General features: G+C 38.6%; 2 protein-coding genes, 1 long non-coding RNA gene and 1 other non-coding gene across 4 annotated transcripts; 2 read left to right on the top strand and 2 right to left on the bottom strand.

Moving 5' to 3' along the window:
• Nucleotides 1-55,576: 55,576 nt before the first annotated feature.
• On the bottom strand, nucleotides 55,577-55,685 carry LOC132491519 (U6 spliceosomal RNA). The gene has a single exon (XR_009532728.1). It is a non-coding gene; the product is annotated as a U6 spliceosomal RNA (small nuclear RNA).
• A 266,581-nt stretch (nucleotides 55,686-322,266) lies between these two features.
• Nucleotides 322,267-985,661, top strand: LSAMP (limbic system associated membrane protein). The gene is made up of 7 exons (XM_060098969.1): nucleotides 322,267-322,838; nucleotides 688,969-689,201; nucleotides 764,406-764,531; nucleotides 939,428-939,562; nucleotides 949,146-949,266; nucleotides 949,991-950,139; nucleotides 982,577-985,661. The coding sequence occupies exons 1-7, from the start codon at nucleotides 322,684-322,686 to the stop codon at nucleotides 982,672-982,674; spliced, it is 1,017 nt and encodes a 338-aa protein (XP_059954952.1). The 5' UTR covers nucleotides 322,267-322,683; the 3' UTR covers nucleotides 982,675-985,661.
• Nucleotides 985,662-1,044,346: 58,685 nt separating this feature from the next.
• GAP43 (growth associated protein 43) lies at nucleotides 1,044,347-1,138,609 on the bottom strand. Its single transcript, XM_060099882.1, has 3 exons — nucleotides 1,138,474-1,138,609; nucleotides 1,085,979-1,086,588; nucleotides 1,044,347-1,045,019 (listed from the first exon to the last, which is right to left on the bottom strand). The coding sequence occupies exons 1-3, from the start codon at nucleotides 1,138,501-1,138,503 to the stop codon at nucleotides 1,044,931-1,044,933; spliced, it is 729 nt and encodes a 242-aa protein (XP_059955865.1). The 5' UTR covers nucleotides 1,138,504-1,138,609; the 3' UTR covers nucleotides 1,044,347-1,044,930.
• On the top strand, nucleotides 1,106,217-1,121,919 carry LOC132491064 (uncharacterized). The gene is made up of 3 exons (XR_009532634.1): nucleotides 1,106,217-1,106,306; nucleotides 1,117,583-1,117,749; nucleotides 1,121,622-1,121,919. It is a non-coding gene; the product is annotated as an uncharacterized LOC132491064 (long non-coding RNA).
• Nucleotides 1,138,610-1,153,433: the final 14,824 nt, after the last annotated feature.

The following is a 1,153,433-nucleotide window of genomic DNA, read 5'->3' as shown; positions in this document are numbered from 1 at the left end:
AGGCCATCTGGTGTAACCACCTCTTCTAATAATTCTCCACCTTTGTGTGTGTGTATGTGTGTGTGACACACACACATATACACATACTTTTCTTCTATCAACCTAATATCTGACCATTTCTTCTCTGTCTCCTTAATTCTGCCTCCTTTATTTTCTCATCACTAAAGTGTGGACATTGTTAAAGACTTAGGCATAAATGCTTCTATTCTCCTAGCTTTATTTGGATGTTTTAGTACGTGCATCTATTTTTGTAGAGTCAACAATTTCTTTTGTCTAGGTGACTTAAGATCAGTACCTCCAGCTTTGTTCTCTCTTATGAGCTCTAGTGTTTTACATCCAGCTGCCCTCTGGACATTTCAAGGTTACTCTGTGTTGGTTACAAGATGGTTTAGAAAAACAAGAAATGCATTACCCTGTTCTTAGAGAGTGCATTATTTTTCCATTACTGCTATAACAAACCTAGCAGCTTAAAACTACACAAATTTATTATCTCACAGTCCTGTAGGTAAGAAATTCAACACAGAATGGCTACATTCTCTGCTCAGAGTCTTAGTCGGCTAGAATCAAGGTATCTGCTGTGCTGTGTTTCTCATCTGGAGCTCATGGACTTCTTCCAAGTTCACTGATTGTGGGAGGATTCATTTCCTTCTATCCTCTCCAGGTGGCCTTCTTCATCTTCAAGCCAGCAATGATAGGTAGAGTCCTTCTCATGCTTCCAAACTCTCTGACCTCATCTTCTGCTTTTAAAGGTTCATGTGACTACATTGGACCCAACCTGGTAATCCAGGATAATCACCCTATTTCAAGGCCTATTTGTTTGTAATGTTAATTATATTTTCAAAGTCCCTTTTGCCATGTAAGGTAACATATTCACAACCCCAGGGATTAGAGTGGGGATTCTTATTGGGTGCCAACCATAACTGAAGACACATCTGCTACCTTTAACATAGAAGATTAGAGTTGAAAAGAGTACTAGGTTCTTTCCCATTATAAGTCATTACAAGATATTAAACATAGTTCCCTGTGCTATATAGTAGGTCCTTGTTGTTTATTTTATATATAATAGTGTGTCTGAAAAGAATATATATGTGTATGTGTACATATATGTATATATATATATGTGTGTGTATGTGTAATGAATCACTTTGCTGTACACCCAAAACATTGTAAATCAACTATACAACAATTGAAAAAAAAAGGGAAAAAAAAGAGTACTGGGGACCACTTGGTCCAATATCTTTATTTTCCAGGTAAAGAAAATTGAAGTTCAGTAGTAAATAGACTTGCCAAGGTTGCACACTGTTTAGTGATAACACTAGTGCTCTTCCCACTACTTCCCAAGTGCGGTACTTCCAACTGTTTCTGTAATTTCACCTCTTGAAAACCTCACCATTTAAAAAATTCTGTTGAAATGATATTCAATCATGACTCTTCCATCTATTACAATAACTGTCCATCTCAGCTTTGGAATTTTATTGAATGAAACCGTTAATAAAAACATTCACAAAAATTGTTTTAAGCTTTATGGAAACCTGAGTGAATCAACTAGAGAGAAATCATAATGTAACGTGAATAATAGTATGTGTGGGCATATGCATGTTTATACACACACACACGGGATGTGGAGTGTAAAAGCTGACACAGAAGGAGTCAGGAAAGTCTCGCTGGAGATGAGTTTTGAAGGAAGATAAAAACATATTGGCAGAAAGTAGAGAAGGTGCTGTTATAAAGGAAGAAGGCACAGATGTGTGAGTTAACAAGTCAAGAGCATCAAGCAGATTGGATTTCATTTCATGAAAGGGAAGGACTCTTTTGAGGAATAAGACAGGGGTGATTTTGGATCCATAAGAATGAATCATTTACCAGAAAGCTTTACATCTGAGTCCATAGATCAGTTTTTGGAAAAGCAAACTGAACGATGTATTCCAGCTGGCTCTCTGTCATCTGTGGGTAGGATGGAGAGAGACACCAGGGAGAACCAACCAGGGAATGGTTGCAGGAATCCAGACAAGGGCTGTGGAAATGAAAAGAATAAGCAAATCAGTGAAACATGGGGAAGACAGAGAAGGATTAGTTTGCTGATTTAATATGGTGCACATAAGAAAGAAAATAATTCAAGTATAGAATTTTGAACTGAGAGGATCTGGAGAATGAATATGCCACCACCAGAGATGGGAGAATTTGAAAATGGCTTGTTTTCCTTCATTATATGTGTTACCTCATTCCAAGGCTGTCATATGTCAACTTGAAAGACATTAAAAATTGTAGGCAATTACACAAGGCATTGCTTTTATTCTCTTTTTTTTCCACTTTGTTTCTCACAATAATACCAACAATTTACCCCCTCCAAAAAAAATCATTAAAGGATAATATGATTATTTGGACTTTGTGGTAGGTGAGGACGTTTCTGATACTTATAAAATTAGTGTTGGAAGAACTTTACAGAAAATGGAAAATATTCTTTTAAAAGCAGAGACTAAGGTCTGACCCTCTAGACGTATTACTAAATTCTAATTTGTAGAAGTTTCTTTTATATTCTTTTCTCATTGCTGCCCTGCAATGCTCACATTCCCATTACCAGCAATGCCTATGCCTTCCTCATCAATATCACCTTACCTGCATTTCCATAGGATTGGCAAGTGTATCTCATCAAGGTTCTCCAGAGAAAGAGAACCAATACTTTTGTGTTTGTTTATATATGTATCTGTTTACTTACATCTATTATGAGGAATTGGCTCATATAATTACGGAGGCTGAGAAGTCTAACCATCTGTGGTCTGCAAACTGGAGACCCAGGATGGTGTAGTTCGATCCTAAAGCCTGGGAACCAGGGAAGCCAATCAATGGTTCAAATCCCCATCTGAGGGCAGAAGAATATTTGATGTCCTAGCTCAAACAGTAAGGCAAAAACAAGCTTCTTCTGCCTTTTATTCTATTCAGGCCCTCAGTGGATTGGATGGTGCCAACCCAAGTTGGATAGGGTAATGTACCCTACTGAATTCACTGATTCAAACACTAATCTCATCTGGAATTACCCTCACAGACACACCCAGAGATTATGTCTAATCTGGACACCCCATGGCCAATCAAGTTGACATATAAAATCAACCATCCCAGTGAGTGAACTGGGATAAACTGACTCCATCCATTATTTTTAATAATCTGACAAAAGCTTCAAAAGTGTGAACGACTGGAGACAAAACTGCCCATAAGTTTGGAAAAAGTTGAAAAATGCTGATTTATATTCTGTCCATCTGTTTATCATAATATGATTATCTCCTCACCTCTGGTTTCTATCTCCTCCATTCCTTTGAGTGAATTTTCCCAAAATCTTGCTTTAACATTATCACTTTGTTAAAAAAAAAAAGAAAAAAAATCAAACAACTTTTTAGTTGCTCCTCTTTGCCTAAAGTACGTAACTCCAATTCTTAATGTGGCAGTTTTCTGAGATGGTATATTTGGTTTTTCTCCCAGTTCTTAATGCTCCATTTCTTCTTTCAAGCAAGTAGCCAGACTCTATTCTCCCTTGTCTCAGGCGAGGTTTGTGACAGTGAGAAGATCAGAAAGTCCTCTCAAGGTGTGTCTTTTCCTGGCTTTTGTTTCTAGTGGGAAGCAGCCACATAGCACAGGGAGATCAGCTCGGTGCTTTGTGACCACCTAGAGGGGTGGGATAGGGAGGGTGGGAGGGAGGGAGATGCAAGAGGGAAGAGATATGGGAACATACTTATATGTATAACTGATTCACTTTGTTATAAAGCAGAAACTAACACACCATTGTAAAGCAATTATACTCCAATAAAGATGTTAAAAAAAACCCCAAAAGTTGGAGAAGTTAAAGATAAATATCGTGGAGGGAGAGGAGAAAAGGCTAAAAAATACCAGGTATGGGTAACATTTAGAGATTTTAACTGATGTTGAATTCAGTGTGAAGTTGGGCATATGGTAGAGTTAAGTACATTCATTTTTGTATAGTCAAAAATCACTTCCACCCAGATGAATACAAGGCAGTATCTCCAGCTTTGTTCTCTTTTATAAGCTTCTGCTCTTCATATGCAGTTGCCCACTGGGCATTTTGCAGGGGGAGGATAAAGGGGGTAGATATTTTTGAACAAATTTTTAAAATTCCCTCTATTCCTAACTTGCTAAAATTTTGTCATGGAATGTTTAATTTTATCATAGTACTTTTTCTGTGTTTTTTGAGATAATTGCATATTTGTTGTCTTTTAAATCTGGGAATAGAACAAATTAAGTCTATAAATGTATTACCTTCTGATGCCTGAGATGAAATCAACTAGATTATATTGTATTCTCTTTTTCACATACTTCTGTGATTTTTTTATTGGTATTTTGTATAGAAGTTTTGTTCTAAGCAAAACTAATCTAAGGTATGATTGAGATTGGTTTATACTCTTCCTTTTTAATATGATCCTTGCTTGCTTTTGGTATCAGTGTTATCCTAGCCTCACGAAATCAGCAGGTGTTCTTTTTCTATTTACTAGAAAAAAGTGTATAAATTCACTAGAAAAAAAATTATTTATTAGGTTAGCATGACCTCTTTCATAGAAGTTTGATAGAACCTTCTATAAAACTAAGCTAAATCCTTTCTTCATGGGAAGATTTTTAGCTGCTCACTCTGTATTTTAGTGATTGATTATAGGACTCTTGAAACTTTCCAGTTCTTGCATCAGTTTTGATATGTTGTATTTGTATAGGATGTGTCCAAGCTTCTTAAATTTTCAAATTTATGGGCATAAAGGTGTTCACATACTTCTGTTACTATAATTTTAATTTTTTACATGTCTATTTTCTCTATTTTTCCTAATCAGTTTTGACAAAGTTTTTTCTACTTTTTAGTCTTTTCATAGGAATATATTTTGCCTTTGTCGAATGTCTTTATTTTATCATTATTTTCTATTTTATTAATTTATTCTACTATATTAAAGTATTTTTCTATTTCTTTGGGTTTATTCTGATGCTATTTTTTCTATACTTTGAACTGGACATTCAGCTCACTTGTTTAAAGACACCCTTGTAATTTTTCTAGAATATAGTTATATTTCAGTAGAGGGGTCTCTCACAATGTCTGGTTTTCTGTACCGCCCCAAATGGAAGTCCTTGAAGTAAAATTTATTGATTGAGCAATCGAGGCAAGAGAATAGCTCTATTCCAGCTACTCTGACCACACCTGAAGTATCAAGATTATATTGAATTATCTTTACATAATTAAACCATACATTAACAAATGTAGAATGCACATTGATATAGGTAAATAGGGTGGTAAAACGTCTGAAATTCATGACATATGAGAAAATACTGAAAGAACGATTGATTATTTAACCTGGAAATTATAATGGGGGAGAGGATGAGAAAGTCTTCAAAATCTAGAAATGCTGTACTATGAAAGAGAGATTAGATACTTTTTAAAATTCTAAATGACAATAATTAGTTTACCAGATAAAATTTAGGAACTAGAGCTGTATTCTAGAACTAAATAACTCCTAATAAGCTACCTGATGGTAGGAAATCCATTATGATAGGAATTGTTCAGAGGCTGGCCCACCACATAAGTAAATATTGTAATGGAATATCACACATGGTTTAGAGTTGAATTTTACTTGGGATTTTATGGTTTTAAGCTCATTGATCTTTGAAAGGAGATCCTGTAACACCTACTGCTTTTGTTTCCACTACAGGATTCAAAACTCCCTAAATGAGCTCTATGAATACTGAAAATGAATGTATAAATGAATGAGTGAATCAGTCATAACAGCAGCACATATGATGAGCGGTCTCTCGCCTTTCCTATCTTGTCTATAGTTAATACAGCCATACACTTAAAACAGTGTGTGTGTGTGTGTGTGAGAGAGAGAGAGAGAGAGAGAGAGAGAGAAAGAGAGAGAGAGAAAGAAAGAGAGAGACAACTGGGAGGAAAAGATAATCTGTTAAAATTCAACCCCTGGAAGTGATTTCTTATTCAGAGTGAGTAAAATCCTCCAATGTTTCAACTCAGTGACACCCTGGGAATGTTTTATGGATCAGGTTTCATCACCTTTTAGCAGTGGGACTGAGCAGTGGAGCTATTTTTGATGGGTGGCCCTTCAGAGTCTGTCTTTAAAACAGTACCCTTGGCTCGCCCCTTCTTAACTATTCCCTTCTTGCAGTGTTTTGATAATCTTCCTTCTGCTGGCTACTGAGCCAGTATAGGACATCTGCTTTCTTCAGTAAACTCTGTTTGCCTTCCTACCTTCACTGTAAATTACTTATCGGACCTGTAATTCTGCCTGTTTTTCCACGTGGGGAGAGAATTGTATCGTGTATTCTCTGATTTCAGTCATCATCCTCTTATGCCCAGTCCCCTTGCTTCCAGTTTTGTCTCTCATCTCCAATCCAATTCCTGCTCTGCATCCAGGTGACCTTTCAACAACAAAAATGTTGATGATGAAAAAACAAAATGTTGATGATGTAACTTCCTTGTTTACCCTTGTGCAGTGGTTCTGCATTATCAGATAAAGTCCCAAATCTGTCACATAGCCTAAGAGAGGCTGCAAAATCTGTAACCTGAGTCTTTTCTCACTAAAACCTATCTACACAGGCTGTGAAGTCTTCGATTCTTTGATGTGAATCATTCTCTCTATCTCTTCTCTAGGTGATCACGTAAGTTGTTCCTTTTGCCTGGAACCCTCACTGATAAAATGAGTTTCATTTGGCAAAAATAATTTGAAATGATGGAGATTTGTGACCATGGTAAACATCAGTCAACAAAGCATACAAAAAATTATTCCTTTTTTTTCCCCATTAAATGAACTTAATCTGAACTCCAGGCCACAATCTTCCACCTTGGTCAGATTTCCATCAGCACCGTACTCATTCTGTTAGCCGGTTTCTCTGATTCCATTACATGATATAATACATTCTCTATATTTCTGTAAGAATACTTTATTGGGGTTTCAAATATAGTTATGTCATTCCCATCTTTAGATTCATCAATAGCTCTCTAAAGTCAGTAGTGTAAATATGTTGTAGGCTGCCAGTTGTGCTCTCAATATCCGTCTCCTTCCCTCGATCCTGGAACATTGACTACTTAACTACATTATCTCTCAGCATCCCTTTAAGCTACACCTGGCCCTTTAACTAAGCTCAGGACAGTGGGATAATGAATGGAAGTGATGGGTGCAAGTTATGGTCATCTCCAAGTGCAGAGCTATTATGCTACAGAGTATTCTGGCCCCTACTTACCTCTCTAGTCTCATATATTGCACTTCCTGAAATTGTGTACTCTAATCATATCAATTTGTGGTTCCCAGTCGTGTTGTGTTATTGCATGCTTATGAACTTAATACTCCTGCCCACCTAGTAGGAAATACCCTTTGTCCTTTCATTATCTTCAACTTTTAGAACTCCATCTCCTCCATCTTTCTATCTCTGTTCTGGTCTGCATTAGATACCCCCCCTGTGAGCTCCCACCATACTAGGTATATTGAAATTTTTTATTTATATATCTAGTTTGTCGATTAGGCTAAAAGTTCCTGAAGAAGGCTACTGTGTTGTATCCATGTCTGTAGCCTTGACACCTAGCCAGGTGCTTCTTTAATGACATTGACATTGCAAACATTCAGATAGCAGAGACCACTGAAACATGATTGGTTGAATGTGTGTGGTAAGAAACTGGGAAGAATAACGCTCTTCAGGAGATATCGGATGTCTTCTTAACTTGGCCATCTAGAAGAAATCAATTTCCGCTGTAAGGGAAAAGAATCTTTGATTATATGTCTCCATTTCTTTCTGCCTCGGGCCTCCCCAGCGGCATTCGTCATTCACATACCCTGTTTTTCTCTCACTCTTTGTCCACATTTTCTTTATTCAGCCTTTTTCAGAGCATCTGCCCTCATACTTCAAATTTGCCAACACGAGGAATACATTCTTATCACTATTTCACAAAGTGTTACAATTCCACTGGGCCAGAGAAAGCAATATAGTTTTAATTTTTTATTTGCTTCAAGTACAGAGAAGTGACGAGATTGGTGAGGCAGAGTGTGATTGAGGACAGGGGAGAAGAAATGTTTGGGGGAAGATTCATTTTATGGCACAATGTCATAATGTCATGTCACAGTTGTCACAGGACAATTGTCATTTGCTTTTATATCATATTTATGAATCTGAATCCCTAGCTGGCTGAGTGACTCAGATTGTTAGCAATCCATCAGGCCTTCTGCTCACAGAATTAAGCTTAGAGTTTAAAGGTTGTCCTCCGTGCTCCCTTTCAGAGGCCAGGGGAGTTTTAATCCTTCATTTTTCATCTCCTCAAATATGACTGATGGTTTTAGTGGTTGTTTTGATACCTCTAATAGTATTGGAACCTGAGGCATTTCTGCTTCATCTTCACACAATGGAGACTGCACAAATCTAACTTTCCTATATGCAAATTTTAGCAAGAAAGCTGTTCATTCATGCAAAATATATTTATGGAGTGCTTTCTAAATTTGTGCCTTGACTGATGTCTTAAACTCTTATTTTTTTCTTCTCCCCAACTTTTCTGGGGTTTTTTTGGTTTGTTTTTTGATATTCTTGTCTGATAGCAGCCTTCCCCAGAGGCCCTGCTAAACTCTCTAGAACCTTCTTTCCTTTGCCTCATAAGGGGGTTCTGGTTATTTGACTTGCCCCCTGTGGCTCTAACTGACTACGAAGGTACTGACCCAGCCAAGCTTCAGGCACCCCCCTTGCCTTGATGGAGAGCACAGATGCTTCTTTCTTCCATTCAAGATCTAAGTTCACTCTTAGAGTTTGAGGTTTGCCTTTCAAAGACATGAGGCCTAACAGGGCCTCCAATGCTGACCAGGCTCTTGAGCCTGAGGAGAACCTTTCCCTCTTTCCTGCATGCCTTGCGATAAAACTCCCTCTGTCCTTTTATTCCATTGCCTTCCCTCTTGTGTGGATCTGTAATGAGTGCTGGAGTGCTGGGAATTCATGCTAGTAAAGAGTTCTCAAGAGCAACTTTCCCTTTTTTTTCCTTCTTCTTTCTTTCCTTTTTTTTTTCCCTCAAGTGGTTAGCTCTGAAAAGAATAATTTATCAAATCACTTTTATTCAACTTTGGAGGGAGAAGAAAGAGGAAAAGGAAGGGAGAAAAGCCCTTTTGCAGTTTTAATTGCTTTGCAGTGTCTGTGGGAGGCTCTGTTCAGCTTATCAAAGCTCACACAGCCCGGGCCCTGTGCCCCTGGCTCAGCGCGAACTCTCTGGAGTGGCTGGGCTCCACTGATGGACCAGATAGGGCCTCAGCTATCTGATGGCTTTGGCGCTTAGGAGGTTAATTCAAGTGATGAATTGAAAAATTTGGGAGGGTGGGAGAAAGGGGATAGAGGCTGTTTTTAGGATTTTTTAAATTAAGATTAAAAAAAAATAATAAAGTCCTGTCCCTCCCTTCCTGTTCTCCAGGATTTGATGAATTTGTATATGTAATGGGGAAAATAAAGTCTTCTTGAGTGCTAAGATCATAGTATGAATTTGAATATATTGTATAGTTTACCATTATTTTTTTCTAATACTCGGGAACATCTCGGCGGTATGTGTCTCCTTGAGGAAACTGAAAATCCAAGGGGACGTTAAAACCTACAGAAGAGAAGCCTGAGGCACAATGAAGTATTTCAGTGAAGACATGTAATAGGTTGGTTTAAGGAGATGTTGACAAGATGGTCACAGTCTCTAGGAAGGCAGAATAGGGGAGCATATAGTCAGGTTCGCTGTGAGAGAAACAGATGAGCTGTTGTTAGAGACTTATAAAAGCAAGTGTTTTAAAACTAGTGGTCACCAGTGGGGAAAGAGAAGGGGGAGGGACAATATAGGGGGAGGGGAGTGAAAGGTACAAACAGGTATAAAATAAGCTACAAGGATATATTGTACAAGACGAGGTATGGCCATATTTCATAATAACTATAAATGGAGTGTAACCTTTAAAAATAGTGAACCACTATGCTATACACCTGTAACTTATGTTGTACAGCAACTATACTTCAATTTTTTAAAAAGTGTTTTTTAAAAGGGGTTTGGGAACAGCTAAATCACTGGAATCACTAAAAACAGGACTTAAAAGTTGATATTTTAGCTGGAGAGGGTGTGGAGAAAAGGGAACCTTCCTACACTGTTGCTGGGAATGTAAATTGGTACAGCCACTATGGAAAACAGTGTGGAGGTTCCTTAAAAAACTTAAAATAGAGTTACCATATGATCTAGCAATCCCACTCCTGGACATTTATCTGGAGAAAACTCTGAAAGAAAAGATACACTCACCCCAATGTTCACAGCAGCACTATTTACAATAGCTAAGGCATGGATGGGACCTAAATGTCCATTGACAGTTGAATGGATAAAGAAGCTGTGGTACATCTATACAATGGAATATTACCCAGATGTAAAAAAGAATGAAATAATGCCATTTGCACCAACATAGATGGACCTAGTGATTATCACACTAAGTGAAGCAAATCAGAAAGAGAAAGACAAATAAATGATACAAATGAACTTATTTACAAAACAGATACAGGCTCACAGACATAGAAAACAAACTTACAGTTACCAAAGGAAAAAGGGAGTGGGGGAGAGATAAATTAGGAATTTGGGATTAACATATACACACTACTACATTTTAAATAGATAAACAACAAGGTCCTATTTTATAACACAGGAAACTATATTCAGTATCTTGTAATAAACTATAATAGAAAGGAATATGAAAAATAATATATATATATATTTATATAACTGAATCACTTTCTTGTACAACAGAAACTAAGATAACATTGTAAGTCAACTATACTTCAATTTTTTCAAAAAAGCTGATGTTTAAAATCTGGTCTTTATAGGCTGGAATGGTAGTCAAAATTAGCTTGTAATTGTTTTCTTTTTTTTTTTTTAAGATCTTATGTTATCTTGAGGCAGTATAGTATTTCTTCGTGGGGTAGTATAAAAGCCTGACCAAGCACCAACAGAGAAAAAACACACACCTGTCTATGTGCAGCCCTCTCACTGTACTTCAAAACACTCTTGTCTTCTTCCGTAGTGGTTAAGAGTGCCAACTTTGAAACCAAGCAGCCTGGTTCACATCCGTGTTCTACCACTTAATAGCTGTGGCACCTTAGGCATGTTACCTAACCTCTCTGTGCTTCACAGTTCTAATCTGTAAAACTGGGATAATTATAATCATGGCAACATAGTGTTGTCATGAGAATTCAATGAGTTAATATTGTAAAGTGATTGGAATGGTGCCTGGCACACAGTAGGCCCTCTGATTTAAGCTGTGTCCATCCATGCCAATCCATTGTTGCAGTACAAAACAGACCAGTTCTTCCTCAGTCCAACTATACTGAGTCTAGATATGAAGCCTCCAAAGTTCCTAACTCCTTGCACACAGATGCTGTGGCCTATTCACTATTACTGGTGTTACTAAGGGTTTTGCATACTATTATGGTGATTGATTATTAGTACTATTATCTGTCCTTAGGTGGGTATAGATACTTGAGTCAGGTCAAGGCAGACCAGGAGCTATAGGGTATAATAGAAAGTGCATGGACTTGGGAATCCCTCAGACCTGGTTGTGTTCTATCTCAGCTTTTTTCTCTGACTGTGAGTGATTTACTAAACCTTTGTAAGCCCCAGTTGCCTCAATGTAGAAAAACTATCTTGAGGATAAAGAGGACAATGGTGCTGATTTGAAATGCAATCACTGCCATAGTAGACTCCCTTTACAGAGAAATCAGACAATGCCTACTTCTTACTGCAGAGTCTGGTATTATGGGTAGCTGCAAGGGGAAAGGGTTTTGTGTGAAAGATTTTTTTAAATAATATGCTTAAATATTTTTTGAATAACATAATTTATAGGTGTTATGTCTGTCAACCCAGTTAATACACATTTAAGATTTTAAAAATTTAAAGGACATTTTAACTACTATTTCAATTAAATTGTTTAATTGAAGGCAGAATGCAGGCTTATTGCTTGTCACTTATATCTGATAAAGAACCTGTGTTTTCTGGTTTATTCAATTTAAAATAAATCCCATCACTTTAAATATATTAGGAGAAAGGGGGAAAAGCCTTTCTCTCTTGAAAGCAACAATGGAGCAAGCTATTATTAAATGTAGAAAATGATGCTAATGCAACCTGATGGCTGAGATTTCACAGCACAAAAATCAGGAAATTCAGAGTTCTGTTTCCCACAGCAACCATAACTCTTCTCCCCTTGAGCATATGTAACATTTCATATTACCAAATATGCTCTTAAATCTAAATGATTACATGTGCACAATGGGGCCAAATTACAGTTACCGTGGGCACCAGAAATATGAAATTCCTGACATTTGTGTACTTGAGAATTTAAGTTTCAGTGGTGCTTTTCTTTCTCCTTATTATTTTTATTTTAATTCATTTTAGAATTCTCTTTTGAAATATTGAAAATGTTGCCACTGCCTGCAGCCTTGAGCTTCTGTATATGGTGCAATATATATGTCAGAAAGTTTACAATAATTAGTTCCTTTGTGCATGAATTGGGTATGTGCTACATGTAAAACCCAATTCTGTGCTCTTTAATTATCCTGCAGTTTGTCCTACTTGGCCCTAAGAACCATCAGTCATCATTGATTAAGTTCAACACCAAAGTCCACAGTTTTTCTGTTTGAAAGTGGTATTTGGAAGAACTCACCCTGAAGTTTGCTATAATTAATATTCACAGCCCATGTCCTATCCTAATGTACTTACTTGATTAAGAAAGATAAACACAACTAGCCCTTCAGCTATTAAATTACTTTAGCATATTCTTTTCAACCCCTCTCTATGTCTTCATTCCTTATAACTAAAATCCAAAATAAAAAACAAAAAAAGGAATCAAACAATATTAGTTACTATAAAAAAATCCATGTAATTCCAGTTTTTAATGATATTATTCTAGATCAGTTTTTTGGTACTAGAAAGCAATCCACAGGGACACGTAGTCTCTTGCCAACCAGAGGGAAAGGAAGTTACTAAAATAGTCGGGTGCTTAGAATCCAACAATCTTATGGATCATTGTATTATAAATTCTGCTTTGTGGAATTTGTCCAAACCATCTAATCAGAGAAGGAAACCAAGGTATATGTGCAGAAACAAGCATCATAGCATACACTATAAAGTAAAAAAAAAAAAAGTGGAGATGAGCAAAATACCCTGTAATAAAGACTGGTTAACTAACTATTGACACAACACTGTAATAAGCAACATTTAACAATGATAAGTTAGATATACATTTAAAATTTGTCATGAGAAGAGTTCCATAATCCATTGTTAAAGAAGAAAAACACAAATTTCAAAGTCTGAATACATAACATGATCTAATTTGGGAATATGGATATATATATATAATCATATGTATATTCTCCTATTTATATAGAACTTGAAAAGATGTCTGGAATAATGCCTATAAAACATTGACAGTGATTATCTCTGGGTAGTAGAACTTCAGATAATATTTATTTTTCTCATTATGTTTGTGCATGAATTTTTTCCAATAACTATATTATCACTTTCATTATCAGAAAAATTAATTAAATTGCTTTAAAACAATTATATGGTATGCCTTATACATAAATATGTATACATAGATATGTTGACTAATCTGATGCCTTTCACTGTATTAGAGAAAATACACAGCAGCCACAGACAAAGACATGGTCAAAGTGCATACCATTCAACACTTGAGCCTTTGCTTTTGGACCAAATCATGACAGTTAATCAACCTCAAATAAAAATAGAGTCCTACCTAAAGTCACTTGGGTGGGCATCCAAGGATCATAGATGTAAGGCCCAGATTTTCAAGGTGAGACACTTTTATATGATGCTGAGTAGAAAGGGACCAGGAAGAGTCCTGGCATTTCGTTATGGCTTGAGTGAAAGGACACTCACAGGGAGCATGTGAAGGTGGGAGGATGTGGTAGAGTGGGTGCTGTAGCAAAGCAGGTCTAAGTGGATGGGATAGAGATTAGCTGAGGGAAGCATTTTAGTGGGACATGGATATGGTAGAAGATAAGTATAGAATTTAAGGATACGATTTGAATTGATTAGCAGGAAGAGTGGCTGTCAAAAGCCTAGACTTAGAATATAATTCAATCAGGATTTATTGAATGCTTATTTACCAAAAAGCCAGCCAAGCACTGAGGCAGAGATTTGGCCGTCAAGAGCAAGAAAAAGGAAGACATCCTAATGAAATGAAGAGATAATGTGTAATGAATGAGCACTGAGGCCATGCCTAGAAAACTAAGAGGCAACACCTCAGCAGAAAATCTTCCACTCGAATTTTGCACATCATCTTCCTTTCTTTCCTTCTCACTGCCATAACCCTCATCTGGGCTGTTATTTTTCTTCACTCACTCACTCATGCAAAATGTTTGTGTTTTCTGCCATTTGTCAGACATTGTGGCAAATATTTGCATCATGGTGACAAAAAATACACAGCCCTGACCTTGGAAGCTTATAATCTGATGGGAGAAGTAAACAGGCACTCTTCATATATTTGAAGTGTAATGACATGGAGAGATACAGTGGTAGCAACTCATTCAGACAGGTGAATAGGTTTTGTTTGTTTGTTTGTTTGTTTTCTATCTTATTTCTAGATTCCTTCAGTGGCTTCCTAATTGCTAGACCTTGTCTTCATTCCACTTGAAGCACCTTAATGCTGGTAATAGATTCAAATTTTCTAAAAAAGGAATTGCATTCTATCACTTCTTGTTCACGAACTTACAATGACTCTGTAATTTCTTTTATACATATTTTAAACTGTTGAGTTCCTTCCACGTTCTGACTGTGTCATACTTCTACCCAAACTCATAGCTCTTCATTCATTCATTTACTTAGCTAAGGTACTTGTTTCCACCACTACGAGGGATACTGAGGTTGCAAAGATGAGTAAGATATAGTCCCTGTCTCTAAGAGCTTATATTCTAGTAATACAGAGTAGAAATATATAAAAATGAGTATAATAAGTGTATAATTCTATGGTCAGAGTACAGGACACAGTGCAAAGGAAGGAGTTATGAATTCTCTCTGAGCAAAGGAGAATAATATTAGTAGAAGAGGTAGAGTTTGGCTAAATCTTAAAAATGAGATGGAGCTTGCAGATTAAAGAACAGCTTTCTTTGTTAAAGGATGAGCATGAGTAACAGCATAGATAAATGAAGCAACCTATGAATTGGAAGAGAGGCTGACATTGAGATTGAACTCAAAGTACATGGAAAACTTAGGCTGTGGAGATGAATAAAGGCTACATCATAATAAGGTCTCTTTATTATACTAAGTGGCTTGTAGGCACTGACATCTACTGAATGTTTGTAAGAGAGAGTAACATGACCAGATTTGGATTTTTTTTTTTTAGCACAGTGGAATAGAGAACATTGAGAGGTGAGATGAGAAACAAGACCAATTAAGAGCCTACTGTAGTTATTTGGACAAGGGTACCTCAACAAAGGTACTAAGACAAGTTAATAAAGGGAGGAGACTGATACAAGAGCAGGTGAGGATCTAGCAGTAAGAATTTGTGGCATAATTTCAAGATTTTTTCACTTGGTAACTGGATAGATGGTTGATATTCACTATAGAAGAGATTATAAAGGATTATAGGGAAGCAGAGGAGGTGATACAGAGATGTGGGGAGGCAAGATACTGAATTCGGTCTTAGGTATGCTGAGTTTGAGATGTTTTGGGGTGATTCAAACAGACAGTTAAATATATGGATTTTAAATCTAGGAGAGAGTCCTAGGCTAGAGAAACAAATTTGGAAACCATATAAAAACTGCAGTTGAAATCATGGGAGTAGATCCATTTATTCAACAAATATTTAATGGAAGCCAATTATAGACCACAGTCTTCTAGGTGCTGAGGATTTAGAGTAAGCAAAATACAAAACAATTCCAGCCTCTTATAGAACTTGCATTTTTTGCGGAGGGAGCCAAGTAGTGGTAAGTAGGTAAAATGTATAATATATCAACTGGTGATAAATAGAGCATGGAAGAGGGCACACAGAGTACAGGGGTGGTAATCACAGAGAGGTCTGCAATTTTTTTAAGGACAGTCAAGGAGGACTTCTCTGAGAGGATGGTGTTTAATCAAAGACAGAAAGAGAGGCAATAGCTGCTATAGTCATGTGTACAAATGGTAAGGCTGAAACTATAAGAGAGGAGGAGAACCTAATAATGTAAGTTTGCAAGTCTCTTTTGAATTTAAAAACTGTTCCAAATTTTTCTATGTAGTTGCAATATATGTTTGGTGATACTTTTAAGTTTAAAATGGAAGTGTCATCTGAAAAATATTTTTATGCCTGAAGTGTAAAATGCCGATTGTTAAAATGATGGAAATTACCACAAATTTGGGAGGTTTACTTAAACAGTGAGAAAGGATATATGAAATTGAGATATTTTAGAACATCATTCTAACATGTAGTTTTTATCTTTATATCTAAATATGCATCTTTCCATCAGAATACTTGTTCAAGTAACTTTGGATCATGTCTTTAAGTTCATACTCTGTGTCTCTAACAAGTCTACACTGACCCCTCACCATGGTCAGGTGGTCATATTAGTAAACTCTCTACTCCACAAGGGCTGAGAGAAAGGTCATAGAAGAGATGTCTAGAGACTTCTAAAACATACTATCTCCAACACCTTCATGGTTTCTGTGTACCTTTTTATCAAAAACCTCTCATTTTAGATATATAAGTTTACTAAAAACCGTGTGGACATAGTTTAATCTTTTCTTCCTGGTAACAAACAAAAACAAAAGTTGTGTTTATTTGTGATTGATGTCCATAGAGCTAGAATAAAGCATTAACCTTTACTATTTATTTACATATTATTTGCCTGTGTCTAACCAAAACAGTAAGATTAGGAATGCCTAACATGGCATTATTTTAATATACCCAGATACTGTACCTCCTGTCCTAACCAGACAAATTTAATTTCTTGATGTAAGAGAAGATTTTCAGATACATTTATCTTTCTTGCCTGAAAGCATTCATTATATGTTATTCATTCCTGTTAACTGCATTCTTCTCTTACTAATATCTAGATATTTATTATTTAATTTGAAGGTCATAATTTCCTCAAAGTATTTGATGTAACCAATGCACACAACCTTTGAGTATGAGTACAAGTATGAATCTCATACATTCTCACAATTAGAAGAGATTGGCGGCCCATTGTCTTTATCTTTCTCAGAGATGATACCAAATATCCCCAAGATGCCCCCGACCACTTGTGCTCCCTAGAGCTCAACAGTCTTGTACCCACAGACACTCTTTCTCTATCCACAGGACTGTCATTATTATGGAAACCCAGAAATCTCAAAATTTCCATTTAACATCAGATGTAAATCTCTTACTTAGCTGCTTATTTCTTTCTGTTAACTGGATTATTTGTGTGTGGATCTCAGTATTGTTACTCATTATTTAAAAAAAAAATCAAATACTCTGAAGCTGTTCTGTTTAAATCTCCCTTTGCTATTTCCCTCTCTCTCTTTCACATAGCACTTATTTTTTGCTCTCTACTTAGTGGTAATGGACAATTGGACACAATTATCTAGCAACCAGCTTCACAGACATGAATAAATGTATTCATTATATTTATAGGGTATAGGAAAAAGTTAGATTAAAAAAAAACAGCAACTTTTATTCTTCCCTGTCAGCTTTTCGCTTTAGCTCTGTATTATTATCTTTATGGGGGGTATATATGTATTTTCCAGTGTACCTTGGGCGTAGTTTCTTACTACCAAGCCATATTAGATGTACACTCCTGGAGTCCACAGAATGAGCCCATGGCAGACCATGACTTGAGTTAAACTACTGATAGTGTATGAACTTCCCTATTAGCACACCCATGCTACCCTTCAGTTGTGTGGAAAAATCAAGCGTTAGCTGTATTTGCCTTTTGAATATTGTTACTGTAAATCTCCATGTTCTCAGCCTTCTCAAGTAGTTTAGAGTGCTTCCTCTGCCAGCTAACTGTGGCTTTCACCCTCACTAAAGATTCTCAAATTCAGGCATGAGGGAACCAAAGATGGCCAGTAGCCTGCAAGCTCAGGATAAACTACACCGTAAATGTACGGCAAATATCTCACAAAGATACAGTAATTATGCAACAAATACCTCTTTGCTAAGCAATGAATTATAGAGCCCAATATCCTGTAATTACAAACCATTTGTATATCTGCTTAAATTACTGTGGGTGCCACTTAGCATAATCACTTTGGTGATTAGTCAAACATTATGTACAATATGGAATGCTTCAGAGTTCACAGGTGTGCATGTTTTTCCAATGCTTGCCCTAAAGTGTCAAACTGCAAAGTTACTAACATTTTATTTTCCCCACATTTTGCAAAAGTTTCTATAATCCCACATTTTTCTTGAACTACCATGGCTTTATGCTCGCTTTGGAGACATTTGGGAATATACCATCTAAGTTTCAATGGTTAAAAAGCTTTGTTTTAATACCTACAGCTTTCAGAACTTCAACATGTAGACACTTCAGGGGGTTAAACCAGAAATAAACTCATCTTGCCAAGGATTTGTTTTGGAGTGAAGCTTTAGTGGTGCCTTGAGCTTCTGTTCCCCTGAGTGAGACCTTTCACAGCTTAGTCACGGAGCATTCAAGGAACTGGGCCAAGTGCCTACCAAGGTGTTCCTTGGGCAGGGTACAGATCTGCCCTAAGGCTGCGGATAACAGGGATTAGTCCAGGACTGTTGGTCTGAGCTCTTGCATTTTGGGCTGCCAAAGACTTTAGTTTAATCTTTCTGGCAACAGTTAAGTAAGGGTCAAATTGGATTATTCTAAACTGATATGAGAATAATTTGAGAACAATTGCTGGCTAGGGAGAGAATGTCATGCAACTGAATTACAGTAAATTATACAGAGTCTTGCCTTGGAAGGAATAATTTGATCACAAGACCTGCAAGTAACAATTATTATTGATTGCAGCAGACACCCTTTAGCAGCTCATATGAAAGCATCCTTAGGCAATAAGCTACCTGATCTCTTTGGTTTGTACATGATCCAAATACATGAATCAGTCGATATTATATTATATTATGTTATATTATATTATATAATTAACATTTGCTGTGGCAGGTACTATCCTAAGTGTTTTACTTATATTAACTCAGTTGATCTTCACAATAACTTTATGAGATACATACTATCATTACCCCATTTCATAGATGAGGAAATCTAGCATAAATCTTTTCAGTAACTGGTTCATGTCTGCTAAGTGGCAGTGCTGGCTTTTCAACCCAGGCAGCCTGGCTTCTAAGTCTGTGCTTCTACACACTATGCTATAGGAGCCTCTCTTCAAGTCTAAAATGAGCCCTGCCTGAAGCCGTATTATTGATTTTAATGGTGGTTGCATCTCAGCTGTATTTAATCTCAGAAGTCATTTCCCACCAAAGCTTTTACACAGCTCTCATTTGTACAACCATGCAAGAGCATCTTGGAGCTCCTAAATTTTATTACATAGTGGTTTGGACCCAACTCACACTGATGTGTACTATGATAGAACAGATTGGGGATAAATAACTGGCAGTATAACTTGTTGGTAATTTAGTGTCCGGGATATCAGGTAATTTATTGGCGGTATGACTCTGTGCAGTGGGCTCTATCAATTGCCTGCTTCCTTTTCTTGTCTTCTCCTTTTTTCTCCCCTTTTTTTTTATTCAAGAAAAAAAGCATCATCCTTAGACTGTAAAAATTAGGAAGTTGAACTCTAGACATTAGGAATTTCCTTCTCCAGCATTAAAAAGGCAAGAATCCAAAATTGAAAAGCAGCAGACTATTTGAAAAGACTTTCAAATAAATAAATTTGATATGGAAATGTTATAGAAATCCTGGATCATAAAAATAACTAACAGAGAAAAGGAAGGTAAACTGTGGGGATGGAGTGCTAGAAAGAAAAGTAAAAATAAGAAAACCACTTTCATCAGCACTAGAATAATAAAAGCATTCATCTTCCAAATGAATTTGTTCTTGCAAGTCTGCTTTTGGTGAGTGTAATAATAAAGCACATTTCATTATAGGAACATAAAATATTTACTGGGTCACTGTGGGCTGGCTTTATCCAAGGCTGAGGTGACAAGTGCAGAGGTATGCTCAGGGGGTAAAAGCAGAGAGAAGGAATTTGAAAAGTAGTAGTTATTAGAAAAGCAGAAAGTTAGGAAACATGGGCAATTTGTTAAGAAACATTGGAATTATTTTATTATTGTTGAGATAGCAAGAGATGAAGAAATTAACTGACAACAGGCAGGTAGATTGAAAATGTCTTAAAAGTGGAGAGAAACCTCCTAAGGGAATTTTTTCAGGTCAGGCAGGTTCTGGAAAAGAGACTTGATAAATTGATTAAAAGGTTTACTAGGAAACTCTTGACATCAATTTGAAGTTTGAGTTGTACAGATAAAGCAATCCAACTCATTCATTCATTCACTCAAACAAATGTATTGAGAATTGATACCACATAAGATACTGTGCTATGCATAGCCCCTACCCTCCAAAGATCAGAATTCAGTGAAGGCAAGAGAAATAACTTCAACCAGCAGTGGTCTAAAAGTGCTGTATTAGAACACACACACACACACACAAACACACACACACAATCCAAGGGGATATTGCAAAGGGAAAGGAAAAGATGGTTGGAAAAGAATTAACAATAGAGGTAACTATGAATGGGCCTAGGTAGGTATCATTTTACAAGGAGAAAGGGAAGAGTCTAATATAACCTTTTGAGGACCAGGTGTGACCTTGTGGGTTTGTATAGGATCTACAGTGCCTAGTAGTGCTTCTCCTCTGTTAATAAACATGGACTCATTCGAGACATTTTTTGATGATTTGTAGTGAATTAGGCCCCATATAGTCTACAAAGAACATCAAGAAGATGTTTTCTCTGTTTCAATGGGTTCTGACATAGTTGGGGTGAGATAATACACCAGTAAACAGATAAATTATGATACAACAAGATATGACTGATAAAAGCAGTCAGAGAATTAAGGAGTAAAATCCTGCCTCAAAGTGACATTTGAACAAGGTTTAAATTGGTGGGGAGAGTTTGGCAGGCGAGAAAACACCATGTGAAAAAGTCTGTAGTTTCGCTTTGTAAACCGTAATTAGAAATGGATTGCACATCTCACACCCAACTTCCATTCTTAGTTTTCCTTGCATGGGTTGGGTTCCAACACTGAACCCCTCTAAGAGGAAATTATGCCTATTTTTCCTATCTTCTGTTGGTTCCTTTGCCCAAATTTAGAAAATGGTACCCTATCTACTAGGCCTATGACCAGAATCTTCATTTTTCAGCAGAATTGCATTCTACTGCACCTCTTAATAAACTGTAATTTTACATAACTTAAGACAATAGTTTTGAAGTCAGCACAATACATTCTATGTCATATACACCATCTGCTTAGCTCTATCTCAAACTTTGTTTTTCCCTCCTTTCTTTGAGCTGTCAATCTGCATCTCACTGTGTGAGTTTGCAGGCACGCACACACATGCATGTGTGTGTGTGAGAAAGAGAGAGATTCTGCATTGTATATTTTTAATACCTCAAATAAACATTTTAGAAAATCTAAAACATTAAAAAGTAGACAGAATCTTATGTATTGATCAAGTTTCAGCAATTATCAATTCTTGAGTAATTTTGTTTCATCTATATTCCCACCCCATCTCTCTTCCAATAATCTTAAAGTGAGTCTTCATATCATTTCATCTAAACATATTTCAGTACATTTCTCTAAAAGATAGGGGCATTTTAAAACATAACCTTAATACAATTTTCACTCTGTTAACTAACAATAATTCCTTAATATCAAATATACACTCAGTATTCACATTTCGCTAATTCATAAACAGGCAGGTAAGTAGGTAAATAGCTAGATAGCTAGGTAATCACAGTTTGTCCAAATCAAGTTCTAAGTCATTTCCATTCCCGTTTTGATTGGTTAATAGTGTATCTTCAGTCTCTTTTAATCAATAGTAGGGATCAATAACAACAGCCTATGAACCAAATACAGATTATAACCTGCTTTTGTAAATAAAGTTTTATTGGAACATCAGTTTATGTGTTTTCTCTGGCTGCTTCCATGATACAACTTTAGTGTTTAATAGTTGTGCCCAAGATAATATCACCTACAAAGCTAAAATATTCACTCTCTGTCCCTGGGCAGTAAAAGCTTGCTGACTCCTAATCTGTGGTCCCCCCAACTCATTTTCATCTCATTTGAAATGCAAAGTTATTCAGGATAAGGATCTTATATACTATGAGTACCAAGTCTGGCTGTAGAAGAAGTGCACCCCCTCCCCTGGCTTTTTAAAAACAAAATGGCATCCTACAAACCATGAACAATTTTGGAGGGATGCAGAAGAAAAGCAGATAAAAGGAGATAGTTTGGCTCAGTCGTCACAAAGTGGAAGTATCTTGCAAAGGTCCCCAACATTATACATCTTTGCCACTGTACTCAAAGATGATCAAGTCTTGGGGACTAATTCCCACCTCTCTAACTCAGCTTCTTGTCAGGATAATAATTTGTAACAACAGCGATAAGATTTACATTTAATTGGAATTCAGGTGTATTTCTAGCACTACTCTAAATACTTTACATGTATTAATTTAATTCTCATGCACACACATTGTTATTAACTCCACTTTATAGAGGTGAAAACTAAATCATAGAGAAGTTAATGGAAGTCTCAGGCTGAGCAAAAATTCATGTCAGCTTGCCACTGCATCTCCTCCTCTATTAGAAAATCTACATGGGGAGCCAGTTATATTAATCAGAAAGTTGCTACGTGAGCATGGAGCAAGAGCAGTGCAATTTAGGTAGATTTTTCTTGGTGGTGAAGTACATCAAGATATAATGGTATAATCTGCACTCCATTCCATCAGTACATATACATGTGCCAACCAGCGATCCATGTTTGCACATCAGGGAACCCTCTGACCTCTATTATGTCGAAGATACACTGACATCATTTCCTTGCCACTTGGCTTCCTTTATGTACCTATGCAAACCATTTTTTTTTCCCTCAGGTTGGTTAAAATCATGTGATTAGGTTTCCCCTTTCCTTTTCTAGTCCTGTTTTTGTAAGCCTTTGCCCAAGCCATATTACTTAAACTTGGGTACTTCCAAATCTGCTTAGCTTCACATTTTATAAACTCTCTTTGGCACTTCTACAGATGATTAATCTCTTCTAATCTGTGTCACTTCTTGCTAGTTTCACTCTCAGGGGGTAAACCGATTTCCATATTCTTGGAGGCACTTTACCTTACCTCTACCTACTCACTAAACTGTTGAGAGGATCAACTCTGTCAGGCGGATTTTTGAAGACAGTTTACTTAATTTCTGAGTCCATAATACTGTAGATCAGCAGAGTCAGAATTGTGTCTTCAAATGCTAAAAGTTCACTTTAAGTGGAACTGTTTTCTATTGATTCTTACAGATACTTGCACCCTCCAATATTCTGCAAAATGTTGATTGTCTGTATTACCTAACATCCTAAGAACACCTTGTTTTTGCTTACTTTTCCCTAAAGATCCCTAGCAACCTTTGTCTTGCCTTCTTATCTGTGTTTCTACCTTCATTTCTAAAACCTAAAAGCCTTCATTTCTTAATTGGCGTGCAACAGAAGCACAAATCCTTCTCTTGTCCCCTCTGACCCACCCCCACAGAGCAGAAATGTGGATGCTATACTTCCTGTGTTAAATCTTAAGTGTCATTCTTCCATCAAGAATGAGATTCATAAGTTTATGTTCAATTCTGAGTTTTTATTTTCGTTTTGACTACTGGGCTTTTGGTGCTTTTGAGAACTGCTTTGTATAGGGAGAAAAATATGATCACAGCGTTTACTTACGTCTAAAATGTTCTTACACGGGCTTCCCTGGTGGCGCAGTGGTTGAGAGTCTGCCTGCTGATGCAGGAGATGCGGGTTCGTGCCCCGCTCCGGGAGGATCCCACATGCCGCGGAGCGGCTGGGCCTGTGAGCCATGGGCGCTGAGCTTGCGCGTCCGGAGCCTGTGCTCCGCAACGGGAGACGCCACAACAGTGAGAGGCCCGCGTACCGCAAAAAATAAAATAAAATAAAATAAAATGTTCTTACACATTTAGTGTATAGCTGGCAATATCAGAGGCTACAATAAAACTTTTTTAAAAAAATAAATTTATTTATTTATTTATTTTTGGCTGTGTTGGGTCTTCATTGCTGTGCGTGGGCATTCTCTAGCTTCAGCAAGCGGGGGCTACTCTGTTGCGGTGCGCAGGCTTCTCATTGTGGTGGCTTCTCTTGTTGCGGAGCACAGGCTCTAGGTACGTGGGCTTCAGTAGTTGTGGCTCACGGGCTCTAGAGAGCAGGCTCAGTAGTTGTGGCACATGGGCTTAGTTGCTCTGCGGCATGTGGGATCTTCCTGGACCAGGGCTTGAACCTGTGTCCCCTGCATTGGCAGGCAGATTCTTAACCACTGCGCCACCAGCAAAGTCCCTAAAGCTTCTTGTTATTATAGTTGCAACAGAAATGACCACTTCTTTTTTTAACCATATATGGTGGGTTGGGGGGTCTATGTCTTGTTATGGGTGGGTTTCATCGCACAATTTCTCTGAAGGCACAGCTACAAGAGCAAAATGCTTAGACTCTTTGTGTATTGGGATGCGGAGCCAGGCTGTAAAGGCAAAGCAGGGCATGAAGCTCCATGGAGGTTTCTATATTGTGCTTCTTCCAGTAAAAAGCTGAAGGAAAATAAACTGTTGCCTGTTGCCTTAACAACCAGTATTGCTTGTGACCTTCATTGAATATCTCTGTGTTCTTTAGCAACATTGCTGAGTAAGAGGAAGGCATGGATTGGGGAAGCATATTCTTGGAGACTATTGTGCACAGCCTAAATAACCATCATAATGCGTAAGTGTGAAAAACACAAAGCTGCCTAATTGTAAGACTTGCGCTGAAAGAGAAATCTGGTGGCATCAACTAGGGCCTTGGGCTTTGGGGTTGTTGAAAAGGTTTTGTGTAGGAAGCACTGATTGGCGTGATTATGGGTCCAGAATCCAAGCTGTCAGCTGTGGAAGCATAGTATTTCCACCATCTTACCTGGGCTGTCAGAGAGGAGACCAAACAGATGCTGGGATGAGGAAATGCATTCAGTTTCATAGCTATTAAAGCAGAATAGGAAAATGTCTAGGTCAAAAAAACAGTGGCTGAGACACTGCCTGATTGTAGCTTCTTAGAGTCCTGCTGCTTCACCTCTCCAAGTCATATAGCATTGAAGTGGCTGATGAATAGACATGGTGTCTCTGTATATGCCCTTGGTCTGACCCTGGCCAGTGACATGTAGCAAGACAATTATCCTTGCATTCTCTGTCTCTGTCTGTCTGTCTCCTTCTCTTTTTCTCCCATTCAGCAGTGCTTCTGCCTCTGCCTGAATGACATACAAGAATGATTTCTAAGCTAAACCAGAGACTCCTGTGACTAGAAGTAATGGAAGTGAATACACTAGGCAGCCTTCTCATATGGTTCTGCTCACCCATGCAATGGACACTTGATATATTTCTTGCAAAATTATGACACAGTTATTATGAAAGATGACCCTACTTATATTACTGACTCTAAGCTTAAGTGCTTGATTGTTTTAAGACACTTTTTCAAAACACACAAATACAGTGTGCACATTATTGGCTTATGTTTGGCATTGAGGGAGAACTCATCATCATAAAACATTGTGGCTTGCAAACGCACACAGGGATATTTTCATTTTCAGGAATGGATACCTAAGCAAATGGGCATGCTCAGTTAAAAAGGGAATCTGAAATTGGTAGAAATAAGTGTGTGGTAGGAACAAGACACAGGAACCAGCTTCACACATGAGGCACAGACTAAGTCACAAGTTTCCTTATGACCAGACTGAATCTGGCTTTCCTCTGAGCACACTTTGGGCCTGGAACACTTAGTTAGCTATAGATCTTGGTAGGAAACTTTCTTATGATACTAACTCCGCTGTTTTGATTCCTTTTCATAACCACCAACTTTGGGAGTCCATGGATCTTGGTAAAGAACTTAGGGATCAGCACTGTTCAATGTGGAGTCCTTCACATATTCATTTATTAAACAAATAATTATTTGTGATAGAAAGATTACAAAATGGGAGGGAGACAGAGTCAAGATGGTGGCATGGGAAGACGCAGAGTTAGCATCTCTCCACAACTTGGGTGCCTGCCAGCTGCTGGTGCAGGACTCTGACGCCCAAGGAGATGGGAGGAACCTCAAAGTGAACCAGTGGCTTATGGGATCTTGGTTCACAAGCCCGGGATCAGTCCGAAGCTCCTGCAGTGGGAGCTCTGAGTCCGCACCACTGGACTAACAGAGAACCTCAGACCCCAGGGAATATTCATCGGAGTGGTGTCTCATGGAGTTCCTCATCTCAGCACCAAGACCCAGCTCTACACAATAGCCTACAAACTCCACTGTTGGAAGCCTCAGGACAAACAACCAGTAAGACAGGAACATAATCCCACTCATAAGGAAAAAAAAGAGATGGCAAAACAATATATCACAGATGAAGGAGCAAGGTAAAAACTTACAAGACCAAATAAATGAAGAGGAAATAGGCAATCTACCTGAAAAAGAATTCAGAGTAATGATAGGAAAGATGATCCAGAATCTTGGAAATAGAATGGAGGCACGGATTGAGAAAATACAGGAAATGTTTTAAAAAGATCTAGAAGAACTAAAGAACAAACAAACAGAGCTGAACAATGCAAAAACTGAAATGAAAAATACACTAAAAGGAATCAATAACAGAATAACTGAGGCAGAAGGGATAAGTGAGTTGGAAGACAAAATGGTGGAAATAACTGCCGAGGAGCAGAATAAAGAAAAAAGAATGAAAAGAATTGAAGACAATCTCAGAGACTTCTGGGACAACACTAAACACACCAAATTTTGAATTACAGGGGTCCCAGAAGAAGAAGAGAAAAAGAAAGGGTCTGAGAAAATATTTGAAGAGATTATAGTGTAAAACTTCCCTAACATGGGAAAGGAAATAGTCACCCAAGTCCAGGAAGCACAGAGTCCCATACAGGATAAACCCTAGGAAAAACACACCAAGACACATATTAATCAAACTAACAAAAATTGAATTCAAAGAAAAAAATATTAAAAGCAGCAAGGGAAAAACAAAAAAATAACATACAAAGGAATCCCAATAAGGTTATCAGCTTATTTTTCAGCAGAAACTCTGCAGGCCAGAAGGGAGTGGTGGGATATACTTAAAGTGATGAAAGAGAAAAACCTACAACCAAGATTACCCAGCAAAGTACCTAGTTTCAGGGCAGGAATAAAGAGGTAGTCATAGTAAATGGTCTTGAGGACATGGGATGGGAGGTCAAAGCTGGGGTGAAGTGAGAGTAGCATTGAGATATATACACTACCGAATGTAAAATAGTTGGCTTGTGGGAAGCAGCACCATAGCACAGGGAGATGGGCTCAGTGCTTTGCGATGACCCAGAGGAGCGGGATAAGGAAGATGGGCGGGAGGCTCAAGAGGGAGAGGATATGGGGACATGTGTATGCATATAGCTGATTCGCTTTGTTGTACAACAGAAACTAACACAGTATTGTGAAGCAATTATACCCCAATAAAGATCTATTTAAGAAAAAAAGATTACAGAATGGTTCACAAGATAGACATGATCTCTCCCCTTTTGGATCTTAGAGTCTAGTGGAAGAGATAGATATTAAACAAGCCAACACATAACAATACATAATCTTCAATTATGCTAACTGTACAAACTATACATTTGTATCAGTTGTACGATAATACAGTTTTTGTAAGATACATAGGACAAATCCAACCATTGTTTTTTAGAGCAAAAATTTGATGTATATGGCATTAACTGTTAGTTGTTTTTCAATATCTATTCTCCCCTTCCTTTGCAGTAATAGAACTTTTCTCTGGGCACATGGCCACCCAGATAAAGAATACATTTCCAAGCTTCCCTTGCAGAAAGGTATGGTCCAGTGACTATGTTCTGGTTAATAGAAAGTGAGCAGGAATGGTTATGTTCAAGTTTGAGGCTGTTTTCTTAAGAGGAGGAGATATGTCCTTCCTCATTCCTTCTGGCCAAAATATGTTCATAATGATGGAACCTAAAACATCTTGGATCATGAAATGGAAGCCACATGTTGAAAATGGCAGACTGACAATCCTTAATACCCTCAAACCCAAATCATACCAAAACATACCAAATCAAACCACCATACCATACCTAAGTCATCTATCTAGACTTTTATGTGAGAGATCAATTTCTCTGTTATATATATCACTGTATTTTTCTACTTCTTTGTTATAGCAGCCTAACCTGTAGCCTAACTAATATAATATGTTTCTTCTCCTATCATACTGATACCGGTTTTCAATTGAAAAAATTTTCATTGCACGAAACCAAAATGGGCATTTTTTTGGACATTTTCCCTAGTAAAATTTGGCTAGAATATTCTTACATTTCTAAATTTATATTTGTCATCATAATTATAACTAAATACTCAATAATGTGCATGAAACCCATATGATTTCATTTACACAATGTTCAAAACGAGGCAAAACAAATCTATGGTGTTAGGGTCATATTAAAGGAAGCTAGCCATTCGAAGACAATCTTCTAAAGGTTTTGGAGAGCAGGGAGTCATATGGCATTGAGGAAAGAGCTGAGAAATCAGGTAGATGCAGAATTAGATGCTAGAGAGCTGAGTTTAGACACCATTTAATCTGGTTTTTTAGGGCTGTGAGATGGCGAAAGAACTTTTAAGTAGTGACACCCAGGAAGAAGTCTCAGAAGCCCCCTCCCCATTGTGTAAGAATGTTTATCTCTTTCATCCCATTCTAGACAGAAGTAACTCACTGGATATATTAGAAGCATTAACTTAATTTAATCTTCATAGAAATTACATTCCAGAACAAATTCTAAAAATTTTTGACTTTTCAGTTGAAATTATATTTCATATGTTCCAAATCAGCTACACTCATAAGCGCTTTATTGTATTTTTACACTGATTATTTAAAAAGAAATAATCGGGGATAGGAATGAGGATTTCTTGGAATAACTATGTGCATTTAGCTAACCAGTTTGAATGAAACTCCAAATGACAAATAACGGATAGTGTGAAACACATCCTATGTATCTTTTCCATCTATAGTTCCCATGAGTCTATTTTACTACTGATATCATGGGAGAGATGTTGTCCACTAAGAAAAATAAGCTAAGAATGGAATCTACCACATTTATGTACACCATGTATTTCTTGTTTAAAATCTTTTATAAAGTTCAAAAGAAAATAAATTAACAACGTGAATTTCATTACTGAGGTCTGAGCACCACAGTCACAAAGCCATTGGAAAGTTTTGTACCTACATCAGAGGAGGCAATAACCTTGAAGTTCCACTTGTAAACCTCAGACCTCCCAATAATAGTATTTTGGCAGCGATTAGGGTCCAAATGAACTTTTGGTCATGAATTAAAGTGAAACCAGTTAGGCTAGCTATATGTTTTTGTTACCCGCCCCCCCCCCCTTCCTGGTACCATTTAGCTGCTCTTCCATAAGCAAGGCAAAGGAGACAGATGGGTTCAGCAAGGGGGTGAGAGGTTCTGTGAATGAAGGGAAATGGTGAGGAAGAGAGGTAAAGGAGTTAAGGGTGATTATAACTATGACCCATAGAATTTCAGACAGATTGCAGCAGAGCCAAACGTAAAACTCTTCTTCCCAAGCTAATAGTCTTTTTGTTTGCATTTTTAGCCTACCACTGTTTTTACTGTTTACAGGATATTTTCATGACTTTAAGACTCATTTTTTCAACACTCCAATCTTCCTTGAGGAAAGATACCACATCCTATTTTACTTTTATTTCATCATAAGAATAAGCATACCATAGGTGCTCAATAAAGTATACTTAATCAGTGAATTAAGGATGCAGATTGGGGCTAAACTCATTAAAAGTTTTCCGTTAAAATTATCATCCCACTGCCAGAAACTTACCCAAGAAATATTTATTTAGTGTGGGTATTTACAGATACAGTACAGTGATTTTAGTGGGATTTTAATTTAGGTTTCATGTAGTATTCCCAATCCATCTGTTAATTGCACTGATTACATCCTCTGGCTGATTACACTGAAAATTGCTATCCATGCCTCAGGTCAGGCAATGAGAAAGTTGTGGGTTGAGTTGTGAGGGAGGATAAATCGATGTGAATTGAAGTAACAAGCAACCGAAAATAAAGGCAGGGGATGTTTGGAGAGAGTGTGCTGATTAGTTACCATGCTGAGCATTTCGCCTTCAACAAAATCTAACTCTGTGGGCCGATTGAAAGCCTAAACTGCTGACTTACTGTGATGCCACATTGTCCCTTAAAGTTATCAACTCTCTGAATTGTATTTTATGTTATGTTTAGTAGGAACGCACCTTGAAGTCCTTCCATGAGGAATGTTTCTTACTGCAATAGCTGGTCTCAAATCATTGTTTAAATTCCCAAAGTGTGAGTCACTTAACTCTCTAATCTGACCTCCTTGAGTGTCCAGTGAAATCCTCTATGTTCTGAGATGTAGTATAGTGTAGTCCAAGATTTAGGGGGTTTAGAGCATGTCTAACTTAGGCTTGAGTCTTATCTTATTTGAGTATTATCTTGAGTCTTGGGTATTATCTCTAGGCAGAGGAAATTGGAAGGGTGAGAAACCAGAGTCAAAGTGAGGATTCTTTCAGGTCTGGTTTGTTCCCCCAAACACAGGAGCCTTGCTTAAGGCCAGTAAATAGAAGAGAGAAAATAAGAGAAGATGGAGCATTTAAGCAAATCAGTATTTGGCTGATGAACTATACTGAAAGTCTCTATCAATCTGCATTTATTTCTGCTTTGGGCCTCTTTCTATTTGGTAATTTCATCAGTGATTTGGATAACAAAATAGAGGGCCTGCATATCAAATTTTCGAAAGTCAAATTTGGGAGGGCTATCCAGTACCCTGAATAACAAAATAAAAATTCAGAAGGCTGTCAGCTTAAACAGTGAGCTGAAGTGAACAAGCTGAAAATCAATGGGAATAAATGTGAAGTCCTACACTTAAATTAATACTTCCATTGCATGAGGCAGGTTTAGGGAAATGTAACTTAATATCAGTTTATGGAAAAACAGACATCAATTGTTCTCACAACTTCTGATAAAGACTAGACTGATCTTACAACGAGCTAATAAAAATATAGTCTAGAGAATGTGGGAGATAAAAATCCAAACTTACTCTGCACTGAATAGATTAAATCTGGAGTCTTAGGTTTGGCTAATATATTTTAAAAGAGCCATTGAAAACAAGATGGTAATCGGATGGTTAAAAAAAAAATCTGTATTCCATCATATGAGATGATTAAACTGGGGAAAGGGCTATGCCTTGGGGATATGATAGCCATCCTTTTATCTGAAGAGTTCCCGCATGGAAGTGAAATTGGACTTGCTCTCCAAAGGCCAAAACTTTCTCCATAAGTTAAACTTAAAATTTGGTTCCAAATTAAGGAACTACTTTCCAGCAGTTAAAGTTGTTTTGTGAAACCAGGAACACTCCTGCTAGAACAGAACCTGGAAGACAGACTGGTAGGTTGGACGTGAAGGGCACACTGGCTTTCAGTGGGGGGTGGAGTTGGATGATCTCTAACATCCCTATGATTCCATAAAAGGGAATTGGATTTGAGAAGTTAAATCTTGATAGTCTAAGTGTGTTACTGGGTATTAGCCATCCTGGCTGTTGAGTCGGGCACATGGGTGCTGTTTGCTGAGTTCATTCTTGTTTGATGGACAGGAGTTGTTCCCAGTGAAGGTGGCTCAGCTCTCTTTGTTTTGGTTACTTTGAAGCAGGGGGACTAATCCCCTCTGGAGATATTTGCTTGTTTTTGCTGTCAGAGCAGTCATACTTTTCCCTTTGTATCTCCTGGCTTGTTTTATGAAGTTTAGCTTCACAGAGAGATAGGCCTCGGGTTTCTTTGGTGATTCATTGGGTCTTGATGGCCCCTCCTCCACCCCCAAAACAGCCACTGAGAGGTTCGTCATCCTGGTTTGCATTCTACCCTCCAGGAAGGAGTTCAGAAGACCACTTTTTGGGCTGAAGCTTAAAAATTCCTTGCAAAAGCTATCTCTCAGAGGTCAAGACACGCCACAGCCCCTTTCTTTTTTTTTCCTTTGAGGTGCTTTCTATATGGCAAAAGGAGGAAATGCTAAATGTTGTCACTTTATATTTTAGAAATTAATGCTTTCATCAGAAACAAATATAGAAACCCCATATTAACCCTGTTTGGTAAAAGTATCAATGGTCTATATTTGAAGCCTTTGCCAGTAGGGACAAGTTGACCCTTTTGGTTATTCTTCTACAGAACCCTTTTCTAAAATAGTATTTTCATAATGGCATGGATTTAGAAACACATTTATAAAGACTGAGCATGAATTCAAAGTAGGAAAATGTTTTAATAACTGTCTGTAAATAAAACTATAAATATCTGTGCTTGCTTTATTACCTGAATGTGTTCTGTTAATGCCATATGAAATGGAGAATGTAAATCAAAAGTAAATTTTCCCATGTATATGGCCAGTTTGTAGCCATTTTTCACTGCTGTGTGCTGCAATCAGAATGGAAATGCCCTGTGGAGTCTTGCTATTCCAAATGTAGTACATGGACCAGCAGCATCACCATCATCTGGGAACTTATTAGAAATTCAGAATCCCAGGCCCTAGCCCAGACTTATGATATCAAGACCTGTACTTTAACAAGATCCCCCAGTGATTCATAAACACATTAAAATTTGAGACATACTGCTATAGAACATATATGCTCCAAAAACTTGCAGCCATCTAAGATCTAACAGTTGGAGCTGGCTCTAAAGTAGATTTCACTATTTTAATGATAGCATTTCAAAAGGGGCTGCCATGCAAAAATCATTACCTGCTAACCACTTCCTTATATTTGGGATAAATTCTGTGGTTTTTAGAGTGAAGGCCAATCTTCCCCGTTTCTTTCTTTCTTTTTTTTTTTTTTTACATCTTTATTGGAGTATAATTGCTTTACAATGATGTGTTAGTTTCTGCTTTATAACAAAGTGAATCAGTTATACATATACATATGTTCCCATATATCTTCCTTTTTGCGTCTCCCTCCCTCCCACCCTCCCTATCCCACCCCTCTAGGTGGTCACAGACCACCGAGCTGATCTCCCTGTGCTATGCGTCTGCTTCCCACTAGCTATCTATTTTACGTTTGGTAGTGTATATACATTATGTACTTTGGGATTGATTCTTTCACTTCTTCCACATGGCTGTTATGGTTTGGGTACCCTGGGTTTCCTAATGGATAAGAAATGAGTCCTTTTTTGTTTCCAGCAAGAACTTAGAAAAGGCTAATAGGAAATCACTTCATGGACGAAGGGAAAGGAAGTATGTAAAGGAGAATATTATCCAGACTCTGTGCAAAAGGTGTCTTCATAGCTCATACATATTCCAGTTCATCAGTGTCAGAAAACTTCAGTAGATTTAGAACCAACCTCTAGTTAGAAACAGTAGTGTTCACACCTAGTTTATTCTCCATGGAGGTCTCCATTACACACCTAGCGTGTGGTAGGTGGTTGAAAGGATTCAGGAAGCTGAAACCTGGCAACAAAACATAAATGACATCTCTTAGCACATTTGAGCTCCATCTTGTTAAGAATTTGATTCTGTTTATGCAATAAATATCCTTGCAAAGGGTGGGATATCATATTAAGTGCATCTCAACACTGCGTTAATGAATGATCTGAGGGCTTCGGTTAACTGAGTTAAGGTCTGAAGCTATAGTGAAATCCATCACCCAAGGGAAAGGAGTAACTAGACACCTGAAGCAGGGATCATTTTCACACTGGGTCATCTATAGCATTAAGAGATTACTCACCACAAAAATTCCCCCTGGGAGCACTTCATATCTAATCTACTCCAAGAGAAAACAGCAAGAAAACAGGTAGAATGAAGACAGACCATTGCCTAAAACATCACCTTAAATTCTTTATCTGAACTGTGTATGAGTATACTCTAAACTGTATTGGAATTCTGGAATATAGAGTGTCGTGAGAGTGAACAGATTGTAAACTCAGGGTTAGAGATGTTTTACTTGTGTTTTTCTTGTTTGCCTCAATAGTATGCATTAGTAAACTTCATCATGTCCTTATTTAAGATGAATTAATAATGGCATAAGGTCATTGTGACATTTGGATGAGGTAATGCATGTGAAAGCACTTGGTAAACTGAAAACGACAGCACACCTATTGTATGTACATGTACAAACAAATACTACTTATTCTCTCCCTTGCCATTTTCTCAATGTAGGTCAACCCTGATGGTAACCTACAAACCTGAGATGCCAGTCCTTTTCTTTAGATGTAACTATGTAATTTATCAGAAAGTGCAATTGATGAGCAAACATCCCCTCTTAGCATCGCTCTCTCTCTCATTTATTCACTCCTGTCCTCTTGCTTGGCTTATTCCCTAGACTATTCTAAAAAGTAACACACCATTGTAAAGCAATTATACTCCAATAAAGGAGTTAAAAAAAAAAAGGAAAAAGTTCCCTCTCTTCTCTCAGTGTTTACATTCTTCAAATGCTCATAGAGAGTTATCATACCCACCTCAGTTGTTGCTTTGCCAAGCTATGCAGATTTCATCCTTTCATCTTTCCTCATAAGTCAGTGCCTCTATCTCTTTAATCATTTTTCTTGCTGTTCTCTGAATTCCATCCAATTTGTTGATATCTTTTGGGTATGGAGGTGCCAAGAACGGAGTGTACAGCGTGATTAACGAGCCGTGTCCATCACTTCTCAGCCAGATGGGACGGTTGTTACTTCAGAGGACATTTTGAATGTATATTGGGGCCTGAGATAAAGGGAAAGGAAACAGTAAATCTTTAGAAAGTAATTCTACAATTTGTTGTCCCTAGGGAAAATAAAATAAGCATTTAATTAAAAGACGTGTTTCTGGTTTTGTGGCTAGCAGATGCTATTTGGGTGTGAAAGGCAGAAAATGGCATCATTTAATAAGATAAGAAAACACAGTAGCATAATGCCACAAATTAGACACATTCTTACTTTTGGGGGAACAATGCTAAACTATGAACAATATTATCTTGAGAAGTGTTTTACTCAAATATGAAAGCAGAAGGGAAATTTGGATCAAGTACATTAAAACATTTAGCATATTCCTTGTACCATGCTAATGCAGATAATACCCAATTCATAAAATAATAAATTCTGTAAATGTATATATATATTATTAACTTATTTTTTTCTTATTAGTCATCCATTTTATACACATCAGTGTATACATGTCAATCCCAATCTCCCAATTCATCACACCACCCCCACCCCCCACTGCTTTCTCCCCTTGGTGTCCATACTATTTTTTCTCTACTTCTGTGTCTCAATTTCTGTTCCACAAACCGGTTCATCTGTACAGTTTTCCAGGCTCCACATATATGCGTTAATATATGGTATTTGTTTTTCTCTTTCTGACTTACTTCACTCTATATGACAGTCTCAGATGCATTGATGTCTCTACAAATGACCCAATTTCATTCCTTTTTATGGCTGAGTAATATTCTATTGTATATATGTACCACATCTTCTTTATCCATTCATCTGTCGATGGACATTTAGGTTGATTTCATGACCTGGCTATTGTAAATAGTGCTGCAAAGAACAATGGGGTGCATGTGTCTTTTTGAATTATGGTTTTCTCTGGGTATATGCCCAGTAGTGGGATTGCTGGGTCATATGGTAATTCTATTTTTATTTCTTTAAGGAACCTCCATACTGTTCTCCATACTGGCTGTATCAATTTACATTCCCACCAACAGTGCAAGAGGGTTCTCTTTTCTTTACACACTCTCCAGCATTTGTTGTTTGTAGATTTTCTGATGATGCCCATTCTAGCTGGTGTGAGGTGATACCTCATTGTAGTTTTGATTTGCATTTCTCTAATAATTAGTGATATTGAGCAGCTTTTCATGTGCTTCTTGGCAATCTGTATGTCTTCTTTGGAGAAATGTCTATTTAGGTCTTCTGCCCATTTTTGGATTGGGTTGTTTGTTTTTTTAATACTGAGCTGCATGAGCTGTTTATATATTTGGAGATTAATCTGTTGTCTGATGATTCATTTGCAAATATCTTCTCCCATTCTGAGGGTTGTCTTTTGGTCTTGTTCATGGTTTCCTTTGCTGTGCAAAAGATTTTAAGTTTCATTAGGTCCCATTTGTTTATTTTTCTTTTTATTTCCATTACTCTAGGAGGTGGATTAAAAAAGATCTTGCTGTGATTTATGTCAAAGAGTGTTCTTCCTATGTTTTCCTCTAAGAGTTTTATAGTGTCCTGTCTTACATTTAGGTCTCTAATCCATTTTGAGTTTATTTTTGTGTATGGTGTTAGGGAGTGTTCTAATTTCATTCTTTTACATGTAACTGTCCAGTTTTCCCAGCACCACTTATTGAAGAGACTCTTTCCTCCATTGTATATCTTTGCCTCCTTTGTCATAGATTAGTTGACCATAGGTGTGTGGGTTTATCTCTGGGCTTTCTATCCTGCTCCATTGATCTATACTTCTGTTTTTGTGATAGTACTGTATTATTTTGATTACTGTAGCTTTGTAGTATAGTCTGAAGTCAGGGAGTCTGATTCCTCCAGCTCTGTTTTTGTCCCTCAAGACTGCTTTGGCTATTCAGGGTCTTTTGTGTCTCCATACAAATTTTAAGATTTTTTGTTCTGGTTCTGTAAAAAAAAAATGCCATTGGTAATTTGATAGGGATTGCATTGAATCTGTAGATTGCTTTAGGTAGTAGAGTCATTTTCACAATATTGATTCTTCCAATCCAAGAACATGGTATATCTCTCCATCTGTTGGTATCATCTTTAATTTCTTTCATCAGTGTCTTACAGTTTCCTGCATACAGGTCTTTTGTCTCCTCTTTACGTAGGTTTATTCCTAGGTGTTTTATTCTTTGTATTGCAAAGGTAAATGGGAGTGTTTCCTTAATTTTTTTTTCAGATATTTCACTCATTACTGTATAGGAATGAAAGCGATTTCTGTGCATTAATTTTGTATCCTGCTACTTTGCCAAATTCATTGATCAGGTCTAGTAGTTTTCTGGTAGCATCTTTAGGATTCTCTATATATAGTATCATGTCACCTGCAAACAGTGACAGTTTTACTTCTTCTTTTGTGATTTGTATTCCTTTTATTTATTTTTTTCTCTGATTGCCATGGCTAGGACTTCCAAAGCTATGTGGAATAATAGCAGTGAAACTGGACATCCTTATATTGTTCCTGATCTTAGAGGAAATGCTTTCAGTTTCTCACCATTGAGAATGATGTTGCTATGGGTTTGTCATATATGGCCTTTATAATGTTGAGGTAGGTTCCCTCTATGCCCACTTTCTGGAGAGTTTTTATCATAAATCGGTGTTGAATTTTGTGAAAAGCTTTTTCTGCATCTATTGAGATGATCATATGGTTTTTTTCTTCAATTTGTTAATGTGGTGCATTACATTGATTGATTTGCTTATATGGAAGAACCTTGCATCTCTGGGATAAATCCCACTTGATCATGGTGTATGATCCTTTTAATGTGTTGTTGGATACTGTGTGCTAGTATTTTGTTGAGGATTTTTGCATCTATATTCATCCGTGATATTGGTCTGTAATTTTATTTTATTTTTTGTAGTATCTTTGTCTGGTTTTGGTATCAGGGTGATGGTGGCCTCATAGAATGAGTTCGGGAGTTTTCTTTCCTCTGCAATTTTTTTGGAAGAGTTTGAGAAGGATGGGTGTTAGCTCTTCTGTTAATGTTTGATAGAATTCACTTGTGAAGCCATCTGGTCCTGGACTTTTGTTTGTTGGAAGATTTTTACTCACAGTTTCAATTTCATTACTTGTCATTGGTCTGTTCATATTTTCTATTTCTTCCTTGTTCAGTCTTGTAAGGTTATAACTTTCTAAGAATTTGTCCATTTCTTCCAGGTTGCCCATTTTATCGGCATAGAGTTGCTTGTAGTAGTCTCTTAGGATGCTTTGTATTTCTGCAGTGTCTGTTGTAACTTCTCCTTTTTCATTTCTAATTTTATTGATTTGAGTCCTCTCCGTCTTTTTCTTGATGAGTCTGGCTAATGCTTTATAAATTTTGTTTATCTTCTCAAAGAACCAGCTTTTAGTTTTATTGATCTTTGCTCTTGTTTTCTTTGTTTCTATTTCATGTATTTCTGCTCTGATCTTTATGATTTCTTTCCTTCTGCTAACTTTGGGCCTTATTTGTTCTTCTTTCTCTAGTTCCTTTAGATGTAACGTTAGATTGTTTATTTGCGATTTTTCTTGTTTTTTGAGGTAAGCTTGTGTAGCTATAAACTTCCCTCTTAGAACTGCTTTTGCTGCATCCCATAGGTTTTGTTTGTTTTTTTAATTTTTTTATAACAAATTTAATCAGTTATACATATACATATGTTCCCATATCCCCTCCCTTTTGCGTCTTCCTCCCACCCTCCCTATCCCACCCCTCCAGGCGGTCACAAAGCACCGAGCTGATGTCCCTGTGCTATGCGGCTGCTTCCCACTAGCTATCTACCTTACGTTTGGTAGTGTATATATGTCCATGCCACTCTTTCACTTTGTCACAGCTTACACTTTCCCCTCCCCATATCCTCAAGTCCATTCTCTAGTAGGTCTTTGTCTTTATTCCTGTCTTACCCCTATGTTCTTCATGACATTTTTTTTCTCTTAAATTCCATATATATGTGTCAGCATACAGTATTTGTCTTTCTCTTTCTGACTTACTTCACTATGTATGACAGACTCTAGGTCCATCCACCTCATTACAAATAGCTCAATTTCATTTCTTTTTATGGCTGAGTAATATTCCATTGTATATATGTGCCACATCTTCTTTACCCGTTCATCCGATGATGGACACTTAGGTTGTTTCCATCTCCAGGCTATTGTAAATAGGGCTGCAATGAACATGTTGGTCCATGTCTCTTTTTGAATTATGGTTTTCTCAGGGTATATGCCCAGTAGTGGGATTGCTGGGTCATATGGTGGTTCTATTTTTAGTTTTTTAAGGAACCTCCATACCGTTCTCCATAGTGGCTGTACCAATTCACATTCCCACCAGCAGTGCAAGAGTGTTCCTTTTTTTCCACACCCTCTCCAGCATTTATTGTTTCTAGATTTTTTGATGATGGCCATTCTGACTGGTGTGAGAGGATATCTCATTGTAGTTTTGATTTGCATTTCTCTAATGAGCAAAGATGTTGAGCATCCTTTCATGTGTTTGTTGGCAGTCTGTATATCTTCTGTGGAGAAATGTCTATTTAGGTCTTCTGCCCATTATTGGATTGGATTGTTTTTTTGTTATTGAGCTTCATGAGCTGCTTATAAATTTTGGAGATTAATCCTTTGTCAGTTGCTTCATTTACAAATATTTTCTCCCATTCTGAGGGTTGTCTTTTGGTCTTGTTTATGGTTTCCTTTGCTGTGCAAAAGCTTTTAAGTTTCATTAGGTCCCATGTGTTTATTTTTGTCTTTATTTCCATTTCTCTAGGAGGTGGGTCAAAAAGGATCTTGCTGTGATTTATGTCATAGAGTGTTCTGCCTATGTTTTCCTCTAAGAGTTTGATAGTGTCTGGCCTTACATTTAGGTCTTTTTTTTTTTTTTTTATATATATATATTTTTTTATTTTACAAATTTAATCAGTTATACATATACATATGTTCCCATATCCCCTCCCTTTTGCGTCTCCCTCCCACCCTCCCTATCCCACCCATCCAGGCGGTCACAAAGCACCGAGCTGATCTCCCTGTGCTATGCGGCTGCTTCCCACTAGCTATCTACCTTATGTTTGGTAGTGTATATATGTCCATGCCGCTCTTTCACTTTGTCACAGCTTACCCTTCACCCTCCCCATATCCTCAAGTCCATTCTCCAGTAGGTCTGTGTCTTTATTCCTGTCTTACCCCTATGTTCTTCATGACATTTTTTTTCTTAAATTCCATATATATGTGTTAGCATACAGTATTTGTCTTTCTCTTTCTGACATACTTCACTCTGTATGACAGACTCTAGGTCTATCCACCTCATTACAAATAGCTCAATTTCATTTCTTTTTATGGCTGAGTAATATTCCATTGTATATATGTGCCACATCTTCTTTATCCATTCATCTGATGATGGACACTTAGGTTGTTTCCATCTCCAGGCTATTGTAAATAGGGCTGCTATGAACATTTTGGTACATATCTCTTTTTGAATTATGGTTTTCTCAGGGTATATGCCCAGTAGTGGGATTGCTGGGTCATATGGTAGTTCTATTTGTAGTTTTTTAAGGAAAATCCATACCGTTCTCCATAGCGGCTGTACCAATTCACATTCCCACCAGCAGTGCAAGAGTGTTCCCTTTTTCCCGCACCCTCTCCAGCATTTATTGTTTCTAGATTTTTTGATGATGGCCATTCTGACTGGTGTGAGATGATATCTCATTGTAGTTTTGATTTGCATTTCTCTAATGAGTAAAGATGTTGAGCATCCTTTCATGTGTTTGTTGGCAGTCTGTATATCTTCTGTGGAGAAATGTCTATTTAGGTCTTCTGCCCATTTTTGGATTGGGTTGTTTGTTTTTTTTGTTATTGAGCTGCATGAGCTGCTTATAAATTTTGGAGATTAATCCTTTGTCAGTTGCTTCATTTGCAAATATTTTCTCCCATTCTGAGGGTTGTCTTTCGGTCTTGTTTATGGTTTCCTTTGCTGTGCAAAAGCTTTTAAGTTTCATTAGGTCCCATGTGTTTATTTTTGTCTTTATTTCCATTTCTCTAGGAGGTGGGTCCAAAAGGATCTTGCTGCGATTTATGTCATAGAGTGTTCTGCCTATGTTTTCCTCTAAGAGTTTGATAGTGTCTGGCCTTACATTTAGGTCTTTAATCCATTTTGAGCTTATTTTTGTGTATGGTGTTAGGGAGTGATCTAATCTCATACTTTTACATGTCCCTATCCAGTTTTCCCAGCACCACTTATTGAAGAGACTGTCCTTTCTCCACTGTACATTCCAGCCTCCTTTATCAAAGATAAGGTGACCATATGTCCGTGGGTTTATCTCTGGGCTTTCTATCCTGTTCCATTGATCTATCTTTCTGTTTTTGTGCCAGTACCATACTCTCTTGATTACTGTAGCTTTGTAGTATAGTCTGAAGTCAGGGAGCCTGATTCCTCCAGCTCCATTTTTCGTTCTCAAGATTGCTTTGGCTATTCGGGGTCTTTTGTGTTTCCATACAAATTGTGAAATTTTTTGTTCTAGTTCTGTGAAAAATGCCAGTGGTAGTTTGATAGGGATTGCATTGAATCTGTAGATTGCTTTGGATAGTAGAGTCATTTTCACAATGTTGATTCTTCCAATCCAAGAACATGGTACATCTCTCCATCTATTTGTATCATCTTTAATTTCTTTCATCAGTGTCTTATAATTTTCTGCATACAGGTCTTTTGTCTCCTTAGGTAGGTTTATTCCTAGATATTTTATTCTTTTTGTTGCAATGGTAAATGGGAGTGTTTTCTTGATTTCACTTTCAGATTTTTCATCATTAGTATATAGGAATGCCAGAGATTTCTGTGCATTAATTTTGTATCCTGCAACTTTACCAAATTCATTGATTAGCTCTAGTAGTTTTCTGGTAGCATCTTTAGGATTCTCTATGTATAGTATCATGTCATCTGCAAACAGTGACAGCTTTACTTCTTCTTTTCCCATTTGGATTCCTTTTATTTCCTTTTCTTCTCTGATTGCTGTGGCTAAAACTTCCAAAACTATGTTGAATAAGAGTGGTGAGAGTGGGCAACCTTGTCTTGTTCCTGATCTTAGTGGAAATGGTTTCAGTTTTTCACCATTGAGGACGATGCTGGCTGTGGGTTTGTCATATATGGCCTTTATTATGTTGAGGAAAGTTCCCTCTATGCCTACTTTCTGCAGGGTTTTTATTATAAATGGGTGTTGAATTTTGTTGAAAGCTTTCTCTGCATCTATTGAGATGATCATATGGTTTTTCTCCTTCAATTTGTTAATATGGTGTATCACGTTGATTGATTTGCGTATATTGAAGAATCCTTGCATTCCTGGAATAAACCCCACTTGATCATGGTGTATGATCCTTTTAATGTGCTGTTGGATTCTGTTTGCTAGTATTTTGTTGAGGATTTTTGCATCTATGTTCATCAGTGATATTGGCCTGTAGTTTTCTTTCTTTGTGACATCCTTGTCTGGTTTTGGTATCAAGGTGATGGTGGCCTCATAGAATGAGTTTGGGAGTGTTCCTCCCTCTGCTATATTTTGGAAGAGTTTGAGAAGGATAGGTGTTAGCTCTTCTCTAAATGCTTGAGAGAATTCACCTGTGAAGCCATCTGGTCCTGGGCTTTTGTTTGTTGGAAGATTTTTTATCACAGTTTCAGTTTCAGTGCTTGTGATTCGTCTGTTCATATTTTCTATTTCTTCCTGATTCAGTCTTGGCAGGTTGTGCATTTCTAAGAATTTGTCCATTTCTTCCAGGTTGTCCATTTTATTGGCATAGAGTTGCTTGTAGTAATCTCTCATGATCTTTTGTATTTCTGCAGTGTCAGTTTTTACTTCTCCTTTTTTCATTTCTAATTCTATTGATTTGAGTCTTCTCCCTTTTTTTCTTGATGAGTCTGGCTAATGGTTTATCAATTTTGTTTATCTTCTCAAAGAAACAGCTTTTAGTTTTATTGATCTTTGCTATCATTTCCTTCATTTCTTTTTCATTTATTTCTGATTTTTATGATTTCTTTCCTTCTGCTAAGTTTGGGATGTTTTTGTTCTTCTTTCTCTAATTGCTTTAGGTGCAAGGTTAGGTTGTTTATTCGAGATGTTTCCTGTTTCTTAAGGTGGGATTGTATTGCTATAAACTTCCCTCTTAGAACTGCTTTTGCTGCATCCCATAGGTTTTGGGTCGTCGTGTCTCCATTGTCATTTGTTTCTAGGTATTTTTTAATTTCCCCTTTGATTTCTTCAGTGATCACTTTGCTATTAAGTAGTTTATTGTTTAGCCTCCATGTGTTTGTATTTTTTACAGCTCTTTTCCTGTAATTGATATCTAGTCTCATAGCATTGTGGTCGGAAGAGATACATGATACAATTTCAATTTTCTTAAATTTACCAAGGCTTGATTTGTGACCCAAGATATGATCTATCCTGGAGAATGTTCCATGAGCACTTGAGAAAAATGTGTATTCTGTTGTTTTTGGATGGAATGTCCTATAAATATCAATTAAGTCCATCTTGTTTAATGTATCATTTAAAGCTTGTGTTTCCTTATTTATTTTCATTTTGGATGATCTGTCCATTGGTGAAAGTGGGGTGTTAAAGTCCCCTACTATGATTGTGTTACTGTCGATTTCTCCTTTTATGGCTGTTAGTATTTGCCTTATGTATTGAGGTGCTCCTATGTTTGGTGCATAAATATTTACAATTGTTATATCTTCATCTTGGATCGATCCCTTGATCATTATGGAGTGTCCTTCTTTGTCTCTTCTAATAGTCTTTATTTTAAAGTCTATTTTGTCTGATATGAGAATTGCTACACCAGCTTTCTTTTGGTTTCCATTTGCATGGAATATCTTTTTCCATCCCCTTACTTTCAGTCTGTATGTGTCTCTAGGTCTGAAGTGGGTCTCTTGTAGACAGCATATATATGGGTCTTGTTTTTGTATCCATTCAGCCAATCTTTGTCTTTTGGTGGGAGCATTTAGTCCATTTACATTTAAGGTAATTATCGATATGTATGTTCCTATTCCCATTTTCTTAATTGTTTTGGGTTCGTTATTGTAGGTCTTTTCCTTCTGTTGTGTTTCTTGCCTAGAGAAGTTCCTTTAGCATTTGTTGTAAGGCTGGTTTGGTGGTGCTGAACTCTCTCAGCTTTTGCTTGTTTGTAAACGTTTTAATTTCTCCATCAAATCTGAATGAGATCCTTGCTGGGTAGAGTAATCTTGGTTGCAGGTTTTTCTCCTTCATCACTTTAATTATGTCCTGCCACGCCCTTCTGGCTTGTAGAGTTTCTGCTGAGAGATCAGCTGTTATCCTGATGGGGATTCCCTTGTGTGTTATTTGTTGTTTTTGCCTTGCTGCTTTTAATATGATTTCTTTGTGTTTAATTTTTGACAGTTTGATTAATATGTGTCTTGGCATATTTCTCCTTGGATTTATTCTGTATGGGACTCTCTGTGCCTCCTGGACTTGATTAACTATTTCCTTTCCCATATTAGGGAAGTTTTCAACTATAATCTCTTCAAATATTTTCTCAGTCCCTTTCTTTTTCTCTTCTTCTTCTGGAACCCCTATAATTCGAATGTTGGTGCGTTTAATGTTGTCCCAGAGGTCTCTGAGACTACCCTCTGTTGTTTTCATTCTTTTTTCTTTATTTTGCTCTGCAGCAGTTATTTCCACTATTTTATCTTCCACCTCACTTATCCCTTCTTCTGCCTCAGTTATTCTGCTATTGATCCCATCTAGAGTATTTTTTATTTCATTTATTGTGTTTTTAATCGATGCTTGATTCATCTTTAGTTCTTCTAGGTCCTTGTTAACTGTTTCTTGCATTTTGTCTATTCTATTTCCAAGATTTTGGATCTGGGAAATAGAATCTTGGATCATCTTTAACATCATTATTTTGAATTCTTTTTCAGGTTGACTGCCTATTACCTCTTCATTTGTTAGGTCTGGTGGGTTTTTATCTTGCTCCTTCTCCTGCTGTGTGTTTTTCTGTCTTCTCATTTTGCTTATGTTGCTGTGTTTGGGGTCTCCATTTTGCAGGCTGCAGGTTCTTAGTTCCCGTTGTTTTTGGTGTCTTTCCCCAGTGGCTAAGGTTGGTTTAGTGGGTTGTGTAGGCTTCCTGGTGGAGGGGACTAGTGCCTGTGTTCTGGTGGGTGAGGCTGGATCTTGTCTTTCTGGTGGGCAGGTCCACGTCTGGTGGTGTGTTTTGGGGTGTCTGCAGACTTTTTATGATTTTAGGCAGCCTCTCTGCTAATGGGTGGGGTTGTGTTCCTGTCTTACAGTTGTTTGTCATAGGGTGTCCTGCACTGTAGCTTGCTGGTCGTTGAGTGAAGCTGGGTGTTGGCGTTGAGATGGAGATCTCTGGAAGATTTTCGCTGTTTGATATTATGTGGAGCTGGGAGGTCTCTTGTGGACCAGTGTCCTGAAGTTGGCTCTCCCACCTCAGAGGCACAGCACTGACTCCTGGCTCCTCAATTTGGGATGATTTGTTGTCCATTCATGTATTCCACAGATGCAGGGTACATCAAGTTGATTGTGGAGCTTTAATCCGCTGCTTCTGAGGCTGCTGGGAGAGGTTTCCCTTTCTCTTCTTTGTTCTCACAGCTCCTGGGTCTCAGCTTTGGATTTGGCCCCGTCTCTGCGTGTAGGTCGCCGGAGGTCGTCTGTTCTTCGCTCAGACAGGACAGGGTTAAAGGAGCAGCCGCTTAGGGGACTCTGGCTCACTCAGGCTGGGCGGGAGGGAGGGGCACGGAGTGCGGGGATAGCCTGCAGCGGCAGAGGTCGGCGTGACGTTGCACTAGCCCGAGGCGTGCTGTGCGTTCTCCCAGGGAAGCCGCCCCTGGATCCCGGGACCCCGGCAGTGGCGGGCTGCACAGGTTCCCGGAAGGGCAGTGTGGACAGTGACCTGCGCTCGCACACAGGCTTCTTGGCGGCGGCAGCAGCAGCCCCAGCGTCCCACGCCCGTCACGGGGCTCTGCGCTTTCAGTCGTGACTCGCGCCCGTCTGTGGAGCCCCTTTAAGCAGCGCTCTTAATCCCCTCTCCTCGCGCACCAGGAAACCAAGAGGGAAGAAAAAGTCTCTTGCTTCTTCGGCAGCTCCAGAGTTTTCCCGGACTCCCTGCCGGCTAGCTGTGGCTCATTAGCCCCCTTCCGGCTGAGTTCTCGCCGCCAGCCGCAGTCCTCTCCCTGCGCTCTGACCGAAGGCCGAGCCTCAGCTTCCAGCGCCGCAGGGGCGAGCAGACAAGCCTCTCGGGCTCGTGAATGCCGCTCGGCACCGATCCTCTGTGCGGGAATCTCTCCGCTTTGCCCTACCCAGGTATGTGGGGAGTTTCTTGCCTTTTGGGAGGTCTGGGGTCTTCTGCCAGCATTCAGTAGGTGTTCTGTAGGAGTTGTTCCACGTGTAGCTGTATTTCTGGTGTATCCGTGGGGAGGACGGTGATCTCCGCGTCTTACTCTTCCGCCATCTTACCCGGAAGTTCCATCCCATAGGTTTTGGATCGTCGTGTTTTCATTGTCATATGTCTCTAGGTATTTTTTGATTTCCTCTTTGATGTCTTCAGTGATCTCTTGGTTATTTAATAACGTATTGTTAGCCTCCATGTGTGTGTGTTTTTTCCATTTTTTTTCCCTGTAATTGATTTCTAATCTCTAGGTAGTTTTTGATTTCCTCTTTGATGTCTTCAGTGATCTCTTGGTTATTTAATAACATATTGTTAGCCTCCATGTGTTTGTGTTGTTTCCATTTTTTCCCCTGTAATTGATTTCTAATCTCAGAGTGTTGCGGTCAGAAAAGATGCTTGTTATGATTTCAATTTTCTTAAATTTACTGAGGCTTGATTTGGGACCCAAGATGTGATCTATACTGCCAAATGTTCTGTGTGCACTTGAGAAGAAAGTGTAATCTGCTGTTTTTGGATGGAATGTCCTATAAATATCAATTAAATCTATCTGCTCTATTGTGTCATTTAAAGCTTGTGTTTCCTTGTTAATTTTCTGTTTGGATGATCTGTCCATTGGTGTAAGTGAGGTGTTAAAGTCTCCCACTATTATTGTGTTACTTTCGATTTCCTCTTTTAGAGCTATTAGCAGTTGCCTTATGCATTGAAGTACTCCTATGTTGGGTGCATAAATATGTTTAATTGTTATATCTTCTTCTTGGATTGATCCCTTGATCATTATGTAGTGTCCTTCCTTGTCTCTTGTAACATTCTTTATTTTAAAGTCTATTTTATCTGATATGAGTATTGCTACTCCAGCTTTCTTTTGATTTCCATTTGCATGGAATATCTTTTTCCATCCCCTCATTTTCAGCCTGTATGTGTCTGAAGTGGGTCTCTTGTAGACAGCATATATGTGGGTCTTATTTTTGTATACATTCAGCAAGCCTGTGTCTTTTGGTTGGAGCATTTGATCCATTCACATTTAAGGTAACTATCAATATGTATGTTCCTATTACCATTTTCTTAATCGTTTTGGGTTTGTTTTTGTATGTCCTTTTCTTCTCTTGTGCTTCCAACTTAGAGAAGTTCCTTTAGCATTTGTTGCAAAGCTGGTTTGGTGGTTCTGAATGCTCTTAGCTTTTGCTTGGCTGTAAAGCTTTTGATTTCTCCACCAAATCTGAATACGATCCTTGCAGGGTAGAGTAATCTTGGTTGTAGGTTCTTCCCTTTCATTACTTTAAGTATATCATGCTACTCCCTTCTGGCTTGTAGAGTTTCTGCTGAGAAATCAGCTGCTAACCTTATGGGAGTTCCCTTGTATGTTTCTGTCGTTTTTCCCTTGCTGCTTTAATAATTTTTCTTTGTCTTTAATTTTTGCCAAATTGATTACTATATGTCTTGGCGTTTTTCTCCTTGGGTTTATCCTGTATGGGACTTGCTGTGCTTCCTGGACTTGGGTGGCTATTTCCTTTCCCATGTTAGGGAAGTTTCTGACTATAATGTCTTCAAATATTTTCTCGGGTCCTTTCTCTCTCTGTTCTCCTTCTGGGACCCCTATAATGTGAATGTTGTTGCATTTAATGTCCCAGAGGTCTCTTAGGCTGTCTTCATTTTTTTTCATTCTTTTTTCTTTCTTCTGTTCTGCAGCAGTGAATTCCACCATTCTGTCTTCCAGGTCACTTATCCATTCTTCTGCCTCAGTTATTCTGCTATTGATTCCTTCTAGTGCATTTTTCTTTTCAGTTATAGTATTGTTCATCTCTGTTTGTTTGTTCTTTAATTCTTCTAGATCTTTGTTACACATTTCTTGCATCTTCTCGATCTTTGCCTCCATTCTTTTTCCAAGGTCCTGGGTCATCGTCACTATCATTATTCTGAATTCTTTTTCTGGAAGATTGCCTATCTCCATTTCATTTAGTTGTTTTTCTGGAGTTTTATCTTGTTCCTTCATCTGGTACATAGCCCTCTGCCTTTTCATCTTGTCTATCTTTCTGTGAATGTGGTTTTTGTTGCACAGGCTGAAGGATTGTATTTCTTCTTGCTTCTGCTCTCTGCCCTCTGGTGGATGAGGCTATGTAAGAAGCTTGTGGAAGTTTCCTGATGGGAGGGACTGGTGGTGGGTAGAGCTGTAAATGTATACTTATATAGAATTTCCATGAAAGATTTTTAGCTTCTCTTTCAAGATTTAGGTTTAGGTTTACTTATAGGATGAATGTTAGATTAAAGTATAAATATTTGTTATGTGGAATGCCCATAGTTAATATTTTCTAGTGTATTAGACTGAAGCTGAATATAGATATTTCAGCCACATGCTTTATTGAAGCTGAGTTTCCTTGCAGCCCTAATTTATCTTTAGCATTTTGCATTATGCTTATGTTTAAAGTTTTACTGTACTCATTGAACTGTGCTTGGTCATTAATAATGGCAGCTATCTTTAATGAGATGCATGTTACCCTCTAGCAGGTGATATGGGCTAATAGTCTAAGAATTGTATTATGAGTCAGAAAGGAAATACTTCTTGTACAGGACTGTATTATAAAATGAGAAAAGAATACAAGCATCTTAAAAATGGAATAACATTTGAATCGGGAGAATAAAAAGAAAAAGAAAAACAGGTTTTCCTGAATAATAGCTATGTCCCCTTAACTCTGAAAGGAAAAATCATAATTCACAAATTGCTATTATGAAATCTAGCAGAAGCTTGGTCAATAATGTGCTGACTTTTTAGTTGAGATAGCCCATCTGTTACTTTGTGCTGTATGGAGGCAGAAGAGAGAGGTGGTTACCTTGGAGCATGTACATTGTCTAGCATTAAAGCTGCCAGAGAAAATAAGTATACATGATCTTACTACTTAGAACGCTGAGAACATTTCTAAAGTTGTATTGGCCTGCATACTACCCATTTACATTTACACCAGTGTTGATTCTTACATACAGGTCTAGTTAGAGTGCAGTGTTTAATTATTAATTCGTATCTTCTCTTTGGTACCTTTATCTTAAAATGAGGGTTTGGAAGATGAGAATGTAAGGTCAAGATTTACAGGCACAGTTAACATAGCTCTATAATTGGATTCATAGGAATCAAGGTTTAGATTCAGTTCACCCAGCAGTGTGACATTGGGTAATGCCTTTGAGTCTGTAAATGGAGTAATTATCCATGGTCTCTTTAACTCCCAGGGTAGCTGGGAATATCCAAGGGGATTATTGCATGGGATAATAGTAAAGGAAGTTCAGTACAGAAAAGTAGAATACCTTATTATTATTTTCCATTGTGTGGTAAAGGTAATCACATCTCCTTACATTTCTTTCATCTTCACTTCAAGCTTCATTACTAAAATATGTTAGTCTGAAAATGAAAAAGTATTCAATTCTGTAAACACGTCAGTGTTGCTAGTAAGTTTCAGAGTAGAGAATGGGGAAATAGCTTGCACTGTATGAAAAGTAGTACTTACACTGAGAATCTTCTTTCTTAAGAGTTATTGTACTGGGAATTAAAAAAAAAATTTAGTAGAGAAATAAGGGACAGAAAATTATTCCAACCCCGGCTGGGGCTCTGTTATCTCACTGTGTGGTTGTTAACCAAGTACATGGTTACCATCACTTTTCTGATCACTTTTCCATAATGTATTTGGGACGAAGAGGGGTTTGTGCCACTTTCTTTCCCACTTCTTTAGCTTCACTATTCTGGTGGCATTTTCTCTTTTCTGTCATATTTTGCTGTGCCATGGCCCACTGCACATGTGTTGTTGCTGTGTCAGAGAGGTCAAGGGGAGCAGAGCCCTTTGTATGAAGCTGAGACCCTCCAAGTGGCCTCCACAGGGGTGGAGGAGAAGGCAGGGTGTGTATTCTTTTGTTATGCCCTTGTCAATTACTTCCTACCTACAATAGTATTCTAAAAAATTATATGAGCATGTATAGCATATCACTGAAACATTGGAAAACTATCTTAAAATTAAAAACATGTAGAATAATTTAACTTGTGTACCAAATAGAGTGTCCATTGTTTAAGACAAACATGCTCAAGAAGTTAGAGTTGGCTTGGGGATTTATCTGTGTGTGCAGACTGGTTTATAATGTCACTCTCTTATTCTTTGATTTCTCCACCTTTAGGAGGGGCCTTTCTTGTTTCTTGCTGTCAAACATATCTCCACCCACATTTAGAACACTTCATCCTTTACCCACAGGAGTCAATCTTAAGCATCTTCCAACCCCTAGCAGGATATTTCTCCAAGTCTTTAATGTGTTTCCAGAGAGACAGCCCAGGGTAGATTTTGATAGCTTTAGTCTAACAGAACAATCTAGGGTATCATGGGAACTCTATTTGTGTTTCTCATGAGGTCACAGATTATTTCATCAATATGCTCCTTTTTTTTTTTTTTTAGTGTCTAGCAGTTAGTTGCTAAGTCAGATACACACAAACATATACACACAGCTACACACTCTGCTCGCGCAAGAAGGAAACACTAATTCTCAGAGACTGATCTTTCTAAATGAGAGTTCTCAAACTAGTAATCCCCTAGCCAAACTCAGCCCACAAATATATTTTATTTGGCCCATAGTTTTTGTTTATTTTTAGAAATTGAGCCAGTATTGAAAATGGGCACATTTCATATAAAAATTCAGATTTCTGGCTTTTTAAATGAATATTGTAAGATTTAGATACACTAGACCAACAATGCTACATGGCAAAATTTGACTAAATTCAGTAGGGGCTGTCTCCTTTAGTCAGGACCTGTGGTCTTCATTCAGCCACAGTCTCTACTAGTCCCTGTTACTCCCCTCAACGTGGAGGCCATGCTAATTGTTATTCATCACTACATTGTTCTACTCTTTCCTGCCCACTTCACTCCCTGGCATTTTCTGCCTCTCCATGATAGACCATAGTCAAAACCCATAATTCTAAGTCATAGAAAATCAATGTTATGTCCTGATTCCTGACTAAACTTGTTCAGTGGCAGTAATCACTGTTCAGATTTGTCATGTTTTTATCCATAACAAACTTGGATCTGTAGCAAACTTACATTTTTGGGCCATAAAGTGGAAATGATAAATAAGGAGTAAAACTATAAAATCTACCTGATCAAAATAATAATTTTAAGAATGAAAATATGATATCTCTTATAGGCGGAATCTAAAAGAAAGATGATACAAATGAACTTATATACAAAACGGAAATGGACCGAAACTTATGGTTACTAAAGGGCAAGGGTGGGAGAGATAAAGTAGGAGTTTGGGATTAACATACACACACTACTATATATAAAATAAATAACCAACAAGGACCTAATGTATAACACAGAAAACTATACTCAATATTTAATAATAACCTATAAGGGAAAAAATCTGAAAAAGAATATATGTATTCATATATATATATATATGCATCACTTTGCTCTACACCTGAAACTAACACAGTGTTGTAAATCAACTATACTTCAATCAAAAATAAATTTAAAAAATAAAGAAGGGGTAAAGATGTAGAAAGATATATATATATATATATATATATATATATATATATACTGGATAGCTGACCATCACTGAAAGCAATTTTAAGTGTTCATGTGTTTTGGCAAGGATAAACACATTCTACTTTTTTCCCCCCCAATTCATAATGTCCTAGAGTAGATGCTACAGACAGATATGTGACAATTATAAAAATGGAGTGGGATTCCTTGAGGAGAGAGAAAACAAGGCAAAAGTCTTATTTTCTCAATTCTTCAGTTGTGAGCTGTCTGGTTGTGGTTGAGAAGGAAGGAATCATGGCATATTAAATCTGGAATGATGCCTACTAACATGATGTACCTTCTCCCACACCCCAACATTTACAGATGAAGAAACTGAGAATTAGAAATACTGAATGACCAGCCCATAGTCATACTACTCATCTTTTGCAGTATCTGGAACACAGGATCTTTGGCCAAGAGATAGTGCTGCCCTTGATCATTAGAAATTCTCTCAGTACATGCAGTTGGCATTGATCTCTTATATCTGCAGGCTACATGATGTACCTGTTTCAGTAAGACTTAAGTTGGTCAGTGGGCAGGGAAGATGGTCATATCATGGACTAGGGTGAATTAAATTAACGTAGTTTTCATTTTTATAAAATGTTTCACCTCTGTACCTGTTAGGCCGTGAGACTTTATGAACTGTGTTTAATCTATTGCTCTTTTTACCAAGGCGACATAGTAGAGAGAAAGGAGCCCTGGTAATGAAAGACAGTCAGCTCTGATTTATATTCTGGATCTGCCTAGTGTTTAAGACCATGACCAGGAAATTTAATCTTTCTGAATCTCAGCCACTTTATCAGTATCATTAAGATAATGCTACTCAGCTTGGTGGACTGTCAATTTATTATTCATTGAACAAATACATATTAAACCCCTACTATGTGCCAGACATTCTTCTTAATGCTAGTAGAGAGTCAGAAAAAAAAAAATGTTCTTCCTTACCTTCCAGAGGGCAAGATGGGTGTAAGGATTAAATACATATCTGCAGTGGTTCTTGGCATAGAGGGCATACTCAATAATTTTCATTTTACATTCTCTCCCCTATTCTTTTACAAAACCAAGCCCTAAGATCAGGAGAATCTTTGCTCCGAAGTTTCAGTATAGAAAACAGAGAAGCATATAAATTGCCAAGGATGGGACTTTGCACATAACCAGCCACAATCCAAAATATTTTTTTCCTACGTGCCCAGCCTGAATAAGATAGGTGATATTAAACAAAAGGGTAAGTGCACAAGCACCCCAACTACACACTTCCTCATGACAACATATGCAATCTCGTCCTTATAAAATACAGAAGCAGGCCCAACATTACTTGTATTTCAGAATTTTTCTGTGGCTCCTGGGAAAATATCACAGATATTTGCTCTGTCATTGTTTCTTCACATAACAGTTATAAGGCAAAGTAAGCTTCTCCTGCCTCTAATTTCCTACACACTAGAAGTGAGGTTGGGGGTAGGTGATTAATCAAGAAAAAAATTCTTATATCTTCTTTTGATCTTCATCTCTGAAAAAAAGAAAAGAGTTTAAGCAGAATTAGGCTGAGGGGAGGAGATCTTGAAGGCATTCAGGAAAACTAACAAGTGAATCACTTATTTCTTTTTCCCAAAAGAATTATTTGTTGATAATTGGGGGAAGAAAAGAGAATCAACACTTTGCTGGGCCTCTTCTACATGTTATTTCATTTAATTCTCACAACATGCAACCAACTAATTAGAATAATATATAATTGGTATAAAACACACACAGTTTAAGTATAATTTTAGATTAGACATCTTTTGCCCCTATTTTTCCACTGCATCATGAGTGAGGTTCCTCGTACCCCATTAGCAGCTGTGATACAGGTCTGTGTTTGCCTGAACTTTGTTTCATTTCAATCCAGGGTATACTTTAGTATTACATAGAGTTATTTGATGTGGTGACACCTCCCTAAGATAACATCGTGGGGTAATGTAGAAGATACTAGGTGAATGTCATCAGACATCAATTTCAGGCCTGCTGCTAACTGGCTGCATGGCATGTGTTGGGCAAGTCATGTGATCTTGCTGGGCCTTGGTTTCCTCACCTGTGAAATGAGATGAGGATTGACTTCATTAACTGTAACAGCCTTGTAGCTCAACAAAGCCAGGTTCTCAGGGGATGTGTGTGTTTAAATTAGTTTTCCTTTGAGATACATGGCTGCCTCACTCTTTCAAAATACTAGAAATATTCTGAATTCTCACAAAAGTAGAGTTCTACTCTCTCCTCAGATATATGTGTGTGTGTGTGTGTATATGTGTGTGTGTGTGTGCGTGTGTATAAAATTAATTCTAAAATCCTCCCATACACACCTGTCATTGGCACCTGCTCCAGGTAAGCTGATGGAATAGGAAACAGGAAACAGATGCCTGCAGTTATAGATCTCCTCTTTCAGAAGCCTGGATCCTGAATTATGAGAATGCTGTCTCTTTCCTAGAATCTTCTTTCTCTGCCCTCTTCCCTTCATTACTAATCTTAACCTCCTTTCAGTTACCTGAGATGGCTACCCCGGGCTAAATTATTTTTGAAAGTTGTGGCCTTATACTTTACATGCCTGTATTGTAACAGAAGAAATCAAAGACTAATTTTCAATTGCAATTTCAAGCTGTAGCGGAAGTGAGGATTGTTCTGGAAGATGGGAAGGTAACTTCAGGGAAGTCAAGCTTTCTGAGCAGCCCACATCCTATAGATGACAATAAACATTCATGGATTTAAGAAATGTAAAGCCCCAATGGAATTCCCGGTACATAGTAGGTGAATAGTGGTGAATCTTCTTATTCTTCCTCTTCAAGCCAGCTTTGCATATTGTATAATCTACTCAGATCCCTGGTAGGCTTGTCCTCTTTTAAAATCCCCTTGAAGTGTTTGAAGCCTGGGACAATGTTTTAGAATTTTACCTAATGTATTAGTTCTACAAATGAACCATTTTTCTCTTGCGCTTTCTTTTATCTTTCTCTGGCTCTTGCTAATCCTTTATTTTATTCTCCATTGCTTTTTTCTCTCCTTCCTTCTTTTGAATGTGTACCTTTTACATCTACAGAATTGCCATCTCCTAATATTCTTATTATCCAGCCCACCTCACTTGTGGCCATGGGGTAAAGTAAATTCTCTGGCTTGGGAGCAGGTCTAGTAATGTGCAGAAATACCATCCCTGAGACAACGGGAGAATTTAATATGCTTTCTAATCTCTTCTTCCCCTGTGCCCCTCCTCTGTTGTCCCTTGTATCAAAGTACTGAGAGTCGGGCAATCTTTTTTTTTCTTTCTTTTTTTTCCATTTTCTTTTCTCCTGCCTTGTTTTGTTTTGTCAGCTTGTAGAAGACTGAGAACCAGGGATGTATGATGAAGAGCCTGACAGTCTGAAAGCAGGAAAACAGCAGAGGGGTGGGCAGGATTGAGGAGGCTGCTGTTGATTCCTGCGCATTCCTGGCATTCTTCCACTTCAGTGAACCCTATTTATTTACTTTTCTTTAAAAATGAAGTCAACTACCTGTAGGTTTTTAAAATTAATTTTTATTGGAGTATAGTTGATTTACAGTGTTGTGTTAGTTTCTGCTGTACAGCAAAGTGAATCAGTTATACATATACATATATCCACTCTTGTTGAGATTCTTTTCCCACATAGGTCATTACAGAGTATTGAGTAGAGTTCCTTGTGGTATACAGTAGGTCCTTATTAGTTATCTCTTTTATATATAGTAGTGTGTATATGTCAATCCCAATCTCCCAATTTAAAATATATGGAACGCTTCATGAATTTGCGTATCATCCTTGGGCAGGGGCCATGCTAATATTCTCTATATTATTCCAATTTTAGTATATATGTGCTGCCGAAGTGAGCACCTGCCTGTGGTTTTTATTGCCCTCCTTCCCAGGTCTTTGTCTTTCTTATGCCTATTGCTTATTTCCCCCTCTACTTTTTCTTCCTCTCTTCCTCTTTTCCTAGATAACTGTCCTCCCTCTTCTCTAGCTCATACTTTTTTCAAGGACGGCATAAATCCTCTTCATTTCATAAAAGATGGGCTGATCATCAATAATAATAAAACAGAAAATGTGTCTTGCTTTATAAAGTCAGATTTTTTTTTCATTTTCACATTTCCTCTAACTCTTGAAATAACCCTAAGAGGTACGTATTACTGTCATTCCCATTTCACAGGTGACAAAACCAAGCCCAGGCCCCACATTACATTGAACCACTAGGTATTCTGATTCCTGATAATATGCCCTTTGCACAAAATTTTACTGTCTTTCCATTTTAGTGTGTACTGATCTGTCCCTTCTCCGATTTATTTTAGTACTTGTGCCTGACTGTGTGTAATTTAATATTTAATTATATACTGTCTAGGGCTATTCTGAAATGACTCTATAAATCACTTCATATATATTAGTTTATTCTGTCTAAAAAGATTGTTGGCCACATGAAGATGGTCATTCTATCTTATGCTTCTCTTGGAGTATCTGATTCAGTATCAGTCATCTATGTTTAATAAGTATTTTTAACTGGTTGATTTGAATACAGAAAAGGAAAGATTTATCCTATCTGAACAAGTTTTATATCTCCTTATATGTCTAAAAGTGTGTGGATAGGTGGTAATAGTAATAATGATGGTAAGAATACTTGTTGTTCACAAACTGTGTCAGCTTTATTCCTCCATGAGAACCATGGCTGCTTTCACTGTTAGGATTACCCCCATTTTACAGATCCTGACCATGGAGCAGACAGTGGCAAAACCACTTCTGCCTGTGCTGCCCTTTGTCAAAGTGAATGGAGACTGCCTGCCTTTGGGAGGCATATTACACTCTATGTTGTAAATGTGACTAGTTGTGTAAGCCACAGCAGTATTTATCCAAGAGTAAATGAGATTCTTCTGAACAAAGTCAAATGTTTAGAACAGCACTGCAGATCTGGATAAGCTTAATGCCATTGTGTTATACTGCTCTCACCTTCTGTGAAGTGTGATATTTATTTAATTCCTTTACGTTTTTGAACTTCTAGTTTTTTGGGTTTTTTTTTCTTTTTCTGGCAGAAATGGTGTAAAGGGAAAGTAAAGAGCTGGCTTGGGATGTTTTTCTTCTGAGAGGAGGAGTACCTCTTAAAGGAGGAAACAGGTGGTGAAGTGCCTCTTCTCTTCCTTACCCTTATGTGACTCCTTAATTTTCCCATCTTCCTAGGTGGCATGAGAGTCTGGCTTTCATGGCTAAGATCTACAGGAAGTGTTTCTTCCTCAGCTGGAGAGATATTTAGACAGCAGCAGAGACAGACTTGAATCCCCTACCCACAGTAGACCTCTGGTACCATCCAGTCTTTCACATGAGAAAACTGAAACATGCTGGATGTTTTTCTAAAGTTTTAAAATTATTTTTAATAATCACAGTACTCTCTTCCTTGGAGACTGACAGTCTTGTTTATTTTTTCCCTTTCACTAGCTTGAGTTTTGCAGAATTTTGTCATTTACTCTTCTTTTCCTCTTTTTTGAGGGCAGGTAGGAAGTCCCACTCAAGGTTATTATTCAGCTGTCTCTTAAAAGAGACGGTGGCACAAAGATGAAATGCTTGCTTCGTAGTCTAACTGGGAAGCAGTGGTAAAGGAAGGGATGCTTTCAGGACAGTGAGTTCATTCTTTGTCTGAAAAACAGGTCCAAAAGTAATATTGCAGACATAATGAGCTAAAACAACAAACAAAACAAATGAGATGATGTTCAAGAAATCCCATAAAAGAGAACATGAAGGAAAAATTAGGGGCACATATGCAGTGTAGGTATTATTGTGGTGGTTTGAGCTTTCTTAAACACAGAAAAGTGCCACCCTTTGTACTCAGAGTGGGTTCCTGGGATAAGCAACATCTCTGATGAGCTTGTTAGAAATGCAGTCTTCAGCCCCACCTCAGATCTACTGAATCAGAATATGCATTTGACCAGAATACCAGGTAGCTCTTAGGCACTGCTATAGGCTTCTGCCTTTTTGCATCGAATCCTTTTACCTCTACCTGCCCCTTTATTTTACCATGTTCTTCCTGAGAATTCTGATTTGATTTCTTGGCTGCTGGATCAAGCAGCCTATTTGTAATAAGTTGTATAATGCCATAGAGGGGATTAGTATTTAGCTAGAAAAACACAATTCTGATGTCAGGCTATCTCTGGGGGTGCTGGTTGTATATGTTGCTGGGTGCTCTGTGGTTAATATATAATTTCATTATTGAAAGGCAGAAATTAGATCAATGTTTCTTCATTTCCTTGGGTTTAAGAGTAACACACGCCAGGATTAATAGTTCTCAGGTTTTTTTCAAAATATTAAAATTTGTTCTATGTTGTCCGAACAATAAATCATTTACTCTCTGAGTCCTTCATGCTCAAGGAGTAGTGAAACAATTACCGACTCTGGTTGCAAGATTAAACCTCTGAAATGATATTTACTGATACATTCTTTGCCAGAAAATACCACCATTTTCTTTGCCAGTTACCATGGGTTAATAATGAACTCCTACAACCGTACCTTTTGTTTGCTATTGCTTTATGCGAAGGAAGCACAATGAAAGCATCTAGAAAATTCTCACCAGCTATTCTCCCCAAAATGCCATGACACCAGGTTTGTTCTGCACATTACCATATAGTTAAGATTCAAACCTGCTTTGGTCCCTGAGTGTGTTGCTGTGGTGTTGAGGTCTTTCTAGCATATTTTTCTTGGTATTCAGTTACAGAAGCCTGTTTGCTGAAGGTCTTACTCCCATCTGATATTAGAATGGGAAAAACTTAGCATGTTTTTTCCTCCATAGTTGACTACAGAGCCAAAATAAAGTATATTAACTGGTGAATTGGGATAGTGTCTGATTCAAATCAAAAGAAAAATCCATTTTGCTTGAGTAGGTTCAACTCTGGGAGAATTAAAATTTCTTTCACTCTGTCATGTCTACCACTGTGACTGAATTATCTATGGTGGCCCTAATTCAGTATTTTTAACTTTTAGTCATTAATTGTACAGCAGAGGATTTGATCAGCCTTGCAGAAATTTGAATCAGTTTTTAATAGAATAAAAAATACCACTTTCTCTATATCAGGGGAGCTTCATGAACACAGTAGGTACTCAAAAATACGTGTTCTATTTCTTAGATTCTCAATAAAGGTATTGAAATTCTACCCTGTTCAGTAGTTATGCCTAAAATTAAAGAAAGAGAGTACAAGGGGAATTGTTTCTTTTTCTTAATATTGAAGATAATGCATCATGCCAGAAGAAAAATTCTAACATCAATAGTTCTTTAATCCATTTCTAAGAGATATGCCTTTGCCTAGAAGTATGTTGATTGACCTTCAGGGTAATTTTAAACCCGAAGCTCCACGTCGGAATTGGAATCAAAACACGTATCTTTCTTGCTGAGCACAATATTCTTTTCAATTCAACAAGAATTTATCATGTGCCCAGCATTATGGTAGGCAAGGGAAATCCTAAAGATAGAAAATATGGTCCCTTCTCTCTATACAGCATATTTATTATTTCATGAACTAGAAACTCAAAGAATATATAAGTTGGAGACTTGCATTTAAAGATTGTCATTATCTGTTTTCACCAAGCTGATGCAGGTCCTCTTTTAGAAAGTAGCACACTAGCTACCCAATTCTCAAACTCAGTTTTATCCTAAACTCTTCCCTTTCTCTTCCTACTATACCCAATCTATCATCATCCACTTGATTCTACCTCCATAATACATCTTGATTCAATATCTTTCTCTCCATTGTTTATCCTGCTAATTTAGATTGGCCTGCATTACCTTTGGCTTGGACCATTGCAGTATCCTTTTAACTTTTTAACTGGCCTCTCTTACTCTGGCTTTCTACCTAACCAATTTCTTAAAACATAGATCTAAAATTGATGCTGCTCTTATTAGTATTCTCTGTCATTCACAAGATAGAGTTCAGACCCTATATTCTAAACTTAGGCCTCCAGTTTTGTTTCTATCAGCATAGATACTTATACCCTACATTCCCTCCAGAACACACTCAGCTGTTTCAGCATCTGGAGTTTTACTCATCAAACTCCCCTGCCTGGAATGATCTTTCTTCTCATCTTTTCTCCATTTGACAACTAACAAAGCACCTTTTAAATTTTCATTTAAGAAAGTATCTTCCCATCATTTTCCTAAGTAGAATTGACCTTCCTCACCCTTGAGTCCCATGTAGATTGGGCACACTTCCATCCTTATTCCCACTCTATCTATTTCCATTTGATCGTAAGCTCCTAAAGACAGGATCCAGATATTTGTCCGTCTAGCTCCTGGACGAGTGAGTAGAATGTAGCAAGTGCTCATCACAAGGCAAATGAGAGCATGAATGACAAATATGTGCTAAGAAGATGAATGGCCAAAATGTGATACTCCTATGGAAGAATATCTATGAAGAGGCTCATCCAATGGATGTCTTATATTGCTGCTGTAACAAGTTGGCACAAACTTGGTAATTTAAAAGAGCATGAATGTATCATCTTACATTTCTGGAAGTCAGAAGCCTAAAATGAGTCAATAGGGCTGCATCCCTTCTGGAGGCTGTACAGGAGAATCTGTTTTCTTGCCTTTCCTAGCTTCTAGAGGCTGCCTCCTTGCAGTGGCCTGTGACCACACATCACTCTGACCTCTACTGCTGTTGTCACATCTCATCTCTGACTCTTCTACCACCCTCTTCCATCCTTTACTTACCTCATGATTATATTTATCCCACCAATGTAATTCATGATAGTTTCCCCATCTCAAAGTCCTTAATTAATCACGCCTACGAAATCCTGATGTCATGTAAAGTAACATTCACAGATTCCAGGGATAAGGATGTGGACATCTTTGGGGGACCATTATTCTGACCACCACACCCAGGGTCAAGCCATTTCTTGGATATGACAAATACTTTCAGGCCCATTGTTTTGAAAGGAAGATGGAAAATAACCTTGCAGGGAGGAGATGGCTGGTACTGAGGAAATTAGAAACACACCCACAAAGACCACCTGGGGCTCACAGGCAAGTTTACAGGCTGATACTCATGCCCACAGTGAGCATGTATATGTTCTGCAGGCACCTTCATATCCAGTCTTTTCTGACCCATCTCCAAGTCAAGGCCTTCCACTGTGCTCCCTGGACTCCACATTGCCCTTGTGCTTTTTCTAAAAAACTTTTTCTGAAGATGAACCTTAGCTTGATTTCATGTGTTATGGTGCTGGATGAAGGTGATTTGCCTTAGCTGCCACCCACCTAAAAAGGGCCCATGTGGGTAAAAGGTTCTATTTGTACAAGCTCACTTCAGTCTTCTTGACATGGCAAGGGACACTCAGATCTCTACTATTCAGAAATCAGTTGGAGCACTTGAGGGAAGAATGTGAACATCTTTGGTTTGAGATGGTTGTGATTTTCCGAAGAGTTTTTTGCTTTGTTGTTCCTTTGAAAAGCCTCAGGAAAAACTCTGTCAGACTGATTCCAAGACTCATGGCCTGAAATACAACTTGCCCATTGATATATGTCTGCCTTTAAGATTCTCTGTCACTCCTCTAAGGTCACATGTTGTTTGTCTTAACTTTAAATACAGTTTTGCTCCTGAATGACTGAAAGCTTCTTTGATGCTATTGTTACCCTTTCATGTCCTTGGCTGGTAGACAACTGTGAGTAAGTCACACGACTGTTTAAATTTCTCTGCTTCTTTTCCCTTGAGACCTGATGGCCCTCCCTGTCTGGACTCCACAGCCCTCTAACCCTTCACTCTACATTCTCTAAATGTGTGTTTGCACACTTGTGCATGTGCATGTGTTGGTATCCCGAGAGTCAAATGCCTTTTCTCCTCCCAGTTAACTGGATTCAGACTGTAATAAGACTATGTTCTGAAATAGCAGCACTAATCCTCTTGCCCTGAAGGGGATGGTGTTTAGAATCTTGAAAGTCCTTTATCAGACTAAACTCTATTTCTTTATAGCCAGGAAGCTCCTTCTATCATAAATACTTGTCATGCAAGTGCCTTCAGCTGACAAGATAATGCCTTATCAATCATAAAATCCCCAAATTATGCAGATGTCTCCTTCTATTCTGTTTGTATTGTCATTTGTGTAAAAAAAAGAAGTTAGAAGCATAGAAGCAGAACTCTTAATCAGGTCACTTCCCCCATGTGCTTGAAAAGTCAAAGACTTGTTTCTCACTGGATTTAAGAAACAGATTGTCACTCATGCAAAATCAATTAATAGTAATTAGATAGTCACTTTATTAGGGGGCACTGGGTGAGGGGGAAAAAGCGGCATGAGGTAACTTTCTGGCAAATTCAAGTTCCGCAGTGTTGACTGAATTTGATTTTTGTAGAATGGTTAACAACCCAAGGGCATTATCCAGAGCTGTCAGTTATATATCAAGGAGTTCTCTGAATTTGGCTAAGCTTATTAGGGACAGCATTATCATTTATGAGAAAATTCCATGAGGTTTTTTAAGTACATGGAGTCCTCAAGCAATATGAAAGACACACACAGTGAACCACAAGATAGGCAGTGCTCAGTCTCAGGAGAACGACAGGTTGTCTTGACCCAGGCTGGATTTGGAGCTGAGGTTCAGGTTACTGCAGAGTGGAGTTTTAGATCATGAAGTCCCCTCTGGCTCATCTTCTCTGCTTAGTCTGTGTCAATTTTTTTTTTTAAGTACCTGAATTACATTTTTATGTTGTTCTATAAATAAAGTGCTTGCAACATTTTTAATACATTGACAGTTCCTGTAAGTCACTGCTCCTTTCACTTAATTGAAAGGTGGATTGGGTCGTTTGAATTTGGTAATGCGGTAGCAAATGGAGTTCAAATCCAACTCAGAAATAAACAAGCTCCTTCAAATTTAAGTACAAATGAAGCTTTAGTGCTGTTTAAATCGTAACTCAAAAGCAACTTTATTCAAGGAACCTAAATCATTATATAATCTGTTAGAGAAACCCACAACCAAATATAATGAAGCATTAGCTCTGAAGTTAGTCATCTCGTTTTATTTTTCTTTGTAATTCAGGAACCCAGTAGATTAGCATGCATTTAATTGTCTGTTCACCAAACATTAATTTATGCCTGTTATATATTAGGACTGTTATACAGCCTGGAAATACAGAAATAAATATCACAAGTCAGTCTTTTAAGGACAAATGTATAGAAAGAGTTGTGGGACAATGTGGGACAGTCACTTTGCCTAGCCTGGGGAAGGACAAAAGATTGCCTAAAAGAGATGATTCCTGAACTGAGCTTGAAAGGGAGGAGGAGGTAGCCAAAGCAAGCACTGGGGATTAGAGGGTGGCCATTCTGAGAAGTGGGAAAGCTGAACAGGAACGGAGTTTTCAGTGTGTAGAATGGGAGTGGCAAGAGATATTTTTAAAGAGACAGCAAGGGGGCCAGCATGAAAAGCTTGGTATAACACACTGGTAGTTTTGGTTCTAACCTGAAATTCACAGGCAGCTATTGGGGAGTTTTAAAAACAGACCACCATGTGACTTGGGTTTTAGAAAGATGACTCTGACAACATTATGGAAGAGAGTTGGATGTTGGGGAATAGTGCAAAACTGGAAGCAGAGAGACCAATGAGGTTTCAGAATCCAGAAGATGGCTGTCTGATCTAGAGAAGGAGAGGTGAGGATGTGGGATGTAAAGAAAAGGGAAGAGTGAAGGATAACTCTTCTTTCTTGCTTGATCAGCTGGGTGGATGGCAATAGTGTTTGCCAAGAGAGGGAAAAGTGGAGAAGTAGTAGTACTTTGAGGAGGAAAAGAGGTAAGAGAAGATGAGTGCCATGTAGTTTAGGATGATGGTACCCAATAATAACATAAATAAAATATTCTTGAGCAACATTGCATTACCTTCTTTCATTTAGCAGCCCATACCTTTCAATTCCTTTTAAATGAAATCTGCTTTAATTATCTTAACATTATCAACTTTTGTGCCTTTTTTCTATATGTCCCATTTCACTCAACCTCTTATCACATTTTTTTCCCTTTTTTGTAAGGTCCACACTTTTCTGGTGTAACTTTGGCATCCCACTTACCTCTTGTGTCTTAGTATCCCTGTCTATGTTACAAGGCTAAATTTTATCATTAGAGATACACATACAGTCTCTTCCAACCCAAACAATCTCTTATTCCATAATCTTGGGTTTTTAATGCTGCTTACCCATATCAGACCTTCTCTTTGCAAATGATTTGATGTTCCTTGGTTGATATCAAGTTGATTACAGGAAGGGTCCAATGTGGGAACATCTAAGCCAGAACAAATTGCCCAAAGCTAATAACTCACCCCTGATTCTGCTGTGTTTTTCCTTTAAAAAGATTAAGAGAAGGAACTGAATGAGCCTTGGGGCAGAAAGAGCAGCTAATGTTCAGCTTACCACCTGTTTCTGAATTGTAAGCAATTTGAGCATTTTGATTGTCCTAAAAAGCAAAGTTTTCTAATAATTATTCAGCATACACCTTGATCATTACACAGTAGAACAAATCCCATGACAGATCTGTCCAAAATTCCCTCATTATATACATTAAAAAAAGGAGTAATAAGATAAAATGAGGAAGAGTGAATTGTCCAGAAACAAAAGAGGGGAACTACAAATTTGAGAAAAGAAGGTGTACTTCCAGAATGGAACTTTAAACTCTTCAGATAGATAATTTCCCCCTTCAGTCAAAAACCCTGCCATAAGTAATATAACATGCACAGATGTGCTTTTTAAGTGTACCTATGAAATCAAAGATGGAGTGTGCTATCTGAGTTTCCTCTCCAGATGTCCACTTGGCTTCCTTCCTTACCTCCGAGCAGTGTTTACTTAGATAACACCATATCAGGGAGGTTTTCCTGACCGCTTTATTTAAAATTGCCCCACTACCTAATTCAACACTCTCCATTCTTTTTTCTTACTTCATTTGACTCCATAGAACTTAAATCCATTTAACAAGCTATATGTTTAGCATTTTTATTTTGTTCTATGTGCATCTCCCCCTGCCCAAATAGAATGTAGAGTTCCTTGAAGCATGGATGTGTGTCTCTTTTGTCTGTTGCTCTATTCACAGTCCGAAGAACAGCGCTTGACACATGGTAGACACTCAATAAATATTTGCTGAATAAGTGAGTGGTCAATTGTTTTAGAGCTATTTGCATCTCAACATTTTTTTCTATGAAATTTAATGTCATCATTTATTTTCTTACATTAAAAAAATGTACTAAAATTGTTGTATGACCACAAAATCATGAACAGGAGGACTACTATCTTAAGAAAGATGAAAAATATCTTAAGTAGTTGATCCTAGAAGATCTCCATTGACTTTTTTTTAAAAATGGTTCTCTTTTTAAAAAAAAAAAAATTTATTTATTTATTTATTTATCTATCTATTTATTTATTTATTTATTTTTGGCTGTATTGGGTCTTCGTTGCTGTGCGCAGGCTTTCTCTGGTTGCAGCTAGTGGGGGCTACTCTTCCTTGCGGTGCGTGGGCTTCTCATTGCAGCGGCTTATCTCGTTGCGGAGCATGGGCTCTAGGCAAGCAGGCTTCAATAGTTACAGCATGTGAGCTCAGTAGTTGTGGCTCGTGGGCTCTAGAGCGCAGGCTCGTGAGCTCAGTAGTTGTGACGCACGGGCTTAGTTGCTCCATGGTATGTGGGATCTTCCTGGACCAGGGCTTGAATCCGTGTCCCCTGAATTGACAGGTGGATTCTTAACCACTGCACCACCAGGGAAGTCCCGCATTGACTTTTTTTTAAAGGGAGAAACCTGGTTTAAACAGGATAGATTTAAGGTAACTCTTTTATGATTCTTAGCTTTAGAAAAATGGATTTTTAAAGGGTTTAAAGGGTTTTCATACTCTTGTGAAGTGTCTTCTGGAAATATGCATATAATAGCCTAAGGGGAGGGGGGAGTCATGTGAATATTTTGCTTCTGGCTTTGGAAGCTTTTTATTCTCATTTGAATCATTTGAATAATAGTCTCACAGTTGTTCCCCCACTATTTGTTAGATTTAGAGGTTTTGGAGGAAGCTCAGAAAGAAATGAATGAGTAGGCAGAGTGTTCATTGATTACACATATAAGCAGAATAATGTCAATTTATCAATTTCTGGTTCATGCCTGTTTTTAAGGGGGTGGAGAATAAAGACATGCTGTGCCCAGAATGGGCAGGTTAAATAAGCAGAAGAGGCCCTGTGCCCTCCCCAATTCAGACCTACTGTGTCTTGCTCAACCTGAGAATTCATGCAGACTTTTATCATTAACTGCAAAACCATAAGGCTGAATGAGGGGAGGGAGGAGAGGTAGTACAGAGAAGAGGAGATTTACTCTTTAGGCAAAGACATAGCTTTGACTTCTTCACAAATCTGAAAACTCTTAGATGTATTTTCAATTTTGATATGTTCTTATGTTCATTCATTTTTTCAACAAACTTTTTTTGATGCTTGCTCTGTATTAGGTACTGTATTCTATCTAGGTAATGTAAGGATTCATTCATTATTGAAAAAATATGTTTTGAGTCCCTACTAGTGCCAGGCCCTGTTCCAAGCACTAATGATAGAGAAGTGAATACATCAAAGTTCCTTCTTCCACTGAGTTCACATAATGGAGAATGACAATAAGCAAGTAAATGAAAACAAGAACACGCAAATATTGCCAGGTGCTAGCAAGTGCCACAGTGGCGAATAAAGCCAGTTAAGTGGAATGGAGCAAGGGGTGGGGGTATGGAGATGAATCTGAGATGAAACAAAGGGTAATATTATTTTCAGGGGTGGTTTTGTGCTGAGAAACAGCATTCTGGTGACAAATAAGACGGCCAGTTTGTAAGATGGTGAGATGGGTGTTGATGGTTAGGTATCATTATAATTGTACAGGGCAGAGATGGCAATGACCATGCTAAGGGGCTGGTAGTGAGGTAGAGAAGAATATAAGTAAATAGATATGTCTTTATATGTATATTTATCTATGTATCATATACGTGTATGAATATATATCAATATCTCTTATTGTATTTATCTCTATAGGAAGAGGGAGAAACTGAATAGAGAAGGTATAAGCTATGTTAAAAAAAAAGTAGACTGGGCAGGACTCAGCCACTTTTTAAATCTTTAAATCTTTATTGGGCAGTTGCTTAATTTAGGCTATGTGCTAGATAGACATCTCAAACGCACAGTACATGTGTGTAGGTGCACAGTACTTTATGGTCCATTGTTATGTGTAAAACAACATGGACTGTGTCTACCTCAGAGAATACTTAACAAATTCGTGAACCGAGCCTGTCACGTTTTATGTGTCTTCTCAAAAAAGGTAATTACTTTTTAGAGTGTGTTAGTAAAGGAAAATGTATTTCCACTGTAGAGTCATATTTGTATTACATAAGCAAGTCTTTTCCCTGCAGGACACAAAGCCTGGTCAGCCCTTCTGACTGAAGGTAGTAAAAAATGCCATCAGACTCTCAGTAAAGAAACAATTGCCTTGAGAATGAGAAGTGTTAGCTTATAGATAATTCAAAAATTGACGGATTGTTTTCCACTCACACTACCCCCTCAAGAATTTAGCCACCAATTCCATATACACGTGCACACACCCATATGAAGTAATTTTTAAGGAGGGTTCTCTGGCACTCATGAGTGTCACTTCAGAATGCTTTCTCTTCCCATTAGATTGGATTACTGAGCCGGAGAGTGGAGGGTTTGTCCCTTTCTGACCAGGACACTGATGAGCCTCATGAATTAAAATTTATGTCTTCCCTTGTTGCTGATGTGCCACCTGGCTCTTTTGAATTATCACAGCCACCAAATGAATTTTATAGTCCATTGGGGGCTGTCCATGCTTGTTAAGGTGATATTTCCATCTCTGGCATAGCATGGAATCTCATCTTCTCCTTGGTGAATAATCACGGTGCCAAATGCCCATCAGCCATCTTTTGCTTCTTGAAATGGTCTCTAAGTTATGCATCCTCTGCTTCGTAGAAGGCCAGTCGAAAGATGGAATTATGATCAAACCCTAACAGCCCTGTTGATTATCTCTATTGTATTATCAGCTTCCCACTACACTAGCCTCTGGTTTAGTGACGTATGTTCCCTAGATGGGTTTGTTCTATTTCCATCTGATTTTCCCTATTTCTGTTCTTCTGTTACTAGTTTCTATTATTTTCTAGTTCTATTTCTTGCCTATTCTGTTAAAATCACTTAGGTTCACTCTGCTGGGAGATTTCCTTACATCATTGTATTTAATTCTTTCAAGAATCTGTGAGTAGGTATATCTATTGCTATATTGCAAATGCAAGAAGGTTGCCCAAGGTCATGTAGGTAGTAGGAGAAAAAGCCAGAATTCAACTTGTGATTATAAGATTCCAAAGACTATTTTTTTTTTAATATCCAATACTGCTTCTTAAGAAAGCCATGTATATTTCTCTCATTCTGCTAAACCTCACTCTGACATTCTCAGTATCTCACAGCAAACTTTCCTGGGAGAAGAGAATAGCACTACAGTATTTACTTCAGTGCCTTTCCAGCAATTTTCTTCTAAGTCATGAAAGTAATATGAGGAGACAAAGAACATAAAATTTGGACTTAGGAAATATGGTTTTGAGTATAGTTCTGGCACCAACTAGTCAGGTGATCTGGGCAAATTCCTCTCAAGTGTAAAATTATATAATAATACCCATAGGATCTTGAGGTTATGGAAAGATTAAAATGAGACTACTTAGAGGTGTCCATGGCCATCCAGTTGACCCAAAGACATACGATGGCTGAAGATCAATGGTTTGGATGGAAGAGCCCTAATGAGATCTCTTATAAGTTTCTGCAAATCAGATCCCGGGGCATGCCTGAATCCCTGTCTTTTCTAAGTTATGTTTGTGAAAACCACTCAATATATTGTTCTAAACCTGGGTTTTTCCCTAAAGTGTTCCAAAGTCAAGTTTTGTTGTGTATCACCCAAGGTATCTGATAAATACGATACCCAATCTACCATTCCCCTGGAGTCTGATGCCCATGGGATCTCAGTGAGACAAGTCTGAGGCCAAAATGGCTAAACTGAGTAGGTCATAGGCAAGGAGGTTGCCTGAAAGATTATATGGTTGTCTCATCTATAAGGGTTTGGGTCCTGGTGGTATCATCATATTCCATACTCCCCTTGAGAACCGGCATTCCTAGGCTTCCTAGAGGGAGCCCCAGGGCCAGAAGTAACTCAGACCTGGAGTAGATTCTGAGGGACAGTTCTAGATGATAAGGATTCCCTGAGCTTTCCTAGCTCCATGGGATGCCCATGTTCAGGGATCCCAGAATGACAGTAAGTACTGAAATGGATTGCTAACTGAAAACCACTTTGATCCTCAGCAAGGCTGCCTCTGTTGATAAGGAAAAGGGAGGTTCATGTTCTAAGTCCTAGGTGTCAGGCCAGGCTGGATTGGCAGAGGTAAAGGGTGACTCATTTTAATGTAACCGTTGATGCACATTTGTGACGAAAGCCTCCAAGTCTCTACCCTCAAAGGGCATCAAGCCCCCAGCCACTGAGTAAAACAGGGAAGAAAGAGATAAAGATTCTCCTAGGAATTTACCATTTCTCTCTGTCACAATGTGCCCCATGAGGTATTCTTTAAAACACTTACTATGAATATTATTTTCTTAGGGTAAACTTTACATTTTAGATTGGTTTTGGATAAAACAAAAGGGTGTGTGCAGGTGGATTTCATTTGTATACAGCATTCTTCCTGGGGCTGGCTGGTCATCTTGTTACTGCTGTTAACCTTGCTAGAGCCTATCAGGGGTTGAGTTAATGTATCCTAACCATTAGTCACTTACCTCATTCGTTATGTGAGACTTAGGTAATTCATACTTTGAAAAAAATAAAATAGAAAGATGTTTGAATCACTTAATTGAAAGATGGTATAAAGTCCAGCATTTCATAGTTTGCTTGAAGAAAAAAATATATTCTTGATATAGGAGGGAATGGAGAAAGGGTAGAGTGGATTTTCCATTTGGGTCCAATGACTGCATGGCTCTCATCCCTCGGCTGCAGATTAGAATCACCTGCGATGCTTTAAAAAAGACCAATACCCCAGTCACAATCTAGACCATTTAAATGAGAATCTCTGGAGGGGCAGGCTGAGCATTGATAATTTAAAATAGCTTCTTGGGTGATGCTAGTCCACACTCAGAATTGAGCACCCTCATAAAATGCCTATCTCAAGTGACTCAATGATGAGTATCACTAACTACCTCCAATGTTACAGTGTTAGCCTTAGACAAGATAAGATAATGCCTTGGGAGAAGATAACACCTGAAATTGAACATGCAAACTCTGTGTAATTAAACTTAACCTAAAAATTCATAATCATGCAGACACTCTATTTCCTCCTAGACATTCTTACCTTCTTTTCATACATATAATAATCGATACTCTTAGGTTGTTTCTTTTTTTTTTAACATCTTTATTGAAGTATAACTGCTTTACAATGGTGTGTTAGTTTCTGCTTTATAACAAAGTGAATCAGCTATACATATACATATATCCCCATATCCCCTCCCTCTTGCGTCTCCCTCCCACCCTCCCTATCCCACCCCTCTAGGTGATTACAAGGGACCGAGCTGATCTCCCTGTGCTATGCGGCTGCTTCCCACTAGCTATCTATTTTACATTTGGTAGTATATATAAGTTCTTAGGTTGTTTCTATGTTGTATTTCCTTTCTTTTTTAAGAACTACAATAATTTCCAACTATTTTAAATCTTGTCATAGCAGTTAATCCTACTTTTAGTTCTTTTGGATGGCTGCACAGCCACCTAGAAAGAAAACAGCACGTTAATTGATGAGACAAATCAGAATTCAAAATGTCTCTTGAGTCAGGAGCTTCTGAAGATTTTGAAAAAGGTCAAATGCCTGTGTGTTTGTCCACTGAAATTATTATTAGTGGACACAGCCAGTCCAGCTCTTCCATGTGCTAGTGGCAGCACTGTCTTTGTGTTCCTCTGTACCTTACGAAGCAAGTTCCTCATTTTATCCTCACTGTATCTGTGAAGTAGGATGGAATAGGGATTATTATACACATTTTATAGATAAGGAAATTGAACCTTAAGGTTGGTTAATGGCTTTTGAAGTGTAATTCTACTGCAACATGATGCCACTGTAATTGGGGTATTTTCTTCCTTTGTATTTATACTGGCATTTGCTTGTATGTATAAAAGCTATTTTGTAATGTATTTTATGCAACCATAGTTGATTTACAATGTTGTGTTAATTTCTGCTGTATGGCAAAGTGATTCAGTTATACATGTATACATATATATATATGTATATACACATTCTTCTTCATTATGGTTTATCATGGGATATTGAATAAAGTCCCATGTGCTATACAGTAGGACCTTGTTGTTTATCCATTCTATGTATAATAGTTTGCATCTGCTAATCCCAAACTCCTAATCTATCCCTCCCCCAGCCCCTTCTCCCTTGGCATCCACAAATCTGTTCTCTATGTCTGTAGGTCTATTTCATAGATAAGTTCATTTGTGTCATATTTTAGATTCCACATATAAGTGACATCATATGGTGTTTGTCTTCCTCTTTCTGACTCACTTCACTTAGTGTGATAATCTCTTGGTCCATCCATGTTGTTGGAAATGGCATTATTTCATTCTTTTTTATGGCTGAGTAGATTGTATGTATGTACTACATCTTTTTTATCTTTTCTTCTGTGAATGGACATTTAGGTTGTTTCCATGTCTTGGCTATTTTGATAGAAAAGCTGTTGATTTTTATACATTAACTTTGTACTCACACTCCTATCAAATTTCTTTACTGATCTAATGCTTTTTCATTTTTTTCCCCTCTGGTTTTGCAGATTTTAAAAATACTATCTCTAAATAATCACAATGTTTCTTATACTTTGCTGTTAATGCACACCTTATTTCTTTATCATGTCTATTTGTAGTGCTAATTAATTACAGAGCGATGTTAAATATTTGTGATACTGGGCATTCTATTTTTGGTACTAACTTTAATGAGAATACATTGAAATGTTCCATGTCTAATCATGATACTGGCTTTTAGTCTGAGAGAGAGAAATCTCTATGTGTTTTTGTGTTTATTATATATGTGCTTATAAGATATATGCATGTATAAAATGCAGTGTTAACAAGTATCCCACTCTGACAACTCAACAACTAAAAGACTAAAGACCCAATTAAAAAATGGACAAAGGACTTGAATAGACACATCTTCAAAGAAGATATTCAAGTGGCCAATAAGCCCATGAAAGGATGTTCAACATCATTAGTCATTAGGGAAATACAAATCAAAACCACAATGAAATAACTCCTTCACTTCCACTAGGATGGCTATAATTGTTTAAAAATGAAAAATAAGAAGTGTTGGTGAGGATATGGAGAAATTGGAACCTTCACACATTGCTGGTGGGAACTGAAAATGGTGCAGCACTGTGGAGAACTGTTTGGTGGTTCCTCAAAAAGTTGAACATAGAATTACCATATGACTCAGCAATTCCACTCCTAGCTATATATCTCAACCTAAAGATGTTGTTATCAACTGAATTGTGCCCCCTCCACCCCAAATTCATGTGTTGAAGCCCTAAGCCTCAGTGTGACTACATTTGGACATAAGGACATTAAAAAGGTAATTAAAATTAAATTAGGTCATAACAGTAAAGACCTTAATTCAACATGGTGGGTATCCTTATAAGAAGAGAGAGTTAACAGTGGCTTACATGCACAGAGCAAAGGCCATGTGAGAACACAGTGAGATGGTAGCCATCTGCAAACCAAGGAGTGTGACCTCTGGAAAAAACAACCCCACCAGCACCTTAATCTTGGACTTCTAGCCCCAGAACTCTGAGAAAATAAACTACTGTTATTTACACCACCCAATGTATGGTGTTTTTGTCACGGCAGTCTTAGCAGACTAATACAGATGTTTACATAAAAACTTGTACATGATGTTTATAGCAACAATAATCATAGTAGCCAAAAGGTAGAAACAACACAGATGTCCACAAACTGATACATGGGTAAACAAAATGTGATTTGTCCATACAATGGAATATTATTCAGCCTAAAAAGGAATGAAATATTGATACTTAATACAGCATGAATAAACCATGGAAACATGCTAAGCAAAAGGAGTCAGACACAAAGGATCACATATTGTGAGATTTCTTTTGTATATAATACCTGGAATGTGCAAATCCATAGAGAGAGACAGCAATTAGTGGTTACCAGAGGCCGGGGTTCAGTGGTGGGGATAAGGAATGACTGGTTAACGCATATGGGTTTCCTTACCAACCCTTGGTAATTTCTCTCTTTTTCATTTTAGTCATTCTGTTTTGTGGGTCTTGCTAAACACTGTGGTTTTAATTTGTATTTTAGGAATGGCTAATGAAATTGAATACATTTTCATATATATTTTGGCAATTTGGAGATCCTTTTCTGTGAAGTTTTGTTACATCATTTGGCCAAATTGTCTGTCTTTTGCTTATTTATTTTTGGAGTTATTTATATATTATGATCACGATTTCTGAACCCTTTGTTATAAATGCATTACAAATATCTTCTCTCACTCTGTAGGTTGCCACTTTATCCTCTTTGATGGTACCATATATCATTTATTTTTCTTTTTTTGTTACTGCTTTTTTTCTGGGTCAGTTTTGTCTTACATCCAAGTGTTGCAAGCATCCATATACATTTAATAAAAGCCTCTTATTATGCTTCTTATATAGTTTTCAGTGTCTGATATATCTGAATGGTTCTCCATTCTTACTTGTAATTTTGAGTTTCTGTAATTTTTTCTCTTTTTTTATTGTCTAGGTTAACTAGTATTGTATCAGTGATTTGTTTCTCAGAAAAGTGGTCCTTGGATTTCTTAGTTTTGAATTTATTAACTTTATTTGACTTTTATCTTTATTAATACATCCCTTTTGTTTCTGTTAATTGTATTTTGTTGCTCTAATTCCTTGAGTTGAATAATTAATCCATATATTGTCATTCTTTCTTTTTAAGAGATGTAAGAATTTAATTATATAGATGTTCTTTCAAGTACAGCTTTCTTCACATACCTTGGATAGAATACATAATGTTTGCATAATTATTATTTTATAAAGCAACTGTTTGTTTAACAGGAGTGGGCATGGCAACATTATTTAGGAACACAAAATCTTTAATTCAGGCAGGCTGTATCAGACCCTTTTTCTCATTGAATCCACCAAGCTCTCTGCCAGTATGGCATGTCTTCATTCTTTCAGGCTCTACCTCCTTGACCAGCACATGCTCCCAGTTAGGTTAGCAGATGCACAGCCCTTCTCTATGGTGGTTTGACATTTACCCAGCTGTTTTTAGCTGCCTCTTCCCCATCTTTTATTTGTCCACATTCCAACCTGAAACTCATTCTACCTGCCTCTTGAAGAGATGGCATATATCAACCTCCTGAGTGTTGTCAAGCTGCTTTTTGCTTCCCTCATGCCCAAGGAAAGGGACCCAGGATGCTCCTGGGGCCCACATGTGAGATATTCCAATGAGAGGTTGCTGTTTGGTCTTCAGGGTCATGCCAACTGCTTCTGAAAAAAAATGCTGAAGCCCACTTGGAGTCTATAGAACTCTGGATCGGCTACAATACGCCTCCCTTGGTTTGGTCCCAAATCTGCATCTTCATAAGTTTTGGTTTGAAATTTTTGCTATCTGCTGTTTCAGAGAAGATGTGGTTTCCTTCTCCATTTTTCATTTGTGATACAGCTTCCAAGTGGCTCTACGGAGAGCAGATAATGGTCCCTATCATGCCATCTTCAATTTGACTTCTGTACTGTGTTAGTTTTACAAGTAATTTTTATTAATGTTGTTTTTTTCCAGTTTTATTGTGATAAACTTGACATAGAGCTGTGTATAAATATTAATATTGTTTTTAACAGAAAACACAACATAATTATTTTAAGTGAATGATTTTAAAAGGTATTTTATGTTTCTACCTGTTATATTATTATTTAATGAAGTTCCATCTGCCCTCCTCACTGCATCTCTTTATAAAGCAAGATGAAAACAGTACACAGTGTACACATTTTTGTGAATACTTTTAATGAGGTGATAAAAGAACATTTGATTAAACAAATCAAATGCCTCCTGACAGCATCTAGTTCTATTTGTTTAAATCTTCCCCAAATCACCCAATAGAAGCCTGGTTCTTATAACAAGTCCTTTCTGACAGCCTCTTACTAAGACACCCCATATTTCCTCATGGCTTAATTCTGCTTTTACAATGAATTGATAAATCCAAACTTTTTCTAGTACAGGTATTTCTGGTAGTTTTTGGCTATAGGATGTTAAGCAACATATTTCTCTTTAATTCATAAATCTATTCAGGACTATTTATTGAGCACATATTATTTGATATAAAATAAAAAAAACCAATAATAGCTAATATTGTTATATTATGTATACTGAATAGCAAGAGTTAATTATAATAACCTGAAGTTTATAGAACATTTCTACATATATTATGTGTTTTAATCTTCAACTACTCTATGGCATTGCCTTTCATGGACAGGTACAAAAGTGGAAGTTCAGTGATAGTAATTGGACATGATAATATTAAATACGTAATGTATTAACTTTATGCCATGAAATGGATACTGCTAAGATAGCTACTAATCATTCTGAGTAACAAACGAGGAAACTCAGGTTCAGAAAGGGCCAGTACGTTCCTAGAGATCACATAATTAGCAAGGGGCAGAGCCAAGGCCCATCTCTAAACCTCATTTTTTTACTAGCTTTACTGAGTTATAATTTATATATAAAATTATGTAAGTCTAAGATGTAAAATGTGTTGATTTGATACACTTATATGTTGCAAAATGAACACCATAGATTTAGCTAAAATGTGTATCACATCACATAATTACCATTTCTTTTCTGTGGTGACAACATTTAGTATTTACTCTCAATAACTTTCAAGTATATAATACAGTATTATTAACTACAATCACTATGTTGTATATTAGACCCCCAGAACTTACTCATTTTATAGCTGGAGATTTGTACTCTTTGACCAGCATCTCCCCATTTCCCCCACTCCCACACCTCTGGTAACTACCATTCTACTCTGTTTCTATGAGTTCTACTTTTTTAGATTTCACATATAAGTGATATCATACAGTATTTATCTTTCTCCATCTGACTAATCTCACTTATACCCTCAAGGTCTACTCATGTTGTTGCAAATGGCAGGATGTCCTTCTTTCTCATGGCTGAATAAAATTCCAGTGGAAATATATAGATATACATACATATATATATTTTTTTAATGTATCTCACACCATCTTTATCTGTTCATCTGTTGACAGACATGTAAGTTGTTTCCATGTCTTGGCTATCGTGAATAATTCTGCAGTGAACATAGGAGTGCAGATATTTCTTCAAGATCATCCTATTTTCATTTCCTTTGAATATATACCCAGAAGTGGGGTTACTGGATCATATGGCAGTTCTAGTTTTAACTTTTCGAGTATTTTGTATTTCCTTCATGATTAATGATGTTGAGCACCTCTTCATGTACCTGCTGGCCGTTTGTGTGTCTTCTTTGTATAAACCTCATCAGTTTTGAGTCCTACACTAATATTCAGAAGCTGAGAAGGGAAGGGTATTCCCAGCAAAAAAAAAAGAGACTACATGGTGTTTTTGAGGATATGGGATGCATTTATTATTGCTTGAGTAGATCATTAGTGAGAGAGAAGCTAGAAATGGGGCTGGAAAATGAGCATGGCAGTAGTTTGTGTGTTGGGAGGTGGGTGGGGTAAAGATTGAACTACATTTGAAATAAAATGAAAAGCTATTTAAGACTTAGGGAATGCCATGTGAAATTGTGTGTTTTTGAAATACCGCTCTGTGAAGTAGAAAATGGATTTGAGGAGACTAACACAGTGATAAGGAGACCAATTAGGAGGGTATTGTTCTGGGTGAAATATGATGTTGCCTTAAATGACAATGGTGACAGTAACAATGGAGAAAAGTAGAAAGATTTAAGAGATTTATGAGATAGATTCCATGAGATTGAGTTATTGATTGGATTGAGGGAGTGGCAGAGTGAGTGGAGTCAAGGAGCACAACAAAATATCAGACTTAAGCAAATGGTGGGATAGTGGTAAGTAGAAGTAAATTTGTTGGGGGAGAAAATTTTAGCTTTGACATGCTGATTTTCAGAAGTGCCTGTGTGTAAGTGCTTAATTAGCGAGTTGGATATTCATGCCTAGAGCTCAGGAGACATCTGGTGTGTGTGTGTGTGTGTGAATCATCTGCATATAGTTGGCATTTGATGCCATGGGACTAGAAAGAACTGTCCTGTGAAGTTTCTAAGAGCAAGAAAAACAGAAGAACCCAGACCAAACTTTGAGAAACACCAACATTTAAAGGGTAAGTACAGGAAACAGCATGGACAGGAAATTTAAAAAGAGCTGCTAGAAAGGGTCATACCATTGGAAGCCATGAAGTAGGAGCAGTTCAAACTAAGACATGGGTCAAGACAAGAATACAGAGTTATGGAGTTGGATTGGTAGAAAGACCTGCAGATGTGGGAAAAATCTTCCTTCCTTCTCTTTTAATTTTTCCACTGAGACAAAGGGCCTCTGCAGTGTCTTCTTGGATCACCCTTTCCTTTTATATACTCCTTCATGTTTTCCTTGGTCATTGTTTCAATTCCCCAGTTCTGCCAACCTGTGCTGGCTCCATCCAAGAAAGCACATCCCAAGGTCTTTGTGGCCATAAGATTGTCCTGGAAGGGAGTGTCAAATCTTTATTGTGCATCTTTGGTAGATGTTTCTGAAAGAGCTAGACTTCAGAGCAGTACATCTATGGACAAAGGCATCTTTCTCTTGATAATGCTGGCCAACTCACATAGCATTACTTTGATGAGTTGTGCCAAAATATGTCTGGCTTCTACTCTGTCTTACTAAAGACACCTTCTACTGAAGGAGTGATGAAGGAAGGACAAAAGAATAAAGCAAAAGGAAAGTTCTTTCTTGTCACTCTGAACATATATGTATATACTGTAGAAAAAATGGACTTTGTGGTTAGATGTGTTCATTCTACTGCTTATTTATAAGCCACAGTGCTCACAGATGTCATCACACTCCCATCTCACCCCATTAAAGTTCCAGGAACTTACTTCAAATTCTACTTTCAAATAAATGTCTGTCATATTTTAAATTAAAGGAAATTTATTATTATTGTTATCATGATTATTATTATTATTCACATTGGATGTTTTTGCTCCCAAAAAGCAGATTGAAGCCAGTTCTACGTAATTTTCTAATGTCTAGTTTAACTCTATATGTACTGAAGTTTAACAAACATTTTACACAATGATGATTTTAACTAAAGTAATGGGAATATTGATGGTGTTTTATCTTTTCAAATCTGTGCTGCTTCCCCACCCCTTATTTTTCTTTTTTGCTTCATCTAACTTTATGTTCCTTTACCATTCTGATAGTTCTGATAAATGCAGAAGGAGGTAGGGGTGGCCGATATTGCTACTTTTGCTTCTCTGGATCCTGATTATTTCTCATTTTATTTCTCCATTTCATTTCCACGTTTTTCCTCCTCCTTCCCAGTCTCAACAGAGAGACAGAGAGAGCAGGAACTTTTTAATATGTTTAAAACAATCTTTGAAATGATGCATCTCTGTCACTTTACTCTCACTTTTAATATTATAAACTAAAATAAAAATTGACATATTGATAAAAGTTTCCAAGACTACTGCCTGCTGCTTTCTGGTGATTAGGTGTGAGAAAGTGGCCTTTCTCAGTTCAGATAACAAATATGCAAATGATGATATTTAAACCAAAAATGACAGTGTCCTAAAAGAGGGAGGGGCACACTTATTTCCTTTCTTTTCCACTCTCTCCCTTTGGTATGGCTATCTAGGAAACTGTTTTATAACTTCTTGGATGAGGAGTTGAAGATTAAGGACAAGTTAATTCACAATGGCACACCAGTTCTCCACCTTGGAAAGAAAACATTCCTGACCTTGGCTCACATATTCTAAATGGTTCCTTCTTTATTCAGATGACGCCTTAGGCTTGGTGACTTTTCTGCATGGACAGGAATCTAACATGTTTTTAGCACTTGTTATGGGCCAGCCTTTATGCTGAGCTTTTAAATATAACTTTTTGTTTAATCCATACAATAATCCTCTAAAGTAGGCATCATTATCCTAATTTTCACACCTGAAGAAACTAAAACATGGTGATAATACATATCCAACATTACCATATCTAAGATCGCTGACTAGAAAGTGATGAAAGACTAGGTCTGTTTGACTCTTAAATTATGTACTATTGTCACCACACAAGAAAAGACAGAGATATGCCCGGAGTGGAAACTAAGGAATGACCAATGTCTCTGTGCATGAGCATGTGTCTGAGCACAGCTGAAGACTAAAATCAGTTGTCATGTCTGCTTTAATGACTCCCAATCATCAGCATGGATACTATCCAGAAGAAAATGCATAAATATTGTACAGAGGGTGGAAGGAACATACAGATAATGTCGACCTGACATGCACAGGGACTCTGGCCACTCTGTAGATTTTGAATCTGAGCCTTGAATTTCCATCATTGACTCTGACATATTTATAGTCAAAGTCAATTTAATTTGTCACCCAATAAACTGAGGCAATCATAAGTTTTAATATGTATACAGGCCAGGAATTGGGGTTTTCCAGTGTAAACAAGAATCCAGGAACTGCGACTTCACAAATGCTGTGAATGTTTTGAAACTTAACGGGTAAAGGATGAGGGTGTGAATGTAGTTTACTGCAGACCTTGGCTGGCTAGGATGTGTGAATTTATCTGCATCTAGAAGTGTGTTTCTCTACACAAAAAGAGGCTGAAGGAAGTACAGGAAAACTGGAATGGGTCAGATTTTTCAAACAATAGCTCTACTTGCTGAGCGAAAGGCAGCCAAATGATTTAAATTCTAAATTTCCATTTTTTAGGATGCAGTTAATCTTAAAGTGACATTAACTAGGATTCCAAGGACAGTCAGCTCTCAGGATACAAGCAATTTTCCTGTAAAGCACTGGAGTCACTCACAACCCCTGCTGGATCCAGAAGCAGGCAGAGGAACTCATTTTCTCACTAGAAAATCTGATACTGACTGACCCAAGATTAATTTTTCTCAAGTTCTGACATGACTTAAAGATTAAATATTTAATCAAAATGTTAGAGAAAGAGGGGGAAAAAGAAAGAGCATGGTGTCACCAAAGGATCTGGTGTTTGCCCCTTTGGGTAAGTGGCTAAATGACTATAGCACTGATACTTCTGATGATGCTTTAAAAGGACCACATGTCCTGTTCATACTTCATGTCCTCATTATTCAGCAGCCTTTAATGAAAATGTCCTTTTATGATTTCTTTTCTCCCAAAAGCTCAATCCGTCAAATGGAGGGAGGTAGCAGTCTACCTCTGTAGTTTAAAAGAAAATATTTGAGTAGAATTGGACATCTGTGTCTTTCATTTTAGCCATGTGGAAGAGAAAACACAAGGAGGAGACAGGAGATGTGGATAGCTGGTGCTCTGCCTATTGTGAAGACCATGGGAACCCAAGCAGCTCCCTCTAGAGACAACACATCTCTTTATTCTTTTATCAAAGAGAATTCATCATGTTGAAAAGCTAAACTCCTTTAGTGACAGAGAGACCTGATGTTGCTGTTTTGTCTCTCATCACTCACTACTGTTTGATATAGGAGGCTTTTGAGAGGTAGGTAGCATGAGATTAGGAACCTAATACCATGTTCACCCCTGCCCCCCTCCCTCTTTCCCTTCCTCCACCCAAATGCTATGGGCAGAATGAGAATGAAGCCTTGTGAATTTGGAATATGATTCAGCAGGTTTTATATAAGAGAGAAAATGGAAGTAGTCATCAGGTGTCGAGTATAGCTTCATGTTACTGGCCTTAAATTCTCTGTGAGATACAAATAGATGCCACATTGGAGAAGCTTGACCCCGAATCTACTTAACATATTTCTAATGCTTGTACTGGCAATGAGTAATCTTTTTGAGGACTATAAGTACAAGAAAGTTACAAGGCTGCCACGGTACTCTTTTCCTTTATAATTCACTTAAGGTCAGAGAAACCACTAGACTCATGCCTTTAACCCAAACTTCTTAGGATTTACCAGTCTTATGCCAGTCATACCTCCCTTCAAGCATATGTACTAAAAGTTGAGTGAAAGAATGATTTCCCCCCTCCTTTGGCATTAATTATCGCTGACCTTGCACATTAAATATTGTTTATTCCGACACCAGCTGGTGTATTGCAATACAACTGTAGCACTAAATACTCAGAGTTAGTGTCAGACTTCACAGGTTTAAGGCTATGGTCCCCAACAGGGCTGTCGTTACTTCAGATGCTAACTGCACATAGGGAATTTCCAGGCCACTCACACTTCTGACTGACTGGCAACAAATTCAGTGTTCTTAGGACCCCCTCAGGTTCAGGAATCTACCATAACACCCCACAGAACTCAGGAGAGTGCTATAGTTATACTTAGAGTTTTATTATAAAGGATACAAATTAGGGCCAGCCAAATGAAGAGACACATAGGGCAAGGTTTGTGAGGGCCTAAAACAGAGAGCTTCGGTGCCCACTCCTCATGAAATCAGGGTGCATCACCCTCCTGGTACATCAGTGTGTCCACTAACCAAGAAGCTCCATTGAGCCTCAGTGTCCAGAGGGTACCTTGGGGTTTCATTACATAGACACAGTTGTTTAAATCATTGGCTTCATGATTGAACTCAATCTCCAGCCTCCTTTCCCTCCCCCAGAGGTCAGGCTGGCTCAAAATCCCAACTCTCTAATCATGCGGTTGGTCTTCCTGCTGCCCAGACCCCATCCTGCAACTATGTAGGGGCCACCATGAGGACCATTAGTTTAATCCCAGGGGCTCCTGAATAACAAAGACACTTCCATCACTCAGGAAATTCCAAGGGTTTTAGAAGCTTTGTGCCCAGAACCCGTGACAAAGACCAAACTTCTTTTTTTTATAAAAATGTCAGATCTAGAGGAATCTTAAATATTATGCAGTTATGAGTGTTAGCTCACCCCTGACCACAAAGCCTGTGTGGCAAAAATAAAATGAGCCCAAGAACCGAGGCTCTGTGGCTGCCTACCATGTCCTCTGCTTCCCATATCTCTGATGTCACTAGCTTACAGGAACATGCCCTCCTAGAAGTGTCTTTATCATATGTATAAGAACAAAGTAATTCAATATGGGATAGGGCTTTCTCTCTTCTTGTCTCCCTTCCTGTTTAACAGCCAGAAGCCCTGTTACCTCATCAGAATGTTGAGACAGCTTCTTAAAGGTAAATATTTTGAGGCGAGTAGAGCTATTGAAGCATATTTAATGCATGTTTTTTTTTGAAAATAATAGTCCAACTCTCTATTGAGAAAAGTTGTTTTTGAATGACCCTTGACAGTTTCTTCCATTTGCTGCTCTATGCTCTTCTTATTCAAACCAATAATTCCTATGTACCATCCTACATAATGGCTTGATTTTCAAGAGGATATAGAGAAAATGGTATGTCCTTGATGATGCACTGTTCTGAGCCGTTTCATCTTTCCCTTCATTCTTCAAGGGAGAAAGACCAACACTTTCTAATTTCCGAGAATCTATCAATCTAGTCCAAATACCTAGATGAAAATGGTACTTAGCTTGCCCTTTCTGGACTTATCTCTCTGCCTGTAAATGAGAAAAAAATTCTACCTGTCTCTGCTGATTCAACTGCAGGAGACACTTATGAACTAGCCTTGGTGTTTGCTTTCACAAACACATGTGGCCATGTTTTACACATTAGCAGGATTATGAGGTTCCTAGTGGTCATTTGTGCTTAAAGATAATTGATAATTGTGGCTTATATTCAAGGCCAATTTTGGCTTGATTTCAATTGTTTCTACTTGCCTGCCCTCATTCAGATGCTAAGCCTTTTTCTTGTTTCTCTTATCACCTATTCATTTTCCCTTTTCCTTCTACTTTCCATCACCCCATATATTTAAAGTATAGTAAGAGATTTCAGCTTTAATATTATTAAAATATCAAAATGTTTACTCTTATTTACCCTATATAATACTGCTACTTACTTTTTTTGTTAAATATCACCAATCATGTCATTCCTTCTCAAAAATCTTTTGTGATCTCCTGTTAATCTTCAATAACTCTAAAATGAAGTACAATTTTGGGCTGACATTCAAGGTCTTTCATAACAAAATTTCTCTCTAATCTTATCTTATACTATTCCTTCCACATATATTTGATCTGCTTCCCAACTGGCCTATAAAGTGTTTCTTGGATCCCTATCAGCGCTTTGCCAATTGCTTTTGTTATCTCCACTGTCTAAAATAACACCTCCTCAACTGATAAAATCTCATCATCTATCAAGATCCAGATAAAATGCCATTTCTGCCAGAAAACCATTCATTCTGTCCATCTGAAGTTCTATTTTTCTTTCCACAGACAATACACTTATTGATGAGCTACCATATGTTAGGTACAGCATTAGTTGCTAGAAATACAAGGTGAATAATTTATCCATAGGAGTTTCCTGCCTTCAGGATTTTTAAGCCCAGGGAGAAGTGAAAGAGAAGCACGAAAATCTGCAAAGGTATATGGAGGAACCACAGGTTTCTATGGGAACACATAGAAATTGAACTTAGCCCAGACTAAAGCAATGAAAGAAGGATTCTAAGAAAAACTGATACCTATGCCAAGGCTGGAATAAGAATTCACCACATGTTAGGATGATGAATAAGAAAGAGGGGAGAAGGCTCAGTACAGATGGAAAAGATATGTGAAGGCCCAAAGGTGGGAAAAGACACAGAATATTTAAGGAATACACAGAATTTCCCAATGATCTGAGCATAGAACAAATCAAAGAAGTGATAAAAGCTGACACTGGGAGGAGAGTAAGGGTTTATAATAGTTATGATTGAACTACAATAGGAAAGTTTATCCAGTAGGACATTGGATTTACAAGAAAGGAGAGAGAGAGAGTTTGAAATTTTAGATTTGATCATTTTCGGTGTACTGATGGTCACTAACTCAGTAACAGAGTACAATATCACTCAAGACAAATATGCAGAAGTGAGAACCTAAAACATAACCCTGAAGAATACCAGTATTTAAGAAATGGTCAAGGAGTCTAAGCAGAAATGGCCAGAGAAGTAGGAGGAAAAAACCAAAAGTGTGTGATAGCACATCAGCAAGAAATAAAGCAAGGCTTGATCAATAGGAGTTTAATGCTCCTAAGAAGTTGTGTATAATAAAGAATGACAAGTGCCCACTGAATTTGGCCACAAGGAAATCACTGGGAACAGTGGCAAAAGCATCTTCAGCAAACTCATGGGTGGCAGAGCAAGACTGCCTTGAACTGAAATGTGAGTGGGAGGTAAAATGATGACACTGCAAGTAAGAACTGTTATGAGGAAATTGGCTAGGAAGGAGTAGAAAGAAGGACACTGGTAGCTAAAGGTAAACACAGGTTGAAAAAAGATGTTTTAAGTTATGAAAGAGATAATATGTTTATGTAGTACAGAGAAAGGTCCAGTAGAAAAGGTCAAAATTCAAAATACAGAAGAGAGGGAAAACTCTCGTTGAGTAAGTCTCCGAGAAGAAGGTAAAGCACAACCAAGCATTAGCTTTAGACAGGAGGCGAATTAACTGTTTGTAACAACAGGAAAGATGAAGTTAGATGTGGATTCCCAGTAATGTACAGGTTTGAGGGGCAGGGAGTTGGGGGAAATCCCTTATGGCTTATACTCTCTCCAAAGTTCCATAATGTTTCACTTGCGGCCTCTTTTATCACTTGCCATGTTGTCTCTGCAAGTTATGCCAGGTTATGTATGAGTGCCGTCCAATAAAAATATAATGCAAGTCACTAATGTGAGCCACATGTAATTTTAAATTTTCTGCTAGCCACATTAAGAGATGTTAACAGATAGAAAATTCATTTTAATAATGTTTTTACTCCAATGTATCCAAAATACTGTCATTCAACATATAATCTACATAAAAAAATTAATGACATGTTTCACATTGTATTTTTTTTGTACCAGATCTTTGAAACCTGATGTGTATTTAACATTACATTAAATCTCAATACAGACCAGCCACATTTCAAGTGATCAGGAGTCACATTTGGTTACTGACTACTGTATTGAACAGTATAGATGTGGATGGTAAGTACCCTGAGAGAAGACACTACTACTTCCCTCTATTTTTATTTCTCTTACTCAATCAGTGGTTATTGAACTGAAACTATAATACATAAAATGAGAACATCTATCAAAGTAGTCATAGGATATTCAAGAATTTCTTAAAGAATATTTAATTGACCCAGTAAATAAAAATCAGCAGTGCCTATGTAGTGTTTTTCAGGTTTGCTGCTGGAAAAGTAACCTTTTTTCTCTTCAAAGGCCTTTGAAAAACTGAGCTCACTTTCATGAAGGGAAATGATGCCATGTTAATTTGAGCAGCATTAGATAGGATTAAGAAGCATTGTGACCAAATCAGGCTCAGTTGCTATACCCCAGGCTCTCCAACTTCTGCCTTCCAGAAGAGATTCTAACTCAGTGAATATAGATTAATACAGAATTCATCTGATTTGGTATTAGAGCAGTTTGTCTTCTTTTCAGTAAACTCTACCATCTCCCTGACAGGTAAGGGGTCTGGATTGGTGGAGGGACTGGGGAATTGCAGGCTCCTCACTATTGGCTCATCACATTCAGGAAGCAAACAAGCATCGAGAATTTCTCTCCTCTACAAACAGTCCTTGTGCAGATGGAATTCTACTCTTTCTTAGAGATATAGCCCCCAGGAGCACCAGTGTGCTACGTGGATGAACGAGTCATAGAATCCCCTCTGGGGCTTCCCTGGTGGCGCAGTGGTTGAGAGTCTGCCTGCCGATGCAGGGGACACGGGTTCGTGCCCCGGTCCGGGAAGATCCCACATGCCGCGAAGGGGCTGGGCCCGTGAGCCATGGCCGCTGACCCTGTGCGTCCGGAGCCTGTGCTCCACAACGGGAGAGGCCACAGCAGTGAGAGGCCCGCATACCGCAAAAAAAAAAAAAAAAGAAAGAAATCCCTCTGCACAAATTCTGTTCCTCTAAACAGTTAAATCTTACGTATTCGTGAAGCATTGAATGTGTCCCTTTAAATGGATTCTCCCATTTATTTTAAATTTCCTAAAATAAAAAAGATCCCTGCTATGTATGGGCTCCTTGTTAGTTCCTGCCACTGTACTCCCAGCTGTGGCTACTGAAGAGCTCCCAACAGATTGCTCAGCTTTGCGTAATTCCTGAATCATTAAGATTCAGGCCTGGTGGTATATTAGAAACTAATTCTCTACCAACAGGAATAAGAAAATGTGTCTGTAGCCCTATGCCAGGTGTCCCTTTTCTTCCGAGGACTGCATCAGCACCAAGCTCAGCTTTCTTTCTCTATTCACACTTTCCCCTCTTCCTTCTGCATTTCCATTCCGTGTTACTGAGCTGCTTGCCCTTCTGGGCCCCTTGCAATGACCCCTAAGCCCAGGGCTCAGAGCCTCCTTGTAGTTCCTGCAGATCTCTTCCTCCAGGGTCTAGATCCTATTCCCAGCAGCATTAGTCACTGGCTGCTGCCTCCCTTAAACACCAGTGCATCTCCCTGAGAGCACGGCTCAGTTCCTTTACCCATTGCTGGAGATCAAGTCCGTCCTTCTTTTGCCCTCCCTTGTTTCTCTTTTGTTAAATCAGACCTTTTGGAATCCTGGCCTAAACCTAGAGGATTCCCAGTGTTACTGTGAATCTAGCCATTTGGACTTTAAACTCTCTTCCCTTGGAGTTATCACATCTACTTTAAGATTATTCCTTCAAGCCTAAATTTCCTTATTTCCAGTTAACTTCCTCCTCTCCACTCCTTTGCTGCAAGGCACAGCATGGTTCAGGCTAAAGTTATGTAAGTTGGTCAGATTCTGGCCAATTTTCAGAAACAGAATAATAAATACTGGTTTGTGTTACATTATCTCATTTCAGTGAGTACTAGGAGTCTTTCTGCAGGGTTGTTATACTTTTAGTGTCTTTGATGACTGCCTTACCAAGAAAAATTAATCATCCATCTAATTTGAAACATCTAGTTTAAAAGGCACTATCAAAACATTGGCTATGTATAGGATTTCGTAAAGATGAGAAAAGAGATTCTAATGCTGTGAGTTCTGTTTATGTAGAAAATCAGATTCTCATAAGAATGGAAACACATGTCATACAGTGCTGTTGACTTGTTTTCTTCTCTTGCTTTCACTTTTTTTTTTTTTTTTTTTGCTTTTGAGATGCTGAGAAGAAACCCACAGTACAAAGTCAAGATAGATTTTTTTTTATGTATAGAAATCTCTATTACCAGAATTGTGCACACCAGAACACACCCTGGTTCCATATATTAGCCTGCGGAGACTTCATCATATATTAGGCTGCAGCAAAAAATGTGTTTATATAGCCATCTTGAAAATTGTCAGACAATATATCACTCGAAGGCTGTCATATAAAGTAAAACATTAAGAAGAATATTTATGGGGTTTTTGTGCTGTCCCAGCATTACAACTCCAATAAATCATTCTGCAGCATGTACCCCTCTTTCCCGTCTGCCTTTGTAAAAGTTGGGCAGACTAATAGTTGGTTGGAAGTTGGAAAGTCACAAGCCTGATAGAATGCTGACTTGGAGAGTGGTGATTAAACTGCCATCCTGCAGGATGTTAGTCCCCAAACTGTGAGTGTCCAAAAGCACATTTCCCCTGTATACACTCTACATACTCCTGGCATGAAATTAAAACTAGTTTGCTATGGGAAAATGACTGCATAATATTAAAAGCATTCCAACTCTCAAACAGCACTAGAAAACTGCAAATTAAAAAGATACCAAGTGGTACCTGTCATTTTGACAATGTACTGACACCGAGCAGTTAGAGATATCACACTAGCAGTCTGGATTTAGGAAGTGCTATTAAGTAAGTAAAGAGTTTATATTAAAGCAGCTGTGAAGCTTTCCTCCCCTTTCTGATGCTTTCTAGGTCTGTGTTGATTCCTGTGTCAGGCTCCATGATGCTCTTGGTGAGTGGTAAGAAGTCTAAGCAAAAGTCAGCAGCTTTCATTCTGACAGACGCCACATGTAAGGGGGAAATGAAATATTGAATAATATTTCCAGGTGCAGTTTCTAATGTTCCATTCATATGGGCAACATTGTTGACATAGCATTTGAAAGTACCTTTTTTATTTTTTAATTTAAGCTTTGGATATATTGTGAGGTTGCTGCTGGGTACTCAGCCAGAGATGCTCGTTATTCACAACTTAGAAGGAAAAGAAAAAGCAGTGGACATGGGTTTTGAGTACCATTAATATTCAGTCCAGAGCTTTCACAGTGGGGACCCCTGGACGACATGACAGGCGGATGTGCAGGGCAGCTACAAATCCAGGAAGGGAGGGTGCTGCCCAGGTCCCCATCTTCATTTGTATTTCATCTCTGTACATAAAGCCTTTAAAAAGAGAAAATGATAAGTACCTCTAGTCTTTTATTTCCTTATTCTTTTTCCATGTGTAGCTGTTCACTTATACAGAGATGAGAATGAATGTCCTTCTCCTGTTTGAAAATCTCATATCTTCTCATCAAGTTTACTTGGATAGCACGTACAAAAATGCAAAATGTCACCACAAGAATAAAAGGAAGAAATTAGCATCATGTGTAAAATATAGCTAAATGTGACATAAATATCCATCCCTTATATTTTACTCTGTTGTTTAAGGAAGACACACATAAATAAACAGTATTTTTCTGTAATGTTGTGAATGAACATGAAATCCAAGCCACAGATTTGCAATGAGGACATATCATAACTAATCTGTAATGCAGTGTAGTGAGCATGGTCCCTACTGCCATGATCCCATATGAAAATTGTGTATATATTTCTAATTGCTGGTTAATATGCTTACTTCCTCAATTAAAACACATTCCTGGAATCTCCAAATTTCCCCTGATAAAGATTTGCTTCTTTTTAAAAAAGTGTCATGTATTTCAAACCTACTTCCTTAGATCACATTGTGAATTTAGGTAATTGAATATTAATATCAAATTTATCGACATTTACCTTAAAAAACAAATTGGCGCAACAGAATTTGCATGTGCAACGTAAAACTGTTCAAATAATCTGAGTTTACATGCATTTACTTAATTTAGGGCCTCCCAACCCAAGGGTCAGATTTGTGATCTCAGATAATTTCTTTCATTTTTTTCTGAGTTTGTGTGTTTGTAAAATAAAACTCTGATAACAAGTACTGCTACTCCTAAATTATTATAGAAGATTGTAAAGAATCTGACTAAATTATTGTGTCACAGTATTACCCTCACAGACTCTCTTCCTAATGTGTGAAGTTCTTGAAGGCAAAGACCATGCTATATATTACCTGCACCTAGTATAGTGATTGGTATATCATTTAATAAGTGATACACATTACTGAATTATCTTGGCTTTGGAGTCATATAGACCTAAGATCAAAAATGAGTATGCCAGGGCTTCCCTGGTGACGTAGTGGTTGGGAGTCTGCCTGCCGATGCAGGGGACACGGGTTCATGCCCCGGTCCGGGAAGATCCTGCATGCCGCAGAGTGGCTGGGCCCATGAGCTATGGCCACTGAGCCTGCGCATCTGGAGCCTGTGCTCTGCAATGGGAGAGGCCCACAACAGTGAGAGGCCCACATACTGCAAAAAAAAAAAAAAAAAAATGGGTATGCCATGTGTGATCTGTGACCTTAAGCAAGTTCAACTTCATTGTGCTTTGGTTTTAACATCTGAAAAAAATGAGGAAGAAAAGAGCTACTTATAAGGTAATTTTGAAATTTACAAAAAAAAATAACTTACATTAAAAGAGCTGGTTCAAAACATGTAACTTCTTTCTCTCCTTCCTACCCTCTAGATCAATATGGTAGGAATTGGAATTTAAGTCTTAAGTAAGAGAAACTTGCTAATACATGACTCTCCAATCTTGCCAGCAAACAGCCTTTCTTTCCTTTGATGTAGAGGTATAAAGAGAATTTGCCTGGCATCAGGAAAAATGAGTAGGTAGAGGGGAAAGGAAAGAAAGAAGGAAGAATGTTGACTTGACCTTTGGAAATTCAATGGATTGTGGGAGATGCTTGCTTTAGTGCTGATGATAAGTGCTGTGGATGTCAGAAAAAGCTGTGAAGCAGGTGATATGCATCCCTGCACTACTTTGCCTCTTCATGTGGAATCATTTTTTTTTATTGAGGTATAATAGACACAACTTTATGTTAGTTTCAAGTGTACAATGTAATAATTTGATATTTGTATATGTTGCAAAACGCTCACCACAATAAGTCCAGTAACATCCATCACCATACAGAGTTACATTTTTTTTTTCCTCATGCTTGAATCTTGACAGTGGTTTGTGGAACTGTTTTGGTCTAGCTGTTTGGGCCTTTGAGAGACTAAAAACCCTAAAGAGGGTACTCTTTATCATCCAAAATAAAAACAGCTTTGTTCACTCTTTCTGGTCATTAAAGCAATCCCTACACATATTATACTAATATAGATTAACTACAGGAAAAAAATAAAAGATAAAATCATCTCTTATATGATGTCTCTACCTATCCAGAGACATCCACTCTTAACATTTTGAATTATGTGTAGTTTCAGCATTTTTCTTTACTAACATAGAAGAAAACTGGATTATATAACATATTTTACTCTCCCCTTTTTCAGTAAATATATTATGGAGAGATTTCTATGTCAACAAAGATAGACCTACATCGTCACTTATAATGGCTGCATAGATTTCTGTTGTGTGTTAATATCATTATTTGTTCAATCACCTCCTTATTAATGAGCATTTTGGTTACTTTAAGTTTTATGTTCTTGTAAACAACACTCATGAACTCTCTTAAAAATACAACTTTAATATTAATCTGATTATATTCTGGTATATAATTTTGAATTATATTCTTCATTGAATTGTTGGGTCTAAGAGAGCACATATTTAGAATTATGATTCATTTTTCTAGACTGCCTGATGTTTGAACCATTTTTCCTTTCCACTAGGGGAATGCTTAATGGATCAGGTGCTAATATATATATACACAGTGTTAATGAAACACCCTTTGGTGTTTGTAAAATGCTTTCACATTCATTGAACATTTGGCCCTTATAACTATCCTGTGAGGTAGGCAAGGCAGCTATAATGTACATTGAGTAAACTGAGGAACTCCAAGATGTGTGCTTCCTTGATTGTCCAACAACTGCAGCTTCAGTTTGCCTTTCATTACCATCTCTTCATGGAGGTAGGATGAGAGTTTAGTATATTTATAGTTCAGATCTATTATTAAAAAAATCTGTGAGATTTGTTACAAGAAGCTAGCTGGTGCCAATTGGCCTTTCATTTGCATATCATTTGCATCTAGTTTGGTGGACATCATTGTGTACAAAAGTCCTTAGTCCTTATTATCAAAAAGCACCATTTGGAGTAAAATTAACACTCACACCTCTAAGGCCAGCACTGTGGAGATACTTTATTACGGAGAAAGAGGAGAGGAACTATCCAATGCCACCTTGCCTCTGAGGCCCACCTTCCCCACAGATTTTCTTACTATTATTGCTGCCATTTCAAAAATGCCCATGCAACTTGATTTCTCTTTTAATATCTTTGTCATAGCCTGGATAAATAACCCTTCATTTAATGCCTATACCACAGCTGAGGCAAGTCTGGAATAATGAAGCAACACACTATTAAAGGAAAATCAACAGAGTTCATGTCTCATTATTGTTGTGCTTTTATAGACCTTTGAGAATCTAACATAAATCATGGATTTTCTTACTGATTAAACTACACATAAACACTCATGTAAAAAGTTTGTATATAAATAAAACGCATGGATCTCTAGAGTCCATACGTGAACCACAAATAATAATCTTAGAATATCTGCTGGAGATAATGTGATTGAAAAACCATATGTTACTTTCTTGGATTACTGCTTATTTCTTCCAAAATAATTTGTTCTTTCTTGAGTCTTTTCTTCGTCTTAATAGCCAGCACCCAACACTACATTCCTATACACCTAGACTCTCTAAAGTATAGATCAGGACAGGCCAACATGTATTATTAACAAATTCAGGCCCCATTCCCAACACTTGATAGTTTCTTCCCTGACCTCACCTATCAGTCAACGCCCTGGTTCTACACAGACATCAGAAGAATAGCCATGTTTCTATATAATACAGCCATCATGACACACATACAACAAAAAGAGACAAACCCATAGACAGCTTAGGTGGGGAAGACCTGCCAGCCCTACTCTTATCTTTAGTTTCCCTCAACCTCTTTTTAGTGTTTGATGTTGTTTCCTTTTTATTCACTGAAAGAAAGAATTTAAAGTTCTATATTATTTTGTGTACTAAGGGATTCGATGACTTGAAAAACTCTTTCTCTGTGTATCTTAAACGGTTGCTAGGAGACACTAGCTAAACAACTATAAATCAATAAACCTGTGATCTTACGTTCCTTGGAAGTAGAGCGATAGTGTGTCCTTGTGCAGCAGAGAATATACTAGAGAGAGCTGGGCAAACTACTCAGAGACAAGATCTCCTAGTTCTTAGCAGAGGCTGAGAGAGAACAGAATAACAAAGATGATTTTCTGAAGCAGGAACTTCTAAGATGAGATAGAGAACTGGGGTTTGATGCAGAACTTAAGGTGAGAGTCGGTATTAAAAAAGAAATTGCTTTCTGTAAAGCCATGTAAATGTTTCACAAGAGGGGATGAGTGAGGCTGTTGGTTTAGAACATCTTAACAAGATGCTTTTCAGTCTAAACTGTGGTGCTGTGAAGGAAGGAATGCCTCTGTCTCATTTGGTAATTTAGTGGAGCCGCTTTCCTCAGTTTCCCTATTTGAAGTCCAATGAAAGTTTATTCATTTCCACCCCTCAAAAAATAAACCAGTTGTTTTCTGGGGCTTGGAGTATGGGTTCCCTTTTTATTGCCCCATAGTTTAGGGCTAAGCTCAAGGAGGTTTTTACCTCCGTTGTGTGATTTAGGAGCAATAAAACAACTAAACTGCCCCTCATTCTTTTGTGCTCACTCTTTCTGTCTTTGCCTGAATTTCCTCAATCATAGATTCATTTCCTTGCCTATTAAAAAACTAACATGTTAAGCACATGCCATTTGCAAGGAGGGAAGGAAAGAAGGGAGGGAGGGAGGGAGGGAATATGGACCCAGATAAAAGGTAATACTTAAGTCTTAAGAACAAATAACTTAGAGGAATGAGTTGCTACAGTCTGTGCAGAGGCCTTGGCAAGATGAATGTTCAGATGAAGGTTAAGACCCTGAGAGGGGAAATAGGTTACTTACTTCAGCAGTTTTGCCAGAGGTCTATCAGGCCAGACCTCTAAGAATCATACGAAGTCTGAGAGGCCAAAAAGGGAATTAAGATATCCAACCTGCGAGGCCAGATTGGGCTGGTCACTGAACTCCAGTACAGAATGAGTGTTCTGTAGCTCTGGTCTCCAAAGGCACATTCCACCCCAGTGACCCCTAGTTACCAATGTTTTTAACTCTATGATTTCTCAGTAGTTCAAGCTCTTGACTAGCATCTTTTCTGAAACTATACCATGGAAAACCCCATTGCCATACAAATAGTAATGACCAGAGCATTTTTCACAGTTGTCTTAATACAAAGGGTGACTGCTTTGTCTTTCTTGCACTTTCAGTGACAGTTTCATAAAAGCCTGCCTGGGCTTGCTGATTTGCAATGACCTCAGCACCCAGACTTATTTGACCCTCAGCCCCAGGAAATCTCCATATTGCTCTGCAGCATTGGGTAGCAGAGAATAGTGTTAAGAGTTGTAACCTTGGGACGGAGCTGGATTTTAGCTGTGATGATGCACTGTCTAACGTTTTAGCTTTGGCAGCTCACTTCCCCCATCTGAGACTGAGTTTCTCCATTTGTACAAGGAACATTGATTCATTTTTATTAAGCCGTAGCTTGCTAAGGACCTACTGGCACTGGGTACTGTGAGTTTAGATAATCCTGAACTCCCTTTCTGTTCTATAATCCTCAGGCTTTGTTTTTTAGTCCAGGGCAGGGCTCATCTCTGAGTTCAGTTTGCTGCTACTGATCCTGATATGGTCTCTGTATCCAGTCAAAAGGTTCCTTATTTCACAATGAGTATTAGAGACGCTATATCCAACCCTCTCAAAATCCAGTCTCTCAAACACTGGATTTTTGCTGATTTCCAGTCCCCCCATGATCATTAATACTGTGCCCCGACCTCCTAGCTCCTGCTTGTTAGCTGCTATTGGAAAATTTTTTCTTGCTTTTTTTTTTTTTTTTTTTCCTGCTTAAAAACAAAAACAAAACAAAAAACAGTTTGGCCTTTGGCCCAGCGTTCTTGAGATTAGCATCCAGCATTCCCTGTAGGTTGATCAGCATCTTGGTCCCTGAATGGCCATCATTCCTATAACCCACCCAGCCTGACTTCCATGCTACAGAGAGGCTCTGCTGGGCACTCTCGATGCTGGCTTTCTCTCAACAGAATGATTCTGCCACATTCTAATCCTCGTTCTGACAGACCTCTGATTAAATACACCAACCAAAGAATAGAAAATGCTTATGGCAAATCATCAGGCAAATTCACCATACTTGGGTTGGTTTGTTTTTGCTGCTTATCTAAATAGAAACGCCAAACCACAAGCACTGCCTATTCTGCCTGGTCGCAAACCAAAAGGGAGCAGAATACCACATTTCTGTTGTCACATCATCCCCTTTTCTCTATTTTCTTTTACTGTTGATTCTGTGTCAAATATCTGTCTGTGCATAGCCTTCTCGCCTCCTAAGCATTGCCTCTCTTTGGAGCTTTGGTTTTAGAAACATGCACACATATATATGCAATTAAATGCAGGCTTTGACTTTTCGCCTGGGAAACTGGAAGGATAAGGCGAGCTAAGCTTTTAATTACAAGTACCCATTCTGGGAGGCAGGGATTCTGAGCTTCCAACAGCTACTGCTGCTCAGCCTAATCCCATCTTTCAGGGAAGAAAAAGAAAAAGCCCACATGTTTCTATGTACAAAAATGTTGACTTAATATATTCAATACATTTTTTATATTTGCTAAAGTAAACTCTGCTTGAAAACCAAAGGGGAAAAAATACTGTTGTTGTTAAGGTGAAAGCTTAATGTACCTATTATTTCTTGATAGATTATGGCATTGTCCTATTTCTTTTTTGTTTAAGGTCGTCTCATGATATACAGAAATACTAGTATTTTGTACTTCTATAACTGCTTTCATCCAAAGTCCCATATCTCTTTGCAAATACAAATTACTGTGATCTAATGTCATTGGAAAGTATGCTCCAAAGAGGTTAAACACTTTAAATCCTGATTTACAAATTAAAAACTAGAATGTGGAAAAGCTAAGCTGCATTTGGGGATTTAAATAGGGTTTTGGTTGAAACAACTAGAAATGACAGCTGTCAACCCAATCCCTTAGTCCTTGAACTCATTTTGATATCCTTTACTTCTTGAATTATTATACGTGTAGGAAGACAGGTTACCATTGTGAAGTCAGACACTGAAGATCTCTTTTCCTCCAAATAATAAACAATACCTAAAAATATCCTGGTAGAGTGGTAGCATCTTTCCAGGTCAAACTTTAAAATATTTCTTTCTTATGGAAGTCGTTTTTTTCAAACCAGGGATTGTAAATAGTGAGGTTATTCCTTCCTTCTTTAGCAATTTGTAGATGTCTACCACTTTGATTCAGTTTTGTAAGTTTTTTTTAAAAAAATAGAGATACACACATATAAGTATAAATGTGTATGTGTATAGGCATGTATGTGCACATGTATATGTCCTATGTATGTATACATATATATCATATAAAAATATACATATGCACAAAATAAGGCAAAAATGACTCCCATTTAACAATCTTGCTGTGAGGAACAAAGATGAGATTCTCATATGTATTATATGAATATGTGTCAATATACTTCTAGCCTCCTATTTCTAAAGACTTGTCTAGATTTAGAGTTTTGGTGAAGCAGGAGGACATAACATTTATACACATGAGCTAATAGTCTCACTTCATCTCAGTATTATCTTATTATATTCTCCTCTCAAAAACTATTGAGCAAGAGGTGTTTCAGAGGTGTTTCATTGTAAGGAGGTACACGTAGATCAGAAACGGTGTCTAAAGAATGAGGCCGATCTTAAAATAGGTAATAGGTGGCCGGAATTTTATTAGGACTTTTTTAGGTAAGATGTAAATAGATGTGACTTTAGGAAATATCAGAGTAGAGACTTGGAGAGTGAGAGTAAGAATATAAAACATGTCTATTGATAGAGAAATTAGAAGACTGCCATTGGCACAATTTAATTTTTACTGGGGTTGCAAAGAAACCTTGCCAGTGCAACAGTCAAGTGTTGTCTCCTTTCCTCTTGAGCTATATCCTAGAGCATTAGATCCTTTGAGTCTGAATTCAAGGGACATGTTTTCCTACCTGGATGTGAATAAAACAGTATTTTTAGATGACTCTTTTGGAAGTGGCTGGCATTAAGTACAAGAAAAGATATTGGTTGTTGAATGGATGAGAGGCCAATAAAACATTTCATTTAGCTGTCAGAATACTCTTCGTGCTTGTCAAATAATTGAAGCAATTTATTTCCTGTTCACAAACATCCATTTATTAGAATTCATTTTTAAGTTCTCCCAAGCATCCGTCCAGCATAAAGTGATGATTGTACCTCTCTACCAACAATTTTCCCTCAAAATTTACTTTTGATTAAAGGATGATCTTGGATTTTATGGTCTCATATTCTACACGTGGAATGCCCTTCTCTAAACTGAACTGATTCCTGCCCAGTCCAACATTAGAAAAATTGTTATAGGTTTTCTACAATTCTACACTAGGTTTTGTCACTGTTTGCAGGCATAAATATCCCCCAACCTGGAGCCTGAGGACTCCAGGGTTCAGGTTTCCTAGATTCTGTCTGATAATTGGATGATCTGGACATAGGCTTTTTGTTTTGTTTTGTTTTGTTTTTTTGAGGTACGTGGGCCTCTCACTGTTGTGGCCTCTCCCGTTGCGGAGCACAGGCTCCGGGCGCGCAGGCTCAGCGGCCATGACTCACGGGCCCAGCCCCTCCGCGGCATGTGAGATCTTCCCAGACCAGGACACGAACCCGTGTTCCCTGCATCGGCAGGAGGACTCTCAACCACTGCACCACCAGGGAAGCCCTGGACATAGGTTTTGTGTGAGGATTAATGTGAGTTCGAGTTTTGTATGGCTGATGTCTATATTTATATGTTCACATCTCTATATATTTATCTTTATTATATGAGTTAATAAATGTACAGCACACAAAAGAGATCCTGGCCCATTGTAACTGTTTAATAACTTTTAGTCGTTGCTGCTTTTGTTGTTATTGTCACATACATTTGTTGTTTTGTTGTACTTGTTACATAACATAATAACCTTCCCAGGAAGTGTGGTTTGAAGGGAGCCTGCATGATTAGCAACTCTTAGATTAGAGCATCACACACCAACAGACATCCTGACTAACTTTCCCCCGGACAGCAGTGCTTCATCTCACTTCAAGGACTGGCATCTTCTACTCTAGAAGGTTTGTCCATGATTGACAGCTCTATATCTGATGCTGTCTCCTGGAAAGGAGCTACAGGCTATTCAGAATGTGAGCCAATATGTATAACCCTCTACTGATCTTTGAACAAGCACTCTCAGTGCTTAGAGGATGAGTTTTTAATCTGGCCAGGTATTAGCAGGATTCAGAGGGTAGGCTACTAGAAGACATCCCAGTCATACTCACCTGGGGCTTTTCCTTTGACTTACTAAGGCCCAAGCTGACCCTGGAGACTCTGATACTGTCCCAAAGCAGCAGGCCCACATGAAAGCAGGCCCATATCTCAAGGTAACCACCGTTCTGATTAGTGTATAGAGAAAGTGAAATTACATCTGGTTCGGAACTAAGCTTTGTACCAGAATGAACTGTGAGTCACACTCCATAAGCCCAGGGTTGTTATCTATTATCACACAGGCAATAACCTCTCCATCATGTCACTGCCTATGCAGCATCTTCTCTAATTTTTCTCTTCACTGCAGTTCATCTCTCCAGTCTCCAGGCTAGGCAGTTTATCCTACCTGCTACCATCATCATCTCTCCGAAGAGTGTGTATTATTAACAATGAAATTACCTTTGCCAAATTCGTTAAATCTCCACAAATTAATAGCATTGCATGGCTGTTTAGATCACAGACTTTGGAATCAGTTTGACATGGCTTTATGTCCTTCTCTAACTTGCTGGTTGGTTGACCTAGGGAAGATTATTTAACCTCTCTGAGTCTTCCTTTCATTGCCCATAAAACGGTTATATTAACAATTACTACTTTATGGGGTTTCTGTGAGGACTAAAAACAATTGTATATGTAAAGTGCTTGGCACACAGTTTGATTAAATGTGATGAACACACAAAATACTGAAACTATGTTTTAGCATGGATGAACGCTCAATATATCTTAGCTATTACTAAGATTTGCTTCTTAGCCTTTTCTTCTTCCCTCAGGTCCTTCTTCAACCTCTCCTTCCCTTTTCTAGGTTCTTTGGGATAAAAAAAAATAGAGTAATGGATCATCTCTGTCCTCCAGCTGTGGGGTGTGGGAAGGCATCAGGGGTAGGAATAAAAGTATAAGCAAATAATTATGGGAATTCTGAGTAGGGAGAAATTGATTCTTCCTAGGGAGGGGGGTGTCAAAGAGGACTTCACAGAGCAGGTAACATTTGAGCTGACTCTTGAATGACTCAAACTGATTGCTTAATGGTAAAGAATCAAGGAAGAAGAGAAAGACAGGAAATGTGATCACAGTCAAATACAATTGACCTGCTATCACCTGTCCAGGAAGTAAGTGTTAGGTCAGCGAAACAGCAACTGTGGACTGAGACTCTGGATGTAAGAGAAGCATCAGTTCAGAATAATTGGGTTAAAAATTCATTTACTGTTTCTTGATTCTGAAAGAGACCTAAAAGTGAGGAAGCAGAAGGCTAGCAGTTAAATTCTTATTTTTGTTTTTGTTTAAAGGCATTTATAAAATCTGCAATGAAATAGATTTTTTTTTTCTCTCAAGAAGCACATTTTTCTGAGTCAGAGATAAGGTGCTTTGCAGTCTTACTTTGGGGGCACCTGCCTCCACCATACAAACAAATCTATTCACATCTGATACATTTGTTGAATCATAAATAACAATGAAAGTATAAACATTTATCTTTCTGAATATTAATCATGACTAACCAAAAGTCATTTTGGGTTTTTTAAAACATAAGAAAAAATTCCTTCTTGACAATTCAGTTGCTTGCGCTTACACACATATCATTTCAAAGAGCGTTACAAGAGCCAGAGCAGTTGGTGTGAGACTTAGAGGAGAGACTAGCAGGACTCCATTCCAGAAAAATTGTTATGGTGATCACTTGTCACCTTGTCATTATATATAAATCCTATTGGTTTTCTTGCCTCAGTTTCAGCTCGGACTTAACTCATACTTGAGAAATCACTCTTTACCTTTTCCTCTTCTAGAACTCACTTTATTCATCTGACTGGCTGCCACTTTACCCTGGCTATCCTATTACCCACCTTTAGGCTTTCTTTCATTTTCTTCCCTAAAGCCAAAAATTTTATATATACGTGTGTGTGTGTGTGTGTGTGTGTGTATATATATATATACACACACACACACACACACACACACGTATATATACATATATAGGTTCTATACATATATGTGCATATGTATATATGTATATATAACACATGTGTTATATATACATATATACATATATATGTATATATACATATACACACACACATATATATATGTATACACACACATCTAGAGCATATATGCTGCTGTATTGAACTGAATGGTTCATATGATGCAAAGCATAAGCAAGGTACTCAGGACAGGCCAGAATGAGTAAAACGTCATTAGATCACTCTTAAACATGTGTTGATAGAATATTTAGAAATGTTATAATCAGTCATGCCAAAATCCATCCTCCCCCAAATGTGTACTTGGATCTTGAAATAAAACTCTAACCTAGATATTATCTTAGAAGACAGATGTTGTCCTTTTCCTTTTTCAATATTTTCTTGTTCCATCCTGTTTATATCTTTTTGAAAAAATATCTATTTTGCTATATAGTCAGGCCTCCAAATCCACGGGTTTTGCTTTCATGATTCAAGCAGTTGGGGATAGAAAATATTTGGAAAAAAATTCCAGAAAGTTCCAAAAAGCAAAACTATTTACATAGCATTTACATTGTATTAGGTATTATAAGTAATCCAGAGATTATTTAAAGTATATGGGAGGATGACTGTAGTGATAGTGATGACTATCACTATATAAAATGACTCCACCATTTTATATAAGAGACTTAAGCAACCATGGATTTTGGTATCTATAGGGGTTCTGGAACTGATCCCCCATGGTTACCAAAGGAGGACTGTACTCTCAAAATGATTTTTATTTTTTTGCTATCACTTGCTAGTTCCTCTCCCATGTGACTATATGATTACCCGCCCCTACCCCACATCTACACACTCATATCTTAATGGAACTTTGACCCTTAAAATAGCTCTATGAAAAAAAAATCTCCATATTCAGCCCCAAGATGAGTGTTGGACATATAATGAGATCTCAATGTCAATTGAATGAATGAATGAACGAATGAAAATTAAAAGCCAGGAATGCTGGGACCTATGACAAAGTAGAATTATAATAGATTCTCGTATTATGTCCTTTATATATAATTTTATAATATATATATCAATATGTTTATATATATATTTTTTGAGGGGGAGTGTGTGTCTGTGAAGAAACTGCAGAAAGTATTTTGACTAATCCATTAGTAAGTTTGCCAGGACAAACCTAGGAACAAACTCACAATTTCTGGTTAAATGGTTAACCTTCTAATGACCACTGAGTCTACTTTCAAATGGTTATAGAATACAGCTTTATATTTGAAACACAATTACCACTGCCTTTATTACTCTTTTAAGAAATGTATCCCTTTGAGATGTTCTACCAGCTCTCTAGGTAGCCTCTTTGAGAAAGATCACATTCTTTTCTAAAGTTCTGCAAGAAAAAGTTTCCCTCACTAGTTTGCCACAGATAGCTATAGTTCCACCTTTCAGTTAAGGAATTATCTCCTGATCAGAGTAGTCAGAGGAGTGGCATTAGCTTCCATTATCAGGTCTTAAGAGCTTAGCCTGCATCTATTCATCATAACCTGGGATATCCTTCCTGCTAAAGGAGACAGCAGACATAAACTTGAGTGGGTTGACTTGTGAAAAGATAGATTAGGAGTTATGTATTTAACTACAAGTGGACCAGCATATTAGACTTGAAGGCAGGCCTGGATGTGGAAATGCAAACTCAGAGTTGTTTAGAACAGGGGATGGATGGATTTGGTGACCTGAAGAGTGAAGAAGGCATGAAAATTGTGGTTCAGACAGAAAGGGGGACCTATGAAGATACCCATTTTCCTAGGGCTGAACAAAAACACTTTGGTAAAGTGAATTACACTTGAACTGTACATATTAATAAGATAAATATGTCTTCACCTGCAAATGATAGCTTGTTGAAAATGAATAATATCTTCTAGGCAGTAATTTCTACTGATTTACTATTAAGACAGCATTCCTGAGTAAGGATGATTTGTATCCTGCATGACCGATATCTGTCCTTTCTGTCTCTGAGAATATACATAGCACTCTTTACAATGATAGAGTCAAATAGAGCAGGAGTGACTTCTGAGATCTTTGAGTTCTCTGCTCATATTTACTGCTTCCCTAATTGGAATAAAATGTGCACTTTTTTTTCAATTCAGGTGATTTTTCTTAATATTTTCTACCCACCTGAAATAAAGAAGCTTTTAAAACTCTGTTAGAAAGGAAATTTTTACTCTGTTATGTAACTTTTGCCATAATCTAGATGTCAAATGACAGGTATTTACTGATCATCTAGTATATGCCTGGGCATTGGCTAAACCACAAGATTTTGTAATCTGCCAGCCTTAAGTAGGCCAAATGTGAAGACCAGAGAATAGTCTGTTTATCTTGTACTACTTAATTATAGGATAACCATGGAAGAGAAAAACTCTAATAAGTAATTCCTCTTTAAAGTACAAATGATGGCCCTTTGTAATTGTGTTATAATTCTTATATGTGGGTTGCTTATACTGTCTGGTTCTGTAATCCTATTCCACTTTTGCCTTAGGGTTGCATTATCTTTTTCAGTGTCCTGATGTTACACACTGCTTTCAACACAATTATTGCCCTGACTTTTCATGACTCCTCCTCTCTCCTTAGCCACCCTGTGCCCTGCACTCAGAGAGTGCAGGGGACACACATGCCCAACACATGTTTTTTTCTCCTTGTTCTCTTTTAGGTCTTTCCATTAGCCTTGGGCTAATGTCCCCAGGCTCTATCATTTGACAAATGACATCAAAACTCAAAACCAAGAAGTCAGTAAGGTTAGAGTTCCTATTTCACATCTTCCTCTATCCCTTTTTCTTCTGATTGGGCTATACTTTTTTTTTTCCCATTTATCCTAAATTAAACTTATTTTCAAGCATGGATTTTGCAAGAATTCCTCACTTCCTAAATCTACCATTTCCCAAATTCTTAAGCCAAGTGTTACTTGTCAGTTCATTGATTCTGGCTTGAGAGTAGAGGAGAAGAAAAGCTACCCGCCAGATAACTTACTTTTTCTATGCTCTCACTTTGTGAAAAAAGACATGTCCTGAGCCAGATTTTGTTTTTTTTAAGAGTAGAACTGTTTCTAAGGATAAAAGCTTATAAGGAATCTGAACTTAGAAGAATTATGCCACATCAGAAGGTGCCATCAGTGCATTTTTGAGGAACTTATATGTGCTAGAACTTTCCCTCATCACAATCCACAATGAAAATAATTTGGTATTAAGACCAAATCTATGACTCTAGCTAAAGTAGATTAGTTATTTTGAAAATATCAAAACCCCTTAAGTAAACATAGTCTTACCTGCAAGGAAGTTTCATGGCCAGAATCCTATGGATAGCCTTAGATTTATCATTATATTTATCAAATGAGATAATGCAAGTACAGGTTAGAACAGTGCTGGGCACATAGAAAATACTCAGTAAATGTTAGTTTCCCTTCTCATTATTATATTTGTGGCTTCTCTATACCCTCAGCTTCCTCTCCGTCTCTCTTTTATTTTCCCTGTATGGACCTATACTTAAAATCTACTTAAGTATTCATATTTAAGGTATCATAATTATTTTGCTTTGAAATCTGAGGATATTTAAATGACCTGCATGTAGCATATGATATGGCTTTATGAATTTCAAACTTTGAGGTGAGGATCAGTACACTGTGACCTAGATTGCATGATGAAATAGGTAATGGGAAGCGATAAGTCTCACTCATTCAGGTCCTATAATACACAATAATTTCCAGTAACAATTCTGACTTAGAAGCTAGTAGACATTGGCCCTTCCCCTACATGCTTTTGACTTTAGAATCAAGGACAGTCTCAGAACTTACAGTGTATACAACTTGGCAGGTCACTCAGCCTGCCTTCATTTTAATAAGCTTCCTTCTAATTCTAAACTGTTCAAAACTGTGTTTCAGTGACTACTTCTTGCTTCCTACTGTATCTATGGAGTTTCTAATTCAATCCTTACAACTTCCGGGCTAGCTTTTATTTTTGGTTGTTGAATAAACTAGAAGCATGTAAAAGAATTACTTTTTTCTTTTGCACTACCCAGGTACGTGGGGAGTTTCTTGCCTTTTGGGAGGTCTGAGGTCTTTTGCCAGCATTCAGTAGGTGTTCTGTAGGAGTTGTTCCACATGTAGATGTATTTCTGATGTATTTGTGGGGAGGAAGGTGATCTCCACATCTTACTCCTCCACCATCTTGAAGGTCTCTAAGAATTACTTTTGTCTCAGTGTTTTCACCGCATTTCTATAAAGTGTTTTCATAATATCCTTCACCTTCTTTCTCAAGTTCCAGTTTCATGTCTTTATCTTCAATATCTATCATCTTCCTAAGAGCCTTTCTTTCAATTGCTATCTTTGCTTCGGTCAATTATTTTGCACATTGTAAAGTAGGGCTGAGGTGAAAGGGACCCACTTCTTGCTAAACTCTTAAAGAAAAAAATGATGGATTAGCTACACTCTAACGGTCATAATTTAATTTAGAGAATTAAAATAATACATAATTATTTTAAAAATAAAGCTCTAAATAGACTTAAATGTACTTTCGATTCAGATCCAAAGTGTTTTATATCACTAAAATTAGCATTATATTACTATGTTATGAACATGAGTAAAGCTTGGATGAATTAAAAAAAAACCCTACATGCTTTACTACCTCTTAATTCATTAGGATACAATTAACAGGTCTTTTAATAACATGGAATAAAATCCCTTGCAAGGCTATGATAAAGTAATGTTTTTCTCCAGCTAGAATAGTTGTAAATATGCATGAATTTAGCTTATTTAAACTTTTACATGGACCACTACCCAACACACAAATTTTTGCCAAACTCTAGCTGCCCTATTATTAATTCCACATTTATGTAGTTACTTATATTTTCATTTATCCATTCTGTTCTTTACTTAAGACTCATTTTCATCATCTGTAAAATGGAGATAATAACAGTGGATTAAATCATAGAACATCTACAAAAATAGATGTTCAGTAAACTTCACTGCTCTACCATATCCTTTCACTAGATTGTAAACTCCTAGTTTCTTCTTTTTAGTCTAGAATAGCACATAACAAAGTCTATGCACAATATTTTTAATAAACTTATTTTTAGATTTTAATGGAAAAATTGTTCAGATGGTAAAAAGTTCCCATTTACCTTGTATTAAATTTCCAATTTCAGTTCCACTTTACATATAAAGTTGTTTGAGAATTGTTAACCTGTACCCCCATGGGAAGCAACTTTATTGACTTCCAAAGTTACTTATGTCATCACCTTTTCCCCACCCTCTTCAGTAAGGTGGCTTCATACATTTGTGATACAGTTAATTTGTTTTTTGTTTTTTTCACATTCTTTATTCCTTCTGGGATCCTCGACCCTCATAAATATATATTTTTTAGTTTGCATGTATTAAGATTCACATTGTGTGCTTTAAAGTTCTATGAGTTTTCACAAATTCATGGAGTCATATATGCAGTATTACAGTATCATACAGAATAGTTTCACCACCCTAAAAAAACCATGCTTCACCTATTTACCTCCCCCCACCCAGACTTAGAATCCCTGTAAACCACTGATCTTTTTATTGTCTCCATAGTTTTGAGTTTTCCAGAATGTCATTTAATTGGAATCATACAATATGTAACCTTTCAGACAAACTTCTTTTACTTAGCCATATGCATTTAAAATTCATCCATGTCTTTTTGTCTCTCGATCACTCATTTCTTTTTATTGCTGAATAATATTCCCTCGTATGGCTATACCACAGTTTCTTTATTCACTTATGAAGAAACATCTTGTTGCTTCTAGTTTTGACACAGTCATTATTTTTTATCAAGGAAATAACGGAATATAGGATTGAGTGAGCAAAACAGTATCTTCAGCCTTGAAGATTTAGAACATGGAAATAATCTAAGTCCTTTCATTTGTTTCAACCTCAACTTCTCTGCTGCTGCTTCCTTCCTTGTCAACTTCATGCCTACTTAACTGGGAATTTACTTCCAACTGCTTATCACTGAAGAGTGTAGCTTTTAAAGCAAAAAGAAAATTCTGTGGAATTATTATACATGGCCTAGAATTAATTAGAAATCCAAGAACAAAGAAGGCTGTATTATCATACTCTTTTCCTTGAAGAATATTACAGATAAAGCCCTTTAGACATAAAAGAGAAAAACAAACCAAACATACAGCCGTCAAAAATAATTGCAAAAAGATTATCACTACTATATATATATATATATATATATATATATATATTTATTGGGGTATAGTTGCTTTACAATCTTCTGTTAGTTTCTGCTATATAACGAACAGAGTGAATCAGCTATATGTATACATATATCCCCTCCCTCTTGGACCTCCCTTCCCTGCCTCCCCCCATCTAGGTCATCACAGAGCACCAAGTTCCCTGAGCTATACAGCAGGTTCCCACCAGCTGTTTTACACATGGTGGTGTATTTGCAAATGAAGCAACTGACAAAGGATTAATCTCCAAAATATACAAACAGCTCCTGCAGCTCAATATCAAAAAAACAAACAACCCAATAGAAAAATGGGCAGAAGACCTAAATAGACATTTCTCTAAAGAAGACGTATGTATGGCCAAGAGGTACATGAAAAGATGTTCAACATCACTGATTATTAGAAAAATGCAAATCAAAACTATAACCATTATATTTTATTTCAGATGCTATAGTTAAAGTTCCCCATTTCTGGACTTTCATGGACTGGGACTTTAAGGTATGAAAGTTGATAGGTACACAGGAGATAAAGTAACTGGAAATGATAACTATATGTAAGCATTTGTTTTTAATAGCAAGTTGATGGAAAATGCATATGCTATGGGTTTTTTGAAAAAAATTCTCTGTTCAAGGAGGCTCAAAACCTCTCCAGATTGGAATGCTACACCCTTTATATCTTGGAAGCAGAATTTGTATTGGAGAACCATCTCTGAAGCAGAAAAGAAAACACACCATTCTCACTGAAGCATGCCAATTCCAAGGCTGATTCACATTCCAAATTGAGTTGTTTTCCCTTTCTTAGCTTTCCTTTGAATCCGTTTCCAAGCTATAATCTGTAGACAAGTGTTCGCCCACGTACCTGTGGCTAGGGCATTGTGAGACAGCTTTGCCTTTATTCCATATTAAATGTAAAAATTACTTTAATGCAGCACTGAAGTAAAAATGCTGTGGGCACTCCAGAAAATAAAAGCCAGAAATTTCTAACTTAATGGTCCTGCAAAAGAAAAGTAACAGCTTTATTGTGTATCCTATGTATTTCACAATGTACATTTGACATAAAGCTGAAAGATAAATGAGATAAACCATTTTCACCTTACTACTTATGATGAAGGATTAGAAAAATATATGAAGGGCAAGCTGGGGTCTTACCCTTCCCTGTGTTTTGCTCTTGTGTAATTCTCTGGGCAGGGAATTCTTAAGTTGGGTTTCTGAGATGAGTGCAGGAGGAGGGCAGAGAAGAAAACCATGCTCAAATGTACAACCTTGTTGAATATGGTCTTTCAGTCATGTAAACTATCAACCCCTTTTACACTAAAATGGTTCAATATTTTTTTTAATTGTGAAGGGGTCTTTCATTTAATCATTAATTATTTACTGAATGCCTACTTTGGCCATAGAATGCTGATAAATTCTGAAATGATACCAAAATTCTAAGGAGATAGGTCAGATACATTACCTACTTGGAGAAAATAGACTTAGGCTCATAGGATGTTAACAGTAAGACAGGATATGGTCAAGTGCCTGATAAGTGGTATATATCAGTTGTTCCCATGAAAAAGACATTGGTAGGATTGCGTGAGAAAAATAAGAGGATCTCCTCAACCTATTGGTACAGTTGGAATGCCATAAGACTCGGAAAAAAAGAGTGTCATGGGATCAGAGTATTTAAGAAAGACATCAAAAGGAAGGCAACAGAACCAAGATATTAATTAGCTTTGGCTGCATAACAGCCCCCACCAAAACTTAGTGGTTTAAAACAACTAATTTATTTAGTTCATGATCTTGTGGATGGCTGAATAGTTGTTCTAGTCCAGGTGGGTTTTGCTGATTTCTGCAGGGTCTCTTGTGCATATGTGGGCAGCTGGTGGGTTGGCTGATGGCTGGTATTAAGGAAGGCCTCTTTCCCATGTCCAGTGATTTTCCACTGTAAGCTAGAGTGCTCCTCCACCATGCTGGCTTAGGCTCATTAACATGGTGTTCTCAAGGTTCTGAAGCTGAACCCGACACAAAATTAAATCTCAGAGACAGAATTTTGGGTGAAGTAGGAAAGAATAACTTTATTGCTTTGCCAGGCAAAGGGGGACACAGTGGGCTAATGCCCTCAAAACTGTGTGTCTCGACCTGGAGGGGGTAGTGAGGAGTTTTAAAGTAGTTGTTCAAAGAGGGGATGATCAGCTCGTGGACATTCTTCTGATTGGTTGGTGGTGAGGTAAGCGGGAGTCAGCATCATCAACCTTCTGGTTTCAACTGGTCTGGGGTCTACGTGCTTGTGGGCAGCATACCATTAACTTCTCCCACCTGGTGGGGGCTTCCATATCTGAAAAACAGCTCACAGATATTGTTATGTGTATCCCTTGAGGGGGGACTAGGACTCTGCCCCAAGGCTGCACTGTTTTTTCTTTTGACTGTCCCTCCCTTGTCTCCACATTCCCTCCCTTCCCTAATTAGCAACTGTGAACGTGTTTGTTGGAACTCAGGGAAGGTCATGGAAGCTGAATGAAGCCTATTGCCTGTAATCAAGAAATGGGGGACACAGAAAGGCTTTTATGCCCAGGAGCCCCACAAGGTCCTTCTCCATTTCAGTTCCAAGTGCAACAAGAATGGGCAAGTCCTAGTGCAAGTCCACTTTTCAAGTCTCTGCTTGAGTCAAGCTTCCTTTTGTCCCATTGGCGAAATCTAGTCACAACACAAAGTGGAAAATAGATGCCACATTTTGAATGGAGGAACTACAGGTTCATATCACAAAGTGGATGGGAAAAGTCTATGGACATTTTTTTCAGTATATCACAGTATATAAAGCAGTGAGCAAAGATGTAACTTCAGTGGAGTAATGAAAAGAAGTGAAGAAATATAGTCGCCACTAGAGGGATTTTGCCAGGGGAAAAGAGAGATGACTAAATTAATGTTTTATGAATATTAACCTAAAAGTTGGGTTGAAAATAGTTTAAAAGAGAAAACCCAGAAAAACACATTCAGTGTTTGTGAAAGTAGCTAGCAGTCTCTGGTACCTAGCAGGTGCTCACTAAATAATTCCTGTATCTTAACCTGAGTCCAGATGTACAGTAATAAAGACATGCACTGTGGTAATGATATGAATGTAATGAAAGTGCCAGATGTGGGAAGTAATTTAGAATGAATTATTATTATTATTTTTTTTTTTTTTGCGGTACGTGGGCCCCTCACTGTTGTGGCCTCTCCCGCGGCAGAACACAGGCTCCGGACATGCAGGCTCAGCGGCCATGGCTCATGGGCCCAGCCGCTCCATGGCATGTGGGATCTTCCCAGACCGGGGCACAAACCCGTGTCCCCTGCATTGGCAGGCGGACTCTCAACCACTGCACCACCAGGGAAGCCCTAGAATGAATTATTAATATCCCTTGAACACTGATGGACTGGGGGTTTAGGGGAGATAAATAGAAGGAAGTTAAAAAGATAGCATGAAGGTTTCAATTCTTGGGGAGAAGAAGACTGATAATACATTAACAGATTCAGAGGAGGAAGGACTCACTGGAGTAAGGTTTGTTTAGACACATTAAATTTTATTGGATGACAGCATATCCCATTGATAGTGTTCAGTAGGGCGTTGGAAATAGGGACACAAAGCTTGAGAAAAGGTGAGGAATTTATGAATAAATCGACATTATTGTCTATCTTCTACAAAGAGATGATAAGGAAATGTGATAATTGTATGAGGTGTCTGAGACAGAGTATAGAGAGAAAAGCATGGTAGAGATGTGAGCCTTAAAGGATGACCATTGGAGGAACAAGAAGAGGAAAGAAGTCAGAAAAGGATTAAAAAAAAAAAAAAAGCAGAGGAAATAGTGACCATGGGACTGGGGAGTGGGGGTGGGGAACAGTGTCATAGAATGTCAGAGAGGGCAAAATAGGAAGAGGTTTCAGAAACAAGTTCCTGAGTTTTTATCAGGAGTATTAGAAAAGAGAGATCAAATTTTGTTGTTTCATAGGAACAGTAATAACAAACAAAAGAAGTTGGCATGAGGTTGCTGTCAGTGCAAAGGTGCAGCCTGGAAAGATAACTGAAATCAAATTGCCAGTTGCAAGATACCTCCCCTGGATCAAGAGGAGGATCTAACCACCAAACCCTCTGTGTTTCAGTCCATCAACCAGGCTCACCATTTGCCCCATTTGAAACAAAGCAATTGGTGATAATTTTATATAGGTCTTATGCACATGGACCAATGTTTCCCTAGGATGTATACCTGGGAGTGGACTTCCTGTGTGTAGGGTTTGAGAATCTTCAGCTTTGCCAAAGTGCTCTCTAAATTGGTTTCCCCAATGTACACCTAAAAAAAAAAGTAAAGAAACAAAGCAATTGATCATGAAGATAAGAAAATTCTCTAACCTGGACAGATGCATGGGTAGAGTCAATATTTTCTTCATTCATTTTTTTTCTTCTCATTTTCTGCCTTTTAAAATGATGCCTGAGTTTGTTATTTCCTAGTGTTGGATGTGTGTCCATGGTTTGCTCTGCGGCTTGATGATTATGAGTGACAAAGTCTGTGGAGGCAGTCAGGTCTCAAGGGCTCACTGTGTACAAGGTGGCCCCTTGGATAGGGTTCCCTAGAGTTAAGCGGCATAAAATGTATGTGACTATTTGTGTCAGCGTAGGATGGAAGGACATCATTTCTGAATAATTTACACTCTAATGTGGAGGAAGGACAGGCAGAAAGAAAAGACACAGCCATTGGGAAAAATCCCAAAACATTTATTTCACAGAGAGATCAAGGCAAAGGAATCAGTGGCTAGAGAGGATTGTGCAGGAGATTCTGGGAAGTTTTTGTTTGGAAGAGGGTAAGTAGACAAAATCCTCTGAAAGAGAGGTCATGTTGGAGAGAAGTCGATGACAGGGTTCGAAAATCAAATGTGGGTCTCCACATGGGAGAGTATATAGTTTGGATGTCATCCCCAGGCTATGTAGAAGGCTGAGGTAGAAGAGCTCTTCCAGAAGAATTCAAAGTGAAGAGAAGCAGTTAGGGGATGCCTTCAGGCAGAACACCCACCTTTATTTTGTAAGTGTTATGTGCATGTAAAACAGCATAAACTCATCTGATCTGCTTAGCCAAGGTAAATATTCTAAGGTGAAGTAAATCTGTGTGATAAGCCCTTCACATCTCTTTTACAATTTATTTCTGGATTCCTAGGAACATTTTGTAAATTGAGTACTTTTCACATGAACTCCTATTTTCATCCTTGTGAGAAACTGAAGTATGTACACTGTATAACATTCAACAGTTATTAAAAATGAATTTATAGTGATCAATGCCAAACATATTGTCCACATCTAATCTTATTCTTCTATTTCAAATTAAATGATGTAAGTTAAGACTGTCATAATCTTGTTGACTTGTTTAATTTGAGAAACAGAGTTGTCGTTGAATTGATATGAATCAATGGCTGATCAGTTTAAATAGCAATCATTACTGAACATATTTATGGGAACTTAATTACTGTACAGTAGTGCCATGTCAAGTGTGAAAAAGCATTAAAATGTACTAGGCTATGTCAACAGGCAATGTCAGAAAGTGCAATGGACTCTGAACCCATTAAACTTTTATATTTTTAAGCACTTTACTTAGACAAATCATCAAATCTCAGTAATAACTTGCAAAATATGCAAATTAGTAATATTGCACTTCCAAGCAAGCCACGACACATTCTTGGCCTGTTTGAACATTCACTGTATTTAATACAATTCTCCATCAGGGTTGCTGTTGTTTAGTACAGATTCCCAGAGTCTTTCATCTGAAATTCTGGTGACGATCTAGGCAGGTGGTGGAAACTACACTGTCTATTTAAGCAGTTTCATCTAGATCTATCTTACTTCCTTGCATTATCTTGTACTTTATAATCTAGCATATTTTATTGGACAAACCTGCCTTAGAAAACATGCATGACATAATGGAAAAGCAGATGTTCATGCAGAGGTTCAGAACTCTGTAAGGTGTTTAGCATGGCCAGGAAAGATTGGGTCTGAATTAGAAACTGAAATGGAGGAGCTCTGTGAGCAATGAAGGGAAGAAGAAAATTCCTGTAGAGATGTGAGAGTGATGCAAGGAGAAATATGCCTGCCTCAGAGTTCTGAAATCAGTTTAGAATCAGAGATCACAAACATATTGATGGTAGGAAATCAACACTTACTGAGAGATGTTTTTACAGCTGTCAGTTCTATCCATTTCCCTCATTATGTCTCAGATACAGACACACATACCCCACACACTATGAGCACGTGCGCGTGCATGCGTGCGCGCACACACACACACACACACACACACACACACACACACACTCTTTCCTTTCACGGTTAAAGACGATAAAATCAACATTATTGCTACCCTTATCTTTTCACTACCTCTCAGCCCAAATTCTTCTGCTGAGCTTTTATTAAAAACTCTATTTCAAAAGTCAAATCATCAGTTAGGAGGGAAAATATTATTTTGCTATCAAATGGAACCCTTTAACTCCTATTTTGAATCAAAGGTAAAATAGGAAGTAAACTATTATGACTGTTTCTCTAAGTCATTTTTTTCGTACAGTCTGTGAAGCTTGTTGATAACAACACTTGTGTCTTGAGGGCCTTTGTTTTGCATCTGGTCTCTCCATAGTTTCTGTAAGAGGTGATATTTCTATACATCTCTACCTAATTAAAATGGTGCTGGGAAAATGGGAGGTGTAAGGATGAGGTAAAAAGAGTTCATTTTAGTCAGAGCATACATTTAAAAAGGAGAAACAAATCAACTTGACAGGAGAGGCAAAAAATCAGAACATATGGTGATTGGGAAAGTCAGAAGGAAATAGAATACAAAGGTATGCAAGATTTATCCAAAAACAGGACAACTCTGACTGATACAGGTTTTCTGTTTTCAAGTCTCAGCTGTTCCTACATTCACCCAGAAGTTTCATATCCTTTCTGTTCCCCTGGAGAAAAAGAAGAGCCTCTTGATGACTTGATTGCTGTGACAGTTGCACCCTTAATACAAAGTTCTATGCAAATGGTTGGGAATTACAAACTCACAGCCAAAGTTATATTCACCCAGCCCCGTGAAAAAATGGAAATGTAACACCATCTCATCTGTGGACTCATTTTTTGAGAAAAGATATACAGCTCTGGGTCTGTGTGCTCACATGACCTATGACCAAAGAGTTTAGCTTATCAAGTATTCCCTCCTCAACTCAAGCATTTCCAAGAATCAGGCTTACAGTAACACTGTAGGGACAAGGATGTATTAGTCAATTCTACTAAACTACTTACAAATAAAAGTAGTGAGAGAGTGCAGTCGCACCAAGCTGCTCAGAATCTTGATTTAGAATTCCCGGACAAACACAGAAGTGATGATGTTTTACATCTACACAATTTTCTTCCATCAAGTATGCACAATGATATCCATATGAATATTACTGTTAAAATATGTGATCAGATAAGTGATGAAAAAAGAAAAACTCTCTGCTAAGTTCAAAGAAAATGTGCCATAGAGACTGGAGGATATTATAAGTAATGCTTCTTCCAGTATTTTATACAGGCAAAGTGAAGGAAGAACTGAAGCAGCTGGATATTGAAAGTTGTTGATGAAAAAGCTCTGGATTATCCATGCTAACTCTCTAATAAATCAGATTCCCTAGAAAATCATTCTTCCTTCTACTTTCCCCTAAAGATCTGATTCTTGTGTTTTGTCCATTTAATAAGATAATCATCCCATCCAAAGGGAAATAAGCTGATCTTAAAAGCTTCAGACTTGGAAGCAGTCTCCACTGAAAGGAGCTACTGCTGTCTCTCAGACCAAAAGTAGAACACAAAATCCATACGGGCTCATTAAAACCCTAGACATCATCAGGCCCATCTGTAATGATGACAAGTAGTAATCAATGTGATTGCAATATGTACTTGATGCTTCCATATTTCCACACATGCATACATGTAGCATGGTTTGGAGAGGTTGGAAATATTTCAGGATTGTTTTGATCTCTTAAGATTTCAGACGGTATCATGGTTTCTATTACACATTGTAATTGAAATGGGTGATGATCTAGGTAAGAGAGGAAAAGCTGCTATTGTGACTTTTTCTCCTATTGTGGGCTTTTTGGGTTTCAGCAGCCCAACACTCTCAGCCCCCAATGTGATATCCAAAGATACTGAACATAAGCCAAACCACTATCTAGTGTTAATACTCAGAGATGATACAACCAGCAAATGTTTCCTTCTGGGAAGCCTCTGAGGATCCCAATTACTCTGAATCAAGAGAGAAGTCAGTCAGGCTTGAAGTAAGGGGCTTGCATTTAAAACCAGCAGAGAGGGGAAGGTGTGATGAGCGGATGAAGTTTCTTGGTTTGTCAGAGCTGCTGAAAACTATTACTGTCAAACTTACCATCTCTCTCGTGCCCCTCCTTCTCTATGACGGTATCGATAGGAAATGCAATCAGATCCATTCTTCCTCATCTTCCTGCAAGAGCATGAGGTTGCCTACTGACATTCTCTAAATATCCATCTAAGAAGTTATTTTTCAGGACTGAATTCTGAAGAATCCCCTACATCTCTCCTTATTCAGAATTAAAACCCAGGAGATGCTTCTCAGGGAGAAGAAAAGAAGGAATGTCTATAGCTGTGTGTTTGCTGCCAAAGGACTTAATGAAAGATTGCAGGCACCATATCCTCTTTAACTGAGTTTCAGCTTGTTTCACACATGGGAGTCTGGTTGTCACAAGGGAATTATAAACGGACACACTGTCCTTCATGGCTGTAGAGGCCAGTGTAGTGGAGGATGAGAAGAAGAGCATTATTCACGGAGGCATTATTCACCCCATGCCTCCTTAGACGGGGTCAGATGGCAGGAGTCCTTGAGCAGCGAGGCACTGGAGCTGTGCTTCCAGGATGAATTTGAGAGTCTAGCAGGCCGAACATTACTCATCCTTTAAACATTTGCTCCCCTAGTAGTCAGTAAAAAGTATATGGACTTTCTGAGTAAATAATTTCTTCCCTGGCTTCTAAGACCAGCTGTCCATCTGTATTTTTAACATATTTAGATATCTTTGGTCAAGTAGTTTTAGTATAGATTTTGTTCTGTGTTTTAAAAAAAATTTTTTTTATTTTAACTATGGTAAAAAAAAACCCACATAACATAAAATTTATAATTTTAACCATTTTAAGTGTACAGTTCAATAGTATTAAATATATTCACATTGTTGTGCAACAGATCTCCAGAACTTTTTCTGGAGGTCTATACCCACTGAATAACAACTCCCATTTCCCCCCAACCTCCAGCCCCTGGAAACCACCATTCTGTTTTCTGTCCTGTGAGTTTGACTACTTTAAATAGCTCAGATAAGTGGAATCATACAGTATTTTGTCTATTTTTGTGTTTTTATTCAAATAGTTGATATGTAGTTAACACTGGCTTAGCATGAATTCCACACGAATTGAGTTACTCTGTTCTAGCAATTATAGTAAGTCCTGAGAAAAAAGTTTCAACCCTCATGAAGCTTGCAATCTTGTGGAAGAAACATCTTTGAACAGTCACTGCAATGTGATGTAATAGAGACCATAATAGATATATGTGCGTAATATTGCTTCAATGAATCATCTTAATGGTTTTCACCAAAATACTTTCTACCATGTTGCGAGATCAGAAAATTTTGCTTGTGTTTCTGTGTATTCACCACAGGTCTTATTTCCTGAAAACTGAGATCATATTTAAATCTTTCTATTAAAAATCCAGGATCACTTTTAATTTTCCACACTTTGTGCACTGATTTATACTATCTTAAGTCATAAGTTTGTCACTTTTTATTCTTGAAGAATCACAGTGAAAAATCCCCCCCACACACGTACACACATGTTTTTTTTCTCCTTTCTCAATCAACTCTGTAGTTGTCTATGTTGTATGAGCATTCTTTTTCATCCTCTTAACATTTCATGTCTTCTGCCTGGCATTCTTCCCCACTCTGTGATATGTACTGTATACTTTCTAGAAATCCATATTTTTGGCATTAAAAGCTATCGTTTGTCATGTTTTCATTTGAAAGACCACAGAGTAATCTTCACTTTGAATATCTACATTCAAAAATCTCTTCCAAAACAATAATCTTTAAATTTAGATGAAAATTCCACTAGCACCCATAATTTCTACTCAGATTTTAGAGTCATAGAATTGAAGTTCTTGAAGGGACCTAAGTACAATTGGCATCAATGCTCTCCTTTTGAAAATAATGAAAACAAAGCCTGGAAATAGGAGATATCTTGTCCAAGGTCAAAGTCGCTGAAGATACATTCCAGGGTTCCTCTGGCTCAACCATTTGTTCTCACTTGAATCAACAAAGTGGGTGGCAAATGGTGGGTTTGATGAGTCTTGGGAGGCACAGCATCACCCTTGGAGAAGTGCTCTGGGAAAATAATAAACCCCTCAATCAGCCTTGTCAATCTACATAAAGACACGTCTATTAGTGACTATGTTCCCATCTTTCTCCTAAGGTTTGTGATAAGATGTCTTGAATTTATTAGTGCCTATAAATCCTCCTTAATAAAATGTGGCTCATGGGAGGTAGCTGCTTCTTCAGCTGCTGTGGGAAAAGACATAGAATGGCTTTATTTTACGTAATACAGATTTTTTTTCTCCCTGTTGTCTGTCATGTCCTTCCTCTAAATCTCCTTTACCATTCATTCATTCATTCATTCATTCCACAAGAGATCATTGAGCTTCTAATGCATTCCAGCCATTTTATTTGGCAATGGGCATAAAATAGTGGATAAGATAGAATACGTCACTGCCTTCATGTCTCTTGCTTTCAGAACTGTTCAGCAAGGCTGGTATTTGTATTTTCCACCTGTATTGTTTCTTCTAGGAGACCTTAAAGATACTTTGCTTTTTAAATAAATGTGAAGGTAGAGAAATATTCCTCAAGCTTTTTTACTGTGCCTGTGCATTATTAGGACGTCTCCTGAAAGTAAACCAGTGTGATAGAGACCCTCTAAGGCACTGAAATGATGAGTTCCTTGTCCGTTCGCTGCGATTGTACATGAGGCCAAAGTTCTCTACCCTTAGCATACCAGTGTAAATTTTGAGAGTCAACTGTTTGTTTCCTTTTTCCCTAGTCCTGTTCACCTGTGGGTGCTTATGCATTCAATAACCCATAAGCTAGTTACACAGTCTGCAGATATTAACTTGTCTATCTAGTGAAACACTATGCATCCACAGTACTTAAAACCATGCCTAGAACTTAGTAAATATTCAATATATATTGTAGAATAAGTGAAAGGAAAATTGAATGAATGAGCTTCAGAAAAGTACTGGTTGTACACTGGCTGGTCATTTTCTTCCTCATTCCTAGAACTGACATTAACCTGAGAAAGGTTAGAAACTAACATTAATTTGCATGAACCTTGCTGTAGTTATAGTCTCGTTAAGGAAAAATTGTTTTATGGCGTCTTTCCTACAATATTCAGTAATGTTTCTCCCACAGCCTGCTGCTTCCTTTACTCAGCCTCTTTACCTGGAGGTGGTTGCCATCCTAGAAGCCCTGACACATGCCCCACCTGATGGACCCCACCTGGAGGTATCTTAGCAAGGCTTGCTTTGGGGCAAGTGTTGGAATTAGCAAGGAAGCTTTGCTAGTATAGCTACTATCCACTATCTAGTACATATTCCCACTTTGTGCTTTATTTCTTTGCCTGGGTAATGGACTATTTTCAAAAAGGCATGAGGCAGCGAATAAAAAATTCATTGGATTAATTTTTTTTTCCATTTAGTAATTACTGCACTGCAGCAAACAGAGCTGGGTCTGAGTGAACGGTGACATCTAATTTTCAGGTTTTGAATTGCTTGGAGAAAAGCAGATCTTTCTGTTTTTATCTGCTAACTTTTTACTGTGAGGTAATTATGCAGAACAGAGTATGTTCCTGGGCAGTGTTTACCATAGGCAGGTCATAACTAGACAGAAAGTGGACCCTTGCTTTTAGGATAGGAATAATTAAAGGCTCATAATTTTGGAGGAGCAGTGGTGATGTCATTAATAGGCAGACACAGAGAATCGCATGCTTGAAAGGCATGTGTTTTACCATTTTAGATCATTCATAAACTGTCAACAAAATTTGGAACCAAAGCCTCTTTTCTATAACTCTTTCTATCTCCACTAGCAAGATTGTGCTTTATGTGCATTCTGTTTATTTTGTTTATTTGCAGTTGTATGTGTATATATTTTTTAATAGGTTGTTTTCCTCAGGTTTCAAATGAACCAAGAAATGGGGAAAATGGGAATCTAAATGGAAAGTAGCACAGAATTGGAATCTTAGGAGTGTAAAGGAGTTTAAAGTCATAATTTAATTCCTTTTCTATGCATTTCAAATAGGGAAAATGCACAGTTTTTTCCCTCAGTGATGATACTGCCATCACTGAAGACAATCAGCCATAGTTCAAGGGCCCCTCTCACATTAGAGCTGCTGGCTATAAGTTCAAGGATTCCCATGACCAACCTCAAATCTGATAACTAGCTGGGATTACTCACAGAACTCTGGAAAGTGTTATACTTATGATTGCAGTTTTATTAGTGTAAACAAATATAATTTAGAACCACCCAAAGGAAGAAATGTGTAGGGAGGAATCTAGGAGATTTCAAAATGTGAAGTTTCCATTGTCCTCAGGGCCATGTTACCCTCCCAGCATCAATGCATAGCAATACATGGAGTATTGCAACCAGGGAAGCTCACCCAAGCTCTGGTGTCCAGGGTTTTTATTGGAGTTTCATTACATGGGCGTGATTAATTGAATTATTGCTTATGTAGTTGAACTCAGTCTCCAGCCTCCCACCTATACCCCCTGAGCACCAACCCTTCAATCACATATTTGGTCATTCTGGAGTGACTAGCCGTCATCCTGAGTCATCTCCTTAGCATAAACTATCTAGAGACCCCCTTTGAGTCACCTTGTTAGCATAAACTATCAGATGTGGTTGAGGGGCCCACTATCAATAACAAAGACACATCTATCACTTGGGAAATTTGATAGGTTTAGAACTTGCCTCCCAGGAGCTATGACAATGGCTAAATCTCTCTTTAGCTCAGCACAAATACTACCCATACATGCACAGCCCAGATTTGGTTTGGGAAGTTAGAGGAAAGAACTGGATATCAGGGGAATACATCCTGGCTTCTTGTCCAGGATTTTTTTCCTTACTACCCAAAATGTTTACTAGAATATGAAATATACTTTATAGCAGCTATTATAGTAAAATATCTTGAAAAATCCAAAATGTGTAGGGTAATAGAGTGGTGATTATTGATTTTAGACCTGAAGGCTTAGTTTGCATACCATGACCTCCTCCAAGTGAGGGAAGGAGCCTAATAAATCAGGACAAATATGTTATTAAAGAGGAATGGGGGCTTCCCTGGTGGTGCAGTGGTTGAGAGTCCACCTGCCAATGCAGGGGACGCGGGTTTGTGCCCTGGTCTGGGAAGATCCCACATGCCGCGGAGTGGCTAGGCCTGTGAGCCATGGCCTCTGAGCGTGCGCGTCCGGAGCCTGTGCTCGGCAATGGGGGAGGCCACAACAGTGAGAGGTCCGCGTACCGCAAAAAAAAAAAAAAAAAAAAAAAAAGAGGAAGGGGTAAAGAGTAGAGAGAAAGTTCTGTATAGCACTTAAGAACTCAAGAGGACCAACCCAAGCTTGCATTTTTTTGTTGTTGGAGGTTAAAAAAATGGGGGGCGGATGGTGGAGGAAATTAGAGAAGACCATTGTGCTAATGAAACTAGGAAGATTTTGAGCAACTGTAGTTGAAGATAAAGCTAAAAAGTAACATATAGTTTGCTTATCTAATTATTAAGAAAATAATCTACAAATATACTAGAGTTGAACAACTGGATAAAAGACTCCAGAATTAAAGAAGAGGTCAATAAGAACTCTCTTCATCTTGTGTTTTTACACATCTAATGTAGGTAATGGGTATTTGTAAAAATAATTAAATAATAGTAGGATATAGTTTATCTTTTTTTTTTTGACTTGTGTCTTATTTACAAGAAGGTTACTATAAAAGCATATATATCACATGCTAAATTTTGTTTAAGGAATAAGGGGAAATAAAATATGCATGTATCTGCTTACTTTTACAAGAGAAATGCAGTAGACATAACCCAAATAACTTATATCTACAAGGCACTGGCAGGACAGCAAAGTTAGAAGGGTAGGGGAGGAGGTGACACCTCTCTGAGTATAATTTTTTGTACAGTTTGGGCTTTGGGAAGTTTGTTAATGTTCTAAATATTCAAAACTAAAAAATCAGTAAGAAAAGGAAGAAGAAAACCAACAACTGGCTCTAACCATAAACAAATAATCCCAATCATTTTTAAATGAAGAGCACACTTAAAGAAAAAAAATAACAGTAACTAATCCAAATATTTTAATATAATTATATACTTACCAAGATATAATTTACATTCAATACAATTCACTGTCTTAAGTATCTACATGTATATTTTGTTTTGTTAAATTTTATTTATTTATGCTGGCTGCGTTGGGTCTTTTTTGCTTCACGCAGGCTTTCTCTAGTTGCGGCAAGTGGGGGCTACTCTTTGTTGCAGTGCATGGGCTTCTTATTGATGTGGATTCTCTTGTTGCAGAGCACTGGCTCTAGGTGCATGGGCTTCAGTAGTTGCAGCATGCGGGCTCAGTAGTTGTGGCTCGTGGGCTCTAGAGTGCAGGCTTAGTAGTTGTGGCACATGGGCTTAATTGCTCTGTGGTATGTGGGATCTTCCTGGACCAGGGCTCGAACCCATATCCCCTGCATTGGCAGGCGGATTCTTAAGCACTGCGCCACCAGGAAAGTCCCTACACCTATCTTTTGAACAGTGCCTTGACTTCCCTCAATCTAGAGGGAAAAACTGTCATCAAATCTTAAAGTCTTGTTTACCCTTTTGTTTGGTTTTGGTAGTGGTATGGGTGAAACAATTCTGAAAGTAATTTGTGTGCATTACAGGACTGAACAAATCAGTAAATGTGGTGATGTTGGTGATCAAAGGGAATATGGAATGAGGGAAGGCAAGAAGAATCTTTTGGGGTTAGATTGGAATTGGAGATATCAGTAGGAATGTATATTTCCATTGAAAGCACAAGAAGCAATGACACTTCGGGAGTAATGAGCACACTTAAAGCCTAGATGTTGGTTTCTGAATGTCATTCCCCACTAAAAGGACTGGGGCAAACTGAATACATGACTGAGTCCAGGGCTGGAGCAGGGAAGGTATAAGATGAGCCTGGAGCATCTTACTGTGTAAGAAATGCTTAAAAAAAAATTTTTTTTTTAAGAAAATAAGAGCTAGCTTGAAGGGGCTCCCATTGTATGCATCTGGAATAATTTCAGCAACCAAAATTAAGAAGCATGATGTATTATAACAGTGAATAAAATAGGAATCCATGAATGTATAATTATAAATAATAGGTAAACAAACAACTAAATAAATGGGGAAGAAAGGAAGGCTCTTCCTAATTGATGCCAACTGATCACTGTGGAGAGAATAGTGAATCGGGGAAAACATTACTTGCAACCATCAGAGAACAAATTCTTTTAGACAAGAATTATCAATGGGGTTCCCTGGTGGCACAGTGGTTGAGAGTCCGCCTGCCGATGCAGGGGACACGGTTTCGTGCCCCGGTCCGGGAAGATCCCACATGCTGCGGAGCGGCTGGGCCTGTGAGCCATGGCCGCTGAGCCTGCACGTCCGGAGCCTGTGCTCCACAACGGGAGAGGCCACAACAGTGAGAGGCCCGCATACCAAAAAAAAAAAAAAAAAAAAAGAATTATCAACGGATACTAAATCTAGAGGAAAAGTTTGATGAAAAACAGAATATTTGCATAATCCCCAACTGTTTCCCCACAGATCACTTATCAGTTGCAAGGGGAAAAATAGTTACTATACAGTCGAAAAAGTGGACAACACTTCGACTTGGTGACCAGAATTAACATCACCAATGAGTGGCAGATGGACAAGGTGCCTTCAGATGTGACACCCTAAGAAGGACACATCACTTATGTAGTATTCCAACCGGGCATATATTACTTGAATGGAAATAAGAGGAAATAGCAGATGTGCCAACTAAATACAATAAATAACTGTGAACTGCTGGATCTTATATCAGAGGGAAAAAATGCTGTAAAGGCCATAACTGGCTGATTTAATAAAATTGGAATATATAGGCTATAGATAGATAAGCATTGCATTATTAAATTTTGTGAATTTGAGATATACATATATACATTTAATATGCATATAATATATATATATCAACATTAAATTATTTTATTTTAATGAGAGAGAAAAAGGTGGCAAAGTAATACAAATTGGTAAAACTGGGAAAGGGTATACAGAAGTTCTCTATACTTATTTTGCAAACTTTTTGTAAGGTTGAAATTATTTTAGAAAAAATTTTATAAACGATAGAAGGGCTAAATTTCCAAGGAATGAGCCCCTAAATTCTTGGTTATGACAAGGTAGGTGGGGAGTTTTTTGTTTTTCATTACCTTAAAGATTCCTTTTTAAATAAGTCCCTTTAAATTCTTTTTTTTTTTTTTTTTTCACATAAGATCCGCTGCCTTTCTGGATCCTGTCTCTTGATTCCTTCTTTCCTTCTAGTATAGTGTTCCCGGGGGTAGTGTGTGCGCTTCTATATCTGCTTCCCTTGCATTGTTATAATCCAAAGGAGGCACACGTGGGTATGTGTACAAATGCCTCACAGGCTTGGGCAGGTTCCTAGGTCATTCCTTCCTCCAGGGACCCTTTTCTCTTTCAGATGCAGATCCAATTTTTTTACTCAAGGTAAGCAACCAGATGACTCTTTCTGCCTCCAAGGGGCCCCCATGTAATAGGAACTCACTTTACTTCTTCTATAGATGTTGAGGATTAACAATCCTGACCAGCCAAATTACACATTGCCTCACATTTGTGAAGCCACCAGCAGCTAATAGAACTTTAAGGGCATCATTTAATTTACTCTCCAAAGACTGTGAGAGGCAGAGGAAGGGCATTCTTCAACAGAAAGAACCGATGCCTGGATATATTATGTACACTGTTCATAGGCCCAGGAAAGCCTTCGCTTCAGAAAAGAAACACTTCGCCTCTTTGACAGCAAAGTTTTGCCTTGAAAAATCCCTTTGAAGTTATAAGATAAAATAATAATTAAAAGGAAAGGATTAAAAGTATTATTATTAATCCATCTCAGGTCACCACTGATGGAATATCCTCTAGCATCTCTTAGAGTTTTCAGACGTACATATGACTTCCAGGCTGTGTGTGTGTGTGTGTGTGTGTGTGTGTGTGTGTGTGTGTTTATGTTTTAACTCCCCTACTCATGATCTTAATCTGATTTCTCTCTGAGAAAGATGATGAGATTATGGAATATATCATTTTTGTTTTGGATTTTTCAAAGATTAGATGTTTCCAAATGCTGTATAATCATAGAGCTCAGAAGAACTTGAGATACTCCCACACTGAATCCATTTCCTTCTAGCAGCATCCTTTTTACATGAAGATTACACTCTTCCGTATTATTCTAGAGATTGAAAAAACAGTGGGAACACAGTGTAGAAAGGGAGTCATCACCAATATCAATTAGTACACTTAGTATTAACAAACTTCCTTTTTTTCTGTATATCTCCCTAGAGGCCTCAAGCATTATTAACTCAAAAAATTTTTGATTCTTCATTTTGTTCGTAACTTATTAATAGTGTTGACTTTCTCTCTGCCCTCTTTGACATCACTTTCTTCTTTCACCTTTTCTTCAGCATGATTCAGCTGCCACACACTTTTATTTCTCAAACACTTGGAGTGTTGTCTGACCCCCTGTATCTTCCTGTATTTTCCTCTGCATCTGCCTTTCCTCCTTCAGATTAAAGGCTGAATCTTTGAATCAGACCCTAAGGTCTAGTGTTTCTTCCTCAACTAACAGTTACTAGATATAACAAGAATGCTGTAATCTTGGAGGAACTTCAAGACTTTTATTTCCAAAGTTGTTAAGAATAGTTATTTTGACAGGGCTTTAACAGTGTAGTCCTTAAATATATTTCCCCTGTATGTTATGTTGTGAATTCACTTCTTATTTTGTGGCCCCCAGTTTTTACATTGAGGTTTATTAAAGGACTGACTATGAGACGTTGTCAGTGCTCACAGGCAAATCTTCTCTTAATGCAGCACACTGCTACAAGTGACTGCTGAAGCCTGGGCTCTGGATGTAGGCAAAAATAACTGAGAGAGGTTGGTACAATTCCCCACTTAACTCTCTTCGGCATAATGTAATATTGCATGCGGCCAACCTCATACTACAGTAATTCAGGGAAGTTATGGATCTTTCAGTGCTAGAAGTTGAACTACTTGTGTCAACCAGTTTGTTGCTTCACTTGACAAGGATTTATTGAGCACTAAAATGACAAAGCACTGTTTTAGCTAGAAACTAGATGTAGGGGATACAGTAGTCAATGAAACACTGCTCTCAAGAAGCTTAAATCCCAAAGGAAAAGACACATAATACATTGGTGAACAGAGAATGAACCGGGGAGCTCCAGGTAGTAATAAATGCTTTAAAGAAAACAACAAAAACAAGGGTGGATCAAAACAAAACGAAAACAAGGGGAAGTGTGAGAAAGTGAGGGGCTGTGGGCGTGCAGAGGAGTAGTTAGATCAGGGATTGAAGGACGGCCTCTCGGATAAAATACCATCTGAACTGCGTTCTGGATAGTAAGGGGGCTGCCATGGAGAGTACAGATACAAAAGTCCTAAAGAGGTTGGTGTGTGTGAAGAACAGAAGACCAGGGTACAAAGGCAGCAGTGAGAGAGAGGGATAAGCTATGTCAGAAAATCTGGCAGCGGCCAGTGGGTGTTGGAATGGGAGGCTGAGACGAGGACTTGCACCACTGGCGATTTCATGCTTATTTTGCATCTGTGACAAGATACATTGGAAGAGGGAAGGAATTGTACGGAGGGGATGAGGCAAGCTGAGTTACCCATCCTAGAGAACAGTCGTGTCATTTAGCCTTAGGGCAATCTGAGCTTTCACTCAAGCCTTTCAGCTGAAACATCTAGAGCAAATGAATGAGGAATTGTGGGACCCTTTGGGGGAGGCATAGGCTGTGGTTGAAAATGTTGTATCACCATTTCCAGCTCCAGATGGCCTTGCCATAAGCCAGGGTCTAACAGCCTACCATACCCTTCCCTCAAGAAGTGTCTGCTAGTAGCTGGTAGACTCCAGTTTTACTTAGAGACCAGGAAACAGATCCATTCTCCATTTCTTAATCAGCACAGAATGAATTTTCCTGAAGATTCCTCAGAGTAAAAAACAGTTTAAGAAAATTCCATTCACCATGCTTTTGGAGGGGAACAGTGATAGTGATGATCCCAAATCCTGATTTAAAATTTTAACTATATTTATTTTTTAACTGTATTATGTTGGTTTGGCATCAGGTTTTACTGTTGTTGAACCCAAGTGTGTGTTCCCAATGCACACTGGAGCCAAGCAAACCTAAACGTTGGAGTTTAGAACTGAGGAAGGTCATCTTACTGGCTGACCAGGGTGTAAGGTTTTTAAAGGCTACATTTGGTGTGAGGATTGCACGGGTCATAACTTTCTTCTGATTGGTTGGTGGTGAGGTAGCAGGGTGGTGCTCCAGGAATCTCAATCATCAGCCTTCCAGTTCCAACCAGTCTGGGGTCTCTGTACCTATACATGGAGTCACCATCCTTCACCTGGGTGGGGGGTCACAGTTCCCTATCGAGCAACTCAAAGACTTGTGTCAGATTGTTGTGTGTATCCTTTGAGGGGGAACTAGACTCTGTATTATCACTGAACTATTGTTCCTTCAGTGTCTTTCCTTTGTTTCTGCATTCTCTCACTTCCCTAATTAGCAGCTGCTTGAATCTCAGGGAAGACCTAGGAGACTAAAGCCTTTTCCTACAAACAAGAAATGGGGACCCAGAATGGCTTTTATACTTGGGAGGACCCGACATGGTCCTATTTGGCTTCCCTCCCCTGTTTTCTTTGATATTCCTCAATCCTGAGGGGCACGGGGGTTGGAAGTGCACAAGAAAAGGAATAAAGTTTTGGATAGAGAGGTTAATCATAAACTCGGCAAGGGAACTCAGTTTTAGGGAGACTTGGTTTCATTACCTTGTCAACATTTAGTAGTTGTATCATGCTAGCCAAGTTACTTAACCTCCCTAGGTTTTATTTTCCTCTTCTGTATAACTAGAGTAATAATAGTACTCACCTGACAGCATTGTTGTGAGAATTATATTAAGTGAGATAATATATGCAAACACTCAGGACAATGCCTGTTACAGAAGGACCACTCCATGCAGTTACAGAAGTTAGCAGTAATAGTAATAACCACTCACATTTGCATAATGCTCATATTTTACAAGACATCTTCACATGCATGATGCCATTGGATGCTTACAATGAATCTTGCTCAAGTTCATTCAGCTTTAAGTAGTCAGAGTTAAAGCGTAGGTATTTTTTAGGAGGAAGGAGACAAGGAAAGGCAGGAATAATGACCTAGAGGCCAACTAAGTGGTAAGGGGATTCAGTCTAGGGTTAACTTTTTTTTTTTTTTAACAATTACTATTTCACGCATCAGCTGATAGTGCTTTATTTATTTATTTTTGGCTGCATTGGGTCTTTGTTGCTGTGCACAGGCTTTCTCTAGTTGCGGCAAGCAGGGGCCACTCTTCGCTGTGGTGCGCGGGCCTCTCATTGCGGTGGCCTCTCTTGTTGTGGAGCACGGGCTCCAGGCGCGTGGGCTTCAGTAGTTGTGGCACTTGGGCTCAATAGTTGTGGCGCACGGGCTCAGCCGCTCCACCGCACATGTGGAATCTTCCCGGACCAGGGCTTGAACCCGTGTCCCCTGCCTTGGCAGGCGGACTCTCAACCACTGCACCACCAGGGAAGTCTGGGTTAACATTTTTTAACGAATAATCTATAAGATAATGTTTCATACATGGGTAATAAATGGAATAAATGGAATCCATTTTGTGTATTAATTACAATGTCATTAATGCCATGCCTTTCACTGTGTTGGAGAAATCATGTTAAATATTCACAGCCAAATTGTGTTCCAGACTAGATTCACACACTGTTCATTAAGTGATGAAGTTGATCTGGTATATACCCTATTTTAGACATTTCTCTGACCTGCAGCCAGTTCTAGGAAACAGCATGGCCCCTCTTTAACAGATACAGAACTACATAAATGCTTCACACAGGAATGGAAGAAGGATCTAATGCCCGCTTCAAATGGCACAAGGGTGACATCACCAGCAGAGATCTATAGTTAATGTGCTTCTATGTAGTGAATGGAGTATTTTTAATAAACACTGTAAGCTGTTAAGCATTCAAACTGAGATTTGGCTAATGCTCTGGAACACTCCTCCTCCAGCACAACTGCTTTCTCTCTTAGTATAGGAATAGGGCCAAGTGGACCAGAAGTGGTATTAAATAGATTGATAGGGAAATGTCTGCAGCAAAGATGTTTTCCTGTGTGTTGCAGCTAGTAGGGTGATGAGAATATTGTGTCTTCATTCTCATCACCCTGCTACCTTCAGGCATTCTCTCTCTTTTATTCGAGGGATATCATTCTACAAGAGAGACACCATCCCTGACAGCCTCGTTATGCCTTCAGGTCAATGCCAGAAACACAAAGGTCACCGACTTACAAAGGGAAGAACATATCTAGCTGTGCCTCAGGCAAAATACAGGACTGGAATGGCTCAGTGAGCTGCCTTGTGTTTTTTTTTTCCCCAGCCCGAGTTAACCTAAGGCAACACTGTAAATATCAGTAGCTGAAGTCTGAAGTTGATCTTTCTATATCCCCTTACTCTTATTTAGGCTTTTTCCTGTTACTTAGGGACTACACTGTGCAAGACACTGTGGGAAAGATTATGGAAGATGCAAACAGTTATCAGATACTGTCCTCCAGAGAAACGTTTGTGATTGAAATAGCTAATGGTACTATCACTTCTGGCATGATAGTACCAGTTTAAAGTGGGAGGGTATTCTCCAAATTGTATGCAGCTGAGGGCCACAAAGCTGGCCTAGGAATGAGAAAAGCACACTAAAAAAAAAAAAAAAAAGAAAGAAAAATAAGAGAGAGAGATGACCTTAATAACATGGCCTCTAGTGATTTGTCTTTGGGAGAGCCACTGGACTGACACAACACACTGAATGTCCTTAGACCCTCACTTTTCTCTGGCATAAAACTCAGGAATTGTAAATCAAGAATCATGGTTTTAAAACCTCTGGGCATGACAGGAGTACCAAGCTTACAGCACCTGACTGTTCACAATAAATGCTCTCTAATATCTGTTGATGATTTTGGTCATGAATGCTAGAAAATTCTAACATAACTTGCTGTTATCTCAGTTTGATTTATTTATACATGTGTGTAAAGTGGCTCTCTCAGTGCTTCCCAGAGTTCAAGAAGATGGTTAACTCCCCAATAACAAATAATGGCCTGAAAGTTATAAATGAGATGGACAATCCATAGTTTTCTGTACTGCCCCAGTGAGCAGGGGGTTCACACATGGAAGAGGTCACACTGCTAGAAAGTAAGAGAATAAACCCAGCAGGAGTCATACAGTGATACACCAGAACTCTGAGCCCACCACCTGTACCCACACACTTGCACCCCTACCTACATTCCAGCCCTCTTATTTCAGTCTATCTTACATGCAACTTGCATTACCTCCAGGTTTGCAATAGACAGAATTTTCCATTGCTGGTATTGAAGTCGGGACTGAATTCTGGTTGCCCTTTCCTCTTTGACCCAGGTGCAGTGTATTACAGAGAAACACCAGGCCTGGAATCAGAAAACTTGAGCTTTAGTCGTGACATAGCCATTTATTAGCTCTGTGTCCTTTAAAACATTACCTGTCCTCTCTGACCCTTAGTTTCCTTTATTTAGAAAAAGAGGTTAATTACAGCTTGTAAATATTAAGGAAACAATCTGCAAGTATACAATGCATATCAGAAAACTCCCAGAAAACTAAGATTCACATGTTCACATAATTGTCATGGGTTTAAGTTGAATGGAATTCTTGGCTGATGTAGAACCTTTTCACTTGGTGATTAAACTTGAGTGGAGCTCTTGAACAGTAGAAGAGAAAGTTAAGTTCACATGTCAGTTTCATGGGTTCAGTTGCAAGTAACAAAAAACCCATTTTGTGGTGATTTTTAAAATAAGGGTTTCTTTTTCTCATAAATCAAGAAAGCTAGAGGTAGGAGGCTGTAGCTCTTAGTTCAATATCTGTTGTTGCCAGGGCTACCATATCTGCAGTATTCTTGGGTTTTCCTTTATGATTGTAGGATGATGCCTCAACTTCAGATATTAGGTTCTATTCAAGGCAGAAAGAAGAGCGGGGTTATGCCAGCCACAAATATTTGTTTTCATCAGTAAAACAAAAGCTTTCCCAGGAATCTCTAGCACATATCCACTTCTACCTCAGTGACAAGAAAAAAGATACTATGGCTGTCTCTTAACGCAAAGGGGACTGAAAAGAATTTTCACCTAAGTGCAATGCTGCTCTGAACCTAATTTGGGCTTTTTAAGCAAGGAAGGAAGGGAAAAAGAAAATTAGACAGTTGAGTAATAGACTAATAAACTGCTACAAAGTAAAACCTCAATGAAATACTTTAAAAGTGAATTATTTTTCCCAATCTGTCACCGATGCTTTCTTTACAATGAAACTTCAATCATCAACATCTAACATGTGTAAAACATTTCCATTTACCCAAATTTGCCAGTTCTCAAACAGGATGGCTGCACTTGGTGTTAAACTGGCTTTTCTGATTAGTTACTCTAATTGAGGAACATTCAGCTTCTTGGAACAGAAACCATCCAAACCATGTTCTTTTTCCTGATATGTCAGAAAATAGAAGGAACCAGATCAGCAAAGCATTGACTTGTGCACAAATCTAAGTTTACCAACAGTAGCTAATTAGTAATTGTAAATGGTGAAAACATGGCAAATTAGCAACTGTGACTCCCATGCAGGCAGCTGATCTTAGTTGTGTTCATAAATATGGCAAGAACCACTATTGTGTTTCTTAAATGTCTGAAGAGAAAGATTCATGCTAACTTGTGTGCATAAAAATTTTTGAAGGTAATAGAGTCATGCCCTTCATATTTCACTGCATTTATCTGTGAGTTTTGACGGTTTCTATCTGTATCCTTAGAGGTAAATGCAATAACATCCATGTGGTCAGTACGCAGTGCTTGCATGACATAGATTCTGCTCTAGTGACATGCTTTAAAGATGATTTTGAGGAAGAACTAGTATTCAAAGCAGAGGACAGCTAGGGGGAAAGAATGTGTAGAGAGATGTTGGAACAGGAAAAATCAACTATGTTACCCATAGGTCTAGGGTATATTTCTCTAGTTCCCTTCTTCACCAGTCTTCTGCACGGGTGTAGAATGGCAGGAGTAACACTGCATGCAGCTTGAGCTTTGGCATTACAAAGAAGTTAGACCATGCTATTACACTTTGAGAGTTCTTAATAAGGAGCATGGATGTGCATGGCCCTACTTGTCTCAAAATATTTGGGTATTCTACCCTATGAAAAGTGAACAATCTCTTAGCAATTTGATTCATAAATAGGAAAAAAATATCAAAAGCTGAAGACATGTAATATTAGAACACCTTTATCTTTTCGTTTTAATCACCAACACCAAAGCAACGTCTGCCCGGCTTGGTCTAGTGTGTTAATTTTATTAAAATTATGTCCTATATTGGATATTGTGGGAAATCCCGGTTCGCATCCTTACAATTTTCTGTAGGATATCATCCATCAGAAACCCATGGAATAACAGAATAATTTTGACTACAGTTTACTATGTGATTCTTTTTTTCTAAATTTCAGTTGTAGGAATATTGGAAAGGCCAATCCACACTCTGCTAATTCACTTTGAAAAGTTCAAAGACCTTTAGAAGATCTAAAAAACTACACCTCTCCTACAAGCTTAGTTGTCCCCAAGAAACTCACCAAGCCTACTTAATGGGTTTTCGTTCAGCACTGTTGATGCCCAGATGCCTTGTCCCCATAATTGGTCAAGTGGAACACTGCCACAATAGACCCATCAGTATGCCAGTCCTTATGCCGCTGTACCACAAGCCACAAGAAGCTTGGAGGACAACACAGGAACACCCTCCCCGTGCAGCTGGAAAGCTTTTTTAGCTTAATACAGTAATGAACAACATTAGAAACCCTTGAGACATTTCATCAGGGGTTTCTATAAACAAAAACCATCTTTAGTAGTTTCCATGCACTGTAACATGAAAAGAGGCAGACAGCTTCAATGCACAACAGAAGAAAATGAAGGTTGTACACTAGCCTCCTTAAGAGAAAAGAGATACAAAGCATAGTTCCTAGTTGAGATAAAAAACCAGGCTGAGTGCTGGACAGTTATAATCTGATTCACCATGTCTGATCAAATGAAATGTAATTTTTCTGCTTGTCAACCATCCCTTTCTTTAAAGAACATTAGTCCATTCTCTTATAACTCTGCTTGCACCTATAGGCCCAGGAGAAAGTATCTGACTCACAACTGGCCAATGAGAACACTGCATCCCCACCCTGACCACAGCGATTGGTTCAAGGCTGGTGAGGGGACCCAGCCTGCTGACTCAGAGTCCTCATGGGGCCATTTATGAAAGCTACAGGGGTGAAAATGCTTCCGAGAAGTGGGCCTAACAGACTTTCCCTCTGTGGGGAAACAAAATGTGCCTGAGAATAAAACTAGTGGAGAGAAAAACAAAGCAGAGAGATGGAAGGAGGAAGGGAAAGAGGGACAAAAGGAGAGAGAGACAGAGATGGAGAAAGAGAAATGTTGATTATCAGTCTTTGGAGGAGCTGGACCCTGCTGTAGTTAATTCTAGATCTATATTTGGACTTCCATTGCCAAGAATTTTTTTTTTTCTTAAGCTAGTCTAAGTTGGGATTATCTCAGTTGAAATTTGAGGATACTGTCAAATACACAAACTTGAAATTAAATGAATTCCACAAAGTAGCTTGTCCTTTCAAAGGTTTTCAGAATACAGCCAAAATGTCATCCTACAGCAAGCCAAACCAGAAGCTGGTCTAGCTGTGGCCTGGCGGTATTGGCAGTGGGAACTGGAGTCTGGGACTGCTAATTGGAGTCTGGGAATTGGAGTCTGCTGTCCTGCCTGGCTCTTAAAGTGATGTCATCACTAGTATTCCAGATTAGGCCGGCAGCCATCTTTGACCTTATCAATACCATGCTGTAAGACAACTGGCAGGAGAACACTTTTCACGGTGATTGGAACCCAGAGCCCAGTAGAGTGGTAACATTTACCAGGGAAACACTTAGCAGGAATGAGCAGGTCTATGTCTGTAGCTAGAGGTTGGAATTACTTTTGCTAGCAATACTGAAAGTTGAAGTTACTATTATAGGAAAAAAAAAATTCAACTAGCATGAGATTAATGGTCACAATATTTGTGCAGCACTGAAATTTTGCAATGGCCCCTGGTTTAAGGCAGGAGATTTCCTGTGTTTATTCTGAGGACTCTAGTTTGAGGGGAGTAAGTCCTTGGCAGGGTTTTGCTTAGAGGCCTAAAGCTGAGTCTTATACCATTGCTTCTCTGCCCCAACCATTTAACCATTAGCAGTCCTAGGTGTAATGACTTAGGTACAGATGGCATGAGATTAATGGGAACCCTAAATTGTGAATATATAATAAAGCCAAAGGAAAAACAAAACTATCTACTTAGTTGAAAAAAAGAGGACTTGCAATGCTTCTCTGTCAAAGCTTTTAACTAAAAAGCCACAGTACAGAAAGGAAAGAGATGCTGCAGACCAGAGGCTAAAATCCTTTCCAGATCAGGTTCCCTTTGCACCTAGCCACTTGATACACATTAGTACAGTGGGGTATTTTTTGTTTTTTGTTTTTTTACTTAATAAGCATGTTGTGGCGCTCATCTGGAGACCAGAGTCTTGTACACATTGGCTTTTTAACAGCTCCATGAGGGCATTGATCACAGATACTCTCTGGTTTGAACCTCAGAGCATGGGGTGGGCTTAGTTAAGTGCATTCACTGTCAATATTTCTCCTCCATACGTTATGTAGAGCACACGCTCCAAGTGCCAACTGGGTAATTTGGAGTTCAATATTTAGGAGAGTGAGGGAAGGAAAATCTCACGTTATGCTTTATAACCGTTGCTGTTTAACACTTAGATCAACAGCTTTAAGGAAATTACAACTTTGGTGCATTTTACTTTTGCAGGAGTGGCTGGAGGTGATTTATTTCTATTATAGTTGATTCCCCATGGGAAGGGTAGTAGATGGCACTGTCCAGTGCATTAGGAAGTGTCATACTCGGCATGAGTCAGTTGGGGGGCCGGCTGTTACGGAGCCAGAGGGTGTCTGTAGGTCTGTGGCACTTTTTGTCACAAACTGCTATAGAGTCTCTACATTCTGATTTGGCACCAACAGATAACATTGCCACTGTAATTTCTTCTTTTAATTATAATATATATATATATATATATATACATATATTCTCTGTGTGCATAGCAAAAGGGACTTGAGGGACTATTTGGCAAGCTATTTTGACCCACTTCATTTTCTGAGTCTTAGTTTCCCTTTCAAATGAAAAATAAGAAAAGTTTGTGTTTGGTCTCTCGCTCTGCGTCAGACACTGTGACAACTAAATCTGTGTTCATCTCATTGAGCTTTGTTGCAGCCTCACGAGGTAGGCATTATCATTCTTACTACATGGATGAGGGTGCTGAGACACAGAGAGGTTAATTTTCTGTCTGAACTCACAAAGGTAGAAAGTAGTGAAACAGAATTAAACACAGAAAATTTGACTTTAGACACATTTTGCCAATGTACTTCTGATACTACTAATTTCTTTACAAGGGTTGTTATAAATGCATAAAATTAAAAGTGTTCATGAAAGCATTTTGTAAACTGGAAGGTAATGCATAGGAGTGGCTAATATGTTATTTTTAGTCATATATAGAAATCTCATTCCTCCTACTCTTGGTTGATCTCCTGCTGTTCCCTAGTGTGCTTGAGCCCTATTGCAGTGACTCATTAATTCTTCCCTGTTCCAGTCTTTCAGAATTCTTCTCCTGATTGAAGTCTAGCAATGTGTTGTCTATGCTCAGTATATTAATAGTACTTGATACATTAAATGTACTCAGTTTTCAAGTTAATGTATTCATATTTGAATAGATAGTGCCCCCCAATACCTCAATAAAAATGGCTTTCTATTAGATAATATGGTAAACCTAAGGAGGAAGACACCTTCAAGTTAATAGTTTCTTCCATAAACTTCCCATGGAGAAGTCACCTCTATGAGCAGGACTTCTAAGAGTAAGACCAACAGATCACTTGTATTCAAGTCATCCAACATGTATGATCAGAATTCAGACTCCCAGGCCCCACTTGGAGATTCTGATTCAGTTGCTCTAACAAAATCTTAGTTGGATCTTAAGCCCACTCTAGTTTGATAATCAGTGCTCTAGAGTTCATTATCAATCCCAGTCTATAATATCTTCTTGTTTTGTACACTATAGATATTTCCTATGAGGGTTGTCAGGGCCATCTTGCTCAAAAGAGTGTTAACTGTCAAGGATGAGCACAACACCAACTTAAAAAGGTTTGTGTGCATCTTGCATGAAGGGGTAGAGGCGTTGTGAAGTGTAGAGAATCATCTGTTCATTAAAAGGGCTCTTTTCCTGGAAGAGGGTCAAATAACATTTTCTTGTCTTGGTTTACATAACACCTTTCCTGGAGTCAACCAAGAATGCAAGCACACACAGCTGCTCCGCTTTGCTGCATTGTTTTGGATGGCTAGTTGATTCACTTGCAACTTGATTTCTAAAAATTTTTGGTTTTCCCTGAAAGAAATTTAATAAATGTGCAGAGATGCTTATTTTAAAAAGTAGATCTTTCCAATGAGCCTCTTGTGTACCATATGAGGGATAAGAGACAAAAGAAGCCTTCCTCTGTGTCTGACCAGATTTTTAACAGCCAGTGAACAGGAGGGAAGGAGTCACTAGAGCAGTATCTCCCTGACGTGGTACTGAGTTGTAACACAGGAGCTTTGCCTGTGACTGAAAGGACAGAAAAAAACTCAGTCGTCCAAAGAACATTGAGATCTACTGAACTGTGTACTCTAAGCAGCCAGAAAAATCTCAAGTCTCTCACTTCAAAGGTGTTGGAAAACTTTCAAGTGCAAATGCCAGAAAGCTAGGACCCAGAGTTGAAAGAGAGGAGAATGGTTTTTGTTTTTATTTTCAAAGCAGAATGGTGTCTTCTGGAATCACCACAAGTACATTATTTGGAGTGGGGGTAGTTTCCGTTTAAGAGTCTCTGAGGCCAAGACAAAATATTTGAAGTTGATGGTGACACCCGAAAGCACACTTGCTCCTGAGGCCCTGTCAGTTATCATGTTCCAAGCCCATTCTCTCCCTGCTGTATAAATTGGCCCCAGGGTGCAGTATTAGACACAGAAATCTTCAGTCTCAAAATATTTCTCTCAACCCAATTTTCCTTAAAATTGGTCAGGCAATTAAGTTAGAAGACAGAAAATACAACCTTAGTGAGGAAGATACATTCACAGGGACATCTGCCACTCAAAGCAACTGGATTTCCACAGGCAAGTCTGTTGTCCACAAAGCACTAAAATGCTCATGTCCATCGAAGTACATAAGAAACATCAAATTCTGGTGACTGTTCAGAGACAATTTCATGGAATTTGCTGTAAATTCCTTTGTTTGAACAAATTGGGAGCTGCTCCCTGGGGACCCCAGTCATAGAATTTTAAAGTTTTCACTGAGTTACAAAAACAAAGGGAATGATCTTGTGGTTCACTGGCTATACTGGTAAATCATTTATTTACAGGAGCTTATGACAAAAGCCCCTTAAAAACCCATAAAATATACACTGCATAAAATATGTCACACCTTTTGGAAATCTGTGCATAGACTAGATCCTCCACTAATGAATGCACTTGGGCAGCTTCAGGGTTTAAGCAGCTCTTCCTCCCTCCTGGTAGATGTACATACACGGGAGGGACTGCACTCCAGCATGGCTGGTGTTCTCAGTAAAGTCCGGAAATCTTTAGGAACACGTTGCAAACAGAAATCAGTCATTAAAACGGAGTTTTTCTTCAAATTTCTGAATGAATGACCTTAGTTCTGGAGAAAACTGTTTCCATGATCTGACAGAGCCCCTTGTCTAGGCCAAGTTCATCAACTAAGAGTGTTATTAGGATGTTTGATGGATATTTACTTTTCCCCCCTTTGGGCTGTAGAGGTATCTTAAGGTTTTATCATTTTGAAATATGTCTATGATTTTTCACTGGATGGTTAGTGGTTTGCTTCCAGTTTTTTATGCATATGGTTTCAGGAGAGACTATACTCTACCATCCTTTACCATCTATGAGAATCTAGTGTCTCTCTATTAACTATTCCATAATATGAGGGACATGTGGTTGTGCATAGGGTGGCAGGCTCATATTTGAATGAAATATCAGGGAGAAACTTTCATTCAACAAGTATTTTTGGAGTGTCTGATACATGCTTAGCGGAGTTCTGGATGTGGGAGTACAATCCAAAGTGACAAAGTTCCTCCTCTCATGGGGCTAACATTCTAGTTGAAGAAGAAGAAAAAAAAATGAGGAATTAGACTAATATGTAGTATACCACAGGGTGACATAGAGAGAAAATAAAATGGGGCATAAAAAGTGATGATGTGGAAGTGAGTAAGTAGGGCTATATTACAGTATTTCATCAAACCAAAGACATGAGTAATTGCAAATATGCATCTATATTTATCCACCAATAAGAAGAGCAGAAGGGCTTCCAATTATAATGGGAAGATGCCATCAATTGTAAGGTATGTCTAATTCTCAGAGATGTTAAAGTTAAAAAAAAGGAAAGGTCATCTTAAATCAAAGAAATAGTGTGTAGAGTTGGTTTTCAGGAAAGGCTTTACTGATAAAGTGATATTTAAGCAGAGACCCAAGGGAATCGAGGGTGAGAGGTGTATGACTATTGGAGGAAGAACATTTAAACAGAGGGACTAGCAGATGCAAAGTTCCTGAGGCGGGACATGCTCTGAATGCTCATGCTTGAGGAATAGCAGACAGGCTGGCATGGCTGGAGGGGACAAGCAAGGAGCAGACCCCGCAGGGCCTTCTAGGCCATCAAAAGAAATTTAGATTTTACTCTGAGAAGGAAAGCCAAGGAAGATTTTGAGCAGAGGAGGGACACCGTCTTAATTTAGGATGTCAAAGAATCATTCCAGCTGTTCTCCACTCTGTGGAGAATAAACAACAGAGGAAAAGTAGTGAAAGCAGAACAACATGGTCGGAAGCTGTTGGAATCATCCATACAAGAGACGATGGTGGCTTTGACTAACGGGTAGCATCCTGAAGTTGATGAGAAGTGGTCAGACTCTTGGTGTATGCCAAAGTTACAGTCCTTAAGAGCAAGAAGCTGTATATAAACCAATTTTTTAAAGAATATACTGTTCTCTAGGAATGCCAGTCATGTTTGTTATACAACTGAGCTGGTATCTCAGGGTATTTCTTAGACAGGAAAGATAAAATTAATGGAAAATCCTAGGAAGGAGTAGAATTTAGAAACAAGAAGATGTCAATGTCTAGGACCTCTGGTGTAGAAGCTTAGAAGGATTCTCCATCACGTCATAGATACTAGCTAAAAATTATGGATTAAGAAGCAGAATCTCCCTGGAGAGTGAGAATAGCCTGTGTGCCTAAGTAGTGAATGTACTGAGGAACAATAGAACCAGTTGAGATTAATTGAGGAAAAGTCTTGAGATTTGATCAGCCATTCACATTGATGATCCCAGTCCACACTGTTTTATGAACTGTCTGCTTGGCAAATCAAAAAATTTAATCTATATTTATAATTGCTTTAAGAGTATGTTGCTTAGAAAAATTACAACTTTTTATTACTGAAAAGTAAGGGGTCATAGCAGATGAGTGAAACAAGTTTAACTTTGGGATCCACATACCTGGGCTTGAACGTAGGCTGCAGCCTCTTTTTTTTTTTTCTTTTTAACATCTTTATTGGAGTATAATTGCTTTACAATGGTGTGTTAGTTTCTGCTTTATAACAAAGTGAATCAGCTATACGTATACATATATCCCCATATCCCCTCCCTCTTGCGTCTCCTCCCACCCTCCCTATCCCACCCCTCTAGGGCACCGAGGGCACCGAGATGACCTCCCTATGCTATGTGGCTGCTTCCCACTAGCTATCTATTTTACATTTAGTAGTGTATGTATGTCCATGCCACTCTCTCACTTCATCCCAGCTTCTTTACCCTTCCCCCCTCCCCGTGTCCTCAAGTCCATTGTCTATGTAGGCTGCAACCTTTTGTTTACCTGGGCTTGGGAAATGTACTTAACTTCTATGAGCTCTCACCACCAACCTCTGAATAATGAAGCTAATAACAGTACCTTCCTTATAGGATCACTGTGAAGATTAAAAATCAGTTTTGGCATCTAGCACAATGAGTTGCACACAGTAATTTTCAATAAATAGCTGTTATCATTATTTGTACCGTAAAGGTACACAAATATAAAGAAGAACGTAATGCCCTGGAGACCAACATGGTACCAGCGGTCATCCTCCCAGATGGAGAACCAAGAGGAAATCTGCTGGTCTCCTATAGACAGAAAAATCTAACTCAAGGGAAGAGATGAGGAAGAGTTCCAATTGTGGCTCTTTTCCTGCCTGGGTTTTCTTCCCCTCACAACACTTTCTGTGATGTACATGGCAACATCAGCTCTCAATCTGGGGTCTGTCTTGAGTTTGTGTCTCATTAGAATCTCAGTATTAGCTGGTGAGAGTCCACTGAGTTAATTACGGTGGTAGGTGGAAAATCTAGAGAAATAATAGAACATCTGCTATTGTGGGGCTCTTAGGGGACCTCTTTGGTGCTCACCTGGGGATCATCCTTTGTTGTAACTGTGCACAGTTGCTGGCCATCTTAGAGAAGTCCTGCTGAACTGGACTGGGTTAAATCCGTTGAACTCTTTGAACTCAGTTTGCTGTCTCTCCTGTCTTTGACCCTTGCTTTTTGCTTCTGTTGCCTGTCTGAGTATCATCTAGTTCCTCTCCTGCCTCTCTCCCTTTCATTTCCCATCTGTCTCTCACTTGTCCCCATGTTGGTTTTTCTCTGCACATTCCTATGGCAGCTCTCGCCCAAAATCCTTAGAGCTCAGCATAGTTGTTACTTAGTAGACTCTGCAGAGCATTCATCATTGTTTTCATCAAAGGACCAATTAACTCCCTGCTGCCCTTTACCAACCTGTAGCAAGAGGCAATGCTGTTCCTGGTTAGTTTAAGGCAGCAGAGAGCTAATTGTTCCTTAGTCAGTGTGGTGGTAAACTCTTTTTAGGATGTTCACACCCTGCTCTGAAAAGAACCTAGTTTTTATTAAGTTCCTGGCTGATTACTACCCTGCCTGTAATCCACTTTTATGGCAGGAAAGGTGCTGTCAAGGCAGCTCCAGGCAAAGTGGGATAATACAGTGTTTTTTGACACCTTTCAGTGTGAGCTCTGGCTTCCCTAAGTAATGGAGACACCCTGCATCATTATTTTTAAGGAGAAAGATGTCACTGTGTGGCTGAGTTTGTGTTCACTAATGCACAGATTTGGGAGGACATCGTTTTCTATTTTCCTTGAATGTATTGGCAAGGGATGGATAGAGCAGAGTGGGCCCTGCCTCACGTTCAATGCTGCAGGGCTTCAAAAAACATTCTACAAAGGTTGCGGTTTACAAAGAGTGTGTTCCTAAGCACATGTGCATTTGTTAAGCCGTAGTTAACACCTGTGTGCATTGTGAACGAGTATTAGAAATATTCATGAGAAGTGCTAAATGCAGATAACACATATTTCCAAAAAACCTCTGCAATACTTGTGGAAAAAATCTGCATGTTCTTGGTATTATGGAAGCAAATATGTGCAGTAAAAATGTCATCTTGTTCTATAAAGTCCAATTACTGATTAGCACCTGCTGGTTCTACATGTACAACATACATCCTGTGATAGAGAAAGAGAGATTTGCCTACCACTACTGAATATACTTGGATGTACAATAAAGATTAAGCTCCTACTACTGTAGTAATTGAAAGATAAAAGAAAATGTTGTAGAATTGATTTACTGACACTACTTATGAGTATGGTGATTGTTTTAGGTAAGTCACAACACACACACACACACACACACTCACTCACGCGGTCACAGTCCTTTTCCTTTTCTACCCCACCTTCTTTATCCCCTTTCTCCTCCTCCTAACCCTCCTCTACTTCCTTTCCTAATAGCTGTCTTTTCTCTTGGTCCTTTAATATTTTTTAAAATAAGTTATTTCAATTAGCAAATTTGGTAATCTAATCAGTCCCTTGCTTCAATTCTCTCTCCGTGTCTCTCAAATTCAGCTTCATCTCTAATCTTACAGCCTCTACCTTAGCCATTTACTTTGTGTTGTTGGCCTGCGTCTCTCCTACATACAGTTTATCCTTCACACATCTTCCAGACAATCTTTTCTTTCCCTCTCTACCCTAAGCCACCAATATGACTCCTGAATGCCTAATGAGTCACATTTTCACTCTAAGCCCAGAATTGAAGACCCTCTGTCAACTGCCCACACCGTTCTTCCCCAATGGCATCACTTGTTACCCTTCCTTTTGGCCTGCCTCTATTCCGGCCAAGTCCTGTTGCCTCATACCCCTCAAACTATTGACTCATTTCCTTCTTGGTGTTTTGGAGACCTTGTACAGATTGCCCTGTCAGCACCCTGATAGTGTATGGGCTTCATTTCCTTAGGAGTGGTTCAAATCTCTCACCTTCCTGGAAGTGTCTGAAGATTGTCATATATCTTAATATGTGTTCTTCTACTTTGCATCATTTTACTTTATGGATCAACATAGCTGCCAGCTTTCATCTGTTACTCTGTTACCTAGCAGTCCTTCTTGAGGAATTCTATATGTGTGTTTTCTTTTTTCCTGTTAAATTATAAACTAATGCTTATCGCTGATCTTGTTTACAAAGTGTTTTTGCATTTTGCTATGCCTGGTATAGAATTGTATACAAAATAGACACTAGATGAGTGTTTCTTTTTTTTTAAATTTATATTGGAGTATAGTTGATTTACAATGTTGTGTTAGTCTCAGGTTTACAGCAAAGTGGTTCAGTTATACATATACATATATCTATTCTTTTTCAGATTCTTTTTCCATATAGGTTAGATGACTGTTTTTTAACGAATTCTTCTTTCACTTTCCTAACGCTGTATTCCTCGTGTCACTGTTTCTTTTCACGTAGGTGTAAAAAAAACCTCCCTAGCTAGATTATAAACCCCCTGAAACTGTAGATTGTTAACACTTTTGTAAAGCTCTGTACACAGTAGGTAACCAAAACTGTCATCACAAAATGAAATAATGAAGTCAATTAATTTAATTTAATTATTATTTTCTATTATTATTATTATTTTGCTGTTATGCTTACTGCTTGTGTAATTCATCTTGCTGTACTTTCTGATTGCTTTGAATATTAATATTATCTTTAAAGAAAAGTTGTAAGCTCCTTTAGGGCAGAGACTTTGACTTCTATCCTTGTGTCCTTATAGTGTACAACACTTAAAAAGTTGAGCTGAAGAATAATTTGATGAACGACCTTAAAAGAAACAAGATTCTTCTATTCTATTCAGTAAACAGCCTAATACAGTCAGTTGTTAGGAACATGGACTTTGGAGCCAACCTACCTGAGTCTTAATCTGACTCTATGTCTATGAGCTGTGTGACTTGGCTGAGTTACTAAACTTCTCTGTGCCTCAGTTCACACGTTTGTAATATGGAAATTGCAGTAATGCCCACCTCACAGGGATGTTGTGAAGATTAAATTGAGTTAGTGCTGTAACCTACTTATTAGAAAAAAGCCTGGTATGCAAGAATTGCTAAAAGGTATTTGCCAGTATATCTTGCCCTCAAGCACTGTAGTCCAGTTGGGTCGTTTTCAAGTTTCATCTTTGATGGCTAAGATAATCACACTCTGCTTTGGACTTTTTCTTAATAATAAAGAAGTGATAATTTCTTAAATTTTAAAGAAATAATAACACTAACAGTGTCTCATGCCCCTTTTTCTGTAGAATGGTATTAATGATTGATCCTGTTAATATCAGGAGATCTAGGAATGCTAGTCTATGAAATAACAAAAAAATGAATAATAAGGTCAAATAAGATCTTCAGAGAACATACAGAACATACACCTACAGGGTGTAGGTGTAACTTGTATTTAAATTGCCACAACAGTATTCTGAGCTCCTGACGTTAAGGATGTGTATCAATGGGCGTTGGCATTTTGAAGATGATGGCTTTGGAGAGAGGTGCATTTTTAGAGTTATCCTTGGGAAATTGTAATTCAAACTTATGCCTTGGGTAGTTAGATCACTCATGATATATCTACCCTTGGTCCAGAATCCTTTCCCTCTCCCATAACCATTTCAAGCTTTCACTTCCCCACCAGGCAAACTCTTATTCATATTTCAAAACTCAACACAGGTGTCACTTTCTAATTTTTGTTCCTCCACCTCTACCTCCACTTCCATAAAATGAACCAGTTCTCAAAGCATCGCCCACAATTTACTCATGTTCCTACCACTGTATTTATTAACTGTGTTCTAATTTATTTGTTTACATGCCTGTCTCCTTTTGGCTTAGTTACTTTATAGACTGTGGCTTAGTTACTTTATGGACTGCACTTTAATAAGTCCCTTAACCCAACTTCCCAGCCTAGTGTCTAATATACTTTAACTGTCCAGAGTTTTTGTTTGTTTAGATTTTATCAAAATTTTTTTTTTTTTTTTGCAGTACACGGGCCTCTCACTGTTGTGGCCTCTCCCGTTGCGGAGCACAGGCTCCAGATGCGCAGGCCCAGTGGCCATGGCTCACGGGCCCAGCCGCTCCACGGCATGTGGGATCTTCCCAGCCCGGGTCACGAACCCGTGTCCCCTGCATCGGCAGGCAGACTCTCAACCACTGCGCCACCAGGGAAGCCCGATTTTATCAAATTTTAAAGGCATTTTTAAAAAATGTTGTAGAGTTGTTGAATGGGGAATCAAATATAGAGTACCAAGATGATAAATCCAAAATTGATAAGAAAAACTCTAACAATAAAGTAGGAAAGAAAATGAAAATATAAAGCAAAGAACAGTAAATGAAGCCTATCTCCTGGAAGAGACATGTAGAACTCTTTAGTAATTCTGTTGTCTATACAAAGAGTTGGAATGACACAAAGAAGAAAAACCTTCAGCTGTGTTTACTCACAGAAAACTAGACTTAAAAGCAGAAGTCAGAGAGCAGAATTGGAAGAGTGTCTTCAGAAGAGGATGGTATAGGATGAACTTTAGGATCAGATGGACTTGGTTTCTAATTGCGGTTCAGCAACTTGTCATGTGGCTTTAGGAAATTTATGTATCCTTTCTTAGCCTCACTTTCCTTATCTGGAAAATGAAACCTAACTCTGAGTGCTGCTTTGAGGCTTAAGTAACCCGAGCTTAAATGTTTGGTATAAGTAACTGCTGAATAAATGTTAACTATTATCATCATTAGAGTAGATAAGATCCAGGTTCATTACTGGAAGCAATGTAGTGATATGACCATTATCTTAGCAGTTTAAATTAGCAAAATTCTTGAGGATGAAATCCACAGAATTTTGTTTAAATATAGTTATATAGAGGTGCTACTAGAATTCATGCACTTATACACTTGATATTTGTATACATTTCATTTTCTCACTGTATACCAATTTATTATTGCATATAATTTGTACTTTTAAGACAGTAGTATCTTTAGTACAGAAAAGACTAAGTCAGATACAGTGACTTAATGGTGCAATAAAATAATGATGAACTGTTTTTATTTTTTCAGGAAATTAAATATAAGAAGTAGATGTTTTCTGTTTTAAGTTTCCAATGATTAAGTACTTGTTAAGGTTCTAGATCCATAGCTCACCAATACGTTAAAAGGTTAAATTCAAGCAATACCACTCTTTCTATTACCAGTGGATATGCACAGTGAACTATCTTCTGTGTGAACACAAACACACACAACTCAACCTAGTTGCATATATGATTAAAAGTTTGAACACTCTGTCAAGATTTAACTGCCCCTCTTTAAGTTGATAAGACTCCTGAATTATGACCATAGATTTAGAAAACATTAGACTTATGATTTATTTGCATTCTTCCCTTTCCTCACCCTGGACCCTAGAAAATAAATAAGAATGGTGCTTTTGAAAAGTCCAAGAGTTTCAGAATATCAGTAGATACAGAATTTGCATTTCAACTTTTAATAATAAGGTTATTTTTAGGGGAAGAAAATTCAGTATTTTGACATGGTTTCATTAGCAATCTTATCAAAAAGTTCAAGGGACTGAACTAACAAAAACAGAGCAAAATCTGTCTTCAGTCATTTTAAATGTCCACTCAATCAAGAAGGTTGAACAATTCTAAACCTGAAGCATTGTGAAGAGCTGACGGACTGAAATAGTATTATTTTATGAAGATCTACCTGCACACAATGTGAGAACAAAATCTCACACAGTCCCTACTTTAGCATGACTGCAGATTTTTTTTTACATCAGATTATTGCTTGTGTGTTTCTTCATAACACCCCTGTGTGATAGGTTTTACTTCCATTTTCAGAAAAATCAGAATATCGTAAATTTAGTAACTTCCCCAAACTCCTAGGACAACCAAGGCAGCAAAAGATTCAATGGACAGTGTCAGAATGTATACCGATATATTGTAAATTTTCCAGTATTTGGCTAAGAGGGAATATCTAAAAGGTAAAGGAAATTTGTACCCACATATATAAGGATTAGGAGATATTTGGAAGCTTGAAACCTCCCTTAATAATGCACTTCTTTGTGGACACACTCATTTGTATAGTCATTTATCTTTCTTCATTGCCACCCCACCCTTTCTTTATTACAAAGTTGCCCCAAACATAGTTTCCCCATAAAAAACATGGCCTGTGCCCCTCTCACTATTCTCCTGGTTATATACACACTGCCTTGGTTTGAAAGCTAAATCAATTAATCATTACCAGGCTCCTCCTGGCACTGACAGAGAGGTCCTTTCAGTAGGCAGAAGACAAAAAACGTACATAAAAAAAGAGGAAACAATGTAAAAACAAATGCTTTCATAGATTAATACTTCATTTGTATTTACTCCTCCCATCCCCACTTAGGAACAGAATCAACTCAGATTTCCAACTAACTAAGATTTCCCAGTGGCATAAAAATGATAAACCACTTTAAAATATTATAATATAGTAATACTTTCTATTTCTACCTAATACAGTGCTCATATTGAAAGAATCTAAGGTAGTTTAATGATTTTAAAAATAAACACAATTTCTCACACACCCTTTTCTATATAACCTTCACTATACCTAAGTCAGGATTCTGAAATAGAACGAGCTCCTATGTTTCCTGTTCTAGTTTTCTTAAGATTGATGCTACCTCACTTTAAAGCTCACCAGAGACAATTTCCCTTTCTTGGGAGTAAAAATTAAATTCTCCCACAAGAACTTCTAAATGATCTCTGCTAAAGTTCCAACTTTTTCCAGTATCGAGGGGGATCTCAAAAGCCCCAATTAGTTATAGGTCCTGGATATCGTCAAACTGGATTTAATCTGATAAACTAAAGACTATAAAGATAAACTGCCTTCATAATAGATGGAGTTGTAGATGGAGAAGTTCCTTCAGTGTGGGACTTGGTGGACCACTGGATTAAACAAGAACTGCCCTCTCACATCCAGCAAGAAGTGAATATTAATCTTAATAACTACCCCTAAATTCATATTTAATGTGTTTCTATATCCTTTTCTTTTAACATTTATTTATTTATTATTAGGCATTCATTTTATACACATCAGTGTATACATGTCAATCCCAGTCTCCCAATTCATCACACACACCCAGCCCCCGCCACTTTTTCCCCTTGGTGTCCATACGTTTGTTCTCTACATCTGTGTCTCAATTTCTGCCCTGCAAACCAGTTCATCTATACCATTCTCTAGATTCCATATATATGCATTAAAATACGATATTTGTTTTTCTCTTTCTGACTTACTTCACTCTGTATGACAGTCTCTATATGCATCACGTCTCTACAACTGACCCAGTTTTGTTCCTTTTTATGGCAGAATAATATTCCATTGTATATATGTTCCACAACTTCTTTATCCGTTTGTCTGTTGATGGGCATTTAGGTTGCTTCCATGACCTGGCTATTGTAAATAGTGCTGCAAAGAACATTAGGGTGCGTGTGTCTTTTTGAATTATGGTTTTCTCTGGGTATATGCCCAGTAGTGGGATTTCTGGGTCATATGGTAATTCTATTTTAGTTCTTTAAGGAACATACATACTGTTCTCCATAGTGACTGTATCAATTTACATTCCCACCAACAGTGCAAGAGGGTTCCCTTTTCTCCACATGCTCACCAGCATTTGTTGTTTATAGATTTTCTGATGATGCCCATCTAACTGGTGTGAGATGATACCTCATTGTAGTTTTGATTTGCATTTCTCTAGTAATTAATGATGTTGAGCAGCTTTTCATGTGATTCTTGGCCATCTGTATGTCTTCTATGGAGAAATGTCTATTTAGGTCTTCTGTCCATTTTTGGATTGACTTGTTTTTTTTTTTTTATATTGAGCTGCATGAGCTGTTGGTATATTTTGGAGATTAATCCTTTGATGATTCATTTGAAAATATTTTCTCCCATTCTGAGGGTTGTCTTTTGGTCTTGTTTATGGTTTCCTTGGCTGTGCAAAAGCTTTTAAGTTTCATTAGGTCCCATTTGTTTATTTCTGTTTTTATTGCCATTACTCTAGGAGGTAGATCAAAAAATATCTTGCTGTGATTTATGTCAAAGAGTGTTATTCCCCTGTTTTCCTCCAAGAGTTTTATAGTGCCTGGTCTTACATTTAGGTCTCTAATCCATTTTAAGTTTATTTTTGTGTATGGTGTTAGGGAGTGTTATAATTTCATTCTTTTACATATAGCTGTCCAGTTTTCCCAGTACCACTTATTGAAGAGACTGTCCTTTCTCCATTGTATATCCTTGCCTCCTTTGTCATAGATTAGTTGACCATAGGTGCGTAGGTTTATCTCTGGGCTTTCAATCCTGTTCCATTGATCTATATTTCTGATTTTGTGCCACCACCACATTGTATTGATTACTGTAGCTTTGTAGTATAGTCTGATGTCAGGGAGTCTGATTCCTCCAGCTCCATTTTTTACCCTCAAGTCTGCTTTGGCTATTCAGGGTCTTTTGTGTCTCCATACAAATTTTAAGATTTTTTGTTCTAGTTCTGTAAAAAATGCCATTGGTAGTTTGATAGGGATTGCATTGAATCTGTAGACTGCTTTGGGTAGTATAGTCATTTTCACAATATTCATTCTTCCAATCCAAGTACATGGTACATCTATCCATCTGTTGGTATCATCTTTAATTTCTTTCATCAGAGTCTTATAGTTTTCTGCATACAGGTCTTTTGTCTCCCTAGGTATGTTTATTCCTAGGTATTTTATTCTTTTTTTTGCAATGGTAAGTGGGAGTGTTTCCTTAATTTCTCTTTCAGATTTTTCATCATTAGTATATAGGAATGCAAGGATTTCTGTACATTAATTTTGCAACTTTACCAAATTCATTGATTAGCTCTAGTAGTTTTCTGGTGGCATCTTCAGGATTCTCTATGTATAGTATCATGTCATCTGCAAACAGTGACAGTTTTACTTCTTCTTTTATAATTTGTACTCATTTTATTTCTTTTTCTTCTCTGATTGCCGTGGCTAAGACTTCCAAAACTATGTTGAATAACAGTGCTGAGAGTGGACATCCTTGTCTTGTTCCTGATCTTAGAGGAAATGCTTTCAGTTTTTCACCATTGAGAATGATGTTTGCTTTGGGTTTGTCATATATGGCCTTTATTATATTGAAGTAGGTTCCCTCTATGCCCACTTTCTGGAGAGTTTTTATCATAAATGGGTGTTGAATTTTGTCAAAAGCTTTTTCTGCATCTATTGAGATGATCATATGGTTTTTATTCTTCAATTTGTTAATATGGTGCATCACATTGATTGATATGCACATATTGAAGAATCCTTGCATCTCTGGGATAAATCACACTTGATCATGGTGTATGATGTTTTTAATGTGCTGTTGGATTCTGTTTGCTAGTATTTTGTTGAGGATTTTTGCATCTATATTAATCAGTGTTATTGGTCTCTAATTTTCTTCTTTTGTAGTATCTTTGTCTGGTTTTGGTATCAGTGTGATGGTGGCCTCATACAATGAGTTTGGGAGTGTTCCGTCCTCTGCAACTTTTTGGAAGAGTTTGAGAAGGATGGGTGTTAGCTCTTCTCTTAATGTTTGATAGAATTCACCTGTGAAGCCATCTGGTCCTGGACTTTTGTTTGTTGGAAGATTTTTAATCAGTTTCAATTTCAATACTTGTGATTTTTCTGTTCATATTTTCTATTTCTTCCTGGTTCAGTCATGGAAGGTTATAACTTTCTAAGAATTTGTCCATTTCATCCAGGTTTTCCATTTTATTGGCATAGAGTTGCTTGTAATAGTCTCTTAGGGTGCATTGTGTTTCTGCGGTTTCGGTTGTAACTTCTCCTTTTTCATTTCTAATTTTATTGATTTGAGTCCTCTCCCTTTTGATGAGTCTGGCTAATGGTTTATCAATTTTGTTTATCTTCTCAAAGAACCAACTTTTCGTTTTATTGGTCTTTGCTATTGTTTTCTTTGTTTCTATTTCATTTATTTCTGCTCTGATCTTTATGATTTCTTTCCTTCTGCTAACTTTGGGTTTTGTTTGTTCTTCTTTCTCTAGTTCCTTTAGGTGTAAGGTTAGATTGTTTATTTGAGATTTTTCTTATTTCTTGAGGTAGGCTTGTATAGCTATAAACTTCCCTCTTAGAACTGCTTGTGCTTCCTCCCATAGGTTTTGGATTGTCGTGTTTTCATTGTCATTTGTCTCTAGGTATTTTTTGGTTTCCTCTTTGATTTGTTTAGTGATCTCTTGATTATTTAGTAATGTATTGTTTAGCCTCCATGTGTTTGTGTTTTTTACATTTTTTTCCCTGTAATTGATTTCTAATCTCATAGTGTAGTGGTCAGAAAAGATGCTTGATATGATTTTAATTTTCTTAAATTTACTGAGGCTTGATTTGTGACCCAGGATGTGGTCTATCCTGGAGAATGTTCAGTGTGAACTTGAGAAGAAAGTGTAATCTGCTGTTTTTGGATGGAATGTCCTATAAATATCAGTTAACTTTATCTGCTCTATTGTGTCATTTAAAGCTTGTGTTTCCTTATTAATTTTCTGTTTGGATGATCTGTCCGTTGGTGTAAGTGAGGTGTTAAAGTCCCCCATTATTATTGTGTTACTGTCAATTTTCTTTTTTAGAGCTGTTAGCAGTTGCCTTATGTATTGAGGTGCTCCTATGTTGGGTGCATATATATTTATAATTGTTATATCTTCTTCTTTTATTGATCCCTTGATCATTACACAGTGTCCTTCCTTGTCTCTTGTAACATTCTTTATTTTAAAGTCTATTTTATCTGATATGAGTATTGCTACTCCAGCTTTCTTTTGATTTCCATTTGCATGGAATGTTTTTTTCCATCCCCTCACTTTCAGTCTGTATGTATCCCTAGGTCTGAAGTGGGTCCCTTGTAGACAGTATATATGTGGGTTTTGTTTTTGTATCCATTCAGCAAGCCTGTGTTTTTTGGTTGGAACATTTAATCCACTCACATTTAAGGTAACTATCAATATGTATGTTCCTATTACCATTTTCTTAATTGTTTTGGGTTTGTTTTGGGGTTTTTTTGTTTTCATTTTTTTGCGGTACGCGGGCCTCTCACTGTTGTGCCCTCTCCCATTGTGGAGCACAGGCTCTGGACGCACAGGCTCAGCGGCCATGGCTCATGGGCCCCACTGCTCCACAGCATGTGGGATCTTCCCGGACTGGGGCACGAACCCATGTCCCCTGCATCAGCAGGCGGACTCTCAACCACTGCGCCACCAGGGAAGCCCTGGATTTGTTTTTGTAGGTTCTTTTCTTCTCTTGTGTTTCCCACTTAGAGAAGTTCCTTTAGCCTTTGTTGTAAAGCTGGTTTGGTGGTGCTGAATTCTCTTAGCTTTTGCTTGTCTGTAAAACTTTTGATTTCTCCATCGAATCTGAATGAGATCCTTGCTGGGTAGAGAAATCTTGGTTGTAGGTCCTTTCTTTTCATCAGTTTAAGTATATCATGCCACTCCCTTTAGCTTGTAGAGTTTCTGGTGAGAAATCAGCTGTTAACCTTATTGGATTTGCCTTGTATGTTATTTGTCATTTTTCCCTTGCTGCTTTCAATAATTTTTCTTTACCTTTAATTTTTGCCAATTTGATTACTATGTTTCTCGGAGTGTTTCTCCTTGGGTTTATCCTGTATAGGACTCTCTGCGATTCCTGGACTTGGGTGGCTATTTCCTTTCCCATGTTAGGGAAGTTTTCAACTATAATCTCTTCAAATATTTTCTCGGGTCCTTTCTCTCTCTCTTCTCCTTCTGGGACCCCTATAATGTGAATGTTGTTACGTTTAGTGTTGTCCCAGTGGTCTGTTTGGCTGTCTTCATTTCTTTTCATTCTTTTTTCTTTATTCTGTTCTGCAGCAGTGAATTCCACCATTCTGTCTTCCAGGTCACTTATCCGTCCTTCTGCTTCAGTTATTCTGCTACTGATTCCTTCTAGTGTATTTTTCATTTCATTTATCATATTGTTCATCTCTGTTTGTTTGTTCTTTAATTCTTCTAGATCTTTGTTACACATTTCTTGCATCTTCTCGATCTTTGCTTACATTGTTTTTCTGAGGTTCTGAATCATCGTCACTATCATTATTGTGAATTCTTTTTCTGGAAGATTGCCTATCTCCATTTCATTTACTTGTTTTTCTTGGGTTTTATCTTGTTCCTTCATTTGATACATAGCCCTCTTCCTTTTCATCTTGTCTATCTTTCTGTGAATGTGGTTTTTGTTCCACAGGCTCCAGGATTGTAATTCTTCTTCGTTTCTATACCCTTGATGGAGTAAAATAGATATCAGAGTTCGTATAATAGCCTCATGCATGTTGAGGTTGTTTTCATATAGTCTTTTGAGGTTATCAGAGTTTTTAGGGATGAGTAAAAATTTGGAGCACTGCTTCCTTCATTTTGGCAGCATGCCAAATTCTCACCAACCTGGCAGCCCTTGTGATAGTTTCACCATCCACTACTGGGAATGACAGTTTTGTATCTCTCTCCTTGGTCCTGAAGCAAAAGCAGTCACAAAGGATGCAACTTTAGATTTAGAGCTGAATACCCTCTAACAACTACAGAAGTTTACAACTGCATATTTGGTAAGAGTCTGAATTTTTTCAAATTAGTTTACAGGTGTCTAAAAGAATGGGAAAGAAAGGTAGACAAAGACACAATAGAAGTTAATTTAGAAGGTTAATTTTTTATTTATTTATTTATTTATTTATTTATTTATTGCCATAGGTGGGCCTCTCACTGTTGTGGCCTCTCCCGTTGCGGAGCACAGGCTCTGGACGCGCAGGCCCAGTGGCCATGGCTCATGGGCCCAGCCGCTCCGCGGCATGTGGGATCTTCACAGACCGGGGCACGAACCCATGTCCCCTGCATCGGCAGGCGGACTCTCAACCACTGCGCCACCAGAGAAGCCCTAGAAGGTTAATTTGACACACATGCACTTAGAGCAGATGCTCAGTTGGATACACTATTCAGTGTTAGTTTCTACAGTTATAAAAGTATTTTTAAAATGAAAGATAGAAGATAGTACAAATATTCCCTAAATTCATAAATATTCAAAGTACAGCAATTAGAAAATCAGATAACTTTACTCATTGAGATGTGCAAAGTTTACTTTATCAGTCTGAATTCAGAACCAAAAAAGAAGAAAGAGAGAGATAAAAAAACTTAGCAATTTTTTAATTGTACTCATAATGTTAAGTAACACTGGATTATGACACTTAGTTCAAGGTATTCAAGTGATCACACTTACTACACCAGTGGTAGCAATTCATTGATTCTGCTGCAGGAATGTTTAATGTATCAATTTCAATCAGTTCTGTTCTTTATTTAAAGGGAAAATGAAATAGTCTCCCACAGTGCTGCTAAAGAGAAAAGTGCATCCTCCCACCCCCTGTCAGATATCCCAGTGAAGCTGAGATTGTACCTGTTTAGTCCTTAAACTGAACCATGACTCTGGCTAAAATTGTATTTCCCACTTTGAGGCTTTCCAAAACATGTCTTTAAATTGTGCTCCTTCTCTTTCCTTGAAATCTACCTACTGCCTGTGTCTTGGCAAAAAATGAGTGTGGGTGAATACACAGGAAGCATCTATGTAATGACATAGAAAAGGTGGCAAATGTCTTCAAAGACAAAGCTTTTTTTTTTTTTCCTTCAAAAATGTGGTGCTATTCCTCCTTCTTAACCACAACAGTTTGATTAGCTTCAGAGCTGGAGTGGATTTGAACACAAGGCTTCTTTACATTACTAAAGCTCACTATCAATGTGTAAAGGAAGAATGGTCTCAGATCCTCTCTGACTATTCTGGAAAAATTCCAACCTTCCAGGAATATCACAGTATTTTCTGAAGAATTTCCATAAGATTTGCCAAAGAATTGCTGGGGGACCCTGACATTATTCTGAATAGATCTATAGAGAAATATTATGTGACTTTTTTGAGGATTTCAAAATACTGAAGTCATTATTTACCCTGTGTCTTAGAGAAATGTACACATGTTTTATGTATTCAGGATTTAAAGGAAAAAAATATATATTTTTTTGCATCAAATTTTCATCTGGAATCCTTTACACCCTATCTTTTCTCCTTTGGGTTTTCGTGCTTATACATCTCAGACATAAATAGCAGAGGGATGCTCTTATAAACTAATTTTTTTCATGCCATTAGTTCATGAAACAGTTTTACAGTGATGTTATGTCTTTGATGACTTGTGATCAATTTTTTTCTACAATTTTGAAATAACCACAATACTGTTTTTATTAACCATTATTGAAATTTGAGTTATTTTGGCTTCTTTTTTCTACCTACTCTATCTTACCTACCTACCAACTGCTGCCACTTCTTTCCCTCCTCTATCCTTTTCATTTCTATCTCCATAGAGTAGGCCCTCACTACTGGAGTCCTGAATTATTACAATGGCCCCCAGACCCCTGTCACTTTCTCTTTTTTACATGGTCTTCTATCTATCCTGCTCCCCACAGTTAAATGGCACTATAATATCATATTTTGATGATAATTCACCTCACTGAAAGCTTTTCAGGAGATGCTTTCTTTTGGTAGAAGGCTTTAACCTGACATTTAAGGCCCAAATTTATCTGACCACAGCCTGTTTTCCCCACTCTTCCATTTTATTAATTTTCTACATGAGTTCTTTTTTTTTTTTTTTGAGTTCTTCTTTTTGAATAGAGTGTTCTATGGACTGTCTTCTGGACATTCCATCCTCACCCACTGCCTTCTGGATTTTGCTCATGGTGTGTTCAGGGTCTGGATTGCCTACCTCTTCCCCTTTGCTTATAAACATTGAACATAAGCCCTTCTTCCTCTTCCATGAAGCCTGCTCTACCAGAACTTCTCAGAGTAATTCCATAACTCATGCTTTATCATTCATTTTGTCAGTTAATTATTTTCTCTCTTGGATTATTATGTAAGTATTTTCCCTGTATACCACCTAAACTAAAAACTCTTCAACATTTCCATTTCCCTTGAATTCCCAGATCACCTAGCAAAATTCCATGGTGCAATGGAGGGAATGCGTAGGTGAGAAAAGATTATCAAAAAAGATTTGATAATGAGATACTCTGATTTCCATTAAAACTGAATTTTCATCCCAATAAACTATATTCATTGTTTAGATGTTAAACATTCAAAACAATGTATCAGCAGTGGGGACACGCATTTTGGCTATTTGTATCTTTAAGGTAACAAAAATTGACATTGGTTCATACCTGTGTTATTTTTCTTATTAAATATGATAGTATCACTTAATACATTGTTACACTGTATTTAAACTCCTCATTATCATACTCCTATAATCACTTTCTATGCTTTCTATTATTTCTTTCATTTGTTCCATTTCTGGATGATTTCAAGGTATAGTGGTAGTAAATTACTTGGTATGATCACTTTTTGTCCCCCATCCATGATTATTTTAGCACCATTTTCCATTCTATTCTATTCTATAGCTTGAAAGTCCAAGACCCTCCCTTGGTCTCCAAACCTATAACTTAAGCTTCTGTGTAAAGACAAATAATTTCCTTGCCAGGAAGACATCAGAATCCATGAAAACCATTTGCTTACTAATGCCTAGACCGGAAAAGGGAAAAACCAGTATTTAAAACTTACCTGCATTGATATGAATCAAGACTAATTTTTCTAGTTTCAAAATAGAGCTTATAGTGGGAACGTATAATGGTGCCACCATTGTGGAAAACAGTTTGGTAGTTCCTCGAAAATTTAAACACAGAATTGCATATGACCCAATAATTCCACTCCTAGTCATATACTGAAAAGAATTGAAAACAGGTATTCAAAAAAAAATTGTACATGCATGTTAAGAGCAGTACTATTTTCAATATCCAAAAGATGGAAACAACCCAAATATCCATCAATGAATGAATGGATAATCAAGATGTCATTTAGCCATACAGTGAATTATTTGGCCATAAAAAGGAATGAAGTACTTATATCTATCTATATCTGTATCTATCTCTATTTCTCTCTCTCTCTCTCTGCTACATTATAGATGAACCTTGCAAACATTATGCTTAGTGAAAAAGGGCAGTCACAAAATACCTCATATCATGTCATTCCATATAAATGGAGTATCCAGAATAGGTGATAGGCAATTATAATTCTAGAGTGCGGAATTAGAGACAAGGGAGTGATGGCTAAAGTTTACAGGGTTTCTCTGTGGTGATAAAGGTGTTATAAAATTGACTGTGGTGATGGTTGCACACATCTTTGCATGTACTAAAACCTAGTGAATTGTATATTTTAAATGGGTGGATGGTATGATATATACTATATGCTATATAAAAAAATAACTTAAAAAATGGAATTTAAAACGAGTTATTTTCTGTTTATATAAATGGCTATTTACACTGAGATATTTCCTCCCAGGTAATGGAGGAATAAAAAAGCACAGCATGTTTCAGTGCTGCCTCCTGACATCCTAGTCCCATTGGAAAGGACATGGAGAAACCCTTGCCTTAGTTGACATTAAGGGTTATAGCTTCTGTCTAGTCTAGGGCAGTGCATGCTAATGTTAAGGAAGCCAACAGTCCTCAGAGAGTTATACCCCTTGACCACAAGTCAGAGGAAAGAAAGGAAGTCTGTAAGGGCCCAGGTAGGTAGAATAGCAGTAGCATGGTCCAAGTGCATGTATTTACCTCAGGTTGTATTGGAGAGAAACCATCAGATCTCCCCTTTTTCATAGGGTCAGCACAATATAGTCTTTTATTGTCAGAGGACAGCATTTGAGTTTCAGACAACCAAGTTTCTTGGAGGTTGACCAGATGTTTAGAGGTGTTGGCTGCTCAGGACTCTGAAGATTATAGCACTCTAAGTAAAAACCTCACTAATGTTTGTAAAACACACAGGATTAGTTCCTGAGTTCAAATTATTTCATTCCAAAAAAAAATTGTGTATTTCTCCATATGAAATTCCACTGGCCAGCTTTATATCTAGAATTTACAGCCTTTATTTCATGGAATCATCTAGTGATCAACAAAGAGAGTCATATTAAACATGGTAAAGGGATGAAGCCCCAGAAAGGGCCAGTTCCAGGACTATTGAGCAAAGCATTGCACTATTGTCCCCACCATTCTGGTTTCTGCCCCTCAGTGACCTCGTTCCACCAGTGAGCAGGATGATTGTTCTGAAAGTGTATTTAACATGTCCAGGAAGGATGCCATAAATGATATCTGGGGCTGCAACTGTTGCTTGATCCTTATTCCCTTTGATTCCATTTCCAAACATGAAAAATATGGAAATTATAAGTGTAAACAACATCTGTCATCAGTCGCAAATCATTCCCTCCCACCACAAGAGACTTTCTCTAAAAAGACAAATTTTCCACATTCCACTTTTTTTTAATTAAAGGAATTAGTGAAGGGTAATTTTAAAGAGCTCTAGATTCTAATTCACTTTGTTGATTTCCCACTTTTGTTTAATAAAATGGGTTGTTAACATAAAGGCTAATGAGGTTTTCTGATAACTATAGTAGCCTGCAAGTGACATGACTATCCTCCTCCTTTAGCCCACCCAAATTAGAGTGAAAATATCAGCACACTAGAGGTGACTTTCCCAGTAAATATTTAAAATGCCATCTACACTTTCTGTTGTTAAGAAACTACTAATACTTTTAATAGTGCAACTAAAATATATGAGTTATATACTAATGTTATATTATTAGTGGCACTGATAGCATCCATATAGATCTGTATCTTCTAAATGAAAATTAGGGGTAAACATATATACATAGGGCAGTTGGTACCAAACACTGCCCTGCTCACAAGTGCGGTCTGTAGTATAAATTTTCAAATCTCTTTATCTTTCTCTGTCTCTTTCAGTCTCTCTCTCTCAATCTTGCCTCTCAGTTTCTACGGTCCCCTTCATTCTTGATATACTTAATGTAATGTTGATGTACTAATATGAATGAAAATGCCATGCTGGCAAATGCCTATGATTAACCACAGTTGTTCAATCACACCTCTCCTTATACTTCTACATACTCCACTATGGAATTGTGTGTGTGTGTGTGTGTGTGTGTGCTTCTTGGCAGTCATAGAATATGACAGTGCAAAATCGCTGGTCTGACGAATGACTTTATATTTCTCTTGGGCAAAATTTTTTTAAGAAGTGCTCACATTCATGTTCCTTCCATCTTCTGTTTCCTTCTCCACACACCATGTACTACTGAGTGGTGTCTTTGATTACGGTACATGAACCAGAAAAGAAGAATGGGCTCTCGCTGAAGAGAAGAAAATCTCATTGATAACTCTTGGGTTGTTTGCTCACTTACCTGGAAATGGCTCAAAGTATTTCAGTATTAAAAGGAATGTTGGAATTTTTTCTCCTGTGTTTCCCGAGCTAGGCGTTAGGGAATATCAGGTTTCTGTAATCATGATAAGTAAAACTGTTGAATTTCACCCAGACTGAGATTAAATCAGGAGTATAAAATGTGTTCAGGACCCAGCATAATTATCCATAGTCAGTTCACTGAGAAATATAACAGGTTGAGAGTTATTTGGTTTCCCCTTTATATTGAATCTTTTCTCTTTTAATCCTTTTCTCATTGCTAGGTTATGGAAATTTATACATTTCCTCATTCAGTACTGATTTATTTTTTCAGGAGTAAACTGTTATTAGTCCTTTATAATGAGAGAAATTTATTATTCATTTTATCTCACCAAAGCCCCCCACCCCATAAAAATCACAAAGAGTGAATTAATTCTTAACTCCTATTCACTGTAAAAGAAAAGACACTATAACGTTCAGCTGAGTTTTTAAAAACACAACAAAATCTTTCTCTGTGCTGGTGACCAGTAAGGCACTGTGCATCATTTTGTCCTATAAGGAAGTGTGTCCTGAGCTCAGAAAAGACTCAGATGGGACATGAATGACACTACCAGATTAGGCAAACAGATTCAGTATTTATCATAAATTCATAGGGTACCTTCCTGGGGACCTTATATAAGTACTTAGAGTGTTTTATTCAATTTTCTGACCTTGGAGAATTGAGTTAAACCTAGGAAATACTAATATAGATCACACTTGATATTCATAAAAGAAATATCCCATGATTTCATATTGTAGACAACTTGTCCAGCACTTCTCTCCTTGCCCTCTGCCACTCTCCCCTAATCAGGAGTAATCAGCATAGTTGGATGCTTAGATATGAGTGTGAATTCTGGGGCTTCAGACATTCATGTGGTGTCATTCACCCTGGGTTGGAGCTAAATGCCTTCCTGAGTAGACCAGGTCATGGCCATAGATTCCCACTAGGTGTCCAACTCCTGGAGAGCAGAGAGCCGTCTTTGCTTCTCATAATGCAGAACACAAACTTATTTGTTGAATTTAAGCTGATTTGGTGAAGTGCAAGGGAATTTAAGAAGACTTTCATCTCGCTTCTTATTCCTCCTTTTCCTCCCACCTCGGGGTGAAATTCTATTGTCATTTTGTGATGGAAATGTGATTGGATGTTATGTAAACTTTAATGTGTCCCTTATCTGGGAAGACTAAGTTAGTGTCAGCCATAAACATATTAGCTCACAATAGTGGATTAGATCTCTGATAAAAAGAAAGCCCCCAAAGAGTAGAGCCAAAAAGATAATGATCTTGGACTACTGCAGTGGTGGCTGAGGCAGCTGGCAGGCAAAGGGATTGGGGAAAGAGAAGGAAAGTATGAAGGTCCTGGATGCCCACTGGTACAAAGCCTGGCTACAAAGGGATCAGGGAAAACAGATGTGACCTAGTTTTTAATTTTACCAAAGGCGGGCATCCTTCGGACTTAGTACTGGGGAATACAGGGACTTGAGTCTCTAGAATAAAGTTTCTTACAGTAAATATTGGGGAGAAAACATGAGTCAGAGAAGGATTGTTTTACAGATATATGTATTTATATCTATATATATATACACACATGCATATATGTAACATATGTAATATATACATATATATGCACACATGAATAAGTAATGAGTACTTGAAAATATTTTTGTTTGAATAGGTGAGAATTTAACTGAAAATAAATGCTAACATGAAGAGAAACAATTTTTGATTAGAGAAGGATTTTCTATATGGAAGCAAAGTGACTCACAATCAAAATCAGCCATTTCAGGCCAGACACTACAAAAGCATAGATAAACAAGGAAATCAATCAGCTAAACAACTATTTTTCATTCTTGGAGTTTGGAGGTCTCGATAGACCTTGAGACTTTTACAGAAAAAAAAATGTTATTTTTGAGTTCTGTTGCCAGTTGCTTGGCATTCTAACCTCAGAAAAAGAGCCCAAGCCTATTTTCATATTGTTCATTGGAACCATATACGTAGATATATCTGTTACATAAGCATTTACTGAGTGCTGATGATGGGCAGGGCACTGAATGCTATACATGAACTGCACAAATTTCCTGCCCTCCAAAACTTCATACATTTTTGGAAGGCAGATGTATAAACACACATATAAAATAAATAACAGTATGTACATATGCCAGGCTTGCTGTGTGCCAGACCTCATTCTATGTCTAGGTGCTATATATATCTCCCCCCATATGTATATATTCATTCAGTGCTGAGAACAGTCTTATGAGGAAGGAAAGACCGCATCTCACAGTTAAGAAATTCGGGCATAGAGAGATGAAATTAAGTTGTCTGAGGTCACACATCTATTAAATGGTAGAATCAGGATTTGTACCTGGCAGTTTAGCTCCTGAGTTCCTAAGTTTAATCACAGTGCTAGGATGGGAAGACATGTGGGATACAATGAGGATATAAATGAGGGAAGTTTGGGGGGGATAATAAAAGGTATCCTAGAGAGAGATAAACCTGAAATAATTCTTAAAGAAAAAAGTATGAATGAGGATGGGGGGTGAGGAAAATGAGCCAGCAATTTACTTGCCTTGTAGAGTCATTTTTGTTAATGACTTCTCATTTTACTAAACAAGGCTTCTGTACAACAGATTTAGTTACTTCCATTCAATCAACTACACCTCAGTTAAGAATCAGGGAAAATATTGGTTTTCCTAATATATGATGCTTAAATAAATTGAAAAGTATGATGGAGTGAGGGAAATAGATATGCTGGTTGATCAGTTGCATGAAGTGGGGGTGGGGGGTTGGGGCATCATTGACTTAATGTAATATAGAAGTGATAATAAAACATCTCCTTGACCTAAAATATTTCAACTACCAGCCTAGTTATGCCTTGATGTTAACAGCATTTAAGGCAGCAGATGTTATCTGGAAGGGATAAGCCCTGTGATGGTCATTAACAGATTAGCTCACATTACATTTATCAGTTCCCTAGCAGAGAGCAAAAAGGCTGAGTGCTAGGCCAGTAAGGCAGAGGATAAAGAGGTTATGACTGATAGAACGTGGAGAGAAGAAAACCGGGAAGAATGGCCCACACCTTAGGGGCTGTAGCAGGCCAGGAGAGGCAGCGGTGCCTGGGGCAGGAAGCATGGGCAAGGCCAATACTGAAGTCTCAGCTGTGTAGCCAAATGTTGCATTCAAATGCCCAAGAATGTTTACTAGGAAACTGTTCTAGGAGTTTTTCCACAGTTCCACCATTTTTCTTTCCTGTGAATGGGGAGCTGGGACATTAATTGCAAACTGAAGGGGTGGGATAAAGTGGAAACAAAGAAATCTTTGGGTACAGATTTCTTCCTTGACTGATTATATGTATAGTAGAGAACATAAGACAATGTTAGAGCTTACAGACCACCCAGTTCTCTCCAGTGAGTGGCAGGTCAGAAATCCAGGGTTACTCTTGTCAGTTCAGTTGTCTTCCCAATTCGTGGTGTAACGGCCACACTTTTGCTGCCCTTGATGCCAAACATTATCCTGAAAACTCTGATAATCTTCCAAACAGCAGCGGGTACCTTGGTGCTGTTGAACTAAAGAAGGTAAACTGAGGCAAGCTCAAATGATCAGAAATTGCTTTTATTCGGTAATAGCAGAGGAATAGCAATTGGGCAAATGCCTGCTGTAGCAAGCTACAGGCTAGTCCTTGAAGGTTGGGGGTAGGCTGTATTTATGGTCAAGGAGTGCATAGAGGGGGAAGTCCAGCCAGAGTCCAAGCAGTAAGTTCCCTGGCTTGAGGATAGGGAGAGATTCTTGGTAGATGTTCACTGGTCAAGAGGTAAGTCTTGGTCTTCTGTAAATCAGGCATTTAATGGAAATCAGTATCTGGGCTCTTAAGTTCCATTCTTTTGAGGGTGCATGTGTGAGAGTCTCCATTTCATATCCTCCAGCTCCATTTTAGATTGAAGTCTTTTCACACAGGAACATGCTAACACTTAATGGGATAGGTGCCTCAATACTCCCTCTTCTCTTCCATGAAGAATGGCTTTCCCTTTCATTGCTTTGCTCCCTCTCAAAAATAGACAGATGGATCCAGAGAAGATATATGGCAAGGGTTGCCAGGTTTAGCAAATAAAAATACAAAATATCCAAATTTGAATTTTGGATAAATAATGGTACACTTTTGGTATAAGTATATCCCATGCAATACTTAGGACATACTTATGCTAAAAAATTATCTGTTATTCATCTGAAATTCAAAGTTAACTGGATGGCCTTATTTTGTCTGGCAACCCCATACATGGCAGAGTGAAAAGAGGATAGATCTTGGTGTTTACCAGAAGAGGAATTCAAATCCCAACTCTGCTACCTAGCTGATGGGTACCTTTGGGAAATTTACCTAGTATCTCTGAGCCTGTTTCTTCCTTTGAACAATAAAGATAATAGTACTAAACTATCACAAGGTTGGTGAGAAGATTAAATAAACTAATATATGAACTATGTGTAAAATGCCTTCCAACTGAAGGGTCTCAATAAATGATGGCTCCATCTGGGGTGTAGCAGTATTCAGGGAGTCCTATAAAATCTGATAACAATGATTTACAATGGAGTTTAATTTCTCACCTTCTGAAAGATGCATGTCTAGATGCATCTTGTCTAGATGCATGATCAATATTTAATTTTCATGCAAATGTTGATATCTTTTTAATTTCTGAAGGATTTGGGGGAGTTGTTTTTTATGTAAAATATTTCAAAATCTAACTGAAAGCAGTCAGAGCCAGTGTTCCTTTGCAAATTCATCCTCTAAAAATTTGCTTGTTGCATGGTTGTGTTTGATTCCCAAACTACTACTACTACTACTACTACTATTCCCAGCTACTCTGCACACTCTCCCTTTTTATCCCATTAGCGTATGTGAATTCTGCAGTACTGTTAACTCCCTGCCACTGAATTCTCAGTCTCTGTGTCTCTCTGTCTCTGTTTATCTCTCTTTCTTTCTTATAGAATCTCTCTCTCTCTCCCTCTCTCTCTCTCCCTCTCTCTCTCTCTCTCGCTCTCTCTCTGTCTCACCTGCCCTTGCCTGGGAAAAAAGAGCCCATTTGTCTGTCTCAAAGAGAATAGGGTAGGTGTTCCAGAGATTTTTTAAAAATGTATTTTCTATTTAGAGAGGAGAGAGAGAAAGGAGGAGGAAGAGAGATAACCCCCACAAAAGTCAAACTATCTATTTATTTAGTTATGCGTTTGGGGTTACATTTTGCATTAATCGCCACCACACACAGGAACCTTGCAATTTATTATTGGTGATAAGTGTGGACAGTAGCTATTATTTTCTCTCCCTGTTCTAAAATGTGGCATAGTGGGACACTTAGATTTATGGAACATGCATTATTCAAAACTCTAGTTCTGGGATGGCTCAGCAGGAAGACTCCCAGCTATTTCCATAACCTTTTTTCAAAATTCTTCCTCGCTTGCTTTCTTCGTTTCCATATCAGATGTTAGAAATCATTCAAAACTCAGAAGTGGGAGAATTCATCATGGAAATCTATCGGTACAGTATCTTTCACAAATGGGGGTAACTAGGAAACCTCTGTTCTACAAAATCCACTGAAAAGCCCTGGAGGAAGAAACTAGATTTTCATTGGAAGTAATGAGATGAGCACCTAATTCTCTAGCAAATTCCTTAGGTATTAAAGACCCAAATGGTATAGCCATTCCCCCCCAACCCCGCCTCCAGACTTGAGTGTGCTAGTAATCAGAAATTATTCATCATCAGTCATTTAAAGTTTTTTTCTTTCACTCAATATCTTAGTGTTTCATACATGTGCAAGGTACTTGAAAGAAAGAAAAACAAATTAGATATCTAAGAAAGGTATATCATAAAAAATAACTAAGGAACAGAAAATATTTAGAAAATAAAATATATATATGATATACTGTATTAACACTGATATATGTAATGTAAATGAACTTGCAAATGTAAATTGTCAGAGTACAATACTTATAATTGCTACTAATAGTAATCATCTTTGTATGTATACAATTTTATGAGGCTCTATATAAATTTGAATTAAGCATAATTAAAAGATAAAAGATATTCAGCTTGTTGTGGATAAGAAATCCATCTGAAAATGGCTCTGAACTAACATAAGAGGTGGAGGCTCTCACAGGAATGAGTTGGGACACGCACCAATGGGAGAAGGCTGAAAGTGGCATTTGATGCTATAGTAACCTACAATGAACCAATTGGACAATGTAATCATTGGCTATAAGCAGTACAAAAGAGAGATAGATAATATAGAGGTGTGGTTAGAAGCCTGATCTCAAGAGAGATGCCATATAGTTCTAATCCTATTTGACAATTATTTCTCTAGCTTTCAAAAGGTTTGTTTTCTGCCTTTCTTCAGATTCATGAGACTATACATTTCTTAAGGGCAGAAACCATATTTCACATTCTCTGGTTCCTAAATGCTTAGCTTTGTGCCATCACCCATACTCATTTGTTTTTGTGTATGATAAATAACCATTTACAGACACCTGTTGTATGTCAGCCACCATGATATATATATCTATCTATATATATATATATATATACACATACATATGTATTTTCCCCAAGATCTTTTTTTTTTTTTTTTTTTTTTTTTTTGCGGTATGCGGGCCTCTCACTGTTGTGGCCTCTCCCGTTGCAGAGCACAGGTTCTGGACGCGCAGGCTCAGCGGCCATGGCTCACGGGCCCAGCCGCTCCGCGGCATGTGGGATCCTCCCGGACCGGGGCACGAACCCGTGTCCCCTGCATCGGCAGGCGGACTCTCAACCACTACGCCACCAGGGAAGCCCTTCCCCAAGATCTTAATGAATTCTTATAGCACCCTGAAGAAATTTTTATTAATACCCCCACCCCTTTTATAGGTGCCTAAAAGGTAGGGGGAAGTTTGGGTACTGAATTCCTAAGGAGTTTCTCAATATTGAGATGAGAGTGAGGTTTTGGTTCACTGAAACCAGCAATTACATGAGAGTTAATGCATGCTTTATAAACCTCTCAACTAGGGACTTCTGGTTCCAACCCAGAAACGAAATGGATTCAGACTGGATCTAAGTTCTTCTGTGTGACCTGGACCCATTTCACTATAGCATAATGGTTAAAGACTGTGACTAGACTGCTTGCAGTTGAATCCCAGTTATGCCATTTACTAGAATATGGCCTTGAGCAAGTTACTCAGGTGGGTGTAGTGGCTGTAGCCGTATCATGGGTTTGTGTGAGGATTAAATGAGTGAATAACTATGAAGTACTTAAAGCAGTGCCTGGCATGTAATGAGTACTATGTAAGTGTTATCTTTTAATTACCTGCATTCTTGTGTCCTAGGCAAATTGAGACTCAAGATTTTCTCCATTGGTAATAAACAGGGACCTTTAGACAAGTGCAAGGGAGGACCCCTTCCTTTTATGTTGGGATGGAGAGATAAGGTATAACCTTGCCTCTCCACCGCTCTCTCCTAGGTCAGTTCACCATTTTCTAGGGAAAACTGGGATGACAGTTCAGGCCATTTGAATATGTTATGATTCTAATTGGAGAGAATGAGAGCCCGCTACCAGTGAGATAAAACTGAATCCAAGGTGACGCCTTAAGCGGCAATCTTTTGAGAAGAGCCTCTTCCCAAGAACTGCAATTTTACCTTCCACAGCTTATCACACTGTGGAATATTCTACTCACCAAGGTGGGAAGTAGCCTTAAAATAGACCCTTTCTTTCTTTCCTTGTTTACTTGATTGGTGTGTATGTATGGGTAGGTGATTCAGGAAAAGTAAGGATTGGTAGAAAAAGGGAGGAAGCAGGACAATTAAAAGTGTTCTGAAAAAGTCACCTCAATTGTTCCATGCTTGTGTTAGAATTCCAGGTGCGACCAAGACCTCTGAGGTCGATATTGGGTTAAGGAAGGTGGTGAATACAGTGGGTTAAAGAACCTGTTCACAGAAAACTCAAGAAAACTTATTGTCTGGCCTGTGAAATATTTAAGAATAAGCTTAATTTAACTTTAAAGCATAAATGAGTTTCAATTATTGGAGAATAAAAGAATAGATAGGCTGGATAGAAACAGCATTTTAAAAATATATTTTTTCCTGCTTACACTAGTAATACATGTTCATTGATGTATATGCAAAACATGTATCTAATTTCAACACCCAGATATAACCAATTTTAACATTATGGTATATAGTTTCTAACCTTTTTTCTTTGTATATATGCACTGGTTTTAATAATACTATTTAACAATTACTGTGACAATAAAAATTAATATATAAATCAACTTATAAATCCAAAATTTTTAGATTCCATTTTATTTTCTAAACATATTCAATTGTATATCTTACAAATCTGTTTACCAAGTAATACGAGCCATAGTGCTTGATTCACCCTGGTAACCGGGTTCAACAAATAACTGGGTTCCTTTGCTCTCTCAGCTGTGATCTTTCGTTTGATACTATTGCCAACAAGGAAAAATGCTCCAATCTGCATCATGACGTGACATAGCAAACCCCACCAGACTCTCCCAGTGATATTTCCATCGAAGTCATAGTCACTGGGTGACTGGGCTTCCAATAGTTGGAGAGGTTTTTTTGTGAGTTTTTTTTTTTGTTTGTTTGTTTTTTTTTTTTTTGCGGTACGCGGGCCTCTCACTGCCGTGGCCTCTCCCGCCGCGGAGCACAGGCTCCGGACGCGCAGGCTCAGCGGCCATGGCTCACGGGCCCAGCTGCTCTGCGGCATGTGGGATCTTCCCGGACCGGGGCATGAACCCGTGTTCCCTGCATCGGTAGGTGGACTCTCAACCACTGCACCACCAGGGAAGCCCAGTTGGAGAGTTTTGCTTAACGTCCATTTTATTGTCAATGGCACTTAATTCACTTTCAGCTTCTGCTCACCTAACAGAAATTACAATAAAAATAATCTAGCCTTTAACATAATGTTTGATATTTTTAAACTACAGTAAACACATTTATTATTGACTGAAACACATGCATCATTTAATGGAAAGCTATATTTGACTAGATGGAACCTACTCTTTCAGTCCAGGCATGAAGTGGTACAGTGGCACAATAAGAACTAAGATCTGTTGCTAGGTTTCTTGGACTAAAATTCTTGCTCTGCTTTGTAAGCTCTGAATAATTCTCTTTCTCTCCGTTTCCTGATCCATAAAGTGAATACTATATCCAACAGGGATGGTGAAAAGGATACTCCCACATGAGGCTTCCACTGGTTCGCAGTGAAACAGACTCTCACCAGTCCCATCTACCCCTTTCAGTTTCCTTTCTATTGTTGGAGTGTTGCACATTACATCAGTGTTTGAAACACCAGGTCAGTGCCTGTGGAAGCTCACATTATTCCTTTTCATCTGTTCTCCCCTTCTTTCTTGGCTTTTCCAGAGTCCAAGTCTTTCAGAGATGGGCAGATGAGCATCAAATAGGATACTAGGATACTAGGTACCTCCAGGAGTTCTGTTGCTCCCATCAGCATCTGGCTGGCTGGACAGCAGGAACGATTAACAAGCAACAGTGTTTCCCTGGAAGTGTATACCTGAGGCTCCTGCACTGGGCTCTAGTGGTCCTTGAGGGGTATGGCATGTGATAACCCCAGAACAGTGGTTATTTACCCACCTCTATGGAAGTATCTTGATATGTCAGTAGTCACTAGGACTGTATTAGTGTGCTTGTTGAATAGAAACCCTGTACACATGTATATTTAAGCCCCCATGCTTTTATTAATATTTAACACTATATGGTAAACCTTTTTAAAAAAGCCATCTTATTTAAAGTGATAAAGTGGCCGGAACAAAATTTAGGCCTTCTCTAATTTCCTCAGTCTTCTCCCTTTTCAAAGTTGTGGATTTGGTCTTTTGAATTCTGGTGTCAAAGGAGTAAGTCATCAAAACATTTTGAAAAAATGTTAGGTTTTTATTTTTATTTTTTGTATTTTCAACTTTATTAAGCACATCTCTTTTTTGAGACGTGGAGCCTTATTAGAAGCCAGTATCTGCTTGGAGGGAAGTTTAAACAAACTGAGATTGCAGAAAACACAATAATAACCACAAAAGAATAGAAAACCCAGAAGAAAAGATGCTATAAGTATTGGGCTTTTCATAGTTCCCTCAGTTCAACTTTTGTGTTTTAAATAGGGAGATATTGTCACAGCCTGGACTTATGGTATGCAAATGTTGCACTATATCATTCATTTGCTTTCTACTTATTGGTCATGAATATGCATGCCATTTACCTCGTAGTTAAAATATAGTCTAGTAATTTACACCGGAATTCTATTACAGCCTTAAAATAGGTTCTCCACTAGGACCTTACAGAGTAACTCTGCGTTATTTAGCTCCTGTTTTTATATTGAATAATAATATTGGCAGAGTCTTGGCCCGCCAGTCATCCATCCCTCTTGCTACTGCATACAGGCACTCCTAGAGGCTTCTTTCCATGTTTCAGACTCCTTAACCCTAATGTGATTATACAGCATGCTTAGTGAACATCTACTCTACTTCCAAACTCATTAAATAAACAAAGTACAATATAATGTTTTCTATTTCTCTACCATATTTCTGTGTTAATGCTTATCATTTTGCAACTTATTTTTCCCTTTCTCTCTTCCACTAATACATGCAGTTCTAGGGAACAGATATTTGTCCATTTCATGTTGTCATCTTTGTCGTTAGCATGGTGGCTTACGTGTATAGCAAGTATTTAAAATGGGTTGATGTATGAATGAAAAAGCAAGGAATGCAATATAACAAATGCCACAGTGGATAAAAATATTGTTATCTCAGTGCTTATTTTGAATGGTAGTTTAAAAAAAGATACGAGGGATGCACATAGGTAGAAGAATATAATATTGTTTTTAATTATGTTTGCTTCAAAGTGTGAGAGATGTATTCTAAATACCTGTAACCCCCTCTTAAAAACACTTTATGAATCTGTCATTCACAATTTATCTAAATTTTTCTCTATCCTATATCTCATAGGGATATAAGTTAGAATGTTTACTATTACCTTTGTAAGGTAGCACTTCCTTTAACTAGTTCAAAAACAACCTGTTTCAAACCTCAAAGGGGTGCTTTGTTTTTTTATAATGGAATTTTGTGAGTAAGCTCACTTTCATCCAGTCCAAACCTTCACTGGTTTGGGGCTCATATCCCTCAGCGACCTCATCTTGGCAGCATGAAAAGTCCTTAGAGTTTGGGTCTGCCATCACAATTGCATGCACATCATTGCTTGCTGCCATTCCCTTGATAATTTTAACCACACACGTGTGTGTTTTATTTCTTGAGAAAAAGATGACAAAAATTTAGTATGCCATTTTAAGTGAGAAAAAGTGTGATTTTGTTATATATAAAATTATGATTTGGATTTTATTTCCAATTCCCTTCCTAATGAAGATAATTCTTCTGCTGCTTATATTTTTATCCTACAGAAACACTAGTTCAGATTTTTCAAGGATTAATCAAAACAGGTTCCCACGTCCCTTTCTGGGTTGTACCTGTTAGGCTTACACTTAATGAAAGGCCCATAATCTCCTTCCCTAAAGGTATTTGAACATGGTCAAGTATAAGTTATTTATCAGATACTGTGTAGGTGTGAAATCAACACACAGTCTTTAAGATCTTTGTGCATTTTAATATACAATGAAGAACTTAACCTGTAAACCTGAAATTTCATTGTCCACCCCATATTCCAGAGGTTATAATAACAATAGTTAAAATAGGATTTACAGTGGGTACGTCCACTATATTTTTTCACTCAAATGCATGACTGGTTTGTTTTCTATCTATATTTTACCTACACCTGCCTCCTTTATCATCATTCTATTTTTTTGTTATCGTTGTTGGATAACAACTTTCAGTTAACTAACAATTAGTGTAAGAGGCTTTAAGAAAATCTATATAAATAATTGTTACTGATTCTTCTTTCATCATATGATGAAAGACCTTCTTTCGAAAATGCTAGTTAATGAACACATGCCTTCAGAAGGTTTTACTTATTCAGTGATCCTATACTCCAATAGATATTGCAATTGGGATATGTCTTTAGTTTGCTCTCTCTTTTTAAAATTAGAATTAGAAGGGGTATTTTATAATGAAGAGCAATAATATGAACCATAGCAAGGAAAGAATTTAAAGTAATAATAATAATAATAAAAGTAATAACAACAATATCAGCTAGCATCTATGTGTTTTTTCCTATGTATCCATTATTTAAATTGTTTTCTAAGCACTTTAAATGTATTAAGTCATTTGATCTTCTCCACAGCCTTCACTGAAGCCCAGAAAGGTTGAATAACTTGCCCAGCGTCTTACAGCTAGTTAATGGGAGAGTCAGGATTCAAATCCAGAGCATCTGGTTTTAGAGCCTGGGCTTTTAACCATTTAGTGACCCTGATTCTCAGCTCATTTTCTTGTGGTAGAATTGATATACAGATATCTTTGAGTGACATAAGAAGGATTTTTTTTTCCACCAGGGGAGAAGTGAGTCACTTAATACTGTTTCTAAATTTGTTGCTAGACTGTTGAGTCCCAGAGAATTCTTTCTCTGTGATCACTGTCTGAGGGATCCATTTATAAAGGAGTTATCGTCATGTAATAATATCTGCCCTAACAGATGTGTTTTTTTTAACTCAGTGAATGACACATGGCAAAATCTAAATACCTGAACATTAAGAATATTTTGATTATGCCTTCTCTTAAGTCTTTGTAATTGTTAATCTTGGACTTTTTTCCTGACCCGAATTCAGAGATGTCTATCAGGGTCTTTTGTATAGTAGGTAGTCAAGAGTATTTTCAGGAATGAATGAATTTCATAAGTAACAGTATTTTTTTGCATTATTTTAGTGATTTCACAGTTTTAGAAACCTATCTCCTTTGCCCCCTGAGATAATACCACTGTTGTTACAACACTTTGTCATGTGTATATATTTATTTTAACAAAAATTTTAAAAATTGTTTGTAATCAGATAGATGTAGATTCAAAATTCGTGGCTGCCAACTGGTTAATAGTAGATAATCAGTTTCCACCAGGCTCAGTTTCCTCATCTTCCGTTCATGAATAGTCATAGTAGCTACTCCAGAGTTTCTGTGAGAATTAAATAATACATGTAAAGTGCTCGCTGCACTCCCACGTATAGTAGGTATGCCATTATACTATATAAACCACTGTTCGGCAATAGTAACAATAACTGCTTTTAGATACAATCACTTAATCTTTTCCCTCACAGTTAATATGCTCTTAAAATATATTTCTATTAACTAAATTTGACTAGTGTTAACCTTAAATATTTTCCATGATATAGCATTTTGTTGGTATATGCATCAGGTCATTGATCAAAAGCTTCTTGCAGAGAATACAATTCTAAGTACCATTAGGTTTATGATGTATGTGTTTATTTTTGATGATGAAGAGTAAAAAATGGTAGAACACATACACTATTGTAAGAAAAGATATGTTTCCCTTGGTCCTGTGTTTTCCCGTGAAGGATCTGTTGCCTTGGAAGATCTGTTCCCCTTCAGTCCCAGGCTCTTGGTGAGAGCATCCCACCAATTCTACCTTGCTCCTCTGAGATTGAAGGGCTGTCATCATCATTCTAATACTTGCCTAATTACACATAATGCATGTCCAATCTGCCAGTCTAAATGTGGAGAGCTGACATTCTGGCATGTTCATGTGTGTATTCCAGCCAGTCCTCTAAACCCTGCAGGCACCTCTCAGCACATCTATTGAGTAATCCACAAAGAGCTGTGAGTCAGAAGTGGGTGGGCGAAAGTAGTAGGGGTAAGGGACAAAGGAGCATTTACACTGGGGTCTTAGCTCTGATGTGTACGCTTCAGGTTTTAGGTAACTACAAGAAACACCTGGGTAAAGATTATGTTATTTTCCCATTCCTGAAGATAACACGAATTTGGGGTCAAGGTAATCATAAAGATATTGTGGCAGTATTTGCCATAAAGCATTATAAGAATGGAGTAGAAGCAAGAAGCTTGGACTCCTATAATGATCCAGATAATGAACAAGGTACTTGAATATACACTATCACATTTAAATCTCATAATAGTTCTGCAAGGAAGGTTGCATTTGATCCTTTTGGAGATGAGAGTTCTGGCCCAGAGATGTTAAGTAGCTGGCCATAGTTCATATAGTTGAAATCTGAAAAAAATATTTCTGGATCTGAAGCTCTTGAGTGTTTTTAATGTATAACATTGATTCCACAGGAATTTTGTGGGTAAGGATGTGTGTCAACATTTAAGGACATAATCAAAGTCATTAGGGATGACACAGTGAGGAAATGTAAATTTCTGTTATTTAGATGGTTCTAGGATCCCAGCAGAATGAGGTTACCGTTGGACTCCTCCCACTGAAGTCCTCAAGAAAGAGGGGTTGATCTGTGAGTCATGATGAAAGGGAAGGGAAATGGTTGAGCAGTGGATAGGAAAGAAATTTGGTCCACTTGACCTTTTATTGAAAGTTCTCACCTTGAAGTTGTCCCAAGTCTGCCTGAGTAAGGAGGGCTGTCATGAAGGAGACTGATAAAGACTGAATGTCTGACACTGACAACAATAACATTTCATCATTTGTAAAAATGTTCCACAAGGGACAGATAATATGCCCAGGGATCATGCATGATTTATTCACATGATGGCAGTGGTTCCCATTCAGAAAATCTTCTGAAGACAATGGAATATGGGTTGGCAAAGTGTTTCACCTCCATCAGCAAAGACATCTTTGTCCAGCAGAGAAGCTGATGAAATACACTACTTGAATCCTTTTTTGTGTGTGTGTCAAAAGGTGTAAGGATGAAAGTTCAAGGCAGTTGAATGGTCCTGTGTACTTTTATGTGAAATATGGAATTTGGTGGTTCTTCTATATATTGGTATGTGAAATAGACTTTAAGGGAAAAAAAGCAAGACGATAAAGGTCATTTTGTGTTCTAGAACTGATTGTGCAGGGGAGATCCACTTACATCCCAGGTCATGTGTGGTATCCTTTGAAGATTAGCATAACCACCTGTGGATTCTGTAGAGTCCGAGTGTGCAATGCAATGAATATCTTATCTGAAGAGCTTGCTTTACTTTAAGCTTTGTGGAAAAGCCACAAAGGAGGACAGCGGCTTAGCTTTATTTAGTTGTCCAATGTACACCTAAACAATCAGGCAGTAATGTGGAAAATTTTCTTTTAATATGGGTGGAAATGTAAATTGGCACAAAAATTTTTAAAAACAAGTTAAATATGCTTATTAAAAGGTGAAATGTTTTCTTTGATTCAGCAATTCCTGTTATATAGCGTTCATACAGAAAGTCATACAAGTACACAAAGATACACATACACCTAAAAATAGTCATTCCAGCATCCATCACAATGGCAAAAAATTGTAAATAATCTCAATTAATAAAGGATTAATTAGATCAATTTTGGAACATGAATATAATAGGCTAGTATACACTTGATGTAAAAAATAGGATAGATCTATGTCCACATATGGACAAATATCCAAGATGTACTGTTAAGTAAAAAGAAATAGAATAGGAGGTATAGTCTTCCATTGTAAAATTTTAAGAAGATAAATGCATGTGGGGTGCACGTGTGTGTATACATTGTTTTGCAAAAACAGAAAACTGCATTAAAAAATTAAAAGATATATACCAAATAATAAAATTATAGGGGATTTAAATTTTCCCTATTGTACATTTCTATATCCTCTTATTTATTCATAATACATAAGCATAACATATATTCATACTACATATAACTTTTATAATCAGAAAAATAGATATGTATTTATGGAAAACTACAGTGTAAATGAAGGGGAAAAAGCAGAAACCCAGGCCTAGGGAAGCTTTTAAAGCTACTAGTTTTGGCAGAAGTACATGGGTAATACATTTATGGTCTCCAGTGTGTACTAAAGACAACACCATAAAACCTCAAAAGCACAGGTCAAAAATACCTAGGATTTAGTTCTTTGACATTTCCCAGTTCTCCCTAAATAATTTTCTGAGTGTCTTCATATTTCTCTATCCTATTTCTATGTTTCTTGCTGACTGTTGTTCTTACCCAGCTCTTAATGGATCAGAGGATAAGAATGATCCCCTATAAAAAGAAAGTAAAACTCAACAGTTTGTTAGAGAAGCCACTTGAGGTTTTGATGCTTGTAGTCCAGAAGTTGAGAGAGGCAGGGGTTGAAGTCAGTACACATTTTAGATAAATTTTGAGGATTAGTACTCTCATCAATGTCTATTTATGAGTTGATGTATGGCCAAGGTTGTTAAAAGAAATTTTTTAGAATTAGTAAGAAGAAATGCAAATTTGTATGTATGATTCTTTTTAGGAGGCTAGTTCTAAAGACTTATCTGCTTGGAAACAAATTTGGCTTGCATTTTAAAATTTTTATAAAGTATATACTGGAGGGCTTCCTTGGTGGCTCAGTGGTTGAGAGTCCGCTTGCCAATGCAGGGGACACGGGTTCGTGCCCTGGTCCGGGAAGATCCCACATGCCGCGGAGCGGCTGGGCCCATGAGCTATGGCCGCTGAGCCTGCGCGTCTGGAGGCTGTGCTCTGCAACAGGAGAGGCCACAGCAGTGAGAGGCCCACGTACCGCAACAAAAAACAAACAAACAAAAAAAGTATATATATATATATATATATATATGTATATATATATATACACTGTATTTCTAAGAATGGAAACAATGCCACAATATTTGGGTGAGCTTCTGCGAAAATTATTTCTTGAGAGAGTGAAACTTCTTCCAAAAATGATGCAAGTATATTTTAACTTCAGCAAAAAAAAATTAGACATAGAAAGACAATATTGATTCTGAATCCATAGGGACAACTATGGCGTATAATTGATTTTTAAGACATTGTACATGTTTAAAGTGCACAATTTGTTGGGGTTTGACACATGTATACACCTACGAAACTATCACCACAATCAAGACAACCAATCTTTCCATCACGCTCAAGTTTCCTTCTGCCCATTTGTAGTTCATTCCTCTCCCAACCCCCACCCTTAGCAAACACTGGTCTGCCACCTATTAATTAATTTGTATTTTTTAGAATTTTATCTGAATGGTCTCATCCAGGATGTATTCTTGCTGTCTGGCTTTTTCTACTGGACATAATGATGCTGAGATTTAGCTATGTTTTTGTGTGTACCAATAACTTCTTTCTTTTTATTCCTGAGTAGTATTACATGTGTAGCTATACTGTAATCTGTTTAGTCACCTATTGATGGAAATTTGGGTTATTTCCAGTTTTAAGCTATTACAAATAGAGCTGCTATGAACACTGAGGTACAAGGCTTTATGTGGACATATGTTTTCATTTCTCTTGGGTAAAATACCTATGTGTAGAATGAGAGGATCATACGGGAAGTATATGTTTAACATCCCAAGGAACTACCAAAGCATTTTGCAAAATGGTTTTAGCATTTTCTATTTTCACTACCAGTGTATGAAAATTCCACTTGCTCCACATCCTGGCCATTCAATAAGTGTGTGGTGGTATCTCATTGTAGGTTTAATTTGTAGTTCTCTGATTACTAATGATGTTGAGCACATTTTTATGTGCTTAATGGCTATGTTCAAATCTTTTGTCTAGTGTATTCAACTTATTATTAGTGCATTATAAGATTTCTTTATCTATTCCACATACAGGTTCTTTGCCTGATATGTGTGTTGCAAATATTTTCTCCCAAGTGAGGGCTTCCATTTTCTTTCTCTTAATGAAATTTTTTGAAGAATAAGTTTCCAATTTCAGTGAAGTTCAATTTAACAAATTTTAGTTCATGTTTTATGTTTTTTGTGTTCTATGTAAGATACTTTCAACTACTACGAGGTCACAAAGCCTATCACTTTTATTTAATCTGGTTTTATATTTTACATTTAGGGTTATGACCTATTTCTTGTTAATTTTTGTAGATGGTGTGAAGTAAGAGTTAACTTTTTTCCTATATACCCAGCTGTCCCATCACCATTTGTTGAAAGGATGTATCTTTCTCTGTCGATCTGCTTTGGCATCTTTGTGGAAAATCATTTAATTATGTATGTGTGGGTTCATTTCTGAACTCTCTATTCTATGCCATTAATATATATGTCCATCTTTTCGCAAATATCAAACCATGTTGTTACCACTAGCCTTAAAGTTAATTTTGAAATGAGGTATGGCACATCCTTCAATATAGTTCTTTTAGAAAATTGTTCTGGCTTTCCTAGGTCCATCGTATTTCCATCGGATTTTAGAGTTGACATCAATTTCTACCAAAAAAAAAAAATCTCTGGAATTTTTATAGAGATTGTGTCAACTCTAAAGGTAAATTTGGGGAAAAACTGCTGTCTTAAAAACATGACTCTTTCAATCAGTGAACATGGTAGATTTCTCTATTATTTGGATCTTTAATTTCTCTAATAAATCTTTTGTAGTTTTCTGTGTAGAGAAAGGCTGAACACCTTTCTAAGTGTATGCTATTTTTGGGTGCTATTGTTAATGGAATTTTTAAAGCAAATTACTTTCCCGTTGTCCCTAATTTATAAGAATACAATTGATTTATATATTAACTTTGAACCCCTCTGATACTGCTAAATTCATTACTTGTTATAGAAATTATTTTGTAAATTTCTTGGAATTTTCTATGAAAACAATCATACCAACTGCAAATAATAGTGTTACTTTCTTTTATCCAGTCTTTCTGCTTCATACTGTTAATATGGTAGATTGCTTTGATTGATTTTTCATGTTTCCACAACTTTACACTTCTGTAATAAACCTCACTTATTCATGCTATGTTAACATATATGTTTTATATACATATGATTTAATTTGCTAATGTTGTGTTAAGAATTTTTATATCTATATTTATGAGTGATATTGGCCTGTAGGTTTTATTCATTATGTCTTTGTCAGATGTTAAGTATTAGGTTTATTCTGGTGTCATAAAACAAGTGTCTATTCCATCTCCATTTTCTGGAAAAATATGTATAAGACAAAATTTTTCTTCCTAGAGTGTTTCATAGAATTCACTAATGAAAATACTTGGGTCTGGAGCTTTCTTTTAGAAAAGGTTTTTGATAACAAAATAAATTCCTATAATAGCTATAAGGCTAGTCACATTTTCTATTTCTTCTTGTGTTATTTTGATAAATTGTGCTTTTAATACATTTGTCCATTTCATCAAAGTTATTTAATTTCTTGCCTGTTTTTATTGCTATGTTGTTAGTACCATTTTTGTGTATAGGATTTTTGGTGATAACTTCTTTTTTTAGTGTTGATATTGGTAATTTGTGTTTTCTCTCTTTTTTCTTGTTTATTCCAACTGGGGCTATGCTGATTTTGATGATCTTTTCAAAGAACCAACTTTTGGCTTTTGGAAACTTTCTGTATTAATTTTTTCTTTTACTGATTTCTGCTATTATTATTACTACCATTATTATTTTCTTACTTCTACTTACCTTGGGCTAATTTACTCTTCTGACTTCTTCATGTGGATATATAAGCAATTTATTTTAGATCATTCTTTTTTTTCCACTAAAATATGTATTGAAGCTTATAAATGCCCCTCTAAGTACTACTTTAGCTGCCTTTCACAAATTATTGTGTGCTGTGTTTTTAATACCTTTTAGTTCAAAATATTTCATCTTGCGATTTCTTCTTTAACCCATGGTATTATTAATTTGCAGACAGTTGGGATTACCTAGATATCTTATTACTGATTTCTAATTTAATTCCAAATGTGGTTAGAGAATATTTTTGGTATGTGTTTCATCCTTTAAAAAAATATATATATATATACACACACATACACACATGAAGCCAAAATCCAATAATTAAATTATCACACAATTATAAAAATATTTAAACCATGCAAAGAAAGGTTGTGTGTGTGTATACACGCACACACACACAGTTGACCCTTGAACAATGCAGGTTTTGATTGCACAGGTCCACTTATATGTGGAAATTTTTTAGCAGTAAATACTACAGTACTACACGGTTTACGGTTGGTTGAATCTGGAGATGCAAAGTAACCACAGGTACATACGGCTGACCATAAATCATACGCAGATTAACCCCCACATCATTCAAAGGTCAACTGTATATACCATTGCTACAACACTGGTAGGGCACACAGTTCTTTCGTATATATAACATCTGTCTACTTAGAGTTAATATTGCACTAGCTCACGTAAAATGTAGAAATTTTGCAACCGGAAAGGATAAATGTCCTGTCCTTCCCTTCTGCTGTCTTTTGTCTTACTGAGGTGGTATGTATGATACCTATATACATTGAAAACACCACCAGACAATGTTATAATTTTTGCTTTAAGCAGTCGTGTTTTAAAGAACACAAATAATTATATTTTATAATCTATTCATATATTTACCATTTCTTTTTTTTTTTAAGTTGAAGTAGAGTTGACTTACAAGGTTGTTAGCTTCAGATGGACAGCAAAGTGATTCAGTTATACATATATATCTATTCTTTTTTCCATTTTAGGTTATTACAATATATTAAATATAGTTTCCTGTGCTATACAGTAAATCCTTGTTGATATCTATTTTATATGTAGCAGTGTATAATCTGTTAATCCCAAATGCCCAATTTATCCCTTTCCTACCCCATTTCCCCTTTGGTAACCATAAGCTTGTTTTCCATGTCTGTGAGTTTATTTCTGTTTGGTAAATAAGTTCATTCATCTGTATCATTTTTTAGATTCCACATATAAGTGATATTATATGCTATGTCTTTCTCTGTCTGACTTACTTCACTTAGTATGATACTCTTATTTGTTCCTGAAGTTGCAAGTTTCTCTCATACCATTTTCTTTTAGTTTGAAAAAATTTTCTTTAGAATTTACTGTAGAGTAGGTTCTGTCTGAATCAAATTATCTTAGTGTTTCTTTACATAAAATGTGTTTATTTTACCTTCAATATTAAAAGATGCATTCATTGTACAAAGTTTAAAGTATTGATAGTTTGAGTTGCCAGGTTTAAAAAGTATTTTAGTATATTAAAGATGTTCCACTGTCTTCTGGCCCCCATTCTTTCTAAAAAAATGTATCTATTTAATCTGTGTTTTTTGGAAATATTGCTTCCCTGAATAAAACATGTCGATTTTCTCTAGTTACTTTTAAGATGGTATTTAGCTTTGATTTTCATCAGTTTGATCATGATTTTCTTAGATATAATTTTCTTTTATTTAACCTACATGGGGTTAAGGAGCTAACTGAATCTACAAAGTTATGGCATACACAAGTTGGGAAGGCCTAGACCATTATTAATCAAAATATACATTTTTACTCCAATCTCCTTGTACTCTTGCTCTGGGACTGCAATTACATTTTTGATCATTTTATAGTGTCCACCAACTTAACTCTCTGTTCATTAAAAAAAAAAAAAACTAGTTTTCTTTCTGTTCTTCGTATTAGATCATTTCTTTTAAGAGTGGATCATTCTTATCTCGTTTGATTGCCTTTTGAGAATGGGTCAAAATTTTTCTGGTTATTTATATGTTGAGTAATTTTGAATGTGATGTTGTGTAGGCTTGCAGTCTTGTTATAATCCTTTGAAGAATGTTCAGGTTTATAGTTTTTCAGCAGTCTGGTTAGACTAAGACTATAAATTTGGTTTCACTTGGTGGGATGTTGTTCATGTCTTAATTCAATTCTCCCAGCCTATGTTATTTCATGTTAGTTAATACGTGTGGTTCATGGTCTAGAGTAAGATTTATATGGGTTCTTGTACAGAAGTTGAGGGTCCCCTTTTGTTGTTCTAATCCTTCCAGGATTTCCTCCTTACTCTCCAGATGCTCAGGTTCCATTCTGTGGTTTCTCTGGCTAGAAAGATAGCTGGGTCTTTATCAAAGTATTAGTTGCCCATAGTAGTCTCCAAATGAGGCTGCTTCCTGAGGCAGAGCTATGAGGGAAAAAAAAATAGGAAATTATCTCCATGTAGGTTACCTCTCCAAGGTTTGTTGCTCCTTCACATTCTGCCTGCTTCTGTAGTTTTCAACTCCTCAGATAGTTGGCTATTTTTGTTTTGTTTTGTTAAAAGTTTTTAGTTGTAATGAGTGGGATTGTGAATACTACTGTTAAATCTTGGTTTCAAAATTCATTAGTTTGTGATATTGGGTAAATTACCTAATTTTTCTGAGCCTTGATTTTATTACTTTTAAAATGGAGATAACAAATTCATTATTTTGAAGATTAAATGAGATACTATGTATAAAATATATACCTCACAGAGTTTGGCACATCATTTTCTTATTCTACCTTTTAAATTATTAGGCCTAAGAAAGGCTGTTTCCTGGAGTTAAACTGAAATTCCTAATTGGCTCCTTCAGACAGCTGCACTGCTTGGTTCCCTTCCCAATCAGCCTTCACTTTTCTAAGTCAGGTCTAGTGTGGGCTCTCTACTATTCTTAAAGAAAACTGTCTGCTCTCTTCTACATGAACATACTTAATTTTGCATTTTGTATCTCTGTATTGAAAATCAGCAAGAAATAAAATATCAGAGTTGGAAGAAATCTTAGGAACCATTTAGTCAGTCTTCACAGGTTTTTTTTTTTTCTTTTGACTTGGGTAAAGTCACAAAATGATAGGTAGATCTAGAGCTTAGTTTCTTTTTTGACTTGATTTTTTTAATTGAATAAGTTTGATGTGTTACATTGTGCAACTTTAATGTACAACATGTTACTTTCATACATTTATATATTTTAATATAATTGCCCATGTAGTGATATTTATCGCATTACATAACCACAGTATATCATTACTGTCGATAGTTATTATACTGTGCACTAGATCTCTATGGCTTATTTACGACTTGGTTCAAGTTTGTACCCTTAAACCGAGTAACCCTCAGTAACAACTGGTAACCACTATTTTGTTCTCCACTGTCTACAGGCTTAAGTTTTTTAGAGTCCATGTATAAGTGATATCATACAGTACTTGTCTTTCTCTGTCTGACTTTTTTTTTTTTTTTTTTTTTTTTTGCGGTATGCGGGCCTCTCACTGTTGTGGCCTCCCCCGTTGCGGAGCACAGGCTCCGGACACGCAGGCTCAGCGGCCATGGCTCACGGGCCCAGCCGCTCCGCGGCATATGGGATCCTCCCAGACCGGGGCACGAACCCGTATCCCCTGCATCGGCAGGCGGACTCTCAACCACTTGCACCACCAGGGAGGCCCTCTCTGTCTGACTTATTGTCTTTAACATAACATGCCCAAGGCCCACCCACACTGCTGCAAATGGGAGTATATCTTCTTTTCTCATGGTTGAGTAATATTCCATTGTGCATATGTACCACATCTCTTTTTTTTTTTTTTTTTTTTTTTGTCCATTCAACTGTTGACGGGCATTTGGGTTGTTTCCATAACTTGACCATTATGAATAATGCTGCATCAAATACGGGAATGTGCATATCTTGTTAAAATCCTTTCTTTTGGGTATATACCCAGAGATGGAATTGCTTAACTGTATGGTAGATTTATTTTAAATTTTTTGAGGAACCTCCATATTTTTTTTCCATAGTGGTTGGACCGATTTACATTCCTATAACAATATATTAGAGTTTACTTTTCACCACATCTTCGCCAGCACCTGCTATCTCGTCTTCTTGATGACAGTCATTCTAACAGGTGAAGTGATACCTCACTGTGGTTTTGATCCACATTTCCTGATGATTAGTGATGTTGAGCATCTTTTCATGTGTCTGCTGGAAATTTTTATATTCTCTTTGGAGAAATGTCAATTAGTTCTGCTCATTTTTAAATCAGGTTGGCTTTTTTTGTTGTTACTGAGCTGATGGAATTCTTTATATGGATATGAACCCCTTATCCGATATATGGTTTGCAAAATTTTTCTCCTTTCCTGTAGATTGTCTTCATTTTGTTGTTTATTTTGCTCTGCAGAAGCTTTTGAGTTTGTAGTCCCATTTGTTGATTTTTTTTTAATTTTGTTGTTTGTGCTTTTGGCATCATGCCTCCAAAATTATTGCCAAGACCAATATTGATGGGCTTCTTCCCCCAGTTTTCTTATATCAGGCTTTACGTTTAAGTCTTTGATCCATTTTGAGTTAGTTTTTGTAAGTAGTGTGAGATAGGGGTCCAAAATCATTGGTCTGCATGTGTTCCTCCAATTTTCCCCAGCACTATTTATTGAAAGACTATCCTTCCTCCATTGGGTATCCTTGATTCCCTTGTCAAATATTAGTTGACCATATATGCCGGGATTTAATCACGGGTTCTCTATTCTGTTCCATTGGTCAATGTGTCTACTTTTGTGTCAGTACCATACTATTTTTATTACTATGGCTTTGTAGTATAGTTTGAAACCTGGAAGCATTATTTTTGATACTACTGTGAATGGGATGATTTTCTTTATTTTTTTTCAGAGGCTTCATCATTAGTGTAGAGGAATACAACTGATTTCTGTATGTTGACTTTATATTCTGCCACTTTACTGAATTCATTGATTAACCCCAACAGTTTTCTTTTGACAGAGTTTTTGGCATTTTAATTTTTTGTCTTGCCTAATTTCTCTAGCTAGGACTTAAAGTACTATACTGAATAGGAGTGGTGAGAGTGGGCATCTATGCCTTGTTCTTGATCTTAGGAAAAACCCTTTCAGTTTCTCTGAATTGAGTATAATGTTAGTTGTGAGTTTGTTGTATATGGCCTTCAGTATGTTGAGGCATGTTCCTTCTGCTAAGTGTTTTTTGTTTTGTTTTGTTTTTAAGGAAAGAATGTTGTATTTTGCCAAATGTTTTTTCAACATCTATTAAGATGATCATGTGATTTTTATTTTTCATTTTGTTGATATGATGTATTACATTTATTAATTTGCATATGTTGAACTATCCTTCTATCCCAGGGAAAAATCCTATTTGGTCATGGTGTATAGTCTTTCTACTGTGTTATGAATTTGGTTTCCTGAAATTTTGTTGAGAATTAATGCATCTATGTTTATCAGGGATATTAGTTTTTAGTTTTCTTGTGGTATCCTGGGTTTAGTATCAAAGTAATGCTGACCTTATAGAATGAGTTTGTGTTCCCTCCTCCTCAATATTTTGGAATAATTTAAGGAGGACTGGTGTTATTTCTTCTTTAAATGTTTGCTATAATTCTCCAGTGAAGCTGTCTGCTCTGGAGTTTTCTGTGTTGAGTATTTTGATTACTGATTCAATCTCTTTACTTGTAATTGGTCTATTCAGATTTTCTATTTCTTCCCGATTCAGTCATGGTAGGTTGTGTTTCTAGAAATGTACCATTTCTTCTAGGTTATGTAATTAATGTACTGGCAAATAATTGTTCATAATAGTCTCTTATGATTCCATGCATTTGTAGTATCACTTGTAACATCTCCACTTTCATTTCTAATTTTATATCAGTCGTTTTCTTTGCTTAGTTTAGTTAAATATGTGTCAATTATATCTTTCTGAAGAAACAGATCTTAGTTTTGTTGAGTCTTTCCGTTGTTTTTCTAGTCACTGTTTCATTTATCTCTGCTCTGATCCTTATTGTTTCCTTCCTTCTGCTAACTTTGAACTTAATTTGTTCTTTTTCTAGTTCCTTGAGGTATAAAGTTAGGTTGTTTGAGTTCTTTCTAATTTCTTAATATATGCATTTATTGCTATAAACTTTAGTCTTTGAACTGCTTTTGCTGCATCCCACCATATTTGATATGTTGTCTCCATTTTCATTTGTTTCATGGTAAGTTTTTATTTCCCTGTTTTAAAATTTTTATTGGTATATATAGTTGCTTTAAAATATCATGTTATCTTCTGCTGTACAGCAAAGTGAATCAGTTTTATATATATATATATATATATATATATATATATATATATATATATATATATATATATATATATATATATATATTCCCCCTCTTTTTTAGTTTCCCTTCCCATTTAGGTCACCACAGAGCACTAAGTAGAGTTCCCTGTGCTATACAGTAGGTTCTCATTAGTTATCCATTTTATATGTAACAAACAGTGTATATATGTCAATCCCAATCTCCCAATTCATCCCACCCCCCCTCCCATGGTTGTTTAGGAGTGTGCTTAGTTTTCACATACCTGTACACCTTCTCAATTTCCTCTTGTTGTTGATTTCTAGTTTTACACCATTGTGGTCAGTAAAGATAGCTGGTTTGATTTCAATCTTCTTAAATTTCTAAGATTTGTTTGGTGACCTATGATAAGATCTTTCCTGGATTATGTTCCTTATGCACTTGAGAAGAATGTGTATTTTCCTACTGTTGCATGGAATGTTCTGTATATTTCTATTAAGTTCTTTTAATTTTATTGAAGCATTGGTTTACAATGTTATTTTTGCTGTACAGCAAAGTGACATATATATATATATATATATATATATAATATACATTTGTTCTTCTTCATATTCCTTTCCATTATGGTTTATCATAGAATATTAAATATAGTTCCCTGTGCTACACAGTAGGACCTTGGTTATCATCCATCCTATATATACTAGTTTGCATCTGCTAATCGGAAACTCCCAATCCTTCCTTCCCCTATCCCCTCTCCCCCTTGGAAACCACAAGTCTGTTCTCCATGTCTGTGAGGCTTTGTTTCATAGATATGTTCATTTGTGTTGTATTTTAGATTCCACATATAAGTGATATCATATGGTATTTGTCTTTCTCTTTCTGACTTACTTCACTTAGTATGATGATCTCTAGATCCATCCATGTTGCTGCAAATGGCATTATTTCATTCTTTTTTTATGGCTGAGTGATATCCCATTGTGTGTGTATGTATGCATGTGTGTGTATATATATATTTATATGTATATATATATGTGTGTGTGTGTGTATATATATACACACACACCACATCTTCTTTATTCATTCATATGTCAGTGGACATTTAGGTTGTTTCCATGTCTTTGCTATTGTAAATAGTGTTGCTATGAACACAGGGGTGCACATATCTTTTCGAACTATAGTTTTATCTGGGTATATGCCCAGGAGTGGAATTGCTGGATCATATGGCAACTCTATTTTTAGCTTTTTAAGGAAACTCCATACTGTTTTCCACAATCACTGTACCAATTTACATTCCCATCAACAGTGTAGGAGGGTTCCCTTTTCTCCAAGCCCCCTCCAACATTTATTATTTGTAGACTTTTTAATGATGGCCATTCTGACTGGTGTGAGGTGGTACCTCACTTTAGTTTTGATTTGAATTTCTCTAATAATTAGCGATAATGAACATCTTTTCATGTGCCTATTGGCCATCTATATGTCTTCTTTGGAGGAATGTCTACTTAGGTCTTCTGCTGATTTTTCAATTGGGTTGTTTGTTTCTTTGTTATTGAATTGTATGAGCTGTTTGTTTGGGAAATTAAGCCTTTGTCAATCACATCATTTGCTCCTAGTTCGTAGGTTGTCTTTTTAAAGTTTGTTTTAAACGGTGGTTCAATTCCAGTGTTTGTTGATTTTCTGTCTGGATGATCTATCCATTGCTAAAGTGAAATACTGAAGTCCCCTAAAATTATTTGTTTTTTTTTTATCCCTTAATATTTGTTATTAAGATCTTAATATATTTTAGTGCTTGGGTGTTGGGAGCATAAATACGTATGATTCTTATATCTTCTTGATGTACTGACCCCTTTTTCATTATATAATGGCCTTCCTTGTTCCTCATTACTGTTTTTTTTTTGCTTAAAGTCTATTTTGTCTGACAGAAGTCTGGCTATACCTGCCTTCTCTTCATTTCCATTTGCTTGGAATATCATCTTCCATCCTTTCACTATGGGTTTATGTGTGCCATTAGAGCTGAAATTAGTCTTCTGCAGGCAGGACATAGTTGAGTCTTGTTTTCTGTTTTTATTTTATTATTATTTTTTATCCATCCAGCCACTCTGTGCCTTTTGATTGGTCAGTTCAATCCATTTATGTTTAGGGTGATTATTAATGTGTAAGGATTTACTACTGACATTTAATCGTTCATCTTCTGGTTATTTTGTCTCTCCATAGTTTCTTTTTCCTCTGTTTCTGTCTACCTTTGTAAGTTGGTGGTTTTCCATGGTGATTTGCTCAGTCTCCCCTTTAAGTTTCATTTCTCTGCTCTAGACTTTTTTCCAGTTTACATAAAACATCTCATAGATAGAATTATCCTTTTTCTGCTGATAGCAATGTATCTTCATTTGCCTATAAAGTTTCCATCCTTTTACTGTTCCCCTTTTATATTTTTAATGTCACAAATTATCTTTTTTATGCTATAATTTTGTTACTAAGTTGGAGTAGGTATAGTTATTTTTAATGCTCTTTTCCTTTAACCTTTATGCTATAGTTAAGAGTTTAATATAGTATTACAAAAAAAAAGTTGCAGTATTCTAATTCTGACAATTTATCATCTTAAACAAAAAGATGAAAGCACAGAAAACTTTGATTAAGCTTGAAGAATTCAACATTTCTTATAAGGCAGGTGTTATGGTGTGGTGAACTCCCTCAGCTTTTCTTTGGGAAAACCTTTACTTCTTCATATCTCAAGAGTATTAGCTGGCAGTTTTTAATCAATATTTTAAATATGTCATTGCACTCTTTTCTGGTCTGTAGGGTTTCTGCTGAGAAATCTGTTTATAGCCTTATGGGGGTACCTTTGTAAGTTACTTTCTTTTTTTTTCCCCCTGGCTGCCTTTAAAATTATTTAATTGTTGACTTTTGAAAGTTTTAATATAGTGTGTCTTGGTTAAGGTCTTTTTGTGTTGAGATAAGATGTTCTGTTAGCTTCACGGACTTATATATCTAGTTCCTTCCCCAAGTTTGGGAAGTTCTCAGCTATTATTTATTTAAATACACCCTCTGCTCCCATCTATCTTCTTCTTCTGGGATACTCATTCCTAAGATGGCTTTTCTAATAGAGTCAGATAATTCTTGTAGGTTTTCTTAACTTTTTAGTTCTCTCTCCTCTTCCACCTGAATCGTTTCTATATTTCTATTCTCAAGCTCATTAATTCTCTCTTTTATATGATCTTCTCTATTTCCAATGCATCCTTCATCTTATTGAGTTCTTCAGCTCCAGAATTTATTTGGTTCTTTTTTAGAATTTCAACCTCTTTGGTAAAATACTCCTTCTGTTTTTTAATTTTACTCCTGAGATCACTGTATTTCTTAATAACAGCTGTTTAAACATTTTTACCAGTTAGATTACAACATTCCACATCTTTGGGGTCAGTTGCTAGAAAATTTTCATTTTCATTTTGTGATACCATATTACTGTGATTTTTCATAGTGTTTAGCTGGCAGCTTCTGCTGCCACATGTGAAGTAGTACACACTTTTCTTATTTATTTGTTTACTTTGATTCTAACAGTTCAACAGGTTGCTAGTTAGCCTTCCTTTTGTTTTCCAGAAAGTGGTGCTATAGCACGAGTTTTTGGTCTCTCTTAACTATAGCTGACTCACCATTAAGTTTGGTAGCATGTGCATTAAAAAAAAAAGGTGGGGTGGTGGTAGAGTAGGGGGAAAGTGTGTACTTGGCACTTGGGGCTTTGGGCATTCCCATGGCCCAGTAGGGGGATCCTTAAGTTGGGGGTCCCAGAGGTCCATGGGTGTTCCTCTTAACTCCCAGAGCAGATAGCAGGAGATGCTTTCCTTCAGTTATCTTTGTCTAACTACTTTCCTTTGCCTCCCTCCCTCCATCTCTGCAGTCTCTCTTTGGAGAGAGCAACTGGTCCCTCCAGCTGCAGTGCATGTGACTGACCCCCACTCACCACCTTCACCCTCCATCTCTTCTGCCAGAAAGGTTGTGCTGTCTCATTGCTGGACCAGCTGCCACCTCTGCTCTCACCATCTCTCCTGGTGCCAGCTCCACTGACACTGATCTCACTCTGCTGCCTCCTCCATGGTCTAATCTATCCCCTTTCAGGTGCACAGGTGGATGGATCTCTTGATCGTACTGATATGCTGTGCAGAGGTGTTTTTTTTTTTTTTCCTTCTTCTGGCTATGGATGTCCAATTAGTTGTAAATGAAAGGGGGAGAGAAAAAGGGAGCTATTCATGGTGCCATGATGCTGGCTTCACTCTGGGCTTAGTTTCTCCTTACTCTTCCAACTCCTGTGTCTGTTTTGAAAACCAGTATTTATATACTCATCTTGAGATCTTAAAGGGAGGCAACCATTTCCACTTCAGATCTATACAAATGTGAAGAGTTCTTTGTTAAATTTTATCCAGGGATTTCAGAACTTAAACAGATGTGACAAATTTAGGTTAAGTGTTCTGCCTAATGTGTATATCCAATAATTAACCAAATCCTGAAAGTAGGCCTAAAAATTGTTCCCATATCTATTTTGAACTTCTCAAAACAGAGTAAAGCCTGCTTTTGTGGGGAGGACATGGTCCTTTTCTAGATACCCAGAAGTGAGACTGGTGGAGCAGAGTTCTTTCTAATTAAAATGCTGCGCTATGGTTGAGTTACTGGCATTATCAGTCTTGGACCCTAGCTAAGACTCTCTAAACAAAGATTATAGTTTTGGTTGAATGTGTAACAGATAGCTTTACCCAATCTTTCCATATCTAAGGGTCACGTAAAGAGACTTGTTAGGGAGAATGATTTTGGTAAGGCTGCTGTAAGGACTATGGTAGCTCTGAATTCATTTTTGCGCACCAAGGGTGTGGACAAGTTGTTACATCTGTACCAGACAGACAGATGTTTAAAATTACTATTCTGACAGGACCATATCATTTTGAACACAGTCACAGGTAGTTCAATTCAACCATAGTTAAGGTAGTAAATATTTCTGCTTTTAAAATATTGCCTCCCAAAATGTGGGCTGACAGAAACAGCATCTGATGCTATATAAATAACAATGTAGGTCATGTGCTATTTTACTGCACACCCTAGCTCTGGCACTACTCTTGTTGTTCTTGTCTCTTTGTTTGTCATTCTCCCAGACAGTCTGTAATCTCCCTGAAGGTAGAAATCATGTACTGTTAATCTTTGTACCACCAGAGTGTAACTTAATGCCTGGCACAACATAGGTTCTTTTATATTTTTAATTAATTAAAAAACAGTATCAAAGGCTACAACTAAAGACATAATTAGCCAGTACTTCCTATAATGAGTCTGGATAGACTGTGGATATCTGCTCTGTTCTTCATATTTAAAATCTCTACATAACTTTATATACTAACTGGTTAAAACTACCAGGAAGGAAATAAAACTAATGCAAGTTTTAGTATCTCCTCCTTAGAAGCTACTGGGAAGACTATACAGATCTTTTATAGATTTTGTTTAACTGAATTATGTCACATCCTCTAGTTAGTTGGGGAGAATCTAAATAGACTATAACCTCAGTAAAGGTAGATTGCATTGTATATATGTGCCACAACTTCTTTATCCATTCATCTGTCAATGGACACTTAGGTTGCTTCCACGTCCTGGCTATTGTAGAGCTGCAATGAATATTGTGGTACATGACTCTTTTTGAATTACAGTTTTCTCAGGATATATGCCCAGTAGTAGGAATACTGGGTTGTATGCTAGTTCTATTCTTAGTTTTTTAAGAAACCTCCATACTGTCCTCCATAGTGGCTGTATCAATTTACATTCCCACCAACAGTGCAAGAGGGTTCCCCTTTCTGCACATCCTCTCCAGCATATATAGTTCATAGATTTTTTGATGATCGCCATTCTGATTGGTGTGAAGTGATACCTCATTATAGTTTTGACTTGCATTTCTCTAATGATTACTTATGTTGAGCATCCTTTCATTTGTTTGTTTGCAATCTGTATATACTCTCTGGAGAAATGTCTATTTAGGTCTTCTGCCCATTTTTGGATTGGGTTGTTTGTTTTTTTAAAAATTGACCTGCATGAGCTATTGTAAATTTTGGAGATTAATCCTTTGTCAGTTGCTTCATTTGCAAATATTTTCTCCCATTCTGAGGGTTGTCTTTTTGTCTTGGTTATGTTTCCCTTTGCTGTGCAAAAGCTTTTAAGTTTCATTAGGTCCCATTTGTTTATTTTTGTTTTTATATCAATTTCTCTAGGAGGGGGGTCAAAGAGGATCTTGCTGTAATTTATGTCATAGAGTTTTCTGCCTATGTTTTCCTCTAAGAGTTTGATACTTTCTGGCCTTACATTTACATCTTTAATCCATTTGGAGTTTATTTTTATGTATGGTGTTAGGGAGTGCTCTAATTTCATTCTTTTACAAGTAGCTGTCCAGTTTTCCCAGCACCACTTATTGAAGAGGCTGTCTTTTCTCCATTGTATATTCTTGCCTTCTTTATCAAAAATAAGGGAACCATATGTGTGTGGGTTTATCTCTGGGCTTTCCATCCTGTTCCATTGATCTATATTTCTGTTTTAGTGCCACTGCCATACTGTCTTGATTACTGTAGCTTTGTAGTATAGTCTGAAGTCCAGGAGCCTGACTCCCGCAGTTCCGTTGTTCTTTCTCAAGATTGCTTTGTCTATTCAGGTTCTTTGGTGTTTCCATACAAATTGTGAAAATTTTTTGTTCTATTTCTGTGAAAAATGCCATTGGTAGTTTGATAGGGATTGCATTGAATCTGTAGATTGCTTTGGGTAGTATAGTCATTTTCACAATGTTGATTCTTCCAATCCAAGAACATGGTATATTTATCTGTTTGTATCATCTTTAATTTCTTTCATCACTGTTTTATAGTTTTCTGCATACAGGTCTTTTGTCTCCTTAAGTAGGTTTATTCCTAGGTATTTTATTCTTTGTATTGCAAAGGTAATTGGGAGTGTTTCCTTAATTTTTCTTTCAGATTTTTCATCATTAGTGTATAGGAATGCCAGAGATTTCTGTGCATAAATTTTGTATCCTGCTACTATGCCAAATTCATTGATCAGCTCTACTAGTTTTCTGGTAGCAGGTTTAGGATTCTCCATGTGTAGTATCATGTCATCTGCAAACAGTGACAGTATTATTTCTTCTTTTCTGATTTGGATTCCTTTTATTTCTTTCTCTTCTCTGAATACTGTGGCTAAAACTTCCAAAACTATGTTGAATAATAGTGGTGAGAGTGGACAACCTTGCCTTGTTCCTGTTCTTAGAGAAAATGGTTTCAGTTTCTCACCATTGAGAATGATATTGGCTGTGGGTTTGTCATATATGGCTTTTATTATGTTGAGGTAATTTCCCTCCATGCCTACTTTCTGGAGGGTTTGTATCATAAATGGGTGTTGAATTTTGTTGAAAGCTTTTCCTGCATCTATTGAGATGATCATATGGTTTTTATCCTTCAATTTGTTAATATGGTGTATCACATTGATTGATTTGCGTATATTGAAGAATCCTTGCATTCCTGGGATAAACCCCACTTGATCATGGTGTATGATCCTTTTACTGTGCTGTTGTATTCTGTTTGCTAGTATTTTGTTGAGGATTTTTGCATCTCTGTTAATCATAGATACCTGCCTGTAGTTTTCTTTTTTTGTGACATCTTTGGCTTTGGTATCAGGGTGATGGTGGGCTAGTAGAATGAGTTTGGGAGTGTTCCTCCCTCTGCTGTATTTTGGAAGAGCTTAAGAAGGATAGGTGATAGCTCTTCTCTAAATGTTTGATAGAATTCGCCTGTGAAGCCATCTGGTCCTGGGCTTTTTGTTTGTTGGAAGAATTTTAATCACAGTTTCAATTTCAGCACTCAGGAAATATTTTCTATTTCCTCCTGGTTCAGTCTCAGAAGGTTGTGCTTTTCTAGGAACTTGTGCATTTCTTCCAGTTTGTCCATTTTATTGGCATATAGTTTCTTGTAGTAATCTCTCATGATCCTTTGTATTTCTGCAGTGTCAGTTCGTACTTCTCCTTTTTCATTTCTAATTCTGTTGATTTGAGTCTTCTCCCTTTTTTTCTTGATGAGTCTGGCTAATGGTTTATCAATTTTGTTTATCTTCTCAAAGAAGCAGCTTTTAGTTTTATTGATCTTTGCTATCGTTTCCTTCATTTATTTTTCATTTATTTCTGATCTGATCTTTATGATTTCTTTCCTTCTGCTAACGTTGGAGTTTTTTTTGTTCTTCTTTCTCTAATTGCTTTAGGTGTAAGGTTAGGTTGTTTATTTGAGACTTTTCTTATTTCTTGAGGTAGGATTGTATTGCTATAAACTTCCCTCTTAGAACTGCTTTTGTTGCATCCCATAGGTTTTGGGTCATCATGTTTTCAATGTCATTTGTTTCTAGGTATTTTTTGATTTCCTCTTTGATTTCTTTAGTCATGTCTTGGTTATTTGGTAGTGTATTGTTTAGCCTCCATGTGTTTGTATTTTTTACAGATTTTTTTCCTGTATTTGATAGCTAGTCTCATAGCATTGTGGTTGGAAAAGATACTTGATATGATTTCAATTTTCTTAAATTTACCAAGGGTTGATTTGTAACCCAAGATAGGATCTATCCTGGGGAATGTTCCATGAGCACTTGAGAAGAAAGTGTACTTTGTTGTTTTTGTATGCAATGTCCCATAAATACCAATTAAGTCCATCTTGTCTAATGTGTCATTTAACGCTTGCATTTCCTTATTTATTTTCATTTTGGATGATCTGTCCACTGGTTAAAGTGGGGTGTTAATGTCCCCTACTATGATTGTGTTACTGTCAATTACCCCTTCTATGGCTGCTAGCATTTGCTTTATGTATTGAGGTGCTCTTACGTTGGGTGCATAAATAGTTACAATTGTTATATCTTCTTCTTGGATTGATCCCTTGATCATTATGTAGTGTTCTTCTTTGTCTCTTATAGTAATCTTTATTTTAAAGTCAGTTTTGTCTGATATGAGAATTGCTGCTCCAGCTTTCTTTTGATTGCCATTTACATGGAATATCTTTTTCCATCCCCTCACTTTCAGTCTGTATGTGTCCCGAGGTCTGAAGTGGGTCTCTTGTAGACTGCATATATATATGGGTCTTGTTTTTGTATCCATTCAGCCAATCTATGTCTTTTGGTTGGAGCATTTAATCCACTTACATTTAAGATAATGATTTATATGTATGTTCCTATTATCATTTTCTTAATTGTTTTGGGTTTGTTATTGTAGGTCTTTTCCTTCTCTTGTGTTTCCTGCCTAGAGAATTTCCTTTAGCATTTGTTGTAAAGCTGGTTTGGTGGTGCTGAATTTTCTTAGCTTTTGTTTGACTGTAAAGGTTTCGATTTCTCTGTTGAATGTGAATGAAATCCTTGCTGGGTAGAGTATTCTTTGTTGGTTTTTCCCTTTCATCACTTTAAATATGTCCTGCCACTCCCTTCTGGCTTGCAGAGTTTCTGCTGAAAGATCAGCTGTTAAGCTTATGGGGATTCCCTTTTATGTTATTTGTTGCTTTTCCCTTGCTGCTTTTAATATTTTTTCTTTGTATTTAATTTTTGTTAGTTTGATTAATACCTGTCTTGGCATGTTTCTCCTTGGATTTATCCTATATGGGACTTTCTGGACTTCCTGGATTTGATTGACTATTTCCTTTCCCATATTAGGGAAGTTTTCAACTATAATCTCTTCAAATATTTTCTCAGTCCCTTCTGGAACCCCTATAATTCGAATGTTGGTTTATTTAATGTTATCCCAGAGGTCTCTGAGACTGTCCTTAATTCTTTTCATTTTTTTTTCTTTATTCTGCTCTGTGGTAGTTTTATCCACTATTTTATCTTCCAGGTCACTTATCCATTCTTCTGCCTCAGTTATTCTGCTATTGATTTCTTCTAGAGAATTTTTAATTTCATTTATTGTGTTGTTTAACATTTTTTGTTTGTACTTTAGTTCTTCTAGATCCTTTTTTAAAGATTTCTTGTATTTTCTCCATTCTGTTTCCAAGATTTTAGATCATGTTTACTATCATTACTCTGAATTCTTTTTCAGGTAGACTGCCTATTTCCTCTTCATTTATTTGATCTAGTGGGTTTTTGCCTTGCTCCTTCATCTGCTGTGTATTTCTCTGTCTTCTCATTTTGCTTAACTTACTGTGTTTGGGGTCTCCTTTTTGCAGGCTGCAGGTCCATAGTTCCCATTGTTTTTGTTGTCTGCCTCCAGTGGCCCAGGTTGGTTCAGTGGGTTGTGTAGGCTTCCTGGTGAAGGGGACTGGTGCCTGTGTCTGGTGGATGAGGCTGGACCTTGTCCTTCTGGTGGGCAGGACCACGTCCGGTGGTGTGTTTTGGGGTGACTGTGAACTTATTATCATTTTACGCAGCCTCTCTGCTAATGTGTGAGGTTGTGCTCCTGTCTTGCTAGTTATTTGACATAGTGTGTCCAGCACTGTAGTTTGCTGGTTGTTGCGTGGAGGTGGGTCTTAGCATTGAGATGGAGATCTCTGGGAGTGCTTCTGCCATTTGATATTACATGGAGCCAGGAGTTCTCTGGTGGCCCTATGCCCTGAACTTGGCTCTGTCACCTCAGAGGCACATGCCTACACCCAGCCAGAGCACGAAGACCCTGTCAACCACACGGCTCTCTTTGGGCTTAAGCCATGTGTTTTTATCATTTCCCAGAATTTCTCTGTGAGATTAAGTTTCAGTAGCTCGCTATGGTAGATTTTTCATCTCTTTCCATTTTCTATATTACCTCACCACTTCTTTGCCAGTTTTACTCTAATCCTTGTCTCAGAGGGTGTTTTTGGAAAAGCCAAAATAAGGTAGACATACATGTAAATCCAAATGAGATTCCAAATATGACAAGGTTAAAATAAACCATTATGGCAGAAAGAACATTATTGTGAAAAAAGCTTTTTCATGGATACTCCTAAAGTGGGCAGGAAATATGGGGATATATGTATATGTATAGCTGATTCACTTTGTTATAAAGCAGAAACACACCATCGTAAAGCAATTATACTCCAATAAAATTTTTTTTTAAATCTCTGATGACACTGATCAGACAATGTGTCTGACTCCTGTGTCCCCGATAGCTTCTTACTATGAGAAGAATTTGAGGAAGGAAAAAGAACATTATTTAGTCCAGCTGCTAATAGCAAAGCTTTCTACTTTTTATTTAGGATTCTCTACAAATTAGGATTAGGATTAATCTCTTTGCTAACTTGATTACCATTACATTTTCAGCCCAATCCTCATCTACATTTTTCACTTTGGTTTTACTCATTAGAAAGTTACTGCTCATTAGCTACTTTGTTACAGTTTTATCTGGCATGCTGCTCACTTTCCAAGTCTCTCCACACATTTGGTGTCACACACATTTTCCTTGTAAATTTACCTTTTTGAATAACATTTGTCATGCATGATCCCTGTGGAGATCAGCAGCCTTTCCTTTGTTTTCTCCTGGGAAAAGAAAAGAAATAATAAAGGAAAGAATGACATGGCAACACACTGAATACTTAAGCCAGACAGACACTTCATTAATTTGCCTAGAAGGTTTTGATCAGGAGTCTGAGGGACAGTGCTAGTCCACTGTGTATTTGCTGCCTTGGATACAACTAGTTGTCATGTCTCCTAAGGATCTTCCATACAATTCTGGCAAGTAACTATGCTTAACTTGTTATATCCCTGTTTCTCTTACCATCCCCTAATTATTCAATAAAAACAGGAAAACTAAATTCCAGGAAAGTAAGAGTTAACAAAGAATTGAATGAAGTGAGAGATTCAGGCCATGCTTAGACAACTGAAAATAAGCAGATTGTGCCATAGTTGGTCTAGTTATTTTAGCTTCTTTCACAGCTTGTTCAGAGTACCATAGTCTATCTGTGATGAATTGTTTGACTATCACTTGCTAATATGGCAGGGGGAAAAAAAATCAACTATGCTGCTGCAGATTAGGCATGTCATATAAACGTAGCAAAAACGTGAGTTTGTAGACTCAAAATGAAACATATTAGTGAAAAATTAAATGGTGACTAATCGGTGCAAACCATCGGTGTGAAAAATTCAGTATTTCTCAACACCTACCATCTTCTCTGCTCTCCCTTCCCCCAAAATCCTCCTTTTCACACATCTGAATATGTGTTCCCTTTGGTAGGTGCCAAAGCTGTCAGCTTGTTTACATATGGTAAACACTATATCTAAATGTTAGTGGAGAAGCAAAAGTTGCTTGTATCTCATTTAGTTAAGGCAATGTCATTCAGAATCTTAGAAAGAAGTAGGTTAAGGGTATAGGTCCCTGGGGATAGAGGTCAACACAGTGTTGGAGAGTAGGAGGACTATTATAGAGGATTTTATTAATAATAAACATTCACTGAAAACTCATTTAGTGTTAAACCCACTACTAAGCCCCCTTTGTACCATTCCTTACTTAACCCTCACAATAATTTTGAGGTTAAAAAAATGTCATTGTCCTCTCCAAAAGAAGGAATTGAGGCAGAGAAACTAGTTTCTCAGAGAGTAAATGGTAGAACTTTAATTTTTACTCAGACAGACTGATTACAAAAACAACCACCTCAATAAAGACCCAGTGTTCAGGGGGTCAGGTGACTGTAGCTCACAGATAGCTCACTGCAAAATGAGAGAAGAGAAAGGTGAATCTAGGACTCTTCAGAAGCTGGATCTGAGGAGAGAAAGATGTTGGTTTTAGCACTTCCAGAATTTCCTACGTTACCAAAGAAGAGATTTCCTAGGAACCCCCAAAAGACAAATATTGGATCACAAATGGCTTGGATCTAGGCATCAAAGTCAGTTATTCAAGAAAACCTTTTATATCACCTAAGAGATGAGACCCATACATGCTTGTTTAGCATCTTATGAATGGCCAGATGTCATTAGTGACTTAAGAATATATCCTACATTAAGACAGGTCCTTTATTTTCCTCAACACTAGATTGTTTCTGAGTTATGAACACACTTCTAAAAGGGTAAGTAAATTAAGGAGTAGGACTAGCCATCCAGACCATATTTACCTAACATGGGGCATTAAGCCCATTGCTTTTTTTTTTTTAAACATCTTTATTGGAGTATAATTGCTTCACAATGGTGTGTTAGTTTCTGCTTTATAACAAAGTGAATCAGTTATACATATACATATGTTCCCATATCTCTTCCCTCTTGCATCTCCCTCCCTCCTACCCTCCCTATCCCAACCCTCCAGGCGGTCACAAAGCACCGAGCTGATCTCCCTGTGCTATGCGGCTGCTTCCCACTAGCTATCTATTTTACGTTTGATAATGTATATATGTCCATGCCACCCTCTCACTTTGTCACAGCTTACCCTTCCCCCTCCCCATATCCTCAAGGCCATTCTCTAGTAGGTCTGTGTCTTTATTCCCATCTTGCCCCTAGGTTCTTCATGACCTTTTTTTTTTTTTTCTTAGATTCCATATATATGTGTTAGCATACGGTATTTGTTTTTCTCTTTCTGACTTACTTCACTCTATATGACAGACTCTAGGTCCATCCACCTCACTACAAATAACTCAATTTAGTTTCTTTTTATGGCTGAAAAATATTACATTGTATATATATGCCACATCTTCTTTATCCATTCATCTGTCAGTGGAAACTTAGGTTGCTTCCATGTCCTGGCTATTGTAAATAGAGCTGCAACGAGCATTGTGGTACATGGCTCTTTTTGAATTATGGTTTTCTCAGGGTATATGCCCAGTAGTGGGATTGCTGGGTCATATGGTAGTTCTATTTTTAGTTTTTTAAGGAACCTCCATACTGTTCTCCATAGTGGCTGTATCAATTTACATTCCCACCAACAGTGCAAGAGGGTTCCCTTTTCTCCACACCCTCTCCAGCATTTATTGTTTGTAGATTTTTTTGATGGCCATTCTGACCGGTGTGAGATGATATCTCATTGTAGTTTTGATTTGCATTCTCTAATGATTAATGATGTTGAGCATTCTTTCATGTGTTTCTTGGCAATCTATATATCTACTTTGGAGGAATGTCTATTTAGGTCTTCTGCCCATTTTTAGATTGGGTTGTTTGTTTTTTTGATATTGAGCTGCATGAGCTGCTTGTATATTTTGGAGATTAATCCTTTGTCAGTTGCTTCATTTGCAAATATTTTCTCCCATTCTGAGGGTTGTCTTTTTGTCTTGTTTATGGTTTCCTTTGATGTGCAAAAGCTTTGAAGTTTCAATAGGTCCCATTTGTTTATTTTTGTTTTTATTTCCATTTCTCTAGGAGGTGGGTCAAAAAGGATCTTGCTGTGATTTATGTCATAGAGTGTTCTGCCTATGTTTTCCTCTAAGAGTTTGATACTGTCTGGCCTTACATTTAGGTCTTTAATCCATTTGGAGTTTATTTTTGTGAATGGTGTTAGTGAGTGTTCTAATCTCATACTTTTACATGTACCTGTCCAGTTTTCCCACCACTTATTGAAGAGGCTGTCCTTTCTCCACTGTACATTCCTGCCTCCTTTATCAAAGATAAGGTGACCATATGTGTGTGGGTTTATCTCCAGGCTTTCCATCCTGTTCCATTGATCTATATTTCTGATTTTGTGCCAGTACCATACTCTCTTGATTACTGTAGCTTTGTAGTATAGTCTGAAGTCCAGGAGCCTGATTCCTCCAGCTCTGTTTTTCATTCTCAAGATTGCTTTAAGCCCATTGTTTTTCATGACATTTTGCAATCCTTCAAAAATTGTTTCAAATCTCAGCTTTAATTTGACCCTGTTGGTAAGAACAGAACAACAACAAAAAGTAGCTTTCTTTTGCTGTATAATCCAGGTAGCTGTAGAAGAATTAAGAAAGAACATGGTTAGTATTTTTGAAATGGAGCAATATTGAACAATGAGCAGAGACCATTTTTATAAGCCAATGAATGGGAGAAAATATGGTAATTTATGTATTATTATTTTTACAGATGCTTTATAGGAAAAAGAAACATTTGAGAATGTTATACATTCTTTTCTTCTCTTGGATATTTGCAATGCATAGTTACATATAAAAGCCCTTCAGTAAAGAACACCTACTAATTTTGTTTAGCTCCCTGTATCCCAAACATATTTGAGACCTAGAATCTATTTTTGAATAACGCCTTTTAATATCTAACTGGTGAATCTTAGATCCCATTTAGGGAGAATTTTATATGATTCAATCACTTCATTTTATATAAGAATAAATTAAGGGGTAATTTAGATGCAGACAAATATTATTTGAGTCCTCACTATGTGCCATGCAGTATTCTAGGTACTTGGTAATGACAAAGATCTCTGCCCTTATAGCGGTTGATATTCCTCTTGACAGGTTGTCTTCTCTGGCCAGTAATGGCAGAGCAGCCTCATTGATAATCAAGAGACTTCAGTCTCTGACTTTTAGAGCCTTCCCAAGAATCAAACCGATATTTCAAAGAGATTAAGAACTGAAGGGAACATATCCATTCAAATCCAAGATCAGATTTAATGAAGCCTGTATCAGAATGATATAAGATATCAAATTACATTTGTTTAGTCCAACATAGCCTAACAAATCAGTCACATTTAATAAATGTTTATCTTGTTTTAATCACCAATTAGTATGTTTCAGTGGTCTCATCTGTCTAAATGGTTCACTTCAATATTTATTAGATATTATTTCCATTTCTAAAGTAATCTATACATCTTTATTTTGACAATTCAAATTTACTTGGCCCACTTCTGAAATATTAATTATGTTTTTCTATCTAATTTCAAATATAAATTCCTATATATTCACAATTAAATCATTACTAAGTAACATGATTTTGGTGTTGATGTCCTGTAGTCCAATAACAAATTGCAGACATGGTTCATCATTGCTGGATTTGGAAGTTCTTAGAGGTGAGGTGATCTTGTTAAGCTTCCCAATTAAAACAAAATTACATAACATCATTTATAAAAAGGTAACCAACAGTAATTTTATATTATGTATTTGACAACAATTCTCAGATTTTAATTAGTAAATGGTAAATGAAAATACTAAGCAATTTCAAGGAACGTCATCATTCTAGAAGTCTACACAAAGAGCATATTATGGTGTGGATTTTCAGGCACTTCTGAATTCCAATCTGCTTAATAATTTTATTGTTGATATTTTCTAATGAAATGTGTTGGATCTTCATTATTTCTGGAGAACTGATCTGCATTAAGAATGTCTAGAAAATAAGTAGCTATTGGGAAATGAAACCAGATTATTGTAAATCACAACCTTTGCTTTAGATGAATAATCTATCTGAAGACAAATTCTAAATCAACTCTATTTTTTCCTATTACAGATTATTTATTGAAATGTAGTTGATTTACAATATTAGTTTCAGACGAACAGCATAGTGATTCAGTATTTTTATAGATTATACACCATTAAAAGTTATCATAAAATAATGGCTATAATTCCCTGTGCTATACCATATATCCTTATTGTTTATTTATTTTATACTTATTAGTTTGTATCTCTTAATCCCATGCCCCCTATCTTGGCCCTCTCCCTGTCCCTCTTCCCACTGGTAACCACTAGGTTGTTTTCTGTTTATCTGTGAGTCTGTTTCTGTTTTGATATATATATTTGCTTATTTTTTAGGTTCCATATATTGTGATATCATAGAGTATTTGTCTTTCTCTGAGTAATATTCCATTGTATATGTATACCACATCTTCTTTACCCATTAATCTGTTGATGGACACCTGGGTTGCTTCCATATATTGGCTATTGTAAACATTGCTGCTATGAACACTGGGGTGGGTGTATCTTTTCAAATTATTGTTTTCATTTTTTTCCAGATATATACCCAAGAGTGGAATTGCTAGATCATATGGTAGTTCTATTTTTAGTTTTTTAAGAAACCTCCATACTGTTTTCCATAGTGGCTGCACCTCTTTACATTCCCAACAACAGTGTAGGAAGGTTCCTTTCACTCCATATCCTCACCAACATTTGTTATTTATAGACTTTTTTGATGGTAGCCATTCTGACAGGTATGAGATAATCTCTCATTGTTGTTTTGATCTGCATTTTCTAATGATTAGCAGTGTTGAACATCTTTTCATGTGCCTGTTAGCTATCTGTATGTCTTCTTCGGAAAAATTTCTATTCGGGTCTTCTGAATACTCTTGGATTGCATTTTTTTTTATATTGATTTGCATGAGCTGTTCATGTATTTTGGGTATTAACTCCTTGTTGGTCGCATTGTTTGCAAAAATTTTCTCGCATTTCACAGATTTTTTCATTGTGTTGATAGTTTCCTTTGCTGTGCAAAAGCATTTATGTTTAACTAGGTTCCATTTTTTTAATTTAAATTTTTTTTTGCTTTTATTTCTTTTGATTTAGAAGACTGATCCAAAAAAATATTGCTACAATTTATGTTAAAGAGTGTTCTGCCTGTGTTCTCTCCTAGGAGTTTTATGGTTTCAGGTATCACAATTAGGTCTTTAATCCATTTTGCGTTTATTTTTGTATACGGTGTAAGGAAATGTTCTAATCTCATTGTTTTACATGTAGTTGTCCAGTTTTCCCAGCACCACTTATTGAAGAGACTGTCTTCTCTGTTATATATTCTTGACTCCTTTGTTGTAGATTAATTGACCATAGATGTATGGGTTTATTTTGGTGCTCTCTATTCTGTTCCACTGAACTAGGTGTCTATTTTTGTGCCAGTGCCATGCTGTTTTGATGACTGTAGCTTTTAGTATAGCCTGAAGTCAGAGAGGGTCATAGCCCCAGCTCTGTTCTTTTTTCTCGATTGTTCTGGAGATTTGGGGTCTTTTGTGGTTCCATATAAATGTTAGGATTATTTGTTCTTGTTCTGTGAAAAATGTCCTGGGTATTTTGATAGGAATTACAATCTGTAGATTGCTTTGAGTCATATAGCCACTTAAACAATATTAATACTTCTAATCCAAGATCACAGGACAGCTTTCCATTTCTTTATATCATATTCAATTTCCTTCCTCAGTGTTTTATAGCAGGGGTCCCCAACCCCTGGGCCACACAGCAGGAGGTGAGTGGCACGCAAGCGAGCGAAGCTTCATCTGCCGCTCCCCATTGCTTGCATTACCGCTTGAACAATTCTCTTCCTCCCCGCCATGGAAAAATTGTCTTCCATGAAACCAGTCCCTGGTGCCAAAAAGGTTGGGGACCACTGTTTTATAGTTTTCAGAGTATAGGTCTTTCACTTCCTTGGTTAAGTTTATTCCTAGGTATTTTATTCTTTTTTTTTTTTTTTTTGCTTTATAACAAATTTCATCAGTTATACATATACATATGTTTCCATATCCCCTCCCTTTTGCGTCTCCCTCCCACCCTCCCTATCCCACCCCTCCAGGCGGTCACAAAGCACCGAGCTGATCTCCCTGTGCTATGCGGCTGCTTCCCACTAGCTATCTACCTTATGTTTGGTAGTGTATATATGTCCATGCCGCTCTTTCACTTTGTCACAGCTTACCCTTCCCCCTCCCCATATCCTCAAGTCCATTCTCCAGTAGGTCTGTGTCTTTATTCCTGTCTTACCCTTATGTTCTTCATGACATTTTTTTTTCTTAAATTCCATATATATGTGTTAGCATACAGTATTTGTCTTTCTCTTTCTGACATACTTCACTCTGTATGACAGACTCTAGGTCTATCCACCTCATTACAAATAGCTCAATTTCATTTCTTTTTATGGCTGAGTAATATTCCATTGTATATATGTGCCACATCTTCTTTATCCATTCATCTGATGATGGACACTTAGGTTGTTTCCATCTCCAGGCTATTGTAAATAGGGCTGCTATGAACATTTTGGTACATATCTCTTTTTGAATTATAGTTTTCTCAGGGTATATGCCCAGTAGTGGGATTGCTGGGTCATATGGTAGTTCTATTTGTAGTTTTTTAAGGAAAATCCATACCGTTCTCCATAGTGGCTGTACCAATTCACATTCCCACCAGCAGTGCAAGAGTGTTCCCTTTTTTCCGCACCCTCTCCAGCATTTATTGTTTCTAGATTTTTTGATGATGGCCATTCTGACTGGTGTGAGATGATATCTCATTGTAGTTTTGATTTGCATTTCTCTAATGAGTAAAGATGTTGAGCATCCTTTCATGTGTTTGTTGGCAGTCTGTATATCTTCTGTGGAGAAATGTCTATTTAGGTCTTCTGCCCATTTTTGGATTGGGTTGTTTGTTTTTTTTGTTATTGAGCTGCATGAGCTGCTTATAAATTTTGGAGATTAATCCTTTGTCAGTTGCTTCATTTGCAAATATTTTCTCCCATTCTGATGGTTGTCTTTTCGTCTTGTTTATGGTTTCCTTTGCTGTGCAAAAGCTTTTAAGTTTCATTAGGTCCCATGTGTTTATTTTTGTCTTTATTTCCATTTCTCTAGGAGGTGGGTCCAAAAGGATCTTGCTGCGATTTATGTCATAGAGTGTTCTGCCTATGTTTTCCTCTAGGAGTTTGATAGTGTCTGGCCTTACATTTAGGTCTTTAATCCATTTTGAGCTTATTTTTGTGTATGGTGTTAGGGAGTGATCTAATCTCATACTTTTACATGTCCCTATCCAGTTTTCCCAGCACCACTTATTGAAGAGACTGTCCTTTCTCCACTGTACATTACTGCCTCCTTTATCAAAGATAAGGTGACCATATGCCCGTGGGTTTATCTCTGGGCTTTCTATCCTGTTCCATTGATCTATCTTTCTGTTTTTGTGCCAGTACCATACTGTCTTGATTACTGTAGCTTTGTAGTATAGTCTGAAGTCAGGGAGCCTGATTCCTCCAGCTCCATTTTTCGTTCTCAAGATTGCTTTGGCTATTCGGGGTCTTTTGTGTTTCCATACAAATTGTGAAATTTTTTGTTCTAGTTCTGTGAAAAATGCCAGTGGTAGTTTGATAGGGATTGCATTGAATCTGTAGATTGCTTTGGGTAGTAGAGTCATTTTCACAATGTTGATTCTTCCAATCCAAGAACATGGTACATCTCTCCATCTATTTGTATCATCTTTAATTTCTTTCATCAGTGTCTTATAATTTTCTGCATACAGGTTTTTGTCTCCTTAGGTAGGTTTATTCCTAGATATTTTATTCTTTTTGTTGCAATGGTAAATGGGAGTGTTTTCTTGATTTCACTTTCAGATTTTTCATCATTAGTATATAGGAATGCCAGAGATTTCTGTGCATTAATTTTGTATCCTGCAACTTTACCAAATTCATTGATTAACTCTAGTAGTTTTCTGGTAGCATCTTTAGGATTCTCTATGTATAGTATCATGTCATCTGCAAACAGTGACATCTTTACTTCTTCTTTTCCCATTTGGATTCCTTTTATTTCCTTTTCTTCTCTGATTGCTGTGGCTAAAACTTCCAAAACTAGGTTGAATAAGAGTGGTGAGAGTGGGCAACCTTGTCTTGTTCCTGATCTTAGTGGAAATGATTTCAGTTTTTCACCATTGAGGACGATGCTGGCTGTGGGTTTGTCATATATGGCCTTTATTATGTTGAGGAAAGTTCCCTCTATGCCTACTTTCTGCGGGGTTTTTATCATAAATGGGTGTTGAATTTTGTCGAAAGCTTTCTCTGCATCTATTGAGATGATCATATGGTTTTTCTCCTTCAACTTGTTAATATGGTGTATCACATTGATTGATTTGCATATATTGAAGAATCCTTGCATTCCTGGAATAAACCCCACTTGATCATGGTGTATGATGCTTTTAATGTGCTGTTGGATTCTGTTTGCTAGTATTTTGTTGAGGATTTTTGCATCTATGTTCATCAGTGATATTGGCCTGTAGTTTTCTTTCTTTGTGACATCCTTGTCTGGTTTTGGTATCAAGGTGATGGTGGCCTCGTAGAATGAGTTTGGGAGTGTTCCTCCCTCTGCTATATTTTGGAAGAGTTTCAGAAGGATAGGTGTTAGCTCTTCTCTAAATGCTTGATAGAATTCACCTGTGAAGCCATCTGGTCCTGGGCTTTTGTTTGTTGGAAGATTTTTTATCACAGTTTCAATTTCAGTGCTTGTGATTGGTCTGTTCATATTTTCTATTTCTTCCTGATTCAGTCTTGGCAGGTTGTGCATTTCTAAGAATTTGTCCATTTCTTCCAGGTTGTCCATTTTATTGGCATAGAGTTGCTTATAGTAATCTCTCATGATCTTTTGTATTTCTGCAGTGTCAGTTGTTACTTCTCCTTTTTCATTTCTAATTCTATTGATTTGAGTCTTCTCCCTTTTTTTCTTGATGAGTCTGGCTAATGGTTTATCAATTTTCTTTATCTTCTCAAAGAACCAGCTTTCAGTTTTATTGATCTTTGCTATTGTTTCCTTCATTTCTTTTTCATTTATTTCTGATCTGATTTTTATGATTTCTTTCCTTCTGCTAACTTTGGGATGTTTTTGTTCTTCTTTCTCTAATTGCTTTAGGTGCAAGGTTAGGTTGTTTATTCGAGATGTTTCCTGTTTCTTAAGGTGGGATTGTATTGCTATAAACTTCCCTCTTAGAACTGCTTTTGCTGCATCCCATAGGTTTTGGTTCGTCGTGTCTCCATTGTCATTTGTTTCTAGGTATTTTTAAATTTCCTCTTTGATTTCTTCAGTGATCACTTCGTTATTAAGTAGTGTATTGTTTAGCCTCCATGTGTTTGTATTTTTACAGCTCTTTTCCTGTAATTGATATCTAGTCTCATAGCATTGTGGTCGGAAAAGATACTTGATACAATTTCAATTTTCTTTAATTTACCAAGGCTTGATTTGTGGCCCAAGATATGATCTATCCTGGAGAATGTTCCATGAGCACTTGAGAAAAATGTGTATTCTGTTGTTTTTGGATGGAATGTCCTATAAATATCAATTAAGTCCATCTTGTTTAATGTATCATTTAAAGCTTGTGTTTCCTTATTTATTTTCATTTTGGATGATCTGTCCATTGATGAAAGTGGGGTGTTAAAGTCCCCTACTATGAGTGTGTTACTGTCGATTTCTCCTTTTATAGCTGTTAGTATTTGCCTTATGTATTGAGGTGCTCCTATGTTTGGTGCATAAATATTTACAATTGTTATAACTTCTTCTTGGATCGATCCCTTGATCATTATGTAGTGTCCTTCTTTGTCTCTTGTAGTAGTCTTTATTTTAAAGTCTATTTTGTCTGATATGAGAATTGCTACACCAGCTTTCTTTTGGTTTCCATTTGCATGGAATATCTTTTTCCATCTCCTTACTTTCAGTCTGTATGTGTCTCTAGGTCTGAAGTGGGTCTCTTGTAGACAGCATATATATGGGTCTTGTTTTTGTATCCATTCAGCCAATCTGTATCTTTTGGTGGGAGCATTTAGTCCATTTACATTTAAGGTAATTATCGATATGTGTGTTCCTATTCCCATTTTCTTAATTGTTTTGGGTTCGCTATTGTAGGTCTTTTACTTCTGTTGTGTTTCTTGCCTAGGGAAGTTCCTTTAGCATTTGTTGTAAAGCTGGTTTGGTGGTGCTGAACTCTCTCAGCTTTTGCTTGTCTGTAAACGTTTTAATTTCTCCATCAAATCTGAATGAGATCCTTGCTGGGTAGAGTAATCTTGGTTGCAGGTTTTTCTCCTTCATCACTTTAATTATGTCCTGCCACTCCCTTCTGGCTTGTAGAGTTTCTGCTGAGAGATCCGCTGTTATCCTGATGGGGATTCCCTTGTGTGTTATTTGTTGTTTTTGCCTTGCTGCTTTTAATATGATTTCTTTGTGTTTAATTTTTGACAGTTTGATTAATATGTGTCTTGGCGTATTTCTCCTTGGATTTATTCTGTATGGGACTCTCTGTGCCTCCTGGACTTGATTAACTATTTCCTTTCCCATATTAGGGAAGTTTTCAACTATAATCTCTTCAAATATTTTCTCAGTCCCTTTCTTTTTGTCTTCTTCTTCTGGAACCCCTATAATTCGAATGTTGGTGCGTTTAATGTTGTCCCAGAGGTCTCTGAGACTGTCCTCTGTTCTTTTCATTCTTTTTTCTTTATTTTGCTCTGCAGCAGTTATTTCCACTATTTTATCTTCCACCTCACTTATCCGTTCTTCTGCCTCAGTTATTCTGCTATTGATCCCATCTAGAGTATTTTTTATTTCATTTATTGTGTTTTTAATCGATGCTTGATTCATCTTTAGTTCTTCTAGGTCCTTGTTAACTGTTTCTTGCATTTTGTCTATTCTATTTCCAAGATTTTGGATCTGGGAAATAGAATCTTGGATCATCTTTACCATCATTATTCTGAATTCTTTTTCAGGTAGACTGCCTATTACCTCTTCATTTGTTAGATCTGGTGGGTTTTTATCTTGCTCCTTCTCCTGCTGTGTGTTTTTCTGTCTTCTCATTTTGCTTATGTGACTGTGTTTGGGGTCTCCTTTTTGCAGGCTGCAGGTTCGTAGTTCCCGTTGTTTTTGGTGTCTGTCCCCCGTGGCTAAGGTTGGTTTAGTGGGTTGTGTAGGCTTCCTGGTGGAGGGGACTAGTGCCTGTGTTCTGGTGGATGAGGCTGGATCTTGTCTTTCTGGTGGGCAGGTCCACGTCTGGTGGTGTGTTTTGGGGTGTCTGCGGACTTTTATGATTTTAGGCCATCTCTCTGCTAATGGGTGGCGTTGTGTTCCTGTCTTGCTAGTTGTTTGGCTCAGGGTGTCCAGCACTGTAGTTTGCTGGTCGTTGCGTGAAGCTGGGTGCTGGTGTTGAGAAGGAGATCTCTGGAAGATTTTTGCCGTTTGATATTATGTGGAGCTGGGAGGTCTCTTGTGGACCAGTGTCCTGAAGTTGGCTCTCCCACCTCAGAGGCACAGCACTGACTCTGGGCTCCTCAATTTGGGATGATGTGTTGTCTATTCCTGTATTCCACAGATGCAGGGTACATCAAGTTGATTGTGGAGCTTTAATCCGCTGCTTCTGAGGTTGCTGGGAGAGGTTTCCCTTTCTCTTCTTTGTTCTCACAGCTCCTGGGTCTCAGCTTTGGATTTGGCCGCGTCTCTGCGTGTAGGTCGCCGGAGGGCTTCTGTTCTTCGCTCAGACAGGACAGGGTTAAAGGAGCAGCCTCTTCGGGGACTCTGGCTCACTCAGGCCGGGCGGGAGGGAGGGGCACGGAGTGCGGGGCGAGCCTGCAGCGGCAGAGGTCGGCGTGACGTTGCACCAGCCCGAGGCGCGCCGTGCGTTCTCCCAGGGAAGCCGCCCCTGGATCCCGGGACCCCGGCAGTGGCGGGCTGCACAGGCTCCCGGAAGGGTGGTGTGGGCAGTGACCTGCGCTCGCACTCAGGCTTCTTGGCGGTGTCAGCAGCAGCCCCAGCGTCCCACGCCCGTCACTGGTCTCCGCGCTTTCAGTCGCGACTCGTGCCCGTCTGTGGAGCCCCTTTAAGCAGCGCTCTTAATCCCCTCTCCTCACGCACCAGGAAACCAAGAGGGAAGAAAAAGTCTCTTGCCTCTTCGGCAGCTCCAGAGTTTTCCCGGACTCCCTCCCGGCTAGCTGTGGCACATTAGCCCCCTTCAGGCTGAGTTCTTGCCGCCAGCCCCAGTCCTCTCCCTGCTCTCTGACCGAAGCCCGAGCCTCAGCTTCCAGCGCTGCGCGCCCCGGCGGGCGAGCAGACAAGCCTCTCGGGCTGGTGAGTGCCGCTCGGCACCAATCCTCTGTGTGGGGATCTCTCCGCTTTGCCCTACCCAGGTATGTGGGGAGTTTCTTGCCTTTTGGGAGGTCTGGGGTCTTCTGCCAGCGTTCAGTAGGTGTTCTGTAGGAGTTTTCCACGTGTAGCTGTATTTCTGGTGTATCCGTGGGGAGGAAGGTGATCCCCGCGTCTTACTCTTCCGCCATCTTACCCGGAAGTCTATTTTATTCTTTTAGATGTAATATTAAATGGGATTTAAAAATTTTTTCTCTTTTTGATAGTTCATTACTTCATAGAATAGCAACAGATTTCTGTATATTTATCTTGTATCCTGCAACTTTCCTGAATTCACTTATTCTAATAGTTTTTTTTGTTTGTTTTGGTGGAGACTTCAGGGTTTTCTGTAGATAGCACCTTGTCATATGCAAATAAAGAAGTTTTACGTCTTCCCTTCCAGTCTGAATGACTCTTAATTATTTCTCTTGTCTGACTGCTGTGGCTAGGACTCCCAAATACTATGTTAAGTAGAACTGGCAAGAGTAAGCATCCTTGTCTTCTTTCTGAATGTAGGGAAAATACTTTCAGCTTCAGTTTCTAAGTTGACATCCTTATGGGTATTACATTATATATGACTCTTTGTTTTTCTCTTGCTGCCTTTAGAATTATCTTTACCTTTTGCCATTTTAATTATGATGTGTCTTGGTGTGGGTCTATTTGGGACCCTCTTTGCTTCCATAGCGGGATATATCTGTTTCCCTCTTCAGGTTACAGAATTTTTCAGCCATAATTGCCTCCAGTACATTTTTGATCCTCTTCACTTTTTCTTTTCCTTCTGGGACCACCTTATAATGCAAACATTGGTATGTTTACTGTTATCTCGGAGATCTCTTAAACTATTCTCATTTTTAAAAGTCTGCTTTTCTTCTTGTTGGTTAGGTGATTTCCATTATTCTATCATTCAGATCACTTACGAGTTCTTCTACATCACTTAGGCTGCAATTCATTCCTTCTAGTGTGTTTTATATTTCAGCTATTGAATTCTTTATTTCTGATTGAGTCTTTCTTAGTTCCTTGTTAAAATTCTCACTGTGTTCATCTATCCTTCTCCCTTACTAAGATTCTTATTACCAATCCTTTGGATTCTTTATCTGGTAAGTTGTTTATTTCTCTTTATTTTTTCATGGTTTTTCTCTTGCTCTTTCAATTAAGCCCAGTTCCTCTGCCTTCTCATTTGCTTAACTTTCACTGCCTCTACACTTTTAGGCAAAACAGTTACTAATTGCGGTCTTGAAGGGGTGTTTTTATGTGGGAGAACCCCTATGTAGACTGCATGTGCACAACCTATGATAGGAGAGCTAGATTTGACATGGACACAAGTCACCTCTTTCCTCTAGGTATGCTGGCAACTATCACTTTGGAAGAAGGTGGGGCTAGAGCTGGGTGTAAGGCAGGACTTTCCCTCTTCTCAGTGGCTGTCACCACCTTATCAGGGGCAGGGTCTGATCTCAATTTGCTGGAGCAGAAGCTCTGAGGGTTGGGCCAGAGCTGGCTCTGTTTCCTTTAAGTGCGTGCTTTCTCCTCTCCCAGCACCAGGACCCTTGCCTCAGAGTGGGCGAGTAGAGAAGCAAGGCAGGGGCTTGGTTCAGGCACTCATTCATGTTGGCTTCAGACAGAGGTCTGAGCTGTCTCCAATGCGCTGCCTGTGCAGGTGCCAGCAACTGTTTCCCTTGCTCCACTGAGATGCAGCCTCAGGTCCAAGTCCCCTTTGTTCCTCACAGACAATCACTGCCCCCAGGCTCCCTTATCCCCACCCTGTTGTGCAGTCACACTGCAGGGTCAGGGGTACTTCGTGGACTGCTGGTATGTTATCAGGGCTGAGCTATGGTGTCACAGCCACTGACAATCTGGTATGCTTCTGATGCGCTGCTTAAGTAAGTGCCAACAGTGGCTGCCACCACCCCACCCAGGCTCTGCCTCAGGAAAGGGTAGCCTCTGCGTCCCAAGGTAAGGTTTTTCTCCCTGCTCCTGGCAGCTCTAAATCCAGTGCTATGTCATGCCATGGAGTACGTGAGGCTGGAGTTTTCACTCAGCTTGGACAGGGCACGCACTGAGACAATTGCAAGGAACCTGGCAGGCAGTGGAGCAATCTTCAATCTGCTCTCTCTGCCTTGCCTTGAGCACCACTGCATGAACACTCCTCATGAGAGGAGTCCAGGCTTCCAACGACACTCCTGTTACTCCCAGCAGTCCTTCAACCAGCCAAGGGGGCTCAAATCCCCTGTATAGGATTCCAAGACTAGTGCGCCCAATCTTTGGCTCTCATGGGTCACTCCCCACCGGTGTGTTCTCCTTCCTGACCTGATTCTTTTTCTTGCACTCATACCCAATTATATGTGGATCTTTTTTACAGACTTGATTATATAGGAGTTTTTCTGCCAGTTTCCAGTTAGCTTTCAGTGACAATTGTTCCACATATAGATGTATTTTTTTTAACATCTTTATTGGAGTATGATTGCTTTACAATGTTGTGTTTGTTTCTGCTGTACAACAAAGTGAATCAGCTGTATTCATATGTATATCCCCATATACCCTCCCTCTTGTGTTTCCCTCCCAATCCCCCTATCCCACCCCTCTAGGTTGTTGCAAAGCACCAAGCTGATCTCCATGTGCCATGCAGCTGCTTCTCGCTAGCTATCAATTTTACATTTGGTAGTGTACATATGTCATTGTTACTCTCTCACTTCTCCCCAGCTTACCCTTCCCCCTCCTGTGTCCTCAAGTCCATTCTGTATGTCTGCATCTTTATTCCTATCCTGCCCATAGGTTCATTAGAACCATCTTCTTTAGATTCCATATATATGTGTTAGCATACAATATTTGTTCTCTTTCTGACTTACTTCACTCTGTATGACAGTCTCTAGGTCCATCCACTGCACTACAAGTAACTCAATTTTGTTTCTTTTTATGGCTGAGGAATATTACATTGTATATATGTGCCATTATCTTCTTTATCCATTCACCTGTTGATGGACACTTAGGTTGCTTCCATGTCCTGGATGTTGTAAAGAGTGCTGCAGTGAACACTGAAGTACATGACTCCTTTTGGATTATGGTTTTCTCAGGGCATATGCCCAGTAGTGGGATTGCTGGGTCATATGGTAGTTCTCTTTTTAGTTTTTTAAGGAACCTCTATACTGTTCTCCATAGTGGCTGTATCAATGTACATTCCCAACAACATTGCAAGAGTGTTCCCTTTTCTCCACACCCTCCCCAGCATATATAGTTTATAGATTTCTTGATGATGGCCATTCTGATCAGTGTGAAGTGATACCTCATTGTAGTTTGATTTGCATTTCTCTAATGATTAGGGATGTTGAGCATCTTTTCATGTGTTTGTTGGCAATCTGTATATCTTCTTTGGAGAAATATCTGATTAAGTCTTCTGCCCATTTTTATATTGAGTTATTTTTTTGATACTGAGCTGCATGAGCTGCGTGCGTATTTTGGAGATTAACCCTTTGTCAGTTGCTACGTTTGCAAAATTTTCTCCCATTCTGAGGGTTGTCTTTTTGTCCTGTTTATGATTCCTTTGCTGTGCAAAAGGTTTAAGTTTCATTAGGTCTCCTTTGTTTATTTTTGGTTTTGTTTCCATTTCTCTAGGAGGTGGGTCAAAAAGGATCTTTATGTGATTTATGTCACAGAGTGTTCTGTGTTTTCCTCTAAGAGTTTTACAGTGTCTGGGCTTTCAGTTAGGTCTTTAATCCATTTGAGTTTATTTTTGTGAATGGTGTTAGGAAGTGTTCTAATTTCAGTCTTTTACATGTAGCAGTCCAGTTTTCACAGCACCACTTATTGAAGAGGCTGTCTTTTCTCCATTGTATATTCTTGCCTCCTTTATCAAAGATAAGGTGACCATATGTGCATGGGTTTATCTCTGGGCTTTCTATCCTGTTCCATTGATCTATATTTCTGTTTTTGTGCCAGTACCATACTGTCTTGATTACTGTAGCTTTAGAGTATAGTCTGAAGACCAGGAGCCTGATTCCTCCAGCTCCATTATTCTTTCTCAAGGTTGTTTTTGCTATTTGGGGTCTTTTGTGTTTCCATACAAATTGTGCAATTTTTTGTTCTAGTTCTGTGAAAAATGCCTTTGGGAGTTTGATAGGGATTGCCCTGAATCTGTAGCTTGCTTTGGGTAGTATAGTCATTTTCACAATATTGATTCTTCCAATCCAAGAACATGGTATATTTATCCATCTGTTTGTATCATCTTTAATTTCTTTCATCACTCTCTTATAGTTTTCTGCATACAGGTCTTTTGTCTCCTTAAGTAGGTTTATTCCTAGGTATTTTATTGTTTGTATTACAAAGGTAAATGGGAGTGTTTCCTTAATTTTTCTTTCAGATTTTTCATCATTAATGTATAGGAATGCAAGAGATTTCTCAGCATTAATTTTGTATCCTACTAGTCTACCTAATTCATTGATTAGCTCTAGCAGTTTTCTGGTAGCATCTTTAGGATTCTCTATGTATAGTATCATGTCATCTTCAAACAGTGATAGTTTTACTTCTTCTTTTCCAATTTGGATTCCTCTTATTCCTTTTTCTTCTCTAATAGCTGTGGCTAAACTTCAAAAACTATGTTGAATAACAGTGGTGAGAGTGGGCAACCTTGTCTTGTTCCTGATCTTAAAGGAAATGGTTTCAGTTTTTGACCATTGAGAACAATGTTGGCTGTGGGTTTGTCATATATGGCCTTTATTATGTTGAGCTAGGTTCCCTCTATTCCTACTTTCTGGAGAATTTTTATCTAAATGGGTGTGAATTTTGTCGAAAGCTTTTTCTGCATCTATTGAGATGATCATATGTTTTTTCTCCTTCAATTTGTTAATATGGTTTAATCACATTGATTGATTTGCATATATTGAAGAATCCTTGCATTCCTGGGATAAACCCCACTTGATCATGCTGTATGAGCCTTTTAATTTGCTGTTGAATTCTATTTGGTAGTATTCTGTTGAGGATTTTTGCATCTCTGTTCATCAGAGATATTGGCCTGTAGTTTTCTATTTTGTGTGACATCTTTGGTTTTGGTATCAGGGTGATGGTGGGCTTGTAGAATGAGTTTGGGAGTGTTCCTCCCTCTGCTATATTTTAGAAGCGTTTGAGAAGGATGGGTGTTAGCTCTTCTCTAAATGTTTGATAGAATTTGCCTGTGAAGACATCTGGTCCTGGGCTTTCGTTTGTTGGAAGATTTTTAACCACAGTTTCAATTTCAGGCTTGGCCTATTTATACTTTCTGTTTCTTCCTGGTTCAGTCTCAGAAGGTTGTGCTTTTCTAAAAAGTTGTGCATTTCTTCCAGGTTGTGCATTTTATTGGCATATAGTTGCTTGTAGTAATCTCTCATGATCCTTGTGTTTCTGCTGATACTTGTCCTTTTTCATTTGTAATTCTGTTGATTTGAGTCTTCTCCCTTTTTTTCTTGATGCATCTGGCTAATGGTTTATCAATTTTGTTTATCTTCTCAACGAACCAGCTTTTAATTTTATTGATCCTTGCTATTGTTTCCTTCATTTCTTTTTCATTTATTTTTGATCTGATCTTTATGATTTCTTTCATTCTGCTAACTTTTGGGGGTTTTTATTCTTCTTTCTCTAATTGCTTTAGGTGTAAGGTTAGGTTGTTTATTTGAGATGTTTCTTGTTTCTTGAGGTAGGATTGTATAAGTGCTTAGTGATTGCTTAGTGCTGCTTTTGCTGCCTCCCATAGAATTTGGGTCATCATGTTTTCATTGTCATTTGTGTTTCTAGGTATTTTTTTATTTCCTCTTTGATTTCTTCAGTGACCTCTTGGTTATTTACTAGCATATTGTTTATACTCCATGTGTTTGTATTTTTTACAGTTTTTTTTTCCTGTTATTGATGTCTAGACTCATAGCGTTGTGGTCAGAAAAGATACTTGATATGAGTGATTTCAATTTTCTTAAATTTGCCAAGGCTTGATTTGTGACCCAAGATATGGTCTTTCCTGGAGAATGTTCCATGAGCACTTGAGAAGAAAGTGTATTCTGTAGTTTTTGGATGGAATGTCCTTTAAATATCAATTAAATCCATCTTGTTTAATGTGTCACTTAAAGCTTGTGTTTCCTTATTTATTTTCATTTTGGATGATCTGTCCCTTGGTGAAAGTGGGGTGTTAAAGTCCCCTACTATTATTTTGCTATTGTCAGTCAATTTCCCCTTTTATGGCTGTTAGCATTTGCCTTATGTATTGAGGTGCTTCTATGAATGGGTGCATAAATATTTACAAGTGTTTTATCTTCTTCTTGGATTGATCCCTTGATCATTATATAGTGTCTTTCTTTGTCTCTTGTTGTAGTCTTTATTTTAAAGTCTATTTTGTCTGATATGAGAATTGCTACTCCAGCTCTCTTTTGATTTCCATTTGCATGGAATATCTTTTTCCATCCCATCACTTTCAGTCTGTGTATGTCCCAAGGTCTGAAATGGGTATCTTGTAGACAGGATATATACGGGTCTTGCTTTTGTATCCATTCAGCCAGTCTATGTCTTTTGTTTGGAGCATTTAATCCACTTACATTTAAGGTAATTATTAATATGTATGTTCCTATTACCATTTTCTTCATTAATTTGGGTTTGTTATTGTAGGTCTTTTCCTCCTCTTGTGTTTCTTGCCTAGAGAAGTCCCTTTAGCATTTGCTGTAAAGCTGGTTTGGTGGTGCTGAATTCTCTTAGCTTTTGCTTCTTTGTAAAGGTTTTAATCTCTCCGTGGAATCTGAATGAGATCCTTGCTGGTTAGAGTAATCTTGTTTGTAGGTTGGTTTTTCCCTTTCATCACTTTAAATATGTCCTGCCACTCCCTTCTGGCTTGCAGAGTTTCTGCTGAAAGATCAGCTGTTAACCTTATGGGGGTTCCCTTCCCTTGCTGCTTTTAATATTTTTTATGTGTATTTAATTTTTGATAGTTTGATCAATATTTGTCTCAGTGTGTTTCTCTTTGGTTTGATCCTGTATGGAACTCCGTGTGCTTCCTAGACTTGTTAGACTATTTCCTTTCCCATTTTAGGGGAGTTTTATGCCTATAATCTCTTCAAATATTTTCTCAGATCCTTTCTTTTCTCTTCGTCTTCTGGGGTCCCTATTATTTGAATGTTGGTGTGATTAATGTTGTCCCAGAGGTCTCTGAAACTGTCCTTAATTCTTTTCATTCTTCTTTCTGTATTTTGCTCCCTGGCAGTTATTTCCACCATTTTATCTTCCCGCTCACTTATCCATCCTTCTGCCGTGTTATTCTGCTCCTGATTCCTTCTAGAGTATTTTTAATTCCAGCAACTGTGTTGTTCATCACTGTTTATTTGCTCTTTAGTTCTTTTAGATCCTTGTTAAATGCTTCTCGTATTTTCTCCATTCTGTTTCTGAGATTTTTGATAATCTTTACTATCAATCATTACTCTGAATTCTTTTTAAGGTAGGTTGCCTATTTTGTCTTCATTTATTTGGTCTTGTAAGTTTTTACCTTGCTTCTTCGTCTTTAGCATAATTTTTTTGTCCTTTCTTTTTCTTTTTTTTGATGGGTGGTGCTGTATTCTTGTCTTACTGGTTGTTCGGTCTGAGACATCCAGCCCTGGAGTTTTCAGGCAGTTAGGTAGAGCTGGGTCTTGATGCTGAGATGAGGACTTCCAGGAGGCCTCACTCTGATTAATATTCCCTGGGGTCTGAGGTTCTCTGTTTGTTAGTCCAGTGGTTTGGACTCCGAGCTCCCACCACAGGAGCTCGGGCCTGACCTCCAGCCTGGGAATCAAGATCCCATAAGGTTCATGTTGTGGTTTAAAAAAAAAGAAAGAAAGAGAAAAAGGAGCAGTACCATATCAAAGATTTAAAACTAAAATAAAATTGGAAAGATAAAAAAATATATTAGGAAAAATAAAACTATAATTAAAACAACTGTAACAAGGTAAAATAAAACAACAGAAAAAAAATGGGGGGAGGGGAACAAGCCTAAATGAGAGAATAATAAAGTATAAAGGATAAAATAAAATTAGAAAAATAAAAGATTTATTAGGAAAAATAAAAATATAAAAGAATGAACAATGAATCAACAAGGTTAAAACAGAACCCCAATCTAAAAGAGGAAAAAAAAAAGCCGTGGTTATGTGGGCGGAGTTTCGGCATGTGTGGAACTTACTCAGTGGTAGGGTTCAGGGTGGGGGTGCAGCCTAGGCGGGGCAACATTCAAGCATGGGGCAGGGCCTCTGCTTAGGACCTGCATGGTAGGGAGAGGCAGCATGTCGAAAAGAGGGCCTCTGGAGTGTGGAGTTCCGGAATGTGGATGTAGGGCCCTGAGTGAGGGTGTGTGGGTGGGGTTTAGGCCCATCTCATTGGAGGAGGGGATCTCTGAGTGTAGAGGTAGGGCCCTGGGTGGAGGCGTAGGGGTGGGGCTTGGGCTCTGTGTGGCAGGAGGGAGGCTCCAAGGGCAGAGGATTAGGCCTGGAAGCCCAACAGGCTTCCTGGTGCTGACATGGACAGGGAAAGCACTGGCCACATTCCCTTCCATTCCTTTGTGTCCCCCTCCCACACCATCTACCCCAGGGTCTCCCCTGTCACCACTGGACCCCTAACCATTGGTGGGTCCTGCTGGGAATAGGAACTCCTCCCCTCCCCCAGCCACCCCTCAGCAGTGCGAGTCCCAGAGGTCCAGCCTTTACTTTTGCTCCCCCTTCCCTCCCTCCCACTCCCTCAGGACCCACGCAGCTGGAGGGGCCTTCCGTTAGCAGAGGATCAGGCCCAGGATCTCAGCAGGTTCCTGGGGGCCCAGGTGGGCAGGGGAAACCTGGCCACACTCCCTTTTGATCCTCTGCCCTCCCAATGGTTCCCCGATTTCCCCCTGCGGGAAATCCCTTTGCCTCCACTTCTCCTCCCCCTTCACTCCCCCCATGCCCTACCCAGTTGCTGGGGGTTCCTCCCATCCTCTTAGGCGTCCGTGGTCCCCCACCAGTGCCTTGGAGGTGCCCTCATTGTCTATAGATGTATTTTTGATGTACTCGTTGGGGAAGGTGAGTTCCATGTCCTCCTACTCTGCCATCTTGATCAATCTGTGATCAACTTTATTCCAGAGCAAGTCATTTTGTATGAATGGGATTTCAGAAACATTCGTCAAATGAGTGAATGAATGAACAAACCAATTATTTCACCAGTGCATGCAGTAGAGAATCCTGGCCATCTTTTAATACCCCTTGTCCAAACTTCCAAAGTTGCAACTTCATAAAGTTCAGAATTATAAGTTGCTTAGGCTATGGGATTCATTTGTTTCTTGAATTGTTTAGTGCTGAGAAAAGTAGGTAATAATTTTGCAGGATACTTTGTTGTAACTACAGCCCAGAAAATAGACATTTCTGTTCTAGGGGCAATGTGCCTGAGAAGATCTCATAAATACATTTCACTCATTCAAGTGTTGTTCTAGGTGCTCTAGACACAGTAGTAAACAAATTTAAAATTTTCTGCCTTACGGATTAAAAAAAAATGGAATGCAGTATAAAGTGTTTTGAATAAAAATAAAGTGGGGTAAGGGATTTAGTGAAGGGGCAGCATGTCTAACACAAGATATTCAGGGAAGGATTTTTGATAAATTAGTTGTATGAGTTGAGCTCTAAAGTAAAGAAACAAGCCCCTCAAGATACCCGGGAAGAGTTTTCCAAGAGAGAAAATAGTGGGTAAAACTGCCTTGAGGCAGAAGACAATGACTAGCAAAGAGGCCAATTTGTGTTGGAAGAGAGTAAGTAGAAGAAAATTAATAGGAAATGAGGTCAGAGCAGTAAGTAGGAGGTGACTAACTTGGGACTTTGTTTGAAATGGGAAACCTGTGGGTATTTTTAAATAGAGTAATGAGACCTGACATATTTTTAAAGAATTACTCTGATTTTCTAGTAGAAAATAGACTCTGGGCTAGGGAATTCACAATAATACAGACAAGTAAGATAATGTCTAGGACACAGTTCATAGCTATGGTGGTTGTAAGAAGTGGCCAGTTTGGGGATATATTTTGAGGAAAAGGATAACATTCTGTGCATTGGTTGAACATAGAGTGTAAAAAAAGAGATATTATTCAAGAAATTGTCCATGGTTTTTAACATAAGCAACTAGAATAATATAAAGTTTTTTACTGAGATTGGAAAAACCAGGGAAAGATCAGGTTGAATGGTGGCAGGGATTGAAATGAAGAGTTCTGTCTGGGACACATTGCTTTTGAAACAGCTATTTCATGGAGAGATGGCAGTTAGGCAGCTAGAAGATTCTAGATAAAGGAAGAGGTGCTGTGTGGGCATATACATTTGGGATTCATTAGGTAGAATTTAAAGCCTAAAGACTGATGACATTATCTGAGGATTAAGAGTAGACAGAAGAGAGGTCAACATGAGGTCATAGGGTAATTATTAGCACATATAGAGTGATGAAGTTTAATTAACACAAAACTAGTAGAACTATTACAAAAACAGTTAACACTAGAGAAACAAGATATAAACTCTGTATCTTGGTTCTCAAAATATAATCAATCCTGTGATATAATTTTTTACCAAAGGAAGGTATTGAAATTAACTACCACCTTTCAACCAGCCAATTAGTCTGTAACTTTTTTTTTTTGGAAGTTCTATCTATAAAGGGTCTTTCCAATTTGTTTCTGTTCATTGGAGTCCTAATAATTATTATGAACTAAAATATCCGTTCTTCTTGAGATACTGAAGCTGTGGAGAGCCCAGGATCCAAAGTCAGATATGAGGTAGGTAAACCTTCACACAGCCTATCCAACAAGGTTAAGTTTCAGGAACATAACCCTTGATTGTTCAGACTCCCATTGAGGAAGTAAAGAGTCTTGATGACTGAGAGAGTCAAGAAATCCCAGGCTCCACCACCTTTTCTTCTTCTTAAGGTAGTGAATGCCTTCCTTTCTGTATCTGAAAAGGAGAACCAAGTCTTCTCTGACTTCTCCCATCTGCTCCTACAGGATAGGAGACACTCTGAAAAATCACATTTAGCCCAAGTATTAATTCTAAATATACCCGGGATTTACTAAGAAAGAACATAAAAACACCCTGTCAGAATTGAGTTGAACATAAAGAAGACTGTCTTGACACTGAGGCTGGTTACTATGCTGAAATACATTATCATTTTCTAAAAATGTTAAACACTTGAAGAGTTTGTAGGCCTCCATTTTTCTACAAGGTTTTCAAAATCATATTTCTAGTCTAGAAATGTTTTAGATGTAATTTGGATTGAAAGGCAGTGGCCACTCTAAATTCTTCCAAGGTCTTATCTAGTACGTGATTTTATTATTTTGTTTCCTTGGGGCAGTTTAACCTCATTTACATTGGATGTGGCAGAAGCTTTCTTCCAGATGATGGTGCAACCATTAGAGAGATGCATGGTATAAAGAATAAAAATAAGGAAGAAAAAAGCAAAGTACAAGAGAATGAACCAAATTAAACAAATAGATTTTTGTTTGATGTTATGAAAATCAAACAACTACCTTTTTATTATACTAGGTGGGGAGGATTGGGATCTCTGTGGAAAATTAACTGCCCCTTACCCATGTCTTCTAATCTAGACACAATTAGCTATGCCTGTTTGTTTGTTACAGTATAAAAGGAAAATAAAGTTACAATTTAGGACCCAAACTATGCAAATACTACAGATTAAAACTTTGGAAGTATACTCAGAATGCAGTAGAATATCTCACAGTGCATCACTGATGAGATAACAATGCTGCTCTATTAGATTATGATCATAAAAGTGTAGCATAGCCAAAGAAAGATCTTATTATAGAAAAAGTATTTCCTAACTTGAGACAAATGGAAATGGCTAAACAAGGATTGTCTTCAAGAGCTTCAGATACTTTGAATCTACCTCAAAGTTGTGAAATTTCGTTGCAAAAGAAACACTCACTAAGGCAGATTCCCACAGTTTCTTACCCCTACTATTTATAGTTTTACTAGTTAAAAAGTAAGAACTATTCTAACTCTGTGGGGTTTTTTTAAGGAAAATTCTTTTTGCCAGAGTCTCTAAAAAAGGTTTTTTTGCCCCATTATTTATTGCATCCCTGTTCCCCCTAAGAACTTACAGAGAACAAATAATAAAGATTTACTATGTTTCCTGCACCTCATTACAATTTTAGTTTTCATTCACCTTTCTTGGTGCATCATTCTAATCAATTGTCAAGGCCAACATCTCAGAATTTGCAAAATGTACCAAAGGATTTCTGTGTTTATCCTACAATTAAACATTGACATTAGTTGACATAACAGAATAGCCTATTTCTTCTTCTCTGTGTACCAATAGCATAGCCAGAAAGTATTCCAGACATACAGTCTTAGTAATAGATTAGCTTTCTGGCTTCATCTACCCAGTCTTTCATTAAGTCCTGAACTACCAAATTTAAAGCAGCAATCTCTTGGAACCACAGAAAAGTCATCATGGAAAGGTTGCTTTTTATGCAACATCATGGGTAGAAGAGGTCTAGTACCCAAAAAGTTTCACCAGTCTCCGGACCTTCCCTGTTTTCTATTTCCTCCCTTCCCAACACCCTCCTTCTCCTTTTATCAATGTCTGTCTATCCATCCGTCATCTATTTATAGACCCCAGCTATCATCTATCAATCCTGAGTAGTATGTAACATGCATATAAGTTTGGGAACTCCAAAATTTTGTCATTATCTTTGGTACAAGCTCCATAGAGGCAGGGTAACTGAATTCCTACAGATTCTACTATAGGACATTGTGTGTCTGAAAGAGAGAGAAACAGAGTGAGAGAGAGGTGGGGGGGGATATATAGAGAGATTAACTTTTCTTCAGCATCTTTACTCCTTGTGAGACCTCAGATATTCCAATATCAAAAGTATCTCATATCACTCTGAAGTGTTAGGCTCCATATAAGTCATTAAGAGGCTTCATTTTACAGATTAAAAAAACCCAGGGCCGAGACAGTTGAGGTGCCACTACCTGTAAATAGCGGAGCTTACATCTTATACTCACTCTTCCTGATCTTCAATCAATCACAATCCTTTCCCTCCACTCTAGCTAAAATCTAAAAGTTCTTCCTCTATTAAGAGAAACATAAATCAAATATAAATGACTATAAAATGCAGAAATATTACAAGGAAGGAAAAATGAAGGACAAGTACAGTTTAAAAGTTGAAGGTTTGCTTATTTTTCCATATTTAATATTTTTAACTCTTGTGAAGAAAAACAGGATGAAAAAAGCAAGTTTGGTGTGATTAATAAATTGAACTTATTTATCAACAGTTACAGGATGCATTGCCTATCACAGTAGAGTATTTTGAAAACAAGTTGAAAGTCCTTTGAAAAGTAGTAAAAAAAAAAAAAAGTAACTTAAGCTGAGGTTGATGCAGTAATGTCTATAATTTCATGACTACCATTAGTGTGAGACCTTAGACTAACCACAAGAAGATGTGAAAGATGTGATGGTTTTTCCTTACTACTGAATAAATAGTGTTTACATTAACTTGTACCAAACAGAAAGTTTCTGGATTGTAAATAAAGAAATAAGTGTCCCCAGCTTTTTATCTGCTTTTGTCACCTTGTAGCCAAGGTTGAAATGCCTTCTGCAGTGCCTAACAGAGTACCTGGCATTTAGGTGTCTTAGGATCATGACTTTAGAATGACCGTTTTTTATAAAATGAGAAGCTTCCTCCCAAATTCCCAAATTGGATTAGCATAGCAACCTCCAAGGGGCCATGCCTAAGCCTGCCTGTGATTCCCCATGGACCAGTGGAACAAGTTCTTTCATAACGCATTAAGCACACATACTGCCTTAATGCTCCCATCCCCACTGTATAAAAGAAAAACCTTGATGAAGGTAGTTGTACAAAGACCTCTAGACAAGGTTGCCTTTAGTTTCCTTTACTTTAAGGACACTTCCAATGCTGGAGTGCAATGATATGTTCATTCTGTAAAACCACTGAATATAGGAGCCTTTCCTTCCACCAGTTTTAAAATTTAAAGATTTCCTGATTTTTTACAAACTAGTTAACAAAACAATCTGCCATTATTTGGAATCTCACAGTCTTTGTCCGTGAACAATATCTGATGGATAGGAAAGCCTATTATGTTACAAATACATACATTTTAGTTTACAATTTTGATCTTGTAAATTTATCATTAATTCCTTAAAACTGAAGAAACTCAGCAAAATGTTCAAATAGCTTTAGGAGGTAGTGTTCATTATTGATTTCCTTGCTAAGGTTTTCAAAGATAGCTAACAGTTTCATGATCATGGATCACTTTAAGTGCTATATTGCAGATAAGCTGTGAAACCAAATACCATAACATAATCTTTATGTAAAATGAATGTGTGTGAACTAAATTAGTTATTTATTCATTGTGCTAAAAATAGAGGATTCACTTTCTTGGTTCTTTTTTTAATGCAAAAAATTAAATAATGTGTGATACTGTTGTTAACATCTTATCCACTAACATTTGCTTTAGACAGGGGAAGGCAAAATACAGCCCACAGGCCAAGGCCGGCCCACCACCTGTTTTTGTAAATAGTTTTATTGAAATACAGCTATATTCATTCATTTACATATTGTCCATGACTGACTGTATGCTTCCACAGCAGAGCTGAATAGTTGGGACACAGACCTTATGGCTGGCAAAGTCAAAAATATTTGCTATCTTAAAGATGGCAAAGTAGAAGTATGTGAGCTCACCTCTCCTTACAAAAACACCAAAATCACAACTAATTGTTGAACAACCATGACAGAAAAACAGTGGAACCTGCCAAAAAAAAAAATAACCCGACATCCTCAGACAAAGAAGCCACAGTGAGACAGGAGTAGAGGTGCAATCATGATAAAATCAAATCCCATACCTACCGGGTGGGTGACCCTTAGACTGAAAAATAGTTATATCACAGAAGTTCTCCCCACAGGAGTGAATGTTCTGAGCCCCATGTCAGGCTCCCCAGCCTGGGGGAGAAGGCCCCAGAGAATCTTGCTTTGAAGGATAGCAGAGCTGGATAGAGGGAATTCCACAGGACTAGAGGAAATGAAAACTGCACTCTTAGAGGCTGCACACAAGGTCTCATGCATACCAAGACTCAGGGAGAAAAGCAGTGACCTCATAAGAACCTAGGCCAGACCTACGCGCTGGTATTAGAGGGTCTCCTGCAGAGGCAGAAGGGGGCTGTGGCTCACTGCAGGGAAAAAAAAAAACTGATAGTGGCAGTTCCAGGGAGTACTTATTGGCATGAGCCCTCCTGGAGGCTGCCATTTTCTCACCCAACAGCCTGATCCCACCCAACAGCCTGTAGACTCCAGTACTGGGATGTCTCAGGCCAAACAACCAAGGGGGTGGGAAGACAGCCCCACTCATCAGATGCTTAAAGTCTTCCTGAGCACACAGCTGCCAGCTAAACACACCCCCTGACATGGCCCTGCCCACCAGAGGGACAGCACCTAACTCCACCCACCAGTGGGCATGCACCAGTCCCCTGCACCTCACCAGGAAGCCTGTGGAAGTCTCTTAGACAGCCTCATACACCAGGGGGTAGACAGCAGAAGAACTACAACCCTTCAGCCTGCAGAATGGAAACCGCAATCACAGAAACTTAGACAAAATGAGATGGCAGAGGAATACGGCCCAGACGAAGGAACAAGATAAAACCCCAGAAGTACAACTAAGTGAAGTGAAGATAGGCAATCTATCTGAAAAACAATTCAGAGCAATGACAGTAAAGATGATCCAAGATCTCAGAAAAAGAATGGAGGCACAGATAAAGAAGATAAAAGAAATATTTAACGAAGACCTCTAAGAATTAAAGAACAGAGATAACCAATACAATAATTGAAATAAAAAAGTTCACTAAAAGGAATCAATAGCAGAATAAGTGAGGCAGAAGAACAGATAAGTGAGCTGGAAAACATAATGGTGGATATCACTACCATGGAACAGACTAAAGCAAAAAGAATGAAAAAAAGACAGTCTAAGAGACCTCTGGGACAATATTAAATGCATCAACATCTGCATTATAGGGTCCCAGAAGGAGAAGAGACAGGACCTGAGAAAATATTTTAAGAGTTAATAGCAGAAAACTTCCCTAACGTGGGAAAGGAAACAGCAACCCAACTCCAGGAAGTGCAGAGAGTGCCAAGCAAGATAAATCCAAGGAGGAACATGCCAAGACATGTAGTTATCAAATTGACAAAAATTAGAGACAAAGAAAGAATATTAAAAGCAACAGCACAAAAGCAACAAATATCATACAAGGAAACTCTGATAAGATTGTCAGCTGATTTCTCAGCAGAAACTATGCAGGCCAGAAGGGAGTGACACATTTAAAGTGATGAAAGGGAAGAACCTACAACCAAGAATACTCTACCCAGCAAGGCTGTCATTCAGATTCGACAGAGAAATCGAAAGTTTTACAGACAAGCCAAAGCTAAGAGAATTCAGCACTACCAGACCAGCTTTGCAAAAAAATGCTAAAGGAACTTCTCTGGGGGAAAAGAAAAGCCCACAACTAGAAACAAGAAAATTATAAATGGAAAAAACTCACCAGTAAAGGCAAACATACAATGAAAGTAGGAAATCACAAACAAATATGATATCAAAACCAGCAATTGTGAGAAGAGGAGAATACAGATACAGAATATTGGAAATGCATTTGAAATGAAAAGACCAGCAATGTAAAACAATCTTGTGTATATAAAGAGCTATATCAAACCTCATGGTAATTACAAACCAAAAATCTACAATAGATCCACACACAAAAAAGAAAAAGGAATCCAAACACAATACTAAAGATAGTCAACAAATCACAAGAGAAAAGAACAAGAGGAAGGGAAGAAAAAAGACCTACAAAAACAAATCCCAAATGATAAACAAAATGGCAATAAGAACATACTTATCAATAATTATTTTAAACGTAGACAGATTAAATGTCCCAACCAAAAGACATAGACTGGTTGAATGCATACAAAATCAAGACCCCTGTATATGCTGTCTATAAGAGACCCACTGCTGATCTAGGGACACATACAGACTGAAAGGGAGCAGATGGAAAAAAGTATTCCTTGCAGATGGAGAAAGAGATTTGGAGTAGCAATACTCATATCAAACAAAACAGACTTTAAAATAAAGACTGTTACAAGAAGCAAAGAAGAACACTATAGAATGATCAAGGATCAATCCAAGAAAAAGATAGAACAATTGTTAAATACATATGCACCCAACACAGGAGCACCTCAATATAAAAGGCAAATAAAACAGCCATAAAAGGAGAAATCGACAGTAAAACAATAATAGTGGGGGACTGTAACACCCCACTTTCATCAATGCACAGATCCTCCAGACAGAAAATCAATAAGGAAACATAGACCTTAAATGACACATTAGACCAGGTGGACTTAACTGATATTTATAGAGCATTCCATCTGAAAGCAGCACAATACACATTCTTCTCAAGTGCACATGGAACGTTCTCCAGGATAGAGATCACATGCTGGGCCACTAAGTGAGCCTTTTTTAAAAACTGAAATCATATCAAGCATCTTTTCTGATCACAGTGCTATGAGATTAGAAAACAACTACAAGAAGAAAAACTAAAAAACACAAACACATGAAGGCTAAACAATATGCTATTAAACAACCAATGGATCACTGAAGAAATCAAAAATACCTAGAGACAAATGAAAATGAAAGCACAACAATCCAAAACCTATGGGACATGACAAAGGCAGTTGTAAGAGGGGAAGTTCATAGCAATACATTCTTACCTCAGGAAACAAGAAAAATCACAAATGAACAACCTAACTTTATACCTAAAGCAACTAGAGAGAAAAAACAAAAAACAAAAAAAAACCCAAAGTTAGCAGAAGGAAAGAAATCATAAAGATCAGAGCAGAAATAAATGAAATAGAGATGAAGGAAACAATAGAAAAGATAAATGAAACTAACAGATGGTTTTTTGAGAAGGTAAACAAAATTGATAAATCTTTAGCCAGACTCAAGAAAAAAAGGGAAAGGGCTCAGATCAATAAAATTAGACATGAAAAAGAAGAACTTACAACAAACACCACAGATATACAAAGGATCATAAGAGACTTCTACAAGCAACTATATATGCCACTAAAATTGACAACCTAGAAGAGATAAACAACTTTTTTTTTTTTTTTTTTTTTGCAGTACGCGGGCCTCTCACTGTTGTGGCCTATCCCATTGCGGAGCACAGGCTCCGGACGCTCAGGCTCAGTGGCCATGGCTCACGGGCCCAGCCGCTCCGTGGCACGTGGGATCCTTCCAGACCAGGGCACAAACCCACGTCCCCTGCATTGGCAGGTGGACTCTCAACCACTGCGCCACCAGGGAAGCCCGATAAACAACTCTTTAGAAAGGTACAATCTCCTAAAACTGAGCCAGGGAAAAGTAGAAAATATGAACAGATCAATCACAAGCAGTGAAATTGAAACTGTGAGTTTAAAACTCCCAACAAAAGTCCAGAACCAGATGGCTCCAGAGGCAAATTCTATCAAACATTTAAAGAAGAGTTAGCACCTATCCTTCTGAAACCATTCCAAAAAATTGCAGAGGGAATACTCCCAAACCCATTCTATGAGGCCACCATCACCCTGCTACCAAAACCAGACAACAATACCACAAAAAACAAAATTACAGGTCACTATCACTGATGAACATACACACAAAAATCCTCAACAAAATAATAGCCAACTGAATCCAACAATACATTAAATGGATCATATACCATGATCAAGTGGGATTTATCCCAGAGATGCAAGGATTTTTCAATATCTGCAAATCAATCAGTATGATACACCACATCAACAAATTGAACAATAAAAACCATATGATCATCTCAATAGATGCAGAAAAAGCTTGACAAAATTCATCACTCGTTTATGATTAAAAAGTATCCAGAAAGTGGCCATAGAGGGAACCTACCTCAACATAATAAAGGCCATACATGACAAACCTATAGCTAACATCATACTCAACAGTGAAAAGCTGAAAGTATTTCCTCTAAGATCAGGAACAAGACAAGGATGTCCACTCATGCCACTTTTATTCAACATAGTTTTGGAAGTCCTAGCTATGGCAGCCAGAGAAGAAAAATAAATAAAGGGAATCCTAATTGGAAAAGAAGTAAAACTGTCACTATTTGCAGATGATATGATACTATACATAGCAAATCCTAAAGATGCCACCAGAAAATTACCAGAAGTCATCAATGAATTCGGTAAAGTTGCAGGATACAAGGTAAATACACAGAAACCTGTTGCATTTCTCTACACTAACAATGAAATATCAGAAAGAGAAATTAAAAGAAACAATCCCATTTATGATTACATCAAAAAGAATTAAACACCTAGGAATAAACCTACCTAAGGAGGCAAAACTCCTGTCCTCCAAAAAGTATAAGTTGCTGATGAAAGAAATTGAATATGACACAGATGATAAGATACACCATGTCCTTCAACTGGAAGAATCAATATTGTTAAAAATTACTATACTACCCAAGGCAATCTACAATTCAATGCAGTCCCTATCAAATTACCAATGGCATTTTTCAGAGAACTAGAAGAAAAACAATTTTTAATTTGTATGGAGACACAAAAGACCCCGAATAGCCAAAGCAATCTTGTGAAAGAAAAACAGAGCTGGAGGAATCAGACTCCCTGGCTTCAGACTACTACAAAGCTACAGTCATCAAAACAGTATGGTACTGGCACAAAAACAGACACAGAGATCAATGGAACAGGATAAAAAGCACAGACATTAAACCCACACACCTATGGTCAATTAATCTATGACAAAGGGGGCAAGACTATACAATGGAGAAAAGACAGTCTCTTCAATAAATGGTGCTGGGAAAACTGGACAGCTACATGTTAAAGAATGAAATTAGAACACTCCCTAACACCATAGACAAAAATAAACTCAAAATGGATTAAAGCCCTAAATGTAAGACCTGATAGTATATATCTCTTAGAGGAAAACATAGGCAGAACCCTCTGACATAAATTGCAGCAATATCTTTTTCAATCTGTCTCCCAGAGTAATGGAAATAAAAATAAACAATTGGGACCTAATTAAACTCTAAAGCTTTTGCACAGCAAAGGAAACCATAAACAAAATGAAAAGACAACCCACAGAATGGGAGAAAATATTTGCAAATGGTGTGACCAACAAGGGATTAATCTCCAAAAATCTAGAAACAACTCTTTCAGCTCAGTATGAAAAAAACAAACACCCAATCAAAAAATGGACAGAAGACCTAAACAGACATTTCTCCAAAGAAGAAATACACATGGCCAAGAGGCACAACATTTCTAATTATTGAGAAATGCAAATCAAAACTACAATAAGATATCACCTCACACTAGTAAGAATGGCCATCGTCAAAGAGTCTACCAACAATAAATAAAGGTTGGAGAGGATGGGGAGAAAAGGGAACTCTCCTACACTGTTGGTGGGAATGTAAATTGGTACAGCCACTATGGAGAACAGTATGGAGGTTCCTTAAAAACTAAAAATAGAGCTACCATATGATTCAGCAATCCCACTCCTAGGCATATATCCAGAGAAAAACATGGTCTGAAAGGATACATGCACTGCCACGTTCATTGCAGCACTGTTTACAAGAGCCAAGACATGTAAGCAACCTAAATGTCCACTGACAGATGAATGATAAAGAAAATGTGGTATATTACTCTCCCATTGAAAAGAATGAAATAATGCCATTTGCAGCAACATGGATGGACCTGAAGATTATCATAATAAATGAAGTAAGTCAGACAAAGACAAATATCATATGACATTACTTATATGTGGAATCTAAAAAAAAATTAAAAAGATGCAAATGAACTTATTTACAAAACAAAGACTCACAGGCTTAGAAAACAAAATTATGGTTACCAAAGGGGAAAGGTGGGGTAGAGGGATAAATTGGGAGTGTAGGATTGACATATACACACTACTATATTCAAAATAGATAACCAACAAGGACCTACTGTATAGTACCAGGAACACTGCTCAGTATTCTGTAATAATGTAAATGGGAAAAGAATTTTAAGCAGAATAGATAACATGTATATATATAACTGAATCACTTTGCTGTCCACCTGAAACTAACACAACATTGTTAATCAACTATACTCCAGTATAAAAACATTTTTAAATTTACTATCTTAAAACAAAGTTTCTGTACCACGGCCTTAAGCTATGATTCAATGGCAAGATAGCTTTTATAAATCTCCCAACATTTTCTGGTTAGATATCTTTGTCAAAAAGTATTATTTTTGATATTTCATAAACAGGAATCTGAAGTGCTAATCAAACTTTCAAACACCATGATGTATGTAAAGAAGTATTCTCTCTTGAATCCAATGTTATGCAGTCAGCTTGTACATTTAAAAAAGTTTTAATAATGTGAATTTTATTTCCATGAGAATATGTCATTTGCTTATCATTGTTTTTTCCATCACCTTTCTTATTCTACCATGGCTTTTAAATAAGTTATTGGATTGGGGGTGGGGTGGGGTATGTGTGGTGCACTGCCCATAAAATGAAAAACCTTTTTCCTTGATTAATTTTTAATACATTGGTTTCTTTACTTATCCTGAAAACTATCCCTATTTTTAATCCTTATCAGGACACTTTAAATAGGTCATAATTCAAGACTTCACTGTTATTACCATGTGATACTCTATTTTACTCCTTTCTGCAATTCACAGCCTCTATATTTTCCATGGCACCCTGGCTCTTCCCCAGTACAGTGATGTTTATCCTTTGCACACTTAATTCCATTTGAGTATAAGAGATAAAACTTAGCAATCCAGGCAGCTCTCTGAGCAAATAGTCCTCCAGTTCTCTTGAACTTCAGAAAAAAATTTCTCTTAATAGGTCTCTGGAGCTTTGACTTTTATTAACTATCTTAAACAAACTTTCTCTATTGGAAAGACACCTAGCCACACTAATAATATTAATCATTGTTAATATCAACCCACTTCCAAATGGACCTGTCACTGGATAATCTGACACCAATGATAAATTAAGGAATGATGTAACTAGGTAAGTAGGGAACAGTCACCTACATTAAACAAGTCCTGATCCAGATGTTGCAGTAGGAGGCTGTGGAGCCTCCCCCTCCCCCGACAAAAACATCAAAAATACATCTACAACTCTCACCGAAAACTAACTGGAAACTGGCAGAAGAACTCCTATACAATGAAAGCTTCAAGGATGATCTCCATGTAACCGAGTAGGAGAGAAAAATGGCACTGGGTCAGGACCTGTGTCTCTGGGAGGGATCTGAAAAGAAGGTCCACATGGGCAGACTCTCATTCTGGGGAGCAAGCAGATGGAGTCACAATCTGGGATCTCCAGTCCTAGGGTCCAGTGTGGAGGTGAATAGCCCCCTTGGCGGCTGGGACAGACAGAAGGGCTGGAGAAGCCCAGACTTCACTCTCGAGGAGTACACTCATGCTGCCTTGCCAATAATCAGGCAAAGAGAGCCTTGCATTGGAAGCTGCCACCTGCCCACACTCCTCAAGGCAAATGAGGTGAACACCCTAGACCTGCTCACTCCACACCACAGCATAGCACAGGATCTGGGCCAACCAGCCCTGGGAAAAGACAGGGTCTAGCTACACAGAGACATACCGGGAGGCCTTAAGTGTGATCCAGGTAGGGTGGTGGCAGCCATTGTCAACACTCTCAGAAGCACGCAGAGGTGTGTCTTGCAGCAAGAGCACCCTGGCCCAGCCCACTCTACACCACAGCTTTGTGCTGGATCTGAGGCATACAGGTCCTGGGAGAAATCTGCCTCAAAGACAGCCCAGAACTCTGGTGGCAGCACAGACACCTCAATTCCTGCAGTCAAAACACCCCAACCCCTAGCCCCAGTCAACTCCAAACCAAAGCACTGTACTAGATCTGGGACAAACAGCAGGGGAAGGGATGTGATCTTGGGCTGCTTCTGAGTGGAGCTATGGATGCCTACACAGGCAAAGCATAGATCTTCTGTGAGCAGTCACCTCCTTTGGGGCAAGGCATGTTCTCAAGGGCAATGGAGCCTGATTGAGCCTGACTCTAAGGGCTTCTACTCCAACTGAGGAGTAGACCCCACACCTGACAGAAAGGTGACACTATGGAGCAGAGCAAAGACCTGCCTCACATCCTGAAAAGGCTTTAAATCCTCCCCAAATCAATCACACCTTCTGTCAGGGGGATAATGGCCAGGACATCCTGAGGAAAGATGTGGCTGGTGTCCATATCAAAATTAGCCTTCTCACCAAAGACAATGGACATACACAGTCTACACAGGGATAATCTCACATAAAAACACCCCTTCAGGGCTTCCCTGGTGGCGCAGTGGTTGAGAGTCCGCCTGCCGATGCAGGGGACGTAGGTTCGTGACCTGGTCCGGGAAGATCCCACATGCCACGGAGCAGTTGGGCCCGTGAGTCATGGCTGCTGAGCCTGCGCATCCGGAGCCTGTGCTCTGCAACGGGAGAGGCCATAACAGTGAGAGGCCCGCGTACCGCAAAAAAAAAAAAAAAAAAAAAAAAAAAACACCCCTTCAAAAGTACAGTAGATAACTGTTTCTCTTAAATTCATAGAGACAGAGAAAATTAAGAACACTGAAAAGACAGAGGAACCACTCTAAATTAAAAGAACAAGATAAATCCCCAGAAAGAACAAATAATGAAACAGATCACACCAGCTCTCAAATAGGGGGTAACAAAAATGCTAATAGAATTAAGAAAAACCATCTACAAAAATGCAGATCAATGTAACAAGGAACTAGAAAATATAAAGAAAACCATACAAAAAATAATTCAATTGCTGAGATTAAAAAGCAACCTAGAAGTAATGAATAGCTGAATAACGAAACAGAAAAATGAATAAGTGATCTGGAAGATAGAATAAAGTAAATCACCCAATCAGAACAACAGATAGAAAGACAAAAAATATGGGTTAGCCAAAAAGTTTGTCTAAGTAATATAAGTAAAAATAAAAGACATTTTTCATTTTCACCAAGAATTTTATTGAACAATGTATTCACTAACCAAACGAAATTTTTGGCCAATTGAATAAAAGCAAAATATGAGATCTATGGGAATAATATAAAATGTGCCAACCTATGTATAATATGGGTTCCAGGAAAGAAAAAAAGAGAGAAAGAAGGGTATTGAAAATGTATTTGATGAAATTATGGCTGAAACCTTTCCAAACCTAAAGAAGGAAACAGATATCCAAAATACAGGAAGCACAGAGGGTCCCAAACAAGATGAACCCAAACAGACCCACACCAAGACATATCATAATTAAAATGGCAAAATTTAAGTAAAAAGGATTCTAAAGGCTGCAAGAGAAAAAGTCGTGTACAAGGGAACTGCCACTGGCTATCAGCTGATTTCTGTGCAGTAAATTTTCCTGCCAGAAGGGAGGTCTATGATACATTCAAAGAGTTAAAAGGGAAAAATCTGTAACCTAGGATACTCTAGCCAGCAAGATTATCACTTTGAATAGGAGAGATAAAGAACTTCTCAAACAAGCAAAAACTAAAAGAATTAAGCAATACTGAACCTACTCTAAAATAAATATTAAAAGGCTTTCTCTAAATAGAAAAGAATAATATAAAGGAAAGGAAAAATCACAACAGGAAAGGCTCACATATAGTAAGGGTTGAAGATCACTTAAAAAATACATACATAAAAAAACAATTGAAATTGTAAAAGCATTTATAACTACTATAAAAAGTAAAAGGATGGCATTAAGATGTAAAATAGGACATCAAAATCACAAAATATGGGGGAGATGAGTATAAAAATGTATATTCTTTTTAGAATGTGATTGAATTTGAATAACTACTAGTTTAAAGCAAGTGCATATAGTTATGGGTCAACATATTGAACTCCATGGTAACCACAAATCAAAAATATACAATAGATTCACAAAAACCAAAAAGAAAGGAACTCAAGCAGCTACAAAAGAAAATTATAAAACCACAACAAGAAAAACAAAAGAAGATATGAACAAAGAAAGAAAAAAACCCTGAAAAACAAGGATTAAAATGGCACTAAGTACATACCCATCAATAATTAGTTTAAATGCCAATGGACTAAATGCTTCCATCAAAAGACACAAAGTGTTAGATAGGATTAAAAAACAATAACCTGCAATATGCTACCTATAATAGACTCACTTCAGGATGAAAGACACCACACTGAAGGTGAAGAGAAGAAAAAGGATACTTCATACAAATAGCAACAACAGGAAAATGGGGGGAGCAATACTCATATCACATAAAATAGACTTTAAAATATATGTCATAAAGAAAAAAAATGAAGGGCATTATATAATGATAAAGGCATCAATACAAGAAAAGGATATTATACACATTAACATATATGCACCCAATATAGGAACACCAAAATATATAAAGCAAATACTAAGAGACATAAATGGAGAAGCTGACAATAATACAATAATAGTAAGAGACTTTAACACCCCACTGACATCAATGAGAAGATCATCCAGACAGAAAATCAATAAGGCAACAAAAGTCTTAAATGACACAATAGACCAGTTGGACTTAATTGATATCTACAGGACACTACCTCCCCTAAAACCAGAATACATATTCTCCTCAAGCATGCATGGAATGTTCTCTAAGATAGACCACATACTATCACAAAACAAGCCTCAACAAAATTAAGAGGATAGAAATGACTTCAAACATCTTTCCTGAACACAACAGTATGAAACTAGAAATCAACTACAAAAATAAAAATAGGTTCCTAATCCCACCACTGGGCATATACCCTGAAAAAAACATAATTCAAAAAGAGTCATGGGGCTTCCCTGGTGGCACAGTGGTTGAGAGTCCGCCTGCCAATACGGGGGACACAGGTTCGTGCCCCGGTCTGGGAAGACCCCACATGCTGCGGAGCAGCTGGGCCCGTGAGCCATGGCCGCTGAGCCTGCACATCCGGAGCCTGTGCTTCGCAGTGGGAGAGGCCAAAGTGGTGAGAGGCCCATGTACCGCAAAAAAAAAAAAAAAGTCATGTACCACAATGTTCATTACAGCTCTATTTACAATAGCCAGGACATGGACACAACCTAAGTGTCCATCAACAGATGCATGGATACAGAAGATGTGGCACATATATAGAATGGAATATTACCCAGCCATAAAAAGAAATGAAATTGAGTTCTTTGTAGTGAGGTGGATGGATCTAGAGACTGTCATACTGAGTGAAGTAAGTCAGAAAGAGAAAAATAAACACTGTATGCTAACACATATATATGGAATCTAAAAAAAAAAAATGGTTCTGAAGAACCTAGGGGCAGGACAGGAATAAAGACACAGACATAGAGAATGGACTTGAGGACACGGGGAGGGGGAAGGGTAAGCTGGGACGAAGTGAGAGAGTGGCATGGACTTATATATACGACCAAATGTAAAATAGATAGCTAGTGGGAAGCAGCCGCATAGCACAGGGAGATCAGCTCACTGCTTTGTGACCACATAGAGGGGAGGAGATAATGGGACACATGTATATGTATAGCTGATTCACTTTGTTACAAAGCAGAAACTAATGCATCATTGTAAAGCAGTTATACTCCAATAAAGATGTTAAGAAAAAGAAAAAAATGGGAAAAAACTAAACATGTGCAGAATAAACAACATGCTACTGAAAAAAACCAATAGGTCAATGATGAAATCAAATAATGAATCAGAAAATATCTCAAGAGAAATGAAAATATAAAATCTATGGGATGCAGCAAAAGCACTTCTAAAAGGGGAGTTCATAATGATACAGGTCTTCCTCAAGAAACAAGAAAAATCTCCAACAACATAACCTACCCCCTGATAGAATTAGAAAAAGAAGAATAAACAAAGCCCAAAGTCAGCAGAAAAAAAGGAAATAATAAAGATCAGAGAGAAAATAAATAGAGATTAAAAAAATAGAAAAGATTAGTGAAACCAAGAGCTGGTTTTTTGAAAACATAAACAAAACTGACAAACCTCTAGCCAGGCTCACCAAGAAAAAAAGAGTAGATCCAAATAAAATAAGAATGAAAAAAGGAGAAGCAACAACCAACAACACAGAGATACAAAAATCATAGAATACTATGGACAGTTATATGTCAACAAATTGGACAACGAGGAAGAAATGGACAAATTTCTAGAAACATACAGCATGCCAAGGCAGAATCAAGAAGAAAAAAGACAATCTCAACCAACTGATCTCTAGAAATGAAATAGAATCTGTAATTTAAAACAAACAAATAAATAAAAACTCCCTGCATACAAAAGTCTAGGACTGGACAGCTTCACTGGGGAATGCTACTAAACATATAAAGAAGAACTTATACCTATCCTTCTCAAACTATTACAAAAAATTATAAAGGAATAAACAGTCCCAAATTCATTCTATGAGGCCACCATTACCCTGATACCAAAACCTAACAAAGACTCCACAAATAAAGAAAAGTACAGGCCAGTATCTTTGATGAATGTAGGTGTAAAAATCCTCAACAAAATATTACGAACCAAATGCAACAATACATAAAAAGGATCATACACCATGACTGAGTTGGATTCATCCCATGGTCACCAGGATGGTTCAACATATGCAAATCAATGTCATACACCATATTAACAAAAGACAAAACCCATATGATTATTTTAATAGACACAGAAAAAGCATTTGATGAAATTCAACATCTATTCATAAAAAAAACACTCCCATCAAAGTGGGTACAGAAGGAACACATCACAATATAATAAAGGCCAACATGGTACTCAACCATGAAAATGTGAAAGCCTTCCCACTAAATTCAGGAACAACACAAGGATGCCTACTCTTACCATTTCTATTCAACACAGTATTGGAAGTTCAAGCCACAGAAATCAGACAAGAAAAAGAAAAGGTATCCAACCTGGGAGGGAAGAGATAAAGCTACTTGCAGATGACATGATACCCTATATACAGAACACTGAAGACTCCACACAAAAACTATAAGAATAAATGAATTCAACAAGGTAGCAGGACGCAATAGTAATATGTAGAACTTGGCTGTGTTTCTTTCCACTAATAATGAAATACCAGAAAGAATTTTTTTAAATCCTCTTTACATTTGTGTCCAAAAAATAAAATACTTAGGAATAAAACTAAGCAAAGACCAAATTTAGATCACTAGAACAAAATGAGAAATTGATAGCATGTTTATATGCAACAGTTTTAAGGTATCTGTTCCTATAGTTCTTAATTTTACATTAGAGAAATGATCACAGATTGTTTTCTGGAGGGTCTCCCACTCAATTCACTTCCAACTTTCAATTAAATTCTTAACTACCAGGTGTTAGACACCATGTCTTAGACACAATTGGAGATTATAAAGATCTACTCATTCATTCATTCATTCATTCAATAAATCACTATTAAGTATCTCTTGTGTAATTTGCCAAGGTCAAATATGAGAAATGAAAATGGCTACTCTCAAGTAGGTTGTAAAACAGCTGAAGAAATAAATGCACTAAGAATTGTGGTACAAGGCAACATGTGATAAACATTATTCAGTATAATATTATTGATATTATAATTGATAAATTTCCAAAAAAAAAAATAATAAAACCTGAAAGAAAGAAATCACATCTAGCTGTAGGGATGAGAAGCAGTCCTGGTGGAGATGGCACTGAACCGTGTTTTAACGTATACAAATCTAACAGATATAGATGTATGAAATAGAAATTAGCATTCCAGGCAAAAGGAATGGCATAAGCGAGGACATGAACTTGGGGAACAGGAATGTGCATTAATGGAACCAAGTGGCAAAGGTGAAATTGTATTAATGAATCACTTTGTATGCAGGGAAAGGGTACAGGTGAGGTAAGAATTAAAACTGAGAAATGTGCAAGGTAGGGTTAGATTAGGGAGGACCTTGAACGGCAGTTTTAGGTATTTGCTCTTCCAGAGCCAATGAAAGTTAATGGAAGATTTTTAAGCAAGGGATTTAATTTCATAGATTAATTTGGCAGCGTTTGGTAGGAGAGTAAGGGGAAAGATATGTGATACAGAGCTAATAAGATCAGGCCAGCACAGTGGGGAGACTTAGAGAAGAGAATAATAGTCTAAAAAGGAGTCGGTTCAAGCAAGTGACTCTAAGAACCCACATTTTATCCATGTTATATTCATTTAAACATGCTGGCAATGTGAGGAGAGGTAAAGAAAATGTGGCAAGAGAGCCCATGAGATAAGAAAGAATTTATCCAAAGATGGTAGGTAGGGAATTTTTCATGCGGTCAAAAAATATTTTGCCAAAAAGACATATTTGTTTTTCTAAATTTTAAAATGCATTTTAATATGTTTGTTGAATTTAATACTGCCATATATATACATATATGCATATTATATATAGCATATACACATGTATATTATATACATACACACATATACATGTATATATTCATATAACTTAGGACTCTAATAGATTTGTCTATACTACTAAATTTTTTTCTATTAAGTTAGTATCTTAGTGCAGACTTCTATAACAAGATACCTCAGACTGGGTGGTTTATAAACAACAGAAATTTATTTCTTACACTTCTGGAGGCTGGAAGTACTAGATCAGGGTGCCAACATGGTTAGGTTCTGGTGAGAGCTCTCTCTGGGGTGCAGACTGCTGACTTCTCATTGTATCCTAATACGGCAGAAAGAGGGTGAGCTTTTTGGGGCCCCCTTTGTACGGGCACTAATCCCCTTCATGAGGGCTCATGACCCTCATGACCTAATGACCTCATAAAGCCCCACTTCCTAATAACATTACATTGGAGGTTAGGATTTCAACCTATGAATTTGGGGGTGGGGGACACAAACATTCAGTCCCTAATACTGTTAAGGAAAATGCAAAAGTACTTGTTTTCTATAACCAACTGTGTTTAGTTAATACCTATTATCTATTGCATGTTTTGATGGTGGTGATTTGATAATCAATTTAAACAAGTGATGACTGAAAATGTACAGACCTGTGTCTGTTACAGAAATGTTAGACTTCATTCAGTCTATGAATCAGCCTTGTTTTTTGCCATATATTAGTTCTTCAATAAAGATGGCACAATTCTAGCTGAAGTTTTTCTACTAATCATGAACTTCACAGTCTTAATGAATCTCTCCTCCTTGGATCCTTATCCCTCTTTGCCTCATCATCTTAAACACAGTCAGTTCATCTGCAGTACATTTTACTGCATAATGTAAAGTGTCAGTCTACAATGCCCAGATATTAATCACAGAAAAACAGGGATTGCTTGTTTTTCCTGGGGCCTTGCTCTCAGCAATGTCTTCCTTCCCACTGACTCTTTACTCTTCTTTTGGTTGCTTTCTAGTTGTTTTCAGTAAGTTTTAGAAATGTTCAAATACCTCCCTTCTTTGATGCTTTGGGGACTCTCTGCCTGGATTAAATGTCTCTTCCTTCCCATGGATACCACATCTGACCTTTAAAGGCCCATTAATCCTCTGACATATCCTAAATAGTGTGTGGAAAGGTAAAGTTTTCCTAAAATTAAAATGTGACTAGGTTTTACTTGAAGAGAAAACTAAGTTTAAATAAAAACAATATATAAGGTCAATGAGAACAAAGAATGATTAGCTAAAAATAGACTTGGCCTGTCTTAGGAAATTGTTGTTTTCCCTCATCTCAAATATACAAGAATTTAAGGTAGAGGAATACCCAGCAGACTGAGACACTAATAGCTACCCCAAAGTTCATTTGGTTTAACCATAAGGATTTTGGTCTTCAGGCTGTCACATAACCTAGATTACATTTTTGTCTACAGGCAGAGCCTCCAGGGTTATCTCTTTCGTTCCAGGTTAGGTGGAAGTTCATGCTTTTTGCCAGGCCTTGACCTTACTGATCGTTATTTTCCTAACACCAAACTATCTGCTCTCCTTTGGTTCTCTACATTTGGAAGTCCTTACTCATTGATCTTTTTCCTATTTGATTACCTAACCTGCTGATGGGACTAGTCCTACTCTATGGTGTAGCCAGGGGTATTTACTTCTGCATCATCTGTAAGAGCCTTATTTCCTTGACGGATCAACTTCCTTTCTTGGGGGTAAGTTGGCCTTACATCATCATCCTATATTTCCACCCACCCCCCCCCATTACCAAGTTCCTATCCAACGCAAGAATTTGACTCCTAAGAACCAGATATTAAGGCCACATACCCAACTAACATGGTGTTCCTGCCCTCAAGGTGCTTACAGAGGAATCACTGTATATTTACAATTATTGGTTTATTATCTTTCTATCATGTTTTATTGTACTATCTGAATAGCACCTATATACCTGTTAATTTGCAAGGCAGAGATGATTGATATTTTCCAATTAATCATTAGGTCTTTTTTGGCTCAGGTTACAAGCTCCTAATACTTCCCTGGTTCTCTGTGCTGAACTGCTCTTAATTATCTCTAGTGGGATGACTGTCCAGCATTCCATAACCATAACTGTACATACAGGTACAGTATTAAGATTATTTTACACTTAGACTCTAGGTCCTAATGGGAGTCAAAATTTTTCATGAAAAGAAGACAAAGGTCATAAAATGGAGAATCATGGAATAACTATCTTAACTTTAATGTCCTTATATTTTAAAGTAAATATTAGCCATCTTTGCAGGGGAAGGAGAAGTGTCATAATATGAAATTGAACCAATAATAAAAAGACACTGCCATTCCTGATAGTTTTTAAATACTGTTGCTTTTCTTTATTATCCACCTAAGCAGCCTTAAAAATATGAGAAGTTTTATTTTTGATTTGTCATTTCTACCCTTTGTCCTATCCTTTCCAAAATTGCTTTTACTTTCTATTTTCATCTAAACACTATATTTCCATTCTGCACATATTATGAGAGCCCATAATACACCAGTACTTTTTATGCAAGTCAAACAAAAATGTACAGGGTGGACTCCAAAAGAACATGGAGCTGCAACCCTTCCAATGCCTGCTTCCACAGGCAAATATGAAGTCTTTTTAAAGACACACAGCACACTATCAAAAATATTTCTTCCTGGATTACTGTGCAAGATAGCAGAGTAGAAAGACCCAGAGCTCACCTTCTCTCAGAGGCACACCAAAATCTCAACCATTTGCAGAAAAGCCATTGATAAAAAAGTTGGGAACCCATGAGAAAAGATACAACTAAAGATCTAAAGAAGGAAGCACTACGAGACAGGTAGAAGGGGTGGAGTTGCATAATAAGCAAATTCCATACTCCCAGGTGGGCAATTTACAAACGGGAATAATTGCAACTCTGGAGGCTCTCTCAAAGGAGTGAGGTCTGAGCCCAATGTCAGGCTCCCTAGCCTGTGGGTTTTGCACCAAGAAGACAAGCCCTGAGAGCATGTGGCTTTGAAGGCCAGCAGGGCTTACTTTCAGGAGTCCTAGAGGGCTGAGGGAAATACAGTGAAGTAAGCCAGAAAGAGAAAGAAAAATACCTTATGATATCACTTAGATATGGAATCTAAATTTGACACAAATGAACTTATCTAAAAAAACAAATAGACTCTCAGATATAGAGAACAGATTGTGGTTGCCAACTGAGGGAGGGTGGGGGAGGGAAGGATTGGGATTTGGGAATTAGCAGATGGAAACTATTAAATATAGGATAGATAAACAAAAAGGTTCTACTGTATAGCTCAGGGAAGTATATTCAACATCCTGTGATAAACCATAATGGAAAAGAATATGATAAATCACACATATATATACATATATATATATATATATATATATATAACTAAATCACTCTGCTGTACAGCAGAAATTAACACAACATTGTAATCAACTATATTTCAATAAAATTAAAACAAACAAAACACTGGCCTTAAATAACACATTAGACCAGATGAACTTAGTAGATACTTATAGGACATTACATCCAAAAGCAGAATACACATTCTTTTCAAGTTCACATGGAACATTCACCAGGACAGATCACATGGTATGCCACAAAACAAGCCTTGGTAAGCTTCAGAAAATTGAAATCATATCATGCATCATTTCTAACCACAATGCTATGAGACTAGACATCAACTACAAGAAAAAAATGGCAAAAACCATAAACGAGTGGAGACTAAACAATATGCTACCAAACAACCAATGGATCACTGAAGAAATCGAAGAGAAAATTAAAAAATACCCACAGATTAGTGAGAAATGAAAACACAATGATCCAAAACCTATCAGATGCAGTGAAAGCAGTTCTAAGAGGGAAGTTTGTAGTGATACAAGCTTACCTCAGAAAATAAGAAACATCTCAAATAAACAACCTAACCTTATACCTAAAGGAACTAGAGAAAGAAGAACAAACAAAATCCAAAATCAGTAGAAGGAAAGATATTGTAAAGATCAGAAGAGAAATAAATGAACTAGAGACTAAAAAAACATTAGAAAAGGTCAATGAAAGTAACAGCTGGTTCTTTGAAAAGATTTTAAAGAATTGACAAAACTTTAGCCAGACTCATCAAGAAAAAAATGGGAGAAGGCCCAAATCAATAAAATTAGAAATGAAAAAGAAGTTACAACTGACCCCACAGAAATACAAAGGCTCTTAAGAGACAACTACAAACAACTATTTGCCAATAAAATGGACAACCCAGAAGAAATGGACAAATTCTTAGAAAGGTACATCTCCCAAGACTGAACCAGGAAGAAATAGAAAATATGAACAGACCAATTACCAGTATTAAAATTGAATCAGTCATTTAATAACCGCCAACAAACAAAAGTCCAGGAGATGATAGTGTCACAGATGAATTCTACGAAACATTTAGAGGAGAGTTAACATATCCTTCTCAAACTCTTGCAGGAAATTGAAGAGGAAAGAATGCTTCCAAACTCATTCTACAAGGCCAGCATCACCCTGACACCAAAACCAAAAGAGGATATCACAAGACAAATACAGGCCAAAATCACTTATGAACAAATATGCAAAAATCCTTAATAAAATATCAGCAAAACAAACCCAACAATACATCTAAAGGATCACACACCATAATCAAGTGGGATTTATCCCAGGGATACAAGGATTTTTCAGTATCTGCAAATTGGTTAATGTGATACACCACAATAACAAATTAAAGAATAAAAAAAAACACATCATCTCAAAAGATGCATAAAAAGCTTTTTGACAATATTTAACACCCATTTATGACAAACTCTCCAGAAAGTGGGCACAGAGGGAACACGCCTCAACATAATAAAGGCCATATATGACAAACCTACAGCTAACATCACACTAAATGGTGAAAAGCTGAAAGCATTTCCTCTATGATCAGGAACAAAACAAGGATGCCCACTCTTACCACTTTTATTCAACATAGTATTGGAAGTCCTAGCCCCAGCAATTAGACAAGAAGAAATAAAAGCATTCAAATTGGAAAGGAAGAAGTAAAACTGTCACTGTTTGCAGATGGCATGATACTATACATAGAAAATCCTAATGGTGCCACCAAAAAACTGCTGTAACTCATTAATGAATTCGGTAAGGTTGCTGGATACAAAATTAACATATAGAGATCTGTTGCATTTCTATACACTAACAACAAACTATCAGAAAGCAAAATTTTGGAAACAATCCCATTTTCATCACATCAAAAAGAAAATAATACCTAGGAATAAACCTACCTAGCAAGGTAAAAGACCTGTACTCTAAACAACTATAAGACATTGGTGAAAAAAATTGAAGATGACACAACTGTTCTAAAGATAAACTGTGTTCATGGATTGGAAGAATTAATATTGTTAAAATGACCATATTACTCAAGGTAATCTACTGATTCAATGCAATCCCTATCAAAATGCCAAGGGCCTTCTTCACAGAACTAGAACAAATAATTTAAAAATTCATATGGAAACAGAAAGGACCCTAAATAGCAAAAGCAGTCTTGTGAAATAACAACAGAGCTGGAGGAATCACTCTCCCTGACTTCAGACTATACTACAAAGCTACAGTAATCAAAACAGCATAATACTGGCACAGAAACAGGCACATAGATTAATGGAATAGACAGCCTAGAAATAAACCTATGCCTTTATGATTGAGTAATCTACAATAAAGAGGTTAGAATATACTATGAAGAAAAGACAGTCTCTTCAATAAATAGTGCTGGGGAAACTGGACAGCTACATGTAAAAGAAACTATAACATGTCTAACACCATGCACACAAATAACTCAAAATGGCTTAAAGACCTAAATGTAAGACTGGAAACCATAAAAATGTCTAGAAGAAAACATAGGTGGACCACACTCTTTCACATCAATTGTAGCAATTTTTTTGGGATCTGTCTCCTAAGGCAAAAAAAAAAAAAAAAAAAAAAAAAACAGGAAAGAAAACTAAACAAATGGGACCTAATTAAACTTAATGGTTTCCTTTGCTGTGCAAAAGCTCTTAACCAAACAAAAAGACAACCTAATGAATGGGAGAAAATGTTTGCAAATGATGTGACTGATAAGGGGTTAATATCCCAAATATACGAACAGTACGTACAACTTAACATCAAAAAACAACCTGATTAAAAAATAGGCAGAAGAAATTAATAGAAATGTTTCCAAAGAAGACATAAAGATGGGCAACAGGCACATAGAAAGATGCTTAACATCCTTAATCATCAGAGAAATGCTAATTAATGCCACAATGAGATATAACCTCACCCCTGTCAGAATGGCTATCATCAAGAAGACCACACATAACAAATATTGGATAGGATGTGCAGAAAAGGGAACCCTCATTCACTGTTGGCAGAAATGTAAACTGGTGTGGCCACTGTGGAAAACAGTAAGCAAGCTTCTGGAAAAAACTAAAAATAGAACTACCATATGACCCAGCTATTCCACTCCTGGGTATTTATCCAAAAAAAAAAAAAAAAAAAAGAAAAGAAAAGAAAAGAAAGAATACACTGATTAGAAAAGATATGTGCACCCCAAAGTTCACAGCAGCATTATACACCATTGCCAAGATATGTAAGCAACCTAAGTGTCCATCGACAGATGAATGGATAAAGCTGTGGTATATCAACAAAACAGAATACTACTCAGCCATAAAAAGAAAGAAATTTCACCATTTGCAACAGCATGGATGACTTGGAGGGTATTAATCTAAGTAAAGTAAGTCAGAGAAAGACAAATACTGTATTATATCAGTTATATGTGGAATCAAAAAATAAAACTAGGGAATATAACAAAAAAGAAACAGACTCACAGATATGGAGGAAAAATTAGTGGCTACCAGTGGGTAGAGGGAAGGGGGAAAGGGCAAGATAGGAGTAGAGGAATAAGAGGTATCAATACAAACTATTATGTATAAAATAAATAAGACACAAGGATATATATTATACAGCAAAGGGAAAATATCCAATTTTTATAACTATAATTAGAGTATAAACTTTAAAAATTGAGAATCACTTTGTTGTACACTTAAAATATAATATTGTACATCAATCATACTTCAATTAAAAAAAACGGAAAAGATGTACAGAGTGTTTGGTTTATTTTTACTTTCAAAAGTTGACCCAAGTACTCCATGCTGCAAGTAGTCCACACATGTAGGTGCTTAAAAAGTACAGTTCTTTGATCTTGGCATCCCAAGTCCAGTGGGCATCTTTGTTCCTTTAGAAGGCAGAGGCAGTGTCTCTCTTTAATTATAAGTAATTACAAGGTGGTATTCCCTCAGAACACAGTATTGCTCCTACATTTTGGCACCTACATCTTGAACATTTGGTTTGCCTTTAAGTTTCATTAATGAATCAACCCATTTCTTTATTGTTGTCCCTTTGGACATCCTATTGAATTTCACAGAAGTTCTTAGTATGGGGATACTTTAGCATCAACACTTTATTGCTATTTAGGGTTCATTCATTGGACTTAAGATTCAGTGGCCAAGTCCCCCACTCCGTTTCCCACCTAAAATAATGTTTCTCTATGCTCAAAGTATTTGAAAGGCCTATTTTTAATCCCACCTAGAAAATAACCCCTGGATAGTTTACCCACAGAATATACAATAAAGCATGGTAATTAAGAGCTCAGTTTTAGAAGCTGGATAGACTGGATTGAAAATTCACCACTGTTCTCTACAAAATATTTGATCTTCAGCAAGCTACTTGACCTCTCCAGTTCCTTCCTCAATAGTACCACTTCACATGTTTATTATTTACATTAAATGAGATAATGTTTGTAAAATGGCACAGGGCCTGGTACGTTAGGTGCTCAATACAAAACAAATATTATATACAGCCAGCATCTTAGTCCCAAAACATGTTTCCCAAAGCCCTCATTAGTACCTCAAAAATCTTCTTTATAACTCTTAGGCTTAAGACACAGCATCTAAAAAAATCATTGAATAGTAATACAATATCACCCAACTAATGTGGTTTAATTTGTTAGAATAGTTGGATTTTACCTCACTTTTGAACATGGCCACAAAGTAATCACAAAAAAAAGAAGCATTTTAATAAAAAATGAGGTTGAAAGATATAAAAAGCTAAGAATGGAAGAGATCAGGATGGAAGAGAACAGGACCTGGAGGCAGTATAGCTACTGAGTTCTGGCAAGTCAGCAAGGCCAGGGTGTCAGAGTATAGACTTACTTTCCTTCCTATTTTCTACTCCCACTACTTCGCTTGAAATCCATATAGTATTGCCTAAGCCAAAATATTCTCTTATGAAACACAGGACACCTGATGTTTCTAAGTTACAGTAAGATTCACTCAATGTATTGATGACAGTAATCACTTTGAATTTTAACAATACATGTAAATGTGCATTATTATGTGTACATTATTAAGTTAATGTTAATTACCTACCAAGTCCCCATAAACAGTAAAATTTGGATAACACAGGACCTAAAATTAGAAATACTTAACTCTAATTCCGGCTCATCCACATACCTGCAGTATAATTCAGGGATGGTAAAACTGAGCCTCAGTAGTCTCTCACCATGAAAATTGAACAGCATAGTATTTCCTTTGCAGGGTTTTTATGAAACCATGCATATGAAAGCACAAACTGTATGTGAAAATATGTAGGACAGTGCATGACATGCTGTGCTTATCCAACAAATTCCATTTTCCATCTGTGTGATTCTAAATTTCATACTCTTCTCCTTACCCCATGGGAAGATGCACCATTATTGCATCATTGCATCATTTGTACTTTTAAGTTGAAAAAACAGCTGGTCCTATTGCATCCTCACCTACACCCTGGACTTGTTTTTATCTGTCTATCCATCTATTCATCCTACTTATTCATTCACTTTTTGATTTATTTGCTATCTACAAACCTGCATTACATTCTTCTTTCACCTCATTTTTTTTGGTCAAAATACATAGTATTTTCAAAAAGTGGTTATGAGCATGAAAAGATACTAATTTTCAAAGTCTGGGACTGACAATCACTAACAGAATGTTAGGCTGCTAATACAAGCTCCCTATTCAAACCTGGCTCTTCTTGAAAATGTCACAATAAAACAGACAACCCACCCATGGATATTTCCTGCTTTTTACACTTATTAAGAAATATAACCCAACTAAAGATGGATGTGTAATAGGTAGGGCATGTTAGACTGTAATAGCACACACCTAAATTTCAACAGTAACACAATAGCCATGCCTGGATAGGTATTCAGGTGAGCAGAAAAGTTCCACTCCAAGTATTCACTAAGGGACCAGTTTCCTTCTATCTTGTTGTTTCACCATCCCATAGAACCATGTCATAATAAATGTCCAGGCAGTGAAATTAAAGCAATCACAGAGGAGACACACCACATTTTATAATATGTGCTTATAACATTTGCTCATATCTATTGGCAAGAAATAGTCATACAAATACACCTAGCTACTAGTCATACAAATACACCTAGCTACAAGGGGAGGTTCCTAGCTACAATCATATTATTGGAGGAGAAAACATAACAGAATTCAGTGGACAGTGAGAGATCACTGCCACAGTGTATTAAAAAAGGTATATTTCAACTGTATTTTTGTTTACTCTAAAACAGTAACTTTCTAGTCTATTAATACCCTGTTTTTGCTAAAAAATCCATCAAGGAACAGTAATTTAAATTCTGCCTGTTCCCAAAAGGATAGCATGTTATTTGGGAATGTGGGTGGGGTGGCATTAGTTGTAGAAGGGGGATGATCTTTCTTAATGTAATTTTAAATAACAAACCCAGAAAAGTACTCAATTAAAACCACATTATTAAAATAAAAATTAATGTTCTGTTGCTGAACTGCTTGGCTGAATGCAGCAATTAAAAGTTTTCTTATCTTCCTGACCCTCTCTTCAATCTTTTTGAGAGAGACATTCACACAAACACACATGTACAACTTTCTGACTAAATAAATTGAGGTTAGGACTTTCTCAGCATCACACAGATAGCAAAGGGAAGAATGGAGATAGAATAAAGAATTCTGGGGAGATTGGATCAAGATGGCAGAAGAGGGGGACGGAATAGGAATGTGGCAGAATAGGAATGTGGAGCTTACCTCCCCTGACAAACACATCAAAAATACATCTACATGGGGCTTCCCTGGTGGCGCAGTGGTTGAGAGTCCGCCTGCCGATGCAGGGAATGCGAGTTCGTGCCCCGGTCTGGGAAGATCCCACATGCCGTGGAGCGCCAGGCCCGTGAGCCATGGCCACTGAGCCTGTGCTCCGCAACGGGAGAGGCCACAACAGTGAGAGGCCCGTGTACCGCAAAAAAAAAAAAAAAAAAAAAAAAAATACATCTACATGAAGAAAAATTCTCATGGAAAACTGGAAACTGGCAAAAGAACACCTATACAAACAAAGCAGCAAGAAAGATTTACATGTAACCAGGTACGATGGAGAAAAGGCAAAGGGTCAGGACCTCTGCCACTAGGAGAGATCTGAAATGAAGAAAAGGTCCACACGGTAAGACTCTCATGCTGGGGACCAAGTGGGTTGAGCCACAGACTGTGCATCCCAGTCCTGGAGTCCTATGTGAAGGAGACAAGCCCCCTTTGCTTCTAAAAGAACCACTGGACAGACAGAAGGGCTGGAGAGGCCTAGACTCCACTTGCAAAGAGCGCATGGATGCTGGCTTGCCAAAAAACAGGGTGCAGAGAGTTCTGCACTGGTGGCTGCCCACTCGCCAAGCTCCTGAACCTAAGTGGGGCAAACACTTAGCCCCACTCATTCCACATCACAGCCAGGCACAGGATCTGGGCCAACAGGGCCATGGGAATAGACTCATCTAGTTACAAAGAGACAGCCTTTGGGCCTGAGGTGTGGCCCAGGAGGGGTGGCAGCAGATTGTTTTGGTGCTAGCTATATCAGCGCCCCAGAAGCAGCCCAGGTCTCTGACAGCAGAGCAGCCAATTCAATTCCTACAGTTATAATACTCTGGCCCCCAGCCCCAACCTAGTGAACAATCTGGCCCCACCCACTCCACACCACAGCCTTGCACTAGATCTGTGATGACCTCAGTAGGGGAAGGGAAGTGACCTTGGGCTGCTTCTGAGTAGACTGTAGACACCTACACAGGCAGCATATCAGACCATGTTCACTATAAGTGCAGAATATTTTTTAAAAACTAGAAATTATAAAGATGACCCAAACAAAAATAGATAATTCAATTGCTGAGATAAAATGCATTCTAGAAGCAATGAAGAGCAGACTAGATAACAAAGAAGAATGGAAAGTGTTCTGGAAGATAGAATAATGAAAATCACCCAATCAGAACAGCAGAGAAAAATACAAATAAATTTAAAAAAAGAAAGAAAGCAACATACTGATACAAGATCTATGGAATAATATAATATATGCCAACTTATGCAAAATACGGGCTCCAGAAAGAAAAGAGAGAGAAAGGGATTGAAAATGTATTTGAAGAAATTATGGCTGAAAATTTCCCAAGCCTAAAGAAGGAAACAGATATCCAGGTAGAGGAAGCACAGAGGGTCCCAAACAAGATGAACTGAAACAGACCCACACCAAGACATATCATAATTAAAATGGCAAAATTTAAAGAGAGGATTCGAAAAGCTGCAGGAGAAAAGCAAAGGGTCATGTACAAGGGAACCCCCATAAGACTGTCAGCTGATTTCTCTGCAGAAATTTTCCAGCCAGAAGGGAGTGGCAATAATATATTCTAATTACTGAAATAGAAAAACCTGCAACCTGGGATATCATACCCAGCATGATTATCATTAAGAATAGACATAAAGAATTTATCAAACAAGGAAAAACTAAAAGAATTCAGCAATACTAAACCTAACCTAAAAAAAATATTGAACGATCTTCTCTAAATAGAAAAGCAACACAAATGTATAGGAAAGGGAAAATCCTAATAGAAAGGCAACTATAAAGTAAGGATTAAAAATCACTTAATGAAGCCAGTATATAGATTAAAAACACACATACATACAAAATGTAAAAGTGACTACAACTATAATAAACAGCAAAAGGAGAACCATGAAGATGTAAAATAGGACATCATAAACACAGAATGTGAGGAATGAGAGTAAAAAATGTAGATCTTTGTACCTGAACTTAAATGATTACCAGTTTAAAGAAAGTAGATATAATTATTGATAAACATACATGATCCCTATGGTAATTACAAATCAAAAACCTACCAAAGATGCACAAAAACCAAAAGGAAAGGAACTCAAGAAGACTACAAACGAAAACCATCAGACCAACAGGAAAAATAGAAAGAAGAAATGAACAAAGAATTACAAAAACAACTGGAAAACAAGGAATAAAATGGAAATGAGTACATACCTCTCAATATTTACTTTGAAGGTCAATGAACTAAATGTTATGACCAAAAGACATAGGGTGGCTGATCAAATTAAAAAATACCCTTCAATACCATGCATATAAGAGACTCACTTCAGAGCAAAAGACACAGAGTGAAAGTGAAGGGATGGAGAAAGACAGTTCATACAAATGGAAAGAATAAGAAAGTGGGAGTAGCAATACTCATATAAGAAAAATTAGACTTTAAAATAAAGGCTATAATGAAAGACAAAGAAGGACATTATATAGTGACAAAGGGATCAATATAAGAAGAGGTTTTACACTCATTAACATATACGCACCCAATACAAGAGTCCCTAGATACATAAAGCAAATAGTAAAAGACATAAAGGGAGAAACTGACAATAATACACTAATAGCAGGAGACGTAAACAACCCACTGACAGCAATAGACAGATCATCCAGAGAGAAAAATCACTAAGGCAACAGATGTCATATGTGCACAATGGACTGGTTAGACTTAGTTGACAACTACAGGATACTAAAATTAAAAAAAAGCAGAATACATGTTCTTTCCAAGAGTGCATGGTACGTTCTCTGGGATAGACCACATAGTGTGTCATGAAACAAGCCTCAAAAAATGTCAGAACAGAAATTATTTCAAGCATCTTTTATGACCATAACAATATGTAACTGGAAATCAACCACAGAAAGAAAAATGGGACAAGAACAAACACACGGAAACTAAACAGCATGCTAATGAAAAACTTAATGGTTCAACAAAGAAATGAAACAGGAAATCAAAACATACCTTGAGACAAATGAAAATGAAAACAGCTTTACAAAATCCTATGGGATGCAGCAAAAGCAGTTCTAAGAGGGATGTTCATAGTCAAACAGACCTACTTCAAGAAAAAAGAAAAATCTTAAATGAACATCCTAACCTACCACCTAAGAGAATTAGAAACAGGAGAACAAACAAAGCCCAAAGTCAGCAGAAAAAGGAAATAATAAAGATTGGAGAGGAAATAAATAAAAGATCAGAAAAAAATAGGAAACATCAATGAAACCAAGAGCTGGTTTTTTAAAAAGGTAAACAAAATTGACAAACATTTAGCCAAGCTCACCAAGAAGAAAAGAGAGAAGACCCAAATAAAATATGAAGTGAAAGAGGATAAATAACTGATACTACAGACATACAGAAAAATCATAACAGAATATTAGGAATGTTACAATATATGCCAACAGATTGGACAACCTATGAGAAATGGGCAGATTTCTGAAAACATTCAGCCTACAATGACTGATTCAAGAAATAACAAGACAAGTTGAACAGAACAATCACTAGAAGCAAAATAGAATCTGTAATTTAAAAACCCCCTGCAGACAAAGGTCCAGGACAGGACTGCTTCACTGGGGAATTCTATCAAACATAAAAAACTTAAACTTATCTTTCTCAAACTATCCCAAAAGATTGAAGAGGAGGGAGCACTCTCAAATTTATTCTATGAGGCCACCAATGTCCTGATACCAAAACCAGACAAAGACACTACAAAAAAGAAAATTACAGGCCAATATCTTTGATTAATATAGATGCAAAAATCCTCAACAAAATATTAGCAGACAAAATACAACTATACATAAAAAGGGTCATACACCATGATCAAGTTGGATTTATTCCAGGGTCACCAGGATGGTTCAACATATGCAAATCAATCAATGTGATATACCACATCAAGGAAAAGGAAGATGCACATGATCATCTATATAGATGCATAAAAAACATTTGATGAAATTCAACATCCATTCAAGAGAAAAACTCTCAAAGTGGATATAGAGGGAACATATCACAACATAATAAAGGACATTTATGACAAACGCACAGCCAACATAATACTCAACAGTGAAAAGCTAAAAGCCTTCCTGATAAATTCAAGAACAAGACAAGGATGTCCACTCTCACTGCCTCTATTTAAAGTAGTATTGGAAGTCCTAGCCATAGTAACCAGACAAGAATAAGAAAGAAAGTATATCCAAATTGGAAGGGAAAAGGTAAAACTATCACTATTTGCAGATGACATGGTACTCTATATAGAGAACCCTAAAGTTTCCACACAAAAACGATATTATTTGAATAGATGAATTCAACAAGGTAGCAGGGTACAAGAATAACATACAGAAATCTGTTGCATTTCTTTATACTAATAACAAAATATCAGAAAGAGAAAGTAAAAAAAAATCTGCTTTACAATCACATCAAAAAAAAAAGAAAACAGGTCTTTCACCTCTTTGGTTGTTTATTCCTATACCCTGAAAACTATAAGACACTGATAAAGGAAACTGAAAACAACTCAGAGAAATAGAAATATGGTATATCCTGTGCTCTTGGATTGGAAGAGTCAATGTGATTAAAATGGCCATACTACACAAAGCAACCTACAGATTTAATGAAACCCAATCAAAGTACCAAAGACATTTTTCACAAAGCTAGAACGATCCTAAAATTTACATTGAAACACAAAAGACCAAAAATTACCAGTGCAATCCTGAGAAAAAAGAAAAAAGCTAGAGGTATAACCCTTCCAAAGTTCATAATATACTACAAAGTTACAGTAATCAAAACAGCATGGTTTTGACACAAAAAGAGACACATAGAACAATGGAACAGAACAGAGATCCCAGAAATAAACCCATGAATCTATGGTCAATCTATCACAAAGGAGGCAAGAATATGCAGTGGAGAAAAGACAGTCTTTTCAACAAGTGGTGTTGCGGAAGCTGGATAACTACATGTAAATCAATGAAAGTAAAACATTCCCTCATACCATAAAGAGAAGCAAACTCACAATGGCCTAATGACCAAAATGTAATACATGACACCATAAAAATCCTAGAAATAACATAGGCCAAATACTCTTTAACATAAATCACAGCAATATATTCTTAGATCAGTATCCCAAAACAAAAGAAAGAAAAGCAAAAATAAATAAATGGCATCTAATTAAACTTAAAAGCTTTTGTATAGCAAAGCAAACCATCAACAAAACGAAAAGACAAGATAAAGAACAGGAGAAAAAGTTTGCAAATGATGTAATTGACAAAGGGTTAATATCCAAATTGTACAAAAAGCTCATATAACTCAATATCAATAAAACAAAAAAATCCAATGAAAAAATGGGCAGAAGAGTAGACATTTTCCAAGAAGACATACAGATGGCTAACAGGCACATGAAAAGTTGTTCAACGTCACTAATTATTAGAGAAATACAAATCAAAACCACAATGAGGTATCACCTCACACCTGTCAGAACGGCTATCATCAAATAGTCTACAAATAACAAATGTTGGAGAGTATATGGAGAAAAAGGAACCCTTGTACAGTTTTGGTGGCAATGTAATAAATTAGTGCAGCCACTATGGAAAACAGTATGAAAGTTTCTTAAAAAATTAAAAATGTAACTACATAAGATCCAGCAATTCCACTCCTGGGTATTTATGTGGAAAAAATGAAAACACTAATTTGAAAATATACATGCATCCCCAACTGTCATATCAGCACTATTTATAATAGCCAAGATATTGAAGCAACCCAAGTGCCCAAAAATGGATTACTGGGATAGTAATATGTGATATACATACATACACACACACAAAGAGGAGTATTATTCAACCATAAAAAAGAATGAAATATTGCCATTTGCAACAACATGTATGGACTTAGGGACTACTATGCTAAGTGAAATAAGTCATACAGAGATAAACAAATATATGATGTCACTTATATTTGGAGTATAAAAAATATACATGAATCTATATATAAAACAGAAAAACACTGACAGAGACAGAAAATTTCTGGTTACCAAAGGAGAATGGGAGTACAGGAATGATAAATGAGCAGTATGGGGGTCAACAGATACAAATTACTATATATAAAATGGATAAGCATCAAGGATTTACTGTATTGCACAGGGAATTATACCCAATATCTCATAATAACCTATAATAAAATATAATCTTCAAAAAACATGAGTCATTATGTGGTGCACCTGAAACTAACACAATATTGCTCCTGAAACTAACACAATATTGCAAACCAACTATGCTCAAATAAAATATATATAAAAGGGGAGGAATAAAAAAATGAAACCTTTATAGGTAAATGAAGATAAATTGCTATCAGCAGAAAAAAGATAATTGTATCTATGGTATGTTTTATGTAAACCTTATGGTAACCACAGAACAAAAGCCTAGAGCAGAGACATGAAACCAAAAGAAAAGACTGAATAAAGAAAAAAGAATGAAGAGAAATGAGGACAATTTAAGAGACCTCTGGGACAACATTAAATGAATGAACATTTGCATTATAGGGGTCCAACAAGGAGAAGAAAAAGAGAAAGGTCCTGAGAAAATATTTGAAGAGATAATAGCTGAGAACTTTCCTAACATGGGAAAGGAAACAGTCACCCAAGGCCAGGAAGTGCAGACTTCCATACAGGATGAACCCAAGGAGGAACCCATGCTGAGACACATGTTAATGAAACTGATAAAAATTAAAAACAAAGAAAAAATATTAAAAGCAACATGGGAAAATCAACAAATAACATATAAGGGAATCCCCATATGGTTATCAGCTGATTTTTCAGCAGAAATTCTGCAGGCCAGAAGGGGTGGCAAGATATATTTCAACTGATGAAAGAGAAGAATGTAAAACCAAGAATACTCTACCCAGCAAGGTCCTCATTAAGATTTGAAGGAGAAATTAAAAGCTTTATAGACAAGCAAAAGTTAAAAGAATTCAGCACCATAAACCAGCTTTACAGTAAATGCTAAAGGAATTTCTCTAGGTTAAAAAGGAAAACCCACAACCAGAAACAAGAAAATTTCTATGGGAAAGCTCACTGGTAAAGGCAAACATACAGGTAAAGGAGAACCTACAGTAAAGGTAGGACATCATCCACACACAAATATGATATCAAAACCTGCAATCATGAGAAGAGGAAAGTACAAATGCAGGATATTGAAAATGCATTTGAAAGTGAGAGACAAACAACTTAAAACAATCTTGTATATATACAGACTGCTACATGAAAACATCATGGTAACTGCAAACCAAAAATCTACAATAGATATACACACAAAAAAGAAAAAGGAATCCAAACACAACACTAATGACAGTCATCAAATCACAAGAGACGATAACAAAAGAGGAAGGGAAGAAAAACGACATACAAAATGATACAAAAACAATTAACAAAATGGCAATAAGAACATACATATCAGTAATTACCTTAAATATAAATGGATTAAATGCTCCAACCAAAAAGCATAGACTGGCTAAATGGATACAAAAAGAAGACCCCTATATATGCTGTCTACAAGAGAACCACTTCAAATCTAGGGACACATTCAGATTGAAAGTGAGGGGATGGAAAAAGGTATTCCATGCAAATGGAAATCAAAAGAAAGCTGAAGTAGCTGTACTCATATCAGACAAAATAGACTTTAAAATAAAGACTGTTTCAAGAGACAAGAATACTACATACTGATCAAGAGATCAATCCAAGAAGAAGATATAACAATTGTAAATATGTATGCATCCAACATAGGAGGACCTCAATATGCAAGGGAAATGCTAACAGCCATAAAAGGAGAAATCAACAGTAACACCATAATAGTGGGGAACTTTAACACTACGCTTTCATTAATGGACAGATCATCCAGACAGAAAGTCAATAAGGAAAATGAGGCCTTAAATGACACATTAGACCAGATGGACTTAACTGATATTTATCCAGCATTCCATCAGAAAGCAGAATACATATTCTTCTCAAGTGCACACGGAACGTTCTACAGGATAGATCACATGCTGGGCCATAAAGTGAACCTCGATAAATTTAAGGAAACTGAAATCATATCAATCATCATTTCCAACCACAATGGTATGAGACTAAAAATCAATTACAAGAAAAAAACTGTAAAAAACACAAACACATGAAGGTAAAACAATATGCTACTAAACAACCAATGGCTCACTGAAGAAATCAAAAAGGAAATTAAAAAATATACAGCAATGCATTAAAACAAAAAACACAATCCAAAACCTATGGGATATGGCAAAAGCAGTTCTAAGAGGGAAGTTTATAGCAATACAATCTTACCTCAGAAACAAAAAAAATCTCAAATAAACAACCTAACCTTACACCTAAACCAACTGGAGAAAGGAGAACAAACAAAACCCAAAGTTAGTAGAAGGAAAGAAATCATAAAGATCAGAGAAGAAATAAATGAAATAGAGACAACAGAAAAGATCAATGAAACTAACAGCTGGTTCTTTGAAAAGATAAACAAAATTGACAAACCTTTAGCCAGACTCATCAAGAAAAAAAGGGAGAGGGCTCAAATCATTAAAATTAGAAATGAGAAAGGAGAAATTACAATGGACACCACAGAAATAAAAAGGATCATGAGACTACTACAAGCTACTACATGCCAATAAAATGGAAAACCTAGAGAAAATGGACAAATTCTTAGAAAGATACAATCCCCAAAACTGAACCAGGAAGAAATAGAAAATATGAACAGACCAGAGGCACTGAAATTAAAACTGTGATTAAAAAACTCCCAACAAATACAAGTCCAAGACCAGTTGGCTTCATAGGCAAATTCTATCAAATATTTAGAAAAGAGTTAACATCTCATTCTGAAACTATTCCAAAAAATTGCAGAGGAAGGAACACTCCCAAATGCATTGTATGAGGCCACCATCACCTTGATAGCAAAACCAGAGAAAGATACCACAAAAAAAGAAAATTACAGGACAATATCACTGATGAACACAGAAGGAAAAATCCTTGACAAAAATACTAGCACACTGAATTGAAAAATACATTAAAATGAGCATACATGATAATCAAGTGGGATTTAGTCCAGGGATGCAAGGACTTTTCAATATCCACAAATTAATCAGTATGATACATCACATTAACAAACTGAAGAATAAAAACCATATGATCATCTCAATAGATGCAGAAAAAACTTTTGACAAAGTCCAACATCCAGAATGTAGGCATAGAGGAAATCTGCCTCAACATGATAAAGGCTATATATGACAAACTCACAGCTAACATCATACTCAATGGTGAAAAGCCAGAAGCATTTCCCCTAAGATCAGAAACAAGACAAGGATATCCACTCTTGCCACATTCATTCAAGATAGTTTTGGAAGTCCTAGCCTCTGCAATCAGAGAAGAAATAAAAGGAATCCTAATTGGAGAAGAAAAAGTAAAACAATCACTGTTTGCAGATAACTTGATACTATACACAGAAAATCCTAAAGATACTACCAGAAAACCGCTAGAGCTCATCAATGAATTTGGTAAAGTTGCAGGTTACAAAATTAATACACAGGAATCTGTTGCATTTCTATGCACTCACAAGGAAAGATCAGAAAGGGAAATTACAGAAACAATCACATTTACCATTGCATCAAAAAGAATAAAATACCTAGAAGACACCTAACTAAGGAGGCAAGAGACCTGTACTTTAAAAACTATAAGGAGCTGATAAAATAATCGAAGATGACACAAACAGATGGAAAGATATGTATTCTTGGATTGGAAGAATCAATATCAAAATGACTATACTACCCAAGGAAATCTACAGATTCAATGCAATCCCTATGAAATAACCAATGGCATTTTTTGCAGATCTAAAACAAAAAATCTTGAAATCTGTATGGAAACACAAAAGATCCCAAATACCCAAAGCAATCCTGAGAACAAAAAATGGACCTGGAGGAATTAGGTTCTCTGACTTCAGACTATACTATAAAGCTACAGTAATCAAAACAGCATGGTACTGGTACAAAGACTTATAGATCAATGGAACAGGATAGAAAGCCCAGATATAAACCCTTGCACCTATGGTGAATTAATCTATGATAAAGCAGGAAAGAGTATACAATGGAGAAAAGACAGTGTCTTCAATAAGTGGTGCTGGGAAAACTGGACAGCTACATGTAAAAGAATGAAATTAGAACATTCTCTTAACACCAACACTAAAAGAACCTCAAAATGGATTTAAGACCCAAATTTAATCCCAGATACTATAAAACTCTTAGAGGAAAACATAGGCAGAACATTCTTTGACATAAATTGGAGCAGTATCTTTTTTGATCCACCTCCTAGAGTTAATGAAAATAAACAAATGGGACCTAATAAAACTCAAAAACTTTTGCACAGCAAAGGAAACCATAAATAAAACAAAAAGACAACCCACAGAATGGGAGAAAATATTTGCAAACGATGCGACTGACAAGAGATTGATCTCCAAAGTAAACAAGTAGCTCATGCAGCTCAATATCAAAAAAACAAACAACCCAAACAAAGAAAAAAAGGCAGAAGATCTAAACAGACACTTCTCCAAAGAAGGCATATAGATGGCCAAAAAGCACATGAAAAGATGCTCAGCATTGCTAATTATTAGAGAAATGCAAATCAAAACTACAGTGAGGTATCACACCAGTAGGAATAGCCATCATGAAAATCTCTACAAACAATAAATGCTGGAGCAGGTGTGAAGTAAAGGGAACCCTCCTACACTGTCTGTGGGAATGCAAATTGGTACAGCCACTACAGAGAACAGTATGGACATTCCTTAAAAAACTAAAAATAGAGCTACCATATAATCCAGCAATCCCACTCCTGGGCATATATCTAGAGAAAACCATACTTCAAAAAGATACATGCACCCCAATGTTCACTGCAGCACAATTTACAATAGCCAAGACATGGAAACAACCTAAATGTCCATTGACAGATGAATGGAGAAAGAAGGTGTGGTACATACATACAAGGGAATATTACTCAGGCATTTAAAAGAATGAAATAATGCCATTTGCAGCAACATTGATGTACCTAGAGATTATCATACCAAGTGAAATAAGTCAGACAGAGAAAGATAAATATCATATGATATCACTTATGTTTGGAATCTAAAAAAATGATACAAATGAACTTATTTACAAAACAGAAACAGACTCACAGACTTAGATAACAAACTTATGGTTATCAAAGCAGGAATGGGGGATGGTGAGAAATAAGAAAGTTGGGAGTAACATAAACACACTACTATATGTAAAATAGATAATCAACAAGGATCTACTGTATAGCACAGGGAACTCTACTCAGTACTCTGTAATAACCTATATAGGAAAATATTCTGAGAAAGAATATATATATGCATGTATGTATAACTAAATCACTTTACTGTAGGCCTAAAGCTAACACAACATTGTAAGTCAAATATACTCCAATATAAAATTTAAAAAAACAAAACAAAACAAAAAAATTGCCCTAAACATATTGAACTGACCAATCAAAAGGCTACTGGATGGATTAAAAAAAAAAAGACCAGAGTATATCCTACCTACAGGAGACTACTTTCAGCTCTAAAGACACACATAAGCTCATAGTGAAAGAATGGAATATGATATTACAAGCAAATGGAAATGAAAGGAGGCAGGCATAGCCATACTTTTATCAGACAAAATAGACTTCAAGCAAAAAGTGGTAACAAGAAATAAGGAAGGTCATCATATAATAAGAAAGGGGTCAGTACATCAAAAAGATATAATAATCATAAGAATATATGCTCCCAACACCCAAGCACTGAAGTATATTAAGCTATTAATAACATATATATATATATATATATATATATATATATATATATATATATATGGGCTGCATTGGGTCTTCGTTGCTACATACAGACTTTCTATAGTTGCGGCAAGAAGGGGCTACTCGTTATTGTGGTGCATGGGCTTCTCATTGCGGTGGCTTCTCTTTGTTGCAGAGCACGGGCTCTAGGCTCATGGGCTTCAGTAGTTGTGGCATGCAGGCTCAGTAGTTGTGGCACACGGGCTTAGGTGCTCCACAGCATGTGTGATCTTACTGGACCAGGGATCAGACCCATGTCCCCCGCATTGGCAGGTGGATTCTTAACCACTACTCCACCAGGGAAATCCCTTAATAACAGATATTAAGGGATAGACAACAATACAGTAATTTTAGGGGACTTCAGTACCCCACCTTAGTAATGGATAGATCATCCAGATAGAAAATCAAAGAAACATGGGAATTAAACCACATTTTAGAACAAACTTAATAGACATATACAGAACATTCTATCCAACAGTAGCAGAGTACACATTCTTCTCAACTGCACATGAAACATAATCTAGGATAGATCATATGACCACCAAACAAATCTCAGTAAATTTTAGAAGACTGAAATCATACCACCTACCTTCTCTGACCACAATGGTATAAAACTATAAATCAACAATGAGAGGAAATTGAGAAGATTTACAAAAATAATTTACAAAACTAAACACACCTTTAAAAAACCATTGGGTCAAAGAAGAAATCAAAAGGGAAGTAAAAACTTATCATGAAACAAATGAAAATGAAAACACAACATACCAAATTTGGTGGAAAGCAGTTCTGAGAGGAAAGTTTATAGCAATAAATACATAAGTTAAGAAATTAGAAAGATCTCAAACAACCAAACTATACACCTCAAGGAACTAGAAAAGGAAGAACAAATTAAGCTCAAAGTTAGCAAAAGATAGGAAATAATAAGGACCGGAGTGGAAATAAATGAAATGGAGACTAGAAGACAATAGAAAGAATCAACAAAACTAAGATATGCTTCTTCAAAAAGTTAAAATATTGACAGATCTTTTACTAAGCAAAAAAATGAGTAGGCTCAAAATTAGGAATGACTCAAAATTATTAATGAAAGTGGAGACATTACAACTAGTACTACAAATACCTAGATCATAAGAGAGTATTATGAACAACTCTATGCCAACAAACTACATAACCTAGAAGAAATGTTACAATTCTTAAACATACAAATGACTAAGGCTGAATCAGGAAGGACTAGAAAATATGAATAGTCCAATAATAAGTAAAGAGATTTAATCAGTAAGCAAAAAACTCCTAACACAGAAAACTCCAGAACAGACAGCTTCACTGGGAGAATTATACCAAACGTTTAGAGAAGAATTAACAAGAAATCCTCTTCAAACTCTTCCAAAATATTAAGGAGGAGGGAACACTCATTGTATAAGGCCATCATTACTTTGATAGTAAATCCAGGATACCACAAGAAAACTATAAACTAATATACCTGATGAACATAGGTGCATAAATTCTCAACAAAATATCAGGAAACCAAATTCAAGACTACATTAAAAATGTTATACACCATAGCCAAGGGGGATTTATTCCTGGGATACAAGGATGGTTCAACATAAGCAAATGAATAAATATAATACATCACATCAACAAAATGAAAAATAAAAATCACAATCATCTCAATAGATAACCAAAAAGCATTTGGCAAAATACAACATTCTTTCACAATAAAAACTCTTAACAGACTGGATATTGAAGGGACGTACCTTAACATGATAAAGGCCATATACAAAAAAATACTACAACTAACATTGTACTCAAAGGAGAGAAATGGAAAATGTTTTTCCTAAGATCAATAACAAAGCATAGATGCTCACTCTCACTACTCCTATTCAGTATAGTACTTAAAGTCCTAGCTATAGCAATTAGACAAGTCAAAAAATAAAATGCCAAAGAATATGTCAAAAAGCTGTTGAGATTAATCAAGGAATTCAATAAAGTGACAGGATACAAAATTAACATAAAATCAATGGCACTCCTTTATGCTAATGATGAAGCCTCTGAAAAGTAAATAAAACCACTTCATTTACAATAGCATCAAAAACAATAAAATACTGAGGAATAAACTTCACCAATGAAGTGAAAAGTCTGTACAATGAAAAGTATAAAACTTTGCTGAAAAAACAGAAGACACAAACAAATGGAAAGAAATCTGTGTTCACAGATCAGAAGAATCAATATTGTTAAAATTATCATAATACCAAAAGCCATCTACAGATTCAATGCAATCTCCATCCAAAAACAAAAGAAAAACAAAAAACAATGGTATTCTTCATAGAAATAGAAGAAATCCTAAAGTTTGTGTGGAACTACAAAAGACACCAAATAGCAAAGAAATTTAAGAAAAGAGTACAAAGCCAGAGGTATCATGCTTCTAGATTTCAAACTAAACTATAAAACCATAATAATAAAAACAGTATGGTTCTGGTATAAAAGTAGACACATTGACCAATGGAACAGAATATAGAACACACAATTTTACCCTGGCACATACGGCCATCCAATATTTGACAAGGGAGTCAAGAATACCCAGTGTGGAAAGGACCGTCTCTTCAATAAAAGGTGCTGGGAAAATTGGAGAAACACATGCAGAGCAATGACACTGGACCCCTATCCCACTCCACTTATAAAAATTTACTCAAAATGGATCAAAGACCTAAATAAAATACCTGATGTAATGTAACTCCTAAAAGAAAACATAGGAAAGAAGCTCACCAGTATTGGTCTTGGCAAAAATTTCTAGGCATGATGCCAAAAGCACAAAGGAAAAAAAAATCAATAAATGGTCTACATCAAACTCAAAAGCTTCTGAACAGCAAAAAACAAATTAACAAAATGAAGACAACCTACAGAGAAGAAAAATTTTGCAAACCATGTATAGGGAATGGGGTTAATATCCAAAATATAAAAAGAACTCAGTCAATTTAATAACAAGAACAACAGCAAGCCAACCTGATTAAAAAAATGGGCAGAAGAACTAAACAGACATTCTCCAAAGAAGACATCAAAATATCGAACAGACATATGGTCAGCATCAGTAATCATCAGGAAATTCAAATCAAAACCACAATGAGATATCACCACACACCTGTTAGAATGACTGTCATCAAGAAGACAAGAAACAACAGCTGCTGGTGAGGATGTGGTGAAAAGGGAGCTCTAATACATTGTTGTAGGAATGTAAATTGATCCAACCACTACAAAAAACAACATAGAGCTTTCACAATTTAAAACAGGTCTACCACGCACTTCAGCATTTCCACTTCTAAGTATATCCCAAAAGAAAATGAAAACAGGTATCAATATTACAATATCTTGTAATGACCGATAATAAAATATAATCTGAAAAATAATCACTATTCTGCACGCCAGAAACTAACACAATATTGTAAATCAACTATACATCAATAAAAAAATAGAGTATAAAAATGATCTTTGACCCAGAAATACTGTAATCTACAATTACCTATGTCATTTGAGACATGTGTAACATGGCAATGCAATTTAAAAAACACAATGCAAATACTTGATTAAAACAGCACAGCTTCTACCTTCCCAAATGTAAGGGTATTTTAAAAAATCAATATTCAAACTTGTTTTCCTTCTGTTCCTCTGTCTTCTTAAAATGATTTGAGAAGTCACCAGGAATAGATAGAAATTTTAAAAAAAATCAGGATAATAGTGAAAAACAGATTTAGCAGGATGTGGCCTCTGATTTTTTTTTAAGTTCAAAATATATATATATATATATATATATATATGGATGATCTGTCCACTGGTGAAAGTGGGGTGTTAAAGTCCCCTACTATGAATGTGTTACTGTCGATTTCCCCTTTTATGGCTGTTAGTATTTGCCTTACGTATTGAGGTGCTCCTATGTTGGGTGCATAAATTGTTACAATTGTTATATCTTCTTCTTGGATTGATCCCTTGATCATTACGTAGTGTCCTTCTTTGTCTCTTCTAATAGTCTTTATTTTAAAGTCTATTTTCTCTGATATGAGAATTGCTATTCCAGCTTTCTTTTGATTTCCATTTGCATGGAATATCTTTTTCCATCCCCTCACTTACAGTCTGTATGTGTCCCTAGGTCTGAAGTGGGTGTCTTGTAGACAGCATATATATTGGTCTTGTTTCTGTATCCATTCAGCCAGTCTGTCTTTTGGTGGGAGCATTTCATCCATTTACATTTAAGGTAATTATCGATATGTATGTTCCAATTCCCATTTTCTTAATTGTTTTGGGTTTGTTATTGTAGGTCTTTTCCTTCCCTTGTGTTTCTTGCCTAGAGAAGTTCCTTTAGCATTTGTTGTAAAGCTGGTTTGGTGGTGCTGAACTCTCTCAGCTTTTGCTTGTCTGTAAATGTTTTAATTGGTCCATCAAATCTGAATGAGATCCTTGCTGGGTAGAGTAATCCTGGCTGCAGGTTTTTCTCCTTCATCATTTTAAATATGTCCTGCCAGTCCCTTCTGGCTTGCAGAGTTTCTGCTGAAAGATCAGCTGTTAACCTGATGGGGATTCCCTTGTGTGTTATTTGTTGTTTTTCCCTTGCTGCTTTTAATATGTTTTCTTTGTATTTAATTTTTGACAGTTTGATTAATATGTGTCTTGGCATATTTCTCCTTGGATTTATCCTGTATGGGACTCTCTGTGCTTCCTGGACTTGATTAACTATTTCCCTTCCCATATTAGGGAAGTTTTCAACTATAATCTCTTCAAATATTTTCTCAGTCCCTTTCTTTTTCTCTTCTTCTTTTTGGACCCCTATAATTCGAATGTTGGTGCATTTAATGTTGTCCCAGAGGTCTCTGAGACTGTCCTCAGTTCTTTAGATTCTTTTTTCTTTATTCTGCTATGCAGTAGTTATTTCCACTATTTTATCTTCCAGGTCACTTGTCCGTTCTTCCACCTCAGTTATTCTGCTATTGATCCCATCTAGAGTATTTTTAATTTCATTTATTGTGTTGTTCATCGTTGCTTGTTTCCTCTTTAGTTCTTCTAGGTCCTTCTTAAATGTTTCTTGCATTTTCTCTATTCTATTTTCAAGATTTTGGATCATCTTTACTATTATTATTCTGAACTCTTTTTCAGGTAGACTGCCTATTTCCTCTTCATTTGTTAGGTCTGGTGGGTTTTTATCTTGCTCATTCATCTGCTGTGTGTTTTTCTGTCTTCTCATTTTGCTTATCTTACTGTGGTTGGGGTCTCCTTTTTGCAGGCTGCTGGTTCATAGTTACCATTGTTTTTGTTGTCTGTCCCCAGGGGCTAAGGTTGGTTCAGTGGGTTGTGTAGGCTTCCTGGTGGAGGGGACTAGTGCCTGTGTTCTGGTGGATGAGGCTGGATCTTGTCTTTCTGGTGGGAGCTCCATGTCTGGTGGTGTGTTTGGGGTGTCTGTGGCCGTATTATGATTTTAGGCAGCCTCTCTGCTAATGGGTGGGGTTGTGTTCCTGTCTTGCTAGTTGTTTGGCATAGGGTGTCCAGCACTGTAGCTTGCTGGTCGTTGAGTGAAGCTGGGTGTTGGTGTTAAGATGAAGATCTCTGGGAGATTTTTGCCTTTTGATATTACATGGACCTGAGAGGTCTCTTGCGGACCAGTGTCCTGAAGTTGGCTCTCCCACCTCAGAGGCATAGCACTGACTCCTGGCTGCAGCACCAAGAGCCTTTCATCCACACGGCTCAGAATAAAAGGGAGAAAAAGTAGAAAGAAAGAATGAAAGAAAGAGGATGAAATAAAATAAAGTTATTAAAATAAAAATAATTACTAAGAAAAAAAATTTTTAAGCAAAAAAAAAAAAAAAAAAGAAAAAGAAAAATGGACAGACAGAACCCTAGGACCAATAGTGAAAGCAAAGCTCTACAGACAAAATCTCACACAGAAGCATACACATACACACTCACAAAAAGAGGAAAAGTGGAAAAAATCATAAATCTTGCTCTCAAAGTCCACCTCCTCAATTTGGGATGATTCGTTGTCTATTCAGGTATTCCACAGATGCGGGGCACCTCAAGTTGATTGTGGAGCTTTAATCCGCTGCTCCTGAGGCTGCTGGGAGAGATTTCCCTTTCTCTTCTTTGTTCGCACAGCTCCCGGGGCTCAGCTTTGGATTTGGCCCCACCTGTGCATGTAAGTCACCGGAGGGCGTCTGTTCTTTGCTCAGACAGGACGGGGTTAAAGGAGCCGCTGATTCGGGGGCGCTGGCTCACTCACGCCGAGGGGGAGGGAGGGGCACGGAGTGCGGGGCGAGCCTGCGGCAGCAGAGGCAAGCATGACGTTGCACCAGCCCGAGGCGCGCCGTGCGTTCTCCCGGGGAAGTTGTCCCTGGATCCTGGGACCCTGGCAGTGGCGGGCTGCACAGGCTTCCCGGAAGGGAGGTGTGGAGACTGACCTGTGCTCGCACACAGGCCTCTTGGCGGCAGCAGCAGCAGCCCTAGCGTCTCATGCCCGTCTCTGGGGTCCGTGCCGTTAGCCGCGACTCGCGCCCATCTCTGTGGCTCCTTTAAGCAGCCCTCTTAATCCCCTCCTCGCGCACCAGGAAACAAAGAGGGAAGAAAAAGTCTCTTGTCTCTTCGGCAGGTCCAGACTTTTCCCCGGACTCCCTCCCGGCTAGCCATGGCGCACTAACCCCCTGCAGGCTGTGTTCACACAGCCAGCCCGAGTCCTCTCCCTGCGCTCCAACCGATACCCGAGCCTCAGCTCCCAGCCCCGCCCGCCCCATCAGGTGAGCAGACAAGCCTCTCGGGCTGGTGAGTGCTGGTCGGTACCGATCCTCTGTGCGGGAATCTCTCCGCTTTGCCCTCCGCACCCCTGTTGCTGTGCTCTCCTCCGTGGCTCCGAAGCTCCCCCCTCCGCCACCCGCAGTCTCCGCCCGCGAAGGGGCTTCCTAGTGTGTGGAAACCTTTCCTCCTTCACGGTTCCCTCCCACTGGTGCGGTCCCGTCCCTATCCTTTTGTCTCTGTTTATTCTGTTTTCTTTTGCCCTACCCAGGTACGTGGGGAGTTTCTTGCCGTTTGGGAGGTCTGAAGTCTTCTGCCAGCGTTCAGTAGGTGTTCTGTAGGAGTTGTTCCACGTGTAGATGTATTTCTGGTGTATCTGTGGGGAGGAAGGTGATCTCCACGTCTTACTCTTCTGCCATCTTCCCCTTCTCCGTGGCTTCTGATTTTTAAATACGCTTTTGTTCTCCTTTAAGGAGCCCATAGACCAGGAAAAACATCATCCTGCGACCCAGGGACTTCAGCAAGACTTAAACCCTAGATAACTCTTGCATACTCTGCTTTACCGCTAGGAAACACTTTCTTTTAATTCACTAGCTGCTTATTATGTCATGCTTTTATAGAAGTATAAGTGTACTTACATGAAAGTATCCAGGAATCAAAACGACAGCACATAAAGTCGGACACGCATTCCAGCGTCGGAGGAGGAAGCTGGCGCCCAGGTTAAAGCTCTTCTGAAAGGGCCAGGTTCTGTTCCGCGGCGGCCCCGAAGGTTCCTCTTCCCAGCGGCGTGGCGGCCTCTGGCACGGTGTGCGTGTGGGCGTGGGCACAGGCGCCGCCTGCCTCCTCACGCCCGGCGGGCGAGGCCACACCCACTCCTGGGCCTGGGGACTAGCGGGAACCCCAGGCCGCCGAGTTGGGCGCCAGGCAGGACCCCCTCGTGTTGGGGCAGCTGCGCCTGGCCCTTGCGGGCAGTAACCATGACCTCCCAGGTCTGGGATCCAGGGCGAGTGAAGCACACCATCTAAAACCCTTGGCTTAATGGGCCTTTTACAGGAAGGTTTGGATCAAAATGACCCGTACCAGAGAGTCTGGCTGGCTAGAGGGGCACTGTGCTTCCATGGGGCCACTTCGCTCCCTGCCACTGCACCCTGCTGGAGGGGCCACCTGGGGGTGCCATCAGGGCTCAGAAGGTATGGGAGCGGCCCTCCTGCAGCACCTCCTGTGAGGACTGGCGGTTAGCAAAGGGCAGCACCTCCACTGACGTGCTGAAGACGCAACTGCAGGCAGAAGCGGAAGCAGATGGACGCCCTGGCTGCGTGCCCGAGGGCCTAGAAGCAGCCCCACACAGGTGGGCCTTTTCTAGGGGCAAGTGCTATACGTCAACAGGCTTGTGCTCACCTCTGCAGGCGAGTTCACTTTCCTTTAACGCCACACCTGCTGAAGTCCTTATCCTTCAGTTTCTGGATATTGCCCGCCAGCCAGAGAGATGTGAGTGCCCCGGTCCTGGAAGAGGAGGGCTTGAAGCGGAGCCGCAGGTTTGTCTTCTGTGGGTCCCAGTGCTTCGCCCCCTTCTAGGATATGGCCCAGGAGCCATTCGATAGGCTTGTCCTGGTAGGACGAGGATGAATTCCATATTCAGGCCCAGATTCAACCACTTGAACATCTTCTCAATAAAGCCCAGCTGGGAGAACGTCAGGATCATCCAGTCCTCTGCGGGCTGCTGGATTGCCAAGTTCTTCATGGTGTACCTGTAGTGGAGCTTGGCTGCAGTGTCGTCCTCAGCTGTGTGAAGTAGATGCAGTTGGACTGCACATTCCTCCTGAGGAAGCAGTGATTGAGGTACTGTTGTCATTGTCTCCTACTTTAAAATTGGCTTCGCCACTCTTTTTTTGCAGGCTATTTTCATATCCAAGGTCCCTTGTTAACACTTATATACATAAATGTGCATTACCAGACCCCCTCACCTCTTGAGAACCCTACTACAGGTGGGTGTGTTTTAACGTTCATCCACCTTGAAGCAGTTTCTTTCTCCTCAAGATCCCTTTGTGGAGGTAAGAAATATAGGATCTTGGGAAGCAACGAGTTTCTTTTTTTTTTTTTTCTTTTTGCGGTATGCGGGCCTCTCACTGTTGTGGCCTCTCCCGTTGCGGAGCACAGGCTCCGGATGCTCAGGCCCAGCGGCCATGGCTCACGGGCCCAGCCGCTCCGCGGCATATGGGATCCTCCCAGACCGGGGCACGAACCCGTATCCCCTGCATCGGCAGGCGGACTCTTAACCACTGCGCCACCAGGGAGGCCCACGAGTTTCCCAGTTTGATCTGGCTGCCACATCCCATCTTGCTTGAGCCATTTGATCTTTTAGGAAGTTAGCCTTTGCGTTCTAGTGGAAAATGCTGCCAATCTTTCTGAGAAGTTTCGTATTCAGATGAACAGTGATTGTACCCCCACTATTTGTGCAGCACTCTGCACAGCAGTGGGAATACATGGATCATCACAGCAATTGCTGTAGAGTTGCAAACTAGCTTTTGCATTTTGTGTGCATTTGTACATGCTGATTGATACATGTTTTGCGAACTGCAATGAAGTCAAGTCCCCCTTATTTTAAAAGAACTCTAGGCCCTCCAGAAAACCAAATGGCCAGAATGCTAACTGTTGGAAGTTGTTTTTAAAATGAAGCAAGTGGTGTCATGACTAGTCTTAATTTCTAAATTAATCCCATTTGATATACCTCTGTGATGGAGCAACAAGGGGTGAGAAGGTAGTTATTAAAAAAAATCTTTAATGGCACATACAGACAGCCATCAGGAATCATCTCTTGTCATATCATGGTTTAGAAAAGAGCAGTACCCTCCTAGGAAATTCTGTCTGGAAAGAGCCAATGATACTGTTCATAAACACAGGTGCATATACATACGTACACACCAAGTATACAAACCCAACACTTACACACCTGGATACAAAGACACCTGCATATGAAGACATGCCACACATCTGTAACACTCCAGTTAGAAAGAAATTGGGAAAGAAAACTAAGTAGAGGAAGAGGGCTTTATGGGTAGTCTTGAGGCCATATACTGAAGCTGCTTCATTCTTCCAAACTTTAAAAATTGTACAGATGTCTCTTGGGTAGTGGCTTTATTGAGGCCACAGCCTAGAGAACATAATCCCTCATTCTAGGAAACTCTAGATTGAGAGCCATAAAGACTGCTTGGGATTATAACTTGAAATGCCTGCAAAATAAGCTAATTTAGGGAAAGAGTTTCTTGTCTCCAGAAATCCTACCCATGGTTAATCCCTCATCTCACATGACGACACATCTCTCTCATTTCTGCAAATGGAACATGCCTCTGATCTTAAAAAGTCTCAGTTCATATTTTCCTGATATGCTTACCAAGAGAACGTTCCCTGACACTTGAAGGCAGGTCATGATGAAATTCACATCCAGTTATTTCAGGGAGCATCATTATTTGTAACAGGAATTTACTAGGCCACCAGAGGCTAGGGATGCTTCCTGGTCAGTCTCCCTCTCACCACAGTACACCTTTCAGTCCCTAAACAAACTTATCCATCCCTGATGAATGTCAGCAACCACATTCAGTTTCTCTGTTTGGCCATTTGTATACAGTTAAATGCAGCCTTTCTCAGGAGGTGGCTCAGTTATTTAACTCAAAATTAATCAAATTACCTTAAATTAATGCACCTTACCCTTTTTGATGAAATTTACAGGAAAAGCTCCGTATGAGGCTTTTTTAAAAAGTGGTTTCTGTTAGATTATGGATAAATAATAATTGTTTTTTTTTTTTTAAAGTTGTATGAACAGATTGCTCTCCCAGTGGTAATGAACTCCAAATATCAGGGAGAGGGATGACCTAGAATCTTTAAAAGCTGAAATATTCCCAGGAGGAGGTGGCCTCTCAGGTATTTTCCTTCTAGACTTTGCATAGCTGCTCATCCTTGATAAGTACACAGTATTGAAATAGGTCAGCATGTGGAGAGATATTAAAGAGGTGTTCTCTCTACTCTGAATTGTCATTCAGTGCTTTATATTACCCCAGAAATGGAGGAAAGGTGAGATCTCATTAGAGCAAATGAGGCCCAAATTTACAAGCATGTTTTGACTCTCCTGTGATGGATTTAGCATGGAACTCAGATTTAGGTTGAGAGGACAGCAGAGGTTGGGGAGTGGCAAAGGGAACTCAGCAGGCACTCGTTATACATAATAATTAGGTGAGTGTTGCCTGAGATAAAATCAAGCATGAGTTACAGGTACTGTTTTCAAGGAGGTAGCAGTCAGGCAGGAACAAGGAGAAATGTTAATGTCCACATTTAATTTGAAGAAATGTGTGAGTTAAAGCTGTGCACATATCTGACTCAGCCTATGACATTTATTGAAGGGCTTACTGTATCAGGCATTGTGTATGGATTATCTCATTTAATTCTTGCAAAAATCCAATGATTATATGGTTGGTTCCATTTTTCAGATAAGGAGACTAGAGTTAAGTAATAAGCTCAAGGTTGAATCATTTCTGCATCTCATCTCTTCAAAATTTACGTTTTGCACTCAGTTGCCAGAGAAACCTTCTTAAATAATGCTTTGGTCAGTATTTAACTCCTTACTGAATTTGTCCAATGACCCCCACTGCCTGAATAATGAAATGATGGATTTGAGACCCTAGAGTCACAGTCCTGCTTTGCTGCCTCATTGGTTTCCACTCTGTTACAGGAGCCAGCTGCTTTTGACTTCTTCTCTTGCTGTCTCTCCACATAATGTCAACTTGCCAATATCTGAGCCTTTGCTCCTTGATTTCTGGGTAATTGGGATCCAGTCTTTAACCTGCCACAGGGCAGACAGCATGGCTGGATCTCTGCCATGGCACCTGCTATTTTGTTTGGCTTTTATACTAGGCTGTCCTTCTCCTCTGACATCTATACCTGCACCAGTTGTCTACAAGCCATCTTCCCAAGTTGGCCACCTATGTTAGTTTGCTAAGGGTGCTATAACAAAGTACCACAAACTTAGTGGCTTAAACAACAGATATATATCGTTTTACAGTTCTGGACGGTAGAGGTGTGAGGTCATGGTGTCAGCAGGTTTGATTGCTATGGATGTGAGGGAGATTTTGTGCATTGTCCCTAGCTTCTGATGGTTTTCTGGAAATCTTTGTCATTCCTTGGCTTTTGGAAGCATCACCTGAGTCACTGCCTTCATGTTCACATGATGTTCTCCCTGTGTACATGTCTATTTTAAATCCTCCCTTTTTATAAGGACACATATCATATTGGATTAGGACCCTTCCCTGCTAATGACCTCATCTTACCTACATCTGAAATGACCATATTCATAAATATGGTCACATCTGAGATACTGGGCGTTAAGACTTCAACATATGAATTTTGACGAGACCCATAACACTGTTCTTTTATTTATCCAGTGCTCTATTTATGGCCTCCTCTTACTTTGCAACCACTGAGTCCTACATTCTTATACCTTTGTTACTTTATTGCAGCATCTTGTTACCTCTGAATCATAGTAGGAATCTGGGAGATGAAAGCAGTTAGAACAGATCCTAGGGTCAGTCAAGTCTGATAGCCCCCATCTAAGCAACTGCTTCACAGATCAGGGCCTAGCGGGGAGCAGAGAGAGAATTTCTAGTCACAGTTATTTGAAAAGGAGTACTTTACAAAATTCAACTTTTTTTGTGTTTTAATCATGAACTTCACAGATTAGGCACTATAACTGTCTGCAAAGGCAAAGCCTGATCATATAAGATGAAGTATGACTGAATAGTAGAGCTGGAACCAAGGAAAATATCATTAAGTCCCTCCAAATCTCATTAAGACAGTTTTCTGGATCAAATCAGATGGATTAAATGTTTCCTTCCTGCCTCTGGAACAGAATTGCAAAATATAGCTTTTCAGTGTCTCTTTGAGTTAACATGTAATTCTACAAACACATTAATTTACCCATGTAGCCCATCATAGGGCATTCACAATAACGTTAGAATTTCATAGTGGCCACAAATTTCGCCTGTTAAACCAATGAGATATTTTTAGCTTTTGGCAGATGTCACTGTGACTGTGTTTAAGAATTGCTTTGTCCTTTTACATTTCAAACCATTTTTAAAGGCTAGGGAGAGAAAAATCTATTTTTGAACCAAGGTTCAGGAAACATTTTAGAAGAGTGTTTTGAGATTTTGTAACTAAGTTGTACAGATCTGCTATGATCCCTATTCCAAAAGGAAATTTATTCAACATTTACTAGTAATTAAAAAGAAAGAGAGAATACTTCTAAATACCACAGGGATAAAAAACAGAAGAGATGAGAGCATTGCCTCCAAGGTAAGTATACCAAGATTAGAAATTAAAAGTCAAGAAACTGCACATGTGAAGGATCTAGGTTACATGGTCCTTATGAGAATCTAATGCCTGATGATCTAATGCCTGATGATCTAATGCCTGAGTTAGAGCTGAGGCCGTCCCATCACCCCCAGATGGGACCTCTAGTTGTAGGAAGACAAGCTCAGGGTTCCCACTGATTCCACATTATCCCTGCAGGATCTTGGTTCCCAGGATGGATGGCGGGCCTGAGCTCCTGTGGTGGGAGCTCCGAGTCCAAACCGCTGGACTAACAGAGAACCTCAGACCCAAAGGAATATTAATTGGAGTGAGGCCTCCTGGAGGCCCTCATCCCAGCACCAAGACCCAGCACTATCCAACTGACTGCAAACTCCAGTGCTGGATATCTCAGGCCAAACAACCAGTAAGACAGGAATACATCACCACCCATCAAAAAAAAAAAAAAAAAAAAAAGAAAAGAAACAACAAAAAAATATGTTACAGATAAAGGAGCAAGGTAAAAATCTATAACACCAAATAAATGAAGATGAAATAGGCAACATACCTAAAAAAGAATTCAGAGTAATGATAGTAAAGATGATCCAAAATCTCAGAAAGAGAATGGAAAAAATACAAAAAACATTTAAAAAGGATCTAGAAGAACTAAAGAACAAACAAACAGTGATGAACAACACAATTACTGAAATTAAAAATACTCTAGAAGGAATCAATAGCAGAATAACTGAGGCAGAAGAACGGATAAATGAACGGGAAGATAAAATGGTGGAAATAACTGCCAGGGAGCAGAATGAAAGAAAAAACAATGAAGAGAATTGAGGACAGTCTCAGAGACTTCTGGGACAGCATTAAACACACCAACATTTGAAATATAGAGATCCCAGAGGAAGAGAAAAAGAAAGGGTCTGAGAAAATATTTGAAGAGATTATAGGAGGAAACTTCCCTAACATGGTAGAGGAAATCATCAGTCAAGTTCAGGAATCACAGAGAGTACCATACAGGATAAACCCAAAGAGAAACACACCAAGATACATATTAATCAAACTATCAAAAATTAAATACAAAGAAAACATATTAAAAGCAGCAAGGGAAAAGCAACAAATAATACACAAGGAAATCCCCATAAGGTTAACAGCTGATCTTTCAGCAGAAACTCTGCAAGCCAGCAGGGAATGGCAGGATATATTTAAAGTGATGAAAGGGAAAAACCTACAACCAAGATTACTCTACCTAACAAGGATCTCATTCAGATTTGATGGAGAAATTAAAATCTTTACAGACAAGCAAAATTTAAGAGAATTCAGCAACACCAAACCAGCTTTACAACAAATGCTAAAGGAGCTTCTCCAGGCAGGAAACACAAGGAAGGAAAAGACCTACTAAAATAAACCCAAAACAATTAAGAAAATGGTAATAGGAATATGCATATCGATAATTACCTTAAATGTAAATGGATTAAATGCTCCAACCAAAAGACATAGACTGGTGGAATTGATACAAAAACAAGACCCATACATATTTTGGCTACCAGAGACCCACTTCAGACCTAGGGACACATACAGACTGAAAGTGAGGGGATGGAAAAAGATATTCCATGCAAATGGAAATCAGAAGAGAGCTGGAGTAGCAATTCTCATATCAGACAAAACAGACTTTAAAATATAGACTATTACAAGAGACAAAGAAGGACACTACCTGATGATCAAGGGATCAACCCAAGAAGAGGATATAACAATTGCAAATATTTATGCACCCAACATAGGAGCACCTCAATATATAAGGCAAATGCTAACAGTCAAAAAAGGGGAAATAGGCAGTAACACAATCATAATAGGGGACTTTAACACCCCACTTTCACCAAGGGACAGATCATCCAAAATGAAAATAAATAAGGAAAAACAAGCTTTAAATGATACATTAAACAAGATGGACTTAATTGATATTTATAGACGTTCCATCCAAAAACAACAGAATAAATTTTCTTCTCAAGTGCTCATGAAACCTCCTCCAGTAGAGACCATATCTGGGGTCACAAACCAAGCCTTGGTAAATTTAAGAAAATTGAAATCGTATCAGGTATCTTTTCCAACCACAATGCTATGAGACTAGATATCACTTACAGGAAAAAAAAAACTGTAAAAAATACAAACACATGGAGGCTAAACAATATGCTACTAAATAAGCAAGAGACCACTGAATAAATCAAAGAGGAAATCAAAACATACCTAGAAACAAATGACAATGAAAACATGAGACCTGACCTATGGGATGCAGCAAAAACAGTTCTAAGAGGGAAGTTTATAGCAATACAAGCCTACCTCAAGAAACACGAAAAAGATCAAGTAAACACCTAACCTTACATGTAAAGCAGTTAGAGAAAGAACCAAAAAGAAAAACCCCAAAGTGAGCATAAGGAAAGCAATCATAAAGATCAGATCAGGAATAAATGAAAAAGAAATGAAGGAAATGAGAGCACAGATCAATAAAACCAAAAGCTGGTTGAGAAGATAAACAAAATTGATAAACCGTTAGCCAGACTCATCACCAAAAAAAGGGAAAAGACTCAAATCAACAGGATTAGAAATGAAAAAGAACTATCAACTGACACTTCAGAAATACAAAGGATCATGAGAGATTACTAGAAGCAACTGTATGCCAATAAAATGGACAACCTAGAAGAAATGGACAAGTTCTTAGAAATGCACAACCTTCTGAGACTGAACCAGGAAGAAATAAAAAATATAAACAGACCCATCGCAAGCACTGAAATTGAAACTGTGATTAAAAATCTTCCAACAAACAAAAGGCCAGGATCAGATGGTTTCACAGGTAAATTCTATCAAACATTTAGAGAAGAGCTAACACCTATCCTTCTCAAACTCTTCCAAAATATAGCAGATGGAGGAACACTCCTAAACTCATTCTACAAGGCCACCATCACCCTGGTACCAAAACCAGACAAAGATGTCACAAAAAAAGAAAACTACAGGCCAATATCTCTGATGAACGTAGATACAAAAATCCTCAACAAAATACTAGCAAACAGAATCCAACAGCATAGTAAAAGGATCATACACCATGATCAAGTGGGGTTTATCCCAGGAATGCAAGGATTCTTCAATATATGCAAATCAATCAATGTGATACACCATATTAACAAATTGAAGGATAAAAACCATATGATCCTCTCAATAGATGCAGAAAAAGCTTTCGACAACATTTAACACCCATTTCTGATAAAAAGTCTCCAGAAAGTAGTCATAGAGGGAACCTACCTCAATAGAATAAAGGCCATATATGACAAACCTACAGAACAACATTGTTCTCAAATGTGAAAAACTAAAACCATTTCCTCTAAGATCAGGAACAAGACAAGGATTGTCCACTCTCACCACTATTATCAACATAGTTTTGGAAGTTTTAGCCACAGCAATCAGAGAACAAAAAGAAATAAAAAGAATCCAAATTGCAAAAGAAGAAGTAAAACTATCACTGTTTGCAGATGACATGATACTATACATAGAGAATCCTAAAGATGCTGCAGAAAACTACTAGAGCTAATCAATGAATTTGGTAGAGTAGCAGGATACAATATTAAAGCACAGAAATCTCTTGCATTCCTATACAGTAATGATGAAAAATCTGAAAGAGAAATTAAGGAAACACTCCCACTTACCATTGCAACAAAAAGAAAAAAATACCTAGGGATAAACCTACCCAAGGAGACAAAAGACCTGTATGCAGAAAACTATAAGACACTGATGAAATAAATTAAAGATGATACAAACAGATGGAGAGATATACAGTGTTCTTGGATTGGAAGAATCAACACTGTGAAGATAATTATATTACCCAAAGCAATCTACAGATTCAGTGCAATCCCTGTCAAACTACCAATGGCATTTTTCATAGAACTAGAACAAAAAATTGCACAATTTGTATGGAAACACAAAAGACCCCGAATTGCCAAAGCAACCTTGAGAAAAAAAAAAAAAAAAAAAAAACGGAGCTTGAGGAATTAAGCTCCTGGTCTTCAGACTATACTACAAAGCCACAGTAATCAAGAAAGTATGGTACTGGCACAAAAACAGAAATATAGATCAATGGAACAAGATAGAAAGCCCAGAGATAAACCCATGCACATATGGTCACCTTATCTTTGATAAGGGAGGCAAAAGTATACAGTGGAGAGAAGACAGCCTCTTCAATAAGTGGTGCTGGGAAAACTGGACAGCTACATGTAAAGGATTGAAATTAGAACACTTCCTAACACTGTACACAAAAATAAACTCAAAATGGATTAAAGACCTAAATGTAAAGCCAGTCACTATAAAACTCTTAGAGGAAAACATAGGCAGAATACTCTATGACATATATCACAACAAGATCCTTTTTGACTCACCTCCTAGAGAAATGGAAATAAAAGCAAAAATAAACAAATGGGACCTAATGAAACTTAGCTTTTGCACTGCAAAGGAAACCATAAACAAGACAAAAAGACAACCCTCAGAATGGAAAAAAACATTTATAAATGAAGCAACTGACAAAGGATTAATCTCAAAAATATACAAGCAGCACATGCAGCTCAATATCAAAAAAACAAACAACCCAATCCAAAAATGGGCAGAAGACCTAAATAGACATTTCTCCAAAGAAGATATACAGATTGCCAACAAACACATGAAAAGATGCTCAACATCACTAATCATTAGAGAAATGCAAGTCAAAACTAAAAAGAGGTATCACTTCACACCAATCAGAATGGCCATCATCAAAATATCTACAAACTGTATATCCTGGATGGAGAGGGTGTGGAGAAAAGGGAAGCTTCTTGCACTGTTAGTAGGAATGTAAATTGATACAGCCACTATAGAGAACACTATGGAGGTTCCTTGAAAAACTAAAAATAGAACTACCATATGACCCAGCAATCCCACTACTGGGCATATACCCTGAGAAAACCATAATTCAAAAAGAGTCATATACCACAACGTTCATTGCAGCACTATTTACAATAGACAGGACATGGAAGCAACCTAAGTGTCCATCAACTGATAAATGGATAAAGAAGATGTGGCACATATATACAATGGAATATTACTCAGCCATAAAAAGAAACTAAATTGAGTTATTTGTAATGAGGTGGATGGACCTAGAGTCTGTCATACAGAGTCAAGTAAGTTAGAAAGAGTGAAGTCAGAAAATTAGCAAATACCGTATGCTAACACATATACATTGAATCTAAAAAAAAAAAAAGTTCTGATGAACCTAGTGGCAGGACAGGAATAAAGACACAGACATAGAGAATGGCCTTGAGGACACGGGGAGGGGGAAGGATAAGCTGGGCTAAAGTGAGAGAGTAACATTGACATATATACACTACCAATTGTAAAATAGATAGCTAGTGGGAAGCAGCTGCATAGCACAGGGAGATCAGCCCCGTGCTTTGCGATCACCTAGAGGGGTGGGTTAAGGAGTGTGGCAGGGAGATGAAGAGGGAGGTGATACGGGGATATATGTATACACATAGCTGATCACTTTGTTTTACAGCAGAAACTAACACAACATTGTAAAGCAATTATATTCCAATGAAGATTTAAAATATATATATATATTAAAAGTCAAAAGTTTGTAGGTAATTGGTAGAGAAAAAGTCTAAGTAGCCTTTTATCTATTTTTTAAATTCTAACCTTTTCTATTTTATATCACAGCTCTATAATTTGCTATAAAGCTAAGGAAAAATACTGAAACTTTTAGGAGAGCTTACTCAAGCCTGTTCCCTATTCACCTGGAGACAGCCACTGAAATTTTCAGTCAGAATACTAAGGACTAACTTGTTTTGAACATGATATGCAAAATCAGGCTTATATTTTGATATAGCCAGTATCTTGGATTTAGACTCCATCAATGTAATTTATTCCCAGAAGTACCAGTTGTTTTAGTTAGAATTACCCAATACTTTATGAAATTTAGCTGAAGCTGGTCTACAGTACAGTTTGGGAGATTCTGACATTTGCTGTCAGAGATTTAAGATGTCACTATGACAGGGACATGAAAAGTTGGCAACAGACAGAAATAGGCAGTGGCTTTTAAGCCTTTATGTCAAAAAAATTTAGGCTCATAGTATTGAAAAATAATGTGTATAAGAAGAGGATTAGGAGAAAGGAGCACATAGCATACGTAGATAAGGACACCATGGAAAAATGAAAAATGGCAGAGGGAATCTCCACAGACAACACAGGACAGAAATCTAAGAGGAAGGCAAAATGAGATAGTGTGGGGCTATATGGAAAAATAGCTGAGATTGCTATAATATTAAACCTTTTTATACATTCAGTTGATAATGAAAAGATTAGAGAACTGTTTATAATTACAGAAAAAGAAAAAATGAGTCCATTTTTTGCTTCCAAATGAGTACAGCATGCTGTATTTCTCCCAAGAGGAAAGGGGCATTTTAAAGTTTAAAATGTTACATTTGAACCCTTCTGATATACAGAACATAGATAGGCTCTTCAGCAGTCATTTAAAACTTTTCAATTGCAGAAGAGAAGGAAGAAAACAAAGGGAAATTCAGAATTGGTAAAATGCCAAAAGAAAGATGAAGACAAGGACATAAAATTTTCCCAATGGCATGTTTCAGTCAGGAAAAAAAGTAGTGTCCTTTAAACAGCATACCATAGCTTTTTACTACAATTCATTATTTTAAAATAATTGTTTTCTATTATTAAAGATGCTTTTGGGCAGGTTTTGTGTCTTTTCTGTCAGATTTTATTATCTTGTATGGTATTTTATACTCGGTATTTAATCATTTTTTAACCTGTATTTTCCTTAGATTTCTTATCTATAAAGTATAGATAATACTAGTAACTAGATCTTTGAGTAGTGTTGATCGAATGAATTGTTACCCTAAAGGAACTTCAAACATAATAAATTCCTGTTGAGGAATAGAAATAGCTCTTACTATTTATAACAATAATCATTTCTTATATGAAGTAAATAAACCAAAAATATTGCCACTGTCTTCTAACTTGAATGAATGTGTGTGTGTGTGTGTGTGTGTGTGTGTGTTGTCATCATATGTATTTTGTTTTTCTGGAGGATGTGGTAAAGATATTTTAAATCTATGCTTTACAATTTTCATGCAATATATTGTCTAAAAATGATTTTCTAACCTCTCTTGTGTATTTTAAAGGCTGTTTTAGCAAAGGCAGTTTGAAAAGACCTCTGTAGGAATATGATACTAAGAAAAAAATAAGGTAAATATATGTATATGTATATATATATATATATATATATATATATATATATATACATACACACACAGACATCAAATACTATTTAGTAGAATATATCACCACTAAAAATGTCTTTTTTTACCTTTAAACATTCTTTATCTATTTTAAAAATACGTATTTGAACTGAGTAGGAAAAATCCACTTTTTTGATTGGCAAAGGCAGTTATGTTTGTTGGACCAAGACAGTGTGAGATAGTAATTTTGATTCTGAGCTCCTCCATGACATGGATTAGGTATTACTTATCCAGCACAGTCCCTGGCTCATAGTAATTACTAAATGCATATTTGTAAGTAAATCAATGAATCAGTAATCATTAAGTGAATATATGCATGGGAGAATGAAAGGCAAAAGGTTAGAAGCAGAGAGCCACAAAAGGAATAGAATAGTGACCATACTTATCCTTCCTTTTTCACCAGATTTTTCTTTTAGCTACTTAGGGAGATCCTGGAAAGATATATTTTTAGAATGCTGAGAAATTATTTCTGAAGCAAGAAACATGTCAATCAGAAGACTATAGGGGCTTCCCTGGTGGCGCAGCGGTTGAGAATCTGCCTGCTAATGCAGGGGACACGGGTTCGAGCCCTGGTCTGGGAGAATCCCACATGCCGCGGAGCAACTAGGCCCGTGAGCCACAACTACTGAGCCTGTGCATCTGGAGCCTGTGCTCCGCAAAAAGAGAGGCCGCGATAGTGAGAGGTCCGTGCACCGCGATGAAGAGTGGTCCCCGCTTGCCACAACTAGAGAAAGCCCTCGCACAGAAACGAAGACCCAACACAGCAAAAGTAAATAAATTAATTAATAAACTCCTACCCCCAACATAAGAAAAAAAAAAAAAACAAGTCTATAGTGGTAGTTGGCAGTTTAGAGAGAAGCTAGGTGTACTTTGACACCTTGAATCAAGGGCCACTGAAAAGTAAATCTAAGCGCACACTCACAGACTAAATTAAAAAGCTGCAAGAGGACTTAATAAAGAAGAACCATCACACTTGTAATTCTTTTTTTAGTGTCTCTTAGACTATAAGCTCCAGGATGGCGGGACATTCTTCACCCCTCTATCCCGGGCACCTAGATGGCACCTTGAATATATTATTTGCTCTTCATTCAGTCAGTTTTTGTGCAATAAGTTAACGAATGACAGTGATATTGGAAAGAGGTGTTGAGAATGATGCAGAAGGTTAGGGGGTTGTGAGTATAGGCTGACAGAAAAATGGATTGATAGAAGTAAGCTGAAGACTGTGCACAGGAAGAAAGGAAAGACATTGGGTGGATATGAAAGAAGAGGTTACAGATTCTAAGAGAAAGTGAGAAGCAAAGGTTGTGAAAAGGGGTCTTTGTGTAAAGTTATGGCAATATTGAGGTTTATTTTCTCTAACCAAAAAGTGTTAGCAATTTTAGAGCAAAGCAAAATTCAAAAATTCACAACAAAAGCACGTTATGTATTATGTTTCTCTGCAGACCTCGTAAACGAGCAATTTATTCTTGCATGTTCTCTAAATGTTACAAGAGAGAATGTTTTATGGGCATACGGATTTTAGATTCCTTCCCATCTCTGAGTCTTACCTAATTCACTTAAGAAAACAAAACAACTTTCAACACCTGGCAAGCTGAAAAGACTTTTCTACTGCTGGGGTCTTTTATTTGAAAATTTGAGTTCTGGGTTGGTCACCCTTTCTCAAAATTAACATAATTGAAAAACCCATTTTAAAAAAGGCAATTCGAGTTTGAATAAAGTCAAGGCTAGTCAGAACTCAGTTTCTCCAAGATCCCAGTATCTCCAGATTCTTGGCTTAACTCAAAAGAAGTGGCTCAGTATGAGTACCACAGAATAGCAAGTGATGGCAGTTATCATATAGTGGTCAAGAAATCGGGGCTGTCTTCTCCCACAATGAACAGTTTCCCCTTCAAATTTGTCGCTTCATGATAAATAGATATCATCATTAGTATATGTAACATAAATAAAAATAAAAGTAATAAAAATAAAAGTCAGTAGACATAGGGCTTAAAAGGATATTGGACTGATAACCCTTGTTTTGCAGATAAGGATATTAACAATAAAAAGGCTACCCAGAGTCATAAAGCTAGTCAGTGACAGAAATGTTAGTAAAACTCAGGACTCCTGATTTCTTTATGTAACACATTTTCACTATATTATGTATCAAGAAAAAAAGTAGTTGATTATGTTGACAATAAAGAGAAGGATTTAGTTGAGTTCTAAGTCCTTGAATAGTCTAAGAAAAGGCCAGTTATTGGATATTCTAATTTTATGAGAGTAGAGTCTTGTTAATTACTATATCTCCAGTGAGTTGCACAGAATCTGACAATTGATAGGTGGTCAATATATCTATTTTGAGATATAATTTACATACAGTAATATGCGCAGATCTTAAGCATTCAGTCTGATGAATTTCAGCAATTTTATATACATATATAACCATGTACAGAATACAGCTATTCTATATATGAGTCCTTTGTCAGTAATGCATATTATGAAAACGTTTTCCTAGTCTGTGGCTCACTACTCCTTTTCTTAGTGATGTCATTTACACTACTCTAGAAAATTTCCTCATGCCGTTTTATGATCAACCTCCCTATTATTCTACCCACCCACAGAAGTGACCACTTTCTTTTTTTTTTTTTTTTTTCTTTTGCGGTACACGGGCCTCTCACTGTTGTGGCCTCTCCCATTGTGGAGCACAGGCTCTGGACGCGCAGGCTCAGCAGCCATGGCTCACAGGCCTAGCCATTCCGCGGCATGTGGGATCTTCCTGGACCGGGGCACGAACCCGTGTCCCCTGCATCGGCAGGTGGACTCTCAACCATTGCGCCACCAGGGAAGCCCGACAACTTTCTAATTTCTATTGGCATAGATTAGTTTTATATTTTCTTGGAAATTATATAAATCAAATAATTGAGTCAATATAATTTTGTGGCTTGTTTCTTTTACTCCACATAATATTTTTGAAATTTATTCATGATGTTATATATATCAGTTGTTTCTCCTTTTATATTATGTAGTAGCATTTTATTTCATGACAATAACATTTTGTTTATTCATTTTCCTGTGGATGGATATCTGTGTAATTATGAACATGAAAGTCACTATGAATAGTCTTACAATTTGGGGGGTCATTTTGAACACACTTTCATACACTTATTGGTCATTTGTATTTCTTCTTTGTGAAGTATCTGTTTAGGTCATTACCCATTTTGTAACTGGATTATTTGCCTTTTTATTATTGCTTTGTAGGAGTTTTCTATATATTCTGGATTTGTGTTCTTTGTCAAATATATGCATTATGAAACTTCCTCCCAATCTGTTTTTTGCTTATTAATTTTCTTAACAATGTTTCTTTTAATGAGAGGTAAATTTTAATTTTGATGAAGTTCAGTTTGTCATTTTTTTCTTTTAGAGTTATTGATTTTGTGGCCTGTTGAAAACATCTTTGCCTACTCCCAACGTTACAAAGATACTATTCTTATTTTTCTTCTGTGCTTTATGAATTTAAGTCTCAGATTTATCTTAAATTAATATTTTGTTATGGAGTATAAGGGTTAAGTTCCAGCACCGTTTGTTAAAAAGACTTTCCTTTCCCCCATTGAATGTGCTCAGTGCCTTATCTGAACATCAATTGACTTTATATGTGTGGGTCTATTTCTGGGCTCTATTCTTTTCTGTTGATCTATATATTATATCTTTAAGTCCATGATTGCACTGTGTTGTTTACTATAGCTTTATAGTAATTTTGAAGTAGATAGTGCTAAGTTCTCTCACTTTCTTTAAAAGATTGTTTTGACTACACTACATCGTTCTGATTTACCCAGATTTTAGAATCAGCTTGCCATTATCTTCAAAATGGCCTGTTGGAAACTTGATAAGTATTATATTAAATGTATAGATCAATTAAGGGAGAAAAAACATCCTTAAGATACCAAGTTCTGTCAATGAGCATAGGTATGGCTCCCCATTTATGTGGGTCTTTTAAATTTCTCACCAATGTTTTGTAGTTTCACTGTGGAGATCTTGCATATTTTTCAATAGATTTTCCCCCTATATATTTAATATTTTTGATGATATTATAAATTATTTTTTCATTGCTGTATATAGAAACACTTTTTTAACATCTTTATTGGAGTATAATTGCTTTACAATGGTGTGTTAGTTTCTGCTTTATAATAAAGTGAATCAGTTATACATATACATATGTCCCCATATCTCTTCCCTCTTGCATCTTCCTCCCTCCCACCCTCCCTATCCCACCCCTCTAGGTGGTCACAAAGCATGAGCTGATCTCCCTGTGCTATGCGGCTGCTTCCCACTAGCTATCTATTTTACGTTTGGTAGTGTATATATGTCCATGCCAAGAAACACTTTTGATTTTTGTTAATTGACTTTGAATCCTGCAATTTCACTAAATTTACATATTAGTTCTAGTCCCTTATCGAAGATTCTATGATGTGTTCTACATAGATAATTATTTATCTGCACATAACACAGTTTTAATTCTTTTTTTAGATCCTCAAGCTTTTATTTATTTTTCCTGTTTTATTACATAGGAGGGAAATTCCAGGAAAATATTAAATAGAAATAATGAGAGAGGACATTCTTCTTTGGGAGACTATAGGGAAAGCATATAAAATTTTGCATTTAGGGATCATATTTGCTGTAGGATTATTTTAGATGTCTTTTATCAAGTTGAGGAAGTTTCCTTCTGTTCTGAATTTGCTGAGTTTTTATTCAGACTGCAATTCAATTTTCTCAAATATAGTTTTCTACATCAATTTAGATGATTACGTTTTTTTTCTGCTTTACTCTGTTAGTATAGTGAATTATGTTAATTGATTTTTGAAAAATATTGAATGACATTTGCATACCTGAGATAAAATCCATCTGTTACATCACTTTATCAATGTGTGTGTGTGTGTGTGTGTGTGTGTACTCAATTTGTTTATATTGTTTATTAAGAATTTTGCATCTGTGATCATAATAGATATTGGTCTATATTTTTTCTTATAATATCTTTGCCAAGTTTTGATATCAACTTATATTGATTGAATAGTGTATCTTCTTTATGCATTTCCTGAGAGAATTTATATAGAATTGTCATTATTCCTTACTTAAATACTTGATAAAATTTCAATGAAGCTGTCTGAGCCAGGAGAACCTTGTAGGAAAATTTTTGATGATGAACTCTATTTTGTATTTACAGGGCTAGATTGCCTTTTTCTTACTGTGTCAGTTTAGATAAGCCTATTACTCAAGAATTTTGTCCATTTCATCTAACTTATAGAATTTAATGGCATAAGTTGTTTATCTTTTTATTTTCTGTAGAATCTCTAGTCAAGTCCCCTTTTTGTTTATAATGTTGGTAATTTTAGTTTTGTCTCTTTTTTCTTGATAAATCTTGCTAGAAATTTGTCAAGTTTATTAATCTTTTTAATGCTTCCACTTTTGACATTTTGATTATCTGTTGTTTGTTTTAAATTTGATTTCTTCTTTTGCCTTCATTATTTCTTTTCTCTTAGTTAACTGGAGCTTAACTTGTTTTATTTTGTCTAGCTTCTAAAGTAGAAGTTTTGACCATTTAAATCATTCATATTTTCTACTATAAATATCCCTCTAATGCAGCTTTAGCTGAATCACACAGATATTGATATACTGTGTTTTTAATATAATTCATTTTGTAATATTTTATAATTTCCCTTGTGATTTCTTCTTTGATATATGGGCTAGTTAGAAATTGGTTGGTAAATCCCAAATATTTTAGGGTTTTCTATAATGCTTTTTAAAATTAATTCCTAATTTGATACCATTGTATATTTTCCAGAATATGCTCTGTAGAATTATTATATTCCAGACAGAATAATATAAAATTATGATTTTAATTCTTTAATATTTTGAGACCTTTTCTATGGCCTAGTATATAGTCTATTTTGGTGAATGACTCGTGCACATGTAAAGACTCTGTAGAGTTGTTGGGGTAGAATTATGTACATACAGTTATTGGATAATGGTTATATAAAATCTCTGACTACAAATGTGAATTTGTCTACTTCTCCATTTAATCTGTCAGGTTTTGTTTCATGTATTTTGAAATACTGTTATTGGTTGCATACATATTTAGAATTGTTACAATTTCCTGATGAATCAACTCCTTAATAATTATGAAATGTTCTTCTATTTCTCTAGTAATATTCTTTCCCTTGAAGTCAACTTAGTCTGATATTAAGATAGCGACACCATTTTCTTAACTTAGTGTTTAGATGGTATATTTAACAACAAATTTTAATCTTAAAAAATAAGATCTCTCAATCTTAGTGTTTAAGTGGTATAAATTTTTACACATTTGCTTTCAACTTCTCTGTCTTTACACAAAATCTATAAAATTAATTCTTTTTTATACGATCTTATTGCTGGCTTTTACATAGAATTTTTAGTTCATTACCATTTAATATAATTAGTGATATAGTTTAAATCTCCTGACTTCATTTGGTTTTTATTTATCTCATATATTATTTATTTTTTTGTTTTTCTTTTCTGTTTTCTTTGAGGTAAATCACATTTTTACTATTTTTAATATTTAGATATATGTGTTTTTGTTGTATTTTAGTGGTTTATCTAGAGTAGTGCTATCTAAAGTATCTTTCTTCAATGATGGAAATAGTCTTTATCTGTTCAACCTAGCATGGTAGATACTAGACATATGTAGCTCTTTAACATTTGAAATGTGGCTAGTGCAATTTAGGAACTGAGTTTTAAATTTTATCTAATTTTGATTATTTTCTACCTAAATTTAAATATGGACATGTAGCTACTGACTACCCTATTGGACAGTATATATTTAGAGATTACAATATGAATGTTAGATTCATTAGAGCCTACCTTCAAATAATATGCTATGTCACAGTGTAGTTTTTTTGCCTTCTTCCTGCCCTTTAAGCACTTTGTTTCTTGTATTTTAGTTCTACATATGCTAAGAACCCCTCAATACATTGTATATATTGTTATTATTTTTCTTTTAAGTGCTCTGCAGTCTTTTAAAGATACACATAGATAGGTATAAATGTAGATATAGATTGAGAATTGTTTTATATTTTCCCAGATATTTACTTTCTGTCATACCTTTTATTTATTCCAGCAGATCTGGAATTCTGTTGGTATCATTGTTCTTCAGCCTGAACAACTACTTTTAGCATGTCCTGTAGTACAGGGTTGCTGGAAACAAGTTCTCTAAGCTTTTGTTCTTTGAAATGACTTTATTTGCTCTCTTTTTCTATTTTTTAAGGGAGAGATAGACAGATTTATATATAATACTTTTAGGTTGACTTTTAAAAGCACTTTATATTATTGCTTTGTCCAGTAATATATTGTCCAATTATATTTAGTTGGAAATCAGCCATGATGCATATTGTTTTTCCATTCCAGGTAATGTATCTATTGTTACTGACTGCTTTTAAATTATTTTCTTTATATTTTGTTTTCAGTAATTTGACTATGAAGAACTTATGTGTGTTTTGCTTTATAGCACTCTGCCTGGGGTCCACTGAGGATCTTGGATATGTATGCTAATGTCTTTCAGTCATTCTGAATCATTCTCTGCCATGTTTCTTTAAATATTTTTTTCTATCCTATTCTCTATGTTCTATTTCTACACTCATGTTAGGTTTGATATTGTCCCACAGATCTCAAACACTTCTCTATTTTTTCACTATTTTTGCCTCAGTTTTGATACCTACTATTAACATTTTTTTCCTCATTTTAAACAATAAGTTTATTTAAACAACAAGATGCTTGGGAATTTCCTGGTGGTCCAGTGGTTAGGAGTCCTTGCTTTCACTGCCAAGGGCCCAGGTTCAATCCCTGGTCAGGGAAAACAAGATGCTTGTTGTGAAGGGAAAACTATGTTTCATTTCTTTCAGGATAATTTATTCCTGTTTAAAGGCAGATTGCTCTACATGCAAAAAAGGTATAATATTGTCCTTGGTTTTACAATGATAAATGAAAAAGATTAAAATTCTCCAACTGAACAAAACGTGCAAGGATTTTTATGTTATTCTTTTTTTGTTAAACAGTGAGTGTGAAATAACTTACTGGAATACAAAGATAAGAGCTGAATGAACATGCCACTAATGGAGAAAGGGGGGTATTTTCACAGAACTAGAATTTTCCCCTGTCCCATCTCCATTTGGTGTTGATCAAAGCATACCATTGGCCATTTAGGTTTTTTTTTAAAAAATGCAATATGCTTGAGTACATACAGCAGTGACTTTATGTACAGTAAAGGAATGGGGAGGAGGAAAATGAAAGAATAGAGAAAACTATACTGCAGTAGTCAGGATGTGGTAGGACCAAATTGGGTTTTCTAATTGAGAACATGTCTTTATGTTCCAGAGGAACAAAGTTCTACAGTAAAGTAGCAGATTCCCTTTTGAGTAGACACCTCCTATCTGTTGCCTGAACACGTCAATTGCATCTTCATCTTTCATTTCCAACTGTGCAGGTGTGTCTATTTCATTGATTGGTTACCTAATAGTTTGGAATCTAGTCTGCCTCATTGACAAACCCTGTCATTCACAATAGGCTTCATCAGTTTGCTAAGTGCTGTATGCCTCTTAATCTTAAAGTGCACCAAAGAACCATCCCTGCCATCTTCAAATTAGTATGATCATTGTTCTCAATCTTGACTCCTTCCTTGGGCTTTTCTTCCAGCCCTGGTGAGTGCTTCACAAAAGAGGTACCAGGTCCTTACCTAAGGAGGTGTGCTACTGATCTCTCTTCAAGGATACTTTTCTGACTCCAGTCTGCTGTTAAATTCATCTAATGAATTGTTCATTTATGATATTGATTTTTTCTGAAAATTTCAATACATTTTTCTTCAATATAGTATTCATATATCTCTGTTAAAATCCCCCATCTCTTCACTCATGCTGCCTACTTTTTCTACTAGATCCTTTAGATTTTTCATTTTCATTTTATTTTATCTTTATTTGAAGTCTCTGACTGATAATTCCACTATCTGGGCCATCTCTGGGTCTTTCCTCTTTGTATATTCTCTCATGATCATGATTTACATTTTCTTGCTTCTTTGTGTGTCATAAATTTTATGGCATTAAAGGCATGTTGTGTAAACACAGTAGAAATAGATGTAAATATTATTTATTTCTAGAAAAAATCAAGAGTGAAGAGCTAAATAAATCGGATTTCTAGTCAAGATATGTTTGAACTTTGTTGCAACTTTAGTATGACCACAGGCTTTACATGTTTTGAAAGTGGAATTAGAATTTACCTCTGGTAGGCTTAGGATCTGAGCACTGGTGAGATCCATAGATCTCTATGCTTCTCTGTTCAACTACTAGCTTTCTAAAACATGAATATCTCTCAGCTCTCACAGCCTGGCTTCCAGCTCTTTGTGTTTCTGGGGAGTTTCTTTGTTCTCCTTCAGTCCTCCTATGTTTAGGGAGATCTGTCCTCCCAGAATGCCTCAGAGCACTCTCTCTCAGTACTCCTGTCTGTCTCCAACTCCTAGAAGCTGAAATTCTGAGTTGAAATTTATCCCTCTCATTTCTCCTCTCCTACTTTCAAGCCTTTGAGTAACTGCCCCTGAACACTTACCAAGCAATAGAGTTGGTAAGTGAATTCAGATTTACTCTGCCACTGGGGGCTCAGAATTCAAATCTGTCCCAGCAACCCACACACAGGCCTTAAATTTTTGTTAAAGATTCTGCTGATTTCCTGTCTATGGAGAAATTTTTCTCTTCCTGCTAGTCAACCAGGGAGGAGAGCAGCTTTGTATTGATATGTTTTCTCTCCTATGAAGTGTTCATCACTGGAGTTGAGTTTGTTTAGAGATTCTTTGAAATGTCACTTTTTTGCAGGCTTCAGAAAAACAGATTTTGTACCTCAGTTGTTTTGTTTTGTTTGTTATGGTGAGAGTTATGCTTTCTCATAACTTCCTACTTCATAACTGGAGGTGGATCCATCACACAATACATTTGTTGATGGAACAGAGGGAAGCAGGAGGGCAGTCTCTCATGTGTTAAGTTTTCAAATTCCAGGTCTCTTTATAATTTACCCCTTGCTGAATTCTTGAGCAAGTTTTTTTTTTTTTAACATCTCTGTTTTCTCAAATGTAAAAGGAGGGTAATAAGGCTGCCTAATTTATAAAATTTTGAGAGGATTAAGAGTTATATGCAAACTACTTAGGATGATATCTGAAACATAGTAAAATTATATGTGTTTTGTTATTTTTATTTGGAATAGAGCTTTTGTTCAGAAAGCATTAGGGTGTGTTAAAAAATCTCAGCAAGATGGAGAGAGGATCAAGATAATTACCCCTGACTTTGTAGAGGGTACCACTACCAATTATTAAAACAGAAGGTATTTCCATAAATAGAGTACTGTTTAATCAACCTGAATAACACTTTCTAGTTGCTGGTGAGTTAGGTGCTTCATCAGTGAAATTGGGTACTTAGTTGAGTGAGGTAGAAAATATACTACTATAGAAATTAAAATAATTGAAGGGTTAATCACCCCTCTGGCTTTGACGATCTGTGTACCTCCTGGAGTTGGTGGAATGCCCTACAGAGCAATGCACAGCTGATACTCTTACCTTTCCTTGTGCTGTCCCTCGAGTAGCACTGCCTGGCTATGCCTAGGTCTAGGATCCTGAGATTCCCTATAAATGAAAGAAATAAGCTGCAGATGAAATATTTTTTTAGCTTCCAATTTTTCCCTCTTCTTAGTTTCTTTCTAAATTCTTTTCCTCTTTCAAAGTCTCTCTTTCTATTTCTTTTTTTTTTTTTTTTTTTTTTTTTTTTTTTTTGTGGTACGTGGGCCTCTCACTGCTGTGGCCTCTCCCATTGTGGAGCACAGGTTCCGGACACGCAGGCGCAGCGGCCATGGCTCACAGGCCCAGCCACTCCGTGGCATGTGGGACCTTCCCGGACCAGGGCACGAACCCACGTCCCCTGCATCGGCAGGCGGACTCTCAACCACTGTGCCACCAGGGAAGCCCCTCTCTTTCTATTTCTTATTACCATTGTGGTATTTCAAATTATCTTCCCATTTTCCCTCTCTGTTCTTCTCTTATATTTTAAGCCAAAATAACAATAATAATAATAATCAATATATTATTTCTTAGAGAGATGAATACATTATATTCTTCAATGAGTATATTTTCTTAATTACTCAGGACTCCAAAACTGTAGAAACATTTTACATATTGAAAGAGGTCCTTAAAAATTAAAAACAAAGGGCTTCCCTGGTGGCGCAGTGGTTGAGAGTCTGCCTGCCGATGCAGGGGATGTGGGTTCTTGCCCTGGTCCGGAAAGGTCCCACAGTCTCTCTCTCTCTCTCTCTCTCCCCCCACCACCCCTCCATCTGTCTCTCCTCTCTCTTTCTCCCTCTCTAGCCACCCCACCCCACACACACAGCTGAAAGTTATGCAATACATATATTCTGATGCACTGTCAGGTTCTGTGAGTGCTAGTTCAGGGAGGTATTTTTAGCTAAGGGGCTCTTCCAATATAAACAGCAACTTATATGTAAGTCTGGTTCCACTCCTAATGAATTTGCCTAGAAATAAAGGGTTTTGTTTTGTTTTTTTAAGGATACAGTATGTACAGTTTCTGAAGGAAAAACTGAAAGTGGGCAACCAGTACTCCTCCCATCTGTCCCTGGGCAATCTGCTAGGTGAGCAACCCCATTGGTTGCACAGTGTGGTCCGCCCACCCCACTGATGGATTGTTTCCTCTTTGCCTTATTTTCAGGGTTGATACTCTCTGAGCCAGATAAGTAGGCAGCTGCAGAGGACAGGAGCACAACTCTCAAACCCTGTAGATAATTGCCAAAGGCAGCTGAGTTCAGGAGCCCCACCTGTTAATGAGCTGCCAATTATTTACATGCTTATAAATCATCTTTTAAACACTAACAAGCACTAATAAGCCTTGGCTGCCAGTTACCATGGCAACTGACCAGTCCCAAAAGGGAAGGAGACTACTGACATATGGACTCTGGGTCAATGGTCCAGTATCTCCTGGGACTGATGTTTTTACTCCTGCACATGAAACTGTTCTGTCCAAATACAAACGAAAATCACACGAACAAGGAGGCACAGGACATGATGGAATGCCTGCTTTTCCCGTGGCAGCTCAGAGTGTCTAAAGGGCATAGAATTGTGTCCAACTCCCCATGAGCTATAGGAACAAGCTGCCCTAACTTGTTAAGTGGCAGTTCCTATGTACAGCCATACAGCTGGTCTACCCAGGCCACCTGCTGTCAGATATTTTATTCCCCAGAGCTTCCTGAGCTGCTAGGCTCCACCAGTCTGAAGAGGGTTTCCTAATACATTCAGTTTGCTGTTGCAAATAGGTAAGATGATAAGCTCTTGTGGGATGCTCAGTAATATTTAGTGAGATGCAAGGAATGGTTTCAGATGAAAAATAACATATTTTTGCTCCCAGCAAACTGAAGGCATTTTCTTTCTTCTTTTAAAAGCACAGTGAGAATGCAACTATCCATGACTCAAAACTGTTTAGAATAGAGAAAGAAAACCACCCTCTGTTTTTAACTGGTTTTCCAAACTGGGTATAGGGAAGCTTACCACGTTGGTGTCAGGTATGAGATGACAGTTCAAAGAAGCTGATGGTGACAGGGCATTAGTGAACAGTGACCTAATCAAGCAATAGAGAAATATGAATTTAATCATTTCACCATGACTCACCCAGAAATGCCTTTTACGCTGACTTCTACAAGATGCTAGTTTGCAATAGAAAGTTGAATTACTGATACCATAAAGAAGTTCCTCACCCTTCAGCAGGTGTTCGAATTGATACCTTTAACCTCCCAACTGCCTGTTGTAGGGCAAAGAACATGAGCTTTAGATCAGGATTTATTAGTATCACTACCATTTAAGTGCCTCCACTCGGCTGGAGGATAAAGGAAATGGAGGCAGCTCTTTGTAAATCTTTAGATTTTGATGAAAATGAAAATTATGGCAGTGGTGGGGATATATTACTCCCTCTACCTTGGGCTATTTTCTGGTCTCTGCATTCATTACATTATAGAGGGGGTAAGGGTTCAAAGGCTGCATGAAATTTAATATATCCATATCTTTTATGTATCTAATTGGATATATGCACATGTTACCTTGGAGTTATGCATATGCCAGTGTTGGGAATTTTCTTTCTCCTGCCATTGTTACTTTCTTTGAAGAAGTATAGCATCAGAAACCTTTATTTTGAAAAAGACATTTTATACCATTTGTGGTTCATTCATCTTTAATTTTTAGTACGTAAAAATCTTGATTTATTTAAACTAAGAAAAACCAAAAACAGTTCACCCATTTCTCCCACCCCCCCAATCTCCCCCACCTCTGGCAACCACCAATCTGTTCCCTGTATCTATGAGCTTGGAGATAAGATTCCACATATAAGAGAGATCATATAGTATGTATATTTCTCTGCCTGACTTATTTCACTTAGCATAATCCCCTCGAAGTTTCATCTGTGTTGTTGCAAATGCCAAGATTTCATTCTTTTTTTATGGCTGAGTAATATTCTTTGTATGTAAGTACCACAATTTATTTATCCATTAATCCACTAATGAACACTTAGCTAGTTTCCATATCTTGGCTATTGTAAATAATGCTGCCGTGAACACGTGGGTGCATATGTCTTTTTTAACTTGTGATTTCATTTTCTTCGATACATACTCAGAAGTGGAATTCATGGGTCACATGATAATTCTATTTTTAATTTTTTTTGAGGAACCTCCATACTGTTTTCCATAGTGAATGCACCAGTTTACATTTCCAGTGCACAAGGGTTCCTTTTTCTCCACATTTTCACCAACACGTGTTATTTCCAATCTTCTTTTTTTTCTTAAGGTTTCATCTGGTTTTTTGGTTTTTTTATACAAATTTATTGGCATATAATTGCTTCACAATGGTGTATTAGTTTCTGCTTTAAAACAAAGTGAATCAGTTATACATATACATCTGTTGCCATATCCCTTTCCTCTTACGTCTCCCTCCCTCCCACCCTCCCTATCCCACCCCTCCAGACAGTCACAAAGCACTGAGCTGATCTCGCTGTGCTATGCGGCTGCTTCCCACTAGCTATCTACCTTATGTTTGGTAGTGTATATATGTCCATGCCTCTCTCTCACTTTGTCACAGCTTACCCTTCCCCCTCCCCATATCCTCAAGTCCATTCTCAAGTAGGTCTATGTCTTTATTCCTGTTTTACCCCTAGGCTCTTCATGACATTGTTTTTTCCTTAAATTCCATATATATGTGTTAGCATACAGTGTTTGTCTTTCTCTTTCTGACTTACTTCACTCTGTTTGACAGACTCTAGGTCTATGCACCTCATTACAAATAGCTCAATTTTGTTTCTTTTTATGGCTGAGTAATATTCCATTGTATATATGTGCCACATCTTCTTTATCCATTCATCCGATGATGGACACTTAGGTTGTTTCCAGCTCTGGGCTATTGTGAATAGAGCTGCAATGAACATTTTGGTACATGTCTCTTTTTGAATTATGGTTTTCTCAGGGTATATGCCTAGTAGTGGGATTGCTGGGTCATATGGTAGTTCTATTTTTAGTTTTTTAAGGAACCTCCATAGTGGCTGTACCAATTCACATTCCCACCAGCAGTGCAAGAGTGTTCCCTTTTCTCCACACCCTCTCCAGCATTTATTGTTTCTAGATTTCTTGATGATGGCCATTCTGACTGGTGTGAGATGATATCTCATTGTAGTTTTGATTTGCATTTCTCTAATGATTAGTGATGTTGAGAATCCATTCATGTGTTTGTTGGCAGTCTGTATATCTTCTTTGGAGAAATGTCTATTAAGGTCTTCTTCCCATTTTTGCATTGAGTTGTTTGGTTTTTTTTGCTATTGAGCTGCATGAGCTGCTTATAAATTTTGGAGATTAATCCTTTGTCAGTTGCTTCATTTGCAAACATTTTCTTCCATTCTGAGTGTTGTCTTTTGGTCTTGTTTAAGGTTTCCTTTGCTGTGCAAAAGCTTTGAAGTTTCATTAGGTCCCATTTGTTTATTTTTGTTTTTATTTCCATTTCTCTAGGAGGTGGGTCAAAAGGGATCTTGCTGTGACCTATATCATAGAGTGTTCTGCCTATGTTTTCCTTTAAGAGTTTGATAGTTTCTGGCCTTACATTTAGGTCTTTAATCCATTTTGAGCTTATTTTTGTGTATGGTGTTAGGGAGTGATCTAATCTCATACTTTTACATGTCCCTGTCCAGTTTTCCCAGCACCACGTATTGAAGAGACTGTCCTTTCTCCACTGTACATTCCTGCCTCCTTTATTAAAGATAAGGTGACCATATGTGCGTGGGTTTATCTCTGGGCTTTCTATCCTGGTCCATTGATCTATCTTTCTGTTTTTGTGCCAGTACTATACTCTCTTGATTACTGTAGTTTTGTAGTATAGTCTGAAGTCAGGGAGCCTGATTCCTCCAGCCCCGTTTTTCATTCTCAAGATTGCTTTGGCTATTTGGGGTATTTTGTGTTTCCATACAAATTGTGAAAATTTTTGTTCTAGTTCTGTGAAAAATGCCAGTGGTAGTTTGATAGGGATTGCATTGAATCTGTAGATTGCTTTGGGTAGTAGAGTCATTTTCACAATGTTGATTCTTCCAATCCAAGAACATGGTACATCTCTCCATCTATTTGCATCATCTTTAATTTCTTTCATCAGTGTCTTATAATTTTCTGCATACAGGTCTTTTGTCTCCTTAGGTAGGTTTATTCCTAGATATTTTATTCTTTTTGTTGCAATGGTAAATGGGAGTGTTTTCTTGATTTCACTTTCAGATTTTTCATCATTAGTGTATAGGAATGCCAGAGATTTCTGTGCATTAATTTTGTATCCTGCTATTTTACCAAATTCAGTGATTATCTGTAGTAGTTTTCTGGTAGCATCTTTAGGATTCTCTATGTATAGTATCATGTCATTTGCAAACAGTGACAGCTTTACTTCTTCTTTTCCAATTTGGATTCCTTTTATTTCCTTTTCTTCTCTGATTGCTGTGGCTAAAACTCCAAAACTATGTTGAATAAGAGTGGGGAGAGTGGGCAACCTTGTCTTGTTCCTGATCTTAGTGGAAATGGTTTCAGTTTTTCACCATTGAGGAAGATGTTGGCTGTAGGTTTGTCATATATGGCATTTATTATGTTGAGGAAAGTTCGCTCTATGCCTGCTTTCTGCAGGGCTTTTATCATAAATGGGTGTTGAATTTTGTCGAAAGCTTTCTCTGCATCTATTGAGATGATCATATGGTTTTTCTCCTTCAGTTTGTTAATATGGTGTGTCACATTGATTGATTTGCATATATTGAAGAATCCTTGCATTCCTGGAATAAACCCCACTTGATCATGGTGTATGATCCTTTTAATGTGCTGTTGGATTCTGTTTGCTAGTATTTTGTTGAGGATTTTTGCATCTATGTTTTCAGTGATATTGGCCTGTAGTTTTCTTTCCTTGTGTCATACTTGTCTGGTTTTGGTATCAAGGTGATGGCCTCATAGAATGAGTTTGGGAGTGTTCCTCCCTCTGCTATATTTTGGAAGAGTTTGAGAAGGATAGGTGTTAGCTCTTCTCTAAATGTTTGATAGAATTCGTCTGTGAAACCATCTGGTACTGGGCTTTTGTTTGTTGGAAGATTTTTAATCACAGTTTCAATTTCAGTGCTTGTGATTGGTCTATTCATATTTTCTATTTCTTCCTGATTCAGTCTTGGAAGGTTGTGCATTTCTAAGAATTTGTCCATTTCTTCCAGGTTGTCCATTTTATTGGCATAGAGTTGCTTGTCGTAATCTCTCATGATCTTTTCTATTTCTGCAGTGTCAGTTGTTACTTCTCCTTTTTCATTTCTAATTCTATTGATTTGAGTTGTCTCCCTTTTTTTCTTGATGAGTCTGGCTAATGGTTTATCACTATTGTTTATCTTCTCAAAGAACCAGCTTTTAGTTTTATTGATCTTTGCTATCATTTCCTACATTTCTTTTTCATTTATTTCTGATCTGATCTTTATGATTTCTTTCCTTCTGCTAACTTTGGTTTCTTTTTATTCTCTGTCTAATTGCTTTAGGTGCAAGGTCAGGTTGTTTATTCGAGATGTTTCCTGTTTCTTAAGGTGGGATTGTATTGCTATAAACTTCCCTCTTAGAACTGCTTTTGCTGCATCCCATAGGTTTTGGGTCATCGTGTCTCCATTGTCATTTGTTTCTAGGTATTTTTTTATTTCCTCTTTGATTTCTTCAGTGATCACTTCGTTATTAAGTTGTGTATTGTTCAGCCTCCATGTGTTTGTATTTTTTACAGATCTTTTCCTGTAATTGATATCTAGTCTCATAGTGTTGTGGTAGGAAAAGATACTTGATACAATTTCAATATTCTTAAATTTACCAAGGCTTAGTTTGTGACCCAAGATATGATCTATCCTGGAGAATGCTCCACGAGCACTTGAGAAAAATGTGTATTCTGTTGTTTTTGGATGGAACGTCTATAAATATCAGTTAAGTCCATCTTGTTTAATGTATCATTTAAAGCTTGTGTTTCCTTATTTATTTTCATTTTGGATGATCTGTTCATTGGTGAAAGTGAGGTGTTAAAGTCCCCTACTATGAATGTGTTACTGTTGATTTCCCCTTTTATAGCTGTTAGTATTTGCCTTATGTATTGAGGTGCCCCTATGTTGGGTGCGTAAATATTTACAATTGTTATATCTTTTTCTTGGATCGATCCCTTGATCATTACATAGTGTCCTTCTTTGTCTCTTCTACTAGTCTTTATTTTAAAGTCTATTTTGTCTGATATGAGAATTGCTACTCCAGCTTTCTTTTGGTTTCCATTTGCATGGAATATCTTTTTCCATCCCCTTACTTTCAGTCTTAATGTGTCTCTAGGTCTGAAGTGGGTGTCTTGTAGACAGCATATATATGGGTCTTGTTTTTGTATCCATTCAGCCAATCTGTGTCTCTTGGTGGGAGCATTTAGTCCATTTAAATTTAAGGTAATTATCGATATGTATTTTCCTATTCCCATTTTCTTAATTGTTTTGAGCTCGTTATTGTAGGTCTTTTCCTTCTGTTGTGTTTCTTGCCTAGAGAAGTTCCTTTAGCATTTGTTGTAAAGCTGGTTTGGTGGTGCTGAACTTTCTCAGCTTTTGCTTGTCTGTAAAGCTTTTAATTTGTCCGTCAAATCTGAATGAGATCCTTGCTGGGCAGAGTAATCCTGGTTGCAGGTTTTTCTCCTTCATCACTTTAAATATGTCCTGCCAGTCCCTTCTGGCTTGCAGAGTTTCTGCTGAAAGATCAGCTGTTAACCTTATGGGGATTCACTTGTGTGTTATTCATTGTTTTTCCCTTGCTGCTTTTAATATGTTTTCTTTGTATTTAATTTTTGACAGTTTGATTAATATGTGTCTTGCCATATTTCTCCTTGGATTTATTCTGTATGGGACTCTCTGTGCCTCCTGGACTTGATTAACTATTTCCTTTCCCATATTAGGGAAGTTTTCAACTATAATCTCTTCAAATATTTTCTCAGTCCCTTTCTTTTTCTCTTCTTCTTCTGGATCCCCTATAATTCGAATTTTGGCTCATTTAATGTTGTCCCAGAGGTCTCTAAGACTGTCATCAGTTCTTTAGATTCTTTTTTCTTTATTCTGCTCTGTAGTAGTTATTTCCACTATTTTGTTTTCCACGTCACTTATCTGTTCTTCTGCCTCAGTTATTCTGCTATTGATCCCATCTAGAGTATTTTTAATTTCATTTATTTTGTTGTTCATCATTGCTTGTTTCCTCTTTAGTTCTTCTAGTTCCTTTTTAGATGTTTCTTGCATTTTGTCTATTCTATTTCCAAGAGTTTGAATCATCTTTACTATCATTATTCTGAATTCTTTTTCAGGTAGACTGCCTATTTCCTCTTCATTTGTTAGGTCTGGTGGGTTTTTATCTTGCTCCTTCATCTACTATGTGTTTTTCTGTCTTCTCATTTTGCTTATCTTACTGTGTTTGGGGTCTCCTTTTTGCAGGCTGCAGGTTCGTAGTTACCATTGTTTTTGTTGTCTGTCTTCAGTGGCTAAGGTTTGTTCAGTGGGTTGTGTAGGCTTCCTGGTGGAGGGGACTAGTGCCTGTGTTCTGGTGGATGAGGCTGGTTCTGTTCTTTCTGGTGGGAGCTCCATGTCTGGAGGTGTGTTTTGGGATGTCTGTGGCCTTATTATGATTTTAGGCAGCCTCTCTGCTAATGAGTGGGGTTGTGTTCCTGTCTTGCTAGTTGTTTGGCATAGGGTGCCCAGCACTGTAGCTTGCTGGTTGTTGAGTGAAGCTGGGTGTTGGTGTTGAGATGGAGATCTCTGGGAGATTTTCGCTGTTTGATATTACGTGGAGCTGGGACGTCTCTTGTGGACCTGTCCTGAAGTTGGCTCTCCCACCTCAGAGGCACAGCACTGACCCCTGATTGCATCACCAAGAGCCTTTCATCCACACAGCTCAGAATAAAAAGGAGAAAATGTAGAAGGAAAGAATTAGTAGAAGTACAAAGAAAGAAAGAAAGAAAGAAAGGAGAGAAGGAGGGAGGAAGGAGGGAACAAAGGAGGGAAGGAAGAAAAAAGAATGAAAGAAGATAAAGTAAAATAAAATATGATAAAATATAATAAAGTTATTAAAATAAAAAATAATTATTAAAAAAAATGGATGGATAGAACCCTGGGACAAATGTTGGAAGCAAAGCTATATAGACAAAATCTCACACAGAAGCATACACATACACACTCACAAAGAGAGGAAAAGGGGAAAAAAATCATAAATCTTGCTCTCAAAGTCCACCTCCTCAGTTTGGCATGATTCGTTGTCTATTCATGTATTCCACAGATGCAGGGTACATCAAGTTGATTGTGGAGCTTTAATCCGCTGCTTCTGAGGCTGCTGGGAGAGATTTCCCTTTCTCTTCTTTGTTCTCACAGCTCCTGGGTCTCAGTTTCGGAGTTGGACCCGCCTCTGCGTGTAGGTCGCCGGAGGGTGTCTGTTCTTCGCTCAGATAGGACGGGTTAAAGGAGCCGCTGATTCAGGGACTCTGGCTCACTCAGGCCAGGGGGAGGGAGGGGTACGGAGTGCGGGGCGAGCCTGCGGCTGCAGAGGCCAGCGTGACGTTGCACCAGCCCGAGGCGCGCCATGCGCTCTCCCGGGGAAGCCGGGACCCTGGCAGTGGCGGGCTGCATAGGCTCCCCGGAAAGGGGGCGTGGACAGTGACCTGCGCTCGCAAACAGGCCTCTTGGTGGCAGCAGCAGCAGCCCCAGCGTCCCACGCCTGTCTCTGGGGTCCGCCCCTCTCTGGGGTCCGCCCATCTCTGGGGTCCGCCCGTCTCTGGAGCTCCTTTAAGCAGCGCTCTTAATCCCCTCCCCTCACGCACTAGGAAACAAAGAGGGAAGAAAAAGTCTCTTGCCTCTTCGGCAGGTCCAGACTTTTTCCCGGACTCCCTCCCAGCTAGCCGTGGCACACTAACCCCCTGCAGGCTGTGTTCATGCTGCCAACCCCAGTCCTCTCCCTGCGCTCCGACTGAAGCCCGAGCCTCAGCTCCCAGCCCCGCCCGCCCCGGCGGCCAAGGAGACAAGCCTCTCGGGCTGGTGAGTGCTGGTCAGCACCGATCCTCTGTGCAGGAATCTCTCCGCCTTGCCCTCCGCACCCTGGTGTCTGCGCTCTCCTCCGTGGCTCCGAAGCTTCCCCTCCGCCACCTGCAGTCTCCGCCCGCGAAGGGGCTTCCTAGTGTGTGGAAACCATTCCTCCTTCACGGCTCCCTCCCACCGGTGCAGGTCCCATCCCTATCCTTTTGCCTCTGTTTATTCTTTTTTCTTTTGCCCTACCCAGGTATGTGGGGAGTTCCTTGCCTTTTGGGAGGTCTGGGGTCTTCTGCCAGCGTTCAGTAGGTGTTCTATAGGAGTTGTTCCACGTGTAGATGAATTTCTGATGTATCTGTGGGGAGGAAGGTGATCTCCGCGTCTTACTCTTCCATCATCTTCCCATATTCCTCCTCTAGTCTTCTTGATAACAGCCATCCTACAGGTGTGAGGTGATATCTTATTGTAGTTTTCATTTGCATTTTCCTGATGCTTATAAGTGTAGAGCATCTTTTCATGTACCTGTTGGCCATCTGTATGCCTTCTTTGGAAAAATCAGATCTTCTATTCAGATCTTCTGTCCATTTTAAATGAAATTATTTGTTTGTTTTTGCTGTTGAGTTTTATGCATTCTTTATGTATTTTGGAGTAACCCTTTATCAGATATATGATTTTCAAATATTTTCTATGATTCAGTAGGTTGTCTTTTCATTTTGTTGATGATTTCCTTTGCTGTACAGAAGTGTTTTTGATCTGATATAGTCCCATTTGTTTATTTTTGATTTTGCTTTTGGTTACTTTCTATGAAGAGTATCTACCTCATTTGGCTTCTACCAGTCGTTCTTCAAGTCTCCTATGCTTGCCAGTTTGAATACTCAGATAGGAATTAGAATTTTTACAAAGGGGCAAAAGTAATGTCAAAGGCTTTGGTAGCATATTACATAGGGTTGTCCCCAAAATGAAATATTCTGGGATGAGCAGAGTGACTATGTGAGTAAAAACCCAATGGAAAAGAAAATGTAGGACTGATGAGAGGTCCAAAAAAATCAATTATGTTGAAAACATTGTCAAAATTTAAAGGCTACAAAAATGCCTAGATGAAAGGGCAGTCAGCCATGTGGATTGTGGAGAAAAGTTTATGAAGGAACTTATGGCCCTTTGGTCTTGCTTCAGGTGGGTTGGTGGTGAGGTTGGTAAGGTGAGGGAGTAATTTTTTAGTTTATGCATGACTGATTTAATAAGGAACCAAGTTATTTGAAATGTCAAGGGAAAGCTGACAAATCTCCCATGCAGGAGAGAATTTAATCCCCCAGCCCCTGCTCCTCCAAATCCTTCTCTTCATTTGGAGTGGTCAAGTGGAAAGACTGGAGCCTGGGAAACAGGGCTCCAGTCCTGCTTGTGCTTCTGCATAGCTGTGAACCATTGGACATGTTGCTTCTCATTTCTGGGTCTGAGTTTTTGTACCCGCTTTGTGTACTTCATAAGGATATTTGAGCTTACACCAACATAGTTAATGTGTAAATCTATGAAGGTTGAAAGTGGACCCCAAATAGCCAAAGCAATCTTGAGAAAGAAAAACGGAGTTGGAGGAATCAGGCTCCCTGACTTCAAAGAATACCACAAATCTACAGTAATCAAGACAGTATGGTACTGGCACAAAAACAGAAATATAGATCAATGGTACAGGATAGAATGCCCAGAGATAAACCCTTGCACATATGGGCACCTAATTTATGACAAAGGAGGCAAGAACATACAATGGAGAAAAGACAGACTCTTAAATAAGTGGTGCTGGGAAAACTGGACAGCTACATATAAAAGAATGAAACTAGAACACTACCTAACACCATACACAAAAATAAACTCCAAATGGATTAAAGACCTAAATGCAAGACTGGACATTATAAAACTCTTAGAGGAAAACATAGGAAAAACACTCTTTGACATAAACCACAGCAAGATCCTTTTTGACCCACCTCCTAGAGTAATGGAAATAAAAAAAAGAAACAAATGGGACTTAAAAGCTTTTGCACAGCAAAAGAAACCATAAACAAGACAAAAAGACAACCCTTAGAATGGGAAAAAATATTTGCAAATGAAACAACAAAGGATTAATCTCCAAACTATATAAACAGCTCATGGAGCTCAATATCAAAAAAACAAACAATCCTGTTAAAAATTGGGCAGAAGACCTAAACAGACATTTCACCAAGGAAGACATACAGATGGCCAAGAGGCACATGAAAAGATGCTCAGCATCACTAATTATTAGAGAAATGCAAATCAAAACTACAATGAGGTATCACCTCACACCAGTCAGAATGGCCATCATCAAAATATCTACAAACAATAAATGCTGGAAAGGGTATGGTGAAAAGGGAACCCTCCTGCACTGTTGATGGGAATGTAAATTGATACAACCACTATGGAGATTCCATAAAAAACTAAAAATAGAACTACCATATGACCCAGCAATCCCACTAGTGAGTATATACCCTGAGAAAACCATAATTCAAAAAGAGACATGTATCACGATGTTCATTGCAGCACTACTTACAATAGCCAGGACATGGAACCAACCTAAATGTCCATCAACAGATGAATGGATAAATAAGATGTGGCACATGTATACAATGGAATATTACTCAGCCATAAAAGGAAATGAAACTGAGTTATTTGTAGTGAGGTGGATGGACCTAGAGTCTGTCATACAGAGTGAAGTAAGTCAGAGAAAAACAAATACCAAATGCTAATGCATATATATGGAATCTGAAAAAAAAATTGTACTGATGAACCTAGTTGCAGAGCAGGAATAAACTTGTAGACATAGAAAATGGACTTGAGGACATGGGGTAGGAGGGGGAAGCTGGGGCGAAGTGAGAGTAGCATCAACATATATACACTACAGAATGTAAAATAGCTAGTGGGAAGCAGCAGCATAGCACAGGGAGACCAGCTCAGTGCTTTGCGATGACCTAGAGGGGGTGGGATAGGGAGGATGAGAGGGAGGCTCAAGAGGGAGGGGTATGAGGACATATGTATGCATATGGCTGATTCCTTGTGGTGTACAACAGAAACTAACACAGTATTGTGAAGCAATTATACTCCAATAAAGATCTATTAAAAAAATAAATATATAAATTACTATCAGAGTGGAAGATAATATTACTAGTGATATTAATGGCCCCTTTTGTCTTTTGGAAGTGGACTACTACTCTCAGAATTGAGGAGAAAACAATATTGAATAAAATACATAGAGAAACTAAGACTGTTCTAGACACAACTCTCAAGTCCTGAAAGAAGACAGGAGAATGGGATAATTTTTAAAAGAGAATAAGTAGATGCCAACAGGATGGAAAGAGGAATTAGAAGAATTGGGTGTAGAGTGACAGAAGAGATACTTAGTAGATGAGGGCTCCTCTGGAGACCTAGTTCTAATCCTGGCTCTCTCACTAGCTGAGTGATCTGCAACAAGCTACTGAATCTCTCTCAGGCTGGAACTTCTCATCCATTAACAAAAGATCTTTTATCAGATGAAATTGAAAGTGGAACCTCAGTGTATAAAAGTAGCTTTGAGTCTTGTTTCTTTTGTTGAAACCTTTCTTGACATTCTCTTTACTCCCACTCTACACTGTGGCCTTGGGTCACCTGTTTAAAAATCCAAGAATTTGAGGATCCTAGTGTAAAAACCAGGAAAGTGGATGACATCTCATGGTCTTTCTAATAGTATCATTTTTGCATTTGAGATTCAAACACTCCTAGAGAAGTTTGGATTCCCTTGAGAAGAGAATTAAATTGGATGTTAAAGATTTACTCTGATGGAAAAGGTAGCTGATTGTCAACTAAGATTATTGTTGACTGACTGGTTTGAAAACAAACATTTCGAAACAATATTCACCATTAAAGAAAGGCGAGTTAATGGGGAAGCAATGTCCCCCAAAGCAATACTATTCTAAGAAACAGTTACTTAAGAGTAGGAGGAGGAACTGTGACAATACTGCATGAAAATAACTTGGATCAGAAGACTAAACTTTCCATATTCCATGATAGCCAATGCAGTCTGATCAAGTTTACAACCCAGAGGGGCAAAACATCCCAACACATCTCAGCAAAAGGTTTTTAGGGGTTTAATCTCTACCAGTTCTTTTTTACTTAGACTACTTTGTTCCATTCTATCTCCCTTTCCCCAATGATTCAGTGAAGATTATATAGGGAAATGCTGAATGCAGTGACTCACTCCTAACAAGAGGCATCTTGACAGGCATCTGACCAGGTTCATTCAAGCTTTTGCAACAACAGATAAAGGTGGGTTTGCAGGCCAGGTAGGGAAGGAGTCCCCTGCCTTTCCAATGAAGTCATCATTCTCCTCAAAATCTTTGCAAAATGCTAATCAACAGTGCTTTCACAAAAAAAGTCACACAACTCTTTTTTGAGTTTCAGAATAGGATTGCTATTTTGGGGGGGTTTTAAAGTTTTGGGAAAATCCTAAATGTTTCACTTTTTATTTAAGGCTGAAATTCAATTTCCAAATTTGAATTATCCCAGAGGTCTGTAAATGCACTGCCAGATGGGCTACAGAGTTGAGAGAAGAAATGGAAAAATGCCTCTTTGGGTGGGAAAACACATTTATATGATTGTCTTCTGACAGCCCTCATCTCTATATTGTTGATACAGTAACAAGCCCATGAAACTTAATGTTAAAACAGTTTCTTTTTATCTTGAAAAATTTCTGTAGCACCCACTTTTGTTGGTTTTCAGATCAGATGCCCTCACTAAGGCTTGTAAATTAGACATTTGGCTGAAATCTCACTTGGGGTGCTTGATGATCTTGGAGAGTCAGCTTATTTTATGGCTAATATCTGAAGGAAGAAATGATGAGTATGAGGAACTGGCATTCTAATGTTTTTCAGCTCCTTCTTGTCTAAGCAGTTGAAATTATTTGCCCTGTTTAGACACCTTGAGAACAGTCCCACCTTTGTGTCTTCATTCTTCCTCCCGAAGATGTCTATTCCAGCATCTCGAATGTCTAGTGTGCTAATTTATTAGTGTGAGTGATATTTCCTGTTCTACTGAACTATGAGAGTAGAGGTATATCTAATTCTTCCTTGTATCTCTAGGATCTGGCAAAGTACCTGGCATGCTGTTACATATATATATATAGATAGATAGATGATAGATAGATAGATAGATGTAAATAAAATATGTGTGTGTATATATATATATACACACACTATATTATATCCTATTTATACTATCATAGTACTATTAGTGTGTATGTGTGTATAGAGAATATATATGTACAAACACACAGTACTGTGAGAAATCTCAGACTTGCAGAAGGTTCAGAGAATCTAGTTACTTGCTGATTAATTGGATTTTGCCTGTGATATGCTGGATTTTAGGACTGGCTGGCTGTCAAGGATACTGCTGAGAGTATAAAGCAGGGAGAGGAGAGTGGATCTAATGAAAGGAGAGAACTCGTGGCTGGGACACTGAGTCTAGAGTGTGAAGAAATGGCAGTAAAAACCAATGATCACATCCTTCCTCTGTGGAGATGGTGTTAGGAATGAAGCAAGCCCGACCTTCCAGAAGGGGGCTGAGAAGAGGATTGAGCTACCTGGGCTGATTAAGGCAGTGCCAATAAAATGAAGTTGTGGTGACATTCATGGCTTAAGAAACATTAACTTTACAGAATTATTTTCCTAAGGTCTTTGGGCAGATTTTGATTTGATCCAGCCAACAATATCTGCTTGGCTCCAAACTGATGGACATCTGCTAATTTTTCTAACTGCTTTAATCATTTTGGGGGCTCTGTTTTAGAACCTCTCTAAATCTCCTCCTTCTCACTAGTGTCTCAAGTCTTCAACGTCTATGCCAATTTTAATAAAGGTCTAGAAGGATTACCTTTTGTTCCAAATTTAGTATTCCTATTCAGTATTCCATTCTTTGTCTCACTTAAAATTTCAAAATGCAGAGTGGGAATCCTTGAGTTTCCATGAGCCAATGACTTATGGAACAAAAATTTGAAATTCAATCTAAGATCACACAGAAGCAAAAAGTAATTTGTGTGTATGTCTGCTTTACTGACTACAGTATGATATTCTTGAGGACAAGGACTTTGTTTCAAATTTTCCCCCAGCACTTAGTATTGTATCTGGCTTCTTTTTTGTTTCTTTTGTCAAAAGCAAATATTTAGGATTAGTTTACTGTTTTCATATTCGAACACTCCTTTAGCAAGAGTGCTTGGGAACTGAAAGCTAACTGGGAAATTAAGAACAAAAAAAACAGAAAATGTTTTTAGTACACATATTAGATAATTTTTAAACTTTCAACTCCCTTTTTTTATGGTCCAGTGTGGGACATGAGGTAAAAGGTGAGGCTAAAGGGAAAAAATGAGATAGTCCTAAAACAGATAAACGGGTGCAAAGAAGGGACATTTTAGGAACTAAACTGATTGTGAACCAGACGTGTAAGGAAGGTGGGAGAGAAGGTAGAAACAGACAAAAGACAAAGACAGCTGATGATGGTACATGTTAAAACAGGACAAACTGTGTGAATGATCCCCTAATTTCCCCTAATCAAAATCTGTCATATTTCAGCCTGGGGAGGTCTAGATATAGAGCTTAGGATAAATGAACTTCCACAATAAGTCACTGGAGACACAGCTGAGCTAGATAGCTGGCTCTTCTTTGTCTTGTCCTTGAAGGTCTCATTCACCTATTCCAAAATTGTAGCTTTCTCTAAATAATCTATTTATGGCCTTACAGAAATAGATATGATAGTTCAGATATTCCCCAGTAGCAACTTTTCAGGCTAGTGAACAGATCATTAACTGAAACATCACCCACTTAAGATGAGGCCTGAAATTTCAGGTTATCTCTGATGACTTTTAACAGAATAGCTATAAATGGCTGAGAAATATCTTCACACAGAAGGTTTCAATAGGTTATGAGAAGTTGCAGGTACTGTTTCCTCAGAATAAGACTTGGTGGGAAATGTACATGCCAGTGTTGTCTCTGTCTTTCAAGGATGTGGTCCATTTCATCTAGGTTATCAAATTTGTGGGCATAGACCAGCGTTCCTTCTGAAAAAATAGTACGTGACCCACCCTCAACATCCTAAAGTTCTTATTCAAGTTAGGTCCTTATACTTGAGTAAAGTGAAGTGCAGTATGACGCCAACTATAACAGTACAATTCTTAATTAGAGTAATTACTCTGAAGACTAAGGTTTTTGCTCCATTGGTCTAAATTACATCAAGCCATTTCTGCAACCCCCTATGGAGCACACACCAACATCAAGCACTGCTCTAGGCACCATGCATTCCAAGGCAAAGAGGCTATGATTCCTATCCTTAAGGAATTCATAATATAGTAATGATAGTTCATAATCTACTCCAGTGAGTAGACAAAGATATTTGCAAAGAACTGTGATGTGTTTGACAATTGTGCTACCCAAATGACTTACCTGCTTTCCAGGAAGATAAAGCAATGGGCACTGCCTGAGATGGATCAGGAAGGCAGGAAGAGACGGTGTTTGAACTGGGTCTTGATTAAGGAGAAAGGATTGGCTGCATAAAGAAAAGTTGGAGGCAGGAGGTGGGGGCAGGGGGTAGGGATATTCTACCCAAGGAAGTAGACTAAACAAAGGGACGCACGCATACAAATACACACTTATGTACACACTCATATGTTCCCCTTTATACTCTCAGCATATTTCATTTAGAGTTCTGAACTGAGAATAAGAAAAAATGCATTCTCATTCTGGCTCTCCTAGGATCTATGGTGTGACCTTGAGCAAGACTTCTAAAATATCTGGATCTTAGTTATTCCATTTGTAAAATGAAAGGGCTAGATTTCGTGCTGGCTATGGCCCAATCCAATGAAAAAAATTGGGAGGTACAGCTAAACCTATTTGATCTAAATTCATGATTTAGGGGATATAAGAATAGTTTATTTGAGGTGATCTAAGCTAGCCTGTTTCTTGTTTCATATAAAGGAAAACATTTTAGACTCTCATCAATAGGAAAAATAATTGCAAGTTAAATATGTATTTGCTTTGTATTGGTTTACTATTTGGTAACACAGAAACCTTAGATTATAAACTTGAATTTTTTCTTTAAAAATAAGGACACTTCTGTTTGCTTAAAATTCAGGCAAGGAAAGGCATTGCTAAAAGTCAGGATGTTGACATATAGTACATTATAACATTCTGTCTGGCTCTGCCTAGGCAAGAGATGATGAAGAATCAGTGCCATACAGAGCCCCAAGTTCCAGGTGACAGTGAGAATTGAATGACTGAAAATACAGTGAGGATGTACCAAATCTCATGCTCATATCTAAATATCTGTAGGATTGCATTTGTCAAATATGAAAACTTGAGCTCAGAAACTACATATAATAGCAAAGATAGCACCAGACATATTATCCTTCCTTCTGTAAACATCTCTCTAAGACTTGGAGCTCAAGGTTTCAGTCTTCAGTTCTCTGGTACCTCATTTGCCCCATCTGGAGTACAACTAAGAAGCAAACCTGAAATTTAAATTCTGCCAATTACATAGTTAGGTTTTAGATGAATTAATAACGAGTTACTGGATGAAAAAGTAACTGGTTAATAAGTCACCCACTGTCCAGTTTTTGGTATATTTGCAGTGGACATATTTTTGCATGTGTGCCTCTATGTGTGTGGGTGTGTGTGTAATGTTCCATAGCTTTTCAAATTGGATTTAAAGTGTTTCTTGGGGAAGATGATAATTTAGTGCTGGTTACCAGAGGTAATTTTTTTTCCATTTGTGAAATGCTTGGATAACATCAGAATCTCAAACTGTGTTTGCACATTGGAGTGCAAACTATTATAAAATGGCATTTTAGGGAATAGATTTCATTTCAGTTGTTTACTAGAAGAAAACATCAAACATGTATTTAAACCATTCCCTTCATAAAGGTCCATCATCTGCTAATGATGAAGTTAGGGCTTGTGATGTTAGAATTTCTCTTGGGAACATGGAAGTCCCATTATACATGCAGCAATCATCTCTCTATTCATCTGTTGATGAATCTTTCTAATCATCTGTTGAATTAGTGGCAGGCCTAATGGAGCTCTGGATAAGACAGAAAGGAACATTTGGAGAGGATACCACCCCTCTCCTTCAGGGTGTTTGTCACCTCATTGCGTACAGAGAGATGTCCTAAGCTTTTTCTACACTAAGTTCTCATTATCCTTTGAAATTAATCCAAACCACTTAGTGAGGAATACACGCAGCACTCTCCTTCTATTTAAAGGTCTTGAATATCTATTATTATTTTTATGTTTATTATCTGAATACCTGCCATTTATAATAGCTTTCTTCTAAAGAGCTCTCTGGAGTGCAATAGGGTGTCAAGTGAAGACAAATGAATATGAAAGCACTTTGTGCTCTACAGATGAAAGGAGAGTCACTCCGGACCTGCTGTTTTCCAGGAAGAACTTTCCTTGCTTCTTGTTTTCTTGCTCCAACATGGCAAACCTTACCCAAGGTGCAACTCTTAGACTCTGCTCTTTTTTTTTCACACACACATGCACGTGCATTTCAACTCTCACCTTTATCATGATCACACCCCAACCTGTGTTTCACTACTGGATCCTTTATTAAAGCCCTGCTCCATATTTATAGCTATCTTTTGCAAATTTCTTCTTTAATATTTAAACAAATCTAGCATTCCCAACATAAAGCTCATTATTTATTTATCATTAGAGAAAAACTATTCTATAACTTTGTTTGATATTCAACATGCATTTTGAAAGTACAATTTTTTTTTAAATGTCCTGGCCACCCGTTAGAAATAGGTTAGAATAAAGAAAGGTGTAAGAAAATCAAGGGAAAAAGATTATGATGAACAATCAAATTCAGTGAGCACAGAATATGCTGGAATATTTTGCATTTTCTAAGAATTCGAGGATGCGATCTAGTGAGAACTAGTAAAAAAAAAACAGGGTTATATTAAACAGAAATTTAAGGACAATCAAACTTTAGTAAGGCCCACTTTAGCCCAGGTGTTATATATATTTTAGATATGTTCCAAAGCATGTATCACATTTTTAGAGTGGACATTAGAGAATTATTAATGGTATTTTTATGAGTAATTATAAATATAAGCATTAATACCAAAAGGATCATATGGTTTCCTTTTGACATTTTTCCTTTCTTAATTATGCACATCTGGGAAATTCATACCAATTGAGTTGATGCAGCCAAATCCATTAAGGAGCACACTTCCTCCAGTAGCAGTAGCTAACCAAATGGCAGCCCTGATGGTTAGGAGGGATTAGTCCCCTCCCCCTGCCACCCCCCCACCCCGTCCCCAGTACACTCCACTCTGCTTTTTCAACTCCCTCATCTCTATCAATGATGATCCCATCCTCCAGAAACTCAGGGGGATTCACAGGTCTCATTCTAAATATCTTCTTCTTATCCATTTCGTATATCCAGTTACTCAGCAATTCCTTTTCACCCCTTCTTTATATCTCTTACATTTATCCTTCTTCTCCACCCCACTGAAAGGTCATTACCTTTCAAGCCTGAGTTACTGAGATAATATCCTATCCAGGCCCTCCATTTTATACAACTGCTACACCAAATACCACTTTCAAGAACTTGCCCCCTCAAAATAAAATGCTTCTTGTTTACTAATGCATTAAGTTTAGATTTCTCCCTTCTTGTCTTTTAAGACCTTTATAATCCATCTCTGACTGCCCCTCCCCCCCTCATCTGAGTTTTCTACTACTCCCCAGCATGGATCATCTCTGGGTGGGGGGCACTTTCTTCCCTGCCTCCATGCCTTGCTCCATGATGTTGGCTCCTAACTTGACATTAATCCCTTTGTTGGCCCTCCTGAATTTTACCCTATACTCATTTCCAACTGTTAACATCCTAAATATCCCTAAGGACCCCATCCCCAAGTCCTACCTTCTCTTTTAGGACACATCTCAGTTACCATCTCTTTCAGAAAAGCTTCCCTCCAGCCTGGATCAGGTGGTGTCCTTTGTGTGGACACAATACAATGGAGGTACTTGCATAGTTCATACTTATTGTCATTGCTTAACTATTCTTATCTCTTTCCCAACTGTTCACTCTTTGAGGGCAAGAATCTTTCCCTGGTACAAAAAAAAAAAAAAAAAAAAAAAAAAAAAAGACCCTTAGCGGGCTTCCCTGGTGGCGCAGTGGTTGAGAGTCTGCCTGCCGATGCAGGGGACACGGGTTCGTGCCCCAGTTGGGGAGGATCCCACATGCCGCGCGGAGCGGCTGGGCCCGTGAGCCATGGCCGCTGAGCCTGCGCGTCCGGAGACTGTGCTCCGCAACGGGAGAGGCCACAACAGTGAGAGGCCCGCGTACTACAAAAAAAAAAAAAAAAAAGAATCTTTCCCTGGGCTTCTTTGTGACCTCAGTGCATAGTATCCTGACTGACGTATAGAAGGTTGAAGTTATCTCGTTATGTGTGAATTTCTTTACATTTAGGGCACTTTTCTCAAAATTGCAGACTTAATTATGTACAATTTTTGAATCATTCACCAAACCATTTGTCGATCTTTCCCCAACAAGTTTGAAAATTTCTTATTACAGAAGGGTCTTATCATAGAGACCTTGCTGAATGGTTCCCACAGATCTTTCAGAATACCCACTTACATAGTAGGTGATCAATAAATTATTTAATTAAATAATAAAAAATTATTGTTAATAACATTACAAACCCAAAATAATGTAATCCAAATTGGTAGTGATGCAAAGAAGTTGTGAATTGTCACATAGTATTGCTCCTTAATAGCAAAGTGGTCATTTTTGTCCCAAGGAAAATAATTTTATTCAGTTGTTATTAATATATACATTAAAACAAGCAGCAGCATTAGACTGTATCTTATCAGCTGATGGATAAAAGTGTCCTATTTTAAGAGATAATTTATCACATTGCAAGTTTCCCTTTACTTCCTTACACATTTTCTTCTCTCATGCCTATGTTGGCTCACATTCCCTCTTCTTCACTTAGGGCCGTCACAATCCAAATATACACACCTGCTTATCCTTTTCTCTACCCTCCTACCTACCAAAACAGCCTGGCCCTTATATCCAGGCTAGCTATTTCCTTGATCAAAGCTCTACCTATAATCTATTTTTTCCTGAAACAGTGAATATTACTGGTATCAGCCATTCTCAGTGCTTCCGAACAGCACAAAAGGTTTCTCTAGCCACTTACCCACCCGATTCCATCCTAAGATCAATACTCTGTCATGCTTTCTTGCAGTAGAAAAAGAGAACACCACTAAAGAAAAAAAAGACTCTCATTTTGATTTTGCTACTGAAAACAAAAGTGTGAAAATTTTATCTGATAAATTGTTGGATAGGGGTATTGGGAATATTTACCAAGTGTGTTGGAAATTGTCTACATTTTGGAATAGTTTATATTTGCTTATATCTGTATATGTGTATTATATAAAATTTTGCTATATTATTAGTTCTCTATTCCTCACCAGTATCTATTACCTGTATAAAAACTTTTTTTTAATAGGCACAGTGTGTTGAATTGATGGTCTAAACGAAGTTTTCTTCTGTGTGGAGAGATATTATGATTTAATGGGTTAAGATCATGCAGATTTTTTTTTTAATTTTAAGTTTAGATCTCTTAAGGTACTTTCACAGTTGTTGGCCCAAAGGTCTTTATCTCTTGCCAGTAAGAAACAAGAGTTATGAAAGTACTCTCCCATTCAAAAATATCTTCTCTACATATTTCACCTATTAGAGTTCGGGAAACTCCCATTGTATAATATCCCTTCAGAGGTTGGAATTTATCAGTCACTTCCACACAAGTATAAATTATTTTAATTAGCTTTTTTCTTTTCTGCCAAGAGAGAATGGGAATATCCATTAAGAATGGAGATAAGTTTGGCGAGTAGGATGTCAGGTGAATAGCCAGAGAACTGTAGTACACTGTCTATGGAAGGCATATAAAGAAGAAGAAAACAGTGCCCCAGGAAATTATTGGGTAAGGAATTCCACCCCAGTTCTTCTGCTGGCACAATCTGTAATACTCCGGCATTCCTAAAAATCATCTCAAGCCTTTCCTATGGTTCTAGAGCCCCAGACTGGACAGAGCACGAATCTATTCAAACAGCTAATCGAGGATTGGTCTTTGCCTTATTTTCTGTTTGTCCAACTGATGTACGTTGCATTTATTTTTGTTTCTTGCTTGCTTATAAGTTTAACATAGATGTGGATTGCTCAGATGCAATGTATATCTAGCCTTAGAGAAATAGGCATTTCTAATCTAGTCTACCCGTGTACATGTTTCAGCTATGATGTAAAGGATTAACATCCTGACATTATTAGTCAGGCAGCATGGTACAATAGAAAGAGCACTTTTTGAGAGTTGTGCTGTCTTGAATACTAATCTCAGTGATCCTGAATAACCGTGTAAATTCTAAGTTTCTGTATTTCAGCTGCAAAATGGGGGGACTGTGCAAGAAGATCTTCTGGGTCTGTTGCAGCTTTAACATTATACAATTATTCTAATTACATATGCTTCCTGATTTTCCTTTAATATCTCTAATTACATATGAGAGCTTAATGGCTTGAAATCTCAAAATGTTTTCTGACAAGTGGAGTAATAATACTTGTACTATATATCTCATGGTGCAGTAAAAATAAAATATAAAATTATGTGTGTCACTATGCATTGTGGATGTCTAAGTCCCATACTTGTGCACTGCAAATAATTATTGGATATTTTTCTTTCTACTATTACTCTGGTTTAAAAAGACCCATGATACCTCAATGTGCAACCAGCAGAGGGAGACAAGTTCAGATTGTGTTTCTTCTTAAAACAGAATCAGTTAACTGCTATGTGTACATGTTTTTAAAAATCAAAATGAGATTCATACTATTGGAAAATATGTCACTTACTCAGTGCTATATTTACATATTTAAGTTACAAAAACAAGTGAGAAAAAGAAAGAAAACACAAGGAAAAATATGGGGGGTGGGATTTGGGGGCTTAGTTTATTACACAACTCGGAGATAGCCCTCTTTGTGAAGAATGTCATTCCTGTGACAGCTTCCTGAGCATGTCCATCTGGAGGTACAGGCTATTTGAGTACCAGTTTAGGAACCAATCCAGAATTCTAAAAGTAGAATTTCTAAATTTCCTCCAAAACTAGCTTTTTAACTCAACTTTCCTATTTTACCAGCTTGGACTTCGAACAACAACAACAAAAAAGTAGAGGAATCTTTTTCCTGTCCTGTTTCAACTTCCATGTCCAATTAGTTGACAAATCCCATCAGTCTCCTGTGAAATTCCTCTAGAAGTCTTCACCTTTGTTCTCTTTCTACTGTCATTGCCCTGTGGTCTGCTTTTATCATCTCTTGCCTGTTCTGTTTCAGAAACGTTATAACTGGTCTTCCTGACTTTGACTTGTCCCAGTCCATCTTCGACTCCATTGCTGGTTAGTCATCTGCTTAAAACACTGGTCTGATTATGTCACTCGCTTACTCAAAGCTTTTAATGGCTCTCTTCTGCATATAGAATAAAGCCACACTCATTATCATGCCTCTCAAGGCATGACCCCTCACTGACCCCAACTTACAAAAACCGGTTATTTTTCATTCTAACTTTTTTCCATTTCTAGCCCCACATACTTTCCTACAACTTACCTTTCCCACTAATGTAAAGTCTCTGAGGGAAGGAGTTCATTCCTCACCATTATTAGAAAGCAACAGTGTATATAATCAATAACGTTCATCCCTTTCTCATCATGTCACCAACAACTTTATTAGTCTCCTATCTAGTTTCTCTACTTCATCTTCCTTCTGACCTCTAATTTCCCGTTGCCAAAATAATCTCACTAAGATGTCAGTGTCTCATCTCACTCCTCCACAATCTAAAGTAGCCTTCTAAGTATGAGATGATGAGATGATGTGTGAGTCTTCATTCAGGATTCTTCCTGAATGGTTCCTCTGCAACCTTCTCTCTCTCCTCTTCCATGCTAGTCAGATGAGTCTTCCTCCAGCTCCGTACTTTGTTTCACGCTGGTTCTCATGGCCAGGCATAAGATGTTGCCTTCCTCCATCCTTCTCTTACATATCTGCCAAGGGTTACTTAAAATTCCATTTTTCTCCAAGAAGGCTCCTTCTTGATCACCTTTTCTGAACCACCATTGTGGTTTTTTTGTTTGTTTGTTTGTTTGTTTTTGCAGTACGTGGGCCTCTCACTGCTGTGGCCTCTCCCGTTGTGGAGCACAGGCTCTGGACGCGCAGGCTCAGCAGCCATGGCTCACGGGCCCAGCTGCTCCGCGGCATGTGAGATCTTCCCAGACCAGGGCATGAACCCGTGTCCCCTGCATCGGCAGGCGGACTCTCAACCACTGCGCCACCAGGGAAGCCCCACCATTGTGTTTTGATTCTGCTCCCTAGTAGCTTAGTTATCAGTTACTCACTGGTCCATATTATTCTCTGTTCAATGTGTATTCACTTTCCTTCTCCATCTTGGTTGTGAGTTCCTGGGTTCCTGAAGATAAGAACTCTGAATGTTATTATTATTATTATGCAGTATTTCTCAGCACCAGAGACGATTGGGCATATGTGGTGATTAATTTTGGTCCCGTTTTACAGTGGAGAGCAAGTTTGAAAGGCCTGCCTTATAACTGTACAGTGATGTTGTTTGGCCCTGCTCTACGGGGGGCTTTCATACCCTTCATTAGATTGCATTAGGGTAGGGTGTCAATTCTGTACATTATTATTTCCCCAGAGCTTAGCACAATGCCTGTCATATGGTAGGCCTCAATAATATTATTTTAATGAATTGTTTTGTACATGATAACACGACTGATGAGGCACATCTTGTGAATCCTCTTCCTCTTGCAGAGGCAGTGCTCCTACATTCACTACTAAAAGCAGAGAGGGCTGAGAATGTGATTTACGGACAGTAAAGAAAGATACCTTTAAGCAGGCAAACTTCTGGGACCCTTTGAATAATGTAATGACCTAATACTAGATTTGCCCTGCAGCTCAATATTGTCAGTAAACTCTTGAGAAAACATATTAGTGTTATTTACATGATTTATAGCCTCAAGATATTTAACTAGGCATTCCATTTAGATTTAGCTGGATAGCTATTGCCTGCAAAATAAACAGAGATATCAGATATGTAAGAGAATATTTAGTAAAGTTTAGCAATTAAACAGTGTCTGCTCATCTTGTTAGGCACTTCTTAATCTGTAACAAAACACATTCTTATACTGACTCTTAATTAACATGTAATAACCATTTAAGGGTAAGCAAAGTTTATACCTGAAGAAAAGCACCAACTGGGACACAGTTTTTATTTGTTTATTTTTTCTCACTAGCTGGTAAAATGGCAGTCAACTTGGCATTCTGTCAGGTCTTATTGGATGGATGAGTGGCAGTTTCCTGCAAGGAACTGTACTGAACTAGTACAGTAAGAGAGAATGCTGGTATGTGAAAAACATCGATCACTTGGGACAGAACATAGCCTCTTTGGGGAGGGTCTTCTCATCATGAGCAATACGAGGTAACTCAATCTTCTCTCCATTCCTGTTGCTCCCCCAGCCAGCCCAAGCCAGTTGCCACTGGATGACTAAGATTTCCTTCTCTTTGTCTCCTTGCTTCCACTATTGTCCTTCTACAGTCCTTCCTCCATATGGTATTCAGAGCAATCTTTCTAAAATGTAAATCAGATCATGTCAATCCCTTGCTTAAAATCTTTTACTGACCAATCAAGTCACTAGAATAAAAACCTAAATTTCTTACCCTGGTATCTCTTCATTATGATCCCTCTCCAGTGTCTAATCTCACCTGCTTTTTCCAGCTATCCCCACAATATACACACAGACCACATGCGCCAATTTTATTGCTCTTGTTTTGATTCCTGGTATATGACACACCCATTCCTGCTTCAGGGCCTTTGCACATGCCATTTTTTTTTTTCTGGAAAGGTCTTTTTGCTGATTTTGCATGGCTGACTCTTTAAATTTCAGACCATATGTTCCCCTCACCACACCTCCAGGCCATTTTCTCTCTATCACATGTATTTTTTTCCATGGCATTTAGTCTCCAAAATAACGTTAATATGTATCTACTTTTTTAGCATCTATCTCTGCATCAAGATTGTAAGTTCTGTGAAAACAGAGTCTTGGTCTGTCTTGATTCACTACGATATCAGTAAAAGTGTATTGAGTGAATGAATGAATCATAAACTTAGTGGGCATATCAGTATATGGAATTGCACATCTGCCTCCACTCCTCCTCGTTTTTCCTTGGCCTATTTTCTGATTGTAGGAATCCAAGTCATTACAGCAACCACAAATAGAGGATATAATTGCCTGATTACCTGCTTGTACTAACATCTTGCTATACTGAAGGTGCTGCTACCGCCATCTTTCCAGATGTTGCAGCGCTCTTCCCATATGTGAGGGCTAGATCAAAAAGAGCAGATGCAGCATTACTTGGCAACTGCCACCTCCTTGTACCTGGTGGCAGAGTGGACAGTCTACAAAAGAGGAAGGTCCAAGGGCTAGCGAGTACGTGTCTATGAGATAATGGCATATCTATGAGAGTAAGTTTGTTGCTGGGGGAGGAACCAAGCAGCTGCTCAAGAATCTCAAAGACCTTGTTAAACTTGGGCAAACCCAAGCATGGATACATACCAAAACAGAATGAGTACAAAAAGAAGCAGAAGACCAATATGGTAACAATGAACTACAAAGGCATGAACTAAAAGCAAAGCATGTAAGAGTGATTTTTAATTGTGCAGAGTATGGATTAAATGCTTTACATCACTGAGGTGTCTATAGTTAAAGATTTGAACAATATTTAACTGACCTGAAGCTGATTGATTTTGTTAGGCAGTGAGACACATGCGAATGAAGCTATTGTATTCAAAGGAGCTGAGTTCCAAAGGAAATTCACACAAGATAAGTACCATGCTTATGAGCATAAACCGATGTACTTGAATATTGCTAAATTATGATGAAATCATTGAGGATGTCATAGCAGGAATCCTAAGGAGAAGTATTAACAATTATGCATTTCTAGTTCATATGGAAATGCTAATTTCACTTATGTGAGTAAAGTACAGGCATGGCATTATTACGATTAAGACCTTACAAATGTAGAGTGGTATATTAATAATATTATAGACATGTTTAGCATAAAATGCAACCAATGTAGCTAAATTAGTTGTACATTCCAGGCTGCATCTGGATTTCCTGTGAGCCTATTACCTTACAAAGCTAAACAGAAGAATAAACCTTTCATGCTTCTTAGGGTGCTCAGACGTTAGCCAGTTTTTGTTTTTGCTGCAGCATTTGTCCCTGGAGAGTGCCAGAATCTTCTAAAGCCTTTTTTAGAAAGGCACTATGTTATTTTAAAGTAGTAGCTAAGATCATCTTACTTGGGTGATGATGGCGGTTTCATATGGCTAACAGCCATACTTGCCTCACAAATAACCTGAAAGAATGTTCATTTTTGCCAGCCCATTTGGACGAACGGATATAAAATAGCCTGTATAAATTTCAGTAACACCTATTTGTTTCCTACTCGACATTTCTTAGGAAAGCAAGCAGAGAAATTAATATTGGAGTAGATTTGGGGGAGTGACCATTAGGATGAGATCGATATATACAGACTATTGTATTTGTTAGAATGTATTAGATCTCAGTGAGAGATCACAGAGGAGAGAAAACTAGAAGGGGTCCATGAGGGAGTGAAAAGGGAAAAGACTCTGAGAGACCATAAAGTTGAAACAAAAGTTTATAATATACCCACAAATAGATTTATTATTGTGTAAATGATGAGATTAACCACTTGAGTGGGCTTGGACACTCAATCATTCTTCTGTTCTTATATTCATCAATTATAGAGTGCTCCCGCTAAGCCAAGGGTTGGTTAGAAAGTGGTACTGAATTGCCAACTGGACATAAATGATAAATATTAAATAACTTACACAATAAACTTCATGATTTTGAAATTGTTCAGAAATTCAATCTGAATTATCCAATGATCTAAATTAGAGAATTTTAAAAATGTTGTCTTTAAAAAAATATTTATTTATTTAGGTTGCACTGGGTCTTAGTTGTGGCATGCGGGAATCTTTCAGCTGGTGGCACGCGAACTCTTAGTTGCGGCATGCGTGTGGGATATAGTTCCCTAATCAGGGATCGAACCCGGGCCCCCTGCATTGGGAGTGCAGAGTCTTACCCCCTGGACCACCATGGAAGTCCCTAAAAATGTTGTCTTCTTTTTTGTGTTTTGCTTCCAGTGCACACAGTAAGTCAGTTTAGTTCAATAAAAGTTGCCAAGAAATGGACTTTATCTAATGAAATTATTAAAAAGAAAAAAACCCTTTAATTGCATTATGTGATCTTTTTCTATATAAATATGTACTTATGATTTTATCCTCTTGAGTAAGTTAGGCATTGGTCTATTACAATTCTGATTATAATCCTGATTAACTTTATACATCCTTTTCTCAGAGTGATTATGGAGACAAGCTCCAGATCTGATTGATTTGCTACAGATTGCACATTCCTATTACTTGGGTGTGAATTATTTTGTACACCAGTATGTTAAACTTTATGATTTGTCCTGGGGCCAGACAAGTCCTACAGGTAACTTGAGATTACAGGTATAGACAGTAGTCAACAACCATGTCTAGGCATCTACCACAAACAACATGATACCACCCCACCATACTTTCTCCTTGCCCTGGAAAAACCTCCTTCTTTCTTCATTCAAAGTATAATCCACTGATGCAAGAGAATTTTCACACCCTTGATATATCTGATCCTTCCCCTCAGTATCTAGTTCTCCTTGCAGGGTCATGTCATTCACCGGCCATCATCAAAGGAAACAGATGTTCTAGTAGCCCTGGTCCTTTGCTCTTTCTCTCTCCTAACATGGGACAAACACCACCCACCCAAAGAAATGTTATATTTAAACCTTTGTCTAAGCCAACCCTTCATCTCTAAAAGCTCAGAAGAATTCTGCCAGGGATTGTGAAGCTTGTTGGCAGCAGTGGGTGGGGATGGGTGCTCTTTTCCTTGCACTCTTGGCATATAGTTATGTAATCCTTCCATCTCCATTTGACACTCGAAGCTCATTTTCCCATTGATACTGGGAACCACAGGATTATGTGTTTTGTTGTTCAACCAGCACTTAACCATTTTTTTTCCTTGGCAAAATGGGTCCTGAGTTTTAAACAGCTCAGTTCCAAATTAGTGGTAGAACATTACTGGTTATTATCTGGGACTCTTTATTAGCCTCAATATAAAACAACTTGATTTATATAAATTTAATGCATAGTACAAACAAAATTAATTGAACTCCACCCATCTTGAATTTGTGACAATTTGGATTCCAATCCTTCAGGTTCTTTTCTTAAAAAGCAAAAGGTCCTCCCTCCTTTCCTCACATAATCTGTAAGAGTGAATCTACCTTTTAAGTTGATAAAATGTAGCAGATAAACTCTTTGAATATTCTGGTGTGGGCAAGGTAGGTGTCAGTACAGTAAGAGCCTCCTTAGGCTTGTACTCTGGTGGAGTTTGATAAGGATTCCTAAACATATGCCTTTTTTTCAAATGTCCTTGGCTAATCATTTGTGTAAATAAGAGGGGTGAGCATAATATGTGAGTGTGTGTATGTGTATTTGTGCATTTACTTGTATGGACATGGAATATTTAGGGAAAGATGTATAAGAACCTGGAAATATTTGCTGTTGCCAAATAGGAAAAATGGGTTGCCTAAAGACAGGGATAGGAAAGGTAACTACAATTCACTCTACAGCATTCTCTGTCACTTGATTTTTGCACCATGTGAATGCCTTAACGATTCCAATAATTAAAATGAAAGGAAACAACAAGTTTGGGGTTGGTCCATTTCCATCTTTTATGCTCAGCATGGGTTCTGAAGGAGATGTCTAATAGTTTGGGGCTCTCACTTGAGTGACTAACACCATAGGCCCCTGATGTCCCTTATCACTTGGACTGATTTATGGAGTAGAAGGAATGACAAATGATGGTAACCTGTCTTCCATTCACTGGAGTGCTGTATGCAGGCTTAGTGTCACCCTGTAAGTGACATGCTTTCTGATAGACGAATCTCCTTCCTTGCATATGGACATTTTGAGAAGCAAGTGTCAGTAAAAATTTGGGAAGCAACAGCAATGTGCCATTGAAACAATAATCCTTAATACTCTTCCTCATGTGTGGGACTGAGTAAGGGTTTCCTGGAGAGTGAAGTTGATTTAGGGATCAGGGATCAGCTGCTGAGGCTGGCACTTGGAAAAGACAAACCAAGCATTCACACTCCAGACCACTCAATACCAGCATTGTGTCCAATCCATCTTTCATAAGGGGGCTCCAAGAGGGGGAGGGTATAAAGGAAGGAGAGAAAATAAACCTTATTAATCCCGTGAAAGACAGAGGAAAGAATGGACAAGATGTGGGTATGAAAAGACAGTTGGAGGAATATTTAGTTTTGAAATCGACTTTGGCTTTTAATCTTAGACTCCACTGTCAAGTTTCTCCTGTTTTGCATTCCTCATCCCATCTTTCAGCACTGGTCCCCCTCCACCCCTCAGGCTTTCCTGCCCTTCTCTGTTTCACTCCCCCCATCTGTCAAGGTTTGCCTTCTCTTGGCGTTCTCTTCTCTTCTCCCTTTTCCTTCTTTCTCACTCTTTGCCTCTCCTTCCCTGGACTCTTTCTCCTGTCGTTTTACAGCTTGAGTCCCTCTCCTTTTCCCCTTTCTCTTGCACGGTACCTCCAAGCTCCATTCCCTCTTCTTAAGGAAATCAGCCAGGCCTCAGATGGAGCTGTTGTCCTGACAACCTAAAGGCGCATCAGGCTTTCACTGAGGCTGGCGGCTGCTGAAGGGGCAGTTGTGGAAAGCGAGGGGCCACGCTGAGGGGAGGGCAGAGGGGATGACTCCGAGGGGCTGTTGGAATCCGCGGCGGGCGGGGGAGGTGCCAAGCGGAGGGCGGGCGGGAGGGAGGGACTGGAGGGAGAAACAGGAAGGGGAGGAGGGGGAGGGAGACTCTGGGCTGCTGCCGCTGCTGTGTAGGTTTCTTTACACTCGCTGGCAGGCTGGGTGCCGGCTCCCTCGCCCACCGGGAAAGTGGGTTACGGAGGCAAGAGGCTCAGCTCAGACGCTGGCAAAGGAGCATCCAGCCACAGAGAGACCACAGAGCACCTTCTTTTTGGCCGCCTTCTCTTCATCTTTTCTAGAGGGTTTTATATTTTGTACTCTCTCCTTTCAAATTTTGTTTCTTTGACTTTTCCCCACCTCTGCTCGGGTTTTTGAGGGCTTTGTTGAGTCTTAGAGGCAAAAGAGACTGAGCGAGGGAAAGAGAGAGGCAAAGTGGAAAGGACCACAAATTGGCAAAGCCTGTTACGCCTTTGCCGTGGATGAAAGCCCTCCGTTTGTAAAGCCCTCTCGGCGAGCAGCAGGCCCACGCACATCCTCCAGAGTAGCCCGCGACCCGCACCTCGGCGTGGCCACCATGGTCGCCAGAGTTCAGCCTGATCGGAAACAGTTGCCGCTGGTCCTACTGAGATTGCTCTGCCTTCTTCCCACAGGACTGCCCGTTCGCAGCGTGGATTTTAACCGAGGCACCGACAACATCACCGTGAGGCAGGGGGACACGGCCATCCTCAGGTAGGGCTTTCGGGCAACTTTTCTGTGGCGCTTAAGAGTGTGTGAACTCCAGCTCCTGATGCTGCAGGCTTGTGCTGTGTGTGTGTGTGTGTGTGTGTGTGTGCGCGCGCGCCTTTTACAGACTGGTCGCGAGGTATCTGCCAGCAAATTTCAAGGGGATTCTGGTCACTGTCAGGGATCAGCCGGGTTGGTTAAATGTTGTTTAGTTCCTAGGATCTTGCTTCTCGTGCTGAGAAAGCCTAATTTCATCTATGGTATTAGTGACATTTGGGCAGTATTTTTGCTTTTGTGATTGCGGATGCTTTGTACTTAAGAGTTGTGTTGGGGTTCCTTAACTGAGAAAGAAGTGTTTGTTGAATTATGGCTCTCAGAGAGTGGTACACGGTATTGCATTCTCCGTGGTGTGTGTGTGTTTGTACGTGTGGCTACGTACAAAAAGGCTCTCGCCCTGCCCCAGCAATAGTTTGGAGAGGAGACTTTCCGTAAGGATCTTCTAATTGACATGGAGGGCAATAAATCACTCTTAGAACTTTGGGTGATGACTGAGCGTTTTCCGGAATGTGGATAGAAATCAACACAAGAATGAACAGAAGGAAAAAAAAAAAAAAAAAGGAACTTGCCGAATTGCTAATATTTAAGAATAGGAGTGTTAAGCACAGAGGTCAGGAAAGAATTAACCTGGCGTTAAATGGATATTTCAAATTGATTATTGACCTCAACGTCTTATCTCTATGCAGCTCTGCCAAACTCCGAAATATAATTTGGGATTGAAATTTGGAAAGGAAGAGTCCCAAGTCCTTGGAGTTTGACCCCTGTAAGGGACAGTGAGCTGGAGAAACTCAGATGGAACCTAACCATAATTCTGTTTCTTAAGAGCTCCTAGACTGTTTTCCTGTGTTTCTTTTCTCTTTCCCCTCTCCATCCACTGCATATACTCCTTGTCCTTTTTTATAGCTTTCCTTGAATTTCTATCAGATACTAAAAATAAATAAATAAATAATGAAAGAAAATGTTCTCTTTGGAGATCTTTTAAAATCTCATTTCATCCAAATGAAATGACCTAGTGTCAGTCTGTCTATCTGGCTAATATTGTTTGTTGTGGCAATAAAAAGCAGTATCTGATAGAAAAGAAGCATCTAATCTGTGTGCAAGGAGCTGATAGTGCATAAACCCTGAGGCATCGGGGAGCAGTTCTATAGCAGAGCTGCCTACAGCAGCAAAGTTTTCTTTCCTTTTCTCAGAAATAAATTTGGTTGGCTGTCACAGTGTCCTGCTTTGGGATCTCTTGCCTTGTTAGAGAGGGCTGTGTGGGTTGTGTGTTGTGGTGTGTGTATGTTGCTGCGGAGTATAGAAACTAAGAAAATCCTAATGTGTAAGTGCTCCTGTCTTCATTTCCTGAGCATTGCGTGATTATGAATCCCAAAGATCCTACTATCCAAAGCATATTTTCCCTTCTAGCTCTCTCCAGCCCTGTGAAACCTGCGTGTGTGATTTATCCACATGGAATAATAAGATTTATAGAGTAATTTATCTGTTTGCAAAGGGATTTGGACATGATGCAGAAAATATTTTCCCAAACACATAAGCATGCCGTATCAACTGCTAGAATTCATATTCCGTAACATCATTAACCCTTTACAAGTGAAGCACTCTATATAAATTTATGCTATTCTTAGCAAGATTTGTTTTCACTGATTATAAGAATGAATATGGGAAAAGTGAATACTCCGGGTGTATAAGTTTTGATGTTAATGTCCATGAACTTTGTAAGGACTTTCTAAGTCAGCATCACCTATATCTTAAGCTGTAGTTATCAAAGAGTTAGATAAGCATGTAAATGTTAATTAGGAGAAAGAAGGTATTCTTATATTTTCCTCCATCGTATGCATACAACTCTATGTCTATGAGAGGCAGTCTTACTACATAAATATCTATATATGATATATACGTGCTTCTGTGTGTCTATGGCTCAAAAGAAATGGAGTTTTTAAGCATTACACTTTAGTAGGTAGTATGGAAATGGGGTGGGTAGTGAGCACAGAGAATAAATATAGAAGCAGTCATTCCCTGGGAAAGAGAAGATAGACAAACAGAGCATGCAGAGAAGTCACCTGTGAGAGCCCATTGCTTTCCCAGACCTCACCTAATGTGCCCTCTTTTTTGTTTCCTTTGCCTTGGACAAGGCTTTATTTCTGGGTTGGTGGAGCTCTATCAGAAGTAACTATGGAGAGAGTTCCCTTTGTTTTTCGTAGCTGACCTTCTTCTAACTCTGTTTAACTGAATCCAGTAAGCTTTGTGGGTCAGTTTGCTGGTGAAGATTGGCACTCTTGCTTTCTGTTTACAAGTCTAGCCTGGGAAAGCCTTGCTTCCACTTTATTTTTGACATTTTACTGGGAGCATGAGCTTCCAGGGGAGGAGAGGAAGGAGAACTTGATTCGTTGAAAGCCACAGTAGATGTTTGGCACTGAGAAAGTGAAATGGCAAGGGGAAAAAAAATCCTCTCTCAGTGACTCTGTGGCCCTGAATGATCTGAAATGGGAACAGGAGAGAAGGGAGGTTTGTAATTCTGGTGGTCCAGTGACAGGAGTTTGGCTGACTGTCCCCAAAACATTTACCTTTACTGACTTACTTCCATGAAACAAGTGTTTTTTGGGGGGAATTGATGCTTACTTTTGTATAATTATGATCTTTGATGTAAATGTGCATCTTGATAGGACAGTATATACTAGTCTTGGGGTCTTGCTCTGTAATTTCTACCTTTTGGAAGAAAGAAAAGAAAGACTCTAGAATGAAGGTGACAAAACTAGGTGGAAAGAAAGATCATCTCATGTATACCAACCTAACCCTGTTGTTTCCCAGAAGGGATTCTAGATCTTTATGAGCGCCTTTATGAGATCCTTTAAGAGTTAAAGGAAACCACAGTACCATCTTCCATCTCAAAGGCAAAGGATCAAAGTACGATTCACAGACCAGTGGCAGCTGCAGCAGCGCCTGGAGTGCCTTCCTAAATCCTACTGAACCAGAATCTTCATTTCCATTTGTTTGCAGAGTAAAGTATGAGACACAGTTACCCACAGGACTTGACTTGTGTGGAAGTCTCAGTTGCTTTTCTGAACGGAGCCCACCTGCCTCACTGCCACCCCCGCACAAGTGTAGGAGTTCATCAATTACTGGATAAGTTTCTAAGCACTGGTCTTTCCAGCCCTCTATCCTTGTACCCAGGCTCCCATAGGGATTCACTTCCTGGTTAATCTTGGCAGCTTGAAACCATGTAACTCTTTTGATAAAGTAAGGGAAAAGTGAAAATAGTCTTCCAATCTGACCTTTAAAATTTCATTTTTAATAGTCCCCCTAACTATATTTTCAATATTAGCAGCATATGTCTGGAAAGATCATTATAAAATAATTAATCCCAATATATCTGCTCATAAGGTAACTCTAAAAATTACATATACCTGCATATCTGGACATATTGCGTAACTGCATACGTGGTAAAATCAGAGGGTCCACACTAGTGTTGTGACTTTAAATATTTAAAATTGGGGGCATTGAAATTGCATTTATTTCACAATTCTGACCCTATTTGATGTTTTCAGGATATTATAATACCTTTTGTGGTGATAACATTTTTACCATTTAAATGTAAATGTACCTAATGAGTGTTAGGTATAAGAAACTAAGTACCTATGTTTAAAATAGTTAAATTTTTAGTTTTTCAAAATCTTTGGTCTTTTATTTCCTTGTTTGTTTCTACAGTAGGAGAAAAAGCAAAAACATTAAAAAGATGTGATTATTTGACAGTAAAATGTAAAAATTTTGTGCAACTTTTAAGAGAAAAATGGCCTCTCTTCTTTAAAGTATCTGGCACGCCTACATTCACAAAGAAACTGTCAACAATCAAACAAACTCCTGACACAGTATGTGATTTTTCTACCAGTTATAATTATTCATTATTTGAAAACAAACTTTGTGGGCATGGGTCTATAAGGAGAGTTTGAGACACTTACGAAGTTTTCTTTTTCTGTAGCTAACTCACTAAAGGTAATCAAAATTTATAGGTTTTACTGATACTCTAAGGACTGTTCATTGCCCATTAAGTCCTTTATCAAATATATTTGGTAAATAATGGAGTAAAGTGTACTATATCTTATCTAAGAATATGGCAGATTATATACATTTTTAAAAGGATGTTTATGCACTTATGTCACTTGCTGTTCATTTATGTCCTGAGGAACACAGCAGACAAATCTCATGTGACAAATACAAGCTGTGGTAATTTGTGTTTCTCTAAGTATGAAACGCATACATACAACACATGTTAAGGTGATTGTTCTAGGTAATTTGACTTCGAATGGATTATTTTTAGAGTCATGGAGTGAACAACCAAAAATGACTGACTCATCCACTAACTCAGTTGGTGAGGGTTAAACATTTGTGTTTCTTGAGGCTGGTTCCACATAACAGCAAACTCAGGCAGAAGAAGGATTAGTGCATTTTGCTGTAGTCTTTGGGAGCTCCAAGTACAAATGTCTGTGACTCACCTGGTAGGAGGTTGCCTGAATGTGTGCTGGTCCCCCTCACTGTCATCACCTGGGCCCAAGAGAGCCTGCCCTTTCAGGCCACGGCTTATGGCCATTGGTCCTGTTCTCCTGTGAATATCCTTCCTGTTACTTTGTACAACTCAGAAGAGCTAGGCTCTAATTTTGGATCTATCCTTGCATGCTACATGACTTTGAGAATGTCTCTTAAATATTTTGAACTTCAGTTGCATTTAAAAAATGATGAACTTACCTATTTTAGTTACTCTATGGGATTGTTTTAAAGAGCCCACAAGAGGTTAAAGTAGTTCACTTTGGTGAATTATAAACTGCTACATAGAGCATAAAGTGTTAGTGGTTTTTCAACTACATGTAGCCAGTTGTTTAGACTTTAGGGAGCTCTCTTTTTTTAGACCAGAGTTTCTCAAACTTGAAGGTGTATCCAAATTACCTTGAGTGTTCGTGAAAACGAAGACTACCTGGCCCCCACTTTCAGAGTTTCTGATTCAGTTCTCTGGTAGGTGCTGAAGCTACATTTGTAACAAGTTCTCAGATGATGCTGATGCTGCAGGACCGAGCCACAGTTTGAGAACCACCAACTCTTGCTGCTACAAGTGTGTTCTGTAGATGAGCATCTTCAGTATCATATAGTCACTTGCTAAATTCCAAAATCTCAGGGCCTATTCCAGACCTACAAAATCAGAATCTGCATTTTAGCAAGATCCCAAGTGATTCATAAGCACATTAAAGTTGGAGAAATGCTGCTGTAGAGAGTTCACAACCATGGCTGCATGTTACACTCTACTGGAGGCCTTTTGAAAAACAATGAAGCCACATATTCCCTACTCTCAGAAATTCTCATTGAATTAGTTTGGGGTGGGGCTTGGACATAGGTATTTAAAAAATGATTCTGATATGTACACTGAGTTGAGAACTGCTGCTTTACTGGTTGAAAAATCTCTTTTACAAACCATGTTCAGGGCAGCACTTACTAGATGTGTAGTAAAAAATTATAGTCATGTGTGTGGTTTGGGAAGTATTTCAACAGCAAAGATGTGCAAATTCAATTGAGAGAGAGGAAAGAGATCATCATAGATCCATTTCTTTACCACACAATCTCATCCCTACAATGTCATGGAAAATGGAGTGGATGTTAAAATAATCCATATTATTTTAATGTGGTTCTAATTTACATAATATCTCTTGAAATAACATTAAAGCTTGACTTTTTAAATCCTGTTGTTTTGTGTTCACTCTTTCATTTATGTTAGGCAAGACACAAAAGATACAAAACAGTTCTAGATTTTCTTTTTAATGGGAGAAAAGAGACTATATTTAGTCAAGGAAAATATCTTTGGTCTTATTCAAACAGGCTTTCTTCTCTGTACTTACGTTGTCATATCTGCCACAAATATGATTTACAAAATATTAGCTAGATGTTTGTAGAATTCATTTCAACTCTACATGATGATCAGTCTACATGAAACTAATAGAGAAGTGTTTATGTCAAAGATGAATGATTTTTATCAAGGATATAAGTTCAGAGTGTTCAACAAGTAGAGTCGTCCCATGGTATCTGTGGGAGATTGGTTCCAAGACACCCCTCAATACCAAAATCTGCAGATGCTCAAGTCCCTTGTATAAAATGTCATAGTATTTGCATATAACGTATGCACATGCTCTAGTATACTTTAAATCATCTCTAGATTACTTATAATACCTAATATAATGTAAATGATATGTAAATAGTTGTAAATAAAATGTAAATGCTATGTAAATAGTTGCCAGTGCTCTGGCAAATTCAAGCTTTGCTTTCTGGAACTTTCTGGAATTTTTCTTCCAAATATTTTCAATCTGCAGTTGGTTTGAATCCGTGGATGCAGAATCCATGGATACAGAGGGCCGACTGTAGTCAGAAGACCAAGATCTAAACATCTTGAAATAGTCTGATCTATTAAATGAGTAAAACTGACAGTTACTTGGCCTACTACGCAAGCTATTTTTATGATCAGATGAGATACTATGTATCCAAGTGTTCTGTAAACTATAAAATGATATAAAATGTAAGCTCTTAATAAGATTATTATCATTTTATTCACAGTAGGAAATAACTTTTATAAAATTAGAAAACAATAAAATAAGCTTTTTATTTTTATTTCTATGGTTAAGTTTGGCCATTTGGTCTAAGATGGCTATTTCTTTTCAAGTCCTTTAAAGTCATATGTATCTTATAGTTGAGTTTGTTATCAGGAGTGCAGGATGAGTGAACACATTTTTATAGTCACCTGTAATCAAAACATAATCTCAAGTTAATAAGTGATTAACCTTCACTGAAGAAAACACTTTGCTTCAGAATTTGTTAATTACTATAGGGTAGATTTGTAGAAATTTAGAATAGGAAAGTCCTTGGAGATTAGGCAGTCTATCATCTCACTTTAAGGAGATGATAACTGAGAGGAGAAAAATTTAGTTGGTTGTCTAAAGATTCAAGTGACCATTTGAGAACTAGATTCATGTCTCCTATTTCTCATTTCAGAGATCTTTATTCCAAATAAAGAGCTGAAAATTATCTTCTTGGTTTTCATGTTATAACATGATATGCCTTTTTTTGTTTTGAAATTGTAAGCTATTTTTTAATTTCTTCCTCATGCTTTTATGTTTCCAAATTTTCTATGATGAGTACATACTATTGTTAAAGCAAAGAAAGGAAAGAGAATGAAATATGAGTTAGCCAGTGGTCAATAAATATCTACTGATCATCTACTCAATGTCAGGCACTATGTCAATGACATTCAATGCAATAGGACTCTCTTCCTGAAACTTTTTTTTTTTTAACATCTTTATTGGAGTATAATTGCTTTACAATGGTGTGTTACTTTCTGCTTTATAACAAAGTGCATCAGCTATACATATACATATATCCCCGTATCTCTTCATTCTTGTGTCTCCCTCCCACCCTCCCTATCCCACCCCTCTAGGTGGTCACAAAGCACTGAGCTGATCTCTCTGTGTTATGTGGGTGCTTCCCACTAGCTATCTATTTTACATTTGGTAGTAGATATAAATCCAGGCCAATCTCTCACTTCGTCCCAGCTTACCCTCCCCCCTCCCTGTGTCCTCAGGTCCATTCTCTACATCTGCGTCTTTATTCCTGTCCTGCCACTAGGTTCTTTAGAACCATTTTTTCTTTCTTTCTTTCTTTTTTTTTTTTTGGTTCCATATGTATGTGTTAGCATACGGTATTTATTTTTCTCTTTCTGACTTACTTCACTCTGTCTGACAGTCTCTAGGTCCATCCACCTCACTACAAATAACTCAATTTCATTCCTTTATGGCTGAGTAATATTCCATTGTATATATGTGCCACATCTTCTTTATCCATTCGTCTGTTGATGGACACTTAGGTTGCTTCCATGTCCTGGCTATTGTAAATAGAGCTGCAATGAACATTGTGGTACACGACTCTTTTTGAATTATGGTTTTCTCAGGGTATATGTACGTTAGTGGGATTGCTGGGTCATATGGTAGTTCTATTTGTAGTTTTTTAAGGAACCTCCATACTGTTCTCCATAGTGGCTGTATCAATTTACATTCCCACCAACATTGCAAGAGGGTTCCCTTTTCTCCACACCCTCTCCAGCATTTACTGTTGGTAGAATTTTTGATGATGGCCATTCTGACCAGTGTGAGATGATGTCACACTGTGGTTTTGATTTGCATTTCTCTAATGATTAATGATGTTGAGCATTCTTTCATGTGTTTGTTGGCAATCTGTATATCTTCTTTGGAGAAATGTCTATTTAGGTCTTCTGCCCATTTTTAGATTGGGTTTTTTGTTTTTTTTTGATATTGAGCTGCATGAGCTGCTTGAAAATTTTGGAGATTAATCCTTTGTCAGTTGCTTCATTTGCAAATATTTTCTCCCATTCTGAGGGTTGTCTTTTCGCCTTGTTTATGGTTTCCTTTGCTGTACAGAAGCTTTAAAGTTTCATTAGGTCCCATTTGTTTATTTTTGTTTTTATTTCCATTTCTCTAGGAGGTCATGATATGCCATTTTTTACCCCCCTAAAATATTATGCTAGTCTCCTATGATTTGTCCCTCTTGGAGATCCAACTAGGATGGCTTCAGTGAGGTTGTGGTCTCAGTTGGCAGGCTCTGCTTTGCATAGGCTCAAAGGGTATTCCACCCATTGCAGACACTGTAGATTGTATCAAATTCTTTCAGGAAGGTAGAACATTTTTTTTTTCTAATTTGTACAAAAGTTACTTTGGGCTAAAATTGGGACTGATTGTGTTAAATTGGGAGGAACTGTAAATAGATCTAGACCTGTCTCTTGGGATGGCAGAGGCACTGCTGCAGGTGCCTGGGGAGTTTCTGGTGTGACATGCAGGACAAGGTCTCATGAAGCTTTCTTAGCAGGTGACAGGCAGAGCCAAGGAAGGTACAACATGGTACACAAAGAAAAAGGGCAGAGCACAGTAAGGGGAAAATAACAGGTCAACAGCTTTTAGTGAGCCCTCCATGGAGGCAGGCAGTGTTACAGGGAGTTCTGTCAGCTCCTAGTAGAGACTCAGTCTCAAGACTGAGGCTCAGAGAAGAAACAGAGTCCTTGTCTTAAGGACTGGCTTCAACAGGGCAGAGAACTCAGTAATAAGGGATATTCCTCAGACATATTACCAAGATAGGTAATTTGGTCAAGGAGTAAAAGAGAGGGTTGTAGTCCCTAGAACTGAAGCTCTGTGTCAAAGCTATTGTAACAAGGGGTGGCATGGAGATGCATCTCAGAGTGCTGAGCCCCATCTTTTTAAACTCTTGCTGTATAAGTTCAGGATCATAAAACCTGGTCCAGCTTTGTGAGGTAAAGATGAAGACAAATGTCTGAAATGAAGTAGGAATTGACACTACTTAGACCTTCCAGACTCCAGGTAGTTAGCAGAACCATGGACCCAAGCTCACCTGACTATCCCAGATCTGTTGTTTTCCAGTATCAATCTAGAAATGTCACCAGATCCTTCAAAGGCTTCTCATCATCTACCACATGAAGGCAGAGCTCCTTAGCTTGGATAACTCTCCATGACCTGCTACCTCACTGTGTCCACTAATTCAGAACCACTTACAGTTGGCACTCACGAGCATGCTAGTGTGTGTGCACACACAATGCTGGCTCTTACCTTTCTTCATGATGCTCTCTCTGCCTGGAACCTCTTCCGCCTCCCCACCCCTCCCACCACACTTCTTTGCTAGGTTGCCTCTTTGCCACTCTTTCAGGGCTCAAGGTTAGTTCTGGTGCTATCTAATTCAAGTAATCTTCTGTAATTTTCCCAAAGTGGGCTATGTACCTTATTTATTATTGCTGATAGCTTCTCTGCATACCTCCCCTTGAGCTTAACTGAGATACAGTTGACAAATAAAATTTCATATACTTAAGGTGTACAGAAGGATGATTTGATATATGTACCAATTGTAAAATGATTACTAAAATCAAGCTAATTGACATATCCATCACCTCATATAGTTATCTTTGCGTGTGTGTGTGTGGTGAGAACACCCAAGATCGACTCTGCTAGCAAACTTCAAATATACAATACGACATTATTAACCATAATCACCATGCTGTACTTTAGATCCCCAGAAATTACTCACCTTATGATTGAAAGTTTGTACCCTTTGACTAATATCTCCCCATTTCTGCCACCCTTCAAGCCCCTGACAGTCACCCTTCTACTTTCTGCCTCTCTGACTTTGACTTTTTTAGAGTCTGCATATAAGTGAGATAATGCAGAACTTACTTTTCTCTGTCTAGCTTATTTCACTTAGCATAATGTCCTCCAGGTTTACTCACATTGTCACAGATGGCAGGATTTTCTTCTTTTTTATAGCTGAATAATATTCCATTGTGTGTATATAGATATAGATATAGGTTTCATACTTTCTTTATCCATTCATACATTAGTGAATGCTTAGGTTGTTTCCATATCATGGCTATTTTGAATAATGCTGCAAAGAATATGGAAGTGCAGGTATCTCTTTGAGATACTAATTCTATTTCCTTCAAAAATATACCCAGAAATGAGGCAACTGCAGTATATGCATACCTCAATGTAGCATTTACTACACTCAAAAATTATGTTCACTTGTATCTTGCTTCAGATGTACTATCAGCCCTTCAAAGGCAGGTGTTTCATCTACTTTGCCTTTTCATTCCAGAATTTAGCTTAGTACCTACAGGTGCTCAGATAAATATTTGCTCACTGAATTGAACAGAGAGGGATAGTCATACTATAAATCAAGCAGAGCAGAAATTTATTTATAAAAGAGGAAATAAATTAGGAGACATGGCTGAAGAAAGTTATGTTAATGGTGAAATCAACCACCCCTGGAGTGATTGTGGATGTGTGGTTGAAGAAGACATAGTAAAATAAGAGATTGATTCTCTTCTGATCATTAGTAGGGTGGATTAGGGGGTTTGGCTGGAAATACTTTGAACATTCCCTGTTGCAGCTACTCTATTTGAGGATGGCTTTCTAGAGAAGGTCAAATAGGGTTTTTTTTTTAGGAGAATCACAAAGCTTCAGTCACAGGGGCCCAGACAAATTATGCTCCTTCCTCTGATAGATTAGCAGCTCTGACAGAGCTAAGAGTCACTCAGTGCTCCTGAAGTGAGGCATGTCCACTGTCTGAAGAGTGAGCTCAGCCTCGCAGGGAGCCGTAAGAGAAGGGATACACTTTCCCTTTCTCCCTCTAGCAGTGGCTGTGGACTTTCAGGGGCTGAGTTGGGGATTTGGGAGCAGGATTGTTGTGCAACAGGCATATTCACCTGATCTGTTCTACTTTGTTGTGAAATGAGGCAAGGGGCAGATCACTCCCATTCATTTGACTCAGAGTAATTATTCAGACTGACCAATGATGCTTACCTGAGTTTTGCAGTGTAGGGTTCATTACTCACTCCTGGAGAAATTCCAACTTGAATGTACAATGGGCTTTGTAATAATCCCAAATTCCCTTTTGTGCATCTTGCCATAATGCACAAGGGCATTATTTGTGTTAGGTCAGAGGGAAAATGCAACCCAGTTTCTCATACAATAACGCATTAATATTTATTCCTTTATAATTTTTGATGATACATTTCTATATTGAATGTTTATATCGTGACGTTATCTAAGTTAGTAACATCCTTTCTCAAGTTGTGCTTTAGACATGCTACTGTTTACCACACTACCTTTCTAGGAACAATAGATAACAACGAAAGTGATGCAGTTCAGTACTAAGTCATGAATAGCCAAAATACACGTGAAAATACTAAATGGGAAAAATAATTGGTTTCCTTATTTCTAATCTTTGTGTTTCTTCAGTCACACCTTGTTCTAGCATATCTACATCAGGGCTGTTTATTTTATGGGGTTTAAGCCACATACAGCTGCCAATTTGTGGCTGATCTTCATCTTGAGATAACCAAAGATTGCTGTCATCTTGTGTATGATCATGGTGCAATTGCATGAGCATATCTTACGATCAGCATTTTCTATTGCTGAATCATTAACTTAGCAGATGAATGGATTTTTCTTTGACTTTCTTTTTGACCTCTATTCTTCTGTGTATCTTTTGTGGCTCTAATCTGATGAACTAATATCTAATATCATCACCATGGCAAGGAACTGCCTAAAGTCAATAGGTTATTACTAGATTAGAGAAATTTCTAGATTGAACATCAAGAGATTTAGACTTTAGTTCCACAAAACCTATTGTCTATAGAAAGTTGGGAATTAGCCTCCATAGTTTCAACTCCAAAATTGTTATAATTCCTACTTGCCTATTAAACAAAGATGTTGGTCTGGTAAAGTGACATTATGTTTTTGAATATGGTTGAGTAAATCAGATGAAATGTATGATGTTATAAATGAGATGATGATATGCCGAAATTTAAAAAATAATAAACTCCTACATTATTTTATAAATGTCATAGTTTAGGAAACAAAAACATTTTTGCATGAATGCCTTAATTCTTGTTTAAAAATAAAACAATTCAAAATACAGTTCTTCTAAAAATAACAGTATGTATTTATACAGAATCTGTTATGTGTAAACAATTTGTGTCACAAATGTATTTAATCTATATTGTATAGATTTTTATTTTATTTTTAATTTTTCAGCATATATTTATAATTATATATAGAAAGTAAAAGCATACATGTGCCTTTTATGTGTACATAAAATTTACATACACAAAATATAAATGTGAATATTATTGTAAACTTGGGTCATAGCACACTTTAATAGGAACCTAATTAATTTGATGCACTAATAATTGGGAAAGTTTATTTCAGAAAACCAAATTTTCCAGGTTTTCAAGGATGTGGACAGATATAATATATAAGTATCACATGATGACTTTCTTAGTTGGTTTGGTTAATATGTTTTATTTTTAATTAATCAATATGCAACAACTAAAATTATCTTGTAAGAGAAGCCAGACATAATACTTCTTGTTTCTATTATATCTTTGTTATCGTATAGCCCCTAAAAAGTAAAATCTTCTAACATTTTTTTCTACTTGTATTAAAGAATAGAAATTAATACTGTCTTAGCTAAATGAGAAATAACTTAAAAAATTAAAATCAATTCTTTGTTATCTCAGTTCCAGACTAAATTTCTATTTTCTTTCATTCTCAGTCACCAAAAGATCTAGTGATCTGTTAACTAGCATTCCTAGTGAAGATGAGAAACTGGCCACTGAAAGAATTTAAATTAAATTTCAATTTTTTATCAAGGAAAATTATCATAATTCTGTTTTTATATCCTTTTCAATGTTAAAGACCCAAGGCATATGAAGAAATGATTAGAGTAATATAAACAAGTTCGGCTGTAAGACTTATATGCATGAAACCTAGGTCACTAAAATAACTTGATAGCATGATTGTAGAAATACTATTACTAACATCTGAAAACCTGTAGAAAACAAAAACTGTTTCACAGTGTTGATGACATACAATATTGTCTTAGTTATGAGTAAAAGGGGAAAATAATATTAAATCAGCAACAATGACAACAAAAGTCTAAATGCTAGAATATTTTGAAAAGGAAGCCGTGATCACTAGGAGCCAATCTGTGTCCCCTGGGAACAAACTGTAACATGGTCAATCAATTTCTTTAAAACAAATAAAATTCCATATTGGTACATCAGGGAAATGCCATTCACTCTGAGTATCTGTGTTTTGACAGGTTTCTCCTGATAGACTTATGAACAGATTATGGGTCCATAATGAGCTAGATTTTTGTTTCAGTTGATTGAAGAATCATGACAAAAGAACTGATTGATGGTGGTTGTCTTTGGCCATCTTCAATATTTGGATAAAAACATAGGAAGCAAACTTTCTACTATGTGTATGACACAAAGATAAAAGGATTTTCTTTGTTGACAGGATTATAAGGTGAAAATTGGTGCAAGCTATAGGGAGGCAAATCATAGCTCTCTATAAAAAGGAACATTATTTGTGTGTGTGTGTGTGTGTGTGTGTTTATACCATGTCTCATTCAAAAAAAAAGAGCTAAAGAAAGGAAGAAAGAAAGGAGAGATTAAAGAAAAGCAAAGAACTTAAAGTAGTTTATACTTTAAACAGAACATCATTTAAGCAAATCAGTTTGAATGATTTTTAAAAGATGAACATTTTTTTTTTTTATGTCATAATGGAAATAACAAGCTTCTGAGCCAGGAGACCTAACTCCAAGTATCACCTCTATCAATTACCAGCTTTGTAAATATGGGCAAATCATTTATCCTTACTGGGCCTCAAGACCTTTATTTATAAAATGAAATGATAATAATAATATTTACCTTCTTATCCCAGAAGGTTATTATAATAATAAAATAAGAATGATCTACAGTTCCTGTTGGCTGTCCATATCTGTGGGTTCTGCATCCATGGATTCAATCAACTGTGGATAGAAAATACTTTTTAAAAATTTCAGAAAGTTCTAAAAAGCAAACCTTGAATTTGCCAAAGCACTGGCAATGATTTGCATAGCATTTACATTGTATTTACAACTATTTACAAAGCACTTACATAGTATTAGTTATTCTAAGTAATCTAGAGATGATTTAAAGTATATGGGAACATGTGTGTAGGTTATATGCAAATACTATACCATTTTTATATAAGAGACTTGAGCATCTATTGATTTCAGTACCCATGGAGGGTCCTGGAACCAATCCTCTGTGGATACCTACAGACAACTCTATATAGTCGACCCTTGAACAATGTGTGGGTTAGGGGCCCTGAACCTCAGCAAAGTCAAAAATCCATCTCTGTGTAGTTGGTTCCTCTGTATCCTAGGTTCCTCTGATCTGCATCTGCAGATTCAACCAACCAAGGATTATGTAGTACTGTACTACTTACTATTGAAAAAATACAAGTATAAGTGGACCCGTGCAGTTCAAACACATGTTTTTCAAGGGTCAACTGTATATACATATCTATAGGTATATGTGTGCTTATTTTATAAATGTCATTTGCTATTCTGCCAAGTGGAATAGATTTCCTTGTGAAGAAGTAAGTTTTTAGTCATTTTGTATTTAAACAGAGGACAGGTAACCACTACTGAGAAATATTATTGTTATTATTTTTTTGAAATAAATTTATTTATTTATTTATTTAATTTATCTTTGGCTTTGTTGGGTCTCTGTTGCTGCGCGCAGGCTCTCTCTAGTTGCGGCGAGCGGGGGTGACTCCTTGCTGCAGTGCATGGGCCTCCCATTGCTGCGGCTTACCCTGTTGCAGAGCACGGGCTCTAGGCAAGCGGGCTTCAGTAGTTGTGCCACGTGAGCTCAGTAGTTGTGGCTTGTAGGCTCTTAGAGTGCAGGCTCAGTAGTTGTAGCTCCCGGGCTTAGTTGCTCCGCGGCATGTGGGATCCTTCCGGACCAGGGCTCGAACCCGTGTCCCCTGCATTGGCAGGCTGGTTCCCAACCACTGTGCCACCAGGGAAGCCCTTGAGAAATATTATTACAAAAAAACCCCTTTATATAGTAGAAGATTGAAGTTGATTTCTCAATATCTCTGCTACTACTATTCTGTGATATTCTGAATTTCTACTCTAGTTTATTTTATGTATGTTTATATTTTATTTTTGCTGGCATCCCTTTATAACTTTGATTGTTTATGAAGAATTCCATTCAGAACTGGATTCTCTAATCATTTTTCTATGGGTTTTAAAATTCATACCTTTACTACTTTCTTCCCACTGGAGAATTTGCAAACATGTCAAGAGAGAGGGGCTGCATTTCATAAAAACAGAAGATCTACTTGGGTGTTGTATCTTCCTATGTAGAAGAATATCAAAATAAAATCTGATCTCAGAAAGATACTTTTGTATTCATGCAACTTCATAGAGTTTGATCAGGTCAAATGGTGACCTCATTGTTTACATCTTTTGACTACCTCTATTACTTTGGCATGCATGTTAACATAATTTTGCCTGAAGTCCACCCTGTGGCCATCTTGCTGCCATCTGAATTTTAAAATTATGAAAACAAATAAACTTATTTACAAAACAGAAACAGAATCACAGACTAAGAGAATGAACTTACGTTTACCAGGAGAGAAAGGTGCGGGGGAGAGTGGTAGATTGGGAGTTTGGAATTGACATGTACACACTGCTATATTTAAGATAGATAAGGACCTACTGTAAAACATAAATAAATAAATAAAAGAAAAAGTTTGAAAGCAAGATTTTTTATGTTAACCTTCAGATCTTCACCCTGTCTCAAACTCTTGGTCAACATGGCTGAAATTATTACCTCATTTGCTGCTCCAAAGAGTAAAACATGATTCTACCTCCAAATCTGTGCTTCCTGTTGGCTCTCTTCCTATACCGAGGCCTTAGATACACTAGGCCTTGAACCTCTCCAATCTGTCTGAGCCCTGAAAGGACTCAGTCATCTCCCCAGTAGTTGATGTAAAAACCTTCCCTCTGCTGACTCTGCAGTATCATTAGTGATGAACTCCACTAGAATGGAAGTGGGGTAGCAGTGACCATGGACTTTATTTGCTGGTGGGTAAATCTGTTATTCTGAAATTGAGGAAAGGTTTGTTTATATCACTCCCTTACTTTTCATATCAAGTGCCTTCTCTGTAAGTGATGACGCAGCAGAACTTGAACGTCTTATTTTCTGTTCTTACAATTCAGATAACCTCTGCTGTCACTAAATATGAGGTCAACCAACAAATGGCATCTATCAGTGTATCTAGGTAAAACATGCTTCTGCCTCCCACTGAACCCAGTCTCTTTCATCAACTTCAGCATTTTTGCTTTCTTATTTTTCATAGCCATGTTTCCTTATTTTATCCTGTTTTTGTAAAATGACTTTACTTAAAAGTTCAACTGTTAAAATACATAAACAGCAATTAGCAGGGTATGAAACCAGTCTCTTTCCTGTTGAGCTGACAGGTACTTAGCCATTTACTTTGTCATTGCCTTAGCAGTATTTATGGTGAAAGAAGCATTGATGCATGGCTTTGTCTGTGGAACCAGATGACTTTTAAGTACATAGTGTGGCATTTTGGGTAATAGTTTTGAAAGAGCTCAGAAAGTCCAAGCAAACAAAAGTGGAGATTTATAAGGGAGAAAGGAAAAGTCAGGGACAGGTTAGGGGCAAGCAGATGAGGGAAGGATCGGGTATCAGGATTTCAGTAGAACACAGATAGCCCCATTTCAAAGTGGTTTATCTGTGTCTAAAGCTGAAAGTATTTCCAAGAATGTCACAGTTTCTCAATGGAAAACCTGTGGATGCTAAAATAAAAATGGAGCTTGTTAAAAGATAATGACAAGGGATCCTAAGAATTATCTAACAAAGTCCTAAATATGTCAGAGTTAATTCCTTTTGGATAAAGTCTCAGTTTCATTCAGCTTTAGTGCCAAGAGGAAAGGTTTAGGCAATCAGTTCCCAAGCCCTAGTCTCTTAGGAAGCTACATAATCATTGCAAAGTGTCCAGACTTCCATATATACCTTAAGCATTATGTAGAGACATCCTATATCTCACGTGTGAATAAACTGCTGTTTTTCAGATCTGTTGTAGACTCTATTATAATGAAAAGTGCATTAAAGATTTTCTGAATATATGATAGTTAAAATTTTTTTTTTACTGGACAATTCCTCAATTACAAAGAGGCAAGAAAGTTTGTTTGATGATAAAAGGATCCTCTTATTTAGAAAGTTTGCAGACCATTCTACACTAGGTAAGGATAGGTCTACTGTACATTTGCCCATTGGCAAGTGAATCTGAGAACCTAGTGTTCAGAAAAGATCTGAGTTACTGAGCATCATCAACTGTTCTCCTATTAGGGGATAATTTAAACTACAGATGAAATTACTAAGGGATAGAGTGTAATGAGGGTAGTTAGTATGCATAAACCTGTGTTAGACATTCTGTGGGGATTAAATAAATGTCCAGAAGAAGTAAATTTACAGTGAAGCTTAAGTTTTAGGGTTCTTCACTTGCACTGGCCTGCTACTCCAAAGATTTGTCTTTAATTTTTAAGTTATTTTGTTTTTAAAGAAAGACTGCATACTGCATACATTTCAGGCTCCACAAAAATCTGGATCCATACTGTTTTAGTCCATCAAGGAACTCGTACATATGAAAAGTTAAGTAACAATGAAAGCAGTATATTCCTGATGGTGGCTCAGATGGCTCTTCAAAAATTGGTGTGGGCTGATGTGTTACTGTGGACATTTTTAATGAAACAGCTGCGTCTTAAGGGTTGTGGTGAAACTTAAATGGGCACAGAGAGAAAAAACAGAAAGACAGGCACTTCAGTAAAGAGGTGAGGGCAAGCTAAGTAGAATAAACAAGTCTCAGGTTGTGTGCTAGAAGGAAAACCCCAGGGGATCTTTGTTTTCAAACTGTTGGCACACTTCCTTCCTCAAGGAAGATTAGTAATTAGAATCACAGCCCACCTTACTGGAGACTAGTTTGGCTCATCGTTCTTTACTACGAAATACAGCCTCACTATAGATGTCGACAGCTGTTATGTTGCTTCAAATTTAGGAAATATGGTGGTGACAATTCCAGGGTTCAGGGTGAAGAAAGAAGACACAGAGCAGTCACAGAAGGTATATTTACATTTCAGATTTGGTCTCCCAATTGGGCTGCAGTGCTGTTACAGTTTTTATTATTATTATTTCTTTTATTTTTCTTTTTACTAGCTGTCTCTAAGTAAAGGGACTTCTTTATTCTCACTGCTGTCATTCTACTCCACACCTTTATCAGTACATAACTGACTTCGTCTTTCCATATATTGAGTTCTTTATGCCAGGCCCTGGATTGAGTACTGGCAATGAACAGTAAATAATGTACAGCTTAAAGTCTAACATTCTAAATTTCCACCACTGTTTGGATTCTTCTGGGAACACAGCTTTTTATCACTTCCTTTCTTTCCTCAATAAACAGTGATCAGTTTCCAGTGTGTGTCCCATCAGCCTCAACTTCAAAGGCCTTAGTGTATCTCTCTATAATATTCATCCTCTCTTTTTGTCAAGAATGTTTCCTGATATCCCATGCCCATATTTCCTTTATTATATTAATGTTTTATTTTCCTTAATTATCCCATCCTTAATTTATTGTTTTTCCTTGTTTATTTATTTGTTTGTTTATTTATTTTGGAACTTCTAGGCAGTACCAAACTGTTCCGTGCTTAAGCATTTGCTAATGGTTTTGTGCATTTTAGCTTGTGTCCTCAACTAGAATGCAAACTCCCTAAATCATAGAATCAAGGAAGGTTGGAGACCATATAAATACCTAGGTCTGGGTAATCTCTGCATCAGTACTTGTATTGATGTGCTTACTCAGATATATCACATTGTCTGCATTTTAAGGAAGAGGAAATAAAACTCCAGGGAAAATAAATGATTCTCCTATGGTCAAACAACTAGTTATTAATAGATCCTGGTTTAGATCACTACTATTTCCATAAAGCCTTGTTTTCTATGCCCCATATATTGCCCGGAACAGAGCTGAACAAGTAGAAAGTGCTCAATAATAATTTTAATGGTAGGTACAGAGTGGAGTGTGTTTGTTCCTATGGTCCATTCTATGGATCCTATATGGCCGAAGGTATGGAGTGATGATAGGACATCTGTTGGACATTTTTCCCTGTCATAAGTAACTATGAGGTGGTGAAACCTGTAGGGCCAATGAAAATACCAAAGGTGAGCAATTCTTTTGAAGTTACTTTCATGATGATTATGGGTGATAATTGCATTTCTAGAGTTGATGACCTGGCAAAAGCTTTTTGATTCAGACATACCAGCTCTCAGTGCCCAGCCCCCTTACAGTAGGCAATTTGTTTAGCTGGGCAAACTCCAGTCTCTTTCTTTTCATTAGTGAAGTTGGCCTCTTAGGCATGGCATTTTCAAGAGTAATGCTAATACCTGCTTCCTATCAATAAAGCTGTGATTTACAGTATTTAATCTAGTTGAAAGGCAAGTAAAATGGAAGTCTGCATACAGGATAAATGAAATTATAATAAAATGGCATACTCCCCAAAGTTTTCTTAATATGTAGAGTATTAACCTGGCACCCAGCCTTATTTGCTGCATACAGAGCTGCATCAATCAGAAGAACGGAAAGCCTGGTTTTCTAAGACCTCTTATTAGGGTATTGGACTTACTAGGTTCTGTAGATTTTATTGGTTAAATAACATGATATTTAATCCACAATATCTCCTCTGTTGTCCTGTGTAAGACTGAATTTCTATGTAAAACCTAGAGATAGTCCTTATAATTTCTGCCTTGTACTCATCTGAGTTTCACGTTTTACACACACACTGCTGTCCTCTGCATCTTCCTATGACCCTCACTTGATTATAAAACACTCAGCTTTCATGAGTAAGCGCTTTCCCTGATTTTTTCCCCCCACAGATAATTGCCCCTTGGAGAAGTAGGGCTGTGGAAAATTAGTAGTGTTTTGTCATTAGCTTAGAAATGCTGGAATGAAATTTAAATCTTTCCCCAATGAACTATAAACTGCTCTCTGTTTATCGGCCTCAAAACTTGAGTGTGATTTAATGTTTATTCAGCATCAACAATTTACAGCCACTTCAAAAAAGCATTCTGTTTACCTAGCACTCTAAAGTTCTAAAAACATGTCATGTCCTTTCCCTAATTAGTACTCACCAGACCCTAGTGAAGAAGGAAAAGAGGACATGCACATTATCCCCACCATATACATTGGAAATAAAGCTCAGACTCTTTAAGCAAGATAATTGAAGTCACTGGCCAAAGAACATGAGTGGAACACAGCTTCCTGATTCATTCTCATCTAACCAATAAATGATATTACTCATTTTTCTCTATTTTCCCTTTTTAAATCATCTATTTCTGCCACCTGTTTTAGACTCTAGTTCATTCTCGTCTTACACTTTAGAGAAAACTGATGCTTTTTTATCTCAGTATGTTCTCCATTCCTTTGTGCGGTATTATCATCAGTTAATTTCCTATTCCCTTTCTTTAACTTACGATTGCATTTAAACTTGTTATTGTGGGAGACATCACAGGAAGGAAAGATGGTGAAGACATTAGATGTTCTCTCTCTCCCTCCTGCCCAATGCTAGTATCTTCTTTCTCTCTCTGTTCCTAGTGCTGTGTTCAGTGCAGGCTCTCTGTTTTCACTGAGGCTACAGCTCCTTTGCTGAATCACTGCTTTGTATTCAGCCAGGGACCATGGAGTATTCCCAGTGTATTTATTTTCTGTTCCTGAGATGAAGGCTGGGTGCTTCTTTGTCCTGATGCCTTCTGCAAAGGAATTTGAAGAGGTGGGGGACGAGGGTGAAAAAGAGAAGGAGGGGGCGGAATGCCAATAAAGCTTCCTCTATCCCCCAGAGGAATGTGCATAAACATCTTTAACATTGCTTCACGCAGTGTTCTCCTCTCTGCTGCCCTTGCTCTTAATTGGATCTAGACTCTAGAGAAAATCACTTTGTTCATGGGATGGTTAAAGAAAAAGAGGTGGAAGTTGGCTGTGCTCAGTTCTGGCAACTTGTCCTCTTTGGGAATAAAAGTCTCAGATGCCAGATCTGGGGAAGTGATTCTGCTTTCCTGATCATGAGGAAATACCATTTCCCTTCTGTTGCATTTTTTGTTTTTTCCTCTGAAAATGGGAGGTTATTTTCTGTGTCTTCTAAACATACATAAAACTAACTTGCTAAGAAAATGTTGGTCATCCATTTACTTAGCCATTTATCTATTTGTCCATTCATTTATTTATTCATATATTTGACAAATGGCTGTTAAACATGTCTTTGTGCCAGATACTGTCTTAAGTTGTGAGAATAAAATGGTAAACGAGAGAAATAAAGTACCTGCCCTCATGGGGCTTACATTTCAATCGAGGAAAAGACAATAAGCAAATATTCCAGTACATAAATAAGAGTTATAGTTTGTGGTAGTGCTATAATTGAAAATCAACAGGATATAACAACAGAAACTATGAAGGGGGTACTTTGGATAGTGTTTCCAGATAAGGCCCTTCTGAAGTAGTAATATTGAAACTGAGACATAAAAGCTGCTTGTACAAGCTTATCAGCACTATTTATTTATTTTTAGCAGTTTTAATGAGGTATAACATATATCATGAAATTTAGTGATTATTATTAAATGTACAGAGTTTTGCAACTATCACCACAATGTAGTTTTAGAACATTTCCATCATCCCCAAATGATCTCTCATTCCCATTTTAGTCAATCCCCATTCCCACTCTGGACTCTGGACAATCACCAATCTACTTTCTGTGTCTAGGTACTATCCTGTACATTTCATATAAATGGAAATATACAATATGTGGTCTTTTACATCTGCCTTCTTTAATTTAGCATAATGTTTTTGAGGATCATTCACATTGTAGCATGCTTCAGTAGTCTGCTCTTTTTTATGACAGAATGGTGTTCCATTATATGGACATACCATATTATATTTAATCATTCACCAGCTGATGGACCCCTTGTGGCTATTATGAACAATGTTGCTATGCACATTTATGAACCATTCTGTGTGCTAACATATATTTTCATTTGTCTTCCTTAGATACCTAGGATTGGAATTCCTGGATTGTATGGAAAATGTATACTTCCCTTTTAAGAAATTATCCCACTGTTTTTTAATGTAGCTATACTATACTCTTCTACATTCTCACCAGCAGTGTGATTTTCTAACAAAGAAAGTTAAGTAATTATAAAACTAATTTAACTTAAAAAACCTCATTAATCTATTCACTAAACCTTCCAGAAATACAGGAAATAATCTAACTACTATAACTTCCAAGTAAAAGCAGTAAATGATTTATTGAATAAGTAGTTAGGGGATTTAAAAAGGGAGGGAATCACTTGTATCTGGCATGATCAAGAAAGTCTTCAAAGACACATGGCAAATAAAGATCCTCCAAGGATAGTAAGATTAACTTTGTACAGATGTGGGAAGAATAAGAAAGTAGGCAATTCCAGACAGTATACTTTCATTTATTTATTCATTTATCCATTCATTCATCACCAGGTAAAATACTAGAGAGAAAGGAAACATAGAGTACTTTTGGAGAATCCTTGAGTCATCTACACAGAATGGGAGACAAGGAGAAACACTGCTGGAAAGATGACATCAATATAGAATATTTAATATTCAAGTAAATGTTAGCCTATAGTGATTAGAAAGACTAAGGACAGATGTTTCAGGATGAGGAAATAGCATATGCAAAGGTGGAGACATTTAAAGATGTGTGGAGAATTCAGGGAATTGAAAGTGGATTGGTATGGATGAACTATAGTATGAGTGTGAGCATGAGCAATGGGGTACAAGGTGATTTTAGGAAATGGTGAATCTTGTTGGGCAAGTAGGAAGATTGCAAAGAGAAGCAAGGTAGATATATCTGGAAATGTAGAATGTATCAGTTGTGAGTCACCATGAGTACTAGGCTTAGGATTCTGAATTTAATTTTTTCAGGCAAGGGGAAGTGATTTGATAACTAACTATCGTAGTTGTGGCTTGTGAGATAGTTTGAAGGTGGGGAAAGACTGGCAACAGGGGTATCATCTAGAAGTGTATTGTAGTAGTATGTGTTTGATGATAAAGGGATAAACTAGAGTAGTGAGTGTGGTACCAAAGTAAATAATAAGACATGAGAAGTATCTTGAAGAAATGATTAAAAGCATTTGTGGCTGGGTGACTTCACATGGTAAAGGTTAATGAGGAGTAAAAGATATTGAAATTTCAAGCTTGCAAATAATAGGAAATTAAGAAAAGGTAGCATTTTTGGTGAGGAAAAGATGATAAATTAGGTTTTCAGACCTGCTGAGTTTGAGATGACATTAAAATATCTATGGAGCTTTTCTGCTAGCAGACTAAGATAAATGACTAACTCTTACGAGGGAGATCAGTGGTGAAGGTTGGCTTGGGAAGTTTTACAGTGCAGTGGAAGAAAGAATAGTACTTTAAAATAAACATAAATGGCATAAAAATGCATTGACTTCACTGTGGTTGTACAGGAAAATGACCAAGTGAAAATCCAAGTACCAGTGAGAGGGAGAGAGATAGAATAATCACATATTTATGAAACAAATGCTCTAGAGATGGTACAGCTTTTCACAATTGCATCAGTGATATCTCAAGGGAGTTTAGGTTACTAGAACAACTGATTAGTCTCAAATTTGTCACTCCTGTCTCTGTAGGATGTCATATTTTTTTCTCCAATGTACAGAAGTGACATGGGTCCTTGCTGTGATCCCTCCAGCAGGAAATCCACAAGACCTATAGGGTCCTGGTACTCAGAGACAAAGGGCAAAACTATTTTACTAATGGAACCTGAAAAAAATACAGAAGAATCATGTTACCCTCTTGTCATCATTTATTTATCATAATCAGGACTTATAATTGAAACAAAGAGAGAGACTCATTCCCTTAAAGCAACAGGAAAACCAAGCCAGTTGATATAAAAAAAAGACCAGGATGTAAGCCAAACTCTCTTTCCCTTCTTTTCTCATCCCCTTGTCCTATTTCTGATTTGGTTTTCTAGTCAGCATTTTCTCCAACGGATCGATTCCTCTTCAGCTAGTGCCAGTGATTTTTAAGCAAAGAGAGAAGCCTACTCTTTGCAGGTGAGAGATAATCAAATTGAATATTACACAGCCCCTGAAGTGCAGGCAGCTGATAACAAGAGCCAGACTCAATATCCTGACAGATGTTGTCTTGGATTGATTAATCTCTGCTCACTCTCTGGTGTAGCTATCCTCCAGCGTAGACAGCCCAGCCCTTTGGCCCCATCCCAAAAGGGTTTCCACGTGGATGCAGCTGGCTCAGAGGAACAGCCCTGTTAAAAAACGCAGTAGAATCTCTTCCTTCTGAGGAGGAAGAAATTAAACCCCAGCTTGTCTACCTCTGATTTGAAATCCACTGTAGTGGAAGGCCATGTTCTGGGCTTAGTTTATGGCACGCATAATAAAGGAATAAAGATGTCTCTGCTTTGAGTTTTTAGTTGAGCCAAAAAAGAAAAAAGAGGGGGACCTTTCCCTCTTGAATGTCAAGAATTGAGGGATGCACATTTTTACATTAGAAAGAAATATGGGAGATAGAACAAATAGGATTTTAAAAAGGGAAAATAGAAAAGCATATAATTACAAGACTGCTCCCAAGTGTAAGTGAGGGAGGGAAAAACAGATCCCTACATTCTTTCCCTTTCCTTCTTGCCTTGTCTCCCTTCCCTCCTTTGCCTTTTCCTTCTCTACTCCTTATTTCCTACCTGCCTGCTGCTTCTTCATTCCTTCTAATCTCCTTCTTTGATATTTAACAAAATGTATCCTTTATTATTAAGATACTCTCTAAATGCCGAGGAGACCAAGAAGGGTCCTCATCATGCACATGGCTTCAACTTAACAGGGGACCCAGGAAGTAGATAAATCACAGAAGAGCAATGTGAGAAGTACAAAACAAAGTACTGTGTGCCATGAGAACAAGAGGAAACTGGGGGAGCTTCATGTAAGAGAGCAGGTTTGTCCTGGACCTTGAAGGATGGCTAGGTGTTCACCTTAAGGGCAAGGAAAGGAGCATTCCAAAGAGAAGTTAGCATGTGAAGAAGGAGCATGGTGTATTTGAGGTAGTATGTCAGCTAAATTCCAGCCCCATTAAATAGCCAGGTCAAAGTCAGCATGTACTCCACCTTGAAAACTGCCGCAGAGTCACCACCACCTGCCTTGCTACACTTAACCACTTAACTCCACTGTCTTCTTACTGCCATTTTGCTTCTATAACTCTTTCCAAATGTAGTATCTCAAGCTAGTGATCTAGTGGTTTGTTTCCTCCAGCTCGAATCCTGGTGCTCCCTTAAAACCCTCTACTTAGCAGTTACAGGTCATCACAACTGTAAGTAGAAATGCCTCACTCTTTTTCCAGTCCTGGGACAAAACACATATAGGCCCCCACCAGGGAGGGACTGTGCACAGTGTGGAGAGCAAGCAGTTAGGTGGGTTGAGTCCTGGAAGAGGAGAGGGACGTGAGTCTGGAAAAGTAGAGAAGGCTGGTTCAGGATGGATCTTGAGAAGGAGATGAGCTCAGAAATATACTGAGGCTTGTAGAGAGTTCTAGGTGTAGGGTAGACAAATAGACTAACCAAAAATGTGAGCTCCTTGAGACCTTGTCCTGCCCAGCTTTGTGGCCCCAGCCTCCGCCCAGTTTCTGGCATGTCGAAGTGCTCAACAAGTGCTTGTCGAATCATTTATTTCAATAATGCTGACTGAAGGCAAATGGCTGAGAACCATTCCCCACACTACTTTGGTTTTACAGAATAAAGTAAAGTTATAATCTATGGAAATAAAGACCATATGAATTATAACTCTGCTTCTTTGAATTTATGTATGATTTCTATGCTTAGAATTGCAAGAATATACAGTGAAGCCTTTGTGAATGTCATCGCTTTAAGGAAAGTGTTTGAATTGGAATGAACATCTTATTTTAAAATTTACAAAATATACAGAATACATTTGCTCCAGCCCTGCTCGTTTCACCCACATCCCCCACTAGACCACCTGTCTTCCTTCTCTGGCTGCTTTTCACATCATCCTTTGCCCAAAGCCCTGTTGACATATTTCAGAGTCTTTCATTTGCATTCTCTGCAAGGGCCTCTGTTAATTTGACATCAGCAGCATTACAATGCAGCTTGAAGGGTAAAGCACTATTATTATTTATTATGATGCTTTGAGTTTACACTTTACCTATGGGAAGTTTCAAATGCCTGCATCATGCCAGTCTGCAGTAATCATCTATACACATAATTTGAGGGCACTTTAGCTCTTTCTTCAAGACAGAGGAAGAAAACTAAGACAATCTGCGTAACTCTTCCTGCCAACATTCCAAAGAGAACAACCCCCTACCTGATCATTTTGTTATACATATTGAAAAACACCAAGGAACCTATTTCTTGGTCCCAAGCCCATTCACCTACCTATATATATTGTAGCAAATTTAACTTTGTCCTCTGACCTTTGTCAGATTGGACCAATATATCTATAGCCCTCCCTTAACAATATTGTGAAGCAGGAAATATTTGTCATTACCTTATCCAACAACCATTTTTTGGACACATCTCTCTATAATTCCTTACTCTACTATTTATGACCTTGACCATCATCTGACCTCAGCCACCTCTGAGAGCTTCACTTTCTTCATCTGTAAAATGGTCATAATAATAACTACTGCCAAATAAAAGTCAATCTGGACTTACGTAGGGAGAGACTAGTTAAAAAGCAAGACTGTCACAATAGGGAAAACACTCTGATCTCTGAAATCTGCAGGTGTCTCAAGATCAAACAGAAAAAGGTTTCCTTTTATAGGGTAAAGGTGGGGCAAACAGAGATAAGCAGAATCTTTGAGGGGAAGCTGGACAAGCAAGGGGAAATGACCACTGAGGTCTGGCAGGAAAGTCTCCCTCTGTGGTCAGCCAATTCCCAGGAAAAACTGATGAGGGGGCGAGGTCTGCTTTTTTAATGCTGCTCAGGCTTGGAGGTAAGCAGAGCACAGGGACCTGCGGGAAGGAGAGAAGCTTGAGTAAAGATGGGTCAGGAAAAGACAAAGCAAAGGGCAAGAAATGGGCAGTTGGGAACACTTGCTCACTATTGCTGAGGGCCATTGGGGTCATTAAATGGCACTGCATGTGCAAGCAGTCGAGCAGTGTGATTGCAGCCAGCACAGAGTAGAACTCAGACATCACTGAAGTTCCACAAGTCAGTAGAAGTAGGACCCAACAATTCTAGTCCGATTCCTCCCAGACTCTGATTCCTTGTAGCACCTCAAGGCACACTAAAGAGTCTAGTCAGGCTTTCTTGTGTGAACTAGGTGAGTTTTAGCTGACATAGAGTTCCCGCTGAGATGAGAAGGACTCAAGGTTGGATGATTGCTCTGTTTGTTCTAAAGAGTTGAGATGTAAGGTCTTTGAGGTCAGGCCTATATTTTTAATACATGTCTGATGAATGAGTGAATGAATGAATGAATCAACTAACTTGGAAGGCACAGGCCAGGCAGCATTATGAAATGCTGAAGGAATTGTGTAGTAAACCACAGAGGATGGGTGCATTATTGAAATCCACTGTACTGCTGGGTAGAACATTTTGAGAAACCTACTACTAAGGGAGTGGGAGATACTTTAGGGAAAGATAAAGAGTCCACTGACATTTTTTCTCTAGTGAATACTTCTGCTTTCACTGTGTCATTTCAAACAGTAATAACAGTCTCTAGATGAGCCATAAAATTCAGCCTCCAAAAATATAAATTCCCCAAAATGAAAATTGGTATGATGATCTGACAACGTACAACAGTCAGTTTAAAATAAAGTTCTCTTTAAAAAGAATAATGTGTATTCCTTTTATTGGACATTTTTTACCCCAGCCCCCTTCCCTACCTCCTTCCTTTTTCACCTCCTTAGAATCAATTAAATATTAGAGATATGAATGCAATATAAAGAACTAAAAAGGACTAATTTCAAAACCTGTTTCATATATATATATATTTTCTTTTCTTTGAGATTAGTAAGTGACTGTTTCCAAAAAACGTTTCTGTCCTTTCCAGGGCCTGACCAGTGCTCCCGGTTTGCTAGGGAGGGCTTTGCCTCTTTCACTGGACATTTTTTCTCTTGAATTTTTCTCTGTGTTTACTTACCTAGGATATCCAGAACCACAATTGATGTCTGAGACTTTTTCTGTGGATATGTGTCCCAACACTCTTTGGTGCAGAGTAGTCTCTTCCTGCTTGCAACGTGGAAACACAAAGCAGGAGAGGAGAAAGTGCAGGATGTCGGTGCTGATCCAATTTAAAGTATAGTGACCTGCTCGTGGTGACAGAATTATTTGGTTCAGTGAATGTCTAATCTATGAACAATCAGATTAACTTCTACATCCTTCATGATAAGCAAGTAAGAGGGCACATAAACACATGGGGAGAGCACTTGAATATCTTGTATAAATATTTTAAGGATGATATAGATTACCTGTAAAGACTAGGACAGTGCCTAGTATAAAGTAGGTGCTTAATAAATGAGAAAGTATTTATTTGTGTTTTAAAGAAATTTTATTAAGCATTAAAATAGTTTTCAGATTTTCCAAGTAAATTGTTTATTCTTTGGAAGACCCTAACTTATTGTAAGTGAAATATAGAAATGTGATATTATGTATCTCTATATATTTTATAATACATGTTATTGTTTGTATATATATATATATATATATATATATATATATATATATATATATATATATATATATATATATACACACACACACACACAACATCAAAATTATACTTTTTTTCCTCCCCAAAGGCTTATGAATTTGAGGTCACTGGTAGTTTTATTAATAGTTAGGAGTTAAAATGGGATAGTCCTGAGGTCACTGAAACCACTATAGTGATTTTCAAACTTTAGCTTGTATCAGAATCACCTGGAGGATGTATTAAAACACAGGTTGCTGGGCCACACCACCAGCATTTCTGATTAAGTAACTCTGGGTGGAGCCCAATAATTTGCCTTTCTAACAAGTTCCCAGGTGAAGCTGAAGGGCTGTCCAGGGAACCACATTTTGAGAATCAACTCTAGTCAACGCTGATGGCACACACTCCCTGATATTCAGCTACTTTAATTTTTCCTACCTGGTACATGGAAAAGATTTTAGTATTAACTTCAAAGAGTGAATTTCTACTTCCTCACCAACACTTTATTAAGTGTCTACACTTCAAATTTATATCCAGGTTTGTCCCTTCATGTTAGGAATAAAAAAAGACTCTCATTTCCCCCTGATATTTAGGTTTATCTCATTTTCTGTAATATTTAGAATGTTACCAACTCATAACTATGTTAAATAATGAAGATAGATATATGTCAATTATACCTCAATACAACTGGGCAAAAAATAATAATGTTAAATAATAAAATTCCCTGTGTGTTTTTTTTTTTTTTTTTTTTACATTTGGGGATTTGTTACCCCTTAGGATCTTTTTTTTCAAACATCTTTATTGGAGTATAATTGCTTTACATTGTTATGTTAGTTGCTGCTGTATAACAAAGTGAATCAGCTATACGTATACATATATACCCATATCCCCTCCCTCTTGCGTCTCCCTCCCTCCCACCCTCCCTATCCCATCCCGCTAGGTGGTCACAAAGCACCAAGCTGATCTCCCTGTACTACGTGGCTGCTTCCTACTAGCTATCTATTTTACATCTGGTAGTTTATATAGGTCAATGCCACTATCTCACTTCATCCCAGCTTACTCTTCTCCCTTCCCATGTCCTTAAGTCCATTCTCTACATCTGAGTCTCTATTCCTGTCCTGACCCTCAGTTCTTCAGAATCATTTTTAAAAAAAATTTTTTTTAGATCCAATATATATGTGTTAGCATACAGTATTTGTTTTTCTCTTTCTGACTTACTTCACTGTATGACAGACTCTAGGTCCAGCCACATCACTATAAATAACTCAATTTCATTTCTTTTTATGGCTGAATATTATTCCATTGTATATATGTGCCACATCTTCTTTATCCATTCATCTGTCAGTGTACATTTAGGTGGGTAACTTTTGCTTTTCTGTAAAGGTTTTAATTTCTCTGTCAAATCTGAATGAGATCCTTGCTTGGTAGAGTAATCTTGGTTGTAGGTTTTTCCCTTTCATCACTTTAAACATGTCCTGACACTCCCTTCTGCCTTGCAGAGTTTCTGCTGAAAGATCAGCTGTTAACCTTATGGGGATTCCCTTGTATGTTTTGTTGCTTTTCCCTTGCTGCTTTTAATATTTTTTCCTTGTATTTAATTTTTGATAGTTTGTTTAATATGTTTCTTGGAGTGTTTCTCCTTGGATTAATCCTTTATGGGACTCTCAGCACTTCCTGGACTTGATTGATTATTTTATTCCCCATATTAGGGAAATTTTCAACTACAATCTCTTCGAATATTTTCTCAATCCCATTCTTTTTCTCTTTTTCTTCTGGGACCCCTATAATTCTAATGTTGGTGTGTTCAATGTTGTCCCAGAGGTCTCTTAGACTGTCCTCAATTCTTTTTGTTCATTTTTCTTTATTTTGCTCTACAGTAGTTATTTCCACTATTTTATCTTCCAGGTCACATATCCGTTCTTCAACCTCAGTTATTCTGCTGTTGATTCCTTCTAGAGAATTTTTAATTTCATTTATTGTGTTGTTCATCATTGTTTGTTTGCTCTTTAGTTTTTTTAGGTCCTTGTTAAACGTTTCTTGTATTTTCTCCATTCTGTTTCCAAGATTTTGGATCATCTGTACTATCATTACTCTGAATTCTTTTTCAGGTAGACTGCCTATTTCCTCTTCATTTGTTTGGTCTGGTGGGTTTTTAACCTTGTTCCTTCATCTGCTGCATATTTCTCTGTCTTCTCATTTTGCTTAACTTACTGTGTTTGGGGTCTCCTTTTTTCAGGCTGCAGGTTTGTAGTTCCCGTTGTTTTTTGTGTCTACCCCCAGTGGGTAAGGTTGGTTCAGTGGATTGTGTAGTCTTCCTGGTAGAGGGGACTTGTGCCTGTGCTGTGGATGAGGCTGGTTCTTGTCTTTCTGGTGGGCAGGGTTGTATCCGGTGGTACGTTTTGGGGTGTCTGTGAACTTCTTATGATTTTAGGCAGCCTTTCTGCTAATGGGTGAGGTTGTGTTCCTATCTTGCTAGTTGTTCGGCACCAGGTGTCTAACACTGGAGCTTGCTGGCCGTTGAGTTGACCTGGGTCTTAGCGTTGAGACAGAGATCTCTTGGAGAGCTCTTGCCTATTGATATTACGTGGGGCTGGGAGATCTCTGGTGGTCCAATGTCCTGAACTTGACTCTGCCACCTCAGAGGCTCAGGCCTGACACCCGGCCAGAGCACCAAGACCCTGTCAGCCATGTGGCTGCTAGTGTTGGTTGCAGAGGTGGGGGGTGGCTGTGGCTCACTGCAGGGACAAGGACACTGGCAGCAGAAGTTCTGGGAAGTACTCCTTGGTGTGAGCCCTCCCAGAGCCCAACCCTTAGGTTCTTAATGGTGTGACTGCTTCTTTTGATCCAAACCAAATTATAACGTAATTAGTAATTTCTAAAGATGCTACTAAACTAGGAACTTGCTGTCAGTGCTTGTTTATTTCTTGCTTGGTAGTAGGTTATGTTCACATTAAAAACCCATTTGAGACAGATCCTTGGTTTCTCTAAACATTTCCTATAAATGAGGAAGAGAGTTCAAGTAAGTTGCCAGAGATGTAGAAACAGTCATCAGTAAAGCAAGTATTTGCAATGCTCTTGGTGTGGGTGCCTGCAATATTAGTACTGTATGTCCTAAGGGAGTTCCAGGCAGGCAGAGCCAAGAAAATCCTCTGTGACTTTTCCTAGAGAGTGGATCTTTTAAACTTAATATAATCTATCATCACCTTGACTCCCTATTCATTTCAGGTTTTCATCTGCATTCTGTCTCTTGGGTAGTATAATCACATATGAACAATTAGGACTTCTAGCTGTGTCCATCCGCAGGGATAGCTCTAGGGGAGCAGATTAGTGGTAACAAGAGTCTCAGTACTATAACCTTACAGACAGCCACCTATGGCCTGAAGGGATACAACTGCTATAGAGAAGGGGGGATCACTGCATGAAGGAAGGCCCTGTGATAAATTGAGAAAGTCATTATGTAGCATTTGCTGCTCATGCTTTGGAAATACAAGTTAGACCAGAGAAAGGAAGTCTTGAGAAAACCCCATCTCTTCTAGCAGGATTACCAAGCTTGGGGAGTGGGGCAGGAAGAGAGGAGAGCTGATGTGGCTCTAGGGAGTTGTCTCAGAATTCCCTGGATGGACCAAATGGCCCCCACTGTGCACTTGTCTGATCATATGTCATTTTGCTGTGACCTGAATTTTGCTATGAAAATGTTTGGTATAAAAGCATTTAGGGAGGATGTTTCTAAACAAAAGCTAGAAATAGAAGAAAGCAAAGGAAATGTGTGCCAAGATCAGAAAAACTGACTAATTTGGTAATCCTACAACGATTTTACAAACCAGCCGTTACTTTTAGAGGTGAGTTCCAGCAGGTGATGGAGGAAGGTTCAAAGAGTTTCCTCTAACACTAATCCTTCTGCTTTGCAGTGCCCTTCAGCTTTGCCAGAGTCCATGGACTAACATGACACTGGAAGTCTTTGTGTGAAGCTCCCTTTTATGATCTCCTCTGGGCACTTCAGTATTTAACTAAACCTCCATTGATGGGGGCTAACAATCAAGGATCTAATAAAAAAATCTGTCCTTGCTATTCCGTACAGCAGTCTATGAGGAGTGCTAAGAATCCTATTACTTAGAGTTATGATTTCGGTGCTATATAGAGATTTAGCAACAGATGAGGAAGAAACAGTCTTAATGTGATGAAAATCGTATCCTACTATTGAAAACTTAGGAAGGATTGGAAAGTGAGGTTCACTAAGAGATTGTTCTTGAAAGGTACCATTTAAAGAATCCCTGAGTCCTCTTTATCTTAGCACCAGCCTCAGTGAGAAATGTCCTGGCAGAGCAGGCAGAGAGAGTTAGGAATCTGAGCAGATACTACGTGAGAGCTGGCTTTAAACGCAACAATAATTCTCTTTTTTATTCAGTAAGTTTGTAAATAAGTGTCTTTCTTCTTCCATTCAACTCCTCCAGAGCATTTACAGCTCCTTAATTAGACATATGTCTGCTATTTATTACCATTTAAAAGAGCAAGTGGTTAATGTCCCACTGTTGAAAATTCCTAGTAATTAATAATTAACTAAATAAGCACAGCTCCTTCTCTACCTACCTCATCTTTGGTTGTCTCCCTGTATTTATATATTAATATGTAGTAATTAAATGATGGCAGGAAAAGTGCCTCAGAGCTAGCCAATGGTATCAGCATAACAATGGATTTATTGCTCACCCTTCCAGCCTTAATTAGTGCTACTTCTAAAGGATAGAATGGAGGGAGTTGATTTCACCTGTTACCTTTACTGCTCCATGTTACAGGACAGTTTCCCATATGTTTAATTGGAGCAGGTGACTTTACCTTCTTTTATCTTTAAAAGAGAAGTAGGATGAGTGAAAACTACAGACCCCATCATGCAAAGCAACTTCCTAGCGCTAATCAAAAAAAAAAAAAAAAAAAAAAAGGACTGCATAAAGAGATGTTTCATCTCCCTGAAATGTTCCTCATTAGTAAAGAGGTACATGACCAAGGTCACTGTAAAGTGCCTTTGCACCAAATTTGGCCTGAAAAAGATTGTGTTGTCCACACCTGTGTTACATTGTGCTTGAGGAGTTAAGTGGGAAAATGCTAAACAAACAGCTGGTGGTTAACCATTTACTGTGTCTCATAACAATGTCATTGATAACCTAAACCTTTGTACTTAAAAGTATCTCTCATCTAAGAAACTTGGAGGGCTTTAGGTGTGATAACTTATTAGAGCTCCCAAAAGTCCTCCAAGGGAACTAGGAGTCAACTATGATCTCTGGTGTACAGATGGGGAAACTGGTATAAAAGAAGGGCAAAAATGCTTTTTTCCATTTCTGCATAATGACTCAGCAGCAGTCCTGGGAATAGAACATATGTCTCCTGACTATAGTCTGTCTGGGTAGGCACTGGACCACATACTTAATGAGGAGTTTTCTGTGACAAAGACTCTATTTACAACTAAAACAAAGAAGGATTTGTGCTTTCATAGTTGTGTATATGAGTATCAGTAAGCTAACTCATTTTCATGCTGCCAGTTGTGATGCTTTTTTGCAGTTATTATGTTTCTGGTTTGATAGAAGAGCATTGACTTTGGAGTCAGACAGACTTAGCTACTTAACTAGCTGTGAGATGTTGTGCAATCTTTCTAACCTGTCTGAGCTAATAAAATGTAGGAAATACTATCTGTTATTCATGGTGGCTACAGGATTACATGCCTATTTTTACTATGCCCATAGTCAGGACTGGATGTTTCTCAATGTGTTGAATATAAATATAAAGTTTATACCAGTCATCTAGGTGTGATTAAATTTCTAGGCAGGAAAACTCAATTTAACACCCACTGCTTCTTATCAATATAAAATGCCCAATATGGAAGGATGCTAAATATTATTCCTCATTCAGATTTCATTTTCTGAGGCTACACACTATAGATTTGCCCATTTCAAATAAATTCTCTAGTTTAGTGAATTTCTGCTAAGGAAGAAGCAGACATTTTTTTCCTCACTTACAGAAAAAACACATGATCTTATCCATCCATTTACTTATTTACACTAACTTTTACTACTTTCTGTTGTAACTCTTTATAGAAATCACAATTCCAGTTATAAACAATATATACTCATTATATAAAATTTAAATGGCACAGATCTATATAAAGAAGGAAAACATTAATAGTATTTGGTGTTTCTCTTTTAAGATTCCTTCCATGAACATATTTCTTAAAGAGTCCATGTTTTGTCCTTAATTAGTTTATAAGAAATACTATGACAAGAAGTTTATGTGATGGTTACCTCAATGGCTATTCCCCAATAAACTCACATCAGGATCTGATGTTAACTTCTTATCCACCATGGTTCATGTAATAGTATATTTTAATACTATATAAATATAATAAAACTTATTTAGAGTCTAATTATGTTCCCAGAAGCTTATGCTTGGCAGAATGTCATTAGAATGGGTTCCCCTGCTGAATGATAGTTGGACCTGGAGTTAAGAACAAATACCTTCTGTGGCCACCTGGGAAACTGGGCTTAAGTAGGCACTGGCCTCTGAATTGCTCCTGTCATGTTCAATTTACAGATCCTAGCATGCAAATTCATCATTTTATATGGCAGGGCAAATCAGGCATGCAAATCATGCACCACAGTCATGAAGAGTGATACATGAACAATAAACAACAATATCCTAAGTTGGAACAAGCCCAGGCTTGCCTCCATACATTACCATTTGCTTTTGTGCAAATCCTCAGGCTATGCTTACACCTTCTTCATAACATAAATATTTGTTGCAAAAGCCTGAAGATAGGGAATAGAACTTGATTTCTCCTTACTGGAAACAAACAAAAGCAAAACTAAACAAAACTAAGTGGCTCAGGGGTTATTCAAAGGCTTGCTACCATTGTGAAGCAGTATTATTTAAGATTTACAGTAATCTGTCTTGAGACTCAACCAAGGGTCATCAGTTGCTATTGACTAAGGTCTTTTGAATTTGACTTCAATTTTAATTACCTTCACATTTCTGAGTCTAATAGTAAAGCTATTTCTGCTTTGTTCAAAATAGCCTCACCTCTGTATCTACTTCACATAGGTGTTTGATGGATGCATGGTTGGAAAGACACATACATAAATAATACACTGGTATAGACAAGTAGATGGAAAATGAATAGAGAGAGGGATACATGAATGGATGATGAACTGATGGGAATGTACTGTGTGTTCCCTTCACTGACAGATATGCTTGGCTATTTTTTTAATCAGTCTTCTTGAAGAACTTGAAATTTAAATATAAAAAATTCAATTAGTGAAGGCAGAAGGTTAAATTGTCTTCATATTCTCACAGCAGATGCTTTGAGAATCAAAGACAGGTGGCTTAAGAATTACTAAAAAGAGCCATCACTTGTCTTTTTCTTTCTTTATATCCTTTACTTTTCATGATTTCTCCTAACTTTGCTCCCCCCCCTTTTATTTACCTGTTTCTAGCCTTTCTCTTTCTCTTCTTTACACTTGTATATTCTACTCCTCTATTTGCTTATCTTTACTTGCAATCTCCCTGTTTCTCTCCTCATTATTTTTCCACCTAATGTCTGTCAAAAAATGACCAAACATTTATTTTAGTTTTTGCTTTTTATCATGGGGGTGCAGAGTGGAAGACAGGAGGAGGTAGGCCTTTAGAGAAGAATATGAGTGCTTTCTAAATTTCCCATTTTTCCTCTCTCTCGCAATAGTAAGCATTTTCTACCTAACTCCTAATCAAAGAATGAGAAGAAGATGCAGAGAAATGGGAAGTTAAAGTGGAATTATTTGATTTAAATATCGATAATAAACAAGAAAGGCAGGAAGCCAATGTATGTGAGCAGAATAATAGAGGGGGTTCAGTGAGGCTTGATTAAGAAGGAAAGAGCCAAAAAAGGATTCATGACGATGTGGATATCATTCCTCCTGAAAGAGAGCCATGGCTCCAAGAATTTAAAGCTAAGAACTTTTCAATGCCACTTACTGATTCCAGGATCTACTTTATATTGTAAGCTTTAACCTATATCTATAATGTGATTTCCAAGGTAGAGAAAGAGTAGGATGTTTGCACACATCTCTCTGTATGTTAATTTATTCAGCATTGGTATTTGTGGCCTCTACTGGTTCATGAAGTACATTCCTAGAGTCCCCTCAGCCTCAAATAAATGATTGTTCCAAGTAGGAAAGGATTTTGAATACCATGTTGTTTGTTGACCTTCCATTTTTTTGCAGATATACACTTGCAGATTTTAACCAGAACTAAAAAGAATATACAAAGATAGAAATTTAACTGCCATGAAAAAATTATATCATTTGTCCATTCTCAAGTAGGTCTGTGTCTTTATTCCTGTTTTACCCCTAGGTTCTTCATGACATTTTTTTTTCTTAAATTCCATATATATGTGTTAGTATACGGTATTTGTCTTTCTCTTTCTGACTTACTTCACTCTGTATGACTTGAGGATATGGGGAGGGGGAAGGGTAAGCTGTGACAAAGCGAGAGAGAGGCATGGACATATATACACTACCAAATGTAAAGTAGATAGCTAGTGGGAAGCAGCCGCATAGCACAGGGAGAGCAGATCGGTGCTTTGTGACCACCTGGAAGGGTGGGATAGGGAGGGTGGGAGGGAGGGAGACGCAAGAGGGAAGGGATATGGCAACAGATGTATATGTATAACTGATTCACTTTGTTATAAAGCAGAAACTAATGCACCATTGTGAAGCAATTATACTCCAATAAAGTTGTAAAAAAAATTATATCATTTGAATTTGCAGCCAAGTGAATGTAGGGAAAACCCAGAAACCTTATAAATTATCTGATGCCTGGGAGTCCCGATAATGTTTTAGGCTCAGATACTAATAAGAAACTCAAATTTCACTTGTTTCTAGTTTGTCCAATGTCGTATAGTTCTTTCTGTCCTTCCCACCACGGTTCACACGTACATCCTTTCCAACAGATAGGAAGGGTGAATTCTACTCTGTCTCAGTTATTAATGAACTGCATGATCTTGTGCAGGTTCCACATCTGTAGATTTAGTATCTTTACCTGAGGGGAAAAAAGGATTATTCTATACCACCTCTAATGAGTCTTATAGATCTAAATACTTGAGACTCATTAAAAAAGTTCTCCTCTTATTTTATACTTAACATTCTTATTGATCACAAAAAGTGTTCATTTGAATGGAGTTTTGCATGCTCTTTACTTGTTCATTTAAAGTCAAGAAGCAATGCCACCTCTAACGATTTATCATATTGGAAACATTTCAGATTGCTGATATGTTTGTTACTATCAGTGTGTCAGTCAGATAGAACATCTCAAAGAGTGGCAATTTTGAAACCCAGACAGAGGAGTGCCCACCACTGTCTGTCTCCCAGACAGTCTGCACCTACCTTCTGCCCATATCAGGAAGATAAGTAAATGGCTCATCTTCCCCATACAAATAATTTAGTAGCTTGTCTGTCTAAAAGGTAATGACATAGCATCCGCCATTCCTGCAATTTTGATAGCGTAGTATAATAGGATATGACGCCCCCAGACTGCAACCCAGACAGCCCTGTTGTTAAGAGTGGTGAATTACTCTGGTCTCCTACTCACGGAAATATCATGGTCAGCACTACTCATCTCTGCTTGCTCTTTAAGTCTTTTGAGCTGCCTACCTCTAAGAAGTAAATACAGTGTTTTTTTAATATGTATTTTGTAGATAGTCCAATTTGAATAAGAACTCTTGGCCTCTGAATTCAATGGTTTGGGGCTGTTTTTATTACCATCTCCCACTGATTCATCTCTTCTCAACAAATCCCTGCTTTGTACAATGTTAACATAGTTAAGGTCCTGAGTTGCATTATTATATCAACCTCAGATACTAGAGAATGAGACAGTAAGAAGGAGAGAAATAGAATTGCCATATGTTTAAATACTACTTACAAGACAAGGAGAAAATTACTACTAAAAAGTATGATCTATCTTTCTCCTGTAAATTCTGAGCATGGCTTTTGATATTTAATCCAACAAATACAATTTTGCCCCGCTCCTTGGAATCATGTGATCTGTCTGAGTTTAGCTAATAAGGAGAAGAGAAGTATATATATATATATATATATATATATATATATATATATATATATATATATATATATTTTTTTTTTTTTTGCTGTACGCGGGCCTCTCACTGCTGTGGCCTCTCCCGTTGCGGAGCACAGGCTCCGGACACACAGGCTCCGCGGCCATGGCTCGCGGGCCCAGCCGCTCCGCGGCATGTGGGATCTTCCGGGATCGGGGCACGAACCCGTGTCCCCTGCATCGGCAGGCGGACTCTCAACCACTGCGCCACCAGGGAAGCCCGAGAAGTATATTTTATTCAACAAAATTATAGTACTTCTTTTGTGATCTATAGGGATACAGATTGGCCCTCCTCCTCATCATCATCCTTATCACCATCATTATGGTAATAATAATGATGGAATATTTTCCTTTTGTACAACTTATTTGCATTCATCAACCCATTATCCCTCCTTCCATTAATTTCATGTGTATAGCAAACAACCCAATCCAAAAATGGGTGGAAGACCTAAATAGACATTTCTCCAAAGAAGACATACAGATTGCCAACAAACTCATGAAAAGGTGCTCAACATCACTAATTATTAAAGAAATGCAAATCAAAACCACAATGAGGTGTCACCTCACACCGGTCAGAATGGCCATCATCAAAAAATCTACAAACAATAAATGCTGGAGAGGGTGTGGAGAAAAGGGAACCTTCCTGCACTGTTGGTGAGAACGTAAATTGATACAGCCATTATGGAGAACAGTATGGAGGTTCCTTAAAAACTACAAATAGAACTACCATATGACCCAGCAATCCCACTACTGGGCATATACCCTGAAAAACCATAATTCAAAAAGATACATGTACTCCAATGTTCATTGCAGCACTATTTCCAATAGCCAGGACAGGGAAGCAACCTAAATGTCCATCGACAGATGAATGGATAAAGAAGATGTGGCACATGTATACAATGGAATATTACTCAGCCATAGAAAGGAACAAAACTGAGTTATTTGTAATGAGGTGGATGGACCTAGAGTCTGTCATACAGAGTGAAGTAAGTCAGAAAGAGAAAAACAAATACTGTATGCTAATGCACATATATGGAGTCTAAAAAATGGTACTGATGAACCTAGTGGCAGGGCAGGAATAAAGACGCAGATGTAGAGAACGGACTTGAGGACATGGCGGGGGGAAGGGAAAGCTGGGACGAAGTGAGTAGCATTGACATATATATACTACCAAATGTAAAATAGATAACTAGTGGGAAGCAGCCACATAGCACAGGGAGATCAGCTTGGTGCTTTGTTACCACCTAGATGTGTGGGATAGGGAGGGTGGGAGGGAGATGCAAGAGAGAGGGGATATAGGGATATATGTATACTTACAGCTGATTCACTTTGTTATGCAGTAGAAACTAACTCAACATTGTAAAGCAATTATACTCCAATAGCAATATAAAAAAAAAAAGAAAGAAAACACTTCATGTAAGGCACAATGCAAGGAACCTGGTGGTGCTGTCAAGAAGTTTACATTGACAGTTCAAGCTGATTAGGTCTAGTAGTAATTCGCTTATTTTTACTTTATTAGAAAATGCAACAGGATAAGAGGAAGTTAATATTTTGTCTGAGACATAAAGAAATAGAGGGAGTTCCAGGTTTCACTGTTAGATTATAAGAACTAGATACTTAAATTTGATTTTGTGGGCACTGAATCTAAAACTTGGAATCAATATAATCATGGATAGAATATCCATACCCATTCTTGCTATTAAAAATCCACAATAACATTTCAAGTGGTAAACTTTTACCATCTATTTCTTTCTTTCTTTCACTATGAATTAAAACTTTAGGAGAAGAACACTTTTCTATTAAATCTCTTATTTTTAACATGTAAATGATTCTAAGCCAAACTTAAATTTTGAAATTTTTCATGTGTTTAATCAGTCATGCATGAGAGACATCCATGGCATCAATCTTGGGAAAATATGTAAAATAATAAACCCGTATGTATTCTAGACAATTTTTTGAGAGCACATAGAATCATTTCAATCAGAGTTATAGCTAGATTTTATTAATGTGGACTTGGTTAATGCATGCTTTCCAAGCTGATTATATTCCAAGATTGATTATATTTGGACCAATGGATTTTTTTTAATAGCCTTTGAAAATAAACAGAATATTTTTCAGATTAATTTAGCATCAGTGGTTGATACATAAGTGTTCAATAAACATGAATTGTAAAAGCAAACTCTAGGGTCTAAATGCATTTGTAGTGATTTTTATGGAAGTGAAATTCCATTGTTCGTTGTTTGCAACTCTTTACCAATCCCCCACTCCCAGTTGAACTGCCCCCTGGCTTTGAGTGGCTGCCCTGACTCTGTTTACGTTTAGACCACCTTTTTTTTTTTTTTTCATTTTCACTCTCCATGTTAACTCACCTGGCTGCTCCTATTGTTACCATTCATGCAAGTGTAGCTCTCCAGGCCTTATTCTACCTTTCCTGACAGCAGTTATTGAGATGGAAATGGTATCTATCCTCATGGAGATTTCATTCTGTTACATGTTTTATTCTCTAAACTGTAAGTTACTATCCCCTAGATGAAATGTCTTTCATCTCCCAAATAAGCACCATTATCTCAAGGAGACTGGTTGTTCTTATTATAATTTCATAATCATTCACATATGCACATAGTTAATACTTGTGGAAATATGTGTTTTTGGAAGCATTTAAACTTTATAATGAAAATTTACCCATTGGTGCATATGCATAGAAATTATTATTTTTTGTCCATTTTTGTCATTAGAAACTCAGAGGCAGACTGTGAAGTGCTGAATTTCATTCATTTATTGGTTATTAATTCTAGAAGTATTTATTAAATTTTCATTGGATTAGGGATATAGGAAGTGTATTAAGAATAAGAAGTTTTCTTTAAAGGAGCCACACTCTGTAATGACCTATATGGGAAAATAATCTAAAAAAAGAGTGGATATATGTATATGTATAACTGATTCACTTTGCTGTACAGCAGAAACTAACATGACATTGTAAATCGACTATACTCCAATAAAATTTAATTTTAAAAAAGAAAGATAAATAAAAGGAGCCACAGACTTCTCTTGAAATGCTGACTATATGCACAATATGAAATAATAAAATCATAATTCTAGGGTGATCTAGAAGAAATGTTACATATGTAAAGAAAAATAGAAGAAAGGACAAACACCTGAGTTAAATGCTTACTTGTAAATATTTGGAGACCCTTGCATAATTAATTAACCTGTGTGGGCCTTAGTACCCTTATCTGTAAAATAAGGGACATGAGCTAGATGGCCTACAATGCCCCTTTTATTTAGAGTTTTGCAGGTAACCAAACCAAACTCCTGCTAGCTTAAGAAAAAAATAATTGTCTCTAGGGATATGAATGAAAATGGCTTCAGGATGCAGTGGGATCTAATTTTCTAACTTATGTGCACCATCTCTTATTTTCTTTCTCTCTACCTCCTATCTTCACCTTTTCTCATTTTTGGCTTTTTTCTTCCAGGCTGCTCATTGACTTTTTCTACATATCAGAGGACCACAGGGTTGCTGGCAGTGCTGGGCTTACACCCATATTTATAGAGCTATGACCATAAAGGAGAGAAAACTTTCCATGCCAACACCATCTCGAAAATCTCTGGGAAGAAGGGTACCATTAGTCTCTGTTTGTGGTCTAGTAGGAAGCTGTCTGCAAGCCTCTTGTCCCAGCATAACTATTAATAACACTCCCTTTCACTCTCATTAAGTCCAGTTTGAGCAATAACTTATTTAATCACCCTACCTTGGAGGAGACTGATGGACTTGGTTTAGGTTTCATGCCCTCTCTGGAGTAATCACTGTGATCAGAGGAATAAGATACAGTGATTAGCCATATCTGGATCCTATGCTAACAGTTGAGGCCAGAGACTGGGAGTAATGTGTTTGGCAGCCTCCACTTGAAACACAGATGGATAAGAAAGAAGCAGTCCCTGAAGGCAAGAAGCAGATGAAAAGCGTAAAGATGTATTTAATGCACAAGTGAAACACGCATATGTCCACTAAGTCAGGACAGAGTGCAAGGTATATACAGGAATTCTGAATAGAGGCACAATAAGCATTAGATGGGGTTTTAGAGCATATAGTATTTCACATAATAGGTTTATTTTTTAAAACTGAAGGTAATCATAGTACATACTGTAAATAAATCAACTCAGTTATATATATATATATATATATATATATGTACATATATATATACACACACATATGTATATATATCCTTAATTTGATTTAATAGATCAATAATAATCTAATTATTTAAATAATAAGTAAATAATAATAAATAAACAATCTAATTATTTAAAAATAATAATTTATTAAATAATAATCTATTTAAAAATTAATTTAGGATCATGGTTATGTTTATACTTCTGTAAGCAACTAAAATGACTTTTTTGTTTAAACAAAGATCTTAGGGATATTTTTGCTAGTACTTAAAAAAAAAATTCCTTCTAGTCATTGAGGTATTAAGATAAGCTGCTCTTAAATTAGAGTGGTGTAAGTAATGTGCACACATTTTGTTTTTCCTAGCCAGGCCTGTCCTCAGTCAGCACTTCTACATGATGACAGTTTTCAGGAAGAGTCAAGATCTTTCTTAAATGGAAAATGATCATTCATCATGATAGAAATGCAAACAGTACCTTAATGAGTGGATGTGCTAATGTCTATCCGCTATTTAAACATATTAGCCTAAATTTGTTTTTTAGCCCTAACATGCACAATCACAAATAAAATATATGATTATCACTTTAAAATAGCCTCATATCAGCTGCTTTTATAGTATATGTAGGTTATGAGTCATCAAATGTTTTCCACAATGACAGAGTGAAGTGTATTATTGAAAAAGGAGAGTGGTTGAATTTTCTATTTTAGTTTTCTATATTGGGCAATGGAAGCATGAAATAAGATTCTTCATGGAGTGGCAAGTAGTTTAATCCTTTTCATAAAAATATTAACTACCTACTACATGTCAAGTATAGTTCTAGGCAGTGAGGACACCAAAATAATGACTAAGCCTCTGATCTCAAGATCACAATCTACAGAGTGAACAGACTTGTACAACTTTATATATATATATGTATACGTATATGATATATGGCAGAACATATGTAACCTTTACTTGGCCCCTTGTCCATGAATAGTGAATTAATTACTAGTATGAGCTGCTTTACTCTGAGCTATTCAGAGGAAGAAAAACCTAATTCTGCACAAAAGAAGAATCAGGACCTGGTTACGTATGATTTGCAAGAGAAGATTTGACATGATTTTTGAAGGATTAGAAGGGATGATCAAGTCAGCAAGGGAGGGTGTAGGGTGATGTAAAAATGTAGAATACGGTGCAACACGCTTTTACCTAACCAGTGTTTCCTGGATTTTATATGGAAGCTCTTGAGATATTCAGCATGTGATCAAGTATAGAGGAATATTAAGTGACCAATAATTTATTTTAAGCCCTTACCTTGCTCATGGCCCAGATGTCCTGGAGGTCAGGGTTAGCCAAGGAAAGTACAAGGCTAGAGTGGAACTATAGCACTGTTATTGGTGAGTTTCTCTTGGAGGACCTATACTTATATAATTCCTTTCTAAAGGTGAGGGTGAGGAGGTGGGACATTATTTGCTTGTAGGCCCATCCCATGATACACAGGTGACTGTAGCAATAAGATCAACCATTGCAGAGATCTAAAGAAAAGCAAATAAATTACTAAAGAAGGAGTCAAAAGTGGAATATGAAAAAAAATACACCAGAAAAAAAGTGGTGTCTAACAGGATCAAGGTCAAAAGTGGCTAACGTGGTATTGATGTTGGCAAGCTAGGTGTGGAAGAGCTCCCAGCTTTTAGGATGACAATGTCAAATGTTGAGACATCTCCAGTGGTGAACTAAGGCTGTTGGAGGAGAGGAAAATCTTCTCATCAGAAGATTATATGCCAGGGCCTCCCTGGTGGCGCAGTGGTTAAGAGTCCGCCTGCCGATGCAGGGGATACGGGTTCGTGCCCCGGTCTGGGAGGATCCCATATGCCGCGGAGCGGCTGGGCCCGTGAGCCATGGCCGCTGGGCCTGCGCATCCGGAGCTTGTGCTCCGCAACGGGAGAGGCCACAACAGTGAGAGGCCCGCATACCGCAAAAAGGAAAAAAAAAAAAAAAAAGAAGATTATATGCCAGCAGTGCAAAGTAAGAACAAAATAAATTAGCCAGCTAGTTTCTTCTGGAATATATGGGGAAAGCAAAGAAATTGAAGATCTTTTTTTGAAATTTGTGGAAAGTGTTAGTCCACCCTTAATCTTCAGTCCACAGATTTTCCTGAGTAGTTCTGAAGGAATGAAACATAGAAAAATGATCTGAGCCAGAATTCAGCTTTAATACTTTAATTTTGCATCTTTTCTTTACTCTTCTATTTCCTTTCCTCACTTCTGGCCAGCAAGGAACACATACACCCAGCACTCTAAATACACAGTCTCTTGCCATATCTTGCTAATTCGTTCTACCTAAATGAGTCCAAGACAAAGTTTGGACATGAATGGCAATGAAATGTCAGAGTTGGTAATTCACATAGACTGGTCAGTAGATTTTGCTCAGTGAGGTACAAACTTGTGGATCAAAAGGAATTCTTTCTCTCCGTGACTCCACACAGCATGTGACTTCAACCCCCAGAGTCAGAAAGGAAGACCCAGGCACCGTATTTCTCATGGCTGGCTGGGTTTTTTCCCTCCATACTGACAAAGCCTCTGTTCTATCACCAGTCCTCATCTGAAGTTTTGCTGGATTGCCCATTTCTAGTGCTGCTCCTCTCCATCTGATCCTAACCACTTTGCCTCATTCCCTTTCCTCTGTCTTATGTTTTCTACAGTGTTTCACCAACTTCACTTCTTTAACACCTCTCAAATCTGTCCCCCTTGTTTTCCTCCCCTTTCATCCCTACCCATACCCATACCTATGCTATTTCTTGCCCGTATCATTGAAAGAGGCTTCATCTGGCTTCAGGGCTCAGTATTGTCTTGCTAATCTATTCCACATACTGTAGGCAGAGCTTTCTAAATGCAGATTCTACTTTAATTATATCATTGCTTTTCTTATAATACTTCAATTGTTCCCTATTATTCTTAGAATAAAAATAGAATTTTAGGCAAACATTCTTTGTAATCTTGCCCCTACTTATCCGCTTTCCCAGTCTTATTTAAAATAATCTTCTGCCTACCTTCTTCTTTCCCCTCTGCCTTCCTCTTGCTTTCCAATCCATTTGAAATTCAACTACACTGACCTTCTTCCATGTCCTGCAATGTGCCATTTTCTCTTTCACAGTTCTTTTCCCAGCCCTTACTCTGTCTAACTCCAACTCTTCCTTCAGTCTCTATTCCAGCTTTTACTCCCTCGGGGAAGCCTTCCTTGACCCACCAGTGGTCTCAGTTAGGTAATCCTTATATACTCAACGCTGTCTTTTGGATTCATTTAATTTCATTATGCTTCTCCCTCTAAAGATTTCCAGTTCCTTGAGAACAGTGATGTTTCATTCATCTCTAGCATCTAGTGCAGAGGCTGATATATAATACATGAATAGTCCTTTTATACTGAGATAATATTCAAAATGCTTACCTTCTAAATTAAAGACCTCTTCTCTGATTCTAGCAGTTACTAAATTTTCTTCTTCACCCTTCTTAAATATATGTTTCTAAAGTTTCTCCAAACACATTCATTCTTTCGGTGATTTTCCTATGTAGTATAAGGATTACATGGTCCAAGGACCATCTTTTGTTTTTTTTTTTTCATTAAAATAAACAAAAATTCTTAAATCCCTGTATCCTTCCTGGAGCCTTATGAGGCAACTCAGTAAGAGACACAATGTCCCTGATCACACTTGGTCATCTCATAGCATCTATCCTCTCCTCATTTATCTCCTCCTGAATGAGCACTCACTCTCAACAGTAAGTTATATATGTTGTTTTTTTTGTGGTTTTTTTTTTACTGTCTTTTTGTTCAGTGAACATCTATTGAGCAAATACTATGAATGAGTCATTGTTATTGTATTGAGGATATAACTGTCAAGCTCAGGATTATAATGTAGTATTACAAAAGCAAATTTGTCTTTATTTTGTGTTTTAAATGTATGGTTCACAGTTCTTTACTTGTTTTTTTTTACACCAGATTATAAACTTTGGGATAATAACGATTATTTTATTTACCAATCCTGTATCATATGCCCACTACCAGGTTATAGATTGCTATGTAAAAGAGATATTCAACTCTGTTTTAGCACTTAAATATTCACAGAGAAGACAGCATGAGAAAAATTTACAAAACAACATACAAAACCCTCAGGTCAAAGGCAGGCATCATAACAAGTTTATGGATGTGTACCCAAGGCAAGAAGAATTCCAGGACTTTCCTGAGGTTATGTAGGTAATCAGTGTCTGAGTTTGGCCTGGAGCTTACCACTCTTAGTCTTGGTGGGGCACATACAACTATCCATGCCAGAGGAGAAATGCACTTTCTTTGAGTAGTACCTTTCTCTGATATTTTTTTCAGAGCAATTCCCATTTATTTTATACTGTACTAATTTAATAAGGACTTACACATTTAGCAAGACTATATTTCCTGCCTGTTTATTCATTTGTTCATGTCTTTATCAAAATAATTATTGAGCATCCACTTGTTGCCTGGAAATATTCTAGCACTGAGCATTAGAACAGTGAGCAAGACACACAGAAATACCTTCTCACAAGAAGTTTATGTTCTAGTGGAGGGAGAAAGATAATAATAGAAATAAATAAGTAAACATTTTAGTATGTTAGATAACCATAAGTACTGTGGAGAACAAAAATTAAGTGGAAAGAAGTATCCAAAGGTGTATTGCCAAAGGTGTATGTGGGTGCAATTTAAATAGAGAAAAACACTCCAGGCTGAAGGAACAGCAAATGAAAAGGCCCTGAGGCATAAGCTTGCCTGGACTATTCCAGGAATAGCAAGGAGGCTAGTGTGCTGAAGTGGAGGGAGTGGTGGAAAGAGAAAGAGATGAGGCCAAAGAGATAATGGAATGCCAGGTCTATAGGGATTAATAGGTCACTGTTAAGACTTTTACACTTACCCTGTTAAGACTTTGATGCAAACTCTGAAATGTGAGGCCATTGGAGGGACTTAGGAAGATGAATGACATGATCTGACTTATGTTTCCAAAGGACCTCCTGGCTCCTATGTTGAGAATGGATTGCAATGTGCAGGATGGAAGCAAGGAGACCAATTCGCATATTGTAATAATATTATAATAGGAGAGAGATGTTAATGGCTTGGCAAAAGCAATAGCAGTAGAAGTAGAAGAAGTGATCCTTTTTAGGATTTGTTCTGTTGATAGAAGTGATATGATTTCATGATGGATGAGACATGGAGTATGACAGAAAGATGATCCAAGGTGTTTTGGCTTGAACAACTGAGAGAATGGAACTTCTAAAAATTGAGATAAAGAAAACAATGTGAGGGGCAGATTTTATAGGGAAAAGATGGAGAGTTTTGTTTTGGATATAGTAAGTTTGATTACCTATTAGACTTCCAAGGGGAGATGTTGAGTAGATGGATGTATAAAGAAGTCTAGAGTCCAGTGGGAGATGTCCAGTATGGATGTAATGATAGATACTATAGAAAATAGAAAGTAGCTCTAAAATACCATCTTTGCTTTCTAGAAATGTATAATCTAATAGTTTGACATGATAGATACATAAAAGTAATTAACAAGCAATGCAATCAGTAGATGTAGTGTATTTACAAAGTATGTGACTACCAGAATGAGTGCTGCTGAAAGTAGGTACAATATATATAATTCCTCAGAGAAGGGAGATGTACATTCAGGGAAGGGTCCAGTGGGAAGACAGGATTTGAAGTGGCTTTGAAGCATTCGTTGAATTTTAGTGGTTACGAAGGGGAGAGGTATCCCGGGCCCAGAAGGTAGGAAGTAGGAACAACACAAAACTCTTGAAACACAGGTGAGGTCTTCTCATGTCTCTAGGATGGATGTATGGAAATCCCAGATTAGGTCACAAGATATAGAACTGCTGAAGAAGTGACATGAACTTGACCTGTTAAAAAGTATCCATAGAGATTTTTTGAGTTAGTGAATAACATACGCAATGCACTGTTTTCAGTAAATGAATCAGGTAGCCATGTTGAATTTATTCAGTTTTGCAAATCCAGCTTTAGTACTTCCTCCAAAATATTGTCCATCAGAGCCCTGATGCCTAATTAATAAAAAAAAGGTGTCTAATTCCATAGCTTTGAAATGCTTCCATTGTTTTAAAATATAAATAGACCTAACAAAGGTATATAAGAACAGCTTATATGAAATTATTATCATGTTCTCAAGTTTATACTTGTGACAATTAGGAAGCATTCATATTAATGTTATGCCTTTGGATAGTCTGGGGCAATATATATCTTTTTGCTCTAGGAAGGCTGTCTTTCCACCCTGTAAAAAAATAGGCAATTTTCCATTGGCCAGTAAAAACCATCCTGAAGAAGAGGAAGGTAACAGTAGGAAATACTTAGGTTAAAATAGTTTAAAACTCAAAACATGTTTGCCTTCCACGAAGTGGCTCTACTTGCCCTGTTTCTAGTCACACCTTAGTTTTCCAAGCAGACTGTATAATCTTAGTCTTTCTCTGGAGATAATACGGGATGCAGTCCCCTTTAAAGAAGGGATTTGTGCTGGCTGGCAGCTCCTGGAGCTCTGTTCTGTCTGGTAGTTGAGATCTCCAGAGTGGTTTATCGGCTCCGTGTGATTTCTATCTGCACCCTGACAGCTGGACTTCATTTCATTTTTATTTGCATTTAATAATAAGCCTCCTTCCCTTAGCTGTTAAATTGTGAATTATCAGACACTATCAAATCCTCCTTCCCATATTCTGACTGCACTTACTTTGAAATAGACCCATTGGTAGCATGCTGGTTCCAGGGAAAAGCTGGGCTTCATGCCATGGATTTCAGGGTGGGAACTACTCTGATCTATTTCTTTTGGGGCTAAAAAATGCAATTTCTGATCTAATGTGAACACTGGGAGCAGCAGAGCGAGTTTTGTGGCGGATTCATCTTTAATTATTAAAACAGGAGAGATCATTCATGCCTCTTTGAAGTTCTTATTTTATTTTCAGCAAAGGAAATGAATGTACAAGTCACTACATGTGAAGCAGGGTAGAAGAGAGGGTAAAAAGAAAAAAAAACCCAGAATGACAGAAGGAATAGAAAATAGAGGGAAATAGTGATTATAAAGAGGAAAGGAACTGTAGAAATGAGAACAAAGGACAGAGATGGCCCACTTGGTAGGAAGCTGGTACCTAGCACTCAGTAATATTTGGAAATAAGTGGATTTGAGATCTCTTTGCTAAGTCATTGTCAGTTGTTAAAAATGCAACTATATGTTGGCAGCCAATGGGCTTAGAAGAGCTAATGATGAAGGAAAGGATGAGGAATGAGGGGGAAAGATTTTGCATATTAAATCTTGCTGAGGGATTATGTCTTCTTGCTATGGATTTGGGAGGAGAAACACATAATTAGTTCAAAAAACTGAGGAAAATGGAATGGGGTGAGGAGTTGCGAGGAAGAAGGTGTCACGACCAGAATGAAAAGTCACTCCATATCAAGCATCAAAGATCTCAGTGTGTGGTTTTTCTTTCTTTCTAAAATTGTCCAGTCCTGGTAATTAGAAAGTGAGCATAATGAGGGGGCTGGGCTGATCATGCTTTAATGAGTTAAAATTACAGCAGGCTGGCATCAGTTATAGGGAAGAATTTGTGTGTGTGGGGAGGGCAGGGGGCAAGATGTCATTTTTCAGGGCAGAACATTACTAAAGCTCTAGGTGTATTGACAGAATTGGTCTTGGGTCCCAGGCCAGGAGTAGCAGAGGGAACACAGGATTTAGGTGCATTAATGGACTCTATGATTATTATTCTCAATGTTATTATTATAATTATGGATAATGTGTACACATATCAAAAATTAATTATCATTTAGTTGCCTCTCATGCTTGAGGAGTTTGAGCCTTTTCTGGCTTACAGTGAAATAACCATAAGAGAAAGAGTGGTTCGGGACTAGGGACATGCGGCTGATAAACAGACCCTGGATGATTGCTGCTGTAAGAAGCTTCCCGCTTATTTGATTGTCCTCTAATCTGATATATCTGGGATTAAAATGAACTTTCCGCAATAAAGAGAAGAATATGGAAAGGAAACAAAAACATTTGCATAAGGGGTAACTTAGAGTCCTAAGCACCTAGAGTCAGAGGACAAGATTCACCAGTCCTCCAGGCATAATAGCATCAGTTTCAACCCAGGACACATTCATGAAACAGTGCTCCAGTGCAAATGTAACAACTAAAGCCTTGCTTCCTTGCTGTTCCAGGCAAAAATATGTGTGTAATCTCATCTATTCTTAATGCCACCAACCTGGCAATACACCTTAAGCTAATTAGAAACAGATTTCCCATTTCACCATGGCTTTATAGTTTATCAATGAGACAGTTTCTCTACAGATTCACTTTAATAGCTCACAGCTATAAATTAAAAGGATATCTTAGGCTGGGCTCCCCCAAAATAGACCCTGAAATGAGGAATTGTGTCGAAGTGACTTATCAGGAAAACATTCACAGGAAAAACCAGTAGAGGAATAGGAGAGTGGCAATTGGAGGGGAAGAATAGCAAGTGAGAATACAGTATAATGCAAAATCCCACAGTGGTAAGGTGTACCTTCACGTTGTCCTGACTGTAGCAAGAGGGCCTGAGTGTTTATATTCCAGCACCTAGAAGCATTGGTTAATGGCTTTATTGGGGGAGGGACAGAAATTCTGGGCCATTTCAAGAGCTCTATATATTTGGGCAAAACAAAAACAAAAACAAAAACCGCTAGCAGCCTGAGGACAGCCCACTGACAAAGAGCCTCAGGTGCTGGATGTTCTAAGCTCACCTCATTTGGAGACAATATTCGTGAACATGGTAGGGGATATGAAGGGATATGGTCAGAGCACTGGCAGAATCTACTGCGGAGAGGATAGCACTTCACAGGCTCCCTGTTGCCTGCAAAATATGGATATTGTCCTTACTTCATAGCATGTTCCTTGCTTTTTTCTTTCTTTTGTACATTCCCCTCCCCTATTCCTTTCAGAATTTACAGAACTGCTTCATTATCTCAAATGCACCATGTTGTTTCATGTTTCCTTGTCTTTGTATATGGCTTTCCCTCTCTGGAATGCTCTTAACTCACCTCTTCTCTTTGGCTGAAACTCTTGTCCCATCCTTGAAGATCCCACTCAAGCTTTACCTATGTGAAGTCTTCTCTAATTGATCTTGGAGGAATAGACAATTATTTCATCATAAAACTGTATCACCTTTAGTCTCTATCACAATATATACCCCACTGGATTGTAACTTTTAATTTGTATGACTGTTTACTTAGGTTATGTTATCTACATTTTTATTTATCTGTGAAAACCAGGAACCCTTGATCTATGTTTTGTATGGGGTAGTATCAGTGAATGTTGCTGAATGCAACTAAATGTATATTAAAAAAATGAATGAAGGAGACACATGGAAATTTTGACTTGGAGGATCATTTTGAAGTAATCAAGTCTAAGTTCCCACATAGTGTAAAAATCTATATTAAGTCCACACAAGTGGATATTTGGTCTGTTCATTTTAATTAATTAATTAATTAATTAAAAACATTTTTATTGGAGTATAATTGCTTTACAATATTGTGTTAATTACTGCTGTATATCAAAGTGAATCAGCTATATGTATACCTATATCCCGGTATCCCCTCCCTCTTGCGCCTCCCTCCCACCCTCCTTATCCCACCCCTCTAGGTGGTCACAAAGCACTGAGCTGATCTCCCTGTGCCATGCAACTGCTTCCCACTAGCTATCTATCTTACATTTGGTAGTGTATCTATGTCAGTGCTACTCTCTCACTTCGTCACAGCTTCCCCTTCCCCCTCCCTGGGTCCTCAAGTCCATTCTCTATGTCTGCGTCTTTATTCCTGTCCTGCCCATGGGTTCATCAAAACCATTTTTTTAAAAAGATTCCATATATATGTGTTAGCATACGGTATTTGTTTTTCTTTTTCTGACTTACATCACTCTGTATGACAGACTCTAGGTCCATCCACCTCACTACAAATAACTCAATTTCATTTCGTTTTATGGCTGAGTAATATTCCGTTTTCTATATGTGCCATATCTTATTTATCCATTCATCTGTCGATGGACATTTAGGTTGCTTCCATGTCCCGGCTATTGTAAATAGTGCTGCAATGAACGTTGGGGTTCATGTGTCTTTTTGAATAATGGTTTTCTCATGGTATATGCCCAGTAGTGGGATTGCTGGGTCACATGGTAGTTCTAGTTTTAGTTTTTAAAGGAACCTCCATACTGTTCTCCATAGTGGCTGTATCAATTTACATTCCCACCAACAGTGCAAGAAGCTTCCCTTTTCTCCACACCCTCTCCAGCATTTATTGTTTGTAGATATTTTGATGATGGCCATTCTGACTAGTGTGAGGTGATACCTCATTGTCATTTTGATTTGCATTTCTCTAATGATTAGTGATATTGAGCATCCTTTCATGTGTTTGTTGGCAGTCTGTATAACTTCTTTGGAGAAATGTCTATTTAGGTCTTCTGTCCATTTTTGGATTCGGTTGTTTGTTTTTTCGATATTGAGCTGCATGAGCTGCTTGTATATTTTGGAGATTAATCCTTTGTCAATTGCTTCATCTGCAAATATTTTCTCCCATTCTGAGGGTTGTCTTTTGGTCTTGTTTATGGTTTCCTTTGCTAGGCAAAAGCTTTTAAGTTTCATTAGGTCCCATGTGCTTATTTTTGTTTTTATTTCCATTTCTCTAGGAAGTGGATCAAAAAGGATCTTGCTGTGATTTATGTCATAGAGTGTTCTGCCTGTGTTTTCCTCTGAAAGTTTTATAGTGTCTGGCCTTACATTTAGATCTTTAATCCATTTTGAGTTTATTTTTGTGTATGGTATTAGGGAATGTTCTAATTTCATTCTTTTACATGTAGCTGTACAGTTTTCGAGGACCACTTATTGAAGAGGCTGTCTTTTCTCCATCGTATATTCTTGCCCCCTTTGTCAAAGGCAAGGTGACCATATGTGCATGGGTTTATCTCTGGGCTTTCTATCCTGTTCCATTGATCTATATTTCTGCTTTTGTGCCAGTACCATACTGTCTTGATTACTGTAGCTTTGTAGTATAGTCTGAAGTCAGGGAGCCTGATTCCTGCAGCTCCGATTTTCTTTCTCAGGATTGCTTTGGCTATTCTGGGTCTTCGAGTTTCCATACAAATTGTGAAATATTTTGTTCTAGTTCTGTGTAAAATGCCATTGGTAGTTTGATAGGGATTGCATTGAATCTGTAGATTGCTTTGGGTAGTAGAGTCATTTTCACAATGTTGATTCTTCCATTCCAAGAACATGGTACATCTCGCCATCTGTTTGTATCATCTTTAATTTCTTTCATCAGTGTCTTATAGTTTCCTGCATACAGGTCTTTTGTCTCCTTATGTAGGTTTATTCCTGGGTATTTTATTCTTTTTGTTGCAATGGTAAATGAGAGTGTTTCCTTAACTTCTCTTTCAGACTTTTCATCATTAGTGTATAGGAATGCAAGAGATTTCTGTGCATTAATTTTGTATCCTGCTCCTTTACCAGATTCATTGATTAGCTCTAGTAGTTTTCTGGTAGCATCTTTAGGATTCTCTATGTATGGTATCATGTCATCTGCAAATAGTGATAGTTTTACTTCTTCTTTTCCAATTTGGAATCCTGTCCTTTCTTTTTCTTCACTGATTGCTGTGGCTAAAACTTCCAAAACTATGTTGAATAATAGTGGTGAGAGTGGATAACCTTGTCTTGTTCCTGATCTTAGAGGAAATGTTTTCAGTTTTTGACCATTGAGAACAATGTTGGCTGTGGGTTTGTCATATATGGCCTTTATTATGTTGAGGTAGATTCCCTCTATGCCTACTTTCTGGATAGTTTTTATCATAAGTGGGTGTTGAATTTGGTGAAAAGATTTTTCTGCATCTATTGAGATGATCATATGGTTTTTCTCCTTCAATTTGTTAATATGGTGTATCACATTGATTGATTAGTGTATATTGAAGAATCCTTGCATTCCTAGGATAAAACCCACTTGATCATGGTGTATGATCTTTTAAATTTGCTGTTGGATTCTGTTTGCTAGTATTATGTTGATAATTTTGCGTCTATGTTCATCAGAGATATTGGCCTGTAGTTTTCTTTTTTTGTGACATCTTTGTTTGGTTTTGATGTCAGTGTGATGGTGGCCTCATAGAATGAGTTTAGGAGTGTTCCTCCTGTGCTGTAATTTGGAAGAGCTTGAGAAGTATAGGTGTTAGCTCTTCTCTAAATGTTTGATATAATTTGCCTGTGAAGCCATCTGGTCTTAGGCTTTTGTTTGTTGGAAGATTTTTAATCACAGTTTCAATTTCAGTGCTTGGGATTGGTCTTTTCATATTTTCTTTTTCTTCCTGGTTCAGTCTTGGAAGCTTGTGCTTTTCTAAGAATTTGTCCATTTCTTCCAGGTTGTCCATTTTATTGGCATATAGTGGCTTGTAGTAATCTCTCATGATCCTTGTATTTCTGCAGTGTCAGTTGTTACTTCTCTTTTTCATTTGTATTTCTGTTGATTTGAGTTTTCTCCCTTTTTTTGTTGATGAGTCTGGCTAATGGTTTATCAATTTTGTTTATCTTCTCAAAGAAACAGCTTTTAGTTTTATTGATCTTTGCTATTGTTTGCTTCATTTCTTTTTCATTTATTTCTGATCTGATCTTTATTTCTTTCCTTCTGCTAACTTTGGGGGTTTTTTTGGTTCTTTTTTCTCTAATTGCTTTAGGTGTAATGTTAGGTTGTTTACTTGAGATATTTCTTGTTTCTTGAAGTAGGATTGTATTGCTATAATCTTCCCTCTTAGAACTGCTTTTGCTGCATCCAGTTGGTTTCAGCTCATTGTCTTTTCTTTGTCATTTATTTCTAGGTATTTTTTGATTTCCTCTTTGATTTCTTCAGTGATCTCTTTGGTATTTAGGAGTGTATTGTTTAGCCTCCATGTGTTTTTATTTTTTACAATTTTTTTTCCTGTAATTGATATCTAGTCTCATAGCGTTTTGGTCAGAAAAGATACTTGATGCAACTTCAATTTTCTTAAATTTACCAAGGCTTGATTTGTGACCCATGATATGATCTATCCTGGAGAATGTTCCATAGCACTTGAGAAGAAAGGGTATTCTGTTGTTTTTGGATGGAATGTCCTATAAATATCAATTAAGTCCATCTCGTTTAATGTGTCATTTAAAGCTTGTTTTTCCTTATTTATTTTCATTTTGGATGATCTGTCCATTGGAGAAAGTGGGTGTTAAAGTCCCCTACTATGATTGTGTTACTGTCTATTTCCCCTTTTATGACTGTTAGCATTTGTCTTATATATTGAGGTTTTCCTATGTTGGGTGCATAAATATTTACAATTGTTATATCTTCTTCTTGGATTGATCCCTTGATCATTATGTAGTGTGCTTCCTTGTCTCTTGTAACAGTCTTTATTTTAAAGTCTATTTTGTCTGATATGGGTTTTGCTACTCCAGCTTTCTTTTGATTTCCATTTTCATGGAATATCTCTTTTTCATCCCCTTAGTTTCCGTCTGTATGTGTGCCTCGGTCTGAAGTGGGTCTCTTGTAGACAGCATATAGATAGGTCTTGTTTTTGTATACATTCAGCCAGTCTCTGTCTTTTGGTTAATCCATTTACGTTTAAGGTAATTATCTATATGTATGTTCCTATTACTGTTTTGTTAATTGTTTTGGCTTTGTTATTGTAGGTCTTTTCCTTCTCTTGTGTTTCCTGCCTAGAGAAGTTCCTTTAGCATTTGTTGTAAAGCTGGTTTTGTGGTTCTGAATTTTCTTACCTTTTGCTTGTCTGTAAAGAGTTTAATTTCTCTGTCAAGTCTGAATGAGATCCTTGCTGGGTAAAGTAATCTTGGTTGTAGGTTGTTCCCTTTCATCACTTTAAATATATCCTGCCACTCCCTTCTGGCTTGCAGAGTTTCTGCTGAAAGATAAGCTGTTAGCCTTATGGGGATTTCTTGTATGTTATTTGTTGCTTTTCCCTTGCTGCTTTTAATATTTTTTCTTTTTATTTAATATTTGATAGTTTTATTAATATGTGTCTTGGTTTGTTTCTTCTTGGTTTTATCCTGTATGGGAATCTCTGTGCTTCCTGGACTTGACTATTTCGTTTCGTATATTAGGGAAGTTTTCGACTATAATATCTTCAAATATTTTCTCATACCCTTTCTTTATCTCTTCTTCTGAGACCCCTGTAATTCGAATGTTGGTGCATTTAATGTAGTCCCAGAGGTCTCTGAGACTGTCCTCAATTCTTTTCATTCTTTTTTCTTTATTCTGTTCTGCAGTAGTTATTTCCACTATTTTATCTTCCAGGTCAGATATCCATTCTTCTGCCTCCGTTTTTCTGCTATTGATCCCTTCTAGAGAATTTTTAATTTTATTTATTGCGTTGTTCATGATTGTTTGTTTGCTCTTTATTTCTCCTAGGTCCTTGTTACGCATTTCTTGTATTTATTCCATTCTATTTCTAAGATTTTGGATCATCTTTACTATCATTATTCTGAGTTCTTTTTCATGTAGACTGCCTATTTCCTCTTCATTTGTTTCATCTGGTGGGTTTTTACCTTGCTCCTTCATCTGCTGTGTGTTTCTCTGTCTTCTCATTTTGCTTCACTTACTGTGTTTGGGGTCTTCTTTTCGCAGGCTGCAGGTTCGTAGTTCCCATTGTTTTTTGTGTCTGTCCCTAGTGGGTGAGGTTGTTTCAGTGGCTTGTGTAGGCTTCCTGGTGGATGGACTTGTGCCTATATTCTGGTAGGTAGGGCTGGATCTTGTCTTTCTGGTGGGCAGGGACATGTCTGGTGGTGTGTTTTGTGGTGACTGTGAAGTTAATATAACTTTAGGCAGCCTCTCTGCTAATAGGTGGGATTTGTTCCTGTCTTGCTAGTTGTTTGGCATGGAGCTTGCTGGCTGTTGGGTGGATCTGGGTCTTAGTGTTGAGATGGAGATCTGTGGGAGAGCTCTCACTGATTCACATTACGCGGGGCCAGGATTTCTCTGGTCCTTCAGTTTCCTGGACTCGGCTCTTCCACGTTGTAGGCTCAGGCCTGATAGCCGGCCACACAACCAAGATCCTGCCAGCCACATGGCTCAGAAGAAAAGGAAGAAATAAAGGAAAAATAATAATCATAAAATTAAATAAATAATAAAGTAAAAAAATATATAGAAAATTAAAAAAATGAAAAAAAGAAGAGAGCAACTAAACCTGTAAACAAATCCACCAATGATAACAAGCACTAAAAACTATACTAAGATAAACATAAAAATCAGAAACAAATCAGTCGCAGAAAGCAAACCCCGAGTCTAGAGATCCTCCCAAAGTCCACTGCCTTAATTTTGGGAACATTCGTTGTCTATTGAGGTATTCCAGAGATGCAGGGTTCATCAAGTTGATTGTGGGGATTTAATCCACTGCTCCTGAGGCTGCACAGAGAACTTTCCCTTTCTCTTCTTTGTTCACCCAGCTCCTGGGGTTCAGCTTTGGTTTTGGACCCACCTCTGCGTGTAGGCCGCCCTCAGGCATCTGTTCCTCTCCCAGACAGGAGGGTTTTAAAGCAGCGGGTAATCAGGGCTCCCTTGCTCACTCAGGCCATGGAGAGGGAGGGGTAAGTTAGTCTTAATTGGGATGTGTGGCAAGCCTGCAGCAGCAGAGGCCAACATGACTGCAACAGCCTGAGGCATGCCATGTGTTCTCTCAGAAAAGTTGTCCCCAGATCACAGGATCCTGGCAGTGGTGGGCTGCACAGGCTCCCAGGGCCGGGGGTGAGGATAGTGATCTGTGCTTGCACACAGGATTCTTGGTGGCAGCGGCAGCAGCGTTAGTGTTTTATGCCCATATTTGGGATCTGAGCTGATAGCCATGACTCCCGCCCGTCTCTGGAGCTCACTTAGGCGGTGCTCTGCCTTCTGTGGGTACATGGGGAAGGAATTCCCTCTCCTCGTGCACCCCGAAACAATGGTCTCTCACCTCTTTGGCAGGTCCAGACTTTTTCCCTGACTCCCTCCCGGCTAGCTGTGGCGCACTAGCCCCCTTCAGGCTGTGTTCATGCAGCCAACTCCAGTCCTCTCCCTGGGGTCTGACCTCCGAAGCCTGAGCCTCAGCTCCCAGCCCCCACCTGCCCTGGCGAGTGAGCAGACAAACCTCTCAGGCTGGTTAGTGCTGGTCGGCACCGATCCTCTGTGCGGGAATCTCTCCGCTTTGCCCTCTGCACCCCTGTTGCTGCGCTCTCCTCCATGGCTCTGAAGCTTCCTCCCCACCACCCTCCATCTCCACCAGTGAAGGGGCTTCCTAATGTGTGGAAACTTTTCCTCCTTCACAGCTTCTCCCAGAGATGCAGGTCCCGTCCCTATTCTTTAGACTCTGTTTTTTCTGTTTTCTTTTGCCCTACCCAGGTATGTGGGGATTTTCTTGCCTTTTGGGAAGTCTGAGGTCTTCTGCCCATGTTCAGTAGGTGTTCTATAGGAGTTCTTCCACAGGTAGATATATTTTTGATGTATTTGTGGGGAGGAAGGTGATCTCCATGTCTTTCTCCTCCGCCATCTTGAAGATCTCCACCGGTCTGTTTATTTTTAATAATGTTTCAGTTAAAAGTTTCACCTTTTGTTTAGGCAGGATACAGCAGTAATAATCAACTGTGGGAAGGCTTGCTGCTTGGGTCAAAACCTCCACACTCTTCTCTTAGTAATTAGAGTTTAAATTGGGCCTAAAATTCCTTTTTTAGTACTTTAATCAAAATTTTCATAGAGTTCGTTGTACTTGTGTTGACGATCAACACTTTCTAGGTTGAAAAGTCAGTAGAGAACATCAACACAGAATATATATTAAGATCACATGCAAAGTTGACACTATTCCACGAGGGCACATTTCATGGACATGGACATTCTCTCTTGCTTGTGTGTTTGCCCACTGATTGTGTCAAGGGAAGGGTCTCCTCTTGCTCAGTCTTTTCCTGTGACCCTGTCATGCATTTGTAAATCATATGACCAAACTTTAGCAATGCAGTTTCTGGCTTTCAATAGTTTAATGTGAAGAAAAAATGAAAAATAAATAATAACGAACAGTGTTTTGTTATATTCAAAAGGACAAAGAATGTAGAAATTGGAGAAGACACAGGCCTGTTTTAAAGACAGAAATCATGGATGATCTAGAAGAGTTATGAAGTATAATTGATGTAAAAGTGATTACAATGTAAATTTATCCAGCATCACTGTAACGAAAGCAGGCCTCTCGGCATGTCATCCTTCACGGTTAGAAAGAATCTTTTCTGCTCTTTACACAGCTCTTCCCCACCCACTAGGACCTTTATCTTCCCTTGCCTATCCTACCACAGCTGGAAGTTGACTAGCTTTTGGAATAGCTACTAGAGAGCCTGTGTTTGAATATTCTCTTCCATGCCATCTGTTCACAGAATGGATTACAGTTGCTTCCAGTTAAAAAGCAGATTGTCTTGGCCCGAGGTCAGGAGAGAAGTCTCAGCATCCTGTTTGACTGTTGAAAATCTCTTCCCCATCTCTGCAAGACTGGAATGTAACATCTGCAATTAGAACTTGGGTCCCTTGACTGGTTCCTCTGACTATTGCCTAGCAACCTTCTATTGGAAATTTACAAGAGCGCTTCTTCTTTCTCTGGTGTGGCCTCCTATTTCTTCATCTCAATGTGTTTTCTTTTAGGCTTATTATTATTCTTTTTTTAAAGATGACTGCTGTCAGCCTTGATTTACCTTCAAATGTGCTTATGCTGCAAACTTTCAGAACTGTGGTCCCAATGGACATTAGAGCTGGTGAAAGACCTGCAGTTGTCTTTTGCCAAATCATTTTGGCATCATCTTCAAAAGAAAATTGTGTATGCATTTGTCTCTTTACTTTGTTTATTGGAGATCAGGAACAGAGAAAGAAGACAGTGATGCTGAAAATTAAAACCTTTCCTGGATTGCTGGGCCACCACTTTGTAAGAGAGGTAAAAAGATGTCATATATGTAATATGTATATATATTCTATCTGCCTTCTCTTCTCCAGAGCCCTCTGTTGACATCTGGTAAAAGAGCCCTTATTTTCATTTTTAAAAAGATTTGCAAAAGTCGCAAAGTCCTTTTGTTAGATCCAGCCAATTGCAAAGTAATGTGCCTTTTGGGCAATGGAGACGGCTGCTGGTGTAAATTGTCCAGAGATGTAAAATGGGTAGAGTAATTGAGAATCAAATGCTAAATGAAGAAATACTCAACATCTGTCCCATTACCTCTACCTTCAGTGAACTGACCAAAAGATTACTTGAAATTCTGAAAAATAGAGTCAGTGTATGCATCTTCCTAATGACTTTCTAATTTCTTTTTTTTAATTTATTTTTATTTTTATTTTTATTTTTATTTTACAAATTTAATCAGTTATACATATACATATGTTCCCATATCCCCTCCCTTTTGCGTCTCCCTCCCACCCTCCCTATCCCACGCCTCCAGGCGGTCACAAAGAACCGAGCTGATCTCCCTGTGCTATGCGGCTGCTTCCCACTAGCTATCTACCTTACGTTTGGTAGTGTATATATGTCCATGCCGCTCTTTCACTTTGTCACAGCTTACCCTTCCCCCTCCCCATATCCTCAAGTCCATGCTCTAGTAGGTCTGTGTCTTTATTCCTGTCTTACCCCTATGTTCTTGATGACATTTTTTTCTTAAATTCCATATATATGTGTCAGCATACAGTATTTGTCTTTCTCTTTCTGACTTACTTCACTCTGTATGACAGACTCTAGGTCCATCCACCTCATTACAAATAGCTCAATTTCATTTCTTTTTATGGCTGAGTAATATTCCATTGTATATATGTGCCACATCTTCTTTATCCATTCATCCGATGATGGACACTTAGATTGTTTCCATCTCCGGGCTATTGTAAATAGGGCTGCTATGAACATTTTGGTACATGTCTCTTTTTGAATTATGGTTTTCTCAGGGTATATGCCCAGTAGTGGGATTGCTGGGTCATATGGTAGTTCTATTTGTAGTTTTTTAAGGAACCTCCATACCGTTCTCCATAGTGGCTGTACCAATTCACATTCCCACCAGCAGTGCAAGAGTGTTCCCTTTTTTCCACACCCTCTCCAGCATTTATTGTTTCTAGATTTTTTGATGATGGCCATTCTGACTGGTGTGAGATGATATCTCATTGTAGTTTTGATTTGCATTTCTCTAATGAGTAAAGATGTTGAGCATCCTTTCATGTGTTTGTTGGCTGTCTGTATATCTTCTGTGGAGAAATGTCTATTTAGGTCTTCTGCCCATTTTTGGATTGGGTTGTTTGTTTTTTTGCTATTGAGCTGCATGAGCTGCTTATAAATTTTGGAGATTAATCCTTTGTCAGTTGCTTCATTTGCAAATATTTTCTCCCATTCTGAGGGTTGTCTTTTCGTCTTGTTTATGGTTTCCTTTGCTGTGCAAAAGCTTTTAAGTTTCATTAGGTCCCATGTGTTTATTTTTGTCTTTATTTCCATTTCTCTAGGAGGTGGGTCCAAAAGGATCTTGCTGCGATTTATGTCATAGAGTGTTCTGCCTATGTTTTCCTCTAAGAGTTTGATAGTGTCTGGCCTTACATTTAGGTCTTTAATCCATTTTGAGCTAATTTTTGTGTATGGTGTTAGGGAGTGATCTAATCTCATACTTTTACATGTCCCTGTCCAGTTTTCCCAGCACCACTTATTGAAGAGACTGTCCTTTCTCCACTGTACATTCCTGCCTCCTTTATCAAAGATAAGGTGACCATATGTCCGTGGGTTTATCTCTGGGCTTTCTATCCTGTTCCATTGATCTATCTTTCTGTTTTTGTGCCAGTACCATACTGTCTTGATTACTGTAGCTTTGTAGTATAGTCTGAAGTCAGGGAGCCTGATTCCTCCAGCTCCGTTTTTCGTTCTCAAGATTGCTTTGGCTATTCGTGGTCTTTTGTGTTTCCATACAAATTGTGAAATTTTTTGTTCTAGTTCTGTGAAAAATGCCATTGGTAGTTTGATAGGTATTGCATTGAATCTGTAGATTGCTTTGGGTAGTAGAGTCATTTTCACAATGTTGATTCTTCCAATCCAAGAACATGGTACATCTCTCCATCTATTTGTATCATCTTTAATTTCTTTCATCAGTGTCTTATAATTTTCTGCATACAGGTCTTTTGTCTCCTTAGGTAGGTTTATTCCTAGATATTTTATTCTTTTTGTTGCAGTGGTAAATGGGAGTGTTTCCTTGATTTCACTTTCAGATTTTTCATCATTAGTATATAGGAATGCCAGAGATTTCTGTGCATTAATTTTGTATCCTGCAACTTTACCAAATTCATTGATTAGCTCTAGTAGTTTTCTGGTAGCATCTTTAGGATTCTCTATGTATAGTATCATGTCATCTGCAAACAGTGACAGCTTTACTTCTTCTTTTCCCATTTGGATTCCTTTTATTTCCTTTTCTTCTCTGATTGCTGTGGCTAAAACTTCCAAAACTATGTTGAATAAGAGTGGTGAGAGTGGGCAACCTTGTCTTGTTCCTGATTTTAGTGGAAATGGTTTCAGTTTTTCACCATTGAGGACGATGCTGGCTGTGGGTTTGTCATATATGGCCTTTATTATGCTGAGGAAAGTTCCCTCTATGCCTACTTTCTGCAGGGTTTTTATCATAAATGGGTGTTGAATTTTGTCAAAAGCTTTCTCTGCATCTATTGAGATGATCATATGGTTTTTCTCCTTCAGTTTGTTAATATGGTGTATCACATTGATTGATTTGCGTATATATAAGAATCCTTGCATTCCTGGAATAAACCCCACTTGATCATGGTGTATGATCCTTTTAATGTGCTGTTGGATTCTGTTTGCTAGTATTTTGTTGAGGATTTTTGCATCTATGTTCATCAGTGATATTGGCCTGTAGTTTTCTTTCTTTGTGACATCCTTGTCTGGTTTTGGTATCAAGGTGATGGTGGCCTCGTAGAATGAGTTTGGGAGTGTTCCTCCCTCTGCTATATTTTGGAAGAGTTTGAGAAGGATAGGTGTTAGCTCTTCTCTAAATGCTTGATAGAATTCGCCTGTGAAGCCATCTGGTCCTGGGCTTTTGTTTGTTGGAAGATTTTTAATCACAGTTTCAATTTCAGTGCTTGTGATTGGTCTGTTCATATTTTCTATTTCTTCCTGATTCAGTCTTGGCAGGTTGTGCATTTCTAAGAATTTGTCCATTTCTTCCAGGTTGTCCATTTTATTGGCATAGAGTTGCTTATAGTAATCTCTCATGATCTTTTGTATTTCTGCAGTGTCAGTTGTTACTTCTCCTTTTTCATTTCTAATTCTATTGATTTGAGTCTTCTCCCTTTTTTTCTTGATGAGTCTGGCTAATGGTTTATCAATTTTGTTTATCTTCTCAGAGAACCAGCTTTTAGTTTTATTGATCTTTGCTATCGTTTCCTTCATTTTTCATTTATTTCTGATCTGATTTTTATGATTTCTTTCCTTCTGCTAACTTTGGGATGTTTTTGTTCTTCTTTCTCTAATTGCTTTAGGTGCAAGGTTAGGTTGTTTATTCGAGATATTTCCTGTTTCTTAAGGTGGGATTGTATTGCCATAAACTTCCCTCTTAGAACTGCTTTTGCTGCATCCCATAGGTTTTGGGTCATCGTGTCTCCATTGTCATTTTTTTCTAGGTATTTTTTAATTTCCTCTTTGATTTCTTCAGTGATCACTTCATTATTAAGTAGTGTATTGTTTAGCCTCCATGTGTTTGTATGTTTTACAGCTCTTTTCCTGTAATTGATATCTAGTCTCATAGCATTGTGGTCAGAAAAGATACTTGATACAATTTCAATTTTCTTAAATTTACCAAGGCTTGATTTGTGACCCAAGATATGATCTATCCTGGAGAATGTTCCATGAGCACTTGAGAAAAATGTGTATTCTGTTGTTTTTGGATGGAATGTCCTATAAATATCAATCAAGTCCTTCTTGTTTAATGTATCATTTAAAGCTTGTGTTTCCTTATTTATTTTCATTTTGGATGACCTGTCCATTGGTGAAAGTGGGGTGTTAAAGTCCCCTACTATGATTGTCTTACGGTCGATTTCTCCTTTTCTGGCTGTTAATATTTCCCTTATGTATTGAGGTGCTCCTATGTTTGGTGCATAAATATTTACAATTGTTATATCTTCTTCTTGGATTGATCCCTTGATCATTATGTAGTGTCCTTCTTTGTCTCTTCTAGTAGTCTTTATTTTAAAGTCTATTTTGTCTGATATGAGAATTGCTACTCCAGCTTTCTTTTGGTTTCCATTTGCATGGAATATCTTTTTCCATCCCCTTACTTTCAGTCTGTATGTGTCTCTAGGTCTGAAGTGGGTCTCTTGTAGACAGCATATATATGGGTCTTGTTTTTGTATCCATTCAGCCAGTCTGTGTCTTTTGGTGGGAGCATTTAGTCCATTTACATTTAAGGTAATTATTGATATGTATGTTCCTATTCCCATTTTCTTAATTGTTTTGGGTTCGTTATTGTAGTTCTTTTCCTTCTGTTGTGTTTCTTGCCTAGAGAAGTTCCTTTAGCATTTGTTGTAAAGCTGGTTTGGTGGTGCTGAACTCTCTCAGCTTTTGCTTGTCTGTAAAGGTTTTAATTTCTCCATCAAATCTGAATGAGATCCTTGCTGGGTAGAGTAATCTTGGTTGCAGGTTTTTCTCCTTCATCACTTTAAGTATGTCCTGCCACTCCCTTCTGGCTTGTAGAGTTTCTGCTGAGAGATCAGCTGTTATCCTGATGGGGATTCCCTTGTGTGTTATTTGTTGTTTTTGCCTTGCTGCTTTTAATATGATTTCTTTGTGTTTAATTTTTGACAGTTTGATTAATATGTGTCTTGGTGTATTTCTCCTTGGATTTATTCTGTATGGGACTCTCTGTGCCTCCTGGACTTGATTAACTATTTCCTTTCCCATATTAGGGAAGTTTTCAACTATAATCTCTTCAAATATTTTCTCAGTCCCTTTCTTTTTCTCTTCTTCTTCTGGAACCCCTATAATTCGAATGTTGGTGCGTTTAATGTTGTCCCAGAGGTCTCTGAGACTATCCTCTGTTCTTTTCATTCTTTTTTCTTTATTTTGCTGTGCAGCAGTTATTTCCACTATTTTATCTTCCACCTCACTTATCCGTTCTTCTGCCTCAGTTATTCTGCTATTGATCCCATCTAGAGTATTTTTTATTTCATTTATTGTGTTTTTAATCGATGCTTGATTCGTCTTTAGTTCTTCTAGGTCCTTGTTAACTGTTTCTTGCATTTTGTCTATTCTATTTCCAAGATTTTGGATCATCTTTACCATCATTATTCTGAATTCTTTTTCAGATAGACTGCCTATTACCTCTTCATTTGTTAGGTCTGGTGGGTTTTTATCTTGCTCCTTCTCCTGCTGTGTGTTTTTCTGTCTTCTCATTTTGCTTATGTTACTGTGTTTGGGGTCTCCTTTTTGCAGGCTGCAGGTTCGTAGTTCCCGTTGTTTTTGGTGTCTGTCCCCCGTGGCTAAGGTTGGTTTAGTGGGTTGTGTAGGCTTCTTGGTGGAGGGGACTACTGCCTGTGTTCTGGTGGATGAGGCTGGATCTTGTCTTTCTGGTGGGCAGGTCCACGTCTGGTGGTGTGTTTTGGGGTGTTTGTGGACTTTTTATGATTTGAGGCAGCCTCTCTGCTAATGGGTGGCGTTGTGTTCCTGTCTTGCTAGTTGTTTGGCATAGGGTGTCCAGCACTGTAGCTTGCTGGTCGTTGAGTGAAGCTGGGTGATGGTGTTGAGATGGAGATCTCTGGAAGATTTTCGCCGTTTGATATTATGTGGAGCTGGGAGGTCTCTTGTGGACCAGTGTCCTGAAGTTGGCTCTCCCACCTCAGAGGCACAGCACTGACTCCTGGCTCCTCAATTTGGGATGATTTGTTGTCTATTCATGTATTCCACAGATGCAGGGTACATGAAGTTGATTGTGGAGCTTTAATCCGCTGCTTCTGAGGCTGCTGGGAGAGGTTTCCCTTTCTCTTCTTTGTTCTCACAGCTCCTGGGTCTCAGCTTTGGATTTGGCCCCGCCTCTGCGTGTAGGTCGCCGGAGGGCGTCTGTTCTTCGCTCAGACAGGACAGGGTTAAAGGAGCAGCCTCTTCGGGGACTCTGGCTCACTCAGGCCGGGCGGGAGGGAGGGGCACGGAGTGCGGGGCAAGCCTGCAGCCGCAGAGGTCGGCGTGACGTTGCACCAGCCCGAGGCGCGCCGTGCGTTCTCCCAGGGAAGCCGCCCCTGGATCCCGGGACCCCGGCAGTGGCGGGCTGCACAGGCTCCCGGAAGGGCGGTGTGGACAGTGACCTGCGCTCGCACACAGGCTTCTTGGCGGCGGCAGCAGCAGCCCCAGCGTCCCACGCCCGTCTCTGGGCTCCGCGCTTTCAGCTGCGACTCGCGCCCGTCTCTGGAGCTCCTTTATGCGGCGCTCTTAATCCCCTCTCCTCGCGCACCAGGAAACCAAGAGGGAAGAAAAAGTCTCCTGCCTCTTCGGCAGCTCCAGAGTTTTCCCGGACTCCCTCCCGGCTAGGTGTGGCACATTAGCCCCCTTCAGGCTGAGTTCTCGCCGCCAGCCCCAGTGCTCTCCCTGCGCTCTGACCGAAGCCCGAGCCTCAGCTCCAGCGCCGCCCGCCCCGGGGGAGCAGACAAGCCTCTCGGGCTGGTGAGTGCCGCTCGGCACCGCTCCTCTGTGCGGGAATCTCTCTGCTTTGCCCTACCCAGGTATGTGGGGAGTTTCTTGCCTTTTGGGAGGTCTGGGGTCTTCTGCCAGCGTTCAGTAGGTGTTCTGTAGGAGTTGTTCCACGTGTAGCTGTATTTCTGGTGTATCTGTGGGGAGGAAGGTGATCTCCGCGTCTTACTCTTCCGCCATCTTACCCGGAAGTCCCCTGACTTTCTAATTTCTTAGTCAAGTGGCCTGACTTGTTTTCTTGATGCTTCTGCAAAATTTGTTCTGCTATGACATCCCCTTTTTCATACCTATTCTTCTCAGATGTTTACCTCCTTCCTCCAAAGGTTTAGCTTCCACCTGTCAAAATTCTAGTCAGCCTTCAGGATCCAGAGTAAATGTTACTTCTCCCATTAAGACTTCTCTGATCACATTAGCTGGAGGCTCCAGGATGGAAGATGGCATTTTAGATTAAATGAAAAAGAATACATGGCATATGACTGTACTGGAATACTGTGGAGGGTTAGTGGGCATTAAGAGTGGCAATGTAAATTAGAGCCAGATGGTGGGTTACCTTGAATGTCTGCTCAAGACAGTTGAACTTAGGAAGTAAGAGAGGGAAAATCATGAAGATATCTTTTTTTAAATTTTTTAGAACAGAACTTCAGGGAAATTAACTCTATAGCTAAGTATAAGACTTACTGGAGATACTCCTTTTACTATCTTAACCACTGTGCCACACTAACTACTGTGTCATTGGCACTTATGGTGTGCTAGGGGCTTTAGGATGTTCAAACAGGCCTGGATTATAAACCTGCCTCTACTGCTTTACTAACCATGTGACTCTGGGCCTCTCTCCGAGTTAGTTTATTTGTCTGTAAAATGAGGAAAATAATATTAAGAATTTCACAAAATTCTTTTGAGGATTAAATAAAATAATACATGTAAGGTAATCCTATGGTAAGTACTCAGTAGTTTGTATCTATTTGTAATAGTATTAGTATTAATATCAATAATAATAAATATTCCTTGCTTGATTTCTTTAATTCACATTTCAATAAGATCAATGTACACATACTGACTAAAATCACTGACTGCTAAGACTTTCTTTGTTTATATAAAACATTTGTTGTTTTGGGCTAAATTGTGTCCCCCCCCCCCCAATAAAAAAGAAACAGAACAGTCCTTCAGAATGTGACCTTATTTGGAGATAGGTTATAGAAGTAATCAAGTTAAAATATGGTCATTAGGATAAGGTCCTAATCCATATGAATGTTATCCTTATAAGCAGAGGAAATTTGGATACGGAGGGAGGATGTTATGAAGGCATAGGGAGAAGATGGCCATCCACAAGCCAAGGAGAGAGACCTGGAACAGATCCTTCCCTCACAGCCCTCAGAGGAACCAACCCTGCCAGCACCTTGATCTCGGACTTTTAGCCTCCAGAACTGTGAGAAAGAAAATTTCTGTAGTTTAAGGAGAATTTCTTTAAAAAAGTTAAATAGTCTGTTTGTTATAGCAGTCCTAGTAAACCAATACACACCCCAAACAGTTCCCAAGGCATTCATTATCTTTTAAATTACTTGCTCCATTCAGTGTCCCCACATGATAATTGGAGAGGGATGATCTCTTAAAATAGGCAGCCATATTAAGTAAAGTCATTTCTAAAATGTAGGGAGACTTAAAAGAGTCTCTTAATAATCATGAGACGCATAGCCTGAGATCCTTGTGAATCCTTAGGTTTGCAAAGATGAGTACAGAACAGGAACACCCCACTGTTGCACAGGCTGGATCAGCTTAAAGCTTGCCTACAGCACAGCCTCTTTGGACTTGAGATTCAACTTGGCCTTGGCCAGATCACATTTTATTATATTCTTTGCACCTTTAAGAGTTCTCTCAAGTAGTGAGGACTATAAAAATAAATCCTTTAATGACAAAGGTCTGCCTTACATTGCTGAAGGCAGCTTACGTGTCCCCTACTATTTGGGGCTCTAAGAAGTTTTCTCATAGAATCGTAACACTTTACTGCTTGCTGAGAATCAAAAGAATTTTAATCAGTTTTCTCATGTGGCAGATACGGAAACTGAATCCAGAAGATGGGAAATATCTTGGCCAAAGTTGTGCAGCTCATTTCAATTCTGCTTAATTTCAATCTTGCTTTTCAGCCAGAGAGAGAGAGAGAGACAGAGACAGAGACAGAGAGAGAGAGAGAGAGAGAGAGAGAGAGAGAGGGTGGGGGGGGAGGTAGAGGGAGCAAGAAAGAGAGAGAGAGAGACATATAAACAGAGTACTTCCCCCTCACCTTCTTTCTCTTTGGTTTTGTCGTGTATTATTCCTCCTTCTTGAGTTTCCTGTGGAAATAAAAGGATCCAGATTCCGACCCCATGACTGAGTACAGCTCAGTGACTTAACACACACCCCTGCTTGTCCTATAATCCGACCAGCCCCGGAGGCTGCTTAGCTCCAAGCATCTCAATAATTCATTTCACATATTCTAGTCAGTGTTATTTTGACATACGCTTTTGAAAGTGAAGGGAAGGAAAGGGAGGGGAGGGAGCTTTGCCCTGGGTATGCATGCTGGACTTCTTCAAATTAGCAAAAGATAATCACTTATAAAATCGTGTGAGAGAATTGCACCTTCTAAAATATATGACTCAAAATTAAATGTGTTTCCTGTGTGGGTGGACAGGTGGTGTTATGCAAGAAAAGGGTAAAAAAAATCACAAAATGCCCCCTCAACATTACTTATTCTCTGCTTAGGTATTTTAGACTGTTCACATATACTGAGAACAATGCACCATCTCTCACCAATATTGGGAATAAGACAACTGATTTGTTAACTTTATCCCTCTGTATATCCCACATCACCCGGTACTCCAGGTTAATGAATCTAAATATATATTTGAAAATGCAGTCACTCCCAACCCCCACTGTGCATCAGACTCATCTTGTGAGCTTAACACAAATAAGCAAACACAGATGCCCAGGTCCCACTTCCAGAAATTCTGAGTCATTTGGAGTGGGATGTGGACCATACCTCAGCATTCCCTTGAAATCTTTCCGGGTGATTCTAATGTACAGACTGCTGAGGACAACGGATTTAGTGGTTCCATAGGCCAAGGCAGTTAATGACTGAGATGGATGAAATATAGGAATAAACCTTGAACTAAAGACAATAAAGTGAGAGGCAACCTCTTCCTGAATTGAGACCTGAGATAGCAGCAGCAGCCTAGGAAGTAAGCAGAGAAAATATGGAGGATGGTGCTGCTGGGTTTTGTCCTTAAAACGCATGATGGGTCATCTTAAAACGCGTGATGGGTCATCTTAAAGGGGAAGTTGGTAGATTACTGTGCACTGCTGAGCAGAGATGGGCCAAATAATTCTCTGGTTTGATTAATGAGTTTCTTCCTAAACAAGTGAAACGGATTTGTACTTGTTTAACGAAGTCCCTTTGCATGGCTTATTTTGAGGTTAGCAGGTTTAGATCTCAGATGAAGGAGGAAAGTGCTAGTTAGAGCGCAGCTCTTAGGCACCAATACACTAACGAGCCAACTGTGGCATGTAATCAATGTGTGAAAAATGGGTAATTCTCACTAATGCCCTGCTAATGTTTTCATAATGATCTGTCAAAGTACTGGAGCTAATTATTGTCATGGCAGTTTGGCCCAAGTTCACTGAGATAATCCTGGCATTGGTGAATAAGAACATACGTTGCCAGTTTGCCACCCACTTTGAGGCTTTCTTCCTATTTCTCCTCACATAGAGATCCTATATGTCATCTTCTACATACTTTAAAATATGTGCTTACATATTCCATTTTCTTTCATTTTCTTGTTTTCCAAGCTCCATGTTTAATCTTTTCTTCCTATTTCCTTTTTCTTTTTTATTGCAAAAAATACTGGATGAGAACTCAAGAGCCCTAAGACCTAATCCTGGTTCTATTATAAGGGCAAGCCCATTTCATCTCTCAGTGTCTGTTTATAGGAGTAAAGGAACCAGATAAGCCATAATAAGGGAACTAGGTAAGCGATGATAATGTCCTTTTAGCTTTAAAATAATAGAATTCTGGATTTCCCTTGCATGTCTGCTCTGTGTATCCATGGCATCATTTTTATCAAGTTTATCACCATGATGACTCATTTTTGAACCATGAGACATCTGAGTAAGCAAGGTACCTACTGGTAATCAATGGCACAGGAAATGGAGTTTACCTCTATAGAGACTTAAAGGAGGAAGGAGAAAATAGTTAGAGCCTTCAGATATGAAAACATACTCCAAAGTACATAGCAAGGTGACACTGCCACCTCCAAACTTTCTCCTAGGATAGTTATTTTTGTGGGATAATTTTTCATTAATAATCTCTTAAGTAATATATTATCATTGCAATGCTGTGGATCAGTATAGCATCTAGTGAAGAGCTCAGATATCTTTTTATCTCAGTTTTAACATTCCTGTGAGATAGTTGGGGAAGATAATAACTATCCCTTCTTTGTTGATGGGAAGCAGACAAAAGGGGATTAATAACATTTATAGTCAAAGTGAATGTGCATTATGCGTTTCCCTTTTTAAGCAGTCTTTCCTTCAAGACTGTCCGTGTGTGTGTGTGTGTGTGTGTGTGTGTGTGTGTTTCAGCAAATGCAACTCAGCATAGTAAAGCACTGTGTCCTTTTTCACCTTTGAGTCAAATTGAGAAAGAGTGCACTTTTTACTCCCCAAAGAGGCAAAAGCTGTAACAAATAACAAGTTTGGAGATTTTTTTAAAAATGAAAAATATATTTAAACATTACCTTAAAGCAAAGGTCAGCAAACATTTTCTATAAGGGATAGAGGGTAAGTATTTTAGATTCTGTAGGCCACATTTCACATGTTCTTTTTTTCTTTAATTGCAACATTTTACAAATGAAAAAAAAATTTTTCTTGAAGACTTTAAAAAAACAAGCCATGGGCCAGATTTGGCCCTTGGGTCATAGTTTGCCAGCTCCTGTCTTAGAGTCATGCCCATATTGTGTAGTCCTGAGGCACTTAGGCCAACAAGAACACTGATGTTCACATGCAGGTGTTCATAACAGGGATGGTAACACATCAAGATGCATTAAATTGATGTCTAAGAGGCGACCTCTGTGGTAGTCAACTTAACAACCGCTGAAAAGAAGACCCATTTCTTAGAGAGAATAAATTCTCCAATAAGCACCATGAAATCTTGAATAGCAGATCTTCAAATTCTGTCAAAAACCCCTTGGGCTCCAGGTATAGATTGTTCTCCAAGAAATCTCCAGTTTATACAGCTGATGTGTTTTTGAAAAGTAGTGCTAAAATTGAAAATTTGCAGAGTGAATCTTATTTTTCCTTTTCTTTCCCATATAACTTTAATGATGGCTTCCTCTGGGAAAAAATATTTTGTTGTAAGACATAATGAAGAGTATGCCCATTATAGTACTAATATTTCCTTTATTTTTAGCAATGAACAATTTGTATTCACTTTGTTCTCCTATACACTCTTCAGTGAGAAAAGTTTAGTCAAGAGATAAACAATATACATTTTTTTATACACATATAATGCACACGTGCATACGTGTACTATGTGTACATGCACAAACACACAGTGCTAGATATGTCAAGTAGTTAATATCTGTTTCATCGGGTATTCCCAATGACTCATAGAACTTGGACATCTGCAATAGAGAATCCTTAGTGGAGAGAGAGACCAAAGGAAATACTTTATAGGAAAGAACTCAGCAGCTTATTAATATCCTTCACTTGTTTAGATCTGATGAAACCAAAAGGGAGACACAAACAAAAAGGGAGTAAATATCTCCTTTAAAATAAAGCAAACATTTATTTCTATAAGAGTGCTAGTGAAGACTGAAAACCTAAGTGCATTTTGTCAGAATTCAGTTCAATGTACCTATACTACATCCCTGTACAATGAAAAATATAAAGTAGAAAGCAGAATTTGATTTAGCATTCTGATTTTGATGCATTGAGCCTATCAGTTGTAATACTATAAGTCCATGCTGTGTTTGTTTACTATAATAATAGTTGTAAGAGATAAAAGCAAATAAAAAAACAAAGCTATAATCCATCCAAATATCCATCAATAGAAGAATGCTTGAAGATGATATGGTATATTCATATTATGAAATATTTTTCAGTCTTTGATAAGAGTGAGTTAGATCTGAATCTATTAATGTGGCAGAATGTCCACGATGCACTGTTAAGTCAGAGTCATTTATATCATGCAGACCCCACTTTCTAAACACTACCCCCATAATAGGTGGATAGGTTAATATGAGCATGGAGGGATATGAGAACAGACATATAACCAGGCTGTTTAAATTGGTTGCCTCAGGAGGGTACCAATGAGGGAGGCAGGCAAAAATGGGTAGAGATTGTGATACTTTTCTTTATTCATCAGGTCAACAAAGAAAATAAAGATAGGCAAAAGCACAGAGATAAAGGAAATATAGGGCATGATTACATGAATATATCATTAATCTTAGATAATACCAGCTAATGAGGTATACATCAATTATATGCCAACCAAAATATAAGAAACATTAATTGATTTTTTTTTTTTTTTTGCGGTACGCGGGCCTCTCACTGTTGTGGCCTCTCCCGTTGTGGAGCACAGGCTCCGGATGCGCAGGCTCAGCGGCCATGGCTCACGGGCCTAGCCACTCCGCGGCATATGGGATCTTCCCGGACCAGGGCACGAACCCGTGTCCCCTGCATCGGCAGGCAGACTCTCAACCACTGTGCCACCAGGGAAGCCCCCTAATTGATTTTAATAACCATAGATTTTATAACTTTAGTCTGACATATAAGTAATAATATTAATAATAGCTAATTGTAATTTCGTGTGGTTCAAGTCCTGTGCTTAGCACTTTATATAGATTATCCTTTTTCTACTTATAGCAACCCTAGGAGCAACCTAGGAGGTAGATGCTATTGATGACCCCATTTTACCAATGAGAAGATCATGGATAAGTGATGCTGAATCAGTTGCTCATACTCATATGGCCTGTATCTAAAGCCCTTCTTCTCAGTGAAATGTTGCTATCACCGAGTGTATGGTGGTTCCCTAAAAAGGCTCCAGGTATATAGAGTTTTACAGATGGGGAAGCCAGTGACTACAGAATGCTGAATCAGAAATTCTGAACACAGAATGCATCTGGGTTTATGACAATGATTAGGTTTCTCTCTCTTAATTCTACATTTGCCTGCACATGAATCCAGATTATGACATTGCATCAGGTTATCCATGTATGACTCTTTTCCTTCCTTGTCAGAATATTTCTTCTCACCCTGGTTCTTCTGTTTATCACAAATCTTTTTGATTGTGCTGATTATTATGGCATCTAACTGTGGTCAGTTTTTTTTTTTTTTTTCGTCCTATACCTTCTGACTTCCTTTAGAGGCTTCTTAAGTATCATTTCCAGTTGGACCAACTTTTATTCCAATCCACATGCCCACTTGATCTGAACAATCTTTTAAAAATTTAAGTCACATCATGTCACTTCTCTGCTTAGAACTCATCACAGTCTTCCCATAGCTTTTAAAATAAAATCCAAATTCCTACCTCGGCCTACAAATGCCACACATGATCTGGCCTTTTCTTAATTTCCAGTAACATATACTTTATTTTCCATGACTCAGACTAGCTGTACTCACTTATTGAAATGCCCATCCCTGGATCTCCGAGTCTGGGTCCTTCTTTTCTTTCTCACCTTCTCAGCGAGGTTGCTCTGGCCACCCAGTCACTTTCTGTTCCAGCAGACTGTTTTACTTCCCTGCATGACACTGAGAACATATAAGGACATATCCTTGGTTAGATCAATTAAAAGTGATCATCTTTATTTATAGTTACCATACCTATTAAATTTATAGTCAATAATACAATTAAGCTGTTCATTGATGGTGGTTTTTATGTCTTTAAAAGCTACCTTATGGGGCTTCCCTGGTGGTGCAGTGGTTGGGAGTCCGCCTGCCGATGCAGGGGACGCGGGTTCGCGCCCTGGTCCGGGAGGATCCCATGTGCCACGGAGTGGCTGGGCCTGTGAGCCATGGCCATTGAGCCTGCACGTCCGGAGCCTGTGCTCCACAGTGGGAGAGGCCACAACAGTGAGAGGCCCGCGTACCGCAAAAAAAAAAAAAAAAAAAAAAGAATGAACTCTTTTAAATTGGGTAGGATTCACTATTTTTTGGTCGAAGAAATTACTGATAGTAAAAAGAACAGGCTGAGCGTAAATCCTATTACACGTGTTAATTCTGTCATCTACACGCTATGTGTCCTTGACCAAGGTTAATTTAACTTTGTCAAATTCAATTCAATCAGCTGTAAATTTAAATAATTTAATTATCTTATGGCCATATCTACCATACAGACTGGGTGAGGTGGTCCTCTAATTGAGGGGTTGGGGGAGTTCTCAAGTCAACCTTATTGTGATGTTTACATGATGATTATTTCTATAATTAGTTTAATTTTTGTCTACACAGTGAGACTGCAAGTCTCAAGACATCATGGATACCATCTACCTTGTAAATCTACGAATCCTCAGCAACGAATTCAGTGCCACAACAGAAGACCCTGGATAAATATTTATTGAACTAATTACTTAAATTCTTATGAGGATCATATTTTATGAATTCTAAAATCCACTACCAATGTACAGTATTAAATTATTCTCTGCATTGTTGCAACCTCTTCTCATTCTTCTTCTTACCCACAGAAGGAAGGCCACCCCTAGGGTGAGTGGGTAATGAGAAAATGTTTTCATAGAGGCCTCTATCTATGTGACTGTGAAAAGTCCCCCCAGATTAGTGAGTCAGCACCATTCTGGTAGTTTAATCTCATATACCCCTTGAAGGAGATATCACATCAGCCAGCAGGAGCAGTTCACTGACCAGACCACTCACCTGGAAGTGGGCCTGGTTATGGGACCCCAGGTTGACACTGTAGTCATGAGCCTTGGTGCCCTTTAGGACATTTGGTTGACTCCACACAGAAGAGGGCACTGTGAAGGGGAGGAACAGCTCTGCCAGGTTTTAGGCCCTAGACAGAAACAAAAATTCTCAGAAAGGCACTCCAAAGTTTAATGCTATCCCCCGCCCCTTGGCATAGAGGCCAGGTCATGGCTCTGCTTTCTGGGGTCTGGGGTAGAAGAGGGAGCGGTGTTGATACCTGGGTCATGGTACACTCAGACAGATGTGCTGAACTGAGTTGCTGGCTCTAATTCTGGTCCCAATTAACTATCTATTTTCAAGCTAAATGCATTCTCTGTTACCTTACTGGTTAAAGAAGACCAATGATGTTTTTTTTAATGTATAAGTATTGTATGTGTCTGTGTGTTTGTGTGTTATAGGTACACATAATTTTTATGAAGAAGAAAGGGTTCTACAGAATTTATTATTAGCAGTCATGAAAATCATGAAAAGAAAAGAGGTGAATGGGCTATGACGTTAAAGAAAATGTAGCATAGTGGCCAATAAATTCAATAATGAATCTGTGTGTGGTAGGGGAAATAGTATTTGAACTGGTAGGATGAAGAAAGGAAGAATACAAGGTAAAAGGTTTGAAATTGTTTTCTTATACTAATAGAGAGGACAAATTATATTGATGGCTGTCTTAAATACAGAGCTAAATAGTTAGGTTTTATTTAATACCTGTGGAGAGGTTATTAAACATGGAACTGATGGACAAAAGATGTTTTAGAAAGATTGATTTGGCATTAAGTGATGGATTACATAAATATTAATAGGTGCTAATTGACCTCACAGGGGCATCTTTGCAGTGTGTTCTCCTTCAATTTCCTTTAAGTTTTATTTTGACATCAGTAAAAATACCTAATCTGGAGATAGCTGAATGTATAAATCAAAACACCGCTTTTGTTAGTTAAATGTAAGAACTGTGTTAAGAACAAATGCTTAAAGACAGATTGACTGATAGTAGAGAAATGTTCTTTATTTGTGTAAATCCAAAGAACCATTAACAACAAAAATTAAACTCTGGTTTTCATGAAGTGCTTGTGTAGTTTCAAGGATAAAACTGCAATCCCACTCCAGTCCCTAATGTAAGAAGTGTTATTGTTACTGTTTGTTTTGTCTTTTGTTTTTGAAACATTAGGTCAAGCTCTGGTGTGGTCTGTGAAGAGAAAATATTTTGTCATTGTAATAAGAAAGAATTCTTTTTCATCACACATTTTATCCAAAATGAGAGACACAAGATTTTTGTATTAGAGAAATAGGTAATGAGATTCAGGAGTAGTTCATCATCAGTATTTAAAATTAATCCACCCAGTGGGTGTTTTACCTTATAATGATTGTATTTATCAGAATTCAGAGTATTCCTTATAGGGAATTGATGAGACCCACAGCATTTAATGGCAGCACCTCTCCAACTTACAGATTGTGTTCTAAAAGTTTGTTGGTTCTGAAGTGTAAATCCTGCTATATTAGTAGCAAAACTCCCTGAATATTAATGAACTTAGTGTATAGTTAGTCAGATAAATATTATAAAAAGTAAATTTGTACCTAGTAAAAATATGTACAACAGTTATTATCCTACAAATAAAGTAGTCACAAATAATACAAGTTCACATAAATGTCTACATTTTTTTTTAAAAAGGTTTTTTAAAAAAAATTAATTAATTTATTTATTTTGGCTGCTTTGGGTCTTTGTTGCTGCACCCAGGCTTCTCATTGCGGTGGCTTCTCTTGTTGCAGAGCACAGGCTCTAGGCACACGGGCTTCAGTAGTTGTGACGCATGGGCTTAGTTGCTCCGCGGCATGTGGGATCTTCCCAGACCAGGGCTTGAACCCGTGTCCCCTGCATTGGCAGGCGGATTCTTAACTACTGCTCCACCAGGGAAGTTCCAAATGTCTACATTTTTAAAATGTATATATAATGCATGTGTATACACATATAGTTTGTTAAATTTATATGTATATATGTTTTTTTTTTTATATAAATGTATTTTATTTATTTTTGGCTGCACTGGGTCTTTGTTGCTGCACGCAGGCTTTCTCTAGTTGCGGCGAGCGGAGGCCACTCCTCACTGTGGTGCACGGGCTTCTCACTGCGGTGGCCTCTCTTGTTGCAGAGCATGGGCTCCAGGCGCACGGGCTTCAGCAGTTGTGGCTTACGGGCTCTCTAGAGTGCAGGCTCAGTAGTTGTGGCGCACAGGCCCAGTTGCTCCGTGGCATGTGGGATCTTCCCAGACCAGGGCTCGAACCTGTGTCCCCTGCATTGGCAGGTAGACTCCCAACCACTGCATCACCAGGGAAGCCCAAATGTCTACATTTTGAAGCGTTTTTATACAAAATGAGACTTTAGTGTATAGAAAAGTGTGTTGTGATTTTTTTCATAACCCCTTTATTTTATTATTTATTTTAACATCTTTATTGGAGTATAATTGCTTTACAATGGTGTGTTAGTTTCTGCTGTATAACAAAGTGAATCAGCTATACATATACATATACATATATCCCCATATCTCCTCCCTCTTGTGTCTCCCTCCCACCCTCCCTATCCCACCCCTCTAGGTGGTCACAAAGCACAGAGCCGATCTCCCTGTGCTATGCGGCTGCTTCCCACTAGCTATCTGTTTTACATTTGGTAGTGTATATATGTCCATGCCACTCTCACACTTTGTCCCAGCTTACCTTTTCCCCTTCTACTAGAGAATGAACTTGAGGACACGGGGAGGGGGAAGTGTGATTTTAATCCTGAAAACACTAGAGGATTCAGTTACTAAAGTAATAATTTAGAATGCTCTCAATGTAAATTGTTGATTATATTCAGTTTCTTCTCAATGCTTAATTTCAGGATAATGTTATGATCCTCAGCTATAAAAGTTAAGAAAATGCCTTATAGATATTACACATGAAATCTACCCTTAAGCACTGGTGTTATTATAAATAACAAAAGATGCTTTTGATAAAAAAAGAAGAGAAAAAAGGAAAGATGCAACATTTTATGTATACTCTGATATTCACAGTATAAGACAAAAACCAAACTTGTGCACAGAAAAAATACCCTTGTAGAAAAGAACAGTAAATGTTAGTAGTGTTTAGCATTAAATGGTCGAACTAAGGGTTTTTATATTTACTATTTTTATTTTTTAGGTATTTTATGAATTTGCTAAATTTAATTCATACATTTTCTTTAAAAATGTTTCTAAAATTATTTTTTAATTAAGAAAGTTTTATTTTTTCGATTTTATTTATTTATTTCAAATACTGTCCCAGCAACAAACAGCAACCCCAAACAATTCAGCTTGGAACACAGTTCAGAGTTCTTTTGCCCAACAGTGGTTGAAATAGTCTCTTTCTTTTCTCAGTAATAATATAACGATGATCATAATAGTGACAATGGACAAAGAAGACAGAGTAGCCTGAATCTGGAAAGATAGCATACATTTCAAAGCAATTTTCATATAAATGTACTAATTCATTTCACATGATATCAATTCTGTGAATTAGATGACTAATTTACCAAAGGGAATTGTCCTTTTATGTTGCCTGGCCCAAGGCAGGAGCAGGATTAAAGAGGTGATACAGCTGTCGGGGGATGCATCTTGCATCTTGTCTGAACCACTATTTATTCAGCTAAGGAGTATGCACAACACCATTTTATATAAGGGACTTGAGCATTCAAGGATTTTGGTATCCAACAGGGGGTCCTTGAACCAATTCCACATGATTACTGAGGGATGATTGTATAGACATCACCACTTCCTTGTTCGCAGAACTTCCATCATTAGAAGTTCAGACTCTAGGGTCCTGGAAAAGCTCAACTTGCAACATTCCAATTCTCAAGTGTAGATCAGTTGCCTGTAGAGAAATTTGTAGGCTGATTGTAGTTTGGGTAACACCAAAAATTCATCAGTAAATGAAATGTTAACTGTATAGCGGCTTTGAAAAGCAAGAAGTGATTGCCAGCAATGATTTTCTGATCATCCTCTGTTGTTGTAGTTTGGTTTGTTTGTTTTTTGTTGAAATTCTATATAATTTAGGGATAATAGATCAAAATACAATCAGAAATCTAGTAGCTAAGGTGCAGATGACAAGAGTTTGGTTTTCATCTCAATGGTTGACTTGTTTGGTGACATGGAGTCAGACACTTAACATTCTCATACCTCAATTCGTCTCTAGTAAAATGCATTTAATATTGTAATAATACTTGTCAAGCTTATTAAAACTCTTAGAAGGTAGGTACTGAGTGTCAAGTGGCATTACTTGTACATGTACCCCAATGTACATGTACCCCCCTTCCACCTTTGGTACCCATAAGTTAGTTTTCTAAGTCTATGGGTCTATTTCTGTTTTGTATGTAAGTTCATTTGTATCATTTTTAAAAGATTCTACATATGTGATGTCATATGCTATTTGTCTTTTTTTGTCTGGCTTACTTCACTTAGTATGATAATCTCTAGATCCATCCATGTTGCTGCAAATGACATTATTTCATTATTTTTAATGATGGAGTAATATTGCATTGTGTATATATACCACATCTTCTTTATCCATTAGTCTGTTGATGGACACTCAGGTGGCCTTCATGTCTTGGTTACTGTAAATAGTGCTACTATGAACATTGGGGTACATGTATCTTTTCAAATTATAGTTTTCTCTGGATATATGCCCAGGAGTAGGATTGCTGGATCATATGGTAACTCTATTTTTAGTTTTTTAAGGAAACTCCATACTGTTACCCATGGTGGCTGCACCAATGTACATTCTCACCAACAGTGTAGGAAGGTTCCCTTCTCTCCACTACCTCTCCAGCATTTGTTATTTGTAGACATTTTAAAGATGGCCATTCTGAATGGTATGAGGTGATACCTCATTGTAGTTTTGATTTCCGTTTCTCTAATAATTAGCAATGTTGAGCATTTTTTTTTTCACGTGCCTGTTAGCCATCTGTATATCTTCTTTGGAGAAATGTCTTTTTAGATCTCCTGCCCATTTTTTGATTGAGTTGTTTTTTTTTTTTGTTTTTTTTTTTAATATTGGGCTGTATGAGCTGTTTGTGTATTTTGGAAATTAATACTTTGTCAGTCACATCATTTGCAAATATTTTCTCCCATTCTGTGGGTTGTCTTTTCATTTTGTTTATGGTTTCCTTTGCTGTGAAAAAAGGTTTTAAATTTCATTAGGTCCCATTTGTTTATTTTTGTTTTTATTTTCATTACTCTAGGAGGTGGATCCAAAAAGATATTGCTGCAGTTTGTGTCAGAGTGTTCTGCCTATGTTTTCCTCTAGGAGTTTTATAGTATCTAGTCTTACATTTAGGTATTTAATCCATGTTCAGTTTATTTTTGTATATGGTGTTAGATAATGTGGTAATTTCATTCTATTACATGTAGCTGCTGTCCAGTTTTCCCAGCACCACTTATTGAAGAGATTGTCTTCTCTCCATTGTATATTTTTGCTTCCTTTGTCATAAATTAATTGACCATATGTGCGTGGGTTTATTTCTGGGTTTTCTATCCTGTTACATTGATCTATATGTCTGTTTTTGTGCCAGTACCATACTGTTTTGATTACTGTAGTTTTGTAGTGTAGTCTGAAGTCAGGGAGCCTGATTCCTCTAGCTCTGTTTTTCTTTCTCAAGATTGCTTTGACTATTTGGGGCTTTTTGTGTTTCCATAGAAATTTTAAGATTTTTTTGTTCTAGTTCTGTGAAAAATGCCATTGGTAATTTGGTAGGGATTGCATTGACTCTGTAGATTGCCTTGGGTAGGATGGTCAGTTTAACAATATTGATTCTTCCAATCCAAGAACCCAGTATATCTTTCCATCTGTTTGTGTTGTCTTCAGTTTCTTTCATCAGTGTCTTATAGATATTGGAGTACAGGTGTTTTGCCTCATTAAGTAGGTTTATTCCTAAGTATTTTATTCCTTTTGATGAGGCAGTAAATGGGATTGTTTTTTAACTTCTCTTTCTGATAGTTCATTATTATTGTATAGAAATGCAACAGATTTCTGTATATTAATTTTGAATTCAGCAGCTTTACCAAATTCAATGATGAGCTCTAGTAGTTTTCTGGTACCGTCTTTAGGATTTTCTATGTATAGCATCATGTCATATGCAAACAGTGACTGTTTTACTTCTCCTTTTCCAATTTGGATTCCTTTTATTTCTTTGTCTTCTCTGATTGCTTTGGTTAGGACTTCCAAAACCATATTGAATAAAAGTGGAGAGAGTGGACATCCTTGTCTTGTTCCTGATCTTAGAGGAAATGCTTTTAGCTTTTCACCATTGAGTATGATGTTAGCTGTGGGTTTGTCATATATGGCCTTTATTATGTAACTTTCTGAAAAGTTTTTATTAAATGGATATTGAGTTTTATCAAAAGCTTTTTTCTGCATCTATTGAGATGATTTTTTTATTGATAGTGTTTTATTGAGGATTTTTGCATCAATGTTCATAAGAGTTATTCTCTAGTTTTCTTGATTTTTTTTTTTTTTTTCTGATTTTGGTATCGGTAATGCTGCCCTCATAGAATGAGTTGGAGAGTGTTCCTTTCTCTTCACTTTTTGGGAAAGGTTTGAAAAGGATTGGTGTTAATTCTTTCTTAAATGTTTGGTAGAATTCACTGGTGAAGCCACCAGGTCCAGGATTTTTCTTTGCCAGGAGATTTTTGATTGCTGATTCAATCTCCTTAGTAGTTATGTCTGTTCACATTTTGTATCTCTTCATCATTTGGTCTTGGTAGGTTTTGTGTTTCTAGAAATTTGTCTGTTTCATCTAGGTTATCCAATTTGTTGGTATACAATTGCTCATAGTACTCCTTCATAATCTTTTAAAAATATTTCTGTAGAATTGGTAGTAATGTCCTATTTTCATTTCTTTTACTTATTTATTTTAATTTATTTATTCATTTATTTTTTTTGACTGCGTTGGGTCTTCCCTGGTGCATGTGAGCTTTCTCTAGTTTCAGCAAGCAGGGGCTGCTCCTCATTGCAGCGCATGGGCTTCTCATTGCTGTAGCTTCTTGTTGTGGAGCATGGGCTCTAGGCACGTGGGCTTCAGTAGTTGCAACACATGGGCTCAGTAGTTGTGGCATGCAGGCTCAGTAGTTGTGGCATGTAGGCTCTAGAGTGCAGGCTCAGTAGTTGTGGCACACAGGCTTAGTTGCTCCGTGGTATGTGGGATCCTCCCAGACGAGGGATCAAACCTGTGTCCCCTGCACTGGCAGGCAGATTCTTAACCACTGTGCCACCAGGGAAATCCTCCACTTTCATTTCTGATTTTAATTAATTTGAGTCTTTTTTTTCTTAATTTTTCTAGCTATAGATTTGTCAATTTTGTTTTGCTTCTAGAATAACTAACTTGTATTTTTTTAAAATTTTTTTCTGTTATTTTTCTAGTCTTTATTTCACTTATCTGTTCTCATTTTTATTATCCCCTTCCTTCTGATATCTTTGAGTTTGGTTCTTATTTTTCTAGTTCTGTAAATGGTTAAGTTAGGTTGTTAATTTGATATTTTTTTCTGTTTTTTTAATGTAATATTTTTTAACTCTGAATTTCCCCTTCAGTGCTGCTTTCACTGTGTCCTATAAGTTTTGGTATGTTGTGATTTCATTTTCATTCATCCCTAAGTATTTCCTAAAGCCCCTTGTATTTTTTTCTTTGATCCATTGTAGTTTCTTCTTTGACTGTTTAAGGGTGTATTCTTTAATTTCCACAACTTTGTGAATTTTCCAGTTCTCCTTTTTTTTTCAATTGATTTCTAACTTTACCCTGTTGTAGTCAGAGAAGATACTTTGTATGATATCTATCTCCAGATATTTAATTTGTGAGCTAACGTACAGTCCTTCCTGGAGAATGTCCCATGGGCACATGAAAAGAATGTGTATTCTGTTGGTGGGTAAAGTGTTCTGTATATGTCTGTTAGACCTACTTGTTTTGTTGTATCGTTTATGTTCTCTTTTTCATTACTTATCTTCTGTCTGTTTTTTCTATACATTATTGAGTATGGGATATTGAATTCTCCAAATATTATTGTAGAACTGTTTTTCTGTTTCATTTCTTTCAATTTTTGCTTCATATATTTTGATGATCTGTTATTATGTGTGCAAATATTTATAATTATTATATCTTTTTGCTACATTGAAACTTTTATTGATATATAATACCCTTCTTTTTGTCTTGTAACCATTTTTGATATAAAGTCTACTTTGTTTGGTAGTAGTATAGCCACCTCTGTTCTCTTTTAGTTACTGTTTGCATGGAATATCATTTTCCATCCTTTCACTTTCAACCTATTCATGTCTTTTGATTTAAAGTGCATGTCTTGTAGATAGCATATAGTTTGTTAATTTTTTTGACTTCTGCTAATCTGTCTTTTGATTGGAGAGTTTTTATGATTATTATAGACTGCCTCTGTGATACAGATGAGTCTGAGGGGTAAACTTAAGTTTTTTCCAGTATTTTCTGAGCCTGTCTTCCTCTGGGCTTGTGCAGTGATTCTTTAATTCCCCTCATATATGTGGTTGCTTTTAAATATCTTAATCTTCAATGCCTGGCTCTCAAAAGAGGAAAAAAGAGAAAAATGAGGGGATAAATGTTGCCAACCCTTTAATGCTTATGACATTTACTTTAGCCTGAAGGGGAAGGAGTTTGCAATAATGGAAGGAGGTGAAAGAACAATGGCCTCTTCCTCTTTATTTTTGCATCTGTGTTGTGAAGCAATCAGAACACAGATCTGTAATCTTTGGAACACAGGGTCCTTTTTGCTCATTCTGGTTTCCACAAGCTGGTGCAGGCTGCTCCAGCAACACATACACAACTGCTTGCCATGGGGCTGAGGGGTGGGCAGTGGGTAGCTGCTACTGTGTTAAGAACTGAAATTGACCAAAATTAACCACAATTTACCATTCTAGCCTTCTCCTGGAAGTTGCAAGTCTTTAATAGACTCCAGAATTCCAAAAGGGTTACATCAGCTAGATTCTGCCAGGGCAATTGTTGTCTAGGTGGGGAGGAGAGATTTTTGATGCTTCCTACTTCACCATCTTCCTAGAATCCTCCTACTCTTGTTGCATTCTTAATTGTGTGTTTATAGACTCCCTCATTTTCACTGATGTCTGTCTCTGCTCTGTGTTTCCTCAAACACCTCTTCTCTTCTAGTCCCCCAAGTTACTACAAGCACAATTTTTTTTTTTTTTTTTTTTTTTTGTGGTACGCGGGCCTCTCACTGTTGTGGCCTCTCCCGCTGTGGAGCACAGGCTCCAGACGCGCAGGCTCAGCGGCCATGGCTCACGAGCCCAGCCGCTCTGCGGCATGTGGGATCCTCCCGGACCGGGGCATGAATCCGTGTCCCCTGCATTGGCAGGCGGACTCTCAACCACTGCGCCACCAGGGAAGCCCACAAAATTGTTTTATAAATAGAGTTTTTTAAGGGCTTGATGATAATAAAGGGACATAGAATACAGCACACAAAATAAAAACATTTAGAATTAGATGTTCTTTTTTCATTTTAATATTCTTTTTTTATCCTGACTTCTCTAATTCTATTATTAGGTTGCTAGAGCTACCATAACAAAATACCATGGACTAGGTGGTTTAAACTATTGAAATTTATTTCCTTACAGTTCTGGAGACTAGAAGTCTGAGATCAACGTGTTGGCAAGGTTGGGTTCTTCTGAGGCCTCTCTCTTTGGCTTGCACATGGCTGCCTTCTTGTTGCCTCTTCACATTGTCATCCTTATGTGTGCACATGTCCCTGGTGTCTTTTCCTGTTCTTAAATGAGGACACTAGTCATACTGGTTATGGACCCACTCTAAAAGCCTCATTTGAAAATAACCACTTCTTTAAAGGCCTAATCTCCAAAAACAATTACATTCTGAGATACAATGGGTTGGGACTTCAACCTATGGATTTTGGGTGACACTATTCAACCCATAACAATCTATTTCCCCTAAGATCCCAGAGTCCTCATGTGACCCTTTTTCTCTTCATCTTCTCTAGATCCCTGTACCACTTCATAAAACAATTCTTCATTCTAGAGCTGCTAGAGGGCAAGCCCACATTCCTATTCTTCATTACTTCTTGATCTCCTTTCTTTTTGATAAACCTACAAGGGTGGGGAGAGGGAATACAACCAAAGAATTCCAGAAAGAGGTTTTCCAGAAGGTAAGAGTAATCTCTCCTTGGAATGAATGCTTCTATCCTTTAGCTCAAATTACAGCCAGCATTGTAAATAATATTTTCCTCCTGACCAATCTCTATGTATCACATCCAGACATTTATTAAAACTATTTGCTGCATCTGTCTGCCTCAACCTGTAGGTTGTAAGATCTTTGTAGGCAGAGGCTCTGTCCGTATTGTTGTATTCCTCACAACCTCTGTGTGAAAACCTTCATATCATAGGATATATAATCTTTTTTCTAGCTTTCTTCTTTATGCTCGTGGAAAAGCTGTGAATCTTTCAGTGTTATATACTTAATAAAATTATTTCTTCTTTAAAACTTCAGGCTAATTTTACACATTAGATCTTAAGCTTTGTTCTTTTTTTTTTTTTTTGCTTTATAACAAATTTAATCAGTTATACATATACATATGTTCCCATATCCCCTCCCTTTTGCATCTCCCTCCCACCCTCCCTATCCCACCCCTCCAGGCAGTCACAAAGCACCGAGCTGATCTCCCTGTGCTATGCGGCTGCTTCCCACTAGCTATCTACCTTACGTTTGGTAGTGTATATATGTCCATGCCACTCTTTCACTTTGTCACAGCTTACCCTTCCCCCTCCCCATATCCTCAAGTCCATTCTCTTTAAGCTTTGTTCTTGAATTTGTCCTTAAATGCTACCTGTGTACTTCCATTAGCACAGATTACCTTATGTCAGTTCTAGAATTTTTTTGGTTAATCTCACAGCTACCTAGGTTTATTAAAAATAAGCACTTTTTTCTGATGAGGTAAAATTCTAGTTGGCCATGAATTTATGTTCATCTTTTAAAATGCTGCCTGTTTTTGAAATTTTATATAGGGAAAATTTATAGCCAATCTTAGATGATTTTTTTCAGTTAAATCACATATATGTACACATATACATATATATATACATGTGTAAACATGTAATATGCACACATGCATATATATATACACATATACATACACATACATACAATTTTATATTCATATTGCCTAGGTCTTGAAAATGCACATTTTTCTTTAGGAATGATTACATTTCTTATCTTCTGACTTCTGTCTATGGTGGCCAAAGCTTTTGTTACTTCTCTGAAAAATAACCCCACAATTAATAGAAGTACTGACCTCTATTATAGCCTGTCTTGATGAAGCGTTCAGTCACTAATGGTTCCTTCACCATTTCATACTCACAGATAGGAAATTCTATTAAAAGTGTCCAACATGATTGTAGGCATTGTTTTTCCTTTGGATTTGAGTGCCATGAAACTTATTTGACTAGAGCCAGCTTCTCCAAACTAGTCATCTTTTAGAGGAAGCTAATAAAGTACATTCACAGCCAGACTAAATACTATTCACCTAACTTTGAGCATGTTTTATCGAACAAATCTAAATTAGTTTGCCTCTAGTTGGTCTCTTACTTTGTCTAGACTCTAGATAATCACTGTCAGTTATGAAGATTCATTGTAACTTCCTCCTCGATCTTTTTCTGTATTTAAAAATATGTCTTCTGAGATACAGGTAGGCTACATAAGTATTAACAAAAGTATTTAAGGGGGCTTACAGAAGAGTCCACGTGATTCCTGCCCACTCTTGGCAGTCCCTTCTTTAAAACTTCAGGCTAAATTTTACACATTATATCTTAAGCTTTGTTCTTGAATTTGTCCCTAAACACTACCTGTGTACTTCCATTAGCACAGATTACCTTATGTCAGTTCTAGAATTTTTTTGGTTAATCTCTCAGCTACCTAGGTTATGAGTGTCAGGTTGCCTTCAGCCCTGTTTTCTGTGTATTAACGTGGTTTTAACCTGTCAGGAGAGGTTCTCCACCTCCTCTGTGCATGGCTGTGGAAGAACACTGTAGGCATCCCTCTGAGCCTTTACCAGTGCTCTTCTCACACTGTTAATTAAATGAGAAATATTATTACAGCATTTAAAAGAACATATCAGGCAGCTAACATTTTCCACCCACCTGCATTTACCAGAAGCAATTTTGCTCCCACTCACTCACCTGCCACTCATGTCCTTAGGTTAAGAGAATGTTCATTTGTGCTTACAGACCAGCACATTCTGAGATGGCATATAGTCACAGGCATTAGGCCTGGAAGGAATGTGTGGGGAAGCAGAGATAAGAGAAACAGTGAATAATTGCTCTTGCTCGTAAGCAGTGAGTTTCATGTGACATAAAAGGAAAGGTAAGAAAATGAATAAATGTTAAAAAGGGAAAGAAATACCCTGTTCAGAGATGAAGAAACTTAGGTCAGAAAGATGTACATTTGATAGAAAGTGAGGAGATAGAAGGGACACATAAACATAAGATATATTTAAGTCTTAATGTCTTCGTAATGTATGGCTGTCTGATTTCTCTTTTTGTGTTTTATGATGCATTCAGCACACACATACTCCATGCCCAGCTTAGGAATAGATCAGTGGCCCTGTATTGAAGGTGATGGTGTTTATGATTTCCCTAGTTTAAGTCTTTAAATACACATATTCAAGAAATATAGGATCTTATTGGGCTATGTCCATACCTTTGATTCTTCTAGTGAAAGGATCCAATTATCTTACCATTAATCTAATCAATTGCTATTGAACAGGTTGTTAATGTCTAATGTGCCAATTGGAAGTGTTTAGATAAGGCATAGGAGTAATTGTTTCAGGTACAAGATGTACCAGCTGCCTTACTCCCGAAGTCTGGCAAATCAAATCAGTTCATCCCCTCCCCAACCATTCATATTTTGTGATGGGCAAGGCAATGCAGACAGCTAAAAAGTGACTCAAGAAGAAAAGGTGATGTGTGAATGAGAAGAAAGATTCAAGAAAATATTATGATATGGCAAAATAAATAGGTCTTTGGTACCTAGAATTATTCCCTAATCCCAGCCACCATTATTAAGGCAAAGCAGAGAGGGTAAACCTTAAGAGCACAGAATTGATCTACCATTTCTGAATTTCCAGCCCTTAACACCAAGTAGCTACTCAATAAATATTTTCTAAGTTAATAAATGAACAGATGCTTTGCCTCTCAGGGACTTCCTCTAAACCTCCTTGGAGATCATGTGCTTGAACTTCTTTGATCCTTTGAAGCTTTCCTCCATGTTTCCTTAAAATTTTTTATCTACTTATGTAAGAATATGTGTGGAAAGTCCTGAATGGCAATTCAATGTGCAGACAAATATGAATGGCCATTTAAAGACACAGTGATAAATAGTCTGAGTAGTCAGTGCCAAAAACTATTGCTGGAAAAATGCACTGATTCTCATTTCTTATCAATCCTAGTCTTCACCTTCATGAAAAATTGACGAGTCATAGAAAGAGATGCTTTTGAGAGACATAGAAAGAGATGCTTTTTATAGAGGTAAGATTTTGACCTCAAGGAAATCCAGTCTCTCTTGGCCCACTTCACTAGAAAAACAACAACAAAAATCTTACTTAAGTAAACTGCAGTTTGCTCTCCAGGATATTGTCTTGGAACTCGTCATCCTAAGGACTAAATCTAAGAAGACTCTCATTGAGTTCCTGCCTTCAAGTTCTGTTCCCTGGTGTCTTACTTTCCTAAAGCCTACGTGTTCAAGTCCCACCCAAAAGCTGTTAAGAGTATAAGCTATGCAGTGTTTACACAATGTAGGTACTTGGACCTAGGTGGACCTCTGACACTTATTCTATGTTACCAAGGCAACATGATTGGTCTGATACAGAATGATTCCATAGTGTTGTGTTGAAGAGAGGAGAAGTCTATATCTTTATTATTTTTGCCATTGAAAAATCTTCAGCATCTTGATCCTATGTGTTTATATCATACTAAAAAATTCTGTTCTTTCTGGACCTGCTAATTCAAGGGGAAACAATCATTACCCATTGATTGATGGATTAATTAATTAATTAAAATATATTATATACATAGTATAAATATACGTTAGCTTAGAGGAGAACTGAACCGATAGTGTCTGTTCTCAATAAGCTTAAAATATAATTTAAAATATGATATTTTATAATAACCACCATTGAAAGGCTCAAATAAACCAAAATTTCTTTCATGGGAACTAGATTTTCTTCAGTATTGCAAAAGAGATTTTACACATGGTAAAGATATCGAAGAAGATGGGTAGATATTTAAATATAGTCCAAAGTTTATAACTGGACTGTTTATTTCTTTACATCCTACATAACTCCAAAAGTGCTCTTTGGTGGGGAAGAATAATTACCAAATACATTTTTTCAAATTCATTTTATTAATAATTCTTAGCTTTTTATTTGTACATATTACTCTTTTAAAAATTGCACTGAAACCAGTAGCACCTATCATTGAAATATAATATGTGGACATCTCACATTTTTATTTTATAGTAGGGACTTTTATTCAGTCAACATTTTTGTATAGAAGCATGTCTATATAAAGACAAAATGTCTTTCATCTAATATATCACTCATATCAAAGTTTAAAAAAAGCATTCCAACTAGTGAATTGATATTGTATTCTAGCACTGAGCATAATTAATGGGCTTCTTTTTTTTTTTTAATTTTCCTGCCAGATGTAACTTGGCATAACAAAGCTTACTTTCCTTCAATGTAGGGAGGATCTTAGGCTTCTGTGCCATCCCTTCTTGTGTGTCCTTGCAGTTGAGGTTATTGCCTTGTTCCTAAGGCATCTATGCTGTTGTCATCCAACTACTCTCCTATATTCATACGTCCTTACACGTTAGCTCCCTACTGAAGTCCAGCAAATACCTACACTGAATGAAGACCCACATTGAATGAAGGGATTTGGCCTGCCAGGATCCATTTTTCTTTATTCCTGTAAAAGCAACTAGCTTTTTCTTTGGGGAACTGTCACTCCTGCATTCCACCTGTTGTTGTTTAGGCTGTCAACTGTGAAGCCTTCTACACGTTGATGAGGGGGGTTGGACTGAGCCAGTCTTCTCAGCATTTTGAATGTGGAGCATGCTGGAAGTGCTGGCACAGGGAGCAGGGTGGGAAGTGATTGGAACTCATGCATCCTGGAGACGAGACTAAGGAGACTCTCCATGGGTTCCTGCCTCCACGCTCTCTGAACCTTCCCTGGTATTCTACTTTCTTAAGACCTGGGTGTTCAACTTTTTTATTTTTATTTTATTTTATTTTTTTTTTGATTCTCTGTCTTACCTTGTGAAGCCAATCAGTTCCACTTTTTCCCCTTATGTTAGCCTTAGTGGAAATTTTCTGTTGTGTTCAATGAAGAACATACACTGATATAACATTTTTTAGAGTCTGTTTTCAGGGTTTATTTATTATTTATTTTATATTAGCTTTGGAACAAGATAATTGGGCCCAGCAGTTGTAAACCTATCTAAAAATCCAGGCAGCATATACATAAAATTGGTCTTTAAAAATACTATTCAGTTTGCATACTTGACCATCTCTTTGAGGATTGTACTCTGTATATGGACATTTAACTTTATTGTCTTGTAATGTACAGGGTGAATTATGGTTTTAAATCTCCTAGACCAGGCTATCGTGAATGATTTAGTTACCGCTGTGCATGGTTTTGGATTATCTACCTGACTCGTTAAACCTATAGGTGACATCCATCGTCAGTATTTGGGGTGATTTCAGCAGGATACTCATTGTCTTTTTTGAACTTGAAAAGACTTTGATTCCATAAAGTCTCCAGTGATTTCACAAAAGATTCATATTTGTCAAAGAAAATTCTGATACTTTACTTTTCAGGGAAAATGTTGAAAGTAATTAGTTTTTAAGAAAATATAACCAATTTTTCTATTTAATTACATAGAGATTAATTGAGTAAAATCTGCTTTTATCTTATTATAAAATTATAGTTTTTCAACATTAACTCTAAAAAGTAATATCGGGGCAGTCAGACCTAGTGATCATGTTTGGCAATTTGATGATATTGCTGTAAGGTTAAATTAAGGACCTAGCTCTTGATTAGGTTTATAATTATAAGAAACTGGGTTTCTATGGAAAAAAAAATTTAAGAAGATATTGTCATACAGGAATTCCTAATCAGCAGGAAAGCTTATTTTTTTAAAAAAATAATTATCTTAAAAGAAAGTGCAAAGCAGACTATATGAATTTGCTTGTTTTCCTTATTACAGATATTACTCAAATCTTAAAATTCAGAATATATATGCACATATACATATGGAAAACAAATATGTGCTGAACCCAAGTTATCTTTATGCCATGGATTGCATTTTATAGAATCAGTAGCTAATAGAGTCAGCTACTTGTTTGAATTAATATAAAAGCCAGTTGTGTATTATTATGTAAGAAATAAACAACATCCATAGTGGAATGCTGGGGAATTAGTCATGCTATTTAGATATATGTTGTGTACATTTACCCAGTCTTCTGAATCCTCTCTTTCTGAAGGAAATATCACACACACACACACACACACACGCACACGCACATGGCACTTTTTCTGCAGGCTTAGAGTCTATGGCTTTCCCCATCTTCCCTTATAGAATTACAGAGTCACTGATGGTGCCCCCAGTGTCTACCTGGTTCTATTTCCTTGGAGAATGCATGGGTACTAGATATATGTTTGGTTTTTCCTCTGGCAGACCCTAAGGCAACCTACCGTAAAATTCTGCATTTACATGAAATGCCCAATTCAGGTTTAAACTTGTAGGATCTCTAAAGTCCCTATGAGCTCTAAAAATTTTTTTTTATCATTCTGTGATTCTAGGTACGAGGAAATACTTAAGCTTCTTCATTGCCAAGGAAAAGCCATGGGAGCTATGATTCTATGAACTCAGCGAAGGCTAACTCAGCATGATATTTGGTAATTAGCAGACAGTAGAGGAGATAGGCCTGGAATGCCTAGGCCTGGTGGTCAAGTGTTTCTAAAAAGGTGGTTACAAATAGGATCCAGGCAGAGAGGCAGGCAGCGTCAGCAAGGTCTGCAGTTTACATCCAAGTATTTGATCCTAGGAATGCCTGCTTTGAATTTTGATCCAAGGGTGGTCTTAAAAAGGATCAGGGACTCTGTAATGGCCTGCATGGGAAAAGAGTCTAAAAAAAGAGTGGAGATATATGTGTATATATATATATATATATATATATATATATATATATATATATATATATATATATATATATACATACATATGGATGACTGATTCACTTTGCTTTACACCTGAAACTAACACAACATTGTAAATCAACTATACCCCAATAAAAATTAAAATAAATAAATTAATTAATTTAAAAAAGGATCAGGGATGTATGGCTGGAAGGGATAGGATTATCAGGTAATTTCAGAATTTGGGTATGAAGGTAAAGCAAGACTAACTATTCTGTTAGCTTAGATGCCTTGAAATGTTCCCTGACCAGTGTTAAATGTAAATGTTGGTGTTAAGTGGCTCCAACTTCAAAGGTTAAAAGAAAAGGGTGGGAAGGGTCCTAGCAGATCCTGATTATATTCTTTTCAGCCAAACTCTATCAGTGATACCCTAGCTGTCAAGTTCAGCAAAAAAAATAAACCATTGAATGGATATGCAGTTGAGGTATCTTAAAAGATCTTCTACAGTAATTTTCATGTGAACTTTCTCTTAATTCAATCATTTGGCTAATATACTCAAATTATTATTTCCTAAAGTGGGTCTCATAATGTATAATCCACTGCTTTATGTGAATGTGCACATATCTGTAAACTTTCAATGGAATTTATATAATGTAGGCATTCCATTATATTAATATATGGCATGGAAAATGAATTTTATGACTTTTATTACATAATATCTGATACCCACACTTAAACACATTTCCTCTTCTTTTCTCCCATTTTTGTATTGTCACTGGGCTGGATAGTAGCAGAAATAGGTTTATATTATCCTAATTTCAGCTTAATCTTTAAAGATTCATATATAACAATTAAATTCAGTGCAGAATTGTGGCATGTCCTCTACATGCACTGGATTATCTAAGTAGCTGTGAAAAAACGCACATGGTGGGAAGACTTGATCCTTGCCTTCAAGGTGTATGTAGTTCTGGTAAGGACATAAAACTTGTGAACGTGAAACAATTAAATAACAATACCAAGACAGTTTATAATAAAGTGCTGAATTAAATATCATCAAGTACCATAATTATATGGTTCAAACTCTAACTCTTATGGGCAGAGCTAGCCTGAGTTAATTGATCATTTTGAATAATTCAGCAAGAGTAGAGGAATATAATTTATCTTTGTCTGAATTTTCCCAGTTAGGTTACCCAACCCTTTTTATAACTTAGTCACATTCCCAGGCATGTGGCATTATTAACCCTCATTTCTGCTTGGTTTGCCTGCAGCTACATCTCTGTCTCCTGATCCTTACATTTTTACTTAAGTATCATACGCAGATTAACCAGAGGTCAGAGTAGAACTAATCACTGTCCTCCAGAAGGTATTTTGAACACAAGAACAAGTAGGGAAGACTTTGAGGAAATAGAGCCCAGCTGAGTGAGTTTTAGAAGAAGGTGGACTATACTTGTGATTTTAACCTGGTTGGATATGAAATTATTCCAGATCCTATAAAATGGTGCAAGCACTTCTGTGTACAGGCAACTAATGACAAAAGGAAGAAACTAAACAAACTTAGGACAAGGTTTGAACCATTCTACACTGGGACAAATAACCTATGTACATACACTGAGACCTCAAGAAAGTTCTTTTACTGCATTGTATAAGGCAGTAAAACAATTGATGCTTGTTGGAATGAAATATATGTGGATTAAAGAAAATTAATTGACATATATATATATATATATATATATATATTTTTTTTTTTTTTTTTTTTTTTTTTTTTTTGCGGTACGCAGACCTCTCACTGTTGTGGCCTCTCCCGCTGTGGAGCACAGGCTCCGGATGTGCAGGCTCAGCGGCCATGGCTCACAGGCCGAGCTGCTCCGCGGCATGTGGGACCTTCCCGCACCAGGGCACGAACCCGCGTCCCCTGCATCGACAGGTGGACTCTCAACCACTGCGCCACCAGGGAAGCCCTAACTGACATATTTTATAACTAGTTAACAAGAAAAACTTAAAATGGAAGCATGTTTTAGTGATTAAAGAAATAATTATTTGAAGGTATTTTGAATGTTTCAGTTATTTGAATATTTTACTTTGAGGCATACCACATTCTCTGGAGAGGCGAGGTAAAGGAACTACGACTGTATTTTTATCTAACAGAATATTTCCATATTAGAGCTTAAAACTTCAAAGGAGATTTATTTAATGACCCGCCATTAGAGCATCTCTAGCCTACGCTGTAAAGTAAACAAGCCTGGTTCACCTTTTCCCACTCCTGTCTTCACCTCTACCTTCTCTTGCTTCTCCTCAGTTTTCCTTTGCACTGCTCTTCACGTGAGGCCCTTGGCTCCCCATGAAAATGTTCCCTTTCCACTTGGCCTTGACAGGCAAGTCTCATGCTCTGAAACGGTGTCATCTTCTTTCCCATTCCCAACTCTTTCCTTGTATACCTATCAGAACCCTGTTCTCTTCCAAAGACCTTGATAACCAACCCCACATTAATAGTAAGTGCTTTTTAAAGGATACCCTCTGTTGACAATTAACCTTAATGATGGAAATGGAACTTTTTGCTTAAATACCTAGAGTACATGTCTGCATTCTCTATCTGTGCGTATGGCGAAGCCTGATTAACCTTTTAACCGAATTTCAAGAGCTGATGAAAAATCATGTCGCAATGTCTGAAGGATTAGCTAAAATTATCTCTGAAGTCATCACCTGTATTTTCATTCTGTTAAAGAAGATCATATTCACATGTTGCTGATATTGGTATATTTAAATAAGGAGATAGTTGCTATTTTTCCCTGAGAAGAAATGAGATAATGTCTTTGTTTGTCTTCTGGTTAATACTGTCCTTGAACATTTCGAGAGCTCCAAATGTGTTTACCCAAATCCTGCGTGAGCTAGAGCAGCCAGTTTGAAGGGAATGGTATTGGGTAGCAATAATGTCTTTCATACTTTCAGCAGCAATCCAGATAAACAGGCAACAGCTTGTGGGGCTATGCTTTTTTTTACTTATTTAGTTCACCCCTGCCATTCATTCTTAGTTTTCAGTGGAGTATCCTTCTAATAAATAGAAAGAGTGGGCTTCCCTGGTGGCACAGTGGTTGAGAGTCCGCCTGCCGATGCAGGGGACATGGGTTCGTGCCCTGGTCTGGGAAGATCCCACGTGCCGCGGAGCGGCTGGGCCTGTGAGCCATGGCCTCTGAGCCTGCACATCCGGAGCCTGTGCTCCGCAACGGGAGAGGCCACAACAGTAAGAGGCCCGCGTACCACAAAAAAAAAAAAAAAGAAAGAGTATGTTTAGTCCAGGCTGAGGAGCTCTGACTCGGTTCATTTGATAAGGGACATAATTACACATAATGTGAGAGCAAGGATGGATGGGTACGTTTGTAAATACGCTGCTGACTTTGGAAAATTCTTCAGGATCCTTTCCTGATGTAGCAAAGGCCAACCCTCTCTTCAATCCCCCTGTCAGGTGCTGAAGCCACCTTTCCATTATTTGGGGACTGATGCTGCCGAGGTGTCCTCATTCTGTTTCTTCTCCTTTCACATGTTTAGCTATTGACCATTTTCCTCTTTCACTGCACCTCCACTGGAAGGTAGGGTATAGAGGAGAAACAAAGGCAAAATTCAAACAAATCAATTGTATTGTGTGTAGGAGACAGCAGGTGTGCTACCTTCACTATCAGCAATGCAGCTGCAATGCAACTCTTTCTTATATTCTCCTCCCCCAAGCCCAAACTCCCACAACCCTCCTTCCTATTTGGGAACCTTTTCAATAGACTGTAAGGCAGTCTTCAGAGCTACAAGAGGAAACTTCTTTACAAAATGTACTGAGGATGTTCTGTAGGTAAATTCCCTGGAGATATATTGGTGTCGAATACATAGTGTCAGCAATTAAAACTTGTCTGTCCTTAACCAACATTCAACCTCTGTTGGCCTTGGTTGCTTTGTCTGCATAACTCTGGAGAGTTCTTGTGTGATACAAGGACACATTTATACACAGTTCCACCTATGTTTATTGAGCACCTACTATGTGCTGTGACTGGAAATTTATTAATCTGATTTTTGGTGTTTTTCATCCCTCCATTTACTTCTTATTTGCTCTAATTTGCTTAATTAATTATTTTAATGTCAAAAGTAACAGTCGTACCAATAAAAAATATGAAAAGAAGATATTAATAACCTTCCTCAACCTTGGTCCCTCCCCATCTGTATCTTTCCAGAAGTTATTAAATTTAATACCTTGGTATATTCTCCTTTATATGTTTCTTCATGTTCATACGAAATATACAAACATATGCACATAATCAGAAAACATAGAAATATACTTTACCTTTTCACATCTTTTAGGATTCTGCTCAAATGTCTTTTTTTCCCCTAAGAGATATGTCCTAACCACCCTATTTAAAAATTAGGATTTCCCCAACCACCACTGCCTCCTAGGTTCTCCCTATGTGCAACTACACTGCTTGATTTTTTTTTTCCTATAGCATTTATCACCATCAGACATACTATATATATTATTCGTTTTTTTTTGTGGGCCCCTGCCCACTGGAATATGAGCTTCTTGAGGGTGAAATTTTGTGTTAGTTTTTATTACTGCTTTAATTCAGTGCTATAATAGTGCCTGACACTCAGTGCTCAAAAATTATTTGTAGAATGAATATAAATACATATAGAGTGTTTCTTTGGGAATGGTTATTTTGTTTTTTAAAAAGTGAGATGATACTGAGCAAATAAGTCTGCAGTTTGCTTTTCATACTGAACAACCCAAGCAAAGACAATAGATACATATCTAACTCAATTAAAATGTTTAAGTATATCATATTTCACATTATGGATTATATATTTAACCATTCTTATCTTTTTTTTTTTTTTTTTGCGGTACGCGGGCTTCTCACTGTTGTGGCCTCTCCCATTGTGGAGCACAGGCTCCGGATGCGCAGGCTCAGCGGCCATGGCTCACGGGCCCAGCCGCTCCACGGCATGTGGGATCTTCCCAGACCAGGGCATGAACCCGTGTCCCCTGCATCAGCAGGCGGACTCTCAACCACTGCGCCACCAGGGAAGCCCTAACCATTCTTATCTTGATGGACATCCAATTGTCTCCATTTTTTCCAGTGGGAAACAATATAATATACTTTCAATATTATACTTTTATGTTGGTGCTTTTATTTCTAAATCATAATAAAAATAATAGCTGTGATTTATTGCTTTTAGGTTAGAACTTTTCTGAGCATGTTACATTCATTCCCTGCAGTTTTATACTGTAGGTTTAGTTTTTATCACATACAGTGGGATACAGCAGAGAGCAGTGAAGTCCAGGGAGTTTAAATAACTTGCTCAGTCATAGTTCTGCTGTGAGGCTGAGTCATGATTGAGACGCCAGCAGTCTGCATCCAGAGCCTGCTCTCTCTTTTTTTTTTTTTATAAATTTATTGATTTATTTATTGGCTGTGTTTGGTCTTCCTTGCTGCGTGCGGGCTTTCTCTAGTTGCAGCGAGCGGGGGCTATTCTTCGTTGTGGTGCGTGGGCTTCTCATTGCGGTGGCCTCTCTTGTTGCAGGGCACAGGCTCTAGGCATGCAGGCTTCAGTAGTTGCGGCACGTGGACTCAGTAGTTGTGGCTCATGGGCTCTAGAGCGCAGGCTCAGTAGTTGTGGCGCATGGGCTTAGTTGCTCTGCGCATGTGGGATCTTCCCGGACCAGGGCTTGAACCCGCGTCTCCTGCATTGGCAGGCGGGTTCCCAACCACTGCACCACCAGGGAAGCCCCAGAGCCTGCTCTCTTAACCATTATGCTAATTACAAAAGTGGGATCAGCTCTTCAAAAGCAATACGTGTTTAAATGTATTAGTTACTGCCAATTAATTTCCAAACAGGTTTTAGAGTTCATACTGTCACCAGCAGTGAATAAGAGTGTCTCTTTCCCCCATCTTCATCAGGAAATTTTTGATGGTTTTGTATGTCATTTTATTGATTTTTAAATTTTTACAGAAGTAATGGGTTAAAAGAAAAGCTGTTTTCCAAAATAGTTTCTAATGAGGATTAATCCTGTGATTGGGATTGAATACTGATCTTTATATTGCTTCACCAGTAAAAAATGCATGTAACTAATGCCTTCAGTGCAATGGGAGTGAAGGGTAATTGCTATTGTTTTCACAGTCACGTACCTTTAATTTATTACTAAGGACACAGGGTTTAGAGAAAGCCTATTCCTAACAATGCTGTTCTAATTACTACCGCCCTTTCCTTTATGTAGGATGAACCACACCTTGAATGTCAGGTGCCTTGCTAAAGAGAAAGGAAGTTGAACACATGACAGTGAAGTCATAATGCCAAGTACACTGGGCAGTTGGTGCGTTGGTGCTGGGCTAGGGTTTCATCTAGTCCACCATCGAGAGGTTTCCAAAAACATAACTGTGGCTGAGTTTATTCTGACTGGGATCAAATTCATTCAAACAATAGGCTATAAGTGAGAAATGAGATAAATTTTATTCACTGTACAACTGCTGAACTATTGAGAGTAATTTCTGTCCTTAGGTTGACCGTATAATTTATTGTTTGAACTGTGAACATACAGATTTAAAGGTATTGGGAGAGAGGAGACACTTGAGGATATGTCAGGAGACCACTGTTCTAGGATGGGCGTAGAACCAAAACCAACACATGGCAGGTACTTAATGAATATTTGTTGAATGAATAAATTCCCAAGCCTGCCTGAAATACTTATGTGACCTGTGGCAATACATATAGCCTCCCTGGTTTTCAGTATCCTCCTCTGCAAAATGAAGGTGTCAGACAATCATCCATATGGGTTGTTTCATCTCTAAAATTCTGTGATTGATCATGATGATTAATAACAATGAAAATAAAAGTAGAAATTAGCTCCAAAGGGCCACAGATACTCAGGCAAACTATGGAGAGGTATTAGAACTCTAACTGATAAGACACAAGTAACCCTTAGAAAATAAATCATTTGTTCTGGTTGTACGGGGGGTGGGGAGAAAGTCTGGGCATACATGGTGCACATAGAATTTAAAAATTGCATTAATAGGAAAATCTAACAATGCAAAGTAGCACCCATCTCCATGAAATGCTTATCTGTGGTAATATGGTTATTTGCAATTAAAAGGTAATTTCCTTTTTCATAAGTTTTGCCTAAGGTTCCAGAGTCTCTTTTAGGATGTGTATTAATTTTAATAATTTACACTCAGACTTTTTAATTTGTAGAATACTTCTTGGTCTCTTCCTTCATTTCATTTCAAAATGCATTCTTCCTTTAGATTATGTGTATGGCATACCATATTTATTTATTCACCAAGTATGGCATTCATAGTAAATGCCACTGCTCCAGTGGGAAGCAATCAGTAGTTATTAATATTCCTAATTCTGTTTTCTGCTTCTCTGTTTTATTTTGCTTTTTGTTTTTTCATCAACTAGTTACACCAGCTCATCTAGCCTTAATTAGTAGCTGGACCAGCAACTGATACTGCCATGCTGAATTTAGGGAACACTTGCTGGTCTTCCTGGGGTAATATCTAGGTACTAACAAAACACTATTTTCTCGCTCAGATCAATCAAAGGGAAAAAAAAGTTCTAAAAAGTAACATTATTTGGAAATTGGGGGAAAAATAAAAATCTGAAAACTGAAATTATGGAAATCAATGAAATTTAGAGCACAGTTTTATTACTGAATACAACTAAGTATCCATTCCAGTTTGCCTTTTTTTGGAAGTCACTGGTGACATCCTGATTCAATGATTGTCATTCAAATAAGGTAGTTAATTCTCTGCTCATTTACAGAAAAGAGAAGATTGACATACACTTAGTCCTGAACCTTGGGACAGGTGTCTAGTTGCTCTCATTTCTCTAGGTGACTCTTGCTCTGAGGGTTTACAGCCCTGCAAAATTCTGATTTCTCCAATTATACACTAATAAAATTAGTTTATAATTATAATAATGATGATGATGATGACAACAATGGTATGAGACGGTCAATCTTTCACATATGGTTGATCCCATACATATCTACATATTTCTCTTTATAAATCACTGGGAATCAACTTCCTCCATATTTTAATGCACTAAGCTGCTATTGGGTTTTAAATAACTTTACATCATCAAGCAGGGCAGGCAGATAGATGGGGATATTTGAAAGCAAAGACCATGTCAATTGTTTTATCCATAGTACTTGGCACAGTGCCTAGCACAGAATTATGTGTTCAGTAGATATCTGCTGGACAAATAAAATAGGTCCATGCATGTGTGTGCACACAGACACACAGACCTAGGAACCACACTCTATTTGCTTATAGCCTAAAAGAAAGTAAAGCAAGTTTTAAGGAACACCTGCAGTTCCTTAAGTATAGAGAAATCGGAGAGTAAGGTCTAAATGAACTTAAGGAAACCTATTTATCTCTTTTTTCACTGTTTCTCTGCTGGAAACTTTAGAGTTAGCCCGACCTAGCTTTGAACCTTGAGTACTAAACTGACTTTATAAATATATATCTTCCTAGTTTTCTCTTCTTTAACATCAGAGTAATAACATTTACCTCTTAGGGTTGTTGTATGGATTAAATATACTTATGAGACCCCTGACACATTTTGTGTTTAGACAAATAGTCATTATTCAATTATTATAGAACTTGCATGAAAATTAGAGTTGGGGTCATTTGCAGGGGGGTACTAGATGTTGGCATTAAATGCTTTTCAGATATGATGATTATAGGAGTTGGAATGGAAGAGGCTGGAGGTACAGATTTCTTTAGTAAATATGGTATGATTAAATAAAATCTCTGTTGAAGGGCTTCTCAAATATCTTTTCAAGTTTGCATTGAGTTGAAATATAAAGTCTCCCCTCAACTCCACTTTGGCTTCGTAGCCAAATGACTGATTGATATCAGTCTACTTTGTGTTTGGACTTACCTTGTCCCACAGCCATGAATTACTAGGGGAATTCTGGGTTATTTGTTTTTCCTTTTACAATTTTACAGTCTTTTTTCCACTCAGATCTTTATGTGTATCTCTTGTCTGTATCTATGGAATCACAGCTGAGTTGGACTAAAACCTGAGTTGGACTAAAGGTACAGTGCACTTATGACCTAATACTTGTAGCCAATCCATATGGCAAAACTACCTTGCATTGAGTGGTACCACTACTCAGATTTGATCACATGTTCCTGTTAATGTTTTGTTTGATATTTTTTGGTGATAAGCTACATGATGAGCTTATCAGCCTATAGTCCAAATCTCTGTATGTCTTGAAATATTGCTTTTTGCATAACTATTACCTTAAAATTGTGGCAAGGAGATTTTCACATATTACGTAGTTTCCCTTTTACTCATAAATAATAGACTTACACTCTCACAATATCTATACAGTGATGCTATAATTGAAAACTATCTAGGTTCATTTGAAGATACCAGGTGGCTGAAGTATCCCTACCTAGATGCAGTTGAGACCGAAACAGACTCTGCAGGCTGGCTCATCCTGCCTATCTACGCAGTTCAGAGTGACCTGCATTCTGTCTTCAGCTTCTGTTGTGTTGATCCAGGCTGTGCCTCTTGGAAGCTGAAGAAGTTTATGAGACATGGCAAAAATAGTTCCTATGCTTGGCCACTAATAATCAACACAGAGACCCACGCTATCAGTAAACCCCAAGTGACCTGACTCTATCATAAAGACTGCCTGTGGCCAGCAGTACAGGTCACTTTATACATGGCATGATGCATTCTACTAACCATGTTTGGCTAAACTGGCTGCCTCAGGTAACTATCTTGTTTCCATTAAAGCACTTGTATTAGGAAATTACCTGAAACCTAAGAAACTATTTTCTTTACTATTAGAATATAAATAACAAGTGGACCCTGGTGATTATTTTATTGCTTTCACATTCCCCATCAATCCCTTCAGGCCAGTCAGTGGCAGATCTAGGGTAGGTTTTTTTTTTTTTTTTTTTTTTTTTTTTTTGCGCGTTACGCGGGCCTCTCACTGTTGTGGCCTCTCCCGTTGCGGAGCACAGGCTCCGGACGCACAGGCTCAGCGGCCATGGCTCACGGGCCCAGCCGCTCCGCGGCATGTGGGATCCTCCCAGACCAGGGCACGAACCCGTGTCCCCTGCATCGGCAGGCGGACTCTCAACCACTGTGCCACCAGGGAAGCCCTAGGGTAGGTTTTTGCTCCCCCTGCATTGCCTACTTTCAGGGTCATAAACCTGTTTTCTCTGTAACTTAGGGGTTCTTTAGTGACCCATGTTTCACTGTGTTTGCTCTACAGCAGATGTCTGACTCTTTAAAGTTTCCCCTGAGCAAGATATTCTGTCTTTCCAAATACATCACAAGTACGTACAGGAATTTCACATTTTCTTCCCTTCCACTCCAGGGATCAGTGATGGATGGTCACTGCAGTTCTTTTTCTCTTTTTTTTCCCCTTCAGATATCCCCCCTTTTCTTTGCTACATCCTTCATCATTCACTCTTTTCCCAAATTGTATCTCCCTGGTATTGTAAATACTTAACACATAATGGAACAACTTTTCATCTCTCTTTCACTTTCTTTCTCACATTTTCACTTTGGAAAGAATCCATCAGTATTGACTGTTGAATCATGAAAATGATCGTACAGTCACTGAATTATAGAGTCATAGAATGTTAGAGCTGGAAGAGAGCTAAGTTATATTTCTCTTGAATTCATGCTTCCACTAGAGCATGTCCTGGCTTGTTGTAGCTGCATGAAAATTTCCCCCACACAGCTTCACATATCATAAAGTATGTCACATGCTCTCAATGTTTAGGGTTTTAATACAGAACCCCCAACATCTATTAAATTGAGCCCATTCAATCTCTAAGACTATGCTGCAGCTATTCCAGCAGCTTGACATGTGCAGGGGGCACTTCCCGATAGGAGTATTTGCCACTTGAAAGCTTAGAGAATGTGATTTGAAGGACACAGAGGTGGTCCACATCAAAAAATAGTCCGCATCCACTGGGCAGAAACCTCTTTATGAGGAAGAAGATATTGTCCCTTATGCATATATTTGAGAAATACATTAAACTCTTATCTGACCGATCAGCATCTTGGTATAAATTGGTTCAGATCCTCCATTTTCTTTCCTCTGTTGTTTCACTTAGAAGGAGGAAGTTCCTAGAGATGGGTAATTAAAAGCAAGATTTGATGTGGGCTTTGGAAACAAGGAGGAGGAAATTAAATTTTGACTGAGGAGCGAGGTAATGGAGATCAGTGTTAAGAAAGACACTAAAACCACATTACACAGAATTTAATTGTTCCCAGTAACAACTCCCAACTGCTTAAGTTTCTCTACCATGAGACTGAGAAGATCTGTCCAGCAGTCTTCAACAGCAACACAGCAACTGAAACAATTGTTGTCAGTACAGCTGTTACCAGGAAGTGATCTCAACCACTAACTGTATGCTGAGACTATGCCACCCACCTTTAGACACTTTTTCTTGATGTCTTAATGCCATTGCTATTATTTTACATTTATATAGACCTCTCACCTGAGGAAAATTATACCTTTCAAATGTTGACTTAGTGCTACCCTAACTCTGTTTGTTATTACTATCCAGACAATACGTATTTAGTTCCTTTACTCTTTCCCCATAAATACATCATTCCATTTCTTTAATCATCTTGTGCTATCCTCTGTACTCAGTCCAATTTCTCAGCGCATTTCAAGTGTCCAGAGGCCTGATGCTGTAGTTTAGCCTAACCTGAATCAAGGAACGTGGGAGTCATTTCTCTGTATTTTCTTCTGCCCCAACGTAATGGATCACTGTATTCAGTTCAAAATAGCATCAGCCCCTTTGGCAGCCATATCACCTTGCAAACTGATATCTAATTTGTCTTCTATTATTAGATCCAGGTCTCCATCAGTGTTACTTCTCTCCAGGTTTCTCCTGTCCATTGAATTATGTTGCTCAAGATGTATTGGTTTCCATTTTTCTAAGCTGAATCTCATTTTGTTATTTTTGAGTCATATCCTTACCCTCTCTGGGTCCATTTATATAACATCTTAGGAACTTCAGTGGTGCCTGCCATACATCTTAACTTATCACCTGCAAATTCCATTAATGAGCTATTTCTACTATTTCCTTACCCAGGAGATCATTAACATAATGAAAATAACTCTTCTTCCAGGTCATTTTTAAAGAGATTTATTAGGACCTGAGCTAAGAATACCCCAACAAAAAAAAAATACTATTTGGCACTATTTTCATACATAACAAGAATATTCTTTCTATTCCTTTCCATTTTGAATTATGTGAATTAATTGTGATTATTTCTTAATGGAGATTCTTGAGAGTTTGCTAATGCATTTTTTTTCATGGAGACTGCATTTTACCTATGCATGATTTGGAGTTGTTCAAATAAAAATCACTATCAAAAGTGTTTAAATGTCATTATCTCTGTTACTTGGAGGCCATTTGGATCCCTGAAAGGATCACTTAGCTTCTCTTTCCTCCATATGCCACACAAATAATCACATCAGCTTCTCCTCTTATAGGAGGACTGATGATATGTACAGAGAAATATTTCTATTTCTATTTCTATTTCTATTTCCTATTTCTAATATTTTCTAAGGGAAATATTTCCCTTCTATTAAGTTGAAAGAGCCAAAGACAGCTTCAAAGCATGTTCCTTATTGGGTGTACTTATATAGTATCACTTTTGCAGAGTCTAGACATGGGGAATTGGAAAGGGACATTGACTTGTCATAGGATTTCTAGGTTCTGAGGTTTACTGAGCAGTGAACACAATTATTCTGATAGAGCCTTCGATCAGTATTTGCAGAGTATCATCTGTAGATTGTGTGACAGATATATACTATTTTAAATATGTATGTAGGAGTTATGGTTAGTAACAAGATATGTATTTTTTCTAACATAAATACTACTATCATGAGTGTCCAGTGGTTGTTTTTAACATTAAAAAAAAAAAGTCTCATGTTGGGTTCACTGGCCTGGAAAAAAATATTTCAACACAGTGTCTCATCTGTACAAGGAGTATGTAGGGAAGGACAGATTCTGGAATCTTCTTTTCTATCATAAGATTTATGTGCCATGACTTGGATGCACTCTGTTGATTTCCCTCAGTCATTAGGGGTAATGGCTTTGATCTCCACTGAGATATCTAGGGGTCTTTGATACTTAGTTATAACAGTAACAAAGATCATAGCAATAAATATTAAATTCTCACTGTGTTACAGGCACTGTGCCAGGCACGTTCTTACACATTGCCTTTCTTAATCTTTACCACAATCCTGAGATATACTTTTCTCTCCAATTTACATATTGTAAATCTGACCTTCTGAGAGCATGAGCAAATTACCCAAAGCCACACAGATTTTACATGAATGACAAGGATAATTGAATGACAAAGCCAGGACTATCAGATTCTGTAATCCTTGCTTCACCCACAATGCCTTGCATGATTTCTGTCCATGATGCATGTTCTACTCAAGACTCTGTGAGTCAGGAATTTGGGTAAGGCCTAATGAGGACAGCTTTTTGTGCTTCATGATATCTGGGACTTCACCTGGAAAGACCCAAAGCTGGCAGTGACTCAGTGGCTTGGAGTGACTCAGTATCTGGAGGCATCTGTACTTAGATACATAGCCATTGATGCTGGCTGTTGGCTGGCTCTTCAGCTGGGGCAGTCAGCCAAAACGCCTACAGTGATGGCTTCCTATGGAGTATGGCAGCCTGAGACTTCTCACCTGGTGGATCAAGGCTCTGAAAGTAAGTGCCTTAAGAGAATCAGGCAGAAGCTGTATCATCTTTTATGACCTACACTTGGAAATCATTTAGTGTCACTTCCTCTGTGCTCTGTTGGTCAACTGTTTCCTAAGTTAGCCCAGGTTCAAGGGGAGGGGATGTGGACCCCACTTCCCTATGGGAAAGTATCCATTTTCAGACATGTTTAAAACCTTTATAATTCAAGTTTTGATGTGGATTCTTGAAGAAATCTCTTTCTTATGGCTTTGGTTTATATACTGTAGTTCTTAACAATGGCTGCAATTCATCAACATTGGTTGATAAACCTATCAAATTCTGAACTCCACTCCAAAGATTCTGAAACAAAATCTCTAGGAGGGAATCTGTAGTTTTACCAAGCTTCTGGTGATTCTTAGAAAGCTGATCTAACTAAGCACCAAGTTTTACTTACACTGCCTCTATAGGTGAAGATGTTCTCAAAAGCCTACAGCCAGACCCACTCTTGGTAAGGCTGTCCCAAACTAGTAAACTCCTTGGCCTCTGCTATTATGGCTGCTTCTCTGTCATTCTCATCTCTTCTGTCAGCCGTGGAGAGGTCCCTGAAGCTTTACAGAATACCATCTCTAGATTTGCAAGAGTAATCCTGGGAACTCCCTTCCCCGTCTCATCAGGGATGGATGACAGGACTTTAAGCAAAATCTCTGCTGAAGCTATCACAGCGAGGGGTGTACCAGCTTAAAGATGTCAGTTGATAATCACTCTACTGTGAATGGTTGAGCTAGTAGCACCCAGTGATTCGATTTGCATGTTTATAACAACGTGTGCACAGAAGTGCCAATTTGGGGTGCCACTGCAGCAGCTCCACTCCAGTGAAAACATCTTCAAAGAGCCTTGTCAGCATCCTTCAGCACTTTTTTCTGAGGTTTAGAACTAGAGGGTGGGTGGCAGTCCACACCTCAGGAGGAACGGCTGATAAAATCTATTAACTCTTTCTCCCCTTAGACATCATATCTCACAGCTGCATCAGCAAACAGTCCCCCTCAGTGGGAATTTGAGCACTGCTTAGATTTAAAATAAAAGAGAAAGGATGCTTCTTCTATTTTACCTGCCTGGTTTCCAGTCTTCAGATTGTCAGGAGTTTCACATATCTAGTATCCATTCATGGAGTGGGAGAGAAGAGACTATAAGGGACCCACTGGGGAGGCTGAAGAGATTTGAGGAAAGAGTGCTTGCAAGAGGAGCTTTCTGTAACTTTGAGGCTGGAAGGTACCTGGTAGTTATCTTGAGCAGGGAACAGGTTACAAAGGAGATTGACCTGCAATTCAATTAAAGAGGCTATGAAGAGAAACCCACTGCTTTCATCCACTGGGCAGGAAAGTCAAACTCAGCTTGCTAACTGGACCACAGTCCTCCCAAATCTCAGCCAGTGCTTCATAACTGTACCTGACGGAGCCTGAAGAGATGCGATCTGTTAGAATCATGTTCTCCAAATCCTTCATAAAGGTGAGAGTCTTTAGAAGAAGAAGGTAAAACAAGCAAAAACCAAGAACATGTCATGTTCTTCACAGGAGTGGGGTAAGGTTGTGGAGGGCAAAAAGCAAACGGGTCACGTTTTTTTTTTCTTCCTTTCTCTCTTCTGTGGTGCTTTATACATGGCCAAAGGACTGGGTCCAGCTATCTGTACCTTCAAAAATGTATTTCTTGAACAGTCTGCATCAGAATCCCTGAGGAGTTTTATAAAAAATGAAGATGTCTATAACCCACCTTAGATCTACTGAATCGGAAAATCTGGGGGTGAGACCCTGGAATCAGAATTAGTAACAAGTTGCTCAATGACTCTGAAACACACTCAAGTTGAAGAAGCATTAACTTGGATCCTGCCACTGGCAGTGCTGGGGGAGCCAGCAAGGGTGTTGCTAAAGGTCTTTATTAACAAGCACACTCTCTTTCTCTGTCCTTATCCCTCAAGGGGACCCACGGGCACTAGGAGGCTCTTTTGAAGTTCGATGGTGTTAAGTGGTTTACCTTTATGAAGTAGAGTCTTCTTTGATATTAATTAGTCATTAGGTCAGCAAACATTCTAAAGGACAGGGTTACCTATCGTGCCAAATATGGTAAAGATGACTCTTTGGTTTCTGAATAAAAGTTAGATATCATTTTCTGTATTTGATCCCAGTAAAATTGCTTGTCCAAATGACTACTAAATTTCTTCAGCCCTGGAAGAGCCAGTAGAGGCTGTATGACATTCTAATCAATGTAAAGACACAACAGATATTGAATTAACTGTGTGATGTGCTTTAATAGATTAACACTGTACAAAGATCATATGAAAATTGCCCTGTTGACTAAATTTCTTGGAAGAGTGATATAGAAAAAAGAAATGGAAAGTAGTAATTATTCAGCACCTGATATGTATCAAACACTCTGTTAGGTTACTGACGTTCCACATTTCATTTAATCCAATGCAAGTAGGCTTTGTATTTATATGTATATAAAAGTATCATTATAAATAAGTTAACCAGATTCTTATTGTTTATTTATTATGCATGACACTAATTGCCCCACCCCCCACCAAAATAAATCACTGAAAGTAAAATGGAAGTGATTGGAAAAGGATTTAGATGTAATGTCATCTAACATTTGAAGTGAAGTTAAATGGTACGTTTGTTCTAGTCCAGTCTTTACCATTAATATCATAAATTCCTCCTCCGTAATATTTGGAAAATGTATGAATACCTGGTGTTGGCTGATTTACTATTGAATTTTGAAATTTTGGACACCAATACATTTGTGACTTTTTTTTGATAGTTAAGCATTTGCATATATAGCACCACAGAATTTTAGATTTGGCTAAAACACTTAACATTTTAGATGAAGAAGCCAAAATCCAAAGTCATATTTATTAAAAATGTTTTTCCTGCTAACAGTTTTTACTCTTATTCTTAATAGGGAAATCTACTTTAATTTCAAAGAATTTCATAAAGCCAGAAATGACTAAAATTATTTTGGTTTAACAATTTTCATAGAAAAAAATTTAACTGATAGTTAAAAGACATTATATGTGGATTTTTTCACTTATAGCGGATATGCCTTGGGTGACTGTGCTTTAGTTTCTTTAACCCTAAAATAGGAATGAACAGTGGATCAAATTCCTTGGGCTGTTGTGAAAACTAAATTAGAAAATGTACATTCAGTACTTAGCATAGAGCTAACTAAAGTTAGATACATATTTCCAATTATTAATTAAACAGATAAGTTTATAACATATATTCAATTCTGCCTACATGCAGATAGTCTATTCTGATTAAAAACTACCCTAAAATTCATACATTTTAGTAAGCCAAAAGTTCCTTGCCCCATGTTACTCTGAATTGGGTGACATAATTCATGGTTATGAAACCATCTTGATGACAATGAAATTCTGCATTATAAAGACCTGGAAATTCAAACTCATTTGCTTTTATTTCTACATATGTCAAGCTGTTGTCCTATATTGTAAAGTCATGGATATTTATTTCAATCTTAAGAATAACATACTCTTAATTTTATGTGCTTAATTTATATGCTTACAGAAAAATATACATTAGTATTTAAAAGAAAATATCTTAGATAAAAAGGGACCATCTTTGAAGAAAGATAATTAACTTATTTTCATCGGCCATGTATAACAGCATCATCCCTTTCCCATTTTGCTTTTGTATGTTGGTGTACAGATGGGTCTTCTTTGTTGACAAGGTACTAATGATGATGCCCCTATCACTCTTCAGCTCTTCTTATTAGCTCCTAACCACCTTCATTTATTACTTCTGATTCCCTGCATGTTCAGTATATTAATTTTTTAAAAAACTATTTAGACATTCTTTTTTTTGTTCAGAAAATACAGTCTGAGGGCCAATTATGTGCCAGGCACTGCCAGGTACAGGAAAGATGGTGGTGACGTAAGAATGTGAGCTCTTCCCCTGCTAGGTGGTTCTCAACCAGAGCAGTATATTAAATGTTAACAAATGGTTCTCATTTTACATGACAATCCTAATAATTGATGATTATAGAAACATATGAAGCACATAATGCCAAAATATGTTCCCTAAACTGTTAATCTCTTAATTGAGTTTCTTTTATATATTGGGAATAGAATATGCTATTTAGAGGTCACAGTAGGAACACAAATACACCTCTACACCTCTTCTTCTCAATCTTATGTCTGTTACTTGGCGTTAATGAAGAATTCAAATCTAATTTTCCATTATCAGTCTCAGGCTTGCAGGAAAGATTTCTTAGGCCCAGAGAAGAGTAGCTGAAATTCATAATGGAAAGAGAGGGAATGTGATGAAGGGAAATATTTTTGACCTGGCATCTCTTCAGTGCCCAAGTGACTGTGGGAGACTGCTTCTTTTATATGACGGATTACCGCTTTTCCTTCTATCCAGCTTGGAGAAAGGAAGATGAGAGCTGAGGAGCAGGCCTAGACCCTTCGATTCTTGGCTAGTGAGCATCAAGAGGACCATAGAGAAAGCACTGGAAAGGAAAAAATATACAGGAGGAAGGGAGGTGAGGGAATCAGTGCCTCAGAAATAAGGAACAGAACTGACGGACCGATGGAGTCGGTTGCACCACCATACCTCAAGTGTCCTGACCTTTGTAATGTCTCCACACAAGTAAGATGGGTGTGAGACCTACTGATGTCCTCAAGGCATATCACACAGACACTAACCTAATCCACTCTGCCAGTTAAATTTTTTAAAGATGGACTTTCTGGGTTTTTTGTTTTGTTTTTGTTTTTGTTTTTGTTTTGACTTCTGTCACGATCACACTTACTGCCAACTGGGTATTATTTCATAGTAAGAAGCCTAGTAGGCTGTTACTAGGGACTGATGTTCTACCTGATCCTCAACTGCCTGATCAGTCAGGTATGGGTCTAAAATTCAGTGTGCTCTTTATACACTACTTAGCTGAGCAAGTATTTACGAAGTTCTTTAGTATACCACAAAGAGTGCTAGAAGCCGGGGGTATAGAAACTCAGATGGAGTTCTTGTTCTTAATAACTTCAGGGTCTGGTGGGAAGAAATAGCCATAGAAACTTAAACCTCGATATGAAGGCACTGAAGAATAGAGAACAAGGTTTACAGGATAAAATCCTGGAGAGGATAATCTTTTGGCAGAGTCTAAAAGTGATATAAAAAGAATATTCTAAATGTAGAAATTAGGATGAGCTAAAGCATAAAGTAGAAACCGTTAGAATGTTCCTGGAAATGACAGTTTGGTCTTAACTAGAAGGTAAAGTGCAGGAACATGGATAGGACATGTGGTGGGAGAAGCAGGCAACAAATCATGGAGGGTCATGTAGGACCTCGTGACTCCAAATGTTATCCATCATCAGTGTTGGCCTTGGCTGGAGCTTGTTGGAAATGCTCTGGCCAGACCTACTACATAAAAATCTGGATTTTAACAAAATCCCCAGGTGATTCCTTTGCACAATAAAGCATGAAAAACACTGGTGTAGCAGATGTGAACAGATCCAAGGAAAACGTAACTGGTAGCTGAGGGACCAGAAGTTTTTCTCAGCCAGTCTCTACCTTTCTCTTTTCCTTCATCACCAAGAATGGACTCCTTAGAATAGCTTCAAGTTCACTTTAGGCCTTGAACTCTTGCTTTCTACTGCTTGATTTCAGTGAAACCTACCCTACCCACCCCCCGCACCCTTACCATTGAAAACCTGGGCATGGAAAGCCTTGGGTATATGAGGGTAAAAGGAAGTTGGCAAGGACACTATGGAAAATCTTGAAGGCTAATGTTAACAACTAATATTCTTTCACTGCATCATGGCTGTCAATTTTTCACATACATTTTCCTCACATCAGCCCTGTGAGATCATGATCAATTGCCTCATTCTGCAGATGAAATAGTTGAGACAAATGATATAAGTTGTTGAAAGTCACATGGCTGAGGAAGAAGCAAAATATAGACTAAACCTAGGTTTTTGAATATGAAGTTCAATGATTCTTCCTCTTCTCTAAGTTGCTCTCCTAGCTCATGAGCTCATGGTGCCCTGGCCTGGTTGGTCCCTGTTGCTGCACTGTATTCTAACATCATTTTACAACAGAGGATCCAAGGACACTGGGAGTTGGGGTACACTCAAAGCAGAGGTCCACTAGGGGATGGCTTGGTTCACCTATTCAAAGGAACTGAGATTCAGTTAAATGTTAAAGCAATATGATTCTTTTTACTCTCTAAGCAGTCACCAAGGGAGGCAGAACAGAGGCAGGAAAAAAGTTAAATTAATTTTAGATTAATTCTGATTAAGAATAGGAATCAAATTCTGATGAAAGTCGCTTTTCTTTACTTTTTCACTGTTCAAGCTTACAAAAGACCGTGACTTTAGAATAAAACCACTCCACTGAGTCATGACCAGTCTAAGGTTAGAATTCATCTTATTGATTGAATTGAAATGTCTACAAAGATGATTTGATTGATCGAATTGAGATCAGCCAGTCCTTATATAGTTAAATTGGAAGTAAAGATTCTACAGAGATATGTCTGAATGTTCAAATGTGGGTAAAGTTTCCCTCTCCTCAATTATTCAGCCTGTGATCATCCATTGAAAACAAGGATAAGGGATCCATGAAAAAAATCTTGAATGCCTTTTGATATGCTTATGCTCTCTTCACTCTGTTTCCTTTGAGAGTTTGGGGTCTAAACCTCTCTTTGGCTGGTAGAGAGAAAGCAGAAATTTTTTTATTATCAAAATAGAAGTGATCTGCTGTGGTGGTCCCCAAATAATACTTCATTGAGGGCTCAAAATAACTCTATATTCACTTCTTTGGTACCTTCAGCTCAGGAGCAAATAGTGTTGCTTTAACCCTGAAACCCTGCATCTGATATGCATGTGAAGAGAATATAACTGTTATAAATTCAGAGAGCAGAAATCACAGAGGGAAAGGACAGTATTTGAGAGGTGAGGTTAAGAATGTAGAAATAGGATGGTTAGATATTCAGTTTGTTCCTATTGTATATTAAGTATTTTTTTCAGCTTTGGAAATTACCTCCTGTTGGAAATAAAATCTTTGATTTATTTCAAAATTTGAGAGACCTTTATGCCTTCATTGAAATCAAAGATGTTAGCTTTTAAGGGAAATATGTGATTTTCCCTTCTTTCTTGTCATTCACTTTATAAGCTTGGGAACACCACTAAGGGCATAAGTGTGTGTGACTAAGGTGAGATTGGATTAGAGCAGAGGGCAGCTGGAAGAGACAAGTAATGACTCCTCATTTAAAAAAAATATTTAAACTAGCTGGCTTATGTGCTAACATAGTCATCTGGGGTCAGATCTTCTATAAATGGTCAAGAAACATTTTTTTTAAAAGTTACTGTCTTAGACTATGTCAACAAGACATAGGTGTTTATCAATACCTTACTAGCAGGAAAAGCTATGAAAAAGGGCAATAGAAGGGGTATGAGAGGCTGAAGGGCCCAATCTAAGCCTGGAGGGGTCAAAAATAAAATATCAATTTGTACAGCCTTTGAAAAAGAAGAGGCGTTTAGAGAGAATATAATTGCTTGTAAAATCTTAAATGCTGTAGATAATACTGAGGCACCCTGGTTGGGGTGGGCAGCTTAGAGAAGACAAGCTGCGAAAGAGAAAAACAATTTCTCTCAATGCAAAGGAAAATGCTATTCATGCAGGGGCTATGGGCATCCAGCGTGATGTGTAGCAAAAAGATGAATTCAAGGAAACCAACAAAAGAACATCTAGGAGAAAACAGGTCTTGTTCTGGTTCAGGTATCTAAGAGCTCAGAATGAATAGACTATGACACTAGTTTTATTCGTGAAAAGGCTTATTAGCTACATATTATATGGATATCTATATCAATCTGTCAATGTAATCTAAAACTGTCAAATTTCTGGGGTCTGATCTCAATTAAAAACTAAGATTGATAATTTGTGGACTATCACTGTCTGCTTAATTCCAAAGGCAAAACTCAAGGTTTAGAAAGACCTTTTATAAGCTGGATATCACAGAGACAGAATTAGCAGGAAAGGCTGCTTCAGCTTGGAGCTGAGAGTGTGGTGAGAAGCCCCTTGTCACAAGTTTAGTAGATAAATTGAATACATCAGTTGAAACCTATGCTTTGACTCATTTATAAATTACAAAAAATAGGTAAAGCCCTTGAATGTGAGCTGTGGTGCCAACTTGTTTATCATTGCCTTCATTAGTTCATTCATTCATTCATTCATTCACTCATTCTGCAAATAACAATTGAATGCCTAGTAAATGATCAGGGAATGTTCTGAGTGCTAAGGACACAGTTGTTACCACACAGACCCCATCCTTGCACTCATGGAGCTTATAGAGCTGTAGAGAAAGATAGAGTAAAAACAGAAACACATGCTAAACAAGATTATTTCAGATGGCAAAATTCCTATGTAGAGAATAAGATGGCTTTGTGGGGATTTGTTGCTTAGATAAGATAAGGAGGATAGACTGCTTATGTGGGGTGGTCTGGAAAGGCCTCTCTGAGGTGTCATTTGAAACCCATCATGAGAAGAAGCCAGACTATATCAGCAACATACATATGTACAGCAGAAGGTGAAGAATACCTAGCTTGTTTCCGAATATACAGATCAGAGATTAAAGAATAAGTTGCTAACATGGCAAAGTCCTTAAATTTTTTTAAGAGGGGAAGGACTTATCTCTCTCTCTCTCTCTCTCTCTCTCTCACTCTCTCACTCTCTATCTCTACCTATATCTCTATCTCTCTATCTCTTAAAAGTGGAAATTGCCAACTCTTCCTTATGTGTCCATGAAGGTCATGTGTCTTTCTATCTTCTGGAGTTGCAGTGTTTCTTAAGCACAATAAAAACATGTCTGGACTTTTGTAGCCCTTGAAAGACTGGTTTCAGTCCCAACAGATTTCAAAGAATTATCTTTAATACAGTGCTATGTGAATGGTGGCTGCTTAATGAAGAATAGCTAACATAAGGAATGGAATTTTGTTTAATAATGGTAGTTGCTAAATATATATGTGTTTGTTAAAAAATGAAATTGAGTTTAATGAGCTTATAGACTAGTAGTCTTTTTCAAAGATGCCAAAATGCTTTATTACTCATTCCACAAGTAACCCCATTCACTTGCCTAAATCAGATATAAGAGTATTAATCCTGAGAGTAGTAACCCTGAGCAGTGATTCATAGCAGTGGTTCAAAGATGAGATTTGACTTAAAGCAACACTTTTGTCTCGATCACGCAAATGATGCTTAGGTAAATAACAATAAAAGGGAGAACATACTTTTATATAGGTTATTTTTTTCAATAGACTGTGAAAGATAAGATAGTAGCCAATTAGTTACACCTCTTTAGAACCCTAATTCTTAGCACATATGCAAAAGATAGATGCTCACTAATCTTGAAGGCTGTGCAAAGAACTGAAATAAGGGTGGCTTTAAAGCCAGACAAATTGTTTGAATCCTGATTCTGCAACTTTCCAGTCCTATGGGCTTAAGTTAATTGGTTTGTTAGCTAAACCCCACTTTTTTCACCTATTGAATAGAAATCCTACTACCTTTCAAGGTGGATTTGGAGATTAGTGATACTTTAGGCAAAATAACTATAGGGTAGCTATTGACATTTAAAAACAAGATGAAAAATAGGGAGAATGTGCTATTAAGTTCTGTGAGGGCAGGAACGGGAATTGTATCTTTCTGTATCCACAATTCCTGACACAAGAATAGGCACTCAACAAGTACTAGCTGAGTGAGTGAATAAATGAATTTATGTTTGAAGATGTGAGATGGATAAGGAGGTGAGAAATAGTGTTATATCATTGTGATTTATATCCAGTGATAGACAGAAAATTGAAGAATTTCAGGACCACATTAGATGTCATGACACCTTCAAATTTGTTATTGCCTCTAGGAGGAATACTCTTACACTACTCTAGAAAGAAAACTGTCCCGTTTATTCATAAAAAAAAAAAGTCAGAAAGAACTATCATCAATTATGTCTACCTTCCAATAGCGATTCCCCACTAGACAAGCATACAAAAAATTAATCAAATAAACAATACTGAAATACCTCCTCTAATGTTAATTGCAGGAGTTCTCCTGGCCTTTACAAGAATCAGGTGACCTCAGTGCAGATAAATCATTACTGGTTGAACTGTGTTAGTGTTCTGTGTGAAAAGAACCATGTCTCAGTCCAAAGGCCATGTAATGATTCTTTGAATAATTGCAATTTGACCCTGGGAAGAAGGGTTGAAGATTGTTTTGGATCTTCAGTTTTTACATCTTCATAAGCAATAAGTGGTGAAGTCAAAGCTAAGAGACTGTTTTAAAGGAAGCAGTTGAGTGGTCTCTGTATTCAGAAAGCAGGACAGTATGTTCTAAGAATTTCTGAGGGCCATAATAAGAGTCTGCAAATGAGTCTACATACCTGTTGGAAGAGTTAGTCTCAACCTAAAGAGATGGTGGAATAGACCTTAGGTAGAAAAAGATTCTACTTTTCCAGGGACTTAAGAATCTGAGATAAACAGCTCTGTCCTTTACTGATGGTAGAAATAAGGAAAGTTATCAAGAAGAAAGAAAATCTACATAGGTATAGAAATATCCAGATCAGGTGATCTGAGGAAAAGGGTGGTAGAAAAATCTTGCTTTCTCTCCATAGTTGGTTTATAATATTTCAGTTAAACATTTCCACCATGCTGCCTACAATGAACACAACCCCATCTGAAGGAAATTGTTCCACCCTTCACCTACAGCCTCTGCTGAGAAACTAAGTTATCAGGTTTTGCCCACCTGTCCAAACTATTCTCATTTTGACCGTACCACAGTTCACTGACTGAAGTGAGTGTCTGCCAACTGGGATACAAATCTATTAACTAGCCTAAGGTATAGCCCATGTGAAATAATAAACTGGGCTAGAGATTTGCTCAGGAATTTGTGTTGGGAGTGTTACTACAAAATGGCTTAGTTAGCAAAGGAAATTGAAGCTTGATCATGCAGAGAATCCATAAGTTTATTGTCATAAGTAGCTCAAGTTGTGAGAAAACAGAACCTGTGATTAACCAGAAGCTGTGAAGTTGAGAAAATGGTGCTCCAAAGTAAGGAGCGAGAACTCACTGTCCAGTTAGCACTTGGAAGAGAAGTGGATATTCAGAGATGGAGATTTGTGGAGGGGAACTAAGTCACATTTGTGGTAGACACATATTAACCAGTTCCTGCTCTTCCTGCAACCTTGTTCTGTTCTAACTTCTACTCTTACTGAGTTTTAGAGTTTTCAGTCTTTCCTGGTTCACTAGACAGCATATCTTTACAATAAGACCCTGTTCTTTGTGGTAAACCTACCCTGTGACCAAAGTACACAGATTAAAACCCATACGATGACCAAGCAGCCAGTTTTCCTTGGCACAGTTTCAATGTTAGATGAATACCCAATTCATCTAACTGTTCAAATCTAGATGAGTACCTATTGTTCACACACAGCCAGGGAAGTTGGTTCTATTTGTGGTTTGAAAAATACGAGTGCTGTACCCTTAGCTGGCCTGATTCAGTTTGCAGAGAATGGGGCAGGAGAAGGGCAGACGAAGGAGGGTGGGAGGGATAGAGAGAGAAAAGGAGGGGAAAAAGAAGACTGGCAGAAATAAAGATTAAAAGATTGAAAGATTTGGCTAGGAAGAATATCATCCAATAAGTAGTTGGCAAATTCCCCTGAGTTTGGAGATTAAGAAGGTTTGTTGACCTAAAATAAGTCTTTTAAAGTTACCATCTGTCAAAAGAAATGACAGTCAGTTTCAAAAATTTTGCGTGCCCAAATATATAAGGCTTAAATCTTCGGAGTAAATGGCTTGCCTTCAAATATAAAATAAAATAAACATAGTCAAGTGGTGTTAAGACAGGGGTGGTGTTTGCATGTGACTTGTTTACCAAGAATCCGTCTACTACTAATATTTTATTTTTTTAAGAAAGCCTAAGTCTTCTTACAGAGCCTAAAGAAAAATGTCTGGGTATCCCTGGTTGAATTCATATAAAGGAGGCAGGCATATTTCCATATAACAACTCAATAGAATGGTTATGGCCACTTCAATAATACAATAAAATTTATTTTTATATTGGATTATAAAATTACCATACCAGAAGTGGCCAATAGTTTATCAGTTTTCAAAATGGCTAGTGTTGGATGCAACTGAGAAAGGTGTAAAATCCCTCAAATGTGTCTAATTATCCCAAACTGTACTGCCCAAGGGAAATATTCTCCTAACCCTTTTGGTTGATCAGTTTATGTTATAAAACATATGGGTTGATGACCCTTACAACATAGCTTTGCTTCAGTGAATAATGTAACTACAGGTGTCTTTTATTGTCCTATAAATATTATGTCTTCCCTTGAAATGGTTTTGCATTCATTATGTGTCTTTCTCAAATTATTTTCTAGTGTCATTATTTCACATATTAATTGAACATCACTAATCCCATATAGACTGAATGAATTTTAGAAAACAACTATTAAAATTGACCTAGGCTTCAGATCAGGGAAACTTGTTGAAAATAACAGGCCAAATTCAGAGTCCAAACCCTCTCTCACCACCAGCTCCAGACTGGACCCAATCAGTTGGTTTTGGAGGAGAAGGAGAAGTTTAGAAGCCATTTACTCTTTTCTCTCCAGGCCCTACGAATGACTGTGTGTGTGTGTGTGTGTGTGTGTGTGTGTGTGTGTGTGTGTGTGTGTGTGAGGAGAGGAGCTCTGCAACATTAACACTGATATGAAAGAGTGAAGGTCAAAGTTACTTAAATTTGAACCCAGGTTCCATTTATCACTTACTAGCTGTGTGACCTTAGCTAATTAATCTTTCAGCTCATTTCCTTAGCAGTAAAACATCAATAATGGCACCTGCCTCATAGAGTTGTTGTAAGGATTCAAGTGAGAAAGAGCCTGAAAAGCCCCTCCCATGGAACTTGGTCCATAAAAAGCACCTAATGAAGGTGAACCGCTAATGATGACCATGGCTATTCTTCCTGTAGTCACAGTGATTAAACCTGCTCCTATAAGTAGAGAGATGTCCTTTTTAAAATGTCTCCTGTGGCAAGACATCCTCACAAAGAAGTCATTGAGAGAGGAAAGGGGCAGGTTTGGGCCAGGAAGCTCTTGCATGAAAGAAGGTTGGAAGAAAAATGTACATCCTAGATGCCCTCACCATGATCCTGAAGGCAGAAAGAGAAAAATCTGAAGACAGATGAAGGAAAAAATGTTGAGAGTAAGGTTTACCTAGGTGTGGGATTCTATTCACTGCTTTGCTTATGATATGCCAGGCGCGTGCTAGTGCTGTCACTATAATAAGGGTTGGTTTGGAATGGTAAAATGGTGAGAGGGAGAGAAAAATCATTTTTTATTGAGATATAATTGACATATAACATTGTATTAGTTTTAGGTGTGCAACATAATGATTTGATATATGTATTTACTGTGAAATGATTACCACAGTAAGTTTAGTTAACATCCAGTGTCAAAAGAACCGTGGAAAAAATGAAGCAGAGAACAGGGTAGAGAGAAGCAGGTGAGAGTGAGGATAAATGATATTTAAGCTTTGTCTCAGTATTTGATTCATGACCCATTCTGACCATGTTTTCTGAGCAACACAACCAGCTGGATGCCACAGCATCCTCAGAGAATCTAGTACTTCTGGTTTATGCTAACTGTCATGTGTATTGACATAACTGTACGAAGAGAGAAATGCAGGAAAGTTTAGCTGGAGGTACAGACTAATGCTTTGCTAATGCTATTAATTGCTGCCAGTGTTTCCAACGGCTGTGACATTGAAAACACAATAGCAGTTTTCTTGTACATTTTACCTGAAAGGCTTGTGTCTGACATTATTTGGGAGGTATACAGGTTGGGAGTTACAAACATAAAATATTGTTTTGTTGACACATGCAAATATTTGGAAAGTCTTCCAAATTTAAAGGAGAAAAAAAATACAACATAAATTATAGTCAAAAATACCAAACCTTTGTTTGGTTTTTCATTTTCCCTGGGGAGCAGCTGCTGATTTCACTCTAATTTTAGCTGCTATTGCTTTGAGCTAAACTTTCCATTTTTATTAAAAAAAAAACTGAGTCTAGAGGATTACAAGCTCCTGTGCTTTTGATTTTTAATAAAAACGAGCATTTACCTCTGAACAGTAGCAGCAAGAAAGGGAATTAAACCTGAGGCTAGTGAGTTGACCTTTAGAGGGGTGCCGATCCACAGGGAGGTGACGAATTTAACACACATCCCTTTTATTTCTCATGTACACACTCTCCAGCTAATATTCTTCTTTTTAATATTTATTTAAATGGGAAAAAATTGATTAAAAACAAACTTTGTTCTATAACGTTTGTGTTTCATGAATTGCCTGCGTGCATGCAAGTCCTTCCCAGTTCTTTGCCAGCTGGTATGGTTGGATTTCCATGTGTAACATGAATAGTGATGGTTCTGATTTAAGATATAGAATAGAAAGAAAATCACATATCCATCTCCATACTGGGCTCTACTGAATGGGGAATCTGGGGTGATGCCTGACATAGTGAAACTAATCAATCCAACACGGCTGACAAACTATTATACTACTTGCAACTGGGAATGTGTATACCCCAATTGTAGGGAAATCTCAATCTTTAATCTGTTCAGTTTTTTATAGAGGAAAAGAAGCATAGTAAATTTAGTCTAATTTGCATATGACTTTTCTGTAAAACACATATATTCTGGTGGCATTAAATGAATATCGCTGTTTAAAGAAAAATGGTCCATAATCCATGGTTTCAGCTTACAAATTACTGTTTGCATTATTCTCTAATCCTCCCCCAGCACCAATTCTATACAACACTATTTTGTCTCAGCAAAGGAACTTGCCTACAACTAGCTCAGGACATAAAATGCTGAGCCTTAAACTCGGCCTTTCACTCCTTTTGCTCTCTCCTTTCTCTATTCCTCCTGCCTCTCATGGAAGGAGTGCCAGGCTGATAGAATACCGATTGGGAGTCAACGTTTCTTTTAGAAATCATTCAAAGCTTTAATTCTGTCTGTCAAATGGATCACTACTCTTACAGCATTTAATTATTTGAATATACTGACTTTTTTCTCCTCAAAATGCCATTCGTTTCTGGACCTATATTCAGAATTCCAAAATTTAACTATTTGTCATAGACCAAAGACAGTACATCAAGGACATGAATTTTGGAGTCAGCGTTTTATCATTTACCAGTTGAGTGATGGCTCCATGTTTCTATTTTCTCCTCAATAAAGTGGAGATAATAATAGTGCCAACCTCCTAGAGTTATGGAGAGGAAAAAATGAGGAGATAGATAGGCAGGGAGATAAATGATAACAAGACAGACAGATAGATAGATAGATAAAGATATCACCTCATCACTTAGACCATTTCTTGAAACATAGTAAACACTCAGCAAAATGTTAGAGGCTATTATTATCTTATATTTACATTTGAAATGAACTGTTCTCTTGGTATATGTCTCATTTCTTTAAGCATAACTTCTTTGAAGGCAGAAATAGTATATTTTATTTCTTCTGTAGCCAACAGTAGAACTCTCTATGGTGCTTGTCATATAATGGATACTAAATTGATTGACTGAGGTATTTAACAGATTTTTTTTTTCCATTTGACTCTATCCCTGCCCCTACATTTTTTTTTTTTTTTTTTGCTGTACGCGGGTTTCTCACTGCTGTGGCCTCTCCCGTCGCGGAGCACAGGCTCCGGATGCGCAGGCTCAGCGGCCATGGCGCACGGACCCAGCCGCTCCGCGGCATGTGGGATCCTCCAGACCGGGGAACGAACCCGTGTCCCCTGCATCGGCAGGCGGACTCTCAACCACTGCGCCACCAGGGAAGCCCCTGTGCCCCTACATTTTAAAAATGTATGCCACGTGCTGTGGGTCTCAGTTTAAGAAGCTATCTAGAACTAGTACAGTACCAGGGGGCTTTGGAAAAAGACAATGTAGATGAGACTGGGCCCCTGTTACATCTGAAGAAACATTTGATTTTTTAAAGTGGCTTCAGGAAAGAGTAGGCATCTGGGTGACTCTTGGAGTCTTGGTAAATAGACTTTGAGAGCTAGAGATTAGGATATGGTTAAGATCAATCCAGATGGAGGGGCTGGAATGAGCAAAGTCTGGAGGCCAGGAAGCTTGAGGAACTGTTTAGGGAAATTGCAAATCATTCAGTTTAGCTGGTGTGGCACAATACTGGAGAGAAAATTGGAAAATTGGAGCAAAATACTTGAGGGTCATTCTATTTAAGGGTCAATGATATTTTTATCTGATTTATGTTGCTTAAATATCATCATTTAGTAGATTAAACAAAAAAACTAGAAATTTATATTGCTTTCTATTTTCTGGGAATTGTGAGATTCTTTTTAAGGGAAAATGATTCATTCTTAGGTCTTATATATGGCATGTTTGAATAAGATGAGTTCAGCTTTATATAAATGTTGACAGCTCTAAAAACAGCAGCACTAATGGTCAAGCTAAGCTTTTGCTACAGCAACCCCAGAGGGCTTCCAGAAACAAGTAGGAGAGTTCTGAGTACAAAATGGCCCCTGGAACTACCTTATCTGTCCTTACCAGTTAGACCCATAACTATTTTATGGCACAGCCAATTTCCATAGACACCATTGTGAGTTTTGTTTTCCTCTTATTAAGGTAGGCTCATTTCACATTTTACAGGATGGGAGGTGCTAGGCAGGGATTCTACTCTGAGATTCCACAGCATTTTCTTTTAAACTTTATTTCAGTATTTGACATATTGTAGTGTAATTTATCTGTTTATGTACCTGTCTTCCCCATGAGCCTATGAGCTCTATCAGGAGTTTCGTGAAATCTTTGCCATGTTTCAGGCATTGTGCTAAGGGTTTTACATGGATAGTTTATTGGCCTTCATGACAATTCTATGAGGTGGATACTATTATTAATCCCATTTTACACATAAGGAACTGATGTATATAGAGGGTAAGAAAATTATCCAGGTTGTATAATTAGTAGATGTTAGAGCTAGGATTTGAACTCAGTCTAATTGTAGAACCCGACTCTTAAATATCATACCATACAAAAATGAATCTCTGTTGATTGAATGTGTGAATAAATGGAACAAATGCTATTATGCACATTTTGGTAGAAAGAACATTGGATAGGGAACTAGGAAACCTGATCTCTAGTCCCAGGTCTGCTTCAAACTAGCTAGGTGACCTTGGGCAATTATCTTAACTTCTCTGAGCCTCATTTCTTTACTGGGTTATTTTGAGGATTAAGTTATATGAAATGTGTGAAAGTGCTTAGCTCAAGGCCTGTTCCTTTCTGAGTTTTTATAAATGCTAGTCTTCCTTTCTTTCTCACCCTTCTTTGCCCTGAGAGTCCTCTGAACCAACCTTGACTTTTCGAAGGCACATGACATCCTGTCTCAATCCGTGCCCAACCTCCATGGGCAGAAGGTGCTTGCCCTCACTTGAAGGAGAGAAAACACGGACAGCAGCAGATGATTATTGAGAGAGCAGAACTGGGTGAGGTTATGCAGCTGCCACTTCAGTAGTGACCGATGATGGCAGGGGGCCATCACATCAGTGCAGGGCCCTGTGTGGCCAGGCTGGACGCATCTGCCTCAAGTCGCTCTATATCTCTAATGTGAGCTACACGTGTAATTATCCAGGCAGCAGGCTAAAATATCGCCACAGACAACAAAGTTTCATCAGCAGAAGGGCACACTTTGTTTCATGTGACTCCAGCAGAGCACTGCAAAATGTTAAAAGCTGCAATGATGAAGGACAAGTTAGAAAGTCATGGAGTAATATGTTGTCCGCATGGCCAGGCCTCCACGGGTTAAGCAAATCAGGAAGTTAAGGAGTACACCTGAGACTGTTAGAAAAAAAATACCCACAAAGTTGTTTTTAGCTATGGGGTCCTCACTAGAATATGCTTTTCTTTCAAAGAGCTCAGAGTCTTTGTTTCTGTTACTAAGTCCTTAATAATTGACTAAGACTGTCACTGCAAAATCAGGTGGGAAATCACATTTTAGATAAAATTGTTTTGGGGAGCAGTGGAATGAGTGAAATGTACATATTCTGTGACTTAGTTGTGTGTGCACAGATTAAAAGACAGGCACGTACAGATCAAAAGACAGGCACATACACATGCTTGCAAAGTTACATGTTGGGTGTTTGTGTTTTTTTTTTAAAGATCATTTATATAGTAACCTTATTATTCTCTTATTGTGGTATTATTATGACTTCCTTCATCCTTGCCGTGACCTCAGGTTCCTGAGAGGAATCCTCCGCTGTGTGTGTGTGTGTGTGTGTGTGTGTGTGTGTGTGTGTGTGTGTGAGTGAATGAGTCTGGAGACCCACACTGCTTCTTGTGAGGAATATAGACAGCTGCAAGGCCCTGTGTGCTCTGGTGTACCTGAGAAGTGCTTGTGAGAATTGTGGATAGGTTAAGGTTAAAAGGCATAGAAAATGGGAGAAAAACATGGAGAAGGGGAAATGGAAAGTATTATGAAAAAATGCAAGGAAGCAGGGGAGAGAGTCAATAGGATCTCAGAGTAGAAAAGAGGGAAGGAGGTGAGCGTGGTCCAGGAGGGGTAAGTGCCACCAGCTGTCATGTTTGGTGCTACATGGGGTCTGACTCTGTCCAGGTTCCTAGACTGGATCTTAGGGTATTAATCCTCAGGTGTTCTATCATATCCTCTAGAGAGGACAAAGAGAAGTCCAGAGACCATCAAGGTTGCTGAGCCAGTATTTCTAAGGAGAACTTTTTGCCTGACCTACTCCCTTTACTGCCATCTGTACCCAATCCCCATATAAATACATCTTTAATGATCTGGCACAATGGCAATTTTTTTTCAGAAGTTTTGCTTTTCTTGGAGAGGGGTGCGGAGAGAGAAATGGGAATGTACAGGGGAATTTAGAGTGATGTAGCAAAAGGGTTTTAGCTGCACGGATCTAGATCACCTTTTACCACCTTATTGATGAGAACGCCAATTGGAAGTGAATCAAAACCGTTACTGACTGATAGGCTGCATCTATTGCTTCCCCTTTTCTACATGGCTGACCACTCTATCTGAGATGAGAATTAAATGACTTGACACTGTTTACTCCTCACATAGGTCTTAGTTATTGCAGAGAGTCTTATTTCTTCTAGATTACTGATATATAGATTGTTTTAGTTTCTTCCTTAGTTAAATCAAAAGGTATTTGTTGACCAAGTACTACTAATACTGTCACTGCTACTGCTGTTACTGCTAATACCACTATCCTTCACTACAACCACTAGTTACCATTTATCAAAAACTCATATTGTTATGATTTACTTATTTATATTTTACTTTGATGTATATATAATTATACAAGCAACTGGGCCTCACAGAAGTTTTATAATTTGCTCAGGGTCATGTAGTTAGTAGTGGAAGGGCTGGAATTCAAAGTGAGATGCGTTTGGTTCTAAACCATTGTATAGATCACTATACAAGGAATACTGTTGGGGCCAGACCATAAATAAGTAAATAAATGTGGGGAATAAAATGAATCCTTGTCCACTACTTTCAGATTTAGTGGGCAAAAAGACAGGTATAGAAATAGCTCTAAGTCAATGTAAATGGTATTGAATGTTCTGAACAGTGATTCTCAAATGATCCATCACCACTACTTGGGGAATTTATTAAAAATATAGATTCTAGACTGCAGTCAAGGAACTCTGGGTTGGGACCAAGGAATCTATAATTTTAAAAGACCAAATGTAAAACTTTCCTTTGATTCCAGAGCCCAGGCAATTTTGAGAACTGCTGATAGCCAAGACAGTATGTTACCCCTTATTATAAGAAGGGGTAAAATAGATCCAACCAGAGGATGTGGAGATTATGGAAACCCGTTTGAGGTTGTTAGTTGACTTTAGAATTTCCAAGGTTATTTAAGTCTTCAAAATCACATCATGATTTATGAAAAATAGTTGTCAGTAGCTTTAGACTAGCACCTACTACTAATTCTAGAAATGACTAGCTGTAACCCTTGCTGGCTTAAATAGATCTTATGTTTTAAAGTGCACTTACACTGATGTACTTCAGTACCATAATTTGATCCTTGAACCATTCAGTTTACTTATTCTAGTAATCTATTTACCATATCTATGAAAGTAAAAACAAAAACAAAAACAATTTATCATCATCACCATCATCATTATTTTAAGTTGTAACTATCAACATTTTTGCTTAGACACTATTTGTATGTTCTTCGCCAAGTCATTTCACCTCTCTGGGCCCAAATTTCCCATCTATGTAAAGAGGGCATTGGTAAGTAAACTAAGTAAACTCAAAGTTATGAAAATCCATGAAATTAAGATCTTGGGCTGTCATTTATCAGTACTCAGTTACCTTGAGACATTTTTCTTTCTAATTGGGAAACTTCTTTATAATTTGATAAACATAGAATCACAACTTCAAAGGTCAGCTCTGGAATAACTAGGAATCTTGCTGGGCAGATTTGAGGCTTGTGTCTGAAAAGCTATATATACAGAAAGCCTAGAGGATCAAAATAGTCTAGAGCTTTCAGGACTGGACAGCTGATGAGTGGGTAAAGGTTGCCTATGCCTCACTCTGTCAGCTTGTCATTTTAATGAATATCAGAGCCTCTTATATGCCAAATTGGGAAGCCAATGACCTCATCTTGGCTGAGAATGAGCCCCTCCCAGAACCTGGCTTAGTTCTGTGAGAGCAGTTTCAATAGCTACAAGTTTCACTCCCACACACGGCTGCAAGGACTTGTATTGCCAGAATTCTGTGACCTCTCTTGTCCCTGATTATAATATAGGCAAAAAACTGCCTTGAAAATATAAAGATATTTTACATGATTTACAGTCTGACCTTAAGATGCTCTTGATGGTATGTCTGAAGGAAAAGAAGGAATGGCTGTTCCCAGACAGGTTGAGTTCTTTCCTTATCAGGAGGGTTAAAGTAAACATTCTTTCCCTTCCGTGCCTTCCCAGCATTTCTCAGGTTGATGAAAGGGGAGATCTGTGTGTTGGACTGAGAGTTATGGGGAAGCAAAGCCAAAGAAATGGGACAAACTTTTCTCTCTGCCACTACACATGAAGTGTGAGTTTGGAGAAAAGGAGAAGGAAGGTCTTGTCAATCAGAAAGGGGGTTGGGGCTTCCCTGGTGGTGCAGTGGTTGAGAGTCCGCCTGCCGATGCAGGGGACATGGGTTCGTACCCCGGTCTGGGAAGATCCCACAAGCCGTGGAGCGGCTGGGTCCGTGAGCCATGGCCGCTGAGCCTGCGCATCCGGAGCCTGTGCTCCACAACGGGAGAGGCCACAGCAGTGAGAGACCCGCGTATCGCAAAAAAAAAAAAAAAAAGAAAGAAAGAAAGGGGGTTGGCCAGGGAAAGGAGAGTCACCAGAGCAAGGGCAGCAATACCTACCAAAGCAATATCCAAGGAATGTCTTGGCCGATAGACCACATATTCTAGCAATAAGACCACTCTGTTCTGTTGGCCAGGTTATTGTAACTGGATGCCATTAAATGTTTGAATCATCTAATCAGCCTTCTTATTCTGATTCTATGCCCTCTAAACTAACCTCTGATCATAATGTCCTTCCAACAAGGAAAAGACTCTGGTCATGCTGACAGTCTGCGAGGGAGTTTTCTTTCACATTATAAAATAATATACCATCATTCTTTTTAAGTGTTCATTTGGCTAATGAGCAAATCCTCATGCTAAATACAGCTACTGGTTAAAACTGTGCTATTTAATTTAGTAAGTACCACTAGCCAAATATAGCTATTTAAATTTAAATTAATTAAAATTAAATTAAATTAAAAATTAAGCACCTCAGTCCTACAAACCACATTTCAAGGGCTAAAAAGCCACATATGGCTAGTGGCTACCATACTGAATAGTGCAGATTATCAAGCATTTCTTTTATCACAGAAAGTTCTATTCGGCAGCTCTGGGTTAGAAAGGAATTCTCAATTCCTGTGCCAGATCATACTTGGTAATCTGCAGTAACACACTTAGACCCAGCTGTACCTCAGTTTTTCTATCTAATGGGAGAAGGATGCTCTCAACCAAGTAGGAATTATGTGGGCACTTTAATGTAATTGCTAATTGATGCTTTATAAATAGAACAAAAAAGAGTGTATATTTAAATATTAATGTGAATCACATTCCTCATTTTAAGTGTGTTCCATAGAACTCTGTCAGGTTTAAATCTGTCTATATTTCCAACAACTTCTCTGTAAAATGAGGCAAAGAGAAATACTGAAAGGTTGTCCTTAATCTTGTCAAAGAATTATAGGCTACTGTAAATATGTAAAATGTCTGATATTAACTCTGAACTTCTGAATGAGCAAAGCTTTACCAGCAAAAGAACTAGCAATGATATCTTATATTTGTATGCCACCTTTCCAAAATGTTCTCACATGCATTCTCTAATTGATACTTAAAATAACCCTTTGAAGGGCAAGATATGTATTATCATCCCTATTTTACATTCAGAGAGGTTAAGTTACTTGTTCAAGATCATATGATTTGAGTGTCAGAAGTAGAACCAGGCTTTTGACTCCTAAATTCACTTTTTTTTTTTCTTTTGCGGTACGCGGGCCTCTCACTGCTGTGGCCTCTCCCGTTGCGGAGCACAGGCTCCAGACGCGCAGGCTCAGCGGCCATGGCTCACGGGCCCAGCCGCTCCGCGGCACGTGGGATCCTCCCGGACCGGGGCACGAACCCGTGTCCCCTGCATTGGTAGGCGGACTCTCAACCACTGTGCCACCAGGGAAGCCCTAAATTCACTTTTGATTCTGTTTTACCACCCTGTTTCAGTTATCAGGACAAGTATTATATTTTAGGAAAGACAACAGTAGAAAGAGAATAGAAATGTTGAGCCTTTGGAATCATGAAGTATAGACTGAAAATGTTCTTCATTCTTCCAAAAGAGTACACCTGAGCTTTTGGAAGTCACAGAGAAACTGCTGTTTCACCTTTCCTTCCTACCTGCTTCACTTGTGGAACTTAGCTTGCATTCATTCATTCATTTATCCAAGGTGAACCTAGTACTTCTCATGTGCCAGTCACTTGGCTAGCCTCTGGGGATACAGGGAGGAATGAGACATGCCCCAAATCTTGCGGGGCCCATATTCTGATGGGGAAAGAGATACACATTGATTACCACCCTATAGCATAGATGCGAGGGTAGAGTTTATTACAAAATGCTCTGGCATTGAAAAGGAAGAGGTGATTAATTCCGACCAAAGTGGGGTGGTCATGCGAAGAAGCTCCACACTCTGTGTAGTGACATGTGGGCTGGACCTTAGATGGAAAGGGAGAGCAAATAGGTTACATTTTTAAAAGGGAAGTATTTCTAAGTAGAACAAACAGCATGAGCAGAGTTATGTTGTTTTAAAACAAATAAAAATAGTATTCTTAATTGTGCTTACTATGTTTCAGGCATTTTATAAATACATTAAGCTTCTCTTCACCCTCATAAAAACACTATGAGATAGGTACTGTTATTATCTGCATTTCACAAGTAAAGAAACTGAGGCTCAGAAAGGTGAAGTAATCTACTCTAGGTCAAATATTTAATAACTGCTACAATCAGGAATCAGATGTTCACAGCCAGATTCCAGCAGTTGTGCTCTTAACCACATAGTGGTGATGATACTGTGGAGTCAGTTTTATAACCTGATGTTTCTTCCCTTTTATGGTATAAGAAGCTGTTTCTCAAGTCATTAAAATTCTTCATAAATGCTATTTTAATTGTACAAGAACCCATCTTGTTGATACATTATAATTTGTTTAACTAGTCCTTTATTGTTGGATATTAAGTTGTCTCCAACCTTTTACTATTTTGAATAACAGTGCATGACTATTTTTGTGAATCAGGATTTTCTTCACAGGCCCAACCTAAAGGAGTAAGCCCCTTGAGATTTCCTTAGTATTGTCACCAAGAGGGAGAGCAGTCCTAGAAGGCTAGAGCACACACTAAACACAGTCTATTTTGGGTTATTCTCTGGAAATTATCCCCAGGGTATTGTACGACCCAAGTTGGCTCCTTCTGAAGGGCTGGATTTTTCCAGGCCTCTGCTACCCAGTTAGTATATTCTGAAAGATTGCAAATTCGTTTTAATATTAACCTAAGAAAAATATAATTAAGAAAGTAAATCAGCTGAAAATGTTATAAACCCAAATAGAGGTGATCTTTGAATTATCTGCTCTTCCGAATTACTTATTACATCGCTCTGTCCATTTAAATGAGTGCTGGCAGTTTTTGATTGCTTGGCCCTAAGTCAAACTTGGCAGAGAGAAATGTGAAGGTTTAGGTTAAAATGTGAGAATTTTTTTTCCCCTAAATGAATGCAGTTAAAATTACTAAGCTTCACTTGACCCATACTGATTATACATCTCTTTTCTTACTTGGTGATGGCATCCATTTTAAGGGAGAAACCTAGAAATGCTGAGCGAAGAACACACTGTTTATTTCCAAAAGGTTCATTTCCCATCCCTGCTTTAGATGGACAATGAGTTGTAGTTCAAAGGCTGCCCTGCAGGGAAGCTAATATACCCTATAATTTAAAGGACCTCTTGGGAAACCTGGTAAAACATTCTATTTAGAAACATGCCTGCTGATATGACATATATTTTTATAGTTCTACCTGTTTATTGCTGGGATATAAAACGTGTTTTCACTCAAAATGTGCCTGCTTTCAGAAAACAGAGCAAGAGGCATACAGAAAACCATGATCCTGTTATCGTGTGTATTATAAGTTTTGTTTTATAGTTCCCTTCTCCAACTCATCTCTTTTCCCGGCAGCTATGAAGTCTGGATAGTAAAGTCTTCTGGACATTTCTTTCACTAAGCCCAGGGATGACTCCTAGGTTACAGACCTAGTAATATCTGCTTTGAAAGACACTTCTGAAGCTCTGATTAACTTTTAACCAGTCAGGCCCTTTAAGTACAAGTGCAACGGAATCATTCATTTAATTCTTCATTCTTTCATTCCCCATTAAAAAACCTTCTACACAATCGCCATTTCAGGAGCACTAGTTCTGTGCTAAGAGTTATGCTAGTGTTGCCAAGAATATACACATGAATAAAAGATTCCAACCCTCCCCTCCTCGACTCTCTCAGCAAATGATCATGCCTTGAAGATCCCTGACTTTAAATATTCTAATCTGACGACACCTTCACTTATCCCTTCAACTTCCCATTTCCTGTTACAGTGGAGCCAGGAGGGAGGCTGTGGTGTGCCCTCTTCTGTCTAAGGATAGTCCCTTCACTTCACCTCTCCCATCAACCTCCCCTTTGAGGTTAAGGAGTGTATCTGCATTCACAAACCATTATTTCTTCAGGGTCTGGCACAAATCCTGGTACATGATAGTCTGTCAGTAAATATTTGTTGAAAACATAAATAAATAAATTTTACTCCAGAGGAGCTAATAATCTAGTATGGAAGCTTCGACGTGTGCTGAGCACAGAATAAAAACTCAAAATATTAACTCAAGAATAAATAAATACTGTCACCAAGAGGGAGAGCAGTCCTAGAAGGCTAGAGCACACACTAAATGCACTCTATTTTGGATTATCTTCTGGGAATTTTCCCCAGTGTATTTTATGACCCAAGTTGGCTCCTTCTGAAGAGCTAGATTTTTCCAGGCCTCTGCTACCCAGTTAGTATATTCTGAAGGATTGCAAATTAGCTCTACATACCTAGTACTATCTTGAAGTCTTAATAACACCTTAAGTCGATTACTTTAACTTCTCTCCCTGATCTTCATCCTGGATACTGTAACTCGGCTTGTGACTTTCTTCTCCTTATCCATAAGGAAATCATTCAGAAGCAGAAAAGTGACATAGTCTTTGCTTTCCATTGTCAAATGGAAAGTAGTATAGATTTCTGTTCATTCTACTTTAGCATCATATGGGTATCCCTCTTTAGGTACCATTAACACCATTGCGCCTAAGTTTAGGTCCTTATCAGCCATCAGCATGATCATTATAATAGGTTCCCTAATGTCCTCCATACCTCACACTTACACCAAAATTCATTTCCCCTAATTGCTGCTAGAGAACTCTTTCTAAAATCTACATTTGACTTTCTCATTCACCTGCTTAAAATCTGTTGTTTTGTCTTCATCTTGGATGACTACAGGCATATCATACATGCCTCCCTGCTCGGTTTCCTCTCCCAAAGCTCCCCACCCTCACTCCCACACTCATCTCTCCGCAAATGTGGCTCACTTGTTTCCTCTTGGACTCCAGGTTGTTTCACAATGTTGTCCCTGTGGTTTCTTTTGTCTGTAACTTCTTCATGTCTGGTTGTTCAGTTGGCTTTCACCTATTAAGAGAAGCTTCCCTGATTATGAACTTCCCTTCTAACCCCAGGCTCCACATCATTACTTACCCCTTTTCTGTATACTCCCGTATCTTACCTGTTTTTCTATGATTTAAGTATAATGGATGGAACCATTTACGTGTCTGCATCCTCCCAATTAACTCTTGACTCTTTGAGGCAAAGATTGTCTCTTTTGGGTCCTCAAGTCCTCAGGATGTGGCACATAGCAGTAGTTCAATATCTTTGTGGAACTGCATAGAACATCCTACCAGACAGGCAGACCAAGCAGAGTTAGCAGAGCCAACGAGAGAACATATGTATTATTAACCATGCCGCATTTAGTAAAGTGAAAATTATTTATGACCTGTTCATGACTATTATTGGAAGTTTCATACCTGATTTGCCCCCTAATCTCACTCCTCCACAGGTATATCCCCAGTCCTGTCATTTAATATCCTTTTACCCACCTTCAAGTGATGTCATCCCTTAAATTCCTTTGGCTATTTCAACACTTCCGTCAGTTCACACTTGCTTTTCACGATGATATAAGAGATAACAACCCAAATATCACACACCATGTAAAAGATTGCTCTGTGCATCCAGTTGTTAAATCTGTTGTGCTCTGTGTATGTTCGTGCCAGTCTGCACGTACAGATTATTTGCTTGCAGGGTTAGTGACTGTAACATTTTTGATTAACCTCTCTGTACACTTCACAAGCACTTACTCTGGGCCATGTTCAGATCATGAAGATGCCCTGAATCACTGAGATGTTGCTTGATATCTGTTGGCGTAGTTTTTACCTGTGTGGAATAATTCAGTGCTCCTCAAATTCAAGGAGAGTCAAAATGACATATTTTTCTAGCTTTATTTGTTTCTGTCTCAGACATAATAGACATTGAATTACAAATCAAAAAGAAAGAAAGAAAAATCCATTGGATATTACTTATGCTATAACTACGTACCAACTTATGTCTATTTTTAGACATGTGTTCAATTATTTGATGCCAGGTTAGCCAATCATTTTAGGGTCTACTTCTTCAATGCTTTTTATTTGAAATAAGCAAAATGATGTAAATCTTTTCATATATTTTCTAAACTTTGATGACATATGGCACTTTTCTCAAAACCTTTATTTCTCCCAAATGTCTTCTACAAGAGGCATGGCTTCTGTAGTCTGCTTGATTCAAGTCAGAGACAACTTGACACTTCAGCTGCTATTTACCCTCATTAAAAATAAAGCCAGATATTTGCATGAGATTGAGAAGACCTCTCTAGTTGTTTCATTTTTCAGTGTTCATGGGCACACATTACTTCCAGAGTTCATGAATAAATGAAGATAAAAACAAAACAGACTCAGGATATGTGTAACTTTAGAACTTAGGACCATGTAGAGCCAGATGTCAAAATAGTCTAAAATTCTGGATTCTCTGATTTAGAAAAAATGTATATTTATTTGATAGACTAAAAAATACATGTATAGTTAACTTGTAGACTACTGCTTCCCACCTTGTATATCCTAATGGAAACACTGGGAGATAGCTGCTGCTGGGATGTCCACTTTCTCCCTACAGTGATATCGGCTGTCCATCTAACTAGCCATTCATCTAAATATTCTTTTTATCCCACAGCTAGTTATTTACTTTGTACTGTGTTTCATGTATAAAAGGCATTATAGAAGAATCACTTAAAGCAAAAAAAAAAAAAAAAAAAAAAAAAAGAGAGACCTGTTAAGTTTGAATGGCTATGAGGTTTTATCAAATCAAACACATGGTAAAACATGATAGCCATTCAGACTTATAAATCAAATACTGTTCATATTTTTAGTGAGAGGTATTTATGCGGCAGTCCACAAACACTTATGGAGTATCTCTTATGTGTCAGGTGCTACATTAAGCATTGATGTGCTGTCCTTCCTATTGCAGAAAGCTAGCAGAATGTAGATGGTCTTTACATAAATTGGATCGTGTGAGGAGGAGTTTATAGAGGTGATTGCTGTTATAAATAACTGTTGGGAAAATTATTTTAAGGGCTTAGAAAGATGAAGGCTGAGAACTAGGTAATGGAAGAAGGAGTAGGTAAAATGAGCATACTTACAGAGGGATAGTGAATTATAGGGGAAAAAAGTTACTTATATACAATTTTGCCTAGGGCTAGCCTAGGCATGTTTATTTGGAAAGGAACATTTTCTGAAAACATGCCATGATAAACAAACTGAACACATTATTTACAATGCTGCTGGTAATTACCATAACAAGTGAGCCTTTTCTATTCCATTATTGGGTCACAATTATTGGTGCCTTCATTTTAGAACACATTCTTCCTTCTTGACAGATTGCCATGGTCTCTACAGTAAATGAGGGTAGAATTAATATTTGTAGGCCTTGGGCATTGTCTGTTACAAAGAAGAGACCTGAACTGGAGAATCTACCTATCCTTGTCCAGAAGAGCTGCTCTGGGTGATGGATATGTGGGTAGATTCTCACCGTGTCCACATAGCTGCAATCAACCATTTTTCTTTAGGAAAGCTTTTCGCTGGGGAGGAGAGAAATACCAATTAGGATAAAATTGCAAGTTCTATCATGATGGCTTTGGGTCAAGGAAATATTTTGCTTGCTCTCTGTCTTTATAATTTCTAAAATTATAAGTTTATAATTTTATTCCAGTTTTTTTCATTTACTTTATAAAGGCTTCATTTCACAGTTTGGCAGGAATACTTTTTACTATGAATATATATATGAGAAATGAGCCCCAGTCATATCTCCAGTGACTCATCCAGTGAAATGCATAAATCTCAGGCCATTATTGAAAATACCTTTCAAACCCTTCAGGGTGGACATCTTTCTCAAGAGAACATTTTGGGGAAAGATATAGTCTTGGAAATCAGCAGACAATTTACCTCTCTCTAAGATAAAAGAATATTAAAAAATATTATGGACACAATCTTCTGTCATCTTGCCTTGTCTGCTTCTGTTTGTTTAAGTCTCTATCATTGGTTTCATTTTATTTCCTTTTGTTTGTTTGTTGAGGTTGAGTTAATCTCTCTCTTGAGTTCAGTGTCAGTTGTCATTAACAATGTTTGGTTGTCAGAGGGTCATTTTTCAGCTACAACCTACCTGTAATTTGATGGTCTTATCCTTCAGTCTTGGTGAAATACTTTTAAGTCTCAAGTATATGGGTGTGACATTTTAATTGCATATTTCTAGTTCTGGATTTTCATTTCAATAGGCATATCTAATCTGAAATGATCCTAGTCATGGGTGATATCAAATTTTCTTTTTTTCCCCTTTCATTTCCAAATATTAAAGAGATATTTAAAGTATACTCAATATATTAACTTTTCTTTTTTTTCTTTTCTTTTTTTTTCTTTTTGCGATACACAGGCCTCTCACTGTTGTGGCCTCTCCTGTCACGGAGCACAGGCTCCGGACGTGCAGGCCCAGCGGCCATGGCTCACGGGCCTAGCTGCTCCACAGCATGTGGGATCCTCCCGGACTGGGGCATGAACCCGTGTCCCCTGCATCGGCAGGCGAACTCTCAACCACTGCGCCACCAGGGAAGCCCTAACTTTTCTTATTTTTAAGTGAAATAATATTCTGAGACATTAGGTTAGTAACCAGGTATTAAAAGATTATTTATTTATTTTTATTTGTTTGTTTTTATAAAGACAGACACAGATGATCTGAAAGAGTTAAATCATTTCCCCAAATTGAGTATCCTGTTTCCAAATGTTAGATTGGTCTTTTATTTTATGAATATCACATGCAGTCCTATATCATGAGATAGAGTATTATCTCCATTATAGACATGACAGATCATTGCTACAAATGTGACTCTTTGCAAGATACCAATCGAGTCAATGGGAGAACAGAGAATAAACTACAAGACCCCTGAACACTTGCCCAGAGCCCCGTCCATGTGATTATGTGGTTTCTCATGTCATATGCACTCTGGGTTCAAACGCTTGGGATCTGTGGCTGCGCTCACTCTTTTGCTCTCTCATGGCTTTGCCTGATCAAGGGGATAGATGACTGAGGGCTGCTGCACGGGAGCCCGCTTTCTCCCTTCCCCTCTCTGCTAAATGGATGTGATCAACGTGGGCCTTAGACACAGGACCCTAAATAATGGGGCTGTGTTTCCTTGTGGAGCTCAGTAATATTTACTGAGCCCAACAGCTTCATTTTCCTCAGTCCCTGCGGCATTAATGTCTGGCTTCAGGGTGGGAGGTGAGAAGGGAGAGAATGAAGAATTGTTGTGAGGGACTCCGGCGATGCGGTGACGCCGTTAATGGATGGCCTTGTTAGAGACACTATCCCTAGCCCTAAGTGAAGCCTTTTTTTGTCTGAGTAGGCAAGAAGTGGGTCATTTTCCTGAGCTGTCAGGCTCTGTGCTTACTTGACTTGTGGCTATTGTTGCGGCAAGCTGTTGGTTTCCTCACTGGCTTTTGGTTTTCTGAGATATTCTAATGGCTCAGTCTCTCTAGACCTTCCCAGACCAGGACTGGACTTTTCCACAGACCATCTGTTTCTTTCCTGAGCTGTAGGCTGCTTCATAACACAGCCTGCCTCATGTACAGCTAGCTACAGTTAAGATCTCTGAATCTCTACCCCTAAGGCTGGACCCAATTCTGAGCTGCTCTGGTGATCTAGTGGTTCTGGATACCTAGAGAGCCAGAGAAACTTTGCAGAGTCTCAAAAACATATACACACTAAGAAACATCTGTAAGTAGAATAAAGAGCAGCCTCAACTCATATATGTATTGCATATATTTCCCAATGTAACTATTACATGTTATGGTGAGTAAAATTCAAATCCATTTAAAATGGTTCTGAATTTATAGCAACTTCTCATCACAATGTACTTTCTCAATCAAATGGATATTGAAAGAATGGCCAAAGTCCTCTGTGGTTCTGCAGTCTTCCCGTAATATAGTGTTTTCATGATATTTGCTAAGAATTTGCTCTCCATCAATACAGTTCCCATTATGTGACATTTTGTCTCCTGTAGGCTCTACCTGTCAAAGATTATACATCAGTGACCTTTTATCATATCAATAGTAATCCTTTCCCATCCACAACTCCTGTTTTGGAATAATTTAGTCATTGTGTTTCTACTTCTCCCAATCCACCAGTTAAGGGCTTATGGGTGCTCATTTCCTAGGGATACTGAAGGGCAGAATGCTTAGATGGTTGGGCTTCCCTGGTGGCGCAGTGATTGAGAGTCCGCCTGCCAATGCATGGGACACGGGTTCATGCCCCAGTCCGGGAGGATCCCACATGCCGCAGAGCGGCTGGGCCTGTGAGCCATGGCCGCTGAGCCTGCGTGTCCGGAGCCTGTGCTCCACAATGGGAGAGGCCACAACAGTGAGAGGCCCGTGTACAGCAAAAAAAAAAAAAAATAAAATAATAAGAATACTTAGATGGTCAAAACATGAGGCAAGCTATCGTCTCCTACTTAGCTCTCAGTCATTTGGAAAAGGTTGCATTAACCTGTCACTCTTGCTGGTTAAAACTAAAAAAAAAAAAAAGGTTTTGGTTCCATTCTCTCTCAACTCCCCACACACTTTTCTTCCAAAGTCCCTACATGATTGGCAGATATACACTATATATAAGGGTAGATGTTGCTCAATTTTGAAAACCTCTACAAAGGTAAGTTGTATCTCTTTCTGCTTCCTGCACCAAGAATGGAGCACAGGAGAGGAAACTCTAAATATACCAGGAAATAAACCAGTATCACTAAACAGGCTCTTGCAGATTTAAAAATTCCAAGTGCTTAATTAAGCCTGACTTGAAAATCATTTCTATCTGCAGCATGAAGAAGAAAAGGAAATAAAGTGAAACTGCCCCTCGCAATTAGTTCTCAAAACATATGTGACGGAATTCCCTGGTGGCGCAGTGGTTAAGAATCCACCTGCCAATGCAGGGGACACGGGTTGGAGTCCTGGTCTGGGGAGATCCCACATGCCATGGAGCAACTAAGCCCGTGTGCCACAACTACTGAGCCTGCGCTCTAGAGCCTGTGAGCCACAACTACTGAACCCATGATCCACAGCTACTGAAGCCCATGCACCTAGAGCCCGTGCTCTGCAACAAGAGAAGCCACCGCAATGAGAAGCCTGCGCACCGCAACGAAGAGTAGCCCCCCACTCACCGCAACTAGAGAAAGCCCGCGTGCCACAACGAAGACCCAACGTGGCCAAAAATAAAATATAAATAAATTTAAAACTTTATTTAAATTTTTTTTTAAAAATATATAATATACTTTAATTGATAGATAAGGAAATAATTTTATGGAGCTAGGTCCCTCCCCACCAAAGCTGCAAATTAATGACTGTATCTTTTCAGATTGAGAAGCGAACACTTAAATACATTTTCTATTGAACAATACCGCCTAGATTTCTTTGTGCCTCTGTACCCTCTTCCAACCCCCTCTCTTTCTAGAAAACTTCAGAAATCTGAGAAAAGCCTCCTAACTCCAATTTTCTTTTCACTTCTGAACACACATCTCTCAAACATATTCAGACATGCTGGAGACAGCAGACATAAAGCTGCTGCTTTTAAGTCCATGATTTAGTTGCTAAAACTGGGCATGATTTTGGGCAGAAAATTACAGAGGGGAACAGAAGGAGGGTCTCTCCCTTCTGTCCATGGCTCCGCAGGGATTTCTGTTGGAGCCAGAAGAGAAGAATCAGACAGAAGGTTTCTTTAGCTTCCAAGAGATAGTAAGTCAATTGTTGCATTATATTTTAGGTAGCTGTGTCTGCAACAAAAGCACAATGGATAGCTAGATGGATATATAGATAGATACCTAAATGGGTGATAAAGAGAAATAGAATGTACATTGAGGAATTGTGTCACAGAATACCTTTGGAAGATTATTTGGCTGCCAGAGATGCCACACATAAAGAAGATAAAGGAGAGAGAGCCAATAAGCCGGAAATCTATTCTGAGTACAAGGTTGGTGGATTTTGGAAGAAAAGAAATGTGGTAGTAGGGGTATCACCGAAGAAGAATAATGAAGATCAAATTAGACAACATGAGCCAAACTGAAAGACTATGCTTTCGCCCCAACCCCATGAGCTCAAAGGATAAATGCTTTTTTCCAAAAAGGTAATTTCTAGCTCTCATATTATAGATGAAGAAACCACTGTTCAGATAAGTTAGTTGACTTTATCAGTTTATTTAGTGTGTCCTACAATAATCTCATGGTTTTTACTCCCAGTCTATCTAGAAAGACATTTCCCAGGACAAGGCTAAAAAGAATAAGTTAAAGGGATTGAAATGTAGCATGCTATATGAGCAGACCCAAACTTAACATTTAGAATTTAAGTACATCAGTAGACAAAATCATAGACGGCATCATTACATGTACAAGAAAAACTCATGGTTTTGGCCCCCAAGGAATAAGATAGAGGCTTTATGTATCAAATAGACTTTATTTTTTAAAAATTATCAAGCAGTGTTTAGCAGATGGAATATTTCATACCTCTGATGTCAGCTAGAGCAGCGGTCCCCAACATTTGTGGCACCAGGGACCGATTTCATGGAAGACAATTTTTCTGCGGACGGGAAGGGGGCAGGGGGATTGTTCAGGAGGTAATGCGAGCGATGGGGAGCGTCAGATGAAGCTTCTCTCGCTCCCCCGGTGCTCACCTCCTGCTGTGCAGCCCCGGTCCTAACAGGCCATGGACCGGTACCAGTCCGTGGCCTGGGGGTTGGGTACCCCTGAGCTAGAGCTACTCTTTGTTACACAGGGCAAATTTCTTTGACCATGCCAATGATATTGAATCCTGAGGAAGTTCAGTGGTGTCCCCAAGATTTTAGTGATTCCTATTAGAAGAGTATTGAAAACTCCTGTGGACTTACTCTTATAGTTTTCTTTGCCTGTGTTTTCTATGTGTCTTCTCATCTCTCTTTCACCCTTTTTCAATTTAGGTACAGAATTCAGTCTCTTCACTAAGATCCACAAGAGATCCAGTGACAACATTTTGTTTTGTTTGTCGGTTTTGCAGAAAATCTGGAAAGAGTGTAAAACATGGTGCTTAGAGTCCTGACGTCTTTTTTTTTGGCTGTACGCGGGCCCCTCACTGTTGTGGTCTCTCCCGTTGCGGAGCACAGGCTCCGGACGCGCAGGCTCAGCGGCCATGGCTCATGGGCCCAGCCACTCCGCGGCATGTGGGATCTTCCCGGACTGGGGCACGAACCCGTGTCCCCTGCATCGGCAGGCGGACTCTCAACCACTGCACCACCAGGGAAGCCCCAGTCCTGATGTCTTTTTCGCTACACTTTTCACATCTACAAACAGAAGCAACAGATATGAATTGTATGAGGGTATTTAGGACATGGGGCTTTCAGTTCAGATCTACCCCTGCTGGCTCTGAGGTCTGGGGCTTGTCATTTAAGTTCTCTGGATTCTTGTCATTTGAGTTTCTTGTCTTTAAAATGAGAAACTTGGACTGTTTTTCCAGGTTCTTTCAGATACAGGTTTCAGGGGCCCCCATGGCATAAGGGCTATGGCTTCAGTTTTTTTGGAATCCCCCATAATGCTTGCTCTAATGTATTACCTGTGGGAATGGATTGGTAGATATTTATGGATTTCTTAAAAAACAATCCTTATTCTGGTATAAGCCTAACACCTGAAGAACTCTCTGGACATGGAACTACCTCATTTGGACAAAGCAAAAACTGCTACAGGCAAACAAGGTAGTTCTGGGCTATTCTCATCAAACCCCTTGGAGTGTGAGTTGTTTGCAGGATATTTTTACAGTAAAATGAAACCTATAGTGTTTAAATAACCCATGAAATGTAGCAGTTTTGTCTTGTTCAGTACCTAAGAAGAAAGTGTTCTTTGTATTCAGAGTTCAGTAGGTGATTAACTAAGAGAGTAGATAGCAGCTGCAGTATGTGTCCATTTCATGCTCTTCAGCAATTGATTTGGTTGCTTACATGTGCCTTGTCTGCAATGACCATACTCATACATACTCATACTCATTGCATTATGTGGCCAGAATGGCTCAGTGCATCTAGCATCCACAGACATGTACCTTGGGAGCTCAGTGGTGCTTGATTCTAAGCTAGGTCTTAATGTCCCATCCAAATTTATGTAAGCAAATATGTGGGTTTCCTAGTGTTCTCTTCTAAAGGCACAAAACCCACTCTAGTCTCTTTTTAAATCTGAGGCCTGAAACTTTAGGAGTATATATGTTTCCTCAGACAATGTCTCATTAATGCATTTATTTTCATAGCAGAATACTCATAGGATCTTCATTTGGGGGGCTTAATGGGGATGTCAGTATATAATATCCTTTTTGTTGCCCTTCTGAGTTCTGATCCAATTAACACAGAAGACAAGTACATCCTCTGATATGATGAGATGGTGATTTCTTTATTACTCATAAAGCCAATGGGAGAATAAAGCTCTGGAAACTGTGACTAAAAGGATGTGCTAACACTTTCTGTCCCCTCTAACTTCCTCTGTCCCTGGTGTCTAGACCTTGGAACAGACCATGTAATAGAAAGTTTAACTCTACAGAATAGAATACAGAATACAGAATATTCACACTTACCTAGAATTATAGCTTTATGCTTTTCAAGATGGAGAAAGAATAAATAAATTTCCATAGCTTGCTTTTAAATGGAGATTAGCTCCATCTAGTCAAGAAATATGGATCCATGGATGTCACCTGATATTCAAATAACTCTATCTTAGAGAGTCAGAGGCTGAGGTATTCCTATACTGGCAGTTCTTCCAGGTGAACAGTAGAAACCAGAGAAAGAAGGTTCCTCTCAGCATTACTTTTATTCAGAATTAAAAATTCCTTTAGTGTTGGCCAGATGTATGACTCCCTCAGAGTAGGACAATTGGGTGATATCAATCCTGGCCACTTTTTCTTTTTCCCTCAACTATAAGATGTGATTTTCATATCCTCTTTTATCACCCTCTTCCCTCTAGTATTCTATCAATCTTTTGTGTTCCACACAGGGGAATTTGTATACCCCGTGAGGCGAGGATATAAAATGTGTTTCCTATTAGTTTCTGATTTCCCCCTTGTCAATGAGTTTGAATTGAGTTCTGGGAAAAGATTGCAGGAAGAACTGTGCAACTATACACTCCTCTGATCTGGCCTGTAGTGAGTATAAATGCTGTGAGTTCTGTTGGCAACAAGTAGAATTTTTATACCCTCTGTCACCCTCCCCCCCACCCCATGTCTGATCACTGCAGGCTTGAAAGTTAAGTGCAGGTTAAAGTTATTTGATGTTAATGGTGAAATGGTTGGCCCTATAATATCCCACATCAAGTATTATCCAGAGAACATATAAATTAACCTTTGATTCATAACATTTCTTAATATTTAAATTTAAATGGCAGTCTAAGCTTGTAACATTGTATGCTACTTTTAATACCTTGAACCACAATAGGAAACACTGATTACTATAATGCTGAATCTGTGTGAATAGTATTTAAAAATCACTGCCACTATGGTAACCAAAAAAAAAAAAAAATCCTTATTCTTTGTTATAAAGAGTCTGTTAAAGTTTTCTTTTTACTTCAGATTGATTTCTACATGCTTTTATTCATCGTGTATAAAATTACTTTTCCAAAATAGAAGTGGTTATTTGTTTTGCTCCTTATTTCTGAATCCTAGAATATTTAAATGCTTTAGGAGACTGTAGTAAGATGCAGTAATCAACATTTGAAATAATTATAGTAAAATCAGAACTCAAAATTGCATAGAAATATTGTTCCCCAAACCTTGTCCTTCCAGCCTCTTTTATGAAACTCAACCATTAATAATTGGTAATCTTTATATGAAAAATCCATTGTATGGACTTATTGTAACCATTGTTCAATGTCAAGTGGTTGTACCTCAGCTACCTACCATGATCTGGATTCTTACAACCTGCAGTTAGTAGGTACGTGTACAGGAAGTGTAGGTTCAAGATGATGATGATGATGATGATGATGATGATGATGATGATGATCCATTTGATCATGTATTCAATTATTTAATCCTTCAACCCCTAAGCTAGACAACTGAACAATTAATGAAGTAACCAACATCTTCTGAGTTCATTGTACATAGGTTTTATGTTGTAAATCACCTGCAGAGAAAAAAGTGTATTTTCTAGTGTGTGTGTTCATGTTTTCAAAATAATACATGCACATAGCTAAAAACATTATAGAATAATCTCCTGCCTTATCCACCCCCAAATCCTACTTCCCACTTCTATAGTTTGTTTTAATTATTATGTTGATTAGCTCCATATATCTCACTATAATGTTTATAATGATGTTAATAGATTTATCAATTTTAGGTATTAGGTATTGACGTCATGTTATAATAGATAACAGTTTCGCTCATTCAGACTATCCCCTAATTTCCGCAGCTCAGTATGATTGTAAATCTATTCTCAGTTTTCTACCTGGTCACTTCTGTATGAACTGTTTATAGCCAGATTGAAAACTCCATTTTTTTGTTTCATGAGGCATAGACAGTATTTCTTAACCCCTATGTTGTAAATTAAGAACATTTGAATTTCTGCCTGTCCCTCTAGCTTTCGTCCCGTCTTAAAAAAATGTCTTTTAATGAAAATAGGAAGTGAAGCATTATTATCTTGCTTTTTGTATAACTCTCATAGTTTGAAAAATGTTCTAGTAAAGGCTATTGATAGCCTTTACTAGACTGAAACAAAGGTGTATCCATATATGGGTATTGGCTACATCCTTCCTTAGGTTTCCTGATGTGGTTACAATCTGGAGGTGGTACTGAATATTGAGTCCTCTGAAAGAGAAATCACCTTGGTGGCAGTGCCAGTAACAAGGGACTTTCAGAGGAGGTGTCCCAACCTCACAGGAAAAAAGCAAAAAAAGATATAAGATGAACAGACTTTGAAGAAAATGATGGTGACTACAAGTCAGTGAGGGTGTCACAAACAAAGGCCTCTGAGTTGGTATTCTTTCCTGACAAAGAAAGAGAATAAATGGAGAAAGAACTCATTTTTTTACTCTCTTTTGTTAAGGTTGACACAGAAGTTTCAAGAGGTAACCCTCCCATAGGATACAGACTTAAAAAGGTTAATGTGATAGCCTTTGGGTTATTGCACATTTACATTATTCTGAGCTTTACCCTCACTTGCCCTTAGGTTTGCTATCTTGTAAATGAACACTTTCAGGACAACAGAGAAACTATGTGAGCAAACCATCTAACCTTGTGAGCTTCAGTTATTTTCTCTGGAAAATGAAGGTGGGGAACAAGATCATTTGTGAAGTCATGTTTTGCTGTAAATTTTATACTATGGATCAGAAGTCAGGAGGTTAGATCAAGCTACACTGAGGTTGAGTAAAAGATCTATGAACAATATCTCACATTTGTAAGTCACACTATAAATTATAAGCTCAAATGTTGGCCTTGTCTTATTGATTTCTCAGGAAATCCTGGGAATGCACTGGGTACATTTGCCCAAGATCTTGCAGTTAAATAATGGCTGGGCAGAGATTAGAAACCTAATTTCCTCTTTCCTAGTAGAATTTTTTTCTCACTTACCCTTTGAGGTAGACCACACATAAGGCACATGATGTATTTTTCCATATTCACAATTTATTTCCATCACATATACACAGTTAGTCTTCTGTTGTCACCTTTTGAGAAGTTATGGTTGACCTCATCTTCTTTTCATTCTTATATGCTGCTTTTGTATAGTGAGACCCAGGATTAAAGGTGGATTGACTTGATTTACTGCCTATTAATATCTTGGGGAGATTAAGAGTTTTGTCAGTGTGATATTATTTCCTACTTGCATTTAATTATAAAATGTACATTCCATCTAAACTGCAGAAATGAAATAAATAAAAGAAGTAAGGGAGATTATCAAAGATAAATTTTAAATTAACTCACTGCTCTGTAGGTCAGAAGAGAAAATACCTTCTCCAGTGCATCTTTTTTTGTGAGGGGCATCATTTTGCATGGATGGTCACCGCTCTCAGAAAGAGCATATTTCAAAAAGTGACACACTATGGGTCTTTCCAGGAATGTTATTTTTAAACTAGACTTGCTATTACACAACGTACTTTGAAAAAGACTGCTGAGTGGTGACCTGAGAGCTGGGGAAATTTGTAGGGGTGTGGAAGAGAGCAAGAAGAGAAATAAAGAAAAACCTCCAAAGAACTGTTGCCTGGCAGATTGCTTATAACAATGGGAGCTCTGCCAGGTACTTTCATGTGTGAGTCAAGGACTATTTTTTCCCAAGAAAACTGTAGATTAATGCAATTCCTGAAGTCTGGCCTGCAAGTGGTTGTGTCTATTTCACAACTAGGGAACTCTGCCAAAGTTTCAAGTACCCAAGTCTGTCTGAAGCCATGTGGGTGCAGAAAGTTGCAGTAGGGCATGAGAAATACCTGGGCTTTAAAGGAGGAAAGAAAGAAACCACTAAATTTTGATTGTATATCTGAAATGAGGCTTTGGATGAATCCCTATCCCCGAATTCTAACCCAGGTCATTTCCTAACCTGATGTTAGTTGTGGCAAACCAATGAAGGCAACTCATATTAGAATGAAAACATCTACCAAGGCATCATAGAATATGAGGAATTGAAAACACTCCAGGTATCATCTAGGACAAAGCACTTCTTTTGCTGATGAAGATAATGAAACCCAAGGAGGTTAAGTGTCTTGTCCAAGGTTAAATAGCTTGTTAGTACCATATCTGGGATTAGAGCCCAAATCTCATGACTACTAGGCCAGTGCTTTTGGTCAGATTCTATATAGTCTGTCCATATGGACAAGCCATATGGCAGAGTCCTCAAAGACCTAGTTCTGCCTACAGAAAATCTAAGCTGGTCATTGTTTCCTTTTTAATTCTGTTTCCAATTCACCTACCCATATATGTCACCCCCAATTAGTAAGGCACAAGCTTATAATTTAGGCCATGTATGTGCAGAGTAGTAGGCCGGCTAAATTAGGGTGAAGAGGCAGAGAGGAACATGGCCAGCAGGGAGAATGACCTGAGAAAAGATTTAAACATGAGAATTTGGCTGGTGTCCTTAGCAACCAGTGCAAAGACTAACCGTTTCCTTTTAGACTAAAGGAACACATAAATTTAGAGACACAGTTCAGGGTTAAGATATATACAGAGTCTTCAGTGAAATTTCAGAGCTTGGGTAGGATTCTGAGTGCAAGGAGAGATACTGGAGATTTTTGAAGAGAACAATGGCTTGCCTAACCATTATTAATTAGATTAATGCAATAGCAGAAAATAGGATTGATTATATCAGGGAGAATTTACAGGCGTAAAGACCAAGTAGGAAAGTATTTTTATGTCTAGGTTATTTTACGTGGATCTTGGGGAAGATGGGAGGAAATTCTTCAATATACAGATTCCAATTTTTAATGTCTACTTATTTTTGAAGGTGGTACAGCACAGGAAATTACTGTTTCCCCCAAATCAGTGTAGCAAGGGGAGTGTACATAGACATGACATTTAAGGAAATTGCTACATATAATGTCTCTTATGAACTAAAATACCTCTAACCCAATTCCTTCTTATGAAAGCCACTTTAGGCTGCTTGAACAGAGGCCTTTTTGACTAAAAGAGGGAGTTGTACACCCAACCCAAAGGTGCCATTTTTAGAATGCGTGAGATCCATTGATATAAAGTACTCTGCACAATAGAGTAACTAATGACTTGCTAATCAGTCAGAGTAGCTGCCTCTGGTATTTATCTTAGGAAATATGAGAGGATGAACCAGTAGATAATAAAAAGTGAAGTCAGAAGAAATCCAAATAGAGAGAGAAATGGGGCAATTAACTAGTTCATACAGCTTCCTTGTACTGCAATACATTTTTAGTTCAGGTTTAGCTTCAGGCTACACATCTTTACAATAAATCCTCTTTTCTTAGGGTAGGCTGAGTGAATGTCCATTCCTTGCAGCAAACTGATAAGTATACTGAGCTAATTTTTATGTTGCTAAGTTGACAATTAAAAACTTAGTAAGTGAAGTTTGTGTAGGAGACAGTGGGCTAAGATTTCCATTAGGATGTGCCACCAAGTGACTGCCAGGTAGTGTATATGACTTATAGAAAATTATCATTGAGCTACTTTCAATTCAAAAAGTCAGATAAATGCTTCGCCTGGACCTGAGTTGGGAAATGGCATATATAAAAGGAACAGAGTAGAAAGGTAGGAGAAATTGATCACAAAGTCAGTGGGTCTTCTGCAGCCTTTGTTGCATCATTTGGCTATTGACCTAACTGACCATTTCCCTAAGTGAGTTGTAACAAACTAGGCCATCCTATAAATGTTTGTGGGTATTCCATTTTCCTGGAAAAAGGCTATTATAAATTAAATATAGGTAGGAATTGCTGTTTAACAGTTTAACCAAATATAAACAGGTTTTGGGAAAATAGGACTTTTCAGAGCCTTTTATGTGTTATGGTTCATTGTGAATATCTTTAAAAAATGGTACAATGTGCAGTGATTTTCAAATATTCAACAATGCAAACCCCTATCCTTATTTTTTGAAAACTGTTTACTTATATCTAAGGGGAATACCAGTCTTGATTTGTTCGTCTCTCATAAATTGGTGTGTTTTTTGTGTGTGTGTTAGGCCTTCTCTTATTTGCTGTAGATGCTGCTGATTGTTTCTTTCATGGAATTTTAGAACACAGATAAACCAAAACCTCAGGGTTCTATGAGTTTAGTTTCCATCTCTAAGCATGCACTGTATTTTAGAACAAATTGTTTCAAGCCAACCTAATAAACACATGGGATTCAAGACTGGAAAAGCACAGATTTATTTTTACTATGTGTGAAATGGCTTAAACATTTATAGAAAATTGAACTTAACTCCGCTTCATTTATTCTCAGATGAATTGGACTGCTGCTTATTTGTTTGTCTTTTCTTGGTCTTGACATGTCTTAACTACTAGGGTGGTTAATACAAGAGCAGTTCTTGTTGAGGTCACCTTATGAAAAATATTCTACCAGTTGATTTGAGAGCAAAATAAATTTCTCACTGCCTTACACCAAGAAAATGAATAGTGCTGTGCTGAGGACCCAAGAGATGGGAGTGGGTTTAAAAAAATTCAGCTGGTCCATGCTATGGGGAAGTTGGCAAATTGAAACTCTCAGTATTTGTAGGGTCTCATCACAAAAAACCTTCAGACTTTGTGAGAGAGAGAACAACAAAATGGAGAGCAGTTTTCAACTGGCTTTTTAAAGTTTAAAGAGAACTTTCAAGAACTCATACCCTACAGGTCCCCAGTGGGAAATCAACAATGTGAGAGTAATGTCATGTGCACCAGTGAACACATATTTTAATTCACTGCTCGTAATGGTCATTGTGGGGAGGAGGACACAGGCTAAATGACAGTTCTGCCATTTCTCCAACAATCGTATTGTGTTGCCTACATTTAAACATGCCTCCTTTCATCTGTTTTTTTCTTTGGGGAGTCCATGCAGAGAGGAAAACAGAAGAAGCAGAAGGTGAGAAAGGGCAGGTCAGTAGGGTTCACGCTCTACAGTAGTTTTCATCCACTCCCAAGAGGGCATTGGGTCCTTCATTGGGCATTTCATCTTGCTCTTTTCCCCATTCCCTCCACCTCATTTAGATAACAACACCAAGAACACCAGGATCATAAGCTCCACCTCCTTCCCCTAAAATAAAGACAAGACACATACCCTGTCCTTTTTTATATGGTCAGAGTACCCTACATAATTTTCTCCTGCCTCTCTTTGAGGGGAAGCAGCACTCTCTGTTCTCTTCCAAGGTCAGAGTTGTTAGAAATGAGGAGGAAACATCATGCTTCCTGAGTCTAAGCCAGCTGGTTTGGAATTACATAAAGTCTGAGGCTTGTGCAGAGTTCTTAGTCAGGGAAGCTGCCCATTAATGCTTGTGGTTGAAGGCAAACTAAGAGCTCTATAAGAGCAAGTAGAAAAATCTGTATCGTGGCGTTAATGATTTGGAGCATGAAATGATCAGACTGGAGGTGGGACTTTGGGACATGCTGGTGATGAGAATGGTGAAGTTAGATAGATGGCATTGTTTTCCATTTCCATCTTTTTCATCTGATAAGGAAGCAATGTTTTAAAATTTCTCCTCTTTCCTATATTTATTTTTCAGGGTTTTTTTTCTACTGAAAATGGGTTTTGCTTTCAAAGTCCTTAATATTTTAAATCTTCACCTTCTTGTCTTTGGAAACTGTTAAATCCGTCAGGCTGTAGTAAGGGATAGAGCTAGATGTAACACCACACAGAAAGGAATAGACAAAAAAAAAAAAAAGGAAAGGAATAGACAGACATTTCCCAGGCAGCCTCTCATCACCAGTATGCACAAGCACACATGCACTGTATGAGAGCCTGATGATTAAGCCCTCAACGTCCTTTGACAGAGGGATTTGTGTGGCTTGTAAATTAAGGCTTCGTGCTTAGGAGTGCATCTTTTCCTATTACAGGATCATGTGGTGAGGGCTCTATAGGTGAGAAAATCACGGAGGAGTGCTCAGCAGTTCTGACCTCACCTCCAGAATGCAAACAGTACCACACCAGTGTCTTATCTGCAAAGATCAATTTTGGTTCTCTGCACGTGACACCACCCCACTCTCTGCGCATAACACACACACGCACACACACTTACATCACCAACACCCAAACAGTTAACTTTTTAAGAACAAATTACACATAAACACTTGAGAAAACATTACAAATTTAAGCCGATTCTGGTTATACTATAAGTGGCTATTATGAGGCAAGTAGTGAGAGACAGAGTGGAATATTCCATCTTATATCGAGATGGGCATAGATGTAAAGAATAAGGTACTCATAGCTGGTGGTACAGTGTCTTTTTATAGACCTTTTAGGCCCAGTTACCTTTTGTTTTTTAGCTTTAGGGATGATAGACATGGTATCAAAGTAGGAAATGCAAAACTGGGAAGAGTGTCTGGCATTAATATTCAACATTAGGTTCTTGTACTGATAAAAGCTAGTTTGGTGCTAAATGCATTTTTAAAATCACAGATCCCTGTTTTTGCATGGTGGAGATGATGTATGTAACTTTTGGTCTAAATAGTTTAAAAACTACTAGTCCTTATTGAAAAATGTGATACCAATTCCTCTGCTAATCAAGGTAAATGAGCCATGGTCAGATAGATGGAAAGATAGACCAAAAAATGAAAGAAAAAAAAAGCTGAAGGTGAGTATTTAGAGGAAGAGCAGTGATTAAAACCACAGAAGCTTCATCTGAGGACATGAGCCTGAAAAACAGCATCGCTCTGAGCCTGAATTACTGTGAGAACTGTGCCTTTCCATCATTTTTAATGGAATGTTATTAAAGACAAATCTGGAGTAGTGAACCCTTCAGTGCTTTCTTTTCATTTATTTATTTCTGCAGAAGGAAACCCTTTTAACCCTAGCAGATAATGTATTCAACAGCTTGTATCCATGGCAAGGTTGTTTCCTAAAAATTTTATGGGATAAATTTAGTTCAATATTTGCACATATTTACACATGAGGTCTCCATTTCAAGGTCTTTGGCTGAAGTAAGAAAGTCATTCCCAAGGCAGGATGTCTGCCAGGGCTGAAGAGTAGATTCCATAAGCATTGTAAAGCTCCCTTGTTTCCGAGGACATGAAGAGGACATTGCCTCAAATGCCTTCTTCTCCTCTTGGAATTTCAAAGCATGGGCTAGGACTGCTTTGAACCACAAGACACTTTCTACAGTTAAACCCTCTGAGGCATGTCTCAGACCTAGGCTGGCTCCCTCACAGTCTTTGCCTTCCTTTTCTGAAAGCCCTAGAGATGAAGACTGCTTTCCTTTCCTCTTTAAAAGAGCTCTATCCCTTTCAGCTTTTTTCTCCAAGGGAACTACTCTGGAGTAGCACATAACCTCCCTCTCTCCCAGATTCCCATTGATAGGCTCACACAAATGCACAAGCAGTTTCTCTTTTAAGGGTTTTCTAGCTGATGTTAGTGTGGGGAGAAGAATGGCAGAAAGAAAGAGGACATTTATCTTTCCCTGCCATTGATATCCAATGAGCACCTACTACACCCCTGGCTCATTCTAGATGCAGGGAATGCCATGGTGTGGAAGCAGTCACTACTTTCATGACTCTTACATTTTACTGAGATAAGACAATGAATACCTCATAATACCAAAAAATCACCTGGTTTTTAATAAATTCTAAGAAGAAAACTGAAGCAAGGTAGGGATTGAGGAATGGTATATATTTTAGAAAGTATACTATTTTTTTAAATACACATTTCTAAGGAGCAGTTACACTAGAGCACAGTCCTAGAAGAAGAGGGAATGAGCCATGCAAAAGTCTGGAGGCAAAACATTCCAGGGAAAAGAAATGGCAATGGCACCAAAAAGATTGGGCTGCCTGAGAATTGACAGTTGACAATATATCTAGAGGAGGAAGAGTAAAGCAGGGGCTGGTGGCAAGTGATGATCTCCTCCTGTAAAACCATCGATCAATAAATAGTTGTCATTACAGAAGAGTGACATGAGGTAGTTCACATTTTAAAAGGTAACTTGGTACAACTAAGGGTTGGGAAATTGAAGAGAGTTCCCCAAACCCCTTAGCCAATTTGAAGCTGAGCCAACACTAAAGCTCAAGCTTCAAATCCATCCTCCTCAGGGATCAAAGATTTTGGTCTCAACTTTGGGATCCGACCTTTAGTCTCTTTGTTCCTTCTGGTTTCTATCTTTGAAAGTAGCTAGATCATTCAATCATTTCCTAAGCAAAGATACTTTACCACAAAGAGTGGAATTCTTGAGATATATACTTGTCCCGGTTTATTATATTTTCATAATTGCATCATACTTCATATTTCTTCAAATGGTATTGATGAGCAGATAATTTGGAATTACGGATGGACTTGGTCATTTCAGAAATCAAGTATTTGAATTTCAGATGAAATTGATCATTCTATGGGGAATCTGAAGTTTGGAAACCGTCATCTGGCTTCTTTGGTTTAGGAGCTCATGAGAAGGAAGTGATGCTGCTGATGGGCTGCCTTATATACAGCAGGATGACAGCCATGAGGGAATAAACTCATATAGTTACCCTTGCTTCAGTACCAAAGGCACAATGCCATGTGCTGGAGTTAGGAATGGAATGCTATATGCGCTACCCTGCTAGAACCTCCAAACAAGCTCTCAAGGTCCATTTGTAGGAGAACGTAGGGTAGTCAAGCTTCCAAGTCCCCAGACACATCCAAATGAGGTGCTGAATGTGGTAGTCTGCCTTTCTTTAAAAAAAAAAAATGGAGGAATGGAACACTATAAAGATCTCACTTGGTGGTAAGAAAGAAGATAGGCTGAATTTCTCAGAAATGGTTTCTGTGATATATTAGCCAGTAGCCTTGGAGAAGATAAAATTCAGTTTAAAATTGTTGAACCAGAAACATACAAATGCATTGTTAGCAAATTGCATACCTTCTAGGTCCTTTTGAGTCCCAAAGAATGTATATGTTCTCTCCTAGGAAAAAAATTATTTAAAAAACTAGAAGAGGGCTTCCCTGGTGGTGCAGTGGTTGAGAGTCTGCCTGCCGATGCAGGGGACACGGGTTTGTGCCCCGGTCCGGGAAGATCCCACGTGCCGTGCAGCGGCTGGGCCCGTGAGCCATGGCCGCTGGGCCTGCGCGTCCGGAGCCTGTGCTCCGCAATGGGAGAGGCCACAACAGTGAGAGGCCCACGTATCACAAAAAAAAAAAAAAAAAAAAAAAAAAAAAACTAGAAGAATCTTAAAAACCATACTGACAGCTTTGTAAGATCAATATATACAAAAATGACCATTCTGGGGGTGGGTATAGAACTCTGAATTAAAGGACCTAAGTAGTGAATTATTCTACAAGAGGAAACATGACAATAGAGAAGTAATTTAAAGCGTGAAACAAAATGACCTTCACATTGATGGAGCTCTAAAGTCAGACTTCCAGTCACCTTTTTCATCTTTATTTTTGGAAGACACAAATAATAACAATGTTTTTCATACACTTATCCCATTTTTCTAATCTTCTGACCACATGTAAAATCACAAGCCTATATATAAATAAAATGTTTTGAGTAAGTTGGGACCATTATAATGAGAAGAAAAATAAAAACTAGAGAAGACTGAGGAGGGAGTGTCATTTTCTATGGGGTAGACTCCTCATACCATCACATGCTTTATCTGGACTTTGAAAAAGCAAGGCTCATGTGTTTCATTATAAATCATCTTTAGTTTTGAGTTTCAATATCTCTTCAAAATTCATTCACTCAGATATTTTTCCCCTATCCCTAACCAAGACTACGCTTGTCACTCAGATAATACAAAGCCCTAAGGTAACTTTAAGTACAAAGCATAGATTTGATTAAAAAGTAAACTGTCAAGCAGTATTAGGTAGTCAACGATTTTAAAGATTTCTCCCCCATCTAAAGATAAGGTCTACTTTAATCAGGGATGGGGGTATCAGCTTCTTTTCTCTTTCCTTCCCACTCAGTAAGTATTTTTTTTTCCCTTTTACTTTTTTATTTGTCTGGGATTGGAGCTTTAGGAAGGGAGAAAGGATAAGGAGAACAAAAAGCGTCTTACCTTATCGGTACTATCATAAGGCAGTTTTGCATTCTCTAATCCTGGAAAAAGTTTAAGCTAACTCTATAATGGATACCTTCAAGGATTCTTAGGAGACCTCATCCATCTCGGGGAAGCACTCACCTGCAGCTCTTTTGACCACATTGAATACATCCTCTTTTCCTTTTAAAGCCTTAGTAATCAAGTTGCATAACTTCAGTTGATGTTTGCTTAATTCTGCTTTCCTCTACAGGTTACCCTATTGAAAAGGACCTAATGGGGCCTCATCCTGGCTCTCTGCCATGTGGGGAATATGTCTAGTGTACAGGAAATACCCCAAGATTCTTGGAAATACTAGGGAGTGAAGACCAAATAATGTAATCACTTTATCTTGGCTCCACTTTTAGTCTATCTCATGCCCTTTGAATGTTCACATGGAAGTCAGATGCAAATCCATTGTAACCCTTAACTGGCTGAAAACTCTCAGAGAGTCCTGTTGAAGCCTCTCTTGAAGTGTTTGCAGAGCCATCAATCAATTGGGAACAGGGCTCCTAGCACAGCTTATTCCTAAGAGTTTCTCTTTTCACATCTTTAAGCTTTCAAACCTTTTTATTTATTTATTTATTTATTTATTTATTTATTTATTTATTTATTTATTTATTTAAAAATGTTGGTTAGAGGTTTAAAAGTCTTCTAGCCTAAAATGAAATTCCTTTGGCATTTTTTTCCCTAAATGAAATCCCTTTGGTATTTGAAATCTCTCTCTACCAAACCTTACACTGTAATATCCTCAACACCTTGTATAACATGTGGCAGGCTGTGTCTTCATTAATATCATCTGGGAAGTTGTCCTTCTTATTGCTTCATTTATTTAGGATCCTTGCATAGGTTCTAATACAGCCTTAAATTTTACAAAAGTGTATACATGGAAGATACTTATTGTAGTTCACCCAACCTACCTGAACAGACAACCTAAGTGTGCATGGTTTTATTTATAGGCAGTTTATCTCTGTGGCATAAAGTTAATGGCTCAGAAAACCTTTATGCTTTTTAATAACTGTCTTCCTCTATGTCCACCTCTAATAATAACTTATACGGTTTTTGAAAGTTCAGCATAAGAGAGCATTTGTTTTGAGTTAGAGTCAGAAAACCTGAGCTCGAACCATTTCCATTTCCTCACTCAACACCTATAGGATTTTTTTGCTAGTAGTGCAAGATATAACTTTTCTGAAGTTTAATTTACTCATTTGCAAAATGTGGTCAGACATACCCCCCTTACAGGCTTGTCATATTGATTAAATAAGACAATGATTGTTTAAGGACAATACAAGCTTAAAGTATTCATCAGATGTAAATTGTTACGACTACTACTGCTACTGCTGTTGTTACTAATACCATTATTACTACCACACTCCAATTATGGGAGGAGAGAAGAGAGATGCCTCTGGCAGCGGCCAGTTGTCACGGAAGGGCAAATTGTTATGGAACATTGATGGGGCCATGGGTAGCCAAAAGCAGGATGAGGGCAATGAGCAGCTTGTTGGAAGAGAGGAAGTGGAAGAGAGAGTAAGAGTCATGGAAGTGGAAACTGGTAAGGAGTCTAAGCCAAACTCTTCCATGAGTTTGCTGGAGGTTTGTTTTGTCTGGAAAAGACACGGGCTTCAGTTTAGATCTCCATGTCAACTGTAAAGTGGGCCATATATGTTTGCTTCTCATATTTCCTTCATAGAAATGTAATTGCAATTCCTGACTTAATAAGAAATCTTCTCGCTGGCAAAAAATAAATCACAACATCCTTGGCTTAGTTACATTCCAGAGCATTTTTGTTGTTGTTGTTCTATATTGATTGCTCAGCACATGGTTAAAATCCACATGCCCACATGCCAGAATATGTAAGTTTCAGAGCCTAGAAGCATACCTATGTACAAATTAAGGAGCATAGGAACAGGGTTCATAGCACAGCTCTGTATGATATATGTAAGACGTAACCCTCATTCCTGATATACTGAAACCATTAAAGAAGTAATATCATAACTTCTTATTTCATAAGGAATAAGGAAAGAACATATTAGGAGAAAAAAAGAATGTTACAATGACAGACTAATGCCACTTAAGTAAATTTTAAGAGGAACCTACCTCTACCATTGGCTGAAACAACAGAATTGTGGAATTTTGTTTTTTTGTTGTTTTTGGCAAATCTCCAAACTATAGGTTGTTTCCAGAGGCTGACTCTTCAAGAGATATGTTGGATATTACTTGGTGTTTTCGTTGTTGTAAATTGAGGGTGGGAGAAACTAGAGGCAACTGGCTCTAATCCTCACCTCTAACCCCTTCTCTACATCTCATCCTCTCTCCCTAGTTATGTCAAACCAAATTGTCACTATTTCATTTAATCCCTGCTCAGCATGAGACTGGTCTATGTTCTGAGCATGAAAATTTATCAAACTTATTCTCACTTTTAGTAGAAAGTGAAGATGTTTTTAAAGAGCATCTGGATTTTCTTATAGAAAATAAACAAAGTGACAGCAAATGCATAATCACTTAAATAGCATCCCTTTCCATAACAACAGTGAAGCTTCTTATTGGCAGGGTCAGAAGGTTAATTAATGAGACTGTTAATTTGAAAAAGGATGTTTTCATTTCAGATCGACATATCTCAGACGTAAGTATAAATAACATTTATTGATTAGTACAAAAATATGATGTAGACAATATGGGGAATTACCCAACAGCCATAGAAAATTCAAAGTTAGATATGTTCCAGATTGTGGTCGTGTTCTAAATGAAATCATCTTCCTCTCAAAAGATGTAGCTAGTGTCTTTAGACATAACAGAGCATCTATCCAACATGAAGAGACAGGTCCTTGGAGTTGCATTTGTGCTAAAAATAATAGTAGCAATAGCATTTTATTATTTGTGTAGCATCTTATATTTTAAAAAATAGTTTCATATTCAAATTTAGGCCTCACAAGCGTCCTGTAAGAAAAAAAATAAAAGAGTCCTGTAAGATACCATGATTGTGCCTGTGTTTCAGATGGTGTTTAGTGCACACTAACTGCCATGTGTGAATCTGGCCATTGTAGAGATAAAGTAGGGCTCTTCTCTTTACGTTTATGAGTTACGATAGCTGTCATTCTTTCTCAACTAATTACAAAATGGATAATTGTCATGAACACTAAAGGAAATGGACTGTCTTACCAACTTTCCTAATATGCACGTCTTTTTGAAAACAGCACGATGTCAACTCACGTGAAGCTTAAAAAATAGATTGTAAGAGTTTCAAAGGAGATACAGGTTGTCCTCTCCTGCCTCTGCTCTATTCCACTTCCATGCATCTTTAATACCCTTCTTTTTTTCCTTCTTCAAACCTCTTTAAAATCTTCCACAAAGCCTCTTCAGTCTAACTTCCTGCACTTCTTTTCTTCCCTTGTTTCAGGAATCTCATAAGTCTCAGGACTCTATTGTTTCAACGATGTGACTGCTAGTTTTTCTTTTGTATTTATTCCGCCACCTGCGTTTTTGTTTCCTCCATTTCCCTTTCCCCTTCTTCCCTTTCCCTTTCATTTTCATTTGTGTGTTTGATGTCTCTCAGTTTCTTGAGGATGGAATGATTTCTTTTACTTATTAGATAGGTATTTTGTCAGGAAAAAAAAAATACACCTCCCCAGGTTTTTCACAAGAGGCAGCATGTCATTCTTATTCTATTCTTTAAATGTGTGTTGAGTGATCACTTCCCCTGGCTAGAGAATCACAAAGGATAGAGATGAAACTTTTGGCAAGAAAAAGAGGAGCTACAGGATAAGAGACAGTCACCTAGCAAATGCTGTCAGTTGCCTCCTGTAAGTGAACCACATTCTCAAAAGATGTTTATTTCTAAGTCTATACAAGTTTGTTTAAAAGCCCCAGCCCCTGAGCATCATCCAGTAGCACAGCATTTTAAAAAATTCCTGGCCAGCACTATGGAAATGGATGCCAATACTGGATCTCTTTCTTCAGTCTATTGAATCCTGACCCACAGCCAAGCTACTTTAGGAAAGCAGAACAATTTGGCACATATGAATGGAAAGTTCCAGTCACCAAGTCCCTGAAAATGCCCCTCTTTCCAATTTAGTACAGGGAATAAAGCAGAAGACTGGGGCTCAGGAAGCTGGGTCCAGGTCCCTTCAGGTCCACTCACTGGTCATGTGACCTGAGACGCTTCACTTCTCAAAGCCTCTACGTCTTCATCTCCAAAGTAAAAATATCGGTTGTGCTTTCCTCACTCGGTTGTCATGGTGGAGAACTGATACGATTTAGGTGAAATATGTGAAGGTTAAAAAGTTGTTATGTATTGATTTAATACCATTATCACTTTTTTATCGTTTTGTCTTCTATGATATAAATGTTTATTGTCAGATTCTGTCATGTATTAAGTTGCACCAAAACAGAGAGTTTACAAGGATCATTCAGTAATTGAATCCACCAGTGTTTTTAATTCTTTAAATAGAAAGATATCCCTGTAAGTGCCTGTATTACAGACTCCATCTTTGGCCCAAAGTCAGATTTTCAGTTTATTGTTTTCCTAACTAAGACTGGTTATAAATAATAGTAAGTGTTTGGAATGTATTTCTGACATTTACCAGAACAGATGATATTGGGAAAAGGGTAAATGCAGCTAATCTATCATAGTATATGCAAAACTCATTTACAACAGAGTTCAATAATCATTAACTTGTGGAATCTGGGGAAAATGTGTCTCCAGAAATGCTTACCATTTTAGATGAAATCTTCATGTACTATATAACAGATTTCCAAAATTCAATACAGATAATATATGGTCAGCAGTCAGCAATATACAAGTAGCAGTATTATTGAGCATAATTTTATTTCTTCAGTAATTACAAGCAATAAAATATAATAACCAAGAATGTATTTTCTTTAGGCAAGCACATAATTCTTCTAAAAATAGGAAATGTTTATATAATTTTCCAAGATTTGAGACTAGCACAGGCAAAAATTAGCACAGAGGATCTTTCATGTGACACAGACACAATTACTAATAAGCTTCCTGCTCTTCTACACCTGATTTTAGCCAGAGACCATAGTTAAGCTAAAGAAGAGGTATTTATCTGGAGAGGGAAGTATGCTTTCTGGGCAGCCAAGAAAGCTAGTATCAGGGATGCCATCATTTTGGAAAAACCCATCTTAAATTCAGGCCTTTTGTGAGAAGACCGTTCTGCTTTAGGTGGTGCTCTTGTGTGATTCTACTTTCTTTGGAAGGCAGACTTCTTGTGACCAGTAATTTACTAAGGGGTGACGTGTATGTTTGAGGGCAAGGCAGAAGGCTCTTGCACTCTCTCAGGACTTCCTCTAGACCTCTCTTTTCCTGAGGACACATAAAGTCTAATATAATTTTAAGATACAGGACAAAAAAAAAAGGTGAGCACATTCCTGTGACTCATGTCTGAATTTTATTCAAGTGGCAAGTACTAGCAAAATGAATCTTAATGGAAACCCTCCTCCAGTAAAAGCCAAAAACAGGTACAAAGACTTGCTGACAGTTTTTTATAGAATGAAGCATCACATACACCCTCCCATGGCACTGGCCGAATAGAGGTTTCCTCAGCTGTTCCCAGGGGGTGACCCTAGGCCAGAAAAGCTACTCATCTTGTTTGAGGCAGATGAATTAATACAAAAGGATTAACAAAGCATTCAGTTTGGCAGATATCCATTCTAATTCAGTAAATACGTGTTTATCAAGTATCTATTCAACGAGAATCTATTAAGAAACAGCCATTTGTTGGGCTAGGTGTTGGGTGTTGAGTTGTAACTTGAGTCACATCAAACATGGACAACACTGTCATCCTAGGAGCTAATTTTGCTAGATACTTATTCAACAGAAGATGGGTTCCTTACTTTATCCATGGCCACTATTACATCACATAGAAGCAATTCTCAGTAACTTCAAACTCAGGTAAAGTTAAATCAGCAACTTAGAGGTGAAAAGACTCATACGTGTGCCCATGTCTCCCCAGGAAACCCTCTCTTCCTTGCTCTTTTTGCCTTATAAATCCCTCTATTCCTCTTGTTTATAATCCCCCACTGAATTCATGTTCCTATTTGGTTGCTTTGCAGATAAGTATGATATCCTGAATTGAGGATAATAACTTCAGGTGGAGAATAAGCAGTAAAAAAAAAAAATCAGCTAACAGTTTCATTTAAATGTCCTCAGTACAGTACCACAATGTTCATTGCAACTCTATTTATAATAGCCAGGACATGGAAGCAACCTAAGTGTCTATCGACAGATGCATGGATAAAGAAGATGTAGCACATATATACAATGGAATATTACTCAGCCATAAAAAGAAATGAAATTGAGTTATTTGTAGTGAGGTGGATGGACCTAGAGTCTGTCATACAGAGTGAAGTAAGTCAGAAAGGGAAAAACAAATACCGTATACTAACACATACATATGGAATCTTAAAAAAAAAAATTGTTCTGAAGAACCTAGGGGCAGGACAGGAATAAAGATGCAGATGTAGAGAATGGACCTGAGGACATGGGGAGGGGGAAGGGTAAGCTGGGATGAAGTGAGAGAGTGGCATGGACATATATACACTACCAAATGTAAAATAGATAGCTAGTGGGAAGCAGCCGCATAGCACAGGGAGATCAGCTCGGTGCTCTGTGACCACCTAGAGGGGTGGGATAGGGAGGGTGGGAGGGAGGGAGACGCAAGAGGGAGGAGATACAGGGATATATGTATATGTATAGCTGATTCACTTTGTTATAAAGCAGAAACTAACACGCCATTGTAAAGCCATTATACTCCAATAAAGATGTAAAATAAATAAATAAATAAATAAGTGTCCTCAGTAGTAAAGAGCAGGAAGAGGAAACTTAGACAATATATAATCTAGGAGCTCAATTATTTTCAAATGGAATAATTTGCAGAGTTCCACAGAGTGACAATAGCTCTTAAATCACACAAGGGGAAAATCTTATTTCAGCTTCTGGGTGTGCGTGTGACATTTTTTGCTCCCCAAAGCTGGAATTGCTCTGATAATCAGCACATGGAAGGGTGGTCCTGCTGGGACTAAATTATAAATAAGAGAAACGTTCAGTGCCCTCAAAGGATTTTACCTGTGGTAATAGTGCTTTCCATCTTTAATACACTTCACTTTTATTATAGGCTTATTGCTTTCAGCCCCTCTCTTAAATGTGAAGTTTTGTCAGCACAATATCTCATACAGATAAATAACATTAAATGAGGTTACAGTGATTATTAAACATTGCAGTGAAACCTTGTACATCACAGTACCAATATTATTTAGGTGTCTAAAAGATAGGACAACTTCTTATATTAAGCAATAAACATGACTTTCTTTTGTGTGATGAAAGTAAGAATAGGCTGAGTCCATCATGTCTCTAAACAAATGGTACATCTATCTTGGGACATTTGCAACCCATATACCAGGTGACTGTTACAGCTCTGACATATGTATGCATGGGTAGGCAGATTGTGGTTACAGTCTTTTGCAGATGTATAAAAACTGGCACAAGAAGAACAAATGAATTACTGTGTTTCAAGCAAATGTTGAACAAGTACTGGGACAAAATAGCCCTGGAAATTCTTGAATCTAGAATGATGCTACCTACTTAGAAAGTTCAGTATACTATCTGAATCAACAAGTGTTGACTGATAATATTAGCCACAAGTTAACCATGCAAAACTTCCCTCTAGAATATAATGGTTTATTTATGTTTATAGATCTAATATTGTTTGACCTCCCTTATCAGGGATCATGTTCTATCTCATGTTGCTTGATGATCATTCAAATGTTCATTGATGAACAGACCACGTATCCAAAGCTGCAAGCCATCTAACTCTGTGTCATCTGCTCCATGTGTACTAACTTGTGGGTGGACAGCATCTGCCATGACCACAACCATGAACAAATGTGAGGAACATGAGTGCATCACAGTCCTGTTCATTCCAGAGTTCCTCCTTGGCGACCATCGGTGGTCAGCCCATTCAATAATGGACACTCTACGTGGCTGCCTCTCTCAACAGGTTGTCTAGGATGTTCTCAATAAGAATTGCTCCACCAGGCCAGCTCCATGTGTTTGGACTCAAATGCTGTTCCTCATGGGATTTCTTTAGAGACTTCAATATTTTAAGCTTAGTATCTACTGCCAAGACCCTCTTCTGTTAATAATATCTTATGTATCTGTTACCTATGAAACTTCTTAATTCCTTTTTGAGGTACCTTTATTTCCAGCCTAAACTAACTCTTAAAAGTAATCCTTAAATTCTTATGTTGAGTAATCATGAATAAAGTAACTTTTTTTTTTTTTTTTTGTGGTACGTGGGCCTCTCACCGTTGTGGCCTCTCCCATTGCAGAGCACAGGCTCCAGACGCTCAGGCTCAGCGGCCATGGCTTACGGGCCCAGCAGCTCCGCGACATGTGGGATCTTCCTGGACCGGGGCACGAACCCATGTCCCCTGCAACGGCAGGCGGACTCTCAATCACTGTGCCACCAGGGAAGCCTGAGTAACATTTTTAAAAATTTCAAATGTATCTTTGAGGGCTTTAAGAAGTACATCCAACCCTAACATAAAGAAAGCAGGTGGATGCATTTACTTTCTAATCCAAGTATTTCCTAGATATAGATAATGCTGTCTTTGCACCACCTCTTCAGAAGATTAAAAAAAGTCCTAAACTATAGAGCAGTTATACTAAGTTTTTATATATTATACAGTTGTTCCTCAGTATCCACGGGAGATTGGTTCCAGGATCTCCCTGCAATACCAAAGTCCGAGATGCAAAAGTCCTTTATATAAAATAGGGTAGTGTTTGCATATAAGCTATGCAATTCCTCCAGTATACTTTAACTCATCTCTAGATCACTTACAATACCTAAAACAATGTAAATGCCATATAAATAGTTGCCAGCATGTGGCAAATTCAACTTTTGCTCTTTGGAACTTTCTGGAATTTTTTTCCAAATATTTTTGATTTGTGGTTGGTTGAATTTGCAACGTGGAACTCGCAGATATGAAGGTCTGACTGTATAAAGAAATATTTCCTTGGAGATATACTTTCCTTATGCTTCTAAGGAATAGCTTTTTGAATCCATCAAATCAGTTAGTTCTAATATTAAAACACAGCTCCTTCTAAGTCTGGCTGCCCTTAAAAATCTATAGTCTTCATGTTTTATTTATTTTTTTAAATCTCCTTCAGCATGTGCTTATAAATAGTTCAAGAACTTAAAGTTCACATAATTTCACCTTTGTGCCTTTGCCCAATTTGGTTTTGTTCAGTTAAGTGAAGAATGATCCTACAACTTATCCTGGCTTCTTCCTGTTTGTCTGTTATGGGAATAAAATTAATCGATACATAGGTCCCAGATTGGAAGAATGGAGGTAAGAGTAAGAGATGTACATATAGAGAAAGGGAGGGAGGGGGCATTTACACCTCATTATTGCTAGTGATGTTTTTCATTCTCTTAAGAAGCAGATTTCAGGGACTTCCCTGGTGGCACAATGGTTAGGAATCCGCCTGCCAATGCAGGGGACATGGGTTCGAGCCCGGGTCCAGGAAGATCCCACATGTCACGGAGCAACTAAGCCTGTGCGCCACAACTACTGAAGCCCCTGTGCTCCAGGGCCTGTGCTTCGTAACAAGAGAAGCCACCACAATAAGAAGATCGCACACCACAACGAAGGGTAGCCCCCACTCACCACAACTAGAGAAAGCCCGCAGGCAGCGATGAAGAACCAATACAGCCAAAAATAAATTTAAAAAGTAAATAAATTTATTTTTTAAAAAAGAGCAGATTTTGAACTTTTACCCACAATTCCTCTTTCAAAAGGCTGGGATGGGTATTATTTTGTCCTAAAGATTTTTCTGCATTAGTCTAAAAGCCTTAAAAAATGAGGCTAAAAAAATAGAAATTGCGGGCTTCCCTGGTGGCACAGTGGTTGAGAGTCCGCCTGCCGATGCAGGAGGCATGGGTTCATGCCCCGGTCCGGGAAGATCCCACATGCCGCAGAGCGGCTGGGCCCGTGAGCCATGGCCTCTGAGCCTGCACATCTAGAGCCTGTGCTCCGCAACGGGAGAGGCCACAACAGTGAGGGGCCCGCGTACCGCAAAAAAAAAAAAAAAGAAAAAGAAATTGTAATAACATCCTATTGTGATTTGTTTTCTATTGTCATGTTTAATAGTTAGTTAGATAAATACATTTCTTTAACTTGTAAAGCCCTCTCCCCACCCCCAACTACAGACACACATTGGATTTTTCCACAAAAATGACCGAGGTCGTTCGTTAAACATAGACGTTTTTCAGATGTTATTTTATGAAGAAGAAGACAGGAAACCAAAATTACTTTGTGATCATGTTTAGAAAACAGCCAACAAATATTTTAAATAGTTCAAAAAGAAAAGCCTATACTGTGAGCAACAGTTTCTTGGATGCTACTACTTGATGCTATTCCTATTTATCATAGAAATACACTCATATATAGATATAGATATAGGTATAGATATAAGTATAGATAGCGATATAATGCCAGTACCTGGTGAGTTAACTGAATTTTGCACATTTAATTTGTTAATGCTAAGAAAAAGGACTACAGCATGCAAATAAATATCATCCTTTCCTGTAAAAATCTTTTAATTAGAAAATGGTAAAAACAAGCAAAAAGTTAACAAGCAAATAAGAACTTCTTTGCCAACTCTAGTGACAAATATCTTTTGTTTCACTGTTTCATCAGTTTTAACCTCATATAGGCTATGGTTTTAAGTGCTCGAGATATGAGAAAAAACTATTTGTTCAGCACCTCGTAAGTGCTCAGTACGTATGTTTTGAATTACTGAAATTCTAGTACATGGATCAAGGAAGTTTATTTCATGTAGACCAATATTTTTAAGCATAAAAAAGGCATACGAAAAATGCTTAAAAAGTAAACGACAGTATAGATTTCAGTCAGAGAGCATTTAATACATAGAAAAGCATAAGTTTTATTAACATTCTTCCCTTTATACTCCCAGTTCTTAAAAGCTCCTGACAATTGTTTATTCTTCCATTACCTAAATCCTAGTTAAAGGAGCATCAAGATAATAATGAAAAAATGAAGCAGAAGTACAAACTACACAGTGCAATAACAACTTATTTTTAATCATATTCCAATATAACCTATATGTCTTTCAAATTCTAATACATGGACTAAGTATGGAAACTCAGAGCAAAGTTCAAAGGCAGTCAGAAGGGAAAATGTAAATTTTGAAAATAATGTACTAAATGTGAGTCAGACCAGGCAGGAAAACTCTTCTGAGATGATTCACAACGAAGAGGTGAAGTTTAGTGGGAAAATAGAAAGAAAGTAGATAGAAAATAGAGAAGAGCCAGAGGAGAATCTTAAATTTAGAAAGAATCTTAGTTATCTCGGGCTATTCCTCTAGTCCATGGTAAAACACCTTTTACAGATCCGAGATAAATGGTCATCCAGGCTCTTTTGGAGAGACAGACAGACAGACACACACACACAGAATCAGAGAGACAGAGACACAGACACAGAGACAGAAAGAGAACACATTATACATATATGTAATTCAATATAAAAAAGTCATAATTCCACATTCTGAAATAAATTTCTCTAGAGAGCAGTAATTAATTTCTATCTGGAACTAAAACTACAAACCCCAAAGAATTTTTGGAGTTAATACTTTTTATTTTGTAGACAAGCGTTCTGGTTCTCTCTCTCCCAAATACATATTGTATGAATATTCTACTTCTCTCAGTTTCCTTTTTACCTTACCATGAGGATAGGTTTCCATCTGTGACTGGTCGGAGGTTATGCAGCACATCAGTTTAGATGCCAGGATGAGCGTGGGGAATCATGGAGTCCTTAACCAGTGCTGTTAGTCAAGGGCAGGGTGAGGTGGAGGTAGGATTGATAGGGACAGCAGTTTGCCTGGGGTAGCAGGTCACACGTGAACTCACATTTGATATACAGATAACGTCTTCTGTCCTGCTTATCTCTTTTTAAAATTAAGTGCTTCGATGACCTTTTGGGGAACAGTGTGCAATTCTAAGTAGTGTTCAAGCAATGAATGACAGCACTTAATAACATCAGAAGGACTCAGGAAATCCAAGGGAACACATTAGCATGTCACGAAGTCCTAGAAATAATTTACCTGATTTTGAGACATTACTTATACTCAAAGTGCTGCTTCCATGAAAGAGTAGAAAATCAAACAACAAAGAAAGTTTATTATAGCTAAGCCATTTAAATAGCAAACCAAATTTTCTGGACTTTTTTTTTTCATATTAATCAACTTTTCTACCACCTATTTAGAACAGATACCTACATATAGAGGATGACATTATATGTATGTACCTTGCACCTGTAGAGGACAAAATCATGCAGAAAATAATGGCTCTACCAGAGATGAACAGTTATTCCTATTGTCTTTGAATCAAAACAAAGAAGAAACAAGAAAACATGACCAAGAGAAACATAAAACATCAATATAGTTCAAAAGATTTGCTTCAAAATAGAAAGCCAACAAAAATTAGGTTAATTCTTCATCAAGTAAATACATCTCCTCATTAGCCAGTAGGCTATCATACGATAGATTTGAGGAGGTATACTGAACTACCTGTGGCCATTATCAGACAGTTAGCTTGGGAATAATCATTCAACAAATGCAAGAAGACGAATCCAGATGGTTTTTGTATCAAACAATGGGACTTACCTTGCCCAGTGAAAGAATGTCAATTCAAAGTCTTGGTGTTGTAGGTTTTAGTGTTTATTTTCTAGTGTTATTTTTGCCTTTCTCTGAATACTTAATTAGTGGCTTCTGTTTCCATGATATAATGGGACTCATGATAAGCCTCTGTCCATGCACAAATGTGTCACTAGACAGAGGGCTATTAACACATATATGGTTTCTCTCTTTGTTTTTGTTATATGCATGTTTATTTGTTTGTGATTTATAGAATCACAAGACGTATGTATGAGTAAGTGGTCAATGCAAAGACAGAGAGATAAAGGGCTTTAGGAGCTCCTTTCATCTTTACATCCATCTCCTTTTTCACTCTACTTGCTTTTCTAAAATGCAGTCTCCATTTCATCACTGCTTTTTATTTTTTTTCCTTTTACCATTGGATCTCAGTCCATTTCCTGCCCCCCCCATACTCATTTCAGATAGAATATATAGGAAAATACTCCATTGTACTTTCTTATTTCTCTCCTTAGTTTCTAGCTGTCCTCTGCAGCAGAAAGGAGCCCAAGAATGAGTTTCAGTATCATGACTGGATTTCTCCTCCCACAAAACAGTAATAAAAGTCCAGCTTCTTTTTTAGACTAACTATAAGTTGGCTCATTATTCCTCAGCAAACTGCATTTTTTAAATTAATTTATATTTTTTATTTTTTTAACAAATTGCATTTTATTCTCTGTCCAAAAAGTACTTCTATGGTATAAGATGGGAGGTTTAAAGAAAAATGTTTCTGTTTTCTACTGTTGGCAAAGTAGAATGTTCTCCTTCAAAAATCCTAGAGCACCTAATGCCAACTGTTTATTAACATAAACCAGTTTTGTTGTTATTTTCCACCTGGAGAAATCTAAAATATGAACCAAACTAACTGGGAATAAGCAAATCTGGACTATTTCAAATTCTAGCAAACTTGGAGAAGATATTTAATTCCTTTGAGTCTATTTCCTCTTCCGTAAGATAAGGAATAAAGTTATGTATTAGGGATTAATTTTTAAACTGGAAAACATATTATGGTAGTAGTAGCATGATATCTTTACCTGCTGAAAATAAGCTGTATCATATCAGAAAGGTTGAATTTGTTTTTTTATTGGCTTAAGTCTTGAGTGAATTCCTTTCTTGGCCATGGAACATCATTACAACATCCTATAACATCCTACATTTCTATCTATTTGAGGTTTCAAGGAATTACTACTAAATTGTTAGTTATGAAAGGAATCCTTAGTACATATGGCCCAAATCCTCTAATTTTACACTTGAAGTAATTAGTTCAGATAAGTGAGCAGGCTTTGTCTAGATCTCAGAGCTAGTGACTAACACAACCTGAATTGAACTTGAAATTTTCTTGACTCTAAGTTCAGGTATTGTTACTGCTTATTATATAGAACTATTCAAGTGGGTGTTTGAATGGGTATGAAAAGGCTGGGTTTAACATGTTAAGGTGTTACTTAATGTCTTTTGTAAAGTGGTATTCCGTGTTTGCAGCTCAAACAGGATAAACTGGGAGCCCTCATAAAAATCACAGCTGAAAGGTTTTCTGTAACCTCCAACATATGTTAAACATTAAAACTCCCTTAGCAAGTCAAAGTTATCCAGGGTCTAGTTATTACAGTGCCCTGGTGCTTCCAGGAATACATTATCTTGGACCTAAGTGAGAGCAACTTAACCAATGTTTCACTTCTTAATTAGTCCTTGTTGGCCACTGAAGGGCCAAGGCCGCTGCTGATGGCACCAGATCCACCTCTGGTATTACTGAAATCGTTCGGACAAACTCAACAGCTAAGATAATCACAATCTAGATCTCAGATGCAATAAAGAAGCTTTGTGGTCCATCTAATTCTACAACCTCAATTGCAGTCAACCCTGCTTGAATTTCATGGGACAGAAGGATGTTAATTCTGTGACCATCCAGGGACATGGGGTGCTATTTCAGAGGGAAATTGCCCTTTCACATTGCTCAGTGACAGTCCTCTACTGTTTCTGTCTATCACCCCATTAAGGGGACAACTTTCATCACAGTAACGGTCTTGTATGACTAAAAGTGTTTTAGGTGACTAATTGACAGATCACATATTATTAGGACATGTTTCATACAAGACTCTTGCCTACAAGTGTGTCATACTTTGGAAAACTCAATATAAAACTAAACAAAACAAACTTTAATTTATAAGCAAATAAATTGGATATCAGAGTTCCCGATGGGAGGGTTGATTATTCAGGTTTTAGAATTTTATCACTTTAAAAATGGTTCAGTACTGAGACTCTTTATAGAGTGCTCATGGGAATGTATATGTACTTTCATTTATTAAAAACCTAATAAACAGAGTTGTTCAGGAAGCAATCCATTGTGCAGAGTAAGGCATACTTGTACAATGTTTGGGGACTTCTCTTGGCTTAAACATTGAGAGAATCGAAAATGTGCATACTTTCACAACTACAGATTCATTTGTGATCTTGATCAAGGGATCAAGCAAAGAGCCATGTGCTTTTTAAGAAGGTGATCATATATATGTCCCTATTTGCCCAGGACAGTCTCAGTTTACATCAGTTGTTTTGAAGTAGTTATCAATAGTGTCTCCCTTCATTGTCAGAAGTGTCCTAGTTTAGATTATATGGTCACCTTATTGTTAGGGTTGCTGCACAATGGAGTAAGATCAATGTTAGCTTAAATACAGAGTGGCATGACACATATAAATTTCAGCCAGGACTCAGTGCAGTGCCATTAGGACATTTATTCATTAGTTCATTATGTATTACTCAAATTTAAGCAAATATTTGTTGGGCATTGTGTGTCAATAAATATTTTTGAACAACTTATTGAGTGTTGTTTATAGGATGCCAAAGGTCCAAATGTGATTTGTAAATGGGCAAAGTATATAATATGTGTGTTGTGTATCTCATTTAACATTTAATAAGAGAAGTTGCAATTCACATTGTATAAATGAGGAAATGGGTTTTCAGAGGTTTCATATCTTGCTTATTATTATACAACTCATATATGGCAAAGTTGAAATTTGTAGCCACTCATTATTAAAATTTTGTACTTGTCCCTCCATCATTTTACCTTTTAGGCTTAATTGAGAGATTCATGAAAGAACCTTGTGCTTAGTATATGGGAGAGATGGACCGAGATAATGATGAAAAATGAGTGGGTGGAGCCCTTCTCAACACAACAGCTTCCTGAGCTGTTGGGACCATCCAGTGGGAGGGTTTGTCTAGTTTCTACCTAGACAAGAAAATTGCGACTCATGTGGATACACTAACAGGGATAGCATGGCTATCCAGCCCACTGAAAGATCTGTTGGTCCATAGATTCTTCCATCTGGTTGGATGGCATTTCATTTACTGTTCAGTCCCCCAAAAGTTAATTCCTTTTCTTTACTCCACAGAAATCCCTACCCTCTTACCAACTCTGTCCTTCAACCTTCAAAAGAAGAATAATATTTCTTTAGTTTCTTTCTTTCTTTAGTTTCTAAAATTATAAGAGTAAAGTTCAAAAGAAACAAAACAAAAATGAACAAATTAAAAAAAAAACAGTGAAAAGAGAAAAGAAAAATCTTTAGAAATCTTGAAACACACACAAAATATTGAAGTCCAACCAAAAACAGAGGGATTTTACACTTAAAGTTTCCAAAAAGCAGTGCTTCTTTCTGGTAGCCCCACGAATTGCAGGGCCCTAAGGATGTTAATGAGGTTCCATGAACCTCCAGGCTCCCATCTGGCAATAACAGCATATAAATAAGCTGGTTGTCTTTTCTTTCCAAACCTCCATCTACCCCCATGAGTTCCTCGGATATAGTTAAGAATGAAAGAAGAAAAAAACTTAAGTCATGCCTTACAGGAAGGATAGGGTATGGATTTATGCCTAGTCTTTAATTATAGCAAGAAAAAGGAGTTTTGATTAGCCAGGCAAGAGATGCATTTGTAGGCGACATGACTATTTTGCTTACCAAAAGGAGTCCCTTTTCTAAGCTAGAGTAACAAGAGGTGGTGGTGTCTTATCTACCACAAAGAAAAATTGTAAATGACCATTCTTATTAGTCTAGGAATAGTAAGAGGAGACTAGAAAAAGGATGAATTAGTTAGTGTTAGATTTAGCTCCATATTACAAAAAGCCCAAATAAAGCAGCTTACACAAATGAGGGCTTTTAGTTTTCTTTAATGTAAAATAGTCTAGAAGAGATATCCAGGGCTGAAATTACATAAGAATTGCCCTGGGCCTATCGTTTGGCTTTGCCATCTTTAATGTATGTCTTCCATCCTCAGGGTTTAAGGACATTTTTGGAGGTCCAGCCATTACATTTCCATTTCTCCTTCAGAGAATGTCCTGGAGGCTCTATCCATTGACTTTTACTTACATCTCACGGGGCCACTCCAATTGCAAAGGAGGCTGTAAAATGGAGGTTTTAATTTTTTAATTTTTATTGTTTTTGACATCTTTATTGGAGTATAATTGCTTTACAATGTTGTGTTAGTTTCTGCTGTATAACAAAGTGAATCAGTTATATGTATACATATATCCCCATATCCCCTCCCTCTTGCATCTCCCTCCCACCCTCCCTATCCCACCCCTCCAGGTGGTCACAAAGCACCAAGCTGATCTCCCTGTGCTATGCGGCTGCTTCCCACTAGCTATCTGTTTTACATTTGGTAGTGTATATATGCCCACGCCTCTCTCTCTCACTTCAACCCAGCTTACCCTTCCCCCTCCCCGTGTCCTCAAGTCCATTCTGTATGTCTACGTCTTTATTCTAGATGAACTAATTGCCAATAATATAGATATTCTCTTATGGAGGGGGAAGAGAATAATAAATATTGAAGAGAACACAGAGATTGCATTTTTATTATTGAAGTGTACACGATAGCAGGAAAACAGAGGTTCCTTACCCCTAATGATCACTTCACTATGGGAGTTGCTGCTCTAGTGACAATGTCTCTGCCAACTTAACTCTGTGGTTCCCAGGTGGACAGAGATGGGCCTGGCATAGTGTCTTCTCCCTTTTTCAAGTAAGGGACTTCTCTATAAATTCTGACTGCCTCTTTTCTTCTTTCAGTTGATAATAAGACTTAAGGAGAAAGGGAGTCGTTCTTCCTGACTTAAGGGAAACAGCAACAGAAGCACATCAGGAACATTGTGCAAACATTGGGGGGGCAGCAAAATACAATTCCTTGCTATGTTAATTCTATTGCTTCGAAATGCATTTTTCTTAATAGAGGTTAAATAATAGATCCAGAATACGTGGTGGCGTCAGCATCAACGCACGAAAGCCATTTCTTCTTCTCTGACCTTTATTACTATTCGTTAACAAAAAGCGATGGACCTCCTCAAAGTTAACTTACACTGTTAACATTCTATTGTTTATGGTCATTTAAATGAGTACCGTTATATTCTGGACACAGAGGATATGGACACTTAAAAGATGCAGCACCTGCCTTGCGTTCCAGCTGAGTGTACACGGTGCGAGTCCATTCTCCTTGATGTACTGCAGAAGTTCTTAGTTTTGAATCTCTATTTAGAGATTGTGGTCAGAGACACTCTGCTTCAGAACCCTACACTGATCTTATCATAGTCCTCTCTAGGATGGGGTACCTGTGAAATAATGCTTTTAAAGCGCTTAGCAGGCACCTGCCTCCAGGAAAGGAACGCCCAGTGTTGATTATTATTATTGTTAGCCTTAGGTGTGGCTATCTTCTTGCTAACATCCCTGCTTCTTCCGTTTGTAATCTTTTTCTCACAAATCAGACAAAAGTAATTATAAATATTTATTCTTTCCATTTTCTCTCTCTCCATGTATCCCCTTTCTTTCCTCTCTGTACACTTCTCTGCATACCTCTGACCTCACCTCTGTGTGAAATACCAATCTTTGTAGGCTGTCTTTGGAGGACTTCGAAACTAAGATACTCACATCTGGACACATGGCACACATACAAGTAACTAATCAGTAGCTCACTTCTAATGTGTTCATTTTCCATCGCTGGGCCACCGAGAATAATAGGGGATGTTTCCCATGTATTGAACACCCTTTGCCGTGTGCTCTACACATTCCATGGTTTCCTATGAATGAAATCCTCTGATTTTTTTCTGCCTCTTGGTTTCAGCTCGGGTGTTGCTTCCTCTGAGTGATTCTGTTGCCTGACCTTTCTGCCCTCTCTCAAAGTTCTTGGCTTGCAAGCGTCATAATAAACTCCCATCTCATCATCATTAACTGTCAACTGGAAATCCACAGCCAGGTGAAGGGCAGGATAGGAACCCATGTCTTGTCACTAAAATATGCTGGATCTCTAATAGCTCATTAGCATACCATACACAAAAAAATTCTGCTTTTAATTAGTTACGTGGTGTGATAATTAAGTAGTATTTCTCTGCAGTTTCCCCTCTGGGGGGAAAAAAGGGAGACAAGAGGTTGGCTAGCAATAGAAGGGGGTGCTAAATGCTCAGTATAATGTTCTAGGTAGTTGTGACCCTGGAGAAAACAGCTAGCAAACTCTCAAGAGGAGAAAATAAAATTCTTCCCCTATGTTAAAAAAATTCAACAGACAGAAGCCTCCCTTTCCCCATCCATGCTGACAGTTATTTGAAGGGAAAAACTTTAGGAAGTTTGAACCAAAGTTAAGAACATATATTGCCTTTGATTTTGATATGAGAACACAATGTATGTTATAGCGCCAGCCGAGGTCAGGGGAAGAGGACAAGGAGAAAACAACTGCCAAAATCACAAGCTGACAAAGGAACCTTAGTGGGGTCTTGTTTGTTCAGCACAGAAACATATGAGGAGGCCTATATGTAAGCCCCAAAGAATAACCAGGATAGTTACGCTATTGACTGCAAGAAAGATGCTGTACCACTTCTCCGGACAGTTGTTATGACATTGGTGTGAGGCAAGGCATTGGGGGACAGAAATTTCCACTCATAAGGACTCTATCATCCTGGAACAGTTATTTAAATTACCATGGCCAGAGCAACAGGGCATATAAACTAAAGCCATATTCTGGCAAAGTATAAACTGTTGTGTTTCTTCTGTGGGGGAAGCAGATGGCAGGGCTCTGAGCCCTCTTTATGTGGATTTGAAGTTACCATATCATCAAAAAGACAGATGTAAACCTGTTATGATATAAAGTACCAAATGCAATTCCACAGTGAATCTTAATAGTAGTGCAGTCCTGTGATCTCTTGGAAGTCATAACTACCACAGACAAGTGTCAAATTCCCAATTAAAAAAAATTTCCAACACAAACTTCAGCTTTTCTGTAGGTGACCCTTCCTCGGGAAGGAAAAAAATGGACACCTCTGGTGCTCCTGAGCAGATACTTTTTCATGCTAAAGATGGTTTTCAGTAAAGTATGTGCAACATTATAAATCTGTTTAAAATGAGAGCCTAATCTCTAATGAACCTCCTTCAACCAAAAAGCAATATATAGAGATATAATAATGCACATGTAGTCGTGAACGTTAGAAAACAGTTGTCAAATCACTAGAGATTGTCAGAGAAATAGAGGACTATAAAATAGAGACTTGGATAAAATAAAATTAAAAAAAAATGTAGTTCCCCCACCCACAAAAAAATAAAATAAAATACAATAGAGACTTGGGAAATGAGTGGATTAAAAGTAAATAGAATAGGGCTGATAAGTTTAATGTTTACCTATCCTCACCTCCATTTTCTCTAACTCTTCTTTATCCCTTGTTATTCACGGTAAAGCAGAAACACTGAACAATCTCCCTTAGCTCCTGTGAGCCTCCCAGAGTCTGACGTCAGAGGCTGAACTGTGCCAGCCTTCAACGGGGCTGCACTAGAGCTATGATTTAGTGTCTCAAAAGCCACCCCCTTTTCCCCTTTGGGAAATATCACAAGGCCATTTCAGAATTGCCCAAGCTTTGGCAGGCCGACAATTCCAGATAACTCTCCATCTTGGCCCAAAATGAAGTCCAGATTGAGATCCAGATTAAGAATGCAATCTGAAGGAAAAACAGAGGAAGAACTTTCTTATCTCTTCATCCCAGAAGAGTGAATTTTTAGGGTTCTAGTGGATATAGAGGAAGAGACCAGGGAGGCTGCAGAATATACTGAGCATCTTCCACTTTAATTTGCTGAGCTAGTATATCTAACTAGTGTCTACAGAACTATCAGATGACTAAATATTAAAAGGTGGCACTTCCCTTTAAAGACAGGCAGGTGGTAATAGCCAAGTACAGGCTGATACGCAGACATGTTCCATTGCCATCGTGCCTGGTAGCAACACACCATCATTTTCAGAGGGAGCCTCTTGGAACTGATCTGCACTTCACACTTGCTTCTCCTTCTCCCAAGCAGCTGAGTGTGCCCCATTCCTATCTGATTAAAGAAGCCACAGATGACTCCCTTCCACTTTCAGTAAGAATCCTGGCCTCAGAACCATGCTGCCATAGTTCCTTAGTAGTCAAAGATGCAACAAAGTAATATATTTTTCCATTTAGATAAATATTAGTGATGTTAGTGGATCAAGTCATTAACTATATTGCGTCTTATAAACACAAGCTAACATTTCTAGAACGCTGTACTTAAAAACATAAAACCATTCATCTACTGAGAAGCAATATAAAAACTGTTGTAATTTTGATATATGCTACATAGAAGTATGCTTCACTTCATTGAAGTGAAGCTAAAAATATTGATACTATTTAAACTCAATGTATAGTTTCTTACCATAAATATAGCTACAAAAATATCCATCCTTTTATATAGTAGAATAATCAGTTCCTGCAATTGAGAGCATACATAGCTCATTATGATCACCTTCCTAGCTCTGTCCTGATCACATTCTTTGTTATCTTTGTCATTCATAAATTAAACAAGCTGCCTTATACTAACATTTTTTCCCCTCCCTCTTCTACTGAGTGTTCTCTTTGGCCATTAGTGAGCAGACATGTTTCCCCAGTGAGGATGGTTGGAGTGATGGAGCCCAACCCCTAGAATATCTCCCTAACCAAACCATTGCTTTAGGAGCCTCAAGACAAGATCACTGGGCTTTCTACTCACCGGGCACTTGCCGTATCAGTTTCCATGAGTGTATCTGAACCCCACAGTCCCTGCACCTGCCTAATGAGGGACCTAGAAGAGGATTCCAAGCACAGAAAATTGGAAATTATGTGGTTTTCTTTGATTTTGATGATTTTATGCTTCCCCAGTAAATGTCTTTTCCCTTCTCACTAAGCACATGATATCCTTTTAAACTCTTTCCCTGCTCCCCTAGCAAGATGTGCTAAGTGATTTATGATCAGAAATGTATTGCATTCTCTTTCCTGTGCCATGGTAGCTTTTCTAATACAACAGTCTAAACAAGTTTTAGTAGCTCTATTTTGCATGCACCAAAAAGTGTCTACCATCTATCTGGTGCCCACAGAGAATATCAGAGTGAATAGAAAGTCATACGCCTTTAGCCCCAAAACAGTATCTCAGACAGGACCTTGAACATTTTGATGAGTCAAAAGTGGCCAAAACATTAACATAAAAAGATACATTTATGGGAGAACTCAAGACCTCAATAGGGAGTCAGGATGGAAATTTATCAGCATTTTTATCACTTATCCCCTAAAATCTAGAGGCTGAAGAAGATTGAAATCTTCCCATGCCACAATGTAGGATCTATAGTTTATGCATGTTACTTCCTGATGGTTAAAATCAAGTATCACCAAGTGAAAGGCATAACTACAGGTGGTAATTATTGATTCTGTTTGCATAGCAAGTGGGAGATACTGGAATGTCTTTTTTTTTAGCCCAAGTCCTTACACTTGGGTGAAAAACACCTAAATTAGCAAATGAAGTGTGCATAATTCTAACTCAATTTGGGTCCAAAAAATAATAAGAAAATGGTAAGAAGAGGATTCATTAGGATCATTAGAGAAGTGATTTAGTATTTATTACATTCTCAGATTATTCTTCTGTTGTATACATCGACCATATAAAGTATTAAAATACTTGCTCAACCCTCTCTTCCTTTAATTTAGAAAAATATGTGAATGTAAATATACATACCCAAATGGAGAATAGCAGCACGTTCTAGTGGCAAAGAGACCAATCAAAGCACATTTTGGAAAGGAGATTTCCAAGATCAGTACATTCTGCAAACCTGCTCACGGTAGGCTAAGAATTTTCTGAAGAACCTAATCTTTAGAAAGATTGGATGCAGGACACTATGCTAATTTCCTAGGTAGGCAATTGTTTTTTAAACAGAAAATGGGGCAAACCACAGGTCACTATACTGAGCAAAGCAAAACTGGAAAGAAAATGGAATTCAAAGCTATGAGAAAGACTGAGCCAAAGTAGAAGGATGACATGAAGAAGAGGGAATCAGATGACAGCTTTCTAAATAGCAAGGTGACATGCTGATAATTCAACCTGGTATTAATATAATAAAAATGTATAAGAGCACTGGCTTTATAAACAGGCAAACACTATCACAGAACAGGAAAGCTATAGTCCATGGCTCCTGTTTATACAGTAAGGTGAGACTCTATCTGGCATTGTCCTTCCAAGTCTGAGTGCCCCAGGATCAGAAAGATACTGGTAACTGGAAACGAAAGAAAAAACCAACAACAAAAATGATTAAAGAGGGCTTCCCTGGTGGCACGGTGGTTGAGAGTCCGCCTGCCGATGTAGGGGACGCGGGTTCGTGCCCCGGTCCAGGAGGATCCCACATGCCGTGGACAGGCTGGGCCCGTGGGCCATGGCCGCTGAGCGTGCGCGTCTGGAGCCTGTGCTCCGCAACGGGAGAGGCCACGACAGTAAGAGGCCCGTGTACCGCAAAAGAAAAAAAAAAGATTAAAGAACTTAAGGACACATGAAGAAAGATTAGAAGAATAAAATAGCTCTAGTTGCACTGTGATAACTAGGATGGAATATGCATGATCACTATCTACAAGTGTTATATCAGAAAGTTGTAAACGCTAAAGAGGCAAAGGAATAATTTACAATACTGTGATACCAAGGTGTATGTGGCTAAGGGTAATAGGATAGAATTACACCACACAAAACGTAATTTGAAAGCTCTGGAATATGCTTCAGAAAAGTTAATTGTGCACAAACTATTTCACATGCCCAGAATGATAATCAGCTGCGTCCTCCCCCAGGTGATGCTCTATCTCTACCTGCACCTCTACCCCCATCAGCAAACACTCAAGGAGAAGCACTTCACTAAAGGCTGAATCTCATGCAGGAAATGCTGCCTTGGACTGTAGGCCTTGGGCCCAGTTTCTCCCGCCACAAGGCACAGATGCACATAGTTGGCTTCCACTATGCTAAGCCTCACAAATGTTCATCTGGCGCAGGCCAGAGCAAGTGGGAATAGAGTTAGGAACCTAAGGGTTATGCCACTGTAGCATTGCAAGTGTTACAGCCCACCCCCTCCCAGGAGACTCCCCCAAGTGATCACTGCTCCCTCTAAGTGTCCAAATGCAGTTGCTAATGGCCTGGCAGATCATGAAGTGGTCTCAGTGGTCCCAAGAGTATGCACTGAGGTCTTGAAGAAATGATTAGAATTTCTATATTTTTTATCTCATTTTTATTTCTATTTGTATATATTTCATAATGTATTAGTATGGTTTCTAATATATTAGTAAAGTACTTTTGTATATTATTTGAAAACAAATCTGTATATGTTGAGGTCATGTTCTTTAATTATGATTGTTTTAAATCTGTGCATTACTGGATAGGAGGGAGACAACTAGAGGTTAGAGTCCTACCTACCACTAGGGGGTCTCAGTAAATATCAAATGAAATAAAGGGTGTTTGTGTAAGCCCTTGGGAAAGTTAAAAGTGCTTTACATGTAAAGAAGGATCTTTACTGAAAGGATTAGAAGGAAGGAAAGTTTAGCATCCTTTTCCTTGGTGATTCCATCAATCACCTGAGAACATCTTCCTGAATGCAAACCAGAGATGTGAACCTGTTTGTGAAGCAAACACTTACGCTTGAAAATATAACCTCTCAAGCACCAGTCTGTACCTGGGAAGTTGCAGGTAGAAAACGGAGGAGAAAAACTACAGATAAAAAAGGTTTTATTGTGAGATGAAGCAAAAATGAGAAAAAAGATAGAGCACATAGCATAGATATTGTAGAGGAAAAGGCTAGTAGTTGGATAAGCTGGGAAGGAGTGAAGAATAGGTGAATCAAACACTCTTTAATATCTGAGGGTATTTGTTACCAAAGAATTTCCCAGTCACCTATACACTCAACCACTGGAAGATAAGCGATTACTGCAACTGACATGACCACATCATTTCACATCACTTCCCATCCCACCACCACCACAACTACACATATTGATGCAGTGCTTTCTCAATTAAAGACTAGTTCCATGCACATCACTGTCATATTGGCTTCTAGTTGTGAAAGATAGAAAGGTAATCCATCAAAGTGTTATAAGCCTTAAAATAGGAAAATACACATATAATTTTAAGGAACAATGAACATAAGAAAAAGCTTGGACAACATTTTCCAATTTTCTTTTATAGTGTAGACTGTCAGGAGTGAAAATGAGCCAATCTAAATTCTTTACCATTTGGGAGAATTAAAACTATTGCATACTGTCTTTTACTCACAGAACAATATTAGAACATACAAACCATATTTTATTTGAGTGTTTTTAACTGCTCTTTGTGGACCAATGTGTCATGAATAAGCTAAAATAAATATTTTTGAGTAAATATAGTTGATCAAGGCATGTGCATTGCTGGTAAGATAGCACTGGCATTTTAAGATTGACAAGTTATTGGATAGCTAAATGTGTGTTGTGAAAATTTACCAGCTGAATGCTTAGCAACTGCACAATTTTGCAGAATTTCAAATTTCTGTTGTCCTGATTACTAAATATGCTGAACAGTGTTAGAGCACTAAGGAACTGATACGTTTTGGTTAAAAAAAGACAGTCCTGGGCTTCCTTGGTGGTGCAGTGGTTGAGAGTCCGCCTGCCGATGCAGGGGACACGGGTTCGTGCCCTGGTCCGGGAAGATCCCACATGCCGCGGAGCGGCTGGGCCCATGAGCCATGGCCGCTGAGCCTGCGCATTCGAAGCCTGTGCTCCACAACGGGAGAGGCCACAACAGTGAGAGGCCCGCGTACCGCAAAAAAAAAAGGACAATCCTCATGTAGGGTCATGCCAAATTTAAACATCTACAGATTAGGTTAAATAAAGACAAGACAACTACATTTATGTGTGACGTTTTTTTTTAAAAAAAAACAAAATTGTTATTGATGAAAAAAATCATTACAATAGTTTTCAAGGGTGTTACACATAAACCATTTGCTAGTAAAGTACAAATTTATGCAGAAATGTCATTCTCTTTTTCTCTTTTTTCTATTGAGTGGTCCCTTTGCACTGTTATACATGCAATCACTGTATAATAATGAAAAGGGACCACTGTGGCAGCATATGCTCAGCTGAAAATTATAACAATTTTACTGTTAGGCACTTGTGCTCACTTTCAGAAGCAGAGCTAGAGTGTGATAATATTTTCTTATCATTTTCCAATTGCGACTGTTGCTTTCTTAATTCAAACTATGGACCTACGTATTACTTAGAATATGATACATTTCTATAAAAGAGATTTCCGTCACCTAATTATAGTATAAGGTTTTTTACAATGTTGTTTTCTTTTAGAATTCTACTAAATTTTAATAAAAAAGAAAAGCTTGGAAAAAAATAGTCCCTGACAATTGTTAGTACTTTAAAGATTAAAATTCTCAAATATACTAATTTTTTTAAATGGAGAAGACTTTTACTCAATTAAAAAAAAAGTAGAGAAAACTTTCATATTTAACTAAGTTACTGTTGATGCTTAGCTAATAAAAAATACTTTAAAGCTACTGAAAATTCAAAAGAGACATACAAATGATAAGGAAGATTATAATGAGGGTTGCAAAACAATTTGGGAGAAGATAGATTCATCCTTAGATTTACTCAGTAATTTTGTAGAAAGACAACTGTGTTAAATCTAGTTCAGGAGGTCATAGAATTGCACATTCTTCATTCTTTTATGAGAATAAGATAAAGTATAAGAAAACAAGCTGGAATCAAAGAATCAGTCAAAAATCAAGCAGGCTGGCAAGTTAGGGTCAATGAGGATCCATTTTAATTCCTCCCATTTTACCTGATAATTGTCAGGTTATTAATTGTGCTAATTAATATTACTCATACTTAATTAGGCACTGCAAAATTCTGAGTCATTAAGGAAAGTCAAAGTATGTCTCCATGTTTACTAAGGAAGTAAGCAAAGAAATACTTTTTAAAAATTTTTCATAGAAGAGTTGAAATAAGAAAAAGACACAAAGAATAACATTCACTTAACTATTCATTGATTTAACTAATATTTATGAAGAATCTACCATGAATCAGAAACTCTAGGTAATGGGGCTACAGTGATAATAAGCAAGACTAAAAATGTCCCCACAGTTCATGGAGCTCAAATTCAACCAACGAGGAAAATCACATTGCTCATTACATTTCTCAACCAGATACCTAAGCTGATTCTGTGTTGTTTTGTTATTATTGTTGTTTATTTTATAATTAGCAGCAATTATCTAGAACAAATCTATCATTTATATAAGAAAGTAAAATAGCACCATTGTTTCATAGAATCCAAATGTGTTATATAAAATAGTCATAATGTGCTACTCAGCATGCTTCTTACAAATTGAGTCCTGCTGTGTACTCAAGAAATTATCCAAAGCATGTTGGAAGGCAGAAAATACAGAAGAGAATAAAAGGAAAGAAAGAGGACAAAGAAAACAGAAGAAAAGAGTGAACATTTGTTATGGACTGAATTGTATTACTACTCCCTTCCTAATTTATAAGTTGTCATCCTAAGCCCCAAAATGATGGTTTTAGGAGATAGGGCTTTTGGGAGGTGATTAGTTCATAGCGATGGAAGCTTCATGAGTGAGATTAGTGCCCTTATAAGGAAGAGACCTCAGAGAGCTCTCTCAACCTTTCTGTCATGTAAGGACACAGGGAGAAGATGACCATCTATGAACCAGTGGGCTCTCACCAGACTCTAAATCTGCTGGTGCCTTGATCTTGGACTTCCCAGTCTCCAGAATTGTGAGAAATAGACGTTTGTTGTTTAAGCCAGTCTGGTATTTTTCTTGCAGCAGCCTGAACTAAGAGAGCCCACGATAGAAGAATGCCTTACGTATTGTGTGTTTGGTGCCTGCCACTCACTCCTTGTCCTCCCAGCTTTCTGAGGGATGGTATATATATGCACAGATTGCACATACCCCATTTATAAATGTGTGCCCATTTAATTAGTCTGTAAAACTTCCCTATAACTCCAGTGCTTGCCTCTCTGCTATAAAAGGAAGTAGAGAATGTGACTTAACTCCGAGGCTGGAGGGCAGCCTCTGACCTCCCATCCCCATCCTAAACTTCAAACTGGGGATCTACACAATGAGTGTGCCTTCTTTGAAGAGCACAACTTTCCTATGGAAACCATGCCCTGGCCGTGCCCCAAAGTGCCCCCAGGGTGTGATTTGGAAGCCAACAGCCCAAGCATGGTAGCCCCAGATGTGGAAGAGCAGGTAAGAAATGCTTGCTGCCCCTGAGTACAAGTAGTTGAATCAAGGTAAAATGGGGCTTGTTTCCTGCTACTGGGGAACAGTAACTTGTGCCACTCATAAAACGTGACTCAGTGGATGTCAGGGTTTAACCCAACAGATTTATCCTTTCTCTCCTTCCTTCTCGTTTGGACTGGAGAAAGTGAGAGGATGAAATGGACTGAATTATTTGGCTTTATAGGAAAATGAGGTGACAAGGACACAGGGGAGACAAGAGAGTACCAAGCATAGGAGAAGTGGATAAACTATACTAGAGATTTAGAGATGGTGAGATATTTTGTATTGTCTTTCAACTCTTCACTTTTAACCATTTACATAATAACCTTTGTGGGCATGTGGTATATAATTACAAGTGAAGGCATATTATATTGATCATGTCAGCAATGTACTGTTCTATTACACGCTCCAACCAATTCTTCAACTTTACTCAAGCTGCAAATCACACTATCAAAAAGTAAAGATTTTTTATCTTTACACCTGTAAAGGAATAGCTTGTCCATTCTCTTGAGCAGTACGAGGGAAACCAGTGTTTTCCTTAGTATCTTGTAAAAGTGATTTTTTTATTGAGGTAAAATTGGTGTATAACATTATATAAGTTTTAGGTGTACAACATAATAATTCATCATCTGTATACACTACAAAATAGTTACCACTAAAGGTCTAGTTGCCATCCATCACCATACAATTGGCTCCTTCGCCCAGTTTTTTCCACCCCTCACATCCCTTTCCCTCTGCTAACCACCTATCTGTTCTCTTCATCTATGAGTTTCTTTTTGTTTTGTTCTGTTTGTTCATTTGTTTTGTTTTTAGATTCCACATATGAATGAAATAATATGGTGTCTGTCCTTCTCTGTCTGACTTATTTCACTTAACATAATATCCTCAAGGTCCATCTGAGTGGTTGCAAATCACACAATTTCATTCTTTTTTTTATGTCTGAACAGTATTCCATTGTGTGTATATGTGTATATGTATATAACATATTCTTTATCCATTCATCCATTGATGGACTCTTAGGTTGTTCTTGTATCTTGGCTATTTTAAATAATATTGCAGTGAACATAGGGGTGCACATGACTTTTCAAATCTTTATTTTCAAATTCTTTGGATAAGTACCCAGAGGTATAATTGTTGGATCGTATGGTAGTTCTATTCTTAACTTCTTGAGAAATCTCCATATTGTTTCCATAGTGGCTGCACCAATTTCATTCCAGCCAACAGTATATGAGGATTCTCTTTTCTCCACATCCTCTGCAAAACTTGTCTTTTTTATGATAGCCATTCTAACAGGTATGAGGTGATATCTCATTGTGATTTCAATTTGCATTTCCCTAGTAATTCGTGATGTCAGACATCTTTGATTTCATGTGCCTGTTGGCCATCTGTTTGTCTTTTTTGGAAAAATGTCTGTTCAGATCCTCTGCCCATTTGTTTAACTGGACAGGTTGTTTTGTTGTTGTTGAGTTGTATGAGTTCTTTATGTATTTTAGATATTAACCCCTTATTGGATATGGGATTTGCAAATATCTTATCCTATTCAGTAGGTTGTGTAGGTGATTTTCTGTCTTCCCACTCTGGTGTGCACAGAGGTCTACACAAATGCTCTTTCCTTGCTGGTTGGTTTTGTACAGAGACAGGTTCTAAATGCACTAGAGGAAAGCAGCTTTTGCTAAATGTTTTATAATGTGTCAAGAAACCTTTATTGAACATTTAATCCGAAACCTGGCTTTGAACCAGGGAGGCATACAATTCCATAATTAATTTTTTTACCTTCTTTTGCTAATCGCTGATAAAAAGCTTAATTCTATTAAGAACTCGACTTGACAAATTGCACTGCTCAACAGAGGCGTTTAGAAATTAATTATGCATTTTATTGCATTAGATCGGATAAACAGGGAAGCACCAGCAAGAAAAAGGAAAACCAGGAAAGAAGGAAAATGGTCACAATATAAACAACCCATTGTTGTCTGACTGTTTCCATTATGATTCAATATGTCATCAAAAAAATAAATTAAATAAATACACAAACCTCTCAAACAGCACCTCCTGTTTAAGTATGGTTTCATCCCTAGGCTATGTTGGTAATACAAATCTCTTCTTTTTTCCTGAAAGCATGTATTTTCCCACGAAAGCCCAAGCTGATTTGGATTCCTAGAGGGACTTCTCTTCAATTGTCATGGAAGCTCAACCCTTCCCCTTATAACATCCTTCAGCTTCTAGTCTTAGGAATCTCAGAGCATGGCCTTCAGAGATTTAACTAAGAGTAGCAAATTGTAACAGTAGGTATAATATTGTGCCACCGAAGTATTAAAAAATGGGGAAATAAAGATTAAATTTGCTTCCACTTCTCTTCTCTACTTGAAGTTAAGTGCTCAAGTGGTCAGAAGACCATATGCAATTTTTATGGTTCTCTTTGTCTATAAATATACATATTTCAAAGTGGCTGTTGATAAAGACTTTTGGCACGTAACCAAACTGTTCTAGCATGTGTGCTCCCACACTGTGTCTGCTCCAACTAAAGACTTTTACCTGTAGCAATCTCATCAATAACTTCATGTTTAAAGCATCCTACCTTTTCTCTCTCTTGTATTCTTTTGCACCTCTCTGGCCAGTCTTCCTTTTCTTAACTTATGTGCTAAAGTATAATTACACTTTTAGATTTTCTTTGAAAATCTAGTGCACTCAGTTGTCCTCTTTTTTTCATCCCAGTTCCATAATTGTCATGTTAGTTAGTACATAAGCATGTTATTGAAACAGGCATCACCACCAGTGATTGTGGGTGGATCAAGAAGAGGAGGAGGGTCATGCCTCTAAAAATCTAGAATAAAGCTGTTCTTTAAAATTAGATGGAAACAGGAAATGCAGTTTCACATAGAAGTATTGTATTGATATAAAGAAAGACACATTAAGACCAAAGAGCCAAGGAGAAAGGTGCTTTCCTGATGTCCAATTCAGCAATTGATGAAGAGCCCCCTCCAATCTGAAAAGCATGAGGGTAAATTTCCTATTAGAAATTCTCCCCAGGGAAACAGAAAGGGGGGTGTGTCTGAGAGACTGGATAACACCCAGTGCAAAAGTGAATACTCTTGGCAAAATTATGAGTTTTTGTCGAGAAAGGTTTGTAGAAAAATACATTATGGAGCAATTTTGGGATTCTGCGAAATTTCTTGGGAAATGGTGCCAACTGTTAGAGCTTCTTCCAAAAAGATTGAAACTAACAAGTCAAATCACTAAACAAATTATAGTCAGAGATTTGTGTAAAGCCACAGGCTGGCTTTCTTCTAGCACTGATGAAGTTATGGCACTTGCTTAAAATTTGAGTCCCAGCAGGATTATGCTATGGCATTGCTGAAGGTGTTAATAGAGGAACTGGTTTTGTTTACCCATGAGAGGCAGAGATGGAGGTTACAGTCGTTTTTACCATGGCACGTTGGGCTGCCTTCTCTTAATCTTTTTCTTTGTTTTTAATGGTCTATTCCATTCTCATTCTTGCTCTGGCCACAATAGGTCATTGTCCTTTTCTGATAAGTAGGCAGTGGTGAGTGAAATTCTATATAAATCTATTTGTTGAATGAATGAATATAAGAAGTATTGAATCCAGCTCTAAGTAATGGACAGACTGCTGGTTATAAAATGGATACAGAAACTTTTAGCATCAACAGGTGAATTTTTTACCTCTTTCTCTGTGTTGGATGGTACAGGAATTGGAGATACTGAGAGATAATATGTCATGGTCTCGATCCTTAGGGAATATTCCATGTATAATCAGGGTGTATTAAGAGGGAAACTACAGGTTATATGAAATGTCCCCCATGAAGGATGTGCAGAGTCAGTGCCACTGGACTTTAGAGGATGGAGGATCATCATGGAATTGTAGGGAAAGGAAGTAATGGGAAGATGAACATGGTGTTTAAATTGGGAAGAACTTGAGAGTCTGAAAATAAATGTGCATTTTGTAAAATGTTATGATGATTAGAGAATGAGAATGACCTTGTCAGGCCTATTTGAGAAAGAAGCACTATCATCTTGACCCATATGGCAGCTTGAATCATAACATTTTACTCTGTTTTCCTGGCATTGTTCTCCACTCTTAAATTTCTAGCTTTGCTAGTTTTCTTTCTTTTTTTTTTTCTTTTTTTTTTTATCTTGCTACTCTAAAACTTCTGAGTTCACTGAAGCACAACAGCTGCTGATGTCCAATGTAGAACCAAAAATGAAAATTTTCTATATTTGCAAAAGTCACCTGCATAGGTCCTCCTGAAGATTAGCTTCAGCTATGTGAACAAGCAAGAGAGAATTATTAAGGTTTATTACAGTTACCATTATCTAGGACTCTCTTTTTCCCTTATTTTGGGTTTTTGTGAATTTTCATCTGCAAAGATATATGAAAGATAAGAAACAAATAGTAGTCATAAAAACATGCTGTTGGGCCTCCCTGGTGGCGCAAGTGGTTGAGAGTCCGCCTGCCGATGCAGGGGATACGGGTTCGTGCCCCGGTCTGGGAGGATCCCATATGCCGCGGAGCGGCTGGGCCCGTGAGCCATGGCCGCTGAGCCTGCGCGTCCGGAGCCTGCGCGTCCGGAGCCTGTGCTCCGCAACGGGGGAGGCCACAACAGTGAGAGGCCCGCATACCGCAAAAAAAAAAAAAAAAAAAAAAAAAAAAAAAAACATGCTGTATGAGCCACATATATGCAGTGTTCTGGAAAAATGTGTTTCTCCAGGGAGTTTAGCTGCTGTTTACAATCACCACAGAAAATCTTTGTTTGGGGATTGGATGTCACGAATGGAAAATACCACCTCCCGTTTTCTGTATTCCCATGGATGACCTCTGATTACTGCAAGTTATGTTATGTGGTTGGTTGGTATGTGCAGATGGTGAATTGTTTTATTTCTGTATTTATTCAATTTGAAAAATGTATCCAGGGCTTCCCTGGTGGCGCAGTGGTTGAGAGTCCGCCTGCCCATGCAGGGGACACGGGTTCGTGCCCCGGTCCGGGAAGATCCCACATGCCGCGGAGCGGCTAGGCCCGTGAGCCATGGCCGCTGAGCCTGCGCGTCTGGAGCCTGTGCTCCGCAATGGGAGAGGCCACAACAGTGAGCGACCCGAGTACCGCAAAAAAATAAAAAAATAAAAAAAAAATAAGTATCCATTTCTTAGACCCCTTTGCAATAGTGATATAACAAGAAGATCCCTAGCGTTCCCTTTAGGAAAAAAGGGGAGGGCAAGAGCGAGGCCGTGTGCTGTGCTCTCCAAATCCAGAACAGCTCTGGGACTGTTGGTCTAGCTCAAGATCATATTGATCAAAGAACTCTAGAAAGAGACAGACTTATTCAATATTTAGGGTCCCTTTTTAATATGGTCGAGTATTGTAGACCAAAGAGACCTCTGTCTTTGTTGGTCAGGATTTATGTTTCCAATCCACTTGAGTTGTCCCCTAATTCTTAATGATGAGCATCACAGAATTGGACTTCCTGGAGGATGTTACAGAGAAGTAAAAAAAGAATCCTTTAAGGTTAACTTTATGGTGACATTTGTGAGGCCAGCTGAAGCCTACTTATAGAAATAGTGGCATTGAATGCCTGTTAAGTAGACACTTATTGCAGCAAAGTTTTCCTTGAATTTTTCACATCTATCATGCTAAAATATATTATTCTCAGAGAAAAATCCATGTTACTTATTAAAAAGATTTAGATGCTTAGAATCACAGAGACTCCTGATTACTAGTGCCTCTAGAGACTTTCCCAAGAAACCACCTACCACCCGACTGTGTGCCTTCCTATTTTTTCCCACAAACTATGGAAGGAAGCAGCATGGGGGAAAAAGCAATCATGGTGAAATTCTTCAGCTATTCCTGAGGCTGGATAAGAGTCTCTGTCTTGCAGGTCACCAGCTACCTAATGCAGGTCCCTTGTGGCTAACTTGAAATGGGTGAGTTAAAAAGTCTCCTTTTGTCTGTATTGATTTCATGAGGGTTTCTTCTTGGTGTGAGATGACGGGGTTCTTTCTCTGGCACATCTGAATTGTCCCCGGCAGTGGTGGAACTTGCTGCCCACTGCCCTCCCCTCCGAAAAGTGTATACCGTCAGTGTGGCCCTCACATTTGCCTCTTTGTGCTGATAGACTGGGTGTGCATTTGTAGACACTTGACACAGGATTGGCTGCGTATACAGAGGCTCCCAAAGCCCCCATGTGTTTAAGAACAATGAATGTTAATGTAGTTTCTAGCCAGCAGGGAGAGGAGCAGAGCAGAGCTGCTCCTAACAAGAGCCGACACAAGGGAAAATACTGGCTTTTCGTCTCTCTTGTATGTTAAACAATTCATGAGGTTTGGGGTTGGGTGAGACATTTAATAAACATTGGCCGCTGCCTACAGCTGGTGATTTGTCACTACTGGTCAAATGCATGAGAAGCAGAATGAGTTTCTCGGCTTTGTGGATTTAAGGCTTAACAAATACTGCTGTTGACCATCCATTTAAATTTAAAGGTACAACATGATTTAAGTGATACGCTCTGAGTTTTGGTAAAAAAAAGCAAGGCTCCCGTAAGATGAAATTAAGGTCTTTGCAAATTGAAATCTTTCATAGAATCTTAGCCCTGGAATTGTTGTTCTTAAATGTCATTCAGCCTAACCTCCTGCCCCTCACAGGAATTACTCCTGAGGGATGGGCCAGCTATCTATTCTTGCTTGAACATTTTGCCCTGCCTAGTTCAGTTTCTTTAAAGGAGCTGCCTTCTATAGTCTTGAGATGAGAGGAATGACCCACCAGACTTGAACTATCTCGTCTCACCTGCCTGTATCTGTATCTGCGACCTCTCCTTTGCTAATGAATTCACCTGAATTCTGTGTGATTGACCTAATGGATAAAACACCTGCTGGGTGGCTTTGCCCGCCCCCCCGCCCCCCACCATGATCCACAGTTGTTAGAAAGGTTCTCATGATATTCATGTGTTTGTTGCCTCCTGCTTATCTCTGCCTTTTGTACTAACCATGCCCTCCTCAAAAATTAAAACTAAACTTTGTGGCTGAATTGGTAATTTTAGATTCTAGAGATTATAAAATTTAAATGAGGATTTCATCAGAGAAATCATAAGTCAAATTGATGCGCAAGTCAGATGTTTCTACCTTAAATTAACAATAATTTGTTCCAATAGTTTGTTGTTTCAGCTGATCCATGTAAAAGGCAGGGACATGTTTTATAAAAATGGAACCTGTTGCTCGAGGCCACATGTGTTTGAAAGGGGGTAAAGTGTCTTCGCAAGGAGGGGTTTGAACAAGATGGAGGTGAGCACGTGGACAGCTAACCTCCTGTCCCTTGAAGGAATCCTACCTGAAGAATGAGCTGGCCATCCACAATCTGTTTAAATATTTTGTCCCACCTCTAATATAGAAGTGGGGACATTGACAGCAACGTTTTATTTTCCTTCTTTTCTTTCCTTGCTTTCTTTGCTTTCCCTTTTTTCTTTTTTTTCATCACAACTTTGATCATCCAAAAGAGAAGGTAGGAAATGGCTATGCCAGTGCTGGTAACAATTTATGTTTAACCTCTATACAGATCTGGTTTTTTCTTGGATATTTTCTTGAGAAGGCTGAATTGAAAATGAATGGAAGTCAGAGTGAAGGAGCCAACTCTTTAATAAGGGAAGCATAACCAAATGTGTAGTCAATAGTAGACTGCATTCTTTTAGAGTCGATAGAATGCTCCTGAAACTCCTGGTACTCTGGATTTGACATCGTGCCTCAGGCAGCAAAGTAGATGTTCCCTCATTTGGAACAAGATTTCATAGCAAAATAACAGTACCATGATATCTCTGCTTAAGATTGAGGAAGAAATACAACATGGGTGTCATTGCCAAGCCTCCTATCATTCATTTTATTGAATTTGATTCTATGTGGCACAGGTCATTCTGGGATGATAAAAGGCATAGGGTTTGGAAGAAGAAGCTCTCATGGGTTTTTATTCATTTGTTTGTTTGGTTGGTTTTTATTTTCTTGTGGCACTGCTACCAAATAGCTAAGTGATCCAGAGCAAGTCAGTTATTCCTCTGGATCTCGGCCTACTTGTTTGTAAAATGGGGTTCATAATAATTCTCATCTTAAGGCTCATGGGAGACTTAAATGAGATAATGCACTTAGACATACTTCGTAAATTATAAGTGATCATTTTAATGGCAGGGGTTGTTGAAAGTATGATATTATCATTGGTGAAACTACAATAATACTACTAAATTTATGCCACAGAGTAGTATACATGTCCATAACTTTGGCTAAGTATGATCTAAAGGGGCCTGTTAGAGCAGTATTTTCTGGGAGTCTCGTGGGTGTGCAGTGCCCCGAAGACTAGACATTAAAGGATCTTCTACTAGTTTCCAGAAGCATCTGAGCACTACTGTCTCCCAGAATTAGACAGAAACCTTTCTGTGTCATCCACACACCAAAGCAAAAATAATATCAGATAAAGGGACTCGATGACTCATTAATCCTGAAGTCAAGGTATATTACTTTGGACATACCTTAGGTCCACAGATCCCCTGATTCTCTTAATGTCCAAAGGCTTATTGAACTTTAGTCCTTTAAAGACTCTTCTAATGGGGATTGTATCATCCTGAAGAACAAATTCCAGCCTTTCTTACATACACAGGCAACTTTGGCCTGGCTTCTTACTCAAGCAATCCTGATGGGGTGTGAGCAGGGCAGGGTAGAGGAGAGCTCGAGGTCAGAAGGGTCCAAAGTTACTGGCCTGAAACTTGAGCAGGTTGGCCATGGTATGAAAGACAGCTCTGTCTCCTTTGCCTGACTTTTGCCAAGTCAAGCTAATGTTTGCGGAATGGAAGATATAGACCAAACAGTTTCTTTTGCCCCATAGTTCTTATCCATGTATCACAGCTGCCTCAGGGCCCTTTTCTCCATTTATAACTATTGAAACCCCACTCATCCTTCAAAGACCTGAAAGCTCAAATCCTCTTTCCTTTCTGAAGCCATTTCTAACTTCCCCGGGAAGGCAGGTACTCTTTGCTGCTCACAACTGAATTAGTTATCTGTACCTCAAACTCTCCTTCTAATCTATGAGCTTCTTTCTAGAGGTAAGATATCTGTCTGCTTTATTTTTGTATCTTCAGAACCTAACACATTACCTGGCACAGAGTTTGGTAACTGTCACTATTCAGGTGATTAATGGTGTCACTTTTAAAGACTATGTCCTTGAGAATAGGTCCTTGAGGTCAACATTCTTTTTGTCATTCTCCTGTGATTTCTCTACTACACTGCGTGGACTCCAACCCCTCATGTTCCTTAGGTCTCTAGGTGCACACAGGCTGTTTCATTATAATTTGAGGGAAGAATAAGTTAATCACACTATAAACTCTCTCAGATGGGTCAAATTGGCCTGATAAAAATTCCCATTGGTTGGTTTGTATGTCACCTTAAGTTTAACTACATAATTCACCTGTACTTTAAGTAGTCAGAGAGTAGGTATGTACATTAGTTACTAAAGACTCTTCTTTCTAGGCCAAAATTCGGTTCCATATTTCCTCCTGGTTTCTATCATAGAAACACATTTTCCCTTGAGGGATGACCGTAAGCTCACCCTAGTCCCAAAACTTCTTCCTTTCCAAAATGTCATTGTATACTTTATTCCCACAATTTCTCCAAAGAATCTCCAAATACCTCTATAATTTTGTTTTTCTATGTCATATTTATAGGATTTTCATTCTTAAATCAGCAAAGTATCTCTTGACATGTTAACTTTCTTAAATATTCTTCAGCTTACTTATTAGTGTCTTAGAGGATGACATTGATACCATATAACAATTTGCTTTACATATTCACAAACGAAGAGACTATGTGACAGATACATACTGAAAAAGATCTGGAAAGTCTGGAATATAAATAGAAAGTGGTGTGATAGAATAAGGTAATGAGTTTCCTATCACTGATTGTGGACAAACAGAAAGCAGCTCAATATAGAGGTAGCGACATTGCAGAAACAATTTAAATGTTAGATAATGGTCACTCCCAGACTTGCAGTTCTCTCATCCTTCACATCATTTTGTTGAGATCAGAGTTCTATGACCTCACTTCTATGTCTACCAAAAAGGGTATGTGAGCCCTGTATGAATTGTGAACACTACACCATTCCATATAAATTTACCAGTTTATTTTCTAATTATCTATTATTTTCTGACCATTTCTTTATTATTGAGATGACCAGAGTCACAGAACAATTGAAAATGGAAAAGTTGATATGAGGCTTGTTGATTTTTACAATGTTCTGAAGTGAACATCACCCCCATCTGTACTCTACCATTCTTCTGCCCTATCATCACCACTTCCAGGACACTTGCAAAGTAGGAGAGAATCTTTCTGTCCTGTGGCTCTTTTAGTGTTTCTAGGACTGCCCTCCCATTCATCATTTTTATTGTTCACTCACTGCCTCTTCCTTCCCCTGCCCTGCCATGTGCATCACTTTTTTAAAAAAGTATAGTTGATTTACAATATTATGTTAGTTTCAGCTGTACAAGACGGTGATTCAGTATTTTCATAGATTATACTCCACTTAAAGTTATTATAAAATATTGTCTTTATTCCCTGTGCTGTACAATATATCCTTGTGTCTTATTTATTTTATACATGGTAGTTTGTACCTCTTTATCTCATTCCAGTATCTTGTCCCTCCCCCTACACCTCTCCCCACAGGTAACCGCTAGTTTGTTCCCTATACCTGTGAGTCTGTTTCTGTTTCATATGCATCACTTTGGATGTGACATAGGGGGCCCACATCCCCTCCCCTCTCTTGCCCTGAGGTGCTTATGGAGCTCAGAGAATGACTTGCAGTTGGGTTGTTTATCACTGTGCTGAAAAATGGAAGGATGGCATCGCTACAGGAGCAGATGGCACTGCACACTTGGCGTAATTTTCTCGGACAAACTAGGACTAGGGCTGTGAATACTGGCATTTGTCTGCTATAGTCATCCACATCAAAACATAACAATGACAATAAGGTACTTTTGTGGAAAAGGTATTGAGATTTTAAATTACATGCATTTAAGTGCCATAGGCTCCTGTTGTGTGCATATAACATGGCTGAACTTCTGACATTCTTCGTTAAGCAAAATTTTGTATATGACTGAGTTGTTTTGGTATCTATCTTCCTATTTACTCCCATAAATGTTCTTGGGTAGTGATATATCAGAAAATGGCATTTAAGCGTGTAGAGTATGTTTGGAACCAGTAGAAATAATAATAATGGCAGAAAGAATAAGAATGTGTTTTAAATTCTGGGAACTAACAAATGTCTGAAAGAAAAAATGAGGTGATGAAGGAATCATTAATCTTTGTTTTAGAAAATTCAAATTAAGGTTATACTACTTATTAACTGGGTGACTTTAAACAACTCAAACCTATTTGACTTAGAGTTTTTCTCACTGGGAAAGTGAAGAGTTTGGACTGGGTGATTGCTAAAGATTTTTTCTAACTCTAATTTTATTTGATTTGATATTTCTATGCAAACTAATGAAACGATAAGGCAGGCCACCTATATACCTTTTGGTCTCTGTGAATGCTTTGATATTTATTTATGTATTTGCTTGTTTGTGTTTGTTGAAAAGAACAATGGAAGGTAAAGAGAGAGAAAACAATAAAAACGGCCTTAGGACTCAGGATGTGTTTTATTTCTGAAGTACATTGCACTTTTTCTTCCCTTTCTTCCTTTTCTCTTCCTTTAGAATCAGTACTTCTGTGCCTCAATTTTTATTTCCTTTGAGAAAAAAGACTCCCAAGAAAATAGCTCTAGTTTTTCATGTGTTTGAATTAACAAATTCATGTATTCAACAAACTCTGTTGCAGACAGGTGCTAGGCTATAGGGATACAGTGATAGTTAGAGTATGTTCCCTGCTCTGCAGGAATTGCCAGTCCAGCAGGAGGCATACCACCTACATATATGTGAAGTGTGATGTAGTATGTGCTAAAATAAAACACAGAGGGCAGAACCAATTTTACTAAGAAGATGTGGGGAAAATGTCACGAAAGAGGCTACCTTGGGGTTAGCTTTTAGAGAAATTGTTATAATTTCTCCAGTAGAGAAGGAAAAGTGCTTTATCTAGAGGGAACAGCATATACTAGAACTAAGGGTCATGAAAAGGTCTGACGTGTTTGGAGAAAAGTTAGAAATTTTATATGGTCTGAAATAGGGTATAGATGAAAAAGGTAGGAATTCAGGTCTAAGAGGAAAATGTGGGCCAGATTTTGAAGGCTTTGTATTCCTGTCTAAAAATATTGGATTTTACCTTTTAAGCAATAAGAAGACAGTAGAGATTTTTAAGTGCAAAGCTAAGTATCATGATCAGATCACTTGTTTTGTAATAGTTATGATTTTGAGGGTAATTTAGAGGATGCTTTATGTGAAGAGACCCTGGAATCTCAGACCATTTGAAGTAGTCTGAGGGAAAAATGCTAAGAATCTGAATTAAAAGAGGCAGGGGAAAAATGTTTCTGAGGTAGGATCAACAAAATTTGGTTCCTGATTGTATATCTAATGGAATCAGGATGTCATTGTTTATTAATTCATTTAATAAATATTTACTGAACACCTATAGTGTGTCAACAACTAATAAGACTGAATCCTTCTTTCCTGGGAGCTTATTTTCTAAGGCGGAGGGGATAGACAATACATGAACAAACAAATGAATGACATTATCCAGTGATGGAGGTGCTCAGCAGATCATGAACATGGGATGCTGTGTCAGAGCAACAGGGCAGCTGTTTTCAGTTGGTGTGATTAGGAAAGTCTCACTGAAGCAAAGAGGAGAATTACAGAAAAGATCCAGACACACAAAGATTGGGAGGAAGAATATTCCAGGACTTCTATTTTGGAATTTAAATAGATGAGCATAAGGGAAGCAGAGAGTTTTTGGAAGAGGTAATGACTTCATGGAGGACCTGTCAAGAGTGAGAACATGGATTTGTCTGGTAGGCAGTTGGAAATCTATCTGACTACATGGTAAGAGATTACATCAGTGGGCATAGATTTGGGTATAACCAAATTGTAGAGGAAAATTTAAGTGATGACTGTGGTTGAGGAAGAGATAAAGGAGACAATTTCAAAGAAAGAACCAAACTGATATAAACAATTGCCAGGGAAATTGAGAGGGTAGGACCTATGGCCTAGGGTAGCATAGGACTACAGGGAGAACAGACAGAGTACTTCCCTTATGATAGGGAATAAGTAAAGATGAATAAAGCTATAATTGTTAAAGCAGTGGGAAGGGAAATTGAGGAAGGTCTCACCTAGCGGAATTTATTTTTAATGTATTGATATTTGGGATATGGACTTTAAAGCAGAGTGGTAAAAGTTTAGGAACTCAACCATAACGAGTTCATGCACAAGAGAACTCACTGGGGACAAATTGAAAAAATTACCAAGCAACATAGACTGTTCTACTGAAATTAGACTACCTGATTCTGCTTTTTCTGCCACTCACCATATTAATATAGAAATATACATTTCATAATTGTGAGTCTTCAGATAATTTATAATAGACTAAGTTTGGCCTTTGAATCAAAAACGCTTGTCATAAATTTTATTTCTGTCTACTCCTCCACATCTTCTTACCATCCCCCTATACACATTTAGTTTGGTAGCAGCATATGATTTGTGAAATAAATGGAGGTTGCAGCTGCAGAGATACCCTATCTTTTCCTAGCCCTGACTTTCCCCAAATTGTATGGTATGCTAAGCTGGAGCTGGTGTATTGAATTAAGAATATGCAGATTGGGCTTCCCTGGTGGCGCAGTGGTTGGGAGTCCGCCTGCTGATGCAGGGGACACAGGTTCGTGCTCCGGTCCGGGAAGATCCCACATGCCACAGAGCGGCTGGGCCCGTGAGCCATGGCCACTGAGCCTGTGCGTCTGGAGCCTGTGCTCCGCAACGGGAGAGGCCACAACAGTGAGAGGCCCGCGTACTGCAAAAAAAAAAAAAAAAAAAAAAAAAAAAAAAAAAAAAAAGAATATGCAGTTTATAACCTGCTGCATGAGGAGGTATAAGCCACATGAACACGGACAGCAGGGAGCTCCCTCAGCATCCGAACTCCCACTTTGGGGCAGTGAAACCCACAGGGTGGTTTTGATTGAAGACACAGTTTCAATACTGTATGCCCACAAGAAGGAAGTAGAGTCACAAGATTTACAACTTACAGATCCTAGAAGTGAGGGCTTATAATGAGTAATGGAAGGGCAGTCCTCCATCTCAGGTCACAGAGAGCAGGAGCTAAAGATGAGGGTAGCAAGCACTTATTGCTTAGAAGGTGGCTGGGGCAGACGTCACTAACTTCTTGCAGGCTTTAACTCTAAGTGGTTATTTTAAAAGGAGCCCCAGGAAGGGTAAAGCAGGAACTTATGGTGGGCATCCTAAACTCAAGTCCTTATCTAAATATCCAGACTCTGGGTGTGAACAGGGTAATCATACTGTAACATACCTAGGCAACAACTCAGAAAAACAGAAGTTTTTTTCTTGACAGTTGTTTTTCTCAAAAGTTGTTTTTCTCATCACAATTGACCCCATGATGCCTAGGCATTCATCTTTAGGGAAAATCATAGACTGTCTGGACAAGGGAAATATTAAAAGCCACCGGCAGGGTTTTGGTCACCCAGAACGCGAAACATTTGAGCAAAGCAAAAATGGCAATCAACATTATCAGCAGGCAAACAGCAGTTTGAAATCCTGTCCATAACCGTCTCACCATTTGTTGGGGTCCAGCCAAGGAAGTAAGTAAAAGCCCTTGGAGAAGGGTTAAGGTAGATATTTGATTAAAAACTTGGGTGAGATTATGGAATACTTGTACCTGTTGAGTCATCTTTTGTAAATTTGTCTGAATTTGTGCAGAATTATTGATATACATGCAGCAGGTGGTGCCCTTTACAACGCATACACCTCCTTCCTGGCCCAATAAGTTATCTGGAGCTGAACGGTTATCCCAAACTATCTGTGCTAAAGGATCATGTTGTTGTTACATTAAGGCTGTGCTTCCGTATAACAGCCCGATGGGGTTCCTGATCAGTGATTTACAAGAGTAGTCCCTGGGAGATTGAAATACATTGGTATGAACAGACAGCACTCCCCAGGGGCCGGAAAGGAGGCACATGCATTGGAGATCGAGGGAGGAAGAAGTGCACGTATGGAGAAACACGTACATGTGACGGCCCTTGGGCACGGGACCCACAGTGGACACCAGCTGCTTGATCAGAGAAACTGAACTAAGTTGGGGTACCCCCTCGATGGCTGGGCTGCATGGTCCAAGAACGTGGGAGCTCCTGCTGGGTGCCACATCCTGTATTGCAGAGTATCCTGCATAGGAGCAGTTGAGCACCATAGAGAGTGGCCAGGCGAGGGACACGTGGGGTGCCTTCTCTTGGGCACACGGGGGCAGGGTCAATAAAGTAGCTGGGTAGCCCACTGACTCTTTATTGAGCCCAGTAAACTGCCACCATTTACAGGTGCCCCCAGCATTAGCTCTGATTTCTGCCTGTTGTATAAAAAGACTCAGGCTGTTGGAGAGCTTAAGTAAGAGGATTGTGGAGCCGTGAGTTGTGATGGTGGGAAGCGTCCCTTCAGGGTGGTGGAGGGAGGTGACGCTGCAGCTGTGATCCTGGAGGGTTTGGGGGGGATGCCGTGGTGGAGGCAGCATCTGCAGCTGAGGAGGCGTCCTTCCGACAGTAATTAAATTCACTAACTCCCAGTAGGACACATAGTGTGGGTCAGTCTAATGGGTGTGACCGCAAGCAGCTAAGTGAAGTGTTCAAAGAGACCCCTGTAAGGTTGTGTACTTGGCACATGGTTTGGCCTTCCACAGCTCAGAGGTGCAGCAGAGAGCAGCTTGGCAGTCCGGATTATCCCCTCACACTTGAGCAGCAAGCATTGGAGTGAGCAAGGGGGCTCTGAGGTAAACACAGTAATTCTGCAAAATGCTACTCAGGGGGGTCATCAGCAGGGAATTTAGGTAAACAAGCAAGTCCTGGGGAGTGCTCGCCATCATCACTGCTGTGTCTTCCTTGGTGTTGTGGCTGCTACCGTGGAAAGTTGTGGAGGCAGCATTCAGGACGAGGCAGTATCACGTGACACCTTGGCCTGGGGCATGTTCAGCTCCAGGGTTTGCACAGGTGGAGGGAGCCAGCCAGGAGGGGAACTGAGGGGCCAAGGGGTCTGATGGGGTCACATAGATTCCAAATGTCCTGATTAAGGTTTGCTTGCACTGTCAGGGGCATTTACTGGTTTCAAAGATTTTTAGTAAGTTTTGGAGGTTCCTCTGGGGCTCATCTCACAAATGATTGGACACTGTTCCCCTCTGAAGCATAGGAGGTTTCCATCCATAAATAGTAAAGATTGGAGGCACATGTGTAGCCTCGGTTTAAAGAAAATCCAATTATATGCTCCCAATAATTTAATGTTTGGTCCTGTAGTACCAGAGGTGGGTCTGAACTGCATAAGCCAATTAAGGTTGAAATGAGGAGGTCAGGATGTCTTTGACCATTTGGGCAGGGCTGGTGGCCTTTAAACCTTTGTACTGTTGGTCCCACTTAAGATAGAGGGCTTGAATCAGCTGGCTAGTATCCACACTGGTGGAGTTTTGGGTGCAGCCCCTCTAGATCTGACTTTCAGCACCACTTTGCCCCCCATCCTGGGATGCAATTATTCCAGCAGCTTTCTGGTGTTGCCTTTCTAGGGTGGAGGAGAAGCTCTATGACCCAGATGGTATAAAAATCACAGGGTAAGGCCAGCAGCAGCGAGCATTTGTATTTTATAGTTTTTTGCTTGCCCACTGAAGACTTATTATGGGGCCCTTGTGGGTCACTAGCTCATTGGTGGCCTCCTCCAAAGTGGGGTTGGGCAAAGTGTTGTCATTGTATCGCCACACTGTCTCCTTCTAATGTTGCCGATGACAGCCAACCTGAGTGCCTCTTACCCTGTTTTAGAGATCCATACTGTTTCTCAGTGGGTCCAGGTACAATCATTTCCACTTCCTGTGGGGAGGTATGGTGAGGAGAAATGAACCATCCACTAAAGCCACTATACATTGGAATCAAGCTGGTAAGTGTGGTCCAGCAGCAGCAGCATGGGTCTGTGTTCTTCTAATGGGCCAGGGGGTTGCCAATGAATACTGGAAGGTGAGATGATTGACATTTTAAATCTGTAAGGGAAAAATATATATTGGGAAAAATGTAAATGATATTGTCCTGTAAGATGAAGGCACCAGATAACCCCCGTGATAACAATCATAGGCAGCGTGGCCAGGCGAGCTTAGTTGGTAAGAGGAGAGTGGTGGCCATATGGCCTGGAGTTTAAAGTGGTAAGTGCCTCTGGCAACAAAGAAGTCCATTTAGAAGTACATTTACCACCCTGTAGCTTAAGGAGCAAGGACTTTTTAAGACCATAATGACGATCAGTAATACCAGAGGCCTGTGGCTGATGGGAGATGAAGGTTCCATTGGATGCTCTGTTGGAGAGCCCAGTGGTGTGTTATGTGGGTAAAATGAGATGCTTCATCTGAGTCAGTGATGTAAAGAAGGCTGAATGGGGGAAGGATACACTTGGAAAAGAAAGAGATTACCTGGTGGGTGTAGCAAGCAGTAAGCTGATAAAAGTATCCGTACGTAATAATGGTGACGTCCATAGCGCCTGCTGACGGAGGAAGTAGCCCTGTGAAATCAAAGGGCTAAAAGGGTGGTTTCCTTGTGGAACCAAAGCCTGGTGGGACAGTTTCCAGAGTTTGGTTTGGGAGCATAATTCGCAGTTCAAACAATGTGTTTTAACAGGGCTGCCATAAGCCAAACACCCCTGCCCCAGGCCCAGATGGCAGCATCTCCCTATAACCCGAAGAGATATGGGACCATTCTGCCAGGGAATAAGGAATATGGAAGTGGTGAGTAAGGAAGGCCAGATTGGTGGAGCCGAGTGAGGACTGATTGATGGGGGAGGCAGTGGTTTTTTGGCATTGGGTAGAGCCTGCAGAGCTGTTGGTAAAGAGTCAGTGGTTAGCCCCGAAAGGCTGGTGACCTGGATTTTGTCGAGAGCATCCATCGTGCGGTTAAAGACAGTTTTGTATGTGATGCAACCTGAATGACCTCAATTGTGACTGGTACCTGGGTGGTGTACCTCCAAACTGGGGGACCCCAAATGGGATGGCCTTGAGTGTGAAAATCGTCCTGCTGCCACTGGCCCAACCAGAGCACTAGCTTGTTAGCAACTACCCTTGAGTCAGTAAAAATATGGACAAGAGGCTTGTCACGGCCAGCAGCACTCTGCCCAGCCATTTGTACTGTCACAAGCTCAGCGAGCTGAGTCAATCCCAACTTGCTGTCTCCGATGAGTGTGGTTCTGCTGGCAGGATGGTCCACTGCAGCTCTTCAACAGGCTTCACCACTGATGGTGGTGGCACTGCCATCTGAGAAGTACACAGACTTCCTGTCTTGTTCCATCAGCTCTTCCCAGGGGCTATCCCAGGTCGCCAGAGGCTTAGGCAGTGGGGTACCATCACCAGTTCCTCAAGGCCCATGAGCAGGGGTCTGAGGAGCAGGGAAGCTACATCCTCCTGAGAGTTGGAAAGACCTGCCACGTTAGGTTCAGCCTGTTCCTGTTTAGCAAAGAGGCGTTCTTAGCTGTGCTGAGTTGCTCTTGGGAGACGTCCCTTATCCACGGCATCATGGGAATGCGGGTACTCAGAAGAGGCTCCGTTCCTGTGAGCGCCTCTGTTTCTAACAAAGATCAATAAGCAGCCAGAATCTGTCATTCTAAGGGAGTGTAACAGGTGGCTGTGAAGGGCCAGAACCCCATAGGCAGGCCAGGAGGAGCTGCGTTTAGTCCTTAGGCTCCAGGACCCATAGTCCATGGTGGCCAGTGTCTCAACCCAGAAGGAAGAGCCGGGGGAACCAGGGAGAGGGCTTATGAATTGACTGCTGTGCCAGCCGTAAGGCTTGCTGTTGAGCCTCCCCCCAGTAAATGTGGAGGATTTACACGTGACTGCATAAATGGGTCTAAGAATGAGGGGGAAGTGCGGTATGTGTTGCCTCCAAAATGTGAAGAGACCTAAGACTTGGGCTTGCCGTAGCGGGAGGCTGAATAGTTAACGACTGATATTTAACTGCAAGTGGAACTTCTCAGCCTTTAGAGGACCACTTAATGCTGAGAAATTTAACAGTGGTGGCTGGCCCTTGAATTTTAGATGACGCAGTAGCCCAACCTGTATGTTTCAGGTGCATCACCATCTGTGTTAGAGCCTCACACACTGCATCCTCCAAGGGCCCCTGATTAGAATGTCATCAATGTAGTGACGTATGGGGCAAGGGGGACACTGTAAGGGCATCTTGCTGGCAAGATCGTGGGCAATAGCCAGGCTGTTAAGATAGGCAGCCAGGTAAAGGTATATTGAGTGCCTTTGAATGTGAAGGCGAATTGCAGCTGGGACTCCTTGGTGATCAATACTGAATAGGACATATTAGTTAGACGGATCATGGCAAAGTAGCCCCTGGAGCCCTTTGATGTTCTCAATTAACCATACCGTGTTGGGAATGGGAGCCTTAGTGGGGGCACCTGACCACTTACATTTCGGCAGTCAACTGTAAGTCACCACTCATTAGTAGTGGGCTTTAATACCAGCCAAATGGGAGAATTGAAAGGAGAAATGGTGTGCTTAATGACTCCTTCCTATAATAAATCTTGAATTATGGGCCACAGTCCTTCAGGCCCCTGTCACAAATGACACTGGGGCACATTTGCTGTCTTAATCTGGAGTGGCAGTCTTATGAGCTCCCCATGTGCTGCTCTCACCAGGAAGGCCAGGAATCGGGGTTTTGCTTCAGAGGGCATGGCAGCGCATCAAGGCATCCACACCTATAACAGGAAAGGATAGGGCAGAGGGGCCACTGCCACTAAAAGGTTCTTAATAAAGATTGTTCCAAGAGTGACATCCAATGGAAGCCTTCTACGATTCTACCTGCTATGCCTTGTAATTTAGAGGGTGCCCCTTGCTTATGTTTGGAGAGCTTCCCAGGAAGCACTGTAACTGGGGCTCCAGTGTCAATGAAAGTAGTAAAATGTTGTCTCTTTTGTGTGTCCGGAGGGATATTTAGAGCAGTATATGGAGAAGTGCCTCCTGGAGGAGGGGAACACCCTGGTCCCTAGGGCAAGGGCCTTGGTGGCTGCCACTCTCTAGAATCACAGTACGGGATCCCGGGTCCTGCTGCCAGGGCTGGGGCATTCTGAGAGGTGACGACATCTGCCCTCACTGGGGCTGGCAGCTTCCTAAAGAGCCTGCGGCACCTAAGCAAAGGCTTCTAACTCAGCTCAGGCCGTGCTGAGTTGAAGTCATTAGGGACCCAGCATATGCGGAGCTGCCAATACACAGAGGCCTCTTAGTCACCCCATGAGGGAAGGAGCTGGGTTGAGGCACCACCCCTCCGCGAGGACCAGTAAGGGGCCTGGAAGCCCTCATATCATTTAGGGCCCCTCCTTTGGGTTCCTGGCAGCAGGGCTGTTTTCACCTTTAGCTTCAGGAAAATGCTCTTTTTCGTGTTTAGCTGCAGCATTGATGCGGTCTAAGGTGTATTGTACTGTATCTGACAGTTCTATGAATTGCAACAGCATCTTATGAGGTGTGGAGGCGCCATTTAAGAAGAACTCCTTAGGGGGCTTCCCTGGTGGAGCAGTGGTTGAGAGTCCGCCTGCCGATGCAGGGGACACGGGTTCGTGCCCCGGTCTGGGCAGATCCCACATGCCGCGGAGTGGCTGGGCCCGTGAGCAATGGCCGCTGAGCCTGCTCATCTGGAGCCTGTGCTCCACAACGGGAGAGGCCACAACAGTGAGAGGCCCGCGTACCACAAAAACAAAAAGAAGAACTCCTTAGATTCTGGTCCCAAGGATGCCTGCTCCGGACTGGAGATCGTCCGGGGTTCTGTGGAAGCATGATTCTCGGCAAAATGATATACCCACTGAACTACCCCAATTTCATCTCATCCAGGGTTGTTCACTAAGAGTGCGCCTTAGTTGTAATAACTGTGTCGGATGGTGGGCCCCATGCCAAGCCATAATATCCAGGTCAGGAGAGGGAAGCTTCCTCTTTATCCGGGTGAATTCCAGACCTTGGTGGGACTTGCTCTTCCTCTGAGTCCGTCCCTTTTTTATTTTGTCTCCAGCCCTGGTGGCTCGATGTATTCGGGAGCATCCTCACTGCAGTGACAAGTCTGGGGTTTCCTCTAGGGTGTCTCTAATAAATTGGTCCCTCAATACCTTGGGGTTTGTTTTTAAACAAAGCATTACTTTGGGGATCTTTGGCCAATCCAGCCAGCTAGTGCACCTCAGCTGCTGGAAGCAGTAAATCAGAGCCAGTTCCAGAGACCTGTAAGAGCCAGTCAACACCCTTCTCCTTCTCCCTTTGGATGAATTTTTCTAGGAAACTTGCATTTCTATCATGGTATAGTTTTATGTCTCCATTTCTCATTCATGCTTGTCCTCATACAACATTTTGGTAGGATGGATAGTAACAGGGAACACATGGGACAGGGTTGCCTCTTCCCCAACTCATAGGCTCATATGCTGCTGCCTCTCATCCTAGGGTGTCCAAACCAACCTCTGAGGGGCCAGGGTCCACCTCCACCAATACAATGTTATGTGATGTATTTGGGAAAATGCTCCCAAGCCCCAAGAACGTAGCACCTGCGATTTGGCCTATTGATGTGCCCCCATGTGCAATAAGTCCCAAGCCATTTGAGCAGGGGTCTTACAAGTGTCTAGTGGTTTTTCGACCTCCTCTGGGAACTTGAGAGGATCTGGTACTCTGAGCTCGGTGGCCCCATCTTTAGTGAGTAGTTGTTTTGCTGTACCATGCCAGGGGTGAGACTCCCCATATCCCAGGGGGTCGGGGGAAATTTTGCAATAGCAGCAAGGAATGCAGCAACATAGGAGGCACCTGCCTCAGCAGTGTTTGCCCACCGGAGGCGCCATGATGGAGTTGCCCCTGTCAGGCGTTAGGGATGGCTCCCCAAGCTCAACACCCTGGGGACACGTTGGGGCCAGCAAGCACCTCCCTTATCGACACTAATCTAGGGGAACTCTCCTTGGATCCCAGGACCCGATAGCCCATGCCCCGGTCCTTACCTCCCAGGACCCGATAGCCCATGCCCTGGTCCCTGCCTGGGGGAAAGGGTCAGAGCCCTACCATCCTGGTTAGCTCATCTGGGCTCAATGTGGGGAATTTTGCATATGATTATAGCCATCACCTCCGGACCTGATACCCAGCTGGGTTTCATTTAGAGACTAATGGGAAACAGCATATCCATCTCAGAGTGAGGCCTGCTGGTTGGTCTCTACAGGGAGTCTGACCTTTTATGGCAACAGCAATTTAAGGTGGGGATTCCCAGCAACATCTGGCAGCAGCAGTATACAGCAGAGCCAGCAAGCAGTGCTTCCTTCCCAGAGAGACTGAGCAGTCTGGGAGAGGAAGTTATAGTAAGCCCTCCACAGCTCTAAGGCATTGCAAGGGGATACAAACTATGCCCACAATCCCATCCTCCTTGCCAGCTGTGCTGAGAAGCTGGAGCTGGTGTATTGAATTAGGAACATGCAGATTAGGACCTGCTGACTGAGGAGGTCAAGATGAGACAGCCACACAGGGGCAGCAGGGAGCTCCCTCAGCATCCAAGCTCCCACTTTGTGGAAGTGAACCACAGGATTGTTTTGATTGAAGATGCATCTTCAATACCTTACACCCACAGAAAGGAAGTACTCACAAGATTTATTACTTACAGATCCCAGAAGCAGGGGGTGCCATGAGCTGGGGAAAGGGCAGTCCTCCATTCCAGGTCACGAGTGAGCAGGAGATAGAGAGCAGGTAGCAAGCACCTATTGCTTATAAGGTGGCTGGCATGGAGGTCACTAACTTTTTGTGGGCTTAACTCTTAACGGTTACTTTAAAAGGTGCCCAGGAAAAAGTAAAGTGACAGCGGGCACCCTAGACTCCAGTCCTCACCCGAATGCCCAGATTCTGGGTGTGAGCACAGTTATTATACTATAAAATGCCTAGGCAGCAGCTCAGAAAAACAAAAGTTGTTTTCTCAGAAGTTGTTTTTCTCCTCCCATGTGGATAAAGAGGGCAGATTTTTGTCTACAAACAGGGTAGTTCTTGAACCCTCACTGTTTCAAAGTAGCTAGTTCAAAGCTAAAACATGCATTAAATAGTTAAGACCTTGAGAACTTAAGAAATTTCCAGATATTTCAGATCTGGGGTCTCAGAGACATTTGAATGCTGTTTCAACCCAGTCACTGACAATTTGCTAACATATGGGAGATGAAGAATGAAAAAGGAGAAGATTCCATTTCCTTCTATGCTGAAGAGCTGAGTGTGCTGGCCCCAAGGCCATTGCTTCTCAGGGCCATTTCTCACATTGTCCTGCTCCCCTCTCTGTAGCTGGAGTCTGACCTCCAAAGGCTTTGGTTCCAAGGCTCCCCCTGTTAAGCTGGCCGATTGCTGAGCTCAGTCTGTGGAAGGCATGGTGAGAAAGTGGAGGGCAAAAGAAAGGGAACAGCTAGAGTATTTCCCTCTCTCTTCTCTTTACTGCAGTTGGTATCTTGGGCAGCAGCTGACTCTCTTCTGTGACTCCAGATCCCTAGGACAGGCCTGCATAGGTCTGGTGTTGCCCCTGGGGTCAACCAGTACCACCTCCTCTGTCTTTATAACAATGTTGCTAATCACTCAGTGTCCCCTGGTTGGCTTCTGATCCTCTTCCATCATCTGTTTATCAAGACCCTACATTAATTTCCTTTTCTTTTAAAGACTCAGAGGATTATGTTTTCTGCTTATACCTTAACTAACAATAAAATTAGGAGCTTGCTTCAGGGTAAGATATATCCTGATATTTTAATCCATATTGGAATATAATTCAAGAACTATTTGGAGGTTTTTTTCTAACTAGATGCAGAACACAGTGAAAGTGCTGGAAATATTTCTTACAAGCCAAATATTAATAGATTTTTTTTCATGTTAAAATTCAGGTTTGGACTGTAAAGATCTGTGCACAAGGGAAGCATATTTATAAGAGCAAAGAAAGTGGAACCAAAGCCTTGGAACAATAAAAAAAAAGGCAGGAAACGTATTGGGGAAAACATGTTAGAAATGATAAAAGGGCAGCAAGAGAAAAAAAATGAAAAAGAAAGGAGGCAAAATGGGAAACCAGGGGACCTGGAAAAGAAAAGAGTTAGTCTTTTATAAAAGAAAAAAGATGAAGCTGACACAGAACATGCCTACACTGGTGCTGGCCCACTTCTTCAGGACCTCTGGGCCTGCCCCGAGTATCCAAAAAGCTTTTTAACTTCAGTTCATGACCAGATCTTTCCTTCCCCCACCATCAACCTGCTAATGCTTTTCTAATAATTACCATTTTTGAAACTATTTTGGATGTTAAAAATGTTTCTTTTTAATAAGCTGATTAAAAGAGGCTGCTTATTAGCATAAGCTCTTTGCCGTTCAGCCCTCTTCCTAATTAAAAGCACTCATCTGTGGAGACCTCAATTTTTCCCTTCTCTCTGTGATGAGTTTTTGGATACTTTTCCCTGGCAGTTTATTTTATCCTACTCTTCTTTCTTTGATAGTCTTCGGTTCCTGTATTCCATAGAGATAGAAGCCATTGAGCAAAATAACACATGGGAGGGAATGTGCAGTCCGAATATATGAGAGAAGAAGGGAAGACCCACCCATGTGGTTAAGTTGAGTCTAAAGAGAAAGTTCTATTTTTATGGTAGTTGTATAGTTGTGTCAAATTTCCAGGCTCTCAAGTTACCAAAAGTGATATGTAAAGGTAAAAAGTGATGAATACAAATCTGCTTTTCTTTGCATAGGATTATATCCCCAACATCAATAGATATGCCCATGCAAATGTTGCTTCTCTGAAGGTTGCTGGAACACATATTTGGGAGCTCATCTGTGATGCCCTTAGAACATGAAGATATTCAGGGGATGACATTTATTGATTGCAGATGTAGCCACCCCTCAGAAACAGTCTTTAAATATGTGACTAGGGAATTTGAGAAACAACTATACCCTAAATGCTGTGATGTGTGTCATAATTTTATATATTTTTATGGGCAGTTTTTAATATAAAGAAGAGTATACATTACGAAATTGTGGGGCTTCCTTGGTGGTGCACTGGTTGAGAGTCCGCCTGCCGATGCAGGGGACACGGGTTCGTGCCCCAGCCCAGGAAGATCCCACATGCTGCGGAGCGGCTGGGCCCGTGAGCCATGGCCGCTGAGCCTGCGCGTCCGGAGCCTGTGCTCCTCAACGGGAGAGGCCACAACAGTGAGAGGCCCGTGTACTGCAAAAAAAAAAAAAAAGAAAGAAAGAAATTGTGTACATAAAGAGCATATTAACAAAAAGGGTGGCTTGCTAAAACCTGGAACAAAGTGAGTGTAAGAGAAATGTGTGTGTCTTTAAGTCGTGTTAGGAAAATAAATTTCTGTACAGATGACATAAGATTTCCTGTTCACTTGGCAAGACATATTATTTAATGCTTAACATTGTTTGTTTTATGGACTCTCTTGAGGATCTGATGAAACTATTGCCTTTTCACTCCTGAAAAATAAACATTTGCATATAAATACACTTTTTCCCTTACAATATCTTGGGTTTCACAGCTGCCCAAGAGTCCATGGACATGAGTTAAGAATGCAACTTCTGTAATTGGTGCTGCGAGCTATATTGATCATTTTTCATTTTGGCTTTACCCTGATCTCATGATCATCAAGTGAACTTCAATTTCACTTGAAGTGAATTTCAATTTTCCTTCTTCTATAGTGTTTTCTCTAGGGGAGAGATTGTGTCAGCCAGGTCTAGTATAAATGTTTTGGTTTACTTGACAGCTGTATTTCTCAAAGTAAATTAATAATATAGCATTCTTACTTACTACAAATCTTTTATTTGTTTGTTTGTTTGTTTGTTTGTTTATATTTTTGGCCGCACTGCACAGCTTGTGGGATCTTACTTCCCTGACCAGGGTTTGAACTCAGGCCCTCCGGCAGTGAAAGCACAGAGTCCTAACCACTGGGCCACCAGGGAATTCCCTATAAATCTTTTTATGGATCTTGTTACTATGGATTCTCCCCCACCACCCCTGCCCTACCCTACCTGGAGCTAAGTGGCAAGGTTTTGTTTTGATATCCCCAAAGCAGCAGATCCAGGTCCAGTGATGTGGTTTTCTCATTAAGGTCTTGTGGAAGACCTTATGGAAACTTATGGGTCTTATAGAAGCTTCAAGAGACCTGGACTCCAACTGTCTTATATATCATTCATGAGAGGTATTATTCTTGTTTAATCAAGCACTCATTCATGAATATCTCCTTCACAAAGAGAAGATTACAGGATATTTGTTTTTGTAGAGCTTCTTGACTTGTTCTCAGAACACACTTCTTTATAACAACTATTAATTATGTAATTTGAGAATATTTTCTACATTATAAAGATTTTGTAAAAATAAGAAAAAATAATCCCAGCAAGTTATTTATGGATATCAACAAACTAATTCTAAAGTTTATATGCCGAGGCAAGAGACCCAGAATAGCCAATACAGTATTGAAGGAGAAGAACAGATTTAGAGGGCTGACACTGACAAACTTAAAGACTTACTATAAAGCTACAATAATCAAGACAGCCTGGTATTGGCGAAAGAATGTATGAATAGACCAGTGGAACAGAATAGAGAGCCCAGAAATAGACCCACATAAATAAAGTCAACTGATCTTTGATTAAGTAGGAAAGGCAATACAACCCAGCAAAGGTGGTCTCTTTAACAAATGGTACTGGAACAACCAGAACATCCACATACTAAATACAAACCTACACAAAGACCCTTCACAAAAATTAACTCAAAATGGATCATAGACATAAATGTAAAATACAAAACCATAAAACTTCTGGAAGATAATATAAGGAGAAAACCTAGTTGACCTTGAGTATATGATGGCTTATTAGATACAACACTAAAGATACAGTCCATGAAAAAAATTTGATAAGCTAGTCTCCATTAAAATTTAAATCATCTGCTCTGCAAAAGATAATATCAAGAGAATTAGAAGACAAGCCACAGATTGGGAAAAATGTTTGTAAAAGACACACCTGATAAAGGAATACTATCCAAAGTATACAAAGAACTCTTAAAGCTCAATAATAAGGAAACAAACAGCCCAATTGAAAAATGCGCCAAAGACCTTAACAGATATTTCACCAAAGAAGATATACAGATGGCAAATAAGCATATGAAAAGATGCTCCATATCATATGTCATCAGGGAAATACAAACTGAAACCAATTGTGAGATACCACTACACACCTATTGGAATGACCAAAATCCTGAATACTAACAACACCAAACGCTGGTGAGGATGTGGAGCAACAGTGATTCTCATACATTTCTTGTAGGAGTGCAAAACAGTATAGTTATTTTGGATGACAGTTTGGCGGTTTCTTATAAAACTAAACATACTCTTACCATATGATCCAGCAGTTGTGCACCCTGGTATTTACCCAAAAGAGTTAAAAATTCATATTCGCACAAAAACCTGTGCATGAATATTTATACCAGCTGTTTTCATAATTGCCAAAACCTGGAAGCAACCAAGATGTCTTTTGGTAGTTGTATGGATAAATAAACTGTGGTATATCCAGACAATAGAATATTATTCAGTGCTAAAAACAAATGAGCTATCAAGCCATGAAAAGACACAGAGGAGTCTTAAATGCAATTACTAAGTGAAAGAAGCCAATCTGAAAAGGCAACATACTATATGACATTCTGAAAAAGGCAAAACTATGGAGACAACAGAAAAATCAGTTGTTGCTAGATTGGAGTGGTAGGCTGAATAGGCGGAGCATGGAGGATTTTTAGGGCAGTGAAAATATTCTGTATGATATTATAATGATATTTGTCATTATATATTTGTCAAAACCCGTAGAATGTTAAACCCAAGAGAGAACCCTAAGGTAAACTATGGACTTTGGGTGATTATGATATGTCAATGTAGGTTAAAAAAATGTACCATTCTGGTGACTGATGTTGATAATGGGGGAGGCTATGCATGTGTAAGGGCAGAGAGTATGTAGGAAATCTCTGTATCTCCTCAATTTTTTTGTAAACCTAAAACTGCTCTAAAAACAAAATCTTTTTAAAAAACATGAAGAAATACTTATGATATGATGCTTAGTGGCTTTTTTATATGTAACTAACTGTATATACACTATGATCACAAAAGTGAGAAAAAAGTTGCAGAGAGCAATAGCAGCTAGAGTATGTCCAGTTGAGGGAATGTCACATGTCAAAGTTTGTAAATCATAAACTTGTTTATGCAGGGAATGTAACCTAAACGAATAAACCTAACTTAGAGAAAAAAGACAGGCGTGGCTGTCTCCAAATTCATAAAGGACTGGCATGGGAAGAAGGGGTATATTAATTCTGAATTAGTAGAACTAACTCTGCATAGTCAGAACTAGGGCTAGTGAGAATGAGATATGTGAAGGGGGTTCTGATGGAAAGATGTCAGATTAACATCAGAATGACAAAGCAAGTAAATCCATCCAACAGAATAATATAGATCTTTTAAACAGTGAGCTCTCTATCTCTGGAAGAGTTCAAGCAGAGGTTAGATGACCATTAGTTAGGAAACCTGTTAAGTGTATTCTACATATGGGTAAAGTAAGAATTACATTGTGAAAATTATTCTGAATCTAAAATGCGTGACTATCTTCTAGAACTATTATATACCTTGTATTCCACTACTAATTGGAAGGCATACACACACACATACACACATACTTTGGTCCCTTTTGATTATTCTGCAGATTTATCTTTTCTGCTTCAATCAGTTAAAATGTTAAATCATTTCTTATTTATGTTACATGTTAATTTATTCAATGAATCGAACAACACATTCCCTAATATAGTACCTTGTCTTAAATTTAATCAGGAATTTAAGAATAGGATTCCTGGCTTTCAATAGGTCTTGGTTTCACCAATATTTTCTTCCCCTTTTTAAAAAACATACATTCTGGATTGTGTATTCCAGAATTTTTGGAACTCGAGTTATAATTCTAAAGCCTAGTGAGCCAGGAAGTCACTTCACTTTTCTCTAGTTCAGTGAGTGAATTTTATCAAGACAGAGACATATGGCGGTGTGTGTGCACGTGTGTTCCCACTTGAACATTTATTCAGCAGAATATCATGACTGGAACCCCAAGTCATCCACTTTACTCTCCCCATAGAGGACTATATATATATGTCACAGTCCTGTGGTGAGGTCAGCAACACTCACAGAAGAGTAACTGGAATAGATTCCCTTTATTCTAGACTTGGACTATCACAGGTGACATGACACAAATGCAAGTCTACTACTCATAGTTTCTAACAGCATAACTGTACCTTGCCACATAGGGAGAACTAAGCTAAATTCAGTCTCACCTTGTGAGTCATCAAAACCTTGTCAGTTGGGTTATGGTTATAGAATGTAATGCTGATGATGAATGGGGTGAGAGGAAATATAAAAGCACAAAACTCAGTCTGTTTTTAAGACTACAGGTAGAGTGGTTTAGCATTGCTACTTCCAAAAAAACCCACACATGTCTAGATAGCCATGTCATCATTTCATTTTTATATTAGGCACATTTTCTACTCAAGTCAGCAAATACCAGTACATATGGCATGCCTTGATATCAGCTTTGTGTTTTCGTAGCTAATTTTAAAGGAGGGGCAGGTGGACTGAAATCTTATGGACTGATTATATTGGGCACAGGGAAGAGAGATTAGAAAACTGACATGACAACATGGGGAAGGGGCTCTAGTACCATCCATTAAATAGGTTTTGTGTAAAGGTGTTAGACATAGTTATCTCCTTCCTATCCTTTGTGCCTTCCCTTCCTGGATATCTTGCACCTGAGTTATGTGCCATGGGATAAGTACTCTAGACAGGTGGACTCAGAAAATACTGTCTGCTTAGCCATGGTCCCAAACATGAGTAAGTCCCTGTAGCAGTCAGGGCAGGTATTTAAGCAGATCACAATTATGCAGGGATAGTAAAAAAGATCAGAAAAAAAATGTTTTCAAAATTGTGACTAATTTATGCTTCTGTTCTAGAATCTTAAACATTTTTCAGAAATGTCAGGCAGGATCAAAACAAAGATGCAGTGACCAAAAAAATCTCGATTAGCTTAGAGAAGACCAAAATGATCATATTGTTTAGTGAACCTTTGAGGGAGTTAATCCCTTGGTAGGAGAGAACCAGGAAGGTCCAAGCCCCAGAAGGCCTGTGATAAATACTGGGACCCTGTGGGGATTGATGACTCAGGTGGTCATGGTAAAGACATCATTCCTCTAGAAGAGACCTTCTCAATCTGCAGTGATTTTACCCTCCAGAGAAACAACTGGCAATGTCTAGAGACAGTTTTGGTTGTCCCATCTTGGTGGGGGAAGGTATGGATGCTAATAAGATCTAGTGAGTAGAAGCCAGAGAACCTGTTAAACATCCCACAATGCACAGGGCTGTCGCTCACCTTAAAGTATTATTCTTCCAATAATGTCAATAGTGCCAAGGCTGAGAAACCCTGCTGAAGGAATTTATTTGGACTGGCCTTGGTATGTCAGCCCACTGATACTCTATCTCTCCATCACACATCTTCCTAAGATACACAGGAGAACTTGGTTTTGTGTGTTGTTGAATTGTGCAGATATAAAACATGGGCTTCAGAGTTAAATGGCCTGGGCTTGAGTCCCAGTCAGTGAGTTGTATGACCTCTGGCCACTCAGAATTCTCTTTAAATCTCAGTTTTTTCATATATAAAATAGGGCTAACAGTGTCTCTAAGGTTTTTGTGAGGACTCAATGCTAGTGTGAATGTATAGTAAATAATGGTAAAAATAAATGAAGAGGATGGAAGTAGATATCCTGTAATTACAGTACCTCTGTATTGATTGGCTTAGGAGACATGTATGAAGCTCATGTGCCTAGAACTATGCTAGGTTGCCATTACATACTTCATTACCTTATATGTAATGGCAAGACTTTTTGCTCTCCTTTTTTCCTGCTTTGCTTTGCTACCATAGAGGCTAAGCAAAAGAAGAGAGAAAACAAAGGACAAAATTAACTAAATTGCTAATGACTTGAATGCTGCACTTTCTTTTTAGCACATTGAACAAAGAGTTGCACTTATTAAGGTAAAAGGAACACACTACTTATAGGATCTATATGTTGTTACTAATACTGATGTTAGGCTCACCTTTTCTTGATTCTTTTTGAAGAAGAATGTAAAGAGTGGAGAGTGGATTTTAGTAGCATGTTAAGTTACGACTAGACCTTGTATTCGAACTAAATTATAATTATACTAATTATAACTATAAAAATTATAATTCTGATGGGTTTTGACATCAGCATCAGAAATGAATCTTAGTGTCTTCAATTTTATGTTTCAGATTTTGAAATGGTTTATATTAAATGGGGAAATTGTGTCTGAAAAAATATATTTTGTTTAAATTGTAGAGACATAGTGTTTTGGAGTAGGACATGATCTTTTAAATAATCTAGTATAGCTCTTTTGCTTTACAAATAAAGAATCTACAAAAAAATTGAAAACGGTCTGAGGTGGCAGCATGGAAAGACCCTGAACACACCTCCTTGCATAGGCACACTGAATCTGAACATACATTTAGAGTGATTCCTCCTGAAGGAGAACTAAGGACTGATTGAATAGCTTCTACACACACTGGTTTAAAGGGCACCTAAGCTATACATGAGGAAAATCCATTTACTAATCCTAGAGTGTCTATGGGGAACTGCTGGAACTCTCTCCTGGGTCAGAGATACCAGAGAGTGACCTTTTTTGCATTCCCTCTCAACCTTGATAACACAGATGGGAAGATGATCCAGGCATTTTAGCTGGCCTGCTAAGGCTACCCCAGTGCACCCCAAGCCCCTGGCCCCCACCAGCTCCAGCCATCCCACCAAGATAGCTCTGGTGCAGTGTCCCCCCAGGCTCCTGCATGCACACCCAGGCCAGCTCTAGTTATCCAACTGGGGCATCCCTGACACAGCATTCCCTGGGACCCCTCTAGCCTACATTCACTTCAGCTCTGGCTATCCTGCTATGGCAGCCCTGGCATTGCTCACTCTGGGACTCTGTAACCTGCACTCACTTCAGTTCCAATAATTCTGCTATGGCTGCTCCAAGGCAGCATGCACTGGGACAACCCCGGTTCTATGCTGCTCTGGATCCAGCCAGCCTGCCAAAGCTACCAGCACACACAGTCTACACAGGGGATGCTTCTACGGCCACACCTTCAAGACAAGGAGGAAAACTGCTTCACTTAATTCATAGAAACAAATGCAGAAATTCAAAAAAAAAAAAAAAAAAACGAGGAGACAAAGAATATTTTCCAAATGAAAGAAAAAGATAAAATCCAAGAAACAAATCCCTAATGATATGGAGATAAGTAATTTACCTGACAAAGACTTCAAAATAATGGTATAAAGATGCTCACCAGGGCTTCCCTGGTGGCACAGTGGTTGGGAGTCCGCCTGCCGATGCAGGGGACATGGGTTCGTGCCCCAGTCCGGGAGGATCCCACATGCCACGGAGTGGCTGGGCCCATGGGCCATGGACACTGAGCCTGAGCGTCTGGAGCCTGTGCTCCACAGCGGGAGAGGCCACAGCAGTGAGAGGCCTGCATACCGCCAAAAAAAAAAAAAAAAAAAAAAAAAAAAAAGATGCTCACCAAACTCAGGAGAAGAATGGAGGAACACAGTGAGAACCTCAACAAAGAGTTAAAAAATATAAGAAAGAACTAATAAGCACTGAAGGATATAACTAAAATGAAAAAAAAAATACTATAGGGTATCAATAGCAGGTTAGATCATACAGAACACATAACCTACATGGAAAACAGAATAATGGAAATCACCCAATCAGAGTATCAAAAAGAAAAAGAATGGAAAAAAAATGAGGATAGTTTAAGAAACTTCTGGAACAACATCAAGCATATTAACATCCATATTATAAGGGTCCCAGAAGAGAAGAGAGAGAGAAAGGGGCAGAAAACTTATTTGAAAAACTAATGGCTAAAAACTTCCCTAACCGAGGGAAGGAAACAGGTCCAGAAAGTACAGAGAGTCCAAAATAAGATGAATCAAAAGAGATCCACACCAAGATACATCATAATTAAAATGGCAAAAGATTAATTAATCTTTTTAAATTAATTAATTAATCTTAATTTTAAAGGCAGCAAGAAAAAACAACTAGTCACAGACAAGGGAACCCCTATAAGACTATCAGCTGACTTTTCAGCAGGAACTTTGCAGACCAGAAGGGAGTGGGAAGATATACTTAAAATGCTAAAAGGGAAAATCTTACAACCAAGAATATTCTACTCAGCAAGGTTATCATTCAGAATTTGGAGGGGAGATAAAGCAAAACTAAAGGAGTTCATCACCACTAAACTGACCTTACAAGAAATGTTCAAGGGTCTTCCTTAAGCAGAAAAGAAAAGGCCACTATCAGAACTAAGAAAATATATTAAAGAAAAAAATCTTACTGGTAAGGCCAGATATGTAGGAAAGGCAGTAGATCAACCACTTAAAAAGCTAGTATGAAAGTTTAAAGACAAAAGTTGTACAATCAGCTATTCTACAATAAGAAATTAAGGGATACATAATATAAAATGATGTAAAATATGATGTCAAAAACATAAAACATGGGGTGGGGGAGTAATGAAAATGCATTGCCTTTAGAATGCATTCATATTTAAGCAAGTATCATATAATGTCAATATATATGAACATTACCACAAACCAAAAACCTACAATATATACAAAAAAGAGAGAGAGAGAAAGTAACCTAAACATAATACTAAAGAAGATTGTCAAAAACCAAGGGAAGAGACCAAGAGAAGAAGAAAAAACAGAGAACTACAAAACCAACCAGAAAGCAATTAACAAAATGGCAATAAGTATATACCAATCAATAATCACTTTAAATGCAAATGGACTAAATGTTCCAATCAAAAGACATAAGATGGCTGAAGGGATTGAAAAAGATATTTCATGTGAATGGGACTGAAAGAGAAAGTTGAGGTAGCAATACTCATATTAGACAAAATAGATCTTAATACAAAGACTATAAAAAGGACAAAGAAAAGCATTATATAATGATAAAGGGGTCTATCTGAGAATGTAACAATTGTAAATATTTATAAACTCAACATAGGAGCACCTAAATATATAAAGCAAATGTCAACAGACATAAGGGAGAAGTTGACAGTAAGACAGTAATAGTACAGGACTTTACTATCCCACTTAGATCGATGGATAGATCATCTAGACAGAAAAATGAATAAGGAACATTGGCATTAATCAACATATTAGATTAGATGGACTTAATAGATATACACAGAACATTCCATTCAAAAATTGCAGAATACACATTCAAATGCACATGGAACATTCTCCAGGATAGATTACACGTTAGGCCACAAAGCAAGTTTTAATAAGTTTAAGAAGATTGAAATCATGCCAGATATCTTTTCCAATCACATTATTATGAGACTAGAAATCAATTACAAGAAGAAAACTAGAAAAAACACAAACACGTGGAGACTAAACAACATTTGCTAAACAACAAATGGGTCAATGAAGATATCAAAGAGGAAATAAAAAATGCCTTGAGACAGTGAAAATGGAAACACAACTTTCCCAAATCTGTGGAACACAGCAAAAGCAGTTTTGAGAGGGAAATTCATAGTGATACAGGCCAACTTCAAGAAATTAGAAAATGTTGGGGCTTCCCTGGTGGCGCAGTGGTGGAGAGTCTGCCTGCTGATGCAGGGCACACGGGTTCGTGCCCCGGTCCGGGAAGATCCCACATGCCGCAGAGCGGCTGGGCCCGTGAGCCATGGCCACTGAGCCTGCGCGTCTGGAGCCTGTGCTCCACAACGGGAGAGGCCACAACAGTGAGAGACCTGTGTACCAAAAAAAAAAAAAAAGAAATTAGAAAATGTTAAGTAAACAATCTAACTTTACACCTAAAGGAATTGGAAAAAGAAGAACAAACAAAGGCCAAAGTTAATAGAAGGAAGGAATTATAAGACTTAGAGCAGAAATAAATGAAATAAAGACTAAAAAAAGTAGAAAAGTAAATGACACTCAGAGCTATTTCTTTGAAAAGATAAACAAAATTGATAAACCTTTAGCCAGACCATCAAGGAAAAAAGAGAGGGCCCGGATAGATGCAATTAGAAATGAAAGAGAAGTTACAACTGATACTATAGAAATATTATACAAACAATCATAAGAGACTGCTATGAACAGGTATATGCAAACAAATTGAACAACCTAGAAGAAGTGGATAAATTCCTAGAAACATACAGTTTTCCAAGACTGAATTAGGAAGAGATAGAAAATCTAGTAAAGAATTTTAATTAGCATGAATTGTTATGAAAATTAGACTAGTAATCAAAACTCCCAGCAAACAAAAGTGTAGGACCAGATGGTTTCACAGGTGAATTCTACCAAACATACCTATCCTTCTCAAACTATTCCTCAAAATTGAAAAGAAAGAAATGTTTCCAAACTCATTCTACAAGGCCAGCCCTGATACCAAAAATGGACAAAGATACTACAAAAAAGAACATTACAGGCCAATATACTTGATGAACACAGATGCAAAAATCCTCAACATAATATTAGCAAATGGAATTCAATAATACATTAAAAGTATCATAAACCATGATCAAGTGGGATTTATTCCCTGGATGCAGGGATGGTTTACTATCTCCAAGCAATCAATGTGATATGCCACTTAACAAATTGAAGAATAAAAATCATATGATCATCTCAATAGATACAGGAAGAGTTTTTTGACAAAATTCAATATCTATTTATGATAAAATCTCTCAACAAAGTAGGTATAGAGGGAATATACTTCACCATAATAAGAAAGCATATATGACAAGCCCACAGATAACATTGTACTCAATGGTGAAAAGCTGAAAGCAGTTCCTCTAAGATCAGGAGGAACAAGACAAGGATGCCCACTCTCACAAATTTTATTCAACATAGTATTGGAAGTCCTTGCCTAGCAATGAGACGAGAAAAAGAAATGAAAGGCATCCAGATTGAAAAGGAAGAAGTAAAGTTGTCACTGTTTGCAGATTACATGATACTATATATAGAAAATCCTAAAGAAGCCACCAAAACACTACTAGAACTCATCAGTGAATTCAGTAAAGTTGCAAGATACGAAAGTGATATACAGAAATCTGTTGTGTTTCTATACACTAACAACTATCAGAAAGAGAAATTAAGAAAACAATTCCATTTATAATGCCATCAAAAGATAAAATAACTAGGAATAAATCTAACTAATGAGGTAAAAGACCCATGCTTGAAAAACTACTAGACACAGATGAGAGAAATTAAAGGTGACACAAACAAGTGAAGAAATATGCCATGCTTATGGATTGGAAAAATCAATAATGTTAAAATGGCCACACTACCCAAGGCAGCCTATCAATTCACTGCAATCAATCCCTATCAAAATACCAATGGCATTTTTCACAGAACCAGATCAAATAATTCTAAAATTTGTGTTGACGTATGTGGGAAAGAGTAATGTTTGGAAGTGAGATCTAAAAGCTAGAAAGTAAGACTCATTTTAGTCTAAATCCCATATAGTATCTGGATTAAAATAATACAGACAAGATTTATCCTTCAGTCCTTTAATCCAAGTGTAAGAATAGAATATAGTCACAGGAATTGTGGAGGTGTATTATTTTCTATACATAGTAAGGCCATATCTTAGATTTACTCTGACGTCTTCAGAGAAGATGATTTTTGCAATAATTATTTTCATAACTTCATGAAATAACATATATAATGTACCTTTTAAAGGTGAGTGACACATAATAGATGTTCAGATGTCATTTCCATTTTCTGTACTAATATATAACATTACTTTTACTATTACATATAAAAATCAAAGATTTGGAGAATCAACTGTGTACTTTAGTTTTGTCAGTGACACACAACTTGATAGTACATTGTCACACATCATAAAGGCAGGCAGGAAGTGGGGGGGCGGCATTTAAATACATTTTCCTTGCTTTCTAATTTCTGACTAATGTAGCAAAAGGATGCTTCTGATTGGTATAGGCCCCTCCCTAGTTTGAATAGTTCAGCAGCTGCTCAGAAGCCCATCTGAACATCCATCAAAGCCCAGCTAGTTTCATTTAACCTAATAACTCTACTTTCTTGGTGTTTAAGACCTGTGCTCATCTGAGACTCAGGACCTTCCTTGCCTCAGGCAGCATATCTACCCTGCTGCTAAAAAAAAAAAAAAAAAAAAAAAAAGCTTCTTAAACTGTCTCTTTCTCAGGCTGAACTAGCTGGAGCTTGGATTGATTTCCCCTATTTGGAAATTGCAGATGCTCTGCAACCAAGCCAAGGCCTTTATAACACATCTGGGCAGCCTCTCTAGGGCTCAACAGACTGTCCCATCTAGATATTGAATGGACCAAGTGAACATTTTTCTCTAAACATCTTTGGTTGAAGGGACTTTTAGAAATTCCCTTTGCACAAATACAGATGGCTTTACGAAGAGAATATCAACTTTGTTCTTAAACCTGAGGAATCTAATTTTACAACTGGTAACATCTGAGAACAGACGTTGAAAAAGTACGTCATATGGTCACATTAACTACCATTTTCTTGGAAAGTTGTTACCTGGAGATGCTAGTGGAGTGGCCCCAAATGTGGGATGACTGTGGAATTTGAAGAACTATATTTAGTACTTCCAAGAGATTATCTGAAGGTTCCCCATTATCTCCTGCACAAATTTCAAAACCCACACAGAGAGCTGTTGGTTCAAAGTATTATTTTTCTAAATATGCTCAGTTCATGCACCAAGACTCACTCGGGCCCTAACTTTGAGAGATGAACCATGTAATGATTCCCATCCATAAGCTGTGAGAATATGTTTCTGGCTGAAAATGTAACGAAGGCATATCAGAGATTCAAGGCTTCGAAAGGTAGAATGTCCAATGTGTGACAATCTATAGAATACCACACAGAACCAAAGGAGTATGCCAGTAATTGTTAGAGTATAAAAGAAGCCTCCGAGAGCATTAGAGAAATTCCACAATTATTTACTTGCCGACAGTAGTTTTTCCCTTCCTGACCAATAACTTGGGATATATATATATATATATTAAAAAATATATATATATATATATATATATATAAATTATTTGTTCTTAGCCTTGATGAAAATTCTTTCCTCCTTAACTGTGTCCTTTTTTTTCTGCTCTTTTTCTTTGGCTGATTCTCCCCATGAAGTCATCACTGACTTCCAGACCACAGTGCCCCTTCTTTTATATAAACCCCTTTCACTCAGAGTGTCAGAGGCTTTAGGCTTCAGTTGCCCACTTGTAAGTGGTTTATGCAGCTTGGCTGTGTTTTTTTTTAGTAAGTGTATCAGTTCCTTGAAGACAAGTGTTGTTTTTTCACTGTTTCTCTATCCCCTGAACCACTGAAATAATCCTAAGGTACACACCAGGATTTCATTAAGCACATGTTTATTGATTAATTGTTGTTCCTTTGTGAAATTTAGAACGCTGGTGTGTTACGCTAATTTAAACGAGCTGTGCCCCTCAGACAAACTTGGGAGGCTGAATTCAGAAAAATCAGGAGAGTGGAAGGTGATCACGGGGCCTTTGCTTTCAGGATGGGAAGAAGTCAGATTTTCCCACTCAAGCTCTGTTATAATCAGTGACTGAATTTGTCAGGACTTTGTCCTATAAAAAGAACCAGACTTTTTTGCTTCATCAAGTGTTAAAAAAAATCAGGCACCAGATCTAATTAATAATAATATAAAAGTCAATTTCACAGCCCATTACTTCAAACAGACCAATAAGGGAAAATTAGAGAGGGGCTTGACAAACATGGGCGTTCATGTTTGTGGTCTTCACAGTGACCCATAGCCAAATGGAGGAAAAATGGAACTACTTGGTATTCCCTCACCAACTGATAGTTTTGGGCTCCATTTACCCAGACTGTAACACAAAGGAAAAAGAATCGGGAAAATTTGAAGCCCAGCCTCCTCAGTTTGCTTCATTAATAAGGCTGCAAACCCTTAGTCAGGTCCCTCCTCCCCCCACCCCTCCCTTTCTCTTTCTGTTTCGTTTAACTGAAGGCAATTCATCTCATTTTAATTAATTTTTACTTGCAGCATTATCACCCTGAATATAAAGGCAAAAAGTTTTTTTTTTTTAATTACAAAGCTAACGGCATTAATTACTAGTACAGTAAATGCATCGGCGCTCACAAGCCGAGTGGGTTCTAAGAAGCTGAAGCAGCAATTGGTGAACATCTCAACAGCTGGAAAAGGCTTAGTCACAAAGGAGAAACCTTTCTACGGTAACAATACGAAGGCTGTCTTCACACTGATTGAGCCACTGTTTAACTGAAGATGACATAGCCCACAGACTAGGGACAGCACTATTGCATTATAGGGAAAAGGTTATGCATAGAGTCTCTCTGGACTTCTCGCTGGGTCTACTGTCAGATGGGAAGTCAGCAATCAAACAAATTTTGAAATACATGAAAACAGCTGCAAGAGCATAGCACTATAGTATATATGAATATAATATCAAATGTCCTTCTTTCTACCACCCATTTAGTGTTTGCTCCACTAGTTAAGAAGCAGTATCATAATGTGCCACCAAGCTAAAACCCAATACCCAATACATGGCTAGAGAGGACCGGTGAGTGTTGAGCATTTCTAAGAGCATAAGGTTTGCATGTCAGCCTGGTAAAGACAAGCAAAAGTGTTTTACCCGCAAGCATGAAAGGCTTAATATGTGCATCACAGCAGAGCCTGTTTACCTTCTTACAACTTGTGTACATTCTCTGGCAACAAAAATGTCATGAAGAAACACCCCCCCTGCCATTTTGTAGATAGCTCCTAGAACAAATTGGCCCCGATTTCTGCCCCAGCACTTTCTTAATCTGCTACCAAAGGATTATACACAACCCTGGACCTCTGTCATTCTCTGCATACAGCTCAGACTTCCTCTAGGCAATCTCCTTTGCTTGCAGACATTTCTGCATGCTTAGTTAAGACCTGCCTCCCCCCACCTCACCCACATCTTGTAATTCACTTACCCTCTCTTTTTCTCTCTCCATTACATTTTTTAGTCAGTAACTGATGATATGTAAATATGGTTCTGAAAGCCTACCTGTAGCATCTGTAAGATCTGAAATTTTTTAGGGAAAAAGAGAATCTGGCTAATAACCTCTGAAGGCCTTCAAGACACCACACCTCTCTTCCCTTTTGAGTTTTGCCATTCTTTTCTCCAGTGCATAAAATTTTGAAATAAAATTTTTGGAATAAAATTTTGAATAAATATAAAATACTAAACTTTATTCCAGTTTAAAATTTTATTTTTATTTCACTATTTTATTGTATATTTTAATATTGAAAGTATATATTAATTAGTTTCTTTCTGTAGATATAAATGTTTTATAATGATTTCATGTAAAAGTAGCATGTGTGACCTTATGTATGAACTTAACCACAAATTATAATTATTTGTATGGGAGAAGCTTGTTGCCAGTTCCAAACAACTGAATTATAAATGAAATTTTGGAATGCATGCTTTGTATATTGGCAGTTGCCTGTAGTTATTGGTATTCAGGAGTGCAACTCAGTGATATCCATATAGTAAATTTATGTCTAGCCTATAAAAATTTAAAATAAGCAGGAATTTCCAGCTTATTTTAGCTCTGTGGTATTAACATTGATCTGAATTTAGATTTTATTCATAACTACTCTGAGAATATTTTATAACTTCTAGATTTCCTTTTGTTCTCTCTAAATAGGTAATTGAATCTTGTGTTGTTATTTGGGGATATGAAAGGCAAATGTTTCTGTTCATTTTTCTATGAATATCTTAATTTGGTAAAATAAAACTGTAATCTCCCCAAGAAAACACTTTCCAAAGAAATTTTGGTATCTTTTGTTTGTGAAATTTCCATGAGAAAGCTAGCTTACAAACAAATAATGAAAACAAATTTAGAGAAAATTAATTGCTGAATTTATTCAAATTTTTATGAAACATGACATTTATTTGGATTTGAATTTGTCAAACATTTTTACAGCTTTTTAAATCCAGATGTGTTCACTGATTCCTAGAGCAATGTGATAGAGCTGATGTTACCCAAATGGTTCCTCAAGTTATTATTTGAAAGAGCCTGTAGGAAATACTAGAAGAGATATTGAATAGGCTATCTGCTCGCCCTAATGCCCCCAGCTTTCTTCATGAGTAAAGAGGGGATTAATGTTAATCTCCTTTTGAGAGTCCAGGCTGGTTTTCCTATAAGTACCCATATTTGCTTTACTTGACATATTTTCCATATGACAGCACTTAGAATGGGCTTCCCTTATTTTGCCACATTCTTTTCACATTTGACAAAAACAAAGTGATCACCATCACTACTGCAACAACATAGCAATATTGATGAGAATCACAGTAATAGTGATAGCTATCATTTAATTGAGTACTTATTCCATATACTTACTACCATATTACACTAATCAATTTTCAGGCCCATTTAATCACCATATTAAGTAAATATTATTATACCCTTATTTTACATATAAGAAAAGTGAGTCTCAAAGAGTCCAATGCTTTGTCTAAAGTAACTTGATTACTAGGGGTGAAACCTGAACTCAAACCTAGGTTTGTCTAATTCCAGAACATGAGTTGTAACTATTCTACTGATGCTTACAGTGAACTTATACATTTGGGTGTGTCTCTTTCACACTTGCATATCTTTAAGAATGATTAATATATTGTTTAACCTTGGCAACATTGATTTATCATCACATACTATCACAGGAGGCTTTAGGAAGGAATGTCTTCTCTGATACTTTGCAACCTCTTCAAGAAGAGTTTTGATGAGTGTGGGGAAAACTATGGCTCACATAAAGTAAGGAGGATTAAAAAAAACAAACAAATGGGGCCTCCCTGGTGGCGCAGTGGTTGAGAGTCCGCCTGCCGATGCAGGGGATACGGGTTCGTGCCCCGATCTGGGAGGATCCCATGTGCCGCGGAGCGGCTGGGCCCGTGAGCCATGGCCTCTGGGCCTGCGCATCCGGAGCCTGTGCTCCGCAACGGGAGAGGCCACAGCAGTGAGAGGCCCGCATACCGCAAAAAGAAAAAAAAAAAAAAAAAACAAACAAACAAATGAAATTTAGAGAAACCAACAGGAATGATGTTTTCCCCCTTTTGAAGGCAGACTTTACTTATCTTGCACATCTGATGCTTTGCATTTTAGGTCTGGCTTACACTAGTTTTTCCCAAAAAACCCAGCTTGTGCCCCCTATGTACAAACATATATCAATGTGTTTAGCTAGATACATCTTTGTATATGATGAATATGAATTAGTAGAATGTAGAGTGCTTTATCTTCAGTCTGTTTTGAACCAATACCAGCATGACTGAATTTTGATAAGACTTTTAAAATCACAGCTGTTGGGATGCTAGGCAAAATTATGTGATTGAAAGTTATGACCCTTTAAAATATGAATCAACTCTCATTTTTGTTGTTCATTACCTGATAGTAAGTGGTGATATATCTTCCATATGTGAGCTGTCATCTGTAACATTCATAAATAGGGTGGCAGAGAAGAGAGAAGAAAAGAGGAAGGAGGGTGGGTGAGATGATAGTAAGAGAAATAATAGGAGAGATAGGAGAGGAAAAAGAGAAATAGAGAAGAAGAGGGAAAATCCTATTCTAAGAGAAAAGCTTGGGTCTAAAACTGTATGTCAGACATCAGTTAAACAGGGTAAAGATGGACTTTGCATGTATGTTATATGTACTCATTTAACCATCTGATATGTATTTGGTACTGTGCTAGGTTTATGGTGATGAAGAAAATGGACATGGAGCTTGGAGCCAAGTGAAGGAAGTAAATATTAACCCAAAAATACTATATAAATTCATATTCTGATTAGTGCAACAATGAAAATATGCCTGGGGAACGGGTCTTTCAATTGGGTGATCTGGTAAGACCACTCCAAGGAGTGGTTAAATTGAGACCAGAAAGATGAAAAGGTTCTACCTATGTGAAGAGCAGTGCAACAGAAGTTGCAGAGGTGTCATTTACAAGCATATGTACAGGTTATTCTGGAAAGCGTTCATAATGTAAAGTCATTTCATGAATCCTAAACAGTGACTCTGTGAAGATTCAGATGCCTCACTATGAAGAGAGTTGATTTTAGAAGTACTTGGAGCAGAGTGTCAAACCCATGGTTCACTCTTGAGGAGAACACTTTTAATACCTTGGTGATAGGGTACCAGTAATCAGGATAAAACACTGGTTGCATATTTCTGGGAAAACAAATCCATGACTTGAATTTGAAACAGAGTGGAGGGAGAAGGAAGGAAGGGCTGCAAAAGACGAGTTAGTGGTGGTGTGTGTGGTGTGCGGTGGGAATGGAAATCCGTGGAGGCTGGTTCCTCAGAATCCACTGCAACAGAGGTTGGAAGAGATAATCTTTCCATTGTAATAATGCCAGCCAGGCACTTTATGAAGCCCATCTGTGACATGTCTACACTACCCAAATAAAGAGAGAACGATATCCTTCAAGGGATTAAACCATCTAATATATACTTCTGCAAGGAGGTGGGCCATAACAGGATGAAGAATAACCAATACTAGATGTCACTGACTCTAGACAAGGGTGTGCCCGTGGTGCATCTGGGGCCTTGAGTGATATTCCAGTGATCAAAAGACAGATTCTGTAGGCCAGAGTATGCTGTCATTGAGAGACAATTAGAACAGCTTCTGGTGATAAAATAGAGCAAATGGACTGCTCTATCCCTCTAGCAAAGATCAGCAACAGCATGAAAGAGATCCAAGGAATACTAGAAAGAAAATTTCATTTGCTGGGATCACCTAGTAGAAGTAAAATAAATGACAATTTGTCAGATTTTGATATCGTCTCTCTGGGGTAGACAATCGGCTGTTTTCAGAGGCTGAAGAGACAGGCTATCTTCTGCAGAGGAGATTTGACTGCTAAGCATGATTATCAGCCTGCCACCTCATGTACAGGAGAATGGAGGGAGGCGTGTGGAGATTTGGGATGCTGTTCTGTATAGATGCTTAAGAAGTTTGGGGGAAGAATTAGGGATAGAATTTGGGAGAAACCTATTGACTGTTCACTGGTTAAACCAATAGTTGTAACCTGATCTATATTTCTGTTTTTGTGCCAGTACTATACTGGCTTGATTACTGTAGCTTTGTAGTATAGTCTGAAGTCAGGGAGTCTGATTCCTCCAGTTCCATTTTTTTTTTTCTCAAGATTGATTTGGCTATTAGGGGTCTTTTGTGTCTCCATACAAATTTTAAGATTTTTTGTTCTAGTTCTGTGAAAAATGCCATTGGTAATTTGATAGGGATTGCATTGAATCTGTAGATCGCTTTGGTTAGTATAGTCATTTTCACAATACTGATTCTTCCAATCCAAGAACATGGTATATCTCTCCATATGTTTGTGTCAGCTTTGATTTCTTTCATCAGTGTCTTATAGTTTTCTGAGTACAGGTCTTTTACCTCCTTAGGTAGGTTTATTCCTAGGTATTTTATTCTTTTTGCTGCAGCGGTATGGAGGTTCCTTAAAAAACTAAGAATAGAATTACCATACTACCCAGCAATCCCACTACTGGGCATATACCCTGAGAAAACCATAATTCAAAACGACACATGCGGGCCTCCCTGGTGGCGCAAGTGGTTGAGAGTCCGCCTGCCGATGCAGGGGATACGGGTTCGTGCCCCGGTCTGGGAGGATCCCATATGCCGCGGAGCGGCTGGGCCCATGAGCCATGGCCGCTGAGCCTGCGCGTCCGGAGCCTGCGCGTCCGGAGCCTGTGCTCCGCAACGGGGGAGGCCACGACACTGAGAGGCCCGCATACCGCAAAAAAAAAAAAAAAAAAACAAACAAAAAAACGACACATGCGGGCTTCCCTGGTGGCGCAGTCGTTGAGAGTCTGCCTGCCGATGCAGGGGACACGGGTTCATGCCCCGGTCCGGGAAGATCCCACATGCCGCAGAGCAGCTGGGCCCGTGAGCCATGGCCACTGAGCCTGCACATCTGGAGCCTGTGCTCCACGACGGGAGAGGCCACAACAGTGAGAGGCCTGTGTACCGCAAAAAAAAAAAAAAAAAAAAAAGACACATGCACCCCAATTTTCATTGCAACACTGTTTACAATAGCCAGGTCATGGAAGCAACCTAAATGTCCATCGGCAGATGAATGGATAAAGAATATGTGGTACATATATACAGTGGGATATCACTCAGTCATAAAAAGGAAAAAACTGGGTCATTTGCAGAGACATAGATGGACCTAGAGACTGTCATACAGAGTGAAGTAAGTCAGAAGGAGAAAAAGAAATATTGTATGTTAATGCATATTTGTGGAATCTAGAAGATGGTACAGATGAACCGGTTTGCAAGGCAGAAATAGAGACACAGATGTAAAGAACAAACATATGGACACCAAGGTGGGGAAGAGGGGGTGGGATGAATTGGGAGATGGGGACTAACATATATACACTAATATGTATAAAATAGATAACTAATGAGAACCTGCTGTACAGTACAGGGAACTCTACTTCTCTTTGCTTTACAGTAGAAACTAACACAACATTGTAAAACAACTATACCCCAATTACAAAAAAAAAAATAGTTGTAACCTGAGAAAAAGAATTTGAAGATGTACCACGAAGAGTGTTCAATTTGATTTTGAAAGCTGGACAGATAGATGCATAGAGCATAGTGTGGAAAGATTAAGTAAGCCAGTCACACAGTGTTGAAGAAAAAATTATGGAGTTTAGTGCTTTTCGTTTGGACACTGGAAGATAATTTGTAAAAATTGTCTATTTGGAGAACTGATTGTTATTTTAAAGAACCATATATCATAATACAAGACAGCCTAGGGCAATGTTTATTTTCAGCATTTTATTTAATTTTTTCAACTACACAGGAAATAGTAGAATAATATAGTAAATATCCAATTACTTAATTCCTACATTCAACAACTATTAACATTTTGTCAGATCATCTATATTTGGATGATGTATTTAAAGTCAATTGAAGATATGATATTTCACCCCTAAATAGTGACATTTTTAATTTCAAAACTTTATATATTTTCCTACATAGCTTCGATTCCATTATTACACTTAACACAAATAACAATAATTCCTTTATTCTTTAATACCATCTACTATAAGGTCTAGGTTAGTTTCCTAGGACTGCCACAACAAAGTACCACAAACTAGGGGACTTAAAGCAATACAAATTTATTCTCTCACACTTCTGGAGACCAGAAGGCCAAAAGCAAGGTGTGGCAGGGATACCCTTCCTCTGAAGGCTCCAGGGGAAAATCCTTCTTTGCTTCTTCCAGCTTCTGGTTGCTCCAGGCATCCCTTGGCTTGTGGCAGCATAGCTCCAATCTCTGCCTGTGTCTGCAAAGGACTTTTTCAACTGTGTCTCCGTGTGGTTTCTTTCTTTCTTTTCTTTCTTTTTTTTTTTCTTGGTTTGTGTCTTCTCTTCTAAGGACAGTAGTCATTGTATTTAGGGTCCACCTTAAATCGAGGATGATCTCATCTTGAGATTCTTAATTATATCTGCAAAGAACCTACTTCTATAAAACGTCATATTCACTGATATTGGGAATCGGGACTTAGACATATCCTTTGGGGGGCCACTATTGTACCTACTATATAGTCCATATTCAAATTTCCCCAAAATGTTTTGTAAAGTACTCTTTACAGTTGGTGTGTTCAAATTACTATCAAAGTCCATTCACTGGGCAAAGTATTTCAATTACAAGCTGAGAAAATTTGTTTCTGATCAATATATCAAAAGTAGTGTAGATTCATTTATTTAACAAATATGGATTGGTACTAAGCACTTACTATAGGCAAGATATACTGGCCTAGGTGCTGGGTAACAGTGGTGAACAAAATAGATAAGGAGTCACTCGGAAGATCATTCTAGGGCTGGCAGCACTCTCACAGAGCAACGTGGTCTCACAAGTGTTGCTTCAAGCCAAATGGGCTGAAGGAGTGTGGCCCTTATGCAGAATATAAGGCTGCCTTTTCCTGGGTGCCATTTGACTCCTGTAGAGTTGATAAGGCTTTTTCTCAGGTCCTGGCATTTTTGTTATATGTTGTTTCACTGGTTTCATATTTATTGGTTTCTGGTCTAATTTATAGACCTGAATGATTAATGAAGAGCTAGAAAGTGAATAGGTTTCAAAGATTTTCAGAATAAAAGAACATTTTTGGACCTGGAAAAATATATCCCCTATATCTCTTTGCCTTAAAAAGATGTTTATTGTGTTATCTAGTTCTGGATTCCGTATCTTTTTGTCAGATTGCATCGGAATCTGCCAGTGAGTTGAAAAATTCTTATAAAAAGAAAAGGGAGTAATCGAGGATGAGTCCTTTTTTTTTTTAAGAAGCCCTTAGAAGTATGTTTTAATATTGCTCACCTGTTTCTTGCATGTGTTATGCATATGACTGAGTGAAGAAATCTTGTAAAATGTTTGAGTATCTTCAGGTGAAGGATCTAATTAAGTGAGCATTACTACTTTTATTATTTTCTGAGCATGGTTTAAAATAATTGTGGTTTGATGACATGAATAGTTGTTCCTTGAAATAGCTAACTTGGCAGCCTACTAGGGAGGTTATGATCTTGGACTTGTGAGCCTAGTTAAGTCATTAAATAACAGAGAGCACAATCTAATTAAATTTGACACCCTCACATGGGGACTCATACCCACAGGTAGTACTACAGCATGAAACTTCAGGAAGGATTTTTTTTTTAAGAAAGTTCATTAGAAAGAGACTGAGGGGGAAAGTTTGAAAATGAAATCTGCAAAGAAGCCACTTTCCAATATTACCCTAGAGAAGGAATTAGAGCTGTGAAAGTATCAGCAGTTTCCAAAAGGTTATATAATCTTCTATGTAGTTGGTGCACACAAATGGTCAGAACTCAGGCAGCCACATTGTAGAACTGGAATCACCATGAACCTTAAGAAGTCTCTCCTTTAGCTAAATACTATCACATTCACACAATGTATCATTAGGGAATGGCACAGCCCCCTTTTGTTGCTAGACAAAGGTACTATAATATCACCATTTAATACCATCTTCAAAAAGATCACACACAATATCATCACTTTAATAAAAACTCAAGTTTCACTTTTTCATATTTCTTGCAGATCGCTAGCCATATGAATACAGATTTTACATGGTTTGAGATGCTAGTGTACAAACCATTTTATGATTTGCTTTTCTGTTTAACATGATAGCCTAAACATCTTCAGTAGTTTTCATGTTCTGTATATATTTTAATGTTAAGCAGCTTATATATTTTAACATTAAGTAGCTTTATAATATTTGAATGAATTGATATGCCACACTAGATCCATCTCCTATATTTGGACATTTATATTGGTTTTAATTTTTGATTACTGTAGATAAATTTCAATTATTTTTTGACCAATTTACATAGTTTTTGGTATTATGATGCAAGTGCTTAATAAATATTTGGTGAAGAGATGAATACTATTTTTGTACTTTCTTGGCTAGTATTACGAGGAATGTCATTCTGATTTTGGAATTTCAGTTACTTATCCAAAGGGTTGTAGATTTTACAATGTCACCAAATTGTATGAGTACCTTTTACTCTGAGCCTCTCCAGTATTTGTTACCCTATTAAACATTTTAAAATGAATCTAGGTTAATAGTTCCTTTAGTTTGCATGCATGCATGCATTGTGTCCATTATACTAAAGAATATTTTACCCTTTGTGCAATTTATCTACTTTGAATAGAGGATTTTTGTGGAAAAATCACAGAAGTCTATTCAGAAAATGGGTGAGAAGGTGAAAGGTGAGAAGAAAGAGCAGCTGAGGTAAGGAAGATGTTAAATTCCTTCTCAGAGCCCATACCTGGCTTCTGTCAGTGGGGCACATTGCCTTTCTTCCTCTTCCTTTCCCCAGGCCCCAGTGTACACTGCTCATGGCACACAACTCTCAAACATAGCTCTTCCTGCACAGACTTCACACGCAGACTAAAAGTCCAAACTACAGAATTAGAATGCAAAATTATGAGTTTAAGCCTTTTCCTACCTCACATTTGAATAGCTGGATATAGAAATGTGTTTATGCCCTGAAGGGGATACATTAAAAATTTAAAATGAGCACCAAATAAGTAGTTATTAAAAAGTAATTTCATCCATGGCAGGTGACTGTCAGCCCATAGGCTGTAGCACTATGGAAATTTTAAAAAATCTAATTTTTTTGAAGTCATAAAATAGGCATAACATCATAGAATGTCAAAGCTGGAAGGGGTTGTAGAGATCACACTCATTTTGTAAATGAGAAACCATGTCCAGAGAGTGGAGAGGTTCCCAAAATCACATGGCTTAGTGTTGGAGCTGGGACTAGAACCCAGGTCAGTGGATTTGTACAATCCCATCTTTTATGGGTCTTTCGTCCAGAAAGAGAAGAAGCTGCCAATTCCAAGTGACGGAAGTGAGACCGGCTCCTCCGATTCCTCTCTTATCGATGCTTAATAATTATGTTTCGAATGAATTCCCACACTGTGAAACTGTGACCAAACAGTCTTTTTTTTTTTTTGTGGTACGCGGGCCTCTCACCGTTGCGGCCCCTCCCATTGCGGAGCACAGGCTCCGGATGCGCAGGCTCAGCAGCCATGGCTCATGGGCCGAGCCGCTCCGCGGAATGTGGGATCTTCCTGGACTGGGGCACGAACGCGTGTCCCCTGCATCAGCAGGCGGACTCTCAACCACTGCGCCACCAGGGAAGCCCACCAAACAGTCTTTTGAAGATGAGCAATAGAAAGAGGCCATGTTAGTGTGTTTACCACCTCCCACCTACACACACACACACACACACACACACACACACACACTCGTTCACAGAATGTTACACAGAGGTTTTCGAACTCTTCTCTGCAAAGTTGTATGTTTTCTGGCATCTCTTCATGGTCACAGTGGGGACGGAGGGGGTGAGACACCAGAGTCTTTATTCAGCACAGCTCTGCCAGTGTCTGTTACATCCAGCAAAGTCTGTGTAAGATTTTGTGATCGTGGAGGCTCTGCCTGTCTCACACACAGACACACATATACATACATACACACATTTGTACATATACATACACACATTTGGAAACCGCTGATCTAGATAAGCTATCTAATTTTACAGGCAAACCCCTGGAGGTTCAAGACAGCTGGAATGGCTGTGTGACCTCTCCAGTTAGGTAGGCGGTGAGGTGGGAGAGTGGAGAGGGCTGTAATCTGAAATCCTGAGGTTCTTAGTGCAAAGCCTGCCTCCATTAGCTTATCAGATTTGTTAACTTGGGCCAGTTAATTTAACTTGCTGAGTCTCCATTTTCTTGTATATAAAGTGGGGTAATTGCATTTTTGTATAGGAAAATTTTAAGACGAAATGAAGGAGTATATATATGTCAACAGGTAATTTCAGTATTTGAAAAAAAATGTTTGGATCAGTTGTGTTGTTTCCCTGTTTCTCAGTCTCAGGGTCAGGACTGGAACCATGCTTCCTGAATCCCATTTAATACTCTTTGACTGCAGAATGGCCACTTATGCTACCCATGTCAGAATTGTTTCCTATCCATGGTGCTTGATTATGGCAGCAACTACGTGGCCCTCAAATCCCTTATCTCCTTCCTCGGTTCCAGTTTGATAAACAGAAATCCAGAAACTCCTAAAGTTATGATGTCTGAGAATCCATAATGGCTGCTCCGTAACACAGCAAATCCTGACACCTGATAGGAACAAGAAATTGGTGTCTCACACTGTCCACCTTCCCTAATGCTTGGCAGAACAACATGTCCCTAGATCACAATACTCTCTTTTCTGATGACTGATAAATTATCCTCTATTATACATTTTCCCACATTTAGCTTCTGTTCCAACCTCAACTCCTTTCATCTCTTGTCATTGTCCCTCCTCCTCTGGTTCTTTGTTCCTTTTACATCTATCTTGTGTATGTGCACGTGTGTGTGTGTGTGTGTGTATTACGCACAATATGTATTGTATATACATGTATGTGATTACACATATGCACACATACATATATGCAAATAACAGGACAAAATGGCAAGACGCTTTATTAAAATGTATGTCGTTCTTTTGCTACTAGGGCTCAAGGCAGAAGCATAAACTGTTACTAATAAAAAATTTGAGTCCACTCAGAATCGACTTAAAAAGCTGAAGACTGATTACACGGTACTAAAAAATGAAATCAGAAGGGGGAGAGAGGCAGCCCATTTAAAAGAGAAGTGCCTGGTTGTGAGAGGTTATCAGTGAACTCCATTCAGTACTGCTGGATACAGAGAAGACCTCAGTGCTGTAAAACTGGGAAGCAAATTCGGCAAATCTATGTCAAAAGTGTTGACAGACGGGGGATGTGGTGGGATAAGGGAGATGCAGGGGTGGCAAGGAGCACTTTAAATTGAACAGTAAAATTATGAGTATATTCTGGTGACAAATAACTGGGAGAAACCCACTCTTTTTATACCTTCACCAAAGTTCATGGGATAATGCCTGTTCCATTGCACTCCATAGGTAATATGTTGTCGTTTGATCCATGTCATTTCCTCCTGGGATGGATTGCATCATTAGTCTGCATCTTCTTTCACTGAAATCCAGTCCATAAGTCTGCCTTTTCCTCCATCTCAGGGGCCCTACTGCTCTGGGAAGGTGACTACGTAGAAGGGCGTATTCCCACTCCTCTCTCTCCTCTCCTCCCCATTTCCCCACAGTTGCCTTCCACTCCTGAGCACCAGGACCACATGTTCCACATCCCCTATTCTTTCTTGCATTGTCAGATTGTTCAGTAGCATCTTCACTTGCTGAAGGAATTTAAGACTAGACATACTTTGTGTCCATTTTAAAATTGTGCTATCCTTTCACCTGAACCACTATGGAAGTAAAAGCCTCTCCCAAACCCTGCGAAATAAATATTTTACTACACCTTCAGTTATGGCCTGTGGTGGGAGCCCCATCAGGGGTTCCCATGGTCCCCTCTCATCCCCCACCCCGGCACTTAGGCACATATAAGTAGCGTGGCACAGAGGTTGGGAACAAAAGCACCAGGATTAGAAATACTTGCTTTAAATCATTAACTGGGTGGATTACTTAAACTTTTTAATCCTCAGTTTTCTCATTTGTAATTGGAGATACTAATATCTTCATCAAACTTTTGTGCAAAATAAATAAGCAAATATGTAAAATGTTTAATGTAGTACTTTGCACATGACATCACTTTAAAACAAGTGAAGAGAAAACTATAATCCAATGTGCTTCTTCCCACTAGATAGAAACTCCATGGAGCAGCACTATGTATGTCTTAATATCTGTGCAGAACACAGTAGGCACTGAATTAATTTGGAAGTAATGAGTGCAAGAATGCATGCATTTATGAACAAAATCATAAAACTAGAGCTCAGAAGATTAAATAACTTGTCCAAAGTCATCCATTGGTAAAAGAGCTGGATTTCAGGCCAGATGTATTATATGCTGCTAGCCAGTCTTCTGTAACATAAATGCTTTCTTTAGTTTCTTTACCTCACGAAGGGTTAGCCCTTGCTTTTTCAAGCATGATTCCTTGAGCTTTACAGGCTTGGTGGTGAAAACAGCCATAAATCCTTGGGACTTGATATTAAAGGGTTTTGGCTCAGTTACCTGCATGAATTGATCTGTTTGGTGAAGGTGTGGGCTCATACCACAACAGCCACCAGCAGTGAGATTAATCTCCTGAGTCTTAATTAAAACAGTCTTTGGAGAATACAACTGCCTCAGGAAGTGCCAGAAATCTCATTTGAAAGCTTCCTGATTGTGATATTTCCAATGTCATATTGCAGATTCAAGAAACTTGGGTGTTTGGAATAAGTGTAGGATAAGAACGGCCTCACTTTAAGTGCTTAACTTAACCACCAAACCATCTGTTCTTCTCCCGTCATGGATCTAAACAGTACATAAGAAAAAGCATTCCTCCCTCTGTCCCGTTTTACATCTGAACATGATCTATTTCCAAAGTAGCTTATTTTTCTCCTTTCTCCATCATGAAAAACAGAAACTAGCTGTGAACATTTCAACAAAACTGAAAGAATCTTCTTCACCTCTTTCTAATACCTCCTTCCCAACCTCCTCCTTCCTAAATCTCATTTCAAACTCCTAGTTCTTTCAGTGCGGTTGCTTTTTTCCCCTTCTTTTACTATTCACATCTAATTCATTACTTTGCCTACTATTTTTTCTAAATCATTTCTTGTATCTCTTTCTTCCTTTTCATCTGATGTATTAGATTATTACAAAAATCTTTTTTTTTTTCTGTCTCCCTGCTTCTAGATTCTCCCATGCTCATGCCATCTCAGATATGATGAAAGAGTAATTGGTTTTAGATAATAAAGCAGGGCTACCAGAAAAAAAAAAAAAGAGAGAAAAACATAATTTGATCCTATGCTCTATTACAAGATGTACAGTGCCCGAAACAAGGGAAGTGAATGTCACTTTTCTTCTCTGTCCTCATCAGAGCATACCTAGAGTAGCACATTCAATTCTGGGCACAGTTAAAGAACATCAACACTGAGGAAGATCCATTACAGAGTGTTCCAGATGGCAATGGACCTGGATGTCATGGGAAGTAAGAGACAAATTTAAAACCCTGAGGGAGTATATTTGAGAATAGAGAAGCTAAAGGAAGACATGACAAACTAAGATTTAAAGGAATGTTGCCTATTAGGAGGATTAAACTTTTTTTTTTGTCACTTGCAATAATAACACTTGAACCACTGACTGGAGACTAGTAGGTTAGTTGGAGTTCAGATTCATCTAAGGAAGCATTTTCTAATGTTTGATCTGTATAAAAAGGGATGAGCATCTTCATGAGGTAGTGACTTTCCTGTACAAGAAGCTAGTGCATGGATATGTATTCCACATTTTGTAGGACATATTCAGTTATAGAGAAGGGAAATAGACCACATGACCTCTTGGATCATCTGCAATGCTAAATGACCGTGATTCTTCAGTATTTGAACCTTCTTATTCACCATTTTCCTTATTTTACATTTTTTATTTGTTTTTCTTAAACAAAAATTTAACATCTTTATTGGAGTATAATTGCTTTACAGTGTTGTGTTAGTTTCTGCTATGTAACAAAGTGAATCAGCTATATGTATACATATATCCCCATATCCCCTCACTCTTGCATCTCACCAAGCTGATCTCCCCATGCAATGCAGCTGCTTCGCACTAGCTAGCTATTTTACATTTGTTAGTGTATATATGTCAAAGCTACTCTCTCACTTCGTCCCAGCTTACCCTTCCCTCTCCCCCTGTCCTCAAGTCCATTCTCTACGTCTGCATCTTTATTCTTGCCCCTAGGTTCATCAGAAGCTTTTTATTATTTTTTTTTTTAGTTTCCATATATATGTGTTAGCATACGGTATTTGTTTTTCTCTTTCTGACTTACTTCACTCTGTATGACAGACTCTAGGTCCATCCACCTCACTACAAATAACTCAGTTTCATTTCTTTTTATGGCTAAATAATATTCCATTGTATATGTGTGCCACATCTTCTTTATCCATTCAACTGTTGATGCACACTTCCATGTCCTGGCTATTGTAAATAGTGTTGCAATGAACATTGCGATACATGACTTTTTAAAAAATTTTTTTTGAATTTTTGGGTGCGTTGGGTCTTTATTGCTGCATGTGGGCTTTTTCTACTTGAGGCAAGCAGGGGCTAATCTTCATTACAATGTGTGGACTCCTCATTGCGGTGGCCTTTCTTGTTGTGGAGCACAGGCTCTAGGCACAAGGGCTTCAGTAGTTGTGGCAAGCAGGCTCAGTAGTTGTGGCTCACCACTGTAGAGCACAGGCTATGTAGTTGCGGAGCACAGGATTAGTTGCTCTGCGGCATGTGGGATCTTCCTGGACCAGGGCTCGAACACGTGTCCCTTTCATAGGCAGGCGGATTCTTAACCACTGCACCACCAGGGAAGGCCCACATGACTCTTTTTGAGTTATGGTTTTCTCAGGGTATATGCCCAGTAGTGGGATTGCTGGGTCATATGGTAGTTCTATTTTTAGTTTTTTAAGGAACCTCCATACTGTACTCCGTAGTGACTGTATCACTTTATATTCCCACCAACAGTGCAAGAGGGAACCCTTTTCTCCACACCCTCTCCAGCACTGATTGTTTGTAGATTTTTTGATGATGGCCATTCTGACCGGTGTGAGGTGACACCTCATTGTATTTTTCATTTGCATTTCTCTAACGATTAGTGATGTTGAACATCCTTTCATGTGTTTGTTGGCAATCGGCATATCTTCTTTGGAGAAATGTCTGTTTAGATCTTCTGCCAATCTTTGGATTGAGTTGTCTGTTTTTTAGATATGGAGCTGCATGAAGTGCTTGTATATTTTGGAGATTAATCCTTTGTCAGTTGCTTCATTTGCAAATATTTTCTCCCATTCTGAGCGTTGTCTTTTCGTCTTGTTTATGGTTTCCTTTTCTGTGCAAAAGCTTTTAAGTTTCATTAGGTCCCATTTGTTTATTTTTGTTTTTATTTCCATCTCTCTAGGAGGTGGGTCAAAAATGATCTTGCTGTGATTTATGTCATAGAGTGTTCTTCCTATATTTTCCTGTAGGAGTTTTATAGTGTCTGGCCTTACCTTTAGGTCTTTAATAAATTTTTAGTTTATTTTTGTGTTTGGTGTTAGGAAGTTTTCTAATTTCATTCTTTTACATGTAGCTGTCCAGTTTTCCCAGCACCACTTATTGAAGAGGCTGTCTTTTCTCCATTGTATATTCTTGCCTCCTTTATCAAAGATAAGGTGACCATATGTGCATGGGTTTATCTCTGGGCTTTCTGTCATGTTCCATTGATCTTTATTTCTGTTTTTTGCCAGTACCATACTGTTTTGATTACTGTAGGTTTGTAGTATAGTCTGAAGTCAGGGAGCCTGATTCCTTAAGCTCCGTTTTCCTTTCTCAGTATTGCCTTGGCTATTTGGGATTCTTTTGTGTTTCCATACAGATTGTGCAAATTTTTGTTCTTGTTCTGTGAAAAATGCCACTGGTAGTTTGAGAGGGATTGCATTGAATATGTAGATTGCTTTGGGTAGTATAATCATTTTCACAGTGTTGATTCTTCCAATCCAAGAACATGGTATATCTCTCCATCTGTTTGTATCATCTTTAATTTCTTTCATCAGTGTCTCATAGTTTTCTGCATACAGGTCTTTTGTCTCCTTAGGTAGGTTTATTCCTAGGTATTTTATTCTTTCTGTTGCAGTGGTAAATGGGAATGTTTCCTTAACTTCTCTTTCAGATTTTTCATCATTAGAGTACAGGAATGCAGGAGATTTCTATGCATTAATTTTGTATCCTGAAACTGGACAGCTACATGTGAAAGAATGAAATTAGAATACTCCCTAACAGCATACACAAAAATAAACTCAGAATGGATTAAAGAACTAAATGTAAGGCCAGACATTATAAAACTCTTAGGGGAAAATGTAGGCAGAACACTCTATGACATAAATCACAACAAGGTCCTTTTTGACCTACCTCATAGAGAGATGGAAATAAAAACAAAAATAAACAAATGGGACCTAATGAAACTTAAAAGCTTTTGCACAGCTAAGGAAACTATAAACAAGAGGAAAAGACAACCCTTAGAATGGGAGAAAATATTTGCAAATGAAGCAACTGACAAAGGATTCATCTCCAAAATATACAAGCACCTCCTATAGCTCAATACCAAAAAAACAAACAACCCAATCCAGAAATGGGCAGAAGACCTAAATAGACATTTCTCCAAGGAAGATATACAGATTTCCAACAAACACATGAAAGGATGCTCAACATCACTAATAATTAGAGAAATGCAAATCAAAACTACAATGAGACATCACCTCACACCAGTCAGAATGGCCATCATCAAAAAATCTAGAAACAATAAATGCTGGGGAGGGTGTGGAGAAAAGGGTTCCCTCTTGCATTGTTGGTAGGAATATAAATTAATACAGCCATTATGGAGAATAGTATGGAGGTTCTTTAAAAAACTAAAAAGAGAACTACCATATGACCCACTACCATATGACCCATATGATTCCACTACTGAGCATATACCCTGAGAAAACCATAGTTCAAAAAGAGTCATGTACCACAATGTTCATTGCAGCACTATTTACAATAGCCAGGACATGTAAGCAACCTAAGTGTCCATCGACAGATGAATGGATAAAGAAGATGTGACACATATATACAATGGAATATTACTCAGCCATAAAAGAAACGAAATTGAGTTATTTGCAGTGAGGTGGATGGGCCTAAAGACTGTCATACAGAGTGAAGTACGGCAGAAAGAGAAAAACAAATACCATACGCTAACACATATACATGGAATCTAAAAAAATAAAAAAGTGTTTCTGAAGAACCTAGGGGCAGGACAAGAATAAAGACGCAGACATAGAGAATGGACTTGAGGACACGGGAAGGGGGAAGGGTAAGCTGGGATGAAGTGAGAGAAGCTCACTCATATACACTACCAAATGTAAAATAGATAGCTAGTGGGAAGCAGCTGCATAGCACAGGGAGATTAGCTTGGTGTATTGTGTCCCCCTAGAGGGGTGGGATAGAGAGTGTGGGAGGGATATGAAAGAGGGAGGGGATACAGGGTTATACGTATACATAAAACTGATTCACTTTGTTACAGCACAAACTGACACACCATTGTAAAGCAATTATACTCCAATAGGATGTTAAAAAAATAAGTAAAATAAAATTAGCCACACCTAAAATAAAAAAAATTTGTATCCTGCTACTTTACTAAATTCATTGATTAGCTCTAGTAGTTTTCTGGTAGCATCTTTAGGATTCTCTATGTATAGTATCATGTCATCTGCAAACAGTGACAGCTTTACTTCTTCTTTTCCGATTTGGATTCCTTTTACTTCTGTTTCTTCTCTGACTGCTGTGGCTAAAACTTCCATAATTACGTGCTGACATAATTATAGTGCTGACAGTGGGCATCTTTGTCTTGTTCCTGATCTTAGAGGAAATGTGTTTAGTTTTTCACCACTGAGAATCATGTTGGCTGTTGGTTTGTCATATATGGCCTTTATTATGTTGAGGTAAGTTCCCTCTATGCCTATTTTCCAGAGTTTGTATCACAGATCGGTGTTGAATTTGTTGCAAGCTCTTTCTGTATCTATTGAGATGATCATATGGTTTTTATTCTTCAGTTTTTAAATATGGTATATCACATTAATTGAGTTGCATATATTGAAGAATCCTTCCATTTCTGGGATAAACCCCACTTGATCATGCTGTATGATACTTTTAATGTGCTGTTGGATTCTGTTTGCTAGTATTTTGTTGAGGATTTTTGCATCTATGTTCATCAGTGATATTGGCCTGTAGTTTTCTTTTTTTGTGACATCTTTATCTGATTTTGGTATCAGGGTGATGGTGGCCTTTTAGAATGAGTTTGGGAGTGTTCCTCCCTCTGCTATATTTTGGAAGAGTTTGAGAAGGATAGGTGTTAGCTCTTCTTTAAATGTTTGATAGAATTAGCCAGTGAAGCCATCTAGTCCTGGGCTTTTGTTTGTTGGAAGATTTTTAATCACAGTTTCAATTTCAGTGCTTGTGATTGGTCTGTTTGTATATTCTATTTCTTCCTGGTTCAGTCTCAGAAGGTTGTGCTTTTCTAAGAATTTGTCCATTTCTTCTAGGTTGTCCATTTTATTGGCATATAGTTGCTTGTAGTAATTCCTCATGATTCTTTGTATTTCTGCAGTGTCAGTTGTTACTCTCCTTTTTCATTTCTAATTCTGTTGATTTGAACCTTCTCCCTTTTTTTCTTGCTGAGTCTGGTTAATGGTTTATCAATTTTGTTTATCTTCTCAAAGAACCAGCTTTTAGTTTTATTGATCTGTGCTATTGTTTCCTTCATTTCTTTTTCATTTATTTCTGATCTGATCTTTATGATTTCTTTCCTTCTGCTAACTTTGGGGAATTTTTTTGTTCTTCTTTCTCTAATTGCTTTAGGTTTAAGGTTGCGTTGTTCATTTGAGATGTTTCTTGTTTCTTAATGTAGGATTGTATTGCTATAAACTTCCCTCTTAGAACTGCTTTTGCTGCATCCCATAGGTCTTGGGTCATTGTGTTTTCATTGTCATTTGTTTCTAGGTATTTTTTTTATTTCCTCTTTGATTTCTTCATGGATCTCTTGGTTATTTCGTAGAGTAACGTTTAGCCTCCATGTGTTTGTATTTTTTACAGTTTTTTTTTTCCTGTAATTGATATCTGGTCTCATAGCGTTGTGGTTGGAAAACGATTTCAATTTTCTTAAATTTACCAGGGCTTGATTTGTGACCCAAGATAGGATCCATGCTGGAGAATGTTCCACGAGTACTTGAGAAGAAAGTGTATTCTGTTGTTTTTGGATGGAATGTCCTATAAATATTAATTAAGTCCATCTTGTTTAATGTATCATTTAAAGCTTGTGTTTTCATATTCATTTTCATTTAGGATGATCTGTCCATTGGTGAAAGTGGGGTGTTAAAGTCCCCTACTATGATTGTGTTACTGTTGATTTCCCCTTTTATGGCTGTTAGCATTTTCCTTATGTATTGAGGTGCTCCTATTTTGGGTGCATTAATATTTACAATTGTTACATCTTCTTGGATTGATCCCTTCATCTTTATGTAGTGTCCTTCTTTGTCTCTTGTAATAGTCTTTATCTTAAAGTCTATTTTGCCTGATATGAGAAATGCTACTCCAGCTTTCTTTTGATTTGCATTTGCATGGAATATCTTTTTCCATCCCCACACTTTCAGTCTGTATGCATTCCTAGGTCTGAAGTGGATCTCTTGTAGACAGCATATATACAGGTCTTATTTTTGTTTCCATTCAGCCAGTCTGTGTCTTTTGGTTAGAGCATTTAATCCATTTACATTTAAGGTAATTATCAATATGTTTGTTCCTATTACCATTTTCTTAATTGTTTTGGGTTTGTTTTTGTAGGTCTTTTCCTTCTCTTGTGTTTCCTGCCTAGAAACATTCCTTTAGCATTTGTTGTAAATCTGGTTTGGTGGTGCTGAATTCTCTTAACTGTTGCTTGTCTGTAAAGGTTTTAATTTCTCTGTTGAATCTGAATGAGATCCTTGCTGGGTAGAGTAAACTTGGCTGTAGGATTTTCCCTTTCATCACTTAAAATATATCCTGCCACTCCCTTCTGGCTTGCAGACTTTCTGCTCAACGATCAGCTGTTAACCTTCTGGGGATTCCCTTGTATGTTACTTGTTGCTCTTCCCTTGCTTCTTTTAATATTTTTTCTTCGTATTTAACTTTTGATAGTTTGATTATTATGTGTCTTGGTGTGTTTCTCCTTGGATTTATCCTGTATGGGACTCTCTGCACTTCCTGGACTTGATTGACTATTTACTTTCCCATGTTAGGGAAATTTTCAACTATAATCTCTTCAAATATTTTCTCAGATACTTTCTTTTTCTCTTCTTCTTCTGGGACCCCTATAATTCAAATTTTGGTGTCTTTAATGTTGTCCCAGAGGTCTCTGAGACTGTCCTCAAATCTTTTCATTCTTTTTTTTCTTTATTCTGCTCTGTGGTAGTGATTTCTACTCTTTTATCTTCCAGGTCACTTATCCCTTCTTTTGCCTCAGTTATTCTGCTATTGATTCCTTCTAGAGAGTTTTAAATTTCATTTAGTGTGTTTTTTGTCATTGTTTGTTTGCTCTTTAGTTCTTCTAGGTCCTTGTTAAACATTTCTTGTGTTGTCTCCTTTCTATTTCCAAGATTTTGGATCATCTTTACTCTTATTACTCTGAATTATTTTTCAGGTAGACTACCTATTTCCTCTTCATTTGTTTGGTCTGGTGAGTTTTTACCTTACTCCTTCTGCTGCTGCATATTTCTCTGTCTTCCTATTTTGCTTAACTTACTGTGTTTGGGCATCTCCTTTTTGCAGGCTGAAGGTTCATGGTTCCTGTTGTTTTTGGTGTCTGCCCCAAGTGGGTAAGGTTGGTTCAGTGGCTTGTGTTGGCTTTCTGGTGGAGGGGGCTGGTTCCTGTGTTCTGGTAAGTGGGGCTGGATCTTGTCTTTCTGGTGGGCAGGGCTGCGTCCATTGGTGTGTTTTGGTGTGTCTGTCAACTCAGTGTGATTTTGGGCAGCCTCTCTGGTAATGCGTGGGGTTATGTTACTCCTTTGCTAATTGTTTGGCCTTGGGCTTCCAGCACTGAAGCTTGCTGGCCGTTGGGTGGAGCTGGGTCTTAGTGTTGAGATGGAGATCTCTGGGAGAGCTCTCGCAGATTGATATTACATGGGGCCGGGAGGTCTCTGGTGGTCCAATGTCCTGAACTCAGCTCTCCCACCTCAGAGGCTCAGGCCTGGGGAATCACGACCCTGTCAGCCTTGTGGCTCCGAAGTAAAGGGAGAAAAAAAGAAAGGAAAAAAATAATAAATAGCATAATTAAAATTAAAAATTTTTAAAAATTGGGGCTTCCCTGGTGGCTCAGTGGTTGAGAGTTCGCCTGCCGATGCCGGAGACATGGGTTCATGCTCCGGTCCAGGAAGATCCCACATGCTGCGGAGTGTCTGGGCTTGTGAGCCATGGCCACTGAGCCTGCGCGTCCAGAGCCTGTGCTCCGCAACAGGAGAGGCCACAACAGTGAGAGGCCCGCATACCGCAAAAAAATAAAAAATAAAAAAAATAAAAAAAATAAAAAGTAATAAAAAAAGAAGAGAACAACCAAACCAACGAACAAATCCACGAATGATAACAAGCACTAAAAACTGTACTAAGATAAACATAAAAACCAGAAACAAGTCAGTCACAGACAGCAAACCGCAAGTCTACAGCTGTTCCCAAAGTCCACCGCCTCAATTTTTTGTTGATTCGTTGTTTATTCAGGTATTCCATAGATGCATGGTACCTCAAGTTGATTGTGGGGATTTAATCCACTGCTCTTGAGGCTGCTGGGAGAAATTTCCCTTTCTCTTCTTTGTTCGCACAGCTTCTGGGGTTCAGCTTTGCTTTTGACCCCACCTCTGCGTGTAGTTTGCCCTCAGGCTTCTGGTCCCACCCAGACAGGACGGGGTAAAGCAGTGGCTGATTAGGGGGCTCTTGCTCACTCATGCTGGGGGAGGGAGGGATTTGGTAGTCATAATTGGAATTCAGGGCGAGCCTGCTGTGGCAGAGGCAGCATGACGTTGCAACAACCTGAGGCGTGCCATGTGGTTCTCCCAGGGAAGTTGTTCCTGGATCATGGGACCCTGGCACTGGCAGGCTGCACAGGCTCCCCGGGGCAGGAGTGTGGATTGTGACCTGTGCTTGCTCACAGGCTTCTTGGTGGCTGCAGAAGCTGCATTAGTGTTTTATGCCCTTTTATGCCCTTCTTTGGTGTCCGAGCTGATAGTCTCTGCTCACACCCATCTCTGGAGCTCGTTTAGGCGGTGCTCTGCCTTCTGTGGGCAGACAGGGAAGGAATCCCCTCTCCAAATGCACCCCAAAACAGGGGTCTCTTGCCTCTTAGGCAGTTCCAGACATTTTCCCGGACTCCCTCCTGGCTAGCTGTGGTGCACTGGCCCCCTTCAGGCTGTGTTCACGCAGCCAACCCCAGTCCTCTCCCTGGGATCTGAATTCCAAAGCCCAAGCCTCAGCTCCCAGCCCCCACCTGCCCTGGCAGGTGAGCAGACAAGCCTCTTGGGCTGGTGAGTGCTGGTCAGTACTGATCCTCTGTACGGGAACCTCTCCGCTTTGCCCTCTGCACCCCTGTTGCTGCGCTCTCCTCCATGGTTCTGAAGCTTCCCCCCAACCCGCTCCCTGTCTCTGCCAGTGAAGGGGCTTCCTAGTGTGTGGAAACTGTTCCTCCTTCACAGCTCCCTCCCAAAGGGGCAGGTCCCATCCCTATGCTTTTGTCTGTTTTTTCTTTTTTCTGTTGCCCTTCCCAGGTATGTGAGGATTTTCTTGCCTTTTGGGAGGTCTGAGGTCTTCTGCCAGCATTCAGTAGGTGTTCTGTAGGTGCTGTTCCATGAGTAGATGTATTTTTGATGTATTTGTGGGGAGGAAGGTGATCTCCATGTCTTACTCCTCCACCATCTTCTGGACTAGTTCTTGTTTGCTTCTATAAACAGCTTTATTGAGATGTAATTTACATATAAAAAATCACTGAATTTAAATGAACATTGGAGTTTTTAAGACATTTTTTAGAGCAGTTTTTGGTTGACAGCAAAATTGAGAGGTACAGAGGTTTCCCATGTACCCCCTGTCTGCACACATGCATGGCTTCCCCCATTATCAACATCCCCCACTAGAGTGGTACATTTGTTACAATCGATGAACTTACATTGACACATAATCACCCAAAGTCCATAGTTTACCTTAAGGTTCACTCTTGGTGTACTTTTTATGAGTTTAGACAAATGTATAATGACATATATTCATCATTATAGTATACAAACTATTTTCAATGCCTTCAGTTTCCTCTGTTCTCTTTTTGTCCATTCTCCTCTGCCAGCCCTATTGATCTTTTTCCTGTCTCCATAATTTTGCCTTTTCTAGAATATTATATAGTTGGATTCATACAGTATGTAGCCTTTTCAGATGGTCTTCTTTCACTTAGTAATATTCATTTAAGGTTCTTCCATGTATTTTCATGACTTGATAGCTCTTTTCCCTTTAGTGCCAAATGATATTCCATTGTCTAGATGTATCCCAGTTAATTTATCCATTCAGCAACTAAAAGACATCTCTGTTGCTATTTATCACTTTCTTAGTGAACCCTTTTAGCTTTAATCCACTCAGTTATCTTCACCAACCATGGTTTACCCTGATCACTGTACCACTGCACAGGCATACCCACTCCTGAACAATTCACACCCATCATCCCCCTCAAAGTCAGCTCAAAGGGTCCTCTAATTAAACTCCCTCTCTGGTTGGTTGGTAACTGAATTAGTTAGGGTTCAGGCTAAGAGTCTGTAACAAATATACCAGGAAAAAAGAACAAAAAACAAACAAACAAAAAACAGTTGCAGAAATGCAATAGAAGGTCATCTCTCCCAGGTAACAGCTCAGAAGTAGGCAGTCTTGATGAGGGTGGTTTTGCAGGTTTAATAAGTTGCTTCCATCTCTCTGGTCCAGGAAATGTTTCCCCTTCTCACCTTCTTGCAACAGCAGGCTCTTGGTAAGGTGCCAACGCAGTGCATGTTCAATAATTTAAAGTGCAAACTTGTAAGTGGTATGTATCACCTTCACTCACATAGCATTAACCAGAATTTGGTCTCATGGTTGCACTTGACTGTAAGGAAGACTAGGGAATAGAGGCTTCCTTGAATGACCAGAGACCAGCTTAAACTAAGTCACAGATGAAAAGGAGAATGGATGTTGGAGAACATCCCTCAGTTGACCAGGGCTACCCTCAGAATTATTTACTTGGGGGTTTGTTGCTTTAATTTTTTTTCCTTTTTATAACAGTACGTTTTGCTTTTCAGAAAGCAAACAATTTTATTTTGAATAATAACTTGCCATTGATTCCATTAAGAGTTTAGTAATAAGTTCATATGTTTAAAATTTAGAGCCCTTGATCTGTCAATAATGTTAACATTTGTTTTTCAGTGTGAAGTTTCTATACTTTAAGATTAATGTCCCACAGTTCTTCTAAGAAGAGAATTGGTAATAGACAGTGAACCTTCAGAATCTGTGGATATAGTTTAAAAATACACAAATTACAAAGTGATACACTGAAAATTCTCATATTACTTCTGGCTTACTGATGAGACTTAAAATCTTTACATTTTCACAGAGGTTCACTGTTAGTGCAGGAAAGTAGCAGAATTTGCTGCTTAAAGGGACAAAATAGGTTCCCTGCAACCTACTGCTCCCCAGTATATCTACCCAGGGTTACACCCACCCAAATGATGAAGAGGGAAGAATGCTACAAGGAACTAGCACTTACTTACAGTTGCAACTCCAAAGCCCGTTTCCATGATTTTTATAAGCTTTAAACATTAGATGGTTATTAAGTGCTTAAGTAAACACTTGTAGTATCTAATCAATGCAGAAGGGTGTCTTTGAAGTTAATTTTACTTCTGTAGTTTCTTTGAAGTTTTATTTTGTCTCTAAACAAAATTCTCTAAATTAAATCTCTGCCTTAATAGGATAAATGGTAAAAGTGAAATTGCATCGTTAATATGCTTAGAAAACTGTCAGCCTGGATGGATTCATTTCTCAATTACTTCCTTCTCTGTGCCATTTAAAATTGGCTTTTCCTTCTGTTCTGATTTTTATCAGGAAATATTTTGGTATTGCCATAAATGGGAAGAGAACCTTTACCTTTAGAATCTTTAAAATTTGCTCAGAGGGTAACTGGTAACTTTCTCATCACTCCTGAATCATTTTGCACCTAAAACTGAACTTTGTGCATCTTTCCAATTGGCTGATCATAAGCATTCTTTCAATTCCAACTTCCATTTATTTGATATCACAGCACACACAGTTCATTATTCCCCAGAAGTACTAAACTGTGAATTGCCTCATGGCTGCTCAACAAACTGTGTCAAGCAATAAAATTCTGTGTCACTGGATTGGGTAAAAACCTCCTTCCTTGGCATTCTTTTCATAGTCTTTATCACAGTCAGAATCCAATTGTAACCTGACTTCTCTCTTCTATTACATGTGAGGAAGCAAATTCAGAATACTGACACAAATTTTAACCCATAACACCAAGGTCTCCTGCTACGATCTCTCTCCCCTTATCCCTCACATTTTGTTTATGTCTGAAAATAAGGGCTGGTAGATGGCAGAATCCTCATTAAACAAAAAGTGATATGGACCTCTTCCCTCAGGATAAATTCAGACCCCAAATTAAGTGTCATTGTTTTGCCAGGTTGACTAGTTCTTTTTTTTTTTTTTTGCGGTATGTGGGCCTCTCACTGTTGTGGCCTCTCCCGTTGTGGAGCACAGGCTCTGGACGCGCAGGCTCAGCGGCCATGGCTCACGGGCCCAGCTGCTCTGCGGCATGTGGGATCTTCCCGGACCGGGGCACGAACCCGTGTCCCCTGCATCGGCAGGCAGACTCTCAAGCACTGCGCCACCAGGGAAGCCCGGTTGACTAGTTCTTTTAAGTCCAGGGCCCAAATCTAGGACATCTAGTAAGAACTCAGGCATATACACAAAAAATGAACACATCGCTGCCCACTACCAAATTTACGCTATGAATAATGGATCAGCCCACATTATCTATCCTCTTTTCAGATTCTGAGTATATATTTTAAATACCCTAAGAGCCCTGGCTTTCCCATGTTTTGTGGTTGTCTGAGTGTAAAGTCAATCTAGCTTAATATAATCTTGGTTATTGCTTTTTGATAATGTCTCGGATGTTACATTCAGTCATTCACTATTAGAAGTTTTCTCTACTACTGATGTGTTCTTTGTATTTATATTTCCAAATGATGATGATGACCATCATCATCACCATCATCATCATCATCCTCATACATAAAACATGTGACACTAAAGCCAGATTTATATTATTTATTTCTAAACAGTTTCCTGTTAAGTGAGTAGTCAAAAAATAAAATCCCCAAATTTGTTTATTCAGTTTGAGACTCTAAGGACTAAATACCAGCTCATTGATCCCGTTTGATTTTCTTTGGGCTCCACCTGAACTCTTCTTAGTTCTCTACAATTAAAGTCCCCTCCTCACAAACACATTTGAACATATACACACACTGAAGCCACAGTGTATGCAGAAGACAGCTCAGTTTGAACCTTACTGCCTTAATCCGACCTGTATGGAAAAAAATTGGAAAACTATATGCATGGGGAAAAGACAAATACAAATACATATGCTTCTAAAAATAAAGTAGAATTTGAAGAGGTATTTATATAAAAATAATTGAGAAGAAAAATTTCATAATACATTTTGTAAATTAGGATTAAAAGGAACTTTTTAACCTCATAAAGGAAATCTACTAAAAATATAGCAAAATACTTAATGGTGAAGTTAGGTATTGCACTGACGTCAGTAATGAGACAGAGATTCCTAATATCACAACCTCACACTGAAAGTTTCATAGTACAGTAAGACAAGAAAGAGAATAAAAGGCATGAAGATTGGAAAGCAAGAAATAAAGCTTTTATTATTTGAAGAAAATATGATTGTCCACATTAAACAAGAGGATTTATACATTATGAGAATTGGGGCTTCCCTGGTGGCGCAGTGGTTGAGAATCTGCCTGCTAATGCAGGGGACACAGGTTCAAGCCCTGGTCTGGGAGGATCCCACATGCCGCGGAGCAACTAGGCCTGTGAGCCACAACTACTGAGCCTGCGCGTCTGGAGCCTGTGCTCCACAGCAGGAGAGGCCGCGATAGTGAGAGGCCCGCGCACCGCGATGAAGAGTGGCCCCTGCTTGCCACAACTAGAGAAAGCCCTCGCACAGAAACGAAGACCCAACACAGCAAAAATAAATAAATAAATACATTATGAGAACTAAAAAATAGAAAAGTGGTTGGATATGAAATCAATATACAAAAATCAATTGTGTTTGTATACTTTAATACAAAGAACACATTTCTATATATCTCCTCAGGCAACTTTAGTGCTGCTTGCACACAGTGATTGGGGCTTGGATGCTGAACTTGCAAAGAGATGGGGACTTCCAGGGCAGGAGGAAAAATTAGCACCATCTCGGGGAGTTTATTTTGGGGTAGGAAAGGCTATCTGGAGCGGGAGTTACTGGGACTAGTGTTCAGTATGGGTAGGAATGAGCCAAGGAAAGGATGTGGATGGGTGGGACCAGGGTAGTCTTGACTGAAGTGATACATAATAAAGAGATGGAGGCTAGGGCGAACACAGAATTAACAAGTGTCAGAGAATAATCAAAGGCCTCTGGGAAGGAGGTGAGTTTATTGACTTGCTAGGCAACACCTATGAAGAAATTCACTGAGTAGTTCACTGAAGGGAAATGTTACATGTTTATAAGTAATGGAAGGTGGGAATTCATGGTGTTTATGCTAATTGAGGAGGAAAAGTTAAGACCCTGGATAGGATAGAACGAGTGCCTTGGTCTCTCTACACATTTGGTTAAAATAAATTCCCCTTTTCTTTGGTCAGGAATGAGTCTTCAGTTTGGTCTGGTAAGGCTCTGGGGATTGGAGGAAAGTAGTCTCAAAGTTCACGGTGCTTTAACAGTTCCAGCTGGTTAGATGAGTTGCAATAAAACAGCGTTCAGTTTCTGTATCTCCTGGGCAAGTGCTTTAGTCAATGGAACATTTTCCTTTTACAAAAGTCATGTGGGGTGACTGGATCTAGATTAGAAGCCATTGTAAAGGGTCTGTTAACCTGTAGACAACAGGAAGCCACTGAAGTGCTCCAAGAAGAGAATGGCACAGACAGACTTCCCCCTTGGGGTATAGGGGCACACAGAGGAGGGTCCTGATGGGAATCACAGAGAGGAGTTGATTGTCTATGACTCTTCCAAAGAGAAATTAATTTAGTTTTCTGAACAGACACTAACGCACAAAAATTGAGGAAGACACAGTCCCTGCCTTCCCAAGGAGTGTTAACATTTTGAACGTTTGGATGAGCTTGGTATAAAGAGGCCAGGCTGTTTTTAATCTGTGCTGGCTGGTGCTGCCTGAGCTTTACCAGGGCTTGAAGGAGGCTCTGCTGGGAATGGCAATTAACAGTCTAGGCGCAAGCTAGGAGCCAATGCATGCAAATGAAAAACAAACAAACCTGAAAGTGGGATGGAGAGAAGGAGGTGCAGGAGGGAGGGCCAGAGAGCAGATGAAACAGTGAACCCACCCATCCAATGAATTCTTCTCTGCTCTCATTTCTAAACTGTACAGGCTTGGCTGAGCGTGCACCTCACTTGTTAATCTCCTTTTTGCATCCCTGTTTTTGTGACTGTCAGAACTCCATATTATGCAAATTAGGTTTAAGCAATTAAGGCAATAATGTTTCCCTTGAAGAGTTTGACAAGGTGGTGGGAGCCTGGACTGAATTATATAGACAGCAGCTTGGATGCTTATTTACCTACAAATAGAAGAGGAACAAGAAAAGGGAAAACACTGCAGCACCAGTCTTACCTGAGCTGTGCTGCTGACTTCCTTGCTTTTTCCTTGGTTGCTTCACAGGAGAACAAAGGGTCACCCCACGGCATTAGCAGGTGGTAAATTTAGAACAGATGAACACTTTCCACAAGATATAGAGTTAACCTGTTGAATTCACTGCTGCAGAAGGCCACGGAATCAAGTCTTCTGGCAGACTTTAAAGGGGACTGGGTGATTTCATTACATAACATTTGAAGTCATTGGGGTTCTGTCACCTGTTTGGGGTCATGAGCTGATTGTCTTGCAGCTACAGAGAAGCAAGGCCAGAAGGCTGGACTTTGTCTTCAATAAACCACATTGGACAGTAAATGAGAATGTCACAATTATTTTCCTCTGAAAAATCCACTGTCATTTGGAAACCAGATATGATGCATCAGACTCTTAATTGGGAATAACACATTCCACATTTCTATACTTAGAGGAACAATACCCAGATGATGCTGTGTTCAGCCTGAGCATGTGGCTGAAAAACCCCCTCTGACAGCTTGCCAGAAATAGTTTTTAGAATATCCTTTACTGAAGTTCCTATATATAACTGTGAATATTTCCCTTCTCCCAGTAGTGTGGTTGAGGTTTCCCAAAATGTCAGGGTATCAGTAGAAAACTGTACTCACTCTCATAATAAATGCCTGGCATTTAATAAGTGTTAAATCTCTCATTAGTTGATCAAGAAGTAGTTAGAAAATAACTGCTATGCCTTTAGCTCTGTGTGTGTGTATGTGTGTGTGTGTGTGTGAGAGAGAGAGAGATAGAGAGACTATGAACAACAGTAAAAATATAAGGTGTCTTTCTCCTCATTCTTGATGATTCTATTACCATATCCTTCACTCCTCATTCCTTATACACACTTTTTCAGTTTCTCTCACATGGAAATCTTTATCACTTTTTTCAAAATTCCTCGTTCCAAAAATATAATCCCTGTCACCCAATATCAACATCCATACTCTCACTTTCCCTTAATCTTCTAAATTTTTCTGAGTATAGTCAATGGTTGCTGGAACCACTTCCTCCCTTCCATACCTTCCTCAAAGAATGGAATTCTGATCTCTGCTCCCTGAAATAATTTTCTTTAAACAAAGCCAAGCATCCAATTAAATATTTCTTGCCTAGGTTAACCACATCCTCTCCTGATCTCACTCTACTTGATTGCTCTACAGCATTTCACACTATTAGCCTTCTTGAAACTTTGACTTGCCTTCAACTCATCTTTCTGATAATTCTCTTTCTCACTGTTTTTCATTTTATTCATTCATTCACTCATCCCTTCATTCACTTATTCTAGTAGACATGCATTAGATTTCTACTCTATGCTAAGAATTGTGATATGTTCTGGCACTACAAAATTGTGAAGACACAGTCCCAGCTTTAAGGAAACTGTATGTCAATGGAGATAAAATAAGGCAAATGAATCAACATAATATAGCAAGTTAAGGGTAATGATAGTGCAAATGGGGTATGATTGGAGGCAGAGGGAAAGCACAGATAACCAGTGGGACTGAGCATCAGGAAAGGCATCTTGAAAGAAGTGACAACTGGGTTGAGTTTAAAATATGTAAGAACAAGTTAACCTTGTATCTCGTAAAAGTAGATGCTGGGCTTCCCTGGTGCTGCAGTGGTTGGGAATCTGCCTGCCAATGCAGGGGACATGGGTTTGAGCCCTGGTCTGGGAAGGTCCCACATGCCTGAGCAGCTAAGCCTGTGAGCCACAACTACTGAGCCTGCACTCTAGAGCCGGTGAGCCACAACTACAGAAGCCCACATGCCTAGAGTCCGTGCAACAAGAGAAGCCACCACAGTGAGAAGCCCACCCACTGCAACAAAGAGTAGCTGCCTCTCTCCACAACTAGAGAAAGCCCGCACGCAGCAATGAAGACCCAACACAGTCAAAAATAAATAAATTAAAAAAAGAAAAAATGTAGATGCTGCTGAAGCTTTCCTGCTTAGCCTTCTTCCCACTCAGCTCCAGACTTCCTATAGCTTTAACCCTGGAAAAACACTGATGACTCACTAGCATACATCTCAACAGTAATTTCTAATGAGCTTTGATTTTCTAATAGAAACTCCCACCCAGATTTCTGGCTTCTTGGTGGAAATTTCTCTAAATTTCCGTCTCTAAATAGCACATCTAAACATTACCCCTGCCCATATATGTGCCTTTTGGCTAGAGGGCCCAATCTAAGTTAATAATACTCTTTCATTCAGGCACGAAAACTTGCAACTGTGGAGGCATTTTCGGGTTCTCATTCTTCTGCTTTAAACTACACAACACATTGGTCACCAGCTTTTGGAGCTTCTCCCTCCCAAAAGAACATCAACTCTATTTTTTTCCTTTTTAGCCCTACAGCCACAATTGTCATCATATCTCATTATGAACGGTGATGTCTTCCCATCTGATCTCCCTGAATTTAGTCTCATGGAAATGCTTACAAAGGAAAGTCCATGTGTTTTGTTTTTTAACATTTTGTTCCCCACCCTTACCTTTTCAATATCATCTTTTCTCATTCTTTCATTCCATACCAGATGGCTTCTGCTTACCTGCATAAGTCATTTTTGTCTGTATCTCCAAGCCATTTCTCACAGTGTTCCTTCTTGTGTAATAACCTGACTGCTTTTTCTGACTGGTGAAATTTAATTTACTCTTCATGCCCCATTTAAAATGCCATCTTCCTGTAATTCTTTAGGAAGAACTAATTACTTTCTAAGCAGTTAGATAGATGGGTAAATAGATATAAAAATAGAAATATACTTCTATCTTTATCCATCTATATATATTAAAACAATAGCATCCATCATTTTATAATAAAGCTGACCAAGCATGTGTCTGCCCACTAGACTGCATCTACTTGAGAAAAAGGCCTGGGTCTTGTACTAGTGCTCAGGAGATGTCCATATGCCCATCTGCCATGAATGTATGGTTCCCCTGGCTCTCAGTTTCCTAGTGCTCTGAAGAACCAGAGGTTCTTATTATTAAGAATAATCTGAAATAGTTGGTTTAATATTGGAATAGAGGAATTAAGATTGTACTGAGAAGAGAACAATCCAAATGATTTGGTTAGAAAATCTGCTGCCCTGTCTAGAAAGTGAAATAGAGAAGGCTTTGAAGAGTTGGCACAGTGCTTTAAGCAATCTTTAACTTAATATGCTGAGTCTGTAGAGTTGTAGCTTATCCGATCTAGCTGAGTAAGGTGAGTATGTATACTTCATACTAGTTTGTAAACCATGATTGCCTGTCACTGTAGTTTAAAAAAATGATGTTGTCTGCAACTTGAAGCAGCTGGCTCTATGTGAATATTGGAGGTGAGACATTTGGAAGGAGGAGTGACAAGATCAAAGTTATAAATTCCATGCCTAGAGTCTGCATTCATGCAGTCCATGTGTATCTCTCTCAAATCCACCCTGATCTTTCCAGGATGGCAAAGGCAAACAGAGACAAGGGTAGCATCAGGGGTGGGTGATGGAACCCAGATTGTGTGTGTGTGTGTGTGTGTGTGTGTGTATGAGAGAGAGGGAGAGAGAGAGAGAGAGGGAAAGAGAGAGATCTATCAGAAACTGCTGCTTAAAAGCATTTGTTATTTGGAAGAGAGAAATTTTGAATGGCCTCTAGTCTCCCTTTAATTTCAAGGACCTCTTAGGAGGTGCAGACAGCTGGCCCCCAGGTTAAGAGAGTAACAGAATGAGAGACAATGGCAATGAAAAACCTAGGCAATGGAAGGCTTTCGGGAGGTAATCAAAGTTAGCAAGGATATAGCCAGAATGGGTGTGGGAGCCCGAGAAGGTGAGATCTTGAATGAGAGAGCACCTGGAGAGAGGGTGACTAAAGGAGAAGACTGCTGGGAAGAAGGAATGAAAGAAGGGAGAGGAAAAAAGATACACTTCAGCCCCTTTAAAATTTTACCCAAGGCAGGCACTGGCTTTGTATTTTGACTACATAAGTCAGATTCTAAAAAGGAAAGATTCCTTCTATTTTTTTGTTCCTAAAGTCTCTTTGAGACCCAATATAATTTTCATAGACAATTGAAATTTTATCCTGGCAATAATAGCTGAAATAAAAATCCCTGAAAATGAACAGGATGGCTTAGGTAGTATATTGGGGAGAAATAAAACCAATGCTCTTACTAATTATGATCTACTTGAGACAGTACTCAAATATTTCCATCTGCCTACTGGTAAATTTGCATGAAATTAATGGGTTTAGTAGAATTATTGTCAATTCAATTCATGTCAACAAATACTTATTGATAGTTGGACACTAAATTAGGTTCTTTGGATAAGGAGATGGATAAGACAAGGTCATAATCACATATTTACAGAGGACTTACTAGAGCCAGAAGTTATTCTAGTTGCTATGATAATATGGAACCTAACACCACCGTAACTATGGGTGGAACTTTTCTCCTCAAGTACTTACTAGTAACAAAAGTGTTTAGAGTTATAGTTAGATTGTATATATTGGCTATTTAATTTAACTATATTTGTGTTAAATTAATTAATAATAATATGACCAAATGATTTAATTAGAAATATTAACAGATTTTAATACAAGAAAGTCTGAAAAAAAGATGGTTGAATCAATAAAGGCACAACCAGGGAAACATAAATCCCTCAAATCATTTGAATAAAGGAAATTAAATCCAAAAAATTTGTTACACAGGTGACAGAATTGTGAGAAGCCAATCAGAGGGCATTGAGGTAACCCAGAGATTAGCATCAACTACAGAGACAGTGGGAAGGATTAGGGTTACCAGGGCCAAGGGATTGATCTCTGGAGGAGTGGTAGTTACAGCCAAAGATGGGGACCAAGGCAGAGACAAAGGGTGAGAGACAACCTGACTTCTCCCATGCCCCTATCCTCTCGTTTTCTGCCAGTGCTTCTCACTGAATGGATGAACTCAGCTGATAGGGGAGCCTGGGCAACACGGCCTGTACCAGTCATTCCACGGTCACTCAGAAGAGAAGGGGGAGAGTGAGGAATGGCTTGTAGAGTAGTTAACATATAACTGAGGCATTTTAAAATTTTAAGAATTTATTTGAGCACAAATTGATTTGAATTGGGCAGCGCTGAACCAGACGTGGTCAGAAGCACTCCGTCTAATGGAGCTGGAGAAAAACTTATATAGAGAAAAGGCAGAAGTAAAGTAAGGAGATTGTTGACTGACTCTACCTTGAAACCTAGTGCTGCTTGTGATTGGTTGTCCTTAGGTTTCAGTCTCCTAACCTTGAGATTTACAGGCTTAGATTTTGATTTGTTACCAAACCAAACTCGAACGCCTTGGCATTAGAGCCATCTCAGTCTAATGGCTTCCTTGTTTAATTAATTTAACAGAGTAACAGAGCCAAAGACCAGCAGAAAAGTGTATATTCCCCCAAATCTACTTTAATGCCAAGAACATTGATTGTCTCTAATATTCTTTATAAGCCCCTTTTTATATTGCACCAAATCTGAACCTTAAACAGTGATTCGTTGAGCATAAGGCAAGGTGGAGCGATGACTGGGAGAGGTCACTTAAGAATGCCCCACATCAGCACAGCAGTTTGATTCCTTAAGAGTGTGGTGCTTGAGAACCACAGAAGTTGAAAAAGAAAATAGCTTTTCTCTGCGTGTCTCTTCAACTGTCAGCATTGTTCCTAGACTGCTTTCTGCATTTCTTTCTTGTTTTCACATGGTGACCATGTGCATTTGGCCATTTTCAGCTTGATATACCCTGACTTAGGCAGTGAGATGTAGTATCCATTTCCTAAGGGCTAAGCTGTCATCACTTCTCATCTCTTATCTCTCTCACTTCCTCCACTTCTTCCTAGTGTGATGTGTTTCTTTATGCGGACACCTTTCTAGTAGGAGGGGGCTTGCTTTAACTGGTAAGCTATAGGAAGGGCCAGTTCCAGTTGCAACCTGAATGCAGCTATAAGAGGTTTTCAGCTTTCTGTCTGAAAACTCAGTGTGGCTTAGCTATTAAAGGAAATGCTGTGCCCCACTAAAAGAGTGGGTGTGGGATGAACTGGGGTCAGCAAAGAGAAGATTATGTAGCTGGTGATAGTATGGCATGTAATTCATGCCTCGAGTATTACAGTTATTATTTTGTTGTTTTAGCCATGGTTTTAATGTTTTGCTTTCATGGTTTTGTATTCTTCCTTTCACCATAATGGCTGGATGGTGTGGGCTGAAGAGTGGAAAGATTTCGGTGTATTTTCCTGCATTCTGGTGGCCAGGCTTTCAAGTCTTCTCCAGCTTCTGTTTTGAATATGAATTCGAGCTAGTTCCAATCCCCAAATGAAGTATGTTGTTGCAAAAGGGAATCACTGTTATCTAGCACAGAATCTACCTTGAAATAAGCATTCTTTTTGTAAATATAAAATCTTTTTACAAGGTTCATCAAGTCTTTCAGATAAGAAGAATTTCATTTAAATCTTAAAAATCATCACATTACAAGACAAATGATACCCTGCTATTCCAAGGCAATTAATGATTCCAAGCTTTATGCCTCTTGTGACAAATAACTCCATAGATGGAAACTTTGAGGAAGAGATTGAGTTCAAAGCCTCCAGTTACCCAAACAACAGAGGAAAAACTGAGACAATCAAGGATCACTTCACCTTTCATGGGAGATAGAAGACTGCCTTATTGTTCCCAGTCAACCTAGAACAAATCAAATGATTGCAAGCTCAGAACTCTTATTTTGTAAAATGTGAAAATAGTGCTGGTAGCTCATGATTTTAATGAGGACTTAGTGAGTTCATATGTATGAAAGTGCTTTAAAAACACTAAAGCATAAAAATAAAAAATTTTAACATCACCTTCATCCTCATTTCTAATTGCACAAGAAACTAATTATCTACCATAGGGTTCTTCTGTCACAGTGCAGTGCTTGGTATATCACTACAACAGTTAGCTAATTAAATGGTAGTGGAAACACCTCTGGTACTAGTATAAGCCTATTACATTTACCAGGTAAAAGAAATTAGACTGGCAATTAGTCTCTAGCTTGGACAGCTTTGTTCATCAGCCAGCCTTTCAGAGCTGAAAAGGTTCTTAGTGATCATCTATTCCAGTATCTTAATTGCTTCATAAGAAAACTCCCTGTAAACCAGAGGAGAATGACACAGCACTAACCATTGCCAAAGTTGTAGCAGACAAGGAGGGTGGGCAGAAACTCTATTTACCCACATTTGCTGACTCCTGTACTTACTTCTCCATTAATTTCCCATCTTTCCAGGGGTCGCTTATTGACAATATTTTCCCATGCATTCATATTTTCCAACTCATTCTACATTCATTCCCCTAGCATACTGAGAAATAAAGGGAACGAGAGTGAAATTGGAAAAGAAAAAGACTCCAGTGGAGAGGAGGAAATGAAGGAAAGATTACTGAAGAAGCTGGAAAAATTTAGGGAGCACTGGAATTGAAAACGGTGATGGGGATGGTTGGGCAGAGAGGCAGATGATTAAAATGAAGCAGATTGAATGCTAGGGTTTAGAATAGATGTCTGATTATAGAGAAGAGACTTGTGGTTGCCAAGGGGGAGTGGGCTGGAGGAGGGATGGGTTGGTAGTTTGGGGTTAGCAGATGCAAATTATTATACTTAGAATGGCTAAACAACAAGGTCCTACTGTATAGCACAGGGAACTATATTCAATATTATGTGATAAACCATAATGGAAAAGAATATGAAAAAGAATATATATATATATGTGTGTGTGTGTGTATATATATATATATATATATACACACACACACATACATAACTGAATCACTTTGCTGTACAGTAGAAATTAACACATTGTAAATCAACTATACTTCAATAAAATAAATTTTAAAAACAAATGTCTGATATTTCCTCCTATGCCTGTTCTTGTTCCATTTCCTTCCAACTCGCGGTTACTCCTATGTTCCCATCACAATAAAAAGGTGGTTCTCAAGCCACCTCTCACAGATAGGAACAATCAGAAAGGCTCTATTAAAGCCTTTGTTTGGCTCAAGAATTATTATATTATATTAATATTTAGTATAATGTCATGTGTTCTCATGGAGCTAATACTCATCAAGTCACAGAAGCCATGCTAATGATTTTGTTACAGAAAAAAACAAACCTTGCTATAATAGAATATTTTAAAAAGTTTTTTTTAAAGTTTATGTCTGATATCTCATTTTTCTTCATGGTAATTTGGAAATTTAAACAGATATTTTTGACTCTGTTTTACAGATTAAAAAGCTAAGGCCTGTGGCCATTAAGTACCTGGATATCGCACATCAAGTACACAATGTATAAGTAAGTGATGGAGGAGTTAACTCTGATTCCAGAACCAAGCAATCAGGATATGGTTGAATAGAATCCAGAGCTGTTCTTTGGACATTTTTAACATTTACCATTCTTTCTAAAAACTTCCATATTTTAGAAAACGTGGTCGTAGATGCCCCTGATAAGCCCTGAAATACGTCATTGGCTAACTGCAGAAATATCATGCAGGAATTTTGGGACAGTGAGACAGCAAAGAAAGCCAAATTCAGAGCAGAGCAGCTAAACCAAGAAACCAGACCACAGAGGAATGAGTTTCATTTCTCAAGCTAAGCTGCCAGATCACCCCTGGGACTTGGTGAGTCTTGTTAGGATCCAAAAGTTGAGCGGAATCCCCGGTGCAGACCCATTTAGGAATTCCAAAAAATGTGAGGTCATAACAATTCTATTCAGTAACTATTTCATTCAATCAGGCATTCACAGACTTCCTAAAACCTGTTTATAGACTGTTTCTCAGTGTGTGCCCATTGGAACATGTCATCAGAATCTACTAGGGTGCTGGCTTATTAAAACGCAGATTTGTGGAGATTGGTTCAAGATGGCAGAGTAGAAGGACAGGCGCTCACTACCCCTTCCAACAGCACTGGAATAACAACTAACTGCTGAACAATCATTGACAGGAAGACACTGGAACTCACCAGAAAATATACTCCACATCCAAAGACAAAGGAGAAGCCACAATGAGATGGTAGGTGGGGTGCAATCACAATAAAATCAAATTCCATAACCACTGGGTGGGTGATTCACCAACTGGAGAATGCTTATATCACAGAAGTTCACCCACTGGAGTGAAGGTTCTGAGCCCCATGTCAGGCTTCCCAACCTGGGGGTCTGGCAAACAGAGGAGGAATTCCCAGAGAATCAGACTTTCAAGGCTACAGGCATTTGATTGCAGGACTTTGACAGGACTGGGGGAAACAGAGACTCCACTGTTGGACTATTGGAGGGCACACACAAAGTAGTGTGCACATCAGGACCCAGGGGAAAGGAGCAGTGACCCCATAGGAGACTGAACCAGACCTACCTTCTAGTGTTGGATGGTCTCTTGCAGAGGTCAGGTACAGCTGTGGCCCACTGTGGGGACAAAGACACTAGCAGCAGAAGTTCTGGGAGGTACACCTTGGCCCTAAGCCCTCCCAGAGTCCGCCATTAACTCCACCAAGGAGCCCATGGGCTCCAGTACTGGGTCGCATCAGGCCAAAAAACCAACAGGGAGGGAACTTAGCCCCACACATCAGTAGACAAACAGATTAAAGTTTTACTGAGCTCTGCCTGCTAAGGCAACACCCAGCTCTACCCACCACCAGTCCCTCCCATCAGGAAGCTTGCACAAGCCTCTTAGATAGCCTCATCCACCAGAGGACAGACAGCAGAAACAAGAAGAACTACAGTCCTGCAGCCTGTGGAATGAAAACCACATTCACAGAAAAACAGACAAAATGAAAAGGCAGAGGACTATGTACCAGATGAAGGAACAAGATAAAACCCCAGAAAAACAACTAAGTGAAGTGGAGATAGGCAACCTTCCAGAAAAAGAGTTCAGAATAATAATAGTGAAGATGATCCAGGACCTCGGAAAAAGAATGGAGGCAAACATCGAGAAGATGCAAGAAATGTTTAACAAAGACCTAGAAGAATTAAAGAACAAACACCTAGAAGAATTAAAGAAAAAACAAACAGATGAACAATACAATAACTGAAATGAAAAATACACTAGAAGGAATCAATAGCAGAATAACTGAGGCAGAAGAACGGGTAAGTGACCTAGCAGACAGATTGGTAGAATTCACTGCCACAGAACAGAATAAAGAAAAAGGAATGAAAAGAAAGGAAGACAGCCTAAGAGACCGCCAGGACAACAGTAAACACACAAACATATGCATTATAGGGGTCCCAGAAGGAGAAGAGAGAGAGAAAGGACCAGAGAAAATATTTGAAGAGATTATAGTCGAAAATTTCCATAACATGGGAAAAGAAATAGCCATGCCAGTACAGGAAGTGTAGAGAGTCCCAGGCAGGATAAATCCAAGGAGAAACATGCCAAGGCACGTAGTAGTCAAACTGACAAAAATTAAAGAAAAAGAAAAATTATTAAAAGCAACAAGGGAAAAATGACAAATAACATACAAGGGAACTCCCATAAGTTTAACAGCTGATTTCTCGGCAGAAACTCTCCAAGCCAGAAGGGACTGGCAAGATATATTTAAAGTGATGAAAAGTAAGAACCTACAGCCAAGATTACTCTACTGGCAAGGATCTCATTCAGATTCTACGGAGATATCAAAAGTTTTACAGACAAGAAAAGCTAAGAGAATTCAGCACCACCAAACCAGCTCTACAACAAATGCTAACGGAACTTCTCTAAGTGGGAAACACAAGAGAGGAGAAGGACCTACAAAAACAAACCAAAAACAATTAAGAAAATGGTAATAGGAACATACATATTGAGAATTACCTTAAATGTGAATGGATTAAATGCTCCAATCAAAAGACACAGGCTCACTGAATGGATACAAAAACAGGAGCCATACATATGCTGTCTACAAGAGACCCACTTCAGACCTAGGAACATATACAGACTGAAAGTGAGGGGATGGAAAAAGATATTCCATGCAAATGGAAATCAAAAGAAAGCTGGAGTAGCAACACTCATATCAGATAAAATAGATTTTAAAATAAAGAATGTTACATGAGACAAGGAAGGAAACTACATAATGATCAAGAGATCAATCCAAGTAGAATATATAACAATTATAAATATTTATGCACCCAACATAGGAGCACCTCAATACATCAGGCAAATACTAACAGCTATAAAGAGGAAATCCACAGTAACACAATAATAGTGGGGGAGTTTAACACCTTAGTTACACCACAGGAAAGATCATCCAGACAGAAAACTGATATGGAAACACAAGTTTTAAATGACACAATAGACAAGATAGATTTACTTGATATTTATAGGACATTCCATCTGAAAAGAGCAGATTACACTTTCTTCTCAAGTGCACATGGAACATTCTCTGGGATATATCACATCTTGGGTCACAAATTAAGCCTAGGTAAATTTAAGAAAATTGAAACCATATCAAGCATCTTTTCCGACCACAAGGCTATGAGAATAGAAATCAATTACTGGGGAAAAAAATGTAAAAAACACAAACACATGGAGGCTAAACAGTTCGTTACTAAATAACCAAGAGATCACTGAAGAAATTAGAGGTAAGCAAAAAATACCTAGAGAGAAATGACAATGAATACACAATGATCCAAAACCTCTGGGATGCAACAAAAACAGTTCTAAGAGGGAAGTTTATAGCAATACAATCCTACCTCAAGAAACAAGAAAAATCTCAAACAATATAACCTTACACCTAAAGGAATTAGAGAAAGAAGAACAAACAAAACACAAAGTGAGTAGAAAGAAGGAAATCATAAAGATCAGAGCAGAAATAAATGAGATAGAAACAAAGAAACAATAGCAAAGATCAATAAAACTAAAAGCTGGTTCTTTGAGGAGATAAACAAAATTGATAAACCTTTAGCCAGACTCATCAAGAAAAGAGGGAGAGGACTCAAATCAATAAAATTAGAAATGAAAAAGGAGAAGTTACAACAGACACCGCAGAAATACAAAGCATCCTAAGAAACTACTACAAGCAACTCTATGCCAGTAAAATGGACAACCTGGAAGAAGTGGATAAATTCTTAGAAAGGTATAACCTTCCAAGACTGCCAGGAAGAAATAGAAAATATGAACAGACTGATCACACGCACTGAAATTGAAACTGTGATTAAAAATCTTCCAACAAGCAGAAGTCCAGGGCCAGATGCCTTCACAGGTGGATTCTATCAAACATTTAGTGACACCCGTCCTTTTCAAACTCTTCCAAAAAAACTGCAGAGGAAGGAACACTCCTACACTCATTCTACAAGGCCACCATCACCCTGATACCAAAACCAGACAAAGATACTACAAAAAAAGAAAATACAGACCAATAACACTGATGAATATAGATGCAGAAATCCTCAACAAAATACTAGCAAACAGAATCCAACAGCACATTAAAAACATCATACACCATGATCAAGTGTGATTTATCCCACAGATGCAAGGATTCTTCAATATGTGCATATCAATCAATGTGATGCACCATATTAACAAATTGAAGAATAAAAACCATATGATCATCTCAATAGATGCAGAAAAAGCTTTTGACAGAATTCAACACCCATTTATGATAAAAACTCTCCAGAATGTGGGCATAGAGGGAAACTACCTCAACATAATAAAGGCCGTGTACGACAAACCCACAGCAAACATCATTCTCGATGGTGAAAAACTGAAAGCGTTTCCTCTAAGATCAGGAACAAGACAATGATGTCCTCTCTCGCCACTGTTATTCAACATAGTTTTGGAAGTCCTAGCCACAGCAATCAGAGAAGAAAAAGAAATAAAAGGAATACAAATTGGAAAAGAAGTAAATTTGCCACTGTTTGCAGATGACATGATGCTACACTTAGAGAAACCTAAAGATGCCACCAGAAAACTATTAGAGCTAATCAATGAATTTGGTAAAGTTGCAGGATACAAAATTAATGCACAGAAATCTCTTGCATTCCTATACACTGACGGTGAAAAATCTGAAAGAGAAATTAAGGAAACACTCCCATTTACCATTGTAACAAAAAGAGTAAAATACCTAGGAATAAGCCTACCTAGGCAGACAAAAGACCTGTATGCAGAAAACTATAAGACACTGCTGAAGAAATTAAAAATGATACAAACAGATGGAGAGATATACCATTTTCTTGGACCAGAAGAATCAAGATTGTGAAAATGACTCTACTACCCAAAGCAATCTACAGATTAATGCAATCCCTATCAAATTACCACTGACACTTTTTACAGAACTAGAACAAAAAATCTTGAAATGTGTATGGAGACCCAAAAGACCCTGAATAGCCAAAGCACTCTTTAGTGGAAAAAAATGGAACTGGAGGAATCAGACTCCCTGACTTCAGACTATACTACAAAGCTACAGTAATCAAGATACTATGGTACTGGCACAAAAACAGAAATATAGCTCAATAGAACAGGATAGAAAACCCAGAGGTAAACCCACGTACCTATGGTCAACTAATCTATGACAGAGGCAAGAATATACAATGGAGAAAAGACAGTCTCTTCAATAAGTGGTGCTGGGAAAACTGGAAAGCTACATGTAAAAGAATGAAATTAGAATACTCCCTAACACCATACACAAAAATAAACTCAAAATGTATTAAAGACCTAAATGTAAGACCAGGCACTATAAAACTCTTAGAGGAAAACATAGGAAGAACACTCTTGGACATAAATCACAGCAAGATCCTTTTTTTTTTTTTTTTTTTTTTTTTTTGCAGTACGTGGACCTCTCACTGCTGTGGCCTCTCGTTGTGGAGCACAGGCTCCGGATATGCAGGCTCAGCGGCCATGGCTCACGGACCCAGCTGCTCTGTGACATGTGGGATCCTCCCAGACCGGGACATGAACTGTGTCCCCTGCATTGGCAGGCAGACCCTCAACCACTGCGCCACCAGGGAAGCCCGCAAGATCCTTTTTAACCAACCTCCTAGAGTAATGGAAATAAAACCAAAGATAAACAAATGGGACCTAATGAAACTTAAAAGCTCTTTCACAGCAAAGGAAACTATAGAAAAGACGGCCCTCATAATGGGAAAACGTATTTGCAAATGAATCAATGGATGAAGGATTAATCTCCAAAATATGTAAACAGCTCATGCAGCTCAATATCAAAAAGCAAAGAATCCAATCAGAAAATGGGTGAAAGACCTAAATCGGCATTTCTCCAAAGAAGATGTACAGATGACCACGAGGCACATGAAAAGATGCTCAACATCACTAATTATTAGAGAAATGCAAATAAAAACTACAATGAGGTATCACCTCACACTGGTTAGAGTGGGAATCATCAGAAAATCTACAAACAACAAACGGTGGAGAGGGTATGGAGAAAAGGGGACCCTCCTGCATGGTTGGTGGGAATGTAAATTGATACAGCCACTATGGAGAACAGTATGGAGGTTCCTTAAAAAACTAAAAGTACAATTACCATATGACCCAGCAATCCCACTACTGGGCATATCCCCAGAGAAAACCATAATTCAAAAAGACACATGCACCCTAATTCTCATGGCAGCACTATTTACAATATCCAGGTCATGGAAGCAACCTAAATGCCCTTCAATGGACAAATGGATAAAGAAGATGTGGTACATATTTACAATGGAATATTACTCAACCGTAAAAAGGAACGAAATAGGTCATTTGTAGAGATGTGGATAGACCTAGAGACTGTCATACAGAGTGAAGTAAGTCAGAAAGAGAAAAACAAATATCATATATTAATGCATATATGTGGAATCTAGAAAAATCGTACAGATGAACTAGTTTGCAAGGTAGAAACAGAGACACAGAACAAATGTATGGACACCGAAGGGGGAAAGCAGGGGGTGGGGGGTGATGGTGGGGAATGAATTGGGAAGATTGGTTTTTATGTATATATACACTGATATATATAAAATAGATAACTAATAAGAACCTGCTATATAAAAAATGAATAAATTTTTAAAAAGATTTAATTAGGCATTTAGAACATAAATAAATAAAGAAAACACAGATTCCTGATTCTCATCCCAAACCCATCAGCACAGTCACTTTGCATGGAATGTAGGAATTTGCATTTTAAGAAGTCCTACAGCTGATTCTTATGCAGTCTAAAGTTTGAGAATGTATGTTTTAGGTGTCCATGGAGCCCAGATAAAATTATTCATCCTAGAAAAATAGATTTGAGGCTGCCTAACGAACTCAGCTATTCCTGCCCCAACCTTAAGCAGTGTTGCCAGATAGCCCATATTGAAGCTAGGATGAACACTGCTCCAGGAAAGCCAGTGGTTCTTGATTTTTGTGTTCCACTGCAAGTATAGGAGAAAGGCTCTCATTTAACATGAGCCTCAGAAGGCATCTAGTGGCTTCCCCATTTCCTAGTGCCATCTGAAAGAGTATTCTAAGCTGTTAAGTTCTGTTTACAAAATGTTATGATCCCATTTATGCCAAAACCCCATCCATAATAACAGAAAATATTACCTACCTTGTAGCTTTCCAGTGTCCATGACACATGCACTTTTCACTGTAACCCTCTGTTTTAGAAATATGAAGCCAGTGTAGTAAAAAAAGTGAATGAGCCAGTCCTGTTTATTCCCATTAAAATGCAGGTACATACTGTTTGTTTATCTCCCTCTGGGAACAAGCTGGGAAACTGCTAGTGTTGGGGAAAATAATAATAAAAAAATGTCTTAAGTGTTGACTTCACAATTTCAGGGCTTGATAAGTCCTTCTGAGTGTAGCACTCTTTCACTTTTCTCAGCAGGGTATAAGTACTCATAACTTGAAGGTTTTATCTCTGGGCTGCCTCTAATAAAAAAGGGGGAAAAAGAAGGTAAATCTGTCACTCACTAGAAGTATACATGTTTAATTGAGTATCACATATAATTGTTTTAATCTCTTGTGTAACAATTGCACAGTCTAGGAATTTGGGTTGGGGGTAGGAAGATCATCTAGCTGATTTATGAAGATTTATAAAGTAGGACTTTCTTAATGCACTGTGTGTATACGTGTGTTTGTGTGTGTATGTGTATGCTTCTACTATTGCACCCAAGTCTCACACTGGTGATTGGTTTTTAATCTCACATTACTTAATACTCATTCTCTATAGAAACCCTTCTCAGTATTTTTAAACTACGAAATAATATTTCATCCTTTCTTCAGCTTCATGTCCCCTCTCTTGTATGGGTCAGTGTCTCTTGTACTTAGCATTTACATCTGGTGTATCTGATGTAACCTCGTAGGACAATAAGTAGAGAAGGCAAACTGGGGTTCTGCAATGATAAAAAGGGATATGTGTGCCATGGTTTCTTCCAAAATAATACAGGCCCTTTAAAAACCTGTATCAAAATGCCTCTGAGCTTTTACCCTGGATCCAAGTTGCTTTAGAAGTTTCCTGGCATTAAGGTTACAGGGCTGAGGCTCTGTGACTCTCTGTCTCTGTTGGAGATTTTCTCTGGAACAGAGATGGTTCCAGAGGTCTGAGAAGTAGGTTTTTTCTCTGGGTCTGTGGCAATGCCCAGACAGAATTTTTCCTGAATGTGACCAGGGAAACCCTAATTTGTAGTGTTTGCCAATTTCCATGGTTTAATACTCCCATCATGGCCAATTGAGAGGCTCACCTGTATCCATTCAGGATTTCTTCATGATCCTCAAACTGTCAACATCATTCTCACTTCAGAAATTTTATTATTGTCCCTCCTGATACCAAGAAAATTCTTCCCTTATACTGTCGCCTAGTTCTCTCTACCTTACTTCATTCAGACCTCCACTGCAATGTCACCTTCTCAGAGAGGTCTTCACCAACATTAGTTTTTATCCACTTTTTCCTCATAGCACTTATCATGATTTGAAACTATATGTTGATTTGTTTATTATTGGTTTCCTCCACAAGAATATAAACTAGGAAATTAGTTGGTTTTCTTCATTATTGTATCTCCAGTACCTAGAATGAAGCTGACATGTAGTAGATATTCAGAAATAATTGTTGAATTAATAAGTAAATTATATGAATAATCAATAATCATGAGACGAAGACTGTGAAAACTTTGTACAATTTGGGAATATTTTTAACTTTAAATATAATAGGAACTGTCCATTCTACTATGCATTCCCCATTCTGCTTTCACCTTTCTCTCATAGTCTCTGTTGAGTATATGTGAGTTTTGTCCATTAGACTGGGAGCCTCTTGGAGGAAGGCACTATTCTCACTTACTTTTGAATTCCCCATGCCTGGAATAGAGTAGAAGCTCGATAAATACATGCAGACTGAGAGAAAGAACTCACCATATTTTCTGTTTTTCTTATTTTCTGTCTCTCAGGGATGATTAGCAATACATTTGTAAGTTAGAGTAAAAGGGGTCTGTGTGCATCAGTCAGGGCCAGCAAGAACTTGAGAGCCAATGAAGAGACTGTGTTTTGCTCCACAGACAAACTGGAGGGAGACCAGAAAGTCACGGGATGGAGTGAATTTTGGCAGCTGCTAATGAGAAACAGCTGAAATCCCTGAGGTCTCAGAGCAAAGAAGCAGCAGCCCTGAGGATGAACAGATTAATGGCTCCCATGGGATCTCCAGGAAACATGCAGATGCCAGGCATCCCTAAATATAAGATGTCATATTAGACCTCTACTCAATTGAGCCTCCTATGATAGTCTCAAAGTTAACTATTACTGGGGAGTCTGCCAGAAAAAGGCCTGAGCTTGAGGCTATGGATATTCCTCATCTGCTTTTTCTCATACATAGGTGGATCACTAAAAGAGGCAGAGAACTCCTCTAATAAGTGTCCAGAACAGGGAGGGCATTTACAGACATGTGCGTATGATGTTTGACATTAGCAAGGAACTCCAATACACTTATAAAGAGACTATTGTTTTTTTTGTGATAGGATTATTTGCATTGAAAGAGGTGAACGAAGGTAAGAGTATGACTTCTGTAACTATGTAAGAAAAATTCCAGGTGTGATATACCTTTGGTGTGTGTTAGGAGGTACTGAGAAGAAGCTGTGTACTGGGCAAAGAAGGATGCTGAAGAGTCCAAGGAAAGTTTCCTAACTTAGTAACTTACAGTGTAATAACTATGGAGGAAGAGATTTCCTCTCAAGAGGGAAAGAAATGGAAAGAATACAAAGCTTTCATGTTCTGTTGAGTCCTTGATACTTTGAAAAATGCACTGCTGACATTTTGAGGCAATAGAAACACCACAGCAATTGAGAAAGAAGAGTGGGGGTAGGGACCAGGCAAAGAAGGAAGGAAAGGCTGCTTTTTTACCCCCTGGTTTTTAGAGAAAGTTAGTAATGAAAAGCATTTTAAAAGTCCTGAAATCTGTTCTCTTCATTTTACTTCACCTTTCTGGGCCAGGGGTTCCATCTGTAGTGTGCTCAGAGCTACAAAGATGGATATTGGCAGTTAGGGCTTGAATTCAGGAGGTCTTGGGTTTCCCCTAAGCCAGTCCACTTTTCACTGTACTTCACTATGATGTCGAGCTAAACTATCACGGTGCTACCTACATACAAGTGCAATATGGAGAAAGTGTGAAATGGGCCAAGGAGCTGATGTAGATATAGAAGATAGGAGGGTTAAGACATTTAGAAGAACTGTGAATATCAGAGAGATCAGCGTAAGGGCATAGTACATCTGCTCACTCTGTTGTATCTTTTATTATCCCAGGGAACATGGTCATTGTTATTCACAAACTTCTCCTCACCCAAAGTTGCCCTTCTCCATGCCCCACCCCCACTCCCACCACCCAGGAATAGTCTCAGGGATAATAGAACCTTCATGTTATGCTAACCCAGCTCTGTTCAAAGCCACAGGCTTGAATACACTCAGACGCATATACAGCTGACGCAAAGCCTGCTGGCCAAATAGTTTTTCCAGACAGAAGGATACCATGGAAGAGAAGGCAAGAACAGAGATGGTACTTGAGGTCTTCTGAGAGTAAAGAGAGAGATTATATGGTATAAGAAGCAAGAATGTGGAGAAATGGATTGCAGTCCTGTAATTTCATTGGACTAATTGTGAGCCCTTGAAGTTCGATTTCCTCTTTATAAGATGAGGGGATTTGTCATGATGTCCTAATGGTGCCAACGTGATGTGATTAAGTTTATTCAAGAAATAATCCTTATCTTGATTAGGTAAATAGGATTTGATTAATTCCACTCATTAGCCACCGCATCTCAGTACCTCCTAGCAGCATTTACCCGTTCTACCCAGCATTTCCCCATTTTCTCCCAGCAGAAATGAAAAATGCTCCAGTGTCCCTCATGATAGAGATCAAGCCAAGATCCAAATGCTTTAAAACATAAAACACTCTACAGATGGTTGTGGTTTGCCTCGCAAGTGAGATGGCATTGGTGAGGACAAGATGAGGAGGGGAAAAAGGGAGGGGGGATATAAAGGAGAGGTTCCTTTAAAACATCAAAAAGTCTTTATAGATCTTTTCTGCCCTTTCATAAAGACTTCATCTGGCAGCCAGATTGCATTAATGGTCTGCCTAGAAAGACCCACTCTGGCCTGACATAGCCAGACACACACTCTCCAGCTTTGCGTTGCTTCTTTGATGCTGTCACATGTTCTTCATTTTCTACATTTCATTCATTCTTTGCCTTTAAGTATAGGATAAAAGTGCCTGGCATTAAAAATATCAGCTTACATTTTTTACAGGGGCAGACATTTCATGCAGCCTTTGATTTCCTTCTGGGAAAAAAATCATTACTTTTCTTTAAAGGAGAAGCTAGAGAGATTTTTCTGCTTCCTTTCCCCAATCCCATCCTTCACCCCAACTCTGCGAAAGTACTTATACCACCACAGTGAATAAAAAAGCCTGAACATTCATTTACTGCTAAACAAAGACAAAAGATAATTAGAATGTTTTAAAGCACTGCACTGTACTCAACATCTGTTAAACACTGGTTGAGATAGCTGTTTAAAAACCAGGTGCTGTTGAGGAGGAAAGATAACCAATAGAGTCTGGTGCTTATAGCCTTTGAAATCTATTAAGAAGGTTATGTAGAGAGGTCTGAAACATTGTGTATGAAGGAGGGTATAAACAGAAACAGAGTAAAAACCCTATCTTACAAAGGAACCAGTAATACGAGAGAATTCCTGTGCTTAGAAATATTCACTTAAATAACAAAATGTGGCCGTAGGGACATGCTCTAGATTTTCTTGCCAAAATCATGAGCCTGACTTTAAAATATGGAGGGACACAGAGAATCTATAAAAGAAGGATAAGTAGTAATACTAAGGGATAAGAGTTGACCAGATATGGAGTGTCTAAATGCACACATTGGGGAAAAAATAGGAAATGATAAGATTTCCAGATAGGATAAATGACTACTTCTGCAACAGGTGTTTAGAACTCAAATGAAAAAGAAATGTCTGGAAATGATACTTAGATTTGAATAAGAACTAATGCTGGAGATATATGTGTAATGTGTAAAAACAAAACAAAACATAAAACCACAAGCACTCTTCTAGAGGAAGAGGAAAAATGAAGAAATCTATAACCCAGCTGTTAAACTCCAGGAGCAGAAACCGTGCCAAAATGTGCAATTGAAAAAAAAAAATTATAGGGAAGATCTGCAAAGTTAAATAAGCCACAAGAAACCTGAAAACATTTAAAATACCTCATTGGAAATTCATGATAAATTCTTTAGAGGATCAAACAGACCAAGAGCTGGTGAAAGTAAAACAAAACTGAATAACCAGCTAAGTTAAAATATCTATTGTTGGAAGGAGAAATAAAGGCATCTTTGGGAGAGAAAAAAACAATTAGAGGAATTGGACAGTCAACCAACCAGAACAAGCACCAAATGCACAAGAAATAAACATAGGAAGATCCCATGAGAGGTACTCAAAATATAATAGTAAAAGTATCTGTCAAGCAGGTAGCCTAACCCTTGTTAGGAGCCTACCTGAAGCTCAACCAGACCTATATTACAAGGGACAGAATCTTTTAGGGAATTTGAAGCATTGTTTGAAGGTCAGTGTATGAATAGTGGGCTTAGGAGAAAAAAGGAAAATCAGAAAAACTAATTGAAATATTGGTTTCCTTTATTTATAAAACAGTTCAATAAATCTCTGAGCAGTACCAGTGTTGCATTCAGAATAACTAGATAAAATGATGACAGAATCACTGGCCATCTTACTTCCATACTGGTCATATAAGTGCCATGTAATCAAAAGACTCAATAAAACTTACAAATCATCCTTTGTTGAGAGAAAGGCAGCACAGCTTCTATAAGTGGAAATAATTTATAGCAAAACTACTAAGATTCCTCTAAATTTACCACAGTTTAAATTAATTTTTTTCAAAATACCTTTAAAACTTCATACTGGGAAAATATTTTGTTCTTTTGTTATGGACCAGGATCTTACTTAAAAACAGAAAATCAAACATAAAGATAATACACAAAAAATACTTCTTGTGAAAAATCCATAAGAGGAAATAGTTAGTAAATTCTCTCAAATGGTGCCAGTCTTTCCAGGGCTGTGAAATGACACCTCAATGGGAATAAACTGAAAGAAGCTTTCAAGAGAAGCTGTGATTGGTCAGTGAAGGGACACGTGAGACCCATTACAGGCAAGTATAAGGGGCTAACAAGAGTATAACAGGGGATCTGGAAGTCGTCGTTATATGTTGTTTTCTACTGACAGCATCTGAATTTGATGTTAGTAAAATTATCCACCATCAGATGGGAATTCAAAACTAAACACAACGTAACACTGCTGTTGTTCAGCTGAACTGCACATGGCAAAATAGAGCCACAGAAAGTGGAGATTAAGTAATTTAAAGGACTAAGAGATGGGAGCCCAGCCTGGAAGGAATGGAACTCAGAAGAGAATTTACTTGAGATCAAACCATGAAAGTGCCTAGTGAGTACACCATTTGTTAATACAGCATGATACACCAGCATTATGAGACACCCCTAGAAATTTGAAGGAGGTAATTTTTAGGACAAATGAAAATATGCTTCACTTTGTCTGGTAGATTTTAAATTTGTAGAACTTTTTAGACTAGAAGTGGTAGATGCTAAATATATGAATAGCATAATTAAAGGATGCCTATGTATTCAAGGATGCTAGTTCCAAATGGATTTTAGTGGGAAGTGGAAAAATGTGAATGTTCAAACTTTACTGTAAGGTTGTAAACCATACCCTCTCAGATTCTACTCTTTGGCACCTCTGTCAGTTGAAAAATATTTTCTACTGGCATAGGCTTTCACGTTTTTGTTGCAAGGCTTGAATTCCTAAAGGAGCAGGGGAAAAATATCAAGAGGTCAGATGATCAACACTATGAAGCTTCAAATATACACTTTGTGAAGGTGATAAGGACTCATTAACAAGTGAGAATATTTTATGTATGTCTTCCTGTCCTATGACAGCCCCTTCTTCAATCTCCAGTCTTTAAATTATGCTATAAATTACTAAAATGGATAATAATTTTGGACATCTCCCTAGATTTTTAGTGACAAGAAAGCCAACTAAAACAAGAAAAAATGATTTGAACTTTTTCCATAACTTAATAAATGTGATACTGAAATATACATTTGATAGGACATAGGTAGATGAATAGATAGATCATAAGGCTACATGGTTAAAAGGTGCTAGTGGTGTTTCAGGTAAAGTGGAAGGCTAACAGAAAATAGGTTTTGGGAACCAGAAGTCTATTGATTCAGCTCAGCTCTACAAGATTATGTTTGGATTGATTTCTTTGTAGTCCATATTTCTTCTCTCTCTCTCTTTCTCTTTCTCTCTCCCACGAAAACACTCCCACGAAAACTTCTCCCTCTCTTTTTAAAAAAAATTTTATTTATTTATTTATTTATTTATTTATTTATTTATTTATTTATTAATGGCTGTGTTGGGTCTTTGTTGCTGCGTGTGGTCTTTCTCTAGTTGCGGTGTGCGGGCGTCTCGTTGTGGTGGCTTCTCTTGTTGTGGAGCATGGGCTCTAAGAGCCTGGGCTTCAGTAGTTGTGGCACATGGGCTCAGTAGTTGTGGCGCACGGACTTAGTTGCTCCGTGGCATGTGGGATCTTCCCAGACTGGAGCTCGAACCCATGTCCCCTACACTGGCAGGCAGATTCTTAACCACTGTGCCACCAGGGAAGTCCCTCTCCCCTCTCTTCTAACACACAGATCTATATTTCAAAATGTTTCCACATGCTGTACATTTGCATCTACAAGGATGCCCCTGCAGGTACCTGTGATACATTCTTCAAACCTCCCCATCCAAAGGAAACTCTGTCACCCCAAATCTCATATTTTAAGGGTACCTCCAAATCCTAATTTCCCCAGCTCAAAACATCTGGGTTATTTTTGACATGCCCTTTTTTCTAGTCTCCATACCCAGTTCAGTTATCTAGTCATATTGATTCTATCATCTTGAAATCACCCTCTACTTCTTTTCTCCTCTTTCTCTAAGATTCAGTGTAATGTGGTGCTCAAGAGTGCAAGCCCTAGACTCAACTCCTTGTCTTTCCACTAACTACATCTGTGATCATGGGCAAGTTACTGGACCTCATGGTGCTTCAATTTTCTCATCTGTAAACTAGAAATACAGTAAACTATATCATAGGATTTTGTTCAAGTTTAAATTAGTTGATACACACAGTGCTCAATAAATTCAGTTGTAATTATGGTGATGTTGATGATGATGATAATGTTGATTTCAGAACCTTCTAATCTTTCACAATCTTCCAATGGGTCTCTCAGATTCCACTGTATATTCTCTCAAGTTCAGTCTTCATACTTCTTTCAGAGTTGGCATCCTACAAGCATATCTGATAATGTTTTCCCTCCTGCTCAAAGCCTTATGGCTTACAGAACGGCTCCCTTTCCTATTAACATGGTGTTTAAGGTCCTCTTAATTACAAGCTCAATTCCCCCCTCCAAAAACTCCCATTCATTATGTTTAGTGTGGGGACTCAGGCATCTGTATTAACAAACAAATAACAACAACAAAATCCCAGGTGACTAGTGCCTTTTATCCTCATTATGTTTAAAAATGATATTAGGCAAGATTTGCTTCAGATAGTTTTCTTGTCTTCTCTAATTTTTTTTCCCTACTCCCTCTTCACACACACAGAAACACCTATGCTGAAAGAATCAGGTGCCACCCCTAGGCATTTCCGTAGCATTTTTTCATAGCACTTGATACCCTATTCTAATTGCTTATTTTAATCAGCAGACTCTTCCATTAGACTGCAGGGTCCGTGAGGGCAGAGACTATTTCCATCTTATTCACTGTCGTATCTCTGCTGCCCTGCACTGTGCCTAACATGTATGAAGATACATATATGTACACACATGCATATATATATGGATATATACAATTTTTAAATGGAATATTTTAATGAACAAATAAATAAGGCAATTAATTTCTAGAAGGTGGTATCTATTTACTTGTAGAAAATATATTTTATGAAAAGAACCCAAGGAATAACTGAAGTAGTAACTCATGGCACTGGTGTTTGGCTGCATCATTGGCTACAGAGGTTTCATTGAACATTCTTGGAGCTGACTAGTATCTACAAGGTTATTTCCGTGAGAAAATGATTTCCAGCTGCTTTAATTAAAAAGAAATTTCAAATAAAACATATTCGGAGCCTGCCTGTTCTCACTGAAGATGAAACACAACGTCTTCTATTCTTTTTTAATAAAATTTGTAACTTACATTCAACTTTTTTCCATGACTATTCCACAACAATGGTTCCTAAATGCAATCATTGGATAGACTGAAACAGAGACACCCAGGGAACTTTACACAAATACAGATTCGTAGGTCCCACACAAGGAGATTATCATTTGGAAAGTCTGTGGTAGAATCTGCAAATCTAACTTTTTTTTTCTTCCAGTTTTATTGAGATACAATTAACATACAGTACTGTATAAGCTTAACATGTACAGCATAATGATTTGACTTATATACATCATGAAATGATTAGCACAGTAATTATAGTGAACATCCATCATCTCATATAGATACAAAATAAAAGAAAACATTTAAAAATATTTTTCCTTGTGATGACAACTCAGGATTTATTTTCTGAACAGCTTTCATATGTAACATACAGCAGTGTTAATTATACCAGTAATGTTGTACATTGCATTCCTAGTATTTATGTATCTTATAATTGTAAGTTTGTACATTTTGACCACCTTCATCCAATTCCCCCTCACCCTGCTCCCTGACTCTGGTACCAAAAATCTGTTTTGTTTTTCTATGGGTTTGTTTGTTTATTTTTTGAAGTATAATTGACCTACAACACTATGTTAGTTCCTGGTGCACTACGTAGTGATTGGTTATTTCTATATGTTACAAAATGATCACCATGATAAGTCTAGTTACCATCTGTGACTGTACTGCATACATACGTATTACATTATTATTGACTATATTCCTCATGTTTTACATTTCATCACCATGACTCATTTATTTTGTAACTGGAAGTTTGTACATCTTAATTTCCCTTACCTATTTCACTCATTGCCCCATCCTCCTCCCCCCTGGCAACCACCTGTTTGTTCTCTGCATCTATGACTCCGTTTCTATTTTATGTTTGTTCATTTGTTTTGTTTTTTTATATTGCACATACAAGTGAAATCATACAGTATTAGTCTTTCTCTGTCTGATTTATTTCACTTAGCATACTACCCTCTAGGTTCCTCTGTGTTGTCACAATTGGCATATTTTTTTTTTCTTTTTGGAAAAATATCCAGAAGTGGGATTGCTAGATCATATGGGAGTTCTGTTTTTAATCTTCTGAGGAACTTCCGTACTGTTTTCAGTAGTGGCTGCACCAATTTACTTTCCCACCAACAGTGCGTGAGGGTTGCCTTTTCTCCACATCCTCGCTAACATATGTTATTTGTTGTCTTTTTGATAATTGCCATTCTGACAAGTGTGAGGTGATATCTCATTGTAGTATTGGTTGGCATTTCCCTGACAATGAGTGATTTTCAGCTTCATGTGCCTGTTGGCCATCTGTATGTCTTTTTTGAAAAAAATGTCTATTTAGGTCCTCTGCCCATTTTTTAATTAGGTTGTTTGGTTTTTTGATATTGAGTTGTATGACCTGTTTGTATATTTTGGATATACAAAGGATAACCCCTTATCAGACATATTGTTTTCAAATGTCTTCTCCCATTCATTAGGAGGCCTCTTCATTTTGGTGATAGTTTCCTTTGCTGTGCAAAAGCTTTTTAGTTTTATGCTGTCCCATTTATTTATTTTTGCTTTTGTTTCCCTAGCTTGAGGAGACATATCCAAAAAAATATTGCTAAGACCAATGTCAAAATGTGTACTGCTTATGTTTTCTTCTATGAGTTTTATAGTTTCAGGTCTTTCATTTAAGTCTTTAATACATCTTGAATTTATTTATTTTTTTACATCTTTATTGGAGTATAATTGCTTAACAATGGTGTGTTTCTGCTTTATAACAAAGTGAATCAGTTATACATATACGTATGTTCCCTTGAATTTATTTTTGTATATGGTGTGAGAAGGTAGTCCAGTTTGATTCTTTTGCATGTAACTGTCCAGTTTTCCCAACATCATTTATTGAAGAGGCTGTGTTTTCCCCATTGTATGTTCTTGCCTTCTCCTTAGGAAAGCAGATGCATAGACAGGAAATCAGTTTTGGTTCTTAGTAGCTATGAGTTTGGGAGTCTGGTGTATGAACAACAGTGGCTCTCTGCCTGAGTATATTGTGTTGAGTAGTAAAACTAATTTGTCTGAAAGTGCTCTGTGAAAGTAAGCAGGAAAACCAAATGCCAAGTATTTAGGAGTATGGTAATGTCTTTACTTTGCATCAGTAGATATCAAGTCAAATATTTTAACAACAATTGTGCCAGTTCAAAAATCATTATCAGGGTCCCTTGCATCAACCTTTATATTTGAGGCTGACAACTGGTGAACTATGTGTTGAATAGCACCTTTCACTCTACTAGAGGGAGGTATCAAAGAAGGTTAAAAATAATGATTCAAATAAGGGTGCTTGAATTATTGGGCAGTGTTATTATTTTTACAAATAAGTTATAACTGAATGAAGTAGACTAACTAGGAAACTTCTACATAAATGTCAGACAGAGGGTTTAAATAATTATTTGGAGTACAAAACACTATGAAATGTATCTAGTACTCTTCTGATTTTCAGCAGCACCCATTTGCTGTCTTTTATTTGAAAAAAATCTCTTAATATTCTACAAATCATATTGATAGAATCACTTTACCCATCTTCAGGATGCAGCCACCACTGGGGTAATGAGTAATTAGCAGCTGTTTAACGTACCAGAAAACACCACATTGACACATTATTCTCTCTTCAGATCTTTAAAAGGACTTATAATAATAACAATCATAATAATTATGCATTTTATTGTGCTGGTTGCTTTGCCTACTTACAGACCAGAGCATAATTCAGTAACAAAAACATGATAACTTTTATAAGTACCAAAGGAATTAGCCCATAAAACTATTGATCATCAAATCTTGTCATATTTTGTATTTGCTTCTTCTCCTTCATTTCCTCAGCCCTGAGGATGATTCAGTTTTTGCATCCTAAGGGTTTTGCGACCGTTTCTTTTCTATAACAGCCAAAAGTATTCCCAAGTTTCACCATCCATGTTCTTTGAGAACAGCTCTTTGCTTAGCCATGACATATGTTGAACTCATTTAGTACCATCTCTAATGCTGTATCTTTTAACAGAAAATATAATACAAACATCTGGGGCAAGAAATCTAAATATCCAGATCTTCATGTCTCCAAGTTCTGGTAATGCACTCTCATAGCATCTTGTTTGTTGCCTGTCTTTCCCTTATCACAGTTGTAATCTTGTGTTCAATTAAACAGTTATTTGTTTAATGTCTGTCTTCTGTTCCATGTGAGCTCTAAGTTCCTTGAGGGCAGGGACTATGTCCATCTAACCCCGGGATATGTCCCCAACAAAAGCATGGTACCTGACATATATTTATTGTAAGTAACCCTCCTCTCATTCCCGGGGACTAAGTATATGGCTGTAATCTTAAAAATACTTGTCATATGAACAAAATGATTGATTGAAAATGAATGCACACCTCAAGATCTGAGCCCCAGCTGTTTGTAATTATGCTATTATAAATATATTATGCACACTTAAAACAGACACTATTTCTTTGGTCAGGTGCAAACATGTTATTAAAACAAATTCAACAAAGAGACTGAGAGGTCAAAAGTGTTTTTTTCTAGTAGCAATTGGTTAGGTACAATTTTATCACATTTTTCTGACACAAATATCCTTGGGGACTTACGTTCATCTAAGCAATTGTTCCCTTTCTAACCACCTCCACCTACTGAAATTTATCTTTCAATGCTCAGGTATCAAGTGTAGATAGGGTTTTCCCCTGGGAGGTGCTTGAGTACAGAAGGTATGCACCCCAGTGCTCTTATCAGTATAATTGTTTGCTGAGCTGAAGAAAATTCTGTGAGGAAGTACTTTCAGATGCAACTGTTTCCAGGAGATGTCCTGTAAAGGTTTTTGTGGCTTGTGGGAATTGAAGTTGCAGCCTCAAGCAGCAGGAGCAGACAGGAAGAAACCTTGGTCTATAAGTCTTTCTTTTCAACCTGTTTGACTGTACTCTTGGAGAAATTTAAACTATGATGCAAGCATACGGGTCATTCTTCAGGAAATGGGAGGAGGCCACTGCTGTCAAGAGGCACTTTTTTTTTTTTTTTAAGTTTAAAAGTTGAGTATCTGAGAACCTTACTGGGATGCAACATCTTTTCGTGAACTATAAAGTGGTTAAAACAATTTCATAGAACCCCAAGGGTTCAGACTACTTCAGGAGGAGTAGAGTGGAAAGCAAAGTCAGGAAGCCCAGACTGCACTTAAAGGAGCTTCAGGGAGGTTTTTATCAAGCAAAAACTTGCAGTTTTATCAAAAAATGCCCAGTACCTTATTTCTTGAATTTTTTTGTTATTAGCTATTTTGGAGGCTAAAATAGACAGTCAGAAGAGAAATAGTTTTGGTTTATCTTGGGCACCCTAGTGAGAAGAATGTGTTCCTTTTTCACTGGTAGCCTTCTGTAGGGAAGCAGAATATTTGTTACCTGCATTCATCCTAACCCTTCCTAGCACTCCGTATGTACCCCTAATCCATCCTCTACTTCCCACTCACTCTACCATTTCCCTGGTGTAGATAATAAGGCCCATGTTTATAACCGCCTCCTAACTAAACTGCCTACTTTAGCCTCTGCCTTTTTGCATGCATGTGCAAGTATGTGCAAGTTCACATAAACACACAGATACGCACAGGACTCTCAGAATGAGTGCCCTTAAAGACAGAGATCACTAGGTACCTACCCTGCTTTCAGTGGTTTTTCATGTAAAATCTAAACTCCTCTCTCTTACTTTCAAAACACTCCCTTGATTTAACTCCAAAATCTCTGATAAAACTTAGCATGATTTGCCGTATATCCTAGCAGCTGTGTTGTGGAAGCGTTATCTTCTCCATCTAGACTGTGAATGCCCACAAGTCAGAGGCATTTATTGACGTCCACATTCCTATAAAAACTAGGACACAATTTTCACATAGTAGTTGCTTAGTAGCTACCTGCTGAATGAGTGGGTGACTGCTTTTAGTTATTTTGAAGGTGAGCTCATCTAGGCCATAAGAAAAACTGGTAAAATTATCACCACCATCCCCTTTTTTTTTTTTTTTTTTTTGCGGTATGCGGGCCTCTCACTGTTGTGGCCTCCCCCGTTGCGGAGCACAGGCTCCGGACGCGCAGGCTCCGGACGCGCAGGCTCAGCGGCCATGGCTCACGGGCCCAGCCGCTCCGCGGCATATGGGATCCTCCCAGACCGGGGCACGAACCCGTATCCCCTGCATCGGCAGGCGGACTCTCAACCACTTGCGCCACCAGGGAGGCCCTCCTTTTTTTCTCCCTGAGAGATGAATTTTTACAAAATCCTTCAGTGAGATCTATTATACTTCTCATCCCTGGATAATTCTGAAGGAACTGTTTTTATTTTTTAAAATATTCCTCTTTTATTTACACTTGCTCCTGATCTTGTTCATAATGTGGTATTTCACACCATAAAATATACACAAACTCCCTTTGGCTACATTGTAAAAATGTCCAGACCTATTTTACAATTACTGAATCTCAAGAGGGCTATATCATGCCTGCTTTACAGGAGACTTCTTATGTATTTATGTTCTTTATAGTATATGGATTCCTATTAACTTTGATCAGAGTGAGATATCTCCCCTTTGATTTTGAACAAGTTCCTCTTGTCGCTTATAAAATGTGACATTCCTTATCCTAAATCTCTGAGACATACTACAGTTCAGATATGTCAGCCTTGGGAATTACTGTTCTTTCCTAAAATCAGTGTTACATACAAAGCTACAACACAAGTAAGTACACAAACATTGTATCTTAGAACTGCAATGTACTTCTTGAATCTTTCAGGGCAATGGCTTTTAAACCTTATCCCAATGACTCCTAGCATTTGTAAAATACTTCTAAAGATGTTTCCTAATAAGAAAAGCTGCAACTTTTGCCCCCATTGCTTTTGTTTTTTGTATAACTTGGGTTCCAAGTATGATTTTGGAAAACAACATTCACAAAACAACAAAATTTCCAAAGTTTAAAAAGAAAGTGAGATCAACTATATTAGGGGATGAATACAAAGGTATGGAAACCTGATACTAAACTTAAACAATCCTTCAGATATTAGAAGATTTTTGATACCCATTTCTCACTTTTTTAATGCCCATCTCATCTGAAAGTCACTTATGGAGGCAGAATGTTATTACTTTCTTTCACACTCACTTCCCCCTCATCATATGGTTCAAGATTGTATGAGTATTTACTGAGTCCTTCTATGTACCAGATATTAGACATGTTGCTAGTTCTAACTAGTTCAAGCCTACAAACAAAAACTACATATGCTTCCCACTATAGTCTGAATATATTTGTGTCTCCCCAAAATTTTTGGGTTGAAATCCTAATTCACAAAGGTGATGGCATTAGTAGTTGGGGTCTTTGGGAGGCAATTAATGGGAATGGAATTAGTACCCTTATGAAAGAGACCCCATACAAATTCCTTGTCACCTCCTCAATGTGAGGATGCAAGGAGAAGTCTGTGACCTGGAGGAGGGCCTTCAGCCGACCATGCTGGCACCCTGATCATGGACTTCCAGCCTCCAGAACTGTGGGAAATAAATTACGTGGTTTATAAGCCATCCAGTCTCTGGTATTTTGTTGTAACAGCCTGAACCTGAATGGACTTAGACAGTTACCAACCTCATGTACCTTATCTAGTGGGTGTTACATTTTGATATCCATCATCTGTCACTAAGGAAGAGACTTTGCTTGCTTTGTTTGCTTGTTTGGTTGTTTGGTGCATCCTTCATTAATTTGACAGGTAAGATCATGCAGTGGATGTGTCGAGACTGGGCATGATCATGAAATGGAACTAATTGTTCTTAGATATTTGACAGTCTTTGTCAGTGATTCATTGTGTTCCAATTTTAAACATATGTATAGCTGATTCAATTTGTTATAAAGCAGAAACTAACACACCATTGTAAAGCAATTATACTTCAATAAAGATGTTAAAAAAATTAAAAAATAAATAAACTTAGAATGACTACTTCTATACCAGTCCCGTACTTAACATTTATTTCATTTTTCTCTTGTGCATTTTTTTTTTCTGTAGACTTATACCTTCTTACCTCTTTTGAGGGCAAAGATTATTTCTCATACATCTGTGAATTGTTCCATTTCCTACTGTTTCTAGTGCAATTATTTACACATATAGGGTACTCAATAATATGTCTGAAAATACCAGTTATTGTATTTCTGCATTTCTGACTCTACTGCTGAGGAAAGTGATGGAAATATTTCAGGTTTGTTTTTCTTTTTTAGACTTATGCCAAGCTCTATTAAGGTGGAGAACTATTTTTAGCAGGGATATTATATCAGAAATTCATCAAGTAAGGGTTAAATTGGGTGACCTCTAAGCTCCTTCTACTTCTTAATTTTTTATGATTCTATGTTATCACAGAGGGGTGCAATTTTATAAACAGAAAAATAAGTTTTCCTTTGGGTGTTAGGCTTTTACATCTTTTAATTTCAAAAAACTTCACTGGATTTACTATAACCATTAGCACAATGTTCTTTGCATTGTACTGTAAGTGCTAGGAAACTTGGTTCTGCTTCTCAGCACAGAAATGCCTTCATCATGAGCCAACCTGCAAAGATGTCTGCTTGCTCTTCTACGACACCAACTTTGACCCAGTTTCCCACCTCCTACCCCAGAAAAAGGGCATGATTCTAAGATGTGTGTGTATGAGGTTCTGTTTGGGCATGCATGAGTGCTGCCATATATCTGTTCCCTTGGGCGTATACCTCTCACACAGTCATTTAATCAATGTTTTTTGAGTCCTCCTTGGCTTCCCAGCACTGATCTAGATGCTTTGGTAGAGTCAAAGAAATAAGAGGGCATGTCCTTGGCCTTGCACAGAATAGTTTAATTGGGGAAACCTAAAAATTAACTAGAGAATGATAATCTCAGATATCTTGGGACAATTTTGATATACTGTGGAAAGTATCATCACATAGGCTAAAGGATGGTTCCAGTGGTGAATTTATTTATTAAGGAAGAATTCTTGGAGTCTAGACTTGTCCTTATTTTGATGGAGAAACCATTTGTGGACAGAAGATGGGTGGCATTAGCCAATGCAGAAAGGCAAGATACAAAAAAAAATAAGGCCACGTGATGGGGAATAGGTTAAAGCAAAGGATAACACACATAGTCAAATTCAAAGACAATAAGAGAAAGGAGAGAGGTGGATGGGCAATTTTGAAAGGAAATTGATAGAGCTTGTATATGATGAGATATACAACAGGGAGCCACTCTGCATGATTTGGATTAAGTGAATATTGTATTTGAAATAGACTTAGCTATATGTAAAGGAGGACCAGAAAGCTAAGAAAGCCATATGAAAGTCAGACACAAAAATCCCCCTATAATGTAATAAGTTGCTCATTATCCCAGTTGTGGAAGTGAAGGAGAAGGGACAAATATGAGATATGACTGGATTTGATGACCAGTAATTTCATAGTGTATTCTTTTGGTGTTTTATAATGAAGTTACCATGTTTTCTTTACTGGATAATGCCTCTGGTCTATGAGTAGGGCAGAAGAATGAGCATTATAAAAGACATAGCTATTACGACTGCTATTATTATAAAATCCCCTTAGATTTGAAGAGAGAATAATCGTCTTAATGTGTTATTTTGTGGGCCAGTGCTATGTTAAACAGCTATTAGTTTTTACCCTAAGGTGGCTGCGTACTGAAGATGGGTGAAGTGATACCCAGGAATATGGCTTGTAGAATATTTAGGGATCAGCTCAAATAAAAGGCGCCATATAAATGCAAAGTGTCATTACCAATAGTCATAATGGTGTTGGTTGTTATTGTTGTCTTGGGAAGTTTATGAGAACTAATTGCAATGGTAGCTCATACTGCAGCCATAAGCTGTAAGAACAATCTTCTGAGTCATAATATTAAATATGTCCAAAGGCAGCTAAACAACCTTTGGAAATAAATGAGACTGTTTTGATTTTTACCTGTGAAAATGAACAAATCTGGCATTTTCTGATTTGGAAAAGTTCTGAGTCTGGAAATTAAACTGTCAGAGTTAAAAGTATGAGAATATGAGGACCAAAAACTGTTTAATCAAAGTGCTAGATAGTTTTTCAAAATGGGTAGGAAATAGATCTTCCAATAACAATGTAACTGTGTGAAATGCATCTTCGAACTAGGAAAGATGGAAGAGGAAGAATGCATGAGAAGCCAGAGGTTGCTTTTCCAATGGTTACAGAAAAGAAACTCTTTCTCTCTTTCTCTCTTTCATCTATTATGCTAGCCATGACATCAACTGTTACATAAACTCTATCTTTGCCTTTAGGTAAAACACTTGCCTTTAAAATTCTTTTATAATCCAATAATCCAATTTCTAGGTTTTCAAAATATTTAATGATAGATCAAAAACGTATTACATGTATCAGAGAGACAGAGGTAGAGAGAGAGACAGAGAGATTTCCATCTTTAAGATTAAAAAGCTTCTGCACAGCAAAGGAAACCATAGGAAGATTAAAAGACAGCCCTCAGAATGGGAGAAAATATTTGCAAATGAAGCAACTGACAAAAGATTAATCTCCAAAATATACAAACAACTCATGCAGCTCAATAGCAAAAAAACAAACAACCCAATCAGAAAATGGGCAGAAGACCTAAATAGGCATTTCTCCAAAGTGGACATACAGATGGCCAACAAACGCATGAAAAAATGCTCAACATCACTAATTATTAGAGAAATGCAAATCAAAACTACAATGAGATATCACCTCACACATGTCAGAATGGCCACCATCACAAAATCTACAAACAATAAATGCTGGAGTGGGTGTGGAGAAAAGAGAAGCCTCTTGCACTATTGGTGGGAATGTAAATTGATATAACCATTATGGAGAACAGTGTGGAGGTTCCTTAAAAAACTAAAACTAAAACTAGAACTACCATGTGACCCACTACTGGGCATATACCCAGAGAAAACCATAATTCAAAAAGACACATGCACCCCAATGTTCATTGCAGCACTATTTACAATAGCCAGGACATGGAAACCACCTAAATGTCCATCAACAGAGGAATGGGTAAAGAAGATGTGGTACATATATACAATGGAATATTACTCAGCCATAAAAAGGAATGAATTTGGGTCATTTATAGAGACGTGGCTGGACCTAGAGACTGTCATACAAAGTGAAGTAAGTCAAAAAGAGAAAACAGGTATCGTATATTAACGCATATATGTGGAATCTGAAAAAATTGGTGTAGATGATCTTATTTACAAAGCAGAAATAGAGACACAGACGTAGAGAAGGGGAAAAGGGGAGGTGGATGAATTGGGAGATTGGGATTGACATATATGCTCTATTGATACTATGTATAAAATAGATAACTAATGAGGACCTATTGTATAGCACAGGGAACTCTACTCAATGCTCTGTGACCTAAATGGGAAGGAAATCCCAAAAAGAGGGGATATATGTATATGTATAGCTTATTCACTTTGCTGTACAGTAGAAATTAACACAACATTTTAAAGCAACTATATGCCAATAAAAACTTTTAAAAAAAAGATTAAACAGCCCTAGTCCTGCTCTAAAGAAAATGGTAACAGAAGGTAATGGCAAATAGTTTATATATCTTTTAACTCCTGAGTTATTAGCAGACATTTGGCACAGGACTATAAATTCTAGAGTCACTACTAATGTTCTTCGAATGGATCTTTGTTATCCACAAGTTGATCAGTGTTTAGCTATTTAATTGACATGCTGAAAAGGCCATGGTATATATATCATGCTCTGTTATTCCAAAGTTGGGAGAGGCAATTAAAATAAATGCAGCGGGATTTTCCCAAATAGGGGCTTCCTCTGCTTAACTAGTATTTAGTACAGCTGTCCTGGTTCTTTTAACTAACATAAAATTCATGCATGTTGAAAGAAGTAGATAATAAGATTTTTGAGAAGTTAGTGGATTGCACTATTGTCAATTTACTTCACTCTTTGTACCTTGTTTGAGAAGGTGGATGTCTTTTATCTCCTTTCAATCATTTCTCCCTATATCCCAGTAGTCGCTGTAGGTGTGGAGACTTTGTTCTGTTTCCTGTTGTGTTGTGAGGTGGGAGAGAAGCACTTCACTCAACAATGCCAATAAAAGTAAACCGATCCTCATTTTTAGGTTATTGAGCAGAGCCTGAATAATGACACACAACCTCAATAACATTAATGGTTCTGGAAGCAGACCTTCTTGAGAGAATAACTGAGAGTAACTAGGTGCTTACATTTCTATCCCATATCCTCTCTTTAATACCATCTTCCTTGGGAGTTTTCAGATACTCCTAAAACTTAGGTTTGAAGTTGCCTTTATTCCCCACTACATTTTCTCTTCCCTATTACAAAAGCTTACAGAAAAAAGTATCAGTTGTTTGGAAAGCCCCAGTAACAAATTCCAGATATTTGTACATGGTTCCTATGGATATTTTTACCTTTAGCAGAACTCAGAGACATTGATAATTAGCATAAAAGAACTTAAGAGCTTTCAATAAAATTTGAAAGAAAAACCTTAAAACAATGGAATTGCTAAGAAACATCGAGTTTTACTTCTCACCTACTTGGAATGGTGAAATTTTAAACTTTTTTACCATCAAGTTATGTAGGATTGTGAACATACAGACAGTCAGCTACAGTGCTACATTGTGAGAGGTCATATTTTCTTTATTTACCAATTTGTAACTAGATACTTGCCCAGTACCTGACAGCATGTAGATTGATGGATACTTATTGAATAAATTTAGAGGGAAAGTATGATAAAATTATTTTGTGTCTTTATTTTGCTGGTAGTTACATGACTGTATGCATTTGCCAAAATTAATAGAACTGTATACCAACTAAATTAATTGTATTATGTAAATAAAACATTTTTGAATGTATACGTGCTTACCTCATCAAGGATCCATGCATGCCCATTCATTCTCCTTTTTATTCATCAGCCATTTTTTTGAGGAACTACAATGGTACTGAGCTCTGTGTTGAATTCCAAAGAGATACTGATAAATAATCTCTTCCCCTTTCATCTATCTACCTCTATCTAGATGGGTATCTATATCTATGTATCTCTATAGATAGAGATATAATTATCTATATCTATATATCTCTATCTATATTTACAAAGCCTCTTAAGTTAGTCAAAAAGCAGCCACAATAGCAAGTGCATTACACTATTCATCTTATGCCATTAGGCAATTAGGTAGAATCATAAATACTGGTCTCCTCTGATTGGCTTATACAGCAAGTTAAGGCAACTGGTAGCTAAAACTTTGACACTTTTCTTACTTTTTAATGCTTTTAATGGAGGTTGAAAAAATGTTCAAATTGGATTTTACTTAGTTGTGCTTATCATATCGCTAGTCTTAAATATATACTTTTTTTTATTGAATTGCCATGTTGAAGAGGAACTTGAAAAACTTTCAGTGTCTTAAAAATCTAAACATTATAATAAAGCACACAGACAAACACAAGAAACACAAGAAATAGATTAGGACTAACAAGAGACCTGGCTGTATGATTTCTCATAGATGAGGTTTAAGACCATCAATTATTAATAAGAGTGGGCTTTGGCTAAGAGAATTGCCAGTACCCATCGTTGGTGTTTACAGCCTGTAACAAGAGGCACAGGCTTTACTCAAACTCACACCCCTTTATTTTAAAAATGTACTGAGTGGCAGGCGTTAAAAATAGATGAGTCTAGTTTCACAGACCAACTGCGAGTAATCAACAGCAGGAGTGGGGGTGAAAATAAATTAGATTTTTAAAACCTATTCAGCAGAAATCATCAATGGTTCTTCTGATCCTACAAAGAATGGAATGAGTTTAAAGAAATCGAATTATCTTTGGGGGGAATTACTTTTAAAATGTAAAACAAGGTTATAAAAAACAAGTTTAATTTCTGGATGGCCTTCCTTCTAAACAGTGATGACTTTCTCTGCAGAGAGTGGACAGTGCTGTGTTGGCATTGCTGGGCTCCAGACTTCCTGGAAACAGGCAAAAGGACTGTGCTGTTCACCACTACACTTTCATCGTGGAGGCAGAGAGGGATAACGGATGAACTGGAAGGGAAACAGGCTCTGGAAGCTTAACCTCTGGTGGACACCTCAGACCCTGTGGTCACCACTTGCCTAAGCCTGTCTCTCTCACTTTGTTTTCTGGTCTGGATGTAAACTTCAAGATAGCAAAGGGTCTTCAAGAACAACTGTTCCACTACTAGGTACACCAGAGGCAGTTTAGGGGGGAAGTAGCAAATCAAGTTGTGGTGTTTCTTGCCTTCTTGTTTTTTCTCATATGCCTTTTCCCATCTCATGAGTATAAGGAGTAAAACTGTTTGATCAACAAATCAGTTTTAAAGGCTTCTACAGATATCCCCTTTGAGGCAATATCCATTTTAGAAAAAGATGCCAGTAAGAGAGCAGAATTAGATTTCATGTTTAGAAATATATAATGAATTGTACTGTGTTTTCTGGTAATTAATTTAAGAAACGGAACCTACAAATATCTTATCTAATCCATAAAGGCTCCTTGATTTCCCCTAAGCATTAATAACTAACAGTGGACTTTTAGGCATCAGTGGGAGAGATGTTCGGGTCATCAAGGCGGTCCTGCGCTCTGACAACTCACACCACAGGGGCGAGCACGTATTGTGTAGCCAGGGGTATTCCAATTCATCTTGTCAGGACTCTCTAAGTTAAAGGCTCAGGAAGCAGAATTATACACAGGAAAAGCAGAAGAAAATGCCTCCCACCACGTGACTTTGGGGGGGCATTCTTAGAGGTTGTAAACATCAAAATAATCTCATTAAATTTTTACATCCTATTTCTGGGATGAATTTCTATCAAAGGTCCACTTGGCAGTCATGGTGAGGGGTGGGTTGACTGGAACAAAACTGACAATAAAATGATGGTGTTTTTTTTTCCTCTTGTTTCAAATGTAAATTAATGTCCTTTAAGTCTTGAGAAGTGCAGCCATAGTTCTGCCCCCGACATGGCACAGAGAGTTCCTCCCCAGGGATGTCGTCTCCTATACCCTAACAGTCCCATGGATCAATAGAGATATAAGAGCTCTCAGGCTATCTTCTCAAAACAAACACAGTGGTGATGGGCTGGTGGAGTCCTTTGTATTCTTTAGAAAAAGGAACAATTTTGTTTTGTTTTTAATACTTATTGATTTTCTTTATTATTTTTTTGGCTGTGTCGGGTCTCAGTTGCGGTGCGCCAGCTTCTCATTGAACCGTGCAGGCTTCTCTCTAGTTGTGGCGTGTGGGTTTTCTCTCTTTAGTTGTGGTGCCCGGGCTCCAGGGCGTGTGGGCTCTGTAGTTTGCGGCACACAGGCTCGCTCATTGGGGAGTGCCAGCTTAGTTGCCCCGAGGCATGTGGGATCTTACTTCCCCAACCAGGGGTCCAACCCGAGTCCCCTGCATTGGAAGGTGGATTCTTTACCCCTGGACCACCAGGGAAGTCCCAAAAAAGGGACAATTTGAACAGCTTCATATTTCCACTAATATATCTTAAAACACTTTAAAAAATACTTTAACTTGAGTAGTTCTACTGGTCCTACATACATGGGATCAACCTGCTGAGTCTGTTGGTACAAAGCTGTCATTCCTTCTTCAATTCTACCCCTTCCCCAGGTCCCTTTACTTTATCTCCTGGCTTCCAACTCTCTGCTTTCGTCACACCAGTCCTTCCCTCATTACCCAGTGCCACTTCTTCTGACGGCTGTGCCTCTCGCTCTGCCTTTGGTCTTCACACTCACCCATAGATTTTTCTCTGCCGTGTTTACAGATTGGCTCTACATAATAGCTCATATAGATGAGAGGTGGGGAGTGTTGAGAACAATGCATGCCAGAATGTACCTCCATGGGGGGCGGGGCAATATTGGCCTTGGTCACTGCTTACATCCCCTGTTTACATCATGGGCTCATAGCAGCCATTGGATGGATGGATGGATAAATGGAGAGACATATGGGCCAGGTACAAAGGCTGTAATACTTCATAAGATTCTGAGGCATTTCTTTTCTCATTTCAAATTCCATAATTTGAAATACACACACATACACACACACCTTTCTGTCCACACTTTCAGAAGAGTAGATTTGTGTTAACAACCTCTCAGCCCAAATGATGCCGTAAAGAAATATGTCTTCACTCATAGGCAATACAACTGCATAAACTGCTTAAATTCTAACCTGAATGGGTTCAGTGATGTGACTTCAAGTCACAGGACTGTGAATATCTATGCTAGATTTTTTTCTGGTAGCAATGTCTATGTGTTTTAGGAGCCTGTGGTCGGATGCAATTATTAAAAATACATACCTACAGACACACAAACACATATTTGGCCTTTTGTCATTACTGTTGTTTTGTTTGTGCTGAGTGCCTGTAGTTGCTTACGATAATGATATAAGTTGAGAGACAGTTTACTATAATCCCTAAGAGCATGGATTCTGGAGTCAAACTGCCTGAGTCCAAATACTAGTGCTGCCACTTGGTAACTTTTTGAATATGGGAAAATCACTGAAGATCTCTGTGCCTCAGTTTCCTCGTCTAAAACATATGGATAATAATAGTGCCTGCCTCCTAATTTTCTTGTAGGGATTAAATATGTTGGTATGCAAAGAGCATAGAATAGTGCCTGGCATGTGGTAAGTGCTGTATAAAGGGCATCTGTGCTGATATCAATTGGAGTGTTGTTACAATAGCAGAAGGTGCTGAAAATACGTTTTTTTTTTTTCCTGAGTAATTTTTACCTCAATATATCACTTATTCATTGATTTAGCATGTCATTGAATAATGACATATGATCGGTATTATGCTGATTACTGGGACTGCATAAGGAATAAAATAGACAAGTTCCCTGCCCCCACCAAACACATTTCTAGTGGGAGAAACAAATTTAAAAAAAAAAGAGGAAATACATGTATATTCTATAGGTAGATAGATAGATACTATCTATTACAAGATGTTTTCAGATAATAAAGGCTCTGAAAATTATGCAACAGGGCTAAAGGGATCAGGAGAGCCTGGACTGGGGTGGGAAGGCAGCTGAGAACTCAGTTGGAGGAAGCCAATCATGCATGGAGCAGGGAAAGACATTCAAGGGATCAGCAGTGCAGGGTCCCTGGTGACAAGGAACCTGGCATTTTTGTAGCATAGAAGTGGAGCAGGCAGGGGTGGGTGTGACAGCAGATGAGGCCTGTGGAGTCAGTAGAGCCATCCTGTTCTGCTCTAATTTACATCAAAATTAAAAATAACCTATCTGAACCACCCTTAAATTTCCAAGGCACAGACAGAGCCCACATTTTCCTTAATTATCATCTCCTGTTTAGTGGATTTTTGAAAAGAAACTACACACACACACACACACACACACACACACACACACACACACACAAAAGGCATATGCCTATCTTTAGCTGAGCCTCTGATTAATTCAGTTTTAATCCATATACCTAATTATGCTTTCCTATTTTCTCTTTCTTTCTCCTCCAATTGCTCCACTGGGCGGGGGGTCTGGAGGGCAAACATATTCATTATATTGCAAGCAAACAAGATAGGAATCACACTGCAGGGGACAAAATTAAATTTACAGCTTTCCCTTGTACATGTCATAAACTGTTGATTTAACATGAGAGGAGAAAGCTGCAGTGATGGGGCACAACTGTAATGTAGAGCTGGGCTCTGGCTGTAGAGAGGTCAGTGTTTACTGCAGATAAGCCAGGGCCAGGCCTCTGAAACCAGCTCCTGCCCCCATCCAAAGGGCAGAGGTAGGTAGACTTGCTTTCTATGCTCAGTGTACAGAAGTTCAACCTCCTTCCATTCTCTGCTCACACATACTAGCTGTATGCCTGGGCAAAGCATTGTAATCAATATGTAGAGGGTAGATTCAGTGAATGTTTACATCTACTATCCCTGGCCTAATAGAGCTGCATGGGATCTTTTTAAAAGTTACAAATGAGGTGACAGACTCAGAGGCAATAATTGATAAAGGCCACCTACTTGTAATAGTCAGAATTAGCTGTTTTCCTACAGGAGGCCTTCACCAATATCTCAGTACTACTAGGTGGGGACAGCTCCTTCACGTGCCCCTAGCGCCATGTACACGGCAGTTACACTGTCTGCTGGTATTGTTCTCACTAGGCTAGAGGCTCCCTTAGGGCAGAGAATACATCACATGCACACTTACATCTGAAATGATGAGAAGAGGATCTGAAATATAAAGGTACTCCAGGTACTCCATGTGTATTAGGTGGATAAGCTACCCCATGTTGCTTTCAAATGAAACAAGATTACTTGCAATAAAACATCTTCTCCTCACCCACATCTTCTCTTCAAAACCTGTTCCTGATCCTCACTCATTTTCCTTACTATTTGGCACAATTCTTAGGTGATAGAGTCAGGAATGAAAGGGAAGGAGCAGCCCTAGAATTTCGGAGGATTTAAGTAGACCGTCTGTTTTTCTGTCCATCGTGATAGGGCATTGTTGGGTGTTAAATGATGTGACTATGGAAACCAGATGCTTGTGGCCTAAGTAAACAGGACACGGATTTAAGAAGCACGATGTGTAGTTGAGTTAAAAATCACTATTATCCAACATTTGTACAAATATTTGGCGTATTCATGATTCAGAGGACCCAACTCAAGCTGAGAATTTAGTGGGAATAATCTCGAAATGCAAAACAAAAATCAGTAATACTTAGAAACCTTTTCTAGCAAGCTTTAACCTTAGTGATGAATCTGTCTAGATAACTCAGAGACTCCCCAGGATGCATGTGTGAATCTTATGTCCGAATGTGAAAGCATTTGAAAACTGTAAAATATACATGTGTGGCCTTCTTCGTGCTTTTATTTTTTCTTTTCATTTTGTTGTTTTGTGTCTCCTCCAAGCTTCTTTCCTTTTATCCACAGACCCGGGAACTTCCAATCATCGGTTGTTCCTTGGTGGGCCAGAGAGCAAGAAGGCCGGAGTGGGGAGGGGCGTGGGGTGAGGGTCTGGACAGGTAAGCTTACCTCCAAGGCAAGCATCATAACAGAGCCTGTGCAGGGAATGCTATAAGAGGGAGAACAAAGCCTAGAATTGCTGCCAGAGCTGTAGGTCACAGAGATTTACCAAGACCAGGACATCCAACAAAATTATAGCCTTGGAATGCAAAGTATATATACACACATACATATATGCACACCTGTATAGACAGAAAGACGAAGTTGTGAGTGCAAAAGAAACACCCACAACCAGTGGGTACCAATCTTTTTATGCCTTGTGAATGAAATCTGTAAACTTCTTTTACTATATTTTTTTAGAAACATGGTATTAAGATAGGGAATAGTGTGGAATTGTAAAATGTGCCTGAGATTAAGCATTAGAAAACCAGGATTTTAATCCCAAACCCAACACACTGATTTATTATATCACCCTTTGTGATAGGAGCTTCCTCTCTTGCATCTATAAAACTATGATGATCAAAGAAGTTGAACCCACAAAGGGTTGCCACAAAGGAATACTGAGATGGGCCATGTAGAAGATAGCTTTTTAAAACATTATAATAGGCAAAGGTTTCCCAATCCTTATTACAAAGTGAGCCCTCATGACATCCTGGCATCATTGGGGAAAGATTTTGAGGCATTGGCTTCAGAATCCATCCCTTTATCTGTTTTCTGGCCAGAGCCAGTTTTCTAGCAGAGGTCCTCTCAGGAACCAGGCAACTTCACCAAGCTGTGCAGGTCATGGAATGTTGCCAATACCAACCCATACACAGGACGTGTGTACTGTCAATCACAGAATCTCTAAGAGCATTTCTCTAAGACGACTTACTGCCAGCCACATGAGGTTATCTAAGATTTTGGTTAGGAGAGCAATATATTTATTTATTTATTTTTTACATGAGAGCAATAATTTTTTATAGACCAGCACTAGAATTCATTTTCATATGCCAAAATGCTAATGTGAATGTGCAGAAAGAACCTTTGTCTCTGGGGGCAAAGAAGGCGGATCCATTAGTGTTCTTTCTTTTCTGCCCTACTTCCCTTTTATTTTCTTTCCTGTTGGGGGTGAGTTATTTTGACATGACTATGCACTTTCATTCCAACATCCCAATCCGCTACTCCCCACCCTCGCCTGCCAAACCCCATCTATTTAGTCTGTGTGTGTTTGTATGTGTGCATTTTATAGCTTTTCTAGATAAGTGTTTCTCAGCACAGATTCAGTAAAGATAAGTCTTCACATCTTCATATCTCTGCTAAACCTGACATAGGAATCCAGCTAATTTTTGAAGGAGAATCTGCTGTGTCATCTCTTTTTAGTGTATGAATACCATACCCTGATGCTCTTTGAGTTAGTATATTTATTGGCACTAAACCCATCTGTAAGATAGCTTGGGATCTCTGTTTCTTCTGTTGTGACTTTCTTGACAGCCAGTATTCCTAGTATTTGCTTAGGAAGGATAGGTCTATGGATTTGGAGAGTATCTTAAGCCTATGATACAGCCATTCCTAAAACCTAGTCAAGGCCTATGTGCTTGACCTGTCAGCTACCAGCAAAGAAGTCATAAAGCTAACTGGTGGGGTTGCCACATGGTCCAATAACATACCTCCTTTCCAGTATTCAGTTATTTTAAGTACAAATCAATAGAGTTAACCACAGATATTTCATTTAGTTCACCTTATGAATATGGCATTACTATTTACAGACTGGGATAGAAATAAAAATGTTTACTCTGAGAATATAAAATCATACTGCTGTATTCACTCATGAATTGAATGGAAATATCCCACCAAAAAATGTGGTTTCATGCTATTCTTATTGCGATAGAGTGTCTCTTGCTTCCTCACTGTGGTAGGTACAATGCAAAAAAGAAAACTGCATGTTCCTTGACCCAAAACAAAGCACATATATTCTACAGCTGAATTCTCCAATACGACAGCCACTAGCCACATGTGGCTATTTAAAGTTAAAATAATTAAATAAAATCCAACAGTTCTTCACCTGCTACTAGCTACTTTTCAAGTACTCAGCAGCCAAGTGTGGCTGGGAACTACCTCATTAAAAGCACATGTATAGAGCATTTCCATCATTGCAGGAAGTTCTATCAAAGAGCACTGTAGGGCTTCCCTGGTGGCGCCGTGGTTGAGAGTCCGCCTGCCGATGCAGGGGACGCGGGTTCATGCCCCGGTCCGGGAGGATCCCACGTGCCGCGGAGCGTCTGGGCCTGTGAGCCATGGCCACTGAGCCTGTGCGTCCGGAGCCTGTGCTCTGCGGCGGGAGAGGCCACAACAGTGAGAGGCCAGCGCACCGCAAAAAAAAAAAAAAAAAAAAAAGAAAGAAAGAAAAAGAGCACTGTAAGATACTCTTCCTCTGAATGTGGTCTGTGCGATTGTTCCTTCAGCTTATTAAAAACAGATTTTTGACCCATTCAAGACCCACTAAATCAGAATTTCTGGGATGCAGCCTTCAAAGCTGCGTGCTAGCAAGCTTCTCAAATGTTTTCTATCTGCAATGAAGTTTGAAAATGCTTCATAGAGTAGATCCGCACATCTATTACACATTCACATATCAGTCACCAAAAGTTACCAAATATATTTTATTTTAATTAGTTCTCCCTTGCTTGCTTCTATTTTGTTGTTTTTTCTCTCTTTTTTTTTTCACTGATATATATTCCCCCTCCATGTTTCTTGGGGTCATAAAGTGATTCCCATCAGGAGAGTAATTTCTAAATGGTTTTTTTGAAGTGACTAGAAAGAATCATTATCTGTTCTTTTTGCCAATGACTGCATTAGAGAATAAAGTACAAAGCATAAGAACACCTGGAGAAACTAAAAATTCTCACTGAAAACATCATAAATCATAAAATTCTTCAAATATGCTCTGATGCCCTTCTCCTTTTGTCAGTTCTTTGATTATTAGTTTCACTAGAATGTATAAAGACAGGTGGAATCAGGGTCTGAGGGATGAAGGGGCTCTTAGAAATCATCTACTCCATCCTGCTTGAATTATGTCTGTACCATCACAGAATGCTCATGTAGCTTGGGGTCCTACACTTTGCCTAGCCATAAGGATCACTTGTATTGGGTCTGGGCATGGTTGGGAGGTTCCCCAGATGACTCTGATAATCTGGCAGGTTTGGAGACCCATTATCTGGGCTATGATTGATCACCTCCAGTGGTCCACATTCACTCTCCTTCCTGAGACTGCTTACCCGATCATCACAGAGTTCTAAGAATACCCTTCCTTAAATGGTCTTGAACCCTTTCTTTAAAGCATCTATCCACAGGTCCCAAAGCTGCTTTATATACATACATATATATATATATATATATATATATATATATATATATATATATATATATATATATATACACACACACACACACACACACACACACACATATATGTATATATATACATATATATCTTTATTGGAGTATAATTGCTTTACAATGTTGTGTTACTTTCTGCTGTACAACAAAGTAAATCAGCTATATGTATACATATATTCCCATATCCCCTCCCTCTTGAGCCTCCCTCTCACCCTCCCCATCCCACCCCTCTACGTGGTCAGAAAGCATCGAGCTGAACTCCCTGTGCTATGCAGCAGCTTCCCACTAGCCATCCATTTTACATTTGGTAGTGTATATATGTCAATACCACTCTCTCACTTTGTCTCAGCTTACCCTTCCCCCACTGTGTCCTCAAGTGCGTTCTCTATGTCTGCATCTTTTTTTTTTTTTTTCCGGTATGTGGGCCTCTCACTGTTGTGGCATCTCCCGTTGCGGAGCACAGGCTCCAGACACACAGGCCCAGCGGCCATGGCTCACAGGCCCAGCCACTCCGTGGCATGTGGGATCTTCCCAGACTGGAGCACCCATGTCCCCTGCATCGGCAGGCGGACTCTCAACCACTGTGCCACCAGGGAAGCCCTACGTCTGCATCTTTATTCCTGCCCTGCCACTAGGTTCATCAGTACCGTTTTTTAGATTCCATATTTGTGCATTAGCATACAGTATTTGTTTTTCTCTTTCTGACTTACTTCACTCTGCATGACAGACTATAGGTCTATCCACCTCATTACAAAAAACTCAATTTCGTTCCTTTTTATGGCTGAGTAATATTCCATTGTATATATGTGCCACATCTTCTTTATCCATTCATCTGTCGATGGACATTTAGGTTGCTTCCATGTCCTGGCTATTGTAAATAGTGCTACAATGAATGTTGTGCTACATGTATCTTTTTGAATTATAGTTTTTTCAGGGTATATGCCCAGTAGTGGGATTGCTGGGTCATATGGTGGTTCTATTTTTAGTTTTTTAAGGAACCTCCTTACTGTTCTCCATAGTGGCTATATCAATTTACGTTCCCACCAACAGTGCAGGAGGATTCCCTTCTCTCCATTCCACACCCTCTCCAGCATTTATTGTTTGTAGATTTTTTGATGATGGCCATTCTGGCTGGTGTGAGGTGATACCTCATTGTGGTTTTGATTTGCATTTCTCTAATGATTAGTGGTGTTGAGCATCCTTTCATGTGTTTGTTGGCAATCTCTATGTCTACTTTGGAGAAATGTCTATTTAGGTCTTCTGCCCATTTTTGGATTGGGTTGCTCCCTGACTACAGACTATACTACAAAGCTACAGTAATCAAAACAGTATGGTACTGGCACAAAAACAGAAATATAGATTAATGGAACAGTTTAGAAAGCACAAAGATTAACCCATGCACATATGGTCACCTTATCTTTGACAAAGGGGGCAAGAGTATACAATGGAGAAAAGACAGCCTCTTCAATAAGTGGTGCTGGGAAAACTGGACAGCTACATGTAAAAGAATGAAATTAGAACATTTCCTAACACCATACACAAAAATAAACTCAAATTAGATTAAAGACCTAAATGTAAGGCAGACACTATAAAACTCTTAGAGGAAAACGTAGGCAGAACACTTTATGACATAAATCACAGCAAGATCCTTTCGACCCACCTCCTAGAGTAATGGAAATAAAATCTAAAATAAACAAATGGGACCTAATGAAACTTAAAAGCTTTTGCAGAGCAAAGGAAACCATAAACAAGACGAAAAAACAACCCTCAGAAAGGGAGAAAATATTTGCAAATGAAATGACTGACAAAGGATTAATCTCCAAAATATACAAGCAGCTCATGCAGCTCAATATCAAAAAAACCAATGCTGCTTTTTAAGGTTATATAGGATATGCCTAATTCTCCACCTAATACTCCTTTCACAAAACACCCTTTTCCACTTGATGCTACCAATCACATTCCTCTAGAGCGTCCCCTTCTCATGGTTACATCCTGATTATGACTTGCTTTTTGGAACCATTCTATTTCAGGTATGATATTGTGTCATCTCATCATACTGGTCTCTTTCTTCCAAAAGATTTCTTGTTTGCTTGTATCCTTTTAAAATGTAGCATTCCAAACTTTTTTTTCTGTAAGTAAAGGCTGATTTAGTTTAAAGTATTTAGCAACCATATTCTCACCACATCATACTTCCTGCCCACCAAACCCGTCATCCTTTTGTGTGCATCCTTTTATCTTGTTACCCCTCCCAAACATCAAACATGTGTTTTGTTAATCTCACCACTGGCTTTATATTGCTTCCTCGATCTCCAACCTAAATTAGAAGAGTTTTATGTGACCTCCTGCATTCTTTTACTCAACTTTCAGGATTTCAGCAGCTATATCTGTTCCTTTCTGTGACAGGTAGTACAAACCTATCTGATCAGTTCTGATGCGAGTCAGTACTAGGGGTCTCTTTTCCCTTCTTTCATTTTCTTTCCTGCAGGGAGGAATTATAGGTTTGCCACCCCCTGCCTGGAAACTCTGAATGAGACCTAAAGAGAACTGGAATTTTCACCAGTGTCCTAAATCTCCATTATTAAGTCTAAAGAGCACATCCTGTACAGGAAAATTGCAGCAGCATATGGGCAACCCTCTGCACTTCATATGTCATCCATCACATTACAGAGCCCTGCCACATGTTCCTGAAGTGGCCAGGGAAGAACTTGGCTCAGTGCTTGCTGAGTAGAGCCTCTTAATCTGTGTTACAGCAAACAGTTTTGCAATTACTGTGAGCATGATGGACCCAGCTGATATTTGAGCTTTGTCTTGACATGTCTATAGCAAATAAACATATGATACAAAGATAGTTCACTGAAATCAATGGAAAAAGGAACTGGAGAAATGGAGAAAGAGTTTATTGGTTACAAACAGAGAAGGAAAAAACCTCAGCTCTCCCTTTGAAGAGCTTTGATTTTGGATAATTTATATATGTATGCACACATACATATGTGTTTCAAATATATATATATATATATGTATACAGATATAAGTTTCTAATATATTTACATTTATATGTTTCATACACACGTGTGCGTGCACACACACACACCCCTCTATATTCATCAAATATTTATCAAAAACTTGCTATTAATTAGGCAACATGTTAGGTATTAGTTTTTAAAAAAAGGGTCATCAAAACTAAACCTCAGTGCCTGCCTTCATGCAAGAATCCAGTGAATGAGAACAGACATAATTAAATAGTCTGAGATAAATGTAAAATTGTAACTACCACAATGTTCTGAGTTTACAGGGGGAATTTTGTGTCAGGCTGATTAATAAAGGGAAGCATTCATGATGAGGTAACAGTTGAGCTGAGATCTGAGGCAGTGACCTGAAAACACTTTTTATACTCCAAATAGGCAGTTATTATGTGTATATTACCTGTATGTGTTCTTGCCTGTGGATATTTCAGTATTTTCAAAGCAAAACTTACCTTTAAGTTAGGTAAAAGCAAATAGAAATAAAAGCTTTTTTTTTCTCTCCAATCCCCAAAGAACTGGCTTTCATTCCTGATAAGGTGCACACTTCTACTTTGGAAACCTCTTTTTAGGACTTTTTTTTTTTTTTTTTTTAGGACATTGATAAGCTAAGTAAGCAAAAGAAGTAGGGATGGGGGATGAAGATGTGTCAAGGCCTTGAAGGAGGGCGGGGGACAAGGCATGTTTGAAGAACTGAAAGGAGCCCAGAATAGATGAAAGGGAGTTAGGTCCAGTTAGGTGAGACTCAAGAAGAACTTAGGTTCCAGACCAGGCAGAGTGTTGTGGAACACAGTAAAATCGTCATTAACCTACCACCAGTGGGAAGCTGTGAAATGTTTAATCAGTAGGCGAGAAGACTCCCTTTGAGCTTTGAAAAGATTTTAACTAATTGTGGAGAATGGATTTTACCAGAGCATGTTAAACCTTGAGCAACTGATTTTGTCAGTGAATGCATCAGTTAAGATAATTAAAGTTTGTGAGAATACTTTTTGAGTTCCAAGATTTGCTATTAAAAATGGCATTCTAAGCAAATATAACAAAATGTTAATTGTAGAATCTGAGTGGTGGATATATGGGTGTTCACTATACAGACCAACTTTTCTGTGTGTTTAAATTTTTTCATGTTAAAACCTTGGGAAAAGTAAGAAAAAAAATTTTTTTAATGCCTTTCTAAATTAGTCAAGGTATGTAATGTACCAAGTAGCTTAACACATATAATTGAATCTTTGGCCTTGCAGTTCCTCAAGGTATACCAATGTATATTTGTGACCAACAATTATCAGGACAATGCCTGTCATCATCATCATCATCATCTGGATCACATCTCTCTTGCATATTGCTTTATTGCCTGAAAATATATAATAAAACAGAAAGTAAGTGGTTTACTTGCAATAACTCTGTTAATCCTCAAACCACACAATGAGGTACATAGGCTCAGGAAAACCATTAAGCTGCTTATGTTATAGGTTATCATTATAGGTTATTCCATGACATGAGCTATTTGGGGAGATTTTTCAATTTTTTGGGAACAAGTGAACACAGATTTAGAATGCTTAGATTGCTAGAGCTCTAGTATGTTCATTGGTTTTGATACTCTAAAAGCAAAGATTTGACAATGTTATATAAAATCTATCTTAGTTTTCCTTTCTCTTATTTGCAGAGCAAATCTACCAGATCTTGTTAGTCAAGGTAATGAATGAGCAGTTGCTAACTGCTGTAAATGTTATAATTTAGACTAGATTTTAGTTAAAGGCAGCGTTAAAACTACTTTTAAAGAAACCTCACAAGATTGAATTAAGAGGTGGAGTGCTTCTTTGACTCTTGAACTGGTTCTCAGCCCTAAGCAAATCTGAGAGAAGGACAATTTAATTGACCCAGTGCCAATACTCCTCCAAATAGTATGACAGCCCACCCATAGTATCCTATGAATTTGTAATCACATTATGGTTACCATCTGATAAAAGTCCTATTGTTCTGAATTAAATCCACTATTGGTTTTATGTACCATCATCATTCTATACAAAAATTAAAAAAAAAATAATTTTATACACCCTGCTATATTGAAGTTGGGAAAATGGACTGCAGTCCATTTAGTAAAATGGGACAATTTGAGGATTCCAGATTGATCTTATTCTTTCTCCTCAGTCACTAAAATCATTATCAGTAAATGTATGTAGCCTCTCCAGCACCAAAGCTATTTTCATCCTTGTTGAGGTCTTTTGCATAGTCAATCTACTAAAGAGATAGCACAGTTTGATGTCATCTTCTCTAAGGAAAAAGCAAGCCCTTCATAGCATGTGGCATACTTTAACGCCATTATTCAGAAGAAACCCTGCAGACCTGAGCTCCTAAAATATGGAATCACTCTCATTTTCCCATAGTTGGGTTGAGTCATTAGCTAAGTCATTGTAGGAACAGTATGAGAAATCTCTTGAGATCTCAGATGGTTTATAGTGGCCAAAAGGTAACAGAGGGGCTTCCGCTTTGGAGGAACTTGAGCAGAACAAGAACTCAGACTTCAACAGTGCCTTGCAACCGTGCCTAAAGTGGCTCTAAACAATCAGAATTTTTTATTTTTTAAGAAAAGGATTTTTTTTTCAGTTTAAACATTTTTCTGACTATTTGTGTATCTTCAGTGTAGGTCCTTTTTAAAAAGGGGAAAGGGCAGTTTAAAAAAATTATCCATAGTATCATGGAAAAGTAAACACTGGTAATATTTTGGCAATTTTACTTTTAATCTTTTTTAAGCATTGATTCATTGACTGATTGATCTGAGACCATGCTCAGAGGCTCTTCTTTAATACAGGTATCGTTTTTGTGCTTCATAGTATGTGACAAAACCAGTAGATTGGAATACAGAGATTGGATTTTAGTTCACACTTTTCTAATGATATGTTTATAACTTTAAATAAGTTGTGTGTGTATTTATAATGAATTTTGTTTGGGGTCATATTTTCCAGTTCTGCTAAATAAGTAAATTGGACTTCATGATTTCTGGATCCTCCTACAGGTTGTAGCTCACAAGATCTTCTGTTATTTCAATTACCACCATTAGAATTTAATTTACATAAGAATATCGATCACGTGATTTCTCCTCCTGTGTATTTAGATGCCTAAAACAGTGAGCCTGGCAAATAGATGTTGCTCATTCAATATTTGTTGATCAATTCATTGCTACAATAAAGCACCTAAGTAGAGATGCAATCAATAGCCTAAGGTATACAAGCTCAATTTAGTACAACTCAGGCACAATGTAGCAAAGCAGTTGAGGCAATACAGTGTCATGGTGAAAAGGGCAGACCCTGAAGGCAGATTGGCTGGATATACACACTAGCTCCTCCATTTACTAGCTATGTGACCTTTGGCATGTTCCTTAGTGTCAGTTACAGTTTAAATCTTAGAATGTGGGTAATTGATGCAGATAAATTATAGAGTGATTATTAGAGATAAATGAGTTTATGAAAAGTGCTTAGAAGGGTGCCTGCCACATAGTAAAGCCCTCAATAAGTGTTTGCTCTTAATTCTAGTGTGTATTACAAGTCTAGGGAATGAGAATAAGCCCAAAGAATGTCCTGGCACTGAAAAAAATTTAAACATAATCAAATTAAAATAACTTTTGCAACAAAAGTTGATGTCAGACTTGATCTGGGCCAGGAACTAAACAAGCTTGGTGAGGAAGAACAAAGTCCAAGAATTATCTTAGACTAGAGGTGACAGGTAGTCAGGTAGGCCTGAGGTCAAGTCCAGAGAGGTCAGATAAACTAAAAAGAAAAGAAGAAAACAGTGAACAGAAATATAAGGAAATTCTTATTCCTTTGTTCAACTAATTGCTGGTCTCATTATGGCTAGAGTCTTGTGTCACTTCTAGGTCTCTCACTTAAAAAGGAATATGAGGGCTTCCCTGGTGGTGCAGTGGTTGAGAGTCCGCCTGCTGATGCAGGGGACATGGGTTCGTGACCCGGTCCGGGAGGATCCCACATGCCGCGGAGCGGCTGGTCCAGTGAGCCATGGCCACTGAGCCTGCGCGTCCAGAGCCTGTGCTCCGCAACGGGAGAGGGCACAACAGTGAGAGGCCCGTGTACCGCAAAAGAAAAAAAGGAATATGCACCTATTCAACCTTTTCCATGCATCTAGAAGCTCCCTAATAACATCAATCTCCCTTCATTCTTTAGGCCTTTGAATGTATTACCTTTGCTTGGAATACCTATTTCATTACTTATGCTAGGTTAACTCCTAAACATTTTAAAAACTCAGCTGACATGTTAGGACCCCTAGGAAACCCCTTCTTACTATGTCCTTTTCACCTCAGCTCAGGCTCAGATAAACAAACATCCTCCTTTGAAACCCAGCAGCACCTTATACATATAGCCCCCATCGTCTAATGCAATGTTCATGAATTCTGTTGCTTTTCTGTGTTCTTCATTTAGTTGTAAGATTCTTGATGCCAATGACTTTGACTTTTAGCTCTGTATGCTCAGTGTAAGGAAGGATTTTGAAATAAGCGTTGAAAATGTGCTGTGACAAGCAGAAAGTCTCTAAACACTAGTTAAGGATGCGAAATAGGCTGTGGCTATATTCCCTCTCTCATCTGAGATTCTGTGGGATGACCCTTCCAGTTCTTAAGGCAGATCCAGTAGGGCACTACCTGGAAATGCTTTATGAACCAAAGATAGTTTACTTTACATATGCTAAAGTAGTGAAATTGCATTTCTTTATTATATTTTGCAATTTAGATTTTTACCTATTCAGCAAGTTTCTCTTCTCTCCAAATTAGTAATTTTTATTATCCTATTACACCCTCATATTTTTTCCTTTTATTTTAAAACTTGCTTCTAACATTTTTGTGTCAAATTAAAACTGCTTGTTCCCTCTCTTAAGGCATTTTCCAGCCCTTGAGAAAGCCTCTTTTCATCACATCTTTAATCATTCTGACTTCTATAACTGCATCACTTACCATCAAATTCCTTTTCTTGGCCTTCAACCCCCTTCGACCCTTCTCTTATCTCTAGCTTTTCTTTGGCCAATCATTTTTATTGATAATAAACGCCACTTTTACTTTTCTTTCTACTACCATGTAGTTGGTATTTGAATGATTTCACCTAAAGCATTCATTTACAGTTAAAAAAAGTCATAATGGTACTGCTGAAAAATACCTCCTATTCTTGAGGCTTTTAAAAGGTTCTTTAAACCCAATGTCAAAGGATATTTAAGTCAACAGGTACAGACATTATACCCAATCATCAAACAATAGCTAGAGTCTACTATAGGGGAGAATAATTAGCTGTTTTATGAATTAGAGATCTATTTATACAATGGGAATTTTGAAAAAGAATTTGTTGACTTAAACTCTAGGCCTTGATTTCTTGTGTTAGTTTAATTGAAAGTGATGACTAAGCTCAAGCCCCTGCTGTGAAAAGCAAGTGTGTGAAATTCTAACACACTCATGAGATCAGAAGAGTGTAATTTACTAATTAAAGCCCACCGAATGGCTTCAGTGAAGTTTGTATACCTTTGAATCAGCTTTGTACATTCAGTTCAACATTTTGTAAGTCATCCAATAATTGAACATGTTAACTGCAACCAGATTAATGAATGTAGTTATTGCTTTTTCATGTGTATCCTAAGTAACATTCAATGCTATAGTTAGAAAGATATTTGCTGTTTCAACAATATATATTTTTTGGTAGCGTGGATACACAAGGTGTTTGCATATATCTCTTAGCTGCTGAAGTCAGTATGTGTATTAGAAATGCTTCCAGTCACTCAGAGAACCCCCCTTTTTAAAAGATGATATTTATTCAAGAGCCCCATCAAAAAAGAAGTGCATCACCATCACAACAAAGTCTCCTTCCCTGAGATCTTGCCGAGTAACAGTACATATTCAGATAAATGAACCATTGAATGCTGTCTGTAATAGCAACAGCTGGCACCTCTCAGATAACGCTGAGCTGCCCAGCCCCCATAGATGAGAAAATAGGCAAGGACTAAGTTGAATTTTTATAGATCTGAAGTCTGCTGAATACCCATTGAAAGAGAGGAAAATGTGCATTAGACCTCGCTGACAAATGCCCAGCGTTCAAGCTCTCAAACAGTTTTGCAGACCAACAAAAACAGGAGTGAAAGGGATTATCTCCATCCTCAAATTTTCAACATGGTCAAAGGGACTGTAAAATCCTTTTGGTGAGCAAGCCAGGTTTAATGGTCGGGAACAAATGCTGCTTTAGTCACAGGCCAAGCCTTTCAGATTTGTTGTAATTTCCTGTTAGGAAAGTGTACTGCAAAGGCAGTACACAAACTCCACTCCTATCCCACCGTGCTTTCCAGCCCTTTTCACCAAACTGTTTTCTCCTCCTCTTTCCTTTCCCTTTCTTCCAGCACAGAGCTAACTATACTGTAGGGCCTCCTGGAGTCTGCACTTTGAGGTCATGAGGGCCATGTTGTGATCCATTCACCATAGTTCTGCACCTAAACCCACTCTCCAGAGAAGTAAATATGTACTCAGACTACTAACTGTAAACATAACTGGTGACAAGTGGAAGGTTGGACAGAACACTAACAACAGCTCATTAGCGTCTGAATAGATGATCTTGTGCAATCATTTGCCCTGTAGCTGTTTCTCAGCATAGCAGTGGGCCTCCTATTATAACTAGTCTTTTCATCACCTGCACCGTTTTCTCTATTGACTGCTGTGATCGCAGATAGCGGAGAGGAGGGGCTCTTATCCAACATCTTGTTTTATGTTTCTTTTGAAACATACTGGAGACTATTGTCCAATATCAGTTACTCATTTATTCTGAGTTTGGAATAGCCCCCTTTCTATTTTACCAGTCTCATGTTAAATTACTGTGACAGATGCATTTTAAAAGGCAAGTAAGTTTAGTCTCTGAGATTACATGGAACAAAGATGCTGGATGGCTTATCATTATGTTCTGGTGTCATTAACTCACTAGGACTTAGGATGTACATTTTCCACATGGCTAGAAACTGCCTCGAACTTATTAGATGCTCAGTATCTCCTTCTTAAACACTAGTTTGTGCCCCCAAACAACTTATTTTATTTGGAACTGGATGTGACTATAAATGTAATAGAACCAAAGTCCTTTATGTTGTAGCAACGTATAAGGTTTTTGTGTCAAAATGTGGGAAAAATGAAGGTAGATTTCTTGCATTTCTCCTCTCTTTACTAACTTGAGCTCTTTTAATAGTCATAATCCAAAGAATGGGAGCAGCCATCACCTCTATGACATTATCTAAGCATTACTTCAGGTCTGCACAGTGACTCCCCATTTCATTTAAAAGGAAATTGAATAAATGGTTATTTGTATAAATAAACTGTCAATGAATCAAACACAATTCCTTGTTCTTTGTTTTCTGTTGTGGGTCTCATTGTTTTTTTAACTAGCTCTGAGGGTACAAATTGAACACCATTTCTCATGAATAGAAGCATATGTTTTTGCAGAAAAAAATATCAAGTATTAGTACATGATGGAGGAAAAAATATTAAAAACTGCCACAAGCCTCTAAGAATAGTGTTTGGAAGTCTTAGGATGAGGTGAACTGTGGGAAAAATTTGTAAGGACAAAGAATTATATATTTGTTTTATTCAAATTAAGTGAAAGAATAAAGAAGAGGTAGGCTCAGACAAAAGGAGAAGAATAGAACCACTTTTTCCCCATTTTGAATTTTCTGTTTGGGTAACAGAGAAAGATTTTCAGACTGGGAAAGATGAAGCTCAAAACATGCAGAAATAAGGAGAGCATCTAACTCCCTTAAGTGAGTTCAGTTTTCCTTGGCCAGATGAAATCTGCTCCAGTGTCTGCTGATAAAATTTAAAAGAAGAACAAAACTGATTGAGGATTTTTGAAAAATCAAAGACAATGGACTAGAAGACTAGAGATAGAAAAACTGGGCCCCAATTTTTTGAAAAAGAGTAAGATGGATATTCCAAACCATATAATATAGGGCCTGTTACCAATTTTTGAAAAATATTACAGACAAATTACTAACTTAATGGTGAAAAAGAAAGTGAGGATCACTATGAGTTAGGATAGGATCACCAAAAATCAGATTATGTCTAACTGAACTCATGTGCTCCTCTGACCATCTTACAAAAAACTGTTGATTAGAAGAATTGCGTATATGTAGCATAGATGAATGTTAGCAAAACATTGGAGAATATACACCATGATACCATTGGTGAAAGACTAGAGAAAAAATAATAGAATTTTAATAGAGCTCAGTTAACCTAGAGGGAATTTCTTAAGACTTATTGTAAGTATCAGTGTTTCTGTCAATGAATTATATGAGGATATAATGCACAGAGATTGGGTGTGTAGCAGAAATGTGGATGAACATATATAAGATACTGAATAGCAGCCCTGGAATTTTAAAAGTTTTCAGGAATTTAGAATAATGATACAAATCTCAGAAAATAAGACAGTTAGAATGTATGTGAAGTTTACCATTTTGGTATGTGCAAAAAACTTTGGCTGTCAAATTGACTGCAATTTCAATTCAAATCAATAGTCTGACAAAGTTATGTTAAAAAAAAAAAGGGAAACAGGTTACATTAGAATTAGGGGGATAATGATCCAACATTACCTCTTGACCGTGAAGCACTGGAATTCCCAGTTTGGCAGAACACTGAAAAGTCATCTTGCTTAAACTTTGTTTAATGATTCCTATGATTTCCTCCAACAATACCTCTAATAAGTTGTGTTTCAATCTCTTCAACACCACACAGGCCATTCCATTTTTATATAGTTAAGATTTTCATAAATGTCTTCTTTTAGACCCAAATTGATTCGCCTTGAACTTTTACCAAGTAGATATAATCCTGTTCACTTGAACCACACAGAAAAGTCCTAATCCATCTTCTATCTGACAACTCTTTAGGTATCTGAGAATCTCCCTTTCATTACACTTGTCAGACTGTATTTCACTGTGAAATATACACTACCATGTCAGCATCTCCTCTTTTGTTAGGATTGCCATTCATTCATATGACACATAATTACTGTTCCAATCGATGTTTTAGTATTGGTGATGGAAGGAAAAATAAGACTTTTTCTCTGCACTCAAGGAGGCATTTTGTCTAAAAAGGGAACAACATATATGATTGACTCATACTGGTCTTTTTGTCAACTAAGATCTCTTAGGCCCCTTTTGTTTCTGCAAATAATAGCAGCTGCTAAGCTATATCTCACCTATTTTACCCATGCAAATAGTTCAGTTCCAAGCCCACTGAAACAGAGAATGCTTCATGATCTGGTAATATTAAAGCTTTTTAAAATTTGTAAATTCAAAGCAACCATATATTAGGGACCAATTATATGCCAGTCACAACTCCTGCTCTTAAGGTCACCAGTTTAGCGGTAGATAGAGGCATATAAACCAGGTACCACGTTATAAGGTTTACATGTTTTGGAATAGAGATATGTGGTGAATAGTACTGGAATACAGAAGAAAAAGCAGAGACTATTTTTCTGTTTACTATCTCAATAAGAAAAGTTCATTCACAATTGCACATGTGGCATTTGAGACTATTTTTTTAAAGGCAGTTGGCATATGAGATTTAGATTTTTTTGTTTTTTTTTGAGATTTAGTTTTTAAGAAGTGAAGCTATTTATCTGGAGAAGACTTGAGGAAGATATGAAAGCTATCTTTCAAATAACTGAAGGAGGATGACTAAAGTGATGAGGGGACTTCAAGTCATGTTAGAGGGGTCATGATCTGTCTTCAAATGTCTGAAGCGATAACGTGCAAAAGAATAAAATATGTGTATTGTGCTCCCTAAGGAGAGAACTAAGACCATGTTTGAAAATTATAGATGAATAGATAATCTGTCTTTATGCTGAACTAAAATTCTAGCAGTTAGATCTGTTAGAACATGGAATGGCTTATTGCTGGAGATTACGCCTTCTTGTCTTTGAGGTGCACACAAACAGACTGGATGGTCACTTAGGATGTGGCAGAGGAGACAAAAGCATCGCATGAGAGACTGGACAAGATATCCTTTTAAGTTTAATTTTATGAACTTAAAAACTGTATCTACTTTCCAGGTTTGCATAAATGGAATATGCCTGCAAAATAGTTTTCGCTTATCCCGTGCTAACTTGTGATTTGCCATAGGCAAATGTAAAATAAATCTCTGGCATGGTCTGAGATGAACAATTTTCAAATGTCTGGAATGAAGGCACTAAGTTCCTACAGTCATTAGTACACATGCTGTGAGTGTTTTACTCCCAAAGAATTCATTCACTCATAACCAACCGACTTGCCGGCTACTAGAGTAGTGAGAGTGATTTGCCTAATGGAGTGAGACCAGGCTTTAGAAATGGATATTGTATGTGCACTGCCCAGATCCCCTTTCTAGATAAGGAATTCATTCCATGCTGCTGTGAATACTGGTGGCTTATGACTCTTAACTGATTACCTCTCTGGGACTTCCTTTCAACTAAAGGCAGCCACTTGCCAAACATCATGCCCTCTCCCTGAGGACAGATCACATTTAATGACTGGTTGAAAAGGAGTATTAAGTTTCCTTTGCCTAAAGGCTATACAACTTTGAAAGGCCATTCCAGCTCCAGAGCTTTTGCAAGCAAATCTCAGTTCCAGAGACCATTTTGTGGGGAACTTGACATAAAACATAAGGTGGTTCCTTAGGTCACTAGTGCCCCTTTTTTTATGGCATGTAGACTAGGCTCACCACATGAGGACTCCCATGGGACATGTGTATTGCTGTAGTCCCTCAGCAGTATTAAGGAGTCATTTCTTTTCCTGCCTTGTTCTGTAATTTAACTTGGGATTTGGGGAAGTAGTAATGAGAAAAGGAGGGTGTAGAAGTAATAATGAGAAAGGGGAGTGTAATGGAAATGCAGGGGAGACGGAGGGGGAGGTGAAGTAGAAGGCTCTCAAGCGTGCTACATCTTTTTCCAGCTATAATTATATTTTCGCCCCTCTGTACTAATACACACCTTTCTGAAGCATCCCTCCCTCCACTTCCTCTCACCCTTCTCCCATCCCCTTGTATTCATCTCTCTTCAATCTGCCCAAAAATAGATGTAGTAGACAGCAGTTGAATGGTATGTAATGGTGAGAACTCTGTTCATAATCACATCACAGCTTTGCCACTTACTGTAAATAAGTTTTAATATAAAGTATATATACCTTCAAATAAGCTATAAATAGGATCTCAATCACCTTGGCAGTCAGTGTATTGGAGGCACTTCAGTAGAAATGAGTGGACTTTAAGCCATCAGCTCTAACAGTTGGACACTGGTTTGCTCCTAGATGTAGGGCTAACTGATGGCTTGAAATAGCTCCATAGGCTGTTATTTGTATGACTCTTCCATTCAGGCCAAGGTAAATCCTTTTTAGTTGTCAAACACCAAACCTGTGGAAAAAAACCACTGATCATTTTTCCTTCTCCCTCTTCTTTGTCTCCTATACCCCTTTCCAGTAACCTGAATTCCGTACTTTATTTGGGTTAAACATTTCACCTCTATAGTTTCAGTTCCATAAAATCATGACCATTTCAGCAAATGAATACCAAATACTCATTTTATTTGTATTAGTCAATATAAACCCTTGAGCAGATATGTCTTTTGGATAAACTTACATGATTTTTTTTGGCTATGAATTGATTACCTATTGCTTTAAGGTCTCATGTTGCTGTGTGTTGTTGCCATTATATAGCAAATACGAATTCCATTTTCTACCTTCTCTAGTTCAATTTAGTGGATCGTAAGCTTCAGAGGGATTGCTGAAAATCAGCTTTTCAAACTGCTTAACCACTTTTCTAAGATGATCCAGTCATTCCGGCCTCTTCAGCACAAGATTAACCTCCCACTGCTGTCCCTTGAGTGGGTGATCTCATCATGTTTAAATAATTGGAATTAGGAAAAGAAGTTCAGTAACCAATTTAATTTACTGTTTAAAAACAATCATGTGATTGTTCATTCACCTGACTGTTAAAATGTGGTCGCATCTTCAAAAACAGGCCTGGGTGCTCTAGAATCAGATTAATTTTAGAAACACTGTCACCTGGTGGTACCTTAGAGTTATTGCACTTGGCTTTTCCTCAAGTTTTTTCAATGCCCACGACTATAGGAGAAAGGAATCAGGAGAAAGGAATTAACTTCTAAGAAACGAAACAGTGCATCTTATTTTGCCAAGTATAGTTCAGAGTGAGAATTACACAAACCCTTTCCAGCATGCCAACATAAGACTGTAAGACTCTAAGACCTAAGACCATTTCTCCTTCTGGGAGTCCAACCCAGTGTTCAGGGATCCTTTGTGTTTCCCTTCCTGTGTCTTCCAACACATGTATTTGTAACTTGTAGAAACTTGAAGGAATGTTGGTAACATTTTGGACAGATAAAACTCTCTCTTTTCTATTGTGCCCCTTTTCTGATTTGTGAAAAATAGGGCATATGTTCTGTAAGGACCAAAGGCAAGATACTGTAACCCAAGAGAAACTCTGTGTGCAGGCACAATGCTTCCCTTTCTATACTGAAGTGAATCATAGAACGCCTGGCCGAGGAGAGAACAGAGAGCAGTGTGTTCTCTCTGGCTGCATCTTTCCCATTCCCCCAAATGCAGGAATCATGAGAAACATTATAGATCTAAAAATAGGCCCCATATGTGCTGTTTTAAACTGGTCAGGATAGGCCTTTAAGGAGGAAAATAAAGCCCCATAGGTTGATAATAAGCAGTATAGCTGTGAATAAAATCCTGCAGCATATATTTGACAGTTAGCTAGTTTGTTTGATCATTGTAGGTAGCAAAACCAAACATTTAATCCACTATGTCTGCTTTGGGGATGAGGAGATACAGTTAACCTTTTCGAAGACAGAACTTATTCTTTGCTTTATGCCATGAGATTTGGTGATGGCAGTTAAAATGGCCATTTGCCATCCTCAATGATGCCATGATGGCAGGTTGGCATCAGAACCCTCAATTCACTAATGGGTGAAAATTCATGTCTAATGTAAAAACTGAATAATCTGTAGTGTTGAATGTTTCTGATCAAAATAAGTTTAAATGTGAATGGTCATCCTTTCATCGTTGGTCACTGAGAACAAGCTGTGTTTGTGAAGCTGCCAGCATAATAGTTGCCCTTTTGTGAGAATTTACTGGGTCAAAAGTCATGATACTGCAACTTGCTTTGAGTCTTCAGACCTGAAGACGTTCAGGAAGTCACTGCTTCCTTCCATGGCAGGGCGAGCATGAGCAGATTCCTCATAGGACAAGTTTCCCAGCACTCTAAGGACCCTCCTGATAATGTATTTAATATGTATATCAATGCATATATGTATAATGCTCACTATATATGTTTAGTTGGCAGTGCAAACATCTAGACCACTATCATGATCAGAATAGTCTCTGGTGGATTCTCATTCAAAACTGGCTCAATGACACAAATTGCCTTGGATCCTGCCTGCCCATGAACTCCCCCATCTTAACTCAAACCAATACGAAAAAAGAGGCAATCACATAAATTTAGACTTCAGCATCCAGGGCCATTACTCTCTAGCGCATCTCTTTAGCAGTGTGTAGAATTAAGTTAATTCAAAAACAAGAACATATCGATTTTTCTGAAAAGTAAATGATTTGTTCTGTGAATGTTTTATCATCTCATTGTGAATTATCCCTACTCATCATTGCATCTGCTTCCAGCCTAGAACTCACAGTACCATTCTGATTGTTGGTCCCCAAATCCTACCAAGAGTTGTATTGCCATTGCACATCTCTGAGAGCAGTCCTTAGGAAGGATGCTGCCCTCACTGCTGAGAGGTTGTACCTTTTGGGATAGAGACCAATTACATCAATTTTTAGAAAAATTGCTAAATGTAGATTAATGTTTTGCCTATTTATAAAATATTTTATTTCTATTATTTCCCTAATAGTGTTTGAAACAGAAGGTGGATGTCAGATTTTATGCCTGAAAAAAAAAAAAAACACAATTATCTGAGAGAGAAACTCTTGAGATTATGAATTATATTCTGTTTATCTTTGTATTTACCACAATTACTGGTACAGAATAGATGCCCAATGAATGTCTGCTGAATGACTAAAAGCCTTATAATCTTTAGCCTGTGTGACATTACAATTATTTGCCAGCCCTGTTGTTATAGCTTGATTCTTTATAACCATGATTATGTTTAAAGTGTGGTCCTTAGTCATTACCTGAGAGCTTGTTAGAATACAAAATCTCAGGACCTACCACTGACTGACTGTACTAAAATCTGCATTTTAACAAGATCCCCAGGTTTCTCATGTTTTCTTAAGCTCTTGCCCTATGAATGTGTTTATTAGTTTTATGTTGATTCCTATGGGATCTTTAATTGAAAAGGACAGAGAGGATCTGTTTATATTCATTGCCTATAGACACAAATATACCCCCTACCCTTTTGTGAGTATTCATTATCCTTTGATAAGGGCATCGTTATCTAGGTTACTATGAACCTGATTTTCTTTAACATAAAGCACAATGGTCTCCTCACGAGAATGTAGAATTTTATAAGTACTTAAGATTTTTCTGTCTTGTTTCAAACTCTTCTGAAGATCAATCAGTAATTCCAAAATAAATTGATTAGCTGGAATATCTATGAAAATCAGTTTAAACCTTGCTATATATATATATTTTTTTTCATCACGGAAGACTGTGTTTGACCATTTCTCAAAAGATGTAAATGTTATATGCAACCTTATTGGATAAAGAGAAAAGTAACTAGTGTGGATAGTGTCTGATTTCCATATCATTTGCCAAATTTTTATACTTGTGGTTAGTCTTAGAGTATGTATCATTGCCAGATAAAATATGTATTACTTGTTTAAAAAAAGGGACAATCTCAGTATATTTTAGTTAATTAAATTGAAAGTCTATAAATGGGTATAGTGAGTTGAATGGTGACCCCTCCAAAAGACCTGGGCCTTCAAAATGCAATCTTATTTGGAAAAAAGGCCTTTGCTGATATATTTAAGGTAAGGATCTCAAAATGAGATTATTTTACATTAGGGTGGGCCCTAAATCCAATTATGAGTACCTCTATAAAAAACAGAAAAAAACAAAGAAGACCGAGAGAGACAAAGGGAAGAAGGCCATGTGAAGAAGAAAGCAGAGACTGGAGTTTGTCTGTAAAACCCAAGAATACCAGAATTGCCAGCATCAACCAGAAGATGGAAGAGGCAAGAAAGGATTCTCCTCCCCTAGATCCTTCAGAGACTTGCTAACGCCTTAATTTTGGACTTTTGCCTTCCAGAACTGTGAGAAAATACATTTCTGTGGTTTTAAGCCACCTAGTTTGTGGTAATTTGTTACAACAACCCTAGGAAACTGGCATAATGAGCTAAAGAAATCCATCATCTGGTGATGTACTGACTGAGTGGCTTTGACCTTACAACTCTCTTACCTGACATCAAACACCCTTGCCTTACTTCTCTATCATCTTCTGATCCCGTTTCTCCAAGTGTAGAGGCGCACACGTATGCACAAGAGGCAGGACACATACACACACAATAAAGACTGAGAAAACAGTAAAAAGTGGACAAGTGGACAAGAAGTGATGATACTGCCAAGCATGAGGAAATTGGCAGGACAAGAGAAAAGCAAAGAGTTTTAAAGCAACTTGTGAAACTGTAAGGACAGAAGTTTAAAAGAAACAAAGATGTGGAATAACTGTGTTTATAAAGGGCCATAACCTTTGGCTCATGATATTCCCAATATGCAAAGAAATTAATAAATAGCCTTTACCCTCGAATTCAACAATCAGAGTTTAACCGGAGGGCTTTGAAGTCAGAGTTAGACCATTTTGTTCTGTTGTTATACCTGGTTTGACCTCTGTGAGTATGTATGTGAGTGCATGTGTGACGGAGAAATGGATTTGAAAGCACGTTCTTACCTTCTAGGAAGTGTCTACTGTGCTCTTTCATAGCCAAAGCATGGATAGAGCAATAGTCATTGGTCTGGTTGAATGAATACCTGTGTGATTTGTTCTATGCATGTTCCAATCCCTTGGCAAAGCTGCATGATTACAGCAGGGTGTGAAAATTATTGATGTATTACGTGTGTGAAAGAAATGGGTATTTTTTTTTTTATTTATTTTTTATTTTTTTGCGGTACGCGGGCCTCTCACTGTTGTGGCCTCTCCCATTGTGGAGCACAAGCTCCGGACGCGCAGGCTCAGCGGCCACGGCTCACGGGCCCAGCCGCTCCGCGGCATGTGGGATTTTCCCAGACGGGGGCACGAACCCGTGTCCCCTGCATCGGCAGGCGGACTCTCAACCACTGCGCCACCAGGGAAGCCCCAGAAATGGGTATTTTTAAAATAGTTTTCTCCATCTATGTCACTAATGCGGGTGTTGCAACCTTGTAGCCCCAGAAATCAATATCCAAATTCAATGACAAACTTTTTCAAAAGCATAACTCATCAAGCTTTAGTGCTACTTAAAACAAGGACCCTGCCTGTGTGAGGCCATCAAGCACCAATATTGACTCTGGAGGACATTTTTAAGGTTATTTATATCACATTAAAGGTGCTTTATTAGCCTCATCAATCAGGAGAGTACAAATTCCACCCTGGAACCGGCTCTGCCTGAGCCTGTGGAACAGGGAAGGATGATAAATTATGGGATGCGTTATCTTCAGTCTCATTTGAAACTTCCTAATTGAAACAATGGACGAGTTTATTGCTTACAAAATAAATGAAGGAGGCACCACTAATATCATAATGGAAGTTTAGGCTTCTGGTTGTTTTTCCCTGACTTGACAGAGAGTCAGCAGAGTGATTCCTGGTTTCCGTAGTTAGAAACACAGCGCATCTGTCATTTGACCAAGGTGAATGTGCTGGCCATGCAGTAAGGCTGCACCCAGCCTGTGCTCTAAGGCCCAGCTTTGTAGCACAGGCCTAGACTAGTCGTTCCTGTCATCTGTGACTTGGCAAGTAATACTGTCTTTCCCTGGGTCAGGGAAATGGTGCCCCATAGTAGTTAACAGCTCAGTCTCAGGAATCAGACGAGATTGGATTCAAATTCCATCTGACTTATTTGAGCTGAATTTTTCTCAACTGAACGACAAGGGGCCTATATCTTAGGGTTGTTGTGAGAATTAACATAGATAATTCCCTGTGTATGATAAACACTCAGTAAATGGTCTCCATTTACATTATTAGTTTGGACAGGTTATCACTTCTGGTTGGGTATGAGAAGATACAGTTGATGGTGATCTTTGTAAGATTAAGAACACCAGTTTTAGTGTCAGACAGAGTTAGATTTAATCCTAACTCTGCCACTTATGACGTGTGAATTCTTGAGTAGTAAACTTACTTTCTCGGACTTTTAGTCCCCTAGGCTGTAAATGGTTATGAACATAATAATGTCACCACCTCAAAGCTGCTGTAAAGACCAAATGGAAAATTCATATCAGTAATGTATGTTGAACGCTTTCTATATGCTTGTAGTGGCTTACACACCATAAAGATTATCATCAATAATATTTTATATGACTATTGAAAGCCTGGCAAAATTTTAGAAATAAATATCTATGTGCATGCCCAGAGAATGATTAATTTCATAGATTTTATACTTTTACTTTACAAATATTTATTGAGTGCCTCCTGCAGCTAGACAGTGGAGATACAGAGAAGAAGACAGTAAAATCTCTGCTCATGGACCCTATAGTCTAGATGGGGAAGACGGGCTCGTACTCTTGGAAAGTTACTTGAAAGAGATGTGAAAAGAGAGCGATTGGAGGATTGGAAGAGGGTATTGGTCAGCACAGCCCCCTCTGAAATGATACAGTTTGAACTAGGAAAAAGCAAATAATGCAAATATAGGAGAGGAGGGTGACCACATTTAAGTAATGAGAACTGCGAATGCAAAGGCTCTGAGGGAGAAACTTGCCTGATAAGGAAGGCAGGGGTGTCTGGGGCATGGTGAGCAAGGGTGGATTGAGAGAATATGAAGTCTGAGAGTTAGTTAGAGGCAAGATGATGTAAGGGTTTTGTAGATCATGAAGAGAGCTTGGATTTTATGCAAAGTGCACTGAAAAAGTAGAAGATTTTTAGAGCTGGTGAGGATGGTCTGATTTCCCTTTTTAAGGGTAATTCTGACTGCTGGGAAGACAGAGATGGTGGTAGCTTATACTAGGACTACAGAAATGTGTACTAGGAGAGTAGCAGCAGAAAGGCAGGGAAGGGAAATAATATGCAATATATTTGGGGAGTAGGATTGCTGATGAATTCCACAAAGAAGATTTTTTAAAAAGAAATCAAGGATGGCTTTAAAAGTAACTTATTCTAGAAAATGTTTGTCTTTTTTAAAGCAATATTTTTGCCCTTCTCTTAATCAACCTGAACCAACTCAACTCCCAAATCAGCCCCAGTATTTCATTTAAGGGAATGTTCTGGCTTATTCAAATCATATTTTGGCTCATCCCAAAGTCTAGCCCTCCTACTGAGGTTTTCCAAAAACCTGTAAGAGACTGGAAGAATTTATAACAGAAAAAAGAGTTAAGAACACCCTAGTTGGGAATGAAATCTCACCTTGGATACCATGTGCTGTGTTTTACTGTGTGCTAGGCACTGTGCTCTCACTTTGTTTAAATTATATCATTTAGTTCATTCAACAATACTATTAAGTAAAATATAAACTCCATTAAAATAGGATTTTGACTATTTTAATCAAAGTGTATCATGAACCCCTGAGAATAATGTTTAGCCAGGTGCTAAAAAATATGTGTTGAATTAATCAATTAGGTAGGTATTACCATCCTCAATTTAAATGTGGAAACTGAGACTCACTGAGTTTAAGCCAACTACTCAGATGCTCATGGGTTATACAGTTGAGCCAGAATTTGAATTCATTAAGTATTCTTCTGCACTTCCTGGAGGTGATTGGACAAAAAGGCGAATGCTAATCTTCGAAATCTCCATTATGAGGCTTCCTGTTATAAAAATGTCTGGTCCTCATTCAAACCCAGAAAAGAGGTTTGGCTATGTCAGGAAACTTTGGTTTAATGATCTGAGGAACCATTTATGATCACATTCTCATTCTATTTTGCCAAACCCTTCCCTGTTCTATATTTATAGCAACATTGAGGTGGTAGGAGATGCCGTGAAGGAATAGGAAATAGGTTGAAGGATGGGCTGGAAGTTCTCTTACAAGATAAGTCAAGAAAGTGTAGTTGGGGAGATATATGTCCTAAGGCTAAAATAAACTATGAACTGATTCACTGAATCATATTGAGTCATTAATTACTAATCGATTGAAATTTTTTTGTTGTCTTTCTAGTTAAGGAGAAATAAAAAGGCTAAGCTATTGAAAAAGATGTAAGGGAGAGAACTAAGGGAATACAGGAGAGACGAAGAAAAGGGGATGTTTGTAGGAAAACAAAATGAGAGAGAAAACTACCTGACGATTTTTTTCCTCTTAAAAATTTGTGGACTTGCTTGTCATGAGATATTCATGAAAAATACATTATGTATTGGAAAATAATACGTTTCATCTTAGTTCAAGTCCTTACAGTCCCTACTTCACAAAGGAAATATGAAAAACTGTGTCTCATTACAAATAATCCATCAGGTGTGGAGCTGTGAGTTGAAGGAACCCTGACCTTTTACATTCTCTTCATCCTGATCCTCATTGCCAAGTGTGCTGGTTGAGGCTTATCACAGCTGCTGAGCGTCCTGTGAGGAATGCTATGTGCTACCAGGTTAAAGATTCTTGTCTTTCAAAGCCTCAAAGTATATTAGTTCTGAGGCCTTTGGACTATTTTCTTCACTGAGTAGCTGTACTGGTACCTTGATATCGAGCTACAAAGGATTAGAGCAGCAGTTGTTCAAAGGGGTCCTTGGACTTGAAACTGTGGGTGTTACTGGTATAGGACTCAGTTTCCGTTGACCTGTTTGGCATTGTTTATAGAGTGGGTTTATCACTAAGTTTATGAGTCACAGAAAACCTGGCTTAAACTGGCTCGAGCACTGAGGGAGTTTATGTATTGGTTCACATAAGTGAGGAACACAGTGGAAGAGCTAGCTGCAAGTGTCAGTTAACTACTTTGTCCATGTCTTGCCTTATTTGCTTCCCTGTGGACTTTATTTCCAGATAAGCTCCCTTCTCATGGTCATAGCTGTAGCAGCTCTAGACCTTATATTCTTTGGGCTTTAAATGCCCTGGGAGGAGCAGGCCACTCTTTCTTGTAAATCAATCAAATTCTCAAACTTCCTCATTCCATTTTACTGTCTCTGATTGGGTCACATCCCTGTCTCTGAACCAATAACAGATACACTGCTTGGCTTAGCCTTGGAAAACCTCCCTGCAGTCAGCAAGTGGGTCTCAGCCAACATACACAGGCAGAGAGATTGAAAGTGTGTGTCTTTAAATGGATCCTTAAGTAAAGTGAATGAAGCTTGAGTGGCTAAAGAACGGCACATGTTCATTAGAGCAAAATTGTGTATTAGAAGTGGACGGACTTGAAAGAGAGAAGTATGATAAGAGATGAGGAAAGAAGGGGTAAGGAAAGTATCTACACAGACATGATCTGTACTTTTAAGTAGGTAATTTTTTTTATTATTTATGTGGAAGAACCTGTGACTATACTTTATATAAAAAACTGCACTTACTGTATTTTACTTTAAAAAGGTATATACTTTAAAAGACAAGCTGCGCCATACCCTTCACCAAATACTTAAAAAGAGGGACAGCGAGAATAAAAATAATAAGAATAAATTATTTTTGAGTTTCATCATTATAGTAAGAAGATATCCCTATTCCAATTGTATTTCTAACATACTCAATGATATATAGAAAAAATACAAGTACTCTTGTCCCATCTGTGAAGCTTTATCTTATAAATGGAAACATTTGTAGTCCATGTTTTAGTATTGAATAACTTTTTTTCCAATCAGGCATTACATGACTGATCTATGTTTGAAAGGACAAACCAGTTCCTATAAGAACTTTTGCAACCTACATTTGTACCTATATAGTTGAGATGTAGTCAACCCAAGGTTTCTATCCAGATGCTGAAAACATTGGCATTTGTGTACTAAATCACCCTACCAGCTTGTAGGACTCTTAATCAGCCAGTTTACTTTCCAAGTGATTCCCTGGACCATTGACCAGTAGTTTTGTAAATAAGGGAGACAGGTAACAAGGGGGGACAAAGCAGCGGCAGATATATGAAGTTAAGGGAAAGAGAATGTCAGCTAGATAGAGCAGCCATGTGATGGGCTAGAAAGCATAGTTTTTGGCACAATTGCCTAGAACATTTGTCTCCTTAAAATATTGTGTTTGAAACTATTGGGAGTGTTCCATGATATGCTTGGGAAAGCTTGTCATCTTTATGTTTGGACTCTGCAGTAAAAGAATATCGGGCTGCTGCTTTTAGAGTTGGTATTCAGAATACAGTGAATATTGAAAGTGACTGATAACCCAATCCCTCTAATCACTCCCCAGATGAACCCACAGAATCCAGAGTCCAGGTGTGTTTCTTAAGGTTTTACTTTTCACTGGGCTGACCTCCAGAAAGAGGTGGCATACCCCTGCAGGACTGGATGCATCCCCAAGGCCATTCAGGCAGAACAAGTAGCATTTCCACGGAAACCTTGCATATGCTCCTGTGTGCATATCCCCACCTGGCATTTGTCCTTCCAGTGACCAAGCCAAATGAAGCAATTTGTGCTATGGCCGCTGGAAGCAGGGCTTGCTTCATTAACACCATATCGTGCTATCAGGATTATAGGGAAAGGGATCTTGGCTTCCTTTAGGGAAACTGATTTTCCACTGGGTCCTTGCCAAAGGTCACACTGACAATGTTTTGAGACAAGCTGCGCCACACCCTTCACATAACTGATGTGTGTTCTGTGGCCAGAGTTCCTTTTGGTAAATAAAATCTAATATAGCAGAGACCTACTTACCTTAGAGGAGGGGGATGCTATTTACCCGAGGTAGGAAATTGGCAGTATATTAGCAGAGAGTATTTTCTGAGCAAATATATAATCAGGACCTTTCCTATTTGTCTTTTTTGGTGTGAGGATGTTCTATGAAATGCAATGCAGTTCCACTCTTATGTTCATGGTTTACCCAGAGCTTTGCCACAAGCTGTTGTGTATGCAGAAGAAAGTGCAGTATTTCTAATTATATTGTGTACCTAGTCTATTATCTGATACTCCTCCGAATTGCCAAATAAATTTTTATCAACATTTCCCATTGCCAAACGTCAAGGTTCTATGAATTCACATTTTGTTAAGTTTTTCAAGGGATATCATGGATGTAATATAAATATAGTCACATAATCTTACACAATCTTATCTTTCCATGCACATCTATGAACCCACCAAATTCAATCTATTTGTGATTTTTATATTTTTCAGTAGCCTGAACATTTGTTTTTGACAAACACCCAGGAATGTTGTCACATTGCTGAAAGGTGTTTAGTTAACTCAGGTGACATATGAATGGCATTGAGCAAAAATATTAGTGACATGTTGTTTTAATGTTCTTTTTTTTTTACAGAGGTAACATGAAAGTGAGAATTTAAAACTTCCCTCTTTTTCTGCATTGTGTTCTTATTCTACTTCTTAATCTTGGTTGAAGAAATACATTGTCTGGATCTCTCCTCTAAGTTTTTGTGCCACACAGTGGGAGAAATACCTCATGCAATTATAACGAGGGGGTGGACCTCACATACAGGGACTATGGTCACTTAGATGATACTGTTCTTTGGAATATTGAAGTGGTGTTCCAATGTGCATTCTGAATAGGTGGCAGCACAGGTGTTTCCTGACTTTGTCCATTATATCACCTGATGCAGACCACAATGTAATTAAGAGAATTTGTTTTGAGGGTAAGTAACATAAACAAATACAGTTAACCTCTTACCCATGAACATGGTGGGAAGCTTTTGGAGTCAGAAACTCAGGTGTTTGAAATTCACTACTACTTCTTCCCAGCTGTGTGAAATTGGCCAAGTTCTCTGAGCATCTTCATTGTTTTCTTGGAAGAAATAAATGAAGAGATGTCTATAAACAGAAATCTGATTAATCATAGTTGTTCAATCAATATGACTTTTCTTCCACTATACTATGATCTTGTTAGCTCAACAATTATATCTTTACCCTTGCAATCCCCCCTCCACCCTGCAAACTTACATTTCCTGAAACATAGAAAACATTCCATAAAAGTTTATTGAATGAATGAGTGAATGTTGAAATTTGGCAATTGCAGACAATCATACCAGATCGTCTCCTGAAAATGATTTAAGACTTGCAAATGTACTTCAATAGTATTCATTTGAACAGTGTTTTCTGCTTTTTTTTTTCCCCCATCTGTTGGGCATCCTTTCATCTCACTAAAAAATGCCTTTACTGCAATTAAAAAAAGAGAAGAACATCAGTGGACTCTTACTATTTGACTAAGGTGAATTCTATAGATGCAAAAGACACAGGAAAGATATCAGTATCCACAGAAAATTGTTCAAACAATCAGCCACTATATAGTTCAATGTGTAAACTAAACTTGTTTAGTATCCAAATTAAGTAAACTTTCATAAAGAAAATTAAATAATAAAAAACCTATGCATTTTGCATTCTATTAGTAGACAATTCTTAGCAAATCCTGGAGTTGCCTACTATACCATTTGAGTTATTCCCTGTAAATAAATCAGAAAATGAATGTAGACATCTGAAAAATTTACAGAAATAATTAAGACCTAAACCAGCACTTTTCATTCTAGCTAGATTTCTGTTTCACAGAATGCCTTAAATTTCCCAGAGCAAGAGTTAGCATCGAGACACATCATGTGCAAGTAGTAAGATTTATTGACAGACTTTCCTCATCTCCCCAGCTGGATTCTTAACCCCTTAAGGGATAGATCAAAATCCTATTCACAGGGCTTTCCTGGCGGCACAGTGGTTAAGAATCCGCCTGCCAATGCAGGGGACATGGGTTGGAGCCCTGGTCCGGGAAGATCCCACGTGCTGCGGAGCAACTAAGTCCGTGCGCCACAACTACTGAGCCTGTGCTCTAGAGCCAGCGAGCCACAACTACTGAGCCCATATGCCACAACTACTGAAGCCTATGTACCTAGAGCCCGTGCTCCACTACAAGAGAAGCCCCGGCTCACAGCAACTAGAGAAAGCCCGCACACAGCAACGAAGACACAACACAGCCAAAAAATAAATAAATAAAATACATTTATTTTTTAAAAAATCCTGTTCATATCGGCAAGCACACAACATAGTGCTCTGAGTCTGGACTTAGATGCTTAACAAATGTAAATGAAGGATACAATTCATGCTGCTATTTCCTATCATTCATGAGATCTTGAACCAACCCTGCTTTACTTCCAAAATCAATTTGGCAGAGGGATTGGTATCCTTTGTGCATGTCCATTGGCAATGCTCTTGAGAAAGGACTTGTGCGCTGGCTTTTTGCCTCCATATACCTGCAAAATCTCACCGGTTACATTGAGGCAGCAAGGGTGGGTCATGACTCATACTGATCCATCTGAGATTCAAGTTCAGTTTACACATTGCCAAACAGAAAATACATTCTGACATCCAGATGTGTTAGCTGCATGTTTGAGCTTCCCTGTTTTTGTCACAATTTTTCTTCTCATGTAGGCAAAAGTTTAGAAGCTTTGGATCAGTATATTCAAAGTCCAAAGACATGTTTATCTCAATTTCCCAATCTTCCTCCCCCAAACAAACAAACAAAAAAAAAACCTCTCTCTTTATTCTTGGGGTCTGCAGAAGAATCCTGTTTACAAATGGATATAAAATGCTGCAGCATGAAGGTAAAGTCCAGATTCTATCATTCACGTTTTCCCCACAGCTTGCATTCCTTAGTGTGTGAAGGAATATTATTTACTATGAGCCCAGGCACATCCATTGATTCTAATTCCCTAACTCTTACTGTTTTTTCACTTTTGGTTACTAATTATAAATCATTCCCAGTTTTCATTGTTGCCAGAAGAAATACCATCAAATACACTCTGCCAAGATTTTGTTTGTTTTTCTCTATTATTTATTGGACTGCTCTAGTTTATAATGCCCATAATGAGTACTGGACTGAAGGTGAATTCACAGCAAAACTCCTAGGAACTAGGGTGCAAACTGACCCTGCATTTTATTGTTTTTCCAACTGAAATAGAGCAGCAAAAAACTGCAGTCCATCTGTGGGAAACCAATTCCTGTTGAGCTTAGGAAAGTCAAGTTGAAAGAAGTTAAAGAAAAGGGTTGGTGAAGATGTTAAGAAAAGCAGAGAGGAGAGTCAAGACAGTGAAGAAGTTTGAATGAAGGAGTGATGCCACTGGATGAAAACTCTTAACAAGGAAAGACAAATTGCAAAAAATGAACATGGACCCCAAGGAAAGATAAAAGAGCACACTGAAGAAAAGGGAAAAAGTAGGAGGGGATGAAAACTCCAATGAATAATTAACAACTATAAAAGAGAGAGAAGTAGAGAAAGGGGAAGCAAACAGAATATCCCCAAAGATGGTATCTCTTGATTATTGTTGGGAAAAAATAGGCACAGAACAGATGAAGTCTCATTTTGTTCCTGTAAGGACTATATCATACGATGATATTACAGAGCTGGCTTTATATATGGAAATGAGTTTGTCACTGTCTTACTGCCTATAACAGAAACCATTCTCTGCTTTCAAGTGGAAAAGAGACAACAGGAGCTGGGACACCATACACAATGGGAGCACAGGAGACTAAGCCAGAGGTCCCTGGGAAATAAATGACCCTGACGTGCTACAGGGACGAATTTCTCTTTCTAACTCTCTCCCTTCAAAACCCAAAGTCTCCGCATCCTTCTGGACACTGCTGATTTGTCCTCTCAAAATTAGCAAAAGTCAGTCAGTTCTTTGCTGAGCAAGACTAGGAGTGAAGTTTTCGAATGAAAACAATAACCCTTTGTTTGCATGTGCAAATGACTATTTCTGTAAAACTTCCAAGGATTTGTGACCCCAATTGTATTTTTTGCTTTGAGTATATTTGTGATCATCTTCATGTCTACAGCAACATGTAACTGTTATAAACAACTTCATTTCTTTAACTGACTAACTCCACTCATTCTGTAGTCTTGAAGTTAAATGGAGAATATTGACTCTCTTTTTTTTTTTCATTTTGTGTTTTCAGATCTCTCTTGGCCAGAAAATTGTTCACAACTGTAATTTGCTTTTATAAATATGGTCGGTGGCAACTCAGTCTCTAAAATGTTTTCAAAGTTATTTACATTTTAATTAGTTTAAAATGCTTACATGTGAAGGATATATATTTAGATTTGGTTTTCCCAAATGATTTAATCAAAATAAACTGTTCAAGGTTTGAGACAAAGACTGCACCCTGGATGATTCCCTGAAGATTGGATTAGTTTAAGATAAGAGTGTAATACTTCAGTATGACTCCGGAGCAACTCAGAAGGCCTCAGAGCCCACAGGTTATTTTCATGAGTGAGAACCAATGATGTCTTTGGTTCTCTGAGATATGAGAGTGGTAGGTCTCCTATTCAAACTGCAAAAGTTTCAGTGGATAAAGACTTACAATCTTTGTGGGCCTTTCTCCATTTAAATTGCTCAGTTATTTCTCATTTTTGCACATCAGCGGTCTATGCTGAGTGATTTCATTGTTCTTTCTAGATGAGAAGTTTGTCTTCCACCAGATACATGAAAAGAATTCCATGTTTGTTGCTTTTATGCCTACTGGTCTGACCATGTAAAGTGGTAAGGAAGACTTTGCCCTGAACGTGTATTCTTATAGTTCCTGAGTGCATTGGTATTTTTCTCCAAATCATATCTTGGTGGTAAGGAAGGTATATGACCCCCAGTTCCAGAGTTGTACTCCTGTAGTTTCTTAGTGAATAGACCTTTTCTCCCAATGATATCTATATTATCTGGAATATAATTTAAGTCACCTCAAAACTTCTGGAACTCTTGCACAGTGTCAAAGCCAAGGCACTTAGGACATATTCCAAAGGTGGATTGGGTAAACCTTACTAGTATCTACTACACTAACAAAGTCTTGGTGCAGAGTGATTTTTTTTTTTTTTATCTTTAAGGTTTAGCATATCAGACCTAGTATCTTGGATACACTTATTCATTTAAAATAAAAACATAATCCAAGAGAACACTTTTGATTCACAAGGGTGTTACTGAAAGAGATAAAGGAGAGAGTATAGTAACTAAAGCAGGATGGCTTTAGTTCTTCAAGTTCAATGGTAAATTAGTAATTATTATTAATCTTCCAACTTTCCTCCACATCATAATGTTCCCCATGTGGAATAGCCTACTGTTGGAATGCCATCAAAGCTGAAAAACCTAGACTTTCCTTGCTATTTCTTTCCATAGGCATTGTCAGAAGTACAAGTTAAGTTTCGAATATATGTGGAGAAAAAAAAACCTATATCTCTGAGGAAAAAAGTGCTTCAGCTGTGCTCTGTGACTAAAGAAAGTATCTACTTTCCCAAAGCTCCTATTAAGACACAATCAGTAATATCCTAATGAGAAGGTATCTCACTCCACCTTTGCTTGTATCTATTTATAAATGGGCAAAGGAGACCTGATCAAACACTAATCATTTACTGCTCTTTTCCTATTATTGCTTTTACCATGAGAATTGCTTTTGTAATTTTGTGATAATTTTCACAAACAATTGTGTTATTTTGGCTTTTCCTGTTTGAAAAGTAACTCAGGAAAAGTTAGTTTTTCCTGTAAGTCCCCATACTTTATATTACCTTTTATGTGTCTTTTATCATTACAGAGTTACAGTTGACCCTTGAACACTGTAGGGGTTAGGGGCACTGTCCCTCCCTGCAGTCAAAAACCCACCTATAACCCATCTATAAAGTCTGCCCTCCACATGTGAGGTTCCTCACTGGTGGACTCAACCAACTGTGGGCCATGTAGTACTTAGCATGTATTTATTGAAAAAAAATCCATAAATAAGTGAACCACGTTGTTCAAGACTCAACTTGTTTAAAAGTCTTTTTTTTTTTTTTTACAACTTTATTGGAGTATAATTGCTTCACAATGGTGTGTTAGTTTCTGCTTTATAACAAAGTGAATCAGTTATACATATACATCTTTTAAACTCACTAGATGTGATCTTCTAAGAGCAGGGAGCATCACCTCTGTGTTGTCCATGGCTACCATAGCTCTGTGCTACCCAGTTACATGTGATGCTATGACTGAATGTAGGGATGGGTGGAAGGTGAGAATCTGTGAACTTCTTTTGGTTAAATTTGAGGTTGAGATTTACAGAAGTGAATAAGAGGGACATGGAGATTAATTATAGTGGAAATAATAGAAAAGTAAAAACATGTATAAAAATTACCAATGACAGATAATAAATATTGAAGTGTGATAGTATGATATAGTTCTTAAATAGAAATATAAAGAGATCACCTATAGCTGTCTACTTCATAACAATGAGTCAGAGAAGACCTCTCTGAGAAGGTGACATTCAAACTAAGCTCTGAAAACAAAAAAGGAGCCAGCTGTGCAAAGATCAGGAGAAGAGCGTTCTTGAGAAAATAAATAACTACCTAGTTTCCCACCACTTGGTAATTATCATGATTAACATTTTGAGATATATCCTCTATTCATGTGTGTGTGAAGGTATAAATGGCTTTTATTATACAGTGTATTTGCTTTATTCATTCAGCAATACATTATGACTATTTTATCAGCCCACTAAATATATTTCTTTTTTTTTTTTTTTTTTTTTTTGGCGTTACATGGGCCTCTCACTGTTGTGGCCTCTCCCGTTGCGGAGCACAGGCTCCGGACACGCAGGCTCAGCGGCCATGGCTCACGGGCCCAGCTGCTCCGCGGCATGTGGGATCTTCCTGGACCGGGGCACGAACCCGTGTCCCCTGCATCGGCAGGTGGATTCTTAACCATTGCGCCACCAGGGAAGTCCCCAGTACATTGATTTTTATTTTTGCACAGTGAGGGCCTCTGAGAGAGAGTATAGTGAAGTAATGAACAGTGCAGGCTCGGGTATCAGCCTGCCTAAGTTTTGACCTGGCTCTGCTATTTATTAGCTGTATGAACTTAGGCAAGTTGCTTCACCTGTGAGTTTTGTCCTCTAAGGTGAGCATCATAATAGCACCTTCCTCTTAGCATCACAGGAGGACAGTTTCATTGAGATAATACTCGTATGTTGTGCAGAGAGATGCTTGGCACCACCCGGCATCTCACTCACTGCGAGCTACCATTTTTAGGTTCTAGGGACCTGGGTAGAGAATGAGATCTACTATGTCAGCTGTTAGTCTAATTATGGGGAAAATTTGTGATTCGTTTTTAAAAACCTGCAAGTAAGTTTACATGAGATCAAAATTGGGTCGATTAAACTGACTGAATGAACAGATTTTCATGACCTATGAAGTTTGTGGTTGTGTTTCCTGGGAAGGTCCAAAGAGTTTCAGACTCATTGCTGGGCCCAGTATTTGTACACTGAGAGAGTGCTTATCTTTTATATTTTATTCACTGAGGTCTGAATGCAAAGCAAGAGTGCAAAATTTCAGTTTTTAGCTTTAGGTCTTACAGTAAGCAACTATTATTGGGTCTGCAGAAATGCCAGGGAGTTCAAGAAGTGAGAAAAGTGCACACAAATGAAACGTGACTGGGATAAAAAAAAAATCGAAGATGTTATGACCTTTGCAGCTCTCGGCCATCACACTGCCCTTAGCCTGAGTGTTCTTAACCTGAGGTTCCCATAATGGGCTTCATGGAGTCTTTCACCCACCTTAACTTGTTGATATTCTGTAATCAGAAGGTCACTTGATGAGCACAGAATTAAAATAAAGGGAGTTGCCAAGAATATCTAAATTGCTCCCAATCTCAGGTTATAATGATAGCCTGATCCATCCATCAAATTGAGTTTGTTTTTTACTTAGGGTCTAAGGAAATCTTTAAAAGATCTGCAATGTTCTTACAAGCCCTGAACCCAAATTAAAACTTTGCATGTGTGTACGTTTGGAGTTTTTCTAAGTAGAGGTTAAATAGCCTAAGTCATATTTTCAAAGGTATCTGGGAACCAAAACTGGTCAAGAACCACTCATCTAGCTTGTTGGACTGCGGCAGAAGCTGCAGCCAGCCTCCTGTGAACCTTGCTTTTGGGACTGCCCTTACATTGGGGCCCCAGAAGCTTGTGTCCCTGACTTGTACTGCAAAAAGTTACTGGGTTCCTTGAACTGCAGTCTTCCAGAGACAGGTTTCCACACATTTGTTGCCAGAACTCCCTAATTACACATATTTTCTTTCATTTCTTTTCTTTGTTTGCTTTTACTTCTACTGACCACAATGCAGAGCCCACTTAGATTAAGATCTTATATTTTCAGAGATTTTGGCAACATGTGATATACATTTAAACAGGCATGATTTTCTTTCTTTCTTACTCCATAAAGCAGTCCAAACTCCCATCATTCCCCTGGCTGAGTTAATTTCTTCCTCATTTGGGCTACCAGCAAACCTTGTACTTCTATTGTACACATTTATTTGAAATTTCTTAGTCTCTCCGTAAAACTGTGAGCTTCTTAAGAAAGATTATTTATTTTTATCTCTCCATCATCAGCACCTAAATTCACGTCTGAACAAATGTATATTATCTGGCTTACCGTCTAAGATTATTACTCTCAACGTGTCCTTGAAAATATTTTATGGAACATTATATGGCCTCCTCTTTGTGAAAGTAAACTAAAGAAATTGTCTTCTTAGCCATAGTGACTCATGTAAATGACTGTGTATCTATCCATTGTTGTGCTGACTGCCCAGAGACATATTTATGATACCCCTGTCATTAGTTTGCAGAAACCATGACATATATTTTTGTGTACTAACCGCGACATTTGTTTTATTTTATCTTTCTTATCATCAGTTCCCCTTTGCATTGATTTCCTTGTCTCTCTTAATAAATATTACTGGCGTGCATCGTTAAGCCATTTTAATCAGTTTGGTATAAGGAAGGTATAAGTTATGGTATTAAAATATATACGAATACATACATGTATATAGTCTGTAATAATTCCTGGTCCCAGCCATTTCTCCACAGTTGACAATCTTATGGATATTTGATGGAATCTAGTTTCTACTGGAGTAGGTTGACTTGAGCTCCTGGTCCTTCCTTTCCCCAGGACAACTCAACTTGTTTCTATCCAAGTCCTGATTCTGACAAAATTGTTATGCAAAATAGTACCTTTACAGAGAAATAAAGTGTAAAATGACATTTTATAATGCCAGAATATACAGTGCTATAAATCCATTACCAAACATTCTTTCTCTACAAGTTTGTGGTTCTTGGACGGGCAGAGAGACAGCCCATCCAGACTTACTAAATCAGAATCTGCACTTTAAGAAATCCACAGGATATTTGTATGCACATAAAAATTTGAAAATCACTGATCTGCATGATCTTATGGTTGAAAAATTCCATTTTAAATGTTGAAAATACAAACTTTATAATGGGGTGGAAGTTTAGTACAATGTAAAAAATAAAAACTAACGTGGGTTTAGATTTGTATTTGAGTCCTGACTCTGCTTCCTAGTTTCATTTGTGAGACTCACTTAGTATTTTCCTCCTGCTCTTTATCAAGCACGTGGGTAGGAGCCGTGGTGATGCGGATACAAGGATGAGTGAGACAGAGCCTCTGTCTCACGGAGCTAAGTCTCTAATCCTGAGCAAAGCTGTGAAAAGATGGTGGATTGAACACACCTCCAATTCCACTCTCCCCCAAACTCTACTAAACCTGCTGTAAAGGGATTTTTTTGTCTCTAAAGACAAACATACAAGGGGAGATGGGGAGAACAAGATAGGAGAGCACAGCAAAAGCAATTTTGGAAGCTGTAAAGCAGATGGATGAGTGAAACTGATTTAGCAGACATGAAAATGCTGAAGCCTAAGCCAGTAACGAGGAAAGCTGAGAACCAAACCAATTCTTCCCACAAACTGTTCAGGAATTGGCAGCACCATATACCACTGAAAGTAGGGGAAAGATCAAGGTTGAGGGGGAGAAGCAACTAAAATAAGAAAACTTGTTTGAATGATGTTGAAAAGTGTGTTAAATCCCTAGATCCCTTCCTCTCTCCATGCCCCTGGCTGACTCTCCTTGACTAAACTAAGCAAAATAATTTGGTTTCATTCTCTGGAGGAATTAAAACAGGGTCTTTGTACTAGGGGATACCAAATACAGCTGAGGGTCAGGTGCATAATATTTGCATATTAAATAGCAAGACCCCCAACTTGGCCCTAATTTTCCACTGAGACTCCAGTGTATTTACAGCCAGATTTTATCCTCTAATCAGAATACTGTGCATCTCTTTCTTGGGGACTATAACTAACTGTCAAGGAAAGATCTAAGAAAAGGGGAGGTATCATAAAATAAATATCTATGAGTCCATACTGACATAAATAAGTGATTGAATAAATAAATGAGAGAAGAGACAAATCTCCCATGCAGAAGTACTCTGAATGATCTATGTAGATACTGTGCCTTTCAGGAGGTGGAGAATAACTCCCCACTCCTTAAGTTCAGGCTGTTCATAATGACTTTCTTCCAAAGAAGAAAGTATGGAAAGGGAGAATAAACAAGTAACTGTGCAGTGGAGAAACCTGACGTACACTGCCTCAGTCAGGTGATCAAGGTCAGTGTTAACAGTGACAAGTCAGTGTTGACATATGTACCCTTCTTAGTACAGGGTTATAAAAATGGCACTTTACAGCCATGGTTTCCTCTCCAAAACCCATAACTCCAGTCTAATCAGGAGAAAAGCATCAGACAAATTCCAATAGAGGGATATTCTACAAAATACCTAATATTCCTCAAAACTATCAAAAACATTGAAAACAAGGAAAGTCTGGGAAAATGTCACAGCCAAGGGGAACCTAAAGAGACATGACAGCTAATGTGGTATCCTGCGTGCGATCTGGAAGAGAAAAAGGATATTAGGCAAAACATAAGAAACTATGAATAATGTATAGACTTTGGTTAATAATAATAATATGTTAATATTATCCCATTAATTGTGACAAATGTACCATACTAATGTAATATGTTAATAACAGGGGGGTACTGGTGTGGAGTTCATGGCAAGTCTATGCTGACTTTGTAATTTTTCTATAATTATAAAACTGCTCTAAAAACATAAAGCTTATTTTAAAAATAATAGCTAAATAAGTAAATAAGTATCAGGGGAAAATAGACTGTGTCTGGAGGAACAGCACAGCCAGATCACCCTGCCATAAATCTTCAGTCAAAGAGTCCCATTCACACACGCAGAATCTCCAATCACCATTTTTTAAGTTATCATTCAAATTGCATTCATTTTAACTCACCAGTATTTTAGATATCACCTTCCTTGTTAGTCCATATGTATCTAATGTTTTGATTATCCCTTGCTGTATAAAAATTATCCAAATCTTAGTGTCTTAAAACAACAATCACTTTGTCATATCTCAAGATCCAGGAATTTGGCCAGGGCTTGACTAAGTGATTCTTCTGTTTCATGAGGTGTTGACTAAGATTGCTCCATGCCCACAACTGAGCTGGTCTGGAGGGCTCAGGCGAGCTCCACTCATTCATCTGGCACCTTGACAGCTAGACTGGAAGGGCGGGCTCAGCTAGAATTCTTGGCCACAGTACATATACATGGACTCTGCAGCATTGCAGCCTCATGGTAATCAGACTTCTGACAGGGCTCCGAGAGAGAGAGAGAGAGAGAGAGAGAGAGAGAGAGAGAGAGAGTCTTCCAAGAACTTACTACATCGTATTATTCATTTTAAATATAAATAGCATATGAAGATTACCAGATAACTAAGGAATGCCTCTAACACCAAAGAGAGAAACCAAAAGAAACAAACAGATAAGGCAACTTGAGGAAAAGAGAGAGGATTTTTTTTTTTTTTTTTTTTTTTTGCGGCATGCGGGCCTCTCACTGTTGTGGCCTCTCCCACTGCGGAGCACAGGCTCCGGACGCGCAGGCTCAGCGGCCATGGCTCACGGGCCTAGCTGCTCCACGGCATGTGGGATCTTCCCAGACCAACCTGTGTCCCCTGCATTGGCAGGCAGACTCTCAACCACTGCGCCACCAGGGAAGCCCAAGAGAGAGGATTTGAACAGGAGAAAACTTTTAAATATTATTAATATTCTTAACTAAGAGTAGGTATTGCACCCATACACAAGAGGTCTTGGAAATTTAAAACATGTTGGTAGAAATGAAAAACTCAATAGATGTATTGACATTCATAGCTGAGAAGAATCACACAGGAAGTGTAGGCAAAAGACGACAAGATGGGAAATAAAAGGGGAAAAAAAAGATTACATTACAGGCCCAGTCCAGGAGACCTATTATCCAAATAGTAGTAATACAGAAAAAGAAAGTAGAGAAAAAGGAAGGGAGGAAATCATCAATGAAACAGTTCAATAAAAATTCTCTGAGCTGAAGGATATGAGTTTTCAGATTGAAAGGATTGAAAGCACGATGGAAGAAAGTAGACCCACCCCAAGGAACTTCAGCTTGAACTTTCAGAACATTGGGACAGAGAAGAACCAATAAATACCCAAGTAGGGAAAAGAATGGAAAAGCAAGTCACATTCAAAGGATAAGATATCAAAGTGATTTTGGAGTTCTCAATAGCAAAATTGGGATTTAGAATTCAATGGGAAATATCCAGAATTCTGGAGGAAAATGGTTTCTGATCTAGAGCTCTCTACTCAATAAAGCTGAGTTTTTTTTAACACTCACATTTGGTGCACAGACATAAAATTCATAAAGTAGTTTACATGTTCCGTATCTTAATCAAAAAGCTACTAGAGGATGTTTTCCACAAAAAATACCTAAACAGAAAAAGAGAAAAATATGGACTAGAGAAAATAGAGTCTGAACCCAGGACAGAGGCAAAGAGAGGTAACAGGATTATAGCCCTGCAACAAATGTAGAAAGCGAACAGTTTAGAATGGACTAGATACCATTCCCAGCACCATTTATTAACTAAGATTCCTTGAGCAACGTAGTTGACCTATCTGTGACCATTTTCCTTTTCTGTACAATGGGGATAATCAAGAGTACCTGTCTTACAAAGATTGTAGGAATTAAATCTAGTAACACATATAAATATATTTGAGCAGTGCCTGGCACAGAGTAAGTGTTCAACAATATTGGCTTAAAAGCAATTTATTGGGTACTTCTGGTTTTGCTTCCTGTTCAGGCTCTATTAAAACTAACATAAATGTATTGGCTTATTTTAAGGAAAAATAAGTCTCCCAAATGCAAGCCATATTGTTTTCATTGTATCAGTTTATGAAATCTGAGCTAGATTAAACATTCCAGTTAAAGTGTTTCCAGAAATCTTCAAAACCTGCAAACAATTATAAAGAGATGGATAATAAGCAAAACAATTCCTTCCACTTCATAAAATACTATTGAAAAGCATCTACATTTGCAAGTTGTTCTAGACACTAAAAGTGGTGATTCTCAACTGTTAACCCAGTGGCATAAAATAAAAGGAAAACATAATAAAATGTAGGGACTCTTGCACCCCACTGACATAATGACGAAGCTGAATACATAAAGAATGCCAAATTCCCAATTTTATGATCCACCTGGAGGAAAAATCCCAAGTGAAGGCAGACCATTGGAGTCTGAAATCTACCTGAGGGGTTCACTTTCAGTATTTTCATTGTGTGACTTATTTGGTGGGTATCATAAGATTATAAATGTTGAGATTACTGTTAGTGTTTTATAAAATCAGAGCTATTTCCCTTAAATACATGAGTGTAAAAAGTGAAACTGCTGCTTTCTTAAGTGTCTGATTTTATTACATCTCAGGATTTTATGATTCCCAGGGATCTCTGGTTTTCTAATAGCAGTCCCTAAGGCACTAGAAAAAAAATGCATTTCTGGAATGCATATATTTTGTGAAATGAGGGATAGTGTAATGAACAGACTCACATCCAAATAGGAATAAAAACTTCCCTTTCGGGCTTCCCTGGTGGCACAGTGGTTGAGGGTCCACCTGCCGATGCAGGGGACGCGGGTTCGTGCCCCGGTCCGGGTCCGGGAGGATCCCACATGCCACGAGGCAGCTGGGGCCGTGAGCCATGGCCGCTGAGCCTGCGTGTCCGGAGCCTGTGCTCCGCAACGGGAGAGGCCACAACAGTGAGAGGCCCGCGTGCCGCAAAAAAAAAAAAAAAACCAAAAAGCAAAAAACTTCCCTTTCTACCTTCTTTCTGCCATCCCATGGACTGTCCAAGATTGCTCTGGGCACTGCTCCTAGCTCATTCTTCCAAAAGGTAACCCAGCATGGAGAACTTTGTGACACATGTGAAAGAAAAAAGAAACTCGACAATTAACAGAAAATAGTATTCAGACTACTGCAATCAGAAAAGGGAAGGGAGTCAGGGTTTTATGGGAACAGGGACTCATCAGAGCCTTACGGAAGTCATGAGGAAGGATGGAGATGAACCTTACCTCCTAAGATGTGAGGACCCAGGGTTCCCTTGTGGTTAGCCATTGCCTGGAACACAAAGGTCGGGGGTGGGGATTTCCTAATCATTCTTGCTTTCTGGGAGCACAGGGCTTAGACAAAGTTCAGCATTTTCAATGTGGTCTTCTAATATTGTCTTTCTTATTTAAAAAGTCAGCTCAGTAAGTTACACCTCAATCAGTGTTTTCTTCAGAGTGGATATTCCTGGGACTCTCCTCATTGATCCCTGTATCTTGCAATTATTGACTCACTTGATTCAGGAAAAAAAAAAGTCTTATATCCCATCCTTCTTCATTCCATTTTTGTGATTAGTAAATATAATAATAGCAATAAAAATGATAATAACAACAATGACAACATAACAATAACATGTAACAATTATTGATTGTTTTCTATTTCTACTCTAAGGTCTTTACATGTAATGCTCTGTTAAGCCCCCAAAACAATCTAATGGGGATACTGAGACTTGGAGAGTTGAAATAACTTGCATAAATTATTATAGCCAATGTGTTGTAGAGAGTTTCTACTTTATGGGAACACCTTCAAGAGCTATTTGGTAGGTAGCTAAGAGGGAAATTATATTATTCAGTGATTAACATGCACTACTTGTCTAATATAATAATTTTTAAAAGCAGAGTTCAAGAATATATACATTTATGTAAGTGTATAAATATATAAAATGTAAGCTCAGTGTGATTCCAATTAAACAGAAGTGTGACTCTGACTTTGACTTTAAATATAAATCACCAGAATAAAGTATTGTTAATATTCTGATTGTTTTTATTTTATCCATACTTTACTGTTTTTTTCTGGACTTTTGATGCCAAACAAGTGTTGTTTATAATCATAAAACATACAGTGAAACTACTGATACTTCTAAATTTCTAGACTTTTCTACCCAACATCATTTATTGATCTTTGAAGTTTGCTGTTTTACAGGGAAGAGGTGGGTGGGTAGGGTGGGACTTGAGATGAAAAGAGAGAGCGTGACTTAACATTTCTGAATACAAAATTTTCATTTCTTTTATATATTTTCTACTTTTATATATCTTCTACTTCTGTTCATTCTGAATACCTAAACTAGAATTTCCTTTGACTTTTCACATCAGCATTTTTATCTGACTCTCTAACAGTTGCTTTGCAGCACCTGTCTCTCTCCACTGTTTCTTACACTGTATCACACTGAGTTTGTGTGTGCATCTTTCTCTCTGCCTCACACACACTCTCTCTCTCTCATGTTTTTCTTATTATTTGTTGTAGATATAATTCTAATTTTTTCATCTGCCTGAGTACACACACACACACACACACACACACACACACAAAGGCATCTGAACACTGAAATTCCAGAAACTTGAACTCATTAGTTGTTAGGAAACTATTTCAGAATCTTTTCTCAGAGCCACAGAATTACCAGGATGAATATATAACACTGAAACTCTGATTTAAAATATCAAAAGCTAAAGGCATGACAGTGTTTACGTAATGATTGACTAAAAAGTATAAAGAACATTTCACTTGAATCAGTTATCCGTAAATACAATAGATTGTATAGTTCTGTTATTGAAATGGCCTGTGTGGAGTAGAAGAGAAATACAGATGTAGATGATGTAAATATCCTGGGGTCGGTTAGCCCAGGGGGTTGGATTCCCTGGAGAGACAGCATAGGTAACTCCTCTGATGGTTCCCTTGTCAAATCAGACTGTCTCCTGCCTTCCTTCTCTAATTACTAATAATTCCCAGGAGTTCCCAAACCTGCCTTTTGGATGGCCCGGATCCAGCCTTTCTAATTGCAAACTTCCTAGGCTGATTCCAATGTTTCTAAAAACTTTAAGATATTATGACCTATGGATCAAAAGATTCATCTATTAAAATACTAAAAAATTGAGTGGGGATTATAACATTTAATTGTAAAATGGTGATTGTTTCTCAGACTGTGAGCCATTCTAATTCCTAGATCTTTTATTACTTTTCCTATTACAGTCATCTGGCTGCTCACTGCCCATCCCATGCCCCTGCTCTGAGTTCTAAGGAAAGGATGTGCTAGCTATTTTAGACTATGTAGTCAGGCTGAATTCTGTTCTTCTCTCCTATTCCGCCCTCCATCATACATTTGAGTCCTTTGTTAAGTTGCCCATATTTGCATACGCTCTGTCACTAAAAGAGTGATTGGTTTTGATCAGTTATGGTTCCAGGATCTACATTTCTACAGGATATCACTATCCTGATCTTGAACTCCATTGTTAAAAGCATTCATAATCCTCCAATTTCTCTGTCCTAACTATTCAGCAGTCCATGTTAGAATGCAACTTTCTGTTTTGTTATCCGGGTAGGGAAGCCTTATTCCTGCAAGAAGCAGGCCTCATCATGAGCACATGGCTTCTGTCCAGATAAGTCCCACTGAGTAATTATCTTTCACAGACTGGAGGAGAAGCTGTCTTATGCTATCTAAACCCTCTACTCCTCTCCCTGTCTTTGCCTCTGAAAATTCCGTGCAAGTTGCAGAAGTAGAGTAGCTTTTATAAGCTGCCAACTTATTGCTAGAGTCCCCTTGATTCTGCACCAACATTCATTACAGAGACCACCTCAACTTCACTGAAAACACAGCCAGCCAGTATATCTCTTCCATTAGAAAACTCTTATCAGAAGAGTAGTAAAAAACCGAGTGAATGTCATTACCCAAATTAGTTGAAAATTAGCAGAATTAATGAAACAGAAAGGAAACAGATAGTCTTGCAAATAACACGCTAAATAAAATTTTCATAACCTTTGGCAAAAAAAAATGATGTTGAAGTGGGGGGAGAAGGAAGGGAAAAGAAGAACGAACTATTGATACTAAGATCATAAGCTGTATCACTTTGTGAGAATCTACTTTCACCTAGGGTATTACAGCTACAAGCTTCCAAGCAGGGACATTTTGAAATCAACATTTTATTAAGTGATTCTAAATAAACTTTGAATGCTCTAATGGCATTGATGAAAATGAAGAATTAACTCCTATCTCAGTACAAATTCATGAACCCACAAGTACCAGGTATTGCCTCCTGTTAGGCACCAATCAGAGGTAATAAAACGTCATATTGATCAAAGGAAGACAGTTACTACCTGTGCTACCATTTCTCAGTGACGATGCCTGCTTGGCTATACAGCAGTCCACAGCCAACTATCCTACAGTCAGCTCCAGAACTGTTTCTGTTGAAAGGGATGTGTCTGGCAGTTAGTAGACTGCATGAGAAGCTGGGAGGGCATTGTGGCAGTTAGTCCTCTCACATCATGCTTCTACTGTGGCTGGGACAGAGTCTCAGAGGATAGGCTGGCAATACTTTTCCTTTACCCTGTACAGGGTATCACCAGCTGAGGCCAAAAAAATGTTTTCCCCAGTTAAATTGAAAAATTTCTCTTCCTTAGCAAAGAGCCCTGTAAATGCTTTCAACTTGCTTACTATCCCACCCCCCAGTCAAACGTTCAAAAGTCTTCTAGAAAAGAAATGGTTCTTCTAGATCTGTGCCTGCTCATGTTCAAGACTTTTCCCGCCCTCTTTCTAACATGGAATCTGCTCTGAAAGCACCTGGGCCACCACATAACAGCTCTTCTATAGCTAAGCTCCCATTACGGCTGTAAGTAATGTTTTATGAGGACGGCAAGTAAAAGTGTGTTTGTTAAGGCAAGAATGAGTCTGGCCTATAGTATTTTCTTAATAGCTTTTCATCTGACATTGAGAAGGAATGGTATAGCTAGCTATAAGGTCTTTTGGGGAGATTTTTGGCCTGCTCTCACACCCTACCTGCTGGAGAGGTAGGATGAAGAGGCTTGGTACTGTAGAGTAACACAACAGAGTTAATTGTGTTTTCCCATTTTAGAGGAGTATTTAGTAGTTCACTTGACGGTGGTCTGCAAAGGACTATAACAAACTTATTTTCTACATTATCTTTGTCCTGTGCAACCCCGGTATCAGACCTTCTATGCTGTTTAAAAATGAAGGATTTAGGCCAAAATAATATAATAGGAGGGATTAATAGCTTATGTAAGAGTGTTAATCTCGTCTAAGCTTCCTTGTAAAATAATATGAGCTTTCCTACATGATGGATGAAGACTAGATGAGCCGTGTGGAAAAACAAAAAATGCAGGTCTGGTTTGCTCTTGTTGACTTGTTGAGTTCTTTTGTTTTGTTTTTCATTTTTTTTAACGTTGCCTCCGGCAGATTTGCATGTAACATTAGCCTCCCAGAAACACACTTTACTACACAGTGGAGAATGTTCTTCACTTATTTGTTGCTTCAGGCTAACAGGCTGAGCTATTTTGCATTGAATATGTATCTTTTGATCTTACTTTATTTTTCTCTTGCCATTTTGTTGCAGCTAAGAGCTCATGATAAGGAGAAATCTGTAAGTGAAAACTGCCAAAGGGTTTGAAATGATGAGATTGGATTTACTGGCCAGTGCTCACATTGAGTTCTGTGGGGACCACAGAAGCCCTTTGTAGAACTCAGTGACTGAGAAAGAAATCAACTTAGACTCACTTAGAGGAAGCATTTACTTAATGAACGATACATTCTTTGCCCTCATGTGCTCAGATTCTGGCCTCTAATGGCAGATTTTCTAAAGTTCCTGTATTGTTACCCTCGATCACAGTATCTGTGATTCAGGTGTTATACAGAGGTAGAGTGATCCATAGGAAATCATGTATCTGAGATTACCTTTACTGTTAGATAACTTTTTATTAAATGCCTGCAGGCTTTTCATGCACTCAAATCATTTCTGCACTGATATACTTAGAACAAAGAAATTAGAGACTCTCACTTCCTTAATTTTATCGTCTAGCAGAGGTATAATTTTAACGTGAAGCATCGTGTGACATGGCACTAGGGCGTATCCAGATAGAAGAATGCTCATAAAGATTAAGGGACTCACATTACATTAGAGCAAAAAGGAAGGACATATAAATAAGCTGTTTCCTTGGATTGATTCACGTTCTCAATGCAAAGAGTGTGACAGACAAAAAGATGGAATGAGAGGAAGTGACACAGAAAATATGAACAAAAATAAATTATTTATACCATGCCTATGAGATTACTACATTCTAGTCTCAAGACAGGATAAATATAATGCTTAAGACAGTAAAGAGACTAACTATTCCACTTCCGAAGAAAGCCATCCACACCACTGTTCCTGAAGTTTGAATACAAGACCATATCTTCATGAGCTATAGTAGTTACTTGCTTTAGTAGAGTGCTTTTGGAAAATACTGTGATTGAGGGTAAGAGAAGAGGAACTTTAGGAAATTTCTCCTTAGAGGATAAGAAAGAGCAAGATATAAGAAGCAGTAATATATTGTTATCCATTTGACTGAGATAAGCTCAGTTCTAAATCATTTAAAAATTTTTGTTAAAGCTTATCCTTCTCTCGTTCTGTATTTTTGGGAAGCTTTGATTGATCCTGATTGCTAATTTGGATATTGACATCCAGAATGAAAATATTATATCTTGTAAATCAGAGAAAAGAAATGTGGGACAAAATTTACCAATATTAAAGAATGAACATAGTTTTAGATGAATAGCAACATTGCCCCCTATTGACTGGAAGACTCTAGAATGTAAATTCAATGGCCTCCCAGGCAATAAAGGATCAGTGAAGAAAATTCCATTCTATATACCTCTTTATCACCCTCTCTGGTTATCTTCTTGGACATATTATCTTGAAGGAAACAAAAAAATTGCTAATTTCACTGTAAAGTATAGTAGGGATAGAAAAAAATTTAAAGTTCTATGAGATCAAATTAATCTACTTCACTTGACATAAACAGTGAGAAAACTGGTTATTACTCAGTCACAGACCCTCTATAAACTCACAGAGATTAGGTTATGTCACTGAAGGTAGTTAGTTCTCAGTGCAACGTCTGCATATGGATTAAAAATGTTCATTTGCATGCTTAACTATGCACGTTAGGACAGGAAACACCAACAAGGTAATATCAAGGTTCATACTCACTGGACAAGAGGCGAGCCACTGTTATATTTCAAAACATCTTATGTTTTCACTCTGCAGCATATTTTCAGAAATTATTTGAGTTACAAAGTTTCTACTATGTGTTTTTTTTATTTTTAAGAATTTTGTATTTATATATCTATTATAGTGTATCATAGACATATCATTGAAAAGATATTATCATCTCCTCCAGGCAAAGAGAGGCAGAGAAAGCAGTAGCAGCAAATGAAGGGAAATCAGATGGCTGATTTAGAAAAGACAAAAGGGCCTCATCCTGCCTCCTTTTTCCTCTTTCAGAACCATGGGGAATAGTAAGATTCTTCCATGTTCAAGATTGTATTAGGAAGAAGACATCTCTAGGAATGTGAGATGAGAGGAGAAAGATTCTTGGTAATATTCATTCATCTGTTGAATGACTATTGAGAGATTTTATGTGTCAGGCACTTTGTACGTCAATAGAATTCAAAGATTAAGAAGCCATGGTGTTGTTTCACTCTTTTTTTTTTTTTTACAACTTTATTGGAGTATAATTGCTCTACAATGGTGTTCTAGCCTCCGCTCCATAACAAAGTGAATCAGCCACACATATGCATATGTTCCCACATCCCCTCCCCCCCGTGCCTCCCTCCCACCCTCCCCATCCCACCCCTCCAGGCGATCACAAAGCACCAAGCTGATCCCCCTGTGCTATGTGGCTGCTTCCCACTAGCTATCTACCTTACTTTTGGTAGTGTATATATGTCCATGCCTCTCTTCCGCTTTGTCACAGCTTACCCTTCCCCCTCCCCATATCCTCAAGTCCATTTTCTAGTAGGTCTGTGTCTTTATTCCTGTCTTACCCCTAGGTTTTTCATGACATTTTTTTTTCTATTTTTTTTATTAGTTTCTGCTTTATAACAAAGTGAATCAGTCATACATATACATCTGTTCCCACATCCCCTCCCTCATGCATCTCCCTCCCTCCCACCCTCCATATCCCACCCCTCCAGGCGGTCACAAAGAACCGAGCTGATCTCCCTGTGCTATGCGGCTGCTTCCCACTAGCTATCTACCTTACGTTTGGTAGTGTATATATGTCCATGCCACTCTTTCACTTTGTCACAGCTTACCCTTCCCCCTCCCCATATCCTCAAGTCCATTTTCTAGTAGGTCTGTGTCTTTATTCCTGTCTTACCCCTAGGTTTTTCATGACATTTTTTTTTCTTCTTAAATTCCATATATATGTGTTAGCATACGGTATTTGTCTTTCTCTTTCTGACTTACTTCACTCTGTATGACAGACTCTAGGTCTATCCACCTCATTACAAATAGCTCAGTTTCATTTCTTTTTATGGCTGAGTAATATTCCATTGTATATATGTGCCACATCTTCTTTATCCATTCATCCGACGATGGACACCTAGGTTGTTTCCATCTCCGGGCTATTGTAAATAGGGCTGCAAAGAACATGTTGGTACATGACTCTTTTTGAATTATGGTTTTCTCAGGGTATATGCCCAGTAGTGGAATTGCTGGGTCATATGGTAGTTCTATTTGTAGTTTTTTAAGGAACCTCCATACCGTTCTCCATAGTGGCTGTACCAATTCACATTCCCACCAGCAGTGCAAGAGTGTTCCCTTTTTCCCACACCCTCTCCAGCATTTATTGTTTCTAGATTTCTTGATGATGGCCATTCTGACTGGTGTGAGATGATATCTCATTGTAGTTTTGATTTGCATTTCTCTAATGATTAAAGATGTTGAGCATTCTTTCATGTGTTTGTTGGCAGTCTGTATATCTTCTGTGGAGAAATGTCTGTTTAGTTCTTTTGCCCATTTTTGGATTGGGTTGTTTGTTTTTTTGCTATTGAGCTGCATGAGCTGCTTATAAATTTTGGAGATTAATCCTTTGTCAGTTGCTTCATTTGCAAATATTTTCTCCCATTCTGAGGGTTCTCTTTTGGTCTTGTTTATGGTTTCCTTTGCTGTGCAAAAGCTTTTAAGTTTCATTAGGTCCCATGTGTTTATTTTTGTCTTTATTTCCATTTCTCTAGGAGGTGGGTCCAAAAGGATCTTGCTGTGATTTATGTCATAGAGTGTTCTGCCTATGTTTTCCTCTAAGAGTTTGATAGTTTCTGGCCTTACACTTAGGTCTTTAATCCATTTTGAGCTTATTTTTATGTATGGTGTTAGGGAATGATCTAATCTCATACTTTTACATGTACCTGTCCAGTTTTCCCAGCACCACTTATTGAAGAGGCTGTCCTTTCCCCACTGTACATTCCTGCCTGCTTTATCAAAGATAAGGTGACCATATGTACATGGGTTTATCTCTGGACTTTCTATCCTGTTCCATTGATCTATCCTTCTGTTTTTGTGCCAGTACCATACTGTCTTGATTACTGTAGCTTTGTAGTATAGTCAGAAGTCAGGGAGCCTGATTCCTCCAGCTCCATTTTTCGTTCTCAACATTGCTTTGGCTATTCGGGGTCTTTTGTGTTTCCATAGAAATTGTGAAGGTTTTTGTTCTAGTTCTGTGAAAAATGCCAGTGGTAGTTTGATAGGGATTGCATTGAATCTGTAGATTGCTTTGGGTAGTAGCGTCATTTTCACAATGTTGATTCTTCCAATCCAAGAACATGGTATATCTCTCCATCTATTTGTATCATCTTTAATTTCTTTCCTCAGTGTCTTATAATTTTCTGCATACAGGTCTTTTGTCTCTTAGGTAGGTTTATTCCTAGATATTTTATTCTTTTGTTGCAATGGTAAATGGGAATGTTTTCTTGATTTCACTTTCAGATTTTTCATCATTAGTATATAGGAATGCCAGAGATTTCTGTGCATTAATTTTGTATCCTGCAACTTTACCAAATTCATTGATTAGCTCCAGTAGTTTTCTGGTAGCATCTTTAGGATTCTCTATGTATAGTATCATGTCATCTGCAAACAGTGACAGCTTTACTTCTTCTTTTCCGATTTGGATTCCTTTTATTTCCTTTTCTTCTCTGATTGCTGTGGCTAAAACTTCCAAAACTATGTTGAATAAGAGTGGTGAGAGTGGGCACCCTTGTCTTGTTCCTGATCTTAGTGGAAATGATTTCAGTTTTTCACCATTGAGAACGGTGTTGGCTGTGTTTTTGTCATATATGGCCTTTATTATGTTGAGGAAAATTCCCTCTATGCCTACTTTCTGCAGGGTTTTTATCATAAATAGGTGTTGAATTTTGTCGAAAGCTTTCTCTGCATCTATTGAGATGATCATATGGTTTTTCTCCTTCAATTTGTTAATATGGTGTATCACATTGATTGATTTGAGTATATTGAAGAATCCTTGCATTCCTGGGATAAACCACACTTGATCATGGTGTAGGATCCTTTTAATGTGCTGTTGGATTCTGTTTGCTAGTATTTTGTTGAGGATTTTTGCATCTATGTTCATCAGTGTTATTGGCCTGTAGTTTTCTTTCTTTGTGACATCATTGTCTGGTTTTGGTATCAAGGTGATGGTGTCCTCACAGAATGAGTTTGGGAGTGTTCCTCCCTCTGCTGTATTTTGGAAGAGTTTGAGAAGGATAGGTGTTAGCTCTTCTCTAAATGTTTGATAGAATTCGCCTGTAAAGCCATCTGGTCCTGGGCTTTTGTTTGTTGGAAGATTTTTAATCACAGTTTCAATTTCAGTGCTTGTGATTGGTCTGTTCAAATTTTCTATTTCTTCCTGATTCAGTCTCAGCAGGTTGTGCATATCTAAGAATTTGTCCATTTTATTGGCATAGAGTGGCTTGTAGTAATCTCTCCTGATCTTTTGTATTTCTGCAGTGTCAGTTGTTACTTCTCCTTCTTCATTTCTAATTCTATTGATTTGAGTCTTCTCCCTTTTTTTCTTGATGAGTCTGGCTAATGGTTTATCAATTTTGTTTATCTTCTCAAAGAACCAGCTTTTAGTTTTATTGATCTTTGCTATTGTTTCCTTCATTTCTTTTTCATTTATTTCTGATCTGACTTTTATGATTTCTTTCCTTCTGCTAACTTTGGGGTGTTTTTGTTCTTCTTTCTCTAATTGCTTTAGGTGCAAGTTTAGGTTGTTTATTCGAGATGTTTCCTGTTCCTTAAGGTGGGATTGTATTGCTGTAAACTTCCCTCTTAGAACTGCTTTTGCTGCATCCCATAGGTTTTGGGTCATCATGTCTCCATTGTCATTTTTTTTTTCTTTTTTTTTTTCCATTTTTTTTATTAGTTTCTGCTTTATAACAAAGTGAATCAGTCATACATATACATCTGTGCCCACATCCCCTCCCTCATGCATCTCCCTCCCTCCCACCCTCCCCATCCCTCCCCTCCAGGCAGTCACAAAGCACCAAGCTGATCCCCCTGTGCTATGTGGCTGCTTCCCACTATCTATCTACCCTACGTTTGGTAGTGTATATATGTCCATGACTCTCTTTTGCTTTGTCAAAGCTTACCCTTCCCCCTCCCCATATCCTCAAGTCCATTCTCAAGTAGGTCTGTGTCTTTATTCCCGTTTTACCCCTAGGTTCTTCATGACATTTTTTTTTCTTATATTCCATATATATGTGTTAGCATACGGTATTTGTCTTTCTCTTTCTGACTTACTTCACTCTGTATGACAGACTCTAGGTCTATCCACCTCATTACAAATAGCTCAGTTTCGTTTCTTTTTATGGCTGAGTAATATTCCATTGTATATATGTGCCACATCTTCTTTATCCATTCATCCGATGATGGACACTTAGGTTGTTTCCAGCTCCGGGCTATTGTGAATAGAGCTGCAATGAACATTTTGGTACATGTCTCTTTTTGAATTATGGTTTTCTCAGGGTATATGCCTAGTAGTGGGATTGCTGGGTCATATGGTAGTTCTATTTGTAGTTTTTTAAGGAACCTCCATACTGTTCTCCATAGTGGCTGTACCAATTCACATTCCCACCAGCAGTGCAAGAGTGTTCCCTTTTCTCCACACCCTCTCCAGCATTTATTGTTTCTAGATTTCTTGATGATGGCCATTCTGACTGGTGTGAGATGATATCTCATTGTAGTTTTAATTTGCATTTCTCTAATGATTAATGATGTTGAGCATTCTTTCATGTGTTTGTTGGCAGTCTGTATATCTTCTTTGGAGAAATGCCTATTTAAGTCTTCTGCCCATTTTTGGATTGGGTTGTTTATTTTTTTGCTATTGAGCTGCATGAACTGCTTATAAATTTTGGAGATTAATCCTTTGTCAGTTGCTTCATTTGCAAATATTTTCTCCCATTCTGAGGGTTGTCTTTTGGTCTTGTTTATGGTTTCCTTTGCTGTGCAAAAGCTTTGAAGTTTCATTAGGTCCCATGTGTTTATCTTTGTTTTTATTTCCATTTCTCTAGGAGGTGGGTCCAAAAGGATCTTGCTGTGATTTATGTCATAGAGTGTTCTACCTATGTTTTCCTCTAAGAGTTTGATAGTTTCTGGCCTTAGATTTAAGTCTTTAATCCATTTTGAGCTTATTTTTGTGTATGGTGTTAGGGAATGATCTCATCTCATACTTTTACATGTCCCTGTCCAGTTTTCCCAGCACCACTTATTGAAGAGGCTGTCCTTTCTCCACTGTACATTCCTGCCTCCTTTATCAAAGATAAGTTGGCCATATGTGCGTGGGTTTATCTCTGGGCTTTCTATCCTGATCCACTGATCTATCTTTCTGTTTTTATGCCAGTACCACACTGTCTTAATTACTGTAGCTTTGTAGTATAGTCTGAAGTCAGGAAGCCTGATTCCTCCAGCTCCTTTTTTCGTTCTCAAGATTGCTTTGGCTATTGGGGGTCTTTTGTTTTTCCAAACAAATTTTGAAATTTTTTGTTCTAGTTCTGTGAAAAATGCCCGTGGTAGTTTGATAGGGATTGCATTGAATCTGTAGATTGCTTTGGGTAGTAGAGTCATTTTCACAATATTGATTCTTCCAATCCAGGAGCATGGTATATCTCTCCATCTGTTTGTATCATCTTTAATTTCTTTCATCAGTGTCTTATAATTTTCTGCATACAGGTTTTTGTCTCCTTAGGTAGGTTTATTCCTAGATATTTTATTCTTTTTGTTGCAATGGTAAATGGGAGTGTTTTCTTGATTTCATTTTCAGATTTTTCATCATTGGTGTACAGGAATGCCAGAGATTTCTGTACATTAATTTTGTAACCTGCTACTTTACCAAATTCATTGATTAGCTCTAGTAGTTTTTCGGTAGCATCTTTAGGATTCTCTATGTATAGTATCATGTCATCTGCAAACAATGACAGCTTTACTTCTTCTTTTCCGATTTGGATTCCTTTTATTTCCTTTTCTTCTCTGATTGCTGTGGCTAAAACTTCCAAAACTAGGTTGAATAAGAGTGGTGAGAGTGGGCAACCTTGTCTTGTTCCTGATCTTAGTGGAAATGGTTTCAGTTTTTCACCATTGAGGACAATGTTGGCTGTGGGTTTGTCATATATGGCCTTTATTATGTTGAGGAAAGATCCCTCTATGCCTACTTTCTGCAGGGTTTTTATCATAAATGGGTGTTGAATTTTGTTGAAAGCTTTCTCTGCATCTATTGAGATGATCATATGGTTTTTCTCCTTCAACTTGTTAATATGGTGTATCACATTGATTGATTTGCGTATATTGAAGAATCCTTGCATTCCTGGAATAAACCCCACTTGATCATGGTGTATGATCCTTTTAATGTGCTGTTGAATTCTGTTTGCTAGTATTTTGTTGAGGATTTTTGCATCTATGTTCATCAGTGATATTGGCCTGTAGTTTTCTTTCTTTTGACATCCTTGCCTGGTTTTGGTATCAAGGTGATGGTGGCCTCGTAGAATGAGTTTGGGAGTGTTCCTTCCTCTGAAATTGTTTGGAAGAGTTTGAGAAGGATGGGTGTTAGCTCTTCTCTAAATGTTTGATAGAATTCGCCTGTGAAGCCATCTGGTCCTGGGCTTTTGTTTGATGGAAGATTTTTAATCACAGTTTCAATTTCAGTGCTTGTGATTGGTCTATTCATATTTTCTATTTCTTCCTGAGTCAGTCTTGGCAGGTTGTGCATTTCTAAGAATTTGTCCATTTCTTCCAGGTTGTCCATTTTATTGGCATAGAGTTGCTTGTAGTAATCTCTCATGATCTTTTGTATTTCTGCAGTGTCAGTTGTTACTTCTCCTTTTTCATTTCTAATTCTATTGATTTGAGTCTTCTCCCTTCTTTTCTTGATGAGTCTGGCTAATGGTTTGTCAATTTTGTTTATCTTCTCAAAGAACCAGCTTTTAGCTTGGTTGATCTTTGCTATCGTTTCCTTCATTTCTTTTTCATTTATTTCTGATCTGATCTTTATGATTTCTTTCCTTCTGCTAGCTTTGGGGGTTTTTTGTTCTTCTTTCTCTAATTGCTTTATGTGCAGGGTCAGGTTGTTTACTCGAAATGTTTCCTGTTTCTTAAGGTGGGATTGTATTGCTATAAACTTCCCCCTTAGAACTGCTTTTGCTGCATCCCATAGGTTTTGGGTTGTCGTGTCTCCATTGTCATTTGTTTCTAGGTATTTTTTAATTTCCTCTTTGATTTCTTCAGTGATCACTTCCTTATTAAGTAGTGTATTGTTTAGCCTCCATGTGTTTGTGTTTTTTACAGAACTTTTCCTGTAATTGATATCTAGTCTCATAGCATTGTGGTCGGAAAAGATACTTGATACAATTTCAATTTTCTTTAATTTACCAAGGCTTGATTTGTGACCCTAGATATGATCTATCTTGGAGAATGTTCCACGAGCACTTGAGAAAAATGTGTATTCTGTTGTTTTTGGATGGAATGTCCTATAAATATCAATTAAGTCCATCTTGTTTAATGTATCATTTAAAGCTTGTGTTTCCTTATTTATTTTCATTTTGGATGATCTGTCCATTGGTGAAAGTGGGGTGTTAAAGTCCCCTACTATGAATGTGTTACTGTTGATTTCCCCTTTTATGGCTGTTAGTATTTTCCTTATGTATTGAGGTGCTCCTATGTTGGGTGCATAAATATTTACAATTGTTATATGTTCTTCTTGGATCGATCCCTTGATCATTATGTAGTGTCCTTCTTTGTCTCTTCTAGTAGTCTTTATTTTAAAGTCTATTTTGTCTGATATGAGAATTGCTACTCCAGCTTTCTTTTGGTTTCCATTTGCATGGAATATCTTTTTCCATCTCCTTACTTTCAGTCTTTATGTGTCTCTAGGTCTGTAGTGGGTCTCTTGTAGACAGTATATATATGAGTCTTGTTTTTGTATCCATTCAGCCAATCTGTGTCTTTTGGTGGGAGCATTTAGTCCATTTACATTTAAGGTAATTATCGATAGGTATGTTCCTAATCCCATTTTCTTAATTGTTTTGAGTTCGTTATTGTAGGTCTTTTCCTTCTGTTGTGTTTCTTGCCTAGAGAAGTTCCTTTAGCATTTGTTGTAAAGCTGGTTTGGTGGTGCTGAACTCTCTCAGCTTTTGCTTGTCTGTAAATGTTTTAATTTCTCCATCAAATCTGAATGAGATCCTTGCTGGGTAGAGTAATCTTGGTTGCAGGTTTTTCTCCTTCATCACTTTAGATATGTCCTGCCAGTCCCTTCTGGCTTGCAGAGTTTCTGCTGAAAGATCAGCTGTTAACCTTATGGGGATTCCCTTGTGTGTTATTTGTTGTTTTTCCCTTGCTGCTTTTTTTTTTTTTTTTGGCTATACGCAGGCCTCTCATTGTTGTGGCCTCTCCCGTTGCGGAGCACAGGCTCTGGACGCGCAGGCTCAGAGGCCATGGCTCACAGGCCCAGCCGAGCGGCATGTGGGATCTTCCCAGACCGGGGCATGAACCCGTGTCCCTTGCATTGGCAGGCGGACTCTCAACCACTGTGCCACCAGGGAAGCCCCCCCTTGCTGGTTTTAATATGTTTTCTTTGTATTTAATTTTTGACAGTTTGATTAATATGTGTTTGGCGTATTTCTCCTTGGATTTATCCTGTATGGGACTCTCTTTGCCTCCTGGACTTGATTAACCATTTCCTTTCCCATATTAGGGAAGCTTTCAACTACAATCTCTTCAAATATTTTCTCCATCCCTTTCTTTTTCTCTTCTTTTTCTGGAACCCCTATAATTCGAATGTTGGTGCCTTTAATGTTGTCCCAGAGGTCTCTGAGACTGTCCTCAGTTCTTTTCATTGTTTTTTCTTTCTTCTGCTCTGCAGTAGTTATTTCCACTATTGTATCTTCCACGTCACTTATCTGTTCTTCTGCCTCAGTTATTCTGCTATTGATCCCATCTAGAGTATTTTTAATTTCATTTATTGTGTTGTTCATCATTGCTTGTTTCATCTTTAGCTCTTCTAGGTCCTTGTTAACTGTTTCTTGCATTTTGTCTATTCTATTTCCAAGATTTTGGATAATCTTTACTATCATTATTCTGAATTCTGTTTCAGGTAGACTGCCTATTTCCTCTTCATTTGTTAGGTCTGGTGGGTTTTTATCTTGCTCCTTCACCTGCTGTGTGTTTTTCTGTCTTCTCATTTTGCTTATCTTACTGTGTTTGGGGTCTCCTTTTTGCAGGCTGCAGGTTCATAGTTCCTGTTGTTTTTGGTGTCTGTCCCCAGTGGCTAAGGTTGGTTCAGTGGGTTGTGTAGGCTTCCTGGTGGAGGGGACTAGTGCCTGTGTTTTGGTGGATGAGGCTGGATCTTGTCTTTCTGGTGGGCAGGTCCACTTCTGGTGGTGTGTTTTGGGGTGTCTGTGGACTTATTATGATTTTAGGCAGCCTCTCTGCTAATGGGTGGCATTGTGTTCCTGTCTTGCTCTTTGTTTGGCATAGGGTGTCCAGCACTGTAGCTTGCTGGTCATTGAGTGAAGTTGGGTGCTGGTGTTGAGATGGAGATCTCTGAGAGATTTTCGCCATTTGATAGTATGTGGAGCTCAGAGGTCTCTTGTGGACCAGTGTCCTGAAGTTTGCTCTCCCACCTCAGAGGCACAGCACTGACTCCTGGCTGCAGCACCAAGAACCTTTCATCCACACGGCTCCTCAATTTGGGATGATTCGTTGTCTATTCATGTATTCCACAGATGCAGGGTACATCAAGTTGATTGTGGAGCTTTAATCTGCTGCTTCTGAGGCTGCTGGGAGAGATTTCCCTTTCTCTTCTTTGTTCTCACAGCTCCCAGGTCTCAGTTTTGGATTTGGCCCCACCTCTGTGTGTAGGTCGCCAGAGGGCATCTGTTCTTCGCTCAAACAGGACAGGGTTAAAGGAGCAGCCACTTCGGGGACTCTGGCTGACTCAGGCCGGGGGAAGGGAGGGGCACGGAGTGCGGGGCGCGCCTGCGGCGGAAGAGGCCAGCGTGACGTTGCGCCAGCCCGAAGTGCGCCGTGCGCTCTCCCGGGGAAGCCGTCCCTGGATCCCGGGACCCCGGCTGTGGCGGGCTGCACAGGCTCCCCGGAAGGGGGGCGTGGACAGTGACCTGCGTTCGCACACAGGCCTCTTGGCGGCGGCAGCAGCAGCAGCGCCAGTGTCCCATGCCCGTCTCTGGGGTCCGCGCTTTCAGCCGCAGCTCGCGCCCCTCTCTGGAGCTCCTTTAAGCAGCGCTCTTAATCCTCTCTCCTTGCGCGCCAGGAAACAAAGTGGGAAGAAAAAGTCTCTTGCCTCTTCGGCAGGTCCAAACATTTTTCCGGACTCCCTCCCGGCTAGCTGTGGCGCATTAGCCCCTTCAGTCTGTGTTCACGCCGCCAGCCCCAGTCCTCTCCCTGCTCTCCGACCGAAGCCCGAGCCTCAGCTCCCAGCCCCGCCTGCCCCGGCGGCCGAGCAGACAAGCCTCTTGGCTCTCGGGCTGGTGAGTACTGGTCGGCACCGATCCTCTGTGCAGGAATCTCTCCGCTTTGCCTTCCACACCCCTGTTGCTGCGTTCTCCTCTGCGGCTCCGAAGCTTACCCCCTCCACCACCCGCAGTCTCCTCCCACGAAGGGGTTACTACTGTGTGGAAACCTTTCCTCCTTCACGGCTCCCTCCCACTGGTGCAGGTCCCGTCCCTCTCCTTTTGTCTCTGTTTTTTTCTTTTTTCTTTTGCCCTACCCAGGTATGTGGGGAGTTTCTTGCCTTTTGGGAGGTCTGAGGTCTTCTGCCAGCATTTAGTAGGTGTTCTGTAGGAGTTGTTTCACGTGTAGATGTATTTCTGGTGTATCTGTGGGGAGGAAGGTGATCTCCGCGTCTTACTCTAACGCCATTTTCCCCGGAAGTCAAGACCTGTTTTGTTCCTTATATTTATCTGCCTTTATTTCTTTTATGTCTACCTCTACCAGTGAAAGCAATGTAGACAGCAGAGCCCTTTTCTAATGGTAGCTCTGATAAACAGTCTCATTGACTTGTTTATTTACTTACATACTTACTATATGTTAACTCTGTTATATCATACATTCTATATCTATCAGTTGTCATATCTTAGAAGGCATAAATTTGATCCAAATTATATCTAAATGCATGTAATGATGAGTCATATTATAGCTTGATTCTGCTTCAATGATAATGTTTATGGAATGCTGTATATGGTAAGGCTATAAAGTAAGGGGCTGGCTTTTCAAGTGAGACTTCTGGAAAATAGTCTCCTGACTTTATAGCCATCCATGCCTCATACACCAGAATGTTCATCCTAAGTGCATTATAATTTATTGTAAGCACTTTTATTTCTCCTTACTGATGGAATGAGACAAAGAGTAAACCCTTTGTGGTAAAAAGCACATTTTTTTCCTTTGGGAACTTAGCATATTTTTTATATTTACTTTGTAATGACTCAGAAGGCAACAACATTTTCTTTAAATAGCTGTGGAGTTGTTTTTAATTGCATAGTAAATGAAATTTTTAACTAGAAATCAGAGCCAGGATCCCAAGACTAATTTTATTCTTTCAAAGGTACAACCTAAAGGCAGGTTTTTCTCCTAAATGAGAAAGATTTTTCACAGAAAACAGAGACTCATAGCAAGAATCAAAACAAAAGCAAGCTTTCAAATTACTTCTCATCCTCACTCAACCAAGTGGGGAGGAAAGAGGAGAATCCACAGTTCAGAGGAGAGCAAAGGGGTGTAGATTCTTGCTACTTCAGTGAGAGTATAACTGCCATTCAGGCACTGAGAAGGAGGAATGAGCCTTGTTCTTGCAACTGGTGGTCCACCTAGCATAGAGTATGCTTCATCTAATCTAGGAGGAACCCAGATGCTGCCCAACAGTTCTCAGCAAATCACAAAGTATAGCATGGACCCGCTGCTGTCCTCTGTCCAGGCTACCCTGAAGAGAGAACCTTGTGTGGGTTCTATCTGATCACAAGTGGTGAGGCATTTAAGGCCTGAGCTCCCTAGGCCCACGTATGCCACAAATCCTCTAAGAATGTTCCAGAGATGGCATTAGAGCTTCAGTTTACACGGCTGCACTGTAACATGCTGCATCACTATCCTACTTTCAATTGCATGCTTATGGGCTTTAGAGGACCAACTATTGCCCAGAGGGACCAGACACAAGAGAACCTAGGCCCCTAAAAGGTGGTTTCCCTTGACATACCTGTTATTAAGCAAGAAATTGAATTAAACAACAATATCAGGAGATTGCTGAATTTAGCCCCAAAATGGGATTTCTACAGAACAAATGTCCAAGATTCAAATTATGAAAAGTAATGGGCACAAAAATTTATTAGGCTCTTCCAAAGTTCACTGGGTACTCTTAATACTTTAGTCTGTTTAATAATCACAATCATATGATAAGTAGTAATTATTCCTGTTTTGCTAAAGAAAAACACTGAAGCTCTTCATTAATAGTGGACCCATTTAGGGCCAGGCACTGCTCTATATGTTTAAAATTAACCCATTTAAACATTACAACTGGGTAGTTGAATGAAAATGAAGTTTTCGTTTTGCAGATGAGAAAACCCAGGCCCAGAGAGGTTAAGCAAGTGTCCCAAGATCACAGAGTAAGTATGTGTTGGAGCTAGAATGCAGAGCAGGAAACTGGCTTATCAGCCTAAACTTGTAACCACCCACCATGCTACATTTCTCGCTAAGCAACTTGCCTAAAGCTATTAAACTGCAGAACTCATGGCTTTTCCATCCCACCACTGACAAGAAAATGAGGAATCTTGAGTTATGGTGTGATAAGGGTGATGAGTTATTTTCTAAAGGGACCAAGATTCTTCAAAAGAACCTAGAAGAGGGCTTCCCTGGTGGTGCAGTGGTTGAGAGTCCGCCTGCTGATGCAGGGGATACGGGTTCGTGTCCCGGTCCGGGAAGATCCCACATGCCGCGGAGCAGCTGGGCCCGTGAGCCACGGCCACTGAGCCCGCGCATCCAGAGCCTGTGATCTGCAATGGGAGAGGCCACAACAGTGAGAGGCCCGCGTACCGTTAAAAAAAAAAACAAAAAAAAAAACCTAGAAGAGCTGTTTCCAACCTCTTATAAATATTCCTGGGACTGATCGGAACTCCAGCTGTGACTGGGATAGAAATCAGTTTTCTCCTGGTCCCAGTCTCAAATTTTCCTTTCAGAATTTTTGTCTTCCTCTTTTTCATTTTCTATGTAAATGTAGAGATGATACAGTTGATGTGGCAACCAGAGAAGCACAGATTGTCCTAGAATTGACCTTTGACATGTACTCAACTCTTAATTTGGTAGTTCTGCTCCTCCTCTACTTGCCCCTCTCCTCTCACCTGCACCATCTGCATGGAATATGTGTTTATGCTCCTTCAAGAATATGAACCTGAAAGTACAGCAATACATACATCATACATAGGCATATATGAGAATGCATATATAGCTAGACAAGGTGCTGCCTAGTGATAATAAGAGACAAAAAGCCTGTCCAGGGAGTACTTTTTTTTTTTTTTTTTTTTTTTTTTTGCAGTACGCTGGCCTCTCACTGTTGTGGCCTCTCCCGTTGCGGAGCACAGGCTCTGGATGTGCAGGCCCAGCGGCCATGGCTCACGGGCCCAGCCGCTCCATGGCATGTGGGATCTTCCCAGACCGGGACACGAACCCATGTCCCCTGCATCGGCAGGCAGACTCTCAACCACTGTGTCACCAGGGAAGCCCTAGGGAGTACGTTTTATTCCACGAATGACACAGTACTCCACGAATGACATAGACTGTCCTGGCTTTACTGTTTGCCACTGTGGATTTTTTGTTTTTTGGTTTTTTTGCTCATATAGATGATGAATTTATTCTAACAGGTAGTAACCCAGTCGCAGAAAGGGTGCTTTGTCCGTATAGCACATGCAAATAACTAATGCAAATTGAGAATTTAAAGAAATACATGGTTGATCTGATACATATTTAGTGAATGTCATTCTATACAGAGATAAAGTTTTTGAATGACTTGAATAAATCACTATTTTCCTTATAGCCATCCCTGTATATGACTATTTCCTTTTTATCTACTATACTCTACCATGGGAGAGTATAAACATAGATATTGTTTTACATCTTATGAAATGTTTCAATGTACATCATGTCATTTTATTCATAGAACTACGCTAAGATTTGTTCTGAGAGGCTGGGGAAAGTATCATTAGCCTCATTTTATTTATGAAAAAACTAAGATACAGAAAGACTAAATGACTTACTTGTTTTCCAACAGGAAATAGACTGAAGGTCAGAACCAAAATCAGTTACCTTCAGGAACTAAACAGTGTATGTCTTTTACCCCAACATGCCATCAATACTATGCAGATTAGTGAATCATAGTGACCAGCAATAGATTCACATGAATCGGATTCCTGTGCCTTACTACCTCTGTGTTCTCGCCGTTTTGAACATCCATCACTACTGTGTGTACATATATATGTGTGCATCAGGGGCTTGTACATGAATGTATACAAAGGACCTATGGTGGGGGAGATTATCTTATAATAGAGTTGCTTTCATTTTTAAATGGTGTTAATTGGACTAAAATTCAGGATGAATCTAGGAAAATAAACCATCATGAACCTAGGATCAGTTTCTACCTAAACAAGTTCAAGTTTAAGAGAGCAGATATGCACAGGTATAAGAGAACAGGCAATGGTCAAAGCCAGAAGTCAAGTCTGAAAAGAAGTAGAGATGGGAGCAAGGCAGCTAGAAAACTGAAACTTCTGCTTGCAGGAAAGGGAAGCAGGACTGCCTAAGGGTCAGCAGTGAAGCCCCACAATTCTCTTATTTCTTTCTGAGTTTAATCTTAGAACATGGTAATAAAGCAGAGATGATCCAAAATGTTTGATAATTCAAAATTCTTTAAATTTGGCTTTTAACTAATTTAGTGTTTTTTAATGTGTTTGCACATGTGTTGCTAGACTTCATTATACTTAAAATAATAAGATTAAGTCAGACTAATGACTTTTGACTCAGGAGAATTTGGGATATTTCTGATAATTTACTGCATCCTCTGCTTAGAACATTTCCTGATGCCACACTTTAATGCCGGGAATGTACCGCATTAATTTCCAGACCAAGTGTCTTTCCTTCTAGAGGAAAATGAGTCTATGTTAGTTTTGTTGATTCACTAAGGGTTTTATTTGTAGGGTTAAAGTTATAAAGCAAAAAGCATCAAAATAACGAGTCAACACACTCCTGAAGACTTCCTTCCCATCCATATCTTGAATCAATCCACATCTTACAAAAGAGAGAGAATCACAAATGTGAAAAAAATAGTAAAAGTTAATTTAAAAAAATAGCTTTTCTATGAATAAAGGCTAATTATTTCCTTAAAAAGTCAAATTTGCCCCAACTGAGTTGATTGTCCCTTACTTGTCCTAAGTATTACTGACCCATTTTTATACATGGGGAAAAAACCCAAAACACTAAGGTTAAATGATTTCTCCAGCATTAATTTAGGAAAGAACTAAGTTATAGCTTTCTCCTGTACTATTAACAATGTACAAGAGTATAGTGTTATATAATTCAGATTCTAAAACACAACAAAGGGGCATGATTCATTAACAACTAACTTACAAGCAGGGTACCAGTAGACTTCATTGTAGTGTCTGTGTCATGAACTTATAATTCAAGGACTTTACTGGTGGCAATTGAGTGCTTATAAATTAAGAAGCATATGCTTATGAAAAAACAGTATTGCACCGTAGATGTTTGACCTATGCTTCCAGATATTTAAACCAAGAGACCAAGGTCTAACTCGGGGTTTTCAACTTCAAACCTGACAACATTTTAAATGGGATATATCTTTGTTGTTGGGCTGTCCTTTGCATTGTAGGATGTTTAGCCGCATCCTTGGCCTCTACCCACCAGATGCCAGTAGCAACCTCCCACTTCCAGTTGTGACATTCAAAAAATGTCTTCAGATATTGCCAAATACCATCTGGAAGTACAGATTGCCCCCAGTTGAGAACCAGTCATCTAACTGTTCTTTCTTAATTTAAGAAATAAATCTCTCACCCATCCAGTTACACTTTCCCCAGTCCTTATAATTAAACAGTATGAAGATAGATAGCTGGTGAGAAACTAAGCAAAATGTATTTATTTGTTATTCATGAATAAATGCCAGATTATACTCTTAAGAAGCAGAGGAAAGTTTGGATAAATTCTAATACTAACTTGTTCCATTTTTAGTGGCCAGTAATGCTTCTGAAAAATGAGATGTATCTAGTAGCAGTTGAACAGGATTAATATCTGTTAGATGTGTATCACTTACATCAAGGATATACTGTCAGTAAATATGCGATTAAGCTATCTATTGGTACACACCAAATTTAGCATTTCTTTTATGCCTCCAATTATATTAATCACTTTGGAAGCATAATCCCCAGACTTAATGTAGTATGAGTGGAATTGTCAATGTACCTATTTGTATAAGTGTGCATAATATACTTGGTGTAAAGTACTCACCGAGATCCGATGCTTGGGATTTTTATGGGTGCATTGATTTTTTGTGACAGTTTTATGGATTCAGACATACTGAACAGGGAAGTTAGAAATTTGATTGCTTGACTTTCCTGTTATTTTTTTAAAGCTGATTTTTTTTTTTAAAAAAATCATAGGTTCATGGTTAAGGTAAGTAACCCACCTGATATTTGTGGCTTCATGATTAAAGTGGGCAACTCACTAAATGTTTATCTAGTGCTTTACATGTCTTTTCACTGTTTTTCGTGTGTGATATAGATTATTTAATTCCCAGGAATGATCTATCTTCACTGGGAACAATTTTTTCTCTCCTTTGATTTCATGTTAATGTCACACTCAATAATTCACTTTAAATTTTCCTTATGTGTCTGATCATTTTAATCATTACTTAAGAAAAGTTAAAATAGTTATCACCTATCCTGCACCTATTAGAGAATTAACAAATATTTGATAATTGATCTAATAGTAGTTTGTTAAATTCAGTTGATTTATCCCACATTTCAGTGAGTGCCTACTGTGTACACGGTGGGTTATGCTGTTGGCTCCATTAAGGTTCCATGGGTGAATTCTTGAGGGTCACTCTCATTAATAAACTTATGAGGAAAGATAAGTAAGATAACTAATTCAGTGTGGAGTACAATGGGATCATAAGAAGGAGCAAAGTAAAAGGATGGGACACTAATCAGAGGAGATTTCCTGGAGACGTGACACTTTGTATTATATCCCCATGTCCTCAGCTGTCTGCCAGAAATCCCACCTAGAGTGGACGGTCATTCTCTGCCCTCTCCTCTTGGCACCAACACCGACTCTCTTTACCATGTTGTCCTTTCTAAATCCTGGAATGATTTGCCTACCCTGAGCTCCTGAAGGAAACATTCTATTAAATCCAAACAACACATAACAATACAGATTTTTAAAATTTATCTCTTTATCCTTTCCCTGCTTTGGCCAAAGCTGACTTTGAAGATAAAGTCACTAGGTATTTAGTTTTGAACTAGAATGTCTGGTACTGAAGCAGCATTGTGGGTGAGGGATAATTCATTACCATCTTACGATGGTGGGGCATGAGAATTCTCATTGACTCCACAGGCATGCCTAATGCACATTTAAGCCACTTACCTTCTAGATGCAAGCTCATGATGCTTATTGGCCAGTCAGTGCATGCTGGAACCTGGGTCTGCCTTTAATCATCATTTCCTCATTTCCGAATAGCTAGACATCTGTGACTACCCTATATGACTGGTTATTTTCATTTAACAAACAAAAGTGCTACACTTTTGTGTAATTGAGACTATATTTTGACTCTGACCATCTTTTTTCTTATGTGCACTTCTTATGGCTTAAAATAGTTGCCACCTTAAATCAAGATTTAAACATTTTTAATGTTAAATTAATTCTGAAATTGTGAGACTTTGTGCTCATTTTTCAGTATGAATGTTCTAGCCATGTTGTAGAAAGATTATTTTCTAGTTTACAGAGTCAACACATTTACTCTGAACTATTAACTACTTTAAAAAAGAGCCTTTAAATATCTGGAAGAGTGGTTTCCTTTTGAAAAATACTACATTGTGCTCTGGTGCTTAGAGTTGGCTAATTATGTTGAGTTAGTAAAAAGTGTGAGTGTATGTGTGTATGTATATATTCTAGTGTACCTTTCACTTATTTGGAAGTAAAAGAGAAATTACAAAAAATAAATATGAATAAAACACAATGTAAAATAAGATGTTATGTAGATTATCACAGCAAAATTTCCACATTACGTATTGTTTTGGTACATGCATTTTTATGGGTCTGGCAATTTTGCTGAAATAGTCAATTGCTTCTTTACATAAGATAGTTCTGAACTCTCTCAGAGAATAACTCTGAATAATGATCTACGTGATCATTACAACTTTTCCAGAGACAAAAATTGCTAAAGTGTCCAAAGGACCCTAAAGATTCAGCTTAGAAACTCTACCTTATACTGATAAGGAAATTTGCCCAATTCATTAGTGGATGCTGTAAGGAGTTGGGATGGGGAGTGGAATATAGGTAACCATATGTCCTATTTCTGCATATATGACACTGTTAGTTCATATGACAGGCATTTACCAGGGTCTATTTTACAGCAGATTAGTGTTTGGAGATACCATAATGAATAAGACAAAATCTCTCTTTATTTGATATATAGGCTATTTAGGTAAAATATGTTATATTGTATTTTTTTCAGGATGAACATATTAGAGCCTTATTCCAGGCTAAACAGTATTCAAGGTTCACCTCTGTGCAATAGCATACGTAGTTACTGCTGTGTTGTGCTGTGTAGATGGTAAAAAAAATGCAAGGATAAACGTGATAGAAGACTTAAAATCATTTACGGAGAGAAATTTCCATTTTCTCAGTAGAAAAGAAAAACACAGGAGACCTACATCAACAACTTTATTTATGATCTAGAAGAAGACAGCAAATAATCTATTAATTCATTCATAACTGGGTCTAAGTTGAGAAGTGCCACAAATACCACCAAGGACAGAGACATGATGCCACCAAAGAATAGAAGAGGAAAAGTAAAATTGAGTCTGGAGAGAAGCAGCAAGCATCTGTAAAGTTAGCTTTGCCTTCCTATTTAGAGGAGTTTTAAATTATCAAACATAAGTAATCTCAATAATATCTGCATTGTAGAAAAACACATATTGGAGATACTAAATGATACCTTAATCCACCTATGTTTTTGAAAAGAAATAGGTGGAGAAGAAAAGAAAGACCTTTATATCATGGCACCCAAGTAATTAAATAAAATTCTCATGTTTACTAAGATATTCAATTCACCCAAAAATAATGGAATAAGGAGGCCTTTTGTACCATGGGTGAGGTATTTTTAAAAGAAATGTCATTTCTCCTTCTTCTAAGAGAGATGAGTTGGCCTCTATGTCTTTACAGTGGTCAACCCGTGGGTCATGCATCAACTTCCTGTGCATGCATGACTGTTTAGACCTGAGAGAAAACTTGGATTGGACTTGGTTTGGAAAATACAGTGTTTTTCTGGTGTTTTGATTGTTCTGCTGTCATGCTCCTGGCTCCTTCTGTCCATCCCTCATGCCCCAGAGTACTGAGCAGCTGGCTGTGCAGCTGTGAACAGGGTCTGAGACAATCTCCCCGTGAGGCATACATAAATCTTGCCAAAGGGATACAGAGAGAAGTTTTTTGCTTGATTTTTCCATTTCCAGATTCTTGCTAGAATTGAAGGAGTATGGTTTTCTCTGTTAAACCCTTTTAGGTTTCTAAAGTAAGTAGTTATTCAAATAAATATTTTGTCCTTCATGTTTCTTGGAATAAGAACTACAAAATTAGTTTTTTCATCTACCATAAAAGATTGAATTCATTCTATTGTGCCAGAAATGCTGGTAGCAAGCTGTCTTGCCAGCAGGCAACCTACTGCCCTCAGCAGATGGAACCAGACTTAGGCAAGATGATACTAGCTTTGATTTTCTTGATACAATTCCTATCTACTTACCCTTGGACCTGCTCACATGCTTCTCACTCCTGGGAGTGGGCATTCCAAACTTGGAAGGATCAGAAGCAAGTTCTGAAATTCGGTCTAATTCCTACAACGGTGGGGCATAGCTTGAATCTACCATCACATAAGCCTTTAGGAAATACTAATGAAAGAATAAATGCAGTTCAAAACTGAGTAAATATGCCACATTATCAATTGGCTAATTCTCAAAGTTATTTAAACAAATGTAGTTCTGTGTGAATGACCTTCTCCTAGACAAGAAGAAGATAATCCAGTGGGAAGTCAGTATCCATTTAACTTTATTTTCCTGCATTACTCGTACTGATTGTTTATTGCCACACTGGGTATAATATAATGGCATCCATCCATTGGATGGTAATTAGATCTTAAAGGAGAAATAGCGACAGTATTTAGGACTCTAAGAAATGGCATAGCCAGGATTCATCCTGCACATAATTATTTCTCTTGATTGGCCCTGTTGAGTCAAATTGCATGGAGAATGAATGCAGATCCATGTATGGCTAAGGCTCTAATGTTGTTATTCTACTTTACCAGGTGTGTTGTAGAAGATAAGAACTCGAAAGTGGCCTGGTTGAACCGTTCTGGCATCATTTTTGCTGGGCATGACAAGTGGTCTCTGGACCCCCGGGTTGAGCTGGAGAAACGCCATTCTCTGGAATACAGCCTCCGAATCCAGAAGGTGGATGTCTACGATGAGGGTTCCTACACTTGCTCAGTGCAGACACAACATGAGCCCAAGACCTCCCAAGTTTACTTGATCGTGCAAGGTAAGACAAAATAAGAAAAATGTGGTAAAGGAGAGGTGAGGCAGAAAATAATCATAACATACAAATACTCGAATGATCCTTTCTGAAGTAAAAGAATACTTCCAAATGCGTTATGGCACTTCAGTATGTATTTTCTCTCCAAAAGGATAGACTTTAAATGAGAGAACTAAGGAGGATATAGAATGAGGAGTCTTGCCACTGTGAGCCAATATCCTTGGTGAGAATATTTTCTTTTAGCCCTGAGTGTAAAAACACACAGCAAAGGCCACAGCTGTGTCCACAGGGACACAAGAACACACAGACTGCTCAAAACCATGTGAAGTCCACTTTATTATACTGTTAGGTACTGGATGCTTTTGCTGAAGATTTGATTTTTATCTGTCCTCAGTCTAAAGAATATCACTAATTATCTGTTTTTTTTTTTTTTTTTTTTGCTTTTTTTTTTTTTGCGGTATGCGGGCCTCTCACTGTTGTGGCCTTCCCCGTTGCGGAGCACAGGCTCCGGACGCGCAGGCTCCGGACGCGCAGGCTCAGCGGCCATGGCTCACGGGCCCAGCCGCTCCGCGGCATATGGGATCCTCCCAGACCGGGGCACGAACCCGTATCCCCTGCATCGGCAGGCGGACTCTCAACCACTTGCGCCACCAGGGAGGCCCTAATTATCTGTTTTAATGATGGTAAATGTTATTTGGAAAAATAAAAATTTCCAGAGGCCTTGACATCCTTTCAGCTGACTAGCTTTCTTTGTAGTTTGTATCTCCATTTAATGGCAAGTTATTTGTGAGCAAGTGCAGTGACGGGGATCTGCAAAGTCATCAGGGATAATCTGCTTCCAGATTGGGGTTTCCAAGGGCACATCTGAGTCATGGTTTTACAGGATGAAAATCCTAAATGGCATATGCATGCCCCCAAACTATAGCTCTCTTGGGTCCCTTTCCCCATAATAGCAGAATGAGAACAAAGCTGATCAGCTGCACAGTTTTATTGCAAGTGGAGTCAAACTACTAGCAGTTTCAATCCATCTATCAGGAAGGATCTCAGCACTAACAAATATTAGAGCTGTGTTAATGTATTCTTGATTTACAATTTTATGTAAATTTAATGCAAATTAGGCATGGCCCTAGGGCTTCTGTCAAGATTCCAATGCAGTCAGTTGTATGGCAAAGTTTGACTGTAGCTTCTATTAATGTGTTACGGAATTGATTATTGCAGCATTTAAATCATTGCTCTCCCAGCTCCTCTGATTAATAGATTGAAACTGTTTGTTTGCTCTTTAGTTCTTCTAGGCCCTTGTTAAACGTTTCTTGTATTTTCTCCATTCTATTTCCAAGATTTTGGATCATCCTTACTATCATTATTCTGAATTCTTTTTCAGGTAGACTGCCTACTTCCTCTTCATTTGTTAGGTCTGGTGGGTTTTTACCTTGCTCCTTCACCTGCTGTGTGTTTCTCTGTCTTCTCATTTTGCTTAACTTACTGTGTTTAGGGTCTCCTTTTCGCAGGCTGCAGGTTCGTAGTTCCCGTTGTTTTTGGAGTCTGTCCCCAGTGGCTAAGGTTGGTTCAGTGGGTTGTGTAGGCTTCCTGGTGGAGGGGACTAGTGCCTGTGTTCTGGTGGATGAGTCTGGATCTTGTCTTTATGGTGGGCAGGTCCACGTCTGGTGGTGTTTTAGGGTGTCTGTGTCCTTATTATGATTTTAGGCAGCCTCTCTGCTAATGGAAACTGGAGTAAAATACATCAGAGACTGCCTGGTGCAGTGGCGGTTTAGTCATGTGACTGCTATCTTGGTCCATTTGCAATGGCTGACAGCTTCATTTTATTGCTTGTAAAAGGCATGTCTAGGGCTTCCCTGGTGGCGCAGTGGTTGAGAGTCCGCCTGCCGATGCAGGGGACACGGGTTCGTGCCCCAGTCCAGGAAGATCCCACATGCCGCGGAGCGGCTGGGCCCGTGAGCCATGGCCGCTGAGCCTGTGCGTCCGGAGCCTGTGCTCCGCAACGGGAGAGGCCCGCGTACCACAAAAAAAAAAAAAAAAAAAAAAAAAAAAAAAAAAAAAAAAAAGGCATGTCTACTGACTTGCAAAGTTCCTATCACAGTCAAAGCATAGAATGCTTTCCTTGTAGTTTAGTGGAGAGCACTTGAGTTTCTTAACAAGAGACACCAGGGTTTGGATCTCAGGCAGCCCATTTAAGGGTGTAAATATAACTACTGATGTGTACATATGTAAATAGGTTAATTTATCAGCTCCCTCAAAACACAAGCACACACACACACACATTCACACACGCACACACACCTCAAAACAAAAGAAGTTCTATCTCATTTAATGGCAGAGGGAAGGGAGATAACTAGTTTACTTAAGGCCCCTTACCTTCACAGCCTTTAATATTATTGGAAAGCTACTAGAGACCACAACTAGAGAATGTGTATTGTCCTATATGGAATAACACTGGGCAATCTGAGTATTACATTCCTTGGTTTCTAGATGAGGAAACAGAAGTTAATTAGATTTAGGTTAGTGGCTACAGATCACACAGAGAGTTCAGGGAGTAGTTTGGAGCCAAGCAGACCAGGAATCAAATTTGCAGCACTTTCTACTGGAATGGAAATTTTTTTGCTCTGACTTTTTAAGAGCTACCAGATTTATATTTGTCTGAGCTCTTAGCGCCAAATGCCCAAAGCCCTTCCTCCTTTTTTCTTATCCATGTATGTACTTTTATAGCTACAAACACAGCCATCTTGAGAGTTAGAGCTAGAACTAGGTTAGATCATACTGCTTATACCTTCATACCATGTCAGCACAAGTGGAATTAACTTAAATTTAACTTAATATTAAGTTATTAAATTTAACTAAATATTAAGGGATGGAGAAGGACCTATAAAATACCAGGTACTGTTCATTTATTATCTCGTTTGATTCTAATAATATTATTATTAAGTGGGTATTAATAACTTTATTGTAAATATGAAAAAGCTAGAAGTTCAGAAATCATAAGGAGCTTTCCAAGGCTGCCTGTTGGCTTAGGAAAGAGTTTCAAACCCATATCTGTTTGATTCAAGATATTATAGTGTTTTCTTTTTAACCATATTGCTTTAAAAGAAAAATGAGCAACAAAGCTTGTTCTTGGAAGGTCAATAAAGAAAGGTTGTCTCCTCCTTAAGCCTGAGTTATGAAGGGGGATTTTTTGGACAATGCTGGCATTTGATATTTCATGCCAGGTGGCTGATTTGCTTCCCCTTAGGACAGTCAACTTTGTGATTATGTCAGTTGGTCCACCCCTTCATGCTGCTTGTTCACACTGCTTCCTACTCTGTGCCTCAACTCTACATGTTTTCACCACATCAATGATGCTGCTATTCTTTTTTCCTCCAATTCCACAGCACCTTTCTTCAGAATATAAGGGTCTTTTGACTTTTTCAAGTTCTTCCTTGCTCACCATACATGGTTTCTGCACCTCCCACTTAACTAGTCATTAAATAAATACTGTATTCTTTTTCTTTGCCCATTGGTGAGGCCACCTTTACCTCAAAGATGCTGTGAGATATTACTAAAGAATAGCAGTTAAGAAAGCAGGCTTCAAATCTCGGTTTTCCTTCTTGCTACTTAAATAAATTTTGGGGTAAACCACTTGATTTCTCTAAGGCTCAGTTTTGTCCTATGTAAAATAGAGATAAAATTAAAATTTTAAACCCTCCTTAATGAATTGTAAGGATTAAATTACATGATTATGTAAGCCCCTAGCCCAGTGTCTGGAGATCATGAGTTCTCACCCAATAGGATGATGCTGGTGATGGTGATGCTGATGATGATGATGATGATGATGGTGGTGGTGGTGGTGGTGATGTTGATGATGATGACAACCACTGTGACAACAACCATGCTGCTGCTGCTGCTGCTGCTGCTGCTTGAGTATCTCTCATGAGGCTTGCTTTTGCCCGAGGTGCTGCCCAGAGTCTAAAAACCGCTTCCACCCATTGCCTGTTACCCTTGCAGAAGGCTCTTTTAGCTGCTATTCAGGTCCCTGTCCAGTCCATTTTCTTCAGTTGTCCTTTTCCTTAGCATCCAGTCTTTAGCTTTACTTCTTTAGGATTTTAAAGGGCTTCTTAGACCAGCATCACCTTTAAGTTTTTAGCTACATTTATTAAGGATGTCTGAGGACAACATGCAGCATGCATCAGCAACACATAGAGGGTTTGTAAAATTCCATTTTAGATTGGTGGCACTCCCCCATCCCAGAATTTCTGAGTAATTAGTTCTGGGGGTAGGGCCTGATAATTTGCACTTCTAACACATCCCCAGCTGATACTGATGCTGCTGCAGCAGGGACCATACTTTGAGAACCACTACTTTAAAAGAAATATGTACCTTAAGAACATCTGGGGAAATAATTCTGTATAATTTCATTCAATTTCAGGTAATGTTAAGCGTTACACCCCCCAATATTCCTAAAACTAATCTTCTTGGGCGTGAGACAGGAAAGGTAGATTGACAAATACCTTAACTTTCACAATAACATCTTAGGCCCTGTATGGCTTCTTACCTAGCCTAGTCCCGTGGAAAGAAAATCACCTCTCCCCAAACTGTTAATTTTCAGGTATCAAAGCTGAAAAAAAAAAAAAAATGTTGAGACATGAAACTTCTCTAGACTTCAAAAATCTCAAATTTATAAATGTTTATGTGTTTGTCGCTCACGTTTCTCCTGCATCCCATTTCCCCTGGAAACTTACTTTCCTTTTTACATATTCCCACCACGTTAGTGACTTTTCAGCATCTCCAATATTTTCTTTCTTATTTTGGTGACTATTTTTCAGAGAGAAAGTAAGTTTTTTTTCTTTTTATCAGTTCAAGAGGATCATTACACACAAAATAACCTGTGTTGAAATAAATATGCTGCATGGTCCGCTAAACTCAATCTTTAGCTGAATGACATCTCCAAACACCTGCCTCATGAGGAACACAGGTGAAAGTTTTGCATCAGCAAATACACAAATCAATAATGACCTTTGGGATCACTTGTGATTAGTGATAGTAACTGTTGCATCTGTGGAAGCCAAGTCTATTCAAATATACACATTCATTTGAGATACTTAATAAGTGATGAGACCCATTTCTAAGGCCAGATATTTTGGTTCCTACACCACCTCCTTTACAGATTCTAAACTCAAAGATTGAGAAAACATTACCCTTAACTTCAATAAAATAAACAGATTCCTCTGGCATCTTTCCCATTAATAATGTCCATTTCTTCTCCATGGGTTACCCTCCAATGATGGCCTGTTTTTTCTGATCATGCCACAGGTGGAGGAACTTGTGTTAAGGCAATATTTCTCTTCATCTGATCCTTACATAAACTGCAAAAAAGTCAACAGTTTGGTGTATTATACTTTTCAAAATGCCGATTCCTGAGAACCACTTTCAGAACAATTGAATCAGAAGCCTTAGGAATGCAGCCAGAATTTGTGAATACATTATGCTCTGCAAGTGATTCAGATACATGTGGAAAAAACAAGAACTACTGTTCTAGAAATCTAAGCAATCAATGACAAATTTGATGCTGTCTGCCTGCTCATTTTCCCATATGACATGGCATCAAATTATATGTAAAACTCTGAGAAGCAGGTACTAGGGCCTTGTAATAGAAAAATTAAAAGTAAAATAAAATAAACCTGTGTACTCATTGAAAACAGAGATTAACCTCAGCTTCCTGAGCCCTGGGGAAAGTGGCTCCAATATTCTTTTTACCTGTAACATTAAGAATCTCCATGTGTGGAGGTTACTTAAAAAACTAAAAATAGAACTACCATACGACCCAGCAATCCCACTACTGGGCATATACCCTGAGAAAACCATAATTCAAAAAGAGTCATGTACCAAAATGTTCATTGCAGCTCTATTTACAATAGCCAGGACATGGAAGCAACCTAAGTGCCCATCGACAGATGAATGGATAAAGAAGATGTGGCACATATATGCAATGGAATATTACTCAGCCATAAAAAGAAATGAAATTGAGTTATTTGTAGTGAGGTGGATGGACCTAGAGTCTGTCATACAGAGTGAAGTAAGTCAGAAAGAGAAAAACAAATACCATATGCTAACACATATATATGGAATCTAAAAAAAAAAAAAGGTTCTAAACAACCTAGGGACAGGACAGGAATAAAGACTCAGACGTAGAGAATGGACTTGAGGACACGGGGAGGGGGAAGGGTAAGCTGGGACGAAGTGAGGGAGTGGCATGGACATATATACACTACCAAACGTAAAACAGACAGCTAGTGGGAAGCAACCACATAGCACAGGGAGATCAGCTCGGTACTTTGTGACCACCTAGAGGGGTGGGATAGAGAGGGTGGGAGGGAGATGCAAGAGGGAGGAGATATGGGGACATATGTATATTTATAGCTGATTCACTTTGTTATAAAGCAGAAACTAACACATCACTGTAGGGCAATTATACTCCACTAAAGAGGTTAAAAACATAAATAAATGGTAGAATTCACCTGTGGGGGGAAAAAGAATCTCCATGTGTATGTCACTACAGTGGGCATCCTGACATGATGATATATATTTTTTTAATGTGAATCTTATTTTTAAATATCTAATTTACCATACCTTACAACATTTATCATATTTTCAATTTATTTATTACATTATTCTTGAGTCCGGTACCCATACTAGAGTGGTAATTTCCATGTTGAGTCTTTTGCTCTCTTTTAATGCTATTCTAATTTGGTTAACATTGTTTTCAAAATAGCCTAACCTGCATATACTAAAATTGGAGATAATTTTTTTAAAAGCGTTTTGGAGTTTTTGAAATGCATTTCTTAGTTAATATTTAAATTTCACTATAATATTAAATAGAATCCCAGAAAGTTTTCTCGTCACTATGACTCAAATCACACACATGGATTGTGAGAATCTCTCCATTTTTTGTAGGGAACTGTATTGCATAATTACCTTAATTAAACCAATATAACTATGGGAAAAAATATGAAAGTTGATTCATAAGACCAGACACGACACGTTAGGTCTTTCTTTTCGAATTCCCACACTTAAAACACCACATTTCCGGGGCTTCCCTGGTGGCGCAGTGGTTGAGAGTCCGCCTTCCGATGCAGGGGAAACGGGTTCGTGCCCCGGTCTGGGAAGATCCCACATGCCGCGGAGCGGCTGGGCCCGTGAACCATGGCTGCTGGGCCTGTGCGTCCGGAGCCTGTGCTCCGCAACGGGAGAGGCCACAACAGTGAGAGGCACACATACCGCAAAAAAAAAAAACAAAAAAAACCACCACATTTCCTGTATCTCATTAATCCTATAATATTCATATTGGCTTACAGTTGTCTGTAGATTCCTTCTTAATTTAATAATTGAAAATTCAAATGTTATGAAACATTTAATTTTTTCATGATTACTAGTCTAGAACTTACTGTTTCTAAGATTTAAGTTCTTGGGTGCATTTTATAATCCTATTAAACATTCCTAATTCTGACCAAAATCTACTACCCAGAACTCCAAGCAGCTGTCCTTTTAATCTCTTTTTTCTTTCCTTCTTGCATTATTTCCTTTGTTCTCCCTTCCCTTCCATCCTTCTTCTTTTCCTTCCTTAATTATCATCATGTTGCATTGATTAGTTTTTCAATAACTTAACATTGCCTACAACATTTCATACAAAGCGTTTGCCACTGCATTCCCATTCAACTTAGCCTGGAGCTCTATACATGTTTTAAACGTTCTAATGAAATAAAGAATTCAAAACCTTCTTTAGTTAGATTTTATCTGAGGGTTAATTCTGTTGATTATTGAGAATCTTACTGATTACCTGGAATTCTCATTTGGATTTTACGTGCTGAAGTCTACTAATTCTCCTGCTCTTCAGCTTATTTTTTCAGACAACAGCCTCTTGATTGGCTGTTAATAGGTCAGGTTCAGACTTTAAGGACATCACTATCCACATCAACAATCAGACAGCCAATGTAATGGGAAGAAGTGAAACTTTGGGGCTAAAATATTTGAAAATATTACCTCATGTAGTTTTAATTTGATAATTTGATAGTCCTCCTGTAGGAAGGACTTCAAGTTTTGTCTAAATCAAGCCCACCCACTCATAATTAATTGCAATCTCCAAGCTCTGTATATGTATCTGCAGTCCACCTTTTAGCTATTAAAATAAATCCACTATTAACATCCACATACTTCCTGCTCTAACCTACATTTTGTCTTTCTTGAAGATGAGAAAAATAAGAGAAGAGAGACAAAGTTATTTTAGTACCCAGAGCTAGCTCAGTGTAAAAACACAGACTCCATGAATGGAAGACACAGACCAATGAATGTTCAGCTGCATTCAAAGATATAGTATATTCTTGAATCATTACACCAATAAGGATTTTAATACTTTCTGGTCAGAATTTTGATGGTGATTAGGACGAATTTGGGAGTGGGCATTTATTCTGTATTGGATCTGCATCTGCTAGATAGTTGAGCTACATCCAGTCTATGCCATGGTTATTTTTACTTATATTTACATGATATCTATGTGGCTACTCACAGATGTGCTAGTTTTTACACAGGCATTTTACCTATTAAGATAAGGAAAGCTACTCTTTCAAATATTTTCAAATAGTACTGTAAGCTGCCATAAATTATCATCATCTGTAGCATTTATGTTTTCTATACATTACCAAAAGGAACCCCCCAAAAAACAAAAAGCAAAACAGAAAACTCTGTGTACTCTTAAAAATCTTAAAGGCAATTTTTTGAATTCATATATCTAAAAGTCAAGAAAGATGGCATATATATATATATATATATATTTCAATATATGGGTACTTTCATCATTTTCAGTTTGCTATAAATAGGTAACGTATTTTTGGACAATGAGATGATTTGAGTTTTCTTTAAAATTTGTCAAATCCTAGGCCTGCCTCAGTGACAGATAAAATATGCAAAAGACAATAAGTCCCCCTTCCTTCTTTTTAGTGAAAAAACTATTAGGCAACCTGGAGTACAGTGGGAAAGCAGCCCCAACCTGTGCCAGGATCTATCCAAGGAGGGTTTCTAAGGGGATACAACCACTACAGTGCCCAGGGACCACAAAAGAAGGGCATCTGAGTGGAAGCAGACGTGGAGGGTTAGGACCTTGGCTACATTTAAGAAAGTTGAGCAAGTTAGTAAATATATTGAGGATAATGATAACTAGTTTCTTATTATTGGAGAAAAGAAGTATAAATATGGAAAGGGGAAAGCTAAAATGAGCCCTGTAGTGTTGGATTGAAACTGGAGTTATAAATGTTTATTCATTGAATTTTAATAGAAGATGGATACCTAGAAAGAAAGAAATATAGATTAAATGTGTATGTGTATTTCCTAGCTTCACACATTGAGAGCACTTACACACTAGTAGCAATGAGCATACCTATCCTCCAGATGTTGGTTTTAAAATATCACTCTCTACCAAAAGGAACAAGGGCTACTAGAAGAGATAGATGATTCCAGGGCTGGGGTGAGGAAGGAACAATGTGAGTTTGGAGCATCCTTTGTGCCAGAAAGTAAGGTAGTCCTCAAAGAAAAGTAAGGTATGTCCAAAGTACACAGAAACCAACTTGAAATGGACTTCCACTGACCAATTCGGGGACAGTTTGGGTATTGAAATAAATGATAGCAATACATTATAATATTGATAGTAATAGAAATTAAACGATAGTTATTAAATAAAGAGAATAGAAAACTCTACCTTATAATAGAATTTCAACTAATAAATGTAGAAGGAATGATCAAATTGAAAATTATTTGGCAACAATTGCAGAAATAATTCATTCAGGTAAGAAACATCAATGGATTCTAAAACTAGTAGGTAAAAGTGAAATGAAGACTGAGATTTTTACATAATCTCTAACTAGCTCCCCACAAAGTATTCATTACAAATTACAAAGGGAAAAAAAGAATTAAAAAGGCTAAAATGTAGAGAAATCTAGCTGACATCAAAGTTAACATTACAAGTAATGGGACAACTTGGCATCGTGTGCCAAACGAGAGGATACAATGAGCAGAATACAGCATCACTTCTGTGATATTTCTATCAAAACCTGAGTCTAAGCATAAGAAGACATTGGGCACACCCAAATGGAAGGACGTTCTATAGAAAGACTGGCCTGTAATCTTCATAAATGTCAAGGTCATGAAATTCAGAAGAGACAGAAGAAATGCCCTAGTTTATCATAATATGATACTGGATATAATATGTTATCTTACACTGGGTCATTTTGCTAGGAAAGACTTTATTGGAACAATTGAGAAAACTTGAACAGAGTCTCTGGGTGAAGAGTGTATGGGACTTCTTTGTATTGATCCTGTAATTTTTCTGCAAATTTGATATAAATTTAAAATAAAACTAAAAACAGACACAGTAATAGTTAAGATGGGTACCAGGATTAAATATTAGTGAATAAAATTCAAAATTGTATTAAATATTATCTAATCAAGCAGGATTTTTCCAAGCATAATTCATTATAAAGAAATATAATATGAATAAAATATATTACATCAAAAAGTCAAAGGAGAAAAATCATGAGATAATCCCAATAAGCAAAAAAAATGCATACAATATAATTCAACCAATCTCTATTCTCGATTTTATTAAATACTCACAAATTTCGTGAACTAATTATAGAGGATGTCTTTTTTTTTTTTTTTTTTTTTTTTTTGCAGTACGCGGGCCTCTCACTGTTGTGGCCTCTCCCATTGCGTTTTTTGTGTTTTTTTTGGTCTGTTTTGTTTTTGTTGTTGCTTTAATGGAAAGAAAATACTTCATTCTTGAATGGCAACACAAATAATATGAAGATGACAATTTTCCCCAAGATAAATATAATTGTTTTTATATATCTAAAAATTACTTTGAGGGATTTTTGATTGAAATTATGCTAAATTTATCAAATTAATTATCAAGAATAAGTGAGCATAAATAGCCAATACACTTTTTAAAATTGTTTTATTCGGGGCAGGAAGACTTCTTATCTGCTTCTAGGTACTAACATATTTTGTAAAGCTAAACTTGTCAAAAGCTGTGTATTTTTGATTTAAGAATGACCAAGTCTGTGGATATAAATGAAATGCATAAAACACTACCACATATACCATACATTAGATCCAGGTTTTTTTTAAATCATGGAGAAAGTGTGATTATTCAACAGATGGTTTTGAATAATTAAAGAAAAAATAAAATTATATTTTTACTGAACAGCCACTCATGTAAATTAATACCAGATCCCTTAAAGATTTAAAAACAGAAAATAAAGGAAAAGGAAAACTGACACTTTTATAACTCCCTGTTGAGAGTGTAAATTAGTGGAAACTTTGCATAGGGGAATGTAGGGATGTCTATCAAATAAAGGAAAAGCCTAAAAGAACCATCAATAAATATGTATCTGAACAGAGTGAGGAAAGCTTTCTCAGTATAAAAACAAGTAAAAAAAAGCATAAAGAATAAATAAATAAATACATATATAAATATCTAAAATTAAGAGGAGGGGTAAAGTGATTTAAAAACAAAATATGTAACAGGTAAAACCTTAATGTCATTGGTATATGAATAGATTTCAACAGATCAATAAAGAGGAAAAAATCAATACAGAAAATATGACTAAAATTTGTTGAAGGACATAAATAGGCAATTTACAAAAGGATCCTTGAAAATAGCAAACATCTGGAAAACTTTAAAACCTCACTAATAATCAGGGAAATGTAAAGTGAGACAGTAATAAATTATTATTTTTAAACCAATAGTACTGGGAAAGTGTTAATAGAATGTGGCTAGCGAGAATTGGCAAGTCAGTAGGAAAACTGACACTTTTATATTTCCCTGTTGAGATTGTAAATTAGTAGAAACTTTGCTAGGGTAATGTAGTGATGTCTATCAAAAATTTTAACTATATTTGTATCATTTGACCTAGTAATTCCATATCTGTGAATGTGTAGAAAGAAAATCCTCTGAAATGCAAACACAGATTTTTGTACAAAGTGGTCATCACAGAACTATTGGGTTGGCCAAAAAGTTCGTTCGGAATTGGCATATGGAAAATCCGAACGATCTTTTTAGCCAAACCAATATTTTAAAATAAATTCTGGAAAACACCTGAAATACTTAGATTACGGAATGAGGAGGTAAAATTGGGGTCATTTCATAAGAAGAAATACTATCATAATGGACATGAGAATGATGGCCCAATATTCAAACCTCTTCCCTGTGATTAGGAATTTTCCTCCTTTCAGTACTGTTGGGATGCAGACATTACCACCCAGAGTAAAAGCTGAAATAAAATTCAAATACCCTCAAAACTGGGGCTTGGTCATGAGATCCAGGCCTTAAAACTCCACTGCATCTGCCCCAGGCTCAGAATTATTAATAGACATTATTGATACAAGAAACTCAGGACCAAAGAGAATCTGTTCAGGCAATTGGTGGCATCCATAGTGAGTTTATCTAGGAATGGCCATATCACTAATGTTTCACTAAGGCCTAGATCATGTTGGTTGTGGTGAGAGCTGTGTCACCTCATGTTTACATTCACCAGCAGTCATGCCCCCGGCCCCATAAAACATTTTGGGCATGATTCTGGTTTCGCACACTTCCTAGTTGCAATGACAGGCACAAGACAGCCAGAGATGTTTTCTGTTTTTTCCAACTAAAAATTCTGATTTATGCATCTAAGCAGCTATTAACTATCATACTTTATAAGACATGATTTATAAAACATTTTATTATATAATAAACATATTTGCAATGTATGGTTAATTGAAGTGGCAGGTTACAAAACAGTATAATCTATAACCTCAGTTTTATCAACTATAATAAATATACAACTTGCACCATATGCATTCATACATCCATTGGAAAAGAAGATAGAATGAAATATACCAAAGTAGTTTTTACATTAATTTTTCGAATGTTGTTTTTATAGGTAAAATTATATTATTTAGTTTTCAAATTTTATTGTGTGAGTACATGCATTATATCTGGAAATCGTTATATAATAAATTAAAATAGTAAATTCATGATTATTGGAAGGAGGCTTTCCTAAAGTTTTTCAGAGAGGAAAATTTCTCTTCGGCAACTTCTGGTGCCATTTTACTTTCCTTTTTATTTATTTTTTCTCCTTCACCCTCCATTATTCTCTCACCTAAGTGTTCTTCAATCTTTTCTTTTTTCTATGGTGGAAGCAGTCATAAAATCATTATTCTAAAATGATAAGACCTTAATTTCTTACACCTTGCAAAGATATATTCTGTCTAAAAGAGATACAAAGATAATACTACACACACACACACACACACACACACACACACCAATTACAAAGTCTTGGGGAGGAGGAAAAAAGACAGATTTTGTGTGAGAAGGACTTTGTCAATTTCCTCAGATCAAGAAAGTTGTAGCATAAACGATTTCCTGCATAAAATTTCTAAGTCCCATCCTGATTCCAAAACAAAACATAATAAAAACAAAACAAAACAAAACAAAAACCCTTCTATCTGGATTTCCTGGATGCCACTTTAACTGTGTACTTGTTTCATTTTCCTGTTTACCCAGGCTGGAGTCCACAGTCTGGCATTTCGGTGGCCTCCTTACTGGCACCCTAAATTCCAGTCTATTTGATCTTGTCTTGACCTCTCCAGCCCCTACTGATGGGTAACTTCCATATTCCTTTTCTCCCTCTCATCTAAATGTGTATAGGAAATGGATGTTATAACATTTAATTGAGTATGCTACAAAGTCATGCTAACCTCAGCTGATTCTTCATGTTTTTGGAAATCTCTCCATATATTACTTGCTGATTTTCAGCTCAATTGCTTAAAACAGCTTTTCCTAGTCTTCTTATTTTGTATTTATGACCTCCCACTGCCCCTGCTTTTTAAAGAGCCAGTCTTCTTCTGTCATTCTCTTTGACTTCTAGTTAGGCACACTACTAAGGATTCTCTTTTTTCTTGCAATTTATTTTCTCCTTATTTCCTGAAGTAATGCCCTATTCTAGTGTTCCTTCTGTCTCTCAGACTATGTCAGCTTGAAATCCTGTAGGTGTATGATCTTCATATTTCTGTATGTTTCACGAGAGCTATCCTTGCTTCTTCTTCGTTTCCAGATTTTGTCCATCAATGACCTCATCTTTGATGTAACATTTGTATAGTTTGATTCCATTAGCAGCCTTGCCCTTTTTTGTGGGGGAGGGAAATCCTACTGTAGAAATACTTTGTAAACGTTTCTTTCTATCTTCGTATTTATTGTGTTCAAGTCAAAATTAATCTTTCCTCCAAAGCATCTTCTCCTCTTCCTTCTGATTTCCTCATTTCTGGTGATGGCATACTTGATCTCCCTGAAAACAGGGCTATTTCTAACTTCTCCATCCCCATCTATCTCTTCCATTCAATCAGTCACACATTTTGTGAATCATGTTTTCTTACCTTCTCTAATTTAGCCCATCATTACCTCTTTCCTATAATTTTTTTTCAAGAAAAGTTGTACCTCTTGCTCCCACTTTTCTGTATTCTACTAAATTGTCCTATCACTTCTAGATATCTGTGAAATATAGCCCTGATATTATCATTCCTCATCTCAAAAACTTTCAACTTCTCACAGCTGCACACAGAATAGTCTAGCCCGGAATGACTTTTCCCAACGTATTATTCCAAACAAATTTCTCCCTATGTGCATACTTGATCCCTGGACAGTCATACTCTTCCCCAAAGTTGTGAAAGCAAAGTTAGGCAGGCATGAAATGTGAGAAGGGGTATTCCAGGCAGAATTAGGGCATATGGCCAATGAACTGGACCATGGTGAGTAAAGAGGGATGGGAAACAAGAGGAGACAGCAAAGTTACATGGAGCCTTGCAGGTATGCTAGGGCTTTTGTTTTCCTTTGTTTTGCCGGGGGGAGATGTGTAGATATTCCAAGTGTGATAGAAATCAATTGAAGATTTTAAGCTAGGGAATAACATGTTCCCAAAGAGGTGTTAAAAATCACCCTGTGCCCTCTATGTGGAGTGGTTTCTACCGATCATGGCTCATTGGATCTTACCATCCACAGGCAAGCTCTCTCTTCTCTAACACTAGAAGTACTTTATTTCTCTTCGAACACATATTACATTTCACTTTATAACATGGCTATTTGAATATACATCTTATCTCCTTTAAAGGTATATACTCCCACCATTCACAGACTGTGCTTTGTTTCTCTTTGAAACCACGTAGAACTTCAGAAAATAGAAGGTTCAGAAAGTACTGGATGATGGATTAATGGTCTTACTTTCTAACAGAAATATCCAGGTTCACAGGGGAATAACATCTCTGTTCACACTGGATGATGAAATCATGTAAAGAGTGTTGAGTGTTAATGAAAATCCTAGTCTTTATTCATTGTGATTCTTCATCACCTTACCTTTGTATGGAAGGAGCAAATCTTTGTAATTATCTGTACCCTGTTCCCTCTGTCTTTGAAACAGCAATAAATCTCTTTAAAGCAATAAAACTTCTTTACAAGGGGTGTAATAAACATCACCCAACTAATAATTATTGAGTACTTTAAGTTTTCCAAAGAAAAATATCAGTTTCTCTTCTAGTATTTGCTATGATGAAAAAATGTTAAATCTGAAAGCAAACATTATTTTCTATCAAGTATCCAGTCAGAAGAACTGTACCAGGCCTACAAGTTAACAAAAATGAGAACATTTCAGATAGTTCCAAGGCAGAAGAAGAGGGGTAGGTATAACTTTCCTGAATGCTGATTGGTCGCTGAACAGATAATGATTTATGGCACATTTTAAATTATGCTTCTGGATGGAGTGGTTTATGAAGGGGGAAATAGGATTGTTCTTTAATATCCTGAAGGATCTGAAAGCCTATGCAACTTTCATTGATCTGCTCTCTGCTGGTTAATATTGCTATTTAGAATCGATGATGTATTTACTTCTCTCAGAATGCCTCTATGGTAAACCATTCTTTGTTGTTTGTTGAGAAGTAAATTTCTTATTCCTTTTCCCATTAAACTGGAGTTTCCATAGACTTTGGAGGTACCACAGGTTTGTCAATATGTACTATATATTTTCATCCTCCTCCCCATTCCACTTTCATTTCATAATCACTGTGATAATCACTTCAGTGTCTAGAGTTTTCTGGGATGATAGTCTTCAATGGTCTCTTTAAAAAAAGTGAACAAACTGCTAAACTTTGCACATTTTCATTATCCAAATCCCAGAAGAATCTTTCCTAATAATTCTTTAATGAAGAGAAATGAAACATTAGCTTGATGTTTTAATTTTGTTTTCTTTGGTAGGGGATGAACAGAGGGAGTATAGATTTTTTTTTAAATGGCAAGATACAGGAAAGGATGTGTCCAGAGAACAATAAACTCCCTATGTTCGACTCAGATAAAACTTTATAGCAGCTTATTTCATCACCTTAGAAAAAGTTATTTGAGTTCAACTGAGTTATAAAGGGAGAGAAAACCTGTTCAAGAATGCAACCTGGCCAAATGGCCCATGATTGATGGGGCAGCAACAACCAGGGGGTATTTGCCAATTCACCAATGCCAAGTCCTCGAAGTGATTTTGCTGCCTGTGACAGCTGGTGTTCTCTGTTGGAAGGCTGTGTCTGTATACATCTATGATTTGCATGTTTATGTACCTCGGCTGCTGTATGAGGTCTGCATTTCACAGCAGTGTGTGTAAGCTATGCAGCCTTGTTGCTTGAGTGCCTCTGGGCATAGGATGGCAGAATTGGTTTGGGTAAAATTAGAATTTTAGAGTTTTGTGTTTTGCAGTTTAGCCCGTAATACCATATTTTTGTTCATCTCCCTCTTCATCAACTTCAGTAATATTTTTTAAGTATCCCTCTGCATGGGCTACCAGTTGAGGCAGACACATTATATGCTCTCTAGGAGGGTACAAGCTCAGATATTAAGGCATCATACACAGATAGAAAGGAAGATATTAAAGGAATATATTTAGTCCAGTCGAAGCCTAAAAAGAGAATTGTGGGATTTGTACATTAAAGGGAGTTACTGATGCTTTTCCCTAAGTTGGAGAGGACTTAAGAAGATGAGAATTGCTCTACTAAGGCAGATATGAACTCCACTAAGACTTCTCTTTTTAAATAGTAATATGATAGGGTTTCTGGAACAGGTGGAATTTCCACAGTTGTTTGGAAGATCAGATATAAAATGAAAGGGGGGCTTTGGAGGAAAAGAAATACAAAGTCTTTAAAGAAACAGAGTTAGATAAAACAGACCATGAATATGTGGAAATGATCTTAGGAACAGAGAAAGTGGCAGGTAATTAGGAGACGTACTAGGGTGAGGATGTCATATAAAGAATTTTAAATGTAGTTGATGAGAATCTTAGTCTTTACTCACTGTGAGATTGAAAGTTTCTTAAGGTCAAAAAGTGTTAATTTGGTAAAAATGATGGGCGGGATCTGCAGTGATGGAAAAGATAATCTGAAATAGGATGTTTTGGATGACAGTTTCTGGAAAATATCGTATCAGAAAGGTGTCCAAACTACAATTCTAATGGATGAAAAAGATGGGGCAGTGTTTTTAACAGATGAAAACTACATGTCTAGCAGAAATATTCAAATTTTATCAGAAAAACAATAAAGAGTTTAAAAGTGAACCTAAGTTTCTTAAAAGTGAACCTAATTTTGAAGAACCTACTGTATGTACCAGACACATTCACTATCTATAAACTTCACACAAACCCTCTAGCGTGATTATTATCAGCCCTATTACAAGTGGAATAATGGAGACAGGAAAGATTAAATAACTCACCCAGTTCACATGACTAATATGTGATAGTGCCATGATTCAAACTCAGGTCTGTCTGATTCTAGAAGTCATTTTTGTTTATTTGTTTGTTTGCTTGTTTTCCTAGCATGCTGCTTCCTTGGACAGAGAGAAGGGATATAAAGAAAAAACAGTGAATAGTTCTCTTGGGAATATTTAATTTGAGTTGGCAGAGAAATGGCCATCTGGAAATGTTACTTAGACAATATACTTGCTGTGCTTTTTCTCTGCATACGCATATAATGTGTGGTGTTAGGTAATACAGTCTCTATTTGAGGAATGGAGTACATAAGTGATTTGATTATGATAAGAAAACTAGTTCATGCAAACAGTTCTGAAAGTAAGGATGATCCACATGGCTGCATTTATTCCAAATATCACCTACTAGTACAGAACAGGTCGCTGGAACAGCATTTTGATTGCATAGACAGTTATAGCAAATAACAGTTATCATGAATATCAACCAAATTTAGAAAAAAACTGAAAATATAGTTTTAAAAAAAACTAGAGATATAACTGTCTTGAGGTATTACTCTCATGAAATAATAAATATCATAAATGCTATATAAATCAAATTATTTTTAATCATCATAATTTCTCTTCTTATTTGGCTTGGCATGGGCATAGTTTGGACCCACTCTCAGCATACTGGTCATATAGTCCTAGTGAACAGCTCTTCACAGAATCCTGTGCTGGCTTAGTCACAAACTCCAAACAGAATGCTGTCCACCTGTCTACAGGAGACATTTCTGTTCTTTCTTTCTTTCTTTTTTTTCCTTTTTGAAATGTCATCTTTTAATGCTGCTGCTGAATTCTGTTCTTATGTATCAGAAAAATGTCCATCTGAAGAAGCAGCTTATGCATGGTAAAATTTTTAAATATTTCCCCATTGTTATTATCATTATTATTTTGTATAACCTTGAACTGGACATTTAGAATAAGTACCAGACAAAATCCCAAATTTAGCCATAAAGATTCGGTGCATAGTGGCTTAAGAGCATAGGTTCTGAGGTCAAAGTATATGAATGATTTTCTGGTCTGACTCATTTATTAGCTATGTGATTTGGTGCAAATTATGGTATCTTTTGTGATTGAGTTTCCTTTTCTGTAAAAGACAATGTAAGAGTAACACTCTTATAGTTGTGTGTGTGTGTGTGCATATGTAGACATTGAAAAAAAAGGTAACCTTATGTCTTTATCACATTACCTGACATATAATAGATGCTCAATTAACATTAGGTATTATCATTGTTTGTAAAAATGTTTTATCTACTTTAAAAACATGTTAGCCACATCTGGGCTAATCTTTACTGCTTTTTCATATTAAGAAAAATATCTTAAATCCTCATCAGCCTAGATCGCCATAGGAGAAAAAATGTACAAATTCATTATCTAAGTTTCTGAACGTTTTTATATTTACTTTGTATAGGAAATGCCAAATTCTTATGACACTGAAGAGGAGGAAGTTATCCCTCTAAGAATTATTAATGAAGTTTGTTTACCAAATTACTGATTTATTAGAACCCTATTTTTCTGAGGACAAACACTAAAAAGGAAGAAAATATGGCTATAAGCTATTGATGTACTTCTCTACATCAGCACTCATTTATTGTGTTTACCTAGAATTTGACAAAAATAAACAGCAAGAAACAAAGCACATAACAGTGGATTAAAGGATACTTCAAAGCATGGTGGGGGCGGGGAGGAATTGGATACCTGGAGGTAAGGGGGGTTAGAAGAAACATGATAGTTTTGATAGAATGACATGCCTTCTGAAGAAAAAAGGTTATTCTTTTTTTGCAATAGAAATCTACTGGAAGGTCTATATTAAATAATCTTTTTTTTTTTTTTTTTTTGTGGTACGCAGGCCTCTCACTGCTGTGGCCTCTCCCGTTGGGGAGCACAGGCTCCAGACGTGCAGGCTCAGCGGCCACGGCTCACGGGCCCAGCTGCTCCGCAGCATGTGGGACCTTCCCGGACCGGGGCACGAACCCGCGTCCCCTGCACTGGCAGGCGGACTCTCAACCACTGTGCCACCACTGCGTCACCAACCTCAATCACATACTTTCATTATTAACATTGGGATTTAGTTTTGGTGAAATATGTGTTGCCTAGTACCAAAGTACCAAGATCTTAGGAGTCACTTCAATTTCTGGAAGTAATTCGAACAATAATTACATTATTGAAGTAAGAATATATTTTCTAAAATAAATTTTCTGACATGCTCATAGATAACTATGCTATACTTATATTTAATTTAAATGAAAGTAGTTCTGTTGGCATAATGTAAACATACTAAATATGTCTGTGTAAGCTTACACACATACACACAAATTATATCCATGTCCTATGATAGAATAAATTCCATTTTATGATCTCTGTTTTTTAAAAATCAAATGATACTATTTATGATCTTCTACCATTTCTCTTCAATTAGATAAGAGAAGTAAAATTAGTGGTTGTTAATAAAACTATAAAAGCACACAATGTTAAATGCACTGTCTTCCTCCTTGGGATAAGTAGAAAAATGATAGGAATGTTGTTCCTTGACAATTCTTCACAGATGGCACAAAGCTAAACACATATATTTAAGATGGAGACTTTAATGTCAATGTGAGAGCTGGAACTAAGTAAGATGTGAGAACCCCTGCAGAGTGGAGTTGCTGGAACTGGTCTCCACACTTTAAGCTAGGAGTCAGAAAAGACTTGTCACTATGAGAACTGGGTCTGGAGTAATTCCATCTCCCTGTTCAAGAACCCAGAATAGAACTAGTAGCCCTAATAACACCTGGATCTGAGACTAGGAATATACCAATACCTGCACAAGTCTTTTTTACTTTCAAATTCAGAAATATTTTTAAAATGAATAGATATTAGGCTCAGGATTACCACATTTTGACATTGTTCATTCAAGTGTATGTAAAAAAATAAATTCAAGACCAATGATTATCGTATATCTCTAGCAAGAACAATCATGAGACTACCTCATAGGGGATATCTTCAACGTAGGGCTTATTTCAGGTGATAATTTCCATTCAAGATGAATTCAAAGATTTAAAATATATAAAGCTCATGAAATAATTTGATGTGATTAAATATATGTGGAAGTCCAATATATAGGTGGATTATACTTGAGGAAGTGCTGATTGTAGGACAATCTAAAAAGGGCTTTAAATTATTATGCTTAAATTTTCAAACAAGTTATCCATTAGACAAGAACAGGATATCATGAGAAAAGAATAGTTACATTAAAACAAAAACAAAAACAAAATACTTTCTATAAAAGAGTTAAGTTCTAGGTTAGACACAGCAGAAGGAGTGTTATGCAACTGGAAGATAGATCAAAATAAATCACCAAGGATGAATCCCATATTGGTAACATATGGAACATCTGAAAAATAAAATATTATAGGACATGGAACATTGAATAAATTGCAGTATACATCTAATAGGAGTTTCAGGAGAGAAAATAGAAGAAATTAAGGAGACATATTAGTTGAACTGGGTCTGAAAAAAATTTCCAGAACCTTAAACATAAACCATGCATTAAAAAATCTCATTCAATCAAAAATACCAAGAATAAAAACATTTACAAATTCAGACACATTATGATGCAACTGAAACACATGGAAGACAAAGGAAAAACGTCTCAAACCACATATAAAAACAGATTGCCTACAAAGGAAAAATGGTCAGGTTGATTAAAGACCTTCAGCAGCAGTAGCTTTCAGGAAATAATGGAATAACTGTTTTAAAGTGTTGAGAGAAAATAACTGTCAGCTACCTAGAAATCAACTCAGGTAAAGGCATTATTCAAAATTGACAGCAAAATAAAAAAATTTTTTCAAACCAGTAAAGACTGCAAGGATATAACACTCACACATCTCACTGATATATCTCCTTGGTGGGAAATGTTTTTCAATAAAATAAAAGTTAAACCTAGAAGGAAGGAATAAAATATAAGAAATAGTAAACAAAGCTATTAGCAAGCACTTTGGTAATAATAAATAGGCCTTGAATTAAAAACAGTGGCTAATTTGGGAATTAAAAGTAAGAGAGAACTATTTAATACAACACAGTGATACCAAGGAAGATAAAGGAATGAGTTGTTAGTTAAAGCAGTCTAAGGTCCTCAAGTTGTTTGGGAAGAGCCATTTCAGGCTTTATACCACACACCAGACAGCTGTACATGCATACCTTGGAGATATTGCAGGTTCAATTCCAGAGCACCACAATAAAGTTGATATAACAGTAAAGCAAGTCACATGAATTTTTTGGTTTCCCAGTGCATAGAAAAGTTATGCTTAGGGCTTCCCTGGTGGCGCAGTGGTTGAGAGTCCGCCTGCTGATGCAGAGGACACAGGTTCGTGCCCCGGTTCGGGAAGATCCCACATGCCGCGGAGCAGCTGGGCCCGTGAGCCATGGCCGCTGAGCCTGCGCATCCGGAGCCTGCGGTCCGCAACGGGAGAGGGCACAACAGTGAAAGGCCTGCGTACCACAAAAAAAAAAAAAAGTTATGTTTATACTATAGTCTATTAATTATGCAATAACATTATATCTAAAACAAAATGGGCATACTTTAAATAATAAATACTCTATTGTTAAAAATTTTTAACCATTATCTGAGGCTTCAGCAAGTCATAATCTTTTTGAAATAGTCACATCAAAGATCACTGATCACAGATCATCATAACAAATATAATAATAGTGAGAAAGTTTGAAATATTGCAAGAATTAGCAAAATGTGACACAGAGACAGGAAGTGAGCAAACGATGTTGGAAAAATGGTGCCAATAGATTTGCTCAATGTAGGGTTACCCCAAACCTTTAATTTGTAAAAAATTCAATAACGTGAAGCACGCTAATTAAGGTATGCTAATCTATAGTCTACCCTTGAGGGAGAAGCAGCAGCAAAATTCAGGGCCATTCTATGTCTGAGGGAGAAGCCAAACAAAGAAACAAACAAAACCCTTCTGCACTTTGTGCTTCACACTGAGTCTAAATCAGTGGCCATCTGCAATTATGGGAAAGGCAGGAGAGTTGAGATCCGTACCCCTAATACCAGTGAGAAAGAATACAAGTCCTGCCTGAGCATAGGCAGAACTGATGAACTGAGAAAAGACCTCTTGCACTCCAGATCTTACATTAAGACCAAGGCACATCAATCTGTCACTGGGAGAATTTATCCTCAGTGATGTACTGTAGATAACGAAGTCCAAACTCAGAGCAGCTATAGGCTAGATTTACCCAATGCTCAACATTAACAGCCCAGAAGCAGAAGTGATTGGCCTTTGTTTAAGTGCAAATACATTATTTACCTCAGTCTCTACTCCGTTATGCACAAGTTTTGACAAGTTATAAAATATCATGGGGCAGTATAAGCAAGAAAATAGAATTCATCATTAAGAGATAATATAGTCAATAGAAACAAACCCAGAGATGACCCAAATATTAGAAATACCAAAAAAAACCTTCAATACTAAGATACATATGTTAAAGGATTTAATGGGAAAGATCAGCAACATGCATGAAGAAGTGAAGAACTTAGAGAGATGAAATCTATTTAAAAAAAGACCCAAAGAGAAATATTAGAAATGAAAAATACATCAATGTAAAGAATTAATTTGATTATCTATCAGCAGATGGGACACTAGAGAGAAAAGAATAAGAAAACATTAAGACAGATATAGGAATTATCCAGATAAACACATATAGAAAATAAGGAGTTGAAAAACCCTAGAACAAAGCATTCTAATCCATGTGAAACCATGAACTGGTAAAATTCCAGAAGGAAAAGAGAGAATAAGACAGAAGAAATATTTGAAGTGATAATGGTTCAAGAATTTTCTAAAACTATTGAAATACACAAATCTCAGATCCAAGAATTCTAGAACTATTTTAGCCATCAAATTAAATAGATAAATGATAGATAGACATTCACATATGCATATCCATATATGTGTATGCATGATTTGTACAATGCCTCATATAGCATATGCACTTAATAAGAATTAGCCATTAATATTATCACTATTACTGCTATTATTATTTCATTGCCCTCTGAAAAGGAAAAATAGTAACATACTGTTTTTCCTGTATCTTGGGCTTTGGAGAATAAATGAAACTATATTTATGTCATTTGGATTTTAGGGAAGGACTATGTTAAAATATTAATAGTTTGTTTTATCCCAACAAATCCTTTATCTCAATATTTCTTGCTTTTATATTTTTTAATCCTAATGTAGATTGTGGTTCTCACACTACTCTTTCGTTATTATTGACTGAAAATATTTTATTTATTAATTCATTGAGTGCCAATCATATGCAAAGCATGTTGGAAGTTTCTAAGCAAATTTCATCAAGGAAAACAATAGTAATAGTAAAATAATGAAACTGATTCCCTCTCATTGCCTATTTTTACTTATCTTCTTTTTAATTTTATAAGTAGCTCATGAATATATATGATAAGATTTCAAACAACACAGATAAATTGGAAGCTCCCTTGACCACAATTTCCACTCCCAGTTTTCTCCTCAGAAGAAACAACTGTCACCAGTTTTGGGTCAGTATCTTATTTCATATAGTCATATTGTTTGTTAAGAGAACAAATAAAATAGGTTATGAAAATATGAATAATATCCTTGAGCTTTTCCTACTATACATACTGCCCCCAAATCAGCAAAGATTAATATATTCAGTAAATATTCATATAATATGTTCTATATGCCTTCTAAATAGAGCAGTGTATGTAGATGTTTAAGAAAAAAACACAACTCTCTCCTCATGGAACTTAGATTCCAGAAAAGGAGATAGCCAGTAAAGAAGATAAACAAGGAAAATACACAGTACGTCTGATGGAGAGAGTGTTACAGAGCAAAAGGAGGAAAGGGAATAAGGAGTGTTATCAGTGTCGGGGCGGTGTTTGCAAATTTCTAGAGTGTGAGGAAAAGTGCTCTGGCTCAGGTGACATTTGAGCAGAGACGTGAGGGAGCTGAGGGACTCCGGATGTACTCACCACCACCACCTAACTCCACCTCTCACCACAAAGACTAGGCTGTATCACATGAGTACAATGTCCACACATGGAGGAAGATGAAGGCCTGACCATGGCAGCCTGCTCCCTCAAACCCCTGAAGAAAAGGGGTTTGTCATAGTTATGTAAGTTTCATTTCCAATTATATTCCATTAATTGAGTTATGCAGAGTTCTCTTTCCTACGTGATATGCTAGAAGGAGCTTGGGCTTTGGAGCAAAGAAACCTGGCCTCAAATCCTAACTCTGCTAATTACTAACTACATACTTAATATAGGAGAGTGTCTTTTTACTCATGTGCAAAATAGAAGTATAAATATTAAAAAGTTCTTGTGAGAATATACTAAGCATTACTACTACAGTAAGTATAAGAAGTGTCCAGGCTCTCTCCTAGACTCTGACTCTATTCTCAATGGTTACATTTCCCTTGCAACTTGAGACTGAATAGTCTCAAGTCTCCTATATATTCCTGTCTACTAGAAAGTAAACTTCTAAGTGTTATAAATTTATTATTTTTTATTTTTCATGGTGGGATTTTGTTTTTTATTTGGGGATCTCTCATACCCTATTGCCTTGGATAAAAAAGCATTAAAATTTAGTGAATTGGATGAATAAGTTTTTTTTTTAAATCCCTACTTTTTAGTGATCCCATCTCTCAGATTTTGAAACTACTTTTCATTAGTGCTCAAGTTTTCTTAGCTATTATAACATCACTGAGTATTTGCATTGCCTCTTTTAAAGATTTGATGTATTTGTGAGTTTTCCCAACTTTGTACTTTGATTTGAGAGGAAGGATAAGAGAAAAGTTCACAAGCAGCTTTTATTTTGCTACTTGCACAACTCTGCTAGTAAAGAAGTGTATTGCTGAGAAGATTTAGGCAAGGGAGAAGGGAAAGGAGCGGAGGTGATGAAAGCGGAGGGGAGAGAAGGGAAAAAGGGAAGAGAGAAGACAGGCAGAGAAAAACCCAAAGAAAGCCTTTGCATTTTCCCAGTCCCCCATAGCAAGTACTATTGGCAGCATATTCTGCCTGGAGGCATTGCTATGTAACAGAAATCACAGAATGGCTGTGCTCAGCCAGGAACAGGGTTGGGGGCAGGAGAACTCAGGGAGAACCCAAGAGGTGTGGCAAGGCAGCCACTCCTCCAGCAGGTGGGCTGCAGGCTCAGTTGGATCAGTGAGGCTCCCTATTACCCTTCCTGGTGATTCACATGAGCACCCACTGCCAGGGCAAGGGGCCTTTCATCAGAGAGGGTTCAGGTGATTTTTCATCATCTGAAGTTGAGATGCAGCCAAGTGAGCCAGTGGAAATCCAGACACCTAATTAAAATACCTCATTTATGTCTGTTTGGTTACTTGCATGTACAAGAACTTTAGGTTATCACAGCTGAGATCTGAATGAAAATTCCTGTGTTAGAAAACACTTGCTCTGCCTGGTTAAAAGAAAAAGACTCAGCCCATTGACTCCCCTGGTGGAGCTATGTTGTGCCTTTCCCCAGGTGAACTATGATACTTGATATAGGAAATGCTGGAGGAAGAAGGGAGATAGCTCAGAAAAGTAGAAGAAACAAACAAATCCCTTTTACCAGTTTATGAACGCTATTCATCCATGTTTAGTTCATTTCTTTGTGGCTAAGAGGCTGAAGACTTTTATGTGTCTTAGAAACACATAAGTCATTGGTCTGCAGTCATCTTTATCAGACCTCTTTTATGTCACAGTGATATAAATTGGGTTCACTCTTTCTCTAGCCCTTCAGGGTTCTGAATCTGAGTACATATCTAAAACACTAATTTTAGCTCTCACACTGATTTCTTTTTTGATTTCTACATACCACACTTTACACAGGTAAAAGTTCTGAGTATCCTTACATAATCAACAGGCTTGGATTAAGTAAAAGCAATTACAGAAAATGGTTATTTTCCATGCGTAGGGTACTACGTTTTTGGTAGAAAGTTTAATTTAGAAATTAATTTCAAAGAGTGTTGAAAGCAAAAGGGACTTAGGGATCATCAAGCCCAGTAGTTTTAAACTTTCCCTCCCCAAATTTTATTTTATTTATTATTATTATTTATTTATTTTTGGCTGTGCTGGCTCTTCGTTGCTGCGCACGGGCTTTCTCTAGTTGAGGCGAGCAGGGGCTTCTCTTCATTGTAGTGCATGGGCTTCTCATTGTGGTGGCTTCTCTTGTTGTGGAGCACGGGCTCTAGCCACGCAGGCTTCAGTAGTTGTGGCTCGCGGGCTCTAGAGCACAGGCTCAGTAGTTGTGGCACACGGGTTTAGTTGCTCCACAGCATGTGGGATCTTCCCGGACCAGGGATCAAACCCGTGTCCCCTGAATTGGCAGGAGGACTCTTCCCTGCGCCACCAGGGAAGTCCCATCCTCCCCAAATTTTAAATCACAGTAACCCTTCAGTTGAAGCTGAAACTTAGTAGATAAAAGAGATATGTTTAGAGCTGTTCTAGAAAGCAGGGCGGAAGGGTATGGGAGCCCTACTTTGTTGCTCCATCTCACATTCAACCCCTCAAGATGCTCCACAAACCACCTAAGGATCATTAAGTCTAGCGTGAAAGCCACTGCTCCAGCCCCCGCCCCTCCCGCCCCATTTTACAAAGGAGGAAACTATAATCAAAGGGCCAGTTGTGGCAGAATTGAAACTAGAACCCAGACCCTCCTTGATTGACTTCCAAAATGGAGCTGCCTTCATTCCTTTTCTGATTTTAAAAGTAAAGCATATTCACTGTGGTAATTCAGAAGACTTTGTCCCTTCTAACTCCCAGTAGAATGCTGTTCCCACTGTAACCATGCCACCCCATTACAGTTTCACTGGAATAAAGGCCATTCATTCTCAAATACCTGTGTTAACACATGACACAGGAAGGTGCAGGTATATTACATACACAAAATATGCCCTTTTCCTCAAAACAGATTCATTTTTGCCAAATCAATTCTATTTTATTTCATTCATCTCATATGTGTATATGCATGTGTATATGTGTGTGTGTGTGTATGTTCAAACCGTAGCCATGGTCTTTTATTTTTTAGAGTGAATAAATCAATTGTAACAGCTCATATCAAAATAAGTTAAGTAGAAAGGAGAAGGTATGGCTCATGTAACTGGGAAACATAGGGGTGGTTTAAGTTCAGGCATGGTTGGATCCAGAAGTTCAAATGATGTCATAAGTGCTTCATTTCTTTCTGTACCTCTTGACTATGATTTCTTCTGTGTTAACCTTCTTCTCTGGGATTTTACGTATAATGGAAAAGTGACCCTAAAGGAGAATCTGTAAATTTCTCTCTCTCTGTCTCTCCCTCTCTTTCTCCTCTCCCCTCCTTCTCTCTTTCTCTTTCTTCAGCCTTGTCAGCCCATGAAAAGAAAGACTCTGATTGGTCCTGTTACAGTCACATGCCCACTCATTAACCAAGCACTCTTTCTAAGGGGAACAGTATTCTGATTGGCTAGCTTGAGTCAGATAACCAGCACTGTTATCAGTTGTACAATAGCCCCAGCATGTAGGTATAATTCTTTAAAGAATATGTATAGCTGATGCACTTTGTTATAAAGCAGAAACTAACACATCATTGTAAAGCAATTATACTCCAATAAAGATGTTTAAAAAAATGAAGAAAAGGGCCTCCCTGGTGGCGCAAGTGGTTGGGAGTCCGCCTGCCGATGCAGGGGATACGGGTTCGTGCCCCGGTCTGGGGGGATCCCATATGCCGCGGAGCGGCTGGGCCCGTGAGCCATGGCCGCTGGGCCTGCGCGTCCGGAGCCTGCGCGTCCGGAGCCTGTGCTCCGCAGCGGGGGAGGCCGCAACAGTGAGAGGCCCGCATACCGCAAAAAAAAAAAAAAAAAAAAAAAATGAAGAAAAGAAAAGATTACAGGCAGGTAACAAATAAAAGATAACTCTACATGAAGATAAATCACATATGCATGTATAACTAAAAATACCAATATAACCTTTTACACACTGAAGTGCACTTACCTATAATCTAGTACCTGGTTCAAGTATTTAAGTTTCTTAACTGTTTCATCTTTGCTTTATTAGTAAAAGTAATAAAAGTAGTAAAAGCCAATAAGCAAAGCAATGTCCAAAGTGAGGGTTCCTAGGAACCAGTGGGTCTGCAGCATTCACAAATAAACTAGACTGTCAGTGGATCCTTACTTTAGTGGGAAATCTGTTCAGCAGAGGTCTTAGTAGGTGCTATGGTCAAGGTCAGTCTTTGGCATGAGTGATGTGTACTAACTTCATAAAGGCTACACCCAGAATTCTTATAGCTCGGTTTTACTCTGCATCCCTCTATATTGCACATCAGGCTGTTTCTCTGTCGTTCACTTTATAAATGTCATATTTGGCTACTGCTAGGTGTGTAGTAGATACTGAGATTTTCTCAGTGAATCTGCAAATCGATGAATACAAACTACTCAAGGGATGATGTATCTAGATCCCTAATGCCTTGGTGAGGATTTGTCTCTTGGTTACCTTTCCTCCAATAACAGAAAAGTAAGGTCTGTGGTAAGCACTTGAGATCTCTAGCAGATGAAGGAGGCATTGACAGAGCATAGAAAATATGGACAGTGGAGGCAAAGGGCCCTGAAATCATATTGTATAGAGTTGCCTTTCTGAACTTGAAGATGACTTTGTTATTAAAAATAATTTTTACATTCAGAGAGTTAATTAGAACTAGTCTTCTTTGAAGAATGTTTGTGTAGTATGTTATGCTCTCTGCTTTCTGTTCATAATACATACAGTTATGATCTGGGTCAGTTATGTCATTTTATCTGTTGGAATCATATTTTTAGTTATGATTCATATTCCTACGTGAACTGGCTAGCTCTGTACCAGATTTCACTTTATCCCAAACGAGTTCAACATATATATTTGATCATGGAAGAGAATGGGCAGAAATGAGGATGATCCAATTTTATCCATCCCCAGTATGAGAAGGACACAGCCTAATGACTCATTTAGTCAAGTACATCATCTTTGTGTTAATATGCAAAACATTATATTGTTTTTACATGACAATTCTATCCCCTAGTTTATATTCTTTTTTGTGGCAGGTATACATCCCAGAGGTAAAAATAAATAAATAAAATCAGTATCAGAGTGAGGATAGAGAGCCAATATCTTTCTTTGTAATCATGGAATAAGAAATATTATTTTATAAAAGGCAAGGCCCCAGGCTTAATGTAGTTACTGCTTCAGTAGTCCTATCAAATCAAAAAAGCTGTGGAAAAAAAAACAAGCAAACATAAAACAGTATTCCTTTTCCATCCTTTGCTTAGTTATAATGTTAGATATACTCCTACTGAAAACTCTTTGAAAATAGTGATGAAGTAAGAACAGGCAGAATTTCAGAACCTACATGGAATTTGCAACCTTAGCTCAAAAAATCCTCTCTTGACGTGTAGACTAAGCAGATTTGCTATATAAGTGATTTTAAAAGGAAGCATATGGAATTTACTGTCACTTTTATCCAATCACTCTTTATTCCTTCTACACACGATCGAAGAATGACAAATACGACTGATCCTGAAATAGGTCAGAGAGTGAGCCAGGACTGGGAAACGTGGTCCGCAGTGAGTCGCAAAGAGCCCTATTCCTGTCCATTAGTTTACCTGTTAGCTGAAGACACTGTCAAATGCAGTCATTTAGTTTTTTTTTTTTTTTTTTTTGTATACGAGGTATACTGCTATCTTCCAAAGGCTGGAACCCCTTTGACTTCTTCTTTTTAAAAAAAATAATAAATTTATTTATTTATTTATTCATTCATTCATTCATTCATTTATTTTTGGCTGTGTTGGGTCTTCGTTGCTGCACGTGGCCTTTCTCTAGTTGCAGGGTGAGTGGCGGCTCCTCTTTGTTGCAGTGCGAGGGCCTCCCATTGCGGTGGCTTCTCTTGTTGCAGAGCAGGGCTCCAGGCGCGCGGGCTTCAGCAGTTGTGGCTCATGGGCTCTAGAGCGCAGGCTCAGCAGTTGTGGCACACGGGCCCAGTTGTTCCACGGTATGTGGGATCCTCTGAGACCAGGGCTCAAACCCATGTCCCCTGCACTGGCAGGCAGATTCCCAACCACTGCACCACCAGGGAAGTCCCAAGAAACCCTTTTGACTTCTAGACAGCACTTGCCCACATCATTCTAAATAGATTCATTCCTAAATAGATTATCACGTTCATCTCTAACCATTCAGCTGTTAAATAAGGTAAGTGAACACAATTTCTATGCGTTCTCTTATGGCATTGATCAAAATTCACTATACTTGTTTTCAGGTTATGTTCATCCACTCTTGGCTTTAGGCCACATGTTATTATCACTGTATCCCCAGTATAGCACCATGCATGACAGACTGCATATGGCCAATGAATGGACAGTAATGTCCATTAATTTTTAACTTTACTCAAAGGACTTTCACATACACTATCTCTTTTCATCCCACAACATCTCCGTATCATACCTAGAGCCAATATTTTTTAATACTTGAGTAACACACAGGAAAATTGAGGCATGATAATGTTCATTGGTCTGGTCCTAATCATACAGCAAATCAGAGACCATCATGGTATTTCCCTGAATCCCAGGCCACAGATCTTTGTATTACATTCTTATATCATCTATACTTATATTTCAGAATATATTTTCGTGTTCCTGGAGCACGGAAAATATAATACAGAATAAGAAAAAATAACTAAGCCTTTCAAAGCTTCAAGCCCTAGAAAGCAGTATCCCAAAGAGAGGTCACTATTGTTCTCTGATCTTGGAATGGAACATTACCGCATGGTGGTAAATGTGACTATGAATGTCAGACCCTTTGTTGCTAATTTTTCAGGTAAGGACAGAGGAATGATCTTGGTTTTCTAACTATTTAATCTATTTTTTTTGCAAAAATTATTTTTCTGCTTTTTCCATGACATTATGTGAATGTAGTATTTTGTATTCTTTTTAAATCTTTTTTGATCAGAAGTGTTAATGCAACGTGGTTTGAATATATAGGTGGGACAGCAAAATTCTAATTGAAGCCCCTTCCTCCCAGACTCTTTTGATCTGCCTATGAAAAACTATGAATAAGGTCAGTTTCACTGGCTGAAATCTAGGTCAGGTTTTTAGGAGTTCATGCTTGGAGCATCACACTTTACCCTCTCTCTTTATACTTGATACTCTGAGCTAAGTGTGTCTGTGGTAGGCAGAATAATGCCTCTACTCTGAAAATGTTCACATCCTTATCCTGGGAACCTGTGATATGTTATCTCATGTGGCAAAAAGGACTTTTCAGATGTCATTAAGTTAAGGACTTGGAGTTGAGATTATCCTGGATTGTCCAAGTCAGCCCAGTGTAATCACCAGGGTCCATAAATGAGTCGGGGAAGGAGATGTGATGATGAAAAAAAAAAAAAAATGAGTCAGAGAGGAGAGAGATTTGACGATGCTACAGTGCCGATATTTGAAATGGGGGGGCGGGGGAGGATCCCAGGAATGTGAGCAGCCTCTAGGAGCTGGAAAAGGAAAGGAGTGGTTTCACCCCTAGAGCCTCCAGAAGGACCACAGCCTTGCCAAAACCTTGATTTCAGACCAGTAAGACCCAATTTGGACTTCTGACCTCTAAAACTGTAAAAAGATGGATTTGTGCTACTTTAAGCCACCAAGTCTGTGGTAATTTGTTATAGCAGCAATAGGAAATCAACACAGTGTTCAAAAGTTAAGCATTAAGTGTTTGTTGGATTGAAAGAAAAGCAGATTTAGCAATTTTCTCTAATCTAAAACCCTCCAATCCATCTTGTTATTCAAGCTGCCTTTAAAAAGACACTAGTGTCTGTTACTCTTCTATGCAAAAACACTTGAATGATTCTACACCACTAATACCTATTCATAAAGTACCACACTTTAGCCTGACATTCATCTTTCACATGCATTTCCTATAACCTGGCATTCCAACCATGTCTCTTATTACATTTACTTACATTCCCCATGTATGAGTCTTATCAAGTGACTTGTCTGGAAAACTATCCCTGGAAAACTGATGAACTTTGCCACCCTGGAACCTTTACACAAAGTGTTCCTCAGCCTAGCATTTTCTCTTCACCCCTTCGATGTTCTTCAGTGTTTCTGTTCATCTTAATGGCTATCTCCTCAAAGAGACTTTTCCAGCATCCATAAGTGATATGTCCTTCCTCAAAACGCTTATTTTGTTGTTTTTATCCATGGTGTCACTCATTTCATTGTTCTGTTGCTGTCTATATGCCTGTTTCCTTCTCCAGATTGTAAGACCACTGAGGGTAGGAAAAAAATCATGGATAAATTGACTGTTTCTCTCCAAAGTACCTTGAGGTAGAAGCTCAATAACCATGATCTAATGGAATAGAACACCTGACCTTTGCAGTCAGGGCTGCAGATCTGGGACTGGGATATATAGTTCTCAAGTATAATAAAAAGATAGATGCCTGAAGTTGTAAATTAAGAATTTTTACTTTTGATGACAATAAACAGCAGATGACGGACAGTGCCACAGGGCTTCAGGGTGACCGTCTTCCTTTCCTCGCCACTGAGTCAGAGCCAGGATAGCATCCTTACTCCAATCTCATTTCCAGTCTTTTCACTCTCCGTTCTACTCTGCTGCCTTTAGGAGGAACAAGTTTTGCTTCAGAACCGGTTGATTCTCTCCACCAGGTTAGAGAGGCCAAAGAGCATGTACAATCAAATCCCATCCAGCTTAGCAATGGGATGTGCGATAAGTCTGGAAGCCCATGAGCCCCTGGAATGATATCACATGACTTGTTTGCTACCAGAATGCACGAGTGTGAACCCTCTCTGAAAACGGTGTCCTGCGTAATGGAGCCTAAATGCCTGGGAACTAGTAGCTAGCAAGTGAATAACTTCCTTTTAATGGGAGTTTAAACACTAGAACCCTTGTAGAATGTCTTGTTGCCCCAGTATCGTTTAACACTGAACTTCTTGGCCTCACTGGCACAGCGTCCACCCACCAGGGACTTGGAGGCATAAAGCTATTCAAGAGTTTTTTGTACAAGATCTTGGGAGGAAGCAATCCTTATAAAAAATTTGTACAGAGAGTATACATTCTATATGAATGTTTCCTTAATCAAAAATGAGTACTGGGCTTCCCTGGTGGCGCAGTGGTTGAGAGTCTGCCTGCCGATGCAGGGGACACGGGTTCGTGCCCCGGTCCCGGAAGATCCCACATGCTACGGAGCGGCTAGGCCCGTGAGCCATGGCCGCTGAGCCTGTGTGTCTGGAGCCTGTGCTCCGCAACGGGAGAGGCCACAACAGTGAGAGGCCCACGTACCACAAAAAAAAAAAAAAAAAAAAAAAAAAAAAGAGTACTTATTTGTAAAAGCTCCAACCCAAGATGTTTGATAGAATAAGAGGGAAATAAAACAAAAGCCACATGCAATTTTTCTTCTGTTTTCCTCTAAGTTTTTAATTATGATGTATGTACTGTCTTTTCCCTCCCTTCTCCCCCTGCCATCTCTATCTCTGTCTCTCTTTCTCTCCTTCTCTTCCTCCTCTTCTTTGTCTTCTCCTTTATCGTTCATTGTCCTTCTTCTTCCTCTCCTTTCTCTTCATTTCCAGCTGTATGCACAGAGGACTTTGTTCACAATCATAAGCTATCAGTCAGGGTATCCTTGTGAAGCATCCACTGTTGACCCTCTATCCGCCATCCTGAAGTACTTGGATCACTGACCAGCCTGGAGTGGCAATTCTTCAGCTCATGGCTTCTCTCCCTACCAGTACCTTTTCTTCTTTTATATCTCACCTTCCTCTGTTTTCTTTACCTCACTTCACATCTTAGCATTTCTCCTTGTTTCCCTGTGCTTTGCTCACCATTTAAAGAATAAACGGGTGCAAGCCGTTCTGAAGCAACTGGTGGTAGGATGGCAGCTGTTCCACTTGTATTCCCCCAGGGATTGATTTTACTTCATCAGGAGAGGAAAATGGAATCATTCCCTTCCCCAGCTCCCGCACTGTTTGAGCGATCAGCACCTACACGGGCCTCTCAGCTGGCAGCCCTGACATGCGTGGTGCCTTTGTCACATCCTGTGTGGGCACCCAAAGTAGAAGTGGCCTCCCTGTGACTCTACTGGTAGCCAGAGCTGGCCAGGAAGCCACTGTTCACAACTCTCTGGGAAGAAGAGGCCGAATTTTTTGCTGAAGGCCAGTGGGGAGTAGGCTAGGGTAATGGCTTTGGGGAAAGAATGTCCTTTGAATTTTCATTTCCTCCTCAAGTAAAGACTGTTGGATCTGGAGGGTGATCTTCATTTTAAAAAAAAATCTTTTTTTCCAAGCAAAATTCAGTCATTTAGAGGGGAGAATGCTGTTGCCTTTCCCAGCAAGTTCTGCATTTTCAAAGGGAGATTTGTGCTGCAAGAAGCAGCTTTTGGAAGTCATCTCAGGAGAAGATCCTCTTTTTTTGCCTCACTAATCAGCCCTTTTGTGCTGTCTGAGTCCAGTGACGAGTCACATGGAACCTGCAAGAAAGCTATTTTAAACCCCCATTTTTTGTTCCAAATGTATAGGAGGCTAAAACATGACAAGGGAGGTCACCGTCATTCACCTTGCTGCTCCAGGGCCGGCCTTGATGATTCAAAGCTCTGAGCTGTGCCAGGTGCCAAAGCTCTGGTTTCTTTCAATTGCAGATTCCATACCTCTGGAGGGGAATGAGGCTCCCAAATATGTCCCTTATTGCTACTGCCAACCAGGTTTCCACTGGAGGTGGTCATGGAAGAAGATTTCATTAAATCACCATTTAAAATATTTTGTGCACTTTTTAAAACTCATTTGACACCTTCCTGGAATTTCTGGACTTGTTACTAGGGTCTTGTTGGAATTCTGGACTCCAGTGTGCCCTGTGCTGTGGCCTTCCAAGGCACAATTTATCTTTCACAAGATGTCATTGATCACACTGCTGATACAAATAAATTTTATGGCTGTTGGAAAAAAGACAGCATTTCATAGAGACTCATATTTTGGATCTTTCAAAAAAGAAGTCATTTAGAAGTAACTGGGAAATATGCCCTTGGCCTGGGGAGAGCAAAGCTGACTCCAAACCTTTTATTTTGCTATTAAAACCTTGGCGGGGAAGCATACTTTAGTGGGTAAATGTGAGCCACATTATAATGGCCAATATATTGCATGGGAAATTCATCTGGTTTCCTGGTGCTTTTCTAGGCTAAACTGCCCATTTTCAACCCTATGACTTAGTGGATGGATTATTTTTTTTTCTAATTTCCCCAAGGACCATATTCAGGCTTCAAAATAAAGGTAAATATGAATTATAGGGCTTTATCAGTCAGGGTCCCTTCAGGAAACAGATGGCACACACAAATTGGATAATTTCAAAGGCGTTTAATAGAGAATATTTTTTAATATTTGGGCAAGAGGCAGGGGGTATGGAAATCACAGGGGATAGTGCAAAGCCCTGGGGCTAGGAACTTCAGGAAGCTGTAATCACCTCTAGGTCTCTGAAGAAGGTAATGGGGCGGAGCAGTTAATAGAAGCCAGAAAAAGAGAGAGCTGTGTGCTGAGCCTCTGACAAGAGCTGGGACTGCAGTGGGAGACTGCAGGCAGCCCATGGGGACTTCTGCAGGAGCCAGGGCAATAAATACCTAGACCTCACTCTCCTCTGTCCTTCAAATCTCTCAGCAGTGTTCCTCACCGGTCAATACCAACTGGAAGCCAGAGGCAAGGATGCCACTGACGTAATTCATATGGTCAGTTTTCCAGGGCACAGAGCAGAGGGAATCTAGCTTGGGAGGCAGTGCCCAAAGAATAATCCCTGAGCTGCATGGAACACTTTACCTTTTGTTTAAAGAGACAGATTCCCTGTTAAGTAGGGTAGGTAATCAGGACATCTGGCTTTCGTCAAATAAAAATCATGTATAGTACCTAACCCTACCTCGCTCTCTGCTCTGGTTCAGCAATTGATGTTGGTTAAAATATGCCTGCAATAGAAGAAGAAAGTGAAAACATTGATATTTTTATCTAATTTCTGAAGGCTGATCATTGATATTAAAAATTCATTTTTATACATCCAGAGTTCTCCTTCCTCAGAAAAAAAAAACTAGTTAATTGATCCAAGAAAATAAGAGGTCAGAAATAGCTGAGGCAGCTAGAGACCCTCATATCCAGTCAACAAAAGAAAAAAGTAGCATCTTTATGAGTAATCAGCAAAGATGCTTATAGAAGTAACCACCCTATTATAACCTCTATTGCAACGACTCTACAGACGCAGAATTTAAGAGAGTTTAAAAGGCAAACACTTTTTTTTTAAACATCTTTATTGGAGTATAATTGCTTTACAATGGTGTGTTAGTTTCTGCTGTATAACAAAGTGAATCAGCTAAACATATACATATATCCCCATATCCCCTCCCTCTTGCGTCTCCCTCCCACCCTCCCTATCTCACCCCTCTAGGTGGACACAAAGCACTGAGCTGATCTCCCTGTGCTATGCAGCTGCTTCCCACTAGCTATCTGTTTTACATTTGGTAGTGTATATACGTCAATGCCACTCTCTCAGTTCATCCCAGCTTACCCTTCCCCCTCCCCGTGTCCTCAAGTCCATTCTCTAAGTCTGCATCTTTATTCCTGTCCTGCCCCTCCGTTCTTCGGAACCACTTTTTTTTTAGATTCCACATTATATGTGTTAGCATACGGTATTTGTTTTTCTCTTTCTGACTTACTTCACTCTGTATGACAGACTCTAGGGAGGCAAGAGTATACAGTGGAGGAAAGACAGTCTCTTCAATAAGTGGTGCTGGGAAAACTGGACAGCTACATGTAAAAGAATGAAATTAGAACACTTCCTAACACCATACACAAAAATAAACTCAAAATAGATTAAAGACCTAAATGTAAGGCCAGACACTATAAAACTCTTAGAGGAAAACATAGGCAGAACACTCTAAGACATAAATCACAGCAAGATCCTTTGTGACCCACCTCCTAGAGAAATGGAAATAAAAACAAAAATAAACAAATGGGACCTAATGAAACTTAAAAGCTTTTGCACAGCAAACAGCTTTTTGTTGGGAGAGGGTGAAGGAAAGAGGTAGCAGATGCCACCGACACCCTGCTACAAAGTACTGGAATGTTTCAAATTCTTTCTTTCCTGACTAATGATCTCTGGGAAGAATGGAACACTTAGGAACGTAGAGAAGATGAACTATCTACTCCCTGGTTTTGCTACAGGCTGGCCCTGAATCAAGCTTTACTGTTCATAAATTCTACTAACAGCCACTTATGTAGCCAAAAACTGTTCCCAGATTACTAACATGGATGCCTTCTGATTCTATTTGGCAGAAAGCAGAGATAGCAAAGCCTGATCAATCCCATTAAAGCTAGGACAGATGGACACCCCTGGCTTCGAGCTCCACTAGGCCATTGCAATCCTCTATAACACAAGCACTGTATTTGTCTCTTAATCATCGGCTGAGAGTGAAACAAGGGGAGGTTCTGTGCTCAGCTGAAATTGCACGGCATCAGCTCCCACAGGAGTTACAGCAGCGATTCTCACTTCAACCATTCTTGCACTGCCTTTCACCTCTTCTATTTCAATAGCTCCTCAGCCATCTTTAGTTTTAATTCCCGTGTCTTCTCTGCATCATATTTTATTTTGTCTCATATCATAATGCAGAAAATAAGTAGAAAGTTATTACAAAGTGAAAAGAGTCATGGCCTTGAAACCAGAGAGCTTGTTTGATTTTGGTACAATAGCTTGAGATCTGTGACTTGGATGAGTTGTATCATTTCATTAAACCTCAGTTTCTAACCTTTTAAATGGGGATGAGAATACTTTGTCTAAAACAACATAAAAAGTTTTGACATAGTGCCTGATATATAATAAGTACTAAATAAGTACTTCAATTTGGTTCTCCCCTCTCCTATCATTAAGATAGTATGGAAGCCAAAGCTGCTTACAGGAAAGACTGTTGTTACATTTACATTTATTTGATCTAGTCACAATGTAAGTCATCTTACTCTGTTTATTTTATATTTCTTCTGGTGGATGGTCCATAGCTAAGTCACACTATTCAGAGGTATTCTTTTGTGGGTACCTTCTGCATTATCTGTTGTCACCCCACTTTTTAAAATAATTTTTCAAGATCTCAGATACAATCCACCATAATTTAGTCCTTAAAACTGCACTGCACGAAATACTCCTCCCTTGGTAGACTGGGTGACCATCCAGGACATTATGTTTGGTGATTCTTTGCCATCTTATGTAAAGAATGCATACACATAACAAGTTTTTCAAGATAGATAAATTTGTTAACTCTACCAAGTGAGAGATACCTTGTCATTCAGAAGTCCTATCATTGATACTCTTCTCCAATAATGAGTTACTCCACCACCTGCTACCAAAACAGTATATTCAGTGGCAAAGTTTGTGCATAAGTCCATCCTTTCAGCAGATACTTATTAAGGGCCTATTATATGCCAAGCACTGTGCCAGATTTTGGAAATTCAAAGATGACTAACAACACGTAGCCCTGACATCATGGGCTAGATGTTCATGTGGATGCCAAGGAGGGAAGTTGAGGAGAAGAAAGAATAGGAATGCAAACAAAACATTAAAATGTGTAACAAAATCTATGGAAATATGAGCAAATTCCAGTTGACACACAGAGAGGGAATGACCCTTTCCCTGGAATATGAGGAAGTTTTCACTGAGAAGATGATACGGGGCAAGACCTTGAAAAAAAACCAGAGTTGTCCAGGCAGTCAAAAGAAAGAGACACAGGGCTTCCCTGGTGGCGCAGTGGTTGAGAGTCCGCCTGCCGATGCAGGGGACACGGGTTTGTGCCCCAGTCCGGGAAAATCCCACATGCCGCGGAGCAGCTGGGCCCATGAGCCATGGCCACTAAGCCTGCGCGTCCGGAGCCTGTGCTGCGCAACGGGACAGACCACAACAGTGAGAGGCCCGCGTACCGCAAAAAAAAAAAAAAAAAAGAGAGACACATAGATATAGAATTGGCTGGGATGTTCAGGAAATAACAAGTAGGCCATTTTGAATGGAGTAAGAGGAACATAGGAATCTGGGGAGATGAAGCTGGAATAATTAGTTGACACCAGCATATAATGAGCTTTGAACATGCTGTGAAGGTTATTTGACTCTACCTTGCAGACTAGGGTAAGTAAAGATCTTCAGAGCGGAATGAAATGATTAGAGGCATATGTTATAATGGAGGCCAGGAGCTGTGAGGGAAAGATTAGGTCTATGTCACTGATAGAAGTATTTGCCTATATGTAGCATTTTTTTGTTTTGCACTGAGCTGCAGCCTTTTCTTTCTCCAGCTTATTTGCAATGCATAATGCTGTACTGCTTCTGAAAGAGGATCATAATCTTTTAAATGTATTCATTGGGAGAGTAGTCATCAGTGTAGACCAGCTCGGGGCGGACTTCCTTGAGGGCATCAGATGATTTTTCTGACTTGCTCAACTGCAAAACATGTCCCAAAGGATAGAAACTGCATTCTGGCATTAGTTAAGTATCTGAGAACAGCTGTGTAAGAAAGAATAAATAAAACAGGACTTATTTCTCAGCCCTTTGCAATGGGGGATGATTTGGACAACTCTGACCTGACTGGCATTTTATCACTTGCCTAACTCATGTGTGAGTGAGCCCTGTAATCCTCACTGCAATGCTGTGTCTGAAATACAAGAATGAATGGGACTTGGTACAAGAAGAAAAGGAGCATTGACAGTGCTTATCTTTATTTCATGTTTGCTTTGGCTCCGTTGATGTCTGGAGCACCTTTCTTTTGCCCTTGTAAGTTCAGAAATGGCTTATTATTTGGGCAAACACAGAAAAGGAGCAGACTATTATGCACAACTGCCATGGCTTTCCAACCATTACTATTACCTTTCAGGGTTGCTGCAGCAGAAGTATGTGATGCGGCTGGGGTGCTGGCAGACTCTGTCTGTCGTCATTCCTCCATCTGCTCCAGTCTCCCCAAACCAGGCCCTCTGAGCTGTGCTCCCCATCTACTCTGTGCCTTTCTACCTAACGACATCCACTCATGTGTGCTAACAGATGTCTGAGGGAAAATTAGCTGTGGCGTCCAAATCAATTAGACCAGAGTTGCTGTGCAGGAACAATTGCTCTGCAGGTTGTGTGGGCTCTAGTATTTTTTCCTGTCTCTTTTTTTCCAAAGGTGAAGTCATGTGGCCCAAGCTGAGCTTCCCTGCTCCATATTTTCCACTCCCAGGCAGTCTAACTCAGTGCTTAATGGGTTCTAATTGGACCCCCAGATGGAGATGCCCCTACCAGGTGCAGGCTCCCAGCAACGAACTTAAGAATAGGAAGGCTGCATCACACCCCAAAGGCAATGCAGTCCATGATGAGAGCCATGTCAGTTTCAAAAAAAAAAAAAATACAGCTTTGTTGTGTCTTTTCAATTCTAAGAATTGTTAGCAAATTGCTTATATGAGTGTTTAGAGAAAGACTGACAATTATATGGATGAAAAATAGCTTGGGTAGCAACTCACTTATATTATAGCCTATCAAAAGGGATTTCTATTTCCCACATCCTAATATAAGGATCAAACTGTCAAGAGCAAGAGTAAGTGGAGAAAAAGGGCTTCTACTCTGAAGTTAGGCAGGACTGGACCTTGTAGGCTATGGGACTTTGGGAACCTTAAACTTGAGCCTGGGTTTTTGTCTTAAGAGAGTGACGCCATTTACTTTGCAGCCTGGTTAATCTCTCTGAGCCTGAGTTTAATTATGTGTAAAGTGGGTTTAATGATAATATCTACATCTTAAGAAGAATCTTGTAATTAAATAAGACATTCCTAGAACAAGGCTTGCTATTATAGTACATACTCAATAAATGATAGCTGTGTAATCATCAACCTTTCCAGTCTGCTTATCAGAAACACTTAAGGAATATCCAAATTGTGAAGAATTCCCACCTTTTGTACTTTTCTACCCCTCCCCAAGAACAAGCATTCTGAGCTGTCTGTGGTTTTACACATTTTTTTACCCTATTATCATGTTCTCCCAGGTTTGCCATCTCTTGCCAAAATATGATCACCAAACCCTGATCAATATTACCTTCACTCCCTACTTGTTTCCTGCCAATGTCCTCTTCGAAGATGCTCATTGTGATTGTCTGGGTACTTTCATGTTGAGAAAATGGACACCGGTTCCCCAAATAGAATCAAATCGCATAATAAAAGTTAATAAAAGAATATTTGAGAGAAGAAAAGGCAATATTTGGAGGCAGTTGTAGAAAGAAGTTAAATTCTCTCTCTTTTATTCTATGAGCCCATATTTGGAGTTTTATGTTGCTTAGGCTAGAAAATCCTTTAGCATAATTAATGATTGTCTTTATGCTGCTCATAACCCTTCAATACCATACCACTTATTTATGTATTCCACTTTAAAGCTAACAACATCTGAGAGGCTCTCTTCAGGCAACCCACGTATACAGAATAATCCTATATCTAAGAACTTCTGACATCTACTATAAAGCTTTTTCAGAAATGACAGCCTGACTTTTTGTTCCCTTCCATTCTGGAAATGTAATCCCACCTGCAAGGCATCTAGTCTCCCAGGGGCAACTTCCACTGCTGGGGGAAATAGTAATGCAGTCTGAGCTCGCATGTTCACTTCTTCTTCTATATACCCAGGTTTTGTTCTCATTACTCTCCCCTGCAGCTTTCTGGATCTGGCCAATCAGGGCTGTGAGAGCTGAGGATTCTGATAGGTAAATAACCTAATCAGAACTAATCAGAAAGTAGTAGGGTTTGTTTTATCTTCATAAGGATTGCTTGTTTTGTTTTGTATTTCTTTTAAGTACAGTTACATTTCTTCTTTAGGTTGCTAGCTGTGGCTCAGAAATAGAGACCTACCAGACTCGCCATCTCTGTCTGTCCTCATTTTGTGCATGAAGCAGTTCCCCATGAACACACAAATATCACACTCAGCTCTGTCAGATCAGCTTCATGGCCACATTTATCAAAATTATCCCAGAGTTCCTTGCAGAGGCGAATATTAATAGGGTTCATTTAAAACCAAGAGTGTTACTAATGCTTTTTTCTATGTGTTAAATGGGAGGAAACAAGAATTACACAAACAAAAAAAAAAAAGTCAGGGTTGTTAGAATAGCTAATAAGGCGAGGTGAAATCTTTGGACAAGGGGGAATAACGCTGAGCTCTCAGAAATCGATACATCAATTTACTTATTATTATTCCCATTGCTTTCCATCCTGAAAGCAGAGCAGCATTTCTCTCAGTACACAACACACTGCCAGGTAATCAACTCTGAGCATCTCCCCTGAGTACATTCTGTCTGTCCATGTATCAAAGGCATTCTTACTTGAAAATACCAGAACTAAAAGGGGAATAGCGTTACCTCTGTCTGAAGTTGGTAAAGAGGGATCAGGGAAGTAAAGTAGGGGAAGCTTTGAAAGCCTAAGTGGAAAGACATTAAGAATGGATTCTTTCCATTTTCCACGAAATCGTAAAGTGCTATTTGCACACAGGCCGGTGTTATTGGCAGGTCTGCTTCACCTAGCAGCAAGGTAACATGGTGGTGTTCCTGGTAAGTTTTGTTGGATAGTATTTCACACTGTGATGCTGCTTCAGTGCCTGGGAAGTGCCGTTTTGTTGCTTTGTGCTGAGGTGACATCTGCTGTGAGTTTGGTAGATGGTGCCATCACTTCTCCCTCAAGCAGAGTAGAGAATCACAAGTAACCTTTTCATGTCTATTGGCATTAAACTGACTTTAATAATTATGTATTAGCCTGCCGGAATCCTCATGGCTCACGTTCAAGGTGGGAGAGGTAAACGGGACGCTTGTTGAGCAAGAACGTACATTAGAAGGTTTTTAAATAATTGATTAATTTGTTATTTAAAAAGCATGCAGTTTCTAGAGATGCGTGTTTTTTAAAAGCAATGATAATAGGTGAAACCATCCTTTATTCTTTTTTATTAAGTGAGCAGCATCCTAAAGAATGAAATTAATATGCTTTTTAGAGCTGTTTAAGAACCGGACTCCATAGTTAACTTTACTCTTGGACCTGAGACAATGAGAGTAATTTAGAATCAATCCTTCTACTGTGGGAGCTACCATTGTCTTTGAGAAAGATAGGCCATGCCATCCACCTTTACCTGTAGCCTGGTAGATCATTGCCTTTCCTTAGCTTATCCAACACAACCCTCTAGAGCAGTGATTCTCAATCAAGGATAGTTTTATTCCCTAGGGATGTTTGGTAAAGTCTGAAGACAGTTTTGATTGTTACAACTGGCTGGGGGGTGGGGGGAGAAGGGAGAGAGGAACTGCTAGCATCTAGTAGATGGTGGCCAGGGTGTTGCTTAACATTCTGTAAATAAGTAAGACAACTCCCACAAAAAAGTTATCCATCCCATAATGTCAGTAGTGCGAGGTTGAGAGGCCCTCCACTAGAAAGTTGTGTAGAAAGGTGTAAAATTTTCAAACAGATCAGGGGTAGACTGAGAAAAAAGACATTAGGTCATCATCCTCCCCTGGAGCTTCTAGCAGGAACATAGCTATTTACACAACTCTATGTAACAGTTTCCTTATTTTTAAAGTGGAAATATTAATGGTACCTATCTCCTAGTGTGATAAAGAGCATTCAATGAATTCATAAGTGCAAAACACTTAGTAAGTGCTCAGTAAACCTTAGGTATTGTTATCATACCCCTTCACGTCTTCTCACGGTGAGAACATAAGTATAGGTAGTCCTGAACTTGATCGAGTCACATGCCTCAGAATGGTAGTCACAGTTTGCTGGTAGTGAAGGTCCTGTTCATCACCTAACATTGTCCATTAACTTAATGTACAATGAACTTCAACAAATCTAACTAAATTGTGTACATCTGTATATATATATGTGTGTGTGTGTGTATATATATATATATATTATATATATAATATATATATTCTGCTGTAGCAGTGTTTAGAGGTCTATGGCAAGGAAAAACAAATAATATATTTTACCTCAAGCATAAGTTAATGCTCCAAGTATACTCATAGAGAAAATGTTCCCACATTCAAGAAATTTTAAAACAGTTTGCTATATCAAATGATGTATTCCATTTGGAAGTCAAGGTTTCCTTTTGTATACTTTAGTTTACTTTTATGGCACTCAAAGCATATGCATGACTTTGCTTCCTTCTTACTGAATTAAAATGCAGTAATATCTCAGGAACTGTATCCATGGAGAATACTGAGAGGTTTTTTGTTGGTATCGAGCACTAGCTTGTACTGCCATTTCTACTGTTTCATTCTTTATGGTGCACATTTCTATGGCATGATCAACCCCACTGGAAAAGTGAAACATCTGAGTTTTGCCCCCTCTTCTTCCACTACAGGAACAGGCAGAAGAGGCCCCATCCTGGGGGACACTCAGTTTAGTCACTCATTTGCAAACAAACTGAATTTTGAATAGGAATTCTATTCACCTGCCTAAACTCAGAGGCCTTTGATTTCATAAAGGAGAGAAACAATTTTGAGACAGTGCTGTTTCATCAATTTTCAGCTAAGCCTGGGACAAGCATATTGGATAAATTGATGCTCATTACCAGACAACTGTGCAATTCAGAAATCACTTATTTGTTGTACACTCTTCTTTTGATTGTTGCCCAAGATCAATTTGCCATTTTGTTGACTAGAATAGGCCTTAAAATCATATGACCTTGTTCACTCCATATACTTTAGAATCCCTAAAACCTAAGTCCTTATGGAAGAGCCTACCGTGATCTTTTCCATCTCTACCAAAGATGTTCAAAAGAGGAATTGCTAAGGTAGTTAATAATGATGGAAACAGAGGTGAAGGACCAACCAATATAAAAACGCTAGGTACAAAAATAAGTAATGGTTGGCATGTATGTCATGTACATTTCAAGGTTATGTGTATTTTTATGTAAAGGGGAAATGAATGAATTTTTGTCCAGATGAGCTGTACCCAGAAAGCAGTCATTTCTCCTTGCTTCTCTGAGGCAGGGAGTTGGACAACTGTCACCTCTCTCCATCTCCTTTCAGTGAAGACAGATTGCTGTCATCAGCCTCTCAGTTCTGAATTCTTCTCCTCTGACCTGCATCTCTTAAACTCCATCCTGACAGTAGGAACAGAGGCTTTGAATTCTCTGCTATCTGTAGAAATGTTGGAGGGAGGTCAGAATCCCAGTGTTTTGTGGGAGAGTTCCCCTCCCCTCAGTTGGCGTTTATAAGATAAGACAAAGCCATCCATACAGAGTACACATTTGCTTTCTCTCTGGCTATGTTGCTCCACTGTGCTAGCTTCAGCAAGTTTTCCATTTCTTTCTTTTTAATTCCAATATGCAATAAACAGAGAAGAGGACCAGGACTTTTTTTCCCCAAAAGAAACAGGGTAAGGAGTCACCATTACCTGGACCATAGGGATTCAACATGAAGCAGAGCTTCAGTGATGTAAGTTGAAGGCAAAAGGGAGGACTTTGAAAGGTGAATCTTAGAGAGACAGGCTGGTCATTGAAAACTAAATTGCCAACTTGCCTCCAGTGAACAAATGCACCTGCCATTCGCATTGCAGCCAATTTGTTCTTTCTACTTTTATCTCTCTCACACAGCAAGCTCCAAACTCTCAAAGGTTTTCCTGTGCCACTTTTTGTGATGCCCAAACCAGCAGGATGGTTAGATAGAGGCTTCTGTGTAGCATTTTATTCCCACCTTCCTTCCCACTCATTGCATTAAAATAAATTGAGACAATAATGTTCATAAGAGAAGTAAAGTTCTAGGAGCAACAGCTCTTCCTCCAAACCCTAATGCCACTGGAAACTGTCCAGCTTTTCAGGATGGCACATGGCATCTACATAAAATGCAGGCACTGGAACCCAGCCACCAAGGGAGAGACACTCTGTGCTGTGAACACACACGTTACTTAGGAGTGAAGTAACGCTTTTAATCCCACTCCGATAGGGAATAATAGCTTCTGGAGAAAGATTTCCTTTGAAGGATGAAATTTTGCAAGGAAGATCTCAGCCCCTGTACATTTTTTTTCCATTTGCAAAAATGTTTGATAATGAATGATCATCAGGTGACTTTTTAATTACCTAAACAGGAGGGAGACACACCAGCTTTCCATGAAAAGAATTCTGAATGGCAAATGTAGATTTGCTTATTTGAAAACCTCCAGTTCAATTGTTTCCAAAAGATTTAATTATTTCATCATGTATTGTTGAACTTTCACAATAGCTTACATTTCTCAACCCCAAAAGATGCTTCCTGTTACAGACTTCTAATTCTCTGCCTGTGGTTGTCTGAAGAAACCTCTATACATTTAAATATAGGCTATTTCAAACCCTGGCAGGAAAGAAAGACCTTGGAACTGCATCAAATGAAGGGTTTTATTTTTTTCCTCCCTCATGAAAACCTGAAGTAAATGTTATGCAAAATATTCTAATGCTGCCTTAAGGTTGGTATTTTAATTGCACAAAAGAGAATTTATTCATTTGTGGTATCTGAATCAACAGTAACTCTTAACCAGTGTAAGAGACGATCTTAGTCATTAGTCTTATGATATGGAAAATGAACAAGCATTTGGGCAATATTTCTATTCTGGTGCCCTCCCTTGCCTTTCTGATTTACACTTCTCTATCTTACCTTAGACCTACCAAATGAATTACCTTCAATTAAAAGCAGCAGTGCTATGCAACCGTAGTACACAGCTAGGAAGGGAAGCTGGGCTTTGACTCATATGAGAGCCAAGACATTAGAAATAGAAAGAAAGCATTCAGTGTATCACACTGTTGAAAAAATAAATACTATGTAGATGCTTTAGTCAATTCTTCAGAGACACCACAGATCAAAGTAAATAGAAATTACTGGTCACTATTACTTCCTAAAAGTGTGTTTCTAGACAGAAGTTTTCTGTCCTTCACTAATTCATTCATTCATTCATTTCCTCATGTGTTCCAAAAAAATATTTTAAACCACTGTCCCCAACATGCCAATCGTGTGGTTCTAACGTGTTCCAAGGTCAACAGCATTTATTACAAGCACTTGCTATATTCCAGGCATCAAGTTAAGTATTTCACATGCGTTAATTATCTCACTGAATACTTGGAAATCCTCTGAGATAGGTTAAGTTTCTCATCTGCAGATGAGAAAACTGAGTCAAAGAAAGACTAAACAGTTTCCCCAAGATTTAACAGCTAGTAAGCTGAGGAACCAGGATTGGAACCTGCCTGGCTTCAGAGCCCAGTGTCTAGCCACTAAATTATGCGTTATAAATACATGTCAAAAGAGAAGGTCCCTATCCTTATATGTCTTCAGCCATTTCTGAGTTATTCTTTTGTCCAGAGTATTTATCACACCCACACTTTTGACGTTAGACTCTTGACCTCTTAGATTCATGGATACAGGGAAGCATGAGCCATAGGGCTATGTGGTCTAAAACTCAAGGAGCACTCTTCCCGATTGACTCCTAAAACTGTCTTTTGCATAGAATAAGCTTACACCACTGAGGTTGGGTAGAATCTTTTTATACAGGATATTGTTGATCTATACAAGCTATAAAGGTTAATTGCTAAGTCCCTAATTAGTGTTATAACATGTGCTAGGCCAAGTATAACTACAAAGTCATGGGACATATTCTACAGCCTCACATGAAAATCAGTCATATTAACTATATAATCCTGACTCGATTTTATCTTCCTTTTCTGATTTCTGAAAAAAAATTAAAGTATTTAAGCATATATATCCAATATACTTTCCCTAAGTTATTTAGTTAATCCTGGTATCCATCTTGGAACCTAGAAAATTAGCATATGTTATTTTTGGAGATGAATACTTTGAGGTATTGAGAAGTTTTTGTGGCCTGAAGGAGCCCTACTGAGCTCTACTGGGAGTGAGAGGAAGTATGGGGCTAAAAATCTAGGTCTCCTTATATTTAGTGAATGGAGCTGCTCTTAGATAACTGTGTTTACTTATGTGGGTCAAATCTTATTTTCTATTCAGAATCACACACTTTCAGCATGTCCCCCTCACTATTATCCTGAAATTCTCCCTGGTTGGCCTTAAAAATAACTCCTGTACTAGAAATATATTCAGTGAAATTCCTTTATGTTTTTCTTATGAAGAAATGATTATGTAATAATGAGGCCTGCAGAATGCCAAATATAGAACAATTTCACTACAGGAAAGCTGAGGACATACTCCTCCTATGTTAGAAACCTTATTTGTTCTGATAAAGTATGATTTTGTATTTAAGTAAGGGAAACTAATACAGAGGTCCCTGAGTCCTTGCACTGATTATGTAACACAGTTTCCTTAAATTATTCTTGAGGCATTGTCCTCCTCCTCCTCCTCTAGTGGGGGGGAGGAAAAACAAAAAACAAAAAAAGAACACAACCCTGCAGGTTCAAAAGATACCAAGACAGAGGGAAAGCCAAAAATATAACCCAGGACTCATGTATTTCCAGACAGCTGTGCTATTTACTAGCAAGCATATGCAAATAGAGAGAAACTTGGTTATAATACCTGGAGTACAAAATAAGCATTTTTAGTATAATTTTATTATATTATTTCTAGTAATATTTCCTCAGGCAATTTCTAGAAATTTCTAGAAATATCTGGTACTGTTTCATTATCTCTATAGTTGTGAATAGAGGTTGTGACTTCCTTAATGGGAAATACCATTTTGCTAATTTAAATAACTATTCCTTTATACTATCTTTGCTTAGATTTTTATAAAATACTTTTTTTCACACTATGCATCGTATATGAAATTATAAAATTCAAACTTGAGATACCAAATTTCTAGGATTTCTGACCTATAGATGAAGCGTCTGGAAGCAGGCACCTCCAGGTTCTTAACATCAGAGGCTTATAATCAGAGGTAGGTGTGCAGGTAGAAAATTCCTGATAGGTGGCAAGAAAAAGTAAGACACAGAATTAGGGAAAGACTACCATTTCTGGCTCATCACTCTGGCCTCCATACCACAGAGCAGAGGAGAGGTTCCTACACCTCTTACAGGCAATAGCCAGTGTCAGGCAGGAGGCAGCATTTGGTCATAAAATAAAAACGAAGTGGATGAGTAGACTGGAAGATCAATTGTGTAGTCATTAGCAATGACCAATCAAAGTCTTCACTGAATGAAGAAGAGGCTTTTCACTCAACAGTCATCAGCATGAAATAGGAGGGACTTCGAGAGAACATCATATCCAGTTTCCAACTTTAGGCCAGTCCACTTCTAAATAGTAAATGTATACTTTGCTCTTCTCAATGATGGGTTCTTTTAAATTATTATTATTGGAGTATAACTGCTTTACAATGGTGTGTCAGTTTCTGCTGTACAATGAAGCGAATCAGCTATATGTATGCGTATATCCCCTCTCTCTTGGACTTCCCTCCCACCCCCCCATCCCACCCATCTAGGTCAGCAGAGAGCACTGAGTTTGATCAGAGTAATTAATGTTAGCTGCCACAGCAGATAATGTTGAACTCTTGAGGCTTCTTTCTTGTTCATGGAGTCCAGTCCAGGTCTGGAAGCCCCCTGCTACATAGCAGCTACATCCCCAAAGTTGCCATTGACAGGAAAGGGCTGGAGTGACACACTGGCTTCTTTAAAGGGCCAGGGCCCAGATGTGGCTTACCTCACTTTCCGCAACATTTTATTGGCCAGACTCCAGTTGTCTGGTCCAACCACAGGAGGCTGGAAAATGCGGAGAAGCACGTAGATACTTGCTGAGCACTAACAGCCTCCCTTCACAGCTCCCAAGGACATAGTGGAATGAATTGGGAACAGCGTTCTGAAGAGGTCTGAACATGATGAGCACACACATTCATCCCTCGAGGAAGCAGCTGGACTAAAGGATGAAGTCCATGATGCCCTGACAGTGTACAAACACACCTGATGTAAGAAACGCCTGCGCAGACGGCTAGCTTAGAAGCCAGAGGTTAAATGTTAACGTGTTTATCTTTGGTTTTGCATTGTGATGTGGAGAATGTGTGGCATTTGAAATATGTTCGTGAAGGACTTTAAATAGAAGGGTAATAAATGGGTCTGCGCTGGGAGATACACACATCCATGTTAAGTGTCTCTCTTTCATTTTCCCACTGCCTTTTCCTTCCCTTGACTAACTTATCATTTTAATGGAGTGATGTGAAGTTCCCTACAGTGCAGTATAAGTGAAATGTTCCTATTCCTCCCATTAGGACCTATAAACTAAGGTGTACTTTGAGTCGAACGGTTTAGCATCTGGTTGAATGAGAGAGGAAGGTTACAAAGTTGTTTTTTGTTTTGTTTTGTTTTGTTTTTGCGGTACGCGGGCCTCTCACTGTTGTGGCCTCTCCCGTTGCGGAGCACAGGCTCCGGATGCGCAGGCTCAGCGGCCATGGCTCACGGGCCCAGCCGCTCCGCGGCATGTGGGATCTTCCCAGACTGGGGCATGAACCCGTGTCCCCTGCACCGGCAGGCGGACTCTCAACCACTGCGCCACCAGGGAGGCCCGGTTACAAAGTTGTTAATGTGTGAATGCTAGATTCGGGTGCCAGAAATAGCCAGGGCATAGAATATTTACACATGTGAATGTCCTAATCCGTAACGATGCTATCAACCACCAGCACAGCAGATTTCTGTTTGGTTGATAATTTTTCTTCTTTCCAGTGTTTTAAGACACTTCTAAAAACATTTATAATAATTTACTCTACTTTGTAATTCGATTTAGTGATTAGAATCTTGCTCACTTACAGAGTTGCTTCCCTTTAAATGAATGGCACCAGCTGGCTGATAGCTGAAACCTGATATGACTCCCAAAGCCATTGGAGGAACCAGCATAAGGCAAAGCATAATGTGTTGTGGAGCTTCATGAAAAGTGGCTGAGGGAGGTGTCTGACATTCTGATATATGTCTTTGTATATATATACATATGTATGTTAAATATGATGGAGAAGATTTTCTTTTAAACTTAAACCTTAGCTACTCTGGGCATCCATTCAATTTATAGGACATGGGAAGAGGCAATATTATGTTCTCTCATATAGCCTCTAATCATTAGTGGAAGGACAAATAGCTGAAAATGTGCAGTTTGGACTTGAGCCTCTTGGGCTATTTTACCATCAAGAGAAATATGATGACTGTATAATTAATTATTGGAAGGAAGCACTGGCAAAAGTCTAAGAGAGCAAAGTAATCACAAGTGGCCTTGAGTATTAACTGTTTCCATGTAATTTTACACATGGCATTGAAGATGCAGTAAGTTATTTGTTTCACTCCCTTAACATACAGTTAATGAGAAGCCCTATCAGGCTAGGCACTGTGCTCTCATGCTGGTGTGACAGGTATGAGTGAGTCTGACTCATGGAAATCAAAGATTGTCAATGGCCAAAGACTCTCAGGACCAAGTCACTTTCCAGATGAGGTTAAGTAACTTGGCTGAGGCCAGAGGAAAGACGGGTAGAATAACAGACAGAGGGAGCACTTGCCCTTTCCCTGTGGATTGAACAGGGAAAGATGTGGGCTGAAACTCAAGAATAATTCTGCTGGCCAAGAAGCCTGGTTCTCAGTCCATCTGGAGCTGTTTGGAATTGACAACACAAGAATCCTTCTCACTGCTACAGCACATCTCTGCCTTGTGAGGTCTGTGGCTTTTGGAGAACAAAGCAGCTACCCTATCAGCTGCCCTAAGACAGTCGAAGGCAAGTAGACAAGAGGACGGGCTGGGCCAACGTGAATCCAGTTGCATGACCACCTTTTCCCGATTCCTTCTCTACAGCCTGCCTCGTTTGCTTGTGACAGACATAGGATGGACAGAGACCATGGGCCTGCTCACTTTTCCCCTCTGATACTCATACGTTCCATAGTCTCTATAGAAACTCTAATGCGTTTCCATAGCGTTCAGGCCTAGGCCCTGTGGACAAGCTGTTACCCCTGCTGGCCACCAGGACAATACCAAATACAGAGCTGATGCAGAGCCAAGCAGGAGAGATTCTTCCTGCTCCCCTCAGGGAAGCACTGCTGATTCTCACCTGTCCTCAGTCACATCTGCCTCAACTTGTCCCCTGACACTGCCCTATTTTCCCAGCAGTCAGTTTTTCTCAATATGAAACCAGAGTTCCACTCACAGTTAAAACCATCTCTTGTTAGAAGACAGGGTCAGTGGACACTTCATGTTGTATAAGCACATGCATTGTGAGATGGAGACAAACACAGTCATGGAGGGTCACACTGCCTCAGAAAGCATTTGCCAGAGTGCTCTGGCCTCACAGCATGTTACCAATAGACTGCTTTTTGCAGGAATTGATCAGCTCTCCTAAACACGGGTGTTGTGCATGTTTATGTGTGAGACTGGGAGCCAGGTGGGGGAGATTTTGATAGGCAGTGTTTGTGTCCTTAGGACATGGAGGTTTGAATAAAACATCATGGTAGGGTACACAAGCAAGAGAAGAGAAATCTTTGACATTTTCTCCATAACATGCCTAGGGCTCTGAACAAATGGGGGGACCTGTGGTGCCTTCATGTCTAACTTCACACTTAGCTCAAGATTAATGAGACTCACCCCATTCAGGATTCATTTGTAGAAGCAGGGACAACCTTTCCTTCTCACCACCACCACCATGCCCACCTCTTGAGTTTTAAGAAGAGGAGAGAGAGAAAAGAGAAATCCCATTTGCACCAGCCAAACTGAGGGAGAGAAAACGTGATACAGGCAGTATATAGGGCATGTGAGGATGGCTCTAGTTTCCACTATAAAATCGTTCAAGTTTTTCAAATTGTAGATGTGAATATTATCAGCATTATTAAAAAATACCTTAAAAATCAGAAAGCCAAATTCTTAACTATAGCACATTAATTGAGTTGAAGAATGCAGAGAAAACAAACTAAACTAAACCAAACTTCCAGAGTCTCTATACAGTCAGTGGCATTTCTGTCACTGTACTCAGGACATCTACCTACCTATCCAAGTTATCCTGGCTCTACTTGTGCCTGGTTATCGTGGCAACTGTTGAATTCAATCGACATGGCAGCATCTCCCATTTTAGCAGTAGATAATCTAGTCTGTGATATGTCAGGGTCTTCTGGATCTTCTTAACACAATCGGAAGAGCCGGTGATACATTTAGTACTTTCCCTTTCTAGCTTTGTGACCTTGGCCAAGAGAATGACCCTTATTGAGCTTCAAGCTCAGTAATTATCCAGCCAATACATAGGTGGGAAGTGGTGGTAGTAAAGATGGTCAGACTATCGCACAGGGATCAGTTTTGGATCAAATAAGGCGAGGTATATACCACTGTTTTACAAATTGCGTAATATAGTACTACCTAAGATATTATTATTACTAATTATCTTTATTATTTCTCCTTATTTTTCTTCTTGCTTGTATCTTCTTTCATTATTTGATGTGCATTTGCCCTTCCAACAGAGGGCAAACAAAGATAAGATGGAGATCTAACCCATATTCATCAACTTGAGGTTTCGTTTTTTATGTTTTTTCCCCACCACAAATGCTGCACACCTACTTACCTCTCTGGAATTTTCAAAACTACTTATAATTACAGAAGTATTCTATTTCTCCTAGCTACGTTTAACACTCACAACAATTACTGTGTTTTCCACCATTGTATATAATTTTTGAAAAATTATAATGGGCATGAATGTATTAATTCACAATAGTAACTCTGTTTAGAAGTAAATAATGTGAATGTTCCATATTCTGTTTGTAATGGTTTTATGGTAAGCTTTGAACAGGGGCAATGCAAAGAAAGAAATTCTAAAAATCTCCTGTCAAACCTATTCTTTGTCTAAATAGTCTAGCTTCTGGGCCCTTGAGCGGTGGCAGGGAACAACTGTTATTATTTTCTTTGTATCCTATGCATGCTTTAGTTCACTCTAGTTGGTTTCTATTAGAATCTACCTCCTTCCCTACATGCAAAGAACGCTGTATGCCTTAAGCAACTAAAAACATAGAATTTAAGCTAGTAATATGGGCATGAAATCATTAAGTGCAAGAAATTCTTACAAGCACTATAGTTACCTCTGTGTATTTCTGACTCCCAAAATGCAATGAACAGTAAGTTATTTTGAAATATTCTGAGTAGTTGTGTGATAAGCTCATACTGGCACTTCTGTTGAAACAGTAAAAACTGGCTGATCTAGGTCATAATTGTCATTCTTTTACCCCTCCTCACCTCTGCCCACGCACACTGCACAGTGCATTTATGTGGCATCGGCTCTTGATAAATGTTGTTGGTTTGTATTATTCTTCAACAGAATAGATGGCAGGTTGGTCTCTGAACCCTTTATATTTCTATTCCCTGATCACTTACAGCTCCTTTCTCTCTGATTTAAAATCCTCTCTGCTTTTGGTATAAGGACTTGTTTATGATATTCCCTTAATAGCTAAAGAATTCATCCATGGGATACAGACAATGTTTTTCTCATATTTAATTTTTTAAGAGAAGTAATGGAACACAAAAAAAATTGATGGCCCATAAAGTATTTTGTAGCTTTTAAGGATATGTCATGGTTTAGGGCTAAATCTTACAGGCTTTTCATGGAGTAAGAAGTGGGTTTTTAGTAGATGCCAGGAATACTGCCTGAATTTTCACCTGTTCTAAGAATTATACTGAACATGTCCCTTTAACATGGAAAATATGTCTATTTGAGTGCAAGGGTGGGTAAAGACACACTCTGCTTTTCTCTTACAAAATCTCAAGGTGCCACTTCTCAGACCTTGGAAACAACCCAGTTGCTATTTGCCACTTACCCTAGGTAGCCTGATATTTTTCTTTTTATAAATTTATTTATTTATTTATCTATCTATCTATTTATTTATTTTTGGCTGTGTTGGTTCTTTGCTGCTCACGGGCTTTCTCTAGTTGCAGCGAGCAGGGGCTACTCTACGTTGAGGTGTGTGGACTTCTCATTGCAGTGGCTTTTCTTCTTGCGGAGCACGGGCTCTAGGCACACAGGCTTCAGTAGTTGTGGCTCGCGGGCTTCAGTAGTTGTGGCTCATGGGCTCTAGAGTGCAGGCTCTGTAGTTGTGGCGCATGGGCTTAGTTGCTCCACAGCATGTGGGATCTTCCTGGATCAGGGCTCGAACCTTTGTCCCCTGCCTTGGCAGGCAGATTCTTAACCAATGCACCACCAGGGAAGTCTAGCCTGATATTTTTGAGCTTCCCTCTTCTTAATACCCCCATTGCTGCCAAATAACAAAACCATCTGCCCCAGTTGGACAGCATCTAAAGACGAATCTGTAAGTACCAGAAACAAGGAAGCGATTTGGCCTAGGTAAAGGGGAGATGGCATTCCATTCCTTCCATCTATAGGTTAAGTCAGCTTCTGGGTGTTTTCCCAGATTAGTAAAAACAAATATCCAAACAGCTGGAATAAGGGTCTGGGAATAGGAGATTTTGGAGAAGCTGCTGACTTGCTGTTAAGTGCAGTCTCAGTGAACAGAGTCAGGATAGTTCCATTTGCTCTTATTTAGCAAGGCAATGACCCGTACATGGGAACAGTCATTTGATGCCCCACAGAGTATACCTATTGCTGAATCAACAATAATGGACACCCTTAGCTGGGCATGAATGCAAATGCTGGTGTCTGAATGATTTGTTCCCTTTTAAAACCAGCCCACACCCTTAGACTCCAGGGCACTTCTGAACATTTAATAAATATAGAAACATTCCAGTTTAATATACTTTCATTTTAGGTAGACTAGGGAACTCAACCAGATGCAGATATGCATGCCACACATGTGTCACCCTAAGTACACATCCACCACTGAGTGGTGTGTAAGTGAGCTTGTAACATTTCCTTGTCCCATGGCTACCGTGTTTGAGTTATTTAGAGCAGGCTGACCCATATTCATCCTCCCTTTTGACAGTGCCTACCATCTGGATGAGTCTGTAGGGACTGTTTTGGTATAAATCTGACTACCTAGAACAGTGTCAGGAACTCATAGGGCCGCTTGAGAATGTTATATAACAGGGTTCAAAGGCCCCGAAGAGTGTGTCTTACCCAGCTTTGGCCAACACAGTCAAATGCCAGCTACATCTCAGAGGACTCTGGTGAGTGAAGCTTCAGGCACTTTTAGTCGCATGTACAGTTCAGAAACTGCTCCTGTCTGATTAAAAAAGGATTAAAAGAGGATTCCTTTTTCTTGACTGCCCATTGTTTCAATATGTCATTTTCGGGAGCTTCCTCACTGCAGTTTCCCTGTCTTTACCACATTACCAGTCATATGGCACTTGGCATTGCTTTGTTTTGTACATACATTTTATCTTTTTCTCTAAATTGTTAGCATATTATTCCTCTTTCTTTAAGTTACTTTGTTCATCATTTACTGCATGCATAAGTGCAGCATTTGTAATCATTCCTGGCAGAGATATTTGAGTAACTGATGCCCATAATGAGTTTCTCCTAACTTCAACTTCATCTGACACTCAAAGAATCTATAGTTTCCATATTTTCCAACTCACGCATGAAATTTGTATCTAAAAGGAATCATGTTCCTGCAGAGTGCTCCTTTCCAGATACATACTTTGGAGGCTGCTGTTTCTTGCTTTATAAATGGATCCTAATAGGAGTGGGAGCTAGTACTAGTGGAAAATAAATTATCATTGCTAGCTATTTTATTCTACTGCAAGATCTAAGTCTTCAGAGACTCAAATTATGGACACAAAACACCTGGCAACAACTGTTGTGTACAAGACATTACAAACTATGTAAGGGTGACAAAATTTTATTTGGAGTGCTTTTTCTTTTCTTTTTTTTTATTTATGCATTTATTTTTTATTGAAGTATAGTTGATTTACAATGTTGTGTTAGTTTCAGGTGTACAGCACAGTGATTCAGATATATATATCTGTATATGTATATATATATATCCTTTTTCAGATTATTTTCCCTTATAGATTACTACAAAATAATTGAGTAGAGTTCCCTATGCTATATTGTAGGTCCTTGTTGGTTATCTATTTTATATATAGTAGTGTTTATATGTTAATCCCAACCTTCTAATTGACCCTCCCCCACTTGGAGTGCTTTTTCTTGGGAGCCCAACAGTTAAGCTTCTAAAAATTCGGGGAAAACTTATTTTACTTATGGTTGTACACTCTCATATCTTTATGTCACTTTTTGTTGTAGGTATAAAGTGCCTAGACATTAACTGAAGGGTTGACATATATATATATATATATATATATATATATATATATATATATATATATATATATATTTATTTATTTATTTATTTATTTATTTATTTTGCGGTAGGCGGGCCTCTCACTGTTGTGGCCTCTCCCCTCGCGGAGCACAGGCTCCGGACGCGCAGGCTCAGCGGCCATGGCTCACGGGCCTAGCCGCTCTGCGGCATCTGGGATCTTCCCAGACCGGGGCACGAACCCGTGTCCCCTCCATTAGCAGGTGGACTCTCAACCACTGTGCCACCAGGGAAGCCCAAGGGTTGACATATTGACATAGCTCTGCCCATTAGCAGATAAGAACTGAGTGCATGTCTTTGGGGTGAGTTATTGTTAATACCAGTGTAAATGATTGACTATGAATTGTAATAATTACCTACACCTTTTGGCAATAATGGTGCCTGCAAAACTATAATTGGAATACCATTAGCCATAGAAATGTATGAATTCTTTTATCATGTTATCTTTTTTTTTAATTTTTAAAAAAATTTATTTATTTATTTATTTATTTTGGCTGTGCCGGGGCTTAGATGCGGCACAGGGGATCTTCGTTGCGGCACACGGGATCTTTAGTTGAAGCATGTGGGCTTCTTTGTTGTGGCATGCATGTGGGATCTAGTTCCACAACCAGGGATTGAACCCAGGCCCCCTGCATTGGGGGCACGGAGTCTCACCCACTGGACCACCAGGGAAGTCCCATCATGTTATCTTAGGAGTTAAGCCAACATTGTTTTTTATAAGCTAGTTTTAGCATGTAATAAATAATGGCTACACTATAGAACCTCTTTCAGTTTATAGAACAAGTTCATGTGCATTATCATATTTGACCCTAATAGCAATCCTATAACATTGCCTAATACCAATTTTGCACATTACTTCCAGTTACCAGATGAGGAAATGAAGACTCAAACAAATTTAAATAATAATGTCATTAATTTGTTCATTTAGACATTCAAAATGTGTTAAGTACCTGCAATGTGCCTGATGATGAGGATTCAAAAGCCAATATCAGAGAACATGTGATTTCCTTGTGAGGTAGTGGCAGGGCAGGGCCAAAGTCCCCTGGCTCTCAGTCTAGCTCACTGTGCTACATTTTCCCATCCTGTCATCATCCTAGAAACTACCACACCATGCAGCAAAACATGCTTCAGTGGCATTTTCAGAGGCAAATGCCAGGCTGGATGGACGTTTGAGGTTTCACAAGATGGCATTTATGTGTTATATTGTGTATTTTTATTCTTATTGTTGAATTCTTAGATCGTGCTTATTAAAGCCAAGTGCTGTTCAGAAAACATCCTGTAGATTTCTGAACCCAACTCTTAGGTATACATGACATCCTGTTCCATAGTCTGTTCCATATGCAAAAGATAGGGCTTAAGTTTGTCTAACCTCATGAAAGAAAGGTTAGAAATTAGGAAGTTGACAGTGTTGTGTTTTTAACACCCCCTCACCACCATACACACAGTAGTACATACACCTTGCCCCAACTTTAAATGAACAATAACTGAGACCAATTTGTTGCTGATTTGTACCATTAGGAATGGCACTTTGAATTGAATACAATAACCACTAATTATCTGAGGTTAGGGAAATAAGCCAACTGACCACTTTTCTCCCCTACTCTGGAACTGATTATTTTCTTTCTGTAGGCTGGTCAGTTGGGGACCAAAGATAAATGCATTAAAACATTCACAGCTAGAATTAGATGGCCTTGCAAACCAACGATTATTTTTAAAGCAATGTGTACTGATAGATCAGAACCAATGGTAGGCATGCAACTAAGATGGTTTTTTGGGAATCCAACAAGTACCTAAGCAGAGATGATAACAATTGTCCCTCTATGAAAAGGCCCCTCTTCAAATTTTCACCTTATTATGACTGCTTCTCAATTTGCAATAATTAGGATTCTTTGGTTTAAGCAACAGAAATTGACTGGCTAATTTTATGTAAGAAGGAGGTGATACAGTGGAAGAATATGGACTAGCTCACAGAACCAAAGGAAAAGCAGAAAAATCTTGCCATGGAAAGCTCAAAATCATTTATCTCTAGGGATACAAGTTGCAGACACTAGTGAAAAATAATAGTCTTTTCAGGTGGTTGCCCTTTCATAATATGTATTAGCTAACTATTGCTGATAAACAAACCAGTCCAAAATTCTTGGGCATAAAACAATAATAGTTACTCTTTATTTCTCACAAAAGTATAAGTCAGCACACTTCTAGGCTGGGCTTCACTACAGGTGACTGTGTTCCTGAGGTTGTCAGATTCATCAATTAAAAACATAGGATGCCCAGTTAAATTTGAATTTTAGATAATAAATAATTTTTAGTATAAATATGTCCCATGTAATATTTGGAACATACTTATACTAAAAATAAATACTTGGATCACCCTCCTCCCCACGGATACACCAGAAATACAGCTACACGTGGAACAACTCCTACAGAACACCTACTGAACGCTGGCAGAAGACCCCAGACCTCCCAAAAGGCAAGAAACTCCCCACATACCTGGGTAGGGCAAAGCGGAGAGATTCCCGCACAGAGGATCGGTGCCGAGCGGCACTCACCAGCCCGAGAGGCTTGTCTGCTCGCCCGCCGGGGTGGGCGGCGCTGGAAGCTGAGGCTCGGGCTTCGGTCAGAGCGCAGGGAGAGGACTGGGGCTGGCGGCGAGAACTCAGCCTGAAGGGGGCTAATGTGCCACAGCTAGCCGGGAGGGAGTCCGGGAAAACTCTGGAGCTGCCGAAGAGGCAAGAGACTTTTTCTTCCCTCTTGGTTTCCTGGTGCGTGAGGGGAGGGGATTAAGAGCGCTGCTTAAAGGGGCTCCACAGACGGGAGCGAGTCGCGACTGAAGGCGTGGAGCCCGGTGACGGGCGTGGGACGCTGGGGCTGCTGCTGCCGCCGCCAAGAAACCTGTGTGCGAGTGCAGGTCACTGTCCACACCGCCCTTCTGGGAGCCTGTGCAGCCCGCCACTGCCGGGGTCCCGGGATCCAGGGGTGGCTTCCCTGGGAGAACGCACGGTGTGCCTTGGGCTGGTGCAATATCACGCCGACCTCTGCCGCTGCAAGCTCGCCCCGCACTCCGTGCACCTCCCTCCCGCCCGGCCTGAGTGAGCCAGAGTCCCCGAAGAGGCTGCTCCTTTAACCCTGTCCTGTCTGAGCGAAGAACAGACGCCCTCCGGCGACCTACACGCAGAGGCGGGGCCAAATCCAAAGCTGAGACCCAGGAGCTGTGAGAACAAAGAAGACAAAGGGAAATCTCTCCCAGCGGCCTCAGAAGCAGCGGATTAAAGCTCCACAATCAACTTGATATACCCTGCATCTGTGCAATACATGAATAGACAAGAACATCCCAAATTGAGGAGCCAGGAGTCAGTGCTGTGCCTCTGAGGTGGGAGAGCAAACTTCAGGACACTGGTCCACAAGAGACCTCCCAGCTCCACATAATATCAAAGGCGAAAATCTTCCAGAGATCTCCATCTCAACACCAGCACCCAGCTTCACTCAACGACCAGCAAGCTACAGTGCTGGACACCCTATGCCAAACAACTAGCAAGACAGGAACACAACCCCACCCATTAGCAGAGAGGCTGCCTAAAATCATAATACGGCCACAGACACCCCAAAACACACCACCAGACGTGGACCTGCCCACCAGAAAGACAAGATCCAGCCTCACCCACCAGAACACAGGCACTAGTCCCCTCCACCAGGAAGCCTACACAACCCACTAAACCAACCTTAGCCACTGGGGACAGACACCAAAAACAACGGGAACTACGAACCTGCAGCCTGCAAAAAGGAGACCCCAAACACAGCAACATAAGCAAAATGAGAAGACAGAAAAACACACAGCAGGAGAAGGAGCAAGATAAAAACCCACCAGACCTAACAAATGAAGAGGTAATAGGCAGTCTACCTGAAAAAGAATTCAGAATAATGATGGTAAAGATGATCCAAGATTCTATTTCCCAGATCCAAAATCTAGGAAATAGAATAGACAAAATGCAAGAAACAGTTAACAAGGACCTAGAAGAACTAAAGATGAATCAAGCATCGATTAAAAACACAATAAATGAAATAAAAAATACTCTAGATGGGATCAATAGCAGAATAACTGAGGCAGAAGAACGGATAAGTGAGGTGGAAGATAAAATAGTGGAAATAACTGCTGCAGAGCAGAATAAAGAAAAAAGAATCTAAAGAACTGATGACAGTCTCAGAGACCTCTGGGACAACATTAAACGCACCAACATTCGAATTATAGGGGTTCCAAAAGAAGAAGAGAAAAAGAAAGGGACTGAGAAAATATTTGAAGAGATTATAGTTGAAAACTTCCCTAATATGGGAAAGGAAATAGTTAATCAAGTCCAGGAGGCACAGAGAGTCCCATACAGAACAAATCCAAGGAGAAATACACCAAGACACATATTAATCAAACTGTCAAAAATTAAACACAAAGAAATCATATTAAAAGCAGCAAGGCAAAAACAACAAATAACACACAAGGGAATCCCCATCAGGATAATAGCTGATCTCTCAGCAGAAACTCTGCAAGCCAGAAGGGAGTGGCAAGACATAATTAAAGTGATGAAGGAGAAAAACCTGCAACCAAGATTACTCTACCCAGCAAGGATCTCATTCAGATTTGATGGAGAAATTAAAACGTTTACAGACAAGCAAAAGCTGAGAGAGTTCAGCACCACCAAACCAGCTTTACAACAAATGCTAAAGGAACTTCTCTAGGCAAGAAACACAAGAGAAGGAAAAGACCTACAATAACAAACCCAAAACAATTAAGAAAATGGGAATAGGAACATACATATCGATAATTACCTTTTGCTCCCACCAAAAGACACAGATTGGCTGAATGGATACAAAAACAAGACCCATATATATGCTGTCTACAAGAGACCCACTTCAGACCTAGAGACACATACAGACTGAAAGTAAGGGGATGGAAAAAGATATTCCATGCAAATGGAAACCAAAAGAAAGCTGGAGTAGCAATTCTCATATCAGACAAAATAGACTTTAAAATAAAGACTAGTAGAAGAGACAAAGAAGGACACTACCTAATGATCAAGGGATCGATACAGGAAGAAGATATAACAGTTGTAAATATTTATGCACCAAACATAGGAGCACCTCAATACATAAGGCAAATACTCACAGCCATAAAAGGAGAAATCGACAGTAACACAATCATAGTAGGGGACTTTAACACCCCACTTTCACCAATGGACAGATCATCCAAAATGAAAATAAATAAGGAAACACAAGCTTTAAATGATACATTAAACAAGATGGACTTAATTGATATTTATAGGACATTCCATCCAAAAACAACAGAATACACATTTTTCTCAAGTGCTCATGGAACATTCTCCAGGATAGATCATATCTTGGGTCACAAATCAAGCCTTGGTCAATTAAAGAAAATTGAAATTGTATCAATTATCTTTTCTGACCACAATGCTATGAGACTAGATATCAATTACAGGAAAAGATCTGTAAAAAATACAAACACATGGAGGCTAAACAATACACTACTTAATAAGGAAGTGATCACTGAAGAAATCAAAGAGGAAATTAAAAAATACCTAGAAACAAATGACAATGGAGACACGATGACCCAAAACCTATGGGATGCAGCAAAAGCAGTTCTAAGAGGGAAGCAATACAATCCCACCTTATGAAACAGGAAACATCTCTAATAAACAGCCTAACCTTGCACCTAAAGCAATTAGAGAAAGAAGAACAAAAACATCCCAAAGTTAGCAGAAGGAAAGGAATCATAAAAATCAGATCAGAAATAAATGAAAAAGAAATGAAGGAAACGATAGCAAAGATCAATAAAACTAAATGCTGGTTCTTTGAGAAGATAAACAAAATTGATAAACCATTAGCCAGACTCATCAAGAAAAACAGGGAGAAAACTCAAATCAATAGAATTAGAAATGAAGAAGGAGAAGTAACAACTAACACTGCAGAAATACAAAAGATCATGAGAAATTACTACAAGCAACTCTATGCCAATAAAATGGACAAATTCTTAGAAATGCACAACCTGCTGAGACTGAATCAGGAAGAAATAGAAAATATGAACAGACCAATCACAAGCAGTGAAATTGAAACTGTGATAAAAAATCTTCCAACAAACAAAAGCCCAGGACCAGATGGCTTCACAGGCAAATTCTATCTAGCATTTAGAGAAGAGATAACACCTATCCTTCTCAAACTCTTCCAAAATATAGCAGAGGGAGGAACACTCCCAAACTCATTCTACGAAGCCACCATCACCTTGATACCCAAACCAGACAAGGATGTCACAAAGAAAGAAAACTACAAGCCAATATCACTGATGAACATAGATCATGAGAGATTAGTATAAGCAACTCTATGCCAGTAAAATGGACAACCTGGAAGAAATGGACAAATTCTTAGAAATGTACAACCTGCCAAGACTGAATCAGGAAGAAATAGAAAATATGGACAGACCAATCACAAGCACTGAAATTGAAACTCTGATAAAAGATCTTCCAACAAACAAAAGCCCAGGACCAGATGGCTTCACAGGCGAATTCTATCAAGCATTTAGAGAAGAGCTAACACCTATCCTTCTCTAACTCTTCTAAAATATAGCAGAGGGAGGAACACTCCCAAACTCATTCTACGAAGCCACCATCACCTTGATACCAAAACCAGACAAGGATGTCACAAAGAAAGAAAACTACAGGCCAATATCACTGATGAACATAGATGCAAAAATCCTCAACAAAATACTAGCAAACAGAATCCAACAGCACATTAAAAGGATCATACACCATGATCAAGTGGGGTTTATTCCGGGAATGCAAGGATTCTTCAATATACGCAAATCAATCAACGTGATACACCATATTAACAAATTGAAGGAGAAAAACCATATGATCATCTCAATAGATGCAGAGAAAGCTTTCGACAAAATTCAACACCCATTTATGATAAAAACCCTGCAGAAAGTAACCATAGAGGGAACTTTCCTCAACATAATAAAGGCCATATATGACAAACCCACAGCCAGCATCGTCCTCAATGGTGAAAAACTGAAACCATTTCCACTAAGATCAGGAACAAGACAAGGTTGCCCACTCTCACCACTCTTATTCAACCTTGTTTTGGAAGTTTTAGCCACAGCAATCAGAGAAGAAAAGGAAATAAAAGGAATCCAAATCGGAAAAGAAGAAGTAAAGCTGTCACTGTTTGCAGATGACATGATACTATACATAGAGAATCCTAAAGATGCTACCAGTAAACTACTAGAGCTAACCAATGAATTTGGTAAAGTTGCAGGATACAAAATTAATGCACAGAAATCTCTGGCATTCCTATATACTAATGATGAAAAATCTGAAAGTGAAATCAAGGAAACACTCCCATTTACCATTGCAACAAAAAGAATAAAATATCCAGGAATAAACCTACCTAAGGAGACAAAAGACCTGTATGCAGAAAATTATAAGACACTGATGAAAGAAATTAAAGATGATACAAATAGATGGAGAGATGTACCATGTTCTTGGATTGGAAGAATCAACATTGTGAAAATGACTCTACTACCCAAAGCAAACTACAGATTCAATGCAATCCCTATCAAACTACCAGTGGCATTTTTCACAGAACTAGAACAAAAAAATTCACAATTTGTATGGAAACACAAAAGACCCCAAATAGCCAAAGCAATCTTGAGAACGAAAAATGGAGCTGGAGGAATCAGGCTCCCTGACTTCAGACTATACTACAAAGCTACAGTAATCAAGACAGTATGGTACTGGCACAAAAACAGAAAGATAGATCAATGGAACAGGATAGAAAGCCCAGAGATAAACCCACGGACATATGGTCACCTTATCTTTGATAAAGGAGGCAGGAATGTACAGTGGAGAAAGGACAGTCTCTTCAATAAGTGGTGCTGGGAAAACTGGACAGGGACATGTAAAAGTATGAGATTAGATCACTCCCTAACACCATACACAAAAATTAGCTCAAAATGGATTAAAGACCTAAATGTAAGGCCAGACACTATCAAACTCCTAGAGGAAAACATAGGCAGAACACTCTATGACATAAATCACAGCAAGATCCTTTTTGACCCACCTCCTAGAGAAATGGAAATAAAGACAAAAATAAACACATGGGACCTAATGAAACTTAAAAGCTTTTGCACAGCAAAGGAAACCATAAACAAGACCAAAAGACAGCCCTCAGAATGGGAGAAAATATTTGCAAATGAAGCAACTGACAAAGGATTAATCTCCAAAATTTATAAGCAGCTCATGCAGCTCAATAACAAAAAAACAAACAACCCAATCCAAAAATGGGCAGAAGACCTAAATAGACATTTCTCCACAGAAGATATACAGACAGCCAACAAACACATGAAAGGATGCTCAACATCTTTACTCATTAGATAAATGCAAATCAAAACTACAATGAGATATCATCTCACACCAGTCAGAATGGCCATCATCAAAAAATCTAGAAACAATAAATGCTGGAGAGGGTGTGGAAAAAAGGGAACACTCTTGCACTGCTGGTGGGAATGTGAATTGGTACAGCCACTATGGAGAACGGTATGGAGGTTCCTTAAAAAACTAAAAATAGAACTACCATATGACCCAGCAATCCCACTACTGGGCATATACCCTGAGAAAACCATAATTCAAAAAGAGACATGTACCAAAATGTTCATAGCAGCGCTATTTACAATAGCCCAGAGTTGGAAACAATCTAAGTGTCCATCATCGGATGAATGGGTTAAGAAGATGTGGCACATATATACAATGGAATATTACTCAGCCATAAAAAGAAATGAAATTGAGCTATTTGTAATGAGGTGGATGGACCTAGAGTCTGTCATACAGAGTGAAGTAAGTCAGAAAGAGAAAGACAAATACTGTATGCTGACACATATATATGGAATTTAAGAAAAAAATGTCATGAAGAACATAGGGGTAAGACAGGAATAAAGACACAGACCTACTAGAGAATGGACTTGAGGATATGGGGAGGGGGAAGGGTAAGCTGTGACAAAGTGAAAGAGCGGCATGGACATATATACCCTACCAAACGTAAGGTAGATAGCTAGTGGGAAGCAGCCGCATAGCACAGGGAGATCAGCTCGGTGCTTTGTGACCGCCTGGAGGGGTGGGATAGGGAGGGTGGGAGGGAGATGCAAAAGGGAGGGGATATGGGAACATATGTATATGTATAACTGATTAAATTTGTTATAAAGCAAAAAATAAAAAATAAAAATAAAAAAATTAAAATAAATAAATACTTGTTGTTTATCTGAAATTTGTACTTGAATGAGCACCTTGTATTTCATCTGGCCATCCTATTTGCCATTTCCCATCCTCCTTCTCCTGGGACCAAAAGGCTCAGTTCAGCATGTGCTTTTCATGGTGATGGCAGAGGCAGAAGACCAAGTGAGTCCAATTGTTTCAGCACTTGTCAAGGCTCTGCTCATATTACCTATACTGATATCCTTGGCCAAAACAGGTAACATGGTCCAGGAATGTAAAAATATGTACCACCCACTGTAGGAGGGCATAGGCATGGTAAAGGATGTTGAACAGGGAAGAGTAGAAAACTGGAGCCATTAACAGAGTCAATCAACTTCTACCTCTTTTAAACTATTTCTTATAAAAACGAAGTTCTAAGGAGGGAGAGTCTGATATGCCCAACTTAGGTAATTTTCTTTGGCTAAGGAAAACAGGTCACCTGATTGACAATCCCAACAAACCAGTGGTAGTGGGATGAGAGGTAGTTCTCCAAAGGAAAAGTAGCATGTCTTACCAGAAGAAGAAGGCATGGATTTGGGCAGATTAAACACTCCACTATGTCCCTGACTTTGCCTGCATTTCCACTTTCGGTCATACACAGAGATGTTAGTTTCATACAAAAGGGAAGAAGGAATAAGTTTGAACCTGGAGAACTGCACAAAAATGTACAGGCAGCTCTGAGTCCACAAAAAACAAGGCAGACCCTGGAGATCTGGTAGAGGTTGTGGGTAAGAAAATTACAAAAAGAGTGAGAAAGGACAATAAAATCATGGGTGCCAGAGCCAGATTGGTTGTGTCATATCTTACTGCTGGTTCATTGCACAGCTGAAGGAATTCATGTATCCAAATGCAACTAGATGTTAGCATTATTTTAGAAACTGCCATTCACTTTGCACTGAATAAAAGAAAAAAAAACATGCATTGCTTTAACTTTGAACATATGTGAATTTCAATGAAAAAATATTACCTATTTAATAATTCAGATTTTAAAATTAGAAGTGTTGGGTGTGGCATATTCATTTTACATTTTTTTTTACAATGGAAACCCTGAGGATTACTTTGAATAATGAATGTTGCTGATGTCCTGAAAGAAGGTTATCTAAATTATGTTTTTCACTCAGCATTTTAGGAGGTATTATTCTAATAAACAATTAATTTTGGAACTGGCAACACCTAATAATAGTGTGGTGTCCAAAAGATTAGTGACTTATATTTGCAAATATTTTGATAAATTACTTGGCATGGTAAGTAAGGTTTATATTTATGTTTCTCAGAAAATATTGCTCTGGCCAAATGGGTAGCACTATATAGGGTAATTCTGAAAACCAAAATGATGTATACATTTTATATTATTTAGCAAATGGTATTGGAGAAATTGACTAAAAATATATGGGGAAAAATTTAGTTACAGTTCACACCATAAGTAAATCCCATATGATGTAAAGAGTTCAATTTTTAAAAAATGAAACAGACCATTAATAGAAAAATAAAAGAAATAGAGATAAACATTTAACTGATCTTGTTACAAAAAGACCTAATATGCCCAGAAGCAATAGAAGAAACCACAAAAGAAAGATAAATAAAAAAATTAAGACTTCGGGCTTCCCTGATGGTCCAGTGGTTAGGACTCTTTGCTTCCACTGCAAGGGGGCATGGGTTTGATCCCTGGTCGGGGAACTGAGATCCCGCATGCTGCACCGCGTGGCCAAAAAAAAAAAAAAGACACCTACAAAACAAATATGGTCGGGCTTCCCTGGTGGCGCAGTGGTTGAGAGTCCGCCTGCCAATGCAGGGGACACGTGTTCGTGCCCCGGTCCGGGAAGATCCCACATGCTGAGGAGCCACTGGGCCCATGAGCCATGGCCGCTGAGCCTGTGCATCTGGAGCCTGTGCTCAGCAACGGGAGAGGCCACAACAGTGAGAGGCCCGCGTACTGCAAAAAAAAGAAAAAAACAAACAAACAAACAAATATGGTCATAAAATTAAGATAAATTAGGGAAATTGTAAATAACAAAAGGTCAATTCCTTATGGTATAAGGAGCTGTCGTTAGTTGGTAAGAAAAACAAAATAATCCAGACAAATTGGAGAAGTCCTCAAAACTGAATAGGTTGAAAACGTTAAATAAATGGTTCACGGCATAAAATTTAGGAAAATATAATAAATCACATTAATATCCTTTGAGTAAAAATTGTTAGGAAATACTCCAGAAAGAGAAAACCAAAACAAACAAGCAAACAAAAACTACCCAGAGTACTGTGCTGACCCAAGAATTGAACATAAATCAATATTACAGTGATTTTGATAAACAACCTATGTTTGCTGATGCAAATAAGGTTATCATGTTAAACAGTATTTCCTAAGTAGTCTTCCTTACTGAGAATTAAAATAGAGTAAAAAATACTGTTTGGAACCGCTTTTGCAAAAGTGAGTGTAATATAGAGGAAGAGCTTAGTTTGGGAAATCTGTAAGCCTTTGGTTTTAGTATTAGCTCTATAATTCCTTAGCTAGTGTGATTTTTACCCATTTTATCCCTATGTCCACATCTGTAAAATGGCAGTAATTATAATAAAAATACTTTTTTTTTTTTTTTTTTTTTTGGTGGTACACGGGCCTCTCACTGTTGTGGCCTCTCCCGTTGCGGAGCACAGGCTCCGGACGCGCAGGCTCAGCAGCCATGGCTCACGGGCCCAGCCGCTCCGCGGCACATGGGATCCTCCCGGACCGGGGCACGAACCCGTGTCCCCTGCATCGGCAGGCGGACTCTCAACCACTGCGCCACCAGGGAAGCCCTAAAAATACTTTTTACTTCCCAGAATCTTTAGAAAAATTTTATGAGTAACAGAACAAAAACTTTGATTTGCCTCTTTAATATTATGTTATCAGTGATGGTATAAATGTAGACTGCATGAATTGCTATAGGAAACTAGGAAGGAACTATTAAATCATTAAACAAAAAAAAAGTTACATGTATTTGTATACATACATGCAAATATATATATGTATATATATATATATATATATATATATATATATATATATATATACATGTATATATGACTCATGATAGAAAAGAAAAAAATAAGTTAAAACACTGAAAAGTCTGTAATTGAGGAACTTGGACACCAAGTTCATCTTGGTTTCTAAAATATGTGAACATTTTTCTGCCCCATGGTCAATTTTTTTTAATTGAGTCAAAGTTGATAGTGAAATAGATGACTAGATGGGTAACTAAAGAAATATTGATAAAAGTATTTTACTGGTTCAGAATCAAAGCTTGCTCCTTTCTGACAAAAAATTTAATGAGATGACTTCTTTGAGCTCAGAAAAGAGTTGGGTAGGAAAATTTCATTCATTTCTTTTTTCAAACCCACTGAGCACCTACCATATTCCAAGTACTGTGCTCTGTAAGATTCAGTGGTCAAGAAAACAAAGGCCTTCCTGTCTGCCTCTTTCAGCTTAGTGACAGGCGTAGGTAAAACATCCAGCAATTCTGGTTCAGTGCTGTGTGGAGTAATACAGGGTACAGTGTGAGAACACAGGAGGGGCACCCAATATGGAATTAGGAGTGGGGTTGGGGGTAGGTGGGGGATGACAGGACAGTCTTCCTGGAAAAAGTGAGAAAACAAGCTGACAAGTTGAGACCTGAAGGAGGAAATGGAATAGTCACATGAAGAGTTGAAAGAAGACATTCCATGTAGAAAAAAAGAGAATGTTAAATGCCTGGGAGTAAACAAAGATAGTATATTACAGGAATCAAAAGTTGTTTGATCCGACTGGATGATGCAATGCAAAGGGAATAGGAAATAAGGCAGGAGAGAGAAGTAGGGTCTAACCATGAATGACCTATTAAGCCATATTAAGAAGTTTTTATTTTGAGGGTAATGAGATTAATCAGAGGATACTATACTCACATTTGCAATTTAGGGGGAAAATTCTGATTGCAGTATGGTGAATGAATGACAGTGAGCTTGGAGAGAAGAAGACTAGAGGCAAAGAAACTAATTGTAATGCTTTTGCAGTAATTCAGGCAAAAAAAAATAAAAAGAAATATTGATGGTTGGAACAAGGCTAGTAGGAATAAGAATTGAGAGTGATAAATGAATCTGAGAGATATTTAAAAGTCATAAGCTGTAGAATTTGGGGATCCACTTTATATGGGGGCAGTAAAGGAGAGAGAGCAGTCGAGGGAGATAAACTTCTTTTTTGGTTTGGGCAACTGTTTTCATGGTGACACCATTACTGAGAAAGTGATCACAAGATTACGGGTTCTCTGTGGGAAGGAAGATGATGACCCCTGAGTATGTTGAATCCTGGATTTCTGTGAGACATTCAATGGGGACATAGAATAGTTGGTTCATTGAAAGTGCAGATATATAGGTCATGAGAAAAATATGGGCTGAAGTTACTGATTTGGGAGTATCAATAGCATGACATTAGCTTCTGAAGCTGAAGAGTAGATGAGTAGTGAGTGATCACAGTGAATAATATTTAAAAAGAAGACAGTGATCAAACCTTCAGATGTTTAAGGAATGGGACAAGATAAGACCAAAAGTTAAACTTGGAAGGTTGGCCAGAAGGGTAAGAGGAAAAGCAGTTGAGTTTGTGACCTAGAAACTAAGGAAAGGAAGAATGAGGTTCCAGTCAACAAAGTCAACTACTTCAGTGAAAAATAGGAATAATAACAAAAATTTTCATTGAACCTGAAAACAGTATGGTTCAAACAAATTGGTGAGCCTCTTGAGAGCAGTTTCTTTGGAGGTTAATGAGAGAATGCAGATTGCACTGAAGGTTGGAGTGTGAATGGGAAATGAAGACATGGTATAGAACAATTCCTTCAAAAATTTGGAGATAGAGAAGTTAAAAGTAAATAAGAAGGTAAGATGGGATTTGGGGAGGGATTTCTTTCTAGAGCAAAAAGGCTACATCATATATAAATTCTTACGGCAAGAAGCTGATAAAAATTACAGTAAAGTAGGAAGATAAATGATGGAGTGAAACTACTGGTTAGTGACCCAGAGGAAGGTGGGATACAATGTCAACATGATTGCATTTCTAACTGTTCAACACAAACACTTTCTGTATCTCCAGTATCTGAGATCCAGGACCTGAGTATATTGTCCTTAATTAGGAGAAAGAATATAGTTTGGTGGCCAAAGCATAGCCCTGTAGCTAATTATTCTAGATTTTATTCCCAATTTTATTACCACCTGTCTATGTAACATTGAGTAAATGACCTTACTTGTGTGCCATGTAAAATCAAAGTCCTTAGTACATATATATTCCTCCTATAAAGGAGAGGCAATATGAGTAAATTTTATCATAGATAATAACTCTCTTGGATCTTGGCCATTGGAGATTTTTTTCTATTTTGTAAATTTACATGTTTATATATTAGGGATATGGAATCTTTCCCCCTCCACTTTTTTTTTTTTTTTAATCAGAACACATCTGTGTTTCTTTTCTCTACTCTATGTCCTGTTTTGGAATTCAGAATAAACTTTGAATTGAGTGACGTGAGCTTTTGTGATTACTATATAGCTTCCTGTTACAGGTCTTAGATTGTTGAGGGAGGTACCTAGGATGTCCAAGTCTTGTTCTCATACACCATCATAGGTTGTATTGTAGGTGTTTTTGGACATGTTCAGAACCATGGCTTACTCGACTGGGAATTAAAAACTGTGAATATTAAACAGTAGAACAGTTGTACATTCAGGAGCTCTGGATTCTAAGCCTAGCCATATTTCGTGATGTGATCACCCTTGATAAGCCGTTATTCCACTCTATGCCTCATATTCTTCCTTATTAAATGGATATAACCTTTCAGGTCCTCACTGTAAAAGTCTGGGAGAGTATATTATAAGTCAGTGTATGAATATGAGAAAACTACTCTGAACCCAAAGGGGAAACAGAAACTCTACAAATAGAAGTTGCTAAGTGACAGGAATCAACTACATTCTATTTCTGCCACTGGGTTTGATTTGGAATCACTGGTTCCTACCCAGAGGCCATATCAGATGTCACTGTGAGAAGAATGCCAAGGTCAAGAGGATCCTCCTCCCACTTCCTCCTTGTGACACTCTGACCTGGTCAGTTGCCCAGGTACCATCAGTAACTGCTAACAGGGATCTGCAGGGATAATACAGTTGTCAGGCAGCTGCCTCTACAAGCAGACAATGTTCCTGTTTTATTTGTCATTGCACAGAGTCTCTAATGGGCAGGAAGAGTGAGAAAAAATAAGAGTTTTATTTATTATTGGACTACTTCATGCTCTCTTGTCTTCCTCCCTCCCCTGACACATAGTTTTTCAGAGACAGCATAAGCAACTAAGAGTTAAAAAAAAGGAAAATCACAGTCAAAGCATAAACTCTGCAATTTGTAATCAGTACATAACCTCTGTGATGAAATTTGTAAGTAATTCACTTTCCACTTAAGCCCACCAGTGTGAGATCTAATGTTGCCACCCAGAACACTAATGAAGGAAGTCAGATGGCAGTGCAGCTAGCCCTTGGGGACTCATTTCTCATATCACGGAGAAGTAATTTCTGTCATTTTTGGCCATCTGGTAGCCTGGATTGTGAAGATGAAGATTCATTCAAGTAGGGCTTAAGAGCTTGGGCCCTGGAGTCTTTTTTGGATTCAAATCTGTTTTCTGTTTCTCACCTAGCCTATAACTATAACTTAGCTTTCCACCCATAAATAAAATCTTCATAGGGTATTATTTCCTTATTATAAGGAGTTATTGAGATAATACAGTACTTATATAAAGTAATCGACATAAGATCTTATGTATAGTAAATGCTTAAAGTTAGCTATTATTAAAGTGTTAGTAATAGTGGTGGTAATAGTATTAGGAGTAATAGTAGTATTTTTATAAAGTCTACCTGTCTGTGACATAGGCCTTATTAATTCCATTTTTAAGCTCTAAGGTACATCATCAGGCCTGTCACACACCAAGATGATATTTAGAGGTTTTCTCTTTTTTAAAAAAAAATTTTATTTATTTATTTTTAGCTGTGTTGGGTCTTCGTTGCTGCGTGCAGGCTTTCTTTAGTTGCAGTGAGCAGGGACTGCTCTTCGTTGCGGTGAGCGGGCTTCTCATTGCGGTGGCTTCTCTTGCTGTGGAGCACGGGCTCTAGGTGCACAGGGTCAGTAGTTGTGGCTCGTGGGCTCTGAGCTCAGGCTCAATACTTGTGGCGCACAGGCTTAGTTGCTCTGTGGCATGTGGAATCTTCCTGGACCAGGGCTCGAACCCATGTCCTCTGCATTGGCAGGCGGATTCTTATCCACTGCGCCACCAGGGAAGCCCCTAGAGGTTTTCTCTTGTAGTGATTAACCAAGTGTTTCCTTTTGTGGCTAGATTATAAGCAACAAGGTATTACTGCATCTTTATGACACAACTCTGCAATCTGACATTAAATAACACTGCATTTCTTTTCCTGACATTTGGAGTAAATAGTGGGCTATAATCATTTTATACACATAAGAATATAAATGTCGGTAATATTTAGTGATAAGAAAATTTATTCTTAATGTGTATAAGTGGGCATGTTCTCTAATAACCAAATAAGGTCCATTGTAATCAGAAAAGAGCTAAGACATTTTCATTATGTTACTCTGCATTCTTCCTATAGCACTAGACCGTAGAGGAGAGATTCTCAACTTATAGTAAGAACCACGCTTTTCATCTGCTCACTAAGTCTGTAAGGATATCCAAAAGCACCCAGACTTCTTAACACAAAAATTCAAATGGTTTAAGTCAGAAAAGCACTTCGCTTGAATTTGCCACTTCCTGTTGCATGGACCAGTACTGGAAACCTGCTTTTACTGACATGCTTACATATTCCATTTGCTTTTGTCTTTACAGTTCCACCAAAGATCTCCAACATTTCCTCGGATGTCACTGTGAATGAGGGCAGCAACGTGACCCTGGTCTGCATGGCCAATGGCCGTCCTGAACCTGTTATCACCTGGAGACACCTTACACCAACTGGTAAGCAACCTTCCAGTCCCCCAGATGTCATACACTATTTAGAATATCCTCATGTTTCTGTGATTCCATTGGATCCAAAAGGCAAGCATGTATATTGTTATTAAAACACTATTACAGTAGTGACATAGGACTTGTTTAGGGTCATCTCTGGTCTTGGCTAATGTATCCATCTCTATAAAGTCTGCAACCATAGGGGGAAATATATATATATATATATATATATATATATATATTTGATGATTTATATATGATATATTTCATTTTCAATAGAACACTTCCTCAAGGCAACAAATATAGAAGCATTAAATGCATTAAATGACTTAGAATTATGTCTGAAATATATGCCAGGTTGGTGCCTGAATGTCTTGGGGCAATATTTTGTATGGATTAAATTTCCATAGCTCTTTGTATGTTTTTTTGTTTTGCTTTGCTTTTAAATATAGTTTCCTTATATGTAGCACCTTGTGATGCAATCTTTTAGGAATAATACAAAATTATTTGTGACTTCTAATATCCTATCCTTAGCATCTGGCTCTGTGGAGGGGCACCAGGCATGGACTAAACTTCATGAGCTCATTATGTAGCCCCAGCTATGGATGCTAATTCAGTGAAAGTCAGAAAATCATTTCTCAGGAATGTCTTCTGCGTTCTCCCCTCCTCCTCCCACTATAACTGGGTTCTGAGGTTCTGCTGCCTTTTGAGCTTCATTTAAATACTTTACCAAATTATTTAGTATTAACTGCATGCATCCTCCCCTACTCGACAGATGAAATTTTCTTATATGCAAAACCATGCCTTTGCAAATGACACAGTATTTGTAGAATGGGGCCTGCTATTTAGTTTTTCCAAAAAGAGGAACTATGGATCAATTATTCTTACAAAATGTCATTTATTTTGGTAGCTAACCCCCAAAATTTAACTGATTTATATCTGATATTCTTTTAAAGTTTTCTCATATAAAATCTAGAGATCTAGTTTATAACATATTAATTCTGAAATGAACACCATGAAAAATTGTTGTGCAAAGCTAGATAGGCAATGGGAGCTATCCTGAGATACTTCTAAAAGGCCAGGCCAGGGTAGTGTTTGGTTGTAGCATCTTTAAATATTTTGTATTTTGTGGTGTGAGAATAAGGGCCTCCCTTTCATATTAGCCCTCAAATTAATTTATCAGGTGAAGTTTGGACTAACCTATGGAATGGTCTTTTATTTAGGCAGCTATTCTTATTAGAGGCTTCTATTTTCTTAAGACAATGTCACTCAAAACCCATTCTATTGTTAATGCATACAGCTTGTCATTTATTGATAATATATAAAAGCAGTAAATGAGGCACTTATTTGGGGGATCAACCTCAAACTCATATCCTGTCATTCCCATCTTAAACCTCACATGGAAAAAATATATATATGCAGGCTTATCTGAAGTGTGAATATCAGATAACATATTATCTGGATATCATATACATTTCCCCTGGATTAAATTAAACCTCCAGAGCACATTCTCCTTGAATGGAATTATATTAACCCTCAATCCCACAACACCTAGACCGTTCCCATGTAGAACTGCTTTTACTAAATGACTATTTGGTATAAAAGTTTTGGGCACATATTTAAGGATGTTACAAAACGGGGGTCCCCAACCCCTGGGCCGCAGACTGGGACTGGTCTGCGGCCTGTTAGGAACCAGCCCACACAGCAGGAGGTGAGTGGTGGGCGAGTGAGTGAAGTTTCGTTTGCCGCTCCCCATCGCTCCCCAGTGCTCACATTACCATCTGAACCATTGTCCCCACTCTCCCCACCCCACCCCACCCCTGTCCAGTCTGTGGAAAAATTGTCTTCCATGAAACTGGTCCCTGGTGCCAGAAAAGTTGGGGACCGCTGTTATAAAAGATATCCTCTAAAATCATTGCATTTTCTGCAATGTTGTTTTTGAGAGATTGTTAATTGTATTACATAGTTTCCTCTGAAAGGACACTTTGAGAAAGCTCCTCTTTGTTTTCAGTGTTTCTACTGTCCTTTCTCTAAGCAGTGGTTTGTTTTTTAAAATGAACCCAATGAGTTTTTACAAATAATCATGAGTCCTTCATTGTATTGACTGTTACCAAACTTAGAGCCAAATTTATGACTGGTCTGTGAAAGAATAGAGGAAATCATATATAAGTTACACATTAATGAAGTGGATTTTAAATAAACTATGTGGAATTTTGTGACATCAAATCCATATACAGACACACTCTTGCTTTCATCTTGTTTTCTTACCATTATTTTCATATTGCCTCACCTTTTGTAATTAATTTAAATGTTTATATATATATGTTACTTATAATCTCAATTTTTTATGGAATAAGTGGAGATAAGAGAAGGGAAGAAAGAAGGAAGATAGATTATATTCAAGTTATAATCAAGGAATGAACTGCATTAATAAAAATACTTTATTCCTTTGGTGTACTATTGACTAGTAAACAGTTTTGGTTTTTTTTTTCAGGGAAAAATGCTATTGGTGATCTGAACCTAAAGATATATTCTTTTTTAGCCCCTCAGTTTAGAAAAGTAATGAGATCAAACCAGAGTTTCAAGGCCTTCCCAGGCTTGTTCTAGGAGTTTAGATCTTCATGGCTAACTCTAGTAGACTTTTTCATGGTAGTAAACATATGGTTTGAACCCTGAATAACCTGGTTATCCATGATGTTTCAAGTTATCAAAAGACCAAAGGACAAGCTAGATCTTTCACAATAAAGGCAGCATTTACATACAGTCAGAGAACCCTAGGGACTTCAAATCAACTAGAAAAATTGGTGTACACACAGGGATTTCCAATAGCCAGCCTAGGGATCAGAAAACTAGTCCCTGGGCCAAATCCAACCTGCCTCACATTTTTACTACCTGCAAGCTTAGAATAAATTTTAAATGGTTAAATGGTTAGAAAAATTCAAAAGAATTCTATTATTTAACATGCAAAAAAAATATATATGATATTCAAATTTCAGTGCCCATGAATAAAGTTTTAATGAAACAAAACCATGCTTATTCAGTTACAAGTTGTCTATGGATGCTTTTGTTTTTTGTTTTTTGGGGTTTTTTTAGTAAAACAGCAGAGTTTAGTTGCAACAGATATGGCTTAGCCCCTAAAGCCTAAAATATTTTCTACCTGGCCCTTTACAGAATAGTTTACAGACCCCTGCTCAAGGCTATGGCTTGGGGCATAGGTCAAGGATTTTCTGCACTCATCTATGACTCCATGGGGCTTTGGGGATATCCCCCATTAAATTCCTAAAGACATCTCAAGGGAAAGAACTTTATTCTTCTATAATCCTCTATCTAGGCCCTCTCTATGGGTCAAATTCTATTCTGGCACATACAAAACTAGTTCCCTGCTGCATTCACAGACTCAAGGGCAGCCTCCAATTCTGTCTACAACAGGTATTAATTCCCAAGCCTACTCTTTCATCTCTTTCACATCTGACCTAAATAACCACCTGATCATAATCATATTCTTGAGGACAGGAGAGAGAATCTGCCTTTACTGCTATACAGGATACCAGGATTTTTTGTTTTATGTGTGTTTTTTATTCTTTTCAAAATTTGGAAACAGGGGGTGATCCTTTTCAGCCTATAATGCTAAGCCTTTCATGGAGACACCCAAAGAAGAGGCTCTGCTCCCTGTGTGACAGCAAAGCTACTGCAACCCTTAGCCATATGTGCAAAAAAACCCAGCTAGCTTTGTTCAATTATTAATTGTGCCTTCAACAGTACAGAGTGTGACTGCCTTGCAGAAGAAATGTACCTGTAATTAGCTCGACCTCACAGGGACCTTGAGCCCTGAAACTGGGAAGATTTCATGCAGGTTTCACAAGTACCTGATTACCTGTCATTTGATAACACAAGGGGTAGAAAGGAAAGTAGGCGCAAGGTATATTTTTATGAGAAGAATATTTATTACCTCTTAATTCAGTTTTTAAAAAAATTTTTTTTCATTGGGTCATTTTGCTTCTCTTTCTTTTCACACCTGAAATTTCTTTTTCAAGTATACTGCAAGTGTTTTTTTTTTTTTTTTCTTTTTGCGGTATGCGGGCCTCTCACTGTTGTGGCCTCTCCCGTTGCGGAGCACAGGCTCCGGATGCGCAGGCCCAGCGGCCATGGCTCACGGGCCCAGCCACTCCGCGGCATATGGGATCCTCCCAGACCGGGGCACGAACCCGTATCCCCTGCATCGGCAGGCGGACTCTTAACCACACTGCAAGTGTTTTTAAAGAGGGAAGTTAGAAGAATGGTGAATTTTTTATATATACAAAATCAAAACATATACCTGACATAGATGGAGGAGAAGAGACTGCTGCATTCCATGGTTGCCTCTCTTGTATTTCTGATTTCTTAATTTTTTCTCTCTTCAGTTTTTCTATATAATCAAAATGATGTGTCATGTATGTGGTTGTTAAATGTGACCTATTTTCTCCCTTAATTAAGTTAGACTTTCATAATCCTGTAACTCCCAGAGGGCAATTGCACCGTAACATGTATTTTCTATGGAGTGTTTGATCTCCCTTCTGTGAGCAACGCTGCTCCCATCTTCATTTAACTTTGTTTCTTCTCACATTCCAAAGAAAGTCCCTTTCTCAAGTGTGCCTCATGTGGTGTCAGGATTGTTCATGTTTACAGAGTTTCTGTGCATTTCATTTCTACAAAGGTTTTTACATCCTCAGTAACTTTCTATACCTGAAACACTCAAAAGGCACACTGAGAACTTAGCCCCTTAGCCTGAGAACAACTTAGCAGGCACTGTACAATTCTCTTGTCCAAGCCAGAAGCCAGATTGGACATCAACACCCCATACAGAAAACTCACGTAAGAAATATTTTCTATTAAAAAACACACACACTCACTAACTTGAAAAGATACATGCAGTGCAGTTTTCATAGCAACACTATTTATAATTACCAAGATATGGAATCAACCTAAGTGGCCATCAAGAGATGAATGGATAAAGAAGATGTGGTATAAATATACAATGGAATACTACTCAGACATGGTCCCTGCACAGATGGAACTTATAGTTCAACAAGAAAGCAGAGTATTAAACTAATACTTGCATGAATAACTACTTAATTAGATTTATACCGTATAAAGGAAAATTGTAGCTTTCAATAAGACCATAAAACAAGGCCATATAGCAAAATCTGCAAGGCAAGCAAAGCTCCCCTGAGGGGAGCTTACGCTGAGACTTCAAGGAGGAATAGGACCAGACCAAGAAAACAGGGTAGGGAAAGTATCCTAGGCAGAGAAAGAGTATACATAATAATGCATTGAAGAATCCAGGCCAGCATCTTTATGCGAGACCATGATGTTAGTGTTTAGTTACTTTTTTTTTTAAGATTTTTTAAATAGATTAAAAAATTTTTGTATAGATTTAAAAATAATTATTTATTTTATTTATTTATTTTTGGCTGCATTGGGTCTGTTGCTGAGCACGGGCTTTCTCTAGTTGCAGCAAGTGGGGGCTACTCTTCGTTGCAGTGCATGAGTTTCTCATTGTGGTGGCTTCTCTTGTTGCAGAGCACCGGCTCTAGGCACGTGGGCTTCAGTAGTTGTGGCTCGCAGGCTGTAGAGTGTAGGCTCAGTAGTGGTGGCTCACGGGTTTAATTGCTCTGTGGCATATGGGATCTTCCTGGTCCAGGGCTCAAACGCGTGTCCCCTGCATCGGCAGGTGGGTTCTTAACCACTGCACCACCAGGGAAGCTCCTCTTTTACTTTTTAATATTCTTGGTTTCCCTTTTCAAAGAACAGAAAAATAAAGAAAAATCTTGCTCTATTTTCTTTTCAGAACCTTACTTGTATGTTGGTTTTAAATATACAATGTAGTGTATACCAGTGTAGCAGGTATATAGACAGTTATTTTTGTGTGTGAATATCTTAAATTTAGGTCAGGAACATATTCTTTTCCCATGCATATAGTTCCATAATAGCCTAATCAAGTAAATACAAACTCTTTTTGCAGTAATAACCATGTCATTAAAACAAATGGGTAATTTAGAAAATGAAGACTACAGAATTTAACTGCATGATTGCTGGCCTCCAAACCTTAAAAATCCTTACGAGGCTAACAATAACTGACACTGACAATCTTTAAGCCATGGGAGGATTTCCACAACCAGATGTGCTGGCCATTCTGATGAGTGTTGTACAGATGCCCTTGTACCACCAGCACCTCACTCTTGCTCTTCCCAGATGTGTCATCAGATCCCCAGAAAACTCTTCCTGAAGAGAAATGAACCATCCTAGATTTGTCCTTGGGGAACTAGCTTGGATTTGAGTGCTTCAGGACATTTTGGAAGCTTGCGTGGAATTGGGGGGAGTGGTGGCAATAGCTTAATCACAAACTTTGCACATGGCCTAGGAGAACAGAAATAGTGTCCACATCTCTCAGCGTCTCATGACTTCAAATATTTTTTCCGTTATTCCAAATAGTCTGTGTTTTCTAATTTTAAACTAGGTCTAAAAATAAATCTTTGCCAAAGGTTATCATGAGAATTAAAAGAGAACATGTAGGTGAAGTCCTTAGCACAGTGTTAGCTGTTACTGATATTCTTATTTTCAATATCTGTTTTAATTTTTTTATCCATATGTCAGATTTCCATAGTGAAAGTTTGGGGGTGATTGATAATTTTATTGAAAACAACTTCATGCCATCTTTATTCATTCTAACACAGCAACCAGGGAGACTTTTAAAATGCTCTCACCAAGGCTAGTCTTAAAATGTCACATCTTGTATTGTATCACATTTCAACATACTCACTTGAGGTGTTCATCTTTCAAAAGGGCATGACAAAAACATCTTGTTAGGGAGAAATTTTCTGGTGTGACTTATTTGTGTGTCCATGCTACTTCTCCTAGAGGACAGTTTTCCCAGAGTCTGGCTGTGTAACAGCTAATACTTTATTAACTGTAGCTGTAGAGAGCCCTATAGGTTGTAAATTACAATGATATTTTTAAAATAAAATTTGTGTACAGTGACACCAAAAAATGACCAACAATTTCTCCAGTTTTCCAGTTGGACCTCTTGCTACTAGGTATTTACCCCTACTACAAAAATACTGTTTCTAAATTTTAAAATGGTTGAGTTAATTTTCCTGCTTCATTTCCCAATTTCCTATTGTCTTTGGGATAAAGTTCAAACTAAGCATGGCAGAACCCTCCATTCAACCTATTTTCCTATCCCTAAACTCCTAATCATTCAACTTTAGGCAGTAGGTAGATTATACTACTTATATTTTAAGAATATGCCTTGTCTGCTTGCTTTGGGGCCTTCACACATCCTAGTTTTCTTCTTGAAACATGATTTCATATCTCACCAATATCATCATTTTGCCAGTATAACTTTTTCTTTTGAGGCCTTCAAGACAACACTCCCTACAGGAAGCCATATAATAGAAATAGTAAAATTGCATTTTAATTATGTGCAATCTCTAGATTATAAGATCCATAAAAGTGCAGAAACTTATATGTCCTACTTATGTGTATATTCTTAACATGTTGCTTGGCATATAAGTGCTGAATCAATCAATCAACCATGAGTTGTTCAATTAAGGGCTTTATAAAAATAGTATTGTTGGGAAATAACTTACATCATGAAGTGGAAACTAAATACACATTGACAAGTAATTAAAGCATGAATGAATAGAAAACAAACTGCAAATGACACAATAAGAATTATATAACTAAGGCTATCCAACTAATAGTTTCATTAATCTCTTCCTGAGAAGGTTTCAGAAATTTCAGGAAAGCTCTCCGGGTCCTGTTCAGATCTGTTTCTTCTTTGTTGCCCTGATGTGCTGATTTGCTTCTGTGAGACTCTCATCATTATCCACTGGGCTCAGAGAATTCTCTGAAATCTTCATATTTTTGTATCAAATGCTTTGACATTCTCTTTATCACTAATTTATTATCAGAAATTATTCTTCTCAGCAGTTGTCACACTCAGTAATTGTCTTAAAAGTTTATGTTTTTACTATTTTCCTCATGAAAGCAGAGCAGGCACCTACAGGTTCTTAGTCCCATTATATCACCTAGCACAGAGGAAGCGCTCAGTAAAAATTTATTGAATGAATAAATGAATTACTTATTCTAGCTAAATGTCAAACTCTGTTAGAATCTGCTTAAAGTTTAGACTTTAAGAACAGAATCTTCATAACTATAGTTTTTCTTTGCTGTATCATATATCTCAAATATATAAGACATTGTCTTTCTGTAAGACACATTGTAAAATGACTAGTGCAGATTTCTGTATCTGGGAAATGTTTTTTTTAATATGTGGTAACAAACCTCTCAGCACTGTCACACCAATGAATTAGTGCTACATTGAGGGTTGGGGGTTCAGTGGCAGAAGTTCAGGCCCACCTGGTTTTGGTAGTAGAGAACAGTTCACAGGTTGAGTCAATCTGTAAAAGGAACCTCCATTGCCGAGCTGTAAGTTTTATAACAACTCCTACGATTCCCTATAAACCATCCCTTCTGGCTGTAGCCACCTGTGGCATAATTTTCATCTTCACTATTAGATTTCTACATGTGGCCAATCATTAGGATTACCTCGAGGCAAAAGTTTTTAAAAATACAGATTCCCTGCCTCACCCCACACTTAAATTATCTCTTGCTGAATTACGGGATTCTGTAGGATTAGATACTCCCAGTGAGTCAGAGGACCAGCAACATAAGCATTATGATGACTCTGCAAGCACAGGAGGGCAAGAAAATCTGAAGGAGTGATTCTCTGGCTTTATTGTACTGGAAAATCATCTGGAGAATCTTGTTAAAATATGAATTCTGATTCAGTGGGTATGGGATGGGGCCTGAAATTCTGCCTTTCTAACAAACACCCAGGTAATATTGGCTCTGCTAGTCCATGGACCACATTTTTGGCATCATCCTGGATCTTGAGATCAAAATAGATTGGAAGATACTGGCATGTTATAAACAGCCTAGCACAGAGGAACACCTAGGAAAGTCCCACAATGTACATAATATTCACCACATATTGTTACAGTGTTTTATATTTTAATTTCTCTGTTTCACTCGAAAGATTCAGAGATGGTTTAGAGAATAGTAAAAATAACTATGGCTTTGAGAAATAGGACTGACTCTTGCCTACCAACGTTGGACCGTGATCAACAGAATTGGCATCACCTTGTAGCTTTATAGAAATGCAGAATATTGGGCCTCACTCCAGACCCACTGAATCAAAATCTGCATTTTATCAAGATCCCTCGGTGGTTTGTATGCATATTAAACTTTGAAAAGCCCTAGACTAGAGGTGAAATTCTTTGTATGCAGAGAAAGCTGTTTTCTTCAATGTTTGAGGTCTAGAAATTTAAGAATTTTTCCCACTTTCCTTACTAAGTAGTAATCCTAAATTTTATCCCCACCTGCATTCCCTCCAGATGTATTCCTACCAAGAAAACAAACAAAAAACTGGTGTAGGGATGGGGGTGGAGTTACTGGGCCATTGAATATGACTTGGAAAGGAGAACCGTCTGATGCTTTACCTACATCAGATGCTGCTGCTAAATATTGCAGGAAATTTTTAGCTTAGTGCATGAAGAAGTACTGTCTGAATGACAGCAGCCACTTTTCTTATCATTTTTTGTAACAGCTTTATCTACAAAATGCAGACAATAATATGGTGCCCTGCCTGCCTCATGCTGTTGCTTTGAAGGATCAAATGAGATAATGAATATGAAAGTAGCTTGAATAGTGTAAAGCTCTCTAACAACTGTAAGGGATTAAGAGAAAGAGTGACTTGGTAGAAGAATGCAGAATTTAGAGTCAGAAAACCTGGGTTCAAGTCTCTGCTCTTCGCCATTTACTTTTTAGGGGTTTGGGGTAAGTCCTTTAAGCCCTCTACTTTTCACTTGTAAAATATGAATAAAATAATACCTGCTGGGCTTCCCTGGTGGCGCAGTGGTTGAGAGTCCGCCTGCCGATGCAGGGGACGCGGGTTCGTGCCCCGGTCCGGGAAGATCCCACATGCCGCGGAGCGGCTGGGCCCGTGAGCCATGGCTGCTGAGCCTGTGCGTCCGGAGCCTGTGCTCTGCAACGGGAGAGGCCACAGCAGTGAGAGGCCCACGTACCGCAAAAATAAATAAATAAATAAATAAATAATAATAATAATACCTGCTCACCTACCAGGATTCCTGTGTTGTCTCAAGTGAGATAGTGCACATGAAAGTGATTTATTAATGATAAAGCATTATTCAAGGGCTGCTTGCTGTTACTATTATCTTAGATTCTGCAAAAAAAAATATAGACTTAAATTACAGTAGTCATTTTGGTTAGATAGTAGAAAGAACTGACTGCAAGGCTATGAAGCACTCCATCTGACCAAAATAAGTACTAAAACCAGGGAAGTGCTTCTCAGAGTGTGGTCCCCAAACCAGCAGCATTAACATCACCTAAGAACTTGTTAGAAATGTAAATTATCGGACCCCAAGCCAGACCTACATGAATAAGAAACTCTAGGAGTGGGGCCCAAGGGTTTGTAATTTAACAAGTCTGCCAGATGATTCTGATGTTCCATAAACTTATACAACCCCTGCCCTATAAAGGGTGTAAAGAAAATACATCTTTTGAGATAGGATTGTATGCTATTTTTACCAGGCACGAGTATAGGAATATTTGAGATTCTATGTAATAATGAAATCAATAGGAAACATTGTGATGACCTGGTTTGTGTGTGTGTGTGTGTGTGTGTGTGTGTGTGGTGTGTTTAAAACTATTTGATATATAAATGCACCATCACATTTCTATGGCTCGTATTTCTGTCACTTTAGATGAAGAGGTTTAGAAGTAACAACTGCACAGAAATTCCCACTTTGTCTTTTTCCATCTGTAGTCTAATGATATTTGAGGCTAACATATCACTTCAAATATGCACACACTTCTGAAATCCTCATCCTTCTGTAGCTATACGTGTTCATTTTCAAGTCTCCCAGCACACTGAGGCTACAGTTAATTCTAATAAAACACAAAAACCTCAATAGGTTACTCAAATGGGGTCACACTGCCCAGAAAAGACATGTCAATGAAGTTATCCCATGTCACTTAAGAAACATACGTGAGAAGCATACTCTTTTACCAAAAAAAAAAAAAAAAAACCAAAACAAAAAAAAACCTGCCATTTCCTTTATGTGTCATCACCCTCATTTTATGCATCAAATCAGGTATTTTTCTCAAGTTGGTCAACAATTCAAAAGCCCAGGAGGCTCTGTGAAATCACATGATTGTTAAATTGTGATGTTGTCTGCTGTTGACTAAAGTGTTAAAATCTGATGAGGGGAAGAGAAAAGGAAAAAAAAGGACTTTAATAATTCAGTTGGCAAATATCAATGCAAATCAGATCTAATTCTTCAAGGTATTCTAGTAATAAAAACTGAAATGTCAGTCTTTGAATGACATCAGTCTTTTGTGAAAAAAAATTTTTTGGCCTGATCACTGAGGCTTTATGCTGTTTTGGCTATGGAAAGACAGATCCAGATCAGGGAATGAGGGATTTGAAAGGCAGATGGGAAAATAGTACAGAAAGTTAGTTCTTCATGAGGCAATCCAATAGATATTTCGTATTTTTAAAAATTCTCACTATTCCAATAAATAAATAAAGTCATGAGAAAATTGCTTTAAATTACAACAAACTATAAATTCCAAAATTTCACCCTAGAACAAAAGGCAGTCCAAATATAGCACGTGGTATTGAGGACTTGGCTGCTCATAGCTTAGTGTCATTTTGGTGTGGACACAGACATGGGCAATTCTTTGGGTAACTCTGGAATTTAAACAGCTTACTTTAGGAGCTGTCTGGGAGAAGATAGGTAGATTCCCTTGTTCCTTGAAGAGAGAAGAGGTAGACATCTTTTATTTTCACAGAAAGTAATTAATTGTGGTAACTATACTTGCTGCCCCTGCAATGACTTCTATAAGCCCACTTATTTAAAATAATTAAGTAAGCCCACTTATTTTTTTTAACTGTCACTGTAGTATTTTATTCAGCTTGGGTTGCCATTAAAAAAAAAATACCATAGACTGGGGACCCTAAATAACAGATATTTATTTTCTCACAGTTCTGGAAGCAAGAAGTCCATGACCAGGGAGCAGCATGGTCAAGCTCTGGTTAGAACTCTCTTCCTGGCTTGTAGACAGCTGGCATCTTGCTGTGTGCCCACCAGACCTCTTTCTGGTGTGTGCACAATGGAGAGAGAGGGAGCAAGCAAACTCTCTGGTGTATCTTCCTATAAGGGCACTAATCCCACCATGAGGGCTCCACCCTCATGATCTTATCCAAACCTAATTACCTCCCAAAGGCCCCATATCCAAATTTTGTCACATCAGGGGTTAGGGCTTCAGCATATGAATTTGCGGGGGAACACAATTCAGTCCATGGCATATAGTGTCTGATCTCATGATGCTGACCACCTGGACTCCTGGCTCATCTGTCTTTCTCTGAGCTCCTGGGTCACAGACTTGCAATGGCTCTATCCTCACGTTCTTTAGGACTGTATATACCCTGGAGATAAATCCTCTCTTAAACTCAGGATATGCAGCCATAATCCAGAGACCAAATGGGAATGGCAATAGAACTCTGTTGCTTACTCTCCTCCCTGAGACCAAATGTCCTGTCAATAGAGGAAACACCATTATGTCTTCTCCATAATGCCAAAGAACCAATAGGAGACTCAAAGCATGTCCCATTAGGTTATTCCTCTAACACACCCAGGCCAGGCTGGAAGGAAAATTTGTTTTACACATGTGTAAGTAGCTATAACTTCTGCCCTTGGCAGTTCTGTTCCTGACAGTCGCTAGAGGAGATAACTCCCCAGGAACCTTTAAGCACTCTAAGGTCTCCACAGCAGGCTGACTCAGCTGCTGGGTGTCAGAGTGGATCAGGGGCTCTTCTGAGGCTAGTGTGCAATGTTGCTAAGCCTTTAGGAAAGCATGTGAACCTTCACTCAGGTCTGTTTCTTGTCCAGAGTGTGGCTCTGCCAAGGAAGTGTCCGGCAGCAACAGTAACTCACAACCTTATTCTATCATGCTGTGTAAGGGTGGGTAATTGGTGACTGGAGGACTTATAAAGGGCTGCTACCATGGCAGCGTGTCAACACCTCATCTTGCTTCTGACCTGATCCTAAATAGTGTCTTCTTGTGGATACAGGCTCGGAGTTGTTTTATCAGATCCAGATAATCCATTTTTTAAACTCTCAGCTGCCTAAGGTGGTACCTTTCTGGGTTGGAACAGATTCTCAGTATCCACTGAGACACCAAGATACAGAGCTGGTTCTCTTTCTTTGGTGCTTCTATCTTAAATGAGAGAGTTCCATGAGATTTGGACAAACAAAAATAATAATTTAGGTCTTTTCTCACCACATGTACCATTACCACTACTTTTATTACTGCTACTACCACCAACACTAATAATAACCTCACTAGTTTCAACTACTCCTGTTAATGATGGAACGTCTACCCCATGCCAGTCACGTCCAAGGTATTCAGCATTTGTAATTGCTAATTTTTATGGGAGATACTGGCCAGTCACTCATGAATGAGTCCATGAATTTTCAGAACCAACTCCCAGCTCAGGCCCAGAGCTCAATAGGCAATAACATATGAATTAAGAATTGGACCTGAGACCATTGCCAAGGGGCATTCCTGGCTTTGATCAGGGACAGAGAAAAATCTACCAGATATTAATAGATTCTCTAAATGAATTTTTCTCCCAGTTGGCCTTTCATAAGAAACCAATCAAACATAAACAGGTGATACAAAGATTTTATGTATATTTACATTATTCATATTACATACATTTGCTTATACATATATATATACATATATATACACATGACTTGCTTATGTTATTTGTATGAATTTGATATTATTGGACCTTTTAGGTTTTTAGAAATAAGTATTCCCATACCTTGTGATTTCTCAGTTTACATCAGTAAGAAACTAAGGCACAAAGCTGCGGTCCTAAGACTCAGTTGTAGTCACAAATCACACAATTTCCCTTCATTATGTTTGCCAAACTATCTTGATATCTGCATCATCAAAACATACCTGTGTATTAAGTATACACAGGTATAACTCTGTTACCGCACACATGGTGGCTTTATTCTCTCACTGTTCAGAAGTCCAAAATCGAGGTGTCAGCCGGGCCACACTCCCTCTGAAGGCACTAGGGGAGGATCCTTCCTGGCCCCTTCCAGTTTCTGGTTGCTTCTGGCCTTCCGTGGCTTGTGGCAGCATAGTTCCAATCTCTGTCTGTGTCCTCACATGGCCTTTTCTTCTGTATCTCTGTATCTGGGTGTCTCAAGTCTCCCTTTCTTTTCTCTTATAGAGCACCAGTCATTGGATTTAGGTTCCACCCTAAATCCAGGATGATCTCATCTTGAGATCCTTAAATACCTCTACAAAGATCCTTTTCCCAAATAAGGTCACACTCACTAGTTCTGGGAGTTAGGACTTGGACATATCTTTTGGCAGCCACCATTCAACCCACTACAATCTGCTTTGCAGAGAAAAAATAAAAAGATAAAGAATGATGAAATTCAAGTGTTACAAACCTAAATATCTTTTGAAAGGCAAAGTATGGGAATCTCCAAGTATTGCCATATTCAAATTAAATGTAATTAGACTTTGCCTTTATAATCAAGTAATCTGAAGAGAAGAGAGTTTACATACTGCATAATTCTCTGAGTTTACCTATGAAGACAAAGGCCTTTATAGAAAAACATAAAGGAAATATGCATTGTTACTAAGAGGAAAAAATTGGAAAGGAGGCTAACCTGGGTTTGAGTCTTAGACATGATTTGCTGACTGTGATCGTGGCAAAAGGACTTCCTTAAGCCATGTGATGACCTACAAAATGGGGGGATAATCTGACTTTCTCGTTATCATGGGAATTAAAGAGATAGTGTTCATGAGGCACTTCCCATAGTACCTGGCCTGTTAAGCTCTTAATAAAGAAAGTTGCTATTATTATTGTACCATTAAAATTTCTAATTGAAAAAGGTATGATTTGTGTGCAAAGGCACACATTGGTGCCTTTGGTCACACATGGTCACCAATTCACAAGTGACCATGCCTGTATGAAGAACCAAGAAACGGTGCTTTGTGACCACCTAGTGGCGTGGGAGGGAGATGCAAGAGGGAGGGGATATGGGGATATATGTATATGTATAGCTGATTCACTTCGTTATAAAGCAGAAACTAATACACCATTGTAAAGCAATTATACTCCAATAAAGATGTTAAAAAATAATAAAAATAGGGCTTCCCTGGTGGTGCAGTGGTTGAGAGTCCGCCTGCCGATGCAGGGGACACGAGTTCGTGCCCTGGTCCGGGAAGATCCCACACGCCACGGAGCGGCTGGGCCCGTGAGCCATGGCTGCTGAGCCTGCGCGTCCGGAGCCTGTGCTCTGCAAAGGGAGAGGCCACAACAGTGAGAGGCCCGCGTACCGCTAAAATAATAATAATAATAATAATAATAATAATAATAATAATAATAATAATAATAATAATAAAGAAAGAAGAAAAAATAAAAGAACCAAGAAAAACAACCCAGCTAACAGTGACACATCTTCATCTTTCCTTTGCCCCAGGGCTTTAGCCATAGAGGACTTTTTCTATGTTTTACCTGGGCTTGAAATTATGGATCTTTTTCCTTCAAACGTTGCTTATAATGGATCTTTCAGGTGTTCTATTTAAACCCTAATGGTTTTGCAAATAGCAAGAATCATGAAACACCCAAATTTGAGGTAAATAAAAACTATATATGCAACATAATTCAGAGGCAAGTGGCCAGTGTGAGTTTAGGGCAGAAGGTTAGCAGAGAGGACGTTTGTCTACCAGCTGAGAAACAGAAACCCCATCTGGCTCAACCTGTGTAAACTTCCTTTCCGTCTGAACATTTTGTCCACAACAGCCGTAACCTCCACTATCCCCTTGGCTACTGTCTCTCCCATAACCTTAATTATGACTTTCCCTTATTCTCTGGGTACATAGGGATATTTTTTCCAAGGATGTGCTTTCCTCTTACTCCAGCAATGCACAGAGGGATGTAGGGTGCATGGTGCACGGGCAGGCAGCCAAACCTGCACATTCAAAAGGCCTGTCAGATGGCATCCAAAGCTTCTTTCAGCATGGCTTTCTGCCTCCTCAGTTCTTCTTCCTAGTCTCCTCTTGTGTTCTCCACTGTCTGGCACCAGGAAAATATTCTCCATCATTTTCTTTCTTCCTTTTATAGCCCAACTTCAAGTTGTTCTAATCTTTAAGTGAAAAGTTTAAGAAATAGAAGTCTAAGTAACTCCCATTTTGGGAGTATAAGGGCTAGTAGGCCATGCATGTTTCAGCGAACAAGTGTCCACTTTGCCCCTTTCTTGCTGGCTTTGACCTTGTTGGTCAAATATTAGTAGAGATTCTATTTGAACTTGCTTCCTTCAATATTAATGAACTTTGGTAATTTCCATTTTGGGATCACCCTACCCATCGTATACAGGAAGAGGCTACTGCTTCGAAATATTCAAAGCCAAAGAGAAACGATAGAGAAAGAAAACATTGTGAAGGAGTGAATGAGTTATTGTTAAGGGGAGTGTGGTAGACAGAATAGTGCCCCCCCATGATTATATTCTAATCTCCAGAACCTGTGAATACATTATCTTACTTGGCAAAAGGAACTTTGCAGGTGTGATTAAGTTACAATCTTGAGATGCAGAGATTATTCCAAATCATCTGTGTGGACCCAATGTAATCAGAGGGAAGAAGAGGATCAGAGTGAGAAAGATGTGATGACAAACACAGAGGCTGTAGTCAGAGAGAGAGATTTTGAGATGCTACACTGCTGGCATGAAGATAGAGGAAGGGGCCACAAGCCAAGGAATGCAGGCAGCTTCTAGAAGCTAGAAAAGGCAAGGACACAGATTCTGCCCTAAAAGCTCCTGAAGAAAGATAGCTCTGCTGACATTTTGATTTTAAGCCCAGTGAGACCCATTTGGGATTTCTTACCTCGAGAACTGGCTTATTGCTTTAAGGCACTAAATTTGTTGCCATTTGTTATAGCAGTAGTAGGACACTAATGCATGGAGTAGTTCATAGCCAGGCATGCAGTTATATGAAATTGGCTTGAGCTTTGGGGAAAGAAAAAGATACTAAGCTTATGTCTATACAGAATTACTTGTTTTGGCATAACAGGGAATGGAGGTGCTTTGATCCGTGATATCATCATGTTTTGTTACTGGTTACTAATATTCAAAGAATTTTATTATGATAAAATATAATGCAAAAATATACCAATGGAAACTTCCTTTTTTTCTTCCCTTTTTTCTTTTTTTTTTCTTCTTTTTATGATCTGCAAAGCACTTTAGGAGCTTGAACTGCCTTGGGGTAATCGTGAACATCACTTATCATTGTACCATTGAAGGACAGAAACACCTGCTAGTAGTAACATTTCCATGTGATGAACACTAGATAAACCATCATTTATTATGATGTAGTGCCTAGACTATGTCTGTTAAACTACAGCTTTGGGAATACAGCCTAACTCTTTCAGAATTAAAATACTGATTTCAGGTATTTGCCTTGAAATTTCCTGGAGAGAGCTAGAAGGAGGTCTCCTGGTTACTATTAAGAGCTACTTTTAAAATGCTCTTTGGCACTAGAACTTACTGGCAGTGACCTCCACTAGAACAGGGATAAGGTAAGCAGTTGTTTTGTTTTAGTTTCACTTGGTGAGCGTATGGAATGTCCTTGATTTCTGGTGTTATGAACCTGGTATATGGATAACACTATTTTACTTCCCAACACTTGATAAAATGTAAGTGACTTGAGGGAAGAGCCAAGAGCTTCTTTTCTCACTCCCCTTCTCCATATGGGATAACTAACTGTACTTTGTAGAATGGAACCAGATTCTCAGCAAGTACTCAATGAGTAAATAAGTTAATGCTGAATTCTTTAAATAACTGTGGCCAACATTGGTGCAGCTTTTGGAGTACAGTGTGTTTTCCCACTCGTGCCTCAGCTGACCCCTAGACACAGGATGAGCTGGGCATCATCACTGAGGAGGCATAGTGCTGATGCCTGAGGACTCCAGAGTCGCACAGCCTGGGGTGGAATCCTGGCTCCATCACCTCCTGTCTGAGGCTTGTGGAGGAAATTTACTTAACCTTCTCAAGCCTCAGTGTCTTCATCTGCCAAAAAAAAAAAGGAATAGTTCCTGTATAATTGGGTTATTGTGAAGTTTGAGAGAGGTGGCTCTTACAATGTGCTCTAGTATGGGGCCTGGCACTTACGAAAAAGTCTACACATCATAGGTTTCTGCTATTTTCAATGGGTGGAGAAGGAAAATGAAAACCAGAGGCATAAAATGACTTACCCACAGTCCCTAATAACAGAATGGAAAATCTGGCTCAAATCCTACTGTCTATACTGTGTAAATATCTGAGTGTTCAGAACTATTATTTAATCTGTCTTCTTTCTTCTTTGTTGTCTCTTCCCAGCACACACACACACACACACACACACACACACACACACACACACACCCCTGCATCACTGCCTGGCTTCGCATGCTGGGGAGAAGCACTGGGGAACTCCACATGTCCCTGTCAGGAACCTGCTAATGGCAGATGACAGCTGTGCAATGACAGAAGCTGTGTGCTTCGGGGGCCAGACCCCTACAGAGAGGAGGGCTTTCACATCCAGCCCTAAAAAGGCACTTAGCTCTCTCCTCCTTCCCATGTGAGCCTGTAGTCATCTCCCTGCCCACCTACCTCTGTGTTCATACAGCAGTTGGTTTATCTGCTCTTTATAAACCAACTAACTCCAGGAAATCGGAAAACCCTCTCCCCAGAAGTAGTTTACCTAATCACTCCCAGCCTTCGGCTTCGAAGGAGTCAGGGCTGCCCTAGCACTCCCAAGGCTTAGAGATAGAGATCGGTATATTGTCAAATGAAAGGCAGCCTTGAGGATTTGAATTACTTTTCTTATCCTTCTTTCGCCTCAAGCTCATCCTGCAAAGCAGGCTCTCTAATTTATGATATCATGGGGCCCACATACTGGGATAAGCACAGCATATTAGCTCTGCAGGTGATGCCCAAAAGGACAGTAGCTACTTTGTGCTTTAGGTTTTGAGGAGAAGAGAATTTGAAAAATGGTCCATTTCCCTGGGGGATGAGAAAGCAGCAAGTCTAGGCTAGCAAGAGAAGAGGATGATAAAGACAAGGGGAACACAGACTGATGCTCAGTTTTCCAAGATCTCTCTTTACATGGAGGGAAAAGGAACATGGTTCAAGTTGCAAATCCTGCTACCTGTGATCCGGAAGATTCCTGTCACCAAATACGTAGCCAAGCAGCTCTCTGAGCAGGGGCTGATCTCAAAGTTTCATCATCACTGCCCACACTCCAATCCTGGCATCATTTTTCAAGGGATTTGTTTTGTATTTGCAATGTTAACACTCTGAGCAAGGAAGAGATGTCAGGCCTGTGAGCGGCAGCAACACAGCTTGGTAGTTGGTTTTTAAACGCTTTTTTGCTCTAAATTGATACCATGGGTCTTTAGTTCTTCCTCCCTGGAGGAATTTCAATCTTTTATTTTTTGAAGGGTGACTTTTTCTTGCCCTATGAGAATTAAGGGACAAACTTGCAATTTCTGGCTAAGGAGGGGCTCCAACAGAAGATACACATTATCCTATGGAGCAGGCTGCTAGGGAGAACCTGGAACTAGGAAATGGGAAAAGTGGGGTTTAGTTCTGACTGCCCCCTGACTCCCTCTGTGAACTTGAACAGACCACTCTCCCTGTCAGAGCATCTCTTTTCTTATAAGTAAAATGAGAAGCTAGCCTAGAGCTGGTTTCTTAGGCTTTGACATACATAGCAATTGCCTGGGGGATCTTACTAAAATGCAGATTCTGATTCAGCGTGTCTGGGGTAGGTAGGGCCAGGGATGGTACGTTTAAGTTCCCAGGTATAGACCATGCTGCTGGTCTGTGAATCCCATTTTGAGCAGCAAAGGTCAAGACTGTTGTTTCTCCAGGTGTGGTCTACCGGCCATCCAAAGTCCTGTTACGGCTCCTTCCAACACACTTTCTGAATCCAATGTCTTTTTACAATCTTTACTGCTAAACCTATTTCGATCCCATTTCTCTGCTATACTACTTCAGTAGTCCTAGCTTCCACTTTCTACCTCCTCTATTCCCCACCTAGCATCAGAGTGCCCTTTTAAAAACAAAAATTGTCTATATAACTCCCCCAATCCCAATTAAAACCCTCCAATGACTTCCATAATCTCTTGGAATTAGATCCAGCAATCATTATAGCCCTATGTGATTTAGCCTTTCTCTACTTTATCACCCCCATCTTGTACCATTCTCCTTCTCCCACTAGCTCTACCATAAAATGGTTCTCAACTAGGGCTGGTTTTACCTCCCAGGAGACACTTGACAATGTCTGGAGACACTTTTGGTTGTCACAACTGAGTGGGTATAACCAGCATCTAGTGGGTAGAGGCCAGCGATGCTACTGAAATCCTACAGAACACAGGAAAGCCCCACACAACAAAGAATTATTTCGCTCAAATAGCAATAGTTCTACTGTTGAGAAACCCTGTTCTAGCCACACTGACCTACTTTCTATTACTCAAGGTCACCAAGCTTCTTCCTACCTTGGGGCCTTTGCACTTGCTGTACATCCTGTGCCTCAGACTCATATATATGCACATACATGCCCACATGCTTCTTTTTATCTTAAGGCCTCAGTTCAAATACAGCATTGCAAGGAAGGCTGTTCTAATCACCTTAGCTCAAATATCACACACTCTCTGCTACGGTTTTGCCATTGTGTTATTTTATGGGTTTTTTTTTATCACTGTCACTGTCTGAAAGTTCATCATTTGCTTATTTATGAGATTTTAAAATCTGTAGCCCCACAGTAGAATTAAGTCCCATGATGATATGTACTTTGTCCATCTTGTTCACTGCCTTATCCTCGGTGATACTGCTATAACCTAGAAGGGTGCCCAGGGAATATTTACTGCTCAAAAATATATGTTGAATTAATTAACAAATGAATGAACACAAAACTGAATCTACTTGGTTATATATATTTTTTAAATGTAGAATTCTAAGCCTCACTTCAGAGTTACCAAAACAATCTCATTAGTATGGGGTCCAGGAATCTACATTTTAACAAGCTTTCCTTGTGATTCCTATACACACTGGAGTGTGAGTTCCACTAGGCTAGATAACAAATATCTAACTCCTAGGACTCACAGGGAGGCACTCACTCCCCAACCTGCACAGGGATCTTGCCAACAGACATACTTCTCTTTTGTCTTTCTAGAAAAAGGCCAGGAGTCCTGTCTTTGGTTTTCTCTCTGTGTGTGGGAGATAGGGAGGAAGGTCTGGAGAATAACTCTGACCACTAATCCAACCCATCCTTACCTTGAGGTTGAATAGACCTGGTTTATTTTTCTTGAAAACTGAAAGGAGGCTAAGGGGAGATGAGGAAATGACCTTTCCTGAAAAAATTGTAATAAAGTGAGAAATGAACAAAGGATAAGGAAAAACTATATGAATTTAACCTATATGAATTATCATGAGTTTCATGAGGACTTTGGTGGAATTTTTTTTTTTTTTTTGCCCAAAGCCATACCAGTGGCTGTGAGATCACAGTCAAACAAAGAACGCATGAATGATTTCACACACAAGTCTAATGAGCCTTCTATTTCCCATCTTGAATTTACATCATTGTTTTTTAATGTCAGGGAAAGACTTTGCATTTATCCCTGTTACATGCAACCTTAGTAGATTTGTTTTATTGTTGAAATATTATAATAAGGCAATGATCTCAAAATTCTTGTTACAAAAGTCTAAACAAAACGGCAATCCCCTGAAGACTTTGCTTGAAATAAAAAGTGATGGGGGTTTATCTGCATATGTTATTCCAGAATATTCATCCTTTGGATATTATTCTACCATCTAACTATTCCTAACATGTAGTAAATTTCAAAGTGTGATCATTATTATTACTGTTATTCTGTGGTTTAGCTATTTTAATCTGTTTAACTGATTATAATCAGTAAGTTTGATTATCATGTTCTTTTCTAAGTTCCTCAAATTGACATCAGTCCTTTAATTAATTTTCTGGGAAAAGTTTTCAATCAGTTATGAATTCACTTTACCATTATCCAGTCCGCATATTTCAAAAGTTTTGCTTAAATTCTAATATATTCTACAGTACTCCTTTAACCAGTTGTTTGGCAATCGTAATGGAATTCAGGTATTTATTCAATCCACAGTTCTGATTGTTAATATATTATGTCTCAAGCTAAGCTTTCTCTGATAATTATTCGTATGTCCCCAGAGACAAATCATTGATGCTTCTTGGAAAAATAAAATATACTGATTAAAATATACTGGTTTCCCCAACAGCTCCTAATTAATGCTCATTAATTTTATGGGAAAATTTGATCTTGGGGATAAGTCATTGGTGATCAGTAGTAATGTGTATAACTTTTCTCAGTTTTGCATTGAATAACTCTACTGCCCTATATTAACATGTAAAGTCAAGTGAACTAAAACATATACCTTCCTATTTTATTACTTTCCCCCCCCTCTATAAACCTAGTACAACATTGATCATTAAATAGGTGATAGGGGAAGTTAGAACAATTTGAACAACAACATAAAGTATATTGGATTATAACTCAAAATATAAAATAAATATCCATGATTCCATGCTGATAGAAATAAATTGTTGAATCAATAAATAAATGGGAGAGACAAATCTCCCACCCCAAAAAAATAGGTGATGGTGGGGGGGAGTCTGAATCTGTTCCTAAAACTATCTAACTACCTTCTGAGCACCCTCTGGAATATATGTAGTTCCTTAAATTCACTAACAACAAAAACATAAAACCAATAATTAAGGAGTTTGGCTATTCTTAATCAGAGAAAGTAATAATGGTCTGTGGTATGGAATAGTTATCACCATCATCATCAACAAATATTCCCTGAGTAGCCTGTACCATGTGTCTAGCAGTCACCCAGATCCTGAATACTGAGGGGAGGAAGGATGCGAAATTAAACAAAAGGGACAAGGCCCCCCTTATCTGGGATCTGCACTAATCTCAAACATTCACAGGCAGTTGGGGGTGAAGATGTAACAAAGCTCTGGAAGAGGCAAGCTATTGATCATGTGTATTCTTAATTATCTGGCTATTGACAGGAATAATGGTGGCATCACACAGAAAATAGATGGCCCTAGAGCAGGACAGCCTCCTTTCTTTATTAAAATTATGGAAAATTCCTCTAATGAATTCTATGTGGAAAAAGCTGACGAGCTTAAATCAGCAAGACCAGTGATTGTAGGTACACAAGTACAGGGAGGCTTCTGGGAATGCTTTATGTAAACTTTTATTTGCACCCGTCTCTGGAAAAATGGGCATTATGCCATGCACAGATAATTACACTCTCACTTATACCTGTATCACACTTGCTATATCTGTTTCAAGGAGGGGTGGGGGGAAAGACATTCTCTAGTACATTGTCACCCCAATATCTCCATGCAAATACCTGTTATTAACCAAATCCCAGTCAGTGTAGAATGCAAAGATTTAATAGCTAAACTTGACTGTAGTTCCCTTCAGGATCACAAGGTGAAGCTAAAGGAAGAGTGGGGTCACTCTGGCCAAATCTCACTTTAAAGTCTAGTATATCAAACAAGCCTCTCAAAAAGAGGATTCAGTCTTCGTGACTCTATGTTGACTTATTTTCTCTTAACCATACAAATCCCCGAGACATTCCACTACCAGTATGTAGGGATCCCTAACTCTGTGCCTAAATGGAACTGCCTTCCAGCAGTTAAATGTGGCCCCTCTAATGATTATTCAACAGCACAACACATCAGTTACAGATAAGGACTACATCAATATTAAGAGAAAGTAAGCCTTGTGGAAGAGGCATAGGATCCTGATACTTTTATAATTAAATAATTTTATAACTGATATGACCCACTTCCCAAGTTGGGTAACCAAATAAAGTTGATCTTGGGGGGAAGTGGTTGTTTCAATCATAATTCCCTTCTTGCCTGTAGTGAGTCTATCCTTTCCTCCTCTTTAGAGTCACTCCTTACAAGTCTCCAGACTTATGAGATTCCATCCTTGTCCCTCCCACTTGCCCTGAAACTGACTGCTTTTTTTTTTTTTTTTTCTGAATATGCCACAAGGGGAACAAGTGATCTGGGGAGCTGAAGTCACTGTGACATCCAGGAAGTCACTCTCCTGGTTGTTATTGTCACTGCTGCAATGCTGGGCTGCCGCTGGTCATTTCCAAAGACCAGGTTCATTTCACAGGGTGGGGGGAAAAAAACAAGAAAAGTTCTTTTGTCCTAACTTCTGCCATATGGAAACTATGGGACTTGAACTTGTAATTTTTAGACTCTCAAAACAGAACTCAAACCTGGAAAACAATCTGCATTTTTTCTAAGAGTCTGCATTCATGTGACTTATCAGCACCATTCTTTTCAAGTATAACATGCATCTGCTGAGATAAATCAACACTCTGGTTTTGATTCATACATTTGTCAGGAATACCAATAAGAAAAGGGAAAGGGATGGGAGATCATTTTACATTTTAAAAGATACCTCATTTTTTACATTAAATTAAAAAAAAACTAACCCCCATTGCAAAAGTGTCACAATTTTCAGGACAAAAGGTTAAAAAAAAATGCACATTAATCTTTTTTTTTTTTTTTTTTTCTTTTTTTTTGCGGTACACGAGCCTCTCACTGTTGTGGCCTCTCCCATTGCGGAACACAGGCCCCGGACGCGCAGGCTCAGCGGCCATGGCTTATGGGCCCAGCAGCTCCGCGGCATGTGGGATCTTCCCGGACCGGAGCACGAACCCGTGTCCCCTGCATCAGCAGGCGGACTCTCAACCACTGCGCCACCAGGGAAGCCCACATTAATCTTTATAATGAAAAATAATCTGTTCCTTTAAGAACACAGGGGAAACAGTTATGAAAATAAAAAATCAAGTTAGCATGAAGTGTCATGACTTAGAAAACTTTCAAGCAACAAGTTATTAGCAAATTTCAAAAGAGGAATAGGTGGATTTAGTTTACATAACCATTAAATGTTAATAAGATTATCTGAATCTATGTAATATAGTCAGAATTTTTGAGAAATTGATTCTTTTATGGAATACTAAATTCCTTACATCTCCTAGATACACCACAAATCAGAGGAATTCATGGCCATAGGTAACACAGCAGTTGGAATGAAAAACAAAGGTGGAATTTTGCCTAACATTTTCAAGGCTGTCAAAAGGACATGTTGGATTTTACACTGGAGCTGAGCCCAGGTTTATGTCATATATTCAAACTGCCACTAGAAAAATTTAGAGGGATTGTTGTTTGTTTCTTTTTTTTGTGGTACGTGGGCCTCTCACTGTTGTGGCCTCTCCCATTTCGGAGCACAGGCTCAGCGGCCATGGCTCACGGGCCCAGCCACTCCATGGCATGTGGGATCTTCCCAGACCGGGGCACGAACCTGTGTCTCCTGCATCGGCAGGTGGACTCTCAACCACTGCGTCACAAGGGAAGCCCATTTGTTTCTTTTTTTTTTTTTTTTTTTTTGTGCTGTACGTGGGCCTTCTCACTGTTGTGGCCTCTCCCTTTGCAAAGCACAGGCTCCGGACGCGCAGGCTCAGCGGCCATGGCTCACGGGCCCAGCTGCTCCGCAGCATGTGGGATCTTCCCAGACCGGGGCACAAACCCGTGTCCCCTGCATCGGCAGGCGGACTCTCAACCACTGTGCCACCAGGGAAGCCCCCATTTGTTTCTTTTTATAAGCATTTATTTTTCATTTTGTCTGAAGAATCTCTGTGCTCTAAAACACTGGCTTATAAATAATAAGAATATCCCTATACGGTGTGCAGGGGAAATGTAAAATTATCCCCTGCTTACAGTATAGAACACTGAGCCATGCATGGCTTTGAGGCCAGATATCTGCATGTTATATCAAGCTTTAGAAACCTGAAACCAAGTGCTGGAGAGATTGCCCCCATCCATACAACCAGTATGAGCCAGGTAGACAGGAAGAGAAGCAGAAAAGAGGGTCTCCACCAAGTTCTCAAAGTCCTGTGACTGAAAAGGCAGAGAGCCCTGAGGGAGGTTGGTGTTAACCCGACACAGAGCTTTAATTAGGGCAGCAGATAAATTTATGAGTAGTCACGTCAAGGCAACCTCTTAATTATCCACCTCAAGATAGCCTTGACTTGCCATAAATTTACTTTTACTTCAAGTTATTCCATTGTTACCCTTTTGTCATCTTTATGAACTATGTCAGCATCACATCATAAACCTCCACAATGGAAGAAGAGCCATCATTACACAAAATAAGTGCATTTTTGAAAAGTTTTCTATAGGGAAAACATTTTGCAAAAGAAATCTTTTGGCATTTATTTGCATTATATGAGAAGACACTAAGGTTTCGAATGACCAAATCCACTCAGTGGTGTCATCCTGGCTTTAATACTGAGACTAGAGGAAGGAGTGTGTCTTTGATCTTCTTACTCACCTGTAGGAGCCCAAACATCTATCTTCAAAACTAGAGCAAGAAGACCAGCAGCCACAGCAGCAGAAAAAGAGTTTTGACCCTGGGGAGAGTGGCAATTCTGTGAATCATCAGTACATTGCCCTCACCCACCTTCTGGCCCTCATTAACTACAGCTGTCATGGCAAATGAGGGCTTAGGCAGCCATTTTGATTGGGTCCCCATCTGCGTCACACCAGGCTGCTGCTGGCACAGAGCTGGAGCTGGGGGACGAGGACATCTAATCTGGGGAAAACAACCCAAAGTGTTGTTCTTCAGCTAACATACTTCATAAAGTATGTCATAACAGAATTGTGTGTGCTGCACATTTTCTTCTCAAACTATACTGACCACAAAGAAAATGACTCAGTTCCTGCAGCCCTGTTATCCACTTCCACCTGTCTCCTTTCAGAACAAGACACTGGGCTATTTTTGAGAAAAAAAAAATCCAGTAGCATATGCAAGAGCAAACATGTGGGCAAAAGAAGACAGTTCCAAATGATCTGCTTTACCCTAGAGCCGGGCACTGCTGTATTCCTGCCATCTGAGCTTGCAGTGGTACTGCTGGACATGGGCCAACCTCAGCACATTTAGCCACCTGCATTGCAGTCCCGAGGCATTCCCTCCAGAGTTGCAGCCTGTCGGTCTTTAAATGGCACTTTTTTCTTCTCTGGTTCATTACTACTTTTACTTATAGGAGACTAGGTTAGAGAGTGTGGCTTGAAGCCACACTTTCCTTTCCCCAGATAGATAAAGATATTCAAAGATGTTAACATTTCTTTCTGGTCCCTTAATGATTACAGTGAAGATATAAGATTACCCTGGGTCAAGTACTTTGCTAAGATATATATATCTTATATGTATATATACATAAGCATAATTGCATTTAATTTTTATGGCATTCTATAAGATATACATCACTATCCCTATTTTACAGATGAGGATACTGAGGATTAGAGGGTTAAATAACTAAAATCTAGTAAATGCCATAGATGGTATTTGAACCTACATCTTATACTCAGACGCTATACTGTGAGTTATGACCTTGGCAAAGCTTTCCGAAATCTAATCTCTCTTCACTTTTAAATGTAAATACAAAATCTCTGTATTTTCTTACTTTCTTTTTTTCCCAAGGAAATAAATGCACTCACACTTTCATTTACAAAATAATTTAGAAAAAGGATTCTTTAGAGGAAGTGGAGGCATAGGCAGAAAATTTTTTTTAAAGGAAAACCATTCTATCAATGCATTTAGATAAAATACTGAGATATCTTTACCTATAGTAGCCAATCTACCAGTAATTGGCCTTATACAATAATTCTCAAGATGTAATCCTGTGCTACTTATATGAAAATCACTGGGTTGCTTGTTGAATGGAGTTTTCCAGGGCCATCCTGGACATAATAAATAAGAGCCTCTGAGGGTAAGCCCTGGGAATCTACATTTAAAGCATACTCTCTGGGTTATCCTTATGTCCACTGAAGGTGGAGAACAAATGGCCTAAGATCTTGTGCTGTTTTTCATCATGTTGTGTAACAAGCTATTGGCAAGTGCTTTTGGTGATAGGAAAATGGTAAGTTTTAGGTGGACATAGCTTGTGACTTTCACAATATCACTCAATGACAATGGCAGGGCTTGTTTCGAAAGTCCTGGTACATTATCAGCAGCCAATTAGAACCAAGCTACACTTGGAATTCCTGAGGAAGTAGAAGCTGATTGGTGTGTTCAGATTGTTATAATGGATGACTAGGAAGAGAATAAGCATTTTGGAGAAACCTTCTCTTACATGGTGACCTTTTTTGCAAGACAACATGCCTACTACTAGGTCACAGAGTTTATTTAAATGAAATGAGAATTTTACCAAAGGTTTTGCAACATGTGCTAATCAGAAGCTGCCTGTCAAGTTGAAGTAGCATCAAGAGGCTAAGAATAAGGGCTCTTGGGCGTTAAATGGTTCCTACCAAATACCAAACCTATTATCATGATTGGCTGTTATAGTCCTCTAAACGGCAAAGTGATTAAATTGGTCATTATGAAACCCTAAAGATGCATAATTATGACAAATAAGACTCAAGTGTAAAGAGATTTCTATCTCACTGACTGGATTACATTTCAAGGAGGAATCAATAAAGGAATGTTTTTAAAACCATCGTCAGCTGTGTGGAAGCTGCTTAGGAACTGGATTCTCTTGATCTTCACACAAGTCTCTTTATGTGTCATCTCAACACACTCAGTTCAGAAACCTCTCTAGATCTTAAGGCTGATCCTAAATGTTCATCCTATGCAAGGACTTTTCTCCACTTACATTACAGCCCCAAATGATGCATGGAATATTCTTTTTGATCATTTTGCTAGGAATCAGATGCCTCTAACAGGATCCTGGGTTGTTTCTGAGTCACTCTAACTTGCTGTAAGTCAAGTCTGCTGCCCAAGTTGATCCACTTATCATTACTAATATTAACTGTTAAAAATCGGGACTACAAAACAAGCTGTCCTATCCAGTCTATTTTACATCTAAGAATTGAAGAAAATAACTCTGGTGTCAAGATACATTGCCAAAACAACAATGGTTCCCTCCTGGAAATAGACCTACTACAAACCCTTGTACAATATGCCTGGGTCACTGACAATAAGGATATACCAGGCTGCACCCAGGAATTCCAGCACACTGTCAAAGATTTTTTCTTTAGCACTGTAGAGGAGACCGACTCTATGAATCTAGTTCCTTGATAGAATACTTTTCAATTACTAACAGGTTGACAAAGAGCATAGAAAAATAACTCCATCAAGAAGATTTATGTGTCCTTTTGGATGTTAGTACTAATGTAGTGTCCAGTATCAAGCTTCATCTGAAGTATCAAGCTTTGTTATTAGTACAAATTAAAAGTACTATTTATTAACTAGTGATATTTGTCAAATTACCAGTATCTTCTTGGAAAGAAGTCCCTTCCAGGTATGTTGCATGAAGTATGATGAAAACTATAATTGTGGTGGTTGTTTCCTTGAAACAGAAAAATCACCAAGGATGTAGCCAGCATTTATTTTCTGTTTATTTATATTATACACAGAACATAAGCTATTCACTTTTCCCTTTTTCTCCTGCTTCTTTTCTCTCCCTGTGAATTTCTTTCACTTTCTTTAGTTCTATTTGCCACATAACTTGAACTGTACCCTCATCCTCAGAACAACTCATTTAGTGTGAAAATTGAATGTCCTTTAAGAAATGAATTGTCTGTTTGATATCACTGTGCACCTCTCATTTAGAGAAATGCTATAGTTTCATTGGAAAGAAGCAGAAACCTCAAGAGAAAGGGAATCAAAACATTCTGCAGGGTGAAAGAGTTTTAATTGTTTTCAAATACATTTTTAGACAGTCGCAACAACATAGGAGAGATAACAAAATAGATGGTGTTGATGAAAACAAGCAAAGACATGTGGATGACTTTTTTTGTAACTCAACTAACTACAAGAACCCTTGTCAACTCAGAGCTTGCAAAATATTAGCCATGTTGATAATTGAAGTATTGTTTTCCTAATAAAAATGAAGGAAATTAGAAATCCAGTATGTATTTATAGTTCTCTAATTTTCAAGATTATGACCTTTCTAAAGGATTCATGCTAAATCCACCCACAATTAATCATTATCAGGAAGCCTTACCTTGGGATCATTCTGTTCTCTGCTTTGATAGCCAATGTTTAACTTGTTCCAGAAGCAAGCTTGGAAGAGCACTCATTGGTTGTTGCTTGCTACTACTCTTTTAAGTATGCTTATTGTTTCCATGTGTACATGGAACCAAATGAAACGCTCTAAGAAGAGAATTAACTGTGTCATTAAGGGAAATATAGTAGCTCAGAATGACAATAAGTTATCCATTTGGGAGCATTTGAAGTGAAAATTTTTATGTGATTTTGTTATCACTAAAATCAAGGCATAAAGAAGTTACCCATTGTAGTGGTTTACATTTATCTGGTTTTCTTGCAGTTAGAAAGCTTTGGGATGAGATGGAGCTTCTCATAGTTGTAGAGGGAAAGGGACAATGTAGACATTATCAGAATAGAAAGTCATCCAGGTAGAGTGTGATTAGAGAGGAAACACATATGTAGCTTTAGAAACATCACAGACATACAATTTCTTATTGCCCTTATGTACAGAAAAGCTTAGAAGAAAAGTAGAAGTTCTGACTTGCTGGAAAAATTTGAAGGATTTGAAGATTTTTATGTATACAAGGATAAGGGAGCCATTCCATGCAATTGTTTAAATAGAAAGAAGTTCTGTATTCAAGCATTTTTTCATTATTGAAAAATATATCTGTATTAAATATCCCATATCAGAAGTATCATTTTTAAGTATGATGCAGAATTTGACATATAGATAAAATAAGTCCCGATGCTTAATCATATGATAGCATGAACAGGAATCCACAAATCATCCAAGAAACCTTTCTATAAATGAAACATATAGTAAAACTACATTCTATTTGATGAATGTTTCCTAAACTTTGAGGATGTGAATTCTAATTATATTATTTATTTAGTAGATGTTTTTATTATTCTTATGTGGGGTGGAGAAGAGAGAAGAAAGCTATCTAAATCAGTCAGGATAATTAATCCTAACTTACACTCTAGTTCCTGAAATCTCGATGGCTTAACACAATAAAAATGTATTCCGCCCTTATATTACATCCTACATGTATCATTCTTCTGCACCTTGTAGCTCTGTCATCCTATAAATATGGCCTCCAAAGTCACTGTGATGGGGAAAGAGGGAGTGGACAGGGTAGGCCACTAGCTCATAACTGCCTTAGCCCAGAAGAAGCACACTTCACTTCCACTCATAGTTCATTGGCCACAACTCCCTCTTTTCACCCTACCTGACTGCAGAGAAGGCTAAAAATGCGGTTTCATTTGTGCCGAGAAAGAAGTAAATGAAATGAGATGAAATGAGATAGAAGTAAATGAAATGAGATACAGTAAACACAAAGCATTTTCTCTGCCACAGTCGGCCCTTCTGGCCTCCAGATAGTCACAGACTTCTTTTTTCACACAGAATACCATGACCCCCTCCCTAGGGAGACAGCCCAGTCACTGTGTGCACCTCAGTCAGATTCCACAGCCTTACCCATGAGGTCCAGATATTGTTCCTTCCAGTTCAACAAATGAGGACATAAAAAGATAAGTTGTCTCTCTCCTCCCTTCTCCCATCCTGTATACCCCTAATATACAGTGATGGAGCAGAGATGGTATAGTTGCAATACACTGTTTCACTGGGAAGAGGGATGAATGGGAGATAAATATTGGCCATGGGTCCAAGACAATTCCAAAATTCCACTGGCTGTTATATTATAAAAGCCCCATCCCCCCAACCTGGTGGTTGTTGAGCCTCTCTGACTTTGGGTTCTTGCCCACTTTTTTTCTCAGTGGCTCCTAGATCTAGCCTCTGTGAGGGGTAGGAGAGGCTATCACTCACCTACCATTTTCTTGATGACATCTGAAGCAGGAATTTGGAAATATGTTCTCTTTGAAGACTACACAACTTTTGAAGCTCAGCTTCTGCTCATGGTAGCCCAAGGTTTTAAAAAAGTATCTAACAATAAAATTCTTCAACCAATTTCTCAATTATATAGAAATTCAAAAATTACTTCTTTTCCCAGAAAATCTGGCTTTTTCAATCTGAGCTCATGATTTCTTTTGTGATACAGTTCCCTAAATATCTTTGTAGGTTTCTGATCTATTTTCTTTGAGTCCTCAACTTGTGTTAATAACAATGCTCAATGTTCTTCTGGGGACCTAACACTCAAACATGTTTTGTTCCTTTTGCTTTCTAAGCTCTACATCCTCTTCCCACCAACTCAATGGTAGCTACCTTGAAGGCCCACCCTTAATATGATTTTTTTTCCCTGAGTCTCTTTAATCATCTAAGAGGCTATTGGCCTTTTATTATTCAAAATCTTTTAAAATCTCATCTCCAACTATTTGTGATCAAGAAGCAGTTGGATTCCTAGTATTAATAGTATAATAGGGCTTCCCTGGTGGCGCAGCAGTTGAGAGTCCGCCTGCCGATGCAGGGAACACGGGTTCGTGCCCCGGTCCGGGAAGATCCCACATGCCGCGGAGCGGCTGGGCCCGTGAGCCATGGCCGCTGAGCCTGCGCGTCCGGAGCCTGTGCTCTGCAACGGGAGAGGCCACAACAGTGAGAGGCCCGCGTACCGCAAAAAAAAAAAAAAAAAAAAAATAGTATAATAAATATTTATTGAATACATAAATAAATGTGAATGAATTGACAAGGATCATTTCTTCTTCTTTCTCTCCTCACCACAGATCTAAATTCCCTAATTTCTTTGTACCTACAGTAGACCCTCAATATGTTTTAACATTTGTAAAATGGACGAAAAAGGCTTATTCTTCTAATTGTATCTGTTCTCGCTGGATAATTCAATTTATTTACAGCTCCATTTACGTTCTGTGCCTTCCAAGAATTGAATTCCAGTTTAGACCCCTACCCTGAGTTGTAGGCTCATATAGCTAACTCTTTGATAAAAATCCCCATTGATTATTCCCAAAATAAACTTGAATCCAGTATGTAAAAAATTAAATTCATCATATTTTCCATCCATATCCATCTTTATTCTTGAATTTTCTTTCTTTGTGCGTGATACCTCAACTCACTCAGGACGGAAGCTTGAGTGTCATACCAGACTCTTCCCATTTTCTTACTCCTTATACCCAACTTGTCACTAAACTTGTGACATATATCTCTTGAATTGTTCTTATTTCTCTACCTTTTTTGTTTTTATCATGTCTTGTGTAGGATACAGCAAGAGCGTCCTAACTGGTTTTCCTGCCTCCTCTCTGACATTTCTCTAGTTCATTCTCTGCACGGAAAATGATTGTTTTCAGATATAAATTAGCCATGTGCCATTTCTGTTTAACCACCATCAGTAGTTTCCCATTGCCTTCATGTTAACATCTCTGCCCTTGTGCTGACACAGAGAACACTCTGTGGTTCTACCCTTACCTGTGTTTCTACCCTACCACCCTCTCACGTGCTCTGCCCTTCCCTCTGCATTGCCCTTTCTCTGACTAAATGTTAACTGCTTATCCTGGAAAACCCTACTCTCAGGCAACCCCCTCTGTAAATATGTGTTGATTCAATGCATGATCATCAGAAACCTTAACACTGAAGAGCACAAAACCTAAAAGCAAAACGTGATTTGCAATTCAGCCACTAATTAATTTATACTGCTAAACGTCACCTTAGATGATGGGATCCTCTGATAATGACTGAAATGATCCATCTCTGTTTTCCTTTTTGTGTTTCAGCAAGTGAGGTTTTGAGCTGAGATTTTGTTTTTTGTTGTAGTTTGGTTTTGGTGGAGGCAGCAAGAAAAGGATATTGAAAAGTTTGGTTTTCTGTAACTTCATTTTTAAATAGAATCTCAAATGACCTCTCTGACAGGCTATTCATACTTTGCCTTAGACTGGATTAAAAAAAGGAAGAAGAAAGAAAAATGCCACCATGGGCAATGATTGGTTAAGACAGAGAAAAGAGATAAAAGTTCACCCACAGGAGGAGGCTGAAGCAAGCAAAGACAGTGACAGGCAGATAAACAGAAAAGGAGGAAGCAGTTAAAAATAAAATTCTCAGGTACCTGAAAAGCCCTGGCTGAGACAATGAGGAAGATAAAAAGAGAAAGAGGAGGAATACAATCAGCACTGCTGGTAATTGGAGAGGCTGGAGGAATGGGGGATGGAGGCTCAGAGAAGGAAAGAAGGACAAAGAAAGAGGCAAACAATAAAGGGGGAAACTGAACACAGGAAAAGGTTGAAACACTGAGAAACCAGAGTATCGAAAATGGGAATTGGGTATGCCGAGAACCTCTGGGGGTCTCACTTTTCAGTTGTTTCATTAACTTCTGTACCAGAAGAATCATGGGTCATTTGGAGGATTTTCCCTCCTTTCATTTAAAATAAATAATTAAATATTTAACTAAGGAATCTCTCTCTTAGGAGACAATGTTCAAAATCAGTGCAAGCTCGCAATAGGCATCCAGATGATTCGGAAGCTCAGTTCCTAAAATGTGAAGTGAAAGAACTTGGCAAAGTGTCTCCTGAACAGGAGTCATACCATCTGCATTTCCTGCAGTTGCCTCCCATCCCTGCCTTTCTGTCTATAAATGTTTTCTTCTTTACGCACAGTTCATCCATTATGCGCACCCACCAGTTGCATAAAGGTGTTACTGCCTCTTGTTCGCCAATAACAGTTGATGAAAGCCTCGGAATGTCTCAAAGCTATCCCTTGCCTATCTGCAGAATACATTGGTAATGATGATGAAGTGTTATTCTCTAGCTTCTCTCTCCTTCAAAGAGGAATAAAATGTGAAGGCATTGATGTTTTTTCAATGAGATTGTAAACGTGATTGACACGAGTACACTTTGAACCTCCAATTTACACTTGTCCATCATTAGTGACATCTTTACCATCAGACCCCTAGTCACACAAAGGTTGGTCTTCTTTAGATACCTATGTGAAGGTATCCTTGTGTGATTGACTATGGCACTGCGAAAGTGCCAGAAAAAGAATAATGTAATTTCCATAGCTGAAGTTCTGCCTTGGAGGTTGGGAGGAAGCAAGGGCTCTTGGTTAGAATTCTGATGTGTGGATTTGTTTTTTGTTGTTTTTGTTGTTGCTAAATAATGTTCTCAGAAATAAGGGCTGAAAGAGAACATGGGACAATATGGACTAAAGTACAAAACTATTCAGCAAGTGACCTTTGTGCGTCTGAGCAATTAGCCAATCAGATTTCATGGCAAATAGACCATCCAATCAGTATTCATTTCATGCGATTAGTAACCTGTTGATGTCAGAAAATGAATGAAAGGCAACATTCAGGTATGTAATGATTATAAAATAATGGATCAGAGTGCAATTTTATAAAGCTACAGGGTTAACAGGCTTGGAAAATGTACTTTGCAGCTTTAGAAAAGATATAATATTTTATAAGATCTTACTACCAACAGTAGAAAAGAAGTTCAAAACAAACAAACAAAAGGGAATTTATAAGGTAATACCTACTGCTTTCTCTTTACCACAAAAGGCTCCACTTTAGGTAAATATCTAATGATTTATCTTGGAAAGAACCTTACTATAAAGCAGTAGTGGATGTTAATTTCCCAAAATCTTTTTAAGAACTCAGCTTTGGAAGGCAAAATGATTTAGCCCTATCCTAATTTTCATTGCTTATTCAGTGAGCTCACTTCTTTTCTTCCTTATAAATGTTTTCTATGATGAAGCAATTTCTTATGGAACAACTTTCATTTCACACCAGGAATACCATGCCATTGTTGGGTTATAGTTTATGGTGTTTAAAAGGCAAGGCAACTCAGTCTGGGACACCGGCATTGTGACCCAGGGTTGAACCCAACTCTCAGAGGTACTCCCCAAATCTCTGGTTATCACCAGTAAAATAACAATTCACCTCTCTGTTTTCTTTTACTGAAACTGAAACTGTAAGTAACAAAACGAAGTGAGGTTTCAAAGAAAGGAAAATGACCTTTAAATTTTCTGAAGCCTAAAGGCCACTTCATGCAACAGAGAACAGCAAGAGATACGTGGCCTTAGAAGGTAAGTGAGATGACTCAGATTAGATGATGAAAGGGGAATGCATCTGGGACATTGGGGCTTGTCCTTTCAGAAGTCACAAGGACCAAGGTCTCCTTTAGATGGAAAATAGAAGTGGATGAACCTCAAAAGACTTGGTACATATAATAACCCAAAGGTCTCAATCATTATTCAAGGCATCTAAGAGTTCCAAAATGTGTCAGCCAACTTGATGTATTCCAGTATTTTCTATTATGTTTTTATAAAACCAGGATTGAAGGGAATATGTGTGAAAATTAACATGGAAATTTTCCTACTATCTGTAGCCTCAAAGTAAAAATTAAGACTATTTTTTTCCCTACACTAATAGAAAGACAAACTCCAAACTGAGGGACCACACTATAGGGCTTATTTTTCTTTTATATAGAAAAAAATTGAGGAAAAAAATTGAGGAATTGCAAAACATTATCTATTTAGAAGTTCTGAAAAATGTGGAAATTTTCCAAATTATAAGAGAAGATTTCAACTGCTAAATTCAGTAGGAGAAAAAAAAATTACAATCTACTTTTTTTTGATATTATTATGAAACTAAATAATAATGAATTTACAGTTTAAATTAAGTGATCATTTCTTTCTCTCTTTCTTTCTTTTTGTTTGAAGTGATCATTTCTTAAGAAAGAAATGAATTGGCAAAGGAAGTCTGAAATTTTGAGAGAATTTTTTTTTTAAATATCAAAACCTCTCCCAATTCTAGGATAAAATCTTGGAGCCTAACAAGGTTCCTTTTTTTTTTTTTTTAATTTATGTATTTATTTATTTATTTTTGGCTGTTTTGGGTCTTCACTGCTGCGTGCAGGCTTTCTCTGGTTGTGGTAAGTGGGGGCTACTCTTCATTGCAGTGCGCAGGCTTCTCATTGCGGTGGATTCTCTCATTGCGGAGCATGGGCTCTAGGCGTGGGGGCTTCAGTAGTTGCAGCACGCAGTAGTTGTGGCACATGGGCTTAGTTGCTCCGCGACATGTGGGATCTTTCTGGACCAGGGATCGAACCCGTGTCCCCTGCATTGGCAAGCAGATTCTTAACCACTGAGCCACAAGTGAAGTCCCTAACAAGGTTTCTTATGTATTTAATATGACAAGCTTAAAATAAGATGCAGTGAATTACAGGTACCATATCTTACTGAAATTGAAATATACATTGGTTTTAGAGCCAAAGAGTATGTGAATTTAGCTTAGTAGAATATGTAAGGAAAATAGTGAACAAATATACTAATGATGAAAGGGCATCTTTAAGCAGAAAAATCATAAGCTTCATTAAAGGTGTTTCAATTGCTCCAAAGCCTTAGAATTATTTAGCAAAACATTTATTAAATACCTACTGCATGCAGAGATTAATAATTGGACTAATGGAAAATACACCATGATTAGAAGGAATAATCTCTGTCCTTTTTTATTTATTTAGAGGAGAGAACTTTGATGTATGGTGATCAAAATTATTATTCATGGGATCACACTACTCAAAGGAACTTCATTGTTTATTCTAGTCTTGGAGATTTTAGAGAATGAAGATTTGTTGGTCTCCCTTGGAAGCTCGTTATACGGTTATATCAAGAAAGTATGTTCTGAACCTCTGATCAGGGTAATAGCCACTATCTAATTTCTATTTATTTCCTGGGCCCAAAGGGACTGCTGAAGAAAATCATAGAATCATCAAAGCCATGCTTTCTTATATCAACTGAATCCTTGCTGCTGCTAGGAATACTTGTATCTAACTCTTTCGAAATATCTCATATACATTCCATAATGGATATGCCAAGAATTTCCCATTATTTTCAAGCTTGTAAATCCCACAGTATTCTTGGCTTCTTCTCATTTCCTTCTGCCACATAAGCTTGATTCTTTGGGCATCAGCATTTCCATCTTCCCTTTTCTCCTCTTCAAACTATCCTTCGTAAAACAAATACTAGTACAAGCTAAACAGTGTTCTAAGATTGATGGAAAAGCTCCAATAAGACAAGCTACCTTAGTCTCTTCTTTTCTCCTGCTCTATTTTTGTGCTCTTTTTCCTATCTTCTAAATATTCTACTTCTTTAACCCACTTGTATTGATTTTCTTTTGTCTTTTCAGTATCTATTCATTCTTAATTCTCTGCCTTAAATGCATAAGACAGTTTTATTGGTTTATTTTTTTCTGTTTTACAATGTTGCATTTTCTACCAATAAATAAATACCTTCTTTTGGGCCAGATCTCTCAAAACAGTGGATTTCATCTCCTTAGTCACATCTTTTGCCTTCAATTAAAAGTGGCAATCACCAGTTTCTTCCTAATTGCAAAATCAAATCTTGGCATCATATTACTTCTACTTGTTTTATGGTAGTACTCAGTCTATCAACAGTTCCTTCCTGCTTAAAAACCAAGCCTCCATCAGCAATCCACTGCTCGGCCCTATTTCTTTTCTCTTTTTTTCTTTGTTTTCTTTTCCTTTCTCCTTTTTCTTTGTAACCACTCATCTTTTTTACTTACTGACTCCTTTTCATTTTCCCATCTGTGAAATGCGATGAGATTTTTTTGTCTGCTACCTTGGATGAGATCTTCAAAGGATAGAGTTGGTTTACTTAGTAGGAATACTATTAATAATACAACATTTTTGAGCTTATTTTCTCCTTGTAATTTGCCACTACCATGAAAAGAAGAAAATTTCATACTTGGTGCCAGAATTTTTCAAAAATTCATAGCAAATCACTAATGAATCATTTTTCATATGGGGGGGAAGTTTATTGGAATAAAATGTTAAAGATCCTGATCATTTAGCCTCACTGACTTTGAGTTTTCTTATCTGCAAATGAGGATTAGGATGTCTGCTTACCTCACTGTTGTGATAATCAGATGACAAGTTGTACATAAAAACATCTTTTGAATGCTTAAGTACTATTTCAATCCATCATATTCTTACTGGGGACCAGTGTTTAAAAGATCCACATAATACTAAATTTGTCCTTTACCTTTCTCTTTTATAGGGGTATAGCTTTTACTTCTCCCATAAGAAGGCATTGACTGTAACTTCCTTGCCTTAAGGCAGAAGGCTGTGCCCTTTCAAATCCCTTCCAAATCCCAGAGCTGTGTCCTTGGGGACTTCACCTTTCATGACTACTCAAAAATGATAATTATTGCATCTGTCATAATATTTTCCAATTTATTAATAACCTAAAGTGAATTTAATTCATTTAGCTCCTCAAGGCTATGAAAGTGGTGTTTTCTTTCTATTTTAGTTTGTCCTTCTTTCCTTCCTTCACAACTGGAACCACGGGAACTTGCCCCAGTCAACTATTTATAACAATATTTAAACTTGAAGGGAAGAGAGAAAGAAAGATAGGAAGAGAGAGAGAGAGAGAGAGAGAGAGAGAGAGAGAGAGAAGGGGAGGGGGGGAGGAGGAGGGAAGGAAGAGCGGGAGGAGAGACGAAGGAAAGGAAGAAGGAGGAAAGGAAATAAGACAAAGATTTTTCAATGTTCTGTTATGTTCATTCCTGCTCTTTCATTTAAATATATCATACCCAGTAGTTGGGATAATAAGGAGAAGATACTTAAGTTGGGAGACATTCGATAAGGAAGAATAATCTAGGTACAATTCAAGCTGCTGGAGTATGTCAGCCAAGGAACATTCCAGGAAAAGATCAGAACCTGAGCAGAGGAATTGAGTTGGGAAGGTATAAATATAAGAGATTCTGAGTAGCCATGTCTGGCAGGAACCTATGGTAAAGTTAAAGGGATTGGGCTAAATCTGCATTAGAAGGGTAGAATCCTAGATACCATGTTTTGGAGGACACCTTAGAGGTCATGTGGCTCAATACTTTTATTAATGTTTGAATTAACCCTGTAATATTCTTCTCAAAATAAATTTAAAATATTTGATGACAGAAAACTCACTCTTTCCTGAAGTAACCTAGTGCACCTTTTGACAGCACTGACTATAAGAAACTTCTTTCTACATTGAGCATAAATCTATCTTCTTTTCTCCCATTTGTCCTAATGTGCTTGTCTGGGCCATAATATACAAGTTAAATTACCTTTCTTCTTGATTATTCTTTATATATTTAAAAGACATCTCAGGTCCCTCTAAATCTTCTCATTTGCATATAAAACATCATCAGTTTCTTCAGCAATATCCCATATAACATGATATATAATGTGGATTTTAATGACATAAAGTTCTTTCCTTTACTCAACATTATGCTTACACTCCTAAGAATGTTCTCCATTTTTTTCTCTATCCATCCTATAGGGTAATACCTAGTACTGAATGAAATATTCACTATGAATCCTGATCAAATAGGGTAAAGTCCTACTGTATTATCCATCCATGAGAGATCATCTTTTTCTAGTATCTTCTGAAATCTTTTTCTTCAAACAAATAGAAGTCCCTTCAATGGTGGTGACCTTTCTTGATTGTTGTTTCTGCTCAGCACTTTTGAGTAGATTGAGTTTTTTGCCATATATATGAAACAGGAGGGAAGGGGGCAGGGCACAACATTTAAAAGAATGACATGGCCGGAAGACACAACATAAACTGATTAGAACCAAACAGGTCCAAGATGGCAGACAAGTTGACTTCCACTAGACCTTGAGACTCATTATATGCTCATTGTAACACATCATCAAGCTGAATGACATACCCACAGGCACCATGACAGTTCCAAGGCTGACCATAAATGTCAAAAAAGTGGGTGGTGGCCCAATTCCTGGAAATCCCCACTCCTTCCCCAAAATAGCTGGAATACTCCTCCCACTCATTAGCCTATGAAATTACTTACCCTTATAAAAACTGACAACCCCATATCCTGGGGCCGCTCTCGCCTTCTGAGATGGCCCACACTCTATCTGTGGAGTGTGTTTCTCTCTAAAGAAATCCACTTCTATCAGTTTGTTTCTCACTGAATTATTTCTGCAACGATGAGACATCAAGAACCTGAACTTCATTAAGTCCTGAAACCAGGTGTGTGATCTCAATTAAAAGGCCATGGGTTCAAGTCCCAATCTGAGTTACACGGTTTCATATATAGTGTGCCTCCAATAAAATCAGTTGACTTGGTTTTATAGCTGCTGAACCAGTTACTTCCTTCTACCCTTTTCTCCTTGCTATCTCCCCTAATCTTTTTCTTGTGTTCTTAATTGTTTTGAATCCAAATAAGGAAGTTTTTTTTTGTTTTTGTCTTTGTTTTTTTTGCAGTATGTGGGCCTCTCGCTGTTGTGGCCTCTCCCATTGCAGAGCACAGGCTCCGGACTTGCAGGCTCAACGGCCATGGCTCACGGGCCCAGCCGCTCCGTGGCATGTGGGATCTTCCCAGACCGGGGCACGAACCCGTGTCCCCTGCATTGGCAGGCGGACTCTCAACCACTGCACCACCAGGGAAGCCCCTCAAATAAGGGAGTCTTAATTCCCTCTGACAAACTGGAACTATTTTATGGAGAATATTTATTGAAAGGCTAATAAATTTGCATTTATTTAAGTAGAGAGTGAAAAGCCACTGAAATTGTTTGACATGATCCAAATTGTCTTTGGATAGACTAATCTGGCAGCCACAAATGGAACAGACTGAAATGAGAAGAAACAGGAATGTAATTTGAAGAAGACTTCAATTGCCCCCTGGAGTAGTATCAAAGGAAACGAAGAAGAGTGTTAAGAGTGGTGGCCAAAGCTGAAAAACTTACTAATGATTAACATGAAAGAGAAGAGAAAATCAAAGTTCCTTGAAAGGTTTCAAACTATAGTAACTTAGTATATTAGTTAGGGTTCCAGAAAAACAGAACCAAGGAATTAGATTTATATAAGGAATTGACTCACATGATTATAGAGGCTTGAGAAAAGTCTCAAGATGTGCAGTCAGCAAGCTGGAGACCCAGGAAAACCAGTGATGTAGTTCTAGTCTGATTCCGAAGGCCTGACAACCAGGAGAGCCAATGGTGTAAATTTCAGTCCAAGGAAAGAAGACTGATGTCCCTGCTTAGGCAGGCTAAGTTCTCTCTTGCTCCACCTTTTTGTTTTATTTACATCTTCAGTTAATTAGATGAGACCCATCACATTAAGGAGGACCTCTGGGCTTCCCTGGTGGTGCAGTGGTTAAGAATCCACCTGCCAATGCAGGGGACATGGGTTCAAGCCCTGGTCCTGGAAGATCCCACATGCTGCAGAGCAACTAAGCCTGTGCGCCACAACTACTGTGTGCTCTAGAGCCCACGCACCGCAACTACTGAAGCCCATGTGCCTAGAGACTGTGCTCTGCAACAAGAGAAGCCACCGCAATGAGCAGCCTGAGCACCACAATGAAGAGTAGCCCCCACTCACCACAACTAGAGAAAGCCCGTGTGCAGCAACGAAGACCCAACACAGCCAAATATAAATAAAATAAAGTAATAATAAATTTTAAACAAAAAGAGGAGGACCTCTGCTTTACTCAGTCTACCAACTCAATGTTAATCTCATCCAGCAACACCCTTATAGACACACCCAGAATTATGTTTACCCAAAAGTGTGGCATCTTGTGGCCCGGTCAAGTTGACACATAAAATTAGCCATCACAACTGAGAGAATGGTGAAATGAAGCCAAAATAGAAGTTGCTTTGGAAAGAGGGGACTATTGGGCCATGCTGAGTTTGAGTATCAGGTAGACACACATGTGAAAATGACTGTGTAGATGGTTAGAAATGAACGGCTAAGATTTAGGAAAAAGACAAGGATTAGAAATAGAGATTTGTGCTTTACATAGAAGGTATTAGTTAAGGACTTTCAAGAGGTCAATAACAGGATGTTACTGAAAGGTCATCTACAGTGATGACTGAGAAAAAGTCAGTGGCTTAATGGTTAGAAATCACGTTGGTCAGAAAAATAGGAGGATAACTGTGGGGGCACAAAAGTACAGAAGCCAAGAAAATAGTGTTTATTCTTGAATAAGTCATCTTGATCCTCAGTCTCCACACCGTCATGTCCTCTCTGTCTCACACTTTGAACTTTCATTAATCAAGCTCCTGCCTTTATAGATTATTGAACTTGGTTTCTCAGAAAACATTCTTTTCTGTCTCATTGGCTTCCTCCTTTTGTCTTCTAAATGCCAAGAACCCCCCAAGGCTCTGTCCTCAGTCCTCTTCATAAATCAGAAAAATACCAAAACTATATCACAGTCTCTCTCATTAGTTCCAGATCTGTATTTACAATAGATGGACCAAAATGCCCACCTGGATATCTCTCATGTTTGTATCTCAAGCACAAAATGTCTTGAGCAGAACCCATAATCTTCTAATAAAATCTCTTTAATGGCTCAGGAACACTCTAAGACGCCCAGGTTGTAGACCTCAAAAACAGCTTTGACTTGTTTCTCTATCTTGCCCCTTACTATCTTCCATTTCCAAGGCCAAATCCTATCAAGTCTACCAACAAAACATCCCCCAAATCTATACCTTTTGCATTATTACTATCACCACCACTACCATTCTAATTAAGACTTCATTATCACTTATGTGTGGTATTAATCTCCTAGATGGACTTCCCACATCTAGCCATTCTCACCTCTTATCTGTCCTTATAGATTGCTGCCAAATTAATCTTCATAAAGTCCAATTTAAATCATGTTGTTCTAATACACCAAAATGTTTAATTGCTTTTCATTACCCATTGAATAAAATCCAAACTCCTTAAAATAACATTTAACACCATCCACCATCTGGTGATATCCCACATTTCTAGATGTGTCTTCCATTTCTCCCTTTCAGAAATCCAATACTGCATTCGAACTACATGTGATTTTCTTATTTGTCTCAATCCCTTTGTTCATTCTATTCTCTTTGCCAGTAATGTCCTTTCTAGTCACTCTTCTCTGTGAAGGCTTTCTTGATTGCAAAATGTTTGAGGCTATATGTTGTGTGTCATATACATTATCATGCTAAATTCTCACAATAACTCTCACATATCTACTCTTTTCTAAGTTTCACCAATGAATAAGCTGGTGTTCATATGTGTTTTTTAAATTAGCCCAAAGTAACATAACATAACTCAGCTTTCCATATTTGTCTGACCTCAAAGTCAGTACTCTTAATCTTGATAGAAATATTTTTAAGTTTACAATCACCCCCTTCTGGTAATGAGTTCCATGACTTTACTGAAGCCATAGTAATGGGGGAAAATTTTTCATAATGGCATTATACTTTAAAAAGTCCTTTTTCTTAGTCTGGTTTATCAAAGTATAATTTACATAGAGTAAAATTTACCTGTTTTAGTGCACAGTTCTATTAATTTGGCATTTATATCTTTATTTTTCCAATTTTCCATTTAGAGTCAGGTCATTTATTTTGCAGTTCTCCTTCATAGTTTGATCTAGTTTCAACAACTTTTGGTTTTGCTTTTATCCTATATTTCTTTGGAAATGCTGTATGTTTTCAACATTATTTCCAGTAACTCCAAACCCTTCTTTATGAACTGATGTAATTTGTTCATGGAATGAGAAGCTCAGTCTATAATTATAGCCAGCATTAATAGATTTTCTCCCTTTGGATCTTTCCTATTAGTGTCCTAAACCTAATGAAATCTGTATTCTTGAAAATTATTTTCTTCATCTTTATCTAATGGATATATAGAATTTGTAAGATTTGTATTGTTATATAGCCACAAAAAACCTAGAAAATATACCTTCTCAAATGATAGTTCAATACAATTCAGAATGAAATTATAGGGGAAAATGTAAGCATGGAATCCATTTTCAAAAGCTGAACTTCTGCTAAACCTATACAAGTAATTGATCCATCCATTTTTTCATCCAATAAGCATTTATTAAGCATTTCTATGTGAAAAAAAATGAATCTTTTCCTTAAGCAGCCTACCATCTAATAGATGTTCTAACTGGTTAACTTCATATCTAGTACGTAAAGGAAATCCAGAGAGTGATAATGGCTTTGACAAGAGTTAATGACTAAGATAATTAAGTGTTGGAATCACCAAAAGGGTAGAGAACCTTTATATTTTTATTAACTTTTAGGAAGAGCTAAGAAGATAATATCTAGCATATTACTGATGCTCAGTAGCAATGAAATAATAATAATTAGGAAAATAAGATGATACCCAGAATGGGTTTAAAGCTTCAGTAGTATTAAGTCAATTAGTGCATTAAAAATGAGAACTAGTTTTCATATAAAAGCAAGAGTCCTTTTAGTAATATGAAAGCAAATGAGAAAGTATTCCCCTTTAAGACTTTTGAAGATAGGATAAAGCCATTTTAAAGAGCTCTATCACGAAATTCTAACAATAGTTTTTTTCCTGCCATTATAGTCTAAATACATCATTGTCCTAGTTTAAAAAGTCAACTGAATTTTGACTTCTCTGTTTATTGTGACATGTGGGGAAAAATGGGTATATTTCATCGTAATATTTCCCATCAACATTGTATAATTTTGAGCTTTTAAAATGAAGAGTAAGAAACCTGTTTTGCCCTTTTCCTGACTCCAGACCCACTGCTCCACAGCTTCCTCTCCAGCACATATATGCTGCCTCTCCTCCATAGGATTGATTCTTATGCCTCAGAGTATCTGAATAATACCCTTGGATTTTCTGGCCCTGGTATGCCTTAAGGAGGTTGAATGAAATGTTCCCATTGCTCTCTCTGCCTCCTTCCTCACTCACATCCTCAACTCCTAATAACATCATTAAAATAAAAAGGATTCAATGAATTATAAAGTACAGTGATTGCTATTAAAACCACATAATACATACAGCTAATAGATCTCAAGACAACACAAAAATCACAGAATTTAGAGTAGGAAGGGTTCTCTCACACAATCCACCTGCTAACCAGCAGTACCAAAATTACCCTTTTAAATAACTAGGTAGATATCCTATTTTTTTTTTTTTTTTTTTTTTTTTTTTTTGCTGTACGCGGGCCTCTCACTGCTGTGGCCTCTCCCGTTGCGGAGCACAGGCTCCGGACACACAGGCTCCGCGGCCATGGCTCGCGGGCCCAGCCGCTCCGCGGCATGTGGGATCTTCCGGGATCGGGGCACGAACCCGTGTCCCCTGCATTGGCAGGCGGACTCTCAACCACTGCGCCACCAGGGAAGCCACGGTAGATATCCTATTTTTAAAGAATTTTTACAAGTACAAAGTGTCATACTCTTACCCTAACGATCTGGGTTTTCACATCCCAAAGAAGTTTCTACATATATCTGTGATATATACATTCAAATGCACAGCTAAAATATTCAAATATACATAATAAGTTAAAGCAAGAACTTCTTTGTTCTGACCTAAAAGTAACTCATTAACACAGATGTCCACATAGACAGTCCCAAATACACTGAGGTCCAAGGGCATGAAAGAGCCCTTTTGTAGACTAAGAAATGGATTCATGCAAATTAGTATGTGAACTTGAAGATATTATTATGACAAACTGATTGGTACACACATGCTGCCAAGGGGAAAACAGCCTCTAGGCAGTATTATTATTGTTACTGCTATAATTATTGCCAAAACCATAAGACCTTAAAGCTTTCTGGATAAAAGGCTTGTGAGGGAAAAACAATCTATCCTAGGGTTTGCTCTATGGACTTGAAATTACTTTTCAACCTTTTCTTCTTATTTATCCAACTTATTTCAAAAAATGAAACACCTATTCCAAGGTGAGGAGAGAGGCTTCTGGGGAAAAGAAAAAAGTAAATTTTTTAGGATGGCCTTATTATTTTCTGTTCATTCTCCTGATCCTTTTTTTTTTTCTGCCTATTTCTCTGGTTTTAATGTCTTACTACATTTCTATTCTTTCACCCTCAGTTTTTCAGAATGTCCCGCTTCTTTTCTCTCAATGTCTCACCTTTCTACTTTTCAGAAGTATTAGCATTAATCAGTCATCTATTCACTCTATTCTTCCTTTTTGTTAATCCTTTAAAACATCTCTATGAATATTGCTTCAGCGGAGCCATGGGACTCCTTATTGTAACTGAAGGAATGACAGTAAAAAATAACCATATTTGAAATAAGAGAAGAAGTATGATGATTGAGAGGACACATTTTGGAAACAGAAAGGTTTGCATTTGAACCCAGGCCCTGCCATTTACTAGCTAAGACAAGCCTTGTTCATTCATTGCTCTGAGCTTAACCTTGAGTAGAGCTTATGAAAGGTTAATAATATCTAGCTCACTGGATTATTGAGGATTATTGAGATAATGATATAAAGCACCTAGTAAAATGCCAGGAACATAAAAGACAATACAAAGTAATGATATCAAGATGGTGGTGAAGGTGGTAGCAATGGTGGAGACAGTTGTGATAGTGACGATGATACATGAGCTTTCAGTCTCCTTGCCAGAGGGGTGGTCACCTTCATCCATTTGGATTGCACGTCCTGGATAATCATTTGCATATTTAAAAGCAGAGAAAGAAGTACTCTGCTCTAGCAACTTTGCTTAAGCCCAAGAGTTATGGTCAGGCTTAAATCTCTTCATGTCTCCAGAGACAGATTTCACACACGCACCTCAAAATCCAAGCACTAGTTTGTCCTCCCTAATTTTTTTCCCACTATTATTGTAAAAATTTTTATACATTCAAAGAATGTCTAAAACATACATTTAGTTAAAAATAAGAATAATAAAATTAATATCCTCGTACTTAGCTCCTAGCATTAAAGAAAAAAGAAAAGCTTATCAATATTTTGAAGCTACCTCTGTGCCCCTCTCTGATTGCAGCCCCTCTCCCCCCAACACTAGAGGTAATGACTATCCTAAATTTGAATTTATTATTCCATTGCTTTTATCTACAGACTGTATTGATGTATGTAATCCTACAGAATATGTTGTTTAAGTTTCCTTATTGTTGAATTTTATAAATTGTATCATGCTGATGGCTTCCTTAGAGACTGAATTTACTCCTAGCTGTGTGTTAGTAGTTTATTGAATGAAAACACTACAATGAATTATCTATTCTTTCCTCTATGGGCTTTTGGATTATTTCCAATATTTAGTCTTAGAACCATGTTATTATGAACATTTTTGTACATGTTTCCTGGTGCACATAAGGATGTTGTTCCTCAAGGCACATACTTAGAAGAGTAAACTGCTGGGCTGTAGGATATACATGTCTTCAACTTCATGAGATAATGCCAAACCTTTTCTTAATGAGGTTGTATTGGTTATGATTAGGTTAGGCTGCTGTAATTAAAACTCCAGCATCACTGTAGTTTAAAGCTCTGTATTTCTATCTCAGTTTCAAGAAGTCTGGAGAGTGGTCAGTCCAGAGATAGTAAGGCACAGTATCAAAGACCCAGGCTCCTTCTACTATATAGGTCACCTCACATGTACAGTTTTCATCCACAAGGTCAACTCAAGGTCCAAATGATTTCTGAAGCTCCAGCCAGAATATCCACATTTTGGCTGGTGAGATGGAGAAAGAAACAAGAAGTCCATAGCCCTTTCCCCAGAGATGCACACAGCACTTTTACTTGTATCGCCTTGGCCAGAACTTACATGGTTGTATCTGGCTACAAAGGAAAGTTGGAAACGAAGTCTTTATTTGAATTGGCCAGGAATTCAGCTGAAAATAGAGTTCTTATTACTGAGAAAGAAGAGAAAGACAAATATTAGGGGATAACTAGAAGACTCTACCACACTGATTGTACCAACATATACCCCCATCTGAAGATTAAGAGAAATTTTATTTCTCTGCATATTTGTCACAATTAAAACTTTTTCAGACTTTTAAATTTTTGGCAAAATGATAGGTATTAATATAACACCATTTAAAAATTTGTATGTAATTAATACTAAAATTTCATCTTTTCGTATGTTTATTAGTCATTTGGATTTTCTTGTCTATGAGCTGCATGTTCATATATTTCCCATTTCTATGCGGTTTATCTTATTGATTTTATGAGTTTTGCATTTATTCTGAATAATAACCCTTCATCAGTTATAAAAATTGCAAAAAAAAATCTTGTTGGTGTCATAGCTTTTTATTTTTTCAAGATGTTGTTTGATGAAAAGAAGTTCTTTAGTTTAATATAGTTGAATTCATCATTCTTTTCCATTATGATTTAAACTTTTTATATCTTGTTTGAGAAATTCTTTCTCACTTCATGATTATAAGATATCCCTACAATTTCTTTTAAAAGTTTTGAAGCTTTATATTTGCATATATGCATTTGAATGGATTAGAATTGATGTATACATATATATGTATATATATATATGTGTATATATATATATATATATATATATATATATTTTGTACTGCACTGCACAGCATGCGGGATCTTAGTTCCCTGACCAGGGATCAAATCTGTGCCCCCTGCAGTGGAAGCATGGAGTCTTAACCACTGGACTGCCAGTCCCAGAACTGATATTTTTTATATATTTTAAAAAGGACTACAATTTCATTTATTTCCCCATGGCTAACTAAAATAGTCTCAGCACACTTATAATAGTCTAACATTTTCCTACTAATTTAAAATGCCAGCTCAACCTTATACAAGTTTTCTTTTTCCTTTTTTTCTTTTTTAATTTATTTTTGTCTGTGTTGGGTCTTCGTTGCTGCGTGCGGGCTTTCTTCAGTTGCGGTGAGTAGGGGCTACTCTTCGTTGTGGTGCGTGGGCTTCTCACTGCAGTGGCTTCTCTTGTTGCTGAGCATGGGCTCTAGGCACACGGGCTTCAGTAGTTGTGGCTCATGGGCTCAGTATTTGTGGCCCACGGGCTCTAGAGTGCAAGTTCAGCAGTTGTATTGCATGGGCTTAGCTGCTCCGTGGCATGTGGTATCTTCCTGTGCCAAGGATCAAACCCGTGTCCCCTGCATTGGCAGGCAGGTTCTTAACCACTGCACCACTAGGGAAGTCCTATACAGGTTTTCTTATAAACAGAAGTCTGTTTCTGACAACTAGTTCTCTCTTCCTTTATGTATACTTTCTCTCTATATTTAAATATCTGTATACATATTTGCCTTATATTTATAAGTAGACTTGCTATCTAATAAATCAGGACCCTCTCCACATCTTTTGGCTTCAGGTATTTCTTAGTTACTCTAGGCTCTTTGTCCTTGCACATAAATTTTAGAACAAGTTTGTCAAGTTCAACAACAATAAAAAAATACAGTTCACATTTAGTAGTCTTACATTAAATCTATTTGTCAATTTGAGAATAACTGACATCTTTATAATGCTAGGTATTCTTATTCATAAATATGGTATGGTTTTCATTTGTGGGTTCTTCTTTAATGGCTTTCAATAAAGCTTTATGATTTTATGCAAAAAGGTCCAGCACATATGTGTTGGATTTATCCCTAACCGTATTACAGTATTGCTGCTATTGTTAATTTATCTTTTTATAAGTATCCTTATCAAGCTGAATTTTGTTGGTATATAGAAATGCAGTTGATTTTTGTTTCTTTATTCTGTAGCCATTCAGTTTTCTAAACTCTCTTAATTCCCAAAATGTACAGACTTTATTGGGTTTCTATATAGACAATTTTATCATCTTTGCATAATGGACATTTTTGTTTCCTTCCAGTCCTTATACTTTTTCTTCTTGTCCTGCAGTACCAGCTGGGACCTCCCCATAATGCTGAATAGAAGTGTTGACATAAGGCATTCTTGCATTATTCTAATTTTAAAGTAAATGCTTTTTAACATTTCATCAATAAGAGTGACATTTTAGGGCCTCCCTGGTGGCGCAGTGGTTGGGAGTCCGCCTGCCGATGCAGGGGACACGGGTTCGTGCCCCGATCCCGGAGGATCCCACATGCCGCGGAGCGGCTGGGCCCGCGAGCCATGGCCGCGGGGCCTGTGTGTCCGGAGCCTGTGCTCCGCAACGGGAGAGGCCACAGCAGTGAGAGGCCCGCGTACAGCAAAAAAAAAAAAAAAAAAAAAAAAAAGAGTGACATTTTATGTAAGTAAGTTAGGTACTTACTTGGATATCCTTCTGTATATATGGTTGTTGTGAGATAGATAGATAGATAGATTATATAGAGAGAAATAGACAGATATAGATATAAATAAAATCTCCAGACTGCTCCATAACTCATTATTCCACTACTAATATTAATTGAGTAAATATAATATTCAAAGCTGAAGCTGGTTATGTGAGATCTAAAGAAGAATCACACACAAACCCTACTCCTCAAAAGTTTACTATCGATAAGAAGTGATAAGAGCTATATTAAACCAAACACAATAAAACACAGAAAGTAATAGGTACCATGAAAGAGGTTCAGGTAGGTATAATGAAGGCTCAAAGAACAGAGCAGTTCTGCCAATTAGAGACTCTCAGCAAAACCTTTTAAATTGAGATGGCATATAAGGTTTACATTAAAAAATAGGTAGGGTTTGAATTGGAGCAAAACATCCTAGGTATAGGGACAGCAGGAGCAAAGGGCTCCATCTGTTGCACCTGTACACTGAGTGAGGTTAAAAGCCAAAAGCCTCTTAAACAGATTTAAACTAGCTATATCCAATATACCTTCAATCAAATCCAGTCTTATAATGGAGTTCAAATCTAATAGCCAAAGTTTTGTTCTAGCACTATCAATCCCCTCACATGGGCATATAGGTGATGAGATGGGTCCTTCAAGTGATGACAAATAGGATTATTCTGCTTGATCACCTACCTTAGTAACCAGAGTAGATCCAAACATCTTTTAGCTGCCTTCAAATTTAAATTTACCTTCGGCTGACAATTTGCCACACTCGAGGAGATTCAAATGAATAAATGAGTATGTGCGGGCAATTCTCAAGGAATTCCCAAATTTTTAGCAGTGGTGGTATCATTAGAGCAAGTGTATAAATTCACAAAGTGACTATTTTAAAGCAAGCGACCATTTGGATGAATTATATATTTGTTTAAATTGTTAAAATTAAATCACATTACTTAATAGTTGCACTTATATATTATTTCTGGATCCCTTGTCACTATGAACCGTGGGGATCTTTGGCCTCACACAACGAAAGTGTTCAGAACATTTCAGGATGGAAAATAATAAAAAGGAAACTAAGAAAAAACCCTTTAAATGTACAGATAACCTGAGCCCTTCTCTCATCATATTGCTCAGCAGCCATTTAGTCCCTGGCTAATGTATTACTCATAATTTATTGCAAATTTATTAAACCCCAGTAGCTCAGAAACCTAGTAGCTTATGGATGATCCTCTAATTAGTGGAATTAGAGGATGATACTGTTTCCTTTGATTAATTGGCACATGTGGAGACTGGGTGCCCTCTGAGGCCTTTCATTTGCATATTAAGTTACCACATATCAACGAGCTGAAATCCAAAGGGCTGGGGCCTCCAACTACTCACGTGAAGTCAATGTCCTGTGGATCTAATTAAATCACCACACTCTTGCCCTTTTCCCTTTTTTTACCCACTTTGGTACAGATTTCCAAGAAATAACCTAAAAGTTAAAAAAATAAAAAAGGAATAAACAATTTATGACTATGTAGAAATTTACTATTTACAAATTATTTTCACACATATTATCCCATTGAACTCTCTCAACAACCCTCTTGAGGACATACCACTTTATTCCCATCTTATATAGGAGATTGATAGGCCTCCCAATTTACAAGGTAGTAATTGATCAAGCTGGGACTCACACCTGTATCTCCTTACTCAAGGTCTTAACTATCTTCACTATGCCAGTTTGTGCCATTAGAGAATTATCCCAAATTATATAATAAAAGACATGAAGAAAATGTTACTTTTCTGGGCTTCCCTGGTGATGCAGTGGTTAAGGATCTGCCTGCCAATGCAGGGGACAGGGGTTCGAGCCCTGGTCTGGGAAGATCCCACATGCCACGGAGCAACTAAGCCCGTGCGCCACAGCTGCTGAGCCTGCGCTCTAGAGCCTGCGTGCCACAACTACTGAGCCCATGTGCCACAGCTACTGAAGCCCATGCACCTAGAGCCTTTGCTCTGCAACAAGAGAAGCCACCGCAATGAGAAGCCCCCGCGCTGCAATGAAAGGTAGCCCCCTCTCTCCGCAAGTAGAGTAAGCCCGTGTGCAGCAATGAAGACCCAACACAGCCAAAAATAAATAAATAAATAAATTCAAAAACAAAATTTTTTTTAAATGTTACTCTTCCAACACTGGTCATGTTCTGTACAAACTGCCATTATACTCGTGGCTTTTGGGGAAAGGGGTTAAATGGAATTAATAAAAAGAAAGTTTAAGCATTTTAAGTGGGAAATGATGTTTAATGAGAGCCAGAATGGAGGAGATTGTTACTTGTATATTCTCCATCCCAGGATTTCAAGGCCAGACTGGATGGCTACTTGATTGCAATGCTAATTCAGATGTCACACATTCAAATGTGTGATCCTGGCAAGTGGATCATTAAGGTCTCATTGCTGAGTTTCTGTGGTTTTAAAACAACACAGCACACATTACTGGGTCAAAAAAAATTTTCAGGTCAATGCCTTTGCTGAGCATTTGTCAGAGCCTGGACACAAATAAGGGAGTTATTTTAGACAGCAGGTAGTTCCAGTAGCCAAAGCTAAGCAGCCATCTTCTGGGCACCTGCCACAAAGCATATTATTTTTGCTGGATAGAAGTAAGAGAGTATATTTGGAAAGATTTAATAATGGTTCTGAAGGACCCTATTGGTATAAATGCCTATTATTGTTGTCAGTGTTATTTTAGAATGTCAGGAGGGAGGCATTTCAAATAGAAGTTCAGCTTCTATTCCCAGAAGCCTCTCCAGATCCAGCCCTGCTGTGGTCTTCAAGCAATCTGTGAAACTGGCCTCCAGGAAGGGAGTGAGGGAGACGTCTGAGCTGCCCACATGGTATTCTGGTTGCTAGTGCAGAGAGAGAATTGATGGGAGGCCATTTCTCTGTTTAATTACTAAGTTGCTTCTCATTTTGGTCCTATTGCTGGAGGTGAAGCTCCCTTCATTGGCAGCTCTGGGGCGGGAGTTAGATCTGCACCCCAGTGGTGATACACATTGTGAATATGCTTCAAGCCAGACTTGTCTGAGAGGGTGAAAAGAAAACATGCTTTTCTTAGTGTTTCTTGCTGTGAATTCTGAAAGCAGCTATAGCCCATCCTGGAAAAATATGGATCTCCATCTCTAAGAAATGCATGGAGAGAAACTGGCAGAGTGTCCTTCAGTGTCTGCATAAGATAAAAATTGTATGAAGGTGTGGCTAGCCTGCCGTGATTTGGTGCTTCCTAACTTATCTTCCACTGCATGTTCTGATGTTAGAAATTTCTAAAACAACACATCTGCATAGCAATGACAATACAAGACGATCTTAGGAGAAAAACCCTGTCGCTTAATGGCCTATATCTAGTTTTTCTCCACCACCTCTCTTCTCTCAGCATCTCTCGGTCCCTCTAAAATAGCATTTGCCTCTTGGTGACGCCAGCTCCCTCACCTAGTTAAGTGGCCGCTGCAAAGGAAACCTGGGGATTGATAGCAGACAGGTTTAATGTGGCTCGAACAGAGCAGTCAAGCTTGGCATGTGGGAGGCTGCTGGGGAGATGTTACCGCAGGCTCAGACACATTAACTGATTGAAGTTGCTGTGAACTGACAGCTAATGGGGGATCTTTCTTTGAGAGCTATTTCATTTTGGGTGCAGCTGGATTAAAAAGAATTTTTTTTTTCCCATGGGAAAAGAAAACAATGATTTTTTTTTTATTGTTTGCCTTTTATTAACAGTTGATTCCAGAGGCATTATCTTGGCAGGCATTATGTTGTCTGATTAAAACCTTGACTGTTAACTCTTTAAGCCCCTCTTCTAGGTGGTGGGTATGCTAGGCACCAGGGTGTAGCTGCAAAGCAATGCCAACCACGTGCCAGCAGTGCCATTACGAAGACTCTGAAAGGATGGGCTGGGGTGGGAATGCCGGATGAAAAGCTGGCTGAAATTTGTTGGCTGAAAGAACTCAATGCTAATTTGGAGGGTGCCTAAAAGTTAACCATGTGCCAGTGGCATTCTGCTTAGAAAAAAGGAGGAGTAGAACTGGACTTGCAGGGGAATAACAGGCCTCAGACTGTTTTGCATGCACTTGGATGGGTAAAGAAAAGCCACCTTTGGGAATTAAACTAAAATATGAAATCTTCGGGGTTTGCTAGGCTGCCATAACAAAGTGCCACAGACTAGGTGGTTTAAACAACAGGAATTTGTTTTCTCACAGTTCTGGAGGTTAAAAGTCTGAATCAAGGTGTTGGCAGGGCTGGTTCCTTGAGGGCTGTGAGGGAAGGATCTATTCCGGGCCTCTCTCCTTAGCTTATAGATGGCTGTTTTCTCTCTTCGTCGTCACCTCATCTTCCCTCTGTATGTTCTGTGTCCAAATGTCCTCTTTTTATAAGGTCACCAACCATATCGGATTAGGGCCCACCCTAATGATATTATTTTAATTTAAATACTTCTTTAGAGACCCCATTTCCAAATATAGTCACATTCTGAGGTATTACATGCTAGAATTTCAGCATATGAATTTGCTGGGGTGAGGGTGGGTGTGCTGGGGAAAGACATGACACAATTCAGCCCGTCACAGTAAGGGATACAAGTCTTCAGTTTGGCACGGGGTATGTTCAGCCATCAACATGGCCTAGACCCTAAAAAAAACACTTTTCCATAGAATCTCTCTCTGTTTCTGTTGCCACCAGAATGTTTCATGCTTTTTCTCTCTGTCTCTCTGTCTCTCTGTCTCTCTGTCTCTCTCTCTCTCTCTCTCTCTCTCTCTCTCTCTGTGAGTGGGAGACCTATCATTTGTGGTCAGATCACGGGGTCCCATGGCATTCTACCTGAATTCCAAACTGCCATAAGGCAATGAATCCAATTTTTTGGAGTAGATCTGTAATAATAGCAAAAGTAATAGTAATAGCAATGGTAAAATTATAACAGCAGCTACCTTTTAGTGAGTGTTTACTGTGTGCCAGTCTCAATGTCAAGTATTTCTATGTATTATCTCATTTAGGTAGACAAAATTATTACCCTGTTATTATAGATGAGGAAATGAAGGCCCAGGGAGACTAAGCAGCTGGTCCAAGTTCAAAGCGTTAGTTAGACGCAGAGCTGTATTCTGCCTAAACCAATCGCCATGTCTTAACTACTACACTTTATGGTATGGAACCAACCATTTCCTAAATATGGCTTTGAAAACCATCTTTGTGTCACAAAATCCTCTATTTTTCCAACCAAACTCTGACGTTGAGCTCTATTAGATAGCCCAGATATATAATGTATAAGTCAAGAACAGGGGTACAGAACCCTGTCCGTGCAGGCTTCCCATTTCCTTTTCTTGGAGTATGCACAGATCTGAAAACCACAGCCCTAAATCATGCCTTAAGTCCTTATACTTTTGGACTCTCTGCCTTGGAAGCCTTGAACCCTGCCTCATCTGCTCTGATTTCCTTCTCCTCCCTATAAACTTTATATTTCTGTATCCTGCTCAAGAAAGAATCTGGGGGCTAAAATCCATAATAACTTGCCCAGTGTATTTCATGAAGCCCTTAAACTAGATTATTTGTGGCATCTAGTTATAGAAATAAAGAAATAGCTAGGCCGTATTAACAGCATAGAATATTGTAGATTATTGATAAGGAGAATTAGAAGCATCTAGATCAAGAGATATTTCTAGAACCTGTGTCCTAAATACAGGATGTGGTTTGCTGCGAAAGGAGAGGGAACAATTATTAGGCCCCCCTCCAGGTCTAACGCGGACTGCTCAGTGTGGGATTTATCGTTTATTCCCTGTAGCCTATGGGGAAGCCTGCACGTCTCCTGGCTTCACTTCTACCAGCTTCCCCTGACAGTTGGACGGCCCAGAAATTGATCCCATTCAAGGGGAAAAGTTGTTTCATTTGGAGACAGAAATAACAAAAGTGCTTAACGCTTCACTTGCTGAATCCTCTGCAGAAAAGCAGCCTTTACAGCCACCCGTCTGCAGAAACGAGTCCCGCTATGGAATATTATCTTCTCATCCTCTCTGCCATATGTTCAGGCAATCTGTGTTTCACAGTCTATATTCATACACTGAATCAGAGGCAGTGGGGTTCACTGGGCTAAGCATCGGCCTGGAAAACGGAGGGGTGTGAGTTCTAATTCTGTCCTTCCCCCCAGCTTGCTGGTTGACCTTCAGGGAGGTTGTATCAACTTCATATTTGCCCTCCATTTCCTTCTCACTTACCACACATGACTTACAGTGTCTGGGCAAATTGAGGAGAAATACTACGAATGTTGGCGTAGAATTTCACAAAGATCTTTGAAGCTTTTAAATGCCCCCCATTTAAAAACACTGTTCTGGGGCTTCCCTGGTGGTTCAGTGGTTGAGAGTCCGCCTGCCGATGCAGGGGACACGGGTTCGTGCCCCGGTCCGGGAAAATCCCACATGCCGCAGAGCGGCTGGGCCTGTGAGCCATGGCCGCTGAGCCTGTGCATCTGGAGCCTGTGCTCCGCAACGGGAGAGGCCACAACAGTGAGAGGCCCACGTACCGCAAAATAAATAAATAAATAAATAAATAAATAAATAAATAAAAACACTGTTCTGCTGCTGCAATTGTATAACTGAGTCACTTTGCTGTATACTTGAAACTAACACAACATTGTTAATCAACTATACTCCAATATAAAATAAAAATTTTAAAAAGGGATTAAAAACCAAGTTAGAGTAACACTAAAAAAATTAAAAAATAAAAATGCTGTTCTGAGCCCATTGAACATCCTTTAAAAAAATGATCCTACCTTTTAGGCATTTGTCATCTATTTGGAAAATAAAACATGTAGTTGTAAGATTTGTTATAACATCTTAATACTTACAGATAGTCATTTACCCTCATTAAAGTTCTATGAAGAAAACATTAAGAAAGGCATTGTACAGCTCCTGTAACAATGCATTTATGCAGCACCTCAAATTCTTCATGAAGTGTGTATATATATATATATATATATATATATATATAATACATATGAATAAATAGACAAAAAAGTAATTCTTTTCATCTCAAAAAAAAAGTAACAGGCTCAGAAGTGGTTATTACTACATTCCTGGTAATTGCAGAATCTTTCTTATCCTCTCCCTTTCAGGGACCAGAGGAGCTCCCTCCCTCTCTCACTCCACTCTTGGGGAACCTGAGCAGCACACACCTGAAAATATTGGACAAAAGATGGGGGTGACATAGAGGTAGTAGACAAGGGCCTTCCATAGCGAGTGATGATTGTTACAGTTGGAAATCATATGGTTTAGGAGAGCATGTTTGTGAGGTCTCTGCTCTGTAAGAGGGTCACCATGTTTTCCAGAAAAAGGTATGGTCTTGCTGTGTACACTAAAACCGCAAGGTTGGTACAAGGGCTTTGAGATGGAAGCAGCTGAGTCATCATGTTCACTGAAATTACGCCACACAGGCAGTTGATGCTGACATGAAAAAAAAAAAAATCCTCAGCTCCTTTGTCCTGACATAGAAGTCACAGTGTAATATGTAATGGCAAGAAAACTGGTGAATTAGCTATTGTCCCCAGTACCCCTTTGAGGGTCGTGCGGTTGTATCCCATAGTCATAGGTGTATTGGGGCTTAGGTCTTCCCAAAGAAGAGATTAAACTTAAAAAGTAAATATACTGGTGATGGGGCCTCTGGGCACTTAGAATGCAGTTTGGGGCCAGGATAGAATTGACAAGGTATCACTGAATGTTAGGTGGGTCAATGGCCACAAAGTGCTCAAGTTAACAGCTTCCTAAACAGGCTCTATTTCCAACATAAGCCATGTGCATAGTTGGTTGTACCCCTTGGGAATGAATGTGGTGTAGAATAGACTCCTTCATCTATCATTAGTAGAGCTTTTTGGTAATCTGATATGAGTTTTGACCTTTTTGGTATTCTCATATGAGTTTTGACCTTTTATAGGTGCTAGACTTCTTCAAGTAAAAATGCCAGGCTTCTAATACCTGTCATGAGTATCTTCACCCCACATAAATTATTCAGATAATTTGAGTTAAATTTCTATAAGATATTCACAAAAAAGGAATGGAGATAGCATCATGGTACTCAAAACAAAATTGGACAATTGTACATGTTTGGGGTATTAATTTTGACCACAAATGTTTGTTGGGCATACATTTAGACTGGGTGGGTCTCTCAAGTCTCTGAATTAGCATAGGCTTTCAGGTTCCAGAAAGCTTATGGCATCTGAAGAATATTGGACTGACTTCCTCTTTAAGAAGTCCATAAGGGGAGATGGGTGCTGAAGGTATGAGCATCTTAAATCCAAGGAACATTTGAAAATTCTTATGTGCTAGAGTTAAATCTAGACTGATACGTTTTATTGGAAAGTAATTAGAGAATTGCAAAGGTTTTTAATTATAAGTCCCCAACATTTTCTTTCCCTTCTTGCCATTTGGATTTCTCCTATCATGGAAGCAAGCTGACATGGACCTACATCCAAATCTTCAGTGAATCTCTCATAAGGGATAGCTTTAGAACATGAGTATCTTCTACCAAAAAGTAGTTCCTATCTAAGAATAGAGGTAGGTGGACAACCAGCTGGATGTCAAGTCAATTAAAGCCAATGGTGCAGAAATAATGAATTTAATGGGGGTAGATACTTAATTGTGCCAGTCTGGCAAGCCAGAGCATTTCTTCTCTGTGTATTCAGGTCATTTGGAAGCGACTAGCCAGACTACAATAGAAGCTTCTCTCTTTTTAGGGTTGGTTTTCCAGAATGGTGCAGAGTCATTCATTCTTAGATAGCACTCCTACTAGTTTAGATCTTTCTTGCAGAACTCTGTATGCAGGTTCAAGCCCCAAACCTCTGATCTCATACCCTACTGCTCTGTTGAATCTTCCTCTTCAGTCAGTTTGTAAGTTTTCCAATATAGCTATTGGGAGATACTAATCATGGAAGAGGTGGCAATCTCTTTCTAAACTTATCATAGAAGGTATTAAGTCTCCAAATGAGGTTCTGGGCAAGGTGTATCATGGTAGTCTACATTTGAACTGGGTTATACCCCTGTTGACCCTGATTCATGACTCAGTTTCAGTTTTCTTCCTTGGCAGTAACTTGAATTTTCTAATAAAACTCTTGAGGGAAAAAAAAGATCTTATGCCAACCTAATGAGAGCCTTGGAGATTTATGCATAGAAGTTCACTCCTTTGACCTGTCCAAATAGTTAAATGAAAGAGACCACTCACCTTTTCAGGATCAACAGGACTCGTGTGGCGATTTGTTTTGAAAGCAACTCCAGTTTTGCACGAGCTCCCTGACCAGCCAAGCAGGCAGGACGTGGGTGCCATAAGAGCAGCAACTTTCTTTTGCAGTTGTCCTTACAAAGTACCTGGCTCATTCCAACGTATGCCTCAGACCTCACCTTAGATAACATTTCTTCCAGAAAGTTTTATCTGATAACACACACACACACACACACACACACAGCTGTGTGTTGGGTTAGCACCCCTTCTTTTCCCATTGGCAATATTACAATGACTTTTAAAAATATCTGTCTCCCATTCCCAAATGTAAGTTCCTTGAGGGTAAGTACCATGCTGATTTTGTTTACTGGTAGTATAGTGTCTCGCATACAGTAGATGCCTAGTAAATGTTTGTAAATGAATGGATTGAAGGAATGAATGCAGTCTGATATTACCTCTCTTTTAATGGGATATGAACATGGTCTACTGAGCTATTTTAGTAAAGAATTTATTAGGATTAAACCAGGAACAGGGGTAGAACAATTATAATTCCAGAGAAGCTTCAAGAAAACAGAGAAATCCTATTCAAGATGCAAAGATTGAGCCTCAGGTCAAGATTTACCACCAAGTTATAGATAAAATATCAAAAACATTAGGGAACAAACAGGTGGAAGGGTAATACCAACATCAAGTACAGAAAGCCTGGCACAAATAGGCAAGGACCGGGTGGATCCACAAGGTCAGGAACCAGCAGAACCCAATCTGGTAACAGGATATGGTGCATTGAGGAGGAAATACTTATGGAGCTACTTTAAAAGACTGAGTCAGTGTCTTCCTCTTTGATTAGAGACTATCTTAAAGGTAGCATCTAATAAATGCTGGGCTCTGGTAAAAGAATACCTTTTCCTTGCCAGCCATCCTAAAATCATGTGATTTGTTAAAAACACATTGCCCTTTTATGCTAGTCTGTATTTGGTCCCAGTATTGAAAGAGCTTGACTATAGTGCAGCTTAGTGTTCTATCTCAGTGCTGCAGCTGATGTGTCTAAAAGGAATGTATCAGACCCTTGCATTTTCCCCAGTCCTCTTTCTCTCTGCATTTGTCATATCCATTTCAACTTATCTGGCCCCTTCCTGAAAAAACTCCCTGCATGTTTAGAACTTGGTGTTTCTTGTTCCCCATGGCAATGTCCCTATACCTGTATATCTGGAGGAGCATACAGGTTGATTCATCCTATCACTAGATCTCACAGAACTAAGTACATGAATGTCCAAGGGTGGGGGAGTAGAGGCAAGGTCCTGTCCTTCAGCAAAGGCCCATTGTGGGCTGTCTACAGTAAAGCTGTGATCCCAAGCTGGCTGCCTATGGTGGCCCCAATGCCAGAGATGCATGGGGAAAAGTTGTAGACCCTCCAAAGAGGGAGGCTCAGAAAATTAAATGAAGGAAGGAAGGAAGGAAGGAACAAATACTCATCAAGTACCTTATGGATATAACATGCCAGCTGGGAATAAGAAAAAGGGGTTGGGGGGTAAGGCAGAAAATAAACAATTAAAAAGCAAATGAACAAGATAGTTTTAGATTATTATACGTGATACAGAAGGAATAAAATCACTATTGACCTGAGACCTAAAAGATAAGAATAGAACAGTCATGGGAAGAACTGGGCAAAGGGCATCCCAGGCAGGGGGACCAGGAGAACCAAAGGAGGCTCCAAAGCAGGCAAGGACTAAGGAAATAGAAAACTGGACAATGTGGGTAAGCACAGTGAGAGAAAGCCACCCTACGATAAGAAGATTTTGGAGAGGTGGGCTGTGGCCAGATTCTGCAAGGACTTGTAGACCATGGTAAGGAATTTTGCGTATTTCATGGTCTTCCTATTTTATTAGGATCCCTTACAACCTTACCTTTATAATTTTTAAGTCCTTTTTAGGTCATGCTTATGGTGGCTCTATTGGTGCCAGAGTTTTGCTAGCCACAACACTGAGCTGAGTTATCCCGATAAAGGAAAAGTTCGGGAAACAGAAAGCCTGACTAGAGAAAGTGTTGCAGAAAACCCCAAAGTACTGCTGCAAAGGGAGTTTATTTGGCTTATCATGGATACATGTGTATATAAAAATAGACTACACTATTGTTTCATCCCATTAAATTTGTCTCACTGATCAGTTTTGCTAATTAACTTTGGTCTGATTCCACTACACACATACATATGTGACTGGGATGTGCAGAAAATGACTCTGGATAAAAATTTGCCACGGAAAATCAACCTGATAATCAAAGTTGATTACACTCTTTTTTCAAAGATAAAATAGAGCAGGCATGTATGAGGAAAAAAATGAGCAGGAATTGAATGAAGGGATCTGAGAACCAAACAAAAGGAACATCCCCTATGGCTGTCTCTACTGGAGCATAGGTGAGATTAGTGCTTGAGAAGAGGCTCTGAGTCACACTGAAAGAAGGTCAAATCCCCTCTCTACCAATTACCATCCATCTTTATAACTTCGGGTAAATTACTTCAGTTCTCTAAACCTCACTTTCCTCATCTATAACATGGGGTTAACAATGTCTTTTGCATAGTGTTTTTGTCAAGATTAAATTAAATAAGAAAGCATTTTACACAGAGACAGTATAAAATAAGCATTCAGTAATGGCTTTTACTATTATGGTAGTTTTCTTTATATCTCAAATTTATTTTGTCTGTTGCTCTTTGCTTTTACATATCTTGCTGTCACCTTATCCTCTTATAAATCCGTTCCACAAGAGATCAGACCCTAAACAAGCTTATTGAGCTGAGAAAACACCAGACTTTTTGAATAAGCAGAAAAGAAGAGAGGCAAAAAATGAACTGGAAACCAGATGAATGAAATCTCCATTCAGTAAAATCTTATCTTTGTGATATGTTTCGTTACTTATGAGGATATGTATTTGAAAATTCATATCATTTCAACTGGGCCATCTTTATCCTTAAGACCTGATCCAGAGGAGACTGAAATGCTTTTGGACTTGACTATCTGGGCCCAAGATTTTTTTCTATTTTGCACTCAAATGCTAGAGTAAGATGAAGATTGCCTTTCTGCAGAGCTTAATCAAAGGCCCTACCTATACATAGATGTATACTTTCTCTCTGAGCTATCTCCTGAACACTTTCCTAAATGCATGGTCTTTGGACAGTGGCCCTCCCATCAGTCCGCTCCCAGCTTGGAGACGCCTTAGTAAGCTGTTACATGACAAGAATGCACAGAAACACAGCTGGTAGTATGTTACCTGTTGAGGCTGGCTCATTCCAAGTTCACCACTCAGTTTATTCCACTCTCCCACCGGTTCATTCACAAATTTGTATCAAATTTAATTGCCAACTTGTTGATTTGAATCTAAGCCTGTTATATGCATGAATTATTAGGCAATTAATTTTAAAATTATTTTTATAAACTTTTAATTAAATTATAATGTGCCTACAGTACAGATTTAAAATCTTATGCATTTTGATGACTTTTCACAAAGTGAACATACTAGTGTTACCACATCCCACATCAAGAAATAAGACATGAGCAGAAACCCTGACACCTCTCTCTTGCCTTTCCTCAGCATTTCCCCTCTCCAAAGTAACCACTGTCGTGACTACTTCTTTCACTAGAAAGAGGTTTTCTTTCTGTCTTTTTAAGTCAAATGGGATACCATAATACGTACTCTTTCATGCTTGGTATCTTTCACTCAGTATTATGTATATATGCCATTTACACCATCATGTCATCTGCAAATAATGACAGTTTTAGTTCTTCCTTTATAATTCTCATAACTTTTATTATTTTTCTTGCTTTATGGCATTACCTGGGAGCTTCAGTATAAAATGATTAGAAGGGACAGAAGAAATCCTTGTCTCATTTCTTATTTCTAAGGGAAAACTTTCAATATTTTGTCATCGAAAGTAATGTTTATTGTAGATGTTTGGTTAACCCCCCTATTCAGATTGAGAATATTCCTTTCTATTCCTAATTGTAGAGTTTTTGTAACGAATGAGTATTAAAATTTAACAAATCCTTTTTCTGCATATATAAAGAAAATGATACAGTTTTTCTTTATTCTGTTAATATGGTGAATTACATTGATTTTTTTTCAAATGTTAAACCAACTTTGTGTTTCTGAGAAAAAAATCTAACCTGGTTTGAAATATTATATTTATATAAGATATTATATATGATTCTAATGTGTTGATATTCTATTTTTGCATCTATGTTTATAAAAATTTGGCTTAGTATTTTACTTTCTTGCATTTTTTGTCAGGCTTTGTTATCAAAGTTATAGTGACTTAAAAAAATGGTTTTGGAAATATTTCTCCTTCTGTTTATTCTCTGGAAGATGCTTTTTGGGTTTTTTTGTTTTTTTCTGTTTTTGTTTTCATTTTTCCTGGCTTAAATGTTTGCAAGAATCTTCAATGAAGGGCCTATAGTTTACTTTGTGGGAAGATTTTAATTATGCATTAAATTTCTTCAATAGATATTGGGCCGTTTAGATTTTCTGATACCTCTTGTGCCAATTTTGATACATCATTTTTCAAGAGATACAGTATTTTCATCCAAGTTTTTAAATTCATTAGCACTAAGTTGATTACACTTAATTTTTATATTTTTATTCTCTATAAATTCTGCAGTATTGTACACATCTTCATTCCTAACAGTCAGAAGTTTTGGTGGGCTTCTTTTTGCAAATAATCTCACATCGGGTTTATCAATTTTATTAGTCTTTCCTAAAAACTAATATTTGGCTTTGTTTATTTTCTTTATAGTATATCTGCCTTCTGCTTTGTTAATGTCTACCTTTTATTATTCTTTATTTCAGTTTTATTTGCCTTTCATTTTACAGCTTCTTAACACAGATTCTTATATCATTATTTCTAGACTTTTTAAATTTTCTAATATATTTAAAGATATAAATTTACTTCAAATACTAATTTAGCTGCATCCTTATACCTTGTTTTTACTGTTACACTGTTTAAACAATTTCTAATTTCCACTGTAATATTTTTTGGACTTATGGCTTATTTAGAAAGGTGTTGCTTAATTTGACATATTTGGGGCTTTTCTAGTTACTTTTCCATTATTGATTCTTAGGTTAATTTCACTGTGGTCAGAAAACATAGTCTCTGAAAGATTTCAGTCCTTTGAAAGTTATCAAGTCTTACTTTACGGCCCAGATTATGATAAATTTTGGTAAGTGTCCTAGTTGCACTTGAAAAAAATACATGTTTTATACTGTGGTTGTGTGGAGTGTCTTATGTAGATCAATTAGGTCACTATTCAATTAAGTTTTTCAAATCTTCCATATCCTGATAAAATGAGGAAGGCTTTTTGTCTTCCTCATTTTATCAGCTACTGAAAAAATATGTTAAAGTATTCTACTTTGTGGATTTTTCTATTTCTCCCTTTGGTTCCGATGATTTTTGCTTTACATATTTTGGGACTATGTAATTAGATGTATCAAAATTTAGGAATGTATATATTGTTTACTATTTTATTATTATGAAATGTCTGTTTTATCTCTATAGTAAACCCTGCCTTAATTTTTCTTTTTTAATTATGGTATAGCTACATGAATTTTCTTTTATTTAGTGTTGGTGTGGCATGGCTTTTTCTTTTTTTTTATTTTCAATCTTTTTGTGGGTTTATATTTAAGACATATTTCTTTGAAGCAGCATGTAATTTGGTATCCAGTCTGACAACTTATATCTTTTAATTGCAATATTCCATGCATTTATATTTAATATAATTATTGATATTTTATGCTATCATATTATTGTTTCCTCTTTGTCCATCTTTTCTCTCTTTTTTTTTTGGCTGCGTTGGGTCTTCGTTGCTGTGCTCAGGCTTTCTCTAGTGGTGGCAAGTGGGAGCTACCCTTCATTGCGGTGCTTGAGCTTCCCATTGCGGTGGCTTCTCTTGTTGCGGAACATGGTCTCTAGGCACACGGGCTTCAGTAGTTGTGGCGCGCGGGCTCAATAGTTGTGGTTCACAGGCTCTCTAGCACAAGCTCAGTAGTTGTGGAACATGGGCTTATTTGCTCCACGGCATGTGGGATCTTCCCGGACCAGGGATCGAACCCTTGTCCCCTGCATTGGCAGGTGGATTCTCAACCACTGCACCACCAGGAAAGTCCACCCTGTCCCCTCTATTTTTTTATTCTTTTTTTTTCTTTTTTGTACCTTCATTGAATTAATCATGTATTTTTTTTTAAATTACTGCACATTTGTTAGTTTGTTCACTATACGCTTTTAAAAATATTCTTTTAATGGTTACCATAAAGATGGCAATATGCATCTTTGACTTATTAGAGTTTACTTTAAATTAATAACTTTACCATTTCCCAGACAAAACAACCCCTTCAATTCCATTTACCCACCTCCCACTTTATTCTATAGCATATTTTAATGTAACATATATCTTCAACATTGCAGATGTTATTATTGTTTTAAACTGTAGATATTCAGTTAGGTTGAATTCATCCTTTAGGATGCTCTTTATTTCTTTTGCACTACTGTGCTTCTATATGGAATCATTTGACTTCTTACTGAAAAACTCCTGTTTTTATTTTTTTAAGGTTTAGTGTCATTCTCCTGCTGATAAATTTTCTCAGTTTAGTTTGAAAAAAAAATTGCATTTGCCTTCATTTTTTTTTTGAAGATGTTGGGGGTAGGAGTTTTCATTAATTAATTTATTTATTTTTGCTGTGTTGGGTCTTCGTTTCTGTGCAAGGGCTTTCTCTAGTTGTGGCAAGTGGGGGCCACTCTTCATCACAGTGCACGGGCCTCTCACTATCGCGACCTCTCTTGTTGCAGAGCACAGGCTCCAGACGCGCAGGCTCAGTAGTTGTGGCTCACAGGCCTAGTTGCTCCGCAGCATGTGGGATTCTCCCAGACCAGGGCTCAAACCCATGTCCCCTGCATTAGCAGGAAGATTCTCAACCACTGTGCCACCAGGGAAGCCCTGCCTTCATTTTTCAATAGATTATTTCAGGGCCTCCCTGGTGGCGCAGTGGTTAAGAGTCCGCCTGCCGATGCAGGGGATACGGGTTCGTGCCCCGGTCTGGGAGGATCCCATATGCCGCGGAGCGGCTGGGCCCGTGAGCCATGGCCGCTGGGCCTGCGCATCCGGAGCCTGTGCTCCGCAACGGGAGAGGCCACAACAGTGAGAGGCCCACATACCGCAAAAAGAAAAAAAAAAAAAAAAGATTATTTCACTGGTATAGAATTCTAAATTGAAAGATATTTTTCTTCAGCATATTTAAGATGCCATACCATTGTCTTCTGCTTCCAGATTTCTGCTTAGAATATGTCTGTCAGTCTTTTTGATGCTCCTGTGATGGTAATGTCTCCCTACTAAGTGTTTTAAAATTTCTACTTTCCTTTGATTTTCAGTAGTTATAGCATGATATGATTAGGTGTGGTTTTCTTAAATATGCCCTTCTTAATGTCTATAGAGTTTCTTGAATTGATAGTTTGATATCTTTTGTTTGTTGGGAATTTCTTGGTATCTCTTTAAATAGTGTTTCTGCTCTATTTTCTCTCCCTCCTCTGCTTCTAGAACTCTAATTCACTTACTGTAAACTTTCTATCGTGTTTCATGTATTTTGTATATCCATTGCTGTATTTCCTTTCATTAAAAAAGTTTCTCTATGCTTAAATCTGGATCAGCCTGTCTTCTCATGTCCCTACTCACTATTATATTTATCTTTTGATTACTAGTTCAAATGCTGAGATTTCTAGTTTACTGTTTTTTAGAGATTACATTTCTTTGTTAAAGTTGTCCAAGTTGTCTTCTATTTTCTTAGACATATTAATTATAAGGTGTTGAAGTCTACATGTGATAGCATCAATACTCAGGTCACATAGGGTATGTTTTTCTGTGGAATGTTTTTATATATATTTTACTTAGTGTTTCATCATTGAATCCTATTTCTGAGCATGTCTGGTAATGTTTTACTGGATACCAGAAATTGTGTTAAACAATATTAGTTAGAGACCTGGATCGATGCTGTCTTCTTCCAGTAGGATTTGTTTTCTCATCCTCCAGCAGTCAGAGCATGGGAAGATCAACTTGACCCAATCAAAGCTAGTCTGTCTCACAGTTATTATTACACTTCGGGCATAGTCTTTCAAAGATCTCAGCTGAAAGTCTGTTCTGTTTAACAGGGCCCCTTAGCAAGTTTACCTTTAATTATCATGGTTCAGTATGATGAGAATGACAAAATCTCTGCTTAGATTTTCTAGCCTCTTAGAAGCTCTTTTCTTCCAGGTTTCTTGGCATCTTGCCCTATGCATATACATCTTGGAAGCTGACATATGCCTTAGGGAAAACTTCTTTCAGATCCCACTATTTTGGCTCTTCATGTCCTAGATGCTTTGGTAGCACTATTTATATATGTATGTGTATATATATCTCCAATTCAAGGACCTCTGCTTTCTCTTGGCCTCTTTGCCCCATACTTTGAATCAACGAATATTCTAAAGGAAAAAAAAAAAAACATAGCCACAAATATGGGACTTACCTCAATGGCTGCCCTCCCTTCTGGGATCTAACTCCCTCCCGCCCCCACCCCCTCATTTCCAGCTGTCTTGGTTGCTTTCTGATGAATTCTAAGAGTCTATTGGGTGTTTTTAAACCCCAATTTTATAATTTTTCTCAAGCAGAGAGCTAATGTAATACCAATTACTTTGTCATATATAGACACTGGAAGTCTCATGGCATTAATTTTCATATTGACTGTGAGGCTTTGTTCAATCAAAATGTATTAAATATGTAAGTAGAGTTTTCAGAGAATGTTCTTTTTAAGAGTTTGACTTTAAAACAGTCTTTTCTTCAAACTCTCACTGTATTTTAAAACTTCAGAAGAAGAGTACACTAAAGTTGCCTTAACAAAGGATTTAGCTGAATTGAGTAGGTGATAATGTCAGTAAGAACTCCAAAGCAAAATTTGTTCTTGATGATCCTTCTGTGAATAATTGAGAGGTATCTACTTGAACAAAGAGTTTATATAACAGTAAAGATTCTATTAATTGAAACTGTTTTTTAAAAAGCTATTAAGTAACTTTATTTCTTGAAGCTGAGGTCTGATTTCTTCTAAAGTTTTCAATCACATTTTGAGAGAAAAGTTGTTGGACTCTAGGACCAGAAATATTGATGACAAAATATTTAAAATATCACTGGTCATTCTGTTTGTGTCAGCATAATGTAGCAAAAAGAATATTGCCCTAGTATGAAGGTGATATGAGTCACAGTTCAGTGGCTCTGAAGCTTCAAAGTTGTGTAACCTTCGTTAAGTACTTTCTCCTGACTCTCATCCCCTACATCTTTATAATATCTGAAGCCTGATAGAGCCTAGAAAGTTATATGACAGCCCTCAGTCCTCCCCACGGGGGACAGAGACCCATAATTCCAGGCCTCCATACCTAGTAGGACAGATACTTAGTGTGAGCCCTGATCCAGATTAATCCTAGAAATGCTTTCAGCAAATTACATTTTATAGATACTTATTGAACATCCATCATATGAAAAATATTTGATTAAGTCTTTCAGGGCTGTATGTGAACCAGCATTTGAGAGTTTTCAGTTAAACAGCCAGTTAGAAGGAAGCTGCTGAAAATACTCAAAAATGGAGCCCATATCTGGTTAGAGGAACGTAGAAAAGAGGAAAAGAAAATTAGGATAGTCATTATAGAGAAGATGATACTTAAGATCAGCATTGAATAAATATATATTCTTTTGATAGGCAGATACGGGGAAGGAAGGGAGATAGGGGATGTAACTCTTCAGGTGACACAAATAATCTGAGCAAATGCACAGTGAGAGGTAACATGGATGGGCCCAGTAGACTAGAGAGACACACTGTACTACAGAGGTTAAAAAGGTCTGGCTATGGAGACAGATAGTCTTGGGTTCAAATTCTGACTCTGCTGCTTATATATGTGTCCTTGAACAATATCTTAACTCTGGGTTTCAGTTTCCTTATTTGCAGGATTTGGATAATGATAGTAACATAAAGAGCTATTACAATTATTAATGAGGAAAATTTATAAAGTATTTGTCCCATAAGCACTCCATAAGTGGTAGCTCAGATTACTTCAGTATTGGCAGAATGAGGTGCACTGGGGTCTCAAAGCCCTTGAACCCACCATTTTTTTGTTTCCATTAGGAACAATTAAACTATAAGAGGGTAGAGTTGCATGAGATGAAACTTAGTTGATCAAGTCCTCTTTAAAGTTTGAATTGACAGTCACCCAAGGGTTCAGTGTGAAACATGAGGCTGAATTTCAAATAGGCAAAACTGTCGTTTTATTGATAACAATGCATGTATCCAAAGAGATTGTCTTTAATAGCCTATGGTCGATATGTTCTTACTTTCAATGAGAGCTAATACCTCACCTTCAGTCCTTCATCTCCTCAGCAGCACTAACAAGGACATTCCTACTGAAAAGAGTTTAGCACAAACTCTAAATGCCTCAGCCAGCAGAACTCCCTTCCCCAGAGGGCCCCTGGCAAGAGTATACAGTCAGAAATGCATCATTACCACCAGCTGTCATCCTCATTAAGTACTGTGGAAAAATGATATTAATGATTGTTTTTCATACAGCACTAGAAGTCTGTGCATTTGGTTATATATCATTTTCTTCTTAAGTAATCTCTAGATTTTAAGCCACCAGAAGGAGAGCTTCTAGGAACTTACTCCTAAATAAGTCTGTTGGAAGGAGATGCATTCTTCCTCGGGGTGAGAGAGAAGCAGTCAGAAGACAGTTGGGAATTTCCCCAAAGACTTGTTTAAGGACTAGTTCAGACATTCTTGAAAAAGTAGGATCCTCTAAGAGCTACCCACAACCTCAGGTCCTGCCAAAGGCTCTCCAGAGGCAGCAGTAAGGACAGATGAAGAGCAGAAAGCTCTAAATCTCCGTATGTTCAGTCTAGTTCGGGTTTCAGATGGCACCTGAGAAGAGGAAGAAGCATTTTCCAGGCAAGTGCCCATTTAACTGAGAACAGCTTAATCAGGACTTGCAGCTGCCTATTACTTAAGGAAAATCCCCTCAGTGGAGGCTTCAGGAAGTAAGATCTCAGGGAGTTAAGAGCAGACAGCCTGTCAGGTGCTTAGGGTCTAACTGATTTTAGGGGATAATAGTCAGTTTAAAAATAGGAGTAGGAGGGCTTCCCTGGTGGCGCAGTGGTTGAGAGTCCGCCTGCCGATACAGGGGACACGGGTTCGTGCCCCGGTCTGGGAAGATCCCACATGCCGCGGAGCGGCTGGGTCCGTGCACCATGGCTGCTGAGCCTGTACATCCGGAGCCTGTGCTCCGCAACGGGAGAGGCCACAGCAGTGAGAAGCCCGTATACCGCAAAAAAAAAAAAAAAAAAAAAAAAAAAAAAAAAACAACAACAACATAGGAGCAGGATAGTAAGAAACCAGCATCCAACTTGTTCTTTCATTGAGGGTCATCTCCTCAGTTAGCAGGCTTATTTTGACTTTCCAGAGAAAGGGGAGGGACTGCCAGCTCCCAAATTCCCTAGAAGAGTATGTGCACCTGGTCTAGAGGAGGAGCCAATCCAGATGAAGAACTTCTGATGAGAAGTCAGAGCCAAACCAAGGAAGAATGAGAATAGACCAATAACCTAATTCTCAGCCCAGCAGACCTCCCCAAATTCTCTACACTCTCTGACATGCATCCTGTGGTCCTGTCTCACTGCCTTACCTGCTGCACCATAGGTGAAATCTTCGTCTTCCAGGTGTTTTTTTTAATAACCTGCTCCATTAACGGAATGCTTTTCTCCCTGACATAAATGCTCGCCTTTCAAATCTCATTTCAAATGAATTCATCTCTTGAACCTTACAAGTGGAAATTATTTTTTCTTCATCTGAGCTCTTCTTAACTTATGTTATTCATCCCTGCAATTCACTGAGTACTTCTGTATTGCTCTGTATTATGCTCATTTGAGTCTATGCTCATCTCCTTACCCTGGGCTGTAAATCAATCTGTGAAAACGCTAATGTTGACAACTATATACAAGGAGGCTGTTAAAGCCATGGATGCTAGTATGATTCTCTTTTCATCTTTAACATAAACTGAAATGTTCAAGATAGGTCTTTATCCAAAATTTCCAAAATGTGGTCTACAGATTATTTGCATGAAAATTTACTGGAGAACATTAAAAATACTCCATCCTAGGCTTCACTATAGACCTACTGAATCGGAATCTTGGCAGAGGGCAGGGTGGGCTGGAAAATGCATTTTAACAAGCATATTGAGAGTTTCTAGTACATATTAAAGCAAGGTATGGAATCATTGTATTTATGATGATAAGATGAAACAAAACAAAAGATGTGAGTGAAATTAGAAACATTATAGTTCAAATGTTGTGTCCAAGACAGTGGAACGCTTCTCTGAATGTTGCGCCCTCTTAAAGTATATATATATATTCTCCACCACATAATTACTTCTATAACAGTGAGATAATTATCAGCTTATAGAGGAGAAACTGACTCAATCATCATGCTCTAGCCTTGTCTGAGTTTTTAACCTTTTGCTCCTGTGGATACCAATAGAATTATGACCTTGGTGATGAGAAATGCTAGAGTTTTTCAAGGGAGCCAAGTTTTCATATAAAGGAGAAAGTAATAAAGACATACACTGAAGCTGGACAACACTTATGATGGAAATCAAAAGCGACATTAAAATTGTTTGCAAAGCTATTTACCTCTTTGTTTTCTTTCCTTAACCTATCCTTCCATTTCTGTCTTTGTACAGTGTGTAATCTACTATTTCTTCTTTCATCAACTAGCCAGATTATTGGTTCTCTTTTGCAGTATGTTCATTTTAGTAGCATTTAATAACAAGTTGCTACACAACTACAAGGGAAAATGTAATGGGAAAATAACAAGATAATTTTTTAAAAGAAATAAAACATTATCCTTCAGGAAGCAATCTGATATGGTGAAAGGAACATGATGTTAAATCCTGAGGTGAGGTCAATGCCTGCTTGTTTTGTACTATTTTAGGTTATATATATATCCTCCTCACTTTTTATTTTATGTCTTTTTAAGATGGGGAAGCTAAGACTGGGGCTTCATCAAAACTTATATCTCAATGCTAAATTTGTTTTATTATTTGTGAGTGGGACATATGTATTCACATACAACAAACTAATCTTGTGATGTGTCAAGTCATTTCATGACCTCCCTACCATCTTTTAAGGTCAAAGAACATTCCCTTTGTTATTTTGTCCCTGCATATACCAAAAGTCATAGACCCCAAATCTGAAAGTCAATGAAACAGATAGAATAAAAACTATCAAATTATATGTTCTTATAATAAATTAATATTTACTGAGTACCTGCTGTCCTGGTATTAGAAATTAAAAAAAAAAAAAAAAGGCAAGGTACTGAACTGGATGAACTCAATGTCTCAGAAGGAATATATTCACAGAAACAAAAAAATGCATTTCGGTTTGAAGGGATGTTTGTACAAATATTTGTTTTGGTAGCCTTATATGACTGCAGTTGTTCACATATTGAAAATCACTATTAATCCTTCTATATTGACATGTCTACCTCTAATAACATATATCTGGACAATTAAATTGTTGTCTGTTATGGCTCTTTTTTGTACCTGCATTTTATATGTTTTTAAAAACTTTTTATAATTGAAAACTCACATTTTTCTAGACTAATTCTACCAAATATGGCAAGGATTGACATTTTGCTTAGCTGAAGTGGCTCTTTCATGTTATAAGAGCATAAATACTGTTTATAGCTTATTCAACATGTCATCTGATATAATAATTCTTGACTTTTTGTTAAATATTTGGGGAAATACTCATTACTGAAGGAACCTGATATAATAGGAAATCTAAACGGTTAACGTCATTGGAAAAGTTAGTTCAAACATGGAAATCATAAAAAAATACATCCCATAAATATTTCAATATTTCAATGTATACAAATAAATGTATACCCTTATGTCTTGATTTAGGATCATAGTGTTTTGTGAGTGTAGGTCTACTCATTAGAGTTCAATGTCATTTTTCTCTCATAAACCACATGCATAATAAATTTTCCTCAGGTTCTTGTTTTATATTATTTTAAGTACAGTGAAACCTGAATGCAGTATTTTTACAGTTGCTTTTCTTCTTTTACAGCTGTCTTGCCCACATCCGATATAATAATACTTTTTAAGCAACTTTCCTTTAATGAATATTTCCAATGTCTTCAATATAGTTTAAATAAAAACCTTTTCTTTCACACACGTATTTTAGCAGTCTACACAACATTAAGTTAAATTTCTTAATTGCAATTACTAATACAACTGTGAGAAATAGGTTTGATAGTAAACACAACCATGTCATTGTACGCATATAACTTAACTGTGGAAGAAATAGGTAGCCATACAGTATTAGCCAATACCATTCAGCATGCTGTGGGCATCCCTTTTAACAGACGAATAGAGTGTTAAGTAAGGCAGATGTGGTAAAGTGGAAGCTGATTAAGAGATCAGCCACTGTACTTTAAAATTTGTATATAATGCAAGACATTACATTTTTTATGCCACCATATTTTAAATATTTTAAAGTTACAATTCACTTAAAATTCTGTTGCACTGAACTATATTCTCTATTTGTTGTGCCTAAAATTCCAGAAGTCGATTCCAGGTGTTGCTGTTAATAGTTTGGTAGGTAGAATTTTTTCTTTCTCCTCAAAGAAAAATTTTATATGAAAAAGATAAAAAGTAAACAAATAGGGCACACGTTTTCAGGTTACCTTACGCTTTGTGATCTAAAACATCTTAATGATGAATATTATTTTAGTGGCGTCTTTAGTATAATACATGAGTATATGAAAGAGATACAATGCAGAGAAACGGTAAAATTAATTAAAATTTCTGAATATAGTTTATGTAATTAACTAAATGACAGCAACTATTAATTACAGCTTTGTCAAATCCTGAAGTTACTCAGATCTGGTTTGCACAGTTCCCCAAACTTCCTTCCTGGGATGAGAATTTCCCTAATATAGCTAATTTTAATGTGGCAACTCTACTATATGATCTATTATATGCGTTACCTGGATCTAGACCTGTGCCCAGAATATTGTAGGATCTTAGTATAATAATTTTAAATGAATGAGTTGAATACATTATCTTTGGCCATGACTTCTTCCCTGGCTTAGAAGTCCCCCACCCCTACCCCCAGACTCTCAAAGGCTAGTTTTCTAGATTGCTGCTTTCCTTTATCACCTAGGAGTCTCACTTATCCTCCTTAACTCTGGAGACTAGTGATAGGGCTTTGTCAACTCCCTGCAAAGTCAGAGCAAAAATGACCTATCATCACTCCAATTTTCTGTCAAGACTAAAATCAAAAGGAGTCTGTCAAACATCTTCTGTTTTTTTTCTGACCACTGACCTCAAGCAAGAAGATATTATTATTTTGGCAATAATACTGCTGTGGTAAAAATGTTGTCATTATCTCAAGCAAACTAAACATTTGAAAGCATTTGAACAGAGAGAACAAACCAGTTGTTACACTTAAGGATTTTCTCTTTACATATATAAAGGACATCATTTAATGACCAATGTATAACTAATATAAGAGGAAGAATTGATCATCTAATGTGCTAGATATTGTGTGACAGATCACAGATGTTACTGAATAAGGAGCCTAGGTAAGATCAAGTAATTTGTCCAGAATCCCACAACCAGTATATGGGCAATCCAGGATTCTTCTTCCAAGACACCTCACTCTTTTTGTGTTTTCAAAATGGTTTCATAAAATGCACCCAATTAGTAGAGGCATGAAGCACTCAAACTTCCATTTCATTTTGTTTTGATTTCTGAAGTGCCTGTGGCAGCAATTCAAATCTGTGGCCATGTTAGTCTTGACTTACCATTTAAATCTAACCTACAGAATCTTTGGCAGAACCTACTCTCCTGACTCGAGTAAAGATCCACATGAAATCTAGTCTCTTACAGTTCTCAGCTACCAAGTAATACTGCTCTTTCAAGCAAACCTGAGATATTTTAAGTAGCAAAACACTGAAAGATACTACAAGTGTTTTAGAAAAGTGTGGTTCTTTCAGACTTCCAGTTCAATTTGCTTGTTTAGAGGGGTTTGGATGTGACTTATAGAGAAGGTTGAAGACCTTGCCTGGTGGGTGTTCAATAAATGTTAATTGAACTGAATTGAATTGAGACCCAAGTTCAAATCCAATTTAATACCAAAATAGTGAAGGTTCGGTCAGATCATAAAGTCACAACTGATGGGATTGCCTGGGACAGGTATTACAGCATGTGTGGTGAGAAGCAAAGAGAGGAGACTGGCAGGACACCTCGAATTACATTTCAGGTTTTGAAAGAGTGCTATTTACAGCCAAGAAGTGTCATGACACCTTGCTAGCTTTTACAGATACTAAAACATTTTGCTATTTCTTGAAATTGTCATGATGTGAAAAATCCTTGTCTCTTCCTTTCCTACTACCCCAAAGACATCCTCTGTTCTGCCACTCTGAGATGGGAGTTTTTTCTCATATAAAACACAGCAGGTGCGGAGATATGTCTCAAAATCAGAAAGGAATGGAGTGGCAACTACCCAACCCCCTCCCAATGAGAGAGGCCTTTTGACATCCTGTGCCAGGGCAGGGGAGAAGGAGATGAAGAGATAACTTGGTAGAAAATAGCAGAGCCACCTGTCTTAGTCCATTTGGGCCACTATAGCAAAATACTATAATCTGAGTGGCTTATAAACAGCAGAAATTTATATCTCACAGTTCTGGAGGCTGGGAAGTCCAAAATCAAGGCTCTGGCAGATTCGGTATCTGATGAAAACCTGCTTCCTAGATAGCTGTCTTTTCACTGCAGCCTCGCATGGCAGAAAGGGTAATGGAGTTCTCTAGTGCCGCTTTTATAAGGGCACTAATTACATTAATGAAGGCAGATTCATCACCTAATCACCTCCCAGAGACCCCACCTCCAAATTCCATCACCTTGGGGGTTAGGATTTCAGCATCTAAATGGGGGGCAGGGGGCCCAACATTCAGACAATAGCACCACCTATAGCTAATGAACTTCCATTCTGCTGGGACCAGCAGTATGTGAAGTACAGCACACGTGCACTCTCCACTGCCTCCCGAGAACCATGAAGGCAAGATTGCAATTCGCCACTGTCTGTGATTCTTTCCACTTGACTTTCTCAAGAGGCTCTTTATCTCACATCACTTTCTCAGAAAGCAGAGAAGTCATCTCTGAGGGCCTCTCATGCCTCCAGTTCATTTGTATTCCTCAGAATCAAGATTTTCTTCCATCTGAAGCTGAGCACGGTGACAAAATTGCCTGTATTAAATGAGCTTCACTTCCTCTGTTTCCTTCTTCCCTCTCTCCCTTTCTCTCCTTTCCCATTTCCCAAATAGGATACAACCAAAGAGTCTGGCAAAATTATTATAGGTTGGAAGACTACTACATGGATTCTTATTCATTAAGCCAACAGAAAACCCTTGTCTGGAAGTACAGTAGGACCACATAGAGAATTATGCTTCCAGATTTATTTATTGAATTACCCTTTTATTTTCTTTTTCAAAATTATATTTAATATTCCAGAAACTGTCTTCTCTTTTTTTTCCTCCATTGGTGAATTTTGTCTATTTTGGTCTCATCCATGTCTCACCCTTATTTCCAAATAAATAATTCAGTGTTAAGTTTTTGAAACTTTTTCTATTAAAGCCTGACCAGTTTTCTAATCCTACCCATCACACGTACATAAGGTTTTCAATACGCTCCCCAAGATACAGCTAGAACAAAGAAGGGAAAACAGAACATTTTCTAGCTGTAATTTTTTCAAGAAGTTGAGTCTAGAATCTTTATTTTTAGAAAGTGGCATTGAGGCCCATATGAAGCAATTAATTTGTCCCAGGCTGCAGAGCTGGTCAGTGACACACCCAGGACCATTACCTACACAGTTCCTCTATATGTGGAAGCAGAGCCAGACTTAAGTAATCTGTGCAGAAAAGAAAATAAATTATTTGACTTAATGTCAGAACACATACTCTATCTGCTCAAACCATTAGTTCATTAAGCACTGCTGTTTTACATAATACACTGTCCAATTTCTCATGGTCCAAAGGTTCAAATTAAATATAGTATACTTTTATTTTACGTAGAACTTTTATTCGGTTCAAAAATACTTTTAAAACACAATATAAACTATTTACATACACTAATATGTATAAAATAGATAACTAATAAGAATCTGATGTATAAAAAAATAAATTAATTAAATTTTTTTTTTAAAAAATCAACAAAACACCATGTAAACTATACATTTAAGGAAGCCATTTTGGGGAACTATTTTAGGGTGAATAAGTATAAGCTTTTGAGTTCCAAGGCCATATCCAAAAGACATTGGTAGAATTATGTTTTCCACTGTAAAAACTTCCCTTGAAAACTCTGCTAGTTCCTCAAGCTACTGCTCCATCTTTCTCCTTTCCTCTCAGTGCCCACATTGTGAAAAGAATGGATTACATTTATTGTCCCTGCTTCCTTGGCCCATATTAATTCTACTGGCTGACTTCTGTCCCAAACACTCGACTATTTCCTCCCCAGAAATTTATGAGCACCAAATGGCACATCCTCATTAACAGCACTGCATCTTCTGACACTGTTGACTCTCCTCTCCTTGTCCTGTAACACTTTGCCAAGGTTCTACTAACTCCTTAGATGGCTGTTCATCTCTTTGTCATCTGAATATAGAGGTACTCCTTATTTTTTCTGCTACTGTTCTCTCTCTACATGTTCGTCCAGAACTGCTCTTATGTCTTTAGAGTCCAGAGCTTAAAAGCAGGTTGTTCTGAGCTCTAGACCTGAATTTCCCTGCCTGCTGATTATTTTACTTAGATGTCTAACGGGTACCTCAATTTCAACATGGCCAATGGATCTTTGGTATGACAACTAGTTTCTTTTAATATTAATAAGTCCTTAAGAAAAAAAATGTCATGAAGAACCTAGGGGTAAAACAGGAATAAAGACACAGACCTACTGAGAATGGACTTGAGGATATGGGGAGGGGGAAGGGTAAGCTGTGACAAAGTGAAAGAGAGGCATGGACATATATACAGTACCAAACGTAAGGTAGATAGGTAGTGGGAAGCAGCCGCATAGCACAGGGGGATCAGCTCGGTGCTTTGTGACCACCTGGAGGGGTGGGATAGGGAGGGTGGGAGGGAGGGAGATGCAAGAGGGAAGGGATGTGGGAACAGATGTATATGTATGACTGATTCACTTTGTTATAAAGCAGAAACTAATAAAAAAATATTAATAAGTCTTTCTCTACTCATCTAGTATTACCTTGATTCTTCTTTTTCCTTTGTTCCCTAAATTTAGTCATCCACAAAGCCTGTTGATCTTCGCTCTGTGACAGCTTTCAACCCATCCCATCCTTTTCATTTTCACTATCATGACCACTTACTCAAGCCAGAGGTCTAGAGTTTCACCTGGTCTTTCCTACTTCCAGTCTCTCCGACTCCAACCCATTCAAAATTATCACTGCAGAGTCAAATTCTCTAATGTTCTGATGCTCTGCTACTATCACTACACGATGAACAACCTTCAGTGGTTTCCCATTGCTATCTTAGTAGAGTCCAAACTCAACTTGGCATGCATAACCATGACAGAGTCTTCCCATACTTATCTAGACTTGGATCACTCCCTTTTGTGAGTTCTGTGCTCTAGCCCTCCTTGCCTGCTAACTCTCACTTCACTCACTCTGATTCTCCTGACTTATTTTCTCCTTCTTCCTTCAAATCACTCTCAGCTGAAGGAATGCTCAAGGACTAGTTCACTTTTTCCTCTTTCCTCTAATAGCCATGTCAGCTCCTGTGTCCACTATGTGCCCACACTTCAGCATGGAGAGTTATTGTGCCAGTGCTTTACCTCTTCATTTGAATTGAATTGTATTTCTTCGATTTAATATGTGTTCCTTGGCCATTACTCTCTTATTTAACCAGTGCCTTGCACATTGTTAGTAATCAGAAAACATTTTTAATTGGATGAATATTCCCCTAGTAAATGAAGTCATGATTTTTTTCAATGACTACCGTGTTAGAAAAGACTAAGAATTAATAAACATAGAATATCTAGAGATGATCTACAGAACTGTCCCATGTGTTTTGATTTTTCCTCCAAATTGAGCACCCTATGATCTTCATAATATGTAAGTTGTACTCTATGTACAAAATAGGATCTGGGTAATGCTTCTTTAGGCTTTAGCTTTAGCAATGAACTGTCTCTCCTTTCTATCCATAATTGACTATTCAGTGATTCTGGAATCCACCTTGAAGGCTTATCCCACATCTGAGCCTTTGTACACATTTTTCTCACTGCCTGAAAGGACCTGCACACTCTTTCCCCCATAAAAATAATTTTCTTATAAAAAAATTATCAATTCAGGTGCAGCTAAAATTACAAGTACTCTATAAAGTTTTTCCCTGTCAGTCAATTAGAATTATGTAGAAGTTAAGAGGGTGGCACTGTGATCAGAAGACTCAGGCTCACAATTTTCACATTCTTCCTTATATTGTATTTTGATAATTTAAGTTTCATGTCTGTCTCAACCACTACATTGTAAGATTTTCGAAGCTACAACCTGGTATCTTTCAGCTTTGCATCCCTCACATTGCCCAGCTCGGTGCTAGGTATATATTACTTGCTGTTTCTTAGGGTTTGAGCTAATAAACTTTGGAGATGAATGAAACTGGGTTAAAATCTCCACTCTGCCACTTACCAGCACTCTGTTTTAGGGCAAGGTACTCAACATTTCTGAGCCTCAGTTCCTCCTTGAATAAACTTGGAGTAATGATAGTTTCTACCTCATAGGAATGAGCACAGGAATGTGTGTCAGATGAGCTACATGCTCGAAAGAATAGCTATATGTTAGATATTCTATGAATCTTTCTTGAAATCAATTCAAGTATTTGCATGGGCAATCCTTTCTACAATTTTAAAGGTTGGTCATGACAAGGAGAAAGGAGAAACATGAGGGTGGTGGAGAGGTGCTCTCAACAGGATCCTATCTAGTCCAAGAGCTCATTCATACCTGCAGTCTGACCCCGTGCCTCAGAGCATAAGGATTACTTTGATCTAACCCTCTGACACTTGATTTCATTCTTCTCTTTGTGAAACAACTCATTAGAGAAATCGTGCTGCTGTGAAAGCAGGTCACTCAGCTAGGGGCAGGCAAAGAAAGTCTTGCTCGGCTTAGTCATGACCTCCATGAAAGTGAAGTGTTAGTGAGGGGCCCTGGGATTTGCAGCACGCCATGGCCAAGGTTTTCACCAGAGGCTGCTGGGAGTTTGGGCCGAAGGAAGAATAATGAAGGAGTTGACTGAGCTGTTGCAGTGGGTGTTAACATTAATTCTCCCATCCTGGTTAGTAATGAGATCTCTCCCCATCTTGTGGGAAATCCCAATGGAAGGAGGAAGCGGGGTGCTGCCAAGGGTGATACTAGCAGTGATATATTTAGAATAAACACCCAACTGGGTTGCCCATCATCTGCAGTCAACATTGACCTTATTGCATTTTCTGCAAGAACAGAAGTGTTCATTAAAGAACCTGGGACTTGCTTCGATTTAAGATATAAATTTTTTGTCTTCTTGTCTTTATAAAATGTAAGGCAAAAAAAAAATGCAACAAAATATGCCCTTAAGATTTTCAGGCTCACATTCTCATCCCATGTATCTAGACCTGGAGGACCAGGTGACATCCCAAAAACAAGCCAGGAAAAGCCCCGTGGTATCAAGGCGTTTAGGAGGAGAAACTTCCAAAGACAGAGGTAACTGTTAATCTCCTCTCATCTCCCAAAGTGGAAAATGCAAAAGTTGAGACCTAGGCCACCAATGAAATATTTTGAGATATCTAAAGTCCTTCAAACCAAAAGATTCACAAAGCTTCATTGGTCTGTGTGCTGCTCAGTGATACAAAGTTAAGAAATAAAGATAAAAATGCTAGTCCCACTCAGCTGGAGTGGGTTTTCCTCCTTCATATATATTTCTCCTTTTACTTTTTGTAGACTGGACTTCCCAATCTGATCTCTCTAGGAACGTACTGACTAGGAGACTGTCCTAAGAAATTCTCTCCTCTCTCTGGTAGCAAATTAGCCACATAATAGCCATACTGTTGCTCTTGACTCTCCCAGCATCCCTCCTAGAGACAGTGCTCAGATAATAAAAGTGACAACAGAATACCTAACACTCTGTCTGACCCATAATAGATGCTTATTAGGCATTTAGTCTTTCTTTTAGCCGTACAGCCACAAGGTAAAAAGGCTGCATTCTGATTCTCAAAAATAAACCTGTAATTTTGACTGGATGAGGTTTTATCTTAATTCAACGTGCATCAGTCCCAACTGTAAAATGGATGGAGCTGGTGTTGGAGTCCCACCCCAAGCCACTGGTTATGTAGTTAACTACATAACATTCTTTTCTCCATTCTAAACTCTGTACCCATAGGTCCTCATACCTCACAAGACCTATCTTACGTGTCACTCAATGAAGGATCTGGCAAATATATAGCTTTGGTATATAGACATTTATTGTGTGTACCTATTAGGTGGTAGGCATTGTCCCTTCCAGGAATGCTGGTGTCTTTAAGGTGACCACTGGAATAAAACTATACTTAATCACAAAAGACTGACATCAAGGGTAGAATTTCAAGGAACTAGAGGGTGTAGGAATGCGGTGGAGGGACCACTTAGTCCTTTCAGTTTCTCTTGAAATTTACTGCCGAGTCACAGACCTAGCCCTGTATATCTCGGGGTTGGGGGTGTGTGCTCTTTTCAACCTTTATGACATTATTTTTCTTTATATAACAAATTCAGAATTTCATAGCATTTTTGCATAGGAAAGGAATTTATAAGCCACCTATTCCACAGGTGAAATTTACTTATCTAAGATTATATAATCAGTCAATGGCGGAGCTTCTTCAGAACACCAAATTCTTTGACCATCTGCCAAGGTATTTTATAAATTATACCATTTGTGTATTTTCGCCTACCTTCTCAGTAGACCTAGATGTTTTCTGTTCAGAGCCACCGCTATGAAACTAAGGGAGGGGATGTCTTTACATTCTCACTCACTCCACTTCTGTGCAGAATATTGTCAGTTCAAATACTCACCTGTTTGAGGATTGAGGCCTGAGGTTTGAGATAATGTCACAAGTGCAATCCCATGTAACCTCATTAGCTTGTCCAGATTTATAGCTCTCACCAATGCTTACAGACCCTCCTTTTTCTAAATGTTCTATGTTTCTCCTCCTGATGTCAGGGTTAAGGTTTTCTTTTGTTTTGTTTTGTTTTACTAGTCTGCCATGCTTTCTACTCTCCACTCCTGAGTTAATTGACTACATTTATCTCTCCATTTGGGACACTAGAATATTAAGATGCTTTCCTGGTAGGGCTTAGGGACATCCCTTCATCTAGTTATATTCATAGTCCACATTAATCATCCAAGATTCCTGTAGAATATTATTACAGCTAAGTGGTAGCCATCTTCAACTTCCTACAGTATGCAAACAAGGATACCACAAACCTGCCTAATAAATCATAAATCAAATAGGGCACAGAGGCACATTAACATCCCAACATTCATGGCAAGAGTCTTCTCACATTGTAAATCCTTGCTTTGGTATTTCTCTCTCTGCCCTTAACATCTCAAGTGAACATACATTTAAATTCCTTCAGGGTTCTCCATTTCCTTTCACTGGCCTATGACCTGAGGTCCATAGTTACAGAGTGTAATTTATACATCCTTGGGTCAGGTTTTCTGGATATTCTGGACTCATCCTTCTTTCTCTTACCCTTTTCCTGTATGCCCCTCATCCCCAGCACACCCTTCAAACATCTCCCCAGCTCTGTGGCTCACCGTGAGGACAAGGACACTGGCAGCAGAAGTTTGGGGAAGTACTCCTTGGCGTGAGCCCTCCCAGAGTCCACCATTAGCCCCACCAAAGAGCCTGGGTAGGCTCCAGTGTTGGGTCACCTCAGGCCAAACAACCAACAGGGAGGTAAGCCAGCCTCACCCATCAGAAGACAAGCAGATTAAAGTTTTACTGAGCTCTGCCCACCAGAGCAACACCCAGCTATGTTCACCAGTCCCTCCCATCAGGAAACTTGCATGAGCCTCTTAGATAGCCTCATCCACCAGAAGGCAGACAGCAGACACAAGAAGAACTACAATCCTGCAGCCTGTGGAACAACAACTACATTCACAGAAAGATAGACAAGATGAAATGGAAGAGGGTTATGTACCAGATGAAGAAACAAGATAAAACCCCAGAAAAACAACTAAATGAAGTGGAGATAGGCAACCTTCCAGAAAAATAATTCAGAATAATGATAGTGAAGATAATCCTGGACCTCGGAAAAAGAATGGAGGCAAAGATCGAGAAAATGCAAGAAATGTTTAACAAAGACCTTGAAGAATTAAAGAACAAACACCTAGAAGATTTAAAGAACAAACAAACAGAGATGAACAATAAAATAACTGAAATGAAAAATACATTAGATGGAATCAGTAGCAGAATAACTGAGGCAGAGAACAGATAAGTGACCTGGAAGACAGAATGGTGGAATTCACCACTGTGGAACAGAATAAAGCAAAAAGAATGAAAAGAAATGAAGACAGCCTAAGAGACCTCTGGGACAACATTAAATGCAACAACATTCACATTATAAGGGTCTCAGAAGGAGAAGAGAGAGAGAAAGGACCTGAGGAAATATTTGAAGAGATTATAGTTGAAAACTTCCCTAACATGGGAAAGGAAATAGCCACCCAAGTCCAGGAAGTGCAGAGAGTCCCAGGCAGGATAAACCCAAGGAGGAACACACTGAGACAAATAGTAATCAAATTGACAAAAATTAAAGACAAAGAAAAATTATTGAAAACAACAAGGGAAAAATGACAAATAACATACAAGGGAACTCCCATAAGTTTAACAGCTGATTTCTCAGCAGAAACTCTACAAGCCAGAAGGGAGTGGCATGATATATTTAAAGTGATGAAAGGGAAGAACCTACAACCCAGATTACCCTACCTGGCAAGGACCTCATTCAGATTTGATGGAGAAATCAAAAGCTTTACAGACAAGCAAAAGCTAAGAGAATTCAGCACCACCAAACCAGCTCTACAACAAATGCTAAAGGAACTTCTCTAAGTGGGAAACACGTGAGAAGAAAAGGACCTACAAAAACGAACCCAAAACAATTAAGAAAATGGTAATAGGAACATACATATTGATAATTACCTTAAACATGAATGGATTAAATGATCCCACCAAAAGACACAGGCTCACTGAATGGATACAAAAACAAGACCCATATATATGCTGTCTACAAGAGACTCACTTCAGACCTAGGGACACATACAGACTGAAAATGAGGGGATGGAAAAAGATATTCCATGCAAATGGAAATCAAAGAAAGCTGGAGTAGCAATACTCATATCAGATAAAATAGACTTTAAAATAAAGAATGTTACAAGAAACAAGGAAGGACACTACATAAAGATCAAGGGATCAATCCAAGAAGAAGATATAACAATTATAAATATATATGCACACAACATAGGAGCACCTCAATATGTAAGGCAGCTGCTAACAGCTCTAAAAGAGGAAATTGACAGTAACACAACAATAGTGGGGGACTTTAACACCTCACTTACACCAATGGACAGATCATCCAAAATGAAAATAAATAAGGAAACAGAAGCTTTAAATGACACAATAGACCAGAGAGATTTAATTGTTATTTATAGGACATTCCATCCAAAAACAGCAGATTACACTTGCTTCTCAAGCATGCATGGAACATTCTCCATGATAGATCACATCTTGCGTCACAAATCAAGCCTCAGTAAATTTAAGAAAATTGAAATCATATCAAGCATCTTTTCTGACCACAACGCTATGAGATTAGAAATGAATTACAGGGAAAAACACATAAAAAACACAAACACATGGAGGCTAAACAATACGTTACTAAATAACCAAGAGATCACTGAAGAAATCAAAGTGGAAATCAAAAAATACCTAGAGACAAATGACAATGAAAACACGATGATCCAAACCTATGGGATGCAGCAAAAGCAGTTTTAAGAGGGAAGTTTTTAGCAATACAAGCCTACCTCAAGAAACAAGAAAAATCTCAAATAAACAATCTAACCTTACACCTAAAGGAACTAGAGAAAGAAGAACAAACAAACCTCTCCCCACCCTCCCACCCCCACCTCCCACAATTGCTCTGTTGCCACAATTCCTTTCCTTCCAGAGGTCTTATCACTTATCACTTTATAGTATTCAACAAATCCTGTAAAACAAACCCAGAGATTCACAATACGCACTTAACATTTTAAAGGCAGCTCCCATCTTTCCCCCAAATCCCTGATTTCCATTAAACATATGTAATAGATGTAATAAGGCTATTATATGTCTCACATTTACATATTAGCAAAGGAAATGTGGTGTTAACCTTCTTCATAACCCACAGTCTTTAGTCACAGGATATTCAGATCAACGTGTTCCTTCATAGCTGCATTGTGAGCTACTCGGGACTGTCTTCTCTTAATTTTGCCTCCTTCAAGAACTCAGTGAGGTCTTCCACACACAGTGGTGTTAAGTGCTTTTTGAATAAATTAATCATTGAAGAAGAAGAACAAATTTAAACACAAGGTAGAATCTGAAGTCAAAATGATCAGGGGTTCCCAAAATTTTTCACTGGGTGAGAATTGTTAAATGAACTCTTTGCTGGATTTTATTTAATTTTAATATATCATTCACTCATTTTGCCATTCAACACATTTATTAAGCATGTACTATATGCTAGGCACTCCTCTGCTCATGGAGAATACAACTTCAAACAAAACAGAGATGCTTTGCTCTCCTCATGAACGTTCTAGTATGAGGATTTGTTGTGGAAAGGCAGATCATCAATTAGACACAATAAATAAAATTTAAAAACATACTATCAAGCAAGGAGTACATGGAACAGTGAAAAATATGGAGCTGGATAATGGTCTCAGGAGTATGTGGAGAGGACAAGATTGCTGTTTTAAATAGGGTTGTCAAATCAGACTCACTGAGAAGGTGAGATTTAAGCAGAGACTTGAAGCAGAGGAGGGAAGGAGTCAGGTGGCCTCTGGAGGAAGACCTTCTAGGCAAAGAATGCAGCCAGTGCAAAGCCCAGAAGAGGGGACAGGCCTGGTATGTTTAAAGAAGAGCAGGAAGGCCAGTGTTGCCCAAGAAGAGTGAGCAAGGGCAAGTAGCAGGAGAGGAAAGAGAGGAAGACAAAGAATTAAAGGAAGGAGGCATGCAGATGCTTTTCTTCAAGATTGGGATAATATATGACCATGGTATGGTGGGGTGGGAGTAGTCCTGTCTCTGGGAAAGAGGAAAAAGGGCTTTCTGGGAGTGGATGGACAGGCAGCAAGCTGCTGTGTAGGGGAAGCAGGTAAGAGGAGAAAGGCATAGGAAGCAGCAGATTACAAATGCTCACACAGATCCCTCAAAGCACAGCTGTTATTTCAGAGTGTGGTGACTGTTTCAACAAGTCAACTGCCATAGCCAGCTTCTCAGCAAGCTGTTTCACTCCAGTGCTCTCTAGTTCCGTCTTAATTCTGCTGTCTTTTATACCAGTTCTCTCCTCCTTTTCTTCTTCACCATCCCCTATGTAATCTTTGTGGCTGGAAAGAAACTTTGGAGATCAACCTTACATGTGATGCATGATTTGCTCCAAATAATCCTCAGAAAATGTGGTCAGCCAACCTCTGCTTGAATAACTTCTCTGTGGGGGAGGGGTGGGTTCTCATTCAATCTGTCAACCAAACCATCAGCCAATCAACAAGCTCTCATTCATACAGTTTCTACTCATTAATTTAACAAATATTTGTTGAGCATTTGTGATTTTCCAGGCTTTATTCTAAGCCATGAATATGCAGTAGAGAGTAAGACAAAGTCACTCTTCTCATGGACCCTATATTCTAGTGGGTGGCAAAGAGACCAATACATAGATAAACAAATAGAATTTCAGATAAGGAGTAAGTACAAAAAAGAGAAAGAAAACAAGGCAAAGAGACGTGATGGGAGAATGGCAGATGGACCTCTCTTAGATCTGAGTGAAATGAGGCAGCAAAACTTTCAGAAGTCTAGAGAATAATATTCTAGGCAAAGAGAACAGCAAGTGCAAAGATTCAGAGTCAATAAATTAATAAGCTTTTAGCATGTACCAGACCTTGTATTTCACAGTAGGACAGTGATTCTTGACTCGTAATGTACATCAGCACCCCTCTGGAACAATTCAGGACTTCAAAGGAGCCTGGTAAAACCACCTAAATCAAAATCTCTGGTGATGGGAATTAAATATGTCTATTTTTACAGAAGGCTCCACTGGATGTTCATCCATGTTCAACAACCATTATACTAGTGATCCAGCCATGAACACAGCAAATGTTTTCTCTGTCCTTATGGAACTGTGTAGGTGAGCTCCCAATGCTAGGAACTTGTTTATATATATGTTCATTCAAAACGCATTTCCCTGTGACTTCCTGTCCTTTGCCCTTATGTCCTCTGGAACTACAAAAAAGTTCAGTAACACTTGCATGGGGCGGTCCTTCAGGTATTTGAAGACAATACCTTTTTTTGATCCTTCTTTTAGAGGATATCTTTATCATCCCAGTCACTCTCATTTAAACATGCTCCAAGTGCTCACATTCCTTTTTAAGTGCAGTGCCCAGAATTAACACAACATTGCCCATGGCCGTGGAGATAGCATCTGTTCGTCTCCAGGCACCTGTTTTCCACATTTCTTCATACATTTCACACAGTGTTCAACACCCCCCCTTGCAAATTTTTCTTTTTAATGCACTCTAGGATGTACTGTGATACTTCCGTTATGTTCTTCATTATCTTATGCATTTACCATTTATATTGTTCAGTTCTCTTTCATAATTCTGCCCTTTGGACCTACTGTTTTCCCCAAAGCCTGATTAAATGCATCTCGTTTGCCTTATGAAACCCCTCCCATTGATTCAGCCTCTCCTCCTCCTGTTTTACTGCACTATTGATGTCAACATCTTCTATCAATCCATAAATAATATTATCCAGAAAAATGTTGATTGACCCAATTAACTGGAACACTCAATCAGTGGCATTCCACTTTTAGAATAAAAAGCAAAATTTGAAATAAATGAGCAAGTAACTGAGAGTTTAATTAGGAAGAACTTTCAAGGTGTGTTTCAGGGTCAGTTCACATTAGGTACACTCCAAAAATGTTTGCAATGTCTCTAATCTAAATTGTTGTACAGGTTGCAATTATCAAAACACATCTAGTCTTTTTCATGACAGTTAATACTTACCAAGGCAGGCAAGCCCTTCCCTAATGCTGGGTCCTGGAGCAAAAATGCAAATGGAGGCTCATAAAAGATATATACTTTAAAGCTACAAATCAAGCTTTTAAAAAAAGTCTATCCTCTAACTTATAAAATTATTTTTTAAAGGTCTTAAAGCCAAGTGTGAATTAAAATTCTTGAATACATCAGAGTTCTGTGCCAGAATATGGTGGTGTTGAGAACTGAATCCTGGATCCTGCCTCATAGCCCATCCCTCTCCTCTTTCCACACTTCGCTTTGTCTCATAGCACAAGCAGCCTTCTGAACACATGTGTGGATACCCCGGCCCATGTGTCCAAGATCCATACATACTCCCCATAAACAGTTGTCTCTTGTCTACTGCCTGGGTTTAGGAATACACACACCTGAGACATGGCCTACCCTCCAAAGAATGGACTGGGAAGGAAGCCCAGGCAGAGCCTGGGAGCAGACTAGGAGCTATTTGGACAGGGGATTTGGGAGTTCTGTATACCTAGAGCATGGCCTAGAAGGTTGTGGGGTAGATACTGGATGCAGGAAGGCATGCCCCATTAGTCCCATGGATTCCTTGCCTCATGAGAAGGATAATAGCCAGAGAAGGGCCAGAATAGAGCCTGCTGAAATGTAAGACCCACATCAGGGGATTCCCTAGCCTGGCTCTAAGTGCAGGACAGAACTAACAGAGAAGAAGTCAAATTTTATGTTTTAGAAGGATTTTAGTTGCAAGGACTAAATTAAAATGGGTTTCTAGTTAACATTAATCTGATCCAACATTTATTAATGCATAACTTCTAATGCAGTTTTTTTTAAGTATTGTATTCCCCTATTATACCTTCCTAAGAGACTTAACGAAGAATTCTAGAGAACAATAGCAACAGAAAAGTTGTCCTACTTAATCAGCCTAGGTAATGTTCAATGAAATAATCTTTCAAAATCGCCTTCCACCCAAACCCAAAATGAGGAAATGTCTTCACTCTTTCTAAAAGGCTAAGTGACTTTAGATAAGTTGCTTTCTCCCTCTAGCAAATGAGAGGTAGCGCTGCTTGGGCAATCTGTAAGCTTCCTTTCAATTTCAACATCGTCTTTGCCATATTTATACATTCATTGTTCTAGAGCCATATAGAACAAGTCCATTGACATTTCATTTTGGCTGAGAATTTTAGGCAAGGCCAAAAAATTCAAATTAAGAAAGAACAAAACTTTATTATCTCTTGCTAATGTGAAACTGAATCAGGTTTCCTGGAGATGCCAGGAAAGCAGCATGGCTACCCTATACAATTCAGTTGGTAAATGTTTAATAAATACCTCATACCAGTCACCTTGCTAGATATGGGACAGAAAACAGAGAAGACAGGTGTCAGGAATAGAAACACAGATCAGTTTAGATAGTGCCCCTCTCCTGAAGAAGTTCCAAGACAGATAATGCTGAAACCTATTATGATACTATGTAGTATGGGTTTTAAAGTAAAAATGAAAAAAGTAATACTCTGAATATTATAGAAGGTGTTTTTTTTGTTTGTTTGTTTTTTGTGACTCACGAAGAATATCACATTCAGACTGCTTCTAGAAAGCTAAGTAGAAGTTCACTGAGTGGAAAAGGAAGAAAAGACCATTCCAGGCAGAAGATACAATATAAGACATGGAAGCATTATGTGTTCAGTAAATAGTATAAATGTTCTGTAAAGTAGAAGATGATTATGATAATAGTAATAGCCAATGGAATATATTGGGCACATACTATATATCAGAAATATAGTTAGCACTTCACATAGATTATCTCAGTTAAGACTTACAGAGGAGTGATATTGGCAAGATGACAGAATAAGAAGTTCCAACCCTTATTTTGCCCCACAGAAACACTGATTTAACAATGATATATGAACCAAAATACCTTTCTGAGAATTCCAGAATTCAATTAAGAAGTTTCAGTACCCCAATTGAGCACAAAGCCAAAAGCAGTGGCATTGAAACAGATAAGAAGAGTAATTTTATCTACATCAGCCCTTCCCCCAAGCTGACCCAGCTCTGCTCTAGGAGAGAATGCACCACCTTGCTACTTCTCCCTTGGGGGAATGAGAAGAATATAGTATGTGTCCAGTGTGCCACCTTGTTAGAGGGCTGCCTGAGGGACTAGTTTCTGTTTCACTCCACCTAAAGTGCTGATAGAACAGACATGGTTTGGTTGCCTGAGGGCCGCTGAGAATAAAGGGTGGGAGAGTGTCTTGCTGTGGCTGGCACAGCTCATCATGATTGGGAGAAGGCACCAACTCAAGACTTCGCCTTTGTGAGGGAAGCAGAGGAGTGGAGCATATGTCCAGCATTCCAGCTTTTTGGAGGGATGTTTGCAGGACTAATATCTGTCCTGACTCTGGGTGTTGGTGGGAACCAGCTGACTTTGGATGCCTGGTGGCTTCTGACTATAAACTCCTGGGGGTGGGCATGGGGTAGTGAACAACAACATGTCTCTCTAATTGTGAAATTGAATACACAAACTCAGAAAAGTTGAAACCTCCCAAAAAAGGTTTCAGAGGTCCCCAGAATCTCTAGCTGGGCTGATTGGTGAGGATCTTCCCTTGTACAAAGCCATTCCATAAAGACTGGAAAGGGTAGACGTTTTTTCAAATTTCAGATCACAAGGCAAAGTTAGAGACACACAAAGAAGCTAGGAAACATATCCCAGTAAAAGGCACAAAATAAATCTCCAGAAATTGATCCTAAAGAAGTGAAGATGTATTAACTTCCTGGCAAAGAATTATAAATAACCATCATAAAGATTTTCTACAACCTGAAGAAAACAATGTATGAACAAGATAAGAATATTAACAAAGAGATAGAAAATATAAAAAGATACAAACAGAAATTTTGGAGCTGAAAAGTAATTGAATTGAAAAATTTGCTAGGGGGGTTCAACAGCAGACTTGATCAAGCAGAAGAATCAGCTAACTCAAAGATAGATCATTTGAAATTAACCAGTTGGAGGAACAACAACAAAAAAGAAGAATAAAGAAAGTCTGATGGGGCTTCCCTGGTGGCGCAGTGGTTGGGAGTCCGCCTGCCGATGCAGGGGATACGGGTTCGTGCCCCGGTCTGGGAAGATCCCACATGCTGCGGAGAGGCTGGGCCCGTGAGCCATGGCCGCTGGGCCTGTGCGTCCGGAGCCTGTGCTCCGCAATGGGGGAGGCCACAACAGTGAGAGGCCCGCGTACAGCAAAAAAAAAAAAAAAAAAAAGAAAGTCTGATGGACTTACAGGGTACCATAAAGCAGACCAGTATTTGCATTATGAGAATCCCAGAAGGAGAAGAGAAAAAGGAGCAGAAAGCTTATTTTAAAAATAATGGTTGAAAACTTCCCAAATCTGGGGAAAGAAATGAATATCCAAATTCAAACCTAACAGACTCTACCTGGGAAGAACTCAAAAGAATCTACACCAATACAAACTACAATGAAATGGTCAAAAGTTAGAGACAAAAAGAATTTTGATAGCAAGAGAAAAGCAACTTGTCATATACAAGGAAACACCCATAAGACTATTGGTGAATTTCTCACATAAGCCCTGCAGACCAAAAGGGAATAGGATAATATATTCAAAGTACTGAAAGAAAAAAACTGCCAACCAAGAATTCTATATCTAGCATAACTACCCTTCAAAAATGAAGGCAAAATAAAGACTTTCCCAGGAAAACAAAACCTGAGGGAATTCATCACCATTAGACTTATAAGAAAAGCTAAAAAGAGTACTTCAAGTGGAAATGAGAGAACACTAAACAGCAACACATAAACATGTGAAACTATAAATTTTGCTGGTAAAGGTAAATATATAGTTAAATACAGAATGTTGTAATACTGTAATGGTGGTGCATAAATCATTTTTACTTCTGGTATAAAAAGAAAACAAGCAAAAGTGTAAAAAACAACTATAATATAATAACTATAAAAATAATGGGTATATAATATATAGAGATGTAATTTCTGACATCAATAACATTAAGTAATTAAGTGTGTGGAGGGAGAGAAGCAAAATTGTAGAGAATTTATATGCAATTGTAGTTAATTTTTAATCAGCTAAAATAGATTATTATAACTATAAGATATTTTATGAAACCCCCATGGTGACCATAAAGAAAACATCTACAGAAGATACTTACAAACAAAAAAAAAATTAGGAAAGGAGTCAAAGCATAAAAAAAAGAAATCAATGAAACACAAAGAGAGCAAAAGAGTAAAGGAGGGAAAAAAGTGCTACAAGACAGATAGAAAACAATTAACAAAATGGCAATAGTAAGCTCTTCCCTGTCAGTAATTACTTTAAATGTAAATGGATTAAACTTCAATCAAAAGACAGAGTGGCTGAATGTATAAAAAGGCAAGATTCAACAACATGCTGTCTATGAGAGGTCCACTCTAGATTTAAGGACATGACTGAAAGTGAAAGGATGGAAAAATATATTTCATGCAGATGGTAACCAAAAGAGAGCAGGGATGGCTATATTTATATCAGATAAAATAAACTTTAAGTCAAAAATGGTCAAAAGAGACAAAGAACATTATATAATGATAAAAGAGTCAATTCACTGGGAAGATACAATAGTTACAAATACATAAGCACCCAGCATCAGAGCACTCAAATATTTGAAGCAAACATTGATAGAACTGAATGGAGAAATAGACAGCAACACAATAATAGTAGGGAATTTCAATATCTCACTTTCAGCAATGGATAAAACATCCAGACAAAAGATCAAGAGGGAAACAGAAGAGCTGAACAACATTGTAGAACAAATGACCTAACAGATATATATCAATAGAACATTCTGACCAACAACAGTAGAATACACATTCTTCTCATGCACACAAGGAACATACCTGAGGATAGATCACATGTTAGATCACAAAACAGTCTTAACAAATTTAAGATCTCACTAAATAGCAAATAAATTAATAAATAAATAAAAATGGACATATCTCCAAAAAAGACTAATGGCCAACACGTATATAAAAAGATGCTCAACATTATTAACTATCAAAATCACAATGAGGTATCACCTCATGCTTACATGCCTATTAGGATGGCTACTATAAACAAAACAAAACAAAGCTGAAAATAACAAATGTTGGAGAGGACATGGAGAAATCGGGACCCTTGTGCACTCTTGGTGGAAATGTAAATTGGTGTAGCCAATTTGGAAAACAGTGTGGAGGTTCCTCAAAAAATTAAAACTAGAACTACCATATGATCCAGTAATCTCACTTCTGGGTAGGTATCCAAAAGAATTGAAATCAAGGTCTCTAAGAGATATTTGCACTCCCATGTTCATTACAGTAATATTCATAATAGACAAGAGGTGGAAACAATCTAATGTCCATCGATGGTTGAATGGATAAAGAAAATGTGACATATACGTACAATGGGACATTATTCAGCCATGAAAAAGAAGGAAATCCTGACATATGCTGCAACATTGTTGAACCTTGTGGCCATTTTGCTACATGAAATAAGCCAGTTACAGAAGGACAAGTACTGCATTGCTCCACTTACATGAGGCATCTAAAGTAGTCAGATCCATAGAAGCAGAAAATCCAGTTGACCCTTGAACACCACAGGGGTTACGTGCACTGACACTCTATGTAGTCAAAAATCTACTTGTAACTTATAGTCAACTCTCTATATACATGGCCCTTCTGTATCCACAGTTCTGTATCCACAGGTTCAACCCATCATGGCTCATGTAGTACTGTAGTATTTACAATTGAAAAAAGTTCCTGTAAAGTGGAACCACGCTGTTCAAACCCATGTTGTTCTAGGGTCAACTGTAGAATAGTGGTTGCCAGTGGCTGGGGGAAGGGAGAAATGGAAGTGTTGCTATTCAGTGAATATATCAATAGTTTCCATCATGCAAGATGAACATGTTCTAGAGAGCTGCTGTACAACAGTGTTCTTATAGTTAACACTACTCTAAAAAGACTTATGATGACCCTGCAAATAACTGTTACTATCTCTAATTTTGCAGATGAGAATTCTGAGGCTTAGGCAAAATTTTTACAGAGTCTCATAGCTAGCAAGTGATGAAGTTGGGATCAAAACCTGGTTAGTCTCCAGGGTATTTTAGACTACTATGCTATTCTTTTCTCTTTCTTTTAAATGACTTTTAAAAAGTATGTTATGAAACCTCCCATATACCTCCCTAAGGAGTTTGCATTTTTCCAGAATCATTGACTCTTCAGGTTGAAGCAAACTTAACTGATATACATGTGTATGTGTGTGTGTGTGTGTGTGTATCAAGAGAGAGAACATTATACATAATATATATGAAAGAGACATTTTTATTTTTCAGGAATAAATGATTATAGTACATTCAATTTTTTAATCCCAGATCTGACCACTCCAGAGAATCCACCAACTTCGATCTATATCAGAACCTACCTCTTGCAACCTGGGGTTTCTGTGAAAATTGAATGAATGGGAAAAAATAATAAAATTTGTTTTGTAGCATTTTCAGGTGCAAGAAAGAAAGAAGTAAACAAAGAAGATGCTAACTATTCACATCTCAGACATCCCATTCACACTCATTCACAGATATATGCCACATATATCCATACGTACACACACACACACAAAAACCCACAACAGTCCTCTAGAATTCACACATTCACACACACACACACACACACACACCCCTCATGTGCATACTTAACCCACGACAGCCCTCTATAATTGTAGTAAAAAACAAAGTGTTGGCCAGCAGAACTCTGGCCTGTTATGAGGCAGTTATATCCTTCTTTCTGAGCTGGTCTGGTCAAGCTACTTTAACTATATGTAGTTTTGAGTCTGGTAATCACAACAAAGAAAGGTCACCTGCAACATTTTCCCTCAAGGCTAAACTAACCCAAGTGTATAGAAACACGATTCAGAATGGATAGGGTTGGCATTTAATTTCTAGATTCAGAAAGCTAAATATAGAATGTCCTATTGACAACCCAACATCAAGCAGGACAGTTGGGAAAAAAAAATAGCAGAATTTTTCAAGTGCTGTGTGGTGTGTCCTACAGGAAGTAGGGAAGCATCAACTCTTCTGGGGCAGATAATTCACCTCTTCTCACCTATCCTGGGAGATGGTGTAGATTGTGTTAAGATTGTGAGATTAAATTAGATAATGCATGTAAGGTGTTTAACACTATGGTTGACATGTAGAAAGCACTAAATAATTGGTAGCTATTATCTAATCTGGTCAAATTTAACTCATTCCAAACTACATTTGAGGCAGTTAAGAGTAGCCACCCCTATCTCTTTGAGCTATAAGCACCATGGAAATAGGGACGGAATGCTGTCTTTTGGAATCTTGTCCCAAATCTAAAAATAAAGCCATGTGAGGACTTAGTCTGAGCAAAGCAACTACTGGCAGTTCATCATCATCCAGCCACAGTCAGGGCCAGAATAATTGCTGTGACTGTGGAGCAGCTCCTGTGCCTTTCATCACAGCCATGCCAGAAGGAGACTGATGTAGGTAGGAGTATTGGCCAGACACAAAATAAAAAGCCCTCCCCCACACCTCAAAATTCAGCAGGCTATCCTAAGAGGTTATCATGATCTCAGAAAGTGTCCCTTGAATGATTGAATCGAGGTTTGTTTAACTAAAGGAGCACATAATGTCATACCAGATAACATCGTTCATTTCTCAGCTTTGAGAGAAATCTTTGAGCATTTGATTTCACTTGGGGATTTTTTTTACCATGGCCAGGAAGAATAATCCCCAACCTTTGCATTGCTTGGAATAACGTGATCTTATCCTAGACCTGTGCTGGTAATGTTCCTACATAAGAATCCACCAACAGACCTGGTGTCTTAATGGCACTCAAAGAATAAAACTGCTTCTTTGTCCCCTGCTAAGAGTCAATGACCACTGACCTAAATGATCAGAGAGGTGGTGAGGTCAGCAGATAGAAGTGTATAGTTGAACTTGACCACTGCCCACAGCCACAGTGTTAGCTGCAGGTTCTGCTTTGCTTCTTTTGCAGCTTTCACTGAACAGTCCTTGCATTTTGAAGACTGCATCAGTTTGGAACAGGAGATGCTCTTAGGAAATAATAATATGTAATTAAAACCCCTCTGATAAACAGAGATAATTTTTATATTGAGGGAAGTTGCCGAGGCAGCAGATTTTTAGTCATTAGCATATTTGCAAGGTTAATATACTGTACTTAATAAAATAAATACTTTTATAAATGTTCAGGCAAATTGTAAAAATGGAAAAAGTAAAGAAAATTTCATTCCATTTTGAATATCCAATAAACACCGAACTAAACCTTTTTTCCTACTGGGGATGCTATTCTTATTCAAAGCAAGCTTTCAGATATCTAGTAGTTATGATGAACATGAAAAATGTATTCACTAGATTAAAGGAGTGCTTAGTAGAAGGAGAAGGAATGGAAAAAATATACGAAAAAATTACAGTGACCTTTAGGGATGGTGCAAAACAAAGAAACATGGGTTATGCAGTTTTCAAGGATGGGAAAAAACAAAGGGTAATATGTTTTAGAAGTATCAGGAAGGAAGAGAGGGTGGTGATAGCACAGCATGGGAGCTACCTCTGGAAAAATGATGAAGAAGAAATCACTGAGAGACTGGTCCTGTTGCTAAGATCACTGGAGTGAAGTGTTTTATTTCAGAAGGCAGCAACAATATATGAGCAAAGGCAAGTAATAAACAATCAGCTAAAGTGGTGGAACCAAAGGTTTGGTTGCAAGTTAGAAGTATGGAAGCAAGTGTCCAGGGATTGCCCAGGGCTACTGAACATTTTTTAATGTCCTAGTTCAACCTTCACATTAATGTTTTATTTTTCTCTTAAGTTTTCCAACCTGAGAAATATCTGAAACCATCCACACTACGTTACTGTGTGCCCTGGGATGCAATCATTTCCTTCTTCCCAGCTGCAAGCCCCAGGCAAGTTTCAGGAAATCATTAGAAGAGCCCCTTGTTCCTCTATTCAGTATTTGGCAGAACTGAGTCTCTTACTTAGACTTTTTAATAAAATACACGTTGGGGAATCTCATTCATAGAAAAGTAAAGCTACTGTTTATAAGGCAAATATTACCACTTTTTTCTATCTCTCTACTTTCTATCCTTATCCTCCCCAAGTCTCCAGAAATATAAAGATACACATGCAATACAAGGTGTATAATGCTTTGATGACAGACAGACCTGGCTATAGCTTCTGTTCTTGGGCAAGTGACTTACAATCTCAGAGCTTTGGTTTTCCCATCTGTAGTATGAGAATAGCATGTACTTCATAAGATTGTTGTCATGAGAAATAAATGAAATTACATTCATTCTTTTCCTCATCCTAGAAATATTTTTAAGTTCCTACTATTACCTAAAATGCCTGGAAAATTGGTTTTTAAAGGAATGAATGGATGAATGAATGAAATTAATGTAAGAGAATGAAATCACTAAAAGAGTAAATCTTAAATGTTCACACCATAATGCCAACAAACTGGTGACCATGTTAGGTGAAGGATGTTAACTAACCTTATTGTGGTAATCATTTCACAATATATAAGTGTATCAAATCATCACACTGTATTATAAAATGTTCTATGTCAATTATATCTCAATAAAGGTGGCGGAAAAAAAGAACATATGTTAAACAAAAATGAAATTAGTGTAAGGTAGAAAAGATTACCACGAAACACTGTAGAGATTTTCCTTAGTTTGATACATCTTATACACCAGTCTTATAAATGATTGAATGGCCTTTATGCTCTTGATCTGAGCTATACAGAGCAATTAAGATCTGTTAGATGATAGGAATTTATACTTGAGAGGAAGTGGTGACATTTGACAGACGTTATAGAAAGTTAAATTTCTGCATGCTTATTGTATATATTCAGATGTTTCAGCCTCCATATAGTGAACATCTGTTTACTTTGTCTCTTGGCTGTTGACCACTTGAAGGTCCTCATGTCTTTTCCATTCTGAATCCTTACAGTTCAAGCCCCAGCTGATGAAGCAGTGGGCTTTGAAGAGAAGAAGCAGGTGGGAGGCATCCCTGTGAGCAGGGCCAAGCATCCTCTGTGGCCTCTTGCATTTGCTTGTATCTACTTCTCTGTTGGATGATTGGTGTTGGACCTTAAGCTTTAATATTCTACATTTCAGATGTGCTTAATTCATCTATAAAGTCAAAACAAACCAAAAAGCCAAAAAAAACCCACATCTCGTTCATTCCCTGTCAAATGAGAATGACTGGAAACACGATGGTCTTCCCAAGGTATTTCTTGTGACTTGTATTTTAACCACCCTCCTTTCTGGGCCAGAGTTAGCATAATATTCTAGGGGTTGTATCTAGCACAGGGTTACCTCATCACCAGGTCACTTCCCAAGACTAACATTTAAAGGCTTCAGCAAGGTAGCCTCAGAAGTTTTTCATACAGTGATGGAGAAGAAAAAGCTGGGAGTGAGAAAACTTAGATTCAAGATCTACCCCAGCCATTAATCAGCTGGATGAGCTAAGTCATATTGTTTCACCTCTTTAAACTTCTTTTTCCTCATCCATAAAATAAGGGAGGAGTTGACCTAGTTGATCTCAAAGGGCTTTTCCAGGAGCAAAATTCTGTAGTCAGCCAAAACACTTAGAAGTAGGCAAGCAGACACCAGAGAAACACCATCTCATTTCTCCACTTCTAAATTTGTCACTTGAGTCATCAACAAGGCATTGCCCAATATAAGGGAGCTGAGTTAGCCATATTTAGTAGCATAGGAGTTGGCTCAGCCAACTTAGGGACATCAAACTTTCATTCAGGTGTTTGGTCACAGCTGAAGAAACCAGAGAATGGAAAGGTGCAAAGAATCCTGGGTGTCCCAATTCCAGCTTCACTTCACTTACATAACAGCAAGGAAAGGGTGAGAAGACATCCCTTTTCAGACAGTTTCTTTTTTTTTTAATTTTTGAATTTTATTTTTTTTATACAGCTGGTCTTTATTAGTCATCAATTTTATACACATCAGTGTATACATGTCAATCCCAATCGCCCGATTCATCACACCACCACCACCACCACCCTGCCACTTTCCCCCCTTGGTGTCCATACGTTTGTTCTCTACACCTGTGTTTCAATTTCTGCAAACCGGTTCATCTGTACCATTTTTCTAGGTTCCACATATATGCGTTAATAAACGATATTTTTTTTCTCTTTCTGACTTACTTCACTCTGTATGACAGTCTCTAGATCCATCCACATCTCTACAAATGACCCAATTTTGTTCCTTTTTATGGCTGAGTAATATTCCATTGTATATATGTACCACTTTTTCTTTATCAATTTGTCTGTTGATGAGGATTTAGGCTGCTTCCATGACCTGGCTATTGTAAATAGTGCTGCAGTGAACATTGGGGTGCATGTGTCTTCTTGAATTATGGTTTTCTCTGGGTATATGCCCAGTAGTGGGATTGCTGGATCATATGGTAATTCTATTTTTAGTTTTTTAAGGAACTTCCATACTGTTCTCCATAGTAGCTGTATCAATTTACATTCCCACCAACAGTGCAAGAGGGTTCCCTTTTCTCCACACCCTCTCCAGCATTTGTTGTTTGTAGATTTTCTGATGATGCCCATTCTAACTGGTGGGAGGTGACAGCTCATTGTAGTTTTGATTTGCATTTCTCTAATAATTAATGATGTTGAGCAGCTTTTCATGTGCTTCTTGGTCATCTGTATGTCTTCTATGGAGAAATGTCTATTTAGGTCTTCTGCCCATTTTTAGACTGGGTTGTTTTCTTTTTTTAATATTGAGTTGCATGAGCTGTTTATATATTTTGGAGATTAGCACTTTGTCAGTTGATTCATTTGCAAATATTTTCTCCCATTCTGAGGGTTGTCTTTTGGTCTTGTTTGTGGTTTCCTTTGCTGTGAAAAAGCTTTGAAGTTTCATTAGGTCCCATTTGTTTATTTTTGTTTTTATTTCCATCACTCTAGGAGGTGGATCAAAAAAGATCTTGCTGTGATTTATGTCAAACAGTGTTCTTCCTATGTTTTCCTCTAAGACTTTTGTAGTGTCCAGTCTTACATTTAGGTCTCTAGTAGATTTTGAGTTTATTTTTGTGTATGGTGTTAGGCAGTGTTCTAATTTCATTCTTTTACATGTAGCTGTCCAGTTTTCCCAGCACCACTTATTGAAGAGACTATCTTTACTCCATTGTATATCCTTGCCTCCTTTGTCATAGATTAGTTGACCATAGGTACATGGGTTTATCTCTGGGCTTTCTATCCTGTTCCATTGATCTATGTTTCTGTTTTTGTGCCAGTACCGTATTGTCTTGATGACTGTAGCTTTGTAGAATAGTCTGAAGTCAGGGAGTCTGATTCCTCCAGCTCCGTTTTTTTCCCTCAAGACTGCTTTGGCTATTTGGGGTCTTTTGTGTCTCCATACAAATTTTAAGATTTTTTGTTCTAGTTCCGTAAAAAATGCCATTGGTAATTTGATAGGGATTGCACTGAATCTGTAGATTGCTTTGGGTAGTATAGTCATTTTCACAATATTGATTCTTCCAATCCAAGAACATGGTATATGTCTCCATCTGTTGGTATCATCTTTAATTTCTTTCATCAGTGTCTTATACTTTGCTGCATACAGGTCTTTTGTCTCCCTAGGTAGGTTTATTCCTAGGTATTTTATTCTTTTGGTTGCAGTGATAAATGGGAGTGTTCCCTTAATTTCTCTTTCAGATTTTTCATCATTAGTGTATAGGAATGCAAGAGATTTCTGTGCATTAATTTTGCATCCTGCAACTTTACCAGATTCACTGATTAGCTCTAGTAGTTTTCTGGTGGCATCTTTAGGATTCTCTATGTATAGTATCATGTCATCTGCAAACAGTGCAAACTTCTTCTTTTCCAACTTGTATTCCTTTTATCTCTTTTTCTTCTCTGATTACCGTGGCTAGGACTTCCAAAACTATGTTGAATAATAGTGGTGAGAGTGGACATCCTTGTCTTGTTCCTGATCTTAGAGGAAATGCTTTCAGTTTCTCACCATTGAGAATGATGTTTGCTGTGGGTTTGTCATATATGGCGTTTATTATGTTGAGGTAGGTTCCCTCTATGCCCACTTTCTGGAGAGTTTTTATCATAAATGGGTGTTGAATTTTGTCAAAAGATTTTTCTGCATCTATTGAGATCATCATATGGTTTTTATTCTTCAATTTGTTAATATGGTGTCTCACATTGATTCATTTACGTATATTGAAGAACCCTTGCATCACTGGGATAAATCCCACTTGATCATGGTGTATGATCCTTTTAATGTGTTCTTTGATTCTGTTTGCTAGTATTTTGTTGAGGATTTTTGCATCTATATTCATCAGTGATATTCGTCTGTAATTTGCTTTTTTTGTAGTATCTGTGGCTGGTTTTGGTATCCGGGTGATGGTGCCCTCATAGAATGAGTTTGGTAATGTTCTTTGCTCTGCAATTTTTTTGAAGAGTTTGAGATGGATGGGTGTTAGCTCTTCTCTAAATGTTTGATAGAATTCACCTGTGAAGCCATCTGGTCCTGGACTTTTGTTTTTTGGAAGATTTTTAATCACAGTTTCAATTTCATTACTTGTGATTGGTCTGTTCATATTTTCCATTTCTGCCTGGTTCAGTCTTGGAAGGCTATACCTTTCTAAGAGTTTGTCCATTTCTTCCAAGTTGTCCATTTTATTGGCATAGAGTTGCTGGTAGTAGTCTCTTAGGATGCTTTGTATTTCTGTGGTGTCTGTTGTAACTTCTCCTTTTTCATTTCTAATTTTATTGATTTGAATCCTCTCCCTCTTTTTCTTGATGAGTCTGCCTAATGGTTTATCAATTTTGTTTATCTTCTCAAAGAACCAGCTTTTAGTTTTATTGATCTTTGCTATTGTTTTCTTTGTTTCTATTTAATTTATTTCTGCTCTGTTCTTTATGATTTCTTTCCTTCTCCTAACTTTGGGTTTTCTTTGTTCATCTTTCTGTAGTTCCCTTAGATTTTTAGATTGGTTATTTGAGATTTTTCTTGTTTCTTGAGGTAGGCTTGTATAGCTATAAACTTCCCTCCTAAAACTGCTTTTGCTACATCCCATAGGTTTTGGATCATCGTGTTTTCATTGTCATTTGTCTCTAGGTATTTTTTGATTGCCTCTTTGATTTCTTCAGTGAGCTCTTGGTTATTTAGTCACGTATTGTTTAGCCTCCATGTGTTTGTGTTTTTTACATTTTTTCACTGCATTTCATTTTTAATCTCAAAGCACTGTTGTCAGCAAAGATGCTTGATATGATTTCAGTTCTCTTAAATTTACTGGGGCTTGACTTGTGACCCAAGATGTGATCTATCCTGGAGAATGTTCCGTGCGCACTTGAGAAGAAAGTGTAATCTGCTGTTTTGGGATGGAATGTCCTATAAATATCAATTAAATCTCTCTGATCTATTGTGTCATTTAAAGCTTCTGTTTCCTTATTTATTTTCATTTTGGATGATCTGTCCATTGGTGTAAGTGAGGTGTTAAAGTCCCCCACTATTATTGTGTTACTGTCAATTTCCTCTTTTAGAGCTGTTAGCAGTTGCCTTATGTATTGAGGTGCTCCTATGTTGGGTGCATATATATTTACAATTGTTATATCTTCTTCTTGGATTGATCATTATGTAGTGTCTTTCCTTGTCTCTTGTAACATTCTTTATTTTAAGGTCTATTTTATCTGATATAAGTATTGCTACTCCCGCTTTATTTTGATTTCCATTTGTATGGAATATCTTTTTCCATCCCCTCACTTTCAGTGTATGTGTCCCTAGGTCTGAAGTGGGTCTTTTGTAGACAGCATATATATGGGTCTTGTTTTTGTATGCATTCAGCAAGCCTGTGTCTTTTGGTTGGAGCATTTAATCCATTCATGTTTAAGGTAATTATCAATATGTATGTTCCTATTACTATTTTCTTAATTGTTTTGGGTTTGTTTTTGTAGGTCTTTTTCTTCTCTTGTGTTTCCCACTTAGAGAAGTTCCTTTAACATTTGTTGTAGAGCTGGTTTGGTGGTGCTGAATTCTCTTAGCTTTTGCTTGTCTGTAAAGCTTTTGATTTCTCCATCGAATCTGAATGAGATCCTTGCTGGGTTGAGTAATCTTGGCTGTAGGTTCTTCCCTTTCATCACTTTAAATATATCATGCCACTCCCTTCTGGCTTGTAAAGTTTCTGCTGAGAAATCAGCTGTTAACCTTATGAGAGTTCCCTTGTGTGTTATTTGTCATTTTTCCCTTGCTGCTTTCAACAATTCTTCTTCGTCTTTAATTTTTGCCAGTTTGATTACTGCGTATCTCAGCGTGTTTCTCTTTGCGTTTATCCTGTATGGGACTCTCTGCACTTCCTGGACTTGGGTGGCTATTTCCTTTCCCAATTTAGGGAAGTTTTCAACTATAATGTCTTCAAATATTTTCTCGGGTCCTTTCTCTCTCTCTTCTCCTTCTGAGACCCTTATAATGTGAATGTTGTTGCGTTTAATGTTGTCCCAGAGGACTCTTAGGCTGTTTTCATTTCTTTTCATTCTTTTTGCTTTATTCTGTTCCACAGCAGTGAATTCCACCATTCTGTCTTCCAGTTATTCTGCTATTGATTCCTTCTAGTGTAGTTTTCATTTCAGTTATTGTATTGTTCATCTCTGTTTGTTTGTTCTTTAATTCTTCTAGGTCTTTGTTAAACATTCCTTGCATTTTCTCAATCTTTGCCTCCATTCTTTTTCCGCTGTCTTGGATCATCTTCACTATCATTATTCCGAATTATTTTTCTGGAAGGTTGCCCATCTCCACTTCATTTAGTTGTTTTTCTGGGGTTTTATCTGGTTCCTTCATCTGTTACATAGCCCTCTACCTTTTCATCTTGTCTGTCTTTCTGTGAATGTGATTTTTGTTCCATAGCCTGCAGGATTGTAGTTCTTCTTACGTCTGCTGTCTGCCCTCTGGTGGATGAGGCTATCTAAGAGGCTTGTGCAAGTTTCCTGATGGGAGGGACTGGTGGTAGGTAGAACTGACTGTTGCTCTTGTTGGCAGAGCTCAGTAAAACTTTAATCCACTTGTCTGCTGATGGTTGGGGCTGGGTTCCCTCCCTGTTGGTTGTTTGGCCTGAGGCAACCCTACACTGGAGCCTACCTGGGCTCTTTGGTGGGGCTAATGGCGGACTCTAGGACGTCTCACGCCAAGGAGTACTTCCCAGAACTTCTGCTGACAGTGTCCTTGTCCCCACAGTGTGCCACAGCCACCATCTGCCTCTGCAGGAGACCCTCCAATGCTAGCAGGTAGGTCTGGTTCAGTGTTCCCTGGGGTCACTGCTCCTTCCCCTGGATCCCGATGCACACACTACTTTGTGTGTGCCCTCCAAGAGTGGAGTCTCTGTTTCCACCAATCCTGTCAAAGTCCTGCAATCGAATCCCACTAGTCTTCAAAGTCTGATTCTCTAGGAATTCCTCCTCCCGTTTCCGGACCCCCAGGTTGGGAACCTGACATGGGGCTCAGAACCTTCACTCCAGTGCCTGGACTTCTGTGGTATAAGTGTTTTCCAGTCTGTGAGTCACCCAACCAGCAGTTATGGGATTTGATTTTACTGTGTTTGCGCCCCTCCTACCATCTCACAGTGGCTTCTCCTTTGTCTTTGGATGTGGGGTGTCTTTTTTGGTGAGTTCCAGTGTCTTCCTGTCGGTGATTGTCCAGCAACTAGTTGTGATTCTGGTGTTCTTGCAAGAGGGAGTGAGAGCACATCCTTCTACTCCACAATCTTGATTCCAGGACCCAGACAGTTACTATATCAGAACAAGGCACCAGACTCTTGCTGCTCTCTGGCTTCCTGGTAAATAAAAGAAATAAACAGTCCCCACTTTCTGCACCCCTCCCCTACTTTGACCCTTTCAAGGTGATTTTTGTCTCACCCCATTTCGAGTCAAACCTGGGATACAGTCCTTTCAAGAATAAAAATAAAACTTCCTGGTTGCAACTTGCCAGCAGTGCAGAAGAATCCTAAGAGGCTAGGAAAAATGAAGAAGTTTTGAGTCTCTGTGCCTGTGCCCCTTTCTCCCAAACACTATAGGTCAGGTTTTATGTGGTATGCATCTAAAAAGCACAGATCTAGGGGTATCTATTAGAGAAATGCTTATCTCTTCAGTTTGTCCAGGTTTAGGGGTAATAAAAAGGAATATAATAAGAGAGAGAAGGAGAAAAGAAGTTGCCTCTAAAGTTCTCCTCTAGATTTAGAGTCTGTTAAAGAAAAACTTATTCTGATATTGTTAAAATGGTGAGGAAGACTTTGTTCAGAACTATTGTGAAAGTTATGAAGACTACCCCAGTAAGACGCAGAGATCAAGCTTAACTCCCAATACAACAAGAACAAGTGGGAATTTATAGCCAAGGACTAAGTTGTGCAGGGGATTGGGGGTGGGGTGGGTAGAGGTTAGCAGATCAAAATTACTAAGAGGTGACATCAACACTTAAGAGGAATTTCTTAACCTTTAAATTAACCTACTTGGATTCTTGCTAAAGGCAGGCCAGGATGATCAGATATCAAGGGTGGAATAGTGGGGGATAAAGAATCTGATCAGATATTGAGGGTGATCAGGATAGAGGGATTCTGGCTAAAGTGACTTAACTAGATTCTTGCTAAAATGGGGTTATGCAGTCCCAGCAAATACAGATGCCAAGTTTGAGGCCTTATCTAGAAGATGGCTCAGAGGAACCTGATTGAGGTATGGGCAAGGACAGAGTGACAAAGAGTCTCTTGCTGATCCAACTTTGGTCAGGCTCTTCTGAGCTCACATTTTGACAGGACTCTGACTTTTGGGCTTCCATGTCCATCTCTGTATTGTCCAATCTTAGCAACAATCCTGGCTAAGTCAATCAGTTAGCCAGAATCCCCCATCCTCAATATCTGATCATCCTTGACAGATCAAGTTCCTCATCCTCCACCATCCCCCAGGTGATGTCTGATCACCCTGGCCTGCCTTTAGCAAGAATTCTAAAGGTTGATTTAACCAGAATTCCCCGTTGCCTCTTACTAATTTTCCATCCACTGACCCCAATCCTGCTCCTTGTCTATAAATTCCCACTTTTCCTTGTTGTATTCAGAGTAGAGCCCAATCTCTCTCCCCTACTGCAAAACACCATTGTAATGGTCCCTACACTTATCTCGAAAATCAGAATAAAGTCAGCCTTACTGTCTCTAATAAGTGTCATGAATAATTTTTTCCTTGACAAGAGTCTTTGTCAGTTCTCTGAATGTTCTATGTCTCTGGGGCCTATATTTTTTTAATCACTAATCATTCGAACTCTTATATTTGCAGAGCTGCCTTAGTCACACAGTGATTCTGTGGAACTTATTGGTTTAATGGTTTGTCTCTCTTTCCTTCCTTTCTTCCTTCCTTCTTTTCTTTCTTTCTTTCTTTCTTTCTTTCTTTCTTCTTTCTTTCTTTCTTCTCTGCCCCCTTTCTTTTTTTCTTTCTTCTTTTGAAATGCTTCTGGATATATGGAGTTCAGTTCCCTGGGAATTCCCTTCTCAGGGTCTATATGGCTTTACACATGATTGTGGCTCAATGTGACTTAGGTGGATTTTAGCCTATACTATGTGCCAGGGACCATGCTAGGAGACATATGTGAAGAAGGCACTCCTTATGGAAAAACTGATGTTTTGTGGAAGAGCCCACATTAGTTATGCATCACTCACTTTCCTCTTCAATTTCCATGTCAAAGAGAGATCCCTCATCAGTGGAATAGGGAGTTTACATATATTTTGTTTTCCTTTTCTGAAGATAAGACTCAAACTCAGTTTCAAAAGAGCTTTGCTGACTAAAGGCATTTCTAGGGTAGTTTTTTAACCTAAAACACCTGTGCACCCTTCAGCTGTCTGACAGTCCTTGCTGTAGGGAGGCTGAAGGGCAAAGGACAGTGGCTGCTGCTGGCCTGCTAAGCACCTAGCACAGATCTCTGCCCCTGGGGACATTCAGTAAATATTTGTAGACTGACAGAAACCTGTAAGTCAGTAAGGATGTGGCTTTGTCATGCAGCCAATGAGCTGGAGATGTCAATACAACCAACTGAGTGGGATGGAGAAAAAACACGGGAAAACGAGTTGCTATAAGTCTAGAGGATTATAAAGTCAGAGAGAAAAAAATGGTATCAATTATATCCTCTGCCCTAGAGGTCATTAAATGGGTAATTACTCTACTGATGAAGATCAGTTTTTCTCTCTCATGTTTTAATCATCAACATGAAAGTCCTGCAATTTATTGAAGCATCTGTCCTCCACGTAGTCTTGTGCTGTGGACTTTGAAGAGCATATTAAAATAATATAGCTTGCCTGCCCAAATAAACATGACATATTTTCTAAACCATCAAGTTCTACTTTAAAGTCAAATTGAGGAACATCCACTTCTGGGAAGATGGAGTAGACTTATTTATCCCTATTCCTCCAACAAAATAGAATTAGAAAGTCCTACATATTACATATAAAACAAACACAGAAGACTCTAAAAATTGGAGAGAAGAGGCAAACTAGGTCAGGACCTTGGGATGCAGGAAACAACATGGTCGTAAGTTCCCTGTGGTTTTGTTTTTGGTTTTGTTTTATAAATCCCAGATTGGAGTTGCAGAAACTGGCAACCTAGAAATACCAATGGACATAGACCAAAAAGGCCTCAACAAAAGCCTGCTCTCTCTAACTAAAGGGCCAAGAAAGGGGCTTAAATATAAAATATGAAACTATAAAGTTTTAGAGAAAACAAATCTTCACAACCTAGGGGCTAGACAAAGTTTTCTTAGACTTGATACCAAATGCATAATCCATAAAAAGAAAAAAAAGATAAATTTGACTTCATCAAAATTAAAAACTTATGCCCTGGAAAAAAAAAAAACCTCTTAAAAGGATGAAAAAAATTAGAGAGTGGGAGAAGCTACTTATTTGACAAAGGACTGATATCTAGAATATATAAGGGACTCTCAGTACTCAACAGTAAAAAATAAACAAACAAAAGAAACCAGCTCAGAAAAATGAACAAAAGAAATGAGCAGACATTTCATTGGAGAGTATGTATAGATGGCAAATAAGCATGAAAAGATGTTCAACATCATTAACAATTAGGGAAATGCAAATTAAAGCCACAATGAGGTATCACTACATACCTATCTAAATGGCTAAAATAAAAAATATTGAAATACCAAATGATGGTGAGGATGTGGAGAAACTGAATTACTCATACATTGCTATTGGGAGTGTAAAAAGGTATAGCCACTCTGGAAAAATTTTGGCATTTTCTTAAAAAAATTAAACACACAACTACCGTATGCCCCAGTGAGCATACTCCTAGGCATTTATCCCAGAGTAATGAAAAGTTATGTTCACATAAAATCCTGTACACAAATGTTTATAGCAAATTTATTTAAAATAACCCCTAACCAGAAACAACCCAGATGTCCTTCAATGGACAAATAGTTAAACTGTGATATATCCATTCCATGGAGCACAACTCAGCAATAAAAAGGAATAAACTATTGATACACAACACAGCAACACAGATGATTCTCCAGTAAATTATACTGACTGAAAAAAGCCAACACCAAAGGTTATATACTCTACAATTTCATTTATATAACACTCTTAAAAGGACAAAATTATAGAAATGAAGAACGTACTAGTGTTTTCCAGGGCTAAGGAAGAGGTGGGGACAGGTAGGCAGTATTATGGCCATAAAAGAGGAACATGAGGGATCCTTGTGGTGATGGAATGTTTAATATCTTTAACTGTATCAATGTCAACATCCTGATTGTGGTATTGTGCCATATTTTTACCACTGGGGGAAACTAGGTAGAAGGTTTTTCTGCATTATTTCTTACAACTACATGTGACTTTACAATTAACTCAAAATTTAAAAGTTTAATTAAAAAACCAAATGGGAGGGTGGTACAGTTAGAGGAGGCATTGCTTACATTAAAACACATACTGATATATTACAGAGAGAATGCAAATTTTGCCTGAATTTTTATAAAAGATGAAACATCAAAGATGTTTTACATTTGCAGTAGACTTTTGAAACTATGTTGTAGACCCTTAGGAACAAGAATCTGCACGACTTTGTTTCCCAGTGTACTTCAGTGAAAAGCCTTGAGAAGTGCTGGGTGGAAAGAAGGAGGCTTTAGAGAAATACCTGGATTTCACTTTTTACTAGCCCTGGGACTCTAAGTATTTTACTTAATTTCTCTGAGCTTCTGTAAACTGAGAATAATAAAAATGTTTTCTTACTTTCTTCCCAGGGTTATAATAAGATCAAATGAGAGAACATGGATCTGTAATGTGAAAAGTATTGTTATTGTTAAGACGAACAGTAATATGAGCACAAAGAATCAAGGATTTAGATGTTTCTTTACAAGCAAAAAATAACTAACCTAAACATAGTAGTGCAAACAACATTGGCTTTTTAGAAGAGTAAAACACAAGTACTAGAAATTTATGTAGAACAAGCTAAATGAAAGCAAAATTATCTCCTCTCTAATATAGCAAATTTTTCATTAAAAGTGTATTTATCTTGAATAATGTCTTCCTACTTTTGTCCCAGAACTGATGGAATGCAGATGATATCTCTTTTGCTATTTAGAACATTTTAAGTTTTACCCTTGTGACACCATCTCCCCAAAATCAAACACACTGAGGCCTTCAACCTACTGTGCAGATACAGCCCATCCTAAGAAGTGATGCATTTCTAAATTTAAAAAGGTAGGAAATAGAAACTGACAGATTGAGTCAACACCTAGAAATAGGAGTTTCCAAGACAAGGTGTATTTATAGGAGGTGCAGGGGGTGGAAATCTTATATTGCTCCTGAAATAAAAACAAGAACTTTTGTAAGCTAGGTGAGTGACTATACCAAGGGAACAGAAATAAACACCTGGCCATTTAACACTTGAATCATTCATCTGGAGATCTTTCAGCTGGTTTTACACTCATATGTCATGACAGAGACAAGCCAAAAGGACCACTTTCATAACTGTGCAGACTCAGAGAAGCCAAGATGGGGAACTAGCAGAAATATGAGATCTGGCAAGTGAGCAGAGAATCAGAAATCTAGAACCAAGATGCTTGGAATTCCAGAATGCAGTTGGCATCAGAACTCTGTGTTATTGGGATGGCAAAAGAGAGATCAAGGGTAAGGAAGGATGAGGTGAGAAGATGGTCTAAAATAAGGTCACTCCCCGGTCCTAGACAGATACTGAATCTAGACAGCCATTAGGATAGGGAAAGTGTATATAGAACAACACAAGAATCCAGTTTTTACCAGAATTAGGGTCTAAGTTGAGACTTTCAGGAGAAGGTTAAAATTATACTATTTATATTTAAGTACAAGGTCATGGGAGACAAAACAAACAGCAAGGATGACTTGGGTTGGAATACTAAAGAATGAATTAGAACACCTTATGTCACTCTTGACAGTGGGCCTGAGGGATTCAGTGCCTGGGGCAAGGTTGATCTTCTAGGTATGTTGGGCGTGAAGACAGGCACGCTGTGAGTGAAGAGGACTTCAGAAAGGAAGCTGTAAAGTCTCTGATGTAGATTTATTTCCTGCAAATTCCATGTCTAAGATGACTCAAAAATAATGCTTTTTTTTTTTTTTTTTTTTTTTGCGGTACGCGGGCTTCTCACTGTCGTGGCCTCTCCCGTTGTGGAGCACAGGCTCCGGACACGCAGGCTCAGCGGCCATGGCTCACGGGCCCAACCACTCCGCGGCATGTGGGATCTTCCCAGACCGGGGCACGAACCCGTGTCCCCTGCATCGGCAGGCAGACTCTCAACCACTGCGCCACCAGGGAAGCCCCAATAATGCTTTTTTTGCACTAAAAGACACATATTAACAGCAATCAGCATAGTAATGCTGTCTCTTGTCCTTTGATTTTTATATTTCTCTTTTGTGTTCTGGTCATAGTAGAAATAAATTCTATATAAATATCAGAGGCTGAATATCTGAAAAAGTATAGAAAAAAGGTCAAGCTATGAGCAACTTCAAAGTTAGGCTTATGGAAGATCTAAACAGGAGTTCATCTCATCCTTCACTTTGATAAACACCAAGGTCGATCCCTGGGTTCGAGTTTTGCAAATCTGCCCATCTGCAATGTTTTATTCTGATCCTTACAGATGGGCAGATTATACTAGAGATTTCATGTTAGCAAGATGATAGTAAGATAAAGGATAAGTCTGTAGTTGAATAAGCTTGGTACAGCATAATTTTCTAAGGTATGGAGTAACCTAAAATCATTAGATTAGATGTGCGGGGGTAGGTTTTGAGTGATGGTTCTTTTTCTTAAGAAAATATAAGGAAAGCTTTCTTATCTTCCCTTTTTGGTTAACACCAAGATTTCATAGACTGGCCTCAAATCTCTCCATGAATTAGGTATAGGTCACTAGCACTCTTTTAACATTAAAGATCCATCTACAGACAGTTGAAGTCAGCTGTGACATGAGGCAAACTATGTTGTCTGAGTGGAAACTGCCCAGCAAGTGTCGTGGTGATCTTCAGAATAAGAAGGCTTTGAGTGGCCCCCCAAATGTCCTGTCTTATCCAGCAGCAGCTGGACCTACACCTTTCCTTTTCTTTGGCAAAATGCTTTGGATACAAATCTGTGATTTTGCTTTGATTACAAGCTAAATCATTTCACTGAAAAACCTTTTTACTGTTAAGTTTCTATAATACTCACAAACAAGTACCCAATTATTTGGGAACTACCTTTTGTTATTTTACTCTTCCCTGTGACTTTTCTTTCATGTGGAGTCAGGCAGATCCGATTGGGGAAGTAGCCTACAGTGAGCCTGAGGGAGAGCAGAAAGTCAGAAGATGGATAAGATAGAGAAAGAGGAATGAAAATTGGAGCCAAGGTCATAAACTAAACAGGAAATAGATCCAAGTGGGAGCAAGCTGGAAGCAAGCAACAAGACTTGAGGGTGACTGTAGCAACTTCCATTGGGTGTGTTGGCATTAACAGTACAGGACTGAGATGGGAAACCAACCCACTGGTGCAGTTTTTGAAGGAAAGGGAGTTTGTTTTACATATTACAATTATTCTGATTTGGTGCTAACAGCAAATTACTAAGCTATTGTTTACCTCTTTACCTGGGTTTCTGTAAGTGGAACCTTACTAAGAATTCAAATCAGCCCCCAAAAGTTATTTTGCTCATTCTTTGAAATCAAACTAGCAAAGGTATAATTAGCCGACTCTAATTCAGTTTAATATGTAATACCTGATTATTGGACCACATCTTATCTCTGAGCTCTCTTGGAAAATCATGTCTAAAATAAGGAGCAAGACTTACCATGCAAGGAGCACCTGCTGTGTGCCAAAAACTGTGCCAAACTCTTTATACATAGTAATTTATTTAAAGCCTTCAGCAAACAAAGCTATTAGATTTACTTTACAGATGAATAAATTAAGGCTTTGATGGTTGAAGTGACTTGCTCCTGGATATGCAGCTAAAAGGAGAGAGAAATGGGACTCCAAAGTTAAAGCTCTTTCTGCTCTTCCATGCTGCTTCCCTCTTTGGATTACCAAGCTGTGAACTGCATGCTCTTTGAAGTTTACTCTGCAGATAGCTACGTGTCACAATAACTATGATAACATCTAATAATAAAGTTGATCTTGTGGCAGTACCTACACCCAGACAACATCTGATTCATTTAAGTCATTTGCTCTCCAGTGCAATATTATTTTCCCCAAGACTTACATGAAAAAACAATAAAAGAAGACTGAGGGGAAATCAAGTGTAATCTCAGTACCATGCTTAATAAATGCTGGTCTCAGATAGATGAAATAGATGAAATAGAATAAATAAAAGTAACTTCACTTAGTTACCTCTTCTCTCCCAAAGGCAAAGTGACACATCTTATAAATGGCAGAACTCCATCATTGAATGCATTTCGGGCCTAATACTGAAGGAGAGCCACAGAGTGAAATTCCCTGGACTGGTAACCTCATCAGCTCTTTTTTCCTTTTGACATTGGCAAAAGCCTATAGTCTGGATGGGAGCTCTAATTGCTTTCCATAAGGTTTCAGCACCTGTTTCCAGGGTCCAGTGGTCAGATGAACAGACTGAATGCCAAAAGTCGTGTTTGCTATTTCCAGTTCCGCCATAGCCTATGACCTGGGAATTCTGGCTGACCTCACCTCCCCAGCATTTTGCAAAACGGGAGTACCCAGTATTTTCTCATTCCCAGAACCCCTCATAAATATTCTATAGTCTCTTGACTTGCTGACACCCTAGAATGAGAGATGATCCTGAGGGGCAGCCAGGATGAAACTTCCTCTTTTGCTGAGAACTGCAAGTGCCAATGCAGCTGAGGGAAACGAGCATCTTGGCATCTTCTGCCGGGTTCTCATGCCAGGCCTTTGATGTACTGTAAACATCTGACTCCTCTATGTAGGGCTGTATTTTCTATAGTACATGTCCCCAAGTAAGCCCTACACAGCTGCACAGCCTGTGACTTTAATAACTCTCAAAGCCTCTTCCAGGTTTTGTGTTACTGACTCACTAGCAAAGGATCAATTTATATTAAAGGCCAAATATTAAAAATTCTAGGGAGGGCTCTGGAGTACCTATTTTGGAATTTAATTGAAATCAGTGTAATATTCACAGATGAAAAACCGAACAGGTATATTTTGGAGGCTTGTAATGATAGCTCTGTATTGTGAAATGAAACCTAGCAGGAAGGAAGGTAAAACATTGATTTTTTTCAGGATGCCATGTGTCTGTGCACTAAAGAATGCTTCCCAAAGTCATCAGTATCTCCTATTAGAGCACCTGTGAGCTTCCTGTCTTTTGAAGTACTTAGGGGAGAAAGATGATGCTTTTATTGTCTCCCCATATCCCAAACTTTTGGGAAACTTTTTATAATAGAGATGATCCCAACCTACAAATACAAATGGGTTGTATTCCAAAAGTGCATTTTCAATTGTTCTTTGTACCCTGGAATATATTTTCCCACAGAAATAAGATTCTACTTGATGATTAAATTGCAAAACAAGCTATACAGAAAAGCATTTCATCCATGATATGCTGAAATATGCCAGTCATGTGCTGAGCCCTGAAGACCCACAAATTCCCTTAATAAATTCACATTATCATGAAAAAGACAAACTGTTATCGACAGCAGCGTTCAATATGGTTAGGTAGGTGCTGTGAAGAAGACATACAAAACGGCTCTGGGGGTCCAAAGTAGGGACCAGCTGAATCTAGTTTTGAAAGACAAGAATGTGAAGTCAGAGAGTGTTTGATTTGAAAGATAAGAATGTGAAGTCAGAGAGTGTTTGAGTGAAGAGGCAGAGAAGTGCAAAAATACAGCATCTTTGGAAAAGTGCAACAATAAATGCATGGGGAATGATGAATGATGAGGTTAGAGAGGCAGGTGAGAGATGAAATGAATGAGGAGACAGGATACCAGAGGAAGGAACTTTGTTGGTTTATCCTGGTGGTAATGAGAAACCATTGAAAGAGTGTCCCCAAAGGATTGGCATGATCAGATTTCCATTTTAGAAAAATCATGCTGAGAATGAAGGTTAGATCTGGGAGAAGTGAGAGAGGAGACTAGGACACAGATTTGGAAATAATTTCAAAGTTTTTCTAGCCTAATAAAATTACTTGTAAAGTATTTCATATGTTTATAAATGCAGGAGTGGTAAGATAAATTTGGATTGTTTTTCTAAATCAGTTTTGATAAGTTATGTTTTTTGGAATTTTTAAAATTCATGTAAAATTTTTTAAAGCATTTGACATAAATTTTTCTAATTTCCCAATAAATAGTTCTGAAAATATGTATAATAGTTCATCATCTTTTTCATCTGTAGTTACATTCAATTTTGACTAACATCTATACTTCCATCTACTTTTTAATTCCTAATATTTATTTGTTTCTTTTCTCTTTTTCTTTTTTTTTGACCACTCTTGACAGACTCGATAATTTTTAATTTTTTTTAAGAACCAACTTACAGTTTTGTTGATCTTTTCTATGTTTATGTCCTATTGTTCCATTTTATAATAATTTAGGGTCTTATCTATGTTATCATTTTCTTCTACTTTCTATGAGTTTATTATGTTGTTCTTTTGGTAACTTCTAAATGTATATGCTGAGCTCATTAATCTTCAACATCTTTTTCTTTATAACATAAACCCTTAATGTCATAGGTCACCCTCTAACAACTGTTTTAACTGAAACCCAGAGGAGTTGGTTTGTGTATTTTTATTATCATTCATTCTTATTTTATTATGATTTCTACTATTGCCCTTGAGTTATTTAGAATTTCTAAATGGACAGGGTTTTTTTTTCCCTAGTTAAATTTTGTCACCAATTTATAATTCTAATTGCATTTTGACCAGTGACTGTGATCCATAAATAACAGTCCTGTTTATTGAGATTTGCTTTGTATTCCTGAATGTGTCCAGTGTTTGCAAATGATCCATATGTATTTAGGAGAATTTGTGTTCTCCACTTGTTAGGTATGATATTCTGTATATCCTGTAAAGCTAATTTTAGTAGAAATTAGTTGCCTTAATGAGATAAGATAACGTGTTCAACTAAGGCCATGGTGATGGAGAAATGAAGAAGATGTATCAGAGCTATATTTAGATTTTACTTAATAATTAATTGGATGTTGATATTATGGAAATTGAAAACTTAGGATGATTTAACAATATTCTGACTTGGGTTATTGAGGGAATTTAGATGCCATACACTGAGAGAGGAAATACAGGGGGATAAGCTGGTTTGTGACAATAGGATGAAAAGTCAAGTTCTGACACGTTGCTTTTGAAATGCTGGTATGACATCCAGGTTAATATGTAGAAAATAGTTGAAAATATGTATCTGTAGCTCAGCAGAGAGACCTGGCCTTGAAGCACTATTTTGGAAGGCATCCACATCAGGGCGGTAATTGCAGCCCAAATAAAGTAAGTAGAAAGAGAAGAGAAGGTAGCCAAGGACACACCTCAAAACCTATAAAAATGTATTATTATACATATGCCTTCCTATCTAGTATTTTGCTGCTAAATTGACAAAAGGCAGTGATCATGTAAGTTACTCTTAGCTGCCATCGCTGACAGTTTAAACCCAGATGCAGACCCAGAATGTTTCTTGTAGCAGAGACTCCAAAGGTTTGTCCAGAGAAGCCATAAACGTGCTCCGGCTGCTTTAGTTTTCTCACTAAGCTTTTAAAGAGGAGCCTGCTACTCATGACAAGAGCAAAGTTGAACACAGAGAGGTGAGGAGAATATGTGTGGGTGGGAGATACAGAAATTTTGTTTTGCCTTGTCAAAATTAGGAGAGGAAAAAGTAAAAATTTCAGTAAAGAAGAAATCTTTCAAATATATAAGAAAATAGTGTATACTACACTAGACATTTTTGACTTCAGGATCTATAGCCATAAGCCAAAATCAGCTGTTTACACCTTGATGCAGAATCCACTGTATTAGTGCCATGGGCCCAGGAAGCACCTAACAAGAGAATACTATTTTTTTCTAGCTCACCATTGTTATTTTACTGTCAGTTTTTCCCTTGATACTGAAGATAAAAAACAGGAGTCAAATCACTGGGGCAGACAACTTCTCTCCTGGTTGTACATCTGCTCTTTTACCCTTCCAACTTATCTCTATGCAGAAAATTAGTAAATGTAGATGATCCTCAAATCTTTGGGTCAGAGTTTGTAGGAAATGCCGGCTCTGATATCAAATAGCAATTTGAGTTTAGATGAAGCTCTTATTCTTGTCCTGCTTCAGTTTTCTCATCTGTAGAATTTGGGTTTAGAAAGTAGCATCTCTAAGATCACAACCCGCACTGAAATTCTCTAATCTGTCAAGCTTAGGGAAGAGTAGTCATGAAACAAATATTCTCAGGGTAAATATTTAAGTATAATTCCACATCCAAATTATTTATCATGCTTAGAACACCATTGTGAGGAAGTAAAGGATTATTATATATATATATATATATATATATATATATATATATATATATATATATATATATAAAACAGTCCTTCATTGTCTTTCTGCCTTTCACATTTTAAGAAAGCAAGACATTCCTAGTGGTCATCAGGAAGACCATATTTCAGTTTGGAAACTGGGTCTGTCCCTCTGAAATAAATTAGATGTGAATAAATATAGACTCCAGTGCCATTTTTAGAGAATCCTGTTGTCGATAGTAAGCACAATTTAAAATGGAGCCAGATGCCACGTCCCCTTCTTGGGATGTTTAAGAATCTAGATTGTTGCTGACTGTGCAAAGTGGATGTTTGGACTATGTATAGAGATAGATACCAGATCATTCTAATCAACAGAATAAAACAACATCACATTTAGATTTCATGGCAATTTGACAAATAAGATTTAGTGGATGTGCCAGATTGAGTTATTGAAATAGTTCACTCTTCACCTGTTATTGAATACTCATTGTGTTCCAAGGACATGGTTTAAAAATAGGCATCAGACAGTTATGCACACAAGGGTAATCACAGCTCTCCTAATAATAATTTTTTAAAAGCACCTTTCTCTTGGTCACCAAGGAAAGTAGACTCAGTGATTTATAGGAACTGTGAATACACACTGCTCTGTCTCTTCTTTCCAGAATAAGGCATCCTTCCTTTATGTAATCCCTTTTCTGGAGTGTTTCCTAGGCAGGCTGTGCCCTCTGAAACAAACAGGTGTTAAAGTAAATCTGATGCAAATAAAGACTCCTGCTCTCACAGAGACATGCTTTGTACCTATATAAATGCATTTCTCAGAAAGCTCTTACTGTTGAGAAAGACTGAAAGGAAGCCGAGGCTAGCTAAAAATGTTATTCTTTGTACTCTGAATATATCTGCTTCGGCTTCAGACTGGCTGCCTTAGATATGTGTGTTTGTGTTTAACATATTAAATGAAGCTTCTTTTTTCCTTTTCCATGATTTGAGAACAATTCTGTCCTTTGGGTTCTAGATTCTGAACTAATTTGTCTACATTTATATTGTGGTGCCATCTGAGATGCCCATGGCTGTCCATGTCAATGCATGGCTTCAAATGACCATTACCTGACAGCCCCTTGGCCTCTGTAGCCCACACTCGAAGTGCACTCCGAGTGGCCAAAGAGAACTTTACACACACTAGTTCCTCTCTTGCCCTGCTTGAACTCCCTTTATGTCTGTTTAGTGGGGTGGTCATCACTGCAAATTTCTCACAGTTTTCAAATAAGAAAACATCATGTTCCCCATGTCTTGAACTTTCTTCTAAGTGAGGTCTGCCTGATTCAGGCACAGTGAGGGAGGATGGACCATTAGCTGGTTACTAGGTGGGTCTCAATCTAATTGTATCTTATTAAGCTCTCCCTTTTGGGTACCTGAATGTATACAGCAACCTGCAGACCCTAGGACACATTTAGAGAATCATATATTGGCACTAAAGTGGTATGAGATGCAACCTAAATAGTTTTGTTTGGACTGAAATGGAATCCTCAGCTCCATTTCCTTGGCTCTTCTGGGAATTCAGCTCTCCTTCGAAAATCCTTAGAAAGCCTAAGCCAAAAAAAAGTCTGTAGGTGGTCCTAGAACAATATTCCCCAAAGTGTGCCTTGTGCCTTATCCTGTTAAACACTCTGGAAAACAGTTCCATGGTTGAACAAATTTGAGGAATACACTGCCTTTACCTTCTGGAAATTCACAATACATGTTAACATATTAAATGTTTTAGGAACTAATACATTTAAAATAAGCTGTTATTTTTTTTTAATCCAGGGTTTCCCAAAGTTATTTTGCCAGAAAAACTATTTTTTGCATAGCACTTATCATCATTCAAAATTGAGGTAATGCAGCCTCAGAACACTCATAGAAAGAGCGAAGAGCTCCCCCTCCCCCCAGGTTCCTGAACGTAAGTCCGTAAGCTGGTGGTTTTTCTTGAATTTATCTAAATCCCTAGGACGTCCTCAGGAGGAATATGATGGGACAGAGATTTGGATCTGGTGTGACATTTGAATCTAGGGTGAAAGGCCAAGCTGTTCAGAGCTGGACACTCACACACTGCTCCCACGTGAAGTGGTACTTTGCCTACCAGCATGGTTTCCTGGCTTTATTCCTCTCATAAACCAAATTTGCCCTCCCAATTTAATTAACATAAGAAATCAGAGGTGGAAAAGCCTGAGATTTTTGCCAGAGGAACTTCTGAATCTATTCCAGCAGGCAGTGAGTCAGGTCTCATCTTTTCACTTTAAAGAAAGTCCAGACACTCTAAAAACGTGTTCTATTTCTAACAAAACACTATTAAACTGTCACATACTCTTCTTCTGTTTTCTTCTCCACTGCTGCTGATGGTGACCAAGAATAAAAGCTGTGTCTTTTATATTCAACGGACATGTCTACTTCCCTGATATTATTATTTTGCATTTCTATAGCCTTTATCTTTCAAAAGGCTTTACAATCATTCGTTAGTTATTCCTCCAGCCTCCCTATTAGGTAGAACACTATGATTTGCCACTTTTACCATTTTATCTTCCTCTACTCAGTCCCTCCCCTCTTACACAGGGCCTACTGTGTGTCAGGCTTTTATATCATGTAATCACCATAATCCCTGGGAGTGGTAATATTTCTAGATGGGGTTGAATTAGATTCATGCTGCTCTGCCCTCCTCCCTCCAAGTTTGCAGTAGAGAAAATTATATGCAACACTAACACCGACCAAATGAGGGAAAAATTATTGGCTTTATAAATGGCTGGACAAGCATCTGAGGAATACCCCTCCACCACCCTCTCTGCCCCACCCACACACCATAGTCCAACCCTATGCAGTTCAGGGTTTCTCAGGTAAGAGGCATCAGTGGGAAGCTCAGATTTGGAGTCATAAGTAAGGCTTCTTACTTATTCCCTTCCTACCCTACCCGCACCCAACCACATACACATATATCTAAAACTCTAGGTCTGCATTTACCCAACCAGTGGCAGAGGCAAGGAGTAGAAATAGAAGCAGACATGGAGGTCCAAACCCAGATGGCAGGCCTTGCTCAGGATCTGTTTCCAGGGAATGCAAGAGCCCCCCCCACCCCATGCATGAGCACAGAAGTACCAGGTTGAACTGAGGAAACCACCTTCAGGATACAGAAACTCTGCACTTATAAATCATAACCATCAAGGACTGAGGTGCTGTTCCGTTCGAAACTCCTTCCATTGAGACTAATGAGGTGTGGATCATGTGGAAAAATAGACGACACTGAATCCTTTATGAACAGTTTAGAAAAATGACAGCAGCAGAAATATTCCTCATTTCCCAAAAGTGGTATTAATTATCAATATCATTTTACAAATGAGAAAACCAAGACACAAGGTGGTGAAATGAATGGTAAAACATCATATAAGCTGGTGAATGAAAGACCAGATGATCTCTCTATACACTGTTTCTGACGGCCCCAGGGTCTGCTGTCCCTTGGACCCAGAATCACCTACCCTACAGCTACTGGTCCCATGTTTTTCTACCTTCCTTTCTACCAAGATAATTTTTACCTCAGGCACCACTGTGTATATATCCAGAGGCAGTATATTACATCTTACATTTCTACCTGGGTTAGATAAGTGCCCACCTTATAACCATACCTAGCTGGTACTAGCTAGCAGTCAATTTGAGTAGAATATCTATGTGGCAACTATTTTGACAGTTTATGGTCATTTTTTTTTTAGCTGTTAATGCACTTTCTTCATAGGAGAATCCATTAGGACCTTAATATGGGGCTCTTTTAAATTTCACATAGTCCTAAGAGCTGAATTTAGTGCCTTGCTGTCTTATTTTTAAACCTTATGCGATAAGGAGAAACAAATTGAAGGGAGAAAGAATTTTGGAAAAATTAGAAAAGAGGAAGAATAACAATTAAAAGCCTGACCAGGAGAAGACAGAAAAACAAAAGCAGATGTGAAAATTGAAAAGTCAGAGCATCATAGAGATAATATTTACTGTAAGGGCAAATAGTCCAACAGATCCATCAGTGAATTTTAAAGATATCAAAATCTGTTATAATAGATGCTCATGATTATTACCCTGGCTCTTCAAGGAAAGAAGTTGAATGAATAGCAGTGTTTTCTGTTTAAAATGGTAGGAATATATGTGCAACACATTTAAGAAAGATTTCCATCCAAAGAAGTTAAAATGTAAAATATCTTACTGCTTAAAGATGGAACTACCCAGCTATTAAGAAACAAACAAACAAAAAACTTGGCTCTCCAGAAGTAATCATTTCCAAAGAGTCTTGGATAAATATGGTCTTACAGATAGATTTTTGTTCTGCCAGGAATAAATATACTGAAAGGGAATGACACGTTTGTCATATGTCCTTATCATGTATTAAACACACGCATCCCTTCTCATGTTACTTCCATCCTCCTGCTCCTCCCACATTCCATAGATCCATTCAAAGAAACGTATTGCCTCTTGATACACTCCCAGAAAAGGGGTTTTATATAAAAAGTGATGTGTTATTTATCTGAAATTCAAATTTAGCTGGGCATCCTGTATTTTTATTTTCTAAATCTGGAAACTGCACTCAGGAAGTTCTAATGTTCAGCCAGTTTGTGTAACCAATGGAAGTTCTGCTGTTCCTGCCGAGACACCTTGCTCCCAGTACCCAGAACTTGCTAGAAGTCATCTGACTCCATCTGTCCGGTCCTTTGAAGAGCATTTGGTCTCTTGACTGTCAGTAGAAATCTTTGACCAACAACATCAAAATGATACATCCCCAAAGTTCTTAGGGATGGTCCTACCCAGCCTCTAATACCCAGACCCTGTAATTCACATTCAAGAGATTGGGCTGCTTTGATGTCAAGAGCTGTTGCTTGTGAAATAGAAAAAAGGACCACAGAAGAACAATCTGATAGTTAAAGCCTGTATTTATGCCTGATGATCCTGGGAACTGTCATTGGGAAGAAGCATAGCACAGATTTTTAAAGGCCATGAATAAACACGGTTCTCCTTTTTTTTTTTTTTTTTTTTTTTTTACATTTTTCTGAATTTAACAAGGTGTATTAACCCTTAATTTGCCTTCCTTGTCATTCTTTTCTATTCATCTGCATTTGGTTCTCTTGAGAATAATGAAAGGAAATCAAAGTGCCTTTGTGAGTTTTGACAGCCAAGTGCAAATAGATTGATTAAAAACATGGTGTTTCTTTTTTTAATTTAAATAGAGGAAAGATTTGTGGGTAATATGCATAATATGTGTTCACTGGTAACAAGCTAGCAGTGGGAAGAGGGAGAAAATATGGAGGCACCGTCAGTGTTGTTCTGATTTTAAGCACGAGATTGATTTTAAATTTTTCCTGCATGTTAGTTCCATTACAGGCAAATTAATCCTTCTTTCGGTAACTTGAGACTTTTTCCTGAACTCCTTTTGGGAAAAAAAATATGTATCAATGGTTTTCATTTTTCATGAACAGTGAATTAAATCCGAATGCTGAGTTAGTGATCCTAACTCAGAAGATGGTAATTTTAAATAAGGTGGTCTGCCAAAGAAGCCCCTTACTTTTTACTTTATTGTGTTCTCTGCCTCCCCAAATTCCAGCATAAACGTAGAAAGCTCAGAATAAGCTCATTCTCTCTCCTTACTAATATCACATTTCAATGTGAGGATATTCTTTCATCCAAAGGGTCCTGGATAGGCTCATTTATGGTTAGCACATACTTTCTTTCCCAGCTTCTCACTTTGCTCTTAGGTGCTGCATGCTCTTAGGTGCGCTTAGGGACAAAGTGAAAGTGCAGAAGGGAGTATTAGGGTATAGACAGCGGCCAGAGGCAAGGGATTGTAGGTGGTGAGGAAAATGGTTGGGATCAGCTGGATGAATCAGAGATCTGGATATGATTGCCCTACGTGAAGTAGCTGCATCATAGACCTTTGTCCGATTGCACTAGAAGAGAGATGTCTAAATTCTTGGGCTAGGGCTGGTGCATAAGGTATCCATGCATACTTTAATTCAGATTACAGTACATAATGGGTTTAAATCAAGAATAAGAAAGAACAGAAAGGGAAAGGGAAAATAGACCTGACTGACCTGCAGCATAGGAGGAGTTAGAAGGAGGAAGGGGGTTTGAAGCAATGACATCCTACCTGGCAGGAGACAACCCTGCAATTAGGGCACGTAGCTGTGCAATATGCTTGGTGATTCCCAGCATGAGCCTCTGGGTTCTGTAGGGCTTAAAACTTCCATAATTTGGGAGTCCTCATGAAAAAAAAGAATACAGTTTGGGTATAAAAGTCAATTTTTATTTAAAGTAAAAATAGGTGTTACAATAAATTATAAACTAAAAAAACTGGTACATACTATAAACATAACAAAATCAACAGACTATCGTCATTTTATTAATTAACTGCTGATATACATCTAATACTTTTATCCCTCCTTTTTCTGGTTGTATATATTTTGATGGCTTCTTTATAAGATTATATGTTTGTGATACTTTCTATAGACTATGTATAAAGACAATTTAATTTCTCCTTTGCTACCAATGATCAAAGTTTGTATAATAGTATTGATAATTTAAAAAATTCCTTTGAGTTTCACAACTGTTATTGGCAATATCATGCAAATGTTTCACAATGTTTTCAATTTGGAAGAAAGGAAACCTCTGTTGGGATCCTCTCATCTTTGAGCTATAAGATATAAAGGCATTTCAAGTTTTCTTATACAGTGACTACTGTTAAATATTCTTTGAGTTGACAACAATCTTTAACCAGGGTGTTGCCAATGTTTTCATTCTAGTGGCAAACTAAGAGTTTTACGTTATCTGTGTTGGTTTTAATGTTTTGCGTAAAGTTGACAAGAAATTTAAGTATTTCTTGATTCAGTGATATGGTGGGATTTTATAGACAACTTCCCATACCACCACACCCAATATTTCTAGTAATATGATGGATTACTTTCCTAAAAAGAAGAATGCTGTTAAATGCCTCCAGTTTACATAAAAATTAAAATATATGATTTATATATATAATACACATGATTATATGCACTGCATCATCAACATATTCCTAAAAGGAAAAGTTTTCCATCTTGGTGATAGCTGAATCTCCTGTTTACAATATTTCAAATATTTCATTAAGGTATAAACATGAAAAGTGTCCCTTTCATATTTGTATGACTCAATGAGCTTTCACAAATATACTTCCATGAAATAGATCAAGAAATAGAGCACTATTGTAACCGGAGCATATGTTCTTGTCTCATCACAGAAAGAATTCAGAGATGAGACCTAGAGGTCAAGAGAACAAAAATTAAAGATTTATTAAGCAATAGTACACTCTCAGGGGGAGAGCGGACAGTCTCAGGTGAGAAGCTGTCCTGAGTTTCTTTGGCACGCTGGTTATGTGCGGTGTGAAAATGAATAGGCGGAATATTCATTGAGGAGGGAGGGGTTTGGGGTCGTATTTCCTGATTCTTATCCCAGCTCCACCTTCCCAAGGGGAGGAGGGATTTTCGTCCTTATTTAGCCTTAATCAGATGTGTCATGGCGTAGGTGCATGATGGATACTTCTTATCTGCAAGGCTAATTTTATTGTAATGAGGGCATAATGAGCAAAAGGTTACAACCAGATGCCAGAGATTCCTGCCTTTTCCCACCTTTCTTTGTCTGCCACCAGGACCCTTGTTGCCCCAAATGCATGGTTTCCTGTCAGTCTGGAGGTTCCTGCTTTTCTTTGCGCAAAGTCCCCCACTGTTCACAAGATGTATGGTTTCTTGCCATTTGGCCCATACCCCACTTTCCCTGCTCACATCTAGCTATCTGCCTGCTCTAACACTATTAGCACTCCTCTTTGCTTCCTCCAGTCACTACTACCCCCACAAGAGTAGCCACTATTTGTCTGCTTTTGTATATTACATAAATGGAATCCCTATAATACTCTTTTTTGTGTTTGGTTTCATTCCCTTAATGTGTTTGTAACATACACGTAGTTTAGATAGTTTATTCTTATGCCATAGAGGTTTCCAATGTGTGGATATACCACGATTTTTAAAATTTTATTCATATATTTATTTATTTACTGATGGACATTATACAGCTTCTAGTTTGGGACTATTGTAAATAGTGCTGCTGAGAACATTCTCCTATATTTCTTTTAACAAGATGTGAACCCATTTCTGTTGACTATGTTTTAGGAGCGGAATTTTATGGTTATGTTGGTTATGTTTTTTGGACTGGGTTCTAAGGTAGGCAAATATTCTGCTTTAGTAGATTCTGCCAAATCGTTTTCATAAGAGGCTGAACTACTCTGCTTAAATTTTACAGGTCTGATGTTTGGAAGAATTTTCCATTAACTATCTTTTGGCTTTGAACACTTTAAACTTTGTCCTTCACTACTCATGTAATTCTGGTATTGGGTGATATAAGTTATGTTCATATTATGCTACAGCCTTTGTCCCTACAATACTGTGTAAGACAGTACAGTGGGAAGAAGGTACATTCTTACACTAGGGTGCTAATAATAACTTACCTATTCAAGGAATCAGCCGTGAACCTCATAAACATGTCCCATTCAACCTGCCTATAGGCAGCACCAACTCAATTTCTCTTTAGCAAGATTCCCAAGATAACTGAAGCCACTACAATACCACCCACAACTAGGAGAAGTGTGATGGAGAAGAGGGGTGAAAGGAGGAAACAGTTGTAACCTGCTGTGATTAAAATATCATATTTTTGCAAATTTTACAAAATATCTGGCCAAACTGAACACACAGCTAAAGCCTCTCCGACAGGCTTAGAAAGGGACCTTGGCAAGTAAGAGACCCTGAAGCTTAAGCTTCATTAGCCTATCCATTATCTGTTGCTTTAATACTGCCATATAAAAAAGAGCCACAACTCAGCAACATTCAACAATAAGCCTATTTGCTCATGTGTGGGGGGTAATTGGCAAAGTGGTTCTGTGGATGTTGGCTGAGATCACTTGTATGTTGAGGGGATCAACTGATCTAAGAAGGCTTTGACTGGCATGACTTGGGATCACTCAGCTCTTCTCATGTCCCTCAACTTTTATCGTGCCAACCCAGGCATGTTTCTTCTCATGGCAGTAGCAAAAGGCATGAGCAGAACAAGCCCCAATGTGCATCATGTTTGCTAAATCTCAATGGTCAAAGCAAGTCATCTGGCTGAGCCCAGAGTCAGAAGTGGGAGGGGCCTACAAAATTTCATAGCAACATAGCAATGAGTATGAATAAATGAAAGAAGGAAGATTGGGGCCATTCCTGCCACCATTCCATGACAGTTAGGTTGCCAGTAAATCCACCTCTCGTTCCTGGCCTTCCCTCCACACAAAACTGGGAGTGTCTTTAGGAGTAAGCCAGGGTTGGATGAGAAAAGTATACAGAGGGCACACTGTGGTATAACTTGTGTCATGATGGAAACACCCCTTCCCCTTCCCAAAAATCTACCTTTGTCGTAACTGAGCTTCCCACAAACTCTTCACATCAAGAAATGCATGGAAAATGATGATATCTTTACAGCTTACTAGATGGGCTGCTCATGATGAGTGAGGAATTGTGTAGGTTCTCTGAGGGCTAAGGGGCTCCATATCTCTGCATACCCGGAACCAGTTCCTATCACATTTGTGTGATCCAGCACACTAGTTGAGAAGGACTTCATTAGAGGACTAAGGCTGCTCAGGCTTTCACCACTAGATACTTATCCCTTTGGTGTGTGAAACTCTTTGCATATGGAAGCATCTCTTGGGGGATGTAATACAATAAGCCTCATCAGTCATTTACACATGAGTACATAAAGACTTAATCGCTATATCTTTTACTGAAATTTCATTTTTGTTTGTTTGTTGTATGGGAACGAGAAAAGATAGACTGGTAAATGAAAGGCTTTACACAGGCAAGAGCAGGATACGTGCTCTGGAAATATAGAAAGGAAACAGTAGAGGGAATTCCCTGGGGGGTCCACTGGTTAGGACTCTTGCTTTCACTGCCGAGGGCCCGGGTTCAATCCCTGGTTCGAGAACTAAGATCCCACAAGTTGTGCAGTGCAGTGTGGTCAAAAACAAAAAAAACAAAGAACAAAACAAAACAAAAAAACAGTAGAGAGGAAGCAAGAGGGCTCCCTCATAATTTGGATTCAACCTCCTCTACCTGGGACAACATCTTAACTTTTATTGGAAAAGTGAGGCATATTCTCATGCCAAACTACTAATGTACCCTGGAAGAGATGCCTAACCTGAACTACTAGTGTCATGTTGTTTCACAGAGAGTTTAGATATAGTAGGAAAGTCGATCGTTCTTGGTGGATTATCAAGTAGAGTTATATGACCATTAATCTGTAAAGTCATTAATAATTATGGAGCATTATGGGTGGATGCTCCATACCCTCTCTACAAGTTCAGGGAATTATTTGCAGAATGACCCAGAGAGAGAGTGCATTAACGTTTTCTGCATCGGTCCTGTCTATAGAGCTATGGATGCTTTTAAGACTTAGAAATTCAAGTAGAATCTTATTATAACCAACTTGAAGAGAGATCGAAATCTCTGTGTTGAATCCAAATCTCATTAAAATTGAAGTTTACTGCTACAGAGTATGAAGGAATATACTGTTTATTGAGTATTTTTAATTTGTTTACATAAAACAAGTGTTAGGTATGCACCAAATCTACAAACAATAACAAATGGGAAAGATGCAAAAAAGGATGTTCTTGCCAGTTCTAAGGGAGTGCCTAAAATTATCTCTTCTACTGTAACTATATTTAAATGCAATATAAGATGCTTTTAATATGATTTGTATGTTTTTCACATTGTTTTAGTAGTGATGGAAACATGGACAGAGCTTCTCTCATGGTGTTCAATTTTTAGGAGTGTGTCTTAGGCATTAGCCTTGTAGAGATGCCTAAACAGAATTACTGGTGTTATATTGTTTATAGAGTTCAGATATAATAAGTTATTCTTATAGGATTATCCTATAGCTTTATAGAATACTAATCTCTAAGCCCATTGCCAGTTTTCACTCTCATTTCACTCTCTAAGGCCTTTTCTTAGATACTCTAATGTCACTTTATCCATTTATGAGTTACATCTAATTGGGGGCCAAACCAGAGCTGAAAATCAGGCCTTCTGAGACTTAATTCAATGATGTGTTCATATGAGAAATATCAGTTTTTCTGGGACTTGGATCTACACCCAGACTTTATAGTTTGACACCTTCTGAAGTTCCTAGACCTCATCTAAATAAAACCCCAGTCTGAGCACTGGAATCCAAGTTTCATTTCTTAATAACCATCACACATGCGCGCACACACACACACACACACACACACACACACACACATACCTAGCAGTGCACAGGACTCTGAAAATTCACCAACACAACATCTGGCCTTAAGGATATTTAGATTACACCGCTATTCAACCTCATATTTTACAATTAATTTCAAAAGAGCAAGATTTCCATTAGGTAGAATGACAGCTAACTTCAATACAGTTTTCAACACAGGGAATGTTGCCCATCCTCCAAAGCAACCTTTCAGTTCCAACTTACTGTAGGCAGAGTGGGAAGGAGGACCTGTTTATTCACTCTGTGTGCTGGAAGGCAGAGTCTAGCCCTGAGAGGGACTGACACCCTTAGTGCTCAGAAGGCTGGTGTGGAGTGGCTGTCTCTTGTTCTCCCACATTCACTCATTCCAGCCAAAGAGTTAGGACAAAACTTCCATTCCAAATAACCTCAACAATCCCATTGTGCCACAGAGAGTTGACTCTCCTCTTTTCTAAACTTATCATACTTCCCAACAGTCTGAGATAAGGGTGGTAGAGAAGGGACTGTGAAGGAAATAGAAATCTGTTCAACCTGTGCATTCTTTGCTTGAACTTTTCAAAACACCAACAGGAAAGATGGTGAGCTTCAAGAGACCAGGCAGTAAGCATGTAAGTCTGGTTCTCAAGGAGAGCAGGGTTTCAGTGGAACAGTGGATCAGGGATTGGAGTGGATGAGGATGAGTATATTCCCTGCTTCTCTTTAAGTGTATTAGGAAGATATGGATTTGAGAGAGAAAATGGGGAGATGTAGAACTCTGAAGAACAGAAGGGATTTATACCAGAAGACACTGAGACACTGGCATAAGGTCAGATGTTGTGTAGAGTAGCAGAGAGATGTTAAAGAGATGATGAACAACTATCTTCTAAATAAAAGCTAGGTTTTGGAACAGATGGGACTAGGAGCAGCAGAAAAGGCCCGGGGTGGTGATAGGAAGATAAACACAAATGTATTAAGAGAAGTAGCGCATATCACAGCTAAGTCAATGACAAGATAATTAATTGGCACTTAAGAGCTTCTAGTTATTTTAAGTCTTGTTGTGGTATTTCATAGTTTATGAGAAAAAGATGGAATAAGGATTTTTATGCTTCTTTCTAAATCAACAGGATTGTGTGTATAAATAGCTATATACTTATCCCCGCACATACATGTATCTTGAGTGAGAATATGAAAGGATAAATTTTTTTCTTTCCTATTCATCAGTGCCTAATCTAAATCCAATCAAATGATAAGATGAATGTCACTGTACTTTCCTAAGAGAATGTCTCCCATTTAGCCCGTGATTGCCTCAGTCGATTCAGGTTTAATACTTGTGTCAGTTCTTGGCACAATAATACTGTGTAACAAACCACCTTCTAACTCTGACCTTTCAAAAATAGGCATTCACTCTCCTATTCATAGACTTTCAAAATAACCATGTCTCAGCTGATCTAGGTTAGGCTCAACTGTGTGAATATGCATCAGGCTGCAAGTCAGGTGGGCTTAACTTCTGGCTGAAGTTTGGGTTCAAGTCAACTTTACATGTGTTCAGGCTGGAGCCCAGGCTTCAGGAACAAGATGTTATTCTCAGGGCAAGTGGAAGGAGCCCAGGAGAATGAGTTGAAATACGTGAAGACTACATGAATAAAAGTGCTTAGAGTACTACACAGCATGGATTAAGCAGAGCAAGAACTCTTTACAAGCCTAATACAGGCATACCTCATTTTATTGTGCTTCGCTTTATTGCATTTCTTTTTACAGACTGAAAGTTTGTGGCAACCCTACTTTGAGCAAGTGTATCGGCACCATTTTTCCAACAACATTTACTTGCTTCATGTCTCTGTGTAGCATTTTGGTAATTCTCACAATATTTAAAACTTTTTCATTATTATATATTTGGGTTTTTAAAATAAATTTATTTATTTATTTAATTTATTTTTGGCTGCGTTGGGTCTTCGTTGCTGCACGCGGGCTTTCTCTAGTTGCAGCGAGCAGGGGCTACTCTTCCTTGCTGTGCATGGGCTTCTCATTGTGGTGGCTTCTCTTGTTGCGGAGCATGGGCTCTAGACGTGTGGGCTTCAGTAGTTGTGGCTCATGGGCTCAGTAGTTGTGGCTCGCAGGCTCTAGAGCGCAGTCTCAGTAGTTGTGGTTCACGGGCTTAGTTGCTCCGCAGCATGTGGGATCTTCCTAGGCCAGGGCTCGAACCCACGTCCCCTGCATTGGCAAGTGGATTCTTAACAACCGTGCCACCAAGGAAGCCCAGTGTATTTGTTATGATAATCTGTGGTCCGTGATTTTTGATGTTACTATTGCAAAAAGTTTACAACTCACTGAAGTCTCAGATGATAGTTAGTGATTTTTAGCAATAAAATGTTTAATTAAAGTATGTATACTGCTTTTTTAGACATAATGCTATTATATACTTAATAGACTACAGTATAGTGTAAAATAACTTTTATATTTGCTTTATTGCAGTAGTCTGGAATTGAACCCATAATATCTCTGAAGTACACCTGTATACTATTTATAAGTATTTGGTACTTACCATTACATTCTTAATAGGATTGGCTGTATGTTTTTCATATGTCCACTTTTTAATCTAAATACAGTATAGAATTTCTTTGATTCAGTGAACTGCCTAATAATCACATTCTAATTTCCAATGTGCTATCATGATTTTCTCTGGGTTTGGTACAGTCACCCTACATATCATGAGGATTCATGGCCCTTTGCCTCAGATAAAATTTGTAACAATAATGAAGAGCAATCAGTATCTTTTACCTCACCACAGCCCTCTCGGCATCAGATGGCTGCAGCTGTAAGCAAAAAAGATGCCAGAAAAAAATTCTGATCTGTGGGGCCTTAAGGCCTTGGGTATTTCCTCCATGTAGAGCAAAGACCCTTGAGGCATGGGATATGTGGCTTCCCTTACTGCCCATGAAATAGGTCAAGATTTTAGATTCAATGGAAAAAAGGTGTCTTATGGTACTTACTGCCTGATAAATATCACTCAACACTTCACTCTGTGGTTTCTGTGCATGATTAAGCTTACTGCCAGATGAAGCAGGTTTTAGTTCACCTGCGATTCACAAAGCAGAGTACATAATTTGCCAGTCTCTCTGTGATCACCTACTCTAAATTCCTATTTTCTAGCCACTGTCTCCTTTGTCACTTAAAGTATTGTGGATATGTACAGCTACCAAATGCTTACTGAACTGATGATTCATTAAATTTCATTGGCCTCAGCTTCTGTCCCTGGCTCTGAAAAATGTAACACATCCTATCCCTACCCCCCAAAATTGGTTGTAGTTTGGAGAAATGGGTTAAAAATATTTGAAATATTTATCTTCCTACATGAATTTATTTAATATAATTGTTCCACTTAATGAAAAAGCAGAAGAGCAACATCTGAGTTAAATGAAATTATTAGATGGTGATATTTATTAAAGCATCTTATTCATTTTATCAAGAGCAGTGAAGTGGTTTTAATATATGCAGAACTTTGCTTTTTGCTATTTATTAAAATAAAATCTATCTTTACTTTGATTTATATTCTAAGATAAAAATCAACATGCTGTTCTTAGACTTTCTGATACTTGCATAAATGTATGGACATAATAAAATTATACTAATAATATACATAATGGAAAGGAGGAAGGCAGCTCTCATATAGTCACCATGCTAATCATAGTCAGCTCTACCATAGAGTATGTATTCAATATTAGAAAGTATTAACAGCTACTTAAAAACTAATTTGCTGAAAGTTTGATAGAAAAAATTATTTGGGTTCTTATGAAAGCCATTCCTGTCTATGTAAGCTATTACTTTGCTCCATGTTTTAAGGTCAAAGTGGTTCAAAGAAAACCTGTTGTTCTAATACCAAGAACATATAAAATTCCTTGTATGTTAATTATTGCTGATGCTGGCTTGGTATTTGTATTAGGCCTTAGTCATGGGAGAATGGTTTTCAAAAAATGATTAAGGTTGAGCATATTTATCTGAGGGAACATTATTGCTGAACTCTGTTTACTTAGACAGCAATGAAACATTCAGCAATTCAAGCAAAAAAGTTGACTTGCTATCTAAAGGTGGTTTCCAATTTCCAAAATACATAAGAAAGGATAACACATTGTTAAACTGCAAATGACATCCCATCCTTTGAGACAACTGCTCCATTTTATCCTGGGTCATAAATGAAGTGGGTTTGTGAAGATGAAGCTTTAGCGTATTCAGCCAGTGCCATTTGCCCACTTTGTTTCTGACAACCACTCAAAAAGGGATTAGGAATAGATTAGTTAGAGACACTGGAAGTCAGAACTGAAAGCAGCATTAACAATTTTGTTTGGGGAAAATCCAGCTAATATTTCAAGTGAGAGGGAAAAAATGGAGAATTTAGAGTTGAATTTTGGACCTTCATTTACTTGGACATTTACTTCCTCTTTCCACTCTATACCCATCTTTGGCTGTTCTAGTTTCAAATGGTACATGTTGTCATTTACATTACTGCTACTCAAAGTGTGGTCCATGAACTAGTGTCAGCTGATAAAATGTTCACTGTCTATGAATATGCATTGTACTTATATAAATATGTATATATTTGTGAGATAAATATAGAAATAGAGAGTAAATGTTTGGATAAGGATACTTACCTGGTGAACCAGTAAAAAAATCCACAGATCACATTTGGAGTAGTAGTGATGATTAGCATGTAGTTTAAGAGAAAAACTGCAAAGCAATAGGTGTCTGAAGATTTAAATTTTAATTGGAGCTACTGTCAACTACTAACTTCACCTTTCTGGTCTCAGTTATCTCAAATGTAAAATAAGGACAAATTAAATCTTCAATGTCCCTTCCATAATTAACATTCTATGATTCTATTGAATATGCTTTTGACTTTTGAATATACTTTTGTAATATTTCACTTTAACGTTTCTTCATTCATTTATCCATACTAACCTTTTAAGTTGATGCCTGCAAGACATCACAAAACATACCATAAACAGCAAATATCTGAATTACCAACATTTTGCCTGCTGTTTGTTAAAATAAGATTCTCCTTTACCTTTTATTTTGTGTTATAAGATAGAAATTAATAAACTGTCTTATAGTTTTCATTTTAATTTTTAATATATGGACATAGTAATGTTATAAAATATTCAATAAAAATAAGGAAGGAATGGGCAGATATTGTATATTCACCCTGATATTCATGTTCAACAGTAACTCCTTTGTGCTCTTTTAAATAGTTCCTTTACCAAGAGAGATTGAATCAAAAGAGAAGACTTAGAAATGATCTGTGCTCTCAAAAAATAAATTTCCACCAGAAACGAAAAGACGTAAAGAATGAATTTCTGCCAAAGACTTAGAACAACCAGTCCTCCATTAAAAGCCATATATGGGCAGACAAAGCCCTGTTTCAAATGAAAACTCCAAAGTTACTCTTTACTGGGTACTTTAAGAACTCAGTGTTTACTTTGTAGTTGATGGTGAACTTTATGGGATGACAGGGCAACCTTGTCTTCAAGCCCTCAGGCATAGTGGGTGCTCTCCATGGTACTGCTTCAGATCCTGGCAGCATCAGCCTGGATGATTCTTGGTTCTAACTTGGGCCTTCCTTTTCTAAGTTGCTTCCAATATCCTGTTTGATCAAAAGAACTTAAATGAGATAAAGGAGTATCTTGCGTTACATGACACATAGTTGCCCCCCAAAAATGTTGTTATACCTTCCAGACTTGACCTGTGCTAGTTACAGCATAACTCCTTTATGAGTACAGCCTCGATTTTGACCAGCCACTCATTCCTATAGCTGACGTTAAACCTATCTACTTCAATCCACTCTTTTTATTTCCTTGGTCGGTATAGCCTCACATGCCCTCTAGTCTTCTAGTCTTTTCTTAGAACTGAAAACCATGGAATTGTAACATAGAGAAGGGAATTGTAATTATCTCACCCAACCACTTAATCTCATAATCATAATGGATCTTAGATCTCTGCCCACTCTACTGTTCTTTCTACTATACCACATTTACAACTCCTAAAATTCTTGAATACAAGGCAGATTCTGTTGTATATAAATCTGTCTCCCAAAGAAGAGTAAAACACTGGAGAACAGGAACAGATGAATACAAATTCTGCTTTATTTACTTACTTACGTACTTATTGTTTATATATTTATTTATTTTAGAACACCAATTACATTGCACTGCACATTGCATACGTTAAATTTGAGTACTTGTTGAATTGAGTTTGCAGCATTCTTACAGCTTCTGCATCTCAGTTGTTGCTCTTCTCTTCTGTAAATTTCCTCATTTTTGTATATTTGGATCATAAAGATATTCAGTTCAATTTTATATGTTTCATATACTTATTTTTGAGCCTTGCTTAGTATTTTCCACATACTGCGTGTTAAATAACATTTCTTTTTTTATTCAATTTTCCTGTGTTGTATCTACAAGCACCTCTTTGACCTTTGAAGAGTGCTTCCTTATGCTCAGCATCTAAAAGAACAGCTCTTTGTCATATTTGCTGTACACAGAATATACTTCTGTTTCTTATAATCATTCATACTTGTTTTCTTTTTCAGTGTTGCTGATTTCCAGGTTCATATCTTCTTATTGAATATATGTGTCTGTTAGATTGTTTTCCCCTCTGCTGGAACATTTATTTTTTTCCAAACTCAATCTTATTTTAGCTGCTTTCTATTTATATTTGTAAGTGTGTTTTATTTACCTTCTGTTCTCTGACATTTGCAATATTTTTAAATCTATGTCATCTGTAATTTCACCAAAGTCATTCTTGTGTACAATGATGAAGCTTATAATACCCTCTTGAAAGAGATCATCAAAACTAGTTCACTGGTCATCCATGATAAATCTTTACTAATTGACCAACTAATCGCATTAAATTCAGACTGAATTTGATTTGAATTAAAATCTTTGCTATCTATTTCATATTTATTGAAATTGAACCATATGAGTTGTCCTGTGTTGACTTTTTTTACTTGCTTATGATTCCGTCCACCATAAAGCTATCAGAAATGATGTCCACCATTTATTCTTCTCAAGATAATATTGCTTACCTGTCATCTTGATGTTTAAGATTGTTCTCTGTGACTATCTGTTCCTTTTAAAAACTGCTTAAGTCAGCCTCTGAAATCATTCTCTGTACCCATTATGAAGATGATTTCCATTCATCCATTATTACTACATCTTTTGGACATACATAGAGCTCTCTCTGTTCTTCATATATTTGCAAAAATCAAGTTCAATCACTGTGACACTCATCAAGTCAACTGTAGGCATCATATACCCAGAGTTACTGATTTGTTAATGTTCAAATATTCCAATTATTCCATTCTCTGCTTTTAGGAGCTGTTTTTGCAGAAACTTAATTATATCCTAATCATACACAGTAATTGTTTTCTTATTAAAACAAGATTTAAGAAATTAATTGAGTCTCTCAGCCATTTGGACTTATCATTAATGTCATGTCCCTCATTTATATTTGAGTTCATTCACTCAGTTATTTTCTCCATGCTTATATCCCCTCATGAGGTTTCAAAAATACTTCATTTTAGCTTTAACCATTTGTGCCAACCCTGACTCATTCTTCTTTTGTAGTATTATTTTTTTCACTTCTAAGTTACAATATCCTACCATTTCTTTATGTGAACAGTGGCTTAATAGTCAGTAAATAGAGAATAGCCAGGATTACTACCCCACACTTGATTCAGATCCAAGATTTCTAAAGAGCCTCAGATGTGGACTCAGTGCTTGCTCGGGGACCTAATCAGCTCACTTTGGACATGATTTCTATGCATACACTATCCCCATACACTACCAATGCCATCTACACTACAGGCCCAATCATATGCCCATCCCCTGCCCATGGGGTACACACAGTCTTGTGATGAGTATTTCCCAGCCCTAGTTCCTACAATGTATAATCACATCACGACTCTCTTCTCCCAACCACTTTTTCTTTCATTTACCTTTCTAATTATCCACTTGCCTCCTGACCTTCATAATTCTCATCTTTTTGAATCACTTCCCTATTCTTTTACCTAAATTCAGTCTAATAGACTACAGGGTTAAAAGGTCCTGTGTTTAATCAAGATATTCCTAAGTCCTAGCCAGTGGTCTTCTTGTTTCCAGTGGCAATTTATGAAAGAGGGTTTTAGGAACCGAAAAATTGTGAATAATCCTTTGGAATTTAGTGAAATAGGAGTTAACTTCGGTTATCTTCTGCATTCAGTCTCTCTACCTTATTCTTCTTATATCATGCACAAATTCTTTCTTATAGCCATTCCACCCACATGCCCAACATAAAGAAATAAGGGAAAAGAGCTGGATTTGATCAGCATAAGGTAATCTCAACAGGATGGAAGCATTGGGGCCAAAATATTACAACCATAAAAACAGGAATGAGAGTCCAAATGTAAGAATGGGGAGTGGAGGTGGGGGAGAAACCATCAGTAAATTCCTTTGGTATTAATACATTACCCAGTAAAGCAGTACCTTCTTTATATTAATGTGATATAATGGATTCAAATTTCAAAGTAGAGTAATTTCATGATTATTCAATTTGTGAAGGGTTTAACAATAATGCTTTTAATTGCATACTCCCCTATGCCACTTCAAATATGCCTCTGTTTAGAGAAACTTTATGACATGATGTTTTAGGAACATGGGTCTTGATTAAAGTAAGTTGTATCAAGAAGGTATGGATTCAGAAAAACAGGAAATTGTGAACCAAGAAAATCATTTATTTGGACTTCCCTGGCAGTCCAGTGGTTAAGACTCCATGCTTCCACTGCAGGGGGCACAGGTTCGATCCCTGTTTGGGAACTAAGATACTGCATACCACACAGCATGGCTGGCCAAAAAGAGAAAAAAAGAAAAAGAAAAAGAAAATCACCTATTGGATCAGCAATTATTGGACCAGAATGTGTTTGGAGAAATCCATAGAAGAAATAAACCTTAAGTACTTGGGGTAAGGGACAATGTCTTTTTCAAATGTTTAGCTATAGTACCTGGCACAAAGTAGGTGATTGCCTTAGGTCAGATTCCTTAGGCACAGAGCTTAAGATAGGGATTTAGGGTTATGTGATTTGTTGAGGAGTGTTCCTCAGGAAGAACCTATAAGAAGGAGGAAAGTGAGATAAGGAAGGGGAAAATCCAAAAAGAATAGTGCCTGAAGAAAGTTCTCACCTTGTCCTGGTCTGTGGTGAGGCTCTGGATTGTGAATAGTATTGCAGTGTTTTCCCACTTTGAGACAGAAGGGCTAGGCTTAATCCTGAATCCGTACGTCATTAATCACTTGGGAGTAGATACGTTGCAACCCCAAAATTTCTGGACATCTTAGTACCCATCCACAAAAAATTCTCCAGAGAAGGCCACAGGTATGAGCTGCTAACCATAGTTCTCACAGCAGCTTGGAAATAGTTACACCCTTTGGAAAGGGAATCTGGACTAGCTACCTAAAGCACAGACTGCAGTAATCAATAAACATTTATTAGGTGAGTGACGAGATGAGCATGGCCCAATCTGACTCTAACTTCACATTTTACAGGAACTGGATATTTTTCCAATTTTTCTTTATGGCCATTAATCTCATTCAGCATACTACACATGTCCCATCTGGCTTAATCAGTGTCATTTTAGAACTCACATTTAAGCAGCAAGTGAACATAAACAACTACCAAGTCCAAGAACACAAGTCAAGAAGCAGTAAAAGAAGAATGTTTCCTCTTAAGATAGCTCTCATTGACAGGGTAAAGGCAATAAGATTCACAAGCAGCTGGATGGGTGTGATCATAAATAAGGTGAGCAGAAGACATACTAGCAGAGCACATTAAAGCAAGGTCCCAAACAATGCAGAAAGACTCTATAATTCTGGGTAAAAAGAATAATTGGAAATGCAGGGTAGGCAAGTGATACCCAGATCACTTGGGTGTATGGATTGCTCTTTCTACATAGCCCTAATGCAGGGCCTCAGGTGATAGAAGGCAGAGGGGTGACAACTTAACTTACTGACACTGGGGAAGTTTTCAAGGATACCCAGGCTGACAAAGTGATGGTTATGTGTTAATTCTTTACCAGAACACAGGTATACAGCCACCTTTAGCAACAACATCTGTGAATGAAAATGGTAAGACTATTATTAAAATGTTACTTGTTCAAGTATGGCATTAATAACTTTAGGTGTAAGGGTGATGCAGTCTCACTGGAAATGGCACATAAAGCACTATGTACATTATTTTAACACAGCAGATTTCAAATGTTTAGGCTTCAATCTGACCATGATCATTTTTTTCTAAATATTTATTTATTTGGTTACCCCAGGTCTTAGTCATAGCAGGTGAGCTCCTTAGTTGTGGCTTGCAGGCTCCTTAGTTGCAGATTGCTGGCTCCTTAGTTGTGGAACGTGGGCTTCTTAGTTGTGGTATGCAAACTCTTGGCTGCAGCATGCATGTGGGATCTAGTTCCCTGACCAGGGATCGAACCCAGGCCCCCTGCATTGAGAGTGCAGAGTCTTAACCACTGCACCACCAGGGAAGTCCCCTGACCATAATCTTTTAATGTGATTTTCTAACATAAAAAAATATTTTCTGGGCCTCCCTGGTGGCGCAAGTGGTTGAGAGTCCGCCTGCCGATGCAGGGGATACGGGTTCATGCCCCGGTCTGGGAGGATCCCATATGCCGCGGAGCGGCTGGGCCCGTGAGCCATGGCCGCTGAGCCTGCGCGTCCGGAGCCTGCGCGTCCGGAGCCTGTGCTCCGCAACGGGGGAGGCCACAACAGTGAGAGGCCCGCATACCGCAAAAAAAAAAAAAAAAAAAAAAATATTTTCTGTTTACTACTAAATGATTACATACATTTTACTCATAGTCCTGACCTTAGATTATCCTAATGATTTAGAAATTTGGGTAAGTAAACAGAATTGTCAGTGTGGCCCTTTATTTTGTAGAGACTCTGAGTATCTTATGAGGAAAAGTTGGTTGTTGAGTATTTCTGTTAATGTTCTTCAGTGATCAGCAACAGAAACTAACTGACCTAACAGGACAAAACAGAATTTATTAGAAATTTTCAGGAATAAATCTAGACTTGAAGGAAAAGGTGAAAATACATCTGTGGTAAAAGGGCCATAGTGTACTTTTGCAGATTGTATTCTGTTAGGGCTGGCTGGTTTCACTTTTATCCCACTGTCACATGCACACACACACAGAGTCATGCTGTACCATGACCAATGGAGCAGACTTCACGTTGGAACATGGCCTCATGGGCAGATGCTGTTGGAAATGAAAGAAGTCTTGAAGGTGACTTTGGTACAGTTTGATCTCCATTTTACTGATGACAAAACAAGACCAAGAGATACAGCTATTTTTGCAAAATCAAATTTATTAAATATTTATTGAAGGCTGACCAAAAAAGAAAATATGTCCTTGGTAAAGCAAAAATAAAGTGACTCTTAAGCAGAAGGTGTTTGGGGGCTTTCTCTGTAGCATGATGCCATCAATGAAACAACCCATTCTGAGACTCTCCATTCAAGTTTCACATTTCCAGGAGAGTTTATTAGTCTAGCCTAAGTCATTTTCTCCCCTGGAATCAGTCAGCCTGTCCAGAGGCTGGTGACACAGAAATGGTCACCAGAGAAATCACTGATGTCCAGGCAGCCATCCAGTTTACGTTGGCTTAAGCATTAGAGTTTGTCCCTTGATATCTGTGGTCATCAGTGTGTTCAGATCTGTAAGAGCTTTTAAATTTAATTTTATGTGTTCCTTTAATGGATCTAAATGCTTACACCTAATTAGGACTTTTTAAAAATGTAGAATTAAATAAATTTAAATTCACATGTACCAAGATTGTGTTTAATGCTAGCATCTTAAATTCAAATTAAGCATTTGATCTGTGATACAGGGACTGCTATAAATACCTCTTTAATGAAGGATCAGAAAAAAAAAAAAAGACTGTATTTGTGGTGTCCCGTGCTCATATGCAATGACTCTTAGTTTCACCTGCTTTCATTTTGAAAAGTTGGCGTCTTTCTCAGTGAGTTGCCATTATTTTTCATCTACACATTGGCTTAGCCAATCAGCCGAATCAGTTGCTCAAGGCTTGCTGTCTAAGTCTGAAAATTGTCACAGACGTGAGCCCCAGAAGGACAGGAGCCCTGCCCTCCATCTCTATAGCCCCATGCTTAGTGGAGCATATTGCAAGTACTAATGTTGTGTTTGCTGAATGAGTGAGTGAATGAATGACTACATCTCCTCTTCTTACCTTATAATGTCAGCTTTTATTTATTATTAGCAATATAAACTAGTGTGTACAAGCTCTAAAGAGGTATATAAGACCCACATTGGTCAGATTTTCCACCTAATAATAACTAATGAATGCTTCAGTGATGGAGGTGGAATTTGAAATTTTTTAGCCATATAAAGTTTGAGTTTTATCTTTGGGTTTCATTTACTCATTTATCTTCTCTAAGCATCCAATGGCTTGGGTAATTTGAAATTGACAATTTCCATTAATTTTGTTAAATGCATACACTTGTGGACCTGCATCATGGGCAGCAGAAAAGGGTAGAATAGTGTATCCTCATAATAAATCTGAACCCACTTAACCTGCTTGGCTGGACTTGTACTTCTTGGATCATAAAATTTGCCCTCTGTAAGCCCAAGGAAGAGTAATAATGATGAAAACTTGACTGAACTTACAACCCCAAATGCATAAGAGTTGTTATTTAGGGCCTATCGTAAATACAATGTCATGTAGCTTTCATCAGAACTTTGAGAAATGGGTATCGCAGATTTGGAGTAATGTCTTCAACTTGCAGATACTGCAAATACCAAGGCTTCAGAAGCATCAGTCTCTACTACTCAATTTGACCCTGTAATTCACCAAAGCTATTTGGATTCACCAAATCCTTTTTAGCTGCCACACTTGTAGATCCATCCCCGAGTAATTCTCACTTACTTCTGGAGTTGGTGACGTGTGCCACTATTGTTATTATTATTACAATTCTATTATAGAATAACTTGTTCTCAAAGTATCAAGTAAATCTTTTATTGGTTAATGATGAATGAGGAAGATGAATTCTTTTGCCTCTCTCTTGTTTGTCACTCTTTATAACCAGAACAAAAATGCTTCCTCATTGTGTTTTATTTATTTTTTTTGATACACAGTTGTATCCCATGACCGATGAAGGTATTAGGCTTGTGCAAAGTGTCCTCCATCATATTTTCCTAGCGCCCTGTCCATCTCAGATTATCTCAAGCTGAGACACACCAGTGTTCTGAAAGGACACTCATGAAGACCCCCACTTCCCTGTGAGATGCTCTCTTCTAATCATGATTGTCTCCCCATGACTCTATGGATGTCAAGAATTGTCATTTTAGTACATCAGCCTTGGCAGCCATGCACCTCATACTTCTTATGGAAAATGGCACCTGTGGGTATGGCCCAGCGGGGTGGAGCTCATTGGCCTGATTGCACACATCCTATTCCATTGAGTTGAAAAGCCTGAATTGTAGTAGAAGATCCAAACACCTCAGTTCCAGCATGAGTACAGCATGTCATCATCATCCGTTTGCTTAGCTGTCTCTCCAATAGCCTATGATCTGCCTAAAGGTGGGAGCACACATTTTATCTATTTTTACAGCTCCTCTCCCTCAAATAGTACAGTGCATAGGACACAGTTACTGATGCTCCAACTGACCAAAGGATTTCCTTGCTGAAGTGTATATAGGGCATGACCATAGGATTGGAAGCCTTAGCCACGAAGTGACACACTGGTGGCAGCAGAACAAAAATACAACAAAACTTCAAAATAGGTGGAAGGAGAGAGGTGTGTTAAAAATCTAGAGACTTCTCTCTGCTGCCAGTCAGGAAGGGATGCCTTTTATGGAAGAAAATACTATACTCTGGGCTCGTGTTCTTGATGAGGTCGGCACATAATACTGATAAGATCTGAGCTACACTGTCGTTCCTTTCTTATTTTTCATACATCGCGTTCATGTATAAATGTTTGAAAAAGAAAAAAGAAAGCTACTCATTTTGAAATGTCTGTGAATAAAATATGTACATGTATTCAAGACTCGGTTTGACACTACAACAGTATATTTAAGATAAACTATTTATCTTCCACAAACACATTTCACTGTTTTAACACATCCATTTGTTTCTGGAATGAAGGCAGAGGCAGGAGGGTGGGAGGAAGGAGAGGGAAACAGGAAGGGAGCTTTGTGTTGTGATATTTCAGCCTTCCTCTTGACAGCAAAATCCTAACTGGAATATGGTTTTGTTATCCCCAATGTCAGTTCACAAATCATGAATGAAGCAGCTCAAGCCAAGTGGCACCTAGCAGTAAAACTGGCATTTCTCAAAATATTGGCAGATCGAGCGAGCAACTGTTGATTTTAAATGTTTAATGAGCAATATGTTACTTATTCCGGTAATATTGTTGTGTTTGCCTAACCTTTCTCAGACTGCCTCCTTCTGCTTTATTGCTGGAAAGCTTCCAAAAAGGAAGGGGTGAGTTAGGGAGGGGAGAGAGTGTGGACAGAATGAGGGAGAACTATAAGAAGCAAAAGCTAATTAAAACTGCTCTCCTGATATGGGGAATGATCTGTGTCTTCTCAGTTCATAACTCAGGGACTTTATGAAACCCCAGCCCGTTGTTCCTCACATGTTTACGATCACAACGGAGTGAAAAAAATCAAGGAAGAGAAAAAGAGAACGGAAGAAGGACAAGTAAAACTGCCGGGGTGGTTGAAATGAGCAGTCCAGGGTAACTGGGAAGTCCTGGGTGAGATCTTGAGAGTGAGATCAGGATGGCAGGAACGTGGGTGAAGTCACTACACACGGTTGTGATGCAGGAGTCTTGGTCCAGAGAATGGACCTGTGGCAGGATTGCAACAGCAATCAAATCAATGGAGCAAAGGAATAAGAGAAAAATCAATAGTAACTTCATACTATGTGGCAGAAAGCATCTGGCTTCTTGGGCCCCCTTGTAGTGAAACACTGCCAAAGCCTGCTCATTTCTTAGCAGTACCGACTGGTGAGTCTGAATGCATAATTGGTCAGTATGTGTAAAATATCTGGTGGAAATTAAACCTTCTTCCACGTAAGTTTAATGAGCACTATGAAACTCTGCGTATCATTTGTTGCTTAAAAAACAATTAGCTTTCTTTATCAGAACCATTTCTTTGAACAGAAGTGAATGAGGAACTCAAGACGTTACTGAATAAGTTTGAAATCCTCTACAGGGCTAAGGCAGATAATCCATGCAAAAGATCTGGATCAGTAGGGGTGTGAAAGTGGAGATAACCATATGACTGATTAGCATAAAAACTTAGCTACAGAGACAAATCTCCCAAACAGAGCCCTCATTATAGTTTGGAACAAAAAAGAATTCCTCAGCGCTCTAAGAATTCAAATGAAAGAAAAAAAAAATCAATCACCTGTTTGTGGACTTGGGGAGGATTTAACATTTATACAAATATACCAACAGCCTGTTATCATGCTTCTTGCAGCATTAGGAGTATCATTCCTAAACTTCAGAAGAAAAACACTGTTGTATAAAGCTCATCTGGGGTCACATTTTGAAAAGTTCCTTCAAAATATGTGCACATTTGCACTCTTCCCTGGTAGTGATCCTGTAGAGAGGAACTGTAATTTTCCTTAATGCAGTCATAGGGCCAATTTTGGCATTGGGTTCAAAAACCCTGGGACTGATGCTAATGAGGTCAGAACAAGGACACTGTCCATCATCTAGTGAGCTTCACTTTGTCCTCTGACCACAGTATTTAGCCCTAGCAGCGAACCCTCAAATAAATATTCAGTCACAACAGCAATGGCTTGTCACAGAAAAATCAGAATCATAGTTAAGTCATCATTTATTGAGTATCTACTATGTGTCAGGCATAGTACACAGTGATATTTGGGATAATATTAAATTATTCTGGACCGTCTAGTAATAGGTGTCTATTTATAGAGATATGGCTACAACCCATCATATTTGATAAAATGAAATACTGCAACCACTTATAAAAGCCATACTCTAATCTCATACTCAAATATTTCAGTACAGATTGGTGAGGGTATGAAGAAATCTTATTTGGGAACTGAAGATTAAAAATGCAATTGGAACAAGTAAATTCAAATGATAGATTAAGATTACTTGGCTGGTTTTCTCTGATAGAAAGGAAAAGGAAAAAATCTCTTCTGAGAAAAATATTTGGGCGAGGATCTCCAGAATAATTTATGATTTGGACTGCAATTAGACAGTTTGTGTTACATTTGACTCACTGTCTAATTTCTAATCTATCCATTTTGAAGTTGTTATAAAAAGAAATAAAAGCAATAATATTCTATTGTATGGTTGTTATGAGAATTACTTGAAACAATATATGTGTGTATAGAAAGCCTTAAATAAATAAGTTATTTCTATTAATCTTATCTTTTTCATTTGAGGAGGCCCTTCATTCACATTTTTAATCACCTACTATGTTCTGTGAACTCCTTACTTGTTAATAAAATATTTATTCTTGAGATATCAATTTAAGTGATTGATAAATCTTAGGTGATTTTGCCTTCTTAGCACTGAGCAGGGTTGTAACTTAGATTTAATCAAATAATCTCTCTCATACACACACACAAACACATTTGAGAGGCAACCTTCATGATCATGAAAATGGGCTGGTTTTGTTCACCTCTGTGTCTTTAGCACTTAGCACAGTGTCTAGCACGTGGCAGGTATCCAATAATATATTTAGTTGAAGGTATAAATAAAAGTACAAGTCAATGAACAAGTCGGGGTCAGAGATATAAAGATAAATAGGCGTAGAGACCTAACTTTAGGAAATTCATAGTCTAGTGAGGGAGACAGAAATGTATACAAGTGAAGTCAGTACAACCTGATCTAGGCCACCATAACTGCATGAACAAAATTACTGGAGAGTATAGGGAGACCAAAAAGAATTTAGGCTGAGAATAGGGGTAGTTTCAAGCAAGCATTAGGAGGAGGAGACGGAAGGGAGGATGCTGAGAAGGACTTCATAACGGAGCTGTCGTGTGGACTGGTTCTTGAAGGCTGATTTAGAAAAAGCCCAGACAGAGAGGAGAGGAATGTCTTTCTGGAGGAAGAGGGACAGCACATTTTGTTTGCATTAATCTGTGCAATGAAAACTAAAAGCTCTGACTCCATATGTCAAACAAAATAAACGGATGTTTTACAATAGTCAGAGGCAGTATTCAAAGCTTGATTAGATTTAAATATACAATAAAAATTCTGAAACGTCTCCAAGAGGAAAGAATAAACCTATAAGATGGCAGAAGCTCAGAGTGTAAAATATTTCTAAGTACATGCACGCTCTGGCACATGCAAATGGGTAGTGGTCAGCTTCTTCGGGCATGTACCTTTACTGACTGATTCCTATGTGGAAGGTGGAATCCTGGGATAATCTGCAGAGGGGAAAAAGGAGCAAGCTGGAGGCTTTCCAATAGCCTAAGACATGAATATTATGAAATTTAACTGTGTGCATTTACTTATAAAGATATAGGACTTGGTAATTTGCATATATTACCTTTTTTGAACTTCATGGCCATCTTATAAGGTCATCAAGAAAGGTATTATAACCTCTATTTTACAGATGAGGAAAGTGAACTTTGGAGACTTTTAATGACTTCCTCAAAGTTAACAGCAAAGCTATAAACTCAGGATCCCTAAATTCATTTCCAAGATTCTGTTATACTTACTTATTTTGTAAAACAGAATGAAACAAAACCAGTAAAATAAGGTAGAATGACCAGAAGAATCAATGTAAATGTTAAAGTAAATTTTCTGAATCTCTTGCTATATCAAAAAGTTTAAAAATCTAATCTAACTATATTTGATCTACTCACCAAATATCTCATATCTTAGAATACATAGCTCTCTTTTTTCTTTATTTTCAGGATTTCTTCTCTCTCAAGCTATAGATCTTTTTTTTTTGTCTAGTCTCTTTTCCCTATTTCTGAAATAGAATTGCTGCTCTAGTTAAAAAAGCATGAACTTCAGTGCTAGACAGAGATGAATTCAAAGACTGATTCTGTAACTTATTTTCTTTATAATCTTGAAAAACTAATTCTAGTATCTCTCTGTGCCTTACCATATCTCTAAATATATGTATATGTTATATATTATATATATGTTATATATGATATGTATAGATCATATATCTATATATACTATATATGTTATATATGGATGTTATACTTCCTGAATTAACAAGTTAGTATGTGTGGAATTGCTTAGCACATACCTGGTTCACAGTAAGCTCTCAATAAATATTTGTTTGGTGAACCAATATTAGTTCTCTTCTCCTTCCCCACTATCAGTGTGATCTTAGGCCAGATACTTAATAACTAACTCTGAGCTTCAGTTCCCTCATCTGTAGAGATAATAGTACTTGTGTTACAGAGTTTTCAAGAAGGTTAAATAATATAATTCTTGTGAGAGTCCTTAGCACATAGTTTTCACTCAATAAATGTTTGTGATCTTGATCTTTCCTCTTCCTTTTTTAATTTGCATTTTGCACACCATTTAAACTCTTCATTTTTCAATCCTCAAGAATCTCAATTCTGTTTACTTTCCCACCTTCTATTGTTGTCCTTCTCCTGGCACTCATGCCTCTCCTCTTTTCCAGATTTCTACTTCCTATTTTCTCCCTCACCCTCTTCTGTGGTCCCCCTTCTTAATCCCTGATTCCTTTTCTCTTGCCTTTGCCAACTCTTCGAGAGCTAAAGTAGAGACCAGGTGATGTCTAAAGGTGGCAGATGGAGAAATCCCACCTGCCCAGAGGACTTCTCAAGCTGTTCCAAGCACTGAAGAATAAATGATTTAGATGTCTTTGATTTAGGAGAATGGAGAAAACAAAATGTATTGAACAGAAGGGACCCTCTTATTCCTCTACTTCCACATTTGCATGTGCACACACACATACACACACACACACACACACATATGCATGAGCCTACTCAAAAAGTATGCATGTGATCACTTCCTCACTCATTCTTGTGAGTCCTTTTATCTTTGTATTTATATTTAATTTTTCTTCACTTATTTTCAGGACTTCAGAAATAATTGAGTATGTAAATCAATAATCTAAGAAGAAATAAAAAAGGACATAAAAAGGGAGATGCTGAGATATAAACAACAACTAGACATGAACATTTTAATACTTTTAGAACCAGCATCTTCTTAGCTGTATCAGCCAAGCTGCACACTTGTTCTGAGCAGCTTGTAACTCTTCTTTCTCACAAGGCCCTCAGCTACATAATATAGGGATGTTTCTGAGTCCAGCTGGCGATTGCTTTATGTCCAGAGGCAAAAGGATTGACCATGTGTACCATACTTTTTCTAGCTTGTATAAAGCAAATGCTGTTCCTGCTTTGCTTATTCACATAAATGTTTATTTCTTCCTAGAATCTTGCAAAGCATCAACAGTATCCCAGGAAAGTCAGACAATAGGGCATTTTCAGGTGGAACAGAGAGAGAAAAATGTAAATGAGTAGGAAGTTGAAGACACGTGTTCTCTCTCTCTCTCTCTCTCTCTCTCTCTCTCTCTCTCTCTCTCTCTCACACACACACACACACACACACACACATTACTTTCATGTTGGTTTTCTTTGGGTAGAGTTGCTCTTTGTACACTGGAATAATTTAAACAGGGGTATCCTGTCTTTATACCTTCTTTATTTCAGCACTGCACTACTAACATTTTTTTTTCCCTTTAAGTCGCTGCCTTTCCTGAGACCTTCTAGGGACTTTGGAATCTTCTATAGTAAGGATGATTTCCCAGGGCTCCACCTTTCTAAAGTTGATTGTCTTCTGATTCCCTGTAGCCATTCTTTCTCTGTCCCTGCTGAATAGCTTAATCTTAGTCTTGAGCCTTGACTCAGGGCAAAGAGGACAATTTAAAAGGGGGGAGGGGATGAATATCTCTATGTTTCAGGGTCTAAACCATTTGGCCATTCCAGGCTGCTGGTCCCTATGAAAATGTCATGCCATTTCTGACATGGTCCATCAATTTTAAGAACTCCCAGGCAGCATAAAATGAGAAAGAGGTTTATTGTGAACTTGGGATAATACTATTCTCAGTGGGGAAAACTTTTCAACTCTTGGAAATATAGTTTCTAGTTTCATAATTTGAAAGCTCTGTGACCGATTCTTGACCGTCTCTCTCCCATCTTGTTGTTGGGCGTTTGTGTGTGATTTCATAAAATGGCTTTTCTCTGTTGTGAAAACCCAAATTCTGTGTACCTTATGGGTTTGCGATCACTGTCTCTCCAGCAGGCAAAAGAAATGCCTGGGGCCTTTTCAGCTTTTTTGGAAAGAAACAAGTATAATGCTGTTAGTCTGATTCTAACTTTTACTGCATCTCTCCTGGGAGCAACTCCGTGGCAAGTGCAGAACTCTCTTCCCTAGAAAGTCTCAGGATGCGAGAATAAATATTTCAGTTGAGACCTGCAGCCAGAGCTTTGAAAGCTTTTTTCACATTGTGGCTGGTTTGCTGAGTCCGGGGCAAAGGAACCTGTGAACCGGGGTGCCTTTGTGAAGCTTTTGCAGTGAGAGTGTACATCTGTATCATCCTCACAGTGTTAAAATGCAGATTCCTGGGGCTCACCACAGACCTACTGGACTGGAACTTCTTGACTTGGGCCTAATAGTCTTCCTTTTTAAGGCATTCCCCAGATGATTTTTTTCTAGTTTGGAAACCTCTGGTTTAGAAGGATATTTAAGATGACCTGAAAAGGAAAGTGTACTCATCAATACTGATACTGTAATGATTTGAAAATAATTGCTTAGCTCCTAGATCATAGAACATTTCTGAAATATAATTTTGCTGTCATCTACTACATTCCCCAATTTTTTAAAAATGGGAAACATAACAGCCCAAAGAAAAATGCGGTTCTCCAGACTTACATGTTAGAATTTGTGCCTTTACACTAGAGGTTGCCAAATATTTTCCATAAAGGACCAGGTAGTAAATATTTGAAGCTTTGCAGGCCATATGATCTTGTTGCAACTAAACCCTGCTGTTGTGGCTGATAGCAGTCATAGACAACAAGTAAATACACGGGCATGGCTGAATCCCAATAAAGCTATTTATGAACACTAGAATTTGAATTTCATATGATTTTCATGGGCCACAAAATATTGTTTTTGTTTTAGTTTTTAAAAAATATTTTAAAGTGCAAAAGCCACTCTTAGTTATGGGCTAGACAAAAACAGGCACCAGGTCAAATTTGGCCCATGGGCCATAGATTGCTAATGCCCTCTCTGTACCTCTATTGGTTCCAATGTAAGACAAACTTGAAAAAAAATAAACCACAATCTCAGGAAATATGTTTTTCAAAAGCATTTTTGGTTATCAATAAAATAATAGGATAGATATAAATATAGATATATGCCATCAATGAAAGAGTTTTGTTTAGGAAAGAGATCTGTGTTAAAACTCCATTCTTACATTTTACAAGTGGTTCATCAGATATAGGGCAGGTTATGCAGAGTCTAAGAGGTAAAAACTTTTTTTAAAAATTTTTTAACATCTTTATTGGAGTATAATTGCTTTACAATGGTGTGTTATTTTCCGCTTTATAACAAAGTGAATCAGTTATACATATATATATATATATATATATATATACATATAGGTCCCCATATCTCTTCCCTCTTGTGTCTCCCTCCCTCCCACCCTCCCTATCCCACCCCTCTAGGTGGTCACAAAGTACTGAGCTGATCTCCCTGTGCTATGTGGCGGCTTCCTACTAGCTATCTATTTTATGTTTGGTAGTGTATATATGTCCATGCCACTCTCTCACTTTGTCCCAGCTTACCCTTCCCCTCCCCATACCCTCAAGTCCATTCTCTAGTAGGTCTGTGTCTTTATTCTCGTCTTGCCCCTAGGTTCATCATGACCACTTTTTTTTTTCTTTTTAGATTCCATATATATGTGTTAGCCTACAGTATTTGTTTTTCTCTTTCTGACTTAGTTCACTCTGTATGACAGACTCTAGGTCCATCCACCTCACTACAAATAACTCAATTTTGTTTCCTTTTAGGGCTGAGTAGTATTCCATTTTCTATATGTGCCACATCTTCTTTATCCATTCATCTGTTGATGGACACTTAGGTTGCTTCCATGTCCTGGCTATTGTAAATAGAGCTGCAATGAACATTTTGGTACATGACTCTTTTTGAATTATGGTTTTCTCAGGGTATATGACCAGCAGTGGGACTGCTGGGTCATATGGTAGTTCTATTTGTAGTTTTTTAAGGTACCTCCATACTGTTCTCCATAGTGGCTGCATCAATATACATTCCCACCAACAGTGCAAGAGGGTTCCCTTTTCTCCACACCCTCTCCAGCATTTATTGTTTGTAGAGTTTTTGATGATGGCCATTCTGACTGGTGTGAGAGGATATCTCATTGTAGTTTTGATTTGCATTTCTCTAATGATTAATGATGTTGAGCATTCTTTCATGTGTTTGTTGGCAATCTATATATCTTCTTTGGAGAAATGTAATTCAGGTCTTCTACCCATTTTTGGATTGGGTTGTTTGTTTTTTTGATATTGAGCTGCATGAGCTGCTTGTTAATTTTGGAGATTAATCCTTTGTCAATTGCTTCATTTACAAATATTTTCTTCCATTCTGATGGTTGTCTTTTCGTCTTGTTTATGGTTTCCTTTGCTGTGCAAAAGCTTTTAAGTTTCATTAGGTCCCATTTATTTATTTTTGTTTCTATTTCCATTTCTCTAGCAGGTGGATCAAAAAGGATCTTGCTGTGATTTATGTCATAGAGTGTTCTGCCTGTGTTTTCCTCTAAGAGTTTGATGGTGTCTGGCCTTGCATTTACATATTTAATCCATTTTGAGTTTATTTTTGTGTATGGTGTTAGGGAGTGTTCTAATTTCATTCTTTTACATGTAGCTGTCCAGTTTTCCCAGCACCACTTATTGAAGAGGCTGTCTTTTCTCCACTGTATATTCTTGCCTCCTTTATCAAAGATAAGGTGACCGTATGTGCGTGGGTTTACCTCTGGGCTTTCTATCCTGTTCCATTGATCTATATTTCTGTTTTTGTGCCAGTACCATGGTGTCTTAATTACTGTGTATAGTCTGAAGTCGGGGAGCCTGATTCCTCCAGCTCCAGTTTTCTTTCTCAGGATTGCTTTGGCTATTCAGGGTCTTTTGTGTTTCCATACAAATTGTGAAATTTTTTGTTCTAGTTCTGTAAAAAATGCCAGAGGTAGTTTGATAGGGATTGCATTGCATCTGTAGATTGCTTTGGGCAGTAGAGTCATTTTCATAATGTTGATTCTTCCAATCCAAGAACATGGTATACCTCTCCATCTATTTGTATCATCTTTAATTTCTTTCATCAGTGTCTTATAATTTTCTGCATACAGGTCTTTTGTCTCCTTAGGTAGGTTTATTCCTAGATATTTTATTCTTTTTGTTGCAGTGGTAAATGGGAGTGTTTTCTTAACTTCACTTTCAGATTTTTCATCATTAGTGTATAGGAATGCAAGAGATTTCTGTGCATTAATTTTGTATACTTCTACTTTGCCAGATTCATTGATTAGCTCTAGTAGTTTTCTGGTAGCATCTTTAGGATTCTCTATGTATAGTATCATGTCATCTGCAAACAGCTGCAAAGAGTGACAGATTTACTTCTTCTTTTCTGATTTGGATTCTTTTTTCTTCTCTGATTGCTGTGGCTAAGACTTCCAAAACTATGTTGAATAATAGTGGTGAGAGTGGGCAACCTTGTCTTGTTACTGATCTTAGTGGAAATGGTTTAGTTTTTCACCACTGAGGACAATGTTTGCTGTGGATTTGTCATATATGGCCTTTATTATGTTGAGGAAAGTTCCCTCTATGCCTACTTTCTGGAGGGTTTTTATCATAAATGGGTGTTGAATAAGAGGTAAAAACTCTTAAAGATGGTTTTGACAGAAAGAAAAAGAGGAGAAAAAGAAATTAACTTTTAATGAGTATCTACTGTCTCTGGGCACTATTCATCAGATTCAAAAAAAGGAAACTAGAACATCCCAAAGTGGTGAATATCTACAGTTAAAACAAATTTGTTATTATTAATTAATTTTTATTAGTATAATAGTTTCCTAAATAGTTACATCCTCTTTACATTTTAGTATTGTCTTCTTATGCTTTGTTGTATCTTGCCAGCACATTGCCATTGGTGTAATAGCTATCAAATTAAATTCTTTACTATACTTTTTATTCTGAGGAGCTGGTACTCATTACAAAGGTGAGGCACCCTTCCTGTATTTTTTGTGTGTGTGTCTCTCTCTGTAGCATGAGAGAGAGTTCAGCTTTATGAAGAACCTAAGGATGTCAATTGCCTGATTGTATTTGGCTTTTCACTTATTAGTCCTTTGGAAGCTCTTCAATGGTTTTGAAACTATGTGCTAAAGAACACTGACATTCCAGAAACTGAACTTAGTGGTTCTGCTGCTAAAATGGAATATTGGCCTTCTTTTACTGATTCATAGAAGGAAAATATTACTGAATAAAATATAATTTTATTGATTGAAGGTTGTCCCATAAAACATTCTCAAATTTTTTGATGTCTACACCATTTTTTTCTGAATTAAGATCTAACAATCCAATGTAGGTGTAGGATAAATACAAAATCTCATAATCAAATATTTAGCTTCTTATATTTGGATTATATTATTAGAAAAAGAGTACTATGATTATCCAGTGCTCTTCTACCTGAAAACTTTTGAGAACTTATGTCCTGGATTGTAATTTGGAAAAGTTACTTGTGTCTTATCCAGAAAGGAAATTAAATCTATACAATTAAATTTATTGAAATTACTTTTAAACTTTTCTTCAGCTAAACTTCATTTTGAATATGTTTGCCTTAAGTTTTATATTTTCAACTTCTTAATGGAAAATATATTTTTTCCAGGTAAGGGAATAATTCCACGTTCCTGCTAATGCAAATTCTGTCACTTACCTTTCTCCATTTGTCCCTGAATATATATGTTTTACCCCCCACACACTCACACACTCTTCTTCCAAATACCTCTCATTCTTAAGGTGCTTTAAGATATTCCAACTCTGACTCCTTTATGGAAAGAGGGATAGATTGCTCAGTGACCAGTGATTGGTTTGTGGAAGGGGGACATCAGATATCTGACAGTTTTGGAATTGTGTTCTTTTGATTAGTGAGAATCTAATCTTGCCATGCTCTAACCAAGGCATAATTAGCACATGCAGTTCATATGTAGCCAGCACTCCCTTTTCCCATGCCAATGGCTGATAGCTCTCATCTGTGACAGCATTTAACAGTCCTCTAGGTAGACATTTCATTAGATAAGTGTTGAACCTAGGGACAAAACTTTTTCATTATCCCTGATGTGCAGAGAGTGATTTGATAACCTGCCCTTAGACCACCTGGAACTATATCAAGACCAGAGATATTGGTTAAAAAAACTAAACTAAAATAAATTAAATGGTTTGAGCCTCCAGTCTTTTAAAGAAAACTAAAGTTTATTGCTATGTTGTCAGGAATGACCCTCCAAACTTTTGTGACCCTTAATCTTTCTGATACCCAGCCACATTTGCACTCATATGCTCATCTATTCACTTACTCTCAGAAGTATAGAAAGATAGGTAACTGCTTCTCAGCATGGTGATTTTATGTCATATCCAAAGGAAGTCTTTTTGTGAATAGGCTTAGGTTCAACCAACCAAAACGAACCTATCTGCCCTGACTGCCAACAGACTGATTTTTGTAGGTATCTGTGAGTGTACTCTAGGCTGTTGAAATTCTGATGTTTTCTTCCTGCTCTTTTTCTTCCACATGGTCTGATTTGATGGATTTCTGCCTATGATCTCGTGTGCCGCACTCTATTGCCTTCTTGTTTGCTACATGACTTCCTCCCCATGCTTTCCTGCCTTCACATCTTCCCTGTGGTCTCCTCTGCCCCTGAACACAGCAGGTCAGACAGTGTTGCCTGAGAGCCACTACTAAGTGTGCCTTCAGGTGAAACCATCTGTCCAAAGGCAGTGATTTGAGGTGCTTAACTTTTTTCACCTTGAAATAACAAGGTCTTCTAGACCAGGAACCTAAAGTTTCATCAGTACATGTTGAGATATCAATATAATCGAGTTTAGCATTCTGGAAACCAACAGTATTTTAGAATAGTGTGCAAGGAAGGGAAGCTGAGGAGATGTGAGAGCCTAGTGATTTTTTGAAGACATTCCAAGACCTCCTGCTTAGAATTTACCCAATTATCTTCTGAAAACTTGGACATTATGGCTCTCATCAAGATATCGATCAGCAAGTTTAAAAGACCACCTAACATGACCTCAAATGAACCCAAAGACTGTTAGAGTGTTTTATACCTATTCCAAGATTGACTTATTTATAGATATCATAAGCCATGACCTTTTAATCCCTATCTACAGCTAATTTCACACCAAGACTTAGATATTGGTGAGAATGATTTTCTGTCTCAGTGTTACCTCCAACATTTAGACGCACTAAGCCAGAGCGTATTCAGTGTGATATTGAACTGTGACTCCTCTTTCCCTAGCAGTGTCCTTTTCTTCCAGTCCAATCCTTCCAGTTCTTCAGAACCTCTTCCCACAACTACCTATCCTGATTGCCTGCAGGCTGACAAGTCCCTTAGGTGTTCATTGAGAATTAAGACATTAGCTGATAAAAGGTATAACCACGTGCATTGATATTTACATTGTAAAAGGAGTCTTAATGGGAAAATAGTTAAGCTTTAATGTTTGATATCTTTGAGACAATTTATCCTGCCTGGCAGCCTGTCAAATCTCACCACACAGGCATCCCCTGCTTTGCATCACCTTATCTGCTTACACCTCACGCTGGCCACATGTAATTTCAATGTAACTCTACAGCAAGACTACGAGATTACGGGGTAGGATAACTCAGAATTCTATGTAACATGATCCAAAGAAATTAAGTCTCTCATCTGTTTACAAATTAATTTACTCTTAGAAGATCTTCTAATCCTTGATAAGGTCAGCAGCCATCCATCTGTTATTCTTCGAGTTCATGGATAGCTTATCCACTGATCAAAAGTGCTTTTATAACAAAATTCATGCATAATGAAGGTAGGAAAGGCAGTTTGCATTTTCTTGTCCAACTTTGCATGTAAATGACCTATTCTTTGTGATTTTTACAATATGAAAATCTAGCGATCATGCCAGGCAAAAGACAATGAACTTCAGGAGAGAGAGAGGAAAGTAAAGGACAGCAGACAATTGGGCTGGGACCTAGGCTTTGTTTAGAATTCCAGGCAGGCCAGCAAGTAGTCAGCATTGGCTTTTATCAGGAACCTAGTACCTAGTACTTCTACGCAAGATGGAAATTAGTCCTAGGAATAGAGCTGAGACTTTTAAAATATGATCTAATGGTTAAAAACACTAGGGTCACACAGACATCTTGGCTCTGCCATTTACTCTCTGTGTGATGTTGGGCAAGTTTCTTAACTTTGCTAAACTTAAGTAGCTTCATTTGTAAATAAAAATTTAAAAATATGCCTACGTAGACAGATGAACTAATGTATGTAAGGAGCCCGAGTGTCACAAAGTGGTACTAACAATAAGAGGAATTGTTAGCTCAGTGATGGGACTTGAGTGTCAAGTTCAATGCAAAACATTGATTCTTCTCTTGATAATTCAGCTTTTCCCCTTCGATCTCCCCTGACATAAAAACTGGATTGATCCCAAATCCCAGGCGAAGGTTAAACCTGTCAGCTGCAGTTAATTGAAGTCCCTTGAGAGAAGAAGAGGGATGTGCCTCTGAATGTCAGACTACTAAGATCAGCTGCGTGGGTACCAAATGTAGGTGTGCCCAAGCATCACCTCGGGAGCTTTATGAACACATGGATTCCTGGGCCTCATCCCAAGCGGTTCTGACTCATTAAGTCTGTGTAAGGGCCCAGTGATCTGCCTGTATAATAAGCTCCCAGGATGGTTCTTACATAGGTGGTCTATAGATCACACTTTGAGACACTCTGGAATAGATGCTGGCAGGAACCTGAGAGAAGCTGATCACTACGCCTGGGCACAATATTTGCACAATTCTTCTAAAGTGAAAATAAAAGGGAAAAACATTGATTCACATAGCTATTTTTTTAATTTCAAAAATCGCAGCAAGAGTTTAAAAATTTGTCAAGCAGACATGATCTTCTGCAAATATCTGATGCACGGAAGCCATTTGTAAAGGGTATTGAGTAATGTATTTGACAGCATATTTGACTGAAGTTTATGAAATACACAGAAAATGTGTCCGAAGGGGTAATTTTTAATAGTCTTTATAGAAATGTCTATGGTCTCCCTTCAGTGAAGCCATTTCTAGGTAATAATGACGGTCCAAGTCACCTGCTTTCTAAATATGTGATCCTTGGATAGACTCCAGAGCCTCTTAAATAAATGGATAGTAGCATACTGAGTAGAGAGGCTATCTCAGTCAGTTCAGGCTGCTATAACAAAGTATGAAAGACTGGGTGGTTTAAACAACAAATATTTATTTCTTATAGTTCTGGCAGTTGAGAAGTCCAAGACCAAGATGCCAGCAGATTCAGTATCTGGTGATAACCCATTTCTTAGTTCATAGATAGCAGTCTCCTTCCTGTGTCCCCACAGTGCAGAAGGGGCGAGAGAGCTCTCTGGGGTCTCTTTTATAAGGGCACTACTCCCATTCATGAGAACACTACCCTCATGATCTAAGCATCTTCTAACGGCCCCACATCCTAATACTGTCACACTGAGGGTAGGATTTCAACCTATGAATTTTGGGAGGACACATTCAGTTCCTAACAATATGTCTTGCAATTATCAAGTGTCTTCAACAAGCATTTGACAGTTTTGAGATTGAAATCCATTAGCAACTGAATTTCTGTATATACAGTTATCTTGTGTGGTTGCAGTGAGATCCTTGTAAGGTAAGAATGGGAAGTGAGGGAGGAAAGCCTTCTAAGCAGACTGATCAACTTCCTAGAGTGAGACGAAATGGCTTCAGCACAGGGCTGGGAAGTTGTCTGATATAAACAAATGATTGAGTACATTTATGTGCTTGGCTGAGATACAAAGTTCTGTGCTATACACTGTGGAAAAAATTCCTGAGCCTAATATTTTTTATATGACAGGTATTAGTACTTGCTCTCTCCATCCATAAAAGGTCTCTATATAGATCCTATAAATTGTATACTTTTAAGGAAGTAATTTTGTGGTTCTTACCTGTTAGGCCCTGGGAGGCCTAAGCCAGTAGTGAATTTAGAAGTTCCCAGGGAGAAAAAAAGATAAGGTGAGTTTTGCTTGGGCTAAAGGAATATAAAAGAAGAAACACAGTAGAACAAAGGATGGGTTCTTTCTACTTGATACCTGAGACTTCCTTACCTCTTCTGGAAGACTCGTAGTTCATATCATTATGGAAAATCAGGTTGGGATTGTTCTCAGAATATGCAGGTCCGATGGCTATCATGATAGCAGGGCACAGAGATTTCTGGGTAGTGGTGCTGCATCAAGGCTAGTAGGCTATTAATTAGTGATAGAAAGAGAGAATTTAGAAGTCTCCAGCCTCAGAAGAATGGAGTTACTGACAACTAGATTATGGGTCAAGTTCATAGTCTAGCCCTACTTTAGCCCCAGCTGGGGACTGGAGTGCAATCTGAGTGCCAGCAACAAGGACCAAAGAGCAGTCAAGCAAACTGGTACATAGGGTGGAGAACAGGAAAAGAAAAGGTATCTGACTGTGCATCCATGTGCCTCCCACCTTCAGGGTCAGCATGGAAGTCCAGACCCCTCTCAATAGTGGGCAAAGAACTTCTAACAATTGGCCAGGCTCGAATCTCACTGCTTCGGGGCAGAGTGGGCCTGCAGGTCACAATTCTTTAATAGACACAGTGCAGGAGGTAGAGTGAAACAGAGAGTACCCACGTACAGTCATTAAAACTCCTTATTGCCAAGCTAATTAGAGAATTGCTCTGATTTTATGTGGTATCAACTTCCTTGCTACCATTCCTCCTGTCATTTGGTATTGGTGTCTTATTTTCCTATTAATTCTTCTTTCATTATGCCAGAAATATAAAAATCTCAGAGATTTTCTTTTTCATTATAAGAAACCTGCCCTGAGGATACAGCCACAAGGGTGGGTATGTCTTTCCCCTGTACTGAAATTATTAAATCCAATTCCATTTTTAAGAAACTTTTAATATAAAAGTAACATATGATCTATGTCAAAAATTCAAGCAGTATAGCAGGGCATAAAATGAAGAGAAATTCCCTGACCACACACTTCTGGCTCTCCTAATTCCATAATCCAGAAGTCAGACTGCTACTAATATTGAGTAGACATTGTGTATATGTAAGCAAATGTGTTAAAAAGCATATATATGGAGATTAATCCTTTGTCAGTTGCTTCATTTGCAAATACTTTTTCTCATTCTGAGAGTGGCCTTTTTGTCTTGTTTATGGTTTCCTTTGCTGTGCAAAAGCTTTTAAGTTTAATTAGGTGCCATTTGTTTATTTTTGTTTTTATTCTCATTACTCTAAGAGGTGGGTCAAAAAAGATCTTGCTGTGATTTATGTCAAAGAGTGTTCTTCCCACGTTTTCCTCTAAGAGTTTTATAGTGTCTGGCCTTACATCTAGTTCTTTAATCCATTTTGAGTTTATTTTTGTAGATGGTGTTAGGGAGTGTTCTAATTTCATTCTTTTACATGTAGCTGTCCAGTTTTCCCAGCACCACTTGTTGAAGCGGGTATCTTTGCTCCATTGTACATTCTGGCCTCCTTTGTCATAGATTAGGTGACCATAGGTTCATGGGTTTATCTCTGGGCTTTCTATCCTGTTCCATTGATCCATTGATCTATATGTCTGTTTTTGTGCCAGTACCATATGGTCTTGATTACTCTAGCTTTGTAGTATAGTCTGAAGTCAGGGAGCCTGATTCCTCCAGCTCCATTTTTGTTTCTCAAGATTGCTTTTTCTATTCGAGGTCTTTTGTGTTTCCATACAAATAGTAAAATTTTTTGTTCTATTTCTGTGAAAAATGCCATCGGTAATTTGATAGAGATTGCACTGAATCTGTAGATTGCTTTGGGTAGTATAGTCATTTTCACAACATTGATTCTTCTAATCCAAGAACATTGTATATCTCTCCATCTGTGTCATCTTTGATTTCTTTCATCAGTATCCTATAGTTTTCTGCGTACAGGTATTTTTGCCTCCTTAGGTAGGTTTATTCCTAGGTATTTTATTCTTTTTGTTGCAATGGTAAAAATATACAAACAGCTCATGCAGCTCAATATCAAAAAAACAAACAACCCAATCCAAAAATGGGTGAAGACCTAAATAGACATTTCTCTAAAGAAGACATACAGATGGCCAAGAAACACATGAAAAGATGTTCAACATCACTAATTATCAGAGAGATGCAAATCAGAACTACAATGAGGTATCACCTCACACCGGTCAGAATGGCCATCACCAAAAAATTTACAAACAATAAATGCTGGAGAGGGTGTGGAGAAAAGGGAACCCTCATACATTCTTCGTGGGAATGTAAATTGATACAGCCACTATGGAGGACAGTATGGAGGTTCCTTAAAAAACTAAAAATAGAACTACCACATGACCCAGCAATCCCACTACTGGGCATATACCCAGAGAAAACCATAATTCAAAAAGACACATGCACCTCAATGTTCATGGCAGCACTATTTACAATAGCCAGAACATGAAACAACCTCAATGTCCATTAACAGAGGAATGGATAAAGAAGATGTGGTACAGATATACAATGGAATATTACTCAGCCATAAAAAGGAACGAAATTGGCTCATTTGTAGAGACATGGATGGACCTAGAGACTGTCATGCAGAGTGAAGTTAGTCAGAAAGAAAAAAACAAATATCATATATTAACGCATATATGTGGAATCTGAAAAATTTGGTATAGACAATCTTATTTACAAAGCTAAATAGAGACACAGACTTAGAGAACAAATGTATGGATATCAAAGGAGAAGGGGGGAGGGGTGGGATGAATTGGGAGATTGGGATTGACATACATACACTATTGATACTATGTATAAAATAGATAACTAATGAGAACCTACTGTATAGCCCAGGGAACTCTACTCTGTGTTCTGTGGTGACCTAAATGAGAATGAAATCCAAAAAGGAGGGGACATATGTGTACGTATAGCTGATTCACTTTGCTGTACAGTATAAACTAACACAATATTGTAAAGCAACTATACTTCAATAGAAAAAGCATATATATGAATATATGCATATATGTATGTATATAACTTAACACAAAGCAGATGTACTATACATAGTATTTTATAACAAATATATCTTTTTTATGACTAGATAGCATTATATTACATGAATGAAATTTTCTTAAGTGAATACATTCATAGGAAAAGCATGACACATAGTAAGCACATAATAAATACTAGATATAATAATGTGAAATATTTTGTGATAATCTTTTCCTTGCTTTGGTTTGTAATTTTACAATTATACAGCAATCATGGAAAAAAATAGGTTAGTTTTGCTTGTCTGTAACTTTCATAGGAGAGGATTTATACTGTATTGATTGTTTTATTTATTTCACACCATATTACGTTTGGGAGATTGCCCATGTTGCCACATAGAACTGTCATATTTTCTTTGCTGTCTGGTATTCTGCTATATGAATATGCCACATTCTATTTACCCTCTACACAGTGTGGGTGCTTCCAGTGCTGCTATGAACATCTCTGCACATAGTAGTGGAATTGCTGGATCATATGCACATCCTCAGCTTTAGTAGATATTGTTAAAATGTCTCCCAAAATAGTCAGTTCAGCCTACTGACTTTGAAAATTCAACTTTTTAAGGAGTTTGGCCCTTTTATGTGATATATATTTTAAATACATTTTTCATCTTATTATTTATGTATTAACTTTGTTGATAAGGTTTTGTACTGTGGAAATTTTTTTACTTTTTATAGGTAATCAAACTAATAAATCTTTTTTTCTTCGTGGCTTCTGTGTTTTATGACTTGCTTAGAAAGGTGTTCCCTTCTTCCATATTATCAAACTCTAGTCTTTTCTTTTAATACTCTTATAGTTTAACTTTTAATTTTGAATCACTTGACTTATCTGAATTTGTTTTGGTGAATACTTTTTTTTTCAAAATTGGAATAGTCTGTTGTTTCCAACATGATTCTAGCAACAATAAGAGAAAAACATAATTCAATAGGTAGTTAATTACAGTATTGACATACAAAACTATGTTTTTTCTAAATGTGACTAATACCAGTTAGATAATGACAAAAGAACCCTATTCGCTAGAAATAAGAAAATATAAAATATATGAGAATAAGCCTAATGCAAAATTCTCAAGACTTAGGAAGAAATTGATGGATAAAGAAGACTTAAATGTGGTATCTTATTCTTGCATAGAAAGAATCAAGATTGTAAAGATATAGATTTAACCTATAAATCTAGTATAAACCCAATAAAGGACCAAATATTTAGTTTTTGTTTGATTTAAAGGATGATTCTAAAGTTCATGTGAGAAAAATAGGTGAAACCAATCAGGAAAATTCTGATAAATGACCATTCATCTCTTTCATTAAAATGTATTAAAAGCTATGGTAATTAGCATAGTAAGAGATTGGCCTAGGAATAGTCAAAAGGAATCCAAAAACAGAACAGAATCAAGAAACAAACCACGTTGTAATTAGGAGTAGTATTTAAAATCATTGAGAAAATATGATTAATAGTATTACTAGAACTAGTCCAAGTATATATGAATATAATTCCTGAAGCCTTTAATCCATTTTCCACTCATGTGCAATAAAGTCAACGCTTTCCAGAGCTGTTTAATTGTATCTATCCCTGATGAGAATGTGAGTTCCATAAGAGTTAAGAATAATATCTTTCATCTACTTCCTCTGTTTCTTGTACTTCCTGTTTAAATTACTGGCCGGCACATGGTAGCAATAGGTTATTTGTCAAATGACTGTATATAAATGTACTCGGAAGCCATGCTCTACTCTTCAGATCATAATCCACTTGTATATGTATTTTTAAGTATTTAGGTCTTATTATACCAAAAATGAATATTTTGAATTGTTATTCTTATTCAGCATTGAGTTGCCCCATCTCTATCCCCTTTACTCCCTTGATGGTTAATTCCTACTTTTTGTCTATAGTTATCTTCTTCTGTTTATAAAGATCTCAGAAAATAAATGAACAGGTAAAGAAATTAAGTGTTAAAAAATAAGTAGTTTTATTCTTCATCTATATCCAGTTGTTTAGAAGAAATCTCCACTTGCATGTCCTTTAAGCATTCAAATTTAACATATGAAAACTCAGTTTATGACCAACCTCCCCACCACATAAAAATATCACCCAGTCCACAAATCAGTCAAACTAAGAATTTCGGGGTCATCCCTTTCCCTCACTTGCCACTTTAGTTAGAGTTCAATGTGTGAAAGTAGCTCCCACCCATCAGACTAAGGCAGTCTTGTGGGGTTTCTTCATTTCAGTCATTTAAACTACTGTGGTGGCCTTTTCCTCTCCCCTTGTTTTTATTTAAAAAGAAGTGGAGGAAACATCCTTACGCAGTGCTTTTTAAATGAAGTGACTTGTCAAGTCAGAGGCTGTGGCAGTAATCTGAAATGCAGTAAATTTAGCGATTCTCACTTGCACTGACAACCTGTCATGCCCTTGAAACATAAATAGCAGTGGAGACAAATCGCTGCTGTTTTCTTATTAAGTGTTGGCCCACTGGCCTGGTAACATAGCCTTCCAGGAGCGCCTGGACCCAGCCTGGGAGGGCGAATGCTTTCCAGAGCAGGCTCAAGCTGCCTCCCGGTCTCTCCCAGTCCACCTCTCCAGTGTACCCGCAACGCTGTAGCCAGGACCCTCACTCCCACTGCAATCCATCTGCTTCACAGAGAGGCTGAAAAACCCCAGCCAGGATTGACGGGTGCTGGTCCCCAAACTGAACATTAATGGGGTAATTCCTAATTCATACACTTTGGTCGAAAAGCAAGAAACAAATTGCCAGACTCCTTACCTGCTTAAACTATTTTATCTCTTTCTTTTTTCTTTTTTTTTTTTTTTCCATTTTCATCTTATTCACTGGGTTTTTATTTTTTAATTATTTTCTTAATTGAAATATAGTTGATTTACAATGTTATGTTAATTTCTGCTCTTCAGCAAAGTGATTCAGTTATATATATATATATACTATCTTTTTTACATTCTTTTCCACTACGGTATATCACAGGATATTGAATATAGTTCCCTGTGCTCTACAGTAGGACCTTGTTGTTTATCCATTCTACATATAATAGTTTGCATCTGCTAATGCCAAACTCCCAGTCTATCGCTCCCCTCCTCTCCCTCCCCCTTGGCAACCACAGGTCTGTTCTCTGTGTCTGTGAGTCTGTTAAACCATTTTCTTTTCTGGCCTACCCCGATCCCTACCCCCCATTTTTCTCTCCGTTACTTGTTTACTGACTCTAAGCAAGAACAGGTCTCTAAACTGGATCGAAAGGTTCTTTCAGCAGTGAGCCTAGCTGAAGAAGTGAGGCTGAGATTTGGGGGTGAGCCCCACTATGGTCACTGCAACATCAGGCCTGGGATGAAAGGACAGAGGGCCAGATGGGGTCATCACCTGCTTTGTTTTAATTACCTTTCAAAGGCTTCTCGGCAGCCACAAAATTATGCCCAGCAATCCTTGCACAGTTCAGTTGCCCTGCTGAGTTTAACACATTCACTTACAAAATGCCAATTGATTTATGTGACTCTTGAAAACAGCAGCCGCTGCTCTCATCTCTCTTGATATTTAATCCTCAGCCATGGCAGAATCACTAATGATAGGTCGTGGAAGACCCCTACAGTTCTGATGACAATGGTGGAAGATCTTGTTTGTTGCTGCCTCTGACCAGCAACTCTAATCTCTGCCTCACCCCCTTCTTGGGAAATAGTCTAGAAAACAATCAACACCTGCAGGAATTTTTATACCTATTTTATTCCAAAGGAATCTACTAGGTATTTTGGGGGGTTTTGTCCAGTTTTACCTCTTTGCCGTCTCTTCCCCTCATCCCAGAATAATAAAAAAGACAGTGATTCCTTGCTTTATGACATGGTGCTACATCATACAAATGTTCTGTAGTCCCTACTATGGTGGCTTGAATTACTACCAATGTATATATTCCATGTTTAATCTACATTTAGCTCTAGTCTTTTGGCAGCTCCATATTTTTGAGTGCCTACGAAATGCACTCCCCGGCATATTTCAACCTGATACCGACCATGTCAAGAATGAAACTCATTATCTTCACTCCAAAATAAGCACTCTATCCTGATTTTCCGAATGGTACAAACTGCATTCAAACCCAGGAAGTCACTAGCTTTCAACCGACATGCTGTACTTAGGATACACTTCCTTATACCCAAAGAAACTCAGGTGGACTACAAGAGACCCCAGGGCAGGTGAGGGTCCAAGGATGTGCACACATTCCCTTCTCCTGTCCTCATAGACATTGCCACTCTTTCCCTAGACTAGACTCTGCCTCAGCTACCTTCTCAACGTCATGCTCCAGGTAGCCACTGCCAATTAGTCAGGGTTGATGATGACTATTTGACAACCTTGAAGAGCCATCTCCACTTTCACAGCAGTTCACAGGGCAGTTTATTACAATATATGTTGGGACTCAGTGCCAAGAAACTGGCACCAAGAGTAAGTGGTGTTGATATACAAAGGACTTTAAACAAATAAAATTTCCATGGAATTCCATGCTTACACACCCTGTTTTCTCAAGAAAGGAAGTAAGGAAAGATGGAAGGAAGAAAGCTTAAAACAAATTTTTTTAAATTTTTATTTATTTATTTATTTATTTATTTATTTATTGGCTGCATTGGGTCTTCATCACTGTGCACAGGCTTTCTCTAGTTGCGGTGAGCAGGGTCTACTCTTCATTATGGTGTGCGGGCTTCTCATTGCAGTGGCTTCTCTTGTTGCAGAGCACAGGCTCTAGGCACGTGGGCTTCAGTAGTTGCAGCATGCAGGCTCAGTAGTTGCAACACGTGGGCTCTACAGCACAGGCTCAGTACTTGTGGCACATGGGCTTAGTTGCTCCGCGGCATGTGGGATCTTCCTGGACCAGGGATCGAACCCAGGTCCCCCACAATTAGCAGTCGGATTCTTAACCACTGCGCTGCCAGGGAAGTCCCAAATTATTTTGTTAAATGTCATTTTACTCAATACCTTATGGGAGCCAGAAGCCTCCACTGTGTCTTCACTGTGATGCAGAGATACTGAACATAGCAAATCCAGAATCTTCACTCCACCCCTCACACACTAGCCTATGTCCTGCTGTCATATCACGCTGCTCATTTCTCCTGCATGGAGAAGTCTCTTTCAGGCAGGATAACCACATTGCCACACCCTTTTACAATTTGCTGGCTCTGATTCTCTCCACTTGTGTTTTTCAACTTCCTGAAATTTCACTCCTCCCAGTAAGTCTTTCCTAATAGAAGTGCATTCTACACTGTTCCTGTAGCTCCTTTGCTGTTTGTTGGCATTCATGCGCAACCATCATTTTTTTTTTTTTTTTTTTTTTTTTTTTTGTGGTACGCGGGCTTCTCACCGCCGTGGCCTCTCCCATTGCGGCGCACAGGCTCCGGACGCGCAGGCTCAGCGGCCATGGCTCACGGGCGCAGCCGCTCCGCGGCATGTGGGATCCTCCCAGACCGGGGCACGAACCCGCGTCCCCCGCATCGGCAGGCGGACCCTCAACCACTTGTGCCACCAGGGAAGCCCGTGCAACCATCATTTTATATTGCTTTTGGAGGGACCTGTATAAAAAAGTGAGTGAGTCTAAACTTTTAAATACCAGCTTTTATCTCATGTATTGCTTTATTTATTTCTCTTGATGAGGAAGTTAAGTAGACAAATCTTATAAAAGCTGAAGGCTGCCTTTTTTACTTTCTTTATGTATAACTGAGCTACACTGTTTTGGAAATTCCCGAAGTGTCCCATTCTCTACCTCACATGTATACTCAGAAGACAGAAATAGAGCAGATTCTGAGAGCTAACTAGAATCTCTAATAATAAAAATAGTCATGCCTAGTTGGGAAAATGGGCTCCAAAAGTCAACAGACCTGGTTTAAACCTCTGCTCTTCCTTAATATCTTTATAAACTCAGGCAAGTTCCTTAAAGGTCCTCTCTAAACCTGGATTCCTCATCTTAATGGTATTGTGAATTAAATAAGATAATGTCTGAGTCATTTAACAAAGTACCGAGTGTGTGTTTATTAAGTGGTAGCTCCTTCCACCCTTCCTCTGCAAAATTTCTTGAGCACTCCAGCATCCAGCATCATGCTGTGCACTAGGGGTACAATGATGAGCAAAACCAGATGTGGTCCCTACAGTGGAAGGTTAGCTGTCATCGATAGAGTTCCCCTTCAGAGAACTAAACATAGGGGATCTTGATTCCAAACCCAGCATCTACAAGGGCAGAACAGTTTCTGAAAACTGACACCAAGTAGGGGATAATGGTTAAGTATGAGTACAATAACAAAATGCCATGGCCCAGGACTGAAGAGGATGTGTGGATGGCAGCTTCCAGTTGGATGCCGAGAGCTCAAGCTATGTCAGCTAGCTGCCTTTTTGCATGTGAAAGCAAAAACACAAACCGTAATGAATTGGATCTTTCTGGATGCCAGGACATTCTTCATTTGGCCCATATTCATTCATAGAGCCAAAGCCAGTTGTGAATCCTTCCTGGCATTGCGCTTGCCTCTGATTTCTGGGTACTAACTACACCCTTTTGGGGCTACAGAAGGCATGGGGCCAATTTGCATAATCCACACCCTGTTGTGTCTTACTATTCAAATAGGGAACATTTCTACAGCAGAGTAACCAACCCCCTCCCTTCCATGTAGGCTCAAATATCATAATAGTCAAATGCCTCTGTCTCTAGAGAATTCTCTATTCTTTCATTTCTATTCTTCTAACTCTTCCTTATAATCATCCTCATTGTATCACTTCTCTCAGATTTTTCCCCCTCATTCCCTTCAATACATTACTCTCCCCTGTGTCTCCTTATTCTCCTGTGATTGCTGCTCTGACAACTGTGTCCACTGCCTACTCCTTCCTTCTTTCAATCATGGATCATTTACCACTCTTCACCCATCCCTTGACGGGTGATGAGAGGTGGGGATTAGAAGCGGTTTCCACTTTTGGACAGAAAAGTTGTCAAACACTAAAGGGTCTCTCAGGTGGGATATGACACCGAGAAACAAAAACTTCAAAGGATCTAGAGAGAGACATGGCTGGAAATATAAAGAGAACCTCATCACAAGTATTTTTTTCTAGATTTCTTGTGTTTCTTTCTCTCTTCCTTTTTTTAGCATGTCTGTACAGAACGTGATGTGCAAAAAAAGTAGGGGAAGCAAAAACAGGAACAGGTGAGTATGTCCTTAGGATAAAAAAAAAAAAGAACGAAAACATGAAATGTAATGTAAGAACAGAAACTTGTTACAGTATTTGAAGTTAGCATAGGAAACTTCAAATGGCATCATTGATTTGCGATCCTTTTTTCTTTTATTTTTAGATGTAGAAGTTCATAGCTGGCTTCTTCTCACCCTCTTCACCCACCTTTCCAACCACAGACTCACAAACACACACATACATACATATATACCCTACAAGACAAGTGCCACTTCTTTGCTTTTCATTCATCTGTATATGTGTTTGTATTTATAGCCTATGTGTTTACAGTCACTTATAAAATTTTCAAATTTAGGTGAGTAAAGGGAATGTCAACCCTGTTTAAAACTTATGTTCCCTTCTGTAAAAGGATGATCTACAAAGACATTATAAGACTCTTCTCAGAATAGTGGAGAAAAAATAAAATGCTTCATCCATTTCCTAATATATAAGAATCCTTGGAATTCTACTTTAAAGTCATAAAACACTCAAATTTAACAAGTTTTCTAAATTTCATTTCCTGTATCTCACATAAAGGAAAAGAAGTACAGATATCATAATGATTATTAGGGTAGCAGTCTTTTTTTTTTTTTTTTTATTCCAAATAGGGTGTTGGATATCATACCCTGGAGAATTTTCAAGAATAAGCCTGCTGTGTTTAGTGAGCAAATATTTGGGTGTTAGTGAATTGACATGTTGTTTCCTAAAAGTTAGAGTGAATGGTTATTTGTAAATCAACAGCTGTTTGTATGTATGCCTGTGGTTGGGGGAAGGAGGCGGCAGTGGGAGAGAGAGAGAGGAGGAGGAAGAAGGAGAGAATGGGAGAAAGAGAGAGAGAGACGCGAAGGAAAGGTATTTAATTTCAAATGGCTGTTTGCTTCCAGATGCCTAGTTAACCTTGGAAATCTAAATAAACCGACATCTTGGATGTGAACTCTGCAGGTTTCACCAAAGCACGGTCCTCTGAAGGCACTGTACTCCGAAGGTGGCACCTGGCATACTTTAATTGGCGTTATTCCTGGCTGATTTGCCTCTACATCAGGGAACACAGAAGAGAACACTTTCCTCTTGCCACCAGCTCGAGGCCCTTCTTTCTGACTTATGAAGAAATATTAAAAGAACTAATATGTAGAACTTGAGTAAACAGTGGCTAAGAGGCGATATGTTAATTATGTGAAGAGTTTGAAATGTTCATACACTGAGGAGGGTGAGAAATTATTTAGCCTGGTAGCTGAATATTCCCAGGAGACACAAAAGCACAGTAAGCAAAGGGAGATTTAAACTAAACACTAGATCCCAGAACAAATATAACACTCGGCGACATGAGCAAGCTTGTGGAAACAGGTTGAGATGTTTAAAATACCAAAATATTGAAATTTGCATTTCAGGTAAACATTTAAACAAGGGCAGAAAATAACAGATAGGAACAAGAGAAGGGCCCATGTTAGCCATACGGCTTTAGGCCACCAGAGAATTTACCAACAGGTTGAATGTCAGATTCTGGCCTAAGAGTCTTCTCTTGAGAGAATATAGGGAGATGGTGACAGGACCCCTGGGTTGAGAACAGCTAGCCGGAGGGAACTGAAAGAATGGAGAACAGGTGCCCTGCTGTGGACAGATACATGGGGGCCAAGGGAGAGGAGCAAGAGGACCTGAATGCATTTTAAAATTCTGCAACTCAAGATTAACGTGGTGTATTCCATGCCTTGAAACAAGAAACTGCAGTTGATCAGATGAAAGGAATGGCGTTGTGCCCATTTCCACCTGGGGCTATGCTGGTGTCTGTACACCTTTTCCTGAAATAATAAATCTGCATAGCAGATACATTCTCAGGACATGGCCAGAGATGCCCCGCCCAGCATTTCCACAGCAGAGTACTCAGCACATCCTTCCTTCCCCAGTAAAAGGGTATTTTGTTAGGATCATTAAAAGGGAGTGGATTTATACGCCAGCTTCTATTACAGAAAGAACAGAAGGTACAGAAAGTACCTTTCAATACTTGGTTCTCTTAAGCTAGATGATGTGTTGAATCTGACTCTAGTTTTTGCTTGTGTTTCTTAATTCAGTTCAGCTAACTCAACAAACATTTGTTGAGTAATGAATCTGTGCCAAACCCTGTGCTGTGCATGGGGATATTGTAAGACACAGTCCCCGAGGAATTTATAGTCTGGTTCTTTGACTTTCTAGCAACACAAAAGTATCCCTTTCCTCTCAAATCACTGTGGATTAATGAGAAATGCTCAAGTGAACCAGGGGAGATAATGTGTCATGAGTAAAGTCTCCTGTGGGTGCAAGAAAAATAGACTAGCTTCTTGGCACTTCTTGTGCCAGGATAAGAGTTTCAAATGAAGGGTCCAAGAGTTAAAGGAAGAATGACAAGGGCCCAGAGGTATGGTTTAATATTTTACATTTTTGTCAAGACTGTTGGATGAGGGAAGACCGGATAGTCTCTTTTACCTATATTTGGTTTGCATCTTGAAACTCTCCTGCTTTAGTGAACCAACTGTGCACATTGTATGCTGGAGATAAAGGTGGCCATCAGAGTGCGGGAGAGCTAGCATGGGAGAAACAAAAATAACCTTTCTGGGGCCTCCCTGGTGGCGCAGTGGTTGAGAGTCCGCCTGCCGATGCAGGGGATACGGGTTCGTGCCCCGGTCTGGGAGGATCCCATATGCCGCGGAGCGGCTGGGCCCGTGAGCCATGGCCGCTGGGCCTGCGCATCCGGAGCCTGTGCTCCGCAACGGGAGAGGCCACAACAGTGAGAGGCCCACGTAACGCAAAAAGGAAAAAAAAAAAATAACCTTTCTGCCTTATGGGTGGGGGGACATTTAATGGAAAACTCCCCCTTCATCCCCATGTAGTATTGGGGGAAATTCTTCCTAGAGACATGAGATTGAAAATTCATCCCATGATGATTTGTTTTATTATCTTCTTATTGGGAAAAAATGAGACGATGAATACCTACATTGGTATTCATGTAAGAACCGAGGTCCCAAACCCAATAAATATTACTTTATTTTCTCTAGTTCATCTTAATGTCTACTCTCACAGGTGCCAGCTTCCCAAATGGGTAGGGCCTTGGTCGTTGCTAAAAATCATCATTCCCATGCCTGGAACTGGTTTATACCTTTTAGAAATTCAAAATGCAAGGTAGGAATCCATTACCCAGCATTTCTAGGTATGTCATGGGAAGTGAAAAGAATTCAGTATCATTAGCCACCTCTAAGAAGACTATACTCCTTCTCCCTTTCTTCTACTAACAATGCTCTACCTACCTAGGAATAAAGTTGATGGATGCAGGAACAGGGCAGGGCAGAAATCCTAAACCATTCTGAACTCATCTTTTACTCTTTTTTCATCATAATCCACCATTATTCTCAAAATCAATAATGCTGTCTTACTGTAAATCCCACCTTTGCACTCCAGATTTTTAATGAGCTTTATCCTATTTTGGCCGGCAGTTGTCAATGTTGCCATTTGTCTTCAGGGTATTTATATTTAGCTAGAAGATTCTTAGCATCCTTTAGTCAGCATGACCCTCAGTTCATAGTTGCAAGTGTGCTAGAAAAATCTTTTTTTCTTCTCCAAGTCCAAATTCTTCCCAGCTAACCCAGTAAAGTGGACTATTACCCTTTCTAAGATGTCTGTTTTCTTTCCTACCACATTCTACTTCTGTGGCATGAGAAGTTAGGTCTGACTCCTCGCATGAGTGTGGAGAAGAAAAAAGGTGAAAACACAGGCAGGAAATAAGATGGCCTATTGTAAATAATATGCAGCTCTACCCTTACAGACTAATTCTAAAAAGTTTTCAGTAGAGGCATGTGCTAGATAATGTGCAGGACTCCAAACCAAATAATTATAACTATTGCCTTTTTGTTGTTGGGATTTCAGAGTTTCCTCAAACCAGTGTTAGTGACAATTAACAGACTTGAAGCTTAGAGTATTCCTGACAGTTGCGTTACAGAATGTTATCAAAGAGGCCCTAGGTTCTATTGGGAGCCTAGTTAACAGACTGAGCTGACATATTTAGGCAGTGAATGTGTCTCTGTGCTGGCTGGCTGTTATGTTGATTTGGCCATCAGGCAATTTCCAGAAAAGGAAAACAGCTTGTGGCATGCGAACAGAACTATTAATTGGTACCATTTAGTATAGGATGACCAGGAGCAAGTTTTCTTCATGGTGGCAGGACTGTGTTATTTAGCACCCTTCCAGCTGCTCTGTCCTAACCCAACAGCAGTGGGGTTTGTAACTTGAGGGTGAGGGAAGTTGAATTTAGCTGATGTCTATAGGCCTTTCTGGCCAAGCTCTTTCCTGCTCAGTCCCCTTTCCTCTTCACTTTCTCTTTCCCCTTTTTCTCCCCCCGACTCTCCACCTCCATGCCTCCATTTCCTCTCTCTCTCTCTCCAGAAATAAAGACTTTTAATCAGGGTGATTAAACAAGCCTGCCTATCTTGACATTTCTTTATGAAAATGGAGACATTTTTGTGCAACTTTCTAAAAAGGCCTCCAGACCCCTATTCCCAAGTGGTTAAGCCAATCATATTGAGCTCCCTAGCCCTCCCACGTGACAAAATGCGCCATCAGCAACACAATCTCTTGGATCTGGTCCAAGGCCTGAAAGTCTCATTGATGATGTAGTTTGACACTGAACAAGGAAACCATAACTATAAGACAGGGTTTCGAACATGACCTTCGTGAAGAGAATTCCACATAATCTGGGGGAGAAGAGTGACAGTTTCTTGAAGGGAAGCCACGTGTCCTAATAACAACTTTAGTTGAAAGAGTGCTTTGAAGCATGGTCTAATCGATGATTCAGCACTTCAATGGTTGCCCTTCTGAGCCCTTTACAACTTGCATACCCCTCGCTGTGACTCCCACTTTGCTCTAAACCTTTAGCCAGTGACGGATGAGCGTGATGTATAAACACTCCAGCTTCTTGATTCTTGGTCAGCACAACTTTGAAGTGGGACCTGTGCTGCGCCCAGAGCTCCCTGAGGGATTGAGCTGAGTTACCATCTGTGGGACGAGACCTGGTGTTGCACCCCAGCATGGCTCCTTTCTCTGCCAGATCCCATTTTCCCACTCCCCTACCAGTTTTTCCTGAGAACATTTCCTTCCTTAATCATTTTCAAATGACTTTTTGTCTTGGAGTCTGCTTCTATAGAACCTGACCTCAGACAAAGAACATTGTCAAATTATTGAAAAGCCACGTGGATTTATTGCTTCTAAAAAGAAAAAAAGAGGTGATCTCCTGCATATTTTAAACTTAAAAAAAAATCATGCAAACCTCTGTTTTACAGGAAGAGAATTTGAAGGAGAAGAAGAATATCTGGAGATCCTTGGCATCACCAGGGAGCAGTCAGGCAAATATGAGTGCAAAGCTGCCAATGAGGTCTCCTCGGCGGATGTCAAACAAGTCAAGGTCACTGTGAACTGTGAGTATGGCAGGAGCCAGCAGGTGCCATGTGCCCAGGGCCCACCTCCACCTCCAGTGAGCTCTAAAGAGCCTATATCAAAAGAACATTGCAGGGCTTCCCTGGTGGCACAGTGGTTGAGAGTCCGCCTGCCGATGCAGGGGACACGGGTTCGTGCCCTGGTCCGGGAAGATCCCACATGCCGCGGAGCGGCTGGGCCCGTGACCCATGGCCGCTGAGCCTGCGTGTCTGGAGCCTGTGCTCCGCAACAGGAGAGGCCGCGGCAGTGAGAGGCCCGTGTACCTAAAAAAAAAAAAAAGAACATTGCGTTTCAAGCGGATGCTACTCTAGTCAGGGATGCACATTTGTACATTGGACATATCCAAGGGCAGGACTTGGCCTTTGAATTTGATAAATCAACTGTACCAACTCTAAATATAACCTATAATGCATTTAACAATACACTCTGTCTTTTACTTAGACTACAGAATTAAGAAAACATGAGCAGACAGCACTAGCACTTTAGGCAACCACTCTTCTAGTCTTTGTGGAGACCAAGGTCATACCACTTTGGAAAAAACAACAATTCATAACCGCTTTAATTGGAATTTCCACCTTAATGTATTGTTTGTCAGAAGAGAATAATTCAAGACCATATTTTATCCTCTGCTATTGAACTAATTGGCCTTGAGAACAAATTTAAGCCACTGTGGTCAGATACCATGTGTCCCTGGTGGCTACGAGGGATACCTGATAAGTTAATATTGGTTATCTATTTGTCCCAAAGTATGGGCATTAGAAGGGAAGATTTCACTAAGATACATCGGTAAGTGGGCAAACTTTGAACTTCTCAGATGAAAGGATCCTTAGATGTAGTTCAAAAGGATGGGGGGGGCGGGGGCGGATCCATATGATGTGTCACCCAGCAAAGGAATAAAGAGAATTCATTTACCCTGTTCAGTGAGGAGTGACTGTCCACATCATTCAAATTCAAGTTCCACATCACATAATTGTGGCTAGTGACAGGGATAAAAGGATGTCCTGACAGTTCTTCCTTCCTGTGTGTTTAACACAAATACACACACAAATACACACTCCACACATATACATATACTCACGTATGCATATATAACATACATACACACATGCACAAAGGCACACAGACACACATGCACATACATCTTAACCCATATTTGAAAATATGCTTTGGATGGTGGTAAGTTACTTTCCGTTATCTTAAGCCTTCCATGCAGTTAAACTGTGTGCCAGTGATACTGTATAAAGTCCCTAGCAAGGTAGATATAATTGACTGCATTTTAAAGTTTGAAACACGAGAGCCCTAGGAGGTATAATTGCCTTTCCAAAGTGACACAGAAAGCAAGAGTAAGAAAAGGCATGCAGGGGCTTCCCTGGTGGTGCAGTGGTTGAGAGTCCGCCTGCCGATGCAGGGGACACAGGTTGGTGCCCCGGTCTGGGAAGATCCCACATGCCGCGGAGCGGCTGGGCCCGTGAGCCATGGCCACTGAGCCTGTGTGTCTGGAGCCTGTGCTTCGCAACGGGAGAGACCACAGCAGTGAGAGGCCCGCGTACAGCAAAAAAAGAAAAAAAAGAAAAAAGAAAAGGCATGCAAACTCCAGCCTGTTTGATTCTAAAGCCCATGCCCTCAGGAGAAAGAGAAAGAGAAGTTTTCAATTCTTAGTACCTACTATGTGCAGCACTGATTAAGGGATTTACATTTGTCATTTAATCCTCCCAGTAAACTCATGAGATCATCTTTAGTCTGACTTTAAATATTTGGAAACTGAGGTGCAAAGAGCTGAAGAAACTTGCCTTAAGTGCCCCGGTCAGTGCTGGACTGCACTATTTCCTGTGGCCTTGCTCCAGCCTGGCAGCCTTCTGAAACAGGAAGGGAAATCCCCTTCACACCCGACCTAGAAGAATCTAACAGATAGGATTCTGCTGTAGCATTTAGGGCACTCATTTCCAAGAACAAGGGGATGCATTCGATGAGATCTGAAGTGCTTTTATCCTGAAGTGCGATTTTTTAAGTAATAGAGTTTTGAAATGCCAGTATTACTATTCTTTTCCAGTTCTGGGTGTGTTTCAAAGAGATGTTAATGATCCCAGTGTTACAAAATGCTTTAGGAGCTTTTTTTCACATGAAAGGCAATTTCTCTCGGTGTTTATATAAGTTTATAATTAGGTTAATTAGCTTTTTTAATGTACACACAGCCATGCCATCATCTACCACCTCTTCTTTGACTTTCGGAGCTAAGATTTTATTTTCTCTTAATCGACCTTCATCTTCATTAGATTTCTGAAAGTCCAATCATGGAGTACATAGAAAATATTTATGCTTCCATTGTGTGAAACATCAAAGCGGTCTGCATTGCAGATGGCTCCCAAGATCAAAGCCAGCCGCCTGGGTCCTATTATTATTAGCACAATTATTCTGACATTGCTCCTTCTTGACTGTCCCCAAAGTGTAACTTAGAACAGAAGAAAATACTGATAATTTTCAAGAAAAGCCTTGTATAAAAATGTGAGCTTTTCCTCGCGATGAGTGAACCACAGAAGAATATGGACAGAGACTCAAGATTCTAAAGTGACATGTCATAACAAATTACATAGAAAACTATAATGAGCTTAGTCAGCCAGTCTGTCCTAACCAGCAGCATCTAACACATACCTGACCTTGTAAAAATTGCTCAGTAAATGTTTACTAAATGAATAGGTGAAAGACTAACAGATAAACTCTGCTCTTGTAACATTTCTCCAAACTTTGCAAATTGATATATGTCACAAATCAGGAAGCATGTTCTAAATCAATGTCCTTTAGAATCACCTTTTTATCAACACTTCATAAGCTTTGTTTCTACTATATTAAAACAACTAGCCATTGCACCTGTTGTCCTATTCAAACAATTCACCCTACTTAAATGTAATTGTATTAAGTAGATGAAGTCTCCAAGATTAAATTATAGAACCAGGTCTGGCTAGCAAAGCTCATGCAAACTGAGAAATTTCCAGTTTGTCACTTCATATAAGCCTGCCTACTATGAAAATGCCCCATTATTTAATCTGATTCCTCTTCCTTTTCAAGACACAAGGTTTGGAATTAGGTCAGGGGATCAGGATGGCTAAGATAATTAATGGCTGAATAGATTATCATAATGAACAGATCCACAATACCACTAAAAAAAAAAAAATCCCAGTGCTAGTTATTTTCTCCTGCTAGCATCTCATTGACTCATTTACTCATTTGCCAACAGATATTTGTCCCAGGGCACTGAGAAGCTAGAGCAGTAAACAAGAGAGACAGAACAGTTCTTCCTGTTTAGCTTACAAGCTGGATTCTACAGTCTCTCCTTTTTATTTCTCTTGGGTAATCCTTCTCCACAGTTGGTCTAAGCACTGTGCATAGCCATTTGACATGAAAAATCTATTTTCTAAGTGGTAGGATGTCCTGGAGCTTACAGAAGCTAAATTATTGACCTGAAATCTCTTCAACTAAATAAGCTTAGTAAAATTTTGTACAATAGGCAGGACTTATGTTTTCTTGTATCTTACAGGATAGTTGCTAATTTCTTCCAGATTCCAGCCCTAGGGACAAGTGTCCTCTCATTTACAGGTTCTAGGTGTAATCCCTCAATTTCAGTTCTCACAGTGCATTAAAAGTAGCTACTTCTGGGTTTGTCTCTTTCTAGTGTCCAGTATCCCAAGAATAATGTCTAGTGCATAGTAAGTGTTCAGTTACTGAGGACTTAATTTTATTTGGACTCTTCTTATACTGGACACTTTTCCTATTCCTGGAGAAATTCTTCTCAAAAGCTGCCCCCAGCTCTCAAGCCTGCCCCCAAACCCCACTGACCAGCTAATATTCCTGCCTTCAGCTTTCCCACAGCTCTCTCTCCAACTAGGTTCACACTGTCACGCTTTACTACTTTTTTTCCTCTTCTCATCTCCCTTTCAACTCAGCTCTGCCTCCACCCTGGTGTCCAGAGCTAACCAACCCAACATATAGGCTGGGGGACATGGGACTCTGGCATTTCTAAAGCTTGCCCTTACATTTGAGAGCCATTTATTTAGAGGAAGCAGAGGTTACCTACCATAGATTCCATAGTTGGGACTGGAGACATCCGTCCTCTCCAGATAATATTACTGTATTTTAACTGGACTCTTCAATACTTTGATTCCAAAATCACCTTGAGGAAAATAATGGCTCAATATGGAACCAAACTGGCTATGTTCTCTAACTATTCATGACTACACCTCTCCATTCTCCATGCCAACCTTTAGTTTACTCTTACATCTTTATTGATGATATCAATAAAGACACAAGCTATGTTTATGAATCTATTATGGGATGATCAGAGGAACTATTCAATAAGAATCCAGAGTACTGCGATTTGCTACTATAACTTTGCAATGTGTACAAGAACCATCATTTTCTGAGTATCTCCAGAGTACCAAGACTCTATTAGAAATTTTGTATGATTCACGGTAATCATTACACCAACAGTGGCCAACCAAGGAAAGAGGCATATGGGGCCCGGCCTGCCCCAGTAGAAGGAGTATTTACTTTATCACTGACATTGTTTGGTATGTTTGGTTTAGTATTGCTGGTACATGGTGATTTTTTTTTAAAAAGACAACTTTTTGTTAGGTTTATTATTGTTTTTAACTTCTCTGGATACAATGCCTTTCTTATTGTCGGTGTTCTCTGCCTCCACCCCATCGGTCCACCATCACACACTAACCCAGGAGATAATCAAATCATCTCTGTGCAGAGGACAAAAACAAAGCTCAGAGAATGTAAGCATTCTCTGCCACAAAATCAAAGAACCTGTGAGTGGGAGAGTTGAAACTCTGCCCAGGTCTAATCCCAAAGCCCTCTTTCCTTCCAAGATACCATGTGAGTAATCATAATAAAAATAATAAATGTAATCACTTCAGGTGTTAAATGTGCTCTGATATATGAGATTTCATTTGATCTTTACATCAAAACTGTGAGACAGGTAGGCAGGCCTTATCACCTACATTCAAAGGTGAGGGACTCCAAGAAGTTAACATGTCACCTTCAAGAGGTGACAACCTAAGTGGCACAGGCAGAAATTGAACCCACATCTCCTGATTTCTAATATGGATTCATATCCACTATGCCAGTGCATGTTGTGCCATCTTGGGTACCTTTTAATTGCAGAAATACGTAACATTTGCCTTTTAAACTACCAGCATACTCCCCTAAATGTTGTTTTTCCTTATTAGGAATTAATTTCTCTCTGAAGGAACTCACTCAAATGGAAACACAGGGAGATTCAGAGCATGGGCTTCAGAACATGGGTTCCAATATAGACTCCATCAAATGCTGGCTATGTGAATTTGCACAATTTACTAACCCTCTGCAAATCTGTCTTCTCATTCATAATATGGGGTTAATAATCCTTGTTTCCTAAGGTTACTGTTTGGATGAAAAGAATAAATAAAGACTAGTAGAGTGCTGACACATGGTAAATGTCTATATATTGAATCTTTTATTAAGAATTTTTTCCTTTATACTATTATTCCAAACATTAGGAAGATTAAATGAATGATATTCTGTTTGCTAGGCCACTGTCATTGTTATCCTATTCAGTCTAATTGAAAGAGTCTTATTATTGGTGATATAAGAAGAAAGCCCTTAATATTTTCAGAACCCAGAATTTTAAAGTAATAAGAACTGGAAGAGTCCTCTGACAATTGTAAGCTATTGCAAAGTCACGTAAAGAATAACAATGGACCTCTGTACAGCATTTTTATTAAGCCACATTTTAATTATAACCACATTTGGAGCAAGGACATCTATTATTTTAACTCTACTAGGCATGCCACAATATGATTTGTAATAACTTTTCTTAGCCTCACCTATGCAGAATTCATTACAAATGAATTTTGAAATGTTCATTCCAAGAAGCTGTGGAACAGACCTGCACCACTGTGTCATTTGAGAAGTACTGGAAATAACGAACTCTTCATACATTTATCATTATCTGTGACTATACCTTGGTACGAGAAACTTCCCAGATTTTCAAGGAGAGGAGCAAGTGTTTGGCCTTTGTAATTGACCAGTGTCATCTTGCCCCAAGATCAATGCATTTGAAAGTGTTCAACCCTAGTTCACTGTCATCCTTCCCATGCTGTCATCTCTGAGGCGCTAATAAATAGTACTACTTAGTTATTCAGGTTCTGAACAAAATGAGAAATAAGTAAAGGAGACATACACGAGACCCAGTTGCCCCCATTGTTAGAGATCAAGATGGTTAGAGGTAGCAGCTTAGTGTGGCCAACCTACCTTCCCAAACATGGCAGCCCTGGACGGGGGCAGGCCTGCCCACATGAGAGCAGGAAGGAAAGAGCCCACGTAAGACATCAGTGTGGAGAAGCAGAGGAGAACCTCTGCTCCCCGAAAGCAGTTTGATCCCAGGAGGAAGAAAGGGGAGAGATGAAGCAAACAAACCAAGTTTGCTCTTCCCTAAATTTTCAGTTAGAAAAATCACCCCCTGGATGGAAAAAGATATTCCATGCCAATGGAAATCAAAAGTAAGCTGGAGTAGCAGTACTTATATCAGATAAAATATAGTTTAAATAAAGAATGTTAAAAAAAATCACCCCCTGGGTTCCAGAGCAAGGAGGTTTAATAAATAAGCTCCCACCACATAGAAGGAAACATCTAGAGTGAGGAAGAACTCGTCCATAAAACTGTACAGCTGGGACTTGTGTTCCTGGTCCCATGGTGGAAGAGCTAGAAGACCTCCACCATGGATTATTATGTTGAGGTGCCCCAACTATGAGCTCCAGAGGTAGAGGTGATGGAAAATGTGGAGTCTGGCCCAGATTGGACCTGGTTTAGCCAAGTGGTAGTTATCATTAAGGATTTATCAGTCTTAAGCATGCAGCTCCAGAAACTCACAAACACTGTTTAAAACTCATTTTACGAATTGAACAAACCAATTGAATCACAAGCAAGATCATCACTCTGGCCAACATGATACAGATTGTAGAGTCATTGGCAGTTTAAGAGCCTAGCCTAATACAGTTAAGAGGTGAAGATGGGAAACTAACATTTATTCGGTGGATGGCATCACTTAGATGCTCACGCTGGAAACATGGGTGGGATCCTTGACACTCCTCCTTCTTTCCCTCACTGTTCACATCTAATCTTGTCAATTCTGAGGCTCATATCTCTCCATCTCAAATCTGTACATTCCCTTCCAGCCTCTTTATCAAAGACCTAGTGCAGGCTGTCTCTGGGTTCCTTCAGCAGTCTCCAAATGGACCTCCCTGACTCTGGTTCCAGCATTTTATAGATGAGGAAGTTGAGACAGTGTGACTCTAGACAAAGTACTGAGCTCTCTAATGATGAATGATAGTGAAGGACATAGACTGGATTTGAGCTCAGGTCTATCAAACTTTAAATCCAAGTTCTTAACCTCTACTCCATACCCCATCTCTATACAAATATCTCCCCCATCCACACCACTACCACTAATCATTGCATTAACCATTGAACTAATGTGCTCTAACGATCTATATAACCAATCATAGAATGAAAGGATTTTAAATGGAAACTTGGTGATCATTTTAGGCTAACTTCTTCTTTTAAAGGATGAGAAAGAAAAAGCTCAAACTGGTACGGACACTTGTCCAGGCCACAATTCTGGTTAAGAGTCAAAAGCAGACCTATGGTGTGCTGTTTCTGACTTCTAATCCTGACTCCCAACCCATGTATTAGATAAATGAGTTACAGTTTTGAATTTAGCAATTTAAGGGTTAAGGGCTAAAGGAGTTATGGGTATAAAAATACACTTGGGTCCTAATGCTACTAACTGCCCATTTGTGAAGAATGGGCCATTTTGACTAGAATTGGTTTGGTGTGGATTTTTTTTTTTATGGGGGGTGGACACACAGTGAGGCATGCGGGATCTTACTTCCCTGACCAGGGAATGAACCCGTGGCCCCTGCAGTGGAGTCTTACACACTGGACTGCCAGGGAAGTCCCCTAGAATTGGTATTTTTTAAGTTGGAAGGGATGCTATGTAGATCGTTAATGTGTGCTTCCTTCATTTTATAGATAATAAAACCAAGGCTCAGAAAGATAAAGTGTGTGATGGGAAGTCCACACAACCAAACAGAAACTAAATTCCAGCGCTCCTGGCTTCCAGTCGAGGGTTCTTTCCACTCATCTTGTTGCCTTTTTCTGTCTAAATAAAAATGAGCACCTAAGTCTAAAGCAAAACAACCACCCACTCTGGCACATGTTTACAGGTGGGCTGGTGGTGTTATCCAAATGTCCTCTAACTCCTCTTCTCTGTGACAGTGATTTAAAGATGTCCAAGCTGATGTGAAAATTAAATGGGGGAGAAAATTGCAGACTAACCTGATGATGCTTTTGTACATCCTTTTTAACTAAGAGGATCCAGGTCTTCTACAGGTAGAAAACTTGGAAAATAGCTTCTGAATATGAAGACAAAAACCTGAAAATAAGTGAGCTGAACCAGGTGCTGAAGAGCAGAGATGTCAATGAATTTTGTATATTAGAGTTCACTAATTTACCTAAATAAGCTTTTTCCTTTATAAAATATAAACAGATGGTTTGGGTCTATTTTGTCCATGTACACACAGCCAAGTTGCTGTTTTCTGGCAAATAACCTTTGGACAGAAGTCTTTTTCTCCTTGAGGATCCATAACCTGCACAAACACAGCATCATCGTTGCTCAGTCCTGTGGACCTGTAAACACTTGTTCCACTTTCCATGGGATTGTTTGAAAGAATCATGGCAAATTAGAATGTGTTTCTGAGCTCATTTCAAGCCCATTACAGTTTTATAGACTCAGTCCTAAGCAGAAAAAAATCAAGTGCACAACTGCCAGAGAGAGCAGAAGACTGGTACCCCAGGAAGGTGTTTATGCACCACGATAGACTTCAAACTGCACCCTCACACATAAAAGCAAAATTGACCTGGGTCATAGCAGTAAGGGAACACAGAGGAGGGAAAAAAGTATAGCAATCATCTGACATTAGTTTGTTTTCTTGGATTCCTGCAACAATATCAGGCTAAGCCTGGGCTGAGAGGACTTTAGTGCCCTATTATTTTCATCAGATTTCTTACTGCCATCTCCAAAGGTAACAATAATAATAATGATAACAATGACGGTGAAAAAGAAAAAAATGCTCAAATTATACACTTAAAATCCCAAGTCCTTTAGTATTACCACTCAATTTATGAAAAGCAATAAAACTATGCAAGCATTATAACCTATGATTGAAATAACGGATGGTCTATTGGGAGAGGGAAAAAGATATCCTAGATTTCATTTCCATAAAGCCCCATTAAATGTCCCGTTTAAGTAAACCAAGTCTACAGTTTCATTAATCTCTTATTTCTATTTAGTTTTCTAGTGATCCGTCCCATTCAGAGGATCACATAATTCTGGTAAATGGAGCTTTAAGACCATTCCTGTCCTGCCTCTCTGCAATCAAATTGTCCTTTCTAATTCCTTCTTGTGTGGAAATTCTGAAGCACTGTCCAAAGTTCATGTAAACTGTGTGTCTGTCCTTCCTACAGATCCTCCCACTATCACAGAATCCAAGAGCAACGAAGCCACCACCGGGCGGAAAGCTTCTCTCAAATGTGAGGCCTCGGCAGTGCCTGCACCTGACTTTGAGTGGTACCGGGACGACACCAGGTATGTACCAAACCTGCTGCACCTCCACTGCTCCTCCAGGTCTCCCCTGCTCAACAAGGGAAACCAGAAGCCGTAATGACAAAGCCAAGTCCAGCTGTAATTAGGTAGGCCTATCCGATTAGACTCTTCATTTTCCAAGGATTTTTACCAAGTGCTTTGGGGCTGTAGATCTTTTTTTTTTTTTTTTTTTTTTTTTTTTTGCGCTACGCGGGCCTCTCACTGTTGTGACCTCTCCCATTGCGGGGCACAGGCTCTGGACATGCAGGCTCAGCGGCCATGGCTCACGGGCCCAGCCGCTCCACGGCATGTGGGATCTTCACAGACCAGGGCACGAACCCGTGTCCCCTGCATCGGCAGGCGGACTCTCAACCACTGCGCCACCAGGGAAGCCCCAGGGCTGTAGCTCTTAAACTGAACCCCAAAGCACTCAGGTTGCGTGCATAGGGTGAGGCAGGTGGTTCGGGGGGTAGTGTCCACCTGAGTGTCTTTCTTTCCTAGAGCAGAAACCAAAGCCTGATGAAACTCATCCATTCCCGAGTCTTCTCCATCAATGGACTTTGATTCTGATACTATGGGATTGCATGATTAAAATGAGGAATTGAGCAGTAACAAGCTCTACCTACTTCCTTTCTCCCCTTTTTCGCCAATATAATGATGAAAAAGAAATTACTATACCAAATCTTCATCAGTGTTTCTCTTTACTCTTCTGTCTTTGAACCCTCAGGATAAACAGTGCCAATGGCCTTGAGATTAAGAGCACGGAGGGCCAGTCCTCCCTGACGGTGACCAACGTCACTGAAGAGCACTATGGCAACTACACCTGCGTGGCTGCCAACAATCTGGGGGTCACCAACGCCAGCCTCGTACTTTTCAGTAAGTATGCCAATGCAGGGAGCTGCCTGGGAGACCAAGTTGATGGAGTTCTCCTGTGGAAAACTCGAAAATCATTCCCATATCTTTTAAAGGTAAACTTAAACAAAAATCAGTGTATAGCCACTGAAACAAAAACACAGGTTCACAATCCCTCTGTGTAAAATGAGATTTACAAGTGAATACCTCTCCTCTCTATTCCCTGGCGTACGTTTGATAACTGCCTTGTTTTTTTGTTTGTTTTTTTAGTTTAGTTGTTTTTTTTTTTTGCCCCTGGTAGGTTAAACTGTAAGAATATTCAGAGAACAAATGGTGATGGTCTCTTTAAGGAACAGAGATGGTGTAAGATCGTGGAAAGTGGATGGCACTTAAAAAATGGCAGTGATGGGAGTGATTGAGGGAGAAATATTCAGTGAGGATGGATAAGGTGCTGGGAGAAGGGAGAGGCTGTAAAAAGAAAGTGTATTTTTAACAACACAAGAGGAAGAGTGGAATGACTGATTAAAACATAATAGAAAATCTAACGGAGGAAAAACGTTGCAGAAAGGTTTCCATGTGACAGCAGGAAACATTACTTGTCTGCTATATTTTTGGAAGAGAGATGGGATGGTGAGAGAGAGGACCAAAGCTGCTTCTTCTGAAGACCAAAGAAGGTCCTCAAGGCAGACTAAGGAAGGACAAGTGATTTTAAGTTATTAGTATTAATAAGAAAGCCCACCTTAGAGCCTTTCCCTTGAGCAGCATGTTGTAGTCAGATACCTGACCCCCTGCCTTGTTGGTCTGGCAGCTATGAGCACAGAATCAAATGCCTCCTGAGAAACAGAAGTACGATGGGTGAGATCAGGGGAGATGATGACACTTAGAATAGGAAAATGTTTATCAGAATAAGTAAAACAAACAAAAGTGTTAGCATGTGCTGGGCTAGACAGTTCATTTGGACTAAAAGAGAAAGTCCAACAAATTTATTATTATTTTGAAATAATAAGCGACTAGGAATTTGTTTTTCTGCACAGGCTGAATTGGAAAATTTAGAAATACTATGACCAGGATAAATGTCTCCATCTTGCTTTATTCAGTTTAGATGAGCCTTCAAGAGAAAAGATTTTAGGAGAAAAAATCAATTTCAGTGATAGTTCCCTCGAAACGTAGTATTAAAGCCATTTTACAACTGCTCAAGATCCAATCCACTTATTTAAAAAAACCACCACAAACTATTCTAAATTTGGCCTTCAGTTTCTCATTCATAACGCCCGTTGACTTCCATCTGTACGTGTGATGGGATACAGCTATGCTACAAATGCTGCATCAATATGAAGTTTAAAATTCATATCCCTGTTTACTTGTCTCCAAAGACCAAACATCAGTGTTCTTTACCTAAGCTAGAGACGTCGATATCTCAAAACACTTGAGAAGATATTTATTAAGAAATGTACTTACCTGTTTCATTCCTGACATTAGGGATTCCATAAATAGGGGGGGAAATAGCCTCAACTATGAATTTGAGATTCCGACAAATCTAAGGTGAGCTGATTAAGTAGAACATACGCTTAACAAGAGGTTTTGTAGGGATTGGAAAAGAGAAAATGGGATAATTGGATTAGTTAGAGAAAGCGAGCCACTATAAATTTGCATAAAAGTATGCAAATTTCCTTTTCTTGTTATCCCACCCAGAAAAAGGACTGTGCTAATGATATTTTTCAAATAATAAATACAATGATACCTGTAGACTGAGAGAGAGGATGGGGAAGGATAGAAGGATGGAATAGGCTCTATGATAGCCTATTTTTCACAGGTATGAAAGAAAGAAAGAGACAGAGAGAGAGAGAGAGAAAGGGAGGAAGAGGGGAAAAGGAAACATTTGAGGAGGAGAGGAAGAGCGTGGACTAGGTCAAAGATAATAGAGATACTGCTGGTCTGCTGGTGGTGAGGAAAGGTAATCTTAAGCCCTGAAATACCATGGTCCTATTCACAAAAGTCCACTTAAAGTACTCAACCCAGTAAGACTAAGAAATGTCAAGAATCTTAGAGAACTTCTGTTCGTAAACTAAGAATCAAGAAATTGGGCAAGTAGATCATGGTCATATTGCCCTTGATGATTTCATAGAAGTTACCCTCATTATACCTATGAGAAGAGTACAGGGCCATGATGAGTTATGTGCTCCTTCGGTGGGCCCTCTTCGAGGCAGCCCGCACTGGCACCAGCTCTGCACACCGCAGCAGGCACAGGAGAGGAAGCACAGGCCTCAGAGTTTGGCTTAGAATTGATTTCCCACCTGATGGGAAAGTTAGGGAGTGTCATACCTACAGAAGAATAGAACACAAAAGGTCACTGGGCTTTGAAGGGAAAAGAAGCTATTAAAATTGTCAAACATTAGCGAATCTACTGTCGTCCTCTTTCTTCGACACTTTAAGGAGGAAGCTCTGCTCCTTGTGTAACAGGAATGGCAATTCCACCACAGCTGCCTTGCCACCATGGTTTGGGTTTGGGAGATGTGTTGTTACAGCCTTCATAGCTGGATCTTTAAGAATAAGGCTCTATGGTAACCAATTTACACAGGTAAAAGGTGGGGAGGAGAGCACACACAAGGGAGAGGAGGAGAAAAAAATGAAGAAAAAGAAAGTACATGTGTGAACAGATTGCCTATCACTTAGATTCAAAGTAGATGGGTTTATTGGGAAGCAGAAAGACACTGCTGGTGGCGGTACTTTTCCACAGAACAGGGTCAGGAGGGGAGAGATGCTTTGGAGGGGCGGCCGTAGCCAGCACCCGTGACAGAGAGCACTATGTGGGCAGCGGGATGCTCTGCTGACCCAGCCAGTCCAAAGCAGACGAGACAGCTGGTGAGCTGCTGCCAGCCAGAGGCAGCAGCAGGTAGAAACCCAGAGCCAGAGCCCCTGAAGAGTTCATGATTATCCATCTTCACTGGTGCATCAGCACATTTTCCATGTCCACCGCAGTGACGTGCTGACTTTCTACAGTGTCAGTTTGCGGTCACTGATACATCTTGTCCTCCACCACGTGCATACATATGCTTCTTCACTCTCTATTCAAATATTATCTTCAAAGGGGTCAAAATGGGGGCTTCACTGGTGGCGCAGTGGTTGGGAGTTCGCCTGCCGATGCAGGGGACACGGGTTCGTGCCCCGGTCCGGGAAGATCCCACATGCCGCGGAGCGGCTGGGCCCGTGAGCCATGGCCGCTGAGCCTGCGCGTCCGGAGCCTGCGCATCCAGAGCCTGCGCTCCACAACGGGAGAGGCCACAACGGTGAGAGGCCCACATACCGCAAAAAAAAAAATTTAAAAAGGTGTCAAAATAATTGAATCAGAGTGCAAGAATACCTTGTATTCATAGTCATTTTTCCTAAGCCAGTGGAAGCATTCCTTTCTCATTTGTCTTGTCTTCCATACATTCTAGTATTCTGTTTATTAAGGATCCATTCCCTTAGCCTACATATCCAAGTAGCGCCTTTTATATCTTTTTTTCATCCTTGGCAAAGTGTTACATTATATCATTTCTCTGTACACATTAATCCATGGTACAATGTATACAGTCAAGGATTCCGCTCCTTAGTTTTTGTAAGATGTGGGAATATGTGTCACATGGGTGAAGACTTGGACTTCTGGTGATGCCAAGAGACATTCCATTGTCAGCATGTGTAACATAACAGAGTCCATGTATCCACACTGGTGACTGCAAGCCATCCGCAAAGGAAACCTTATCTTGTTTTATTGTTTGCACTGAGTTATTTTTAAAGCAACAGGTAGGGAGGAAGAATAAGGGAGATGATTTTAACGTCATCACTTCTTATCAAGTGAGTATGTACAAGGTACTCTGCACATGTGCCGAACACTTAACATACGTGACCTCACGTAATCATCAGCACAGCCTTATTAGCCACTCATATTTCTCCATTATTCAAAGAGGTTAAGTAACTAGTGCAACTAAGTAAGGCTGCTGGGATTTAAATTCGGGTAATCTCCTTCCAGGGTCCAGGCTCTAAACCAACACATTATCTAGATTTGTATATGTAGGGAAAATGTTAGGAGATGTATCTTTTGTAGTTTGGAGGTGAAAAGACATCTAACTTCTTTCTCCTTCTTTCACTTAATGATATTTTTTCACTGAATATAAATATTGTTATATTCCTTCCCACCCAGGGACACTACTTCCACCACCTCCCACTTCCATTTCCATTAACCCTCCCCAGCCTGAGTCCACTAGATTAGTGAGACCGTTGGTTCATCTTTGGCACATTGAGATTTTGAGCAGAGAGTCCAGCCTACTGCTCAGCTTTTGACTCTATAGGCATGTCAAAAGAAGGCATTCATCATGTTAAAGACAGTCCTACTGATCAGTTACCTTCTACTTTAGAGAAATGTGTGGATCAATAAGGTATTTATTTTGAGGCTGCTGAGAACAAAAGAATAAAAATACAAAGAAATCTACACTGAGCCATACCACATCTGTGTGTAGGAGGTTTTAAATTTTTCTTTTTAATTTTAAAAGATCATTAACCCGTAAACCTATACTTGATTAAATTTCAAGAACAACCTAAGCAACCCAGCACTGGAGAGAGCCCCTAAAATCAGGGCCTCCCTGCTTCTTTAGAAGTCATTTTAAGTTATTACCTTTGGGGCCCAGCATTTAAATATACACCACGTGATGATGCTAGTTAAGACTTGGCAAAGCCTCTTAACCGAACTACTACTGGATGCCATGTAATAAAGCAGTTCGAGCAGCTATTTGAACACTATCCACATGTAGTTTGAAAGCCCTCCTTACGAGGGCTCTCTGTGGATACAGTAGGAAATAGATGGGCACCAGGACTAGTTTTAGATTTAAGAGTAGGCATTGAATACACCTACTTCCAGAGAGACCATTGACCATATCCAATACCCACTGGAAAATAAAAGAAAATCATATCTGAGTTAATAAATTACCTCTCTCTGTACACCCTACTCTCAACCCCAGCTTTTGTCATTTAGGTGCTTTTAATTCAGAGGGGTTTCTTTCAAAGTGTTAACTCCAGTTTAACTGTTTTTTATGGTGTCCGAGCAGCCAATAACACCCTCCACCCCATTTAGCAGATAAGAAACCAAAGCTCATATTTAAGACTTACCAAGAGCCACAGCAGATCGTATTGGGGTAAACCTTGCATTCTATTCTTAAAGCCTCCCAATCAATTGATAAGCTATGTTGACCTCCTCAAATACTAGCAGGAAAAAGACAGATCACATAACACCAAGGTTCCTGCTCTCCCCTACGTTTAAATGTTAAAAGTCGGAGATTTCTTTTTCATTTTAAGTGGTATTTACTTCACTTTAAACTCTTACAGGAGCGCATAAACCCTGGCATAAACTACAAAATACAGCAAAATTATGGTGGAAGAATAAGGATAAAAAGCTAGGATGGGGAAGCATCTAAGAAATGATAAGCCAGTAGGATGAAATTAAGAGAACGAGAATAACTAATGGGGTGTGATGGGGCTAAGATGATGATAACAGGGTGGGAAATCATTGAAGAGGCAATGAGAGGGGGGTGGATGAGATGTTTAGCAATATAAATGGTCTTGTCGAAATGAGGGCAGAGTGCATTTACCCAGCTGTGAACAGTGTGATGAGAAAATATTAAGCTGAGTCATTTAAACAGTCTGAATAATAATTGTAATAAGAATAAAATAAGATAGATATAGTATAATATGGGACAATGGTCTCCAACTGCTCTATAAATGCTGAAGGCAGTTTAGCTATTTATTTTCAAAGCTGGAAACTTAATACCAAATAACCAGTGGAGGTTTAAAACATTTTTCTCCTTGACACTTGTGTAACTAAGACACATTTTTTTCACTATGCTATTATTGACTTGTACCATCTTAATGCACTTATAAAACTTTGGCATTTAAGCCACACCTTTCATCCAAGAAAGGAAAGCTCACTCTTCAAGGAGACTGGGTTTTCTTAGTGTCCAGATGTATTGAGTGCCCAAATTCCAGGCAAAATCTACTCTTCTAAGCTTATGACACAAGATGGCAGGCAGATCAGATTTGAATGTGCACATATGCTTTTCTTCTTATGGTTTTGATTTTTGTTGATTTTCATTTATCACTGGTCTTTATCTAACCAAGCTGCTAGGAGGAATGTAGAAAAGTATTATGATTACATTACATTATAGGGTTTGGGGGTAGCAAGTAATGCATCCTATCCCTAATGCAACATTCTATCTTTCTGAAAGAGCCCCAGAGGAGGATTTAGAGTTAAACCTGGGTTTTGATGAGACAAATAGAGGATACCTTAAAGCCTGAACTCTTTCAGCACGTTCAATTTATGGTCAGTAGCTTGGGGATGGGACTGCGAGCGACTCATAAGCTGAGACTCTAGTGTTTAAAAGAAAAGCACGTCTTACTACTGAACAGGATGTGTCATCAAGCAAATCTGACTGGTGACCAAACTTAAGATGAGATTGTATTATCACAAGGAGGTGGGGTTAAGGAAAAGACTAAAAATCAGATTTTATCATGCCAAGAAGCTTAGTATCTTTGCATTACTCTTGCACTGATATCAGTAATGTGGAAGGAAATATCTGAGGGAAAAATTGAATTAGTATTTACCAAAATAAATTTTCTAGATGCTTGGCTAAAGCTGATATGAACTGTAGGGCTTAAAGGGAGGAAAGGAGTCTTTAGTTACCACAGGTTCATCTGTCAAAAGTTAAAGAGCCCAGAACCAGGGCCAAGATGCATGACCTGAATTTGATCACTACTAATTTAAATACCCTCAATACCAACACCCCCCAAAATCTGTAATCTTGGTGGATTTTCCAGAGGAGGGCAGGATCCTGTTTGTAGGGTTACCACAGTAAGGTGTTATCCCCTATTCTGGCTAATTTTTTTAAAGACTTTGGATGTTAAAGTTTACTAATAGCTCTCTGATAATTTAGTGTTGGCTTGAAGGACAGACAAATGCTTTACAGGAGATGATATGATCCCGTAGGCATGAAAATTCATCGTTTTATAATTGAGTAGCTAAACATGAGTAAGATATATCTATATCTATCTATATAAATGCTCCATGATGCTTACTATTTTTTCCCCTTTAGAGCGTGTTTTACCCACAATCCCCCACCCCATTCAAGGTCAGTATGATTTTTATCGTTGTATTCTGTTGCTGGGTCATTCTCCATCACCTATAATGTGCAAAACACAAAAAGAATTGACAAAATCCGCACACAAAAGGAATCATTTTTTTCTTTAAACCTTCAAAAAAAGGTCAATCGATTGCCCTCACACTAGTTGAAAGACAGGTAACTGGTCTGTACCTGACCTAACTTCAAGTTGGTCACTAACTGGGGAGACAGTGCTAAACTCAGACAGCAATTTTTTGTTCTATTAATACATATTACAGGTAACTATGAACTCACATATTTGGAACACTGCTGGTTAAATTCTGTAGCTCACAAAAAATATGAATCCTCTAACTGACCGCCTGATACAATCCAAATCTGAAGTCATTTGTATTACTTGTAAAAATGAATTTATCTATTACCAAAGGTTGAACTCAGCCAGATTACAAGGACATTACCTTTTCTTAAAATCTTGGCCAATGTGGGGGCGTTTCCTTTTAAACATAACTATTTTAGAAAACACAAATAAGAAAACAAGGTAATCATTCCATATTCCTTTTCACAGAACTTTCTACACACTCAAATTAAATTTTGCCTTCTACATCACGTTTAGCTGCAAGTGCAGTGCAGCCCCGACCTTCTAGCTTAAGGGCATTTAAAGGCAAATTGGCAAATAAAATTAAAACAATAAAAAAACCTGAAATGAAACCAACCTACCATTGAAATTAAATTCCAGAAAAGTGATTTGCAAATAACACTCAAAGACTTGAGAAAAAATGGAAAGTAGGCCATGTGGAGCCTAGTGTGGAAAAAATAAATCCAATTAAACAAGATTGTCGTATACACTCTGAAGGAAATGTGCTCAGAATTAAAGGTAGGAAGCTGCTGTTTTATAAGTTTGAAGATGGATCATGTTTCATTAACACTTGTCCAAACTGAAAATTAGGCCAGAATTGGGTATAGATATGGAGAGTGTCAATAATGTGATGTTTTGCATATGTATGTATTCACATATATGCAAACTTATTTTAATTATATTAGAAATGAGAATTGCAAGGTTTCAAGGATCAACTAAACAGCTTAATAAAAGAAGTATTCTTAAATTTGAAGTAGGGGCCAAACTATTTTTAGAAGAACTCTGTTGAATAGAATTCTTCCCTAAAACATTGATGAAACCTGTTTCTTATCCCAGTCACTAAAAATAAGACTGTTAAAATGTGCCTGTTTTTTAGACTTGACAAGAAACTCAGTGTTCATGGAAAGCATCCCATTTTGAATTCCTGACATGCCACAGTCATTTTAAAACATTATCTTCTACTGTTGCTGCAGAGATTGACAGCATTTTATCATGTTGCCATCTTGCAAATATCATGATGTGACAAACATGCACATACGCGTTTGTCCCAATGGGTAACATTTTCAAAGAGGTCATGCTCAATCCCAGATGGGCTTTGTACAGTGTCACTCTTACTCGAGGTATCCTTTGTGAGAGCAATTCTACAGCCACAAAGTCAAATATTGTATCTGATCACTCTTTATGATATATATAACATTGAACAAAACGAAGCCAGACACTGTTCACAAAGGACAGCTGTTTGATGTTGAAAAACAGTTTGGACCAGGATGGAGCATGTGGGATTTTGTTGAACTTGTTATTTTCCCACAAACAGAACTGTTGATTGGAGAATGACCCTAGTTTGATTTCACATTGTAGATAGACTGTTGTCGATAACTTCCATAGATCCAGTAGTTTTAGAGAATAGAGTTTATCTTACTACTAATACTTAGGGCTTCTGCTTGTAGAAATTGAAAAGCTGTTCATGGAGACTTGGGGTAGCTGGTGAGAGAGGTAGTTGTAGGAAGTGCCCTCTTAAGTTTCCTGTTCCTTACAAGGACTTTTACTTTCTAGAATCAAATCTGTTTTCTTCTCTCCAATCAAGATGGCAGCCCATGTGAAATACAGTTTCCTGTGGAAAAAAAGACTAACATATGGGATCCTTAACCCTTTTTATAGAGCCCCTTGTGTACCGAAATATCTAAGAAAAGATGACTGCCTCACTGTGGTCATAACTATAACACGAGACACCTTCATTTAATTAAGCATTATATATTGTCATCATCTATGTGCAATCCTACCTTTCCCTCCTAAAGTGTGAAGATGTCTATAAGCAGATGGTTGATGCAAATGGCTTGAAGGATTTTTGAGCCAATTAATTTCCATAAGGTGTTTTGAAAGTAGGAGAAAGTCCCCAAGCTCCTTTACTCTCCTCCCGTCATAAAAAAAGAGAACTTTCCCTCCTACTTTCCAATAACAGGAACACATGTTTAATTTCAGCTGCTTCATTGTTAATATCTCTCATTGGAGGGTCTCCCCTCCTACCCCCTCTCTACATGGCTCATCAAGGTGACTGGGGATAAGCAGCAGAGTTGCAGCAGGAATGCAGTCCTAAACCTCTTCAAGCTGTGATTAAAAAAAAAACAAGGCTCAGTAAATCAAATGTGTTTCCCTTGGGTTTCCTTCATCACATTGCTTGATTTTCTGCAGTGATAATAATAATACTGGAATTACACCGAAGGATAATTTGTATTGTCTGCAGCCAATCAGAAATTTTCAAACTTCCTTTCCTCTTATGCCCAAAACAAAACCAAACAAAAAAATCAGGGTGCTTCCCTGCTCCTTAATTTAAAAGATAGATACATAAATAAATAAATAAATAATAAAAGAGTGTGCCATTTTTTATCTGTTTCTGATAGGTGTTTTTTCCCATTCATTTTAATTTAGGTTTATTTATTCTGAAATGAGTCCTGAATTGCATATATTTGCATAACTACCCCTGACTACATCGCTGCAGAAAATCCACTGAATTGTAAAATGAGGAAAGAGGCAGCTCTAAACGTCTGAGGGAACTTTTCTCAGTTTGTTAGTCTCCAATCATTTCCTGAGGGCTCTGAATACTGAGAATCGGGCAACATTGCTCCCGTGTCCTCCCCATGCACAGCCCCTCATGACGGACGTGCACCAGAGATGCTCTCACATTTAGAAGGACCGCAGGTGCAGAATGAGGTGATGAAACCAGCCTCCCAAAGTAAAAATAAAGGGAAAGAAGAGAAAAGGACAAGAGCAAACCACCGTTGTGTGTTTATCACCCTCAAGTGAAGAATTCCCTCGAGCTCAAGGCTCTCTGGCCACAATTGCTGCCACTTAAAAAAAAAAGAAAATTAATAACCCTGGGATCTGTCTACCCTGTTTGCCTCCCATCTGATTATTTATTCCAAGTGAACAGCCTTTCCATTCACTAACCCCGTGTGGCTAGTAGGCTTGGGAAATGTTTGAGATTATCTTCCAGGTTCAGGCACTGCACTGGGTTTGTTCACAGCTGCTTGCCATTCCGTTCCTGTTTTTCCATTGATAAAACACATTGTGCATGGCTGGGTTTGCATGATTAATACAGCTGTCTAAAGCTCACTCTGAAAACAAAACACGCCCCACAATTAAAGTTAAAAAAGAAAGTTAATATCCACAAACAAACCAGGCTTGCAGAAATCTGCACTCCTCCTGGCCTGCTTCCTCCCACAGGGAGACTGGTATTGCTATGGGTGGGCCTGGCATCTGAACAGCCAGATTCTATCTCTAGAAAGAGGAGGAGATGTACCTGTCCTCAGCTGGCACTCCCAGGAATGGGTTCTCAAATCAGACTCCACTGGCAAGGAAGGAAAACAGGGAGAAAAATCCTACAAAGATCCCATGCTGTGAAGGTGGCTGGACTATCCATACAGCTTCATTTATTTTCTGTAGGATATTATCCCAGGGATCAATGAGAGAATGCTTCTTTTCTGCTCCTTATTATAACGGCAGTTTTACCTTGTCTAATAAAAACGGTAATATTAATAATAATAATAGCTAACATAGATAGTGGGCTTCTCCTGTAATAGAGTTCTAAGCGCTTTTGCATGTATTAATCCAATTAGTCCCTATACCCCTAGGAAACTAACATGTACCTTCTCCTACACTTTCAATCATCAAAGTACACCCAAATTCCAATCTACTCCTTGCTGAACCCAGGCACATATATAAATCTATAGTACATTATAAATAACCATTATGTATGCACTCATGTTCATTAGATATGTATTAGATATATCTGTCTAATGAATTTTAAACACTCATCTAATTTATTTTATGTATTATAATTCTTATAATATATAATACAGTTGCCTTACAATCCATACACTTTTACAAAGTCCATTTCCAGACCCACTCAACACACAGAGTTGTATGCCCAACTCACTCAGAGATTTGAAAGCATCCATCTTTAAAAAACATGAGCAGAGCTGACTGGCATCGGCACATCTAATTTCACACACTTATTCAGGCTGATTTACATACACACCTCTATTAATCATGGATAATTACTAGCATTGTTCTCTTTAATTCAGTTTTTCCAACTGTGAAATGGGAAAGAAATTATATTTTTCATGCCTACAAGCTCAAATGGTGTTTTAAATAATATATAAATAGAGCTTCAATTTCCTAGAAAGAAAGCATATTGAATGCAAAATGATCGTATTCAGATACACATATGTCTTATAATTCTTAAAGATGTACTTATAGTTAAAGATGTGCTTGTATCATGTATCATGTTGCCTGGATATTAGTTAGATAAAAGTTTGGTTTGGCTTCATTATAGTTTGACGTATTTTGACTTCTAGGGATGTCTGAAATGCCCAAACTGCTAACAAGTTTAAATAGAGAAGTATCCCAAGGTCAGATAAAGAAGACTTTTCATTATTTTTCACCACCATCATAATACTACACTTAAGAGGAGCTGCCAGCTGCACAGTTCCCTACTATGTGGCACACACTCATACACTCATGCACTTGCTCTGGATGCCCGTATGCACATTGCCACCTGTCAGACTAATCCATAATGATCATCAGTCTAAAAAACCTGCCCTTTTTTTTCTGCTCAAAGGTATAAAGCATGTCCTAGGAACAGCTTCAGTGTTTAAGTACATTTCTCCTTTCCCACTAGGTGATGGAAACAAGGGTCTTTTTTTTTTTTTTAATAGAACTTAGGTAGCCACATCAACACAAATTTACAGCAGAATCATGGGCCCTGATTAATACAATGAAGATGATTTAAGAGTTGACATGAATACCTGACAACCACCCTCTGACTCCTTTAATGGGAACAGGAGTCTGACTTCCTCCCGGTCTGTTCCAAGTGGGATAGTTGTGCCAATACTTCACCTAGAATCAATACTTCACCAGCCAATTCAATGATTTAGACCCAACTGTAATAGGTACCCCAAACCACTGATTTAGACCCAGTTGTAACAAGCACTTCTCTCTGTTGAATCCACTTCTGTGTTTTGCTCTTTCACCTCTTCATTATTCCTTCTGCCCTGTTTCCTAAACGGTTCTTGTTCTCTCCCTGTTAAAATTTTCTAGCAAGAATAATTCTGAAATTTATTCACGCTCTTATTTAAATGTCCAACAGAAGCTTGGAAGTGTTACCTCTCTCAGAATTTATATTTAGCTTCAAGCTAAATGGGTAAAAATCCTACAGCGTCAATTTAAAGGAAGGAGAATTTTTAGCCCTGGGACTCTTTTCTGATGCCTTTTCCTATTTTCCTAGTCTGGATCTGCCTACATCAGTCAGCCTTTCCTGGTGATCTCCCTGTATTTATGCCTTGCTGTGCTATTTCGATTTCTAGAGCCAGTAGGGACTTGAAGATGAATATATTTTTTTTAAATCCAAGCTCCCACTAAATTTTAATTTGATGGAAATATTTCTCTTCTATGAGCTTTATGAGAAAAAAATATCTTTCAAAGTAACAATTACATTTTGGGATTAAGTTTGAGTAATTGACAGTCTTGTCTTTTTAATTAAAAGGAAGAAAGCCGCCTAAGAAGAGCTCAGTGAGATTTGCAGCAGAAAATGTTAGCATGCTGCCCCAAAGGGTGAGAAGATCAGGATCTTGAATGGACAGAAAATGCTGGTGCAGGTCCCTCTGGTCTTTAGAGAGCTCGCCTCGGTGTTTGCCAGAGGATGACATTTAGCAGGAGGTAGCAATGTGCTGCGAGGAGCGTTGCTGGGTGTAGCCAGGAAGGAGGTCTTTTCACTGGAAGCTTCGCTCTAGGTTCAGAGACATGATATGGATCAAGAGTCCTTAAAGGAAGTGGCACTACTTAAGAGTTAAAAAAGAAAGAATACATATTCTTCCAAGAATTGAATCATCAATGCAGTCTTAGCCCCTGACACATTTCATAGTATAGCCCTGCAAAAGTATAATCTTTAATTTTTGTCTGCCCCATGGCTCCCTCTTTCCTTTTCACCTGAAATTCTTATTCCTGTTATCTGTATTTCTTGATCTTTTTCTCTACATTTTCCACCATATTCACCTTGCATTATGCATACACTCTCTCTTTGACATCCTTCAAATAAAACCATAGAAAAAGTTTTGGGTCTTCCCTGGTGGCACAGTGGTTGAGAGTCCGCCTGCCGATGCAGGGGACATGGGTTCGTGCCCCGGTCCGCGAGGATCCCACATGCCGCGGAGCGGCTGGGCCCGTGAACCATGGCCGCTGGGTCTGCACGTCCGGAGCCTGTGTGCTCCGCAGCGGGAGAGGCCACAGCAGTGAGAGGCCCGTGTACCGCAAAAAAGGAGAGAGAAAAAAAAAGTTTTGATGTTGTTAGCATTCACTTCTAAACACTGGTTACCAGCCATGCAAGCACCACAAAGCCATTATCCCATCTATCTGGAGGAAACATCTACTTCTGAAGAGGCAAGATACAAATTAACCTTAGTAACAACTTCTCTTATACAGTCACTCCGTCCCCACAATGTACTTTCATCATCACAAGTCATTTGTAGGTATTAAATTAAACAAGCACTTCCATAAGGGAAAAAAAATCAGCTTAAGGGGTCCCACCTTACATCTCCTCTTGTATACTGTGGTGAAGAAACAACACACCTGCCAAGTCAGAACACAGCATGACATAATGAGTTCGGAATTCCAAAATAAGGTGTTCATTTGTACACAGATATATGATGGGGGTAGGCAGACCACTCACTAGGACTCCACTGAGAATTGTCAGCTATAGCGGCCGCAAATCAGTAGGGGGAGAGACCTTACAAGTCATTTATCATGCTTCCTAATTGGACCCTGGGGAGTCAAGCACTTCCATAGTTTACTGCACTATTTTACTCATCACAATGCTGATTGTAAAAGAAAACGCTTCCGACATCTCTGTAACACATGTGTATGTTTCAATACCTAGACATTACCATTAACAGAGTATCTTTGCTATAAATCACAGCTATCAGTCCATTCTACTTTATCTGTCCCATACTCACAAGGGAGATTCTGCTTCAACCACTCACCTTCCAAACCTTGCAGTTCCGGTATGACTTTTAACTGCCTAAGAGGATATTGTTTGGGGCAACAGTAGCATCCTGTGCTTTCAAAAGATAAAAAAAAAAAAAAGCAGTAAGAGAGAACTGTGCCTTGGCTGAGCACCCATTCTGTGCATCATCCCATCTTCTTTAGCCCGCACGGCACCAAGCATCCCCAGCCATGTTCTATGTTGGAAAGTTTCTTGGCCATTCTAAAGTGCTTTCTCAATTGTCCATGTGAATGTTTGGAGGGCAGAAGCAACTAAGAAAAAAAGGAAAGAAAGAAGGAAAAGCAGTAGCATGCACTTCTCTTTGTTGAATCGCAAGTTAGAGAGTAACTTGGGAGATTTGTTCTATTTTCTTCCCTGGAGTTCCTGAATACAGGTAAGTTCATTGTTGAAAGCTGCTTACTTTGTGTTGCAGTGCTGAAAAAGATGGCATGCTCTCATCCATGGGAGGTTGGTCTTCCCTAAGGATCAGCCCTCCCATTCTATCATTAAATGAATAGTGTCACTTGTTCTGCATTTAGATGTACTCTCCACTTGCTTTTGCTTTGTAAAGTTCCTTTTAGAGTCCACATTTTCTTTTCCTCTGATTTCTAACCGTGAGGAACACAAGAAATAAACTTCATTCTCAAAGGGCAGTGCACACTAGTTTCTGGCCCAGATGAAGTTTATTTAACAATACACGACATTTTGATTACACTATTCATTCCCTCAAAAAAAAAAAAAAAAAAAAAAAAAGGACTATCCTAGTACTTTTTACATGGCAAGCTCTCAGCTGGATCTTGAGAAACACTGTGGAGAGCAAGCCAGACATGGCTTCAGTACTAATAGAGCTTACAGACCAGACGGGGCAGTAGATGATGAATTAAGCAATCACAGGAAAGTTTGCTAAGTTGAGGAAACCTGTGTGGTATATGGGGCGCACAGAACAGGGGCACCTTAGCTAACCTGGACTGGTCAGAGAGGCTTCCAGGTGAAAGTGAAGTTCAAAATTAAGGCAGAAAGGAGAGAAGGGAGAGAGGAACAGAACATTCCAGGAATGCAGAGGTCTAGAATCCAGGGAGAGCTGAACAACATGGTCTAATGAATTTTTAAAATCTGAAAAAAAAAATACATTTTCCCCTAATAGTTTCTTACTTTTCCTTGTTTGCATTTGGCCTGTTTAAAAGAAAAGTGATAAACCAGTGGAGTTGAAAGAGAGGAGATGGGCATTTCTACCCCTGTTACACATTTAAGACAAGAAAGAACACCCGTCAGCCTGATTGTACAGATATGTACGGGTAGTGTATACTGTATGGTAGGTAGTGTTACAGAGGTGAGTTTTCTGGAGGATGCTGAGAGCCTATTATCTAGCAGAACATCTAAAGAAAACTTTCAGCCTCTCAACAAGGAGGTTTGATAGTAGGTTTTTATTTTAGTTGTAGGAACGGTCAGGTCGTATGGAGCCATTTGCGTTTTCCAGGAGCTGCTCTAGAACCTGGCGATGATGCTATGTTTGGAGTCGGTGACACAGCAGGAATGACAGATAAATCACTGAGGCATCCTGGTGCTCCAAGTAGTACAGTCACTGCGAAGGGCCCAGAGCAGAACCGAGAACCGCCTTCACCAGGTTCTGCCCTGTGGCGGTCAGTGCCGCAGACGCAGGCCCTAGGGTAACTCTGAGCATACCACCTTTTTTAATCCCTTATCTTCCCTTATTTCCAATAAATAATCCCTTATTTACAAGAGCCTTAAAATCCCAGGAAATCTCACAAATTCACTTGTTATCTCTGCATTCAAATTCCATAGGCTAGTTACCTTGTTTCATGGTATTTGAATGTTTTTGATTTTGAAACTTGCAAAATGAAAACACATATTACATGGATTAAAGACCATCTTCAATCCCTTAGAATTTAATTCTAAAATGGATTCTAAAAAGGATCTGCAATTCACAATTTAGAGCATAGAAGTAGAGAGAAAGAAAACCAGACAGGAGGAAAATCTCTAGAGACCTACCCAAACCTGTTCTTTTTAAATCCTTTTTTAGCTAGTTAAATACATGAAGGCACAAAAGGCTTCAAATATACATAAAATGTATATTTTTAAACACGGACAATATAATCTACTTTGCCCCAACAATAAGTAGATTCGGGGCTGGGAGATAGCTCTTTATGAAATGAGATGACTGTTCTTTAATTCCATCGAGGGGCAGAGGCCAAGATTTTACCCACAGGTGCAATGGGCGTGTTCCAGGCACAAGGGCAGAAGCACTTGTTTCTTCTTTAAGACAGAAGGTTCATGTCTGGCCCTAATACCTTACTGTTAGCTGATTCAAACAAATTTGCTTCTGGAATTTTTCTATCTTATGCATATTTTAGGTGGAGTGGCCCAGGGAAACTCCTTTATTAAACTTAGCACATTGGGCATTCTCTAACATTTTAATTCACTGATTATTAAAAATTAAACCTCTCAGGCTAAATAAGAAATCTGCAGGATTTGAGAAGGCTGACTTTGCGGTAAGAGACTTAATGAAACCCTCTCTTTTTTTTTTTTTTTTTTTTTTGTTACACGGGCCTCTCACTGTTGTGGCCTCTCCCGTTGCGGAGCACAGGCTCCGGACGCGCAGGCTCAGCGGCCATGGCTCACGGGCCCAGCCGCTCCGCGGCATGTGGGATCTTCCCAGACCGAGGCACGAACCCGTGTCCCCTGCATCGGCAGGCGGACTCTCAACCACTGCGCCACCAGGGAAGCCCTGAAACCCTCTCTTTATGTCGGGAGTGCTTAGTGAGTCTGCACTCTCTGGAACCATCCATATCACAACTGAGCAGAGCCCATAGCAGTTAAAGTTAATTTGTGCATCTCTACTCACTCTACAGGGCAATTACTTCAAGCGTGCAGTCAGAAGGACCTCATAAAACCATATATTACATTTCTTATTGCATTGTCACTTCATGCTGTAAAGACGATGTTCCTTATAGAAGTCAGACCTCACCTATCTTAGCTTCTCTTTAGTTTTACTGGATGATACCAGCCAACTAAAAAGTGGAGGAAAACATTCATTCTCTTTGTAATGATGTCATCCCAAAGCTAAAGAATCAGAAATTGATTATTTTATTTTCCCCAGATTTAGAGGTTTTTTTTTTTAATGCATTGATTTGTTTCTATAAATAGTTTTCCATTCTGATAATAAATGTTATGTATCCTCATTATGGAAGAATATGAAAATATATGAAACTATAAAGAAGAAAATAAAGATTATATATAATCTCTCTCCCCAGAGATAGCACCATTAATAATGATATAAACAAATGTTTCGCCTGAATGTTTGAGCTGTCAGTGTACTATGAAATATTCAGGTTAAAACACCTAACTCGGGCTTCCCTGGTGGCGCAGTGGTTGAGAGTCCGCCTGCCGATGCAGGGGACACGGGTTCGTGCCCCAGTCCGGGAAGATCCCACATGCCGCGGAGCGGCTGGGCCCATGAGCCATGGCTGCTGAGCCTGCGCGTCCGGAGCCTGTGCTTCGCAACGGGAGAGACCACAACAATGAGAGGCCCACATACCGCAAAAAAAAAAAAAACCACCTAACCCTTTCTCCTTTTTCTGCCCTCTCTGAGGCTGGGCCTGTTTCTGTGGCTTGCTCAAGGTCACAGAAGAGGCAGGTCCAGGAGTAGTGTTCCTGCCCCCAAGCCAGTGCTCTCTCCACAGGGACAAACACTCTCTCAACTCTTCCAGGTCCTAAGTCAAACCTGACTCATTTTACAAGAGATTTCCCTTGTGTCACCTCCAGGATTTCCAGTAAGAGTCCTCCTTTCAGATGTGGGTCCTCCTATGCTCTCTTTCTAAATTGGGGTATTAATACAAATTTGTCTTTTTTTAATGAAATGACCTTTTATTGTAAAAATATTTTCTCCAATTCCCTTTAGTATAGAATGTTTAGTTAGTAGAGGTTTGGTTCACTAATTGATGAGAATAAGGAATGAGTCTCGATTATTTTATCATATAATGAGAAATTATGTCAGCATTAGTTTTGATTTGGATTTACGCATGCATTCACCACGGAGCTCTCACCATATGTCTAGGGTGGCAAAAAACTTGGTAAATCATTCATGTCTCTGACTCACTCCAAAACAGCATCAAACATCTGAAGTCCATTCCTGGTCACAGTCCACTCTAAGAGGAAAAGCCCCTAGGAGCATTTGAAAGTAAAGTGTAGGATTCCTTTCTGGCACAAATCTAGCTAAGGCGGAGGCCAACTTCCCTTCTCAAATATTGATGACATGTTAAGACTTTTTAGTTTTCCCAACCAGTTTGATGTATTTTCCTAGTAGTCAGGATAATGATCAACCTATGAAATAACTAAGAAAACAGGAATAATCTTAAATGTTGACGTTTAGAACTATTTCTGTATTTTGGCTTTTCCCCTGAACTAGATGCAGAATGATTACTGTGATTCTCAGAGAACATTACTCTAGAAATACTAGGCATTAGGATTTATAAAACGTGAAGATAGTAAAAGAGAAAATTTAGAACTCTAACAATCCAAATAGAAATCATAGGCATATCTTTTTCCTATGTAAAAAGGAAAATAATAATAATACTTGTAAGTAGAAGTGCTAATCCCTAAAGCCTCCAAGTAGAGCAGAGAAACCATTGAGAAAGAAATTAACAACTTTCACAGTGTGGCTTTGAAAATTGAATTAATAAAAATGTCCCCCTTTTAAGCTACTATAGAAAAAAAAGGTTTTATTTTTCAAAACCTTGACAAAAAAAAAAAAAGCGCACAAAAAATCATAAATTCCCATGGAGGACCCTTAACAAATGTTATGTTTCAGGTCCTCAGCATCAGTGAGGGAAGAAGAAGCATCGCGTCGAATATTCTTATACATTAATTTCATTAAATTTCTTAGTGATTTTAACTCTGTCCCTCTCTTACTTTTCCCAGGCAACTGGAGGATAAAATCTGTGTTGAATTTGGACCCTCCGTCTCCCCTGAACATACACTCTTATTAATTCTGGCCCAGAAAAGAAGTGCGATTAGTTATTTTAAGTCCTGTAACATGTCATTTTCAAAACCTGAGACATATCAGAAGATTGGCCTCATAGAAAGAGTTGTGCCATATGCAACAGAGAATGTCTCCTTGCTCCAGTGGCTGTGGTGTATTGAAAAGTGAGCCGTTTACATTCAAGTAAATACCCTGGAATTAGAACAATTGCACGAACAGTATAAACCGCTAAACTCTACATATCCTACCTGTGAATTAGAATGAATGCTTATAAGCATAGAATTAGAGATAAGTTGTCAAGAGTCAAAGTACTGAAAATCAATTCTTCTCCTCATGGATTCGTTGTAACCTCACCTCCTCTCCCAGATAAAATTCAAAGAAGGCAAAATGCCAAAATAGCTCATAAATATAGATATGGAAATTTCCTCAGGTACTAAGGGAGTTACCAAACTGTAAACTCTAGAGCTTCCAGTGAAGCATCCCTCACCTTCACAACACTCACTGTAATTACAGAGAAAGAGAGAGAGACAGAGACCTAATTATACCACATAATGGCAGATGAGAGAAAAGACTAAATCTGGCCTTTGAACAAAAGAACATCTTGGGTTTTTATTTTCTAAGGTTTAAATTTCATGAGTTCTTAAATAAAGCTTAGCCCTCCAGAAAATTTTCTACCTGCCAGGGATTTGGGGACTAATGAAAGGACCTCCCAGCCCCATATGGTTCTTTAAATGACTGTGAATTCCCAACAATCATTTTGCCTTTGTGTTGAGGCATAGTGGTTTCAGAGAATAAAATTTCCCCCTACCTAGAATCTTAGGGAGGGCAGCTCTTAAAGTATTGATTGATTAATTCATTCACTCAGTCACTCATTCATTTATTCATTTATGTACTCAGACACTTATTCAGCAAATCTATTGAACACATACTCTGCGCTAGAGAAATAGTGAGCTGAGGCTACAGTAGTGAACAAGGAAGACATTGTCTATGCCAATGAGAAAAGCCCAGTCAGCTCTTTCTGATGCTGCATGTTTGTATAACACGGCTGGTTCTAAAGAATCTGAAAGTCAAAAGTCAAAGACAGATTAGCATAAATAACTTCATCAAGGCACTTGCTTTTTCTAGTATTAAATTATTTTTCCCATTGCCTCCTTGTACGCCTTCATCAGGAGCTGAGATCTAAGCATATGACAATAATGCTTCCACAGAAGTCTAGAACTGTCTCTGTACTAGAACCCCCAAAATTTTGTCCATTGTATTGCTGCAGATTTATCTTTTTATTTTACTATTTAGACTGGCACTGCCATGCTTACTTTTTAAGTGTATTTGCTAAAGCAAGATCGACGTATGGAGAGAAGTCTTCCAGAGGCATAAAAATGGTAGGTTTCAGGTATATTCTAATGGGTATGTCCAGGGAATCCCTACAGAATTGGTATATCCCTGGCAAGGCAATTTTACTCAAGAACCTGAGATTGCCTTCACGTTGGAAAAGAAAGAATAATTGTCAGTTGTTAGGGACCAAAAAAATTTTTTTTTCTTGCCTGTAATAGGAAAGACTCCTTTTTGCAAATAACATTTCATGCCTGATCTTAAAAAAATAATAATTTTTTTCTCACTACTGCCACCTCGTGGACAAAGGTGATTTACTTTAGACGGCGCAAAGGAACATGTCTTAGTATTACCACAAGATGGCAGCATACAACCAAGTTTTCAAAGAGCCCCGCTCAAAAAAATACGGGATTTTGCTCCTCAAAAGAGAATGTTCTATTCTAACAGAAGAGGATGAGTAGGAAATAATTGTACAAAATAAGCACTCTGTTCCCTTTTTCTAAGTACAAATGGAATTCCAAGTGTTAAGATCATTAGTATTTCACAAACTAGTTCATTTATTGCAATTGGGAAGACTTCCTAAAATATAACTGGTAAGCTAGTTTGCTTTTTAAAGATATTTTAAACAAGTGTATATTTTTATCTGAATTTTTGTGACATTTTCTTCATAGAGTGTAGTATTTGAGCAATGTTTTTAAATTCTTTTGTTGAACTCTTTTTAATTGATTAGTAGGGGAGTGTCTGTTCCCTAAGAAATCCATTTAGGACATATAAACTTTTGCCCAAGCCTGTGCCAGTGACTGGTTAACCCATTGCTAGTTTTCTCCTGACCAAACTGCTGCCTAATCAGCCTGCTTCCCTATCACTTCAGTGTGCTAGCATTATCTTGTTTTGTTCATCCATAATGTTGCAGATTTTTAAAAAGAAATTTTTTTTGAAACTGTACTGCTATGGCTTGCTTTTAAGATCTGTTGTTCTCTTTTTCCGCCAAACTTTAACTGACAATCTTTCCTAGAAGGGATTTTTACCATAAACCTGACAACAACAACTCTTATTTATTGAGCATTTACTATGTGTCTGGCAGCATTCTAAGCATAGTATGATAATTAATTTAACTGATAGAATAACTTTATAAGAAGCATTTGATTGAACTTATTTTACAGTTGATGAAACTGAGGCAAAGAGAAATGAAGTGATAATTTATAGCCTAAGCAGAACTATTGGTTTCCCTGCCTGCCCAGGTTCCTGAACAATTGCTTGGAATTATTCCATGAGGCTTGGGATGGAGCAGGGAAAAACAAGTGTTCTTTACATGAAGATGATTCCATCACGGATGTAAGCCCCTTTGGGTGAAGAGCATCACTTTGTGACCTTGAGAGGTCCTTCTAAATTCTAAAGAATGATAAACCAAAAGGCTTGGCCAAAGAAAGAAGTTGTACTTTGCACAGAGCAGTCAAACTTTCCCCAGTCAATATTGAATCATTTAAATGTCCCAGTGATAGATAAACCTAGAGTTATATAGGCTATGCTTACTCAGATTTGCTGTCGTAAAAATTCTAGAGGGGTATAGTGAATAATGTTCAGAGTTCTGGCTGGAGAACTGGGAGCCCTGAACTTCAATCTCAGCTCTGCTTCTTGCTGTTTGTGTGACCTTGGAGAACTGATTAGCCTCTCTGGGCCTCAGTTTCCTCCTATTATGATATGCAATTCTCCACAAATTTTAAGGTGATATGCTGATTTCAAAGAAAAGTGGTGAGAGAAGGTATTATGAAAGAAAACAGGTGTCAGCGTGTTTAATATACAACTGAAACGTTAGTGGTCCAATGATCAGTGTGGTCAACAGGTGGAGACTGGCATTTTATATCTTGATAGAATCTTGCTTCACTTCTAAGGTGAGAGAGACATCAGTTGCTGGCTTCTGCTAGGAGAGGAGCAGAAATCTTGCTCCAAGCTTCTGAATGGACTTCCATCCTGCTACAGGGAATGGACTAACTCTTCGAGGATAGTAGGGCAGGTACTGATGGCCTTGAGTGTCTTTGGAAGTGCACCAGCACTCATGGTATAAAAGAACATTCGGGCCTCCCTGGTGGCGCAAGTGGTTGAGAGTCCGCCTGCCGATGCAGGGGATACGGGTTCGTGCCCCGGTCTGGGAGGATCCCATATGCCGCGGAGCGGCTGGGCCCGTGAGCCATGGCCGCTGAGCCTGCGCGTCCGGAGCCTGCGCGTCCGGAGCCTGTGCTCCGCAACGGGGGAGGCCACAACAGTGAGAGGCCCGCATACCGCAAAAAAAAAAAAAAGAACATTCACACGGGGCTCCCCACCAGCCCCCACTCCACACCTGACCAGTTTAGGGAAACTGTCCTTAGATGCACACACAGTCCAGCTGATACTAGTTTTGCTAACGCTGAATTGTAGCCAAACATTTTCAAGGCTTCAGACACTAGGATAATTGCGCCCTTCTTATTGGCATCATAAGAATGCTAGAAAACACCATGCTGTTTGAGAGCTTCTCGTTGTGGTCTCCTTTGGAAGGGCAAATGGAAAATTGGGGAGGGAGAGGTTTAGGAGATTGCTCTGAACCTCAGAAACTTTGCAGACCTGATTCTGAAGATCTGACCCCTTTGTGCTAAATCAGAGAATAAAGAGTTCAGCTACTCAGATTCTCTGTTAGGAGGATGCCTCTCTGTCTCAGATCCTCTGTTAGGAGGATGCCTGGCATACCTTTATTTTTCTCATACTTCAGTGATTCCGCCCGTTCTGTTTTGGCCCGTTTTGCACTCAGAGTGCCGTCATGCATTTGCTGTGCTAAACAGGGAACAATAACAGACTCAGCCTCTGCTTCCGTGGAACTCAAAGTTCACTAGTGAAGATAAGCATTAATCAAAACCTCAGACAAATGCATTTGAAATTAAAACTGAGATGAGTGTTATGAAGGAGAACAGAGCTTATAACAAAGGGACATAATTTTACCAAGGAGTCAAAGGAAGACATCTCTGTGGAATTTGTAACTGAAGTTTGAATGACGAGTGGGATTCCTAGTAGAGACATCATTAGGCCATAGGCCCCACAGCAGAGAAAACATGGTACCATGGAGCATCAAGATGGCTTGTGGGCTGGAATGCAGAGATGATAAACATTGATGAGGCTGGAGGGGTGAAAGGGCAGAGCCATGGATGTCATGCTAGGGATGTTAGCCTTTATCCCGGGAGCCATAAGAAAGCATAAACAAGTTTCAAGCAGGACAGTGAGGAGACTGGCTGTCCAAATCAAAAGCTTCTCTTTGGCTTGAGAGTCCAAGTCACTTAGTGAAAGCATGCCATTCAGGGATGCAGGGCTACATGCTGATCTTCAAAGAGAAGAAAATCCCTATCCAACAGCCATGGTTTGGACTCCTATATCTGAGCAGTCATTCAGCTGGTCCTGAGATTCAAAGTATCCTATGGAAATGTTCCATATTTACTCCTAAAGGTCTAAGTACTGTGGTTTAATTGATAAGGATACTTAAAAGGAAGGCAAGTATGTGACCTATAGAAGCTCTTCCAACCCTGAGATTTATTTATACACTCGACAAATATTTATTGAATACCTGCTGCATGCCGGGCTCTTATCTAGGCCCCAGGGATACAATGGTTGACAATACATGCACTGTTGCTGCCTTCATGGCACATATGTTCTAACAGAGGAGATAAACTCTGAACAAGCAAATAAGTAAGTGTATGACATGATGCCAAGTAGTGATCGGTGCTCTTAATATTAGTAAATCAGGGTAAAATAATAGGAAGTAACAGAGGATACCATTTTTGAGAAGGTGATGAGAGAAATCCTTCCTGGGTTGTTGACATTTCAGCAGAAATCTGAATGAAGTGACTGAGTAAGCCAGGCAGAGGTCTGGGGAGGAACACTCCAAGCAGTTGAAACAGCAAGTGCAAAGGTTTGAAAGTTGGAATGGATTTCGTGTATTAGAAGAAAAGGAAGAAAGGCAAAGGAAGAAAGTCAATTAGCTTGAGTAAAGCAAACCAGGAGCAAAATGGTAGAATGGGGTCGGGGGCCAGACACATCCTATCATTCCCCTAAATTGCAGTCAAGTGTACTTTTACATGCCATACTCAGAGTTCTTGTACTTGTTTGCGCACATCACATGTTACATCAAGTATTCGTAGTTGCAAATTGTTTTTGCCACCTCCAACTGCACAACATTTGTTCCAACAAAACAATCTCTTTCTGTGTGCCTTTCTTTCCATCTCTACCCATATATGTTCCTCTGAGAGCGTTCTTCCCACCCTTTCTCTCATGTTCCTTTCACTGGAGAGTACCAGACTACCTTTGTGCTTATTCTCAATTGATACAGAACTTTTTACCTGTTTTTGTTTTGCTAAATGTTTCCTTTGTAGAAATTGGCACCACCGTGCACTTCAAGCAAAAAGGTATGGTTCTTATTTCTGATTACCTTCTGTATGTTAAAATTAAGATTCTACAGAAATACATTGGGGCCTTATACACTTTATTTCATTTCAATAATCTGTGATAATAAATTCCATAACACATTTGCTACTATTTTTCCCAAATTGTGAACTTTCTCATTTGCGAAAAACAGCCCCTGATCCAACCCATGACCCCAATATTGCTTTTGACAGCTATTCATTTTTAAATCTCTGGAACTGAGCAAGTTATTCCCCCTCCCACTTTCCTTAAGTGCCCATGGTTAATTCTTGCAGAGCTGCACTTTGGGAAATGTTCACTGCCCAATGACAAGGCTTTCAGAAGAGACAGAGTCTACTTTACCATCCCTTGTTGGCTGTTCAAGTAGATATATTGCTAAAGGAGATAGAACAGAGTCTCCTAAAATGGAGCACTTGAGCATTTAATATCCCCTCCTGCCTGAGCGTTCTCCCAGGTCTTCATATACTCTCACCCTGCTACATGATACCCGGGCTGCTGGGATATCCCGGGATTTTGTGCCCTCCAACTGCCCCACATAACTTCATCAGCCATGTGGCATATAAGTTGTATACTTTCCCCTACAAAGACAGTGCAATCAGTTCAAAGCTTCAGGATATGGACCCTAAGATTAAAACAATTTGCCAATTCTGAGGTGTCATCTTCACAAAACCAACAGAAATCCCCGACAGTGTCATGGAAAAATCTGTTTGGCAGACACCACCCTCCAAAAATCTTCATGGCCACCCACTTGGATTGGTAATTGTCTCCTATGAAGATGTCTTCTTCTCTGAGTTTCAAAGGGGATGAGACTACCAAGATCATTCTCAATAGTGAGAACCTATTCTTGTGGTACTTAGAGCCTATGAGTGAAGAGCCTCAGAGATTGTGCACACTTTGTTGGTTATACCCAGGAAAGGGCCAGCACCTTGTTTATGACCAGTGCTAGCAAGTCCTCACAGAATGCAGCAGGGAAGAGGTGACCAAAAATATGTACATAGGACCAAGATTATTTGGGGCAAAAAGTATAAACTACCATTCTCTTCAGCCCTTCTTCCCTCTCCAATGCCATGATTATCAATTACATTTGAATCTTAAGTAGCTGGTGTTAGTAGAACATAGTGATACCACAGAGCTTTGGTGTGGAGGGGAAAATAGGGCATAGGATTTTTTTTTCAAAGACCAACGAGAAAAATTCCTCGTGTCATTCAAAGAAATTCTAAGTAATGGCCTAAAATTTCAAAATTTTGCAAGTCAAAATATTTGATGCTGTTTTGATGGAAAAAATATGATAGTCCCACTTCACTGTGAGAATACTTCAGCCTTACCCAAGACTCACTTTATAGAAAGAGGAGCTAATGCATAAAGAATTATGGAGAAGGAACCCAAATTTAATTCTAAGACACACGGGTCGAAGAAAATATTAATATATCCCCTCTTCCAATCTGCTCCAGCCTGGAAATTATAGGCTGTCATCTCCAGTGGATTCATTCACGCAGAGAAAGCTGTACTGGTAGAAAGTGGACAGCAGGTGGCGCCAAAGTCCGTCTTTTTCCCTTTAAACATGGCTCCCAGGACATTGACGGGGGGCCTCAGTCTGGGCATCTAGATACTGAGACATTTAGGAGATTATTTTTCTCCTTTGCTTAACAATTATTTTGTATATCGTTTATATTTTTGTTTTCTTCTTAGTCAGTCAATCCTTAGTAATTCTAAGAAGAATTCAAACTTAAACTCATCTGGCCATTCTTCTTTTCTTGTATGACTGAACTATGTACAGGAATAAAATTATAAATGACCTGGATACCTTAGTGGCTGGAAGGAATGCACAGTGATCACTGAGGGTGTGGTTAATGATTATTTTGAATAAATCTGGTCCCAAATCCTGGAAAAGAGCTCAAAGTATTCAGGAGAAGCAACAGAAATGCTGCCACATTGAATCACAAAGTGTCTCCAAGCACATGCTCTCTAAAGCGGGTGCTGAAAAATCACCTTGTCCTTTCATTGAGATTTTACTGAAAGACAAATCAGTTGGTTTAGCATCCTGCATCAGATTTGTAGGGTAAAGACTTGCCCCCAAATTCTCAGATCCCGAAATTTCAGGATGTTTTATCAATCTTGCCCTTAATCACAAATCCCTTTGATAAGCATTGTCATGGCAAAGTGTGGTCAGGCTTCGACCCCGATACAGAGTCTCACCTATCATCCTGTCCTGGGGCTGAGAACCTTGACCTGGTGTGTTGACTCAAGATTCCCAATCCTGCGGCAGCTAAATTTCGCACCTTCAGGTCAAACATTAAAAGCCTTGACCCAGTTCACAAACCAATGCCTTTGATTCAGGTATTTCATGCCTTTCTGTAATCCAGACTTCTAGAGTTAATAACAATAATGATAATTGAATGTTTACTAGATAAACACATATACACATATAGGATGTGGCTAAATACCAGATATGATTTTTGTCTGTTACATGAAAAACATGTAGCAATTTTTGAATGGTGGTTCTATTTGCGCATCTATTCTTAAGGCTAATTTATGTTTGCAGACTCTTGCTTTCATTATATCTGTCAGTATATAAAGGCACTTGCTGAGTGTGGCCATCTGGCGTGGGAAATAAGATTTATTATTTGCATTTCCACAAATAAGCAGAAATTTCATAACTATGAACTAAAACATAATTAATGATTTTGCTGATTATTCTTTCCTGAAATAGCCATTAACTGAAGTTGTCTCCTATGCCGTCACATACATGTCTGTAATTGCACACACATTTGTGTTGATTCCACAACTATCACCCGTTTACCCTTGTACTTTTTCAAGCCTATTTATTTTTTCTCAAAACCAATTATGAAAAGAGGAAGTCATATAAGCACATCAAATAGCTATATGAGAGCACTTAATAAATAGTAATTGATAGAGATGAAAATATCTTTAACAGATCCACAAAATCCATTTCCAATATGTAATAATAATTTTATTAGAGATAAAATTAAAGATTATTAGCACAGTTGTACTGGGATTCCTTATGTATAACATAGAATAGCATGTGAAAGTAACAGTGAATTCTCAATTATGTGTATTAAAAGACCTATAACATGTGTATATCATATGTGTATATATGAGTATGCATATAACAAATATACTTATGGTATCTGCATATATATGTGTGTACATACATTAGCAAGAACGTTATATATGAAAGGTTTATCTAGGTTCATATATGCATATATCATATTTTTCAATGATGGCATTTTTGTTTTTTCAAATATTTACTACCCTTCAAATAAAATGGTAACACTAGACTTTTCAGACTCCCCCAGGTACCACTCAACTCCAAGATGTCTGAAAGATAATCTAGCCTGTCCCAGCACTAAAAATGAGATTAAGAAAATAGGCAGAATTGAGTCTTTCTGAAAACTTTCTGTTTTCATACTATCCCTAGGGCAAAACAAAAATCATTCTTGCTTAACCCTGTATGGCCTCAATTTGTGTGTAGACTTTGTTTTGGAAGCATCACTGACACACTAATCCAAACAAATGTGCCACAGAGCTCATGACATCTAAAGTCTAAAGAGGAATTAAAATGATAGGGAAACACATTGCCATCACGCCAGAAGCCCTGGAGAGATACCATTAAAGGAGATGAAAGGTCCTAAAAGGCCAGAAAGAATGGGGTGGGGGGGAGGTGAATTAGGAAGAACATTGAGCTAAGACTCAGAACACTAGGGCCTGGTCAACAATTACTAATCAGGTGCTTTGTGCAGGATGTAAAATCTTCCTGAACCTTAATTCCTCATGAAAAGCGTGAACCTGAAGGTAGCTACAGTGCCTTTTATTAATATGATCCTACAGCCATTCAGAAAAATTAAATTGATTGAATATTTACATTGTTTTTCTGTGTTTCCATAGCTCAACATATAATAACACTCATTTTATCCTGTAACTATGCTCTTCAAACTTTGTATATATTCATGTTTTTATACTAGGGGTTATTTTTAATTTTCTCAAGAGACATTCTAGTAAAAAAAATCTTCTAATGAAAATCATTTTTTCAAAGATAATGGATGCCATCCTGTTGTTTTGTTTGTTCTGGGCTACTGTTTTAAACAAACCCAGATTTTATTTGCCGAATGTTTGACAAGAGACTCACCAGCACCCCTTCATTGTGTAACCACACTGTGCAGTGGTGACAGGCAAAGTCTCTGGAGCCAGCCACATGGGGGATCCCCAGCTCCTCTGCTTACTAGCTGTGTAAACTCGTGCGATGGATTTAACCTGTCTGTGCCTCCCTTATCTCACTGTGAAACAGGGTTCACTAGAGTACCTGCCTCATAACATGCTTGTGTGCTTGTATTTGTAAAGCATTTATAACAGTACTTGTAAGAAGTGCTCCATAATTGTTCCTTGGTTGTATTTGGTTGTTGTTGTTCCTATTATTATTTACATAAAACACAGATAGGAAAACATTTTTGAGTTCAACATTTTCTGTATTATTTTACACCTGATCTGGTATGTTTGTAGACAATTTTGGAAACATGTACCTACCAGAGAATGCTTCCATTGCATTTGAAAACCATCATAGGTTTAAACACACACACACACACACACACAGACTCATTCACACGTATTGATCTCCGTATGTGCCCTCAAAACTTCCAAGTGACACATAATTACAGTGACACCAATTTCTCTTTTGAATGTCATTGTCTAAGCATACAGTTTATTTTATTTATTTTAATTTTTTAACATCTTTATTGGAGTATAATTGCTTTACAATGGTGTGTTAGTTTCTGCTGTATAACAAAGTGAATCAGCTATACATATACATATATCCCCATATCTCCTCCCTCTTGCATCTCCCTCCCACCCTCCCTAACCCAACCCTCTAGGTGGTCATGAAGCATCAAGCTGATCTCCCTGTTCTGTGCAGCTGCTTCCCACTAGCCATCCATTTTACATTTGGTAGTGTATATACGTCCATGCCACTCTCTCACTTCATCCCAGCTTACCCTTCCCCCTCCCCATTTCCTCAAGTCCATTCTGTAAATCTGCATCTTTATTCCTCTCCTGCCCCTAGGTTCTTCAGAACCTTTTTTTTTTTTTACATTCCATATATATGTGTTAGCATATGGTATTTGTTTTTCTCTTTCTGACTTACTTCACTCTGTATGACAGTCTCTAGGTCCATCCACCTCACTACAAATAACTCAATTTCATTTCTTTTTATGGCTGAGTAATATTCCATTGTATATATGTGCCACATCTTCTTTATCCGTTCCTCTGTCGATGGACACTTAGGTTGTTTCCATGTCTTGGCTATTGTAAATAGAGCTACAATGGACATTGTAGTACATGTATCTTTTTGAATTATTGTTTTCTCAGGGTATATGCCCAGCAGTGGGATTGCTGGGTCATATGGTAGTTCTATTTGTAGTTTTTTAAGGAACCTCCATACTGTTCTCCATAGTGGCTGTATCAATTTACATTCCCACCAACAGTGCAAGAGGGTTCCCTTTTCTCCACACCCTCTCCAGCATTTATTGTTTGTAGAGTTTTTGATGATGGCCATTCTGACTTGTGTGAGATGATATCTCATTGTAGTTTTGATTTGCATTTCTCTAATGATTAATGATGTTGAGCATTCTTTCATGTGTTTGTTGGCAATCTGTATATCTTTTTGGAGAAATGTCTATGTAAGTCTTCTGCCCACTTTTGGATTGGGTTGTTTGTTTTTTTGATATTGAGTTTCATAAGCTGTTTGTATAATTTGGAGATTAATCCTTTGTCAGTCGCTTTGTTTGCAAATATTTTCTCCCATTCTGAGGGTTATCTTTTTGTCTTGTTTATGGTTTCCTTTGCTATGCAAAAGCTTTTAAGTTTCATTAGGTCCCATTTGTTTATTTTTGTTTTTATTTCCATTTCTCTAGGAGGTGGGTCAAAAGGGATCTTGCTGTGATTTGTGTCATAGAGTGTTCTGCCTGTGTTTTCCTCTAAGAGTTTTATAGTGTCTGGCCTTACATTTAGGTCTTTAATCCATTTTGAGTTTATTTTTGTGTATGGTGTTAGGGAATGTTCTAATTTCATTCTTTTACATGTAGCTGTCCAGTTTTCCCAACACCACTTATTGAAGAGGATGTCTTCTCCATTGTATATTCTTGCCTCCTTTATCAAAGATAAGGTGACCATATGTGCATGGGTTTACCTCTGGTAAGCATACAGTCTTAAATTCAAAAGTCTTTGGTGTGAAAAATACTACTATTTTTCTCTTGTAATGAATCTAAATGAACAGAGCTATATAAAAGGAGAAAATGCAACAGGCAAATCATAGGAGACAAGCTCTTTGGACCTACATTTACTGCCTCAATTCTCTTTGTGTCAACACACAAATCCCTTCCCCACTTTCCTCTCCATTCTTACACCCACATCCTCCAAATCGTGTCCACATTGGGAAAACTCAGGTGGCACTGGGAAACCACAGACAGCCCCTCCAGGATGAATTCTGGGCAAGTTCAAGCCTCAGTTCTGCTTCTGGTTTGGACCTGCCTTGCTAGGCTTTTTTGTTTTTGTTGTTATTGTCTTTAGTTTTTATTTTTCAAGTGTCAAATGAAGACTTTGAACCAGATGATCCCCTGCTGCTGCTTAAGATTCCACAATGAGTTGACTTATTTTCTGCCTTGCAGCTAAGGTGCCACCCATCCATAAATGTTACTTTGAAACAATTCCCCTCCCCATTAACAAATAAATAATTACTGCTTCCCTCTGAGAAAGGAGAGAGTAACAGATTGCTTCCATGTTTATTGATGGAGATGCTGTGATGAATCAGCTGGAGGAGGCTGTGTCTGGCTGCTGAAGGACCCTCACCAATGCTTGGACTCTTAATGAGAGCTGGCATCGCAGTGCTGTGCAGAGCAGGGCATGCAGGATGAAGTTGGGCAAAGAGGAGACCACTCCTCCATCACACAGGATACCCCTTAAAATACTTATAGCTCAAGGAGAAGGATTTAGAAAAGATCGTGAGCCCTTCTTGGGCTGCATATAAGTGCCCTGACTTTGAGATGCTGGTACATGGCCCAGTCTTACCTCTGACACAGTCAGCTGTGTGCTGTGACATAGAGTAGGCCAGATGTAACTATTCTCTTTTCTCTCTCTCTTTTGCACTGCAGGACCTGGGTCGGTGAGAGGAATAAACGGATCCATCAGTCTGGCCGTACCACTGTGGCTGCTGGCAGCATCTCTGCTCTGCCTTCTCAGCAAATGTTAACAGAATAAAAGTTTAAAAAGAATAATAAAAAAAAAACCACACACAAATGCGTCACACAGGATACAGAGCGAGAGAGAGAGAGAGCGAGATGGGGGGAGACCATTTATTTCACAACTTTGTGTGTTAATAAATGAAAGGGAAAATAAGAAAATGAAGAAGAAAATACAACATTTAAAACAATTTTTAAAATCCATCAATAAAAATAGACATATAATTCAGGGTGGGAAAAGTTCTACCAAGAAATGTGTATATCTAAGCAAATGTATACTGTGTAAAGACTCCATCATGGTAAAGAGATCCAATGTTGTAAAAATAAGACAAGTGAAGAAGTACCAGATGGATATTAACCCTCCACCACCACACACACACACACACACACACGCACACACACACACACTTGATCCTTCCTTCATCTTTTTTCATTTGTGGGGAAAGAAAAAATACTGTCTTGCAGGTCTTGCCTTTGGTGTTTATACTTCCATCATCATTTTATTCTGATTTTTATTTGAGCTGACTCATAGCCATTCAGACTATCAATGGAGTCCTGCCTTGAGCCTTACCTGGCTTTCCTGCCTCCACTCTCTCTCCAACTTTTAAGACCATCTCCTTTCCCTTCAGTGTGTTCTATCTCCCCCACATCTGTCCGGGATATGCCCCCTTTATCCTCCCCCCACCACTTCCTTTCACTCCCCCCCGCCCGCCCCACCAGCACTAGTCACGCCGCAGATGCTAGGAAGTGCCATTTTAATTCTCTCCACTGCGCGCGCGTGCTGTCTCTCGCTCTCAACGTGGGTGTACGTGTGTGTGAGCGTGTGCGCCTCTCTCTAAAGCATGCCGAGGGAATGGTCCATGTGTACATAGACTCATTGTGCTGTAGATACTGTCGCTCATCGTAATCTTGAGATGCGGCTGTGACAAGGGGCTGGGGCCGTGGTGTGAAGGAGGCCAGGGGCAGAGCCACTCCCCCATCCACGGCTGTCACAGGACCTGTGTGTATCAGCCCAAGCTGGGTCCCGCCTCCGGGCAGAACCTCATCTTCCTCCCAGTGCAGTTGTCAGAACCCAGTCCAGAGTCACTCAGATTATCACTGTCAGTGAAAGTGCCTACTATTATTGATGGGGTGAGCAAACAGCAGAAAGAATCAGTGATGCGTATGAGGTGACCTAAGAGAGAAGGTTTACCGACTTCACTCTTGTTTCCCGCGTCTGAGGGATTCATGTATTTCCTGGCTTTTTGCAGACTTGGTCCTGCTCTGCCGCAGGAATGAGTAGCATGTGTGGAGCAAATTCCCAGAAGCAGGAAGGTCTCCAAGTGTTAAGTCCTAACGAAAGGATGAAGAGCCACGTGGAGATCCTAAGCAGCCTTGGTTTGCCCCCTCTCCAATCGTTAAATAACACTGCATTTGCCCCATGGATTTCCCTGAGCAGAGATTTCCCTATTTCAGATAAAATACAGTGAGCGTGAGCAAGGCAGAAGTACAGATGCCCAGGTCCCTACTCATACGGTAGAAATACTATCACAGCCCCAATACAAAGCACTAGCCATAACAAAAAGGAACCCCCTCCTTGTGCTCCTTTGCAGCTCTCTGTCCTGGTGTTTTAGGCTAATACTTTATTTGGTGGCCCACATCCACTGGTGGCCTCTCATCCACTGATGGTGTTTGCAGCACCACTGTTCATAGTATTCCATCGTTATCTTAGGGCTGGCCACTCCACTGGAAACGGCATTATATTCCATCTTTTCTGCTCAGTCTTGGCTTCTAGTCTCCCGAAAAAGATACAGTGGGGGATATAGTGTTTAAGTTTACATCTACAAGAGTCATCTTGCCATTAACACTGAAATGTGAGTTCTTAACCAGAAGAGCTGAGAAACTTGTAATCATTTAGGCAAAACTTACATACATACCACAAAGCTTGGCATTACCACCACACCAGAAGGATTTTCTTAGGAAAAGCCTTACAGAGAGATCTGGCTCTCTGTGTGTAGATATCTGTGTCAGGAAACAAACCATTGCTTTCACTTAGATAGGAGGCATTGGAAATGGCTCAGTTAGTGAAAGGACAGAGGATTGTTTCTGAAGTCATAATTGAATGTATTTCAGCAGAGCCAAATATGGTACCTCACCAAGTCTTAGAACCTGGGAAATAGCTGTTTTGTGATGTAAAACAGGAAACTTCATAACTAAATCAGAAAAGGAAGGAAGAAAGGGAGGAAGGAAGGGAGGAAGAAACAGAAAGAAAGGGAGGGAGAAAGAAAAAGGAAACGAGGGAGGATGGAAGGAAAGAGGGCAGGAAGGAAGAAAGAAAAATAAATATGAAATTTATCTTTATAGATTTTATTAATTGAAGGGTCTTTGCAATGAATCTCCTCTTTGAAGGTAATGATCTCCTTGATGAGCAGTAATCTTAATCTCGTCTAGGGAATTCTGTTGTTTGTTTTAAAAGCTTAGCACCAGACTTCTTTTATGATTTTGCAGTTTAGACATGAAATAGAAGGACACATTAGGCTTGGTGGTGGGTAAAAGTATTTGTGGCAGATCCTGACATAGGACTGACATTCTTATCCAAGATGGTAGCTACTAAAATATAGAGAAGGCGAGCCATATTCCTATGCAGCATCAATTTATTGACAATCAGGGATTTCCCTAACAGTTTAATCTTCTTAGTGCAGGAATAAAAGCTTATCATCCTTGATGATCAATATTTCCCATATATTGAAGAGTCAGCCGCATCCTTAAGTGGAAGCTGTAGTGGAGTGCATGCTAATTTAAAGATATATAAGAAGAGAAAAGTAATAGGAGTTAATTCTGATTAGTATCAATTTCAGGAACAGATCCCCATGGCACATCACAGAATTTAATCATACACCTAGATTTCTTATTGTCTCTGCCTTATCCTAACGACAAGGTCTTGGCTTTATGGAAGGAGATTATCCATTGAAAGGCATGTCTTTGCCATGTCAGCACCATTTGTTCCCTGGGTTTTATTATAATGGTCCGTATATTCAACATAATTAAACATGTATTGAATATTGTGGTGTTTGCTTATGTCTCTGGTAGGATCTGGGTATTTTGTCCTGTCTCCTGTTTCAGAGCAATCATTGACCCCAGAAACCTCATAGGTTTGAGGATGTTTTTAAACAATGTGAAAAATGGAAGAAAACATAGTTTGGAGAAAGGTCAGGAAAAAGGTAGAAGCCAGAGAACTGACACCAAGAGAGTAAGTTTAAACATGGGACTTCTTGGAATTTAGTTCATCACAGTGCGATAAATCTCTTCAAGAATTTTGTCCATTGGTAATCAAAGCTTGAAACCCTACAATGAAAAGAACCAACTGGTTGGAAGCAGTATACTGAAAGGAGTGAAATACATCAATTAAACTGAATGGCTAATATATTTAATGTCCTTTGTATGCAAAGTGAAACTCTACCATTCGTAAAATAAAATCCTTAGACCTGATTTGCACTTAACTAAAGCGGAAATGACCTTGACCAAGGGCAGTTCCTGAAGAATGAAAACTATCCTAGGTTTTACAACTGCAGAATTATATCCTCTGTGCAATTGTTCACCAGAACGTTTTGCCTTGTTGGAGGAACAGTCTTACTAGTTTTGAGACATAAAATCCCTCTGCTCTAAAAGAACTAAGGCTTAGGGAAAAGTCCTTTCATTTTCCATTGGGAGGAATTGTCCCATTGACCTTTGCCTTCTCTTCCAGATCAGACAGACGCCACCCTTGCCCTGAGCATTTTTTTTACTACATCTTCAGACAATTGGGGCTATTCATAGAGACCTTGTAAAAGTACTCGTGATTTTCATGTTCTTGGAGGGCAGAAACAAAAATCTGTTTCTCCTCCAAAAATAGACTTACCTCCTTTGCACACAAAAACTAAACTCCTCAGCATGAAACTGTTTCTGAGTTATTACCTACTAAGTTATTAGCTTCTTAACCGTTCCAGAATCATAGATTCCATCCCCAGGTTAGTTGTGGTTTGACTGTTTCTGTTGGCTTGTGTCCCAGAATTTCCCATTTTGTTTTTTGCAGGTCTTGAATTATTTGTGGAAAAATAATATATATGTGTATGTATTTTTTTTAAATCTTATCTTTACAGATGCTATATTTACAATATTATATGTATTATAAAACAAATCTAGAATAATGATTTAAACTTAAAAGGAAGAAAAGTACTAAATTTGGTTTTAAAAAAAAGAGCTATGCTTCATTTAGAAAGACATGGAGCCCTGTTTTTCTACTTTGTAATGATTTGTTTCAAAGGAATTTGCTTATGGACCATGTTCCATGGGAATAACCATGACCTTATTTTTCTCTTCAACTTTAAAACCTTTCAGCCTGTATTTAGTCTTGGTTCCTAATAACTATCATTTTTTTATAGAAATATAAGTGCAATGCTATACCTGACCTACAAAAACTATTAATATTTTGAAGACAAATATTAAACACACCACAAAAATTGTTAGATAAAAACCCTGAGTTAAGAAATGCAAATCCAATTTAGGAAGGCTCCTTTACTTAAGTGTTTAAAATATTTCTTCTCCAAAGACTGCATTTGCTCCAGTGGTGTAAATTTTCCAGAGCGGTTGGCATAATATCTGTAAACGTCTCACTAAAGGCAAAATGGAGTTTACATTTATGTGCATACAGTAGAAGAGAAGTAAACTATTCTCATTTGCAGCTATGTTGTTAAATGTGGCCAACTGATATTCAAGAAAGAATTTGTCTTCACCCAGCAACGCACATGACTTTCCTGTTGGCAAGCAAGCTGGTGTTAACGTTAGGGGTAGGTTTAGCATATACACCAGTGTAAATGTTTATGGATATCATGGAAAACTTATTTTAAAATCTTGATTTCCCTTCAGCGCATTTACATACTGTGTGCTGATTAATAAATTAGGCACCAATCATGTGTAAATCAGTAGTTTATGTACATAATATAAATTATGTAAACTTCATTTTTCATGCAGGGCGCAAGTTCAGCTAAACCTATGAATCTGAAAGGAAAAAAAATTAAATAAAAATAAATAAAAACCAAAGCATGTCACAGGTCAGAATGGGAAGAAGGATGACTAATTGCCCAAACATGAGGTTGTCTCAGCAAAAGGAAGCAGACCCACAGAACTGTTAAAGGTTCACATCCTGCTCAGGTCACAGGAGGCCACCTCTTTGTTCCTTCAGGACCTAAGTGGGGTTTCTCCCAACTGTTGCCACAGTTTTCTCACCTGACCCCAGAGCAAGGGAAATGGAGAGACAGGAAGGCGGACGTCTAAGGGCTCATGTGTCTGTTACATCAAGTCTCAAGTGTCTTCTTGTTACCTCTTACTTACCACCTAAGAAGTCTCATTTCAACAGCTCCAAGGAGAGTAAGTTACCTATACCCTGATGAGCAAAATATGATTCAGTTTTTATTTTCCATCCAACAAAGACATTGGGAGAGCTTCTTTGTCATCTCAATCCTAAGAAATTGAGGGGTGTTCAAAAATATGTTATATCCTTGAGAAATATCTTGCTAAATCACCCTAGGAAAGAGCTACACTTGCTTACTCTGGTAGATCTATTTTCTATATATCTATCCTGACTGTTGCAAATGAGGAAAGAATCATTTTAATCGGGAGTATCTCTCTCAGGCACGTTCTCTTGAAGTCTTTTTGAAGTGTCTGTTTTGTTTCACAGAATGACATATACATGTCTTCTGCAATCTGCACAGCTGGTACATAAATAGTCATCAAAGAGATCACTACAGGGACCACATGAATTTTCTGCAAAGACTGTTATCGAAAGGAATTTAGGTCAAATTAATATTACACTTCAAGCACACTCCTCTACCCAATATAAATGACAACTTTATAAAGTGAGGTAGGTGGAAGGTGGATTGGGAGTCAGGAAAATTGGGTCCTAGCCCTGGGTCTGTACTATAAGCAAGCCATGTGACCTTAGGTAAATTAGTTAAATTTTCTGAGTCTTGGTTTTCTCATCCAGAAAGTGAGAAATTTGAATGACATCTCTAAAACTTCTGTCTTCTCTAAATTCTCTGATTCTGAAGAAGAATTTAATCCTCCTGTAGCGCTGTGCCCACCTCATCATTCTAAGCAGCTAATTGTCATCTCTGGTTTGATCACTTTGATCTAGTTTGATCTTCACTTCTCAGAACCATCATGCCAACATCTCCATCTCCAAAGCCAAAACTTTCTAGAATACAGGGTCCCTGGACTGGTTGTATAATTCTCTTCTGATCAAAACTTCTTAACAATGTAGAGAAGGGACACATTCAAATTATGCTGCTGGCATTGAGAGAGATGGAGTTGTTTCCTTAGTTAAAATATTATAAAATCTGACTCTTGAACTATATTCTAATAATCTTTCATAGGGAGAAAATAACCAGGTATTAGGCATGTAATAAGTGAGGAAGTTGTGCATGTGAAGGGAAACAGTTGTTTCTCATCCTGGGCCAAGTGCCTCATGATAGTAAATGGTTGTCCTTGAAAACTCTTTGCTTGTGCTGGTGGCCATAAGCATGTTGTCCCAGGCAGATTCAAAGGCTGTTCTATGAGAAATAGACAAGATAATATACTTTGTTTTGGAAGGAACTTCTCATGGCATAAGACTTATAGGCTTATAGGCTTATAGGCTATGTAGTCAAGTAAATGGATGGAGAGAAAACAAACCTCATTTTGAAAAAGTACAAGTCAGGACCATTTAAAAAAGACAAGTTGAAAATAGGACAAAAATAAACACATTTTAGCAGGTTATAGGGCTGAATATAAGAGTTGTGAAGGCCAAAATCAAATGTGAAAGTTAAGTACTCTGAGCAGAGCATGAGTAGAGAGGATGGTTTCTCAGACGATTAATGAGGAATTACCGTGTGCCATGTTCTGGATGGACTGAGCACAGCTGCACTTGTCTTGACCCAACAAAGTATAGCCCCACGCTATCCTAGATGCTCAACTTAGCATCTGTCCAATGGTAGTTTTTCATTCATTGCTTAAGAGAACAGAAAGAATCCGAGTCTCCTGTGCACTGAAAAGCAGGGATTATTCATAACTTCCCAGCATTAGTATCACTTTATATAGATAAGGATTTACAATGTGCTTAGAGTATGTATGAAACTCCCTTTAAGTGGGAAAATGACCTGCCCACGAGACAACTCCCTATTTCCAGGGTGATTTCAGAGGTGCCTCTTTTTGAGTGATGCTCCTGGGCAACTCCCACAGCTATGTTCTTCTCTGAACAAGCCCTCTCTATGTAAAGCCAGGTACAGAGTAAAAATCTGCTTCTTGCAAATGAAGAAAACCCTTGGAACCACTAGCTTCCTGGTATGCGGCAGTAATTCTAAGCTATCTGGAGCCTTTTTAAAAAAAAAAAAAAAAACTCACTTCCCTGAGTCTTTGCTCTTCACCAGAGAATGTTAAAAGTTCATCTTGGTGAATTACAACCAAGTTCTGCTCCCTAAGTGTTTACTGGGAGTGGGAGAAGGGTAAAGTGAGGAAATTACAGAAGGAGAGAAGCGTGGGAGAAAACCTCCAGCTTCCTTCCCCTTCCACCTTCCTTCTCACTGCTCTATTGAAGGGTGTATAAATCCTGCTCTTGGTTAGAATTCTTCTTATTAACAGTGGTATATACATATAAATATATATATATGAGTATATTCCTTTTTTCATCCCTCTAGACATAAACAAAACTTTCCTTGATGACAAAAACTCATGGCCATTTTTTTGTTTGGGTTTTTTGTTGTTCAAGGCTTTTTTATATTTGTTTATTGGGTGGATTTTTTTTCCCTGGATACTAGCTCTGTGAAGGAAAATAAAAAGCGTAGTGTGTGTTAGAAAAAAAATTAAAATTAAAAAAAGCTTTTTTCCTTTTCTTTTTAAATGTATTTAAATTCTGTTTCTCTGTTCTGTTACTTTACACTTATGAATGCTCTGCTCTTCTGTGATCTTAAAACAAAATGAAATAAACGTGAAAAGGAGATGTGTCTTCATTGACCTGAGTCAGTGATCTCATGGTTGACTGCACTGCTTCTTGGAAGTTTTTCATGAATAAGATAGGAAATGAAGCCAATGATAATGAAAACTATGTGAAGAAGGGGTGGACCACACACGGAAGAATCACTTGCAGGCCCTCTATCAATGTCTCTTCTATCACAGAAGGTAATGTGGTATTTACAGTAATTGTCTTCATCTAAGCAAAGAGAGTCTCTGAAAGTTTTTTCTTTTTCTCCCTCAAGGACTCATAAGAATTAAGCAGAAATTACCATTGAAAAGTTACAGATAAAGCATTAAGAATTTTTGATTGTTAGACTTGAGTGAGACCTTAGGACATGATACCAAAAATCATTAGGGAGTATATCTCAGTAATAGGGGTTATCTTTAAGGTTGAGTTTTAATAAGTTCCAACCTGATAGCAGTAGGAGGAAATAAATTACCTTCTAAAGCCACTTTTTTTTAAACTTATTAAATAAGCAGTTTGTTCTCTATTCTTGCTGAGAGCTGTTACCTTCACAACACATTTTCAGAATCTCTATAGAATCCCTATATCATTGCACAGGACAGACAGGAAATGGCAGGAGGAAATGAGAAATAAGCAATCTGAAGAGGTGAGGTTGACTAATTGTGCATCAGAAGTGATCGGGAGGGTCTGAAGTTTGACTCTGAGCTGCCAAACTGGGTCAGAAAAAATAAGAGAACTGATCCCAAATCAGGGTGGGTGGCTGGGGGAGAGTGTGAGGGAATGAGCACTCATGATCGCCTTCAATAATCAGCAAAGGGTCTCAGACAGAAGCAAAACCTCCTCTTCCCTCCGGTTCAAATAGATAGTTTAAGGGCCCAATCTCCCCAGATTTGAATTTTATATAAAACTCTTGAAAGTGCCTTCTTCAATGAATTTGCCAAACTCAAGGTTAAAGACACAGTTCTCAAGTAAGACAGCCCTCACATCAGACACCAGCCACAAATTCAGGGTCCTCAGGCCCCCCTCATTTCTGATCAGCTGGCTACAAATTCAGGGGTTCCCACTCACCTCTCAGATTTAATAATTTCTAGAATGACTCACAGAACTCAGGAAAGTGTAATACTTATGATCACAGTTTTATTATACAAAAGGATACAAATCAGAATCAGCCAAAGGGAGAGACGTGTAGGGGGAGGTCTGAGAGAGTCCCGACATGAAATTTCCATTGTCCTTTTCCTGTGGAGTCAGAACACATTACCCTTCAAACACACTGATGGGTGACAATGCACAGTTACCCACCCAAGCTGTGGTGCCCAGAGGTCTTACTGGAGTTTCATTGCTTAGGCATGATTGATTGAATCACTGGCTACACAGCAGAACTCAATCTTCCAGGCTCCTCCCCTGACAAGATGTCAGGCTGATATCACTACCACGTGACTCAGAGCCCCAGTGCTCTAAACACATGGCGGGTGGGTCAGTCTTTAGTCATCTTGTTAACATAAACTCTCTAGGGGCCCACCGTGAGTCCCCTCATTAGCTAAACTATCAAGTGTGGTCCAAGGGGGCCCGACATGAAATAACACAGAAACTCCTATTACTTAGAAAATTCTAAGGATTTAGAGGTTACCTCCCAAGAACTGCAGACAAAGGCTAGCCAAAGTCTTTATTATGTCCCTCCCACTACAAATCTTGTGAAAAACCACCCGAGTCTCAATGAGCATTGCCCCCAGCTGGCTTGAGATTTTATTTCCTTTAAGCCTCAGAAGCTTCAGGGTTAAAAAATTAACACCAGCTTGAGGCTTTGCTATCACTGGTGGATCAGAAGAAATTCCTTCTTGGATACCCCAATTTTCTACTCCTTTTATACCCATCTATTTAGAAGTATGTCCAAAACAGTAGGTGAGATTAGGAAGAAGGTGAGTCTGTGATCTCTTAAGGAAAGGACCATGTCTTTTCCACCCTTGTGATTCTTTCACATCCAGCATGATGAAAGGCTAATGGCTTAGCAAACATTTGTCAAAATAGAACTGAGTTGTGTTTAATGCAACCAACAAATTTACTCCATGTGGAATTCTTTTCTACCAATCACTATAACCTCACCACAGCTGTGGAAGATGTCTGAATTTAAATCTTTGGAACAAAAGGCAGATCCCTCCCTTACATATACACAAAACTGTTACATAAATATGGAAAACTTGGCTGCCCATAATCCCAAGACTGAAGACTTAATGGTCTTTGTTGTGAATACAAAAAGGTCCTCTTTCCACTTTCCTACCTAAGTTGTTCTCTTGTACTCCCTAGACTGGAGACTGGCCAGTTGGGGTAGATTTCCATCAGTCAAAGCTGTTTCCTGACCAAAGAATCTCAAACTATTGAGGATCTATAGCAGACCCTGGGAGTTGTATGGGAGAACATGCATGGTGGGGTTGCATGATCTAACTGAACCATCTCTCATAGACCCAACCATTCTCAATGAGAAGGCGCTGGCTGACTTGGCATGTATTTTAAAACAAGACATTACATTTTCCCTCCATAAGATAGTGTGAAATTTTGACTGGCCATGTTATCTTTACTTTGTGTCATTTCCACCTGCTCTCCCTGCCCCTGTCCAGCCTCCCAGATCAAACTAGACATCCGCTGATCTAGTAGCAAAGGCTCCTATTCCCCAAAGAACCTCTACCTTAGGTTTTGCATGCCTAGAGAAGATGCTTCTACTAATGGGAGCAAATACCATAGGTAGATCCTGATCAGAAACCCAGGAATGGGGAAGGATGCTGATCCGGTTAAGAGAAATGGTACAGTTGTAGCCCCAAGCAGCTCCAGCTTAAGAGCGAGCAGAAGCTCCCAGGCAATGGTCAATGGAAGAAGCACAGCCGCAACCACAGCCTCCACCCATAGACCTCTATTCTGTTAACACTTTGACTCCAAATCCTTGGACTATGAACATGCCTCTGTATCCTTCTCTTATTTTCTGGCTCCTAGATGATTAGCCTAACTTGCATTACTGAGTTTTTGCCTTAATATGTAAACTCTCAATCTCTGAGCCAGCAATTCTGAGATTGCGTAGCCTTCAAGTAGCATCAGTTCACCCAGATACATTATTATTTGAGTAAATTCTGAAAGAAAAAAGAAAACAAAAGCTCCCAGAACCAAGAGGACTCACCAGGGGAAGGCTGAAAATTCCTTCTGGATGGAGTCACTTCCTACAAGCAAGGGAGCCGGATTGTGCACTTTATGCTCCCCAGGTCTGGCCAATCCCTCCCCACATAGCCCTTCCCCAGCCTCTACCAGTTACACTGCCCTGAACTGATTTAGCCAGGCCTGGAGAGCTATGTAGCCCAGTTAAGAAAACAGTGAGTCAAGAGGAGGCCTAAGTCATTCCCATTAAACACACATGGGCTCTGCCAAGACACAGACATCCCTCTACCCTACTCCCAGTCACCATGCAGCCATGTTCTGAGACCTGGAGAATCTGTCTCAGGGCATGACTAGTGATACAATGGAGAAAGGTACAGAGCTCTCCCTGGGAATCCATTAATCCTTTGTGATACAAACTCCATCTTCCTGTGAGAAAGCCCAAACCAGGCTTCTTGACATTTGGGAAGGATCAGATCCTTATTCCTAAGGAGCTACATCCTGGTATTTTTCCCTCTTTGATCCTAATTTGTGATGGAATAATGGTACTTTCAGGAAGACAAGATATTTGGGCATCAACTAGTTGAACTACCATGAACCCCAATTACCCAGTTCTGCCTCACATCCCAAATGAACATTGAAAAGAAACAGAAAAATGCAAACACAGGAGAGTTAGTTTCCAAGAATGGTTAGTTTTAACAATGCAGACCAGCAGTCCCCGGGCTGCTGTGATACTGACCTTCCTGTGAATCCCTTTTTCTTGCCCTTGCCTATATACACTGCCTCTGAACTGCAGTGAACTGAGGTTTCTTTTTCTTTTTTTCCTGTTTAAAGCACCTTAAACAGGCAATAAGCTCCTCACCTTCCCAAAGCCCTTTTGAAAGTAAGAAGTAATAAAGCAGAGGTTAAAACAAAAATTCCTGGTGGATACAGTCTCTGTTTTCATTAACATTTTAAATGGTTATTTCTAATGGTGCATTTAACTAAAGCTAACTTATCCATGGAAAGAGAATGTAGCCATTAAGATCAGCATCTGTTGAACAAACTGAGGCTCCACATCCGGTGATGCATGGTTATAACACCAAGAATATTACATGTTAACAGCAGACTCATTAACATTAATTGCTGCATTTAGTCCCACTTAAAACTTCCTGTATATATAACATTTGCTAAATACATGATCCTTTTTGAAATAAATACGCCCTAAAATATCATCACATAAATAACAAAGGAACTAAATGGAGATTGGCATGTGTGATGTACTGATGGGAAGAAAGGAGAGCTAATGAAGACATCCGTGGCCAGACGAGGTGGAGAGAGAAAGCCACCATTTGTTGACATGGTACAAAATTCAACCTGAAAAGGGAGACTCACGTAGAAGGGGGTAACAGCTACCAATGCAAGGTTACTGCTCAGTAATCAACAAGTTGTTCAATGCGAGTGGTAGAAAAAAACTCTGGAGAGGTGTGAAAACACAAATGCCAAATACTGTGCTATTTGATTTTCATTAAGAGGCTATAGTGGGCCAGGCACCATGCTTCATTATTCACTTGCTCCCTGAGGGCAAGCTCATGTCGGTTGGAGTTTCTGGCTGGAAAGAAGATATTTGACAATGATTTATAAGTCACTCCTTTCATGATGCAAATATGGCATTTTAATGACTCTTTCCGAGTCCTGCCATTTGGCCAAACAGACTATGAATGGTTAGAGCTGAGTCCAAGTTGACCTGGGATCCCTAAAAGATGGGGCTGTGAGCACAGTTTATAAATAGAAGGGGCAGCTTTTCAGAAGAGTGTTATGTGAGATGAAGTTGTGGCGGCAAATCAGCACTGCCTATTGGAAGAAATGGCTATGATGCTCCTGTGTGATATGACATGGGATTGCTCTAACGAAGAGGAGATGAGTCTGAAAGGAAAATTCATGAATGCTTTTTCCATCTTTACAAAGGCGCAGAGCTCCATCCCCCCGAAAGCCGGTTAGGGGAAAGGAGAAAGAGGAGAGAAAACCTAGTGAAGAATAAATTGCTGTCATTGGCACAAAAGGGTGTCATAAAGATTATTCAGGAACCCCAAATCAAGAGTAAGGCTGAACTCCATTTGGAGGTTAAGGTGGTGTGGGAAAGCGCAAGGGAAAGACTTTACAGAAAGACATTGTTGACAGTGGTGATAAATAAACAATTTTCAAGCCCACACATTTTGTATGTATTATTTTCTCGAATCATCATATGAATTCTGTGAGATTGTTTATACTATTAGTCTCATGGTATATAGAAAGAAACTGAATCTTTCAAAATTAAATGATGGCCCAAAGGAAGTGAATAGACTGGAATCCAAACTCAGACACCTCCACAGGCACCACTCATAACCACAAACTCTATCTCCAAGCACAAAGGAAAGGTACCAGTTGGAAGATTCACTGTAAAAGTACTATATCTTGAAGCAGCATATATCATTTCACAGAATTTCTTTACGTAATTATCCCAGGGTCCAAATAGTAATAATAAATGCAATGAAAATTAATGGTGTGACAGTAAGAGTTAGTCCATGTTTCATAGATAAGGAAACTAAGCCTCAGAAAATTAACTGCCTGGCCAAGGTTACACAGCTGGCTGAATAGTGGCACCCCAGGTCCTGATTTCTAGGCCTTCTGGTCTAATATTAGTGTGGTTTCCACTACAGACCTCTCTCCCTGTGGAAACTGGAAGAGGACACTCAGTGGCCAACTTCACTAGTCCATGTGAATCTGTTTGGAGGGGATTATGGGCTGAATAGTGGCCCCTCAAAATTCATAGTTGAAGCTCTAAACCACACACCCCCTCCTCCGGCCCTCTGGAACCTTAGAAAATGACTGTGTTTGGACATAACGCCTTTAAAGAGGTAATCAAAGTTAAATGAAGTCATAAGGGTGGGGCCCTAATCCAATATGAATGGTGTCCTTATAAAAAGAAGAGACACCAGGGATGCAAACACACAGGAAAAAGACCATATGAGGACACAGCAAGTATGTGACCATTTGCAAGCCAAGGAGAGCCTCAACCCAGCAGGCACTTTGATCTTGGACTTCTAGCCTCCAGAACTATGAGAAAATTAATTTCTGTTGATTAAGTCACCAGTATGTGGCATTTTGTTTTGGTAGTCTCAGCAATCCAATGCAGAGAGCAAGCTTATTTGTCCATGTGAGATTTTGATAAATGTTTTTACTTTTCAACCCTAGGGTGACAATTGCTATAGGGACAGTTATTTCTACTCTCACTCCAAATCTGAAGGCAAACCACTGAGGCTTATAAAGTGGTAAATTTGGGGATAAGTGTACGAAACACTAGTATGTATGTGTGTGTGTGTGGGGGTAATATACATACTGTGAGACTCTACACACACACACATGCACACACACACACACTACATTTCCACTCTCAATAGAAAATACAGTTAGAGAGGGACCCACCCCAGCTCCACAGCACAGATCCACAGATTCATCTGAATTCTGTGAGACTAGCTCTCATTATGGTACAGCACTGAGCACGGAACTGAGAAGCACACATTGACCACTACTGTAGACTCAGCTTGTCACAGCTTCAATGAAACCCAGTTAAAGTATGAGTTCCTTGGCTGAACCTCTGATGGAGGATGGTAAGAAAATGCACTAAGCAGATTCAAGCAGAAAGGGCTGTCAAAAAGGAGTGAAAAGGAAACCGAGGAAGTGAAATGTAAATGTTCAAATATTAGGAAGATAATTAAACAATTATTTAATGATGTGAAGATATATAGTTGACTGTTTCTGAAAAACCTATGGCTTTGAAAAACCTGTGGTTCTGAAAAACATGCTTCTTTACAGTGTTATCTTGCCTTGGCCCTGGGGAGCATATTTTGACCCTCAAAAATTGAGACAAGAGTAATATGTCTCTCCATTTGATAATAACCATATTACGAAAAGTGTTTGCACTTTGAGGGCCCAAAACATTTTTCTCTTCCTATTTCTTATCTGCATCACAATCCATTAACCTCACTGAGAAATATTTTATCTCCAAAGTGCATTCCTAGAATGTCCCCAGCATGTTCCAGAATAAGGGTCAAACACCAAGATGGCCACCCTGCTGAGCACTCCCTCTGAGTGACCATGAGATGGCCATCCTCCCCCCTGCCCCACCATTCAATCATACAGATAGACAACCACTCCTCACATGGCAAAATAAGCTGTACTGACCAAAACATTTTCATGAGACCATTTGTTGTGGTGAGTGAGTTTGGGCATCTCTGCCCACGCCCATATGCATTGAGTTATCTCCTGCCAAAACAGTTTTTAATCATCCTACCCAGGCTTTCTAAATGTGACCCCCATCCCCCAAATCTGGAACAAGATTGGGTAATGTTGGCAAAATAGTAACTGAGACTGGGATAGGGAAAATCCCTTTCAACCTTCCCACCACTTGTACAAGCTATAGTTAGCACAGACCTCGCAAAATCTCCCTTCTTCTTTTGTACTTCTAGAGAAGATGAAAGGGATTAGGTCAGGAGTTACAGATGTGATTCAAAATAACTCATTTTTGAAGGTATATGTTGCTGTTGGGCTTTGCTTTGTTTGTTGATGAGTAGGTGGCAGAAGCCTCTTCAAGAGTGCTTGTCATGTACATTTGGATTCTGAGCAGCTACTGGTCTATTTCCCAAAGGACAAGCTAGCCCATAGAGGTCAGTGGAGAGAGAGTGAGCATGAAACCTGGATCAGATAACAAAAGCAGATGTGGCTGATGGCACTGGGCAAGGCGGGCGTTAATAAGCCCGCATGCACCTGGGGTTCTGTCAGACAGGAATGGATGACATAATTGTTTCTGCCTCTAATGATCTAGTGATGTGGGAGACATGAGAATACTAAAACAAGACAGAAAAATGGAAACTCATTTCTAGCAGCTGCCAAACAAAATGGGATGTAAAATAGGAGAGAAGTATATTGAAATGTTCATGAGGTTCACTTCACCAGAATGAAACTTTACCTCTCACAGATGTCAAATCCTCCCCTCTTTTTCATGCATAAGTCCCCTCCCATTTCCCATCAAACTGTTGCTCCCCGCGTTCTTCCTGCATCCTTTGCTGTCATTCTATTCCCACATCACTGTCACTTTGCCTCTCTCGCTTCTTAATTTCCTTCATTCTTCCTATTCCTTTCTCTCCTCTCCATTATCCTGTCACAAACATGCTCTTATAGTTTCTATCACTCTCTCTCTCTCTCCCCCTCCTTCACACACACACACACACACACACACACACACACACACACACCCTTCTCATTCATTAGTAATTAACCTAAGAACCACATCTCCTATGCCCAGCAGCTGAATGGAGCTGTAAAAATGCTCCCTTTGAGAATCACCCGGAGGTGACAGGGGCTGCAGGTGGGCGGTAGGTAGGCGCTGCTGCGATGCTCGCACCCGCCACGAGGGGGCAGAGGTGCGCGCCCACGGGCGAGCGCCCCCGCCGAGCACACCCCAGAGTGCCTGGGGAGGCGGGCTCGGAAGGTCGCCTCTCCGGCGAGCACAGCTGGGCGCTGCGAATAAGCAAGCAATTCCTGATGAGTGCGGGCGGGGTGAATTCCGCCTCGGGCTAGTACAGATATATCATTTCCAGGAACAAAGGCGTGAGTCACGCTGCCTCTGATAAGGGAAGGAAAAGAGGCAGAGCTGGGCGAGCCCGCCGGGCGCCCCCGCAGCCGTGCGTGTCCCCGACGTAATTGTTTGCTGCCCTCAGTCTGGGCCCCTGTGGCCCCCGCGCCCATTCGCGCTTCCTCTAGTCCTCCTCCCCTGGTAGTTGGACCTTTCACCCCTGTCGCCAGGTCAGGAGGAATCTAAAAGGCGGCGTTGTGTGTTTGGCCACCGGGGGCCAGGCAGTGATGGACCGGCCTACAGTGTGTGTGTGTGTGTGTGTGTGTGTGTGTGTGTGTGTGTGTGTGTGTGTGTGTGTGTGTGTGTGTGTGTGTGTGTGTGTGTGTGTGTTGCAGGGGAAGATTGATTTGCAGCCCACAGGGGCCAGCCCGGCGAGCAGCCCTGCCCTGCGAGTGCGGCTGTGAGCAGTGACAGTTTGGCGAACTGGACGGCAGGTGGCGGTAACGCCACCTGTCAACCTACAGGCTCCTCGTAGCTGGAATTGGAGCTCTGTGAAAGCGTCATAGGTCAGCCCCCGACACACACACACTCACACACAAATACACACGCACTCCTGGTGCCCTGCTGGGATTCCACTCCTTCTAAAATATTCCAAAATAGGGTGGAGAGGGGTAATACCATTAATAAAATAGTAATAATAAACATTTATTGAGAGCTAACTATGTGCCAGGCTTGTACTGCTTTTACGTTAATAACTAATAGCAATATGCCAACAAAACGTTGATTGAGAAATTAATTCTATCTTATTTCCGTGGTTTCAGGTTGAGAGTATGAGAGGTATTTTTTCCCTGCCAAGAAGGTAGTTAGGTCTGGGGTCTTCCTACCTCCGGAGGAGCTAGAAGCCTTACTTATTTACTTTTAGAGAAGCTAGGATTATTTGGCTACCTTTAGGCGAAATTCAGCCTCCAGAGTGTTTCCTCCAGAAAGTATTTTTGTAATGGAAATTTTCATGAAACTAGCCAGATTTACAGCTTCCCTTGAACAAGTAGAACATCTGGAGACACTGGTCCTAAAAGGCAACCATCGGTGGGAACCGAGGAGCAGGGTCAAGTTTGCCACAGTACCTGCCTCGCCCTATTGTCTTACACTCAGCTTTTTCACCTGCATGGCCTTGTGAGGCATCTGAACATGAGACTCCTGGTGTACTCAGGGCTCATAGAAGTTGAGAACTGAGCTATCAGAGAAGAAGGAGCCTCGATGAGGAGACTCCTTTCTCATGAAGAGAAAGGGAATGGCTGATCTGAGGACTGAGTTGAAGTGCAGCCTGATACAGGGTATCACAAATAGATCAGCACTCTGCTTCCACACATTGCCCAGGGGTGGCCAAAGCTTGGGAGAGAAGAGTGTTGTGATACCTGGGGCCCCAGGTGTGGAAGCTGTGTTGAAGGTCCCATGGGCTCGTGCTAGCAATGGAGGGGGAATCACTAGCAGAGCTCCTTGCCTGCGACTAGGCCATGTGAGCTGGATCAAGGAGATGAACAGGAATCACCTACAAGAAACCTCTTTAGGGAAGCCCCTGATCCCCTGGGATTCTTGTATGATCCCAAGGGAGGTGGAAAGCCCCCCCACCAAAGAATGATGGAGGTAAGTTTACCTGCCAATTTTGATATGTGGGAGCTGAACTCATTTAATTTGTCTTAGACAAATAAAGAAATGTAATTTTTTTTCCAGCATCCATATATTTGTAACACTAACATTTACAGAGGGCTTGTTATGCTAAATCTGATTCTTTTTTTTTTTTCTTTTTTGCGGTACGCGGGCCTCTCACTGTTGTGGCCTCTCCAGCTGCGGAGCACGGGCTCCGGACGCGCAGGCTCAGTGGCCATGACTCACGGGCCCAGCCGCTCCGCGGCATGTGGGATCTTCCCAGACCGGGGCACGAACCCGTGTCCCCTGCATCGGCAGGCATACTCTCAAGCACTGCGCCACCAGGGAAGCCCTAAATTTGATTCTTATAATAACCCATTGAAGTGGACACCATTGTTATCCCCACTTTCTATCTGAGGAAAATAAGATGTGGAGACCTAGATAAAATGCTCACAGCCATACAACTAGTAAATTGTGGTGCCCAGTCTTAAATGCAGATGAGTGTGTGACTCTAGTTCAGGAGTCAGCAAACTTTCCAGAACGGGCCAGATAGTAGATCTATTTTAGACTCTGTGGCCATATAGTCTCTGTTGCAGCTACTCAACTCTGTATTATTGCATGAAACAATGCATAAATGAATGAGCATATCTGTGTCCTAATTAAACTTTATTTATGAACACTGAAATGTGAATTTCTTGTCATTTCTACTTGTCACAAAATATTCCTCTTAAAATTTTTTTTCAACAATTAAAAAATGTAAAAGCCATTCTTAGCTTAGCTCTCAGGCTGTACAAAAACAGTCAGGGGAAAAAAAACAACAACAACAGACTAGATTTGGCTTGTGGGCTGTAGTTTGTCAACTCCTCCCTAGGGTCTACACTAATCTGTACACTTTGCAGGCATTTCCTGCCTAGTGGAGAAAAAACAAAGATATTTTCCCTACTCACGTTTCAACAAGCATAAAAAACTGTCTGCTCCCTAAAGGATTAGCTCTTCAACTCCAACCCATCATTATATCAAGCTTATAATCCATGAGGGAGTATGATATATTAGAAAGAGCAGTGGACTTGACGTCAGAAAAGCTGGCTTCAAATTCCAAGCTGTGTGATTTTGAGCAAATGACCTAAGTTGTCAGAGGTTCAATGTCTTTATTTGACAATCGCAATGCTTGCCTCAAAGATTAACTATGGGCCATGTCTAAATCAGAAAAGGCACCTGAAATACATAGTATAGACAGGAAAATCCAGAATTTGGGGTGCCTAAACTTTATTCAATTTAGAGGACCTTATCTAAGAAAAAGAATATAAAATTTTTATTAAAGAAGTAGCCGCTGACAGTAAACGTTTAGAATTTGGGGTGGCTAATCTTATTCTGTTTAGAGGACCCTATCTCAGGACAAAAATATACAATTTTTATTAAAAAACTTGCTGCTGAAAGTCAATGTTTATTTAGAATGAGAAAAAAATCCCAGCAAATAATAGAAGTCTCCGACATTCAAGTTGTTTTCTTCTGAGATTTCTTCCAGCAATTTACCAAAAATGTTTACATGCAAAATTGTCCTAATTATGACCTGGCTTTCCCTTCCCATCAGAAGGTGCTAGAACCCCCAGCAACTCACAGCATTCATAGGTGTCCGTGTATGTCAGAGGCCCTGAAGCTTAGTGTCACAGTGTGGCGGCAGCAGTGGGAAAGTAGTAACACAGAGGGGAATTGATCAAAAAAATAAACATATTGAGGGTAATGGGAGCTAAGTTTCTCATTGTCAGAGAAGGAAGGGGGGGATATTGAAAACAGAATGAACTCTACTGTGACAGGATGGAATCAGAGGTACTGGTGTGAACTCAATTTTCGATACAGGCAGATACAAATAGAGATAATAGATAACTAGATAGATAGATAGATGGGAGTAGATAAATGTAGATGTAAATGTATGCACAGGTATGTGTGTGCACACAGCCATGATCCTAACACTGTCCGCTAAGAGCAGCAACACCACAAAGTAATGAGCTCACTTAGTTCCCGGAACTTGTTTTCTAAATACCATTCTCCAGTAAAAGGAACCAGGGTCCTTGGAGAGATAGCTGATTCCAGAGTTGGGGCAGAGAAAGTATAAAATAAACCTGGAGCATTTTACTGTGTCCAAAATTTTTTTTAAAAAAAGCTCAAAGAACGGGAGAGATATAGGAAAAGGTCAGAAGCCAGCTTGAAAGCACTATCACTGGCAAAATATGGGATAATGTGAACATTAAAATTAAGTATGATAGCAACAGATTACAAATGGCTGAGTAAAATAGGTGAGTTCACACTGATATAAATAAATCAATGAATAAATTGAAATTTTAACGAGGAGGGAGATATTTACATAGTTTCAGGGTAACCCCTATCCCACCTCTGTGACACCCACACACACCATGAATACTCACTAATCATAAAGGGAAAAGAGGAACTGTGCAGTGGAGAAGTCTGGAAGACACTACTTTCATTAAGGGATCAAAGTGGACATCATCAGTAATGGGGTGAATCAAAATCATGGGCTCCTGGGCTTCCCTGGTGGCGCAGTGGTTGAGAGTCTGCCTGCCGATGCAGAGGACATGGGTTCGTACCCCGGTCCGGGAAGATCTCATGTGCCGTGGAGCGGCTGGGCCCTGTGAGCCATGGCTGCTAAGCCTGCGCGTCCGGAGCCTGTGCTCCGCAACGGGAGAGGCCACAACAGTGAGAGGCCCGCGTACGGCAAAAAAAAAAAAATCATGGACTCCTGATAGGATGCAGAGAAGGGGCACAGCATCACTTCTGTGATAAGCATAATCATAAGGAAACAGAGATAAGCCCAAATTGAGGGGCATTCTACAAAATAGTTGGCCTACAGTCTTCAAAATGATCAAGGTCATGAACCAGGAAAGACTGAGGAACTATTCCAGATTGAAGGAATCTTGAAGAGACATCATCACTAAATGCAACACATGTTCTGAACTAAATATTTTTCTATAAAAACCAATGTTAGGATAATTGGTAAAACTTGAGTGGGATCTGAAAATAGGATAGGAGTAAAGTAAAAATGTTAATTCCTGATTTGATGATTATAGTGTGGTTCTGCAGAAGACTTTTTTTAAATATACAATAACGGACTCAGGGATTATGAAGCACTGTTCTGGTAACATTCTCTAATGACTCAGAGGAAAAAATAACTTTGTACTAAACTCAAAGTTTTCTGGAAACTGAAAAGTGTTGAAAAATTAAAACTGCATATTAAGCATAAAAAGGAAATTATTAGATTATAAATTTCATGAGACCAAGAACAATGTCATATTTCTTTTGAATCTCTCATAGAAATTCATAGATCTGGACATATTGTAAGTATTCAACAAATGCTGTTGAATGGAAATTTATTGAATGAAATGGGCAATGGGACATTATTTAAAGTGTCAGACTACCATAAATGTGGCCTCTAGTATTTTTTAAGGACTAAGAAAGCATTTATACAGGGCAAACCATCTCTGCTTTATGCAGGCATAAGTAAAATTTGATGTTGAAAGCAAATAAAATGCACAAAATTAATGTACGTTAATTATGAAAATAAACATTTTTGTTTCTTGATGGTTTGACATAGTAATAATCTGAGAAATACTAAAAAGGAATTTAAGTACTCTTTTATAATTATTTCAATCCATAGAAAATTTTAGGCTTAAACATAGAGGTAAAAACATTGTGATCTGATACATAAATCAAAATGGTAGTGTAAAAAAATTAGTAATCTTTTATACTGTATAGAAACCCTAGCTATGCAGCACTGCACTATGTATTTATAAGTTATGGTTCTAATGGAGAAGCAGAACCACCGTCAATGACACAGAATCAGGAATTTATTATACAGGTGATTAGAATGAATATTATCCCCATATATATGTAATCATGGGAAGGAGTTAAGCAGTCCACTGTCTCTGCATCTGCTCTTGGGACTCAGCAGGTCAGGAAGGGTAGATGTATGTGAAATGGGTAGAGCAGGGACAAACTGGGACCCTTGCCTGTTTTCCATGGTCCCCATCAGAGTGACTTTCAGGATATATCGATGCTCTTCCTCACAGAGCTGTACACACACTTAGCCCAGGATTCAAAGAAGCTGACAGGAGCTGAAGGCACCCCAGGCCAGCAAGGTGAGCCAGCAGACCGGCACCAACCTGTGTGAGTTGTAACCACACCTGGTCCTGCACCCACCTTCAAAGCAGAAGCATGGCTGTGCTTCTCTTCTGCTTTCAAAATATCATACACTTTTCTCTTGTAGCCAGCCATAACCTGGAAATGAGGGAATTCTTGGAAATGTGGTTCCATCTTAGCCAGGCAGACATAGCACAAAGCCACCAGAAATATATAGGAGTCTTTATGATTGTAGCATAAAGTTCACTGTATTTTTTGCTTGGGAGAAAGCAGTGCATTTTGAATATTCAAAAATAAATCACATATCTATGTGCTCCAACAATATACTTTCCAGATACTTATCAGGTTACTTTCCTAGTTTGGGGGCTATGGAGATTCAGTGGGAGAGAGATCAGGAAGGAGGAAAGTGCTCTAGGTGATTTCAGAGCATGGACTCCAGAGAAGATGACAGGCCAACTTGGATGGAGTCACATAGTCCAGGCCTTTCAACGGAAATTAAGACAAGGATGGTTCACTAAAGTCCTACAAGATAAATACAATATCAGCTTCAGGAGCCATCCAAAAAAATAAGATATAAGAAATATTGCCTATTGCCATCTGTCTGGCATAAGTGGCAAATTCAGAAAAGGCCAGCAGCCACCAACTGTGATGCTGAATGATGCTTAACATGTTGAAAATTGTACTTTAATTTTGTCCTTCACTCTAAACTTTCACAGTCTGCCCCTCTTCCAGACGTCTCCATTTCTTTTTTTTTACCACTTTATTGGAGTATAATTGCTTCACAATGGTATATTAGTTTCTGCTTTATAACAAAGTGAATCAGTTATACATATACATCTGTTCCCATATCCCTTCCCTCTTGCGTCTCCCTCCCACCCTCCCTATCCCACCCCTCCAGTCAGTCACAAAGCACCGAGCTGATCTACCTGCAGACATCTCCATTTCTGAACTGACCCTCGATCCACCCCATTTCTTAAGGCAAAAATCTAGGTGTCAATCCTGATTTCTCTCTTTCCTTCATCCCGTCAACTCACTTTGTCAATTCTATCACCAAAACACATCTTAAATATTTTCAACTCTGTTGCCACCTGCAAAACACAAGCCTGATCCACTGCTAGAGCTTTCTAACTGGTTTCCTGCTTCCATTTTTCCTTTTCTAATCCACTCTCTGCACAGTAGCCAAAATGCTAATAAAAAAGATGAATCTTACTAAGTATTAAGTTCATAATATCTATATTTATGAGCACTATCCTGGGTGTCAACATGAGGTTTCTGAGCAGACCTAAATTACTGAGAGGAAAGGTGCCATGGCAGAAAATGCATGGGCTTTGCAGTCAGAGTCATGGGTTCAAATCTTAACTCTACTACTTACTTGCAAGGTAACCTTATATGGATGAGAATCCTGAGGCTGTTAGGAAAGGAGTGACTTGTCTAATGATATTAATGCCAATTTTATAGGATTTTTGTAAGAATAAAATGGAAAGTATTCACTTAAATATCAGAGCCCTTCCATTCTTCCCATACCCATAGCCCTCTATCTCCAGTCCCTTACACACCACTGAAATAGTGATCCTTGAGTCCACTTGGCTCTCAGCCTCACCCAGTTCAGCAATCGTTGACCATCTGCATATATTAAGAATTTTAATACACATGAAGGGCCTATATGCTATAATTCCAAGGCATGAGGTACATATTATCTAATGGAGTGGTCACGAAAAACAGATGCCTGCCTTTCTGGTTCCCTGCTCAAAGGATACCAAGGAACACTGTAAGCTGATATAAGCTGATACTCAGAGGTTGGTCCTCACCCTGGGTTGATTATGGACTTGTTGTTTCAAACTTTCTGATTCAAAATTAAACACATAAATAAATGACCATAATCCAATCTGTCTCCCAGTGTTTCATATGAAATAAATATTTAAATAAAGGGTGAGTGGTTTGAAAGCATAATGTGCTGAATAGTGTAATGTGCTATGGGACCAGATCTTTATGAAGACATTAGAGGCAGAATTGGCCACAGGCCCAAAATGGGAACTATTCATCTTTCTCTAGATATAAAAACCATACTGTAATGCCCGTTCATTGGGATTTCAACATCAGTGGGCTCTAAACTTTAGATCATGTACCCAATCTAGAAAATAACTTGAGCATGTACCCTCAAACATGTATATTTATATGTAGTTGCATTTCTGTACTAATGTGTAGTACATAATTTAAAATATAATTTAAAATAATAAATCTTTTTAAAAAGTGAAAGAAAAATATACAAATAGAAATTGTAATATTTTCTTTTTGCACTCTGTTGAATCAGCTTGTACTGTGCTACTTTAGAGACCACTGGTTAACTGAATAGACCTATTTATTTTAAAATATTTTAACAGATAGAAAGTTTAATCCTAAACGTTGGAAAATGTGCCATTAAACAAGTAAGTTATCCTGGGTTTGGGTATGACCAAGAAGGGATGAGAAAGGGACAGTGAATCTGTGACCTCTTTCCCCACCCTTACCTCTATTACCCACACTGCAGCTAAAACAGGCAGAAGGTACAGCAAAAAAGGTAAGATGGGCAAAGACTGTACACCAATTCCCTTTGGACATAAGGCACTTTCTCTTTACATAACCAGACAACGAAAAGGGCATCTAGTTTGGAAAAATGGGCTAAGGACTGAATGATGATAAAAATATGTGTCAGGACTGTGGCTACTCCTGCTGCTTTTGTACTTAAATGAAGCTGCAGGGCATGGCAGCACCTGGGTAACATAAACTGTAAGTGTGGGGTAACTACTACCCTCTGGGGCTAATTTTGACTAAGGGGAAACAAGATGGAAAAGAACCAGGAGATAAATCTCTTTTTTCCCCCCCAAGAGATTCTTCTGAATAAGTTTGGACCAACTTGCCCTGTCTAGAAGACATCCCAACCCACATGACCAAGCAATAGGCTATTTTCTTAAGAAGCGTGGCTAGCTAGGTGGCATGCCACATTTGAGTGATGGTCTGGTCACCTTTGGAACCTCTCCACACTTATAACTCTTATGCTGAAGTGTCACACCTAAGATCTGTACCAAGTTTCCCCACGCCTCTAGACACAGTCTTTGGACCAAGAAACACTTGATTCAAAGGTCATTTCTAACCTTTGAACACTGGACAGCTGCCTGTGGTGGGTCAAAGAGAAGAGCTGGGTCAGGTTCCTTTCCTGGGATTTTGGGTTTGGGAAATTCAAGTGAATGATGTTTATCATCCGTGGATGCTGAGTTATTAACTCTGAGGGCTGGAGTAGCTGCTTTGGGCCATGGTGGAAAAGCCTCTCCAGAGAGAAGAAAATAGCGGATACAAAATGGAAATAAAATTGGTGGAGATGACAAGGTAAGCCCAGAGAAAGAGCTAGGTACATCAGCTGCCTTTGTTTATTTGCAGTTCCCAGATACATTTCCCACAAAGCCCAGCTGTTCTTTATTTCTCATATTTAAATTACAGGAGTCTTCTCTGTATCCCTACATCCTTTTCTTGTACCAGTGATATGGGTCTCTGTTCCTTTCAATGAACAGTGTCCCTGACGGTAGCATGACTGCTGCCCAATAGCCATCACAAGTTTAGCTGAGAGAGCAGGTAAAGCCTGATGGTTTGTAGTACATCCATTTCTCCAGACACTGTAAAACTCTGCCTCTGGATTAAATGAAGCCAACAGAGCTGCTAACTTGATGGATTTTGTATTACCAACCCCTTTCCAAGCCCTCTAGAGTAGCTTTTTCAACATTGTATCTGTTATGATACCACGAGTTTTGTTTTCTTTTGAGGGACTTTTTAAGAAGCAGCCCTACAGTATGCAGTGCCTCAAACATGAGAATATTGTTGAGGAATTTGTTTCTGATAATGTGGCATCCTTTTTGTAAAAACCCTCAGGAGAAATGTTTTTATAGTCTAAGAAATAAACCTACTCTTCGCTAAGAAAAACTTGTTTCCTAAGCCCTTATAGTGTTAGAATTTATATAAATGGATGCTAGAAAGCTTAGAATAGGAATCTGTTCTTGCATTAGTTTCATTTCTGATTCTAATTTATGTCCTGACACACTATTTAACTTTTCTCTTTCTCATTTGCTTCTAATTTACCTTATCTTGATGTATGGCATGTATCCTTGAAGCCATCTTAAATCTTTCCTGGAGTAATGCAGATGTAAAATAAAATATCCCTGATACTGATAACCCAGAAAGCAAAAACTATGATGTTATTTATGATAATACACTTGGAAAAATTAGAATGGTTAAACTCACACAAACTATTGACTAATTTTTAATATAAGACAAGCGGTCTAATGTAACAAGTCCACTAAATTGGTTAGGTTTCAAAATTGTTGTATAATTGTATATAATATACAGCAGAGAGTCATCAAAGGCACCACCCAGTACACAGAGAGTCATTACAGAATAAGCTCACGGAGAACATCAAGAACCTAGTGACAATCCATCACAATTTGTCTCTCATTGATCTGGAATTTTAACATCAGTCTGGGACTCTCATAAAGCATAACAGCATTTAGTAATAAAAAGGAGGCAAAGTAAAATTATTTTTATCAATATAGCCTGGCTACAAAGCTGCATTCACTAATAGAATTGAGTAGATATAGGAAGCCCTGTTAACGTCTAATCTGAGTACCCCTTTCTTTTTCTTTCCTAATGCTTAAGGGAAGGATCAAGGTGACCTTTCTGAAGGCTCTCTAAATTCATGGCAGAACCAATGCTTTTTATATTTCCTGTCAACTTATTGACATCCCTCCCTGCTTTTCCAATTATCCTCTGTAAATTGTTCTCCTCTTTTCTGTCTATCACCATCTTAGAATTATTTAAATTCATGGTACCAGGTGAAGGAACTGTTCCTGGCCTCTAATTTTATTGCCACCTACCCATGGAGGACTGTACAGTAAAGGGAGGGAATCCTCACAGCTAATCCTATATTTTGTATCTGATTAAAGAAAGAAAAAATCCAGTTATCCTGTCAATGCAGCTACATCCAAATTTGAGGCCATTATTCTCCCGGATAAATCCTTTCCTTTCTTTTCCTATTTTTGATTGGAGACAATGGTAGAGAATGGGGAAGGAGAATCTGGCTAATAAGTTCCTGCATCCTTTTCAGCCGAAGCAGCTCAAATTATGAGTATGATTTCATGAGAGGAAAAGAGAAAGTGGTCTCAAGGGGTAGATTTTTGAAAACCACTAAGCTATGTATACAATGGCATGGAAAGAATCAATATGTTACCCATTCATAGAATCATAAAATTTCATGAGTGAGAGATGCCTTAGAGACTATCGAATGTCCTTTTACAGATGAAAATATAAGCTCTAAAAAGTATGACTTCTCTCCTCCCCCACCAAATCACAATTGGTTGGAAACTGAAGAATACTAGGCACGTTGGAAAAGGTCCAAGTTCTTCTGCAGAAAATTCAAGGTATGGACGATCTAGGCTCCTATGTCTTTTATGCCTCATTTCTCACTTTCTCCACACATACAGTCTACACACCAGTCGCACAGAATGCAACAGGCACATTCAGACTTCTGAGACTTTGCTGATTCTGTTCCTTCAGCCAGGAACACTCTTCCTTCTTATTTCTGCCTATTAAAATCTAGCATCTGATTTAGATCAAATGTCCTCTTTTCTATGAACATGTTCCTGATTCCCCACTAAAATTATTCTGATTAGGAGAATATAGAATGGTAGGTAAGAGCAGATCCTTTGTTGAGAGGAAACAAGATATTTGCATAGTCTCAAAGTACATCTCCCAAGATACTTATCAATTACAAAGGAAAAAACAGTAATTTCATGGTAGGGAAGTCTAACAGACATCACCTTAGCCAAGTGTTCCAGAGTAACATCACTAGTCATAAGATATATGGACTTTGTGTAGCCCCTGAAATGATGTACTAAGAAGGATACACCATCACTTCTGTGATATTCATGTCCAAAAGGCATAACCTCCATTTACTTGTGAGAAAACAATAGACAGGCCAAAATTGAGAGACATTTTACAAAATAACCAAGCAGGACTCTTCAAAAGTGTCAAGTTCATGAAAGAAAAGGAAAGAATGAGAATCTGTCACAGATCGGAGGACACTAAGGAGACACAAAAACTAAAGGCAATATGTGATCCTGCATCCAATACTGGACCAGAAAAAGGACATTAGGGTAAACATTGCTTAAATCCTAATAAAGTCTGTAGTTTAGTTAGTAATATTCTACCAACATTCATGCCCCAGTTTTTCATAAGAGTGCTATGGTTATGCAAGATGTTAACATTAGAGCAAGCCAAGAGAAGGGAATATGGAAACTCTTTGTACTATTTCAGCATCTTTTGTGTAAGTCTAAAATTATTTATAAATGAAAAGCTTTTTTAAATATATTTAAGAAAAAAAGCACATCCCCTAGAACCTGTCTCCCTGTATGACCATGGGCAACTTATATTTCTGGCTCTTGATTTTCTCATCCTTAAAACAGGGGTAGTAATAGTGTTTTGCTTCATTGAATGGTTATGAGGATTAAATGAGTTAAAACATATTAGTGTCTTTAAGACTATGCCTAGCAATTAATAAGCTCAATAAGCTTTGGTTGTCTAATCATTTTGAGCAGCTATTCCCCATTGCCACTTTTAGACCATTCTCCTTTCCTTCTCTCTGAAACTTTCCCAACTTTGAATCCCATGACATTAGGTTATAGCTTCCATTACCCTTTACATCTACCAACACCTAAGCCATTTTCTCCTCCTTTCTTGAGTGTTTGTACTTTTGGCTTATTGTAACTCTCTCTAGTAATATGATTGCCTTTATTCTTCATGATTTCTTAATAAGCAATTAAAAACATTATTTTCTTTTATTAAATTTTTTTTTTTTGGCTGCATTGGGCCTTCATTGTTGCATGCGGGCTTTCTCTAGTTGTGGTGAGTGAGGGCTACTCTTCGTTGTGGTGCACGGGCTTATTGAGGTGTCTTCTCTTGTTGCAGAGCACGGGTTCTAGGCACACAGGCTTCAGTAGTTGTGGTACATGTGCTCAGTAGTTGTGGCTCACAGGCTCTAGAGCGCAGGCTCAGTAGTTGTGGCGCACGGGCTTCATTGCTCCACAGCATGTGGGATCTTCCCAGACCAGGGCTTAAACCCATGTCCCCTGCATTGGCAGGTGGATTCTTAACCACTGCACCACCAGGGAAGTCCCTCTTCATGATTTCTTTATGCATTGAGATGATCCTTCCAATACCTTCACCTCTCAGTATTTTTTAACTCTCTCCCTCCAAGATATCTTGTTCTTCCCCAACCTCAATCACTTATTCTCCCATTATTTTTCATTACCAATAACTGCAGAACCTCAAGAATCTTATCTTCTTGCCTCCCATTCTCTGACCTTCATTTTCTAAATTTCTGGCTGAATTTCCTCTAGTATCCCAATCTGAACAATGCTTTGCTTTGGTGAATCTCCAGATTTTGGATCCTACCACTCTGTTATTGCTTCCTGCCCCCTTGTTACCCACACTCTTCTCTTTACCCACCTAAGTTCTTCAGCCATTAAAATCACTCTCTTAACTCTCCACTTTTTTTGTTTCCTTGTACATGCTTAGTTAAATTCCATGCTGGAATCTAACTGTGTTTGCTCCAAACTGCACCTGTGCCATTGAACATAACTAGAGAAAAATACACAGCCACACTAACTTTACATTTATGATCTTGAATCTGAAGCGGGCTCTCACCGATAGCAAGCAATCAAACTGTGTGATTCACTTCTTGCTCCCAAGCTCCTCTACAACTATTCAGATTTTTTCTTTTCTTGCCTCCAACATCTCTTTGTCTCACCTGATGACTTATTTCCCACCTCCCTGAAGAAGCTGAAACAGTCAGTGGAAAATATTCAACTACACTATCATCTACCAGCATCTGTACCTACATACACCTCTTCCCTCCTGTTACAATAGGTGATTCCCATACTCTTATCCAAAGCTAATTTCTGAATTCGTGGATTAGATTCTATTCATTCTTGTCTGTTCAAAGACATTGATCCAGCAAGTTCCCTTTTCTCTCTCCTAATTCATCAAATGTTTGCTCTCCACTAATTTGTTCCTATAGGCATATAAAAATGATGTTCCTAATCCTGTTCAAATTTCCAAAAGAAACAAGGATGAATGGCTGAGCTTGGATTGAATGTCCAGCTATGGTGGACATTCTATCTTGCTGTAATAGAAATCTTGCTTCCAGGGGATTAAGAAGAAAGGTCTGCTTAGATTTGACTAATATATGTATTGCGTGACAATTTTTTAGGAAAGAATTTGGTTATAACAGAGCATTGGAAGTTTCAGGAACAGGATGATTAGAAGGAAGCATGGTCTAGCAGGTGCCATGTGACTAGAAAGTCAGGTTCCCAAGTCCAGGAAGTCAAGGAGAAGTGTTTAGGAATGACATATCAACTCGACACTGATTAGCAAGGGTCAGGGTCTATAATGGCTGGGAATAGCCCCCAAATAGAACAAGTGGTAGAATCATATCAGAAATCTTTAATATGATTTCTACAGAATTAAAGACATCTTGAAGAGACTGATAAAAATAAAACTTGAATTAACCAATGTATAAGTGATTTTTTAAAGTAAGTTCCAAATATAGTGACTCTTAGAATCCAAACAATATTTGCTGTCAAATGAGACTTCTTCAACAGAGATCTCTGATGTTGGAGAAATTACTACAACAACCTGCCTCAACACTGGTGCACATTATAATTGCAAAACACTTGAAGCCCATAATTCAGCAGGCTCCTCTAATACACAAGATAAGAGGAAAAAAAATTGTTCTGCAGTACAAAATAGTACAAATAGTACAAAACAGGATCCGTGAAAATAGGGGGGAAAATGAGTTTCAGCTTGAATCATCTGGGGAAAATATCCAAAAGCACTATATACTCAATAAACAGGAGCACATGGAACACTAATGTTAATGAAAGACACCCTGAGGTGACTGTGGGTGGAAAATTCAATGTCAGCTGGCAGTCAGAAGAGGCCAGTTTGGGCCACATGACACAAGAGGAGAGGGAACAAGGTGACCCCTCCAGCCCACCCAGGGAGGTTGTATCACCCACCGCTAAACCGGGGTCATGGGATTACATCATTAAAGTAAGAGAAAAATGGGGTCTTGGTAGAGAGGCAGGGGGTAAGGTCAAGGCACTAGCCAAATGGGGACTGAAGATGGAAGACTTAGTTCAATGCCCCAGAAGTCTTTTAATTTGTTGAATTGGTTTGCCCCTAAGTAGAAGTGAGAGAGGGTTTTTTCCTTCTTCTGAAACAAAACAGAGGACTGTCCTAGTTTTCCTCCCCCGAACTATTTATGTAAAGATCCAATAGATCAGAAGTTCTTTCCTGAAATTCTCTTGGCACTTTCAGATTGCAGAATTGCTGAAAGTTGTTCTATCTTTGAGATGAGGGCAATTATGGAAGTGTAGATAAAAGAAATGACATTGAAACAAATGGTTAGGAATGTGAGAAAATGAACGTTGAGGGCCTTTCTGACAGATGGGGGTGTGAGAAATGGCAAGATGTATTTCAGGCCTGGCAAGAAGGCTAATCTGGCTGTCCCTAGGGACTATTTATGAGTCAGGGGCTGTTTAGTTACAAGAAATAGAAATTCACTCAAGCTAGCTTAAATTAAAGGGTATTTAGTCTAAGTACTAGAGTACTTCATGGAACCCAAGAACAGGAAGACAGGCCAAGCCTCATATTTGTGTAGAACTAAGAGCAGGTATGCCTTCAAGAACCAAGGCATCTACTTTTTAATCTCTCTCTCTCTGTTTCTGGGCCTCTTAGTTTTGCTGTTTTCTGGATTTTGGCTCCATTTACGTGCTTCTCTCTGCAGAGTGCTCCTTTTTTCCAGTTCTTAGCATCCATGGGCCCCAAGTAGCTGTGGCAAAGTGACAGCCACACACTCTTGCATCCATGTTACTATCTAAGCCCAGTAATATTACAAAACCAACTGAGTTGTTGTGTCCTAAATCCAAATTCCTTGGACAGAGAATCTGATAGGTCTAGTTGGGTCAGTTGTCTCCCCAGGTCAGTTGTCTATCCCTTGTCCAATCATCTGTGGTCAGATGGCTGGAGCCTAGGGCTACTCAGGAAGATCTGGCATAGTGAGCTCAAAGAGCTTTTGCAGAAGGAAATATAGAGGCAGGTGGGAAATGATGGATAAAAGGAGGGTTAGGAAAAGGTAACTTGGGCCTTTTACATCGAGGGCTGTAAATGCTAGGCTGAAGGGCTTTTTTTATATGATAAATAATTTAATTCATTTATTTAAGCCAATCATTTAAGCCATTTAAGCAAAAGAGAGTTAAACCAATAATTGCTATTACAAGATTACTGTAGCAGCAGGGGAAATTGAAGAAAAAAATAACTGAATATACAAAGACCAGAATGAAGATGGCAATAACCTTCGCTTGGCATAATAAGATTTTAAGCTGGGTGATGGCTGTGAGAATAGAAAGAGAAAGAAGGATTTGAGAGAATCCTGATAGAATTTGTTACACCCCAGTTGCAGGAATAGAGATAATGTACTATATGAATTCATGTTAAGAACAGAAAGGAGCTGTATAAATGTAACAATAAATGTACCTGAAAATAAAGACTGAAATGCATGATGATGATATTTTGCTACCAGACATGCATTTGAAGGAAATTCATGCAATAAAGTCTGACAAAATACTGGAAAAGCAGGCCTAGCAAGCTGAGAGAGTACAGGTGGAAGACAGGGACAAAGGATGATCCTCCTGGACTTGATTGTAATAGAAGGGAATGTGGGAGGGTTTTCTTTAAAGGGCTGGTTGGGAAAAAAGGAGCATCTAAGGAGAGTAAAATTATTTTTATCTGTTTATAAAATAATTATAAAACTCCTTCCTCTTACTTTCTCTTCTAAAAGAATATAGGATCTCTTTCCTGGCTTGATCATGAGACTTCAGCTCGGAAGCAAAAATCTATCTTGCTGGCCTTAAACTGATTCCTCTCATCCGCACAAAAGAAGAATGGGTATGACCTCATATAGCTGCCTTTCATGGTGCTTCGCTAAATTTTTGATTGTGTAATTTCCCTATTGCCAGATGATTATGCACGGCAGACTGATTCAGAGGCCGTTGTCTGTTTTGAAATGAACCCCTAGAGTGCACTAATGGGATTTTATGCCATTAATGCTGAATAGAGTGGGATGAGAAATCGCTTTTCTGATCTGTTTGCTCCTTGGTCTTGGGGCTCAATGAGAACACAAGTGGCTACCATGAGAAAAAGAATTCACCGAGATGTTGGTGCCTCCATCCTCTTCCTAAGCTCCTGCAGTGAAGTAATGTGGCCTTACCTTTCTCATCTTTTTATCTTTCCTGGTTTTATTTAGGACACGGAGTCATCAGCTCCAATTTGTCAGGGTGGGTGAGTCATCTATCACCTTCTTTATAGCCCACATCATCCAGAATAAAAAGCCTTGTGCTATGGAGACATTTAAAATCAGAGACCGTCAGTTTTGTAGATCAGGCCCTGTAACTTTTTTTTTTTTTTTTTTTTTAGAGAAGAATTTTCTTTACAGATTTTCCGTCTCTGGTCCTTCTAAGTCTTTGAAGAATCCACCATTTTTGTGCCCTGTGGTCAAGGAGGAAGGTAAGCTGAGCCATAGCTGAGCTGTTTATATTTCTTTTGTCTTGCTACCATGAAAATCGCCCTCCAGCTCTATCCTACAAGAAGGAAACCTGAGAGAGGTTGAAGCTCAGAGCAGAGTCTGGATGCCTCTTTCTCTGCAGGACAGCTTTTCAGTTATTAATTTACAACTGGGGCTCAGCCTGCTGCTTCTCTTTTCTGGCAACAATCTAGAGAGTGTTTGTTTTCAGTGCATCCCACATTAACAAAATCCCTTTGCAACAAAACAACCACACTGCTTTGGCGTGTTTCTTACAAATTGGTTTTATCTGCATCATCTTTCCCTCTTGCTGTGGGGGACACCTGGAAAGAGTAAAGAGGAGCATCTGCACCGTCATCCAAAACCATTCCTGAAAACTAGTAATCTATTGGGATCAGCAAGGAGGGGGGAACTGCAGTGCTAGAGGGGTCAGTGCGTGGGAGAGCTTCAGAGACTAGCAGAGGAGAGATTCTGAGCACTGCTAGGACCTGAAGAACCAAGGCTAAGTCCAATGACTATTACTCCTACTTGCAGAGCTCCTGCTTCACTGGCACAAAAGCCATCTCTCTCCCTTGTAGTCCAGCCATACTGAACAGGATGAAGATTCATGTCACCCTCCCTGACATGTCCTAGAGGTGGTGAGAGGCTCTGAACTAACCTCTAGAAGGTGTTGAATTTAATCCCAAGATGTAGGCATTGTTATTACCAATTTACAGATATGAAAACTAAAGCTAAAAAATAGTAACTTGGCTAAGGTCACACAGTTACTAAATGCAAAAGAAGTTTAAAATTCCAAGCTTTGTGTGTCTCATACCCTTTCTACTACACTACACTGATTTCAAGCTTTTTAAAGTTAACGTAAAATGTTATATGTAAAAATTGAAAACTTGAGGAAGAGATAAGTTTTAATTATATACAGATAACAAATGCTAATTCATGGAGATCTTTAATTATAGAATTTATACATGCAGTTTTCTGAATTTTATTAAATAATAGCACGAATTAAGCCCTCAATTTTATAGGCAATGATCCACGTGCAGAGGGAATTTGAAATAATACTAATATTAAGACAATTCTATTTTAGGGTGGGAAGGGTCATTGATAAATTGAGGTGGGAAGTAGAAACAAAAACCTGTCTCCCTCCTTTTTATGTTTTTCCATATCCAGAGTATAGTAAAACCAAGGTAATATATCTTGTGCCTATAGGAAATTGAATTTAGGAATTTGTACCGCCACAGAGTAAAAATGAAAATCTGACTCAGAATTAATACCCTCATAAAATATAAAACTAAATCTATGTGTTAAACGTCACCTGGAAGGGAACATTTCCATCCCTGTGGACTAAAGCACTGTGGCAGCAGTGGGAGCTTACTCTGCTCTTCACCAGGAAAGTGCAGCCTTCTGCCTGCTGTTCGCTGTCTCCAGACAACTGCTCCAACCATGTGGCTTCCGGATGGCTCTGCATCTGGAAAGGCAGGCGGACAGAAAGAAGACACTTCACTCAACGACATGCCCCTGTAGAAAGATCTGCAGGAGGCATATGAATACCTGGTAGTTGGGATGATTCTGGGCACATTAGGATGATTTCATAGCAGCATGGCACAATCTGTGAACACTTTGATAAACATTTCACTCTTGCAAAGTGCTTACGCAGTCGGATAAATATTTTCATGCTACAAATAAATATGTGAATGTCGTGGCCTCCACTCCCACCCCACTCTGCTACCTTTCAACCATTCTACGAGAAGGGGGGAAATGTATATATGTATATGTATGCACATATGAATGTTTATTATGTATACAAATGTATATGTGTGTATATAGGTATGCATGTATATGTATTGATATATGTATAAATACACGTACACTTGCTCATCCATATAAATATATAGTTTGCTTAGGAAAAAATAAAAGAAGAAAAGACTTTTATATCCTAAAATAGAGGCTTTAAAATAAATCTTTGAAATGGTGAGTTCTGGATCCTACCTGTAAACAGGGCAGGCTAACCTCCTGGACATCTCTGTAGTCTTGAATTAGTCTGCTTTGCTGTTAAATGTCAGGGGGACAGGTGATCCATTTCAAACAACTCGGTTGAAACTTCAGCTGTCCCACACAAACATCTGCCAACACCACCATCCCCTCAAATGTTCTACATTGAACCATATTGTCCCTAAACCTCAGAGAGGATGACATCTAGGTAAATAGTAGGCAGTTTAAACTGTACGACTGTAGCTCAGGAGAGGTGTCTTACCTCAAGATACAGTTTGGTTTTTTTTTTAACTCATTGGCACACAAGAAGTAGATGAAGCAATAGACAGGAGGAAATTGTCCAGGGAGGGTGTATAGACTGGAAGAGATAAGAATGGAAGACAACATCTAGAAACATTAGCATTAAGGAAGAGGTGAAGGAAAAGAAGCCTTGAAGAAGACTGAACGTGAGCTTTTTAGAGGTGGAAAGTAATCAAAAGAAGCCAAGAAGAGAGAGTTTTGAGAGGGTGTACTGGACAGAGGTCAAGTATATTTTTTTAATTCTTCTGAATAATGAATAAAAAGAGAAAGCATCTTAGTGAAAAATGCCAAGGGAAGTACTAATATTTTTGAGTATCCGCTGCGTGAGCTAATCACTTTGCATATGTGTTAGAATATGAAAACATTTCCTGAACTTGGATTTTATGGATAATAATTAAAAATTTAAGAAATTTTTTAAATGTGGAACTATAAGTACGTTTTCTGAGGAATCATGGATCCGAATTTTATTGCTGCCAGAAACTTGCACAATGACCTGGAACAAATCACTTTAACTTTCTGAGATTTTGTTTTCTCATCCATAAAATAAAAGAGAGGATTTGGAAATATCTCTAATTTTCTACCCAACTCTACATATACGCTGATTCTGGTAAGTGACATTACAGTACATGGCATGCTACATATAGCAATATACTCTAGAGGTTGAATCTATCAGCCAAAGATCCAATCCTGACTCCACTGCATTTATTTACTTATTTGTTGAGGGACCTTTATGGAGATTATTTAACTTTTCTATGCTTTAGTTTCTTCACGTGTAAAATGCAGATAATAATAATAATAGCTCCTACATTACAAGGCAACTGTAAGAATTAAATAAGTAAGTCAATGCTTATAAGGCCTTAGTACAGTCCCTGCAATATAGTAAGTGTTCAAGAATTGTCTTGTATTTGTTGTTGGTTATATTGTCATAATCATCACAGATAAGGCAATTTTGAGCGTTAATATCTTTAAATTCCTATTTCACAATCAAGACTCAGCAGGAAAGAACCAGTTCAGTAGAAGAAGAGCTGTTTCAGACTGTGCTTGATAGAGTAATTAAAATCACAGCTTTAAAAATGTTTAGTTATCAGACGAGTTGGCAAAAATTTTAAGCATCAACCTGTGTGCTGTGTTCTTTCTCCTCCTATCCTTGCTTATGTTAAGGAATTATATTAATCTAGATTTCAAGTAATAAGGGAAGGTGGTGGTATGGGACTGCACATCACACTGCATTAGTGATAGTGTTGACACTTTAATTAATCAGTGATAGTGCTGACACTTTAATTAATCAAGGCATCTACTCATGGTGATGTTTGTAGAGTTGGCCATTGTCAACCAGGACTAAAACCACTTAAGGCTATGGCAGGATTGCTCTTTGTTCAAACTAAAATTCCTCATCAAATATGTGCTCCAGTCACAGTTATTGACAATGCACTTAATGCACTGTGAAAAATACTCCTAAAATAAGTACATATTTCTAAAAAATACGTGTAGAATATGTGTAGAATGCCCAATGGTCAAATCATCCAAACTTATGGGAGAATTTACTGTGTTAGCAATTTAAGAAGGATCTGGCCAGATTTCTGCATCCCATGATTCCTTCCAGCCTGCTGATAAACGATGTCAATTGAGCTACAAATCTTCCTGAAGAGTAGGTAATTTGGACCATCATAGGGAATGTTAATGACCACATGACACACACCTGTTTTGTTTGATTTATTAAAAGTTTTTTTCTTATTTAACTGGAAATGGTGCTGCACAGCAGGATTTAGAGTTGTGGTTCTCAAACTTGGCTGCACGTTAGAGTCACCTGGGGACATTTTAAAAACCCCAGCATCCAGTCCATACAATATAGCAATTAAATTAGAATTTCTGGGGCTGAGACTCAAGCTCAGTTTTTAAGGCTCCCCAGGTGATTCCAGTGTGTGGCCAAGCTTTACAGTCAGAGCCTTTGAACCTTGCCTCTCATTCTTGCCAAAATCTGATTCATGAATTTTTATGTGTAAATATGTGTGTTTGTAATCTATTGCATAGTTTTAGCTGTAACATTTTTCCTTTCTAATTCAATTGAAGGAGACTTTATTTTTAAGTCAGAAATTATAGTTCTATAGCTAGACAGAGATAAGTTCACTCAAAGTGTGGTGTGTACTTTCAAGTTTGAAAAGGGCTGTCTCAAAGCATTGGTTCTTACCAGTTATTGAGTCATTTGAGGAGCTAGTTAAACATGCAAATCCCATGTCCCTTTACTTCTGATTTCTGATTTAGGCCTGAGATAGACCGTAGAAAAGTGCATTTTTTTAAGCTAACATCTCAGGTGTGGAGCTGGGATATTATAAAGTTGCAGAAGCCTGTGCTCCATCCTTATGTCTTCTGATCCAGAGGATCAGGGTAAGGCTTAGGATATCACTAAGCTCCTGTTTCATAATAAATCACCCCCAAATCTAATAGCTTAAAACAGCAACCATTTACTATTGCTCTGAAGTCTATGGGTGCTTCTTTTGGTCTCAGTTGGCTTCAGTCATGCATCTCCAGTCATCTGGGTAAAGGCTCTGCTGAAGTTGGATGGATTCCCTCGCCAGATGGGGGTTGGCTGTTGGCTCTTTGTTGCCTGGTTTAGGACAGCCTTGGTTCTTCTCCATGTTTCTTTGACATCCCTCCTGCAGGGTAGCCCAGCCTTATTCATGGTAAAAGCAGCAGGACAATAGAGAGAGCAAAAGTCTACAAGATGCACCATTTCTTCTGCCACATTCTACTAGCCAAAGCAAGTAGGAGGCCAGTCCAGACGCCCAGATTGGGAAATAGGCATGACCTCTTAAAGGGAGAAACTCCAAAGTCATATTACAAAGGACATGGACACATAATGGGCTCAAGAACTGCAACCAATTTTGCAATAGACTGACCACATCCGGGCATCTATTTTGTTAACATTTTTGCATATATTATTTCATGTAATTGTCACAATAATCTGAGGAAGTATGTAGTATTACCTACATTTCACTGAAAACATGGGACCAGATGGATCCAGAAGATATAAAATGGTTGCTAATGTTATGTAGGGACAGGCTGCAGGTACAATTTGCAGATAAATATTTTAACTTAAATGAGCAGCAGATGATGAGGTCATTACCAGTTTGGCAATGAGATTGCCTTAAAGCATAAATGTGCTGATTTTGTGAGATGGAGGTATTTTATGGAAGAAGAGGTTGGTATTCAAGATTCAGTTTCATTTCACTCTCACAGCCCTCTTTTGGACCCTAATCCTGATGTATTATATCAGATTCTGACACAGTGGGGCATACGCAGTTGAAACCTGCTGCTTATGTTCAGCTCCATCTCAGGCCTTAGAGATGGGAAACTGGAGGATTCTACTCATTTGACCCTTGTGGAGAAGTTGACTGGTGATCTACTTAACTGAGGCGGCAAGGAAGACTATCAAACCTCTATCCCAGCTAGGAAGATTATGTAATACAGTATCATTTTGTGTTTTAAAAGTTAACTTTTGTAGGGACTTTCCTGGTGACGCAGTGGTTAAGAATCCTGCCAATGCAGGGAACACGGGTTTGAGCCCTGGTCCGGGAAGATCCTCCACATGCCGTGGAGCAACTAAGCCCGTGCACCACAACAACTGAGCCTGAGCTCTAGAGCCCACGAGCTACAACTACTGAAGCCTGTGCACCACAACTACTGAAGCCCACACGCCTAGAGCCTGTGCTCCGCAACAAAAGAAGCCACCGCAATGAGAAACCCACGCACCACAAAGCAGAGTAGCCCCCTCTCGCCGCAACTAAAGAAAGCTCATGTGCAGCAATGAAGACCCAACACAGCAAAAAATTAATTAATTATTTAATTATTTAAAATTTTAACTTATGTAAAGGGAAGAAAATACATAGCAATAAGGGACAGGAACTCTGCTTCTGGCCCTGCACCAGCTCCATCTAACCTGCAGTTTCATTTCTCATCTCTGCTTCTCTTGTCTCAGTAGTTAAAGCAGGAGTCCTACCCTCTCCCTACAGAACTGAGTAGGGGAAAAGCTCTATTTTTACATGGCCAGGGAGAACTGCCTTTTCAGCATATCAGGGCAAGCGAGCCAAATGATTTCTCAGATAAAATCAGAGCTCAGTTTTAGACCTCATATCAATTTTTACTTTTCTACCTCAGGAGGTATGTTATAGGGGAAAAGTGTAAAATACTTTAATGCTCTTTTATACTTATTTGACATCTCTTACATAATTAATTCTGTAACAATTCACCATTAGCTTCTTATTAGGAAGTGGATGTATTTTTTTTCTGGGCTTTTGGTGCCTGTCTTCACTGAAAGATCAACAGAACGCTGGATAGTTGGGGGCCTTGGGTGAGAGGTCATGGGTGAGAGGCCTGATCCCAGGTTTTATTCCTATGAGACTGTTATAAAAGATACATCTGTGAATGTGCGGGAAAATGTAAGGGGATGTATCTTGCGTAGTATGGAAACAGACTTCCTAGGTTTGGTTTCTGTTTCTGCCATGTGCTGAGTGACCTTGGGCAGGTTTCATAACCTCTTTGTGCCTTTGTGTGCTCGTCTATAAATGGGAATAAAAATAATGTCTACTTCATATCATTGTGAGGATTAAATGTGGCAATATATATAAAATACTTAGATCTCTGCTTAAACCATAAGTACTTAACAAATATTAGTGATCCTAGCTCAATAAATATATATTCAGTGAATAGAGAGAGATGTTATATTAATATCATGTAATTTGACTATAGAATATGTTAAATGGAAGACTCCCTAAGAAAAGGGAGGACAATTTTTAGGGCCTAAAAAACAGTATTAATAAATAATCTTTTTTTTTCTAGACACTGTTTTGCTATCTTGCCTATTTATTGCATCTCTAAGTTTTATGTAGTTTTTCCTTTATGACGTAAATGCAGTTTCATAATTTCTTCCCATAGGGATTTCTCCATTTAACATGATTTATATCTGATTACATGATATTTATATAAGCTTACAATGAGCAATTATTATGTTTTTTATTTAATTTATGCTCTTAATTTATTTTTAACTTATTCATTTAATTGGGGTTATACATGTATCCCCCAAGCTCAAAATTAGAGTATCTATATTCTTCTTGAAAAACATTTGTTTGTTTGTTTTAATGATATTAAGGGTTGGAACTCTCAAACTACTTTTAGCAAGAGAGGCAGAAAAATGAAGAAGGTTTGGGCTTTGGAAAAAGAGTGGGGTTCAAATCTTAGCTCATCCAAGAGAGCCTTGGAGTTATTTGATTTCTCTCAGCCTCAAATTCCTTCTCTCTCAAAGAGGATTTACTTGACAAGATAGTTATGGTACCTGGCACATAATAGGTACTCTGTAAAGGACAGCTGTTAAAAGAGCTAGACTTTGCTCTAGAAAAGGATTCATGTTTGGTAGATAGGCAGTAGTATTAAATGAAAGCTACATATATATATATATTTTTTTCCTGTTTTCACTTTAGTAAACCAGGATTAAAATCATCGAGGGTCCGTGCTATGTCACTGTATGAGGCTATGTTACTCCTATGACTGAGAGACAACAGATGGATGATAGCAGGGAAAGGAGCTGGGTGAACAGGTCTGAAGGTGGAACAGGGGCCCCAAGGTGGTGTGCGAAGGTGCCCTCTTGAGAAGCGTGAGGTTCATTCATGCTTTAGTCTTGTTTGCTAACCCTTCACCAAGCCCTTTCATGGAGGCAATTTCTCATTATTTGATCCCTGGTAGACTCTTGTCTAGTGGGGAGGGCAGACTCAGGCAGAGAAAAGACAGTCAAATGTCATTTCCCAGAATGTGCCATTCCTCACTCCCTTTCTTTCAGATCTGGGAGAGGCTGGCAAGATCCTTGGGGGGATGAGCACTTTCTTTCTGCTCCTGGACCTGGAAGTAAGCCCCTGCCACACATGCACACATCTCCTACTGTGCTGCTTCCTCTCAGCTGTCTCCTCCAAGGTCTCTTCCCTAATGGAGGAGAAGGTGAGCATGAAAGAAACTGCTAAAGGCCCATGAATATTTCAAAGGGAAAAGCCAAGGGACTCCATTAAACCTTGTACACTTTTCTGTAAATAGAGAAGGAGCTGAATAATGAAATGCTCAGAGGTACTAAGGTGATTTCAGAGCAAAACAGGCAGAGACGAAATAAAATGCTTCTCACGGTAACAAAATCTCCATTTCTTCTCTAGCTTTCCTCCCTCTAGTTTCTCTTGGCCAATTCTTTTCAGACATCCAACATCCTTGTGCCTATCACCACGAAAAGGCACAAAGAAGCCAAATAGCAAGTGGTTAAAGATAAACATTTCTCTTCCAAGAGTCCTGGTTTCTCACATTGACTGGCATTATCTTGAAAGGCATTTTATTTCCATGTTAAGATGAAGAAATTCAGGATCAGGGAGAGAGTGATACAGCACTCATTTTATTTATTTTTTTTTTAAAGATTTTTTTTTGATGTGGACCATTTTTTAAAGTCTTTATTGAATTTGTGACAATATTGCTTCTGTTTTATGTTTTGGTTTCTTAGCCGCAAGTCATGTGGGATCCCAGCTTCCCGATCAGGGGTCAAACCTGCACCCCCTGCACTGGAAGGCAAAGTCCCAACCACTGGACTGTCAGGGAAGTCCCGGCACCCACTTTAGAATAGTGTGATGAGATTTAAACATGGCAAACCACATGCATCTCAGAGCACAGATTAATCACTTATTAAATGTTCCTTCTTTTTATCATGTATTCCTCTTCCACACTTTTTCTTATAATCGTAGAAGCTCTCTTCTTTATCCAACTTCTTTCCAAACCACACCTGTGCACCGCCTCAGCCCCATCAGTCAAGTCTGCAGCCAGGCCTGGCATCTCCAGCAAGCAGTCAACGTTGGCCTGACAGGCGCATATGTAGTAGCTGACCCAGTCCTCTTTCTAATGGCCCTAGGGAAACAGGGCTTTTAAGGCCACACATGCACGCGACAGGCTAGAAAGCCTTTATTAATGTCAGGACCAGTTAATTCAGTAGGTGTATAATAGGGGATACCTTCTGCTTTCTGGTCTGGTGGAAAAATATGCCTCTTTCTCTTTCTTTAGCCCCCTCCATACAATATAAACATCAATTCTGAGTTGTCAGACCATCCATGTTTATCATTATCAATTCAGAGCCCAAATGGGTGTCTCTTTTGAACTCTGGCATTACTGGAGTAAGAGAAATGGGAACTGTTTTCCCACTGACGAGCTCTGTGTAAACTCCTCAAGGGTAGAGATGGCCTAGGCACTGACCAAGATGTTTTGGAATCAGTTAATCTGTAAAGTGTTCTCCTGATTAAAGAATTTTTTTCTGGGCCATTGAAAAGTACTGCAGTTTCTACTCGCAAACTATCCTAGTCTGTTCAGGCTGCTATAACAGGATACCATAGACTGGATGGCTTATGAAAAATGGCAATTTATCTCTCACAGTTCTGGAGGCTAAAAGTCCAAGATCAAGGTGCCAGCATGGTCGGTTTCTGGTGAAGACCCTCTTCTGGGTTGCAGACTGCTGACTTCTCCCTGTGTCCTCACATTGTGGAAGGAACTAGAGAGCTCTGTGGGGCCTTTTTTATAAGGGCACTAATCCCATTATTGAGGGCTCCACCCTCATGACCTAAGCACCTCTCAAAGGCCCCACTTCCTAATACCATCACATTGGGGATTAGGCTTTAAGATACGAATTTTGGGGAGACACAAGCTTTCAGTCCACATCACAGACATTATTGCATGACTACTGAATCATCAGCCTCAGCATTATATGCTGGGTGTGCAAAACACACTTGGTCCCTGCCCTTAGTAACCGAGAGTCTAATAGACAACTGAATTTAACATCTAATCAGCAACTCACTGGGTAGACAAATAAATGGGTGATTTTAATTTTAATACAGTGGAGTGCTAGCAGAGAAGTTAAGTGCCATGGTAAGAGGAACCTTAAAGCAGATGGGGACAGTCAGGAAAGACCTCTCAGCAGTGGCGGCATCTGAACTGAGTCTTGAAATATGAGTAAGAATTAACCAATTGTCTGATACAATACATAATTTGTAGTTTCATCAGAGCAAATTCTTTCAGACAAAATGCTATATACCTGATCTCAAATTTCATCTTTTATGAAGACTCCTGCCTCACTCTCCTATTGCAAATTAATCTTACCTGGTTTTGATCTTCTGTAGCTCATTCCCTTATACCTATAATATAGAACTTAAAAAGTCAAAGCTTTCATTGCTGCTTTACAACTATTTCAAGTCTTTTCACTACCATTGAATTTGTAAGCTTCTCAAGAGTAGGAGTTTTATCAATGTGAATTATATATTTCTAATATTTCCTGTGTGGTTTTGTTAAAGGTCAGCTATCTGGAAGGCAAAAACCATGGATTCTACTCCCAACTCTGAAAATTTTTGCATAACTTGCTGAAGTTCTCATGGATATCAATTGCCAGTTTTAGTTGCCCCATCTATAAGATGGGGAAGATATCCCTCCCTCAGCCATTTCATGGGATTATGTAAGGTTAATGATAGAATACCTCTAAAATTCTTCTTAAAGAGTAAAATACTGTAAATTGGACTTACTGAACATGCCTCCTGATAATTGCCTTTTATTGAATAGAATGCTAGACATTCTATCCATTACTGCCTCTATCAGTCAGGACAGGTGAGATTAAGCTGCAATAATGAACATCCCCCAAATCTTAGTGTACATCCCCCAAATCAACTAAGGTATATTCTTAACTATTTAACTTGTCCCTCCTAGATTGTGGCTGAGAGGTGAGAGCTCTGCTCTGTAGTCTCTCAGGGACACAAGCCATTGGCCATCTTGATTATCACCAGTTGCAGAGATGGAAAGAAAGAATTTGAGAGTTTCACATGGGCACATATTTGCTTATGTCAGGAAACCACTACTACTTATAACTCAATGCCTAGAGCTAGTCACACGACCCAGACACAGCCACAAGGAGAACAAGAAGTACAATCCTAGCATGTGGCCAGAAGGCAGAGAACCATGAAGAGTTGGCGAATAGCAGGAGTATTCTGGTGGTACAGGTATTAATGGTCCACTGCTTTTGAGTATCTTGAGTAGTGAAGAAGATGGAAACATAAAGACTGCACAGTGATGGTGAGAAGAGGTGACTTCACAGAGCTAAGGGACACAGTGGACTAATTTAGTCATTCAGAAAACATTTATTGAGTGCCTACACTGTGCCTGGAACCAGGGATCCCAAGAACCCAATTCCTGCCTTCAAGGAGCACACGATCTTGCCAAGATAAAGAAAGAGACAAGAAGAGCATAATTAAGTGCCACCTTTGTGCCAAGCTCTGGGATACCTTTCTGATTTAATCTTCACCACAATCCCACAGAATCTCTAGTGTTCCCATGTTACACGTAACCTAGTTATCTCTGAGTTCTCTATGTTATAGTGACAGAGCAGGATTGGAACTAGGTCTGTCTATTCCAAAGCAGTGCTCTTTTCACCATGCCATGCTGACTCACTGGTCAAAGAGAGAAAGTACATAAGCAGCAAATTACAGAATGGGAAATATAGCAGCATGACCAGTGCATGCACTGTGTACTCTGTGGGCCCTGGAGAGGCAACTAAATGCCTGGGGAGTGTCTGAAAGGTTTCTCCATGGAGGTGACATTTTAGCTGGGGCTTTTGAAGGATGAGTCAATATTTGCCATGCAAAAATCAATTCAGTCTAAGTAGTAATAAATGGGGCTTTAAGAGGCAAACAGCCAAGTTGTTTATCTAATGTCAAATGTCCCTGCGATCACACAGTTCCATATGTCTTCCTTGCCACCAGCATCCTTCTAAATTCTCAGACTCACAACCAAACAGCCACCCTCAATTTCTCTCTTTTTCACCCTTTACATCCCGTTGGCAATCTATCACCAATTTCTGATAAATTCTTCCCTGTGTTATTTCTCAGGAGTCCACTACATGACCAAATCCCAAAGAGGGTGGTTTCCTGGAGGAGAGGAATGTAGCCCAGCATAATCATGGACCTCCAATCTGCTTAAGTCACAGAAGTAGACCTGTCAGCAGAGCTGGAGTGGATATTGTGGGAGTAGGGTAAAACTGTTTCTCTCACCCCACTTCAGCACCTGCCACTTTAGCTCTGCTTGGTGCTGGCAAAGAAAGAAGAATGATTGTTTTTGAAGGTGTAATGTGAAGCTGGAATAATGGTAAAGGAAATCCTACTTATAATAATTATGCTTCAGCATTTCCCTGCAGATATTTCCTCCTTTTAGCTAGCTCCTTACAGAAAAGTAAGAGAAGATTTTTGTCTTTCTAAAAAAATTTCCCCTTTCATTTGCTAAATAAGCCAACTTAATATGAGAGAGATGAAAAAAGAATAAGCATAGAGTATTAATATAGATCTTGAGGACTCTGGATTTATGCTCTGCTCACTCTCTTAACTATTCAACTTGGTCATACCAATCAGAACATGTTCTTTTCTTTTTTCCAGTCATCAGCATTATAAATTTTACCATCAGCAGAAAATCCAGCTATTCTCTTTTACTTATGATGAAGTCTAATACAAAGACAAAGCGATTCGAAATTATCTGGAAATTTTGTCAGTGATGCATGATTCGGCTTGCTATTACTTTATATAACTTGAGATTGCTCTCAGGTAAGGGTTTACCCGTGTTAAGGAAGATTTAGCCGGCAGGATGCCAAAGCCAAGGAAGGAGGTGCCATTTTGCAGATGACATTATATTTACTCAAGTTTTCTAGGCAATTTCATTTTAACTGAATATAAAGTAGTTATAATAAACCTGGAAGATGGCTTCTAAACTGGGCTGGAGATGTTTGAAATTGAGATCTTGGGGAGTCTTGAGTAACAGGAGAAAGTGTCAGTTCTGAATCTACACAGAAAATGGAGTGAAAAGGACCTCTCTAATATATTTGAAAAAGATTTAGGGTGGAACTGAGAGGCAGGAGGTCCCTGAGTGCTAGGACAGTCACAACCTGGAAGGTAGACAATTTGAAGATGGGTACAGATAAATTATGTTTTCTGATTCCTAAAATGTGGATTTTTCACATGTTAATATTTCTAAAATGAGATTCATCTTCAAGAAATGTATATACCTAATGTGATACTGTTCCTTTATTTATTTATTTAGTTAGTTAGTTTCCTAGTTAGTTAGTTAGAAAAGAAGCTGTTATTTAGAATTATTTTAATGGCTATTTGTATGAAAGCTGTGTTAAAATCTTTTGGTAAGTGTTTCATTGGATCATTTACATATTATATACATTTTATATATCTTATATGTACTTTTACTATTGAGTTGTAAGAATTTTCTTTCAATATTTGTCTGAATGTGTAGTTTGTCTATTCATTTCCTTTCTACTATCTTTGAAAGATCAGGTGTTTCAAACTTTAATGAGATTCATTTTATCAATTTTTTCTCTTATAAATCATGATTTTTTTTGTCTTACATAAGAAATCATTGCCTATCCCAAGATTACAAAGATTTTCTCTTATATTTTTTAGATGTTTTATAATTTTAGCTTTTACATTTAAGTTTATTACACTTAGAGTAATAGACTCTAAGTGTAATAGACAATGTTTGAGTTCAATTTGAGTATGAGTTCAGTTTCATATATGATTTGATGTAAGGGTTGAGGTTTATTTTATTCCATACAGTTATTCATTGTTCTAGTGCCTTTTATGGAAATAACTATCCTTTTCCCCATTGAATTATCTTGACTCTTTATCAAAAATCAATTGAACAAGGCCTTCCCTGGTGGTCCAGTGGTTAAGACTTTGCCTTCCAATGCAGGGGAAGTGAGTTGATCCCTGGTCGGGGAGCTAAGATCCCACATGCCTTGCGGCCAAGAAAACCAAAACATAAAAGAGAAACAATATTGTAACAAATTCAATAAGACTTAAAAAAAATGGTCCACATCCAAAAAAATTCTTAAAAAAAAATCAATTGAACATATTAACTGTGGGTCTACTTCCTAACTTGGTATTTTTTCCTTTGACATATGGCAATACATATTGTCTTGATTCCTGTAGCTTTATAGTAAATTTTACATTTATATTTATAGTAAATTGTACAAGCTAATTCTTTCCCCAAATTATGTTGCCTATTTTAGGCCTTTTGCCTTTCCAAATAAATTTAAAAATCAGCTTGTCAATTTTTCCCAAAAAAGCTTGCTGGGATTTTGATCACTAATCAGTGGAAGACAAATTACAAGCACAGTGACATACCTCTACACACCCACTAAAATGCTAAAATTATAATGACTGACATTATCAGGTACATTGGTGAGGGGCAATTTGGAATAAGTGGAACTATGCAGCATTGCTGACTAGAATAAAAAATGGTATAACCACTTGGGAAAACAGTTTGTCAGCTTCCTAAAAAATTAAATATTCACTTACTGTATGATCCAGCAATTTCACTCTTAATTATTTACCCAAGAGAAATAAAAACATGTGTTAGCACAAAAACTTGTACATAAATGTTAACAGCAATCTAATTCATAATAGTCTCAAACTAGAAACAATCCAAATATACAACAATATGTGAGTGCATAAATAGATTATATTGTATTTATACAATAGAATAATATTCAGTAATGCAAAGACATGAACTACTGGTACATTAAACAAGCCAGATAAATCTCAAAAAGATGCTGCTTGAAAGAAGCCAGACACAAAAGTGTACATACCATATGATTCTTTTTACGTGAAAATCTGGAAGGGACAATTCACATATATAGTGATAGAAAGAGGTTCAATGTTTGCTGGGAGTTGGGGTAGGGTTGGAAATGGACTGGGAAAGGGCAAAACAGAAACCTTTGGAAGGGTAATGAAAATATCCTGTATCTTGACTGTAATGAGAGTTACACAGGTGTATACATTTGTCAAAGCCTATTGAATAGTATAGTTAAAATACGTGCATCTAATTATATGTATATTATACAGCAATAAAGTAAATTTTATATTTAGTACAGTGAACCCATATTTCTTTCCTTCTTGAAACACTCCTCTTTTTCAAGAATTTTACACTTTCATGGCCTTTCTCCTGACTTTCTTGGTGTTGCCTCTTGGTTTGTTTTATTAGTTCCTTTCTATGAGTGTCCCAGGGCTTAGTCTTCTCTCTTCAGTTTGATTGAAATACTATCTACAGTATTCAACATTTATAGCTCCAGCTCAGCTCTTCCTTCTATGTTAGAGTTCCATAAATTCATCTTCCTACTTGACATCTCCAATTAAATGTATCATACGCATCTCAAAATGAACATATCCAAGCTGAACTCATTTAATCTTTCAAACCTGTTTCTCCCTCACTCTTTGCTTCCCCAGTGAATAGCACCATTGTATACCTAGTTATTCATGACAAAAGTTTGAGAAACATCCTGTATAACTCCCTTTCTCCCTTTCTCTCATACTTCAGATACAGTCTATCAGCAACACTTAACCATACCATATGTATTAGTTCGTGTTCTCCAGAGAAACTGAACCAACAGGATATGTACATAAAGGAAAAGAGGTTTTTTTATAAGGATTGGCTCACATAATTATGGAGGCTGACAAGTCCAAAATCTGCAGGGTGGACTGGCAGACTGGAGAAACAGAAGGGCTAATGTTCCAGTTTGAGTTCAGTCTGTCTACTGGAGAACTCTCTCTTACTTGGGGAAGGGTTAATTTTTTATTTTATTCAGGTCTTCAACTGATTGGATGAGGTCCAACCACATATTTAAGGGTGATCTGCTTTACTCGAAGTCCTCCAATTTAAATATTAATCTCATCCAAAAACACCCTCATGGAAAACCTAGAATAATGTTTGATCAATTAGCTGGACACCATGGCCCAGCCAAGGGACACATAAAATTAGCCATCACATCATATTTAACCTCTCCCCTCCTTCTCTACCATCATTTCCCCTGTCCTAGCCACCATCATCTTTCAGCCTCCCACTTCCATTCTTTTTTGCCTGCAATCCTCACTTTACACAATAATCAGGGTTTACTTTTTTTAAGATAAATCAAATCACACTGACTCCCTTGAGTTCCTAAGCAGCTTCCTGTTCTACTTAGGGTAAGGTGCAATCTCCTTATCAAGGTTACCATGACCCAGTGACCTGGCCTATTCTACCCTGGCAGTCTCACACTATCCCACTCTCCCTGCTAATCATCACCTCTAGCCAGACTGCTCTGCTTTTGTTTCCTAGAACACAGCCAGCTCTTGCCCACTTCAGGGCTTTGTACATGCTGTTTCCACTGCCTCATCTTCTCCTCCTCACTTCTTCCCACAGCTTCCTTCTTCTCACTCTCATTTCCAGTGTTTCTGTTCATTCCCCATCATATCTCACCTAAAGAATAACTTTAGCCTCCTCGCTAGAGACTTCACCTTCGCAACTTCTTTGTACTCTGCAGTATTGTCAGTTTTCTTTTTTTTTTTAACATCTTTATTGGAGTATAATTGCTTTACAATGGTGTGTTAATTTCTGCTTTACAACAAAGTGAATCAGTTATACATATACATATGTTCCCATATCTCTTCCCTTTTGCATCTCCCTTCCTCCCACCCTCTCTATCCCACTCCTCTAGGTGGTCACAAACCACCTAGCTGATCTCCCTGTGCTATGTGGCTAATTTCCACTAGCTATCTATTTTACATTTGGTAGTGTATATATGTCCATGCCACTCTCTCACTTTGTCCCAGATTACCCTTAGTTTTCTTTTTAAACCACAAATCTAGTCTCTAAAATATCTCTAATATAAAGTTCTTTTTTTTCCATAGATCCTTTGACAGCTGACCAAGAATCAGCACTCATTATTCTCCTTCTCAGAATATTGCCTGAAAATAATCAAATAGTATGCATACAATTACAGCACAAATTATTGTGAAATAAGTTACTGAATTTTTTCAAAAATTTGTGATACAGTTATCAATGTGCTTCTTTGTTAATAACACGATGTAGCAGTAGATCTCATCACCAAAATTTTGAAGATAAGATTAGCATAAACATTTTAAGGTATCTGTAACAACTGTAATATGAAATAAAAATACCTAATTTCTTTTGATAACAGGGTCACAGGTATTGCTAGTACTGTAACCAGAAGTGGAGTCCGGCTGCTCACGGCTCAAAAGCCACTAAAGAGGCCAGGTTGGTGGAAAGGAAAGTTTGCTTTATTTTGGATGCCAACAAATGAGAGGGAGGGTGGACGCCTGCCCAAAGGCCGACTCCCCTCCCGTCAGTCAAGGAGCAAGAGCTTTTATAGACAGAAGGAGGGGGCTACATGCAGAAATAATACAGTCAACTCTGACAGTTATCTTGAAATTGGTCATCAGTGGTCTGACCTGCATCATCTTGATTGTTTTAGGTACAGTTAATCTTCAGTTCCAGGCAGGTTTGTTTCCATTTCTTTGAGGCCAATTCTTGGAATTGTGGCAGCTTATGTCATGGCTACAGCCTGGTCATCATGTAGTTAACTTCTTCTATTTGCGGGGTGGAGGGAGGTTTCAGTATCTATAAGACAGGTCATGGGATATGGCTCAGAATATTATCTATAGCCCTTAAGGAGGAACTAAAGGTCCTTGACTATGCTTAATGACTAACCTATTATTATTTGGTCTCCTTTGACTGTTTTCCTTTGTTTCTGCATTTTCTCACTTGTCCAATTAAACTTATTCTTTGGCTAAATTTTTTCCACAGACAAAAGGCAGGTTGAGGACATGGGGATTGGGGGGGAAGACCATAGGGTCCTGCTCCATTTCAGTACCACTATATTTTGTTAGCTACATTCATAATTGAAGGTGTTATGACTCAATGTTTCTTTCCCTTCCAAAAATTCATAGACTAAAGCCCTAACTCTCAACATTACAGTATCAAATGTGAGGCTTTGGGGAGGTAAATAGATTTGGATGAGGTCATGAGGGTGGAGCCCCCATGATGGGATTAGTGCCCTTGTAGGATGAGAAAGACACCAGAGCTCTTTCTCTCTCTGCCATGTGAAGATACAGCAAGAAGGTGGCAATCTGTAAGCCAGGAAGAAGGTCCACATCAAGAATCAAATCTGCTATCACCTTGATCTTGGATTTCCCAGCCTCCAAATCTGTGAGAAATAAATGTCTGTTGTTTAAGCCATTCAGTTTATGTATTTTGTTTTAGCAGCCCAAGAAGACAAAGACAGAAGGAAACACTATAATAATTATTATTTTACATAATAATCAGTAAAAATAAAGATGTATTTTATTTTCCATCTAAGTTTACAAACCCCTTGAATTCTATCCCAGATGGATTCTAGTAGTTGAGTCCCTATATACCAATTATTTTTACAGTAAAGTCAAAACTCCTTAGTTTTCTAAACAATTTACAAATAATTCCAGCACTTTTTTCCAGCCTCATCTGTATACAAAACCACATATCCCCTTATAATCTAATCTCCAGACATACAGACCTCTTGACATGTCTAATTCTATCAAGTTGTTTTGTGTCTTTAAGTCTAAGGGTGGTCTCTCTGGATGGAATATCTCTCTCCAACTTCTTCACCCAACAGTCTTCTTCATCACTTAAGACTAAGCATTTCTGACTTCTTCCTGTCCTTCAGGAAGCCTTTATTATTCTCTGCACAGTTTAGGTACATGTCTACCTGGTTCTCATAGAACTGCTTATTCCCCTACAGCAGCCCTCACAACCCTGCCCTGCCCTTGTTTCATGTCAGCATCCTTTAACTGTATGGAGCATGTCTTATTTCTTGTGCTATCTCCTGTGTTTAGGGCAGTGCAAGGGTTTAATACATTTCTGTGGAATCAATTGATGTCCTGAAACTGTAGCAGCTTCTAGGCTCCTGTGGAGTAGTCAGAAAACAGAGACTGAGCGTGTATAACTAGGAGAAGTGAGTCCATCTGAGTTGCCCTGGTAATGGCTTTAAAGTAGCAGGTAAGGATTTGAACTTAATAATATAAAACATGACACAATAGCACCAATTTATGCATCACAAAGACTATTTGGAGAAAAGGCCAGCAAAGAGGAGAGGCAAAACAACATGACTTTGCCTGTTCAGGAATACAATAAAGCCCCTTTCCAGAGCAGGCCTGGGGTGCTGGGTAATCATCCCTATTTTAAGTGATACCCTGGTTAGATGAGTTCTTCCTATATCCTGATTCCTTTAGAAAAAATCCAGGATAGATACTAGTGACAACTGGTTTTATTACAGCTGTTAAGCTGAGGCTCCAGTGTTTTAGTTTTTATTTTTGTTTTCAATTTTTTATTTCTTATCTCACTTTCTACACCTTATCAAATTATTATATACACTTATATATATATACACACATACCATATACATATTAAATATGTATATATGTATACATGCATATATACTCATATTTACATATATGTGTGTGTATCATGTAAAAAATATATATATATAGTGTCTTTCCCATCTGGCAAAAAAATTATACTAATTTTTATGTTATTAAACACCTACTCAGCATAGGTGAGTAGGCAGCATAAGAGTAACATACCCAGAGTAAATATTTTAAAATATTTGTTCAACATAATTTGCTAATAGGAAAGGATCCATGTTCATTAAGATGTATAATTACTTTCATACCATATGCTGTTCTGTTGTAAAATAAGGTTTGATATTTAAAGGTGATACCTATGGTTTCAAAATTAGATCACATCCAATATCCCATTCTTCTAAATATAGAACATGCTTTATGACTTTCACTCTGAGTTTGGGGTGGGGGGGAAGTGTCATTGGCATCCCTGAAACTCACTTCCAACCTTGGCTACCATGTTTTTCTCCTCAGTAGCCATAATGGTATTGTCTCTCAGCATTTTCAGTTTGTTAGTTAAATCTTGAAAACATCAAATCAACATGTGAGGGAAGAATGAGGATATACTATATACTTTGGACAGCAAATCACCATGCTTATGACACAGATATTGTGAAAATATCCAGGGGCCAAGGAACCAGGACCAACTAGGTGGGAGGTTACTGGAGCTGGGGCAAGAAGGAGGGACTGATGTATCAGGAATCTTTTACATTGTACGTGGCAGAAGCACCATTCAAACTAGCTCAAGCAAAAATGGGAATTAACACACATAACTGAAAAGTCCAAGAATAGTACTTGCTTCAGGCATTGTTAGAACTAGGTGACCAAACAATGTTACCAGGACTGTGTCTCTTTCCATTTTGGGGGTAGGCTCTTTCCATGTGGTGAGAAAACAGTCGTCATCTGTGAAACTCATTCACTTGTCTAGAAATGCTACCAGGAAAATAGTTTTTTTCCTGCTATCTCTGGCAGAAAATTCCATGGGAGGACTGGCTTAATCCAATCCCTGTGTCCAGCAGATGTAAGGTCTGATTGGCCAGGCTTGGTTCTTATATCTATCCTATGTTGAGGAGGAGAGGAAAAGCTTCTGAGTCAGCTCCATTAAAACTAAACAGCATAGATTCAACATAAGAAAGAGGTAGTCTATTGCCAGAGGAATGGAAAGGATGTCAGGTGGGCAAGAACAACAGATGTCCACTGCTAAGTAATGTTATGAGACACTGCCCTATGGATAACTCTATTGTTTTAAAAGTGATAAGGTCAAAAAGCATGTGCCAAATTTAAATAAAACACTTAAAGTAAAATTTGTGATTACAGTTTTGAGAGAGAGTCATTCATTTCCATTTACTGAGATCCTACTAAATGCCAGGCAGTGTCTTAAGAGCTGGAAACAGAAACAAAAGAGAGAAAGTTCTTAATTTCATGAAGCTTATAGTCTAGTGATGGAAGATAGGTGAATAAAGCAATTGAGTAAAGGATACAGTATTTTAATGGAGATAAGACTTATCTCTAATTGAAATACTTTCAGAGGAAAGGGTGATAGAAAATATTGAGCAAGCTGCTCTTGGGAGGCTCTGATGAGAAGGTGATGTTTCAGAAATGACTTGAAAGAGCCACGTGGATTTCTAGGGAAGAGCAGTCAAGCAGAAGGAATACAAAGGGTAGAAGTGGCAATGGAGGACCAAGATGCAATGTCAGGAGTGGAGCAAGCAGGGACAATGAGGAGGCTGCTGTGGCTGGAATCTCTCAGCCACCATTGAGTGCCTGAATCAAGACTTGAGAGAGTCATATAGCCATTGTTACCCCAAGTTCATCATTGGGTAGATACATGAGAGTGCTAGGTTCTCAGGCAAATGCTTCTCTCTCTTCTCGGACAAGGGGCCTGAGTTGCAACTTGGAGCTCCCATGGGAAGTTTGCAAAACCGAAGGAAGGGAAAAAGAGGTAGACAGTGACAGGCAAGAATCAAAGCCCTTTCATTCATTTATTCATTCATTCATTCATGCATTCTTGCAGCATTTATTTCGTATCTGCCTGCAATCTTCAGACACTTGGGTAACCAGAGTATAACACTAAGTAGGACAAAAATCCCACACCTAAGCAGTTTGCAGTCTGGCAGGAATCGTTTATGCAGACAGGGTGGGCTACACCAGGGAGGGGAAGGCAGGATTCCTAGGTCCAGGCTGGCAGGAGCTTAGAAATTCGGCAAGGGCAGCACTGCAGAGCACTGTTGGTGACCCCATTGCTAAGGCAGAGGTTGCCTTCCCTCCCGGGTGGAAGCGATGCTTAGAGCCTTCCTTGCCTCTTGCTGCTGTAAGAGCTGAGACCCAGGTGCTGCTTTCCGCACCCTGCCACTGCCTATCCCCCCCCCTTTTTTTTTTTTTTTTGCTAATTTTGTGGCTGCCTTTATTTATTTTTTTTCTATTTTTTTTATTAGTTTCTGCTTTATAACAAAGTGAATCAGTCATACATATACATCTGTTCCCACATCCCCTCCCTCATGCATATCCCCCCTTGCTTAATTAACATTCCTGGGCTTCTAGGCGCTACCCTATTCTACTTAAAGGAAGAAGGGGGAAGGACCATGAGGGTAGAAAAAAGAAAAAAGACAGACACAAAACTCTTCCTTTTGTTTCTACTCTGCATCATTTTTTCCCTAATATGGTAGGGAATTTTTAAAAAGCATAATTCTTCCCTCCAGGCTTAAAAAAATTCCAAGGGAGAGAGATGCCTTCTTTTTACTTCACTGCATAAAAAGAAATATCCATCGTCTTCTTATCTAGAGTTTAAAAATAAATTTGTACCAATGGTGTACAATCAATGAGCCCTTCATGAACATGAGTTTTGAAGTGACTGAGTCTTGCTTTATAACCGTGCTCTCCCCAGCATGGAGATTAACACAGCTGGGACAGGTGGTGAAAGCCCACCAGACATCGCAAACTGTTGGTTTGGTTTGGCAGCCCTAGATTAGTTTTGTTTATTTTTAATTTATTTTCAGAATGTTAAGGTAGGTCATGAATTCTTTACATTTAATTAATTAATTAATTAATTAATTAATTAATTAATTTTTGGCTGTGTTGGGTCTTCGTTGCTGCATGCAGGCTTTCTCTAGTTGAGGGGAGCTGGGGCTACTCTTCATGGCGGTGTGCAGGCTTCTCATTACGGTGGCTTCTTGTTTCAGAGCACGGGTTCTAAGCACAGGGGTTTCAGTAGTTGTGGCTCACGGGCTCTGGAGCGCAGGCTCAGTAGTTGTGGCGCACAGGCTTAGTTGCTCCGCGGCATGTGGGATCTTCCCGGACCAGGAATCGAACCCATGTCCCCTGCATTGGCAGGCGGATTCTCAACCACTGTGCCACCAGGGAAGCCCAGGTCATGAATTCTTCAGTTCGTCCCAGCCCTGAACAACTTGGAACCACTCCATGGTGTCTATATCTGTCAAAAGCAAGGAAACTTTTGGGAATGTTAGCCATTTAATTCTCAGGTCCTCATGGGCCAACCCACTCTCAAGCCTTACAGTCCCTGGGTATCACCAAGACCTCACATAATCACAGCTGCCCAACCATCATTAGAAAATGTTTATTTAGAGAACACGATTCTAGCATTCCCTTTGGGAGCAGCAGGGCCAGGGTTAGGGTGAGGGTAGTGAGGTATATCAAAAAATGAGTGATCAGGATAAATCATATTTAATGCAATATTTTAAAAATCAAAATTAATGTAAAAGTATCTATGATAAACAGAATATTAAAATTTCAAATAAAAAATTTTGTTTGTTCTTTGTTTGTTTCATGACCCTGCATTATTGCACAATGGCACCATTCCTTCCCCATCAACCCTCAGCTCCCTGGCCAGGCAACACGGCCCGTGTCCACCAGCAGGTGGGTTTGTGTGGGCTGACGATGGTATGCCAACTGATCGGGCAATGTGGAACTTTCTATATAGTTATGTTTTTTATTGTAGAGCTTTTATTAAACTTTCCATTTGGTTCAAAATACAGAATGATATTTTAATAAGTGTATACAGAATTGCACATTTTCCTTTTACCTCAGGCTTCACTAAGGCACTGGAAAGCCGACATGGAAACCACAAGGTCCTCTCTTATTTAGCAGTCTGAATGAAAATGTCTGCAGTGTGGAAAGCAGTTTACAAAATAATATGTACAGCATGAGCCTATTTTAGCTTTAAATATGTATCTATATACACATATGAATATAGCTTAATAGATACGTGGATAATATATGGGAAAGGAGGAAGGCAGATAAGCACACAGACAGTCAATATGAAAATGTATCTCTAAATGGTTAGATGCTCAGTTCTAGGTGGTAAACTGTAGATTATTTTTAACTTCTTTTTTTAATTTATATTTTCTACCTTTCTACAATGAAAGAATATTATTTGGGTAATTAAACAATAAAATTATTTTAAGGTTCTAATGACACTCCCATGTGCTCTCACAGCCTGATTATATACAAGGCAATGTTAATTGGCAACATTTTTCTTTGTATGGAGGCATCTCACTTCATCAAAGATGTACTTAATAAGGTACCATCTGTGACACTAACTATGCTGTATTTACCAACAAGGACGCATACCTGTAAAAAAACAAACCAGGTAACCAATCTGCTAGAAAATGTACATTTAAAATGTCCTTGCCACTTTAATACAATTCTCCAAGAACATTTAATGACTCATCATTCTCATAGCTATAATCTTGCCCTCATGCCTTATGACTGTGAATTTCTTTCTAGGAAGGAAGCACAAAACTGCAGTTATATACAAGTAAATTTGTGACTGAAAGAGGTGGTGAGTGTGGGTGCAGCCTTTTCCTACATGATAGGCAGGCATGAATTTTAATCCCCTAGGGAAAAAAAGTGAGTTTCTTTGAAATAAAAAAAGCCCATAGTTTCAATGTTCATTAGCTAACATTTAGCTAGAAGGGTCACCAATCTTTAAATTATTTTTATAGGCAGCTTAGCAGAAGCTGTTTCCATGACAACAGCCAATGTATGGAAGGTAAAAAAAAAAGTTAATGGGCTTTGTGGTGATCTTAATAATGCTCTATAGAAATCATTATTAATCTGATTTTCCTGTTGCTCAGGGTTCCATGCCAACTGCAAAACCAGCTTTCCTGGGACTGGCTGATGTTGGAAATAATGCATTTTTGAGAGCTCCAGTGTGCCTTTCTCTAGGGAGACAGAGAGTTTGGTAATCCCCCCTCAGTCTCTCTTATGAGCTGAATATGGGAAGAGACTATTGCTAAAAAAACAAAAAACGAAAAACCTTACATCACCTCAAAGTAACTACGGAAAGTATAGGTTTGGTCAGAACAACAGGCACAAGTTTTATCCTCATTCTCTTCCAGAATCAACAACAGCAGGTTTGCTCATGAATTAAATGTTATATGAGAAAAAGAGGAATCAGGCTGCTTTCTAGATTTCTGAACTAAGCCACTGGGTGGATGATGGTGGAAAAGGTTGAAGGATGAGCAAAGTGTGTGTAGAGCAATGGGAATAAAAGGTTCTATTTTAGAAACCTCTTCATCTTCAAAGAGATCAAATGTATTACATCATGCCAGAACATTTTAGACCTAAATAACATAGCTTGGTCCAAACAGTTTACTTCATGCACACATGGCCATGGTTTTGCTATAAATTGAATATTGGGCCTGGTGCCCAGAATATGATCTTATTACCACCTGAAAGAATCACTTGTCACTGTTGAGGGATTTTTAACTTGTCCTCAACCTAGTTTTTATTTTTTAAACAGTAATCCTAATGTAGATGTTTTAGAGTCATCAAATTCTAAACAGGATTTAGAATCTATTTGTTTTTGTATCTTGAATGGTCTATATTTCCCAGTATCACCTGACTTTGTGTGTGTTGTGTATATATTTGAGTCACATTGTTTTGTACCAGTGTGAGGGCTGCAATTATCCTTGGCATGTCTTTTAGGATCATTACAAGCCTCTCTGATGTGTCTTCCTCCATTTTTATAATTCTGTTAAGGAGACAAGATTTTAAAAATCAAATAAAAATAGATATTCATAAGTAAAAACAAAATTCCAACTCTGACACAACTAGTAAGACCACTGAACAGTGTATGTTAATATAGACTTAAAAGGTCATATGCTATTATTTTCTATGAATATGGATTCAGTGGAAGAAGTTTAGAATTATACTTTGAAGGAGTTGAATTGTGTCAGGTCACAGGAATGTTGCTTTGAAGTGTAGATTTGGGAAAGAAATGAAAGCATTTATCCTACCAAAAAACTTTGGGGTAAAACAATTCCTAAAGAAATACCCTGCCAATACGGCTCCAACCCATGGATAACATTTTTTAACACATTTTCTCACATCTGATGAGACCATAATTTGAACAAAATTGAGTCCCAGATACTTGCAAAGTCTTCTGTGGAAATCATACCAACTCAGAATAAACTCAAAACTCTTTAATTGTTTTAATATGTTGATGCTTTCCTTTTGACCTTTTTATGCTTTTCCTTATAAACCTTTTTCCTTGTGATTTCTTCTTCCACTTAGTGTCAGTGATGAGGGAAAACCCCTTGATCCAGTAAGGACTCATCTTTCATGTGACATCAGCTTTCTTCAAAGCATTAACTGGGCACCAGCTCCACACAAAGCTGAGCAGAGTTACCAAGGTGTAGGTTGTATCTCCTAAGATCACTTATTTCCATGATCTTCATTATTTTGAAGGCTTTGACACAATTTTCTCTTCCTTGTTGGGAAATTCTATGTGCAGATGAATGCAGAAAGCTTAAGGGAGTCCATTGGCAATGCTTGTCTATGAGAACCAGGGTCAGGACGGAGTATGACTTGTTAAGAATTTGTACCAGGATTGACTTAGGAAATTTAGAAGGAGAAAGAACAACATCAGATGCTTCAAGATTTAGGGACATTGTTTTGTTTCTCATGGGAACTGTTTACCTTCTAGTAGAGGGTATTAGAAAACAGAAACTGGAAGGAAATTTGAAAAGGATAGATGTGCTAAATATAGACCTTTTCTTTGTATACTCTCACCATTGGCAGGAACAATGATTATGACTAATCAAGAGTCTGTCAGCTGCCTTGTGTGGGGATAAGTCTAACAGAAGTTAATAAACTGAAAAAAATTAAATGGACCATGTCAATACTTGGGTTAAAAATAAATTATCTAAACAAAAGCCTGGGGTTTTCTAAGAGTTATGCATGTCTTACATTATTTAACTTAGCAAAACCTAGAATAACTTTCCATTGGATACTTCTCATGAAAGTCATGAAAATACGCTGAAGTGATTTTAGTAGAAGCAAGTCTTAGTGCCTGATATGGGTTGAATTGTGCCCCTCCTCCTCCAATTCACATGTTGAAATCCTAACCCCAAATACCTTCAGATGAGACCTTATTTGGAGACAGGGATTTGACAGAGGTAATAAAGTTAAGGTGAGGTCATTAGGGTGGGCCCTAATCCAATATGGCAAAAAGGGGAAATCTGGCTATTGAGATACCCAGAGACAATGTGAAGAGACATAGGAAGAAGATGGCCATTTACAAGCTGAGGAGAGAGTCCTGGAACAGATGCTTCCCTCACAATTCTGAGAAGGAATCAACCCTGCCAACACCTTGATTTTGCACTTCAAGCCTCCAGAACTGTTAGCAAATAAATATCTGTTGTTGTTTAAACCACCCAGTCTGTGGTACTTTGTTACAGCGGCCCTACAAAATAAAATAGCGCCCAAGAGCCCCATCAAGGACCTACGCCATTGGTTCTGACTGAAGCCTTATGGTTTCATCCATCTTTTCTTTGTCAGGGTGGTTGGTGTCAGACTGGGAGGCCAGAACAAAGATAAAATGTAAGAATCCCAGTGTGTCAAACCAACTCATGAGAAGATGGAACAGAAACACAGAGACACTGGGAGTTTGATTACTCTCATGGTTTATTAATATTCAGATTGAAAAAGGAGCCTTAGAGCCGCAAGTTAACGCTAATTGGCACATTTGCTTTATTTCTTTATTTTCAAAACAAACTGGGTTTTGAATTTTTTCCTTTTTGTTCATTCCATCACATTGAAAAGGAGGAAAAGAAAAATGGTTTTGAATTCACTCGATATTTTGGACTCCTCAGATGAACGGAACATTGCACACACACTTGGAACAGAGAGAGATAGAGAGGAAAGTGGACTCCCACAGGGCCACACGCACCAGATCAAAAAACTTGGATACAGTGCAAGAATTTCCCAAAATGATTGGATCATCATTACCAAAAACTCGCCATAACAACACCAAGAAACAAAAAATGTTTAAGCCACACTGTTTGACTTGGGATCTTTCCTGCTTTTTTTTTTTTTTTTTAATGTTTGCCACACAGAGAGAAAGAGGGCTAGTGGGTGGGAGAGGACAGACTCACAGACGTGAGTAGGACAGGAAGGGAAACTTCAGAGAGGAGTTGAGAAGAGGGTGAGGAGGGACAGGGTTCAGGAGAGGGGAGAGTGGGGATGTGGAAAGCCATTTCTTAAAGTTCAGGCATGTTCTTGGTCCGCCTCACGTTCTTCTCCTTTACCCTCATCCTGCCGGGCACTTTCCTTAGGTTTGGTTTCGTCTACAGCTTCTGAGGAAGAAAACAGATGGGGTTAGGGCAGGGGAAGCAGAGTTAGTATTTTGTCTCATCTGTTCAGATGATAGTGAAATGCATTTCTTCTTTTCATACCACTTCATAAAAGATTTAAGATAAAAAGAGATTATTGCTATCTCAGTAATGTAATTTCCAGGTTCAGAAGAGTTTACCCCCAGGAAATTGTTCAGTGACACATAGGGAAGAGCTCAGGAACAAAGCTGTGATATCGTGGGCTAGAAGTTCACTAAAGAGAAACTACCATGGTCTTTAATCTCTCAGCCTTACAGTTAAGGTATCCACACATGGGGGGTCCACAATGATCTTGTATTTCTTTTGCATTAATGTTAGACTTACCATGAGAGATACTTTATGTGGGTCATTCAACATCCATTCCAACTCTCTCACCCCTTATTTTTAGTATTATAAAGGCTGGAAAGTGAAATACTTGCATTTTCAGCTCCCCTTGGAGCTAGGGATGTCCATATCACACAGTGATGGCCAAATCGATAGAGACAGACTTCCCTGGGAAGACTCCAGAGGAGGTGTTTGCTCTTTACTTTCTCCTATTCCTGATGACTGTGACATCAAACTACCTGGTAGTGCAGCAGTCAGCTTGTGACCATGAAGATAAAAACTATACACTAAGAATGGTGAAGCAGAAAGAAAGAAAAAAACCTACTTGTGACTGACCATACTACTCCTGGACACTTTTCCTCAGACTTTTCCTTATTAATGTGAGACAAATAACTAACTTCTTTAAGCCACTGTAGTAGTTTTTAGTTTCTGGCAGTCAAAAACATTCCAAATGAGTACACTTATCAATAGGGCAAGTGTGTTTTGCTTAATAAGAAAGACTTTGTTTCTTTTTAAAGGATCATTTTTTTTCCTTAGGAAAGAGGTGATTTTCTAATTACTCTTCTTCCTGGTTTCCTGCTAGAACTCAGTCAACTGATTTCATACTACAGACAGCTTACTAGTATGCCAGCTAATGGAAAGAGAATTTGCCTTGACATCACATCTGTTATTAAACTAAACTCCTGTATCAGGGTCTCCAAGACTCCCGCCAGATTCAGCGATTTGCTAGGAGGACTCACAAGACTCAGCATATAGTCCTACTCATGGCTACCATTTACTACAGTGAAAGGATATAAAACCAAAAAAAAACAAAGGGAAAGGTTGTATGGAGCGAAGTTTGGAGGAAACAAGGCAGAAGATTCCATGAGTCCTCTCCTCATGGACTCATACAAGATGTGCTTAATTCCTCTAGCAATGAAATGTGACATGTGTGAGACGTCATAGACTAGGGAAGCTCACCTGAGCTTACAAGTCCAGGGTTTTTATTGGAGACTGGTTGTGTTGGCACCCTCTACCTAGCATGTACCAAATCCAGACTCCCAGGAGGAAAACAGATGTCCAGCATAAACCACATTGTTGGTGCAAAGAGTTTAGGCACAGTGAACACTCTTAGTTAGGAAGTGGTGAGAACCCTCTCAAAATTCAAGTTCCTGCATGCCAGCCAAGGGTCAATTTTTCACACAAGTATTTCTAAGACTTGAGAGACGTTGAGACTAGAGAAATGGGGAACTTTTAGGAGACCATTAGAAGAGCTCATAAAAATGTATGTTTCTTTGAAATCGGTCAGCTATATATTTATATTCAGATAAAGCTGAACATTTATATCCAAACAAGACCACTGCTGCTAAATATAATTTTTGGAATTCCTTCTTTGGACACCTATCTAATAATATTCTTTTAAGTCTCTTCAGTAGCAGAAAATGCTTATCGTTTTGAAAATAGATGTGTTTTTTTAAGAATCAAATGAGGCTGGTCTGGTAAGTAGTAACTATGATAGGTCAGTTTATCTTACAATGACTTGTTTTTGACCAAAGTTTTTAAGTCTGATTTATTTTGTGGGATTTGCAACAGACTGTAAGTTACTTTCAAAATGTAGTTATCCTGGTGAGGCTATCTACTACTACTCATAAAGAATTTTTTAAGACTAGATACCTCCAAGGTGATCATTATTAACTCTTGAAGAACCAGCACACTGATCACATTTTCCAACAAAAATTTTTGGGTGAAACTAACTCAGTTCTGATCTTCATAATACACTATGTACCAGCAGTGTTCCTTGTGTATTATAGAACTTTGGCGCGCTAATGGATCATTTAATTTTCTATCAGAAGAAAACTTCCATATTTGTTAGATCTTTTTGTAGTAATTTTCAATTCTTTCAGATAATTTATTTAGTTCCCTAGCTATGCCCAAACTTTGGAGACTACAGGTATGCCCACAGTGGTTTATCATTTTTACCAGTTCCAAGAAACCACATATTTAGTGCCCTCTTCAAACTGCAAAAGAAACAGAATATTGATTTAAACTGTCTAGAAGAACACAGAAGGATTAACTACGGGAGCAAGAGAAGACTTCAAACCTCTCTTACTAAAATAAAAACTTGGGAGCTATTATGTATGATTTGAAGGAGATTAGGAAACTCAAGATAAAAGGTGAAATCAGGTCGGTTAAGGTGAGAACAGAGGTATATTTGTGAAATAAGGGAACACAATTCAAAAGGAGAAAAAGAAGGAAAAAAGATCCAGATAATTTAAAATAGCCACAGTTTCTGTCCACTTCTGGAGTGGAATCAGGTTAAATCCTTCCAAATTCTCCCACTTTCTCTTGTCATTCTTTGCCTAGGCTCAGGAGAAACAGTGAAACTTGACATGCATCTGTTAATTGTGACAGGAAGTCATTGCTCTCTGTTCCTTATTAAAAGAGCTTCAATATCTACATATTCTTTCTCTCAAATGCTTCTTTCTCTCAAATGCTTCAAGGTGTTTGAAATATAATGATTTATTCATTTAGTTGTTCTATAAATTGGTATCAAACACCTGCAATGTGCCAGACATTCTTCTAGGTATTGAGTAGAAAAGTGAGAAAACCAGTAAATACCCTCGCTCTTCTTTAAGCCTTTTGTAATAAATATTTAATAGGCAATGAAATCCATAATTATAGAATATTGGCAGTGAGAGGGACCTCTAAGGTCACCTAGTGACTAAACCATAAGTCTTCAAGGGTAACGACAGTATCTACTTTTGTACAACTTTGAATCCCCCATGTCCAGCACAGAACCTTGTGCAGGAAAGGCCTTCAATAAATACTTGCTGAATGAGAGAATGAATGGACATCCTCATTTCATAGAAGAGGAAACTGAAGTTCAAATAAAGAGATTTTTCTCTAAATCATATGGTTTGCTCATGTCAAGCCAGGACTAAAATCTAGGTCTTCTACTTGTCCAGGTTTCCCCATTATATCAGGTGGTCAAATTCGACCAGAGAAGGTCAAGAAGGTCTTTATGGAAAGAATCATAAATTGTAACTTTCCTGACCCCTTGTATAAAGTGTTTAGCTATAGCTACCGTATTTGATTCTTTCCAACATGTTTAGAACAGTTCTACATGCACCTGTGTCATTTGATTAATTCTCACAGCTACCTTTATCATCCCAGTTTTATAGGCGGGGAAGCTGATGCACAATAAGACAAAGGAACACACTGTCTGTGAATGGCAACAGTGAATTTCAAGCTAGGACAGAGCCATCTAGGCAGCATCTATTTTACATTGCTCTCCCAGCTCGTCCTTTGCCCAAGAAGGGTGGATGGGCTCAGAGTAGGAGCTATAGCAGGGGGTCCACGGGTGTGTAGGCCTGGAGACTATGAAGTCTAAAAATTGGTCTTTGTAAAAGCAGTTCAGAATAGAGGGAAGAATTCTGATTAGTCTTAAATAATATGAAATCTGGTCTTGGCCCTTTCTGGCACTAATTACATAATTTGTAAATGTTAGAGATGAGTTAATATGTATTCTTTTTAGTATTTTATGCAAAATATTTGATCATCATGGTGAGTTCAAAGATGGATGAATGGCTGAGGCCAGCTGGTCACTCCAGTGATCATGATCCAATTAGAATAAGTAATCACATTCCCCATCTAGAGGCTCAACCTCTCTCTGAGACAGTTGTTACTTAAGAAGAGGCTGTGGAAGCTAAAGACTGAATGGGATTTTCAGTACCAAGTGACATAAAGCAAGTGAGGGAAGTAAATGGGCCCGGAGCTGGCGAATGAGGGAAGCCTGATGTGACAGCTGAAATTCATCAAGTTAAAGACTAGAAAGTGTTCTCCCTATTTCAGTTTAGCTCTGAATAGTACTTTTACTCATATTAAATATGAAAACCTAACATTAATACTGTTATTTTGGTTAAGGCATTACAGGAAAAGAAAGATCACAAAGTGAATCACAGTTGACCCTTGAACAACAACTGGGTTGGGGGCGCCGACCCTCTGTGTAGTTGAAAATAATCCATGTATAATTTATAGTGGGCCCTCCATATACATGGTTCATCTGTATCTGCAGTTCCTCTGTATCCAACATCCAACGTCCATAGATTCAACCAACATGGATCATGTAGTACTGTAGTATTCACTATTAAAATTAATCCACATATAAGTGGACCCTGCAGTTCAAACCTGTGTTGTTCAAGGGTCGACTGTATATATTTCCTATCTATGTGTATATATCATGTGACTAGCAAGCATCCTCACTAGGAATCATTATTAGTCTACCTAGGATGGGTTTCTTCCCCAAAATCAGTCTTCATCCCAGAAATCAACCCTGAAATCCAATTTTATTATGATATAGACTATGCCCCCCAATAAATAAATAAAACAAAAACTGATGATGTGTTTTAGCAGTTTGGTCTAAAAGGGGGAAAATTTGTCTCTTAATAAAATAAAATTGAGCAATTTTAATAATTATTATTTGTATTAAATAAATTCTCAAAAATTACAGTCAATTTGAAGAGATAATGTTAGAATTTGATAAACAGCTATACCCTTCTCCAGCCTTGGCATGTTAGCCTGGACAAAAACATTACTTCTTCTGGGCCCAAAGACCTCTTAGAAATAACTATGTTCACTAGCAGCTGCCATGAATTTTATCATTTCTATGTTACTTTAAAAAGAGAAAATTAACATCATGACAGTAAAGCCATGTATTCTTCATGTTCTAGAGTTGAAGTTTGCTTCAAAAGGGAAGAAAGAAATGTGTTCATTAATTCATTTATTTATTCAGTAAAAGGTCCTGAGCCTTTACTACATGCTACACACTGTGTCATGCATTTCTAATGGTTTCTTTTTTTTTTTAATTTTACTTATTTATTTTTGGCTGTGTTGGGTCTTCGTTTCTGTGCTAGGGCTTTCTCTAGTTGCGGCGAGCGGGGACCACTCTTCATTGCAGTACGCAGGCCTCTCACTGTCGCGGCCTCTCTTGTTGCCGAGCACAAGCTCCAGACGCGCAGGCTCAGTAGTTGTGGCCCACGGGCCCAGCTGCTCCGCAGCATGTGAGATCTTCCCAGACCAGGGCTCAAACCCGTGTCCCCTGCATTGGCACGCAGACTCTCAACCACTGCACCACCAGGGAATGTGCCATGCATTTCAAATGCAATGCAGCGCAGTGGTGATACAACAATGAAAACATCAAGCAAAAAGCTCTGCCTTCTTGGAATTCATATGCTAGTAATTATTGTTTGTGGGAGAAGGGGTGATAAAGGAAAAAGTAATATCTAGACAAGAAGAGTTCAACCCAGAGGGGTATATTTTCTCCTAGGCCACTTCTCTTGGATTTGCAAAGTTGAGCGTCTCTAATGAATCTCATAAATTTTGAAATATGGAAAACTCTAGTAGTTTTCTTATTCTTGACCCACAACTACAAGTCCTAAGAAAGATCAAGACCACATTAAGACAGCAATAAAAATGAAAGTCATTTCTATATCCATTTGGAACCAGGTGGTGGTAGGGGACCCCGGTGGATGATTTCACAGTGGTCCTTGAAATATGTGCCTCTAACTGGCTCTCTGATTCTTGCTGAAATAGATTCTGGAAGCAGCTCTTGTCTTTATGCATTCCATTCATTTCCTCGAAAGGGTGAGAATAGCACGTCTGCACATTCTGTTGGTGAGCAAATACCAGGAGCATATGCAGCAGCGGCTGCTTGTGTGCTCAGCCAGGCAGCCCGGCTGCAGTGCTGCTGGAGAGATGGCGGTGTTCCCAGCTGCCATCGCCTACACTGAGCTCTAATGGCCCTGTTTACTGGCACCGGTCCAGGCCCCTCCATAGCCCTACATTACTGAAATTAGGTTGAGTGGATTTCCCAGTAAAACATTACCTCTTGGGACCTGCCCAGCTCTCCCCAGCCTTGTCAACATTGATTAAATAGAAGCTGCTATCATCCTGGGGCCATGCCCACAATTACTCTACCAATCACCACTGGGCTGGGCTGTTTGCTTCCTTTCCCTTTTGATTTTCACTTTTCTTGAATATTAAGCATCATTACCTCAAAGGCTCAAAGGAAAGTAATAAAAAAAACATTCTGTAGCTACCTCACATACGTCCCTTTGTTACTTACATGGTCTTCCTCTTGAGCTGTGTACCAGATATCAGTCTGGAGCCTGGATCATGGCTTTGGGTGGTCACTTTTTGCTATTTTTTGTTTTTCATTTTTACCATGTTTTCCATTTCAAGTCCCTCTCAAATCACTGAGCCAGTATACAGCATTTTGTGTCAGCAGAGTGGTGCAAGTAACACCTATGCTCCCACTCAGTGCTTTCTGAGACTTTGAAAGCAAATAATCCTATTGCTTATCACACTACTCACTTGAGGATTTCAAAGAGTAGCAAACAAAAACCTAATCAAGGAGAAAATTCAGAGGCGAGGTCCCAGTGATATCTGAAACATACATATACAAGTCTACTTCTCTCAAAAGTTTCAGCCTAGGACCAAGCTGATTTCTGTGTAGCCTTGCTACCAATTAGTCATCTGACCTCAGAGAAGTTACTTTTCCTTTGCCTCCATTTTCTAATCTATAAGAAGTATGGATAGTAATGACTGCCTCACCTTACTGAAAGAAGGTATTTAAAAGCACTTTATAAAATTTAAAGTGCAGCATATAGTATTTTGAGATTTTAATCCAGCCTGTGGGATTTGGGTAAAAAACATCCATCAAGTTTAATAGTTTCATCCCAGGAGGAAAAAAAGCAATTTCCCACAGGAAAAAAAAAATAATCTTTCTCAGATAAATGACTAAGAGGGCTTCTCCCCTAGAATGTTCCTATAAAGTCTCTAAATAAGAATACAAGTGATTTATTAATTAGTCTACTCTGTTACAGAAATTGAGAAAGAATCTAGGATTTCTAACCTTTGGAACAAAATTTAGTGTTTCATTCTGAAACAGAAATGACCCAGGGATTTTTAAAAATTAAAACAAAAGTCAAAGACGGTACAAGTTGGCCTTGAAAACATCTTAAACATTCTCTCTACAAAACGTCTATCAAACCATCAAAAATGAGTGTCCTACCTTCTTCCTCCATTAGAAACACGCAGAAAGATCAAAAATTACAATTTATGTGGCCTGCATAGTTGCCTTAAGTCATTTTTGGAACAAGATGGGATAAACATGTAAAGCTGAATGGAATTAACATGATGTCTTATCATTATTACAGTGAATAAGTCAACTTTTAAAGGCTGAAAATAAAAATAAAAATTTTGGGGGTATTTCCACTCTAGCATAAAAGTCAAGTACACTCACTCCTTCATCCCTCCCCTCAGCTAAATTGTGCTGAGCTGGCAGTTGAATCTATAGATCTTCCAAGGCATTCCTTATGGTTAGGATGTGGGAGGAGTGGAGGAATGAGGAGTCAGTACATTGAAGGCTCCTATGACACTGAGACATTTTGAGAAGGGCTGTGTCAGGGATAGAGAAGTGATGTTGTGATATAGTGTGTTGCTAGTAGTGACTATCCTAAGAAGTTCAGCCTAAAAATTGTCTTACCCTCTTCTGTAGATTATAAATATATTAAAAAATTCAAAATCCCGGGCTTCCCTGGTGGCGCAGTGGTTGAGAGTCCGCCTGCCGATGCAGGGGACATGGGTTCGTGCCCCGGTCCGGGAAGATCCCACATGCCGTGGAGCGGCTGGGCCCATGAGCCATGGCCACTGAGCCTGCGCATCCGGAGCCTGTGCTCCGCAACGGGAGAGGCCACAACAGTGAGAGGCCCGTGTACCGCAAAAAAAAAAAAAAAAAAAAAATCAAAATCCCATCTGACCAGAGTTCAACTCTGCATCTCCCCTTTCACCTCACAGTATCCCAGGTGAGGAGAATCTAGCTAGGAGAAAATCTTAGCTACATCGCTCTAAGCCATTACAAACTCAACTGTCTAAGGTGCCAGGCAGCTAATGTGAATGTGAAAATCTAGCCATAAGTTAAATCCAGTGGCAGGGTCCATGGAGGCCTTGTAAGAGCAGGCATTGCCTAAAAGCATTTAAAAATTTTAAAACACTATCACTGGAAAAATAAAAGGGGAAGGAGTGTCTGGCATATGACTCTTAAATTATATCAGGAAGATACATTTCTGGGCTCTGACTTCAAAATGGAAGCCGTTCTCTTTAATCAGTATAAAAGATAGTCACACTGTATTTGTCTTCAAGAACTAACTCCAAATCAGGAGTCCTAATTAACAGTGCGAACTTTTCCATTTTGCTAAATTTAAATTACTCACATCTCAAGATTTTTTTTAGTGAATGAAGTAAAAAATAAATAAGGACTACTGAAGATTTTATAAAAGGCCTTCCAAAGCAAAAAGAGATACAAAAAAATCCAATTCTCAATATTCTCTCTCCCCTCACTTGCTGTTCAAATATTCTCAACATCTCTACATCCCTACCTATACCTTTCAGATGTCCTAGGCTCCTTTTACAGATGCTGTTGGTGACATTCTCAGATCCCTTTTACCAGGCTCATGTCCCCAGCTCCCAGCTGCTGGAGGTGTTGGCTGCCAATGATCCACACCTGCTCCTTGGGCGGGGGATGTAAACTGAATCACCTCAACCTGAGGTGCCTGAGAGGTCATGCCCCTTCTGCCCCCTGTGACTCCAGACACAGACAATTTCTGTCTGTGATGCAGCTTGTGCTTCAGCACAAATTGTGGGATTAGGCTGAGACCATGCTTTTTCTGAACCCACTTTGCTGTCTTCTTCCCCTGGCTTCTCTTCTTTCTTCATTCCCTTATGGATTTCCACCAATAAAGTATTCACACAAGAGTCCCTTCTCAGGCTCTGATTCTGGGGAATGGGACCAGTTATTCCTTTAACCAAAAATCAAGGACTGGAGATGGGAGGCAGGCCAGTCAATTTCCTTAGTCAATGTACATAGCAAGTCTTCAAGGTTTGAATCATTTGGGTTTGCGGCTTAGTCAGCCCTCATGACCCAGCTCAAATGTTGTTTCCATACCTCCAAACCTATCCTACATGGAATTAATCACTTTCTACTCTTTATTTGTATAGAAATTATATCCGTTGCATTATATCCTAGTTTGTGGTATCTTTTCTAGTCTTCTTGACTGTGACATAATTTCTCAAATGAAAAGTCTGATACATTTGCCATAATTTGAACTCCACAAAGTCAGAGATTTTTTATTTTGTTCACTGATGAATCCCAAATGCTTAGAAAAGTGCTGGCAAATATATATTTTTTTAATGAATCAAGGCATCTATATTAACGTCAACTCCTAGCATCATGCTTATCACAAGATAGGCGTTTAATATATATAGGAGGGACGAAAGTGATGAAAAAAGGGGACAATTCCAAATATGCTTTGTGTCATGTAGATAAAACCTTAATTACCTCAAGCATAAAAACTGTGGACCTGTATTGTTATCATGACCAAATAGCAGAGGTATGCCTGAATTTCAAAATATTGTATTATGAAAAGGAAACAATATAATTCTGCTTTATAGGCATTAGGCATGGAAAGAATTATTCCATCATCTTCCTTTTTTTTTACTCATTTTAATTTTATGTCTTCTAATTTTATAACAAATTATTCTGATATAAAAAACCCAAATGTAAAAAATAGATATCTACTATAAGCATCACTATTTTTAGATGGCACAGGGTAGTGGTTAGGATAGCTGGTTCTGGAGCCAGCTATTTTCATTTAAATTCTATCTCTGATACCAGGACTTGGAGTGAGTTATCTAACATCTTATTGCCTCACTTTCCTTATCTGTAATTGGTATTAATATTGGTACCCACCTCATGGGGTTACTAAAACACTCAAATGTGTTAATTATTTAAAATACTTAATAATGAATGGCATGTTTCAGTAAACTGCTCAATAAATATTGGAGATTATTATTAAGTGAGTGGGAGGGAACTAACACTGGTTTAATGTTTACTATGTGCCAAACCCAGTGCTAAGGGCTTTCACATACTGGTATTCAATATATATCATCCATGCTCTCCTAATCCTTTGTCAGTAAAATGGAAGTAATAATATCTACCTCATAGATTTGTGATGAGCATTAAATGAGAGGAAAAAAAAGACAACCTAACATGGTGTCACTACCTTGCTCACCTATGTGCCTAATAAATGAGAATTATCTTCTCTCTCTCTCCACTAATTCACACGTATCCACTCTTAGACTATAGCCAAAGAGAAACTTTCTTCAAGTATCCTGAGAAAGGGAGACAGAGTTTGTTCCTTATAAAGTTTCTGCTTGTAGAGTAAAAAAAAAAAAAAAAAAAATTATTTGAAAAAAAGGCTTTGAAATCAAGGTCTAAATTCCAAAAATGATCACCAGGGCAAAGCTGACTGTTGGCCAAACTTGAGAGGCATGATTCTATGGTGCAAGAATCAAGGCTGCTAAATAGTAATGTCTCAAAAGACAAGAACTTCTCTGCTATTGCCTCTGCTTCAGAAAAGGACAATCTTCTCTATTTCACACTTAAATGGCAGTCAGTTGATTTCAAAGGAAACCACCTTATCCTCGGGCTTCGCTCCATTGGATTCCCCCCAGTTTGTAGCAAAAGTACATTTACTATACTGACTGAGCAAGAACCAAGGAACCCCTTGCCCTCAGATGTGTAATAAATCTTGTTCCAGTAGGCAAGTTACAGAGGGGATGGCAATTATCCAGGCTTGAGACAGTACATCCAATTTTAAGAAAAATTCCCTGATTCATTACAATTATTGAACCCAAGACTTGAAAGAAACCTAGGACTTTTTGTCCCTTAACCTTAAGGAAAATGATCATTTACAGTGAAATTTTTCAGCTTTATCATGAGAAAGAACTTTCCATTTCCGGAAAGGCTTGCAGTCCTCTGTGGACAAGGCATGTTTGGGGGGAGAAATCCCTAGGGCTGTGTGGAAGACTGCTCTGAGGGGGTTATTCTTTCTGCCTATGCACTGTACTGTCTCATTTCTGGGACTTCTCAAGCATGGAATTCCAGCAAACCTTGAAGAGTAAAGAGATTAAATAAAGATGGAGTAGGAAGTGGCCACTTTCTTACAAGAATTAAAGGCAAAGAAACGCCATACTTCTTTTGGAATCTTGATCAAACATGATTGAAGTTGGCATTTTTTTTCTCCACTAAAGTTTATTCATAATTCCTCTTCCTGCATTTCAGAGAAAGTTAATAGTTTTCTAAAAATCAAACTGCATGTATTTGATGTTAATTATTTAGGTCCATACTTAGGAGATGAGGAAATGTCGGACAGGCTAATTGTGTTTGTTGGTCATTTTTTCATTGAATCTACTCTCTTAGCTATTCTTTCTTGAAGTTTTTCACATTTATCGAAACAAGCTGCTTAGGTATTATACCAGCCATTTCAAACAATTTTGTTTCCTTAGATATTTCTATTATGCTCACTGTTTTCAACAATGAGTCATCCTAGATCTTATCTAGTGATCAGTTACAAAAGTGTAGTAATTTGTGTTTGTCAGACCTTGAGAAAGTTAGTGAACTATTTTCTAGATTATACTTGTTTTAAAAATTCAACCAATGATTTGTAATGTTTTAACATATATTGAGTTAATATGCCATATTACAAAAAATATTACAAATATTTTCAACATTTGTCTTTAAAAGCAAAAGCAGATCTAGATTTGCCAAATCTCATGATCTGATATTTGATTATATGATTTGATTATCTGACTCCACAGTTAAAATACAGAAACCCAAACTAGAAATAATTCTAACTCTATAAGGGTCTCTCCAGTAGTGACTACAGCTGCCAAAAAATTTTTCCTACATATGAATATCTATTGCTTGGATAACATTTAAATTTTGAAAGAGAAGCGCTATACTGATGAGTCATATTCAGCTCATGCCTTGCCATGTCTCACCATGATGTGTTTGGGTAGTAACTGAGATTAGCTAAACAATTATTTATCTGTGTTGTTTAATTTTCCCTTATGGCTGTATCTACACAGCACAAAGAAAACTAAAGACTTGGCAGTTGTCTTGCTAATTTTATCATTGCAAATGGATAAACCACATAATTCAGGACAAAAATACAAAATCTGTATATATTGATATGGCGTGAGCTCCTAATTGTAAAATTATAGAATAATGAAAGCTGAAGGAGATCTTAGAGATTATCTGATCTCAGCCCCTCACTCCCTCTGAGAAAAACTGAAGGTAGAGCATTTCTGTGACTTGCCCAAAGTCTCACAGCTAATGAGAATTCAGTGATCCTCCCATAACACCATGTCTCTCACAACCTTTGGAGATGATGAATTCCACTGCTTGATTTTAAGTGGCATCTCTCTCCAGTAATCCTAAATGCACTGTGTAAGTCTGTTCCTCCCTCCCTCCTTCCCCCTCACTCCCTCCATTCCTTCTCTCCTTTGTGAAATAAAAGGTAAACTCAATATAATTTTACTTTAAGAGCTACCAGAAGTAATTTTAGGTACTCTGGAGGCTTGCAGAACCAGGGCTGAGGATTACTGTTGCATCTAACTTCAACACATTATGCACAACTGGTGAGAGGTGATGTGGATATTCTATATAGAGAGGGGAAAAAATGGGGACCTCTAAAATTGGTGGCTTAGGCTGAATAGTAATCACTGATTATGGCAGGTTTCATAAACTCAGTGACTAAAGAGTTGCTGGGTAATGAAAGTCCAGAAGTAGCTGAAATTACTACAAATGCTGTCATACCTAGAAATCTGTAAGAGATCAGTACTATGTCCTGATAAGAGCAAATAAAAGTGCATATCATTCTCCCATCTATCACCCCCTCCACTTCCCAATGAAAGCAGAGTGTTCAAAAGCCCACTGAGAAGGTTAACTCAATTTTTAAATTAATTTAAAAATACATTATTGTAATGAGAAAGCCCTATAAAAGTTGTTTGTGTTATATGCTTGTGTGCAGGTAAATAGATGCAATCCCCATCTCTTGCTGGGACAATTCATTTTGCACTCATTGTGTATTTTGGCTTCCTAGGGACTGTCAAATTATGGCACTGCCTTTGAATGAAAAATTGCTTTAAGAATCAATAGTACTCACTGGAACACAACCAGAACTATATCAAAAAAGTGATAGTCATATTTGTACTGATTTCTCTCTTTTTAGTGAAGATCTTAGAGCTCTTATATTTAGTGGCAAAGAATGTAATAGCCTTGGCTATTTAGAGACATTGGGACAATGAGCAGTTAAAGAATAAAGATTCATGGTGAGTCTATAGCTTACCTTAGATAGAACCATAGAACCATATGTGTCCTGCCCATCCTATATCACTGCCATTGGAAAAATCATCCTGCTGAAGGCTTTCTCTCTTTTCTCCACTCAGTGTTTTTTCTCTAATAAAACTATTTTCTAAGACATACCTTATGTTCTAGAATCTACCTCCTACTCTCTTCTTTCTTTCAAAACCCTATTTATTTGAAAGTAATCAGACTGCATACAGAGACCTTAGAATAGAAAGGGGCTCTGGAGACCCACCAGCAACAGCTCACCTAATACAGGAATCTCCCAGAATCCTCCTAGCAGACAGGCAGACTCTGCTTCAACAGGCCACTCCAGCTTTAACTGTAAATTCTTCCTGAAGTCAGCTAACCCCTACCTCTCCTAAGTTTTTATGGAGTTCTTTCCTCTAGAATAACACAGAACAAAATATGTCTTCAATATGTTTTCTTTTGTACAAGACAGTCCAAAAATGCAAAGATAACAGCCTCTTTCTTCAAGAAATTTACCAACCTGTTCTTTTCCTCTTCAATCAACAAACTTCATGAAAAAATAAATTCAAATTACGCCTTTTCTTCATCTCACCTCTCTTAGTTCTCTAGGAGCTGACTTCAACTCTATCATTTTTCTAACGGTGCTCTCCTCAAACTCACCCCCTCCCTCAAAATTATATCCACATCATAAGGCCTTTTCTCATTTACCATTGCTCTTGATCTTTTTCTGACTCCTCCTTTTGACAATGTTACTTGAGCTCTATGCTCCAGAAAATAGGGGCAGTTAAGAAATTCTCCCAACCTTTTGTTTTCTGAAGTCTCCCCATCCTTTTATGCTCTAGGAAATGGCTTACTGTAAAATACTCTTCTCCATATGATCTGTCCACTCTCTCTCATGGCTCCAGAAGACTCATGGGTGACTCCCTTGTTTACCTGTAACAAGGCCAAACACCGATCTTTCCTCCTTTGCCTTGAACTTTCTATTCTTTGTTTCATGAAGGAGGATAGAATTCTTTGTCTCTTTGAAACAAGGTAGACCAGTGATAAATAAATCTTGTTCAGTTAACTGACTAGACTTCCCCTGATTGCAAAATAACCTCATTTGTAAATCACCCCACCTGTAATTTGTCTACTCCGCCTATAAAAGTCTAAGGAAAAGCCACCCTGCCAAGAGACTGTGATCTTGGGAGCTGGGGTCCCTATTGCAATAGTTTGAACAAAACCAACTCCTTAATTGTTGGTGTATTTTTGTTTTTGACATCTTCTTAAAATATTCCTTTTTTCTTATCTTTAATGAAGACCATGTTCTGGATCTGTGTTTGCTGTTTCCTCACTTTTCTTGGCCATTCTAGGTCTAGTGTTTGTTCCTTATCCCCTAACAAGACACAATCCAAGATTCAATTCTACATTCTCTTTGCAGGCTCTGCATCTAATAACTCATTCTCTCTAATGACTTCAACCCCGACCCCATAACCAGGTAACCACCACATTTATATTATCATTGTCATATTGTTAATCCCTATACATCACTGTAAGCATATTAACTTTCTTTAACACACGCTTTAATGACTCCTGGCCTCGTATACATCAAATTCCAATTTCTACTGCCAAATACTTCTCTACATCCTTGACTCTACTCCTGGCTCCAATTCTATATCTCAGTCTGTAGTGGACATCACACAACCACTATCGTTACAAATATAATGAGATTGGCTTTATCATTCTTTCAGAGATCCAAATTTAAAATCCTCCCTCTCTATGTGCATCTATCTGTGTCTATTGATTCTCCTTTCTCAGCAACACATATTTCCAATTGAGGCCATGAAATGGAAAAAACAATTAAATATAAGTACTGTACTGATATACTTGATGAAAAATGTGCCAAACTCACAGGGAAAAGAGACTAGCAATACTACTACAGCTTGGGCACGGAGCCAGTAGTAGTCAGAGGAAGGAAGGACAGGTGGGTAATAATAACACAATATCTGAAGTATACATGGTTAAAGGCAATAGTCAAATAGAAGGTCAACAGCAAAGGTAGTCAACAGGCATTGGAAACTGATAGAACACCGCAGCTAGAAAGAGGCCAGTATAGATAGACCATGGACATGTGGGCAAGGCTGTCAGCCAGCAATAGGGTCCCCTAATCATGGGACCAAGAACAAGATTCCCATCTCTAGGAGACAGGATGAGAATAAGGCAGGGTCTTAGTCTCAAGAGAAATCAGAGTACAAATGAAATGAATGAGACAGGGACCTAGGTAGAGCAAAACCAAGATGAAGTTTAGTTAGTGGAACTGTTCCCAAGTGAGAGACCAATTATTGGTGTTTGGGCACAAGTTGACTTGAGGCTGAGCCAATTGTGTGTAGGGCTCTTTAATCCTTCCTAGTCTAGGAATGAGAATGACATTGATTCCAGAACCAGACATAGAACTCAACTTGAAAAACAGATGGCAAGTGACCTCATTGGTGTGGCCTAAAGGGACACGGGACAGTACACCAGGCTAGCACTTCAGGGGGTGGTGGCAACACTAACATCTGAGCCAATAGAGCCATCTCTTAGCACATCTTTCTGCCTCCAAGGTGGCCCTCTTGCGTGCTCCTCTGCTGTCACTGATAGGGGTAACTATAATAGTTATTTAAAGCCTACAGATGATAATGCAAAAAGAAAGAGGAGATAGCTGTTGCCCCAACAAATTATTGTACATCACTGAGTCTAAAAGAGGAGACATGACTTTCCTTGTGATTTAAATGAAAGTGTACTAAATAAAATTTTTTGGTCGTAGTCTCACTATAATTTGCTTGGACATGTTTTATGTCTGCTGTCTGACCCTCATGTCTTTGCCATCACTGCTAAATTCATAGAATTCCCAAAGGCTTTTAAACTCATCCAGGGACCTGGGCCTTCTTGTCCAATGCTGAGACCAAACACAAGAAAATACTAGGGATAGGAAAAATAAAATAGCAGTTAATTTTGTTTTCTAGGTTAGATTTTTATGAGATCTTAGAAGGAGAATTGGTGAACTCAGGGAGAGTTAGTAATAAATTTGGGGATAAAGTATTGAAAATATTCCAAAAATGTAGGAGAAAATGACTTTTTTACTGAAGCTAACTTGAGTATAAATTATATTATAGAAAGAAATTTTATGTGGCAGAATCTCACAAAAGACTACTAGGAACATACCCATAGGTGAACACAGCTTGGTCTATTGACACGTCACAGCTAGGGAGAGCACACAACATGGAACCATGAGACATGGCAGTAAGAGGGGGTTAGAAAGGACTTATCTGAGCTTGTGCTACAGGATTTGGAGGTAGATTCAAGGAAGCAGAGCTTTGCTCTTTATTGGATGCTATCACAAAATAGGTGTCATTTTATGATTGGGCATCTTTTTTTGGCATCACTTTTTTAAAATTTATTTTTTAATTAATTTATTTTGGCTGTGTTGGGTCTTGTTGTTGTGTTCAGGCTTTCTCTAGTTGTGGAGAGTGGGGGCTACTCTTCATTGCGGTGCACGGCCTTCCTCACTGCGGTAGCTTCTCTTGTTGCGGAGTACAGGCTCTAGGCATGTGGGCTTCAGTAGTTGTGGCACACGGGCTTAGTTGCTCCGCGGCATGTGAGATCTTCCCAGACCAGGGATCGAACCCGTGTCCCCTGCATTGGTAGGTGGAGTCTTAACCACTGTGCCACCAGGGAAGTCCCTATGATTGGTCATCTTAATAAATATTATCTAGAAAGAAGGAAGAATGAGGTAAGCATTATCATTCACACAGCCAGGCTAGGGAAATATCTGGCCATTTTATGGTTTAGACAATGTCCATACTTAGTCCGTGTTCAGACGTGATTACAGGAGTCTTGCTTTGTCTGGAACCATCACACAAAGTCCAGTGTTGTGTTCTCTGAAATTGTGCATGTTAATAGGAGAAGACTAAGGCCCACCTGTGGGTGCCAGGCCAGATCCTGGCTGTTTGGAGCTGCTTTTCTCTTTCTTGGGAGAAACAGGGGAGAGATTAAACATAACTTTTCCAGATTTGAGGTGTCAGTGTTCAGGTCTTTCCTTGTAATTGCCTGTATCCCCCTCCAGAGTTCTCCCTCTTGTCATACTTAACGAATGTGTGATTCCCCTGAGCATAGAAAGAGAAATTACATTGATTGCCCAGAGACAGTGAAAAGATTCTACCTCAGTCCAGTGCCATCAGCCGAAGCCCTATCCTGAAAGGTTTTACTGGCTCTTAAAGCTGCTGATGGCTCCCAATGGACTAGTGGCACTCTTTGCTAATTTAACATATTTTAATTAAATAAAATCTTTCCTGAGGAAGAAAGAGCGAGCCGCATCGGGTCTGTCATTTCAGTTGTTTTCTCACTTCCCTGATATGACGAGACAGCAAGTTTGAGTTTTTCACCCTCTCTCTCTTCCCCTCCTTCCTTTAATGGCCTGTCAAAAGGAAATTCCATCCTGTGTTGGCATTACCGCCTGCTGTAAATAAAGAGGAAATGGGAGGAAAGAGGAGGTGGGAGGGGAAGGGTGTGTGTGATAGAAGCTAGATCCACAGATCAATCGCAAGGCATTTCTCAGAGTGTCTAGACACCAGCTGCCTGGTAACCATGGAAACCCACAACTTTGACTGATGGGCTGAGGAGTAACGACTCTCAGGAGATCCTGTTGGGAGCTTGGTGGCAGCGGGGAGAGGAAGGAAGGTTGGGATAATGGCGAGAGAGTGTTAGAGTAATAGGGGAGAGAGCAAGAGGAAACACAACTCTCTGTGAAATGGGGGCATTACCCCTCATGCACATTCCACAAGTGGTGACAAGATACAAATGTGCCATCCCCAGCAGGTGTCAGGACACAGGTTGCTAAAGATGAAGAGCTGAGTTGCAATGATTACATTCCCATCAACCTCCTCAGTAAACCAAAGCTTTTGACAGTAAACAGACATGGTCAACAATTGCCTTAGGCAGCCTTGGGAGGGGGAAATTCCGGTCCCCAAGAATGGTTGTCACTTTTACAAGCACTTAGAGATAAAGAATACGCACAGCTCTGTACATGAAGTGTCCACCCTTCCTGCTGCTCCCATTTTCCTTTGTCTTAGGAAAGGGTTAAGATGCTGTTTAAATAAAGGAGGTTGGTGGTGGGATTGTTGAGGGAAATGAAGAGATACCAGTTTAGGGCCAAATCTTCTGTCATATAAATGTATTTTGTTCTCTTCTTCATAGACAGATGCCTATCCTCAGAGGCTTCCAATCCATAGATTTTCAAGTGTTACAGTTGCTTGCTGTAACCCTGGTCCCTTCCCACCACACATTCTTTTTGGATGGAGATTTTCAGGTAGCACTGGCACCCCTCCCCTCCACCCCTCTCACCACCTAATTTTGTACCCATTCCCACCCCCCAACCCCATCTCTCCATTCCACTTCCTTGACCAAGTGCCACCACATACAACCCCCCCCCAGGGACCCCCAGACCCTTTGGTGATGCAGAGCAACCCTTTCTCACCAAAGTTTGTCTACAGCTATACAGACTACATTTATTGTCTGTCTCACAGTGTTTTGCCTTTACTCAGGCAATCTTACCCATCACAGTTAGAGTCTAACAGAAGACCTGCTAATTTTATTGGTGTTATCAGGGTCACAAAACTGTTTCCTAAATGGTGCAAAGCTAATAGATGGTGTGAGAATTAACCCTTGGACTCTGACTGATCAAAACCAAGAGATGTGTGTGTGTGTGTGTGTGTGTGTGTGTATACATTCTGTACATTTTTATGCAGTGTCTCCTCTGAAGAAATGCTCCTGTATGAAAAAATGTTCCAACCATATTTAGCTATAAGCAACATGTAGGCAAATTCAACATACTCAAAAAGGGCTACTAATAAGTAAATACTGAGTTAACTATCATTTGTAATAAGTGGAACATTTTAATCCAGCAGAGACTCCTTATTAGACATTAAAGCTTCCATGACTTTGATTTGATGACTTAACCTGAGAGAAAGGCAGCTCCCTCCTAAGCAAAGATGTGTTTATGTCATCTATTTTCAGTCAGGGCAGAACTCCCAGTGGTCTGGAATTGCTAAAATGGTCCTCTTTTAGAGATGGATACTTTGCATGGGGAGATGAAACCACTTTCTTCCCTATGATTGTGTTCCATGTAGGGAGTGACTATAAAGCAGTGAGACTGGGACACAGATCTGGTCCTCTGGTGCCACTGACAGCTCGGTTATAGTCACTGTCCAGCTGCCAACATCTTCCAGTCCCTAGGAGGGATGGTATTACATGTAAGAATATAGGAGTCTCCAAGGAACTTGCAAGCAAAGAGGAAGATGGAGGAATGTCTGTCCAGGAGGCAGAGGAGAAGTTCCTTCAGTGGTGATAAGGAGTAAACCAACTGAGTGTGAGAGGGACTTTGGGTCACCTTTGCCACCTATGCATTGACCGTCAGCACTGACTCAGCTACTCTGTTTGACTAAGGAGGCACCTTCCTCCTCACACTTCTACTGAGCATTCTGTTCCTATTCTAGTTGCTGGGGTATAGCAGTGTACAAAATAATAATAAAGCAAAAAATACCCTGTTTGTGGAGCTTGTACTATTCTATAGATTAACAGGTAAAATATATAGCATGTCAGGTGGTGGTAAGAGCTATAAAAAACATACTGTGGGGAAGGAGAATAGAGAGTGATGGAATGAGGGTGGTGTGACAATCTCCGTCAGAGGGAAAGTCTCGTTGAGACGGTGACATGTGAACAGAAGCTGAAGAAGGTTAGAGAGTGGAATCTATGAGGATCTCAAAGTTGGGGGGGTGGGTTTCTAGACAGAGGGACCAGTAGTTCAAATGCCCTGGATGTGAGCACATGTGGTTTGCCGGGGCTGTAGCACAGGCATTATGTTGCTGGAAGGGAGCAAGAGAGGGGCGCGGAGAAACTGGACTTCAAGTGGTGACCTCCGTGGGACGTTAATCATGGAGGGCTCTGAGGTCATGTTAAGACCTTGGCTTTTATTGAAATTAGATGGATGCAAGAGAAAGTGAAATTGTGCTCAGATTCTAGATATATTTTGAACGTGGAGCCAACAAGATTTGCTGACAGATTTAATATTGGAAAAGACAAAAGAGTTGGGGCTAATTCCAAGATACGTGGCCTGGGGTTCAGGAAAAGGTGAGCTTGCCATTTCCTGAGGTGGGGAGATTCGAGAAGGAGCAGGTTCAGGGAGAAAAGATAGGAGTTTGGTTTTCAAAATGTTTAGTTTGTGGTGTCTATTCGATATACAATTGAGTAAGCGGTGGTCTGGAGAGGGGAGAGAGGTCTGGGCTACTGAGGGATCATTGGGATTTATCAGGTTGTAGGCCATATTTGAAGCCATGAACTGGGAGCAATCACCAAAAGAGTAAATGTAGATGGAGAAGAGGAGGTCCAAGACTGAGCTGTGAGAGACTCCAACAATTAGAAACCAGGAGATGAAGAAGCAAGGACAAGAGAAACTGAAAAGGAATAGCCAATGTGTTAGCAGAAAAAAATCAGGAATAGGTAATATGCTGGAAGAACAGCAACTAAAGTACTTCAAAGAGTAGAAAGTGATCAACTATGAAATGCTATTGGTAGGCCAAAGAAGACGAGCCATGGAATGGACCACTGGATTTTAGCAATGAGGAAGTCATCTGTGACTTTGGCAAAAGTTTCATTGGAGGGTGAGAAGGTAGGTGAGATTGTCATGGATTCAAGGCTGGGAAGAAACAAATTTGAGCCACTGAATGTAGACAACTCTGATGAATACAGAGTCAGGAGCTTGACAGCCTGAGTTTGAATTGAGAACCCACCACTTCCCAAATGTGATACTTTGAGGATGTTATATAACCCCTCTGTACCTTGATTTCTTCAACTACTGAATGGGGATAGTACCTACCTCATAGGACTGTTGTAAAGTATGATACATATAAAATGCTTAGTCAATGTGTTCAGTAAGTATTAACTTGAACAGTCCTTATCATCACTTCTCTTAATCCTTAATAAGATATGGTCCTTGTGAACAAGTTCTATTACTGATTCTGGAGACTAAAAGCATAAAAAAAATTGTTTGAACAACTATAATGAAAATTCTGCCAGCCTTGATCCACTCTCACAATGCTCTATGGCAGATTTGGATTGAACCACCTCAAGGGAGTGTCATATTTCATTTTCCACACAGCGTAAGGTTCTGGTTTAATAAAAACTTAGTCTAGGGATCCACAGTGTTTAATGAGTTTGAGGTTTTCCAAGCACAAATATTCTTTAACTCTGAAAGACCCCAAAAGATTTTTTTCTGATCACATGGAGCTTCAGTGGTGGTTTACATACGGTACTTTGAAGTATATAAAGTTCAAAGTGCTAAGGCATTGATATCTCTATGTCACAAAAATAGTTCATCTGTCATGCTGTCAAACAGACATCTTTATCAGCTAACACTTCTGCATCACAATAAAAATTGACATTTGTATAATGGTCCTGAAGCATTTTATGACTATGATTACTATACTTCTAATGTTGTATATATTTTATTATATCCCAAACCTTTCCCAATTGGAAATCCAATAAAGATATGATGGCAATTATTAATCAAAACATTTGATTAGCCAGAATGTCCCATTCCCCAATCACACTGGAGAACACAGAATTTACTGTAAACGTGCTGCTCCTTTTCTGTCTTGAGGACACCAAATTAAATAAAAGGGGAGAATAAAAATAATTATATGCAGGGAGCAGAAATGAGACCCTGATGTATTCACACTCACTAGCCATGTGACCTAAGTCCTTTAAGTTCTCTGACTTCTGTAAAGGGGACAATGATACCACTCATCATAGGGTCATTATGGGGCTTAAACAAGAGACTCCATGTAGAGCATTTAGCAGAGAGCCCGGCACAAGCCAAGTAAGTGTTATTTATATTGTTATCATCGTCAGTATTACTGTTGCTATTGCAGTTACTCTATAGTGAAGACTTAATAAGCGAACACCAAACCAGAGGCTGAGTAATTCAAAGCTGTCTAATATGCATTAGGTTGGCTTCACATGTTAATTAAGGCTTGAGTTAATATTAGTAATATAGAGTCACCACGGTCTTTGTGAGGAAGCCTCAATTAATTATAGGAGCTCAATAAGCATACGGGGCATGTGATATATTCATATGGATTTATTCCAGATGGATGGCTTTTGGGGTGGGGCTGGAGAAAACAATCTTCACTTCGATTTCTGCAACAGCGTCCACTGCCACTCAAGGCTTCAAGAGCCACTCACACAGCCTGCTGTACGGCTGCAGCCCCCTAAGTGACAGGGGGACAAATAGCTGCTGTCTCATCATACCTCTCCCCTTCCCATCTCCTCCACCCTCCCGCCAGCCCGCCAGGCACGTGGCAGCAATAAGCTGCCTGCCTCACTGGGATCCTCAGCTCCATTAATAAGCCCTGCAAGGCTGATAATTGGGGATTTGCGGAGCCTGCAGTCTTTCAATAAGCCAGGTTGTTATGGAAACCAGAGGCAGACCTCCATGTCCAGGCTATTGATCCTAAAAAAATAAAATAAAATAAAAGTGGAGTATCGGAAATGATCGTTTCAATCTATCCTCTCCTCCCCCATGCCCATCATTTTATTTTAGAGGTTCGCCTCCAATTTGCACACGTGAGAATTCACAACTCTTCTCTCTTTTGGGTTCCTTCTCAGCAATCCCCTACCCCTTTCCTAATTATAATTACAACTGAATTTTTTTTCACCTCTAGCAAAAAATCAGCTGAGCAGGGTGCTACAGGAACACCAGAGTAGACACTCTAAATCTAATTTAACACCATGCCATTAATTCTGATGATCTGAGCCAGGAAATCAGCGATGAATTTCAATGTGCTTTCCCCGCCATTAAAAGAAAACAATAATTGAACAGGATAAAAAGAAATGGCCTCAGAGTCTCTCCCCGGCCTCTCAAGAGGTATTGTTTGGTAGCAAGATGGCCACCACCCACCATGAGTCATGGTATTGTGTTCAGTGAAAGGAGGGTCCAGCTCTCAAACTGCCGGGGTAAAAGGGGACAGTTTTCTTGGACTATTTTAAAAAACTAGCTGACAATTTCCTTAAAGTAAAAATCTGATTACTCCTGGTTAATGAATTTGGGCATGATGCCAGAGCATACCTGACTGGGAAGTCTGTAAATAGCACTAAATGAATCCAGCCTGGAGGCTGCTGTGGGCCCAGAATCACCGACTCAGCCCCTACAGTGCAAAGACCAGGACACCATTGTTTCCTGCTGAACTTCCCATGTCCTCCCAGAAGAGGGCACCAGCGTAATTCCGTTCCCAGCCTGGGAGCCTGGGTGGAAGGCAAAGTCCGGAATCACTCTCCAGGAAGAAAGGGCTTCGGGCAAGTGACAGAGCGATGCAATAGGGTTGGAACCGCCTATTGTGACTGGATTCTATTTTTAAGCTGTCCTGAAATTATTTTTTATTTTTCAGTCTTTCCAAAACGATTGAAAGCTCAGTCTAAAACTGTTCACTGGGCCTCCCTGGTGGCGCAAGTGGTTGAGAGTCCGCCTGCCGATGCAGGGGATGCGGGTTCGTGCCCCGGTCTGGGAGGATCCCATGTGCCGCGGAGCGGCTGGGCCCGTGAGCCATGGCCGCTGAGCCTGCGCGTCCGGAGCCTGCGCGTCCGGAGCCTGTGCTCCGCAACGGGGGAGGCCACAACAGTGAGAGGCCCGCATACCGCAAAAAAAAAAAAAAAAAAAAAAAAAAACTGTTCACTGAAGCTCCTTCAACGAATAAGCTAAAATTATTAGTACGTGCAGATTGTGCTATGTGTAGAACTTGTAGAAACATCGGAGTCATTCTTGGAGCAAAAATAATATAATAAAGTAAAAACTTCAACCACCCTCTATTCACCCTCTATTAAGTACTACACTGAGGGTGAAGTCCTCTGACCACTTTAAGGCTTCTAATAAGTAGGTTCAGCATATTCCATCCTCCCACACTGACACGAGCTACTGGGCCAGAATCTTCACCAATCCACCATAGAAATGTTCATTTATTTCCTTAGGACCCTACCTATCATCCCAACCTCAGAATTCCTTCTTTGCAATTACAGACCGCAGCCTGCAAACTGGCACTTCCTTACATTGCTCTTGACTGGTCCTGGATTTTTTTTTTTTTTTTGCTTTTATGACCCTTACTTTTCTTTCTCAACCAGATTGTAACTTCCATGATAACAGATATTCACTTTTATGCATCGATATCCCCCATAGTGCCTAGTGCAGTATGGAAATTATGCATATTAATAAATAAATACAGTCTTTGCGACTTCTGGGTTTATCTCTTCTATTCTGATCTGAACTCAGTGTGTGACCATGGACAGACCATGCAAGCTAGATCCCAGAGCATGTTTCATCTTTCATTAAAACACACCACAATACAACATCTCCTGGAGGGTGTCTGAGTACAGTGGATCTTAATCTTTTTGTGTCATGGTCCCAGTTGAATATCTGACAAAAGACAAGGACACCAGAATATCACCCATATTCACACCCAGTATAACATTTTGCAAATAATTTCAGGGGATTAAAGGACCCTTCTGAAGTCCACCCAGTTCCCATGTCTAGGAGATTTTTAAGTTTCCTTTTAGGTGTAAGTTTGTAAGATTGAAATCCAAGATGTGACAGTTTATAGTTGGTATCTACCTAGAAAGAGTTTATTAGTTATTTCCCTTAAGGGACCCCAACATTTTCTGTTGAATCCCTAGATTGCTGTTTCCCAGGGACCAATTACATGGAGCCTAAATTAATCCTAACATCACTACCTGGGGCCTTGGCTGGCTTCCAAGCTCAATCATTACTGATAATGTAAGGACTTGGTAATCTTGCTGAGCTACAAGGTAGGCCAAATAGAATAGTCTCTGACTCCCAGAAGAGGCTGCAAATCATTATGTCTCTCCTTTTGGCCATAAAACACGTCCTATTTGCTCATTAATTTCCTTTATAAAACTAGAAGTAGTACCAAGGGGAAAAAAAAAAGTTTCCCAGTAGCTTCAGTTGAAAGAAAACAGAAGCAATGGTGACTTTCTATCAGACACTTACTATGTGTTCAATAAAATACCATAGTAGGCACCTTACATGTGATCTATTTAGTACTAGCAACTACCAAGTTCAGCAATGAAGATATTATATTATTTCACAGATGACAAATCTGATGTTGAGCTAGTGGCATAAAGCTGATTAGAGACCAGGGTTTTGATTCAAACATAGGTAGGTCCAATTCTAGCACCTGTGAGCTTTCCCTTGCACTGCAGTCTTCCAGGAAGAGAGCTGGCTAAAGCCACGGCTGTTGCAATTCTCTGTCTACTGTTGCAGTATCCATTAAGTAATGCATTTTTCTTTTGTAGTACTTTATACTCTTTGAGATATTTTACTTTGGGTCACCAAAAAAAAAAAAAGTGGTTATTTATTTACTGAATAAAAGAATCTCTTCTACTAATAAATTTACATATGAAAGGATGATAGAAGATCCTTGCTTTCACCCTCTCCAGTTTGTCCAGAGGATTTCCATATGGGGAGAGGGGAGTATGAGAATTCCTTATTTCAGATTATCAGAAAAAAAGGTAAAGCAAAGCAATGTTCTTTGAAGACCTACCGTGTACCAGGTTCTTTAAATATGTAAAATTATTAAATCCTCACAGCATCTGTTTGAGGGTGGTGTCATTATCTCCATCTTATAAATAAAGTGGTTGGGGATTAAACAAATCATGAAAGCCACACAGTGAGAACCCAGGATAATACAGTTCCAAAACTGTTTCCCTGTGAGGCATTCTAAGTAAAAAATGTTTCTGATACGTGCCTTGGAGTCCATAATGTATTAGGATGAAAACAGAGCTCCATCTAAACTTGTGGGGCAGTAAAGCTCACCTCTTCTTTTCTTTTCCTGCCTGGAAGCAGGCAGAGGCAGCGTCTCTCGCTTTGCTGAGGCTGCACTGGCTGCTGAAGCTGCGCTGGCTGCGGACTGATGCTGCAGAAGGGCTGGAACAATAGTGAGCCTTGGGGGTGGGGAGTGGGGACGGGTCTGTCCTTGGGGAGCCGAGCCCCATCTGCCACTAAGATCTGCTCCGAGACAGAAAATCCATTTGCCAGAGAGCCCTTTAGGGACTGCTATTTGTGCAGTGGAGAATAGAGAGTGCTAGACAGGAAAGACACCTTCCAAACCATATCCTCTTACCAGAGGGGAAGGTAAATGTGTCCCGTCCACTCCAGAGGGTGTGCTGGCAGCAGAGTTAGAGGGCACCCACAGCTCTCATGCCTCTCCTCTGCTCTGCCCATCACTGCCCCTCCAGTCCTGCTTTCTCCCCTTTCTCCTTTCATCTTCTCTTCTTTCTGTCCCCTCTGATATTTCCACTGCTGGACTTTTCTTCTCCCTTTTTTCTCTGCCATTTTCTACCCCATTCTTGCTCCCTTCTACTTCCTCTTTCCTCTTTCTTCAGGGCAGAGTCCCCACCACACCTCACCTGGTTCTTCCTAGGGGTCCCAACTTCTTTTCACACTCAGACCAATTTCCCTTCTGAGCCAAACACCCTCCTCCAGGTGCAGAGTGTCTGCTGCTTGGATGACAAGTCATGGAAAAGAGGATCCTGATTTATAAAGTCTATGAGAGTTTGGCTGTCAGCAATAAAGTTGGACCTTTGCCTAAAATATTCTTAGCTTTTTTTGCAGGTCTTCACGTTTGAAAAATAAAATGATGTTTTTCCTTTCTCAAGTTGCTTATGAAGAAAAATCTCTCCATAGGTGAAATTCATATTATTAGTCAATCAGTGATGTCCATTGAGGGCTATCTACATGCTGGGGTCCATTCTGAGCACTGGGGATGCTGTGCTGAAGGATGCCACATCCCTGCCTTCAGGGAACAGAAAGTCTAGTGAGAGACAGATAAGTCATTTTAGGTAGATAAAAACAGTCATTTTAGACACTGAGAGTGATAGTGAGAACACAAATTGGGTAGAACTGATGGGGCTGGCAGGTGTGGTGCTGTTCTTGTCAAACGGTCCAGGAAGTCTTCTCTGAGCAAGTGGTATCCAAATGGAGACCTCGGGTCTCAGAAGTAGCTATGAGAAGATTGAGGGAGAAAGCAAATGCAACGGTCCTCAGTAGGAACAAGCTGAGTGTGTTCAAGAGACACTAAGAAATGTGGGATGGCTGGAGAAGAGTGAGGAAGGGCAGAGTAGGACATATGATCAGAGAGAGAAGCAGAAGTCAGATCATATGGGGCCTTGTAGGTCATGGTTATAGTTTAGATTTCATTCCGAAGGTAAACAGTGGAAGGCATTGTGTAGGGTATTTGTATGGATAGGTGTAAGTTTGTAGCTTTGTATGAGTGGTCTTCAGGTTGTCTGTTAGAAATTACAAGTCAAAACCCCTCTAACCCTAAGCCTAAGATTATCTTGTCATTATTGGACCTATTCCTTTTTACCCAGCTGGGCTGTTTCACAACATGATGTTAATCATTCAAGTGACATTTAGGGTGCTAATCTGCAGAGATAAATAAGAACTGACTCTGCTGCACGTGGGTTTTTCATTTTCGGCATCCTTTTAGACAGAGGCACAGACATCTATTATTCATTGGGCTTGAGGAGCAGAAGAAAGAAAGGTGACAGGTTTTTTAGAACCCTTGAGACAGATTTTGGGCTTTAGCTTTCTAGAAATCTTATTTTTGTGGATATTTCAAAATTACATACATGGAATTCCTTAAGTGGTATCTCATCAGAGAGAATGTTTTGTTTATAAAATTATGTTGCAAATTGGAGTAGAACTAAAAAATATTGTTGCATTATTAGTATGTTTCCTTTTGTTAAAGACTCAGAAGCTATGGATGTAGTCATTTTATTTAGCCTTGGTAAGTAACCCTGGGTGAGTCATCCAACTTCCATTTTTTAACAATGTGAATAAGAAACAAATTCTTATAGAATTTGAACAATCCGAACAATTCCTATTTGAATTTGAACAATTAGAATTTGAACAAGTTCTGTATCTGGGAAGATCATCTGTTTGTAAAACAAACAATTGAAGCTGAGTATAGAGTGATGCCTGAATTAAACTATGGGTTCCGAATTACATTCAGTTGACTTTTAATCATGCCAAAACTCAAAGACTTTTGAAATGGCCTTAAGTTTACAACAGTAATTTTCAATTATTATTAGTAAAAATGCCAAAGTTTTTACTAAGATCCAGAAATAGTCAGTGGAGGAATAGGGGATTGTGGGATGGTAGAGGACCCCGATGCCCACCAACCTGGCCTCTGTGAAACAACTTAATTCCCAGAAACCACTTCTGAGGTTCTACTCCCTGGAACTTCAGGGCTCCAAGGAAAATGATTCAAAATTCACTGATTTAGGATTTTAAAACAAGGTTTTAGAAAATAAAACTTGGGCTTCTTATTTATAAAATAAATTTGCATGGCGTTAATACTATTTGGACCCAAAATAAAATAGAACATAGTTTAATGTACCTAACACCGTGCCTGGAGGTTACTCAGACCAATCCTATCTATGACTAAACAGTTGCACTATAATATGGGGTGCAGGGGGTAGTTCTCTTCACCTTCTAAATAATATACATAACCTACTACTTAATCAGTGTGGCTGCAGCTGTTCATACTCATTTTGAAGACCACTACAGTGAGACTGACAGGTTCAGATCTGACTTCACCATTTTGCTGGCCATGTGCAGAAAGTCAGTACCAGAGAAATTCCTTAAATTTATATTTTTCAAACTATACTTCAGAGCCCAGAGAAGGTCCATTTAGACGGGAGGGAGAGAAGCAGAGTAAAAGGAGCTCTGGGCCTCTCCAGCCATCGCCATTTCCCTCTACCATTCTCAACCAGATCAGCTCTGTTTGGGGAATTAGTATATATATTTGAAACTTATCTGAACAAATGATGCCCAGGCCAAACATTTTGAAAGCTTCACTCTTCAAAAATTAGCCCCTAATCTGATCCTACCGTCTGTGAATTCATTGTTTCACAATGCTCGGCCTAGAATTAAAAGCATCCTCTGCACTAAAAATTACTAGGAGGAAAGGAAAGAGGCAACCCTTCCTCTGCACTAGAAATTAGAAAAGTCAGCCATGGTCACAATTCAATCCAAATGCTGAATTCATCTCTGAAAAGATAAAAGACCTTTCAGTTCATTAAAAATATGTAGCTCAGATCATTTTTGAGGACATATATCCATCCATCCCTTCAGTAGTAATTATTGCAATTCTAAACTTTACCCTTTTTCTTAACCTTTATAATAAGGGTACAATGCACAACAGAATTCACTGCAAATGTTAAAACTAGTTCTCAAGGCCTCACATACATACGTATATAAGTATGTGAATGTTATAAATTGATATTTGTGTGTTTCCATACTAATACATTGTTTGGGAACTGATAATTATTGTTCCAGTATTTTAGTTACCAAAAGTAAAGTTTATTAAAATATTAAAATATATTGATCTGGGATACGATGGAGCTGGCTCCCACTGGCTACTGAGATCAAGTTGTCAGCCTCGCTTCCCAACTGTGTGTTCAGTGGCAACACATGGGTAGCCTGAAATCAGCCACAATGGGAGTATTTGCAACAAACACTACAGATCAGGGCTTTTTGAGTTTGGGGTTTTTTGTTTGTTTGTTGTTTTGTTTTGAGAGCCAGTTTACCAACACATTACTGTAGATATCTAATAAAACCATCAATCATGAATAATTTTTATGTTTTGGGTTTTTTGGGTTTTTTTTTACATTGCAACATATACCCATGTATAGTCACAATCATCATGTACCTCAGGGCAGATGGCCAGACAGTGACTAAAAGAAATATAGGGAGAGAAGTGGGAAAGAGAAATATTATTCAGTAGTATCTGAAAGTATGATAAATGCTCATTCTAACTCATATTTCAAACTAACCTTTTGGTGGAGACTCCTAACGTGATAAACATGTAACCAGAATTCCAGATTAATCTTGAACATGCAAAACAATTTCTTCACTTATTGTATGGTACTCTTACAAAACCCTGCTCTATCAGGATGTTAGGAAAACAGAGAAGGGTTCCTCCTCCCAGGTGTTACATAATTTGACAACTACACCAGCCTTGTATCCAGACCACTCTCCATGTACTACAAATACAATGGTACATCTTAAATGTCTACTTTTCTGCTGGGGTAAAAAGCATACATAAATAGCTAATCAGAAAGTGACAAGGTTTTGCTTCATTTTTTTACCCTCTGTTTTTCCTTTTTTAAAAACAAGCTAGAAAAAGGAAACCAGCTTGTATCTTCCAATAGAAGCCAGGTTCTCTTCTCCACCTACTAGAGTTAAGCCACCTGTATTGAAGGAGAAGGAAGGAGGGAGACCAACATCTTTCATAACTGCTTTTCTTTCTCACAGGATCTGATTATAGCACTGGGGAGAATGTTGTAATCGCATTGCTAAACCTGGCTTTTCTTAGCCCTTTAAATTGAACTAGAGTAGTTTCACAAAGAGGAGTCCTTTCTGTCTTTTTATCAAATACATGAGAGTTGCTGCAAGTTACTGTTTACATGTGGCAGGGGGAATCTATTCAGCCTCCCAGTCCAATGTCCCCTGTGGTCTGCAGTCTGAACAGCTCACAAGCTGTATGCAAATTATGTTTACACTACTGTGGAAAAGGAGAATCAGCAACAGGAGTGGGAAAGCCTATTTTCTGGTCTCTGTCCCAGCACTGTTAGTTTGGGAACATATTAACAATTCACCCTATAGCAGGGGAACAGCAGGTTCAGGAGACTCTTAACACCTTGCAAAGCTTACTTAAACATGTCAGATGAGGAAAAGGAGCCAAGGAACCTGGCAGATCATTCCTTCCCTGGGTGTACATGTCACACACTGGCAAGAGTCACACAGGTCACTCATGGGGCTGGAATGAAATTAATCACCTGCTTTCAGAAGGGAGCAGCTTTGGTTTCCTCTAGTTTTCAATATGTTCCTGAACATAATGCAAAATGCTCACATTGGTCTCTGAAGCCCTAAGTGGTGTGAATTCTGGTTACCTCGAGGATGATGTATGCCCCTGAGTAACAACAGAACTTTCTGGGAAGCTTGTGTATTCAGCTTCCAAAATACAAGAAAGGGGGACAGCGGCACAGCTTTCTGTTTGAGCAAATGTCTGCGTCCCCTTGTCACTTAGAATCTGCGACTAAGTGGGAACATGTCATAATGAGCATTGTTGAGCTATCTTAGAAATGGTAGTGATTTGGAAACCCTTTGTCCAACATTTTTGTTTTATGAAAGGGTAAACTCACACTCAAAGTAATTTGAGTGCTTAAAGTTAGAATTAAGTTAAGGTTAGAATCCAGTCTTTTAGGTCAATTTTAGTACTTTCTCTACTGTGATAACATTGTTCATTCATTCTTTTTTTTTAAATTTTTTTTTGATGTGGACTATTTTTAAAGTCTTTATTGAATTTGTTACAATATTGCTTCTGTTTTTTGGTGGCGAGGCATGTAGGATCTTAGCTCCCTGACCAGGGATCGAACCCTCACCCCCTGCACTGGAAGGCGAAGTCTTAACCACTGGACCACCAGAGAAGTCTCTGTTCATTCATTCTTAACTCATTCAGCAAATACTTACTGGTTGCCTTCTATTTCCCATTGTTATAGGTGCAAGAGTTTCAACAATGAACAAAACATCTGATGGAGCTACTTTTTCCACTGATGGTTAATCTTCGAAAGCTACTGCTGAATTATGACATGAATTAAATTATCTGTATTTTTGTGTTAATTTGAATGAAAGGCGTTTTCTCAAGTTTTTTTAAATAAAAGATATCCCTTTTTATTACATACATCTTGTCCTTCAAGATTCAGCTGCAGTAACTTTACACCAAGAAGCTTTCCTGGACTCTCTCTCCCTAATTAGCTTAAGCAGGACTTTAATTTTCATACACTATAAATTTCATCATAGGTAGCCTTTCCTAATGCTTAGCTCTCCCCAACTCATTGTAGATTCACAAACACATCTCAATAACACAACCAGCAGAGAAAAGAGCTTTACTCTCCCCACACTCCCTCTAAGAGACAGAGAGATGTGCCTGGAGCCATTTTCCACTTCTTGTTGGCCTGAAGAGTGAAAAAATGTGTAGTTCATTGTTCTTCTAGATTTTCTCTAATGGCCTGAACCCCTGGGGAGGCCTTTCCCTACATATTGAATCTGTGTGTGTGTGTGTGTGTGTGTGTTTGTATGTGTACATATGTGCTTGTGAGTTGGCAGACAATTATGCTATAGTCATGGAGATGGTCCTAAAACATATCTAAATTATATTCTTCACTTTTTCATACCCCAAGGCAAAGAGAATATTCTTGTGGAGCTATAAAATTGTTCATCTACACTCTGAGAGACACACAAAAGGGACCATTTAGGTGAATCGCTTCTGGTTTCTATTCTAAAATCCAAAAAATTCTACCAACTCATACTGAAAAAAAAATAAAAACAAAAAATTAGCCTCAGGACTTACTTGACCATATATTTGCCTCCAGGAAGGAACATTAATATTGAACATGATTCATAAGGAAAGGCAAATAGCCCTCCTAGGGTACTTTCTTTTCCCCTGAAGATACTGCAGTTTCCATTCCAAATAGAATGGTGTGAGATGATCGAACTAAAATATTTTATCTTCCACAGTCTCCTAATTTGTGATTCAAAAAGTGAAAATACGTGTGAGAATTGCTGAGTAAGCATATCTAACTTGTGCATCATCTACTGCATCTTTTCTTGGGATGTACAATAACCCAATTCCAAACACTTGGGCCTGTTAGCCAGTTTCACTGATGGTTGAAGATCCAATTATATGACTGTACAGTAAATAAAAGAATTGGAGGAAAGTCATATTAGGCCTATTCCTATCATTCTTATGTTTTAATGAAGGTCTACTGACAAAATCTTTGAAAAGCTTATCAACCACAATTGTCTATCAAATGCATCCATTGCTCTACACAAGAATCCAAGGCTTTATATACCCTTGAAGCTGTTAAAATTATTTTAATGAAATAAGATGGGTATTAAAAAATAAACTAATAATAAATTAAGTCTAAGATGAAAGTGAAACTATTGACAGTAAATTATAGCCACTTGAGCTGTAGTTTTCCATCTCAGGGAGGTTAAAAGCAAGTCTAACCATATCCGAAAACATCATTGTCAACTTTTTATTTTCAATCTCAAGTGTAAGGTGGGTTAGAAAATTCCACTGAGATTTCCTTGCAGTCTCCTGGGCTTCCAGTGTAACCATAAACTTTCTTAGTGCTGTCTTTTCCTGAAATCTTCGCCCATCCATCCAGACTTTTTCTACTATCTGCCCTGTCACCTAAACCCACTATCTAATAGTTTAGAAAATAAGGTACTACAGGGAAGTGAGAATGGTTGAGTAAGAGGCCATATGCCCACTCTTCCAGATACCTCTTTAGTCTACCACTGCACACTTGCCTTTTGAAGCTAGAAAGCAGAGAAAACCTAGTTGAACCCATTTACTTTGAAGATGTTGAAACCAGGCTCAGAGGGCAAAAGAGCTGGCCTGAAATCAACAGCAGAATCTGAACAAGAATCTAGGTCTCTTGACTTTAGGCAGTCTTTAGTCTATTATGCTGAAAATACAGAGCATTTGCTCTATATACCTCCTACAAGATACTGGATCTATTAAAAACATGATGTTATTCATCATCCTTTTGAAAACAATTTATGGGCAATTCTTTTAAATAAGTCTCAAAATAAATTATTTGCTTAGAGAGCCAAGCTTTAGTGTTGTGAGATTAACAACTGGCTAAAGACTTTTTGAAGAAAGCAGTGACTCAAATGTTCTTGATGATATGAATTGGTCTGCGGTTCAGCACCTGATTCAGTTGTTTTCTTAGGGCACAAAATTAAAACATGACTAAGAGGGCTGGCAAAACTTACACATCCTTTCAAACCTTTCCCTCCTATTTATGCATACGGTAAGCCATATAGTCTTGGGAGATCTTCAAGGGCTCCAGTCTTGCAGCTTTAAGCAGCATTATTGGTTTCCTTCTTCCCTTCCTTTTATGCCTGGTTACAGAAAGCTTTCCATTCTTTACTTAATGAAGCTATGATTGTGAGGACAAAATAAGAATAACGACCACTCAGTGCTTTCTAGTCCATTAGATCGGGTGTTCTGCTCTCTCCCTATGTTTAGCCAAATGGACTGACTATGTAACTCTTGCTACTCTTGGTTCTTCCTCCTTGTAATCCTTTTAGAATTGGGTAGATATGCATGTGTGCGTGTGTATACGTAGAGAAAAAAGAGTAGAAAATAGTTGATAAACATGCATTAGTGTCTGAAAACTATTCTACATTTTAAGAAATATTGTTTGAGTTTCACTTCCAAATGTAGTTTTACCACTTTAAAATTGGGGGAGTTACATGCTTTTTTGTCTATTGGCTTTTTTTATAAGGTGATAGTGGTTATTAAATATGAGCTATAAAAGAATGGATAGAAAGCCTCACAATATGAGTTTCTTGACTCTAAAGTACATCTCTTCCTGTCTTCTGTCTGCTTAAATTTTTTGTTTGAAGAGACAGTGATTGCTCTCCTATCTGTTCTACCTATTAAGTTCTTTATACTATTTTAGTTATAAATATAAAGGTATCGGGGTCCTTTGGAAATGTACTTGCCAAAAGAGAGTAACAGATATAAACAAGAATTTTGAAAGATATTAAGTCTGATAAATTTAGGATAGAAATTGTCTAGAATACATGAAATTGCTTTCATCTGATTGAATTCTGAACATTTCAATTTCTAAATTTCAGCTCTGGCATATTTAATGGAGTCAGCAGTACTCCTGTTAAGAACAATCAATTTTAACTGATCTTACAGCTCTCTGGGGCCCAATCAAACAGTACTGGGAGGATTTTCAAACTAAGAACTCAAGACTCAAAACCAGTTTAATATCCCCAATAACTCTGGGGTGACGGAGCTGTGAGAAAGTTATGACCAAGGAGTGTGGTTAGTTACTTGATACCTGCCTATAAATGCAATCACTAGTGATTCCCAGACAAGAGTCTGGAGTATCCAATTATACAAATGAGGGGGATGGTCTTAGATTAGGACACGATGCCTGGGTTCTTAGACATTCCTCTCGTCTTCATTTCTCCCTGGGTGTCAGGGTTCAATGTATGACCTCGGCAATCAAGCTGTTGGGGCTCAGCTCGTGGTTTAGCTACTTGCCAGCTGTTGATGCTGATGAGGTGCCTCAATGTCTCTTAACCTCAGTTTCCACATCTGTAAAAGTGGAAGGGGAAATTGAAGCACTTACACCACAGAATGGTTCTGATGATTAAATAGGATAATCCCCACATAGCACTTAGCACAGGGTCTGACACTTCATAAATGCTCATTAAGTGCTACCTTATAGAAACTATATATGTTATTATTTATTTGGCTGATTTTTTTTTGAAATGTATTTCTTAAATTTTTTATTTTTGGCTGCATTGGGTCTTTGTTGCTGCGCGCGGGCTTTCTCTGGTTGCGGCAAGTGGGGGCTATTATTCGTTGCGGTGCGGTTGCTTCTCTTGTTGCAGAGCACGGGCTCTAGGCACGCAGGCTTCAGTAGTTGTGGCACGTGAGCTCTAGAGTGCAGGCTCAGTAGAAACTATATATTTTAAACCTTAAAAACCAACTACCTTATCCCCTTCTCTTAATGAAGAGACAACTGAAGCCCAGAGAGAAGCAATGACTTGCCTCATATCACACATCTCATTAGTAAAATGATTGAGGCTATACCCCTGGTCTCCAGCATTCTTTCCTTGGTATTATCTTACTGGGCGTGGAGGGCACAGAATGTCCTAGGACCTGGTTAGTATTTCCTGACAATAATCAGAAATTGTCACAACTGCTAAGATAAAGAGGAAACACAGGAATTGAGATAAAACATAGCACCTTAAAAGAGAGGTAAAGAACTGCAAGGCCAAGATTAAGGTGAGGATTTAGGGGGTCTATCAGTTTGACCCCTACTTTTTCACTGTGTCTGTGGACAGAATATCCATTTACTTTGCCCCTGTTCTCAGAATGTAAAAGCAGAAAGAAAAATATTATCAAATGCCACTGGAGTGTTTTCAAGAAAAGCCAATAAAAATGATTACTAGAGCAATATAAAAGTGCTCTATAAAAGCTTAATAATCAACAGTATTTAAGCAGCATGCCACTGAGTAGCTGACAGGGTGCTCATGTTTTATAGATAGCATTTGTGGACTTTCACAACCCAAATTTTCACTCTTTATGAGTTGTGTATAAATTTGGGAAGTGGTTGAAACCACATATCAAATCAAAACTGCTTCTGAGGCACCCTGTCAAATAAGTGTAAACATTCTTGGTTAATCTCACATGTAACACAGAGTGTGGTGGAAGTGGGTCTATCCTCTGGAGAGCTAAGAATATTATGGATGGTTATCTTGGGCCTTTGGAACATTTTGTTCTGGGGAAAGTAAAGAATTTCTCCAACTTCAAAAATGTGGGTTGGATATTTCATTTTTTAACACAAAATTATCTTTCCAGAAACTATAAAATTTACATTATTCTTCTGCTAATAATTTGGCTATAGAGGCACACATTACATAAAACCTTTTTAGCATGTAGCAAACTGCACGAAGCACTGTCTCATCCATATTTTGTCCCACAGTATACTGGCATATAAAGATACTCCATATCTTTTTGTAGAATTTAACTGAGTTGAGATTATTACTGTGATAGTTTTCAAAACTGCTCCCTGAATTTCATCCCACGCCTACTATCAAATCAGAACTCCTTAAGATCAGCCACCGTAACTAATTCATCTTTGTGACGCTAATGCCTAGCATGGTAGAAAGATAATATAAATGAAAGGGAAAAAGGAAAGAACAAAGGGAGAGAGGAAGAGAGGGAGGGAGGGAAGAAGAAGGAGGAAGAAAAAGAAGGAAGAGAGGTAGAAAGACACTGAGTTTCTATTCAGAGGAATGATGAATAGAACTCCTCTCTTTCCTGGATCATTATTGATGGCCCCGGTTAGAAAAGGGTAAAGAGACCACGAAAACAAAATGCAGCCAAAATCAACATACAGAAAATCTAGGATAACCCAGTTACACTTTCTACTAGTGCCAGTCAAGTACCCTGTGACAGCTACCCAGTCAACATCTCTGATTTCTAACCTCCTGGATGTGTTCCCTTGGTAATATGACATCACTGAATATAGCCAGAGCAAAAATTTTGGAGTCCTCTACTGGGGAAGGTCAGTGGGTTATCATGGAGAAGAAGAGACATAGCAGAGAATTCTTTCACTGTGAGTCCAATGAGCACAGTGATACTATCTAGCAGGAGACACCAAAGACATTATCGTTCAAAGAAGCTTGAAAGTCCTCTCCTCATGGCTGAAAGGAGGCAGTACCCTAAAGATACCACAAACACTTCTCCTCCTATAAAGGAATCATCATCGGAAATGCACGGACATTTTTTGGCCATAGACATATGCAGAGATGTGCAAACAGAGTGGCAAAGCAGAGACAGGAAGATATAGTTGGAGGATTAAAAAAAAATGAAAAAAAAAATTCCAAATGTCCTAATGCAAGTGGCATCCACCTGTAATAAACCCACTAATAGTAAAGGAAATAAAATAAAGAAAACATTTAGAATTTAGAAAGAATTCCCGTTTGTATTAAAGTAGTGATCAGAGTGGTCCAAAATTCTGACCCTCTTACTGACAGCAATTTTTGTCTTGAATCTCTCTTTTGGCTTGTTCTGCACCCCCAACCCTACTCTACCATATCAGATTGTCTCTCTACACCCCTCCAGGCAGTCACAGAATCCTAAAGCCACCCAGGGTAGCCATCCATTCCCAAACAGTAGTGCTCAACTGGGAATATTGTTCTTTTAGCCTGGATTAGAATGAAATCCAATACGAGATAGACGAAAATGTGGTACAGGGCCCATGGGAATTTGGGCTTGATATGCTGTGATAGATCTCCTTGTCACCTGTAGCTTCTGTGATTCCATAAGACTCATCATATTTGGGTAATTTGTGCTTGTCACCTACAGCAGGCAAGGCTAATAGATACATTGGTCCAGAAAGAAGCTATAGGCAGCATTTCAAGATCTAACCTAGAGGATAGTACCTACCCAAAGCTCAGAAACAATGTAAAATAAATTGCCCTTTGTGATTACCTTTAAGTTGAACTTCATTTATACGTTTCAATTATCTTTCAATGTACATATTAAACTCAGACTAACTGAGGCATTTTTTAGTCAGAAATTGTAAGATTTAGGACAGAGCATGATCCCTATTTGCTTTTACTGACCAGACACATTTTTAATTAAATAAGTGAATGGAGTAAGCAAGGCTGCACAAATAACATATGAATGAGTAAACAAATTATTATCTATACATTGAATCTGTCCAATTTTCACTCATTCATCACTTGACATTTATTGAGCATGTACTACATAAAATATTTCATTGATTCATTTGAATTATCATAACTTGAAAAATACTAAAACTGAATTTCCTTTAAAATATATTATTTTTTAGACTTTCCATTGATTCAAGCAGTCTTCCTTTCTATTAATCCAAATCATGAGCATATACCTAAAATCACATTATATCTTTCTGTCTCTACTTACAATTTCAGAAATCCCAGTTTAAAAATATTATCTGAGTAATGTCAAATATTTTCTATATTTAAAATCATGATTAATTTCTAAGATTTATGAAAATTACCAATAGGTAGTCGGTCATATGCAAAGTGATTTCTAGCCATTGTATCTAAGGCTGGAACTTAAACCTAAAGAAGAGTAGTTAACAAGGTTTGTTTTGCTGAGTAAATTAAAACCAAAACCATTCTTATCACATGCCTTACCTTTTCCAGGGAAATATTCCCATCTTCTTAACCTCAAGGTCAGGCCCCTGGGGCAGGTATATAGTTAGAATAAAGATTTAAGATGAGCCACTGGTAGAAAGAGGTGTGTGTTTTATCTGAAGCTAGATAATGCTAATAACAATAATAGTCAATATAATCTGGCTGTTTACTCACAGAATTTGGGGGGTAAAATGAAAGAAGTAGACCAGAAAATATCTAGAATAATCTTCCACCATCCTGCAGTATCCAATGCGGAGAGATGGATATCGTGGCAAATATCCAATAATTACTTTCTCAGTCTAATGGTCAGATAGCAAGGCATTTCCCAGAGCACCCTCATGGAGTAGGTGTTTTCCCAAGGGCACAGTGTGGTCCAGTCCGAATTTGGGTCCTTGGACACATAGTGGGTTACATCACTAAATTCTAAAGGAGTAAACCCAACCTTTTCAACTGGCACAGAAGCAACTTTATCTTTAATGTTTGGGGCTGAAAGGTATTCATGGGGCACACTAGGCTAGAGAAAAACCTTGGAGACCATTGGCCTCCTTCACCACTATGGATGGGCTGGGGTGGAGGGACAGATCTAGTGCTGAGGGGTGACGTTCCCTTAAATTTATCTTGTACTGTGAATGCTCTATTCCAATTCTGCACAGGCTCTTTGGGCAATAATAGTGAAAACACTCCAGGTTAGAGCTCCAAACCAAAAAGAATCTAGTAACTTTCTAAAATCACAGTCAACCCTCAATTATGTATGTGTATGGTAGAAAGTAGTGTCTTTGATGATAAAATGATAATTTATGTTTGACTTCACAACATGCTCTATATTTGGGGTTTTTCTTTTGTTTTTGGCAACATCAACAGACTTATTTTCCTAATTAGTCTGACCTCGATTAATGTTACAATTAACATTCTCTGAGCGTACATACACATACGCACACTGCTCACCAATTGATGGGGGAGAATGCCCAGAAACATATTGTGGGATAGGGAAAGGTGGTCTGAGAGTATGTTTTAGCTGCTGGCAATTCACAGACTACATCATCTGAATCAATAGGGAGTTGGCTGCATTTACACCAGGCACTTCCCAGAGCTAAATAATCACATTAGCTAATTCCCATCCATAAAATACATGTAGCTTCAGTAATTACTTATTAAACTAAGTCTATCCAGCACACAGAATATGTTTTTTCAACCAGGATTACCTAGTTTTACTCTTTATGCCAATCCATTTAACAAGGTAATTGTCAGACCTGTCTAGTACCGGCTGCTACACAAACCTGCCCAAATTCTCTCTCAGGCTTGGAGATATTTGGGAACGTAGTGGCCAGAGTTAGCTCTCAGCCCTGCCACTTTGGGGGAATTCAGCACAGCTTCCCTTGATTTCCTGAATACACCTTCTAGAAATGTCCCCTCTCCCTTGAAGGCACACGGGGCCTGGCCTTCCACATAGGCCCCCAAGTACCGGTGGCCTGGCCCCCCATGGCGTCTGACCCTGGAGGTCGCTCACCTATCTTCTCCTCCGCTTGGCTGCTCTCCGCAGTCTCCGATGGAGGCTGGGCTGTTGCCTTGGCAGCAGCATCCTCTGCAGCAGGGGTGGTGGCGGCAGCAGCAGCAGTGACAGCAGCAGGCACGTCGGCTTGTTTAGGCTCCTCCTTGGCTGGCGCGTCTTCGGCCTTGGAGGACGGCGAGTTGTCAGTGGAAGCTTTAGTGGCACTTTCTGTCTCAGCAGAGCCGGCCTTCTCCTCCGAGGGGGCAGGAGCCTGGGGCGCTGCCTGCTCTGTGGCAGCCTCGGGGGCGCCCTCCCCCTTCTTCTCCTCGGAAGGAGTTTCGCCGGCTTTGCCGGTCTCTTCGGGCTTGGGGCCGGCGGCTGGGGCCGCGTCAGCGGGAGTGGAACCTTCCCCCTCCTTCTTCTCCGCACCATCGGCGACGGGGGCTTCATCCTTCTCATTCGCCTCCGCCTCAGCAGCTGGGGCATCACCCTTCTTCTCCCCTTTGAGCTTTTTCCTCGTTATGTGTCCACGGAAGCTAGCCTGAATTTTGGTCGCGGCCTTATGAGCTTTATCTTCTGGTTTGATGCCATCTTGTTCAATCTTTTGGTCCTCATCATTTTTTTCAACCTTTATGGAGAAAAGGAGGGGGGGAGAAAAGGAGAGATGGAGCAATGTTCTTTTCCTTCAAATCACAGCATTCAATAAATGCCTATTGAATGACTTATTCTGTGCCAGGCACCATACTTGGAGTTAAGAAATCAGCAATACCCTGGAAATTCAAACCAAGCCCCCTCTCTTTCTGGTGAAGAATTTAGGAGAGAACACATTCGTTTCTGGGAAAATGAATGTCCTTCTGGCCTTCCAGAATCACTGGCATTATTTTATACGTCTTTCTTTCCCCAACTCAATGTCTCTCCTTTGCCAAACTTAAATCAGCCTTTTTGTGGATGTACTTTGACAACTCAAGTCCACCCAGCCTAGGTTTTCATCAGTGACCTCTGAAAGATATTGGTTTTTCAGGGTTTCTGAGAGGGTCTCTGTGAAAAACTTATGATTTAAAAAAATATTGTGGAAAAGCCTATTTGTTTCCCCAAGATTTCAGGTCTCATCAGGAAAGCAGTAGGCTCAGGGCAAAGAATATGGCTCAGGTTTAAACAGAAAATTCCATCAGGGTCTTCTGCAAAATGCAGATGAGTTCCAGGGCTTTGAGGGGTTTGTTCAGGATGTGACAACTCAGAATGCTGGTCACAAAATGACGTCTACTTTCCTCTGTGTGTGGTCCAACAACAGTAATGAACATACCAGACCTTCAAAATTTGAATTCAGAAAAGAGCCATTATTCCTGAGTTTTAAAATAAGAGTGGAAAACACTGCTTCCGCTTTTGAAAGAGTGGCATATATTCACTAAATCACAATTTCTTATTCCCAAAGCAATTTAAACTTAAAATTAGTTTTATATTATCAGCAACAGAGCCATCCTAGTACTGAAAGCAAGAGACTAGAATACAAATTTTTTACCATTTGATCATGTTACAACGTAACATAGGCTGCAAATAACTTTTCTCCACATGGAACTTAAATCACAGGATAGGAATAGAAGGTATAGTCATAAAAAGAAATGTCTAGGAAAGTACTCAGAATTCTATATAGCTCCATTGCCCACTATGGTGCCCCAGTGTGGTTACTTATAGTCCCCATATAGCCATTATATTAGTTTCAGGTATACAACACAGCAATTCAACATTTGTATATATTGCAACAATAAGTCTGGTTAACTTCTGAGAACACTGTCTTAGCAATGGGGAAATACAGCAGTGAACAATGCAGCAAAAGACCAATAATTAAAGAATGCTTATCATGTACCAAGTCCTCTGCTTGGCCCCAGTCTCGACCTTGGCCTGACCTTGGCTTTTGCTCCAATTTAGGATGCAAATCACAGCAGGCCAACACAAGGCATGCTTTCCACCTGTCATACAAGCTCTGCCCGAGGGACCCAGATCCCGTTCATCATGATGTAGACCTGTCTGACATTCTTTGGACGAGCATATGGGCCTGTATTGCTTAGGTCCATCAATATGCTAGTGAGTATACAAAGGTATTTTTGAAAATAAGCTGCATGTGAGAGTAAAAGCAGGATTAATAAATTTCCAGTAAAACTCAAGGCAAGTTTCTCTTCTTCCTCAGTTAATGGTGCATGTATCCATACAAAAAATGAAGAAGTGCACGAAAGCACTTTGGAAGGGCCCATTCTGCTTCCTCTTCCCAGTGCCATGCTGCCACACTGCTCAGCGCTCGGATGCACTACCACCTTCCCGCTCTCCTACTGCTCTTGATGACTCCTACTGGGATGCACATAACACGATCTGGGGCACGGGAGCAGCTGTCCCTGCCAGGAGCTCTCTGCTCAGAGATGCAAGCATAGCCCTGTTAAATTAATAGTTGTGAATGGAGCATGCAGCCAAGATGTTGTTAATTTATTTTACTCTATCTTGCATCTTCTGAATGAGGCACCATCTTATATGATAGGACATCTGCACTTGGGCCTTGATGCGCAGTGGGTCTTTAATACAAATACTTCTCCTTGTGAAGGTAAACAAACCAATTCTTTCAGAGTAGGCAAGTGGACAGAAAAAACCCTCTGGTGACTCAAGAAAACTACATCACCCTTTTCTCTTTAAGAACACAGAGAAAAGGAGATGAAACTTAAAACGCTAGCAAACATAAAAAAAAGGGAAGCCAAGAGTCTGAATGACATAAAGAAGATACTTTACAAGGATAAAGGAAGAGCCCCTCTAAGTTCTTTACACCTCCATCTCCAATCTCTCTCTCTCTCTCTCTCTCAATTTCTCAGATCATCTGCCACTGTAACTTTCCACATGATCAGGACTTAAGCTTCTGTGCACAGCCTCTGTGTTGAAATGACTATTTAGAAAGGCTCAGACTAGACTTGGGTGCCAAGATTGTGGGATCAGGCTCACTTGAACAATCCAAGAGTATGAGGGACACAAGACAGAAAGGTGTGGGCAGGAAGAGAGAGAATGTGAAAAACCATAGTTAGGAGAGAAGTGAGACAATCCTGCAAGAGCTGGATACCCAAGTAGGTGGTCAAAGTACCCCACAGGCATGCAGCTTCTCCAGGAGGAATTGCTGGGCCACTTAATATTATTAGAGATTTAGGGGAATTGGATTTTAGAAATTGGTTGGAAATAGACAACTAATACAAATTGTACAGATAGTCAGAGGGAAAAAGACAGAGACAAAGAGGGAAGAGGAAGAGAAGGGAAGAGAGGGGAAGGAACGGGAGAAGGGGAGTGGGAAGGAAGGAAGGGAAGGGAGGGAGGAAACCAGCCTAAGATGAGGTGATTGAACAGAGGCATCCAGAAATAAGAATATTTTAAGTTAAAACTGCGTCTTAGGCCAGACAATTCTGGATGTGTTTGTGTGTGTCTTTCTTTTGTACCTGTAATTAATTCCATAAATACGGATTAAACTACAGGTTATTTTCTGGTAAAATTCCTTTCACCATGCTAGAGGTAATTGCACTGGGAGTGTATTTTGCTGAGAGAGGTGACGATAATAAAGAGAACATTTCCCAAGACTGGCTGTGGGGGAACCCCAAGATGTCAGGCTACATAGACCTTTTCCCACCTGGAAATAGAAGAGCTTGCCTAAAATAAAGAGCATGTGAGCCCAGAGAAACTGGAGATTACTCACTACATTCAGGACAACCCTCTCAGCTTCTAAAAGGGAAAAACTGTGCCCTCTGGAAGATCAGCTCGGTGCTTTGTGACCACCTAGAGGGGTGGGATAGGGAGGGTGGGAGGGAGATGCAAGAGGGAGGGGATATGGGAACATATGTATATGTATAACTGATTCATTTTGTTATAAAGCAGAAACTAACAAAAAAGAAAAAGAAAAAAAAAAGAAAAACTGTGCCCTGAAAGTTGTCACTTGTTTCACTTGATAGCATGAGTGCATCAGTCAGCAGCCCCATTTGTATTTGAACTCAGATCTTCTCCCCTCCCACCCAACCCCAAGTCCAATTTTATTGCATCCATGACCTAGAGCAACTTAGTCTTTCTTGTAGCCGATTGTGCATAAAGCATCATGTCAACATCCTGGTCCATCTTTTTATTTAGCAATACTGAGTGCCTATGCTGGCACCACAGACACACTAGTGAGCAGATAGAGACTGTATCTATCCACACAGGACTCTTTTTTAAATACACTTTAAAAAAATAAGCTCATAGTATTTAACAATCAATAATTTCCCAGGAATTCAAGGAGACATCTGACATTACACCTGTCTATAAAGCAAGGCCAATAGTCTAAATATGTCAGTTAGAGATGGAGGAAGTCCAGAAAAAAGGGGATCCTGGTACTTAATGGCTAAAAAGAGTTAGTTCATAGTCTCATAAAAATAGATTTATTTTTTAAACTCAGCTTTGCCACAAATAAGCTTTGTGTTGAGCTCTGATAAAATTCTTTCATTTTTACATGGAATTGTTGCTATCCATGAATTAACTAATGTGGACATGCCAATGCAGTTCCTTACGTGTAGGAAGAGGATCATTATTAGTTGCCATACTTTTTTTTCAGGCATCTTCATTGCTATAGTTTAGAATTTTTACTGATTACTTTGTTCAGGAACTCTGTAATTTATGAAGTCTTAAAGGAAACCAAGTATGGGAAATGTTAACTGTTCAACCAAGGCTAAAACCTCGGATGAATATTGGTTTGAAGAAGATGAAGGGTACCATTCTACTAAGTTGCTGGGATCTGGTCAAATTTTAAAGTCCATTAGGTGAAAGGGCAATACCTTTCATCAACATGTAAGAATCACAGATAAGAAAGCCAAATATAAGAAGTACTATTTCATACCCAACATTGTGGCTCTGGTTAATAGTTTCCTTCTCCTCTTGGGGGAGGAGAGAGTAAACAATTCAGGATTCAGTCTAAGATGTCCAAAATTTGCATTTATTATGTTCCAAAGGAGCTTTAGGCAAAAAAGTCTATAAACGCCTAACTTTCAGGACTTAAAATAACGTCATCCATTCATCTGGGACACTTCAATTCATTTAACTATTTCTAATTATCATAGGAATACTTCAACCTTCCAAGCACAGAAAAATGTGGCCCTGTATCTACGTCTGCTAGCTCTAAACACTACAATGATAATAATTCAAATTTCCTCTGAAACAGGATTGAATTTTAAATGCTTTTAAAAATCATTGGTGTGCACCAGTTCTTCTTTCTAAGAACATCTTTAATAAACCAAAATATTTTCAATTTGATTGAGCAAAAGATATTTCCGAGAAGCAAAATTGAAAGGCCAGAGATATCAGAACCAGAATAAAATGTGGATGGATATGTATGAATCTAACAAATATCTACTTATGGCTCACTTTATTTTTTATTAATAATTTAGTAAGGTGAAATTTACATAAGAAAATTTCACTCTATTTTTCAGCTTAGTTGGCTTTGAGCACAGCTGATAGCATATACTTTAGAAGAAATGTCCAAGTATTAAAGAAGCTCCCAGTGGAGTTTCTGTATCTGCTTTGAATCTAGTCAGAGATCAGAAATCCAGAGAACTGCCCCTTATGGAGGAGCCAAAGGAGGATGGGCAAACCTTCTCCAGTTCTGAAGAGGAAGTGTCTTCAGGTTTTTGGGCAGTTCTAGGGAAGAAGGTGTCATTTAAAAGATGAATAGGCACAGCTGTGATAGAGGGGTCCCTTAACACTCAATGTGTGTGAGGGGATGGGGGGCAGGATGCAAGTAGGTATAATGAAACTGTTGTGCATTTGCCAACAATGGCCACCATTTTTTTTAACTCTGATTTTCAGTCCAGTGAAGAGTCTTCTTTTAGTTCCTGGGCAGGTGGGAGCACTGACATATGACAACTGAGTAATCCTCCAGAGGAATGTGAGACATCAAGAGTGACTTTGCAAATCCTGGCACAGTGGTAGTGAGGGGGTTGTCTTTTCCCCTTCAGATGAAGTGTGCAGCATAACGCTGCAGCTCCACAGTCCTAATAAGTGGGCAAGAAATGCTCATTGATTGACTGACTATTATAGAAAACCAAATATCCCACATTGGAAACTGGAATAGTAATATGAACTTTTCAGAAAATAGCTGGTGATCAAGATATGGGTCTTCAGCTCACTTTCATATATTATTTATTTAACATGTACAGCCCAGCTACTTCCTAAAGAATATGAAGTGGCATATTCAACCCAGTATAAAGTACTACTGGTGGAGAACTCAGTTTCCATTCAAAAGACTTGTCTTTTATTTTATTTTGTATATGTAGAACTCTAGCTCTCCCACAAAGATGGAGATGAGGCAAAGAGCATATTATCATTGGCACCTTCTAACAGACAAAAGTCAGCAAATGAAACACTTTGTCTATTTCATTCACAGCTGCCAGTGATGGACTTCAAGAGCATCTGTCTAAGACAGGTATATGTTTCCCCAACACCTAACTGAGTAACTGACTTCATGCAGTGAGGTTGAACAAAGAAGCCAATTATGGAAATAAAGGTGCAGGAGTCAGACAAGGAGAGAAGGCACAAAATGACATTGATAATAATAATTTAAAAAGCACTTGGAAATAAATCTAAGATATAACAACCGACATATTCATTTTCTCCATGGGTTGTCTGGAATCATAGCAATCAAATTGTTTTTCAAATATATATCTCTGCTTCTTCATAAGTTAAAGAGGTGAAAATATTAATAGAGGATTGTTGGAGACTCTCTCCTTCCCTCTCTCTGTTTAGAGTTGATCTGTATAATGAGCCCCACGTCCTAAGGTTGTAGGCTGGAAATGACTAGTCCCTTAGATATTCAAGGAAGGAAGCCTCTCTTCCTCAGATGGGGGCTGGGAAGATGCACATACTTATGAGATGAGGCACATACTTATGCTGGTCTACCTCTCAGGACTCATGCTAGACAGAATAATTTGACCAAACTCTTTCAGAAAAGCTTTAGGTATGGCAAACAGAGATATAAGTCACCTAACTGAACAAAGGGTCAAAGTCAGTGATGCCCAAGCAAATACCTGCTGAGAGTCAACTCTGAAAGGAAGGGGCTCGACGGTTGAGCAGCAAAAGCAGACCCCCGATGAGAGTTGCTGATTGTAGTTCACTACCTCTGCTAGTGTTCACTACGGTTACTAGTGCTCACTACCTCAACAAGTCATTCACTACCTCTTAAATGTCACACTGGAAGGAGGGAGAGGTGGACAAGGTGAGGGGATACTAAACCTTGCTCTGGGAGAGGTCTCGGTGCCTACAGTGGCCACTGAGCTGGGAACAAGATAGAGGGACTCCCTATCAGGCTGCTGAAGAGGCTGGACTCACACACCAGACTATGAGAGGGACTGTGAGGCTTTTGCTAACAACTGGGGAAAGACAAGAGAATAGCAGGCAGCCAGTACATCTGGGAAAAGATAGAAAAGCCGCCTAACCAGCAGACAGCCCATTGTACCGCCATCACAGGTGAATTCCACCTAGTTGAGCATTCCCGAGAAAAAACCACACCCCAAGCTGCTGGAGAAGGTGCTCAGAGCCAACCAGCAGGAAGAGAAGGCCCAGGTAACTCTGCCAAAAACTGCCTTCCTTTCAGGTATGATGCCACAAAATGTCTCTGGTTGGATGTTCAGGAATATAAAACATGATGAGATAAATATTTAATTAAATTGCTATTTCTTCCTGCTATACTGAATAGTGATTATTGATTTATTTTTTTCTGAATTAAACTTTTTTCATTATGAAATGTAATTTATTACATTCTAAGTCAGCAGTACCTGATAAATTTTGTTCAGTGAACAAGTGAGTGAGAGAGACATTCCTCATCCACTCTACTATATGCCTTTCTCCAAATATTGTCACTGTTGGTCTGTTTATCTTGTTTTTCCTTCTTTGTGCTTATATTCTCCTGACATATATTTGTATTTCATTTTTAATTGACTCTTCCCTTGGACTATAAACTCTCTGGAAGCAGGACCTTTTCAGTTTTGTACAATCCTCAAAGCCTTGGTGGCTAAACAGTGCTGGCACATGGTTGATGCTCCAAAAATATTTACTTGTAGTTGTTGTTAAGTAACTACGTGCCATGCTATGTTAGTGATCAGAGAGCATGTAATTGGGCAGTACACAGCCAACTGGCTGGGTATCAGTGCTTCTCTCCGGGAAACTAATGCTCTGGGCCTTCGTCAAACTGTTCTCCAGCAGCCATATCCCTCTCTCCTCTTACTTTTATAATGAGTATACCACACATAAGTTAGTATTTCAGTTCAGTTCTCATCATAACCATGTGAGGAGCACATCACTGTGCCTGTTTTATAATCGAGGTAAATTAGGAAACAGAAAGGAGCTCAGTGTGATCCAGCTTCTAAAGACCAGGCCTGCCCTCAAGCCCACTCCTTGTTTAGTGCTTTTTAAAATAGATTGTAGGAAGCAAATATTCCCTGGTGGGTAAGAACATGGGCTGTAGAGTTAGATATGTATAGGTTCAAATCACAGCTCTGCCACTTTATTACCAGCTCTTGACCTTGGACAAGATAACTTCAGTTTCCATATCTGTAAGATGGGGGAATAACAGGGCTATCTCACTGGGTTGTTGTGAGGATTATATGAGTTAATGTATATAAAGTACTTAGCACAGTCCCTGACGTATTTTACGTGCTCAAAAAGGGACAGCTAATTTTCTCATCATAATCATTGTCATCATCACTCTCATCTCAGAGTAATTTCTACATTACCATTAGACTGAGTCCACGAGAACTTATTCATCTCCATGACTGCTGGAGAGGAGTCCAGGGAGGGGAGAGTCCAGTTCCTTAACTCTACAGTACTATCTATCCTCAGAGGGATAAGCAAAAAACCATCTAAAGTATGCCACATACTCAATCTAGTTCTTTGCTATCCTTGGGAAGGGCACAGATCTGTTTACATTGTCAAGGGTAAATCCCACTCTTCTACCACCTAACACACACCAATCCTCTCTAATCTTAGCCATGTCTAAACCTCTACATGGTCCAGCAACTTGGTGATGGAAATTCACTTAGACTAGAAGTCTGTTCATTCTCAAAATATATACCTTTTACCTGACACCCCTCATCCCACAAAAAAAATCTCATATAGCTACTATTTCATATTTCTATCTCACCATGTGTGTATATCCCTTCCACATTCAAGAAAACAACTACCCTGCAGGTTCTGAGAGCTCCCCTATTTACTCATCATTGGTAAAAGCTGTGGATGCAGATGCCAGACACTTTGTGGGGAATTAGCTTAGGAGCATGTGGCCCTGAGGAAAGAGGGACATCGAGATTTGGGATTTCCAGCTCTACCCAGTGTACCCCCATTGGCTAGTTAGTGAAGGCCCTCCGAGTGTCAGTGGACGTAATATGCGGGGAGGGTACATAACATGTCATCAGAACACATGTCATCATGAAGCCTAGCTGATGGGAGATGGAGAACTTGAGACGCCATTTGTTTTAAAAAGAAATGACAGTAACTTGAATTTTTATATTCCAGGTTATGAAGTACTTTCCACCTCATAAAATTGTTCCTCGAGGAATTACAATGAAGTAGGCTGAGCAAGTGTGCTACCCCCTTTGTAAAATGAAGAAACCAAATCCCGGATTGATGGAAGGCCCCACAAATGCTAGAACAGGTCTTAAACTTAGGCCTCCAATCTCCCTACATTTTAAGGAACCTAACAGAGAATTCAGTCTAAGAATTCAACACTAAACACTCAGAAACAGAAAAATGAAAAAGAAAAATCAAGTGTCACTGAATAAGTAGCAATCCTAATATCAGTACTGAGACTAGTTGAAGTACTTTTTTTTTTTTTTTTTTGTGGTATGCGGGCCTCTCACTGTTGTGGCCTCTCCCGCTGCGGAGCACAGGCTCCGGACGCGCCCGCTCAGCAGCCATGGCTCACGGGCCCAGCCGCTCCGCGGCATGTGGGATCCTCCCAGACCGGGGCACGAACCCGTGTCCCCTGCATCGGCAAGCAGACTCTCAACCACTGCGCCACCAGGGAAGCCCTGAAGTACTTTTTAATGAACAGAATTGGTCTATATTTCTGATCTTATAACAGAGGTGGCTCCAGAATCTCTATATAGGAGGAATTAGGGGCAGGAATATGTTTGAAAGGGGGAACTAGGTGATTTTTCTTGAAATTGCACTGGCACAGCAAGCATATTTCTTTGTACAATATGCTTATATCTATGAGGTGGGATGATTTTGCAGAGACATTGCTATCTGTCAACAATAGTTGGCAGATGCCTTAATGGTCTGTATCAATCACCAGGTAAGTGATTGCACATTTAGAGCAGTGCCTGAGAAATCTAAAGAAAAAAAGAGCAGTTATGTTTTCTTTCTGATTCTAGAAGATATGTTGTTTTATTCTTCCATGCATGGAAAAAACAATTGAATGTTTTTGGTGGGAAGAGGTGAGGATGTCAGGTAAATGGCATACAGTTTCAAGAAAAATAGACATATTTCCATTTTAATTGGATTTCGATCCCCAAGCTGTTGGTAGTTGAAGGGCAAATACACAAAACCCTAGAAAAATCTGTAAATCATACCTGAGTCTAAATTTGCTAATGTTGTTATTCTTGTCATTCTTCTTTTCTTGCCTCTCCCTCTGTTTTTGGCATCAAATTCTCTCCAAGTCATCAGGCACTGACATTCATTGATTACATGGCTTGGCATAACTTTTGACTCAAACAATTTGAGTTCAAATTCTGGTTCAGCCATGGCTCAAATGTGTGACCTGGCATAAATTACTTAATTTCTTTAGAATTTGGCTTCTTCATCCCTCATACTGGGATACTAATACTTACTGTGCAGAATTTCTTGAGGATGAAAGAAAATAGTATTTGTAAAATGCCTGGTATTTAAGAACTCAACAAATAATTGCCTAGAGGAAGACAATACAAGTGAAGTGAAAATTGCTGCTTTCTGGACACTAGGGATTGGGTGCATTATTTGATAAATATTTTATGGTTTTCTATCTCTGATAGCTTATGGAGGAATTTTTCAGGAATATGCATATTTCATAAAAATAATAAATCCTCTCCTAAAAAAAAACCTCTTTAAATGTACTATAAAGTACCCTCAGATCCTTGCAGAAAGTAATTCTAATAATAAATTGAAAAATTATATAGTACTATGTGCCAACTACTCTTCTAAGCACTTTATTATATGCTTTATATATATACACACACTAATAGATTTATTAAATTTAATTCTAACGAAGCTATGCAATGGGTACTATTATTTTACAGGTGAAGGGGCTTAGGCACAGGGACATTAAATAACTAAATCACACAGCTAGTAAGTAGCAGAGCCAGGATTTGAACTCAGGTTGCACATGAGGTAAGATGACCCTAGGAAGACAGGGCTGGTCTACTCTCTGCAGGCATTTTCTCCAGGCTCCCAGGCAGGGTGAAAAGTGGAGTGCAGGCTGGGAGAATCCAGAGCATGGCTTTGTCACTGCCAGTGTCTGCCAAGGCTGAGCTAGTTACCAGTGTCTAAAAGAAGAGGCTTCAGAGCTGTCACCCCAATTTCATCTTCCCCTGTCAAAATCTCTTTACAGTAGAAAAGTACAAATACATTTTCAAAGCAGGGACTGTGGTATCATGACCTCATCACCCAGGCGATGCTGTGACTCATTTTCCTTGTGAAGATCTTGACAGGGAAGATTCACACTTGAGACGTTGAGAACAGCCTAGAGACCAGGTTTGTTATTAATTCTGAAAGCAGGAGCAAGAAAATATAAGAGAGCCGAGAAAGCAATACTGGGGGAAATGTGGGGGGAGGGTCTCAGGTCAGGAATCACGGCTATTTAATTAAATGAGAAAAGCAGATGAATAAACTGGAGTCACTCTTATGCTTATCAGAGGGAAGGGGCTGAGCAGGTGGTAAAGATTTCTTCCTGAGGCTGAGGATTTAAATCCAGCCAGAGTCCCTGAATTAAACATTGCCTTTTTCTTAAACCAAGTATCCCTGTTACTTGACTCACAATTGTACTGAGGCAGATAGGGAAATCTATCTAGAACTGTTCCATGGACGTCACACTTGTTGCTCTGACTATATTCTCAAAAAATATCATACTATTTATGCCACACAGCTCCTTGCAGGAGTTTAGTGACAGTGTTCATCGTGGCACAAAGAACCAGCTTTGTAGTTCTGCAGGGGGAAAACGTTGCACCCTTTGAAGCCATCAAAGAGAGAAAATTCCCTCTTATCTGTTTTTGAAACTAGGTAAGCAAATTCTCCAACTTCTGGATTAATCCAGATGAATTTACCTTCCAAGGATTTATGATAACCTGATCTTTGAGCCAGAACAATTAGGCTGGGTAATTGGGTAAAATTAAGGAGGTATTAAGTCTGATTCTTAGGTCTTAAAGTCAATGAAAATTCCTTTCCTTTCTTCTTGATGCAGAGACAACTATGAGATGTGCCATAACCCTCTGATATGACCCAAAGAGCCACAAAGAACATCAAGTTCGTGCCCAGCACTGTGAAACTCCAAAAAACGGGGCGCTTTACAGACATGTAGTAACATGGGAAAGCCCTGTCCTGAACTCCAGAGTTCCAGGAAGGTAGGATGATGCAACCACTCTTCCCAGAATTCTGATTTACTCATCGGAAATCAATGATACTCCTGTGTCAGCTCAGGACTGGACCCAAGACTAGGATTAAAGATTCCCAGGGCTATTCAGTAGCTATCTCTCCCTATGGTTGGGGCAACTTGATGGCTCTAGGTTAGAATAATCCCCTAGCTTCTCCCAGAGCTGAAGTCATAGCAAAAGTCATAGCAAACCCTGGTACTTGCCTGGTACCTCTGCAGCCTCTAGTAAGTGGGTGCGCATCAGCCTGGTTGTGCACCCCAGAAACATACAACAGATGGTTTAAATCACTGTGGAGAATCAAGGTAATAACGGTATAGCTGGTGGCAGTAGCAGAGTGGGTGTACAGGAAAGACGTAGACAAAGATTCTCCTTTTACCAAATGCCTGAAATTCCACCTTGGAACATTATTCCCTTATTTTAAGGTTTAAAACAGACACTGAAAGCTAACAGTATAGAAGCTCTCTTAATTGGTCTGTCTTCCACTCTATGCTACATATTGTATGAGACTAAGCTAAAATAGAGTTATGGTTTCATCATAATGGGGTCTCCCCCTCCCCTAAAAAATCTTTAAATATTCCCATTGTTTAGCAAGCTAAGAAGATATGCATTGCTTCAGCCTTTGAGAAATTCATGGAAGGGACCCAGCCTGCCCTTCCAGCTTCTCTCATGAGCACACCCGTCACTTTAGCCAAGTAGATCCACACGCAGCTCACTGAACACACTCCTCACTCCAAAAGTCTGTGACCTCACTTACAATTTGGCCCTCCACAGACATCTTTCCTTCTTACATTTCTGCTGAAACCCCACACACCCTTCATCACTCTGTTTTTGAAACTAGGTAAGCAAGGTCTCACCAATCCTTACCTCATTGGCTGGAGAGTTTTCTTGCATCTTCTTAAATGGGCAGTCCAGAGGTCAGCAAATTTTTTCTGCAAACGGCCAGGTAGTAAATATTTTTGGTTTTCTGTGCCATAAGGTTTTGGTCACAACCACTCAACTCTGTCACTGTGGCAGAAATAAGCTATAGCTGCTACCTAAATGAATGAACATGGCTGTGTTCCAATAAAACTTTATTTATGGACAGGGAAATTTAAATTTTACATAATTGTAAGGGATCATGAAATATCATTACTCTTGATTTTCTGTCCACCATTAAAAAATGTAAGAGCCATTCTTAGCCTGAAGGTGTACTTTGCCAATTTCTGGGGCAGCGTTTACCTTTATGTTAAACTCCTCAGGCGGCTCACTAAAAACTGCTTTTCACTCCCTGAGTTCTGTGACTTCACTTACAATTTGGCCCTCCTCAAACATCTGTCTGTCTCAAACATTTCCCTCTGCATATCTATCTATCTGTCTGTCATCTATCTATCTATCTATCTATCTATCTATCTATCTATCATCTATCTATCCATCTATTTTTGCATTGTAGTAATTGATGTACTTATTCTTCAAACTTTCCATTACTCTGTAAACTCTCTGAGGACAGGAATATTGTCATCTTAATAGAGGCTGTGGTACTGTGATTTATAATAAAAAAATATATTGATCTTCATCCTTATTTTTGACACAGAGCCCCTAAAGCCCTTGGAATTTCCTGTAATGAGAGCAATAAAGGTGTCTTTTGTTATATTAATGAGGTGACTGGGTGGGAAAACCTACCATGTGATTAGAGTATTGGAACTTTCAGTCCCACCTTCTGACCTCCTGGGAGAAGAGAAGGGCTGGAGGTTGAATCAATAACCAGTGGCCAGTGGTTTCATCAATCATGCCTGTGTAATGAAGCCTCCATACAAAACCCAAAGCAGGGTTTGGAGAGCTTCCAGGTTGGTGAACATGTGGAGATTTGGGGAGAAAGTCATGCTCAGAGGGAGCGTGGAAGCTCCGCACCCTTTCCCCATACCTTGCCCTAAGCATCTCTTCCATCTGGCTGTTCTTGAGTTATATCCTGTTATAATAAACCAGTGAACTAGTGAGTAAATGGGCTTCCTGAGTCCTGTGAGCTGCTCTAGCAAATTAATCAAATCCAAGGAGGGGGTCATGGGAGCCTCTGATTTATAGCCAGTCTGTCAGAGGTACAGGTAATAACATGGACTTGCAATTAGCATCCTGAATTGGAGGGGGTCACTGGAACCTCCAATTTGTAGCCAATCAGTTAGAAACACAGGGAGCAACCAGGGCTTGTGACTGGTGTCTGAAGTGGAGAGTGTCTTGCGAGACTGAGCACTTTACTCGTGGAATCTGCTATCTCTGTGTAGATAGTGGTGGAACCGAGTTGAATTGTAGGACACCCAGCTGGTGTCTGGAGAATGGCTGGTGATGTGGGACACCTCCCCACCACCCCGCCATGTTGGAATTGGGTTCAGGACCCTAAATTTAGAGGCTAACATTTATTGATCACTTTGCTAAGGCACTGAGCTAAATGTTTTGTGTGTAAAATCTCATAACATACGCATGAGGTAGGTATTATGATTGTTATAATGTATAAGTGGTATTATTATTTTTACAGATGATAAAACAAATACTTGGGGAGGTTCCATATTTAATAAGTGTAGAGCTATGATTTAATTATTTAGGCAGTCAGACCCCAGAGCTCACCTTCTTTACCACTCTACAGACCCCCTTCCCCTGTTTCACACAGTAAGGCCTTAATAAATGTCTGGTGAATGTGAGTTATATTTTGGATTAAATTGTTTCTCTCCTGAGAACAGCTGAAGCTGATAGTAAGAAAGATTGAAAAAAAACTCACAGAGCAACTTAAAGAGCCACAACAGAGCACCTCGGAGGCAGGCAAGCATCAGAGAAGTGAGAAGTGGGTGCCACTGAAGCTTGCCTGCCTTCGAAGGGTCTTTCCCTGTCGTTGCTCAGCTGTTTGCTCAACTCAGAGTGTGGAGAGGCATTCAGACCTGAATCCTGGTATCACACGTAGCTGGAGAAGAAGTGCAGGACAGAAGCAACCCGTGGGGAAATGCACAAAGAGACCTGCTGAGCCCCAGGGGCAGGGCCATGGTTGTGAGCATGCAGCATGCCAGCTGCACTCCCAGAAGGAGAGAAATGAGCTGCAGCTGGGAGGCCACTTGTGCGAGAGAAAAAAAAAAGACTTTTTTAACCATCAGATTTGAGCAAGTGGCTTATGTGTGAAAGGTTTTGTTGGAAGCAAGTTAAATGGTGCTAAGTCACTAGACAAAGGATCACACCCTCCAGCTCAAGATGCCTGTCTCTAGGGACTGTTTCTAACAGTCTCAGGTCTGGGTGAGGACAAAGCAGTGAAAGACATCCAGATTAGCTGAGGGAGCACAGTGACCTGGGAACACGAAAAACAAGGGTTCCTGAAATCCCCAGGGCTGTTCTATCAGTAAGAAAGGAAAGGCAAGGAGGAAAGATGCTGGCCACAGTTTTGTCGCTCAACACTTATGGAGTGGCTGCGTCCGTACCTCCAAGAGCTGGACTGCAATGTGCTCTCACCCTGCCCCAGATCATCAGGATCTGCATTTTCACAAATCTTTTGCACATCACCGTGTGAAATGTGCTGTCCTATGATGCTCAGACTAAACACACCTGTCCTGGAAGGTCCACAGTTCCTTTTGAATACCTCTTCAAAAGAAAGTATGATCTAATCTCATACTCTTACATGTCCCTGTCCAGTTTTCCCAGCACCACTTATTGAATAGGCTGTCCTTTCTCCACTGTACATTCCTGCCTCCTTTATCAAAGATAAAGTGACCATATGTCCGTGGGTTTAACTCTGGGCTTTCTATCCTGTTCCATTGATCTATCTTTCTGTTTTTGTGCCACTACCATACTGTCTTGATCACTCCCTAACACAATACACAAAAATAAGCTCAAAATGTATTAAAGACCTAAATGTAAGGCCAGAAACTATCAAACTCTTAGAGGAAAACATAGGCAGAACACTATGACATAAATCACAGCAAGATCCTTTTTGACCCACCTCCTAGAGAAATGGAAATAAAAACAAAGAGAAACAAAGGGGACCTAATGAAACTTAAAAGCTTTTGCACAGCAAAGGAAACCATAAACAAGACCAAAAGACAACCCTCAGAATGGGAGAAAATATTTGCAAATGAAGCAACTGACAAAGGATTAATCTTCAAAATTTACAAATAGCTCATGCAGCTCAGTATCAAAAAAACAAACAACCCAATCCAAAAATGGGCAGAAGACCTAAATAGACATTTCTCCAAAGAAGATATACAGACTGCTAACAAACACATGAAAGAAAGCTCAACATCATTAATCATTAGAGAAATGAAAATCAAAACTACAATGAGATATCATCTCACACTAGTCAGAATGGTCATCATCAAAAAATCTAGAAACAATAAATGCTGGAGAGGGTGTGGAGAAAAGGGAACACTCTTGCACTGCTGGTGGGAATGTGAATTGGTACAGCCACTATGGAGAACAGTATGGAGGTTCCTTAAAAAACTACAAATAGAACTACCATATGACCCAGCAATCCCACTACTGGGCATATACCCTGAGAAAACCATAATTCAAAAAGAGTCATGTACCAAAATGTTCATTGTAGCTCTATTTACAATAGCCCGGAGATGGAAACAACCTAAGTGTCCATCATCGGATGAATGGATAAAGAAGATGTGGCACATTTATACAATGGAATATTACTCAGCCATAAAAAGAAATGAAATTGAGTTATTTGTAGTGAGGTGGATGGACCTAGAGTCTGTCATACAGAGTGAAGTAAGTCAGAAAGAGAAAGACAAATACCGTATGCTAACACATATATATGGAATTTAAGAAAAAAAAATGTCATGAAGAACCTAGGGGTAAGATAAGAATAAAGACACAGACCTACTAGAGAATGGACTTGAGGATATGGGGAGGGGGAAGGGTAAGCTGTGACAAAGCGAGAGAGAGGCATGGACATAGATACATTACCAAACGTAAAACAGATAGCTAGTGGGAAGCAGCCGCATAGCACAGGGAGATCAGCTGGGTGCTTTGTGACCACCTAGAGGGGTGGGATAGGGAGGGTGGGAGGGAGGGAGATGCAAGAGGGAAGAGATATGGGCACATATGTATATGTATAACTGATTCACTTTGTTATAAAGCAGAAACTAACACACCATTGTAAAGCAGTTATACTCCAAAAAAGATGTTAAAAAAAAAAAGAAAGTATGATTTCAGAGGTGCCTCTATTATGAAATTCAGAGAAATAAGAAGCGGCAGATAAACTAGCCAAAGCCCTGAATTTGCAATCAGGAGACTAAGGTTGTAAATCCGACAGGTCCTATCCCAACTGCAACCTCATGGAAGTCTTTTCGCTTCTCTGGGCCTCAGTTTCTGTGTCTGTACACTGAGGGAGTTGACTAGGAGATTCAAGACTCAGACATTCAAAGTATCATGCAAGACGCAGACATTCAAAGTATCAAAGTCCTAATTTTGTGCAAATGTATATATGTTCCATTTTTCTATTTCCCTAAAAAAAGAAAGCATCAGAGAAGTTGACTGTGACCTAATCCTACTCTGGTATGGACAGGGTCTCCCCCATACACTTTAACCTCTACTGTCACTTACCTTTTAAAATTAGTTATATAGTGCATTGAACATATCATGAGACTAAGATCTTTCTCAAATGTGCCAGTCCCCAGAGAGAATCACCAAAGTGAGTGAGCACAGAATTTGTCTGCTGGCCAGAATCCTATGTACCAAGACTCTTGATTCTGCATAGTTCAAAATGCCTTTACTTGTATGCTCTGCGAACTAGCAAATGACCCACCTTATTAGGAAAGCAGACACCATCTTCCTTTAAGCACCTAATTCCAACCCTCGCAGAATGCAAGAGCATATCATTTATCCATTAGCAAAAAGCTGCACACTTTCCCCAAAGTCTTTGTATGAGAGAGGAAAGTCTTCTAAAGGAATGCCTTACTTGACAATTTTTAAAGCCAACTTGTCCGTCTGTATGGAAAATCTGAATAAAATCTACTGTCCTAGTTGGGGAGAAAAAAAAAAAAAAACCAAGACTGCTAAAAATAAATAAATAAAATATGCAAATCACTCATCCCATGCCACAATTGGCTTCAACCTATTTAAACAAGAAAAAGAGGTCAGAACACAGGGAGAGAAAGCTCTAACTCCCATCAACTCCCTACCCTTATTGCTTGCAAATGGGGTGGATCTTCCTTCCTCTGCATCTCCTAAGTTCTCCCAGGTCAAGATAGAGCCAATCTTGCCCAGGGTGCTAGGTCAACAAACAGAAATTTAGAAAATTTTCGTGTCCTTGCAAATGATGCGTTTGACCAGAAACAGTGTAACCAGTCAGCCAATCTGGGCTCTATATTTACTTCTTTGTTCCTTATTCTTTATCCTATAAAAGCATCCTGCCTTCAGCCCCGTTTTGCAGGTGTCAGGGCCCTTGAGACCAGAGACTGCTGGCTTCATGAAGTGTTGAATAAAGTTTGCTTGTCTCACCTGTACTGTCTTCTTTCATCATTTTAAAACAATATTACTGAATGAACGGAAAATACATGCTGGTGCCATGTTTCCAGGCTAAGCAAAAAAGCTCACCGCGGGGTAAATTTGGCCACACCTACACAGGTCATCTCACTTCCCATCTGCTCCTTTTACCCTCCTTCGCCCCACGCCACCCAAAAGTAACTCATTTGCAATTGTCCGTGGAGCCTGTATTTCATCGTGGTAAATGGAAAGCTCAAATGAGGAGGCCTGCTTATCTTCTTTTTTCAGTGATGAAGGATCATTGTCCCTGGCGCTGACCTTAGCTGATTTTCTCGCCTTTGTTGTACGCTAAAGACAAGGTATTCCTGTTTAGTTTCCAAAGGTCTTTTCCTGCCGATACACAGAAATCTTCTTGCCCGCTGCTCCGCGTCTCCCCACCGCCTGTCCTAGAGAAACAGGTGCCAACAGCCAGAGCAAAGCTAACGTGCTTTTTTGTAGCCCCCAAGCAAGGGAAAACTGGGAGGGACAGGCGTGCGACTTGCAATTGACCCAGCTTTCTCTCCTCTGCCTTCCCACCCGCTGTGTAACCTTGAGGTGACAGGGGGCTCGGTCCCTGGAAGCTCTGCGGCTGTGCTGCTGCCGGCGGGAGGTGACGCCCGCGGACTGATGAAGGCGAAGGAGGGAGCCCGCGCATCACCTGCCCCCCCGCCCCCGCCGCTGCTCTGCCACCTACAGGCCCGGGGCGCCGGCTGATGCTTTTGTTGTCCGAGCCGCTGAAAGAAGCAATTATCTCTCAACGAGAGTTTGTGAATGTTCGTTAAGATAAAACAAAACTCCCCGTGTTCCGGGGGCGCAGGAATTCTCCCCTGAGATTTGGATCGTCGCAGGAGGGGCTCCCAGGGCGGCTCTCGGGGCGGCGGGTCGGAGCCACGCCTTGCGGTCCCCCGGGTCCCAGCGGCCGGGCCACAGCCGCAGCCAGGGATGAGGGCGTAGGGAGGGGCTGACGGGTGAAACAAAGGGATGAGGTCACCCTAAAGAGAGGCCGGAGGGAACGCCTAAAGGAGGCAGAAAATGAGTCGCGAAGAGAGACTGTGGGACGGAAACTGGAGTCAAAATGCAGGGGGAGGGGCCGGGAGACAAAGGCTGAGCGGCTTGCGGAGGAGAGACCTAGCTGTCAGTCGTCAGCTGTCCGCGCTTGACAGAAAACGGGGAGACACGAATCAGAACCTGTGCTGCTTAGGGTAAATAAGTAAGTTTGCTTAAACCCTTTCCGCTGCTTCCCAGGATGCTGTGCCACAAGCTCCCATGATTTGTGTCAGTTCTGTGAATGAGATAGATAGATAGATAGATAATAGATAGATAGATAGATAATAGATAGATGATAGATGATAAGATAGAAAAATGATACATAGATACATAGATGATAGATAGATGATAGATGGATGATAGATAGATGATACATAGATGATACATAGATGATGCATAGATAGATGATAGATATTAAGTCTGAGATGGTCTAAGAATGGGCTTCAAGGTGTCCCTGAATCTGAAGTAATATGCCTTGTACTTTGTTTACATGATTATTTTGCTGTTGAATGTCCACAGGTTTTCTAAGAATGTCAGAGGTAACCAATACCCAAAAAAGGTTAGATGTTGCTAGGCTTTGGAAGCACTGTGGAAAAGGAAAAAAACAAAACAAACAAACAAACAAAACACAAACACCAAAAACCCAACAAGCTTACCTAAAATGCAGATGATATCAGAGGTGAGGAATTCTGTAACACCTCCTCTCTAGGTTAATCCGATTAATACCCATCATCTAGACAAGATAAACATTTTGAAGGCAGGAGGCCAAAGGCTAGTACTATTTTATTTGAGGAAAGGCTGAGGCCTGGATCATGAAAGACCAAGGGGCGGGTTGGAGGGAAAGCTGGGAGGCAGTCTTCCAGGTGTGGGCAGGTTCGTGGAGAAAAAGAAGTACTGGCTTCGTGTATCTTTGGTTTTGTCTGGACTGACGTTGAGGCAAGTCACCAGAGGAGAAAGCCTGTCCTTCACTACATAAGAAGAATATTAACTAATACTCTAGGGACATTCTTGTGCCAGTTTAGCTTCCCCCCCCCCAATCGTAAGTTCACTGAGGGCAGGGACTTTGTTGGGTTGGCCATGTCAACATCAGTTCCTGACGTAGTTCATGGGACAGTGGGCACTCGGTAAATATTTGTGGAATAAATGAATGAATTACCAAGCGATGCACATATTCTTCTCCCTTTTTCTCAATCAACTGACCAGTAGCAAGAGGCCTGGGATCAATTTCGCCATCTGGTGGTAACTATCGAATTGACAAAATCTCTTACCCACTGTTCCTTTCTTCTGCCTGGGGTAGGGGTGGGGATGGGGGAGGGGCGACCATACATCCAACAAGTTCTTCTCCTTAGACCTAAGCAACTCACCTCTCCTACACTTCCACTCAGGTCTTCACCTGCTCACACAAACCACTCATTTCCTCTTTAATGTCCTTTTTCTCAGTCTACCCCCTGCCCTGAGTTCACTTCCCCACAATGGTACTTCTCCGTTTGCCCAATGGGCATGGGAAATTTCCTTTTTATTCATCCCTCTTCTCATTCCTCTTGAGAATCCCAAAATGATACAAAGTTACCTAATAAACAATAGTTTTGCTGTAATTTCCATTCTGGCTACTGTTGAATGGGGCTAGCATAACACCTACAGATCAGAAAAGTGAAGTGTTTTAAGGGTGTGTGTGTGTGAAATTAGATATAAAGAACTGGTTCTATTACATTCCCAAACCCGATAACATTATTGTTTTCTCCTGTTTTCACTGCCAATGTACAGAATTCCAGCTACATTTGGGATCAACCTGAATTTTATAGACAGGTCTGGAAACATTAACACCATTAACACAATTTTATGTTATTTCCGTGGCAAAAGTGTCTTAAGTTTCAAGTTTATTTATTTTTGAAAAACAAGCCATTCGTAACTAAGAAATTGCTTGCTCTTCTAAGAAGCTGTTTTCTAAGAGGCTGTCCTACTAACGTACTAACACTTACTGGGAAACAGGAAAGACGGATAATGTTTCCATTATTATAAAACTGAAGTTTAGGGTAGACTAATGACTGTCTCCCAACCAAATTACAGATGAGCAGAAAAAGTGCTCATTCACTTAGACGAAGGATTTCCAACTTCAGCTTGTATATTTTACCACCAGTGTTCTTGTGTAAAGCAGATTCCATGACGCTGACTGAAGAAGTCTGGCGTAGCACTACAGAGGGCCTGAAATGCATTTTAATAAGTACCCTAGTGGGCTTAGACCACAATGAGGATGATAAGCTGAGCCACATTCCTGTTTGGGAATAGTTTCCTTGATTTTACTGAAAATGTTTATATCAAGCATCAGTCAGAATTTTCTATTCCTACCCCATTGCCTCCTGCTTTTAGAGACAGTTGGAGCTATCCCACACATATGACCAAGAATTCCTGTCTTAAATTCCAACATGCATAGACTCACTTAGCCCAACATGTGAGACCTAGGAGAAATCATCAAACCATGTTCTTTCATAACCATGGAAACCAAGGCCTAGAGAGAGAGTGATACAACCAGTGATAGAGCTGATGCTAGGCCTCCTCACCTCCTGTGTTTTCCTTTGAGTGCCTAGGGCCACAGAGAAAGAGAAGGCTGAAATTGGGACAAAGTAGATAGCTGAATTAGATCATTAGTGTCAAAAGGCACACTTTAGCCTAAGGCACTTGGCAGGTCTCTTTATTATCAGTCCATTCTGGGCCTGAAAGATTCAGATTAGCAGACTAGATTGCTCCTCTGTTACATTTCAATCATAGACACCCAGTTTGGTGCTACTGGGTAGTTTATATGGTATCATGAAAAGCAGAAAAGCACAGCCTGGAAAAAGAAGATTACACTTTTTTTGCCCCAGAGGCAAAATTCCAAAGTTAGGCATAATGTCATGGCATATTATTGTAAACAATGTAAATGCAAATTAACTTCCAATGTTTCATCACGATTACCGATTTATAGGATACATATTGTCTTCTGAAAATTTTGGTACATGTGAAGGCACAGATAGCCTTGGTTCAGGAGAAATCTCATCCTTTAGGCATACACTGGATCTCTGTATAATGTTCTGCACACAATATATGACATAGATTAGATTTCATCTAATCTTTCTTGTTACATCCAAGGTAACATTGGCATTTAAAATAAGGAACCAGGGCCTCCATGGTGGCGCAGTGGTTAAGAGTCCGCCTGCCGATGCAGGGGATACGGGTTCGTGCCCCGGTCTGGGAGGATCCCATATGCCGCGGAGCGGCTGGGCCCGTGAGCCATGGCCGCCGGGCCTGCGCATCCGGAGCCTGTGCTCCGCAACGGGAGAGGCCACAACAGTGAGAGGCCCGCATACAGCAAAAAGAAAAAATAAATAAATAAATAAATAAAATAAAATAAAATAAGGAACCATTGAATTCTAGTTTTCAGGAGAGGATCAGTGACCCCTGATCCCTGCCAGACCCTGCCGTGGTGAGTTTAAGAATATTTTGGTGTTCACAGGTCAAAGTATGATACCTTGATGCAATCTGGCCTCACTGAAGTCTTGTTATAGGTAGGATGCAGAGATCTCAAGGGTGTGTGGAGCATCAGAGTTTGTCTCATTCGATTCTCTTCTCAATACCTATCACTTGCCCGGAAAACTTTAGAATCAAAGACCTTCTTGGGCTATGGAGATGTGTCCAGTATCACTAGGAATTTTTAAACGCATCAAATGATCTGCATCATTTTCTAGGTGCCCCTGGACTTTTCTGCTAGGTGTCGCACAGAAATCCCATATTTTTTAATGTAAGCACATGCAGTTACAGACACTAAAGAGACCTCCGCACAGAATGTTACAGCTGCATTGCACTGTGTACATTTCTGGAAAGTGGACTTGGCATTATTTTCCCCCAAGAAACCACCAATTTCCACATCTGTTCTTTACATCAATGGATATAATTACCATGATGCTGTTTGTAGACACATGACCCTCCGAAGGGGCACTGGTTAAACATCTGTAAACAGGAATCAACATCATATTGTGTCTCTTTCTCAAGTAATGGGAGCAATTATTGCTGGAGGAAAAAGAAACCCATCTTTTGTCCAGTCAACATTCAGCAGTATCTGCCTTTCTGAGAGTGTGACACTGTTGAGATTGCTTTTGCCCCCAGGAAGGCAGATTTTGCTGAAACACTCTTTTGACTTAGGAACGAAGTGATCAAATAAAATAGGGCTTTTAAAAAAAGACTGTGAGAGAGGTGTGCTGAAGTAGTATTGGGTTTGCCCATCATTTTCTCAGAGCGCCCTGGGAAGAGCTGGGCTCTTCAGTAAGGAGAGTTTATATTTCCTAAGTCTCTTTCTCCAGAGAAGAACTTTTCAGATAAACTCTTGTAATTTGCTGTTTCATCCTCTGTAGGTGGATAAGTGGACAAGTAGGGGAATTGCTTAGGGCCATACTAAAAATGAGTATAATAGTCAGTGTTTGAAAAACTTTGTACTTTGTTCTGAGCACCAATTCTGTTTTGTACCTATGGTGGCCAACTGATAAATTAAACTAAAACCATGGAATACATGAAATATAGACTATTTTACATAAGAGAAAAATAACTTCAAGCTAATGAGAGGCAATTGAAGCAAGTTTTCCAGCCTTAAGAATGGCAGAATCACTGCAGAAGCAATGCATACATTCTTATATACAGTGGATTTGGGGTAGAGGGAGGAATGGACAGGGAGAGATGGAGAGTGATATTTTCTCCTTACTATTGTTCTATATATTCTGAAAACTCTTCTTTAGGACCAATTTTTAAATTTCAAATGTTTAGTGTTTGAAAAGTGAGAAATCAATCTATTTTTTCATGGGAAAGTATCTACAAAGTGGAAAGTAAATCGTTTTTCGTGGGAAAATTTATTAAATATGAACGGGGCAAAAAATGTTATTTTATAATATAATAGCAACATTTCCATTTGGATAGAATTACCCAAACTCTAGGGCCAGTACAAATTCGGGGCTTCAAGGATAAGGCCCAGAGGAAGCAAGTCGCATATCTCTAAACAAGAGGTTTGAACTAGATGGTCTAGTTCTTTCCAGCTCATTAATTCTGAGAATCTGTAAACCTAGTCCTGGGAGATACAAAAGTTTAAGTAGAGGTTACCCTTGGTAAACTAATGGCCTAAAACACAAAGTGAGAGCAGAAACTATTCCTCAAGTCTTTTGCTAACCTTTAACACTGAAAAAAACTTCCTTATGTTTTGGTCAATAAAAATTAAGAAAATGCATATTCCCTGCTGTCAGTATTCTCCCAAATGAGGTGTCAACATCCAGTTTTTGATGTTTAGCTTAGCCTTACCTCTCATTTGGGTATCTGCATAACCTAACCTAACTCTAGATTCTTCCATTTAAGTCAAAATTTTTTTGACTGGTAGCTTGCTCTATCAGAGGTTCTGAATAGCAGGACACATTCAATGCAAACATATATAAAATTATACAGAACCCACTGTTAACAATGCTAGAGAAAATCTCTTATCAGTAAATTTATTAGCTGCCATTTTGTCTCAAGATGGTGGTCTGAACCACAATTACATCTTCATATCTACTGATTTTCATCAAAATCTGTCAACTCTTTCAAAAATGACCACAATAAGAGAGGTATATGCAAAATATTAGCAACTTAGTTGAGACATCTTAACAATAAAAATCATTTATTGAATACTGGGTAGCAAGCAGAAATATAGAGATGTAAAAAATGCAACTCTTGTCCTCAAAATATTTATGATTTATGTATGGTAACAAGAAATAAAATTAAAGAATTAAATAAATAACAAAGTAGCATAAATTCAGAGTTAAACGGGCGGTACAGCTAATACGTGCTTTAGAAATTAAGATGAGAAAATCATCACTGAGACTGGAAGAATTAACAGAAAGGGGAGAATTCAAAGGGGAAGATGGATTTTGGAGAAAGGTGATGGACTCAGTTTCAATTACAAACATTTGGAAGGGGGAATCCAACTAGAGATGTAAGAAGCATTTGAGTATAGGAAATACAAACCTGGGAGATATATTTATGGAGAGATGATAGTTGAAGCTATAAAGGTGGATGGGATTTCTGATGAAAATTAGAGGTAAAAGGTCAGAAAGACTAAGGTCTTGTTCTGGGGAATATCTGCATTTAGAAGACGAAAATGGAAAGTTGATCTAGTGAAAGCCAGCCTAGACAAGGAGAGTAAGAATTGAAAAGGGCCAGCATAGAAGCCAAGAGAAGAGAGAATCAATGCCAGGAAGTGGTGTCCAGCAGAGTCCGGTTGGGTGAAAATGTTAAGTGAACACCAAGAAAAGGACTTTGGAAATGGAAATGAAGAGGCCACTAGGGACCTCAGAGGGAGCAATTTTAGAACAGTGGGCGGGGGAGGTGGGGGGGGAGGTGTGGGAGCAGGGAGGACCAAGTAGAAGTGCTTAAGAAAAGCATGGCTGGGGTAAAAATGGAGAAAATTACTATACTCTTTTGAATATATCAGTATACTAGAAGAAAGAAATAGAGAAACTAAAACCTCCCATTTCTGCTTTGGTGAATAAAATGTAGAGAAAGGAAAGAAAAAATACAATTTACATATGAAATGAGCTTAGGGTATGCTTACTCTTGTTGACAGGGTCCAATTTAATGTTGTGGCATTCAATAGTCACCCCTTCTCACCCTAGGCAACTCGTAGTAATTTTTTTTTCCAAACAAACAAAAAAACCAATCAAACGGACAAACAAAAATTTAATGAGATAATTTTCAACACCAAGCCTAACTTTTCAAAAAAAATAAAAAGAAACAGCAGCTCTTTTGTGTGTATGAGTGTGTATGTGTGTGTGTGTGTGAGAGAGAGAGAGAGAAACTGAAACTTCACTTAGCAGGAAACCTAATGTTAAATTTACAGAACTCCATCACGTATGCCTATGCTTCTCTGTTGTGGGCCTCCTGACATATGAGTCCCAAATAATAAAGGGTACCGCAGTGTAACAGAATTGGATTTTACTCTCTTCCACACTTTTTATTTCCCCTTTATTCTTTATGAGGAGTGAAGCTAGATTAAGAAACTATGACTTTTTGATACATAACAATATATCAATGTTATGGTACAAGAGGTAGTCAAGTTTAGCAAGCAGATGTCAGTTAATCTTCTCCACGTGCAGCTTTTAAATCCCTAGGGACCAAACGTCTGAAGCTTCTCATGCTGACCCTCTAGGACAGAACATGGCACAATGCACAGAACCATAAAGATCTAACGTCCCATCTGAAGTCTAGAGGGGTAGGGGAGGAGGGGGGACATAAAAGTAGAAAATGTGGGTTGGGGGAAAGAGAAAAGAAAGGGAGCCCAGAGAGAGATGGGGACACCCAGATGCCTACCTGAAGTAAGCTCTTAATGGACTGAATGGAAATTCAGTGGAAAAAATAAGTGGTTTATATCATCTAAATTTCATGTGTGCACAGGAACAATATTGAGGTTTTCTTTTTGGTTATAGATATACCTTAATGCTTTCCCATTTATTGTGGATCTAACCAAGAACTCATGCAGGTTTATGCTGGTGTGAGTTTTATCCTCTTTCCCATGGAAATACACCTAGTGAAAGGAGCACTGTGAGGGACGTGAAGATTAAAATGGCCACAGGATGAGAGATGTTGGAGCTTCTTGCTAGCTTCCTAAATTAGACAGTGTTTTCACGATAGCTCCACCTCCCAACAAGGCACTGGCTTCCAAATTTACATGCAAAAGAATCATCAGAGGAGCTTGTAAATGAAGTCTCTCCTCCAGGAACCTTTCTTTTTAAAAGGCTCTCTAGGTGATACGCAGTCAGGCGATCCATAAACCACTTGGGAACATGCTGCTTAGTGTTGCTTAGTAAACTCCCCTGAAAGTGTTCCGTCCCCATTTTTACTCTGAGCATCTGATCAAAGTTCTTCGCCTAGGAAAAAATGGGAGGGGGTTCAGAATTTTGGCAGCATCTCCTGCATCTACACCACCCCAATTCAACAAACCTCTCATCCACTTCTGTTTCCTTTCTATTTCAAAGGGGTATCATTTTTCCACAGGGAACTCTCCTGAAATCTAAGAATTTGAACCCATCCCTTCATTGATGTGACATTTATTTCCTCCTTCAGCCTTTCAGTCTACCCTTCTCTATGCTTTCCTCCTTTTAACACAGGTCTCTCCCTAGCTTGAAAAACCACCCTTTTCCTACAATCTCATTTCTCTTCCTCTGTTCAGTGCCAAAATTTTAAAATGCGTGGTCTCTGCCAGTTGTCTGCATTTCTTCCATCTCTATCCCTCCGAAGCCCCTGCTCTCTGACTTTCATCCTCACCACTCTACTAAATTGTCCACCCAGAGGTTATTAATAGTCATCCTACATTCAGTGGTCTAGTCTCCATTCTCATCCTCGTGCATCACTCTGATTTCATAGTGTTCACCCTTCTACTTGAAGCTTTTTCCTTACTGCCTTCTCTGATTCTGATTATGTTAGTTCTTTTACTGATTTTTCTTTCTTTTAATGAAGTATCTTCTGCCATTGAAGGGAGACTAGGCTCTTCCCTCTGCTCTTCTCTTTCTAACTCTCCCTCGACTGAAGCCCATGAAGATGAATAAGCTTTCAATCTCCCTTTGAGTCACTTGCACCTGTTATCTCTCCCTCCACTTCTGAATCTTCAGCTGGTCATTTCTGGATGCCTCATTCATACTGATCATGCTGGAACTTAAAACCATCATCTTCCTGACAAACCAGCTCTTCCTTTCAAGTGTATGAATTCTGCCCAGAGTACTTCCACTCCACTATCTAAGCTGGAAATCTTACAATCATATTTTATTTCTCTACCTATCACAGGGCAAATTGGGGGGAATTGGCCTGGCTTCTAGAGTTCAGTGGGTTTGAAATGGGGTGATGGAGTTCCATGCTAAAGATGGTGTCCAAGACTAGAGAAGAGAGTAGGATTGAGAGTCCAGTGTCCAGGGGATCCCCAATCTCAGAGGCCCAGAAGGAATATTTGATAGGGTCTACCTGAAGGGGTCAGAAGCAGAAAATAAAGGTGGGATATAGAGTTAGCAATCCAAGAACTAAGGAAATGAAAATGAAAAGCGAATAGGTCTGCAGAGGGGCCCATAGTAATTGCCTAAAACAGGGACTACTTCTGTGATGTGCCTTGTCATACTGCGTATACCACATGCCACTTGATCAGAAAAATTAGAAGGGTCACAGACCACATGTATTGACAGAGACATTTCTTCATGTCCCATAGGAACTGAAAACGGTCCATTTTTCTCAAAAGGTCTGCAATTAGTTTTACATTTCAATTCCAGTCGTGAACACCCTAGTTCAAGGCTTCTTTTGCTCATTCTTATTTTCTTTAAAAATAACCTTGTAACTTGCTTTCCTGTTTCCGGTCTCCCCATGCAATCCTGCATGCCTATGTACCATAAATATCTCTTTCATCATGTCACTCCCTTAGTCAAAAGCTGCTCATGGCACAAATTTCTTACCACAGCAGGCCATTTTTGTTTTCCTTTTTTAGCTAAGCCTCATCTCCACTCCTATTTCACCTCCTAACCCTTACCATCAAACAGTCTTCACATTCTTCAGAATGGTCTCCTCAAGGCTCCAGAAGAAGCAGCTGTGCCAGCCCACTTAGCTGGAATACTGTCTCTTCTCCCTCATCTTGAACACTCTCCCCACCCTTAAAGCCTTCATGTTCCTCTGCCTCCTCCAACGACCCCTCACTGATCTCTCACAACACCCATTTCCTTTAATTGCAGACTGCCTTGTTTTGCTACTTTCAAGAGTATTATTCTTTAGTTTGTACATAGTTCTTAAACATCAGCCTTCTTTCCCCTTCTTGATGGTGGGGTTTATATTCCCCACCCCATCACAATATATCCCATAGTACATATTAGTAACAGAGTTAGGCCCATAGTCGGGGTTCAGGACATATGAGTTGGTTGTTTAGTTTCCTGGAAAGAGATACATAACATATAAAACAGGATGAGAAAAGGCTTTCTGACACACAATATGGCACCAAATTGCAAATAGTTCTCAGTGGAGGGGTCTCTTGTGGTTGAGATCTTTCCTGATTATATCTTCTCTATAAGAAGTGGCAATCTACTAATTTAGGGCACTGCAAATATTTCTGAGGGTATGTGCTTAATTCAGAATAGCTGAAGAGCTTCCCCTCTTTTGTCTTAGATTATTTCTATTTTCTTCCATTTCTTCAGAATGATTTGAAGCATATGTGTGATCGCCCCCTCATGCTCTTTCATTAGACTTTTTCTGAATCTCCACCTATAGTCACCATCCCTGAGTCCTTGCTCCATCATCAAGACACTGTGCAAAATTAAACGCTGTAATTTTCAGGTCTTGCCCTTCAACTTCTATTCTTGACCAAACTCATGGGTTAATTGAGCCTTTCTTGGCAAAGAAAGGAAAAAAGAAGGAAGGAAGGAAAGAAGGGAGGGAGGGAGGGAGGGAGGGAGGAAGAAAGGGAGAGAGAAAGAAAGAAAGAAAAAAGAAAGAAACAAAGAAAGAAAGTCCCAGCACAGTAACAGCTAGTTGTATAAGCAAAGCAAACCTGGGAATGACAGCTTTGGAAGTTGCCTCTGTGCATATAAACAGTTGGCATAAGCAGAGACGCTCGCAGGAAGAATCTTTATAGGTCATAAATGCTGGACAGATTGGTGGCCTAGGCCATACAATCTGTTTATCTAAGGCTGACTTACCCTTGGCCCTGAGTTTCTGGACGCTGACAGTGAGGGAATATTAGAAGAATCTTAAGTCATGGTTTAAGAATAATCGTATCAAGAAGCATAATCTAATATATTTTGGGTTTAGTAACACATTTAAAAAACTTTAAGTTAGTCCACTGTTCAATTTCTTAAAATTGTTATTAAACAAAGGTTCTGACAAATGACAGTTGATCATTACCTTAGACCCAAACTAGAAATCTCAAAAATTCCTAAAAGTCCATAGTCTGGGTTTTGTGTATATGTGTATATATTTGCATGCCATTTTATTTTTCATTTCATGGGAACTCTTAATACCTAAATTCTTGCCAAGGCCAAATGCTGAAAAGCTTCAATAAGTGTTTTTCTTGAGATATTTCAAAGCATTTGACAACTGTAGGAATTTCATTTTAACACTCTAGATTTATTCCAAAGCTTGATTTTTCTGTGCAAACAAAACTAAACTGAGCTGATGAAGCTTTATTCATTAAGAAGCAAAAGTGCTCTGAAATACATTAAGAGGTCTGGGGACACAACAGGGGACTTCCCTGGTGGTCCAGTGGCTAGGGCTCCACACTGCCACTGCAGGGGGTGTGGGTTTGATCCCAGGTCAGGGAACTAGGATCCTGCATGCCGTGTGGCAAAAAAAAAGAGGTTTGGAGATATTTTTTTGTGGCAACAAGAGAATAGAACTCATTGGTTACAAATATCCAAATTTGGTATTTAGCTCCCATCTCTGGATGAGCATGAAGAATGGCGAGGCACAGTGAAGTTTGTCAGGGATCAAGACAAAGAAGACAAAGGTGAAAGAGTTCACTAAATTAACTGTCCAGAACTTCACGTATTCGACTTTGACTTCAAGGATTCTGCATCTGACCTTTTGAATGATGGGGGGTAAGCAAAGTTTTGGTTGGGCCCTGCTACCCTTTTAAGTGAGGTTAACTTGCTTTCTCTCTATTGAGGAGTGCTATAAATGAATAGCAACAACACCCAAAATGTTGGAGATATTCCAGTTAAGGCTGAACTCCAACCTCATCATGATGTCATGGAGAAGAATTCATGCATCCTATAGAGGGGACAAGCATATGTGATTCATTTTTTCAGTCTACATCCTTTAATTTATAGTAGACACTTAATAATTGTTTCCTAATGAATAAATCAATGATTTCATAGACAAGATGACTTCTAAAATCGCTTCTAACTTGAAGATAATATGAAAGTGATAGGTGATCTATTGATAAACCAAAATAATATAGGGGCCAGCCATACATGCACCTTAAAGATGTCTCTCTTTGGGGAAAGAAGAAAGATTGAATGGTAGCTTTTTTAGGTTCTCTGCCTCAACGAGAATGTCAGAGGGATCCAGGCATGCTGAGGATGCCCCACATTAGCAAAGTTACCACCTCACTTCTGTCCTGGATTGAAGCCTCTGATGAAGATCAGGCTTTGAGAATGACAGGGGATTAGGTTTTGGTTCAAGATCAGGTTATAACCCCAGAACCCAGTGCCTGGCCATTGTGCCACCATTTGCTATTCTGCATTCTATTCTTTAATTCCCACAAATCAATTGTTCTCTCAGAATGTTGGAATGCCTTAAAATTTTCATTTTTATTTAAATATCCATCAGATTATAATTTACTGATGCTGAGAAAATGTAGATGCAGAATTCTAGCTGCAACTACAACCATGTGGAATCACAGCACACTCAGTAACCACAAAGGATTTTTCTTTTTGCCTAGCAACTTAAATCTTTTCTAGAACATCTTGCTAGTTTTATCTTGGAATGTTTTTGCCACGTTGACTCTTTGAAGTTTAACCTGGAATGCAAATAAGACATGCGATGGATGTTCTATCTTATTCAGTGTTTAGAATGCCTCCTGGTGTCTGACTTATTGCTACAGGTTTGTTATCCTTTCTCAACCAGTGTTTGAACTCCTCCCACTCTCACCCATTCATCACGCTGATAGTCCTGTCCAAAGACTATCAGGTAAAATACAATAATCAGTCAAAGCCAGATGGTGCCAGTGGCAAAAGCAAGCATTTCCCCTTATGGCGCCTGCATCAAATAAATAAATAATACCATCATATTTGACAATTTAATGAGTATAAATTTACCACAGCAGGAAAATCCTCCCCAAATACTTAAACAATTAAAATGTAAAAGGAGAGATAAATAAGCATTTTTGTAGTGGTATAATGAAAGAGAATAAAAAAGGAGAGAAAGGAAGTGTAGGGTGGGGTCTGCTTTATATAGGATGATGAGAGAAGGCCTCCTTGATGAGATCTACACAGGTGAGATTTGGGCAGAGCCCTGAGGAAGTAAGGGAGCAAATCACGAGAATAAGTGTGAACAAAGCATTTCAGGCAGAAGGAACAGCAAGAGCAAAAGCCCTGAGGTTGCTGCCATAACACGGTGAAAAATATTGGTAGCTATGGTCTGATTTCTTGAGTATAGAATTATACCAGTCAGATTCTTACGTGCAAGCATAGAAACTAGACTGGATTCAGATAATATCAGAGCTCACATTATTGATGGGAAGGCCAGAGAACAAGGCTCAAAAAATAGGCAGGAACCAAGGAAAGCAAGCTGGATCCAAGAAACAGAGTCAAGGTGAGACCCCTGGCTGGTTAGGACATCAGTTTGTGGGTACCACAGACACCAGACCCAAATGCCACCATCTCTGAGGATAATTTATCATTGCCATTGCATCTTTACATCATTCCTTGAAGATTCAGAGTGGCTGAGTCTAGGTCTTGAGATGCTCACATTCCAGTTGCCTGGAAGCGATAAGCCTCTGTACCTTCTAAGTGTGAAGGAAGCTTAAACTTCTATTCTTATTTTATTGACCACATCTGTAAGATAGGCTAATTATATCTCTGAGTTCCAGACTCCAAGAACCAATATATATTAGTCCTAAAAACTATTGAGAGCCCAGGCTGGGCAAAATTTAAATCAGCAACATTAATATCTCATTTCTCAATTAACCAATTGTAAGTTTCTTAAACCTTAGACATGTACACACACACACACACACACACACACACACACCCAAAACCCAGAAACTAGCCCTTGAAAAATTCCTACCAAAAAATACTTGACATGATTCCTTTAACATAGACCCCAAATCATCATCATCAACAACATCAACAATAACAAGCAATAGCTAACATTAGTGCTCACTATATGCCAAGTATAGTTCTAAGTATTTTACATATATTAACACATTTAATCCTTAAAAATCCTCTGGCTTTGCAGTATTTAAGTCTTAATACCTATGAATGTTCTCTTATTCACAAAACTCACCCTCCAGTTCTCCAAGGCAGATTGGATAGTCACATCTACACGAGAAGAAACACTAGTGCATTCCTACAGTGGAAAACATCCCTGAACAATTAGGAAAATACACCTGAGATTAATAAAATTATCCAGGAGCACACTGTAGAATACATACTTTGAAACAGACATAGAGAGGTCTACCACACTATACTGTGAGCTACTTGAGGGTAGAGAGTGTTTCTTTTTTTAAGAAAATTATTCCTATATTTCCAGTACTCTGCATAATTTCTGACTTAGTAGATGGTTAATAAATGTTTATTGAATGAATAAGTGACTTTCATATAACATTTGAGGAAAATATTGTCTCACAAAGTTAGTCCTGATAAAAAAAAAGGCTAATTGAAAAATAAGATAAATGAGTCAAAATGTGGAAAACACAAAAACTTCTAGTCTTCATTTGTGAAAGAACCCTGTCCATTTATGAACCACATAAATGCTGACTTCACAAATTTATAATACTTAGGGATATATACATCCAGAAATTGAAAGCATGATCCTCTTTTACCCCTCTGAAAGAAGTGGCACTGACATAGGAAGAAATTCCAGCTCAGCCCTTTCTGAGCCGAATACCTTAACTTCCCAACATCCGCACCATGAAGGATTGGACATAGATCAGTGTTTCCCAAATTCTGCTCCCTAGGCTTCCTCAGAGGGGCCTCAGAGCAAAGAGGAGGGGATGGACAGGACAGAAGTCTGGGCCACCAAACTCTGCTCTGGCCAAATGGCGCCTTTTATCTATTTTATGTACTTGGAGTCTGAGAAATATCTGGGATCAAAAGTTCTGTGGCTCAAAAGAAGTTAAAAAAAAAACCAACTAGATAATCTCTAAGATCCCTTTAGCTCTACTAATCAATGATAATTATTTCCACCAGGTATATAGTGAAAGAGAATGACAACTTTTCCCTGGGAGATTAAATAAAAAGGTAGTTAGTAGGAAGCCTTGAACAGTGCCTTGTGAAATCTGGAACAGTGACGAACCCAGGAATTAAACTTAAGCAGTGTCTAGGGGAAACAGAAAAGGACAATAAGTACAAAACATATAAATGCTCTTTCTCTTCTCTCTTTTCTCTCTCTATCTCTCTCTCTGTGTGTGTATACATATATATATGTGCAACATATACACACACACATAAACTATATGGGGGGAGAAGAATTACTAGGGAGGTTATTATAGTGATTGTAGCATGGATCCAGACGGAGAATGAGGAAAGGTCTGGAATGATTTTATAAAAGAGGTGATTTTTCAACAGAATTTTTGGAGGCAGAACATAGTTTGGCAGATGGAGGAAAGAAAGCATTTCAGGTGGTGAAGATAGCATCACTTAATGTTAGGAGGCATTAAAAACTTATAGGTATAGAGAGTGTCTAGTAGATTTTGTTACCCTCTAGTCTATTAAGTCTATTCTCTAATCTTTTTGTACCAACTTAGGCCTGACCTGTTGACCACCCACTGGAATCCAAGGAAAACTCCCTTCTTAGTTCTAGAGAATTAGGCTGAAATTTTGTTTAATCAGAACAACCCAGATTTGTTGGCTATTCCTGGAGTATGATAAGGTCATTGGCAACTTGAAATTTACGTCTTCTAGAAATGGTTCCAAGGGCTCCACCAGGACAGAAGAAATGATTCCAAGGGTTCCACCAATCCAACTTCTCCAACATTGAATACTTGCTTCTCTCATCTACTTTCTCAGCAACCCAAACTACTCATGCATCTTCTCCACCTCCCCTGTAATTACTGAAATAAAAAATGTACAACTGAGAAAAGTGACTCATTTTTTCAGCTGAAGTCTGCTTCAGCTTGCCTTCCTTATGCTCATCCATTCCCTAAACTGGAAAATTATATTCTTTTGGTCCTTTACAAATTTGATTTTGGAGTGAGCATTACCCCAACTTATAAATGAGATTTGTTTCCAAAGTTTGTTTTGCAAGTTAGCAGCTTGAAACTTAGAATATCATTTCCTGAAGAAAGAAATCTAAAAGAGTGTTTAAGTTTCCAGCCAGACCAAAAAAAGTACTTTTAATCTCTATGTTATATAGCTTTAGTTCAAAGGGACCTAGCTACCTAATGACCATGAAACATTATTCTGTTTTCTTGATTCTCATATATATTCTTTAAAAAGAAACAGACTACACTGAAGATTATTTCTCCCTCTCCAGAATTTCAAGGGGGAATCCATTCCTCCTCAGTTCCACTCCCCAGAAGGAATCATATTTTTGTAAGAGACATATGCTAGATGTTGTTAAGTCAGTGATTACCTGGCCATTTGTTTCTTCATTCCCCTGTAGGAAAATCTTTCCTTTTGTTTATCAGTTTGGGGATAAACAACATCAGACAGGTGGATGCTTCCATAGCACATAGACAGTCACCAGAAAAAACAACAGTTTTTTATCATAGTGCATATTTTTTTCTAATTTGAAATTAAAGAGAGTAAAAGGAGTAAGAGAGTGTGTATATGCAACTACAAGTCATATCATTAACAAAAAGGAAGGGTGTGAAACTTCACCAGGATTCCTCTGGGAGGGGTTTCAGAAGTCACCAGTTTTAGATATTATGAAAAGTTTGAATGTTTAGCACCTAGCTTGGAATACATATTAATGGGTTAAAAATATATAACTTTAAACTGCTATTCATCCTTAGCCCAAATCATAAGAAGTTTATAGTGTCAAGTATGGCTATCTTTCCATGTTGAAGTATCTCTCTACAAAATGGGGACTGTTATTTGCTGAAGCAACCAGCTGGCACCACTTGGGTGAAATCCAAGTCTGTGCAGTCTTAGCTCTGTGTGAGATATCTATCAGGTGCCTAATTATAAAGTGTGCCAGAGTGGGCAGGTTCCATGATTAACTGGTGGGAATTAGGCAATGTTTGCCTTAGACTTAACCAAATTTTGCCATCACATACAACTCATTAGACACTGATATTTGGTCATATGTGTAGGCTTCATTTACTCAACTTCTATTTAATGGGAGCCTATTATGTGCAAAGCATTGAACTAAGACTATATACATAAGACAATAAATGAAACATGATTCCTACACGAAGGGAGATTTTAGAATAGCAAAAGAGACAGACATGTAAATTAATATTTATAATAAAGTCTGTGGAATATTGTAGTATAGGCATGTACTAGACACAATGATGGCACAAAGGAAAGATCAACATATCTGCTTGGAGGATCAGGGAGTCTCCACAAAGAAAAAAACAACTCCAGCCACATTGTGGAAATACATTAGAAAGGTGTTATGTAGAAAAGAAGGGAAAGGAAGGTATTCCAGGCAAAAGGAATAGTGTTTAGAAAGGGGGAAAGGATGAAGTAACATGGGTTGTTCCATGAAATTGTACAATTACAGTGGAGTGTGGGATGTGAAGAGGGGTGGATTTTGAAGTTTGAAGAGATAGGCAGGGATCAGAAAATTAGCAAGTAAATTTTTTAAAAATCAGATTGAGAACAATTCTTAAAGAAAGCAAAAGAAGTGGGGTGATGTATTAGAAAGTAACCTGGACCCCACTCAGAGGGATTTGTAACAGAAGGCCTCTCAAGTAAAGAGTAAGAGAAAGAGCATTCTGGGTAGAGAGAGTAATACACGCAAAGGCTTTGAAGAGGGCATGTGTTTGGTGTGTTTTAAAAACTAAAAGGAGACCAATAGATTTGGGGAGCAAGAAGGGTTTGATTATAAGAAAAATTCAGAGGAGGGGGAGAGTCCTGGAATATGTAGACTTTTATAGGCCTTAGCAGCAATGAGTTTGGTTTTGGTGCTATGTGGAATAGGAAGCTATCAAAGGTTTTTAAATAGTGGAAACACATGATCTGATAGAAACTTTTAAAAACTTTTTTAAAGTTCTTTCTACTGAGGGGAGAATGATTATAAAAGGTTGAGGGTGAAAGACAGGAGATTAAATGGGAAGGCTGTTGTGTCAGTCTCCATGAGAGACAACTGGGTTAGAGATGATAGTGGAGATGAAGAAAAAGGGACAGAGATGATGTATTTTTGAAGTAGAGGGTGATGGCAAAGGAAGAACCAATGGCTATTTTGTTTGTTTTCTACTTATAGAAACTAGAAAAAGTAGTAGAATTTAACAATAAAAGGAAGACTGGGGGAATTAATCAGGGTTCCATTTCCATTTAGATGACTGGATGCGAATGGGGAAGAGATTTGGGAAAAAGAGATGAAGACTTATTTTTAGGTCATGTGGAGATTGGGCTCCTGTGGGTCATCAGGACAAGATTTCTAGTGGACAGTTAGATACAAAGCTCTAGAGCCCAGGAAGTAGACTTGGCTAGAGAGCCTGGAGAATTTGAGACCCATTCGTCATGTAGGAGTTGTGGGCACGGATTAGATTAGTCTTGGAACTTCTGTTGACTAAGAACATGCAAGAATAAGGACAAAAGCCTGCATAACAACAACTTTTCAGGGGCGGAGAGAGAAAAAGGAGCCAAGGGAGAAAAAAAAGAATGTGAAACCAAGGATAGAGAAGAGAAAAAACAGCAGAAATAGGTGTTAACGGAGCCAAGAAAGTAAGGAGAAGGCATGTTTCATGGTTTCAAATATCCCAGAGAGGTCATGCAAGATAGCTCCACTTGTCTTTCTGAGAGTTTACAGATCCATCTATTTGTCCTGTACACTCCCTCAGAGACAATCAAATGTGTTTCTTGAGCCAGGCTCTGAACTCAATACCTTAGCTTCAAAGAGTTTGCAAACTAGTTCAGGAAGATCAGGTACATACAAATACCAATGGATAATCAAGTAGGGCTCTGTTTAGTGAAGGCTGAATAAACAGGACAGGTAGCATGTGATACTGAAGATCTAAGAGGGGAAGAAGTCACTGGCCATCAGGTAAGCCTTCACAAATGAGATAACTCATGATTCAGGCCTCAGAGTGTGGGTGAAATTGAACTCAGCACCAAGGGGACTTTCCAAGTAGTGGAAATGACAATAAACGAAAGTATAGGGACACTAATACTTAAATTCATGCTAAGTGTGGCTAAGACAAAGTGCCACAGTGGAGGAGGAGCTTTGCTATAGAACATGCTATTCTATAAGTTGGAAAGCCTTAGAGACAATTTAGTTCAATACTTTTATTTTATATAGAGGGAAATGATAGCCCAGAGAGATTAAATTTGTTTAAATTCACAAGTCTAGTCAATGGCAGAGCCAGTAGGAGGTAAGGCAAGAATAGGAGATTGGTACCAGATTCTGATAAGCCTTGAAAAACAATTATAAATAAATAAATTAGAATTGATGCCCTAAACAAAGAAAAACCATTGAAATTTTGAGAAAAAGGGGATTGAAAAGTAAGATTAACCAGCAGGCAGTGTGCAAAGATGATGCCAAGAAAGCAGGGAATTTTGGTGACTATCCAGCCTTTCTTACCTGGGGTTTCTCATGTGAACCACAGAACACTTAAAAAGTGATTTGAGGGCTTCCCTGGTGGCACAGTGGCTAAGAATCCGCCTGCCAATGCAGGGGACACGGGTTTGAGCCCTGGTCCAGGAAGATCCCACATGCCACAGAGCACCTAAGCCTGTGTGCCACAACTACCGAGTCTGCACTCTAAAGCCTGTGAGCCACAACTACTGAAGCCCGTGTGCCTAATGCCCATGTTCTGCAACAAGAGAAGACACCGCAGTGAGAAGCCTGTGCACTACAACAAAGAGTAGCCCCTGCTCTCCGCAACTAGAGAAAAGCCCCCGTGCAGCAACAAAGACCCAATGCAGCCAAAAATAAATAAATAAAATAAATTTATTTAAAAAAAAAAAAGTGATTTGAGTGTTTCCTCCATTCTGCAAAGTATGGTGTGTAACTAGTACTGGTCTAGATGTACAGGAAAGAGATTAATTCATTACCTACAATTATGGGCTTTAGGGCCTTAGGGTCTTAGGGCTTGGTTCTATTCTAGAATGCTGGTTAGGAAAGGCTGGCAGAAGAAGGAAAAAGACATAAAAGACATTGCAAATAGAATTTGGTAACCGATAGTATGGTTTTCATGAGGGAAGATAGAGTAATTATTTCCATATTATAAGCTGCATAACTGGGAATGCCTGGTGTCTCCAAAAAGATATTGTCAAGAGTAGGGGAGTCAGAGGTCTACTTTAAGGAGAAGATAATTAGCTTAACATGACACTTTCTGAGGTGGTAACAAAAAAATAAAAGAAAAAATAATAATGTTTTTAATATCTGGAAATCTCGGATTATGGGACAGTTAATTTTTCTATTGGTTTTCCTGGGGTTCTCATAGTTTGGTCCTTTATGGATGGGTTTTTACAATATACCTAAGTTCAGTAAAAATAACAATTTAGATAAGACATACTTAATAAAATAAACTTCAGTTTATACATGAGCCAATCAATTTCCAGTGACACTAGAATGAGAACATAGAATTATAGAGGCTACAGGAAAACCCATAATTACTGAAAGATACATAGTCTTTTTTTTCACCAAGAATCAAGTTTCTTTTCACTTAAGTGAGGATAAAAACTGAATTGGGTCCTAAGTATGCTTAAGTATACTTAAGTAGACTAGTGCCCAAACTTCTTGGATTCTTTCCTAAATACTCTTATTCGTGGGCTTACTGTATCTTCCAGATGATGTTCAGAAGTGAAGTCTGAGCCATCTGTGGCCTTACGTTCCCATGACAGTTTTCACTGGAGAGCAATGGCCCAATTCCAAACGGTAATTCTATTTTATAACTCCTCCTTCCTTTTCAAGAATAGTCCTCTTCATTTCCTCTTCTATACTGGTTTCACTCCAAAGGGGTAAGGTATGAAGTTCAAGATGAAAGAAAGTATGCAAGAAACTAGATCTTGTTGATGTTTTCTATACAACTCTCCAGTTAACTGTCCGTCAGTATGGAACACAAATCTGCTGAGTTATCTAAAGCTATCACTCCATATTCTCAGTCAAAGGCAATCAAAGACATGAAGAGCACTGAATTTAGATTAGCATGAAAGATTTATTCAAATGAATACTAAATACCAACCTGATTTCTCCAGAGTAGCTTTCCAAGGCAATAAAGAAAACAGAATCGCCTTCTTTTTCATTGGAGTAAATAAGTCCTTGAAATGCAATGGTTAAGGGAAGATTACAAATGGTGCTTACTCTTCAGAAAAAACTAAGTAAATTACCAAAACTGAATAAATCAAACCCCCAGATCAGATCCACCTAAAGACAGAGCCAATATTTTTTAAGTGAGATAATATTCTCTCTTTCCTTTTGAAAATCTCAGAAATTTTTAGAAATATTAATCCAGTAAAACTTTGGAAGAAAAATTCTCCAAATGTCTAGCTGAAGATGAAATGGGGGATGTTTAAGGTGCATAACTTTTAAAGTCTCATTATTCCTTTACATCTCTCAAATAAAGATTTAAAGAAAAGGACTTTGGTGGGAGGGTGACGCAAAAGGGAGGGGATATGGAAACATATGTATATGTATAACTGATTAAATTTGAAAAAAAAATAAAATAAAATTTTAAAAAAAATTAAAAAAAATTAAAAAATAAAAATAAAGAAAAGGACTTTGAAAGGCAATGTCCACCCTAAATATACTCAATGCTTATTTCCCTTCCCCCGTTAGAACCCCACAAACAGTCTGGATAGCCAGAGTGGGGCTGCCCTCAATACAATATGGATCTAGAAATCTAATTGCAAGTTAGGTATTTAGAAACCAATAATTTCTCGTTAAAGAAATCCTGCCTTGATTTGTGTGTGTGTTGTGTGTAAATATCAGAGACAATTGCCTCTACTGGGGTTTGAGTAGAACTGTGCAATGCATCTTTTAGACTAGCTGTTGAGGATCTAATTTGGCTGTTAAGAAGAGCTTTTACTTCTCCGTTTATACTCCAAACTGGTAAAGTGGTTTCTGAACCAAAAAGCAAGTAGGAGTGGGAAGAGGATTTGCATTTTAACAGCCCCTAGTCTAGGCTAGTTCCTAGGCTGGTTGTGCTGACTAAGAGGTTCTGAAGCCACTTAGAAAAGCAACCAATTCCTGAGTTTGCTTAACCTTTGGAGATTATTTCATTTATTTTTTCTTTACTTCATCTAGCTCTTTTATATAGTCATTAATGGGAAGACATTAGGGTCTTTCAAATTTTCATTTAAAAATAACATTTTGAATAGTTACTGGAACTGGGATTACAAATAATGGATGTAAAGCTAATTACCAAAATTCTACATTTAGAGCAAACTGGTGCATATGGAGACAACAGCTCAATGTTTTAGAAAGTGCCAATTTGCTAAAAATAGATAAATATGATTACTGCTGGAATTAATTTAAGGGCATTCAACATGAGATGACTAATATCAAGGAGTAGCATTTCTCTGATATAAATTCTAGGGAGATGTTTTACACCCATTATTGCCCAATCCTTTTGCAGAAATGAATCCCACAAACCAAAAAGGTGAAGTTGGATCAAAGTTATACCATGCCAAATTAGCAAGAGCATATGGTAGCTGATATTCCTCTTAGTCAGGTGGAAACTGCCAGAGTTCAGCTTCTGGAAAAAAGTGAAAACAATGCTTGTCAACTCTAGCTGTGGAGTTTGCCCTAACTTTTCTATTTTAGGTATAAAAGCTCATGAGATCAGTTATCTGTGTGGTTACTGCTTCCTTTCAGAGTCATCAGTGGTGATAACCCTACCAACAATAAGAATATATAATACAGGCTAAATGAAAACAACCAAAGGGAAAATAGTGATCTACTACATTTGAGGTAAATCTCTCCTAATCCGGTAAGCTTCCTTATTATGGACATACAGGAGACTCTTTCTCAGCCAGTTTACTCTCTCCCTAGATTCACAGGTGTGAGTTTCCAGAAATTATCTAAATCACGTGATCTGGCCCTTCATCCAGTTAGAGATGATTGTTCTATTGGTAACTAGCTGAACTGAGGAGGACCAGTCAGATTCATTCAGTCTCATTCTTTCTCTCATATTCCCTCTCTCTTTTTCTCTCTCTCTGTATATGTGTATGTACATAGATACATTTCTCTTTCTTAGCTAGAATTCCTAACTGAGAGCCAGAGAAGCTGGGGTTATTAGTAACTGAGTCTTTGAAATGCAGGGCTCCAGAAAGAAAGTCTATGAATTCCTTATGTTGAGGTTCCCAGATCTACTCTGGTTCCCGTAAGCTTGGCTGTTCAACTTCTTAATTTCATGTGATATCTAGTTTCCTTTCAATAGATCTCTTTTCTAGACCATTAAAAGTGGTGTCTGTTACTTGTACCCAACAAAAGGAGACATAAATAAGACAAGTACATGTGTGTGTGTGTGTGTGTGTGTGTGTGTGTGTGTGTGTGTGGAGAGAGACAGAGAGAGACAGACAGACAGACACACACACAGAGACAGAGACAGAGCGAGACAGAGAGAGGTGGCTAGAGTGAAAGATTAAAGGTGATCATTAACCAACTGTAAATATAATCCAAAAAATAATTGCTTGTCTCTGGACACCTGCATATTTGCAAATTTCTAGTTAATGTATCTTTCTATCAAACTCTATATAAGCCCCCTTTATAAAAGTATTTTTCAAAATATCCATGATATTAATTTTTCTATGTTAAACTTCTGGCTTCTAGGAAAAGCAAATCTCTTAGACAAACTTGATCCCATTGTTATGCTTAAAAATGTTTTCAAATATTATCCATACATTAAGAAATCAGATCTTTTGGGTTGTAAGAATTTATTGCTTGTATGAGAATTGGATAAATTTTGTATTATTAAATAGATAACATCCCAATTAACCAGGGATGCAGGAGAACTGAAATGTCCTTTGTAGAGATCCTGAAAGTTTAGATTATTTCTGGTATTAGAGTTGAGTTGGAAAAGGCTCAGGACTGTATACCACTTCTGATCAAGGTTAATTCCTGATGCAATGAGAAACCCTGAGGTTGTATGAAAATTGTGCTCAGGTGATCATCTTTGAACAGTGCTTTCCCCAACCAGGCTCCATCCCCATTTTCAATCTCCCAATCAGCCCCACATTCCCCCTCTACTATTCTGCCTGACTGGGTTCTCATGTGATTGATGTGAGCACAGCATGCCTGGTAATCTTAGTGCTGAGAACCCAGTTTGGAAGTGAGGTGGTTGGGGGGAGGATGGGGATAGGGGAGAAGCAGCCAATTTAGCAAGTGGAAAGAGAAATCTAAATGTGCAAAACAGACTAAAACAGAAAAATATAAAAAGAAAAATAGTGCATATTTCTAATGCCTTTGAACTGATCATTGGGGTCGCATGACAATTTGAATATTTGCTTATTTAAGTTCTGTCACTGAAGTTTTCGAAGGAAATGATAAACATATGCTATGCTCCCAACCATTAGCATGGTTAATATTTACTCTGTAGAGAATAGGAGAGGAGGGGTAGGAATGGGAAATGTATGTATATTCTATACAGAGAGCAAGGGTACTTTTTGGCATAGAACTGTGAGTACTTTAGGTTTTAATATGTGGAATTCCTCAGCTAATAATACTTTACACTTGAAAAACACATCATTTGCAAAACACTTTTATTTTTACCACTTTATGTGAGCCTCACACCAGCCTAGTAGAAAAGGCAAGTCTGGATCTGGAGTATATTCTTTTTATGTGCCCACTTATATAGATGAATAAACTGAGGCTCAGAAAGATGATGTTACTTACCCAAGGTCACACGACAAACAATTGGCAGAGCCGGGTCTAGAACCCAGAGTAGGGTTTATTCCACTACAAAGACATGAAACAGGACATTAAACAAACAACATCTAAGAAAATAAGATCTGTAAATAATTAAGGATAGGGAATCTGGAGGGTCACACTCCCTTTCTACAACCTGAACTCACTGCAAGGGTATCACTCTGTTCTAAGCAGACAGGAGCTGGAATTGTAACTTTGACCACCACTACCTTGAGAGGAGGACCAACAGAGCTGAGTGTGCATTTACAGAGAGCCACCTCTCAACAGGTACATAGCTATGATCTTCTGTACCAAAACATATCCCCTAATGGCCCATCATGATGATCCCTCCCTTCCTACATTTATTCCCTCAATAAATATTTTTTGTTGAGAGGACACTATGTGTCAGACATACCTTAATGTACCTGTTTTGTCTAAGATACCTATTTGGAAAGTTGGAAGGGACACACTTTTTCTTAAAAGTCTCCTGTTATGGTCTTGCCCACTAAACACTAGAATGAGCTGGCATTACTTAATTAGACAAACTCTACTTGGACCTGAGGGGAGGAGAAAAAAAATAGGACAACTCAAAGAAAGAGATTGAAAGAGATTGAGAGCCATGAACAAGATATAAAATAAGGGTGTGGAGACTGCGAAACACTATTCAACTTCACCAATAGATCATTTTGTCTTACTGTTCTCAAGGCCATGCCAATTTAGTCAGAGAAAATCCACCACTTAGGGTCTGGCAACGAGTATTTTCAGGTAAAGCTGTAGCCACAGTGTGCCCCATATTGGCCACAAGAGGCCTACCTCAGAATCCAAATTCCTTCAGCCAATTCAAACCTAAGAAAGATAAACTTGACCTGATTCTCATTCATTTAACAGACATTTAAGGGACTACTTACCATTCAACCTCCCTTTACCTTCATGCAAGATTTCTCTTTGTGGAATATTATTATGTGGCTAGTTCAGTGGGCAGAAAAGATACCCAAATGAAACTGAAATTAATCCTTGGACGTGGGCCCCTGAGCACAGGCCAACACTACAAACATTTTTTAAAGTTTGTGTGATCAATGAAATAACTAAGAGTAGTGAGGGATTAAGTCAGGGAATATTTGGAATAGCTGTGCAACAAAGCAATAGGTGTAAGTACTTGGGGCCTGAAAGGAAGGGCACGAGAAGATCCAAGACGATGATAACTGTGTGTCTAACCTGGGACTCTCCTACCCTCAGAGCGTGGGGCTGGTATACTGGTTGGTGGACATCAAAGGGAGGTTTTCATATAGTATCAGTTATACTAGTTTGGAGCAACACAGTATACTTGGGCTCATTTTGCATTTTCTGTCTGCTTTCATTAAAAACTGATGGTTTTCCTGCTGTATAGCACAGGGAACTCCACTTCGCTGTACAGTAGAAACTAACACAACATTGTGAAACAACTATACCCCAATTAAAAACAAAACTGATGGTTTTCATGTCTATAGGTCAATAACAAGAATCAATGATGATTAGCTCCACTTCAAAATTTGATCCCAATAGATTAAAAAAATATCTAGTAGTGCTCCATCCATTTAGACATGCCACAACTTATGGAAAGACTGTAAACCTAGTTCTGTATTCATTTAGCAAACAGAATATCCACAGTTAAAATCTGTTACTTTATGTGCCAAGCATTGTGGTAGGCACTGGCGATAGAAAAATAATCAAGATTTCACCCTTTCCCTTAAGCAGCTCACAGTATGGACACCAGTATGTGAAAAAAACAAATGTTGTATAGTGTAACAAGTGATATAATAGTGATTGTACAAACTACAGTGTGGTCACAAAGAAGGCAGAAGAAAACGTAACATCAGGGAGGACAAGAATGGCTTAAAAGAGCTAACTCTTACTAGGGGAGTGGCAATTTTCTATTCTGAGAGGGAAATGATATTTTCTAGGCATAGAGCAAAGACATCAAGGCAGGCCTGAAATACTGATGTAGTGTCATTGAGAGAAGAGGTGCTGGAAAGATAGTCAAGACTAGATCATGCCAGAAATCCCTGGCCGTCCAGTTGTTAGGACTCCATGCTTCCACTGCAGGGGGCACGGGTTCAATCCCTGGTCAGGGAACTAAGATCCCTCATGCCTCGCAGCACGGCCAAATTAAAGAAAAAAAAAAAAAAAGGAAGACTAGATCATGCAATCCATGCTGAGGAGTTTGTATTTAGCTTACTGTTAACAGGGAATCGTTAGAAGATTGTCAGGAGGGAAATAATCTGATCAGACTTGTGTTAGGTAAAGATAAGAGCAATGCTATTTGCAAGAACGGAAGGAGAGCAAGATGGAGGTAGGGAGTCCATGTAAGAAGCTATTGTCTTTGTCCAGATGGGAGGTAATGAAAGTCAGAATCAGCTTATTTGTGGTGGAGATGAAAAAGCAGAGGATGAATTCAAAATCTTTTAAACTAGAATCAAAGGATTTCATAACTAGATTTGGAGACTGAAAGAAAAGAATACTTTTAGGATCACTCCCATTTTCCTAGAGTTTGGAAGCTGGATAGGTGCTGTTACAGCAATAAGGGTGGGAATTTGGAGGAAGACTAAGTGGTACAAAATGGGAGACACTGAGTTTGACTTTGTTTATAAGGAGCATAGGTGTCTCTGAAATATCTAGACAGAGATATCTATGGATCAGAACTCAGGGGAGAGATCCAGTCTACAGATTTGGAAATCACACAGGTGGTTACAAACTCTGGAGGTGGATGAGATCACCTAGAATTAGAGCATTGAATAAGAAGAGAAAGGCGTCAAGATAAATAACCAGGAGATAATTGATATTTGGGGAGGGAGAGATTGAAAGAAGCCAGCAAAGAAGAATGGAGAAGGACTTATCTGAGAGGGAGGAGAAAGAGAGAACTATGATGGGGCCAAAGGAGGAGACAGTTTCAGGAAGAGGAATGGGCAACAATACAAAATACTAAAGACATAACAAATGAGATGTGAACTAGAGAGTCACTGGATATGGTGTCTTTTCCAGAATATGTTTCAACAGAATTATGGGAACAGAAGCCTTATTAAAGTAAATGGTATAGTGAATGGGGAGTGATGAAGAGGAGGAATCAATGACGAGCAGAAGGAATTACTCTCTAACAGGAAAAGGAAGTGTAGTAGGCACTTGACAATCCTGAAAGACTGGCAATTTCTAAGCCAAGACTCATGCTGCAAACCTCAGAGAGAAAATTTTCTTACATTTGTACTGACCTTTGTTTTCATATCAATTTTGTTTGCTCCCTACCAAAACCTTTAAGGTAAGCATGGTGGGTTTTTTGTTTGTTCGTTTTCTTTTTTTTTTTTTTTTTTAGTCTCCATACTATAGGGAAATTGAAGCCCTAGATTATGTGATTCAGTCAAGGATCACAGAATCAGTAAGTGGTATAAACTAAGGACTCTCAGCACAGTGCTCTTCCCAATACCACAGAGAATGTTCTGAAGATCAACACAATGGTGCACGGGCAACCAGACCACACTTCAGAAATTCAGAAGAGAGAATTCCTGCCCACAATCACTTCTTTGATTGACAACAGACATGACTGGTTGCCTAAATGCCTCTACGACCGCTAATAGGGAAATGATTAGGTAAATGCTGTATCTTCTCTTTTGATGACCTGAGTATGTGCATCCTTTGAAATGTCCCTTTAATATTAGAGGAAGATTTCAGACTTGTCTTACTTTATCAATATGAGCAAGGGAAACATTTGGTTAATATATACACCTACCATTGCCTCAAAGACACCCCCCCTTTTCCTTATGGAGGCAGGTAAAACTGAAGTATGTAGATTCATCAGCCCCAGTTTCACTATGATGGAGGCGAAGGAGACCCTAAGCTACTCTCCCTCTCAGTGAGCAGGAGTGCTCCCTTTAGCATAAAGCATGAATGGTTTTCTGTAGTTTTGCCAGCTCAGCAAGAGAGAAAGTTAACCCTATATTTTCTTATCCCAATTGCCTCAGCATAGGTGGGGAGCAGAGTGACAGACTGTCAGCATGAGAGAGAAGGGATCATCGTGTATGCACCTTGGCATGGGTTAGAAGGCATTATAGAGTCACCAGATATTAATGCATTTCTAGATTCACCATTACTTCTCTAAGATCCTCTGCGAGTCTAGATAATTTGGCAGGAAAAAATGCCCTTTAAATGATTCCTCCTTCTGTTTAAATTTGGAAATGTGTGGTAGAAATCACCACTTAAAAAAGAAAAAAAAGAGAACAGTTTCAATTATATTAAGTACGATGCTTCCATTTAATTAATTCACTTAGTCCCTGGGTGACACTGGGTGTGGCTCGGTGAGATTTAGGAGGAATCCAATTTATCACTAGGAGGAATCCGCACCAAGCAGCAAGCCAGCATCCTTCCACACCTTTCCAGCACTGCAAGGGAAAAGCGCAGCCAGGTTGGAATTCTGAACCACAGATCCCGCTAAGATGAGAATCGTTTGTTGTATGTGGAAAAATGCAGATGTTGATGGGGGTTGAAGGCATGAGGGCTAGAAGGGCTTCTTGCTTGCGCTGGTGTTTTTTACTTCGATTACAAATTAAAGTCTTTATTTTTAAACAAAAGAAACACCTCAGTTTTCTTGCTTTGTGGACACAGATCTTTCAAGTTTTTCATCATCTGTAAAATGCATGGTAGTTAAGCTATTTAAAGTTAGCCCCAAGACACTTGAAAAATCAGAAGCCAATTAAATGTCAGGGATTCTTTTATCTTATTCCTCCTTTGACCACTCCTTTACCATCTTCTCCTCTCCACCCCACTCCCATTCTCTTCTTTCTGCTATAATAATCTATAGTGGTAATTAATGGCTAATAAAGATCATTTATGCTTTCTTCTCAGCCATTAGCAATGTATTACAACTTGGAAATCCAGGATGGCTTCTTTATGCAGCTCAAGTGGAAGAGGAAGGAAGTGCAATCCCTCCAGCCCCCTCCCACGTTTCTGCTGGATTTCATGGGTGTGGCAGAGTTTAGACCTTTGCAGGTTTTTGCCCTGGTTTTATTCCCTATTAAGGGCTAGGGTGATGAATAGATGGCAGAAAAAAGATAAACGCAATCGGATTCTGCCATGAATGATATAGGATCATTTCACCCACAAGCACAAAACCTGTGTGAGACCTAAGTACTCAGGCTATAGAAATGCCAGTCAGTGTAGTGTGAGCCCACGCCCTGAATACACCATTTCCTTTAGTCTGACTTAATGGCATCCTAGATACTGACTTATGTGAATGATACACAGCAGTGGTCAGTAGGGGACATGACCATTTCACACAGAAGTACACATGTATAAAATTTATGGCAAAATCGGATTATTTCTATACCTTTCAATTTTCTGTCTTGAATATGAATTATGCAGAAACACATGCCGGCATATGGAAACCACACAGAGTACACACATGACTGTTGTACGTAAAGTATGTGGATACTGTACACATTTACATGTGAAATTCTCCAACTCCCTAAACACACAATTTCGGCTTCATCACTTTGCACATATCCTAGTGAATATTTGGGGCTGTCAGTAAGAGGACCCAAGTGAAGGCAGCTGTCCCCTTTTGGGGAAGGGAATTTCTTTAGCCTCAATTCCCTTTCGAAAAATCATGCTTGGTTTCCTTTGTCAGAGGGGGCATGTGTATACATGTATATGTATACATAGGGTGGCAAAAAGTTGTAAACCAACATTTTTTTTCTTCCCCCAAATTAAAGCTTTTTTAATGAATAGCATTGTCTTCCTTAGGGCTCCACCTTCCTAAATTTTATTTCTGCAGCTCACCAGGTGGGCAACCTCAGAACATTTCCTTGACAGTGTGCTTAACCCAGCCACCTGTATCTACTGCATTTATGCATTAGAATGAAGGAAAGCAAGGAGAGGAAATGTCCTGGTTTGAAAAATGAGCCAGTGGAAGCATCAATCTCCGGAATCATATAGCAGTTTAGGGAAGTGCCACATGTAAGACTCTCAGGCTCTTCCCCAAACACCCTTACACAAACCACTCACAAAACCCCAGGTGCCTGATACTTTATCTATCTATCATCTATCTATCTATCTATCTATCTCCCTATTTATCCATCATCTATCTGTCTATTTATTTTTGCCCTGCCTCTCCACCCTCTCCACTCACTGCTCTGAGATTCTGCTTCTGTCTCCCTTCCCCTTCCTCTTCCTTCTTCATCCCCACTACCCCGCCCCCTGCCCTCCACCCCCAGCCCCCCTTCCAGGGCGCTGGCTAAATGTGCAAAGCTGGCAGCCTGTTTCTTCTCCACTTCTCCCTCCACCCCCTTCGAATTCAGCGAGTGTATTACAAATTTCCCCCTATGCAATACCTGCACAGGAATAATGCCCAAATCCTATCTCTTGCACCCCACCCCGAAGGCAATCAACGTGCAAAGGTCTTTTTTGACCAAGAGCGCCTCGCCTCGCAGGGAGATGCACACACACGTACAAGCACACACTCGCCCAAATCTCACACCCATTTTTCTCCTTAACCTTCGCCAATATCACTCAAACGCGTTCCGGTCAATGTTTGAAAGCCCCCTTTGCAGAATGCTGCGGCACTGTCGGTTGCTGCAAAATACCTTACTGGTCGTTCTTCCCCACCCTCACCCCAATCAAGTTTCTAAAACGTCTTTCAAGAAATAAGTGAGCAATTTGAAATGGAAGAAAAACCTGAGCAGTGGGGGAGAGAGGGAGGGGACTCTGATTCTTGCTTATCTTGTTTGTGTCCTTCTTCCTGAAGAAAATGAGTCACCATGCTTATTATCCGGAATGTTAGTCCGTCTTTGGTCACTACAATTCCAGGAAGGATGCAAAGGAAGGGCCGAAGAGACCTGATTTCCAACAGGTAATACGCGGCTCGTCTTTCCCATCCCATCAGAGCTCGAATCTCCTAGGGGCGTGGTCCACCCTCTCCTCGGACCAGCTGGTGCACAATCGGCTGCTGGTCTTGGGAAGGGGGTTTTCCCCTTCTACTCGGCCAGTTTCTCCCCCCAGCCCCAGTTGTCTCTAGATTCTCTTAAAAAAAAAAAAGAAAAATCTCCCAAATTACAGTTTCATTCATTCGTTGAAAAATAAATTAATTAATTAAACCTTCACATGTGTTTCCATTAATACCTGCACCCATGTGAAGCTCATGCATGTAGGAAATAAGGCTTCTTCCGCAGCACATGTGAAAAAAAATTGTACGATAGAACAAGCAATACTCATAGCTGAATATTCTTTCAACCCTGCTTTTTGCAAATAATATAAAGGATTGCCTCCCCATCTTGTAGGTAGAGCCCACGTCTTCTCCTCCACACCCATTTCCACATCCACATCCGCAAAACCAGAAACCTAAAACGCTGAACATTTACTAATAGCCAAAAAAATCTTTTTTTTTCTAGCCAAACAGGCGTATTTTTTCTAACCTCATCCTAATTAGTAGCAGCATTCCAAAAGCAGACTGTGAAAGAATAGAATAAAAGCTGGGATGCAAGCATCAGTTACCATATGCTAAGGAAACGCAAGCACCATGGCCAGAGCAGAAGCGGTTCAAATATTTTTTCTACCTTTCCAGGGAAATATTGCACTCTGGTAATTTCACAACAGCAAGAAGTAAAAATCTTTAGGTCTACCTGTTTGGTTCTTCTCATACAGCACAGCATGGTCGTATCGTCCCTTGCCTTCTTCCTGCCTTCTCTCCTTTCCTCCTCTCTTTCTTATTCCCCCCCTCTCCACCTCTTTTCTGCTCGCTTGCTCACTCGCTCTCTCGCGCTAGCGCACTCTCTCTCCCTCCCTCTCCCTCCCTCTCTCTCTCTCTCTCTCTCTCTCTCTCTCTCTCTCTCTCTCCCTCACACACACCAGGGCAGTTAGCAGCAACTGTAAGGTCCACAGCTATTGCTCACCGCACATGCTCTCTCTCTCTCTCTCCTCTTCCCTCTCTTCCTCTTTTCTCTCTCTCCACCCACTCACTGCCTATCCCTCTTTTTCGTCCCTGTCTCTCGATCTCTTTCTCAGAATTGTTCACTAGCTTTCAATGACTAATCACTTCCCCCGGCCCCACCCCCATTCTAGACAGTCACCCCCTTCCAGTCCCCTGCCAGCCTCATGAATATTTAAACATCTCCAATCTGGACCCAATTACCCACCGACTTTCCCACTGCATTGAGAGGGCTTTGGGGTAGCTGCAGAGAAGGATATTCCAGACCGTTCAGGAGAGTATATGGAATATGTTTTAGAGAAGAGGGGCTTGAGGAATGCTTCTATTTCTTTACTAACTCTTTTCTCTTCCCAATATCATAAAAGCAAAGGACAGCTATTCTGAATGAGTAGTCAGACCTATACAATATGTTATATCTGCTATTTAGATTTTATGCACAGTTAATAATTGTGAAGGTTAAGTTCTCTCAAAAAATGAAAGATCATGTGAATATCATATCCTGTATGTACTCAGTACTCATATAACTTAAAATAAATACATATGTATAAGACTTAGATATGCACAAACATGTCTCATATATGCTCCAAAATACTTGAAAAATCCACACGAATATACTGCATTTTAAACATTCTAAGCACTTGGGTGCAGAAATAATAACTAATGTTTAGGAATTAGCATCCATATCTAAAATCACATGGTAGTTGTTTTCTTAATGCACATACACCTGTTTGAAAATTGGAGTTTCTTCTAATTTTACTGAAAAAGCTGAGCATATTTGAACAATAAGTCTGTGTAATATAAATTGTTGGTGCCAGTTGACTGAAATAAAAACGTACAGTGTGAGAGCTCTGAGTTTCAGTTTTACTTGGGGACTTACTGGGGACTATAGCCTGGAGACATCCTCCCAGATAGCTCCGAGGAACTGCTCCAAAGAGGTAAGGGGGGAGGTCTGCACATATGTGATTTTGGAGAAGGGGGTGAGTGCAACCAGCACTTACGCCCTTGGTAGAAGATTACTGCTAGTGACAAGGAGCAAATATCTTGGTTAATGGTTTTAGTGCTTTTCTAGGTATGGGAAGATGCAAGAATCCAAGTTCTTTAAAAATTTCTCCTGAAAATATCTATCTGAAGGCCTGTCCTGCCAGTTTTCCCAGAGCACAGAGTGCCTCATTCCTGTTTTCCACCCTGAACTCCTTTCAGGGTGTATTAAAGTTCAGCGACTGCAGTGGCTAATGATGTAATCCTCACAGAGCTGGATGGCTAGTGACATTTCTTTAGTTGGCATGCCCAACATGATATTTCACAGCTTGGGCAAGAAGAATAAAGTAAATTCACCTGTTATGAGAAGAAAAAATATATCATGAATCCTATTTCTTCAATTCCTTCTATGGTTCTTCATAATTTGGGTACAGGGAAATGTGACTTTAAAAAAAGTGTACATAGGGCTTCCCTGGTGGTGCAGTGGTTGAGAGTCCGCCTGCTGATGCAGGTGACACGGGTTCGTGCCCCTGTCCAGGAAGATCCCACATGCCACGGAGCAGCTGGGCCCGTGAGCCATGGCCACTAAGCCTGGGCGTCCGGAGCCTGTGCTCCGCAATGGGAGAGGCCACAACAGTGAGAGGCCCCCGTACTGCAAAAAAAAGTGTACATAACATAATTTTTAGATTTATAGTACTGTGTGATCTTGAGACTGTTACTGAATCTCTCTGCACCTAGTTTTCTAATCTGTAAAATAGGGATAATAATGTCAACCTTGCCAACATGTTGTGAGGACCAAACAATATAATGTATGCATGCAAAGCACAATGAAATCATTCTCAGTACATGGTAGCTTTACCTAAGATACTGTACTTATCTGAAATTTTGGTGGAATTTTCTCTCTCTCTTTTTTTTTTTTTTTTTGGTGCTACGCGGGCCTCTCACTGTTGTGGACTCTCCCGTTGCAGAGCACAGGCTCCGGACGCGCAGGCTCAGCGGCCATGGCTCACGGGCCCAGCCGCTCCACGGCACGTGGGATCTTCCTGGACCGGGACACGAACCCGTGTCCCCTGCATCGGCAGGCAGACTCTCAACCACTGTGCCACCAGGAAAGCCCTTGGTGGTATTTTCAAGTAAATATCTCAAAAAACTTTTCAAACATTGTCTTGTTGTTCATTAGTGATGACAAGCATCCCCAATTAAATAGCACATATTCTTTCTAGTCCATCCCAGATATGAGCCTGTTTAATACCTGTCAACCAGACTGCTTATTATCATACTTATTATCAAGGTCACTGAGCTTAATAGGTGCTCTATACATTTTGACAAAATTCAAGGTACACCTACCTCAGAATGGACTATCTCAGAGAGATACCCAGGGGGAAATGGGTTATAAATTATCCCCCAAGGCCTTCCTAAGCATGAACTGCTTCAGATCCAGCCTTACTCTGTCTTTTACTCCTCTCGGCTTGCTTCTTAGTTTTCATATTTAATGATAAAAAAAAAGAATTAAGTTCTGAGTTTAATATTTTTTTAATGTTGTAATGAGCCCAGTCTGAGCCAAGCTTTCAAAAACAGCCGTCTATGTACTTAAGCGATAGAAGAGGGCGAAGAATGGGTAAGAAATAGCTTCCTCAGAGCCATTCCTGCTGTGGATTAGGATCCTCCTACTTAGCCTGCTGGGGGCTGGAGAGGGATCAAGAGAGGAAACAGAGGGGATGAGAACTGGGAGCAAGAGAGAAAAAAATTGCTTATTTGGGTATTTAAACAGATTCATAGATAAGGTCACTTCATCAACTCTGTGGCCTAACTTAAGGAACATAGCTGGCTATGGAAAGGGGCCAACTCATTTCCCTTTCAATGCACTCCCCTCAGCCCCCATTTATATCTTCTTTACCCCTTTATTTGTTGGGAGGAAACTTGGAAACAATGTGGCATAATTAAATCAGAGTCTAGAGCTCAAAACCAGGCATAGGCCTGGATGAACTTTGTGACTTAACATGTTAAACCACCCCTGTTAACATCAGTTTCCTCAGCACTTTACATATATTATTTCACCTAATATTCAAAATGAGATAGGTGCAATCGTTATTTTCATTTTGATGCAATGAAAATAATTCATTTTGGGAATAATTTCATTTTGGGAATACAAAAGCTAAGTAAATTAAGTACTTAGACTGGGACACACAGCTAATAAGAGGTAAAGTCACAACTCCAAACCCTGTTAACTACTAAAATACATTGACACTCAACAGGCTTTACACCTCATTACTTCGGTCCTTAAGAGTTTAGACTCTAGGGCCTCCCTGGTGGCGCAGTGGTTAAGAGTCCGCCTGCCGATGCAGGGGATACGGGTTCGTGCCCCGGTCTGGGAGGATCCCATATGCCGCGGAGCGGCTGGGCCCGTGAGCCATGGCCGCTGGGCCTGCGCATCTGGAGCCTGTGCTCTGCAACGGGAGAGGCCACAACAGTGAGAGGCCCACATACCGCAAAAAGAAAAAAAAAAAAAGAGTTTAGACTCTGCAGTGGAAGTTTTCATGTTGAAACGAAATCAGCATTCTGAAAGGTCCACCTATTAGGCCCAGCCCTTACCCTCAAGAGCCATGAAGAATACGCTGATACCTGCATCCAATAGTGAGCCCTTTGTATATATATTTCTGACCAAACATTAGCTACTTCAACCACCCTCAGGTGCCTCAGTGTTTAGAGTCCTCACAATTTTGGATGCTTCCCTCTGGACATACTACATTCTGTCAATGAGCCTCTAAAAACTGCTTCTCAGAAGGGAGCTCAAGATTCCAAATTTAGTTTGAATAACATGGAATAAATTCTAATATATTATTTTTCCTCTGAGCACTGGAGGTTATAGGATGGCAAAAGCATGAGGAAGAAAAAAAGCACACACTGATATGATCTTGGCCAAAAATATATATATAAAATAAAAATAAATTAAATAACCAGTATTGCCCTGATCCCCACCAGCTAACTCTTCAATGGATTCACTAACCTGTATAGCCTTATAACTAATCCCAGAAAATGCCTAAATTTACACCCTTAAAGAATTTTAGATTAATGATTAATTCATGAGAACATCAGGTAACTTCCTGACTATAGGTTAGGTAATAACATCATTCTAGAAGAAGGTGAAGAGAGGTGAAGGCCAAGTCCCAGTTCCATTCTCAGAGCTCTTTGAATTTCATACTAAAGTGATGCTGCTTTTCATAACAAACCCATAAGTTGCTAGGCTTTACAAATGGTTCTGTCACATAACCTGCCATTTTATGACTGGTACTTGAGAAAAGAGTGTCATCCAATCAGGTAGAGAATATGTTCATCTTTTCTCTCCCTCTTGCAGAAATTTATTTATTTATTTTTTAACTTTTAGTCTTAGCCTTTCGCCTGCTGTATTAACATGGTATGGCTGCCATAACAAAATACCACAGATTAGGTGGCTTAAACAACAGAAATTTATTTGATCACAGTTCTGGAGGCTGGAAGACCAAGATCAAAGTGCTAGCAGGGTTGGTTTCCCCTGAGGGCCATAAGGGAAGGGTCTGTTCCAGTCCTCCTGTCCTTGGCTTGCAGATGGCTGCCCTCTTGCTGCCTCTTCCCCTGGTGGTCCCTCTGTACACCAGGGGCACCTCTGCACCCCTGGTGTCTCTCTGTATCCAAATTTCCTCTTTTTAAAGGACATCAGGCCAATTGGATTAGAGCTTACCCATATGAACTTATTTAACCTTACTTACCTCTTAAATGGCCCTGGCTCCACATACAGTCACGTTCTGAGGTACTGGGGGTTAGGGCTTCAACATGTGACTTTTGAGGAGACAATTCAGCCCATAACACCTGTGTTCTCTACCAGTACTTTCTGACTTCATTCACTTATCCAACATTTTCTATGTTGCAAAAACATCTCAAGGACATACACACATGTGAAAAGTAAAACAAGTGCCTTTTGAACAAAACAGAATTCAATGTCAAATGTGTGTTTTAAGAATTCAGAATAGGAGAGAAATCACTGTGGACTTGGGTGCACCTTTCATTTCATAATTAGGAGTTGAACAAGTAGAGAAGACACAGTGAATTTCAGAAAAGGAAAAAGGATTATGTCAGAAAAGAAAAAATGGACAAATAACCATCACATGATCACAGGACTGTCAATATGCAGAAGAAGGGGTGTTGTAAAGGAGAGTAGTAAGAGAGAATCTTGGAAGGATTGGCTACACCCAGACTAAGAAGGACCCAAGGACCAGGCAAAAAGAGTGTATTAGTGTCCTAGGGCTGCCATAACAAATTTCCACAAACTCAGGTGCTTAAAATACTAGAAATTTATTCTCTCACCTTTTTTAGGTCTGAGTTTAAAGTATTGGTTGGATTAATTCCTTCTGGAGGTTCTGAGGGAGAATCCATTCCATACCTTTATCTCTAGTTTCTGGTGACTGTGGGCAGTCCTTGCTACTCCTCAGTTTGAAGGGACATCACTCCAATCTCTGCCTCCATCTTCACATGGTCTTCCCTTCTTCTTATAAGAACACCTGTCATCGACTCTAGGGTCCACTCTAAATCCAGGAGGATCTCATCTTCCTTAAGCTAATCACATCTTCAAAGACCCTTTTTCCATGCCAGGTCACATTCATATCCTGGGAGTTAGGACTTGGATACAGCTTTTTGAGGAACACAAGTCAACTAGCTGCAGGGGATTAGACATAAGGCTTGTGAGTAGGAACACTGTAGAGCATGCCTATGGTGACGTTGTATAGTATGGAATGGAGAGAGAGAAACAGTGGAGTTCAGTGAGAGGAGCATGGAACTGTTCTAATGCCCAGAGCAGGAAGAGATGGTGGAAGAGAAAGTGAACTGTCACTTGTTGAGTGCCTAGTATGTTTCAGGTATCACATATCATATGCTTTACATATTCTGTCTCATTTATCAATACCTCACAGAAGAATATCAAGAGGGAAGAGAAAAATGGAAGAGCCAAAAGTGGCTTGGAGATTGAACTTGGGCAGGCTGGAGAATGAGAATACGAAGCTCAGATGTGAGGAGGTCCAGAAAGAGACCTGGTATTGTAAGGGAGGTGATGAGTCAGTTCTGAAAGTGTTCATTTTATGGAAGCTTTAAAAAGTTCAAGAGCAACACAGGATCAGATTGTAAGAAAGAAGGCTCAGAAGTTGTCTGAGCCTGCCAAAGTCTTCCAGGCAGACAGGCTACATCTGGTTCCAAGGAAAGGTGAGCGTCTATGATGTGATGTCACCATATTAATTAGGCTGATAGCATTTCAGTATGGCCTCATCGCCAGAATTCATCCTGTTTCCTGCAGGCAGACAAGAGTCTGAAGCCAAGACCTGGATCATTTTTAGGACCCTCTAAATCTTCGTCTATCTTTCCAGACTTGCTGCCAATCCTCTCAGAGTTTCTCCTTCCAGCACACTCTGGAGCCCATCTGAATCTCTGAGTAGCCAGTATCCCAGAATGAGGATATCTTAGGAAGGGAAGCATGTGCTGGTGGCACAGGAAGAGAAGATGAAAGACATGTAGCCCATAAGCTAAGACTCAATAGCCACACAGCGACTAAGTTTGAGATTGCCTGCATGAACAAATTGAACTCAGTGGCTTACTGAGTGTATTAAGCAGCTGAGGTGAAAAATTCCGTCAACTTATACAAACATCTGCCACCGTCACACCATAAGAGGCAGAAATTAGAGAACTTCATCTAATTTGATCATTAAAGGAGCCACAGAACTTTTCACACACCTCTATTCTATTCCCTTCAAACTATTCACTTCCCTCCTCCCTGGAATGTACATTGCTGTATGGCAAGCACCATTTCTTAATTTGTTTAAAAAAATTTGTTCTGGTGTTTCCTCCATGGGCATATATGGGTTTTATGAGACCTAAAGCTTATATGATTTGGGGAAGCCTTCTTTAAGAGAAAGAATACAAGTTAAATATGAAAGGGAATATTTATTTGAAATAAGAAATCATAAATGATATATTTCAAAGATTGATGTATACCACACACATCACAAAAGTCAGAAAAATAAATATATTTTTTAAAGAATTGATACATCTCTATAATTCTTTTTTTTTGACTACATGTTCTTTGTTCATCTCTTTGTATGACAATGACTTTGTATATAATATTCTAAAGGAGAATGGAAAGGATAATCTAGTTTAACATAGTTGATTGGATTTGTTTTTATTATTGATAGTTGGAGGATTAAAACATGAGATTTGGGACTTCCCTGGAAGTCCAGTGGTTAAGACTTCGCCTTCCAATGCAGGGGGTGCAGGTTCAATCCTTGGTCAGGGAGCTAAGATCCCACATGCCTCGCAGCCAAAATACCAAAAACATAAAGCAGAAGCAATACTGTAACAAATTCAATAAAGACTTTAAAAGTGGTCTACATCAAAAAAAAAAATCTTTAAAAAAAAAGTGAGATTTCACATACAGATTTATTTTCAGTGTAGGGCACTAGCAGTAATACAAAAACACAGGAATTCTGTGAAATTATATTTCAAATAATTGCTATGGAAAGAGAAAAATATGTACTAGACATTTATAATTGAATTATGTGCCATTACCAAATTTATTCCTGACAGAAAAAAACTTCGGTTTTGGTCAGGCTTTGATAAGAACTTAATCTCCCACTTAAAAATGAACATAGCTGATGATTGGAAGATTGTCCCACAGACTAGCTTCTCACTTCATATGTTTCCAACCTTGTTTCTCATCTTTACCACATGACTGAGGTGCCACATGATATAGGCCAGGTGCTGTTTATATTATAATTCAGCCTCTGGTTCTGCACTTCAGGATGCCATGTCTGGTGAGTTGGCACACGGTACTCTTTGGGGCCATGGATGGCTAGCATTAACTTAACTCTACATGAATAAATATAAAATATATAAATATATCCCATTAAACCCAATAGAAATGTAACACCAATGCAACCTCATCTTACCTGGTTCCCAAAATGGCCCACAGCCATTCAACACAACCTGATATGAGCGGAAGTGTTGCAGAGGGAGAGTTTGAGTGCAAAGAGGTAGTAGTCTTAATGGATTGCTATTAAAATATCTTGCTATTTCAAATTATATAGAAACACACAAACATGTGGCATGTGGCCCATGCAAGTGAGGAAACCCGGAGGAATTAGCATCTTGGTAAATTTGCTTCTGGTTTCCAGTATTGAGTATAGTAGAGCCACTGAGTCTTGAATACATAATTGTTAAAGAAGAGTAGGAGAGTGGGAGAGAAGGAGAGAAGAAGGGAAAAAGGGAGGGAGGAAGGTTGTTAGAACTAAACATTGATTTTCAGGATACCCAGTGGTTTTAACCTGCAGTTATTATTTTCTACACAGATGTGGTTATGTTTCTCACCATTTCCACACATATCCTGATTTTGTCCCATTCTAATTTCCTTCTGGAATGCAAGGGTTGGAGAAATGACAAAATGCAGCTTCCTGGTGGTCTCCAAACATGAAGGTCCCCATTTGGGTTCCATTAAATGTTAACTGCCATCATGCGGGGAATTAAGCAAGTGTCCTTCCTCAAAGACAATATCCCTAATCTAATCATGTTTTATGTTCTCCCATGTCTTATGATACCTCTTTTACTATGATACTTTACTACCTCCTTCTAAAATGCACTGTTTTCTATAGACCAGGGCAGTGTTGGGAGGTTTTGTATACTATACATTTTTAGTTGGATAGTAAAAGAAATTTCAGATATATAGCTTCATATTACTTTATTTACTCATCTTGGCTTGAAACCTTGACAGGTTTTAATTAAACATTATTGATTTCAGTTCTCAAAGAGGGCATAATTCAACCCTTTGTGTTATTTTTCCCCCTTTTCCTTTTCTTCACTCCACCATCATTCTATCAAACCTAGAATTGAGTGTTTTTGCTTAACAAACTTGGTCATTCTTTGTCTAAAATCCAAGTCTACTCTTCTTTACATTAAACTTATTCACTGTGAAGCCATAAAAACACACCTACAGTGTCTAATGTACTCTGTCCACAGAATTTTCTTGAACATTCTATGTCCTTAAGGTTCTGGAATATATATTCCCAATAATCCTCATCTGATCTTCCTTTAAATCCCTCCTAGTACCTGCAAGATCCTCCCAAACTCTTCTGCTGATTATTTAGTTTTCTACTTCCAAGTACTTTATTTCTTCCTTCATTTCAAAATCCCAAACTTCTCTAAAATTCAACAAAAAATTCCATCACTTAGGCTTCTCAAGATTCTTTGTTGATTAAAATCTCTCTGAATTTCCCAGACAAAATTAGCATGTAATAATTCTCCCAGGTTATCCACAAGTGTGCTATACTCCATATCACACCATGGTCTCTCTAATCCACATATAAATGTTGAATACTAGAAGGTGATATTATATTATTTCATATTTTGAATCCAATTCTTTAGATTATACAGCATTGAAAGATTGGAATTATAGAAATTGGAGCTGAAAAATGTTATCTTGTCTATCTCCCTGATACTAACTAATCAAAGTTTTATTTGCTTTTTTTTTAATTGAAGAAATCTCTGTAAGGTTTTATCATCCTCATTCCTAACACCTGATGTATTAGGAGTCTCTTTCCCTCACATTAGCAGATTGTCATCTTCTGGACCTTCATCAGAGTAGGTGTGTTTAATGGTCTGATGGACAACGAGGATATATGCTCTCTCTTAAGAAGTCTTCAAATAATCAGCTTCACAGAAGTCGGACCCTGCACACCTTCAGTCATTTGCATTGCCTGCCCCTGAACTTCAAAGATCCCATGAGGTTGGATGACACCTGTAATGTCATCTGGCCCAAGCTCTCCATTTGCTGTTTCCAAATGTTAAAACATCCTGTGCTTGAAGGAAAGCATGTTACTTCCAAAGCTTTTCATTTTTAACTTTTGACAACTGCTGGGATGGTCTTTCCTATAGAAACTGATATTTGTCTCCCTCTAAGGGCCCCCTGATAGTCCTGTTTGCATTCCCTGGGGCCACCACAAATATCTCTTTCACATATTATTCCAGCAAATGTTGAAAACCAATTCATCCATCCTCCCTGATTCTTCTGCACACTTTGGTTACACTCTTACCTCTTCAACTCACTACAATTTATTTATATCCCTTAAAATGTAGCATCCCTAACTGGTAATTATGCTTGAGGTGAGAAAGGAATAAATCACTGCCATAATTTTAGACGTTAAGGATCAATTAATACATCACAGGGCTGTAAGAGCTGTGTGTGTGTGTGTGTGTGTGTGTATGTGTGTGTGTCCCACCACCATATCGAGGAACTGTGAACCTATTCACTAGTGTGCTGGTATATGTTTAACAACTGGCTCTCCAGGGGCTAGGGTGAGGGAGACATGATTTGTAGTATTTGCCAACTTTCTTGGTGTAAATATTCCTACCATGGCATTTTTCAAACTGCAAATGTGGCATCAATGAATGCAGAGCAGGGGAGAGCTGCACAGCAAAATAACATGGTATAGTACTTTCACCAAGTAGATACAATAGACATAAATAATCTCAAGAGCATAGATAATAGTAAAATCTTTAAAATTAGGAAGCGATTTGTTTTGAATATTATTTGTTTTTAATAAAATTTATTAAATTTTTAGCTTGTAATTAGTTGAATTTTTAATAGTGCTGTGTTTAACTACTGGCTTGCAAAATTCCTGAAAATTTAAGTTAGTTTGCAAAAGCTCATCCAGCCATATCTAGCACATCACTTACTTACTCCAATTTGAAACCTTTGTTTATGTGTGACCCTGATAAACCAAGTTCTCTTCACGTGTTCCTGAAGTTGTCTAGTTCTGCTGTTAACTTTTGTTTTATTTTTTCATCTGGATAAATTATTGTATATGTATTCTTGTTTATTTTCATCTTGTTAAAGTCAACCAATCATCTCACCCTGTCAATAATTCTTTAGATCCTAATTCTGTCATCCCACATTTCTGTCATCTTTATCCTTTCTGGCTTCATGTCATCTACACATGTGACGAACAAGCCTTATGTATCTCTAGCTGAGGCACTGAATTAAAAAAAAACGCCTGACAAGGCCAAGGACAGAATCTTTGGCCATGCAAATACAATTTTCCCTCCACAAAAGCATTAAACCATGAAAGAATGTTCAACATCATTAATCATTAGAGAAATGCAAATCAAAACTACAATGAGATATCATCTCACACCAGTCAGAATGGCCATCATCAAAAAATCTAGAAACAATAAATGCTGGAGAGGGTGTGGAGAAAAGGGAACACTCTTGCACTGCTGGTGGGAATGTGAATTGGTACAGCCACTATGGAGAACAGTATGGAGGTTCCTTAAAAAACTACAAATAGAACTACCATATGACCCAGCAATCCCACTACTGGGCATATACCCTGAGAAAACCATAATTCAAAAAAAGTCATGTACCAAAATGTTCATTGTAGCTCTATTTACAATAGCCTGGAGATGGAAACAAGCTAAGTGTCCATCATCCGATGAATGGATAAAGAAGATGTGGCACATATATACAATGGAATATTACTCAGCCATAAAAAGAAATGAAACTGAGCTATTTGTAATGAGGTGGATAGACCTAGAGTCTGTCATACAGAGTGAAGTAAGTCAGAAAGAGAAAGACAAATACCGTATGCTAACACATATATATGGAATTTAAGGGAAAAAAATGTCATGAAGAACCTAGGGGTAAGACAGGAATAAAGACACAGACCTACATGAGAATGGACTTGAGAATATGGGGTGGGGGGAAGGGTAAGCTGTGACAAAGCGAGAGAGAGGCATGGACATATATACATTACCAAATGTAACGTAGATAGCTAGTGGGAAGCAGCCGCATAGCACAGGGAGATCAGCTTGGTGCTTTGTGACCACCTGGAGGGGTGGGATAGGGAGGGTGGGAGGGAGGGAGACGCAAGAGGGAAGGGGTATGGGAACAGATGTATATGTATAACTGATTCACTTTGTTATAAAGCAGAAATGAATACACCATTGTGAAGCAATTATACTCCAATAAAGTTGTAAAAAAAAAAAAGCATTAAACCATTCATCAGCATTGCTTCAATGAGGTATTTGTCTACTGAATTGCCTTTGCATCCAGTCCAAATTTCTCTACCATGTCTCTAAGACTCTCAAGAGATTACTTATGAAGCACATGACTAAAGACCAGAAACCCTCACCTTCTTTCTTCCCATGTCAGAGAAAAAGACTATACTCCCCCTAGGAAAAGCTGATCACTTTCTCCAGGATTTGTTAATTAGGCTAACTTTCTTTTGTCTTTTCAATCTCTCTTCTTCTACCTCCACCCCACTATCATACAAACATAGCACAGAAGCAGTGCTGGAGAATCTTTGTTTCTCCGCTCTGCCCTATTCCCATTTGGAAGATTGCATATTTCATTTTTTTTCCTCTTACTGGGGCTTATTATTCTATCTCTCCCCTTTATTCTCAGCGTGACCAATACCATGTCTTTGCTCTCACTTTGAAAGTAGATGCATTCAGGCAGTGACTCCACCCATTGGCTGTTTTGCCACCTTCAGACTTACATGCACCCAAACCTGGCAAAGTGGAGAGGAAAGTTTCCCCTGCACGTTTGGAAGACCATCTCATAATTTGTCAGAGAGCTTAGTCCTCCTATTCCTTCTCCTGTATCATCATTTTCTTCCTCTCAACTGAATCTTTAGCTTCATCTTTTAAAAGATTCTACCTTCTTCCACCTCTTCATAAATAATATACTCTCCTTTAACCCTACCTCTGCATCTCATTGTGTCCCCCTGCCTACCATCTTCACTTCTTCACCTCCTCTCCAATTCTCAGTTCTTGGCAATTAGCCTTTTGTGTTCACCAAGCCATTGGCTTTAATTAGGTCACCAGGAACCTCATAGCTGTTCTCTCTCTCTCTCTCTCTCTCTCTCTCTCTCTCTCTCCCTCTCTCTCTCTCTCTCTCTCACACACACACACACACCACACCTTCTTATTTCTTACCTTATAAGGCTTCTCTGCAGCTTCAAGACTAACCACTCTTGTTTAGTTTTTTCTTTAGTTTCTTTTTATCTTTGTTTCAATGACACTTCACTCGCCTAATTCCCCTTCTCCATCTCTAAATTCCTTCTCTTTCTTCTTGTTAGATTTCTCTTCCCCAGTCACCACTTGCCTGGGCATCCTCAGCACAGCCCACAGCTTTCACCACCACCACATCTTTCTGTACAACTCCGAGTTCTGTATTTTCAGCTGAGAACTTGTTGCAATTGTGCTTCAAATGCAGATCTCCATGTGCATGATTCACTCTCCCAAAATGAACATCTTATCTTCCCCCCACATCTTCTCACCAAAATATGCACCTCCTCCTGTAATCCTTATTCTGGTTTATAGGACTAGCCACTCACCCACTTGCTTAGGCCAAAAATGTGCTGGAAACCTCTCTCTTCCTCTTCTCCCACGTTCAGTATGTCATGAAATCCTCTAGATATTAATACTTTAGGTTCTCATTTCTTGTCTGATTTTTTGGTGTGCGGGATAGATTTCTAACTTCTATTTCCCCTGTCTGCAGTCTCACTTCTTTAATCGATACTCTATCCACCACCAGAGTCATCTTTCTAAAACAACTTTCCCAGATCATGAACCTCATCTGCTTATTCTCCCACAGTAACTCCCAGTTAACTGCAGGAAAAGGTCCAAATGCCTCACCATCACCTACCTACCTACCTCTCCAATGACATCCCTAAACACCTAATACACTGCAGTTTCCAAAGAAGTCTATGCCTTAATTATCTCCACGCCTTCACATGTGCTGACTACAATTCACAGAAATTTTTCCCATGGTTTAGTGAAGTAATTCCCATTCTTCCAAGTAGCAGCTAAAATAAATTCTTTTCTGTGAAACATGACCACTCTCCTCATGCCACTTTTTCTTATATGTTACTATACTTTCTCATTCAGGCCCTTAAGAAGCACTTATCACACATTGTCAACAGTATTTACTTACCTGCCTATTTCTGTCATTATACAGAAATTAAGAAACCAACACATTTCTTAAAGAAAGGAATTGAATTTTATTTATCTTTGAATCTCCACTTCTTAGCACACAGCCCAGCACATCCTAGGTAACTCAGTAAATTTTCCAGAATGAGTAACTTCTTTCTTTAATACTTTATATCTCAGTCAAAGAGAGTAATGTGTAAACTAGCATGAATTTCTCTTGGTGAATTAATGCTGGCTTTTGGAGTTTAGTACTTTTACATCTATATTCTCAACCCAGACTTTAGATATTCAACTCTAGATAAATATACCAATATTACACTCATTAATTCATGGGATAAACATTTTTCTCATTTTAATTTTTGAAAACAGAAATAAAATATTTCCAAATCCAACTCTCCTGTCCCAGAAATGGTACTATAGACACAATTTTCTCACTTACATAAGAGTCATTATTGTTAGGTAAAAGTTTTTGGAGTGGATGTATATGTGTGCTAATACAAAACCAGGAACAAAATGGGTGTATTAAAAAGGTTTTAGAGCTATAAGTAGCTAACCAAATTTAATTAATTATGACTTAAAAGTAAGAGTTGAGCTGTATTCTATACTAAGAAATGTGTTGGTAGGTGAATGTTTGCATTCACTCATCACATAGGTGGATCATTAGAGATCCGGGTTCTT

Source organism: Mesoplodon densirostris, chromosome 5, assembly GCF_025265405.1.
Source record: "Mesoplodon densirostris isolate mMesDen1 chromosome 5, mMesDen1 primary haplotype, whole genome shotgun sequence".
Taxonomy (NCBI): domain Eukaryota; kingdom Metazoa; phylum Chordata; class Mammalia; order Artiodactyla; family Ziphiidae; genus Mesoplodon; species Mesoplodon densirostris.
This window is presented reverse-complemented; position numbering and strand designations above follow the sequence as displayed.

Excerpts from the sequence above, each read along its gene's own strand:
- GAP43 (XM_060099882.1), bottom strand. The coding sequence starts at position 1,138,503 with ATGCTGTGCTGTATGAGAAGAACCAAACAG. Across the intron at positions 1,086,589-1,138,473 it reads GTATGAGAAGAACCAAACAG|GTTGAAAAAAATGATGAGGA; the intron begins GTAGACCTAAAG and ends TTCTCCATAAAG. Across the intron at positions 1,045,020-1,085,978 it reads CCAAGCGGAGGAGAAGATAG|AAGCTGTAGACGAAACCAAA; the intron begins GTGAGCGACCTC and ends TTTCTTCCTCAG.
- LSAMP (XM_060098969.1), top strand. The coding sequence starts at position 322,684 with ATGGTCGCCAGAGTTCAGCCTGATCGGAAACAGTTGCCGCTGGTCCTA. Across the intron at positions 322,839-688,968 it reads GGGGACACGGCCATCCTCAG|GTGTGTTGTAGAAGATAAGA; the intron begins GTAGGGCTTTCG and ends CTACTTTACCAG. Across the intron at positions 950,140-982,576 it reads CGCCAGCCTCGTACTTTTCA|GACCTGGGTCGGTGAGAGGA; the intron begins GTAAGTATGCCA and ends TTTGCACTGCAG.